This window comes from Rhinolophus ferrumequinum, chromosome 8, assembly GCF_004115265.2.
Source record: "Rhinolophus ferrumequinum isolate MPI-CBG mRhiFer1 chromosome 8, mRhiFer1_v1.p, whole genome shotgun sequence".
Classification (NCBI taxonomy): Eukaryota; Metazoa; Chordata; class Mammalia; order Chiroptera; family Rhinolophidae; genus Rhinolophus; species Rhinolophus ferrumequinum.
This window is the reverse complement of record NC_046291.1, coordinates 29267639-30111353: the sequence shown is the minus strand read 5'-3', so window position 1 is coordinate 30111353 and position 843715 is coordinate 29267639. Positions and strand designations below refer to the sequence as shown.

General features: G+C 39.4%; 14 protein-coding genes, 1 long non-coding RNA gene, 5 other non-coding genes and 1 pseudogene across 41 annotated transcripts; 12 read left to right on the top strand and 9 right to left on the bottom strand.

The window, feature by feature from the left end:
* Positions 1-596: 596 nt before the first annotated feature.
* LOC117025977 (uncharacterized) lies at positions 597-12598 on the bottom strand. The gene is made up of 3 exons (XR_004423670.1): positions 12514-12598; positions 3094-3166; positions 597-2380 (listed from the first exon to the last, which is right to left on the bottom strand). It is a non-coding gene; the product is annotated as an uncharacterized LOC117025977 (long non-coding RNA).
* Positions 12073-43088, top strand: CASP8 (caspase 8). Of its 5 annotated transcripts, XM_033112356.1 has the most exons (9): positions 19746-20117; positions 22350-22441; positions 29358-29690; positions 33134-33239; positions 34300-34438; positions 35803-35909; positions 37526-37667; positions 40132-40633; positions 41915-43088. In XM_033112356.1, exons 3-9 carry the CDS (start codon positions 29386-29388, stop codon positions 42048-42050), a joined length of 1437 nt encoding a protein of 478 aa, XP_032968247.1. In that variant the 5' UTR covers positions 19746-20117; positions 22350-22441; positions 29358-29385; the 3' UTR covers positions 42051-43088. The 5 variants fall into 5 exon arrangements, with proteins under 5 accessions (XP_032968250.1, XP_032968249.1, XP_032968247.1 ...); XM_033112359.1 differs by lacking the exons at positions 19746-20117; positions 22350-22441 and adding an exon at positions 12073-12167; XM_033112358.1 differs by lacking the exons at positions 19746-20117; positions 22350-22441 and adding an exon at positions 17939-18038.
* An 8699-nt stretch (positions 43089-51787) lies between these two features.
* On the bottom strand, positions 51788-81144 carry FLACC1 (flagellum associated containing coiled-coil domains 1). Of its 4 annotated transcripts, XM_033111494.1 has the most exons (16): positions 80630-81144; positions 77329-77346; positions 75722-75881; positions 75130-75204; positions 70483-70531; positions 68840-68967; positions 66928-67021; positions 65105-65220; positions 63958-64055; positions 62891-62943; positions 61112-61211; positions 59424-59527; positions 56484-56546; positions 53701-53790; positions 53474-53583; positions 51788-52780 (listed from the first exon to the last, which is right to left on the bottom strand). In XM_033111494.1, the coding sequence occupies exons 3-16, from the start codon at positions 75832-75834 to the stop codon at positions 52663-52665; spliced, it is 1311 nt and encodes a 436-aa protein (XP_032967385.1). In that variant the 5' UTR covers positions 75835-75881; positions 77329-77346; positions 80630-81144; the 3' UTR covers positions 51788-52662. The 4 variants fall into 4 exon arrangements, with proteins under 4 accessions (XP_032967385.1, XP_032967384.1, XP_032967387.1 ...); XM_033111493.1 differs by lacking the exon at positions 77329-77346; XM_033111495.1 differs by lacking the exon at positions 77329-77346 and having other exon boundaries at positions 52663-52780; positions 65159-65220.
* Positions 81145-86702: 5558 nt separating this feature from the next.
* TRAK2 (trafficking kinesin protein 2) lies at positions 86703-140088 on the bottom strand. Of its 2 annotated transcripts, none has more exons than XM_033111869.1 (16): positions 139887-140088; positions 121608-121895; positions 113644-113838; positions 106214-106290; positions 104555-104671; positions 103321-103530; positions 102805-102883; positions 101167-101297; positions 100636-100710; positions 99179-99316; positions 97189-97268; positions 96683-96886; positions 94957-95255; positions 92664-92930; positions 90658-90763; positions 86703-88104 (listed from the first exon to the last, which is right to left on the bottom strand). In XM_033111869.1, exons 2-16 carry the CDS (start codon positions 121696-121698, stop codon positions 87426-87428), a joined length of 2748 nt encoding a protein of 915 aa, XP_032967760.1. In that variant the 5' UTR covers positions 121699-121895; positions 139887-140088; the 3' UTR covers positions 86703-87425. The 2 variants fall into 2 exon arrangements, with proteins under 2 accessions (XP_032967760.1, XP_032967761.1); XM_033111870.1 differs by lacking the exon at positions 139887-140088 and adding an exon at positions 131730-131950.
* Positions 140089-140330: 242 nt separating this feature from the next.
* STRADB (STE20 related adaptor beta) lies at positions 140331-162241 on the top strand. 3 transcript variants are annotated; one of them, XM_033112880.1, is made up of 12 exons: positions 140331-140510; positions 144254-144350; positions 148604-148684; positions 153170-153269; positions 155834-155955; positions 156862-156970; positions 157838-157961; positions 159205-159376; positions 159681-159785; positions 159940-160184; positions 160875-160917; positions 161385-162241. In XM_033112880.1, exons 2-12 carry the CDS (start codon positions 144339-144341, stop codon positions 161403-161405), a joined length of 1134 nt encoding a protein of 377 aa, XP_032968771.1. In that variant the 5' UTR covers positions 140331-140510; positions 144254-144338; the 3' UTR covers positions 161406-162241. The 3 variants fall into 3 exon arrangements, with proteins under 3 accessions (XP_032968771.1, XP_032968772.1, XP_032968770.1); XM_033112879.1 differs by having other exon boundaries at positions 140333-140510; positions 161409-162241; XM_033112881.1 differs by lacking the exon at positions 160875-160917 and having other exon boundaries at positions 161409-161544.
* Positions 162242-166197: 3956 nt separating this feature from the next.
* Positions 166198-264276, bottom strand: C2CD6 (C2 calcium dependent domain containing 6). The gene is made up of 16 exons (XM_033111458.1): positions 264033-264276; positions 252044-252130; positions 249263-249314; positions 247446-247606; positions 239944-240066; positions 233915-233959; positions 232718-232786; positions 230426-230505; positions 223918-224064; positions 218362-218467; positions 216457-216523; positions 214622-214665; positions 212989-213282; positions 173698-173772; positions 169083-172580; positions 166198-166470 (listed from the first exon to the last, which is right to left on the bottom strand). The coding sequence occupies exons 1-16, from the start codon at positions 264252-264254 to the stop codon at positions 166198-166200; spliced, it is 5343 nt and encodes a 1780-aa protein (XP_032967349.1). The 5' UTR covers positions 264255-264276.
* A 4707-nt stretch (positions 264277-268983) lies between these two features.
* Positions 268984-286472, bottom strand: TMEM237 (transmembrane protein 237). Of its 2 annotated transcripts, XM_033111398.1 has the most exons (14): positions 286230-286472; positions 285474-285693; positions 284230-284261; positions 283623-283633; positions 282658-282714; positions 280333-280470; positions 278925-279042; positions 277985-278142; positions 276004-276127; positions 275518-275709; positions 273327-273400; positions 272609-272702; positions 271425-271546; positions 268984-269606 (listed from the first exon to the last, which is right to left on the bottom strand). In XM_033111398.1, the coding sequence occupies exons 2-14, from the start codon at positions 285489-285491 to the stop codon at positions 269539-269541; spliced, it is 1206 nt and encodes a 401-aa protein (XP_032967289.1). In that variant the 5' UTR covers positions 285492-285693; positions 286230-286472; the 3' UTR covers positions 268984-269538. The 2 variants fall into 2 exon arrangements, with proteins under 2 accessions (XP_032967289.1, XP_032967288.1); XM_033111397.1 differs by lacking the exon at positions 285474-285693 and having other exon boundaries at positions 268985-269606.
* A 908-nt stretch (positions 286473-287380) lies between these two features.
* On the bottom strand, positions 287381-321372 carry MPP4 (MAGUK p55 scaffold protein 4). Its single transcript, XM_033113069.1, has 21 exons — positions 321141-321372; positions 320103-320224; positions 318070-318147; positions 315833-315913; positions 314574-314705; positions 313841-313922; positions 312604-312689; positions 310999-311070; positions 310366-310562; positions 307602-307666; positions 305450-305467; positions 302882-302920; positions 300568-300588; positions 299194-299208; positions 298144-298185; positions 295846-296016; positions 294512-294592; positions 291115-291208; positions 290624-290732; positions 289540-289674; positions 287381-287726 (listed from the first exon to the last, which is right to left on the bottom strand). The coding sequence occupies exons 1-21, from the start codon at positions 321214-321216 to the stop codon at positions 287535-287537; spliced, it is 1908 nt and encodes a 635-aa protein (XP_032968960.1). The 5' UTR covers positions 321217-321372; the 3' UTR covers positions 287381-287534.
* On the top strand, positions 288639-288743 carry LOC117026405 (U6 spliceosomal RNA). The gene has a single exon (XR_004423756.1). It is a non-coding gene; the product is annotated as a U6 spliceosomal RNA (small nuclear RNA).
* A 6774-nt stretch (positions 321373-328146) lies between the features above and the next one.
* Positions 328147-401898, bottom strand: ALS2 (alsin Rho guanine nucleotide exchange factor ALS2). Of its 5 annotated transcripts, XM_033111513.1 has the most exons (35): positions 401536-401746; positions 401346-401386; positions 386338-386410; positions 384765-384919; positions 379975-380912; positions 376792-377149; positions 373947-374115; positions 372975-373071; positions 369453-369530; positions 366790-366972; positions 364925-365096; positions 363040-363220; positions 360785-360850; positions 355910-356072; positions 351709-351840; positions 351177-351305; positions 350748-350818; positions 350309-350375; positions 349778-349977; positions 349598-349663; positions 348466-348564; positions 347711-347875; positions 345703-345814; positions 345406-345483; positions 341698-341831; positions 340637-340804; positions 336977-337094; positions 336073-336230; positions 334257-334379; positions 333576-333752; positions 332693-332738; positions 332420-332481; positions 331733-331882; positions 331394-331490; positions 328147-329472 (listed from the first exon to the last, which is right to left on the bottom strand). In XM_033111513.1, the coding sequence occupies exons 3-35, from the start codon at positions 386355-386357 to the stop codon at positions 329434-329436; spliced, it is 4971 nt and encodes a 1656-aa protein (XP_032967404.1). In that variant the 5' UTR covers positions 386358-386410; positions 401346-401386; positions 401536-401746; the 3' UTR covers positions 328147-329433. The 5 variants fall into 5 exon arrangements, with proteins under 5 accessions (XP_032967404.1, XP_032967403.1, XP_032967406.1 ...); XM_033111512.1 differs by lacking the exons at positions 401346-401386; positions 401536-401746 and adding an exon at positions 401763-401898; XM_033111515.1 differs by having other exon boundaries at positions 340637-340801; positions 401346-401747.
* On the bottom strand, positions 392137-392269 carry LOC117026381 (uncharacterized; annotated as a pseudogene).
* A 119-nt stretch (positions 401899-402017) lies between the features above and the next one.
* Positions 402018-495171, top strand: CDK15 (cyclin dependent kinase 15). Of its 3 annotated transcripts, none has more exons than XM_033111518.1 (14): positions 402018-402112; positions 420727-420876; positions 421073-421167; positions 424125-424204; positions 432386-432480; positions 433224-433286; positions 440917-441040; positions 442710-442830; positions 453077-453170; positions 459738-459801; positions 473432-473480; positions 479983-480122; positions 489943-490085; positions 492531-495171. In XM_033111518.1, exons 1-13 carry the CDS (start codon positions 402110-402112, stop codon positions 490050-490052), a joined length of 1188 nt encoding a protein of 395 aa, XP_032967409.1. In that variant the 5' UTR covers positions 402018-402109; the 3' UTR covers positions 490053-490085; positions 492531-495171. The 3 variants fall into 3 exon arrangements, with proteins under 3 accessions (XP_032967409.1, XP_032967410.1, XP_032967408.1); XM_033111519.1 differs by having other exon boundaries at positions 402033-402305; XM_033111517.1 differs by lacking the exon at positions 402018-402112 and adding an exon at positions 419775-420000.
* Positions 495172-575705: 80534 nt separating this feature from the next.
* LOC117026078 (CASP8 and FADD-like apoptosis regulator) lies at positions 575706-578331 on the top strand. Its single transcript, XM_033112542.1, has 3 exons — positions 575706-575911; positions 576761-576896; positions 577789-578331. The coding sequence occupies exons 1-3, from the start codon at positions 575879-575881 to the stop codon at positions 577908-577910; spliced, it is 291 nt and encodes a 96-aa protein (XP_032968433.1). The 5' UTR covers positions 575706-575878; the 3' UTR covers positions 577911-578331.
* Positions 578332-619034: 40703 nt separating this feature from the next.
* FZD7 (frizzled class receptor 7) lies at positions 619035-623837 on the top strand. Its single transcript, XM_033112464.1, has one exon. The coding sequence runs from the start codon at positions 620015-620017 to the stop codon at positions 621737-621739; it is 1725 nt and encodes a 574-aa protein (XP_032968355.1). The 5' UTR covers positions 619035-620014; the 3' UTR covers positions 621740-623837.
* A 24427-nt stretch (positions 623838-648264) lies between these two features.
* Positions 648265-742078, top strand: KIAA2012 (KIAA2012 ortholog). 4 transcript variants are annotated; one of them, XM_033111368.1, is made up of 22 exons: positions 648265-648697; positions 649903-650187; positions 663342-663501; positions 665578-665733; positions 669447-669589; positions 670655-670838; positions 671463-671605; positions 674089-674257; positions 676748-676864; positions 679675-679836; positions 682347-682457; positions 698478-698554; positions 712049-712186; positions 720120-720192; positions 729510-729600; positions 731221-731386; positions 733008-733125; positions 734394-734731; positions 736735-736937; positions 737535-737707; positions 738465-738681; positions 741050-742078. In XM_033111368.1, exons 1-22 carry the CDS (start codon positions 648614-648616, stop codon positions 741186-741188), a joined length of 3447 nt encoding a protein of 1148 aa, XP_032967259.1. In that variant the 5' UTR covers positions 648265-648613; the 3' UTR covers positions 741189-742078. The 4 variants fall into 4 exon arrangements, with proteins under 4 accessions (XP_032967259.1, XP_032967260.1, XP_032967261.1 ...); XM_033111369.1 differs by lacking the exons at positions 663342-663501; positions 669447-669589; XM_033111371.1 differs by lacking the exons at positions 648265-648697; positions 669447-669589 and having other exon boundaries at positions 650039-650187.
* A 2322-nt stretch (positions 742079-744400) lies between these two features.
* SUMO1 (small ubiquitin like modifier 1) lies at positions 744401-768066 on the bottom strand. 2 transcript variants are annotated; one of them, XM_033112667.1, is made up of 6 exons: positions 767903-768066; positions 756095-756169; positions 752849-752926; positions 749484-749555; positions 747533-747601; positions 744401-745247 (listed from the first exon to the last, which is right to left on the bottom strand). In XM_033112667.1, exons 1-5 carry the CDS (start codon positions 767912-767914, stop codon positions 747548-747550), a joined length of 291 nt encoding a protein of 96 aa, XP_032968558.1. In that variant the 5' UTR covers positions 767915-768066; the 3' UTR covers positions 744401-745247; positions 747533-747547. The 2 variants fall into 2 exon arrangements, with proteins under 2 accessions (XP_032968558.1, XP_032968557.1); XM_033112666.1 differs by lacking the exon at positions 747533-747601 and having other exon boundaries at positions 767903-768059.
* Positions 768067-782854: 14788 nt separating this feature from the next.
* Positions 782855-805918, top strand: NOP58 (NOP58 ribonucleoprotein). Its single transcript, XM_033112706.1, has 15 exons — positions 782855-783124; positions 785866-785942; positions 787822-787874; positions 791192-791313; positions 792754-792890; positions 794882-794946; positions 795897-796031; positions 796819-796964; positions 797701-797827; positions 799367-799530; positions 800312-800446; positions 800696-800757; positions 802593-802726; positions 805106-805254; positions 805647-805918. The coding sequence occupies exons 1-15, from the start codon at positions 783080-783082 to the stop codon at positions 805695-805697; spliced, it is 1602 nt and encodes a 533-aa protein (XP_032968597.1). The 5' UTR covers positions 782855-783079; the 3' UTR covers positions 805698-805918.
* LOC117026419 (small nucleolar RNA SNORD70) lies at positions 787190-787278 on the top strand. The gene has a single exon (XR_004423770.1). It is a non-coding gene; the product is annotated as a small nucleolar RNA SNORD70 (small nucleolar RNA).
* LOC117026420 (small nucleolar RNA SNORD70) lies at positions 787961-788045 on the top strand. Its single transcript, XR_004423771.1, has one exon. It is a non-coding gene; the product is annotated as a small nucleolar RNA SNORD70 (small nucleolar RNA).
* Positions 797022-797107, top strand: LOC117026374 (small nucleolar RNA SNORD11B). The gene has a single exon (XR_004423733.1). It is a non-coding gene; the product is annotated as a small nucleolar RNA SNORD11B (small nucleolar RNA).
* On the top strand, positions 797958-798040 carry LOC117026426 (small nucleolar RNA SNORD11). Its single transcript, XR_004423775.1, has one exon. It is a non-coding gene; the product is annotated as a small nucleolar RNA SNORD11 (small nucleolar RNA).
* Positions 805919-843715: the final 37797 nt, after the last annotated feature.

Below are 843715 nucleotides of genomic sequence, written 5' to 3'. Positions count from 1 at the left end.
AACATTGAAAATCTAAAGAATATACTGTGTTTCCCAGAAAATAAGACCTAGCCAGACTGTCAGCTCTAATGTGTCTTTTGGAGCAAAAGTTAATATAAGACCCAGTATTATATTATATTATACCTGGTATTATATTATATTATATTATATTATATTATATTATATTAAAGATCCGGTCTTATACTATAGTAAAATAAGGCTGGGTCTTATATTAATTTTTGCTCCAAAAGATGCATTAGAGCTGATGGTCTGGCTAGGTCTTATTTTTGGGGAAACACTGTATATATATATATATATATATATATATATATATATATATATAATATATATGTATATTATATATAATATATTGTATATTATATATATATTATATATATAATATATATTCTACAATTTAATAAAAATAATCCAATTAGATGGGTAAAAAATATGAACCAATAATGAAAAGGAATATGAATAAACAATAAATATATGAAAACATAATCAATTTTCTTAGTAACCAGAGAACTGCAAAAATGAAGCCACAATGAGATACCCTTTATACCCATTATACTGACAACACTTAAAAACCTGTCAGGACCAATGTGGGTGAGGATATGGAGCAAAAGAAAGTCTATTATGCTGCTTGGAGAAATGTAAATTGACACATCACTTAAAAGAACAATTTGTCAGTATCTATAAATGTTGAAGATGTGCACACAGTATGATCCAGCAATTGCATTTCTGGGTCTATGGTTCAAAAGAAACTCCTGGACATGCACAAGGAAATACGGAGAATTTTCAGAGCAGCATTGTTTGTAAGAGAGAAAAAAAAAACAACAACCAAAAAACCCCAAACAGAAGAAATCTAAGTATCTGTCAGTAAGGGGTTAGATAAATTGTAGTCACATAAAGGAATACTACCAAACTGTGAAACAAAATGAACTATATGAAATTGCCATTCTTGTAGGACAGAAACAGTCAGATATCGGCAATTTCAATTGCAAATATTTGTATCAGAGCACAATGCTTTCTGAAGTAGATGGTGGTGGATGTGAACATTGTAAATGTGCTCAACACCGCTGAACTATCCACTTTAAAATGGTTAAAATGGTAAATAAAATAGTCTACTTAAAAAAGATACACAATGCTAAGCAAATAAAAGAATACATACAATGTGATAGAATGTATACAATGCTAAAAACATACATAATAGTCCTACATGTTGCTTATAAATTTATACATATGTTGTCCAAATATAAAGATCTAACAAGGAGTTTAGAATAGTGGTTACCTGTGGTGGGGCTGGGGTTAGGGAACACGGGAGGAGAATGCAATGGGGAAGAATTATGCAGGGGCTTCAGCTGCACAGGTCATGTTTTATTTCTTCAGCTGGGTGCTGGATCTATGGGTATTCTCTTTCTTCTAAGATCACATTGCTTGTCAAAGCTGATTCATATCCTTTGGCCATCAGACAGGGTGACTTCTCAGTTTGTTGCACTGTTGAATGCTTAGCCAGGTAAGGGCTTCAGGGAGGCTTTGTCCTCTTGGTTGGAGCAGGGTAAGTTTCTTCAATCCAGTACGTGTCTGTATTTTTGGTAGTGGTTATTTCTGTGGTAGTTATGTAATTAGCATTGCCAATGCTGGGATAAGGAGCACTGACTCACTTTTTGTTGCCCTGAGCCATCCTTGTTGCAAAGTAACTCACTTGGTATTTAGTCTGGAACAGGAAAAAAGCCTGAATATAGGAAACTCCCTTGTGATGCCTCTAAGTGCCCCAAACCTGTTCTGACAAATTAGCGTAAGTCAAGGGTTCGAGTGCAGACTCAGTCTTCTTCATCCCCGATCCTTGTTGCTGCTGACATTTCTCCATTCCCAGAATGAACAATCAGAGGCTCAGTACTACATCTGATCATCCTACACTGCTGCTTATTCTACCACTTGACAGAATCCTTCCCTCCACTCCCATTCATGCCTTCCTGAATCCCCGGCTCTGGCCACGCTTTGAGTAGATAGTGAGCCAATTTGGGCTAAGGACTTCTTGCTGCTGCCAAATGAGCAACTCCAGCTCTCGGGTCTAGCCACTGGCTGATGCTGAAAATGATGACTCCATGAGAGTGACAGAGAGGTGTTTCCATTTTATAGATCAGAAAACCAAGATTCAGAGAAGATACCTAATAAATAAATTCACACTGCTAGAAAGTGGGAAGAACCAGACTTGTGAAGTCTATTTGGTTGTCTTCCCAGTGCAGGGAAATGTGAAAATATTTCCTGAGGGACAGAGGGTGGGGCTTACGTAATTTGTACTCCATCCCCAGTCCTGAAGGTAGAAATCTGTCTTTTCCACTTGAGTTGTCACTCTAAAATGTCAAGGACAAGCCAGTTTTATCAGGTTTCAAGCCTGTGAGAAACAGGGTGGGCTAGGTTAAAGATTGTGACAAAAAAAGATTAAAGGAATCAGTTTTATTACTTATAAGAAAGATGATTCATTCTGCCAGTAATTGAAAGCACAGCTGTCAGTAGAAGAGTTAGGCTGATTTAACTTCCTCAGGCCCCTAACACCGATGCCTTAGGTCTGGGATCCCTACATGTGGAAAAACCCACTCATCCAGGCTTCCCTTGTTTTGCTCTTTGTATTCAGTAAAGGGTTCTAGTTTCTGAAAAGGAAAATGCTACTAATCCAGTGGCAGGAAGAGAACACATGTAGGGGCACTGAGCAGACCTTCAGATCTCAACCGCCTTCCTTCCCAAGTCCACCATGTACGTGGACAGGCAGGGCAGTATTTAACAGCCCCTTCCAGAAGCTTGCTTCTCTGTCCACCCACCAGCCGTGCTACCTGATATTTACAGGGCCCTTAAGCAAGACCTAAACCTGGCCCCTTTCCAGCCCCACCTTTCTACTTTGGAGCCATGGAGTTTAGAATTCTGAACTGAGCCCTCTTCTACCCTCTTATTCACAATTTTGCTTCATGTGTATATGTTTCTAGCTTACTCATTTCGTTATAAACATCTTTTACATTTTTCTATTTTTATTTATTTGCAAAATATAACACAAGCAAGTGGTAAAAAAATTAAAACAGTACAAAAGGATACACAGGAAAAAGTAAACCTCACACTTGTTCCCCAAACCTCCAGTTCCTTCCACGTGGGTGTTCCTCCGTGGGTGTCTCCAATGTTTTGAATATCCCTTCAGAGATTTCACAAAAGAATAAATAAAAATGAAATTATGAAAAGATATTCAATCTCCCTAGTAGTTTCACAAAACAAACTAAAACAATGAGATATTATCCTACAAACTAATACAAGTCAAAGAAGAAGAGATTGGTAAGGCTTTTAAATTCTATTGGTAATATAAACTGTGCAGCCTTTATCACAGCATCTCTCAAAAATGTGATGGTACAACCCTATGACAGAGCAATTCATTCCTCTTGTAGGAATTTGTGGGGACAGAGCCCCAAAAAGCAGTTTCCAGGCTCTCGGCCTCACATGAAAGGTGCTGGCTTAGGTAGTAAATGGCCATCAACTGTGATCAAATGGCCATCAGCTGTGGCTGGTTGGCTGTCAGCTGAAACCATTGAGCCATTGGCCACTAATATAACTGCCGTGGCTACGGAGGAGAGAGGAGGAGACTGAAGGAGAGTGGAGGAGAGTCCGGTCAGTTGGCAGCAAAGCGGACAGCAGGTTGCACGTCGTGTAAACCCAGCCTCCAGTGAGACCATAGTGGTATGACTCCCCTACTTATGGCTCCGTGGGTGTTCCTTTTTGGCCTAGCCACATCCTGCGTTCTTGTGTGGGGAGTGAGACCAGAGACCCCGCAGGCCGCCCCACGTGACAACTGGTTCAGTGAGCAGGGTCTCCCGCACAACAGAATTTTTTCCTCGGAAAGTCATGTTTACAAAACACGTGTTCCGTACTGTACAGTAGTTACTGCACAGTGTGTAATAGTCCAAAATTAGAAACTACCCACATTTCCTTTGTGGGGACAGAGCCAGGAGTGTAGTTTCCAGGCTCTCGGCCTCACATGGAAAGGTGCTGGCTCAGGTAGTAAATGGCCATCAACTGTGATTGGATGGCCGTCAGCTGTGGCTAGTTGGCCGTCAGTAGTAACCAGTGAGCCATTGGCCACTGATATAACTGCCGTGGCTACGCTAGCAGCAAATGGGGGCTGGCAAGGAGACGGTGGCTGAGCTAGCAAGCGCAGATTGCAGTTAACATGGTGGATAGCAGCCAGCAAGTGGGGTTGGTTGGCAGAGACAAGTGGACGGCAGGTTGCAGATAGTGTGGCTCCTGCTTCCTGCGTCTCCCACTCAGCCGCCAGCGAGAATATAGTGGTATGACTCCGCTATCTATGGCTCCATGGGTGTTCCTTTTTTGGCCTCACCATGTCCTGCGTTCTTATGTGGGGAGCGGGACCAGAGACCCCGCCTGACACCCTGCATGACATTATTAAGCATGAATTAAAAGAATGAATTAGGATTATATTTAAAGATGTGGAAAGATGCTTATAATATCTGGATTGTTTATGTGGTTTACATATATATATATATATGATACACATATACATATATATAAAAAATATATATACATATATATATATATAAAAATACATATATATATATGCTCCAGTTAGGGTCCAACTGGAGATGGAAAGTACACCTGTCACTTGAAAGGGAAAATTTAATAGGAAGAATTAGTAACTAGTAAAAGGTTAACTACTAAAAGTCAAATCCCTCTCGAATGAGGGAGAATAACCAAGGAAGGAAGAAATTAGGAAGACTCCTCCCCACCGCATCCAGGCTGGGAATCAGAGCTAGTTGAAGATGTGGATCTGCCCAGGGGAAGTTCACTAGAGAGTGAGTCACTAGCCAAAGCTGGTCTGCAGTCAGCAAGCCGGACCTGGTGAGCAGAAGGCTGCCCTTCGCGTGCCCACAAAATTCTCTGGAGGGTGAGCAACCCTCTAGGAGTTCTCTGGGTCTTCTGCAAGCCAGCTGTGCCTTAGGAGCCGGAAGAGAAGCACCCTGAACCAGGAAGGGAATCCCCTTCATCTGCTCTGACTTGTGCCGTATCTTCAGCGCCCTCTATTGACAAATCCTAAAATTGTGCAAACTGGCCAAGGAGACATTTTTATATCTTGTAACTAGGGCATGACCAAACAGGATGAAGAAGGGTGGATTTGAAGCTGAGAGGCAGTACATTGATTGATTCCAGCACAGCATATTAGTCCTGCTTTTGTAAACAAAACGGTTTATATGATTTATGTGCATAGATGCTATAATATTTGTTCCCAGTTATTAGGCATTTACTCTACATGCCAGGACCTGTTCTAAAGATCTTGCATATATTAACTCATTTGATTTTCATAATTATCCTCAAATGCAGGGATTAGTAATATCTCTACCTTGTGAATGAGGAAACTGAAGCACTGAGCTGTTAAGTAACTTGCTCAATGTCACACAGCTAGTAAGTGGCAGAGCAAGAAACATTATGGCTTTATAGGCAGAGAAAAAAGCCTGAGAGAATCCAAATGTTAACAGTGGTGACCTGTCATGGCAGCACTGAAGAGGCCATGGGAGATGCTCTCACTTTTTAATCAGTACTTCAAATAAATACAGTGATAAAACAACTGCTTTTTTGTTTTTGTATATGTGGGTCGGACTCTTGGGGGGATAGTTCTCAAAGAAGAAACTAAAATAATAAGTGACAATTCCTCATTCTAATAAGAAACAAATGTCCTATTTGTTTGGAAGGTAGGCATGCCGGGAGGAAGTGGCAGTGGCCTGAGTAGAGAAGCTTTACAAGAGGGTGAGTCACACACTCTGAGTGTTGGTTTCACATACATTGGTTTCGGACCACATTATGGTCTGAGCTGTGCTTGGTTATCCACACTGAGCTTCGGGCCTGCCCTCCCCATCCCAACAGCTTCAGGGAAAAGGTGGCTAATGGCTGCCTAAGGGATGCCCATGGGCAAGTGAATTAGCATTTATGGAGCACTTGCTCTCTGTCAGATAACATATGCAAGCACCATCTGTACAGTGCTTTACTCTGCTCCCCACTGCAGCCTTATCAAGTACTCATTATTATCCCTGTTTTCCATATGAAAAGACTAAGGCTCAGTGAAGCAAAGGAAGGTACCCAGATCCTCAGCAAGAGGCAGAGTCAGTACTTGACCCCAGATCTGTCCGATCCCAAAGTCCAAGCTCCCTCTACCACACCCAGCTTCTTTCCAGATAGTAAAGGGCTAGGCTCCTTTCCCCAACTACCTGCTTCTGGAAGGCTAACCCTGGTGTGTCCAACAACTTTAGATCCTTCCCCAGAGGCTGAGGGCTGAAGGTCAAGGTGTCAGTGGAGGGAGAGCCAAGCTGGAGGGGCTGATATTGGTTTTCAACTTATCATCATCTCTCCTTCCTTCTAGGAGCAGCTCCTGGGCTATATCCACTTTCAGTCTGTGTGGGGCTGGGCCTGCTCAGCCTGAGCTCAGTTTGCCACTCAAACCTTGGGAACACTGAGGTGAACATAGCATTTCCAAAGGAGGTTGGGGGCAAGAGAAATGGTGAGCACCACTGCTGTGCTCAGCTCAGAAACCAATGGGCTGACTGGAGCAGGGGCCAACTGGGATCTACCCACCCTCTCTTTGGTTATTAGTCTACTACTGTTACCTTCAGGCTTTGTATGTATGGAGGGGAGCAGTATTTAGCCAAGTTCTTGATACCTGTGCTGTGAACTAATGCAGTGTTCCTCTATAGTGTGGGACCCTACCACAGAGGAGGGGCCACGGGTGATACTGGGCGGTACATAGACATTATGCAATCAACCATGATGGATAACATAGTAAAAGTTATTCTCTTTATAATTCTCTTACATCAGGGGGAAAGAAATTCACTTTCAGTGCTAGCATATCTTTACTATGTCTCAAAACATGCTAACTTCCTTTTTTGACAAAGGAGAGAGTAGGCATTAGTAACATTACTAATTTAGAAACCATAACTACTTTGACATATTAGAATCACATGTAGAGATGTTCAGTAGTCTTTTTTTCATGTTAAGTAATGTTTATGTTTTATGTTAATATGTGTTCTTATGAAGTGAATTAATCTACTAGACAGGAGTAAAATGTTCTTATTTGATACCTGAATATTGGATACACTCAGTGACTTAAAAGCAAAACTTCTTTAAAAGATTTTTCTTGGCAATTCCAGGGTTATAACTTTAGGTAATGAATGGTAGTGGGACCAATAGCTTTAATGAGTGAATGGGGAGTGAGAAATATAGAAATCCAAGGTTGGCCAAAAGTTAGAAGGGGTGGCCAAAGGGTACATTTTTGGAACACTTGTTTTCTACTTCCTAAAAATGTAGCCTATTTTTAGGATTTGAATTATTAAGGTAATAAGTATCGTGTTGCCAAATGGTCATGAGTATCACTTTGGTTCTAAAATGATTTTTAAAGGTTTTTCCAGTTTACCTCATACTTATCACCAGTGTGTCTCAATTTATTCAAGAACTTATGAGGGTAAAATATCAGCAATAAACCTGACCCTGCTGCAGGGTCTGACAGGAACGTTGGAAACAAAACCATTGTTATCTTTTTTAGACACACTTAACTTCTGTCTTCCACGTGAACTTCAGGCCAAAAGTCTCCTATGTATTATTCACCCCCAAAGTGATGTGTTCCCTGCGTTTTACACTATCAACTGCATTATGTGTTTTTACTCATTAAAGTTAAAAATATTTAATTTTATGATTTGTTCTTCCTATGGCATTGTAAACAAATAGATTTGTTTTAAAATGTGTTCCTGTTATGTGGCTAACTCTTTGACTTTGTAATGAGAAAATAGAGAGCATCAGAGCTTCATATACCCATAAACTTCAAAAGAACAAATTGATTCATTTTATATCTCAATGTCTAAAGAGAAAGAAATGCAGCTTTGGTTTTTAGTTAAACTTTAAATGTTCGACCATTCTTGAATTTATTCTTTTAAAGTTTTTAAACTGGATATGCCAGCTTTGTTTTTACATTGGAACTCAAAGTTAATGTTTCTTATCACTTCATTTGAAAACCAGTAATTCATTTACTCTTGCCCCAAACTACACACTAATATTTCTGATATATTAACAAAATAGAATTAAATAGGAGAAGGTGGAGGAACTGAAATTCAGACCACTCCTACTCGTAGCACTAATCAAAACTTAATACGTCCTCATTTATTCAAAGTGAGCTTATTCTGATTTTTGATTGATTTTTAAAACCACAACTTAAGAAATAACAATCAGAGTACCCAAACACTGCCCTTTCCCTTACGGAGAACAGTCTCCAGTAAAAGCTGCATATAACAAGCAATAACTGAATTGAATGGTTGTATACTATTCATGAAACGTTTTTTAAGACTTGTATATGAATTGCTTTTTACAAACTCTGTATAGATTTTAAAAGGCTGGAACTACTCTTACATGGACTAGACTGTATTTTTGACCTATACATATTTTTGTAACTTGAAAAAAAAATTGCCTTGTTTTTTCAAAAAAAAAAAAGCCCTTATGCAGTTATGGAACAGAAAAATACGTTTTTTCCCAGCTAATTTGGTGAGGTGTACATAGCCTTGAATCCACAAGCACAATGCAGTCAGGGCCCTGAGTTCATTGGGTCAAACATTTAAATTTAAAAAATAAACAAATAAAACAAACAAATTGATTGAATTTCTTATCTCTGTGTGCGAAAGACCTATCCAAGCTTAAAAGGAGTTAGAGAAATTGACAAAGGAATATAGAAAAAAATGATATGAAGATGAAGTATTTTGGTATACCTCACTATTGACCAAATAGAGATCAATACTAGAAATAAAATAGATATGCTTGAATATCCAATAATTTAAAAACACACCCACTCTCTCTCTCTCTCTCACAAATAAAGCAAAAGAAAACAACAGAGTTGGAAAAATATATGTGCTAAAAGAAAAATAAAAGCTGAAGAACTCTATATCAAGAATTCTTCTACCCAAAAAATCTGAAAACATCTACACACAAAGACACGTGTGCTCCAATGTTCATTGCAGCTTTGTTTACGGTGGCCAAGACATGGAAACAACCAAAATGTCCTTTGATAGATGATTGGAAAGAAGTTGTGGTATATATACACAAAGGAATATTATTTGGCGGTAAGAAAAGATGATATAGAAACATTTGTGACAACATGGATGGATCTTGAGAATATAATGCTAAGCGAAATAAGTCAGAGAGAAAAAGCAGAGAACCATATGATTTCACTGATAAGTGGTATATAAACCAAAAACAACAAAAGAACAAGACAAACAAATGAGAAACAAGAACTCATAAACACAGACAATAATTTACTGGTTACCAGAGGGTAAGGGGGATGGGGGTGGGAGATGAGGGTAAGGGGGATCAAATATATGGTGATGGAAGGAGAACTGACTCCGGGTGGTAAACACACAATGAGATTTATAGATGATGTAATACAGAATTGTACACCTGAAATCTATGTAATTTTACTAACAATTGTCACCCCAATAAATTTTTTAAAAAAAAGAATTCTTATACATTAAAAGGCCAGTACCCCATATCCATTTTATAAGTGACAAAAATAGATAAACAGTCAATTTATACACAAGAAAATTTCTGTTACTGAAGCAGTTATGGAACATAGAAAAAGACATGTCACCAACTAATTTGGTGAGGTGCACATAGTCCTGAATCCACAAGCACAATGCAGGCAATTTATTTTTAAGAAACTTAGACTGTGTAAGAAATCCTATAATCATCTCAAAAGATTCTGGGGGAAAAATGTTTTTATAATTTAACACCCCTTCCTTATTTTAAAAAAATGCTAGGGAGCTAAGATGGAAGGAAAGTGCTAAAATGGAAAGAAGGTAGATAAAAACATCTACCAGAAACCTAAATTAAAATTCATACTCATTAGGGAGACTTTGTAAGCATTCTCATTAAACTCAAAAACATGATAAAGTTGTCTGTTAGTAATGCTATTGTTCCACACTGTTCTGGGGAACCGCCCCAATTTAATAAGTCAGACAACTTAACAAGTTACTTTCACATGTATATCTGATGTGGGGAGGGCAGCTTACCTGTGAGGTTGACCAGGTAAAGCTTTTGTAATTGCCGATGTGTGGGCCTGAAAGATCACACATAGGATTTTGGCCTGGAGCCAGACTCTCAACTTCATCCTTTCAATTTTCAGAGTCCAAGGGAAATACATAGGCTACCTGATCACGGACCATAATGGGACTCTGAGGGACTGTGTCAAGAACCAGGTAATTAGTCTGAGATCATAATTAATATCACTCCAAGTAGGATGATTAGACCTGCCTGGAGGGTTGAACATAACCATGAGCCCCAAAGATTGCCAGGTCAGGAAAAGAAGTCTGATAGTCCATCTGGGTCTACTTCAGAGATCCAGGAGGCTTTCTATCTAAGCCTGGTGATGGATTGTTTTGTTTTGCCAGCCTCATTGATCCAGGTACAACACAATGTGTCAGCAATTGCACAGACCCCACCTTGGCTGGCCGCTGGAAGTTGAGGGCTATTGCAGGTATTCAACACTACTTGGGCCAAGGAACTGAGGCTGATCTGTTGTGCCTTCAAAGCTAAAGTAGTGCCATGAATGACCTCAGCAAGAGTCAAAGACAGGTTGTCTTTCTAACTGAGGGAACCCAACAGTGGAAATAATTACCTGGAGTTGGTAATGCCCCTAGTAATTCTCCTGAATAACCGGGGTCCCCCTGGTCTTGGAGTTCCCATCTTACTCAGTGTAGTGCAATATGCTCAATGGGTGGGACTGTTTTGAATATTTGGAAGTCTCTTACTAATGCCCCCTATATATGGATTACATGAATGCCCCATATATATGCATTACATTGCTAGGAGGAAGGCAGGTGAAGGCCTGTGTTTACAAAAGAAATAACAATCCAAAGGGGCCCACATAATGCTTAGAGTGTAAGAGTCATTGCTACCATGGGACTCTATCAGCCAGAAGTCACTCCCAGTGGGCAGGGTCCTTGAGTGGAACTGAAAAGTCTGTGTAAAGTGGGGGCAAGTGTAGGGGAGGAGACGGCCTTCGCTACTGAGGTCAAAATCGCCCTGATGGTGGATCCCATTCCCCCTGTTGAGATGTTCCAACTGCCCTGGTCTGACAGGAACAAGTTGACACCTAGGAAGGCGTTTGCTCTTGCATTGTCAGAGTCCAACTGTGGCAGCACATTGGATCTAGAATAATAAGGTTGGGGTCGCTGAGGTACCAGAAAGGTCCATGTTTAGAGAAATGCCCATTTGTAGTATTTAGCAGCAGCACAATCAGCTGTTTATCTGTGGGGTCAGGTAGGGGGTGACACCTCCAGCAGTTTGTCAAATACAGGGCAGGGGCAACTTCCGGAACTGGGTGATGTCAAAGTCACACAGGCTTCTCTGTGGGAGAGAGGTTAGATCGCCACTTCTCCGTTTCCCATGACCAAGCTCACAGGTTCAAAGCTGCTCACATCCCGTCAGTTGGAGGGACTTCTCCCCATCAACTGTGGGCAGTCTCTTCTGTACCATGAGAAAGGATAGCACCTTTCATCCATTACTCAAGGTGGTGAACCCTTATCGTCTGCCTTGGATCCTCTTGTAACTCAATAAAGTCCCAACTAGAATGAATGAATGTCCTAACTAGAATCCTGGAAAAATAGATGTCCTAAATGAAAAAAAGAGCACACCATCATGCACTCCTTAAATACTGAACTGAAAGTGATCTTAGAAGTTTTCTAGATTTTCTAACTTCCTTCTTTTGGAATGTAGAAATTGGACGGAGAGCTAAATTGAACTGCCCAGATTCAAGTCTGGGTAACTTATGCTCTGACCTGTGCTCTCTCCATGCCGTAAAATGGCCTGTCATGCGAGCACGATACAGAAAACCTTGTATTTCATTTTCTGCTTAGAGCCCCACCCTCTCACACTGACTTGCTGAATCTGTTCCGCCTGTGGAAATTCCAGAAGTTGCACTCACAGGAGCGCTAGCAAAATGCCCTTCATTTGACTTTCATTATATTTTTGGAGGCGTTTCTTGGCAAGAACACATTCCAGAAAGAAGCATCTGTATTTACCTTTTGATAAATTTATTTAGAATTTTAAGAAGGAATCAGCTTGTTTCTGGAATTGTCTAGGCTGGTGGCCACTTGGATATCCAGGTAATACTTTTCTTTTAACTTAATATATATAAATTTCAGTTTCTCTTGCAATAAACCAAGAGCACATTTGGGACGTTGAAACTTTCAGGCTGGAGATCCTTCCTCTTGGCTCCATTCTTTCCCCTCAGCTCTGCCTTTTGCCAGGGATGGCTGGATTTCGCAGAATTTCCACTAGCACAATGTATTAATGAATAACAGCCTCGACTTTTGAGCTCCAAACACCCTACTTCCTTAGTCATGGTAACTGATTCTCTCTTTTCTACTCTAAATAATTAACAAGATAAAGAAAAATATCCAGAACAATATAATAGGAAATGCAGGGCAAGAAAATCATGGGGAACCTTACCTTATGGGTTGACCATGCTGGCTTGCATGAAGATCCTGCTTAATGGAGCTCTGGTGTGTAGCAGCTTGTGTGCTGAGTGAGTGTTTCATCAGATTGGGTGGGGACGTGGCTGATTGAGGCGGCTAAAGTGGCAACCTTATCAGTTTAGGTTTTCAGCCTGAGTCTTTCAGTTAATATTCACTTCAAAACAAGAGGCAAATTTTCCCTCAGAAAATCATTTGAAGGCTTTTCACTTTGGAGGTGTGGATTCATGATATTGAAGGAGCTGGAATGCAGAGGAGACGCCATTCTGTGATTGGCAATGTCGTTAACATTTCTTCTTCTGTTCTCTGGCCTGCCTTTTTACTCTCTTAATGGTATCATCTTCTGAACAGAAGCTCTTAATTCTAATACAGCCCAGCTGATCGTTCTTTCCCTTATGGTTAACTCTTTTTGTTTCCTATTTAAGAATCTTTGTTTACTTTAACATCATGAAAATGTTCTCTTAGGTTTTCTTATAAAAGTTTTGTTTCTTTCCTTTTTATATTTAGGTTTATGATCCATCTGGATTTGAATTTTCTGTACGTAGGAGATAAAGGTTTATTTTATTTATTTATTTATTTATTTATTTATTTATTTATTTAAACAGGACTTTATTGGGGAACAGTGTGTACTTACAGGCCTTTTTTCCAAGTCAAGTTGTTGTCCTTTCAATCTTAGTTGTGAAGGGTGCAGCTCAGCTCCAGGTCCAGTTGCCATTACTAGTTGCAGGGGGCGCAGCCCACCATCCCTTGCTGGAGTCGAACAGGCACCTTGTGGTTGAGAGGACGCGCTCCAACTAACTGAGCCAGCAGGGAGCTCAGCGGCAGCTCAGCTCAAGGTGCCATGTTCAATTTTAGTTGCAGGGGGCGCTGTCCACCATCCCTTGCGGGAGTGGAGGAATTGAACTGGAAACCTTGTGGTTGAGAGCCCGCGCTCCAACCAACTGAGCCATCTGGGAGGCAGCTCAGCTCAAGGTACCGTGTTCAATCTTAGTTGCAGGGGACGGAGCCCACTATCCCTTGCGCGACTCGAGGAATTGAACTGGCAACCTTGTGGTTGAGAGCCCACTGACCCATGTGGGAATCGAACTGGCAGCCTTTGGAGTTAGGAGCATGGAGCTCCAACCACCTGAGCCACCTGGCCGGCCCAAGGTTCATTTTATTTTTATTTCTTTTTTAAATTTAATTGGGGGATATTGGGGAACAGTGTTTCTCCAGGCCCCATCAGCTCCAAGTCGTTTTGTCCTTCAATCTAGTTGTGGAGGGAGCAGCTCAGCTCCAAGTCCAGTAGCTGTTTTCAATCTCTAGTTGCAGGAGGCGCAGCACACCATCCCATGCAGGAATTGAACCCGCCACCTTGTTGTTAAGAGCTTACACTCTAACCAGCTAAGCCATCTGGCTGCCCCTCCAGAAGCTCAGCTTTCTGCTCATTGTCTTCAATCTGGTTGTGGAGGGTGCAGGCCACTGGCCCATGTGGAAATTGAACCGGCAACCCTGTTGTTCAGAGTTCGTGCTTTAACCAACTGAGACAGCGGGCCACCCCCAGTTCATTTTATTTTTATATGTTACTATTTATCATAAAGATCATCTTTTTTTTTTCATTTCAATGCAGTGTCATCTTTATCCATTAATCAGGTGATATTATATGTGTGAGAGTTGGTTTTTTTAAGTAACAGACTTTATTTTTTAGACTAGTTTTAGATTCACAGAAAAGTTGAGCAGAAAGTAGAGTTCCCATATCCTCTCTCCTTGAACTTTCCTCTATTATTAACATCTTGCATTAGTCTGGTACATTTGTTGCAATTGATGAACCAATATTAACACATTATTATTATTAGTTAAAGTCAATAGTTTACATTAGAATTTACTGTTTGCATTGTACAGTTGTCCTGTGCTCATGTCATGTGTCCACCATTACAGTGTCATACAGAATACGGTTTCACTGCCCTAAAAATCTCTTGTGTTCCACCTACTTACCCTACCTCTCCAACCTCTGGCAACCACTAATCTTTTTACTGTCTCTGTAGTTTTGCCTTTTCTAGATGTCATATAGTTGGAGTCATATAACACGTAGCCTTTTCAGACTGGCTTCTTTCACTTAGTAATATGTGTTTCAGGCTCCTCCATATCTTTTCACAGCTTGATAGTTCATTTCTTTTTAGTGCTAAATAATATTCTATGGTATGGTTGTACCACAGTTTATTCATCCATTCACCTACTGAAAGACATCTTGGTTGCTTCCAAGTTTTGGCAATTATGAATAAAGCTGCTATAAACGTTCATGTGCAGGATTTTTGTGTGTAGACATAAAATTTCAACTCTTTTGGGTTAAGAGTCTTGGTTTACTGGGAGCATAATTTCTGGATTATATGGTAAAAGTATGTTTAATTTACCAAACTGTCAAAGTGGAGTACCATTTTGCACTCCCACCAGCAATGTGTGAGAGTTTCTGTCACTCCACATTCTCACCAGCATATGGTTTTGTCCGTGTTTTGAATTTTATTGCATCTAGAAGATGTATGGTGATGTTTCAGCATTGTTTTAATTTTCAGTTCCCTAATAACGTGTTGTTGAGCACTTTTTATATGCCTTTTTTGCCATCTGTATATTTTTTTCATGAGGTGTCTGTTCAGATGTTTTACCCACTTTATAAAAGGGGTGTTGTTTTCTAACTGTTGTGTTTTTAAAATTCTTTGTTTGTTTCGGATTTTATCAGATGTGTCTTTTGAAAATATTTTCTCCCAATCTTTGGGTTGTCTCTTCATTCTCTTTTGTGTTTTTTGAATAACAGAAGTTTTTAATTTTAATAAAGTCCAGCTTCTCAATTATTTCTTTCATGGATTGTGCTTTTGGTGTTGTATCTAAAAACTCATCACGAAACCCAAGGTCACCTGGGTTTTCTCCTATGTTATTTTCTAAAAGTTTTAGAAATTTGCATTTTACACATATATCTTAGATTCATTTTCAGTACATTTTTGTGAAAATTTTAAGGTCAGGGTCTAGATTCTTTTTGTTGTTGTTTTGTTTTGCATGTGGATGTTCAGTTGTGCCACTTTCCATTTCATGAAAAGAGTATCCTTTCTCTCAGCTCAGTCACTTCACATTTCTCAGCTTAGGTCTCCTGAACGTCTTCATAACACCTGCCCTGCCTGTGTTAGACTAAAAATTGTGGTTACCAATGAAGGTAAAATGAGATGAAGTAGGGAAAATGCTTTAAATCTGTATCCTGCTTAACAAATATATTCTTATGATATCATTAAAAGTGGATCTTGGATGGTGGCAGTGGTTGCACAACAGTGTGAATGTACTTAATGTCACTGAAATGTACACTTATAATGGTTAGAATGGTAAAACTTATGTATATTTTACCATAATAAAAATATTTTAAATGACTCTTGACACTTCTCCTCAGGGTTTGACGTGCCCCCTTGAGTAGGGGCATATAATAAAACAAGAACATGGAGGACCCTCACCTTGTCTATGTTCAGACCTTCAAGAAAATATTGAAAAGGCTAGGTTGATGACATGAATATTGGCATCACAGCCCAACAATTGCTTCATTTTCCTCCTTTCTAGGTCAGTGGTATGGGTTCTAGTTTACAGTAGTTTCTTTTAAAGAAAGTAGAGGCAGATACTGGCAACCAGCACGTTGCAGAACATACATGTTGAAGTCAGTGACTGTAACCTCTTCTATCTGTTCACAACTGTTTAATTGTTTCAATACCAAAAGAAAGAAAGAAAGAAAAAATAAAGAAAAGAAATCAATAATCAAAAGACTTAAAATCCCAGCGGTTAAGAACTTTTAGACAACTAGTTGAGTCTCTCCTTGCAAGGCTCAGGAGGGGATGAAACAGATTGATTGGAATGCAATCTCTTCTCTTCTCCGTCACCATTTCCTGGAGGGAATCTAGGGCAGGAGCCAAGGCCAGTGGCTAAAGTAAAAGAACGGGTGTGGTTGGGTTGATCGAATCCACAAAAAAGACCACCTGGCCTGTGAGTCAGGTATGTGCAACTTAACGAAGAAGCAACAAACAAAAGAACATGCACTTCAGAAGATTTTTCTCCCACTGTCAGTATTTATCCTTGACTACTGTTCTGTGGTTCAAATCCAGATCAATGGGAAGGGTGTGTTACAATGAGTTGAGAGGAGGTGTATTCTTTCTTGGCTTTTCTTAGGGAGACTTACAGATCCAAATCTGCTTTTAGCAGATCGGTAGATGGTGAGTCTCCTGAGTAGAACTTCAGGTGGGAGCAGAGATTAAGGAGGGTGTAAATCACCTGGTGATGAAGTCAAATCAGGCCATCCTCGCCCTGCATTAGGTGAGGAACAGTGGCCCCATGTCCTGCTGCTACTGCAACACCTCCTGGTGTGGGGACAGAGTCCCAGAGAGCAGTTTCCAGGCTCTCAGCCTCACGTGGAAAGGTGCTGGCTCGGTTATTAGATGGCCATCCACTGTGGCTGGGTGGCCATCAGCTGTTACCAGTTAGCCATTAGCCACTAATATAACTGCCGTGGCTACGTTGGGGGGTTGGTTGGTTGGCAGAGAAGAGTACAGCGGATTGCCCCCAGGAAATGGGGTTAGCAAGCGTGGATGGCGGATTGCGAATTGTGTGGATCCTAACTTCCTGTGTCTCTCCCAGCCACCACCTAGACTGGGGTGCAGGAAGACCCCCTGTTGGGGTACTGGGGGATGTTTGCTTTTGTGTCTCAACCAGCGGCCATGGAGAATATAGTGGTACGAGTACCCTATCTATGGCTCCGTTGGCATTCCTTTTTGGCCTCCACGTCTCTTGCGTTCACCTGCCAGGAACAGGAGCCGAGACCCTGCATTACACCTGGTCTTCCAGGTTCTCTGGAGCTAAAGACCATGTACATTATTCATTTTGATATAAATAACCACACAGACATATATCACAAGATGGAAGCAAGAAACTGTTTAGAGCAAATGAATTAACAATGATCCTTGCAGATCAAAATAGGAATTTAACTAACTTGAGGTTCACAGTTCACTTATTAATTATTCATCTTCCTTTTTAAAAAGAGCTAAGACTGGGAAAGCCTGGGATCAATACCTTACAAATGACATAAGTCGAAGTCCTAAGAATCTCCACTCATCCACAGCATGGCTCCCTGGATGCCTCTGTTTACCTTTAACAAATAAACAGCCAGATATTCCTCCTGCAGAATAGATTTATTCAAAAACAATAAAGAATTGCAATTCAGGACATGCCGTCTAATGGTCTACTGCATGCATGCAAGTCCAGAGAACAAGGGAGAGGAATGCTCTTTTATGGATTTGGGAGGGGCTGGTGTAAAAGGGTCCATGGAGGAAACTGAAAGTTCAAAGTATAGTGTCTTTACATTGGCTAAGTGTGTTTACATTGGCAGTCTCCCATTGGCTGCAGCTGTTACTGGGCAAGGAGGAATCTTTTCTTCTTCTTGCTGAGGTGGTAATGTAGTCACTTCCTGTTGGAGATGCAAGGTCCGTTTCTTCCTGTTTTGCGGTGAGTGGCAGGTCCCTGGGAGTTCTTTTAGCCTCCAGACTCTATTTTTAAATGAGCTCTGTTTAATAATTTTCACATCTTCAGTGACTCATCCATTTCTGCCAGTCTTGGTACAGATTGGGAGATGAGCATAACTTCTCAAGTGAGAAAATTCTGGGTTCATTTGCTGGTCCTGAAGTTCGTCAGCTGGTTGACACTGAACTTAGTTTCTTCATCTGTACACTATGTCTAATATTTCATAGACATCTTACACATGATGTGAGCTTAAGTAACAATGGTGGTGAATATTTATTGAGAAGTGTCGAAGGTCCAGGCCTTACTCTGGGTGCTCAATCTGTTTTATTTCCCATAATTCTGCACAGATAGGAATTCCAAAGCTGGGGCCTGAAGAGTGATCTTTTTTAAGTCTTCCCAGTTAATTCTGAGATCAGTCAAGTTGAGAACTACTGTTGTGTATTAATATTTAGGCAGGGGAAACCACTCAGTGTCTTAGAGACAAATTGACCTCATTCTGTCACTCACTAGCTCAGTTGGCCGTCTTTTAACCTCTACAGGCCTCGGTTTCCTCATCCACAAAATGGGAGCAAAAATAGCAAAAAAATTGTTCAGAGAATGAAGTGAGCCAATTTAGGTACTGTGTCTGGCATACATAAAACGTTTGATAAATGTTAGCTGGTGCCTTTAGGCCAACTCCTTTTTCTTAAGTGACTGAGAACCCAAAACCTTCTGACATTTGAGCATAGGTCACTCTGTCTTAGTTTAAATGTATTGCTCTTCCAGCCACATGGTTTATTTCAAACCCTAAGTGTTGGGGGAAGAGGAGGTAGTGTGTTATAGTGAGAAAATCCTGTGTTTGGTCCAATGGGACTGAGTTTGAACCTATGTATCTATTTGAGCCTCAGTTTCCTCATCCATAACATTGGAGAACAAGATTCTGCATTGCTGTGAGAATTACAGCTAATTCGTGTGAAAGAGATACAACATCTAGTCATTGTATTATTGTTGGTGTTTTGTTTATAAAATGTGCAAGATATGAAAACAAAAGGGCAGAAAAATCCTTTAAAAATTTAAACAGGAAACAGAGGCAGAGGGTGGGGAGGGGACAGAGGATGAAAAAAAGCTGGGGAGAGCCTGGGGCTCAGTGTCCTGGGAAACAGATCGCTGCCACCTCTGTCTCCCACCTCTCCAGGCATGCACTGGACGGGCACCGGTTACTACTAACCTAAGAGCATGGCCAGGACATGAGCAGTGCTGTTACCCCTACCCTAGGCGGGGTCAGACCCAAACCTGCTTCTTAATTAGGATCTCCACACATTTCTGCTAGAGGCCTGCTTTGACCCAAGAAGAGCCCCTCCCATACGACCCGTGAGGCTGGTCCATGGCTTCAGTGCTGAGATTTGGGCCACTGCACAGAAGGCATTTCCTCTCCCCAGTTCCCTTTCAAGGGGAAGTCTGAAGCCTGTCTTTAAAAATTACAGGGGTTATTGATACTAAATGTAGTCAGCATAAATGCTTTCCACTGAAACATGTCCAGCTTCCAGGTTTTAGTTTGCATGTTGACGAACACATGCCCAATTTCTGAGTGGTTGGAAATTGGGCATCTGTTCCTTTAAATAAGAAACCTTTCTTCCTAGAATGAGTCATCTCTGTTTCCTTTTTGAGGAATCAAGTTTATTCTCTAGTGCTTTCTGTTAAGGAATTTTCATTCTCTCTTGCTGAACACCAGGTTCTGCCCTTCTGCTGCAGGGCAATGTTTATTAATTCTTCTTTTGTCTCCTGTGATTTTTTTTTTTTTAAAGCCGTATGAATTTGCTAGTAAATTCTGAATGTAGAGAACTGAGAAACAGGAAGTGAGTCCCCTGGAGGTGGCTGAAGAGCCTGGTGGAATGATCGAAAGTGAAAGAAAACTTCCTGGAGGCGTTTCCATCCCTACCCTTTGCTCCCCTCTCTGTTTGAAGGGATTTTTCCCTGGTTGTGTGGATCAGCCTTAGGAATCTGAGCATGTGAAATTAGGCAGTGTAAGGGTCTTGGCATCGAGAGATTTGGTGACTGTGATGTTGCTGGAAGAGGGTGGAGCAGGTGAGTGCCTGGTGCGGAGGCGGCTGCTGGCTACCATGTTTCCGGGACTCACTTAGGGGGCGCCTCCAACCTGCCCAGGGGTGACACCTCTGGGTCCTTCCAGGATCTCTGACTGGTGTTTCTCTCTGAACTACAGCCACTGGCCTTGCTACTTCTTAACTCTGGAAATCTCCATTTCCTCTGCTACGTTTCTCAGAGTCTCCTCGAAATCTCCAGAAGCCTCCAATACAGACACAGTGTGTTTCTCCTTCTGGAGTTTGGAGATTCCATAAGACATTCTTTACCTTCTTGTGTTTGTTTTCTTTTCCATTTGCCCTGGGGCAGAGGGTAGAGTGAATCCTTCTGTCAGACCCTGATGGCTTGTGGTCCTTGGTCTCTAAGCCCCTTTTCCCTCTGCCCTGTTCTAGGTCCTTTCTTTGAACTCCCCACTCCCACCCCACTTCCTACTCCTCGTGATGGTTCCCAAAAGACAACTCTTCAAATCTTTTGATATGCATCCCTGAATTATTCTGTATTTTTGCAAAATTGTTTTGTGTGTATACAACTATTTTCAAACTATGTGAACTGGAGAAAGTAAGTACTGTCTTTGTGCCTCTTTCCTCATCATTAAATGGGCTTAGTACTATCTCGTGAGGTGAGGACTTAAGGAAATAATACGCGTTAGCCACTTGCAACAGTGACTGGCACTACTAAGTACCCAGTAAGTGTCAGCAATTATTATTACATATGTATTAGTATTATGTGTGTTGTATTTTGCTCGTTCTGTTTCTTTTTTTTTAAAAGTAAGCACTCTGTATTTTAAGTTCTATGTATTTTGCCTGCCTCCACTTTCTAACCATTATGTAGTATTCCATGATGGACAGTTTCCGCCGTCATATATAAGGACTATATAAGAACTTGCCCACCAGTTCTTGACCTGATCCAACTTGCAAACCTTTGCCAATCTGATAGGTATAAAGTGGGTATCTCGTTGCTTTATTTATCTCATTGCCAGGTTACTGATGAGTTTGAGCATCATGTCCTACACTTTCGTTACTTGAGTATCCCCATGTTTGTATCCATTGTCCTTCCACATGGTTTCATTTCCTTGTCGATTTTCAGGAAACCTTTGTATGTTCTAGATACTGCTACGTAGTCTCATAGCAGGTCCTAGGAGTACCTGATAGATGCAGTCTCTGCCCTTTGAAGCTCACAACCTAGGACAGGAACTAGTCACAAAACAGTGGGACAAATGATGGGGTAGATGCTCAAAAGGCATCAAGAAAGAGTCAGAGAATACGTCCTGGGCTAGGATTTAGCCACTAATTTGATTTCATTCTGTTGTGTGTTTTCACTTAGACTTTATGAGCAGAATCAAGTGGTAGAGAACGACATGGATGTTACCATAGCACATTTACCTAGCCCTCTACAGGGGAAGAGGCACTTTCAGATACCTTGTTTAATCCTCTGTTATAAGATGGGTCTCTGAAAACTTATATTCTGTTTTGGGAAAGAAAAAAGGCAGTTTCAAAACGAACAGAGGTGTTTGATTTTTTTTTTTAATTTCTACTTTTAACATCAGAAAATATTTCAACTGACTCACAGCAAAAAGGCAGGGCTAATGTGTGTTTTGCTCACTGTTACATCTCCCAGGCTCAGACCACGGTGAGGGCTCCAGGATTTGCCTCTTTGGTAAAGTCGGCTGGATTGAGGCTAGGATTTTCTAAGCCACTGAGGGTGGGAGCTAGGTGACTTGGGGCCCATGCAGGTGATCCGTGTAGTATTTGAGTGTTGGTTGGGAAACCATGAGAGTTGGCTGTGGGAATTCGCAGATCCTCTGTGAGCCATGGCGAGGGTCCCATAGTTTCCGGATCTCAAGATCTCTCAGAAGTGTTCAATTGATATTTATTGAAAGAAAACATTAAAGTCTTATTAATGAACTTAGAAAAAATTGTACATTCCTGAAATATGAAAAGAAAGCATTCTTAGTTATCATCCAGTCCAACTTTCTAATTTTGGAATGTGGTAATGGGACCCCCAAAGTAAAATGATCTGTCCAAAGTCACACAGCCAGAGCCAAACTCAGAGGGCCATGTTTCCCTTCCAGGAAACACTTTATTTCTTGCCCACCAAGTTTGTTCTTGAAGCTTTAGAAGGAGGAGCTTTGCAGAGCACCCTATGTGACTCAGAGTTGAGTAAAACAGGAAGTAGAGCGAGTTTTGCTTATAATTCTTCATTCGACTTGTACTCTAGCCTTAAGTGCACCAGGGGAAAAGAAGCAGCTGTGAGGGTCCCAAGCCTGTGAAGAAGCAGCTGTGAAGGTTCCAGGATTTGCCTTTGGTCAGGTCAGTTGGGTCTTTGGGGAGGAAGGCCTTTGATTCTAGAGTTTTCTAGGCTGCTGGGGATGGAATCTAGTGTCCTTGGCGCCCATGGAAGTGAGGCTTTTATTTAAGCATAGATGGGGAAACCGGTAGAAGTCTTTCTAGAGCCTCTAGGCCCACAGATTCCAGATCTCAAGGCCTTCCCAGCTTAGGTTGAGGAATTCCTGGGGGTTTTTCTGGAATGTTTCAAGTACAGCTGTCTGTAGAGAGGTCTTATCTTTACATTGGCAAAAGTTGTCAAAGAAAAGAAATCCAAATTTAAATCTCAACTGATTTTGCTGCTACAGCTACCCATCAGTGAACACACACTCACCGGCATCTATAACCACTAACATACACACACACAAACACACATGCACACAGTTTTAATAATTCAATTTTTAACTTCTTTATTTATTTTAGAAATAAAAAATGTACAAAGCGGTACAGAGAATAATGTAATAATGAGTATAGACTGACAAGATCCGAGACTGTACTTGTGGGGTTAAGCATTTATAGATGAAATTATCAATTTCATTTAATTTGAAAATTGCAGGGTTGGATATATGTTTTATTGAGGTTTAAACTCTTTTACTGGATTGTGTGAAAGCACTCACTTCAGGGCCCTGCAGTGGACAGTGTTTGTGTGCAGAGTGGCAATCTGGCAAGTTCTGAGGGAGTCCCCATTTTGGGTTGGCTGTCCTGGTCTGGATGGAATGTCCACACTATATCGCTTATGGGTTGGGCCTGAGAGCCACTTTCAAGTAGTGTTGAGCTTTGAATAAGACGTGGATTTTTGTCTCTGAAGATTAATGCAAGTTTTGGATTTATTTTCCTCAGCTTTGAGGTATGCCACTGAAGAAGCTAGGGTGCTGCTAGATTATTGCTAGAAGGACTGTTTGTGATTAGATTAAATTTATTTGTAATTAAATTGTGGCATATGAGGCAGCGGTGGAGCCATGACTCTGGAATGAGATGCTGAGGTCTAAATCCAGGCTCCAGCATGTACTGGCTTGGTTTGTAAGGCTCTGCCCTTCTCTCTGCTCTAGTGGATTTGTTAAGAATTCTCGTTTTTGTGGCTTTTGTTTTTTTGTCTTTAAACATTTTTAATAATTTTAATCTTTAAAAATATTACGATTATATGTTTTTCTTAGTTAAATTCCTTCATTGGCTTCCAACTGCAATTAGAATAAAACAAAAAATCTTCACAAGGCCTGCCATCGAAATCCTTGACTGAGATGCTCAAATCTGAGCCTGACGCCTCTCTTATTAGCTTATTTCTAAACTGATTGTTCGCAATAGTAAAATGTGGATGATTATAGCAATTTTTTCAGAGACTTGTAATAAAATGAGACAAGAAAAATATTTTTATGTTTATATGAATTATATGTGATAAACCCATATATCTCAATATAAACATTTATATTGAAATATTTTGAGGCATGACTATATTATAAAAATATTAAATATACTTATATATTATGTAATACAAATGTATTTATATGAATTTATTATTTAATAGATATTATATAGTAATCAAAAGTAAAAGAAAACTTCCTGGTGGTATTTCCATCTCATTTCTTCTCCTCTGCCTTATGTGCATTATATATCAAAATATGCAAATTTATATATTTTATATGTATAAAACACATTATATATGTGTGTTTTTATTATAATTGTATACATAAATAGGTGAATAAAAAATCACCAAATGTGACCAAAGAATTACTTTTTAAAAAAAATTTTATGAGTTTATTTGAGCCCAAACTGACAATTGTTGTGAAGATCTCAAATGCTCCCACCAAAGAATTACTTTTAAATAGTGAGCTTCTAAGTAATTTTTCTTTTTATATTTTTCTGCACTTGGTGTAAGGAAAAGTGTTATTTTTACTATTTATGATCATAAAAATACAACAATGAATGTTTTTTTTAAAAAACTATTACTTTAAGAAAGTTTCTAGCCTGTCCAGTAAAGTTTTTAGCTATTTTATGATCATAAAAATAAAACAATGAATGTTTTTTAAAAAACTATTACTTTAAGAAAGTTTCTAGCCGGTCCAGTAAAGTTTTTAGCTTGTTCATTAAACCTAGTTCCAGGGTCCCTGTAGTTAGAACCCCAGCGCCTGTGGTTAATGGTGTAACATCTTGTATAATGGTGTAAAATATATATACATAAAACATTTAGTAGGAAAGACTAAAATATTTTTAGGTGTGTTTGGATGGTGGAATTATGGAATTAGAGGTAATTTTAATTTTCTTTTTTATTTTTTCTGTATTTTCTAAAATGAATATAATAAATATTGGTGTCAGAAAATAATAATTGTGGAGGGAAAAAAAAAGATTCTGCTTACATTAGCTTTTGTAGTTGATTTTATTCTATAAAATGAGATTTTCACAGTGATTAGAACTGATTTAAAAATTTAAAGACACTGAACCTAATGGTACTAAAGAGGGTTGGACCTAGTTTAGATCTGTTCCAGTATATGAATAAAAACCCATCTTTAAATATATATCTTTAATTTAGGTATGTGTACATTTAGAATGCACGTAGTACAAATTTTAAATGGGGGGAAAAATGTTCCACTTTGTTGTTTACCCCGAGGCCTCCTACTGTACACACCCGGGCCCTCTAGTTTCTCTCCCCGAGGCAACCACTGAGCAGCCTCCTGTGTATTTTGTTCAAAGATCTGTGAATACTCAAATCTATGCACCACTTACTAAAACATTATATAGATCACACACATCCAATCATGTTGATCTTTCCATTCTTTTAAATAGTTGAATAGAGTACCATTGGATCTGATTAATAGCTTATTTAATTCTTCTGTTATTGATAAACAGTTATTCCTGCTCTTTTGTTATTTCAAGCAATGCTGCGATGAATAAACTTGTACATATGTCTTAGTACCCTGATGTTTAAGGTAATGTAGGAAAAACTCCTGGAAGTTAAATTGTGGGGTCAAAGGATATGTGCATTTCATATTTTGACAGATATGGCCAAAACACTCACCTACCTGTTTTTGTTTCCACCAGATTACAACACTGTGTATTGCAAGTTTTCTGTTTCACCAATTTGGTAATTGAAAATAGTCTTTTGTAATTTTAATTTCCTTTAAAAAAATTATTGTGAGATTGAACATATTTTCAAATGTTTAAAAGCCATTTGTTGTAAAAAATAAAGGCACTGGTACTGTATTTTCTCTCAACTGTCTGCTCATGATTTTACCTATATATGCATTGGATTGTTGATCTTTCACTCTTCTTAAAATTGACTTATAGGAACTTATAGGAACCTTAAAATTCCTTATAGGAATAAGGTTCCTATAAAATCAGTCCATTTTCTATTTTATATCGTCATATCATTGCCCCCTTTTTTTCCAGTGCAAGATTTATTGATTTTTGTAAAATTTTGTTTGGGCTGTTTTTCAGAATATTTTAGTTTTTATTTAAGGCCATTTACCAACCTTTCTTTAATGGCTTTCAGTTTTTCTGTTATACTTAAAAAGGTTCTTCACCACTGCAAGATTATTTTTAAAAATTCCCCTGTGTTTCTTTCCTTAGCATTTTAATTTTAAGGATTAAATCTTTGATCCATCTGCAGTTTATTTTGATGTAGGGAGTTCAGTTAGGGTTCATTTCAGTTTGTTCTAGAAGTCTTCCCAATTGTTCTAAAACCATGTGCTAACAAAAGACACCTAAATGTGGCTAGCCTTTTTTGTAGGGTGTTCGATTTGGCCATTTTTTACTAACTTCCAATTAATGCATTCATTTCTAATTTCATTAACTTCTAATAACCAGAGAACATGGACTGTATTATTTCTGCTTTTTGGAAATTTATTAAGATTTTTAAAATTTATTAAGATTTTTTCCTATGTGGATATTTTGTATGTGTATAAAAAGATGTGTATTTTCTATTGAGAGGAAATGCCTGTTAGAGTTGGTCAATTGTGCCATGCAGGTATTCCATAGTCTTCTTATATTTAGTCTACTAGATTTTTTTTAGTCTCTGAGAGATGAATGAAAGCTTCCTGCCATTTAGGGGAAAATAAATTCTTCGAGTTCTCTTAAGTTCTTTTTAAAGTTTAAAGTTCTTACATTTTGTTTTCTTTTAAGAACACAAATATGATTGTACCACTCCTCTGTAATCTGGTCTCCCTGCCTGCTGTTATCGGCCCTGAGTTTCCCAAGAAGCCTCATTTCTTACCTATCCTCTACTCACTTGATTACACTCTCTTAAACAGAAGAACACATCCAAGCTAATATTTTAACATTAATTTCATTTACGCAGATAGTATCTGCATACATTTTTCTTAACACATTATAGGAAAAGATAAATTCCCTTTCCTCACTCCTTCACCCCCAAGTTCTAGTTTTCTCCTTTGTTCCCCAGAAAGAACAACTTTATGAGTTTGGCATATCTCTTTCCAGGTCTCCTTACCTTTTTATTTTCTGCTTTAATATATATGTCTGTAATCACTGAAAATCTATTGTATTGCTTTAGATGTATGTTTTTTTGTGTTTTTTTTGTTATACTGCAAGTTGCTTTTTTCACTGTCATAATAATAACATGTCTTGGATACTCATTTTTATTTCAGAAGATGGAATGCATTTTCTTAACTGTTGCATACTATTGTATAGTATGACTATACCTTAGTTGATTTAGCCATTCCTTCATTGAAGGACATATGGGGTGTTTCTAGTTGTTCTGGGTTACACATCATTCTGTGATGACACTCCAAGAACATACCCTGTTGAGCACATGCGTGTTTCTGTAGTGTGATTTAAGGAATTGAGCTTGCTAGTTTGTCCCCATGTATAGCCAGCAGTTTATGTTTGGTGCACTTTGAACATATGCTGTTAGGTGCTAGCCACTTATTTAAGATAACTTTCCTAAATAAAAGTATTTTCCTGATAATTGATTGCTTTTGCAGGGAAGTATCTGTATCCTGCTATAGAATACAGTTATAATTCACTGTGTTTTCAATTTTCATAAAATACACTGCTTCTACATAATCAGTGTGGGGAGAGGAAGGTATTTTTAAAAGTTTCGAAGTGTTTTTTGGCCACTTTTTAAAAAACATTAAGGCTTACTTTAATGTGCAAATAAAAAATATTTCTGTTTTAACATCAGATGTAGAAAATACAGAGGTCCTGGATCACTCTTGATCACTACCTCTGAGTAATAGTCAGGATTTGCGTTTTCAGAACGTTTGTAAATGCAGGGAGCGTAAAGATCCAGGAAGCGATCTGCCTTGTTTAATGGAGGAAAGAGGTCCAAATGGGTTAAGGTTATTTGAGGTTAAGGAAAGTGCCCAAGAACACAGACTCTGTGGGATCAAGGAGATGATGGAGCTGGATGGGAAGTTAAGGTTTTTCTACTTCAAGGTTCTCAGAGGGTAGCTGCCCGGGACCACCACTTAAGGTAAGTAAGCATTTGAGTAAGACTTCAACGAAGAGTTCCTTAACTTTACAGAGTTTGAAAAACACCGCTTCTAACTGAATTTTCACATTTATCAAGCGAGGCAATGGGAAAACTAGGAGGGTAAGAGGCGTGCTCAAGTGACCAGTTTGTGTCAGGGCCCCACAGTCTGGGTCTTTTTCCTTCTCTTTGGTTAACACTTGTTTAGCATTCACTAGTTGGTGGCCATTGTTATCTAAATGCATTAGAGGTTATATAGTCACAACACTTGAGGAGATGGGTGTTCTTTTGATCCTTGTTTTACAAAGGAATCTAACCTCAGAGGACAGGAACTACCCAGGGCCTGAAGGCAGCGTCCCCCTGGATTCTGATCTAAGTTTTGTCTGAGCCCAAAGCCCCTTACTCGGTACCACTGCACTCCCTGCCTCCCCCGAGGGTCAGCTGCAAGGGAGCTTCCTGGCTTTGATGGGCAACACTGTATCCCGCTCTACAGAACCAGGTCCCAGTTTTGTTCCTATGAAGAAGCCATACAAACACTGCTCCCAGGGCTCTTTCACAGGCCTGTCAGAGCAGGGAGAGTGGCGAGAAATCAGTCAAGGTGACTCAAGGGCTTCAAGGGAGGAGAAACCCCAGATCCTGGACTGCTTTCATGAAGGTTGTTTGGGTTTCCCGAAACACTGCCCTCTCCTTTTTTTTTTTTTTTTAAACCTATTTCAATGTGTGTTTGAAAAAAACCGCATTGTCTAATTTAGAGACTGTTGAAAGGGTTGCCAGGGTTGACCTGGTTCTGCTTCCAGTCTCGGGTTCTTGACCAGCAGTGAGTGCTTTCCCTAAGGTCTGTGGAGGGCAGCGCTGCAGCACGTCTTCCCACCACCACTGTTTCAGTCAGACCCTATCTCTTCTCCACCTCCAACCCTTCCAATCTGTCCTCCACACTTTAAATGTTAATTCCAATCAGATGACATCATTCTCATGTTTATATCCTTTCTTAGTTCCCTATCACCTCCAGGACAAAGCCTGAACCCTTTGACCCATAATAGGCCCTGGCCCCAGCTTCATCCCTTTGACCCATCATTCCCCATCCCAAACCCTTCCAGCTTATTTATTGAGTTCCTTGTGTCTGTCTGAACTGACTTGAATATTCTTGACTCCATCTTTTGCATAAACTATTTCCTGCAAGAACTGTCCTTTCCCACCTCCTCCACAAAAGTGCCTTCCCTCCAGGAAGTGTTTCTCCCAGGCTTTATATTCCTCGGGCACCCTGGTCACAGCTTGCTGACCACTGGCTAGTTTGTATATCTACGTTCCTAAACAGTAAGCTACCTGAGAGCAGGAGCTTGTCCTGTTTGTTTTACCTTCCCTATATCCACAGTACAATGTCTTGTATATACTGTAATAGATGTAATAGCATTTGATGCAGGAACAAACCAGTAAATGCTACTTTTCTTCCTCATTTGAACATGATGTTGCATTTGGACCTAGGCTATAACTACACTAACACTGGACAAGCATGAATTTCAGCAATTGTCTCTACGATATCGGGGAACATCTGGACAGTGATGAGCTGGCCTCCCTCAAGTTCCTGAGCCAGGACTACATCCCACAAAGGAAACAGGAACCCATCAAGGATGCCTTAATGTTATTCCAGAGACTGCAGGAAAAGAGAATGTTGGAAGAAAGCAACTTGTCCTTTTTGAAGGAGCTGCTATTCCGAATTAATAGACTGGATCTGCTGGTCAAACACCTGGGCACCAGCAAGGAAGAGATGACTAAGGAGCTTCAGACACCAGGCAGGGCTCAGATCTCTGCTTACAGGTGGGGAGAACCTCCAGTGTGGCACTGGGAGGTCTGTGGGGAGTGGACACATCTTTGTGGGCAGGGTTGATTGCAGGTTGCCTATATAGCATGACTTTGGAGGCTCTGGGAAGATGTCCTACCAGGGCCCGATTAAGAAATTTAGAGACCTTATGTATAATTCAGAAAAAAAAAAATGCCAAAATCATAAAATAAAATTTTTTTTCAGAGTGAAACATTACCTATAAGTATGCTGACATTAAAATAGACTTTTTCTAAATGTTCTCTCTCACTTTCTGTTACTACGTGCCTATTACCTCGGTGTCTCTGCTTTTCTGGTGCCCACATTGTGTGCTTACTTTGTCTATTATGGGGTAAAACATCACTACTTCCCACCCTGAAATCCTCTTCCCACCTGCTGGTGGATGACTACGGAAATTCTCAGTGGAGAATTAGGCTTTTATCCACACTTGCATTACAAAATTCTCCAATGAGGTGTATGTTGCCAGTTGTTCTGTATTGGCCAGGCTGGACCCCACAGAGACTGCTTAGCCCCTGTGAGGTCAGCTGCTGCTAGAATGGCGGTGATGTGGGTGTCTGTCCTGCCAAAGACCTTGCAGATTGGCCTGTCCCCACCTGTGGGACAGCAGGTAACCTAGGCGTGATAAATCACATTCAGTTACATCTTTGTGATTCTTAAGACTTTAAAAATAGAAACACATCACCAACTTCTCTGTTTCAAAATCCTCTATTCTCAGGCACTTCTCAGACACTCCTTAAAGTTATTTTTAATTTTCCTTTCAGAAAGCTTCTACTCAAGCCTTGGGTGTGGCCCATTTCACTGTCTCTGCTTCCCTGTCAATAACTGTTGCATGTGCAACATTAAGTCCTCTCGGCCTGGGTTTGCTACCGTCTTCTAGAACAGCCTATCAATGCCCTGGTCTTACTGGTCTCAGAGACCTGAGATTCTGGCATGTTCCTTGTCATACTCTCTTCTTGCGGCTTCACCATTTTTATTTTAAATGACAAAAGAGATATTCTGAGTGTATTTCTGTTCTAGGGTTGCTGAAACAAAGTACCACAAACTGAATGGCTTAACACAGTAGAGAAATTTATTCCCTTAAAATTCTAGAGGCTAAAAGTCTGAAATCAAGGTGTCAACAGCGTTGGTCCCTTTTTGGAGGCTCTATGGAGAATCTGTGTCATGCTGATCTCCCAGATTTTGGTGGTTACAGGCAATCCTTGGTGTTCCTCGTCCTGTAGATGCATCGGTTCAATCTCTGCCTCTGTTCTCCTCTCTGTGTCTGTTTGTCTGAATTTCCCTCTTATAAGGATCCCAGTCATTGGATTAAGGCCCACTCTAGTCTAGTATGACCACATCTTAATGAGATTACAACAGCAGAGACCCTTTTTTTCCTAAATAAGGTCACATTGACACGCTCTGAGTGAACATGAACTGGGGACATGCAGACACTATTGAAACTATTCAATACTGTGTAACTTCGGTTTAATTGGATTGTTAAGTTCTTTTAAGGAATTTGTAAATTAAGGCATCAATTAGTCCTAAAAAACACAGCCCCAGATGTAGGAAGGCTGGACCGTCTCATCTTGTACCCACTCTCTTGGTCTTCTGGAGGTTACACTCCTTCTGCCATGTGAGTTAGACTCTGAGACAAACTGCCAGTACCAGACAATGACCTGTCCCTCTCTGTTGGAGTGTCAAGAGTTACTAACAAGGGCAGGATCTGTCTGTTAAAATCATCAACATATTAACTTGGGAATAAAAGGCTCAACACAAGTACAACCTACTGCTTATTCATCATTGCTGAACATTAGCCAAGAAAGAAAAAATACGCTAGTGTGACCACTTTACGTTTATAAGGAAACACTAGACATTTTAATTTTCAAATTATAATTGCTTCTTATAAAGTAAGTATCTTATAAACTATCAGGTTAATTAATGTCTAGACAATGATGGTACAATAAAGCCAATATGTTTCAGTAATGAGGAAAGTAAAAGCACAAAATACCTTGTTATAAAGTTAAAAGCTTTGACCAAATCTTGACCAAAGTAAGAAAGTGTTAGAGAAATACTTCTAGGGTAGAAGATTCCATGAGAAGAAGGATGAAGCAGATGATAATACTGAGTAATTTCTGTTTCTACACTATTTTTATTTTCAGAATTTAAATTTAATTTTGAAGTTAACATGTTTTTGTTACACCATAATAGTGAAAGGTTTGCTGACTTCTAAAACATTCCTTTGTTCATTTAACAAGCATATCCCAAGAGCCTATCATAGATTTGGAAATAGTAGTGCCTATCGCGTATCGAACACTTAGTCTGTTGCCAAAGATTAGTTTTAGCACTTCAGATAAACTTATTTCTGTAAGTTTCAACATGTCTGAATGGTGTAGCCATAGTAATGTCTACGGCCTACAATGAGGAAAAAAATGTGTAACAATCTGAAGTCACCCAGCTCATAGATGGTGGAACCAAGGTTCCAACACTAGTAGTCTGGGTCCCCTGAATTTAAACACTGTACCTCACAACCCTCTGGGCTTATGGAAACAAAAAGAGCATGGACCCTGCTCTCAGAGGACTCGGACAGCTTTATAAACACACAATTATATGTGTTACGCTTCAGGTAGTACAAAGGCATAGTGGGGTGAATGCAACCCCGAGGACACTCAGGCAGTGCGTGAGCTGTTAATGGATGAATGGTTGTCTGTAGACAGACAGGAATGGGAGTGAGGGGGGCACAGTATAAAGTGTCAGGGGGCCGCTGGGTGTTTGGAGAAGAGATGGCGGAGGGTGTTTAGGAGTGGCTAGAGGAGAGGAGGCAGGCTGGGCTCAGTTCACAAAGGTCTGTATTATAGAACCAAGTACTTGGCCTTCCAACTGAAGGCAACAGCTGGGAGAACACTGCCAAGTTTCAATAAGGAAATAGTGATCTGATTTGCATTTTGAAAAGCGTAATTTCCAAAATCAAAACTTTTTTATTGCAACAAGGTTGTGATTTTATAGTGAAGACAAGGGAAGCCACAATTCATTTAACTGAATTTTTTTAAAAAAGTAAATTTTATTGGGAAACAGCACCCATCAGCTCTAAGTCGTTGTCCTTCAATCTAGTTGTGGAAGGCGCAGCTCAGCTCAAGTCCAGTTGCCGTCCTCAATCCCTAGTTGCAGGGACCGGCAACCTTGTTGCCAAGAGCTTGCTCCCCAACCAACTGAGCCATTCATTTAACTGAATTTAGCTGAAGGACAAAGGTAGTAGAACTTTAAATTGAGTTACAGATGGGGTAGCTGGGCATGAGTGAACAGTCTTCCTCAACTCATAAAGCATGTCATTAGCTAGCTTTATTTTAAAGGGAGGCTGTTGGAATCACATCTGTTGTGACTCCATATATCAAATGGGAAATTATTTAAGAAAGCATTTCTCAAGTGTCTCCATTTCCCACCACAGGGTCATGCTTTTTCAGATTTCAGAAGATGTAACCAAAGTGGAATGGAAGGCCTTTAAGTTTCTTTTGAGCCAGGAGATTTCCAAATGTAAACTGGATGATGACATGGTAAGACCTGTTGTCGCACCAAGGTTTAGTTCTGAACCAGTGGGAATTTCTGCTTAGGAAGAGAGGGCTACTCTGGTAAAAGCAACCTGAATTCTCATGTTTTAACCAGGGGAGAAGAAGTAAGCTGTCAGCCATGAGTGTTCTATGTATGAGTCCTTTGTATATTGTACAGTGCCGCTCATTAATTATCAGGAGCAAGGTGGTGTCGGGAACAGAAGGCGGGTTGTGGGGGAATAGCTCAATGTGGGACCCTGCAGAGCCAGGAAAGACAGTGGTGGGCCTGACGTAGTTCCCCCACTTCTGCAGTCTCTGAAACAAGCCGGGACCTAGAACTGTGTGTGTGTGTGTGTGTGTGTGTGTATGCGCGTGCATGTGTTTATGGTGTCTCTGTGTGTGTATGGTGTGTGTGGTGTGTGCCTGTGTGTGTGTGTGGTGTGGTGTGTGTGTGTGGTGTGGTGGTGTCTGTGTGTGTGTATCGTGTGTGTGTGGTGTGGTATATGTGTGTGTGTGTGGTGTGGTGGTGTCTGTGTGTGTGTATCGTGTGTGTGTGTATGTATGGTATGGTAGTGTCTATGTGTGTATGTATGTGGTGTGGTGGTGTCTGTGTGTGCTTATGTATGTGGTATGGTGGTGGTCGTGTGTGTGTGTGTAGTGTGGTTTTGTGTGTCTGTGTGTGTGGTTGTGTGTGTTTCTGTGTAGTGGATACAGTACCAGAGGCAATGATGGGTGTGAAGCAGTCCCCAGGCTGCTGAATCTCAGCAATACAACTTGGGCTGTTTCACAGTCTTCCTATAAAGATATCCACAGACTTTGAGCACAGGGGCTAGGGCCTGGGGACTGGGTGATGTCTGATGTGGCTTCTCCTCTGCTCACTTCTGTCTTGCTGGGCCAGAAAACACAGAATTGTCTCGATAGTAATCTATTGGCTTTGTAAGACCACATGCCCTCTCAGGAGGGTCTGCTTGGAAAGTTAGGTTTGGAGAAAGTGAAAGTAAAAAATCTAATCTAAAAGCCAATATGGCCCAATTCTGGCTTCCAACTTTATTTCTCCTCCCTCTAGACGTTGCTCGATATTTTCATAGAGATGGAGAAGAGGGTCATGCTTGGGGAAAGAAACTTGGATACTCTGAAAAAAATATGTGCCCAAGTCAACAAGAGCCTGCTGAAGAAAATCAATGATTATGAAGAATTAAGCAGAGGTAGGTACAACCTGATAACTGTGAATCAGCAAAATATATTCTCTTTTTTTTTTTTTTTTTTTTAAGATTTTATTGGGGAAGGGGAACAGGACTTTATTGGGGAACAGTGTGTACTTCCAGGACTTTTTTCAAGTCAAGTTGTTGTCCTTTCAATCTTAGTTGTGGAGGGTGCTGTTCAGCTTCAAGTTGTTGTCCTTTCAGTCTTAGTTGTGGAGGGCGCAGCTCAGCTCCAGGTCCAGTTGCCCTTACTAGTTGCAGGGGGCGCAGCCCACCATCCCTTGCGGGAGTCGAGGAATTGAACTGGCAATCTTGTGGTTTAGAGCCCACTGGCCCACGTGGGAATCGAACCGGCAGCCTTCGGAGTTAGGAGCATGGAGCTCCAACCGCCTGAGCCACCGGGCCGGCCCAATATATTCTTAAATTGACAAATCCCTCTATGTCACAGTGTTTCCAATAAAAAACTGTGTGTTTCTGTTTTAATTCAGAGGGATGAATGAGCCTTTGTTAAAGGTTCATAAATAGCCAAAAGGAAACCAATGAATCATTGTAGTAATTAACAGAAATTTATTAAGCACACACCAAAAAAGGCCGTTTGCAAACTGAAAGTCTTCAAAACAAAATGTGGAATGAGGTTCAGAGATATGTTGTTATAAAGCAGCTTATATAGTGAGAAAGCAGTAACTATGTATTCTTCACAGTAATTGGTTAGAATGTTAGAATTTTCTTAAATAATAAGGGATTGGTCCATGGTTACTTCCTATCATCAATCTTGGACAAAAGTTCAAGTTTTGCTCATGATTTTCAGAGGCATAAGCAAGAAATGGCTAAGGTCAAAGTAGTCTTGCCAAATAAGCTAAATTAAGCTTTGCTGGTATGATTAAACTGGTTTTGTTTGCTCAGGAGTTTTCAAGGTGGGTCTCCATTTGTTTTTTATTATTTTACCAACTTGAAAAAAGTCCAGATGAATTTTCATTGGTAATACTTGGAGATATGTTTTCAAGGTTTATTTAGTTAATTTACTCTGATCCTCATTGCTTGCTCTCCACAACCTTCTACCACATCCACATCTTAATGGACCTGCAGCCTAATATCAGGATGAATGCTCGGTGGCTACCTGTTGTCACCATCTCTACACAGTGACAGCAGTAAAAAGAATTGTCAAAAGACACAGCCCGTGTGGCCTCAGGCTTGCAAGTTTGAAAAAATGCGGTTAGTCAGTAATAAGATTCTTAACTATTATGTGAACTACAAGGATATTATGTTCAAGGCAGTCTGTGAATTTTCGTTTTAAAAGGGACTTCGTGTTGTCCTCGGTGCCACATGTTTCTTTACCAAAATATCTTCCCTCTCATGTCTCATTCCAGAGGTGTCTCAATTGTATGATGGGGAGAAGTCTCTTGGGATGCTGTCAGTGTCGGACTCCCCGAGCCAACAATACTGTGAATCCCGAGAACAGGACAGTCAATCACAAGTACGAGGAAACCTTCCATTCCTTCTTCTCTTTGCATTGCAGAATCTAGTTATTATATGCCTTAGCTTTTGTTTTCTAGCATCCAGACAAACTAATAAGTGGCAGAAACATAGTGAAAATTTTGAGAACTGTAGGAAAAATTCACAGAAGGACAAGCTTAAAGTGTGACTTTTTAGTTTAAAAAAAATATGATACCTTGGGTTGCCTATGTTTAAAATTTTTATTTTAAAACCCAAGACAAAGACATTGGAACAGTTGGAGGTCAGAGGGGTGAGAAGATCCTACCTAACCCTTTCAGCAGCTGCATCCGCTTCACTGGCAGAGGGCTTTGGGGAAGGAGTCCAGCAGGACTGGAAGAGCAAAGCCTTTTCTTTTAACTTGACATTTCAGACTGTTTCTTCTTTGTGATTAGGTATAAGCAGCAAACGCTCATGATCTAGCCATCGCTGTGTTCTCATCTCAATGAGCCAGTGTAAGACTTGCCTTTCTAGACACAGTCACATCTGTTTATGTAACCTTCAACAATGGACCAGACACATTCTGACTCTTTAGCCCATTTACTCCTCTCCGTGGCAGCAAGCAGAGGAAATCCTGAATGCTACGAATCTAGCAGGAGACTTGAAATTAAGTTTGAGAGAAACAATTTGCTAGTGGTCTCCTGAACAAATTACCAGACCTCTCTCAGTCTGAAAAATCAAGGATTAACCAAAGTCCTGTGGTACTTTGTGAAGAGTGAAGCACTCTACAAGTGTCCCCAAGGAACAGCTAAGGATACTGACTGCAAGAGTGATTAACTTGCTCAAAGTTTTAAGGTTATTAAGTGGTAGAGCCAGCAATTTGGCCCCCAAGTCTGGAGCTCTTTTCTCTATCTAGAAGAGCTGCATGCATTTCCCGGTAAATGCTGACTATCTCAGCACTGACACAGCCCTGAGAAAATCAGGACAACACAGGGCCACCTCTGACTGATGCTGGCAGGTACTAGAGTCTGGATACTGTAACCTGCAGCACAGCCAAGACCCTGCCTGACCAGTGCATCTCTTGTCTCCAGTCACCGTGGTCCTGAGAGTCAGATTAAGCCATCAGCTTTAAAACTCCTGGGACCACACTATGCCTTGTATGAAGGGCAGGCCATCAGCTGTTAGCCCAGAAGCATGGAGGAGTTGAGTAGACAGCCAAGGGAATCACAAAATCAAGGAAGGGCAGCACTAAAACATCCATTCGTTCAGCAACTCCTGATCGAGCACTCCCAAATTAATAAATCCTAGTTCCCGACATATATCACCTGCCTTGAGCAGAAGTGAGAACAAATAACGATAATCTGTTATGAGGACAATATTAATATAAGTGCAAAGTGCTCAGGAGGCCCAAGTATTGGGACATGGACTCTATACACTAACACTAACTGTGCGGCAGAAGTCTGGGGAATCCTGTGTTGGGAGCCTAGGCAGAAACGAGTTCGCTAGGGAAACGTCAAGTTGGGTTGGAGCCAAGGAATGAGCACTTGCAGCCCTGCGTGGCTTAGGGGACAGCCTAGCCATTTACTGGGGAGTTGTATGTTCATATCTCACATGTTCGACCCACAGAGTCAGTTCTTGGGTTGGATTTTTGTTTTTCAGACATCCGACAAAGTTTACCGAATGGAAAGCAAGCCTCGGGGGTACTGTGTGATCTTTAACAATTATGACTTTAGCATAGCACGGAAGAACGTGCCCAAACTTCACAGCATGAAGAATAGAAATGGAACAGACTTGGATGCGGGTACAGTAAAACCCAAAAGAGAAGTGAAATATGTCTAATACTTATGTTTCTATCAGAAGGGGAGAACGTAAGCTATTTATCAACAGGGCCACATGTTGTTGTTGTTGTTGTTTTAAATGGATATAACCATATTTCCCTGTAGAGATGAAGAACACTCTTCTATATTTGCTGGTTTACTGCTTTTCTTTTTTTATTTAATTTTAAAAATCAAAGCAATGTGTATATTAAGATAAAATATCAAATCTTACTAAAAGACTTATACTGAAAAGCAGCAATAAGCTTTTGCTTTATTTTGTTTATTTATTTATTTAAGGAGGGCGCAGCTCACAGTGGCCCATGCAGGAATCAAACCGGCAACCTTGGTGCTACCAGCACCATGCTTTAACCAACTGAGCTAACTGGCCATCCCAAGGTTTGCTTTTAATTCAACAAAATGAACAGTGCTTCTGTAGAATGTGTTAGTAGTACAATGTGTGAAAACATTGCCTTGGTGCCAAGAGCTCTCATAGAAGTTGCATTTATAGGAGTGCAGCAAAAATCGTGAGTCCCCAAGAGAAGTAGCATTTTCATTGTTAAACTAGACAAATCCTTTTGCTCAGCCTACTTCAGCTAAGATTGAGAACTTACAAGTTAAATAAAAAAATAATTGGTAGCATGTGTACATAGAAATGGCCACAACTAAAAGTAATAATAGAAAGAATCCAACCCAACCTTTGTGATATTAAGAATTTTTATTTGATCAAAGAATTTTCTAAATGGTTTTTACAGGTTATAACATCAGGTAATGACTAATTTTTTCAAATTGAGTAAAGTTTAGGGAATTAAGGTAGGCTGATTTTAATCATCAGGACTCTGCAAATGGTCTCTGTTAACATTTGTTTATTCAAGCAAAACGATTCTATGATTTTAAAAAGCCACAGAGCTTAAGTTGATTGACTGCATCATTCATCATTATACATCTTGGCACTCAAGAAAAGCCTTTGATTTCCATTCATTTACTATTAAAACTTTTTTGAAAAAATAATATTTGATTGTATTTCTGGCGTTTTGGTCAAAGGGTACAAAGTTGCAGTTATGTAGGATGAATAAGTCTAGAGATCTAATGTACAGAATGGTGACTATATTGAATACTACCGTGTTTTCCCTAAAATAAGACCTAGCCGGCCTGTCAGCTCTAATGCGTCTTTTGGAGCAAAAATTAATATAAGACCAGGTCTTATATTATATTATATAAGACCAGGTCTTATATTATATTATATTATACCCGGTATTATATTATATTATATTACATTATATTATTTTGTGTTATATTATTGTATTATATTAAAGACCCAGTCTCATATTAAAGTAAGACTGGGTCTTATATTAATTTTTGCTCCAAAAGACGCATTACAGCTGATGGTCCGGCCAGGTCTTACTTTCAGGGAAACACGGTAGAAATATGCTAGGAGTGTATTTCAGGTGCTCTCATCTCTCCTTCACACGTATGGTAACTATGTGTGGAGATACTCGTATGTTATTAGTTTGACTGTAGCAATCATTTCACTATGTATATCATCATGTTGTACACCTTAAATATATACAATTTTAATTTTTTTAAAAGGAGTCAGACAGGCAGCCAGAAAATATTGAAAGACTTTAACTAGATCTATAAGAGCATTTGAGGGAAAATAATGTTAAGCATACAGCAAATAAAGCAATAAAAAAATAATGTGATTACAAATTCCAAGAAAGACAAAAAGTTTAATAAGAAAGGAAGCAAAATTAAAGAATATTATGTTTAGATATTACTAGTAATACAAACATTACTACTGATTCAACTAAAAGTTGTAAATAATTGTGTAAGAGCACCAAAAGCTCATCACCCATAATAAGAATTCAATACAAAGTTCTAAAATTCATCAACAAATAAATAGCAAAGCACCCAAATGTATTATAAAATGGAAGCTAATACCCAAAAAGAAAAGTAGTTGAAAGTTGAAAGTGGTTGCCTTCATGGAACATTACTGGGTAATAGGGAGGGATAGAGAAGTGATAGTCTTTTAGTTCTACTTGATTTTGTAAACATTCATATATTATATTTTGACAATTTTGAAAGGATTAGGGATAAAATAAGTATAGATCTTTTATTCAAAACTTTTTTGGCTTTTGTATTCTGATTATGTAAGTAATACAATTATTTTTTAGATTGGTTTGGTAGTAAGCCTAAACAATAGCTTACCCATTTTGTAGACTAGTTGAGGTAACACAACATGCCAACAATAGTATTCTCCTTTTCTTATTTGCCTTCAAGACTGGGAAATGTTTTCAGCTGGTGGCAGTAAATATTAGAAGCCTGTGGAATTCAGTCATTAATATAGAGGGTCTTGTTCTCAAGTTCTGCTTCAAATTCTTATATGATCAGTGTTCTCTTTAGCTGGGAATTATTGAAATGTAATATGACCTTTCTCATTTCACTTTTCAGTGGCTTTGAACAACACCTTTAGTGAGCTTCATTTTGAAGTAATGGTTTACAAAGACTCAACAGCAGGGAAAATCTGTGAAATTCTGAAATCCTACCAAAGCATGGACCACCGTAACAAGGATTGCTTCATGTGCTGCATCCTCTCCCATGGAGATAAGGGCATCATCTATGGCTGTGATGGGCAGGAAGCCCCCATCTATGAGCTGACCTCTTACTTCACTGGTTCGAATTGCCCTTCCCTTGTAGGCAAACCCAAAATCTTTTTTATTCAGGCTTGTCAAGGGGATAACTACCAGAAAGGTATAGCTGTTGATACTGACTCAGAACAGAAGGAAGCCGATTTAGAAACAGACTCATTACTTCAGAAGACGTATATCCCAAATGAGGCTGACTTTCTGCTGGGGATGGCTACTGTGAACAACTGTGTTTCCTACCGAAGCCCCATGGAGGGGACCTGGTATATTCAGTCACTTTGCCAGAGCCTGAGAGAAAGATGTCCTAGGTAATTTTTCCCTACCCACCCCTTCATTCATCAATAAATGTCTAGCCGTACATCACATAGCTGTACTTCCCGGGTCAGTTGCAAAGTGGGACAGAGGGGAACTGTTAACATCTTTAGTTCATAGATAGAAAGAACTGAGCTACTTACTGAGGAGTTTCCTTTTTTAGCACCTCAAAGGACAATCAAGGTATCATATTGCTAGGAAGGATGATAAAGTCATATAGTCTAGCTGGGCATTTAAGCAAAAACATGACTGTTTCAACTCAACTAGAAAACTTCCAAGAAGTCTTCCAAGAAGGCAGTAACCCATTTCAATGTTTAACATCCTCTAACTCTGTCAAAAGTTCTATAATAGCTAACCAACCTCTTGGTGCATTGTGGGAAATAAGTAACAAAGAGTAAAAACCCTCTGTAGTTTTACTAATTTGACCTGACTTGAAGCGACAAAATGTGGGAAAAGACCCTTCCCTCATTTAAATATCCTATGCTTCCTTTATTTAAATGATGGTTTTGTATGTCACAGTTTACCCAAATGCACACACAACTGATGGAAAGCAAGGAATCTTCTGTAGGTTCCTTCTAGTCCTGTATCTCATTATGTTTAAAGTGTTTGAAGAGTGAGAATTTTCCATGGCAGACATCAACACTATGTTTTCATTTTGGAATTTAGACCAAAAATCCTGCGAGTTCTGGGGACTATCTCTAGAGGTGGATGAATAGGTTGCCCAATTAAACTGATTAGATGACTGGTGAGAAAGGGGTGAGGTGGCTGCAGGAGACATCCAAGTTTTACTTGCTTCAAGTTTGATTGCATCATAGTTGAATCCACAGAAGCTATGTCAATTTGGGGCAGAGTGTTTAGGGGGCATTGAGGTGATCTGGGGGGCAAGTGACATAGCACATGGAGCAGAGTAATGTACAAATAGGTTGGGAGGAAAAGAAACAAAATCTGATGTTAACACTGAGGTTTCTGATGGTCTACAGAGATCCTGAGTAAACCAAAGATAAGTTATTAAGCTCTAAGACCACTCCATTACCTGGAAAGCTGTGGTACATCTTAGTTTAGCAACTTATTATTTCAAATGATGGTGAATAAGATGGATGAGGTCACACCGTAATGTTTTTATTTGACAGAAATTGCCGTGTACCAGAAGCGATGTGTGACATAGAGTGTTGTTTATTTCAAATGTTTTGAGGGAAATAACTATCATAAGCACATCATATGAAAGCGTTTACCAGTTATTTTTCCCTCACAGATGATCAAAATGTTATGTTTTTCAGAGGTGAAGATATTCTCACCATCCTCACTGAAGTGAACTATGAAGTGAGCAATAAGGATGACAAGAAAAATATGGGGAAGCAGATGCCACAACCTACTTTCACTCTAAGAAAAAAACTCTTCTTCCCTCTTAATTGATGCATAACACTATGCACTATAACAATTATGCACTAATTGTTAATAAGATGCTGCTATTCCCCACTTTCTGTTTTTTTTTTTTTTTTTTGGATGACAGGAAGGGGAGAGAATGGGAGCCAAAGGACATCTCTTTAGTTTTTAGGCAAATTCAAGCTTAAATCTCTGGGTTTGTAATAATAGCTAGACATTTATAGCCATTTTATTTGTAATAAAATGGGGTGATTTTCATTGTATTTTTAATGTGATAAAAAAGTTTTTAAAAACTATAGTAGGGGGCTGGCCTGGAGGCCCAGGTGGTTGGAGCGCCGTTCTCCTAATGCTGAGGTTGCTGGTTCGATTCCCACATGGGTCAGTGAGCTGCACCCTCTACAGCTAAGATTGTGAACAACAGCTCTCCCTGGAGCTGGACTACTGTGGGCTAACGTGTGTGGCCGTGAGCAGCCGGCAGCCGGCAAGAGCTGCCACGAGTTGCTGTGAGCAGCCCACCGAGGACTGACCCCCTCAGCCTGGGGAAGCGCAAGGCTCATAATACCAGCATGGGCCAGGGAGCTGTGTCCTACACAACTAGACTAAGAAACAATGGCTTGAACTGGAGTGGGGGGTGGGGGACAGAAGAAGGGGGAAAACAAAACAAAACTATAGTAGGTACAAAAAGTACAGTAAGTTTAAAAGAAATGTAACATTATGAAGGTTCAAAAACAGTGGCACAATGTTCTTCACACATCTCTCATCTGCTTTTAACCCATAATCACTTAATTTAATTCCCTTCCAATTGTTCAGCATTTACTTTCTTTTTTTTGTACGTCTACTCCCTCTCTTTCCAGGCCACCTTCCATGCTACTCTGCAATGAAAACTTTTTCTTTTTATTCTTCTAAATTCAAAGTGAGAGTGAGTATTTTGAGGGGAATTAATGGCAATGTGTCATTTACTGTAATAAATTATTTTGATTTAAACATTCCCTGTATTGTTGATCACACCTCATAGTAATTAAATTGACGTAAGATAAATTAACAGGAGAAAAACAAATTTAATTATTTTTTTTTCCTTTTTTTTTTTTTATTTTTATTTTTTTTTATTTTTTAATTTATTGGGGTGACAATTGTTAGTAGAATTACAAAGATTTCAGTTGTGCAATTCTGAATCACATCATCCATAAATCACACTGTGTGTTCACCACCCAGAGTCAGCTCCCCTTCCATCACCGTACATTTGATCCCCCTCACCCTCGTCCCCCACCCCCCAACCCCCTTACGCTCTGGTAACCACCAAATTACGTTCCCCAGATTAATTTTCAAACCCCGTGGCCATCCTGTGGTCACCGACTGCCCTCCAATCCCCTCACCCTCCCCCCCACCCCCCACTCCCCCCGCCCATCTAGCAACCCTCAGTTTTTCCTCATTGTCTCCCAAACAGTTTCTGATTAGTTCATTCACTTATTCTTTTCTTTAGAATCCGCAAATAAGTGAGATCATATGGAACTTATCTTTCTCTGTCTGACTTATTTCACTTAACATAATGTTCTCTAGATCCATCCATGTTGTTGCAAATGGTAAGATTTCTTTCTTCCTTATGGCTGCATAATACTCCATTGTATAAATGTACCACAGTTTCTTAATCCAGTCATCTACCGATGGGCATTTTGGTTGTTTCCATGTCTTAGCTATTGTGTATAGTGCTGCAATAAACATAGGAGTGCATAGAGATTTTTGAATTGAAGTTCTGGATTTCTCCGGATAGATATCTAGGAGTGGAATTACTGGATCATAAGGTAGTTCCATTTTCAGAATTTTGAGATACCTCCATACTGTTTTCCATAGCGGCTGCACCAGTCTGCAATCCCACCAACAGTGCACAAGCGTTCCCTTTTCTCCACATCCGCGCCAGCACTTGTTGTTTGTTGATTTATTGATGATAGCCATTCTGACTGGGGTGAGGTGGTATCTCATTGTGGTTTTTATTTGCATTTCTCTGATGGTTAGTGAGGTTGAGCATTTCTTCATATGTCTGTTTGCCATCTGTATGTCCTTTTCAGAAAAATGTCTCTTCAAGTCCTCTGCCCATTTTTTAATTGGATCGTTTGTTTTTTTGGAGTTGGGTTGAGTAAGTTTTCCATAGATTTGTGATATTAATCCCTTATCAGATATATCACTGGCAAATATCTTTTCCCATTCAGTAGGATCCCTTCTTGTTTTATTGATGGTTTCCTTTGCTGTGAAAAAACTTTTTAGTTTGATATAATCCCACATGTTTATTCTTTCTCTTAGTTCCCTCGCGCGAGGGTGTATATCAGTAAAAATCTTACTCCGGGTAATGTCTGAGAAGTTTCTTCCTATATTTTCTTCTAGGTATTTTATGGTTTCAGACCTTACATTTAAGTCTTTAAGCCATTTTGAATTTATTTTTGTATATGGTGTAAGGAGGTGGTCCAACTTCATTTTTTTGCATGTGTCTGTCCAGGTTTCCCAGCACCATTTATTGAATAGACTGTCATTACTCCATCGTACATTCTTGCTTCCATTGTCGTAGATTAAATGGCCATATAGGCGTGGATTTATTTCTGGACTCTCTATTCTGTTCCATTGATCTATGTGTCTGTTTTTATGCCAGTACCATGCTGTTTTGATTACTGTAGCCTTGTAGTATAATTTGAAGTCAGGTATTGTTATACCTCCCACTTTGTTCTTATTTCTCAAGATTGCCTTTGCTATTCGGGGTCTTTTATGGTCCCATATAAATTTTAGGATTATATGTTCTATTTCTGTGAAAAACGACGTTGGCAGTTTGATAGGAATTGCATTGAATATGTATATTGCCTTAGGCAGTATGGACATTTTAACTATATTAATTCTTCCTATCCATGAACATGATATGTGTTTCCATCTATTTATATCTTCCTTCATTCCTTTCATCAGTGTCTTATAATTTTCTGAGTATAGATCTTTTACTTCTTTGGTTAAATTTATTCCCAGGTATTTTATAGTCTTTGGAGCGATTGTAAATGGGATTGTTTTTTTAATTTCTCCTTCTGATGTTTTATTATTGGTATATACAAATGCAACTGATTTCTGAATATTAATTTTGTATCCTGCCACTTTACTAAATTCATCTATCAGCTCTAATAGCTTCTTGGTGGAGTCTTTAGGGTTCTCTATATATAGTATCATATCATCTGCATACAATGATAACTTTACTTCCTCCTTACCAATCTGGATGCCTTTTATTTCTTTTTCTTGTCTGATTGCTGTGGCAAGAACTTCCAGAACTATGTTGAATAGAAGCGGAGATAATGGGCATCCTTGCCTTGTTCCTGATCTTAGGGGGAATGGTTTTAGCTTTTCCCCATTGAGTATGATGTTAGCTGTGGGTTTGTCATATATGGCCTTTATTATGTTGAGATAAGATCCCTCTATTCCCACTTTCTTAAGGGTTTTTATCATAAATGGCTGTTGGATTTTATCAAATGCTTTTTCTGCATCTATTGATATGATCATGTGATTTTTATTTTTCATTTTGTTAATGTGGTGTATCACATTAATAGATTTGCGGATGTTGAACCACCCCTGCATACCAGGAATGAATCCCACTTGATCGTGGTGAATGATCTTTTTAATGTATTGCTGAATTCTGTTTGCTAATATTTTGTTGAGGATTTTTGCATCTATGTTCATTAAAGATATCGGCCTGTAGTTTTCTTTTTTTGTGGTGTCTTTGTCTAATTTTGGGATCAGGGTGATAGTGGCTTCGTAAAAAGTGTTTGGGAGTCTTCCCTCCTTCTGGATTTTTTGGAAGAGCTTGAGGAGAATTGGTGATAATTCTTTTTTGAACGCTTTGTAAAATTCACCTGTAAAGCCATCTGGTCCAGGGCTTTTGTTTGTTGGGAGACTGTTGATTACTGATTCAATTTCCGTGGTGGTAATCAGTCTATTCAGGTTTTCTGTTTCTTCTTGAGTTAGCCTTGGAAGGTTGTACGCCTCTAGAAAATTGTCCATTTCTTCCAAATTGTCAAATTTGTTGGCATATAGTTGCTCATAGTAACTTCTTAAAACTCTTTGTATTTCTGCAGTGTCCGTTGTCACTTCTCCTCTTTCGTTTCTGATTTTATTAATTTGGGTCCTCTCTCTCTTTTTTTTAATGAGTCTGGCTAATGGTTTGTCGATTTTGTTTATCTTCTCTAAGAACCAACTCTTGGATTCATTGATCTTTTGTATTGTTTTTCTGGTTTCTATTTCATTTAATTCTGCTCTGATCTTTATTATCTCCTTCCTTGTGTTCCCTTTGGGCTTATTTTGCTGTTCTTTTTCCAAATCCCTTAAATGTGAAGATAAACTGTTGATTAGTGATGTTTCTTGTTTCTTTAGGTAGGCCTGCAAAGCTATGAATTTCCCTCTTAGGACTGCTTTCGCGGCATCCCAAAGATTTTGGGTCGTCGTGTTTTCATTTTCATTTATCTCGAAATATCTTTTGATTTCTTCCTTGATCTCCTGCTTGACCCATTCATTATTTAGTAATAAGTTATTCAGCCTCCATGAATTGGTGTGTCTTCCCGTTTTTTTCCTGTAGTTCATTTCTAATTTCATAGCATTGTGATCAGAGAAGACAATTGGTATGATTTCAATTTTCTTAAATTTATCAAGACTTGTTTTGTGGCCTAACATATGATCTATCTTGGAAAATGTTCCATGTGCGCTTGAGAAGAAGGTGTATTTTGCAGCATTGGGGTGAAATGTTCTGAAAATATCGATTAAATCCAAGTGGTCCAATGTATCATTTAAGGCTGTTGTTTCCATATTGATTTTCTGTCTGGAAGACCTGTCCCTTGTGGTCAGAGGTGTGTTGAAGTCCCCGACTATAATAGTGTTACTGTTGATCTCTGCCTTTATGTCAGTCAGTACCTGTTTTATATATTTAGGTGCTCCTATGTTGGGTGCATAGATGTTTACTAGGGTTATGTCCTCTTGTCGGATCGATCCCTTTATTATTATATAGTGCCCATCTTTATCTTTTAGTATGTTCTTCATTTTAAAGTCTATTTTGTCAGAAATAAGTATTGCAACTCCAGCTTTTTTCTCGTTTCCATTTGCATGAAATATCTTACTCCAACCCTTCACTTTCAGCCTGTGTGTGTCTTTTGTTCTGAGGTGAGTCTCTTGTATACAGCATATACAAGGGTCTTGCTGTCTTATCCAGTCAGCCACCCTATGTCTTTTGATTGGAGCATTTAATCCATTTACATTTAAAGTGATTATTGATAGGTACATAGATATTGCCATTTTTAAATTTGTAGTTAGGTTGTTTTGATCTTTCTTCTATTTACAGAAGACCTTTTAGTATTTCTTGCAATGCTGGCTTGGTGGTAATAAATTCCTTTAGCTTATTTTTTTCTGGAAAGCTCTTTATCTCTCCATCAACTTTAAATGATAGCCTTGCTGGATAAAGCAATCTAGGTTGTAGGCCTTTGTTTTCCATCACTTTAAGTATCTCCTGCCACTCCCTCCTGGCCTTCAATGTTTCTGTAGAAAAATCATTTGATAGTCTTATGGGAGTTCCCTTGTATGTAACCCTCCGTCTTTCTCTTGCAGCTTTTAGGATTCTCTCTTTGTCTTTAAGCTTTGCCATTTTAACTATAATGTGTCTTGGTGTGGACCTGTTTGGGTTAATCCTGGTTGGAACTCTCTGCACTTCCTGGACTTGTATGTTGGTTTCCTTCATCAGGTTGGGGAAGTTTTCAGACATTATTACTTCAAATATGTTCTCAATCCCTTGCTTGCTCTCTTCACCTTCTGGTATTCCTATGATGCGCATGTTGTTGCGCTTGATGTTATCCCAGAGGTCTCTTAGGCCATCTTCATTGTTTTTTATTCTTTTTTCTTTTTGTTGTTCCGTTTGGGTGATCTCTCCTACCTTGTCTTCTAAGTCGCTGATTCGATCCTCTGCTTCATCTAGCCTGCTGGTAATTCCTTCAAGTGAGTTCTTAATTTCGGTAATTGTGTTCTTTAGTTCCAACTGGTTTTTCGTTATGATTTCTACCTCCTTCTTTATGTTTTCTCTAAGCTCGTTTGTTATGATTTCTACATCCTTCTTTATGTCTTCTCTAAGCTCCTTAAACATTCTTATCACCAGTGTTCTGAACTCTGTCTCTGAGAGGTTGGATACGTCTGCTTCATTTGGTTCCAGTTGTGGAAGCTTCTTCTGTTCTTTTATTTGGGACGTGTATCTTTGTTTCCCCATTCTGGCTGACTGTGTTTATTTTGATATATTAGGTAGATCCCCTAGAGTTCTTAGTTCTTGCTAGGTTATCTTGTGTAGTATGTGTCCTTTATATTTGACTCGCACCACGTCGTCCTCCTCTGCGTGTGCTCCAAAGGTGAGTCTTGTGTTGTGTACACTGTCCCGTTCAAGAAGATCTTTAATTGCTTCCCGCTAATGAGCAGGTGGGGTCAACTCCTGGGCTGACCTGCCGTGAGACTTGGCTCTGCCCCTCGCAGGGCACTCTGCTGCGTGAGGGTTGACCACCCCAATGTGATTTGGCCTCTATGGGCTCCAGAGCCTGCCGAGAACCCCCTCTAGGTATGTGACCTGCAGGTCAACCCCGGCTGCACTCCGATTTGGTCTGGAGTTGGCCCCCAGATATGCCGAGTCCCGTGCCACCCAAGCTGGGCCCCGGCAGGGAAGTACCAGAACAAGGCAAATCACCAAGCACAGCAGCAACGACAACAGCAAAGAGGAAAAAAGAAAAAAAAAAAAAAAAAAAATAACAGCCGATAACCCCCGCTCGATACAGGCAAAGATATCAAAGATACAAGATAAAGCAAAACAAAACCAAGCAAAGCAAAACAAAGCAAAACAAAAAGCAGCGACCGTCTCGGCCTGAGCCCATCAAGCAATGACCAGGTTGTCCTCTGCTGTACCAAAGAGCCCCCTGCTTATTGCGCAGGCAGAGCCGGTCACCTGGTGCTCAGAGAGACTTTGGGACTGCAGACTTAAAAGCGTGGGCCTGAGGGGTCTGGATGATAGTCTCCACAAAGTCAGTGCAGCTTCTGCCCTTGTCCGCACGTATGCACACCGAGAGGAGCACCACCAGTCCTTTTTCCAGAGCTCGTGAGTCCTAGGGCACTCCTTCAGTGTGTGTGTATGGGTGCGGGCGGGAGATTTCTGATCTGCTGACCGTGCCTCACAAGCTGGGCCCCGGCAGGGCAGTTTCAGAACAAAGCAAATCACCAAGCACAACAACAACAACAACAACAAAGAAAAATATCAAATACGTTCACATGCAAAAACCACCTGATAACCCCACTCGACAGAGGCAAAGATATCAAAGATATAAAGACAAAGCAAAACAAGACAAAACAAAGCAATACAAAAAGCAGCGACAGTCTCGGCCTAAGCCCACCAAGCAATGTCCAGGTTGTTCTCTGCTGTACCAAGGAGCCCCCTGCTTATTGCGCAGGCAGAGCCGGTCACCTGGTGCCCAGAGAGACTTTGGGACTGCAGACTTAAAAGCGTGGGCCTGAGGGGTCTGGATGATAGTTTTTACAATATCAGTGCAGTTTCTGCCCTTGCCTGCACAAATGCACACTGAGAGTGGCACCACCAGATATGTGACCAAAACTCTTGAGTCTTAAGGCACCTCTTCAGTGTGTGTGTGTGAGTGCGGGCAGGAGATTTCTGATCTGCTGAAAGCCCAGAGCTGCGCCTGCCTCACTGCTGATCTCCGGGTGTGTCTCGGCCGCTGCACCCACCCCACCCTAGGCAAGCCAGGAAGGGTGGGGGCTGGAGATGGAGGGGTCTTCACTCTCCCAGCCCAGCCGTGCGTCGCCCTCTTCCCGCAGGCCAGAAAAGGTGGTGGCTGGGGGTGGAGGCGTCTCTTCTCTCCTAGCGCAGCCAAAATCACGCACACTGCCCAGTCTGCCTGGGTCAGGGCTGCCCGTCAGGCTTCCCAAAGCGTGAGCGTTAGATACCACTTCTCGGTTCAGGGGCCGGTTTAAGTCTCTGGAAGGGCGGGGTAAGATTGGAAGAGCGGGGCGGGGGAGGGGCCTAGGTATGGAGACTGCGCCCCCCGACCGCCGCAGGGCGCGCCGCCTTCCCGGCGGGAGAAATCAGCCGTGGGAGCAGGGAAAGGGCCGCCCCCCGGTCTCTGCGCTCTCCGCTCTGCCTGGGCTCCTGTGTGCGCCCGGCACAGCGGGGCTGCACCGCGGTTTCCAGTCCCAGTCTCTGGAAGGGCGGGGTAGGATTGGGAGAGCAGGGCAGGGGGGGAGGGGCCCAGGTATGGAGACTGCGCCCCCGACCGCCGCAGGGCGCGCCGCCTTCCCGGCGGGAGAAATCAGCCGTGGGAGCAGGGAAAGGGCCTACCCCCGGTCTCTGCGCTCTCCGCTCCGCCTGGGATCCCGCGCCTGCCCGGCTCCGTGGTTTTCGGTCCTCGCCCCCGCCAGCTGAGGCTCCGCTGGGGGCTGGGCTCTCCCGCCGCTGCCGGCCGGGCGCTCCCACGCCGCTTCTCCTCCTCCTCTCCTTGCTCCGTCCAGTTAGCTTACCCCCAAGAATTTCTTAGCTTCAAGCAATCCACGAATCTCTCCACTATATTGTGTGGTGAGCGAAAATTTCCTCGATGGGTTATAGTTCCCGTTTGCAACAAGATCTGGAGGAGAACTCAGAAAGTGCGCCCTGCTGCCGCCATTCCTATGACGTCCCCTGTTTTTGTTTTTTAACAAATTTAATTTTCATAGCTATAGGAGCTCATAGAAATATGAGACTCAAAGAAATGACCAAATAAGGCAGAGTTATACTTTTTAGACAAAATAACAACACATTTGTGATGTATTGACAAGACAAAGGTGTTTGGAGTTGGGGTAGTAACAAGATTTATTTATACAGCCTTCTTGACCCTGAATTCCCTATCTCTGGTGATAAGGATACTTTCTAGCTCCCCCAGTACAGGGAGAGTACCATTCACGTGGGAGGTTTATTTCCTGCCTTCGGGGGAATAAAAGAGGGTCAGTGTCCTTCTTGCACTGGTTGTTTCTCAAGTAACTTTAATTCAAAATAATCAATATGCCCTGAACCCTAGTACAGGTTTCCTTAAAATACAAATTGGAAAATGTTATTTTTTACATTAAAATCTTTTTAAAAACTCAAAATGTTTTATAAATCCTTTATAATCTGTTTTCAAACTCCCTTTTCAGCCTTTTCTCTTATCGTTCTTGCAATATATACATACATACTTCTGTACATGTTTGATTTGCTTTCTTGCTAAAAATGATGAGGTCCCTTCATGCATGCAAATTTATAATTCGTTTATGTGTTCAGTTCATTTGAAATATTTAGGATTTATGTTATTTTTAAAAACTAGAAATTTTTTTAAAGAATAGTTTTCAAAAATATTCTTAACAGGATAAAATATAATTTTATTTTACTGTTCCTTGGAGATTGTTTTGTTTGATTTGGTTTTGTTTCTTGCCAATGGCATCTCACAAGTGGAAAAATTTTAAATTACAGATATATTTTACTCGAGCCTCCTAATGTTTGCTCAGACAGTGGTAGTTCTAAAAAATGTGTTGTTCATATTTAAAAATTGGCAGATGTCACATAAAAACCAGAATACTGGGGTGGCTGGATAGCTCAGTTGCTTAGAGCACAAGTTCTCAACAACAAGGTTGCCAGTTCAATTTCCGCATGGGATGGTGGGCTGCGCCCCCTGCAACTAAATCTTGAAAATGGTGACTGGACTTGGAGCTGAGCTGCACCCTTCGCAACTAGAGTGAAGGACAACTCCCCGGAGGAACACACTGTTCCCCAGTATTCCCCAATTAAAACAAAAACAAAAACAAACCAGAATACCTTTTTTTGAAAAATCAGAATATTTGACCACATTGACTCCATGCTCCCATTTGGCAACAATGGAATGGGTTCTCCCAACCCCCGCCCCTCACCCCCAATCCTGTACACCACCCTGCCCAATCCCCTCATTGAACCTACTGCTAATTACCATTTATCACTGTGCTTATGGGATTGTTTTTATTTATGTCCAGCCCACTTCACTTATTTATGTTGACTGTCCTGTGGACATTTGAATTCTGGCAATGGTTTAGAGAAGGTGGCAAGAATCATCAGAAACTCTTCCCAAATTATAGGTTGGGAATATGATTGAGAGGTGGGAGAGTGGGGACACATGTAAGAAAGAAAAGTTCGTGAAATCAAACCAATAAATTATCTATCTTGCTAGATAAATGCCTCAGTCGAACAAAAGGTATACCTCAAAATGTAGTCGACATTCAATAGGAAGAAGTTTTTTTCAGATCAGTGTCTTCAAAATGAAATACATTAAAGTAGAAGAGAAAAATAGTACAAAGCCCAGAGAAAGCTCAGCTCCAGGTATAGAGAACATCACTTTTCAACGAAGAGTCATGAAAATCTATGTAATTGAGATGAGAATTCAAATATTCCCAACCACTCAGAAGAAAGCAAATTGTGAAAAGACAAAAATAGAATGAAGACAACCCAAGAACTAAACTCATCATATGCATTTCCCAAGAAAACTTCACAGGAGTTCTCTAGACTTACAGAGACACAATTCCTACCATCTCTGATGATGAAGAACAACTTTTCTGTTCATAATTCTTATCTTTTGTTGCTACTATCTTCTAAAGTGTTGGAATCATCCTCATAAATAGTAACAGAGGTTGATTTTCCCAATCGTTCCTCATAAATTTCTTCATTCTTGGCAATTATCTTTTGCCTGTAAAGAAAGAGATGTATCACTATAGACTCAAAGGGTAGAAAGGGGTGTAGGATATTTAGGGAGAGAGAAATGTTTCATTCCTTCATTGGGGGCAGTCTCATTCATTACTTGTAGTGGTTTTGAATTTAGTGAGATACAATATTTGGGTGACCAAATGCCCATATGAGGAATTTTCTACTAAATCAATGCAATGAGTAAATTCCCTTTGTTAAAGTATTGACCAAAGTTTATTTCAATGATTTAAGATGCATCTTTAGGTAACAGTATAATTTTTGACCTGAAGTTGTTTTCCACAGGAAACAAATGCAGCTGTATCTAAGGGCAAACCATTAACACCTAAACCCCTAAACTCTCAGGGGAGATAAATTTAAAAATAATCCCTAGTCACAAAACTGAATAAACTCAGAGATTCTCAGGCAAATCTCATGTCATTCTGCATAAAAACTAAGACGTAGATAGGTAAGGAAGGGGAGTCTAGACACATTCCCAGTACCATTTCAAACGAACTGTCTGGCCTCAGCAGGTAAATTCTGTGGCCAGGCTCAGAGTGACGATCTCCCTCCCGTACGTGTCTGTACCTTGACTTCATTATGGAATACCTGGGTTCATTTTCACCTTTTCCTCACCCAAATTCCCTCTTACTTCCTAAAGGTAACTCAGCCATGTTTCTGTGAGCGTCATCATTCACACCTCAGATGAATGTTTTCTTCTGTCAGGAGCTGGATGGTGTATTTAAACTTCTCTTCAGATTCGGCAAACTTGGTCTGGAATGTTTTCTCCAGATTTCCGACCACGGCTTTCTGAAAGACATATACATTCTAATAGCTACTTTTCCCACACCAGAACTATAGGGCCAAGCTGCACAGAGACCTGGATTCCTCCTCCCAACGTCCATCCCCACTCCAGCCAGGACTCACCTTTTTCTGGAGTTCCATCTGGGTGTGGTAGAGGATTGTGTTGAGTGATTCTAGGACAATTGTTTGTGCATTCAGCTCTTCCTCTATGACCTGTGCAAGGAGAAATTGTTTCGGGGCGTCATGATCATATCTACCCATTTATTCTCTTCTCCAGGGCACCTGGACTACAATGTGAAGCATCAAACTTTAGCTACTCCTTCTCTTGCCCCATTCAGTCACTAGGCCCTGTTCAGTCTCCCTCCTCTATGTCTCGCCCATCTATACCTTCCTCGGCAGCCTCACTGTCACTGTGCCAGAGGCAGCCCTCACCAGAGCTCACGTGGGTTGTCACAACAGCGATCAATTATTCATTCATTAAACAATTATTTGTTAAATATCTACTATGGATTCCAACTGCACAACATTCTGGAAAAGGCAAAACTATAGAAACAGAAAAAGACCAGTGGTTGCCAGGAGTTGGGAGGGGAAGCAAAGGGTGCATAGGTAAACAGAGTAATTTTAGGGCAGAGAAAATATTCTGTATGATACTGCAAGGGTGACTATGAGGTATGATGCATCTGACAAAACCTGTAGAACGTACAACACAAAGAGTGAACCCCCATGTAAACTATGGACTTTAGTTAAAAATGGTGTATTAATACGGGTTATCAACTCTAACAAGTGTACCACACCATTGCAAGATGTTAATAATAGGGGAAATTGTGTGTGTGGATGGGAAATCTCTGTACTATACTTTCTGCTTAATTTTTCCATAAACCTAACACTGCTCTAAAATAATAGTCTGTTAATTAGGGGAGGGAAAAATCAGAACCCTACTACTGTATTAGGCACCAGGAATATTATGATGAACAAGACAAATATAATTCCTACTCTTTTGGGGAAACACTGTAGTGAGGGGCGATACAAACAAATTAAATAAAAGTAAATAAATAATTATAATAATAAATTGAAAACAAACCAAGGATGCAGGTAGAGGATGCAGTGTAAGTGCAGGAAAGGGCTAAATGTGGGATCTACTTTAGGTAGATCCTGGACAGACGATAAAAATGAACCAGATTGGTTTCTGCTTGCAGGTGTCAGCCTCATTTAACTTCCACATGTCCTAAGAGCTCTTCCCATGTAATAAGCATTCTTCACATGATGTATAACTGGAGAGGTACCATCACTTACTGCAACTGCATTGTGCGAAGCCCTATACCAAGTCATTTTTCATTTCTTTATTCATTCAAAAAAATCAATTGCTATTTACTGAATGTCTGTGATGTGCCAGACACTGTTCTAGAAATGGGATTAGCAGTAAATAAAATAGACAAAAATCCCTGCCAACATTGAGTTTATCAGGTTAGATAGTTATGAGTCTGTGAAGAAAAACAAAATAGGGAAAAGGAAGTGTCAGACCTTTTCTTGAGCCTTTAAATAGAGCGTCCCTGAGAAGGTGGCATTTGAGTGAAGACTGGAAGGAGGTAAGGAAGTTAGCAACATGGCTATCTGGCAAAGAGCTTTCCAGGAAAAGAAAAAAATCAAATGGACCCCAAAGTGTGAGCATCCTGGCCTGTTAAATAAACAACAAGAAGTCCACTGCCACTGGAGTGGAATGATGGAGGGGAAGAAATTGAAGGAGATGAAATTGGAGGAAAGAACCACCAGCATGGAGTAGGTGGAACAATCCCCAGGACCAACTCCAGACTGGGAATAGTTCATTTTCCCACCAGCCAGAGTAGAAAAACCCTTCCAACACATACAGTATTGGGTAGAATTATAGCATCTCAGTAGGGAAAAATTAGCCCTAGACTAAATTCTGCCTAGCAAAGCTTAAACACAAGGCTTGAAAAGATCAAACTATTTCCAAATAACTGAATCCCAGAACAAAACTCAACAATATTTAAAGGAATAAAAAAATAATCAGCACCCAACAAGGTAAACTTCACAATACCTGGCTCCAATTTAAAAAAAATTACCAGGGATTCAAACAAGCAAAAAAATGTGACCATAAATGAGGAGCAAAATCAATGAATAGAAATGGACCCAGAAATGACACAAATAATAGAATTAGTAAACAAGCTCATTAAAGCAGTTATAATAATACACTGGCTCTACCTTGCTCCAAAATCCTTTACTTCACTTTGTAGGACATTATAGTATGCCCAACAATGGTGAAGCCCTGCCTGGGTTCTAGAAGATATCATTCCATGCTTTCGTAATGGCTGATCACTTCCCAAACATGTCCATTCTGGATCCAAATTAAATTCTCAGTGTAAGAAGAACCATAAGACATTTTGTGGGTTTGAACCATTTCCCTTCAGGTGTCTCCCACATGGAGTTCCAGAAGAAAAGTGTTCATTGAGAAGGCTATGGGGGTGAGATACACTCAGAGTTTTAAGGAGAAGCTTGGAGTCACAGTTCCAAGGGGGCATTATTGTACTTTTCAGAGCTTAAAGGGAAGAATCTGGCATTTTACTATTCAACACTCTTTTGTGGTTTAAGCCTTACTAGAAATGGAAGGCATTTGACATTGAAGATCACACAGTATATTGCTCATATATTTGTTCAAATCTGGCTCTAGAAAGATAATCAGTGGCTTTGTTTTACAGGTAGTTCTAAAATCCTATTTGGCTTATTGATTTCAGCAAACTCAGCATTAGGTCTTTCTTTCTTTTTTTCTTTTTTTTTTTTTTTTTACTGGTTTTGGGAAAATTATCATAGATTCCATTTTATTGAGAGTATATAATTTTACCGATGTATTTGTAAGATGCTAATTCCACAGGAATAATGAAAAAGCTTACCTCTTTGGTCTTTTTTAGTTCCTCTAATTGCAAGGTGTCCTTTTCATGTTGTTTCAAGAGCTCCTAAAAATAATTTTATTTGGAAAAGGTCAGCACTTGGGTTCTGGCACGTCTTTCAAAAACTAAGAAAGCCAGAATAGGATTCAGAAATATAATATTTACCAAAGTTTACGTATTGATTTTATGATGTACACATTATAAACTAATGACATAACATGTTGAAATTAAATAATGAAAAATCTCATTCATGTTCAACCTCAGTACATTGACAAATATTAAAATAAATTATGTTTTCGTCAAAGGCTTTTCTTGTTAGTGTACAGATTTAATACTGTTAAATAGCCAATTCTCCACAGATTGAATTTATATTTAGTCAATTCCAGTCAAAATACCAGCAGGTTTTCTTGACAAGATAATTCTAAAATTTATATAGAAATGCAAAGGCTATGAAATAGCCAAAATAATCTTAAAAAACAAGAGTGAAGTTAGAAGATTTTTACTCTGTGATTTCACATAGGCAAATAGTTGAATAGAACAGAATAGAGAGTCCACCTATTCTCCTCTCCAAATACAACAAGACACCAAGGGAACTCTGTGGAGAAAGAAAAGCTTTTTAACAAATCATTCTGGAACAACTGGATATCCATGGGAATCCATGGATTTTACCCATATGGGAAAAAAAGAAGACCTATGTCCTCTATCTCCCTCCACACACAAATATTATTCAAAATGGATCATAGAATCATGAAAGCTAAAATTAAAAAGCTTTTTGAAAAGACTATCTTCATGTCCTTGGAATAGTCAATAATTTGATAGAGAAGACACAAAAACTGTAACTATAAAAGGAAAAGTTTGGTAGTTTGATTTTCACCCAAATTAAAAACTTCTGCACATCAAAAGACAACATGCAAAAAGGAAAAGGTAAACCACAGGCTGTGAGAGAGAATTCAGAACACATATATCTGACAAATTGTATCATTGTATAAAAAGTATTTATACATATCAATAATAAAAAGATAAACAACCCAAGTTTTTAAAAAATGGCAAAAGACTTGAACTGACACTTCACAAAAGAAGACATAGGTATATATGGTCCAATAAGCATATGAAAAATTAACCAACATAATTTGTCACCAGGGAAACTAAAACCATAATGAAATAACACTTTATACCCACTGGAATCGTCAAAATTAAAAGACTGGCAACACTAACTGTAGTTGATGATATGCAGCAACTGGAATTCTCGTATATTTAAGATGCAAGAGCAAAATGGTCCAACTACTGTGGAAAGTAGCTTGGTAATTTCTTATGAAGTTAAATCTATACTTACCCTAGATCCCAGTAATAGAACTCATAGGTATATACCCAAGAGAAATAAGAGCATATGTCTACAAAAATACTTGTATAGGGTGTTTATGGAAGCTTTATGTGTAAAAGGCCCCAAAATGGAAACAACTCAAATTTCCAAAACAGGAAAATTCTAAACATATTGTGCAATATTCCTAAAAAGAAATACTACTGAGCAATAAAAAGGAAGAAATTACTGTTATCAACAACAAATGGATAAATTTCACAGACATGACATTAGGGGGAAAGAAGCCATACACAAAAGAGCATATGCTATATAATTCAAATTTCTATGAAGTTTAAAAGTAAATAAAACTAATCTATGGTGGTAGGAATCAAAAGAGTGGTTGTTTTGGGGTAAGTCTTTAGGGAGATCGGGCATAACTGGAAAGGAACACAAGAGCGCTTTCTGGGTTGAAATGTCCTAGATTTTGATTTGGGTATTGCTTACATGGATGTATACATTTGTCAAAACTCATCATTGTATATTTAATATTTGTGCATTTTGCTAAGTGTCACTTATACCAGAGAGAGACAGAGAGAGAGGGCGCCCGATTTATAGTCAGATTTATAGTCAGTGTCACTAGAGGAAGAAGGCATGCATGCAGATGATCAAATTTCTTCCCACTAGAGGAACTGCTACTTCTTATTCAGACATCTGAGCAAGCCAGACCCCAGAAGCACCGGACATATTGCAGAGCCTGCCCCATCTCCTCATTATTGTTTTGCTCAGTAATATAGTAGATGCCATAAAGGGGCTTTTATTGATGAAATTAGTGGCTTTTCAATTGGCATGAGGGTTAGAAATGGGCTCTTAAAAATGGGCTCAAGATATCTAAAATATTTTAGAGTCACTCTCCACTTTGCATGAAATGGGCACAAGAATCTAACAAAGTCTATAGCTTGTATACTTGGAGATGGGGGTCTAAGACTTGATCCCCAAAAGGTCCTGCATAGGAGGACCTCTGGTCGCCTGATGCTGACACAGTGGTTACAGAATCCTACTTTTGTAATACCTTCACGTATACTTCTGGTCAATCTTTCATGAACCCAAAAGCTCAGCGAACTGGTGGTATAAGTGCTTAGACATGCTGACGAATGCATATTCATTTAGTAAATGTCCACATGTTTAGTCTGGGATCTGCTTTCATCATAACCTGGAATCGGTATCAAGCTTGTGGGGGAGTGACTAACCGGAGTAGCTAACCCTTACTAAGGTAGCTACTCTGCTTTATTAAGAATTGTACATGACCACATTTGCTTAGTTTAATTTGCAACAATACCCTTTCTCTTCAGCTGTAGTCAAGGATGAGAAGGACATTCAGAGTCTGAGATTTTGGCCAACTAGGGAATTTCAATTTCTGTACATGTTTCGCATTCTATTTTCTGTTAATTACACTTTTCATTCCAATAACCCCGTGTTAAGACTTTCTAGATAATGGACAGCAAGATTGTCAGTCTACTTGCATATATGGGGAAAGGGGAAATATGCCAGAAGGACAAAAGCTCCCCTAATGACAGAGGCACACTTGGGAACCAAATGTCCCATTTAGACCTGACATTCAACCACGGATGTGCGTTGGGCTGAGTTACCTCCTTCTCTCGATTGAAGTTCTCCAAGGCAGCACTGTAGGAGTCATTTATTCTCTTCTTTTCTTCTTCTGACTTTAACTCAAACCTTTTTGTTATCTGATTTTCTGTGGAAGTGAGAAGAGATCACATATATGTGTACATGTGGGAAAAACAGATGCAGAGAGAAAACCAGAATATCTGAAGATAACAGAAAGCTCAGACTGGGTGACACGAAAGGTCCTTTCAGTCTGGCGTTCGGCCTGGAGGTGCTTGCGAGTGAGGTCAGTCCATGGAGGCTCCGTCACAGCAGCCCTATGGGATTGACCTCTAAGGTCTTTGCTACTTTTTGTGTAGTTTATTTTGGATCTGTTGCTTATTATTTTGTTTATTCCCTCTGCTGAAGTAACCACTACGCTTTCTTGAATATCTTTGTCTTAAAATACAGCTCTTGGCTAAGGTGACTTTCCTAGCAATACAGTTCATTCTGTACTTAGCCTTGGGGTAGAGGTAGGCTTAAACAAATTTTTTTTGGGGGAGGGGGGAGGCGGAGGGCAGGGGAACCTGCCAGCAGAGACCCAGTACTAAACAGGAGGAAGGAGGGGTGAGGCACTAACACCAATTTCTTGGTGCTGAGGATGGAGAAGGAGGCAACTCCTGGGCTCACAGGGTAAGTCTAGACTGAGCTACATTCTGAGCAGCTAACTTCTGCTTTTCCAAAACTGGTTGTTCCATCTTAATTTAGACTCTGACAACATGGACGAGTGTAGTATGAGTAGCGAGGAGTCTGGGAGATGACCTGGCCTATGCTAAACCAGGATTCTCTGCAGAGCCCCACACAGGAGCAGCTCGTGTTCCACCCCCAGCCTTAGCGCCAGGGTCTTCATGCCGCTACCTTCTAGCAGTCCAGCGTCCCCACCGAGGTGGGAATGGCCTTACGGATTAACTTTTCCAGGGATATCTGCATTTAAATGAGTAATTTGTTAAAAATCAACTAAATCTGATATGAATTGGGTTGGGGTGGGATGTGGCATATGTTTGTAGAGGTCCCACTCCTGCCGCAGCCAGTCCTCTACGTCAGGGAGCAGAGTCTCCATAAACCCCTCTCTCCTTTTTCCGCTATTAAAAATGCTCAGTGGGGGTTGGAGGCTCACCTGCAGAGCACTTTGCGTGATCCAGCACTGTGCTGAGTGTTGGAAATATTAAAAATACATAATAGAATGTATCCAATTATGTTGTATACTTTAAACTTACTCAATAGTATATGTCAATTATACCTGAATTTAAAAATATATCAAACATGGCTTCCTCTGCGGGTGGTGGGAATATAGAGGCTCTCAGTACAACAGAGTTAGTTGCTCCGCCCTCAAGAACTGAATATTTGAAACTCTAATTCAAGGACTTTTTTTCCTGGAACTTTGGGGTCACCTGCATCCAGATGACAAGTCTACATTCCTCCACATGTCCCAAAGCTGGTTCCTGCCTATGATGGCCAAACTTGGAACCAGTGAGTTTTGGTAGATTCAGGCTTAGAATCTCAGGTGGTAGAACTTCATAAAAGACTCTCTGTCACTTTCTTAAAAATACCAGGCACCAGCCATGTGGCTCATCACCCTGAGTGAATGCAAGCTGCCTTCCTTGAGTTGAGACCAAGCTTAAGTGCAGTCTTTTGGTGCATCTGTCCTCAGGAAGTCAGAAGTTTCTGTACTCACTTTGGTGGAGCAGGATCTTTTCCCGCTCCAACTGCTCGTTCTTCTCCCATTCTGCCTTCTTCTTTGACCACTTATCTTCCATTTCATCACAAATGCTCTCCTGTGGAGGCACAACGGCATCATGAAGTAAAAGGGTCCTGAAAGAGGCTGCACACTGCCCAAGGCACAGCACTGGGCCCTTTGCAGCTCCCGTCACCTGAGATCCTGGCTGAGGGGCCCCATTTGGGTGACTGCTGGAAGTACATTCCAGCTTAACCACCCTGAAAGCCTGAAGAACCTAAAAGTCAGTCTCTGTACAGGGTTTGCCCACTGGAATGGAGCTTTCTTTGGAGACAGTAGGGTTCCCCATGTTGAAGATTCACGTCAGCTCCCTCTAAATCATGAATCACTTATAAATAGCACGTGAAGAAAGAAGGGAAATGTCTAGTAGCTAATTTGAACACTTAGAAAACAATAGGATGTTTTTCAGAGTGCCCATGCCCCACAGCAAATCTAACTTCCTTTGTGGTTGAGGTTAAATAAGCCTAAATAAGATGCCAGCCCTTATTGGTTGGCTCAGACTTCATGAGGGTGGGACCGCAGGAGGGAGCAGGCCCAGGACCCGGATGCTGCCACTAAGGTCTCAGAATCCTGACTCCTTTCCTTGTCAGGTTAGCTGCAGAATTCACACAGCGCCTGGGCATCAGAGCTCCTTTGTAATTGTTTGTGGCCATTTAAATTGTTCTCTCTTATTGTTTTCATGACTAGTGGGCAGCTGTGTTTCTATAGAGGTCAAACTCTCTGGAGAGGCCCAGATTGAAGCAAACACAAAGTATACCTAGGAAACTGGGGCAGCTAACCTGCTCATCAACCTGACACTTCTCTTAGACTCTGCTCTATGACGTTTTTTCCTGACTGTATCAAGGTACATTCTTGAAAAATGAGTTTTGGATACAAGCTCAAAACTAAAATTGTGAGTGGTATATCAAATTTCAGAGGTGGTGCTGGTGCTTCACTTGGTTTCCTCTTTCGATAGGGTGTTAGGGTGTTCAACTGGCCTTGTTTGCATGGGACTCAGTTGTTTCCTGGGACTCCAGACTTGCAGTGCTAAATCCCCAAAGTCCTGGGCCAACCTGGTCACCCTAGGATGAAGGCTTCCTCCCTCAGCCCTTCCCTGTCTACATCCATCCCCCCTTCTCTCATCTCTCAGGAAGAACTCCTACCCTAAATTTGTGTCCCTGGACCTCCATCCAATTAGCTGATTAAATGAATGGGTTATGTTCTGAGATGGCTAGAGCACTCCCACGTTCTGCTTGTGGGAGTAGTGAGTGCAGAGTGGTCTTTCTGGACGACAATTTGGTCAAATGTATCAAAGACCTTTACAATGGTTATTCCTTTTGACCTAGCACTCTACTAAAATCCAAGATGTCACAAAGTACAAATATTAACAGCAGTTGTCCTGGGGTGGTGATTCTTTCTTTTTGTTGTTGCCGTTGTTGGTTCTGTATTTCCAGTTTTTAAAAAACAATGAGCAGGTATTAATTTTGTAATCACAAACATTTTTCAATGGGCTTCTTTAGGGTCTGGGTGACTGACTTATCATTCATGAAAACTATCATAGTTCCCAGGTTCACTCTTCTTCCCGGGCGCAATCAGTGCCACTTAGGTCTAAGAATGCTGTTCAGAATCTCAGGAAATTATTTTCTGGACCAGAGCTCTAGATTCATCCCAACATTATCAGCCAGCAATGAGCTTTGCTTCTGTTACTCTCATAAACCACCAAGGAACTCTGAATCTCACCTGATACGTATGAAACACATTCTTCAAATACTTATATTCCTTTTCCATTTCCTCTGGACAAAAGGAAAACAGGATATCATTATTGCTCTGAAATGCACATTTTCAAATACAAATGTGAGGTCTCCTGCACACCTTCCCTACCTCAAACTCATCCTCTACGTGGTGAAACCATGGTGTGCCTCAGAAATCACTCTGGAAGCTTATTAGAAACTCAGATGCCTGGACCCTACAGAATCGAGCTCTCAGAGGAGAAGCCAGGTATTTGTTGATCATATGCTTCTCAGGCAATTCTCATGAGAATTAATCTGAACAAGTCTGAGAACGAATTCCCAGGGTAAACCTGCATCTTTGGAAGAAGAGGACCAAAACTTTGTAGCATGCACCTGCCTCACTCTTTTTAAAATAACATTTCGTAGTGTACATTGATTTTGAAAATAATACACATTCTCTTTAAAAAGCTAGGGAATCAGCAAGGTATAAATTGCACCTTTTAAAAGTGCAAGGCAAACGAAAGGGAAAACATTACAGAATTTCTCCTTTCTATGGAGATAAGTCTATAAACTCCGAACTCAGAAGACGCACTTCCGTCTTCTCCAAAGCAGCATAAACAATGGGAAAAATGGCCAACACAACCCTTCTGAATTATAAGGTCACACAAATTATCGAATATCAGATTTAATGAAGCACCATCATTTTGCAGGAGGAAACTTGCTGAATTAGAATAGTATTATATTTGTAGAACTTTTAAAAATAATTTTACATTCTTATCATTCTGATAAAGGCAGATGAGGAAATTGAGACTTAGGATTAAGGGACTTGCTCAGATCCCAAAACTTGTTTGCAGGAAGGTTTGGGTGTAGGAAGGACTTTAGTAGACATGGCTTCCCTCTTCTGGGTGTAGGAAGGACTTTGGTAGACATGGCTTCCCTCTTTCCAGTTTCATTCTCAATCACTCCCTCTCCCTGAGCTTTAGGAGGAAACCTTTAAAGCCTAGCTATTACCTATCCATGGACATGAGAGTTTCTCCCGCCCCTTCACCATGGTCATTCTTTCGGGTCCAAACGTACCTAGCTTTTCCTGGGCAGCCAACTTCTCTGCCTCTAAGGCTGCTTTGTATTTGTTCTTCAACTCAGTGAGCTCTGCTGCATGAGCCTCTTTGAGCTCCCTTTGGGGTCCCAAGAGAAAGCCACAATCATCAGTGAAAAGAAATCCAAAGCTGAACTGCTGCATTCACCTGATCCCACCTCTTCTCCCTCACACAGGAAGCCAGTGTGCAGGCTGTGGGGCCCTCACTTCCTCATGCATTCTCCTGGCATCTACCCAGAGAAGGGGGAAAGGAGTCTTATTTTCACCAATTACTATTTTGAATGGAGCCAGGGGGTGCCATAGACACCTCCTATCAGCACGGTCTTTGCTTACAGTTCTCTTGGGAAACTATGGACTGCATTAGCTCCCAATATAATTTTAGAGTCCAAGGTCTCTCCAGGCTCTATTGCAGTGTTCAAGATGAATGTTAAAATGAAAGGCTCTATGATCTGTCAAGCCAAAAAAAGAAGACATAGAGGAGCCTTAAATGCATATTAGTAAGTGAACAAAGTCAATCTGAAAAGCTGTGGCCCGTATGATTCCAGCTATATGGCATTCTGAAAAAGGAAATACTATGGAGACACTCAAAGAGCAGTGGTTGCCGGGGATTGTGGGGGAGAGAGGGATAAATAGGCAGACCGCAGAAGATTTTTAGGGCAGTGAAACTATTTTGTATGATATTATAATGGTAGATACGTGTCATTATACATTTGTCAAAACCCACAGAATGTTTTGACAACACCAAGAGTGAACCCTAATGTGGACTTTGGGTGACAATGATGTGTCAATGCAGGTTCATCGATTGTAACAAATGCACCATGGTGGTGCGGGATGTCAATAATAGCGTAGGTTGTGTGAGTGTGGGGCCAGGGGGTGTATGGGAATTCTCTGTACTTTACTCTCTATTTCACTGTGTACCTAAAACTAGTCTAAAAAACTCGTTTATTAGAAAATAAGTTAATTCATTCACGATTCTAAAATAAAGAAATTAATTAATTAATTAAAATTTTGTTTTTTAAAAAAGCAAGTTTATGACTCAGTTAGGAGGACTGAGTTAGGCCGCTCTGGTGCCCAGCAGGTGGTGCAAAGAGGATTTTGTGGGTTTCTTCACCCACACAGACAACACACCTCCTTTTACCTCTCCTTGGTTTGTCTCTGTGGCTCTGGCTCCTGAAAGCATACCTGTTCTTGTTTTCAAAGTTCTTCTGCATCTCAGCACAGCGGAGATTCATTTCATTGGAGAGCTGGAAATGGGGCCAGCATTAGCCACACAAGATTGAGGACCCCGCTCCCCCTCCAATCTGCAACTTCTGAGAAGTCTTCCCATTGACGGGGTACACCCACTCCCCATGCCTCTCCAGGATTACTGAGGGAACAGAACAATTCTTGCCTTGCTCTGTGTTGTTTGGTAGGTAATCAGTTCATAACGTTGGTGCACAGAAACCATCTCTGTCACAACATGGTTTTGTGAGCAGGTCTGGTCTCCTCTGCTGGGCTGTCACCTCTTTGTAAGAGCATGGCCTTTGGACTTTCACATATGTAATTCAACTGAACAATCGTTTCTTGAGAAAGGGCTTGGCCTAGAAGAGCCAATGAGGCCTAAGCCTCAGACTCTGCCTTCAATGGACGTAAAATCCACTGTTAATAAATCCTTGTTGGCAGAATGGTTTGTTCGGCAGGCAGGATTTGCTCACTTCCAGGTACCCTCCATTCGAACACATCAGATCCTCTGGTCAGTGTCTCAGGAAGAATGGACACTTCCAAACCAGTCAGCATCCACTGCCAGCTGAGACAAGGATTCAGGGCTTGTTCTTGTCCCTCTCTGACTAAATCCTGGCACCAGCACTCCTCCCTTCCACAGGGTCACACAACAATTTGCAATGTTCACAGGTGGGAGAATTTTAAGGATCACCATCTGAGGTCCCTCCCTAGAATAATCTCTAACTATATCTTCAGCAGGGTTGATGTTTCAGTGACTGAAAATGTACATTTTGCCCAATAATACAGCACTGATCAGATAAGTGATCTTAAGACAATTATTTAACTTCCTCCATTTCCTTTCTGAAGGAGGAAACATAAACCTGGCAGGACTTGCAGATAAATATAGTAATAAATCAGCAGTAGGGGAGGGCTTAGTCTGAGTCATAAGCCAGCTGGTGCAAAGAGGATATCCCTTGTAGGATTCAGAAGCATCCGGGGTATATCAGAGGGTAAGGGGTGGACGGCTTGGAAACCACCCTTCACAACTGAGTTTCAACAACAGGCAAGTGTGTGTGTGTGGTTGGGGGGAGGGAGCTTGGCGGGGGGGGAGATGTTTCTGCTTATCGCTCTGGCTTATCACTCCAGCCCAGGCCACCAGGCACACCTGTTCCAGGTGGGGAAGAGGAGACTATGATAAAACAGATGGTAAAATTTAAAGGAAGTGTCTCCTAAATCCCCAGGAAACACGGAGTGCAATTGACCTCAGCAGAAACTGAAGTGTAGGCTTTGGTAGTTTTGACAACAACAGGAAGTGGGCACTGGAGGCTCCCGGGTAGTTTTTGAGCAACAGTGGAAGCTCTGACCGTGCTGGTGCCCTAAGCAGGAGCCTCTGTAACCTCTGAAGCTTAACTGTCCACGAAGGCCTCTGCAGACCCCATGGGAAATTGCTGGTGCCCCCTGGTGTGGAGAGGATGTTGGCATTGAACATACCAGAGGCACCGTGAGAACTCACAGAATATAAGATAGGCGTTGAGGAGGGACTTGAGTTCTTGCAATTATGGATGAGGACGGAGACAGAAATATTACTGGGTGACTATGGTGCTATCTCCAGAGCTGTCACCAACACAACATGGCTCGCCTGAGTCAAGTGGTTGGCATCATGCCTGGCACATAGCAGTTGATCTGAAAATATTGGTCTTTATCCAGAGATGTTGGCTAACTCAAGGGTCACTAACTCAAGGGTCACTCACCAATTTTTCGACAGACTGGTGTTCTCTGTTCATTTGTTCTATTATCACCATCAGCTCTGAGATCTGCTCTTCTAGATCAATAATGATATCAGTCCTATGGGATAAGTAATTCTTTAATCACCCGCAGAGCTTCCATTTTGTGCCAGTGAGGTCCTTCCCTGAGCATGACTGACTTGGGCCTGGTCAGAGCCAGACCATGTCCTGCACCTGCTCCCCCATCACTGGGGTGGGAGGGTTGGGATAGAAGGGTGGTCTGGGAGAAGGAATTTGGAAGTAGGGTGGTTGGCCCTCAGACATGGTAAGCTAGCCAGAAGTGAGCTGGAGTGGTTTGGTGGCCTATGAATAGAAGGGAAAGAGGAATATGTCAGAAATCTACTAAGGTTTCACCTGGATTTGGTAATGATAGTTGAAATGGGGGAGGGAAAAGTTTAAAAAATTAGGGAATGAGAAGATGGGGCATAGGATTGATGCTGACAGTGAACAATAGGCAAGCAATGGTCCAGAACTGGATGAGGAGGGGATTTAAGAGAGTGGCTTTCAGAATTGATAAAGGTTTTCTGGTTTGGGGGCCTGGGGTCTCCACAATGTCTATAAGATTATTCGTCTCTATGTAGTTGAGCTGGAGTGGACAGGGTGGCAGGCAGCGCTGTGTGCAGTGCAGTAGAGAAGAGGTCCTCGACTCGGGAAGATGAGAAAACAAAAGGATGTAGGAGAAAGCATCAAGGTATGAAAAAGAAGAAAGGGTATGAGAAAGTTGAACAATAGGAGGAACTCCCCCGTCTTTTGAACATGGTCTTCAGTATAAACAATACTCACAGCTACTCACAGGGAATAAAACAAGCATGTGCTGTTGTGTTTCATTATGCTACAACTGGCGACAACTTTCTTAGGAGGCCAACAGGTAGCTGAGGACGCTGGTTTGGCTGTGGGCACACAGCTCATCTCCTCCTGCGGAGCGTCGTGAGTGAGCAGAGCCAACAAAACAGGGCCTGAGTGTTCCCACTGGACGGAAGACGGGGACTGGCGTCTGGTTTCTCAGGGCGACTCCATGCGTGGAGTGGACTCACTCAACCATGGGCTTCTGTGTCCTTCAGCCTCATTTCCAGTCTGAATCTCTTTCTAAATGAAACCACGGCTAACAGTTTGGTTGTATCCTTTCTGTACATTTACAACTAGGTAGGTGATGTGTGTGTTTTCTGTGGTTATTGTTGATCTTTTAGATTTCTGTCTTGGAAAAATAATTTTCACCGCAATTTAAAGCCCAAGCAAGAGACACTCATTGGGAAACCACTGCAATCGTGCAGGCAGGAAGTAACAGATGGGGAAGGAGAAGATATGAATGAGAGATTCAGGAGGTAGAATGAAAAGGAGGTGGGGACTGCCTTTACATGGCATTGGAGGACAGAGTGGGTGGGACTTGAATGACAGAGAGTATGACCGTGGGTTTAACTGGGATGGAGTCAGGCCAGAATCTTCCATGCTGTATCTCTCAGAGGAATGGACTAAGTGGTACCTTTGGACAAAATGGAAAAGAGATGCATACTTGGGCCTACCAGAAACCTGACTTTACTTTTAGTTCCCATCTTACAAATTTGGACTATTTTATGAATATTTCATCTGTTCATTACTTCCAGGAACACTTGCTCTCCTTTAGTATGAATTATGTTATACCTAATTATTTTCCTGATCAGCTGCTTGACTTGATCTTCTTCCTGACCAGAAGGGGATTGGAGCAAGACAGTGGGCGAGAGAGGAGCAGGCACAGGGCTGAGGTAGGAAGTAATCTTGCAACACCTCTAGAACAATGCCCAGTCGTGTAGACTGGGCATGAATGTTAGGGGTTGTCCTTGAAGCCAGGCCCAGCCAGGCAAGGATATTTCTGAGGAGCTGGATGTTGGTCCGAACACATTACCTGGAAAATTTGATTTTGTCCATGATCTCTGATTTCTTTTTCCTCTCAAACACCTCATCTCCCAAGGTGACAGAAATCTGCTCCCTATTCTGAATGAGGCGAAAGCCAGGCGACACGTTGATCACTTCCTGGACACCAAGGTGTAAGATAAGATACTATTGCAGACTTGGAGTGCTGAGATCCCTCCCAATCTTCTACTAGTGCCCTACTCACATCTACAAACAAAGACATGAGATGGGAGCCCAAGTCCTTCCTGTGCCCTTCCCCAGTTCCCAGTCACCCAGGGATGTCCGGCCCAGATCTCTCTCCTGAGAGTTAGTTGCAAGACTCAGTTGGGTCCTGGATGTCCCCGTAGGCTTTTCAAGCTGAACATTTGCAAAACCTAACCGTTGCCACCCACTCTATACTCTGTGTCCCAGCCCTGCTCCTCCTCTGCCTTCTCCTTCGTGGCCAGAAGCCAGGAGTCAGCCGAGCACTGTGGAAATCACTCAGGTTTTGGCATTAGACAGGCCTGAGTTTAAATCCTGGCTCTGCCACCCCCCATAGTTACTCAACATCTCTGCCTCAGTTTCCTCATCAGAAAATAAGGATAGTAACTCTTCCTCAAAGGGATTTTGTGAGGAAAAGACAAAATAACATACGGGAAAATGTTAGCATATTTGCACAGAAACAAAACAAAACAAAAAACAACCCCAAAACAGTTTAGTTAGTTCTTCCTCCGTCTCCCACTAGATGCCAAGTCAGAAATCTGGGCAGGGCTACCAGCCAGCATAGACCAGGATAAGATTGTTCCTTCTGGATTTATGCAGCACACCCCATCAGTGCCAAACGTCCTGTCATTGTTATCTCCTCAATTTATCTGAACCTCATCCTCTCTTCTCACACCCCTGCCCCTGACGTAGCCCGAGGCCGCCATCTGTCTCTTTGGCTCTGGAGATACCGTCCCAGCTGGCCTTTCTGCCTTCAGTCTGGCTCCCCTAAGTTCATCATCCTCTCCATCTGGAGGGCTATGACATATTTTTTTCCTGACCATTAAGAGACTGCATGATCTTCTTAAAACGGGGGTGGGGGAGAAAAGAAAATAGATAAAAGCAGAAAGTGATAAAAAACACCAATTGTATCCCACCAGAGGATGTTTTTCCTAAAATGTAAATCTTACTTGGTCCCTTGCCTATATCACACTCCCTAAAGTCTCCCAGACAATGAAAGAATTAGGCCGTTTCCTAGGCAGGTGTTAAGATCCTTCTGGGTTTGGTCCCCATCTCTTTCTCCAGCACACTGGGTGCCGTGACAGTCCCTCGCCCAGCATTTGTGGGTTCCCAAGTGTGGCAGAAGGTTTTCTGCATCTGGGCATGAGCTGTCCCCTGCCTAGACTGATTGTCACGTCTGGTTTCCCTGGGACACTCTCCTGGAACTACACAAGGCAGTAGAGAGGTAATTAATGCTCTCTGGGGTCTACCTGAGCTGAGTTCAAGTCCTGGACCTGCCACTTAGCAGCCACACTCTATATGCAGCAATTTAGCACCTCCTCAGAGGATCATCTCAAAGATTCAGTGAAGTAAGTACGTGTAAAGAGCCCATGCCTGCACTTAGTAGGTGGTCAATAATTGTTAGTCCCACTGACCCCTTCCCGACTTACTCACATAAGGCAATTTATTGCTCTCCTCTTGTTTTCCTGAATGGATTTTCACTCTGCAAGAGAAAGGCACGCTTAGAAGCCGCTGGAGAGCAAAGACAAGTTCCAAGCTTAGGAGCTGAGCCTTGACCCTGCCACCCATCTGTAAAAAGTGACATTCCTGGGATAATCTCTGAGGCCCCTTTCAGCTCTCAAAATATTCTACTTCAGGAAATGGGGAATATTGAACGGTCCAGGAATTACTGATACACAAGTTCTAATAAAGTGGCAGGTAGTGAAAAACTGGGAAATCGACTAGTCACTAGCCTAATAGTAGAACCACTTCTGACACAAAGGCAAAGGGGCTTGGAGTGAAGATCCAAAGGGCTCTCTGATGAGCCTGGTCCATAATCTCAAATCTCACGTTTCTTGGTGACATGAATGTTTTTTGCCCGACTGTCTTTCTTTTCATTTGCACCAGAAATTGGTGTTCTGGGACCCTGAAATTGTCAGGTAAGTGAATTCAGGATAAGCACAGTGTTACTCGTTTGCAATCTGGTGCTAACCCTGATTTTAATTAAATTTTCAGGTACCAGAAACACGAGCATAATATCAGTTACTCAAATCTCAAAAGAGTATTTAGACGGAAGTTTACACAGAAGGTTGCAAGATTAGAATAAGAGTAACTAGCTTTTGATGAGCTGACGAGAGTAGGTGGGCTTAGGGCCTCTCCCCTGGTCTTCAACGTACACTCACATGTGTACACATACCATCGGGCAACTGCTGTGAAGAGAGACAACCGAAACCTGCTTAGATGCTCCATTTCCCCACGATCAGAACAACCACAATATCAGGGTGGGACTGGTCCAGAGTCCATGGGTAACTCTGGATGTAGGGAAAGGGGTTGGGAGGACTTTACCTGCTGGAAGCAGTTCCATCTTGGTTAATAACCATCAGACCTAATTCCCAGCTGAGATCAGGTGTTTGAGGCCTGAGGCTCAAGTCAAAAGCCGACTGATGAACAGGTTCTCCGTGTCTTCATGTGGAGGTCATGCCAGCGTCTACTTGAGCCCCTTCCCGAGAGAGAGGCCAGGAGCAGCTGGCCCCCCTGTGCCTGGCTGCTCCATTGCCCAGCCCCACTCAGCGCTGCCTGGACCGGACTTGGAGGCCAGCTGACATGGAGGCCCAGGAGAGGCGACAGCGACCAAGTGTGTCTACTTTGAATTGGTTTTAGAGAATGGCATGTTTCAGGGAAGAATTTGCCTTGAAGAGTTTTACTGAGAAGTTATAAAGACAATTAGCAGATCTTTGGTAGAGAATTTAAAACATAGCCACACAGTGTCTCTCACTGTATTTCAAAGCCAGAGGAGGCTGGTGTTGGCAGGGGCTAACGCTGGCTGTCAGGCTGGAGCTGCGGGTGTTCCCTAGTGGGGTTGCTCCCAACAAGAGGTGCTGGGTGCCTGAGCCCTTGAGCGTGCCTGTTAGTTTGGAGGTTAGATAAGCCTCACACGTGTGACCATGCCAGCAGGGCGCCAGCGCACAGAAGGCAGGCAGGAAGGAAGCGTTTCACTCACACAGCCATTCAATGGACCCTTGTCCTGATCAGGCTTTGCCACCACCATCCATTGAAACAATTCCCTGCATTGTCACCAAGCTGCGGGGCTACTAAATCCAACAGTACTGCTCAGCAGCCCTCAGCAGACTTATTTGCAGCAGTTTTTCACACAGATAATCAGACCTTCCTTCTTGGAACCTTGTTGTCATTTTGCTTCCAGGGCTCCAGGTAGACAACGCCTCACCGGCCTCACTGGCCACTCTCTCCCAGTCTCCTTTTTGGATCCTCCTGTCTCTCCCACCTCTCAGCACTGGAGCACTCTGGGGCGCGGTTCTCTCACCTTTCCTGCCTCTATCTCCATTCCTCTTGAAGATCTCACCTGAGTGCAGGGCTCTAAGGACCAAGTACATGCTGATGACTCTCAAGTGTGTACCCGTAGCCCAGACCTCTCAGACCTGCTTAGCCAACTACTTACTTGACATTGCTACTTGGATATTAAGAGGCATCTCAAACGTCCTAAGCTCAATCCACGACACATATGCCCCTCCTTCAGTCTTTCCCAATCATAGAAAACGGTGACTCCATCTTTCCTGTCGTTCGGCCAAAGATCTTGAAGTCAGCTTGGACTCCTCCTCTTGTTTTTTATCTTATACTTTGTATACCTATCCCATTAGCAGATCCTATTGGGTTCTACCTTCAGAATATATCCAGAGTGTGACCGCTTCTCACCACCTCTACTGTTTCCACTGGGTTCAATCACCATCATCCCTTGCTTGGAGCTTGCGATTAGATCTTATCCGGTCTCCCTTGCCTTCTCCCAAGGTTTCTACCCTTGGCCACTGCCGTCATTTCTCAACACAGTCGCCAGATAGTCTTTTCAAAAACGCAAGTTGGATCAGGACACTCTTCTCAGAGTCCTCTGATGCCTGGCCAGCTGTTATAGGCTAAGTGGTGTCCCCCTCAAATTCATATATTGAAGCCCTGGCATCTCAGAATGTGACTGTATTTGGAGATAAGGCCTGTAAAGAGGTGATTAAGGTCAAATGAGGCCATTAGTGTGGGCCCTAATCCAGTGTTACTGGTGTTCTCATAAGAGAGATGAGGACACACGGAAAGCCTAGGGATACACACGCACAAAGGAAAGACCATGTGACGAGGCAGCATGTAGGTGGCAATCTGCAAGCTAAGGTGACAGACCTAAGAGGAGACCAACCTGCCAGCACCTCGATCTTGGACTACCAGACTCCAGAACTGGAAGAAAATAAGTGTCTGTTGCTTAAGCCACTCAGTCTTTTGTTGTTGTTGTTATGGCAGCCCTAGCTGCTAATGCACCATCCCTTTCACAGTAAAAGCCAAAGTCCTTACAGTGGCCAGCAAACGCCACTGTGTAAGTTTGCTTTTGCTGCTGTAACAAATTACGGCAAGATTAGTGGCTTAAAGCAACATCAATTTATTATCTTACAGTTTTAGAGGTCAAAGTCTGCAGAGGGTCTCACTGGGCTGAAATCAAGGTGTTGGCAGGGTCATACTCCTTCTAGAGGCTTTAGGGAAAATCTGTTTCCATGCCTTTTCCAGCTTCTGGAAGCTGCCCCATTGCTAGTGGCCTTTTCCTCAATCGTCAAAGCCAATAACTGCATCACTCCGACCTCTGCTTCTGTTGTCACATCTCCTCTGACACTCTGACTTCTTCTTTCACATATAAGGACGTTGGGCCCACTAGATAATCCAGGATGATCTGATCATCTCAAAGGCAGCTGATTAGCAATCATAATTCCATCTGCCATCTTAATACCCCCTTGGCAAGTAACAGAACATGGTCACAGTTTCCAGGGATTAGGACGTGGACATATTTGGGGGACCATTATTCTGCCGACCACATTCATCATCTCTGTTACTTCTCTGGGCTCATCTCCCACCTCTCTCTCCTCACTTCCTCCATTCCCACCACACTGGCCTCTTTGCTTTTCTGGAAAAGGCCAGATGTGCTAAGCAAGTTCCCGCTCACACCCTTTGTGGCTGCTGTTCCTTCTGCCAGGCACGCTTGCCCCAGGTGTCAGTGGGACGTCTTCTGTCCTCTTTTCACAGGACGTTCCCTGCTCTCCTTGTATCAAATAACAACTGTAAGCTCCAGGAGAGCAGAGGCTTCGCTGTGCTCCCTGTTGTTTCCCACAATTGAAAGAGTGCCTGGCAAAAAGATGTGCTCAATAGATATTTCCCAAATAACTAAATAAAGGGAATACAAAGACTCATGCAAAGACCAAACGAAGTTACACTTCTAAGCTTATAAAATATGGGTAAAATTCTAAATTTCTGAGTAAAAACTGAGTTGCAATTTACAAAAGTTCTTAGACACAGGAAAGTAATCAGTACAAGCGTGAGCCACCACCTGTGGGAGGCTCTTTGCCTGTGACAGGCATAGAGCACTGTGCCCTTTTAGGGCCCAAAACAGTTGTCAGGGGCACCTTAGCTGAGAGCTCATTTGAGAGCTTTTTTTTTTTCCTTTCTTTTTTTTTTTTTTTTCAGATTTTATTGGGGAAGGGGAACAGGGCTTTATTGGGGAACAGTGTGTACTTCCAGGACTTTTTTCCAAGTCAAGTTGTTGTCCTTCAATCTTAGTGGTGGAGGGTGCAGCTCAGCTCCAGGTCCAGTTGCCATTGCTAGTTGCAGGGGGCACAGCCCACCATCCCCTGCGGGAGTCGAACCAGCAACCTTATGGTTGAGAGGAAGGACCATGCTCCAACCAACTGAACCATCCAGGAGCTCAGCAGCAGCTCAGCTCAAGGTACCGTATTCAATCTTAGTTGCAGGGGGCGGAGCCCACCATCCCTTGCGGGAGTCGGGGAATCGAACCGGCAACCTTCGGAGTTAGGAGCACGGAGCTCCAACCACCTGAGCCACCAGGCCGGCCCCTCATTTGAGAGCTTTGAAAGCTGTGGCTGCAGAGGGCCACAGAACCTACATGTAGGATCTGAGGTTTGGGGGAAATCACGGTGGGTTCTGGCAACTCTCTGACATTCCTGGCAGCAGTTGGTTCACGTCAGCAAGGCTGTGAGGGCCAAGGAGGGAGACTGTTTTATTTACCTCAAACCATTTCCACCCCATGGACGTGAAAATACTTACTTTGGGGAGGCAACAGCTTTTGTTGTTGGTTGGACATAATTTTGGTTTTTTGAAGGTGGAGGAAGAGGAGCTAGCCTGAAATTAAAAAGTAAGTAACAAAAAAGAGAAATTTGGAAATTCAGAAATGTGTTTTAATACGCCCAGATTAGGTAAATCCCATAGGGACCCAAAATTGGAATATATGGGCTGACGACGGGAGTCTTTCAAATCAGGATTGTCTTTGGCAACCTCTGGCCGAATGCCTTGCTACTTGTTCACTGTCCCAGGGGATCCCTGGGTTGGTAGCACAGTGTGTTCCCCAGGTCCGAAAGCACTTGGTCCGACCTGGAGGGGCCACCCGTCATGGGGCCCTTTGGTTCGAAGCCCCCCTTTCCCTGTCGCACTAATTCTGAGACCTCCTCATTTAAAATGACACTGAGCCTAGTCAGGGCTGGCAGAAACAGGCTGGCAGGGCCATGCTGTGCAAAGGCAGCGTGTGTGGCCCTCTTGGGATTTTGCTATCAAATTGACTGTTTTGGAAATTTTGTGAGAGAAAGAAGGCTGCAAATGAAACTCAAACCCCGGGCTCTAGTCCATCCCAGGTAATCCTTACTGGGGCTTCCCTGTGGAGCGCTTTCTTGGTGGTTGAGGGGTCTTGATTAGCTTCCGTGGTCCCAAGTTCCAGGGGTCCCAGCAGGTACAGTAAGTGAGAGGGTTGGGGTACATGGCAGGAAGTCCTGGACAGCCTTGGCTGCTAGGTCAGGAGGTCCCTGCTGAATGGGAAAACAACAGCAGAGAGTTACAGCATTCATAGTCAAAGTGACAATACTTAGAGACAAATTGGGAATGACCCAGGGAAGGCCCAAAACACAGATGGTAGATTCTGAAAGATTTTGATCTGGTACAGGGTCTTGACTATAGAATAATACCTCACCCCTTGTGACTCAATAGGCTTGACTTGAAAGCAATTTAAAATTTGCTGTGACTGCGTGCTTACTGTGAGCCAGACACACAATAAGTGATCAATTACTGTCATTCCCATTTTACAGATAGATGAGGATACTGAGGCTCAGAGAAGCAAGTTGCAGAGTTGGGAACAAACATGAATCTGCCTGACTCCTAAGCCTGTGCTCTTCCATCAGGTCACACTAGTTCTTACTGAAGCAAAGAGAAATCCCTACAGCAGGTCCTGTATAGAACTTTCTGGAAAATTAGCTCTGTTACTCAAATTAAACTGGATCTCCCAGTTTCTCATTCCTGGTCACCTGCCTGAATTATAGTCAAAACTCTTCTTTTTTGGCTTAATAAAAACAAAAACAAAAAGAAAAACAAAAATCCCTATTATGAAAGTTTGCACAAAAGACAACTACCCGAAAAACATGGAGGCTTTATCACACTTGTTCATCTTTTTTTTCCCCCAGAACCACACTGAAATGAGAGTACAGGATTAAAAGAGATTTAATTCCACAAGAACAAAGAGAATGGGAGAGGAGACAATATTGCACAATATATATTCGTCACAACTTCCTACTTAGCACACTATAGGAAGCTACAGCCTCTGTGCTTGCAGAAGGGGAATGAATCAGGAGCCAATTCCCATATGAACTAGGAGCCAATTCCGGAATGAAAGGCTCCAAATGACTCAGAACTTGGAACTGATAGATTATCTGATGAAACTGACAGGGACTTCACTCTGTTGGAGCGTGTGGTGGGTCAAATAATGCTCCTCCCCACCCCCGACCAAAAAAAAAACAAAAAACCCCAAAACATGTTCTAATCCCTGGACCCTGTGAATATGTTATTTTATGTGACAAAAGGAGCTTTGCATCTATGATTAAATTATGGATTTTGTGATGAAGAGATTATCCGGATTATCCACGTGAGCCCAGGGTAATCACAAGTGTCTGTATAAAAGGAAGGTGGGAGGGTCAGAGCCAGAGAAGAAAATGGTCAGATAGGAGTGATCAAGGGAGGGAGATGAGCCAAGGACAGTGGGCAGCTTCTAGAAACCGGAAAAGGCAAGGAAGGGATTCTCCCCTGGACCCTATAGAAGGAACACAGTCCTGCCCAACACCTTGATTTTAGCCCAGTGAGGCTCATTTCAGATTTTTGACCACAGAACAATAAATTGGTTTGTTTTAAGCACTAGATTTGTGGTAATTTATTACAGAGCAATTGTAATAAAACAAAACAAAACTAGAAAATTTTGGGGAAACTTACCAACAGAAACATAGAAACCTAAGAAAATAAAAATTGCATAATTACTCCAGGTTAAAAATATTATATAAAGAAGTACACCTAATCATAGTAAGGTACACATTATATATATTTATGCAAACACTCAATATTGATTTAACTGAAAAGTGACTTGTGACCACTCTAAAAGATTGGGGGGCAGGCACTGGAGAAAGGATGTGTAAGTATTAAATCTTACATACCAGACCAGGAAGTCATTAGAAAATGTCTAAAATAGAAAAATTAACAAATGGAGTAGAGAAATTATTTAGCAGCATGAAGCTAAATTCCAAAAGAAATAGCTAAAAGAGTTGACAATAACTGTCTCTAGGGAACACACTGAGAATAGAACTGAGAAGTAAGGAAGGGTGGGGCAGAAATTGTAACTTTTCATCAATGAATTTTTAACATGGTTTGATTTTTAAATGATGTCGGTGAATTATTTGATAAAAAATAAAACCAACACCAAAAACATGAGAGCCAAGAGACCAACAGAAGCATTACAATGACAGCCGATTTAATTCAAATTTCTAAGTCAGTGACTGGTTTCCAATAGCACACTGGAATAAATTTACTTAAGAATCAGCTGAAAAATGAAACAAACCCTTTTTCTATACCATGACTAAAGCTTGAGAAACCCAGTTTAGGAGGTCTAAGGACAGGGCCTCCATATCTAGCTGTTTGTGTTCTCCCGTGTTTGGGGACCTGGTCAGGATATCTCAGGGAGATGAGTTCAGGGAAGCAGATCGGGTGGAACATCCTAGGTGAGAAGACAATGCCACAGGGGCTAGAATTCAGGTGAGAATCTGAAAGGAGACGGCAGCAATAGCAAGATAGTTTTGCTTCTGCTTAGGATCTTGTATCAGCTTCCAGTGAAGACAGGGTCCAATCCAGAACTCAGGGGAGTTAGCAGGAGGCCCTGAGGCAGGAAGTGATCAGCTAGGGCAGGCCAGCTCCCAGAAACTGCCTTCCCTCTTACATTTCTTGCCTGCCCATCCGGACTGTGCCATTCCTGAAGGCCTGGACTTCACCATGTCATTCTCTGTGCCCTCCACCCCCTGCCAGAACCTGGCAAGGCAACTTGTTTACAATGAGTATTTGATAAATATTTGTTGCCTGACTAATAAAGTGGGTGGCTGTAACCACAGGAACCAGTTCAACAAGGAGAAAAGAGATCCACAGATGAAATTGCAAAAATGTAACGGTCACTACAATATCATAGATAATATTAAAAGTTAGAATTAAAAAACCAAAATTCATAGGTAAATTATGGCACAACCACTCGATGGAGTTTTACATAGATTTTTAACTGCCCACTTTAAAACCTGTAGAAACATGAAGAAATGTTTATAAAAAAAGATATAAAATGGTATGTATGCAATGGATACAATTATGTAGAAATATGTACCTATACAGAAAAGGATTAGAAAAGAATATATTAAAAAATGAAAAGTGGGCCAGAATGTCAATATTATTTTTTTTTTCCTGTACAATATTCTTTACTAAAATTTCCCTTGGGCTTTTGGGTCAGATGGGCATGACTGCATAGAGGCTCCTCTGCTTACCAGCTGTGTGACCTCAACAAATTTACTGTTACTTTCCTGAGTCTCAGTTTCCTCATCTGGAAAATGGGAACATGAGAGTTTACCCCTCATTGGGCTAAACTCATTTCATGCACATGAAACGAGACCATGTCAGGAAAGCTCTTGGCATACTGTCTTGCACACATTAGGTTCTCAAAAACTGGTAACTGAGTTAGGAATATTATGAACCCCAATGGTATTTTGTTTACAGAAGCTTTTATTTCTAAGTTTTTGGGGAGAATAGGTTTATTCATGTGTGTGTGTTAAATTGAAATAGGATCATTGTAAAGAAAATTATAGCACAGAAAAACCTAAGGAAGTAAAAATTATCCAAAATACTAAACATCTAGAAATGACCACTGAAAATATTTTGGTTAATGTCTTCTAGAATTCTCTCTAAAGAAACAGTTTTATATAACTGTCCATAAACAGAAACAAACTCTACTTATATTGTAGATAATCTTTTTTCAATAATGTCCTGAGCTTCTTTTAATGTCAGTAACTATACATATAATCATCAGTTTTTAAACTTAAGTTTACTGTGGAGAAAATTTTTAAATGTACAAAAGCAGAGAAAAGAGTATAATGAGCTCACCCACCATCTAGCTTCAACAGGTAGCAATTTGTGGCTAATCTCATTCATCTATACCCAGCCCACTCCTCCAACATCAGATTATTTTAAAGTAAATTTAAAGCAAATGTGTAACTTAAGTTATACTTAAAGCAAATCTTTAAAGCAAGTCTGAGATTTGCTCCTATATCATCATAGCTATAAATTTCTATTCAATGAATGTACCTGTTTACAATTTTAATCAGTTTTGTATTGATGAACATTTTGTTTTTTCCTTTCTTTCTGTTATAAACAATGCTGTGGCATATATTCTTTTGCTCTTAAAAAGTGAAGGCCTCTTCTTCCAAACCCCCATGGAGGTGATACTCAAAATATTTAATAACCAGTAAGACAATCAGAATATATATGGGCTACAAGGCTGGATCAGGGGAACTGGAGGACCCCACTCCTACCCTCATGCCAGCATTAACCCCTGAGTTGCTGAATCATGAGGAAGTCTGGGGGTACCAGAGGAGGAGGTGAGGGGCTTGGACAATGTATACTTGTATACACACAACCAGTATGGTACTATTTCAATATTTCAATAATTGTGCATAATACTAACTAAACATCAGCCCTCAATTTCCAGTACTCTCCCAAGAGGAAACCACTGTTAAGTTGTTTGGGATATCCTTCCAGAAGTGTTCTCTCTATATATATACATGAAGATTTTATATACATCTTGTATGTATATACAAGATATATACATACATGAGAGCATACTTTACACACCATGCCATGCCTTGCTCTTTTTACATAACAGGATATTTAGTAGGTATTTCTACATCAGCATAGACACATCTACTGCATTCACAGTGGCTTGATGTTGCATTGCATGACTCTAAGCATACAGAAGTGTGTGTGTGTGTGTGTATGTACGTGCACGCGTGTGCACATGCGTGTGTGATTTAGGATTCTTTCTCCCCATTCTTTGCCGTTCCTGCATCGCTCCCTAATGACTTTGCCCGAGGCTCAGTGGACTGAATGTGCCACCTTGTGACACCAGGCAGCGGAGCCTTCAGAAAGGTCACTGGTTAGTATTAATAATCAAAAGAAAAAAAATTATATAGAACATCTTTTCCAAAGAGCTTACCTTGGACTGTCCAAAGATTTGTTTCTCCCATGTGGTTCTTTCCCAAGTCGAGAGTCTTAAAGACACCACAATGTTATAGAGAAACTGTTTCCCATCGAGACAGAATCAGAATTCATTGTAGGTTAAATCCAGAGGTTCCAGAACTCAAGAGTTTAGTGGTCATTCCAATGCCAAAGCAGAAAAATGCAGAGTATGTGTAGTGCAGAGAGACAGACTTCCAGTGAATCCAGGCACTGGCGTTTACAAAGGTTGAACTGGCACGAGCGCAAATGTCCCTTCTAAAGACGATTCAGTCTGAGTCTTCCGAAATTGCAATGAAAGTCAAACTAGGGGAGAAAGTCACCCCTCCATTCAGATTCCCTTGACTTGGGCCTTGAGTTGTCCTTGAGGTTTGGCCAGAGGAGGTGGCAGGCCGACGTTTGTTTCTTTTATTGCTATGGAAACAGAATGGCAGCACCTGACTTGCTCAGGCACTCTGCTCTTAAAGAAAAAAGGCTGGAGCAGCAGCCAGTTAAGAAATTCTCCAAGACATGAGACAAAATACACTGATGAATACTTTCAGAGGAAATTAAACAGCACTCTTAGGCTTAACTGGCCCATGGCAGCAGTTACCAGACAGGATCTGTGATGGATTTAAGCTCCTCTGACGTTTGCTCACAGACACCTAAAACTCTAAAGTAGCCACTTTCTTCCTTGAATTTCAAGCTTCGAAATCTGTAGAAGTACAAATCCCCCAGGGCAGGAGTCTTTTTCAGGTGCCAGGAAATCAGATTTTTTCCCCCCCAAGTAAAGCTACTTTTTCTCATTAAAGAAAAAAATGCCTGCTTATTATAGACCAGCGGCTTTCCTTTTATTTTATTGCAACTCACTATAAGAAGTATATTTTACACATTTTGAAATAAAAAGTTGTATGAAATAATACCCTTATTACTAATTCTCATCTGATTCTTTTTCTTCCACCTAAAATGAAAGCTGATTATAAATCCACTAGATTGATTTCATTATCCACTGATGGTTCACAACCCATAGTTTACAAACCATTGTTATAAATGTATGCATTCATTCTACTCCACATTTATTATCGACTGTGTGCCAGGCACTTTTGTGAGGCACCTCAATTCCTGTGGTCCATAGAGGGGAGACAATAAATTCAGTAAAAGCACAATGAAACTTAGCGGATGCCGTGTGAGTGTACAGCAGGGAGTCTCTTCTAGTCTGATGAGTCAGACAACAGCTTTAATCAGAGAAGGAACCTGACTAGCTCTGCATGCTAGAGAAATCATTTTGACTGCAATGTAGAGAAACACTGGAGGGGCCGAGACAAGAGGCAGGGAAACCAGTTAGGAGTCTACGGCAGGGGTCAAAGGAGACACAATTGTGGCCTCAACTGAGGGAACAGCAGTGGGATGGAGAGCAGAGGATGCAACAGGACTTGACTGATTGGATCCCAGGTTGAGGGAAAGGAGGCAATGATGAGTCCTGGGTTTCTAGCTCAAGCATTTGAGTAGATGGCGGTGCCATTTATTGAGATGGGAAAGTCTGCGGGATAAAAAGGCCCAGGGGAGCAGATTCTGACTTCAGGCTTGGATATGTTGAGTTTGAGATGCCAGGGAGACATTGAAATGTGATGTCTATTACAGAGTTTATTACATGTTTTGGGAATTCAAAGGAGTCTGGGCTGAAAACACTTTAGGAGTCTCCGAGTAGATAATATTTAAAGCTAAGGGATGAGCTCACACCGGGAAAGAGTGTTATGTAAGAAGAGGTGTCTACAACAGAGCCCGGAGAAGCCCAATATTTACGACAGTATTTCTCAATGTGTAAGTTAAAATATGTACAACTATCACTTGAATGAAAGTCCTTAAACCAAAGAGGTTCCTTAATTTCATGAAATATAAAACATGGAGGTGGTGCTACCAGTTAATGCAGTTTCAGCAATGTCATTGGAGAGCTGGGTTCTTTAAGTGATTCTGTCATGCCAGCCTGTGTGTCGCCTGAGGGGAGCCTAGTGGTTGCACTATGGCTGCCACAACCACAAGTACCATTAGCACGCTAGATGGAGACAGACTTCAAAAGCTAAAAGGGAGGGAAAAAAGGTTTAAAGAGAACAATGGATAGATTTGAGTAGTCATCCACTAGCGATTGGATATTTTCTCTGAATCTGTTTATTGTGTGAAATTTTATATTAAAATGCTTCCTTATGATTTAAAAAGAGCAGGATTTGGGTCTTGTGTGTAGAGTGGTTAAAACCAAAGATACAAAGGAAGGAGCCAGTTGACTTGGCCAAGGTTTAACACGAATTACCACTACTTTGGGATGTTTTTCTTCCTTTCCTCTGTCTAAACATTAGTACAACTTTGTCAGCTCCAAAATGGTGGAGGGGAAGGAAATGAAGGCTTCTGGGACTAAGAGTTAACTGCTCTTCTCTTTGGTTGAATTTAGGGGAACTTGGGCATTGCATGAAAGGCTCTTTCCAAAGACCCAGGAAAGGGACTGATGCTACCAATATTAGTGATTTTGCCGAGAAGGCAAGAAAAATACATTTAATGAAATAATCCTTTGATTTTTATATATTGGCTCTTCTGTATTTTTCCCTAACATCTCACATCACCTTCGGTGTGCTTTCCTCATACTTTCTCACACTGAAGAACAAAACACTTCATGCTATTGTTGGCAACACTGCCTGCCAGGCCAAGTTATATTTCAACATCTTTGTCAAACCTGCACGGCAACATTTGTTCATTTGAAAATTTTATGGCCCTTATTTGGCCTTTATTTCAAAAACAAAAACAAAAAAACACTAATGAAAATCAAAGCTTGATACTAGTATAACTCAAACTTAATAAAAACAGAGATGGAAATTAATAGGATGCTGAAAGCATCAAATCTTTCCTCTCGTCTGGTTTTTGGACTTAAACACATCTACTGTAATGGTTTGTGAAAGAAACAATTCAAAATGCTGGAAATACCATTAAATTTCATATCAAACAAGTACATACTCACACTTCACCTATTCCTCACAAAATATTTATAATTCTAAATGGATATTAGATGAATTTAAAAAACACAGCAACTAAACTGTGATGAAGATGAGAATATCAAATAACTTTCTCTACCAGAGTCCAACAATTTTTAAATTTAGTTTCTTGGAAACAGTTTCTAAATAGCTAACAATATCAACAGTATATTGTGGACTGTAAGAATGAAGAATTGCTTCACATTTCCTAAATACTTTCAAATTAAACATCTGCATATCAGTGACTTCAGATTTTACTTTTTGTTGCTGTTACTTTGCTAAGGAAGAAATACGGCATATATAGATACTCTGTCTATTCTGTGTTTTAAACAAATATCTAAGAAATACAATAAGATCTACTACGTACCACTACTGCTGGGTTTGTTTTGGGTTGGTTTGACAAATATAGGTTGTTTTCTGTACCCAAGACGACAAAATAAAATGGAAAGACTTAATGCAGGACTATTTATGAAAAGAACTGGGACAAATACACAGGAAGACAAATGAAAATTTAAGAAGATACTCATATTTATTATCTGATTTACATTTGACAAAGCAAAGGTAGGTGCAACAAAGAGCTGTTTGACAAAATCAACCGCAGATATCAAACAGGATTTCCTTGGCTGCCCCACAGGGTAGCTGTGCTCTGCAACGCAAGCGCTCAGTTGTAGACACAGTCTGTGGCACTTGGAGTACAAGCCTGCAGGCATCTGACATCAAAGGAGCAGACCATTAGACACTCAGAGCTCTAGTTCCAGATGTCAAAACTCAATGTTAGTAACCAACAAGTAGTACAAATTATGTACTAGAATGGTCAGAAAAAGTAACAGGTTTTGAATACTGTATAAAATACACCCTGGAAAATGCTCTTGGGAGCTGTCTCTAACTTATTTCCTTTCTTTGCCAAAGTCTGTTCATTCATGTCAAACAAAGGACATAGAGTACAAATCCTTTTTTAAAAACTACTTTAACAATCGTTATTAACTTCTCCCTAAGACACATGCCTAAGGTTATTTACATAAGATTTGGGATCATCATAATTCAGGAGTACCTTTAATTCTGAGCTTACAAAGGTATCCTTCCTATTATATAATAGGATACTCAGAAATACCTGAGGTATAATCACTGAAAACTTTGAAGGAGAAAAAGATTGGAGTTTCCTATACTCGCATAAAAATACGTATACAGTTGATATAGAAAAACTACAATGTGAATAGTGTTAAAGCATAACAGGTAAAAGGAGGAGGAACTTACTACAAGGCTCCAGTTCTTCTGACTATAGTTTGCACACAAGTTTGTTATAATAAAGATTCTCAGGCTGTATCAAAAATGATTTTAGGTGGAAACTTCAAAAACCAGCAAAACCCAATTCAAAACAGGATTCATTTCTAGAGAAAAGCGTGCACCAGTATCCAATTCTGCTTCCGGTGGAACAGCAACATAAATCTAATTTTCAAAAACCTAAGTCTGCTTCTCTTTAATCAGATGGGTTTATTTGGCTATGAATACGCCCTGGCCAGGCCTCTAAAGTGGTCATTTTAGCATCGTTACAGAAAAGTATGCTAATTAGACAGAGTACTAGCTTAATTTAAATAACAGATATAAATCTGACAATTTAACACTTTGTACTCCTCTCTAGCCCTGTATTTTCCTACTTCCTGATGTCTCTTAGAAACTGGCAACAGGAAGATTACTTTCTTAAGAGAATAAATAAAAAGCTTTAAGATATCGGCCAAAATAAGCACCCCAGAATTACTTTATGAAGTAGAAACTCAAACACTATTTAAAAAAGAAGCGAATTGGGATATTTTGGAAACAATATAACATCAGGAATTCTCCGGCCAATGCCTACCACATTCAGGGACATTTACATTCAGCGGGAATCCTTTTTGAACACGTATGTGTAAGGTCTGCTGTACTCGGCATGACGGAGAGAAGGGGAGCGAGGGGAAGGATACTTTCACTTTCTGTTTTTAAGAAACTGACTTTAAAAAGTTTTATTAAAAGACTCAAAAAGCATGGAAAACTCACACATTCTTCCCACAGCATGCATGTTGTTTTTCTGCCCTTTTGAGCACATAGTTCTTGAAAGGCACCTCAGGAGGAGAGAAGAATAAGTGCATCGGTGGGAACCATAGGAGCAAGACTCTTTAAGAATTCTTCAGAAAATTCCTTTCAGTTAAGTCAGTACAAAGGAGCAAAAGATGTGCAAATTAAGCACCAAAAAGTCAAGTAATATGCCTCTCATTTTCAAAGATAAAATAATTACCTCCCTCCCTCATCTTCTCTCCATCATGCCTTTCATATAATGGTATTTCTTTCTGAACTGCCCTGTCTAGATAAAGCTTGTCATTGGATGAGGAGCAGACCGATTGATCAGCAACACTCAGAAAACAGATCTTTCTTTCCAATTCACAGCCTTGCATCACAATGCTGAATGCGGAAACCTAATCCCCCTAGTTTCACCTTGTTATTTCACATAGGAAAAAAGAAAGGAAGAAAGGAAGAAAGGAAGGAAGAAAAGAAGGAAGGAAGGAAGAAAGGAAGGAAGGAAGGAAGGAAGGAAGAAGCCATCCGAAGTAAAAGCAAAAGCTTTAACTCTTCCATTAGAAAGTTCATCCTATAATTTTACAGATATCTAGAAAAAGGCAAATATGTTTTAATTTTATTTTACATTAAAAAAACCAGTCTCAAAGCAAGCACCTGGGTTTTACTTCAGCTTATAATAATTTAATGTGCCTGAGAATTTTTGTGCAAATACAGGTCAACTTTCATTTAAAATATGCATAGCACTTTGGAAAAAGTTTAGTTGCAAACAACTTTCCTTATAAAAAGAACTTACAGACATAAATATACAACATTCTCTAATTCCTACTGATTGTACGTTTGTTTTAACCCCGTCCAGCCTCCAAGAAAATTTGAAAGACATGTAGTTACTCACTCCTTGGCCACTGCACTTTTCCAGAAGAAATCTTCTGAAAACAAGTTTCCTTCGTTCCATTTTACCCATATTTCCTTCTTAAAGTAAATCCCTTTTACCTCCCACACATGGTTGTGTTTTTTGGATGTTGTATAAAAATACAAATTTGAAAAAATTAAACTTCTGTTAATGACAAATAGAAAAGAAGTCTGGGTGGTGTTTGGGCTCCCAGTGGCTCAAAGTCTTGAAAACAGAAAGGAAAAAAGGGAGTCTACTATTCTGCTCTAATGAAATTCCTTGTTTGCCAATGCTGTGAGCGTACCACTCGATGGATGTGTAATTTAACCAGACATCAACAGGAGAAAACATAAAGGACACCTTCCTGCTGTCTCAGTAACAGACCGAGCTTACCCCAACCTTCCAGAACAGTTTTCTTTAGGCAACAGTCAAAGTTGCTCTCTTTCTCTTCCCATCTCCTAACCTGGGTGCTCCCTGCTTATAATCCCAGAAAAGTCCTAGGCAAGTTTAGTGTTTCCAGTATGTTTCAATATTACTGAATTTATTTTCTAGTCACTTTTTATTTTCAAGACAAGAAAACACAACTGAAGGAATATAGTAAACCTTTCTTCCTCTTCTGCCTCCACACACTCAGGACCCATTCATGTATACTTTCAACTTATTAGATCTCATTCATTAGGCTGTCATCCCCATTCTGCTTCCATTCTTCCACTTCCCTCTTCCCACGTTCACAACCCATCTGCAACATTCCTGTTCTCTCAGTTAGACCAGACGACGTGTATCAGTGCAAATCTCTCCTTCATCGGCTAATGTGCGTTAAGAGGTCAGTGAAGTGCTGAACCTCAGTCTTCCTTCAGGACATCCATCTTGGGTGAGGGTGCGCACACTGAGGGGCCAAAGCTACCCATCATGATTGGAAGACTCTGATTCCTCCGCAATCCACTCAGTAAGTTGCTACCTGAATTTAAATAAACTGCAGACTCTGGTCTTTGAAGACCAATTTCTGCCTCGTGGCTGCTTCCATTTTCCCGGGCATCAGGGGCCTTGATCACTCTGGCTATCCCCAGTCTCTTCAGCCTGTCCACTAAGTTCATCTTCAACTGGCCAACATCAGGAGGGTTCCGGGAAGGTCTCAATCCATATCTCTCTTGGAGGAATGTTTCAGCTGGTCGGGAGGCCAAAAAATTTTCAGAGAGATGCACTCGAGGCTCAAAGGGCAGAGGAGAAGGGCAAGGTGAGTGAGACGGTGAATTTGGTGGTGTGGAAGGGGTGGTCAGGGCTTTGGGGAGAGGCTGGAGGAGGGGGTTCTCTGAAGCCGGGCCGTGGTACACTTGAGCGGAGATACCTTGCTCTTGTAGAAGTTTGGCCAAGCTCATGGTGCTACTGAAGGTTACAGTGGAATCTCGTCGGTTGGTGATGGATTCACCAGTGCTGTGTCTGTAGGACATAGCAGGAGGATTCACCGCTGTGTTTGATGAACTGCTACTGCTACTTCCACAAGATAATAAAGGAAACCCAGAACTAAAAAAAAAAAAAAAAAGCAGGAGAGACAGCTTAAGGATAAGAAGCAATCTCCAAGTCAGCATTTAAGTAATTACAGTAGCTATCCACAGTAAATATAGAGGGACAGCAAACACATTAGTAACTGAACTGTAAGGAATGAACATTTTGATATGTTACTTTAGTGACTGGCTAATTATTTGTAATTTGTCATTTAGTTATGAACTTATTGAAACATATGTCTTTCAATAACATGAAAGTTTACTCTTAGATACCTTTACTCTTAAATTTTAACTCATAAAATATGTATCTCTCAGAATACAAATAAATTTTATGATGGAAATAAAAGAAATTTAAATATTAAAGTAAACTCTAAATGAATATATACACTCCATAAAGTGAAATATACCAAGAGACAATAATCCACGAGTAAACAATTCTTCAACTTTTTAGAAAACACAATCTTTCAGAATTAAACCAAAGATGCTCTTCTAAGGAGAAATTTATTTCTTTTTAATCTTTCAATTTTATATTACTGAGAACTAATGAAGTTCTGTTAAATTTCCATTTTTAAGAATGTTAATTCCAAACAATAGTAGTATAGAGATACCAAGGGACAAATTTTTCTCAACCTTGACTTAAAACATACGTTTTTGGGCAATTAAAAATAATTAAAAACTTTAACAGCTTTTAGAATCTTTCTTCTTATTTAATATGTTGTTAAAAAGAAAAAAGAAACTAAACAAGAAATTGTGTACTCAAGGAAATGGTGATAGAATGGAGAGAGTACTTCTTTAGTCAATTTTCTCCCCCTGTGCTGTTACCATATTTAATAAACTTTCATTTCAACACAAAATAGTACATCAAGCTATCAAGATTTTTAAAGATTATGAACAAAATACAAGACAAGGATTAATAAATAAACTTACCAAGATACCAACGTGTATAAAAGCAAAACACAAACAATTTGGTTAAACTAAGGACCTCTGATTTGATGCAGTGTATGTATTATACTCCCCGTCTCCTACCTCCCTGTCTCTGCTTTACTGTAGAACTGCCTATCCTTTCCCAAGTTGTACACTTCATATGATGGTATCAACCTGAATTGAGAGAACCAATTTTATAAAGCTTATCTTGTTGACTGTAAGAACAATGTAGAAAGATTGCCGATATGTCTGTTCATCACAGACTGAGATTTTTATTGGACAACACCCAAATGCTTCTCTAAACAATTGATTTGCTTTTATCTTATAGACATTGTGAATCATACTCTTATTTCCCTCCACACCAGTAGCTAGAAAGTTAAGACTCAAATACATGGCTCACCTTAGCAAGTATGTAAGACTTTATGGTCCAATTGGTACATTAGATTTATTTCTCTATCTGTTTTATAACCTTACCCTTGATTCCTTTTTGTTTTATTTTTCTTCTCTCTTAGTTAACATTATCCCTGCAATGTTCCACAGATCTTTGAAAACTACCTTAGATTCTTTTGGGAATTGGCAGGATAGAAATAGTAGCAATATGGCTTAAAAAACTCTCTCAACTACATGTTGGAGTACCCATTAAGCACTCTGCCGCATACCAAGATACAATGGTTAGCTGGAAGAAAAGCACATGTGTAGTTGAGTTGAAATTTGTTCACGGGATGGGACACCGCTTTTACTTGCAAGAACAACTAACAGACTGTGTAGCAAAGAATTTGGCCTTGCTTAGAGGGGTCTGAGAGGTAATCTGTGACATTGCTCAAAAAGTGTCTTTGTTTGCGATGAAGATTTTGAGGTGGGCCTGGCCACACCCAATAGTTGCAGGGTCGGGGCTGGCCATGCCAGAAAGACCCATGATTTGATTCGGGTGGGGGCCTTGGGTCAGTGGACCTGAAGGTGAGTTCAATCATATGGGTAATCAATGAACCAATCGATCATGCCTATGCACTGAAGCCTCAATACAAAATCTGGACACTGAGGCTGGGGTGAGCTTCCCTGGTTGGCAGTACTGTGTGTGCACTACCACGCATCGATGCCAGGGAAGCAATGAATCCCAAGGACAAGGGATGCTTTGTGGGTGGGAACCCCCCCTAACTGACTCACTATCTCTTCCTTTGGCTAATTTTAACCTGTATTCTCTCCCTGTAATAAATAGTAACCACAAACATAATAGCTTTCAGTGAAATTCTGTGAGTCCTTTAGCAAATTATCAAATCAAAGAGTGGTTTTGGGAATCCTATGAACTTGTCCGGTGTGGGAGGGCTGGTCCCTCAAATCTTGCAGTTTGGCTAACTGTGGGTATAGTTCCAATTGGGCCATTTACTACCTGTCTACCCTTGGACAAGTCACATGAACCTCCTCTGCCTCAGTTTCTTCATTTACACAGCACATACCCACTTGCCCTGGCTACTTCAAAGACTTAGAATGGTCCATTGAGAAAATGCAATGTGAAAATATTCTAAAGACAAATTATCACAGAACACTAATTAAAAATCTGGAAATTAAAATGAAAGTAATTTTTAAAACAAATTCATAAAAACATAGTTGAAGAAAGAAAGAAGTGAGGCCTCAAATTGCCCAGACCTACCTGGGGGTAACCTGAGTGATATCAGACGGATGTAATATCCTACAGGTGGTGAAGGTGAATGTCAAGTTTGTGCACGAGAGACACTTCCCTGGGTTTGAGGTTGCAACTGAAGTAGAGACTTTTAGGGAATCAAACACAAAATTGAAAGACCGGGTTAAAAATGTAAAAAGTTCATTATTATTTATTAATAATACAGCATTTATCAAGTGTCATTTGTACAATAAATCCCAAATCTGGAAATGAAATACACATAAATACTGCATTAGTAGTTACTGGTTAGTATATAGCTGAATCCTTTAACACTGTCATTTAAAAGGATTAGAAGTAGCTTAGAAACAAGGGAAAAACACATACTGAGAAAAAAAATACATTAAAAAAACCCCCAAAAATCCAAGATCTAGTCATCCAATCTTTCTAGTCAAACTGTCTACTTCAGTGGTTCTCAAAGTGTGGTTTGCAGACCTTGTGGGAGCCTACAGATCAAAACTACTTTCATGGCAATGCTAATAAGACGCCATCTGCATTTTCGATTACGTTGGCATTTGCACTGCTGGTCCCAAGCTATGGTGGGTAAAACTGAGGGCTCCTTAGCAAAAATCAGGGCAATGGCACCAAGCTGTACACAGTTGTCCGCTTACAGTTTTTTAAAAAAACAAGCCAGATTCACATAAGAATGTCCTTGATGAAGGACATTATTTATTAAATGTTAACTCTTGAATCTTTTCAATATTCTGTGTGATGAAACAGGAAGTAAGCATTAGGCACTTTATAGCATACCGAGATGCAATGTCCATCTAGACGAAAAGTGCATGTGCAAATGAGTTGAAATTTTTTCATGGGACACCGTGTTTACTTGCAAGAACAACTAACAGACAAACTACAGTTATCCAGATTTGGCCATCTGGCAGAAATTTTTCTTGAAAATGAACGTAGCGAGACTATCTCTTCAAGAAAAACAGCTGACAGTGTTTGCTGCTACTGACAAAATTTGAGATTTTGAGTGAAAATGAGAGTTTTGGAAAACTTGTATCCACTGAGAGCTTGAAAGCTTCCTAATTCTAACAGATTTATCAGATGAGACAAGTGGCAATAGTAAGGTGGTTTTACTATATAATGAAATGTGTCAACATTTGGAAGATTGGCATAACTCAGTATTTGGCAGAACCAGTATTTTCCAAATGATCAATGCATGATGTTACAAAATCATACATGGGGAAAAGATGCATTCAAAGTGTAGGATAGACCAATAAATTTTAATGTAACAAAGTATGAAAAGTTCACTGACAGGGTTTCAGATTTCACATTGCTACAAACCTTAAACTACCACTTACCAAGTTTCGGTGTAATATAAAGAATATCCACAAATACTTGAGGGGTATTAAAATAATCTTTCCTTTTCCAACTACGTATCTGTGTCAGGCTGCATTTTCTTCACACTTTTCAACCAAAATAACAAATTCTAAGACTGAATGTGGAAGCTGCTATGAGAATCTATCTTTTACTAAGCCACAAATTAGAAATTTGCAAAACTGTAAAACAAAACCATTCTTCCCACTACTTAAAAAATAACTATTTTTCATAAAAAATATGATTTGTGTTAACATGTAATTATCATTTTTAAATGAGTTAATACTTTTATAATTTTTCAGTTTTGGTTTCTAACATGGTAATTATTAATAGATACAACCCATATAGACAAGCTCTCTGGTATTATTCTCAGTGATTTTTAAGAGTATAAAGAGGTCGTGAGCCCAGAAAGTTTGCAAACCACTGACTGAATTGATCTCTCTCTCTCTCTCTCTCTCTGCCCAATCGATTTATGTAGTCCGGCTAAGAAAAGTAGAATTAGAAGGGCCACTAAAGCCATAAATTTTTCACTATCTTACGTTCAAGACTAAGTATACTGCAGTGAGGCTTAAGTAGAGGTAGTAAGCTGACCATAGAGTAAGTCAGGATGCAAAGTACTACTAGTTACTAGACTATATTCAACAAAGCACTCTTCTCACCTGTGACTGGACCACCTGCGGAAGTAACGGGCGGTAGAAAGATTCCTGTTGCTGGCTTGGAATCTGTAGGTTTTTGTTCCACTTGAAGAGGTTGCTGAACCTGAAAAGTGATACCTTCTTCTTCATCCTCTTCTAAATCTGAGAGATGATAGATGGCATCCTTGGGCAACTGGGTACAGCCTTTAGTGATGACACCTGGTCGTGGGTCAAGAATGGTTCCTAAGTTTGGTTGAGCAAGCTGCTGCCAGTGGTGCAGAGTTTGTGACCCTGAGTACACAAGACAAAAACAAATAAATAACAAGGCATGTTTAAAATTTTCCACAAAAATTAAATCTTGAAGCAGAAGCTAAAATTACATGTGTAAAAAAGTAATAATAATGAAACTACTTATTAGTCTTAACATTTTGGTAAAATTTGCAAATTAAAGTTCTCTGTGGAAGACCGACAAGTTGCTGAAGATATAAATAATTATCTTTCTACTTTAAAAGAGACATCTAAAGCAGGGGTGAAAAAACACTTTTTTTTCTTTTTTTTAAGTTTTAGGTGTACAAAACAATGCAATAGTTAGACATTTACACTCCTCAAGCTGGACCACTTTCTTACGCCATATACAAGAATAAATTCAAAATGGATTAAAGACTTATATGTAAGATCTGCAACCATAAAACTCCTACAAGAAAATAAAAGAAGTAAATTTGCAGACAGTACAAGTAATACTTGTACTGATCTATCCCCTCAGGCAAGGGAAGTAAGACAAAAAATGAACATATGGGATTACATAAAAATAAAAAAGTTTTTCACAGCAAAGGAAACCATCAATAAAACAAAAAGGCATACTACTGAATGGGAGAAGGTATTTGTCAATGATACATCTGATAAGGGGTTAATATCCAAAATTTATAAAAAACTCATTCAACTCAACACCAAAAAGACAAACAACCCAATTAAAAAATGGGTAGAGGGCATGAAGAGACATTTTTCTAAAGAGGACATACAAATGGCCAACAGACATATGAAAAAATGCTCAACCTCACTAATCATTAGAGAAATGCAAGTAAAAACCACAATGAGATACCACCTCACTCTGGTCAGAATGGCTATCATCAATAAATCAATAAACAAGTGCTGGCAGGGATGTGGAGAAAAGGGAACCCTCGTGTACTGTTGGTGGGATTGCAGATTGGTGTAGCCACTACGGAAGTCAGTATGGAGGTATCTAATAAAACTGGAAAACAACACTCTTTACAGCAACCAGGATGCTGAGGCAGTGATGAGAAGGAAGGTATGTGCCTCACAGGTGGGGTTGTTATTTTCCCAGGTGACAAAAATCAATACTTCTTCAGCTTATGAAGTTTGATGTCAAAGCCAGGATCCTAGGATGGAAGACACCTTGAAATTTCAGTGATTTTTGCGTGTATGTCCCCATCTTGCTCATGACTCTCCTTTCACTAGGCTCGCAAGGAGAGTAGGAAAATGAAGGAAATGATAAAAGGTGGACATACCCCCCACGGTTCCTGTCTATGAACCTGGTGAATGATCACCCCAAGCATTTGCACCAGATGCAATGTCTAATTATGACACTATAGTCATTTCATCCTAAAAATGGCAACTCTGACAAATACCTGCACTGATCATTAATGAATACCACTAATACAGAGAACTTTTGAGATTGAGGGGTCCTCATGAGTTTCCTACTCAAAATTTTGTCTAATGCAGACTCTCTTATGATAATAGCAGAGAATCATCTGAAGATTGTCAATATTCTATAAAACAAAGAAATTTATTTTGAATTCATGTTTTCTCTTAGGAGAGAACAGAAACTGAACTGAAACGAACAGAACTGAAAAGAAAAATACAGGCACCCATACCTCTAAGTAAATGAAATTTGGGTAAAGAACTCTATTTTGAAAAGGAAGGTAGAGATGAAATATTATATCCAGATTATTTTTACTTATCATATCCCATTTATCTTACCATGAAAACGGCCATCAATGATATACCTTAGCAAAGAACAAGAAAAGGTTCCTCTTCCTCCCTCAGATTTATGTTAAAAAAAAAAAAAAAAACCAGTAAAAGAAAACTGATGGCTGACGACCTGGAGAATGCAGCTCTCTTCATTCATTTTCCACAAAGTACTGCAATGCACTGTCACCTAAACTGTGAGATTTGGGGATAATAAGATATATTCTGCACAGAGTGCTCTTACAGTTACGCTACAAATCACAGTTCTAGGGGAAGGAAAGGCCAACAAGCAATGTGGCTTGAAAATGGCCCTTACTGATTGATTTATTACCTTCAAGGGGCTTGACAATTTGTAATTTTTCAGGCATAAAACACCGAAGGCAACTGGTACTACTGAGGTCTGTGAACTCCGACTGGTCAGTGCATAGAGAGGCAAGGCTCTCTGTGGAGGTGCCACAGGCACTAATGCCTTCTCTCTGATCAGCCAAAACATGGATCTTCCGCTCCCATTCGTCAGCAAAGAACTGCTTCTCACTTAGGTAGTTCTGTCGCCGCAGACTAAGGCGATGCAGTGCTGTAGCCAAATCACTGTCTTCAGAGAGTCCTGGCCGACCCACGTTCTGAGCGCTCCTACGTGAAAATCACAGCCATTGATTAGATCTGTAAGGATCATCAGCACAACCTGACCTCTCCTTTCTACAACGGTGAGTGTGCAAGAGACCGATCTTAAAAACATAGTAGTTTCTCTTAGATATGTGGAATACAATAACAACAAACCAAAATCATTAATGCTATATATCATTTTTATAGATCATTTCAAATGACTTCAGATAGGCAAAAAATATTCTTTACTATTAGGTTGCGTTTACTAACTTTTCTACTTCATTTAATTTACGAAACTACTGATATGACCATCTATAAATTCAGTTTAGGTAGTCAAAAAAGTAAATATGATCCTATTTCATGAATCTATTATGCCATTGACTACACAAGGCACCATTATTTTATGTACTACTAAGAAAGAAAAAAAATGCTGCTCAGTAAACTATAACATGCCACTAGCTGTAAAATATAAACAATTTCAAAAATATTAAAACGTGGAAAATTTTGCTTTAGGCCACAGAATCCTCTATGAACATTGTAGAATATTTAAGAGAAAACAAGATTTATAAATACTGCATTTTCATAGTTCTGTGCTACACATTTTTTTCACTTTTCACCATTTAAAAAGTTAGAGTCAAAATTAAAATTGATATCAAAAGAGAGTAGCAAGCTGAGTTGCAGTTGCTCCTGGCTACTATGTATGAATTCACACAGATCTGCTGGTCAGATCTCTGAAGGTCAAGTACTGACACATGAAGCTACAGTGGGTGCAGAACATGCCCACTACCCACCAGGCAATACAATCGAAAACTCAGAGTAATGGATTTTTGCATTAGGAAAGATTTTTCTCAGGTGCTAAACATCTGTTTTCCAAAAGCTTTCAGCTGACTTTGCAGTAATGCTGCTTAATTTCTAGTTAAAGGTAATTCAATGAACTGAATTAAGGAAAAGTGGGGAAAAAAATAATCTAAGCTGAAACAAATACGAAATTAAGAGAAAGCTACTTTTCCACAATAGGCATTCAAGCTTATTGTTTATCCTGAAGGCCCTAAAGCAGTTGAATTATGAGCATGGGTTATGAGCCAGTGTCACCTGATGCTATGCATAACTGCCAATGACCAAACAAATTCCAACAAATTTGACTTTGAACACAAAAAAAGATTTAGACTCAAACTCTGCCACACCAAAGAAGAAAGTAGTGAAGAATTTCATAGTTCAGTGCAAGCTCCATTTTGAACACAATTAAATGTGGCCTTTTCACTCCAAAAACGTTCATGAAATCAAGGATCGATCTTATTAATACAAATGATACAGGGCATCATTGTGGAATGAAAACTGACAGCTCCAGCACTTCCTTGGGATAGCACAGAGCAATGCTGAACTTTTGAGTATGTGAATCTGGCATGTCAATGCCACAAAGAAATGCAGAACCACTGCCATGATCTATTTCTTACCCTGGAATCTCCTCCGAGTTGCTCGCCTGGCTCAGGAGTGTTTTGTCCTCTGCTTGTTGTAAACCAGACTCAAAAGGTTTTGCTGTCATGATGACACTTGAATGGTTGGAGCCTGGAATGGACAGCAGAGCTGGGAATGGGACAGAGCGGCCCCGTGTGTCATTGGCAATCCTGACGGTATCAAATACCCGTTTCTGTTGGGCTCTATTAAAAAGAAGTGTTCATTATTGCCACTGCCTCCTGCTGGAGTGCTTTAGAAAAGAGACACATATGTGCAGTTGATTAAAAATAAAGCAGCCCTGAATAGCCTCTAAAGTTTAGGAGAGATCATCAGAAAATAAACTGAGAATAAGAGAACTCTCTCACAAATGTGAGCACTAAGAGCAAAAAAATGAAAAGTAAGCAGACTTACTGCTGAATCTCATAATACCTATTACTTTGGATTCTGCTTTCTTTTAAATTTCCATCCCAGTGGCTGAGCAACAACACTTCTGATCTGTACTTACTTTTGTTTAAAGAGAGAAGACTCCTCATCCAAACTCAGCTTTTTACGCATGGTCCCCTCGATCTCAGCTGCCAAAGATTCCTAAGAAAAAGAGTTTGAGATTCCTACAGTGATCATGTAAGAAGGCTGTTAAGAAAAAATGAATTGTCCTTAAGTTAATGAACAGGGTCTCCAAAATCCGTCTTTCTGGTGTTATAATACAAGAAAATACAGAAGAAAAAATACATTCTGGAAATGTAACTTTTAAACAAGAACCAACTACTTTTTCATGGTATATTTTTACAGGAAAGCAGTTGCAAAAACCAATATGATAAATAGAAAATATTACATATGCAGATACACAAAAATAAAAGGTGTGAAAGGCTATAAAACAAGATATTAACAGTGATTCTGTGGAGGTCAGGATTTGATGATATTTAACAATTTCTTATTGCTTCTCTGTAATTTCTAACTTTTCTATAATAAACATGTACAACTTTTATAATACAGAAAAATCATTAAAAGAAAAATAAGCAAGCTTCCCTTTCCCCTGGTCAGGAATAAGGATTCAAACAGCACTGGTGGCACGCTCAGTGGGGCTCAGCTGCCAATGACTGGGGTTGGAGGTACTGGTGTGAACAGTGTGGATGAAAGATAGATATAGATGTGTTTGTATGTGTGCATGTACGTATGAACATACATATATTTCTTAGCGCTACCTGCTGAGAAGGCCTGGATGCAACAGACTCAGAGCACCCAGATATTGGATTCTAAATACCATTCCTCATTAAAAGCAAACAAAGCAACTTGGAGAAATGGCCAATCCCAGGACTGTGACAGGGAAAGAGCAAGGTGAGTTTGAAGGAGATCCCACTGGCTATATGTGGGACAATTTGGGTATCAAAATAAAAAACAGTAGTAATAAATTATAATTCATTGACTAAAACGGTAATCCGTGAGTCCATACTGAAATAATTGAACAAGTGAATAAATCAGACAGAAAGCTCTAACTCACAAAAGAATGGCAATTAACAAATGCTGAAAACATGATGAAATTAGAAAGTCACCATCTGGCAATTATCATGTATTACACTGATGTCAGTTTCCTGATGTTGATGGTTGCAGCAGTTATGTAGGAGAGTGTCCTTATTGTCAGTAAAAACACACTGAAGCATTAAGGGTAACACGGTGTATCTGCAACTTACTGTTAAATGGTCCAGAAGGAAATAAGAGAACGATATGACAGATGTAGTAAAATGTTAAAAACTGAGGAATTTAGGTGAAAGATACATGAGAGTTTTTTTGTACTGTTGTTGGAATTTTATTTTACATTTAAAATTATGTCAAAATTAAAAAGTTAAAAACCAAAAATTCTGCCCCATATTCTTCAGAAAATCTATTATAATTTATAGTTTCAGTCTTTTAAAAAATTTCACAGGATTGCATGTAAGTGTTGAAGAACTAGATTGTTAAAATAAGTCTTTGACCCAACATTACAAATTCTGACATAAACTCAGATGTTTTCATTAATTTCTATAATTCAAAAAATACTGTTTATTGATGAATTAAATAAACAACATTCTTGCCCTCATAGGGCTTACTTAACTCTAACTGGACTTAACTATATCAAGAAACTCAAGATGTATTGAAAAAGATTCCAGATGTTCAGAGCACTATTTGAGTAAGTGGCACGTGGTGGGCCTCGGGTAAGGATGACCCAAGTTTAAGTAGCTCTTTGGTACACAGACCTAAACCTAATTTCCTTGGGGCTCATCTCATATATTACAATAAATCTGGATGGTCATCTGTTAGAATGAAGGCTACAGTAAAAAAAAGTAATAAGGTGGATAATGCAAATTAAGGCCTAAATCAGTAAGTGAATTCCAGAAACAATGACAATCCTTGTTATCTCTTCTTAAGATGCTTTATACCATCAGAAACCATATCACTCTGAGGACAAACTCATCTTAAACAAGCTTCCTTCAATACTAATACCTTTCTCAGTTCCTTACCCCAGAAAAAGCCCCATGGGACTGGGAGAAGTAGAGATGAGCAGCAGGGCTAGATCTACTACGAAGTTCCTTTATTTCTTCTTGGGATTCATGTAACATTTCCAGACACTCCATATTCCTGTCTTGTAACTCATGCAGCTGAAAAGAAAGGATGGTAATTAGCATACTTTATTATATTCTCATATAACAAAACCCATTGGGATAAGTATTAATTTCATCCAGAGAGCTAGCTAAGTCTATGAATATAATTCATTTCCATACAAAGACTCTGAAATAAACTAAGCAAGGAGAGTACATATGTATTTCAAGCTGCCAGAACCAGGGGTGTCTTGGTCAGAATTATACACAGACATGATTTCCTAAAAATCTGAAATGTAGCTGAGATAACCATAACTGTTAATTCAATATTTAATGCTTCATACCCTTAAAAAAACTTACAGAAATACAACAGTTATGGTCAAGTCAGATTTAGCATACTGTTAGATATATATATTTTAAACATCATTCTGAAGTCTATAAATGACAAGATCAAGTTGCAAAGTATCGTATATGATGTCAGGGTGCTCAATTATCTAAACAAGTAGTTTCTTCTCCCTTGTTTCAGAACCTTCTTTATTGTTAGAGACACAAGGATGGTAAAAAGAGTACATACTTTTCAGAGTACATTTTAACTTCAAAGATTTCTTCAAGTATGGTAAGTGGACTGGATTATTACATCACCAGGGCTGGGGATGCTTATTAGAAATGCAGATTCTACGTGTTCATTTTAGACTTACTGAATGAAAAACTTTTGGGGATGGTGCCTAGGAATCTCCTTTTTTTTTTTTTTTTTTTTTTTTTTGCATTTTCTTTTTCCTTTCTTTTCTTTTCTTTTCTTTTTTTTTTTTTTTTAATTTATTGGGGTGACAATTGTCAGCAAAATTACATAGATTTCAGGTGTGCAATTCTGTATCACATCATCCATAAATCACATTGTGTGTTCACCACCCATAGTCAGCTCCCCTTCCATCTCCATACATTTGATCCCCCTCACCCTCATCCCCCACCCCCCAACCCCGGAATCTCCTTTTAAACCTCACCCTGCCAGGTGATTCTTAAGCATGCTCAAGAACCACTAAATTATATCGAATATAGAGAATTTTTATGTAGATACCAAGTAAGAGATTTCTGCTATTTCTCCTGACATTTTAAAAACTGTTGGATTAGTTAAGGTGGACTGGTAAAAGGGTCACATATTCCTAAATAATCTTATAAAAGTCAAGGTTTTCCCTATGAGTCAAGAAGGATGCTTTCATGTTATTAGTTTCAGAGGTAGAATTTTTTAAATGCTTTACTTCTTAGCTCTCATAATTTCATCTTGATCTTCTGTTGTTATTTTAAATCTTATTCATAAAGATGGAAGAAACTATTCATTCCTCCCCCTCCTGGATTCACAAGATAAAGGAAGATTTCATTACCTCCATTGTCAGTTGTCTTTGGGCATCTTTGGAAGCTTGTAGGTGAAGTCTCAGTTCTTCCTTCTCAATCACATGCTAATAACAACATATTAAAAGAGACCTGTGAAGCCTTCCCATATAAAATAGAGGCTGCTCTTTTTAAGACACCTTAAGAGTGCTTTTAAGGGGTACAGTCTATGTAGAGGCCTATAAAAATCTAAACTTTCAAAAGCCAAATATGAGCAATAAAATGGGCAGAATACAAAATCCATCAAGGCGTTCAGAGGACAATGAGCACGAGTCTGTAATTCCCATCACAACCTTCTCAGGAAGATCTAACCCTATTTTTATGGAGAGAAACAGTGACATGAAAGTAGTTATTCATCATACTTCACGACAGAGAAAAGACTAAAACAGCAACCAGACTCAAAGCACTTTAAAAGGGCAGAGACTGTGTTTATTTTGCTTAATGTATCTAGCACTTAGCAGAGTACATGGTTCTAGGTCAGTGCATAATAAACAACTGTTGGATGAATGAATTAATGAACTTACTTCTTTAAGTTTGTGCTGAAGATCTATAATCTGAGACAAGAGAGAGGAGATCTCTTCTTGGTATTGCATCAGTTCATCACTCTTCCCAGACAATTCTTCGGTCATTTTGGACATCTGAGCATTCGTTTCACCTTGGAAACAAAATAAAAAATTTAGAAGTTAATATAAATGTAGGGTAAGGGTTGGCAAACGATGGCCTGTGGGCCAAACCCTGTTTTGTAACAAGCACTGGTCTATCACAAATAGATTTTTCTTTCACATAAATTTAAAAAATAAACCCAGATAACCCAACAGAGAAAAATAAATGTTCTTCTGAAATAGGCTAATGCTGGGAATTGATTATGAGACAATGAAGGTAAACGAGATAACTTTAGCTTGGAAGCAAGCTAAAGACTTTGCTTTCATATTTTTCTGGATGAAAAAGACACATGCTCCAATTTTTTCTTTATGAAGGACAAGAAGGCTGAAAAGAGATAGATGAAATATATATCTTTGCAAGTGCCAAGACATAATCTCATTTATGTCTTTGAGAACTATTCAGGGATGTAAATAAAATCCCACAAGCAATGGAAATTAAACTTCACAAGTCTAACAAAAGAACGTTTCCAGGATGGAACAGTCACAATCAGTTAAAGCTTCCGATAAAGTTCCTGAGATGCTTCTGTATTAGAGAGACTTTTCTGGGATACCCGGCAAACTGAGTAGCACCTCTAAAGCAATTCTTACAGCCTAGCATTCTTGCATGCACATGAACCACACCCTTTAGAATTCCACTGGGGAAATAAATCTTTGTCTCATATAAAAACTTTGACATTTAAATACAAGTGGCAAAACCATTTCTGTGTCATATAAAACTATTTTTTTAATTCACAGAAGGCCTATAACATTTCATAAGGTGGCAATAAAGAGGAGGGAGACCTGGATGTGGGATCCTGGGTAAGTCATTTCTTTTCTGTTTTTTAAAGTTTAAGAGGTGGGTAATGATAGTGCTAAAGGAGAAGATTCAATTTACATTCCTTCTGGTTCTCTAATATTCTGTCTTGCTAAGGTATCACGTTCTGAGGCCCACAGCCCAAATGAACTGATGTGATGTTACATCTTCTTTTTCAATATAAAATGCTATGTAGTTATAGAGAAATTAAATACCTTTTTTAGTAAAGCTGATCTTTCCCCAACTAATTTAAAAATTATTTTAGTTAATATTATATCAAACCAAAATATATTCCTTTATAGACACATAGTGGCCACTTAATACATTCTCATTGAATGTCAGGGCTTTTATGTCATCATTTAAGCCCTGGCTCTACCACTTATCATTTTCTGACTCTGGTTAATCATATTGTCTACAGAACTATTTCCCCATCAACAAAATCAGAGCTTTGATTCCTTTCAGCTATAACTGATAGAAATATAGACCTTTATTTTATGATGGCAATTTGAAACAAAGATATTTCTTAAAAGTACACATGGCATTTTATTTAGAGTTGCGGGCTCAGTGTGATACTTCAAGACTTTAGTGATGGTTTAACACTGTTTCTTGAGATGCTTCTATTGACACCAGTAATCTAAATTTCTGAGTTGGAGATATCCTACCAAAGAATTGCCCAAAGGATACGAAACAGAATAGTTAATACTTACGAAGTTCTTTAACACAGTCATGGACAAGCTGTTGTTCCTTTTCTTCATAGGTAATAGTTTCTGTCTTTATGTGACAAGCCTTCAAGAAGAAAAAATAGTATGCGATATCTTTTAATGATTTTATGTGTATGCCTGGCTAATCTTTAGCCTAAAATATCACTTGCGTAAGTAGGACTTCTTTGATTCCTCCTCTTTATACAAGTTCACAGAACCTTGTAATTTTCCAACATAGTTCTTATCACAGCTGTAATTATTTAATTATTTATGTAAACTCCACAAGATATATATTCTGTGCTGTGGCTTTCTCTGTTTTATCTGTCAACTTGCTGTTATCCACTTTTCAGTGGGACCTAAGAAACAATGGAAGGCAAATACATGTGCCTCGGCTGCCACCCCCTAATTAGAATGTCAATAGCGAATCCTTAGTTATGCCATATTTCACCTCCACACTACCTGGGCCTAACTAAACCTTACAGCCTTTAAGGTAAAGGAAATTGGGGATTAGGTTGAATGTACCTTTGATCGAAGAACCATATTTTCTTCTTCCAGTTCCTTGAGCTTTTCTTGCAGCATGTCCAACTGCAGCAAACCTTGAGATAAGCTGAAGGACTCATTGAACCGAAGAGGTGTAGAACAGCTGGAATCAGTTTCACTCTCTTCAGAAGCAATGGAGACAATTCGAAGTAACTCATCTTTCTTGGATAGTTCATGCTGCAGTTGATTAACCTGCACAGCAAAAGGGCTCGATTTACAAGATGGTCTTCAGTTTGCATTATTTACATGTAATATAGCTTCCAATTCATGGAGCAATTGTTTCTCACCCTAAAGCTAAATAGATTTTCAGCTACTAGATTTTACTGACTAAAATAGCAAGTGCTAAAAACAGAGTAACAAACCTCAAGATACTTCTTAAGCTATAATTTTAGAGCATTAAGTCTAACAAATACAGCTTTTTCTATGCTAGGTAAGAAAAAAAGCCAATTTTCACATTCTGTATAACAGAAATATGGGAGGAAAATTTTACATAAGATAATGATACAGTCCCAGTTAAAAACAAAACAAAACTTAAGAACCTTCAAAGTATCAGAATAGATCCCTACTTCAAAGTCTTATCCTAAAGGCTTGTACTTTCAAGCTGGATAACTGCATGACTTCCTAACTTCAGTTCTAAGGAATGAATATTTTCAACATAAAGGCTCAAATATTATTAAATATAATACATTTATAAAATTTAAATAAAACTATGAAAATAACAAATTACAGAAAATTTGAAATTTAACCATTCAAGTTAATAAATTAATTCTTACTAAAAATATTTATTTCTTTGGAATAAATATATTTTCAAAAATTTCTTTTTCTTTTCCTTTTGTTTGGGTTTTTGAACAAAGGTACTTCATTTGGGTATCGATTTTGGGGGACATATTTAAAAAAAGTAAAGTTAAGATCAGATCACACACAAAATCTACACAGAGGGGTGAGGATGCAGTTAGAATCTAAGCGGGGCGCCACAAGTGCTGGAGGCACTGAACACAGGTTTTTATCCTGACTAAGGTCATCACAGAAGCAGTCCTCTGTACAATAACCTTTCATTTCTCTACTGGTTAGTTCAATGGTTAGTTCAACAAAGACAACATGTACTGGTGTCATTTACCTACTTATTTTCATCCATTCAGGGGCACCCAGAAAATCAATTTTTCCAATGCCCACGACCTAATTGTTTCATGCTCCAAATACTTGATGAAAGACTTACCTGATCAAAGGCTTGCCCCAGCTGCTCCTCCAGGGCTTCATTCTGCTCAGACAAGGCATGGTTCCGCTTTAAGAGAGCTTGCCCAATGCGAGCAGCTAGCTCCAGATCACGATCCCTCTGTTAAAATACCAAATACATACTTTCTTTGAGTACAAACAAAATTAAATGATAGTTTAGAAATTCTGCAGTCAATTTTGCTAAATGCAAAAGCAATGTCCTAGAAAGCATCACGATTCTTTTTAATGCCCAGATACCAAAATGAACACCAGGCCTGGCACACAGGTGGTGTTTAATATATGTTGGTCAAATGTATGGCCACCACAGTTGTAAATGCAAGGGGGCATTTCTTTTCTTGATATCAAGTGAGATTTATTCATCAATCACCCAATTAATTGGGATCCAGCAACCCAGCCTTTTAACTTGTAACTTTGGGGAATTAGAAAATCAATGTAGTCTTTAAAAATGAGGTCAAGGTCTGGCACACGGTAAAAACCCAATGAATATCTGTTGAATGCATCCATCTATCAAGCATGGTAATGCTATAGAATTAGGTATTTAAGATACGGGGATCAGGTATGCTAAAAAGTTTTGTTTAGGCCAAAGCTTATATGCACTGAGAACCAGAGGATTAGAGGGAAGCATAGTCAAGAGCTTATTGTCAATTGGTGTAAGAATGATGATGTGAAATAAAACGGGATGAAAGACTGGAAGTTCTGAGGCTACAAGGTTCTGCTTAGAGTATAGAAAAAAAGGGAATCTAAAGAAGTTGGTAGTAATGATGCAGGGAGGCCTACAGAAAAGCCACACAAAGCAAGAGCTGCTCTTTCTGCGTACATGGTGATACTTCACAAGGGCATAGGCATCCCACCTACATGGTGGTGCTGAGGACTGTATTCTGTAGGAAGGAAAACTGTCAGTATACACCTAACTGCCTCATAAAAGAGTATGGGCTCTGCTTAATCACTATGAATAAAATTAAGCTTCTGTCCTTTCGTTCAACAGCGTGTGAAAACAGGTAGATGGGTTATTCCCAAATTTTCAAGGCTCATTTATCTCATTTTCAATATAGGCTAAGTGGCATACACAAATGATTCTGGGGAGCTGGGGGGAGAGGGGAGAGAGGTACCTCAAAGAGAAAGGCCGTCTTCCCTAAGATCAACTGAAATTGAAGGATAAGGAGAGACCTCTATGACTGCCAACTGGAAGAGATACACTATACATATTAAAAACATCATGGACAAAGTGAGCTCAAATAATGGCCCAAACTGAAAGTAAAAGTCTTTGGGAAGATGCTCCAAACTGTAGCTACTGATTAGCAATGGAGCTGCTTCTTGAATAGGATGCTCTGCTCTAGGCTGAGTCACACATCTGCTTCTCTAGGACAGGGAGGCTAATGGTACCATTGCAACAACAACAAAAATAACACGCCCCCCCCACCCCCCGAAACCTTCTATAATTTCATTAACAATAAACTTCAGGAACCACTCTACTTTGGAATGCCAGTTGGTATGTCAATCGTTCCAATGGTAACAACCTTATACAAAATAACCTAAAGGAAAGACATCATTTTTCATTTGATGTAAAAATTTGATAGATTCCAAACGATCTTCAAGTTTTAGCTTTTTGTACTGGAGAATGAAAAGAGATATTCATTCCTACCTCTGCCAGGAGATGTGTAACCATGTCGATATCATTGTAAGTTTTGGTCATCTGCTCCACCCTGTCTGTGCCTAGAACTAAGATAGTTAAAAACAACTGTTTATAAGATTTAGAAATCACAGAAAATTTTAAATATTTTTAAGAACTGAAAAATAACAACAACGAACCCAGGCTTTAACAAAGAGCCATTCAGGAGAATAAAAACATATGTGAAAGAAGAAATGGAAAGAAATGTTTCAAATACTAGACACTCAGGAAACAGACAAATTAATTATTACAAAGAAACGTGCATCGTGCATCGTACAATGAATTAAGAAAGTACCAAATGATCACAAGGCAGTCACTTCCTGACTATCTCCTCCCCCCTCCGTAAGATTAGAACTTTGGCCCATGCACACTAGAGAATGTGGGCTGGGAGAATGCATTAAATCACCAATTGTTTTCTATCCTAATCTAAATTAAAGTTACCTAGGGGCAAGTTAGTGAGAGGTTATGCTGTTACAAAGGAATTTAATTAGAATTCTGTTGTGAATACCTTGAGTATGTATCATGACCATCACACGAGCTAATATCAATAAATAAGGAATAGGACTTGTAGGACTTTTTGTAGCTCTGTCATAAACAATGTCCTTTTTAGCTAAATTAAAAACACTATATGATAATGTTCGTATCTAAGGCCTTTGCTGTAACATAAATTGTATGCTATACTATGACTTGCATAATTTAAGCCCTGTATTTCTGCACTTCATAAACTCAGGAACTGTCAATGCACTTGGATAATTTAGCTCCAGAGAGACCCCAATGATTACAGTCACAATAAGCAATATCTTTTTAAGGTAATGATGATTCATAATAAATAAGGGATCTTTTAATTTTGGAGTGCACTACATGATACAGATTTGTGTGTGACTTATACTGATTTTATAATTAGTTGTCTTGAAAAAAAACCTGAGACTTTGGAGCAGAAAAGTTCAATTCACACATTTGAGTGGGCCTGAAAAAGCCACTTACCCCTTCTGAGATTCAGATTCCATATTTATAATATGGAGGTGGTAACACTCGTGTCACAAGGTCATTAGGAGGTTAAAATGATGATTTATTGAGCAAAACTGCTAAGTATCATACAATTGTTTAGTTATTACTCTTTAAACACAACTGGTATGTATGAAATTGCCTTGGTTCTAAATTCTCTGTAAATAATTCACTGAGTTGGCAGCAGATACTATGATTTAAGTCATTTGTAGTTCTTTAGCTCCATCTTAACACTTGAGGCTGCCCAAAAGACAACATTAGGCATGTTTTACTTTTGTCTGAGCTTTTAATTTTTCTTCCTAGCATCATTGCTTAAAATGAATCTGGGAATTACATAGAGTTAATTATTAATGATGCTCATATTCTTAGTTCAACAAAATGCTGGTTGATGGTAGTAGGAAATAGCTTTAAAAAGTTTTAAACTGAATATAAGAAAACTAAGGGAAAAAAATAGAAATATTTTAATTCCAAAAGAACTTATATTTACAAGTAGAGAAACTGGCTCCATAATTTAACCATGGGGATAAGGGAAACAAACTTTTGGGCCTAAGGAATCTTCACAATTTAATTCGGTAGCACAGCAGGAACAAAGGATTAAAAATAAGGCAGATACAGTGTGTGGTCGATCTCCTATACTTTTGGTCTTGGTAACAAGATAAGGGGAAAAAAATCAAGTCAGTATTATGTCTGCTCTAAACTAATTACAGAAAACCAGCCAATAGCTGCAAAACCAAATTTAACTTAGGGCAGTGGGTCTGAAATCCAGGTTCTAATTTAATTGATTTGGAGGCGGCAACCCAGAGCACAGGTAGTATGTAAAAGATGCCCAGGTGTTAGAACTGATGTGGAGCTAGGGATGAAAACCACTGATCCAGGATTAATACTGAAAGCAAGAACATTCCTTCCTTCTATTCATGTAATTATTTCCCTTCTCATGAAAACCTCTTCCCTTCACCACATAAAATGGAAACACTATTTGGGTTTCTGCCTGAATCAGTGCTTCCTGAACAGCTATTCTTTGTGATTTCAAATAAATGCTACTGCCTCTCACCTTGGCCTTTTATTTTCAGATTAATAAGACTCAGTTAAAACCAGTTTTTATACAACTAATTAAAAAAATTCATGACATGATTTATTATATTACATGATTGACCAGAGTTGAAGATGAAGTAGCAAATCAAATTTGAAGTAAAGCCAGTAAGTTAAGGATGTAAAAACCAGCTGTGAGCTACAAGTCACACATGATGAACGGGTAAGAGAAAATGAAGGACGCAGTAATACAGAAATGTTTAGTGAGGAGAAACTAAACTAAATAGGTATTTCCTATAAATGTTTACCATCTGTTATAGTCTGAGAATTTAAAGCTGAACCTTAAGAAGCCAATCTAGTTTAATGATCACATTTTCTTATATAAGGAATCCTGACTGAGGAATTACATGACATGTCCAATACCACAAAGCAAGGCATTAGTGGCAAAGCCGGGATAATAATAAAAAGGCAATAACAACAACGCCCATTCACAAGGTCGTAAGAAAACACTTGTTTCTGCTCATTCCCAGTAATGGGCTCTAACCACCCTGCTGTTTCTACCGCAGTCCCACCAAGACCAAAAGGCCTTTATCTGATGAAACACTAGAGTTATAAAACAGCATAGATTCCAATTTTGTTCTTTAAAGTGTGAGCATATCTACGTATGAGAGGCTGGAAAGATATACATTAAAATGTTAATAGTGGCTATCTCTGGGTACGGGTTATGGTTGTTCTGTTGTTTTTTCAGTTTTTTTCCCCCTAATGTTTCATGGAAAACAAATGTTAACTTGGCAATCAAAAAATAGTAGCTCTTGTTGAGAGGTTTCAAAAAGCAAAAATGAATTTAAAAATGCTTAAATATTTACTATGGCAAAGGAATTAAATAATGCAACCAGAACTCTCCGATTCTTATGTTTTATGTGAAATAGGCTATTTACTACCAAGCCCCAGAGGCTGGGCCGCTTCAACTGCACAGTTGCCAATTGATGTCAGTCAATCACAAAGCATATAGGAACAGCATGGATTCCTCTCTGCAGCCTAATGAGTTCTGTCTTCTCCTTATCACTGTACTCCTGATAAAGACTTACTGCTTGGGATGATTCCAGAAGTACTCAGGGCAAAGCTCTTTCCCACTCTCTTGGCATTTAGGCACTGTAATTAAATGCTTCCAAAGCCATAGACCAATTCTGCACTGTAATTCTGTCACCAAGAATGCAGCGACAGTCAAGCAGGCTATCAAATCCTATTTTCCCTTCAGTTATCAGCTGTTGAAATAGGAATATGTTAAATGGTACAGAAATTAGCAATGCTTCTTGCTTATTTCCAGACATGAACTGCCCTAACCTCATTCAAAACAAAAATTTTATACATTAGGGAGACGATAAACATTATTTTTTTAAAAAATTTCATTGAGGGATAATTGACATAAACATTTTTACAGAGCAATTTTATAACTTTCTTTCAGAGGTTGTTAATTCATGTTCTACATTTTTGGTGTAGTATTTAGAGAATCTAATGTTCCTGAAACAAATACAGGGGGTAATTACATAAGCACTTCACTCATCCTTACTTTATACTCTAACTCTGTATAATCTCACATCAACTACTCCAATCTCACATTTTTTTCAGGGTGGGAAATCCCAATGTTCTTCCATTTTGACACCTCTGACATTTATACGAGATGGTGCTTAATAGTTCTCTCAGATGTCCCTTGTCAAGATCTAGAGTTTTTTTGTTTTACAATTACTGAATTTTAAAAAGACTTTTTCTAATCTTTCATTATTCTCCAACCCTCCCACATTAAAATAAAAAGAAAAAAAATACTAAAACAAAACACAAAAACACCACCCATGTGGCATAGTATAAGTTGCAATAGCTCCTAACAACTACAGACAGGTCTTGAGGTCTTAACCCCAAAGACTGTAGCTCTTGCTATTATAATATAGAGAACATTTCTACAGTGCAAAAAACTGCCTTCGAAAGAACTGAGACAGAACAAAAAGGAGACTGATGATACATACCATCTAGGGCAGACTTTCTCAACAGGGTTCCAGGGAGAATTAAGCCCTACAGATGATTTTAGTGCCAATTTTCTCAATTCTCCCACAGATAATACTTAGCTAGTATATGATGCATAGACGATAAGGTAATCCATTATACAATACCGTGTTTCCCTGAAAATAAGACCCAACCAGAAAATAAGCCCTAGCATGATTTTTTAGGATGATATCCCCTGAACATTAGCCCTAATGCATCTTTTGGAGCAAAAATTAATATAAGACCCGATCTTATTTTCGGGGAAACACGGTAGATGTTTTAGAACATATGGCTTAATTCTTTTGTAGAACTGGTTGAGAGGGCTGATCTAAGGAATTATATATCTGCTTATCTCTGTGACCTGACTATGGTTAATGCTTCCTGAACATTATCAGTTATATTTCCTATCCTGGCAATACAGCTCAATAATTTCTGAGGGCAGAGCTTGAGGAAAAATGTAACTATCAACCAGAAGTAATAATTTCTATAACTGTATTTCTTTGCAAAATTATATTCCTAATTCTTTAGATTCTCCAACTAATGTCATTGAGAAATGGCCATTTAGCTTTGATTGACATAGCTGTACATCAGTGGTTCTCAAATCTGGGAGTGCGTCAGCATATCAGGAGGACTTGTTAAAACACAGACTGCTGTGCCCCACCTCCAGAGTTTCTGATTCTGCAGAACTGGCCTGGAGGCCCAAGAATTTGCCCAAGTTCCCAAGTGATGTTGATGCCTAAAATAAAACTTACATAACTAATAATTCTCCCCACCCTTTTTCTTACCCATTAGGAAATGGTACATATGTGATCCCTTATTCCCAAGTAAAAAAATAATCCTGAAAGGCAGATCAGGTTTCTATTTTTAACTTTACATGAACAAACGACACTTTCTGTCACGTGTGCTCTGGTTGCACTGCTCACCCCACAGCTCACTCTGGGTCTCACTCTTAATAAAATTAAGAAAACCTTGGAGTGACCTGTTTTGCATGCAGAACATTCTTTGAGTATCTTAAACATAGTGTGTGTGGTGGGGACTAAGATGGAATTTTCTTCTTTTTTTTTTTCCGACCTAGCCATTGTTTTGACGTCTTCTATTTTAAAAGTAAACAACCTTTTTCTTGTTTGTTTGATGGGGGCTTCAGAGAACAATCAGTATCCTTTCATTCATGTGAGGAAGACTACTAACCCCAAACCCTGCCCATGTTTCCTTCCAAATTTCTTTATTTTCATCTCATAACTTATTAAATTTCTTTATGTTCTACAAGAGAGAAAGTGCCACTTCTTTTTTTCAGTCGTTAAAATTCATTTTAATGAGCACCAGTATCTAATGGCATGTGAGGGAAGTAGAGATAAGAAGGGGGCTGAAGTAGCACCAGGGAGCTGAACCCCAGAATGGTTTGCCAGGGTGCGTAATAATTATTCAAAACCACAAATCTTGAAGTCTCTGGTGGATAGAAAACTGTGGGAAAGGGTAAGAGAATGTTTTGTATCTTGCTTTTTAAAACCTTGGTCAATTTACTAAATAAAGTAAATCAATTATCTTTCACATTCATAAGATGCAAATTCATAATGAAATTTCCTTATATTTGAGTGAACTGTTGTTAATACAAAGAATTGATACCTTTAAAATAAGAGTGAAATTAAAATACAGCACAAAGATAAAGTATTAGTGAATCAATTATAATCCCAGTTTATTTGCTTCATGATCTTAGGTATATCATCTATATAATTTATTTTGCAAATTGTTGAAGTGAAAATAGTATCATTCGACTAAAGGAATAGGATAGTTTTCCAGAACCTGGAAATATGGATCTGTATCATCCTATTAATCCAAAGTTTTAAATTGCTCCCTTGAACATTATGGTTTATTTTGTATAAAGTCCTGAAAACCAAGTATTTTAGAATTTGCTTATCTTTTATCTTCCAGTTTTTTCTTTTAAAATTCATCCTAAAAATAACTTTATTAAATCATGATCTAAGACAGCTTTCTAGCTACAGTTCAAACCTCCTTCCCCGTGACCTATAGGACAAAGAACAAGTAAACTAAGGGGCACTTTATGTGCCACTTTATCAAAATAATGACAAACTAAATTTATTGCGATGAAATTTCAGTTTGAAATTTTCTTCTCACAAATCTAAAAACTCATGGAACAAAGGGAAATGGAAATAAAAAATAGTGTTCCTTCTAAAAAGAATTCCCAGAAAATCTTAAGCAAGCAACTTCTCAAAGTAGAAATTTAGGAAAACCCTAAGAGCCTTAATTTAATATTCAACTATTTAAAAGAATTGAGGACAGAAATACAGTTTTATTTGAGTTTCTTGATATTCCCCTTCAAGTTTAAACAATGTTTACAATTCCTTTCCTTAGCAGTAAGTAACCTGGTTCCAGGAAACTACTATTAAAAGCAAGTTAATGATTACTATGAAAATGAGTATTTCACAACAATCATTCTCCACCTACAATCTTTAAAAACACTAAAGCACTCACTGGGAAAATGTCTAGGACCTGACGCCCTCTCTTATCTCATTCAAATGAAAAGAATTTCACAAACTTATCAACGTTGAACTTATAGACTTTTATTATATATTCTATGCACATGACATTTTTATAGTGAATGAATAAAAAAAAAGTAAGTTAAGCCTGAATGCAGATTTTTGAAATGAGGACAAAAGCCAAAAGGTCTCCATACTTTACAGTTTAAAAAGTGTCCTATTTAATTTTGTCATTTATGAGAGCTTGGTGTAAAACAGTTATTTTCAGGACAAATCTGGCTCATTAGTCTCTCACTGAAATATCCTCTATGAATCCTTAAGTAAATAATGAAAATTACTATATAGTGCACATTTATTTCTCCTTGGCATTATTAAAACTACTTATGTATCCAAGAACTATGCTTCTTAATGACAGACAGTTCCTGTGACTGTTTAATAGGGAAGAGTCAAAAGCTGATGGCTCAGGATATCAAACTATTGGGATAATAAACGTCAAGAGATAGAGAGGAATATTAAAACTTTAAATGATTTCACTATTTTTTTTAAAGTTCCTCTTTCTACTCAGTCTGAGGAAAGTATCAGTAAAAGATGGAAGAAGTGGGAACATGTGAATATGCTTGCAACCCTGGACACTCAAGAGTCATAAGAATGACCAACTTTCTGCATTCAGACATAACACAATTAGAACCAACTCTTCGTGTTGTTAGATCTGTTTGAGTTAAAGTCAGTACACACTGAACAATGGCTAGGGATATCAAATGCTTTAAAAGTCAACACCAAGATATTCATGATTTTTATTTCAATGGACAAACTCCACAAGAGTAAAAAAGTACTCACTCATATAACGGAAAGTCTCTTCAGCAAGGACTGGAGAGAGGGCATCAGATGCATGCTGCTGCTGGTTTGGGGACCGAGTCCAGTCTTGATTTTCATACAGAAAGAGAGAGTCCACTCTTAGCCTATACTGGGGTAGCTGTTCTTCCAGCAGACTTACCAGCTCAACTTCAGGGAGATCCTCATTGGAGCAGACATCTAAAGAGGAGAGTCCGTATGAATAATCCAATGTATTTCAATTATTAGGCTACAGAGAAAAATCAGCAGTGAAATTCGTTTTGGGAAAGTAGGGTAACCAAAGACACATGATTAGCCACATCATTTCTCCACTGATTTTTATTAATATATCTTGGTGCTATAGTTGGTCTTTCTCCAGGTTTCTTTAATATGAAAACTTCTATAGTAAAAATTATACCATGAATTTTAATTACACCCTATCTAAAAATATATTGCTTAGTGAATATAACTTTTTAAAGTTTAAAATAAGTTTAGACAAATCTCTTATTTCTTCCTTATTAATCTAGTGCTGCTTAAAAGAGATCTGATCTCAAATAAGTTGTATTCTTGGGGGAAAAAAGGCAGCACAAAACAACCAGCAGAAAATCGCCAGTTCAAAAGGAATAAAATCACATGTTCTTTAGCAACAGAATTTGAACTCTGTGGGAGGATTCTTCAAAATCTGGTAAAACTAAATTTTAGTATATTCTCACAGCAGCTAGATATAAAAAATTAACATTTATTGGTTAAATATTAAGCAATAAAGTTAACATTCCAACACTGTGTTCTGGCACTGATACTGGAATAAGTACTTTATCATTTTCACTTGAAAGATGGGGTCCATTTAAAGTCCTGAATACTTTTCAAATCACTACCTCTCACCTGCGCACCTCTAACTCTCCCACTGCACACATATCTCTGAACACACCTGGGGTCCTCTGCCTTTATGTGTTTACTCTGGCTTTCTGCTCCAAATACTGCCCATCATTTAACACCTCCCAAATTTAGCCATTTACAAAAAAAAAAAAAAAAAAAAGGAATGATATCGCTTGTAAAAATGCTTGAAATACTAGGGCTTAAAATAGAGATATTACAGGATGTTACATCAACCCCCTCACTTTGTAAAGAGATCTGGTATTTCCTTTGTGGGTAGTGTAGAGAAATATGTTCTAACTCTAGCAAAGAACAACCAAGTTCATAAATAAACAAAAACAAAAACAAAACAAACAAAACAATCATACCCTAAAAGGAGTGAATTTCTACTACTTGACCTTAACTTAAGAATGACAATTTAATAAATCAAACACAAGGCGGCTGGCAATATCAGACAATCCTATCTTCCCAAAAGGACATGCTGTAGCTTCATGTCCACAGAGATGAGGTACATTTAAAACCTTCAATATGGTTCTAAAGAAGCTCTCCACACTTAGATCTCTTAAATGAGAGCCCTAAAATACATCCAAATTCTATTCCTATGAATTCCATGTGATTATCCAAATTTTTCCTGCCACAAATAAATCACATACAGGTTGTCACTGTAATACTCGCAGGGAGAGAAGTTGATTATAAATACATGCAGAGCTAAAAACTCTTAGACATTCATGGAAATGAAGAACAAAAGTGACATTCATTAAAAGAGTTACTATTCCCTAGAAATTTTCTTTTAATAACCACTAATGACATTCTGTGAAAATTCCCTACTTCCAAAAGGTAATTTTAAAAATGAAGATATAATCAAAGTTTAGAAGATTAAACTAAATATCCTTCAGACTAGCTCCTCCTATTTGCTTCCATATTTCTCATAATAAACTATTTATTACTCTCCTGACTGTCCAGTCATAACAACCCCACTCCACCATTTTATTCTTCAACAAATGTCTCTTCCATATGCACACTTCTTGCTAGCCACCTTGCCTCCATTTGGCTTCAAGGGCTCCTCCTGTTTCTCTTGAAACAGGAGGCCTCAAAACTGGTCTGCCTTCATTACACTAAAATTTCCCTCCACATCTTCATATCTTCATTATGTCACTCTTCTATACAAGGCTAAGAGAGGCTGACTTTCCTCTAGCCAGAGTAGAAAAACCTCAGGAACAGCTGGGACAATCAGTAAAGATCTCAGAAGGGTCACGCCTACTGGTAGTAGGGCTAAATTAATGCTAGAATAAACCATCTAGGAGTATGGTCTAGAGTCCCATATAACAAAGATTAAAAAACAAGCCTCAAAAGGATCGACTTTATAGTAAGTAATTTAATGACCTGCCAAAATAAATTTTAACAGTCTTCCAAGGAAAACAACAAAATCCAAATGTCTAACAATGTAACATTCATAATGTTCAGCATTAGGTAAAAAATTATCAGATACACAGAGAATTAAGAAAATTTTATCCATTATCGGTTGGAAAAGGAGTGAACAGAAACAGGCCCAGTCATGACAAAGATGACAAAATTAGTAAGCAACAATTTTAAAACAGCTATTATTAATATGCTCAAAGATTTCAAAGGAAAACATAGAGATAAAAAGAGAAACAGAAAATATTGCTGTATGTATAAAACCATAATAGAACTAGAGTACATATCTAAAGTAAAAAGTTCACTGGATCACATGAACAGATAAGGCATTCTCCAGAAGGACAGAACAGTAGACTTGAAGACATGGCAATGCAAACGATCTAAAATGAGGTACAGAGAAAAGGAAAAAACGACTGAGAAAAAATGAACGGAGCATCAGTGACTTTGCGCCACAATATCAAGCAGTTTGATATACATGCAGTTGGAGTCACAGAAGAGAGAGAGGTGAGAACAGAAAGACTATGTGAAGAAATAATGGCCACATTTTTCCAAATGTAATTAAAACTATAAATGCATAGTTCAAAGAAGCCGAACAACCTGACGCAGGATAAACCCAAAGAAAACCCAAAGAGAAAATCCTAAAATCGGAGAGGAAAAAAAAGACATTACATTTGAGGGAATAAAGACAAGAATGATCTCGTCAGAAGCAATGCAAAGTAGGTGACAACAGAAGGTCATTAAAGTGCATATAGAGGTCAACTCAGAATTCAGTACCAGTGAAAACACTTTTCAAAAAAGGTAAAATAAAGACTTTTTCGGACAAGCAAAAACCGTAACTATTTATTGCCCCCTGAACTACAGTACAAAAAATGTTAGTTATTCAGGCAAAAAGGATACAAGATGGAAACTTCAATCTACAAAAAGAAATTCAAGTGCTAGAAATGGTAAATTTGTGTGTAAATATATAAGCCTTTTATTCTCATAATTTATTTAACTTATAATTGTCTAAAGCAAAAATAATAATGCACATAATATGTAAGTGTAAAAGGTATGGCAACAATAAAACATAGGATGGTAGGGAGGAATGGAACAATACTATTGTAGGACTGTCACTATATGAAATAGTATAATGTTATTTGAAGATAGGTTGTGATAAGTTTAAAATGCATAATGCAAACTATTAGTACATGCAGACCCAGAGAGAGGTCCCAGGACTGAAAACCTACCTCCACAAGTGGGAAGCAGGGAAAGACCACAGGGCAGGCCACTCTAGTTTGACAATTCATAGAGATTTTTAAGGGAACCTTACATACTTTGGGCAGCAGCAAGACGGAATGGATCCCTGTGCTGCTTGGCAGGAGCCAGAGAATTATATAAAACAAGATGGGAGAGTCACGGGTACAGGTAAACGCTTTACACACTTGACCAGGTAAGGACAAGGGCCTGTTCCAGGAAGCAGCACATTGCAGGAAGCAGGGAGGGGTGCTAATTTATGTCAGAATGAGTATCGATTACAATCAGACAGTCTCTAAGGGTGGATTGCAGTAAGCAATCTCCGTTCTAGCCCAGGACCAGCTTGTGGATCTGGCAGCTGTTAATTCATGGAACAGTCTTTCTTCCACACAAACTGAGCAAACAGTGAGAAAAGTGAGAGGTATAGCTACTAAGTCAATAGTGGAATTAAAATGGAATCCTAAAAACAACAACAAAACTTAATTCAAAAGAGGGAAGGAACGAGGAAAAAAGGAAGAACTTTTAAATGAAACAAACAGGAAACAAATACGAGTACAGTAGAGTCAATCAAGTTGATAATTACAGCAAATGTAAATGGTCTAAATACCCCAATTAGAAAGTAGAGCTGGTCAGACTGGATTTAAAAAAAAAATCTAACTATAAGCTATCTATAAGACATGTCCTTTAAATATTCAAATAAGTTAGGATGGAAAATGCTGTAATACAATTTTATACAAACTCTTTCCAAAAATAGAGAAGGGGATACTTTACAACTCATTTTATGAAGCCAGTATTACCCCAATACCAAAATCAAGCAGAGACAATGCAAAAAAAAAAAAAAAAAGAAAAGAAAAAAGTAGTAACCAATGGTTCTCATGAATGGTGTACACACACACACACACACACACACACACACACACACACTACATAGTAAATCATATCTGAAATATATAAAAAGAATAACACATTGTGATCAAATGGAGATTTCCCCAGAAATGCAAAGTTGGTTTAAAATTCAAAAATAAATCAACAGAATTGGAGAATAGGCATTTAGCAAAATTTAACACAACTCAACAAAATTCAAAAAAACATCTTATCCAACTAGGAAGAGAAGGATGCTTTCTCAATTTAAAAAAAGGCATTCTCGGGGCTGGCCCGGTGGCTCAGGCGGTTAGAGCTCCGTGCTCCTAACTCCAAAGGCTGCCGGTTTGAGTCCCACATGGGCCAGTGGGCTCTGAACCACAAGGTTGCGCCCCCTGCAACTAAGATTGAACACGGCATCTTGAGCTGAGCTGCCTCCCAGATGGCCCAGTTCGTTGGAGCACCAGCTCTCAACCACAAGGTTGCCAGCTGAATTCCTCGACTCCCGCAGGGGATGGTAGTCTGTGCCCCCTGCAGGCTACTGGACCTGGAGCTGGGCTGTGCCCTCCACAACTAAGATTGAAAGGACAACAACTTGACCTGGAAAAAAGTCCTGGAAGTACACACTGTTCCCCAATAAAGTCCTGTTCCCCTTCCCCAATAAAATCTTTAAAAAAATAAAAAAATAAAAAAGGGCATTCTCAAGTAACTTAATGGTGAAAGGCTGTATGTAACTTTTCTCCTAATAATGAAAATATGACAGGGATGCTTGTTCTCACCACTTTTATTAAAAAATATACTGAGATCCTATCTCATTCAGTAAGGCAAACAAACAAACAAACAAAACACAAATAAAACACATCCATATTGAAAGGGAATATGTAAAAATGTCTCCATTTGCAGACAACATTATAGTTTATGTAGAGAATTCTAAGAAAGCTACAAGAAAGTTAATAAAACTAAGTAAGTTAAGCAAAGTTGCAGAATACAAGGTCAATATAATGAGAAATCAATTTCATTTCTATATACTAACAAACAGCTGGAAAATGAAATTAAATAAACAATGCCATTTAGAGTGTCAAAAAAAATAAAAATTTAAGATTAAATTTAGTAAAATCTGTATAAGAAATATATAATAAAAATTACTGTTATGAGAAATTAAAGAAGACCTAAATAAATGGAGAGATATATCATGTTCACAGATTAGAAGACTTAATAGTCTTAAAATGTCAATTCTCTACTGAGTATGTGTAATTCCATTCAAAATTCCAGCATTCTTTTTTGGTATAAACTGACAACTTGATTCTCAAATTTATAAAGAAATATGAAACGTCTAGAATGGCCAAAATAATTTTTGAAAAAGGACAACAAAGTCAGAGAATTTACATTACCTGATTTCAAGATTTACCGTAGTGTTACATTAACCAAGACAATGTGGTATTCTTTATCCTTTTTTATTATTAAATTTATTGGGGTAACATTGGTTAATAACATTATATTAAGTTCAGATGTACAACTTTATCGTGCAACTTATTTATCCTCCATTGTGTTTTCACCACATGAAGTCTAGTCTCCTTTCATCACCTGGTATTGGCCTCCTTTAACCTCTGTCCTCTCCCACCCACCTTCCCCTTCCTCTCTGATAACCACCACTCTAAGGCAATGTAGTTCTTATGTAAAGACAGACTTAGGGATTAAAGGAACAGAATAGAGTCTAGAAATAAACCTATACTAATATAATCAAGTGATTTTTCAATGAAATTACCAAGGTAATTCAATAGGGTGAAAGAATGTTTTCAACAAATGGCAGGAGTAACTAAACGTTCAATTGAAAAAAAAGAAAATACCTGGACTCTAACCTAATTTCATACTCAAAATTAACTATAAAATGGACCACCGACATAAATGTAAAAGAAAAACTATAAACTTTTAAAAGAAAACAAAGGAAAATATCTTTGTGATCTTGAGGTATGCAAGGATTTCTTAGAAATGACACAAAAAACATCAACTATAAAAGCAAAAAGTTGAAAAACAAGACTCCACCAAAATTTAAAATTTTTGCTCCTCGGAAGATACCATTAAGAAGATGAAAAGGCAAGCAAGAATCTGGGAGAAAATATTTGCAACCCATTTATCTAAAAAAGGCTTTACATCTAGAATACATGAAGAACATTCGCAACTCAAAAGTAAGACAAATTTAAAAATGAGCAAATGATTTAATAGACAACTTAAAATAAGATTTAGAAATGCCCAGTAAGCACATGAAAAGATGCTCCATATCACTAATCCTCAAGGGAAAATAAATTGAAATCACAAAGAGGTATCAGTACATACCTACTAGAATGGCTAAAATAAAAAGCACTGACATTACCAAGTAATGATATCATACAGTAGTTGCCAGCAAACTAAGGCCGACAGGCCAATTCTAGCCACTGCCTCCACCTGGTTTTTAAAAATAAAGTTTTATTAGGACACAACAATCACATTTGCTTTTATGTATCATCTATGGCTGCTTTCCCACTACAACAGCAGAGTTGAGTATTTGCAGTTCAGCAACAAAAATGAATGAACTACTGACACATATCACAATGTGGATAAATCTCAAAAACATTTTGTTGCATAAAAAAGCTAGACACCAAAGACACAGATTAATCTATATGGAATCCCAGAACAAGCAGATTTTATCTATTACGACAGAAAGCAGATCAGTGATTACCTAGCGCCAGGGGGAAAGGTGGTGAATTCTGTGTACGAGGGATCTTCAGGGGGGATAATAAAAATGCTCTACGACTTGATTGTACTGGTGGTGACATGAGTGTATATATTTGTGAAAACCAAACGTACGCTTAAAATGAGTACATTTTATTGTATCTTTTAAAAATATCTCAATAAAGCTGAATTAAAAAATGGGAAAAAACACCGTAGGTTTAGATGGGTTTCAGAATTTTTTGGAGTTTTAGTTAAGTAGTACTGTGTATTGATTGTACGTTACATAACGCCCCCAACTGGTTCTGTCGCAGTGCCTCATCCTTCAGTAACACGAATACCTTTTCAGCAAACGTAAATATTTATAAACTAAGTGAGAGAAGTTTAGAAATAGCTACACAGGTCAAGTTGTGTGAACCAATGAGTTTTAGAACCAAGGTTTAGAAAAAACTTTGGGTGTTCAGAGTTTTTCTGATTTGTTGCAAATGAGGGCTTATAGGTCTTCACTTGTGTTTGTATACCCTGCATGTCCCGAGCGCTTCTCCTGTGCCAGGTACTGTTGTCTGCTGCTTGCAGAGTATACAAACACAAACAACTCTGTCCTTGCCCTGTGGAGACAGGAAGACATGTGTGACACGGTTTCTGTTGACCAGGGGCTCACACAGTACAGTGAGTCAGGCACAAGACAAGGAAAAGCACACAAGGCAGAGTTTGATAATGTGATCTAAAGGATGAAGAAATTAATTCAGTCGGTCTCTGAGGAGACCAGGCTGGAAAGAGAGGCCAGAGTTTCATCATGGCAGTCTTATACACTTTATTAAGGCGTTTGCATTTTATCCTGTAAGTAAATAGCACATCAATATTTATTAAACTGGACTCACCAGTGATGCTCTCCGAGTCTGTGTGATTGCTATTCATGAGGTTTTCTTCACCCGTTGGTGATGTAAAAATGGCATTCTGGGATTGATTCATGCAGGATCCTTTCTTGCTTTGGTTGAGGACAGCTTTGGTATGAATTAGAGTGAAGGAAATCCATCAAGCCATTCAATAAAAAAATGGATCTGGTCGTATGGGTAGTTGCTTTTAAACAGATTTTTTTCTGATGAGTCAAATGACATCTGCGGCAACGAGTGTTCTCAGGCGATTATCATACCTTGGACATTCATGACCTAAAACAAAGAACACATCAGGTGACTATGAAATTCACATGCTCTTTCATAACAGGAGTCCAATTACCTGCAATGTCTGTCATTAAGAATGTTTTCCTAATGATACATACAACATGGGTAAGTCTCAACATAATTATGCTGGATGAACGAAGTCAGACAAAAAAAAGTACATAGTTTATGATTCCATTTATACAAAGTTCTAGAAAATGTAAACTTATCTATAGTGACAGAAAGATCAGTGGCTGCCAAGGGTTGGGGGAGGGATTACCAAAGGGCAGGGGAAACGTTTTGGGGATGACAAATTATGTTCATCATTTTGATTGTGGTGATGGTTTCCCAAGTATAAATATGTCAAAACCTACCAAATTGTACACTTAATTATGTGCAACCTAATGTATGTTAGTCAATAAAGCTGTTTAAAAATTTTTTAAAGATAATCGACTATTGAAAGTAAAATAATAAAATATTATGAGGTCTATAACATATGTCGAAGTAGAATGTACTACAAAAATAGCACAAAGGCCAGGAGGTGAAAAATGGGAATATACTGTTGTAAAGCTTTTATGTTGCGTGACATAGTAAAATAATGCTTGAAGGCAAATTGTGATAACTTAAAGATATATGCTATAAACCCTAAAGCAACCCATAAAATAACTCAAGAATTACAGATAATAAACCAACAAAGGAGATGAAATGGAATGATATGAAACAGGCTTTCTCAACCCTGGCACTACTGACATTTTGGGTCAGATAACACTTTGTTGTGTGCTTTGTAGGATATTCACTATCTGACTCTTTATAGAAAAAGTTTGCCAGTCCCTGATCTAGCAATAAAATAATTTAGACATCAAATAACCACCTGTCTAATGCAATGATTTCCTAGATCAACTTCTTAAACAGGGTTCCCCCTACATTTAGACACGTGTAATTAGATCACCACCTCTAGAAGAATTTCAGTAAAATAAAGAAGAGACTTCTACTTTTTACACCTACAACTATATTTATTTAGAGTTATTTTCAATTTCTAAGAAAGCATTTTTTAAAAAAGTAATGTCACAAATTTGCTTGTGAAGAAGGAAAAGGAGAAGGGAGGGAAAAGAGAGGTGGAAGAGGATTAACAGGGACAGAGTAAAAGCCAAGTGCCTCTCATACTGGTCCAAATTGGTTCTTAAATAGAACTGTGGTTCTTAATCATATTTTAATCAAAGACCATTGTGAAAATTTAATGATAACATTGGGACCTTCTGCTTGACTGCTACACACCAGCTGACTTAATCTTATATTTACATTACCATTGTTTTTATTATTATTTAATACATATATCACACAGGAACACACAAAACTATATATCATTTTCAACTATGGACTCCAGATCTTTGCTCTAGAGAACTGCTTCTTAATCAGTTCTGGAGGTTATGTTAATGGTTTGGTCTTAAGTCTTGCACACAAGAAGAGAGAAAACCAAGTTGACACACAACCAAGACCATTTCCAGAGGTATGCAGGAAGAATCTAGACCTTCAGGGCAACCCGAGAACCTGCCTAACCTGCAGACTGTGCACCCTATCAGGGATGATCTGGAAATGGTATGTTCTTCCTGGTGACTCTTTGAGAACTAAATAAACCCTTTGGATATGCCCTGGTTTAGATCTGAGCTCCTCAGCAGGTTAGTTTGGGAAAGCAACTGTGGGTACAGAACAATGTCTGCAGCTTGGCATTAGGCAAGCCTGAATTTTCATGTTATTTACTGGTTTTTTGACTCTGAAGACATTATTCAACAGTTCTTCATTATCAAGATAGGAGTTATAATTAACTACTCGTTACAGGGAGGGTGGTGTACGAGTATTAAATAAAAAATAGAAATTGCTAGCCTGGTACCTGACATACAGTAGACACTGAAATGCTCGTTCCCTTCAGATTTCCCCCTTTGCTTGGGCCTGAAGAAAAGATGATGTCTTCTGCCTAATATTTCTTAAGTTTCTGGCTCAACAGCCAACTCTGAACAGAGAATGGCTACCCTGTTTGAGTATGGTACAGATGTTGCCTAAAGATTACTTCTGAATAATCTTCATATAGAAAGAGATAAGAACTGAGAAACTGTGCTTCTGGCAATAAAGAGACAAGTGCCATAAGCAGGACTACTGAGGGAGATTACTATTGGAGCTCATTTCTTCATGAATTCTGGGGAAGGGCTGTTTATAATAAAAACTCTTAACTATAACTAGTACTTTTATCCACAGCATAGTGGCTGTATTAGTTTCCTGCTATTGCTGCAGCAAACTACCACAAATTTAGTGGCTTAAAACACCACCAATTTATTATCTTACAGTTCTGGATGTCAAGGGAGGAAATGATCTCAATGGACCAAAACCGAGGTGTTTGCAGGGTTGTGCTTCCTCTGGAGGCTGGAAGGGAGAATCCATTTCCTGTCTTTTCTAGCTTCTGGAGCTACAGCCCGGGTTCAGGGCCCCTTCCTCCATCTCCAACGCCAGCAGCACAGCCTCTTCAAATCTCTCTTTCTGCTTCTATGTCACATCACCTTAGGCCAAATCTCCCTCTACCTCCCTCTTACAAGGAAACCTGTGATTACATTTAAGGCTCAAATGGGATAATCCAGAATATTCTCCATATCTCAAAATCCTTAATTTAGTCTCTTCTGCAAAATCCCTTTTGCCATGTAAGGTAATATTCACAGGTTCCAGCGATAAGGATCTGGGTACATTTGAGGGCCATTATTCAGCCTGCAACAGTGGAAAATAATATGGATTGTGGAGCTAGACTGATGATATTTCAACTCCAACTCCACCACTTAATTCATGTATGACCTTGGACAAATGGCTTAACCTTGTTTTTTCATCTGTAAAATGGGCCTAATGACAAGGTCTACTCTATGGGATTGCTATGGGGATTAAGTGAGTTATGAGAAGAAAACAGTAGCACCTACCTCAGAAGGTCCCTGGGGGAATTACATGAGTTAATACCCATAAAGCTCTTAAAACAAGGCCTTAGAATACAGTAAATGCTATGCAAATATGTTATTATTATATCATCACCAAATAGTACTATTACCATTATTATTATTGTTATTGTACCTTCCACTAAGTTGAGCAAAATGTAAACCCTGTTCTTGACTGCTTAATGGAATCTCCTCTCAACATAAGTCACATTTACTTTCTGCCCTCTGACAAGTGATAGTAGTTTAGCGCCATGAATCATTTTCTTTCTACCTCGCTGATGTAGGAAGAAAGCGCAAGCTTGCAGAATCAGAATCCTAAATGTAGTAGAAACTACTCTTTGGCAAGCACAAACAACACATTTTCAGTGCCTTTCCTAGTTTGTACCCACATATTCTTAGCACTTTCTTGAGTATCATCTATTTTCTATGCTGGATCTCTATTCCCTCTTTTTAGGAACAACTTTGCAGCTTTTCTTTATAAAACATCAACCAAGCATGTATTATTAACAAGAAGCCAGCCTTTGTAATTCATGCACATCCAGGAAAAAATAAAGCAAAACAGCCAAGTGACATTTTAATAAGGATGAGACTTAAAAAGAACAACCAAACATTCCATTGATATAAATACTGCTGGCAGAAAACAACATGACTTAGGTTTATGACTTACTTTAGCCTAGCCACGGAAATTAATGGTCAACAATAAGTGCCTAAATATAGGCCCTGGGCCTTAAAAAAATCTTGCTACTTCCTTAAAACAGGATACACTGGCCAAAACAGCCTCATAGAAAAGGCTAGAACAATTCAGGGGCACTTCATCTTGACAGGTGTGCAGAGGCATAATTACAGTAAATGTAATGATTTAATGAAACATTTAAGTTGGAAATGTATTTTAAAATTTTCTCGTACTTTGGGAATTCATTTAAAATACATGTTGGCTACAGATCTGCATGCTGAAGAAGGAACAGTGCCAGTCATGAACTCCACCAGCAACTCTTTAAAAAGGCAGTGGCAGCCCTAATCCAGATAAAACATAAATGGTGTAATTTAAAACATAAAAGTACCATGTCCCTACATGAAATAATAGAGCCTGACAGAGATTTACCAATTTTAAGGCATCTGGCTACACCAAAGAAAAGATTTACCAAAAAAACCCCACAATAAGTTTAAAATGAGATATTGAACCACAAAAGACTATTTGATGGCTTCAGTGTCAAGAGCTGAGAAAAACAAGGGGTGGTGGTGGTGGCATCACCACCAAAATCCAACCTGGACAGTGAGCAGGTGACCTGACAAAGGAAGAGACCCCACACCAACACCGAAAGCAGCACACTCCCGTGCCACAGTGTATTACACGGGCTGTATTCAGCACAGCTATTCTACCAGCAATTGTAAAGTTCACCCCGAGGAAATAGGATTTGTGCTCAGCAAATATTTGGGCCTCTTTTTCAGTGCCATTCAATGTAAAGATCAGTAAGGTTTTCAGAATATGAAATATATGGAGCCAATTCTACTTTCAAACAGGTTGGATTCCAAAAGGCAGTTAAATCCATTAGTTTAAAAGTCCAAAACTATGAGTGAGATTTAGGCTTATAGCACCCGCATTTCCTCTTAGCTGATATATTTTGGATATTTTTTAAAAACTGTCCTGTTTTATTTACTATGAACATTTACTGAGGTGGGCAACCCCTCCCTGACACAATCTCTATCAACAGAAGGGAGGGAACCTCTGGCAGCTAAGGAATCCACACCAGAGCTTACCTGCAGATTAGAAAGGCCCTGAACCCACAGTGCCATCTGCGGATTTTGATAAATTTTCACAGCTACACTTTCATTCACCATGTTTAGCTTTAAGTTCTTAAACTCCTAACTTGAAGCTGAATTAACCTTTGACTAAATAGGTATCCCACTCTAACAATGCTCTCTGCCATTCACATTTCTTCACCTTTGGCTCACTCATAATCATTCTTATTGTCCAATCACTGTTTTAATATGTGTAATTTTCTTACTTTCAATTTTTTACACTATCTCTACTTTTGTAGAAATCAATTTATCATAGCACTGCTTTTAGGGTCAAAATGAGGTTCCTAATATTTATAAAATACCTCAAAACTATACACAGATAAACCAAACATGCTATCAATAACAGTAATGGCTGAGTTAAAAGTGACCATCTGCCGATGATCAGCAGAACTGAATCCCTTAGTCTGCAGCATATTTTGTCCCTATCCAGAGAGTTCATAAATTACAAGTTTTAAGCAGATGAGTGTGTGTCTCAAAACGGGTAAGAAAGTAAATCTACCACGCAATGTGAAGTCTTTTTGTCCCATACACAGAGGGTGCCAAAAAATGTATACACATTTTAAGAAAGGAAAAAACTGTATTAAAATTGCAATACTCAATATATACTGATAACAACAGATGAATCCAAGTCACGCATACATTTTTTTGGCACCCCCGGTGTTTGGAGATATAATTGTAAATGTTTGCATCTGGTTTCAAGTCAAATATTAAAGAAGGTTTAAAGCAAATTTTAGCCTGATGTCTTGTTTGCAAAGATAAAGAATTCACATTCTTTGAAGTAATCTAGCCCAAACTACTGAAGTGTAAAGAGATACTGTTTCTCTCTACATTCCTCAACAAATAGTGAGTGGGTGGGTGCTAACAGTGCTACTATCTGTGATGGGGGGTCTTGAAATCACTAAAAACTAAAACCACTACAGAAACAGAAACACTGAAGAGGTTTTCTAGGCAAGGAACCACTTGTGAGTCAATGATTAATTTCACAGAAAAGCAGCTACATTATATAACTGTAGTTTCATATTCCATATTTTACCTTTTATAAGATTAAGCAAACAATCCAAAAGCAAAAGGATATTAGGACTTTTTCCAAAAAAGGAAGGTCTAGTCATTATCAGAAGCCATGCTGTGCCGTATTTCACCTCTATATCCTCATCAAAGTACAATGACAGTCATCGAAACATGACTCCAATCATGAGGAAAATATTAATTCACGCATTCATAACTACTCTTTAAGAAGTTAGGGAAGCAGGATTTAACATAAAATATTAAAAGAAAATACTTTACGGTGCTTAAATAATAAAATTTTACCTATCTGGAAAATTCACATATCCGTGCGCTGGAGTACCGTCCATGGCACGTACTAAAGGTTATCATTATCTTTAGATTTTATTTTAAAATTCTTAGAATTATAATGCTAAACATGTTAATAGATGTGTTTCCCTTTCATATTTGGCCTTACGAGTTACACATATTGGTATTTTCCATATTCCCTAGTTAGTGATATTAAAATTGAGAAATCTATACTTGGATAACGTAATCCCTCTGTGCCTCTGTTTCCTTATGTATAAAATGGGGGCAATAATCATACCTATCTTATAGGGTTGGTATGTGGATTAAATGAGTTAATATTTATAAAGCATATGTAACAGTACTTGGTACCCAGTATTATTTATGCATTAAACATAATTTAAAAGTTAAACAGCTAAGAAGGAAGAATTATAAATTATAAACAATACCACTTCATGGACCTGGGACATAGATAATACTTGATTAAGATCAGTTCCTACCCTTCCACATTGTTATCAGCTCTAGCTCTAAAAAAGCACATGCTCTTATAAAAAGCCTGGATGGCTATATGTCTCATCGGTAGCTGCCACTTAGCAATAATGCAGGAGTTCTAGGTAATCCTTTCTTGTCACTAACTACTGGTCTTAGAGAAACTCATAAAAATTTCCCCAAACAAAAAGCCCACGGTGGGAATGCAGACTAGTGCAGCCATTCAAAGAAACCATCAGAAACCATATGGTTAAATTAAGTACATATGTACCCTAAGACCCAGCAATTCTGCTCTTGGGTAGATGTATCCCAAAGAAATTCTCCATCAGTCCATAGAGCGACATGCCTACCATTATCTCTTGCATCGCTGTTTGTGATATGATAGTGAGGGCCTACTCCCTGGAAAGTGAGTAAACAGGCAAAACTTTGGGCATACATACCACAGAGCAACCTACGTAGCACTAGAAATACAGTACTGAGTGAATAAAGCAAGAAGCAAAATGAGAGAGCTACCACAATGCCATTTACATAAATTATTTTTTTCTGCATTATACTTATAAACACATTAAAACGCTTGCCTTGCGGGGAAGAAAGTGAGGAGAGTTTGGAGCAAGGTATGGAGATGAAAGGAAAATTTTAAAAACCTAGGGAAATCCTACTGTTCTTTTAGCAGACTACTTATCATATATTATTATTGCATTTCTTCAATCCTTAAAGTCTGAATACAGGCCTGAGCACGGAAACATTTGCGGGAACGGTCTATACACAAGCAATCTCTGCAATGCAAACTATGTGGACACAGTTTCTGACAATTTCTTAAAAGGCCATGTTGCTTTTATATTTATATTACTACCTAGCTGCTCTAAAGCAGTATAATTAGATTTCAACTAAGGAAATGGTACAAAACAAAAAAACAAGTGAGATGAAGCCTCGATGTTGACCTTTTCAGTTATTTGGCTATCTGTTAAAAACTTTGAAGGAAAAAATGTTTAAGTTCAAAGATGATAAGAGTTTAAAAGTGGTGCATAATAAACCATATTCCTTAAATAAACAAACCTATTCCTCATCTGATGACAATCAGCCAAAGCTATACTAGAAATTTCCACTTAGTTTCTCTCTCTTTAAAACATGCAAAAACAACACACACATAAGCACTTGTACATCTTTGTTTATCATTATAAAGTATTATGTTCATTCAAAAAAAATTCAGGTAGTAGATAAATGTGAAGAATCAAATGAAAGCTACTTTACCAGCTCTCACTGGGAGATAGAATGTAAACATGCTGTTTACGTAGAAGCCTATTCATTTCTTTCCAAGTCAGCTTATCATTATACGCCATCATTTTAACATAATTAATTTCTGAATTACACAATATTCAGAATATACAATTATACAATCACTGACAGCTTACATCAGTGACTTTCCAACAATGAACAAACAGGTTATTCATCCACTTTAAAATTCAAGAATTCATAACAAGTTTCAGCAAACTTTTTTGTAAAAAGCTGGAATATATTTTAGGCTTTACAGCCATGTGAAGCTTCTGTTGTCATTTATTTATTTATTAATCTTCTAAAAAATGAAAAAAACACTCTTAGCTTATAAAATTGGCTGGATTTGGCCCATGGGAGGTCAGTTTGCTGACCTCCGTTCTGTACCTTAAATCATAGTATTTCTGCACTACAGAATAAAAGACTACAATGACAACAAACTCATAGAAAATGCAACAAATAGCCAAATAAGAAATATCGACATCATCTTTTCACAACTCTGTTTCTAAACAGGAATTCCATCTTTTGCTTGATGTCCCAGAGTGACAATGAGTATCAAAGGAAATAGTAGATATTTAAACATCCTTAAAATAGCACTGACTACTATTTACACATCCCTAGTTTGTTATACCAGTTCCCATCACCAATTTTTTTTCAAACTCATTTCTATAAAAGATCATGATTGGCTTAGAAATATGAAAAACAAAGCATATTATTATTTGGCACTCAAAATAATTTAGTGATGTCATATGGTAGTTTAGTCAAAGGAAATAGGAAATAGCTCAAAAATACTAAATGTGGATCTCAAAAGGGTAGACTTCAGCGTCACAGTCACAGAATAGCCTTGATTTATTTCTCTAAGAGAAAGAGCAACTTGATACTTAAACTCCCTATCTAAAATTCTGTATCCTTTTAAGAGAACATGATCTTCTCTGTACCATCTGGCAAAAGCACTACACAATGCTATATAATACATTCAATACTAAAATTGCAAAAGCTTTGTCAAGATAGGGTTTTCTTGGAACTTCCAAAGAATGAAGACTGAGTTTAGTACGAACTATTTATATACATGAAAGTTTGATAAATGGAGAAAATAAGAGTTACTTGAAGGGTTATTATGATCAAGTTATATCTAATAAGGTACACATTTCATCATCTTCACATAGGCCAGCAGAGCTCATCTGAGGAAAGAAATGCTTTCTGTTTGGGAAAATACACGGAAAAGCCACTTCTGGTGGAAGGTGAGGCCTTACAACATTAAAAGGAAGGCTAAGATGCTCTGCATAAGACTGGGGGAAAAATTGTTCGTTTTTTTTCTTTCTCCGGAGAGGGAGAGAGAAGAAAAGGGACAGAACTCCCATCCAGATGGCAGTAGCTCAGAGGCCACAAGAACACCAAGAATTTACAGAAATCTTAGGGAAGGTTCTGGCTTCCCTATAACATGAAACTGAAGGTAAAGCCAACTATTTAGCTCGTAATGTCCGAGCACTCAGCTGACATTTGAGTTATAGACACATTAAAATATTTGTTCACAAGAGCAGCTGCTGTCAAGAATTTATATTCCAGGATATTAATAAAATCATCATAGCTATTATCTTTTAAAATCTTTTTTTGTTTGTTTTAAACACAGAAAATTATGTCCTTTTGAATGAAGCACTGGTTAAAAAAGGGAAAAAACAATTATATGTCATCAAAAATGAGTAATGCAGAGTAAATGGCACTGTGGATTTCCTGTTCTCTTAACCAAAATGGGAGAAATGTCTTGAGCAGAGTTATGCAACAGATTCTGTTGAGTACTAAAGTATGCACGTACTGTATTTGTAGAAACAAATCAATCTTTCCCCACCAAACCAGAAAGCATTTCTTTTTTTCAATGTCGACTGGCAAAATTTAGGTAGTGGATTAAATCAAGAGACACCATGACCTGAAAAGCTACAAACACTTCACGAAAGATTAAGAAATAAACTGAACAGATATAATCATGCTGGCAGACTTAAGAGTATTACTGTTTAATCTGCTCTTCAGGACTTACCTTCAAATCAACTAGCTAAGAAGACCTCTTGAAGCAGCATATTCACATAGTAGTAATTACAAATTTTAAAAACAGAAATAATTCAGGGACAGGTAGAAAATCTGTGTCATTTCTTTTTGTCCCTTGTAACAATCAAACGTAAATGCTTTTGGTGAGTTAAGATGATCTTAAATCTTTCAGTTTATATTAAACTTATAATACTTAAAGTCTTCAGTAGTAGAAGTTTCCAAAGGGTGCGAAAAGAGAAAGTGCAGGGAATATATAGGTTCTCAGATCAACAAAGTAATCAGTGGCACCAGGACCTGCAATCTCCTATTACCAGGAACAGGGTGTAACTTGAAATGCGGGGTGAGTGATGGTCAGAACAGAATATTTATTATGTAAACATACTTATAAACATAGTTAATTCCACAATGATTCTAGAATTGCACATGTCTAAGGTATATAACCATTTTAGTAATGTAATTCTACTAGCAAGAAATCCATATCTTGGATTACATGTAAGACTCATTTTCCAAACCAGTTGTGACAATCAAGTCCACAACTTCAAGACGAGGTTACCTTTTGAAGGAGCACTGACACATAATGAATTATTTTGATTTGCCAATGAAATTCAGGAACCAAATAAGAACAGATAAATGTTTAAAGGCATGGCTGTTGGCTACCTGCAACTCAGGAGATAATTAGATTCTCAAATGAGCTTGGCAGATACAGTTACCAAGGGGCTGAGAAAACTTAGGAACCCTTTTATTCCACCTGCCTTTAATAGCTAGAATCCCCAGTTCTTTAGGATTTTATCAGGGGCCCTCTCTTTTTTCTCCTCAGAAATCTCATCTACTTCAAAAACCTTAATTTCCAATTATATGATAATTATTTCCCAAGTCTCTATCTTGAGCCTAAATTGGCATTTCTTCACTTTAAACTGGAATTCTCAATATCAACTTACAATTAATACAATAAATTTGCCACATTCTAAACTGAACTCATTATCCTTTTCCCAAGAAAAAAATCTGTTTTTTCTTGCTTTACAAGTTAACATTATCAAGTCACCTGATCAGCAGAGCCACAAATCTAAGAGCCATCTTTCTCCTCCTCAATCTCTGCTTTCCGTGTAGTTACCAGTTCCTGTCAATTTATTCTCCAAGCCTATTGTGATGGGCTTTTCAAGCCCTTTTGTCTGTCTGCCCCTGGCTACTGCCACCCGGCCTTCCAGCTTCAGCCCTCTCTACTCAGAGCTTGTGTGGCTCTTGGAATGCATACTGCTACTCAGCTCAACCCTCCCCATTCCCTTAGCACACTGGTCCTTCTGCTTCAACTGTCCTCCACCTCTAAATGCAATGCATACTACACACGAAAAAAACTGGTAACTTGGTTTCTCATGTAGATTCTCCTATAAAGGAAACATATACTAACTATGGGCACCAAAGTTCCACCGTATATTAAGAGCAGACACTCTGGCCTATTTATCTTTCTTTAGTGAGTTTGCTTAGTGTATTTCCTCCTCCAGTCCTGGTCTACTCTGAGTACACTGAGACAACTTCAGTTTCTAGACTTGAACAATTAAAAAGACATCACCGCCCTGTGAGACTTTTCCTGAGCAGAAACGAACTCTTGTTTGACTAAAAGCAAAAACCAAAACCTCTTTGTTAAATTCATGACTTTACTGTAAATATACCAAATGAAACTAGCAGTACGGAAGTTTTTTAAGATCAGCTTATAATGGTAAACAATTGACAATAAAGACAGATGAACTCTGTTTCAAATGGAAAATACATGATAAAGAAATAATAGTCAATTCTGTTTGAAATTCGGTTTTCCTAATAATAACTAACACAGATGGAGCACTTCCTACGTGCTAGGCATTGGGTTAAATACTTTATGCATGTGATTCTCTTTAGTCCTCACAACAAATAATCCCATGATGTGGATATTATTGCCATGGCTTTATAGACAGGGAACATGGAGGCTTAGAGGTAAATTAACTTACCCAAGCTAGGAAAAGCCCAGAATCAAACCCAAGACAGTGTTCTTCCAAAGCTGAGGCCTCTAACCTCTGAGCTCTCCCGGCAAGAGCCTGGGAGTATGGGAGACTGGGAATGTGTGTAGTTTGAAAAAGCCTCAGAGATAATTCTAAAACAACCCTGCCTCTCTACTCCTTTATAAAAAACACATCTGATTACTGAAAAAGAAAAAAAAAATAGGCAAGTGACCCAGTATGTTCTTATGTGATTTATATTTACTTTTAGAAATGAGTCATTTGATCACAAACTTGGTTCTACTTACAATGAAGCAGAATGATCTGTGATTTATGCATATTATGTTTCTTTAATAAGTAAGACAACTCCAAATCTGAGTTTGATTTTGCCTTTAGATGGGTTACTCTTCAGTATCAAGAAAATAATACAGACGTATTACTGTAAACTGGGAATAATTCTGTTACTTGTTCTAAGTCGCTAAAAATAAGTGGATTATAGATCAAAATACATAAATCCTTATTCCAATAAATTAAGTCAACCTATATCGTGCAAATGACACGCATTTAATAAATATCTGTTAGATGAATGAATCAATCTATACTCAAGTTACACTTTTCAATCCGTAGCAGGGAGAAAAACGGAACTGCACAAGAAACATACAACTGTTAGAGCATTTGAATATTGAAGGCTTTCTCAGCCCAGCTTACAAAAATCTGCATAGGTCTCTTGTGGTTTTCAGTAAGAGATGTGAGTGTACCTGCAGGGCTGTATCATTTAAGCCCATCAGTGACACTGAAGTTGCAAACATTCCCTAGAGAGGTGTCTGAGAACACTGTGGCAAAACCCACAAACTCTTTAATACTTTTCTCCCTCCCACCCCCGTGTTTTCTTATTTTACAAATTTTGGTAGTAAGATGTTTCCCCCTAAAGTTAAGACATGGTAATGGGGAAAGTCCAACAAACTGCTATTGGAAGGCGGGGGGCGGGGTGGGGTGAAGGAGTCCTTAGATAGAATAGACTGAAAGAATTTGATGACTCAGGATCATTGCTATGACTCGGCAATTACTACATTATAATATAGTGACCACACTGATATCCTCCAGGATTATAGGCTTTAAAGAGCTTTCTCCCTACACTAAATGGTCTCAAATTGCTAACTTTTTTTTTGAGATTTTAAGTCCACTTCTAATTTTGTTTTCTGCCTCATGGTGAGGCTATCAACCATTGCGTTTTACTGTTGCCAGTGTGCCTCTCCCCTTTCTAAACTGCTGTTGGCTGAGGAACCAGATAACCCGGTTATCAGAGAACCCAGAAGGTGGCTGCTTGAGCCTGAATCTTAGGACTTGTTTTTCGGCCCTTGGCTGGTTCCTCAAGTACCTCTTTCTTTCATCCCCTTGAACACGAGGGATTTAGTAGGCTTGCTTTTCTTCCTTTGGCACTGTCGCCAAGTGCTTTTCTCACCTGGTGTTCATTTCCCTAGGCTGGTTATGAATACACTGTCCTTTTTTTATTGCCTCTCAAGAAAAGCATAGGTCTACCTCTCTTTTGCAAGAATTTGTTAATGGCTATAGAGAAATATGGAGTGGATTACAAACATGGAAAAAATGTTTAGAAAAACTTAAAATTTTTCATCGTGACTTTGCTCCTTAATCAGGGTTTAATGACTCCCCTCTTGAATGCTCCCGGAAGACTATGTGCTCACTTTCTTCCTCACTACACTGTGAGCTCCTTGAATGAAGGTATCTTATGTCGTATGCCCCAAACCTAAAAGCAATGGATATATAGTAGGCTTGCGATACATACCTAATTATAGGCTTAATGATTAAAAATGTCAACACACTGAATAATAGTGGCAATTTAATGAACAAAATTGATTATTAATACATGTCAGTCCAACATCAACTAAATGAATTGCCTTGGAAAACAAAATCAAGCTAAGATTGAACATTTGAAAGAAAACATATTTGCTTTATGAAAAACTCTGTAAGAGTTTGCTGTTAAAATGTTGATTTATCATTTTTATAGCAAATAACAGAGTACCCACTTTTCTTGTAAAAACTAAAAAGAACTGGTTATCAATTTCATAGGAAAGCTAAAACTGAATTTTTGGCTCATTGCTTAGTTTTACCATGTTTTCCACTAAGAGCACGTGCAGCTGTTTATGAAATGCATTTAAAATAAGCCCCACATCAAATGAGAAATGATCAAATATTTACTTTAAAATTATCACAATTGCTAATATAAGTCTCATTTGTAGTCTTCTGATTTTGTGACTAAAAATAAAACAAAGGAAAATTCAGTGGTTTATCGTAGCACTAGCTAAAAAGATGAGAATGTTTAGGGGAAAAAAATTTTTTTAAGTTGTTAAATTACGTGCTTTAGGAACAGCAGTACCATCTCAGAGACATTTTAGTTGGTTTCCAGTCTCCTCCTCCTCTTCCTTTCTTCCTTCAGACAGAGAGTGCTCTTTCTTAACCAACAAACTTCCCTTTGTTTTGATTTATACCACTGGTCTGAACAACCCCAAAGCACCAACATAACAAGCCCATGACTGAAAGCAGTAAGAGCAGAAAGCAGAACTTTGGTGCTTGGATCTCAAAAATGTATTTACCATACATATGTTGAATTTTTGAGAAGTCCATTTTCTAAGTCGACATGCATTTTACATATAAAGAAGTGGTTAAGTTCTCCTGAAAATCAGATCACAAAACCATGTGAATGGGGCTGCTGCAAATTCGGTCATTAACTTGGGTATTTCACCATAGGTATGCCCTCCATTATTCTAGTAAATGTTCTTTTTTGAGACAATTCCATACCGCACTTTACTCACTCACCTCTGAACTCCTGTTTTCTATTTCTCTTACTCTCATTCTTCCCACCAATAAATCCACATAATCTATAGCTAGCTTTCTCTCCAAACTCTGAGAAGTACAATCAATCTCAATCATGCATTTGCACACTTATCGATGGGAGTGTAACTTAGCAATCCTCTTAGAAGAGGAACTGAGTGTCTGGAAGGCAGAAAGAGGAGAGAACCTTATTTTTCATCATATACCTTTCAATTTTTCGACCATGTGTATATGTCCACACAGTTCAAAAACAATGAAATACATGTCACTGACAAGTCTCTATTCCTGCCTTCTCTAAACTTGCTCCACTCGTAATTCCTATCCCACACTAGCTTCACCCTCTTGCACGGCCTGTTATCATGTTCCAAACCTTCCATTGTATTAAAAACAAATAAAATGAAATTTTAAAAATTTCCTTTCCCCAAGAAGTGTCCCCTCTTTAGCTAATGTCCTTTGTCCTCAGCCAAGCTTCTTTAAAGAGTATTTACTGTCATTCTCTTTTCCCCATTTCTCACTCATACCTCAACCCCACTACAATCTGGATTTCTCTTAAAACCACTTTCCCTTCAGTCCCTGCTAACCAATCGCATCATCCCTTCTTAGTTGTTATGTTATCTCTGCTTCAGTATTGTTGACTACTCCCTACTTCAACTCTCCTCTTGTGGATCTCCTGGAGCCACCATCTTACAATGGATGTTTTCTCAAATCCCTTTATTGAATCACTGCGCTCCTTCCCCTTGATCCTTAAATGTTAGTGTTTCCCAGAATTCCAACTGGGACCAAATTCTTTATTACTGCTGCTTTTCATTTATGTTTCTGCAACCCAACCACTACCAGAGATTAAACCACTTCTTCAGTGTTAATAACTCTCAGTCTGGCTCTTCAGACCAGTCTTCTTGAGCTCTACTCAAATTTCTCAGAGGCTGGTTATGATCCCCTAAATTTATCCATTGAACAGTAAATGCCTCCTTTCTGTCACCTTGCCATATCCAATCCATTATCAAATCCTCTGTGTAGTCTGATATCAATATATATCTCAAATTTACCCACTTCTCTTCATCTCCTCTTCAACCATCCTAATTCAAGTGATCATCATCTCTTAGACTCTGAATCAACCTCCTAACAGGACTCCACGTCAATTTTTTATTCCTCTCTATTCTCCATAGGTAACAAGAATGTTTTTAAAACTAAACTTTTTTTTAAAAAAAGTCAAGGGTTCCCATAACACCTAGAATAAAATCCACACTTCAGTCTACATGGCCTGGCCCAGTCTGGTCCCTGACTACTTGTCCCTCATCTTGCACCACTCTCCTCCTTGCTCATACTGAGCCACAGAGACACAGACCTTTCGTCATTTCTTTTCACTTCCTCATCACACTCTCTCCTATCTCTGGGCCTTTGTAAGTGTTCACTGTACCTGGAATACTCTTCCTTCTTGATCTTTAGCAAATGTTTCCTATGATTACATGAACACTCCAGGTCTGAACAAATAAGACTAGAAATCATGAATAATTTAGTTCCTTCAATTACTAAGTCATTTTAAATGCATTACTTTAATGCTTCAGATTTCTTACCAACTATAAATAGGACGGTAACTAAAGAGGTTCAAAAATTGGTAAAGATAATATAAACAGAGCTCAAAATAAACATGTAATAATATATTATTATCGGTCTCATTCCTTATATTGGTATTTAACATATGTTGGGTATTGAAGTATAATTTTTAAGAAACAAGTTTTTCGACTCTTGTGATTATAGATGTTAACCATTTTCAGTGGAGAACAACACGCCTTGGCTCATATTTTCAACTGTAGATTGACCAAATCTTTGAACCAGAAAGGACTTTTGAGATGAAATCCAATCCTATCATGTCTTACATTTATAATTAGTAAACAGAGGTGGATTTGGAATGGGCTTCTAGGTTCTTAACAAGCTGCTCTCTGGAGGACAGGAATTGCAAGCTGAGAAGAACTTGTTCAAAAAGTACTAAAGCAGGGGTTCAGACTTATTCTAGATGCCCAAATTGTGTAGGAACCCGTATTAGGGAATAACACTGGAAAATACTGTTTAATCATCCAATCTTTAAGGTAATTTCTGAAATAGCTACAGGTTACCTGATCTGCAACTTTGAAGCAAAGCAAATCTAGGTTTGAATCTTCACTTAATGTCTTTGAACTTCAGAGTAGTGCAAAAGGGTTATTATAGAGATTGAGTGAATGTATGTAGAGCTCATAAATGAGATGCCTGGCTGATTGAAAGTACTCAAATATTTGTTCTTTTTGACTCCTTCCATCATATGAATAAAAATCTATAAAATAACAAAAGTTTTTCATAGTGTGCACTTGCTGAATGTCTGAGACTTGTTGAACATTACTTAATTTTAAAAATAGAAAGCTGGAAGAATGCTGAGATGATAAAGTGTCTTCATGTCTGCCCTTTCTCACCACCAAATGTCCTTCACAATTTGTTCTGAAATGTCACGTCAGTCACCACCAGTAACATGCTATTTGGAGATCACTGTAGCGCAGACATCCAATTCTACAGCAAAGATTTGAAGGTCGGGAAAAACTTACTGAAACAGATTTTTTTTTTTTAAATAGAGAAGTCCATTTCATTTTATTCCTATGGTCCACTCTAACTTGATGAATTTCCAGAGAAAAATTACTGGGTTTTGTTGTTTGTTTTATTTTTCCGGTGCAGAAACTGCAGGTTTAAATAAAAGGTTTGTGGGCAAGTAACTGAGTTCAGCACTATTATTATGACCCTGAAATCTTTTAAGTTTTCGAGAGATTATCTTTTTGCTGGCACTAAAAATAAAATGGACGTCTGCCAATATCCATTATTTACGCTTGAGATTAAAGTCAACCATTTCTTTTAAAAGACGTGTGGTGTCTGGCTCAAATTCAATTGCAAGAAGAGCCCAATTCAACTCAAGAGCTCTTTCCAATACCGTCTCCTCTCGCTCACATGACAGATGGCGACCGAGGCTTAACGTATAACAGCCAAACACTAAAGCTGCTCATCGCTCAAGGATGGGGCTCTCAGTGGATACTGTCCTGCAGAGGATGAGATGCTGCCAATCCTCAGAGGTAGTGTGAACCGGAGGCAAGAGCCCAGCGACCATCACTTCGCACTCACACTTGGGAAACAACCCACTTCCCACCGCGGGGCGGGGATCCGGCGAGGACCAAGACCTCCCGTACCCAGCCTTTGACTCCAGTGTCCGCGCGTGACCTCCGAGGACCGGGAGGAGTGCGGGGCAGGGAGGCTCCGCTGCCTTCAGGGGAAGTTGGCAAGGGCAAGTTAGGGTTGTACACAGGAAGGTTACTCACAAGAATGGCTCGGAGTCCTTCCTCCGCCCGCACTCCTCAGGGAGAAGCTTCTAAAGCGGCGGCAGCCTGAGAGCAGCAGCCGAACGGCCGCCGCCGCTTGTAACCTCCCGGGCGTGGCAGGGATGGGCGGGCGATTTCACATCATTACTCGGCGACTTCAGTTTTACAGCGACGCCGGATCGATGGCAGTCCCCAAGCAATTGGGGAAAAGCAAAGGAGACCCACTTTCCCAGCAGCCTCCACGGCTCCAGCGCACGACCTGCTGGGAATTGTAGTTTCCTGTCGGCCCCGCCCCCTCATCCTCCGTAGTTGTTTAGTCTCTGCCCAGTCCCCACGATCAAAGGACCCGCCCCCTAGCTGCCTGGCCCTGGGGCGGGAGGCGGGGCCGCGACCCAGGGGTCGGGGTGGGGCGAAACCCATCCTGGCAGATTGCCTGGGACTGGGGCTGAGTTCCAGGCGGAGTGTCCCGGTGCGGGTCGCGCCAGCTTCCTGCGCCCCGCGGCCGGCGCTGGGAGCGGGCCTTGCGCGGTCGCCTTGCCTCTCGGCTGACCGGGCTCCCACGCCCGCCCAGGCCCCGCACAGCTGGCCGCTTGAGGAGAGTCGCTGGCGGTGATCGCCACCAGGGTAATGAGGGGAGTCCACGTCCGGGAGGGAAAAATCTAGGGGCGGGTTGGGGACAGGAGGGAGCGCCGCTCGGTCCGCGCACGCCGCGGGAAGCCCGAGGCTAGAACTCGCCACTGTGTCTAGATCCCGGCCCGGCGTGGCTAGCGGCCCCTGCACCTCGCGCAGCTCCAGCTCTGCCCGGAGTCCCGGGCCGCGCGGTGCTGGAGGCACCTGCGTGCGGGGTAGGCGGTGCTCCCTGGGGTTGGCGGCGCCAGGTGCGCGGGGCCGGAGCTGCCCGCAGCGCTCTCTACCCCCAAACTCTCTCACCTTTGGCTGAGCTCACGAGTGGGCAGTTTCCAAACCGAAGACACCCTCTGGCCCTGGCTGTGTGCCGCCTTCTGCGAGTTCGCTACAAAGCCCCCCAGAACAGGCCTAGGAAGGAACCTTTTACTAAAATAAATGCTCAAGCGTCGTTTGTTTTGTCTTCGGTATTTAAGTTCAGCGTTGTGTTTTTCCCGCGTGGGTTTGTTGTATGCAGTACGTTTTCCCTCAAAACTTGATCAGAATTTGTGACACAGCGCCTGCTTAACACAGAGCACACAGTAGGCGTTCAGTAAAACCTTTTTGAAAACATGAGTCACGATACTAAGTTTGGAAAATTCTACCGAATTGTGTGTCGCTATAATTTTTAAGATATTATGGGTTCCCAAGATCACTTTGAAAATTACAGTAATTTTAAAGCTCAGCAAAGAGAGTTAAATCAGGTTTCTTGCATTCCTTATAACAGTGAACTCTGTTGGATGCTTAAATCAACTCAAAACCCGAGTTCTGTAAATACCTAGGCGCAGCCTCTGATTTTCACAAAAAGTGGCAACCTTTCAGGTTAAAGCCCTCGGACGAACCATTCTATTATAGAACAAATTTAAATTATTTATAAAGCTTTATCCTAATTAGCTTTTTAGATACAAGTGTCAGGGACCATACTAATGTGCTCGTGTATACATTTAGAAATATGTCTCTGAAACATGAATTTTAAAAAACTATATTAATACCTAGTGAAAGAGCATGCAGAGAAAATTATGACAGCAAATCATCACCCCCTACACACAACCCACCTCCTTGCCCCTTCCTTACTAGATGCAGCTGCTGCCTTGACATCAGAATGTCTGCAAAATTATCTCTTAATAGTCTGGCATATCTCAAGCAAAAGCCTCTGGGATTAAGCCACCCCATGGGGACAACCCCATTAGTACTAACAATTTCCATAGATTGTGCTTGTTTCTTCTGAGTTTTTTCCAAAAAATAGGTAATGTAATAAAGTTTAGTTTTTTGTTGTTGTTGAAGAAAGAGCTTACTAATACTAAGTGGGAAACGCAGGAAACAAAATCCTAATAACCAGAAAATTCAGTTAATCATGACCTCCCTAGTCTTTCTGCTTGTGGGAAGGTAAGCGACAAGTGGTCAGGACTTACCTGCAGTGATCACCAGTGAGTGTCCAATGCCCAGCGTAGTGCTGGATCCATAGTAGCCATTCATTAAACAATTGTGGAATGAATACTTGGCAAACAGTACAATGACTTTCTACATATATATGGTTTCTTCCTTTGCTTGCATATTTCCTTAGGATAGATTACTGGAAGTGAGAATTTTACTGGGTCAAAAGGTATGAACATTTTCATGGTTATTGGAACATTCCCAACTAGCTTTCCAAATGAGCTATATATACCATTTTGCACTGGGATAGTTGAGTGTACCTTTCAGAGCAGCCTCTCAAGCGCTGTATATTGGTATAGTGTTTGGTGGTTATGAGTATTTTTGATGAAGTATCTCATTTGCTCTCAATCGTCCTGGAAGGTGGGCAGGACAGGCATTACATTCCCTCTTTTGTAACAGCAAATTCCAGCACCTTAAATCAATGATAGTGAATGGCAGATGACAAAATAATCATACTCTTTCATGTTCTTTTTTCTCCCATTTTCTATCTTCGGTTTGTAGTGAACATCCTGAATAAAGTTACTTCTTTCCTTAGCAATAAAATTGGGTATAATGTCGATGGTTTACAAAATTTTCCTTTTCTTTCTCATTTGGCTTCGATATTTGCAGATGCCTTGATCAAACTTGAGGACTTAATTAAAATGAAATAATGAAGCACAATTTATATGAAAGAGAAGGTACTGATTAGGTATAAGGAAATACCCAGGCACTAGCAAGTTTAGAACTTTGCTACCCTTTCTATTAGGAAAGATATGGAAACTTTTGGTAGTGCTTTTGTAGCTCCTTAAATTTGAAGATGTTGCGATATTAAATCTCTGAATGTTACAGAGTCTTCATCAACTACTGAGATTAATATTTTATGAGTGAAAGTGGACAGGGATTATTTGAATAATAATCTGCATATCTTTCATATCTGTCAATAAATTCTAAGAATAAAATTGAGAACTAAAAATCATAAGGTAAAAATACTAAACCTATAGAAAATAATACTTTCATGTGAAAACTGAAAAAAAAATTCTCTTATTCTAAAATATACGGCAACAAGAAGATGTTGTTAATTCCATTCCTAGTCTGCTATTAATCCTGATTCTTTCCAAATTTGCTGATCAGGGACTCCAAATGATTTAATAGGTAATTAATTCTGCTTAGGAAGCTTTGGAAGCTTCAAAGATTACTTATAAGTGGAATTGTTGGAAATTCTTGGGGCATATTTGTAAGTGGCACCATTTATATCAATAGTGGTTCCAACATTACTTTTCTGTATTGCTTTCACATTTGCTTCAGGTCCTTTAAAAAAGTAGGATAAGAAAAAATGTAGCACAGATATGGAAGGGAGAGATGCAGGTATAGTGAGCCTTTGAAAATATTCAGAACCTCCTTTTTTCCCCAAAGTCAATCAATTTAATGTATTATAATATTGGGATAAAAAACAAAAGCCTTATAATCAACTTAATAGGCACAGTAAAAATTTTTGAAAATTTCACTAAAATATTTCTTGGAAAAGTAGGAATTAGTAAGAACTTCCTCATTCTTTTTTTTAATTATTTTTTTCAGTTACAGTTGACATCTAATATTACTTTATATTAGTTTCATATGTACAGCATAGTGGTTAGACATTTATATAATTTATGCAGTGATCCCTCCAATTAGTCTAGTACCTACCTGGCACTATACACAGTTGTTGCAACATATAGTTGTTGACTGTATTCCCTATGCTGGACTTTACATCCCCGTGACTATTTTGTGACTACAAATTGGTACTTTCTAATCCCATCACCTTCACACCCAGCTCCCCAACCCCCTCTCTTCTGGCAACCATCAGTTTGTTCTCTATGAGTCTGTTTCTATTTTGTTTGTTTATTTTGTCCTTTAGATTCTACATATAAGTGAGATCACATGGTATTTGTCTTTGTCTTTGACTTATTTCACTTAGCATAATACTCTTTAGGTCCATCCATGGTGTCACAAATGGTTTAAGATTTCATTCTTTTTTATGGCCGAATAATATTCCATTGTATATATGTACCACATCTTCTTTATCCAGTAGTGTATTGATGGGCACTTGGGTTGCTTTAACTTCACTGTGTCTTTCTGTCAGATCCCAAATAGTGTTCAGTAAACAGAAATACTCTTTAAAGATACTTTTATAGGAATGTCTCCACTCCTTGTGTCAAAGAATAGCTGCCTAAATATTGTGTGGGTTTATGTCAACTAGTTCTTCAAGGAATGTTTATGTAAATTATTTTGCCTTTTTTTTTTTTTTTTGGTAGGATAATTCTGCTTCTTGAAGCTAAAGCAAAAATCTTCTCTGGAATAGATGGATTTTTGTCACTTTCTGTGAACTAAAGCGATTCAATGTCTCTTTTGGTAAGTTTTTGTTAATGTGGATCTAATTTTGTGCCATCAGAGTAGTTAGATATTAATACTGTAACAAGAGGAATATTCTGATGGGATATTCTTAGGCTCTGAAATGTTAAGAAATTAGTTAAATTCTGAGTTTTTATATCTTCAAGAGTTTCTTCTATACTTTTGCAATATACTCATTATTCTGTTCCTTTGACCCATACCCATTTTTTCTCATACATACACTGTACTTGGATATGCCTCTTTCATCCAGTTAGCTATGCCTTATCCTTTAAATCTTTAAAATTCCTTTTGCAAATTTCCGTCTGATTAAAGGCAAGCAAAAAAGTAAGCCCCCCGGGGGACTTAACAGCACGACTAAATTGGATCGATGCATAATATGATGTATAGATACCAACTTGTTTTCTGTTTATATTAAATCCATGGTATCTGCTTTAGATTAAGTAGTTTTAGGACTTTCATTGTGCCTTATGTAGAATACAATACAATACTTGAATACTTGAATTATTATATTAAAGCAGTGATCTTTTAAAAAGTGGTGCATCTGTATGATGATTTGTAGTTTACAAATACTTTCATATATTAAATCTCTTTCAGTCTTTAAAATTGTGAGTGATTGGCAGAACAGGTGGTATAATCCTCATTTTGAGTTTGGCCCAAGATTGCAAAGAATTAGAGCCAGGGCTCAAACTCATATCTGCCAGTCATCTTCAGTTGCCAAGTCTGAGAAGCAAAACTATGAAGTTAGGAGACTGTATTGTTAGTTATATAGAAAATACAGAATGTATTTACTTTATGTTTACAGTATAGCTTTTCTACTTAAAGGGGGAGCTTTATGTATCTGGAAAACAGACTGAGGTGAAATACCTACCTCATTTTTGAAAGCAAGGATCAGCAAACTTTCTCTGTAAAGGGCTAGATAGTATTTGTGAGTTATGTGGGCTCTGTTAAATTACTCTTCTGTTGTTGCAGTGTGAAAGCAGCCATGAGCAATATGTAGATGAATGTGTCTATGTTCCAGTAAAATCTTATTCACTAAAAAAAAAAGATGGTGAGTCAGGACCATAGTTTGTTGATCCCTGCTCTAACGGATTGCTTAAGATTAACAGTTTTATATCAATTTGTGAGTTGGATGAGATGTGAAAGGGCATTTGATAGATGAAGATTCTGAGATTCAGAGGGCTGTGTGGTAGCCCAGGGCTTCCAAATTTTGGAAAAATATTATCTTTATCTGTTATTCCATAATTATGGACTTTGTGAAAAATAATGGAGTATGATAATGGGTGATTTACATTCATTCAATTTGTTAATAATTTTACTTTAAATGATATTCTTCCTGCAAGGATGAAATGTTTAGTATCCTTTGAACTAAGATATTCATGTTTTTCCCTAAATTAGATATTTGTGCAACTGAGATAAAGTTGATATTTTTACAACTGAGATAAAGTTGATATTTTTACTTATGAAGGATTTCTCCCCATTCAAGTTTTACCCTCTATTTGGAGCTAAGAAATGGTGATTTCAAAGGAGCAGCATAAGTAAAATATTTTCCTTTAGGTTCTCTACAGGGTGTTACTGTTTTCCTTTGGCTTTTATGATAATGGATAAAAAAAGTTACATTCAAAAATATTTTGGTGGGAGCTTTCTTCTGGATGGTTTTAAATCATTACATTGCCTAAAAGAAATTAATGTATAGATTTTTCGTGAGCTGTTATATTCACCAGCATCCAGTTGATTCAACGTGGATATAAAAAATGTTTTCAAGGATACAATATGACTATTTCGTGATGTTTTATAACCTGGGCAGCTAGTAAACATGCTCACATTTTTTTTTTTGAGGGATCAACAGAAATATTTTGCCTTACAATACTGCTGTCTTTAACTGTCTTTGTATTTAAACGATTACACTTTCTTGCACTGAAAATTTTATATAAAGATAATGAAATGGAAGTCTACCATCTTAGTTTATAAAATGTTTTCTGTATTTCTATAAACTGAAAACAGATCACACTCTTATTTTGAAAATAAATTGGTGTCAATTTAAGTTTTAAAAAATATGCCCAATATGTCTTAATTTCTCTTCCATGAAAAAAATGATGGGCATTTTTTAAAGAGTAAGATTCTTTTTCTATGCTTGAATGTATTTTGATAGCTGTGTCAGAGGTCCCGCCCAAGACTACTTCTAGGTTTGGTGATTTGCTAAATTTTATTTGCTAAAAATAAGGATTTGCAAAACTTAGCATATAGTCATATTTGTAACTAAGATTTATTACAACAAAAGGATACAAAGCCAAATTGTCAAATGGAAAAAGGACGTGGAGTCAATTTCAGAGGAAACCAGGTACAAACTTCCAAGAAGCCTCTCCCAGTGAAGTCACATAGGTTGTGCTTATTAATTTCCCCAGAGCTGTGACAACATGAGTGAAATATTTCTTACCAGGGAAGATCATTAGAGACTCATTCTCAGGATTTTTATTAGCGATTTTTATCACCTTAAGAAACAAAAGTCATGTAGGCACCTTCTGCTAGCAGGTAACAAATTCCAGACCCCCAGAAAAAAATCAGGTGTTCAGCATAAACCATAATTGTTTGCACAAACAGTTTAGGGAATAGTGGGAACTCTCCCAAAATTTAAATTCCTAGATACCAGCCAAAGATCAGACTTGCAAGCAGGTCTTTCCTAAGAATAGCAGTTTTAGGCCTGCTATGTTAACTCTTTTCTGCACAATGGTGTTAATGATTGTTGTGAAAAATTCAGGGTAAATGTTGCAACAAATGTATAAATACCAAATATATGATGGTTATTTTCAATCTGAGCAACAGTAATAAGTGTCTTCAAAAACTGTTAATGTAAAGTTTATTTATCGTAGACAAATCAATACAAACTTTGCAAAGGAAACGATTCTACAACTATCTTGATATTGTTAGCTTCTGTTCTTCAGGTGGAAGTTTTACATAAAACAGTGGGGATGTACAGTGGTACCTCGGCTTTCTAATGTAATCCACAAGTTCTGAAACGTTCGAAAACAGCTGACAGCTAGGCCTCAGGATCTTGCACTCAGCGGAAGCCATGTGACATGTTCGACTTCTGAGTCGTGTTCGAAAACCGAAGCATTTACTTCTGGGTTTACGGCATTCATAAACCAAAGTGTTCGTCAATGGAGACATTCGAAAACCGAGGTACCACTGTAATATCAAATCATTGTGATAAAATTAATAACGTATACAGACTATAGGAATTCAACTTAAAATAATCAGTAATTCAGGCTAACTGGGAAAATGATTAGTTTAATTAGTGAGACATTATGGCATATTTTAAAACAAAAGAAGTTTGATTCCTTTTAAGTAACTGACTCCAAAGTGTTAATGGATGAACTTATCCTAAAGACTCATTCGATATTAGTGCTTTAATGTTCATATAAAACTGAATGTTCATGCGATGCTTAAAAATTACTATAAAAATCTCTCATAAAATTTATACTTTTCTTTTGACATGCCCTTTCTTTCTAAATACCATAAGGCCAACTTCACCCTACTAATTAATGGTGAGATAAATCATATGTAGGGTTACATTTCTTTATTGGCAATATGTGATAATAGGACCATGGGTTAAAATGCAGGAAAATATAAATTGGGATAATGGAACTAAGTCTCTTAATTTGCTTTGAGTTGAAGTTAAAGATGTTTATCGCCCTAAGAAATAAAAGTGGTTCCAAATATACTCAGTGTGTGGTTTTATGCAGATAAACATGGTTGCTACACATAAGGAAAAAAAAAAATCTGAGGATCAAAATAAAAATGATTATAATAAGTACAGCAGAATAATCTTCAGCTAAATATTAGGTTGGTGCAAAAGTAATTGCGGTTTAAAAGGTTAAAAATCATTGCAAAAACCGCAGTTACTTTTGCACCAACCTAATATTTAGAAGAAAACTGCAATGATGACGAAAGGGTTGAATGTTAACACCAGCTGTAAAAATTAATTGATATCATGACCTCCAAAGGAGAGGACAAGGATTGGAGATCGTGCCAAGTAGAATTATAGCAGATAGGAAATTTGTCTTCTGCACAGCCGGCTGCTTCTCTCGCATAGTGAGCGCCTCCACAATATGGATCCTGGCTTTAATTCCAGGTTCCTGCATGCTACCCTTTCTCTGCTCCTCACCCTGGTCACCTGGACCTTTTTGGATCCACACACCACCTTGCTTAACTTGTGACTCATTTTTCACTTATTTAATGCATTTCTGAATTTCCAGGACTGTTTCTGCACTTCACGAACACAAGTTGAATCACTCAGACCTGAAAAACAGTCTGAAACCAGTATCCATCAATACTTGGTAAGGAAATGAATGAGTACAGTTAATACTCCTCCTTTACCTTCTGTAATGCCATTCACTCTTGTTTCCCTTATATCTCTTTTTCTTCACAGTGTCTTTTACTACTTCTTCTTCTTCACTCCTCTTCTCTTCTCCAGATGTCTATAATTCATCTCTCCTCTTCTGCCTGAATCAGCTTTTCCTGAGCAGTCTCACCTATTCCTATGTCTTCAGTTGCTCAGATTTCAGATTGTCCTTGAGCAGGTCTTTCCTTCAGGTCAGGTTTTCCTCAGGTTTTCCTTCAGGTCAGAACCCCGGCATCAAGCAGGACCGGTGACTCTCAATTTTCACCTGCAACCCTGAACTCTTCCTGGGCACTTGAGGTGTCTGTAGAATACCTTGGATTAGGGTTTTCAAAGGCATCTCTATACAGTTTGAGTAACACCTTAATCGTCTCTCAGACTTCACCAACCCATTGTATTTCCTGCTTTGGCTAATGAAAACACATGCACTAAATCACCCTAACCAGAAACTATGGAGTTTATCCTCACATGGCCTTTACCTCTGCCCCCTCATCTAGTTATACACCATGTCTTACGAATCTGTCTGAAATGCCCCTGAGTCCATCCCGTCCTTCACCTGATCACCACTGCTACTCAAGTTTCATCATCTCTCACCTTGGACTATTGCAGGTACACTCATTGCCTCTAGTTTCCTCGACACACACGGTAACCTCCTCTCACCACGCAGATCAGTCAACACTGTTACTATTGCAGGCCTGCTTGTGTCACTTTCTAGCTGTAAAACTTTCATTGTTTTCCGAAAGCCTATGGATAAAGCCTAAATGTGTGTGCATGCTCGTGCCTGCGTGTGTGTGTGTGTGTGTCTATACAGGAAGTTTATTGGGAAATTGTCTCTAGACCAACACCTGTGAAGGGTGAGGGAGGCAGAGTTGACTATAACCAGGAAATCTGAACAGAGGCCTCCGCCAGTCCAATGAGCATCTCTGGAGCTGGCATGTCTCTGCCTGATTTTCCTAGTTGTCCACGGGCTCCAGGCATTGTTACTCCTGTATCCACCAGTCTTGGACACAGGCTGCTCCTGGGGAAGTGGTGTAACCCTGGGCGGGCAGCTTTTTCTGAAGAGGGCAGTTCCCTCTATAAGACTCAGTGGTTCTGGTATTTGGGGAGATTAGTGCCTCCGTTCTGACAGGAAATCCGGCTGTGCACCACAGTATCCCCCAGAGGGAGAATCAGGACAGGAGATACTACTGAGTGTCTTAGGGTACTCAGAGAGGTTTTCCAGGCAGGTGAAGGGGAACACACTTCTTAGCGTGGTAGCAGGACTCTGAGCGGTGTGGAACGTGTCTGATAATTTTGGGTTTTATTTCTTGCTACTGAGTCTTAGCACGTAGTCATCTTCCTGCTTAAAATACCCTTCTTCCTTTTCTGCCTCTAAAATCTTTCCTTATTCATAGAGTTGGCTCAAATATCACATTTCTGAAGTCTTTTCTCTTTCACCTTTCCCCCTTATGTTCCTACATATCCTAGACATTTGCATAAAATGGCATTTACTGTATTATAATGAGTGATGTATGCGAGTGTGTCTCTCCAACTATAACATGATCCCAATAAAATAGGCTTTCTGCCTTTTGCATCTTTATCTCCTCTGGGCAATGCCTGATGTAAATAATATTTAAAGAAACATGCTTGGGAAAAAATATTTATCTGGGGTCTCCCCCCGCCACCTTAATCCTTATTTTATACTGTAATTCTTACTACAGAAATGGAACCTGCCTTGCAAATGGCTTATTTCCTACAAAATAAGGGAATCCCATTTAATAATGTTTATAAATTTATCCTGATCTTATCTTCAGCTGCCTTCATTTGTATCATTTTACTTCTTAGTCAATACTCTAAAAACTTCTAGTTACCTCCCCTTTTGTATAATAGGATGTAATGTCTAATCCTAGTTTTCATTCAAATTGAGGTAGTGTTCAGAGAGTAAAGTGTTATCTCCTTGCTATGCCAAGAAAGAGGCCTAGAACTCCAGAAACTTGCATAGGCACTGCTTTTTTTTGGTATCATGCTAAAATACACATAAAATCTACCATTTTAACCATTCTTAAGTGTACAGTTCAGTGGTATCAAATACATTCATAATATTGTGTAACTATCACTGCTATCTATCTTCATAACTCTTTTCATCTTGTAAAACTGTAATTTTGTACTGGTTATATAATGTCCTATTCCCTCTCCCTTACCATCCCCTGGCAACCACCATTCTACTTTCTATGATCTTGACTACTCTTAGTATCTAATATAAGTGGAATCATACTATATTTGTTTTTTTGTGACTGAGTTATTTCACTTAGCATAATGTTCTCAAGGTTCATTGTGTTGCAGCATGTTGCAGAATTTCCTTACTTTTTAAGGATGAATATTTCATTGTATGTATATACCACATTTTGCTTATTCATCCATTGATGAATGGTTGGTTGCTTCCATATTGTAGCTATTGTGAATAATACTTCTATGAACATGGATGTACAAATATTTCTTCAAGACCCTGGTTTTTTGCTAATTCTCTAACTAGTCATCAACTCAAAAAGAGAAGTTAGGTTAGTTGGAATGATTTACTCTTAGTAAACCTATGCTGTCTTCTTGTTTTGTTCTTACGTGTCCATAAGTCATCTATTGAGTAATTTGAAGTCAGACTTTACTGGGCAACTGCATCAAGTTGGCCCCCTTGTAGTTTTCTCCCTTTTTTGAAAATTGGGTCAGTGTTTGACTGTTTCTTTTTTTTAAATTTTAAACTTTTTTTTTAGTTTCAGGTGTACAAAGCAATGTAATAGTTAGACATTTAAACCCCTCATAAAGTGATAACCCACCCCCAAGCTACTACCCCTCTGACATCGTATATAACTGTTCCAATGCCATTGACTCTCTTCCCTATGCTATACTCCACATCCTGTGACTATATGTACCTGTGTATTTATAGTCGACATTCAATATTACTCTACTTCAGCTTCAGGTGTATTGCACATTGATCAGTCATCTACACAGTCTTTGACATGATCCCCTGGTAAGTCCAGTGCCCGTCTGGCACCTTACCTGATCTTTACAACATTGTTGATTATATTCCCCCTATTGTATTAACTATCGATTTGTATTCCTTAATGCCTTCACCTTTTTCACCCTGCCCCCAACCCCATTTCCATCTATCACCCTGATAGATCTAGTACCTATCTGGCACCACACCTAGTTATTACAATATTGTTCACTATATTCCTTATGCTATACCCTACATCCCCACGACTACTGTGTAACACCCAATTTGTTCTTCTTAGTCCCTTCCCCTTATGTGTGTTCTTTACATTTGAGTTTATTTGAAGACTACCTGTTCCAAAGAAATTAAATTGATTTATTTAGATTTCTCTTTTTTCTTCTTCATTGGGATTATTTCCAACTGTATAGTAGAATTTCTTTTTACAGTCTTTCATCTTGCTTGAAAAATATTCACCTCTATTCATCTTTAGCCATGAGCTTATAATTTTTTCTGCTCTCTTATAAGTTTAGGGAACATATAGAACCTAGGATGTAAAAAGTAGTTAGCACAATTTCTAATTCATAGTAATGTCATCCTAACGCTCATTTTTTTTCCTCTCTGCCCTGAAAGTAGTAATAAAATTCCTGCCGCCTGCTGGTGCCTGTGGGCTCCTAAGTGTCTTATGGATACTGGTGTCCTTTGGGAAATCCTCCTGGCTATCATATGACACCAAGTGGTGTCAGCATCTTCTTTCTCCTCTGTGCATCTTATTTCACTGCTACTGAGATTGGCGCAAACCTAGGACTCTGACTCCAAAGCACGTTGTGAGATGCCCATATCAGTACATGGCCATTCACTCAGGAGGTCTGTAATCTGTTCTCCCATCTTCTATGATGTTTATTTTTCTTTCTGACCTCCCTTCCGGTTTATTTCATCTTGTGAAAAACTTCTTCAGAAATTTTAATAGATTGCAGTATGGAAATTGTTCCTTAACTGTTAATATCTTCACTTGCTGCGCAGGTGCCTCCATGCGTAATGGATATAACTGGTGACCACTTAAAGCAAGAGCACAAGCATGGAATATCTTTCGCAGATCTCTGCATCTCTCCCCTTGACAGATTTATTGGATACCCTGAAGAATTAATTAACAGCTATTCTTAGCAACTGCTAAAAAACCTTACTGGAAATTATTCTTTGCTACCCGTAAACCTGTTTTTCCTGTCCTTTCTTCCTTTAGCTCCTTTATCAGGTTGATAGCTTTCTAACTAATATCAATTATTAGCAATTGTAAACTCTTTTTAGACCTTAAAAATATCTTAAGCTACCTTTCAGTGCCTTCTTGATAAGCACTTGTTTGTTTGAAAATATAATACCTGTATTTTACTGGGGTAGGAGACCAAATTGGGGGACCAAAGAAGTTTATACCTGTTACATTTTCATCTTTTTAAAACAATGCAGGTCGATGAGCCATCCCTTTCCTGGTTGCCTCCATCTACTAAAGCCAGGGAAGTGTTCTGTTCCACCAACGTTTCTCACTATGAACTCCAAGTGGAAATAGGTAATAATCCTTGATTTCACATAAATGACCCTTCATTGTTAGAAATGAAATTGATGACAACAAGAACTTTTCAATCATAGTCCTTCAACCAAATACTTTCTTTTACTTAACAATTTACCTAAAATCCTTTATCAGTTAAGTTTGGAATAGGGTGGGTTGTTGTTTATAGTCTTATACATGTGAAACATTTGCTCTGAATATTCAGAAATATCTGTTAAGCACTCACAGGTGCTGTGTTAGGTGTTGGGGATATAAAGCCACGTGAAACACTTGAGTTCACATTCTCTCTGGGAAGGTGAGCAAGTAAGACAGCTTTGTTTTATGCACTAGAGGGTATTATAATAGAGATGTGCTAAGTGTTATGAGAACAGAGAAGATGGAACATCCAGCTATCCATCTGGGAATCAGGAAAGATAGCCAAAAGGAGCTGGATCCTGAAGCACGAGGACAAGTTTGCTGAATGTTCTAGTCAGGGTGTTTGTTACAAACAAAAAAAAATCCTGATTAACTTAAGTAAAAGAGGAATTTTTTGAACAATATTGCTAACTCAGAATTATTGGCTAGAGAAATAAAAAGGCCTGAAAGAAGCCAAGAGAAGCTACGTTAGTAGAATCACAGCCAGGGCCATGGCATAGCAGCAGCCTAGTGTACTCCCTAGCTGGGTACTTACATCACCAGACATTGGACCCCAGGCAGCGCGTTCTGACTGCCCAGCTTCTTTATGTCACTCACTCTGTCCTCCACTTAACCAAGCGTAGGTCATTGACCCTCCCCCGCCAGGGTCAAGGAGTCAAAGAGAGAATAAGCATCTGACCTGTTCTAAAGTAGCACTGGTGGAAATGCCCTAAAATTGGAAAGGAGGTTCGGATGATGTCACTTCAAAAAAGGTAAAAATTTACTTCAGCAGATGAATGAGGAAGGATGGTTAAAAAGGGATTACCACATAGTTGCCTAGAAGTGGGAACAAGGGGAGAGTAGGCAGTGGTAGTAGGAGATACATCTGAAAAGGCAGGTGTGGAGCACATTGTGAAAGACTTCCCACTTGTCAGATAAGGATATGGAGGCTCTGAGAATTTGAGTGACATGATCTGAAAGTAAATCCTTCTGGCCACACGGTCTAAGCTCTCAACTGTTGCACTATAGTACCTTTCTGTTGCTAAACTGCTGAATTTAGAAGGACAATTGGCAGCAGTTCAAGGCTGGAGGATGTAGTAGATCAGTGATTTACAACTGGAAGTATCATCCTTGTCACCTGAGTCTTTTAAAAATTGCAATGCCTATATCCCATCACAGGCCTACTGACTCAAAATGTCTGGCGAAGGGGAGCGAGGCACTGGCTTCTGAGGCAGTTTCCTCAGTCATCTGGATGCAGAATGCAGGGCATAGTGAGGAAGTCACTGCATCTATCCCGAGAAGGAGGACAGGACTTGAGCTAAGGCAAGGCAACCTTGAGCTAAGACAACCTTCTTATAAGGTTAAGTATACATGACCCAGCAAATCCCACTTGCATAGTGAGGAAGTCACTGCATCTATCCCGAGAAGGACAGGACTTGAACTAAGGCAGTGATGCTGGCACTAAAGGGATGAATTCGAGATTAACGTCTTCAAAGATAAAAATGGCAGAATATGATGACTGTGGAAAGGGAGGGAACTTAATGTTTATCAGGTGCCTATTAATAGGGGCCACTCTAGGTGTTTTAAATTGTAAAAACTGACGACAAATGCTGGTGAATATATCAAGCAACTGCAGCTCTTATACATTGCTTGTGGGAACACAGAATGCTTTATCCGCTTTCAAAACAGTTTGGCAACTTCTTATAAGGTTAAGCATACATGACCCAGCAAATCCCACTCGCAGGTATTTGCCAAAGAGAAATGAAAACATGTCTGCTTAAAAAATGTTTTTGACAGCTTTATAGTCTCCAAAAATTGAAAACAACCCAAATTATCAATTTATGAATAAATTGTGTTATATCCATGGGATGAATTATTACTCAGCAATTAAAAAGAAACTAACTACTGAACCATACCACAACACAGATGAATCTCCACGGCATTATGCTAAGTGAAAGACACAAAAGACTACATTCTTTATGATACCATTTATATCATTGATTGCCAAGGACCGGGATTGGGTGGAGGAGATTGCTGAATAGCTTTCCATTGTTTGAATATGTCACATGTTGTTTATCAAGTCACAATTTTAGCCATTGTAATAGGTGTATAATGGTATATTGGTTTTAATTTGTATTTCTTTATCTTGAGCATCTTTTCATGTGCTTATTGGCCATTCCTATATCTTCTTTTATGGATTGCCTATTTAATCTTCTGCCTATTTTTTAATTGAGTTTTTTGTTGTCTTATTATAGAGTTGTAAGAGTTATTTTTATACTCTGGATGTAAATCTTGTCAGTTATAAATATTATTAACACTTTTAATCAATCGCTTGCCTTTTCATTTTCTTAACAGTATTTTCTTGAAGAAAATTTTTAATATTGATGAAGTACAAATTATCAATTTTTTTCCTCTTTGGTTGCTAACATAAGTTTTATGTCTGATTATAGGAAGAGGATTTGACAATTTGACTTCTGTCCATCTTGCACGGCATACTCCGACAGGAACACTGGTGACTATAAAAATTACAAATCTGGAAAACTGCACTGAAGAACGCCTGAAAGCTTTACAGGTAACAATATGAAAAAAAATACATTTAATGTACTGTCTATCTGAGGAGATTACATTTGTAAGAATTTATTTCCCCAAATTAATAGTCCCTTCTGTTAGAGAAAGGTAGATTTCTTCTAATAAACGTGCTATTACAGAATTGGAAAGAATACTTGGAAGCCAGATCCATGGATGAACAAATATATTCAAACTCTGTAACTACTGTAAATTCCTTCAAACGAATATATTTGAAATACCCCTAGTCAGTTCAATCACAAATAGTCATATAGGGACATAAAAAAAACAAAAGCAGTTTCCTTTTCATCCAGTTAAGTAAAATTAACTTCTGAATTGATAAATCTTAACAGAATTACATTTTAGGAATATTATAATACCATTTTCATTATCACTAATCATTTTTGATATAAAGAGGGAAAGAATTTTGTTTTGATATTGTCCCAATTTTTTAAATATTTATATGTGCACATGTATATTGCACAGAAAAAAAGAATGGAAGAAATTCTACCAAACTATTAATAGTGGTTCTCTCTGTGGTGTAGGGTTAGCGGGACTTTCATCTTCATATTTTGATGTCTTTTTAAATGTTTCAATACTAACAACATGGTATAGTGAAGAAGAGTTTGACCTCTGGCGTCAGACAGTTAAGTTCACATCCCACTTTCACTGCTTTTATTAATGGTGTGCTCTTGGACAAGTTTTCTAACTTATTTCTAAGTGTCCTCTTCTGTAAAATGGGAATTGTAATATCATATACTTCATATAGTGGTTGTGAGATTTAAAGAGATGATAGCACTAAGAACAGTGCTTTGTAATAATAAGTTCCACTGTTAGCTGCCACTGTTGCTATCTTCATCATAAGGAAAAAAAGTTGTTTTTAAATGTCTTGTCTCTTACATGTCTATCCTAGAAAGCAGTGATTCTATCCCACTTTTTCCGGCACCCCAATATTACAACGTATTGGACTGTTTTCACTGTTGGCAGCTGGCTTTGGGTTATTTCTCCATTTATGGCTTATGGTAAGAAAACTCGTTCAGGTAAAATAACTCATAGTTTAGCCTGGATGCTATAATTGTAAGGATGAGTAGGATCTTAGATTTATGATTCACTGCTTTTAATTTATAAATCTGACGGCCAATTCCAGATTTCATGATCTATTTCTATATCTGGTTCATGTTGAATTTTAGTCTTCAGCAAAAAATAGAATGGGTCTCATGACCAGTGATCCACCACTGCTTCTCCAAGAAGCCCATGTCTGTGAACAAGCTGTCTCTTCCCTTCAGTTTCCTTCCTCTCTCTCAATGGAGAGTTACCATTATTCTTCAAGCAGAAGTAGTTTTTTCCACTTGTGCACACCATCCCTGTCCTTATTTCTCCACATTGTAAACTTATTTCACTTCATTGTAAACATATGTGTGTACCTGTCTCCTTCACTGGATTTGAGCTTCTCAAGAAGCAGGCTCATGTATGTATTTTTCATTTTGGGGCACCCAGGTGGTCATACAGTACGTAGCAAAACGTAGTGCTCAGTAAGTGTATTGAATAAATAAATGAATGGATTCTAGAACTTTGATTTTTAGGACAGCTTTTGTGATTTTTCTCTGGATTTAAAACATACACATAAACACACAGTATGTATTTTTTTTTAAGCAATATTGAGAATTGTTAATTCTCTTTTAGAATCTCGAGTGTCATTAGAAAATTCTTGAAGGAAAATTACCTTTGCATAGGAAACTGGTTAGACTAAAATGTAACGTGTGTGTGTGTGTGTGTGTGTGTGTGTGTGTGTGTGTGTGTGTGTGTATGGTTGAAAAGAAAATTTAAAACATAGTTAGAAGGAAAATCACTTTCAATGTTCATTTAAAGATTTCAGGGGTTTCTTTCAGGTTCAGCAAGTCAACTCTTGAGGACTTACTTTCCTGAAGGAATGAGTGAAACTTTAATAAGGAACATTCTCTTTGGAGCAGTCAGAGGGTTGAACTATCTGCACCAAAATGGCTGTATTCACAGGTATTTACTTACTTGTATTTTGCAAAATGAAAGAATTTTAGTGGAATAAATCTTTTAGAGAGGTTTTAGGAGGGAGCACTTGACTGTTAGAAAGGAGGAATAGGAAACTTGTAAATAAAAATTGAGGGAGGAAGAGGCCAATAGATACTGCTTACATTTTGTGTTCATTCACCAAAATGTTCAAACCACCTTCTCTGTGCCAAGTGCTGTGCTCAGTACTGGGGTGGAGTGGGTGTCCTCACGGAGCTCAAGTCTCAATCTAATGAGGGATATAAGCTGTAGGGTGTGAGACTCTAATGAGCTCTTTTTATTTTTCTTAAATAAAGAACTGCTTTATTTGCTTTTCAGCTTTATGTCACAGTTATATCATGTACAAATTGTAACTAAATCTTTCTTTGATTTCTTAAATATTTTGTAGCACCTTTAGATTATTATACTAAATATCAATTCTCGTTACCAAATTATAGATTCAGAAGTAATTGGCTGAATGGTAAAAAATAGTGCTGTTCTAAGATATATTGAGACTTTGTTTTTCTTTTTAAGTTACTTATAAATAAGCTTGCTTTCTTATTGTTTGTTCCAACCTCCTTAATGCTTTTTTTACTATTTGTTGTTTTTTTAGCAGCGTTCTGATTAACTGAGAATTTCTAATACACTGTATTCTAATTATTCAAGGTTTTATTATACTTTGCCAGACTATTGGCCATCCTATTCTATTAGTCTATTAGGAATTCGGTTAGTTTCCAAATTCAGTGTTTTGGATGAAAAACAAGACTCCTTTATTTGAAAAAGGATATTTTTACGTAAGACCTATTTTTATAAATTAGGTTAATACCACGAGAAGCTGTCTTTTATTGGATAATATTACATTTAACTTTAAATTATAACTTATGCTTTAAATACTATTTAATTGATATTGATTTTTTAGATTTCTCCTTGAGTGTTTTGCAATAGCATCCTAAAATAGTGAAATTAATTTGATTCCATTCCAAATTTGAAAAAAATATTATCACTTCCAAATATGTAGCTGTCAGTTATATCTTCCCTTGTTCTAATGCTATATTAAATAGCTGAAAGGATTCCATATTCCTTGAACATTTCCTACATGTCGATAGCAGTGTGCTGCTATTTTGTAAAGAGTATTTAATTTCCAAGAGAATACATGGATTTGTTCTGACCAGATTTTTATTCTTTCTTCGTTGGCCAATTTCCTAGTATTTAGGATTGTTTCTTTCTGTTCTAGGAGTTTTAAAGCCAGCCATATCCTCATTTCTGGTGATGGCCTAGTGACCCTCTCTGGCCTGTCCCATCTGCATAGTTTGGTTAAGCACGGACAGAGGCATAGGGCTGTGTATGATTTCCCACAGTTCAGCACGTCAGTGCAGCCGTGGCTGAGTCCAGAACTACTGAGACAGGTCAGGTGTGGCCGTTGCATTGGGTTGTCTGTACGTCTCGAGTGTCTTCTGAGCTTGACTAAAGGACAGTTGTGACCTTATATTTGGATTGCTGAATAGCTTACTACCACAAGGCTTTTTTTTTCTCTTTCTTGTCAAAATTATTGTTAGGAATTTAAAAATGTATATGATATATTAAATTATAGTTTGATTTCTCATTCGTGAGATTTTTCCATTATTGTTCACCATCCTTTATCAAAAAAGCACATGTATATAACATTTTAAGTTATTTACACTAAAGGACTGCAAATTAATTATTCTACAGGATTTACATGGATATAATGTAAAGTCAGATATTTACAGTGTTGGGATTACAGCATGTGAATTGGCCAGTGGGCAGGTACCTTTCCAAGACATGCACAGGACTCAGGTAAATGCTATTAAAATCCCTGAACTACTTTCATATGATCCCATGTAGTCTAGTTAATGTGTTAACAGCTTTGCTGTAGACTCTTGGGATAGTTATTATTGTTGTTTTACTATTTTGCCTGCAAAGCGTTGAAGGAAATTTTTCTTTCTTTTAGATGCTGTTGCAGAAACTGAAAGGCCCTCCTTATAGCCCATTGGATATCAGTATTTTCCCTCAGTCAGAATCCAGAATGAAGAATTCCCGATCAGGTGTAGACTCTGGGATTGGAGAAAGCGTACTTGTCTCCAGTGGAACTCGCACAGTAAATAGTGACAGATTGCAAACACCGTCCTCAAAAACTTTCTCTCCTGCCTTCTTTAGCTTAGTACAGCTCTGTTTGCAACAAGATCCTGAAAAAAGGTACTATGGTTCACTTCTAAATAACATAAAACATGTGTTTTATGTCTTACAGAAGCTTTGTGATAGTTTCTTCCCACCAAATTCAAATCTTTTAATACAAAAATTATAGTCTAATCCAGACAATATCAATGCTAAGAACAAGCAGAGGCTGTGAACAAAGGGGAAGAATACTGGGTTCAAGGTCAGAAGACTTGGGCTCTAGTCTTTGCTATTTCATTTCCTAACCAAGTCACCTTGTAAAAATCAGTTAATCTTTTTGGGCATTAATAACTGCATTTATGTTAAGACAATTTAGCAACTTCCAAGCGGTACAAAAATGTTGGTTGCTGCTATTATAATAATATAAATTATCATGGATAATGTATATTAGCATTAGTATTTTGGAAATAAGGTATATGTCTTACCTATTTTTAGCCCCTTATAAGGAGCCTAGCGTAAGCTCCTTATAATTAGTAAGTGCCCGATAAATGTTGAGTTATGGACTAATTAAAGGATATCATTAGAATTCTTCCCATTAATCAAGGATAAAGCTAAGAATCAGGCTTCCTTGACATATGTTTTTTTTTCCTTTTAATTTTTTAGTATTGGGTTTTATAGCTCTAAACCTAATTTCTAATATATTTTTACACCTAAAAATCTACATTCTAATATGAGGTCCTTCTTTTATATAACTTTAAAACAATTTTTCAGGCCATCAGCAAGCAGTTTATTGTCCCATGTTTTCTTCAAACAGGTGAGCTGATCTATCTTCTGTTGTCTAGATGTTTTTAAATACTATTAAAAAGTCACTTCATTTTGTTGCCTTAATGGGACAGTTTGGTTGCCAAGGTTCTTAATAAGAATTTTCTTACAAAACAAAACTTTTTTGGTAGTTCAGTTATAGACTTCTAAAATATGTCCATTCTGCAAAACAAAATGAGTATAAACCAATGGAATATTATCATATGTTACTATATCCTCAGTTTATATTTTGATTTAGAGACATTTTAGTTTTCTGCATTGTCTAGAAGTGATTTAAAGGAAAAGTAATTCTGATAAAATTCAGTTTTTTTGGCTGTCACTTCTTCCTGTTTTTAGATGACCAGAATCAAAGGCATTTTTAGTGAAAATACCTAAAAATAATTTTAAACACCTTTAATGTGATTTTTTAATGTTATTTATTGCTAACAAAACTAATGTATTGAATTTATGTACCAACAGCCTTATTTTGAGTTTCTTTAACAGGTGAAAGAAGAAAGCCAGGATTCAATACTCTCACTGTTGCCTCCCGCTTATCACAAGCCATCAGTAGCACTGCCTCCAGCATCACCTTGGACTGAGCCAGAATGTGATTTTCCTGATGAAAAAGACTCAAACTGGGAATTCTAGGGCTGCCAAATCCTTTTATGTCCTATATACTTGACACTTTCTCCCTGCTGCTTTTTCTTCTGTATTGCTAGGTACAAATACTAGAATTATACTTGAAAATACAGTTGCACTGGAGAATCTATCATTTAAAACCACTCTGTTCAAAGGGGCCTGAGTTTACAGCCCCTTTGGTTAGCTCAGAGTGCTATTACAACTCCAGGAGAACTTTAGAGTTATTAATCTAGCTACATTTAGTGTACTCTATTCTCACATTTTCCCCCCAAAACTGTGATTAACTCCTCTTCTTGATCTCTCAATATAATTTTTGAGCCAATTAACTTTTTCAGCCTTTTGTTGCCCTCAGGGGAATGAGCCCTCAAAGGACAGTGCTTCCAAGTACACTTTTTACTTCCAGATTCTCTAGCCCTTTTGATCAGCTCTTGTTAAACCAACAGGCTAGTTTATCTTGGCATCAAACCCTTTTTTGGTAGCAGGGAAAATGTTTATGATTTGCCATTTTCTTCTGTTAATATTTACAGTAACATCAAACTGAGCCTCACTCACATTAAATGATTCACTTGAAATATGTAGAGAAGTTGTGATTTTTTTTTTTTTAAGGGCTAGTTAAAGTAACACTTTTCTACTTGTATAAATTAAAGATCCTAAATTCATGCACCCTGTGGGAGCTCAATAAAGATTTATTGAATTGAGTTTATGCTTTTATTTATTTGTGTGGTTTGACAAAGCTAAAATACAGATTCTAATTTACTTTTTGCCAAGGAAAGCTGTTTTGCAAAAAAGATTTTTTTACATAACCTATTGAATTGGGGGCATCCTGGTATTTGATTCAGTGGAATCAGAACCTGTTCTGGCCCTTTATATGATTATGAGGTGTGACAATTAAGTTCGAGAACTTGTTCCAAGATGTTGCTAACCTTTTTTGATATCAGAGGGATTATTCATTATGAATTTGTACCAACTGGACAAACAGTTAACTAAGTTTACTATTTGGAAGTGCTGAAAAGGCTGCATGAAAATGTTAGACGACCTGAAATTTTCACCAACAATTTATGGCTCTTGCATCACGACAATGCACCAGCTCACACTGAACTGTCTGTGAGGGAGTTTTTAGCTACTAAACAAAGAACTGTATTGGAACACCCTCCCTACTCACCTGATCTGGCCCCCGATGGCTTCTTTCTTTACCTGAAGACAAAGGAAATATTGAAAGGAAGACATTTTGATGACATTCAGGACATCAAGGATAATGCAATGATAGCTCTAATGGCCATTCCAGAAAAGAGTTCCAAAATTGCTTTGAAGGGTGGACTAGGCGCTGGCGTTGGTGCGTAGCTTCCCAAGGGGAATACTTCAAAGGTGACTGTAGTGATATTCAGCAGTGAGTTATGTAGCACTTTTTCTAGGATGAGTTCACGAACTTAATGGTCTGAACTTGTATTCTTTGTTCCTGTAGGTAATACAACATGGAAGGACATAGAGATCTTAATTCATGTTATCACCTTATTAGCAGAAGAGATGCTGTGTCTCAAAAAGTATGTAGTTTCAACTGGGACCTACCTCAGTTAATAGCTTTTTCTTAATCTGTACACTCTTATTAAGCCACCGAGATCTGCCAAGGTGGAGGAGGGAGAGGAGATGAATAGTATTTGAGGCCCCGAGATCACCTGTGGTGGCAGGGGCTATAGTATTCCACTAACCTCCTCCTAAATTTCCATTCAGCAAGAGAGGCTCACAGTAGTCATAGAGGAGGTTCTCCCAAATCTGTGTGGAGTGTTGGTAGTGCTAAAGTGGACTGTGGAGACCATGAAACAGTGCCTCTCAGATCTCCCGTGAGTATATATTATGGTTGTCCACAGAAACAGAACCAATAGGAGATTTATTACATGGCACTGGCCCACACACTTAAGGAGGCTGACAAGTCCCAAGGTTTGCAAGATGAGTGGGCAAGCTGGAAACCCAAGAGAACCAATGGTGTTCTGGTCCGTGGCTGGCAGGCTGAAGACTCAGGAAGAGCTGATATTTCAATCTGAGTCCAAAAGCAGGAGAAAGCTGATGTCCCAGTTTGCAGGCAGGCAGGCAGGAGGAATTCTCATACTCGGATGAGGGTCAGCCTTTTTAGGCCTTGAACTGGTGAGGCCCACCCATGTCAAGGAAGGCAATCCACTTTACTCAGTCTACAGATGTAGATGTTCATTTCACCCCACAACACCCTCATAGAAACACCCAGAATAATGTTTGGCCATATATCCGGGCATCCTGTGGCCCAGTCAAATTGACACATGAAATTAAGCATCACAGTAGATACTGTATTCGACTGATAGCCTCATCCTGAGAGTGTCTTAAATTTTGTACCATAGGTTCCTTGCTTGCTGTATTAGCTTTATATTATTGTTATACTAGATTACCACAAACATAGTAGCTTGAAATAACAAATTTATTATTTTACAGTTGTGGAGGTCAGAAATTTAAAATGAGTTGGCAAAGCTATGTTCCTTCTGGAGGCTTCTAGGGGCGGCCTGCCTCCCTTTGCTTCATGGGCCAGCATTATTCCTTCTGTTTCGGTGATCACATCTCCTTCTCTGACTCCAACCCTTGTGACTGCATTAATCCCACCCAGATAATCCAGGATAATCTCCCCATCTCAAAATCCTTAATCCCAGCCGCAGTCCCTTTTGCCAGGTAAGGTAACGTCTTCACAGGTTTCTGGGATTAGGGCATGGGTATGTTTGGGGATCATTATTCTGCCTACCACTCATGTCTAAACATCTCGGTGTCTGCTTTCTGAAGGACTCAAGCTAGCAGTCACCTTAGCTAAAATACCCTCCTATGAGCTTCTATAGTACTTTTCCCAAACAATTCTGTGTTTATGTCACCAATAGACTGTGGACTCCTTGAGAATATTGTCCTATTCACTAGTGTTTAGCAAAAGTGTTAGGCATATTATGGACATTTAATAAATAAAGAATTCAACCTTGAATAAAAGGTATGGGATTTAAAAAAATTAAAAAAAAAAAAGACTTGACAACTTGAGACATTTCTATGGTAGGAAATTTTGAACTCTTTGTCACAGTATTGCTATTAAAAGTTTGATGAGGCAAAAGGATTTGAGATTTCCTAATAGTAAATATTGCCTCCCTTACTGCAAGGCACACCAGTGGTTTTTTGCCTACATACTGCTGGTCAATTGCCTGTTGGCTCTTAAATTCATTTCTCCACGCTTCCCCTGCTCTGCTGTAGTTCACAGGGAATCACATTTTCCATGCACTCTCACTCGGGTTTCCAGGGAGGCAATGGTGGAAGAAAAGAAAGCAGGAGGAGAGAGAGAAGAAACGTGGTGCTTCTCACCCTTTGCCCCACTTCCCTGTTTCTGTGGTGTCCCTAGCAGTGACACTTTGTGACAGCACTTGGCTCCTGCTGTCTCTTCCATCTGAAGGGGTGGCAGCACCTCCTGCTCTTGCTAATCTCTCGATTGCCTCATCCCCCATTGATTTCTTGGCCTTGGTTCCGTCACCCATCGAAACCAATTCCCTGTGTTCCTTCCACCTGAAAGAGCCAGCATTACTAGGTTAGTGCAAAAGTAATCGCGGTTTAAAAGGTTAAAAGGAATTGCAAAAACTGCGATTACTTTTGCACCAATCTATTTGCGTTTTCCCAATTATATTCCAACTGATAAAACTACTGACAACTTTGAGGATTACTAGAAATTCTTGGTCTCCCCGAAAAAATTACTATCTTGATACCTAGATTATACCATTACATGAATGATCAGGAATTATATTTTCCTTCACCCAATCTATTTAAACCCCATAGTCTTTATGGTTTCTGGGAGACAAAATTGAAACTGACAAAAATTCTATAAATTGAAGTTTTTGCTTCCCAAGTTCAAGATCCAAATAATGTACTTGATAGGAATAGAACCAATTCTCAAAAGTCTGACTTAAATCCTAGGTTGATTTAGTTAGATAATTTTTTATGCAGTTTCTACAATTTTATACAGCTTCTTGGGTTTTGTGTTATTAAAGAGGCCCTTACATAGTTTTTCAAGTAAGTTAGATAGTCACTCCAATGTAGTTGATGCCTCAGGAATTAGTCTTAAATCTGTTATTATCTTTATAGTGTAAAAAAATTGTAATATACAATGATATTAAAATTAACAGAAGTTCTATAGACCCAGAGATTGCATTTTGTTGAATCTGGAAACAACTAGAGCTGAAGTGTAAAAGTATACTCATAACAAAAGGCTAAAATATTAACAACTGCAAGTAGAGAACTTGGATCGTTTAGAGCATCACACAGATTTGGGAAATCAGAGGACTACGAATTGGAGTGATACTGTTCCACAGTGAGATAAGCTGGGAAAAAACTTGACTAGTGCATATGAACTGAGTATGTATTTCTGGGTTTGTTCCTTCTGGTTCATAAACAAACATTTACATCAAAAAGTTTCTGTTACATTTTAATTAAACAAAATGGTTCTAACAAGACAACATTTGGTTGCTGACTTCTATCACACAAAAGGAAAGATCTCCAAACCATTTTGTTAACTGGAGAAATGATACCCTGACCGTTGGCCTCGCATAGCATTCTGAACTGTTTAACAATTGGATAACATCACAAATGAGTAAACATTTTTCAACATTTTCTTTCAATTGTTTTTTGGCCACAGTTTTTGGATTTCATAATCTGGGCTTGTATCATTTAAATGAACCAAACCTGCTGAAACCATTCGAGGACTTGTAAATTTTCCAGTGTAGCTTTCTCGTTTGTTAACCTCTGGAGCAGTATATGGTCTTGCAGAATGTTTTAACCGATTATGGCTATCATCTGGGCTCTTTCCTAAAAGAATTCCTCTTGATGTTGCTTTTTCAAGATGCTGAAATGAGGTTAAATGTAAATCCTCAAATCTATCCAAACAATCCTAAATATTAAAATAAAAAAATCAGGTTGGTGAGTTAGGTTTCTTAAAGGTATATACTTTAAATTTACAAGGACTAAAGTTTGTAATATCCTCAACAGTTTGAGACAAAGATTGAGAGCATCAAATGTTTTATAGGTCGTCCCCAAAATCAGACCCTACACCCAAAGCCTCCTATTAGAAAATACTATAGAAACTGCTTTAAAAAAAACTTACTGTTTCAAAGGATCTGTTATTTCAAAATATGTATTAAAAAAGATATATCAAAAGAAGATATAAAGTTGGAAATCAGGAAACTTTAGGGAGCTATCCTCAGGGGTCAGATTCCTAGGCAAACCAGCCTAGTCTATGATTATTCTCCAAAATACATCTTCCTCGATCCCAAGTATAAAATTATGAACTCTTACATTTTACTTTTTATATCATCCAAACTTTCATTCCTTAGAAGTTAATAAACACCTTTAGAGAGTGCCCAGCATCTAAGAATATGGTTATAACGTTTATATTAAAATAATACAAAATTTTATATCGATTCTGAGAGTAAACACATAAAACATTCAGGAAAATAGCTGGAAGCCTATACACCAAAATAATTTTTAAAATGGTGGTTGTGTTAGGGTGGTGGGATTATGGGCTGTTTTCCTTTTTATCTTTTTTTCAATTTTTTAATAATGACTAAATTTTATAATAAAAATATAATAATCTACAAGTACCCCCTAAAAGAGTACGGAACTGTTAGTCATTCTCTAATTAGTATAATATAAACTAGTTTCCTTTTACAGTTTGAGCAGCCTGTCCCTTAACACTTCATAGAGATGGCTACACCAAAGGCATGGCCAGCTTTCTTTTGCTGAGTAAGTGGGAGTGGTTTATTAGAATTTGAGGGTTGGGGGAGGTTGGGCAGAACTGAGAATTGGACAGCAACAAAGAGATTTATAAAAAAGGAGGTATGAAGAGTCTCAACACAAATTCGACCTACTTTACATTTTTGCCTGGGTTAGCAGAGGGCAAGGAAACATTCTCCCTCTTCCCTCTCACGCGCATGGAGCAATTAGGTAAGCCACACTATTAAGGAATTTCTGCTACACTGGTGAGTAATATATATGTTTTGCTTCACAGTTGCTATAACTGGTGGCCAGAGTGCCAGTGGGAGTACATGGAGACCCCCACCACTGATTATTTTTCTGGAAGCTCCTACAGTTTTGATTCCTTTGGGAGATTCTTGGATTTTAGAAAATCACATAAGCAATGTGATGATCTGAAAAATTCCCTCTTACCATGCAATTCTCTATTGTCAGTGTTACTAGAGAGAAAAGTTCAGGTACCCTTTAACAGAGGGAGATAAAGATGACTCCTAGGATAAGGGTTCTGAGATCCTATATGATCTCATACCATAATAACATAGACATTATTTCTTGTTTTATTTGAAAAAGTGATATGGACAATTCCATTTGTCTAAAGGAACTTCAGAAAGTCTTCCTTTCCAAAAACTATGAACTCATCTTCCTATTCCTAGTCTGTGCACTCACTCACTCACTCACTCAATATTAAATCACTGAATTTAGATAGAACAGAGAAATCCAAAGTTGAGAGTATAGGCTATGTTGATATTTACCCGGTTACTAATTTGTTTTATGTATTTACTAAAGCTAAATATTTGCTTTACTGTGGAAAACCAAAGCAACTATTCTGAAATTAGACCTATTTTCTCATTCAAAGGTAGAATTACATAATCAAATTATCAATAGCATTTTAGAATGTGTAAATTTTCCCAAATGTAGGTCATGCTTATTTATATATACTAATAGATAAGAGCAGTGGTCCAGAAAATTAAAACAAATCCCTTCCATTCCTAGATTTTAACTTTCTTTAGAATAGTTTGTATAAAGTGTAGTAGCAGATTTACCTTCCTGTTTTATAAAATATTAAAGATATATTTGAATTCCCAAGTTTGTCAGTGCATGATATAGAAGTGGGGTGGTGGTTCAAAGAAGAAGTTAAATAAAAAATTTGCAATTCATAATCCAATAGATTGTAAATTTGGCATACCCTAAAGTTTAGCAGAATAACTGGCACATGATAATATCTTTGTTTATGGAAAAAAAGGTAATTCAGCTACCTGAAAAAAGACTACGTATTTATACTTATATCTGCATAAAAAGAAAATCCCAGCTATGTTTCTGTAGTATACAGTCACTGCCAATGGTTGTACAGCTTGTTGCCTGTGTAACAGCCCCTGGCTGAGGGGTGAGTCGGGGCTGAAATCCAGGCCATTTTCCATAGACAAAGGCTGTGTGCCCTGGCTCCAGGTTGGGTCATCCTGCGGAAGCTTCCCAGAGAAAAGGGTGCCTTTTTCTAATTTATGCTTCAGAGGGGATGCCCTTAATCTATTTTATACAAAGGTACTAAGCATGTTAACAGTCCCCTAATTTTGTGACTGTATTTTGAATCAGGTAAGGTGATTTGAATGTGAGAAGTGTTTTAATTTGGATGTCTGTACATCTTGGGTCAATGAAGGTTACACACACACACATGCAGACATATATACTCTAACGTGGATTATTTACAGAACTTTGGAAGATACAGAGGTAGAAGACTGAGAAAAACATTATTACATGTATAGTTCTTCTTGCAGGCCAATGAAGCAACGTCCTCGGGACAGGTTTCCTTAGAATTCTTGTGGTGGGTGGTGTGGTTGGTAGTATCTTAACTGTCTTGTTAAATGACTTTTTTTGTTTGTTGACATGGTCTCTTTCTTTCCGGACGTTGGGCTTTAGATTTTCTCTCTTTAATACTTCTGGGAAGAAGGATGGTTTTGAGTTTTTTTCAGCTTCCACAACATTATATTTAAACGATTGTGATTCAAGGATTTTGGTACATTTTTCATTGCAAATTTCATTTGGTTTTATATGAATAGCTTGTATTTCCTTTTTGTAATGTGAAGATGTTACTAAATGTTGTTTTTTATTGTTATGTCCTTTCAATCTCTGATAATGTTGATCTTCTAATTTTGAGTTCTCCCCAGCCTCTGAACTAAAATCAGTTAAAATGTTATTCTGCCTGGAAGGAAAAGTGACTTTATTTACGTATTCTTCATCTTTATTTGGCATTTTGCAATAAGGAGTTCTTGGATATGGTGACAGCACTTCAGGCTTTTCCTGTGCTACCAACTGATAGATATCATTATACTCTTTTTCAAGGGACTTCATTTTTAGTGTCTTTTCAAAGCAAGTGTTTGATTGAGTTAGTTTTGATTTACCACTCCCACTATGCGGGTCTTGAATCTCTCTTTTAAAATAAAAGTTTTCTGCTTGAGGAAGCTGCGTGAAACCATGTTCTTTCCTTTCTTTATGAAGCACTATATCTGTCAGTCTTTCTGATGATTTCTTTAATGGAGTTGCCTGGGTATTTTTGTTGGAAGAAGTTTGTACTTTAATTAGAGTCAGTGTTTTAGCTCCTTCTTTAGGATGAAATCTTTTCTGTTCTCTGATTATTGATGGATTTTCTTTAATATTCTGTAAGGAAAAATACTCCTTTTCTTCCTTTCTAGTCAATTCTGTTTCTACAAGTCTATCCTCAGGAACCTTTTGTAAAGTGGTTTTATGAACAATTTCTGAATTTTTATTTTGCTTTTCTGAATGCTCCTCCATAAATTGATTTTCATCTCTAAAAGATAAATCTGGCTTTATGCATTTTAATAGTGTGGAACTAGAATTAATCAAATTTGTATGGTGGCTGATTCCCTCTAATTGCCTTTCACTGATTAGTCCTGATTTTGAAAGTTTTTCTATAAAAAGTCTCTGCAGGTGTTTGCTTAAATAAGCTTTTAGATTCAATATTTCGTTTTCTGATAATGATATTAGACAGTTTTGCAGAGATTCATTTAAAGGATATTTCATGTTTACTTCAGGCGTTCTACCAGAACTCCCCCTTGAAATATCTTGTCCTAACTTGTGAAAAGGTATTAAAAGACTTTTGGTTCTTAGAGAAGATATGTTTGAGTGTAGAGGTTCAGGTTCTGTATCTTTCAATAAACTGCTTTCTGAAATGTTTTTTAGGAAATAGTTTTGGAGAATATCATTTAAAAAAGACCTTAGCTTTATTTCCAAATGTTTATCTATGAAATGATGATTAAAATTATTTACAAAAGACGTGGTTTCTTTTACAGTTTCTGAATATTTCTCCAGAAAAACATTTTGCCCTTTTGGTTCTGCTTCCTCATTCATCAAATACAGATTTTGATAGATTTGTGTTAAGTCCTCTCTGGTGATATGTCCTGATTCTGAAAGTCTTTCTACAAGGTAATGCTGGATATATTTACTTAATTCAGATTTTAGATTTTTAATTTCTGATTCTGAGAGTTCTTCTAGAAATGCACGCAGCTTTGGACTCAAACTAGGTTTTCTGTCTAATACATCTGCTTTATCAAAATTCTCTTCGATTTCTTCAAGGTCTTCTATATTATTTGGAAAAGTATGTTGAATTAATCTTTCTAAATCTTTTTCTGGTTGTCTTCTTTCAGACTGATATGTGAAAAAAACATTAAATAAGTTTTTTAAGAAAGATTTTAACATTACATCTGACTCATTAAATTTACCCATTAACAAGTTACTTAAATTTTCTAAGGTAGAATTTAGATCATTTTCTTCTCTATCAAGACTCTGACCATTACTTGGCAAATCGGTTTTTTTATCTGAGGTGGACTGATATTTTGAATTTTGTGGGGATATATTTTGGCTGTTGTCTATAAATTCAGCTCTATTTAAAAAAGCAGTGGCTTCTTTGGGAATAATGGGTATATTCTGCTTTGAAAGAGAGTTTGTTTTGCTTTTAGTTTCTAAATAATCCTCTGCAGAATCCTTTGGCTTTTCTTTAACAAAGGCTGTCTCTGTATCCAGCAAAGAACTCTTCTGGTATTCTTTATCTATCACTTTGATTGTCCCAGATTCTACAAGAGTATCTATAGGAAATGCTTGTATTATCTGGCTTATAATAGATTTGGCTTCTGGCAATTCTGTTTCATCATCGTTTTCTTCATAGTGAACTAGAATATTTGAAGATAAACTCTCCAAAGCTGTGGGATATTGATTCTGCCAGTTCATCTGTGTCTCTCTCGATTCTTCCACTCCCATCTCCAACTCAGAGAAGATGGGTGCAGTGAATATTTGCTTTATAACATAATCATGTGCAGTGTCATTGAAACCTGGTTTGGAGCTGGATACTTCACTTTCTAAATGTTTCTTTTTGAAACTACTCTTTTTTTTAATCGGAAAGGCTACCTCACCAGCCTCTAAGTGTTTTTCAGAGACAAATTCCCTTCCTACCTCTGGAGAATTTCCTGGTCCACCTTTTGAAAGTGAATCTGTAGGAATATCTTTAATTATTGGACTTGTAAGAGACTTTGAATTTAAGGTGTCTCTTTTCGAAAGCCTTGGGCTTTTTAAATCTTGGGCTTTTTCAAATAGTTTGTCTTCCAAACTACTTGGTGGTTTATCATGAACTCTTAGAAATAGAGAACTATGACTGTTCTTTCTTACTTCAGTGTCCATAGGAACTTCTGGTTCAGAAAATAATTTATCTGAAAGATCTTGCAGATATTTACTTAAAATTAACTTGAGCACCACTGATTGTTTTAAATTTTCTATGTTGGAAGTGAGATTTAATGATTTTGAGAGGTGATATGTATTTACATTTCTATTCAGTGGTGATTCTCCTTCAAAGTTTGGTAAAGATACATTTGGTAGTCTTTCCTTTAAATTATTCTTAGTATTTGAAGTCTTTATGGTGGTGATAGCAGGATCACGGGCTAATTTATTCTCAGTGTCTAAAGTCTTTCCTTCAGTGCTACCAGGATCACCAATGGCTAACTTTTTCTTAGTGTCTACAGTCTCAGTTGTGGTGATATCAAGACCATGCAGCCAGAATTTATTAGTAAGTCTTGCAGTTTCTGAATGTGTTGGGTAAGGAGGATCTTGGTCTTCATACTCTATAATTTCTGCGCTTAAAATGTTTCTACATTTGGACATATCTTGGTCCTTCCTTTTTCTGACTGACATTTTGTTGTTTATATTCCTTAGAAAAGCATCAAAACTGTCCTTGTTGAACATCTGGAACTGCAATATTAAAAAAAAAAGGTAAGAAATTCTGTAACATTTATTTTGAATTTATAATACATTTTCTCACTAATTTTCTTTGCGTAATCTGTCAATTTATCTATTCTTCCTTCTAACTTCTATGGAGAGAAAACTAACTTTAATTATTTTAAAAATATTTGAGATTGAAATATTAATGAGAATTTTAATGCAAAATTTTCAAATTCCTAACTCTGATACTATTTGGTGTACAAGAGCTTTTTGCTACCTGGAATATTTGTAAATACTTACAAGGCACTCATAAATAGTGGTTTTTTTGTTTTTTTTGAGAATTCAATTTCCAGTGTTAGCTGCATTTGCTTAGACAACGGCTAACATCAAGATCAAGTCCTACCCATATAGTTATTTTAGTATCAATGTAGAAAATTTTTAAAAATGCAAAGCAAGTAGTAGCCCATTAAAAGTATCATTTATATTCTTTAAAGGCTGACTTAGGAGCTTATATCATCTGCCTTTAAGTCTGAGAGTTTCAACAGTGATGATGAGTTCCATCCAATCCTTAGCATGTCACAGTAGAATCTTGTTTTTTGATGAATACTATATATTCCTCTGAAATGGTTAAGAGACAGCAGTATAAAAAAATCTAGATTATAGTGACATTTCAGTGTAATATCCATAGGCAGTTTTGTAGCTCTGGGATCAGGCTACTCTATCACCGAAATAACCTTCAAAATGAAGTCTCTTATTTAAACCCTTTGTTCATACAACTTCTACATTATCCAATTGAAAAAAAGCAAAATGTGAAATAATCAGCCTGGAATTAGTTTTAGTTTATTTTAACTTAGTATTTCAAGCTTCATTTCAATGCATGCAATTTATTATAACTGGTTTTCCAAAGCTGACTGATTCCCAGGTGACAGCATAAGAATCCCCTTGGATTTTTTGAGGAGTAAAGATTCCTAGGCTCCATTTCCAGATTGAGATTCTTTAGGTCAGAGGTGGAACCTGGGAATAGCATTTTTTAAAAAGATACTCAGGTGTTTCTAATGGGTAATTTGGTTTTGGAACCATTAAGTTACATAATGTATTAGAGAAAGCTAGTATAATTGATATTGGGATAAGATAACTCAGCACACACCTGATATGTTGGTTTGAATTCTGTACATTCTGGTCTGAAAGATGGTACAGTGTATTCTTTTTGTGTAAAAGCCACCTTATAAGAAGAGAAGTTTTAAGTTTAGACTGCTTGGAATGCAAAGATATTTCCCAATATAATTTTATTTTTTCAATAGTCATTAAAGATATAAAACAAATTTAAAACCTAAATAAGTATTTTTCTCATAACTACTATACTTTATTTTGCCAATTATCAAATAAATCTGCACAGGTAATATATATACATATATAATCTTAACTTCCTTGATACATACTGTAATATTCATTCTATTGCATTTATAAAATGAAAACAATGCACAACAACTTCAAGCAGAAACAAAAGTAGAAAATAGAAGTCAAAACAAACGTAATCTAATTTTAAAAGGTTGTGAAATGCTTTAGATAATAAATAGCATCTGATATTATATTGAAATAGCATTTTCAATGATACTCAGCCTGTAATTGTTAAATGGATACTTAACACTGCCACACCGGATAAGGGCTTTGCTAATTTTCTCATGAAAAAAGGTAAGATATTAATGCCAAAATTATGTTTGATTTGTCCTTAGGGTGGAAATTCCATATAATGTTGACTTTGTACTGTAAATCCTGTCATTTAAAAAATTATTTACTTTACACATTTAGAAATATTACTCATTCTCTTATTTAATTTTATTTAAAAAGTATTCCTTATTTTTTCTATGAATTTACTTGTCATTAATTAATTAATTAACAAACATATTATAAACCAGGCACTCTTCTAAGTACTAGATCACTGTTGCTCCTTTCTCCCTTCATTCCTTGCCTCAATGATGGTAACATTTAAATATAATCAGCCCTAAAACAAAATCTATCTATTTAAAGACAACACATTTTACGATGTTTGCTTTAGAAATAAAATACTTCATAAAAAAAAAAAAGAAAGAAAAGTATTGGCTCATATATCTAGGAGATCTGGTTTCAGGGACTCAATGTGACCAGGTCACTCTCTCTCTACATCTCTTTCTTCCTCTCTTGGTGTTGGCTTTCATAGGCATTTTTCTCTTGGTAGAAAAATGACCACTGCTAGCTCTTGATATAAATGACTAAAGACTTCTTTTCTTAATATTCTTATATCACATTATATTGTCATCCTTGTAGCCACAGAGGCAGTGTCAGGTTTGCCAACTACATCAAGGATTGGAGGTGGGGCAGGGATGATACCCTCAAGAAGGGATACTGACAGACAAAAATATGCTAATTATATGGACAATTAATAAATAGTGTTGAGATAATTGTCTATCCATTTCAGTGAAAGTGTCAGTAGATTCTTACCTCATACAAAAAAATAAAGTATAGCTGGATTAAATAAACATAAAAAATATATACTGGAAAAACATCTAGGAGAATACTGACATAATCTTGGGGAGGGGAAGGACCTTCTAAACAAGATATAAACTAGTAGCCACAAAGGAAAAGGTGACAGATTTGACAACATAAACATTTAAAATTTCTATAAGGGCCCTAAAGAAGTTAAAAAACATAGATAACAAACATCATAGATAACAAAACATTGTTATTCAAACCATATAAAACATTCTCACATATAAACAAATAAACACAACCCAATTTGTAAATATGGGCAAAAATTGTAAACAGTCAAATAACAGAAATACAAATGGGTAATAAGCACATTAAAATTATTCATGCTCATTAATAATCAGGAAAATGTAAATGAAAATATCAATGAAATATCATTTTTATACATCAAATTAACAAAAACTAAAATAACCAGGGTGTGGGATAATGGGTATTTTCCTACATTTTGAGCGTAAATGCAAATTAGCAAATCTGAATTAAAGAATAATAACTTACCATTTAGCAAATGACTATTATGTTCCAAGCCCTTTATAATTCTTTGAAATAGATGATAGTATACTCATTTTGCAGATAAGACAACTGAAACTCAGATGTAAATTGCCCAAAATTATAGGACCGTGGAAGTGGAAGAATCTAGATTTGAATCTAGATATTTCTGCCTGTAAAATCCAAGCTCTTTTTACTGTTTCATACTAGTTCTCTTACCATCACCAAACACTGCCTTTGATTGGTGGATAAAGTTAAATTCCTCATCCCGTCCCATCTTTCTTGCATCCTGATCTTTGGGGAAATGTTTTAGCATCTAGCCATTGTTAGGGTTTAAATAGAAACTAATAAAGCCAAATCTGGAAAGTCTTAATTTATAAAGGGGCTCTAAAAATGTGAAGGAATTATTGAAAGACTGTCACCTAAATCAGCTATGAGTTGAAAGAGATGTTAGTCCTTTCCAATTCTGATTAGCACTCCAGAAGTTTTTCTCAAAATACCACATTTCTTTAACACACTGTCTACCTTGGTTCGTAAAAAACTCTTCAAACAACTTCAAAGTTTATTTTACTATAGAATTCTGAGGATTTTACGACTTGTTTGTGAAGCAATTAGCTTAGACTTTTAGGAATTTGTTCTAGAACTCTGATATGTCTTCAATTTACAAGCCTGTTGCTTAGGTGATAGATTCTTTTAACCTTCTAAGTCTGTTGACTCTATGTAACCTATGTTTTATGAGTTATCTTGTTCAGCATATCTTGTTCAATTTAATTTAGTTTTATCTGTCATATACTGGTCTGACTACCACCTTTAAGAAAAATATTTAAGGTAAGTTTTCTTTTTTCTTTTTTAATAATTAAACTCTTTATTTGAAATAATCGTAGATTCACACGCATTTGTAGGAAATAACACACAGCCCACATGCCCTTTACCGTTTCCCTCAAGAATAACATCTTATAAAACTAGTAAAATATCAAAACCAGGATATTGACATTATACAGTCAGGATGCAGAATATTTCCACAAGGATCCCTGATGCCCTTTTATAGTCCCACCCATTTCTTTCCTACCTCTACCCCTACTGGGGGTAGGGGGTAGAGGTAGTCTGGCAACCGCTAATCTGTTCTTTATTATAATTTTGTAATTTCAAGAGTGTTATGTAAATAGAGTCATACAGTGTATAACATTTTGGGATCGGATTTTTTTCACTCAGCCTAATTCTCTGGAGATTCATCCAGGCTGTTGTATGTATCAATACTTTGTTCTGTTTTACTGCTATTATTCCATGGTATGGATGTACCACAGTTTATTTAGCCATTCACCAATTGAAAGACATCTGGGTTGTTTCCACTTTTGGGCTATTAAGAAGAAGGCTGTTATGAATATTTGTGTTCAGTTGTTTTTTGTAAACATAAGATTTAACTTCCTTGGGATAAATGCCCAAGAGTACAAGTGTTGGGTTACATAGCAGTTTTTATTTTTTTGAGAAACTGCCGATCTGGTTTCAGGAGTGGTTGTAAAATTTTAAATTCCCATTAGCAATTTCTCCACATTTCATCAGTAGTTGGTTTTATCACTGTTTTTTTTTTTTTTTTTTTTTTTTTAATTTTAGGTATAAGACTTAGGTCAAAGTTTGGTTTTGTTTGCCCAAGGATGTCCATTTGCTCCAGCACCGCTTGTTGAAAAGCTAGCTTTCCTCCACTGAATTGCCTTTACATCATTGTCAAAAATCAGCTGGGCATATTTTTGTGGGTAAATTTCTTGTATGTCTATTCTGTTCCATTGATCTTGGTGTCTCTCTCTCTAATACCATACTGTTTCGATTTTTGATTACTGTAGCCATATAGTAGGCCTTAATATCAGATAAAGTGATTTCTCCTAATTTCCTCTTCTTTTAAAAGATGATTTTTGCTATTCTAGGGCCTGTCTGTGCCTTTCTATATAGATTTTTAGAATGAACTTGTCTATGTTTACAAAGACCTGGAATTTAAATAAAAAATGCATTAAATTTATAGGTCAATCTGGGTAGACAGAACATTTTTACTATGTCGAGTTTTCCAATCTATGAACATGGTATGTTTTTCCATTCATTTAGGTTGTTTATTTCTTCATTCAGCATTTTGTAATTTTTATCATGCAGATCCTGTACATGTTTTGTCAGATTTATAAGTATTTAATTTTCTTTGGAGTTATTGTAAATATTACTATGTTTTAAGTTGTTCTTTCCACATGTTGTTAGTATATAGAAATGCTATTGACTTTTGCATTTTGATTTTGTATCCTTCCACCTTGCTGAACTCATTAGTTCTAGTTTTTTGTGGGGTTTTTTTGGTAGACTCCTTGGTATTTTCTACATAGACAATCCTTTTATCTGAAAATAGAAACAGTTTTATTTCTTCCTTTCCAATCTGTGTGACTTTTATTTACTTTTATTTTTTTATTACAATGGCCAAATTTCTAGTACTATATTGAAAAATAATTGTAAGGCATATATCCTTCCTTTATTCCTGATCTTGGAAGAAAAGCATTCAGTCTTTCACCATGAAGTATGATGAAAGCTGGAGGTTTTTGCAGATGCTCTTTATCAAGCTGAGGAAGTAACCTTCTAATACTAGTTGGGTGAGTGTTTTTATATTATGATTAGGTGTTAAATTTTGTGAATTCCTTTTTTTGTGTCAACTGATAGGATGATCTGTTTTCCCTTTAGTCTGTTAATATGGTACATTGCATGGATTGATTTTCATATGTTGAACCAGCATTGCATATCCAGAATAAATACCATTTGTCATGGTATATAATTCTTTTTTACATATTACTGTATTGATGTGGTAGTATTTTGTTGAGGATTTATGCATTAAGTTTATGAGAAATATTGGTATGTAGTTTTCCTTTTTTATGCTGTCTTTATCTGGTTTTTGGTATTGGAGTAATACTAGCCTCATAAAATGAGTTGGGAAGTGTTTCTTCCTCTTCTATTTTTTGGAAGAGATTGTGTAAAATTAGTGATAATTCTTTTTTGAATGTTTGGTAAAATTTTCCAATGAAACCATCTGGGACACTTCTTTTCCAGGAGCGTTTAAATTACCAATTCAATTTTGTCAATGGCCATGGGACTATTGAGGTTGTTTAATTCATCTTGGTTGAGTTAGTTTGTGGTTTTCCAGGACTTGGCCCATTTCTTCTAAGTTGTCAAATTTATAAGCATAAAGTTTTTTGTAATTTTTTTTGTTGTCTTTTTGCCTGCAATATATGGAAAGATATATTCTGTTTCATTCCTGATGCTGGTGATTTGTACCTTCCCTCTTTTCACCTTTGTCAGTCCTGTTAGATGTTTATAAATTTTACTGATTATTTTGAAAAACAGCTTTCTTTGTCTCATTGATTTTCCCTATACTGTTCTAGTTTTCAATTTCATTGATTTCTACTCTTTATTATTTTTCTTCTTGGTTTGGGTTTATTTTGCTCTTCTTTTTCCAAGTTCTTGAGATAGAGGCTCAGATGATTGATTTGAAAGTTTTCCTTTTTCAGTGTATATATTTAGTGCTATACATTTCTCTCAGTGCAGTCTTAACTGTATTTTATCAATTTTGATATGCTCTATTTTCATTTTTATTCAGTTCTATGTATTTTTTTTTATTCCTTACGAGACTTCCTCTTTGACCCAGGATTATTTAGAAGTATGATGTTCAACTTCCAAGTATTTGGAGATTTTCCTGTTTTTTTGTTATTGATTTCTAGTTTGATTCCATATTATGTAAATGAGACAAAAACGGCCTCTGTATATTGCTGCCTCCACCCCCAGGTTGTTTACTTCTTCACAGCAGGCTAAGACTCAGTAGCTCGAAAACCTGCCAAAGCCAAACTAAATTTTGTATACATCCAGTTATTTTAAACATAACCCCAAATAAACAGATTTTTAGTTATTTAGAGCCTGCCTGCTTTGCAGACCCCCATGAAACTGTGCCCAGCATATGCTAGTCATAGATAGGATAAACCCTTAGGGTATAAAGACCCCAAGCCTCTGCTGCTTGTTGGAGTTCTCTGACCCAGAGACTCCCTGCCTGGTTGCTGAGTAAAATAACCAGGCATATAATCCCGTCTTTGACACCCTTCTGCCCCAGGAATTTCCTTGCCCTTTTTCCCTTCTTTGTGGTGGCCTCCCTGCTGTAGCCTCTGGATGGTCTCATGCTGTGAGCGACTACCCTCCTCATGCAAACCTGTCCAAGTGTCACTGAAATAAAGCTTGTGTGTGCTATCGCCACCTCATGGTCATATTTCTCTTTGACCAGCCCACAAATCCCTTGAGTCCTCTATATTCCTTTATGGTCAGAGAGCAGGATTTCATATGGTTTTAATTATTTTAAATGTGCTGAACTTAGTTTTACGGTCCAGGATGTGGTCCGTCTTGGTTAATATTCCACAGACACTTGAAAACAAACAATGTGTATTCTGCTGTTGTTAGGTAGAGTGTCAGATCCTGTTGGTTGCTTGTGTTGTTCTATATTCTTGCTGATTTTCTGTCTAGTTGTCTATAAATTACTGAGAGTTGGGTGTTGATTTCCCAAAGTATAATTGTGGATTTTGTTTCCTCTTTCAGCGCTCTCAGATTTTACCTCATGTATTTTGAGGCGTTGTTACTTTAGGATTGTTATGTGTTCCTGGTGGATTGATATTTTTATTATTATATAACACCCCTCGTGCTTTTTAGTAATTTTTCTTTGCATTGAAGTCTATTTAGTTTACCTGAGATTAATTCAGCTATTGCAGTGTTTTCTGGTTGAATTTTGAATGACATATATTTTCGCCTTCTTTTACTTTGAACTTAACTATGCCATGGTATTTGAAGTTAGTTTCTTGTAGACTGCATATTATTGGATCATGTTTTTTTATTCACACTGCCAACTCTCTCTTTTAAGTGGTGTATTTACACGATTTACATTTAAAGGTAATCATTGACATGTCGGTGTTTAAGTTTGCCATTTGTTATTTGTTTTCTGTGTTTCTTATATTTCTCATTCCTTTCTTCTTACCCTCTCGTAGATGATTTGGATATTGTTTTAGGACTCCACATTGATTTATTTATAGTTTTTGAGTATACTGCTTTTTACAGTTTTCTTAATGGTTGTATTATATATTACAATATAGTATTTATATAACTTACCACAATCTACTGGTATTGATATCTTACCTTTTCAAGTGAAGTATGAAAAACTTACTTCCATGTAGGCTCCTTTACCCTTCCTACTTTTAAAATATAATTGTCTTAAGTATTTCGTCTACTTACATTGTGCCTCACAGCAGACAGTGTTTAGATACAGCATGGGGGCCAGCCATGTGGATATGCACTTTTGGCTTCCCACTAAGCTCCCTGGACACCATCCCAGCAAAAGTGGGGCAGTGACTCATATTGCCTTGTTGCAGGCAGATGGGATGGACATTGAGCTCCATCCCAGGCCCTGCTGACACCTGGGGTCTAGGATGGAGCTCAATGAAAGTGAAAGAGGGGCAACCATTCACACCACCTCCTTCCTTCTGACTGTGGGTGTCAGACCATCTCTCCACTAGGGTCCCTCATACCAGGGAGTGGACAGGAAGAAGCAGAGTGCCATGCAGCCACCACCTAGTTTTGTCTCATTGATGCCAGGTGGGGGTGGAGGCTCAGTTCCCCACTGGATCCTGCTGATAGAAGGAGAAAGAAGTCTAGAGGTGACCAGGACCACATTGCACAGCCTCATTAAATCTTGTTGTTAAGTGCAGATAGGGGCTCAGCTGACTCCTGCACCCCACCGACACTACCGTGGTGCGAGAGTCAGAGCACTCACTGCCTGCCTTCAGCCGGCAGGGGATGAAAGATTGGCTAAGATTGGCTTCCAGCTTAGCCCCACCAACACTATCCTCGAAGGGGAATCAGAGCATTGCCTTGTTCTGCTCGGTGGAGACTGAAGACAGGCTGCCAGCTTGGTCCTACCACCACTGACTGGAAAAATCAAGAGTATATCACCTGCTTCCCAGGGATGGCAGTAGGGCTATGAGATGGATCAACTTCCTGCTTGTACCCACTGACACCATATGTGCAGAGAGGAGTGTGGTTTTTCCTTTGGTGTTTGGCTGGAGTAGGGTGGGTATTGCCAAAACAATTTTCTGTTGTTAGCTCAGGGTCCTTTGGGTAGCGGGAACAGGCTTTCCTTGGAGCTTTTTAGTCTGACTATCGGAAGCTTCTGGGTGGAGGTTTCTGTAGCATCTTGTTCAGAATATATGGGTGCCAATAACGAAACCGAGAACTCACCATCATGTCTTCCTTAAGTCCCGAGATCCCCAGGCAGCCTACCTTTTTCTTTCCATGTTTCAGAGACTTCCTAGGTTTGTTTGTTGTGTTTATGTATTTTTTTTTTCAGTTGTATGGGGCTATACCACTTTGGCAGAACTACAGTCTTTTCATAGTAATATAAAACTTCTCAAGGTTTGTAGGTTTTTTTAGCACTGTTATTTAATGCTCAATGATCTTATAGTAATGTGTTTTTGTGTGTGTGTGTGTTTTTTTTTTACTTTGAACAGTAGCAATACAGATTAACGATTTGCAAAGTTAAGTTGGGACGTCTTTATCTTAGACATCCCTTAGGAATTAGAGGAAGAGTTCATCTTTATTCCTACTCTATTGATACATATGACGGCTGTCCTTTCTCCTCTTTCACTAGCCACCGTGCCTCTCCCTAATGGCATGATAAATATCTTTTTCCTTTATCCCTCCTTTATCTTTTCTTGTGCATATATTTTATAGTGGTAAACTTTTGTATAGCAAGCATATAAATATTATGTGTATTTTTAACAAAGAAATATACTGATTAGGTGCAGGGTTTTAGTGGGGTTGAATACCACCCTTTACTGCCTTTAGGTCTTTACTGCCCCCAATCTAGATCCTTGGAGGGTCATGGAGGGCAGTTCCCCCAAAATCCACAGGCAGCCTTTGGCCTTGACTGCAGGGGCCCCTAGAGGGGGCAAGAAATGTAGTGTGTCTGGCAGTAGGAAAGCATATTTAGATTGTACTTGTGAGCATTTTCCTAACACTACTAACACCTTTAGGAAGAAGTCACAGGGCACTTGTTGACGGAAACTATTAGCGGCAACAGCAATAAGCCACACCCACATGGTAAATAGGCAAAATACAACATCTATCAGGTGACTACTTTGTGCCACTGTGCCAGGGCCAGAAGACAGAAAGACAAATGAGACAAATACCCTGGCCCAATCTGATAAAGGCTGTGGTCGCATAATCAGTTACAAAGAGTGCGCTATTGCTCTGCTGGTCGTGTGCCAAATCACCAGAGGTGCCTTAGTTAATGTGGAGTCAAGCCCAATGGCGAGCCAGCTGTCAGATCATCTTTACCCGTCAGCGCTACTCACCTACGCCTACTGTACTTTGTAAATTGATCTCCTTTAGAACAATTATGTTACTGTGATATAATGGTTTCCTTCATGTAGGTCTTTTCCTCTACCTGGCTATAAGGTCTTTGAAGTCAAGAGCTATATTCTTTTCATTTTTGTATCCACAGTGCCTGGCACATAGTAGCTACTCATTTGAAAAGTATCTGTCGGGCGCCTAGGTTCCAGACACTGTTCAGATGCTGGGAAAACAAGACACACAAACTCCCAGCTCTCAGGATGCTTACATTCTGGCAGAGATGATGAATAACTATGATTAAAGACCGTACTACACTGGCATTTAGGAAATGCTTTGTACTTTGCCTAGGAGTCTCTGAGTAAGTCCCTCGGAGACCCCTAGGGCTGCATATTTCTGATAAAATTTATCTCTAGTCTGTTGATCCTATCACAATAGGAATTGCTTGAATGGTCCTGGGAATGCCAGTGCTATGAGCGTTCAGTTCAATTCAACCAAAACAATACAAGTTGTATGTGCAAGGCACTGGAAAATATTTTTTATATGTTATCTCACTGAATCACTCCCTTTTTGTTAAAAAGGCCTTTCACTACCCATATCTACCCTCCCTTTCCTGCCTCAGGTTCCTACATTCTTCCCAGGACGCCCCCAAGGCATCCTGTGCATTCATCTAGTGTGGCTGTTATTATAATTCCCTGTTTACATCTCCATCCGCTACATCCACTAATGTATTTTTAATTATTCAAGGGCAGGGGGGCAGGAGAAGGTGGCTGATCAAATCCAATGCCCTGACTGTGTGATATCGTACCATTTATCTAACCTCACTGAGCCTCAGTTTCCTCATCTGCAAAATGTAAACAATAATAATGCCTACTTTGTGAGGATTAAATAAAATAACGCACATAAAAAGCTTAATATGTGCCCATCTATAGTATGTCATCATTAACTATTAAGTAGCATGGTGTGTGCTATATCATAGGTACTTAATAAATGTTTCATGAATTAATTTCCATTTAACCTCCAGCTAATAGAGAAGAGAATGGTGCTGGAATCCAAGTTTTCTGACTCAAAACTGGGTACTTCTGCTGTAACAACATGATGCCTTGTAAACACTATGCCATTTTTTTTCTTAACAAAGTTTAGGCCAATAATCTGATGGGAAATTGTGCTATTTTTAGGTGCGTGAATCAGTCGAGGAAGTAGTCTGAATACCAAACATTAAAATTTCCAGGACATTTTAATGGATTACTGGGACAACTAGATTGTGTATTGGAATCAGTAATGTCCTCAAAAATTGAGATTGTTATCTTTAAAGTGATTAAATCCTTTTGCATGGATCCAAGACATTCTTATATCAAAATCTATTCTCTGCAAAAGAGTATTAGCATGAGGTTCCAATGTCTTGGATTGAGGAGGCAGTTAGTCATTAAAAACTGCAAGGAGAAGCAGTGATACTTTTTTTAGGACTTAGAATCTTCTCCCCTGTGACAGCATCGTTCCTACCTGCTGAGTGCAAAAAGGAGAACAAATATTTCCTTCTCTTCTCACCTTTCACCTCAGTATTTCTTTGTTGCCTGATCCTCATCCCAAACCGCACAAGTTCTGTTCCATTTCTGAAATAAATACTGCTGGTAGCCTGGTACGGCATAGAGACAGTTGAATCTTGAATGATTAAAAGTTTTCAAGGTGCAAAGAAAGGAATCCAGTATAATTAATTTCAAGTATTAATGGGCAATTGGGATGAGGAGAAATGGCTTCTTTAAAACTGTTCATAACACAATAGATGGGCAGAGATAGTCTATGATTTCCTTGTGCTATTGTTGAGTTGGCTATTAACTAATAGCTATTTTGGGGGAGGCAGAAGTAAAGAATTAAATAGGGGAGCCTGCAGGAGTTAATGTTATATTGCTGTATGACAATCTATAAATTTATAATAAATTATAAAATAAATGTGTAATAAAATTGAATTATCACAAATTCATAATAATAAAGTATATGTTGTCTTGATGATAGAATACTGTCAGTGTTAATTAATTCAAAACAATGTAAAATATTAACAGCGATTTTTAAAGGATATATCATCTACTTACTGCTGTTCCTTTTTTATTTGTATTTAGCTGTCCATAGGCCTTATCTTGCATTAACCCATCTGAAAAAAATTTTTTTTAAAGATTATATAAATAAGTTGGCATTTGTGGCATTTGACAAGCATGTTCTGCACACATCTCTAACAAATGATTGCATAGCAAAGTGATTAAGAGCTCATGCTCTGGATCCAGACTGCTTGTTCTCAAATATTCTCAGCAGCTAACTAACCATCTAACTTAGCACGAGTTATCTTGGCTCTCTCTGTGTCCTCATTTGTCAAATGATAAAGATCACTCCTCTAAGGTTGTGGTGCGATTTAAAGGGCTAAAGCATCTAATACTGTGCGAAGAACGTAATAAATACAAAATGAATACAGAGTTTGTTGTTATTGTTACCATCATCACTACTCCCTTTGCTCTGGTCCCTGACACATTGCACCCTTGGGCCTGTCACCTAATAACTCCAATTAGTATTTTCAATAGTATTGCTAAAACGCATACAAGTGATTAAAATTAAATGTCATCATGCTCTGTACTTTCATGTACATAAAAGACTGTCTTTTAGTCAGATTACAGTCAATGTATTGAGCACTTCTACTTTTCTGGCTCTTAATGCCAGTTCAAAAAATAAAGAAAAAACTAAAAAAAAAAAAAAAAATCTCATCATTGCACTCTAGGTGGTTCTGAAAGTTTTTGTGGCTGTTAAAAATGATGTACATTATTCAAAGCAGTGCTTGACTGGACATTTAAAAGACTGCTTTTACCCATCCTTCTTGGAGCCTCATTTTAGCCTTTCCTCTTGCAGTCGCTTGGGTAATCTTCCATCATACATTTGCTATACATACCCAACTTTGTAAAGTTGTGTGGACAGACAATTGTCATGTCCTTAAGAATTCAATTCATGACCCTACAGAGAATTCTTACATAAGAAATTAAAACAATTTATAAAATATGGAGTGGAATGACCATGGTCTTCAATGAATTGTGCTTCTAGTCTAAAATATGCGTACATAAATGTCAGGAGTCAGAGAGTATCTATAAAAATAGCTCCAAAGTAATTGGGCTAGGTATATACCTCTAATCTGCTTACAGGAAATAATAATTCAAGGAATTCAACAAGAGTGCGATATGAGCCCTACTAAATTAACTCTTTGATGTACTGCATTTTATTTACATAATGTATCTATAGAAGTATTGGGTTAATTATATAAGACTGGTCTGCATGAGTAAACTGAAAAGTATAACCCAAAGTAAAACAAAATCATTTAAAATATATATTTAGGAATCTTAAATAATCTTTTTGAAAAAGGCTTTGTTCAGATATAAATTCAGCAATATAGACTTTTAGAGAAACAGGAGATCTAACAGTCTTAAAACCATCTCTCTCATTTTAAAAATGAGAAAAATCCAGTAAATGGCCTGCCCAAAACCAAGACAGGAGTGAACAGTAAGAAAATAAGCCTGGTTTTCCACCCTAAGCACTTACTTTTAAAAAAAAAGACACACCATAGGCGTTCTTCCCAATTCTGTATTTGATTGACACTGCTTATAAAGGCTCTTCACTCTTCAGAGGAGACTGAACCACTGGCTTGTATCACATCTTTTACAGAATTTTCAAATTACTCAGCCTTTCCATACTTCAGTTGCCTCATTTGTAAAGCTAAGATAATAGTGTCAACCTCACAGGGATGTATGAAGATTTTTAAAATTACTATTATGTAAAGTGTTCACAAAGTCACGATGATTAACTAAAGCAATATAAGGCAACCACAAGGAAGTATTGAAATATTTATTTTTAGTATCTAGTTCCACTCTTTCATTTTTAAAATGGCAAAATTGAGGATTTTGTAAACCAAATGATAGCCTAAGGTCTCAGAGCTAGTTAGTGGCAAGGCAAGGAGGGGTGAGATCCAGTTTATCCCCTGAGTAATATTTTCTATTACTTGATAGAATATTTCCCTTTTTCAAGGAAGAGTTTATTAAAAAAAATTGAATAAGAAGTTTGCTTGCTGTTTTATTTACCCCAAAAGTTGTTCTATGGTTTGAAGAATCCAGAGGTTATTAGAATAAGTTTTGTATGAATCATATTATGAGTACCCAAATACCCCAATCTCCCAAGATGTCTTAATTACTACTGAATGTTATTCCCAATGGTCACTTTGTTTTCTAGGATAATAATTTAGGCATACTTTAAATTTTTCCTGATATTTAAAGTAATAGTTCCTTAAACTGACATGTTCCAAAATAGCTTCCTGCACTCCAATATATGTGCCTGGAACTGTTATCATTGTATAGAATAGATGTATAAATATATATACATATGTACATATATATGTATATATGAAACAGAAATATATGGCTAAAGCATTAATTTATAATCACGTTCATTCCATCACATTCAACTATTCAAGATAAATGAAATTTCCTTTTGGGGGACTTTGTTTCGGGGACTTCTCAATTATACTCTCATTTGACACTTTTCCCCATAAGTCCTTAACCCAAAGTAAAACAAAATCATTTAAAATATATATTTAGGAATCTTAAATAATCTTTTTAAAAAAGGCTTTGTTCAGATATAAATTCAGCAACATAGACTTTTAAAGAAACAGGAGATCTAACAGTCTTAAAACCATCTCTCTCCAGTACTCCTTAACTGGAGTACACTCTCTACAGTCCAAGGATGCTTGCATGTTACAAAGAAATGTGTTTGATTGCTCATCTTCCCTGTCAAGTGTTCTAGTTATCTTCTTATTTTCTCTTCATTTTAATTATATTACTGCAATATCCTCTGGATGGATATTCAGTCACTACACAGTTATGACTGTTCCAATTGTTAAATATTAAAGCATTTCTGTACTAATTTGTAAAAAGTTGCTGCCTCAAGATGTTCAAGTGCCCACCTTACATTCATTTCTCTGGCTACCTCGATTCTCTTAGGAATCTCCCATTTCCTTCATCCCACAACAGGAAACCTCCAGAACTCTGATCCAACAGTATTGACTGACCTGGTTGTTTCATGCTCATGCTGTACTAGTTGTTAAATATTTTGATTATCATCTTTGGGTTTACTGATATGTTGTATTTGTCTTCATAATATCATTAAACAACTCCTTAAATTAGAAAAACGCCTTCACTTGATAAATCTACAGGGTAGCCAAGATGTGTTTAAATACAGATAAACATACTAAATGTTTTAGTAATATTATAATACATAAAAATAAATATTATCTAGGATTTTAAGGCCACCTGTATTTTGCTTTGCTTGATTTCCCACTAATATTATAATTCTACAGGTTGTTTCATGCCAGTAATCACAAAACATAATAGTGTGATTTACATTTTGAAGGAAAATCTTGATAATAATTGTTATGAATTCATGTTCTCCATTTCACTGAATATTTGAAAATTACAATATATATACAAATAATAACTTACCTGCATAATCAGGGACCTTTATGTTTTCATTCATTGTGTTCAAGAAACAATGTGAATTCTGAAATAAAAGAAAAAAAGATCAGAAAAAGTGAATAGAAAAAAATAATTAAATAACAATATTTTTAAATTTAGCATTATTGATGGCTATAAATAATAATAAAATTAGATTTAATGTTACCATTTGACTTTATCTTATATAAGAAAAATAACTGATTTACAATTTAACTAATATAAGCAGAGGTGGTGAGATAGTTTGCATGGCTGAAACACTGTATTAGTAGTTGTTGACATAAGAAATGGCAAGCATAAAACAACAACAACAACAACACATGATATTACTTTGTATATTATTGACCTGAGCCCCAGAGCTTCTTGTTCTAAGTCCCAGGAAATAGAAATAATAACTTTAAAGATAAATAAAAATAAGACTAATATCAAAGAAGGCATATATCAAAAGAGAAGGGAGAAGTGACATTATGGAAAATGATAGAGTGCTCAAAGAATTGGTACCTCCACTGAAACAAATATAAACTGTCCAAGACTGACAGATCAATTATTTTAAACTTCAGAATCTAGTACAAAACTTACAGAAACCAGGGCACTAGTTAATTTTTAAAAGGACAGATAAATTTTGGAGTTTTAAGAAATCTGTTAGGTCATTATCTGGCTACCGAGATAATGGAGCAGAGAGTTCAGTGACTAACCAAAAATGACAAAGAATACAGTCTTTGCAAAAATAGTTTGGGTAAGTCACAGAAGAAGTAAATTACTGCAGCCCTCAATAACTAATAACAGTAATCTCTGGAAAAGTAGGCTCTCATTTCTAGAGTTACATTATTATATGTAATGCCTAATTTCCATAAAAAATTATAAGGCATATGAATAAACAGGAGATACGGATCATTTATAGAAAAAAATTATAGAAACAACCCTTGAGGAAGCCCAGATATTGGACTTAATAGACAAAGATTGAAAACAACTTTCTTAAATATACTCAGAGCTAAAGGGAATTATGGACAATGAACTAAAGAAACGAAGAAAACAATGTATAAACAAATTGTAAATAAAGCAATAGAAATTATAGAAAGAAACCAAACAGAAATTCTGGATTAGAAAGTACCATAACTGAAATGAAAAAATTACTCAAACAGTTAAAGAGCACATAGAAGCAGAGAGAAGATAGGATCAGTGATTGAAGATAGGACATTGAAATCAACCAGTGTGAGGAGCAGAAAGAAAAAAAGAGTGAAGAAAAATGAAAAGAGCTTAAAGGCCCTGTGGGACAATCAACATACACATTATGGGAGTCACAGGAGAAGAGAAGAGAAAAGGTCAGAAAGAATATTTGAAGAAGTACTGCTATTGAGTTGCAGAAACTTCTTGTATATTTTGGATATTAACTATTTATCAGATACATGGTTTGTAAATATTTTCTCACATTCCATAGGTTGCTTTTTCATTTTGTTGTTAGCTATAGTAATCAAAACAGTATGGTACGGGCACAGAAACAGACATACAGACAAATGGAACAGAATAGAGAGTCCAGAAATAAACCCACACATATGTGGTCAACTGATCTTTGAAAAGGGTGCCAAGAATACACAATAAAGAAATGATAAAGAAGCCATTGATAGGAATGGCGGCAGCAGGGCGCACTTTCTGAGTTCTCCTCCGGATCTTGTTGCAAACGGGACCTATAACCCATCAAAGAAATTTTCGCTCACCACACAGAATAGCGGGGAGATTCGTGGATTACTTGAAGCTAAGAAATACTTGAAGGTACGCTAATTGGGCGAGCAAGGAAAGGAAAAAGAGGAGCGGCGTGAGAGCGCCCGGCCGGCAGCGGCGGGAGAGCCCAGCCCCCAACGGAGCCTCAGCTGGCGGGGGCGAAAACCGAAAACCACTAAGCCGGGCACGCACGGGATCCCAGACGGAGCGGAGAGCGCAGAGACCGGGGGTAGGCCCTTTCCCTGCTCCCACGGCTGATTTCTCCCGCCGGGAAGGCGGCGCGCCCTGTGGCGGACGGGGGGCGCAGTCTCCATACCTGGGCCCCCCCCCCCCGCCCTGCTCTTCCAATCCTACCCCGCCCTTCCAGAGACTGGGACTGGAAACCGCGGTGGAGCCCCGCTGTGCCGGGCGCGCACAGGGGCCCAGGCAGAGCGGAGAGCGCAGAGACCGGGGGTGGGCTCTTTCCCTGCGTCCCACGGCTGATTTCTCCAGCCGGGAAGGCGGCGCGCCCTGCGGCGGAAGCGGGGCGCAGTCTCCATACCTAGGCCCCTCCCCCGCCCCGCTCTTCCAATCTTACCCCGCCCTTCCAGAGACTTAAACCCGCTCCTGAACCGAGGACTGGTATCTGAGGCTCAGGCTTTGGGATGCCTGACGGGCAGCCCTGACCCAGGCAGACTGGGCAGTGTGCGTGATTTTGGCTGCGCTAGGAGAGAAGAGACGCCTCCACCCCCAGCCACCACCTTTTCTGGCCTGCGGGAAGAGGGCAACGCACGGCTGGGCTGGGAGAGTGAAGACCCCTCCATCTCCAGCCCCCACCCTTCCTGGCTTGCCTAGGGTGGGGTGGGTGCAGCTGCCGAGACACACCCGGAGATCAGCAGTGAGGCAGGCGCAGCTCTGGGCTTTCAGCAGATCAGAAATCTCCCGCCCGCACTCACACACACACACTGAAGAGGTGCCTTAAGACTCAAGAGTTTGGGTCACATATCTGGTGGTGCCACTCTCAGTGTGCATTTGTGCAGGCAAGGGCAGAAACTGCACTGACTTTGTAAAAACTATCATCCAGACCCCTCAGGCCCACACTTTTAAGTCTGCAGTCCCAAAGTCTCTCTGGGCACCAGGTGACCGGCTCTGCCTGCGCAATAAGCAGAGGGCTCCTTGGTACAGCAGAGAACAACCTGGACATTGCTTGGTGGGCTTAGGCCGAGACTGTCGCTGCTTTTTGTATTGCTTTGTTTTGTCTTGTTTTGCTTTGTCTTTATATCTTTGATATCTTTGCCTCTGTCGAGTGGGGTTATCAGGTGGTTTTGCATGTGAACGTATTTGATATTTTTCTTTGTTGTTGTTGTTGCTGTTGTGCTTGGTGATTTGCTTTGTTCTGAAACTGCCCTGCCGGGGCCCAGCTTGTGAGGCACGGTCAGCAGATCAGAAATCTCCCGCCCGCACCCATACACACACACTGAAGGAGTGCCCTAGGACTCTGGAGCTCTGGACAAAGGACTGGTGGTGCTCCTCTCGGTGTGCATACATGCGGACAAGGGCAGAAGCTGCACTGACTTTGTGGAGACTATCATCCAGACCCCTCAGGCCCACGCTTTTAAGTCTGCAGTCCCAAAGTCTCTCTGAGCACCAGGTGACCGGCTCTGCCTGCGCAATAAGCAGGGGGCTCTTTGGTACAGCAGAGGACAACCTGGTCATTGCTTGATGGGCTCAGGCCGAGACGGTCGCTGCTTTTTGTTTTGCTTTGTTTTGCTTTGCTTGGTTTTGTTTTGCTTTGTCTTGTATCTCTGATATCTTTGCCTGTGTCGAGCGGGGGTTATCGGCTGTTTTTTTTTTTTTTTCTTTCCTCTTTGCTGTTGTCGTTGCTGCTGTGCTTGGTGATTTGCCTTGTTCTGGGACTTCCCTGCCGGGGCCCAGCTTGGGTGGCACGGGACTCGGCATATCCGGGGGCCAACTCCAGACCAAATCGGAGTGCAGCCGGGTTTGACCTGCAGGTCACACACCTAGAGGGGGTTCTTGGCAGGCTCTGGAGCCCATAGAGGCCAAATCACATTGGGGTGGTCAACCCTCACGCAGCAGAGTGCCCTGTGGGGGGCAGAGCCAAGTCTCACGGCGGGTCAGCCCAGGAGTTGACCCCACCTGCTCACTAGCGGGAAGCAATTAAAGATCTTCTTGAACGGGACAGTGTACACAACACAAGACTCACCTTTGGAGCACACGCAGAGGAGGACGACGTGGTGCGAGTCAAATATAAAGGACACATACTACATAAGATAACCTAGCAAGAACTAAGAACTCTAGGGGATCTACCTAATATATCAAAATAAACACAGTCAGCCAGAATGGGGAAACAAAGATACACATCCCAAATAAAAGAACAGAAGAAGCCTCCACAACTGGAACCAAATGAAGCAGACGTAACCAACCTCTCAGAGACAGAGTTCAGAACACTGGTGATAAGAATGTTTAAGGAGCTTAGAGAAGACATAAAGAAGGATGTAGAAATCATAACAAACGAGCTTAGAGAAAACATAAAGAAGGATGTAGAAATCATAACGAAAAACCAGTTGGAACTAAAGAACACAATTACCGAAATTAAGAACTCACTTGAAGGAATTACCAGCAGGCTAGATGAAGCAGAGGATCGAATCAGCGACTTAGAAGACAAGGTAGCAGAGATCACCCAAACGGAACAACAGAAAGAAAAAAGAATAAAAAACAATGAGGATGGCCTAAGAGACCTCTGGGATAACATCAAGCGCAACAACATGCGCATCATAGGAATACCAGAAGGTGAAGAGAGCAAGCAAGGGATTGAGAACATATTTGAAGTAATAATGTCTGAAAACTTCCCCAACCTGATGAAGGAAAGCAACATACAAGTCCAGGAAGTGCAGAGAGTTCCAACCAGGATTAACCCAAACAGGTCCACACCAAGACACATTATAGTTAAAATGGCAAAGCTTAAAGACAAAGAGAGAATCCTAAAAGCAGCAAGAGAAAGACGGAGGGTTACATACAAGGGAACTCCAATAAGACTATCAAATGATTTTTCTACAGAAACATTGAAGGCCAGGAGGGAGTGGCAGGAGATACTTAAAGTGATAGAAAACAAAGGCCTACAACCTAGATTGCTTTATCCAGCAAGGCTATCATTTAAAGTTGATGGAGAGATAAAGAGCTTTCCAGAAAAAAATAAGCTAAAGGAATTTATCACCACCAAGCCAGCATTGCAAGAAATACTAAAAGGACTTCTGTAAATAGAAGAAAGATCAAAACAACCTAACTACAAATTTAAAAATGGCAATATCTATGTACCTATCAATAATCACTTTAAATGTAAATGGATTAAATGCTCCAATCAAGAGACATAGGGTGGCTGACTGGATAAGACAGCAAGACCCTTGTATATGCTGTATACAAGAGACTCACCTCAGAACAAAAGACACACACAGGCTGAAAGTGAAGGGTTGGAGTAAGATATTTCATGCAAATGGAAACGAGAGAAAGGCTGGAGTTGCAATACTTATATCTGACAAAATAGACTTTAAAATGAAGAACATACTAAAAGATAAAGATGGGCACTATATAATAATAAAGGGATCGATCCGACAAGAGGACATAACCCTAGTAAACATCTATGCACCCAACATAGGAGCACCTAAATATATAAAACAGGTACTGACTGACATAAAGGCAGAGATCAACAGTAACACTATTATAGTCGGGGACTTCAACACACCTCTGACCACAAGGGACAGGTCTTCCAGACAGAAAATCAATATGGAAACAACAGCCTTAAATGATACATTGGACCACTTGGATTTAATCGATATTTTCAGAACATTTCACCCCAATGCTGCAAAATACACCTTCTTCTCAAGCGCACATGGAACATTTTCCAAGATAGATCATATGTTAGGCCACAAAACAAGTCTTGATAAATTTAAGAAAATTGAAATCATACCAATTGTCTTCTCTGATCACAATGCTATGAAATTAGAAATGAACTACAGGAAAAAAACTGGAAGGCACACCAATTCATGGAGGCTGAGTAACTTATTACTAAATAATGAATGGGTCAAGCAGGAGATCAAGGAAGAAATCAAAAGATATCTCGAGATAAACGAAAATGAAAACACGACGACCCAAAATCTATGGGATGCCACGAAAGCAGTCCTAAGAGGGAAATTCATAGCTTTGCAGGCCTACCTAAAGAAACAAGAAACATCACTAATCAACAGTTTATCTTCACATTTAAGGGATTTGGAAAAAGAACAGCAAAATAAGCCCAAAGGGAACACAAGGAAGGAGATAATAAAGATCAGAGCAGAAATAAATGAAATAGAAACCAGAAAAACAATACAAAAGATCAATGAATCCAAGAGTTGGTTCTTAGAGAAGATAAACAAAATCGACAAACCTTTAGCCAGACTCATTAAAAAAAAGAGAGAGAGGACCCAAATTAATAAAATCAGAAACGAAAGAGGAGAAGTGACAACGGACACTGCAGAAATACAAAGAGTTTTAAGAAGTTACTATGAGCAACTATATGCCAACAAATTTGACAATTTGGAAGAAATGGACAATTTTCTAGAGGCGTACAACCTTCCAAGGCTAACTCAAGAAGAAACAGAAAACCTGAATAGACTGATTACCACCACGGAAATTGAATCAGTAATCAACAGTCTCCCAACAAACAAAAGCCCTGGACCAGATGGCTTTACAGGTGAATTTTACAAAGCGTTCAAAAAAGAATTATCACCAATTCTCCTCAAGCTCTTCCAAAAAATCCAGAAGGAGGGAAGACTCCCAAACACTTTTTACGAAGCCACTATCACCCTGATCCCAAAATCAGACAAAGACACCACAAAAAAGAAAACTACAGGCCGATATCTTTAATGAACATAGATGCAAAAATCCTCAACAAAATATTAGCAAACAGAATTCAGCAATACATTAAAAAGATCATTCACCACGATCAAGTGGGATTCATCCCTGGTATGCAGGGGTGGTTCAACATCTGCAAATCTATTAATGTGATACACCACATTAACAAAATGAAAAATAAAAATCACATGATCATATCAATAGATGCAGAAAAAGCATTTGATAAAATCCAACAGCCATTTATGATAAAAACCCTTAAGAAAGTGGGAATAGAGGGATCTTATCTCAACATAATAAAGGCCATATATGACAAACCCACAGCTAACATCATACTCAATGGGGAACAGCTAAAACCATTCCCCCTAAGATCAGGAACAAGGCAAGGATGCCCACTATCTCCGCTTCTATTCAACATAGTTCTGGAAGTTCTTGCCACAGCAATCAGACAAGAAAAAGAAATAAAAGGCATCCAGATTGGTAAGGAGGAAGTAAAGTTATCATTGTATGCAGATGATATGATACTATATATAGAGAACCCTAAAGATTCCACCAAGAAGCTATTAGAGCTGATAGATGAATTTAGTAAAGTAGCAGGATACAAAATTAATATTCAGAAATCAGTTGCATTTGTATATACCAATAATAAAACATCAGAAGGAGAAATTAAAAAAACAATCCCATTTACAATCGCTCCAAAGACTATAAAATACCTGGGAATAAATTTATCCAAAGAAGTAAAAGATTTATACTCAGAAAATTATAAGACACTGAAGAAAGGAATGAAGGAAGATATAAATAGATGGAAACACATATCATGTTCATGGATAGGAAGAATTAATATAGTTAAAATGTCCATACTGCCTAAGGCAATATACATATTCAATGCAATTCCTATCAAACTGCCAACGTCGTTTTTCACAGAAATAGAACATATAATCCTAAAATTTATATGGGACCATAAAAGACCCCGAATAGCAAAGGCAATCTTGAGAAATAAGAACAAAGTGGGAGGTATAACAATACCTGACTTCAAATTATACTACAAGGCTACAGTAATCAAAACAGCATGGTACTGGCATAAAAACAGACACATAGATCAATGGAACAGAATAGAGAGTCCAGAAATAAATCCACGCCTATATGGCCATTTAATCTACGACAATGGAAGCAAGAATGTACGATGGAGTAATGACAGTCTATTCAATAAATGGTGCTGGGAAACCTGGACAGACACATGCAAAAAAATGAAGTTGGACCACCTCCTTACACCATATACAAAAATAAATTCAAAATGGCTTAAAGACTTAAATGTAAGATCTGAAACCATAAAATACCTAGAAGAAAATATAGGAAGAAACTTCTCAGACATTACCCGGAGTAAGATTTTTACTGATATATACCCTCGCTCGAGGGAACTAAGAGAAAAAATAAACATGTGGGATTATATCAAACTAAAAAGTTTTTTCACAGCAAAGGAAACCATCAATAAAACAAGAAGGGATCCTACTGAATGGGAAAAGATATTTACCAATGATATATCTGATAAGGGATTAATATCACAAATCTATGGAAAACTCACTCAACTCAACTCCAAAAAAACAAACGATCCAATTAAAAAATGGGCAGAGGACTTGAAGAGACATTTTTCTAAAAAGGACATACAGATGGCAAACAGACATATGAAGAAATGCTCAACCTCACTAACCATCAGAGAAATGCAAAGAAAAACCACAATGAGATACCACCTCACCCCAGTCAAAATGGATATCATCAATAAATCAACAAACAACAAGTGCTGGCGCGGATGTGGAGAAAAGGGAACGCTTGTGCACTGTTGGTGGGATTGCAGACTGGTGCAGCCGCTATGGAAAACAGTATGGAGGTATCTCAAAAATCTGAAAATGGAACTACCTTATGATCCAGTAATTCCACTCCTAGGTATCTATCCGGAGAAATCCAAAACTTCAATTCAAAAATCTTTATGCACTCCTATGTTTATTGCAGCACTATACACAATAGCTAAGACATGGAAACAACCAAAATGCCCATCGGTAGATGACTGGATTAAGAAACTGTGGTACATTTATACAATGGAGTATTATGCAGCCATAAAGAAGAAAGAAATCTTACCATTTGCAACAACATGGATGGATCTAGAGAACATTATATTAAGTGAAATAAGTCAGACAGAGAAAGATAAGTACCATATGATCTCACTTATTGGCAGATTCTAAAGAAAAGAATAAGTGAATGAACTAATCAGAAACAGTTTGGGAGACAATGAGGAAAAACTGAGGGTTGCTAGATGGGCGGGAGGGGTGGGGGGTGGGGGGGAGGGTGAGGGGATTGGAGGGCAGTCGGTGACCACAGGATGGCCACGGGGTTTGAAAATTAATCTGGGGAACGTAATTTGGTGGTTACCAGAGCGTAAGGGGGTTGGGGGGTGGGGGATGAGGGTGAGGGGGATCAAATGTATGGTGATGGAAGGGGAGCTGACTCTGGGTGGTGAACACACAGTGTGATTTATGGATGATGTGATACAGAATTGCACACCTGAAATCTATGTAATTTTACTAACAATTGTCACCCCAATAAATTAAAAATAAATTAAAAAAAAAATGATAATCTCTTTAATAAATGGTGTTGGGAAGACCGAATAGCCACAAGCAAAAGAATGAAATTGTAACTGTATCTAACACCATGTATGAAAATGGACTAAAAGCTAAAATGTAAGTCTGAAACCATAAAATTCCTAAAAGAAAATATAGAAAAAGATAGGAAAAAAAGCTTCGTGACATTGGTCTTTGCAGTATTTTCTTGGATATGACACCAAAAGTGCAGACAACAAAAGCAAATATAGACAAGTGGTATTACATCAAAATAAAACTCCTACGGCCTTTAATTGCATATTCTCTAATTGTTGGAAGCAGTCTTCATTGTATGTCCACCATATCAAGTTGTTAATTAATGGAGATGGAGAGATGCCTGGCAACGCGGAGATGCGGTTATAGGATGAGTAAGTTCTTGGGGTAATGCAAGCATGGTGACTCTAATTAGTAATACTATATTTTATATTTCAAATTTGCTAAGAAAGTGGATCTTAAATATTCATACTACACACACACACACACACACACACACACACAACTCTGTGAGGTGATGGATATATTAATTAACCCAACTGTGATAATCATTTCACAAAGTATTCGTGTATCAAGTCATCACATTGTACACTTTAAATATATACAGTTTTGTCAATTATATCTCAATAAAGCTGGAGAAAACAGTATTATCATAGTTAATGGTGTAGTGATGGAAATGTTCTATATCTTGATGTGGATGATGGTTACACTGAAATACACATTTCAAAACTCAGTGAACTACCCACATAAAATTGGGTACAGGCACGCTCGTTTTATTGCACTTTATTGTGCTTCACAGATATTGTGTGGTTTTTTACAAATTGAAGGTTTGTGACAACGCTGTGTCAATCAAATCCATTAGTACCATTTTTCCAACAGGCTCAGATGATGGTTAGCCTTTTTTGGCATTAAAGTATGTTTTAATTAAGGTATGTATATTGTGTTTATGGACATAATGCTATTGCACACTGAACAGGCTATTGTAGAGTGTAAACATAACTTTTATATGCACTGAGAAACCAAAAAATTTGTGTAATTAATTTTATTGTGATATTTACTTCTTTGCAATGGTCTGGAACTGAACTCACAATGTCTCAGAAGTATGACTGTATATTTTGTGGTATGGAAATGTTATGGGTTAACTTGTGTCTTGCCAAAAAGAGACATGTTGTAGTCCAAATCCCAATACCTTACAATGTGCCCTTACTTGAAAATAAGGTTACTGCAGATGTAATAAGATGAGGTCATACAGGAGTAGGCTGGGACCTTAATCCAGTATTACTGATATCTTCATTAGAGGAGAGACACACCCAGGGAGAAGACCGCCACGTGACAACAGAGGGAGTGAATGGTGTGATGCAGCTATAAACCAAGGAATGGCACGGATTGCTGGCAAACATCATAAACTAGAAGCGTCAGGGAAGGATTCTCCCTCATAGGTTTCAGAGACAATAAATTTCTATTGTTTTAAGGTGCCAATCTGTGGTACTTTATGGCATCCCTACAGATTAATACCATAAATTATACCTCAATCAAGTTAATGGAAAACAAACAAAAAAAGACAAAAACTACCATAAGATTCCACATTGATAAAATTAAAAGCCTGACAGTATCAACATGTTATTCAGGAAACAAAGCTACAGCGACCCTTCCTTATACACTCTTGGTAAAATGTAAATTGGTACAACCATCTTGGTAAATGGTGTGGCTTTATCTCTAAATTTTAATTTGAACATATTATCTATTTAGGAACCAGCAATTCCACCTCTCTCTCCATATATATATATATATATATATATATATATATATATATATATATATATATATATCTCCCAGAGAGTCTCATGCCACAAAAACGTTCACAGCAGCATTATTTAAAATTGCCCCAAACTGGGAACAACCCAAATTCCATCAAAATTAATGGGATTAATAAATTACATTCACACAGCATTTAAACTATGTTCCATTCAACTAAATATTTTATGGCATTAGAAATGAGCTAACTACATCAGTATAAAATATGATTGAATCTCACATATATAATGCTGAAAACAATAAGCAATAATATGACAAGTACATGCATAACTATGTTGTTTGAGAATGCAAAAATAAGTAGTAAAATAGAAAGTAAGAAATGTTATCACAACAGTCAAAACAGTGGATATAGCTGGAGGGGGTGTGAGGGAACAGGACAGGGCACGGGGTTGATGGAGAGCCTCCGACGTACTTGCCATGTTTGATTTCTTGACCATGGGTAGTGATTACAATGGTGGTTACTTCATAATTACTCATTAAAATGCTCACATGTTTTATGCACTATTCTGTATGTATATTATATCTCACAATAAGACAAACATATTGGAAAGGGAGTGATGAAAAAGTGTAAAGGTTTCTTAGGACAGATGAATAACAAGTATTAGGACACTGACAGAACTAATTTTAGAAGCAGCAGCAAGCTAAGAAAGTGGTTTTTAATTTTTTTGTTGTTTTCCTATTCAGGAAGGAAATTGAATTCAACTGAATATAAGGAAATGTTTAGTAATCACTGAAAATAATTTTACTAACATTTCATTAAAACCCAGAAATTGTTTATTGATATTGGATATGTGTAATGGAGACGTCTAGGTAAAAATGGGGAAATAAAGCAGGATGGCAAAATCCTTATACTAATATATAATAAAAAATATATATATAATACGAAAAGGTGAAAAATTCACAAGCAGCAGTTTAATAGGGAATGGGGTGCAAGTTTTTGTCCTTAACTTCAAAACTTGGCAGCCGAGCAAACACAAGGGAAACTAGTGTGATTTGCAAAATCACATCGTTCCTAACCCTACCTCCAGCCCTAGAAGCAATTCTGAGGAAAGAAATCAACAAAAGCCTTAGAATTCTTACTAATATCTTCTAATTTAGAAAGATGTAAACTGACGAAGTAAGAAGAAAGACCTGACTCCTCTAACATTTCCCTACTGGACGTCAGCAGAGACGGAAAGGCTTCCAGATGGTACAACTTCACCTTTTCCCCAGTCATCTCCTAACGTCACCTAGACCTTCAACCTAGAAGAGTCAGATCCAAAAGGGCATCAGGGCATTTTAATAAAATTTACAGAGACTCATTTTGCTCTCCACATTGGTCCCTGTGGGCCACTGTAGAAGGGCTAGGCGAGCAGTGTATTCAGCCAAGTGGACATTACTCTTATGATATACCATAATATCAATCAAATAAGAGAATGTAAGTGACTGAACCAGATTCTTTGAATCCCCTACGCCCTTTATGGCTTGGCTGCCACATCGAGGGTATTCAAAGCGGGCCAACTTGGGGTTGTCATTAGTGGAAAAAAAAGAAGCATTGTGCCCATGAATGGTCAAGGTGGAACCTCAAATTTTCAAAACAAATATCTAACCCTCCATTCCCTTTGTCCTGATCATTACCCAGGGAGCAGCTGAAAGGAAATTTTCTGTTTCTGGGAAGAGCTTCAATCAGTGACCAAACTGCCTTAGTCTAAGGAATATGGACCTGGAGGAGGTGAGAACGGTGCAGTCAGAAGTCTTTTTAAGTCTTTTTTTTTCTTTTTTAGTAGAATGTTCCAGTGGTCACCACCACCAGATAGATGTATGAGGATGGTGGGGACCATGAAACGCCCATCAAATACCTTGACTACTAGCCCGTTTGTTAGGGGCTTTTGCACACCATTTGTAGACTGCAAATGACCCAGGAAGCCAAGGACATGATGAAGGATATTTTCAAGGACTACAACAGCATAGCTGGAGTCCTCTGCTTGGACTGAAAGTAATACCATAACCTGAAAAAAGTGTCAACCAATTACCTGCAAAAGGGGCCCAAAGTCCAGTGTTAGGAGCAGGTGGGATATCCGCACTGCAGACTCTCTCACAGCAAGTGAAATGGGTCAACTTTTGGCAGGAGTCAAGTCTGGCATGCAGCGGTAGCCTCTGCCTCAGAAACTTCCCCAAAATTGACTTCTTTATTTTGCGCCCAGCTATGATGGTGGATGTGCTGTTGTGTCCAGTATAATGATAAATCTAGGCAGCCAAGGTGACAAGCTAGGGAGTAGAGAGGCTCAACCAGCAGCCTGATTCCAGGCAGTCTCATTGAGAACACGCCCTTCCTGTGTGCATCTACATAAGGGACCCAGACGCTTACTTTGGTAGCAGCAATTTGGTTCTATAGTTTGCAGCCCCAAAGAGGAGTGTCTTCAATCTGCCAGTTTGTAGTTTTCCAAATGGCAAACTAAGTAGCTAGGCCATTGGTTATAGCCCAAAAGTAAGTAAAAATACAACAAGGTTCTTCAGGTGGAGTATTGGCTCACATTCTACCCAACTGAGTGGAATAACCATGTCCATTTTTGGTTCTGCATAGCTGGCCCTTAGGCTGAACAGCCGTAATAGCCTAGTTGTTGATAAACAGCTAAACCATCAGTGAACCTGACCCAGTTATTTAGGGGCATTTCTGTGAACGCAGGGCTCCACTGAGCCAGTGGTTTTGCTTCAGGTGGCAAAATGGAGGATAAGGTTTTGCCAAAACCAGTAGCTGCCATGTTTTTGTGCAAAACCAAAATAATACCAGGACCAGGTCAGATGCACCCCTGAACACACTAACAACATTTGGCCAGCAAAGCCCACTTAGAGCATGTTGATTTACAAATTAGCTGATATTCAGAAGTAAGTAGAATGCCCAAGTGAGTCTCCTACACCCAAAGATTTCAAAAATAGCCTGGGCCTCCTTGTATGTGGTGGGTGGCCCAAGAGACAGCATTTTCTCTTTGACGGCTAAGGGATTTGGGTGCTGTGAATCTGCCCATACAGTCCCAAGAAAATTCCTTTGGCGAGCAGGCCCTTGAATTTGTCAGGGTTTATCAACCACTCCTGTTGGTAGAGGTGTGATAACACCACAGCGAGGGCTGCTGAGACCGAGGCTTTTGATTCACCAACCAACAGGACGTCATTTATGCATTTAGACAGCAGAGGGTGGAGGCGCTCATGGAAATCCCGATCCAACCACCTGTGGCAAAGGGCAAGGACTTCTTGACACGTGGCAGTGCCCGAAATGGGAGAATTCCCTCTGACACTTGTAGTATTTACAGTCTAAGCACACAACACATCAGTTTTGTTACACATAGAGAGCTAGAACAACAGTACACTGAACCAGCAGAGAAGGTCCTACCCATAAGGTCACTTTAACGTTTTCTTCCCCACTGCAAGTTGTGCCCAAATCCCACCAGTGGATTTCAGCTATTTTTTCCCCTACTGTAACACAGACTAACCTACATGTTCGGAGCTATAACAGCTATAACAGCCATCAGGAGGTTATTTCCAGAATGGGAGCACAGGGCAAGCAAGGTGAGAGGGAGGCTAGCTGGTGAGGGACACCTGGAATAGTAGAAAGGTTTTGTTTCTATTGGGCCCCTCATCTCAGGGTGGGAACCCCTCTTCCCTTGTGCACCTCCCTGCTTCCAGAGTGCAACCCGCCTCAGGAGCGCCTCTCCTTCTGGCACATGCTACTATGGCTCCACCATAGCGTCTTTGGTGCCTATAGCCAACAGCTCGTTGCCTTCACCTCCCAGAAGTTCCCCCAGCATACTGGGTGTTTTCCTGAAAGCAGCTGAGGTCACTCCTTTCTTTCCCATCCCCTCCCCTACTCCCAGAGGGGAGTGAACCAACCAACAAACCACAGTTCGCATGGTTTGTTTTAATCCTGTCTCTCACCAGTCAGTCTTTAAATAGTTATTATCAGGTAGGACAAGTGGAAGACAATTACCACGCATCCCCTCCCCGCCATCACCACCATGTGGGTGAGAGCATTTGCTACTGAAAGCCAAAACAGTATCACCTTTCCCAACCCCGCCTGTAAGGGCCCTTTCTCCTGCCTTCCCCAGAAAGTCATGTCTCGTCAGCAACCCATTCCCACTGCCAAAACCATCAGGAACTGTACGGGTTCTAGGATGTTATCCTACTTACAAACTATGCAGTTATCCTGCCACAGTTACATGGATGGCAGCAGAAGACTCCTGGGTCAGAGACAGAAGACTTCATTATTTTCAGCAAAAGCTCCCTTTAGCCACTGATTTTCTTCAGGGGGCAGAAGGAGGGATAAGGTTTCCCCTAAAGGGTAATTGCCACCTTGTAAAGCTAGGATACTGCCGGGGTTAGGCAGTCTGTGTTCTTAAATACGCCATTTCCATTTGGAAAGCTCATTGGGCCCTTTCTCCCTTTTACTTGCCGAGCTCAATTTTCTATTCCCAAAATGGGAATAACGAGCCTAAGAGTCACCAGGCCTCAGGTAAGGAGTTCACTGAGCTCAGACTATGTACTCAAAGTAATAACTGCTCTCCCAAAGGGGATACCTGGTAGCTGTGTCAGAGGGGAACAAGTCCAAAACCCCACGAAGGGTCTTCAGGCAGAGGTTCCAATCAGCACAGAGATTTGTAGCTCAAAAGAGTTATTAGGATTGTAGGGCCTCAAAGGTAGTGTATCACAGCTTGTGGACAGATTCTAACTCAGCTTGTTGGCATGGGCTCCACTGAAGGGATGCCAATCTGTAGATTATAAAGGACTAAGGAGCCTGCCCAAATGAGGCACATACTGTTTCCCACACTCAGAGTCGGACAAGGTTCTGGGCCTCCTTTTATGGAGTTGGTAGAAGCGGGCAAAAATACAACAATTTTTCTTTGACTGCCAGAAGCCATGAACATTACGAATCTGCCCAGATAGTCCCAATGAAGTTTACCCGGTAAGCAGGCCCCTGAATTTTGTCAGGGTTTATTAGTCACTTCTGCTGGTGGAGGTGTGATAAGACCACATTCAAGGCTGTTGAGACTAAGGCTTTTGACTTGCTAACCAATAGGATGTCATCTATATAGTGAAAGCTACGGACATCAGAGGGTAGAAGCACTCCTGCTAAATAAATCCTGACCCACCCACTGGTGACAAATGGCAGGTGAGTAGGTACCTCTGGGGGAGTACTAAAATCATATGGAGACTGATCTTGATCCACAGGTGTCAGTAGTATAACAAAGGTGTGTTGGCAATGTCCAAGACAGCACACCAAGTGCCATCAGTCTGTATAACGGATTCAGTTGTCACAGTATCTGGAACAGCTGGGATATGGAAGCAACAACTGGATTCTGTTGGTGCTAATCCACGATAAATCTCCAACTCCATTAGCAAATTTCGCTGGGATGTTGTACTGCGATAACGCATCTCTTACTTCCCCTGCTGCCTTTAAGTCCTTAATGAAGGCTGTGATTGCCCTTTGTCCTCCCCGGGTTCTACAGTGTTTCTGTTAGACCACCTGGGAGGGCACAGGGAGACAAGCTGGGTAGTGATTTACATTCCCCACCAGTCTTTCTCTACATGTGGCTCTTCCAATCCTTCTGGTACTTGCGGGATGGAGATGGGCAAGTCCATAACACAGTAATTCCTACTACACATTCAGATGTAGAAACAACAGGACATTCAATTGAGCTAAACAGCCCCACCCAGGAGGTTACGTGAGTGCCCTTCTGCATTGTGAACCTTGCCTAAACCCCATACGCTGAATCGAAGTGACTTTTCCTTCCACCAGTCTGGGTAAGATGGAGACTTGGGCACCCGTATGCAGCAGAGCCATAGAAGATTGGGTCCCTTCCCTCCCTGAAATTCCCCAGCATATCTGAATGGCTGTATAGAGCCTTCTGGCCCCTTTAGGGACAAGGAGAACTTGGCTCCACCTCCAATCATGCTTCTGTAAGCAGCTGAGATTAGGATAGGGGAATGGAGGTGTCATAGGGTGAAGAAGGGGAAAGCAACTCCACGCCGCTTAACAGGACTTCACATTTACTTTCAATTTTGAGTGGTGTAGCAGCAATTCATGGCTCAATCCAAGGAACTTCCGTTATTGCTGGTCTTCTCAACACTCTCTATCAGGCACCAGGTCTTCATAGCTGACACGATCTATTCATCGCTGGGAATACCTGGACTCAGCAGCCACAGCTGCACTGCTTTCTGGATAGGGCCAGGAGGTTTGGGTGTCCACAGAGGATTTAAATTTGGTTCGCACAGCAGTAAGCTACTGTGTGGAGTCCACTTCAATCCAGGGCAGCTGCTGTCCCATTACCATGATGACATCTCATAAATTCTTGCCTGGTTTCAACATAAGGGCTAGAAGAGTTTTCCAGGGCAAGATGACTGTAAGAATTTATCTGTATTTCTTTGGATCAGTTTCTCATTTCCTAGGGGATCACCTTCATCAGTATTGTGTACCCAATTCAGGGCTGTAAGAGCTTGAATACTAGTCAATGCCTATATATGGTTTCCCATAAAAGTTCGTCTGTTCCAGGGAAATCTGCCCAAGAGGGCCCAAACTACCTTATAGCTGCCAGAACCCACTACAATAAAACTCAGATCTTTTACTGTTGTTTTGGAATGGATATAAGATTGTCACTATATACTGCTGGAGTAGTCGGCCACAAGATTGCCCAGCTGTTGCCACCTTTCCTTTATATGTCTTACACACTGTGTACCCTCACCTTCCAAGCAAACCAGCCAAAGTTCTAATGATTCCCTCGGTTTCTGTCCATAGCCGTCACGTGTTCCCATCCTGTCATCCTCAGTGTAGGCATGCAGCTCTTCGTATAACTGTTGTCAGAGAGCAGTCTTCTGCCCACTCAGGACAGATCTTAGCACTAATCATTACAATGGGACAGACTGAGATGGATCATCAGATTGGCAAGGACATCTCCCCACCTGGAGGAAAATTAGCAACAACCAGGGCACTATTCGCACAGCTGTTTTTGAAAGTACTTCCCTACACTTGGCTTGCAATTACCTCTCCAATGCCCCCCATTGACAAGCATTAAAGTGGAGAATTACTTATGGCCTGATTGAGCATATAATTTGGTTACTACTAATTCTCATGGGCTTCCCCTAAATCCAATTGGTCAGACCACACGTCCTTGTCCTTCGTCTTTCAGAAAGCCGTGTCTGTCAGCATCCCATCTTATCACCAAAGTTGTCAAGAGCGTACCCTACCTGGAAGCTAACAAGTTAGCTTGCCACCTTTTCATGGATGCTGATAGAAGACATGAGTCAGAGACAAAGGACAATTTATTACTAGGAGCAATCACAGTAGCCAGAGCATAATCATTTTTATATCAGTTCCTCAGGCCCTAATTCCCACAAAATGATGCAAAGAGGGCTAGAAAAGAATTGCACGTGCAATGGATTACATTACAGGAAAGGAATCCCGCACTTCTCACAAGATTTGCAGAGATGTGAGAGAACCGTAGACCATTGTCTCCAACAATATGGAAAGATTTATGTAACAATGTTCACTACATATTAACTATTAATACTGATCATTTCTGGGTGGTGGTATTATAGGCTCATTCGTGCATTTTTGGGGGAATTGCTTGAATTTTTGTAATAAGCATGCATCATTTTCAACTCTGTACTTTAAAAAATGCATTATGAACATTCAGGTCAAGATGATAATTTGAGTTTTTACAAAGTCTTTGTGAAATGAGCAGAGAGATATAAAAATAGAGGAAAATCTGTATGCATACTAGAAAACTTAGAAGATTATTAGTTAGAATTGGGGCAGGACTTAGAATTTCTCTAAAATGTTTCAATGAAAGAGGCTTTACGATAAATGAAGTGTGTTTATGGATAAAGAACCAATAAGGGATGTTGACGGCAACAGTGAGAAGATGTTACCACCCCAGCCAGAGCCACTGGACTCGTGCAGGTGGGGCCCCCACGAGTAGGTGTAGATGTGAGGGAAAATCCATTGCCAGAATTGGCACCAAAGCAGGAAAACAGTAGGATAGAAAACCCCAACCTTTCTCCTCTTTCTTTCCTCAGTGTCTTCCGGTGCCTGCCATTTGCTGGACCTAACTAGAAGTCAGCTAGAAAGAGAGTCTGGTGAGGCAGTCCAGAGAGGCAGCATCTTGTGGCAAAAAAACAGGACAAAGAAACGTGGAGAGCAGATAGGGGTGGGGACAGGATGGAAAATAATGAGCATAGGTACTATCCACGGTCCAAAAATATCTCTATAAGATATAGTCAAGAAGTAAACAGATTTAAGGGCTAACCAATCAACCTGTAAGTTATGATATTCAAATAAAAACCTGACTTGGAAGAAAGTGAACAGAATCCTTTGCAATTCAATGGAAACACACATTTCTCCAAGCTCATGGCACCAGCAAATCAGTCTCCAGTGCCCAGCTAAGTAAAGGAGTGCTGTGCCAATGAACATGGAAACACTCGGAAAATTCAGTGATATTCCGTGGTAGGTATTGCTTCAGGCTGTATATATATTTTTTTCCTTGTTTCTTACAGGCAAATGAAATCCTAATGCAGCAACATTAAAATTATTTGTCTGGTGCCAAAAGATTTAAATGAACAATCTCTGATAAACTCCATCTCAGATACCAACGGACAAATACACCTTCCAGAGAAAAGTATGAGCCAAGAGAAAAATGATCAGAATTTTTTAAAGTATCTATTTGAAAAGAAGATCTATGTTGATCAACTGGAAAAGTCCCCTTTACTCCAAAAATCACGGAAACTATTTACCTCAATTTTATAGTCTTAATTAGTTGAAAAGATTCATTACATCTATGAAAAGAAAACATGGATTAGAAAAACTTTCAGGTGAAAAAAAATAATTGAATTAAAGGCATAATGGATAAAATAATTGTAAGGTGCATTTCACTTGCGTGACTGGGTTGGGTTGATTCAAAGTGCAGAGTTAGCAACGATAGAGTTTGGGAGATTATGGCATATCTCCCGTCTGTCCATCAGTGATTATTCAAGGATTTAAATTTCATAAATGGAATTCATAGCTCAGTGAAGGCAATTCAATTCAAATGGGTGAACAGAAGATTAGTGATATCACATGTACCACTTCCTGCCTTCTTTAATCTTCGTATCCTGCAGGCACTAGAGGCTTTAAACTCAAAGACTCATACATAATCAGAGCCTTTATCTCTACTCTTTATGAAACGTGGGATTCATCTGCTGCCTTATCCCTTATATTTGCTATGCTGAAGCTAGATGGTTCATTGACCTTAAGAGTACTAAAATAATTTGCATTTCCTACGACCAGGTGATTTTCATTAATATATACAATGAGGTCCAAGAGTTACAATATATTCAGAGATTCTAAAAAAATCACAGTACCCTGCAGTATTTTTAACGAATTCAACAAATATTTATTGAGTGCCTGTCATGGACTTATCACTATTCTAAATGGTAAGATACTGTGGTGAGGAAGACTAAATCATTACCATCCAGAACTTAAAGCGGGAATGACAGACAATAAACAACTAAGCAACCAGGTAATAATACATGGAAAAAAGTAACGGATAGGGTAGGGTGGGTGAGCAGATAATTATTTTACATAGAGTGGTCAGTGCAGCCCCTTCTAAAGAGATAACAGCTGAGTAGAGACCTGAGTGATGTGAATGAATGAACTTTGGGAAGATCTGGGGGAAGAGCATCCCATCAGAGATTAATTATGGCACTACTGCTAATTGATTACACAATAACCAAGACCCATACTACTTTGTTACTGACAGAACCTGAATTTTGCTCATACGTAACAGCAATGTATGCAGTACAAAATGGTACAAAATGATAAATCATTATTGGCAATCCCATTCATTTTGCCAGATAGTTTTCCCATTCTCCTTTGAAGCTAGAGGTAGTCTTGTGACCTAAATCTGTTCAATGCGACACAAAAGCTACTGGGGGGGGGAAGGGTGGGTTATTGGGTAAATTTCTGTTTCTTTGTAAAAATAAAAGGGGGCAAGTGCAAAAGAAATACTTGCCTGTCCTCCTCCCACATTCTTTTGTCTGCCTTGATCTATACATGATGCCCAGGACGGAAGCAACATCTTGTGATCATGAAGACACAAGCATGAGCATGAAAAGAGGAAAAATAAGAAAGAGTCAGGTTCCTGGGTCCTTGATGGCACTGTTAAGTCACCGGACCAATGCCCCAAATCCTCATCTCATGACTTCACTGGTCAGTGCCCAATGGCATTGCCAGTAAAATGTGGTTTCAAAGTCAAGATCACAGGGTGTGGCTGTAAGAACTAAGACCGCCAAAGGATTTAAGTTGGTGTCTCACAGACCAAGTCAGTTGGAAAACAAAATATTCTAAGTAACTTAGGGTGGCCTCTTGGATCTTCTTTGCTCAACAGAATAGCTCCTAAGATTTTTAAGGATATGCTACAGAACCTTGACTATCAGCCAAGGGTAAATAGGGGCCTGACTTGAAGACATTTAAAGGTGTAACATTTGGCTGAGGTCATAATTTGATACCTAGGATGCACATAAAATCTTTAAGATAATCATAGCATCTTGGACTGAAAGGAACAGAGAAAATTTAAAATGAAAAGAGGGTCTGAACTCTCAACTTTCTAGAGACAAGACACGGACTACAAAGCTACTCGGCTACAAATATGAGCTCTTTCTTATGAAGAAAAGAATTATTCAGAGGGTAAAGACAAGCCCCAAGGGCAGAGCCAGGAGCTTCAGTTACTATGGCCCACTGACTGTTATACGCTTCACTTTCCCCTTCCTCCACCTTCGCAATATTCTAGTTTTCCTGTTCCTGACTCACAGGAGGAGACAGATAACTGGTATCTTAATTCACAGGGCTTAAAATTGAGAGAAATCATACTCAAGAAGCCTCATTCACCTGGATCTGATTTAGATGTTGAAATTCTGTACCTGAAGCCTAAGCCTGATGCAATAATAGCATGAGACTAAGGATCTTGGAAGTGGAGTAAGTATATTTTACATGTGAGAGGGACATGAATTACTCGGAGCTAGAGATAGTTTATCTGTGGTGATTGATCTCCAACTATGACCCCCGATGAATACCACCTTCCGAGATTTATGCCCTTATGCAGTCCCTCCCATATTAAACCAGGGCTGACCCTAAGATTTGCTTTAACTAACAGAATGTGGCAGAAGTGACTCTGTGCTAGTCTGAAGCCTAAGTCTTAAGAGTACCTGAAGCTTCTGCTTGTGTATATTGGAAGTCCCGAGCTGCCACATAAGAAGCTCAGCTGTCCTCCTAGAAAGACTGCATCGGGAGGCCACATAAAGAGGAGGAATAGAGAGGGAGAGGCATAATCCCTACGTCTAAGATTACAAGGAGGGAGGGAGGGAGGGAGGGAGGAAAAGTAGGAGGGAAAGAGGGACAGAGAGAAGGAAAGAGAGAGAGATATCAAATCAGACGTCCATACATCCCAACTGAGGCCAAACTTACAGCTGTTCCCATCAAGGTGTAAGACATATAAGTGAGCTATCATGAGTGTTCCAGCCAAACAGAGTTCCTACATGACTACAGGATGAGCCAACATCAAGTAGAGCAAAACAACTGCCCAGTTAAGCAGTCAGTCCACAGAATCTTGGGAGATAATAAAATGGTTATTTTAAGCCACTAAGTTTTGGAGTGGTTTGTTATTCAGCAATAAATAACTCAATTATCAAATGAAAACTAAATATTTTGGAAGAAATTAAAGAAATTAATAATAATAATAATAATAATAATAATAATAATAATAATTTAACTTAAAGAAATTAAAAGGCAAACTACAAGCTATGAAAAAATATGTGCCATGAATATACAAGTGGTTGATATCCTTACAATAAAAGAGCTCATTATAAAACCTAAACATCACAAAGTACTCAACAGAAAAAATGGACAAAGGACATGATCTGTCTACTTGTAGGGGAAATCAAAATGGCTAGTGACATGAAAAAGTTTCAGCCATTATTTAAAAGACCATTAATACTCAAATACCACTGGTAGGATGCAAAGTGATACAATCTTTCTGGACAGCAATCTATCAACATACAATTTCTATGAATATATGAGGAGATAACCACAGATCCAAATAAATAGTTAAGTAAAAAGATACGAATTTTAAACTTAATGTCCAACAATATGGAAACTGTTTAAAAGAATCATTGAATATCCATATTTGAACGTATTCTGCATCTTGTAAATTTTTGAGAAAATTCAGTTAACATGCTTATAATATAATGTTTTAAAAAGCACAATACAAAATTATATATATATATGTTTTATCTAAGTTTTTAAAAATAAATAAAAGGTATATATATATTTGCATAGCAAAGACTAAAAGGAAATGAAATTGTTAAATGAGACAGTAGAATTATAACTACTTTTATCTTTCCTTTTATACTTCTATTTTCTAAATGTTCTATAACAACTGTATTACTTTCACATTCAGTTAAAAACAAGAATGTTACTCTTTTTCAGTTACATTGGTTAGGTTATTGATCTATGTAATTAAGAATAATTCCCCAACTAGAGGTATTTAATAAAATTGTATCTTTTGAAATTTGGAAGGGAATTTAGAAATGACCTAGTATGATCCACCATTCAATAGATAAGGAAATAGGCCTAGAGATTTAGGTGCTCACACTTGTTGAAGTATTATATTTAAAGGCAGAGCCTGACTTAGCACTCAGACTGTTTACCCACTGACCAGTACATATTTTTACATTGCTTTATGAGCTACCTATAATAGTAATTCCAATAAGATGTAAAGACCTAAATAGAATAAGTCATTTTGAGAAAGGCTTTACCCTGGTGTACCTTTAAATTTACATTCAGATAATTCTTATTTTAAACTATAAAATTATTTACAACAGGGAGAGCATATGCTATTTCCTATTATATAATGATTTTATTAAAAATTTCCACTGAAATAACTTTCCAGGCTTTTAAATTTCCTTTGAATTTACATTTTGTTATTGTAGTTACACTTTCAGCTGACTTTTACACCAACCTATGAGACTAGTTTGTATTACCGATATCTCTGACCACTTTGCTTTTCGTTTAAGAGTTTTTCCCCCTTACTTAATGATTATAATTAGGGCAGGAATGTTTAATGCACTTAGATACGCTTCCACTTAGAAACATTTGAATGCATTTTCAATTTATTTGTATTTAATTTATTTTTTTTAAGTGAATTATTTTGTTTTCCTAGTCTTATACTTCTAGTATGAGGGTAGATACTTTAGTTCAAGGTCTTCCTTTGAATCTTGGCTTTGAAAGCTACCTTTTGATTTTGAATCCGGGGAAACTAAGCTTGTGCTCTTCCTTCTAGCTAAGCTTAGACTGTTAATTGGCCACCTAATTTCTGTTGGAGAGGAATCTAAGTTTCTCCTCTTTATCCCACCTGGATTTATAGGGATACTTTTCAACATTACCTCTGATGAAGGTCGGTCTGTCTTTAAAAGGTTTGGATAGCTAGCTTTTAACTTTGGTTCTGGTTGAAAAAGTATATTACTCATTTTTCTGTTTGTTACGACTTCTGACTGGCATTCCTCTAAAGGTGGTATTTCATTCTCTTCTGTTACCATCAGGCTAGGAATCTTGATTAATGGAGCATCTGTTTGTTCTGTTGATTCATCACTTTTAGGAGCAACAACATTTATATTATCTTGGTTCGACTGATTCAGAGTTGGTAGAGTCAGGCCTTTCTTATCATCATTATCCAGTAACTAGAAAATATATCAATAAAACAAACTACCAATTAATCATTACTGACTAGACAATATTTAAAACTGACAAAACTCGACTTGAAATCATTTATACCCTTATCCTTTATCATAAGTTACCATCGATATTTCTAAATTATTACATTACTTATTTAAAAGGTAAGGGGTGGCTGGATGGCTCAGTTGGTTAGAGTGCGAGCTCTCAACAACAAGGTTGCCGGTTCGATTCCCGCATGGGATGGTGAGCTGCGCCCCTTGCAACTAAGGGTTGAAAACAGCAACTGGACTTGAAGCTGAGCTGTGCCCTCTACAACTAGATTGAAGGACGACTTGGAGCTGATGCGCCCTGGAGAAACAGACTGTTCCCCAATATTCTCCAATTAAAAAAAAAAGAGTTAAGAAATTCTCTGCTTGCCTAAAACCATGGATTATAGAATATTATTTATAAAAATGATCATACTACTTTATAAATCCGTGGTTCTCATATATTTAGATTTTATAAATCAGCAACATCTCAAAATAGAAAATTGAGGGGTTATTGTTATATTATCACCATTACATCATAAAATAAAGGATATTTTAATAGCAAAATAGTACATGTCATAAAAAACACAACTATATCACAAAGGAAATTCTAATAGCAAAATAGTACAAAGAATAGTATCATATAACAAAGGACAGCCTGTTAAGCTAAATAAGTTTAGCTGTATGGAAAATTCTCTATAGTGTCTTTTTCTTCTCTCTCCTTGGACTGGGGAAAATAGTACATGCTGGTATTTGGGAGCCACTGACCCAAGGATGGAAATCATTAAATCCTATTTGTCAGGTAATATAGAAAAATATTTTATTCTTTATTGGTTTAAATAGGGATCTACCACTTTATGAAATGAATAACTTGTAAAATCAGATAAAAACAAATACTATAATGTGAACTCTACTTTTTATTTATTTCTATTACAAACTACAGATTATTATTCCATATAGAATAAGTGAAGAACATGGTTCGGTCTGTGGCATCCAATTCTAAGATCACTGTGCAAAACTCTATGCTTTTTTTTTTTTAACTTGTTTCCCTCTTCTCTTAGTTAACACTTTTGTCCTCTACCTTCACATGTATTTTTAAATGTTACTACTTTATGCTGAAAATTCCCCTTTAAGAGTATAATTTTACTTAAATAAATCATGCAATTGTACAGATATTGCCATACAAAAATAACAATGATAACCTGAATAACTGCTTGAGTACTTTTTTCTTTCCACCTATAAATATTTCTCCATTTACAAATATTTCATTCCTTTATAAAATGGTAACTATTAGAAGTTCTCTTCCAAGTTCCCTTACCTCACTTGGAATAGTTTCAGCTTCCTCCTTTGTAAGAAAGATATCTGTCAATAAATGAATAGAAGTATTTTATTATATATAAAACAATAAACACATTATTTATATGTATGTACACGAATAAAATATTATTATAGTTTTTCTCACCAAGAACAAAGAACAATTTAAGTCAAAGCAGCTAGTCAAACGTAAACACTATTTAGCAAAGACAGACTGATGAGTCTCTGGGAAGATGGGGAGTGGTAAATCCACAAGTGTGGAAATAAAATGAAAACATAAGTGGTAAGATTTCAGATCCATTGATATAAAACATAAAAACAAGTATACAGTATTTTTACTAAAATAAGAGGAAATAAAACAAATCCCAGATGGTCAGTGATAGGGTTGGGATTAGAAAAAGAGACTAAAGTTTATGTAACCAGTGAAAAAAGGACAATTCAAGAGAGATTGACTGAAGCACTTGTAAAATATCCCTAGAAGTATAAAGAATACATACTTAGCAAGTAGAAAAGAAAAACCTAAAAAGGAGACAGAGGGAGTAAAGAATTGAGATACAAAGAAATGCATAAGTGTAGTAAAAAAATTTATATGGTAACCATTAGCTGCATGACTGTGGTCAGCTCATTTTTCTGAGCCTTGATTTTATGTAAAATCAAGGATAATGATTTTGTAAATCATTATGTAAAATAGGATATGTAAAATAGGATAATGATAGCTTATCTTATAGATATGATACAAGTATATATAAGATGTGAACGGCAACATGGTTAAATGCTTGAGTTCTTGGGTCAAACAGGTTCAAATTCAACCTCTATCATTTAATGGCTGTGTGACTTCTGATTGGTTTGATCCTCAGTTTTTTCATCTGTAAAAATGTGGATTAATAATAATAATGCCCTCAATTGATTACTGTGAGGGCTGATTTATATAACCCCAGCAAAGTGCCTAGGACACTGTGATCAATAAATGTTAACTATAACTATAGGAAGCTTTAGAAATACCAAAATGAAAGAAGTTACTAGATGATCCAATGGAACTTGAACTCTCTGGATAAGTGAAAAAACGTAAATTAAAAAAAGGAAAAGATGGTCACCACCAGTGAAAGAGGTTAACCTCCTATCTTAAACAGTGATATTGAAGAGGGAAATGTGATTCCCCTATACCTAAAACTTGAATGTTTCAGGTGAAGAGTGGGCTAAAGATGCAATAGCTCTGCTAGGCTGGTTGATTCTCAGAGGTTAGGAAACAAATATATCAAAGCCTGTGGTAGCCAGGGAAGTAGAAAAGTAAACTGTGGTAAAAGTCTTATCACAATAAATCATTATTCCATACCTTTAGAATCCAAGATTTTAAAGATATAGTATTATACATCTATCTGAACTTACTTTCTAAATGAATCTTTCAACAGAGAAATTTTTTTAAAGATTGCATGAACAGCTGCTAATTTAATTTCCTGTCTCTCTCTCCTCCCCCTTCACACACACACACACACACACACACACACACACACACACACACACCCTCTACATAAAAGAAACCAAATAGCTCTACATAACAATGTTTAACAAAAACACCTTTTCATAGATCATGGTTAAGATTTAACTTTTTTCTTGTCCTTAAAGGAGTAAAGGAACATTTAAAAATAACTCTGAATTAGGTCTAAGTCTTTTCTTTGAAGTGTTATAAAATAAATACTATATTCCAAAACTGTAACAAAATGCATCCTTAACCAAAAATGAAATCCACTTAAAGCAAATGACTAATTTTCTGTTTGTTATATGACCACCCTGTTTTCAGTTATCTTAATAATGAATACAAAAATAAATTAGTTTATTAACCTGATGTTATAATATCTTCAGGCTTCTCTTCAAATTGGCTTTCAAGTACCTCGTTGGTATGACTTCCCTAGAAGTAAAAGAATAAAAAAATAAAGAAATATATTGGAGAAATGTTTAAAGAACTAAAACATTTTTCTCTGCCTTCATAACGTCTAATACATTTTTCTTTTAATTTATAGAAGACAAGAAGGATACGGGTTTATGAGAAAAGCAAACCAAATAGCTCTATTTTAAAGAAAGGTACACCTTGGCTAGGAGTTGAATTTCCAGGGAGAGGATATCCTAGAATTGATAGGGTATTTGAATGATGAATGTACAAGAGGAAAAGATTACCAGATAAATAACGTAATGTAACTTCAAGGAGTATAAAAGGATATCCCCAGGAAACAGATTACTTTTTTATTGGAATATGTTATGGCCTATGAGTTAAAAAATGATGTGGCTTTTTACAAAATTCCAAGAAGAATTATAATAAGGTAGAGTGATTACTGGCTCTTGTAAAATACTGATCTTTCAATAAGAACCCAAAGTCCACAGTCACTTTAATGAAGAACCCACAAAATTTACCCTAAACTACCAATTCTGTATTAGTAAATGTTAATCAGTTTATGCTATAGCAGCACAACTTGGCCCAATTATTGCAGAGGCATTGAAAATCATTAATATATCAATATAACTACCATTTCAAGGCTGTGATCTTAGTCAATGTTTTGCCTACCTACTGAAATCCATGTGAATCCTTTATTGCCAGGTCAATATGTATAGGTTAGATTGCATTTCTAAATATTTAAACCTTACTTGTATATCTGATTAGGGTCTAGTATCTAAAATATACAAAGAACTCTTATAACTCAACAATAAAAATACAAATAACCCAATTAAAGAATCATCAAAGGATTTGAATGAACATTTATCCAAAGAAGATATACAAATGGCCAGTAAGCACATGAAAAGATGCTCACATCATTAGTCATTAGAGAAATGCAACTCAAAACCACTTCAAACCCACTAGGATGGCTATTTAAAAAAAAAAAAAAAAAGAACAAGTGGTAGAGAAGATGTGGAACCCTTATACATTGCTGGTTGAACGTAAAATTGTGCAGCTGCTGTGGAAAACAATTTGGCAATTACTGAAAAAGTTAAACAGGGAATTATTATATGATCCAGCAATTCCACTCCTAGGTATCTACCTCTCAAAATTAAAAACATGCTCACATAAAAACCCGCACATGACTGTTCACAGCATTATTCATAACAAGTACAAAGTGAAAACAACCCAAATGTCTATCAGCTGATGAATGGATGAATAAAATGTGGTATTATCTATACAATGGAATATTATTTGGCAGTAAAACCAATGAAGCCTTGATACATGCTATATCAAGGATGACTCTTGGAAATATTATGTGAAGTGAAAGAAGCAAGTCACAAAGGACCATATATTGCATGATTTCATTTATATTAAATGTCTAGAAAAAGCAAATTTATAGAGACAAAAAGTAGATTCATTGTTGACTAGGGCCAGGGCGGAATGGGGATTTGGAGGGTATAGCCTAAAGGCTGTGGGGTTTCTTTTGGGGGTAATGAGAATGTTCTAAACTGATTGTAGCAATGGGCACACTACTCTGAATACACTCAGACCCACTGACTTGAACACTTTAAATGGGTAAATTGTATGGTACATAAATTATATCTCAACAAAGCTGTTAAAAACTAAATCTTACAAATTATTAACCAATATTTATTGAATGTCACATTATCAAAATAGTAAAATGTGTGAGCCACCAAAACGTTTTATATATCCAGAACATAAGTAATATCTGATCATCATTTTTAATTACTATAATCTTTTTTTAATAAAAAGCATTCAAAGGTATATATGGGAGAATGTATTATGCTAATTACCTTAGTTTGATTATATTCCAATTTGGGGTTAAGAATTCCTTCTAAATATGTAGCTTTTTCTCCCCATGTACTCAGATCTCTATATTCTTTTTTCATTTTTACCAGCCTGAACAAAGAAATCATAGAGTTATAGTTTAAAAAAGCAAGTGACATATGACTGTATATGGTAGATTCACAAAGGAATACATACAGTATGATTCATTTTTACAAGTTCTAAAAGAGAAAAACCAACATATACTGCTTAAGGATACAGTCAAAGGAAAAGGAATGATTACATCAAAAAGTTGAGGAGAGGGATGTAATCTTATAAGGACACACAAAACACATTTCTAATATTGGTGACACTGTATTTCCTAACCTGAATTATAAATATCTAGGCAATTGTCTTATCTTTATTTAAGCTGTACATACATGTTTTAGAAATTATTCAATATATATTAGTCTCATTATAAAAACTATATATACGTATTTTATAAATTATTCAATATACATATGATATCTTCTATAGTAAAACAAATGAAAAAATAGGAATTTAGCTTCTAATCCAAGAAAAAAAGCTTCTAATCCAAAAGGCTTTAATAATCTAAATAAGAAGAAGTAAATGGAAAAGAGGGAATGTTTCCCAATTCATTTCATGAGGACACTATGACCTTGGTATAAAACCCTAACAAGAACATTACAAAAAAAGGAAAACTAGTATAATCTCATTCAAAAACACAGATGCAAATGTTACAAATAACAGAATTTTAGTATAAAAAATCCAGTATTATACAGATAATATACCATGAACAAATTTATCCTAGGAATATAAGGATATTTTGACATTAACATTAGCAAACATAATTCAAATACAATTTAATTGATTTAAAGAGAAAAAGCATTTGGCAAAATCCAACATCCATTCATGATTAAAATAAAAAACTCTTAGAAAACTAGGAACAGAATGAAAGAATTTACTGAAGCTGGTATAGGATGGTATCTACCAAAAATCCTATGTAAATAATGTTCTTGATTGTTAATGTTCTTGACTGTTAAAAGCATTGTCTTGAAAGAGCATAAATAAAACAAAGATATCCACCCTTGCCATTTATATCACACATTGACCAGGGCTTCTAGCTATCATAATAAGACGAAAAACAAAAACAAAATTAAACAGTGAAAATTAGGAATAAAGAAACAAAATTGTTATTTATAGATGATATAATTGTTTAAATAAATTCCCCCAAAGGTAAGTTATTATAAACATGAAAGTTTAGCCAAAGAGGGAAATTCTAAGCAGATGATGGCAGCAGGGGTAGCATAGTTTTTGAATCTTCCCAAATATCTACATAAAAATATTCAGAGTATCTAGGTAGCAAACCCAAAAACGTACGGGCAACATTTACAACAAAATCATGTGACAAGGTATCCCTGTGAACCCCAAAACATACATAGGACCTTCATAATATCAATGTATATATGGGAGAAATCAACTGGTATAACAGGGGCACCTGTTAAATCTGAGAATTAGAGAACCCCAAGTAGCCCACAGGTAGTCACAGGATAGCACAGCTCGCCAATTTAAGAATAGCAGTTGAAACTGGGCGGGTTTTGCTCAGTCAAAAAGTGGGTGAATACAAAGGATTCATGGTAAGAACTAAAAGGACTGAAGCAGTGTAACCACTGTGTGTGCTCAAAGCTGACCAGCCAGGTCTCTATTCTCATAGAGAGCCCCAGAAAATCTTAGAAATCAAGTCATTATTTTTTAAACACCAAATGAAAACATCAGAAATGGGAGCTCTGTGAAGACAGGAAAGCTTTCTAAACCAAGGCTTCTATAAAAAACTCGGGAAAATAATTTCACATAAGGCTGAGCAACGGAGAACTACCAGGGCCAAATTCCAAAGCAGTTATAAGAATAAAGAGAATAAGGAGCAGAATAACATCCCTAGATTATGAAAGCATAGAAGAAAGATACATGTGAGCCAGTGAGCAGAGGAGGAAGACGATTCAGTGGAACTCATTCTGCTACGAAGAAGGGGGTCACGGTGCTGTTACGCAACAGAAAGCAGAGCAGCAACCACTGCTGTCAATATGAGCCAGACAAGTCAAAGTTCTGCAGGTGGAGCTTGGGGAGACACTCAGTTTGAATGTAGAACTAATTATAAGAATGCAGTTGTGTTTTATTAAGCCAAGAAATGAAAGAAATTTGTGGATTCTAGTCCAAGACAGTGAGAAGGCTCCTGAACTCACCTCCTCCCATGGACACACCAAATCTACAGCTTAAAAGGGACAATCCCCTGAAAGAAATCCAGAAACTAGCTAAGCAACGCCTATACATTGGGCAAATGAGAAAATACCAACATTAAAAAGGGTAGGAAAGATTGAGACACACTCTACCATAAACTTCACCCCTGACACAGCACCACACAATTGGGAAAGAACTCCCAACCCCCAGCATCTCCCTGAGGAGAAAAAGGTTTAGATCGCCTGAAATTTCATCAAGACTAGGAGAGGTGGTTATTTTATCTAAGGCTCAGAAACCAACATAGAGTCAAGAAAAATGATTAAAGAGAAGAATAAGTTCCAAACAAAACAACAAAATAAAAATAACAGAACTTAATTAAACAAAGATAAGTGATTTACCTGATAAAGAGTTCAAAATAATGGTCATAAAGATGCTCCTAGAGGTCAGGAGAAAAATGCATGAACAAAGAGAGAATTTCAAAAGAGATGAAAATATAAGAAAGTACCAAACAGAAATCACAGAACTAAAGAATACAATAACTGAACTGAAGAATTCAATAGAGTCGTTCAAGTGTAGACTAGGTGATGCAGAATAAAGGATCAGTGAATGCAAAGATGGGACAGTGGAATTCATCCAACTGGAGCAAAAAGAAAAAAAATGAAAAAGAGCAAAGATAGCTTTAGTGACTTATGGGTCACCAACAAGCTGACAAATATATGCATTATAGGAGAATACGAAAAGAAAAGGGCAGAAAACTTATTCAAAGAAACAATAGCTGAAAACTTCCATACCCTATGGAAACAGACACCCAAATCCAGGAAGCCCAGGAATAAGATTAATCCAAAAGACCCATACTGAACACATTATAATTAAATTGTCAAAAATGAAAGACAAGGAGAGAATCTTAAAAGCAGAAGGAAAAAAACAACTTGTTACATGTAAGAAAGACACCATAACACTATCAGCAGATTTTTCAGCAGAAACTTTGCAGGCCAGAAGAAAGTAGTATGAAATATTCAAGTGCTAAAAGAAAAATGACTGCCAACCAAGAATACTCTACCTGGAAGTTGTACTTCAGAGTTGAAGGAGAGAGAAAGAGACTTTCAGAGAAGCAAAAGCTGAAAGAGTTCATCACCACTAGATTGGCCTTTCAAGAAATGTTAAAGGGATTTCTTCAAGCTGAAAGGAAAGGATGCTAATAAGTAACATCAAAACATATGCAAGTATAAATCTCACTGGTAAAGATAAATATATATTTAAATTCATAATACTCTAATGTAATGGTGGTGGGTGAATCACTTACAACTCTAGTGGATTAATCACTTATAATTCTAGTATGAAGGTTAAAATACAAAAAATATTAAAAGTACTACAACTACAATAACTTGTTACTGGATACACAAGGTAAAAAAGATGCAAACTATCACATCAAAAATATAAAATGGTGGTGGGAAAGTAAAAATGTAGAGCTTTAGTATGCATTCAAAGTTAAGTTGTTATCAGCTTAAAACAGACTGTTATAAGATGTTTTAGGTAAGCCTCATGGTAACCAGAAAGAAAAACCTATAGTAGATACACAAAAGATAAAGAGAAAGGAATCTAAGCACATTACTACAGAAAAATCATTAAACCACAAAGGAAGGGAGCAAGAGAAGAAGAAAGGAACAAAAAAATTATACGACAGCTAGAAAGAAAATTAACAAAATGGCAATAGTATGTCCATACCTATAAATAATTACTCTAAATGTAAATAGACTAAATTCTCCAATCAAAACACATAGAGTGACTGAATAAATTTTAAAGGAAAAAAACAACTAAGACCCAAATACATGCTGCCTACAATAGACACACTTCAGCTTTAAGGATACACATAGACTGAAAGGGAAGCTATGGAAAAAGATACTCTATGCAAATGAAAACCAAGAGAAAGAGAAGAAGCTATACCTATATCAGACAATATAGACTTTAAGCCAAAAACTGTAATAAGAGATAAAGAAGGTCATTATATAATGCCAAAGAGGTCAATCCAACAAGAGCATATAACATTTATAAATACTTATGTATACAACATAGGAGCACCTAAGTATATAAAGCAAACATCAACAGATATGAAGGAAGAAATAAACAGCAAAACAATATAACAGTAGGGAACTTTAATACCCCACTTTGAACAATGGTTAGATTACCCAAACAAAATCAATAAGGAAACATTGGACCTCACCTACACATTAGATCCAATTAACATAACAGACATTTGCAGAACATTCCATCAAACAGTAACAGAATACACACTCTTCTCAAACGCACATGCAACATTTTCCAAGATAGATCATATGTTAGGCCACAATACAAGTCAACAAATTTAAGAAGACTGAAATGATATTAAGCATCTTTTCTGTCCACAGTGGTATAAAACTAGAAATTAATTCTAAGAGGAAAGTGGAATTTCACAAATATGTATAGATTAAACAGCATGCTACTGAATAACCAGTGAGTCAAAGAAGCACTCAAAAGAAAAATCAAAAAATATACTGAGACAAACAAATATGGAAATAAAACCTACTTTCTCCTGTGAAAGAATTTCAATCTAAAATGGAACTCAAGGATATAACATGGAAAATCTCATGCATGTGCCCGCAGAAAAACAAAATTTAAGGACTGAAAATTCATTTTCCATAAATTATCAGCAAACTAAAAATATTAGAATTCTCTTAAATCATAGAGAATTGGTCAGGGGTTGCCTCACATCAACCTTGGGAAATTTTCCTTATGGTTTCCAGATCATGAAGAAGAAATGACCCACGTCAAGTTGGTCTTGCAAAATAAACTGAATTGAGCTTTGTTTGTATGACTGGCTATTGGTTTTGTCAGCTCGGCGAATTTTCAAAGTTAGTATCCATTTATTTTTTATTTTAAGACTCCAACTGAACTTTCCCCTCTTTACATTCCCTGTCCATAAATACAGCCTACCGCAAGCCCTCAATGGACTCATCTGTAGCTTGCTACAATTTACATGTCCTTAATTATAATTCCTCTGCTATTCCTGAATAAACTCATCTTTTTGACAACTTTGAGATTGCCCCAGTTTACCTCTTTATTTAGGTTGACACTACTTTATAAATGAGTTCTCACCTCTTTTCTTGCCATAGCACTGACTTTTTAAAACAAACACCTACATATGATAAGCAAAACTCAGGAATAGCCTCTGCGCCCATGAAATATCACGCTGATGAAGGTTTCTGGACCACTACCAAGTCCATGTCTCAAAGGAAAACATTAATATATAAATAACACATATATAAGATTTAAAAATCTTGTTTGTTTTTCACCTTTCCCGAGGTGGCTGTTGAAGTTTCGTCAGTCTCACGAGAGGCGTCTGGCTGCACTGGGACACTGAATTTGGCATCCCAACAGGGACGTTCAGGTCCGGGGATAAGAATGCTGGGTATTCTATTTGCTGTGGTACAATCACATTTCTGCAAAATGGTAGTAACATTAAATATTGAAATTATACTTCTAAAACTGGGGGTCCCTATCACTTTAGAATCGTTCTTTTTTGTATTGTAAGTTCACCTCTCCACCTTGGACTACCAAAGGAGAGAACTAGGAAAGAAGACAGAAGTCAGAAATCCTGAGAGAACTACTCTTTCGAGTACTCTTACTACTAAGATCATGGGCAGCAGGGCTGGGAAAGGAGAGAAGAACCTGAAATCCTAACGTGCTTGGCCCAGATCTCTCTCCCAATCTCTACCTGAGGCCCAGTCAAGTTGACACATGAAATTATCAAAAGTCCAGTCTTTGTCAACTCGGCACCCATAAACATCTCCTTAAAACATATTTAATCTCCAAATGGAAATAATAAGGTCATAATTCCACCTAACATGACACAAGTATCCTACATGCAACGAAAAGCTCACTAGCCCCTTCCTCCAGAATAGGACTAAAGTCGTTGGGTGATGTTCACTCTCCTCCTAGATATTCCAAAACTTAAATACTATGATGTAAGGTTAACAATACTTGAATATTATGATATATAGTCAATATATCTTATGTTACAGAAGGAGGAAAGAGAGGGAAGAAAATATACTTGCGACATATACATGTATATATGTATGTATGTACATATGTATGTGTGTATATGTGTATATATATAATGTATGTATGTATATGTCTCTCTCTCTCCCTCCATATATATATATATATACACACATATATATATGTATATATGTATATACATATATATATAATTTTTTTCCCCCAAATCACTTGGTAAATGGGCCAGAGTAGCACATCCAAATGAGAATGTCACCTCCAAAATCCAGAGGCACACTAGGTACTGTGCCTCTTTTTTTGGTTTAGGAGGGGCCAGATCCAATTTACTCTTCACCTTAGCAGGAATATTTTGACAAGTTCATATCTCTAGGTCCCTAAAATTTCACTGAGGTAAAAGGCCCCTGAATGTTTTCAGCCTTATTTCCCACCCTCTGACATGCAAATTTCTTACCAGTAAGTCTGGAGTAGTTGCTACTTCTAGTTCACTTGGTCCAAACAGCATCATGTCATCACTATAAAGGACCACTGTGACATGTTGTACAAGGGAAAGACGAGAGGATTCCTATGAACTAAATTATGACACAGGGCTGGGGAGATACCCCTCAAGTAGAATAGTGAAGGTGTGTTGCTGGCCTTACCAGAAGACAACAAACTGCTTCTGACAGTATTTTTTAACAAGTATGGAGGAAAAAAGCACTTGTCAGGTCAATAGTTGTATACGAGGTTCCAGGACATGTGTTAATTTGCTCAAGCAATTAAACCACACCTGGCATGGCAGCTGCAAATGGAGTCAGCATCTGGTTAAACTTACAATAATCTACTGTCATTCTCCAAGATCCATCTGTTTTCTCCGCAAGCAAAGAAGCAAGTTGAATTGGGATGTGATGGGGATCACTACCCCTGCACCGTTCAAGTCCTTGATGACGACATTAATCTCTGTAAGCCCAGGAATGTGTCGCTTTTGGTTTACTATTTTCCTTGGTAGAGGTAGCTCTAGTGGTTTCCATTTGGCCTTTTCCACCATAATATCCCTGATTCCACAGGTCAGGAAAGCAGTGTAGGGGTTCACCAACTGCTGAGTAAGTCTATTCCAAGTATGCACTCTGGAATTGGGGAAATATCCACAGGTGGTTCAGAGACCCATTGGGTCCACTGTGGGATACATCAGAGTTAAAACTCCATTGATAACCTGACCTCCATAAGCCCCTACTCTGACTGGTCAACAACAGTGACGTTTTGGGTCTTCTGAAATTAGTGTCAGTTCAGAGCCAGTGTCTAGTAGTGTCTGAAAGCTTGGATTACTTCTTTTTCTCTAATGTACAATTATCCTGGTAAAGTGCTACAGTTCCCTTTGGGGGAAAGCCGGGAGAAAGATTAACATTATAAATTTCTGGCAGTGTGCCAGGGTTTCTCCTCAAGGGGACCAGGCCTCCCCTTCATTCAAGCTATAAACTGGCTCAAACTAGGAACTGACTGAGAAGCTGTGACTGTTTTTATGATTCAGGTTAGACTTTGGTTCACTTGACCTAGAACTTTGCTGCTTATACAGGTCGAGTAAGAATTTAGTATGCTTCCTACGTATTTTATTTCTAGGAACATCATGAGCAACTAGCCAGTATCATGGATCTGTGTGCCAGGCTATGCGAATTGCTGCTTTGACTCTGTTGTCCATCACAGTAACCACTCCCAGCTTGCCTTTGGTGGTTGAGTGCCATCACATGGCCCCTGACACTTCAGCATCCAATTACTCCCAATTCATTTAGGTTTCCCAGTTCAGTAGTTGCAGTTCCCACTGTAAGATATGTTTTACAGAGATGAGCGATCACAAAGCTCTTCAAGGATGGGGCTCCCCTCACAAATTTATTTCTCACAGTCATGGTGAAAGGTATATCTTCTGGAGCCTCCCAGAGTCAGTGAATAGGTCTCAAATGACAAATCCACTCTAACACCAATGATCTCCCTAAACCTTTGAATCCCTTCCTCTATGTTAAATCAAGGCAGGTCTAGCATTTCCCAGTCACTCACAGTGGGCCATCTTTTGGTCCACGTTTGAGCCAAAAACCAAACAAACAGAGTCATTTCCAACTCCCTAAGCTGTAACATTAAAGGCAGAATCTCTGCCTAATGAGCCCGTATCAATAAATTTTGTGTGATCCAAAATTTATGTTCCTTGCACCATTATTGCCACCCCATGCATGTTCCCAGGATTTCTGTCTATAAATTAGAAGACTCAAGTAGTTCTTTTTGGAGTGTAGCTTACCTCCTCCTGGGTCACACTTTGTACCTCACCTTTAGGGGCCTGCTGGGACCTGAGTCTGATGATAGGCCTAGAAGCAAAGAGGGATGGTGGGGGTGGATCCTGAGGAGGAGAATCAGCATGTCTCGCATGACAACTGCCTCAGAGGAGGCTATTCCTATTTCCTCAAGCAATGCAGGGTTAATCCTCGCAGAGAGAGGTGGAAAGGCCACTACCCCTGGAAATGGTGATGTCATTTTTGCTGGTTGTAGAGAGGTCTCTTCCAGTGTGGGCTGAGAGGTCACTTCCACTGGCAAAGAAGACACATCAGAATTTAGGGGCTCAATGTCCCCAGCTTCATCAGGGTCTTCCCCCATATTCCCATTCCAAATTTTGTTGGAATTCCCATTCCAATAGATGTCCTCACGTAAACAGTGGATACGCTGAGAGGTTGGGAGTTCAACTTGAGTTGTAATTTGGCCAGTCATAGCATGAAATTCTGGGCTTGATTTTCAGCAATCTTAGTCCCATGGCTATAGGAGATACGGGTTTCCTTAAGGGCACACATAGATTATTTCAGGTCAGTTATGTAATGATTGAGCTGGGAATTTGAATCCTTGAACTCATCCTTTTGTTTTTCAACTCTGTCCAGCAACATTAGGAGTATCCAGCCAATATTGTTATATTTGTTAGTTTGACAAAAATGTTTGAAAGTTGCATATACACAGTCACCCAGATCTTTGCTCCTTATAAATAGTTAATTAAGAGTACCCAATGGTAATATTTGGCATATCTCTATTGTCAGATTATGCTGTGGATTATCAGTGCTCTTTTTTACTACTAGAAATAGAGTCATTAGAGTTTTTAAATCCAATTGGATTAAAGAGCCAATTCCAGAAACAACAGAACCAATTAAAAAACCCTCTTCCTTAATATTCTGTTCCTCTAGGCCACTCTCACTATCAAAATCTGTGTTAGTCAGGGTTGTCCAGAGAAACAGAACCGATAAGATGAGAGATTGATTTATTATAGGGAATTGGCTAATTTGATTATAGAGGCTAACAACTCCCAAGATCTGCAGGATGAGTTGGCAAGCTGGAGACCCAGGAGGGCAAACTGTGTAGTTCTAGTCCTAAGGTCTACAGGTTCCATATCCAGGAACAGCTGATGTTTCCATTTGGGTCTGAAGGCAGGAAAAGCCAATGTTGCAGTTCAAAGACAGTCAGGAAGGAGGAATTATCTTTCTCAGGGGAAGGTCAGATTGTTTTGTTCTATTCTAGCCTTCAGCTTATTAGAATGAAGGCCACCTGCATTAGGGAGTACAATCTGCTTCCATCTACTGATTCAAATTTTAATCTCATCCAAAAACACCCTCACAGAAACACACAGAATAATGTCTGACCAATATCTGAGTACCCCATGGCCCAGGCAAATTCACACATAAAATTAATTGTCACACCCACTAATCCATTTCCTTAGTTCAGATTGTCATTATCTCTCACGTAGACTAAATACAACAGCTTCCTCCAATCCTAAACCCTTTCTGTCCATATTCAATCCTACTGATATAATCATTATAAAATGTAAGCTGATCATGGTATTTCCCCCACTTAGAATTCTTCAGTGGTTCTACCCATATATCTCCTGCAGCATCTCCAAACTTTTCCAATCAAGAACTCCTATGGGTAGAGGGCAGTGGAGGTCTCTGGAGGTGTACCTTAATGCAGTTAGACATAAACACATCATTTCTTGAAAGTACTCTGTCATCTTAAAAATGTATGTAATTTAAAAATTTTATTTCATAATATGTAGATGTTAATTTTAATATAACATTTTCCCTCTCAAAATTTTTGAGTAAAGTAATACTCCAGAAAGATTGACAATATTTTCCAGTGCCTTCGTTTTACCCTGACACACTCCTGAATATTCAAAACAGTAAAATTTACTCACATTTGAGAAGCAAAAACCTTTAATAATGATGACGGTGATGATAACATGTTTATTACTTTAGTAAGTAGCTAACAACCAACCAAGCATTTCACTTTTTGCTACTATGTTCTGAGTGCTTTATATGTAACTTATTTCATCATCACAGTAACTCAATTGGGTAATTATTTTTATCCCATTCAACAGATGAAGCACAAAGAGCCTAAGTAACTTGCACAAGGTCACACAGCTAGTACATGGCAGAGCCAAGATGTAAGTAACCCATACAGTCTGGATCTAAAGCATAAACTCTTAACCACCACATCTTGCCCCTGCTGACTGCTCCAGCTCATCTTCCATCTTCCATTGCTTCCCTCCTTGTTCCTATGCTCTTAGCCGCTCGCATCTAACTACTCACTGTTCTCCAATACAACGTAGCCTCTTATGGCTCCCACCTTTTACACACGTACCCTCTTTGGGGAATGTGTCTCCTAACCCTTACAGAATCAACCTGATGCACTACTACTAATTTTCCAAGTCTTACTTCAAACACTGTTTCTTTTGTGGAGCCTTTCTTGATAGTACTTTCTTTCTAACTCCCCTAAGTGGTGTGAAAAGTTCCTTGGCTATGTCCAATAGTTCTTTATGTTTACCTCTAGAGGGCGCGTATCCCATTTGTATTATACTATGTATATAGTATTTTTTACATGTTACCTTTGCATTAAACCATGAGCTACTTTAGGGCAGGGACCAGGCCTCATTTATCTTTGTATTTGCAATGTCTTGGGGGTATAGCATACATGCAATAAATGTTTATTGAATCAATAAATGAATAGATAAGGAAATAACAATCAATAAACGTAAGAAAAACATTCCACTTTACTATTTCAGCAAATCACCAATATCAAATGAACAAAATTTATTTTTAATGATAATACCCAGTGTCGGTAAGACTATATAGGGCAATAAATACTTCAGAATATAATTTCCCATCCTATACCTAATTCCCTCAATCCCATTTCAGAAATTTTCCATTTCTTATTCTTAAAATTATAGATTAAATCTCTCTCTCAGGTGCTCATTTTTCTTTGCTCTGTTTTTACTGTTGAAATTTCAACACTGGTTTACATATTATATTTTAAGTTACTGTGGATTTGCTAATGACATTTTTTGACCATAAATAAACTTTTTGCTGACGATTTAGAAGTAACAATTGAAGTGTGTAGAAGTGGGGGCAACATTACTATACTGCAGAACCGAAAACTAAAAACTATTAGACACTTTAATTTTAAAAGTCCCTCACTGCTTTCTACAAAAGGAATATCCCACTGGCTGACTTTCCTCATCAGACTACCCCTCCCTTCCCTCCTTCATCCATGAAGTTGGCACCCCCTCTTTTCTTTTGCTTATTTCTAGACCGCCTCACCTCCTCTCTCCAGGGCTCTACCCAGAAACTCAAAATTTCTCCCTTCTTTTTAAGGAAAACACTTCACTGCTCTCTTTACCTTGGATTCTGACCCATTCTGGCCATGTCTTAATACAACAAAAATGCTATGTCAAATAGCCTAAATGTTTTAAATGCCACATGATCTGACTGTGTTAATAAGGCTTCACACACTTACGTCACGGGGTCTGTTCTTTCTGGAGGTGGTGCAACGTTCATAAACATGGATGGCTCAATAATTTTCTGAAGAGATTTTAACTGAAGAAAATGGTTAAGTATATTTTAATACTGTTTAGTTACATATGCTCCAGGGCTATTAAATAAGCCTTATATGATTCATATTAAGGTGAAAAGAAATTAAGAGAGGAGGAAAGAATTAATATCTATCGAGCACTAAATGTCTTGATAAATTATTGAAGATACATTAATATCTTCAATACATTAAATAATTTTTTATCTTTAATATTATTTAATCCTCTCAATAATCCTATTAGGTAGATAACTGTGCCCATTTTACAGACAACACAGAAAATCATAATTGGTTCAAGGTTACCCAATAGACAAGAGAGCCAAGATTTGAATGCAGCTTTATCTGCCCCTAGTGAAGTACTCTTTTTACATTATCATGACAGGTAAGTAGGGGACTATATTACCAAAAAGTTCAGTGACATAAACTCAAGTTGAACTTTTTTTTATATTTCCCACTCTTTTCCATACAATCCTTTTGTTCCTTGTTTGTAGTAGAGTCCACATAAAACAATACTTGCCAAGCTTTATTTGAAAAGGATATATCTCCCTAAGAATGGGTTATCTCTCTAAAGTTGGTGCTCATAAATTATGATTGTCACAATAAAGACTAAACAATTAGGGGCCCCTGTAAGGCCTAATTCATGATAAGAAAATAAAGATAATAAGCAAAAAGAAAAGAAAAAATATCAAAGCAGAGAAAAAAAGAAAACCTGTGCCTAGTGGCTTTCATTTCTATAGTACTTACCTCTGATTCAAAATGTATTAAAAATATTTAATGATACACCATAGGCAAAATTTTAAAATACATTTTACAGAGATTTCTCAGTTAACAAAGTGGTAGACTTGTTAATAAGACTGTACCCACTCTCAATTCATAATGAAAAAACAACCAAGACTATAAAAAAGTAGCAAAAACTAAAAATGACAGACTATCGGGGTCATTTCCTCTGTATAACTGCAGCACTAATGGGACTAGATTTATAAACGCCCCAAAGCTGTGATAATGTCCAGGGATATCAAGAATTCTTTCAAACACTTAGTGAAAATATATGGTGGTATACCTTATCTAGAACAATTTCTTGAAAAGTTCATTGTTTTGGACAATAATTTCCATTCTAGGAATCTAACCTAAGGACGTCATGAAAGAAAAGGACATAGGTTAATGTACAAAATCTTTCACTGCAACATGGATATGTGTAGTGAATTTAAAGGGGCAGGCTAAAGCTAGGAAGACATCTTCTTTGGGCATATTACTTTCTTGATGAATAAAGGAGGATACAAACAACACCAGATGTTGAAACCACCACAGGGGAAAGAAGCATATGTGATCAGAGTACAAAATGTTATCTGAATAACATTTTTAATAAGTACTTTTATATATAAAAATCCCGACTCACTTCTTGAATACTTAAATAATTTTGTTTTCAATTAACAGAAGTGGGTATACACACACACACACACACACACACACACACACACACACACAAAAGACAAGAGCAAGTATTATAATAAAGATATTCTGAATAGAAGATAATTATTATACTATGGATAAGCAAATAATGATAAAGTTTCATTTTTCTTTCGGTTGGAGAAAAACAGCATTCTTTTAAAAATACTTATTTTAGGGGCCGACCCGGTGGCTCAGGTGGTTAGAGCTCCATGCTCCTAACTCCGAAGGCTGACAGTTCGATTCCCACATGGGCCAGTGGGCTCTCAACCACAAGGTTGCCAGTTCAATTCCTCGAGTCCCGCAAGGGATGGTGGGCAGCGCCCCCTGCAACTAAGATTGAACAGGGCACCTTGAGCTGAGCTGCCTCCCGGATGGCTCAGTTGATTGGAGCACATCCTCTCAACCACAGGTTGCTGGTTTCAACTCCCACAAGGGATGGTGGGCTGCGCCCCCTGCAACTAGCAACAGCAACTGGACCTGGAGCTGAGCTGCGCCCTCCACAAGTAAGACTGAAAGGACAACAACTTGAAGCTGAACGGCACTCTCCACAACTAAGATTGGAAGGACAACAACTTGATTTGGAAAAAAGTCCTGGAAGTACACACTGTTCCCCAATAAAGTCCTGTTCCCCTTCCCCAATAAAATCTTTTTTAAAAAATTTATAAAAATACTTATTTTAAAGAATTTATCAAACTGGAAATGATAGAGACTCAGAAGAGGACGATTTGACTGAAGAGCAGCAGTAGAATAAATTTTAAAAGGGGAACTAACCTGATGTGAAAATCCATAACCAAAGTTTCCGTAGGAGAACATAAATTCTACTTCCACCCTGCAGATAAACTAAACATGTAGCAAATTTATTTTACCATTTGATCAGAAAGCTATTTTAATGAAGAGGTGCTAACAAGTGATATTTTTACTTCACAATTCTTTAAGTTAGAAAAACAAAGCATGAATCTCCTGATTTAAAAAAAAAACACAACATTTATACGAGGAACTCTTATAGCAGAATCTAAGAAAGTTTCCAAAATGTTAAAAACTTTTATGTTAAAGTTAAGGAATATTATATGACTAAAATATAAGGAATATCAATTTACAATTGTTAATAGGATTATGCTGATATATATGTGTATATATATTAATATACATGTATATATTTTTAAAAGTATTTACTCACACGTCTCCCACCTCCACTTCCATTTTCAGATAATATTTTGATTTAGACAAGTGATTTCATCTCTCTGAAACCAGCTTGGCTCATGTGTGAAATGAAGGAGGATGTCAGAGGTTATGATCTCAAATGAGCATCATTCTGTTTTTTACGTTTCTTGACAATTGGCAGCGGAAGCCAATTTTTAAGTACTTAAAAAGAAATTCAAATAAGAACTGTAAATAACTCTTTAGAACAGTGGTGTCCAAACTGCGGCCCGCGGGCCAACTGCGGCCCGCAATCCATTTTTAATTGGCCCGCAGCAAATTCCAAAAATATATTTAGTTTTCTTAAATAAACCAGGTGAGGCAATACGTACTTCACCTGAGTGAGTGGCCCGGCCGTTTGTGTATTTTACCGCATATGGCCCTTGGTGAAAATCGTTGAAAAAAGTTTGGACACCCCTGCTTTAGAAGCTCCTCAAGGAGAAAAATAGTTAAGTCCCTTAATTCAGCAAGTGAGGATCCTAAGGCTATGCAGTCAAAAAAGGCATTTTACTCTCTTACCCAATATTTTCTAATTTTCTTGTTCACCATACAGTAAGATAGCAGCAAAAAAAAAAAAAAAAAGAAGTGGAGATGAAGATTTTTGTGAGCAAATATTGTACTTTCTATTTAATACATTTCCATTAATTCAAACAGTGACGAGTAGTGTAACAAAAGAATGAAAAACAGTATCAGAGGCTACAAACAATATTAAAGTTACATGAAATGTTAAGTGTGTGCACAAAACTTTGGAAGTTTCAGTCAAGTTCTTACTGTGTTTTTATTCAGCATTTGAAATTCTTCAGTAAAGCACCCTTTCTAGAAAAAGTAATAAATAATAAAGTTCTAAAATATAGACTCACTCATATAGTCACCTCTATATAATCTAAACCACTGTATAAATTTAAAAAAAATCAGGTAATGATTGTTAATACACATATTAATTTAATAGCTAAAATATAAACATAATGAATGGTTGGAAGAAATAAAAATTCCAGGTTTTACCAAAAATAAATGTTAATATTTACATTTATATTTTAGACAAAAATGTTCCTGCTAGTTATAGTTCCCCTTTTTGGAAGTCTTAGAGGGAACCCCCATGTCTACACTCCTTTTGAAGGGTTAAACATAAATCTACAAGATAAGCCGACTTATGACAGAACTGCTTCTCGCATCTCTCAGGAACTATTGGGATCTTTTTAACCAGGTAAATCTTTGATAGTATCCCTGGTCACCATATCTGGTCATCTCTGTTGTGCTATCAGTCCTACCTAATCCATCATCCCATGGTTCCCTTTCTTCCCAGCATTTTCCATTGTGGTTCATGGAATTCCCATTCCATGATTAACAAACAACCTTACATCTTTAACTGCTCCACTAAACATTCCCCTTTGCTTTACCTGAGACCTTGCTCACCACTAAGGATGCTACTTCCCTTATAGACCCCTCAAGTGAAGGCTCACATACTTCAGGATCAGGAGGTGGAGTAACATCCTCTACACTCCCTCCTATTATTTCCATGTACATATAAACAGTTTTCCTCTTTTAAGCCTCCTGCTGTCTGGCATGTCTTTTAGACATTCTATTCATTAATTCTCATTTAGTGAAATCTGGCACCTGGTTCACACATCCTTTGCACTCCCCACTCTACAAGAATCTATTTAACACCTGCCCTTTTAGTTCCTGATGAGACATTATAATGAGGGAAGTAACAGGTGGTTACAATGGCAGACATTGCACAGGATTAGCTTATCATAAACAGTAAGTCACTCAACGTAGTTGATAGGTTCTGGGACTTTAAGCGAAATGACGTATAGCGATACCACCAATACCTTAGGCTAATTGATATAAACAAGAGTTAATTAAGTTCCTATGGCGTTTCATCAACGTTTATAACAAAATGACATTATTCAAGGACCTGCTCTAAGTTCTTCATATAATATCATAAGATTTCTCAATTAATATCATAAATTCGTAAATATCTTAAACTGATTTCCTTAATGACCCTTCAACCTGCTCTTTATACAATAATAGCTTCTTGCTTTTGATAGCTTCCCTTTTCCAAAGTTGGGAGTGGGGAAACATCTCACCGTTCCAAGACTGCCTTTTTCTTCTTCTCTTTTATAACCTGTCTCTGCTTTTGATCAAAGATCTCAACCTATTGATTCATCTCCCTCATATAAAAGTAAACTTTTAGTCATACTTTTCACTATTGTAAATGTATTTGTGTTGTTTCTGGAGCTCCCATTCAGATCTGCCCAACTGAGTCTTCATTGGAGCCAATTAAAATATTCATCCTGAATGTGCATCTCATCCAAATCCACTGAGTTTTAGGCTTGGCTTCAGTCAGCTCCTCTGGTGAGTTTCAATGTGTGGCAACGAGCTTTTTGGCTTCCCGTCCTGAATTTGGGTCTGCTCTGCCCAAAGCAAGTTACATGGCTAAGCGTGGGAGGGGAGGGGGAAACTGTACACCCCTTAGAGGTATGGCTAGAGGCATGATTCTGTAGGGAGCATTACTCTAACAATCCTGTACACCGCTGAAGTCTCTGTTGCCTTTCTCAAATAGTTGCAGTGGCTACCAATCTGTTTAACCATTGAATTTATCACCTAGTCCTAGGCTCACCTAGTAAGGATCATATAACCAGAGCAATAAACACAAATAGTACGATTCATCCCAAAATTAATAATCACATTCCCTTTTATAATTAATACAGGAATATTATAAACTCCAATATACTTATATGCCTTAATTAACTACGGCTTATCAGCTAGCTGATGTGTCTGGTTTCTCTCAGAACCTCAAAGGGACCAAGATGTATGGGGGATAGGAAGGAACCAGGGATTAGGGATTCAAGCTACAAACTACTTGTTTCTTTATAAAGCTATGTAAAATCTATTATGTGATTTGTTTAATTCAACTCAAGGTCTTTGTCCTCCATAATCAAAGTGAATTACATTCAGAAAGCAACTGACACTAACTGGCAATTATAAAAATATATGTGTGTCCTCTCCATGTGTACTGGCAGGATAATTGTACAATCAGATGGCCCTCCCATGATCTGTGGTTTGGGTCTGGTCATAGGTCTTTCCACCTCATCCAAGCACTAGATTTTACCAGTCTGCATGAGGATTTCGACCCTAGCTAGCAGTTCTAGAATCGAAATAAATGGTCTATAGCCTACCCCACATGTTACCCAAATAGCAAATGATGGAGCTCAAGCTTTGGAGAACATACAGAACAGCACAAGCTTGTTGACTAGAACCATCGTAATAACAGAACTGTCCTTGACCTTTTATTGTACAGTTGAGGTAGAGTCTGTGCAACAGCCTATGCCTCTTGTACCTATTTAAACACTTCAGGAAAAGTGGAATAATCAAATTAAAAGGCTCCCATGAAAACATGTTCAACATTATTAGCTATTAGGGCATTGCAAATTAATACCACAACGAGATATACTACACACCTATGAGAATGGCTGAAGTAAAGAATAGTGACCATCCAAATGAGGATGTGCAGAAACTGGATCATTCATACATTTCTCGTGGGAATGTACGATGGCACAGCCACTCTGGAAAACAGTTTGGCTGTTTCTTTAAAAACTGCACAAGCAACCACCTTACACCCCAGAAATAACCCGAGAAATGAATATTTATGTTCTTGCAAAATCCTGGACGTGAATGTTTATAGTAGCTTTATTCATAACAACCCCAAACTAGAAACAACTCAGATGTCCTCCAGTGGGCAAATGATTAAACAAACTGTGGTACATTCACACCATGGACTACTACTACTCAACAACAAAAAAGGAATACGCTATCAATACATGCAACAACCTGAATGATTCTCCAGAGAATTATACTGGATAAAAAAAAAAAGAATCCTAAAAGGTTACATACTGTATGATTCCATTTATATAACATCCTTGAAATGAGAAAGGGGTGGGAGGGAAGTGGGTATAGCTATAAAAGGGCAACATGTAAAGATAGAAATGTTCTGCATCTTGGTTGATACTGTATTACAGTTTTCAAAGATATAATCGGGGGGAAATACAAAACTCTTGCGATTTTATACATCATTTAAGTTCCAGCACCCATCCCATCCTTTTGCTGTAGATGTCATATGCATCACATCTACAAACATTATAAACCCCACAAGACAAGATTATAGTTTTTGTTTTAGTGATACATATTTTAAAGAAATTAAGAGGAAAAAAGTCTTTCCTCTGACATTTCTATTCTGCAAAGTCTATGAAATAAAATTTTTATTTCAAATACTGTATTTTTCAGTTCTAGAATTTGTATTTGGTTCTCTTTGTATTTTCTATTTTTCTGCCTCTGTTTATAAAAAAGAATTGGAAGGAAATTCTGGTAAATGAAATGCTGTGTGAGAATTGTGGGATGGTAGGTGTTATTTTCATTTAAAAAATTTATCCTCATAAAACTAAATACTGAAAAGTTTGCACATACAAATGTAGTCTAAATACGAGTATTCTAGCTACTTCAACAAAATGTTACTAAAGTCACATTTTTCTGATGCCTAAATTGCCATGTAATGAATTTTCATCATTCCTCTCCCCAAATTCTTCTGAGAATCTTCCAGTGCTTACTGTTATTCATTAGTCAACATGTTCTCCTTCTTCACCTGATGCCTCTTGCTAATATATTGGAAAGTTATCTGATTTTCCCCAAGTTCTTATTATATGACCATTTTCAAACACACAGAACAGTTGAAAGACTATAACAAGTACCAATATACCTTCCACCTATTTAAACAAGTTCAAACATTTGTTTAACAAATGTTAAAACTGTTCTAACATTTTCCATGTTTACTTTATCTGTGTGTATGTGTTGCATGTGTGTGTGTATGCCTGTGTGTATATGTGTGTGTGTGTGTGTGTGTGTATATATTTACTGCACCATTTTTATAAATTGCAGCCATTATGTCACTTCACTCCAAAATGTTAAAACTTCACCTTACATACTGTAAAAATAAGGATATTCTTCTACCACAATATCAGCATCACACTTCAGAAAATTAACAATTTTAGAATTTTATCTACTATTCAGTATATATTCAAAATTTCCTAATTGTCCCAAGAATGTCTTTTGTAACTTCTTCAAACCTGTATTCAAAGTTGTTATACCTCTTAATCTAGAACAGTTCCTCTATCTTTATTTGTTCGTTTGTTTGTTTTAATTATCTTAACTTTTTAAGGAACTAAAGCTGGTATGTCTCACATTATATAGTTAACTTATCATCATCATAGTGTTTAATTTTTTTCCCTACCCCCTAAATTCCTGTTAAACTAAAAGCTAGGTCTAGACTCAGCTTGATTATACTTGAGTTAAACATTTTTGATGAGAATAATTCATAGGTAATGGTGTGTCCACATTGTATCGCCATAGGAAGTACATGATGTTAAGTTGTCCATAGTTACTTATGCAAGATTCAAACTCTTGGTTAAAGTGGTAACTACCACGTCTCTCTATTATACAGGCACATTTTCCCCTTTGCAGTAATTAATCTATGGGCCATTACTGTGGCACCATGTAAATATTTTATTCCCTAATAACCTTTTACCTAATGTTTTTAGTACTGTGTTTCCCCGAAAATAAGACCTAGCTGGACAATCAGCTCTAACGCGTCTTTTGGAGCAAAAATTAATATAAGACCCGGTCTTATACAACATAAGACCCGGTCTTATAAAATATAAGACCGGATCTTATAAAATATTTTTGCTCCAAAAGACGCGTTAGAGCTGATTGTCCGGCTAGGTCTTATTTTGGGGGAAACAGGGTACCATTGCTAAGTCTTAACTGTTAAGTTAATCATTATTTACTATACAGAGTTGCAAAAATGGTGACTTTGTAATTCCATCATTCCTTCTATACTTATTTTCATTCTTCTATATAAAAATAAAAAACTTCCCTTTTTCTCCCCATGCTCTTTTATTTCTCTTTTGAGAATCACCAAGGATTCATAGATTTTTCTTTATTCAGAATTTGTAATGATCTTTTTGATATTCAAATTACCCAGAAATTGGCCAGTAGGAGCCTCTGCAATTTGGTTTCTGTGTCTTTTGACATAACTCCATTAGTCTTTGAGGACTTCCTTGCTTTATGCCCTAACAAATATCACTGAATCACTGAAAATCTTTCAGATTGTTCATGCTTGTTCACTAACAAGTTAGTTTTCTTCCTTTGAGTTCAGGGCAACCATGGCTGCTGGAAAGGGGAGGGGAGTCTACTAGGAAGGAGAAAGAGAAAGAGAAGGAACCACAAAAATCTGTGTATAAATTCTGCCAAAAACTTTGGCTGACCCCTAAATGACACACACGGGGCAGATGGCAAACAGCCCAACTCAGGATACAAAGAACTGAAATTTACGCTCTCAACTAAGAGACAGAGTTTGTGGTTAGAGTCTTATTTTAAAACATTTCAGAAAACAAAATATATGGTGATGGAAGGGGAACTGACTCTGGGTGGTGAACACACAGTGTAATTTACATAATAAAAAATAAATAAATAAATAAATAAAAACATTTCAGAAAACATAATAAGATATGCTTAGTCTTTTAGGTTGTATCACTGCCCTTCCAGAAAATAAATTTTCAAAAACATTATGCTGTTATAAACCAAATCTTTTTTTTTTTTTTATAGCTAGTGGGAGATACTGTTTCCTAAGCACATGAGTTGGAAGGCAGATAATAAACAAAAGGAGTCCCTCAGGTATAGCTAAATCATAACAACGAACACCAACTGAACAATATGATACCAAGGTAAAAACTGATTTTGATACATACCTGAATTACTTCATAAAGGTGTACCTGAACACTCCCTAACAAGAGAGGATATTTTTCTTTATTGTCATTTTGCATTAGTTCCAAGTAAATATTATTCCTCTCATCATCATGACGTCTGGGAACCTTGATACAAAATACATATTTAAAAAAGCATTAAATTTTCAGTCTGAATTTCAGATATAATTTTTGAATAAATACATCCATAAACTATATTATATTATATGCAAATCCAATGATTAGTTTTTGTATGTTATTAGCCTTAAAACTTTTCAATCTCAGAGTCACATATACCCTAATGTCAACAAAAATCAGGATCTTGCTTATGTCTAATGTCAATTACAGTCTTTTTGAAACACCCATTGCCTACATTCTCTTTTTTAAATTTACACAAAGTTAAAAAAAAATTCAACTACATTAACCTTAGCACTCTACTGGAACTACATTATTAAAGGTAATCCAATATCCAATATCCAATCCAAATAATCTAGGTAACCCAAACATCCAATATCAAAAGACATTCAACATTCTTTTCAGTCTTTTTTCTTTAATTTTTTCATAAAATGTATACCATTGTCTCAATTTGGAACTCTCTCCTACCCTGAACTCTGTAACACAATACTATTATTACGTCACCTTTAAAATTCATACTCTAATCAGAAACAGTTTTGGAGACAATGAGGAAAAACTGAGGGTTGCTAGATGGGCAGGAGGGGTGGGGGGTGCGGGGGAGGGTGAGGGGATTGGAGGGCAGTCGGTGACCACAGGATGGCCACGGGTTTGAAAATTAATCTGGGGAACGTAATTTGGTGGTTACCAGAAGGTAAAGGGGTTGGGGGGTGGGGGATGAGGGTGAGGGGGATCAAATGTATGGTGATGGAAGGGGAGCTGACTCTGGGTGGTGAACACACAGTGTGATTTATGGATGATGTGATACAGAATTGCACACCTAAAATCTATGTAATTTTACTAACAATTGTCACCCCAATAAATTAAAAAAAATAAATTCATACTCTAAAAATCTCATGCCTCCCTAACTCAAGATGCTAAGTGCCTTTTTAAAAAAAAACAATTTTAATTGAGATATAATTGACATATAACATTGTATTACTTTTAGGTGTACAATAGAAATGATTTGATATTTGTATATATTGCAAAATGATTATCACAATAGGTTTGGTTAGCACCCATCATAACAGTTATATTTTTTTTCTGATGAGAACTTTTAAGATCTACTCCCTTAGCAACTTTTAAATATACAATACAGTATTATTAACTATAATCACATGCTGTACATTACATTCCCGGGACTTATTTGTCTTGTAACTGGAAGTTTGTACCTTTTGACTTCTTCTCCCATTTCACCCATCCCCAAAACCCGACATGTGGCAACCACCAATCTGTTCTCTGTACATATGAGTTCAGCTTGGATTTCTTTGTGTTTTTTTTAATTCCACATTTAAGTAGAATCATACAATTTTGTCTTGACTTATTTCACTTAGCATAATGCCTTCAAGGTCCATCCATGTTGTTGCAAATGGTAGGATTTCCTTCTTTTTACGACTGGATAATATTCGTGTGTGTGTGAGTGTGTGTGTATCACATTTTAAAAATCCAACAGTCAGGTAGATAGACAGTCAGGTTTTTTCCTATGTATTGGCTATTGTAAATAATGCTGCAATGAACATCGGGGTGCAGATATCTTTCTGAGGTAGTGATTTTGTTTTCTTTGGATAAATACCCAGAAATAGAATTATTGGATGATACGGTAGTTCTATTTTCCATTTTTTGAGGAACCCCCATACTGTTTAATATAGTGGCTGCACCAATTTACAATCCTATCAATAATGCACAAGGGTTCCATTTTCTCCACATCCTGGCCAATACTTGTTACTTTCTGTCTTTTATAATAGATGGTAGCCATTTTACAGGTATGAGGTACTAGCTCACTATGGTTTTGATTTGCATTTCCCAATGATTAGTGATGTTGAGCACCTTTTCATGTACCTGTTGGCCATTTGGATGTCTTCTTTGGAAAAATGTCAATTCAGATCCTCTGCTCATTTTTAAGTTGGATTTTTTTTCTATTGACTTGTATAAGTTCTTTATATATATTTGGATATTAACCTCCTATCAGATATATGATTTGCAAATATTTTCTCCCCTGTCTGTTGTGTTTTTATTTTGTGTTGGTTTCCTTTGCTGTGCAGAAGTTTTTTAGTTTGATGTAGTCCCACTTGTTTATTTTTGCTTTTGCTTTTGCTTTTGGTGTCAAATCCAAAAAAATCATTGCTAAGACCGATATCAAGAAATCATCCCTATTGCTTTCTTCTAGGAGTTTTATGGTTTCAGGTCTTATACATTTTCAAGTCTAGTACATTTTTTGTTTATTTTTGTATATGGTGTAAGATAGTGGTCCAGTTTCAGTCTTTTACATGTGACTGTCCAGTTTTCCCAACATCATTTAATGAAGAGACTGTCCTTTCTCCATTGAATATTCTTGGCTCCTTTGTCATAAATTGACCACATATGTGTGGGTTTATTTCTGAGCTTTCAATTCTGTTCCATTGATCTATATGTTCATTTTTATGCCAATACCATTCTGTATTGATCACTATAGCTTTGTAATATAGTTTCAAATTAGCACGTGTGATGCCTCCAGCTTATTCTTCTTTCTCAAGATTGCACTGACTATTCAGGGTCTTTTGTGGTTACATACAAAGTTTAGGATTGTTTTTCTATTTCTGTGAAAAATACCATTGGAATTTTGATAGAGGTTGCATTGAAATTTTAGATTGCTCTGACTAGTGTAGACATTTTAACAATATTACTTCTTCCAGTCCATAAGCACGGAATATTCTTCCACTTATTTGTGTCTTCAAATTCTTTCATCAATGTCTTGTAGTTTTCAATATACAGGTCTTTTACCTCCTTGATTAAATTTATTCCTAGTTATTTCATTTTTTATGCAATTGTACATGGGACTGTTTTACCATATCATGCACAACAGCGTAATTCCATTTATACCTCCTATCCTTTGTGCTATTCTTGTCACCTATTTCTCTTCTACATGATATAAATTCTACCATTCCTCATCATTATTTTAAACAGTCTATAGTCTTTTGAAGAACATTTTTAAAAACAGTATTTTTTTAAATAGTCTTTTATTTTACCCAAAAATTTACCATGACCAGTGCTCTTCATGCCTCCCTGTGCATCTGGGTTTCTAGCTGGGATTCCTCTCCAACTTGAAACTTCCTTTGCCATCTATTGTAATGAAGGTCTCCTAGACACAAAGTCTCTCAGCTTTTGTCTTTTACAATATTTTTGAAGAATATTTTCACTAGATTTAGAAATCTAGGGGTTTTTTAGCCCTTGAAAGATGGCATTCCCTTGTCACTTGACCGCCGCTGTTTCTGAGGGGAAGTCTGCTCTTACTCACCTGTGGATTTATCTCTATTGCCTGTCTTTATTTCTCCATGAGTAGCAATTTTTATTGTATCATGGGCATTGTAAAAAATATGTAGTAGAGACTCTTAGTTTTCAGATCTTCCTCTAAAAAGTATTAAGTTCTTCTCTGAAAGGCAATTAATTACTGGCAGACCATCCTGATCCTATGACGGCTTGGTTTAAGGATGGGTCTATTTCAGGTTTTTGTTCTTTGTCTTAGAGTTTAACCCTTATTCTTAGGAAATGGTACTTACTCCGAAGGCTTGGCCTTTCTGGAATCTCAAATGAATACTGACAATGTTCAACCAGGCCTCTCCATTTTAGCTATGTCAGACTCCAATGACTCTGAAATTGTGACTTCTGAAATCTCTGTTCAGCTCTCAGCTCTCCAGCATCTGTTCTCTGCACTTTCTCCTAGAAACACTCCTTGCTCATGAACAACTTAGGATCCAGCCAAGAATCTGAGTGGAATGTCTACACAGATTCCTGGGGCGCCCTATCTGCTGCTCCCTCCTCTCTAGCATGCTGCCTTACAAATTCCAGCCACCTTAGCAGTCCCATACTCTCATCTGTTTCCTCTGCTCAGCCTCTGCTTCCTTCCCCTCACAAGGCTGCTCTTTTGCTTGGGTTTCACTTCCCTGTACCAGGTTCACTGCCAGACAGAAACCTGCTGTAAATGTGGAGCTCACCTCTAGTGCTTCCCTTCTCTTAATAATTGCAGCCCTCCAATTTCCATTGTCAAATACCGGAACATAGTTTTACAGTTCTTTAGAGCAAAGAATAAATCCAATGTCAGCTACTCCAGTATGGCCAGATCAGAAATCCACTGCTATTCAATCTTCAATATGAGCTTTTAGTACATCACTTACCCAACAGCCTTCCAGCACAGTTAAATTAAGTTAAATCCACTTACTATTCCTTTTTATTTTTTGGTTTGTATGTTTTTGTAAGTTTCAGCAAATTAAAAGCCCTAAAATATATACAGTATTTTATTCTAGTTATATTGTACCCAGTTTAAAAGTCAAACAGTTCTACAATGGTTAAAACAAAGGAACTGTTTTTTTCCTCCCACCTGTATTAACCTTTTTTCCCTGTATTTTATGATGTTTTGACATCTTTAGAAGCTTGCAAGACCTGTTAATCTGTTTGTTTTGGGAAGGGGCCTGGGGAGCTGGGTGAAAGGAGAAGGGATTAAGAAGTACAAATTGGTAGTTACAAAATAGTCACAGGGGTGTAAAGCATAGCTTAGGGAATATAGTCAACAATATTGTAATAACTATGTATGGTGCCAGGTGGGTACTAGAGTTATGGGGGGATCACTCGTAAATTATATAAATGTCTAACCACTACGTTGTACACCTGAAACGAATATTAAATGTCCACTGTAATTGAAAAACTAAAATTAAAAAATAAAATAAAAGAAGCTTGCTGACCAGAAGAGACTTTCCCTTCCCAGGCTAGCCATCTCCTAGAGAGAGCAAAGGGCTTGGCTGTAAAGAAGCACGTCTTTCACATGCAAACTAACCAATTTGAAATTTAGAGCTCTAATCACCTCCTCCTCTAACTTCCCCAGCCCTAAATCATCCCTAGGGCCTAGTACCTAGCAACCAGAGACTTCTCGGACAGCCCAAAGCCTGATGGAATTATTCAAATTAGCTAGTCCTAAACCGCTGACTCTGCCCTGCATTGTCTTGCTCAAGGAAAGTTCAGTGAAGGCTTTGGCCTAGGCTCTCCCCTTGCTTCTGTCTTCTGCTTCCTGACCACCTGGATACTTCCCCTATGGCCCTGTGTGAATGGTGTGTCTCATTTTCTCAGGAAATATTAGTAATAAATTCTTCTTTCGATGGCCTTAGTCTCTCCATGTCATCATTGAGTCATATCTCTATAAGTAAATCCCAGATACACTTTTAGAACACTACCCTACCCATCCCCTAATTTCTACTCCTCAGAAGCCAACTTTCAACCTTATTACGGGGTTTCCCCGGATTTTTTGTCATGAAATCATGTTTCTAAGTATGATAACATGCTTATATTATTGTTAGTTGATTTTTTTACTTTTAGATACTATCTATTGACTGCTTATTGTGCAAGAAAAATATGAGCTCTCAACACCCTCCCCTGACAATTTTCACATTTCTCTTTTCCTCATTCCTCAATATATTATATATTTTACTTTTTTGTTCGACCAATACTTAGTTGTTTACATTATTACGCATATGTAACTATTTTTCAGACTTTAACATTATAGTTATAATGATTATATTTCCTTTGCTGTATCATTTTTTAAATTTCCCTGGTGTGAATATGTGTCTATTTTTTTTTGTTTGCTTGTGCAATTTTCTATGTAATCATGAATAAGTCATTCCCAAACTTCTGAGTTCCATTAAAATTCTCTTAATATTCTTAAACTAATAGTTTCTATTAAAATAAATATAGGAAAAAGACTTTGATTATGTTAATGAAGATAAGCACACTGTTAATTTATATTATTTTCCAGTATTAATTTCAAGTTTTATTTAAATGGACATATATCCATAAAATTCTCAAAAATTTGGCAATGAAGCTTAGGAAAACTCTTTGCAAAGTTAAATGAATAGCATGGATTACCTTTAGCATAACTATGTCTTTTTTTTAAACCTATGCTTAAAGAAGTTTCTTCAATATTCAACATTTAAGCAAAATGAAGTTTTTAAAAAATAAAAATATGGAGCATAGAGGAAATTTTTAGGATTTCAATTAAATTCAACCAGTGTAACAAAATTATTGGGAAACAACTGGACTAATCAATGAATCCTTCAGCTACATGAAATAGTGTTGCTCATTTTAAAGAAAACTCTTAGATACATTTAATATTCTAAGAAGCTTAACTATAAACAAAAGCAAATTCTCAGCATAGCAAGCTCTGGTGTGAGAGGCACCAGAAGTTCAGTCTGAAGTCAGACTGATTTATTCCCAGCTCCATCATTTACTAGTTTTCATGACATTATGAAAATTCTTTAAATCTTACAGTACCGGTTTCCTCATCTGCAAAATAAGGCTCCTAATAAGAGTATACATATATATACATATATATATATGTATATATATTCTTATTAGGAGGTAATTATATATGTGTGTATATATATGGCACATATATATGTATATATGTATGTATATACATATACGTATGTATATACATACGTATATGTATGTATACATATACATATGTATATACTTATATATGTATGCCATTTATATGTGTGTGTTTGTGTATGTGTGTGTGTATATATATATATATATATATATATGGCAGTTTATAAAGACTAAGTTAATCCATGCAAAAATACTTGGAGAGATTTTATATAAGAAAGGAGAGAGGAACAGGAGGAGGTAAGAAAAAAGAAAGTGTGTGCTATAGACTAAACATCTGTGTCCACTCAAAATTCATAAGTTGAAGCCTAAATCCCCAATGTGATAATATTTGTAGGTGGGGTGTTGGGGGGGGTAATTAGATCGTGAGGGTGGAGCCCTCATGAATTGGATTAGTGCCCTTATAAGAAGAGACAGTAAAAAGATGATCTCTCTTTGTTCTCTTCCATATCACTATATAACGAGAAGATGGCCATTGGCAAACCAAGAATTAGGATCTCACCAGACAAAAAATCTGCCAGCACCTTGATCTTGAACTTCCCACTTTCAAGAAAGGTAAGAATTAAGTGTTTTTTAAGCCACCCAGTCTATAGTAATTTGTTATAGCAGCCGGAATCAACTGCAATAGGGTAGGAGAGGGTAGATGGGAGAGGAAGTACAAGCCAGAGAAAAATGCATGTGTGATAAACAGAATCACAGACAGTAAGATTTTAGGGAAGAAGACCACTAAGATTATGCAATTTACAGTAAGCTGTTTATTAAAAAAAAAAAAATACAAATATAGCCCATAATATATAAAGACTACTATAAAATATCAAATAAAAAGGAACTGCTTGATTCTTTCTTATCCCCCCAAAAGATATAATGTAGAATATTTGAAACTATAAAGATGAATTCTTATATCTAGAAGAGAACTTTAACATTACCTGTACAGAAAAATATTTCACTTCATCAAACTTAATTACAGTATTCTTGTCATTATAGCTATATAGTTTGTTTTTGGATAGCAAACTACGCATCTTTGTATATTTCACAATGTTGTTTATAGAAATGCGAATGAATAAATTATTGTAATGGTACAAACTGACTGAAAATACATAGATATTTAGGAAGCAAATTTTGTTGTAATTGAAAAATAACACAATATAAAATTAATCCATTAAACAATATAGGCCAAACCTAAGAATCAATCAAATAGATAAAGAAGGTAATTGAACAGCATAGTAAATAATAAAAAAGTCCTTTAAAATAGTATTTTTGCCCATCAATGGTAGATACAATATAAGGAGGAAAAGGATGATTCTTCCTTAGATCACTTCTCGTATTTTTACCCTCACATTTCCACTGTAATTCCTTTGCAAATTTTTCTTTGTTTTTTTAAGGTGATTAAACATTTACAATATAGAGCTAAAATTTTTTTCTAAGCATAATTGTATAAAAATTCAAAAAATACATCGTTTGAGAGTAATTTATTTTTTATTTTAAGACAAAATTTAAAGCAGCATTCTACTCTAATTCCCTTCATTATATACTTCATTTATACTATACTGGTCTGTTTTTATCTTTCATAGCACTCCATGCACTAAAACAATTTTGTTTTTATGATTTAACTAATTACCTTAAAAAATCTCTTTATATACAATTCTCATTACTTCACTTACATAAAAAAGAAACACTAAGTCTTCATAATGACACTGAGTTTATGCCATGATCAATCTATCAATAGGAATTCAGCTTAAAGGCACCAAGGTAAATAAATCCCTTAAACAACGTTTAAGAGAAGCAATTACTTAGAAATAAAATAGTATTACTTAGAAATTAATTAGTAATATATCTTCCAAGAAGATATTTATTTTTCCTTTAAGTTATATGGTGACTAAGGTCAATTACCTCTGGCTGAAAACCTTTTGTCACTCTCTTATCAAAAAGTAGAATTTATTTTCCTCTGCTCTGGAATCTGGCCTGGCCCTGTGACTACTTTAATATGCAACAGACATGACCAGGGCTAGGATTAGGATAGGTTGAGAAGGGCACTAGCTAGGGTGCAACATTTAAAATAAAACCACAAACTTTAGTAATGAAGATAAACATTTTAATGTAATATTTTTTAAACCAAAATTAATGCAGAAAGAAATGAAGACAAGACCAGGCCCTGGGACTACATGGAAAGGGGAAGGTCCAACCATTTCAGCATCCCAGCTGAGTCCATTCTTCCACGCAGCCTCACTAAGCACTAGATGTATAAATGAGCCATTTCAGATATTCCAGCCCTTTTGAACTGCCAGCTGGCTGCAGCCTCAGCTGTGATGACATGAAGCAGAAGTACCACCTTCCGTGTTTCCCTGAAATAAGACTTAGCCGGACCATCAGCTTTAATCCGTCTTTTGGAGCAAAAACTAATGTAAGACTGGGTCTTATTTTAATATAAGACCCGGTCTTTATAATATAATATAATATAATATAATATAATATAACATAACACAATATAAGACCGGGTCTTATTTTAATATAATATAAGACCCGGTCTTATATTAATTTTTGCTCCAAAAGACGCAGTAGAGCTGATGGTCCGGCTAGGTCTTTTTTCGGGGAAACACAGTAGTGAATGCGCAGATAGTGATTGATAATAAAATAGTTAATGTTTTAAGCCATTAAGTCTTAGAGTGTCCTGTAATGCAGTAATATGTAAGTGAAACAATGATATATGATCATAGCATAGTTCTTAAATCAAAAGAAAGGATACTCTTAGGTGTAAAACGTCTGCATTTCTTTACATGAATAGCCAGGCAGCCAACCTATAACAATCAAAATAAAAACAAAGCAAATGAATTTTTGAAAGTTACCTTTTCTCCTATTTTACTCTACACTAAACTATATTTTTTAAAAAGCTCCACTTTGTTAGTCTTTCTCATTAGAAATATTGCTTCCATTAGAAATACCTGGTTATTAAAAACACCAGAAAACAGAAATGCAGAAGAAAAATAAGCATTTGTTTAAAATAAACCTAAAATGAACAAGAAAACAAAGCAATACCATGGTTCATTACCAACTTAAATCACTCTTTGAATCATTTTTATTTTATATTAGGTGAGAATTGGTAAAATGTAGCATCATGCATATAATAATAAGAAATATGCATTGCTTCAGATAAGCTTTTTTATCCAGTATCCTAAAACCACTTCATTCAACAATCACTCACTGACTATAATGTGCCAAGAGCTGTGAAATATTCGTTTTCTCTTATACAAAGTGTTTTTAAATGTTAAAGAAAATTGTATTTTGTGTTTAACCATAAAATTAAATACAAAATGAATCAGGAACACTTGAATACTAATATGCAGTATTAGCCAAATATATTTAGCCATTATTGGTTTTAAAAAAATGAGTAAAAACAACAGCAATATTATATTAAACATTGTGAAACAAAATAAATGGCCTAATAGTGTTTTTAAGTGTAATATAAGTGATTTTAAAGATTTGGTTTTAGAACAACACAGAAAAAGGTGTTGGCATTCAATATTAACTAAAACACTACTATATCTGAATGATGAAATCCTAAAGAAGAAAATATTGTGGTCTACTTCTTAAGGAAATATAGGCATGAAATGTTATGTTAAAGGAAAGGTTCTAAGTTTTCAAATTCAAAGGAAGGGTGATGCACATTACATAATCTAGGCAGGGTTTTAAATAGTATTGCCATAGGTGATTCCATGAATCATTGTTTATTTCTTAAAATTTGGTTGTACATTGGAGAGTAAAAGGAAGAATAGCTATAATTTTGTATTGTATAATTCTATACATTAACATTCTGTCATAAATCATTGCCTGCCTGCCAAGTATCTCAATATGAAGCCATGGGCAATACCCTAACTTTCCTTATGTTTCACTAGCTTTTTATATTTTTACATAATAGATCCATATAATATAGAAATGAAAATACATTTCTATTCAAGGATAGGAAAAGATTTAACAGTCAAAAATAATGACCACAGGTTGCAGAGAACAAATATTCCCACAGATTCTGAAACCCAATACCTTCGCCCCAAACACTCTCAAACATGTATTTAAAACAGGTAAGCAACCAGAAAGCTGTTCACAAAAGCCCAATTTTAAGACACAGCTTTTTCACTTTTTCTGAAAATGGAATGTGACCATTAGAAACAGAAGTAGTGGGTTGTGTTGTAGTTATCAGTGTCTACACATGCACAAACTTTGTCAAATATCTCAGAATAAATCACAGAACTTTCAAAGAGAAAGTGATGTGGCTAAATCACGCATTGGAAGGAGCTATCAGTCACAAGCTGTCAATCACAATCACAATATCTCTGTGGAAAACGTCCAGTTGACTTTTAACAGAAGCTTTTTCATGTCTAGCAACATGTAATTCAGATAAGGAAAACACAAACTATGAAATTAGGAAGTGTGAGTGAAATCAAAATTTTCGAAATTTTATTCTAAAGAAATGTAGAAGTCATATTCTAGAGTATGAATTATGGAAATTAGTATGTCAACATAATGACATGCATAATAGCTTAGAGCCAAAAGTGATTTCAAAGAATCTTTTCTAAGTTTAGATTTGGAGAGTGAGGACTTATACTCCAACTTTGACTATAATATAGGAAAGAAAGTTTTATATAATTATATAAATACTAAATGCACTAAATGCAATTATATAAACACTAAATTCATTTTCAATAAATAAGAAATGCATACCATGGTCATTTTGTTTAAATGCATACCATGGTCATTTTCTCCCAAAAAGGTGGTGTTAAATTCATTATATATTTTTTAATCAAGAAAATATATTAGTGTATGATAGAAGCTAGAGAAGAGAAACTCTTATTTCATACCTATTAACTATTCTAATAGTGTTCATAAAATAAAGATAACTATAAAAGAATACCAAAATATGAGTTGTAAATGTGCATACATACTCATGTCCTATACTCTATAGCACTCAAAGAAAAACCAGATTTTCCTCATTCTCAGCCTAGATATCAAATCCTACCTGTGTGTTTGTATGTATGTGTATAATTAATGAGTGTGTTTGCTTTTGTTCTAGGGTTTACTATTTTTTGGATATGAGGGAGAGGTGTGGGGTCAATTTTCAAACTGTAGCTCAAAGCTTCCTAAATCTGAGAATAAATATAATCATCGTAAGGGCTCAATAAAAATACTGATTTCTAGGCCTCATTCTCAGATTCTAAGTTAGCAGATCATAGATGGGGCCCAAGAATCAATGTTTTTAGAAAGTATTCTAGGTGATTCTGATGTAAGTTGAGTTTGGGAATCCCTAGCATAGAAAACACAGGGTGGTTTTTTTCCTGTGAATCAGGGTGTTTTCCATAATTTCATTGATCACTAGAATGCTTTTCTGACTCATAAATATGAAAATTCATGAATATGTTATCAGCGTACCATTTTCTGTACATACTTTTTGATTACCAAATAATAAACATTGACTAGTCTTCATATGAAATACAAAATAACTTGTATAGATTTACTGAGGATTAGTCATACATACCACACCCCCAAATGGCACCAATTTTGGTGTCTCATGTGTTACTTCTAGTTCTTTACTTTCAGATCCTTTAAGAGTTCTTCTCAGCATCTACAATGTAAATAAATTAAGACTTTAGAAGGCAAAGAAGAACATAACTAGATAAAAGATTAATTCAATTCAATTTTATGAGTATCTAGTAAGTATGCTAGGAAGTGGGATATTAGCATGACTAGAAAACATCCCTACCCTTGATATGTTTATCAATAAGTTAGCAGAGAAACAAAATGTACACAGTTAAACATGAAATCAAGAGAATCATGAGAAGAGAGACGTGCACAGTAACGTGAACAATGACCTCACCTTGCTAACTAAAAATAACCATTATTACCACATTCCAATCTTAATTTGATGTAGACTAGGTTCTGTATCCAACAAATGGTAGTAATCCTACTTGCAAATTATCCCAATATTTCTTCAGTTTTCAGCCACTGAAGAAATTGGAACGTAGTCCTTTGCAATAATAGGTACAATGGAATGAAGCAATGAATGGACAGTTTGGAGGTTTTAGATGTGTCATTCCTCCAGAGTAACTTCATTAACTGATAGTTTTGGGTTGGCATTTAACTTTGTTGTTAAGGGCTCTCTGGTCACTACACATGATAGTCAGCCTTTAACATTTGTAAGACATTTTAATATAGATTTTTTTATAACTTTTTTTTATTAGTTTCAGGTCCACAAAACAATGTAATAGACATTTATCATTTATATCCCTCACACAGTGACAACTCCCCTCCCCCCATCCACTACCCCTCTGACATCGCACACAGCCGTTACATTTCCACTGCCTCTATTCCTAATGCTGTACTCCGCTTCTCGTAACTATTTATATATATATATTTAAATATGTATATATATATATAAACTTGTAGTTGACATTCATTATTGTTCAGCTTCAGTTTCAGGTGCACAGTGCAGTGATCAGGCATCTACATCTTCCCTGAGGTGGTCTCCCTAATGAGATAAGTGTCCATCGGATACCCTACAAAATCTTTACAACATTATTGATTACATTCCCCAAATTGACTTTCGTAACCTCGTGACAATCTTGTGGTTACTGACTGTGCTTTCTAATCCCCTCACCTTCCCCCTTATCCCCACCCCCCTCCCATTTAGCAACCCTCAGTTTTTCCTCTATATCTCTGAGACTGTTTCAGGTTAGTTCATTCATTTATTCTTTTCTTTAGATTCCACATATAAGTGAGATCATATGGTATTTGTCTTTCTCTATCTGCCTTTTAATATAGATTTTAAAAGTAAAGTAAGGAGAGAAGGAGGGGAAGGGAAGGGAATGGAGGAGAGAGATGAGGGGAACAGGGAAAAACTGCCTATTAAAAATATCTAAGTTTAAAAAGAGAAATACTTGTATCCCTTACCTTTGTTAAACTTGAATTAATATGGCCTTATGTACAAGCATTAATTTCCCAGTAATCTTTGTTGTTATGTGCCTTTCAAGAATCACTTGTTCTATTTTTAAAGTATGTAATAAATAATATTTAGTTATGTTGAAGTTTTTGTTTTAAAGTATATAATACTTTGGTTGTATTAAAAAATTTGTTTTATACATCATGGATGATTTTGTTATTGTTACATCTGACTGGTTTATTATGCTTTATACATGCATGGCTTAATTTGTAGTTTAAGATAACTGAGTGACAATTATTGTATTGTCACAAAAATATCAAACTGTGGTACATTATATGTGTATTTAATGTGGAACCTCATGCTTTCTAATATTTTGATAATCTCATTATGGAAGTTTACTTTGAATGTGCATCTTATTATTTTTGAATGTGCATTTTAATAAATATAAAATAGTTGGGGGAAAAACTCCTTTAGAGTTTTTAGGCTCAATTTATCCTTAACAAACTGGCAAAAATATTACTTCCCCCCTCATTTTACTACCTTTTTACTTTTCCTTCCTTATCTGAACAAAGCTCTCTTCAGTGACAGCAACAGGAACAAAACAATTCTTTGCTAAAATTCTATTAGAACCTTGAACAAAAGTTCTAAAATTGAGTCCATAAGGCCTTCTGTCACCACCTAGAATTTTTCCTAAACCTGCAAAGAATTTTGATTTCAGTTAATTCCACTCTGCCTTTCATCTCTGTCACTTTTGGTCCCTAGGCACTTCTATTAAAAAGTCTGTACCTTCACTCACATCGTTCTGCACTTCTTCCCCAAAGACCTTTTTGACCCACTCTCCTCCATTCCACACTTTTCTTTGAAAACCCACTAGCCTACATACTTACCTTTTCCTAGGCTATCCCTACTTCCTAGCCCTAATGGAAACCTCACTATGCTAACATTTAATTAGCATTTACAGCCATATGCCTGGCATTGTGCTGTCTCCAGTTGTAAGTGTTTCTGTTCTCCAGAAGTTCAGTCTGGTGCTGAAGACAGAAAAGTGGAAAAACAATGCCAGTTTCACTAATAGAAAAACAATTACCAAGAGAATTTTGTCTGTACTCTTTCTTTGCCCAACTCAGATTTTCTACATGGGAAAAGGAGTAATTTATCTGATTGGTCAGATCTTACCATTCATTGAACAAGCTACACATACGTGGAATTATTTACTCTAGACAAGATTTGTTTGAATGCTCTTTTTCCCTGCCCAAATTCAGGAGCAATGACTTCGTTTTATCCTCAGTGGTTTTCTGTCCCCATGAAAGAATGATACTCACAGGGAATAGCCCCTGGAGCAGCAGAAGAAAAATATTAGAACTTCACAATTTCTTCAACAAATAAAACAAGCACATATAGCTGACTGTCAGCAATAGACGAACATTCTGAGGAAAAGGGTGAGTTTCATGCTCAGAGGGGTTCATATCAGTGCCCTCATGCTTTCAAGGTATTGAGTTTACTAGTTAAGTGGATTAGCCACTTACATGACCTTAAGTAGTAGTAGAACATTTAGTCTGCTTTACAAACAGATGAGGACTCATCATAAAAAATAGCATGGCGAAGCATTTTCAAAAGTTGGAAAACATAAAAATGTATCATACATTTGGCTTTTACAAAAGGCAAATGTTCCAAATTTGCTAACATTGTCTGTGATGGCAAATGGCTGTTAGTAGTATGTAAACTAGCAAATATTTTTAAAATATATATTTCTTAATCTGTCCTTTCAGAGTAAGGTGGCGACACTTTAATGAGTGTGACAACAACTGTCTCATTCAAATAAACTCATGTTAAGCTGCGAAAATTTTGAAAACTACTGGAAATACTTCCATCTAATGTTATTTTATGTGTGTGTACATGTGTTATCATCACCCTAGAAGCTCAGGAACTTAGAAACAATTTTATTTGTTTAAAAATCTCAGAAGGAAGAGTTTCGGCAGGTGAGGAGACCATTTTTCCTTTTAGATATATATATATATATAAATGCAATGCCTTCCAATTAGTTTGCTAGAACTAATTAATAAAGAAGATGCCATTTTACAGATAAAATCTGAACTAAAAAGTTTGCATAACAGAACAGAAATGAGTACTATGATTTTCTAGGCACAATCAAGATGCACCTCTTCCATTTTGGAATTTCAAACCTTTGAAGGTATCTTTTTCAAGTATTAAAAACAAATACTGAAATAAATGTGCCTTAGAACTAGACCTTTAAATCACTACAAAGTGATTTAAATCAGAACAAAGTATTAAATCAAGCTTTTCAAAAATAGTGATGCTTATGAGTTTTGTACCACTAATAAATAAAATGGAATTCAAAATCATTTTTAGAAACACTGCTTATTATTTTTAATTTTTTGTATATTGTAGAATTTATGTACAGAGGGTGCCAAAAAAATGTATACACATTTTAAGAAAGGAAAATACTGTATTAAAATTGTAATACTCAACATATACCAATAACAAAAGATGACTATAAATCATGTGTATACATTTTTGGGGCACCCCCAGTAATATATTGCAGTACATTTATGTAATGTATAAATAAATATACAAACATGGGTGATAGATGCTCGTGTATTTTTGCTGACAAGATTGTGCAATGAAAGAAATTTGGAGATTACTGTTATAGAGTCACATCTAAATGCCTATAATTATGTCTCGCTTTCTTAAATCTGCCTTTCTGAAGACTTCAATCTGCCAGTTCCCATGCATATGCCCACCTCGGCACAGTCTGCTTAAAATGGGGGAGGTACACCATCTCCATTTGATAGAGCCACTGCCTTCAATTTAAGATGGAGGTAGGGGTTGCCCAATAGTGTTCAGTTTAGACTCATTACCAAAAAGACTTGGGTAAAGCTGAGACTTAGTTCCTCATTTGATTGTCCACATTTTTGCAAATACTAATGGTCACAACGTTGGAGCAAAAGACGTGCAAGAGGTAAAATTCCAGTACTGAGCCCCATTCAGGATGCCTAAGAGCTATCTCAGAAACACAGGGAAAATAAGGGGGGTGGGGAGAGAGTGTTAGAGAAGGAGGTGATGATACTTCAAGTGGGTATGAAGAAGTGAAAAATTAAGAACTAGAGGGAGAGGAGCCTGGACAGAATAAGTGTAAAAGCCTGAAGAAGCAAGGCAGTTTATATTATATTATTGTATGTCATATTTATAGAATATATAGAAATACATTTAAGTATGTATACTAACATGTAAATAAGCATACCCATATATACTTACATATAAATATTATTACATCATGCTATATTTGTATAATATATACTGGGGGTGTCAAAAAATTGTATACAAGTGGACACTTTGGTCAGTGTTGCTCAAACAGTAGTTCGCTGTAATCAGAAATGTCTGGACGCTGATGGTAACCACTTTGAGCACCTCTTGTAATTGCAAAAGTCAAATGTGACTTATTCATTACAGCATTATTGATGGTACCAAAGACATGGAAACAACTGAAGTGTCCTTCAGTAGATGACTGGATAAAGAAGATATAGTACATACATACAATGGAATACTACTCAGCCATAAGTAAAGATAAAATACTGCCATTTGCGACAATATGAATGGATCTTGAGAGTATCATGCTAAGTGGAAATAAGTCTAATGGAAAAAGTCAAGAACCATTTGATTTCAGTCACATGTGGGATATAAAACTGAAAGCAACAAAGGAAAAAGACAAACAAACAAAAACTCATAGACAAAGACAACAGTATGGAGGAAAAGGGGATAGGGGAAAGTAAAAAAGGGTAAAGGAGGTCAAATATCTGGTGACAGAAGGAGATTTGACTTTGGGTAGTGAACAAACAATGCAGTATACAGAAGATGTATTACAGAATCATACACTTGAAACCTATATAATTTTATTAACCAATGTCACCCCAATAAATTTAATAGAATTTTTTAAAAAGGATGATAAGGGGATACTATTGTATTAGCTCCTGCAGCTGCTGTAACAAATTATCACAACCTTGGTGGCTTAAACAACAAAAATTTATTCTTTCACAGTTCCACAAGCCAGAACTCTGGAATTAGTACCACTGGGTCAAAAACTCAAGGAATTTAGCAGGGCAATACTCCTTCTATAGGCTGTAGAGAAAAATCCATTCTTGCGTCTTCCGGTTCCTGGTGACTACCAGCATTCCTTGGCTTGTGGTCACATCACTCTATTATCTGCCTTTGTGATCACATTGCCTTCTTTTGTGTGTCCAAATCTCCCTCTACCTCTCTTATATAAGGACATTTGTGATTACGCGTAGGGCCCACTCAGATAGTCCAAGATAATATCCCCATCTCAAAATCCTAAACTTCATTGTACCTGCAAAGTTTATTGCCACATAAGGTAACTACTACAACTATAAACAATTTCATGCTAACAAATTAGACAATTTATATGAAACAAAAAAATTCCTAGAAAGACCCAAATTACCAAAACTGACTCAAAAAGAAATAAAATATCTGAAAACACCTATAACAAGTAAAAAAAAAAAAATTTGAACTAGTAATTAAAACTCTTCCTAAAAAGAAAACCCCAAACCCAGATTGTTTCACTGGTGAATTCTACCAAAGATTTAAAGAATAATAGTAACAACCTTTCACAAACTGTTTCAGGAAAAAAAAGAAAAGGAAGGGAAAGGAATACCTCCCAAGTTATTCTATGAGGTCAATATTACAGTAATACCAAAGCTAGATAGATATCACAAGATGAGAAAACAACAGGCCAATATCTCTCATGAATGCAGAGGCAAAATCCTCAACAAAATATTAGTAAAATAAATCTAGTGATATATAAAAAGGACCTTATACCATACCAAAGGGGAAATTTCCCATCTGAAACTCAATTAATGTAATAAACCATATTCATAAATATGAGCAATAAAGGACAAAACTCACATGATCATTTCAAGAGATGCAGAAAGTGTATTTGACAAAATCCAAAATGCAATCTTAATAAAAACTATGAACAAACTAAAAATAGGAATGAATTTCCTTACTATCACACTCAAGAAAGACTGAATGTTTTCCCCCTAAGATTGGTAAAAGCAAGAGTATTCACTCTCGCCACTTTTAGTCAACACTGTACTGTAGGCTCTATCCAGTGCACTCAGACAAGAAAAAAATTAATAAAAAGTATCCACATCTGAAAGGAAGACGTAAAACTGTCTTTATTTGCAGATAACACAATCCTGTATATAGAAACCACAAAGAAACACACACACACACACACACACACACACACACACACACACACTACTAGAACTAGTAAACGAGTTCAGTGAGGTATCAGGATACAAGAACAAAATACAAAAACCAATTGTATTTCTGTATAATAGCAATGAACAATCTGGAAATAAAGAAAATAATTATATCTGAAATAGCATCAAAATAATAAAATACTTAGGAATAAATTTAACAGAAGAAATATTAAGACTTATACACTGAAAACTACAAAACATTCTTGAGTGAAAGTAAAGATCTAAATGAATGGAAAACACTGCATATTCATGGATGGAAAGATTCAATACTGTTACGCTATTATTTCCAAACTGATTTACATAGTCGACAAAATACACAAACCACTAGCTAACTTAATTAAGAAAACAGGATAAAACACAAATAAAAAATGACAAGATAAAAATAACCAATTGAAACAGACAAAATTTTAAAAAATCATACAAGACTAATTTGCAGACCTGTAAATATATTTAAAAACCTAAATGAAATGTACAATTTCCTAAGAAAATACAATTTAACAAAATTGGCCCGGTTGGTGGTAAACAGCTTAAACAGACCAATTTCCTTTTAAAGAGAGAGAGAGAGAGAGAGAGAGAGAGAGAGAGAGAGAGAGAGAGAGAGAGAGAGAGACAGCAAGGAACTACCGCCACAAAAAAGTACCAGGGCCAGGTGGTTTCACAGGGAATTCCACCAAACCTTCAACAACCAGATAACCCATGACTCCATAAAGTATTCCAGAGTACTGAATATTAAAGAAAACTTTCTTATTCTTTTTATGAAGCAAGTATAGCATTTATACTTAAACCCATAATTAAAATTATAAATGAGTATCACTTATAAATATTGATACAAAAATACTAGATAAAATAATGACAAAAAGAATTCAGCGTCAAATTAAAAAACTAATATGAAATAACCAGTGGAGTAATTCCAGAATGCAAGTTGGTTCAATATTAGAAACTTCATTAATATAATACACCACCACATCAGTAGATCTAAGGAGAAAAATTATATGATTATCTCCATACATGTTTAAATGGCCTCTGACAAAATTCAACAGCCTTTCCTGATTTAAACACTCAAGAAAATAGGAATTAAGCCAGTCTTGAAATCAGTATTCATTTGGTGGGGAAACACTTTTTACTAAGATCAGGAACAAGGCAAGGTTGCCTACTATCTCCACCACTACTCAATATGTTTCTGGTGGCATTAGTCAAAGCAATTAGATAAGAGAAATCAACTAAAACCAAGAAAATTGGAAAAAAAGAAGTAAAACTATCTCTATTTGAAGGTGATTTGATAGTATATGTAAAACCCCAGACAATTAATAACAACACTAACTCAAATGTTTAAAAAATTCTCTCAGGAAGCAGGATATGAAATTAACACGCAGAAATCAATTGCCTTAATATATATAAATAATAACTAGAGCTTATAGAATAGAAAAGTCCCCATGTTAGAAATAATCTTGACACGAAGTTGCAAAACTCCTAAGAGGAAAACTTGAAATCACTTCTGAAAGACACAAAAGTAGATTTGAATAAATGAAAAGACATCTCTTGTTCTTGGATAGGACAGATAAACATCATAAAGATGTCAGTTCTACCTAATTTGCCAATTTAATGCAATCCTTATTTAAAAAATCTTCTTTACTGAAATAAAATAATAAAGTGTTTAAAAAAGGAAGAATACTCACTGAAGACACGACAAGGTGGTGGTGGGGGACCAGCCCTATTAGACAATAAAACATACTATAAGTCTTTAAAGTAAAGTAGTATGGTGCCGATATATGAATTGATAAATAGACCAGTGAAAGAGAATAGAAAGTCCAGGAAAAAAAAAAAGACAAATACATACAGTAACTTAGTATAAAGATAGGGCAAATCATTAGGGCAAAGATGGATTTTTAAAAATAAATGGTGTTAGGACATCTATCTGGAAAAAGACAAAAATTAAATCCATACCTCATACCATACCATCCAAATAAATCAAGGGATGACATACAAGTACTAGAAGGTAACATAGGTAAATTCCTTTATGACCTAGGTGTACGTAAACAGTTTTTACAATGCAAATTCAGATGCAATAAATGGTTGATAAACTTGACCTCACAAAATTAAGAACTTTTTAGCACCAAAACAGTCAAAAGATAGCTCTTGAAGTGTGAGAAAATATTTGTGACATATATCCCAGATGTATATCTAATATCCTTGAACAAATAAAGAACTTTTGAAAACATTGAGGAGGAAAAAGAATAAAAATCTGATAGGAAAATGACTCGAATGGACAACACACACACACACATTTTAATAGGGACTTTAAACGTACAAAAAGATTTGTTATGGCCTCATTTTATGCTTTTCTCCCTTTCAGTCACTATGTTCTGTGAACATTCCAAACTATCCCTCAGCAGAAACTTCACACTTGTTTTTATTTATTCCCTCTTTGCTCTCCCTACCCCCCAACTGTTTAAATGGTTAGCCTCTTCTCATTTTCAGGTTTTCACTTAAAAGCCTCTTCTCCTGGGAGACCTTCTCTGATCCCTATCCAGAGTACTATGTATCCCGCCACCATAATTATCTATATTATAGCCCTTTTACGTCCTCAGAACGCAGCATCACCTGTGACTGTCTCTCCAATGGAATGTTAGCTCCCTAAGGGAAGGTGCTTTGCGGGTCTCATTCACCACTGCATCCTCAGTGTCTAGTACAAAGCTTGGCACATATTTCAAAAAATAAGTGTACTAAAAGTAAAGTAATGAGAGTTAGGAAGTAACATTCTAGAATTCAGGATTTTGGAGGGGGAACCCTCGGAGTGAAGACAAGGTCCAGGATGTAGAATAGCAGTGAACTGCTGAAAGGAATTAAGGAGATTTAAAGAACTGACATTAAGATGGGGGGTAGATTACCCACATTTTTACCAAAGTCAAAAACTACTCTATCCCTCGATCTGAGCATTATCTCTAGTTAATGCTTCCAATTCTCTTAGTAGCTTATATTTAATACACCTTTTCAAAAATCTCTTTAGACTTCCAGTTGTTTATCCCTCCTCCTGTTTCTTCACCCAGTTCATCAAACTCTTCTTGCTTCCTTCTCCACTTGCTCCATTTGCTTCCTTCTCCAGCTTGCTTCCTACATCAATGCCCGTTTTTCCCCTCTATCTACAGTACTTCTCAAACATGAATCTAAGAATCATCTGAGATAGTTTAAAATTTAAGCATAATCCTTGGGCCCCATCCTTCGGATTCAGCAGGTCTAAGGGGGAGGTGCAGGAATCTGGACTTTAACAAACACTCTCAGAAGATCTGGATACCAATGATCCAAAGAAGAAACAAACACTGGTCTGGAGGAAGAAATGCCCTTTTAACTATCCAAGTAGGATCCCTCCACCTGTGCTCCATGGTCCATTCTTTTCCATCCCCTCAGAGATCTTACTTTATTGTCCTCGCTCTTCTTAAGTCCTGACAGCCAAAACAAGTTTTTTTTAAACAAAGTACACCTGACTCATGTCATCCCCTTGCTTAAAATCCACCTACAGCTGTGGTTCTCAACTTCGAATATCCTTGAATTCAAATGTGTTCTATGCATTATCTGCAAACTACTGTTTTCCAAAATGTATTCTGAGAGATGTAAGACATATCTGAGAGATATATTTGCTTGCAAGTTTTAAAAAACTATGTATTTTGTACAGAAAACGCTAAAAATATTTATATAGCTGTTTTTATAACTATGATAATCTGCTGTTAAGAAATCATGTACCATACACACACAAAAAGCCAAGAAGTCAGAGAAAAGACTACCTGTTGCTCAAATATATAATGTTGCATCTGTACTAATATATATGCAGCATTTACTCAATTGAAAAAGGTCATCCATTCCATGTTGAATGGTCTACATCATGTATCTTACAGTCGCGGTTATAATAACTTTAATAACATACCGTTATCATATTACTCTAAGTTCATTGTGTAATAAATATCTATACTACATAAATGCATTCTTCTGGACTTGTGTCTGAAAAGAAATCCTTTATGAGGTCATTATAACTAAATCCAACTGCACATTTCAATTCCTAAACCCTTTTTGTTGCTCTGTCAAATCATTAAAATATTCTATGGTTAAATAATTTGGAGAACCAACTTGGGTAAACAATGTACCTTCCATATAGGTACATTACTCTTTTTTCAATGTAGATGCTGTTGTATCTATACAAATTTTACTAAAAACACTGCCACATGGTAACTTTGTCATTACAGATTTTCCCAGTCAGTCGATTGTAAAGCACCAGCTACTCTCATGTGGGGAGATTTCTTTTTTTTTTTTTTTTTTTACAATAAAAAGGATCCTCATACTCAAAAAATATTACAAATCATCATTCTACAGAATAAAGTCCAAATTGCTTAATAGGATACACAACAAATACCTTCTATGGCCTAGATTTACAAGCACATCTCTTTCGCAAATTTTGTAATTTCTCCTAGTATCCTATAGTTAAATCCTAATTTGCTCTTTATTTGTCATAATAATGAGTGAAGAATATTTTAAGTTCTTGGAATTAAGAGGTTACTTTAGATATTAAATAATTCCACTACTTAATTTTATAGAGAAGGACATCATCTTTTTGTATGCCATTTGTTTACTGATACTTTTATCTGTACTATTTTTTTAATAACTTAAGACCAACAGAGAATGTAAAATTTCCCAATAATCCTCTAACAACTTTGAAAAAGTGAGTTTCAATGTGATTCCCCTTGTCCATTTCCTCCATCTTCTGGCAGGAATGGTAAACTCAAGAGTTGCACACATTTCTAAATAAATTTACCTTTCTAATTAAGAATAGGAGGCCAATAACTCACTCTTCTACAGACATGATGCAGATTTGTTACTACAGGTTCACCTGGAAGAACCTCAGGAATTGAAAACAAGGGTTACTCAAGTTTCTGGAGTTCAGCCCTTTACCACATAAATGAAATCCCCATGATGACGATGACAGCAGCTAACAACAGTTATTGACTCTGTGTTCTGCCCTGTGTTAAGCACTTTATATCACTATCTCCTCTGGTTTTTCAGACCACCCTATAAGTAAGGTAGGTGCAATCATTGTCTTCATTTAATAGTTAATAAAACGAGGCTCTGACAAGTTAAGTAATTGTCGAGGTCCCACAAGTAAACTTTTTAAGGTATTACCACCTTCAAAGTTAGGGCAGGTCTCCCTCCCTCCCTTCTGCATGCAATGACCCTATTGGACATCCTGGGCCCTCTAGGTGGTCCGGTAGGGGAGAGGCTGTGCCGCTGGGGCCCCCACTCACGTTCAGCAGCCGGTTCCCAGGACTCTCCTTGTCCTTGTCTTTGGGCAGATGCCTGGTCTTGCTTTGCTCCTGCAAGTTACGGGCCGAAGAAACCCCCGACCCTCTGTTTTGGCTGATGTGGAGACTCTTCTGAAGTACAGGGGCTGTGAAGAGGGAATGGACACGCCCATTGCGGTTATCAGTTGCGTTGGAAGCCATGGCCATCTCTTGGGGCAGCTCCATCCCTCCATCATCTGCCGACGGATCTGTGCTTAACCGACGGCCTGCTACTGCGCAGGCGCAGCCCTTCCCCCACAACCCCCACCCCGCGCATGCGTACCGCACAGCGTGACCCGCACCTTTAGGCCTGGCTCATGCCCCCAGCTGGTTAGGGGGCCGTGGGAGCTTAGCGAGCATAGAAGGTCAGCTTCAAGCGCTTGCCCAGGCCATTTCGGGCTCTCATAGAAGGAAGTCAGAGCATGCTGGTGGACAGCAAGTCTCCTCAGCACAGTGACCGGACAAGAAAGTTCGCTTTCTTGTGTGCCCTCTTCTCCCTGTACCAGTTTTTGGGAGGTTTATAGTATGAGTTATCACTTCCTTACAATATCCCCTGTGCTCCAGATGTTTTGTTTCCAACATTCTACTTGGACATCTATACTTGACTGTCACATAGACTCATAACACAACACATTAATATACATCATCCCTTCCAGACCTCTAGTATGTTCCAAACTCATTTAATGTAGCAATGTCATATCTACAAAAGCTTAAAACTTCAGATACATTTTTGAATTCTAACCCCATTTGAACCCTACTCTTTCTCTTTATGGCACTTAGTTTCGGGACATCTCTCTCTCACACACACACACACACACACACACACACACACACACACACACACACACGACTGAAATGGTTTACTCATGAGTCTCCCCGCCTGCTGTCATCCACTGCTTTACCTTTAAACTTTTTTTTTTTTTAACAGGACTTTATTTGGGAACAGTGTGTATTTCCAGGACTTTTTTCCAAGTCAAGTTGTTGTCCTTTCAGTCTTAGTTGTAGAGGGCGCAGCTCAGCTCCAGGTCCAGTTGCCGTTGCTAGTTGCAGGGGGCAGAGCCCACCATTCCTTGTGGGACTCGAGGAATTGAACTGGCATCCTTGTGGTTGAGACCCCACTGGCCAATGTGGGAATAGAACCAGCAATCTTTGGAGTTAGGAGCATGGAGGGCTAACCACCTGAGCCACCAAGCTGGCCCCCTTTAAAATTTTTTTAAATGCAGTTTACTTTTAAAACAAACAAAACCCAAAACTTCAGAGCTTCTTTATTGGCTATAAATCTGAATTCTTTTATATGGGAACCAAGTGCCTCCAAAATGCACTCTGTGCTACCACAGGATCATTATTTATTGCTCTTCTATTTAGAAACTATTTTTCTTTTATTCAAGGGCCAGCTCAAAGTTCAGCTTTCAGTTAAATCTTATAACCACAAACACATATCCCAAATGCAGAATTAACTGCTATCTCCAAGCTACTAGTCTATCTCATTAGTAGGCTCACACCATTTCAATTGGTTGTCAATTTCAAGAGTTCTTTCGGGGCAGGAACCTGACACTCACCTTGCACTCTTCAGGGCATGTGGCACAATAGCCCAAGGCCCTTGATTCAAGATTGTTGTCAATTTTGAGTCTCTGCTGTGTTGTTTAATCACTGTGCCAATGAGACTTGCTGCCTGCCAGCACACTCTGACCTCCTTACGGAAGTGTGTGATGCAATATAAAATATCTAACCTAAATCTAATCAAACCTCTAGACCTATCCTCCAGTCTACAGGAAATTCAGCAGACAGGAACAAATTGAATGATGCTATTAGGGGAAAAAACAAAAAACAAATACAGAATGTAGGTGGGACATTCTAAAACAAAACTGGACTCTTCAAAAAAAACTGTCATGGGGAAATACAGAATGGTACGATCACTCTAGAAAATAGTTTGGCAGTTTCTTAAAAAACTAAATGTGACTACCATATTACCCAGAAATTGCATTCCTGAGCATTTATCCCAGAGAAATAAAAACTATACACAAATAAATGCTCGTAGCAGCTTTATTCATAATAGCCAAAAAGTGGAATCAGCTCAGATGTCCTTCCATAGGTACATGGTTAAACAAACTGCAGTACATATATTCCTTGGAATACGACTTAGCAATGAAGGGAATGAACTATCGATACACATGGCTTGGATAAATCTCCAGGGAATTATGCTGAGCAGAAAAGGCTACTCCCCAAAGATTTCATACTATATGATTCAATTTATAGTGCTTTCCTAGATTCTTCAACTCATACCTATCTATGTCTTCTGAGTAGATTATGAGTGTGGGAACAGAGCCAGGAGTAGTTTCCAGGCTCTGTCCCTCACATGGAAAGTTGCTCACTCAGGTAGTAAATGGCCATCAACTGTGATTGGATGGCCATCAGCTGTGGCTAGTCGGCCGTCAGCTGTAACCAGTGAGCCATTGGCCACTAATATAACTGTCGTGGCTACGCTAGCAGAAAATGGGGGCTAACAAGAAAATGGTGGCCAGCAAGTGTGGTTTGCAGTTAGCATGGCGGATTGCAGCTAGCAAGTGAGGTTGGTTGGCAGAGAAAAGTGGACAGCAGGTTGCGGATAGTATGGCTCCTACTTCCTGTGTCTTCAACCCAGCCGCCAGCGAGAATATGGTGGTATGACTCCCCTATCTATGGTTCCGTGGATGTTCCTTTTTGGCCTCACCATATCCTGCATTATGTGGGGAGCGGGACCAGAGACCCTGCATGAGTCCCTGCATGACAATGAGCCTCTTAAAGGCAAGTACTATGTTTGATTCGTTTTTTTTCATATTTGCCCTCATGGACCTAGCAACTTGATCAAGAGCATCTATCGCAATCCAAGCTTTATTTTTCATAATAGATTACAAATGTTTTATGAAGGCCAAAGGTCCCAAATGCTGGCTAGTCTACAGGCTATATCACAATAACCTGGGATATCTTTTTCTAAAAGGTAGTTTTCCAAGTACCACCTCACATTATTGAATCTGAATCTCTGGGGATGGGGCCTAGAAACGTTTTCTTTTCTGCTTGGGGGGAGTGGGGAGATGCAGGTATTAATTACTGAATACTGTATTTTGCATCCTCCAAAAAACCAATAACAAAAATCCCACTGGGGTTCTTCTTTGTTGACAACTCAGAAACTCTAAGTATATTGCCCACACTTGATGCAAGAAAAAAAGTGAGAAAAAAGATGATTTTTGAGTCAATCAGGGAAACGTGTATTAGCAATGAACTTCCTCCAAGTTTCCCCCATCATCATGGCCAAAGGTTTTTTGATAGACACCACTGGGTTTTCCCTGATGAAAGATTTGTACAAGTCCACCAGCAGCTCAAGGATTATATACTTGCTGAGGTGACCTGGAGATTTGAAGTCCAGGTCATACTTTCCAGGTCTGAAGAATGCAGAGGCAATGATGCCCATGCCAGTTACAAGTTATCAAGTAGCCAACTTCCAACTGCATTCCATAGCAGTTCCTGAGCACTTTTATTCTCTAAAATGTTGGGAGAACTCCTTTCAACCCTGTTAACTTTCTATTGTAGCCACAAATTACAAATTTAGCAGCTTAAACAACATACATTTGCTATTTGTATGTCAGTTCTGCATGTAGAAGTCTGACATGAGTCTTGCCAAACTAAAATCAAGGTGTCAGCAGGGCTGAATTCCTTTTTGGAGTTTCTAGGGGAGGATCTGTTTCCTTGCTTATCTGGGGTGTTGACAAATTCAGTTCCTTACAGATGTGGGACAGGGCCCATCTCCGTTTCCTTGCTGAGTGTCAGCCAAGGGCTGTTCTCTGCTTCTAGAGGTCACCCACATTCCTTGGCTTGTGGCCCCCTCCTCCTCCTTCAAAGCCAGCAGCATGACAACTCTGACCCTTCTTCCATGATCATATGACTATGGAACTTTCTCTGCTTTTAAGGACTCATGTGATGACACTGGGCCCACCCTGATAATACAGGATAATCTCCCCCATTTCAAGGTTCACTACCTAGATCACATCTGCAAAATCCCTTTTGTCATGCAAGGTTCAAGGACTGGAACAGGGACAGCTCTGGAAGACATTATTGAGCCCACCACAACCCTTCACGTTGGTTTTCTCATTTCTCCTTGAAGACATTGTTCAGGTGCAGTAAGTCTCAGCTCTAATGAGCCCATGGCTTCCCTGAAGTTTGCTAACAGGGAGGATCATGAACTCCTGCACTGCTAGCTTACTGCCAGCATAACCATTGCTGATCACAATGAAAGCTAGAACTGGCAGGATGCCAGCAGATTTACAATTCTATGACAGCAGGGGGATTCCCTTTTCAGCAACTCCAGTCTTAGAGATGGCAAGATATTCCTATGGCGCTCGTGCCAAATTTCAACCTACTCTCAGAGCCATCCATGTCCATCATAAATTTGTCCTCTTCTGCTTCACAACATTCAGGGCAGGCCCAATAGTTTCATTGATGTGCTTGAGAGCCTCTGAGACGCCTTTTCCAATTGTCTTGAGCTCCAATGTCTCACACCAGTTGAGGCACCATTTAATACAGCTCTAAAGATACCTTTTCCAGTGCAGGACTCACTTCAAGAGTAGGATTTCCTCAAAAGCCAATGGTCTCACTGACAAAGAGCTTGAAAATAGGCATGGTGAATTTCTTCTCATATTTCTTATGCAGAAAAAGAGGCAGAGGAAAGGGTTCTGCAGAGGTCAGTTGAGTGTTAGCTCAACAAGCTCACTGCCTTCTATTTCCCTGAGCCCTTGGCCTGCTCAGCTTCTCTTTTGCTACGCATTTTTTTAAAGCTCCCTAAATGATTCTGATGTGCAACTACACATGGGAACCACTGGTATAGGTTTTAAAGGGAAAGAAACGTTTTTCGGTTATAAAACTTTTCAAACAAAAAAGATGTATTTTCTTTTTATTAGCCATGAAGTAAAGCATTTTTTGAGCTAAATTACATTACATTATACTTATTACATAATATACAACCATTAAGCCACTTTCAAAAAAGACAAATTTTATATTTCAATTAATTCAGTAAGGAGATATCAAAAATAAATAATGAAGGTCCTTTTTTTCCCCCTTTCCCCATTCCCTAAATTTATGTTTAAACCTGATATATATTTTGTAACACTAAAGTTATGGTTTTTTCTGTATTAGTGTTTTTTAAGATAATGATTATAAATGCAACTAATTTGAGGAAAAAAAGGAAATAAATCCTTTCACCTACTGGTCTCTGGCTCATTATCTTCTTTGCCAATGAGATAATGCTACTGAGATTAACATGTGGGTTAATTTTGCAGATACAATTTTACCATTTTTTCCCATAATCTTGAGAAATTTTTCAGTATTAATCAAAAAATCAATTCTAAATACATCTGTACATATCTTATAAAAATACATTTTTAAAAAAATGGGAAAAATTCTAAATACTGGGTTATATTCCTCTGCAGGTGAGTTGGCATTATGAAGAGGCTTTGATTCCTTTATCTTTATCAGGATATTCTTCCACGTCAGAGGAGAACATCAACTCTGGGAGAGAAAATGAACAGATCACACTCAAAATGGTTTCCCAGTACCTCAAAAAGAGATTTTTAGTTTAGATATAAACAGTCCTTTAAAATGTTGATATAATGTACAATAATAGAAAGCCCTCAAGTACAAGTAAATCTTGATAGTGAAATCTAATTTTAAAGGTGAACTAACAAAAAATGTACAAGTTCAATGTACAAGTACATTGAAATTTGAAAATTTCAAGTTTTAAATGTTTTGGTAACCCCTGAAAAATAAAGCATATATGCATATAATGGAGATAATATAAAAGCTCTTACCAGAAATGTAAGTCACTTAGAGAACCCAGGATCCTTAAACAGCTGAAAGTTCTAATTCTATAGTGATCATGATAACTTAAAATGGTGGTGAGGACACAGTAGAAGGACCTGGAACTAACAGGAGGTGTATGCCAGAATATCTTAAATGTGTTACCCCATTTAGTCACCATAAGGACCCCTATAAGTGAGGTATTACCACCCCCATTTTATATATACTTTTAATATAAAATGTTATATAATTCACATTAGAAATAAAATGTTATATAATTCACATGGCCCTAAAAGAGAGCAGGATTCTGTAAATATTTAGTAACGCATACTTTGTGATTTGTGAATACTACACAAGCCAGCTAGTGTAGTTTCAATCCCAACCACAGTATAGAATGTTATTAGTTGACATTTCTACATTTAAACTATTACTTAGCATATACACATAATTTATTAAAATACCAAGAAATATGAAAAAAGAAAACCTTAGGAACTGAATAAAATAAAGTCTTCTGATGTAAATATTAGATGAAAAATTCTTTGAATGACTAAAAACTGTACTGAGCACAAGAAAACAGCAAAATACATACACCCCAAGATTTGTAAAAATACTTTACATATATCAAAAGAAATAAATCAACAGGATATTTAGTGAAGCACCCTGAGAATGATGATACAGAAATTCATAAATGAAAATACACAAGAAGATTACATTTTTTGTCTTGGCTTTTACAAATGGCAATGTTGGGAAGATCCTCAATTCAAGACTTCTGAGACAGGTTGTAATTAGTTGATCAAATTGCAGTTAAATGCTCGGGATGTTTAACAAATCAAGAACATAATAATAACCAAGGTCCAGAAAATATCGTAGAGATTCAAGGGTGAAATTGTGGAACATCTGTCAAGGAAATAGAACCTACACTACAAACACCAAGAGTTCCTAAAGAAGTGCTAAAGGACTAGCAGTTTGTTAATACAACTCCTCTTCTTCAGGGGAGCCAAAAGGGGTCTGAGGGCTACAGATCGGTAATCTCACGTCACATTAGGCACACTAAAGGTAGGATTACTAAACACTTCATTCGACAGTGCAGGTTAAGAATTTGTATCAGTTAGAGGGGGAAGGAAGAATAATTCACTTTAACATGCATCTGACAGAGGCTACATAGATGAAGCATGATTTATTCCAAATTAAGAGATACTTTGATCTGAAGAAAACTAGGAAAAATGAAGAGCAGAGACTTTCTCTAAAATACTTGAAGGGAGGTATCCAAGAGAGGAAATACCTCCCAAATATGCACAAAGGCCACCGAAGGCCCTCAGTAAGTACTTCAAGACGCCAGCTCTCTTAGACATTCCTCCCTGTTTCTCTTGGCATTCAGTTTCACCACTTGATTGTTACTTTTCCTGTGTTATTTTATTTTTAAATATGTTTTTGTTACCACAATATTATCAGTTATATCCATTCAAAGAAAATTTCTAAAATCATTATAGAACATTTCATAGTATTCTTACACTATTTGTTCCTTAATACCTTCACTAAGATCCATGTCTGGCCTATAAGACAAAAAAAGCCAAGATAATCCAACCAGAAGGGCTACCACCAGATTCACCACGATCCAGGGCTGAAGAACCTGTTCCTCAATTCCTGCTGCCCTAAAAATACACAAAAATTCATTAGAAATGTCTTCATCTTGGTTCATGTACCCAAATATATCTATTTTAGGAATTTTAAAAATAAATAGCAGTCCTTACTTACAGAAATAACTACTAAAGCATGAAATAAAACATAATGCCCTATAAAATACACCATATACCATGTTTCCTCGAAAATAAGATCTAGCCGAACACTCAGCTCTAATGCGTCTTTTGGAGCAAAAATTAACATAAGACCCGGTATTATATTATATATTATATTATATCCAGTCTTATATTATATAATACAATAAGACCAGGTCTTATATTAATTTTTGCTCCAAAAGACGCATTAGAGCTGATTGTCCGGCTAGGTCTTATTATCAGGGAAACACAGTATGTATACCATGAGAACACAGGTGCAAAGGTTATTGAATTCCAAACAGATCTGCTTTGTACACTGATAAAAATGGAAATTTAGTGTTGCCAAATTTTTTTCCTAAGTTTCCCTTCCATCTACTACGGTGCTACTCTTCATGCAGTATCTTTCCTTTCTCTTTTTACCTCGTGCCTCTAGCCACTCTCTCAAAAAAGACTGCCCCTCTGAATTTTGTGAACTGGAATCTCGGCCATCCTGTTAGTTTCACGGTTGGCCACTGCTCTGCGGGAGTTGGCTGTCTCTAGTCTGCTCCTTCTAGCATTGCTTGGTTTTCCAACTCTATCCAAGCTACCCATTCACTTCACTATTCTGGGGCATCAGGCTCCCGATTGGGACTGAGGGTGCAGGGCTCCCTCATTCCCAGTTCACTGTGTAATGACATATCTTGAAACTAAAACTTAAGAGATTTAAAACATTTGTAAAAAGAAGACATTTCATTGAAAACGCAAGTGTTTGTAACAATAGATATCCATTAACCAATGGAATAGGTATTTTCTTACCACAATTTTGGAAACAAAAACAGAACCCTCATTATTATTTATAGATGAAAACACATAAAAGAGCAGAAGGATAAGAATAGTAACATTACTCCCATTGTCGCTGTTATTACCATCAACAATTGCTAATGCTATTGTCAATCTTACCAGAGGCTACCATTAACAGAAGAAGGTGTGTAAAGGTGGATTCTGTCACTTGTCATTTGCTGACTCAGAGATAGTATAAGAGCAGTAAAGTACACTGAGAAAAAGACAAATGAAATTACCAATAATGTATCTTTAACAGCTTGGTTTATTTTTAATTTATAGATTAAGGTAAAAATAATCTCTACTTTGGGAAATGATAATATAAAAGAAATTCATTTGATAAATTTCATTAGGTTGGACAGCTTTATATTATTTTTCAAGAATACAGGTACAGAAGGGTCTTTTGAGATGCTCACTATTTAATCACTAACACTGACAAGAATCTAGAAGATCATTTAAGAAATTATCTGACTTATTCAAGGTCCCAAAACCAGTTTCATTAATATTTTCATAACTGATATAAAATAGTATTTGTTACTGAAATGTCATACTAGCTCTATCTATTTAACATCAAGTAGAAAATACAAAAGCTAAATATTAAGTAACCTAGAACAAAATTAAACTTTTAAAAGTTACTTAGATCAACTTAGATCAATTATTGAAAAATAATTCTATCAAAATTATGCCTACCATTATAAATTCCACTGAACATCTGTAAGTAATGTTCATAAGCAGCAATAATATAAAATCTTTTAAAGATAAAATTATAACTTTCCTTGTTCAAAATTACAATGTAACTCAAGTATGAAACAGTTATCTAATTAAACTATTTACTCACAGAAAGATGCTAAAGCTGTTGGATCCAGGGCAAGAAAATTTCGGATTGCTACTGATGTTTTAGCAAAGTCAATCCTAGAAAAATACAAAAGCCTCTTGTCACAGTGCAGCTCTAAACTTCTTACAAAACTGGACTCTTGGGCAATCCAGTCGGGACCCCTTCTCATTCCGAGAGCTGCGACTCTTTACTCTTTACTTTTAATAAACTATCCTCTTTTACAACTCCTTGCCTCTCCTTGGTCCATGCTTCCATTCTTCGGTTTCACGAGACATGATCCCGGCACAAAGAAAATTTTCTACATCATTTGGGGGCTCGTCCGGGATTGAAGGAGAGGTAAATATTATCTGTGCCTTTCTACTTGCCCACCTATGGGCCTTCCTCATTTTTTATCTCTTTCTCCTGTCACACAAGAAAACAAACAAACAAAAACAAAAAACTGTACTCTCTTGATTCTAGTTTTTTCCTTCTCTATTCTAATGCTACATGTATCGTCTAGCGCTACATGTATCGTCTAGCTACAGTTTACACTTAACATACATGAAAGAATATCTTATTTACACAGTTCCACATAAAACTTTTAACTACAAGCCTATTTCAGTCAATACTCCTTTGGAGTTAAGACATTCTGAAGAAACAAATTTGATCTGCGAAATTTCATTAGATTCTACCTTTCTCAATTATCCATATCATTAGGCTATAAGTTGTTGTTTTTCTTAATGGGTTGAACTGTATTCCCAAAAAGATATGTTGAACTTCTAATCCCTGGTACCTGTAAATGTGACCTTATTTAGAAATAGGGTCTTTGCAGGTGTGATCAAGTTAAGAAGAGGCCATTAGAATGGGTTATAATCCGATATGACTGGTGTCCTCATAAGAAGAGAAGAAACACAGGCAGAGACACACAGGGAAAACTGCCATGTGACAAAAAAGGCAGAGATTGGAGTGATGATTCTACAAACCAAGTAATGTCAAGGACTGCCAGTGACAAATGGAAGCTAGGAGAGAGGCAGGGAACAGACTCTCTCGGAGAACCTTGTGAACAACATGATTTCAGACTTCTAGACCAAGTAATGTCAAGGACTGCCAGTGACAAATGGAAGCTAGGAGAGAGGCAGGGAACAGACTCTCTCGGAGAACCTTGCGAACAACATGATTTCAGACTTCTAGTATACAAAACTGTGACAGAATAAATTCCTGTTGTTTTAAGCCACCACCAGTTTATAGTACTTTGTTAAAGCAGCCCTAGGAAACCAATACAATACCCAGACTCTCACCTATACTTGATTCAGATAATTTGGAAGATGATACAGTGGTATCTCGGTCTTCGAACATCTCCGTTGACGAACATTTTGGTTTAAGAATGCCGTAAATTTTATGGATCGATGGTATCTTTAGATAGCAAAATTCACGCTAAATTTGCAGTTTTAGGGGTTGATTTTAAAGGTCTGGAACAGATTAATCCATTTCTATGGGGAAACCATGCCTTGGTTTTCAAACGTTTCAGAACTCGAACAGTATTCCGGAACGGATTATGTTCGAAAACTGAGGTACCACTGTATTCAGGACTTTTTGAGTTGATTATATCTAGCATAAATTTTTGGACTTAAGAGTTCATGCTGGAATGGGTTAAGACTTCTAGGTATTTTTTACTTCACAGTATTCTCATTCCCCCCTCCAAAAAGAACAGAAACAGACTGGCTTAAAAAAAAAGTCGGGCCAGCCCGGTGGCTCAGGTGGTTGGAGCGCCGTGCTCCTAACACCGAGGTCACCGGTTTGATTCAAACATGGGCCAGTGAGCTGCGCTCTCTACAGCCAAGATTGTGAACAACCTGGAGCTGGGCTGCTGTGAGCAGCCAGAGGTTGGCATGAGCAGGCTGCTGTGTGCTGCCGTGGGCTACTGTGAGCAGCCGACTGATTGCCTCAGCTGGGGAGAACACAAGGCTCATAATACCAGTATGGGCTGGGCCAGGGAGCTTTGTCCTGCACAACTAGACTGAGAAACAACGGCTGGAACTGAAGTGTGTGTATGGGGAGGGGGCGGGGGAAGGTGGAAGCAACAGAAAAAAAAAAGTAAAAATAATATTAATATCCTATAATTCTATTTTGAAAACTGTCATAGTGACACATTTTGCTCAACGTTTCCTCCTGAATAGAAGTTAGAGGGATCTTCAGTCACAATAGTCTTTCTTACCTGTCAAAAGCTGAAATTGTACTTAGAGCCAAGAGTAAGTAGAGAAGACTCTGGAATGGATACGCCAAGGTCTTGTATTGTTGCAGAAGGTTTGACAAGTTAGAAAGCTGATCTCCTGCTAGAACATATATCACAACAATATTCCACACAGCACAGCCAGCCAAGAAGCCATGAGAAAAGAGACCAACCATCCTGAATGGAAAAGAGTTTAATTATTAGTACGTGAATTACTAAAGTAAAAAGCTAAAGTATTTTTAAAGTCTTTTCACATATAAGAATAAAATTCAACATTTCACAGAAAGTAAAAACTAGTTTTTTCTTTTTACTATACTGAAGGCAGATGATTTAACTCAAATTGAATGTTTAGAAAAAATACCTACTCACCATTGAAAGTAATCAATTTTGTTAACAGTGTTGAACAAGCAACATTTTTTTTTTAAAGTTATGGAAAATTTGTTTTAAGAAAAGTCGAACAAAAGTAGCCACCTGAAAGCCCGGTGCACTGAAAGCGCAACATCTCTGGTGGTCCAAGAAGGCGTCATGTCCATCGACACATCTATGTTTTCTGTGGTCTTTATCAACTCTGCCCGATCAGTGGCATGGAATCGCCCTAAGAACACATTATCCCATTATTAACAACTAACCAGAGAGAACCCTGACAGTCTGGTTTTTTATTCATCCACACCTAAGAACCCTCAGACAGAGACTTTGCTGTTTTTCCAAAAGTTCTCCCTGATTCAGTCCCTATTTCAAAAGGTTCTTTTCTTTTGGTTGTTTAAACATACTACTTTTCTTATCTTTAGGGAAAACAAACAATGTCCACGCACTTTCTTCTCAACCCAAAACAAATGTTAAAGTAATAGTTTTAGAAATCGTATGTTTAATGAAATACAACAATGAACTTCCAACTAAGAAAAAAAGTCACAGACCTTTAACATGACAAAGTGTAAAATATTCTAATTTAGAGACTTCAGAAGTATTAAAGTTTAAATGTCAATACTATAAAGGTAAGTCAATATTTGAAAACACTTTAAATTTCTTAGGAAAAGATGCCAATGTGCCAATGTGTGTAGCATGGCACTCTGTAATGAGAGAAAAGAAATGGACTGTTTCATAAACTTAAGAAGTTTCCTGTAAGTAACCATCAAGTGTCAGCTCTGCAATACTGTGTGAGCAGAGCTTTATCCTTTTACTGTTCACGAGGAGGCTCCTTCTCACAAATGGAACCTCGAGCAGCAGGAAAGGTTCCATTTCAATTATGCTTGCCATACTTGTACCTGGCTGTCAGGTATTTTGGAAGATGAAAGACAGAGATGCAACATCTAATTTTCCCTGAGAAAAGACAACTTCTGGGCTGACAACTGGTATTTTTTATGGTCAGTTATTCTAGTACGGAAGTTTCTGTGCTAAGGGAATGAAGAACAAAAATGCGGATTCAGTGACATTGCTTGAAAACAGACTGAAGTAAATGAAATGGCCACATGGTATATCAGTAAACACACTTAACTAGAAGTCATGAAATCTTAATGAGTCCCAGTTCTGCACTAACCAACTGTGAGACTCTGGATAAGTCAGTTAGCCACTCTGGATCACAGGTTTCTCACTGGCCAAGATCCCTTAGATGGCATATTACAGAACCAGAATTCTAAAACAACTTATGGAAAATCTAAATTGTAAATTTTAAGGACTAATCTTTATGTTTCAGAGGAGTTCTTCAGGCAGCATATTCATAGCATATCCATGGGAGGAGCATAAGATTATGATCATGGTTTCAGGAGGTTTTTCTTAAACAATACAAATGCAGCCTTGTAACCAGCACATGCTACACAACATCAGAACTATTTTCCAAAAGAATATATAGCTATAATGTTGAAAGTCATATTTAATATTGTAATACTATTATGTATGTTCTCCCATTTATTTTTAGTTAGAGGATTTATATCATTACCAGCCCCACCACCAACATTACTACCAACTGTAGAAAACTGGTAAAGTACACAAAGAATAAAGAAATGGGCGGAAGGTAGGGGTAGATTTTTTAAATTACCCATAATTCCATAACTCAGAAACAACCAGCATTAATATTTTGGCATATTTCCTTTCAGTCTTTTGTCCTATGCGTTCTATAGCTGACATCAAACTCTATGTGTGTGTGTTTATTTTTCATTAGACTCTTTCCATGAAATGTAAAATTCTCCCTAAACATTATTTTTAATGGTGCAGAAGATTTTATTGTATAGATATAGCATAACTGACTGAACTCATTCCCCTCCTCTTTTATATTCAGGTTATTTCCAGTTTTTCACTCTCATGAATAATAGTGTGATAATTAGCTTTGTGTATAAATTTTTGTCCATGTTTTTGTTTATTTCCTTAATTCAGATTTCCCGAAGTATAATTCCTAGATCAAAGGATATCCTTGTGTACTTCTTAAAGAGCTCATGTTCCAAAACAAGGAACTACTTACGGCTTTTTTCCACAAACACTTTGCCTACAGGCTGGCTAACGCCAGTGGGTACAGTGAATACAGATTGTTGTTCCGGATTACTTTGCTCATCAGTAATTATGTCTTCATCTTCTACTCCTAGCTCATTGGCATACTGCAATTCTGCTAGCTGGGTTTTCCTGCGATCAGAGAAAAGGTAAGAAAAATGGATGAGCATTGAATTTTTAAAGGTCCACATAAGGAGGTACCTGTAAGTATAATGAAAAGAGCCCTGGACTTTGAGTGGAGAAATTTGGATTTTACTCAAACAGATTGGTTATTAACTATTATGTGCAGCAAGTCACCTTATTTCTCTGGGCCTGTTTTCTCATCTGGACAATGAAGTGACTGAACTAGATTTGTAAGATCCTTCCCAGACTTAAACTTATATGATTCTATATAGATAATGATTATTATTTATAAGGTCATTTCCAAATATAAATAGTAGTAGTGTTATACAACTTCCAGTGTACTTCTTTACAGTATGTAATTCTATTTTACCTGACAATTCCCTATGCTAAAATACACATTTTTATTTATTGCTGAAATAATCATAATTTGAATCCTGTTAACTTAAGAAAATAAATTATAACAGCCTATTTTACTAATATTACCTTTAATTTTTAATTCTTTAATATGTAATTTTTTGCTACTTACATAAAATCTTCTATTTGTGTTCCTATTTTTTAGAGACAGCTCCTAAGAATTTTTATTTAAGTACAATATTTTACTTTTCTCAGAGGTTTACTCTTCAAATTCATCATCATATTTGTTTAACTGATATTTTTGTAATACTACTTATCCTAGGGATACACAACTACAAGTATTTAATAAGACTTAATCAGAAGCTATTATTTAGGAGCTCCAAATTAAGCATCAGAGTATCCCTAAAGAATACTTAAAAGAACAAATAAATTCTTACTTTGTTTTCCTTCGAGGTTTTTGAATAACTGGCTCCTCAGCTGGCTCCACATCAATACCATTTTCATTTCGTAATACAGATGGACTAGATGTCTTCTGGGTGAAGGCAGTCTCTAATTCTGAAAAAAAATAAATAAAAAAGTAGATTAAAGTTTCGAATTACTATAATGTAAAAAGAAAAGTAATATACAAGACTTTTGTAATACAAGAGAACCTTAAAATTTTTAATTGGGCAAAATTTTTTTTACCATCTTACCAATTGTTAATTAAAAAAAAATTACACCTCTAAACACGCAACAAAATAATTGAAATTGCAATACCAAACAACATAGGAAAAAATTAAGCAATCCAAGAGACACACAAGGAAACAATGTGAAGACAGAAGCACAAAATGAAGTAACGCAGTCACAAGCCAAAGAACGCCAAGGACCACCAACAACCACCAGAAGCCAGAAGAGGCCAGAATGGATTCTTTTCTAGCGGCTTCGGAGGGAGCATGGCCCTGTGCACACCTTGATTTTGAACTTCTATCCTCCAAAACTGTCAGAGACTAATTCCTGTTGTTTTAAGTCACTCAGTTTGTGGTAATCTGTTCTGGCAGCCCTGGGAAATCAATGCAACAAAATTTACAAAATGGGATCCTCTGATACCGCCTATTTTATAACCTTTGTTTCTGATTCAACAACATATTACTGATGATTTTCCATGTCACTATTTCCCTTTAATAATCCTGTTAATGGGTACTTGGTTCTGTTAAATGGATAAAATGATTTATTTAGCCAGCACCACATTGCTAAATATTTGGTATTACCAATTTCTACTCTTATAAATAATGTTGTGGTTAACATCCTTTAATTACTGTAGCTATTGTAGTTATTTCTATACTTGTAAGTTCAAACAGCCTATAACAATTTACACTCCTATCAGCAGAGTATGAGTGTACCCATTTCTCATCAGCACTGCAGATTCTGTAATTTTTAAAAAGTACTGCCAGTTTGATAGGCAAACTAAATGATATAGTATTGTTGTGAATTGTGCCTGGGACATGGCAAGACTCAATAAATGTTGGCTGTTGCTTTATTATATTATTGTTAATACAGAATCTATCCTTTCTCCACTAATCTCAAATGTCTATTTTATCATATACTAAATTCTTATACACACCAAGATCTAAACTTTTTAATTTTAGTCCTGAATTTGTACCCCCTCCCTCATAATCTACACACATATGATTAAGAGACCCTCTAAAGTATTCTTGACTTAATCCAATGGAGTTACTTTAGTAATAAAAAGTTTAAGAAAGAAATAAAAAAGGAGTATGGGTAGGCAAAATGGGAACAGACAGGTTTTTAATCATACCCCCAAAATCGCAACTACTATCACAACCTAACCCTGGTTTCTTTAGATACCAAGAGGCAGCTTTGTCTTCTTCTGTCTCCTTTGAACAGGGGCTTCTGGATGCTCTACGGGTTCTTTATTTGGTGGCTCACTACCCTCAGATGGCCTACGAGTAGCAGTCTGTACAAAGCCTTCCAAAGAAGCACTTCCTACAAAAAAAAGCAGAGTGGAAAAAAATGGGATAACTTGAGCAGAACTCACCAAGTCTTAAAAAGATGAGAAAAGAGGGAGTTAGAATGTCTCCTATATAATAATCCTTTCTCCTACAGGACTGATCATACCCCAAATCTTGATTTCCTCCTCATCCGCACCTGTAACTGGGTTTTAAGTTGAGAAAACGAATGAGGGAACAAGGAAGAATGAGGAAGAAAAAAGGGAAGGGGAGGGGGCTGGGAAGAAGAACAAAAAAAGGGGATGAGGAGAATTTGCTTCAGAATTTTCAAAAAGGTGAAAACATTATGGAAACTATCACCACAGAGAACTCTCTTGTCTTATGCTTTAAGAATTATCAGCCTCTATATAGTTTAGTACTTCATTAATAAATTAACACATGATAAAGTCATCATGGATGAACTGGAGTTAGTCGATAATTTACAAATCTCTTCATTTGGTCATTCTTTTCAATCTTTCCCCTTATTAAGTCTTTGAACAGATTTCAAAACATTTTGGCAGATCTGAATTTTACTTGGCTACCTTCCCTTGCCCGTCTTCCTTACAAAAGAAGAAATATAAATGTATTAATAAACAAATTAAAAACATGCTTAACCTCATTAGTATCCAGATAAATGGAAACTAAAGTAAGTTACTTTTTGCCATCTAGATTGACAAAATAATTTCAAAGACTGATATTGTCCATTATTGTCCAGGATTTAGTGAATGTGACAATCAAACTCTGTTGGTGGCGATAAAATAACTAAAGCTTCCTTGAAGGCAATTTAGCAGAATCTATCATATTAATAATGCAGAGGTCCTTTGTGTAGCAATTTCATTGCTAGCAATCCATCCTATGGAAACACCTCTTCTTCCCCACCACCATTTCAGCAGAACTGCAAAATTATAGGATTGAAAAATTGGAAGTAACCTAAGTGAATGAGTTTAATAAAAACCTAGCAACATATCCCCTTTTTTTTGTCTAGAACACTCAATTTTTGTTTTCTTTTTTTTCAAAGAAGGAAGCGCCAGTAGCTGGGATAGAGCTGTACGTCTCCTCCCCCAAATCTGCCTTTATTGTACCCTCTATCTGTGGCCTTCCTATGTACATGTCTATATTTAGCTGAGTGTAATTTTAGAGCCTAGCATTTCAGTATCTTTGTGAATCTAAGTTTCTGTGCATCTATTTTCTTTTTGTTTTGTCTGTGTGTATGTCTTTTTCTTTCCCTTTGCATCCATTTCCATCTTTTTCTTTCTCTCTGTCTATTCCTCCATTTGTTAGGCAATGATAAGCCAACATAAGTTTCTGACCAGGTTTAAGGTATGATCAGCTACAAGCTTTAAGGAGCTCATCCAGCAGTGGTGGGCAGGACTGACTAGAGTGGAGGAAAGCTAGAAGCACAGAGCAATGTTGGAATCTACCCTTGATAGTTCAGGTGAGAAGAGGAAAGGAGCTAAATTACCTATAGTTGTGACAATGGAAATGAAAGGGGAAAAGAGACTAAAAGATACCATACAAGAAGCAAGCTTATGAGAAGCAGCAAGTAGAGTGAAGGGATCAGTTAGAGGTGTTCAACCTGAGTGACTGTAAGAGTAGGGGTTCCATTAACAGAAGTAAGTGAGAAGTAAAAACTGACTTATTGTGGAAGGTGATGAATTCTGAATGTGTGAGTTTGAGTTACAGACAGAACATCCAGGATTATTAGTGGATAACTAAAACAAAAAAGAGTTCATAGAACTTGCACATTATTGGAGCTATTTTTAATACCTAGATGATATGGCCCTGCATTCACACTCATGCTCTCATGCAGATAGTTCTAATTGAAATGAGAGATACAAGAACCTTCTGTCTCTAAATCCAGTATCCTGCTCAAGGGTCTGGAACCAATCATAACTTAAGACAATTTATGTTGTCTAAACATGAAAGACCTCAAAGCGTCCAAGAATGTAGTGGAAGGAAGAATATTGGAGGCATAACCCTTAATTTCATGAATCCTTCTAGACACTCTTGAGGCATTCCACTGCCTTGTCCATCACTGCCACCAGAAATCTCACTGCTTCAAAGTGACCTTGATTCCATCCTCAACACAGCACTGACTTTGGACTACTCCCTGATCTGTTCTATTTATGATGCCTAAGGTCCTGGAAAAACCTGTGATCCCACACAACAAAGAACAACTTCTTACCTAGCGTGGTTTTTGTTCTGGGCTTCTTCTTCTTAGGATGACTAAGTGGAGTATCATCTATAAAACAGAAAGATTTTATAGATGATAAAAATTCTAAAGGATGCCTAAAATTCAATGCAGGTAACAGTCAAAAGGGAAGACCCTTAATAGGGAAGACCTTCCCCTCTCTTCCCTGGGTCCAGCCAACATCTACACATGAGGGGAAGAAGGCCAGAAATTCACAAAGTCAAAAGATCCCCCATCGTGTGGTACCAGTAGCTCACTGCGGGTCAGTAATGCTAGAAACGGTGACACAGAAGGTGGGCTCACCAAATAGTTACCTGATCCACTACATTTCCCAGCCTCCTTGCACTTAGGTTGTGGTCAATAGGCTATGAGCAGAAGTGATCTGTGTCATTTGGGGGCCAAAACATTGAAGGAGCCAATGAGAAACCCTCCAGCTTTCTCTTCCTCCCCTGTGGCAACTGAGGAGGCCTCATGTAAGATGGCAGAAGCACAGGATGGAAGTAGCCTGAATCATTAGTGAAGAGGTAGGGAAAGGTACTTGCCTGGATTGTTTCCACAATGGACTTTGCACTAACCAGAAATAATAATATGTAATATTAAATCACTGAGATTTTGGGGTTAGTATAGCATTACCCAGTCTATCCTGATTAAATGAGATAAATGAAGATGCAGTGCCTAACACAGAACTATAAACTAGCCAAGAGTTATGATCTGAGTGACTCCATTCAGGGATGGGATGACGGCTTTTATATTTGTCAAATATCTACCATATAACGAGTGTTAAAAGTCAACCACCATTTTAACATGGCAGTCATAGGAAAGCATTATGATGAAAAGATATTATACTATTATAATTTATTTCATTCAGATTTAATTTTAAGAGAAACATTAAGGAATCTAACTTTTGAACATCAAATACTATTATTTACAAAGTTTTACATAACAGTGAACTAACTTACCTTGAATAGCACTTTACATGACACCGACCAAATTTAATCAGAACAAAGACAAAAGAAAAAACTATTAATTAGCAGGTTATTGTATTGTCAGACTGAAAACTGACTTACATCATTACAAATTTAAAATAAAATTAGCCTTCACACAAAGTCGGCTAGCTTACAAACTAGTTTATTATTTATAAATATAAATAATACCAATATTCTCTGAACCTACTTATACACATTCCCCATTGTCTATTAATAAGGTGGATTAAACAGATTAAGAATTCTTATTTTGCCTCGGATTAACATTAGCCTAAACTCTGAGGAAACTATCCTAGCAAACAAAAGGGAATCGGAATTCTGATAAACAAGACACTAAAATATTCAGAATGGATCAATTATCCTACCATATTGACATTCAGGCTTTGAAACAGAACATTTAATTATAACTGTTATCCTAATGCTGCAAGGATTTTTTCACCTTTAAACTGTTAAGAAGCTTTTTCCTAAAATTTTCAAGAAATCTTTTCTGAATTATTACAGTTTCGCAATGGTAGTCAATTTTTCATTTTATTCATTTTGCATTTTTAAATTAAATAATGAAATTACTGTAAATTATTTTTACCTTGGCACAGGTGGAAGGGCTCGTGGAGGACGCTACAGGGAAAAAAAGAATATTACTTGTAAGCAAAAGCCCAGAGCATCTTAACGTCTTATATTCCAAATCTTTTGATTACCCTGTTTTAAAGGGTAAAGCCAGGAGGTACTGATGAGAATCAAATGTAATATTTAAATTTGTTCTACCTATTCTAAATTTCATATAAAATTCCCTCCTTCCTGTGTTCCTTTTTATCTATAGGCCAGGTCCTGTTCTAAGCACTAAGAACAGATTAATGAACAAAACAGAGATACTGCTTTCATGGAACTTTACATTCCAGTGGTTAAATTTAGCCGATAACGTTAATATATGTATTAACAGTAATAAATGAGGGGGTGAGGCCTCCTACTTTAGTTAGAGAAAGTCTCTCTCGGACAACGGAGCTGAGAACTGAATAAGCAAGGAGCCAACATTTTTGGAATGGGAAGCAAATACAAAGGCCTTTAGGGGAGATTAGGCTTGGAGTGCTCCAGGTAAAAGAAGGCCAGTACGGCTGCAACAGTTACCAAGGAAAGGTAGGCAGAGGCCAGATTAATTAGGGTCTTGAAGACTGAGGAAAAGAATCTAGAATTTGTTTTAATTCAATAAGAAGCCAATGAAGGTTTTAAGCCACATAGTAACATACCTTTTAAAAATATCATTCTGAATACAGGATGAAGAATGCATTTTTGGACAGAAAGAATGAGGGGAAAACCCCCTTATAAATGTTGCTTTCCATGAATAAGGAAAGTTGTATTTGCGGTTTAGAGAGATTATAGTTAAGTAATCTGGAAACTTTCAAAATAAAATACTAGCAGAAACAGCTAGAAATCACTTTAATGTTCCAAGTATCTCATGCTGTTTGCAGAGAACATTGATTCAGAGAGTTAAATTTTAGACACTCGTTGTTTGTTCTGCAACTGTCCCATTCATTCAAACAGTGTACTAATACAAATGCTACAAGATGAGGACAAAGCAGGCTGTCTTAATACTATCCAGTACTCAAAATTACAACTGGAAAAGTACGATAATCACACGAAACCACTTTTGTTCTAAAGATGCAATGAATCACATTCTATCCAAGGCTCAGTTCACACAACTCCACATTTCAAAAGTCCCGCAAAAACGGAGCATCACCCATCCAACCACCCAACCTTTAAGCCCCTCAAAAATAGGACGGTTCGACTGGACACATAATCCTAAGAACTCAAAAGTAACTAAGGCTCGCTTACCACCTGCTTCTTTCCCATTCTTTCTAAAGTCCCCGGCGGCCGCCGGCTCCCGGACGCGCTCACACGCCCCTCAGCTCATACCGGCCGCGGCCGGCCGCGCGCGCAGGCGCAATGCGTCATCGGGCTGCGTCGCACAGGCCGCTCAGACCCGCAGCCTCCTCGGGCCACGGAGGGAATGAGAGGGCGTGCGGGTAGCTGGCCTGGCCTTTCCGGTCCGCCCCTGCGGTTAAGTGGGCAGGGGAGTCGGGGCTGAAGTGTCTGGGAGGAGAGACTCCAGCGGGCGTGGGGAAGCACTCAGTTTTCCCCAGGGTTTCCCAAGTGGTTGCAGTGATTTGTTCGAGAGACGTAAGAGAAGATCATGATTCAAAGTCTCCGCTGGCAAACAGCGATCTCTTTCCCGGGCGGCTAAACGTCCTCTGGGAGGAGCCAGTAAGCAGGGCCTCGTTGGCAGCCGAGAACCCGCAGGGGCCAGAGCGGCTGAGAAGTGATGCGTCGTCATGACAACGCGCAATGAGATCCCCGGAAACTTCCCGCCTGGCTCCTCGAGTTCGCGTCCTGGCCTTGGTACGAAGTTCCAGGCCCGCCCTAATCCAACCCTGTAAGCGCCGAAGGGGTAGAAGCGCGCACCCACTAGCTGGGCTCTCTCCTGATCCCTAGCGCCTAGGCTCCGGCCCCGCCCCAGGGGCAGCTGCTGCGTTAGAAAAACACCCCCCTCCCGGGCCACTCGTCTGGATCTACCCGCCCCGCACCGCTCACCAGATGGTTCTCCAGCCTAAGTCCGGAGTCGGCCCTCATGGCTGCCTCCCTGCAGGGCTTCTTTGGCACTACCGCCGCGGGCCTGAGCCTAGTTCCCCGCGACGCTGCAGCCTCCGGGACCTGCGGGAGGCGGGGGTTTCGCGGCTCCTGACTAGGCCGCCGCCCCCGACGGCGGATCTCCGCCCGCCTCTGCTCTGCCAAGCCAGACGTCCCAAAGCGTCAGACTTAGGGACGCACACATTTAGTACCAGGCCTAACGTTTTGGTTCGGATGGGGGTGTCTGTGCGTGCCCACGTGTGTGTGCTGTTAAAGGCAATTCTCAAATTTTCTCCAGTTGTTTACCCTCCATCACACAGCTGTGCAAATAAAGTTTGGGAAACCTCCTTCAAAGAAGCACAATATAAAATCAAATCCAGGCTCACATAAGTATCAAAAATGACTTAATTTTCGTTTTGTTTGGTTGGGATTTTTTTCCCTAGAAAGATAATATTCATGTTAAATTTTTAAAAACTGCAAATATTTTGAAGCACTCACTCTGTTTTATAGCTAAGAAAGAGTGGAGCGATGTTATGGATATGGAGAAAGAATGATGCAGAGGATAGATGCAAGGGCAGGAAGAGTGACTGGAAGTCTCAGACCGAGCAAAGAAAAGAAAAACGACGTTTTGGAATAACATTCTCATCTTGTGGTTTTCTCAAATATTGGTCTCTAGGACTAAAGTCCATTGAGTTTTCCTAATTTATGTGTAAGTGTAGATACTGGCTTTTGGAAAATTAATGATTGTTACAGCTCTGACCAGAAGAATAATTTTTCCTTGTAGCCTGATGTGTAAAATGATGAGTGCAGTACAGTTTCTGTAGGTTTTGATGTTAGATGTGAAATGTGTATATTAACCCGTCTTTCTTGCTGAGTTAGTCAAGTAGGCACGTTTTGTAAAAGCCATTTTTATAAAACAAGTTTTATGAGATAAAATACAGTTTCTTACTACTTATTTTATTTAGAAAAGCTTTTATCTGAATTGTACAAAGACCATATGAAATCCATGAAAGATTCTTATGCTCAGTGATTTAACATTGTTCATATTCCTACCAATTGTTGCATATGAGGTAAAGAAAAACATTTTTTTCCAAAAACAAATAGGTAACTCTACATAACCATACAATGCAAATATATTTTTTTCAAATAAGATTTGCAGCACTTACTAAGTTGCATACATTTTAAGAGGGAAAATACTGCTGTTTTAGATTGCAGAACTTTGTAACTGGTGAACATTGCTAAAACTGCAATATTAAGCAGAGGGCTCCCTTAAGACTCAGTATCAGAGGAAAGCCATGTTGCTGGTACCCACTGAGGCTCCTCCTGAGCCTTCTGAACTGCAGACAACAACTGGGCACATGCTTCTTGCAAATTGTCATTAACAATCACATGATCAAAAAACTGGCCAAACTGAGTCTCCATTTTTTGGGCTAACTCCTCCATCTCTTGTAGATCTTCATCCTTCAGGAGAAATAGAAAAATGTGGACAGCGCAAACATAAGGAAATGAATAGAAATAACACAGTTTGTTATGCTGTTACATTCCATTGCGAAGCTATTTATAGAAAGAATTAGGTCAAATAAATGTCCTATATTCTAAACCATTACTTATGCTTCTATCTTTAGCCTTACTTAATGTCTCCCTGGTCAAGATTTTGCAAAATTGAGTAACAGTTCATAGACAAACCAATCCTCTCAACTTCTCATTTGTACTTAAACTATCTTATTCTCTTATCTAAACACTGAAGCTCTCAAACCATATACAACAAAACCAAAGAAATTTTATCAGTTACGTATAAATAAAACTTAAACATAAATTTCAAATGAACATTAATCTGATAAGAATGACACTATTTTGTAGATACACAATGGCCACTTTCAATGTGAGGATGGTATGACAGTTCTATGAATTGGGCATACCTGCATGACCTTTGCTTCATGATGACTTAATTCACTTATAATACTGTCTATTTCTACTATTGTGAAATATTCATTCAATAAAGGTCATTTGGCCTTCACTTGGCACTAATGCATTAAATTCATTGCTGTTATTTTCTTATTTGTCCACAATTAAAATAGTACAACTTGTTGCCAATGCAATTATGAACACAGATATAAATGCAGGCACTGAAATCTTGTGGCAGTACTCCTTTACAAGGTGTCCATACGCATGATCCAGAAACAATTTTATTAATTTGTTCAGATTGCCATAAAAATGAGAGAGAACACAATTTTAAACGCCCATAAGACTCAGACATGATATCCGTGGACTCCATTGTCTGAAATGCAAACTGGAGAATCAGACTTTCATAGAGTAGTCATTGAAAAATATGAAGATAAAAATGAGAGATAAAGGATAATATAAAGATAGCTCATGCTTATCATGAGCAGCACATATATTAAAATTGAAACGATACAGAGATTAGTATGGCCCCTATGCAAGATTGGCACGCAGATTTGTGATGCATTCCATACATTTCATTTCATTTTTACAAGATGAAAAGTTCCATAGATCTGTTTCACAGTGTGAATATACTTAACACTACTGCACTAAACACTTAAAAATGTTTGAAATGGTAAATTTTGTGCTTTATGTGTTTTTTTACCACACACACACACAAAAGAAGTGGATATAATATCTTGATCTAGGTGATGGTTATCTGGGTGTATACGTATGTGAAAATTCATTGAGCTGTACTTTTAAGATTTATACACCTTGCTGAATGTATGTCATGAGTTAAAATATTTAAAGTGGCTTTAATGATAAAAAAGCTATATATAACACTGAAAACAAATCACCTATTCTATGAAGAGCTTACTCCCACCTGGCTTGGCCCCTGATTATTAACATCATCATTAATAAAATTTTTATGTATATAAATGTATAAAGATACTTCGTATTTCAGATGAAATATATCCAATAAAGTATTTTTAAAGTAAACTCTCAGATGTTTTTGTAAAAGAATTCATTTTAAATACAACTATCAGGCTTGTGCACACCCAATTTCTGTGTGGTTTTGCAAACTGTAGTTTGATGGTCTTTTTTTTTTTTTTTTAAAGCTAGACCCCAAAAAAGAAGAAAAAAAGAAGAGTACCATTATGGCAGCTATTAAACTTTATTTTGATGTCTATAAATTATGTCCCGTAAAGATAAATCATAAGAGCATAATTCATTAGAAACAGAAATTACGTTCCTAACATAAGGATGTTAGAAACAATACAGTGATTTTTAACTAGAAAAGGACACACGTTTATTTATTTCTTCTGTGTCTTACCTTGAATTTCATGTCCACAAAGTAGTCTGTAATGATCTTGGCATTTTTCCTAGATTGTTTCATACAACTCATGTTAGATGGCTTTATAAATATGAAATAGGGCTTCAGTTCATGGGTTCGAGCTGTTTGAATATTCTACACAGAAAAATTAAATGCACACTTAAAAACAAAAGTTCTAATTTCCTAGAGTCAACGTGAATGTTCTCAAAATTTCAAAGACCAGAAATTAACAATTATTTTTAGCCAGAGAATATTCTCATGTGTCCCCAACTTCTCAAATGTAAAAAAAAAAAAAAAAAAAAAAAAAAAAAAGTTTTAAAAATTATGAGTGGGGGTTCTAGAATCAAATTAAGTTCAAATCATGACTCTTCCTCTTACTAACCATGACACCCATCTTGAAATCTCAGAATAGGATTCTGTACATGATCTCGTAAGACAAAGACTCTCAAGGCAGATCAGCTCTGTTTCACCCTCACTTCCCTTTCCTCTTGCCATTGATACGACTGACATCCCCACACTGACCACCAGCTTTGACCCAAGTACGAACAAGTCTATTGTCTCCTGATTCTCTTTAGCACATAAGGTATATTTTTAAATGACTACGGAAAATGCAAACAAAATACAAGGATCATAAAAATTGGGCCTACACAATGTATGTTCTTTATCTCACCGTAACTTGCCCACTCTTGCTCTATTCCATATATGGTCTCGGGAAGATAGGTATAGATATGACAACATAGGAATCTCTCCTCCTGTGTAAAGCCAACATCTTATTCCCTCCATAAGAAGTTACCTTGATGCCATTGTGATCAAGGTCAAAGCAGGATTCTAAGTTTTCTTTATGGCAGCCTGCTCAGTTCTGTTTTTGTGTCTGAGAAACTAGATTTATTCCCCAATCTAAAGGCAGAATATTGGCAGATTGGTCCTTCATGTAAGATCCTGGCCCTTAGATATGGGAAGTGGTGTTATCCTTAAAAGACTAACAGAATAAAATGTCTTGACTACAACCTACAGCATGTGCACAAAATGGATGGCATGCATTCATTACTTTGGGGAGATGGGAAACATTCCAGCACAGACCCACCTGAGGCTCTAAGTCCATGACACAGGTCTTCCCTTCATCAAGAACAGCTTGAACAGCATCCACACTGGTGCCATACAGGTGGCCTTTGTACTCACCATACTCGAGCATCCTGCAAGGGTGGGACAAAAAAAAAAAAAAAAACAAGAACTTTTTCTACAAGTAAAATATTAGTAGTAGTAACATGAATAGAATAACGTGTGTGGGCTTTGCTAGCACAAAAAGAATTAGTGGGTATTTGACAGGAGAGAAAAATATTAGGAGATCTAGGACTTAATGACTTCTCCAAATTCTCTATATTTGCAATTTGATTCTGCTCCCTCTCATAATCCAATGATTGGTGGGACTAGTATATTCATTTACATTCCCTTGCTTAATTCTTCAGAAACAAAAAGAAGTTCCTCAGAAGCTTTGGACAATGCATAAAAATAGGGAATCTATTTTGAATGTAGAACAACCAGAGGCAAGAATCAGATTCTGAATGTCTCGTTTACCTGTGACTATACATGAGGCTTTCAAATGTTTCCTTTGACACATAGTGATACTCACGTCCATCCAGTTCATAACTCTTTTTGGAACGAGTAGTATCTATGAAAACAGGAAGTTTTTGAAAAAGGTTTTAGAATCTTCAAAATGTTTTGATTTACTACTAATATGTATTTGGATAAAGACTATCCAGTCAAAATAAATAAATGTATATATAAACACATAAATAAAATGCCAGAACCAAAAAGAAGGAGCCTGAATTGATGATAAGAAAGTAGAAATTATCATATCAAAATCAGTTAATCTATAAAGTTTTATTAAGGACTCATGGTATGCACAAGAATGCATTAGGTGTTAAGCCAGGATAGGGCTACCCTCAGGGAACAACTGCTCTTACTTCACAACAGGCACTAGTGAATTGTACACGAGTCCTAAGATGCCCAAAGGCCCCCAGGTAGCAATACCAGCAATACCCTATGCTTAGGCAGGTGCATTTTCCAAGCTTTCATTTCATCCCTCACACTCCTTGTTTGGTGAAATATTATTATCCATACTTTACTGATAAGTAACTGAAGATTTTAGAGAGTAAGTCACTTGTTCACATACATAAAACAAGTGAAAAGCAAAGTTGAAAACAAGAACCTAAGCGTTCTGACTCCTCCTAGACTAATGTTTTCTACCACACCAGATTGTCTCAGATTTGAAATGGAGAAGGCCGATGACAGTCTGCAGCCTTGCGCAAATGCATTAATATCCAAGTGAGATGGTGATCAGTTTTCGGGATCTCCAGGAGAGAAAAATTGGTGAAGTCTGGATTGAGTCTACTTCTTTGATAAGACCACTTTACTTATGAATTCTTCAACTTAAATAGCACCTGGTATAGGACATAGGAGTTCACCAAATACCTAAAAGTGATTCACTGTCTGCTCATCCATTTATTCAACTAATGTGTACTAAATGCCTATGGTCCAGCTGTCATGTTAGGTTCTTAAAACATAAAGATGAGTAAGGCACAGTTAGTTCCAACTCTGTGTCCTATGTATGCTGCAAAGCCAGTCCCTTAATTTGCATGACAACAAATTCTCCTTATTCATAAAAAAATTGTGTATTTTCCTTTGACAAAGTTTAAGGATGAAATAGATCAACATCTGATGATATCAACACATGGAAATGACCAAGTAGGAGCTAAAAACAGGCCATAAATAATAAAAGGTATTGTGGACATTCAAGGGGCTCAAAACGCAAATGTCATCTCGGAGGGTCATGCTTGTTTTTTCTTTATTCAAGCCTCTCTTCAGATCCTTAGAGTTCCTACAATTATGCCACTTCTCCTATAGCTTTGTACTGAAAAAAATAAGTCTAGTAAAACTCTATAGCTCTCAGATGATAGTAAATTATGTTAATAGAAACCAAAGATGTCCCCTTCTCCTTGGTTTCTATTGGACTATATTTTATATGGTATGTTCAAGTCTGTGAATTGGTACATAACCTGAGGTATTCATTTTATGCTTATATCTGTTCACTTAAGTTAAGAAGCAAAATATGGACAAGACTTTCTCACTTTGAATGACGGCTCTCCATTCTTTTTACAATTCTTCTATGTTCATTGGGCATTTTATTTTCATGCAGATTGTTGAAATATAGTGATTTCTTTTGTAGTTTTTGTTTTTGAGGTTAATGCTCATTCTTATGTAGGTAAACAGTACTTGGAAAGCACAACCTATGGATGTGATTATAAAGCAATGTTGTTTTGTCTTTAACTGCCCTTCTGTGGAGAAAGACCTTCTCCTGTCCCTGGATGAAAACCTAGCCATTCCCATGACTCTTCTGATTACTCATAGGTTTAAAAAATGTCCACCATCATTCATGTTACAAAACTCAGTTTCAATTGAATAATTAAAATCCCATTCCCGTAATAATCGAAATTATGAACTTTGGGGATGGCCAGATGGCTCAGATGGTTAGAGGGTGAGCTCTGAACAACAGGGTTGCTGGTTCAATTTCCACATGGGCCAGTGATCTGCACCCTCCACAACTAGATTGAAGACAAGCTGCTGCTGAGCTTCCAGAGGGGCGGCCCGATGGCTCAGTTGGTTAGAGCGCAAGCTCTCAACAAAAAGGTTGCCCTTTCAATTCCCGAACCCTCATGGATGGTGGGCTGCGCCCCCTGCAACTAAAGACTGAAAATGGCAACTGGACTTGGAGCTGAGCTGCACCGTCCACAACTAGATTGAAGGACAACGACTTGGAGCTGATGGGCCCTGGAGAAACACACTGTTCCCCAATAAATAAATAAAAATTTTTAAAAATTTATGAATTTTATATATATTTTAGCCTTCTCCCCACATCCAGCTCAGACTCACTGTACCCAGGGAATCTGCAGTGAGGAAAAGAAGTAAGATTCACTTCTTCTTTTCTCTTTCATGGCATTTCTACTGTTCCTCCCCCAGTTTTATAACTCTCCAAGGCTGGAGTGCAGAGAGAGAGGACAGGAAACAATGCAGGACAATTCTTACTTAACTGATGCTGGCTGCTATTGGCTCCTTTTAAACTTGGCAGATGTTTAAATCTGGCTCTTTCTCTCTTAGAGGATGTTGGGTTATTTTGCAAACCTACCACCACCGCTGAGTATCTTAACTCCATCTCTATTCCAGCTAGTCATTTGTGATTTCTTCCACACCCTGAGGTATTTGGGGGTTCACTTTTGGCCTCTTTCAGCTGAGACGTCCTCTTGGTCAGGAACTAAGACAACCCCAGGCTGACTTTCTTCCACATTATCCACCCACATCTGGTCCTTGGGAAACATCACAACACTTTTGCTGTGACAGACTCTAACAGGGCAGCAACTTCCCAAACTACAGCCATTGGTCACTTCCTCCAAGCTGTCATCCTTTAGATTTTTGGGGGTATAATTTGACACCTAAACTGCTCTTTAAGTGGTTTCCCTAAGTTCCTCCATCTTGCCTGAGGAAGCACCCTCCCTCACAAGTTCTTCCCACCATATATGGTGTAATCCTACTTATAGATTTATATAATACTGTATGTGCATATATTAACATTTTTTAATTTAAAAAATAAGATAAGAGCCAAGCACGGTACCAGGAAAATAGTAAGTACTGTCAGCTATTATTGCTAAATGTTAATTTTCCTGAAAGGTCATCTATAAGATCATTAAGAAATGGAAAAAAGACTAAGTCACCTTTTAAAAGCCTAGCTACCTACACATCAGTAAATCAATTCCCTCTATTAAAATAAATATATAGATAGAAATATTAAGAACTATCCCTTGTGTCTTATATTTCCACAACAAAGATGGTATAACTTAGTTAAGTGAGATCAGTATATCTGCAGAGGCAAAGAAAGTTTTACCAACATTCAAACTGCTATGAAAGAAAAAAAACATACGCGGCACAGCACTTTGAAAATGGTTAGGATTAAGTTCAATAAGATGTCGTCTCAGTTCATTTACTCCAACACCAGAAGGTCCTAAACACACAAAAAAATCACATACAGAAATCATTAGATATGGATAAACATAATTATGTGGTGAAATCATCATTTCAGCCCTTCCATTAAAGAAATGTGAGACCAAGATTTTAGGAAAATTACTTAGCTTCTCTTCTCATGAATTGGAATGACCCCAGAAAACTCTCGGGAGTTTTCCTGGTAACCTGTAAAGTAACACACACTTCTTCAACATTCAGACATGAGGTGAGGACTTGCAAGAACCTGTCACCCCAGCAAACTTCATCTAATGTTGGACCCTGGGAGAATTCTCTGGCCTCATTTCAGATAATCTGAGACAACTTGCCTTTTCTCTTCAAATGAATTTTCATATCATGTCACAACCTAGAAATCAGGCTCCACAATGATCGGCCCTGTGACTTCTAGAAATCAGGGGCACATTTCCTGACACATGGTTGAGTCAACACCCCATGTGCAGCTGGAGGCAGGGCTGACTTCATGGACATAGAACCTGTGCAGTTACCAGGGCCCGCGATTAGGAGACTGCACGTGGTGTAGTGTTCTTCTTTTGCCATGCTGAAATTGTTAATAATTTTTGAGTATGGGGCCCTTACATTTTCATTGCACTGTGTCCTACTGTAAGCCACGTTGTTCTGCTCTCTGGGGGCCTGCCTGGATCACAGCCGGAGTACACAGAGAAGACCGAAGACCACAGCAAGAAAGATGGCAGTAAGACATAGGTTACTACTACTGCAGGGGCCAGCTTCGTAGAGATCTTGGTCCAAAAGCAGATCACCCCAACACTATATTTTCCTTAGCACCAAAGATACAGTCCCAAAGATTTTTGACACTTTCTAAAGGAGATGATTACAAGTTTCTTAGGAAAATGGATCTTAAGGGATTTTTTTTCCTACGTAATACAGACTAATGATCCAGTCGAGGAGAACACACTCATCGATGCTTATAGAACAAATTCTAAACAGGAAAAATATATATCTATATCTATCTATCATCTATCTCAGTTATAACCTCATCACAATACAACTTGTTATGACACAAATTCAAGTATACCATGGCATATCACACTCAACTGTAGACAATAAAAGCATGAATAATGAAAGTTTATTTATAAACACACACATATAAAACAGGCTTTATTTATATGACAGTCCATAAAAGAGTTCCACTTTACCACTGTTCCCAATGCAAGACTATTGGATCTGGAAGGACAACTTCACTATGGATGAGAAGAGACACTGCCTGCCTGGACATACCCACGAGTACTATGAGGCGGTGCTTGTCGGAAGGGCGTCGCTGGTACCTCACCACCTCCTCATAAGCAGCACCCACCGGATTGTAGCAGCCGCTGGCGCAGCCCACACTGGCGCGCAGCTGGCTGAGGTGAGACTTCCTGCGGCCAAGGCGCATGCTGCGGCGGAAACCAGCTGGGGAGCGTGGAAACACACACACACACAGAACATTAGATCCAGGGCACGAGAGATTCCATCTTGCATTAAACCCCATGGAACATGCAGTGACTGTGATCCAAAAGCGTTAATTAACATAGTCATGTCTGTCTGACGGTAGGAGGTCAGAAACAATATGAAGGAAAAATGACAAAATGCCCCATATGTTACCTCTAAGTGGTACCCAGCATCCACTATGTGTCAGGCAGTGTACCAGGTGCTGGTCATATAGTGATCAACGAAGCCAACCCCATTTCCTCATGAAATTTACATTTTATGGAAGAGGAGAGACAAAAGTCAACAACCACAAAAATAAGTGCCTAGGAGAAGAATCAGTGGATACAGTTGATAGCGAGCTTCTTCAGGTAGGTGTCTGAAAAATATATCTGCAAGAAGTGAGCAGTAGGGACAGTAGTAGGAGATGGGGTTGGAGAGGACGCTGGGAGGTCACACAGGGCATCCGCCAAGTGTTGGGTTGTTGTCCAACTGGGATGGGAAGTCACTGGATGGTCAAGTGATGGGTGTGACATGATTGGATCTAAGTTTCTGAAGAATTCCTGCGGTTGCTCTTTGGAGGATGTAAACTTAGGGAGAGTACGTGCAGGATCGGGGGAGAGCAGTTAGGAGGCTACTGCAGTCCCAGACGAGGAAGGAAAGTGGCTCGGGCCAGGTGGAAGCAATGGAGCAAGCTTATTACGCACATTTTCTAGATGGAAACATGAAGACACAGACAGGTTAAGACACACACACATACAACTATGTGATCAGAGTTGAACATTTTAGTTCTGATTTCCGAACTCCTAGACTCCTGCTTAATCTGCCTACCAAACCACAGGGCTTCCTGGTAGTTTCAGAGCTTCTCCCAGGTCTTCTCAGTAGAGCGAGGCACTATGTGGGTATAACACACACACACACGCACACACACACACACCCCTAAAGTTATATCTATATATGTTTAAAACCATGACTTCATAATACCTACAATGCCATTCAACCCTACAGAATTCATCCTAGCCTCGCCCCCTTCCATATGAGTAACTCCTTTCTCTAACAGTGAGGACACTGGCTCCTACTATCCTCAGGACATTTACTTACCGTATCAGTCAAGAGTACCTGTGCAGGGTGGGGGATGAACAGTGTCAGCAGCCTGGCAGAAAGCGTCAGAGCCCGAGCTGGGTGAGGGGGGCCTCTCTGTAGAGACTGTGAGGTGTCAGGGCCCAAGTGATGGCAACTGCCCTCCTCACTTGACTCTGGTTCCGACAGCCTCCACCAGGCTATCATTGTCCCTGCACGATGCCCTCCTCACCCTGCGTAGGCTCTGAGGCCCCACTGCAAGCTGCTTCTTCCCCACCTTCGTGCAGAGGCGTACCCTGTTCAGCCTACTTAGGGCTGAATTATTCTGGAATGGATGCAGAAAGGTGCCCCTATGTTTTCTTTAAAAACTCCTCCAATGATTCCAACATGAGTTCAGGCCCGGGAACCAACATTCTACTTTACAGACCCCGCAGCCCTGCTGTCCTCCCACTGTCTCAGGGCAGAGGAAGTCCAGCAAGGTTTTAAATGAGTGGTGCCTGATCCTTCAGAAAGCTCTGCCCAGTGGGCAGATTATGAAAATGTGGCCATAAAAACTAAGTGTAGTAGTCAGAGAACTGGTCTCTTTAGAGTAAGATAAATATGTTCTGGAATTGTCTGGAAGAAAACAAGACATTTGTGTTTGATGGATAACAGATATCCAGGGTTATCACTTTGTGAGGGGTGTAAATGTCTAACTGTTACATTGTTCTATACACCTGAAACTAATAAAAAAAAAGAAAGAAAGAGAGAGAGAGAAAGAGAGAGAGAGAGAGAGAGAGAGAGAGAGAGAGAGAGAGAGAGAGAGAGAGAGAGAGAGAGAGAGAGAAATCCAGTGGAAACCAGATGAATTACAATGAATGATCAATACGTCAGAATATTGATAAAACAAACAAACAAAGGATAGAGGGAGACCAGAACAAGAAATAAGTTTGGAAATGCCCATAAGCAAAAAATGCTTTCAGACGAGGGTCAGCTGGTATGAATATAACTTAGCAAGTGACAAAGACCCACCTCGTATTCATCATTACCTACCGATAAAGAACTTCTGACCATAGCCAACAAATTCCTCCTTGTCTGGAACACGGAGAATGGCAGGAGCAAATATGTGGAAGAGGAGTTTACTTAGAACAGATGTATGAAATTCTCTTCAAATCTTCAGTGATACTATTTCTGCAGAATTTTAGCAATACACTGAATATATTCTGTCTAGTATGGTTGGGAACAAAAAACCTATTTAGGCTTGTTTAAAGTTATAAGATATTGAGTCATTAAAAAAACATAAAAATTTGTGGGTTTTTTTTAATGCCTAAAGGAAACTGATTAAAAAAAAAACATATAAACTGCCTTTGGCTTTAACTTATAGATATGGATTTCTGCAGGTCCCATAATTAATCTCTTTGTTAGAGATGGGTTTTTATTTTTTCCCTTATAAAATGGTTCATTCTATATAAAATTAATATTTGCTCTATGTCTGCCAATGGATTCTGACTGTCCAAGAATCTGAGAGACTAAAGTGAGGAAAACTGTATCCAGTGGCTCCGAAACCTCTAGAGCTAATTTAAACTCCTGTTTCTGTTTTCACTGAGGTCTCAGAAAAATTATTATAAACTACAGGGGGAAAAAATGTTATAAAAATGTCATTTTCAAATTTCTTTTTATAACATATGGTCCTTTTCCCTTACATAACTCTGTTCTCATCATTTAAATAACATATAAAGAGCATTTGTTCATAGAATAGATATGACATATCTAGTCTCCTTTTTTAACTTTTTTTTTTAATATAAAGAAAGCACACCAGTATCAATTGCATCTTCTGGTAAGTAAGCACATTTTCCTAAGTGAATTATGTCAATAAGTTTAAAAGGAAATGTTTACTTAGGGATATAGTCATCAAGCTTAATTACTTTTATTATTTATTTTTAAATATTTTCTATGACACTGAATATTTCATCATTGATTTCACCCTTAAAAATATCGTGTCTTACCTTAAAATTTATCCTGTCAAGTTTTCACTTTGAGGCGCTGAAAGGTCTTAGACATAGCTCTATTTGGCTTACACAGGAAATGAAAACAAACAATTACCTTCTGAAAGTTCCTCTGGATATTTGGGTTAATGCGAAAAAAAAAAAAAAAGACATGAAAATGTTAAGCCTTTGAGAAGATCAAGTCTGCCATCAAATAAAGACAAATGACAAAAGTGAGAAACTCAGGTCACCCTTAGAGAAAGTTGTAACTTTGGTGAGGTGTGGCAAGGGAACTGAACAACATACTGGGCACCCAGAAACTCATTTGATCTGACTGCTGTTCAGGGGACAGCAACTTTTTCTGCAAGTTGTTTATCTAGACTCCCTCTGAAGGGAGGAAGCCCAGTCTTTATCCATGAAGACTCCTCTCAACTTGGCATGAAATGAGGCTTGAAAGAGAGAAATTATATAGGAAGACAACTGCTTTGAGTCTCCTCTCTCCTTCTCTCCCAGAGGCCACATTGCTACCGTCCTGTGAAGTGGAGGAAGTGGGGAAAGGGCACAGGGGCGGGTGCTGCAACAGCCTCTGGCCTGAGCATCCCTCCCTGGGTCCAGGCACACGTTTCCATTTCCAACTGACCCCTTGAAGACAGGTGGAGCAGAACACATTTATTTGTGTATGATAAGAGAAAAAGAGAAATTGCCTTAATTGAACTAGGGATAATACGCCAAAGCAATTACAGACTGATGAAATGGAGAAAATGAGGAAACACACACTTAGAGGTGGGTAAGTAATAGTAACATACCCCAAAAGGTTTCCACTTTTTCAAAAATATTCTGTGGGATCTATGTTGTTACTAACGATGTCAACACTATTTTGAGGGGACAGATACTTGATGATACCATGTCATCAATGATAACAAATAAAATATTAAAGGAAAAATCATTGATTCAGTATTCATACCTCACTTTCTAGCTTATCTACTATCAGTAAGGAGTAGACAGAATGTATGGAATAAATAATTCAGTAATTGCAAGGCGATGTATTTATTCTGTTCAAATGTCTCTCTCCACGATGATTATCTGCTAAACCACCAGGCTTTTCATGTTACATCTTGTGAAAACTTGTATCACTACTGTGTATTAAATAACTACTCACTTATGTATGTAATGAGCTTTGTTCAGCAGAAAATTCAAAACACTGTGCAGGATGGCATCATATACTGCAGGACATCTAGCATTCCTGATTCCTACTAATTAAAGGCCAGTAGTGCCTCTAATCAATGTGACAACCAAAAAAAAAAAACAATACCCTCAGAGTTCCAGAATGGCCCTAATGGGGAAGATGAAATTTACAATATCTCGCAAATATACTGTTGATGTATTTAAACAATTATTGTATTATATCCATAAATATGTGTTTAAATTATACCAAAATTCGAAATACTATACACATTTTTAAATAAGTACCAAATATTCATGTTTTACTTACCAGATTCAAATGTTTCTTCATCTACGGTTTTCCATGGAGGCAAAAAAACAAAAGTATCATCATATTACTATCCATTCTGAGTCTGGAATTTAATGGTCTACTTCCTTGACCCTATGCTTCTGCACACATACCAACTTTGAAATGTTTTTCCTAAATCAAGGCCAAGTTCGTGGTATCTCTGTGGCATACATAAACCTTAAACGAGACGCATGGCATTAAGCAATTGGGCCATGATGACAAGCAGGGGTGCTACAGGAACTTACAATAAATAAATAAAATAATGAAATAGAAGGGAAAAGAATAAATAAAATAAAAAAAGAAGCTTGGAGGGAAGGGAAAGGTGGAATGTCACAGAAGCGCCTATATATTGTCATACATTGCACAGCTTTGCTGGTAGAGGGCCTGCAGGTGTAGGAGGGAGGTACCCTCCCTCATGATTTGGGGGTCCATAAGCCAGGGGAGTGTGGCAAGGACAATGAGTGTATGAGTGATTTGATTGTGTAGGCTAATTTAGGCGACTGGGAAAGAGTGGATATAAACCAACTTTCTCATCAGTGAAAACAATTTTTGTTAGCGCTTTAAAGAGATACTAGAGATTAAGAAACTAGAATTTATATAGAGAGCAACTTGAAATATATAGCAACATTACCCATGTATGCACCCTTGGATAAGCCAATGTTGCATCTAAGGTAGACTCATATATGTGTGAAAAAATATATTTATAAAGCTATTCATTGTAATATTGTTTATAATTAAAAAGATTGGACATAACTCAAACATCTACTAATAAGTGTTTGTATAAATGCACAATAACTTATTTAACCAATAAGCTATTTAAGAAAATATGAGGAGGCTCTTTATGTACTAAGATGGAATCAATTCCAAGATATATAATGTTAAGTAAAAAAGCCAGGAACAGAACAGTTTGTACAGCATACCATGAAAGGGCATATGTATTTGTGTTTTAAAAAAAGAAAGGTGAGGATGAGGGTGGAGAGAGGAGAAAAAATATACGTCATTGCTTTTATATACACAAATTATGTCTGGAGGGATATGGAAGAACCTGAGAGCATTTATTGCCTCAAGCAAGAACATTGATTAAGGCAACAGGGAAAGAGAGGAACTTTTCACTGAATACAGTTTTGTAGTTTTTGAATTTGAAATATGTGAATGTATTGCCTCATAAAAAATTTAAATTAAAATTATAAAAAGGAAATGAATATTACTGCAAGTTTTTTAAAAAAACAGAATGTGTACTTGGAAAAATAAATATAATACCAGTATTATTCTATAGTTATTCTGGAAAGTATATATGAATCTTTGAAATACCCACTATTGAAAGGTTTCATATTATTCTTTAGTTTCTAAAAACTAAACTAGCTGTTTGTTAAAAACAAGACAACAGTCCCAAAATGAAGTCACTTATCACCACATTGATATATCCTTAATTACAGTTTTGATCTCTCCTGCCTAATAGATTCCTGCCATCCCCTAAAGGACCGTGACCTTGCCACAACCAATCTGATTTTTGCTAGTATAATTTCCTTGTTTCTGCTCCCTTCTGCCTATAAAAGTCTCATTTTATACGGCTCCTTGGAGCTCCTGTTCTGTGTCCTAGATGAGATGCTCCCTGATTTGTGAATCATTGAATAAAGCCAATGAAACTTACTCGGTTGAATTATGTTTTCTTACACCATAAAGTCAAGATAAATTCACCTATCAGGCCAAAGTCTCTCCAACTAATCTCCCAACAAACCCTAGTGATTCTTGAGCCGGACTTAGTCCTGCCACTGAATATGAAAAACCTTTTCCCAATTTACAAAAAAATTTAAGTATAGAAATGTAAAAAGTTTTTATATATTTCTCAAATATGGAACCTCCTACTATTTATCTACACTAGAATCTACCAGAAGGTGGTATCAGACAATAACAATACATATATTTTAATTTTTAAAAATTTGGTATCTCAATACTTTATAGTATTTCACAAAGAACATGAGGGATTCCAGATGTTCTACCTGAATGTTACTGAATGTAACACCTGAGTGTTACTAAGTGTTGCTGTGACCATTTCCAAGACATTGCTTTCTAGAAGGTTGGTTTGGAGCCTGGAGACATTCCCACAGCCGTGCTTCCCTTCTGAGTATCAGAATCACAGAAAAAGGAGGGTTGGGTGGGTGGGGGGTGGAAATCATTTTACACATTTCTTCCAGGGGTAAGGTCTGTGGCCCCGTTGGCCAATTCTGTTACAGACTCTGTAGCTGAAGTGGTTCATAGTTTTTCTGGTGATAAATCTATCAAGAGGAAATGTTACCTGCTTCCACACATTTCTCATCAATCTTCATGTCATCTTCTATATAAAACAGCATAGAAAGAGAAAAATAGAATGTATAATTTGTTAGCATCACAAACAAAATTCCCTATGCATAGGCTTATATCAATAAAACTCAGACCGTCTTATACTTATGTTACTCTTACAACTATTGCTCACTCGGGAGAGATAAAAAGGACTCTACGGTTTTAAATAAAAATATATGATATGAGAGGCTATATAACATAAAACAGATAACACTTAAAAAGCATAAGCTTTTGAATGCTAGACAAATTCATTTACCTGTGAGCCTCAGTTTTCTATCTATAAATGGGGATGGTAATAATACTTACCGTGTAAGGTAGAATAAGTGAGATAATGCATGAAAAGCTCAAGTACATGGTAAGCACTCAATCAATGTTAACTGTTTTTATCTCTAGGTTGGGCATATATAAGAGAATAAAAAAAGGATGTAACTTTTAAAACCATTCATCCTAATACTCAAGACCCTTTCCATCATGACCCACACCCAATTTTAAAGGCTATTGTGCACTTCTGTTTCACATAACATACTATCATTACAGCAAACAGCATGGGTTCCTTCTCTGTGCCTTTGCTTATGCTATTCCCTCTGCTTACAATGCTTCAAGGTCCATCTCAAACACTGATTAAAGTGAATATCCCTGCCATGAGTTGAATTAGCATTTTCTTCCTACTACCTTGAATTCTCTGCTATGGCACGTCTACTCTACCTTGTAATATGATCATTTGGGTATTTGCCTTATTCACCCTTCTAGACAGCTCCTGGAAATCAGAAACCATCTTAGTAATTTTTTACATAACTTACAGAGCTTGGTACAATGTCATACACATAGTAGGTACATGATAAGTTATTTATTAAATTAAATTGAAATTTCCTTTGAATATCAAAATAGTTGATTTGAATACATGTTCAGAAAACATCTCTTTCCTTTTGAGTGCTGTAAAAAAAAAAAAGTTCTGGTCACTTGTGCCTGTCACAGTAACCAGAAGGAGGTGATGAACAAATAGTGGCTGAACAGGAGTTATGCAAGTTCAAAAAGTGCAAATTATAGTCTATATAATAAACTATAGTGTCATAAAGTAGCACTTACCACCACCTCCTTAAAGAGCACATCACTAATTAATGTTTTTCAGGAAAATAGGAAAATTTTTATGAAGTAATACTGTTTTATAGAAGGAGGGGCCCAGATAAACAAGTGACATAGCTGAGATTTTCAACACAGTCACTCAATTCTTTATATTCAATTAGAGATTATTTTCCAGGTCAGTCATTAATAACAACAGTGAATTCATTAGTTCCTAGGATGTAACTAAAGTTTGTTGTTTTTTGTAAAAGGCAAATAAAAGCTCAATTGTCTTTCCTGTTTTACAAAGGCCAGGGATTCCAAGGAAGCCCTGATCTTTCAAACTTGTAACTGATCTAAAAGAGCTACTGATTTTGCTCTCTCAAAATCAGCAACTCCACAGTATTGGTTGGGGTGACTGATTTGTGTCACCCCCCACCCCCAGGTTCATATGTTGAAGTCCTAACCCCATTTGGAGCTGGGCCTTTAAAAGGGTAATTGAAGTTAAGCGAGGTCATGAGGTTGGGGCTTTAATCCAAAAAGGACTGGTGGCCTTAGAAAAAATCAGATCTCCGTCTTTCTCTCTTTTTCTCTGCGTGTTCACAGAGGAAAGGCCACGTGAGTACACAGAGCGAAAGTGGCCATCTGCAAGCCAGGAAGACGCCTCATCAGAAACCAATCCTGCCAGAACTTTGATCTTGAACTTCTAGTCTCCAGAACTGTGAGAAAATTAATATCTGTTGTTTCAGCCCCCCGTCTGTGGTCTCTGGTTATGGCAGCCCGAATGAACAAGACAGTGGGCTTGTTACCAAGACCTCAGAGACCCAGGCCTCTCCAAAGGGCTCCCCTCTCCAGTATCAGGGATGAAATGGGGGTGGTGGCCTAGGGGGCTACTTTCCTCTCTTCTTTCCCCTTTCCACAAGCAACAGCATCTTTCTGGCTTGCTTTTGTGAGTCTGAGTGAGTGATATCTAATGAGTCATCTGGGAGCATGGGCACAGAGCAGGGGAGAGGTAGTAATGGGAGGCCCCATTTGCCCTTGAGATAGGAGGTTCGACCCAGACTACACTGCTTGCAACTTCTGACACATTCTTACCTTATTTGAACCACAATATTTTCATCCATAAAATGGAAACAATCACAATTTCCTCAGGTTATTTTAAAGACAACGTATATAAAGCAGTTGACACAAAATTATGTGTGGATCAGTTTCACAACTTTGAGTTCTTACCATGTGCTGTGTTAGACTCTAGGACTGCATCCTGCAAATGGCAGTTCTCCTTTCTTTTATTCCGCTCAGTGTTAGGACAATTATACTGTATACATACGGGAACACATTTCCTTTGACTGACATACAGTAAGAGCTTAATATATAGCTAAATTGAAATGAAGTGCAATAAGAAGACTACAGGAAATTTCTAGGAGACTTTGGAAATGAGAGTTTTTTTCCAAATACTATTTCTTACCTTCTTCCATAGAAATCGCTGGGTACAAATGATTGAAGCAGAAAGAGGGAGAGAGAGAGAGAGAGAGACAATACACATATTAGTGTATGCTTAGTTTCTCAGGTTAACTTACCTACAATAAGAAAAGCAAAGTGCCAAAATTATAATAATCAATGTTCTGGGCTTATTCTCTAGAAATTAAGTAAAAATTTAGTAACAAAATGATAAGTGAATATCCTATAGAAACTAATATATTCATGAGCCTCGTTGGAAATGGGGATCTACTTGCTCTGGCAAATCCTACTTGTTTCCATCCCAATAAGCTATAAAAGGTTGCATTCTACTCACTTCTAAACTAATATGCTTAGTTCAGCATATTTTAGGAACTCACATCTTGACTGGAAGAAAGGAAGGAAGGAGAGAAAGGAGGTGGAAGGAAAGAAAGGAGGAGGAAGGAAGGGAGGAAAGAAGAGATAATAAGTATAAGTGCATCTTCAGTAAAGAACTTTTTAATAACCATCTGCAAGCTAACATAGACCTCGAATTTTTCAACAACTCTTGATTAATCAAAATGCCTAAACTCTTGACTCAGTTACCTGTTCCTGAGATTTCTTTTCCCCCTATGGTAACATTTAAGCAGAGCAGGGAGATATAAAATAATATTTATTACAGAATTATCTACAATAGTTAAAAAGAAAAGAAATGATCAAATAGTTTAGAAAATGATTGTGCTCCATCAGAAACATCCCTGTGAGAGGTGACTGGTTAAGTCAGTGGCTCCAAACCTGGGTTTCCTGGATTTAGAGATTGGAGACGATAATTACAGGGTCTGCAAGCTAATTTCAGGAAGGACTTTTCAAAGACTCTAATTATAAATTGCACTTAGGCTACATGAGCAAATTAAATGTCAAACTCGTGGTTATACTAGTTGTCAGAAACTAATTAGCGGCTTTATTAGCATGTGCTTTTGAAAAATGAAACGGAAAAATGAATGAAAGAAATACTTAGATTTGTTTTGGTAAACAAAATTTTTCAAAACCCAAAGCAAATAACTAAAATATCACTATAAAGATTATACCTTGCGAATCTTTCTGATAAAATGTTAAGTTAAAATAAAAATAAAAAGTGGTATTGCAGTTGTTAATGTAGCCATGAAAAACATGCTCCCATAACTGGAAGGTGGTATGAAAATATCGCCAGTGTGAGGAAATATGAGTGTTTTCTTATTTCAAAAATGTCTCTATAGTTGACATCTTATCTTTTCAAGAGAAAACTGAAAGAAAAAATAGTTTTCGGCTTAGAGAAGTGAGAAATAAAGTGGGTAAGGACTTGCTGTGGGCAAATCTGTGACATTCATACCGTTGCCTGCTTTAGTGCCCTTCCAGCCCCCTCTCTGTGCCCCTCTCCCTCTTCCTGAGGCCCCTCCCCTTCATCCATTCCTTTCCAGGTGGCTGTCGGAGGTCCATTTCTGAAGGCCCTTACTCAGCAGGTTTAAGCTGGGCTTTGCAAGCGCCAGCAGTTTATCTATTAAGGCAGTAGGTAGTTCACAGGATTTGCTACCGGGGTTCCCTTTACTAACCATCCTCCCACCCCATTTGAATAATAAATGACCTGGGCTTTGAAGGCTGAGGACACAAACAGGGATGAAAGCCTAATGAGATTAGTCCTCAAGATCTCAGGACAGAAAGTGGTGAGGAGGCTCCTTTACTAACCTTTCCCCCAAACGGCCATTTGAATAATACTGTCTAGCAAACAAATTACATTCATACCCTTGTTTCTTCATCAAAGGCACATACACTGTCAATCAGAGCTTCCGAACAGTGTAAAATTTAACTCCCCCAATGAGAACCCAAATGAAGTCTTGTGTGCAGCTCTGCAGCTTTGCTTGCCAGTATGTATATGGATTTGGTGGCCGAAGAGACCTCAGAGGACTTCACGTTGGGGAGTGATCACTGAAGCTGTCACCAACACAAAACCATTTGCATTTTCATAAACTGAAAACTCTTCTAAATCCAAAGGAGTGAATGTCTATGGAAGGATTTCAGATGGCTGCCAGGTAATGTGGGGCAGTGGGGACATTTAAAGATCCTTTCTTGGGCAAGAAGCCAGCCCAGGGACGGGGGAGCCAGTTTCCCATGATGCAGTGCTGGGTTTGAGCTATCAGCGTACTCACAGATGGTTGATTTGAGCTGGGTGTGAGGTGGGTACGCCTGAGACCACCAGAACTCTCGTTGCTTCCTGTGCAAAAAGAAATACACTGTGAGAAAGGAAAAAAAAAATCAACCCAGATTAGTTAACCCAGGCCAAAGATCCAGGACAGAATTTTGCTGCCTCCAACCAAATGAAAAAGGAGATTTCTTCTCCAAACACGTTGTCAGATACATTCTCTAAATACACAGCCTTTCTTATATTTTCCTGCCTCCTGGGGTATTTTCAGACACACACTGGCAGTGAAAATCCGTCCCATGCCTAGTTCACAGGCCACAGCCTTCAGTAAAGGACCGTTATACCCTTTGCCTCCTACATGCTGCCCTCTTCATCTGGTCTCAGAATTTTCATAGCATATTCTGTCTCCCCTCCCAGGCTGTGGATGCCCTCTACAGTTCCTTTAGAGCCACATGGATGTCGGTCCCTTTTATTGTCTTTATTTGTGCGTTAATCCAATAAACTGTGTGCTCCTTGCAAGACCCCCACCAGAGCCTCCTCGCCACTTTCTGCCCTGGGGACTGTGAGGACTAATCTCATTAGGCCTTTATCCCTGTTTGTGTCCTCAGGCTCCAAATTCAGGTCATCCCTTATCCTCTGCACTTTAATCCCTGTAAGACTCATCCACCAGCCAGCCCTCCCTGAAGCCCTTTCAGGCACACACCCTGGAACTCTCAGACCACAGCAGCCTCTGCTTTGGGTGAGCGCTTCACATTCTAGCTCTAACAAAAACCCAGGTCTCCCTGACGTCACTGCTTTCCCTGCCCCTTTGAAGAGGCGGCTCTGCTCTCCCACTCCCAGTGGTGTGCCGGTAAAGCAGCTCTAGGCGCAGGGGACCCCTGATGTGTAGTTTTGCTGATTTCTGTAGTGTCAGTCCTCTCCTTGTGGCTGGTTTCAAGCTGCCACCCTGACCTCACTGACCGTGGATGTGAGAAGTGCACAAGTGGGTTCTGTTAGCTCGGTTCAGCACACGTACCACTGCTCAGGGCCTTCCCTCCCCTGGCCGGCAGGTGGGGTCTGAGTCCTTGCTTCTCATGACCATCTCCAGACCATTCTCCCTCTCCCCGAGAAGCTCTCAACTTTGACTATCGTACCCCCCACTCTTCTGGTAACTATTCCCGGATACTTCATGCTCTCAACACTGTCCTAATTCTCAATGATTGTATTAGGCCCCTTCTAACATCCTGGCCTCTCAGTTCCTTCATCTCCTCGCTTCCAATGTCCTTCCCCTCATTCTACGATAGCCGCCGCCTCTCACTGTCATGCCCTAGACCTTTTCAGAACCAATAGCTGCGATTCCTAACTTCAATTCCCAGCATCACTTTGTTTTACAATCCTCCTGTCTTCCCAACCCCCAAATCTGTTGACCCCGTAGGATCTATAATCCATTGATCTTACTTCCTTTTCACTGATGCTTACTTCTTCACCTCCTTCCTTAGCAGCTTAGATGTCATGTTCCTTCATTAAAGTCACTTCCTTGGCTCTTCCTTGATTTACTGTTAAATCCAACTCTGTCTAATCTGGACCTGCCCCCAAAGAAGGCGACCAGGGTCACTTCAAAATTTTGACCTTTAACCTTAAGTGGGCCCTTCATACGGGTCATACTATATTTACCTAATCCATTTGCTCTCCAGTTCTCATAGAAACTTCTCATGCTTCCTCCTTTTTCCTTCCCAGTACGTCCTTACCCAACCTTACTCTCAGCTTATGACATTGCTTCTTATTTCACTGAGAAAATAAGAACAGTTGGAAGAGAACTTCCACAAGCTCCACCATATCCTTTACCCTCAACTGTGCCCCATACGCTGGACTCCCAACTGTTCCCATCACGTAGATGAATGGATTTTGATCCTATATATAAGGACAACCCCTCGACTTGTATACTAGGTCATATCTCCTGCCTGCTCAAGGCTCTTCTCTTCTCTTTCTCCTATGTCATAAAAAGTTTCCTTCTCACTGGATTATTCCCACTAGCATATTTACCCCATCTAAAAACAAATTCTCATACCACTCCACTTTCCCCTCTCGTTATTTCTCCATTTTTCTGCTCTACTTTATACCAGAATGTCTCAGAGTTTTCCAAACTCGTTGTCATTAATTTCTTCAGATCTCACTCTACAAGGATTTTGGCCCCACTGCTCCCCCAAGCACTTTTATCAGGATCACCAGTGACCACCATATTGCTAAATCGAATGGTCAATTTCAGTCCCCTCAGCAGCAATGGACATAATTGATCAGAAGACCATACTGTCTTGATTTTCATCCTGCCTCATTGCTCATTTCTTCACAATCTCCTTTGCTGGTTCCTTTTCTTCTTGATCTCTTAAGATTGTCTGAGCCTTGGACCTCTTTCTATCTTCTTTTTACCTTTGCTCACTTCCTTGGACCTCAAAAGCACAAAAGTGAGGGTGATAGATTGAGACTCGGTAACTGAGGTTTCGACTCAGCCTTCAAAAATGAATAGAGGGAGTTAGGACTATAATTTTCATTTAGTTTCCCATGTGTTTTCTCTCTTTTCTAGCTGATGTGATTATTCCAATCCCCTTGGTATTTAAAATGCTTAGGGCATATGGACAAACTGACATTTGGATTTATAAACCAGTGTGTGTGTTCGTCCATCTGCTTGTCTCATCTCTCTTTATCTCATCTTAACTGCAATAATGGGAGCATGAGAAAACGTTTTATTTCCTGATGGCTCAGTCCTGAGTCCAGGAGTGATAACTCTGTCTTACCTCTTCAGAAGGTGGTTAGAAGGGATTAGGCCAGCACAGGTATCAAGGTCTGAGATTTTCCAGGCCTGCCACCAGAGGGCATCATTCTGGTCCACGATCTGGAGGATGTCCCCCTTCTGGAAAGGCAACCCGGCATCTGCGCAGGGGATGGTGGGATCCTCCCGGGGCCAGTACTCGGTCATGGCACGAACATACACCTGGCAGGAGGTGCATAATGGCACCGTTAGAAGAACCCTCGCCCATGAGCCAGCAAGACTTAAAACCATTTCTCCACCCCTCCCTCTGCTGTGCCTATTTTTCCTCTTCATCCTCACCATAAAGAAGAACTTGGCTCTTGAACTGAGTCTAAGAGTTGCGAAAAAGTAACTTGGAAAAAGAAAAAGAATGTCTTAGCCCTGAGAAGTTTTTACTCAAATGTTCACCATTCTTGATGTTACTGCTTAACTTCTTGCTGCCCCATCTCCTTGTATTGTATTCCCTCACTCATTTGCCTCTTATGTCATCAGTATTGAAAAATACACAACATAGTATTGAACATGATAGAGAACAGCCTATGACACAACAGACTTACTTACAGTTACCGTTATTTGAGGATTCACTGTATGTGAGGAAGAAGGCTCAGTAAGTTCTTACCATCTTCTGGTTATTAACAGGAGGATCAGAAACTGGAACCACCTTGAACATGACAGTGCCACGAGACATGGCCTAAAAAAAGTCAAAGAGGGAAAAATGAGAAATCACGGAGCTCATTGGGTTACTGGGGTTCAGAGCACGGAGTTACAACTCAGCGTGTCCAGGTCTAATGGGGACCTCTCCACTGGGACTTTTACAAGGGTGCAACAGCTGAATATCACCACCCAGAAATGGAAATGGAGAAGAAATTTAGCTCCACTTCTGCCCTGCTGTGGAGCTCCAGAGTCTGGTCTGCTGAAACCCGGCTGAGGCCTGGCCTCTCCCAGAGACCCTCTGTCTCGCTGCCACCAAGTCCACCCGACTCAGCAAGGTCTTCTTCCCACAGGCATTTGGGAGGGGGATGAGCTGCTGGTCTGCCCTTCCTTCCGCATGCCGCAGTCAGGAATGACTTCCTGAATACCTGTTTCTGCACCAGACAGCCCAGTCTGATGGGGAAGATGAGGGGCTCCCACATCTTCTGGAGGGACTGACAAGCTTCCAAGCTAATGGTGGAAATGGGCGGGGGGGTCAATATATGGAGGAGACAGAGAAACTCTCAGCCTGACGGGAGAGGCAAGATTCTGCCTGTTGCACACACTGTGACAGGTATTAGAGATCCAGAGATGAAAAAACCTTATTCTCACTCTCAGGAATTTCACAATCCCGTTATTCTGGCAACTCCACAGCTGGCACCAGAAGGACTGAGGTGGAAGCATGTGTGTCTGTGATTAACAGTACTCTAAGCTCCCTCTGTAGTATCGTATATATCACTCAGAATCTTACAGCAGTGGTTTGCAAAATATTTAGGTGCTTGGTATCCCCCTTATAATACCACCCCTCATCTCAGTCCCTGAGGCATATGAAAATCTAGAGTCCCCTCCAAGAACCCAGTTTGAGAACCACTAGTCTACATGATATGGATACAGTAATGGACTGTATATCATATCAGGCCCCACACTTGGGGTATGCGTGGGGGAAGATAGGCATGTTGCTATGCCACTGACAGCCGCACTGTGTGATCCAGGTAATGTTTTGAAGGATGAGAATGGGGACCTAATAGAGATCAAAGGCTCATATAATCAGGTCAGAAAATCCCCAGTTCAAACCACCAAGGACAGCGGCAGTGCCAGACAGGATGTCTCCCTCCCCATATCCTGCCCTCTGGTGACTTCTTTCCTACCCCAAAACTACCTCAAGGAAGGTGTTCAGAAATGTTCGGGATCGAGGGGTGGTTTGCTCAGGTTCAGACTCGCCTTCACTGTCTCACTCTGCCCACCTAGGCTCAGTTTCCAATGGAGCAACCAGGTGGTGAGGGAAGCTGGCAGTCTTCCTGAGGCAGGAAGAACAGCTTGGGGAGGGAAGTCTCCCAGCAGGGGCCAGACTTCTGGGGGTGATGAGGACAGGGGGACGGCCACACAGAAACCGACAAGGTCAGGGGTCTGGAGAGAGGAAGCTGCAAGGGGACCAGGTCCCCTTCACAATACAGGGCACCCTCCGTGGCTGGACGGGCTCAGTTCAGCCTTGCATTACATTGAGTCATGAAGAAGGCAAAGAGGACACTGTTACCAGAATACGGATCACTTGCTCTGGGTCCAGTCCCTCAACTGAAACTCCATTCACTTCTACGAGTTTGTCTCCCGCATATAACAACCCTAGGCAAACAACAAAGAAGGGTACAAATAAATTGGCAAAAAATAGAGGTAGCTATCCCAAAGCTATTTAACCAACTCGCTAGCCCAGGCATGCTCTGATATTTGAATATTTATTGTGAAATAATAATGGCAACAACAACAATACTAAAGCAAACTGCTTATTCCGATTTAACCACCACCCAAGTGCATGAGAAATGCATTTTTCCACCTTTTCGCCAACACTAGGTATTAACTGATGGTGATATTTTTATTTTTGCTAATCGGATGTTGTAAAATGGAACAAGAACGTGAGTTAAGAAGATAACACTAAAAATAAAGATGTCAGCATCATGAAAAAATGATAAATGAAAAGGAAAAGGCGGGCATACTTCCAAAGAGAAACTGTGGAGAAACGTGGGGGTTAAGATTCAGCCTTGAGAAATATGAGGTAGAAGGGTGGAGCTGTCGAGGAGAAGAGAGAAGCAGCAGGATGATGTCATCGACCAGAAACCAAGGATGATAATTTCATGGTCAATAACATCAAATGTGCTGGCGAAGTAGAAATAAAAGTGGGGCTGAAGGAAGGGCCAACAGACTTAGCCACTAGGACATCCTGGGGGTAATTACTCTAAGAATGCTGGGGTAAAACCCTGGGCCAGGTTTCCAGGACCACGGTGAGGATGGGGGCAGCAGGTACACACCTGCTCCTTTCAGAAGCTCAGCAGTGAGAAGAAGGACACCCGGTTCACTGGTAGACAGGGCCAGGAAAAGGTGTTTCAGGATGGGGAAGGCCGAAGGACCGAGTGACGAAAGAAAGTTGGGAAGATAGAGGGAGGCCATCCTGGACTTGACCCTGACCCAAACTGTGGGACCGTGAGCGAGGTAGTTATTTAATCCCTTTACGCCTCAGTTTCCTCACCTATAAGATACGATGATAATACTTTCCCTTGTTAGGTTGCCATAAGAATCTAAACTTGAGAAAACATTAGTTTGATGTCTAGAATGGAGGGATTTCTCTGGAATATTTATTCCTTCCCTCTTAGTAACCAAGCCATGGAACTTATGAAAACCCTGACCTTAGTTAGGAAAGAGGGTTTGCCCTGGAAAGAAGACTCAACAATCAATGGTCTTTTTCTGGCCCCACTGGTAGGTACCCTGCTGCTCCAGCTTACCACTCCTCTCAGCCAGCCCACCGTGAATGACTCTGGCCACCAGGATGTCCCCTGTCATCTCATGGCGCTTGATGGTAGCTCCCTGGGGAGAGAGAGGAACCCCTCTTTTAGCTTATATGACCATTTTTCTGATGGCTTCCCTCAGTGTAGCTCTGGTCTTTCAGATGAGGGACTTCATACCAACCAGGGCCATACCATGCCATCAAAAAGAAAAGGCCGTTAAACCGTGGACTCCTGTGGTCTCTATCTAACCCTACAGACATGAAACAATATTTAGATCCTTTCCAAGATAAAGAAAGCTCCCACAACCACAACCTAGTCAAAGGGACTATTCTTAGAAAATCAAATGAATGCCTTCCTTAGCTTTCCATTAATGGAGGGAAAAAACTTAGGCAAATACACTGGAATTGAGTCAAATATATGTACATGCTAGAGAGCCAAATAATAAAACATACGTCGTAGCAGTCACAGCTCTTTCAAAAGAGAAAAACACTAAACGGAAATCATTCCTCGTGAAAACGTTACAACATGTGATGCATTTGAAGTCACAGGCAAAAATTGTTAAGACACAGTTTAGCCATCGTTATCATGGATTCCCCTCACATTTTCTGAATGCCTCAGACTATATGTATGACTACAGACAAGAATATCGCCCAAGTAACTACTAGAGATAACTTAGTTTACAATTAACCCTGGTATAATTCTAAATGAAAAGACAAAACAATTTCCTTACCAGGGGCTGTTGGTTTTTCACCAAGCAAATGATCTTCATTGCTTCCTCACTCTCGGGGATGTTGTCTGACAGTGGAGGGAGAAGGGGTTCAAAATCTTTCTGAGCTACAGTGTCATGGGCACTGAGCAAGGCCTGGGAACAAAGAAAAGGTGAACAAATGTCACACACGGGACACACCCATCTAGAAGACAGTGACTCAATACTACGTAAGACATACAACAACCACCAACATATACATGCCAGGCACAGTTCTAGGAATTTATAATGCTATGAGGAGGCACATTTATTGTCCCCATTTTACAGATAAAGAAACGAGACACTGAGGTTAAGCAATACATATATATTCTTGGATTTCTGCTAAAATGTATTATTCCGCCACTTTCTCATTTCCTGGAAACCCATGTAACCCATGGTGCTCCTATGATCTTGAACTAAAAAACAACTTTTAAAATATTTTTCCCTAAGTAAGGCAGAATAGGGAGGCAATAATCGAAACATCTTGCTGGTTTCATTTGCCAGTGACATCTAAGGGCCCATGTGGAACAGAATGAAAAACCGTAGTTCCCTGGTTTAAGATCTCATCAAAGAGTTCCTAATAATGACCCATGATGTTAAATTTTTCACTTCATGAGCTGGAGAAGCAGTCATTCTACAGCCCTGCCTGAGATTGGTGGGCAGATCTTCATTGGAACTCAGAGAAAATTCTCTAGGGATATCTTGTGAACTACAAATTTTGACTCATAAATTCTATTGCTCCAAATGCAGACATTCTCCTAAAGTTCTAATTTGTTGGTAGAATGAGCTCCAAATCTGTGAGTATTAAAAGGTAGGCTTCTGTTCTGCCATCAAATGTTCTTCATATACCACCCCCCACCGCAGAGCTAATCATCATTATACTGTATTTTCCAAATACCTTCACACACTTTATCCAAAACTTAAAATATTCCCAAGATGGAAAGAAGGATGCTACCCTGATTGCCCCAGAATTTTAGAGGGACGATGGCTTTGCAGGGGGTAAATAAGACACCATGGAAAGTTCTGGATGTCTCCTCATCAATATGTCAGGCTCAACTCCATGACTGACAACACTGAGCCAGTCATATCTGTCTCCTACATTTTTCAGTACAAACTGTTGGTCACCCATGTACAGTAACAGAATGTCTATTCAGAGAGCTCATTTTCTATCACATTTCTTTCTTCTTCCCCATTTTGTCTATGCACTAGATAGGTAGATCTTGTCTATTTTAGCAAGCACTTGCCTTAAAGTGTGGAGCCTGGAGGATTTGTTTCAGCTCTTGAATCTCAGGGGAACTAGAGGTTGCATGTAATATCTCCACTACCTGGGTGGTGAAAAGCATACATTGTGAAATTAAAAAAATTTTTCATCACCTAAACTAGAACTCACCCAAGCTAGACAACAGACATATTGACTATCACCATATTGATCTAAGAAAACTGTTATTGAAGCCTTCTTTTTCATCTTTCAATTCAAAGCCTAGGATCCTTTCTTATGCACTACACTTGACTACAGCATGTAGAATCCAAGATTTGGGGTCCATCTAAACCCCAGTGCCTCAGTCCTGGCACGTCACAGGCTTAGAGGAAGGCAATTTCCTCTAAATTGCAGTACCAAGGCAATTTCCCTCTAGTGGCTCTAACACAGCTGTTTGCTAATATGAGTACTTTATGGGCAGGTTAAGGTATCTGAGTTCTCCAGGTACAAGCTCAAATACCTGAAGACCTTGGGTAGCTTAATCCCACAGGATATTCCAGTCTTCAATTGGAAAAAGGGAATAGCAATGTATATTTTAGGGCTTATTATCTGATTAGTAATTTTAATATTTGTTGCAATGGGAAAGTGCTAAACAGAATAAATTCTGATCTCTTTGCTGTAGCTTAGGTGTAACCTGATTTTTGACAGGACTTGAGACTTTTCAAGACTTTAATCAGCCCTGTGAATCTTTAGCAGTCGAGTATCATTATACACAGGCAAATGAAAACAAGCAGTTTGCTAGGTTTTACTTCCATTCACTAGGATTACAATGGAATAAAATACCATGTGTGTGTTTTCTGTGGACAAATGAGAACAATTTTAGTTGTTGATTATTGGAATTGAGGGTAGAATTTTTCTTCTTTTTTTCCTTCTATTTCTTTTAATATGGTTTGAGCAATAAATAAGGATAAAACGGATTGCATTTATTCATCCATTCAACAAATATTTATTGAATATCTACTATGTGCTAGGCACTGTTTTGAGTGATGCAAATACAGCAGTGAATTAGGCAGACAATAATCCCCATTCTCACAGAGTTTACATTCTAGTGAGGAGACACAGATAATAAATAAAATATATAAGTATAAGAAATAGTTTTATTTGATGGTGAGAAGAGTTAAAAAGAAAAACAAAACAGGGAAGGTGGCTAGAGAGTGCTACAAGGGAACTGCAACCTTAGATGGGGTGACCAAGGAAAGCCTGTGTGAAGGTAACATTGGAATGGAGACTGGAAGGAGATGAGGAAGCAAGTCAGGAATATACGAGAAAGAGAATTACTGACAAAGGGAATAGCAAGTGCAAAGGGCCTGCGGCAGGAGCATGTCTGATTCAAACAATCGCAAGGGATGAATCTGGCTGGAGCAGAGTGAACAAGGGGGAGAGCAGTGAATGAGATGTCAAAGAGGTAACGGGAGTTACGTAAAAACTTTGATATTTACCCTGAGATAGGAAGTCATTGGAAGGGTTTGAGCAGAGAAGTGACATGATTTGATTCACCTTTAAAGAGAATCTCTTTGGCTGCTGTGTTGGGAATAGACCACAGGGTGGAGAGTAGACATAGGAGACCAGGTGGGAGGCTATATTGCAATTATCTACACAAGAGATGATGGTGGCTCATATTAGATGGCATAGTGGAAGTGGTGAAATTATTGTTATATTTTAAAACTAGAGCTGACAGGATCTGCCATCAGATTGGGTGTGAGGCCTGAGAGAAAGTCATAGATTACCCCAAACATTTTTGATGTGAGCGCTGCAAGAACAAAGAGATCATTACTGAGATAGAAAAGGCTGGGAGGGCAGTGGCTTTGGGGATGGGGATGAACATGTTAAGCTTGAGGGGTCCATTAAATATCTGAGTAGGACGGGGACGGGGCAGATGGAAATAAGAGTCTGCAGTTCAGGGAAAGAGCCCATGCAGAGTTACAAATTGTGCAATCGTTACTGTAACATTACCCAGATTACATAGGATAAATTGAATCCACGGTTTAGGGTTAAAAGAGAAATGGACACATGCTATTATGTTAATTTTTTGTTTGTTTTAATTTGGGGAGACAGCAGGCCAATTTTCTTCCTTTTATTAAAGCTCAATGAGAAACACTTATCAGATGCATAATCATCAATCAAACTTTTCTGTTAGAGCTTTTAATTCATTTGAACTAGCACGATGAGTAAAATGGCATTACATTCAAGCTCTACTATTCTGTGGATTAAAAATCACCTTACCTCAAAGGATAACGTCTGTGCGTGGGGTGTGGCAGGAACAAGTTTCCTTTCCTTAAATTCTTGGAGGCAGTCATAAACCTGCAGAAGGGCAACGTGTGAGAATGCCATGTGGATCACATGACTGTGAACTGCTGGGATTTAAAGCTCTCCAAGGGAAGACACAGCTCGGGCAATGGCACCAGCGGCTGAGCAGTGTGAGTATTGGCCTTTAATAGGTGTGTCTAGTTGTCAAAAGGAAATGAACTCAAGTTGGGTGCTTCTAATGCTTCAAAGACTTAATTATTTACTGGATTTCACTGGAAATTGATCTTCCCCACCTGATTTCATGGATAAACAAAATTCAAACTTCAACTCTTGTTAAACAAAGTAAGAGTGGGGTTTCCAGGGCTGAGACCCACAGGGATTTGGGGCCAGAGACCTGCAAGGACCTTGACTGGGCAGCTGTGTTGGTCATGAACTCGGGGATCAGGGTTCACCAGAGGATCTGAATAAAAGGCCGGGTACACTATATGCTTATTTGTATTCTGCTCTTACCTTTTGTTTGTTTCCTTTTCCTCTTAATTCTCCAGGAAAAGTTCCTGTACAAAAATGCCCACTTTGTCTCTGCTGACCTTTTGGAATTTTTTCCCACACGAGGATCTCGGGTTGGGCCGAGTACACCCAGGCCTGCCTAGCTCCTCAGTGCAGCCCTTCGCCTTATTTCGGGAGTATAGTTGCTCTTATGGATGTAGAAATGAGACCCAAGAGACCAGCTCAGCCCAGCCTTCCTTCATCCAGATCTGGGATGACGGCACTTCCCTGCTCTACCTCAGTGTCAGGCCCAAGTTTCGCTGGAAGTACCAGTAAGTCAGGCTGATGGATTGATGGCAGGAGTGCAAAGCAGACAGCCTCCAGTGGTGAGTGGGGCAAAGCACTGTTGTCACCATGCTGTATATTAGCTCTCCAGAACTTACTCATCTTATCACTGAAAGTTTTTACCCACCAACCACCATCTCTCCATTTCCCACACACCTCAGCCCTGGCAACTATCATTCTATTCTCTGTTTCTATGAATTCCAAGCTTTTTTAGCATACAAGTGAGAACATATGACATTTATGTTTCTCTGACTTATTTCACTTAGCATAACGCCTTCAAGGCCCATCCATGTAGTGGCAAAAGGGAGGATTTCCTTCCTTTTTATTGCTGAATAATATTCCTCTGTACATCCCACTTCTGGGTATATATCCAAAGGAAATGAAATCACTATCTCAAAGCGCTATCTACTCCCCTGTGTTCACTGCAGCATTATTCACAATAGTCAACATATGGAAACAATCCAAGTGTCCACCGATGGATAAATGAATAAAGAAATCAGGTGTTTTAAAACAAGTGCTGTGATGATTGCTTCTTTGCTCATGCTAAAGAAGTTGCCACTTTTTTCTTATTTTAAAGAAAATAATATTAACATGCATCATAAGGCTGATCACATTTCACACTGAAGTGAAGAAAACACCCACATCTCCCAAAAATAACTTTCAAAGGTTCTTTCTTAATGATAACATTTGTTCAGAGGAACAAAATTATAATCAGATAGTAGATGTATTGCATCTTGCATGAAATTTTGGCCAAATTTTTATTTAGAAAGAAGAAATCTTTAGGGTAAGAAAAACTTAAGATTCCCAAACAAAACTGGAAGACACCTCGTTTCCTGATTTTAAAAAACAAAGAGGAATCATTTTTTAGAAGCTCTTTGACTTGTCTTGAGTTGGCCTCCAGAACAAAGGGTTGTAAATGACTGCAAAGGGTGCTGCCCACGCCCATTTGTGATGGCTGCTCTTTGATCCCAGAGGCCTCTGGGAGAAGAGAAAGGAGCTGCCATATTCTCTGCCACCTACCTTAATTTGTTCCGAAGCTAAGAGGTTTGTATAAGTCTTCTCTGAGAATTGCCTTCTAAGAACTTTTTCCAAATTGAAATTTCCTGCCAGCTGACAAGCACGTTGGGTATTTTCTGCTCCCACAGTAAGCAAAGGCTTCCAAGCACCAGGGCGCTCACCTTTAGCAGGGCTTGCAGCCATGGGGAGTGGAGAAGGTCGTACAGGAGGCACACTCCATTCACATCCCGGCTGTAGAACAGATTCAGCTCTTGCAGCACAAGTCTTAGGATTTGGGAGGGACCTAGGAAAGAGAGCGGGCAGGGACACAGTGGCAGGTGGGGGTGGAAGGAAAGGTGAGTGTACATGTGAAAGACAAGTCAGCTGGGACATGCCACAGGGTCTCATGAGCAGTGGAGATGGATTTCAGGACAAAGGATCTGCCTTCGAGCCCCGTTCTATCACTTGCCTGTGAACTTCAGAAAGTCACTCAACTATCTGAAACCCAGTTTCTTGGTGGCAAATTGAGAATACACTAGCTTTCCCATAACATTAGATGAAATAATAGATCATAGCATACAGATGTAAGATATTAGATTGGTGCAAAAGTAATTGCGGTTTTCGGAATTATTTTTAACCTCAATTATTTTCGCACCAACCTAATATTATGAGACCATTGTTGCTTTCTCCTCCCCAATCTGATCAGCCTTCAGCTCATTCCAAAAGTATCCAATTGTTTTCTGGATCCTCCTCTAATTCAAACATTGAATCATTTGTCTTTACCTTTTCTGAAAATTCTTACTGAAAAATTCTAACTTTTTAACATAAATCTCAGGATTCCACTGATTAAAGGGACTGAACAGATTTTACTGAATGCTTGGGTTTTTTTACAAGTATTTTCATAGAAATTCTATTTGTTGCATTGATATTGTGAATGTGAACAAGTAATGAAGTTCTAAATTTAAGTAAAACATTGTGGGGTAGGTAAAAAAAAAAAAAAAAAAAGATTCTCAATCCATTGTGTCAATTCTTTTCCTTCCTGCCTTGAAAATTGCTTAGAGTTATCACTGACAGATATAGTAGGACCCTCAAAAGTGTTTGACAAGTTCCTCAGAGGAATCACGGTAAATCTATCAGAATTTTGCCCATTCATTTGACCACAATTCAGAGTGATATTATAAGAACTTTCTGGTCAGAGAAAGAATCCCGGGGCCACGTACCATTCTCTGGATAGGATGCCGGAGAACGCTTCATGTCCTTCTTGTCTGGCAGACCTGCTCCTTTGTCTGACTGCATTGTCCTCTCTGCCCAAGCTTCCAGAAAGAATCAGAACGAGAGAGCAATTCAACAGGCAGCACATAGCTCACTCAATCACACTGGCCATGCAGCTCTTAGCACTTTGAAATATATTTTCAACAACATTTATTGAGCAAGTCAGGCCCTGAGCTACACACTGAGATCCACGGCAAATAAATTCTTGCACCGTGGTGTTTACTCCCTAAATTAACCATCACCAGCTGTGCGAAAGGGAAAACGACTATTTTGTAAAACACTCCTTTTTTTTTCTTTTTTTTTTAGCAAGTGGTAACGTTATATTTATTTATTTCCCATCTCTTTGCCTAGTTGCTTTTACCCTCATTCAGAGTTCAGAAGGGCCTTCCCTGCCCCTTTCCCTCTCCTTGCACCCTACAGTTCTTCACAGCACTGATCACAGTTGCAAGAGTTATGGGTTACTGTTGAGGAATACTCTTAGAGTTTATTTTCCATATTGCTTTAGGTAGGCTTAATTTCAAAAAACAGAAACCCAAAATAATAGTGTCTTAACTGGGTAGACGTTGCTATCTTGCTCATGTACAAGTCCAGAGGCAGAGACAATCCTGGGGGGTAAGGCAGCCTTGCTCTATGAAGTTCTCAGAGAATGGGTTCTTTCCCTTACCGCTCCACCACCCTGGGGTGTGGCGTGCTTCTCATCTTCCTGATTGAAGACAGTGGCTGGAGCGCCAGCCATCCATTAGAAATGTCAGCCCGCAGGATAGGGAAGGGCTTAAGGAAATGAGAGCAAAGGAAATATCCCTACTGTTCTTTGAGGAAGTTTCCCAGAAGTTGCCCTACACACTGAAGAATCATGGCCTGTATAACCCTTGAATATCCCACTGGACTTTATATTGCTGGAAAACAAACCTCTATAATTATGTGAGCCTAGAACCCAACTTTTCTTCACATATAAATACAAAGTATTTTTGCAGTTTTAATATACATTGAATTTTCTGGAATGCTACCAGCACAACTGAGGAATGAATTTACTTTGTTTTGCTTGGACTTGTATCAAGTTGTTTACCCTTTCAGAAAATCATGTCACCAGTGACAACACTACTCACAGTATTTAGGGGGTAATTACAATACACCACTCTCAGGCTGTATTTGCGTCTACATTCAAAGCTGCTGTATCCCTGGTGGATTTTTTATTTCATTATATCTTTTGGTGTAGTGATATCCCATAGGTACATACTGAAATATGCAATATCTTATCAACTACATTTACTTAATTTCTCCTTCTATGGATATGGATTTTTAAAACTTTTGTGTAGGTTAAGTATCTTCATTTGGTTTCCTCCAGAATCAGACACAGGGCAAGGATTCTAGGGACACGATTTTTTGGAAAGTAATCCCAAGAAACACAAGTTGAGAAGTGGGGTATTAAGATAGGGCAGGGGGGAAAAAAGAACAGTAAAAGGTGTATCAAGAGAGTAACCACTGTGGGCAACTGGAGCTTAAGCCCATGGGCCCGAAGGACAAGGAAGTGAGGGTTTCTATACACCAGGGCTACCGGTCATGGGTGGAGGCTGTTCCCAGAGGGCATGACTTCTGGCACTTCCTGCCTGCTGCACGCATACTTCCAGATAGTCACGGCAGGTGCTGGCAGTTCCAAGTTGGCACAGAGTGCACCCAAATTGTAAGGACCAAGGGGATATGGGTACAGCACCGACAGCACTTATTACAATAGGATAATAAAGGATTAATCCAGATATTTGTTTTAAAGGAGCATTTCAAATCAGTTGTTAAAAACTGGGGTACTCAATCTTATGTCTTTGAGAACCACTGTCTAGAATCTAGGTAGATTATAGAGTTGAGTCAGGGAAGCAATCTAGAAAGACAGGTTATTGTCTCTAAATTCGAAGGCATGAGAAGAGCAACACAGAAAGCTGTCACGGAATTTTAGACAACTTTCCTGTACACATTCTTTTCCAGTCTCACTCAAGTATTTTAGTTTGCTAGATTCTACCAAAACTTGATGTCATGTTTTTGCCTTGCTCAGCACCACCCACCCTGCCCAGGCCCCCACTGAGTCAGGTTAAACACTGCCTTTTCCTGCGTTCTAATTTCTGAGCCTCTTCTGAGTCATTTAGCATAACAGTTGCATCTATGACTCATCTTCCTCCCTAGAGGGGAGCACTTCCACGGTAGAGAATTGAAAAGAGAGATGGAGTGTCTGCCAGACAGACCAAAGACAGAGCGCACAGATGGGTCTATGATTCCCAAGCCATCATATCCAGCAACCTCTTAAAATCGGTTACCCAAAAGGCATCTCATAAATCATACATCCTTGATGAGGCAGTACAGATTAAACAAGCCGGCTGTTTGTGCATCATAAAATGGGCCACATTTCTTCCACATCTAATACCCAGATGAGTGTGCCAACTAAGCTTATCTGCAGCCAAAGGGTCACCAGAGACTGGATTCCCAAGATGAACTTACTGTGAGGAAGCTTTACAAATAGACTGTGGTTTCTACAGTTCATTTTAATTATTAAAATAGCTTCTAATAAAGCTATCACCAACTCCAGGGCTACATGGCTAACTCATGCATATATTTTAAAAAGCCCATTTTGACTAGTTTCTCAGCTATAGAGGCATAAACAGTCATTTTCATCTCCACAACTTGGTTGAATTCTAAAAACGGCTTGCCTGGTTATCCTGAGGGTTCGGTGACAAATTTGCTATGGACTGAATTCATCCCAAATTCATATGTGGGAGCCTTATCCCCAGTGTGATGGTATTTGGATATCTGGACTTTGGGAGATAATTAGATTTAGATGAGGTCATGATACTAGGGCTCTCATGTTGGCATTAGCGCCTTTATAAAAATACACCAGAGAGTTCTCTCTCCCTCTCTCCCTCTGCCCCCCACCCCCATGTGAGGACAGGGAGACAGTCTTCAATCCAGGAAGACCCTCACTAGAACGTGACCATGCTGGTACCCTGATCTTGGACTTCCAGGTTCCAGAACTCTGAGAAAATACATTTCTGTTGTTTACGCCACCCAGTCCCTTATGCTTTGTCATAGCAGCTCCAGCTAAAACAAAAACTCGTAGAAAACCCCAGAAAATGATTTTCCTGCCCTCTAGGTGGCTGAAAAAACTACTGTGATTTATTGTCTTCAGAGCACTTCCTGTGCTTCACAATTCTCTTACACATTAACCTGTCCAGGGTCTGGCTCCTGTGTGTCACGTCTGTAGAGGGTCAGAGTGGAAGCCTGGCTTGTCCTATTCACTGCCGTAGCCTCAGCAGCTCTAACAGCACTTGGGTCATAGCAAGCACTTGGTGTTCCTAGGCTTGCTGGGAAGCAGAAAACGGGAGGCCAAGAAATGGAAGTAAAAGGCCGACACCTCCCACAGGAGTCTGAGAGCAGCTGAGACGTCAGTCCTGAGGTGGGAGGCAGCTGGACCCCAGAGGCCTGTCCGTGCCTCTCCTCCTCAGTCGGGTTATACTGACTTCAGCCTTCTTCCCTATCCAACTTGGAAATCGAGGGCTGAAGATCTTAGAGATAATCAAAGGCAAACTTCACTTTACAGATAAGGGATCTGACACTCCAAAGAGGAATTCAGCAGAGTTAACAAGTAGTAAAATCTCAAGTTTTCCTTTTTTGTTTTCAATGTTAGTCCTTACAGGTGCTAATTGTCTGGCACAAGACTGTGATGTTCCTCCCTTGTCTTCCTTTTCATGACTTCTGACCCATTTTGTCAATTGAGACTTACCTATTTCTGCTGTCTTGAGAACGAGAATTCTTGAGACTGTTACATTAAATAACCAGTCACACATGCAATTCTGGACTAGTTAAGTAACACAGGAAGGAGAGCCAGTTCTATCATTAACTGTCAGAAGCTGCATTGGTGTTACTGACCCGAGGAGTTTGTCCTAAACATTATTTTAAAAATCAGTATTCCCGTGAACCTTTTCAAATGCAATTACTATTAAATGCCACACCGTCTACCCCTATTATGCTGCTTTTTCAAAATAATGGTTTTAGACAAAACCTGAAAAGCACTTGAAAACATAACGAGAAATGGCCCGTACAAAGATGGCTGGCTTCCTCTGGGTCAAAATGCTGTTAATTAGGACTAAGACAAATGCTCGGTTTTATTCAGTCTTCATGACAACTCATTATTCCCTACTTTAAAAACGGCTTCTCAAAGCAAAACCTCTTTCAAAATCATAAAATTCTCCATATAACTTGGGTTACAATGAAACTAAACCATTTAAATCAGATTGCCCAGAATTACATCTTTCACTAGTCAAAACCGACAGAGGGGCAGACATGTACAGATCTCTCTGGTAACTAAGGATCATTTGGCAGGGTCTCTTACCTGTAAGACTGAGAACATGCAATGTTGCCCCAATCAGAGAAAAGCTTCAGGAGGAATACAAGTGGGCTATTAGCTGCCAGTCACCTCACTGTTCTTGATAAAATCTCTGCACATCCTCTTTTGATTTAATCCACAGAAGCCTAATGCAGCCTAACCACTAAATTACTCACAAGCATCCCCAATCACAAATCTTAAATATTCCTTGCACTGAAGACTCTAATAATTTCTATCATTTTCAATCTTCTCTTTAGTATTTTTTCTCAAATTGCTGGCACAGTTAATATTAATGTTTTTGTTGACTATTTCAAGATAACAGATGCCCCACAACGGAAGATAGCATTTTTACTTTAATGAAAGGATAAACTGGGATACCCAAGAGTAAGTCGACCTATTAACCTTATTTTCTCACTTTATGGTGAGAAAGCGATGGAAGTCTTCAGCCAATAATGAGGACTGTAACAAACAGTTCCTTCTGGAAGGTCCCCTACCAAGCCTCTGTTCTGAACTCGTTCACCCATCCTTTATCTCAGATTTGAGCTACTTCTTGATTTGAAAATTTTATATGGCAGGGAGGGGTCAGTGGGAAGAAACTTTGAAAGTAGGTTATCACAGAAAGAACAAGAAAAAGATACTGCTAACAGCAAGGCAAAGGGTAAAGACCAAATAGCAATTATAAGAGGTTATCAGCCCTTTCATCCTAAAGTAAACATATGGCTTTCCTTTGCTCTCCACTGTAGATGAAAAATCCAAGCTGGGGATGTGATACATTCGTGACTGGAGAACAGCATATTTTATCAAAAGCATTTAAGAATGAAATCTTGCCATTTGCAACAACGTGGATGGACAGACCTAGAGAGTATTAAGCTAAGTGAAATAAGTCGGGCAGAGAAAGACAAATACCATATGGTTTCACTTATATGTGGAATCTAAAAACAAAAAAAAATAAAAAGACTCATAGAAACAGAAACCAAAGGGATAGTTACCAGAAGGAATGGGGTGGAGGGATTGGATAAAAAGAAGAAGGGGAATATAGTTAATATTATTGTGATAAGTTTGCACAGTGACAGATGATAACTAGAATTAGCGGGGTGATCACATTATAAGGTATAAAAATGTCAAATCACTATATTGTACACCTAAAACTAATATAAGCAATACAAGATTATATACCAACTATACTTATATACTTAAATAAAAAATAGTAAATTAGGGGCCGGCCTGGTGGCTCAGGTGTTTGGAGCGCCATGCTTCTAACGCCGAGGTGAGCCGATGACTAGTGACCGACTGCCTCAGCCAGGGGGAGGCAAAGCTCATAATACCAGCTGTGTCCTACACAACTAGACTGAGAAACAACAGCTTGAACCAGAATAGGGGGATGGGAGGAGGAAGAAGGGGAAAAAAAATAAATTAGAAACAAAAATGAAATCACTTAACTTCATTAAAAGTTTTCATTTTCAACTCATTTTTTACTTTATGAACTTTTAATGCATAACCCAGCTATGAAATGACGTCTCGGGCAGCTGTAGTAGGAAAGAGCACTGGGATTAATGTAGGGATGTTCTAATTTGGAGTTCTAGCTCTGATAGTGGGCAAATCACAGCCACTCTGTCTGCAAAACAGGGATCAGTGGGGATAATCCCTGCCTCACCGGGCTGCTGTGAGCATTCATCAGGTGTGAGAAATCTTTGTAAATTGTGCATGGGTGCTAGATATTTATCTCCAGTGTTTGCACATGGCCTGGAGATTTAGGGGTTTTTCCCAAGAGAATTATCATAATTTTAATATGCAATCTGAAAAGTGTAAATACAGTGTGAAGAATTTAAAGTAACTGGACAGTTTCATTCATGACTCCAATAAAAGGATGAATTATAACATGTGTTTTTTTTTTTTTTTAGAATTAAGACAGCCTATCAGCATCTGACAATTTCTCAGTGGGTCTCAAGTTTTTCTCTGTCCATTTCCACAATTACGCTTATCTCTCTCTCTTAAGGGGTCACAAGCATAGTACATTTGTCTTTACAAGCCAAATGTGGAATTTGCGTCTATTCAAAAATCAAAACATTCCCCAGTGGAACTGCAAAGTGTTTAACATCAACTAGTCTTTAAGTGTTGGTTTCTTCCCAACAACAGGCTGGCACATTCTGGTGAAAGCAGCAGCGACATGGAAAGGTTTCTTGAGAAGACGTTACAACAGGGAAATGATTAACTAAGACCTAATATTTCTAACTACAATTTTAAATCCTCACCTTTCTCTTCCCTGAATTTGTTTAGGAGGAAAATAAACAAACAAACAAACAGTAACTATCAAAATAGACCTTTTAGTCAAAGAAGTAATAGATTTCTTTTAAGACCCTTGTCCTCGGGTTATTAGGATCAGAAAGTTAAATTTGTTCTTTGCCACCAAAGGAGCTGTAAGTTTATGTTTATTTTAAAGAGAGAGATCTCTAAAACCCTAGAGGGTCCCCTGAGGCCAATACAAAGAGTCATAGATTACAACATGGGCAAAAAAAATACTAAGGCTGGATTTCTTTAAAGTTTTTAGGCTGCCCTGTGTCATTTCTTTTGCAATCAAAACAACCTCATAAAGATGAATGTCTTTTATTATGAAAATTGCTGTTACATGACAGCCAACATTCCAAAACAATATTTTAATAAACACTCGTCTTGATTATAAAGTAGAGCAGAAACCATGATCCTTTTTCAAAATTGATTACCATCTGCTGATGTTAGCCTGAATCAGTCTGTACGCTCACCACGGTGTGTAGATGAGATGAGGAAGAGCACCTATGTTATTCCAAACAGCTACTAGTGTTACTTGTACAGTATAAACCAACCACTTACTACAGGACATTTTAAAAAAAGAAGCAAAACACCAAAATGCTGAAGTGTCACAATACTTGTGCAATGGGAAAAGCCAAAGCTTGTTTCCTTTTTCTTCCCCTCTGAGAGTTCAATGCGAGGTATAGGGAAGAACCACAACACTAGATCAAGGATGGGTGCAGCTCTTCGCTTTCTATCTCTTGGTCTTTTGTCCTGCTCCAAAACACGGCCTGCATGCAAAAGCTCTTCAGGCTCTCATTCACAGGCCTTGGGTACAGCGTTTGCACATGGACAAATGAGGTTCCATAGCAGCTTAGAGTCAGTGTTTGAAATCCAGTGTATTCACTCTGCAGTACTGTAAAGAAACCAAGAACAAAATTCCTGTGTTCTTTCAGTCAGAAGGCAGAATACTTCTATTTGGATGCATTCCATGTTTGGGGTTGCGATGTGGTAGTCACTACATTGAACCTCTCCCATCACGAATACCCTGGTGGAAAAGCTTAGAAAAAGTTAAAACTGCAGTTTAAAATTCTTTTCCCCTCCCTCATGAAAGAAGCATGATGCACACATGATTGCAAGGAGTTCAGGAAGGCATAGTGTGGCCACTGTAGTTTCAAGTACAATCTGCTCCTTGTGAAGGGGTCTGGGGTAACTTCAGGCAAACCAGAAACTCAAAAATATCCATCCACTTCTTTACTGTAAGAAGCCTGTATTAAGAATTTTTCTTACAATATCACTGAGCTGGCATACCTTTTACTGTAGGAAGGGATACCCTCTTTGTCCAAATAGTGGGTGTATGATATTTTGGGAACTTAACATAGACCAGGGACTGGTCTAATCTGATTTCTACCTCTTTTCCAATCCTCCCTTTAAACTGTATAGTGTTTTTTTCCTGGGCTCAGGGCTCTGATCGTTAGTAAGGCTCAGAAATAACCACCAAAATAACACAATGTCCTAATTTCAAGACCGTTCTTTTTTGCTACAGGAAGACGCCAGATGGTGCTATAACACTCTGTATAGATAATCCAGTTGCCGAGCTGTTAAGTAGCCTAATTAAGCTTCTCACGCTGGATCTGGTAGTAACATGCCTGAAAAAAAGTTAAAAACAATTTCAAATTTACTTTGAAAGAAATTACAGAAATTACATAAACATAGCAAAGAAAGTAAATCTCTTATTAATTCTGATAGCTTAACAAAATCATTTGCTTTCATTTTCCCATTTTCTTCCAGTCCCCCTATCTAATGTCTATTTTGCCTAGTTGTAATTAATAGATAAAATTTTGTACATTTCTCTCTAATTAAAAAGAAGTTTTTACAATCTGTATAATACTCTTCACTAACTACAAATACCACAATTTGCTAAGCCATTATTCATTGCATTGAGTATCGTTATAAGGTATACAAACAACTGTAATCAGAATCATCTAGCACGTTTAAAAAACATACAGATTAAGCATCATTCCAGACCTAGTGAGTCAGAATTTCTGGTAATGCATTTTTAAGAAGTAACCCAGGTAATTTTGAAAGTATCCAGGCTTAGGAGTTACACTACAAAGAACACCTCATCCAAGTAACGTATAATGTTTTCCATTCTTTCGTTATTAATAGGATCAATCTCCAGTAGTAGGACTACTCACACTCCATAAACATTTTTGATGTTGTTGACATCAATGTTAATAACAACTGTTTTCCAAAACGGTGACTGCCCTTTAATCCATTATCAGCAATATGGGAATAATACTGAATTTCACTATCACGCCACCAGCACTGGGTAAATTTAAAACATTTTTGCTAATTTAGCAAGCACAAAATGGCACCTTGTTTAAATCTGCAGCACTATAATTTTTAGTGAGGATGAGCATTTTCCTATACATGGGTGTATTAATTCAGTTTCTTCCTTGGTGATATGTTTAGCGGTGTTCTTCAATAACATAAATACTTAATAATGTAAATCATTGGTGGTCAGTATTTTCCCCAGTTCCCTCAACTCTTTTCAGTTTCTTTAATAGAAATGTTAATGGTATTTAGGTTGAAAGTTTAAAAAATTAACCAAAGCCAGAAACCTGACATTAAATTCTATTTTTTTTCCTCATTTTAATTTTCCTGTTTTTTCTTCTCTCTTCCTTTTTCTATACTTAAACCCTAAAGAATCTGTAATTTGCATTGTGGGTTATTCCACTCTGATTACACTCTCCTTCTAAAATTCCTAATAAGCTATCGCGATACTTTGACCATTTATTAAATAATTTCTCTTTTCCATTTTTGTGTCTGATGTTTCCATTTTCATATGTGAAACTTTCATTATAATAATTGTCTATATGGGGGTTATCCCTTCAGTTTAGGTACTTGTCTATTCCTGTGACAGTAACATCCTATTTTAATTACTGTAATTTTATAATATTTTACTAACTGGCAAAGTGGGTCTTTTCTCCCTCTCTTTTCTCAGAAGTGTTTTTGTCATTTTGTATTTGTTGTTCTTTGACTAAACTTCAGAATGATTCTACCAAAGTACAGAAAAAATTGAGGTGGTGAATAGAAATGACTTCCAACAATCAGAGAACCTCATTTGTAACCTATTGCTTATTGTAAATATATGGGGGGAAAAAGAAGATGCAATTCATATTCATTCTCTACAAACTGCCTTCTGTGTTTTGTCTTAGCTCCACTAAATAGCTCTACTGTTGGATACTTTTTTGGACACTAAGAATCCTTTGTTTCTTTCCTAGTTACATTTAATACAGATGGTCTACATTTATAAGCATTTGTAACTATTTGAATGATCAATCTATAGGGAAGATGGGGTAGTGAATAATTTGCTTTAGTATTTTGAAGAATAACTGACTATACTTTTCTTTAATATATTATATTTTAAAATATTAACATGTGCTCTAAAGGCACTTAATGTTTGCATTAAACTTACATAAAGAAAAAAGTGGTTAAGACATTTATAATATGGCAAATAAAGGACAGATATTAAGATAAAAAATATTAAATAATATCTATACTTACCTTCAAGGTGGTGAACATTATACCCTGTTCCCCATGCTGAAGATAGGGGTCCATCAGATCCTCAATGAGGTGGACCTCAGAGCCTAAATTCCTAATCCTGCCCCAACAAGAAAAAGGTATGAAGTTATTTCCACTTATATCTATATCTTCCTTCTGAATCGATTTGAGGGGAAAAGAAAGAATAGCTCAACCAAGAGATAATACCATAGTAGAATGGGGCAACAGAAATAGATTGTTTTTTGTAGTGGGGGAGCATATTCATGTCATCAGTTCAGAAAAAGCAAAAGGCACACGTTAAAATGAGGAATCAGTAATATTAAGTCAGAAAAGATGGATCACCTGGCCCGTAGCACCACATATAAGAAAACAGGAAACAAGTCATCCATGGACCACAAGAAGTCTTCCTGAAGTGATGCCAGGACACTCTGAGAGATCTCTTCAAAAGTCTGCTGGATGACTTTAAGTTTGTCTGATGGAGTAAATGTTGTGCTATTGAAAAAAAAAAAAAGAAAAAAAGATATCCTATAATTTTCTTAATCAAGCCATTCAATAATAATGTTTTGACATGTGCCTTTGGACTTATCAGGCATAGTGAGTCGCTGGAAGGGATGACCTCTGTAATCCTATGGTTCTGTGAGAAAAGAAGTCTCCAACTATCTATGGTTCACCTGGAAGAATTCACTAAGTAACATATTATCTCCTTTTACCCAAGTGGATCTTACTATTTCCCTAATACATGCTCTTCTCTGAGTAAAAAGTTTGGTTAGTTTCCATTCGGCTAAAGAGGTGATTGTGTAGGTAAGTTTCTGGGTAGGCTCTCGACCACTTTCAAAAATCTAAGGGCCTTATAGAGGAAAAGGTAACCCAAATGTCTCAAAAAAGACTTTGTGATCTCCAGCTTGAGTTTGACACCATCTAGGAGTGGAGGGGGCCCTTAAAACTTAAGTAAAAATAAGATCTCATTAATATCTTAACAGATCAACCACTACTTTGATTAATGTGATTGTTCAACAAATCAGAGATTACCTGATCTGCTGTAGACATTCTACAGCTGAGGCAAAACAAGCATCTTTTGTGGTTGGTAAAACCTGCAAAGAGAGAATTTATGAAGTTAAAAGAGAAACGCTATCTTTTGCAATACAATAAAAATAAAGGATACCGAAGGCAGGGTGCAGATCTTTGGTGAATAACTCATGCTTGGGTACTATTCTACCAAAGTAAGATGGAAATTTCTTGCTATCTTGAATCCCCCACACCAAAGAAAAGCGTATGTGCTGAGGAAACTAAAATCTACTATACCTTTTTACTGTCTCCAAGGATTGACAAGGACACTGGCCAAAATTTCCTACAATGGAATCCATACTTTGTTAATACAAGTTGTTACTTATGGTAGATTAATCCCCATAAAAATATTTGATGGCTATATTGGCTTCCCTGTCCCCATTTAAAATTACTGTTTCATAGATAGGTTAAGTTTTAATAAACATTCTAAAAGTAATTTAAGAGTTTCAATCATGTCCGTAAGGGATTTGTCATTCCATACTCCAATAACCCTATACATTATGGATATTACCAAACATTTGCCAAAATCTTTCCTTCACTCAGTTTTATCTCATTTTTACTATTATTCCATTGATAAAGTTTACTTTCCAATTAAGCTTATTTACATTTTTTGATATCACAAACATATAATTATTGGGTGTTGAGGTGATCAGCCTTATCACAGCACTAGAAAGAAACAAGAAACAATGCAACAAAAATAGCACTTCTAAAACTTTTAAATTAGAAATGATAGGGAAGAAGGGAAAAGAAGGGAAGGAAGAATGCCAAAGACTGAATACAAATAACTTTTTCTGAAAATGTGAATATATGTGTTTTGCTTTAAAGAATTGCAAAATATCAGGTGAGATAACTCAAATTACATATATATATATATACACATATATATCTATCTCACACACACAAATAAAAAACAGATTCGGAAGAACAATCGGGTTCATACTTATCTCCAAAAATTCTCAGAAATAATGATTAAATATCACTATTTTGCAAAATAAGATAGATTTGCAAATAAGTAAATAAAACTGCAAATCCTATACATAATTAGATGTCAGACTACCAAATTGATAATGCTGTTTGAATTTTAAATTAAAACCACTTGATTCCTCTCATAACTACTTGCCTCTGTACCCCAAGGAAGCCCAGAAGAGCAATATCAGGCTGCTTATTTAGTCGCAGAACACATTCCCAGTAAATGTCTTCCTCACGATCATTATCCAGGGCATAGAGCATAAACAGTGGTGGGTAGAGCCGAGGTAGCAGCACAGGCAGCACTAACCCAGAACTTGTTACCACATAACTACAAGATACGGGAATGAGAGGCAGAAGCATTAATATTAAAATTGAATACAGAATCAAAGTAGAAAATAAAGATGGGAAATTTTGAGTAAAGAAGCAGTTATATTACTCTACTTGACATTATGGAGTTCACATGAGGAGCTTACCGATGGCCCCAGAGTTTGGTCTCAGACCAAATATGAATTCTTTTCATCAACTCAAAATCTAACTGAAAACCTACTTGGTTTCCATTTTGAGACTGATTTCTCTGTGGTTATTCTAGGTCAGCAAGATGTTACTTTGCTCAGCTACCTTTGTGCCCAGTCATTTGTGGTTGCACTTTCATGGACTTGAGACCTAAAATGAACCTTGGAGATCACCTAGTTCAATGACATCATTTTAGAATAAGGAAACAAGGAAATAAGGAAACTGAGATCTAGAGAAAACAACTTTTCTGGGAGTCTTTGGATAGGATCATTTGGGCCCTACCCCCCTTTCCTCACTATCTCCTCCCAACTCCAATTACCCTGGCTCTGGCGATTCGGATCTGGAATCGGGCTTCCCAGTGCAAAAGGATTTCCTTTCAGTAGGCAGAGGAGCAGAGAGAGGAATTGTGCTGCCCTCTTCAGGAAGTTCAGGAAATAAAAACCTAAGGAGTAAAAAAAAAAAAGTAATTGGACAACTATACTTCCAGAGCAGCCAAAGAATAAAAACACATTCCTATTATTTAATCTATTTAAGGACCTATGAAATCAAACTTTACATCAATTAAATATTTTAATTCTCTGAGAGTCTTAATTGATGCTTCTCACAGAATAAAAGTGTATCTACTGAATAATACCACTAAAAAAATCTTCATGTGCGGTGGTTTTTTTCTGTCTAGTAATTAAAAAATGAAGATCTATATAATGTGTTTTTCATACTGGCATCTGAGGTCAATTTTTATCGAGTCTTCAAGTAGAGATTATTATTCTCAGAGTATAAACAAATATCAGTGGAAACTACTTAAATGTCCAACATTAAGAAAAAAATGAAAATTCAATTAAGGTAAAAATTTTAAACGTTTATAAAAAAAGTCAAGTTGCTGAAAAAATTTTCCAAATGATCACGCTGCCAGTTTTTGAGGATTTTTTTCTAGGCTTTGAATTTACCCTAGATTTTATCTCCAATCTCTTGGAATGCAAATGGTCGGCTCTACCATAAACAACTTTACTATCCTCCTTATAGTTACGGCCCTTGCAACCTTGTCCCTACCTCTGGCACTAATTTTATAGCAGGGAAAGCTAAGAACATCAGGAAACTTGTCTTCACTATACCATCAGAGCTGACACACTCCCAACCCAGTGGTCTTTTTTAGTAGATCATATTGCCCCCTCAAAGTCTGAACATTTTCAAATGCATTTATTAATTCTGAGGCTACTAATATAAGGAAGCTTTTTTGGGGACAAATCCATAAACTTTTGTATAATTATCTCAATATAGTATTTACTTGTTGGCTTAAACCCAGTAAAAGATCTTGAATTTCACCAGTTCCAGATTTGATTACTGCCTGAAACGCTTTCTAAGGTGCTTAGTCGCACGCTTTCTCACCTCCTTCAGAGTCTCTGCTTAGATACTACCTTACTAGTCAGGCCTCCTGTTTAAAACAGCAGCATCTTACCTCCAGCCCCACCCTCTTTCCCTCCGCCACATTTATTATCATCTGACATACTATTATTTTGTTTACTGTGTCCCCACTAGAATGTAAGCTCCACTGAAGTACAGATTTTTAAATTTTTATTTTTTTGGTTTCGTTCACTGATAAATTCTACCAGGACCTGGAATGGTAGCTAACACATAGATGCACTCAATAAATATCTGTTGAATAAAAGAACAAATATGATGCTGTTGTCAAGGGACAGGACATACTCAGGGACAAAAATTCGTATTGCTTTGTCTTCTCTGTGGTTAGGTTTTAGAGACTTGATTTTACCCAGAGATTAAATCCAAATCATACTATATTTCATACCAGAATTAGAATTAAAAAAATAAATACATTTATTTTAGCCTTCAACTATGTCTAATGAGTAAGAAAGATGTAAAGGAGATACGTAGCAATGGCTAAGGTTCATCTCTTTTTATATTTATAGCATAAACATAAGGTAAAAACATGTTTTCCTTATTCAGCCAATTTAAGGATCTCTGGCATAAAACCATTTTCTCGATGAATAATTTCTGTGATGAAGGGAAACATTAATGATTCTTCACAAAGATGTAATCTCTAGATTCGGGGTGAAGACACCCAAGCATTAGTATAAACTAGTATTCCACAACTTGCAGACTTCAGTGAAAAGATCCCTTACCTCACCAGCTGGAAAATTCGCTTAAGGTAGGACTTAATCTCCTTCACAGCCTCCTGCAATAGCCGGCGGTTGGCTCCCACACCCACATATGTCATTCTGTACACAGCAACCAGTGTCTCTACGAGCCTGCCCAGGGGGTGTAGAGGGGTGTCACAGGCCTGAGACAGGAGGAGAATCAATGAAGGCAATCAATGTGCACTAACAGCAGAAAGAATCAACAAGTAGTAAACAACTTTCAGAATGTCAGGAATCAACTTTTGGGTCAGGAAAATTCAAATACTCTAACTTTTCTGACAGCGTTGATCCTACCCAAATTATATGGAGTAGGAGTTCATAAACTTAATCAAAAAATCCTTCTAACATCTCTGTGAAGTTAATTAACTTTAAACTCCACAAAAATATATATATAAAATGTTATCTTGGAGAAAACTAAATGACTGCTGATTATGCTCTGAAACATTTGCTCTTCAGTTCCCTTGATTTCTCTTAGGACTCCTTGCTGCACCCCATATAATGTATGTCATCCCTGAAATTGTAGCTGATCTTACAGGGTTTGAGAAGGAAGCAAAGAGAGCATAACCAGGGGTGAGGGCAGCATGCTTTATTTGTACAATCTCTAGTTTGCTAATGTTACTAACAAAAAGCCGTTTTAAACTCTGACTCTAGTTCTTAAGAACACCCTTGAACACTTTACAAAAAGTTAACTTAAAAAGTTAACTACTGTCATATAGGCCAATCTTCATGCAGAAATGTGCTTTTAGTAGTCAAGAGAATTAACAAAAGAAATACTCAGAAAGCGAAAACAAGACTAGGGTAATGATGAGCTGTAAGTAGATTTGGACGACATACTGTGGTAGTTGCATCATTAACTCACAAGACCAGTGTAATTTTGTCTCTAGTTTACCTTTATTAAGTATTTCCTGATGTCATCATATTTCTCCACTGAGAAGGCACCAACATGCTGAGGAATAAACTCCAAACTCTCTAGTGTCTGAGTCTGTGAACGACTTAGTATCTCTGGACTACAAAAAGGGAAAAGAAAGCCGATTATGAATTTCACATCAAGAAAGCAAGATGATTATAATGTACACGTAAAACATCATCAACTAAGGATGAAATGGAGCATCCAGCACAGTGTTTGGTCCAAATAAGCTCATAAATGGCAAATGACCCACTATTAAGTTTATGTAAGTCATGCAAAAGACCATTTAATTGTACTTCATACCAACTACAATAAATTAATGAAGATTTTGCTCCAATGTGAACCATGATGTTGGGAAATACTGGTGATAGATTTGTTAGTGACAAGAGAAAAATGGAATAAAGAGGACAGGGAGAGCCAAGGAAAAAGGAAACCAAATAGAACGGCAAAAGAAGAAATGAAAATGAGCTCAAGAAGTAAGGAGATGATGAGGATGCCACACACGCACAACAGTTGGGGAGGTAAGCACATAATGGGTAAAGAGAAGCTTTGGATGAAGAAGTTACGACAAAACAATAATACTAGTAATCAGTAGAAATTTTTGGTAATGGCACTCTATCATTAGATTACAACGAATCAGAAATTAGAAACAGTGCACAATCATTATTATTTTACTATTTTAGATAAATAAGATAGGGACATGGTTTTATATAAAAGTTCATTCATTTTCACTTCTTAGAAACACCCAACAACAGTTAACCAAGATTAACTGGAGAGCTAAGGTCTCAATGTCTACACTGATGGGCTCTATCATTGAAGGCTGACCATCTGCGTCACACACAAGGGCAAGGCCACAGATTTAATCAGTTCTGAGAGTTTCCATACTTCTACTGATAAGAGTATAAAGTAAAAATCATGAACTTCATGCATGGAACACTATAACCAATTCCCATTTATCACAAATACGGGGGTAAAAAAGAAGAAGACCTAAACTTCTTTCTACATTGTAGGAATTAGCAAATGCTCAGCAATACTTGTAGAAGTTACTGGCAAGTTAAAGAATAAGGAAATATGAAGAAAGGCAGATGGAGAAAGGAAAAGCGGAGAAAAGAAAAGGAGAAAAAGGGAGAAAAATTTTAAAAAGTAGAAAGAGAAATGAAAAAGCACATCCGTAATTTTTTCTTTCAGCACTTCAAAACTGTTCTGCCACTTCCTTTAGGCCTCCAAAAGATATTGATGACAAATATGCAGGTATTTGAACTGCTGATTCCCTACACGTTAGGTGTCGTTTTTATCTAGTTACTTTCAAGACTTTTTTCTTTCAATTTGAATATGATGTGTTTGTACATGGATATCTTTGTTTTTTTCCAGGATGTGGTTTGCTGACTTCTTGAATCTGTAGGTTTATGTCTTTCACTAAACTTGGGAAGTTTTCAACCACTATTTCTTCAAATATTTTTTCAGCCTCACAATTTTTCTCCTCTCCTTCTGGGATTTCAAGGACACAAATATTAAGACTCTCAGGCCCTTAGAGCTCTGTTCATTTTTTTTACATAAAAGCTCATTCAAATGTTAATTTTCTTTCTGTTGTTCAGTTTGGATAACTTCTATTAATCTATTTTCAAGTTCACTGACTCTTCTGCTGTCATCTCTATTCTGCTATTGAGTTCGCACAGTGACTTTTTTTTTTTTTGGTTACTGTATTTTTTTATTCTAAAATTTTGATTTGCTTCTTTGTATCTTCTATCCTTTGCTGACACTTATCAATTTTAATGTCTGTTTCAAGGGTGTTTGTGATTGCTCATTTGAGCATTTTTATACTAGCTGCTTTAAAGTTCTTGTCAGATAATTCCAAAATCAATGTTAAGGTGTCACTGATGTCTATTGATTGTCTTTCTCCAAATAAGTTGAGATTTTCATGGCTCTTCGATTGCCAAGTAATTTTGGTTTATATCCTGGACATTTTGAGTATTACATTATGAGATGCTGGGTCTTATTTATACCTTAAGGAGAATGTTGACATGTATAATAAATATAGTAGGCTTGAAACTATTATCTTTAAAAGGACCTACTTATAAAGTTGACCTTTGGCTGATACCTGCGAACTAAGCTTCCTACATGTCTCCTATACTGACATGAAACATTCCCTAACTGATAAGGGTATTTTGCTGTCCACAGACTATATTGCCAGTGTGCTTTATGGTGAACATTTTCTTTCCTTCTGGGACTGTGGAATTCTGGTAGTTGCTAAGCACAGGGTGCCAATGTGACCAGCCCCCATTAAAAACTTTGGGTACTGAATCTCTAATGGGCTTCCCTGGGCAGAAACATTGTACATATGTGGCTGAACTTTACTCCTGGGGGGAAGAGTGTGCTCTGTAGGACCCCTCACAGAAGGAGGAGAGCATGGGAAGCTTACACATGGATTCCTCCCCACTCTGCCTGTGCCTTCTCCCTTATGATCTGGCTGTGGATCCTTACTACGTTGCTGTAATAACTCTTACCTGTGACTTACCTGTATGACTATATGTTGAGTCTCGTGAGTCCCTCTAATGAATCACTGAATATGCAATCATCTTGGGAATCTCTGCAATAGCTGACATTTTTGTTTCAGCCTTCTATGGACTGTGGTTCCAACGTCAGTTCACTTCGCAAAGCCTTTGCAGTCCTATTTGGGTATGTCTGTGCGTGTACCACTCAGTGATCAGTCTGGGACCTGGGTAGAAGTCTCCCTATTGGCTCAGTTCTCAAAGTGCTTGGTATGCTAATTAGGATCAAATCCACACATGTGCAAGTCTGGGGTGAACTCAGGAGTTCAGAAACAACTTTACAAGGTTGGTTTCCAGAGCTCCTCTTTCTGTATCACCTCACCAGCATGTTTTGGTTCCAAATTAGGTCCTCTGGCCAGAAACTGCCCACTTCCATGAATATGCCACATCCAAGGCCAAGCAGGAGAAGGACAGAGAGACCGAAAAAGCAACGGGAGTTGGCCATGACTCTTAGACCTGAGGATCCACCAAAGAGGGAAGAAGCTTCTATGCCCTCAAGAGTTTTAGCTCTTGCAAGCTTCCTGTTCATGGCTGCTCTAGCAGCAGCCATCACTGCCCCTGCCTCAGAAGTACCTGGAGGTTGGATCATGAGAAAATGGAAATAAAAGGAGAGAAAGAAAACCTAGTGTGTCTCCTCCACTCAACCTGAGCTTTAGGAGTCTCTTTACCACACCTGAATCAAAAGCAAAGGGTTTTTTTCTGGATCTCTATCTATCTACTATACCACAGTGCTTACTTCAAGGTTTCAGGTTATACTGAGTCAGGCTGAGAGATACTAAAGTTAAAACACTCAGTAAGCTCATGACTGGCTCAATGGCACTCTGAATTCAGGTATTCTTTCCCAATACTCCAGCTGATATTTACCTTTCAGAGTTTTCAAACAGCTGTCCATGTATTCTGTGTGGATTTTATAGTTGACTTCAGGAGAAGAAAAAGTGAGGCGTGTTTTATCCATCTTACCCAGAAACAGAAGTACATCATTGACTTTCAAATTATATTTTTAAGTTAAATGTGGCAAGCCTTGAATACATATTGGTTTTATGTTGCATTTTCCTACCATGCTCTGCCTGACGTTGGGCAGACATTCACTCACCTGTCTCTGTGTTGGCGCCGATTGGTGGTCAGGGCCACAGCAATATTGTCCCATGCTTTGCAAACCTCCCCTTGGCCTGTGTTCTCACAGCCCAGCTGATGCCAACATTCATCAAACACTGCTTTCCACTTCTCATCAGCTGGCACTGCCAGGTTTCCTAGCTTCCTGCTAATAAATTCATGTCAAGGTTTTATTAGCCACTTTTTTCTATGCAAAGATCATAAAGAAGAGAAATGAATATACAACTGGGAGTGCTTCTGTAACAAAACTGCCTAGATTCATAGTGATTCTACTTTTAAAAACATAACAAAAATTTTGAAAGGATTCTTTTTAGCTACTTAATGCTTATCAGATTCTACAGTGTATAAATTTTTAAGCACAAAGCACATCAGAATTGACTCCTTTGCTTTCTACATTTCCACAGAATTGATTTTGTAAAATTGATTCCTACTAAAACAAGGACTTTCTGTGTATTGCACAACTCATAATGAGAATTGTGAAAATGCATTACGTACTATATTCTAAAATACTCTAAGAATAGAGATGGTACGTAAAATATATTGAGCTCCCATCAGAACAATGAATCTGAGATGTTACCAAAATAGAAAAATAAAGCTAAAGCTGTAATCACTAAAGGAAAATACACATATAAAAAAACTTCTTAGAAGTATATAATACACTAAGAGACTTAGATTTTGACTTTTTTCCCACATGTATAGAATATTCTACTCTACTTGGTGTATATATAGGCTTGATCTTTACTTTTCAAAAATCAAGTTGTGCAGCAGTTCCATTTCAGAATGCTCTCTTTCAATCAACTTGGATACCTGCACCACTAACAGTAAGATTGTTCCCACACACAGAACTTTTATTTTAAACATCTAAGGCTATAGACTTAGCTATCTATAGTAGTGTCAGTTGACAATTCAAGGAGGTTCCATTCTGGTGGGGGAAAAAAAGACTTTAAAAAACTTGTTCTGTATTTAAAATATTAACCAGATTTGATAAAAGACAACTCAAAACATTCAATCATTAATCCAGAATTTATATTAATTACTTACAAGACTTTGGGTCTGTCTTTATCACTCTCATACAGACTAGGCTTGAAGTAGGTTCCAGTGATTTTTATCCCAGATCCCCATTCTCCACTAAAACAACCTTCAATGTAATCTCCATTTGGCATAGTCAGTGTTCCCTACGTAGTTAGAGAAAATGTGAAATTAGAGAAAGTATTTTAAATTTATGAAATCAAGAGGGGAAAAAAAAAAAAGCACCAAATGACTAACATTTGTTTTTAACTTACTTTTTACAAATCCCCAATACTTCAAAAAAATAAAAATAAAAAAAGTGTGTATGTGTATGTGCAAAAAGAATATATGAAAGTAATCCTGGGTAAAAGAAAAAAAAAATCACAGGAAAAATGGGTAAAATATTTTGAGCTAAATGAAATGAACACATAACTTATCCAAATGTATGGGATGTGGCTAAAGCAGAGCCTACAGGACAATTTTTAGCTGTAAATGCCTATATTAGAAAATAAGAAAGATCTCAAAGGATGCTGCTAAAGCAGTGCCTACAGGCAATTTTAGCTATGAATGCCTATATCAGAAAATAAGCAAGTTCTCAAATAGTAATCTAAAATTTCACCTTACAAAATTAAAAGGAGTAAACTAAACCCAAAAAAAGAAAAACGAAAGGGATAATAAATAAAATCAATGAGACAGCAAACAAAACAAAAAATAGAGAAAAATCAATGAAACCAAAAGTTGCTTCATTGAGAAGATACACAAATTTACAAACAATTAACTAGATTAATCAAGAAAAAAAGACAAAATTACAAAATCAAAACCAAAACTAGATATATTATACCAATCTTACAGAAATTAAAAAGGTTAGAAGGGAATACTAAGAGAACAACTTTATGCCAACAAATTAGATAACTTAAGGTAAAATAGGAAAATTCCTAGGAAGAAACAAATTATCAGAACTGATAGAAATGGAAAATCTGAATAGACCAATTAGAAGGAAATTGAATTAGAAATCTAAAATATTCTCACAAAGTAAATCTCAGGCCTGGATGACTTCATTGGTAAATTCTCCAAAACATTCAAAGAAGATATAATAATACCAAGGCTTCACAAACTCTTAGGAAATAGAGAAGGGAACCCTTCCCAACTCATGTTACGAAGCATTTCATTGATACCAAAGACAGACAGACATCATAAGAAAATAAAGCAGTAAACCATATTTTGTCAAAAAATTTTGACAAAATATTAGCATTATATCCAGTAACATATAAAAAGGATTATACACTATGACCAATTACAATTTACCCCAAGAAAGCAAGGTTGGTTTATAATCAGAAAAACAACCAATATAAACACTATATTAATAGAATAAAGGACAAAAACCACACAATCATCTCAATAGGCACAGAAAAAGCCCTGTGACACAATACAAAACCCATTTATGATTTTAAAAACTCACAACAAATTTGGAATAGAAGGGAACTATCTCAATCTGATTAATCTATCATAAGTATGTTAACATCATACTTAGTGATGAAAGATTTAATGCTTTTCCCCTAAAACAGGAACAAGGCAAAGATGTGCATTCTTGTTACTTCTATTCAACATTCTACTGGAGAATCTAGAGAGTGCAATCAGATAAAAAGAAATAAAAGCCTTCTAGATTGCAAAGGAAGAAGTAAAACTATATTTGCAGACAACACGATCCTATATGTATGAAATCCTAAGAAACACACACACACACACACACCCTACTAGAACTAATAAATGACTTTAGCAAGGTTTCAGGATACAAAAAACAAAATATAAATATCAGTGCATTTTTATATAATAGCAATCAACAATTAAAAAATAAAATTAAAAAATAATTCTCTGTATAACAGCTTTAAAAAAAGTTACGAATAAATTTAACCAAAGATACGCAAAAGATGCATATTGAAAACTATAAAACACTGCTGATAGAAATTAAAGACGATCTAAATAAATAGAGAAACATTCCATATTCATGGATTGGAAGATTCAATATTATTAAGACGGCAACTCTCCCCAAATTGATGCAATCAAAATTTCAGCAGGCTTTACTACAGATTTTGACATACCATTCCTAAATTTATATGAAAAGGCAAAAGATCCAGCACAGCCAAACAATTTTAAAAAATACCAAAGTTGGAAGACTTACACTTCCCTGATTTCACAACTTACTAGAAATCTACAGTAATCAAGACAGTGTGGCACTGGCATAAGGAGAGACATGTAGATCAAGAAAATATAATTTAGAGTCCAGAAATAAACATATTTTTGGTAAAATATGTTTACCATACTAAGTGATGTTAAGAAAATTCAACAAAGGTGTTAAGAAAATTCAATGGAAAAAGTTGCTGGGGCAATTGGATATCCATATGCAAAGAGATCAATTTAGACTTATAACTCACACAATATACTCAGAGTGAATCATAGACCTAAATATAAGAGCTAAAAGTATAAAACTTTTAGAACAAAACAAAAGGAAATCTTAAAAGCTTGAGCTAGGCAAAGACTTCTTAGATGTGACATCAAAAGCATGATTCATAAAAATTTTGATAAATGGGACTTCATTAAAATTAAAAATTGTTGTGTTTCAAAAGACTCTATTAAGAAAATAAAAACACAAGCCACAGACAGCAAGAAAATATTTGTGAATACTATGTCTAATAAAGAACTTGTATCCGGAAAATATAAAACACCCTTACAACTCAATAAAACTATAAACAAATTCTTAAAATGTCAAAATATTTGAATGGGTAAACTGTGGTTTCTCTTATTTAAATAAAATGAATAAAAATTAAAAAAAAAAAAAATATATATATATATATATGAAGCGACATTTCACCAAAGATACATCAGTTGCTAATAAGCATATGAAAATATGCTCTAATGACATATGACATCATTAGTCAATAGGGAAATGTAAATTAAAACCATGAGATATCAATTCACACCCACTAGAATGGCAAAAAGAAAAAAAAAAACACAGAATAAAAAATGTTGGGAAAGACGTGGAGAAATCAGAATTCTCATACATTAATGATGGGAATATAAAATGATACAGCCACTTTGGAATACAGTTTGGCAGTTTCCTGGTAGTATGTTAAGCATCAGTTTACCATACAACCCAGCAATTGCACTCCTAGGCACCTACCCAAGAGAAATAAAAACATGTTCATATAAGAAGTTGTATTCAAATGTTTATAGATTTTTATTTATAATAGTTTAAAATTGGAAATAATCGAATGCCCGTTAACTGGTGAAGGAAGAGATAAGCAAAATGTGGTTTTGGAACACTCTTCAGCAATAAAAAGGAATGAAGTACTGCACAGGCCATAAAATGGAAACACCTCAAAAACATTTTGCTAAGTGTAATATGCCACACAGTAGAGACCACAATGTTAAATGATTTATAGGAAAGGATCTAAAAAGACAAATCTGCAGAGTGATAAAGTCCATTAGAGGTTCTCTGGGACTGGAGTCTGGAAACAAGGCGTGATTTCAAATAGGCAGGCGATGGGTAATGGAAACCTTTCTGGGTAATGGAAATGTTCCAAAATTGAACTGTGGTGTGATTGTACGACTTTATTTACTGAAAAATAATTGAAATGTACACTTAAAATGGGTGAATGTCATGTATGGTAAATTAGCTTTTTTACAAAGTTAAGAAAAAATTTAAAATATTGCATTAGAGAGACAAAGAAGAAAGCTTCCAACCTTTCCACTAAGAGTCCAGTCATCTGAAAATTCTCCCTCATAGATGGTATCATCTTCAGAAAGTAACACTCCATTTCCCTATGTGAAGAAACAAAACAAAAATAACAACACATAAAATGCGGGGTAACTTAAGAGTACATGTAGCCATATCCCCCCAAAGCCTTATGTGATCTGAAAAGACAGAGCAGTACTACGAAGGTAGAACATTTAAAAAAAAAAAAAAAAGAAGATTTTAAAAGTTAAGGACATAGGAGTTAAAGGAAATCAATAGTAACTATATACAAATCTTCCACTCACCATCATTTTATTAAGGTGAAAGTTGCCTTCATAGTATAATCCAAACTGGGTAACTACCACACCATTCCCTTGACATACATCATCTTGCCACATTCCCATATACTTCTCCCCCCTTAATAGAAATAGAAAAGAAATGAAATGAAAAATCAATGATAAGGTAGGGAAAAAACAATTATCACATGGGAGATACCAAGCATCACCCCTAGGTGGCATCTGTTCCATTTTTCTAGTTCAAGTGGCTAACTCCATCTCAAAAATGAGACAATGTGATAGCAAAAGGCATTTTACTCAGAGAAATGTTCTCTTAGGAATTTGACATTATAATCCACCTGACGTAAACTTGCATACACTCTATGTATTTCCATGATAACTTTAAAATGTATAATCATGAAAAGAATGTTAACAATTCATCTCTAATTTCATTCAAAATGTATTAGGTTGGTGCAAAAGTAATTGCGGTTTAAAAGGTTAAAAATAATTGCAAAAACCGCAATTACTTTTGCACCAACCTAATAATAGGTAGATTCAAACCTATGCACAATTTTTTCTTACCCCAAAGTTTACTAACTTAAAAAAAAGAAAAAAAGAAATGGGGTTACCATACAAGAAGACTCATTCTTCATCTATTCAAACTTAAAGAAATCTTATTAATCTCCACTAAAAAGAGTAAGTACAAACTCCTTGTTAAAAATAATCATGGAGTTTAGTAATAACAGCATATATTTTAAAATTCCATTATGACAATAACATGAGGTGGAAAAAGAGTACATGTTAAGTCCAAAAGCAAATCAGGTCAAATCAAATATGGAGGCAAAAGAACTATATTCCTCCCTGAAGTTTGACTGAATTTAACTAAGCTTGATTCCTGGGTTGCTTGCATGGCGACTAAGAATTGTCTGACCTGATAGGAAAACCTAAGCAAAAAAGGTATTTAGCAAAAAGATACCATTTAGCAAAAGATACCATTCTATGATCCCAGAGGAAATTTCCATAGGTTCCCCCTGATCTTTCACTCCTATTATCTACTGACTGCATTAAAGGTTTTCCTTTGTATAATAAAGATTTGGTAGCCTCTTTGAAACATTAAAAGCTTTTTCTTTGTGAAGCTTTAAGGAAAATGGTACCAACGTTAATTCTGAATGATCCTGATATTGTAAAGAAGTAACCTATTGTTATGTTCACAAGCAAATGAATAACATGATCTGGCAACTGTCTTATTAAAACTTTTCTCGGGCCGGCCCGGTGGCTCAGGCGGTTGGAGCTCCATGCTCCTAACTCCGAAGGCTGCCGGTTCGATTCCCACATGGGCCAGTGGGCTCTCAACCACAAGGTTGCCAGTTCAATTCCTCGAGTCCCGCAAAGGATGGTGGGCTCCGCCCCCTGCAACTAAGATTGAACAAGGCACCTTGAGCTGAGCTGCCTCCCGGATGGCTCAGTTGGTTGGAGCACCGGGTCTCAACCACAAGGTTGCCAGTTCAATTCCTCGACTCCCTCAAGGGATGGTGGGCTCTGCCCCCTGCAACTAAGATTGAACAAGGCACCTTGAGCTGAGCTGCCGCTGAGCTCCCGGATGGCTCAGTTGGTTGGAGTGCGTCCTCTCAACCACAAGGTTGCCGGTTCGACTCCCGCAAGGGATGGTGGGCTGCGCCCCCTGCAACTAGAAAACGGCAACTGGACCTGGAGCTGAGCTGCGCCCTCCACAACTAAGACTGAAAGGACAACAACTTGAAGCTGAACGGCACCCTCCACAACTAAGATTGAAAGGACAACAACTTGACTTGGAAAAACAGGCCTGGAAGTACATACTGTTCCCCCAATAAAGTCCTGTTCCCCTTCCCCAATAAAACCTTTAAAAAAAAAAAAAAAAAAAAAAAAAAAAAAAAAAACTTTTCTCAACACAGTCAGATTCAGACACTCAACCTTCATAAAAATTATCACTGTTTTTGGAGAAGTACAGGAACCTTATCCTCTCAAACTAAACTTTGAGGTTCGAAGCAGAATACTGTACCTAGTGATATCATCAAAGACACCATATCCTGCTTTCTTATCCATTACCCACTGGCCAATGAACATACTGGGAGAAGAGGAAGTCAATTTTCCGCTTCGTAGGAGCCCATGACCATGACGCATGTTATCTTGAAAACAGCCTTCAAACACTTCACCAGAGGCATAACTGTGGTTAAAAAGAATGGATAAAGATCACAAGCACATTGACTTCTGATGCTTATTTTTACAAAGTTTAGCAAATTCAAAATTATACTCATGTCTCACTGATAGCTGTAATTATTTGTTTATATGATTATTTTTATCAATCAAAATTCTCATTTTTGAATGACTAAAGCTAACAAGTTAAATATGTCACAGGTGTCATTCTGTGTTAACATGGGGGGAAAAAGGGTGAAAATGAAATGAATGCTCTTATGGGAAAATGAAATAAGTGATCTCTGAAAGAACGATAGGTTTGTCCATATTAGAGTCATATACTAAATATAAGATAAATTTACAGGCAAGACATTTAGGAGATTCTATGTGAAAGGTAGGGTTTACCAGGTTTGTACAATTTTGTTAAGAACTAAACAATACCCTAAAATTTTCACATTGTGATAGATGAGAGGTTGATAGTTAAAAGAAGACTACACAGTTTCAGTCATAAGAAGAGTAAATAAAATTTACTCCTTGAAAATTTTGGCTACACAAACATTTAAGTTTACGTGACTGTTTGAAAAAGTAACCCCAGTGCAACAACCTTTCCAATGTTATTACCTATAGACTCCCTGACCACACATTTTTCCTTCTTTCCAATGGCCCACATAATGGTCTTCTTTGTTCAATGCTTTGTTTGGGATTCTGTATTCTCCATACCTGCCAAGGAAAATAAAAAACATCAGAAGATACATTTATGACATATTCACGCTTTGTGTGTATACATTTAACAAGGAGAACAGAGATTGCCTGTAGGAGGAAAGGAGTATATGGAGTATTGGCTTAAGCTGCATCTATTACCTAAGCTATTTAGCAAGTCTTAGAGGAGTGGGACATCAACCCCACTCTGCAGAGATTAGGTGTTTTATCCCAAGTCCAATGGAAAACAGAAAACGTATGTCCTAAGCCTATCTCTACCACTCATTAGTCACATCACCTTGGTAAGTCCCAGGACCCAGCTCCCTCATCTGTATAATAAAGGGGGTGAGTCAGATTATCTAAAGTCTCTTCTCATTCTAAAATTCTATTAAAAGGAGACTAAAATATATCATAAAAATTGACATTATCACATACACAAAAAATCACCTACTCAATTTATATAAATTTTTTCTATATAGCAAAATAAATTGCTTATCTAATGTGATACAAAATACTTCATTGCCATGAATTTATCATGTAAATATATCTAAGTGTTAGAAAACATGATGAACTTATACAAAAAAATGCCATTGATTACCACTAAGATAATACAGCACTTAGAAGATTTCCCCTTTAGCATACCACAAAAATTAAAGATGACTTAAAACTACTGAAAGGAAAATTTCTGTATGTCCTTTGTAGGACATACTATCTCAACGGTCTCACCATCAACATCACCCAAGGTTCTCAGCCTTCACAACTACGAAGTGGATAGAAAACACAGTCCCAATTTAACAGATGGAAGGCTGTGTAACTTGAAGTCACAGAGCTATCAAAGTAAACGATTCATTCTAGGTAAATCAAGGCTGCATCCTAAATTCCTAGCTCTCTTTGTGTTCACACATCTGCATTATAAACCTTAACATGTGGTATGCATTTCTAAAAACAGAACAAAAATCTCCTTATTGTTTTGAAAATAACTCTGAACACAAAATAACATAGTAATTTGTGACTGAAGTTGAATTCACCCTCATGTTTTACACAATTTACTTACCCATCTTCTAAGCCGTTCCTGAACATGCCAGAATACATCTTTCCATCTGGCCACTTCAAAACCCCTCTGGAATGCATAAGCAAAGAATAATACATGTCAATTAATGTTTCAGATAATCATTACATTCTCAGTAATTAGACTCTCATCCTCACCCCAGGTGTAAAACTGAAACATGTTCACCTGCCATGAGGCTTCCCTGAAAACCAGCGTCCATCATAGGTTGCATCCTTTAGGCGAGGATCCTTGTAGAAAGTATATTTGGCACTGCGTGAAATGGGTGGTTCCTGCCTCTGAATACTGCCACTTCCATAAGGTGGAAGATCAGACATCCCCCTCAAAGCCTGATCCACAGCTTGGCTTATAGCCCGTAGCCACTTAGTCTAGGAGCAAAAAGTATTGATAAGCTTAAGGCAACAACACATTACGCATTGCTTTGAATCCTACTAGCTTTTCTTGGTGTAATTTTTCTGTCTCCTGATGCTTTTCTTATTAATTAACATTGATTGGTTCTTGGAATTCACTGCTATAGGTTTAAAATTAAGACACATTAAAAATAAGTAAATAAAACTGTATAGTCTTGATTTAATGAAGATTTTTCAGACATAATTATGGATCATTAGCCAAGCAAACAACTTTTATCTCTTCTTTACTACCGTAACAGACAAAAACATCTAGGCCAAAGACTGAAAGAAAATACCATAATGGACTAACCTTTTCCTGGGGTGTTGATGAAATCAGAGTGAACTGCTCCTCAGGTGTAGTTATCTTTAAGCCATTCCTAAAACGTTTATAAGGATAAATACTTACAATATCCATTCTTAAATATGAAAAATAACTTGTTTATTTCAACAGGAGAAGTCAATTAAATGTAAATGTAGTTATGCCCTGGGTTTGGGTCCCACAGTGGGAGAAACAACACAGTTACCTTGCTCTGTGCTGAACCATGGGGATGTGAGCAACAAAGAAACCCTTCCACCACTTGGATCTGTCATGATCTTCACCACAGGCCATTTTACTATCTAGTACTGGGAGGATAAGCCTGATTATGCAGAATGGGGAGGCCTTTTGAGCCTTTTTACTTGAATAAGGAAACAATCAGGGTAACAAAGAGAGAGAATTAGGGTGGGGTGAGGGAGAGGGGTACACTTACACAGCACCAGCTTCTTCAGAAAGTGGCTCTGCCCATAGTGTGGCCAAAGGGAAAACATGGTGTGTGGAGAACTGAAACAATGAACATGGAGACACATCTGAGGAAGGGGTCTCTGCTGCAGAACCTCTTGCAGAGGGCTAAGTCCACATGAGTGCCACCATCTCAGTCAAATACTCCCCATAACATGGCTAACCCCAATGGGTCTCACCATCTCTGCTGCAAGGACCCTGTCACATGGCTGATACTCATTTTCAAGATGGAAACTAAAAACGCTCCCTAAAATCCAGCCCATACCACAAATGCAAGCTAAACAATTCCCTTTTATTCAATAGTTTCAGTGAAATCACAATAGATTTAACACAAACTGATGGTATAACTAATTAAATTTTAAATAGAGTATGCTTCTTCTAAGGTTGGAATCCGGCCTACCTGGGCATGGACTAGGGCATCATTAAAGAGAATGAACCAGTTCACCGAAAACCTCCCAGCATGCTGCAGAGACAGGGCTCGATTACTACTCTCACACAGCAGTCGACGCTCTGGCTTCCTTAAGGAATCCTGGAATTAAGAATACAAAATTGAACAGTCAAACTTAACCTGCAAAGAGGAAATGAAAGATACACACATCACATTTAGAGAATTTGCTGGTCATAGCTTAGCTTGGTGTTAAACCTAAATTTAGGTGGAATCCAAACATTTCATAAAATTAGCAGTCAAAGGAGATTAAAAACAAAAACAGGAACCAACAAAAGAAGGTGAGATACATGTTCAGAGAGGACTACCAGAAGTGAAGGAAGGTTTTAATGTTTAGACCATCCATTGCTGTGGTCCTTAGAGCATCCTTACAAAAGGGGTCATTAAAGCATTATTACCATAAACAAGTGAGGAATGGAAAAAATGATGACAGTTGTTTTGGATATGCCTGCTGATTGCTGGGTTAATGACAATTGGCATGGTTTACCGTCATTTTTCCAGGAAAGGTCTTCCAGAAGCCCAGTGTGTATTCTGCTTCCTTCCTTTTCCTGCCGAGATGGAGAGCAAGAGACTCATAACAAGAACTGGAATCCTGCAGTTTCTGGTATTCTGGAGATGTCTGGAGGCCAATAATTAAGGGGGGGAAAAAGAATATAAAACAATTGTCCAGAATTTGTAGCCTCAGTGTGGTTTAGATACCTAGTATTATATTTAGGGAGGAAATCCAGCCTAAGAACGGACAGGGAGCTGAGCAAAAAGATTGGTTCTAGAAATTTCAACTATATACAGGTACATATGAAATAGAAAACTAACTCAGGGGAAAAGAAACAAACACTGGCAGTTATCAGTGAGGAGACCAGCAGAGAACCCAGGATAGACCAGGAATTCTCAAATGTTCTGGTTTCAGGGATTTCTATTTTACTTATGTGGGTTATATCTATTGATTTTTACCATATTAGAAAATAAAGTGGAGAAATACAAATATCTTTATTTATTTCAAATAAAATAACATTTTACATGAAAAATAGTTTCCAAAACAAAAATGTTTAGGGAGAAAAGTGGCACTGTTCTACATTTTTTCGAATTTCTTCTTTCTTATCTGGCTTAAAAGATGACAGCTGGATTTTCGTTTCTGCCACTACATTAAATCTCTTACGATATGTTGTTTGGTTGAAATATATGAAGAAAATCTTGTTTTATAAAGATATAGAATTGGGAAAGGGGAGAGGGGTGAGTATTTTAATAGCCATTTCAAATAATTATGGATATTCCCCTTTGAAACTGTACCAAAACTTAAGTGGCAGTTTCTTTAAGAGTAGCTGAAATGTGGAGTCTGAAACTACATTAATCAAACTTTTTGTACTCCATTACATTAAAATCCTGGTCTATCTGGTCTATCTTACACTTTCAATAGAATTTTTACCTATGCATGACTTTATAACATTGGACATTTAGAAAATATTGGTTCAATAAGCTATGCAGAGCTTCCAAATGTTGACACATTTTATTATACAACAAAAATCACATTAATATCATCGATAATCTCATCAGAAAGTCTTTAAGTATTAGGAAACTGCCAAGCTCACAGTGATAGATACATGTTTCCCGCATTTTAATTTTTGTTTAAAAGTTCAGATTTTATCATTGGCAACAAATATTGTCAGTTGTTCTTGAAGTAAAAGGCTCATTTACTCATTTAGTTATTTTTTGAGAAAATATCTGCCACATACCCAAATCTGAATAACCATAGTTTATCTGTCAATTGTTCAAATTAAAAAAAAAAAGCAGCTCTCAATTCAATCACAATCTTGTACTTTTCTTTGAAAACCTCCATATTTTGGCATGCAACTACACATTTCATCATTTCATCACATAGAATATTAAAAAGATGTATAGTTCAATGTGTGGTGATGGACGTTAATTACACTTATTGTGGTGATCATTCTATAATATACATATCTCAAATTATGTTGTAATCTGAAACTAATATTATGTCAGTTACATATCAACAAGAAATGTACATGCAATGGTTGAGGGTGAATAAAATAATTTTTACTGCTTCATCAAGAATATTCTTAAGTGAATAGAATTAACATACGACCTAGCAATACCTCTTCTGAGTATCTACCCCAAAAAATCTGAAATTATTTATCCGTAAAGATATATGTAACCCTACGTTCACTGCAGCATTATTCACGGTGGCCAAGATGTGGAAACAACCAAAGTGTCCTTCGATACATGACTGGATAAAGAAGACATGGTACATATATACAATGGAATATTACTCAGCCATAAGAAAAAAATGAAATACTGCCATTTGCAACAACATGAATGGATCTTGAGATTATCACGCTCAGCGAAATAAATCAGACAGAAAAAGTCAACAACCATATGACTTCACTTATATGTGGGATATAAAACTAAAAGCAACAAATGAACAAGACTAACAAACAAAAACTCACAGACACAGACAACAGTTTAGTGGTTATCAGAGGGTAAGGGGCGGGCGGGGGAAGTGGTAGAAGAGGTTAAAGGGGGACAAATATATAGTGATGGAAGGAGAAATGACTCTGGGTGGAAAACACACAATGCAATAAATAGATAACGTATTATAGAAATGTACACTGAAACCTATATAATTTTACTAACCAATGTTACCTCAATAAATTTAATAAAAAAATAAAAGAATATTCTTAAGTGAAATTGGCTTTTTTTTTTTTTTTTGATTTTTACTGCAAGTAGATGGCAGCAAAGAACACTATGAGTACAGTTTGGTACCTCTACCTTCATTCATGCTAAGGAGCCAGCAGTTTTACTCATCTTTACTTTGCATGGTCAGTACAAATGACAACACTGGAAAAAGCAAATGTCTTAGCATTGTCCTGAAAATAGTCTGATCTTGTGACAACCCAGAAAGGGTCTTTGAAACCCACAAGAGTCTGCAGATCAATCTTTGAAAACCAACCATGGGATAGGGTATAATTGCTATGCCTTATGAAGAGTGAGCAGAAGGTAAGATGAAAGGATGATCCCTCTCATTCATGCGTAATTACATTCCACAATTCTTAGAGTCCTTCATACTCATTTTTTCCATTCATTTAAGAAACATTTAATGGTATATAACATACTTACATACTTAGAACAGTACCTGGTATATGGAATGCATTTAATAAATATTAGGTATTATTTTTATCTAGAGAAATATACATATATACATACATATATATATATATATATATATATATATATATATATCTTTTTCTTTTCCTAAGCTGTACCTTAAACTTAATAAATACCAATTTGCAGTGACAGAACATAGCTATGTGTTTTGAAAAAACTTCCACAGACGATTCTGATCCCTAACCCTGGTTAAGGACCACTGACATAACGTGAAAATAGAATGGAGAGCTAACGCACTAGCAAAGCACAGAGGAGGGAGTAACTAATTCTTAAGAGATGGGAAGGGAAGGAAGTGTGGCAGAGTAAGAGCGGGCTTCATTTTCATGGGAAAAGACATTTGATGCAGGTCTTGAAGGTTTCTCGTAATGAGGACGGAGGGAGGGGTGTTTAAGGAATCAAAAATAAACCATATGAAGCCCAGGGAATCTGAACTGACATGTAGGACACAGGGAAGAAGATAAGGCTAGAAACAAAAAAGGGAATCTGATTGTGGGATCTGTATTTTTTTACGCAGAATTAGGACCCTTCATTCTGGAAATAGTACAATATCAGACTCTGAACAATTTCAAGTTGATTTAGGAGTCAAGATTTTTAATTAACTGAGAACATATTGAGGTAAAATCTGTATCTCATTGGGTTATTTGTGTAGCTCAAACCTTCATAGCTAAAACTAAATCAGTTTGGGATAACCTAAAGAAAAGACCTACAAGGCTACAGTAGGATCAAATGTAGAAAGCCTATATCAGTGCTTGGATTACTCTGGAGACTGAAATCTGTCCATTTAAGGAGACAGAGCCCAAGATTAAAAAGATTCTAAACTATAAGGAACCCTGGAGTCATTATGGTTTCTCTAGAGCCCTTCAGAGTAGAAACAAAATGAACCCACACATTTCAGTACAATTTCAAAGGTGAATGTCTTAGAACTGGCTTGATCAAATACACCCATATCTTAAAGCAGGGCTAATTTTCTAAGATTCCACCTAACACATTTTATACAGAAAGTAGACTAGTTCTCGTATGAGGAAATCCTGTAACACTGCAATTTCTCATAGCTTATAACAAGGTGACCCAAATACCTGGCATGAATCTATCATGAGTCCAGGCCAGGTGGCAATGCCACTACCTTACAGGTGTGTGTCATACAGAAAGCCAGGGTTTTAAAGAGCTTTGTGTAACTTGTACTCAGTATGCACTCAATAAACTTTAACAACTATTGAATGAGTAGCACTCATACTTGTGTTTCAACTTTAGACAGTTTCATAAAATGAGCGCAATTCATCTTGATAACAACCTGAGAGGAAACTGAATCCACAGCAAAGAAAACTAGATTTATCTACAATCATACTTCGTTCTTTCACTTCCCTGAAGAAAAATAAACTTATTACTCATACACAAATATTAAATTAGTGGAGTTGAGATCATGGTGTGGCATAATACAAACAAACAAACAAATAAACTATGATCATTGGCTTCCCAAGTGTCCAAAGAGGGTATATACGGAAGCTTACCACTTCAAAACAAGTAGCAAGCTTTAGCAAAACTTTTGCATAATTATGAAGTCGTCTAGTTGGCAAGAAAAACAAAGTATTCAGTATTTCTACCAACTGGGTGTTTTCTTCAGTCACTTCTGATAAATCTTGCAACAGCTCCTGGTTTTTATTTAGGAAATCACTAGAGGTAGAAAAAAAAGAGATTCAGCTAATTATTTTAGCAATAACAATATGCATGATATTGAATAAAAATATTTCACTAGATCCTACCTTTTACAGAATGCACATTTTAGGTGCTATGAAAGTAGTAGAAGATAAATTCAATGAAATAAGCCATATACAATTGAAAGAATTTCCCTGCCTGTAAAATGGGATTTTTGAGTATAAAAAGTAGCAATAGTAACTGAATAATAGAGATGGTTAATCACAGACTGTGCCTCATGTTCTAGGAAATCAATCATGCATACCACAGTTTCAGGGAATAATTGGAGACCAGCTGACATCATTACCTGTTAATTTACAAGCCAAAAGTCACAGCAATAAATGGCAGGACTAACTGCTCTAATCACTGGGCTAAACAGAAATACTGGAGGAAAAACAAAGTTCTTTGCTCGTACAGAATTGGCATAGAATATAAAATATTTCAAATTTCTTCTTTGTTTCTTTAATTGTTGATCATCCAATATGAGTTTATTACAGGAGAGTAATAAAAAGCTTATAGGTACCAGTACTACAATTAACAGGACATAAGAAAGCAAATTATATGTGAAGATTTCAATGCTAAGATTCTCAAAAGCATTTCAAACTGAAGCCAACATTTAGTTTTAATATTCAGTTTTATATTAAGTTCATTATTAAAATTTTACTGCAAATTATAATGCTGATCAGTGTCCATTGAAACTACTCTCACCAGACCAAAATACTTTTGTAAAAAAGCAAAACTTGGTGGGACAGAATAATAACTATCTGCCACTAATATTAATCATTGAGCAATAATTAAGTGCCAGGCACTACCCTGAGTGCCTTACAAATATTATACTAAGTTCTTAGCTACAAGGCCTCAAATAAGACAATGTCACACAAGACTACACGGCAAGAATGAATCATTTTATAATCCCTTAGAGAACTATGAAATAGATGTTTAACTCAGAAATTATGAAATATTATTGTGGAAAGATGGAAAAAAACGTAATGACTTCCAGGAACCCAAACAGTTCAATGGCACAAACTGAATTATTTTATAATGCAATTAAGAGATCTGAGAGAGAGTGCCCTGGGGGACATGGCCCAGATTTTTATTTATACTTGGCTTGTGTGACTATTCCTACTTCCTTCTTCATGTTCTGAGGCTGAGGTCAGTGAGGACACCTGTTTAAGTCTTCAGAAGTGTTCTGCTTTGACCCGCTCCTGATTACATGGTGAACACATACTCTCTCTGACCACCTTTCTCCCGAATGCCCAGTATTAGACAGAAATGTTCCAACTCTCATGAACCCTATTACTTTTCAGGACTTTCTCAACTCCTTGTCTATATACTTTCCCAAAGGGGGCCATGGTATGCTCTAAGGAAGTCTGAACCAGGGACTCGCTTAGCTTCTCTTCTCTTGGGAGTATTTAATAGCGGCAATACTGATCTTTCCTTACATGGCTAGGTTTGTACTTGTTACTCAAAAAATAAACATATTAAAGGTAGAAACAACCCAAGTGTCCATCAATAGATGAATGGATAAACAAAATGTGGCGCATATATATATATATATATATACACACACACACACACACACACACACACACACACACACACAGTGGAATGTTATTCAGCCATACAATGGAACAAAATTTTGGTATATGCAACAACTGGATGAACCTTGAAAACGTTATGCTTAGGGAAATAAGCCATACACAGAAAGATAAATATTGTATGGTTCCACTTATATGAGGTACCTAGAACAGGCAAATTCATAGAGACAGGAAGTAGAATATAGGTTACTAGGGACTGTGAGGAGGGAGAAAAGGTAAGGTATTGTTTAATGGGTACAGAGTTTTTGTTGGGGATGATAAAAAAAGTTTTGTTTATTGATAATAGTGATGGTTTACAAAACATGTGAATGTACTTGATGCCACAGAATTGTACACTTAGGAATGGTTAAAATATTATGTTATGTATATTTTATTATAATAATTATGATAATAACAAACCCTATATAATGATCAAACCCCAGGCTAGCCTGAGGTAAAAAGCTAAGTGATAAGGCAGCTGAGTGACGGGAGCTTACGCATCGTCATTCAAGAGCCACTAACTGCCACGTGCGCTCACTAGTTATGTTCCACAGGTTCTCAAACTGTTCTCTTTTAAAATGAATACTTTAAAATAATTTTAAGTACTGAGTTTGTAAGTAGAGTTGAGAAAAAGACATTATTAGTGCCTTTAACTGTGTAAAGCCCTGGGGTCATGAACCACTGCTTGGGAAATGGTACCCAAATCCAGACTTAATATCTGCTGCCATGCCTCAGAGTCACCCAACGGCTTTCCATCTGTCCCGGCTCCAGCAAGAGCCTTTCATTTATGTCACCTTATTTAACTGCTCTAACTAGTAGTCAAGTCAATTCTTGAGTACCGTGAACTCAACTCTGAAATACTAGAGGAAGGTTAGCAATAAAGTATAATAAGGCACCAGGGTCAGCAACTGCCATAGTCCTTCGGGAAGTCCAGAAGCCTCCTCATTTTAACTGTCACAAGTCTCCACCCATTTTTGCATCCTCCTGTAATTAAACTTGATTTTTTTCAGGCATTACTATTTGTAAAATAACTATTCAATTTCTTTCTGCTTCATTTAATTATTGGTTTGGCTGCAATCATTTTCTCCTATTTCTTTGGCCAAGATTCAGCATTTCACCAACACTAAACATTAAATCAGCTCTTTTAGCCATTATAATATACAGACATATAATAAATATAAAATCAAAAATTACAACAAATGTAAACTTATCAGTTAAAGCCAGAAGCTCTCAGACTGAAAAAACAACAAAGCAATAAGCCTACCCATCCACCACTTACAAGAAATATACAAAAACATTATAATACAATGCAGAAAGGCTGAAAGTAAGAATGGAAAATGGTGTTGTTATGTTAATATTAAACAAAATAGGAAGATCAAGGATTTCAAAATTACCACCTGGTTAAAATATAACACCCTTTAACCTGTCATTAAAAAAAGAAGGCCAAACCATTATATTTTGGAAACGAATGAGCACATGACATGAATCAAAGAAGAAATCATGATAGAAATTTAAAAGAATTTAGAACTGAATGACTGTAAAGACAAAATTTATCAAAACTTTTCAGACAGAACTAAAGCATCACTTACAGGAGAATTTATAGCCTTACATAAATACATTAGAAATATTAACAACATTGAAAAATTAACAAACTAAGTGCTAAACTCATGAAATTATAAGAGATTAATGGGTGAATACAAAGAAAGGAGAAGAAAATAAAAAGCAGAAATTAATCAAACAGAAAACAAACTATTAATTAAAGCTTAATGTTTGAAAAGAATAATAAAAAGGGATAAACTACTGACAAGACTGCCCAAGATAAAAAGATAAAACATTCAAATTAATAGGAATGAAAAATAAGAGGTAGTTGTACCATGAAGGTGAAAACATCTTAAGACAATGGTTGGAATACTATGCCAATAAATTTGAAAGCAAACATGTAATGAACAATTTTCTAGAAAAATATAAGTAATTAAAGCCATAGAAAGAAATAAAGACCTGAACAGATCTGCTCATTCAAGAAATCAAGTCAGTAGTTTAAAAACTCCCTACAGGAAATGCCCCCATGAAGGCCATACATTTTGGCAGATGAATTCTATCAAATCTTCAAAGTACAGATAATCCCTATTATCTCATGCAAATGATTCCAGGAAACTGAAAAAGTGAAAAAGCTCCCCAACTCATTTTATAATTGCTAGTGCAATCCTCTTACCAAAACTGGGCAAGTTCAGAAAAAAAGGGAAATCTCATATTCATATAAAATGCAAAAATCTAAAATATTAGCAAATTGAATCCAGCAATATATTAAAAACTAAGACATAAAAACCACTGAGTTTACCTTGGAACTTAAGAATATTTAACATTAAAAAAAACATCAATCGTCTTCAACTTTTAGGAATAGAAGGGAATTTTTTAACCCTATCAGTGATATTTACCAAAAACCTAAGGCAATCATCTTTAATGGTGAAATATTAGAAGTATTCCCTTTAAGACCAGACATGAGATAAGGATGTTATTACTCTTTCTTTTAGGATATAAGATCAGAAGTAAACATGGCAAAACATTAATGTCCATTTAAATCTGGGTCATGAGTACATATTTGAAATGTTTTGTTAAAATATGACTGAATTTTTAACACCTGCCTTTGTTGAGAAACTACACAGTTCAGAATGATGAACCTCATGTAAGGGGCTTTCATATTTATTACTTATCCAGAAGGCAGATGAAAAAACTTTATGTATTTGTGAAATACTCTGCACTCTTTTGGGCAGCATCACACACAATATTTGTTCCTCACAACCAGAGAGAGAACATTCCCATTTTACATATAAAAAAAAATTAGGCTCAATTGGTGAAGAGAGTTGTCTCTTGAAGTCTCAGAAATAAGTGGTAGCACTAAAGAAGGACCAAGATCTTGTGGCTTTTTCAATATCATACTTCTTCCAATGATAAGCAGAGGCTAATAATACCTGTCCTTTTAAGAGCAAAAGTTTACATTTTGATTCATTTGGGAGAATGACCAAGTCAAAGCTTTTCATAGGCACTCAAAAACACAAAACACTACAAAACATGATCTTTGGTTGTTAGAATGGTAATTGGCAGGTATATACTTACATGGCAGGCTTAGCAAGAAGCTGGAATCCTCCCATAACCAGGAAATTTGTAACTGACGTGCAATACCTTGATCAAAAAAGAAAACACATGTACATTAGTGTTAAAAAGTAAATAAATTCTTCAGAGTTTATGAACAAGCATCTGGAACAGATACTTCTTGGTATCTCACCAATGAGTTTTAGCACTTTTGTGATAAACATTCATGAACTATCAAGGACTGAAAAGAAGAGCAGGCTATGCGATGATTGTAATTATCACATAATTGTGTGTGTGCAGAGGGTCATTTTAGTAAAGATGTTAACTATAATAGGAAATTTAAAAACCACCTAAAGCTATGCACAAGATGCTAAAATTTACTTGGTAGATTTTACTTTGTAACTTAACAAAAGATAAAATATGATTAAAATTGTTGGATTTTTAATGAAAAATTTCTCTAATCTTCAGTTTAGGTTTCCCAATTAAGTCTTCAGAAATAAACAATAGAAATGGTAAGAAAATATGTTTAAAGAGCTTGAGTGAAACAGTGTTAGACAATGTAAGTTAAGTACTGATCTACTGCTAGAGAGTAAATTTTGATGTACTGCTTTGAGCCATGTATATTCTTTCCATACTCCTGAGCTGGCAAATGGAATCCACTGATTTGGAGAGAGAAGGTAAAATCCTATCAAAAATAGTCCAAGGCACTGTACACTTAAAATTGGTTACAACGGTAAATTTTATGCTACATGTATTTTAGCACAATTAAAAATAATTTTAAAAATTCATAAATAAAAAATTGTACCTGTTCCATCTATATGAATAAATTATGTCAAAAGAATAGCCCAAGTTACCAAAATAACGTAAAAGCATTTCCAAGCATAAGTCCTTAAGTATCAAAGAAAAAGAACTGAAATAGAGATGAATACAAATTAAAAAAAATTATACTAGTAAAAACTGAAACCTTTACACAAACAATATCTAATTTAAAAAAGTTATTTTTTTGTCTGAAAGATGATGAGTTAAAATACTCCAACCAGGGTATTTCCTCTCAGACAACAGCTTCCAGTATATTTCATTTTACTTAAAATTAAAATCACATAGTATATCTATTTGCACATACTTGCTAAGTCAAAGGAAAAACACTATGATTATTATTCATTGTTATTTCTGGTGACAGAATTATGGAAGACTTTAAATATCTTTTTTGATTATCTTTATTTGTATAGTTTTCAATAATAAACATACATTATTTATATTGTAAATAACCTAAACGGAACACCAACAGAACATGAACCCGTCAAGACGGGCTTTTCGTTGGCTCTGTGCTGTGGCTGCTGGTCTTGGAGCTCCACACAGTACCTGGCACTTAGTGGGTATTTAACTAGTATTTGTTGGATGGATGAGGTATTAATAAATAAAGAATAAAACCTAGGGGTGGCCGGTTAGCTCAGTTGGTTAGAGCACAGTGCTCTTAACAACAAGGTTGCCGGTTCGATCCCCACATGGGCCACTGTGAGCTGCGCCCTCCACAACTAGATTGAAACAACTGCTTGACTTGGAGCTGATGGGTCCTGGAAAAACACACTTAAAATAAATATAAGTTTTTTTAAAAAAGAATGAAACCTACACTTCAGATCAACACTATAACCTATTATACATTAAAATAACACTTATATTATGCCTCACATCAAAATGTCAAAATACAAATTAAGAAAAAGTGAGAAACATTTAAATTTTCAAATATACTTGGGATATTTTACTTAAAAAATATGAAAAGAGCATTGGATAACTATCCTAGGTTTTATTAAGGAAATATTTATTTTAAAGATAGTTTGGTCTTTAAACTCTCCGTTTACACAATAGTAAAAAGCAGACACTGGAATAGCTCCACATTTACAGTCACCATTTAGTCTTAAAATAATTTAGTTACTTATTTCCTCAAATTTTACTATTATTTACCTAAGCAAACAAATTTGTTCTCTACAGAATTACAAGTATATTTATTATAGTACATTTTATGTATACTATCAACCATTCTGCTAGAATATAGAAGGAAATACAAAAATTTATTATATTTTTAAACCTTTTTCTCCCCTTAGAAAAAACTAAAATTTTAGCAATGCAGAACTATAATTGGTTAAAGATTAAAATACTGCTTTGCAATTTCTATTACCTTATATCACTATCCCTAATCTAGTCTCCTCTGATTAAGGAGCTGTTCTCCTTGGCAGAAAAACCCTACAGATATTGAACATGACAGGGGACTGGATACTTGCTCTGTAAAACTATCCAAGAAGAGACTTGCGTGCTTCAGAATGACCAAACTCCTCGTTTCCTTTATCCCATGAAGGAAGCTGCTCAGTGAGGCTCCATGCTGACCAATCAGGTAACATAGCTTGCTGAATCGACTTGCCACCTCCTGCAACAGCTGGACTGTACTGGCAGTGCCCAAATTTTCTGTAACAAAATGATGATGATGACGACGACGACATAACCTAAAGACTCATTATCTGAATACTTCCTTATGATCAAGATTATAAAAAGTTTTCTAAAAATACTTAACATGTTGAGATGTACTCTCACTACAGAACCCAAATAATGACAGTGTTAAAGAAGGCAACTTTAGAGATTACAGAATCCAGTCATTTGAGGAACTTGTTAAAAATACTTTTATAGGAACCGTACAGGTTCTGACTCAGTAGGCCAGGGTTAAGATCGCAGGATGGATATGTTGAAAAGAAAAGCTATCCAGGTAATTCTGAAGACCAGCCAAATTTGAGAACCACTGAGCTAATCCAACTCTCTTCTCATTTTGAAGATCAGTAATCTGAAACTAATAGCAGGGCAAAATCTAATTTCACACAACTGGTTAGTGACAGTCAGGAATTAAACTCACTTCTGTAGTTACACCTTGGTTAACATTTTCAACTGTTTGTACTTACTTCTGCTCAACTTGTCCCTTGGACAAGCCCAACACTTCAGAGCAGAGAGAGCAACGCCAAACCAGACTGCCTACTTTATAGAGACTATCAAGAGATGATTTGCTTTTTCCTAAAGTTCCTAATTTCTAGGACCAAGCAGTGAGGCTGATGAGCAGACGAGGTAAGACCAACATAGAAATCAGAAATCAGGAGAGAGAATAGGCAGCTTTTACTTTCCTTTCAGAGCAATCCAAGAACCTTCCAGGTTGGATTGCTTCCTTTCCCTTGCCCAAGTCCTGGGGTATTGGGCCCACCCACTGGAGGGGAATTTATAGAACAGGGGACTCTACAACATTTACAAAAGCACAACACATTTTTTTAAAATGCAAACAATCTCCAACTTACAAAGGAAACATTGTAAGTTAGTTGTTTGACAAGTAGATGTTTTCCCACTAAAATCAATGAGCTAACTAACAAGATAGAATTTAAGTACTAGAGTTATTGGCCTGAATTCTGGGTCCTTACAGGGGCCAAGGAGTGTAGAGAGAGAAAGAGAAAGAAAACTTCCTTTCCATTTTCTGAGTGCAGGGCCAAACCTAGAAAAAAATTTGAAATAAGGGAAGTTTTTTTTCAATAGTTGCCCCCTCCAATCTCCACTTTGTATTCTTTTCTAACCTCCTAGAAACCTGGCATAACTGGACACCACCTAGGGACTATCATAATCCATTTCTTCTGTAATATCTCTTCACCTTCAATCCTTCTTTGTGGATGATTACAGCTAAGAAAAGGGATCAGATGTAATCAATTCATACTAGTGTGGGATAAGACATGCTTGTAAATCCAAATGAATGTCTACTTGATATAATTCTAAGAACTAGAACAAAGAAAATAAAAAATCCAGGTAGTATAATTAATGAAAGATATTTTAGCACTGGTGAGGCTAGAAGTGCTGTTTAGAAGTCTAGCTCCTAGGATCATCTTGTCCAAAGTTGTTTCTGCTTCTCTGCCATGAATATTCTGAAAGCTCCATTTTCTACTTCCACAAGTAAAATGAGTTATGGGAGTGGGAGGATTGGGCGGGGGGTGGAGGGGTAGCTGGGCTACTGACAAAGTGGAAATAGTTTGTAAGTTGACTGCCTGTGTACAAAAAGAAGAGAATGGAAGGAAAGGAGTACAGCATCACTCAAAGGTTTTCTTTGTGATATAGGAAGAACAGATAAAACAAGAGTGTTCTACTTACCTAAACTGAGAAGAGGCCTGAGGATCTGAGATTTGATATCACTTAGCTTTGAATAGAACCGTCTTTCTGTAGTAGCCAACTCATGAAGACTGGCAATATATCCCATAATGTTCTTGTCCACCAAGACTAGACAGCTGTCTTTTCCTGCTGTCACTCTGCTTATATATCCGAGCTAAAACAGAGAAAAGATTCAAGATAAAATATAAATTACTAGTAGAAATTTGGGCACTGAAGCTGGCTTGTATCAGCTGGCGAGAGCCAACTGGTAAATACTCAAAAATCTTGCAAGTTGGTAATTAAACCATTGGTAAATGGAAATTGCAATAGTGAAATTACCAAAAAAAAAAAAGGCAAACACTACAGCACTACAGGTCAGGGCTTTTGGGTTTTGTTTTGATTTGATTTTTTTGAGGTGGCTTATTAGTACACCACTGTTACACACACTTGTACACATATCTGGATATATATATCACTATATTATTATATGTTCATTTATTGCCAAAATATCTATTATTTCACATTACATGTATTAGAACCACAGATACACACCCTAAATACACAAAGATCCAAATGATGTAGATACATGTCTCAGGACTCCTTTTTGCATAAAATAGGATAAATGAGAGTAGAGAGGAGCTCTGTGCTATAGATCAAAATATCAAAGATCTGGGAGTTATCTTGTCTTTTAAAAGTACCGTACAACATAAAGGGATTTTCTTTAAAAGGGACTTTTTTCATTTATCCATGACACCCATTGAATAAACACATTCAATGTGTTTATTCACATGTCCCTATTATTGGAAACTAGGCAACCAAGCTGGAGACCCAAAAGACTGTTAACATGCATGGTAACTAAAGACACATATTAGAGCCTCATCCCTTTCATCACACTAGTTCATCCTTTATCTGGATGGGGAATGCGGAGCCAGGGCCAACAACTACAAAGAGTCTATTAGTATGTCTGAGATAACAGGCTGTATATAGGTTAGGAGCTAAACCTTGGTCAGTGTTGCCTTCAGAAGGAAAGAGTGTGTCCCTGTACATTCACAGCTCACATATTTAGCCAGAAAAACAAACACAAAGAATAAAAAACAGTCCATAGGATAGATTATGCAATAAGAAATCCAGAATGTATTAGCTTTGAGGGTTCATTTCCTTGAGACATATCACTTTGAGGATGTAAGTTACTTTAGTGGGAAGAAAAAAAAACACCCAGAAACAGGCCAATCGTTTCAGTGTATGAAAGAGAGAAAGTAAGAAAGCAAAGAAATTCAGATCAACAAATGAAAAAGGGAATAAACAGTAATAAATACAATGAAAAGCTAAGAGAAAATGGGAGGCGATGGGAAGTAGAGCACTGGTGGCCTGTCAGGTCTGCGACAAGCCCATGTCAGGCCCCTGCAATTTTTACTACAGACACACCTGAAGTTAAAAATTCATCTACTCTATTCCTATTCTAATTCACCTCTGAAGCATCCATGAATGCAGCTAGGAAACTTCATCGTGAAATGTACTTTTTAATATTCCTACATGAGGATGTTCATTCAACGAACTCTTTATAAAGTATTTACTATGAGGATACAGCAGTAAATGAGAAATCCTAAAATCCCTATCTTATGAATCTTACAGTTAAGTTGGCTAGACAATAGACAAAATAAGTAAATTATATATTGTATTAGATGGTGATATGCACTGTGGAGAGAAATAAGTCAGGGAAAGATAAGGAGGGAAGAAGAGGATGGGAAAAAGCTTGCAGTTTTAAATACAGTAGTCAGAGATACTTAGTAACCGGCACACAAGTAACAAAAACGAAATACTTCTTGTGTGTTACACAATGTGGGCCTTAGGATCCAATCCCTGTTCACCTTAGTACAGGAGAGAAGTACTGGAGTCTTAGTACCACTGTGATTCTCTGGAAGGTTGTCACCTTCTGCAGGACACTGTCGACCACTGTAATACAACCCAGGCTGGAAATCTTCTGTATCCACTAAAAACAGGGAATAATCCTGGCCTGCAGCTACGCTCCAGACTCCATTTTCACTGTTTACCTGCAATGACAGCAAGATATTGATGGGTCCAAGATGAAGGAATCAGACAGAACTTCAGATCCACAGGAATTGAAATGTTAAATTACCGAAACAGCTGTGGTGCCAAGTCAGTCATATTTCAGAGGGCAAAAATTCAACCAGCAATGTACCCAGTCAAATGCAGAACAGACACAGGGGTAAGAAGGAAGCCTTTGGTCAGCTTTTACATGTAGAACTGGATTATTTCTATAAAAATCTGCATAATTGGAATTAAAAAAGGAAAAACCATAGATCTGATTTTTTAATTGGTATTTTTGGAAGTCTTCACAGGACTTAGCCAGTACTCCAATCAAGAGGCCCAGAAACTTCTAGAGCCCTATTCTGATAGCTAGCGCACACTTTTGTCCATTCACATTCAGCTATGTGCACAAAAACCAAGGTTAAAAAATAAAACAATCTAACAAGGCTAAATTCCATTCTGGCCAACTAAACCCTTGGGAAAACTCAGTTTTCCCACTTGGAACTCACTACTTCTCTGATGTGACTTCACTGTGCCACTCCCAGGATGCTGAAACAGGTAGGACCCATTAGAAGCCCAGCTACATGGATCCCCTAGACCAGTGGCTCTCAACGAGTAGTCTTTGCAGCAGCAGCAATCACCTAGGGACATGTTAGAAATACAGACTCTCAGGCCACAGAGCTACTGGAGGGTGGGACCTGGCAATCTGTTTAAAAAGCTCTCCAGGTGATTCTGATGCATGCAAAAGTTTGAGAACCAATGCCTTAAAAAAATGGTTTTCAAACCTTAGGATTCCACATTGTGATTCAGGAGCCACCAGGGAAAGACAGGTGCCAGGGCTCTGTCCCCACCCCGTCGCAGCGTCAACCATGGCTCCTATACTGATAAGCAAAAAAACCTTCTAATCTATTAAATTCTTTGTGTCTAGATAGGCTCCAAATCCTAGGTGTCAGGTGATTGTGTGAGTATGAGTGGATGCGATGCGTGTGTCTCCTCCACTTTATAGCTATCCTCTTCCAGCATGACATTATCTTCTCCAGTTCAGGCTATCCAAATAATTGACTTCCTGTTAATTTTGCAAAGAATGAATTAACGTTTTTTGCAGGAGGAAAGAGTCTCTACACCAAACTAATTCAGATCCCATTCTACCTTGACTTTAATTCATAGATTTAATTAAAATGACTTAAATCGAACTCCTGATGCTGTATTTTTGTATGTACAGTTAAAAAGTAATGAAACTAAAACCTAATAACAAACTCTATTCTCTCTTGTCTGACTAAAATATTAAATAAAAAATTATTTCCAGGATCTCTATGCTATATACATGTATTATAAAACTCCTTAGTATGAATAAATGCATGTTCTAGCTTATTTAAATAAAAGACAAGGAACAGTAATTTACCATGTCTTTATTTGTGATAAAATATTAGAAATTAAATAGCTTACCACTAAAATGTTTCATACTGAAACTAGTTAAGATTGGAGCCAGAAGTAATAACTATTCCCTGATGTTTTATTTGTCTTTCCTTCCAGGTAAAATTAAGAAGAAAAGGCAGCACGTGGAAGTCTTATATAGTGATGAATGCACAGTGCACACTGAATACGTGCATCACTGGGATACATATTTACATGAATCATGGATTGAAGTAACGATGCTTTTTTAGTCTCTGTTACTCTCAGTGGAGGGAGCACGTTTTGGGATGGGGCGACATCAGGATCAAACTACAAACACGAACTCCATCTTCCATTCTGTTAAGCTACCACCATTCATACTCCCCGCCCACCACCCCCCGAAATACAAACAAATCTTGCATAAGGAGTCAGTACTACTGATGAGGATGTAGTATTTCTTCAGGGTGTTGGGGCAGAAAGAAAGGTTGAGACCCACTCCTCTAGGAATTGCACCAAAGGGACTAGAAATCACCAGTCTCTGAGAAGCATTACATAAACGAAAACCAATTCACACAAACAGTGAAGAAATCATTCATCTACACTTTTAGCTTCACTACAGAAAATGAAAAGGTTTTACTATTATGACTATGTGTATAAAAGAAATCAAAACAAGACATAACACCATCAAATAATGTTATGTAAAAGTCAAAATTAAGTGAGAAGTCAGAGTAGGCATTTGTTAGTATAAAGTTCAGAAGTCAATATCATAGTTCTAGAAACATTTATTTTAAATGAAAGAACTTTTTCATTTTTACTTTTTATTAATAAAAAAGACAAAAGAACTATGAATGTTCAATGAACAGTGGAAGCTAAGAAGAAAAGAAATATAAACTAACATCAAAAAACCCACATTTGGCTTAAAAACAAGTGGCTTCGTATCTAGAAAGAAATTACGTACATCAAAACAAATTTAGATTATAAATATACTGTTTTCCTAATTTTTTTAAACATGAAATGGAGAAATGGAAAGTGTTATAACGTGGAATTCTGGAGTAAGTCTCTACAGAAGTTATCCAGATCACAAAAGTACCTTTGCAAGACGAGGAACTGTTGTTGGAACATCGGAATGCCCAAGTTGACCAAAGGAATTGCTACCCCATGAGTAAACCTATTAGAAAAACCACAGAAAAGTACATAAGACTTGTAAATCTGATTTTGCATGTCAATTCAGAACCTTTATAACAACATATATATGCGTATGTATGTATAATATGTACCAATAGTTACACATAAATTACTTACACTAGTCTTTCCACAAATTACTTATATGGGTCTTTCTACTCTTTAAAATAACATATTAAGAAAATTCATTTTTAAACAAGACCAGAGATACTGGGCAGACAGAGTACATAGGAAGACACAGAGTCCAAGGGTTAACAATAACAATAACTAATATTTTTCAGGTGTTTACTATCACCAGGCATTTCTCTTAACGTTTTCTGTGTATTAATTTGTTTCATTCTCACAACAATCCTTTTTTTACAGATATGGAAACTGGCCCACAGAGGACACAAATTTGTAAGTGGCAGAGCCAGGATTCAATCCCAGGAATTATCCTACACTGTCTTCTACAAAGAAAGTGATAAAAAAAATAAAGCTAAGTGCTATACAGAAAAAGTAATTATGACTCTTTACTCTGTAGCACACAGGAGTGCTACGGAATGATTAGAAAGCTGTTTTATATGTGATGAGTCACTGAAGGAGAAACACAAGTACCTAGGCTACACTATAGACAAAAGAAAACTAGATTACATTGACTATATACAATGAAAATGATTTTGTTTATTCTGATTATAAAAGTAATTCATGGTCACTGTACAAAACTGTGACAGTACAAAGAAATAAAAAGAAGGTGAAAACCACAGATGTAGGTCCCTTAGAGAAAATTCCTATTTTGTTTTGGGGAACACGCACATATCTGCTTCCAAAAATTTTACTGTCTATTAGATATAACATGTATACAAAATGGAAAGTATAAAATGGGACTATACTATCAATGCTGTTTTGTGATCTGATATTTTTTACTTAATGCTGTGTATGCACTGACATTTTTCTGTGTGAGTATAGAGCTACAACATCACTTACAATAACGACACAGAACTCCACCGTGGTCATAGTTTAATCAATTACCTAATCGAATAATCACATTTATTAATAATTTCTTTCCAATTTTTAATATAAAAATTCTTGAATATACATATTTGTGTATTTATTTCCTTGGGATAAATTCCTAGGCAAAGAATTCTGAGTTAATGAATATGCACATTCTGATTTTTGATATACACTGTCAAATTATCTTTCAGCAAGGTCCAATGTATTAGGTTGGTGTAAAAGTAATTGTGGTTTAAAAGGTTAAAAATAATTGCAAAAACCACAATTACTTTTGCACCAACCTAATACATTCTCGCCAGCATTTGTATGTACCTTTTTCCCATATCCTCGCCAACACTTAGTATTAAATGCAACCCTTGTTAATCTGATGGGTGTTAAAATTTACTGTTGTTTCAATTTAAATTTGTTTACTAAGTGGTTGACCACCTTTTCATTCATTGCTGGCCATTTCTATTTTTTCTTTTATGAATGGAACATAAATAGCCTATGACAATTTTTCTTTATGTAACAGGTAGTAACACTTTGTCATATATGTTACAAAAGTTTTTACCCAGTTTGTTATGTATTTTAATTTTGTTTGTGGTGTTTTTTGCTGTTCAGGATTGTTTACTATGTAAACAAACATACACTTTACTTACTAATTTCTGATTTTGATGTTATGTTCTTTTCTACACCTAAAGTTATTTGTAAAAAATCACCTAAATTTGTTCTTTTACATGTAAGGTTTTACTTTTTAACATCTACGTCTTTAATTCAGCCAGAGTAGAGTATGTAGTTATCTTAATTTTCTTCTGCAAATAAGAAGCCAATGGTTCCAACAGTATTTATTGAAAACTCAGTCTTGTTTCCCCAACTGATTTGAAATGCCCACTTTTATCATATACTATTATTCTCATATATACTTGGGTCTGTTTCTAGTCTACAGGTATATTTCTGCTCCACTGATCTGTTTGTAGTTTTATAATGTATTTTATACGGCTAATTTTTACTCTTCCTTTCTGTTCTTTTGCAGAATTTATGTGGCTCACCACTTTTGTTTACTCTCCTAGGATAATCTGGGGATCATTTTATAAAGTTGTAAATATTATATTGGAATATTTTGGGATTGTATTGAATATAAACTGTACTGATTTAACGATATAGGGAGAAATGGCATTTCTGCAACACTGACTCTTCTCATCTAAAAATGAAATCTCTCTCTCTTTACTCCCATTTTCTTTTATGACCTATTAGAAGAGTTCTCGAGTTTGTGTCATATGGGCTCTATTCCTGATAAGAATATTCTTGGGGCAGCCAGACGGCTCAGTTGGTTAGAACGTGAGCTCTCAACAACAAGGTTGCCGGTTCAATTCCCTCATGGGATGGTGGGCTGTGTCCCCTGCAACTAAAGATTGAAAATGGCGACTGGACTTGGAGCTGATGGGACCTGGAGAAACACACTGTTCCCCAATATTCCCCAATAAAATTTATTTTAAAAAAATAAAATAAAAAGAATATACTGGGATTACAAATAAGCATATGAAAGAATGCTCGACATAATTTTAAAAAAAAAGAATATTCTTAATAGGATATTCTTTCCTATTAAGAATATTCCTATTTTCTAAATACTTTTGTTGTAATTGTGAACAGCTTCTTTTTTCCTAAGCATGTTTTCTGTTTTACTTTATATATATATAAGAAAACTAGCAATTTTTGTGTGCTTATTTTATAACTGACCACCTTCCTAATATCTTACTTTTAAGCCTTTTAGATGATTCATCATATTAAAAACAGTAAGTTAGCCTTTTCTTTCCTAATATTTATATTTATTTATATAGGCTATGTTAGTTTTCTGGCTAGCCCGCTATGTGAAATTTAAAATAAAACATTTATTTAAAGGTTTAGAATCCTTCACTGACTTTTTCTAAAAAGATGAAAGGACGAAGAATCATTATATGTATACTCGTATATTTAAGAATAACTTAAAACAACTACTTTTATTAGGAGGGTTTATATATATATATATAGTCATGGTTTTAAGTGAGTCTGGAGGTCACTTTCAGGTCCTACAATTTTGAAAGAGAAAAATGCCTTTTGCTTTCTTCTTTTAGTATCTTACTTATGGATTTTCCTCATCAAGGAATGAATAGAAATTCACCAATACCCTGGAAACTTCTGAATTCTATTTTGTGACGAGAACACATTATAGATTCTTTGATGAGTATACCAGTATTTAATCCAAACTCTACTATCACATGTGTGACTTTAACAAAGCTACATAATTCCCCTAAGCCTCCCTTTCCTCATTTGTAAAATGGAAATAATGCAATGCAATGTAAAACACTGGAAAGATCAAATGAGATATGATATCACATAGCAGAAACTTAATAAATGATGGTCCAATCTTGTCATGTTGGCCTTCCATGAAATTAAGATCAGCTTTTAATAGTTTGCTTCCTACCTGGGATTTCGCAGTAAGTGCAAGAGAATGGCAACCACCTGCCTCGAGATGGATTACTTCTTTACCATCCAGACATTTTACACACAATGGTTGAAGCCTTAAAAAAAAAAACCACACATACTCACAAACTCAAAGTAATCAGTATTCTCAGCAAGAATCATGACCTTTCTCAAATTATAGAGTATTTTCAAGTAAAAAATGAGCATTTCAAAAGAAAACATTGAAATAAAAATGATGGGTATATGTTCAACCTACTCCTTATAAGTAATTCTGGATGGTTTTAATTTAATCTTTATCTACCAATCACTAATTAACCACCATAATTCAGAATCTGTTAAGAATCATCAAACTACAAAATGATTCAGGTGGCAGAGAGACTACTTAGGACACAATGAAATATAACCGTAGAGGGGACTTAAGTCTTCTTTTTTAATGTCACAGTTGCCTACACTCTGCTCACAGACATTAATGTTAACTGACTGTCTTACATAATCATTCCATTTACACACCTTCACAAATGTCTAATTTATTAATATCATAAGAGTTCCTCCTAAACAACAACTTTTCCTTGAGGTATATTGATAGACATGGTTTAATATTGCAGTTATAGTTATTCTGACAGCAGTAGAGAGACACCTTTTAGGTTAAAAAGGAAATCGTTGATTCTTTTTTCTAAGTTAAAAATCTGAGCCATTCAAGTGTTCTAATGAAATACAACCTTAACCCCGACACCCCTTTCTGTGTTGCAGGATGAATACACATCCATGATGGGATGGAAAGGTGTACCATGGATACTCAAGTCCTTTACTGTGAGGAACAAAGTCAAGTTTAAGATGAGAGTTGCCTTTTAAATCAGAGTTAATGGAGTATAATTTTGAAGATTTCCTCCATGAGGAAATAAAAAGGGAGAGACCGTCCCAGGAGAGAGGCTATTTAAGTCCATTCCTACCAGTTAGTACTGGCAGCACTCACCTAGGCAGAACATCGCCATGTCCTAGCTGTCCTTCCTTCCCTTTCCCCCATGTCCACACCTCTGTTCTCAGAGAAGGCAAGAGAGCATCTGCTTCTCCACTGTATGTAGGGGTCAGAACCACTGTCCGCGTTTTCACCCGTGCAGCTTTTCTTAACAGCCTAGGGGAAACTGAAAATAAACCAGAGATGGGGTGAGGGAGTAGATGGGGGTGGGTGGGTGGAAAATATTTTGATAAACTGTTGATTTTCAAAGAAATACAATAACATGGTTTTGTGAAACATATTGTATAGGTTCTCTGCAAAATGGAGATTTACTAGTCAAATGAGTTTGGCAAATGCTGCCTACTACATTCTATCCTCCAGCTACCTGCCCCATAGAGATTCACACAGACTTTAGCATGCTAAAGGAGCTGAAAGTCCTGCAATTAAAAATTGTTTAAATTTGGCTTACCCAGCTCCCAAACATTTGGCCACAGAATTCTTTTCTGTATAACACTTAAATTATACAGGATGTCTGTGTGACACTCTGTGGAACTTGTATTCTAAAGAATACGCTTAACAAAGTACTACACTAAGGCTGACAAATATTTTTCCCTTTTCAAAGCAGCATGAAAAGTGAAGCCTTTCCAAGACAAGGTCTAAGTTCAAATATACTATAAATATCGTAATAAATAACTTATTTAGATATAAAACTTAGAAGTATCTAAGGTGGGGAAAAGATCATGAATGGGAAGTACTAAAAAAGCTTTTGCATTTTGCCTGCTTCATATTATTGTATAGAGAACTTAATCTTTTAGAGAAGAATGTTTTCATCTTTTATGCATTCAAAATTGCAACAAAGGTATACAACACTATGCACACCAAATTGGTGAGAGGATATGTTTTGAAGAAAATCATTAAATGTCACCAAGTGTAGACTTAATCACTTGGTCATTAACTTGGGAGTCACAAAAAGGGACCATCACTGGTATGATGAACACCTTTTCTGGTAAGTACACTGTCCATTTGTATATAGAGAAACTCAAATAAATCTACTTGAAGTTTCCTCAAAGATGTACTCCAGGTAATTTTAAAAGAGAAAGGGAAAAAGAGTACATGCAAATTTTTTTCTGAAGATACTTTAGGTTACTAAGAGAAATTTAACCTAAGGAAATACGTCTGTTAGTAGGACTGCAGATTTCATAGGGTCTAATGATATGATAAAAGTCAATATTCCCACACTTGTGGTTCAAAGAGATCTCAGACATGCTTGTACTAAAAACGCTAGAAGACATTTAAGAAAACTTTCGCACAAGATTCTCCTTCAGACTTAATACAATGCATTGGGCTTTCTTTAAAAAAACACACAGTCAAATCAATCAGAACTTGGGGTTTCATTTGCACAGATGAAAATCTAGCGACAATGAAAATCAGGAGGCAAGATAACAGAAGTGCTCAGTAGCACAAGAAAGTACAATGAGTAAGTAGAACAAGTATAGGGAACAGGGCAGAGCAGAAAAGGTACATTTTATTACAGTCTAGGATTCCTAAGTTTAGAGCTTTGCACAAAATGGTTTATAGCCAGTGGGTCAAATACAGCCCACTGCTTGTTTTTGTAAATCAAGTTTTATTGGAATAGAGCCTTGCTCATTAATGTATTATCTCTGATGCTCTTAAGCAACAACAGCAGAGTCGAACAGCTGTAACAGAGACTATATGGCCTGCAAATCATAAAATATTTCTCGTTAGCTCTTTACAGAGAAAGTTTGCAAACTCCTGGTCTCCTGGTCTAATCCTCAAACTTGAAAGCGCACACTAATCACCTTGGGGATATTGTTATAATGCATATTCTGATCCATTAGGTTTGGAGTGAGCCTGACATCCTGCATTTCTAACAAATTCCCAGATGCTGCTGAAGTCAAAGGTCTGCAGAACACATTCAGAGAAGCAGAAGTCTAGATGACTGAGATTCCTCAACTGATGGAGAAATGTAGAAGAACCAACTGTGTAATATTCTTCATATTTTAAGATTTATTGCTGCTGATGGTTTCAGAAAATGAAGTTTTCTCTTATTGAAGCTTAAAATTATCTCTACTTCCAGGACAAGTACTGTAACTCCTCACTTACCCAATGGTCACACCTGCAACTTCTTGTATCTGGAGCATAGGCCCCAACTAGGAAATAAGGGAGGCTATTGCTATACTCCAGAACAATAAAATAAGATTCATAATAAGGTTCATAAGCAAAAGCGGTGTGGGGACAGAGCCCCAGAGAACAGTTTCCAAGCTCTCGGCCTCACATGGAGGAGTGCTGGCTCGGGTAGTAGATGACCGTCAGCTGTGGCTAGTTGGCCATCAGCTGTGACCATTGAGCCACTGGCCACTAATATAACTGCCGCGGCTAGTTATATTGGGGAGTCGAGTCGAGGAGAGTCGAGGGGAGTCAAGGAGAGAGTCGGTCAGTTGGCAGCAAAGCGGGCAGCAGGTCGCACGTCGTGTGAATCCAGCCTCCAGTGAGACTATAGTGGTATGACTCCCCTACCTATGGCTCCATGGGTGTTCTTTTTTGGCCTCACCCCATCCTGCATTCTTATGTGGGGAGCTGGAGCGGAGACCCCGCAGGCCACCCCGCGTGACAAGCAATCATCATGAAAGTTACTTTCTAAAGTTATTTCTAAAGCAGACAAAAACATAACTAACTTTTAAAACCACCTATGATGACCAAAATTAAATACATTTTTAACATTTGAATTATGTCAGCTTCAGCAATTAGGAAAGCTAATTCATTACCATATAGCACGTGATTGATGTCAGGAACATTTTGGAGTCAGCAAAAGTCAATTCACAAAACCTGGCTATTTCCTTACCTTGTGACAACAATCCAGGGAGGGAGAGTCTTCGGCTGCCTCCCTCTGATTCTTCTTCTCTGATATCCACAAGACTTGAACTTTTCTTTCCTTGCATTGACTCCTGTTTAACCTGTTCTTCTCTGCTATCTTTCAGACCTTCTGGGCCTATGGAAGTACTCCCTGCCTGAGCTCCAGTTTCACAAGGGGCTGTACTGTAAAAGTTCATAACTTTCTTAAGAGACAAGGCCCCAGCTTCATATGTAGCAGCCACTCTCACACCAACGGCAGATGCACAAGAAACCACAAGGCTGTTTAGCGCTGAGGTGCTTGTGGTTGGTGGGCTGTGAAGATTGGGAATTGCTTCTTCCATAAGAGGCTGAAATAAATACACATAGAAAAGCATATAAAAACACAATCCCGTATACAAAAAGCAATCAATAAAATATGGTTTAACATCTATCATTATTTACAAATAGAAGTATCTAAAACAAAGGTCTCTTTATCTCCAACTTAAAGATAAGTCTTCTTGAGCATGGATTTAACACATTGTATGGCAGTGAGTACACCAAACACAGCTCCTCATCAAAAGTACTTCTTTTTGTTTGAGCGTTGTATATTTCCATGGTGTTTAAAAATAAACCCCAGCTTCTTTTATTAAATTAAGCACAGTAAAAGGGGAGAGGAGAAAAAAGGTATGAAAAAACGCAGTCTTTAATACGAAATGCACTGTGACAGCTCTGGATAGAAGGTTGAAAAGATGAAAGTTTTATTATTGATCCCTTTTAGGAAAATTTACACAGAATGTTACCAAGAAAAATCAGAAAAAAATTATTTCTAAAAAAAGGCTTTTCCTAAAATGTTTTATAAATGGAAATTTACATACAGCATTTATAGGTAGAAAAATAAGTTATACCTCTGTCTGTCAGCCCCTAAATTATACTCATGTTCAAGTCCTCTACTGTCTCCTCAGTGAGTTATTTTCCATGACCCAAGGGCTAGGTAAACTGAAGGATTACCTTTGTTCTTGCTAACAGAGAGTAAATGTGGGAGGTTAATAATTAAACATTTGGAACCAATGTTCTTAGTGTTATTCATTGCTGTATTAGAGAGTCAAAATAAGTTTTCTAATATTTTAGTGAAAAATTAATTGACATTTATTTTGGGCTATTAAGCATCATTGTTTACTAAAAAGGAAAGTCATTAAATGTATCTACTAAAAGTCATTAAATGTATCTACTAAACACATACACAAAAAGCTTTTGGCTTATCAGCATAGGTCACAATAAACAATTTGCTTCATATACTACCCCAAGGTCCCAAAGGGTATACTGGTATATACATTCCTAAATTTACCCTAAACTAAAAACCAACCCTCCTGTTGACTAGTATAGTGCATGACATATAGTAGGTACTCAAAACATTTGTTGAATTAAATACAGAATTCAGAAAAGCCTTTTCTGTACAAGTATCTTTAATTAAAATATTCAACAAAATAAATACACCATGTAAAACAAAAGACAAATACAAAGTTTATAATTTACTTGGTGATACATTCCCCATGATAACTTGTTCAGAAGAACTAGCATCATTATTTCCACCCTTTGTTTACAAAGGCTGGTAATAGAAGCAGCGATGGTATTTAGGGGTGACTATTTTAGGGCTCTCTTACCATTAGGTTAAAAAAAAAAAATCACAAAACTCTACTTTATATAAACTTTAAACTATTGTTCTAACTGGCTCTTCTACTTAATTATATTTAGCAATACAGAAAATAAACAAAACAAAAATACATAGCTAGCAATTCTGATGAAAGATATAATTTTAGGAGTTCCAGTCCACCAATAATAAAATTCAATAGTGAGATATAGGCTACACTGCCAGATAGTTGGGTTTATCTCACAAAAGTAAGATACCTTTTCAGTTATATCTGGCCAGAAGAGAAAAAGCTTGTCCTAAGCCACATAAATTCCTAATGAATTAGCTGTATGATTGAGACACTATTTGCAAAATTGAATTAAATTTACATAAACACACATTGCCAAAACTAGCATAGGTAACAAAAACATTAAATGTTTAAGAAAACAAGTCCAAAGAAAAATGCAATTGCAATGGTGATAATCTAGTAATCAAATAAACTGTATACAATAAACTGTTAACTTCAATTTAATTAGAGGAATGACTTTTAAAAAGTCAAAGTCAAACTTTTTTTATAACATGTATAAGTCTAGAAATTGTCTACATCCATTCCTGTTAAATTATTATTGTTTTGTTTATACTTTTATAATACCTTCCTCCATATGGCTTATTCTTAATTTTTTTTAAAAAATCAAATATCCACAAGGTTCTGTGAATAGACTGTGAAATAAAAACTGTTTTTAAAAACACCTCTACGCTATGTTTTCATTCTGACATAGTAAACAAGAATAAAGAATCAAAAGGCTATGTCATTTCAATAACCTGAAAAAACACCCCTTTTTACGATTAGACATTTTTGTTTTCTTAGCTTAGAGTTTTGGTAAAGCAAAATTAAAAGGCTTACCCTAAGAGTGAAAAACCGATTATCCCTTTAGAACAATTTATTTTAAGCAGGGAAATAAGCTTTCATAATGAGAGTAGTTTAAATAAGATGAAGAAAACATTCACCACCACTACGCTTCCAAAAAAGCCCAGTAAGGACCACAGGTATAACTGAAAAAAATTTGAACAATATGTAATGCCAGTAAGGTTTTTTTTTTCAAAGTCCACCTATAATTGAAGGGTCCACCACATATAGCAACCTTTCTGATAAAAAAGGAACGGGCTTCTCTCTACAGAACCTGAAGAATGTACAAATACAGGTCAGAGGAATCTTTGTGAACATATAGTTATATTAGGTTAAACTACTGAAGGGCCCATCAAAATTCAGTACCTTAGTCATGGTGGGAAAATACTAGGGAAAAAAACAAATGGGATTTTGCTACTTAAAAAACAAGCCCAGCGTGGCATCTTTCAACATCATAAAGGGCCAGAATTTGAACTTAAAGAATAATTTTGAATTAATCCAGGTTTTTCCTTGTCTAGGTTTAGATGATGAGAGAGATTTATAGTCAAATTCAAAAAATAAAAAGTGCTATCAAGCCTTAGGCATTTTCAAGTTTCTAAAGAAAAACTGAGATAGTTCAACTCCAGAAATAGCTTTGTATTAAAAAATTTAGCAGGTACCTGAGATGGCTTTGGCTTTTCATCGTTCTCTGAGTTCTCTCTTATTGAGTGATCTGACAGTTTCTGCACATATTCATTTACTGCCTGAGTATCAGGATAGCATGGTATATTTCCGGCAGAAGACATTTCAGCTGCTTTCACGTTGTCTTGTTGGGAGGAAATGGCATCACTCCTTGTGGTCTGAACATTTGCAGCATTCAGTTTGGTAGCTACAGGCAGATCATTTTCTACAAGAGTGTTTTCAAATACTTCTCCCTGGCTGTCAAGGGTTTCAGTGGAGGGGCTGGTGGCAGTGTTGGCCTGGTTTTCTGTCTGGGATTCTGACAGGGTCACACCTAACGGGCAACAATGACTATCTGATATAATCACATGATCTTCTTTGTCAGTCATAGTAATTAAGAGCTGGCTGCACTGGTTGCACCTTTCAGGGACTGGCTTCAGATCCTGGGAAGGGAGACATTGTACAAGGGCTAAGCTGTGGAACGCACCACAGGCAACCTGTAGCACTACACGCCCAGCAAGATGTTCCACCTTCTGTGGCTTTGTCACTGGAAAAGTAGTGGTAATGAGACCCAGCTGACAACCAGTACCCCATGACCAAATCTCTCTGCTTATGGACAATGCCAGAGTATGCTCCTCGCCACAAGCCAACTGCAAAATCCTGACTGCTAACAAAGGACTGGTCTCAGAATCAGAAATGCTGACAGGACTAGGTTCTGGAACATACTGCTGATTAGCTACTGCACACTGGCCAGCAGAGTTCTCTCCCCACATGTATGCTACGCCACTTTCTGTCACTGCTCCACTGTGAAAACTCCCCGCTGCCACAGTAACAACATATTGCCCAACCAGGGCATTTTCTAGAATGGGAGTACTCGGACAAATCTCTGCTGGTTCACTTCTCCAGGGAAGAGTCCCAAAGCTGTAGACCGCACCATCTGAAAGTTTAAAAAAAAAAAAAAAGAGTTTGTGAAATTAACTAGAAATTTTATCAGAAAACTTTGAATCCCCTCTAGGTTTAACAAAATAGGGTTGTTGTTTTTTATTTTTTCGAAAGCACAGTGTAGAGATTTGGTTCAAGCATATAATATTCCAAACGTATTCATCTTTTAATAAATAACATCTTTTAACATTCTGAAATATAGTGAGAATTTCTACAGATTGCAGGAGGTATTGTTCCTTTCTTTCAGCCTCATCCTAAAATCTCTAGTAGCGATCCACTACTAATGGCTACCATTGTAGGCTATTACAGAAGCATATTCCAAGCATTCAAAGACAAAACGATCATGACAAGATAAAATAAGTAGAAGATAAAATGACACACTGCTAATATCTACAACATTCGCTACTACTGAATAAGTCAGAGAAGTAGAAAATTTATGCAATAGCACAAAAATATTAGAGATTCATTTTGGCCAAAATTAAAAAATTAGCTTTCAGGGGCAGCCGGATGGCTCAGTTGGTTAGAGCGCGAGCTCTTAACAAGAGGGTTGCCAATTCCCACATGGGCCAGTGAGCTGCGCCCTCCACAACTAGATTGAACACAACAAGCTGCTGCTGAGCTGCCATAGGGGCGGCCGGATGGCTCAGTTGGTCAGAGCACAAGCTCTTAACAACAGGTTGCCGTTTCATTCTCCCATGGGATACTGGGCTGCACCCCCTGCAACTAAGATTGAAAACAGTGACTGGACTTGGAGCTGAGCTGAGCCCTCCACAACTAGATTGAAGGACAACAACTTGGAGCTGATGGGCCCTGGAAATACAAAACAAATCAAAACAAAAAAACACACTGTTCCCCAATATTCCCCAATAAAAAATGTTTTTTTTTAAAAAAGAAGGAAATTAGCATTATACCTCCAGGTTGTACAGAAATTACCACTGTTAACAAGATGTGGCTATCTTCATGTTGTGTACCATATTATGTATAATTTTTAAATGTTATATATAAAATATAGTCATGAACTACTTATAACCAGAATACATTCTGAGGGCCAGCCTGGTGGCTCCAGGCGGGTGGAGCTCCGTGCTCCTAACTCCGGGGGCTGCCGGTTCAATTCCCACATGGGCCAGTGGGCTCTCAACCACAAGGTTGCCGGTTCGATTCCTCAAGTCCAGCAAGGGACGGTGGGCAGCGCCCCCTGCAACTAAGATTGAACACGGCTCCTTGAGCTGAGCTGCCTCCTGGATGGCTCAGTTGGTTGGAGCACGTCCTCTCTACCACAGGGTTGCCAGTTCGACTCCTGCAGGGGACAGTGGGCTGCGCCCCCTGCAACTAGCAACGGCAACTGGACCTGGGGCTGGGCTGCACCCTCCACAACTAAGGCTGAAAGGACAACAACTTGAAGCTGAATGGCACCCTTCACGGCTGAGATTGAAAGGACAACAACTTGACTTGGGGAAAAAAAAGGTCCTGGAGGTACACACTGTTCCCCAGTAAGGTCCTGTTCCCCTTCCCCAATAAAATCTTTAAAATAAAAAAAAAAAGAATACATTCTGAGAAATGCATTGTTAGGCGATTTCGTCATTGTGCGAACACCATACAGTACCCTTACACAAACCTAGGTGGTAGAGCCTACTACAAACCTAGGCTATATGGCATATAGTCTATTGTTCTGTAGGGGCGGAAAAATATTTTTCCCTCTCCCCTTCTGGGTTCTTTTGAGACATCCCTGTAACAAAAGACAGATTAATAGGAGAAAAACAAACAAAAGTTTAATAACATGTATACCTCCTGTACACATGGGAGAAACCCAGGAAAACTGAGTAATTCACCAAAATGACTGAATCCACCACTTTCAATATCACCTTCAGCTGAAGCCAAAAGATGCTGGGGTGGAGGGGAGTCAGTTATGGAAGTTACCAGGAAAAGCACAGTAAACAAGGATAAGATTGTTATGCAGATTTAAGTCATTGTCTTCTGCAGTAAGAGGTTCTACAGACAGAATGAAGAAATAAGCACTATTTTCCCCCCACAAAGCAGCAATTGAGTTGATGATGAAAAAGAAATACATACTTTATCTTTGATCTATTATACATAGCAGATATATTTATACATTTAAGTCCCTATATCATGTATATAAGGAAGAACACAATAGCGGCTAGAGGAAAGATATAAACTTTTATTAGGGAATTTCGTCTGGATAAAGACTATTGAGAAAATAAGCTCACTGGTTAAAATCGTTAAAAACTTTCTTCCCAAATGATATAGCAATATACATTTGCAACAGCTCACCAACTCTTTCAATTGACATTATTCCACTAGAGAGAGCAATACTGCAAAGAAATGGATATTTAGACCCCCCCCCTTGGTCTAACTTGGAGAACCTCAAAAATAGTGAATCAATGAAGTGTCCTCATTGAATTATGAGCTAATGGTCAAATTAAAGAGAGACAATGAAGCTTGAAAATTCTTAGCATTCAATCAGTACCATTTTCTCATCTAAAAAAGCACTGGGGAACTTTTTTCCATTTCAAACTACTACATACTTGTGTGAGATGAGTTTTTTGTGTGACTTTGACACTAAAACCAGAACAGTGATAAAAACCAGAATAGTGAAACTTAAAACATGAACATTGATAAGCTATATACTTTTTAAAAGTTTTCCCTCAGTTTCCCAGCCTTTCAGGTATGATTCTAGATGTTTAAAGATAGTTATGTTCATAAAGGTTCCTAAATATCCTACAGAAGGGCTAATAAAACAGTAACAGAATTCCACTTATACGTGCTTGAGAACTACATATTTTAAACCCAAAGGTATGCACTGAATATAGTTTACATTTTTAAAATAAAGCTTTTTCCAAATTCTGGCCTACTATAACAATGTATTATTACATATTATTATAATAAAAGTTATGTAATAATAAAGTGAAATCCAAGTTAACCCCGTAAAACCACCAATTTAAGCTTTATTTCCTAGAATTTGTCTTCCCATAGTTTCTATGAGAAAAACACCAAAGCATTAGTGAATACTTAATAAATGCTTACAAAGCAGAAATTTATAAATTAGTGAAGTTGATGGCAGTCCTGGCCCAAATCAAATTTGCCATGATTGAGCTGGTAAACTGCCACAAAAATTAGAGATAGCTCTCTACATAAATTATAGCCTATGTTTCTATTTTTTATAGATTTATAGATTTTATTACATGTTCTTATGAGCTGCTATTTATTCCTCAGAAAACTGTAGTGAGACGAGATATAACCAAGTAGCTTAAAAAGCAGGCTTTGAAATCACACTCTCTGGGTTCCCATCCTATCTCTGACATTCTAATACACATGTATGCTTAGAGAAATTATTTAACCTGACCTTCAGCTTCCTCATCTGTGAAGTGGGGATAATAATAGTAGCTACCTCATAAGGTGGCTGTGGAGACTCAAAGAAATAATACATATAAAGTGCTTAGTGCAGTGGATAACACCTATAATTGTTTAATGATAAACATTAGCTATTATTAGCATTTTTATTCTGATACATTTTAATGAATAAAGAAGGTACAGCAAAAGAGTCTCTGAATAGGTAATCTTTCAAAAAAGTTAGTTTTTCATGTACTTATTGCTATAAAATTTAAAAACTATAATTCTCCCTTTTATTCTAGTTTTGGTATATCTTAAATTTAAGAACTAATCTGATTTCTGATAAAGGGAGTAAGAACGTATTTTGTAAACCAAAAGAGTATAAGCTCCAGCAAAGTTCATTAAGAACACCTGGTATCCAGTAACTCTTTTACCTGCTCTTACACTCAGGCATTATGTCAGTTTCAGTTAGTATTTGTTAAGCCATTGTTTTCAATACCTTCAGTCAGAAGAATTCCATGTTTCACGCCAAGGGCCGCTTGAAGAACAGTCTTTCCTCCCCAGCCTGGCAATCTCTCTGGTGTTACAGAACAGGATCCTGCCTTCCAGATATGGACCAGGCCTCTTTCTTTGGATCCTTCTGCCTCTGTTGAGCTACAAATATCAAGAAAAATCACTTAAGTGTTCCTGCAATTCAGGGCTGTATCTTTTGTTCTTAATATTTTCATGAGATTTGTACCTTTTACCAGCAAACGGGATCAGCACACTGATAATTTAACTAGGCTTTGGTTATGACACAGGAGTTAGAGATAAAACAACAAGTTACATTAAAGGCTTGAGGATAATCTAAACCCAGAAATTACTTTATCTAAGAAGCAAACAAAAGCTGGGCTATATTTTGAAGTTTTATGATTTAGTAGCATAAAATTTCAAGATTCTAATTACTCAATACATTAACTCCTTGTTTAGATATTAAAATTAAAACATGTCCCAAGTTGAAGTCTTATTTTACAATTTTAATTTTTTTTAAAGTTTTTATTGGGGAATATTGGGGAACAGTGTGTTTTTCCAGGATCCATCAGCTCCAAGTCAAGTTGTTGTTTTCAGTCTAGTTGTGGAGGGCACAGCTCACTGGCCCATGTGGGAATCGAACCAGTGACCTTGGTATCATGAGCGCTGTGATCTAACCAACTGAGCCAACTGGCCGCACCGTACAATTTTAATTTTTAATGTGGCAAAAAGTATTTGATGAGAAAGAAGGAATAAGGATCCATATTTCACTTTACACTGAGTTTAAACTGTATAATTGCTATTTAAAATTTTACGAACCAAATTTATAACAGGTACCAGCAAAATCCTTCAAGCTTTACTCACATTCTAGCTAAAGAATTCTATCCATCTTATGACTGTGGTTCAAAGAACACAAAGCACACAGCTGCATAAAACGACCATATTCCAACTGCCTCCCCTTCTAAGAAAAGGGTCTATTAAGATATCCTGGGATTCCTTTATACTAAGTTTTCCTATGTGTCACCACTGATTGTACATTTTTTTCATACTCTTTTTTTTCCTAGAACACTGATGTCAATACTTTAATGACCAGAAGCTTTTTAAATCTTATTTCATAATATCTAGGAATTTCTCTACTTTTGTTAAATAATATTTCTCTAAATTGTAAATAGGCATGACCCCAGTTTCATGGAAGGGAAGCCACAATCTTAATCTTCCTTTTAAAATAACATCCATGACAAGTTTTCAAGGATAGAAGATGATTACAATTAATAAGGCTATTTCTGAAAACTGAAAATTACTTGTGAGAAAAATGGCTTCGAAACCTTTAAAACAAATGAAGACTTTTGTAACTTTTAGAAGCATAAGATAGGAACTAGCAGCAAAGCTTATCACTAATCAGCTTTATTTTAATATCTTTCTCTCTTTACCAATCAACACAAAAGTCACTATTTCTGCTAAACAATCATCAAGAAAATTAAAGTGAAGACAGGCTACACATACATGGAATTGTTTGTTGTGTTTTCCTAGAAGGATAGGGGAGAAAGAAGAAACGGTTTTACCTTCTCTTCTTTGAGTCCATCAGTCAGTGGGAGCGCTCCATCACCAAATCATTTCCTCTTTGCATTTAATGACCTAAATGGCAAAACACAGGTAAGCACAAAGAGCAGTAAAAGAATACTTTGCTATTTTATCCCACAGATGGAAGGAAAAAAAAAAAAAGGGCAGCCCTCTAACAAGTGCACATTCACTGGGCAATAAATATGCACTGGAACTATTTAAACTATTTCATATCCTGGCTTCCAGAATGGAATATCTAGACTGAGCCTTCCCACTGAGCTTATAAAAATGCCTGTTGACTGTCAAATGTAATGTCAAGGGAAGAAAAGACTAGCTACAATTATACTGTACTTGGTCAGGCGACAGATTTGTTTGGTTTATTTTTTATTATAAAGAAGGCAGTTTTCAATCTGAAAAACTCAATGTGTTAAGTTCATTTCATAAACATTAAGATTACTTTTTAAATGCTTCTGGAACACGTGAATATTTAAATACCAATTAAGTAAGAAAGAATTTCTAAAATCTCTTCAGTAAGGTATCAAATTCAAGTAGTTTGAATTTACATTTTTCAGTAATGCACACAAAATATTGTATCATTAAAACACAAAGTTTTCCACTTATTGGAACTAGCAGTATTTTCCCCAAATAAACCTTAATTCAAAACCATAATCCAAAGGGCTGAAAGAGAGGTTTGAATTTTAAAATATGCTTTAAAATCAACCATTAAAGAGAAAAGAGCTATATGAAAATTATGGTACAAACATCATGACCTATCAGTTCAGAAACTCAATGTTTAGTAAAGAGAAATAAACAGACAGAAATGCTCACTGCAATTCAACTACGAAAGTCACATTTTTAAGGGCATCAAAACTCATGGAAATAAAGACAATGAGGTTTTATTTGTATGAACCATAAAAATACTGGGGCCAAATTTATGATTTTTTTCTGCAGAAAGATACGGCATGGTCACTGCTCTGAAAACAGCCCGTCCCGGCAGGAGTGATGTAAGATCCATCTGTTTACTCCAGGTTGCCAGTGAATTCTTACGGTTTCCCATCTGTGTATCTGGAGGAAATTACTCTTTACCTAATGCTTATTTTAGAAAGATTTTGAATCATTCAAAGTTGGATGAAGGGTACTAACTATGTAAACAAAAGATATCTGAATAGATTGAATACATGCTATTAATGTAATAAATACAATTAAGTGGCGCTATGCTTTGTGGGTGATAGTTATTAACTTTTAGTAAAATGGACTAAAGAGAAATTGGTGTACAGAGAAATGTACTAAAGAGAATGGTATACAGAGAAATTCTGAAGCCAGATCTAACTTGTGTATCTATCAGAGATCAAGGAGTAACTGTTGCCTTGATTCAAGTTAAACAACACCCAGCAGAAACCAGAGAACTCCTCTGGGAGGCTGTGGAAGCGCATGACACACTTGACAACTGATTAACTGTATGTCAGTTGACTTTTGTCCTACTGCCTGACACTCAAAAATATTGAGAATTTTTTGGTAAAGTGAATAAAAAAGTCAAATCTTTCTTCTATTTTAGTGTACTATTTTTGAATACAGAGTTTTCTTAAAGGGGATTTCAACCTACACCATATAATTTCACACCACCGCTCATTTTTTTCAAATCCAAATGGAATTAAAATTCTACAAACTGTTTCACAACTTTCTTTTGTGAGTTACTACGTAGGTTAGGCAGAAAAATGGTCCCAAAGACGCCCTCGTCCTAATGCCCACAACCTGTGAATATGTTAGGTTACATGGCAAAGGGAAATTAAGGTTACTAGTCAGCTGCCCTCAAGATAGGGAGATTATCTAGCTTATCCTGATGAAATTAAGAGTCCTTAAAAGTGCAAGAGGGAGGCAGAAGGAGAGAGAAAAAGAGATGTGATGATGGAAGCAGGGTCAGAGAGATGCTACATTGCTCATTTTCAAGATTTGGGGGGAGGAGATAACCAAAGAATGTGGATGGCCTCTAAAAGCTGGAAAAGGTTAAGGACTGGATTCTCTCCTATAGCCTGCAGAAAAGGATGCAGCCCTGCTGACACCTTGATTTTAGCCCAATGAGACTTGTCTGACCTTTAACCTAAAGAACTGTAAAATAATAAATCTGAGTTATTTCAAGCCACTAAGTGTGTAGCAATTTGGTACAGTAGCGACAGAAAGCTAGCTAATATACTATTTCAGAGACAGCTTTCTGAATCAATATTTATAGACCTATCTCATTTTGTTTTAATGGTGGTTAACGTTTGACTTCTTCCAAGAAGACATGTCTGCCTGAAATTTCAACAGGGCAATGAGAAAAACAGAAAAGACTGCAAAGGAAACATAACTAAAAAGGAATATTGCAGCTAAATATGGGAAGCTTGTATCATTAAGTTTTACCTCATGTACTTAAATATAAGTGGCATTTACCAACTCCATTTACTCTAACATTCTTTCTCAATTATGTATCCATACAGAAAAAGTAAATGAAAAAATTGTTTTTCTAATATTTTATGATCCCCTCTCCAGAAAATCTGTAAGACTTGCCTCAACCATTCAAATAGCATTTAAACTTCCTTATGTTTTTAGTGCTTCACACTTTGAATAGTTATAAAATGGCCTAATCATGTGGCTTCTGCTGGGGATATTTCTCCCCAGGTATCCTTGAAGGTCCTCACTCTAGATTCCTTTGTGGGACAGGATCCCTGTACTCTGCTCTGACACAGAAGCTGTGGGATGTTGTACAGAGTCAGAAAATGTGGGGTCCTCTTTTTCCTTGCATTTCCAGAGATCAATGACATCTGTAAAATAAGCAAAATAGATTCTAGCATCCCCTCCAGGTATTACGTTCTATGAACAACAGAACAAAGCCAGCTTTATTTTAAAAGTATACCACGCTATACTTCAAATTATCTGCTTCACAGTGAAATGTGAAGTAATTAAACTCTCAGATGATGGCCCTTTAACACAAAGAGCAAACCTTGGTTCTGAATGAATTGACTCCAATTTTAGATCCCACTGGACACACACCCTCCTGTTACATTTAACAGAGAAAAATAAGCTATCTTACATGCAGACGATATGATTTTAACACCATGATCTAGGAGTGCCCTAAAAAAATTCTGGCCTAGATGTCCTAAGTATTGCCAGAAAGAAAGGCTACAAACTACCTACAGGTCCATAATACTTTACCCAGAAATCCAAAGTCCAAAACCTGAGAAACGGAAAGTTTTTTCATAACTCTTCTGGTGGCAAAATCTAATCTGATCTGAACTCATCTGACAGCAAAACCTGACCTGAACTAACGTGGGGTTATTTAGTTTTTACCCCTTTAGTGTAAATATTCGTATATTTTGCTGCAGAAATATTAATATGATTATGGGATGGTACCAAAGGTCCCACAGGAAGTGTTATATGTAGTTTATGCACCATATTATAAAGATTAAAAAAATCCTGAATTTCAAAACATATTTTGCCTCAAAGATTACAAAAAAGGGACTAGGAACTTGTATTCTAAAACAAAAACTATCATTTTTGGTAGGGGTCCCCAACTTTGAATTATTTTATACTTCAATTAGTTTCTTTTATGTACTTCAAACATCAACTTCATCTTGGAGAGTACACTAGAAAGTTGCATTGCTTACAAGACATTCTATAGGTGCTTTAATGATTTATTTTTAATGGTGATGATTTACGTTTCAAAAGTCTTAAATCAGTTTTATGGTAAACATTCTCATATATGGTGTCCAAATTAATTTTGCAAGGAATATCCTATACTCGCTTGGATCATCTTCTCAGTGGGAGGAGGTCTGAGCTCTTTAATTTCATACAGGGCTGTCAATTTGGTAGAAAGAAAGAGGTAAATGAATGACAGCAGTGCTTTGTCCTAGAACAACTAGGACTTGGTCATGTATTAGACATAGGCGGGGACAGAGGAAAAGGGGGTATCAAAAATGATCTGTAGGTTCTGCCTTGAACAACTATGTGTTGGTGGTCCCATTTACTGAAATGGGGAAGAGTGAAAGAGAGGATTCTGAAGTAGAAGATATGATTCCGGTGAGATAAAAAAATTTTTATTTTAAGTTCAAGATGCCTGTGAGAAATCAAAGAGCACATGTCAAGTAATTAGATGATATATGAGTATGGAGTTCAGAAGAAAGGTCTCAACTACAGATAACAGACTTGGGAAGGCATACGGATAATATCTGAAACCAAGACAATGGGTAATATCACTGGCGTGTGTATTAAGAGAAAGGAAAGCCAAAGGTCAAGATGTAAGGAGCTCCGGCACCTCGGTGGGACAGGATGAAGAACAAAGGAAAATGACTGAGGTGAGAAGTGGCCTGAGAGGCACGAGGAACACGAACACATAAGCGAAGCAGAGAGTGTTTCCAGCAGAAACAACTGGTCAATAGGTCAGTGCAGCTGGGATTTATAAGATGAGAACTGAAAAGTGTCCACTGGATGTGCCAACACAGATATCACTGCTGAGCACGGCCACAGTTTCAGTGCTGTGAGAGGGGACTGAAATCCAGACCGGAGTAGCTTGGCTATAAATGGGAGGTAAGGACATGAAAATAAAGTTCATGTAATTGATTCTTTTGAAAAATGCTGTTGAAATGTCAAACAGAGAAATGGAACAGTACCTGGAGAGAAATGTGAAGATCAAGGGTGTGTTTTTTTGTGTGTTGGGAGAGGGGAATGAGAGATCGTTGAATATGTTTGCAGGACAATGACATCGATCCTACATGCAAGGGAGATAAGGACAGAGGGCAGAACCAAAGTCCTGCACAAACTGAAAGAGGATAACATCCAGAACATGTGGTGGGATTGATCTTTCATAAAAGGCAGGGTCTACATTTTTAAAAGAAAGGAAACTACAGGTAAAGATATAGGCAGGATTATAGATTTTGTGGTGGGAGGATAAGAGTCCCATATGATGGCACCTGTAACTGACTAGAAGTTCACAGTACGAGATGTGATCAAAAAATACAGTGAATGTTTAAATTTTAAAAAAGTTATTACAGTAAAAGGCACATTGCCATTAATCCCTGTCAAAATACTTCCCCTTGCTTTGAACACACTTATCCCATAGTTCTTGCCACTGTCTGAAGCAGTTCTGGAAGTCCTCTTTCATGAGGGTCTTTTGTTGTGCTCTCATGGCTGCCTCGATGTCCTGAATCAATTCAAAATGTTTACCTTTCATAGTCATTTTGACTTTGGGGAAGAGCCAGAAGTCACACGGTGCCAGACCCGGTGAATAAGGTGGATGAGGACACACAATAATGTTTTTATTTGATAGATACTGCCATACCAGAAGCGATGTGTGACAAAGAGCCTTTCCATTGTGATCAAAAAATATGGTGAATGCTGCTGTCGAGTGCCATTCAATGGGAAGGCAGGATCTTCAACATGACGAGCAGCGCGTCGAACCTTAGTAACAGTGTGTGACAAGTTTCAATTTGTTTGGCAGTCAGTCAGTGTGAGCTATGGTTGAAAGAAGGTGTGTTTTAAAGTGTGCTAAATCATCCTCCATCACAACAATGCTCCATGCCACATATCTCTTCTGGTATACAACAATTTCTGTCAAATAAAAACATTACGGTGTGTCCTCATCCCCTTTATTCACCAGATCTAGCACCATGCAACTTCTGGCTCTTCCCCAAAGTCAAAATGATTCAGGACATTGAGGCAGCCATGACAGCACAACTAAAGACACTCATGAAAGAGGACTTCCAGAACTGCTTCAGAAAGTGGCAAGAATGATGGGATAAGTGTGTTCGAAGTGAGGGGGAGTATTTTGAGGGGGATTAATGGCAATGTGTCTGTTAATGTAATAAATTTTTTTTATTTAAACATTAATCATATTTTTGATTACACCTCATATGTATGCTATGTATTCTACACTTGATCTTAGCCAAAAGGCCGAGAAGCGATATCTATTCTATGTATTCTAATATCACTCCTGGCTCCATTCATTCTGTTTCTTTATTTTATCTTGCCATATTTATACATTTTTGTAAACTACATTAAATACTTTCAGGAACAAGGCAGAATATAAATAACAATTTTTAATGAGAACAGAAATGTGTTAGTGGACTAATATCCTAAATACAAAGAGAAAAAATAAATTATGTAGGAGTCTATGTATTCATCTCTAGTAAACTTTATTCTCTGGATAAAGTCCTTTTGCCTTAATAATTTAGTGAAAGGTAAATTTTCAGTCATAAATATACTTTCAAATGCTTAAATTTCAACAACTAAAACCACATGTGTTTTTTTGTACCTATTTATGTTCCAGGTATGCTAATCTAAAACTTACATGGAAGCCAAAAATATCTTATTCCCTATTATTTCCCAGCTGCTTAACATAGTCCTGATATATAACAGGTACTCAGTAAATATCTATAGAGAGATTAGGCATTTATTTAAAAAAAAAAACAAGTTCCTGCTCTTAAGGAGTTTAACCTACAAGTATGGTCTGTCTTTCTGTCTAAAAGAATGATTCTCTATAAAGTAGGCACTACTGTCAAGGTATAAGAAAACTAACTTACAGTAGCAAACCTGGGACCTTCTACTCTGATTCTCCTGTCTCACTTACTGGTTTAAAATAGATGTGTCGATTAAAATAGTAAAATATTAGCAATGACTAACTGTAGTTACAACAGTAATGATATTAGTGTTTAGAATGACAAGACATTAAAATAGGAAGACAATAAAAATAATAATACAGAAGCAAACTGTACTATAATGCTCTAAAAGGAATTTGGCTATAGATTGAATCTGATATAAAACTACTACAGATTTCATGCAGTCATTTATACTCTAATTTTAAAGTCTGAGTTGACTGCATTTTATTGCAATGTAGTAACCAGAGTTTATATTTTATACTGTGAAGGTGGTAAACAATAATTTAAGACACTATGATATTTTACACATGGTACAGGCTTAATAAATATTTGCTTTTAGAGGCTCAAGCAATATGTTTACACAGAGATTAAAGCAACTTCTGACTCAAACAGCTGACTTACAACTAATCTATACATCAACAACTGCTACTTCCTGCATATCCTGCCTCCTAGGCCTTTATCAACCACTGCTGAAGGTCGAGGAACACTCACCTTGCAGTGAAGCCTTGACAAACCAATCACCATCAAAGGTCAAGGCCACTTCAAATGCAGCCCTCTCAGCTTTAATTGCTTCATCAGAGGCATTGTCTGATACCACTATGGGAGCTGGCTAGCCTCTTAAATACTGACCCAGAGTTCAGGGATTTGGTAAATTAACGTACTGAATAAAGTCAGTAGATTGACCTAAAAGTGCTTGTTATTTACAAATGTTGTTATTAATGAGATAATGCACTAAGTCACTGATTCAAAATATAAACTCATAGAGGTCATAAACTATGACTTATTCATCGGTATACTCTTGTACCCATAGCAAACACAACCTAGTGGCTACATTTGAGTACTCAATGAGACAGCCCTTGATCTTAAGTTCCATCTATGGACTTCCAGATGATACAGAAGATTTCTAGTGCCTGTAATAAAAGTCAGTATCAGACACAAAAGGAAAGTGTCATCTCATAGTAGAACCTCTCATACTTAATTTGCTAATGGTATTTCCTACAATGAAGATACTTTTATTTCATGTCACTTCACAAATGTTAGATAACCCAGAAAAGAATAGTCCTTTCTATTTAATAGTTGGAGACAGTTTCTGGTGCAATCAGGGACACCAAGGCTTCGTAGTCTTTTTTATGCCTGCTAATTTCACCTTGAAAATTACTAAAACTGCACTTTCCTGATTGCCAGAATCATCTAAAATGGATATTACCACGGAGGGGAGGTGGTAAACATGGTAAAATAAATGCCCAGCAATTCCTATTTAGCTCCTTTTTGTACCCACTGCATATTTTTAAAGTGCACTTTTCCAGATTACTAAAATTCCCGTGACATAATTTGATGGATATTGTAATACTAGCAATTGAATTTCAAATTCCTAGGTACTGCAATATTTTGTGCCTGTTATTAATGTTGGAGTATAATTTCTGACACAAACTGTTTACTCCTTTAATATTTTGCTATTCTTTTATTAAAATGGCCACAATTCTTTAAAGGCAATAGTAGTTCAAAGTATGTTTGCTAATTTTACCAATCAATAACATCCATTGATTAAGGATATCAAGATTGAGGCCACTAACTGAACAGGGAGTATACATGCCCAAAAATACTACTTTGGAGATGTATTTCATTTATTTTGAGAATGCTAATAACAGGTATTCTGGATTAAAAATGAAAATACTGTTTAACTCACAAGTTTAAATACTGAGGTCATATTAGAGATCAGCTATCAAATTAAGTGTTCACTACTCAATCATTTAGCACATTGTCATCACATTTACTTATTAATACCTGTAAAGAGATTTCCAGTCAAGATGGCACAGTACATAAACTCTATGCTTGCATCCTTTTATAACCACACAAAAATTACCACTAAACTACAGAAAAATCGTCATTGAGAATCAACTGAAGTCTAGCTGAACAGAAGTCCTACAACTCAGGATATACAGAAGAAGCCATGTCGAGACTAGGAGCAGTGGAGACACAGAATGGGCTGGTCCCACACTAGCAAGTGGCAGTTAAAAATCGGGAGGGATATCTCAGCTGCAGAGGTACTTCCTGAGGAGCAAGGGGTCCCAGTCCCACACCAGGCTCCCCAGCCCAGGATTCCAGTGTGGGGAAGAGAAGTCCCCACAACTTCTGGCTGTGAAAACCAGCAGAGATTGTGGCTGAGTGAGACGAAAGACTGGCTGCTGGAGTCCCAGGCATTCCTCTGAAAGGGCCTGCACATGGACTTAGTCACTCTGAACTCCAGCACTGGGGCAGCAGCTTGAAAGGTGCAAAAGACATATAGGGAGGAACTGAATTGTCTGGCTTCAGCACAAGGGCTGGAGGGACAGCTTTCTCCCAAAGAGAAGCTCTGGCAGAAGCTACTGTTCCTTTGTTGAGCTCTCCCCCCTCCCAGCATGCAGACTCAGGCCAGGCAGCCACCCTATTTCAGTCTCCATCAACGTAGCTAACACCATTAATTCCATCCTGATGCTTCCCTGAGATCCTGCCCCACCCAACTTTCAGGCCCACTCAAACCACTTCCAGTGGTTTTTCCACACAAATAGCCTGTCTTGAGTCATGCTGCAGACTTTCCTAAAATCTCTCAAAGGTTCACAAATCCAAACAAGCAGCATGTGGCCTTGGTGTACCTCATACCTCTTGCTAAGCAGCCCCAGGCCTGGCATTCGGCAGCCAGCCTAGGGTCACAGCTTAGCCTCTCCCAGGCATCTCCAAGCCAAGCACAGGTGGTTACCATCTACAAATTGCTTGGTGGCCCCTCCCAGGAAGCCCTGGGGTGGGCATGCTGGTGTCCAGCTTTGGACCCAGCTAAAGCACCACCTGGCTGCCTCTGCAGACTGGGCAGGCACCAGAGCCCTGCTGAAGTGAATCTTGATCCATAAGGTCAGCCCCTGAATACCGTGTTTCCCCGAAAATAAGTCCTAACTGGACAATCAACTTTAATGCGTCTTTTGGAGAAAAAATTAATATAAGCCTTAGTCTTATTTTACTATAATATAAGACCGGGTTTTATATAATATAATACCCGGTCTTATATTAATTTTTGTTCCAAAAGATGCATTTAGAGCTGACTGTCCAGCTAGGTCTTATTTTCAAGGAAACAGGGTAAAACTCCTGTACTCACGACCAGTCCTCACAACAAATCAGCTCTAAGGTCAATCCCTCTCATTAATGTGCAAACAGCAACCAAGGCTCAACTACAACAGGAGGGCACACACAACCTACACAAGGGACACACCTGGAGCACCTGGCTCAGGTGACCAGAGAGGCTGCGTCACTGGGCTCCATAGGACACCTACTACATAAGGTCACTCTACTATGACTAGAACACATAGTAGCTCTATCTAATACATAGAAACAAACACAGGCAGGCATCCAACATGGGGGGGACAAAAAAATACATCCCAAATGAAAGATCAGAACCTAAGGCTTCAGAAAAGAATTAAACAAAATGGAGGCATGTAATCAACCAGACACAGAGTTCAAAAAACTGGTTATAATGATGCTCAATGATGATCTCAGTGAGAACTTCAACAAAGAGATGGAAAACACAAAAAAGAACCAGTCAGAAATGAAGAATACAATAACTGAAATAAAGAAAACATTAGAGGGAATCAACAGCAGATTAGATGAAGCAGAGGGTTGAATCAGCGATTTAGAAGATAAAGTAGCATAAAATACCCAATCAGAGCAACAAAAAGAAAAAGGAATCCAAAAAAGAGAGAATAGTTTAAGGGGCCTATTTAACAACATCAAGCATGCCAACATTCTCATCATAGGGGTACCAGAAAAAGAGAGACAGTAAGAAATTGAAAACCTAGCTAAAGAAATAACAACGGAAAACTTCCCTAACCTGGAGAAGGAAATAGACATGCAAGCCCAGGAAGCGCAGAGAGTCCCAACCAAGATGAACCCAAAGAGGCCCACACCAAGACACATCATAATTAAAATAGCAAAGATTAAAGATACAGACAGAATCTTAAAAGCAGCAAGACAGCAAGAATCTTAAGCTAGTTACCTACAAGGGAGCGCCCATAAGACTGTCAGCTGATTTCTCAACAGAACCTTTACAGGCCAGAAGGGATTGGCACAAAATATTCAAAGTGATGAAAAGCAAGGACCTACAATTAAGATTACTCTACACAATAAAGCTATCATTTAGAATCAAAGGACAAATAAAGAGCTTCCCAGACAAGAAAATCTAAAGGAATTCATCACCACCAAACCAGTATTACAAATAATGTTAAAGGGACTACTTTAAGAAGGAAAAAACATCAAAATTATGAATAAAGTGGCAATAACTACATATCAACAATTTCTTTAAATGCAAATGGATTAAAGGCTCCAACGAATGAATAAGAAAAGAAGACCCTAGAGGTACTAGCCTGAGGGAGAGGGTCAATTACTTTGTGAGGGTTGTAAATGTCTAAGGATTATGTTGCTTTGCACACCTGAAACTAATTAAAAAAAAAAAAAAGTACACCTTTACATATGCTGCCCACAAGAGACTCACTTCAGATGTAAAGGCATATAGACTGAAAGTAAAGGGATGGAAAAAGATATTTCATGAATATATAAACAAACAAACAAAAAATCTGGGATAGCAATACTTATACCAGACAAAATAGACTTTAAAACAAAGGCTATAACAAGAGACAAAGAAGGACCCAGTAATTCCACTTCTGGGTATTTATCAAAAGAAACCCAAAACACTACTTCAAAGGGACATGGGCATCCATATGTTCATTGCAATATTATTTACAATAGCCAAGATGTGGAGGCAATCTGGGTGTCCATCAATAGATGAATGGCTAAAGAAGAGGTGGTACATATATATACAATGGAATATTTATTACTCAGCCATAAAAGAGAATGAAATCTTGCCATCTGCAACAACATGGATGGTCCTAGAGGGTGCTGTGCTGAGTAGAGTAAGTCAGATAGAGAAAGAAAAATGTCATATGATTTCACTTATATGTAAGAATCTAAAGAACAAAACAAACAAAACAGAAATAAATTCATAGATCCAGATAACATTTTGATGGTTGCCAATTAGGAGGGGGATTGGAGATGGGTACAAAAGGGGAAAGGATTAAGAAATAAAAATTGGTAGTTACAAAATAGTAGTGGGGATGGAAAGTATAGCATAAGGAATATAGTCAATTATATTGTAATAACTGTATGGTGGTATCAAATGGGTACTAGATTTAGCAGGGTGATCACTTCATAAGTTATAGAAATGTCTAACCACTATGTTGTACACCTGAAATTAATATAATATTGTATGTAAACTGTAATTTATTGTATGTAAATACAATAAATAATACAATACATAATACAATAATACAAAATACAATACAATAATACAAAATAATACAATAAATACAATAAACTGTAATTTATTGTATGTAAATTTATTGTATGTATAATATTGTATGTAAACTGAAACATAAAACAATTATTTAAAAAATACCTGTAAAGAGAAAATTATTTTCTTTGAGTAATAATTAGGCCACCTACAGCTGCATTCACAGTATACTGTAGTCACAGTATAAACTCAGGTTTACCACATTGAGTTTACCACCCAAACTTTAAAAAGTGTAAATGACCAGGTGATATCTGTGGTAATTTTGTATCTGAGTCACTCTGTCAACCTGTTCCCCAATACTGTGAGTGTTCATGATCAATATACGCCTGCATTTGCCAAGAGTCTCTAGAACTGAAATTCCCCTGCAGCCTTTTCAGAAGGATCATTCCTCATGTCCGAAGAAAAGCATTTCCCAGGAGAAAAACTCAAACAGCAAAGTAAAAATGACTAAATAATTTGGTCTGTCTCTTCTCCTTAGAAAATCTTGATACTGTGGCGCTGCACAGGCACATTCTTTTCCTATTGCAGGGAGGAAAGAATTATTTTTCCAGAGTCAAAAACTTTGAGACTAGAAAGTAAAATAAAGAAAGCATATTGGGAGAGAGTCTTGATTATAAATAAAAATTTTAAAGTTAAATAAAAATTTTAAAGTGCTAGTTTTAAAAACTATCTTAATCATACATAAATCTGTAAAAAAAAAACTAATTTATGTACTCATCACTCAGTTTTAACAGATATTAACATATTTTCATATTTGCTTCAGTTCCTTTTAAAATAGAAGAAAAAGTTATAAAGTTCTGGAGGAACCCCCACCAAACCTTTCTTCTCCAGAGTTAGCCACTTCTCCTAATGTGTCTTATTTCCATGTACATTCTTATACTTATATGTACTTTCATTAGATACATGTGTAGCAATAAAAAAATGTAGGCTATATTCCTCTAAAACAGTATATGAATGTATCATACTGTATGTATCCTTTGAGAACTTGCTTTTTTCGGTCAACGTTATGTACTTGAGATAACCACATGTTGATAAGCATAGATCTAGTTCATTCGTTTTTACTAAGGGATAGTATTCCATTGCATGAATAAACCATAGTTTATCCATTTCACACCCCTTTCCCCCCTCCCCTACCCCGGCAACCCTCTTCTTAGTTGGCAACCATTAAAATGTTATTTGTATCTACGAATTTGTTTCTGCTTTGTTCATCTTGTTCTTTAGATTCCACACATAAGTGAAATCATACAGCATTTGTCTTTCTCTATCTGACTTGCTCCACTCAGCACAAAACCATCTAGGTCCATTCATGTTGTTCCAGAGGGCAAGATTTCATTCTTTTTTATGGCTGAGTAATATTCCATTGCACATATGTACCATTTCTTCTTTGTCCATTCATCCACTGATGGACACTCTATATCTTGGCTATTGTAAATAATGCTGCATACATTCCTTCCTATTTTTCAACCCATACCTTACCTCGTTTCATATTAATACAGAATAATGGAAGGTTTTTACAAGTCAGTCATAGTCTTTGGCAATACTTTTAGAATGGACCTAGCAATACTACATTAAACCTATGTTTTTCCTGAAAAGATAGACAATCAATAGTAGTCTTTCCATCTAACCACACAAAACCTAAAATCAGGTCTCAGTGAAGTTTTTAATATACCCTTTGCTTCTTTAACAGTCAAAATGCCCAAAGTGTCTCAAATCACAACCTAAATTGTGAAAGGCTGCAATTTGGAGAGAAGGGATTCCAGTTCACATTGCTTAAATCTATTTTTAAAAAATAAGAGGCTTATATAACACCACTCAAATTTCCCTCCCAAAATTACCTGTCTGATACTTCATCATCTTTTCAAATGTTAATATTGTGAAACAGCTTTGAACTTTTCTTGCTATAATTATGAACCTTGACTCTGTCAATAGTAGTCATAGTTTGCTAAGTATTAAATTTAAACTAGGCATAGATTCCATCAGCAACTTTTCCACATCAAAATGCCCTTATGGAATACCAAAGTTACTACAGACCAACCTGAAATCATTATTTTCTCTAAGTCTATGTATCATCAAATTATCTGGACACTATCCCTTTATTTTAAAAAGTGAACTATAGTGCTTTTCTAAAAATATTCACTTTTCTTTCCCACCATTTAGGAAAAAAATGTCAGTTTGGGTCATGATATACTGTAAGAAGAAATTAATAATCATAAAAATAGCTGTACCAGGCACTGCAATAAATATGATACATGAACCATTAAATGGAAATTAAGTAACTTTCCCAAAGTCAAAGATGTAACTGAATGTTGACTCCAGGTATGTCCAGATTCAAAGCCTAGGATCTTAACCACTATGCTTATATTAGTAAGATTAAAATATTGCAATGGACTGCAAAAGTAAATTTTTCACTGCTTTAAATCCTTTAAGTATTCACTAACTCAAAGTTCAAGTGGTGACTCCAAATCATTCATATTTATGGTAAACTGAAACAATATTGGACCAACAGGTTTGTTGAATGTTTGTACCTATTGAAAACAAACACGTCACACAACTGTAAAGCCTTTTAAAGAACATTCACAACTAATCGAAAAGGCTTCAACAGTTATTTCCTTTCCATCCGAAACCAGCACTAGAATACTGTACTTGGAATATGCCACTTCAGCCAGAGTGCCTTTTCCTCTTCCCTCGTCATCAAAGGCCTAAGCTGTGTACAATACTTCTGCCAAAATATAGTTTCTTGTCCCCAAAGTCACCCTATTACCCAAGATCACCCAAACCAGCATCAGAATCATTTCCTCAAGATAGCCCCTATGTTATTTTCCTGTCTTCACATCTCAAGAGAACTTACCACCCTCTGGTGGATCACTTGACACACCAAAGGACTTGGCTAAACTACTAATTCTTAATATCAAAGTCATTTTCTTTTTCCTCAACCACCTTTTTAAGCCACCACAACCCTCGGCCCACTCTCCGCGATCTGCATTCCTGGGGCAAACCCGCCTGGGATTCTCACCAATGCTCGCGGCCAGGGACCCGGGTTTATCCGCTCAGCGCCTGGAGTGACATTCAATAAATCCTCATCAATGAATGGGTGAAAGGCAGAGTGGGTGGAGCCGGGAAGGGGTCGCGTGAAAGAATTTCACACCGCTGAGACCACCGCAGTGGCGCCCCGTCTTGGGAGGGAGGAAAGGGGGAGAAAGAACCTGGGGCCGGAGCGAAGGAGCGGCGTCGGGTGCTCCTCCACTGGCAGGCGCCGTCGGTCGGACGCAGGCTTGGGAATGAGAGGGCGCCCTCTCCCTGGGTTCCCGCAGCGCGCTCCCGGGCCTGGCCCTGCGCCTCGCTCCCAGATCCCGCCTCCCGCACACAGGAGGCCCGGGCCAGTCAGCCCTCGGAAACCAAGTGGCGACTCAGGGGATGCGCGCTCGCTCACCTGACGCTCCGCCCGCAGCACGGCGGTCTGTATCCGGAGCGAGCTTGCAGCCCAGCGCATCCGCGAGATCAGCTGATTCACGGGGGGCGGGGCCTCCAGGCAGAGGCGGGGCTGCAGGACGGCGAGTGAGAGTGAAAGCGGACCGGGATTGCTCCCGAAGTAGGTGGAGTTTAGGTGCCGACGGCGTCTGGTACGGATCAAAATTATCCAAGAGGCGTTGGCCACTGCGGACAACATCTTTAGAAGTACCGCCCCTCCCTTAAAATAGGGCGGAACCACCAGTGCCGAAGCACACTTGGGCGATGACGTAACGTGGAGTCGCTGAGGCCTACCTACCCAGTGATGCCATGGTAACTGCTGGTTGCTAGGGTGGTTGGGAGTTGTAGTCATTTTGTTACCATCTCGAACTGCAAGAGTCAGAAGAGTAAGCTAGCTACTCTTTAAAGCGAAAAGGCTAAAATAGCTTCAAACTGCTTCTATGGACTGTACCCTAACGGTAGTCGCTTCCGCCGCCGCAAGTGACGCCATCGCCTCGCCGCACAGGTTGGTCTAGTGTTCATGCTGTTTTCATACTACTTAGTGGCAACCCTAAAGGATAGAGTAAGTAAGGAAAGAGGAAACGAATTGGCCTCTTCTATGATTCCCACAAGGCTCCCCAGTATACAATATGATTAAAACCAATTTGCTTGCCCAGCACACAATTTCACGACAATCTGCTTGTCGCAGCCACAGCCCACCCCATCTCAACTCGCACCCAAGTCCTCTCATGAAGATTTTCCCGAGCCGCAATTCTTGGCACACAGTTGGTGAGAGCCGTCTGCTTCTAGGCGGTGTGCCATCATAAACGTGTATTCAGACCATCAACAACGGAAGTGCAGTCAGGATCTGAAGCTCCTGGCATAAATGGTCTATCATGTTCACCAACACCCTCAGCTCAATTGCCTCCTTGATCCTTCGCCCATCTGCCAAACCGTTAGTCTGTAACAATTCAACCAATGTTGTCCACTGTTGCACCAGTGCTGGAAATCACAAAACCCTGAGAATTGGCACCAGTGCAAACCAAAGGTGTCCAACTTCATTCGGGACTTCCATGGGTTCAGGCAATCTTGTTAAGCCTAATAGTCCTTTACAAATTGCTACTCAGAATTTCTATTCCCAGCCCCCTGCTGTTCCCAACCGGCACTCTCTCTTACCTTCTTACAGATTTCTACCCATCCACCTCCTTTGGTAAAAAAAAGTAAAATATAAAAAACTTGCCTCCTACATTTCTGAAGAAAATGAGACCATGAGGGAGGAATTTCCTTAACTCCCACTAGCCATTAATACAAAACCTACCTGCAGCCCCACCCTTCCTTTCCTTTTCCTTAAAAGAGGTGTTCTGTCCTCTCAAGGTTAATCCCTTTACCTGAACCCAGGATTCCTTCCAATCCTCTTAGAGACTTTGCTCCATTATTATCCCTTCTCTTTTGTGTATTTTCAATCTCCACCTCTCTTGTTACTCTTATTCTTCAGTTTATACCGTGTTTTCCTGAAAATAAGACCTAGACAGACCATCAGCTCTAATGCATCTTTTGGAGCAAAAATTAATATAAGACCCAGGCTTATTTTACTATAATATAAGACCGGGTATAATATAATTAATATAAGACTGTGTCTTATATTAATTTTTGCTCCAAAAGATGCATTAGAGCTGATTGTCCAGCTAGGTCTTATTTTTGGGAAAATAGGGTATAAGCCTGTTCCTGTCTATTCTATCTTTTAATTTCTTTTTGCTCTGTTCTCCTTTCTTTTACAACCACTTTTCTACCTCTACTTTCTGACCTCTCTCTTCCTTATCACAATCTACAATCTCTACATTTTCAGGTCTACTGAAACCAGTAGTCACCTAATTTTGGAATCTAATGATACAGTCTAAGAATGGAACCATTTTATACAACCATTTAAAAGAAAGAGGATAATGTATATGTATTGATATGGAATGATCTGGAAGTTAGATTGTTAAGAAGAAAAAAGCTAGATTCTGAGTCACATGTATTGTATTCCACCAGTTGTGTATTAGGTGTGTGTTTTAGAGAGAGAGGTATGATACATATCCATGTCTTTGTATATGCATATATTAGCTCTGAAAGATTACATTTGAAAGTGACTGATGCTGAAGAGAATTGGAAACAAAGGAGGGAGGAAAACTCACTTTTCACTCTACGCAATATTGCATTGTTTGAACTTGTAATGTTACAAATATAGTTTAAATATGCTTTTTTACCTTTTCTTCCCCCTTTTTCCACCCCCCCACTCCGGTTCAAGCTGTTGTTTCCGTCTATTTGTGTTTGTGTAGGACACAGCTCCCTGGCCCATGCTGGTATAATGAGACTTGCACTCCCCATGGCTGAGGCAGTCAGTCACCAGTCGTCGGTTGGCCACTCACAACAGCTCACAGCAGCTCTCACCGGCTGCCAGATGCTCACGATGGCTGCCGGCCATTCACGCTGGCCATTCACTACAGCACATGGTAGCCCGCGCCGGCATTAAGAGCATGGCGCTCCAACCACCTGAGCCATCGGACCAGCCTTTTTTCACTTATTTTTAAGACTTTTAAGTATGAAAAAAGTGTATAGTCTTATCTTCCCTTTTCTCTCATCCTCGTAGACTTCTGGAATACACTCTTTCCAGGTTTTCCTCCTATTCCTTAAGACCCTTCCTTCACCTTTTCAGACTATTTCCTTCACTTGTCCATTAAGTTAATGGATTAAATAAATATTTATTCCACACTTGTTATGTGCCAGGCACTGTTCTAGGCACTAGGGAGACCTGATAATGAACCTGTTCTCCTGGAACTTGCACTCTGGTGGTGTGGAAGATAGTCTCCAGAGATCTCTTGATGTTAAGAGATGGAATCTGTTTCTTCTTCCACTGAATGTGACCTAGCCTCATGATTTTTATTTTAACTAATAAAATGTGGCAGAAATGAAGTTCTGAGACTTCTGAATTAAGTCCTTAAGAACTGGCAGCTTCCAGATCTCCCTCTGAGAAACCAGTTGCCACGCTCTAAAGAAGTTTCAACGGTACTACGGATTGATAAGAGAAAATGTGAAGAGATAGGCCACGTGGAAGAGCATTAAGGTGCCAGAATGTGAGTGAAGCCATCAAGTTCCTTCCAGGCCAGCCCAGTTACTGCTAAATGCAGCTGAGTGATGGATACCAGCTAATGCCAAGGAGAGCGGAACAGTCTAGTTAAGCCCTGCCTGAATTCCTAACCCAAATTCCCAACAAATAATAAATTTTTGCTTTAAGCCACTAAGTTTTGGAATGGTTGATTAATGAAGCAATAATGGAAACATGTAGGAATAATGAGAGCTGACTCCTGTGCTCTGTGGAGAATGATCAGAGTACAGGAGTTTAAAAATGGAACCAGGGAGATCAGTAAGAGGTGACTGCAATGGTTGAGGCAAACAGTCATGATGGCTTGCCCTGGAGTGGCAGTGGAGCAGGTAGGGAGGAGTTAGGTCACTGATATATTATGAAAGTAAAACCTATAGTATTTGCTCATGAATTAGATATGAGCTTTGAGAGAAAGAGAGGAATTAAGGCCTAAGTTATTGGTAAAAATGTGCTGTTATTTACTGAGATGGGAAATACTAGTGAAAAGAGTGTGTTTCAGGATATAGGAAAGAAGTACCAAGTATTCATGTTTGAATATGTTATAGTTTATGTGGCTATTGAGAATCTGAATGGAGATGTCAAACAGGTAGTTGTACGTAAAAGTCTTGTGTTGAGGAGAAAGATCAGGGCTAAAGATGTAACTTTGGAAGTTGTCGATGATAAATAGAAACAGCCTGAGGCCTGACCTCTGAGACACTCCTCTATTTAAAGAGTGAGAAGATAGGGAAGATCTAGCCCAGAATCCTGCTGGGTTCTCTGAGCGGGAAAGTAATGTGTGTTTTAGAAACAGAAAGAAGGCAAAAATATCTAGCAGCGAGTGTATGAGAGGGAAGAGTGGTAGAAAATTAGGTTGTAGCGATCATGTAGGAATTAGTGGGTCGGATGTGGATTTGTCTTTTATTCTAAATGCAAGGGGAATAATCAGAAAGTTTTAAGTGGAGGAGTGACCTGATTTCTATTTCTGAAAGTTCATTCTGTCTACTAATGCTTCGTGTACTTCCTACTTCATTACACAGAATATTAGAAAAAAGTTTACTCAAGGGTTGAGATTTCATAACATTAACATTTTCTGTTTAAGTTCATTCTAACTGAATACAGAAGAGTAAGAAGAGAAGCATGGAGACTAAGTAGAGTATTGCATTAGGCTAGATGAGAGAGAATGATTCCTTAGACTAGGGCAGGGTTGTCCAAACTGTGGCCCGTGGGCTAACTGCGGCCCGCAATCCATTTTTAATTGGCCCGCAGCAAATTCCAAAAATATATTTAGTTTACTTAAATAAACCAGGTGAGGCAACACATACTTCACCTCGAGTGAGTGGCCCGGCTGTTTGTGTATTTTACCGCATATGGCTCTTGGTAAAAAACATTGAAAAAAGTTTGGACACCCCTGGACGAGGGTGATAGCAGTGCAAATTAAGAATTGGATAGATTTGAGACATTCTCTGGAAGTAGAATGGCATGATTTAATGATGGATTACACATGATATTTGACTTGTATGCTGCTTGCATTTTTTTTCTGAGCAACTGATTCATGGGAATTCCATTTTCTGAACTTCAGAAGACTAAGGAGAAGCATCTTGGCATGGTTCAAGAGGTCTGTTTTTGACATATTGACTTTGGGATACCTTTCCAGCACCCAAGTTGAAGTGTCAAATTGGCAGTTAGTGTGCTAGGAAGAAGTCAGGGCTGGAGAGAGAGATTTGAAAATCATTTGCACATAGCTGCCATTGAAAGCTAAAGGGAAATAGATGAAATTATCTGGGAGGAAAGTATAGATAAGAAAGTGTAGATAAGGCCAGGACTGAGCACTGAGTTGCCCAGACTTGGAAGTTGAGCAGAGAAGGAGGAGCCAGGAAAGATGATTGTAGAGGAGTCCCCACAGAGGTAGAAGGACTACTAGGAAAGTGTCCACTTCAGAGAAATCAAAGAGGCTTTCAAGGAGGCTGGCGTGATAAATGGTGTTGAATGCCACTAAAGAGTAAGGTAAGGTAAGGTCTGAGAAGTAGCCTGTGTGTTTGATAAGATGGAATCTCTGGTGACTTGGCAGGAGCAGCAAACACAGAAGCTTTATTAGGAGTGAGTTAAAGAGAGAATAGGAGGTGAGGAAGGAGAGACATTTCCTTCAAGAAGTTTTGCTGTGAAGTGGAATAAAAAAAAACTGGGGCAGTAAAAACGAAAACAAAAAAAAAACAACTGGGGCAGTAAAAACAAGCAAGCAAACAAGCAAAAAACTGGGGCAGTAGCTGGAGGGGGTGTGGAGTCCAGGTGTAGAAAAGTACCCCAAACCCAAGCATTTTAAAAAAAAAAAAAGTAGTTGCTGGATTAAAGTAGTTGCTGGATTTCCTGTTTTCAAAGAATCTGACCTTGCAGGGAAAAAAAAGATGTCCAATATGTCTTCCTATATGTCGTCATAGACTCATTACTTTCAGTGCATAATTTGGGTTGAATCTACTTATAAATATAAGCTCTTTTAGCATGGCATGTATCACACTAATTTGCAAACCCATATGTCTCTGTCTCTCTTGTTAGATTTTGAGCTCTCTGACAGAGGTTTTCTCACTTTTTTATTCTCTAGAGACTAGCACAGTACTTTGTACTTTAGCCACCGTTCAATAAAATTGTTTATTGAAATCTGCAATTTAACAGTTTGTTGAAATGCAGTTCATTAATACAGGCTTAAGTACTTGCCTCTTCTGCCAGTGACTCTGACTGACATTGGTTCTAGTTTTGGTCTTCAGATTGATTACCCACTGGGGGGAATTGAGGAGTGATTCTCCCACTTTCCTATCCTTAAAAGTCATAGAAGATAAGGGTCCTCCTGAGCTCAATCTTCAAAAGGAGTGAAGGCAATGGTTGACCTGCCTTGGGACCATCCATGTGTGAGTGTGTGAATATGTATCTGTGTGTGAGGGGTCGGGGGGGAAGGGCGATGCAGCCTCCGGAAGGTAATTATATTTGGACTAATTTTGATACTATTGCAATACAATATACATATTTTATAATATATTGTTTGCAAAATGCTTCTTATGTATATTTTATCCTTAAAACAGCCCCATAATAGGTATAATTATTCCTAAAATACAGGTAAAGAAACTGAGGCCCATTGACTTGTCCAAGTTAATCCAACTACTCTAAATGGCAGAGGGACTCAAACCTGGGTCTCCAAATCTAGATCTCCAAACTCCAAATCCTCTGTCCTCCACCCCTCCCCGCAACACACACACACACACACACACACTTCAACTGGATCAAGGTGGCCAATAGAGAGTTCAGGGCTAAGATAAAAAGTAGGTTCAAAAAGAGTTTATAGGGGATGACAGAATAAGAAGTAACAGGGTCAGTGAAGGTGGGTATTGGAAACCGAGAATAAGACTCACGGAGGGCAGTGTACAGGGGGGACTCAAAGTGGGGTCAGAATGAAAAAGAATTAAACATTGGTTCTAGGCTCCCGTCCTCTATATGTATATGTGTATGTGTGGGGGTGGGGTACCTTCACATACATACATAAATAAGTGGTGTTATTTAATTTAACAGCCATTTATCAGGAATCTGAAAGGAGTATACGATATAGCTCATACCCTCAAAGAATGTAATTACCAACTTGTTAGGAAAACAATGAAAATAGTAATTAGAATGCACAGTTCAGAAAATCAGTGATCCAGGAGCTCAGCATTTGGAGAGATGGGGTTATGGGGTGGGGAGAATCAAAGAAGCAAGGAAAGGTTCAGAGCAAAGATGGAACTTCAGCCAGGCCTTAAAGGAGGGATAGATATAGCCCAGGGAAGAACATGTCAGATGAGAAACACCTGAAGGTTGAGTCAGATCAGCAGGGAATGTTTGCGGGGCTAGTGAGGCTGCTTTTGTGGCTACAGTGAACTGCAGGTGGATGACAGGGGCACGGTGGTGGTTGGGGCAGGATAGAGTCTGGTTGTCAGAAGCCAAGATGAGGGAATTTAGACTGATTCCATTGGAAGTAGGGAGTCTTTGAGGATGTTTAATCAGAAATGATCAAAGAGGAATTTAAAAAGCATACCACAGAAAGATCTGGGTTTTCAAAGCAGAGCTGTAGTCTTTGTATCTTATTCTACTTAACCGTGAAATTAGAGGGTGTGTGTGTGTGTTACACTCTTTATTCTTACTGAATTAGATTACATTTATCTCCCTAGTTAAAAACAACTTAGACCTTTGTTTTAAAAAATGGATGCTGAGATTCTGAGTGGTTGAGATTTTAGAAAAGGGCCACCCAACTCTTGTTGACATCTGGGAGCACTTTGCTATGTGGGTGAACTTCATGCAAGAAGGTAATGACCAAAATGAGGAGCAAAGACCTTCTGATGACATATTGTGATTTGGGGAATGATTTAAATAGAAATGCTTCTCATCTCATACCAAAAATAATTAGTGGATTAAAATAACTAATCACCAAATGCAGGTAAGCAAATGCTAACTTATTATTTTTAGAATGGAAGCACAAGGCTATATGAGAGTTGTTGAAACATATGTTCATAAATCCTGTATTATGACATATAAATAACCATTAGAGCAAGCATATTTTAACAAAATGTTTTAATAAAATGTTTTAATAAAATGTTTATTAAATATATTTAAATAAAATATTCTTCTATATCTGAGTTATTTTTATGTAATATATGCCTAATAATGTGACACTTCTCTTATTCTTTTTTTTGTCTTTGCTCATTTATTCAGTTCTTTAAATTCCACATATAAGTGAGATCATATGTTATTTGTCTTTCTCCCAACTGTCTTATTTCATTTGGCATAATTCTCTAGGTCCATCTATATTGTTGCAAATGGTAAGATTTCATTCTTCATTATAACCGATTAATACTCCATTGTATAAATGTACCACAGTTTCTTAATGCAGTCATCTACCAATGGACATTTGGGTTGTTTCCAAGTCTTGGCTATTGTGAATAGCGCTGCAATAAACCTCTTATTCTTTCCTTGTCTAAGTTTTGTTTTTTGTTGTGTTTTTTTTTTAAAGATTTTATTGGGGAAGGGGAACAGGACTTTATTTATTGGGGAACAGTGTGTACTTCCAGGACTTTTCTCCATGTCAAGTTGTTGTCCTTTCAATCTTAGTTGTGGAGGGCACAGCTCAGCTCCAGGTCCAGTTGCCATTGCTAATTCCAGGGGGCGCAGCCCACCATCCCTTGTGGGACTGGAGGAGTTGTACAGGCAATCTTATGGTTTAGAGCCCATTGGCCCATGTGGGAATCGAACCGGTAGCCTTCGGAGTTACCAGCAGGGAGCTCCAACCGCCTGAGCCACCCGAACCTAAGTTTTGTTGACAAAACCTGTTCTGACATATCTTAGCATTCTGATCTCAAGCTGGGCATTGTATAGTCACTTTGATTTTTTGCTAAAAATAAAGAACTGTAGTTTGAGCTAAAGGGCCTCTTTTGTGTGTGTGTGTATTACAATGTATAACATTTAAATTGTTATACACATTTAAATAAAGCATTTAGGCCCCAACCTACAAAAAATAGTACCCCAAGTATTTATTTGAAAGTGAGTTGTCTAAAACAGAACATATTTTCCCATAGAAACAGTGAGATAAATAATGGTTGAGTTCTTGGACTAATCTACAAATGTTACGTGATTTATGATGTTCAACGATGTGTGTTTGCAATGAAAAATACAAATTAATTAATTAAAAGCAATACTTTTGCAATACTCTGTAATTTAAGTAAGAGAAGGAAACTCCTTTGGTATTAAGTAAGTAATTTTTCACGAGTGTAGGTACTTAAAGAAAATTATGTTTTAAGGGACAAGGATGAAGAGTTCCCGGGAAGCTGTGCACCTCTATAGCGCAGAGGAGAAGGGGCGGGTGAGCGGGAAGCAGCGCGGGATCCAGCCATACTGGATGGAGCCTTGGGCAACAGGAAAAACATGCGCCCTTATGCGCACACAAATCAAAATATCCTCTCATATTTGGACCCAATCGGAAAAAGTTAATAAAAGCCCGACATTTTGGAAAAACATCTCTATATAAAACCCCGCGTTGCCAATCAGTTCGTACACTACTGTCTGTTCTCATAACCCGCCCTCGGAGGTGGGGGTGGGGATGGGGGGAGCCGAGGGACCCGCTGCCACGCGGCGCTAACCGCGGGCCGATTGGAAACGACTGTTTCCTTTGCGTGGAGACAGAGTCGTAAAACAAGCTTGTCTTTATTTGAAATGTTGCTATTGAATTTTGTGCATCATAGATTTTTGACAGTTTTTTATTTGCATTTAAAAATGTTTGATTTTTTAAAATATTGCCTTAAGATTATTTATTTTGATTTGTCTTAATTACCGAAGTGTTTTGTTTTGTGTTCTCTTATGCTTCATCCCAATCCGGGACACTGGTGGGAAGCAGTGAGGAAGGAAGCCCCCCCCATGGGCCCCCCACGTTGAACTTTTATCCTTCTTTTCTTTCTCTCTCCCTCCTTCCCTCCCCATCTCTCCCTCTCCCTCTTTTTCCTTCCCTCCCTTCCTATCTTCTTTATTTTTTAAAATTTACTTTTCTTACTTTGGGTCTCCCACTCCATCAGCTTTCCCTGGCTGTTACTGGAGGGTCTGCCATGGCCAGGAGCCAAGTGGATCCCGGGAGCTGGGGAGAGCAAAGCATTTCTGAGGGGAAGAGGCCTAAACCATTTGCGCAGATTTTAAAAACTCGATTTTTAAAAACGTGTTTAAACCCACTCAATTTCAGAACCTTGGGGCCAAGTTTGGTTTGCCCAGCCCTAACAATTGCTAGGCTTTTATGTATATAATAACTGCAGTTGAAGGACGAAGTAACTGGGTGGGATTAAGAAAGAAAGAGTTTTTAAAAAGGACATGTGTAAATTTGAGAAAGACGTGGAATCACCTTGGCTGTAAGTGGCAAAGTCCAAAGAAAATGGGGTGAATGTGTGGTGGGAGGATAGATTTGGGGTTTGGGAGGAGTATTCTCTTGAGTAAAAAGGAGTTTGGAGGGAGGAAAAGTTGATTTGGCCAGTTCTCCATCCTGGCCACCGAGTGGTGCTGTCGGTACAAGGCTGGCTGCTTTCCGGAATTGGGATTGAAGAGGTTCAGGCATCCTAGGATGGAGATAGGAAGAGGGAGTCTCCGAGTGTTTGCCACAAAGTTTGCAGGTATCAAAAATTTACAAGTTAGGTTTTTGTAAGTTATGTTTATTTGTATTTATGTACCCACAATATATGCGTATTTTAAAGCAATAGTAGCTTGCAGGAGCCATTTTCAAATAATACCAAAACTCTCCTACTTCTAGTACTGTGGAGTGCACTAAGCTTCAGCATGAAAAAGGACAGGTTTCCAATCTCTGACTCTGACAGAGCAAGAAACTTTAGGGCAATGTTATAGAAGGTTATGGGAGCACTTACTGCGTTTCACAGAAATTAACAATGACAAGTTGTACAAAAGTACCATTATTCTTTAGTCAGCAGCCTCAGCCTTCTGTACTGAACTAATTGTTCTGATTGTACATTGATTGTGAGATGCTGTTAGAAAGAGAGGCGTGGAGTTGGAAACTGCAGATGGAAGGCATGCACCACAGCTTCTACTTTCAGGGATGCATATTTCCTGTCTAGAGAAAATTCTTCTATGTGAGTTAGGAAACCATTCTGACTACCAAAGAACAAAATTCCCTGCCATGTATAAGGGAACAGTATGCTGAGTTGTTGGACCCATTGCGTGTCAGGGAAAACTAATATGTGACAAGTTGCCTTATCACGGAAACTGATTATGCTATATTTACAAATCTCTTCTTTATAAAAAGAACATTAAATCACTCTTTAAAAAATCATGCTGTTATGTTGAAAGTGGATTATTAAATATAAAATTGGTGTCCTCCATTTCAGTGGGCAACAAATCATCCGTTCAAATCATTTCTGGAATTTTCCCTGAATGCATTCACACTCAAGAAATTAAAACAAACAAGCAATCATACAAATGCAAATAACAACAGAGAAAACATCTGGTCTGTAGAAACATAATTTTATTTTTTGCTTATCTTGGAAATAGGGAGTCTTTCAGTTTTCCCATATATACAGATTCCCAAGGATTCCTGTACAGTTTTAGACAAATGGTACTTTTTAGGTATAGTGTTCAGTATAGTTGCGTTATTTCACAAGCTAAGCCATTCTGTCACAGGAACACCTTGCAATTAGATTTCTTTACCTGCCTGTGAAATGTCTTTTTTAACCTGTCATTGCTTTTCAGTAGTTTTAGAACATGGACCTGCACATATGGAATCACTCAACATTCTTGAGCGTTCCATCTGTAGTTCAGTTTTGATCTACAACAGGTTAAACTACTCTTTCATAAGTGAAGGCCAGGATGTGGGGAGAGCCTGAACGTGAGACAGAATCTAGTATTACAGCTAAAAGCGCAGAATTTAAGGCTAGAAAACTGGTAACAGGGGCATTTGGCATTTCTGAGCAGAAATTCCCAGGGCTCTAGAAATTATCTTCTTAAATCAGTAAGAACTTGTAGAATTTGGAAATATGGCCATCTTGGTCCACATATATTTTCATTAACTCATCATTTTTGAACCTTAGTCTTTCTTGAAGGCAGTGGAAATAGAAGATAACAGTGGCACTTACACCATCAACTTCATGGTGAAAACTAAGTACAAGTAAATAGCATACTAGCATGCAATAATAATATGATGGAATGGCCACAAATGCATATAAAGGTACAAAGGAGACTGTCACACAGGGTGTCATGAGGGGACTCATGCGGGGTCTCTAGTCCCGCTTCCCACATAAGAACGCAGGACATGGTGAGGCCAAAAAGGAACACCCACAGAGCCATAGATAGGGGAGTCATGCCCAAACCGCTCTTGCTAGCTCAGCCACCATCTTCTTGCTAGCTCCCATTTGCTGTTAGCGTAGCCACAGCAGTTATATTAGTGGCCAGTGGCTCACTGGTTTCAGCTGACGGCCATCCAATCACAGTTGATGGCCATTTACTACCTGAGCCAGCACCTTTCCACGTGAGGCCAAGAGCCTGGAAACTGCACTCCTGGCTCTGTCCCCACAGAGACCCAGATACCATGTGCTGGCACTTCTGCATATTGTCAACAGACAGCACTCTCAGCATGTTAAAGTTTCAAGAAAGAAAAAAAAAAGCTTAAAAGTACTCCAGGAAGAAGGAAGATGTATGATTTAAGAATCGTACTCTGTAGCTTTTATTTGGGCCAAAGATGATGTCACATGCCTCCTGATTAATAAACTAGAGTCACCTATTATTGGTTCACCCTAAATATAATAACTAATTTAAATCTAGGCCTAACAATCAATGAGGAATGAGACCAAACAGAGAGATTTTGTGCAAATCAGTGTCTCCTTATTAAATAAAATTTGGAAAATGTAGTGGTCTTTGGGGGGCTTTTTAAATATTTTCTACTATTTGCTAGTTTATTAACCTTGAGAAAGTTATTTAAATTCTCTAAGACTCTGTACCCTCATGATTAAGTGGGGATAATAATGGTGCCTACTCATTGTCATGGAGTTGGAAGATCAGCACAGAGCCTGACACAGAGCAAGTTATTATTATTATTATTATTATTATTATTACTACTACTACTATTGTACTTTTATCTAAAGCCTCACTTCCCCCAATGGAACTAGGCAGGAATATAAGGAAGTAAATAATCAAAATGTGTGGATTTTATGTGAATATGTTTTTAAGAATATTGTTCTTCTTCTAGTTTTTTATTTAGAAAATTCTTAAACACACAAAAATGAACCTCCATATAGCCATCCCCTAGTATAAACAATCATCAACATTTTTACCAATTTTGGATTTTTTTATTCCCAACATTATTTTTCTGGAATATTTTAAAGCAAGGAAATTATGTTATTCCACCTATAAATACTTTAGTATGCATCTTTAACTGTAGGATTGTTTTGAAAACATAACAACCATGCAAAATTAAAAATAAATTCTTAAGATCATCTAATACTATATTTAAATTTCCATACTTGTCTCAGAAATGTTATTTTGCAGTGGTTACCAGGGAGTGCGGAATGGGGGAAATGGGAAAATGTTGGTCAAAGGTATGTATATATAGATTCAGATGTAAATGATGAATAAATTCTGGAGAGCTAATGTACAGTAGGGTGCCTGTAGTTACCAATACTGTACTGTATACTTGAAATTTGCTAAAGGAATAGATCCTAATTGTTCTCACACACACAAAAAGTTAACTATGTGAAGAGACAGATATGTTAATTAGCTTGATTGTGGTAAATATTTCACAATGTATACATATATCAAACTGTCACCTTGTATACCTTAGATATATACATTCTTTATTTGCCCCTTATACCTCAATAAAGCGGGGAGGGGGGAATGATGTCATTTTATAGTTGATTTATTCAAATCAGGATTCCAACAAGGTCTACATATTGCATTTGTGTCTCTTAAGACTTTTGAATTCTCTTCTTTTTTATGCCATTGTTTTGTTAGAGAGATTAGGTAATTTGTCCTTTCTGATTTGGCTATTTGCTTCCTTGTGGTGTTATTTTAACTTCTCTATCCTCTGTACTACTTATAATTTGCTTTCAGATCTAGACATTTGATTAGATTTAGACCAAATTTTTCTTTACTCAAAAATACATCACAGGTGGTGCAGTGTTCTTGTTGTACCACATCAGGAGGCACATAATGTCTGGATGTCCCAAATTTAGTGGAGCTAAGATTGATCAGTGGATTCAGAATGGCATCCACCTGACCCTTCATTGCAAAGCTCATCAATGTTTCACCTAATGATTTTAGCATCCATTGATGATTATTGCCTTTATCTATTTGTATCAGGGATTGCAAACAGTGATTTTCTACTCCTATCATTTCTTCTGCCTTTATTAGCTGAAATTCTTCCCCTCTATTTGATAACCTAGGAAAAACAATTGGAATAGAACAGGCAAAATACATACTTGATTTTCCCCCCTTTATCAATATTCAGAGTAATGAGTTAGTGCACTGGAAACCTCCAAGTGACTATTTTTGTATATAATCACTATAAAATTATGAATTTTACATATGTTGTATGTTTTAATCCAGTACAGTCATTATTCTTTTTCATATTCAAATTGTCTCATCTTAAGCCAAACGGGAGTCCCTACAAGTTGGCTCCTATGTCCTTTTGACATGACTCCCGTTAATTTAAGATTAGCCTGGGATATCTTTCTTGATAATTTCTAAGGTTTCATGCTCCAGACATTCAACCACTATTTCTTCATAGATGCTTGTTTCTTCTTAATGGAAAATTGTTGCCACGCAGCAGCCTACCCGTCTGTCTCCTCCTACCTGCCCCTAAAGAAAGGAGAGTCTGTGAGATGGATCCTTTCAGGGACTTTGCTTCACCTTTGTGCTTATACCTTATGTCTCCCTGTTTGGCCCCAGAAAGATGGCTGGCTAGTCAAAGACGGGTATGACTCCCCACGGGGGGAGGGAGGACAACCCAAGCCAGACATAGCCATGTGGGGACCATCTGAGGAACTCTCAGGGTCGATAGAGGTGGGCACAGTCCCCCACTTTCCCCTGGCTAAGGAGATCCTCTGCCTCTGTGGCTGCATTCCTTCCACAACCTGCAGGGCAAGTGACTTAGTGATGTGCTCTCCATCTATTCATAGGCATGAAGGTTTTATCCCTTGGTGAAGTTCTGATCCTGGGACTTACGGTTCAGCTGCCTGCAGGCAAGGGTGATTGGCTTGAATCAGTTTCCTATTGTAATGTATAGGATTCACAGATCTTGAGATTGACAAGCTTTACTTCTTTTACTTCCACACCTAACTAATAAAAGCCATGTGTGGGCCAATTTGGGGCTCAGTCCTTGAGGCTGCAGTCCCTTGGCCCCGCTTGCACTCTACTCTCATCTACTGTCTTTTTTAAACTTGTGCTGCCCTCCTCGCTCCCCACAACTCTTGTCGTGCTGGACGCGATAGAAAATCTTATTTAGCGACCACAAGCTAAGCACTAGGATTGCTCATTATTGTTGAGTTGTCATTGTTTCTAGATCTTTTTGGTTCCTTTTTTTTAAAGGAAAAATATCCTAAGTTCATGCCAATATTTCCAAATCAAATTTAAGATCACATATTTTTACTTGATTTATTTGATTTGATATTTATGTCTATTTTGTCTTATGCTAAAAAGTTTGGTTTCTAATCACATTAGCATAATGACTTTTTAATCCTAAAATACACCAACAGCAGTTTCAAAATAATAATAGTAATACTGGCACTATTAGTAAAACTACTGACTATACTTTATTTTCCCTCATTTCTTTGCCACAAAAGGTAATACACAAAAGCATTTTGCTTTTTTCACTTAACAATATATTTTGATGATCACTGCAAATCATTATATGTCCTTTTTTTATATACTTTATTATGTGGGTATCTATGGATTATTTTTAAAGTTTTTAACACAAACTTCACATTATTTCTCTTGTTGCCATCTGTTGAATGCTTGCGATAATCTATATATTATAAAAAAGGTCATAATTAGACCATAATTCCTAATAATCTGGCTAAATTAAATAAAGACAGAATGCAAAAATTGGAAAAGTGCAGACCTTCAATTAAACATTGTAGTTTGAATATACACCAATTGAGGAAGGAAAAAGGACTCCAAAAATGTAGTGTGGGAGAAGCTAGCCTGAAATTATCAATAACCTATAATTTTACTGCTAATTAAAAAATGCCAACCATTTGTGTTAGCACAGATTCCCTGGAAACAGAGCCTCAAACAAAAGCTTATATGCTAACACTTAATTTTGAGGAGGTGGAGGTGTCATGTGCAATCTTAGGGAAGCAGAAATGAGGGGGAAGTGAGAGTAAAGTAGAGAAGGAGGGAGAGCAAATAAATAGAGCGTATTTCTGAGCTGGATCCAGCTCCACAACAACATTGCTGGTTTCATAATGGAAATACCTCCATGGGACTTCCTGCATTTCTCAATTGTTTCTCCTGGCCCTTGCAGGAAGTTCCTGGAGAAGCCAGAGCCTCTGTTGTTCCATTCAGGCTGGTAACCAGACAAAGGGATCTCTCCTTGTTGTCAGCTTCTTGTGTGGGGGCTCTTTGGTCTATGACAGTGGGAGATAGCAGTTAACAGTGGCCATGCTTCAAAACAGCATGGTGGGCTTCTCCCACTAGGAAGCCGACCAGGCCTCTGAGGTAGGTCCGGCCAACCTGGAGTGGTGTTCAAACTGGGTCTGATTCCCGGTTCAAAATGAAATCATCTAAGTATTCATCCTTATTCAGATATTTTTGGTAACAAAAATTGTTTCAGACCCCGAGCTAGAAAACATCTTAAGAAGTAATTTAATTTTAATATTTTTCACTGACTTTAAACAAGACCATAAATTATTTTATTTTTGAAAATTCTGAAGGATCTTTTACAATTGCCCTCAGTAGCCCATTCTGGCATCTAAATATAACATTTAAACCTTTAAGAAAAAATCAGGCTATTTTAGTTCAGCAACTTGTGACTTAGATGAATTACCCCCTAGGTTAATAAAAATGCTAACCTTTTAAAAATTATAAAATTTATGATAATTAGAGAGTGATAATAAAAACTGCCTCAAACGTGGTCTGGAATATAGTTTTTGTATGATGAAGTTAACAATCTCCTTTTAGGAAGAAATCAGCATTGCTGATATAATATAATCTAATTATGATAAATTCTAATGGAATTAAGAAACATTCTGAGATACTAGCCTCTCTCACTCTGTTGATTATCAGTCAAAAATTTAAAAGTCTTTAACCAAATATTCCTTTTTTGTATTAATGTACCTAGTCACTTTTTTTTAAACTAAATGTCTCTAATTTGAGTGAACCTTTGAATTGGACTGTTCTAGGTCTCTTCTCTTATGGCAATTTTGAAATAAAACTTCAATACATGCTCATAATTAAATTATCTGAAAGGTTTTAAAAATCTATTGTGAGATTCAGATATCAAATATACATAAATATTGTTGTGATAATAGACATGACTTATTTTTTCCCTTAATGATAATGATTGTGTGTGTGTGTGTGTGTGTGTGTGTGTGTGTGTGTGTGTATCCTACATTCAGTCTCACTCAGATTAGTACATTATTGTGGCAATAACCAACCTTAGGAGTTTATGACAGAAAAAAGTTCTGTTCAAAGACTACAAACTAGCTAAGCTAGATCCTTGACATGCCATTATATTATAGTAAACATTAAATTTAAGGAAGGAAGCTGAAGAGAGGGAAGGAAAGAGGGAGAGAAGAAGATATTTCATGCAAACCCCTCTCTCTCTGCCATTGGTTAACTGTTATCTGTATAGTAAAACAACACAGGTGCTCACAAGATAGTTTTTGAATCAATGAATGAATGACTACCCTCTGGGACTATTAAATACACTATTACTTGAAGGCAAAGAGATGGAGTAGATAGCTTCAGGTTTCTTCCTGTTCTATGATTCAGTGGTTTATTTTACTACTAAGAGTTGGCTAGGTTGCAAATATATTTTAAAGTCTGAAAAGCAAAATGTTCTCAGATGAAAGGCAGGGAGAAAATACCTCTCAACACGTCCACTTCAGTACCAGGGGAGCCTAATAAATATCATTATTATTTACATGGATAAGCAACGTAAATTCATTAAAACTATGTATACCATTAGAACTAACTTGTGGCTGGAATAAGAGCCTTTACTGTGCCAAGTTTTATTCTATCCAATGTTAGCCATCCTGTTTTCAGTTGTGCACATAGGAGTGCAGGCAGCCGCTTTTCCAATGTATGGTTTCTTGTACCGATAAAGGAAAACTGCTGAAGTCATGAGGCTGCTCCAAGCAGAACCCTCATGTGAGTCATATGAAAGCTCCAGCATTACTGACCTCTGGCAAAAAAACAGTGAACGAGGATAGGAGGGGCAGAGGGGGAGAGGTGCAAGTGTGGGTTTTCTTCTTGAGCCTAGAAGATTATGGGTCAAGAGCTGTGTGCAAAGACTCTCCAGCCTGGATGCAGCTGCCATCGCTGTTGGGAGGGAAGCGATGCACACAGCTGTCAGAGGAGTGCGCCTGTGATGATGGAGGCTGCGATCGAGGTATTTGTATCTGAGGAGGAGCATCTTCCTCTACTGATAAACCAAGGCGGTCAGAGGCTCCCTTTCTGTAGCAGGGTCGGATTTTTCTGCCGTGGGTCTAAACCAATAAAAAGAAAAGTCTATTAAAGTCACAGAAAATTTATGGCTGTTGTTATCAAATTTGGGGATGTTTCTTGTAAACCGAGAGGAAAAAAGAATCTTATGTTTTGAGCTGCACGAAACTCACTTGACTTGTAGTCAAGAAAGTAGTTGTTATTCTCTTAAAATCTCTGCAGTACTAAACTACAGAGCTGAATCTTTGAAAGGAAGCTGCAGTATTGACATGCTGTGGGCTCAAAATTCAATAATTAGCTCATGGTTATTAGCAATACCATACTAGGAAATTATTCCCCTAAAGAAATAAATGAAAGGGACATGAAAAAAAAAGTCTGAATTAAACAGGGAAAAATCAGAAATTATCCATCAGAGAAATTTAGGTTAACCTGAGTGTTAAAGACATATTTTCAGGTGAAGAAAGAATGTAATGTTTCAGCTATTGATATAATTTTGTTTTGGGTTCTTTATTTTAGGGATCTGACTTTGAGGAAAGGTGGCTTTTGGAGTGTAGGAAGCTTGGAAAACATTTGAAGAGTGAAAATCAGGCAAATAAAGAAAAAATGGTTTATGCTAGCCACTGATGCTTGACTTTGCATAAATGTTAATCCTGCACTTTCTTTTTTTCTCTAGCTAACAAACCTAAAAGAAGCATCATGTTCCATGACTTCAGTTCACCCCAGGGGACGTCAGGCTGCCCGTGACTGGAAGTTCAAGAGTAAAAGGTCACGGAGTAATAGTGATTCTTTTCAGGAAGAGGATCTGAGTCAAGGTTTTCAGTGGGTGAGTGAGCAGCTGATGTTGATCAAGAATGTAATGTGTGCTTGTCTAGGGAGGCTGGCCCTATTTCCAGGGTAATTACTGAGCAGACCTTCCCAAGTACACTCTGGCAAATTTTTCTGGGGGAAAAAAAAATCAACATAAAAAAAAAACAACGCTTTCTTTGCTACCTTTCACCTCTCCCTGTTCCCCTCAACAGAGGAAGAGCCTCCCTTTCGGGGCAGCCTCATCTTACTTGAACTTGGAGAAGCTGGGTGAAGGTTCTTATGCTACAGTTTACAAGGGGATTAGCAGGTGAGTGACTCCACCAGGGAGAGACTTCAGAGATGAGGATCCCTCTCCCCTGATGTGACATTGTAAAGCCAGGTGACACATGGCAAAAGTTTGGGACCTATGCAAGACATCATAGTCAATAGGAAGCGACAAGATGATTTAAATAGCCTTGAAAGAAAAACTTCCCATGCCCCAATTGAGATCAGCTTCAGGCAGAGGAAACAGCAAGGAAGAAATCCCAGAGGCAGAAGCAGGCCTAGTCCTTGAAGAGGAGAGTGGAAGGAGATAAGGACACGGAGGAGTTGTAGTCACCATAGGGCTGTTGTATAGGGTCTTGTAGATCATTCCAGGGATTTGGATTAAAAAATGTAATAGTGCAAAAACATCAATCATTCTCTAACCTATAGTCTTAACGTATGCTAAACATGTTCAAAAGCTACAATACCGTATTTTGACATGTATAATGCGTACTTCTTTGCCCAAACTTGTGAGGGAAAAATAACAATGTGCTTTATACATAGGTAGTACTAATTCCGTATCTATATAAATGTTTTTAATTCTTTTATTTACGCTTAGGAGTTAAAAGTGTACCTCTAGAAATCAATAACAATATCCATATGCAAAATAATACCCTGGAATACGCCAATCGGTTTTGTTGAACTTACAACGAACTTGCAACAACAAAGAGTTCTTGACCTTCTATGATGCATAAATACCGTAAATTTGTTACTGGTACATAAAATTTCTTGTACCTTGTACCTGTTCTTGTGTTTTGTAATTATTTGTTACATAAAATTTCTTGTACCACAATATGTTAAAAAATAAATGCTAAAATTCTTTTATAATACATAAAGCAAGTACCTAAATGTAAACAAGTAAAAATTTGAATTAAAAAGATTAAAACGAAAGATTTTGTCCCTGAAAGTTTGGGCGAAAAACGTGGGTGCGCATTATACATGGGAGTTCATTATACTTGGCAAAACACGGTAATTAAAATATTATAACATAAGTATAAGAAAAGACAGATAAAAAATATATGAGTTTAAAAAGACCAGAAAAGTCACAAATCCAAGTATTAATAAGATCTAATATATAATTATGGTGGCATGTCAACTCAGCAGGGAAAAGATGACAGTCCAACAAATGGAGCTGGGACAATTGTTAGCAATTTGGAAAAAAAATATACAATATGAATTCCCAGTGGATTAGAGTTAAATGAAAAAAAAAAATCTAGGAAATAGTAGAATAGATAAAAGAATTCTGTGTAACCTTTGGGCTGGAAGTGTCTGTCAATACATAACACTTAAGTCAGAACCCATAAGGGAAGATTGGAAATGTCCATGGTGTCCCATCTATCCAAGTATGTTCTAGAGAGCCCCAATTCTGAGATCTTCATAGAGCTTTCATTGAAACAGTTACCATTGTCAAATTGACACAGCATATCCTAGAACAAAATCAAATGTGATCCTTTATTGTGGTGCTCTCGACATCTTTAAAATGTTAACGGAGACCAGGACTCTCTAAGAAAGAATGAGAAAATTTAAAAAGTGTGAAGCATTTTCCAAACATATTTGACCAAAAAAACTTTTGGTTGTGAGGTGTATGGGAACTCTTTGTTCTATCTTCTCAATTTTTCTGTAAACTTAAAACTATTCTTAAAAAATAAAAACAAAACAAAAAACAGCTCTGCCAAGTTTTGGCAAGGGGTTGCTGGAATGGCCATTTTTATGACCAGCGAGTGGTGCGATTACTCTGTGGCACAGTTTGGAAACATACGTTCAAAACAATAAAAATGTGCACAGCATACTCTTTAATTTAGCAGTTGCACTTTTACCCTATAAAAATAATAGAGGCTGTGTGAAAAGATTGATCTACAAATATGATCATCACTGTATTTTTAAAATAGTCAAAAGTTAGAAAAAATTTAAAAGCATTTGGAATCGGCTGAACACATTGTAGTACATTTATGTGACGAAATATTATGTCATAATTAAATATCATAATACAAGAATGAAAAAGTTAAATGGAGGAAAAACAAGTTATTAATAAGAAGCTATTATATGATATGAATCCCACTGTACTAAAAGTAATATATTTATACTTGCATTAAAATCTCTGTTCTCCAGCACTTAGCTTATATATCAGCAAGCAAAACAATAAGTGGAGAGCAGGAGATGAAGAGAGAGAATGGTGGGATGGGGCAGATCAGTAGCACCTAGGAGGCCACAAGAATTTGGCTTGTATTCAGAGTCAAATGCGGAGATACTGGTGTGTTTTGAGTAGAGAAGTGATTTGTTTTGACTTTTACTCAAAAAGGATGCTCTGGCTACTCTGTTGAGAATAGACAGTAGGGTTACAAGTGTACAAGCAAGGAGATTGTTTAGGAGGTCACTACAATAATTCTGATGAAAAATAAGAATGGTTCAGATAAGTGTGCAAAGGGAAATAAAAGGAACAATATACATGAAAATATTATGAAGATGGACTTTGTTGCGGGGAGGGGGGGTCGTTCTCTGCTTTTCTCTATTCTCCAAATTTTTATTAATGAACAGTTACCACTTTGGTAAAGAGGGAAAAGGAAGTTATATATACATATATATCCAAAAATGTATACATATTTTAAGAAAGGAAAATTGTATTAAAATTGTAATACTCAATATATACCTATAACAAAAGATGAATACAAGTCACGTTTGACTTCTGCAATTACAAGAGGTGCTCAAAGTGGTTACCATCAGTGTCCAGACACTTCTGATTATGGCCAACTACTGCTTGAGCAATGTTGACCAAAGTGTCCACTTGTATACAGTTTTTTGGTACCCCTGGTATATGACTTTTAAACTTTTTATTTTAAAAAAATTGTAGATTCATATGCTGGAATATATTTTGAAGGAAAAACTGTTTTTATTTAACTATCCTTAGTATAAAATTGCTGGTCTGAATCATCTGAATGTGTGCCCTTCTCCCCATTCTTCTAGGATAAACAGACAACTAGTGGCTTTAAAAGTCATCAGCATGAATGAAGAAGAAGGAGTCCCATTTACGGCTATCCGGGAAGGTAAGAACAGTAAAATGGACCCAACAGATCTATTTTAAGTCCTTGCTTTGGGGAAAAAAATGCATTGAGTCTATACATTCTAAATATTTCTATACATCTAGATATTTCTAGAAGTAATATCATTGCAATTTTATTCTTCATACCAGTTTTCCAAATATATTTACACTATCATTTTATTTATTTTTGAGGAAATTAAGACTCAAAACTATTGTATTAGTTGACCAAGACTATGAACTCAATGAATATTTACTAAGTACCTTCTGTGTGTTTGGTCCCATGCTAAGTGCTAAGGCTGTATCTATACAATCCCAGAAAAATCCATGTAAAAGAGAAAATAAATAATATAATCACACAAATTCTGAGTAAACCATTTGCTTGAAAATAATAAGTTGTTTAGATAACACTTGCAAAACTGTTTGGGAAGGCATTTAATGTTGTCCCTGTATTTTCTCTGTACCCTGCATTATGGCAAGTGGGTGAGGAATCTGGTGTCAGACAGACCTGGGTTTGAATCTTAGATCTATTACTAGTGGTGTGACTGTGGGTAGACTACTTTACCTAGTTAAGACTCATTTTATTGCAAAAGATGGTAATAGTATCTATTTCTTTTGACATTTGAGTTGTTAGGAGGATTAAATGAGAATATGCTCTTAAAGCACTAATCACAGAATCTGTTTTCAGAATTTCACAAATATTGTCTATTATTCCATTCTTGTTCTTTTCCTTCAGCGATGTCTTGTTCATCATCAAGATAACTAGTAATTTATAACATAAAAATCAAGCCAATATAGTGAAAATAAATCATTAAAATTTCAATTTATTAACCTTTTTATATGAGCCATTTGAAATAAAATGATAACAGGATTGTTATCCATTTCAGCAAAGACCCAGAGAAATGGCTCTTCCCTGGCCTTACTTTCTCCTGTTTACTTCATTTTCCCTTCTTTATGAGCACATCTTGTATGCAAAGCATATTGCTGGGTGTTGTGATGGATGAGAAGAAAAGGCCTGATCTTGCTCTATATCATTTTCAGACATAACAGAGCAGATGGTTCCAGTTACAACTAGTGTTATAATGGAGGTTAAAACACATAAACTAAGATGAGAACCAGTTAGTGTCAGTGTGGCTAATGGAGTCAGTAGATTTTGAATGGAGCGTGGAAGGATGGGTTATGCAAACAGGCATAGATAAAAGCAATTCAGAAAATGAGTTTATAACTGAATTTGATGCCATTTTCAAAAGTCTTTTGGAGCCCTTGGGAAATGTGTCATTTTGAATTTAAGTAGAAGGGCCAAATGGCTATTGGGCTAGCCAGGAATGCCGCCTGGTAGGATCAGGTGCATTCTGGAGGAAAAGCATGGCTTTCAGTGTTTAATATAATGGAAGTTGCATTTACTAATGCACTTATTAGTGCTCCCCATAAAAGAATGATCAGATTTAGAAAGAAATGTGGATAGGTTAAAAGAGTATTTCTGAATGTAATAGGAGTCACCAGCATAGAGGTCTTGAGGCCCAGGTTCACCCCATTCTCATGGTGTTTTCTTTGTGCACTTGAGCTTGTCTATTGCTTTAGGCTTCCCTTGCTCACATTTTCCCCACAGCCAAGTTTATCATGTTGACATTTGACAAAACCTTTTGCCGGTTTGCTAACAGATGGTTCTCAGCATGGTTCAGAAAAGCTGATCTGTATTGTTCTATATGCTAAATGTTTCTTTCATTGCATCTTTACCAAGGAATTGCCTCTCCATCGCAGGTGTTTGCAGTTACATTTAGTATTCAATGGTGGACTTTCTTGATTTGCTTTATATAATATGAAATAAAGGACTTACCTTACTGAATGCTTTGCTTATATAATATTAAAAACCACAAAAGAATTTTTGACACATTGGAGGTTGTTAGGCATGTAATTTCTAACAATGAATGTTTCGTTTTCCACCAGTGTAAAAGCTGGGAGCCCTTGTTAGAAAGCCCTCTCCCCTCAAGAAGATACGAGACCTCATTTGAAAACTTTGGCACTGTCCAATTTTTCCTGTAAGAACTTTAAGGATGTGAGACCAAGAAGACAGGAAGTTAAATGACAAGGGCTGGAAGGCAAAATTACAACAGCTGGAATTCATTAGTTAAAATCTAGGGTCACTGGCTAAAAAGGCAACCAAAAGCCACGTGCAGAAAAACTGAACGAGTAATGCAGACTTCTTTTAAAAGCCTTGACGCTGGAATTACTTTTTCTGAACAGTCTGGTCCCACTGATGGTCTATAAGCCAAAGATTTATTGAACAGAGTTTAAGTACACATACTATCTCTCTCTACGCACATGTAAGAGGAATACATGTGGCAGTTTATTAATCTGGTCATTTGGAAACCTATTTAACCTTAACATGTAATATTATGACTTTGCAAAAGTATGAACAGCACTAAGGGAAACACTTTAATACCCTTGCCAGATAATTTTCATGTGTTACCCCTTTCATTCTTGTTATCAACCTTTGGAGATCAATCTTCTAATACATAGCTGTGATTCAAACATAATCTCTCTGGTTCAAAAATCCATCCACTCTCTATGCATTCATTCTACAAATATTTATTGAGCACCTACTCTGGCCAGGCGCTCTGCTGACTGCTAGATACACAGTAGTGTATACAATAGACATATTCTCTACCCTCACTTCTTGGCTAATTAAAAAGATTAGCTACTTCATAGCAACTTAGAAAATCTTTCATAACCGGCTCTAGAATGATGTGTTAAGTGTATATGTTTACAATGAGGAGAAAATACTTTCATTTGAATAGACTACTATCTTAATGTTTTAACTTTTTATATAAAAACATGTTCCTAGTTTTATTAAATGGTGTATCAATATCTTAATACTGTACGTTATTTTAAATATCTTTCTATAAAATTAGAATTTTTTTGGTTTAAACCCAGGACTTTCAGCCTGTTAGCATTTGTTTAGGAAGCAGTGATATGTATAACTAACCTTTTTTGAGGACTAGGCATATGACATACGCTCTCCCACACCCCTACACACATTATTATTTTTTAAAAACCCTTACATCAACTCTGGGAGGTGTGTTTTTGTTGTAGAGATGAAGGAATCTGAACCTCAGAGAGATTAGGTTACTGAGAGATCTCAGAACTAGTGAACAGAGTTGATAGGTGGTAGAATCCAATCTCTTCTATTCAAAATCCTTTCTACTTCATTATGATAAATTCAGAACTCCTTAATTCAAGTATTTCTCCTTTAGCAACAGTAAAAATAAAAACCTATTTTTATGATACATTATGTATAAATGTTAAGCAAAATGTAGAAGAAACATTTTAAAGAAAATAATATATAATATTGTATATTGGTCAATTCTGATTCCATCATGGACTCTACACCAGTAATTGCTTAAATTACCAGTGTTTAAATCAGAAATAGTTTTAACTGAGAATCTTTTAATATCATTCTCTAGTAGAAAACATTACAAAGTAATTATTACCAGTTCATATATGAGAAAACTGAGCCAAAAATAGACCAAGGAACCTCTCCAAGGTCATACAGTGAGGTAGAGGATACCAGTTAGAACCGCTGAGTCATTGACTACCACAAATAGATTGTGACAGGCCAGGTTGATGAGAAGTCCTCCACTGAATGCAATCAAATCACATCACATCATAGAATCACATCATGGATCACATCATGGACATTTACATGTGCATAGTTACATTTTTTTAAAAATAGAATTAACTTTTTTTTTTTTTAATTGGGGAATATTAGGGAACACTGTGTTTTTCCAGGGCCCATCAGCTCCAAGTTGTTGTCCTTCAATCTAGTTGTTGAGAGCTCAGCTCAGCTCCAAGTCCAGTTGCCGTTTTCAATCTTTAGTTGCAGGGGGCACAGCCCACCATTCCATGTGGGAATTGAACCAGCAACCTTGTTGAGAGCTCACTCTCTAGCCAACTGAGCCATCCAGCTGCCCCTCTGGAAGCTCCGCAGCAGCTCATTGTCTTCAATCTAGTTGTGGAGGGTGCAGCTCTCTGGCCCATGTGGGAATCGAACCAGCAACCTTGTTGTTCAGAGCTCACGCTCTAACCAACTGAGCCATCCGGGCGCCCCTATTTTTATAAAACAAAATGATGCCAGGATGATGGTATGTGATCCAATTAAAATTCCCTCCGAAATCAGATAACTACTTATTTAATATCTGTCTTAAGAGTTATCTTGATGATTTCTTTTCTTGGAATGCATAATAGGACGCTTTGACTTGAATTGTGAAACCCAGGCCAGAGAAAATGAAACATCAGTAACTATAAGCTCTTTTTAATTCAGTGCCCAGTTGGGTTGGGGATGGGAATTGTCTCCATTATTGACTCCCATATAAACTCTCCAATCTTCATTACAACTGTCTGGCACCACATGCCAGGCCTGTACTAGGTGCTGGAGATATAAAGGCAGGGACAGGAGCAGTACATGCCCTTAAAGAGTTCACAGCCTAGAAAGGCTTTGACTACCAGGCACTTACTATGTATAGCAGTGCCTTGTTCTTCCTGTTCATCATCATCTTTTACCTTTCCTTCTAAACTAAAATAGAACAGAGTAGAGTAACATCAAAACTTCATGATCCATTGCACTAGCAAAGCATCAACTTTTATAAAACTTTAGTGAATGACAAATCCCAACGAAATGAAGAAAAGCAAGAAATTAAAGATTCTCATATCATTGCAAGATTCAAATGATTATTTTTCACTAAATTATTAAATATCTTACATATATAAGAATCAGATTAAATTCCATGTAATGTTCAACCGGTTGGTCATACTAAACACATTTTTCGACATTTAAAATAAAGAAAGAGATACTTTGCATTTTTAAAACAAGTTTAATAACTTTCAGTCATGAGTCATTTTTCGTGGTCTTTGGCATTATATTGTTTTCTTCAGATTTTCTCTCTGGTTTTTCTGGGTGTTCTCATGATCATACCAGGTTAATATATGCAGAATTCTTGCAACAATGCGTGGCATCTGGTAAATGCTCAGTGAGTGTTAGCTGTCATCGTCGCCATCATCATTATCATTATAAAGTTATTTTGGAAACACTCAGAGAAATTCCATTGTGATTCCATTTGTTGGGAGCTTTAAAGACTCTTCAATTTATCTTTGTGTCTTTTCTTTGAATATATGAGTTATAAAAATAATAATTTTACAGGAATCAGAATGCTCTGATTTTAAGATCTTTTCCTCTCAGTTGACTTTTGCGTCCCTCAGCTGATTAGCCTGCAGAATACACCACATCCTGCTGTGAAGTTTATGAGGCAGCCTTGAAATTAGAAGAAAGATTTTTTCCTTCCTGGGTTTGAGACCAACACATCTGAGGCTGCAGGCATTTTAGATCCCTCTGGTGGATGGACCAAACAATATATGAACACCATGAGATAAATGCTTTAAACATCATCTGCTCTTTTATGTAAATTTCCTATTATTAGTAATCAAAAGTCATAGTTTCCATGTAAGTATTTTGGTATTTCTGGGGTGTTAAAAAAGCAGTAGTAGATATGGCCATAACACACACAACATTTATAATCTAATGAGGAAGACAACTAAAAGAAAAACAAAAAATAAAGCATCTTCAGGAGAAACACCCTATGCCAACCAATTATAGGTATAGAACTGATACTAGGAAATTAGTGGCCACTAATTCAATAGTAAACATTTATTGAATGTTCATAATATAGCAGACATTGTTTTAGACACTGAAGATATAGCAATAAGCAAAAAGACAAAAGTGCCTACTCTCAATGGAGTTTATATTCTTAAGGGTGGAGACAAACAATGAACACAAATGTAATATGTCAGGGATAATATCTGCTATAATATGTCAGGGGTGAGAAGTTCTATGAAGAAGAACAAAACAAGACAGAGGGACAGGGGATCACATGGTTGGGTTAGGGGAGGGGGGCAGCTATTTCATCGAGAGGGGCCAAGGAAGTCAAGACTTTAATGTGTATCATGTGTGTAGAGACCTGAGGGAAGCAAGGGAGGAAACATGCAGAGAGCTGAGCTAAGAGGGTTGCAGGCAGACAAAGGTAAGTGTAAGACCCAGGGAGGAAATGTATTTGTAAGGGTCCAAAGAACAGCTAGGAGGCCACGATTGATAGAACCAAGATGCAAGGATGGGAGTGTGAGTTGGTGAGGGCAGGAGGTGATAGGCTGGGCAGGCCATAGTAAGTCCTTTAGATTTTACTCTGAGTGCAATGAGAGACACTGGAGTGTTTGGAACTAGGAGGGACAAGCCCTAACTTCTGTTTGAGTGGTATCTCAGTGGCTGGCTGTTCTGTAGGAAGGAAGGGAGGAAGCAGGGAAACAGGTGAGTAGGTATTTGCGATAATTCAGCCAAGACATGATGATGGGTTGGCCCAGGACGGTAGCATAGGAGATGGCAAGAAGGGAGGGATTGCTGATGGATTGGATGAGGGTTTGAGAAAAAATTGTTGAGAGGAGTTGCCATTTACTAGAATCCTCATCAAATGGGTTGGTTAAGAAGATTTCTGCAAAAAAATTAAGATTGAAGATAAGACTAATAATGCAAACATAAGTGAACAACAGAGAAATGGCAAAACGGACACTTTCCCTTCTCTTATAAAACAGAAATTATCAAGAAAACTATGTGAAATAAAGATTTACACCCACTATTGTTAGCAGTGAGTCTCATCCTAAGTAAATATTGTTCCTTGAGCTTTTTAGCAAATGGTAGGATGAAGCCATTATAATTCACAAAACATGTCACTACGATTTTTAAAATAAGCATCAAGAGTTTTAATAATATCATATTTAAGTGAAACTAAATTTGATATTAAAAATAAATTTAAATATCTTTACAATATTCTTAGCAATTTCAGCTTTATCATATCCTTTTAAAATCTAGTTTTGGTGAACGTTTTGCTGTGTGTGTGTGTGTGTGTGTGTGTGTGTGTGTGTGTGTGTGTAGAAAGCGAGAGTGTGTGAGAAAGTGAACATAATTTACACATAAAATACAAGCATTTTCAACTGATGGTCAGAAGTATTGTAATTATTGAAGGTGTTAAAAATTCTAGCAGAAAACAACAAAGATTTTTCTGCTTAAGATGGCGCAGTAGGTAAATGCCGTGCTTGCCTCCTTTTATGACCACATCAAAATTACAACTAAACTACAGAAGAACCATCACTGAGCATTCTTACAGAATTCCAGTAGAGAGTTGGTGCAGGAGATTCATGATATACAGGCATACTGTGCAGAACATTGATTTGCATTTTTATACTTTTAATTTTTCCTTTAAGTTTTACGGACACTATTTCTTCATGCAAGAATGTCCTGAACTGAGACTCATCTCCTATTGTGCCTTTTCTGGTCTTCACCCTTCTGGTTCTCTTACCTCTGGAGCCCCCAAAGACAGCCTTTTAAACTCCCTCCCTACCACTCACTGGCCTTTTGTGGTGACCTCTCCCCTTTAAGTCTGCTTTTACTGACCTAATAACAACCTGTTGTTGAAGATGCAAGAGACAGTCCTCAGACCTCCCTACTCTCACTCCCCTGGGCTCCGCAAGTTTGGCCCTGTCCTTTTTTCAAGTTTGCATTTTCTCCTTTCCACAGTGGTTTGCAATTCTCCCTTTAAGAAAGCCCCTCTACTCACTATTATGTTTCAACAATCTTTTATCCCACGCTCTTTATCTCTGCCTTCTACCAATCACATCCATGGGCCCTGCTGACTCCCTGTGGGACTTTGAATTTTAGAGAATTGTCACATGTTGCAAAGTCCTGCTCTAGAAGGCAGAACATTGCATTTCCTGCTCCTCCAATGGCCTTAATCTCTCCAGGCCTCTTCTCCAGTAACTCTGCAGCAGAGATAATATTCCCAGAGGAAAGCATTTGCAAAGTGCTCTGAGTGCTTTGATGAAATTGATTAGGTAAATGGAAACATATTTTTTGCAACTGCTCTTGTCTATAAAAAAAATAAGTTATGCAAATACGATGACTTGCCATTTAACAAATAAAGGTCCTTTGTGATTTTAAATATTATTTCATAAGACATTTTATTCCAGCAGTAAAAAAAAAACAGAATGCTTGATTTGACACGTTTAAAAAAATAAATATTACTTGATATCTTTAAAGCAGTACTTTCATTATCAATGATTAAATTAATATTTTGTTTAATTTTTCTAGCTTCTCTTTTGAAGTGTTTGAAACATGCCAATATTGTGCTCCTGCATGACATAATCCACACCAAAGAGACACTGACGTTCGTTTTTGAATACATGGTGAGTTGCCCCAGCAGTTTACAAAGCAAGAGGGAAAAGCCTGGTGCTTGTATAATGAATCTGTTAATATTTTATGGCATGATAAAACTTTCATTACAATGTGGAAAGTGTCATGGAAATTTTCATTATTGTGATTAGCAGAGTCTATTGTTCTTACACTTATTCTTTAATCCTGCTTCTTTACCCACTCTATTTGCTGTCTTTTTTCCCCTCATCAGCAATAATTAAAAAAAGCACTTTGAGTCTGCCTCCTAAATAAAACTTTTGTACTTTTTAAAACCCATTTTTAATCACTATCTGAGCAGAACCCAACATTTTTTTCATTGACAATGTAGGCATAAATCACAAGGGTTTAAAAATTATATACAAATTTTCTAAAGAAAAACTCATTTTTGTATTTTTGAAAGGAAAACCTATTCATAGCAGACATAAATCATAAGGTATGTGTACTTGGCTTGCCTCCAGTGGGGTGAAAAATTCCTGTGTCATTGTATTCAGTGACAGTCATTTACAAGGAGCATCTCTGTGTAGAGAAACAAGCTTCCTTCTAAGAGTAGCCAGTTAGAAAGGCATATTGTGTTGGACCTTAACAGTGGGGTCTCAGAAATCCTGGTCATGTACCTTTTGCACCTTATTCTCAAAAATTCTGAACTTTGTAATACCTCTGACAGTCAAGGCTACGGGCTGCCTTAGGTCCCGGGTGTAAGCGCCACTAACATCAGTCTCTCCGCCATTTCGTGTAGCACACAGACCTGGCCCAGTACATGTCTCAGCACCCAGGAGGACTTCATCCCCACAATGTCAGGGTGAGTACTTTGAAGGTCAGGACTCTCCTCTGGCTTGCTCACAGAAGGAGAGTTTGAAACAGATGGCCATTACGAAGCAAAGTCCCAGATACTAAATAAAAAGATGGCCATTATTGATATTCTAGAAAAACGTTATTAAAAAAAAAAAGAGTTTTCCCTCAACATATGGAACAATGTTTAGCCGTTTTCTGGGTAGCCTAAACTTGTTGGTCATTGCCATCATGCAAATGTGTCTTTAAAGGCATAAACCAATTAAAAAGAATTACATTAAAAGGAAAGAAGTGAAGGTAGGCCATCATAAAATAAATACCTTCTTCATAGCACGCTAATGCGGTCTGTAATACAGTTTGTGTTGTATTTACAGTTCCAAACTAGAATTAGCTAACAAACTACCTTTGTTAGGTCTTAATCAGGTATCTTTTTGCCTGTTCTATCATATCCTATTATAGATGGGACCAACTTCAATTTTTCTAGTCATCAGCATAGAAATAATAATAAACTCTTAACTAGCTGTAATTCTACATGTATTATAAATTTTAGAAACCATTTGTATTTCATACTTTTCACTCCTTCAGGTTTTATCGGCACTAATTAATTTATTGGCACTTAACATAACCATATAAGATTTGTATATGATGTACTCATTCATTTAGCTAATATTTATGTATCCATTTAATGATTCACTCATTCAGGAAAAACATATTGAATACTTAGTACTATATTAAGTTCTGAGGTTTCACTAATGAGTAAGTTGTGTTTCTCATTTTCAATGTGCTTAAAGCCCAGTAAGATACATGGATTTAAATAGGCAGAGAGAAGCAAAGTCATTAGCGCTACGGCCGTGTTGACAGGAATATTATGAGAACTCATAAGAAGGGGCCTAATTCACTCTTGGACGCAGGGGGAGGGGTGGGGGGGGCGGGGACAAGGGGTTGAAGAGAGTGAAGAATTTTTAAAATAGCTATTGGAGAACGTGATAGAGAACTAACAAGGAAACCAAAAGGGTCTAGCTGTGTGTTAAAGACTCTAGTGAGAATGAAAATCATCAAATTATCAGCATGACCATGGGATATTTTTTTTTAATGGCAGTGCTTAGCAATTCAAATAGAGGAGCAGAGAAAGTAGACAGATTGATTCAGAGTTGGGGTTTTGCCAGATATGTGAGAGGAAAAGACCGTGGGGCAAGAGAATTGAAGAGATTGTCAAGAGAGAGGTTAAAATGATGGACAGTGGTTTCTAAACTGGGTCTAAGCTGAGGGAAGGAAGTGAAGATAGGCAGGTCGCTGATAGTTAGGGAGAGAACAGAAGAGCCAAGGAACTGGAGGTGTTGACCAAATAGAAGAACAGTTGGAGAAAGAATAACTGGAAAAAAAAAAAGTTTTCAGGCTTTTGTGACTCTCATATACCAGACATTGTACTCAACGCTTAGAAGGACAAAAAGACATAGAAGATGTGATTCCTACCCTCAGGACACTTACATCCAAATAAAGATGAAAGAGGTACATACCAATACTATTATAGGACATTTGTAAATAATGTCAAGTAAGAAATAAGACCTAGTATCGTAGACGTGCAAAGAAGTAAAATATAACTTTAAAGGGTTTTATTAAGCCAGAACTTTAAAAATGCATTGCATTTCAAGAGGCTGCAATAGGGGAAGGTGTTACAGAAAGAAGGAATGTTTTCAGCAAAGGGATGGAGCAGGGAAATAGAGCATGTGTTGAAGAAAGAGGATCCCAGAGTCATGGATTGTTAGGGTTAGAGGGCCCGCAGCAGTGTTCAGTCTTTGAGTTCTGACCCATTAGTGGATTATGAAATCCATTTGGTGATTAACGACCATTTAAAGAAATGAAATGGAATGGGTGAGAAGAGAATAGAAAATACTAGAGTGCATTACACCTTGTAAGAGTATTATTTTGTGCAACTTTGGTTCCAGTTGAAACTGTACTTAAAGCTATGTATGTATGTGAATACCGGGTACATATATATATTTCTCACTGTGGTTACAGTTTTAAAAGCTTTAAAAACATGGGGCTGGTCTAACTTTCTTATTTTGCAGAATTGGAATCCAAGGTTTGAGAGGACAAACATTTTGCCTGTGGGTATAGAACCAGCTTTTGCCATTGCTAACCGTGATTCTTGGTTAAGATTCTTTTCCACTAGTGCCATACTGCATCTCTCATCCTGTTGGCCTAAAATATAGAATATATTAGTGGAAAATAGACTGAGTAGGTGGCTGAGAGCCTTACTTTCTAAGATGTGGACTTTATTCCTTAGGTGGTAATTAAAGGGGTTTGAGTTGAGAGAGCATGACATGATCTGAAAGAAATGTATGTAACTGTGGTCTGCAGGATGGATTAAAGAGAGGAAACTGGAGTCAGGGATTCCAGTCAGGAGTTTGATGTGGTTTAGCCTGGTGCTTCTCAAACTTCAATGAGCCAGACGCATAACCTCGGGATCTGATTCAGTACAAGTCTAGGGTGAGACCTGAGCTTCTGCTTCTAACATGATCCCAGGTAACACAGATGCTGCTGGTTGAGGACCAAACTTTGAGTGGCAAGGATCCAGGTGAGAAGTAATAGAGGCCTACGTTATGGTAGTGAAGGTAAGAATGGAAAGGAATGTGAAAAATGGAAACAACGAAGAGTTCATCCGGGACATAATAACTGACTAGGCATGAGGAGGGAAAGGGTGGGGCCAAACAAAACTGCTTTTGAGTTTGATCAACCAGGAAAATTATAGTTCTCTTAATAGAAATAGGAGAAGTTGGTTTGGAGAGGACGAGGAAATGATGATTACCTAGTTGAGGTGGGACATCTAAAGGGAAATGAGCAGCAGGCAGCTGAGGAGGAGCTTGGTGCTCAGGAAGGAGATATGTCCTGGAGAAGCATATGTGAGGATAATTGGCACAGGGGATTATAGTTAAAGACAAGAGAGTGGACAACCAAAAGAGCAAATCTGCAAGGGGAAAGGAGTGATGATAGAACGTTTGCCTGTAGGGGCTGAGAAGAGGAACAGGACGGCAAGCGACAAAGGGAAGCAGCTTTTAGGAATGCAAAGGGTTAAGAAAAATAAATTTCTGTGGAAATCAAGGGGAGAGAAAATTGCTAGGAGGGCATGGTTGATAGTGTCACAGATATCAAGAATACAGTTGAAAAATCATACATGGCTGCAAGAACTTTGTAGATTTGTGAGGAATACACTAATAAGTAGAGGGATGCATTAGGAGGGGCATATGGAGGCAGAAAGGAAAAAGTTATCCAACCAAAGCAGGTGGGAGTAGGGTTGAGTTCCCCATAGTAAAGACAGCAGTGAAAATGCTGGGATGCCAGAGAGGGCATGGTATATTCCAAGAACTGAAGATAATTCAGTAAGGGTGGAGTTTAGAATTAACAGAGTTGGAGATGGTTAGAGATGAGGCTTGAGAGGTAGGTAGGCGCCAGAGCATGAAGGGCCCAGCTATGTTAAGCTATTTGATACGAGGAGCCACTAAATGGTTTTAAACAAGGAAGTGATAAATTCAGAGTTTCAATGTGTAAAGCTCACTCTGAAGACACTGTGGTGAATAGATTGGAAAAATGCTTTTTTTGGAAATGTTATAGTCCCCTGAATCACTCTCTCCTTTTTTTTTTCCTACTCCTACCCCATACTCCCATTTCTTCCAGTCATTCCCTAAATGCTCGTGTCTGTTAGGGTTCCAGCTTTGACAGTGAGGCTAATCAGTGAACAGTGATGCCGCTGTGAGGTGATGGTGGAGGAAAACGGACATACGTGACCAATGCCTTAGCCAGAATTGACAAGAGACAGAAGAGTGAGCAAGAATTTTTATAGCTGTGTGTATTTAGATGGGGGATTGTGCCATGCACTGAGACAGAGAAACAGGGGGAAAGTAGATTTTAGAGGGATATAGTGAGTTAAGCTTTGGACATTCTGAGTTTGAGGTGATTATGCGATGTCCAACTGAACTTCAGACTCTATGGGTCGAAAGCTCAGGAAAGAGATCTATCGGGGTTGGAGATAAAGATTTTGAAATCTTCAGAATACAGTTAATTGAGGCAATCTCTGGATAAGATGGCTAAGGGTGAGTGTGTATAGTGATTAAGAGGAGCCCTAAGGAATATCAATATATTAGAAAACGGCAAAGGAAGTGGAACTTATAAAAAATACAGTTAGGGAGGTAGGAGAAAAATTAAAAGATTTTTGGTACCAAGGGGAGAGAGCTTCAGGAAGGAAGACATGGTGAACAATGTCAGAAGCTACAAAGAAAAGGAATGAGAGGTATCCATTGAATTTTCATAGCAAAAAGGCATTGGTGACTACGGTAAAAAGCATTACGAATGACATGACCATTGCAGAAGCCATTTTATGGGGGGTGAATTTCACGTTTGAGAGGACAAACAGTTGCATATAATGACAAGACCACAGTGTTACCCTGGGAGTGAGGGGCTGAAGTTGATTGGAGAAGCAGATCACTGGAGTTTGTTCACATGGGCACTGATGTCAAGGAAGAAACAGCTATGATTTAGGTGCCCAAGTCATGAGTGAATGATGGGGAGTGGTAAGGAGTTGTGTGGATGAGAGTGAAAAGAAGAGTAGAAGAAGATGTAGCTGGATGGCAAGACCGTCCAAGCAACAGGGTTTATTTTCTTACTCAGTGGTAGAGAAGTAATGGTTTTGAAATGGTGTTGGGAAATTGGGAGGCAGCTGACCCCAATTCACAGTGATCAAAGGTATGAGTAAGTTGTAGAAAAACTAGCATCTACTAGACAATGCTAGGCAAGTGGTGAACTCAAAGACCCATTCAAGGAAAGGAGCCAGAAGGAAATTCATCAGATGTGGGGTTGGAGTTTTAAAACCAGGACTGATGAGTGAAGAGTGAACAGTGAAAAGGTTTCGGAGAGGAAGGAAGGATGGATACTGGGTTAAATGAGAGGAAGCACAGAGCAGTATGGAGATGCGCTTATGGGAGGAAAAAGGGTTAGTCAGAGAGGCTTACATTTTGAGTAGTGAGCACAGAATACAGGATGGGAATCATAGTGAACTTTTCCCGTGTCAGATTTCTAATAGAAAAGCCCCAAGGATCCCTGGTGAGTGAAAGGACTCGGGCTTCCTTGAAGGAGTTGGCTGGCTGATCTGATTGTGTTTTGAGGGACTCCTAGCCTAGATGGCACTAGCCAAAAGGATTTACATTGTGTTCCCAAGACCCTCATTGTGTTGGAAACAGGACTAATCCTTGTGGTATGGGAAGCCTCATTGGAAAGTTACCCACGATGAGGCTTGACTTTGAGAAAACACCATCAGATTGATTATTATTGGTGACGCTTCAGCAGTGTTGAAGGAAGAAACAGGTTTTAAGGGATTTAAGCGTGAATGGGTGGTGAGTTTAGTCCGCACACAGTGCAGTTTTGAGACGTGTGGCTGTGAAATACCAGACCTTAACACCACAGTGCTTTACCATTTACAAATGCTTGTAGACATGTGGAGCCAGGAAGGAAAGGGACTGAGACCAAGAAGGTGGGAGGTGGGTGTGACTAATTAATGAGAACAGGCTGTCCTTGGGACATGAAAGGCATTTCAGCCCAGCCTGCTGAGAAGCTCTGTCTCTGACTCATCCAGCTGACTCTTTCCCTATCATGTTTTAATTTTCTGGTTTTTTTCTCCAGCTTCTCAGGCTGGTGTAGTGGAGTCAGGCAGGTCTGAATTGAAGACCTGGCCCGGACACTTTCTAGACATATTTTTAAAGTTTCCTTGAGCGCTATTTTTCTAATTGGCAAATTGAAGACAAGCCTATCTTCCTCTCAGTATTATTTTGAGGATTACAAAAGGTGTTAGGCATTCAATAAATGTTATTTTCTCTTCCTTCCTTCTGGGTCACCGTCTTTCTGTCTTCTGTCCTTCACCTATTTCCATCTCCCTCTCTCCTTAGTATTTTCCCATTGAAAAACATACAGAGGGTACCCAAAAAATGTATACACATTTTAAGAAAAGAAAACTGTATTAAAATTGTAATACTCAATATATACTGATAACAAAAGATGAATACAAGTCACGTTTGACTTCTGCAATTACAAGAGATGTTCAAAGTGGTTACCATCAGCGTCCAGACACTTCTGATTACGGTGAACTACTGCTTGAGCAATGGTAACCAAAGTGTCCACTTGTATACATTTTTTTGGCACCCCCGGTACATGATGGCATGTTGTCTTTGACCTGGAATTTAAGTTGGTTCTTTATATTGTCTTTCCCGTGAACATTTATATTTATAACCAATTGGAAGGTTTAAATGTTGATATAAAAATTCTGTGCTTTGGTAACTTAGATAGTTGTTTGATGAATGGAAAAATGAATACTATGTGTGTTTAAAGCACCAAGAAGAGAAAGCATTGGGAATACTCATAGAATCAGTGAACAACTGAAAAAGGAGTCTCAAGAAATTTATAGCATTATAGTTTGTGAACCTGATGTGAGACCTGCATGGGACCTACACGGCCGCAGCTGTTCTATGGTAGGTAAATTTCCCAGGCCTCTGCTTCCGTCAGACCATGCTGCTAATTAACTTGGCTCCAATGTCTCCATGTCATTGTTAGGTCAGTACAGGTTCTAGCATTTTCTGAAGTTCCCAGTTTCTAAGATGTGATGGAAAAAGTAGATTTAACTGCACAGCTCTGTATCTACTATTTTGCTTGAGTCTACAGGAATACTGGGGCTGGCCCTTTCTTTTCTAAAGTGCCAGAACATGTTCTCAATTGGCATATGTCTTTGTAAACAGTAATGGTGGTGGTGTTTGAATTCTCACTTCCCAGTTGCACTGGACAATAGCAAAAGACACTTGGAAAACTAGCATTATTATTTTTCCTTAATATATTGGTGGGAATCTATCAATGTCTTTGGTTTCTATGCTCATAACCACATGCAACATTTTAAAATTGGGGGCCACAATGTATTTTTCCTGTTGTTTCCCACCCCCCCCTTCTTTTTTTCTCTACTATTTATTCTTTATTCTCTTTTTATTATTATTATTATTATTATTTTTGCTCTAATTTCTTTTGGTCTCTCTTCCCTTTTAATCTATACTGTATATTTCCCTTGCTTTCAACTTTGAACCCAAGATTTTAAAAATAGGTTAAAAAAGATAATGGTTCCTTTATTTCCTTATCTCATCTAAGGATATATTCCTCAGTTTGGTGTTTTTAAAAGGGTTTCATAACAGAAAGTTTGGAAAACTTACGCAGTTGTAAACCTTACAATATAATTTTTTGGGTCAACTTTGATCTTATACGCCAAGTTGATCGGTGGGGAAAAAAAATTAAATCTCTCACATCTAAATCAATAACTAGTGTTCCAAGGAAAATTCCAAAGTTTCACTTTAGACTTTTAAGGAAAGATAATTTCTTCAATATCAAAGAAACGAGATGTCAGGAAAAGCCTTAATCCCTTTGTTTAGGACATGGTCTACTTACTTGACTTTCCTTGTCTTTTTTCCCCCCTCTTAATATAAAATCTTTTTTTTATTTTTTGTCTCTCAAGAGATACTTTTACTATAGTCTTTCGGATGACTATTTTTGAGTTAGAGGAGAAATCAACACATAGTGGCTCAAATGTGTTTAGATAAGGTGTTCATTCCTTCCAGCTTTTCATGTTTCAACTTTTGCGGGGCCTGGCATACATCCACCACCAACACGTTCTTCACAGGGACCTGAAACCTCAGAACTTACTCATCAGTCACCTGGGAGAGCTCAAACTGGCTGATTTTGGTAAGCTGCCTCTCTAGTCTCTTTCTGAGCTGTGAACAATGATACTTTTGTGTGTACGTGTTTAAAGCATTGATGAGGCTTGGGCTTTGAAAAGTAGAGACCTGGGGAACATGATGCTTTGTGAGGTATCAAACTACCATATAGGAAGTGTGAGGCAAGAAACAGGGAGAGAGAGGTAGCTTTTTAGGATTCCATCAAGCCCCAATCTAATCAGGTCCTAAAATGTGGGCACCTCTACTAGCCCACTGCCATTTTTAATATAGAGACATTTGTAGAGTGAACTATACTTGGTAGGTTTCTCTAAATCTAGGTAGATATACAAATTCTATCAGAATACACCAAGGTTACCCAGGATGGCAGGATAAAGCAGTTAACCCCAGATTGTAGGATGGAATCCTGCTGGAATGGAAGCTCCAAGGACACTTGTTCCTGCTCACCTACGTATCTATATAGGTGTGACTGTATGGGTACCTGCGGCTTTTTATTCCCATCAAAGTAATGCAGATTTCCCCTGAGTATTACTGTATCTTTCCATTTTAGCACATATCACAGTGTATAACTACACACACACACACACACACACACACACACACACAAACACTTGTGTGATGCTTAGTCTCCTCCACTAGGCTCTAGACATTATGAAGGCAGCCTGGGTTCATTTTTGCTTATCATTGTATCCATAATGCCTGGTAAGTGCTCAATAAATATTTGTTGAAAAGTTGGTTCCGTATGAGCTAAGGAACAACTCTTCTCTGTTTGGCAGGTGTCAGACAGTTTTACTATAGCTGCAGTAATTTCTTTTGAGATAGTAGCTTTCATAAAGACATGTAAGCTTTTAACAGACATTCATTTATCAATTCCCCACAACAGCAACTCATCTATTGAAGTTTTTTTTTCCAGCTATAGATCATGTGATTCTGTAAGATAATTAGCTGACTGACAAAATTACTCTTTTTGCAGAGGATCACTTGAAAATGACTCATCAAAGTTCCCACCAAACTAACTAATTTGAATTAGCAATCCCCACCCTTTAATTAACTGGGGATTCCTGGACTGCAGAAATAGAGGCAGCCATAGTAGTGTGAATTGAGTTCCAGTGCTGTTACAGAGACCCAAAATTATAGAGGTGTAAACACACTGGAAGCTTAGCTTTCTCTCATGTAACCTTCTGACCTCAGCAGTTAGAACTTGTAAGGTGGCCTCCTGGTGTTTTGGCCCAGGCTCCTTCTGTCAGGTGGCCCCTCCATCCCTTGGGTATTTGCCCTAACTGCATATTTCAAGGTGGCTGCCACCTCCTTCTCATTATAGCCTGGAGGAAGGAGAAAAGGGAGGAATGCTAACCCCTCCATTAAGTGCATGACTTGGACGTTCACACATCACTTCTATTCATATCATATAGGTAAGAATTTAATCACCTCATTACACTTAGCTGCCAGGAAGGCCACATCCAGCTGCAAAGCAGGCCAAAATTTGAGAAATTCACTTGATGTAGAGGTACACAAAGATCAAGATAGTTCAGTAGCTCTATGAAAAGCACCCAGAGTTTGTGTATTATTTTTTAAATATTGTTTGCTCAGCCAGTTATACTCTCCTTGGTAGAATATATTACTGTGGCTCTCCAGGACAGCCCAGGACAATGAGTTCTGTGCTTCTCTCCTTCGGTCAGGTCTTGCTCGAGCCAAGTCCATTCCCAGCCAGACATACTCTTCAGAAGTTGTGACCCTTTGGTACCGCCCTCCTGATGCCTTGCTGGGAGCCACTGAATATTCCTCTGAACTGGACATATGGTAAGAACTAGTGCCAAAATAATGAAGAAAATGTGAGTCATCCTGCCCTTGAAGGTTACTTTATTATCTGTATTACATTTTTAATAATTATTATAATAACAATCATATTTGTCTAAAGGAACATAAAGTGCATTTAAATACATATCACATTTGATTTCTCCAATCATTCTATAAATTTTTACAATTAAAGAAACTGAGACTCAGAGAGGTCTTGCCCAAGGCATCTTCTGATTCCTGTATCCTTTCTACCACACTTCTCCTCCTAGCTCTTCTCTCCAATCCTTTGTCTTTTCTTTGTCCTCAGAGAAATATACATACACTTCCAAACCACACACACACACACACACACACACACACACACTCTCTCTCTCTCTCTCACACTCACACACTCATCTGTGCATACGTGCTCACACATGCCCAAACACAATTCAGAGCCTGGTGAAAAAAAGCATAAAAACCAAGATTCAGGAGACCTGATTTTTATGCCACTTTTATTTCTAATCAATTACTCTGGATTAGATTATCTTGAAAAATCATATATCCTCTCTATCTCTCTGTTTCTCCATTTTTAAAATGAGGTTAATGAACTCTCACCATGAAGGGTTAAATGGAACTGCAGTGCAAGTATAAGAACTAGATAGATGCTGTCAAGCAGAACCACATTGTTTGGGAGGCTCTTGGATTAATGGGATGTGGTGCTGAGTGTGGGATCTCAGGCACTCATCATTCCTAGAGCAGCTATGTTATATTATCTCCATCTTATTCCTGAAATATCCCAGTCATTTGGGAGCCACAGTTAGATGTGTGGTGAGCGTGTAGCTACTTCCTCGAAGGTAACAAAATATATGGACTTTCTTTAAAACCTTAAAAGGTCATATATAAACAGAAGGCCCTGTTTCAAAAAAAATCAGTAGTAGATTTTTAAAAAATTAAACTGTATCCTAAAAGGCTAAACTAAGCTTTTGAATTTCCCAAAGACTAGAGAATGGTTGCCGAAATTTTCCTCCAGTGTATCTGGAGTCATTGAGTTCCCAACACCTGATGCCATTTCTAGAAGTAATACCTGCTAGTCAAAACCCTCCCGACACTCCTCAGTTCTCCTTGCTCTGTACTGCCACTTCAAAAGCCTTCCATGGGCTCTGGCTTTCTCAGCTCTTAATGATCACTTCCTAGTTCTTCTTCACAGTAGAAATTTCCACTCATTACTTTTAAGCTTTGTTTTATTATGGAACATTTAAAACATTCAAGAATACATATACATAAGTGATTCTAAACCAGGGCCAATTTTGCTTCCCAGGGATGTTTGGCAATGTCTGAAGACATTTTCTATTTTCACAACTAGGTAGGTGGTGCTACTGGCAACTGGTGGGTAGAGGCCAGGAATGGTGCTAAACATCCTATCATGCACAGCACACCCCCCTCCCACAAAGATTTATCCAGTTCAAAATGTCAATAGTGTCAAGATTGAGAAACCTGATATAGATTAAGAAGCATAATAAAATAAGCTCTATGAACCCGCCACCCAATGTAACAATTAGAACATAAAAACCGATACTGTCATATCTACTTGTATCCCTTTCCCATCAAGCTTTAATACAATGGAAATTGACGTTTGTCTCGTATGCTAACCAAATGTCTCACCCCAATATCTTGCCATCTGCTGTGTCAAATCTCTCATATATCATCAAGTTTCCAGAAATGCTTTGCTCTATTTCTATGCTCTATATTCTTTTCAACTGGGGTAAATTGATCTGTCCTTGTACCAATATCTCACTGTATTACTTTCTATAGCTTTATAACAATACTTGATCTCTGGTAGGACAAGTCTCCCCACTTATTCTTCCTCAGGAATATGTTGGCTATTTCTCCCCTTTGATTTTTCATTTAAATTTTAGATTCGGTGTTTTAGCTTTCATCAGAAATCCTAGTGCGGTTTTCAGTGGAGTTTCCTTTAAATCATAGAACACTATGAGGATAATTAACACCTTTGTAATCTTGTCTTCCAGTTTTTAAAAATGGTATATCTCTCCATGTTTTGCCTTCTTCTTTAATGCTTTTTAGTAAAGTTTTATAATTTCTAAGGTCTTACATAATCAGAATAAATGTCTTTGTAAGTCTATTACTGTTGTTTATTGTTTCTTTTGGTTCTTGCATATGGTATCTTTTTTCCATGTGGGTTTAGTTGTTTTTGATAGTAATATACTAGTTTTTCTTGGAATTTCATTTGTGGGATTTTTTTGAGGCCTTGAATGAGGTGGGTTCTCTCAAAGAGGATTTGATTCTGCTAGTTCACTATTTAATAAAGAAATGTATTATTGTATCTTATATGCATGTTGGTCTGCCACCCAGACCTTGATTTCTTAATACTCTCCCCTACTAAAAAGAATTAGGGCTTTTTGAAGAAATGATCGATTCTAAGGCTAGGGCAGAGAAAGTACAAGATAGGTCAGGAATATCTTGTTGGGATGAAACATTTTCTTACAAAGTGACCAAAAACTGATGGGAATATGTCAAAAGGACACTGGAAACAGCTTGAAGAGACTCCCACTAGCCAGAGCTGGTACAATTTGAGCATCAGCGTAAATAGAGTAATAGATTATAACCCGTTGAACAAAATAAGAATACATATGTCTATGTTAAAGATAGCTATATGGTAGATAGATAAGAAAGAAAGCTTCTTGTTACAGTAAAATGCCAACTATTAACTGGAGAACAAATGATGGAGTTAGAAAATCACTACTTTGTAATATAATAGTAATTGGTTCAAACAAGAATCACCAATGCTAAACTAGAGGGGAAAGTTTGATGAGGAATAAGATATTTACATAATCTCAAAGTACCTCTCCACAAATTACTTACTAATTACAAAGGAAAAATAGTAACTTTGTAGTTACTATGTGGAAACTTGGCAGACACACCTTGACCAAATGACTAGCATTAATATTATCAATAAATGGAACTGACTGACATCGTGTGCCTCCTAATATGATACACTGAGAAGGATACAATATCACTTAGGTTTTCCTGCAAAAAAAGCATAGCCTGAATCAAATCATGAGGAAACATCAGACAAACTCAGTTTGAGAGACATTCTATAATGTAACTGGCCTGTATGCTTTAAAAAGTTTGCAAGGGAGGAAGAATTTTTTCTCTACCCCTTAGGTTCAGTGGATGGGCCTACAAAATAAACTGATGAAAAACACATCAACAGGAGAAAAGCATGAAAATTTGATTTGATATTATGACAATAAGGGAGGCAATTTCCTAGAAAGAAGAGAAAACCCCCAAAGAAGCAGCTAGGCTTGGAGGCTTTTATACCATTCTGACAAAAGATAATGCATTTGTAGAGAAGTGACAAGACAAAGGAAAGGGGCTTCTGGACTTTTCAGGGGCCATAAATTGCAGGAAAGTAAAGATATGGGGGACCCTAATATTAGATAAGGATTACTAAGCAAAGATTTTTTTATGTAGTTTCTTCTTGGTGCCATCTCTGTCTCTGGTGATAAGGTTGTTCTCCCCTTCTGTTATGGGAAGGGTGGGAGGATAAGGGGACATCACAGGGGGAATTTATGCCCTGCTTTCAGGCAGAAAGGGGAAGCATAGAGCTCATCCTATGTTTGCTTTTTCTCAGTTGCCTTCAGCTCAAAATAATCTTTATGTCAAAGTGGCATATTTTGGGCTGGCATTTTCTGTTCCCCTACAGGGTCAAGGTTTTAAAAGGCAAATAAAGACTGAGGAACTGTTCCAGATGAAAGGAAACTAAGGGACATGCCAACTAAACGTGATACAGGTCCTAGATTGGATTCTGGGGGAAATGGAGCTAAGGAACACTATTGGGACAATAGGTGAAATTTAAATATAGATTGTGGATTAGATTGTGGTACTGGATCAATGTTAAATTTTCTAATTTTGATAATTGCACTGTTGTTATGTAAGAGAGTGCTTTTTCTTAGAAAATACACGTGGAAATTTTTAGAGGTGAAGAGTCATGGTATCAATAACTTACTCATCACTGCTTCAGAAAAAATAGGTGATAGATGATAGATAGATAGATAGATATAAAATAAGAAGGGAAAATGGCAAAATGTTGTCAATTGGTGAATTTGTTTGAAAGGCATAAAGGAGTTATTTCTTCTGTTCTTACAACTTTGTGCTTGAAATTATTTCAAAGTTAAAAATTAGCAAAAAATTGAGGAAAAACCTTGTATTTCACCAAGGACGGTATGAGAAGCACTGGCCTTGTAAGAAGCACTGGTCTAATATATGATCAGTGTTTGCAGTTATTTCATGTGTGTTCAAGAAGAATATATATTCTCGAATTCTTGGGTACAGGCTTTTACAAATGTTCAAAAATTCATGGTTGTTAATTGTGTTATCCAAATCTTCTTTATATCAGTTTTCTCTGTTTAACTTTTCAGTGAAAGGTGTGTTGAAATTGTTTGCTATATTGTTGATTTGTCATAATTCTATCCCTTTTTGCTTTATCTACTTTGAAGCTATTTTCATTAAGGGCAAATAAATTTAAAACTGTTCATTATTCCTTCATGCACTTTAGATCTTACTTTTGGAATAACTTTTCTTTTCCTTTGAGGTGAATCTTTTAGAATTTTCTTTAGTTTAGGCCTGTTGTTGGCAAACTCTGTTTTTGTTTCTTAAGATAAACTCTCATTGTTGAAAGGTAGTCTTGCTGGGGATGTAATTCTAGATAGACAGTTATTTTCTCTCAGAACTTTGAAGATTTCATTCCCCTGCTTTGTCTTCCATTGTTACTGTTGTGAAATTTGCTTTTAGCCTAATTGTAGAGAAATTCTCTTTTAGCCTTTTTGTCTTTCTTTTGCAGGTGATCTCTCCTTTTCTCTGAATGTTTTTCTTTGCCTTTGTTCTTATACAGTTTTCACTATAAGGTGTCTAGTTGGATTTCTTTTTACTTACTCTGCTTGGTATATATTGGGCTTCTTCCAATTATGAGTTCATATGTTTCATTAGCCATTTTCTCTTGAATGTTGCGTCTATTCCCTTCTCTCATTCTTGAGCTCCAACGAAAGATTATTAGACCACATCTTTCTATTATCCATAGCTCTTATCTTCTCTCTCATATTTTCTGTCTCCTTAATTTTCTGTGCTACATTCTGGGTAATTTCCTCCCAAGAATAGGACTGCGTCACCCAGCCCAGTTTTTTAAGTCTCTCCTAAACGATGCATCCCTTACCTTTCTGCTGCATATACAAGTATATATATTAGTCCATTGATAAGTGCTTCATTAACCATGAATAATGATGACACTTACAAAATAAAATTCAATTTTAAATTAAAATTATTGTCACTACTTTTATTCATTCCATCATTGTTGTTGTTTGCCCAGTAAAACTCAAAAAGTAATGTAGAAATAAAGTAGTAGGCATCTTCCATTGAGTTAACTGTATTTGTTCACTCTCTACATAATTGTTAGATATTGGGTATTTACACTGGGATGCCCCTCCCCCTATTTTTTTCCCCTTTCAGAGTGATAAGAGAGGAAGTGAATAGGGATAAGATTTCCAATTGACAAAGGAAGAAAAGGAAAATAAAATCCTATTCTGCTAGGCCATGCAATTCCATAGGGTTCAAACTGAATGCCTTTTACGAGGCAGATGACAGTGGGTGAGCATTAGAGTCTTCGTCTTATTAAAACTAATTATAACAGGGTACTGCAAGAGCCTCTTATTCACAGCCCGCCCTGGTAGGAGCAGGGTCAGTGGGAGGTCTAGAATAAGTGGTTAAATATTAGAAAATCTACAAGTAGGACATATTAGTTATTCCCAGCGCTTAAAACCAACTTTCTCTAATCCCACAACATATTTTCTTCAGTCCCTGCTATCTTTTCAGACCTTTAAAGGTTCCGTTAGGAACTTCAGTGAGAAAAACTCAATATTTTTGGATGATGACACTGTTTTGTTTTTGTTTTTACTTTTTCATATTGCATTTAAATTTACATAACATAAAATCTACCATTTTAACATTTCAAATGTACAATTCAGTAGCATAGAGTACATTCACATTGTTGTGCAACCACCATCACTATCTGTTCCCAGAACCTATCATCATCCCAAACTAAAACTCTGTACCCATTAAACAATACTCCCTATTACTCCCTCTCCTCAACCCCTGGTAACCACCAATCTAATTTCTGTCTCTATAATTTGACTATTCTAAGTACCTCATATAAATGGAATCATACAATATTTGTCCTTCTGTATCTGGTTTATTTCATTTGCTATAATGTTTTCAAGTCTAACCCATGTTATGATAAACTGGGTTTTAAAGAAGGATTCTTTTGGTACACAAAGTCATCTATTCAAAATTGGCTTCAAGAAGCTGCTGGCTTTAGGACTACAGAAAGTTGTCCCTGCCTGAGAGATTGCAGATTTCTCACTGCAAACTTCCAGATATAAAGAGTGGCTCAGGTAAAAGCAAATGGAAATGTCATGTCACTGACACATACAGTATTATGTTGTTCTGAATTAATTTCAACAGTTAAAAATGAAATACTGATTCATTTCTCCCAACAACATTTTTATATGCTCGTTGTACCTCCAAAAACCCAAAACTCCTGAGATGGTTTATTTTCCCAGTGATTGCCTAAGGAATTTGAGGAATCTTTTTCTCTCTTATGGAAGAATTTGTTCCTGCTCAGAATAGAGAAGAGGTTAGGAAGAAAGCCAGAAAAAGCAGAAAACATGTAAGCTGTTTCTCTAACTTGACTGAAGAACCACAGTTGGAGCAATAAAATGGCCCAGTGCATCTTTCCTTTCTGGAAGGATTCACTGTTTGATGCCATCAGGTCTTTTTTTCCCTGCGTGTGAAGTTCCCCTTCATCTACATGGGCTGCCTCAAGGGTATCCCCACAGAGCAGAAATCCTCTGAGAAACCTAAAGATATGTAGGGTAAGAAGAGCCATAGGAATAAAGATTTCAGAACAAAACAGAAATAAAAGGAAATAGGAGCTGGTTCCCTATCTGGACCTGAATGTTCAGAATATTTAAAATGTTTGCTTAAGGCTAGTCTGGGGTGGGCAAAGTAAATGATAGCCACATGACTTGTTTAAGAAGCAAATAAAAAATATAAACGCCACATGACATTTTATGAAGTAAATAAAAAAATAAAACAGTTCTGCAGAACAAATAAACTAATAGAAAGATGAATTTTATAGTTTTTAAAGAACAATGCTTACACCTAGGAAACATCTTTTGTCTTTCAAACTTAAGGGGCGTAGACCAATGCATTGATATTTATGGTCTTATGGATATTCCAGGTACTAAAATATAATTGATTTAGGAATTTTGTTTGTCTTGTAAGTGTTCTAAGTGCATGTATGCAGGTGGGTATGCACACACTATATAACTTTAGACTCTGGGTTTGTTTGGTGAGAAAAGTTTTAACCCCTCCTTAAGTGGAGCTTAAAAAGGAAGACTCAAGAGAATGCCAATATGGTACCAATATAAATGCAAATGGAAAATTTTAACCAAATATTAGCATTTTATTCCGTAACACAAAGATCTTGTGTTACTTTGTAGTACTTGCACAATGGCTTTCTCCAGCATATTTCACATAATGTTGTACACTTGCCCAGTGGAGTAGAAGATGAAGGACACTAACAAATTGTGTAAGAAAAGGACTTCTTTCTTGGTTCCCTACAGCCACTCGTATGAAAAGACATGAAAAAGCTACAAGCTTTTTATAAACAATGAAAGCTTTTTGAGGAGAGGGGAAAAAAGTGGACTACAGATTTAAACCTAGCAACAATTATGGTTTGAACCTTATTTAAAATGCCCTCAGGCCTCCTAGTGGTTCCTGAGTGCCTGAGGTTTCTGGAAGGTGTTAGGGTACTGGATGGAGGGTTAGTTCAAGTTTTCAAAACCTAGTACATTTCCATTTCTATTTCATATCAATTAATAAACAATTACCTATATGTTAATGCACACACAGACATACATATATGTGTGTATATACATATATATATATATACACATACATATATATATATATATATATATATATATATATATATATATATTTTTTTTTTTTTTTTTTAACTTCAAAATGAAATACTTTGTGTCCTTTCAAGAGAAAGCATGAGGGGCAGTGAGTGGAGACTGTTTGATGGTATTCACCAACTCAGTTTCTGAGGTGGCTTATCATGTAGTTGACCATTGCTAGCAACCAGGATGATTTTTAACCATTTGACAGTTTTCCATTACTTTTATTCTCCTGCATATATTGTTTAATTTACACTTTTTATATCTGTTGCTTTAAAGACAAGAAGCAAAAAGAACATGCATTTTTAAAAGACAAGCTAATGAGAAGCTTTAAGATGACAACAATTCTAAAACTTTACCTCAAGATATTATACACTAGATCTTAAGTTACATCTATCTGATCAAAAGTCTTGTAACACATATCAAGATGTCTCTTGTACATGAAAAATCAATAAAAAGTAAATATGGTGGCCTTTATATCCAAATTAGCTTTTTTAAAATTGGGGATAAAAGCAACCTGTTGTTTGAGGGGAAAAATAATCTGCTTGCAAAACTCAGTATGATACCTTTTATTTATATGTATACAAAATTCTAAGAATAAGCCAGTTGATTATTTTAAATGCAAATCAAATATTATCTCATGAAAATAGTTTTTTGTCTCTTTTGACATGATACAGTACAATTAAATTTCAAGTTTTTAAAAAAATAGTCTGTCCCCAAACAAGACACAAGATAAAAATTATTCTTAATTTGTTTATCAAGAAATCTGCTTTCTACTACACAATCAATTTAAAGTAAATTAAATAACATGTATCTATAGTCAGATGGAAAAAGTAAAAATTTATCATATGTAGTAAATACATATGAATAATGTTAAAGACCATATTTAAGTGAATCTTCATTAATATGATGATCTATAGTTAAATGTTTTACTTAAATATTTTTCTTTATCATGCCACACAAAAAATGTCAAGATGATTAAAGGAGTTTGCAAAATTACATGTTATCATGAAAGAGATTTAGAGTCAAAGTATTGGACCATGGGGATAATCTCTGTAATATGTCACCTGAACCATCTTTATCACTCAAAAGACTTATAAGAATAAAAATGTGCATTATTAGCAAAATAAATCTTACTCCTTACTATCCCTCAGGAATTACCCTCCAGTTCGACTACATAGGAAAGAAAACTTATATTTCACCCGATTTAATCTATTTTAAGATGCACATTCTTGGTGCATCTTAAATCAGGATGCATCTTACAATCAGTAGCATCTCACAATAGCCATCAGCCAGGCTGCAGTTGTGACTGTAGTTACCATTGCACATGTGTGAACATCAAACGTGCCAGCATCAAAACTTGCAGAATAGCCGTCAGTGACTTGGAAGAAAGTCTTGCAGACAAGAGAGCTTTTCTTTTCTTCTTCTTCTTTTTTTTTTTTTTCTTAACCCCTAGGAACCGACCAAACGGTGGTGGAGAGAGAATGAATCAAACATGTTTAGCAACATTCTTTAAGCAGGAGTCAAAAGTAGGCTAACTCTATGTAATTGCAACGTCAGCTTAGGAGATCAGCACCAATGACTCTTAGTTCTTTAATGGATTATTTTAAGACATGCTGTGTCATCAGACTCCTGATATAGAGGACGATACCATGGATCAACACAGACATCAAAGAGTCTGAGTCAAATGCTGAATGTGAAAAAGTTTTAGGAGTACCTAAACCAATTTCTTTCACTTAATGGTCCATTTTTTGCATGTACAAGTATGACATATAATAAAATGATCTAATTAAATTTCTAACAGCCTTTTCAATAAGTATAAATGTTATGATCATGTCATAGTTTAACTTGCAGGTATTTTGTTTATTAATAGCACATACAATAATGGTGCCTCTTATGATAGCATCTTAGATTCAGTGAAAAAGAGTATTCAATTTGGAGATTCAGTACTTTTCCCCTCTTCTCATAAAATGGATAGTTAATGAACTTGAATGAGTTAAAATGTTTGCTATCTACATTGTGTTTCTAAATGCTGGTTGCATTCCATTTTAACAAAGAACTGAAGGCTCTTCTTATTTTTGGTTGAGAAGGGACTTCTAAAGACTTTTAATAGCGTGTGGCTCTATTTAACTGACCTCAAAATATTTCTTGGGAGAAGAAATGCTATTAATTCAGTTTTGCATGTATGGTTTCCTTGAAACTGTTGGATTAACTCTTGTTTCCTTTGCTAGGGGTGCAGGCTGCATCTTTATTGAAATGTTCCAGGGTCAACCTTTGTTTCCTGGGGTTTCCAACATCCTTGAACAGCTGGAGAAGATCTGGGAGGTAAGAGAAGAATTTCTGTTAGGAAGAAGAAATATCTGCATTTCAAACTTTGAACCAAATTTGCCTTAGAGACGGATGACGCAGGCCATCTGCTTTGAGATATTAAGACATATATTAAGGTTGTGGAAACTGTGGTATTTGCCACAGGTATAATAAGCACTTTGGAAATGAGTGGTCAGAAAACCTCCGGTCGTCCTGTAGCAGCCCATGAATCTACCTGCTCTCTATTATTACTGTCTCAATCTCCCTGGGCAATTTCTGCCATTACTACTTAAGCATTTTTCTGCCTTGTCACCCCCAGCTCTAATTCTACCATATATTTGGCCCTGGATCTTTGTCAACTGAAGACAAGACACTAAATTTTCATAGAACTCCAATAAAAACAAAGGCTTACCAAGTCAGTGTGAGAGAAGTGCAGTATTTATCATGCTCCTCCACAACCAAATTCCTCAGGTGTCAACGTGCTTTTGTGTGTGTGGTTCTATTTTTTTATTCGTTATGTATCCCTTCCTCGTTTGAACCATTATGTACTTCATTTTTATGTCCCTTGTAGCTTACATGGCATGTTAGTCATCCGTATATTTCTCTCTCATTTTTTGGTGATTTTTTAAATTGTGGTAAAATATATGTAAAATTTACCATTCTAACCATTTTAAGCATACAGTTCATAGGCATTGAATACATTCACATTCTTGTGCAACCATCACCACCATTCATTTCCAAAACTATTTCATCATCCCAAACAGAAGCTCTGTACCCATAAACACTAACTCCCATCTTCCCTCCTCCGAGCCCCTGGTAACCTCTCATCTACTTCCTGTCTCTATAAATTTGCTTATTGTAGGTATCTCATATTAGTAGAATCACACAGTATTTGTCTTCTATATGTGGTTTATTTCAGTTAGCGTAACATTTTCAAGGTTCATCCATGTTGCAGCATGTTTCAAAGTGCTTTAAACTCGGGTGTTTAAAATCACTCTTTATCCTGGATCCTGCTCCTTTTTAAGTCTGCTTGCTTTAAGCAGGCATCTGGAGCACTTGCTAACAGCTTCTGAGGTGGGAATCTTGGGAAATATTGCCAGAGTGGGGTTTTATGTGCAGGTGAGAAAACTTGTCTTCTCTCAAACTCCTTTACAATTTTGACTTAGTAGCCCCAAACTTTTGCCAGAAATGATATAAAATTTTCATTTTCAAATTACATTCCCACTTTGGAGTCCTTCATTTATTAAAAAATAAAGTTGAGTTTGTCTTTAATGCACACATAAAGGTGGTGAGGAAAACCTTAAACTTTTTAGGGAATATTGGGGAACATGGAAAGAATTAGTTGCCAGTGTATGGAGGGTCATTGGCTCACGACTATGAAGAAATTCTATGCAAATCAGTCTAATGCTATAGATTCATGACCAGAAGACATTGTCTTCTGGCTAAAATAAAATGTGCTTTGAGAAATTAAAACATTTTATAGAGATTAGTCACTGCCATTAAAATTTTCTTTTGGAAACATGGGGGTTTCTTTTGGAAATATGGAGACATGGGGGGATGGACATAGGAAAAATTGGGAAGCAGTCACAAACTAAGAAAACATTTTTCAAACCAAAAGATTTTTTTCTCCAAATTCTCCTGCAAAACAAATAAATGCTATCTTCAAACAGCATCATTGGGTGCCATAACATCCTCTAAGCTGGAAGCAGCTTAATGTAATAATCACTCTGGAGTTGTAAGACCTGGGTTTGAATTCTAGCCACTTTCTAAGTAAAAGAACGTGAGCAAGTTATATAGTCGCTGTGAGCTTCAGTTTCCGCATTCGTTAAACGGTGCTAGTGATAATGAATTTCTAACCTTGCTATGAGAATTCCATGAGATCAAATGTGTAACAAGCACCATGCACCAAAAGTGCTCAGTAAATATTTGCTGCCTTCCTCTCTCATATAAATTATTATTGTAGACATATTTCAATAATCTCAGGCTAAAAAACATTTTCTGACATATAACCTAATTGTTCTATCACTTAGTATTACTTCTTGTCCACAGATAGAGGAAGCACAATTCACACTACCTGAACCTGACCTTGCAATCACCTTAACACATTTGAAGAGTATTTCCTAGTCATTTAATCAATAAACAGCACTTTTGGGGCACTCCCCATATAAAATACTCTACAAGGTCTTGGAAGAAGTTACAAGGCATGGAAAAAAGTTACAAGGCATGGAAAAAAATGAATGATCTGTGCTTGCAAGTATTCCATCTAGGTGGGGTGAAGGGTGAAGTATAAATAAATACATGTGAAACACATACAAATTGTGTGTGTATGTGAAAGGATGTGTGTGTAGGGAATTGATGTAAATTGTAATATTGAAATAAAGTGTGTTATTAGGATATTTGACAAGTTATGAAAACTGATTTTTTATATTACATACTATCTTTAAATAATAATGCTCTTAAAAGTAATCACTTTACAGTTCTGTGCATTTAGCACAGTACTTAGAAATCGTAGAACAGAAAGAATGGGCTAGACGTTTCCCAGGACCTGATGGCTTTCTAGTTATTGGTTCAATTTTCCAAGACTGGCCCTGCTGACTGGCACTGGCCATCTTTAGATGTTTTAGTTAATTCAGTAAATGAAAGAATTTGGACTTGAATCTGGACATAGAGTATCAAAACATGAGTGATGCAGCAAAAACAAACATGTCTTAACAAATCAGCTTTACAGGTCCTGCCCAGGAAGCCATGTTCTTTCTACCATTATCCTTATCACACTGCAATCAATCAAAGGGACTTTATTTTGACATTTATGACATCTCATTACAAATTTAAAACAAGTAAACATATTAGAAATAACACTGGCCTGCAGTCACGAGACATGAGTCTTAACCCCAGCTCTAACTTCAAGTTATGTGGTAGAGCAAGTCAGATAACTGACCTCCCTGGGTTTCCAGTGTCTTAAATGTTACAGATGCTCCTCGGCTTATGAGAGAAGTTGAAAATATTGTAAGTTGAAGCATAGTAAATTGGAGACTACCTGTATTTGATTTTCTGATTCCAAGAAGTTGTGACTTCTTTCAACAAAGTGTAAAAGGAATAGTGTAGCTCCAATTATTTTAAATCATAACATTCTTCTCTGTTTATTAGGTTCCCCACCCTCCCCAGATAGTTATTTCTCAAGTATGTCAACTTACATAGCTCATTGCTGACTTTCGATCTATACTGATCAAGGAGATGGTTCCCTATTGCTTAGCCATCCTTTTGGGCACCAAGAGGTCAGATTCATTATACCTCATTTTTCCCTCCTGGTCCTGGCAAAGGAGATGGAGGCCATAGTTTTGTTATCACATCTGTAGTCCCACACTCTGAGGACAAAGTGAAAAGTCACCATATTCAGCAGTGTGTTGTCTTTAGTACCTACTGCATCTCAAGCAGGTTAGAAATGGAAAAAATTACAAATAGCTCCTGAATTTGTGTTTCACTAAACGTTGTCTACACAAATGAAAATAAGAAATTTATTTTCAGTTCTATGATGTTGGATGTAGGAATGGCTTCTTTGAAAGCAATGTGTCCATTCTAAAGCTTCCAACCTCTAACCACAACCTTCCTCTACATTTATCCAGAGAGCTCACTCTTAGGAATAAAGAAATAATGAGATGAGAAGTCCTGAATCTGTCTTACCATCTTTCTGAAATACTTGTGTGTGAGTACATGTCTGTGTGTGCGTGTGTGTGTGTGTGTGTGTTCACATCTGAATAGCTGTCACTGCTTTCTGATCAATTTTTTAGAAATCTAATTCTTTCAATAAGTGTTTCTAGCAAATAATCCCGAGGAGGTTCTAAAATCAGAATAAAATAAACTGTGCAGACTTTAAATACATCAATCAAAATGCCTTCAGTTTCCATTCCAACAAAGGCAGAAAACAGCCCCTGCACTCCACTGTGGTTTCAAATATAGCACTCACTAGCTGCCTTTTAAGAGCCTTCCGGGAGGGAGTAAATCAACATTTTGGTTTTCAGTTTCCCAGACAGTGAAGTGAAGATTTACCAATTTTCTCAAGTGAAAAAGAATTCAATGCATTTCAAATAGAAATGAGCATCAGATTGCCAAATAAGGGATAGTGAATTTTTGTTCAAACTTTGAAAATCTTAAGCTTAAAGCTTTTAGCATAATATTTAAAAATTATTGGTATCCATTTTGTTGGCTTTGATTAAACATAATACAAAGTAACCAACAAGTCTGGTAATATTCACCTTAGAAAATATATGGATGTGGTCATTATTTATTTCCTTTATTGCTTTCTCTTCATTATCTTGGCTTTCTTTTCTTTGTGGTTTGCCAATCAACAGAAGACGTATGGGTACATATGGATCACACTCACTTGTTTACATGCACATCTGTGCAAATATATAAGATGGAAGGTTAAAAAGGAGGAAGTAGCTACCCGTCCTCTGGACCTTTCCTACAAAAAAGAATTAGTCCAGTTGGTTTTCCAAAATGGATTTAAGGATTCTTAGTGTTCCCTTAGGCTCAGAGTGGTGGATAGGAAAAGCTTATAATCCTCTCAGTAGCTTTTCAGTTTGTTTAGGGAATTGATCAAAGAAAGAAGATTTTACTGGTGGCATGATTATTATTATTATTATTATTATTATTATTATTATTATTAAGGAGAATAGTGTCTTTTGTTTGAGAACAAGCTTAACAAGTACCACAAAGTTTACCTCTGAGCCAGAGTCCTAGTCAGCAAGCTGGTAGATATTAAGATTCTGGATTCCTCATTGATTATTATGAGTCAATTGTTGGGCAATTGACTTCCTACCATAACAATTGGCCTGGCATCTATATACAGCTTTTTACAAATGAATTCACTAAACTCTTTCTACAAGAGATGCTTCTAAAGAGAGTTTTGAGATATACTTCTAAGAGTTATATTGTAGTCATGTAATAAAAGTACTAATATTTCACAAAAACAATGTTATTTTAGCTGTTAGATTAACTGACATTGGGATTTTTTTTTTTAATTTTTATTGGGGAATATTGGGGAATAGTGTATTTTTCCAGGACTCATCAGTTCCAAGTCAAGTCATTTTTTTCAATCTAGTTGTGGAGGGCGCAGCTCACTGGTCCATGTGGGAATCGAACTGGCGACCTGGGTGTTATGAGCACTGCACTCTAACCAACTGAGCCAGCCAGCCACCCTGGACATTGGGCTTTTATGATTATCTTAAAAGAATCATTACATGATACCTATAAGGGAACTCACAGAAACAACATCACCCAAAATTTGAAATGTTTTGACTTTGGACTCCAAAAGACTTTCATTTTCATATTAATTCAAAACGAGAGCTTCAATTTGGTAATCCAAAATAATAAGTAAACCCTTAAAGTGATGTTGTTACAATTATGATCAAGTGATGTTTTTACTGCTGTGATCCACCGGTTAAAAATCAAATACCATATTCCAAGCTGCTGGGCCACAGAACAAACAAGCAGATGAGATGAATTTGGTAGAAAGGAAGAGAGTTAGGTTTGGGATCATTTTTAGCCAACATTCCACTGCCTAAAGGTCAGTAATCTGAACCCTTTTTAATTTGAGCGCATCACAGAACAGCTGAATGCCCATGTTGACGGCATAATTTAAGCTGTTAAGTACCTTCTGTTGTGTGTGCGTGTGTGTGTGTGTGTGTGTGTGTGTTCATTCATCTGATGTAAGGCAAATGGATAGTAACTCCTGCTTCTTTATATCCCCAAGTCCTACCATAGCATCCTAATGTATGGTGGTCATGCAATAGATATTCAATGATGAGAATATGACCTTAAGCAAGGCTATATAATCTGCCTCAGAAAAACAAGTGAGATAGTGAAGATACAGGCTCAGGACCTATATTAGGGTTCTCTAGAGAAACAAAACCAATAGGATATATAGATATATATAGAGAAGATGTATTATGGGTATTGGTTCATGCAATTATGGAGGCTGAGATATGCCATCTGCAAGCTGGAGAACCAGAAAAGCCAGTGGTATAATTCAGTCTGAGGCCAAAAAGCCCGAGAACTGAGAAGGCTGCTGGTGGTGAGTCCCAGAGTCTGAAGGCCTGAGAACCCCGATCTCTGATGTCTGAGGGCAGGAGAAGATGGACATCCCAGTGTAAGAAGAGAAAGAGAGAATTTGCCCTTTCTCCACCTTTTTGTTCTATTTGGGCCCTCAGTGGATTAGATGATGCCTGACCTCATTGGTGAGGATGGATCTCTTCACTCAGTCTATTGATTCGAATACTGATCTCTTCTGGAAATTCCCTCACAGACAGGCCCAGAAATAATGTTGTACCAGCTATCTGGGCATCCCTGAGCCCAGTCAAGTCAACACATAAAATTAACCATCACAGGACCATAGGAATATACTCTAGTTTTGCCCATGAAACTACAAATATGGAACCACTAAAGTTTCTTTCCCGTATACATCAGCTGGTATAATGTGACCTGTATCTAATTCTTCCCTGTTCCTCCCTGATCTGTCCTTCATCCCTGCTTCATCCACCTTGTCTCTCCCCTCATTTTTCTCTGTCTTTCTTTGGCTTTATATAGGTGTTGGGAGTCCCTACGGAGGATACCTGGCCTGGAGTTTCCAAATTACCTAACTACAATCCAGGTAATATTGATTTGAGCTTTTGAATGCTCTGAGAATTAGCTGTGTGAGAGATTTGGCTACACAGTGTGTCCTTCGGTTTTAATTGACTCAATAGTGAAGATAGGTCTAGACATATGTTTGGATTCATATATTCCCTGACTAATCCTTTTATAAGGAGGACAGTGAAGTAGTAGTTGAGGTTAGATCAGTAGCCCAACTCTGTAAAGCACAAGTAGCAAACTGAGTAAGAATTTGAAATGACTTACTGTGGATCCCACACCCATTTCCAAATACCCAATATCTCAAAGAAACAACTCAAAAGATAGGCTCACTTTTGAGCCTCATGGCTATTTTTGACTTATATGCTAATACAACAGAGGGGAAGTAGAGGCCCATTAGACCTAGGACAGGCCATGTAAGTTGTCTCTAGATTATATAAGAGTTCATCCATTTGTCTCTAGACCTGATACTTGGTCATTTTCTGTCACATATTTGGTCCTCCCAGATTGGTTCCTACGGTAGATTTGGTAGTGTTGGAAGTGTTGCCCATGGGGAATCTTTCAGTAATGGTACCAAGGCCATGGCTGAAGGGACAGATTACCCAGTTGTCACATCAAGGACGTTAAGATAGAAAGGAGGAGACAAGCAGTGAGCTATAGGATGAAGGGATGTATCAGAGGCTGGACTTCTGCTAGCAGGATTAAAGGGATTATCTGTCCTTATATACAGATAAGGACAAGAGAATAAATGTGGTCCAAGTCACATTTTCTAGTCTTTATAGTTTTACCTTGTCCCATTACCAAAAATAGATTTTTCCCAAATTGTTGTCATTACTAACTTTGGTAAGAGATTAGCCTGGAAGTGTTTCATGAGAGCAAGAAACTGTAGAGAGATTAAAAAGATGGTTAAAGAGGAAAACAAAAGTCATAGGAGGCTAGGGATTTTTTTTTCTTCTCTTCTCCAGCATCTAATATTTTTTTCTCAAATAGCTATACATAAGAATCAAGTATCTTGAACTAAACAGGATTATGGAAAACATACAGCAAGCTAAAGACTAACTGCAAAAATCATTTTAGCTGTTTTGTGAATGCTCCTATGCATTGCTAAAATGGCTTTAGGGTCATTTACAAATAGTTTACCATTTGTATTTTGCTAGTTTAGCACCTGCAGAAAATGTTGCTGTCTGGCCACTGGGCTTGGAACAGTGCCTTTTCCCTTTGGTCTGAGATAGAGAAGAAAAAGAAAAGGCTTCTTGTGGAGACCATGATCCCGTCTGCAGTAGGTCCTATACCCAGTTGCCATGGTTTCTGGAAGAACCTGTCTCTTATCTTTTTCTACCTTGCCTATACCTCTCCCTACCCATTCTCCAAGTGAAAATGGGACCCCTTAGCTTCCTAACATGGATGCGAGCAGAAGTTCAAAGTCACAGATGGGTTGTAGAGGACAATTTGGATAATGTTAATTCAAAGCTGCCACAGTGAGCTTATGCCGTTCCCTCAAATTTTAAACATTTGGGTTTCAGGTTGGTTCAGGCAATAAATAAACAGCTCCTTAATACAGAATGCCTTGATGAGAACAGTAATGATAGAAACTTGGCTAAAATGCTTCCCTGCCAGATTCTGTACTAAATAAGGTAACTGGGTTCCAATAAAACAGTGAGAAATACGTTGCATTTTTCATTTTGCTGTCATTTCAAAGTAATGTGCAATTTTTTATTTATGAAGAGAAATCTCCAGGTACAACATCAATAGGGTTCATACTTTGCATTGTTTTTGTAGTAAGGATTCAATTTAATTCAAATGAGTCAAAAATTTTTAAGCACCTACCATCCGCCAGGCACTGTGTTATGGGCTGGGTCTGCACAGATGGATATGGTCTATTCTTGGATTTTTAAGAGCTTGGGTTTGTATTTATTCATCCACACTCTATCACCAGCTCTCCTTACCCCATTTATAAGGCTCATTTGTGAGCCTTGCTTCCATGAGCTTGAGCAGTGGTTAGCTTATGGCCTAAGCTTATGGATGGCAACAACGTATTTGCAAATCTTTAAAGTCCAGTGTATCTTGGTCATGGGGTCATACCATTGATAACTCAATCATAAAGACTATGTTTTAAAAGGGTCATCCACGTCTGTGTTCCAGGAACATCCTCCTAGGTGAATCAAGAAGTCACTTTGAGCCATCCCACCCCCCCAGACCTGTCTGTGAGCTGCGGCTGATTCCTCACCCTTAAGGGAACAGAAGAGGGGATGGGAGCCAAAACAAATGTCACTGAACAGAACCATTAACACCACCATTCTGGATTAAATTTCCATTCCTTTCCTTTTCATGCTAAGTAGTAGCAAGAGCCCCCAAGCTTTGAATTCAGTTGGTACAACAAGTTTGAAGAAGCCAGAGAGCTTAGAACTTGGGAGAATCATCCAGTGTCCATCTGTGCCCACTCTGCCATTTCCAGGCTTTGTCTGGACTATATCTAGGAGGACAACGCAGTTTCTCTTTGTACAGGTTAAAATAAAACCTAACCCAGCTGAACAGATTTCTCTGAGGTTGGGGTCCTAGTGAGCAGGGTTGTAGGTTTTCTAGCCATCAATTCAGACTCTTGTGCCGATTAAATCTGGGCAATGTAAGAGAGATACATAATTTTAGAGACTAGCCCTTCGTTCGTTCGTTCCTTCCTTCCTTCATTCCTTCCTTCCTTCCTTCCTTCTCTCCTCGCTTCCTCCCCCACCCCCCACCCCCCATTTTAAGCAAGCTGGTTGAGAACTCTGTGTCCTCTACTTCAAAGGGCCAGTTGTCTTATTTTGATGTGGGCAGATTGAGAAGTAGGCTTTGAAAAGTAGGCTTTTTTTTTTGTTTTGTTTAATCTTTTCTCCTGGGATAGCTTTCAGAGCAATATATCCAAGTGTCAGAGAGGGGATTCTGACGGGCACGGATTCTCAGACTCTCAGCAGGATCATTCTCTAACAGAAATATAAAAGTGAAATATTAAAAACCCTGGAACGTGAACTCCATCTGCAGAGTAGCCAGTGTCTTGCCTGCTTGCACCATGGGAAAAAAAGATCTCCTTGAAAAAAGAGGGAGGAGAAAAAAAAGTGCTTTGAGTAAGAGGTTTACAGGTTTAGTAGAGCATAGTAACATCCCCTCAAAGAAGTGGGTGTTGCTCTGTGACCCCCCAAAATGCTCCTTCTTTGACTCAGCCGCCAGAACACTCACCCTCCCCCCCTCAACACACCCCCTTTTCACATGCTAACTGAGGCGCCTGTGATTGGCTGAACAATAAGCTGGTCACACTTGCTAAAGGCCTGCCATCCTTCACACAATTAGCCAAGACACATTAATCAAACTGGCGGGGAACTGGAGCTGGGCTGGCCTCCTGCAGTGGGGGAGGGGGGAGAAGTTTTGGTGATTGTAATAAGCTTCCACAGGAAGCCATAATAAAGGACAGCATGCTAGAGGGGATTCTCGGATCAGAAAGTCTAAAAAGGTGGAAGCCCCAGTTGAAGCAATATCTACGATGCACTGGGTTTGTGACACAGGCTCACAGATGCATAGAACAAACTGGATATTGGTCTTGGCTAAAATCTGCTAACAGGAGACAGTAGTTTGAATTTAAAGGGTGGACCCTTATACACAGTTTTACAAAGTTCCCCCACCCTCTTAGTTTCCCATCCTGCCCCCAAGAAAATGCACTCAGCAGTCTCCTTTTGGGCCTCAAACACTTTGTGTCCAACTGGAACCAACAGGAGTAAGTCATATATAAGAAATAGAGAACAATTTAGAATCAATCAAGAGAAGGTGTTATTAACTGACAAGATATTGGTTTTAAACTGAGTATTTGGAGGGTACTCAAAATAGTTAATTTTGAGAGAAAAAAATGAGTTAACATTTGTGCTTTTAATGGTAATATCTTCTGGCTTTTCTTTTCCAAATTCGTTTTAAATAGATTTTCCAATGGCAATCTAGAGCTAATAAGATCATACCTTAGAGACGAGTTTGCTACAGAATCATGTAAGGCTTTTAAGAAAATCAACTAAATATTTAGACATTTCTTTGCTAAAGTAAACAGAGGCCTTACTTCTCGGGAGGTTGTCCAGTCACCATCTCATTAGATGCAAAGATCCTGTGATAAAGAAAAACTTTTTTTTCTGCCCACATGATTGCAGCCCAGTTGTGGTTTTTAATGTGTCATTGATTGTTTCATCCAAGTCCTTTTGCTCCACTGAAAGGGTCTGTCGTGGCTCTGTTTGCTTCCTTAAACATGGTTTTTGAAAGCACTCATGCTGTGTGAGCTCAAATCCTAGCATTAATGTACTGCTGGGTTCATTTCACCACACTCAAAAGCGCTGAGTTTAAATCCCTCTCAATTCCATTTGAGGCACCAGAAGACTTTATCCTTCTCCACTAATGGTTCCAAGTTTACATCTAGATACTGGGGTCAAGGACAGGAGAGGATTTAGAAATAACAGTGCATGACATTAGTCAATGCATTTGCCAAATTGGCAATTAGTTCCTGATGTGCGTGCAAAGCATCTTATTCCTGTCTCTTTGATGCTTGTTCCCATTGAGAAGGGAATAGAGTCCACAGAGGCCTTCAAACTTTTAAAGAAATATCTGCTGAAAATCATGCCTGATTTGTGACATGAGCTCAGCTGCAGGGAAGCATCCGGGATTATCCTGGTTCTTTCAGCCCCAGGAAGGAACGTTGCACATGGAAAGATTTTCCACTGGAGGAACTTACTGGAAATCAAAAGGCAGGAAAGCAGTACTAAAAGCCCTGCAGGGACCCAGACTCAGATGTCCTAGAAAGGATAGGCAAATGGATCCTGCTGACACCTAGTTATTTTCAGTATGCCTGCTTTTTCAACTTTTGACCACCAGGTGGAAGCAAGAAATAACAGGGATGCTGACCTAAGACAGCATTATAAGAGAGCAATCCAGCCTTTCTCTTGGAATGTTTTATTTTGACCTGAAATCCAGTGTAAGAGCTTCACTTCCTCTGACACCACTATGGAACAGATGATCATTAAAATCTAAAATGATCCTTGTTCCTATTGGGATGACAAAGAGCTACCATGCTTTGGGCTCAAAGGATTCTGAGCATGTCTTTGTGTGTTTGTTGTGATTGGCGTCAGCATTCGCTCAGTCACATGAGATATTAGCCAAGGGAATTATTCAGTGGGCTGAACGGAGGGGAAAGATACTGACAGGAGAGGTTTTAACTGTGAGCACCAGCTCTTACATGGAAGGGCAAGTCCAAGCTTCACCTTGTACTACCTGGGGGCACTTAAGGAAGTTACTTATCTTCCCCTTCCCTAATCTGCAAAATGGGAGTATTGAAAAACAGATTCTCTATGTGCCAGGCACAGACACACATAATTGCTAATCCTTGCGATTGCCTGCCCGGATTCATGCTGGTGGGAGCAGCACAATTTTACGCGAAGAAGTGGAGGCTTCCTTTCAGGTCCACACAGAAGCATTGCCTACATGGGCGAAGGGTCAATCTGCAGCCAAACCTGTTCTCCTTCGTTAACCGTGTTGTGCCAGTCGGTCTCATTTTGCAGGGCAGGTGCCCAGCTTTTTTTTTTTTTTTTTTTTGAGATCTATTTGACATATTACATTGTATTAGTTTTAGGTGTACAAGATAATGATTTGATATATGTATATATTGCCAAATGATCACCACAATAAGTTCAGTTAACATCCATCATCACACATGGGTGCTTAACTTTTAGTAGGTACTCAGCAAAAGTTAGTGCCCATTCTGTTTTTTACAGTGTGGAAGTTCATTCAGCTGCTCAGTGACTTATGAAGGTTCAGACTCAGGGACAGGTGTGTGAGAACTAAAGCTAGGCCTGTTTCTTTATGTTTAGTTCCCTTGCGTTCTTGGCTTATTTCTAGATGTCAGGCACACCTCCTCGCTTCAGAACTGAGTTTTGTTTTCACTTGCTTGGACCTAAACATTGTTTGAATTCACACACCCTAAGAGCTGACCTGCTGTTTTCAAACTCCTCCCTAAATCAGTTTGAGGGCCTGTTACGGCTATCTCAGCTGGGGAAGGCTCCATTCTGCTTCCCCTCCTGACCTGCTATGAGATGCCTGCCTACTCTATGGCCACGGGCTTCCTCCCTGGGTGGACCCTTACTATCTGCATGCTACATAACAGATATCCAGTAAGGGCTACTACATCACAGATAGCATTCGATATTAATATTATCGTTGTTGACTTTACCCAAAATATGACATAGTGGAAAGAGTACTTAAGTTTTCTACATAGCAAACCTGACCACTTTTAGTGTTTCTAGTATTTTACATACGCCCCCCTAACTGACACATAATAGTCACTAAATACTTGTTAAATGAAATCAGTGACTAGGACTTAAATGAACTTAACGACTAAGAGTTAGAGAACCTGGGCTCTAGTTCCAATTGTACCCTCTGCTAATCCTGTTCCGCCTGCTTCGCCAAGCATGTCAGTTATTATTCACCTTATTACTGGGCGATAATAACTGGTTTATTGAGCACTATGAGTTTGGCGGGCACTTTTGCGTGCATTATTCTACTGTGATTCACAACAGCCCTGTCAGAGAGGGGCAGTGTCACCATCCCACCGTTATACATAAGAGAGCTGAGGCTTAGGGAGGTATGTGCCTTGCTTAGGCTCACCTAGCCAGGAAGGGGGTGACTCAGACTATCCAGACCTGCTAGACTCCAAGGTAGGGCTCTCACTGTATTCCAAATTACCTTCTAACTATCAAAGGGCAAATGTAACGATTTGGTAATAAAGCAATGACCTTGATTAGGGACCAGCTAATTACACTTTTCCAAGTTCGTTTCTAAATGATTATGTCCTTCCACCCACACTTGATTTTAGAATCTGTGAGCTTGGTGACATGTTTCTGGAATGTACTGTGAGTGGAATCCCTACCCTGAGATTCCAGCAGCCCTCCCTTGCTCCAGCTAATGAAGCCCCCAGCGTTCACCGTTCACCAAATCTCTGAATCTCTGAACCACGATTGAGCTCATTACTGCTGCACTTCTGGAGCGCTGCCGAAAGCTCCTGGGGAGTTGCTATTAACATCTTTATTAACCCGTCCCCCAAATCAGTCAGTGAAATTCATTTAGATACACAGCTCACTTTGATCTTCATTAATAGTTTCTTCTAGTTTCTACATTTATTTTTAGTTTTCTCATCTTTAATTTATTTGGTGGCAATTATTAGTTTTTATTGAGGGGGACTAGATAATCTTAAAGTGGTTAAGATTAGGAAAAATTGCAAATGAGTGAGAGCAGGTTAAAAAACATTTTTTTTTTCAAGTAAAACCTTGCTATGTTCCGTCCTAGTTCAAAAAAGGGGCCTTGAAATCCAAATATCATGGAACTGGCTTGAGCCAAAGACTCCTTCCCCACCTTCGTGGCATTGTGTCATCAATCTCTGTAAGATATAGACAACAGGATACACAAGTGGGCTTTCTTGAGTTACTTTTGCATTTTTTAAATTTTTTTCTTTTGCATTTTAAGAATAAGGTTTAGTATATTTATTTTATTTTTATTTTTCATCCAAGCATCAATTTTTCATTCATTCAACAAATATTTATTGAATGCTAAGTGCTGGGACAGGGAGATTCAAGAATAAATAAGACATTGATACCTGTCTTCAAGGAATACAGTCTGGAGGGGAAAACAATAAATAATATAATATAGCAGCACCCCCTGGTGACCTTTAGGAATAGTAGGGAGAAGGCCCACTTGGCTTTTCTGGGAAATTTAAGGACTCTTTGAGAAAAAGAGACATGAGCTGAGTCTCAAAGATGATTAAGTGGGCTTTATCCAGGTGAGCAAGAGGGGAAGGACATTCCAGCCAAAGAACTTGACACAGAGGAATAGGAAAACAAGTATATTTGGTAAGATACCAAGCAGGTAAATTGCTCAGGGAAGCTAGAATGTTGACTCTGTGATGGGACATTACTGGAGATTAACATGGAAGGGTAGAGAGGCACCAGATTGGAAAGTGTTTTGTAATCAATCTAAGGATTTGGACTTGACTAATAAACAAAGAGAAGGCATTGGATGATTGTTAGCAAGGAAGTGATATGGGAGGATTTAAATTATTGCTTGGAAGACTATACGTAGAATTAAATTAGTCAGAAATCAGGTGGCAATGCTCTACATGCTAGAAGACAAATAGAATCTAGAGAAGACTCAACTAGAGCCATGGCAATGGATAAGGAATGGAGGGGACAAATCTAAAAAAGCATCTAGGAGGTTGAGTGAAGGGGAAGCTGTGACTGATTGGAGTTGAGTTGTGAAGGAGAGACCTATCTCCAGTGGGTAGGAGAATTATAGCCCCACTCACTGACACAGGAAATACAAGGGGGAAGAAACAGATTAGTGGGGTAGGTAATGAGTATAAGGTTTGAACATTTTCAGATGAAGCTATATGTGAGGCCTCCAAGTCGAGATATCTAAAAAGCAATTAGAAATATAAGTCTGTGGTTACAAGAGTCCAATCTAGAAACATGAAAGTGGAAGCCATCTATTTAAAGTGGTATTTAAAGTCCCAGGTATGAATTCAGTTGCCCAAGGGAGAGTGTGTAGAGAAAGAAGACTATGATGGAAGCCTAGAGGACCAATGCTAAGGATCAGGCAGAGGGGCTGGAGTATTTGGAAGCCAAGAAAAAATAGACAGAAGGGCTGGAGAAGACCGGGAAATGATGAGGAGGAGGATGATGATGATGGACCACAGAAATCATATGGCTACAACCTTGTTGGGGAGAAGGCCAAGTACCACATCTGCATATTCCTAGTGCTGAGCACAATGCCTGCATGTGGTAGCCCTTAAGCATTTGTAGAGACTACGGGGAATGATAAATGTTGTCAAATGATGCATTGTTAAATGTCATAAACACCTAATGTCATAGTCAAACTATAGCTCGAACCTCACTGGTGGGGGTGGATAGACATCAGACATGGTACTGCACCTGGGAGAGAGGAGAGACTCCTCACTGTTGACCATTCCTCCCACTTCTTCGTTCACCCACAAGGAGCAAGGCCTGGCCTCCTTCCTCTACCGAGACCCTTACCTTAGTTAAGAACAGGCTTCAGAGGATGGGATGTTTTCTTAGAATCCACAGAAAGCTTTGATGCAGGTTTGGAAAAGTGATAAGTCACAAATATGAGTTGGAGTGCCAGGCTCAAATGCCACGGTGCACCCATGGTGACAGCACTGCTTTTGGCATCCCGATGATACCCAAACCGGAATCTAAGGCCTGGTAATACAAAGCACCGGAAGGATCAAGTTTAGACTCCTTGAGCCAAAGACTAAGGAAGCTTCCAAACCAGCTACTTGAAAAAAAAAAAAAGGAAGCAAGCAGCCACGAAGGTGGGAATGTGTGTATTTGGGGTGGGGGAAGGCGGAGATAGGAGAATAACTACAGATTTTTGTGGTGCAGTTTTAAAGTTACTGCTTGAGATAGTGAAATAAGGCTAACAACTTTATCAACTATTTAAATAGATGATATCTCCAGGATGCATTGTATTCGGGACATTCCAGAGGTGTAGTTCAGTGGACAGCACTATAAGATAACGTTAGGGTGATTGTGGTAAGGCTATAGTAACTAGAAAATGTTTTACCTTGAGCTAAGACTCAAAATGGTCCTGGGTATGTTTTATCAATCAACCAACAAATCTCTGTTGACTAAGGTTACCGTACTTGCATCTGACTAAGGTTACCGTACTTGCATCAGTTGTAAAATGAGCTTTCTTAAACATTTATGGAAAAATGCATTATTTGACTGTCATAGCCGCAGGTCTGCCGTCATTTTAATATTACTCCATTGAGTTGGTAAATTAAAATGTTCAGCTTTTTAAATTTCTTTTTGCAGCTTCTTTCCTTTTCCTACCTCGAATTCCAATTGAACTCCAATGAGAACTCTTTTAAAGAGAACTGCAGAAGATGGAGAAAAATCTGATTTACTACCATCTTTGGAAGGAGCAGGGAAATAAGCTACCTACAGATTTATTATTTTTAGACACTACTGAAGCCAGAGAAACAAACCACTCTTGAAATGGTGCTGTGTACCATGCCTATCTGTGGATCGTTCTCTCATTGATCGCTTGCAGCTTAACTACTGGGGAAAAAAATCAATGGGAGAGAGGCAAGGTCATTCAACATCAGGTTATCTGCATAAGAGCAGGAGGGCAGGTCACAAACAGTGGGCTCTGGCTGGGCTTCATCACATCAACCTGGCTGACCCTGGACACATCAATCCCTCTATCTCAACTAATGCAGCTACAAAATAGATGTGGGAAGAGAGTCAGGCACAGTCGGTTCAAGACATGGAACCTCAAGTTCAGTGTTGTTGCATAGCCTCCGGAGCAACTCTTCTTGCAGGTCATCCTTTACCGGTAGACTTTATGAGAACTGATTTTTTTCCTTATCATGCTTCCTCTTCCACATCCTTAAAAAACATATGCACCAGACACTATATTCTATATATATATATATATAAATTGAATTCTCACAGCAAACACTTGAGGAAATGAGCCTCAGAGAAGTGTGTGGGAGTCGCTGGTGAGTGGTCCACCCTGCCCTCCTTGCTAGACCAGTGTGCTCTGCCTCACTTAGCACCTGGAGACCATTAAAGACAATAATAACAAGGCAACAATGGACTGATGCTGGGCCCTCCCCAGGCTTGGTGACTCAGACTCTCTGGGGGGTAGAGCCAGGGCTTCTTTTCATTTCAAAACTGTCCCAGGCGTCAGATGCTAATATGTAGCTTGGCTTGAGAACCACTGTGCAGGACCATGCTACTTCTCCAAAATGAACGGTTAAAAACAAGAAGAAAAAATAAGGTATACGACTAACATTTATTAATGCCAAGTGCTTAATCTTATCTAATCCTCCCAAAGCAACTGGAAAATATTTTCCATTTTACAGATTTGGAAACTTCCAGAGAGGTTAAATAACTTACCCCAAATCACCGAGCTCATAAAGGGCAGGTAGGAGATTTGAGCCCTGGGTTGTGTTTGTGTTACTCTACACCACACAGCTAAGGAGCATGCTTCTGCCTTACAGTGAGGACTCAAGAGAAATCAAGCCAGGCTTATAAGAACTCAAGCTTGGAGCACGTTGGTATTTCAGTAGACTCCAACAGCAAGTTATAAAAGGTTTCCAAGGAGAATAAGGCAGAAATACCTGAGAGGAAAGAGAAACGATGGTTCCTCAGACAAGAGAAAGAGGCAGAAAGAAAAGAGGCAAAGCATGAAGAAATAATTAATTACCCTCACTATCTGAATTCTCACAACAGTCCTATGCATTGGGAACTATAATTATCCGTCTTCTGCAGATGGGAAAACTGAGGTCCAGTGAGGTTAAGCAACACCCTCAGGTTACACAGCATTAAGTGGCATGGTGTGGATTCAAAATCTGGGTTCAGGGTCCTAATCACACATGGTTTACATTTCAAAGGAAGAGAAAGAAGGAGAAACATAGGCTTTATTTTTTTAATGTTCCCAGTAAGGCACTTTACATTCATTAATTCAATGAATCAATGAATTCAGTGAATCACTTCATCCTTGTGAGGAGAATGCAACCTCCAACTTAAGTCAAGGATGTATGCTGGCCATGGTTAAAGTATCTTGCTTAAGGTCTCAGCGAAACTGAGCAGCAGTTTCAAATCCTAGGTTTGGTGTTCCAACCCTAATTCAGTTTCTTCCAGACCCATGTTCCACAAGAAATACTAAAGTTAGAAATAGTGTTAAAATATTAAAGTCCAAAAAAACACAGCGCATAGGGCTCTAAGTAGGGAAAAACAGAACATAGGAGGGGATTGAAATGGATTTCACTGTGTTGATGGAAATTGGGATATGACTGAAGGAAGAAGTATTTTAATTTTGTTTGGCCAGGGAAACACTCTAAATAGGCAGCAGAAGTGGTTTGGAAATACACATTCTAAACAAATACCAGATAGTCTTATCTTTACTGGTTATTTGAATTTGGGCACGATCATCTGAACAGAGAGTAAATAACCTGTACATACAAGAGTAAATAACCTGTACATACATTCCTTAGTGCCCACCTGGGACTATAAAACACGAAGCAACCATTTGGTTGCTTCTGACCTTGAAAACTCAGCTTAAATCACTTTCTTTGACCACTCCTTTCAACTTTGACCACTCCTTTCCACTTTGACCACTCTACAACTTTTAGCACTATAAATTCTATTTTTAATTGAACTTGCTTTCGAAGTTATAATATAATATGTCATTTTTATTAAAAAATAAATTTAAGAAAATAAACATAGAAATACAAAAGGCAAAGCCCCTATAGACACTATCACTAGCCTGTGAGTAGTCTTCCAGGTCATTTTATGTGCACATGTAAACATGAATTTGTCAGTATTATCCAAATTATTTTTTTGCCCAACTATGATAAAATTTAGGAGCTGGAAGAAGAGTTCTTTTAAAACCAAAACAATTACATTTCAGGCCCAAGAAAAGTATAAAGCAGAAACATCGTTTCAACTGAGAGCGGACATCCTCTTTTCTCATTGGAGTAGGAAGTAGAGGGATTTGATAAGGAGCATCCGTATATGTCCCCTGTAGCTCCTCTTATGGCCCTTAGATAGCGTAAACATTCAATTAGTATTTCCTGACTGAATGCTCAATTGTCCCCTTTCATGGTTTTATCTCAGGCTGAATAGTATCAACACCTAGAATAACTGAAATATATGTATGCACATGTAAATATTATAATGAGTGCTCCAAAGAAAATTACAAATTTTATTAGTATCCATCTTGGATCATTCAAGCCAGGATTCACTTCCATTTTTATTGCTCGTGACATAAAGTTAGCCCTGTTACTTTTTAACCACTTTTGAGACTTTGCCCCAGCATCCATCACATGACTTTGTTCTCTCAAATGAATTGTAAGCTCGAAGAGGGTGGAGAGATTTCTTTTGCGTGCTCCCCAGAACTTGGTACATGCTCTGCACACAGTAAATGCTAAATAAATGTTGATTGACTTTACTGAATTTTGTGACTGCATTAGTTTGCTAGGGCTACGGTAACAAAGTACCACAAACTGGATGAGTTAAAACACAGAAATGTATTATTATTTCACAGTTCTGGAGAGTAGGTCTGAAACTGAGGTACTGGCAGGATTGGTTCCGTCTGAGGGCTCTGAAGGAAGGATCTGCTCCAGGCCTCTCCCCTGGGCTTATGGATGGCTGACTCCTCCTCGTGTCTCTTCACATCCTCTTCCTTTGTACATGTCTGCCTCTGTGTCCAAATTTTCCCTTTTTATGAGGACACCAGCCATAATTGGATTAGAGCCCACCCTAGGGACCTCACTTTAACTAATGGTATCTGCACTGATTCTATTTCCATATAAGGTCGAATTCTGAGGTACTCGGGATTAGGACTTCGACTTACGAATTTTGGAAGGGACACAATTCAACTCATAATAGTGACCCTACACAGAATCATAAAAGTTCATAGTGAGAAGAGGCCTTAAATATCATTTAGTTTGTCTACCTGATAGCTGAATTCTCTCTTATGCCAAAAGCCAAGAAGAACGCTTAGAATTTTAATCATTTTGGAAGCAGGATTTTAGGGTTGTTTTGTTTTTTCACGTGTCTGTGTGTGCCTTTCAGAATGGTTCCCACTGCCTAAGCCTCAGAGCCTTCAGAATGTCTGGAACAGGTAAGCACTACTTTGGAAAGTTTATCTTTCAGCAGGGTTGAAGGGACGTTTCCCTGGACCTCAGTCCACTGAACACTGCAATCTGGGGACCTAAGCCCCAGGAAGACGCCTCTAGGAGAGCCAGCCACCTGTGAGTCTGTTAGTTTTTCTCTATGAATCATTTTACTTTCAGTGAGTTTGGTCATTAAAATTGTTTTGTGCCCCTCAACCATGCCCGAGGCCCTGAGAACGAGGGAGTGTTGACCTGCAAGAAAACCTAGTGGGTTTATTATTCTCCAACACAGAGAAACCAAATAACATCATTGAGTGGCTATTGGGGGGCGGGGGGGGGGCAACTTGATTCATGGAGGTCATGCTTTCCCAGGCCCTCTCTACGCAGTCTCAGCTCAGACCAGGGCAGACTTTTATTACCAGCTTTCAACAAATCCCTAGTTTCTTTTGCAAAGTAAAACAGATAATAGAGACATTCCCGGAATAGTTAGCTAACTAAGCCCTGCCAGGCAACCTCAGGGCTAAGAAGAACTCAGTGTTTTCGGACAATGACCAATTACAATAACCAGTATTATTTGATCTGAGAGTAATTAGCCGAGGCTCTGTTCTTTTTGCTTCAGTGAAGAGGCAAAAAGGGCAGTGAGGAAAACATCAGAGACAGGCAAACGAGCTCAAATGTCAAAGAAAAACGCACTCTGGCAGGTGGGGAGAAGGGAAGAGATCCTAACTGAACATCTGAATGTTGTTCTTCCCTGAAAATGTGGTCGAGTTTAACCCAACCAAATGTTGTTTGATTTCTCCAGACTTACTGTTCATGTGCTTCAAAAAGCCTCCTTGCAGAGTGACTATCAGAGCACAAAGAGTAAAATAGGTCCGCACATAGACCTATGTATGGATTACCAAAGTCTCTTACTGGGAGGGACGTACCTCCCCAGGATGTGCATACACTCCGCACTTATTTTCAGATGGACTGTAGCACCTAAAACTCCCTGTCATTTTGGAGACAGGCTCCAGGGAACTGCTGTTGAGCATTTCGTTCACAATGTGCAAACGTTCTCTTGCCAGCATCGTTAGGACCCCTAACCTCTAGACAGAGATATTTGGATTTTAGCGCTTCCCTGTGGCTTTCTTTCATGTCACTACTGGCTTCTAAAATAAGTGGTAACTCCAAACCTGCAAACCACCTTAATACCCTGTGCTGCTGCTGTTGGCACTGTCACATGGTTGAAGAAAGTGCCACCAACCTCCTGCTATCATCCCACCAGCCCCTCCTTCTAGGGCTGAGCAGGACTTGAATTAGCTACACATCTTTCTGGCTTTTCTGACCACACATAACACCCACCACCTCTGCCCATTGCCTGGCTCCCAGCAATACCTTTGTCTTAGCTTAGACTCCTGGCTTCTCTTTGCTCCGATCCTCAGAGCAAGGTATGATGTCTAACACAACAGCCACTAGCCACATGTGGCTATTTCAGTTTAAAGTAATTAAGATTAAATTTAAAATTCAGTTGCTCACTTGCACTAGCCCAATTTCAAGGGCTCAGTAGCCACAGGTGAACTGTGGGTACCCTATGGGACGGGGCAAACATAACACATTTCCATCATCTTAGAAAGTTCTATTGGACAGCAGTGTCCTAGATTATCACGTGAGAAATTTCTTGGCTCTGGAAAGGGCTTTGTTGTTGAAAGAGGACTAATGGTAGGTGGGATACCTGGTATGTGCCTAGCAAGGTGCTGCATATATTATTTCATTTATTCCTCCCAAATCTCATTCCCATTTCAAAAAGAAGGAAATAGGCTCAAAGAAGTTGAGTAACTTGGCCAAGTTCATCAAGCTAAGTAAGTGATAGAGTCAGGACTCAAGTAGTAGACAGGTCTCTGTGGCTTTGTTAGTTGAGTCAGGTTGCAGATGTGACGAGTACAGAGCAGCAGAGGTGTCACTGGCTTTTCTATAAAATTTCTGCAGAGGTGCATCGTATCTGTGCAGGGATTGTCAACGCCTCCCCAAGGACTTGCCTGGGGTTTAATGGTGACCTGATTAACTTGGGCCTAGCAAGTGCACACTCACTTGTTAGACAGATTGGAAAATTATAGCGTCTTTCCAGTTGTTTCTTCCTAGTCTTGGATACATTTCTTATTGGGGGTATGCTAAACGGACAGCATTAAAAAGTACCTACTCTCATGGAACAACAACAAAAAGGTCATTACTGAAAGAAACCAATGATATTTGCATAAAGTCCTAGTAAAAAGATTTAGTAAAGTCTTAGCAGCTTAGGAAAAAGGTATTGTGCCAATATTAAATGCTTAGTTTTGATAATTTCACTGCAGTTATGCAAAATGTTAACATTAGGGGAAGCTGGTGAAACTTAAGGTCACTGTCTGTATCACACCTGCCACTCTTCCATAAACCTAAAATTACTTCAAAATAAAAACAAATTGAAAAATTGAAAAAAAAATAGTAGGGCCCACTGTGTCCCTGCCCTTTTTCTCTTTCTGTGGATCTAGGGGAAAAACTGTAGCAAAGAACCCAATTGAACTCACAGCGACCAGCCTTATGCTGCAAACAGATAAAGCCCTTCCACCCTCAAGGCTGATGGCAGCAATGGCCATGGGAGATTTCTGTATTCAGTGCCAGGTTGTGCTGTTACCTCAGGTCCCCAAGGACCACCAGATTTTAGATGGGTTGAGGGATAGGCTAGTTAATGGGACTTTACACACCCACAAAGCCTGACTTTTATTTTTTCTTATTGTTTGTGTTTCTATTCTGGACTTCTAAAACTAAACGTGGATGTCCTCGCACCCAGCACATCTTTTAGGATCAATTTATAGTTTTCATCCTTTCTACAACTTTTCTAAGCAGTGGGACCTGTGTCAATTCATATCGGCTGGAATGAATTTGTTTTCCGTGCACACAGAGACAGGAACTCTCCCGGGCTGCTGGTGGACATGGAAATTGGTACAACTAGCTGATGTTCGTAATCAAAAACTTGAACATGTATATCCTTTGACCTGGGGATTTCAAGTCTCAGAATTTATACTGAGAAAATCATTGCTCAAATACTCAAAGATTTCTCTTTGAGGATATTTGTCACAGGATGACTTTAATAGTACCCCCTCCCGCCCTAACGAGAAAAGGACACAACTTCAGGAAGTGTCTGGCGATGTAGGTTATGGTATGTCTATATAATGGGATGCTATACAGCCATTACGATTATGTCCTGGAAGGCTGTTCCAAGTCCTGGGAAGACGACCAAGATAGTCAAGTGGAAAAAGTGAGTTATAACAGTATGTAGAGTATGAGCCCATTTTTCCAGTAAAACAAAAAAATATATCCATATAAAACTAAAGGACTAAAGAAGAAAAACATGAACACCAAAGCAATGGTGATTATCTTTGAGCGAAGGGGGTTATCTCAGAGTTATGGAATAGTTTTAATTTTCTTTCTCTGCATTTTCTAATTGATCTACAATAAGTATGTTGGCCCTGGAAGCTTCTCACTTCTTGAAATGTTACCGGAAGGACAGGTTCACCTGAGGAGTCTTTGTCTTTATTAAGGAGTCTTTGTCTTTTTAAGACTCTCATTAATTGGATGGGTGTGTTCTCCTAATTGTGCAAGATACTCTTGGCATATTTGGTAGTTAACATCACAAGTCTAACAAATAACACTTGTTAACATTTAGCCTATATGGGAAGGCGCTGGTAGGCCAATTAACATTTGTGATGTTCACTTGTCATGCCAACATTCATATTTAAAGTAGAGGTTGTAACCAGGGAAGAATTATTCCAGTAGGAGTTGGAGGAGGTGGCAAATTGTAGAAATGTGACAATAAAGGCAGTGGGTAGTTAGCAAGACTATAAATAGCGGAAAGAAGCAAAATGATATAAACAGGGAAGAAAATTAACACATGTGCCCAAAGAAACGGCATTTGTATTTCTGGGGCTCTCCCTCAGCTCCCATATAAGAATGCAAGGTGCCAATAGCAACTGAGTGTTAGGATACTTGTCCAGGCCAGGTGATCTCAGTATGAATTTGCTGCTAGTAAAGGCTTGTATTCAGGAGGCCACGGATATGACTCACACAGAGAAGACCAACATGAATGTGGCTCATGGGAGGAAAAGTCTTCACTAACATACTTTGCCCTGGTCACTGGCTCTGCCAGCTGAGAAACAAGAAGAGTGGCTGGTGGCAGTCATAGTTTGGAGGCCATGGGACTGGAACAAATCTCAACACCACTGATGCAACCTGGTGTGAAAGGTGGGAGGGAAGGTTGATTAGTTGAAGAGGAAATTCCTAAAAAAGAAGTCCTCCTATCACTGTTCATTACCCACTTTCATTTATCTGGTAAAAGTGGCCTGTTCTTCCTGTATGTGTCCTAATGCCCCCATAAGTTCCATCAGCCTCTCCTGGCTTTCCCAGCCACCGACAGAAACATTCAGTCTAAACAAAAACAGTATGCATGCCATGCTAACATGAGTTCACAATAGGTCCCCTAGCCTTCCTTATCCATTCAGATTGCAACTCCTAAACCCCTTCTACAGAGCAATTCTGTAACAATTCACTTGTATGGGTCAGTGTGTGGGAAGAACGAACTGCTGATTGGGGTAGGAATATGGAGGTGGACGCTGACAGATGCATTGCTCCCCCTCTCACCATAACCACCTTTCTACCCACCCACCCCTTGGAAATTCATAGAGTGGGTTCAGGCCCCAATTTAGGCACACATCCCACCCACCACCCCATAGCAACGGTGGACCAACTACATTTTTCTCACAAGATTTTCCCTGAATCTCCTTCCAGACTGATACCGGGCCCTAGTGATTGGTACCTGCTTCCCCTCTCCAACCCCCCCATTTCATTGACCCTGAAAACCTGTGCCTGGGAAGAACGCCCGGTTGGGGACATTTTCCGCACCAGCCCTTCTTCAGGCCACTAGCTACTGAGCAGACCTCACGCCAGACTCCGCGCTCTCCGACCTGGCCTGGAAATTTGCCAGGACTGGGGATTTGCAAATTTCTCTTTATCTTGAGTCTGTAAAGCAATTATATTACTCCAAAGTTTGAGGGTAAAGTTACCTGTTTGTAGAAACAGTTTTATGTCATGGGAATCAGATGCCTGAAAGTTTCTTATGTAAATCTTATGCAAAAATTAGTCAAATTAAGCAAAGTCCTCTGGGCCAGGATTTCCAGTATCACTGCCTCATGGTACCTGGGCAGGGAAAGGGTATCACTGCTTTGTCGTTTCAGGTTGGTATGTATATTTGACATTAAATAAGCCCATCTATTTTTGCTCAGTTGGGGATTTGCATGGCCGTGCAACTTAATTCTGAATAACAGACATCAGTCCTGCAGTTAATTGCCTCCTGGGAATGCAATTTTCCGTCTCGAGGCTTTCCATTTGTAAACCTGTCTGTGGGCTCTAGAGATGGGTGTACTTAAGTGATTGGCACTAGATTAGCAAAGACTTTCAAACATTATAAGTAAATAAGAACCATGAAGACCCACAAGGCCTGCAGGATCAGCCCTGGCACCCTCCCTAGCTTCATACCCTGCCCCGCTCCCCTTTTGTCCCAGGCCAGCCAAATGGCCTTTCTTCCCTTCTTTAAACTCATTCTTCTCCTCTCCACCCCCCCAGCCCCCCACCCCCACTCCCCAGCCTGTATGAACATCAGATCTCTGCCTACATCACCCTACATCACCTACCCTCCCCTGCCCTAGTTCCTCACATCTCAGCTCAAATGATCTGGGCCTTTTTTTCACAGTTGTACTTGTGCATTTGTAGGATAATTTGACTAGTGTCTGACTCCTCTACTAGACTAACCTGCCAGAGGACAGGGTCTTGCCTGTATCTCCCAGAGCCAACCACCTACTAGCACATGATAGTTGCTCAACTAATGGATTCACTCATCTCCAAATTTATAATTCAGCATAAAGTCAACTTGAGGATTTGTCCTTATTGTAATTTGGATACTTAAGTACCCCTCTTCCTATGCTCCATCTCAGGGGGCACCAAGAGAGCACCTTAGCTAATAGCCCTGGGAACTGAGCTTCAGAAACATTTTAAATAAGGGTATTTTCCACCCAAGCTTCACCCTCCAGAATCACCTTTCTTCCTCTTCCCCTTCTAGGATTCTATGCTTGCAACACTTGGAGCGTATTTCCATTCAGGCTTTTCTGCTTGGTGGGAACTGCTGTGTCCCTCAAAGGAGACTCCCTAATTATATATTTCTGCTTCTATAATTATAATTCTGCATCCTGTGTGTATACAAGGTGCCAGAGACATTGTGGAGGCTCTGGGGGAGCTGAATGATAGAATACTGAGATTTTCCCCCTTCATCTTAGTAACAGGACAGGTAAGAGTTTCAGTATGGAGGTTATTTTTCCACTTGCCATCAACGTTACTAATCCCAGGAAAATTATATTTGAAACACTCTTCTAGCCATCTTCTTTCCCCTTTTATTTTTCAGAAGGGAGGACTCTGGAAAAACTCTCTTTTTCTCTCCCACTTTTCTAGGTTGGGCAGGGTTCCTGACGCTGAAGACCTGGCCTCACAAATGCTGAAGGGTTTTCCTAGAGATCGTGTCTCCGCCCAGGAAGCACTGGTTCATGATTATTTCAGCACCCTGCCGTCTCAGCTACACGAGCTTCCTGCTGGTGAGTGAGGGAGTGTGTGCGTGTGTGTACACATGTCAGTCTTGGTGTCTAAGTGTTTCCTCTGAGTACTGGAGGATCACAGAATTTGCAATCAGAAGTGAGCTTAGAGATCAATTTGCCTGGGAGAAGCAAGATGGGACCCAATCTTACTTGAGTGTCGCATGAGATGCTCTAAAACTCAAGAGCACTGGTAGATTGAGGTGACACAGACCTCCTTGTAATAATGCAAACATTTCCCATATACACACTCACACTTAGAAATTGGATGAGATGAAAGTTGCCTCTGAGTTGTTTGCTTTCACTAGCATCTGCCAGGAGAAGCACAACCAAAGTTTCTAACAACCCCCTTCTCTCCTTCCATGAGAGAGTAAGATGATAGGTGACATGGATATGTCAGAGAGGAGAGCTGGGCCTGTCTCCATTGGTAACCTGATGCTGCCAAGGGAAGGACCAGGGCGGGACGCTGTGGGGAGGGGAGCGTCCTCCCTGGCCAGGCGCCCACGGGAAACACAAGTTACCCTCAAATCAGCTTTACTGCCTGGGCCTGAAGTCATCCCCCAAATCTGAAATCTGCGGAGGGATCCTGTGGCTGGAGTGCTCCTGTTTCCCAGAATGTGGCCAGGAAGGGCTATGCAGAGGATGTGGGCAGGGCAGGCGTGGCCTGGGCTCTCTGGGAGGGACAATGGGGGGGGGAGTTCTTTGAAAACACCACCATTCAACTGAAAACAGTTTTTAGAAGTCCTCAGTGGGAGAGACGAAAACTAAGAAGGAAGGTCTAGGGGCTCGTACCCGGAAGAAGGTATTGGGATGGGGAGAGGAGCTACTGTCCAAGAGCCTTCGACAGATAGTCTGGCCAAAGTCTCCGTGGTTTCCAAAGGCATCCCCGCTATATCTAGGACATTGTCCTGCAGCAATTCAAAGCTCTTAGTGTGGGACTTATTGAGGTATTTTATTATTAAAAGGAGTCATTTAGGATCTTCGAAACTAACCATAATCATACCACTGGGCTTAATGTGTCTTACTTAACCCTGCGAGAAGAGTCAGTCATCAGTATTTAGAAGTTGCCATTAAGTGTCAGGAACATATTAAGTGCTATAAAAATTGAGGGAAAAAAGTGGCTTGTCCTTGACCCCAAGGATCCTATGGCATGGGAGGAAAAGAGGGTGAGGAAGAGGAAACAGGGCACCCTCATACACATAGTAGCACAAATCATATCTAAACAGCTGAAGTCTGTGCATAATCAGTTGCAGATGTTCAGAGAATATGTGTGTGCTAAAGGCAATTCTTTGGAGGAACTAGAATAACTCAAGTGAGATGGATTAGACTGAAGGTGAATCTGGAGTGGAATTTGGTAGGAGTGGAGGGACATGGTTTGGCATACGGGTGGAATACAAAACATTCCAGGCGACCTATAGTTCTCACTCCCTTCCTGGTACCTCACCCCCCCACACACGCACTTCATCCTCAGCCTCTTCCCCACTCCCATCCCATCCCCTCTTCCCAGTCTAAGCCCCCAGATCTCTCCTTCTAAGCTTTCTTCTCCGGAGCTTGGGACTTCTAACTATTACTTCAGGCAAGCATACGTGCTCAGGTGTACACACACACACACACACACACACACACACACACACACTCTCTCTCTCTCTCTCTCTCATTCCCCGCTCTCCACTTAAACAAACTTCTCCCATCTGCCCTCCTCCAGGATCTATCATTCAACATACTGAGAATCGCTGGGGATCTTCAAAGTTTTCTGGGCACCAGGTTTTGCCTGATGAACGGTAATTAGGAGGAAACAATCCCTGTCCAAAGTGATGTGTTGGTAGAAACTTGGGTTTTGATTTTTCCTGGCCATCTGAAGCAAAGCCACCAAGAGAGGGGCTCCGCCACACGTCCTGTGTGTGTGTGTGTGTGTGTGTTTGCACGCACATGTGGGTGAAAGAGAGAGGCCGATCTGTATTCCTTCTCTGTTCACCCAGCCACAGAGCCCAAATCTACTTTGACACTTTTAGAAAAATGAAAAGATGGAATCTTGCAGGAGCCTGCCTGCACTGGGGGGAGACGAAGAGTGCTCGCAGCAGGAGGGAAGTTGACTTTTCTTTATACATATAGGGGTTTTTCCATGCAGAGTTTAAATTATGCCTGATAAAAGGAGTTTCGTGGATGTTTCAGTTCTTTCAAATTCTCCTGGCTTCCTCCCAATTAAATGAGGTTTGTCAAAGCCACAGGGCTCTGCTGCTGCTGCCTCGGCCGACAAGCACTTCCTGCAGCGACATCTCAAATCCCCGAGGGAGAAGATGAAAGGGCCAGCGCCAAGAGACAGGGGAAGGTGGGGGGGGCGGTATGTATGTATGTGTGCATGTGGGAGGGGGTGCAGAAATAGGTTTAGAGACAGACCGACAGATAGGACCTGGGACAAGTAGACAGGGAAAGCAAATCTACCAGGAAAATTGGGAAGAAAAATAGAGGAAGAGACAGAAGCAGCTTGGGTCAGTTTGTGCTCCTTGACAACAGTGGTCCTCACCGAGGGCACATGAGCTAAGGGATGCATGCCCTTGGCCTGGCCGTGCCAGCCTACTTTTCCACTGCCCGTGGCAATGAGCCTTTATTAAGAGCCTTCTTGCATACAGGGAGTACCAATCAGTTATCACAATTTCCAACCTGCAGGGACACAGAATCTATATCCTCATCCCTGGTGGGCTGCCCCAGGCGGAAGAATTGTGCAAAAATAAGAGATGCCCTTGTGGACAGTTTGTGAAGAGAGTTTCCCTGCCATAATTATGCAAGAAATTTTGCCCTCTGGTGACATTTCAGTATGGAATCGTTTAGAGGCTTATACTTATATCATTTTATTATTCTGCTTTTATTCTGGTTGCAGGATAACAAAGTTGTCACTTTAAAATATATTCTGTTTCCCCTTTGATCTGGGAGATGCCAGCTCTTATTGTCTGCCCTCTGAAGAAGACACGTTAAGCATGAAACCTGTGGCTGGGAAATATGTGAAGACTAGAAGGACAGCCTAAATCCCAGAGAAGAGTGACAGAGACATTCCCTGCAAAATGCAAGAATTGCTCCCATCCATCCATGTTTATTTTTGCAAAGCCTGAGATGTCCCAAACAGCACTTTCTCCAGGTTATGGCATGGAGCTTATGGCCAGGGGAAATTCGGGGCTTACTTGTCACGAAAATCAGGAATTCCAGGATTAGTTCCCTTGTAGAGAGCACTCTGAAGTGGAGAAGCATGAATATTAGAATGGCAAGCATGTGGGAACTTCTGCCAGGCACTGACATTTTCCCTTATTGACTCTTGAACACCTGAAGAAACATTTGTTGAAGGAAAAATTATTGGTAGTCTCTCTAAAAACACACCCAACAGCAAGCTAATTGCTTTCGCAGATGTCTAGGGAGACACTCTTCTCACTCAGTCACCGGATTATGGCCACGCCTGTGGTCCTCATGGCTGAGCCAGCAGTGCAGGACGTCAGCTGGGGCAGCTAGGACCTAAAATTAGGCCCTTGGCAACTCCCTAATCTTAGCTGCAATTTCAGCTTCTTTGTTTAATTCCCTTTGCCCTCAGTATGAACTTGGACTCTGGGAAAGGAACACTGTTTAATGATTTGGGGGTAAGGGGAGTAGAAAATCATTAAGCTGCCCCTTCTAAAAACTGGTTCCACTTCGTTCTTTCAGGGAGCCTTCCAAATGTTACCCTTGGAGAGTTAAGACTGATTTTGGAACCCAGCCATTTTGAACCACAGACACTGATCCACAAAAGTATTATTTTATCTGGGGCAATAAATGCCACGTGATTTAAGAGTCTGGTCCTTCAGCCCTGGTCCTTGATCATTAGGACATCAAAGGCTGTCGCTCTGTGGCTTGGTCCCATTCTGCTTTCCAAATCCCAGGCTTGAGTCTCTTCCATTCCTTCCTGGACTAAATCCCCCTTCTCCTTTAAAATAGGTTTCAGCATCTTGGGGGGAAAAATCCTAAAACTTAAAAAGCTTGTGATTGTTTCACAAGTAATTTTGTAAAAACAGTTTGCCAGAGTCCTTTTTGTCACCCTATACTTTCGTACTTGTAGGGATGGTAGAAGGCCTAGCATTCACCTCTACCCTTCAACACACCACCCTAGTATCTGTACTCTGGTAGTTCTTCAGCAGGCTTTATTCACATTGCTTTATTAAAATCTGAGTAATTTTTTGTTTTGCTCCAAAAAAAGAACCTCAGGCCTTCTTTTAATGTTATCTCTTTAATATGTTTGAAGATCACATGATAACACTTTCCAAAGCTCACTTCTCTAGGCTGAATTCCTTTGACCTTCCTCTCCAACCCCACATATAGATTCTGTTTTTCTCACTCTTTATTCATTTTGTTTCATGATCCTATTCTGAACCTGTTTCAATTATTTTGTTTATCTCTGCATCTATGGACCCAACATAGACTCAAGTTTCTAACATAGAAGAATTACATTCCAATTTATTCATCGGAGATTTACTGAAGGTCTAGTAGGTGTGATATTAAGGGATACAAAAAATGAATTAGTCATGGACCCTGTCCTCAAAGAGCTTACAATCCTTTAGGAAATGAGACAAGTATATAAACTAGATAAACAGCTGCAGATCAAGGGTGAAGTGCTCTGGATATTCACAGGAGGGGAGATTAATTCCAGCTGTGGGGATCCAGGATGGCTTTGTGAGTGGGTCATGAAAAATGATGGCGTCTGGATGGTTGGGGAGGAAGAATGTCCAGGGAGAGGAATGTCATCCTCCTCCTAATACCATCTAACATTATTCTGAAGGTGTCTTTTTTTTAATAATAGTGGTGCAGTTCTGACTCATATTTCTTCCTGGTTTTTGCTCCTATCACTATATGCCTTTTTGCAGCAATCTAAACATTTTAAACATGTAATAGTGAAATTCAGTTTAGCTCTTTTTAGGCTAATCCTTTCAAATCTAGTCTGTTTATTGCTTATATTGTCTAGTCTATTCAAAATTTAACCAGAATATTTTGTCATGCTGTGCAGGCCAGGTTTCAGGGGTTGGGGATTGTGGGGAAGACGGAAGGGATATTCTGAACTAAGTCTCTCAACTCTATTCTGCTTCTAGGAGTTGGTAACCTAACTCAGACCACTCTTTATACCTTTTAAATCCTCCATTAATCAGTACTTAAGAAGCAATACATTAACAAGCATGGAAGTTTCCTGCATAACACACCTCTTCACCTTCTATGCTCAAAGTTGTGCTCAACCCATTCCAATACATTAGACGAGATAGTGAGTTGAGACATGGCTCAGGGTGTTGCAGAGTTGTGTTGCTATGAGAAGTCTGTGTAAACCAAGTCCCTCAGACCCACCAAGCCCTTAAATTGGTTAAATTTGTTAGTCATGAAAGAGCCTCCAAGTAAAGATAAACTCTTCAGGAAAGAGTGAGACCTTCCAGTAGGAAAGGATCTTAGACTCGCTATTCCATATCTTTATTATGTAGACGAATCCCTGACACCCAGGGAGACCTAATAGTGGTTGTCATTTGTTGGGTGGCTATGTGCTTTACATAAATTCTTGTTCAATCTATACACCAACTGGTAGGGTAGAGTTATTACCCTCATATAACTTATTAGAAAATTGGATTTGAGAGAGGAATTGCTCAAAGTAATAAAGCCAGTAAGTGGGAGGGCCAAGATTTGACTTTAGGTCAGACTCCCAAGGCACTCTCTTCCCACTACTCATTGCTTCTCACTAAAGATCACATGGGAACTTAGTAGCAAAATGAGGATTGGAACCAAGATTTTTATTCCCAGTCCCATGACCTTTCCACTGTCTCATGCTCTATCTGTGTTTATTTTAAAGCCTTCCCAGGAAAGATTCCACATGTCCCCAGGTAACATGTTTAATATCTCACAATTAAGAGGGATTTTATGTTTAACGGAGACCGCTGACCTTTTGTCTTAGTTTCTGTTCTTTTTTTTTAATACACAGTCAACTTTGGGTTTTAAAATTTCTTAAACAATGGTGGGTTTTTTTTGTTTCACTATAACCCATTCGATTTCATAAGAAATATACCAGGAATCCAGTGAAAAATTGGGCAAAGGCATAACATACCAATTTCTGCAAAGGAAACAAAAAAGAGTGTATCAACACATGGAATAAATAGACAGCCTTACTAATGATTAAATAACTACAAATAATTGTTAAATTAGTTATTTTTTGCCCTTAGCCTCATGACTCCCAGTGTTTACGACATTGTGGGTAAAATGATTCCCTGATGATGGTGGTGTCAGTTGGCATACATATCAGGAGCCATAAAAACGGTCACAACCTTCAATCCTATACTTTGGTTCCTGGAAATTATACAAAGAAACGATTGAACAGAAGAAAAAAAAAATCCTAGATGCTAAAAATGTTCCTTGTAGTGTTGCCTATAATTTTTTAAATTTACAAAATAAAAATAAAAGAAGCAATCTAAGTATTCCACAGCAGGGAACCCCTGGACACATGTTGGCCTATTGACTCAGCATATGGTCAATATGATCATTCACAACAGTGTGTGGTAATATGGAAATGTTTATGCTATGACATGCACTGAAAGAAAGTAGGATACAAAATTATGTATTATTATGTACCTGTGAAAATGTATTATACATTTTAACAAAGCTGAAAAGTATTATAGAAAATGCTCTTCCAGTTTAGGGGGATTGTGAATAATTTTTTTCCTTTTTTAAAGTTTTCTTTAATGTTGATGTTCTATTTCCTTGAGGTCAGACAAATGGTACAGGGAGCCCAAGCTCTGGACTGAGAGTTAAAGGACCGACCTGAGTTTTCTTTTTTCCCCAATGTAACATGCATTATTGGCCTTCATAAACCTCAATTTCTCAACCTGCACAATGGGTTAATACTCATTTCCTTTACCCCAGATTGACAGAATGTTTATTTTATAAAGCTTTTAACTCACTGAATCCAAGGGTTCATATAAATTTGGTCCTGGGAGAATGAGGGGTGGGAGGGAGAGGAAAAGATAAATAGGCACTAATTAATTTTAAAAGGAAAGATCATCTGCTTTAATCGGAAATGCATATAGTATGCTGTGCCCCTAGTCAGAGTTTTAAGTGCACTTCTTGTTAGTTAGCAACTTCAATTTAAAGTACTGTGTGATCCTTTGGGCTTTGAAGATATGAAGCCTATATACATACACATGAGCTAAAATTACCACGGAGTCACGAGGCTGTGTGCACTCTGAATAATTAAATGCACTAAGCAACTCCAGCTGATGGATTGAGGATGTGTGAGAGCAGTGCAAAAACCACGTGACAAGTGAAATTACAAGACATTTTGAAATGATGGTCTAATTTCCAAGCTTTCTTTTTAACTTGTGCTTTCTCTTTCAGCCATTCCAGGCAAGTCAAAGAGATTTGATTATCTTGTTTCCTGTGCAAGGTTATTTAGCTCCTCAATCCCATTAAGTCACTTTCTGCACTCCAGTGCACTGAGCCCTCACCGGGTTCTCAGCCCAGGAAGAGTAAAGGGAGACACCAGGATCAGATTTCTAAAGGAAGGAAAGTTAAAGCAAAGTTTGAAAGGGGTGACAGCCAACAGCCAGGAGCTTAGGAACTCAATTAGCATGAAAGACAACTATCTCATTATCTTGTTCCGAAATGATCTAAATGCATAAGAATCTAAAAGTTTTAAATAAACTTGTCCTACTGACTGTCTAGATGACTGAATTTCCCTTCTCAAAAAAAATTTTTAAACACCCACTTTCGTATTTATTTATTCCAAGCGTGAAGCAGCTGCGATAATTATGCTGTCAGATTCAGTAAGCTAATGAGCAGTCAGCCAAGGAGGATCTTGCATTTGTGTGATTGTTGCAGGAGAGTCGCTCTGCTCCTTTTTCCCTTCTTTCTGTTTCTTTTTTTCCTTCTTTCTTTTCTTTTTCTTGCTTTCTTTCTTTCTTTCCTTTTTCCCTATAAATTGGGAAGGAGAGTCGGGCAGTTCATAGACAAATTGGATTCCCTTTGATTAACTAGTTGCTTTCCCAGCGCTGTTCTGCCAGATATCTCTCCCTCTCCTCCACTCCCTCTCTCCCTCTTTCTCTTTCTCACTCTCGCCTTATTTTTTCCATCTCTCCCTTTCTCTCCCTCTCTTCCTCTTTTTCCTTCTCTTTCTTTCTCTCTCTCTCCTCCACTCCCTCCCTCCTTGCTTTTTGAGGAGCTGCTGCTTTTGAGGGGCAAGGAAGCCTGAGGGAAATCTTCGTGCCACTGTCCCCAAGGCAAGAGGACCCTTCTCCCTGAGGGACGTTCCCAAGATGGTTTGTACTTGACTTGAGAGGAATCTGTGAAGTTTCTGCAACTGTTTATTTTAGCAGTTTGTTTATGCTTTGACATGTAGAATACAAAAGTAGAATACAGAATTGTGTATTATAATATACCTCAGAAAATGTATTATGCATAGCAACAAAACTTGATGTCTCCCATTTCCAGCCTAGCAAATATGTAATTCCAAACCAAAGGAGTCAGGGCCACAGGTTACACACAGCATAGGTCTATGCCGAGCGAGGCAGAGCTGGCATTCCAGGTTTATTTCTTCCCTTCGGATGTGAGCAGCTTCCAGCAAACAATATCATTAAGGCATTTTATGCCTTCAGCGCGCCAAAGCTTCTCTTTTTGTTAAACTGTGCAATATTTAGAGCAACCCAGGTTTATGCAGATTGAAATGTGGCCGTTGCCTCTTGCTATGTTTCTCAGTTGGTATGTCTGCTGATGCTTGTAACAACAGCTACCAGTTATTAAAAATATATTGTGTATCAGGAACAACCCAAGATGTTTTGCATACATTATCTTCTTTAAACTTAGAGCAATCTGCCAGGGAGTTTTATTATCCCCATTTTACAGATGAGCCCCTTAAAACGTTAACTTTTGGAGGAGTTGGCCCATAACTTTAGCATAGGGAACACCCAGGAATAACACACTTAACAAACACAGGCATTTATAAAAATGCAAACGGCCAGCATTCTGAACTAACCAAATACATGAATCAGAAGACAAACGTTGTGTGTGTGTGTGTGTGTGTGTGTGTGTGTGTGTGTGTGTGTAAAAGTTGCACCTGAGAGTCTATTTAAATAGATTGCCCATTGTATCTAAAGTAACAGGATTTGAAACTTTCCAAAAGACATCTAGCCCAGCATGAGGCTCATTGCCTATCATCACTAGGGATAATATTCAGACTCCCTGGCTTGATAGTACTTCCCTTCACTGCCCGGTTCTAACCCACTTTTCCAACTTTATCTTCCGGTTAGCCTTGCTCTAACCCTGCAAGATTACATGCAGTTCTCTCAAACACTTTCCTCCCTCCATGCCTTTGCTCATGCTGATCCCTCAGCCAGGAATGTCCTCCCTGGAAGTCCTTGTCTCTTGACATAGGCATCCTTTGAGGCTCAAAGGGCCCTAGTCCATGCTTTTCTTGTGCTTCTCAGACTTAGGAGAGGGGCTGCCATGGTTCTTTGTTTGCACCTCACTTTGGTCCTTGTCTGTCAGTGTGTATGTGGGTCTCCCAGTTCTATTCCTATTTTTACCATCTTCAACACCTAGCATAATGCCTTACCCAAGTGTTCTTTTGGTAAATATGCACTGAATTGGATTAAGTAGGAGGCACTTGACAACTATTAGTAGATTGAATAAAGTAGGTTATCCATGAGTCAGTATAAGTTATTGGTGGGTAAGTCTGGCTCATGTTTTGACATCTCTTCAGGTGAAAAGATTACAAAGCCTTTACAAATACACCATGAAAGATCCCAGGAAATAATATGTTTGTGCTTTTCTCTTTTTCTCCCTACAGAAGAGTCTTTGTTTACAGTTTCAGGAGTGAGGCTGAAACCAGAAATGTGTGACCTTTTGGCCTCCTACCAGAAAGGTCACCAGCCAGTCCAGTTTAGCAAATGCTGGTGAAAAGAAAGGGTGACATCACCGAAATCCTTCCAGGTAAGTGGTCCCAACAGTGAGGCTCCGTATGGACAGAACTGAAAAGCAATCGCTCCCAGGTGGAGAGGACATGGTTCACGGATACAGAGCACCGCTTTTCTCTGTCTGGTTCTTCATTCCCACTCTAGAGACAGGTGGCCTAACCTCTTCAGGCTGTGAAAGGAGGATAGTAATGTGCCTTACCTGTCTCTCCCACTCCCAAAGGAGTGGTAAGGCTTCTAAGACAGAACTTAGAGGTCATTGTGAGGCCTTCAGCTGACTCACATGGAATAAAGGATTACAGCTGGCATATTGTAGTCCCTTAACTACATAGTTATCTGTCAACTGATAGGACAAAATCAGAGATCAAGGTGACCAGCCATTCCCATTTGCTTGAGACTGAGTGGTGTCCTGGGATGCAGTATGTTCAGTGCTAAATTTGGCATAATCCCAGGTAAACCAGGATGCTTGGTCACCATAGTGGTACCAGTTACCAGCAGGCTTGCTCTCAGCTGCCAAAGAAGACCTGGTTCAGAGTCTGGTCCTGCCCAGGAGATGGTTTTAGAGGTGTATGAGAATCAAGTCATCACTGCTACAGGCTTCTTCAGCTATGCCTTCTGCATAGTTGGTTACAGGGAGTCCTCTCATTCAGGGTGAATTCTGGGAACCACGAGGGCTTTATGGACAGGCAGGAACCATCCATAAATGTCACAGACACAGCTGCTCTCCTCAACCAGCTCACGGAAGCCCAGCCTTCCAAGGTAATCTTTAGGAGGAAGGGGTGCTGTGGAGTATTTTCCCAAAGCTTCCCTACCCTAAAGGGAGTTCTGCTGGTCGGCACGGGTAGCCATGTGGGACACCTCCAAAAGCTACCATAATACAGATACCCCAAGATGTTACAAGAGCACTTCCCATAGGGGGCCTCCCATGATGGGTAGTGAAGACAGTAATCAAGAGAGAGGAATCAAGGTAGAACCCATGCATAGAGCCAGCCAGCCAGGTCTTTTAGGTGACCTGGCTATAATCAAGCCACAAACATTAGGCTATGATTTGGCCACCCATTTTTGCAACCACAGTGTGGCTGTGCTTCCTAACAGAACTTTTGGGGCCTAAATGGTAACCACTGGCATACTCGCTGTACCCTCCCCCCAGTGTCATTCACACAACAGGATCCACTCTGCCATTTTCTCTTGAATCTCTCTTTCGCTGTTGATCTTTAAAGGCATTTACATATCAAGAATGTCTACCTTTTGGATCTTCTAAGATCATTGTATTTAGAAATTTGGCAAGATTAGGGCTGTTTAGAATTATAGCTGTTCCTCAGCATTTTATGAAATAGGCGAGTTTGTATTTTGACAATATACCATTGGAATTATAATAGACAATACAATAATATGGTATTTCATCAGCAAAATACTTTTTCTATAGCAGTGATTTTACTGTGCAATTGTGCCATTTTAAACCCAATAGTTACACGAATAGGATGTACTTCAGCGACATTCTGTCCAGTAAAAGGTTTGTGCTTCGTAAAATTATCAAAGACATTGATGGAAATCGTCTCAGATAGTGGTGCTCCATAAGCATAATTATCCTGTCTCTTGTTGTTGTCACTCTAGTTTTATTAAGCAGCCAGAAGATAGATAACCCTGCTGCTCTGTCTGTTGTGACTTTTCACAAAGAATTGTTCCCTGTAGATGTAAACTGGTAACAATAGAAAATCAGTTAAATGCAGTGTGTCAAACTTGGTGCCTGTGCCACCAATCGAAAAAGGGAGGAGGCAGATTTAGCCTCTATTGGAGTAATCTCATGATGTCCCTAGGCCCTTGGAACTAATGGAAGGAGATAAAACCTGTAGGAGATGAACCCCAAAAGGGAAAAGCTAGAGCAATTAAACTGTTTAATAAATGGCTTGGGATCAGAAAATCTGGGAGTGCTGGAGTTAAAGAGACTAAAAGTGGTAATCAACGGACACTTGGGGCCTGTAAATCTTTTCCAGTAAATTGAATTTATGTTAAAATATTCACTTTTTAGGAGATTCAAAATGTAAATTGAGATGTCAGGACTTGTAACTGGCAGCAGTGCCTCTTAAAGGATCCTCAAAATGTCAGTCTCAGGTGTGGTAAAAATGTGTCCTGATGTTTACAGTAGAGAAATAGAGGGGCACTAAAATTTACCGGGTACATATCCTGCGCCAGCACTTTACACATATTATCTCAAAGCTTGGTATGTTTTGAACAGCGGGGTGTGGTGAGGTAAACTGTCATTTGTACCTCCAAGGATAGATTGTGATTACTTGTAAAACTTATTTAGTTCTTGTTACCACAGGTAAGATGTTGCTTCTGTTATAATTTACTATCACCTTTTCTATCAACATATATAATTCCATCAATAACTTTGCAGTAATATATAATAGGTTTTCCTTATTACAATTTCATTTATTATTTATTATTCTTCATTTATTTCCAGGACTACATTACTGCAATTTCAGTTTTAATTTGCTTCAACTACTAAGAAGCTTCCAATTTAACTCCACACTGGACCAGGGGTTTTATACCATCACCTGTGACCTGGAATATTTTAAATATGACGTCCAAGGCAACGGTACATAATACTTGAAAAGAAAGCAATCGAAGGTTATTGCTGTTGTCATTTGCTTAGAATTTCATAGTGATTGGCTCAAAAATTAGACATAGGTTGAAATAATCTGAGAAGAGGACTTCTGAATAATTGCATCCATTTCAATACTTGATAGATCCCTGGGTAGGAAGTACAGCAGGACAGATGGGAGACTGACAATTGAAAGAATTTGGAGACAGAACTGGTGCTTACAGAGGCCTGTCACCCCTGCGTTCGCTTACAATTTCTCCCAACAAAAGGATTTCTGTGGCAAGGAGAGGAATAGTCTAAAGTTTAGAAAAGTCTCCAGAGAAGATGGTTTCTTGGATAAAGTTGTCAAAAAAAGGACTTGCTTAAGATTTTTGGTTATGATTTCCTAGGGGGTGCTTCTTCCTTCACTAATCGTATTATCAAAACACATTACCACCCACCCCAGCCAGATCTGAGGAGTTTGGATTGAGCTACTGGTTAGAATTGAATTTCAGGCTATCTCCTTCTACTGAATTCTAATTGTCTGTGATAGCAAAAGTGATGAGGAATCTAAGCTCTGATTTGATGGTTGAGATACTGAATAGATAGATAGGAACAAAGAGTTCCAAAGATGTAATTCAAGCCCTGTCGCACCATCAGACACACATGCATGTGCGCACACACATAACCCTCAAATAAAATGAGAGATTTGTCTCGGCTAACACATGTATTGTTTTCTACAATGACTCCTTCTAGAAGAAGCAGGGAAACTCAAATTACTTCATCTAGGGATCATCTACTCAGGAAACATAGTAACCTAGAAACCAGAGACCTCTATATATTCTTTAGAAGAACAAGGAGGAACTAATTAAGAGAGAATTAAAAAAGTGGTACCTATCCACCCAAAATCTGAGATGGAAGAAGGAAAAAGGTGTACAAATACCTTAGTGAGTATTTGATTTTAGTAAAGCATTTGACAAAGCCTGTCCAGATATACCTGAAAGATGAAACTGTGGGGGCTGGATGATGGGGCAGATATCTGTACTCCAAGAACGGTGGTTATTCGACCTAGAGAAAAGCCAATAACGGTGTGATGAAAGGTTCAGTCTTGGGTCCCATTCTGGTCAAATATTTTTATTAATCACTTGAATAAAATCAGAGAAGGTACACAATTTATTCATACAACTCACTGAAGTAAGTACTGTTATTATTAATTTATGACTTCCATTTTACAAAGGAGGACTTCTCTGGCCCCGAGAAGTTAAATAACTCTCCAAACTAGTACACCAGAGTTAAGGTAGAAACCTCAGGTCTGGCTGCCTCAATGTCTATGATCTTTCCAGTAATCACATACCTATCAAATCTGTAGCATAGACAACTCTTAAAGAGGCAGCTGCTATTTAGCTTTGCATCATGATTCAAAAAACCGAGACCTTGCTGAAAGCTAATGTGTGCCATTATACACCTATCAGAATGACCAAATTCCGGAACACTGACAACACCAAATGCTGGTTGGGTGTATAGCAGAAGGAACTCTCTCATTGCGGGTGAGAATGCAAAGTCGAACAGCCACTTTGGAAGACAGTTTGGTGGTTTCTTACAAAACTAAACATATTCTTATCATATGATCCAGCAATCCCACTCCTTGGTATTTACCCAAAGGAGCTGAAGATTTATGTCCACAGAAAAATCTGCACACATATGTTTATAGCAGCTTTATTCAAAATAGCCCAAACTTGGAAATAATCCAAGACGTCCTTCAGTATGCGAATGGATATACTGTGGTACATCCAGACAATTGAACATTATTCAGCACTAAAATGAAATGAGCTATCAAGCCATGAAAAGACAGGGGGAAAACTTAAATGTATATCACTAAATGAAAGAAGCCAATCTGAAGAGGCTACATACTGTATGATTACACTATTTGACATTCCGGAAAAGACAAAACTATGGAGACAGCACAAATTTCAGTGGTTGCCAAGGGATGGGGAAGAAGGGATGAATAGGTAGAACACCGAAGATTTTCAGGGCAGTAAAAATGCTTTGTATGATACTATAATGCTGGATACATGTTATTATACATTTGTCTCCTAGAATGTACAAAACCAAGAGTGATCATTACGTAAACTATTGACTTTGATGATTATGATGTGTCAATGTAGGTTCATCAATTGTAACGCATGTTCCACTCCCGTAGGGGATGCTGATAATGGAGGCTGTGCATGTGTGGGGCAGGGGGCACATGGGAAATCTCTGTAACTTGCTCTCAATTTTACTGTGAACCTAAAACTGCTCTAAAACGTAAAGTCTATTAAAAACAAAATAAACCAAACAAAAAATTAATGAGCAACAAGCCAATATAACCTTCATTCCTATCAAATTTCATCTGATTAACTTCTTACACTTTAGGTTTAAAATGTCAACAAGTAAGGCTATGTGTGACATACTAGTAGAAATTGGTACTTTTAAGTGCAATATAAATTAATAGTACCGTGTTTCCCCGAAAATAAGACCTAGCAGAACCATCAGCTCTAATGAGTCTTTTGGAGCAAAAAGTAATATAAGACCCAGTCTTATTTTACCATAATATAAGGCTGGGTCTTATCTAACATAATATAAGACCGGGTTTTATTAATTTTTGCTCCAAAAGATACATTAGAGCTGATGATCCGGCTAGGTCTTATTTTCAGGGAAACACAGTGTGTCTGGATGCCCACAAAAGATAATGTTAATACTTTTAGGTGACATAAATGAAAGAATAAGATGGTGTCCCAGAGAGGGGAAGTAGTTTACTCTCTACTGATTAGATCCCATCAAAATTATTAAGTTTAACTCTATCCATCACACATTAAAAGAAACATCATAATGAAGTTAATGTTTATTGTGTATCTATTAGTTTACAGATCTAATTCTGTTTAATCCTCTTAACAAGACTAAGAGGTAGGTGGAGTTATTCCCCACTTTACAGAGAAGAACACAGAATCAAATTAAAGTACAGTAGTACCTTGGTTTTCAAACGTCTCCGTTGACGAATATTTCGGTTTACGAACGCCATAAATTTTATGGATCTATCGTATCATTAGATAGTAACATTCATGCTAAATTTGCAGTTTTAGGGGTTGATTTTAAAGGTCTGGAATTGCATTACTTTCTACGGGGAAACTGTGCTTGGTTTTCGAACGTTGCAGAACTGGAATGGTCTTCTGGAACGGATTATGTTAGAAAACCGAGGTACCACCGTCGCTAGAATGATGCTCAGACTCTGTCCCCACAGTCTGTGCTTTTTGTACCCCACCCCCAACTCTGTGCATGGTCCAAGAAGGGCTACTAGGAGAATAGAGGGCATCAGAAGCAAGGCACAAGGAGGAATAGCCCAAAAGAAATCCTAGGGGTCAGAAAAATTCCTTTCAGATGGTTAAGGGTTCTCATAGAGCAAAGGGGCTGGCCCTCTGCTGGGTGACTACGGAGCCAGGACAAATATATTGAAAGTTCAGAGACACTGCTTTTGACACAGCAAGAAGAGTTCTAGAACAATTTCACCTGTCCACTAATGGAATGAGTTCCCATAACAGTAATGGACTTCCTCTGCACCTGGAAGATATGGAAAGCTGTAGGAGGGATTCCCCATATTGGAGATTAGAACAACTGACCTCTAAGGTCCCATCTAATTCCAGGAATGTCTAACAATGACTGTTGAACGTAGACAGACTATACTTGGGATTATAGTAAGATCCTATTTTTAAAAGATTGGGTAGACTCGTTTTATTTTTCAAAAAGGATTATTTAAAATGTGGAAATTGATAAAATTATCATCTTTAATTATAATGGAAGATAAATTATGCTTATGCTTTCTCCTTTAATTAATAGATTTGCTTATTGAAAAGCTTAATAAAAATTATATGTAAAACACCAAAACATCATTCCAATCATTCTTCCTTGATTTTGTAAAAGGAGAATTCCTGCTGTTTGTGCATATGTTTTTTCCTCCCATGTTTTTGTTGATTCCTTTGTATAGACATACACCTGACTTTTGAAAACAGAAATTATTTTTGTTCAGTTTGGTATATTAATTATTTTAATGATGCTTACTTATTCAGTCACTAGTGCTACTCACCTAATATTTGTCTCCCAGGCTCCATAATTGGGTGGAATTTCTTGGCCCTCTGGTGGGTGGATAGAGTTGTATGGTTAGTGCTGGCCAATGAATTGTGAGTGGAAGTGATATGTGTTACTTCTGACCAAGCATTCATTTGACTGTTGGTGCAAGACCCTCCAGATTTCTTTTTTATTTTTTCCTGTGTTACAATGACCAGCAGCATTCAAGATGGTCCCAGAATGAGGAGATGTAGAACAGAGTCCCAGAAGACATATGATGGATGAGTAGTAAGAAAGAGAAATAAAGTTTTATTATTTTAAGCCACTAATATTTTGGGGTTGTTACTGCAATCTAACCTAGTCTATCTTGACTAGCACAGGGCACATAAAATATATACCTGCACTGTCCAACATGGTAACTACTAGCTACATGTGACTATTTAAATATACATTTAATTAAGTTAAACATTCAATTCCTCAGTCCCACTCGCCACATTTCAAGAGCTCAATAGCCACGCATGGCTAGAGGCTACCATAAAGGCACGAGGCATATAGAATCTATCTACAGAAAGTTCTGTTGAACAGTGCTGACACAGGATGCTAGCATTTTTATGAGTTGATAATAACACTATCTTCTAACATTTCTTAAATAATCTTCTAACATTTCTTAATGTTTTACGTGTGCATCTAACACCACCTTGGAGTTAGTCTAGAAATGTTTTTCCCTTTTTAAAATGAAATCTCTGGGAGCATCTGGTGGAGGCCCCCTCTGGAAGAATATAAATCACTCTGAGCAGTTACATTTCTTAGAACCCAAGGTCTTTTCCTAAGGTTCCATTGATGCGTAGGATTAACACCTTTCTGTTACTCTTGACACCTTTCGTAAATGAATTCCCATAGTTTTATTTTAGTCCATCCTCTGATCCTATTCACATTCTCTACTCCTAACTCTTCTCTCTCCCTAAGTACGTAGGTTAATGGGCACCTGGTATAAGATCTGAGGTGCTCAGTAATGAATTCATCCAAGTTTATTATCATCCTTGTAAAATTTTGTTTCTATTGTAAGAACTATCCTTGGATATTACAAGAAAATCTTGTGGGAGCAAAAAACTGAATCAAAGTATAAAATACATTTTCCCATCTATTCATTAATTAATTCAACAAACATCTAGGCTCTAGAAATACAAAAACAAAAAATAACTGTCCCTCCAGGGCTCTTATAGTCTAATGGAGATTTTGATGGAAATAAATACAAGATCTAATGACAACATATCAGTGTGCCCTATCACACAGGAGATGATAGTTAAGCCTTATCTTGAAGTGAGAGTTTGCTAGGCAGATAACCAAAGCGGTGAGAAGATAGCCCTGTGTGAGGAAAACAGAGAAGGGACAGGATGTTTCTGGCTGTAAGGAATTGAAAACCCCAACTCAAGAGCTTAATCCATGAGGATATTTTCCCATAAGTTCAGAAGTAGCTGGTTCCAGGACTGATTAATTTGATGGGTCAACATCAACAACCCAGGTTCTTTCCATCTTCACTGCATCTTTGGTATCCTTTTGCCTTAATTCTCAGGCTGGTTCCTATTATGGTCACAAGATGCTGCCACAGTTCCTGCATCACACGCAAGCACAACAGTGTCCAGTTGAAGAAGAGAGTATCTCTTCCTGTGTGCTTCTTTTTCAAAGCAAGTACCATTCTCTTCACATCTTACTGTTTAGACTGTCACATATCCACTCCTAAACCACTAGCAAGGGACGTTAGATAACTGCTTTAGAAAGGTCAGGATTTACTCCTGATCTGAAGCTAGGATCACCTTTCCTGTGGTTCACATTCCTGAATAATCATTTTTTTTATTGTTTTTTTGTCTTTTTTTAACTGCAGAAGAAATGGAGACGGACTGTTGGGCACACAACCAATAGAATCTGCCACAGCAACTAACCAGCTGTGGGTTCTAGTGGTGCAGGGAGCAGTTGGGGGTGAGGAATGGCTGCAAGGTTTCCAGTCTGGGGGATTGCATGACTTGTTAGATCATTCAGAGTCAGGCAATTAGTTTGGGAGAGATGATTATGAGGTCATTTCTAGACATGAATTTGCAGTATGCATCACACAATTGAGACCAGGAAATAAGGACTGGCTATATGTGGGCATCACCTACATAGTGATGTCCTTGAAGTCCCAAAGATATGATTGCCCAAGAGAACAAATACAAAGAGAAGAAGCACAGACTGGAAGAAAGAAGAATCAGCAAAGGAGACAAAGCATGAGTGGCTAGAAATTGGTTGGGGGGTGAGGGTAGGGCAGAAAACTAGAATCATTCTGTGACTGAAATTAAGAGCATTCCAAGATGGAGTGGCCTACAGAGAGAATTGTCAGGAATGTGTAAACTAAGGCAGGCCATGGATTTTGGTGGCTACTGGTCATTGGTGACTATAAGGGAGCAATTTCTGTGGAATGGTGCTCATAGCAAAATATAGTTGATTAAAGAGAAAGTTGTAAGAAAGCAGAGCAGGGAATATCTTTCAGAAACTCTGTCACTAAAGCATGGAAAAGATGGAGTGCTAGCTAGAATGTGGAAGGACTAAGACGGTTCTTGTTTTGATCACTGGAGAGATCTATGCATTTTTATGAGCTGAAGAAAAAAGAAATACAGTAAGTTGGAAGAATCAATGGATAGTCTAAATACATCAAGCATGCTCCTTTCTTGGGCTTTTGCCTGGCTCTTCCCTCTGCCTGTAACCCTTTCTCCCAAACACCCACACAGCCTACTTCAAGCCCTTGCTCCTCTGCTGCCTGTCAATGAAGCCTCCCCCAGCCACACTATTTAACATCCAAGCCTCCTGCACACCAGTTCCCCTTACCCGGTTCAATTTCCTAAAACATGTTATCACTGGATTTCATGCTCTATAATTTATGGTTTATTTATTTATAATGTTTATTATTTCCCTTGCCCCTTCTAAAATGTAAGCTCCATGAGGACAAGGAACTTTGTTTTATTCACTGAATTATCTCAAGCACCTTGAACAGTCTCTTGCACATGGTAGGTCCTCAATAAATGTCTTTTGACTAATGAACTCCTCGACCATGTTTTCAACCACAGCTCAGCACGCCTTTACTACCTTGAAATGTTCTGGGGTTTTTTTCATACATGACATTGTAGTTCTACATTTATTGTTTGTTTTCTATCACCCCCACTAGAAAGTAAGCCCTACAGCAGCAAGAATAGTGTTAGGTTCTATCCGCTGATGTATCCTAAGCATCTAGAATTGTGCATGACACACATCAGTGTTTAATAAATATTCGTGGAATAATTAATGAATAAATCAGTAAAGATTCAGAGATTGAAAGAAATGGGATTAAAGGCCTTGTTTACCTGGGAAAAGACAAGAGCTATGTATCCTCTGAGATAAGAAAAAAGAAAAGTGCATGGGTAAAGATTTAGAAAAGTTCTGAAGGTTGCTCAGCCACTGAAGAGTGTGCACAATCAAGAGCCTGACATCTTTCGTTTAAATCTAGCTCTGCACTAAACTACCTGTGTGAACTTGAGCAAGTTATTCAATTTTCTGTGCTTTCATTTCCTCCTTTGTAAAATGGGGATGATATCTATTTCATAGAATTACTTATGAGGATTAAATGAGTTCATATATGTAAAGTATTTCAAACACTGCCTGACACAGAGTAAGCGCCATAAAAATTAGCTAATGGTGGTGGTGGTGGTAGTGGTTGAGATGGTGGTGGTGATGACAGTGGTGATGGTGGTGATGGTGATGGTGGTGGTAATGGTGATGGTAGTAGTAGTGATGACGGTGGTGGTGGTGGTGGTGATAGTAGTGCCGGTCACAGTAAAGTGAAAAAAAAAGAACACAAGGGAAGTAAAGGTGCCAAAGCCATTGGGTTCTAGCTAGTAAGGTAACGCAGGAGTCCAAGGGGATGAGAAGAAACCAAGTGAAAGAGTAAAGGAGTTTGGGGTTTGGAATGAAGTTGTTGAGGGAAAGGTGAATACCTGGTTCTGGTTCTCTCTGTGACAATGAGTCACCGTGGTGAGCCTGGCTAGTTAAGGTTGCAGGCATTTTTGTAACTAAGTGTATTTGGGTTTTATTAACCTCCTGCTCTAGTTAACATTCAAAAATGAAGATTAGTGCTTTAAAATACAGATATTTTTCTTTCCAGATAAATTTTAATTTCTGTAAACTGTGTGAAATGTAATAACGGCATTGATTTTTTTGTCTTCTCAGAGACTTCTTTTCCTCTGTTTTACTTTTGTAGGTGTTTTGTAATGCATTATGTTTAAACAATGTTTGAGGAAAGATCTAGGGGATTTGAGGCAGGAAAAGCAAAAGACCAGGCTAATAGCACTAACAGAGCCCACTACAATGGCCACAACAGACCACACATCTCTGGAAAAGACAATTCCCCAAAAGTGTGCCCGGGAAGGCAGATAAAAGACCGAAGTTGGGTCATGTGACAGGTGTCACTTGAGTAACGGTACTGGGGCCAGAGATAAAAGCCCTCTCCTTCTGGTCATGTGATACAGCTTCATTACTCTCCCAGCGGGGGGTTAGAGAGTCTGGATGCCATTTTTACTTATTTATTTATTTGTGTTTTTTCCCCTTATGCTGTGATAATGAGAAAATGTTTAAACTCCCATCTCTGTGTTTAAACATTTCTCCCTGCTGACAGCAGCGGGGTACCCCTTGATCAGCTGTCAGATTGGAAAGTGCAATTTTTCTGGAAAGTAAACAGCATGTTAGCTGGTTGGAAATAATTTTCTGTTTATTGGTAGCTGTTAGCCTAGGAGTGATGGAGCCCTATGACAGCACTTGTCAAGTGAGAAATAAGAAACAAGCTTGGAAATACCTTTAAGACATAGCTCTGACAATAAGGCCTTACTATTTTTTGATAGAAATTGTGCTCTAGAAAAGTTAAATTAAAATGAGCAAAAAAACTTTCCCAGTGTTACCAGCTCCTGGAGATCCTTCTGGCAAAAATGACACAAAATCAAAGACAAACTCACGGAATTGCTGGAGTTGGAAGGGTCCTTGGCAGTCACTAAATCCATCCCCCACTATTCACCACTGGGGAAACTGAGGCTCAGCCCAATTCCTTGGACTCATCTCACAAATAAGAGGCAAACATAATAACTATCAACGTATACAAAGAAATAAAATTTGTATTTGCTTTTCAAGTTCATGTGTGAAGATAAGTGGGGGAAAAAAAGAAACTGGTGGAGGCAATATAACATTTTGACCTACATGTACTTAACAACCAGGTTTAACGGCTTATGTATAATGTGATCTTTTTTTTTTGTAGAGTGGCTAAAAAGATATCATTATAGACTTATTGATTAGACATGTTGTCATCAGGAAAAAAAGTGGCTCCAGTAGAAATAATATATATTTTCAAGCTATAGATAGTCATTAGTCCATATCTTGTATTAGGCTAAGTCTGAGATCCTGATTTATGCCAGAAATGGCCTTGCTTCTTCCTGATAGCTTGAAAAGTAATTCTAGCTGCTGATTAGGTGTCTTCACCTAGATATTTCCAACAAGTATGTCAAGTGGTTTATATCCAAACGTCTTCTCCCCCATATCATAAACAAAGCAAAAAGGGCTTCTTCATTTCTATTTTGGTCAATAACATCACCATCGACCCAGTCGCCTGGTCCCCCTTTCCCTACCTCTGAAATACCTTCTAGTCTGTTGTCTCCTCTCCATCTCCACTGCCAGGCCACAGACCTGTGGTTTGCAAAGCAAGATGCCTGCACCAGCACCATCAGCATCACCTAGGAAGTGGTTAGAAGTGCCTATTTTCCATCCCCAGACTTACCGAACCAGAAGCTGTGAACTGGGGCCCTTCTCCTTCACTAAACTCTGCATTTTATAAAGATTTGCAGGTGATTCTGATACACTGACATTTGAGAACCACTGCCCTGGCAGTGTTCTCCAGGTCTTATCAAGTAGTCCCCTTACCGATCTCCTAGACACCAATCTTTCTTCTCTGGCATATTCTCCATACCAGTGGTTCTCAACCTTGGCTGCACACTGGAATTACCTAGAGAGTTTTTTTGGTTGTTTTTTGTGTGTTTGTTTGTTTTGTTTTTCAATACCTATGTCTGGGTCCCACTCCTGGGAACTCTTGTTTAATTGATCTAGTGTGCAGCATTAGGCATCAGAATTTTTTAAAGCTCCCCATGTTATTCTGAAGTGCAGCCAGGACTGATAATTCCTGCTCCACACTGAAGCCAGGACTTTCCTGTTAAAGACAAATCAGATGATGTCACTTTTCCTTCCCTAGAAAAATCTCCGTCAGTCATAGGATAATTGTGAATGGAGTCTTCAACATGACCCCAGCCAACCTCTCCAGCTGTCTCCATCATACTCAAGTCTCACTCATTTCCTCTATATTCAGCCACACAGAATTTCTCATCATTCCCCAAATGCAGTATTATGTTCATATCCCTAGACTTTTGCACTTTCTGTTTCCTCTGCCTGGAATGTCCTTCTCTTTCTTTCTGCTTGGTAAATTCCTCATCCTTTGAGACTCAGCTCAAAGGTCATCTTCCCTGACTGCTCCATTCCAGAGTTAATTGTCCTCTTCTCTGGGATCCCAGAGCACTTTGGTGCTATGACATCATAGTATTGGTCCTATTTCATTGTAATTATTAGTGACACTTCTTTCACCTTCACTACGACTGACTGCATCAGCAGCAGGTCAGAAGAATGCTTAGCTTTTTAATTTTATCCCCAATGTCTAGTGTAGATTGGACACTGAGAAGATGCTCAGTAAATGTGGGTTAAGTGAATGAATTGAAAATATATAATCAATAACATTTGCTGCCTTTTGTTGAGAGCAAATCGTGGTGCCATTCAGCTTTTCTTTCTAGAAACAGTAAAGCTCATATAGCTCATATTATGTATATGACAAAGAGTCAAACAAAACTACGTTTTGTCCCTTGCAGCCCTTCAGTTTTTAATCTTTAAAATAGCATCAATAATATCTACTTTGTAGAGTATGAGGATTTATTGTATAACACCCAGCAGCATGTCTGACACAGAGCGGGCACTAAAGTTTTTATTATCGTTATAAGTAAAACTAACTGAAAACGACCAAACTTTAACTGAGCAGTGTATCTGTTTATATATCTGTCTCCCCCCTTCTGAGTGTGAGCTCTTGACAGGCAGAAACTGTCTTATTTATCTATGTGTTCCCTGGGGCCGGAACCCAGTGACATTCATTAATTAATTCAGTCCCTCAGTCAACAGCATTTATTAAGCTAATGAATGAAGTGAACACTATTGGGTCAAAATGATGGCTTGCTGTTTGGGGGCATAGAAAGACTCGCACATTTGTTCATCTTACAAAACAGAATCACAATCTTGGCAGCTAGAAGGTATCTTTTTTTTTTTCTTTTGAGTTTATAATGACATTTATTTATTTATTTACTTTTCAATTAAAATTGACATTCAATATTATTTTATGTTAGTTTCAGGTGTACAGCATATTGGTTAGACATTTATATAACTTACAAAGTGATACCCCTGTAAGTCTAGTACCCACCTGGCACCATACATAGTTATTACAATATTATTGACTATATTCCCTATACTGTACTTTACATTGCCATAACTATTTTGAAACTCCAATTTGTACTTCTTAATCCTCTCACCTTTTTCACCCAGCCCCCAACTCACCTCCTATCTGACAATCATTGATTTGCTATCTGTATCTATGAGTCTATTTCTGTTTTGTTTGTTGATTTAGTTTGTTCTTTAAATTCCACATAGAAGTGAAACTGTATATTAGAGATCATCTTTAAAGCTCTTTATTTACATGTGAGGAAATGGAGATAACCAACCAGGACAGCCATTTTAATTTCAATATTTAATATAGAATTTCTGGATTACGAATTGATGCTAACCGAGTAGGAATACCAGTCCATGTTTGTAAAAGTTGGCCCTAACAGTGGCTGTTGAGTGAGCAGTAAGTAGGACGGCACCTGATTTTTCATGTGCTGAGCAACTGGGAGGTTGAGAAGAATTTTAGGGTGAAAATCACTGGCAGTCCCTTTGAATATTACCAATTCCAGATTGCATAGTGCGTCTCTTGGAAAATAAAACACCTTTTACCCAATGTGCATTTCAATTTATGTTACTCTGTCTTTTCTGAAGGTAGTTAGAAGGCACAGTTTGGATCATTTGACGGGTGTTATTTAAGCAACACCAAAGAATGGATAAAAGCAGTTAGCAGATATAATTAGGTAAATAAGCCTCTTTTAAAAAGTAATCACCTCAATAGACCTATCCAGAGACCTGAGACACTCCCAAGAGGTCTGAAATCCACTTTGAGCTGGAGTGAGGAGACTTGGAGGTCAGGAAGGCTGCTCTTGTGGTACCAAGGTGACAGACAGGAGCGTTGGTCACAGATGTGCGGGAGGGAAATCTAGGTTTTCTGTGCCAAATGCCCAGCACCAATCGGCCTGGGTGCCTTGGTCTCCAGGGAGCATCTCCATGCGAGGCCCTCTCTGGGAGGCACCCACACCCTCCCCTAACCCCGTGTGCGTGCCAAAATTGAAATGTAGGCCTTGTATTAGTTTGCTGGGGTTGCCATAACAAAATACCACAGACCTGGTGGCTTAAACCCCAGAAATTTATTTTCTCACAATTCCGGAGGCTGAAAGTTCAAGATCGAGGTGTCACAGGGTTAGTTTCTTCTGAAGCTTCTTTTTAGCTTGCGGATGGCACCTTCTCACATGGTCATCCTTCAGTCTGTGTTATCTGCGTCCTAATGTCCTCCTCCTTCATTTGCAGGACATTGAGGGCTATGGACATTGTGAAAGTTTCCCTTTATGTTCTGATCGGAACCCAGAGCAATGCCTCATGGACCACTTTCTGGGTAGTGTAGAAAGGTTTCGGCTTTTAAATGGCTATTTTCTGTCTGTTTTCACACAGTCTTTCCTCTGGTCATGTCTGTTTTAATCTCCTCTTTTTATAAGGACACCAGTCTGATTGGATTAGAGCCCACCTATATGATCTCATTTTACCTTAATTACCTTTTTAAAGGTCCTGCCTCCAAATACAATCACATTCTGATATTGGAAGTTAGCACATCAACATATGGATTTTGGGAAAACACAATTCAGCCCATAATCAGTCTCTTAGCTGCAAAACTGCCTGCTTAGTTCTCTCTCACAGAAGATGAATGAATGAATGAATGAATGAATGAATGAATGAATGCATGCTCTAGAACAGCCAGACACTAAGCTGCAAAGAATGTTAGGTTTTCCTCTGGCCACTCAGGGTTTTTCTTAATGTCACTATATTAGAAGGCACTATTTGAAGGGAGTTGGGGAGGAGAGGGGAGTCCCAGGCAGGAGAAGGGGTCAGCAGGCATCCCCCAGCCCCAGATAACAAGCTGCTCTCCAGAAACACGTTAGGAAAAGTGCTTGATCAGAGTGTCAACTTGTGGGCTGAGTAGAAACACTAAGTGGTTTTGTCTGTCACCTCCTCCACCCCCACTGGAATTCAGCCATAATCTGATGGAAACACTTTATCCACTTTCAGGAGAATTTTCCACTATCAGTAGAGCTGTTTTTCATACTTAGGCTATCACAAAGTCTTTCAGAACAGCGGTACTGCTCTCCCCCTGGGAGGCATGTATATCTCAAGGATGCGGGATATGGGGCCAAAGACCACTCTATGCAGAATGTTCTGTTCATTGAGGTTTCCATTCGCATTTAATTACAACCCCAGTTTCCTGGAATATTGACTTCTGCTTCATCCTGCTCCTAGAGCATCTTTTCTTTAGCGCACACTACAATCGAGAAAACTTGGGAGGGGCCACAGGACAGATAAATGGGTGAGCTGGGTTTCAAACTCAAATCCAGCCCATGTGGTTCCAAAGTAAATGCTCAAACGCCTACTCATGCTGTCCTCATGTGAAAAGGACTGAGTCTCCATACGCAGCTGTATGAGAAAGGGTTAAAGGTGCTAATTTAGGAGTGAGAGTATTTGGGTTAGACTCCACAGCTTTGTAGCTGGATGGTTTGGGCAAGTTATTTAACTTCGTTAGGCCTCAATTTTCTCATCTATCAAAATGGGTCCAATAACAGTACTTACCTCTAAGGGAGTTGTAGTGAGGGTTGAAAAGTTCTGACCCACCAAGTAAATGATAGTTACTAGTATTATCATATCATCACAATTTCAATCAATATTATGGATTTGCTCCCACCTAGGGGTGAACAGAGGCGTGTGTGTGTGTGCGTGTGTACACAATGTGTTAATGAAGAAAAATAGCCATTATTTATTGAGTACCTACTATGTATCATGTAGTAGACTAGGTGCTTTATATACATGACTTTGTGTTTTATGTATATGACTCTATTTTTTTCCTCACAGTCATCCTTTGAGATAGTTAATATTATAATCCTCCTGTTCAGATGAAGAAAGTGAAGCTCAGAGATTAAGTGACTTGCTTGAGGTCCATAACTAAAAAATGTTGCTGAACTTTGGTTCCAGGACTGACTACAGAATCTAGCGTCTAACTACTAAGATATAATGTCTCTCTGAAGTAATAAATTTTAAAAAAAATCCAAAAGTTGCTACCTTCAATAGTATAATCTTTTAAAGATATTGCTTTGAAAGGTGCCAACTTATCCCATCAATGCTGCCATTGTTCTTACTCTTTGGCCCTCAGAACCATCCACATCCCTCACGAGAAAACTAGTCTCATTCAATTATATCAGCCTCATCTTTTAATCTAAAATGGTATTACTTAACTCGATTATTCACCTCATTCTCCAGACTTTGATCTAAATGAATTTTGGCTGTTGTTAAAAATCAAATCCACCTTTGAAGCATAAATATTTGCCCCCATCAGGATACTCCAAAGAATGCACTTAAGTGTCTAAAAAGAAATGATCCAGAGTGTTTTTAACAGTATCTTTGGAATAAGCGATTTGTCTTCCAAGGAGACTGCTTTGAAGGGGAGACTCATGTGGGATGCATAAGCTCTGGTATGTTTATTTAAAACATACCTTAAATTTCCTTATATATATTCAGAAGTAACTTGCCTGGAAGCCCCAGATACTCAACTCTGCTAAGGCAAGGGAAATTGATCAAGTCACCGAGTCCTTTTCAATTGTGTCTCATACGGACTTTTACATTTTTATTCAGTGGATTAAAAACATGAGCAAAAGGGTTCTTTGAGGAAAGGGACCCCCCGCCTAAACAGAGACTCCCACACATATATATACACCTTGAACCTGCTCTCTGTTCTACAATGCTGAGCCCTAAATCCGAAATGGTACTTAGTAGCTAGAAAGAGAGCCTTGGGCTTTGAAGAGACAAATGAGAGTATTGGCTGCAGGTTTTTTTTTTATAGGAACTCAGCAGTTCTCTCATTCATGGAACTACCCTAAACTTAAATGCTTCCCAATTGCTAGAAACCTAGTGTTACATCTGATCTCAGCTAGTGCCAGATAACTTTGGACAAAATTTCTCCGTGCAATTTTTCATATTTCATAATCAATTTAATGTCAGGCACATGGGACCATCTTCCTTCCATAGCCTTTCTCCATCTCCAACATTCGATGAGCCAGGGTGGCTAACCCAGCCCAAACACATTATAATTGGGTTAGTCATTACATCAGACCCTACTTAAATCCTTCCTTTTGAATTTTACTCAAAGCACAGCCCTTTGACTTTTTGCAATAGCATAATTTTGGTTTCATTAAGCTTTTGTCCCTTTTAATTTTGTCTACACTGCTGCCCACTTTCTTCCAAAGCTCCCCCCTCCACCATGCTGTGTTTTCCAGATGTTCACAACCCTGACATATCCCAGATGATAAAATGTATACACATTGTAATTGTCCAAGTCAGTCCATCTTCACTTACTTTGGTCTGGTTCTCATTTGTCTTACCAGTTAAATAGTAAAACTTTGATTAGAATGATAGGCAGGATAATGGTCCTTCAAAGATGTCCATATCCTAATCCAGGAAACTGTGAATATGTTATATTACATGACAAAGGTGAATTAAAGTTGCAGATGGAATCAAGGTTGCTAATCAGCTGACCTTAAAACAGGAAGCTATCCTGGATTATCCAGGTAGGCCTAATGCTATCACAAGGTGGTTAAAAGTGTAAGACAGGCCGAAGAGGAAGTCAGAGTGATGCAATACGAAAGTGGACCCACTCTTGCTGCCTTTGAAGATGGAGGAGGAAGGCCATGAACCAAAGAGTATGGGCAGCTTCTAAAAGCTGGAAAGGGAAAGGATACAGATTCTCCCCCAAGAGTCTCCAAAACGAACATAGTCCTGCTAAGACTTTGATTTTAGCCCACTGAGACCCATTTCAGACTTATGAACTACAGAATTTAAGGTAATAAATTCTGTTGTGTGTTGTCTTAAGCCACTAAATTTATGATTATGTGATTTGTTGCAAAGCAAGAGGAACCAAATACAGTTAGCTAGGACCTAAATAACCAGAAAATATAATTCACTGGCATATTTTCTGCTTATGACTTTTGAGAGAAATATCCAAATCTCAAGAAAGTTTAAATCAACAATTTACTTTTAAGCAAGATACTAGATTGCGTCTATAAGTCTCTTGAAACAGTCTCTGATGTGGAAAGTTGGGGACCACAGGTTTATTGCAGAGAGCTCTTGGGAGATGCACCTCTAAGGGGTGGGGACCCAGCAGAGGAAGATGCTGGCCTGTCATGCAGCTGCATCTGAGGTCTCAACCAATCCTAGAGGCAAATTTGGAGCTGGGTAGCCCTTCAGAGTTGTCCCAAATTGAGGCAATGGGGCTAGACTTTTGTATCCACATCATCCAGTCTGGGAGGGAGTGTAACCTTGGGCCAGACAGTTCCTAGTGGCAGAGGAACACACTGAATAGCTGAAGCTGAAATTCCCAGCTGCTGGGGGACAGGTGGGTCGGTCCAAGAAGGGGTCTGGGCAGCCACTATAGTATTCATTGCAAGCAATCAATATTTCTGGGATAGGTCCTGAAATTCATCTGTATTCCAACTCAGCTTGATATGACAGGTGAGAAATATTATTGTTTGGTATTTCATCTGTAGCAGAGACTATGCTTACAAACTTTCCACTCATCATCCCTAAAACTAGAAGAGTAATGATGACTAGTTCCATTTTACAGATGAAGACACTAAGGCTCAGAAGTTCAGACTGGTAGAGCAACTTGTCCCAGGCCACCCAGCTTGTTAAGTGGCAGAGCCAGGTTTTGACATCAAAGCCATCTAAGTCGGCCCACTTAATCCCCATCTACCACAGAGCACATGGAGCATGTCCTCAGGAAGCAAATTAACGTTTACAAACATCCATCTGACACCACACAATTCTTGGCCCTCAAAGAAAGATAAGATTATATTCGGTAAACTCTACTTCCTAAATAGGAAAAGGAGCCCGAGACCAACTGATAAGATATTAAACAAGGGTTGAAATGAAAAGGAACTTCTGGTGGCCCAGAGGATTGAGTAGATCAAGGTTTGTACTACACGTTGTAAATCAAAGTTAATTACATTTTTGCTCCACATTGTACATAGTGAATTGGGTCATAATTTTTACGTATGCCGCAGTGTTCGCTTTCAGAATGGAAGCTCCTGGGGGAAAAACATCAAGACGGTCTACCTTTCCTTGTATGGCCCCTAGCACCACGTCAACACAGGACGGCACATAATAAATACTGTTTGATGATTTTCTTCCCTTACAGTCATGGCTCAGACCCCGTCTAACGGCCTAAAATGCAATATCACTCACTGAAGCACTCTCCCTGCGGGCTGGAATTAGAAAATATGGTGCTCTGAAAAACACTGTAAGAGCTCTCCTCTTTAATAAGGATCCTGGTGTCCCGTGATGGATGCTATAAAATCGCGGACTGGCTGAGGTGTTCGTTAGCCATGTGGGCCCATTAACAGCGTCTGGTTCTGTGGAAACATACTTCATATCCTGCAAAGGAGAAGGTGGTCACGAGAGTGCAAAAGCGAAAGCATTTATTATAAACAACACAAGGTGACCCTGAAGTAAACACAGCTGTGCCCTCATGGTGTCTTGTCAGTGGCGCTCCCTCAGTAGATTAAAGAAACCCATGTTTTATGGGGCCATCCCTTATTCTGTATACACACCACACAAGGCTGCTTTTCCCTCAGACCTCACTTGCTAGATATAAGGTTTCAAACCCTGGAAGTGTATGAAGCAGAGATGCTTCACTAAAACACGTATTCTTGCATGTTCTAATATTTTCAAAGGGAGATGAGGGTCGGTTCCTATTTGTTTCTAACTGATTTACACAGCCTTTCTGGCTCTGCACAACTTGTAGCTGCCTTTCCCGTTTCTTGCAGACCCTTCCCACGTACTGCCCCCAGCACTCTCCCCTGCAGCTGGGGCTAGTGGAATGAGCATGAGACTGTCTAGGAAGGTTTGGGGCCTTGCTCTATCACCTACTAGCTGTGGGGCTTGGGGCTATTCTTTTAATTCCCCAAGCCAATGTTTTTCATCCTTAAGTGAGGAGAATGTGGAATTGTGTTAAGTTAGATCGGTCGTCCCCAAATTTGAAAGCAGACTGCGGAGTAGCAATACAGAGTAAGATTTTTTTTTTAAGCTTTTGGAAAAAAATTAGAATATATATGAACATTATCACATTTATATGATTTTATAATATTATTATATACATATTAATAAATATAAATATTTATCAAATATGTAACTTTAAATTCACACAAGGATTAGATCTATATTGTATATATGTATATATTTAGATATAAAAGCCTTGCGTGATTTTGCATGTATACAATGAGTGCAGTAGTACACACATAATTTATAACTACACGTGTATTAGGGTAAGCTGCCAGGGCCACTGCACTGTAGACACATAGCTACAGACTTACGCTGCAGTAGGTATTGGTCAGCCAATGGACATGTGATGGTTTTCTCACAAGGTTTCCATCATTTCTCCAACCACTTCCTCCTCACTGGTCAGAATTAGACCCAGAGAAACCATCGCTTTCATTCTTTTCTCTACCTTCTACAATCTGAAATGACCAAGAATTTTCCTCAAGGTTGGAGAGGGTTATCCTGAGTCAGAGGGAGAAGACATCCCTAATTAGGTGGGTAGTGTGTCTGTGTTCCATACCACAATTGGATTTTTGTAGGGAAAAAAACAACTATCATTGGAATGAAACCAAACTCTTGAAGGTTCTGTTTGTACATGAACAAAGTTGCCTCTCCTCCATTCCAAACGAAAAACAAACAAACATATAACCTACTAAATTGATGCAGTTTTACTGTCACAAGCTTAGGGCCACTGAGTGTTTACCCATTCGCTTATGTTCTGAGGGCTCACTCTGTGTCAGGCACGTCGCTAGGCCCTGGGAATTAATAAATCTCCATGACTTCATCCCTGCTCTTGACGTGCTCACAGTAGCATGGGGGAGATGGACAAGTCAACAAAGCGTGTGTCAAGCAATGAAATTTGTAGAGTTCTGAGCACAAATAAACTGCCTTGGGATCCAGAGAATGATTCCCAGAGGTTTTAGCTTCCTAAGGAATGAGCTGAATTTTGCCAGATAAGGAAGAGTAGAGTGGATGGAATAAAGCATTCAGGACAGAGGGAAGCTTATCTGTGGAGGGATGGAGGGATGGAATTGTAGAGGATGAGTGGATAACACGGGTGCACCATTCGGAATGACTAGAGAATAGAGGGTGTTAAGGAAAGTGTCCAGAGATGACCTAGTAAGTTAAGTAGGGGCAACTTGTTGAGTTGCCTGTGTTCTGACTTTATCTTATAAGTAAAGGAGAGGGATTGAAAGCTTATAAGTAGGAGACAGACATGGTAGTGCAGTGGGGTATCACACTGAAGATTAAACATATATTTTTCCCTTTTTTTCATCATCAGGTTAAAGATATTGGGGATGGCCTGGGACATGTTAATCAAACCTTAAAAAAATCAGGTCAGTGTGTAGTTGTGTTAATTACCAGAAGATTATAGGACATTTTGTAGGATATTATTCTATTGTCACTATTATAGAACACACACACACACACAAACACAACACCACTTTTAACTTGCCACAGTAAGATTTCCTCACAACTGAATTTAATAAAATTCATTTTATTAAATTTTTTTAAAAAAACAGCTTTGTTTTTTTAACAGTTGTATTGAAATATAATTCACATAACATACAATTCAGTCATTTAAAGTGTACAGTTCAATGGCTTTTTGTATAGTCACAGAGTTGTACCACCAACACTGTAATCAGTGTTAGAACATTTTCTTTTGTTTGTTTGTTTGTTTTTAAGATTTTATTGGGGAAGGAGAACAGGACTTTATTGGGGAAGAGTGTATACTTCCAGGACTTTTTTTCCAAGTCAAGTTGTTGTCCTTTCAATCTTAGTTGTGGAGAGTGCCGTTCAGCTTCAAGTTGTTGTCCTTTCAGTCTTAGTTGTGGAGGGTGCCGTTCAGCTTCAAGTTGTTGTCCTTTCAGTCTTAGTTGCGTCGGGCGCAGCTCAGCTCCAGGTCCAGTTGCCATTGCTAGTTGCAGGGGGCACCATCCCTTGTGGGACTCGAGGAGTTGAATTGGCAACCTTGTGGTTGAGAGCCCACTGGCCCATGTGGGAATCGAACCGGCAGCCTTTGGAGTTAGGAGCATGGAGGTCCAACTGCCTGAGCCACTGGGCCGGCCCAGTGTTAGAACATTTTCATCACACACAAAAAGAAACCTCACAGACCTTAGCCATCACCCCCCTACTGCGGATCCCCCTCAGCCCTAGGCAAACACTGATCTACTTCCTGTCTTTATAGATTTGCCCATTCTGAACATTTCATATAAATGAAATCATATAATTTGCAATCTTTTGTGACTGGCTTCTTTCACTTAGTATGTTTTCAAGGTTCATCCATGTTGTGTATCAGTACTTCATTCCTTTTTATAACTGAATAATATTCCATTGCATGGATTTGATTTATCCATTCATCAGTGAATGCACATTTTGTTTTTTTCCTACTTTTTGGCTATTATGAACAATGCTATATGAACACTCATGTACAAGTTTTTAGGTAGACACGTTTTTATTTCTCTTGGGTATATACCTAGAAGTAGAATTGCTGGGTCATATGGTATCTCTATGTTTAACATTTTGAAGAACTGCCACTGTTTTCCAAAGCAGGGGCACCACTTCACATTCCCACCAGCAGTGTATAAGAGAAACCTATTCGTTTTAATGCCAAATTCTCATTAACTCCTGTAGGAATTCCCCTGTGGATAAAGGCCTGGCTCCTGGCCCTGAATCCTGAGGGAAGAAGTAGGAAGTGTTTGCCATGGCTGCCTTTGGTTTCAGCCCTGCTTGGAACTGTTTTAGAGTGTGTAGGCCACCACTCCACCCCCCTTTGTTTCAGGCAGCTTCAACCTCTGGGATGTTTGGAATGGAATGCTTATTTCTCTGTTTCTTAGGAGCGTTTCGAGGAGTAAAATTCTTTGTGATCCTTGGAATGGAATAGCACAATTTTATGGAGTCTGTGGTGGTGGTTGCCACAACAAAACAAATAGCTGTAATATTTAAAATTATTGAATGTTAGTCTTGGAAGGGCCAGTAAAAAGACCATCTAGTCCAGGCATGGTAAATAAGCCACTGCTCAGAAGGCAGTCTGATCAACCGTGGATGCGTGGGATTATGGAGCTCTGTCCAGGCTCAGGAAAAGAGCTGGGATTGATTAACAATGTCTGCCCTGGTGACAGGCAGGAATCAGTGATGGCACATATGCTACCTATTGGCTTTCCCTGATTGAAGCCAGCCATAGTACAGTTGAGGCTGCAGTCAAGGTCACACAGCTGGCTAATGACAAAGTTGCAACAAGAATCAGTTCAATGTGATTTCCTCTCTCCCATACTGCCCCCAGTTCTGAAAAGCGCTTCATAAAAAGATCTGTTTAGAGACAGGACTAGGATTACCAAGTCAGCAGGTCAGTTTCTATCCTGGTATGTTCAGACAATCCTCATCAGTGCCTGTGGGAATTACTCCATCACGGTAACGGTAACGTAGTTAATGATTATAAAGGCTTAGTAAATGCTAACTAATAAAGGGGCCATTCCCACCTCCTGAACCCCCATATCTCCAGCACTCAGCTCATGTGGAACGCCCTTTGAAGTCTATAAACTTGATGCATTTGTACACAAGGAGGGTAGAGGGGGATGGGTTTGTACCAAAGAAAAGAAGTTAAGCCCCTTCTGATTTGAAAGGGAATGACTGTATGTGTACTTTCCACTCGAACAAAGAGAAAAGGAGCTCCATATTCAAACACCATTTTTCCGGAAACAGTTAAGGACCAAGGTCTTTCTGGGGGAGAAAAATTATTATTCTACAGGGGAGAAATGAACATTGACTGTAAAATATAACCATTTTTAAATGCTCAAATCTATTTACATTTCATTAGAATGTAAAATATGCCTGAGTTTCTCCTTCTCCACTTTATTAATAAATTAAATTACATATCAACATAGAACTCAGAGAATTTTTGTAACCAATTCCTTTTTCTTCTTTTTATAAAGAAGTGTATAAAAATTTTAAAATATTTTCAAAATTGATCTCCCTTTTCCTCTGTCCCTCTACCTTCTTTTTCTTTTTACTTTCCCATCATCACTTGAGCACCTGCTGCTATATGTCCCTCATTGTCCCAGAATTCAAATGAGTGAGGCACGGTCCCTACACCTGAAGAGTGCACAGTACAGTAGGGACTGTGCTCATTCCCCACCCAGGTGACAGCCACAAACTGTACCACAGCCAGAGGAGGAGCGATGGTACAGGGAAGGGAAGGTCAGGGAACTTCCAGGGAAAGGGAAGGTCAGGGAAAGCTCTGGAAGACAAGTAGGTAGTCAATGGGCAGAGAAGCAGGAGAAAGGCATTCCATGGTTAGGATGCACAGTCTTGGAGGACTTCCAGAAGTCCATCAGCAAAAAGTTGAAGATGCTGAAGTATAAGGTGAATGTGAGGGAGGAACAGCACGGGGTGAAGGTTGGACAAGGGACCTCTCTTCCCAGGCTCCTGGGGTGTACCTGGCTCCAGACGCGTTCTGTGGAGAAGACTCCTGATCACACTGTAGAACCTGTAGAACCTAAACCAGAATGCAGGCAGGCAGGTGTGTGTGTGTGTGTGTGTGTGTGTGTGTGTGTGAGAGAGAGAGAGAGAGAGAGAGAGAGAGAGACCACATTTTATTTATCCACTCATTCTTTGATGGACATTTGGGTTGTTTTCACTTTTGAGCTATTTTGAATAATGTTGCTACGAACATTTATGTACATTTATGAACATTTTCATGTGGCTTTATACCCTTTAGGGTATAGCCATAGGATTGGAATTACTGGATCATATGGTAACTGTTTGACATTTTGAGGAACTGCCAAGCTGTTTTCATATACCTTTTAAAATCTGAATTAAAAGCTAACTTTAAACCTTCAACAGATATGGCTTCCTTCTAACAATGGTACACAGCAATCTGTGCTCATCCAGGGTTGTGTTTCTTGTTTCTCATATGAAAAGGACATCTTTATCCCTGCAGCTCTGGGCCGGAACATCCTGGGACTTGGGTGGCCTAAGCCTAGAGGGATCTCCATCCTCCCAAGAGATCCCAGGCTAGTGCCTCAGGCTTGTGGAAGAACAGTTTCCTTCCTGCTTGACCTAAAATCTTTTCTTGGTTTTATATAGAGGTATTGGCTTTGATCAACACTCACATCCCTTAGATCCTCCCTCCCCCTATACATTGATTGACCAATGCCGATGGGGTCAATTAGGGTGAACGCAAAGGCCTAGGTAGTTCTGGGGCTTCTGAATTCCAATGGCAAGACAGGGAAGGAAACACCAAGTGAGACCCTCCTCATGACCAGAAGATATGTACAATTCTTCTTTGACTGGTTGGGTCCCTGTAGCCCAAACTGGGGAGGGAAATGGGATAAAGAAGGGTGTCACTGAGCCAGGCAGCAAACCTGGGGTAGGGAATGGCCTGGATTGCAGAGCAGATTGCCCACCTACTACACCAGGTGCTCTGGGTCTAGCTCCTTATTTATGGCCTTTTTTATAGAAGGGAAGCCAAGACCTGGGAGATGGGAAACCAAGAGCTCAGGTGCCCTGCAGCAGTAAAAGTCAAAACTGAACTCAAGACAGGGGTAGGTTGAGTCCCCAGATTGGTCTCAGAACCGAGACACCATCCCGGTGCCGTGGAGCCTCGAGACTGGAACAGAAGCAAGGACCTGGCTCCATTTGCCTGGGCGCCTATTCAGTGGGCCTTAAGCACCAGCATCTGCCCCTGCCCAGCAGAGCGGCTGTCACTGCTGTTTTGGAAGCAATCATATATTTTTAATGACCTGCAAAATCTCCCTGTGAGAAAGGAGGGAGAGTTGAAATTACAGCCAAGCAATTTGCATTGCGAATCAAGTTATCTTCCCTCCTGCTCTCCAAGAATATGCAGAAATAAATGCCTCCTAATGAACCCTGGGGGGCTAAGGCTTTGATATGAATTCTGCTGGAGGGGTAAAGAGTTCTAGCCAGACTGAGACCCAGCAGGAAGTTGGAGCAGGCGGGCCAGGGCAGTCCCCTTCAGAGGAAGGAGAAAGGAAATTGGATTATCTTGCTAGCAGTTGGTGTTTTTCTATCTCTTAGAACCACAGATGAGAGCTGTCCTCCTTAGGGCGGGTGGGGGGTTGCGGGAGTGGGGGTGGGGGTGGTTTGGTTTCGATTTAGCCCCATTTAACCAGCCAGTTCCTCACCCCAGTCCAGTCTCCCCCTCGCTCACTAACCCTCAAACTCCTTCCAGACTCCCTGGGCCTACATAGATCACGAGGGCCAAAGCTTTTGCCTTTTCCAGAACTAAAGAAGACCTATTGAAGACATAGATGATTGATTAGATACATAGATAGATAGATAGATAGATAGATAGATAGATAGATAGATAGATAGATAGATAGATAGAAGACAGACAGATGATAGCTAGCTAGCTAGCTAGATGGATAACCTTTCTATCTGAAGTTAGGTAGCCTTTAGTTTTGGCTGCTACCAGGAAAGTACCATTCCTCCTCCCCTCCCCACACCGCCTCCAGAGTCTGTGTTTATTCAGCACAGTGAGGTGTGTATGTCGGCAAGTTTGTGCAAGTAGGAATGAGCCATGTGGGGGCTGGTCTGCGAGCTGAGTGGTGTGGGTCTGAGGGCATGTGGATGTGGTATTTGTGTGGGCTTGAGAGAGTGTGGTAATGATGGTTTGTGCGGACTTGTGAAAGAGAGGAGGTGGGGAGGCCTGTTCACAGCCTCCCTCAGGGAACTCTTGGGGATGGGCACAAGCCCCGCTTGGACAAAGGGAATCCACAGAAGATCAGAAGTTCCGTGTCAGCTACGCCTCTCCACTGCCTCCATGCCCTAACCTTTACCCAGAACTGCAAACACATCCTACCGATCAAGATTTCTCATCTTTCCCTGTTGGCCCTGCCTGAGAGGAGCCTGCAAGCCCAGCAAAGCCTCTTGTGGGAAATGAGACCTTGCACCATGAGGCAGGGTCTCCGGGGGTTTAAGCAAGTGGGTGAGTCCATCAGACAACCTGAGTTCAAAGCCCAAACCCACTGATCAGAAAGAGTAGAGCATTTTCTCCTATCACTCTATTTCCTCATCTGGAAAGCAGGCATAGTAAAAGACCAATCCTAGTGGGTTGTGGTATAAACACTTATGTGCTAATAAATGGGTTATTACTGAGGTGAACGGGCTACTAACTGCTCAGCACTTTACAGTCCCAGTGGTATAGCAACAAGCGTTAGGATAAGATGATTTAACCTCCTTAAGGTGTTCTGAGGGACAGTAGGCAGAGCCTGTGGGTGAAGGCCATACCTAAGGGGACAAATAACCCATGGTATAAGGAGGGTCTCTGCTGACAAGGATGCTTTCAGGATTTCCTTATTGGCGATGGCACAGTGTACATATGTTTTGAAAACTTGTCTACATCAAGATGACCCTGGAAAAAAACAAAAAGAAAAGACAGAGAAAGAGAGAGAGAAGGGAAACTGTTATATATTAAAAAGAAACGTAAGTCATATTAATCAAATGCAACTGGGAATATTAATTAGATCCTGATTTAAATGAATCAAATTATGGGACAATCAAGAAAGTTTGAACAGAGTGGATATTAGATAATATTATGGAATCATTGTTAATATTTTAAAACGTGATCATGGTATTGTGGTTATGTTAAAATACCAGGTAGTCTTTATCACTTAGAAAATACACTGAAATATTCATGGGTGAAATGATAAAGTGTTTTGTAGTTCATTTAACATAATGTAGCTGGTGGGGGTGTTTAGGAAGTGGGGAAAAGCAGGTAAAACAAATTTGGCAAGGTGATGGTTCAAGGGGTTCCATTATATTTATTATTTTCTCAATTTTGTGTGTTTGAACATATCAAAGATAAAAATATTGAAAAAGAAGCTCTCTCGGGGCGGACAGATGGCTCAGTTGGTTAGAGTGCGAGCTCTGAACAACAGGGTTGCCGGTTCAATTCCCACATGGGATGGTGGGCTGCGCCCCCTGCAACTAAAGATTGAAAACAGCAACTGGACTTGGAGCTGAGCTGCACCCTCCACTGCTGGATTGAAGGACAACAACTTGGAGCTGATGGGCCCTGGAGAAGCATACTGTTCCCCAATATTCCCCAATAAAATTTATTAAAAAAAGAAAAAGCAGCTCTCTGGAGATGCCACTTGGAGGGTATGCCCTCCCACAATGTCACAGGGACAAGACTAGGCCAGTGGATCCATAGGAACGGGCACTGCTGAGCAGTGCTTTCTAAGCCGTACAGCTGAACCATTTAGTAGGAAGCTTGTTAAAAAGAAAAATCTGGTTTAAAGGGGTCATTTTATTGGGGAGAAGGATCAAAGGATAATGGAGAACAGGGCCACCCTGGCAATGACGAGATTTATAGCTAATACCAAGCTCTTTCTCACAGGCAAGGATTGGATTGTGTTAACTCCATCACCACCTCAAACTTTTTCCAGGAGGGGAACCCAAGGTGGTATCAGCAGGAGTGGGGGAGGGGCCAGGAGAAAGTGCAGGAGAGAAGGCCCATTGGGTTATCTACCTCACCGTAGATATGGGGGGACTTCAAGGGAGGCCCTGGGAGATTTCATATTCTAAGGAGGCCATATCTGGGCCTCCTCAGCGTAGACTCACATGCATGGCCCAGAAAAGTGAAGGGGAGAACAGCCAACTCCACAAGAAAGTCTCAAGCAGAGTAGTAACCTGAGCTAAAGAGAGAAGGAAGTCTTCCTGGAGAGATTGGACTTTTAAGGGGAATCTTAAGGAAAAGGACCCAAGAGGGACCCTGAGAAATAAATAATGTAGCCAAACCAAGGTGAGGATGACTGTGGTTAAATTTCACTGAAAAGTGATTTTTGAAGTGCCTTGGAGGGTCACCTGACTTAGCTTGCTCAGCCCAAGGGCTAAGAAGACACCAGTAGCTGAGTTCAGGGCTTAGATGATACAGGTTAAAGCAAAGGGCCCTGGAGGAACTGTGCACTCCGCTTTCTCTCCTTTCTTAATTTGCAAGTGACCCAGGGCTGCTGCAGGGGTCAGGGGAAGAGCACTGAATTTGGAGTCAAAAAAACTCAAGTCCCAGTTCCAGCTTTGCCATTTCCTAGTGGTAAAACTGGGCAAACAATCCTTTGGACTCTCTCAGCCTCAGCGTCCCTACTGGCTATCTGGACGAACAACACCTATTTCACAGGATTGCTGTAGAGGGGATTCGTGCAGTACAAAGTACGTAAGACTTGGAGACAAGGTACCACGGAGGCCCAAGCACAGGCCTCGCCAACTCTGAGCCATGTGCCTTCCAACCAGTCAGTGGGTGCCTCTGAGTCTCCTCACCTGAAAAATGGGACAGGAACACCAGCTTAACATGAAAGCATCAAGAGAAAATGTAAGTAATTGGTTTAGCACAGTGCTTAGCACATGGTCAACACTCATTAGTATTCATGATATAAAATATCGGAACATACATGGGGTTAAATGTGGGAAGCCACTAAGAGTGGCACAGAGAAAGTAACTTGGGGTGAGAGAAGGAAGCTCAGATCTTCCCAGACTTCTGGTCATCTCAGCATTTACCTTCTGCACTTTGTGTCTTTTCACTTGGAGCACAGGACTTTAAGGCAGGCTCCCTTCTGTTCTGACATACAATAAATAGGCTTGGTAGTATCTGTTAGGTCAAGAAAGACTGTTGATGGATTGAGAACTTTCTCCACAGGAGAAACATATACAGAAACTGTAACATGGGCATGATCCGAGGTTTCGGAGAAGAGAAAGGAAGATTAAAATTGGGGAAATAAAGACAGAATATTGTTGTTTTTAATCTTGATTGGAAATGGGCAGCTTCAGAAAAATCTTTAGCATGAACACAGTGATTTTTTTGGCCAAAAATCTTAGCACTGAAGCAAAAAGAAAAAGGGAGATAGAAAGAGAGAGAGAGAGAGAGAGAGAGAGAGAGAGAGGCAGAGAGGCACTCCAGTTTTTGCATTATTAATACCCATGGGTATATATGGATCTTTAAATAAGGGCATGCAGACAGTCTTCTTTCCCAGAGTGTGTACCTTGTGGTTACTGAAGAGACAGTTATGACACTTCCCTTGCTAAATTAAACCTCATCCACTTCACCCACATTTGTTCTGGCTCCTGCCACCCAGTAACACCCCTCCTTGCCCTGGCCCAGGCCTCCATCCTGGCTGGTTCCCAACCCGCCCACGGAGCAGGAGGTGACCCCAGCCAGATCACGGGATATTTTCCTTCCCGTCTGCCCCCGTTGGTCCCCTGGTGGTAGACACCTCGGGTATGAAACTGCACACCTCCAGAGTTGGCCTTCTGGTTCAGGAGGCCCCAAGAGAAAACCAACAGTCCCTCCATTTCCTGTGGATGAAGGATTATGTGATTGAAACAAATCGTGCCCTCATTTCTCTTCCCAAGTCATATATGCCTCACCCAGCAGCTGAGAGTGAACGAGCAAGTGACATCAAATCAAGACTGGGCTGAGACCCCAGAATTTAAAAATACATGTTGGGACTTCCAGATTTGTCTCCTTTCAGCTCGATCTCCACCCTCCCACCCTGCTCGAATAGTCTCAGCAGGGAAGAGAGTGGCTGGAACCCCTGTGTGCACAAAGGGTTAATTCCCCCCCCGGGGGGGTGGTGTGTGTTCTGCCACCCCCACTCTTGTGCTTGCTTCTGTGTTCCTATTGTGCTTCTTCTACTTCTCTCTCTCTCTCTCTCTCTCTCTCTCTCTCCTTTTTCTCTCTCTCTGATTAACAACTCTTTGAGTTTGAAGGGGTTTGTGTCACAACAGTTCTGCTGCTGCCAGCTGGGTCCCAGGCAGGGAACATGCACCCTGTTGACATGGGACAGCACGGGCCAGAAGGCGCAAGGGCCGGGAGAGCTTCTACACGGAGATGAGCGGCCACTTGGCTCCTTCTGTGACTAATCACCACTGTTGCTGAAATGCTACTACTCTGTTAAAACCACCGATGTCCCAAAGGAGGGACAGGCATTTTGGGGTAACATCAAACACGATGGTTACTACTTTGGGATTGCCCAGCCGGCCCAGTGAACATGTGGGGGAACCCCCAGTTTGATTGCAGGGCCAGGTTGCTGCCTCTGGAGCAGTGCTGGGATCTGCTTATCTTCTGTTTAAAACAAGGCTTCCCTGATGAAGGTTTTGGGGTGCAGAATCTCAAAACAGACTTATGGAGGAGTGAGTGCAAAGCGCATGAGCCTCAGAGTCACCCAGCCTGAGTCTGAGTTTTAGCTTTACCTCTCACAAGCTGAACTGGGACCATGACTTGCCTTCTCTGAGCTCATTTCCTCATCAAAAATCCAGAAACACTAATAATGTTGGGGTTGTTCTGAGGGCTCAGAGTAACTCACAGAGGTGGTTAGCACAGGCCTGACACCCACTAGGGGCTCCACGACGAAAGCCACTATGGTTATGCTGAGCTTAGGGTCTGATGCTCTGCACAGACACCCCGCCCCTCGTCCCAGCTCCACCCGTACACACCAGGCCAGACACACCCTACCTCGTTTGTAAAGCAGGAACACCCACACCTTATTAGATAATGGTCAGAACTGCCTTATGGGGTGTATGTGTATCCTTGCCTTTTTCTCAGAAGAGAAAGGTAAGGCTCAAAGGGATTAAGTGAGGTACCTCAGGTCACACAATTTACAAATGGCAGATCTGGGACTGAAGTTCAGATTCTTTCTCCCACTCCCAACTCCCTGTTGCCCAGCACCCTTCCCAGGCAGGGGGCAAACACCCTCATTCCCCCCAAGCAATATTTACCATCCATCTCCAGGTCGATCTGCTAGGGAATTAACTAATTTATCTGTTACAATATAGAAACAGCTCTCAATGGGGTAGCCCCCCCAGGCTAAATATGTGTATTCTGATGGGAGTCTTCAGTTGACTAGAACTTGATCCAAAGAATTACTGTACTGGACTCCTTCAGGTCTTATCTAGTCAATCACATAACCCTGAGGGTGGCTGCCTCTTCCTTCTATGTAGAAGACTTGTCACATACTTTGAGGCTGTGACCACATGAAATAAAAGGGAAACATCACACAATTGTGACGCTGTCAGCAATCTTTAACTCAGTAGGGCGTACCCCAATGATTGGGTCACTGTATCCTAGACGTAACCCCAGCTTCTCACTAAGATAGACTCAACCTCTGGGCTCTGGCCAAAGGGGGCCAGTTTAACTATCCTGGGCCGAGGAGAGGGAATGGTGAGCAGTGAGCTTTTTAGAGACATCCAGTTAAGATCTAATGAGTTAGATCTTAACAACACCCTGTGAGGTGGAGTGAGGTAGGTGCCATTTTCCTTTACATAGGTAAGGATGCTGAGAGGTACAGAAGGCTTACCGAAGGTGCGCAAGATCCCAGGCCAGCATGCGGGGGTATCCAGACCAGTCTCATCCTTGCACAATGGTGCCTCTTATACTCCTTCCTGCAGACCCTGCACTTTCTGGGTTTTTATGAAATGAAGAAACCACAAATTCATCCTCCCACAAGACTAGGTACTGGCCAACCCTTGACGGCAAATAGAACAGTGAATCACAGAGATTTGTAGAACACAGAGACCACCCTGTCCACTGCCACATTGCATTTGGGTGTGGACCCTGGAACTCCACTATGATGTGGGTTTGGAAAGGGCACAGAGACCACGGCCTTCCAAAATGGAAGCAATGAGAAGTAAGTCCGAGCTGTCTTTGTAGGTGGACTGGGAGGTCAGGGGATGACCTAGTCATACTCTTTAAGACTGTGAAGGGTTAACTGTGTCTGTCATTTCCCCTAGGACAAGGCAAAAAATTGTGGGTTTAAATCATAGCAGGAAGATTCAGGTTGGACATTAGAAAGAACTTTCTGACCTGAAGGCCACAAGAAGTGGCAGCAGATTCGTATGAGAAAGGAGATTAAGCTACTTCTTTGGAGAATGATAGGAACTAGGATAGCCACTGGATAGAGTCATGTATCCATCACGGAGCCGAGGAGATTGAAGTCTAGGATTACTAGGTTTCTCTTTGAGCCTCCTGGCTAAAAAACTGCTAAAAGACACCATATAAACAGAAAGTGTAACTACACTTATTTTTAATTGAATAATCATTGCTTCTAATTTGGGATAATTTCAACAATGCTTCTTCTTGTATTTCTATTTTGGCTCTCTAGGGGAAATTTTAAGTTTCCTGGTAATTTATAATTTTAACCACAGATTTCCTGAGGCAGTAAGTTTATATGGGAAAACAGTTCACTCTGAATCTTAAATTTTTTTCTATGGTATAATTTGCCATCACACTAAACACACATGTCATTATCTCATAAGCTCATAATTGCTGACTCCTCTAACCTTGACATCTCCAGAACAGGTAGTTCTCCAAAGAACATATCATTGCAATACCAGTGCAAAACTCAGGTGCCCCTACATGACAGGTAGAGAAGTTTTTAAAAAATGGAAATAACACCCAGGAAACAGACAAATAAAGGATGTTGTGTGGCCCCGACCTTGATGCTTTCTCCTCCTTGGAGTGGAAGGTCCCCTCCTTTGTATATGCTGATGGGAGTGCTGACATGTACCTAGAGGGCATGCGCTCGACAGCCTTTCCTGGGAGTTTACACAGATCCAGACGTACTCTTGTCCTCTCTCCCTGTGTTTATGAGATGGCTCCCGCGCATAGACACTAACTCACCTGCATGCAAGGCTAAACCTGTGGCCATATTTTATCCTGAGCTAGCCAGACAGCATGAACGATATAGAAACAGACTGAATCATCCATCGAGACTATGTTACAGAATAGAGCAGTGCTTCCCAACCTTTCCCACATCATCATACATGGAGACAATAATACAATATAATAACACAATAATAATAATCCTGGATAAACAGATGAGGTTGCTTGCAACCAACTAGGTGGCTCCAGCCACTCCAGGCCTTGCCTGGATGCCCAGTAGCTGAAGAGCCAATATTTTGTGTCACCTATTGGGAGGCTCCAGAGTGAAGCAAAATAGTTAGGGCAGAGTGGCACCAGGTGGGAGAGGCTCTGAAGTTACATAGCTTGGATTTGAGTCCAGGCTCAGTCACTTATGATGTCCTTGGGTGAGTTATTTCATCTCTCTTTGCCTCAGTTTTCTCACAGATGTAATGGGGTTCATAACAGTACGGCCACGGTTATTCCCAGGATGGAATGAGTTAATCCATGTAAAGTGCTTAGAAGAGTGTCTGGCACAGAGCAAGCACTGGATAAATGGCAACTGCTGCTGTTATTGCTGTATTAGCTCCAGAGTCCAGGGCCCACTTCCCCACAGAGAAGAGCAAGCATAAACAGTACCATGCTCCAAGTCCAGTTAGAAATTATAGTCAGATGAGTCATTGCTTTCTCAATCTGTGTTTCTTCTTCTCTTTCACTCCCTTTCTTTTTCCCCTTCTCTAATATGCCCGTGGATGCCTAACAGGTAGCAGTAAAAGAGAATTGACCTGGGAACAGGAAATTTACATTCCAATCCTGGTCCTTCCACCTACAAGTGGCTCCGGCTAAATAAGTCACCTCCCCTCTCTGGCCCTCAAGCTCCTCAAGGATTGAGAGATGGAAGTTGACCACATGACTGCAGAGAGTCATCTTTCTGTTCTAACACATCCTGGCTGTTCTGTGGTGCAGAACTGCGTAGTATGATGTGGAGCTGCATGATGGCTGGTACCTCAACCTACAGCATCGCTGTCCAGGACAAGCAACACAAAACGAGTTATTTTCTCTGAATCAAAATACTCCAACATGTCCCTATCTGCAGTAAAAACATACTTTCAATTTGCCACTGTTGACTTCCCAATAGTTGAATTCTAAATTGGAGCCTTTTTTACGTCAAGAATAAAGCTGTAAATACGTCTCCTAGGTAGCATCTCGTTAGCTTCATTACTCAAAACTCTTAAAAATAATAAAACTGCATTTCTTTTTTAAAATAGTCAGTAATTCAGACATCTCACTTAGGCCTCCTACCCAATTAGTCTGAATTAGCAAAGCATGTTTATTTCTGCTCAGATGAGGACATTCGATAAATACACACAGATTTACATTCATCCACGAGACATACATTAAAAATGCCATTTCCCATCATCTGGGGTTATCCTTTTCCAGCTCTGTTTTATTTAGAGGTGGTTACAAAATGAACATCCTTCTTGTTATAAAAATTAATATTTTAGCCCAAATAGTCACTCAGAAAAAACAGCCAGAGTAACATTTGGCAGAACAAAGCCCCACCAAGCCCGGCCTTGCAATTTCACTTTGTTTTCACTGACACAAATGTCCTTCCACTATGAAGTTGCCCAAGCCTGTATGAGAAAGACTTTCCCGGAGTTAGAACACCTACCACAAGCTCAAAACACTGCCAGTCCCATCCAATGAATAGAATGATGTTTTTGAAACCTTGGAGAGAGCTCTGACCTTCCTCTGGGGAACGGATGGGCTGGTAGCCTGGAACAGAGCCAGGTCCAACAACTGGGCTCAGAAGCTTCTTGGGGGGCTGTGGGGGCACCCTAGGACCAGCAGCGGTGGTATTCATAGACCTGCATCCCGGAGGGGGAGGGGAAACACACGATGAACGTAGCCAGGACTTTTACTGCCTGCTGCCTTTGACAAATGATGATGGTTAGCAGAATGAGTTCACCAGAAAAGAAAACACGACTCACAGGGCAGCCATGGAGCATTCCATCTCCCCTTGTGGCACAGCCATCACCAAGACAGAGAGAAGCGGCCCCTAAGTACGGCCTGGACCAACCAGGCTTCCCCAGGGCTTGGTTCCTGTGGTAGGCTGAATAGTGACCCCAAAGATATCCAGGCCCTAATCCCTGGAACCTGTGAATGTTACCTTATGTGGCAAAAGGGACTTGGCAAATGTGATTAAATTAAGGAACTTAAAATGGGGTGATTACCCCGGATATCTGGGTGGGCCCTGAATGTAATCACGTGTCCTTATAAGAGGGAGGTTGAGGGAGATGCGCCTACAGAAGAGAAAGCGATATGAAGACCGAAGCAGAGATTGGAGGGATGCTCTTTGAAAATGGAGGAAGGGGCCCCGGGCCAAGGAAAGAGGCAGCCAGCCCCTAGAAACTGAAAAAGGCAAAGAAACAGATCCTCCTCTGGAGCCTCCAGAACGAACCAGCCCCACTATCACCTGACTTTAGCCCAATGAAACTGATTTTTCAGACTTCTGGCCTCTAGGAAGTCCTGTGAAAGTATAAATTTGTGCTGTTTTAAGCCACTAAGTTTATAGTAATTTGTGTCAGCAGGAAACTTAAAAATAGTTGCCAAGTGTGGAGTCACCCCAGTTTCAAGGTTTCTCTTTAGAGAGACAGGGAGACTCTCTTTAGGCAGGGAGACTCCTGGAAGACAAAAAGGAGCATTAGTGCACTTCTGGGCAGATATTCCCACAGCCTGAACACTGTGCATATTTGGCCAACACTGGGAGTGCTCCGGGCAGGGATGGTGGAAGGGAATGGATATTTACTGAGCACCTATTATGTCTTATTAACTCTGATAACAACCTTGTAAGGTAGATGTTAGCACTCCATTCTCTCATGAGGACACTGAGCTCAGAGACTTCAGGTTATTTGCCTGAAGGTCACACAGTTGGTCAGCAGCAGTTCCCCAGGGACATGAACTTCTGGTTCCCCCTCTTCTTTTGCGCTGTGTACCCCTTCCTTTGGGATCCTCCAAAGTGAGAAGTTGGGTGAGATATTTGCTATAGTTATCATTCCAAGGAGTTCATTCATTCATTCACTCACCAAATACTTAGCCAGCACCTCCTGTGCTGTGGGAAAAGAAGGCATCTTCTGCCTCAGGTCACTTACAAGCCAGGAACAGACTTTTACAAGACAATTTATGTTGGCACTTTCCTCTAAAAATATCCACCGCCCACCTTAGGCAAAGACAACTGGCACAGAGGAGTATGCACAGTCTACAATGAGAATTATTTTATTTTATCATGGAGGAGCTAAGGCCTGGCCTCATTGGTGACTTCTCAGAACAGAGGGAAGAGGAGCTGAGATTCTTCATGCCGAGGGAGATGACACTGGTTTGCGGTCAGTTTTCCTGGAGATGTGCATTTGGGCCCCAATAATCCCTGCACACCAACAATAAGTCTTGGTTAGTACTTAGCCAGTGTAGGGGTACAGACTATGGCCTAGAACAGTTCTGCTGAACTGGATCCAGAGTTTAGCCTGGACTTATTTCTGTAGCGTCAGGCTCTATGCGAGGCAAGAACAGAGCCTGGAGCTGACACTTACATCAGCTGCTCTGTACCTGGGGGTTAACACACGTGACTGGGTGTGCCTCTCCCAGTAATGATGCTGCCTTTGTTCCCATTCGGTCTTCTGTTGTTCATTGTTTCAGATAGGATGCTGTCAGTCACCAACAGAAAATTCAATCCAAACTGGCTCAAATCATCAAGATATTTTATTAGCTCCGTTTAACTGGAAAGTTTAGAAGTGTGGCTGGCTTCTGGGGAGGCTTGTTCCAATGCCTCAAACAATACAGCTAGGCCTTTTTTATTCTCTCTCCATTTCTCAGCTTCATTTCCTCATTTCCTCATCAGACTCTACCTACATGAGGTTCTCTTCTCATGACCCCGAAGATGGCTGCCAGTACCCCAAACTGAGTCTTGTCGGCCTTGATGGGCAGAGTAGGATGATGTTCCCAACTGAGAGCCAAACAAGAGGCCAGGAGAAGTGTAACGCGCGGGTGGCTCAGAGCTAATCACATACTCCCTTCCTAGCACTGGGGGTGAAATCACCTAGGCTCACACAGCTGAGAAGGGGACGAAGGGTGGTTTCCCACAGGAAATTGGGGGTGTTTTCAAGAAGGAGAAAGGGAGAATGGCAGACCAAAATATATCTAGGAAAGGTCTACAAAACTGATAGGGTTTTGTTGTTGTTGTTTTGATCTTAAATAAACAAATTTTCTACCCTTCTTAATACTTCCTTGGAGTGAATAATCTTGCAAGGGCTTCCTTAATTGGGTACTTACAGTATCACATACTCCTTAACACTCCGATGAACAGATTTCTTCTTCATTAAGGCTCCAGCGCTTTTAGATGCCAGCTCTTCCCTCTGTTCCCTCTCTGTGCTCCCCCTAAAAGAAGCAGTGCTGAAATATTGCCCTTGATTAATCACAGGCCAATTATCTAGTTTGTGGATTATCGGGACGCCTCCTTTTTCTTCCCACATCCTGCCTGCCTTTTAGCCATCCCCCTGCTCATTAGCAAGCCTGCCTGAAAAGATAGGGTAAAAAAAAAAAAAAAAAAAAGGAAATAGAACTTCAAATCAGTCTGTTTAGCCCTTACCAACCCTGGTAAAATTTTGAGGGAGAAGTTGAAAAGCAATGATGGCATGAGATTATCTTGAATGTCCGTGATCTTTGATAACTTTGTTGACTCCTTCCCCATGCCCCTTGCACTCCTACGTCATCCTCCTTAGAGATACTTAAAACAATGCATACAAGTATACCTTAGACACCCAGGCATTTCCAATGACTCTGCTCTTGTTCTCTCATTTCCCAGGTATCTCAATAACCTTTTAAAATAAACTTTTTAAACAAGACAATTATTTTTGAGACCTGTTGAAAGGATAATAGCTCAACCCCACTGCCCAAGTTGAGAACTCACACCCCATATCTTAGTTTCCTAGTGACTAGGAGTCAAATAAGCACAATAGCCCTTGCTAAATAAGGTAAATAAAGTACAGGAGGTCAGGGGCAAGGTGGGGGTACTGGCAACCCCTCCCAGCAAGTCAAAGCGCTTCCATCACCTTCACTGAGTAGCTGATCACTATTTCCACCCACCATCCACATCTAACTGATTCCTCCCAAGTGGTAGGCTCGACAGGAATTGGTGATGACTTCCTAGGTTTTTAGTCTCCTTAGCAGAATTCAAACTAAAAGAAAAAGGATATCTTTTCTACTTTTTAAGGAAAATTTGTTTCCCCCAACATCTAAAAACAAGCCATTCCCAATGGGATTTCTCTTTCTCCTGACCACACTTGGTGGAACAGACTTCTAGTTTGGCTCCTAGATAAGAAGAGTAAGAGTTTTTATTAGAAAGATCCAGCTCCTTCATGCCATAATGTGAATATTACCCCAGAGGCTTTAAGTTCAATAATGAAACTGGGGGAAATGTTTTCAAATCCAAGCCACTGGTCCCACATTCAGCCTGTATGTCTTAGCAAAAGGTAGGGTGTCGGGGGCTTGTCTCAGTCCACGCAGGCTGCCATAACAATAGATGGGGTATCTTATAAACAACAGAAATTTATTTCTCATAGTTCTGGATGTAGGGAAGTCCAAGATCAAGGCTCCAGCAGATTCCGGTGTCTGGTGAGGCCCACTTCCTGGTTCATAGACAATTATCTGTTCATCTTTTCACTGTTTCCTCACTTGGTGGAAGGAAAGGGAGTTCTCTGGTATCTCTTTTACAAGGGCACAAATCCCATCAGGAGGGTTCCACTCCCATGACCTAATCACCTCCTCATCTCCAAATACCATCACATTGGGGATTAGGTTTCAACGTATGAATTTGTTGGGATACACATTCAGTCTATAGCAGGTCTGGCACTTCCTTTTCCTGGCAATGTAGCTTGGCTCAAGTGACCTGCACCTTTGTAGGCAGAGAGTTATGTCACGCTCTAACAACCTCTCCCAGCAATGTTTAGAAGGGTCATAAGCAACCCACACCCTGGGCAATGCTAGTGGTGACTGTTATGGCAGCATTGTGCACGGCTGGACACAGAAACAGAAAAAAAACTGGACTCCAGATTCACCTTTGCACCACGCTGTGGCCAAACAAGGCAAGTCACAACCTCTCTGAGCCTCAGTCTTCTCATCTATAAATGTGAATCTCAACAACCCTGACAGGGTTGTACTGAGGGTCCAAGGCACGAATGTGCATGGATGTGTGCAAACGGCACCCCAGCTTTGGATGATGATAATGGCAATCACGATACCTGGGTACATGCCTTCCTTCTAGTGGCCACAACAGTAAGCGAATAAGCTTGGGAAGAGGGCCCACCCTGGAGCACCCATGAAGGCCTTCCCTCATGAGGGAAATTGGCCCATAAAAAGCCAAGTTTCAATTCTGCTCAAACATGGTTGACTTTGCAGCCGCCTCTAGTCCTCACTGAGGAACACGCTATCTTCCTATTGCCCATCGTCCACAGTTCCCTGTGCCAGCTGAGGGCTGAAAACATCTGCCTTTGGCTGTATGATTTCATTTGCTTCTCCAATGTCATCACTTCCCTAATGATCATCAGCACACACTATGCTAAGCACGTTACATATACAACATTATGTAATCCTTATTTGTAGGTGACAGTATAATAATAGTTGTTGTTGTTATCCCAGTTTTACATGAGGAGAATCTGAGGCCCAGAAAAGATTAGTGACTGGAACTTTCCCAAGATCACATGGCTAATAAGAGACAGAGCCAGGTTTCAAAACCACCAGGGCCTGCCTGACTGTGTGCATTCTCTAACCATTGAACTGTACTGCCTCTCCACTCCCTTTGCCCACACTACAGGGAGGGGCCCCAGAAGGCCCAAGAGGGACGGTCAGGCCTGCCTTTTTGGGGCTCTAAAAAAAGGCTAGAGCTTCCTTCTTGGATCCTGCCACCACCTCTTTAGGATGGCTGGTCTCTGAACCCCACAAAGTTTTATCATGCAGGACCTCTGGGTGAGAACCTACTCCCCTGGCCCCACCCGACAGGCTCACATATAGATGGATGCCCAGGAAGGGAAGATATCCTCACATCAGCCGGGTCTCTGGGAAGCTGAGGATTAATTGCCTTGCCAGGAGCTTGTTAGAGGCTGTGTTGGCAGATGAGGGGGCAGCAATAGAATCAGCCAATTAAGCAGCCAATGGTGCTGAACTAAACGTGACCTCGGACTTAATTGTGGATGTTGCTTCTCAGTAGTTTCTCACCAGACTGGGTTTGGGGGAAAGAATGGAATGGTGGGCGGGGGGGGGGGGGGGGGGGGGGGGCTGAGTAGCGAGAGGAGGGTCCTGTTTGTAGGGACACGTCTGCTCACAACTCCCACTTCTTTCTTTCTTAAGGGGCCAGCAGCATCAAGGATTCAGTGATTTCTGGCACAGGAAAGTTGGGGAGGGGTAGCCAGTCTCTCAGCTGCAGCTCAGGAGAAGCAGGCAGGTGACAAAGGGACAAAGCCTTGTCAGTTGAATGAGACATTTCCAGATAGGCCAGAGACCCAGAGACCCAGGGCCACATCTCTAACAGGGGTTAGGGGACAATGCTAGAGGCAGAAGCCTGCAGGTAGGGCAGGAGCCTGGGCTATGCTTTGCAGAGGTCACACACAATTTGAAAACTTCTCTTTCCTCTCTCATGCCACCAGCTCGGTGATTCGGGATCCCCTGGTCCTTTCCATGCTTTCTCAGTAAAGTACCTGGAGCACCATGTTCAGGAAACATGCAAGCCTAGAGAACAGTGGTGTTGGTGGCTCAGATGGAGAGGGAGACAATGTCTCCACGCCAATCTGGCTGCTTCCCCAGCTCCTCTGTGGCAGCCATGGAGGCATGCCATTGGGATCTTCACTCAAGAAACAACTTGTCATTCAACTGCAAGGCTTGCAGTGAGCTGACAGCCTCCACCTGTTAGAGCCTTCAGGCCCCACCTCAGCTCTGAGGCCGTGCTGTTCCCTGGGAGCCCCTAGGCAGTGACTAAGCAGAGAGGATAACTGGGCTGGCTTTCTCTGCCAATGTGGGGCTCCTCTAACGGGCAGTCTGGGCTCCAGAGCTCCCTGTTGGGTTGGCGGAGACTCAGACTGACATTGAATTCCGAGGCTTTCCCTGCCCATTTCTGCTTCCTCTTCTTTTTATCTTTCACAGGCATTACCCACTGTATCAGTCTGTGATAACAAAACACCACAGCCTGGGTGGCTTAAACAATAGACATTTATGTTCTTACAAATCCACAGCTAGATGTCCAAGATCAAGCTGCCATCAGGGTTGGTTTCTGGGAAGGGCACTCTTCCCGGCTTGTAGACAGCTACCTTGTTACTTTGTGCTCCTGTGGTCTTTTTCTCTGTGCACCTGGAGAGTGTCTCTTACTATAAGGACACTAGTCCTGTCGGGGCTCATTTAACTTTAATTACCTTTTTAAAGTCCTTATCTTCAAATACAGGTACATTGGTGTCATGGGCTTCAACATATGAATTTTGGGGGAACACAATTCAGTCCAAAACACCGCTCAATAAAATGTTTACATTCCTGACTATCTTAGTATCTGCTTCCCAGAAGTCCCAACCAACACAGGCCTGTCTCACACCCAAAAGGCTGTTTCTTTTTAGCTCTATTTCTTCTTAGACCTATTCTGATTCTCCAACAGATGTCCCCTTCCTGCTTGCTCTTGTCACAGCCCCACAGAACAAGCAATGTGTGTCCTGGGGTTCTGCCAGCCAGGATCTACAATGTCTTCTCCCAGATCCCAGACTCTCAGAAAAGCAAATAGAATCGCCAAACTTGAGATGGTCTCATCAACAAGGGGGAAAATGTCACAGGCTGGAGAAAGCGTTTTACGTCTCACATGTGAGATTCTGAGTCTGCAGAGTCTTCTGAAGAGCACAGACATTGATTCAGTACCTTCACAATAAGGTGCCAAAGGTAAGAGGAGCGGAGTCTGACTTGGGAGCAGACAATCCATTAGGGTTGGGTTAGGTGACACAGACACATGGACACTATGAAACACCAGAGGTATAACAACAGACACGGGAACCCAGAGGGAGAGATTCCTTCAGCTTGGAAGGACCTCAGAGGTTCTTAATACAGACAACATTCGGGTTTGGCCTTGGATGACAGGAAGGTGCAGGTATGATAAGCAGAGGGAGGGGCCGAGATCCAGGGTCAGAAAAATTCAGGAGGATTCAGGGCATAGTGACCAGCCCACCAACATGGAGTGTATGTTGCTTTGAAGATACGGTTAGAATGATAAGGTGTATTTAAATAATGGGGGACTTTGAATGCTAGTGTATTTGGATTTTATTCCGTTTGTACTGGGGAGCCATAAAGAGATGCCATCATAGGAGTGATGTGATCAGATCAGTTTTAGAAATATGAGTTCTTAGCAGGACAAAAGTGTAGGGATTGGAAGTGTGTAGAACAGGTAATGGCTGTCCTAACAGTGAAAACAAGAATGATAAAGGCCTGACTAGGTCAGAGAAGTGTCCGTGGTAAAGAGGGATGAGATTGGAGATGGACTGCAGAGGAGAATGACCAACAAGATTGGACATGGGGCAAGGCACTGAGTCTGAATGTTCTACAAAATGACCTTAGAATTGGATTGAGCCCAAGAGGAAGAGTATTGGTAGAGACACGCTGAGGTTGACATGGAAGCTGTTGGACATGGAGTTCTGGAATCTGAGAGAACAATAAAATTAAAGACACAATTCTGAAAGTCATCCCCACTGTCATCATCATGCCTCTGGTTCAACAGCTGAAAAAGAGAGAAAGTGAAAAGAGGAGAGACCCCAAGCCCAAAGCTTGGGACAGCCTCCACTGGAGCATGCGCCCAGGGAACTATTGAAATACCAGCACAACATGCTGGACAGAAACTCTGGAAAGAGTTCCAAGTAGAAGAGGCTGGTCAACAATGTCAGTACAATAGAGAGGTCACATCACAAAGGATAATGGTATAGACCATTGGGAGACTGCCAAGCAGAGAACTGGAGAACACGGGTGTGTATGTGGGTGGGGGTGGCCTTAAAAAGAGTAATTACAGCAGACAGCTGCAGGCAGAGGAGAGTCTTGCAGGGTTGAGGCATGAGCTGAAGGCAGGGAAGTGAGGTAGAGAGTGCTAATCCCTCTTTTAGGATGTTTGTTGAAGAACAAGAGAAGGCAGTCTAAGTTTATGCAATAACAAGGCCTAAAGAATTGTTAATCCAAGAACGTAAAACATTTTTAAACTTTATATTTGAAAATAATTTCAAACATGCAGAAAAGTTACAAGAACAGAAATTGGACATAGAATATCTACTTTTTACTCAGGTTCACCTATTAACATTTTGCCCATTTATTTCATCATTTGCACTCTCATATATGTGTATACATATATAAATACATATGTCTACATAAATATACATATATATGTAAAACATTTTTCTGAATCTTTTGAGAGCAAATACCCACATCATGGCCCTTTACTCCTAAAAACATCAGTGTGTATTTACTAAGAATAAAAATATTCTCTTACATAACCACATTGGTTATAACTTCAGTAAATTTAACATTGGTACAATCCTTTTTTCAACTGACCCAATAATGTCCTTTATAGAATTCCCCCCACCACCCTACCACCTTCTCCACTCCACCCCTCACCCCTCCCCTCACCCCTCCCTTACCCCACCCCAAACCCCACCCAAACTGGGGTGGGGAAAGAAAGCTGACCTTTCTACAGGGATTCTCAGCAGCTGAAGCCCCTGGTGGGTGAGGTAGGGTGAATGTTGAGGGGGGTAGTCTCCTCCATCAGCAGCCACTTAAGCCATATTATCAGTTCCTAATGGCCCCAGTTCCTGAGAGCATGGGCAGGATATGGGTCTACCTAGGAGACAAGTAGAAATCAGAAAGCAGAATGTTGTGGAGGTAAGTTGGGCTGACCTCCTTGTCTGCTAAGCATCTGGCCTGTGTATTAGAAGAATTCCTTTTCGTTTCCCTTCTCTGTTTTACAAAAGAAAAAAACATGTGTCAGTCTTGTAAGGCTTGTTCAGCAAACAGTACTTTACATTGGCTCTGTGTTCTCTTTGGGCAAAGAATGCATTTCTGAGCCTGTGTTAATATATTCATGTCAATGAAAATGGATCCTTCGTGGAATAATCCAAAGCCATCTCAAGGACTTTATTATTTGCTTAAATTATCATCCTGCTGAAGCCTTTCTAGGGCCATAGTACGTTTCTCCTTATTTCCTCACATGAGGGATGTGAGGGATGTGTCTATGAGGGATGCATACGGTTTTCATCATTTCTGAAGATGTTTACTTCCAGAATTGGCTATTTCTAACTCTGAGACAGAATGTACCTGGTACTTTGTTTTTGACTTAAATACTTTTAGTAGGATTATTTGGCAACACAGAAATGTGTTCTCCTTAATACCTATCTTTGTGGATCTTGGCAATCCCAGTATTTCACCCTGGTATTCTTTTTACTGGATGAAAATTATGTATCCTATTTTGCACTGGCTGCAAGAAATTCCAGAGCTACATTTAGTACTCAATTACAATAAATACATTAGCATAGGTTTTTCTTATATCTCCATTTACCACGTATGTATATATTTGATTTTTCTTCTATATATATATATATATATATATATATATATATATATATATTACCATGTACTTTATCTCTATGGGTCTCTATGTGTAGCTATCTACATATGGTTTTACTGTATATATATCTTTAACATTAAACATCCTAAAATCATTTTTGGAAGCAAATGGGGTGTATCTTAAAATTACATAGCTCCTCACATGTCTCTTTCTAGCCATTTATTCTACACATTCCACATATGAAAGCAAGTCCAAGACATTTCTTTTTCACGCCTATTAGCTACCTCTCCTGGTCCTAACTATAAATGGCCTTGCCACAGAAAGCAATTTGGCTTGGGGCAGGAGCTCTTAGTTTAAAAAAAAAACTTCTCTCCTTGGATTACATCCTGAGTCCTTGTGTTTATTTAATTTCTTCTGGGGAATTCAAGTGTGATGCTGACAGAAGCTAAAGGGAATGCTGGTCCAGAGGGACACAACCTTCCCAGCCTGACTTTGTAAGAGAGGAGAGAAAGCTTGGCCCTCTTTGAGGAAGCCAGTTCTCCCGAAGCCACAGCAGAGAAAGAAGACAGGGTCAGAGGGCAGATTTCCTCGCAGGTGACCCTTCTTTGTAACAACATGGACTTCTAACTGGCTTGGGCCTAAAGTGTGGGACCAAGAATCAAGGACAGGCAGGTCTGTGAGGAACCTCCAAGGCATTTCCCGTGACACAGAAAACATCCTAAGGCAGGGAAAATGCTTTCTCTGGTGGCTGGTTCTAGAGCCAAGTCTACACTGGCTTTCTGCATATTTCTAAGAGGAACCAGAGAAGTTTTAAAACAGATATGTAGGTGGAGTCATTTTGCCCTGTCTCCACCATAGAAAATAATGATAGGTGACATTTGTACAGATTATCCAAGTGCCAGGTATTGATCCAAGCACTTACAAATGCATACACACACACACACACACCTTCTTCTTCTTCTTCTCCTTCTTCTTCATCCATGAGATTATACAGAGGAGACAACTGAGGCTCAGAGAGGGTAAGTAACTGGCCCAAGGTTACACAGATAACAGGGTGGCAGAGGTGGTTCTACCCCAGAACTTTTGCTTCTAAGTCTATATTCATTACCCCTCCAGTGTACTCTTCCACTGGCCAGCATATAACTTTCAGATGACCCCTATCCCATGTAAGCCATAGGAAACAGACCCCCCAAGTCTCAAGTAGGGCATAATATTGGTCTCCATCCCCTAAGAATTCCAGAGATTTGTTCACTAGAACTATGTCAGCCCATTTTTTTATCCACGGGCCAGACATGATACAAAGTGTGCCAATTTAGAGTCTAGTTATGTCTCTTTTGAAGAATTTCAGAAACATAACTCTTCAAACTTCTAGAAGAAGGTGAGAATTTAGATCACTAGTTAATTCAAAATACTGCATACCAAACACTTTGCTGGGTTATAGAAAGATGATAACTCAACTTCAGTGACCCCTACCCTCCGGACACTGCTAGTCCCTGGACATGATGTAATGGGGTAGAGGGAAGGATGCTTCACCAAGTGAGGGAAGGCCTGGGTTGGGAATCCCATTCTGCTATTAACCTGCAGTGTGACCTGACTTAATCCCTCTGGACCTCAGTTTCCATAGCTGTAAAGTGAGGGGGTGTTTCTGGACAATATCTGAGAAGTGCTCCAAACTAATATAGTTTGATTCTACTGGTGTTAATGCATTGCTGTTAATGTTTTTAATTAACATTTATAAACATCTTCTATACCAGCCATTGAGATAGGCTCTGTGACATACATCTCTAATTTTTCAAATATGCTTCAAGACAAAATGCAGTGAACAATTAAGAGGATTTTATTCAGGTTATTGTAATAAAGGGAACATTGATTAATAAAAAATGTATCAAAGAAAGGGAAGGGACCTGAGGTTTTATAGAGACAGGTAGACAAGGGAGTCACCCCCAAGTCTTATGGGAATCACATGAAAGAATTATCTAGGAATATTCGACAGCAGACAGAATGGTCCTTAGCAGTTACCCATTTCCAGAACACAAAGCGGGGGAAGGGATCGCTTAGCTGTTTTCCAGGAACATAAGGCTTAGGTAAAGTTCAGTATTGTCACAGGGGCCACATATTTCTGTGATGTACAAATATATAACCCAGGGGGACCTAAAACCATAAAAAAAAGGAAAAACCTTCCCAAAGTATCTATTTTTACTTAAAATTGTGGGGCACAATCATTATTTTATATAAAACAAACACCTAAAGAAAAGAATGTAAATACTTATAGAACCCTTAGACTACTAAAGTAGGATCCTCTCTCTCCATCAGCTGGGTACCCAAAGTTTGAGAAGCACTGGTCATTTATTCTCTTATTGAATTATCACAACTTTCTGATAATACACACATTTTTTATCAAAACTTTATGGAAATGATGTTATCTTTTATGTCCTGAGCTTCCATAGCTGGCTTTTTTTTTTTGTTTTCCTAACCTCAGAATGATTTTATTGACAAACTTTTCATTTTGGAATATTACAGAAACATTGCAAGGATAGTACACAGTTCCTGTATACCCATTACCTAGATACCCAGTTTCTGCTAATGTTAACATCTTACATAAGCATGGTACAGTGGTCAAAACTAATAAAATGAACATTGGCCATTACTATTAACTAAACTACAGACTTCATTTCAATTCTACCCGTCTTTCCACTAATATCCTTTTATTGTTCCAGTATCCTACCCATAATTCCACATTGCAGTTAACATAAATATCTTTTGATTGACTGAAAGAACCTTTCACAAAGCCTACTAAGTGCCAGGCATCTCCCTATATCTTGGGGAGTCAATGAACCAAATAGTCCTGGGTTTACAAGCATATAAAGGGCATGGTGGGAAAAGTGGCTTGTCGTCTGCTCTATGCTACACAGATGTAAGGAGTCTTTATTATACAGGCCTGTGTGTTTGGATCTGAAACCATTTGCAAACGGGTATGCCAGCTCTGGTACACACGTTCAGGTCATCAAGCCCATGGGCTTCAGCACTGACATGGTTGGGTTCCCAGCCCCTACTGCCCAACACTGGGCAGCATTTCTGAGCCCACGATGTGGCCTCCATCAGTCTGCCTTGGCCTGCCCCTCTGGAGCCCAGTGATGAAAGGTTAGCATCTTTGAAATCAGATAAAGGGCATCAAGCCACAGCTGTGTTTGTTTTATAAATTAAAGGACGGAATCATTAAAATGATTGTTTTCCTGAAAATAAAGAGATTAAACAGGTCTCAATTCTCCCCTGCTGCCTCCCTCCTCTTTTTCCAATTTGTCTCCAAAAGACTCCAACTTCATGTTAAAGAGCAAAGAATTATCTCTGTTTCAATCTTGGGGACAGGGCTGGCTCCATAACAATTATAATTCTTATCTGAACCCCTGGAGGCAAGGGGGCCACTGAAGCCAAATTCTTTCCAGTATTAACTGCCATTCAAATGGATACAGGAGAATAATTGAGCCTGTTCCTTTAATGTTGGGGGTGGGGGGCCCTCACGGTGATTCTCAAACTTCCCGGTTTAATACTTTTTCCCTAACCCTCTTCTGTGGAAGGTTTGGTACGTGTAAAGAAGTTAAGATTTTAGGGGGTGGCTGGTTTACTCAGTTGGTCAGAGTGCGGTGCTCTTAACAACAAGGTTGCAGTTCCATCCCCACCTGGGCCACTGTGAGCTGCACCCTCCACACCTAGATTGAAACAACTACTTGACTTGGAGCTGATGGGTCCTGGAAAAACATACTGAAAATAGATAAAAGTTTTTTTAAAAAATACTAAAATATAAAGCATTTTTTTAAAAAAAATAAAATCGATTTAAGATTCTAACCAAGAAACGGGGAAAAGAAGATAAAATAAGCATGTGAAATGTGCTTAGAAAATCACCTGGCACTCAGTTAAGTACATAATAATGGTTAGTTATTATTACTGTATTTAAGATGCCCGTGAGAGACATTTGTACTTCATTTGGAAGGCAATGGGGATTTTTCAGGGTTTTTTAGGAGGATGACCTGGTTGGACCAGAGTGGTTATCCTTAAGAAACTTAAAAACTAGTCACACACACACAACAGGACATAAAGTAGTGAATATAGTAAGTATTAATAATTACACAGTCTCTGTACCTGCATGATGTTATTTCATCTTCCTATCAAGCTTATGTGGTCGCCATTACTTTATCCCCTATTTACAGATGGAGTAACAGAGATTAAACCAGTAAAAAAATTGCTAGAAACTAGTAAAAGCAGAGCTCTGAGCCCACGCGGTATCAACACTTTCTTTTCTCCTGGAGAGGGTGTGGTGGGTCCTACCTCCCAATCCACTTCAGACACAGCTCCATATCAGTAGTTCCCACGCATAGTATAGATGTTGGCATCTTCCTGCTAGACTGGGAGCAATCTAAGGGCAGAATCCATATCTCCTCATAGGTGCACCTTGAGGACTAGCACAGCATCCGATTTGTGTGGATACTTAATAACAAGGGTGTGAAATAAATACACTGAAGGACATGAACCCCAGTCATCCCTGCCTAGGAACTCCTTGTGTCCTTGGCCTGTAGACTAATCTGTTTCCTCTTCTGGGAACAAAGGGTGGACCTGTAGCCTATTTTACCAAAACATCACGGACAATCAACAATGGAAATTCTAAAATACTCAGCGAATGCAAAAATGCAGCCAATGTAATTAATTGTGGTCCGTTTCCTTACCTCTATCACAAAAGAAGATCCTTAATTTTTTAAAATGGGAAAATAAAGAGCTTTCCCCTTCAAGCCAGCATGGAGATGGCTGTACTCCATGAGAAAATGCTGAGACGGCCCAGGAGATGAAGGCCAAAAATAGGCATGAAGCCTGGAGATTTCCAGCCAGGATCAATTTATAAAGACAGTGCACTGCGAGAGATTCCTGTGCCCGTGGGGGAAACAGAAGAAAAAGAAGTGACAATATAATAAAAATAATAATAAACCTTGTATCATACATAGGCAGTGAACAAAAGAAAATGAACCCTCCAAATCAACACTCACAAAACAGAGTATTCCAGTCGACATTAGAAATTCTTAATGTAAAGAGCCAACGTGGATCCCTTGCTTAATTTCTGGAGCTCCTGCCAGGCCTCTGAATTGTCCATCAAAAAATCCCTAAGGAGAAATAAGAGAATGAGGAAAATGACTAAGGCCACTTTGTATGGTTAAATAGCAACAAAGCCCTAATTTTAAAAGTACTAAATGGGCTTACAGGGAAAGACCAAGGAGTCGTCAGGAAAATCCTGAAAGCCAGACTGAGCCGGACCAGAATTCCCTGGGGGAGCAGGCAGCCCCAGCTACCAGCAGCTGCGTGAGGAGCTGGGTGGAAGCAGGGAGATGGTTCCCTTCATTTCCTTCTGCAACACTTGATCTCCTCCCTGGGGCCTATGCTATTTAATGAAGCAGAACTTCCCTTTTCCCTGAAATTGAGCTCAAGCTGGGCGGTTTCTGGTTCCCACAGGTGTGTGCAGGTCTGAACCACTCTGGCTGCTGTGAAGGCTTCAGGTGGGGATTCAGAACAAGAAAAAGGTGGGTATCTCTCTGCATGGGTAGCAGAGGCTGAGGGGTACTCTACTGTACCCCAAGAGGTAACCCCCTCTTGAGTTCACCCAAAGGCAGTAGCCAGCCGAACAAAATGAGGTTTTAGCTGAGCTTTTAACATTTGTTTGCTTCTCAGCTACTCTCAAATTAACGTTTTGAAAAAAATTTAACTTTGAGGTATAACTGAGGAATCAAATTGTGAGATATTTAAAGTGTCCATTGTGGTGATTTGACATATATTGTAAAAGGATTCCCCCCACTTGTTAGTGAACACATCCATTACCTCCCTTTGTCAGTTTGTTTTGGTGAGAACATTTAAGTTTTACTCTCTTAGCAAATTTCAATTCAATACAGTCAATACAGTAAAAGCAAATACAGTATTATGACCTATAGTCACCATATTTTACATTAGCTTCTCATGCTAACTTTTTTAAATCAAACATACAAAAATTGGAGAGAATAATACGATCAACCCCCATAAACACCTCACCCAGATTCCACAATTAGGATTCTGCCACATTTTGTCTATCCCTTTTTCCCTTTTTCGCCTTTGATAAACTGTTTTATTTAAAGCCATCAAAGATAGTATGTCACTTCAGCCCTACACACTTCAATATGCATATCCAAAAGAAAAATAAAGATGTTTCTTACAGAACCACAACACTATTATCATGCCCAACAAAATAAACAATAATTATTTGGTATCCTCTAATACGAAGACTCGCCCTCTGATTATAAGAAACGATACCTCAGGGTTAGAATCAGAGCTAAGGAGAAGCTCCTCCCCTTCCCAATGCTGTTTGAGGGGGAAGAAACACTAGCCACAGGCTCCTTCTCCAAGCCTCAATCCAGAATCTTTGGTTTTGCAAGGTGGACATTTCCCATACATATCTGCCTGTTGAGTTTTGAACAGACATGGGTATTCTTCCATCCCACAGTCCCTCTAAAACAAGAGCTTGGGCTTTTCAGCTATCAGAGTGTTCTCAAACGATAGCGTGTAGCAGAATCATCTGGAAGGTTTGTTGAAATACCGATTCTGGGTCCTAACCCCAGAGTCTCAAGTTCAGCAGGTCTGTGCCAGGCCTGAGAATATGCATTGCTAACAAGTTCCCACATGATAAGGATTCCGCTGGTCCAGGGACCACACTTAGAGAGCCAGTGAATTCCAGTAAACCACCCAAATGGATCTCTGTTAGACAAACCCAGAGCCTGCATTGCTGCCCTCCACTGAATGCCCACCTACGGTTTCAGCAGCACTTTGTGCTGGCACCATCTGTGTGCAGGGAGGGACTCAGGATCTCTTACTATTATCGCTGCTGACACACTTGGGCTTTGACACATCAATTCCCACGAATTGGGTTTCTGCTGCCTTGTTACCCAGTAACATGGGTTTCTGCCATAACTGGGCTCCTGGCATTCTCCACTCCCTGAGGGACCAGAATTCTTATCCTCCAACCTCAGTCTCCTCTGGTTGAGTGACCTCACACAAGTCAGATCCATGACTTGTCCCCGGGTTTGACTGACTTTCTCCTGTCCCTCCCCAGGCACCTCCAACAGTTGTGAGGAGACTTCCTTTCCCATTGTCAGCCCAGAGCAGCACCAATTTGCACAAAGGTGCTATGCCAGCCATAGTCTGCTTCTCTGTCAATGGCTTGCTCCACCTTGATTCCTAGATTCAGCCTGGACTGTTGAATAATGAGCCTTGTCTGGCTCCCACATCCACAGCTTGCTCATTCCACCCTATCCTTCCCCGCCTCAACCCTTACCTGAGCCTGCAGTGCACGTGCTTTCCGGCTGGTTCTTTCCCAGCCTAGTCCACACTGGGGCTGCCCACCACTGGTTCTGTCAAGGCCCAGGCTTCAGGCAGGCACACTTCCTGAAAAACCATAGTCCCATCCACTGCCTGGCTGTACAGAGGCCAGAAAGAGCTGAGCCACGCTGTCTCCATCTTAAACATAAGTACATTCAAGATCTGGACCTCAGAAGTTATTAAAATTAAAGTCAACACATGACAGTTCATGACCCAGTGGCCCCTCCCAGGCAGAGATGATGGCTCTCCTGAGAACAGAAACCTGCCCCAGGACACAGCCTCACCCTAGCAGCACTCAGTTTGTTTCTCAGAGCAGCTTCTGGCCTGCAGTAATTAACGCTGAGCCTGGTTTCCCCCATCTCTCAGAGGCGTCATTCCTGTTGGCCAGCCAGTTAGTGAGCCAAATTTACAAACCCATTAACCACTAGAAGAGGCCCTGTGGACAAAAATTAAGAAAGCAGGTATGAGGGTCCCACCCTGGCAGAGGTGAGGGGTAGATGCATCCATCTATCCAACCAATAAACATTCACTGAGCATCTATAAGGACCAGGGACTGTTTTAGACACTGGCAGTGCCTCCGAGAGCCAAATGGACATAAATCTTTATCATTGTGGATGTTACATTCCAATGGAGGAGACAGATAATAAATGAAAACTCTATATAGTAATAATCAGGCCCTAATATAATACTGTATTAGAGTCCAAACAACACAACTGTGTAAAATGTGAGTTATTGTGACATTAATGAAACATCAGGGGTGAACCTGCTACCAAGGACGGGAACCAGTCGCCAATTAAATGTTCTCTTTGCTCAAGTTAAAGCAAAGTGAGTGTGCTATTAAAGAGCCTCACTGTATAAGCAACGTAAGAAGAAAACACTAAGACATAATTAATAAAGCGAGATACAAAATGTCGGAAAAGAGAATGAAATGTTTAAATAGTTTGATTTATATAATAAATGGAATACCTCACTAAGGAAGTAACCTAGGGGTGGGGGTATAAGTCCCGCACTGACACATACAGAGAAACCCCAAAACACTGAGGATCTGGAAGGCACCAAAAATAAAAGAGAGAAGAGGGAGTGTCTCTGAAAAGACAGCAGCAAAGTGAGTCAAGGATTCAGTCTTGAAGGAACCAGAAACAGATCCTCTAGCAATTGATGATGTACTTTTTGGCATCCCTTCAGATAGAGAAGGAAGGGGACATTCCAGACAGGTGGAACAAGACAGATGACTCAGAGGTGAGAAACAGCAACGTGTTTTCAGAGGGTATGGTTTTTATTGGCTGGGTCTTAGAAGTGTAAGAGTTAAGTTGAGCCAGAGAAACAGGACTGGGGAATGAAAAGTGTGAAAATCCAAGATCAGGAAGGATGATTTTATTTTTGGCAAAAGGCCCTTGGACTGCATCACAGATTTGAGATGCAGTGTGGTATCCACAGATGCATAAGAAAGCCTGGCAGGGCTGCTTCTGCAGTTCTTGTGTGCTGTGGAGAAGTGCTGGCCCAGAGCTGGCTGTGGGGATGGAAAGGCTGGAGAGGGTGGCAGCCAGGAACTGTTGGCCCTTCTGGCCCCTTTGTCTCTCTAAAGATGTGTGGGAGGCAGGGAGTGCCAGAGGTTTACTTAACTCCAGAACAGCTCCCCTATTCCTGTTTATTCTTCTTCCTTTAATGATACGATGAGCTCATGGTCCCCAGAGGTGCCAGGAATGAATTAGCCATTCAGCTCACTTCAGCATTAGCAGAAACCAAGGAGTGTCCTGCAGCAGGTAGGTCTCAGCTGTGTGTCTAGGGAAGGGCCAGATGACAACACCACATGCATGTGGTCCCTGCCCTCCTGGAACCAACAACCTACCACACCACTGCTGATGGCCAAGCAAGGGGGTGGAGCAGGGGGGTCAGGCCACTGGGAGGGAGAGGCCTGGTGTCTGCTCAGACCACCAAGGAATGAAATGTTCCACTCCTCTTTGGAAGAAAATATTCCAGTAGATTCATTGCCTCTTTTTTTTTTTTTTTTTACTATTCTTGCTCACTATGGCAGAGCCACAGACTTTTCAAGGAGAGATACTTTTAAACTACCTCCTCTTTTTCTGTGTCTCAGCATCTCCACCAGTACTGACCGCATGCGTTTGAACCCACCACCACCACCACTTCACAAATCCTCATTCCTAACCAGCTTTGCTTAATTTCCCACTCACTCTTTCTTAGGGGATTCTCTTGACTCCCCACCTTTCCACAGTACCCTGTAGAAACCGCCTCCATTGTCTATTTATTCTGAATTTTTCCCTCACCTTAACCCAAACATGTTCACGCTACTCAACATCCAACTTCTCACTGCCTTGCCTCCTGCCAGGGTCTTCAGGACAAAGGGGAAGTAAAAGCATAAGTCTGTACCATTTGGTCATGCCAGTCATGTCCTTATCATCTGGTCACGCCACCTTCTCTAAGTCCCTACTGCTTCCTGGTTCACATTTTCTCTCTTTTTCCTGTTATCATCCTCAGTGACCTCAAAATTCATGCCAATGACCTGTCCAGGACCCTGACCACCCTCTTCTGTGCCCTCTTCTACCCTGATGACCTTTGTTCCACAGTATGGTGGCCACAGCTGGACCACATTTCACGGTTCTGCCTTCCCCAAAGACTTTGGGCGTGGTGCTGTTTCTTCAGCCGGGGCCTCCTCATCTGCCGACATCCCCTACTTCCTCACCTCTCATGAACCAGTTCTTTGTCCTCATTGGCTCTTCTCATTTCCTGACCCATTGTAACTCACACAGTCTAATAACTCTCTTTGGCCTACGTTTTCAACACACGTTCACATGCACACCTGTTTGGGATCTACCGTGCCTACTCTCCTGGTCTCCTTCCTCCCCACCAGTTAGCACTGATGAACCAGAGGAAGGAAACACTCTGTATGCAAAACTACCGTCTCTTTCAAAATGATAATATGTATTGTGCACTGAATATAGGCCAGTATTCTATTCTAAGCACTTTGTGTGGATTGTCTCATTTAATCCTCCCAATAACCCATGCAGTGAGTACAATTATTGCCCCCACTTTACATGTAAGTATTCCCAAAGCACAGAAAACGAAAGGAACTTGCCTATGGTCGTAGAGTTGGAGGCAGAATTCAAACCCAGATTCCACTATGGTTTGTTGTCGTCAATCAACTCTCACCCCTCAAGTTACATAGAACAGGTGCTGGTTTTACTAAGATTTGAGTGGCAGTATTCTTTTACCCAGAAAGTTCTTGTGACTCATTCTAATCTGTTTAGTACTTCATACAGTGAAGGAACTCAATAAAGATATGTTGAAAGTATTTAAGTTATAAAAAGCTGATTTGTGCGTAAAATTTTAGATATTCAAGTTCATGAAGTGAGCTTAAGTATGAGATAGCTGGAAAGAGGGAAGCTTAGATGAAAGGCATAAGCATGCATATTTTAAAAAGGGAGAATTTAGTTCTACTTGAATTATCAAACTAAAATGTTGATGACACTGTAATTACTCTATGCTCATTCAGACACAAAGTTCCAATGGTTGATGCATTCACATCCATTAAAACAAAACAAAAAAGTCAACACTTGGAATAAACAGCCTTGCAAATATTATCAGCAGTTTCTTAAACTCAGATTCTTAATGTGATCCCAGAAAATGTGATGTTTTCTGTATCTAAATGCTGATCCCTGGAACAAGAGAGCCAGTGATAAAGAAACCCACAGTTAACATAAGCATACAAATACAGGCTTTGGTGCTGAGGCAAAGGACATCTGAGAACTCTGTTGGGATCTTGAATGGCTTGTGGTTTACCAGGCAGTCGTCATTCTCACTCACCATGGGGAACAATGGCATCATGACATGTAGCAGCTGTATCATCAGGCTGAAAAAGACCCTCGACCACTGCTTGCAAGATAGGCTTTGAATTGGCAAAGTACATACATGTCTAAACCTCGACCTTCTCTCACAACCTCATTCCTCCAACAGCAAGACAATTGTTACTAAACAGCAGCGGCTCCCAGCCAGACAGGTGATCAACGTGCCAGATTTCTGACACATGTCTCCAAACTGGTGAAAGGCAAAAACCAAAATCAAAACAAAAAGAAAAGGAACAAAAACTTTCCAAGATACTGTAAAGGTAAACACAAGAAATATGGGGAATGTGTTAAGAAGTGGCTTGGGACCAGTGAATACACAGCGTAAAGATCAGGCAGGTTATACTGTATGCACCAGCAAATGAAGAGGAAGAACCATCTAAAGGAGCAGATCAAGAATCAAAACTCAAGTTCCAGAGATTGTGGCAGTTGCAGCTTTGGTGAAACCTGTCAACCCCAGACCAGCTTCATTTGTCATTTAAGAACAGACGTCTTTCAGAAGTCAAGTATCTGGAGGCAATTAACTAATACAGATGGTCCCTGACTTACGATAGTTTGACTTCCGATAGTTCAACTTAGGATTTTTTGACTTTTCGATGGTGCAAAAGCGAAGTGCTGAAGAACTCTACGCCCGCTCAAGTGTCACCAAGTGTTAAGGCCCCAGCACCGTCCAACAGCTCATCAGATTCCCAAGCCTCATCAGGAGAGAGAGAAATTGATGCCCCTGTTATTGTAGAGTCCCATCATCCCGCAAACAATTTTAGCTCAATGCTCCAAACATTCTTCAGGCCCAGTGTGCTTTCCGCTCTGTATGCTAATGGTGAGCACACACCGCCACTCTGTCTTCACTTTCAATACAGTGCTCGCTAAGTTACATGAGATAGTCAACACTTTATTATACAATAGGCTTTGTGTTAGATGATTTTCCCAACTCTAGGCTAATGTAAGCTAATGTTCCGAGCATGTTGAAGGTAGGCTAGGCTGAGCTAGAAAGTTTGGTAGGTTAGGTGTAGCAAATGTATTTTTGACTTACAGTATTTTCAACTGATGATGGGTTTATTGGGACATAACCCCATCGTAAGTTGAGGAACATCTGTGCTAACTCAGTGGGTCACTATAAACTTTGTCTGCTTGGCAGTCAGCAAATGCTTCCCAAAAGGGTGGCGGCAAAGTACAATGAAAAATAAGCTGGAAGCCGGAGAGGATGTGGGGAGACTGGTTTTCCCACCCATGGCTGGGGAGTGTGGATGCCACAACATTTTTGGCAATAATCAGGCAGGATATATTAAAACTTAACATGCACATGCCCTTGGTACCAGCAGTCCCACCCTGGGAAATCTAACCTACAGAAGTGAAAGCACTGAGGGTAATAATACGTGTGCAAGTCTATTTATTGCAGTGTGTGTGCGCATGACCAAAACTCTGGGAACAACCAGAAGGTCTCTCGGTACAGGACTGGTTGAATGTGTGATGGCCATCTGTGGCTGCCAATTCCTCACCATCTGTCCTCTTTCTTCCTTGTAACAGAAACTCAATGTCCTTTAGATAGCCCTTCCCTGGGAAGGGAGACTTGCAGCCCCAACTCCGGGGGAAACCTGTATTAGTCTGATGTCAGGTAGACGTGAAATCTTTGGTTCCACCCTGGTCCTACCACTTCCAAGCAACATGAGCTAGGTTTACTCCATCTGCTTCAGCTCCATTTTCTCACCTACAAAATGCTCATTCCCATACTTGCCCTGCCTATATAGGGAGGTTTTTAAATAAGATGATGTAAAAGCATTTTGCAAACTTCCAAGCATCTACCAATTTAAACGACAAGATTTTGAAAAAGTCAGCTTCTGTATGTGCATGTTAAACTGTGTCCTCATTCATCTCCAGGCCCACGGTCACACCTGGCCCTCTTCAACCCCACAGTGTTGCTACAGATAAACCAAGGAGCAGCCCGCCAGGTCCCCGAGCTATGCCAGCTTACCGCTGGTTTTTCCCACATGGGGCTCCAGCCAACACTTCGATTAACTTCTAATCAAAAAATGATGATGGCTGTAGGACCCAGCTGCTCTTGCCTTAGAAGGAATTTCTCTCAGGTTTTCTTGCTCATGACTCATTACAAAGATATTCCATCCATATCCATTATCTTTCCAAGGAGGAACGTTTAAGATTGGCTTTCCAGATTCCAGCCATCTCTGCACTTACAGTCACAGATGCTGATTTAATTTGAGGAGACGTAAACATTCGCTGGCTTTTCTGCATTGATTCCCATCCTTCCATCACTGTCCTTTCCCCCTCACACCTCTATGGTTTTCTTCTTTTCTTGACACAAACTCTCATGCCCACACTGCCCTGTTCTCCCTTGGTTTTCCTTGAGCACTCAGTTTTTCTGAAATGAAGTTTCCCATTTTCTGTGTGTAGGAAACTTTCTTGCTTCTTCTTCAGTAAAGTAGGAATTAGCAAAATTTGCTCCCAGACTGCAATTTCATTTTCTTGTTTCCAAACAGAGATGCCATTCTGCGATGTGCATGCACATGCATGCATGTTATTTTCAAAGACCCAGGGATTGGGTCACTGGGGGATGAGCTGGTAGAATGAGCTTGTGGAACCAAACTTAACCCATTTGCTCATAACAAAAAGTTGTTTTCTCCGAAGAATGGCTTTGAGACCTGAACACAGGCACAACATACGGGGGAGCAAGTAGAAGTGAGAATGGGATCCCAGGGGACCTGGAAGAAACATTGCAGCTTAAAGGAACACTGGGTTGTGTAGCAGAGAGCCCCAGAGTTGCCATTTGGCACCGGTAGGCGGGATTTCTAGGACTCCTTCCCTCAGGAGCCCCCACTCCCTGCCTGGCTTCACAATCCTTCCACAGTCCAAGGCAGAGGACCCACAGAGAAATGTCCCAGAGAGCACCCTGGGCACGGAGTCAGACAGACCTGGGTTTGAATTGTGACACTGCCCCTTGCTATGATCTTGGAAAAGTCACCTCTCTGGGCTCAAGTGGCCTCCTCTGTGAAAAGGGAATAATAATGAGTGGGAAAAAATGCAGACAGAGGCCCCTGCTAAAGGGGCAGGATTCAGCTGCGCTGGCCTGGGAAGAAAAGGTTTGTGGGAGCATACGAGAAGCTCATTCTGCCCTTAGGGAGAAAATTAGGCCCATTAAGGGAAAAAGCAAGCAAGCCCTGCACAGTTATTAGCTGCAGCCCTGCAGTAAGAACTCGTTGGGTGATAGGACTGCCCTTCAACAAGTTTGCTCTAATTTTGTCAGGCTCCCGTCTAACCCTCTGAAGCTGGGTCTGTCTCTCCTTAAATGGGCAGTTACTTCTTTTTTAAAAACTTGGTAGGCGTATAAGCAAGAGCAAACCACTTGTCTCTGTCCACATTACAGGGCTACTCAACAACTGCCCTGTGTCACCTGAGGATTTACATGGTGCCTCAGGAGGGAGACCAGGGCCCTAATCCACCTTCTGACACTGCATGTGTGACCACAGGACTGGTGGTCACTTACCCTCCTCTCAGGGCCTTGTTCATTCACATGGAATAAGATGTTGGAATCAAATGCTGTCTACAGTTTCTTCCATCTCAGACCGCTGATGATTCTGGTCCTAAGTGATAAGCCTTGACATTATCTCTCAATACCGAACTCCTCCCCCAGGCCTGGGTCTCCCCCAGAAGTCTGAGTTAACTGTGATGCAATCTGAAAAGTCAGAGTCCCAAGACCACAACCACCACAAGAGGAAGACACTAAAGGCTGGGCTAACTGTCCAGAAACTCTGACCAGTCCCTATGGTGGTGAGAGGGAGCATATCATGCCGCCCCCCACCCCCAAATCTTCTGGGTTCTTCCACTTCTCCACAAAAGGACTGAGTCTTGGTAGCTTCCAGGTGGAAGAGGCTCCTTTGTGCACACCCCAGTTTCTCATTATCTATAGTCACATCCCCACATAATGGCTTTTGTGAATGTGCCCCGTGGGCAAGGTGATCATGTATTCTAAAGAGAAAGAAATGCCATCCACCACTCCAGAACCATTGGGTTCCTGGTGGTTCCATTATAAACAGGTCCAGAGGGACAAAGAGGTCAAGTTCCATGGTAGTCCATATGTTCCACTAAAATCCACCACAGGCCTCACTGCAGCCCAGTCCCAGAAAGGAGCGGCCTGTACCCATTGTGGACACACAATACTAGCTGGGTTGGGAGCAGGAGCAAGTGTATGTGTGTGTGTGTGGGGGGGGTGTGGTAAACCTTGTTGTCACCCTCATTTTTAGACCCATAAAATTTCTAACAGCAGGGCAGATACTGGTTGCAGTGAGAAAATGAGAGAAGCACAGCATTGTCATGGATCACAAGGCAAGAGGGAGAAGATACCATTCCTCTATTGCGTACTGACAGCTAAACTACCCTATCCTGCCGCTCCTCAGCTGGTCCCACGCCCTGGACTCCTGTCCGTGGCCCCCTTTCCCTTCAATAGTCACCATTGTTCAGGGAATCTCTTCTTTTTGTTTTTCCATCCATTTGTACCTCGGCTCATTTGTTTTCCATTCTTGGGAGCAGTTCATCTGCTGTTGGGCCTCACAACGTCTTTCTCGCCTTGATTCCTAGACAAGATGCTTGGACAGGTCTATTGTCTTAATAGTGGCTAACTCACAGCATTTAGTAAAAGTTGTGTTTTAGAAAGAAAAACCAATAGGGATTCCAGTTCCTATCCATGGTAACTTCTGGGAAGTTTGGGAGTGGTGGTGCTGCTGGCTGCTGCTTGGCTTGGCGTTTGTTCTCTTCGTTTGGGCTTCGAGGTAAGCCAAGTTCCACAGGGAAATCTGGGGGAAATTCCTGTGATGCCAAGATAAGAGGCAGAGCTCTCCCCTGTTCCTCCCTGGCTTTATAAAGGCATTATAATATTATACTATATTGACAGAATGAAGGGCAAAGGGTATGGGGTCTTCCTTCCTCTGCCTTATGGACTTACTCGTACAGCCCTTCATGGCTGTTGGAAGAGAGGTAGATGAGAGGAAAAACAGAAAAAGTCAGTTCAGGGCAGTTTGGACCTCGGCAGGCCTGTATGTGGGAGGGGCAGAGGCTGGCAAGGAGAGATGTGGCAAAGACCTGGGCTGGAAGGCCCAAAAAGGGCCCTAATTGCACAGCATTTTGTCAATTCACTAGCAGACTCTGCCCTGGGTGCACCAGAGCAATTACTGTTGCTGGGAATATTATGGGTACAATTATCCCAGTTATTAATACGCCACCAACTGTAGGAGGGGAGGGTGTGTCCAGCCTCATCCACGGGCTTTGTTTCAGGTTTTCCTACAGTACAGGAGGCCTCTCGGTTATCCACAGAATTGTGAAGATAACTAATAGCATCTCTTGTCTCCTACAGAAAGTTGCACAGAATTATTGACAGAAGAAATGCTGCAGAAGAAGTGGTTGTAAGAGTCTTAAGCGTTGGTTCCTCGGGAATAAAATCAAATAAACCCAGCAAGAAGAGAAAAGACACAACTCAAAGTGGAATCGTTCTCTTCCCAAGGCTTGGGTTTCCCAGGCAGTGTGTAACTAGTAAGGAAAGTATTTCCAAACAGAGCTTTAAGGCAGCATAGAAAGTGTCAAACTCTCCCCCTTTCACATCAGCCTTGAGGCTCATGATGCGTATGTACGTGTGTGTGGATGTGTGCACACGAGCGTGCATGCACACACACACACACACACACACACACCTCTGCTCTAGCCCCAGCGTCTATGCAGCGGACAGGAAATGCCTCTGGCCTCACTGATCTGTGGGGAGACGGCCTCACTGAGCCAGACTGCACAAAGGTACCTCTTCAACATGGCGGAGACTCAGCACTCTTGGCAGAAACACTTGGCACTGGCAGGAAATCTCAGCAGGGCGGCTTGTTTCCGCTCATCAAACACCAGTAGCTTTCACCGAGAGCAGCAGAAAATGGGAGAAATGTGTCTGATCCCATCCGGGCTGTGTGTCAGCACTATTCCGAGGCAGAGTTAGCTGGATTCTAGCTTTGAAGAAAAGGTTGTTACACTCTTCTTCTGCTCCACAGTATCAACCAGTTCAAAAACAGTTGGTGGGAATTTACCTGAAACTCAGCTGCCTTTCCAATACTTCTGGAACAAATTAGAAGGGTCAGTTATTGAGAATCAGGAGCTAGTGACAGAGCTCACCTTCTCCTTGCTAATCACGGGGCTCCCAATTGGGAGCAATGACTGCCCAGGAACAAACTACTTGGTCCTCTCTTGTACCTTCTCTCCAACCATTCCCACTCCAATAGCTTCCTGTCTGTTTCACTCTAGTAGGTTCCACCAAAGGCTGGGCAAGGAGGAGTGGGGGAAAGCCAGATGTAGAGCCCATCCACCAGTGTGGCTTACACCTGCTCAGCAGCTCCAAAAGGGCAAAATTGGTGAGTGAAGCAATAGAATCTGTGAGTTAGCAATGAATTGGGTATTTGAGGAACACCCAAGCATCCCCAAGATGTACTGGTTCTTGTAACTAAGAATCCACAACTTCCCCCTTCACAAAAGATATCCATGAGTCCTTTCCTTGCACCACAAGCCCAAATGAAGAGGGAGTGGCTATGGGAAGACAGGATTCATGTGTTCCACACTTGGATTTACTTGAATGTATTAGGCCCACCTCATACATCCATCAGTATAAAAGGACTTCTTTGAAGAGTATGAAGCCCCATACCCTCCAGAGGGTTCTGGGCTTGGCAGGTCAGAACCCTTAAGAAGAGTGAATTTAAATAGATTGCCAGTGAGCGTAACCTCTGAAATACACTCCCTCTCAGGCATCCTGACGCCAAGAAGAGTAATCACACAGGGAGCCTCAAGTGATTCAAGATGGTGGGGGAATGGGCCATGCGTACCCTGTTTTATGGCTTATTGTTTGTCTTATGCTTTTTACTTTTTTACTGAGGTAGAACATATATATTAAAGTGCACAAATCTTAAGTAGACAGCTTCGTGATTTTTTACAGTTGCGTACACACATGTGCCCTCCCCCCAACCAACATCAAGCTATAGAACATTCCCAGAGGGCTGCTTCATGTCCCTTCCTAGTCAAGTCCCAGCTCCAGAGAGAACTATTCTTCTGACTTCTGTCACCACAGGTAGATTTGCCTGTTCTAGGACTCCATATCAATGGAATTCACACATATTCTTGTGCATCTTTCTCTTAATGGCTCCTGTGACATGGGCTCCTGTGGTTGAATGGAGAGATGGTCAAGTTTTCCATTGTTGAGCTGTACTGCATTCTGCGAAAATCCTGCCTCTGTGTTAGTCCCTTCTGGTATGAGTGAGAGGGAGCAAGAGAGCTGTGTGTCCTTGGAGCTTCTGCTGGGCAGCGTGGGGATGGAGGCCAGAATCCAGGCAGGAGGATAAGGAAATGAAAGGAGAAAACTGATTGCAGAATCCTGGGGAAGGAGGGCGGGGAGCCAGCACTGCTGCCTTGGATCATTTTCCCCAGGCACTCCTGCTGAGGAGAGAAGGAAAGTTTCAGCCTGCGTCTCTCCCAACCCCCAGCAACAGCCAACTGTTCCTAGGCCATCACTCCTCTCCCCAAAAGCCAGCTCTCTAAGGACTGAGGAGAATCTGGGGACCAAGAGCCTGCTCCACCAACCAGTAGGAGGAGAGGTCCTTTATTTTATTTATTTCCCCCTGGCTGACTAGCCAAACCAGTCGAGCATGACAACAGTCTGTCTGCCCATTAATGCTGAGTGCCAGCCCCAAGCATCTGTTTCTATTTCTCTCCTGTTTCCCGTGGGTGGTGGGTGGGAGCTCACTCCGGCTCCTTTCCACTTCTCCTCCCCATCAGGATCATTTGTTTTAATAGGACTGCAAGTGACTGTGGCTACAAAACCAGGCAGTACCTGCACAAAGCCAGCCAGTACCGGCCTTTCCCACATCCCCAGGTCACCCTAAAGTGAACATTGAAACAGCCCATTCTCCTCTTTCTTGCTTGTTTTGCAGGGCTTCTGGCTACTTTGAGAATGTCCCCGCTGCCTGAGGTAGCCTCTGCATATCTGAGCATTCCTCCTCTGGTTTCCAAAGACAAATGCTAAGGCCTAGTTTACACATGCCCAGTGCCTTCTGAAGACCAAAGAATCAGCCTTTGCAAAGTGGCCTGGCACAGCTGCTTAGGAAAGGGAAAAGCACTCTCTCCAGCTCCTGGTCTGAATGAAAACAGAAGGGAGCTCCAGAAAATGGGAAAGGGGTTAATTGCCGAGATGAGAGCCACCCACAGCCATCCTTGGTTACCCACTCTACCTGCCCTTTTCCAAGCCAAACCTGAGAGTCCTGGATGCCCACCCGCCACTCAAACTCCCAGCCAACACCAAGTTATCAGCCTGGCCACCTCCTCACTGACACATTCTGAATCTGATCTCAGGCCCAGTCTCCAAGCCTCTGTCCTTTGATTCTCTGCCCGCAATCCTCCCTACACACACACCTTGCCCATAAGGCCAAAGCTTTACCCTTGAGCTCAACCCTTCCATTCATTTAGAAGCAGAGTTGCTGCTGGTAACTCCCACATGTGAGCTCAAGAACAGTCAAGTGTGGAATGTTCTCTGCACTTGGACTCATAAAACCGGAGCCTGTCCTGACTCCGATGCTTAATCTACATGACCCTGGGCTCAAGCCCCATACTGAGCCTCTGTTTGTACATCTGCAAAATGGGGCTATCAATACCCTTCCAGCATACTCCACAGAATTTTTTCTTACCACCAAGTAATACAAGTTTGTTGTAAATGATTCCAACAACCTTGCCCGTGTGGAGTTGGCGGTGCATGTGGGGTTGAGTCTGTGCCAATCTCAACTGCTGCTTTTTTTCCTGGGTCCAGGAAACTTCTAGCTGCCTGGTTCCCTTCTTCACTGGGGGTTTGGGCTTAAAGGACACGACTCGACACACTTAGTTTGTGCCAGGCACTGTGCCAAGCAGTTACATCCTCATCTCGTTTAATCCTCATAAAAATTATTTGAGGTAGGTATTATTAATCCCATTGTATCGAGGAGGAAACAGGCCCAGACAGGCTAAGCCACTTGCCTAAGATCACATAAATAGAAAATGAAGGAGCCAAGGTTTAAATTTAGAGTGACTTCTTTCAATCACCAGGTTACACTGCTTTTTTGGGCTGAATTGTATCCCATCAAAACTCTTATGTTGAAGCCCTACCCCCCAGTGCCTCAGAAAATAACTGCATTTGAAAACAGGGATTTTAAAAAGTAATCAAGTTAAAATGGGGCCATTTGGGAGGGTCCTAACCCAATCTGATGAGTGTCTCTAAGAAATGGGAGAGACACCAGGGACATACACGCACAGAGAAAAGGCCATGTGAGGACACAAGGAGAAGATGGCTATCTGCAAGCCACAGAGAGAGGCCTCAGAAGAAACTAGACCTGCAGACACCTTGATCTTGGATTCCCAGTCTCTAAAACTGTGAGAAAATAAATTTCTGTTTCTTCAGCCATCCCATCTGTGGTATTTTGTTAGGACAGCCCTAGCAAACTAATGCAACTGCCTTTTTTAAGAATGGCCCAAAACTTTGTCACTGCTCCAGCTGGCCCCACAGACTGAACAGCACTCAGAGAAGGAATGGAGAAATCTGGGGAAGGACAGGAAGAATGGAGAAATGGAGTCAACACCGTCACCCAGCCCTCGCCCGCTCCGACCATCCTGAGCCATTTTCCATCCAAGTGTCCCTGGGGCTCCTTCCCCCTTCCATATCCCTGCTCAGGAGTGGAGTCTCCTCTGAGGCCCCTGACTTCACCTGAGGTAAGAAGACTTCCCAGCTCCTAGCCAACAGGACCACAGATGCACACCGTCACTTGGGAACAAGCAAGGTATGGGCATCTGTGCTGAGATAAACAATTCTCAACACAGAGCAGACGGTGTGCAATCCTGGAATGGAATATGAAGGAGAAAGGCTGTTTTGGCAGGGCTGCTCCACACACTGGGGCAGCCTCTGGAAGGACAGAGACAAGAGAAGCTACCGTGGGCCCCGTGTGGGTGGACAGGCTTCAGAACTGCCCAGGTGTGCCCCTTTTCTGCCTTATCAGCCAGCCTGGCTTTCTCCCTCACCCACCCCACTTCCAGGCATTAACCCAAGGCCCTGGATCTCAGTGACACTTAACCCAACCCAGCCAGGTCAAGAACCAGCACTGTAACCTCTCATTGGGTCCATAACAACATGGACAATAATTTCAAGACTTTTCCCTCCTTTTACCCCTGAGACATTGTCCCAGTCCCATTGTATAAGTTTCCTATCGCTACTGCAACAAACTACCACACATTTAGTGGCCTAAACCAACACAAATGTATCATCTTCCTGTTCTGTGGATAAGACGTATGACATGGGTCTCAGTGGCCTAAAACCACTAGGGAGAACAGGGCTATGTTCCTTTCTGGGAGCGGCAAGGGAAGATCTATTTCTTCAACTTTTCTAGCTGCGCACATTCCCTGGCTGTTGGCCCTGCCCTCCACTTTCAAGGCAGCAGTGACCGGTGGTCTTTCTCACATTATATCACTCTGACTCTGACCCTCCCGCCTCCCTCTTTTACTTACATGGAGCCTTGTGATTACATTGGGCTCCCTCAGATAATCCAGGATTATCTCTTTATCTTAAAGTCAGTCTGATTAGCAACCTTAATTTCCCTTTGCCATATAACATGTCGTATGCCTGGGTTCTAGGAATTAGGACCTGGACATCATTGAGAGGCCATTATTTTGCCTGTCGCAGCCCTGGATTTACTCACTCTCTAGGAAGGACAAGGTACTCTATGAAAATCTCTCTGCCCCCCTCTCCCATCTCACACCTCAGTTACCTTTCATAATAAACCCTTTAACTCATCCCACCCAAGTGTATAAACAGCATTTGCAGACTCTGAGGTATCTTTCTGGACCCATTGGGTACTGCCTCCAGGGTGCCTGTCCATGTGGCATGTGTCACCCAAACCAGGACTGGCCATTGGAAGAGAGGGGTGCTACCAATTGCTACGGAGATCAGGCTATTTCCCATGGGCCTCTAGGTTCTTACATTTCTTGGGGAAGACACCACACTGATTGGGATCTCATTTCTCAACCCTTGTGACCATGATGGCCCAATCATCCAAAAGCAATTGGTTCCTGAGAGTGCTGAACCCACCAAAATGCCAGGTTGCTAATCCCAGATGCAGAGCAGACTGGCCACGCACATCAGAACCCCTTTCCCCGTATGGAACCAGAAGACTGTTCCATGAGCACAGAGCAATAGGAGACACAATTCAGTTGTCTGGAGGGTATGTTTCCATCAAATCATGAAAGCTTGATGATTCACATTTTCCCAGCATCCAAACACTCTTGTTAAGTGGCCTGACAGATTCCTATTGAGCATTTTAAATAAGTGCTTCATATACACACCCTCTCCCACCTTCACAGCTCCAAGATAATCCTAAATTTGTGATTTCTTCCTTCATACCCTGTCAAAATACCTCAGAACAGGACCCGAAGCACCACGTTCTTTTATATAAGGCTCATGCTGAAGCATCATCCACCCACAGGTGTCTGGGGGAGCCATTTGGTGGAGGGGAAGGTGAAAGAATGGAGGAGAGGGGAGAGGTCCACCTTGTCCCTAGGTGAGAACTTTTCTTGCTTGGGGCCAGATAGAACCACAAAATGGGAAAGCTGGAAGAAAGAAGAGGGACCTCAAAATTCATCTAATCCAAACCCATCATTTCATAAATGAGGAAACTGTAAAAACAGTTTGGAAAGTGAAAGGCTGCATGTAATTATTGCTGTCATCATCTTCATCATCTTCATCACCACCATTATTGAGAAGCCTGGATTCCACTGCCCACTAATGAGTCACTTTGTTCAGGGTCTTTTCTAGGAGGTGGGGTTTTCTCACCTCCCCTTATGGAGAGTCCCTATAAACTCCTGCAGATGTTACAGAAGAAAGGGCGTCCCTGAAATGCTGAGAGCTTAGTCCTGGACAGGCCACTATGGGCATGCACTGGCCTCCAAGTACCCTGACTATGAAACACTGGGAAGGGAGGCTAAATCCTGCAGCAGTCACTCTGAGTAGGATTATGACTCTACAGACCAATGTAAGAAACGCTACAGGAGTGGGGACTGGAGGGAGGCTTGAACGAATCACTAACCCATCTGGACCCCTTGCTGCATTCTAGACCCTGTAGCCTTATAGGCACTGTTTCATTTGATCATCACACCTATCCTTCACAGTCACCCCCATTTTGTAGATGAAGAACCTGAGGTACACAGAGGATAAGTAACCTTGACCTTGCCCAGGTCAAGAAGTTGGCAAGTGGCGATCCAGACTGTGAATCCAGGAATTAATACCCTAATCCCCAGCTGCATTTCCAATTGGGTGCAAAACATTCTGGGACCCCATTTCTCACCCCTTCTCCTTTTTCTCCCTCACCTCTAATCTTCCCTTTCCCAAAAAGCTGCCAGGGGGGTGACTCATACCCATTTCTTTGCCCAGCCCCCCCACCTGGCATGCTATTTCTGGAGGGAAGAATCTGGGGAGGAGCCCAGGAGCGGCTGTTTTCAATTTTAAACTCTAAAGCAGCCAAAGCCAGCACAAGGCCCTGCCCATTTGGGGACTTCCTAAGTGATGATGAAGACGGCGTTGGTGGTGATGACAGTTGGAGGGGAGTAGGAGGCTGAAACGTTAGGGACAGGGCAGGACAAACTGAGCAAGACTATCATTTGCTAAAGCCTATACCAAAATCTTTGCCAGCCACAAAATTGCTATGCTTATGCCTGGACTTCCATTCCAACTCGTATGCTCTGAGCAGCCCTGCTAGCGTCTTCTAAGATCCTGGGTATGGAGCCGTAAGGGGACTCTGGCTCCCTCCCTTCCAAGGAGTTCCTGGAGCCTAGAGCATGGTGACGCCTGGAGCGTGGACACAGCCTCCTCTGGGAGGCTCCAGGCTGCCTGGAGTCGGAAGCAGAGAAGCTTTCTGCTGTCCCCACCCCTTGAACCGGTTTCCAGCCTGTCAAAGCCCCTCCGAATTGCCGGGGTAGGCACAATGTAAACGTTCATGTAGTTACAGGATAATAATTACACCTTGAATGTACATAACACCTTTCTTCCCTAGAGCAGCCGGGTTCTCACATTATTTCATTAATCTTCCTGTCCCTGGGAGGCAGGGAGGGCCCCATGTGATTACCCAAATTTCACTGAGGGAGAAAGGTGGAAAGAGAAAGAGGGAGAGAGGGAGAAGATGCTCGCCCGGGGTCACACACTTAGTCACATGGTTTAGGTGTAGTCTGTGCTGGGGCCTTGGCCAGAAGTCAGAAAAATAATAATGGTTGCCCTCAAGGGACTGCCTTAGTGAGACTACACCAGACAGTCATGACAATGGTCTTGTGAGGCTGGGATCGTTAGGGTTCCCATTTTACAGATTGGGAGACTAAACTCAGACAAGTACAGCTCCTTGCCAAAGGTGTCAGAGGAAGTATGGCTCCACACACTTGCCTTTCTTCTTCCAATAGACACCTAATAGCCTACTCCCTAATCAGGCCTCCTTCCCAGAGCAATAACAGGTAAACAAAGGTAGAGCACATTAAGTGGGGGAGATGGTGACGCCATCCCCTGGCCCCCAGGAAGGTCAGAGCTGTAGCAGGGCAGGCAGGAGGCAACAAAAGTAGCTCATTATGTAGCCCTATGGAATCAATAGAAAAGGCCTAATTCACTGAGGGCTGCACCCCACCCCCGCCCCTCCTCCATTCCCATTCCTGTTTCCTGGCTCATCCTTTTGACAGGGGGACAATTACAGCTATTCATACCCACCACGAGGCCACCTGCCACAGACCCATTCTCATGCACATGGAGCTAAAGATCAGGCACAAAGCAGGCCAATCTGGGGTTTTCCACCAGACCTGGGAGTGGACCCTCTGTGCATAGCCCCCACCCCCACCCCCTCACAGCATTCAGAGCAGCTGGGCCTCTGCCGATTCTGGGGATCCAGCCCTCCGTGGGAGACTCAGTGAAAAAGCCTGATGCTAGCGACTCCTCAGGCCTGCTTACACACACCACGGCTTCACATTTGTGATGGAGGTTGAGCCCTTAAGAAACTGGCGTTTTGAATTACAGCTGGGGTAGCGGTCCTGGGCAAACACACGATCTGAGAGTCCCAAGTCCCAACCCCCACACAGAGTACCCTGGAAGTGGTTCTGGAACCGGCTCATACTAGCTTAAGGGAGCCAACTGTTAAATTTTCAGGAATTTTGTGAAATGGTTGTCACATTGGTGGCTTGAAACCAGCCATGGTGGGAGAATTTAAGCCATGTTAATTGGCAAATGCTACAAACCAACTCCACCTTCACTCCAGCCAGTTGTTAAATATTTACCAGCACACCACTGCCTGGACTCAGAAGCAAAAACCTTCCAAAAGCATCTAGGGCAGTTTGAAAACCTAAGGGCAGAATCTCAGGGAGGACAAGTAGCCAGAGAGTGGCTTTCTTTTTTACAACATGGACTACCTTTATTCTTGCTGTATTTCTAGGCATATTTTGCTACCCTAGAGAAATGTTTTCCTTTAAGCTCTGTGTTGAAAAGAGATGTTATTTGGATCCAGCGAATGAATTCTCAATGCGGACAGATTGTCCATCCTTGGCTGTCAAATCTTTGCACTGTCACACTAGCCTAGACGCCAAACCATGCCTTCTGCACAATTACTGCAAATTTTTGATGAATTAGACTGAATTGAATCTTTTTTTTAAGTTTCAGTTTGCTCTAGTTGGATCAACCTTATAGGTATCAGAGGAAAAATTTTGTAAAGAGAGAAATGTTTATTTGCTGTCTTTATCAATTCCTGCCATTGAGTTTGGGATAATGAAACAGCCTTTCCCAGCTCAGCCTTGAGAGCTCTGCCTGTGCTGAGACTTCATATGGAACTTCTCAGGGTGCATCTCAGAGTGACATTAAATGGCCTAGCTGATTGTATCAAAACAATCACAGTGTCTTCATACAGGAAACAGGAGGGCAAAAGAGAATCCGCCATGGGTCATTTTGGAAGTAATTTTCATAGTCAGACTGAGGACAGCGACAACCTCCTGGGGTTGTTGCTTTAAGCTTGAGTATAAAGTAATTAAGAATGTGAATAAATGGCAAGCTAGTGCCCAAACCTCCAAACACCATCAGTGACTGTTCAGTTAAAGTGTTACAACTGCTCTTTTTTTCTGAGGTATTTATTTCATCCTGTTCATTCCTTACTCTGTGCCACCCTCACCCACATAGACACCTCACTTCCCCAACCCAAATCCCAAAGGTCCCTGCAGCTCCCAAACCCTGTAGCTGGAGGAGCAGAGCATGTCGCTTCCCCCAGGCTTCCCTCCAGGACTGCAGGCCTCCTGGAGCCCTGTCTCCAGGCTGCACATCTGAGCATCGTATCTCCTCAATTAGGAAGGAGGAGACTTCAATGCCATTCATCCATGCCCCAAATATATATTTGTTGCTCACCTACCGCGCCTCAGGCATGGTTATAGACATCGGGGATACAGTACAGAATGACATGGACCTGCCCTGCCCTGGGGAAGACAGGTGAACAAACAGAAAATCGGGGGCATGTCCGGGAGGGCTCCCTACCCCAGTCTTGGATCATTGACAAAGGCTTCTCATGAAGCAATGATTCCAGATGGGACTTAAAGGGTAAGTAGGAAATATCTAGATCAGGGGTTGGCAAACTTTTTCTGTAAAGGTTCCTACAGCCCCATGACAGTAAGACAGTGCGCGAGTAAATATTTTAGGCTTTGGAGAATTTACAGTGTCTGTCGTAACTCTCAACTCTGCCAGTAGTAGCACAAAAGCCGCCACAGGCAATACGGACATGAGTGAGTATGGCTGCATTCCATTAGAACTTTATTTATGGATGCTGACATTAGAATTTCATATAATGTTCAGGGTCATAAAATATTATCCTTGTTTTGATTTCCTTTTTTTTTTTTTTTTTTTGGTCTATCATTTAAAATTCTGAAAAATATTCTTAGTTTGTGGGCCACATTTGGTCCATGGGTAGTAGTGTGCTGACCCCCGATGTAGAAGATGGGTGTTGGTGCAAAGGTGGAGCGTGGGGGTGTTCAGGGTTTTCCAGACTGAGGGAAGGTTTGAAGGTGGCAGAGGAGAAGGTGAACCTAGCTGGGACCCCATAAGCCCTGAAAGGGAATTTGGACTTTCCCCTATAAGTCAGTGATTAGTTTTAAATGGGGGAGTCATTTGTTAAACAAATATTGAGTACCTGCTGAATGCCAGGCACTATTAGGGGCTTCTCTAGATTGAGTAGCCGGGAAAGGTTTTCTGAGTGGCATTTGAGCTGAGACCTAAACCACAAGACCCAGTTGATGGTATGATGTAACCCTAATTTTTACAATTAACTGCAAGGAGGGTTGTAAATGCTCGTTTTACAAGAGAGAAAATGGAGATTCAGCAAGGTTAAGTAAGTTGCCCAAGGTCACAGAGCTAATGGGTGGCAGAGAATCAGGATTTCAACTGCTCTGGATTCAAATTCTACCCCTGGCATTTACTAACAATGTAATCTCAGAGTCCCCATACACTAATTATGAGTTCCCTATTTTATCCATCACGAAGCATGTCTAATAAGGGTTGTGCATTCCAAAAATGTGTTTTGAGGCCCTACTATGTGCCAAGACTGTTCTAGGTGCTTGGGACAGTGAATAAAACTGAGATCCCTAGACTCTCAGAGGGCAGGGAGAGGGAGCTGAAATTTTTAGATAGGGTGGTCAGGGTAAACCTCAGTGAGGAAATGACATTTGAAGAGACTCAAAGGAGATGCGGGAGTTAGCTATGTGAGAATTTTTTTAAAATAAATTTTATCGGGGAATATTGGGGAACAGTGTGTTTCTCCGGGACCCATCAGTTCCAAGCTGTTGTCCTTCAATCTAGTTGTGTGAGAATTTTTGAAAAGAGTTCCAGGCAAAGGGTGAGTGTGAAGGCCCTGGGGCTGGAAACATGTTGGCATGTTCGAGGGACAGCTGGGTCGGTGTGGCTGGAACAGAATAAGGAATGTGGAAAGTGGGAGGAGATGATATCTGAGAGGTGATATGGGCATGGTTGTGACGGGGATCAAGAAAGCCCACTCTGGTTTTACTCTGAAGTGCTATCCCAAGCTGCAAGCTTCTAGATTCTGTCTAGGGTCCCTCAAAGCTCCAGGATTCTGTGAGAGAACACCATCTGTGCCCACTGTCACACATGTGACTGGCAGCAAGGCTTGCCTCTGCATTAAGTAGTCACCCAAAGAGAGAGAATGGCATTGAGAAAAGATTGGGGGAGACCCTTCGCCAGATCCCACACAAGAACATGAACTAATGGGATAGTTATCTGCAGCACGAGATGGCCTAGGTTACACAAAGCTCCCTAACTCTGAAAGCTTCCTAAGAAGAAAATGGGATACCTTACAAGGGACATGTTGGGTGCAGGAATCATGCAGGAAAGTTTCTAAGTTTTTGCTTCCCCCCCCAAAAAAAAAAAAAAAAATTCTTGGTATTCTGCAAGACTCCTGTGGTTCCAGCCCAATCTTATGGTGATAAGCATACACCGAGAGGCAGGCTAGGGCCCAGGCCGCTCTGGAAGGGCCCTACCGATACCCACCATCCAATTCTTGGCTGGGGAGGTTTGCAGTAGGGGTTAGCGGAGAGCAGGAGGCAAGCTTCCAGACCACTCGGGGATAAGCTTGACACTCATCCCCTAGTGCTATTACAAATTTAGTTTCCCTTGTGTCCAGGTCTTCTAGGCTTTCTTTTGGGATTTCTTTGTTTTTATGTTCTTTTACATCTATTTCTGAGTATGGTTCCTTCGCCTTCAATAGATCAGGAATGGCCTCAAACTGGGTATGGGGCTAGACTTAGACCGATGGGTTTCCTAGTGTCTTCCCTCAGGCTCTTCCTGTCTCCTGTGGCCCCAAGGAAGTCACAGAGGGCCCAGAACATGGGCCAGCATTACAGTGAGATGTCCCCCCTGCACATAGCCTTGAGACAAATATAGTGACAGCTCCTTTTGACTATCCCAAAGAAACAGACCCTTTTGTATGAGTCCCAGGGAATTTCTTCTGTCCTTAAGAAATCTAAAACGAGCCAGGTTCCAGATCTGCCAAGAAATCCACTTTCTAGTCAAGGAAAATTCTTGGAGCCAAAAGCATGCTCTGCCACCCAGTCCCAACATGCACCACGGGGCACCTGTAAATAAATCCATTGTCTTGTCTGAGCTCAGCATGAATTCCTCAGCAGTTAAAAATGTTGGTTTGTTTTGTTTCCTGCTCTTTACAGGCTGGAATAATTTCATGATACATTTCCTTTATTCCTCCCTTGCTACCCACCCCGACTCACACACACACAGAGAATACCTTTACCTTCTGATATCCTCCTTTTTTGCATCTCTGAGCACCTCACAGGACACTGTCCTAAGTTATTCCCCTACAGAGAATTGTCAAATAACCAAGTAGCCAGTCTATTTGTCCCTTAACACTCTAGGAAAGCACTCATTTCACGGAGGCTTTCTGAAAACATATCTAAGGGGGTGTGGAGATGCACAAAGAGACAAAGATAGCCTTCTATTCTTAAAAAATAAAACAAAAACTTTATTTTTAATGACATAAGTCTGCTCTTTCAACATTCTGGATGCAAAGAAATTGATTCCTGGGGAGAAAGATGACTATTCCCAAGCCAGCAGGAAAAGATGTCGCCTTTCGCTGTCTTTTTTATCTGGGGCTTAACTGGAACATCTTCCCTTAGTCTTTCAATAGAAAAGTCTCTTATTGCAAACACTGGAGACCAGCAAGTTGAGAAGTGAATTGTTCAACCCTGCAATGGAAACTCAGGTCTAAATAAAACCCAGCTGAAGTCTTAATTACCTTAGCCATGAAGCCTCACCAGCCTCAAGGATCTCAGGACCTGTAAGAGGTGGAGGTGCAGCTGCCTCCCCCTGGGACAGAAGTCACCATTCCTGGTAGAATGGGGCCAGGCAATCTAGTGTTAAGGGCCTGAATGCCCTTTCTAGCTGTGCTAGCTTGGGTAGGTTACTTAACATGCCTCAGGCTTCTCATTTATAAAGTGAGGATAATAAAAGTTGCTACCTCTTAGGATTGTTACAGGGATTAAATTAGATAATCTATGTAGAACAATTAAAACAGGGTCTGATACAGCATAAGCATTAGCCATTTTTTATTATCATTGCAGTAATATCCAATAACAGATTTAAAATACCTACCTCTCTGATGAGCTGTACAAAGCAAGGGTTGGGCAAATCCTTCATTGTTTCATATACAAAGGGTGCCAAAAAAAGTGTATACACATTTTAAGAAAGGAAAACAACTGTATTAATTGTAATTCTCAATATAAACCGATAACAAAAGACGAATACAAGTCACGTTTGACTGCTGCAATTACAAGAGGTACTCAGAGTGGTTACCATCAGCGTCCAGACACTTCTGATTACGACAAACTACTGCTTGAGCATAAAAAACATCTCTTAAAATGTGTGTACATTTTTTTTGGCACCCCCAGTATATATACTCTATACAGAGTGTGGCCGCAAGTACAGCGCCTTTGTAAGTCCATCGGCCCGTGCCGAGGTGCTAGTACTCTAAGCCCTCACTAAGAGCCTGTCCTCTTACTTCCTAGCACTGAGCTGGCAGCCAATCCCAACCCCATGTCAAGGTCAGAGAGGAAAGAGATGCAGGGCCAGCTGCTCCATTTCCTTCACTCTGGGGGTGTGTGGCGACAAGGAGCAGCAACAGTTGGGACTTTGGCAGGAGGAGTCAAGTCCCCAGCCAAGGAGTGACCAACCAAACATTAGTCAGTCTTGCTGCCCTCCTGTCACACACAACCCTTCAGCACACACAACAACACAACACTCCCGGCACTATACAACAGGCACAAAACACCCCCATGACTACACAATACATCAACATACACACAGTACACCAACACACATACAACACACCCCAATACTACATACCACCACCGCACCACCCACAGACATGCAACACCCCAACACTACACAATACCCCACCACACACAGACACTGACAGAGCGGTCCTCTTCTCAATACCCCCGTCTGCCTTTTTCTCTAGGACAGACCCTAACAGAGAAGCACTCTTAACTCCAGTCTGCGAGGTAGGACTGGAGTGAAAGGTGAAAGCGGGTGACAGGACAGTACACAGACATTGGAGTTAGAGGATCGTGTGAATCTGGGCCCATCTGTATACTGGCTGTGGAACTGAGCAAGGGAGTTCATCTCTCTGAACTTCTGTTTCCTTGTCTGTAAAATAATAAAAATGCCTACATTGAAGAAGAGTATTGTTGGCATTAACCTAGAGATAATAATAACTAGAACACATTCAACACAGGGGCCTGGTATGCAGCCTTTCCCTATAAACGGAACTGGTTGTGGTTGTCATTGTGCACGGTTCTTACTATTGCTGAGAAAAGGTCAGGCAAAGAGAAAGAAACAGGTGGTGAAGATGCTTCCTGTGAACCATCAAATGAAGGAAACCTCCCCACCCCAGAAAGAAATCAGTACCCTTTGTCCTCTCAGTAAGTTTCCACAGTATCCCCAGAAACTAACATCTGTCATGATCTCCATCTTGGGTCCTTAAAGAAAGCAGCCATTAGCAAATGTATTCATTAGCGTCACATTATCAACCCAAACCACTTATTTGACCAGAAGAATCCTTGCTTTATTGTCCCAGCTCCCTGTCAGCGGGAGACAATGTGGTTGTTTCACATGGTCGGAGAGCACCAACCCCCATCATGTTCTCACACATGACCATCCCCACAACCGTGCCCGGGGCAGAACCCTGATTCCCTCACGAATTACCATCCTGTCTTGGGACATTCACCCAGGTTCTCCCTGCAGGCGACGCTGTCTCCTCTTCCTCTCTGAAAGTGGCTCTTTCCCTTTTTAGGGTCCCAGAGCCCTTTGAGAATCAGGCGAGGGACAAACTCTTCCTTGAACTTTTGTTCTGACAGGTTTCTGAGACCCCTGAAGACCAGTGTTCCAGGAGATGTGGGACACAAGTGCCTTGCTTCCTGTCTTGGCTGTTCCCTGCAGCTGGAGTTTGGCTTTCCTGAGGATCCGAGTTAGTTCTTCCACCTGGGATGGCCTGTCTGGAGCCAGCTCATACACGTGAGCAGCCCAGGGTGCACCGCATGGCTCTGCTTAAAGCTTCAGATTCTGGCCATGAATCCAAAGAGGGCCAGGCCAAGAGGGATATGCATATCCCATCTTCTTCCAGCAGCAGGAAAGAGTGGCAGGAGCTTGTGTGCCTGTCGGCACAATTTTCAGATCTGCTAAACTAGCCCACATCTCTGAAAAATAACAAAGCATGAGCAATTCCCTATTATTCTTCAGCCAGACAGGGGTATGTGGTCCTGACAGGTGTGCGGAGCAGGGAAGCTCTCACCTATGCCAGAGCGAGTGTGAGAGCTCAGCAATAATAACTAACACCAACTGGGCACCCATTCTGGGCGGTGAGCCATGGTGATCATTGAGTTGAACCCCCTCAACAACCTATGTGGTAGGAACGACTAGTGTCCTCATTTTATAGATAAAGAGACCAGGAACACGGAGGTAAATCACTTGCCAAGGTCCCAGCATGGAAGAGCTAGGATTTGGCCCCTGGGAGTCTAGCTCCTGAGCCCAACCTGCTAACCTCTACACGATACCACCTCTGTGACGCTCGGCCTCATCATTGTTAGAGGTGGCAGGGGAAGCAGGAGCAAAAATAAACTTTCCCACAGCACTCACCTCTGCCATCCTCTCCAATGCTGTCACACTCCCAGCAGAGTTGAATCTGGAGAAACGAAGTAACCGTGGAGCGGGGTGGGTTCCCTGGTGCCCTCTGGTCTCTCTTGCCTGAGAATTTCAGATGCCCAGAAACAAAAGGCAGGAGGGAGGGACAGCCGTTGCGTTCAATACCAAAGGGCTCACTTCTCCACCAAACGAGGACCTCCCTGCCATGTTTCTCCACCCAGGCCTGCTCCTTAGGAAAGTAACTCGTCATGGCTGCAGGCCAATCCCTTAAATTACATCCATAATAGCAGTTTAATAGTAGCTGGATCAAGACTCTAAACACATATCCTGGTGGCCACCGAAGGGTCACCAGCACACTTTCATCTGAGTTATAAAAACTGAGATATAACTTTCCACCCAAAAACTAAAAAGTAAGATGCTCTGAGCCTCTGTATTACCATGTCCTAAGTCACCTGTTGCTCACAAAGGACCTCATTACAAATCCCTGCCCCAAATCCCTGCTATGAGCACACTCCCTAAAGTACAGGCTATGTACAGAAGCTCAATAGTGTGCGTCACGGTCCCATTTCAAGCAACAATATCATGGTGTGAAAAACAGGGCTGTATTTTTTACGTAATTCTCACTCTTATAGACATCTGACGACGTTAGCAGCACTTTCTACTTCCAAAATACCAGAGGGCCACTGTGCAGATATTCCAGATGGATTTTGTAATCATTCTGATTGACATTTGAGAACAGCATGGAAACAAAACCCGTCTTTGTCACCGTGCTGGGGACTTGACATAAAACTCCAGAAGCTACTGGGAGACACGACTTGATTTCTTCCCATAGTATTGCCATGCTCCTGACACCCCTTTTGTTGACTTTTTCTTGGGAAGGACCAAAGTCAGAGAACAGTTTAGAAGATCTGAAGAGAACCTAGAGAATAGCCTTCTTCTACAGATTTAGAAAATAAGTTACAGAGAAGTCAAATCACATCACTTAGTATACATATCTATTTGGAAGGTCCCTGTGTTTGGAGGCAGAAACTTGGGTTGGAGTGCTAGCTCTGCCTCTTCAACATCTCTTTGACCTTAATGAACTTTATAAACCTCAGTTTTCTCATCTAGGAAAGGGGAAGTTAGGCCCCTTCTCACAGAATAGATGCATGGATTACACAGGATACCGGAGTAGGTGGAAGTGCTTTATAAAATTGTGCAAAAGAGTGTATCATGAAAGGCACACCCCACCACACCACTCTTGTTCCTTTCTCTATTGAAAGGATCAGGGAAGCAACGGTGGGTGTTGGGAATGTTTCTGGCTTTATGCACGTTGGGTTCTCTTTTAATTAAGATCCTATCTTTTCTTTTCCTTGGGATGGGGGAGAGCCTGGCCTGGCCTTAACAGCCTCCAGACCTGCATATGTCACTGCTGTCAGGAGAGGACAAAACCCAAAAGGAGAAGGGAGGAAAATAAATCTTTTGTTTTTGAAGCTAAATAGCCCAAAATGCAGCTAGAAAAGTTCCATAAAGGTTTGGCTTTCACCAACACAGAGTGGAAACAAAGCTGACCCCTCCCCTGGCCATGCCCTCTGACCCCTCTGCCTGGAAGACTTCTGCTCTGTCAGCCTCCGATCTGATTTCAGGGTCTTCCTCAGGGGCTGCTTGTTTTGGGGGGTTGGGGATGGGATGTTTTAGCACCAGGCCCAATTTCCCAATGGTGGTGGTGGTGGTGGTGGTGGTGGGTGTTACTGATTAATATTCATGAGCAATGTTTTATGCTTGCTGCAGTTTCTCATGCAAGGTGGGTGTAGAGGGAGGAATATATTACAGAAATGAGCCTCCTGCCACCACCTTTGGAAATTCAGGGCTCAGGGCTCAAATTGAATATTTGACAAAGTAAACCCCCTTTCTTTCTTTTTTTTCCTTAGCACCCCTTACCCTCAGCCTGTATACATTAAACTCATTCTTCTCTTTTAACAAGGGCCATTGTGTTTCCTCTGGGCTCTGTTCAGTTTGGGTCTGTGTCCATAGATTTTCAGAAAACATCCATAAATCCCTTCAGCCACTATAACACAATTGATGGTGATTCTTTGTTGTTCAAGTTGCCACTGGCCACAGTCCTGGCGCTGGGAAATGGTTTTTAGCATGCCTTCAGAGACAGCCCTCTGCAATCAGACAGGAAGCCCCCGGCCCTCACTTCCAGGACCTCAGGATGAACTCAAGAGCAAACAGAAAGTGTAACAAGGCTGAGATGATTTCCATCCATTCGTGGGGGAGGTTATTCCCTCTTTCCCACAGCCAGTCCCAGCATAGCTGGACTATTCTCTGTGCAGGAATATTCTAATTGGCAGCAGGTGGAGGCAGAAAGAGCAGGGAAAGCCGGGAAGTGGAGGACTCAGTTTTCAGGCCCATCTTTGAAGTTTTATCGACAGTGATAGAAAGGAGATTGGCCCTGTCTACCTCACAGGAAAATAGGGAGGATGGAAAGCAATAGTGATTTTCAGGTACTTTTTGAACAGTCACGTGTAGAACATGGGCTGCAGAGTCTTAAGCAGTGGCAGTGGTTGTTGCCAGCAGCACGGCAATAACGCCACGATGATAAGGCCGATTCTGAGATGGACATGAGCCGAGGTCCCATAACAAGCCCTTCACTTGGATTATCTCATTTAACTCCCACACTGGCCTTATGAAATAGGTTCTTTTCTTATACTCCTTTGATAGTGAGGAAACAGGCCCAGCAAGTTTGAGTACCTGGCTCAAGGCCATATAACAAGGCAGGAGTACAGCCAGGCCTTGATCCTGGGTTTCCTTGGACAAGCTAATCCAGATCCCCCAGCCTCAGTTTCCTCACCTGCATAAATAAAGGAGCCGCCAGACAGACCCCTTCAGGCCTGAGAATACTGGACTGCCATTTCCGACAGTTCTACCTGAGACTATATCCACAGGCCAAGTCCACATTCCAGTGGGAGAAACCTTTAGGCAATATCTGCAGGGCAGACGAATTGGTGGCTCAGTCCGTCGAGCCCCATACACTCTCCTGTGTAGGACCCTCACTGGTTGCCTCTTCCAGTGCCAGCGTCTCCTGTTGGTCACAGCAGAGCCACCCCGTGGGGTCCACACCCAGGGACAGGGAAGCTGCTCGGTGGAGAGGCCACCAGCTGCAGAGCCGGCCAAATGGACGTGGCATTTCCCAAACAGAGGAAATACTCTCCCTGGCACCCAGCCTCCCCAGCTCTGTGAGCAAACCCAAAAGAAAAGCCACCCTGCAGCCTGCTGACAGGCATTGTGGTGGCAACCCGCCAGCGCATGCCCACAGCCCTCAATCAGCTCATTCTCCCCGCATCCTCCCTGGGGCGTTGCTTGGTTCCTCTCACAGGGTCCCACAGAAAGGAAGTGGGGCAAGTGCAGACTGAGGCAGCGCTGCTGTCAGTCCAGTCTCCACAAGGAGATTTCAAAGGCTCAACTCTGTGGGAGTTGCTGGGGACGCTCCAAAACCGGAATGGCTTCAGAGCCTCCAGAAAGATTTCCTGTCTCACCTTCACCCCCACTGCCTGCTCTTCCCAGAATATGAGATGCACGTATTCCGGAAAGCTCATGCTGACATGTGAGATTACCTTCCAAGCTGTCGTAAACATACCAGGAGGGAGAGTCATACTGTGGTTAGAGGAAGGGAACTTGACCACCAACAGAATCCCTTGGCACAACCTTCAATGGAGGCCTCCACAACTCTGCCTCAGTTTCCCCTAGGGTAAAAATGAGGCTCAGTCCAATTTGTGGCCAGCTTAACTATGGGAGTAGCCCAGAGGCATTCATTCAGGTTGTGCAGAACTGAATTTTTATAGGATGCAAATGTTTCTATTTATCAACTGTTGTCTGATGCTGCTCTCGTAACCAATGAGTGCCTGGCCTGAGTCCTTGAGCGTCAGAATAGAGGAAGCCTTCACTAACATTTTATCAGGTCTGACACAACCGATAGAAATTGATTTTTTTTTAACCTCAAGAGAATAACCTGTTCCATGCAACAGCTGGTAACTGAACTGCATGTGAAAAATGTTGATCCCCGTGGGCCCCTGGGAACCCAGGTATAAAGTGCCAGGGAAATGCCAAGTCTTCATTAACAACCCAAGTGACCGGTTAGCTAGTCAGCCACAGGTCGCCAGCGCTTCTCATCAATTCTTCTTCTTCCTACATGACGCAAAAATCTTCTCTCTAAAGACAAAGGGCTCTAGAGGCCCTAGAATGTTTTCTCAGGTTCCTCCCAAACACATTTTCTTGCTTCTAGGGAACCCCATTTCCTCCATCGTCCAACATCCATTGTCCAAGGATTTAAAGGCGCTGCTTCTCTGACAAAGCGTTTCTATGGGCAGGAGGACAGCCAGGGTGTGATAAGCAGGGATAAGCAAGAGAGTCGTGTAACTTGTCTGCCTCCTTTATCTCCACCTGTGAGAAGGGAGATGTGTTGCCTCAGTTCTTTGGGATGAGAGAAGCACATAAAATACCAAGGCAAGCATTTGTGCAACAAAAATAAAACCTCACTTGAGGATTTCAGGGATATTTTAAAGCTGTTTTCCTTTGATAACTGAGGGAGAAAAAAATTATGGTTTGTGCCCAGATCTGTCTGGGGCATTGGCTGCTATTTATATGGATTTCGTCAGGTAATCTTCCTTTACTTAGACACAATCTCTGGGACCTTGGGAGCCTCTCAGACCAAACTCTCCACACCCCATCTCCATGCCATCACACTCCCATCCCCACCCACCCCAATGACTATGTGGTTTTCGGATATAGCAGTTAGTTTTGAAACGTCTACAAGCTGGGTTTCCAGGCTCAGTGATGATTTTGTGCAAACCCATGCATCTCTTCTCAAGTGGTCTCCTTGGAGGCCACAGTCACATTGCGCCGCAGGAGGCAGGAGGCTGGTCAGAGCCACAGATCTGGAGTTGTAGCAAGAATAAAACTGCCAGACTCATACGGGGCAGGAACCTGTGACCTCAGGCACAGATGAACTATAATCAATGGCTGAGCAGCCATTCCCCAGGGTTAAGACTAACAGGTCCCCTGACATAATTAACCTCCACTTAAGCTATTAGATAAGGCCACGTTCCTTCCCCCAGACCTGGGACTACAGCTCTTTCAATTTTTTAAAACAGATTTTAGCATCTCTCACTAAATGTGTTTTCAGAGTTTTTTTCTTTTACAATCTAAAAAAATATTTGGTTTTGTCCATTAAAACCCCAAGACCTATGCCTAGAACATTAGTACATGGACAATAAATACTTATTTTAAAAATAAATTCATTTATCAATAGATATTTACTGAGTACCTATTGTGTGCCAGGCTGTGGGGACAGAGCCAGGAGTAGAAAGGTGCTGGCTCAGGTAGTAAATGGCCATCAACTGTGATTGGATGGCCATCAGCTGTGGCTAGTCAGCCGTCAGCTGTAACCAGTGAGCCATTGGCCACTAATATAACTGCCGTGGCTACGCTAGCAGACAATGGGGGCTAGCAAGGAGATGGTGGCTGAGCTATTAAGTGGCTGAGTGTGGATTGAGGATAGTGTGGCTCCTGCTTCCTGTGTCTCCAACCCAGTGAGAATATAGTGGTATGACTCCCCTACCTATGGCTCCATGGGTGTTCCTTTTTGGCCTAGCCACATCCTGCATTCTTATGTGGGGAGCGGGGCAAGAGACTCCGCATGCCGCCCTACATGACAGACCCGCTGGGGATGAAGGTGGGAACTGAGAAGAGTGTGGATTTTTAAAATAATGATATTGATGGGAAGAAAATTGATTTATGAATTGAGAGGAAATGCAGTGATATCTTCTGGTATGGCCCAGGGTGTTTCTTTCCTCCTTGTATTTTTTTCCTTTGTTTTTGTAAAATTCATAGACCTGGCTTACACATCAGTTTTTCTCCCTGGTTTGACAGATCATCTGGGAGGGTTAGGCAGTTCCATCTGCTCGTGCTGAGTAGAAACAGGTGGGAAGTGCTAGTCCACTCTTGTCTTGCTCTCCTTGTTCCTCTCTTTCTCCTTAGCTAGCTCGAGGTCAGTGTGGAATCGTTAGGCTGCATGTGGAGATGGGGTGTGGGGAGTTCCTTGTGATTGATATAGCTGGGGAATGGCAGAAGTTGAGATTAGGGGTTGAAAACTAGGTAGGGGTGAAGAAGTCAGGGATGTTGTGATTGCTGGAAAAGTATTTAAATTCCAGCTAACCCTATAGTACTGCTGACCTAAGGACAAGCCAGGAAGAGCTCAAGCCTCTAGTATATGGAAATATGTCCTTAAAAGACCTGCCTCTGAGGACTCGGGTAAATCATGGCTTGAGAATTTCCTCATTTCTCAATGATTGTAGTTTCTGAAATCTGGGAATACAGGGTGACTGTATTACTCCCACCATCAAATGCAAAATGGGAAGGGAAATGAAAAAATACAACTTTGTTTTGGTGTCCCCCAATCAGTCAATTTCCCTCTCAATCATGTATATAGATTTAATTATGATTATTATGTTTAAAAGTAAAGATAGCATTTCAGTAATCACATGTTAAACAGAAGGTCAATGAAATCAAAAGCAAAGCCTATATCTGAAATACAGTTCTTTCCCGATCTCTATGGTTCAGGGTAATTGACTAGCAAAATGCCCTAACCTTGTAATTTTGCCACCTCATAATCCCAAGTCAGAATGAGTCAGAATGCCCAGCAATGTTTTCGGAACTTCAAAACTGTATCATTGGGATTTTTCTAGTACAAACTTCTCCCCAGCTACCTTCTCTCCTCCTTTTTCAGGAAAGCCCTTAGTTTTCCAGTATAACACCAGCCTGACTTTTTGGAAGAGAATAAACTCAGGAGAATTTTACTGTATTTTTAGGGCCTGCTTTCTCCCCATACTCCTAATGACACAAAATGGCCCAACCTAGGTACAGGTTGGCCACCAAAAGACTTACCACTACCTCTTTGCTGAGTAAAATCCAGGCGTTTAATTTGCTGCTGGCCTTGGAGGGACTATAAAACAGAGAGGTCTGGGTTAGGATCACCAAAGGTCCGAAGGGGCTCCTCCTGTTGCTTTTTCTTGCTGTTATAAATCACACGGCCTGAGGTTTGCATTTGGGATTTAACAGTCAGCCCTACTGACATTTGTTTCTTGTTGGTGGTTCTCTTAGAGCTTCTTGGATCTTGTGATGGAATTGGAGAAACTAAATCTGGTTGCTCCAGATCAACTGGATTTATTAGAAAAATACCTAAAGAACATCCACAGAATAGACCTGAAGACAAAAATCCAGAAATACAAGCAGTCTGGTAAGCAGAATTTTGGCCTCTCAGTGGTCTAAGGAAAGTACCCTTGTACATAGTAAGTTTGGTTGGTAAAGATTCATTTGTTGGGTGTGTGGATGGAATGGAACCTGAATGTCCACAGCTCCCACTAGACCTCCCACTAGATCATATCTCTTTGTATCCTTTATCTCCCAGATCTGCTGACTTCATCACCCCACACACATGACCACAGAGTGTTGGCCCTCGGCAACATGCCGCTAAGCAGTTCTTAACACTCCCACCTTCACGAATAGTCTCCACCCCCATTTTCTGCACCAGGTGGAGGTGCTGTGGACATTCAGGGCTTTTGAGTACATGCTGAACCCTGCTGCCTCGTTCCAGTGTTGGTCTGACCACCATCTAACTCTGGGTGGTATCTTATCACTGAGCTTCTATAGCTGCCCTGCGTGTGTTCTGAGTTTCACAAAATCTTCACATGGAAAAGGGTATCTTTTCTGCGGATAACCCCTCCCTCCGAAAAGGGGACCAGATTCCAACTGGCCTTCCTACCCCATCATCTTTTAGATTTAGCCTCAGCTTGGGCTCTGTTAGCAGTCCACTGCCACCAGAGTCACAGTGTGAATGGCATGGCTGAGACCCAGTAATCTACAGACATCTCCGACACTACCGCCCCCCACTTCCCCACACAGACACCTAAATGACTCATGAAAGGTCAAGTACAAGAATAGAATTTTCAGTCCATTCTTAATGATGCTGGTGGAAGCGTCATCTGGTCTGGTATTTTTAATTAAGTAAGGTGGCGGGAAAGTTTTGGGTATTTTGAAAGATGATGATTGACTCTGGACTGAGCCATTGTTGAAGATTCATTTGATAATAATTGGGAAATCTTAACTCAGTTCCTCTCTTCTGCTTACAGCTCAAGGAGCAGGAACAAGTTATGTCAATGCTCTCCAGGCATCTCTCCCAAACTTGAGTCTTAAGGATCCTTCATATAACTTAAGAGTAAGTCTGGAGCAAATGTATGGAATCTCAGCATGAAATAACTTTGATTCAGAAATTTGATTAAAAATATACGTATTCTCACATTCACCTTTTATAATATCTGAAAAAAAATTGTAATAGAAATGTGCATTTCTCTTTAAAATATATATAACTTCTTATGATTACAAAGCTAATATGTGTTTATTGAGATAATTTGGAAAATACAGAGAAATACAAAAGAGGGAAAATAGATCACCTCTAGCCTACCTCTCAAAGATAACCATTGTTAATATCTTGTTATATTCCTTTCTAGTCTTTTTTCTTTTTGTGTGTGTATTATATGTACAGTTGAACATTTTTTTATTGTTCATTTGTTCCTTTGAAAATTTAGCATTTTAAATAAAAATTACGTAAGACATGCCCATGGAGAAAATAATTCAAAATGTACTGAAAGAGTTTTTAAAGTGTTTCCTCCTACCCTACGTCCTTCTCCCAGAGGCAGCTATAGTTAACTATTTTCTTCTCTATCCATCCAGAGATAGTCTATGCACATATCATATTTGCTTTTTGTTTATTTCTTTTGTACAAATGGTAGCACACTATGCATGCCCATTGTCCTGATCTGAGAATTCTTGGAAATTATTCTGTGTGAATCCAATGAAACTGCCTCCATTTAATCATTGTTTTTAATAGTTGAGCATGGTTCTGCTTTCTAGATGTATAACAATATGTTTATTGTTTGCTGCTACGGTAGCAGCAAAAATGGGGGCTAGCAAGGAGACGGTGGCTAAGCTAGCAAGTGTGGTTTGCAGTTAGCAGAGTGGATTGCAGTTAGCAAGTGAGGTTGGTTGGTTGGCAGAAAAGCGGACGGCAGGTTGCAGATCGTGTTGCTCCTGCTTCCTGTGTCTCCCACCCAGCCGCCAGCGAGACTATAGTGGTATGACTCCCCTACCCATGGCTCCGTGGGTGTACCTTTTTGGCCTCACCATATCCTCCTGCGTTCTTATGTGGGGAGCAGGGCCAGAGACACAGGCATTATTCTAAGATTTGGAGAACACCGTTGTGAATAACACAGACAAAAGTTCCTGACATAAGAGAGTAGTAAATAAATATATAATGTCAGATAGGAATATGTGCTATAGATAAATAGATAAATCAGAAAAGGTAAACTAGAGTGAAACGGCAGCTACTGTCTTATATGGAGTCATGAGGGAAACTGAAAAAATTTGAGGGAAGACCTGAAGGATGTGAGGGAGGAAGCTGCACATGTGTCTGAGAAAGAGCACTCCAGGCAGAAAGAAGGACAAAGGCAAAGGAAGGAATGCACTTGGCATAGCTGAGGAACAGCAAGGAAGCCAGAGGCTGGGGCAACCGGCGGGACTGAAGGGTAAGAGGAGATGACCTTGGAGAGGCTGCTGGGGGCCAGACAAGCTGGGCTTTGAAGGCGATGGTAAGACTATAGGGTTTTACAGTAGAGCACAGTAGGAAACCATGGGAAGGTTTTGAGCAGGGATGTAATATGTGGCTATGCCCTGGAGAATAAACTGCTGGGTATAAGAATGGAAGATGGGAGATTGTGGTGAGAAATAATGGTACCTTTAGGTGGAAGCACTGGAGGGTAAGATGTGGTTATATATTAGATGTACTCTTAAGGTAGAACCAACAGGATTTACCAAGAGATTGGAATGAATGAATTAAAACTACTTTAAAGAAAATTTCTCAACAAATAAAAGTCAATTAAGCCTCTTTGGACTAAGAGAAATTTCTATAGTGGCTTTTTATTTATGTATTTGCTTTCTTAATTTTCCTCATGTCTTTGGTCATGAGCTATTAGATTTACTATGGCAATAAGCAGAATTCAGTTATAGACTCAAATCAAACTCTCCTTGACCGTGTTTCTCACATGCCATACCCAGGAGGTAAGGACCATGTGAATTCATTCTTTAGAAATTCGATTACTGATTTTCTCATTCTGTATGCTACCTTGAGATGAGTGGGCCTAGAAATATTCAACTTGTCTAGAGAAACATTTTGCTAAACTTGAAGACAACAATGAAAAGCATTAATGGGAATCGTGGGGCAAAGGCTGTGTGATTTTCCTAGCAATAGAAACTAACACTTGTTTTAAAAAAGAAAACATTCTAAAAGTCTAAACACATGAAGGAAATAGCCCTGAGGTTTCAGAACCTAGGCAAAACAAGCAAAAATAAAACAAAACTCAGAAAGCCTCATAACTCGATTACTAATGTCACTGTGAATTATCCTCTTTGTCATTCTACCCACAGCCGAGTGACAGACAAATTACATGCCTGAGGTCACACTCCAGGCTGAGTCCTATGCCTCTTTTTTCCCTTTTTCCTCAATCAGACACTACTGAGGCAAAATGGATCTAAAGGAAATGATGAGGATTAAAAAAAAAAAAAAAGTATGGAGAGTACAAGTAGGCTATTTGTTGGTTTTAACATAACAAGCTTCGTCTTGCACTTTATACAAAATGTGCTTGGATGAGAATATCAGGGATTATTAAAAAGATCAGATTTTCCCTGCCTGGAATCAGAGTATGACAGATATATTATACAAGAATGTTGAGATTATCTGGTCCAAGATATTTGACAACTGGAATGTCGGACCAGAAGGCAGTTGGAACCGTCCACTGTGCACCCTGGTTCTATATCAGCCCTGATCTTGTCCAGATCCCCTATTTCCCAGACGAGGAGCTTAACACCCAGGGAGGTGTGATGACCTGACCATGATCACTTAACTAGCTAATGGATGAGCTTGTCCAAAAACCAGTGCTTTTCCCACAATATTCAGTCCCTTATTTAAAATTAAACATCAACTATAAGTACCAAGTAATGCATTACCATGGTCTCCAAATGACTTTGACTCATGTCCTAAAAATTCCAGGAGTTGGGTTGATTTCAGGTGCAGCTTGAGAAAAGGACCAATTTCTCTCACTCCTTCTTGTGGGTCGTCTTCTATGGGATTGGCTTCTTTCTCCGATGGCAGCAATAGCCTCATTATGTCTCATTGGCTCTGACTAGGTCATATGCCCATTGCACACCAATCATGGTGGCCTAGGGAATGGATGAACTGATGGCTGAGGATTAGCTCCCTCCCTAGCTCCCCAACCTCCAAACCTGGGCTGAAAGTGAAGGAGTGGTGGCTCCCCCAAACGCAACTTGGGGATTATAATTGGAAGTAGGGCAAATGGATGAAGGAATATTTGAGAGCCAAAGGCAACAACTGTTACCAATTTCTGTTGTACGTGTGGTGACATGTGGGAGGATCGACTGCAGGCAGATCCTCCAGGACAGAATTTGGCAGTGGAGCGGAAAGAACAGGAGGACCCTATTAGAGACTGCTTACTCTATAACGTGGGCCAGTGGCATTAGCAAACACTAAATGCAATGAAAAAACTGGCTCCAGTGTGTTACAAAGAATATAGGATTCCAGACAAAGGAGGGACAGTGATCAGGTTGGGGGTATGGGTAAGATTTGTGGAATTGCTGGGCTTTTAATAAAATTTTGAAGAAAAAGAACCAGATGAACAGATAGAGGAGAAAAATGTTTCAAGTGAGCGTGAAGACCTGATGCTGGCAACAGTGGTATATGTGAAAGATGGAAAGTCTTCATTCACTCACTCATTCCTTCCTTCATTCAGTCAATGCATATTGATCAAACACCTACTATGTGCCACCAACAGTATTAGGTGCTGATGCTGGAACGGTGAATAAGATATAGTCCCTCCCTGAAAAAGGCTGAAGCCTAGTGGTGTCCACAACAAAGAGGCTGGGAGAGTGCCCCAGCAGGGAAAGCTCAGACTGTTGTGGGAACACATGAGGGACACCTTACTGAGACCCAAGGGAAAGTAGAACGTGACTCTAAGCTGAAATCCAGAGATGAGCCATGGGGAGCTAAGCAAAGTGGGAGAGAGGCTAGTTCTGGCGTAGAGAAGAATAGGTGCAAAGACCAGGTAGAATGGAAGAGCAGGTCAGGTTGGTTGACGGTTTTGAAGCCAGATGGGAGACTTTAGATTTGATGAGGCAGGACATAGGAAACCACTGCAGGCCCTCAGCAGGGTCAGACATCCTGAAAATGGTATAGAACCAAAACTATTACCCCAAGTAAGAGAAGCATAGTCTTTGGGATACTGTCTTGCCAAGGAGGTGGGATTTCTGACCTCAGGACATGAAGTCCAAATGCAATGAACCTTGAGGTTAGAAAAACAGACAGACCAGCATTGCAGACAAGAAGTGCTTGTGGTTAGAAGGAAATGGAAGGTGGGTAGAGATGAGAGCTGAAGGGAACCGGGAAAGACAGGGCCAGGCATAGCAATGACAGAACATCATTCCAGCAGGAACGCTGATAACAGCAGCCAGAATGCTCTGGTAAAAAATCCAGAAAGCTGGATAGTGCCAAGTGTTGGCAAGAGTATGGGGACTTAGGGCTATTGCAGCAACTCTGGAGAGCAATCTGGCACATTTGGTCAAGTATAGGTTGACCTTAAAACACAGCAATTCCACTCCTAGCTATACATCCCAAATACATTTTCTAATCCACATGGCTGATTGCAGCACTATTCATGGCAATGTGAAGTTGGAAGCAACCTGAGTATCCACAGTGGGAGACTGAATAAGCTGGTACACACACATCATGGAACATTATGCAGCTCCTAAAAACTCGGTGCTAAACAGACAAACAAAAAGACAAAATGAGATATGTAGTAATACCATTTATACCAATAAAAAATAGATGCTCAGAAAATGTGACACGGCAACTTGCCGATCCCCTTCCAGTCAGCACTCCTGAGCCCCTTTTTTCTGGGCTACTTTTCCCATGGCACTTGTCACCTTCTAACATAATTGATCATTTTCTTATTTTTATGATTATCGATTATTGTCTTTCCTCCCCTGTTAGCATACACATTCCATGAGCACAGGGATCATCGATGGTTTGTTCGCTGATGCATTCCCCAAATGCCTGGCACATAGTAGGCACTCAACATATACTTGTTGAATGAACCAATGAACAAGACAACCATACACATTTGGCAAGAACACAAACAAAACAAAAGATCCACTATAAGCACATGAAATAGTGCTCAAATGAGAGCTTGACCGGGAGGGGTGTGAGGGATGAGATGGAGATCAGAGGAGCCACGCCGCACATAACATCCCTAAAAAGCATGTCAGTAGTTTCTTAGTTCCATTCTCTCCCACCTCCCAGTGGCTGGCCTGGACCTGCGATCAGCCATGCCTGACTCTTCCAAGACATCAGGTCCTTGTCACGGGGACCAGAAGTCTGAAGTGTTCCGGGTGAATGGCTCTCCCCAAACCCATTGTAGGAAAGGTGTTAGCTGAAGGAATCTGCCTTGGGGTCCCCTCAGGCACCTTAGAAGTTTGGCCAATTTTTGGATTTGGAATACTCAACTGGTTCACATGCAATTAGCAGGTTTAAAACAAAACAGACTGGAGTCATGCTAGAAGATACCTCACCAGTAGCATGCAAAATACCTGGGGAGCTTTGGAAAACACAAATTCTCAAGCCTAATCCCCATGGAGATTCGGATTCAAAAGCTCTTACAGGGCCTAGGAATTTGTTTTGTTTTGTTTTGTTTTGTTTTAATTCCCCAGGTGATTGTGACCTAGCTAGGACCAGGGCCCCCACACTGGGCAGTTGGAATCCCAGTAGACCCCAACAGTCAACCTGGCTCTCCCTCAGGGAGGAAGCAAATCTGTGCTTTCCTCCATCCCCCATCAGGAATGTTGGAGGGGGCTTCAGAAGCTGAAGCAGTCAGAACTCTGGGTAGAGGTGGGCAGGGAATGGACCAAAACACCCCCTCAGTCCTTTTCTAGTATCAGCATTCCAGGCCCACCCACCTGGGCCCTTGGTCACCGGGAGACCTCACGCGTACACACAGGCCCTAACCTGCCCTGAGCCCAGATCCAGCACTTCCCAAGCAGCTCTCTCAGTCTGCTTTGAACAAAGGCAATTGTTCTCCCAGGAATGTACTGCTGGGAGATGTCTGTCCATCTTTTCCCTCTCTCCCCATCCCTCCCATCTCTGCTCCCACCTTTAATCCCTAGGAGGGAAAGAATCCTAAATACCACTGCTCTTGGCTACTTTTTCCTCTCCAACTTGAAAGTCACACGCTCTTGTGTGTGGTTGTTTGTGCACGAATCCCTCCTCCCAAATGAACACCCTCCAGCAGTTAGAGGCACATTTTCCACGCTGGAGGCTGAGGTTCCGGTAGATGAGGGTTTTTTTTTTTTAAATACTCATTTGGAGTTGCCGACCTTCCTGTGGGAATCATCCTATTCTTTAAAGGATGGCTTGTGCCTGTCCCTGCCCCCACCTGATGAAGCAGTAAATTGTAACAAGAGAATCTGGCTCAACAAGTTTCCGATTCAAACGTTATCTTGTGGACAAAGAACTCTTTGAATATGGTTTTCTGTGTTTGGCTTCTTGTGATGGAGTGGAAAGTTGTTTTCACTGTTGCTGGAATTCTTCTCTCCCTTCAGCAGTGTTCCACGGTCACTCCTGGAGAAGGCTGCCGTGGGCCTGATAGGGGCAAGAGGAAGCCACGTGGCCGGGAGAGCTGTGGCCAAGCCATTTCCTGCTCTTTAATACGTGGATATTGATAATATTTCTCTCTAGGAAGCTGCGACTGAGAAGGCAGGTCTGTCCCCTTCAGTCACCATGTCATCACTAGGAACAGGGCCCCTTTTTTGAAGAGCCCATAATCCAAACATGCTTGGGTTAGGTGACTGATAGAAAGCTATTTTAAAAGGATTCCAAATCTAAACAGAACGTGTCTGGTTACTGACAAAATTAAATTACCCTCCACTGAAGGAACTTCCCCTTCCAGTAAAAACAAAATTATAGTTACAGATAAAGTAAAAACTTGGGCATAAATTCCTAGAGGTTTCAAACAGCAAGCGTGATTGTTAAATTTGTGGGCTTAATTTTATTTTATGTTTGTCCCACTTTGATATACTACATAAATGAGAAAGTATAACAAACTTTTCGTTGTTGTTGTTGTTTGTTGTTGTTGTATTTAAAGGGTCAAAAGTCCCATGATCTTTGAAAGTGCCTGGAGTCCCTGTATTACTAAATTCAGCTGCTCTGGGAAATCTCTTTCCCCCCCAGAGAAACATGATAACCAGGCTGCCCAGGAGGGAAGGAAAAGGTAGAAACTTCTCCTGTTCTGTGTCCTCTTTTTCTCAAGGAAAGATAACATGTAACAACACCCTGCCTTTGTGGACATTTCTCATCAGATATTTTTCCCCCCAATCAGATTTTCTCCTCACCTTGCTTCCCAGAAAGGAGACAATGTAGCAAAACAGGTAGCAGCTGGTGAGGATTTCAGTTTTCAAACTGGCCAACAAGAGAGCCCTTCTAGTCATCCGTTTTATTTGACAGGTCTTTGTTGAATTTCTGCTTCAGGCAGCCACAATTCTAGGCTCGGAGAGGCACATAGGAATCTTCAAAGGAACTAATATTTGTAAAGTATGAAGGAGACAAGAGTTTTGCTACCCTAAAACTGCCTTTTGGGATATTGATTCTAAACTGGTTATTAAGAAACAAAAGACTTAGAAAAAAGGGTTGACCCTCCTCTTTTCCTGCCTAAGAGAGTCAGATGGAAAGATCTGGTCCTGGAAGAAAATCTTAGCATATTTACTTTAGTTAACTAGGTCCCTCACACACACACTCCCACCTATCCTATCATCCCTCTGGGTTGCCTAGTAAGAATTTCCCTGCCACGTGTGTTCCACTCTTCCTCAATTACCTGTAAATTGCCTATTCCTTTGAAATCTCAGACCCCTGTCTCCCTTTCTCCTTTGTCCATAATGGCATATAAACCTCCACTGTCCAGTGTTTTGGGTCTCATTTTTATATGGTACCCCCGAATGTGATTCATATAATAAACTTTATGTATTTTCTCCTGTTAAACCTGTCTCTGTTCATTTGATTATCAGCCCAGCTAGAAAAACTTAGGAGGTGGGAAGAAAAGTATTTTTGTTTTGCTCCCACAAGTACATTCCTGTTTACAACTCACTTTCACCCACCATAACCCAGGCAGAGGCTGAGCAAGAGGAAAAATGGCATCTGGATTTGAAATGCTTAAAGACTGGTGAGGGAGGTCAGATTACAGAGGAGAAGCCACCAGAGAATGGGATAAGGCCTCCATTAATCCAGGCCTAACCCAGGAGAGACATATCAAAAGTGCTGCAGCCCCGAGAAGAGAGATCAGTGAGACTAGGGCCCCCAGGTGCTCTCTCAACCAAAGAGTCTAGAATTTCCAATTCTGTGGGTTTGGTTTGTTAAGTGTTTCAGCTGGAAAGACATCTTCCTCTGAGACCCAAACCTCAACAATAACGCCCCTCTCTTTCTTTTGAAGCCAGTTTCGAATCTCTTCCCTGACAGAGAAACTTTATCTCCTACATCCTCTGCACTCTTCTTGGTTACATCCGTGGACATGGAGCCGGCAAGTCCAGCTGGACCCGCCACAGCCCTGTTCTGAAGAGAGATGTGTCATCGACATGGGTTTATATTTGGGGGAAATTTGCTTTTATTTTGTTTTTGATTAATATGCTAAGATGTTACATTAGGGAAGGCGCCTCTCCCTCCCCTCTACTTATGCCCCCCCCAAGCTGGGTGGGTTCTCAGCAGAGCAGCTGAAGCAAATATGAGCATGAGCAGTCCCAGGGCTTGGCAGGGCTGCAAGGCTGCGAGGCAATGACTCTTCCATCACACTGTCATAGCATTGAGCAGGGCAGCTGCAGCACCACTGGCAGCAGAGAGCTGTGCATGAGGGGGAAGGTACCTGGCCAGCCCCTCCTGCCCTACACAGCCTCCCAGCGATGTCCGTGGTTAGGTGGTAGGTTCTTCACTGGCCCTGCGACCCCTGACCCATCACTGGGCTGGACTGGGTACTCAGTCGCCATGCTGAGCAATCTTGTGAGGACTTTGGTGTGCCCGAGTTACCATCACTAGCATTTATTGCCTGTGACCAAAGCCACCCATCCGTGGATATGCTCCAAGACAATCGACGTAGACCCCCCTCTCAACCAGATTTCCACTCCTTAAATTCCTCCTGTTAGAAATTGTGGAGCTCTGACTGTTGGTATGTCAGTGGTTTTAAAATTCAGTTCAGAACAAATTCAATGAGAATCTATTATCTCCATTTATGACACATTCATTGATCTCCTATGTGCCCGCCAATAGAAATACAACAGTGAATGAGGCTGGCCTTCAAAGTTTAGTAAAGGAACATCCAGGACGCCGCTCGTCATTTATTCTCCTGTCTTCCCCGATGCTCTCTCCCCATTTATGTTACTCCCCACTCACTAGTCATAACAGTTGGCTAGAGTGTTAAAAAGAGCGTGTGTAAAGTCAGAAGTGGGTTCAAATTAGAGTTTCACTACTTCTTTATTATGAGAGATTAAGCTACTTGACATCTCTGAGCTCAGTTTCCTCGTTTGTAAAAGGGGTAATAAACGCTCCTGTAAGAGTGCTATAAAGATTAACAAATTAACAAATGCAGATTGCTAATTTTGGTGCTAGAAACATTAGCAGACCCTGTCAAATGGTAGCTGCTATTGTGGTGGTGTTTATATATTATTATTACTATTGCTATGACAGCTATTATTAACAGATTTCTGCTTTGTGAGAGAGTAGCCTTTCAGTGACAAGTAATATGGGAAAACTTTGGGAAAACATCCGTTCTAGGAAGGAACATATCTGAGTTTCAAGTAGGGACATATCACAGTACCAACTTGGATTTTTCACTGGCGGTGGCAATTTTCAGTGACAAAAGCAAATGTTCTATCTTTCTAGAGGAAAAATCTAATTGAGTTGTTTGTTGTTGTTTTTTTTTTTTTAACTAACATGTAATCTTCAGTTGATTAGTCCACCCCTGGGGATCAGTCTGCTTCAAAAAAATCAAGGTGTCCTCTGCCTACTGCAAGAAGCTCAAATGAAAGATGCAGTGTTGGAGTCCCACTCCGAGTTACCACAGGGAGGGAGGGAGGCACCACAAACACTTGTTTCTCCCTTATTCTTCTTCTAAATATTGGCAGATCACGATTTAAAAAAAAAAAAACCATCATCATCATCTTAAAATGCTTTATAAGTGAATAAGTGTTGTTTGGCTTTTTGTTTTTCCTTTTTCTAGCTTGGGGAAGTCAAAGAGTGCTACAAGGGAGAGATGCAATTTGGTGTCTCCTTTCTTTATACCTTAGACAAGCCGAGAAAATAGATAAGTTTCTGTATTCTCCCAGGAATCAATCCATTCAGACCAGATCAATAGCTGAGCTTACTGTGGTCAGCAAGCAAAAATATAAAAAAACTAATGTCAATTTTGGTTTCATTGTACAGAAATGATTTTCAATTTTAAAAATAATCTCTCGTTTTGGTTTATAAGGCCCTAGAAGAAAAACTGGACAGATAATACCCCCCCATGCATTAAAAAAATTCCTTCAATCAACACAATAACCATCTTGACATCTATTCAGATTTGAGTGTTAAACCCAATTCACAATTTGAGTACAGTTTTCCTATTTTTCTGGCCAACACATTGAGTATATATGTTTCTCACTGTTTAAATCAGAAGGGAAAGTTTCACCTAAAATTATTCGTTTTTGCTCTTTAATTTTAATTCATGTGCCTCTGGAGAATATATTTTTTGTATGATTCTATTTCCAAAAGCTAAAGGAAAACAGAAGATGAGATGCTATTGGTTAGTTCCTTTAAAAGGTTGTTTGGAGGGGTCATTCCTGAACTTTTTATTTTTTGTAAGTCATATTTCAAGTCTTTGATCTTGACAGCCCTGAAATATTACCTTATAATTACATCATAACTATGAAATGACTTTTGTTGGCTAGTGAAACCGTTTTTCAAAAGTTTCCACTAAATACACAGATATTACAGTGAAAGGATGTCAGACTATTCCAAATGATTAGTGATGGTATTAAAATTGCCAGTAATGCTATATATTGTACCCCTAAGAAATTCAGAATATTTATGGCAAAGTCTTCATCTAAGTAGTCTGACCTTTTTTTTTTTTTTACTTTTTAAAGTGATTGGTGATTTTTTTCTTTCAGTATTTTTCATGTGCTTTGCTACTACTAAAAGCCATTTAAACCATTGTTTTTTTTTTCCAATGAGGAAAAATAGTTCATATTGACTCCAAGCTTTATTTGCCCTACCTCTTGTGGTACATGCTCAGTACAATGCAGTCAAGTAAGGTGCACCTGCTGTCTACAAGGCTCTGTGCTGAAATTACAGGAGAAGATTACACCCAACATTCCTGGATCACTTAGTAGGCGATTTAGAGGTATGAGAACAAGATTATTAGCACACACATGCATCTACATACACACATATAACTTGAGAATGAGTCACATTTTTGTAGAGTTGGCCAATCTTGACATGTCCTTTTCCTAACCTAATAGTTCGTTTAATCTTTACTTTCCTTATTAGAAACTGTAAGCATGTCAAATGATATAAATTTAAAAGGTGAGATAATAGGACAGATATTTGTTTTATATTGCTGTTTTTAGAACTAATGATTGATAGAGTTGGAGATTTTGATGGTGGTGGTGATGATGGTGGTGGTGGTGGTTTTTTGGAACAAGCTAGTGATTTAAAAACAGAAGTATAAACACAAAGAGTTGATTTGCTGATCACAGAGCTACATTAGCCTGTAGAAAGCTTTTATGGGTGACGTATATAGTATGTATTTATTGTGTATTCATGTGCCCTAACATCAAATATTAGCTGATATGTACATGCTGGATTCAATGAATTGCCTCCCTGTCCCCAAACAGTCTCCGTTACAAACATTTCCCCCCAATTGTTTTAATGAAGAATATTTTCAAGAACAGCTAATCCACCTGTTTCTAATTCGGTTACAGCTTATTAAATGTTACCTTGCCTGAGCTAGCTCTATCCAAAAACAAACAAAAAAATCTTCTATCTTTTTAAAGGTTTCTTTGCAAACACCTGGGGGCCTGCCCCCCATTCATGTTTAATTTAAGCTCAGAACGAGTTTTGTTTAATCAAGTAGACTCTCTAAGAGGTTGGAAAACATACCACCCCACCATCAGGAGGAGAGAGCCCTGAAACAAGCATTGAATTTTCCTCACAACTCAAACTTAATCCTCCTCTCGCTCCTTGTAGGATCAAATGGAAATTGCAAAGGTTACATGCAGTACCTCATTCAAGCTGACCTTTTGAGTTCAAGAGAAACAAAGGCAATAAGATAGAGAATATGACTTTAAACAGTGGGCCATCCTGTCTGGGGATAACCTCACTGTAGGGTTTACATCAACAGATCTCAGTAGCTTTATTTTAGAGCTAGAAAGGACGGCAAGAGAAGCAACGAATAGACTCGTGAAAGCTGATTTACTGGAGAGGCGAAAATCCTCCTTTCCTCTTTGGTATCACCTAAGTTACTAATGCCAATTGGTGAAGCTGCACATCATTATTTTCATTGTCTGCAGCCCCTGGGTGAGTTTTAACAATCTCAGTGGCTGGCTACAGAACAGGGATCCAGACATTACAGGTAAAGGTTTTCATAGGGATATTTGGTGGCCACCAACTCAGGTTGAACTCAAGGAACATAGTCATTAACAAGCTTTGGAACAAGATTTGGGATTTTTTTTCCCCCTTCTCTCATAACATTGTAGTGCAGGGGATCCTGCCGACTTTGCCATGTGTCGTGCGGGGCAGCCTGCGGTGTCTCAGCTCCCGCTCCCCACATAAGAACGCAGGACATGGTGAGGCCAAAAAGGTACACCCACGGAGCCATAGGTAGGGGGGTCATACCACTATACTCTCACTGGCGGCTGGGTTGGAGACACAGGAACCAGGAGCAACACAATTCTCAACCCTCACTGCGCCGCTTGCAGACTCAGCCACTATCTTCTTGCTAGCTCCCATTTTCTTTTTTTTACTAGCCTAGCCACGGCAGTTATATTCATGGCTAATGGCTCACTGGTTACAGCTGACGGCCAACTAGCCACAGCTGCTGGCCATTTGATCACAGTCGATGGCCATTTACTACCTGAGCCAGCACCTTTCTATGTGAGGCCGAGAGCCTGGAAACTGCTTTTTGGGGCTCTGTCCCCACAACATATAATAGAAGCTGACTGTCCTGATGTAACAAAGATAAACTGGAATCAGACTCTGGCAGAGATTTTATTTGATTAAAACACTGCACAAAGAAAGCATTTCCCTGTTTTCCACACGTTGCGCGGGGCAGCCTGTGGGGTCTCAGCCCCCACTCCCCACATAAGAACGCAGGATGTGGCTAGGCCAAAAACCACGGATCCATACGTAGGGGAGTCATACCACTACAGTCTCACTGGAGGCTGGATTTCCACGACATGCGACCTGCTGTCCGCTTTTCTGCCTGCCAACTGACTGACTTGCTAGCTGCAATCTGCCGTGCTAATTGCAATCCGCTCTTGCTAGCTCAGCCACCATCTTCTTCTGGCCCCCAATTTTCTGTTAACGTAGCCACAGCAGTCATATTAGTGGCCAATGGCTCACTGGTTACAGCTGACGGCCAACTAGCCACAGCTGATGGCCATCCGATCACAGTTGATGGCCATTTACTACCTGAGCCAGCACCTTTCTACATGAGGCCGAGAGCCTGGAAACTGCTCTCTGGGGCTCTATCCTCACAACACAGCTCTCTCTTCTTTCTATAGGTTCATCCCTGCCCCCCAAAATTTCCCTTTTTCTCCAGTCTTCCCCATAACTTTCCTAGAGGAAAAGCCCTAAACAAAAGCTCACATTGCATAGAATGTTAATTATCAGGTGACAGAGTGTCAGAAGGGTCAGCCTCAGAGAAAGAACTACTCAGCCAGAGAGAAAGAAAAGTCAGCCTGTGCTGAAATCAGCGGCACAAACACCCTTTCTATTGCTATTCATTTCTCCTTCATACATCTCACACTCTGGAAAACCCTCGGCTTATGTCTCCATCCCACACCACCATACCCCCGCCCAAGCACTCAGCCAGATTGTTGATGAACCCAGGTGTGGCTGTGGATTCCACTCACGGCCTGGGGTGCATCCTCCCTGAACTTCTGCTTTTTACTCAAAGCCACTTGATGAATGAAAACTTTAAACATTCTTTGGATGCCCCTGGTATTTGAATCACTGTCTAAATGGGTTTGACATTAAAAAGTTCAGAAACTTTTTTGAGAGAGAAAGAGAGAAAGAGGAATTATCTGTCAAAAAAGTAGGTGATCCTGCATTATCTCAGAGCAGACCCACACAGGAAGCCAAATCATGGTCTTTCTGAGGGTCAGTATGGCCTGAGTTGCGTTTGGACGGTGCTATGCAGGGTCTCTGGTCCTGCTCCCCACACCAGAATGCAGGATATGGTAAGGCCAAAAAGGAACACCTATGGAGCCATAGATAGGGGAGTCATACCCCTATATTCTCGCTGGCGGCTGGGTTGCAGACACAGGAAGCAGGAGCAGCAATCTGCCGTCCGCTTCTCTGCCCGCCTGCCTCCAGCCTGCCAGCCAACCCACCCCCTAGCGTAACTACGGCAGTTATATTAGTGGCTAATGGCTAACCGGAAACAGCTGATGGCCACCCAGCCTCAGGGGATGGCCATCTGATTACAGCTGATGGCCATCTAATAACTGAACCAGCACCTTTCTATGTGAAGCCAAGAGCCTGAAAACTGCTCTCTGGAACTCTGTCCCCATAGACGGTCCCATCAGAGACCTGATGACTGTTAACATTGCTGCCACCCATCTGTTTGGGCTTAAAACATCCTTCAACATTGCTCTAAATTTGTGTGATTCTAAATCTCTGTGGCTATGTGGAGAAAAATGAATTCCAGCTGAAGTAGAAGTAAAATTATTCTCTTGTATTTTTGCTTTTAAGTGGGTATTGAAAAACAAGGAAGTTGAGGTGAGCTAGAGAATCTCTCAGGTTATAAGGGAGGTGTAGCTAAGGGGGTGGCCCACCAGGAAGTCCTCTGAAATAAAGGGCAAGATCTTTAGTGCCCAGTGGAGTTGGCAGGGCATCTGGCAGGGAGGAAGTCAGCCCAAATTGGGCCTTACTAATAAATACCTCAGATTCATTGTCATATGCAAGGCAGGGGGACTGATGTGACATGGCAATGGATATGGAAAATGGGGTGAGGCCCAAAGGAAAAAAGTGAAATGACTAGAGCTCATTATGGATACAATGAGACCACGAAGGGATGTAAAGTGTAGAGAGCTGATTGATGTTGGAGATTTAAAATATATATATATATATATATATATATATATATATATATATATATATATATATATATATATATATATTTCATTAAACAAATCAACACCCCTATTCCTGCCATGATGATAAGAAAAGTGGTGATGAACCAGCCCAAAACAATCTACAAGGGCATCAGTCTTTTTGGAGATATGACAGTCTACCTATAAAGTCTCTGACTTCCCAACATTCTCACTTCTGCTCCTTTGCAGTGTAGAGTACCGTTCATGTATTAAATCTAAATGAATGGAGGTTAATTTAATTTAGGGGATTTCTCAACAGGCCTCAGCTCTAGGTTGCTGTAAAACTAAAGCTGGAAGTTCCTGCCTTCCCACAAACCTAGGCCTAGAGGAACAGATTGATCACCTCAGAAAGGAAAAAAAGAAAGAAAAAGTAGTAACAGAAGCCCCCTTTTCCAGGTAAGGGCAAATGACAGTAAAACGAGGAAACCATTTTATTTAATAAATGATGTTATTGCCTCTGAGAGCCACCCTTCCAGGATCCAGCTGTAGCTAGTACTGTGGTGCTCTGGTCCTGGAGAGGTGAGTTTGCCTGAGCCCAGGGCCACCACGGAATCAGAGACAGCTGGGGAAAGGCCTGGCTAACAGCCTTCAAAGGTGAGTAAAGCAAGTTGGTAAGTTTCCCTAAACAAAAGGCACACACATGCACAAGTACTTGATTGAGAACAAATTTCTATAAACATTTCCTTCTGAGCAAAGTTCACAGCACAGGCCAACCTTTTCCCATAAGAAAAAGAGATGAATGGAGACGATTACACTCACTGGTTTTCTTTGTGAGGTCATAATTTTTCATTATTTGCCAGCAGTAATAATGTACATTCACGTTGAGACAGATAAGTCATCTAACACAAATACCACTGAGCTCACAGCTCCTGTTAGCAGTCTCTGAAGTTCCTCTACTCTGAAACTCTGAAATACATCCTTCTTCCTTTACCCCCAGACCAGGCTTTTCTGAGAGCAGCTGGGGATGTTTTCAGTCCTCTTTCTTCAGCTCAAGTCTGCATCTAAAGCAGAGACAGACAGGCTTAGCTTCATCCATGGAAGCTGGAAAGCAGACTCCTTACTGAATACCTGCCTTCTGCATGTCCAATGTCATGTGAGGCCCCAGGGGAAACACAGAGGAACAGTACCCAGTTCCTGCCCTTGAGAAGTTCATGGTTTAGTGCAGGAGCCAAGCACCAAGGCTCCTCTCATAGTAGCTGCTCATGAATGGGGGCCATGGTTGCTAGGCAGCTGGTCCAGAACAGTTATTCGTCTCCAAGTCAAGTCCTGCTTGTAGCTCTGTCCCTTGACATGTGAGATAAGTCACTTGTCTCAGGATCCTCTGCCTACAGTGTAATACACATAATTAGGGAATTACTTAATATCTCTCCTATAATGAGCAGTAGTTACATATGCCCAGGTATATTTGAATGATTCAGATTAAAAGGGAATATAATTCTGTTCCCAGGTCATCCTGAGTAAAAACCCAAGCATCTTTTCACACCAGTCTTACAGGTCATTATTATATTTCTTTGGTGTCCATCAAAATGCCATTCACAAATTCAGTATTTGCTGACAGAATGAGCAAATGACTCAAGAACCATTTTGATTTCTTTGACTCATTTGTTGGCTCCTCATGCTACAATGTCTAGCATTGATACAACTATGTCCTTCACTATCATGGACATGTGCCCGGTATCCATTCCCCCTTTTTGTAGTAATAGCCCCTCATTTGGCTTTAGGAACAATCCCTCCCTATTCGATACAATCATGATGGTTCATTTACACAAACCTAAGCTAGGCTAGAATCATAACATCAGAATTTCGATACTGAATGTTCTTGAGAACGGTCAGAGTTCAACTGAGACTTCAGTATCCTGAAGAAATTATTTCTTAGGTGCCTGCACCTCAGGACCTACCCTGGTTCCTATCCTTTCTGAGTCTGTATTTTCTGCTTTCCCTTTAATTGTGACCTGACTTGATATCCTTACAATAAATATCTTTTGTGCTTAAATTAACTAGAGTTGGTTTCTGTTGCTTGCGATTTAAGTATCCTAACTGCTGCATACACCTTAGAAAAAGTCCTGGTAATTTAACGGAGATACAAAAATAGAAAAAGAAAACTTTCAGAGCCAAAAGAAGTCTTCCAAATCTAGTCCAACCCTCTTGTTTTATAGATAGTCTGACTTAGAGAAGTGAAGTGACGATCAAAATCCTAACATTGGTTGTGAGAGTCCAGCCTAGAAACTAGGAGACCTGGCTCTCTGTCTAGGAGCCTTTCTACTTTTTCACTGTTTCTTGTCCTCCGGTCTCTTCTTCTAAGGCTATTGCCTATGGATGCTTTCATCCTCAGCGGCAGAGTTGAGGAGGACATATAGTTTCCAAAGCCTAAAATATTTTTTACTATCTGGTTCTTTACAGAAAAAGTTTGCCTGTACCTGCCATACACAATTCATAAATGAATGAGTATGGCTGTGTTCCAATAAAACTTCATTTACAGACACTGAAATTTGAATTTTGTACAATTTCCAAATTACTCAAAACATCCTTTTAAGTTTTTTTCAAACATTTAAAAATGTTAAAACCATTCTTAGTTCATGGACTGTACAAAAACGGGCAGCAGGCTGCATTTGTCCTACAAGCTGTAGTCTACTGATCCCTGGTTTAAGTCAGGTTTCTGCTACTTGCAATGAAATACAACCTAACTGACACAAAAAAGTCATCATACATTTATTGATCACTTATTATGTTCTAAAAATACAATGAGGCATAACATATAGTCCCTTCCCCCAAGGGCCTCCCAATCTACTTACAGACTCAAGGCCTTCCACAATAACAGCTACCACTTATTGAACACTTATTACAGTGTGCTGATTGCCTTGCTCTTTAGATGAATTATCTCATTTAACCTTCATTAACAATACTACGGGATGGCTAATATTATTCCCATTTGACAGATGAGGAAAGTGAGGTGCAGAGAGATCATGTACACTGCCCAAGGTCACCTAGCTAGCAGGTAGTACAGTGAAGACATGAACTCAGGTTGTGTGAGTCTGAAGCCTGGAGACCTAACCCCTGTGCTAGGCAAACCCTCCACAGTGTGGTTCCAACCCACCTTGTGATTCCCACCGTCTACCATCTGCCTTGTCCTCACAGACTGGAGGACTCACACCTGTCCTGTGCATCTCCCCCTGATTGCTGCTCAGTCCTCTCTCCCAGTTCTTTGAACATCCTAAACACCAACTCTAAGTAACTACTCCTTCTTCTGAACACCCACTGTGCCTGATGTCTAAATGACTCATCTTAAGCTTATAGAGGATTTTGATTGTCATTTCACTTTTTCTGTGTTTGTTCTCTCTTCAAGTTATACTATTGGTGTGGGGGTGGGAAATGACTCTTGGGTAACCCTCAGGGACGAGTACACAGTGAGCACAAACTTGGAACAAAAAAACCTAGCAAAAGAATGAAATAGAAGGAGAGATTGTACAGCTAGAGAAAAAATTGAGAACCAAAACATCGGACGGCCGGATGGCTCAGCCGGTTAGAGCGCGAGCTCTTAACAACAAGGTTGCCGGTTCAATTCCCACATGGGATGGTGGGCTGCGCCCCCTGCAACTAAGATTGAAAACAGTGACTGGACTTGGAGCTGAGCTGCACCCTCCACAATTAGATTGAAGGACAACAACTGATGGGTCCTGGAAAAAACACACTGTTCCCCAATATTCCCAATAAAAATTAAAAAAACAAAACATCATCACCTTCTATAAATGAGAAAATATAAAGGTGCAAATAAAGACCACCCTCCCCAAAATCAAACACATCTGGGAAATACTTGAGGTAATAAAAGTTAAAACAGAGGGACAAGACAAGGATTAAAGCAACTACAAATAAAGGAATAGAAATAGAGGATAAAGTGGTATTTATACCTGAAAGAAGCCTCTTCCCCACCCCCCAAAAATAGAACCAAAAATATTTGAGAACATAATACAGAAACATTTCTCCAAACTCAAGAAACACTGCAGACTCAAGAAACACTGCAGATTAAGAAAGGTTCACTCAAAAGTAGGAAAATTTGATATAGACCCATCAACAAGACTTCAAGAAAAAAGAATTCTTCAAGCATCCAAGCAGAAAATCTAGGGCCCTTCAAGGGGAAAATGATGAGCTTGGCTTCATCCTTCTAAATAGCAACATTCAGTGCCAGAAAATAATGGAAGAATGTCTGTTAGTTCTGAGGGAAATAAAAAGATTACATTTATCAAGCAGTCATTCACATACAGAGGGTCACAGACATTCTCAAATATGAAGGAATTCGAGAAATATACCAATGAGTCCTTCTGCAGTAGGGGGAGCGGGGGTGGGGGAACTACTTGACAATAAAATATAAAGCCAGTGAAGAAAACGATCAAATTAGAGAATTAGTCATGTGAAAGTTTGATAAGTGACTAGCAGTAAACATTGAAGCCAGAGAACTAAACCTCTGGAGAAATCAGAATATAGGTGCTATAAACCCAAACAAATGAAAAATAAGAGAAGCATCAAAAATTGGAAGATGGAAAGAAACATAAGAGCACTAAAACATCTAATCACCTGGCAGGAAGTCAATCAAAATTACCAGCCCAACTTTCAATTGTCATCATCTATTTTTTTTTTCTCAACCTTGGAGTGATCTTTTAGGAACTAATCTATCTTGTCATTTAGGAACTAATATTTGAACTGAGTGCCTTTCTTCTGTTAAGTTCAGGTAGAACCAAACCCAATGTTTTAAATTATTTTTAAATCACACATAATATGACGCTGTTGCTATAAATTATTTCTGTTCTCTCTCTTTCTCTCCATATATATAAAGTCTGAAATACACTTAATAAGTGTTATTCATTGGCTATGTTTGGATGGTAAAAATAGCAATAAGCAATTCCTGTTATGGACTACACCATGTGTCAAGCACTGTTTTAAGTGCTTTACGTGCATCTATACATTTAATCCTCATAAGATTCCTAAGGGGTAGATACTGTCTTCACCCCCATTTTACAGGTGAGGAAAAAGGCACGGGGATACTTCCTATGGTGACACAGATAGTAACTTAAAGAGCTGAGAATCAAACCCAGGGCTTCAGTCTCCAGTGTCTGTGCTCTTAACTATCACCCTGTACTGCTTCTCCACAAGTAGGCAGATAAGTCATTTGTTGCTTTCCTTGTACTTTGAATTTTTAATTGATGATTATGTGTCATTAAGAAAAAAGTCAGTACCAAACTATCAAACAGCTTCTACTTGGAAAACAGGATGGATACTCCCAGGTATTACACAGGCCAACTGAGCAGAACCTAGCCCCCCTCCCCCCGCCCGGCACGCGCGAACACACACACACACACACACACACACACACACACACACACACACACACACACACACCCCCTCTCCTCCCGTTCCTGTTCCCCTCTCCTAACTACTAATCTAGGAGACTGTTTGGAGGGAGAGGAGAGTGTTCAGAGGATCAAGTCCTTAACAAACTAGCACAGGCTTTGGAACAATAAGTGGTCTGAAACTGTAATGATAATCATTGCAAAGGGGTGACTCGAAATTCAAAACAGCGTACCTGTGTTTATTGGCTTTGGGCAGATTAGCTGGAGGAAGTAGCATCCTTAAGGGATCACCTCTGTGAGAGAAGAAAATGTGTAATAAACAAAAGGTTGCAGCGGTCCCAGGTGTATGCAGTCACGCATCCAGGTTACTGTGTCTCTGAACAATTTGCTGGACTGACACGGCTTCATTTGCAATGACATAACTTAACCAGCATGGTGCGTTCTGCAGTCCCTCGTGCTATTTAATAAGAGTGGTAATGGGGAGCAGCTCCCAGGAGGGCAGAGGAACAGCTGTTGGTGTCACCTGGGAATGGCGCCCACATATAATTCTCATCTCCTTGACAAGGATTCTAAAGTCCCCCTGTCACTGTCACTCACCCACAAAATTAATGACTAAAGGAGAGAAGGAGAGGAAATGCCTAGCCCCTGAAACAGAAAGGCTGAGAGAGGGACAGAGCAAGTTAATAAATAAAACAAGAGCCTGAAGGGAAGAGCTGCTTTGTCAGAATATAAATATTTCCCTTCCCCTTTTATCTTTAATGTAGTGTGAGAAGCTTATTAAAGGGAAATGTATCTCTGTCCCTGGAGCCCTCGCACAAGCCTTGCGGGGAACTGCCTGCAAATCGGGCTTGCCTTAGCCCCATGCTTATAAACTCTCCCTGCTGGAAGTGAGGATAATGTGCAGAGCAATAAAGGGCTGAGGGAAGAAAGGGAAGCCATTGTGGCCACAAGGATCCTTATCTTGATGGGCCTGGTGTCATGTTATGTTAATCACTGGGCGATGCTGAGAGACTGAGGATGAGGAATGCCTGTCCGCTCAAAGGCTTGGCTTCGGAGTCCAAGGGAAGCTGGCATTGCTAGACTTGTACTGCGCTCCATTAGAGAGAATATCCACATTTAGACAAAGGGGAATTTGTCTCCAAGAGTAAGACAGACGGAAAAGCTGATGGGAGTGTGTGTGTGTGTATGTGTGTGTGTGGGGGGGGGGGGCCTCCTGTGACTATTCCTCCTTCAAGGAGCCCTCCCTTGGCTGTAGATCTCACATCTCTAAGAAGAAAGCCAGGTGGGCAGTCCCAACGTCCAGCCTTCCTGAGTCCAGAGCCATCATTATTCCAACAGCACAGAAGATTTTGACCCTCTACATCTCCTTCCTAAAAGCCCTTAAAAGAGGACAGGACATTCAGAGCCTGCAAACCAATTCAGGTTAGCATAGAGTCTTGCACATGGTGGGTGCCCAGTAATCTTGAATGGCATGATGAAAGGACTGCACTGGTCTTCTTTACCACGGTATGTGTAGGGCTAAGCATGACGCCTGGCACACGTGCTTTTAAAAGGATGAATGAACACATGCATTTTTGTTAGTCATCTTTGCTGCCTCTCCAAAAGATCTTGGGTCTGATCAGGATTTTGGGTTCTGCACAGCTCTGGGGCTATCACATGTTTGCTGCCATTTAGAGATATTTAGCCATGTGGTTACACCAGGGTAAGCCATCCATTCCTCAAGGGCCATAGTCTAGCCAAAGGCAGGGGTGGGAGAATTGCTAAAACTGTCTGCCAAAAGTGATCTTCCTTCATTCCTCTTGACTGGGCTTCCCCAAGAGAGCTGGCTGTAGTTGTTTTACTAATACCGTGTTTCCCTGAAAATAAGACGGGGTCCTATATTAAGGTTTGCTCCAAAAGATGCATTAGGGCTTATGTTCAGGGGATGTCATCCTGAAAAATCATGCTAGGGCTTATTTTCCGGTTAGGTCTTATTTTCGGGGAAACACGGTATACCCACCCAGAAACCTACTCATACATTTTATTTCTATAATGTAATGGATGCAGAGGACAGAAAAATTTTAAATCACCACTTCTGGCTCTCTTACCAGGGTATTCATTTATCTCCTTGCACTTAGCAAGGGTTTGCTGCCATTTCAAACCCATCAGGCACCATGTAATCACTTCTGCCATCGCAGAACCTACTTTGCATCCGCAGTCAGGCCCCTTCTCATCATGATGTCTTTTTCAGTCTCATCCTCACTAAGTATGTACATCTGGTTCCCTTTCCCACTGAACCCCATCTAGGTTGGAATGAAGACTCAGATACAAATCAGAGGGCTCGAGTCATTGCTATTCCACTGCGCTCGCCACTTTCAGGACCAATTACATCTCATGGCAATGTCTGTGTTAGAGGGAAGTGTATAATTCAGAATGGTGAGCCATCCTTAGCTGCTTCCTAGGGAACTCCTTGCCCACGGTCCTGCACATTGTCTCGGAGTTAGTTACAGTACCCCACTCAACATTCCGCCTCCTGCATAGGCCCTGTCCAACCCCAGCCTCTGGCTGCTTTGGGGGCCTGGAATCTTGAGAGGGCCTATTTCCAGTGTTCCCACAGTCTGGAGGAGGAGGAGACACGGAGGAAGGGTGGCACACACTTATCTGAGGGGCGTTTGTGTGGAAGAGGGATTAAATTTGTACTGTGAAAATCAATGGAAGCCTTGGAAAGGCAGATTTCAGTTCAATATAATGAAGGACTTTCTAACAATTAAATCTGTCTGGAAAATAGAATGGGGACCCTTTAAAGAGACCCCTCTCTCCCTGGTGTTCAGACAGAGGTGAGATCTCTCCAGCCAGAACTGCCCAATGGCAGGTGAAACACACACCTGAGATCTGTCAGTGTGATCAAGCAGTGTCTCCAGTTCTTGAGCCAGTCGGCTTGGGTTCAAACCCCAACCCTAAAACTTGCTACGTAGCTCTATGATCTCAGGCCTCTCTTAAGTCATTTAGTCTCTCTTAAAAATGCAGATAAAAACACATTAGATTTTCTTGGCAATTGTGAGAGTTGTTTTTTGTGTGTTTATTTGTTTATTTTTTTTCTGTTTGTCTTTAATGTTTATCAAAAGAATCTGTGGTTTTTAAACAGTAAGATAGTGTTCTAAGCCTTTGGGTGCTCTAAGCTCTCACTGATTTATAGAAGTCATAAAAGAGAGGCCACCATTTTTCACTAGCTACAACATAAAACAGCATTTTGTAATTGTTATTTTACATACATACATAAACACAAACGTTAGTGTGTAGGCTTTCGGAAACTGTGATGAGGAAAATTCTTTTAAACCAACAAATTGAACTGAATAGGGTAAAGAAAGGTAGAAAACAACAACTCATTTATTCAACAAATATTTATTAAGCATCTACCTAGTGCAAAGCCTCTTGGGAAATACAAATATGGCCTAGATGCAGACACTGCCTGCTGGGGGCTTGCCATGTAGCAAATAACTACTTCTGACCTTTCCACTTGCAAAAATGGGCAGTGTTCCACAGGCTCTATAAATGTATAATGCTCTGTAGGGCATTTTGAATTAGTTTCTATTCCAAATGAAATGGGCAGGGCAATAATATAAAGCATGGTGAAAAGTGTACCACTTAAATTTTCTCCCCGTTTTCCATTAGAAGTTCATCTTCTCTAAAGATTGTATCATGTTGATAAACAACATGCATGTTGCCTAGGAATGAAAAATAACACTTTTTTCTTTCATTTGTACTTAGCACAGTTCTTGGTTTTGAAACCCCTATGCCTAAAAAGGACATGGGTAGAAATAAACATGGGATACCCAAAATATCTTTTTTCTATGGGTTGTAGCATCCAGATTTGTAAAAGAAAGCTTTCTCCTTTATAGCTCCTGTGGTCTGTATCAACTTTCAAATATCCATCTCCTCAGCTTATTAATTTAATTGAAATATTCATATGAAAATGTCACTTTCCCCCAGCCTTGCCTGTTCTACAGTATTTTCATTCTCAACTGAGCATGGAGGATACTGGAAGCCTTCTGAGAAACCAGAAACTTTAGTCTCCATCTACCTAGACCAAATTGTCTCTCTAAACCATTAAAGAATAATAATAATTACCCTTTACTAAGCGTTTACAACACGCCAGGTACTAAGTTCATTGCATTATCTCATTTGATCTTCACAATCCTATGAGGCAGGTACTAGTATGATCACTGTTTTACAGATGAGGAAACTGAGGCCCAGAGAAGTTAAGCAGCTTATCCGAAGCCACACAACTAGCTGCTGAACAAAGATTCCAATCCACAACTCCTGTGTTCTCAACTATTACTCTCAAACTGCACTTCCAAAGATGGAAGAGAGTCCCCACTATACCAAAAATAAAAGCTTTCAAATTAGTTAATGGAAAAACTACTTTATTACTCCTCCTAGCAGAGTGAGAAATGGGAGATGGTTCCTAGGGGAGGCCCAGTACCCTATACACCTTAGAGTGATCCAGCATCCCATGAACGTCCTGGTCTTATGATGTCCTCTTGGACAGCTAGTTACAGAGGAAGTAGATAGAAACGTGTCTTCATAGAGGCTTCCATAGAAAACATGGGCTCTCCCTGTCTGCTCTCTGGGGGCTTTCTCCAGACATACTTAAGTGACTCACTCTCTTAGGAGCAAACTTAACTTCTTCCCTTTTCTTCTTTCCTTACCACAAGTTTTGTTTTTTGTTTTTTCTTCAAAGCTAGAACTAGGTTCAAAGTCTTGTTCTTTTACTCACTACTTGTGGGCTTTTGGACCTCTCTATAACTTGGTTTCCCTATCTATAAAATGGGTCCCATAGATAGTAACCGCCTCAAAGGGCTGTTGTGAGGATGAAGATTCAAAGAGCATGGGTTCAAAGATTCAAAGAGCAAGGTCTTAGTACAATGCCTGGCCATGGTAAGCACTTAAAAAATGTTAGCTATTAATAAAAACAGTAATGATATAACTAATACCAGACATTGGCATTAAGAGAAAGCTGTCCACTGGCTTTCTCTTAACTGTTCAACTGGAATTTAAGTCAGGATATCATCTACCCTGAGTGTTAAGACACAGCAAGACCAATATGGTCCTCAGAACAAAGGCCTTAAAATAATGGGTAATCTCTGGGAGCAGTGGACTAGCTTTATAAATTTTAGGCTAGGGGAAGAGGAGGGGTGAAGTTTCACAGGTAAACCAAAGCCCCTTTTGGTAGAGTGAGAAGTCTGTCACCTTTTTTTGTTTATCTCTTCTTTAAATGTTTCCTCTCCCCTGCCTTCTGGGCTATTTTCCAAACTCCTCCGTTTTGGTAGCAGCTCTTCACAAGTCTGCAGGAAGCCACAAGAATAGGCCAACAGCACTTTCTTCAGCTCAAACAGCCAGCAGGGAGATCCCCAAGTCCCACCCCCTGCCTCCAGGGTCCAGCTGGCCCCACAGGCCCCCTTCCAGCTCTTTCCTGATGAAGCACAGCTGTTGGGGGTCAGCTCAGGCTGTGGCCCAGGAGCACAGCAGCCACACTCCCCAGCATTCCCTGGACCTCCTGGGCATAAGCCAACCCGAAGCCACTCACTTAGCCAGTCACTCTGATCTTGCATTCTGGAGCTTACACAAGCCATTTCCAGCACGAGGCAAGGAAGAAACAGAGATAAGTAGATAGATGAATAAACTTGGGTCATTTATGTGCAAAGCTCTTGGATAAAGCACAAGTCCAGGAACCCAAAACTGTGGACTCTAGTTCCAGTTCTTTCTGTCAACCCTTGGACAATTCAAGCTACCATCTTGGGCTTCAGTTTTCTCATCTGTACAATGAAGGGGAAGAAATACTAACCTCTGATGTCCTTTCTGAAAAAGAAACCCCCAAATCATTGTTCAGCTCAGCCCCTCCTTTTTAAATCACAGGATGGGCTGACTCCTAGCTTAATGCCAAATTCCCATTGTAATTCTGAGACAAACTCAACATCATCACACATCATCAGCATTTGTTCATCAAGACTAAGTTCCATGATGGCAGGGATACATTATACTCTCAGCACCTCGTGCAGTGCGTGGCATTTGGTAATCTCTAAATACAATACATTTTAAAAACTAAATGAAGGCCATGTGGTTTGATTTCATTCTCTTCAACTTTAGATGTACCGTATTCATTCATTCATTCATGTATTCATTCAATCGTTTATCGAGTACCTGCTATGTGCAGAGCAGTCCATCGCACTGCAGTGTAACTACCCAGGGTTTGAATGAATTTCTGTGACTACTTGAAAACAAAGTAACCGGTGACTAAGGAGGGGAACTAAAAGCAATGAGAGATTCCTCAACATATTAATGAGAGAGTTATTTAAGAAATAAACAGCTTCTCTGCTCCTATCCCAGAGACTTCTGATGGCCAGCATTCCAATAAAAGTTGCTTTAACCAGCTTCACGCTTTCAAAGCTAAAATTAATGCCATACAATGGAAGGCCCCAAATAAATTCAGAAGGTAAGACCCAAGCCAGGGAGAAAATGACCAGGGAGAGACTCCGATTTACTAATGAAAAGGAAATCTTTAAGCCGTCTCTCCTCTCAAGTCGGCTCCCTCTGCCCTCTCTTAGTCACCTCTTCAATCCACCACCTCCCTTTAGGGATCCCACCAGGTTGCTCGGGGCCCAGCCACACCTCAGCTCCTCCCTCAGGTGAGGCCATTCTCAAATTAAATCACAAAGAGGGGTAGCCAGTCTGCAATGATCTGTGTTTATTTAGTAAATGGGTTGATTGCCCTCATTTGTGGAGATTAAGAGTTCATTTCCCAATGCAAAGAGAATAAGTTTCTCATAGGGCAGCTCCAGATAATTAAGAGAAAAAAACAAAATTCAAATGCCTCCCCACCCCCACCCCTTCCCATCCAGTCTTGGCCTTTCGGTGGCCTCCCCTGCAAGGTAGCCGCAGGCCCCAGCTTCAGTGAGGTTCTGATCCAGGGGAGGGAGAATTTGGTAAACAAAGGCTTAGGAATTCTTTAGGCCTCTTTAAACTGACATGTGGCAAATTCTCTGACAAATTTGAGAGCACAGAATAGTTTCTCTCCTGGCTTTGAAAGGCAAATGTTGAGCTTGGATTCTCTTCCATTCACAGAGTTTTTAATCAAGTGGAGTCAAACCACTTTGTCTACACCTTACTTGAAGAGCTTGACTCTAGAATTTAAAGCACTATTTTACAATAATAAAGAGGAGGCAGGAAGAGGCAGAAGGTACTAAGTGGAAATGTGAAAGAGAAGAAAAGTGATGGGCAAGTGGCCCTTAAGGACACACCCAGGGTACCATGTGCCCAGCCTTTTGGGCCCACTTCGGGCACAGTGAGCCACCGAGGCTCCACTGAGCTGGTCATCAGGAACTAGGAAGAGACTGGCTTGGCTTTGTGGGTAACTTCCATAGAACACATGAAAAAGCTTCAACTGTGGAAAGTCCTGGCCCAGGTGACGAACTCCCAAATAGTGTCATAGGCTCTCAGAGATGGGTCAGATCACAAAGCCCAGCTTCCTGGATTTACAGATGAAGGCCCAGAGAGGTTAACTGACGCCCAGGGCCAAGGGGTTAGTGGCTAGACTGAGACCCCAAGAATTTTTCTTATTTCCCTGGCTATAACTGAAGCCTTTCCTCTGTTTGATCCTCAGGAGAGAGAAATGCACTAACTCCATCCCAAAATAAACTTTCATGTACTTGGGAAGACAGTTAAATGACTTCATATATTTTTTTCCAAGTGAAACAATCAAATATTTTCACCTTGTCTTCTCACCAGCGATTCTGGATCCTAGCTGAATATTAGATGCATGTGGTGAGATTTTAAGCAAATTCTCCAGGGGTGAGGCCCAGAAGTAGTTTTTTAAAGTCGATTTAAAAAAAAAATTAAATCCCTCTACCACCACCACCACACACAACCCTTTGAGAATAACCTTTTTAACTTATTTGGGTTACTCTTCCTACTGGTTCCTTCATGCCACTTAATTTAGTTCATGCAACCCAAGTTTATATTCAAGTTAAAAACAATAGCAATGCATTGTTGACATGTTTAGCTTGTGGTCTATCATGATTAACAGGTCTTTTGTTCGTAGCTAATCTTTTGCCATCCTTTATTTCTGCAATTCACAGTTTCTTATTTTCACTGAACTTCATCTGACTGATAAATTACACAATTTGATTCAACAAATCAAAGGTCTACCTTGTGAAAGGCAAAGATGAAAAATAGGCACACTTCCAACTCTCAAGGACTTTTGAGATGAATAGGTGGGGGTAAGATAAGCACTAAAATATTATACAAGAGAGAATACAAGTAACATTGCAAGAGCTTTAGAACCTTCAAAGAAAGATGGTGGGAGAACAGAGATCCAAGATGGCAGAATAGATAAACACTGTGCCTGAATCTTCTGTGAACATATTAAAATTACAACTAAATTATGTAACAATCAACCTGGAGAACCATCTGAAGTCTAGCCAAACAGAAGTCCTGTAACTAAAAATATAAAGAAGAAGCCACATCGAGACTTGTAGGATGGGCAGAGACGCAGAAGGGGCCCCAAACCTCCCTGTGGTAGTTGAAAATCAGAAAGGCTTTCAGCCTCAGAGGTTCCCCCGGGAGGAGCGAAGGACCTCAGGCCCCCATACCAGACTCCCCAGCCTGGAGTACAAGTGCCAGGAAGAGGAGCCCCCACAATATCTGGCTGTGAAAAGCAGTGGGAATTCCAACCATTAGAGTGGGACAGAAGGCTATGGGAAACCCAGATGTGCTCTTAAAAGGCCTGTGCACAGTCTCACTTGCTTGCAGGCACTCACCTTGCACTCCTGTGAAGGGATGGTGACTCAGGGGGCCTTGGACACATATTTGGGGCAGACTGAGGTGTATGGCTTCAGGGGAGAACTGGAGGATGGTCAGCATTTTACCGATGTGGGGGTTCTCCTCTGGTGCAGCTGGCAGGTGGGCGCCATCTTTCCTATGTTGAGCCCACTCCCATAGGCCAAATCTGAATCTGATTGGCTTGGTGAGCTCTGCTGCTCCACTTTCTGACTCACTGAGACCCCACCCCACTCAACTTGCTTATAGCTGGAAGCACTTTCACCAAGAGCAGCCAGGCCCTCCCACATTGCATTCTTGGAAAACTATTGGAATCTACAGGCCCCAGGTGGGCGACAACTGGCCTCAGTGTGCTCTGAGATTTTTGCTGAGCCTCGCCAGGCTCAGCACTGGCACCAAATCAGAGTCTACAGAAACCTGGTGACCACAGCTCTTCCCACTCTAGTGACTCCCTGAGACCCTGCCTCACCCAACTCACATACTGCACGAGGCTTTATCAGTGGCTGAATGTTAAGAGAGCTGGCAGGTGTCAGCAGGCTTCCAGATGTCCTGGCTTTTTGCAGATGGTCTCTTCCACACGACTTCAGGTTTAGAACAGGTAGTGAACAACCACAGGTCACTTTGTAGCTCTTACCATGTAGCCCCCGGCAATCACAGGCAGTGGGTGACCTGAGCCTGCACTGGAGCCTCTCCCAAGAGGCCCCAGAACCAACATACTTGGAGGTTGGCTTCAGACCATAGCAGAGCACCACCCAATTAGCCCCACAAGTGGCACACACACAGGTGGTCTCAACAGGCACCAGAGCTCATTGAGGCAAATCCCACTCAGTGGGGTAAGCCTCCCACACAGCAACCGATAAGCTGTGGACCTGGCCAAATTCCACAGCCAGTCAACCTGAGAGTCAATCCCACACACTGACGTGCCAATAGCAATCAAATCTCAACTGTAACAGGAAAGGACACACATTCTACACAAGGGACACTCCTGGAGCACCCAGCTCAGGTGACCAGGGAGACTTTGCCATTGGGTCCTATGGGACACCTACTACATAAGGTCATCTGGCCAAGACTGGGAGACATAGAAGATCTACCTAATACATAGAAACAAACACAAAGAGGCAGCCAAAATGAGGAAACAAAGAAATGTGTCCCAAATGAAAGAACAGGATAAAAATTCAGAAAATAACTAAATGAAAAGGAGGCAAGCAACCTACGAGAGACAGAGTTCAAAACAATGGTTATAAGGATGCTCAAGGAACTTAGTGAGAACTTCAACAAAGAGATTGCAAGCATAAAAAGGACACAGAAACCATAAAAAAGAACCAGTCACAAGTGAAGAATACAATAACTGAAATGAAGAATGCACTAGAAGGAATCACCAGCAGACTAGATGAAGCATAGGACTGAATCAGCCGTTTGTAACACAAGGTAGCAGAAAATACTCAATTGGAACATCAAAAGGAAAAAAAGAATCCAAAAACAAACAAAAAAATGAGGATAATTTAAGAGACTTCTGGGACATCATCAAGCATAACAACATTCACATATAGGGGTACAAGAAGGAGAAGAAAGCAAGAGTTGAGAACCTATTTGAAGAAATAATGACAAAACTTTCCTAACCTGGCAAAGGAAATAGACATACAAGGCCAGGAAGCAGAGAGAGTCCCAAACAGGATGAACCTAAACAGGCCCACACCTAGGCATATTATAATTAAAATGGAAAAGGTTAAAGACAAAGAAAGAATCCTAAAAGTAGCAAGAGAAAGGCAGCTAGTAACTTATAAAGGAGCTCCCATAAGAATGTCAGCTGATTTCTCAACAGAAACTTTGCAGGCCAGAAGGGATTGGCAGGAAATATTCAAAGTGATGAAAAACCAAGTACCTACAACCAAGATTACTCTACCCAGCAAAGCTATCATTAAAATCAAAGAACAGATTAAGAGCTTCCCAGACAAGAAAAAACTAAAGGAGTTCATCACCACCAAACCAGTATTATAAGGAATGTTAGAGGGACTTCTTTAAGACTGGGAAAAAAAGATCAAAATTATGAATAATAAAATGGCAACAGCTACATATCTTTCTATGTAAATGTAAATGGATTAAATGCTCCACTCAAAAGACATAGAAAAGCTGAATGGATAAGAAAACAAAACCCTTACATATGCTACCTACAAGCACTCACTTTAGATTGAAAGACGCGCACAGACAGAAAGTAAAGGGATGGAAAAAGATATTTCATGAAAATGGAAATGAAAAAAAACAAAAACAAAAAAATCTGGAGTAGCAATACTTATACCATACAAAATAGATTTTAAAACAAAGGCTGTAAGAAGAGATAAGAAGAGACAATGAAGGACCCAGTAATCCCACTTCAGGGTATTTATCCAAAGAAACCCACAATGCTGCTTCAAGGGGACATATACATCCATATGTCCATTGCAGCATTATTTACAATGGTCAAAATGTTGAGGCAGCCTGGGTGTCCGTCAATGGAAGAATGGATAAAGAGGACATGGTACATACATACAATGGAATATTGCTTGGTCATGGAAGGGAATGGGCTCTTGCCATCTGTGGCAGCATGCATGAACCTGGAGGGCATTGTGCTGAGTGGAGTACATCAGACAGAGAAAGACAGATGCAATGTGATTTTGCTTATATTTGGAATCCAAGAACAAAATTAACAAACAAAACAGTAACTCATAGATACAGATGGAAGGGGGTTTGCCAGATGGGAGGGGGTTTGGAGGTGTGGGTGAAAAAAGGAGAAGGGATTAAGAAGTACAAATTGGTTGTTACAAAGTAGTTATGGAGATGTAGGCTACAGCATAAGTGATATAGTCAATAATATTGTCATAACTATGTATGGTGTCAGATGGGTACTAGATTTGTTGGGGTGATAGATGGGAGAGGGGTTGGGGGACAGGGTGAATAAGGTGAAAAGATTAAGAAGTACAGGTTGGTAGTTACAAAATAGTCATGAGGATGTAAAGTATAGGGAATGTAATCAATAATATGATAATAGCTTATTATCATATTAATAATAAGCTGTCAGGTGGGTATTAGTCAGGGGGATCACTTCATAAATTATATAAATGTCTAACCACTATGCTGTACACCTGAAATTAATATAAAATAATATTGAATGTCAACTGTAATTGAAAAAATTTTAAAGGGGGGGAAATAAAGGAGAATAAGAGGTTCAAAATTACAGGTATAAAACAAATAAGTCTTGCGAATGTAATATACAGCATAGGAAATATAGTAAATATTGTGGTAGCCTGGTATGGTATCAGATGTTTGCTGGACTTGTCATGGTGATCATTTCTTTAGCATAGGGAATATAATCAATGATGTGTAATAACTATGTACAGTGCCAGGTGGGTACTGCTGAATAACTGATGTACACTTGAAACTAATATAATATTGTATGTTAGCTATATTTTAATAAAAATCTTTTTAAAAATCAAAACAAAGATGGTGGAGGAAATTGAAGTTTTATGAATGCCTACTATGTTTGATGAGTGCCAGGCACCATGAGATAATTTAGGATTAGGCTTGGCTGAGAGGCATAAGAAAACTAAAATGTTGCTTTAAATAAGATGTAAGTTTATTTTGATCTCATATTTGAAAAATCTATAGGGAGTCCATCCCAGACTGGTATGGTACACCACAGTGTTAGGGACCCAGGCTCCTTCTTTCTCCTTTCCCAAGGTCACTTCATGGTCTACAATAGCCTCCAGAGTTCCATCCATCAGGAATGGGGAAGAATGGTACATCTACTCCCTTTAACACAACACTACTGCTGACAATCCACTAGCTAGAATTTAGTGGATGGACGTTGTCGTGCAGGGCGTCCGGTGGGGTCTCTGGTCCCACTCCCCACATAAGAACACAGGACATGGTGAGGCCAAAAAGGAACACCCACGGAGCCATAGGTAGGGGAGTCATACCACTATACTCTCACTGGCGGCTGGGTTGGAGAAACTGGAAACAGGAGCCACACAATTCTCAACCCTCACTGCGCCGCTTGCAGACTCAGCCACCATCTTCTTGCTAGCTCCCCCCTTTTTTTCTGCTAGCGTAACCACGGCAGTTATATTCGTGGCCAATGGCTCACTGGTTACAGCTGACGGCCAACAAGCCACAGCTGCTGGCCATTTGATCACAGTTGATGGCCATTTACTACCTGAGCCAGCACCTTTCTATGTGAAGCCAAGAGCCTGGAAACTGCTTTTTGGGGCTCTGTCCCCACAGACGTAAAGGCAGCTTTTATATGGAGTCTTTATTCCAAGTGGTCATATATCCTGCTAAAGACTGGGGACTGTATTACTAAGGAGGAAGGGAAGAACAGAGATTGGAAGGCAACTAGCAGCCTGCATGATATGCTAAGGACTTTATATGCTTTAGAGTATTTATTTCTCATATCAACTCAGGAGAAAGAGATCACCTGGGTCTTCACAGATAATTCCTATCTTGCAACACTTTGCAATCATTCAATTGAATCAACTCAATATCAATTGCAGTCCTAAGAGGTATCTTCTCAAATTCTGTATATAAAACATTGAGCAAGATGTAGGGGGCTGCAAGATTGAGCCTTGCTAGTCAGCTCTGAACAGCTGCCTCTCCTGGGCTGGCACTGATCCTCAGAGGGCAACCTTCCACACCTGTGAGCACATCCCTTCCTTCCTTCCTTCCTTCCTTCTTCCTGTAGCATTCTACTACAAGAAGACTCTGCTATCCTGTCTTTCTGTCTTCATCTCCTGTTACCATCATCTACTTACTTGCTCTACTTACCTCACTGCCTCATGGCTCTTGTTTCCTCCAAGCTTCTACTACTTCCTGGTTTTTGCTTGTTCCCTTCTCACCAAATGTCTCTCAGCTTCTGCTAGTATATTTTATACTCAGGCTCCCCAAATAAAATGACTGGGTGGCTACTCAATATCCAGTGGGCACACCTGTTGACAGAGGTCTCATGCCAGACAAATTCATGGCTAGGTCAGATGCTTTCCTATTCTTGGCTCAATCAACTGAGGTGAGGGGTCCTGTGGTACAAGGTACAAGGATGGCAATGTCAGTCTTAGGAAATCCTGTGAATGAACTGTGGGAGTAACAGGTGTTACATTTAGAATAGCCACTGTGAACTTGTTGAGACTCATAAATAAGGTCCCAGACGCAACATCACACCATGCAACCACACATTTATGCAACCATCGCTCTCTCTCTCTCTCTCTCCTTCTCTTACACACACACACACACAGACACACACACACACACACTACATTACCTCATTCTTCATTATGGTTCTCATTATTCTATCCTTCAGTTCAAAAGGTAATCAAGTAGAGTAAAGACCTTATGCAAGACTAAAGATATTCTACAAGACATCAGTGACACAACGCATTGCTTTGGAATACGAGTCTGGGTCAGTGGTCCTCAAACCTGATAATTCAAAAGAATCACCTAGAGAGCTTATAAAAATTAAATCCCCAAGTCCAACACCAGAGATTCTGACTCAAACTTCTGGGGGTAAAAAAATGTTTTTTAAACTCCTCAGGTGATTTTGATGACCATCCAGATTTGGGATCCACTGCTCCAGCTCCCATTTCATTCTTCTAGAAGTTTCCCTGGGAGCTTTCATTACTATGGTCTTGTTCCTGCAGCTTCTTCTGCTAGCTCTGTTGACTGTCATGGCCTGCCAAGATTCTCTGATGGGGAAGGCCTAATACACTGTCGAGTTTACCACCTGCACAGCGGGCTAGAGCAAAGCTCCCACATACCCTCATCTAGATTCCCACTGGTGCAGTTTCAGCAATGGGAATCATATTGTTCCTTGGAAAATTAGAAAAAATACAGGCTGGAAACCTGTATAGGTCTAATATTCATGGCATCATCACCAATCTGGACTTGATATTCCAAGCCTAGGAATTCTGGCGCTTCTTTCACTTTTGGAATGGCTTTTGATAAGACCCAGTAAAGGACAAAAATTAGTGATGTTCACCATGAAGACATCAAGCAGCAGTGCAGTATAAAGGCAAAAATGTTATATAGATCTGGGTTTTAGGCCAGGCTTTGCTACTATAAAAAGGAGCTTATAGCTGGAACCTCAAAGGATTGTTATAAAATTAGAGACAGCGTACCTAAAGCACCTGGTACCTAATAAATGGTAGTCATTCTATTAAAAATATTTTAAGATGCTCAAAATAATCTAAGCATCAATATTTTTGATGCCCAAAATAATCTGAAAAGAATAAATTCTGTGAACCCAGGCATGTGCTAGAGCCAGCTCTTAGGGGATTGTGAAAGCTGAGTATGTGCACCTTTTCCAAACTCCTAATTCAGTGACATTGTGTTGGCTTGAAATCAGCTATATTAGCAATATTTACACCATGGAAACTGGCAAATGTCGAGGGCTTTTTTGTCCTGGAGAACCGGTCATTAAATGTTTACCAGGATATCACTGTAAAAACTCACAACCTCAGCAAAAAGCCAAGGCCACAAAAAAATGCACCTACCGTGTTTCCCTGAAAATAAGACCTAACCAGAAAATAAGCCTTAGCATAATTTTCAGGATGCCATCCCCTGAACATAAGCACTAATGCATCTTTTGGAGCAAACATTAATATAAGACCCGGTCTTATTTTCGGGGAAACACAGTAACTTGGTCTTTCATTTTATCTCTATGATTTGCATCCATATAACCAAAGCAGGATTCTGCCCTCATGATTTTTTGCCTATAGATAACAAAGCATTTCGGTAAATATTATCTTATTCTCACAACACCCTGGGGGAACAAGGGAGGTTAAGTGACTTGCCTGAGTCCAGACAGAAAATCGATGGTGAAAAGCAGGACCAAACCTATCTGTACAAACCACCTCTGCCACCCTTCCTACACATCTGTACTGTACAGACTGGCATTAAAGGCATGGCTAGCAATTACCAACACGGCTTTCACCGCATAACCCAAACAGCCAGTCTCTTTCTACAGACTGTGGTCCCAGTGCTCTGTCTTTTGGGTATAGATTTGACTCCTCAAAATGGCCCACCCTCTGCACTTTGAGGTTTTTCCCTCAGGATTGCAGATGGTCTTTTATTAATCAACTTCCTCCGCGTTCTTTCTCCCTCTAGTCCAATGGCATGTGTTTGAAAAAAAGAGTTGGTCAGAGTTTGGGTTCTGTTCTGACTCTAAGAGAGGCAAGTGGCATCATAACCTATCAACATGTGTTTTTATTTGTGACCCTTTCTCTGGACTCCCCAAGGCCAGAGACCCAAGAGTTGTCTCTCTCTGTGGCCTCATCTCCATAATATTATGCTTTGAGAATGAATGAATTATCCTTTTGGTAAACCATCTCTAAAGTGGCTCCCAGAGATCCTTACCCTCCAATGGGGGGTTTTCATGCCCAGATGAAACCCCTGCTGCCCTTTGAGTGTGGGTAAACCTAATGACTTGTTTCTAATGAATAGAATATGGCAAACGTGATGGGATGTCACTTCCAAGATTAGGTTACAGAAAGACTATGACTTCCATCTTGACTGCCATGTTTTGTGCTTGCTCGCTCTCTCTCCCCTTCTCTTTCTCCCTCTGAGCACTTGCTGTGGAGGAGCAAGGTGCCATGTTTTACATGGCCTTAAGAGAAACCTACATGGCAAGGAACTGATGTCTGACCAACAACCAGTGAGAACCTGAGGCCTGCCAAAAGCCACGTGATGAGTTGGAAATGCATACTCTCAGGCCTGCCAATAGCCACATGAGTGAGTTTCCAATCGAACCTTGAGCTAACATAAGTCCCAAGACGCTGATTGTAGTCTCATGAGAGACCCCAAGCCAGAGGACCCACTAAGCAAACCGATTCCTGACACACAGAAACTGTGAATATTAAAATTTTGTTGTTTTAAGCTGTTAAATTTTGGGGTCATTTGTTATATGACAATAGATAATACAACCCTCAAACAACAAAGGAAATGGGAAAATGGGAAAACATTTTCACCTCTAGGTGTGCTAGACCCCACCCAGTAGAGGTGATTTACATCTCTACTGGGTGGGGCCAGCACACCTAACAGGACTTTAGCATGGTTCTCCCCTTATTCAATCCAGACATCTCTAACTTTCATAACACTTGAAAGTCTGCATTAGGGGTAAGAATGTTCCCATTTTAGGAGTGATCCAACACCCCAAACTAAATTGAGAAGAAGTCAACGGCAACCTGGCGGCTGGAAATTCCAAGTCCTTCATGTTATGAAGTCACAAATTGGTAAAAGAGAGGTCAGAAAGAGAAGTACATGCTAAAAGCAGCCCTTTCTGGTCTTGCATGAGTAATTCTTGCTGCTGAAGTTTCACTACAACCACAGGATTGTGGCACCATAAAGGTGGCCATTTTCAAATCTGGCCTGACATCAGAATGTAATTCAACTAAATGAACCTGGGACTTGGCCAAAATAAGTAGCATTTAAATAACTGGGGCCAATGAATAGCATCACTTTTCTGTGGGACCATATGACTATAATATGAAGAAATAAAAGCCTTTGTTGTTTTAAAGGGCAGGGATAATTGGAAGTTTTTGTAGTAGACAGTTACAAAAATTTCCACCCTTCATGCACCAAAGAAGATACCAGTTAGTGGCTTCAGGAGTTGGCTGTGGAAGGTGTTATTTGGAAAAGAAAATTAAATTGATCCTGGACACAATGTGAACCAATGTTACTATGTTTCTCATAAAGCCTAAAACAGAGTACTTAGCCCCTAAATTGTAAACTTACTTTTCTGATCTACTCCCTTTTATTACTTAGCTCCTTGAAATCATAGCATTCTTTATCAGGCAAGGCGTGGAAAGCTACCGTACCCCTCTCACAAACAGCAAATTCTGATTTTCCAGAATAATTCTGGAGTGGGTTTTTTAAAATAAAATAAAAAAATAAAACACTCTCCAATAAATTGGCCTTTGCATCTCTGTTTTTTTTGCACTTGTCTGCCTGGAGCAGACCAAGAAGGACTCCCATCTACGATATTTTCTGACCGGTATGGGTTTTGTTTTTAAAATATTTTATGTCTTTGGTAATTTTTTTTTAAATTTATTGGGGTGACAATTGTTAGTAAAATTACATAGATTTCAGGTGTACAATTCTGTATCACATCATCTATAAATTACATTGTGTGTTCACCACCCAGAGTCAGTTCTCCTTCCATCACCATATATTTGATCCCCCTTACCCTCATCTCCCACCCCCCAACCCCCTTACCCTCTGGTAACCACTAAATTACGTTCCCCAGATTAATTTTCAAAACCCCGTGGCCATCTTGTGGTTACTGATTGTTTTATAATCCCCTCACCTTCCCCCTTACCCCCACCCACCCCCACCCCGCCCATCTAGCAACCCTCAGTTTTTCCTCTTTGTCTCCAAAACTGTTTCTGATTAGTTCATTCACTTATTCTTTTCTTTAGATTCCGCATATATGTAAGATCATATGGTACTTATCTTTCTCTGTCTGACTTATTTCACTTAACATAATGTTCTCTAGGTCCATCTTTGGTAATTTTTTAAGGGCTCTCTTTTTTCTTCTAAATAATTATCCCTATTACCTAACATCAGGGAGTTGTCTGGTCTATAATATGAAGAGTAGAAGCTCATCAACTAAACTGGTTTTAGTTGTATTGGAGATACAGTATTTTATCCTGTCGGTTTTCATTTTAGTTGATGACAGTGCTTGCAATTTCTCCCTCAATAAGCAAAGGTTACTTAGATCGGGGACCTGATGAATAAGCATGAAAATTTGATTTAGAAAAGGAGGATATCCTGAAGCTCCCGGAGAGAAAAAAGGATTTTCAACCCCCCACCACTTTAAATGACAAAGCAAAGCAACAGCATTGTCTTTAAACAACATCTTTGAACACAACATCAATGTTCCCCAATGTTAGGTACGAAGAAGAATAATTTAGAAAGAAAAAGAGAAGCCCTTTAAAAAATGCAAGGAAAGAATGAAACATTTTTAAAGCAAGTATCACTCATCCTTCACATAGGAGACAGAAACCTCCAAAGAAAAAATATCGTCGCGGATGTGAGGGGGAAACGAATGCTTTGGAGGAAAATGATGAGGACTCCTGTTGAGGGACGGATGGAGAATGTGAGGGTCTGATGCCCAAATTGGCGCAAATGATTCAGACCTCCAGACCCATTAACAGGAGTGGGAAAGGACAAAGAACTGTGAATTGGAAGGAAAGATTTCCAGTAAATTTCAGTAATGAAAAATAAATAAAAGAAAAACAGAGGAAGCCGAAGTCTCTCATGGAAAGGAACTCAGTTAATTGTCTTAGATTTCAGGATCATTTTTTTCTTGCTGGAGAAGAGGCTCGCCGGGGGCAGCAGAGGAAGCAACTTCTGCAAACACGAAACCTGATCAGAAATCCCTCAGAGCTCCAGCGCTTGGAATTGAGACTGGCAGAAGGAAGGACTCAGCCAGGAGTAACGTTTTTTAAAGCATACGATTGCTCTGTGTGTGTGTGTGTGTGTGTGTGTGTGTGTGTGTGTGTGTGTGTGTGTGAAAGACGGAGAGAGAGAGAGAGTGAGAGATTTTTCCTTTCTCAACATGTCACTTTCCTGCATGGGAATTCCTGATATTCCTCGCTGTCGGTCGAGAAGGGAGAGGCGTCTCCACCCCTGAGCCGAGTAACTTCTGACCTCGTCGGGAGTAACCAGAGAACGCGCGGGAGCGCGGGGTTCCTTGAGCCCAGCGAAGATTTGACCGGGAACAAAAGAACGCTTGCCAATCAGAAAACGCTACCCAAGAACAAGGATAACCTTTCTTTGTTTTGAAAACTCTTTAATTAGCAAATGCCCTGGTTTCTAACACGCATTAAAACTTTTCTACCCATATTCCAAATAGAAGATCAAATTATTGCTTCTGCAACGAAGATGGGATCCCCAATGGCCACATGCCGAAGAACAAGGGAAATCAGGGCAATTGAAGACTCGCTTTAAACCGTACAGTGTTCTGGGCACTCGATCTCAGGTTACTTTTATAACCAACACCCACCCACCCACCCACCTCCGCCAACACTTAGTTTTCTTACAACCTCACTAAAGCTACACCAGATGCCTACTATACTCTGGGCCGTGCGCGCGGGCGGGGTAGCCTGGGGCCGGGGTGCCCGGCGCACGCAGCTCCCGGGCCCTCTCCCCTAGGAGGGGTTTGCTCTTCCTCCCGCCTTAAGTCTGCCCCCTCAGCACTGGACTCCGATTTCTCCTCGGACGCGGCCCCTCCTCCTTTTTACAACCAGGAGTGGAGGTGAGAGGGGACTATGGCCTCACGTGGTCTGTTTGGGTTTGGGAAAAGAAAAGCGATCCGCGAGGCACACCCCCTTTTTCGCCCATACCGAACCCCACATTTAGGATCTGAATACCAAAAAAACCGGGGCGAAAGCCAGCATTTTCAGCCCAAGCAGGGCTAACGTGACTCCGGGTCACGTCTCTCCGCTCTGGCGCTTCGCTATTCTCAGCTTCTCCCTGCAAAAGTCTATCCCGATGCGCCCTTCTGCTCAGGAATGTGTATTTTAGTATACCCGGAAGAGGAACAAATCTTTCAAGCAAACTCCCTTTCTGGTGCGTGTACCCCACACCCACCCCCTTCCACCCAACTCCGGAGCGAATAAAGGGTAAAAGTTTTTCTTAACTTTTCTCTCCCAGCCCCCTGCCCCTCCCCTCAGGAATCCGCCCAGAGCGTTGCAGACACCGCCTCTCAGGTTCCCTCGCCCGCCCCTTCCGACTTCTACCCAATCCGAAGGTGGTCACACAGAAAACAAAGGCTGCCATTGGGCCACCTAGAACTCGAGAGCCCGCCCCCAGAGTGGTTTGTGAATGGGGGGGAGCGGAGGGGGCGGGGCAGCCCGGAACACTGCAAGCTCGACGCTTCTTCTGGTGAGTTGCGAGGCTTCGAGGCGTTACTCTGCACTCCCTCCCGGCGGGCGGCGGCGGCGGTGGGCGCCTGGACTCACCGGCCAGGGCTGTGCGGAGCTGTAGAGGCCAGGCCCAGGCCGCTTGCACGGGGGCCTCACAGCTTCGGACACAGTGTAACTGGATTTCCAAAGAGAACTCGCTGAGCTCTTGGCTTCAAGGCGCCTATTGGACTCTGAGCGAGAATCAGCCGTTTGGCTGAAACTTGGGGCCGAGCTTTTGGAGCTGAAGAAGGAGCAGGGAGTGAAGGAGGCGGCGGCGAGCAGAGCCTCGAGGCGAGGAGGCGGAGCAGCACCACCGAGGCGGCGGCCTCGACTAGCAGGCGGCGGCGCCCGGCTCTCGCCTGCCGGGGGCTGGACTTGGTGTGGGGGACGCGCGCGTTACTGTGCGCTGTTAAGTCGAGAGACTTGGGCAAACTTCGAAGGGTAACCGGAGACGCTTGTTGCTCCCCGCTGCAAAAAAAGCCGCACCGTTACGTCGCGGCAGGAGAAGGCGGCGCCCCCGGCCCAAGCAGACGAATTTGGGCCCCCCGCTGCCTCGCGACTGCTGGGCGGAGGCGGCTGCGGCGCCCCCGCGGCGCGGGCACCCCAGTTTCTGAGCCCTCGGCTCCGCGCCGCCCACGGCCCGGCCCCGGCGCCGGGAGGACTCTAATGCGCCGGGCGCGGTGGCGCCTCCCGGGATCCAAGCCTCTCCGGGCTGCCTCGTCGCGCTCCTCCGGCTGAGAGCGCTGCTGCACCCGCGGCCGGCGATGCGGGGCCCTGGCGCGGCCGCGTCGCGCTCACCGGTGGGCCTATGCACCCTAGTGCTTTTGGTGCTGGGCGCGCTGCCCGCGGGCGCCCGGGCGCAACCGTACCACGGCGAGAAGGGCATCTCGGTGCCAGACCACGGCTTCTGCCAGCTCATCTCCATCCCGCTGTGCACGGACATCGCCTACAACCAGACCATCCTGCCCAACCTGCTGGGCCACACCAACCAAGAGGACGCGGGCCTCGAGGTGCACCAGTTCTACCCACTGGTGAAGGTGCAATGTTCTCCCGAGCTGCGCTTTTTCCTGTGCTCCATGTACGCACCCGTGTGCACTGTGCTGGATAAGGCCATCCCTCCGTGCCGCTCTCTCTGCGAGCGTGCCCGCCAGGGCTGCGAAGCGCTTATGAACAAATTCGGCTTCCAGTGGCCGGAGCGGCTGCGTTGCGAGAACTTCCCGGTGCACGGCGCCGGCGAGATCTGCGTGGGCCAGAACACGTCGGACGGATCCGGGGGCCCGGGCGGCGGCCCTACCGCCTACCCCACCGCAGCCTACATGCCCGACCTGCCTTTCACCGCGCCGCCCCCGGGGGCTGCTGATGGCAGGGGCCGTTCCGCGTTTCCCTTCTCGTGCCCCCGCCAGCTCAAGGTGCCCCCCTACCTGGGCTACCGCTTCCTGGGCGAGCGCGACTGCGGTGCCCCGTGCGAGCCGGGCCGCGCCAACGGCCTCATGTACTTTAAGGAGGAGGAGAGGCGTTTTGCTCGACTCTGGGTAGGTGTGTGGTCAGTGCTGTGCTGCGCCTCCACCCTCTTCACGGTTCTCACCTATCTAGTGGACATGCGGCGCTTCAGCTACCCCGAGCGGCCCATCATCTTCTTGTCGGGCTGCTACTTCATGGTGGCCGTGGCGCACGTGGCCGGTTTCCTGCTGGAGGACCGTGCAGTGTGCGTGGAGCGCTTCTCAGACGATGGCTACCGCACGGTGGCGCAGGGCACCAAAAAGGAGGGCTGCACCATCCTCTTCATGGTGCTCTACTTCTTCGGTATGGCCAGTTCCATCTGGTGGGTCATCCTGTCGCTCACTTGGTTCTTGGCGGCTGGCATGAAGTGGGGCCACGAGGCCATCGAGGCCAACTCTCAGTACTTCCACCTGGCCGCGTGGGCGGTGCCCGCCGTCAAGACCATCACCATTCTGGCCATGGGCCAGGTGGACGGGGACCTGCTCAGCGGGGTGTGCTACGTGGGCCTGTCCAGCGTGGACGCGCTGCGGGGCTTTGTGCTGGCGCCCCTATTTGTCTACCTCTTCATCGGCACGTCCTTCCTGCTGGCTGGCTTCGTGTCGCTCTTCCGCATCCGCACCATCATGAAGCACGACGGCACCAAGACCGAGAAGCTGGAGAAGCTCATGGTTCGCATCGGCGTCTTCAGCGTGCTCTACACCGTGCCGGCCACCATTGTCCTAGCCTGTTACTTCTACGAGCAGGCCTTCCGCGAACACTGGGAGCGCACCTGGCTCCTACAGACTTGCAAGAGCTACGCGGTACCCTGCCCGCCCGGCCACTTCCCGCCCATGAGTCCCGACTTCACCGTCTTCATGATCAAGTACCTGATGACCATGATCGTGGGCATCACCACTGGCTTCTGGATCTGGTCCGGCAAGACCCTGCAGTCGTGGCGCCGCTTCTACCACAGACTCAGCCACAGCAGTAAGGGGGAGACTGCGGTATGAGCCCTGGTCCTCTCTCACTCTCCCTCCCCCCCCCCACTCCTAGTAGGGAGAAAGGCAAGGTAGGGAAAGAACTTTTGAGTGAGGAGGTTTGTTTCTGTAACCTCCTCCCCCTCCAATGAGAAGTGACCTGGAAGTGAAAACATATATGTAGATGTGGGACGAGGGGTTGGTTTGGAAAGGAGGCCTGGGTGGAAAGACGGTTTGGATGAAAAGACTTGGCAAATCAAAGACTCGCAGAATAATAATGATGATGATAAAAATGACGTTAATCTTGTACGGTACCGATTGACCTGGGCTCATGGAGAAGACTGAGACCAGCAGAGATTTCTGTGAGTTCTTCCTGGCTCCGGCTGAACTGGGTGGGACTGGGAGCGATTCCCCTGCTGCAAGACAAGTGGACTGTCCTCACTCCTGTGAGGCTCGGGTGAAAGGTACAGCTCTGTCTGCGGCGGCCGCTTTGTTGGAAAAAGGGAGGACTCCCTGCGGTGTCCTTGTCAAGCGGTGGTCAAACCATAATCTCTTTTCACTGGGGCCAAACTGGAGCCCAGATGGGTTAATTTCCAGGGTCAGACATTACACTCTCTCCTCCCCAACCCCCTCCCGCCGGTTTTTCTTCCCCTACTCCTTTCAAGTCTTGTAAAATAAGCATTTGGAAGACTTGGGAGGCCTGCCTCCTAGAATCCTAAAAGTAAGGGTGCAAAAGAAATGAAGATAGCGTTTGGAGATGATGCAAAGGAGTTGAGCAGTAGGTATTTCGGCTACTTTTTGTATTTTCTGGACAAAGCATGAGAAAGAAAGAAGGGTGTTTTATTCGGTTTAATACCCTGAAAAGAAGTGATGACTTGTTGCTTTTCAAAACAGGAATGCATTTTTCCCCTTGTCTTTGTTGTAAGAGACAAAAGAGGAAACAAAAGTGTCTCTCTGTGGAAAGGCATAACTGTGAAGACAGCAACTTCTGTTGGCAAAGTAGCACAAATCTAAGGTTTCCCTTTGGATATTTGGTTGAGGTAAACATTCCTTTTTAAGGAAAAGTGAAAGGCAGTGGGCTTCCAAACCCTGGTTGGTCAGAGGTTCTGACTTGGCTAAAGGAAATGCAAGGGGTTTTGTTGTGCTGTTTTACATAAATTCAATTCAGAACACATGATCCAATGGGCTCTGTTAAGATGTTCAGGGAAATCTCTCCCTTCATTTTTTTTCCTTCCTGTAAACCTGCATTCAGGTTTTCTTTGTATTGTTTTCCTCCAATTTGAATCCTTCAAAATAAAAGGAAGAGCATAATGCCTTCAGCTTCCATAATACAGGAAAGTTAAAGAACCACTTTGTCCTGCTTTCTTAGTTCCATAAATCCATTTATAAAACATCATGTGTATGCTGACCCTGTCATTGTGTCAGTGGGTGGGGAGGTGACCTGTAGAAATGATTGTGAATGAAGAGGACAGTTAAAACCATAGCCGCCCCCCTCCTTGTAAGGAAAGTCATTAAAAGGAGGTGAACTTCAAAGTAATTTTGGAGTTCTTTGAAATGTGCTGGATGACTTAAATTTATTAATCTTAAATCATGTACTTTTTTTTTCTAAAATAGAACTCTGATTCTTTTGCATAATAGTCTAAAGCTGAGCAGAGAATCATGGGAGCTAACCTTTCCTCCACCTTTGACACCACCCTCCAAACTTGCACCACTGTCCTATTTCTCAAAACAGTTTTTAAATGCTGTTTGAAACAGTTTTTAAATTATAGAGGGTACTGTCAGGAGTACAAGTTACTTTATGTATGTAATGTTCAGTTGAGTGGAGCTGCTTTTTATATTAAGGTTAACACTGACCTTGTGTTTCTTAAACCTCCAAAACTGTCTCATTTGTCAAATTTTAAGAACTCCCACCACACAGTTTTTTTGGCATCTTTTGTGTTGTATCTCTTGCATGTGAAATTTGTAAAATAGAGACAAGTGCAGTATGTATATTTTGTAAATCTCCCATTTTTGTAAGAAAATATATATTGTATTTATACATTTTTACTTTGGATTTTTGTTTTGTTTTGCCTTTAAAAGTCTACAAGGAAGCCCCACTTTATCACATGTACAGATCACAAATAAATTTTTTTAATACAAAGTGAACGTTTATTTAGTTTTCAGTGCATATATATAATATATAGTAATATATATATACACATATATATTTAAGTATATATATGTGTAATATATAGTAATATATATACACACATATATATATTTATATATACATATATATATATACTTAAATATATGTATATTTAAGCCAAAGAACTGAACTTTGTGTTATGGAAAGAGGTATAGAGGGATACCATTGGATGGATCCCTCATAGACGAAGAGGTCATATATTATTGAGGTCTTTTTTCCTTGCGTTTTGAAACACAGTGTAATGAATGCCTTAACTGTCCCTTAATTTTTTTTCTGTTGTTGCTGCTTCCTGCCTCCCTCCACACCACCTACCACACACTCCCTTAAACCTTTTCACTTCCTGCTTTGGATAACTTACTGAAGGTACAGAATAAGCATCTCTTTTAGAGAGGTGCTATCTGATCTATGTTTTTACTACCTTTCAGAGATGAAGTCCATATTTGAAAGACGACTGGAAGATATTTTTGTTCTGCTTTTCTGTTTTCTGCTTTTTTTGTTGTTGTTTGTTTTTTTAACTGACTGGTGATTTTGTATTCTAATGAACCTAATCTAAATTGTCAATACCTAAGTCCTTGGGTTCAGGTCATTTATACCTAAGAAAGTCAATAGATGATTCCAGATAATAGCAGGGGCCTTGCCTATGGAGGCTTCTCAGCTATAAGATTCACTCTACCTTCTAGGTCAACTGAACCAGATGTCAAGCGGCAGTGAAGGTGGCAGTGACTCAGCAGCTGTGGCAGTAATAGACGCCATGACTGACCCCAGGGTGGCCTCAGAAGCCACTGAAGCTATTCTTTCCTCTTGTCGAAGAGGCTAACTTTGGAATCAGATTAGACTGAGAAGCCTTCACTATCCACTATCCAGGCACTTCGATATTCAACAGTCCCTCAGGGAAATGATAAATGCATTCTAAAGATGTCCAATTCCAAGACTCACTAGTTTTCTTTTTTCTTTTTTGCCACTTCCCTCTCGTCTTTAATTCAGGTGCCTGTTTCCTGGCTTTTCGTATTATAGTTGCCTCATTCTCCAGCAGCCTTGAGACCCAGCAGCAGAGTGGATGCTGCTTTCCTTTCCTTCCTTGGCTCTAAGTTTCTATATTTCTAAAGCTCAACAGAAAAACAGTTCTGTTTTTGTTTTAATTAACAGGCTCACACACATGGCTGGTGTGTTTTACAAACACACAAAATGAAAACCAGTGACAGACAGTCCTCACCAGGAGGAAGTCGCACCACTGTGCTCTGTGCAAAGCTGCTTTAAGATCCTCCTGGGTTTTGAACATCACAATGAGTGTGAGGTCATCTTAACCTGTGAAGATTTGGGCATCAAGAAAAGAAAAAATAGCGACTTCAAGTCTCTTAAGGATTACCCAGGTTTTGCTCATAAAGTGACACCTTTTAGGTTAAAGCACGCCTCTTTTAACACCACACTAATACCGCCTATTAAGAATGTTTGCTTTTAGAGTAGGTGGAAGGCTCCTAACAGGGTTTTTTGCTCACAATTTAACTGCTAAAGGCACTTAGACCCTTCTGTGGGGAAAGCTGCGTGACTGCTCCTATAAATGTCCCTTTCCTCTGTTCAGTGCTGCTTGGTCCTTCAGGGCTCTCAAAGATTGAAGAACGTTGGTCTTTAGTGAGGGAACAAAGAGTGTGTATGAATAAATTACTACCTGCTTTTTGTAAGCAAGATGAAAGTGCTCAGTTTAATTCCTTTCACATTGTGGTGTGTCCTTATGCAGTTGATTCCCACCTAAGAATTTTGGAAACTCAGGGATTTTTAAGGAGGCACATCTAAGCAGAAACTGTCAGGGAGAGTGTTTGTGAAAGGGCATGGGTAAAGGTTAAGAAAAACATTGGCAGGAGTTTGGCGTTAATCCCTAGATAAGGAGCAGAAACACTTTGTGAAAATTTTCTGCAGTTTATAAAACAAAATTAGTCTACTCAATAACTGTATGCAACACCTAATCTTTTAAAGTAGGTATGTGAGAAATCTTGGCAAGAAATAAATGTCCTGTTGATAACATCTTACCATTAGAGAAGAAGTAGAATTTTTTTTAATGTGCTTGATAGAAAACAGTGATACTAGAAATTCTCTAATATACGGAGAAATATATGAGTGTAACAGCTGTAGGTTTGAACCCTGTAATTATACTGGGAAATTCTCTTCCAACTCTCCCATCTTTAATTTCACTGAAAAGGCAGGTGGCTATTTATAGATGGTATATTTTTATATATGCATATGTGGATGGTGAATAACAGTCTACAGGGCTCCAGGAAATCCTAGAAGAGACCAAACGCACTCCAAAGTAGACTTAAACAATTCAGAGATCTGTTCTATTTTTCTCTTATTTCACCCTCAGCGGCGTTAAACTGATTTCATAAAACTGGGTTCTTCAACTCTTACTTTTCAGTTTGTGACATTTCTTACATCTAAATCTTTGTGCCTCACATTTCATACAAAAGTGAACTAGTTAAAAGGGTACCATTAAAATTTCAGGTTTTTGGTAAACACACATCGTGCCTCTTACTATCTTTGGTTGAAAAAAAAAATTCAGTCTCTTGGAATTTTCTCAATTAGTACCACAGTGGTAGCAAAAAAGAAAGTTGGACCAAGACAATAGCAGTTTATTATAAGTGATCCAGTTCAAGAATACTGATTTAAAAAAAAAAAAAGAAGTACTGATTAAGCAGTCACTACATAAAAGATGCTATGACAAAGACTGGAGGGATTACAAATAAAAGAAAGACACAGTCCACCTGAAAAACTTCCCATATAGTTCAGGGTGTGGAGTGCATCACCCAGGAAAAATAAGCAACTAATTATATTTCTAGACAGGATATGACAAGTGTCATAATAGAACCCAAATGCTATTTGGAATAATATTACTTTACATTTGGTGGCATTTACTGTTTTTAAAAGCTACTTTCACGTTCATTATTTGACTTTATCTTTACAATTATTATAATAACCCTGTAAAGTGGAATAATTCCTGTTTTAAAGATGAAGGTCATTGTCCCTAAAGCTTCTTTCGGAAGACTTCAAACTAACAAAATAAAATTGAAACTATTGTGAGGGATTCAAATGTGCTTTAGCTGGGGTACTACGTACTTCACTTTGCAAGGACCTTTGAGGAAGGTCAAGTCCACCTCTTTCGCTATTTAGCTTCCTTTAATGCTTCACACCTGCAAATCTATGTGGCTTGGCCCTGGCATCAGATTCACCTTAGAGTTTAAGAAGTAGTCTCTGAGAGATGGGCATATTTGGGAGCACAAAGGGGCATTTGGGAGGCAGAAATAGTGTGTGTGTGGTGGTGGGGGAGAGTGAGGCAATAAAGTTCCATCTAGTCCATAAAGGAGAACAAGCTGCTGAAATGATCTACGTAAGACAACAACCTAATACTACTCACCCTTAAAAAATTTGATCCCCAAACTTCAGCTTGGCCTTGAAGAGTCTAGAGGATCATTCAATCAAAGAGGAAAGTATCTTGGGCGGAACAGGGAATGAGAAATATAGCACCACAGTGAAAGCTACTGTGGCATAACCTAGCACCAGTTATATATAATATATATATAATTTCAAAAGGGAAACAAATGGCATGTAGCATTTAGTTCCAGTTTCCAGGTCTGGGGTAGCTGGAGAGAGATTGGTGGCAGCTTGTCCCTGAGTTGTAGCAGACATCGAGAACAAGTTATTGAACTAAAATCATGAATTATCTTCAGTGCCAACAAAGTGTTTCTTGAGGCCCTAGGATGTGCCAGGTGCTGTGCAAGGTTCCAAGTGTAGCACTCTGGCTTCTGGAACATGTTATCCTGAGTCTTAGCCAGAGCTAAGCACATACTGCTCACCTCACTTATTTCCCACATCGATCTCCCGGGTGGACCAAAAACACCTTCCTTTGTGTTTACAAATGACAGGCATACCACGTTTTACTGTGGAGCTTCGCAGATACTGCATTTTTACAAATTGAAGGTAACACCCTCCACCAGGAAAAAGATTATGACTGGCTGAAGGCTCAGATGATGGTTAGTATCTTTTAGCAATAAAGTATTTTTAAATTAAGATATGTACATTGTTGTTTTGAGACATAATGCTATTGTACACTAAATAGGCTACAATAGGGTATAAAAATAACTCGTACTGGGAAACCAAAACATTTGTGTGACTCACATAATTATGTTATTTGCCTTATTGCAGTGGTCTAGAACTGAACTCACATTATCTCTGAGGTATGCCGATATCTTTCTCCCCATGGTCCTAAAGTACTAACAACAAATGGGTAGCAATAGCTTGATCATATTCTGAAGATGGGAAACCAGTGAGGCTAAAAGCAGCTTGTTTGGTGTCATAAGTAATCACAGGCCAGGCCACAATGAAAGAGCCATGCAGTCTCCCAAAGACTCTGAGTCTGGCTATCTTTCCCCCAAAACAGTGTGCTTTGAAGATGTGGTATGGCTGGAAGGAGAGGGAACTAAGAAGGACGAGGTAGAGATGGGAGATTTGGACCAGCTTTGTGAAAGAGAGCATGATTATACAAACATGTTGTAAACGGCAGTAAAGAATGGCTTTTTGATAATGATCGTTATCTTCATAATTGCTAACATTTCGTGAGCATTGACTACGAGTATATGCTACGCCCTGGGTATAATATGGCATAGTAGTTAAGAGAATCCACAGAAAGCCCTAACCACAGTACTTGGCATCTAATAAGTGATTGATAAACGTCAGCATCATTATTATTATTAACATATAATTGTCTCATTTATTCTTCACAACAACCCTATGAAGTAGGTATCATTATTCCCCATTTTACACGTGAGGAAATGCAGGCTCTGAAAGGTGAGCTGAGAGCAACAACAGCCTATGCCCCTAATTACCATGCTACAAATATTTGCTGAGGTCTTAAAGCCTTCCATTCTCTATTATTATTATTTTTAAATTTAGTCCAGGATGAAAGTGAGAATAATCAAGGAAAAGAATTTACATCAGAATAGAATGGAATTGAGGAGGGCAGTCTCAGTGCTAGTCCCCAGAAGGTATTTTTATTCTTTCAGTAAGAAGCAGAAAGTCCATGAATGCTGTTTAAATTCTGAGGACTGGGTGCTCCCTGTTCTTGCATGAGTTTTTACACCGGGGCCTGACAGCAAGAATGAGCCCGTGGAAGTGCTTCCCAGACACCACCCGGAGCCCCTCAGAGGGCTGGCTTCAGAGTCCCTCCAGCATCTTCCTCCATTGCTATGGCTTCCTTCCCTGCCCATTCCAGCCTAAAGGTCGGGACAGGGGCCTAGTGGGAAAGCTCATGCTCCTTGCTAAGTAGGAGACAGTGAACAAGAGCATGAGAAAAACAAACCCTAGCACTGCGGAAACCCTCTTCCCAAAGACTTATTGGGGGAATCATAAGAACCTCCACAGTATTATTATCATATATCATATCAGCATCATAATGAAATGTAATATGATAGCTATCATTCAATAAGAGCTTAATTACTGTGAGCAAGTTCTGTGTTAAGCACTTACATTAACTCATTTAATCCATATAACAACATTTTGAGGTGGAAATTATTCTTATCTTACAGGCTTTCAATATGGAATTCCAGAATCATACTGAGCATTAGAGTTGGACATGAACTCAAGAGAAAGCTTATGCAAGCACCCTAGCCTAAATACCCTTGTTATCTGCAGTTTCCAGAAGAAGCAACTGAGGCACAGAGAATTTACCCGGGCCTTGAAAGACGTACCATGTTTCCCTGAAAATAAGACCTAACCGGAAAATAAGCCCTAGCATGATTTTTCAGGATGATATCCCCTGAACATAAGTCCTAATGTGTCTTTTGGAGCAAAAATTAATACAAGACCTGGTCTTATTTTCGGGGAAATACGGTAGAATGGGGGCTATTTTGTGTCTCCTTACCATTAGAGTGCTCTTTAACAAACAGGAAATGATTTGGGGGAAAGATTGAAAACAATTCCAGAGAACTAGTTAAATTACTGTTCTCTTCCATCCCTGCCTCCTGGAAATGTGAATTCTGACAGCAACGGGCTTTATGTTGTTGTTTGTTTAATTAAAAAAATCACACATGAGATAATTTCATGAGTTGCAACAACAGAAACAACAACAAATCCAATGCATTGGCTGAGAGACGTGGGACATTGCCTCTCTCCCGATGCTGAAAGTCAGGGTGAAACAGCAACTTGCACCGAGCCCACTGCACCTCCCCCTTCCACATTTCTGTAGTTACAACATTGCTGGCAAGATAACTGGATTTCCAACAGGGAGAAGGGTCCATTCACAAGGGATTTCATAACAGAAATTGCTAAATAAGAAACTCCAAAGGTGTACGCAGTACAATTCTCTGCTAATCTACTAATTAAAGCTGTTAGATATGATGGGCATCTAGAGTCTATGCTTTAGTTTATGGGCCTAGGTGAGCTGTAGGTTGCTTAGAAATTATAGATTGTCACAGAAAGTCAAGTCATGCATAAAAGAAATGAAAGATTGGTGGTGGTGGTGTCTGTGTGTGTGCTTGTGTTGTGTGTACCGACTTATTTTAAATAAAAGCTGTCTTGTGAGATAGTTCAACTTGGATTTGATTATCTAAAGGGAGGTGGACTTAAGGAGGGAAAATCTAAATGGTAAGGTAAGAGTATTTCAATTTAATCTGTTATTAAAAGACTATATCTTACCCATACTTCGCCTTTCTTGGTCTCTCCCTTTGTCTCTTGCTCTATTTTTCATGATCAACATTGAAATATTGTAGTTTTAGGTGCATTTCTCATTGTTAATTTCTGGGTGTCAGTACATTAGGGTTGACATAGTTGTCAAACGGATATCATTTGACACCCTTCCACAAAGACATGTACCAGCCTAAAAGGAGATTATTTAATTTTTAGCAGGACAGAATTCATTCTAACAATTTGTTCCATTTTCGTCACCATTTGTACTTACTAGCATTTAAATAGCACACTTTTTTTTTTTTTTTTTTTTAGGAAAAAGCCAACGCTATATTAATTTGCTACCAGGACTTCCAGCTTCCAGCATAGCATGCACCTACCAGTGCTTCTTGCAGTATTCTTTGAAAGCCAAATGGCTTGATAAAGTCAGAAGATGAGAACAAATATTTCAAACCAACCCATCCTCTCAAGTCAAAAAGAAGTTTTATTTTACTGTTAGCACAATTGGCTGACAAAAAGAAGGCTAAAAATTAAACTTTCAATTTCTCCATTTAGGGGAGCCCCTTCTACAAAAGTGGATTCATATTTCATTTAAGGTGGGAATCTATTTCACTGTAAGAGTCAAGTGAAACAGTAAGGAAATTCAGTTAGTTCATCTCTTATGAGAGGAAGGCAACGTACAATTCCTCCATTCACCAAGTGGTTTTCGGTCTACAAGTTGTACAAAATGTTTACTTCAGATAACTAAGTCCCCTTTCAGTGCATACCACCTCTCATATATTTAAAACTGCTCTGTGCTTGTCTCTCAGGATTGTTCAAACCTCTCTGAGCAGCTGAAGTGGCTACTGAAAAAAATCTAAATGCAATCTCTGCTGTCCAATCATAATGTTACCTAAATTACCTTTTCTTATTTTTAAATTATAAAACTCAAGTTTCTGCCAGTCAGAAAATTTGAACACTGCTTATGAACAGAAATACTCAAGAGGTCCCACCTCGAAGACAGTAACCGTGTGTGCAGGAGAAAACAGTATTGTGTCTCTGAATCCTGGATATTTGATTTTTTTAAAATGAAAGAATTTAACCCAGGATTAGCCTTTGCATAGCATCAACCTTCAAGAAAAGTTAGAACGGAGCTAGCCTCATTTTCCTCAGGGACACTTCTTTTAACCTAGAGATCATTCTTACCTGTCACTCTGCACCAACAAAAAGGAAACACGAAGATGGAATGTGTTTAAAAAGAAAAAAAAAAAAAAAGATCAAACAGAAAACCCAGGAAGGAGAGAGAGAGAGATTGAGAGAGCAAAATAGCAAGAGAAAATTCTGAACACAGCCCTGCTTCTGAGCCGCTGACACCTTGATTTAATCATTCCTTTGACAACTATTAGTTAACTTTCCATCATGACTCTCATTACCTGTATCCCAGAGTTATAATAAACAGTAACATTAATTAAAGGTTTCCATGTACCAGACATATACGGAGAGTGTACTAAGCACTCTACACATCTTATCTCATTTGATTCTCTCAACAGCTCTCTGAGATAGAAACTATTATCCCCATTTTAGAGATAGAGATAGAGAAAGCTGAGACACCAACAGGTTAAGTAACTTGCCCAAGACCCCTTGATTCCCATGCTGTCATGCATCCCTCTTCCTGCTTTGTTTTCCAACCCTAACTACTGAATTGTTGATATCTATATAGCAACGACTCTGTTTCTTTGGAATATCACTAAAATCGTGATTAACATTTTTGGGGATTGTGAAATATATTTATTCCAAGTCATGTGTTACTTGTTAGCAGGGAATTAGACCCTGCTTTTCCATGATCTATGTTTAATGACTTCACCTCACTCAACAGTGTATCACAGGAGGATCATGGCCACTAGTGGGGAAGCTGATAGACGTGTGGAGCCAAAATGAGTTTGAATTTAGCTCATCTCATTGTGTTTTTACATAAGAGGCGCTGCAGGGGAGCTCAGTAAGAGTCCCCCACCGGGCAAAGTGACTCCAGAAGGCCAACAGCCAAGTGCAGATGACTCACTGCACCAGCTCCCCAAATGTTCACTGTGTCCAGTCTCCAAAATCCTCCTGAAGGCGAGGGATTTGAGAGATAATGACAGAGTCACTAAGGAGTTTGGGAGTTGTTTGGAAAAGATGAGTTAATGACTCTCTCCAAGCATGAGAAAAGTCACCACTGTTATTCCAGTTTGGGGAAATCACTTCAGCTCAGGTGTTGAGTGCTTGGTGCTAAGAATGGTCAAGGGACACAAGACTGTCTCACAGCCAACTTCAGCTCTGTCATCCCCCAGCTTGAGGTATCATTTTCCCTCCCGGAAGCATCCTGGAGAAGTGCACATGGATATTTAAAAGCCCACCCATCAGCATTGTTGGAAGAAGAAGGTGAAGCAGGCACCTCTCTATCAGAGAGCCAGTTATTGCAGCTTTGTCTATCGGATTTGCCTCAGGTGACAAGGGCAGTTACAAGGGAAATCATGCTCCCGCTGCCATTGTCAAGGACTGGCTTGCTTTACTGCCTTCCCCTGCAGCCCTGTAGGCTCTTGGTGTTTAAGAAGCACCCTGGACTGCCGGGACAAGGGCAATGGTTTGAGATCCAACAGCTGGTACTATATATTTTACTCTGCCGTCAAGTGCCATTTATCCTTGGCTCTGTCCTCTCCCTTAACTCCTACAATTGTCTAATCAACTTGGATTCTAGTTCCTCCCCATGACCACCATCTCTTGCTTACATTACTCTAATGGCTCCCAAACTTGTCTCCCTACCTCCATTTTGGTCCCTCCTCCAATTCATCCCCACCCTGTGCCAGAAGGAATCATGGTAAACGCAACTATGACTATGTCTCTTCCTTGTTTAAAACCCTAAGCGTGACATACAAGGCCTTTCATAATCTCTGCCTAGCTCTTCAGCCTCATCTCCCACCATTCCTGCTCCAGGAAGGATATTGTGGAAGTTGATAGTTTACAGTTGCCCTACATACTCATGTATCACAGGCATTCATTTTTTGATAAAAGGGAGAATTTGTAGCTATTTCTACCACTGAAAGCTAATCGAGCCCCTTATTGGATGCACTCCAGCTCTCTTACTCCCTGCAAAAATGGGCTGCAATGTGGATCCAGAAGAAAATTAGAATGAAGGCATAGATATCTCCATCATCACCCTGGGACACTCCTACATCACCCTGGGACAATGAAAGGAATCCCAAGTAGGGATATTACTGGACTAACAACAACAACAACAACAACAACAACAAAATCAAGCAAGATCATTAAGTATCACTAGTGCCTAGGCAGTGATTTGCCTTATATTTAGTTTTTAGTGCTCAGCATGATATCCAGTACATAGTCATGCTCAGGGTTGATTAGTGTACCCTCCAAAATTCATGTGCTTCCCAGAGCATCAGAATCTTTTTAAATTGTTTTATTCTTTCTCTCTTCTATTCACCCCAAGCTCCAGTAAAATGTGGATGCTTTTAAGATCAGAGGACAGGTTAATGAGATAACACTAGTAAAGCACTTTGCCCCCGGGAAAAATTTCCTATGTAAACATGAGATATTATTAGACATTATCAAACTTCAGCCTGGCCAGCAGTGACCCAGCCAGTGGTGAGTCCTTTTCCTTATCTACTGTTTGGCCAAATTGGGTTCTTTCTCTAAGGCAAAGAGTGTGGGAGGTCTCCTGCTGGCTGGTGTTGGGGACTCTGATAAGTGACCCCTTTCACCTCCCCTTGAGCAGTGCAAACAGATCATTTGACTACATTTAATTAAGGCTATATTCTTTACTAGCATTTAGCCCCAAATCTTTTTGTGCATACACATTAAAGCAATAATCTTTAGGGAATTTTTCCTTTCCTATGTTTGTTAACTTCAAGGTGAATTACTCAAATTTATCAATGGGAAAATAAATTTTATTTCATGTTTGGTTGTGATTTTTTATTACTTCTTAGGAATGATTACATAGCGTTTGCCCCCTTTATTTCTGCTGTTTTTGACCAATTTGGAAAAAGGAGAAAAACATATTGGTTTCAGGGACATTGGTTTTAGAACTTATTAAAAATAACAAAAAGAGTGCAGCCGGATGGCTCAGTTGGTTAGAGCGCAAGCTCTTAACAACAAGGTTGCTGGTTTGATTCCCACATGGGCCAGTGAACTGCACCCTCCACAACTAGATTGAAAAACAATGACTTGACATCTGGAAAAACACACTGTTCCCCAATATTTCCCAAATTAAAAAAATAATAATAAAAAAAATAAAAATAACAAAAAGAAAAGAGTAATTTCAAAAGAAAAGAGCAATTTACAATTAGTAAATTGCAATCAAACTTAAATGTTTTAAACTAACATTTTCCGTCCTCCCAAAAAAGGAAGAAAAAGAAAACGTACAATTGTTTGAGTTCTAAGAGAATCAGTTTTTAAAAAAATTTTCAAGGGAGCTTATTTCATCATCAGAATTGACAAGGACGTGACAAACTAAAAGAAACCTAAAATGACGGCAGTCATTTTCATCAACATGAAGATGACAGAGAATCTTAACACAGACCCTTAAGAAATCCCACTACAAAGGAAAAAAGAGTTCACCCACAATTACCCACTTCTCATGCACACATACTAAAGGTACCTGACATATGACATTAGCCAGTGCACTTTGGTCAATCTACATTTCATCAGATTTCATCAGTCATACTTTTCAACTAGAAGGATGATCTTTCAACGAGATTATTAAATCCTAACCATGTAAAGTATGAGAATCTTCTCTCCTTCCTTCCTTTCCCACACACTCCATCCTTCCTTTCCTCCTTCCTATTATGTACCAGACACCGTGCTAAGTATAGGTGAATGACATACATTCTACTGCCTATAAAATCAGCATTTAAACCACTGGGTTTGTAGACCTCACAACCTTTGGATGGACAGAGATGCACCTTGGGAAGAGGAAATTGTCTTTAATGTATAAGAGACAAGGGAAAAGTGGAGGAGTAGGAAAAGGATAATTGATCAGAGTGATTGCTCTTGGATGGTCCTATTTCAGACAAGTTTGAAAGGCCCAGTTATGATCTACTGTTAATATTCTCACCATTTTATTTCCTCCTCTTTTCCCTCCAGTGAATCAAACATTCAACAGTTACTCAAAACCACCTAAAATGACCCCCCTCAACCTATGACATATGATCCATGTGTTTTTACCTGGGATATATGTATTTATATCACAGGCTAAAGTATGAAGATGTGGTATTCTCCTAACTCTTTTCCTCTCTGAATACTGTTTCCTAGGAACGTTTGTGCTTCATCAAAAAAGGAGGAAGAAAGAATGAAAGAGAACCCCAGTAGGTTTTAGAAAAGTATACATTAAAGTTGTTTAAATGCATATTTAACATTTACTAAAAATAGCTCTGATTGCAGGAGAAAATTAATTAAAGCATACGAAAAGCTTCTAATCAGATTTATGCTACCCGATCGTGTAATTAAACCTGGCTTTCAGGCCATCCTCACAAGTTTATTTGAAAAGGAAGAGAGATCATTGTTTATTGGAATTGCAATAATTTGGGTTTCTTTAATTGACTCCTGGTGTGAATACGTTGATGCCTGCTGTTCTCTAAGAGGCAGCATGGAAAGTGTCCAGGAAAAGTTCACAGTCCAGGGGTAGCTTTGGAATCTATTTTCCATTGCAACCCAAGTCTGCCACTGGAGCTTGAGTGCGGCACAACAAAATGCCAGCTTTCAAAGGCAGCTTCACCAGGCTGCAGACACCTCAGCTGTGTCAGGGGCTGGAGAAGGAGCCCAGATTTGAGCTGGGCCATCAAGATAACGGAGCGCATTTCCGAAATCTTACCTTCTCCAGGTCTTAAAGCACTGAAAAGCACTAAAGGGCACCGAACATTGTGACTTCAGGAGCCAACAGTGAGGATTTGGAGACAGCATTAACATTCTGACATGAAGTCAGCCTGAAAAGAGCTGCAATGAAGGGAAAAAGGGGAATACTAGATCTTTCTCTTCCCAGTGCTCCCAAATGCCCAAAAGCAGTGTTGCAAGTTGCCTGCTAAAAATGAGTACATTCCATAGGAATTTAGTAAGATGCAAAATAAAATAACCCCTAACCCACTTGAAAACAGAGACACGTTTTGAAGTTCCTCACTACTCTAAGCTCTAGATTAGAAATATCTAATTTTCTTTATAGGGAGTTTAGATAAGAAGGAAGGTAGAGATGGGTGGGGGGTGGAGGGTCGTGAAAGAGGAAGTGGGGATTTCAAAGCCTGCTTTGAAGGCATAACAGATAACCAACCCTTTATACAGAATCCTAGCAGCCACCCTCCTCCATTCTTCTGAGAATATCCAGCATGCACATCGTGACCATGAACCCCACCATGTTGGAAGAACATGGACTGATCACAGTCCTTTCCCCAACTCAGTCCCCCGGAACACAGTTGATCTTTGTAAGGGTAGGTATCTGATCAAGCCCGGCCAAGCTGAGCTTTCCCCGGGGAATTAGAACTGGAATTGGAAAGAAGTCAGTCTCTCTTTAGGTCCCTGGCCTGTAGGATGTAAGTCCAGGAGCCATGAGAGGCCATCCTATGGGCCTCCGAAATGAGAAGCAGCATTAGCACCCGAATGCCATTCAGGCCCCGGCTTCTGCTTGTTCCTGAGATGCACTTCAGTATCATCATTGCCATCATAGTTAGCCTTTTTGCTTAAAAGCAAACAAATGAACTCTGTTTACAGACATAATTGTAATAATAAAGAAAAATTAGGATGTCTTTCTAATCATCCTCTAGGTCTGCTTCCTTTTCTCCACTGGACTTTCCTATGTGCACTTCTAAGTGCCTGAAATTTCTCTTCCCTGGAGAATATTCCAAAACAATAGTGGTAAATGGGAAAGGAATGGGAAATACCAAAGCAAATGAAACAGTAGATTTGGAATGTACTGAGGGCACCTACTGGCACCTCCACAAGGACTGGGTGTCTGTTGGGGTCCTCCAAGAAGCAGACACCAAGACAGGGTTAGATGTGCAAGAGATTTATTAGGGGGAAAAAACTGTGAGGGAAAATGGGGGAGGAGCCAGAAGAACTGTCAGATGGGGTACAGGTCTGACCATGTAAAGAAGAGGGGGAAAGAAGAACATTTGGATGGAAGTATCTTAGACTGCCGTGCAGTTTTAAAACTGCTCGGCAGGGCTGCTAGGATGTCCTTGAGCCAAAGTCACCCACCAGAGGAGTCCCCTATCTGCAGTGTCTCCCAAGAACAAGCCTGCCCGCTGTGGGACTTCTATCATACTGTCATCAGCAAGGAGCAGCCAGTGGGTAGCTTGGCCTCAGCGCAAATGCGGTGATGGATTTCAGAATGCAAAACTGGAGCCCTCGGTCAGTTATGCACCTCACAGATGGAGCTCTGAGAGGTGCTTTTTCATGGCCTCTACAGTCTGCCTCTTCTCGCCACAGGACTCCATTCAGTAGCTACAGCTTCAACGTCCATTTGAATGCCACCTGTTCCTCTGCCTTGATTCATACAAGCAGAAGTACTCTATCCCTCTGAATTCTCACAGCATTTTCTCCATCCCTCTTACGTAACTTAATACTTTTTATCTTGCATTGTTTTCCTGTAATACTTTCTACTTCGTATTGTGTGTATTATATACAGCACACCCAGACAACTAACGCCAGTGAGACAGCATTGTGTCAGGGAACTGAAGTGGAGGAGGAGGCTGCTGGCCTTAGTTGCTTACTCTGGTCACTGGGCTCTTGACCTGGATACTGAGTTATCTCATTTAGCTACCTTCTTTATTCCCTTTCTTCTCAGACTCTTATTTGTTCACATCTTAACATTTATAAAACGGGGATGCCGCTTTAACTTAAGTCAAAAGTAATTTGCCACCTGCTGGCAGGAAAGTAAGTTGAGACAGAGTTGTTATTGTTTGCCCATGGGAGAACTTAGCGAGGCACATTTACAATAAATGAAGCAAATATTTATTGCTGAAGGCATGACTACACTTTCATGTTTTGTAGCAAAACAACAGCCAAGCACTTCAGAAGATACAGGAAGAGAATTGCCAGTCTACACAACAGGCACCGTAATTACCTACAATAAAAATTGACAGCTATCTCAGGAGAAATAGCAACAGTTTTAAAGTTAAGGGAGGTTGGTGAGATCAACTCATTCATTGCAGAGTCACCCTCAGGTGCCAAATATCTTTCAAGATGACTTTGGATGACTTTCAAGAGAAGCTGTTTACCTTCACGAAAGGAATAATTTAATTAAGCTAAGGACAAAACTATGAGTTTAACCAAAAGGAACCACAAATGAAACCTGGTATTCTACAATATGACTAACAATAGACTGCCTAAGCCTACGTTTGCTAAGAAGGTTGAAATCGCTAGGCCAGATGATAAAAAGCAAAGGATCCCCATAATGCTATGCACAACTGCCAACAGTCACAAATGATTCAGAAGAATCCAGAGGCTGAATTTGAAAGAGGTTTATTCTCAAACATTGAATTATGTACTGAAAAAGAATATATGAATAAATGTCATTTTTGGGTTCATATTAATGGTAGTGTTTTTTCCATTAAAACCTGTTATTAAATTATCAGTGTACCTTAAAATATATGGCATCTTAGATGTGAGGAACTAGGGTTACTACACTAATAAGTAGAATGGTTCTTTAACTTTTGACTTTGGCTTGATGCCAAACAGATTTGTTAAGAATGATTAAACCCACACCCTGTAATGAGAATTCTGTACAGTTTATAATGTTGAGTTGGCAAAACTCACTATCTATGTATCACAATTCACTCTCCCTCCCTTGCCTATGGAAAACATAACTAATCAGCCATGGAACTCCTTTTTTGGCTAGGCCAGGACTCTGCAGAATTATTTTCAATCAAGTGTTCTAAGCAGCCACTATCATTGGATTGGATTTAGTACATAATAGGAAACCAATCTGCCATCTCGATGCTACGTTCTTATATGGAATTAACTCCAAGGAATAGACAAGGGGTTCTAACACCTGTCTCCTCTTTCACCACCCTAAAGAATTAATGAAAACTCGTAATAGTATGGCCAAAAGAACCATTTGGGGATCAGTTTGGAATCTTCTTACAGGTTCTCTAGACCTGTGTCCAATATTGCGTTGGGCCACCCCACGTTGTTATCAATCACAAAACATTCTGTTCCTGTTTACATATTTATTTATATACATATTTATATACAGCCTTTAAGTATTTTTTAATTGATGTAGCCAAAAGAATTTTTCCTTAAATGCACTACAAATGCTTGCTGTCTGTTCTGCTAACTAATGAAAATGGCAGTATGGTACTGTATAAAGTTTAAGACCAAGAGTTCTGTATTTTTATTCTCTTGGTCTTTAGTCAGAGTGTACGATCCTTTATTGGGAAGGGTAAAAATCACTTCCTGCTTAGAATCCAAGCTGAAAATGTGTCCCCCATTTCAGAGGATCTTGTAACATCCTGAGTCACACCATCAAAGGCTCCCCCAGGGAAAAACACCTCACGGTATTACTATTTAACCATGCCAAGCCCAGCATTACATAGGCTCACTTATTTTCCCTTGCTAGGTGGTGAGCTTCCTGAGCCCTATACTATTTATCTATGTGTCGCTATTATCAAAACATTCATGTAAAAGGTGCTTGATAATATGTTTTCCTTTTTTTTTTTTTTGAATGAAAAAAACTATATGATTAAGACCTATCTGGAAAGGGCTCAAAGGGGAGAGAATGTTTCCACCACACTGAGCAACATCTCCATTCCAATCTATTGTAACTCATAGATCTGAGGAAGAAATAAGAGAATTTCATTTCTATAAATATTACCTCTTCCTCACCTCCATCCTGAAGAACTTCTGATATTCAAGGAATTCCTCAGCCTAAAAATAACCATTTAGTGCTTCCATTGGCTGCATCTGTGGTTCTCAATGCTGGCTGAACATTGCAACCATGTTTCCCCAAAAATAAGACCTAGCCAGACAATCATGCATCTTTTGGAGCAAAAATTAATCAGTCTTATGGGTCTTAGATTAATTTTTGCTCCAAAAGAGGCATTAGAGCTAATTGTCCGGCTAGGTCTTATTTTCAGGGAAACACGGAATCACTTGGGGAGCTTTTAAAAATTATCAGTGCCAGGGCCCTACTTCAGAATAAATTAATCAGAATCTGTGGGGGTGGGGCTTAGGTGCATCATTTCTCCTGGTCTTGCAACAGGACCGATGCTGTTATCCCCATTTTCCAGATGAGGAAACTGAGGCTCAGAGGTTAAGAATTTTCCCATTACATATCTAATAAGAAATAGAGTAAGTCTGGTCCCCAAATAGCTCTCAGATGTATGTTGTTTTTGTTAAGTGCCCTCTATAACATATTTTAACGACATGTGAGGTAGCACCACCAAGAACCCTTACTAAATTGCGGATAGGCTGGTAGAGCAGACACAGAGAGCCATTCATATACACACCGCACAGGAGAGGACCTTCGCTGGCCTCAGCAGAGCAGCCACAAACCTTAACTGTCTCTGAATTGTCGACTGTCCTGTTACATCTCAGCACTATGACCAGGATGACTGTTTTCTCTTGAGGAATCAGAAGGTGAGGGCGGCCCAAATATTAGGGTGGATAGCCAGGCCACACGTCAGCATATTTTATAAATATTACCGTGAATTCTGAACACTTTCAGTTCCTGAATGACACTATGTGTTTAGATTTCAGTGAGAATAAGTACATGAGATGCAATTTGACTTTAAAAAAAATAAAATGAGTTAAATAGATTGATACGGGTGAACCAAAAGTAAGAACAGCTTGCCTTCTTCCTCATCTCTACTTTGTTGCTTTCAGCTTATTTATTCCCTAGACAAAACAATAAAACTCAAAGCGATTCCCAGCAAGACTAAAGAATTCCCCTAAACAGGCCCATCTTTATTAGAGAATCTACTTCATCAACATTTTTTCCCCAAAAAGCTGTGTGAAGAGCTCCTTTTTCCTGCTATTCTTCACAAATCTGGAGCTGCTGAAATCTCTTAGGGGCAAGGTGGGGTAGCTGCCAGACTCCCCGGGCTCCAGGGAAGGCAGACTTCTTTCCCCAGCTTGTGGCTGACTGGGGACAAGCCTCCCACAATATGGATTTCCTTGTCTGAACTCCCCCAGCTCAGCAATGTCCCTTGTCAGAGCACAGAGCCTGCAGTTAGATCACAGATCAGCCCAGGAAGCAGCTAGGCATGAATCACAGAGGCTCATGGATTTCTGCCCAACAAAGAACTCCAGCTCTAGGAAACTTTCTGGCCCAGACTTTTCCTCTGTCCTAGAGGAAAAGCAGGTAATTTCCAACTGGTCCTGTAGAAAACCCATGCAAGGATCACGCAAGGCAGGTGTATTCACCCCAGTCTACTGCTTTATCTTCTCACATCCACACATGCTATTTTTCATACCAGCTGCATCCTAAACCCCTGAGTTAAGACGGTGATTAGTGGTGGTGGTGGGCGTCTCAGTAGGAGCTTTCTTAAGAAGAAAGGGCTTTGATTGAGCCAATGAAAGCTGTTGCCAGGGAACCAGATGCCATGAACAGGCCACTCCAGCAGCGTAAGAATACAAGCTGCGAGTGCTGGACTGAGCATTAAGTGTACTTGGCAGCCGAGTCCTAAAAGGCCTGTTAACCCTTTGTGCACCTATGTCTCGATAGTGATTCAAGAGGATTATCATAAAATCGGAAAAGCTACCTTTGCTATCAGTATCTCCCATTGGAATGTACCATTTCAAAGATGTTCTTCCTGCTTAACTAACAACTCCCCCAAACACCTGCTTCAGGTGGGTTGGCATCAGAAGTAAGCCCAAGCGAGAGCTGGCTGGGAGCATGAGGGTCTGCAGAGGGCACTGACCATATCTGATCGCCCTTGTTATAACGCTATTGATTCCTCTCAATTCGTGGTACAGTTTTATCTGGTCTTTTGGCCTCTGGAAAAGGGATGGTGCTGCCCCAGGTGGGTCTGCTCTGTGAGATAAGAAGAAACTGCTTCTCCTCTTCCTTAAATGTATACTTACAGAGCCTCCTGGACCAGCCAGAGGTTGGCAGCCTCTGACCCATTTTAAGATTGTTGCGTGGGCACAGGCTCGCTCTCTGAGAAAATGGGCGAAACGGGCAAAGCCTCTGTAAATGGGTCCCCCCGACCTACCTCTCACAGGATACCATCCTCTATCTTGCCCCACTTCTTCCTCTCCCTCATTTTTCCCCTATTAATCCCAAATCCAGGTATCCATTCTGGGTCCCATTCCTGCATGGCATAATTCAATCTCTACAGAAGGGACTGCATTTTAACTCAGTTCTCAGGAAGACCTGAAGCCTTTCCCAAAGGAAACTATAAAGATTGAATAAGGCAGGGAGGTTACCTGTGGGTTAGGGGATCCTGGGTTCACAAGGTGAATTCTAGCAATATATGGGCATTCAGAAAAGTTTCTGTCAGAACCCAGGCTCCCTGATGCCACTCCCTCTTCCTCAAACTGTCAGTTTCAGCTCTCTGGCTGCTCCCCTCCTGGGGTTCAGGGTGGGGGCATCTATATGATTTCAAAACCTCACTAATGTGAGCAAATAGTGGGAAGAGAATTTGTGTACACCTTGGGTTATGCAATACAATATGTCCCTGAAAAGATATGTTTTGTACATCAAAGTAACATTTCTATAAAATGATTAGCAAGCAGCTCACCGATTTTACTCTGTGGTAGTTAGAAAGTATAAAAACTCTTCTCATCATAGAGTTTAAAGAGTGAACTGGCAGCCAGGTCACAGAAAAGTGTTTGGTTGTGCAGCCCAGTGACTTACCATCTACTACACAAGAGATTCCCTACTGAGAGGAAATTAGCATGAGAAATTAGCCCTAGACTCCAAAAAGCCAGGTAACTTACCTCAGCAAGTCTGTGTTTTTTTCAAAAAGTTTAGAGGACTTTATCTTTGACATTGAATCTCCTGGTGCCTTTTCAGCCTATGAAAACCAATTTTTTTGTTGATCAGTCTTTAACCTGGTGGCTCTAAGCTTTGTACTATATGCAAACTACTAGCTACTTAAACAGATTTTCACATAATGTCTTTTTTCATATATCTTTCATTTTGGCTCAAAGATCATAACACATCTCTATGGGCATATTAAAAAGCAAGCAACAAGTATTTATTCAGCTATTGTGGTCCACACGGGGGGCTATGGGAAGTACTAAGAATGATAGATCTAGTCCCTACCTTCCAAAGACTTACAGTCCAGTTAGGAGTATAACACACAAACAAATGGAAAGAGCCTTAATAATTCAAAGCAATGCTTATTGTCATATACACTGACCATATTTTTAAAAATTCTCGGTGATGGAAGGAGAACTGACTCCGGGTGGTGAACACACAATGGGATTTATAGATGATGTAATACAGAATTGTACACCTGAAATCTATGTAATTTTACCAACAATTGTCACCGCAATAAATTAAAAAAAAAAAATTCTCTGTTTTGACTTTCTCATACAACTTGTCTTGGATGCTTACGGTAGATAACTGTGAATGACTCTATCCCATTAACCTTCATTCCACCTCCCCTCCAGGGCAGGAGATTAAAAAGCTGAAAATGTGATTTCCTAGATACCCTTAAAACTAAATTTGCAAGGTAAAGTGAGAGGAGCAGGAAAGTTAGGAATATAGGAGAGTTTCGAGGCCATCGCAGCAGCCAGACACAGATCTTGTGTCCAGTCAGCAGCTTCGGGGCTGAAGAAGGCGCTGTGGTCACCTCACTCACAGCAGCTTCCCGACTGCTGGATATTAGCCAGGACCCACCCTCTTAGCAATAGTTGCTACTACTCTGTTGCAGAAGTGGGATAAACAACAGGCCGAGATTAGGCCCCAATTTCGACCAGCTCCCATGTCACTTCAGATTTGCTCTGAGCTTTTGTGCGAATCACTTAATCTCTCTGTGCACTGACCTTTCCTCTTTGGGTAACAAGGACAACACTAGTGACGCTGTAGGCTGCCCCTGCAGGTGAATACATTCCTAGAAAACAGTATCACACTGCCCTTTAAGGGGGGATGAGGATCCTGACGCTATCCCACAGGCCACTTCCCCAGAGTGGCATCTATTTACCTCAAGCACTTTGGAGCAAGGGATAAATTCCTATATGCACTGGGGACACAGCCATTGAATAACATCTCTTTTCTTTGTTTCATGTGGTTTCTATTTATTTACAGAGCGTCATGGTTATTCATGATGCTTTGCAAACCATACAAACAAGGTCTCCACCCTATAGAATTTACAGTGTAATTTAAACAGACATGCTGCATGGGCTGACAGGTCAGGCATTCCAGGAGATGGTGGTGGTGTTATATAACATGGGTGTGGAGGGTTTCTTCTTGAGTTATAAATACTTTCCAGTCACAGGGGCCTTTCATCTGGGATCCCCAAGCACTTTAGAATAGCAATAACCTCAATTGCTTTCTAAATGCACTTTCTATAAACTGCTGTGGGGACTGAGTAAATGCTTTTAAATGTCTATTAATTGATCTGTACATCTGTTCGTTGTCCATATTAAACAGCATGGATGTAAACACAACAATTTAGGAGAGACCCACTTTGTGCTGTGGTCTAGCTGCTCCCAGATTACAACCGCAGAGGCCTGGTAGCCTTGACACAGAGCTGGGAGCCCAAGGTGGGCACCTGGGTATTTTCCCAGGTGAGATGCTCACTCAATGTAGACTCAGAAAGATCACTTCCTGGGGGCCTAGTTCACCATGTATGAGTAATTTCCAAGTTAGGTGAGCTCAGAGGAAGAATTTCTACCGGAGAAACATGGAGTAATTCTGTGGCTGACAATGGTGGTTCTCACTGTGTCCCAATTGCTCTGTCACTTTCTTCTTATGATGCCTTACTCAGTTTCATGAGCAATTGCATTTTCAAAACGGCAACATCTATACTTCACTGAGGATGGTACGGAGTTGCCCCTTCTATGTCTCATTCAAAGACCATTTAGCAGGTGATTACTCCTGACCTATTTGACAAATTCATTCAAATCCAAGGAAAGGTTGGCCTGGGTTGCATGGTCCTGAAAGTTCACCCGGAAGTTGATGAGATAGGCGTCCCTCGTTCTAGCCATCATTTACATTGTCCTCAGAGTTCTCTTTCTAAACCTGAGATAGAATGATGTCGCCCCCTTGTTTTAAAACAGGTATTCTTCTTATACCTGAAGAATAAAGTGCAAAGTGTCTTCGCAAGGTACATGTGGCCTTCAAGGTCTTGGCCAGCTGGCCTGTCTCTTCAGCTTCACCTCTGTCCACCTGACCTGAGGCTTTGGCTCCACCAAAGAAGTTACCCTTTCCCCAAAGATCTCAAACTTCCCTATCCACGCATCCTGCAATATCCTCATTCATCTTCCTTCCTTGCAGTGTGCACTACTGTCATTAAATGTCACCTCTAGTGCCTCTCATCTTTGTAGCCCTCTATGAGGCCCACCACCATTGATCTCCCGCTGCACACATGCGCACAACCGACTCTTTTCCTAGAGCACCTTTTTATCTCCACCTCCATTATCACAGAAGTCACATCATCTTTCAGCTACTGGTTCACGCACACCAGCTGGGAGCTTCTTGAGGGCAGGAATCGTGTCTCACATACAGTCATCTCTCAGTAAAGTTTTGTTGAAGGAGCAGAGAAGGTGAAGGGAAGGCGCCACTGTGGTTTAAGACCCCTGTAAACTATTTGGAACCCTCATTTGGTAGGATTTTGTCTCACCTGCTCTGAGGTCATTCCACAATAATGCTGACCAATCAGCTTTCAGATTATAAAGTGCTAAATTCACTTTTTTGTTTTCTTTGTTATCATTCTTTAGATCTTAATTGTGGTAAAGTATGTATAACATAACAGTTCTTATTTTAATCATTTGTAAATGTACTGTTCATTGACATTAAGTACATTCACAGAGTCATACAATTATCACCACCATCCATCTCCAGAACTTTTTCATCTTCCCAAACTGAAACTCTGTACCCATTAAACATTAACTTTCCACTCCCTCCTCCCACAACTCCTGATAAATATCATTCTTATTTTCTGTCTCTACGAACTTGACTACGCTAAGTATGCCATATAATTAGACTAAAACAATATTTGTCCCTTTTTGACTGGTTTATTTCACTTAGCATATTGTCTTCAAGGTTCATCCATATTGCAGCATGTGTCTGAATCTCTTTCAAGATCAAATAATATTCCATTGTGTATATAAGCCACATTTTGTTTCTGCATTCATCTGTCAATGGACACTTGAATTTTCCATTTTGGGGCTATTGTGAATAATGCTGCTCTAAACATGGATGTTCAAATATCTGTTTGAATCCTTGATTTCACTTCCTTTGGGTTATATACCCAGGAATGGGATTGCTGGATTATATGGCAATTCTATGTTTAATTTTTTGAGGAACTGTCAAATACTGTTTTCCACCATGGCTGCACCATTTTACATTTCTCCCAACAGTGCATAAAGGTCTCAATTTCTCCACATCCTTACCAACACTTGTTGTTTTCTTTTTTTTTTGTTTGGTTTGGTTTTTGTGTTTTAATAAATAGCCATCCTAATGAGTGTTGACAGGGTATTTATTGTGATCTTGACTAACTTCAGTTTTGAGCCTCTGCATTTACTATCTTGATTTCCCCTCAAGAAACCCAGCCTGATAATACAGCATGACCTCTATTTCTTCCTCTTGAGACTTGAGACTGCCTCCTGGGAAAGTCTCAGCTACAGAGAGAGATCTCAAAGGTAACTGGGCCTGTAGCCCGTTATACTTCTTTATACAGGTCAGCAGGGGATACTCCCACAAGACTGCCATGGAGATTCAGCTGATAGATGACAGGGCAGGTTGCTTTTCCAGGCTAAAGAAGGGCTGTAGATCACCAGCAAAAACATCTTTTTGTTCCCTGACACTCTTACCCTCACCCCACATGCCCCACCCACCCACCCACCCACTCCCTTTTCCTGTCCTCACAGTGTCAGCATCAAGGAGAACCAAGCAGCCCAGGTCACAGCAGTGTTTCTCAAAGGGGGTGTTACTAGCATTCAGTGTAGGACAATTCTTCATTATGCAGGACAGTTCCACACACCACAGAACATTCAGCATCCCAAGCCCTGCTTGGTAAAGGCCAGTCGTGGCCTTCAGTCATTGTGACAGCATCTCCCAGCACCCTCCCTCTGGAGATAGCAGGTGTCCAGATGAGAACCAGGTATCTAAAGGAATCTGGAGATCCACAGTACACTGCACCCACTCAGGCAAAACAGCAAGTACCATAACGGGACCCATGTCCTGTGGAGGAGAGGCTGGAGCTCAGCCAAGGAAAACATCACAGGTCATCACAGGTCGCCTCAGGTGACCTTGATGACTCCTCTGAGTCTGTGAATGGTGAGTTGACAGTGAAAGGCTCACATATCAGAAGAAGGAGAAAGACACTTTAAAAACAAGATGAGTACTACAACAGAATAAGTATCCCAACACAGCCCTCACCCCTCCACAAACAGGACTTGAAATCTGAGCCTGTTCCTTTCATTGTCCGTTTGACCCTCCCTCCCCCGGTGCCTGAACACTGCCCTCAGCAGTCTCCGCCTTGTCTAGGCTGGTTTAAGGGACTGCCTTTCCTTGTGCTGCCATAGCAACCGGGAAACAACCTCCGCTCACAATAAAAAGGATGGTACTGTGGCCCAGATCTATAGGTGCACAAGGCCGGTAAAGAGCAACAGGACTGCGGAACAACGAGGGCGCAGGCAGAGGGGAGAGAGGGGCTGCCCTGAGAAGAGACAATCCAGGGCTTGAGGAGTTGGGCTTGCGGTTTATTTTTTCTCCTGACAAAGACACTCACTGTCTAAACTGTGTGGCTGGTTGTTATTAAGAAGCTGCTGTACGAGGGAAAAATGTATTTAATAAAAGGCCCAGTGTTTGTGGTCTTCTTGGGCTCCCTGCTGAGCTCAGGAAATCTTGAGGTGTGACCAGTTTTCAGCCTTCAAAACCAAGATGAACTGGTCTTGAGAAGGGTGGTCAGAGGGAAAACATGTTCACGCTCTCTCTCCTGAGCCGGGGACATGGGAAGTTGGTCCAGAACAAACAGAAGTTAGAAGTCTATTTTGAACCAGAGGTGAGTTTTCCAGCTGAATAAAGTCATATTTGGGGCGGGGGGAGGACAGGGGATGCAGGGGAGGAATCCTCTATTTTTCCATTTGGGGCTGAGCCATGTGTGTTTGCATTTGTTTTGTTAGTGAGGTGGTGGGAATCACTAGCAGGTCTTCCCTCCTCGTTGGTGAAACTCAAGAAAATAAGGTAGTTTGCCTGACACACCGAGGTGGTCACTGAGACCATCTCCCTTCCTCTTGCACACCAACTTACAGCCTTATTGGCTTTAGACTGAAGGAGATTCCACATTATCTAGAATTCAGATGGTTTGGTTCAAGACTGAATTTCCACCTGAGTTCTAGACAAGCTGATGGCTGTTTGGGCTTTAGAAGCTGTGCTCTGTGGTTGCAATGCTGTGTGTGTTTTCTTGCCATTTCAATGGCTTCCTTGAACTTTCTGGAATTCAACCCACTGGACTCATATTTAATATAGGCCAAAAAAAAATCCCATTTTAGAAGATTTTTAAAGTGGTGGCAAAATTCCCTTGTTGTATTGAAATTTTACTTCATTGAATCCTGCCAGAAATAAGAAATCTATTGGGGGTACTTTGAAAATTTTTGGATCACACAGAGATTTCCATTGTCATGGTAATTTGTCGTGATATTTGACCTTTGCTATATTAAAAGACATATAGAATTTCAAAGGACCTCTGTGGCCAATGGCATTTACTTACTTACAAAATATGTAACTACTTTATAGGCCCATAAATAGCCAAATTAGATAAAGTTACATAGCATCTGGAATATATAGAAAATCTCCCTGTGTACAGCCGAAGTGATGGGTTGGAATGGCTTTCTCCTCTTTAAAGTGCCAGCTAGTCCAGGTCTAATTTCAAAGTTAGCTGCTGCACTTGATAATTCTGACTCCTTACCTGCATACCAGGAAACTTTAACTGGCTTGTAACCTACACTCTACCCTATCTAAGCCCCAAGCCTGAGTGGTTCTCCTGAAAGTTACGTGGGTAAAATAGAATCATGGCCTGGGTTCTACTAATTCTGAGATGTGGAGAACAAAACAGTTGCTAAGAAGAGTGATTGTGTTCCATGACACCATGTGAGCAATTCAGAGAAAACCAGTCACTAAAAAATGTCCAACACGTTGCACAAGCAGTATTTGCTATAAAAGTGTCATCCACAGTGGATCAATCAAAGTGGTTTCTTCCCACTGCAGGATTACTTGAACTGGAAGTCCCCAGAAGATTATGTCCTGGTCAGCAAACCGCAGGATGATGGGAACCCCAACCAGCACATGTGGAGCCTCTTTCTCCCTAAAACATTCAGCACGAGAAAGGGTGCCCTGATTCTCTACTCAGAAGGTTTAGCCATACCATCATGGGCACCTGAAGAGAGGAAAAAAGGCTCCTATCGCCCCAAAGGCCACAAGAAGAGCCTGAATCTGGAACTGCGCACGCTTCAGGACCTCAAAGAAGCCATCTTGGCATATGGAAGGAGACAGGTAAATACTAGCCCAGGTTCAGGAAAGCACCAGACTGCATGTCTAGAAAACTAGTTGTAGCTTTGGTATAAGTGCTTTTCAGACCCTAGGGAAAGTAGGAAACTTTCAGACCTCCATTTCTTCATCTCTAAAATGGGATTGTACTCTTGGCCGCACACAATTGTCACAAGGCTAAAATGAGATAAGGTTCTTTTCATGGGCTCTGAAAAGCATGAAGGGCTATATTATTGTCATTTTGTGTTTTCCTTTCCGTGCGAGTAACATAAAGTCATTTTCAGCCTTCAGACAGATCCTGGCCAGCAGATGTTTCATCAGAATCCTTGAAATCCTGTCTCGTAGCCACAAACAGCAGCATCACATCTCTGATGTTCTTGGCTTTGTGGAAATGAGAGGGAGAAGATTTTAAATATTTACCTTGAGCCCTTTGGTGTCTGCAGAATAAGTTAATGACTTTTTCCATTCTGAATTTAGTATTAAGGGAAAACCTCTGTGCTCATTTTTCTGATTCATACTTTCTAATGTCTTATGAGATGGACACATGGCCCCTGCTTTGTATAACTGCGTGCATCAGCCCTTCGGTTGAAGTCATAAGAGAGATTGGGCAGATGTGTCACTTTATGAAATTCTAAGTTGTAGCTGGTGGGTTACTACTTAGTTTGAAAGTTTCTGCTGGTTTTTTATTCCCCACAGGATATAAAGTTATTAGCTTCTTATGCCAGGCCCTTGACATGCTGACTGTATCTTCCATTTTCAGCCACAACTGCCACTTGTTCTTAACACCACCTGACTCTGGAGATGTCAAGGCCCCACCCATGTGAATAGCTTGCCATTCCCCAAACACTCCATGCCCTTTTGTGACTTCTATGGTTTTACGTGTGCTTCTACAGCTGGAAAATTCCTGCTCGTCCTTCAAAACACAACTCAAATGTCATCTCCTCACTGACGTCTTCTCTCACTTACGTAGGCAGAGATATCCCCTTGCTCCCTCCTCTGTAAACATTCCCATACCGTCATGCAGTGCGATTTATCTCTTTGTCCATCTGTTGCCATCTCCTTGAGTGCAAGGACAATGTCTAAATCATTTCCAGAAAATAGTGAGTACCCATAAATATTTGTGGAGTGAGTGAATCGATTATGCATGATACTTTCAATGTTTGTTAGCTCATCTCTCAGTATCATTACTGGGCAATGTATCACCTACCCTACCCTAAGCAAAACTTCTAAAAGGAAAGATGCCTCTGCCCCTTTTCCTTCTTTCAAAACCTTAATGACCTTGGCCAAATGCCCAATTGTCCTTTGTCTTAAAATCATAAATTCTTAGGTGACAGGAAACCAATTATTGTTGAATGCTTACTATTATCTTATAACTTATTTTATTTAATCTTCACAGTGACCCTGGAAAATATGGTTTTTCTTGCGCCCTTTCGTAGATGAGGAAGCTGAGGCTTGGAGGAGTTAAGTGACTTGGAGCTAGTAAATGACAGAGCCAGTATTTAAACCCGGGACTGCCTGCCTCTCCAGGCCCAGCATGCTTTGCACTTTGCCCTGTTGTCTGTGGACTTGGAAGAGCCTCCTGAGGTCCCTGAGCCAGGCCTTGGCCTGTTCTCCCTCACATCCACTCCTCACCCTTTACCTTACTCTGCTCTGCATCACAGTGGGGTTGACCACAGGCTACACGTAATTTCACAAACATCTGTGTCAACTGGCTTCTAACCGAATTTGCCAATGGAAGACATTGGAAGGAGACTGGAGAGGGAGTAGAGAAAAGCAAGGTATTTCTCCCCTCCCATTCTACCTGTGATCGTCAGAAGCACCTGCATTACTTCTGTGGTCTAGCTCCCAACAGGCAGTCCCATTGTGGCTCCAGGGTTCCTCCAGCTGACACCACCAGTTCCTCCCTCCAGTTTCTCTAGGGCCCATCAGTTCCAAGTAGTTGTCCTTCAATCTAGTTGTGGAGGGCACAGCTCACTGGCCTATGCGGGAATAGTCTAAGGGTGGTGCTCGCTTCCTGGTGTTACTAATCTCAGTGTTGCCTTACCATCTTTTTGGCTTCTGAGCTCTCTAATCACCTAGGTAACCAATTCTCTGGACTAATTTCCTTCTGTGTTTAAATACTTAGAGTGGTTTCTATTTTCCCAGCTGGACAGTGATATGTAGGCTAACTTGCTGCCCAGAGGAAGCATACCTTCCACAGCTTTCAGACACTTATCTATATAGTTTAAATATTTCACGCAACAGGGATCTTATTACTTTAAAAAGGAGATGAGTCTTTTAGGGGGATGGCTTCCTTTTTGGTTAGACTTGGGCACAACGAAAGAAAGCGTTCCTGTTGTCATGTGGTATTCGTCTACTAGATTTATAACACATACCTGAACAAAGCAGAACACTGTAGTCTAACTCCAAATGGATAGAAGGGAAATGGTATGAAGAAATCAGAAAGGTAAGAAAAGGTTGGGAATAGTAACAGGGAGGAGTTTATGATATGAGGACATAGTAGATTAAAATAAGAGGAGAAACAACCCAAAAGGGGCTTGGGACTTAAAAAAAAAAAAAAAAGAGCACCTGAAAAGAGGAGAGCTCTGGAAACTACAGAGCACCATCTGACTATGAAAACTACAGACTGGCAAGAAAATTTTTAAATCGTACTATCTGGTCCTGGGAAGGCTATGGGGAAATGAGCTGTCTCATACTTTAGGAACACAAATTCACATGACATTTCTAGGGAGCACTTCGGCAAAGCCTTAAGAAGGGCTGATACTCTTTTTAATTCAGCATTCTACTTTTACTAATTTGCCTCAGGAAAAAAATCAGAGATGTGCCCACAGATTTATGCACAAGAGTGTTTACTACAGGGTTATTCATTACTATACAAAATATTGAAAATAAATGCCCAACAATGGAACATTGATTAAATAAATTATGATACAGTCATATACTGGATTTTGGGTCAGGCAATAAAGTCATGTATTAGTCATAAACAACATGAGAAAATATTCAGTGTATTTTTTAAAGGCAGGTTACAGAATAATATTCATATAATAAAAATACCAATGTTTGTTAACCTTTTTTTTTCAATTTTATTGGGGAATACTAGGGGACAGTGTGTTTCTCTAGGGCCCATCAGTTCCAAGTAGTTGTCCTTCAATCTAGTTGTGGAGGGCATAGCTCACTGGCCTATGCGGGAATCGAACCGGCAATCCTGTTGTTCAGAGCTCACACTCTAACCAATTGAGCCATCAGGCCACCCTTGTTAACATTTTTTGAGTATTTACTATGTTCCTGCCTCTGTTCTCAGTGCTTTCCATGTATAACTCATGTATGCTTTCTATGAATCCTGGGGGTATGTACTATTCATATATCATTTTAGAGGTGAAGAAGTTGAAGTACAGAAAGTCTGAGTAATTCACTCAAGGTTCTACAACCAGGTAGATAATTGCACCAAAATTCGAGACTAGGCAGTATAGAAAACATCGCTTCTCTAATATAATCTCAATTTTTTAAAAGTTTTTCATTTATTTATTGATTGATTGATTGATTGATTGATTTCAGTGTGTTTTTCCAGGACTCATCAGCTCCAAGCCAAGTAGTTGTTTCAATCTAGTTGTGGAGGGTGCAGCTCACAGAGGCCCATGCGGGAATCAACCCGGCAACATTTTTTAAGAGCACCATGCTCTAACCCACTGAGCTAACCAGCTGCCCCATATAATCTCATTTTTGAAAATTAGTTTTGCAAGCAAAAGGATACACATCAAAATTTAACCATGATGGGTAGGATTATAAATCATGTTTTTATTCATGATATCTTTCTACCAAACATTATTTTTTAAGTCGTGGAATTTTTTTTTTTAATAAAAATCTGTGGCTTTGAAAGAGGTACCTAGACAGTGAAAGAGAGAGCAAGGTTGACCCTCGACAGCCAGGTGGGATCAGGCAGAGAAATGGAATAGAAGCAATGCTGGAAATTGAGCCCACTAGTAACCACCCATCTGTTCTGCAGGGTCAGGATTTCTTTGTCCAAATAGCATAGTTCAAGAGTTAAAAACACTATACTCAGATTAAAAAAGCCAAAATGGAGAGGGGAGAAAGAGCGGGTGGCGGTTACTGAATAAAGTAGTGCTGCTTACAGAAGTATCTATCCTGGCTGAACCATGAATCAGGAAACCGACAAAAGTAGGCTCCATTCAGACTTACAAGAATTGAGGCTGTCACAGGAAGGTGCAATTACATTTTTAAAGCATCTCACATCATCTCCATTTTTATATATGGATCTAGTGACATGCATGTGGCAATTTATCTGGGCTTTATAGCTCAACATAGACCTACTATTTAACTTTCTTGATGACCCAACTTCCTAATGAGCAGAGGTAATTGCAAAGTCAAGAGATGAGATGTCAGAGTTCTCACACTTCTATATGCTGCTTTTTTTTTTTTAACAGAAGGAAATATTGTTCAAACATTCCCAAAGTTAAAACCACTCTTCTTGAGGCCTTTAATTCTTCAGCTTCTAACAATGGAACATTGACTAAATGACGCATTAAAAATAATCTGTTTTGGAATTTTAATCCACAGAGCATTCCATGTCTCCATACCATTTGAAGGATAAACAGGATTTTGTACTACAGCTGATTTCACCAAGATTGTATTGCTTCTGCCATCTCTCTCACAAATGTGGTTAAATCTGAGAGTATTGTCACCCTTTTTGTTCCACTGAATATATCCCTACTCATTCTATATTGCCTCATTCTCCCCACGTCTCACTACTCAAGACACTCAACTCTAGTTGGTGTTTTCACCCAATGTCCAACTCATGAAGGTACCTTCAGGTTACATTTTAGCAAGTAATATTGTGAGAAATATGTATGTTGAATAAAGTTTATTTTTCCCTCCTAAACACAAAGGCTCATCATACAAAATAGAAAAATAGAGAAAAGTAGGAAGAATAATAAATTATCCTTTTAGCCAAAGATCAGGAGGATGACCCCTTGGCAAGTCCTGATCAATAACCTGCTACTTGTTTGACAGTGTCCCTAAGAAGTGATCAGGGCTCTGATGGCCATCAACAAAGTGTCAAGTAGGCACCAGAGCAACAAAGAGGAGAAAGAGTGAGTTGACTGCATTCCTTTTGCCTCATATCCTTCATCTGTGATGATCAACCTGTGATCATCTCCTGAGCAGTTGTGCTTGGAGCCTTTAATAAACCTAGAAGTAGGAAAGATCAGGAGAAAATCATGGGTCAACCTTGACGATGAGGTCAAAGGTATTGTCAATATACCTAAAACGTATGGAGCGCTTAGTGCATGCCAGGCATTATATCTCTGTAATCTCACTCAGTCCGCACAAGCCTTTGAGCTGAGTGCTAGCATTACCTCTAGTTTGTAGGAGGAAAAACTGGGCCTTGAAGTTAATTCATTTGCCCAGTTACACCTCTAAGTTGTGGAGCTGATTCCAAAGCCTAAGTTGTAAGATTGGAGCTGATCCCAAAGCCCCACTCTTAACTCCCAGAGGACCTGATTTTGAAGGTTCCACACGCTCCAAAGACAAGAAGCATCTCTCCTGCCTTAACAGCATTTTTTTTAAAAAAAGGGATATGGGTTTTCCAATATATCCCTTAAAATCCTTTTACAATTCTAGGAAAGCAAATCAGATTTTCACTAAAATCAATGTCGGTTATATGTAACATGTTCATATAGTAAGTGATACATATGATGCAGTAGACGCCTATTTTTTTAGGTTTTATGTACTCCATCCATTTTAGGCTTTATGTACTCCATTCCCTTGTATAAATAATAGATACAGAATATTTATAATAATGGCTAACACTGACGTAACCTGTTATACCCATCACCATTCTAAGCACTTTACACTCATCTCACTTTAAATTCCTCACAGCTTTATAAGGTGTGTACTTTTTTATTGTTGTAAAATATAACATAAAATTTACCGTTTTAATCCTTTTAAGTGTACAGTTCAGTGGCAGTAAGTATAGTCACATTATTGTACAACCATGACCACCATCCATCTCCAGAACTTTTTTCATCTTGCAAAACTAAAACTCTGTACTCATTAAACAATAATTCCCTACTTCCCCCTCCTCACCAGCCACTGGCAACCATTATTCTACTTTTTGTCTCTATGAATTTGACTACTCTAAGTACCTCATATGAGTGGAATCATACAGTAGTTATATTCCTTTTAGTATTTTGCGACTGGCTTATTTCACTTAGCATAATACCTTCAAGGTTCATTCAAGTTGTAGCATGTATCAGAATGGTTTTTGAAATTAAATTTATTGGGGTGCCACTGGTTCATAAGGTTACAGGTTTCAAGTGTACAGTTCTGTAATACATCATCAACATACAGCGCTGTGTGCTTATCACCCAAATTCTAGTCTCCTTCATCACAGTATATTTGACCCCCTCTCCCCTCTTTAATCTCCCCCACCCCCTTTCCCTTTTGAGAATGATCCTGTAAAACCTAATTCACTCATGTCCCTCCTATGCTTAAAACTCTCCAATGACTCTCCTTTTCTCTCAGAGTAAAAGCCAAAGTCACCACAAAGGCCTGAAAGAACCTGCTCAATCTGGCCAACTGTCATCTCTCCGGCCTGACTACCTACTCTTTCCCCCTTGCTCACACAGAGACCCCCTCCCACCCCCTTGCTGCTCTCCAGACCTCAGCAGGTTTTCTCCTGCCTCAGGACCTTTGCATTCCTATTCCCTGATCTGACCTATTCTCTTCACAGATACCTACGTAACGCATCCCCCTCTATTCTTTTTAGTTTGTCACTCCCTGACACACCTATTTATTTATTTTTATTATTTTTGTGTTTGTCTGAAAATATCTTTATTTCATTTTTAACACTACAGGATTTTTTTCCAATATAATTGGAATTCATAGTTGGATTTTTGTTTTTTATTAGTTTCATGTGTATAAAGCAACATAATGATTAGACATTTACACCCCTCACAAAGTGATAACCCCAATAAGTCTACTGCCTATCTGACACTGTATATAGCTATTCCAATACCATCAACTATACTCCCTATACTGTACTTTACATCCTGTACTTATATTCATATATGTTTAATTAGAGTTGACATTAAATATTATTTTATGTTAGTTTCAGATGTACAGCACAGCGGTTAGGCATTTATATGATTATGAAGTGATCCCCTGTATAAGTCAAGTGCTCATCTGATGCCATACATGGTTTTTACATTATTGACTATATTCTCCAGACTGTATTTTACATTCCCATGAGAATGCCCTTTCTTTTCAAAGCTGAATAATAGTCCTCTATACGTATATGCTGCATTTTGTTTATCAGTTGATGGACACTTAGATTTCTTCTGCATTTTGACTGTTGTCAATACTGCTGCTTTAAACATGGGTGTACAAATATCTGTTCATGTCCCTGTTTCAGTTCTTTTGAGCATATATCCAGAAGTGAAATTGTTGGATCATATGGTAATTATACTTTTGATTTTTTGAGGAACTGTCATACTATTTTCCATAGCAGTCTGCGTCATTTTCTATTCCCCTCAGCAATGCACAGGGTTCCAATTTCTCCACATCCTAACCAATCCTTGTTATTTTCAGTTTTTTGGGTTTTTTTTTAAATAATAGCCATCTTAATGGGTGTGAAGTAGTATCTTATTGTGGTTTTGAGTTGGATTTCATAAGGATAAGTAACATTAAGCATCTTTTTATGTGCTTATTGGCCATTTGTATATCTTTTTTTGGAGAATTCTGTATTATATCCTTTGCCCATTTAACAAATCAGGTTATTTGTTTTTGAGTTGTAGGAATTCTCTATATATTCCAGATAGTAATCTTTTAGATACATTATTTGCAAATAGTTTCTCTCACTCTATGGGTTGCCTTTTCACTCTGTTGATAGTGCCCTTTGATACCCCAAATTTTACATTTTCATGAAGTCCAACTTATCTATTTTTTCTCGTATTGCCTGTTCTTTTGGTGTCATGCTCAAGAAATCATTGCCAAATTCAATATCATGCAGCGTTTCCCCTTATGTTTTCTTCTAAGAGTTTTATAGTTGTAGCTTTGATCCATTTTGAGTTCATTTTTGTAGTATATGGCATGAGGTAAGGACCCAACTTCATCTTTTTTGCATGTATGGTATGTTCTTTTATCATCCTCATTTGACAGATAAACTGAGGTGCAGATGGGTCAAGTAATTTCCCCAAGGTCACACAGTAAATGATGGAGCCAGGATTCAAACCAAGGCAGACTGAACTCTTACAGGACCGGGAGCTTAATTTTTGCTGTTTTCAAATTCTAATTGTTGTACCATTGCTTTTGTGCAATATGGCTGGTCAAATCTTTGATGTAAAATGCTTTGATCCAAAATGCTTTGGTCAGGAATCAAGCCCTGTTACAACATTGCAACTATAGGAAAATTCAGACCACTTCATGATTCTCTTCTTAATGGTCTAATACCCAGGAACACATGGCCACCAAAGATATACGGGAGAGACAGTATCAGTTGCTCAGAATCTCAGAAGTTAAACCTGCAGAGAAAAGGGCCGGCAGAGAGTGGTGGTGTTTATGCAAAGCTATTTAAAGTCAGGCTAGGGTTGGAGAAAGTTTTCCAGGCACAGCTACAAGTGGCTGCACATGTCTCTCCTCCCACCCCCCCCACCCCCACCTCTACCCCAGTTGCACTCACCTAGTAGCCCCAAGGCTGGTGCCAGTCACACCTGCACAGGTACAACAACAATGGGCAGTCACCCTCTATTCTAAGGCTTGGCCTTTGCCAGAGCACACTGACTACAGCAAGCCCTACTGAGGGGCAGGAGACAACCAACTGCACTCCTTCTGAGAGAAAGACTTCTGACTGGAGTGGACAGCTTGAGGAACAAGTGGTCAGCAGGCAAGTCCATTTTGGGGGTTTCCATTCAACTGAGCTAACATCTTGAGTAATTATTAACTAGTCAGTGCCGAGACGTTCAACAAATGTTTGTTGGAAGAACATGTTAGTTGCTAGGGTGTGGTAGGAGGAGGCCATAACCTCTACCCAGCAGGGGTGTACAATCTGACCAAGGAAGCAGATTTGTGGCCCCATGATACTTGACACAAAGCAGTCTGTGAGAGGAGTTAGACTACAATGTATTAATATGCTATTGAAGTATAAAGAAGGTAAAGATTGTGATTGCTTCTTACTAGGAAAATCTAGAGTGGCATCTTGGAGGAGGTAAAATCTGAGCTAACTCTTGTGGTAAAAATAAGTGGAGAGAGACCGTCTGGGCATAGATGATGAAGTCCTAGTGGGGAGAGCAAGCAGAAGAAAGGGTAATTAGGCACGTGTAGCTCTTAGCTGGAAATGTATCTAGAGAACTGGGTGGGGTCAAGTTATGGAAGGCTCTGTCTGCTAGTCCCAGGATTTCTGGACTTCTCTCTTCACCCTTCTGTCGACTCCTGCACACAAAGGCTGGCCACCCTCTGGGGTAAGATGGCAGCTGGCTGTCTGGGCTTTTCTTGTCTTCCTGGGACTCTGGCACCCTGCCACCCCATATCTGCTGGGTGGGAGCACAGCCTGCACCAGGTCCTTCCATCCTCTGAAGACCCTCGCCTGCCAGCGCCAGGGTGGGGTGGACATGACAGCCAGAGTGAGGATGGGGACAGGTGCAGGGGGTCCCCTTCATCCCTCTGCATACAGAGACCTGGTAGGCACCAGGATGGCAGCTGGCAGGAGCAAGTCCCTCCTGAAAGGAAGAACTCTCCGTGGAGTGTGGATAAGAGGCCACTCCATGCGCATAATTATTCATTTCAGAAGAAACAAGAAGCTGGGGTTGACTGGCAAAGCCACGGCAGGCCTGAGCAGTCTGAAACCATCCGCAGCCAGCCTCCTGCTGTTGTTTATTTCCCTGTTCCAGAAACTCCTTTCCCGGCTCCCTTCTGTCTCCTTTTACATTTTAGAGTAATTTTTGGATGGGTGGTTAGTGGTCGAAGATAATTTTGGGGAAGGAATAGAGAAATTTGTATGAGGAGAGGGTGGGTGCAATAAAATAATTTAACATATTTTCCATTTATAAGTATGATCTAACCAATATTACTGAAATTTTGATTTTACAAAAATAAGAAGAGAAACTATCTGTAATTTTATGCCCAACACCCTGATACCCCTGTTATCAGAATTTTAATGTATTTTCTTCCAATTTTTCCACCATAATTAAACATACATAAAATAAACTTTCATGAGATTGTAATTACACTATACATTCTCTCTGGTAGCTTGGTTTTTTTTCCCACTTAACCTATTATTCTACACATTGGAAATGCATGAATAGATTAACCCTGACTGGTCTTTGCAGCCCTAAGCAGGCCTTGGGCCTCCCTCAGTGCTTTAGTTAGTCAATGAGATGTGAAATTTATCAACCAACTTCACAGGCATAATTTGAGAAACTACTAAGGGAAGCCAGAAAACTAGAAAAAAACTTAAGGAAGCTGTGGTAGGCAAAATAATGCCCTCCCAAAAATGCCTATGTCCTAATCCCTGGAACCTATGAATATATTAGGTTAAACCACAAAGGGAAATTAAGGTTGCAGATGGAATTAAGGTTGCTAATCAAATGGCCTTAAAACAGGGAGATTATCCTGGATTACCTGGGCAGGCTCAGTGTAATCACAAGGATTCTTATAACTAGAAGAAGGACTCAAAAGGAAAACCAGTGAGATGGCCGCATAAAGAAGGACTTAGCCCAAAGTTGCTGACTTTGAAGATGAAGGAAACGGTCACAAGCCAAGGAATTTAGGTGGCCTTTAGAAACTGGACCAAGCAAAGAACAGATCTTCCCTAGAGACTCCAGAATGAACACAGCCTTATCAACACCTTGATTTGAGCCCAGGGAGACCCATTTCAAACTCTGAACCTCCAGAACTGGAAGATAACAAATTTGTGTTGTTTAAAGCCACTAAATGTGTGGTAATTTATTACAGCAACAGTAGGAAACTAATACAGAGTTCGAGATCAGCTTTCAAACTCTAAGCAAAAATGTGTTTAGATAGCCCAAATTCCAGCACAAAGCATTCCCTAACTCGCCTCGGCAACTCCCTGCCCTATTGAGCAAGCTACCCAGTAAAGCTCCAGAATCAAGCTGGTGCTTCAGAAATACCCTTTAATGAGAAAAAACAAGGGGCTCTTGTCCAGATCAAACAGGGCACCGTGCCATCGGCACAGGGGCCACAGCATCTTAGAGGAGGCTTGGTCTTGCTGCATTCACAGAGAAGTCATTTGAAGCAAAGATTTACAGGGAGGAACTGCAGTTCCAATTGACCCAGAAAAGGCCTTGGATCTAATGGCACCATAATTCTAAAGCTTAACACAGTGCCTGGCACATAGAAGGTGCTCAACAAATATTTATTGCATGACCAGATGAAAAAATGGAGTAAGTGAAAGAACTTAAGTCATTTTGCTTCAACTGCTCTCCCTACAATTCTTTCTTTCTTGTCCTCTGGAAAAAGTCTCAAGATTTATGTGGGGCTGAATTTTTCAGGTTCTTTCTGCGCTTGAAGTACTTGCCACATAAACTGTCCAGACATCAAGGACCAGTTGATGCTCTGTGTTTGGATTCCAAGCATTTATTTAATTTACAAATTCCTAGAGTGTAGAGCCAATCGAATAAGCCATGCTTTCTTTCATCTGTTACTCCATTTATGAATCACCAATCTGTCTTATTCGTCCCTTTTTCTCCAGTGCCTGGCATAGTATTTGGTGCATTGTAGGTGTCTGATGAATGAATGAATGAATGAATGAATGTCCTGGAAATTCCAGGACATTCATTCATTCTGTTTCTCTCTCCTCAGCAGACATATTCCCTCATCTCATGGACTTTGGCTTCCCAGACCTCTCATTAGCCAAAAAAGAGTCTCTCTGGTGGTCCTGAATTCTCAGCTACAGCTGTGGGTTGCCTTTCTGTGGCATCTCCACGTCCTGAATACATAAGAATGGGACCAACCACAGCTTTGCTCAGCAGAGCAGAGACCCAAACCTCCTCTCCCCCATCAAGCAGGTTTTATAGTTCCATCGTTGTTTTCTTTTCATTTCTTTTTTTAACCATAAACCTTCCTAAATTCTGGCAAGGAAACTCAGGCTAATGACCTCACCTGAAAATAGTGATTATCTGGTGGGTGGGGAGACACTGACTAGAAAGTGGCATGAGAGAACTTTCTGGGCTGATGAAAATGTTCTATATTTTGTGTAGTAGTTACAAAGGTGTATGCAATTGTCAGACTTTATTCAACTGAACATTTAAGCTCTATACATGTTATATACAAATTATGCCTCAATTTTTTTTTTTAATTTGAAAAGAAAAGGCTTCTGAGATCACAAACAGTTCATCAGTCAAGAATGCCATAATTAATTGGTGATGTCTGCCATGGACATGGGGGAAAGGGAGAGATGTCCACACAAGTATCACATATTTGCTATTCGTGTGCGTAACTGATCATCCTGAGAGAGTTTCTGCATAATTTAAGTGGTTATAATATTAACTCATCCACCTTGAAGGATTGTAATGAGGTAAAAGTTCTTTGTATAATATAAATCCCCAGCCAAATGTAAGATGTTATTATTCACATTTATTCCCCATGATGTCTTGCATAGTGGGACTGACTTTAGCAGGTAGGTTCCCAGAAAATTCTCCCTGGCTGAAATGAAATTCAGCAGAGCCAGATATGTTTAAAATGCCAGGCTCCCTGTAAACATGGACATAGTTTGTCTGTCCCATTATTCATCTTACAAACATTGAGTGACAATGCTGATTTGTCAAGCTGGCTTTCCCATTGCTGCCCAGGGCCACTTTTTAAGGTACTAAAATGATTTCCACAGGCTGAACTAAGTAATGTGTTTTCTTTTGAGGCTCTTTATCCTTTTCTGATGTTCTGTCTCAAGATGGGGTCTGGTATTTCTCATTTTTTCTTCTCCTTCCAACTGCAAATCTGCAGGGGCCTTTTAGAGCTTTGCTCTGTGGGTTCTTGGTTTATGTCTGTTGGCTGAGGCATATGTTTCTGGTGCCTTCCGGCACCTTCCAGGAGTCTCCTGGATTACTGACGAGGATTGTGCTAACCAGCCTGTATCAGTGGGAAGCTCAGGGCTCAGCAGCCATGCTGTTTCCTGACTGATGTCCCCACAGAGGGAGCAGGACACAGTCTGGCAACCGTACCTCCACTTCCGAAGCCAACCAGAGAGCCAGGCCCAACGGCAGATCCAGCCTGGGTATTCGGCCAAGAGATACCTCCGAGGCCTCTTGCGGACATGGCCCCCCGATACCATATACAGGCTTCGATGTACAGGTCAGTGGGGAAATGGGAGGAGGTGCACCCAGAGCTGCCCTGCCTCACATTCTGGTGTGTTTTCCATCAAGGCTTAAAATACCAGAATTTTAGGCCCAATTTCATGTTAAAGCAAAGGTGCTCAAGCTCAGTAGCCTGCAAGCCTCTATCGTAACTTTCTCCCTTCATCCTTCCCCACATTTGCAGAGGAACATACAACCTGAAGTCTTGCCTTCACTCTTGCCTTCCCTCTAGCTCCCCTCAGCAGCATTACATTCCACACCCCAGCAGAACTTTGTTCCCAACCTTCTCTACTCAGAGACTTCAGATCCCCCAGTTCAGTTCCTATCTTTTACAAGGTAAGGAAAAAGAGGTCCGGGGGCAAGGTAATTTGTCCAAGGTTATTTGACCAAAAGCAGAGCTGGGATCAGAAGCCAGATCCTCCCCACACCCCCCGGCTCCACATTCTTCCCTACACTCCCTAGCCCCCCTTCTGAGGTGATCTCAGATCCTCCAGAAAGTGGAAATGTTGGGCCTCCTCCTCTTAAAGATGGCGGGTCTCCAGCACAATCCACTTAGGAGTGAGATGGACACCCTCTGCTGAACAGAGACCCTAAAGGCACTCTGTAAATAAAGGCTTAAAAATGAAAACAGGAAATGGTTGGGGATTAGAGTTGTCAGATTTAGTACACATGCACTCACACACACACACACACACACACACACAATATTTGGTACATATTTCTACTAAAAAAGTACTCACTGTTTATCTGAAATTCAATTTTGACTGGACATCTCAAATTTTATTTACTGGCAAACTTACTGGGATGAGAGGGATGAGCAGGATTTGCCAGTGACCACTTGGCGGTTTGCCGTTTCTTCAGCACCAACAGACAGGACCAGAGGAAAATTGACTTTCTTCTTGCTTTATAGGTTTACCTTAGGAAAGGAGAGAAAACTCTTTCCCCAATACAGTGATGATTTGAAGGAAAATGAGAGATATGGGCTTGAATAGTAATTGGTTTTACTTTCAAGGCAGGCCCACAGTTAGTCAATCCCATTTATTTAACACTAGTGAGAAAGAGCCTCTTAACCAAAGATATGTTTATCATTGGGTGGGGCAAAGGGTAGAGCAGGCCACTGCCCCATGGCCTAGGCCCCATATCTTCAAGGATAAGAGCCCCTCTTAATATCAAAAAATGTCTCAGATCCTCCCTATAGAAGTCATATGGCTACAATGTGTGGTTTTAGAAAACATCCATGTGTATGTGCATTCTTGGGTCCCTTGCCAGAATTCCTCACCAAGGCCCCTCTTAAGGGTGAGACTCTTAAGCTGGAGGGCAATGGCAATACTGTGGTATGAGATCACTGGCCCAGTGGCCTGTGCCATCCCTTCCCCTCACTTCTCAGAGCTCACCACCTTTGTGGTGCTAGAATGTTCTTTGGTCCCATCTTTCCATCCCTATGATAAATCCACCCCACCCTTCAGGCCCACATCTTCTACAAAGACTACTCTAATAACTCCAGCCAATATTGAGCTCCTTGTTTTCAGACCTTACATCACACTGACAGTTGGGACCCTACAGGAGGGCTCAGGAGAGCTTTGTCTTTCCAACAGACTATTGGTGCCTTTAAATATGGCCCATGGCTGGTTCTTCTGTATCTACTCCACTGCCTAGCAAAGGGGTGGGCCCATTGGTAAGCCTTCAGTAAATACTTGTAGAAAGACTGGATTGAGAATCATGGGGCCTCCAGAAGCAAGCAGGATACATCCAGGAGAAACCTTTGGATTTGCCTCCTGAGGCAGGAGGAGCCTTTTATCTAACCCCAAAGAAGCAGCCATGTTTCTTCCACCAGGGAGACCCAGTCCTGGGGAATGGTGGAGTGGAAAAAGCATACATGTGGCACAGGACCAGTAGCTCCTAGGACACTGAATAAAGATCTCTCTATGGGTTCTATCTGAATTTTCAATCCCTCGCATCTTCTAATTGTCTTCTTTAATGGGCAATGTCTAGAGGCAAGACTAGTGTAGTTATCTCTAAGACCTCTAGACTGATGACCGTTATTTCTATCAATATCTCCTGACCTACTCTTCAGGATACATCAAGGATTCTGTGCTGCTCCAGGAAAGTCACCTTAACATACCAAAGACTCTCAGGCCACAACAGGATCTTTCAGGGGTTCCCCCAAAATACCATCTCCTGCCTGTCTTCCCACCATTTTGGATTCAACAAGGAAAATCTTTTGAACAAGGTACATGTTGATTTTATGACCAGATCTCAAATATTTGGATTTTTGACAACTTAAAATGGAGTTTCCCAAAATAAGGTCTAGGGAATCGTGGGTTTCATTGTCCTCATATGTAAAATGAGGGCATTCACCTAGACTAGCATCGTTCAACAGTATGTTCTGCAATGATGAAATGTTCCACATATGCTGTCCAATATAGCAGCCATGGGCTGCATGTGGCTATTGAGCACTTGAAATGTAGGTAGTGCAACGGTGAAACTTGAGTTTTTAATTTTATTTACTTTTAACTAATTTACATCTAAATAGCCACATGTAGCTAGTGATTACTATATTGGACAGTACAGGTCTAGGCTCTAGATTTTTAGACGATTTCTTAGGTCTGTTCCATTCTAACATTCTTTAATCCTGTGGTTTTGTGGCAATATCATAAGAAGAAACTACAGGCTTTGGAGCCAGAAATCTCAACTGCAATGGCTTTTCTCTCTCTTACTAGATGTGCATCTTGAGCAAGTCACTTAAGTTCTTTGAGCTTCTGTTGGCTCATCTCTCTAATGGACATAATAAGACCCACCTCATTACTGCACAGAAAATTATTGTGAGCTGTCTGTAAGCTGCTCAGTACTACAGGGATTTTACTTGTCAATATTATTCTTGGGAACTTGAAGCATTAAAAGAGCCAGAGTTGCCCTTGCTAAAGGAGATGGGAAAAGATGACCGGGTAACACTAATGGACAAAGAACAGGGCCTTGGCTAGTACCAGAGGTTTTGAGAAAAGAACAGGAAAGACCAAGAACCTAACATAATAGAAAGTTAATTTTTCTGAAATTAAGAAGGAATTTTCCAGAAACAATGGCAGTGCCTAACCAAGCCCTGTCCTTGGAAAAGGATCTGATCAGGGTAAGTAGAGAATCTAATGAGTTGAGAAGAACATGGCAGGGTTTCAGAGCCTGGTGCCATTAAATATTCCTGCCACACACCTCCCTTAAGTCTTGACTCCAGTTCCAGGGATTTGGTCATAGCCGCATGGACGTGTAGTTCATCTACAGGGAATAATACGCTAGTCAGGCAACTGCGTTTCTCTTTGTAAATGAGCCTGTACATCAGTCTATGCACCTGGCTAATGTGGGTCAACATCCCCAAGACCAGCTGATTTGGAAGACTGAAAAGATCAAGTTTCTGGGCCATCCGTGTCCTGGGGGTGGTGAACTCACCCAGGTGTTGCTCCTGTGTTGGGATCTTCTGCCCTTCCCCAGAGGGCACCCCACCTTGCCAATGCCTTAAGCTTTCTTTCTTCAAAAATCCTACTGTCTCCAGTTTATATCCTTAGACTTGGATGCCCTACGATCTAAAATCACTGGAAGTGGACTGTGGACTGCAGTACTTCCACTTTTCAGGTGGATCACCACTGCATACCTAAGGGATCAAGTGACTTCCCTAATTGACGCCATGTAACAAGGAGCTATCATAATCAGCAGAAAACAAAGAGGCAATATAGAATAAGCAATTAAACATGTGGCTCTTAGTCCCAGATGCCAAGCCATGTGATCTCTCTAGACCTCAGTTTCCTCCTCTCTAAAATGGAGACGACCATCCCCACCTTTACCTCACAGGATGGATGGGGGAGTTCCGTGGGATAAAGCACTATTGGGCACATAGTGAGTGCTTGAGAAATGTTAGAGACCGCCCTCGCTTCTTGTTTTGTTTTGTTTTTGTTTTTGTTTTTAAGCATAATTACGAACTAAGTGCAATACCCAATTGCCCATGATCTCAGGGCCAAAAGTCAATTTGTAAAGAACTAAGAACAGTTAGTTCAGAGGCTGTAACTGGAACGCTGGCTGACGGTTTTATTGGTTTTAACTTTATCTCCCCTTGGCCTCCCTCTCTTTCCCAGACACTTTATTTGGAAAAGTAGCAAAAATCTTGGCTACAAATCCCAGATCCCCCAACAGTGTTATGTTGGCCAAGTTACTTATGCTCCCTGCATCCTTAGTTTGCTCATCCGCCCAATGGGAGTAATGTTATCTGCCTTCCACCCTCTCTGTGTTGTTGTGGAAAATCACAGGACAGGACAGAGGAAGAAAAAGAAAAAGCTTTCTAAGAGCTCTACATTGCTATCAAAACTCACATCATTTGGGTAATCTGAATCCATATTTGAAATATAGAGAGAACGAGTTTTGTGGTTTCTTTTCAACAACTGAATGTTCTAATACCTTGCTTGCAAGCCTGTTTCTACTAAGCATAAACAAATGAGCCAGAGCTGATGTTTACTGAAAAAAATCTTGGTTTCCTTCGCATAGATTGAGTCATGTAATCAATATCACCTGGGATACAGCCAAAGGGAAAATGCCTCTCTATATCTCCCTACCCACAACACCCCCTGCCCCGACTTAGACAGTCTGCCATAGAAGACTGTTCAGCAGGCGAGTAGCCATTTGGCTAGAGTTTCACTTCCCCTACCCTCAGAAATGCATTTGGTTCCAGGAGAATCTGACTGGGAAGAATGAACCTAAAGTCTGGCTTGACCCCAAAGGATCATTCTAGAACACACAAAAAGGTCTTTCATGCCACAACCTATATGGAGTTGAGGTCCTCTTGGTGACAGGCCTAATGTGGCCCTTGACCTCCTCAGATTGAAGGGTCCTCAGGGCTCATCAGGCTTCCCTGGGCCACTAAAACCTGAGCGGACCCCTCTGAACCTGAGCTTGAGCCCACATCTGTTCCACCAACACTCTCAGTATCCGCTTAGTCCCAAAGTCGGCTTAGGAGCCAATGGGCAGAGGAGGGACAGCTGGAGGGAGGGAGGAGCCCCACAAGTGGGCATTTGGCTCTGGACCCAAGGACACCAAGGATGAGAATGACGTAGAGAATGATGAAGGCTGAGGAGGATAGAGGGAAGGTGAGGCTGGTTGGGAGCTTCCAGAAGCCCAGCACTCCAGCACACACAGAGGCCCTGAAGGCTTCCAGAGCCCCTGCTTGAAAGACAACCCCACATTGTTCCACAGAGCTGCATGCTGAGAGTGGAGGTGTTGTGAAAGCAGCTCCATACAAAGAAGGTTGCCAGACTATTTCAGCAATAAATCTACCTTGAGTAAGTGATGAAAATAGCTGCAGGACCCTTTAAACCATCGATGAAAGATTTGTTAACTATGTTGGAGTCATCTGTTGATTCAAATCCTTTCTAAGAGTTGTGTAGACAGGATAAGTTCAGAAAGCTAAGCAGCCATCCCACCACAGTGCACTGGGCAGAGGTTTTCCCACAAGTAAACAAGCAGCAGACAGCCTAGGAAATCAAGCGCCTCAGACCAAGCCTTTTAGTGACAACAGAGCAGGGCTGTAGGTCACCCTGTCATGATGACACCACTGTTACCCACTAGTCCCTCACAGTTGACAAAGGGCTGTCACATTCATTATCTTATTTGAGCTTCAGACAACTGGGCAAACAAGTGAGGGCAAGAAATCAGTATCCCCATTTTACAGATGAGGAAACTGAGTCCAAGAAGGAAGACTCAAATCTGAGCCTCCTGGGAAGGGCAGTTCTGTTCCTCTAACCTGGCTGCCACTTCCCTGGAAGCACTAGCAGAAAAACAGAAGTAAGGAGGAAGGCGGAACGAGGGCCTTGATCAACACTTTTGCTCAGAAAAGCAAGACGGGAGGCAGCTAAGAGCACCATGCCCATCTCTGGTGTTACAAAGCTGACCCACTGCTCACCTTTGCAGGTCAGCAGGGCCTGGATGAAGGGGAAGCTGGGGCTGGTGGACACGTGGACCGGGGTTCCGTAGCCAAGAACCACAGCAGTCAGGGGACTCATTTGCCGCCACTCAGGAAGCAGCCTTGGCAGGAAGATGAAACCCAGGCAGAGGTACCATTTCTAATGGGCTCCCCTCTATCATTGTTTTTCTTGACTTCAGGGGGAATGGTCCTTCCCTTCACCATTTCTTGGGTCCTCCAAAGAAGAGTACTTTTGAGCCTATTGACCATTGTTTCCCAAAGCATTACCTGTGGAATCCTAGCATTGCCAGATGCTCTATGAGAAAACAAGAGTTTCATGGCCAAATACATTTGGAAAATGCTGCGTACCATGTTCTCTTCACAGAGTCACAGTGCACACTCGAAGATGGACCATTTTTGAGAAGTTCTATAGGTGAAATAGCCAGTTTAACTTTAACTTACGGTTTTTCAAATTTATTTAACCACGTATCTTCCCGAGACTCATCGAGGCAATTGTAGTCTCTAGAAGAAAAAGAGCTCTTGGCTTTAGAGTGGGAAAGGCCTTGGTTTGAGTCCTGTATCTTACTAGCTGTGGTCCAAGAAATTTAATTAACTCTGATCCTGAATTAGCTAGTCTGTAAAATGGAGCTGTTATCATATATATATATATATATTTCACAAGGTCACTCTGAGGATTAAATGGGTTACAACATAAAAATGCTTTCGAAACTCTAAGGCTTGTGTGTGGGGGTATGTGTGTGTACAAGATGACAGTGGCTCAGAGCAACACAGACAACACACGCTCCGATTTGGAATAAACTTGTATGACTTACAAGGTCAGATGCCAATGAGTATAGGACCAGGGAGAAGAGAAGTGCCACACGTGGAAGGGGAGAGGGAAGAGGCATTCTGTTATGATGGATAAGGACAATTACACTAGTGCTTCATTTTTTATTTAAAAATTTTTTTGCAAGAAAGCACTATATATCTATCAGGCATGGTTAAACGTCATTCTTTCTCTCATTAATAATGAAATGTTTTATTGTAATAAACAGCATTAGAGATCTTGCTATTATAATCATGTGTTTCTTCCCAGGCTGCAAGGGAGATTTCATCCTTGGAACCACAAGTCTAGCCGCAGGTCTGACTGTTAAAGGAACCTGCTCTGTTCCTTTACAAAGCCTGTTTACAGGAATGTGTATCTGTCGTTCCCTAGGACACGTCAATAGAGAATCACCATCTTATACATGCTTCAAAGGAAAGCCACAATGAAAAAACACAGCGAACCTCCAGGAGGGCCTCTGGGCATGCCAAACTTGGTCATTCTTGGCTCCCAAATGACAAATCCCACGTTACATCCTATGGCAGCACCTTTCCCAATAGGAAGGCAGATCTCAGTGGTAAGAAGCCAAGCATGTTGCTTGTTGATCTGGGTAAACGTAATCATACAGAGTTCATTTGAGAACACTGAGGCAGGCCTTGTGTCGCTTCCTCATGTCACTCACCTTAGAAAATAACAGCCAAAGTTCAGTTGGAGACTGACAGGCTCTTCTTCGCCTAATACTCAACCGCATGCATTCTGCAATCAGATTGCCTGGGTTGAAATTACCCCCACTTTATAGCTATGATCTTGGGCCCGTTATTCAATCTCGCTGAGGGTCAATTACCTCATCTGCAGAATGGAGATAATGATACTACCTCCATGCGGTTATTGTGGGGATTAAGTGAGTTAAGGCATATAAAATACTTTGCACAATTCCTGTCCCATATTTCACACTTAATACATATCAGCTGTGGTTATCGTTACCATTCTCTCCGTCACCTTACTCAGCCACCAAGAACCCAACCAGATGATGAGATTAGGGCTCCCCAAACCTGCCTCAGCCAAAGCCACGGCTGTCTCAGTGTCCCAGCACTCTCCCTGCCATCTTCCCATCAACCCCAAAGTGATATAAGTTGAAAATCAACTCTCCTTCCCCCATACCTGCAATTAACAAATTCTCATCCCCAACCTGTTTCTACAGACAAACAAGGGAATGTGAAACTCCACAAGGGCAGAAGCAGCCACTTGTTACAGGAGCCTCCTGCTGAAAGATGCCTTTTCCCTCCTGTAGCATCTGCCACTGGCTCAGAAAAAAGCACACCTGGGGAAGTGAAGATGAAAAAGGTTTTGTGTGTGTGTGTGTGTGTGTGTGTGTGTGTGTGCGCGCATGATCTGGCATTTGAAAGATTAATCTCAATCTAGAAACAAGCTGACTCAAAGGGGATGTCTCAGAAAACTGGCCTTACTTCTGAAAGCTGGAATAAAGCTGTAGTAAGTAAGTAAATGTTGAAAATGGTGAAGTCCAAGGAATTTCAGCTGCCCCTGATTCTACCTTAAAGAAGATGATGTTATTGCACTCTCTGATGGCAATAGAATCCTTTGTTCTATTAAGGGGCTGGGGGTCATCTATAAACAAGTAAGGACAGAATCTGGGTTTATAAGCAATAGATCCACTTCAAAGTGAAAATGTTGGAGATCTCAAATCCAGCAATGGTTTTGCTTAACTCAGGGTCTGTCACCTTTGAAAATGTAGGGTAAATTTTGCTGGTTTATCAACCTCTTCAGCAGTCAAGTACACCTTCTTCTTTAGGGGTGTCCTTAGCTCTCTCTGGTCTGATCCTGCCTTGCAATTCTATGTGGGACTTTAGTGGTTTGGAGGTACCTGTGCTGAGCAGGAACGAGCAGGGGCTCCAAAAGGCTCTACCCCAAAGCAGCTGTGTAAACTTAAGCAGGACACTCACCCCTCTGAGCTGCAGTGACCTCATCTGTGTGCACAGATAATAATGCCAACCTCATAGGGCTCATGGAAGGAAGAAAGGAGATGATGTGTTTTGGTGAAAGTATCTTGTGTCTGCCAGGGAACTGAAGCAATGTTAGTTAATTATGGGAATTCCTGTCATCTGAAATGGCCCTGAAGGAGCCATGGGCACTCCTGGTGATTCTGGTACCAATAAGGGAGGTTGTTTTTAGTCTGTTCAGGATTTTCTCATGTTTCCTGTGTCTAAGCCTATCTGAACCTTTTTAACCACCCCAGAAGGGCCTCTGTCTTCCCAGGTTCCTCTGCACCAGGAGTAAACAGCAGGTTTGACCTGCCAGAGTCACTGCAGGCCTAAGGAAAGGCCTCCATCTCACACCCCAGGTCAGCCCAGAACTGAGCCAGGCTCAGAGGACAGGAGTCCTTTTCCTCAACTCATGTATATTATATGGCTTAGCAGAGGAAAGCAATATTTTCCACTATATTAAAACTCTGTAAATTTTTAATTAGAATAAAGAAATTAAGGCTTGGCTTGTCAGCCATACCTCACACAAATCATTTGAGTTTCCATGTAGCTTTCTCAATGCAAACCTTGTCACACAAAATGCACAAGGTCAGTATTCAGAAAAGGGCAGTTGGTGGGCAGCTGGCACCTGGACAGTGAAGGTTTCCAGAAACAGAAAGATCCTATGTGCATGCATTTGGTTAGTCATTTCTTACTGTCTCAAAATTATCAATATTACTCTGCATGTATTCAGTTGAATTTCCTTCCTCATTCAACTCTAAACATGTAGGATGCCTATGTGTGTTTCTGATCACTTTTGTCTTTTTGAGCACTAAAAAAGTGGGAAACGTTTTTATTTTTCCTCCTGTGAAATTGAACTCCCTAAAATCCAGCATACATATACATTTCATAGAGCCAAGTTCATATGTTAAAAGCTGCAAACTAAAAGAAATTTTCAGCAACTTCTGAATAATTGGAAACAGGCTCTAAGTACTGCCCCTAGTATCTCTCTCTCTCTCTCTCTCACATACACATACACACACACACACACACACACACACACACCCCACATTGTGGAGTTTTTTGGACACAAAAACTGTGCTCAAATTGTGGCTGATTCTGACACACAGTGATTTGGTTTAGCTAAGTTCATATTACAGAAGTGTGGAGATGTGTAGATATTTTGCTAGTGGTGAGTTTGGGTATTAAACCCTAATGAGAAAAGAGTCTACTCTCAAAGAAATATGGTAGAAATAAACCTAGTTCAAACACTATTGTAACTACATATCATTAGTTCAATCATCACGGCAACCTTCTGAGGTAGGTGGTATGACTCCCATTTTATAAAGGAAGAAACTGAGATTTAGAGAGGTTACGTAGGTAAGCAAACACAAATGTGCATTCATTCCTCTTCTCTGCCCTTTCTTACCTAAAAGTTTGCAGTGTGTTCCACACCTTGTTTTTTACCCTTAACGACATATGCCAAGATTTCTCGTTCTTCACATATAGAAATCTTAGTTATGTCATTTCAATCCAGCTTAGTTTCCCTGGCTGCAAAAGAAAGACTATATTTACTCTCAAAGACTCTTGAATTTATCATGTTTATACTTCTCAGAAGAATGAGAAGCTGGATTAACTGGGGCAGAGCCAAGATCCCAAGCAAAGCAGAACCACTCTAGTAAGATGCCCGGCTGGTTAGATTTACTTCCCCGCAGTGGTACTGAAGCTACACCCAGCTGCTCTTGGTGCTAGAAATACAGTAAGATACAATGTCATTTGTCCCCTGGAGGCAGCAGGGTTTGAATATCTGCCACGTTGGTTTTTGTTTTGTATTTAAATTTTCTCCAGGCTTCAAAGGCTTTGAAATTGCCTCCTATCTCAGAAGAACAACCCAGAGTCCTGGACCCCCTGAGGAGTCCATTTAAGGCCAATGAGCCCCCAGCAGAGCTTCTCATCTTCCCAGTGGAGATTAATTTCCACACCCAACACCCCCCAAAAAAGAAAGCACACAGAAGAGGTAGGTCATCTGTGGATGGGTGCTCCTGAGGGAAGGATGGGGATGTGGGTCCTGCTAGTGCCACCCTCTCCTAAATCATGGCTGACCCTCCCCAGAGTCCTCCCTTTCAGAAAACTTTCTATTAAAAAGAGAAAAAGGGTAAAATCTAGTGGGTCTCTTCCGGTCATAGTCAACTCAATTTTTTACATATTGAGTCCTTCTTTAAACAGTGCACTTTGCTATACTGTGAAAGAGAAAGAAGGATGGGTATACACATAAATAAGTCCAATGCACCACAGGTGTTATAAAGGTACAAGAATTTTCAGGCAGCTTATAAAAAAATAAATACAATACCAACTAACATGGAAAGCAAAAAGAAAAAAAAAAAGAAACAGGTTAAAAGGAGGAGAAAAATAGATGTTATCAGATATCTGGGATGAATTCATTGCATTGCATAAGCACCAAAGTTAGTTGAGTTTCCTGGCAGCCAAGGTAAAAAGGATATTTGGATCTTGGATTTTCGTTTTATAAAAGAAAGATAAAAGTTTGTCTGAATAACCATTTTCCTGATTTTGAATTAGGTTATTAAATAACATTAGATGATCTCTAAAATCCTTGTCAGAGCACAGATGTTGTGCTTGTAAGCAAAGTGCTAAGAATGTATGGGTAAGGGAGAAAGCAGTTCCAAGTGGGGATTTAGGAAACCTTTTTGGAGGAGACTGCTGAGAGACCACTAACCCTGCACTCCAAGGAGAAATTCTTCCTGATCTTCACAAATCATTCCATAGCACCTTTGTCTAAGATACATTCTCACTCCTGGAACTTCTCTGGGCAGCCTGAAACTAAAGGTGACTAAACAGCTGACTCCAGTTTTGAGGGGGTCTTAGTTCTGAGCTTTCTCAGCACTTTCCCTGATTTCTCAGAAAGGTTTTGTTCTAAGGCTGTTTGAAATTCTCACTATGAAGAAGAATGCCTAATTGTTGAGCTTAAAAGACCAGTCAATGGAAGGGTATATGACAGAACTTCTGAGGTGAAAAAATATTCTAAATCTTGGCTAGTTGTGTGGCTATATACATTTTTCAAAACTCATTAAATTGTACACTTAAGATCTGTGCATTTCATTGTATGTAGATTTTATGCTTCAAGAAAAATGATTTAGCTTCTTAAAAAAATACACAGTATTTTAAATGTAGGTTTTATTATTTATTATTCAAGTATGGTGAGACCAACAGACCAGGAGACAATTGCCATTGAAAAGATAGTTTCCATTTCCTCCCAATTCCTGAAAGGAGGTGTTATGCCATGCCATGCAGGGCCACATGGGGAAGCACCAGATCGGTTAGGAGGCAGAAGGGCTGGGGGAACGGAAATGGGCAAGTCTTTATTGCAGTTTTTGCAAGAAGGAACTTTTATCTCCCTTTTTTTGCAGTGAGGCAAGAGAAACAGGCTAAGCAGGTTTCGGATTGGCAGGTTTGAATAGTTTTGGTGGTTTCTGGGCACAGGGGTCATCCCTCATGGTCTGGTACTGGACCCTGGGGTGCTCAGGGCAGATGGATAATGGTCTGGGAGTGTAAGAGCTCCATAGAGGAAGTAGTTTGGGGTTAGGGGTTCCGGATTGGTTGGTTTGCATATGAAAGGCATGCTCATAAGTGGTCCTTTATTATCTCTAGGAATTGGCTAGCGCTGGGAGGGACAGTTTCACTAGTAAGGTCCCAGATATCAGAACATCAGAATAAAAAGCTATGCATAACACGCACCAAAACAAGACTATTAATGGGATTAGGTTAAATCCTGACTCTAGCATGATAACCCTGGCAAGAAGGTCAGGAAGACCACCTGGTCATCATGAACCAGATTCTTAAAGCTATTAGATACCCTGAGCTTGCCAACACACTGCCAAATGAAAAACAGGAATAAAGTACAGAGAAAGTGAATCCACTGAGGTCTTTCTACTTTTGTATGTCAGTGAGAATCCTTTCAGTAACAAGTGTCAGAAGACTAACTCAAAATGTCTCAAGTGAAAAAGAAATGTATTAGCTCATGTAATTGGGTAGTGCAAGGAAGAGCTAACTCCACACTCAGTTGGAGCCAGGCCTCAGAAAATGTCATCTGGGCACCATTTGTCTCTCAGCTCTGTTAGCTTTCCTCTCAAGCAGGCTATCCCCATGTGGTGGTAAAGATGGTCTCCTGCAATGTCATGCTAACCTCCTACTTGTGAACTCCAGTAGAAAGGCTATGCCTCTGAAAGCTCTTGCAATAGTACTAGAATAGCTTCTGATTGGGTTATGTACCCTCCCCGGACCCAATCACTGTGGCTAAGGCAATGCGGTACTCGTTAGCCCGGCTTCAGCCACATGCCTATCCCTGGAGTCAAGGAGTGGACACAGCTCCACCCAAACCATATGGTGTAAGCAGGAAAGAGATGAGTCCTCTCCCCCACCCCCCAAAAAAGAGGCAGCTGGCAAAAACCACAGACATTTACTACAACTTTGCTTTCTCCTCAACTCCCAGGTGCTCCACCTCCTGAGTCAGGACCAGAAACAGAAGAAGCCAGTCCTCTATGGAGACCCCTCCTGAAGCTGCGGGAGTTAACAGTGGACTCAGACAGGGACATGCTCTCATCTCACGGTAGCTACTCCCCCTCTCCAGCATCCCACAGGAGTCTCACCCCAAAGGGGAGCAAGGCAAGACACGCAAGGGTCCTCAGCCATGGAAAAGGAGGCTGGAAGGGAGGTTAGCTCCTCCCTGGCCACTTGAAGATGGCTTTTATCCAGGCAGCAGCTGCCTGCGCCAAGGTGCTGCAGAAAAACCAGCTTAGTGTCTAGCTCATAAGATCTCGTTATCATCCCCCACTAATATTTTCCAGTTGCAGATGTAAAACAGCACCAAACTTATTAAAAATGTACTGCATGCCCCACAGTTTATTCTACATTTTTAACCAACAAAATTTCATTTCTAATCTGTTTAGGAATATGTATTTATTCATTAAAAAGTCCATAATATCGATTAAAAACCTTCACTCCAATCTTTCAAAACATCGTATGTGCATTTGAAATTATACATGTGGGTGTATATTTACATGTGTTGGATAGGTTGAAGATAAAGGACCATACTTAGAAAGCTCCCCATTTTCAGAAAAAAAAACACCTCTTTTCCAAAAGGACAAGTGCAAGATGACAGTATTTACAGACGTTACATGATCTCTGACCAGTGGTAATCAGAAGCAGAAGGATAAGCATTAGTATTTAAGGAGTTCCGCCTCTTTGCCAGGCACTGTCCTTAATTTTTAACACATAGTATCACATTTCCTCCTTACAACAATCCTACCCTGATTTCACAGATCAGAAAACTGAAGCCCTGAGAGATAAGTAATTTGTTTGAGGTCACACAGGTATAAGTGGCCCAGCTGGCACTGGAGCTCAGGCCCTCTGGTGCCAGAATCTGAAGCCAGGTTAGGACCTTCTGAGGACATTTCGGTTTTGAGAACTTCCCCTGATTATTAAGTCAGGGGCTCATTTATTCCATCTCTTAAGTGAGAGTTAATCATCCTAAATACTTTGAAAATTCCTTTAAAAATAAAATCGGACATGGGCAAGGGTGCTCTGTCTGCAAACAGGTAGGAACGCAGCTTTCTACCTGTGGGTCACGGCATCAGGAGCACAGCCTGAGCCACTGAGATCAATGGCAACTGCGGTGAATTTCGTCTTGGGTATTGCTCCGCTCACACTTGGGTATTGCCTCCACTTGTTTTGAGTGCTGTGTCCCCCAGAGACTGCGTATCTCGAGCTTGTCCATCCTCTGCCACCTGCCTGGGGGAAGCTAGTCTAAGAAGACCCTAATACCTTGGTGTGAGTTAGGTCAGTATGTGACCCACCTAGTAGGAGATGCATAAAGAAAGGAGTCCAAAGAAGCAAGATTTCCATACAGAGGTCCCTGGGACAAGGGTGCTTAGAGCTGGTAAGCAGCACTGTCCTATTGCCTCAGAGGCCGCACAGACCCGGATTATTTCACCTCTAACATCATAAAAATGAAGCCGGTTTCTATTTATGCCCACACACATTTTATTTTATTGCTGAACCATTTGAGAGTAAGTTGTGGACTATGTACATTTTATCCTTTATCCGCACGTATCTCCTAAGAGCAATGATATTCTCCCTCATAACTACAATGCAATGATCTTCAGCAAGAAAATTAACACGTAATGCTATTTTCTAATACATAGTCCATCTTCAAATTTCTGTAATTATGCCAATAATTTTCCTTATAGTTTCTTTCCGCAATCAATCCAAAATTCAACTAAGGATCATGCATTGCGTTTAGTTGTCACTTCTCTTTAGAATCTTTTACTCTAGAGCACTGCCCCAGTCTTGTTTTTCATAACGTTGACATTTTTGAAGAGGATAGGCTAGTTGCTTTACAAAATTACCTTCAATTTAGATGTGTTTGTTTCCTTGTGATTAGATTCTGACCAAATATTTTTGGCAAGAATAGCAGACAGGTGAGGTTGTGTCCTTCTCAGCACATCACATCAAGGGACACAAAATATCCTTTTATATGTATTTCATCTGTGATAACTTGTTCCATGATAGGTGATGTTAAATTTCATTGTTTGGCTAAAGGTGGTATCTGCTAAATATCTCCATTATAAACATACTTTTTTCCCCTCTGTAATAAATAAGTAGTCGGTGATATTTTGAGACTGTGTGAGAAACCAGCTTTTAAACACAAACAGCAACAGTGTATTGAACATGAAATAAAGACCACTCTCTCTGAATAAGATTAGGACAAGGTCTCAATCACTTAGATTACTGGGTTTCACCCTCCCTAGAACAGTCCCCGCTGGTTTTGAGAAGAGTTAGAGAAAGAGAGAACAGAGGTAGAGGGAAGGACCTACTTTGTGGAGCATTATCATCAATCCCATTACCTTGTGACTACTATCTGGAGCGTGCTACTTTGTACTTTATGACCTTGAGGAGGAGGTCATGTGACCTTGAGGAGCCATGTAATCATTGGTTTTGCTTAGAGATAGTGCTTTGTGGTTGGAACTCTGTAGCTAATAATCCCATGAGTTCTAAAACTTGGGTCCCCTAGTTAGAGCCCTTGGAAGGACTCTGCAGACTAGGACTCTCGCTAGTCTTTCTTGTATCTTAGGAGTCCATCAATAAAATGAGAACAACCATCACAGCTCAGTTCCTCCCAGTTCTTGGAGGCTCCCCAACTGAGCACTGTTCTAGCCAAGCAAACTGTCACCTTGGCCATGGGAGATACCTAACCTCTGCTCTTAGTAGAGCTGGAAAAGAGGGATGAACTTGAGAATGAGTGGAATAAGCCATCCTACACACTAAGAACCCTACACCAAGTTAGAAAAGAGGTTCCTTCTCCTTTTTACTGATTCAGAAGTTCTCTCACTCATGCTTTTTCTCCTTTTGCTTTTGAAGATAATGATGTCCCACCCCACAGTGTGACTCTACCACTGTCCCTGATCAAAGAAAGAAAAAGTCCAGAGGGCCAGAGGGGCTGCAGGAAGTCAGGCCGCAGCAGCGCTACAGACCCCCTGAATGAAACACAGTCCAGGGGAACACTCCCAGCAGAAGGACAAGGTAATCACCCTGAGGTGAACTCCCCTTGGCTTGTCTGTGGCTTTGGGCTCCTTTTAATCATCTTCTAGAGCCAAGAGGCAACCGTCCTATAAGCTGTCTGGAAGCCACCCCATTGAAAAGGGGATAGCGGCAGTGCTTCCAACGATGTCAGTGGGATTACTATTCACCACGCATATTCCTTAAGAGTCAGTACATGTTTTAAGGGTTTGCTGCACCAACACGCTCTGCCAAGCTGCTCTGTGCTTTCCTCACGCCTGGAAGCAGCATGTGATGACACAGCTCCCTGCATTCTGCAGGGAGACACGCTAATGGATTTACCAGGCAGACTCAACTCCAGGCAGACTCAACTCCAAGCCACAACCCTCCCTGGGGCAAGGGAGCCTGGTGACACTACCGATAGGAAACGCCCAGGAGAGAAGTCACTCTCCAGCCCAAGGTAGAGCCTGAGGCTGTTCACAGAGAGAGAAGGACTCCAGATTTTCTACTTCAGGGTAGAGCAAGGTCACACCCTCTATAATTTAGCCTCACTTAGCCCCTTCTTATCCTAAAAAGCTGACAGTCTAGGAGGAGTGTAAGATGCTTATACAAGAGCAATAATGCAAAGACAGTATAGTAACAGCTTCCATGGGGACTTTGATTTAAAAGCAGCTCATAAAGCTAAAATTACTTAGAGTCCAAATTGCCCCTGAAAATCCCATGGGGGTTGCTATGCTGGAGACAGACCAGAAACTGCAGCCCAGCCAGCTATTCTTCCCTCTTTGGAGTCTTGGGCTGCTTTCTCCAGTTGAGCACCAGATGAAGGAGATGGTGTGTGTTTGGGAGCCAGACAACGTGAAAAAAGTATCTGTTAACAGCAGAATCACACTCAGGGCTGCAAGAAACACTCTGAGAGGCTCGTGGGAACTGAGGGCCACTGAGAAGACAACAGGTATTACATCTTTCATTTTCATCTCATGCTCACTCACAGACGGATGCCTCACTATTTAAATCAGTCCCCCCCCACCTGCAGGCCCCTTCCAAACATGTATACTTGAAGACTTGCAAGCATAAGTTAAATACATAGATCCACAATTAAACACGTAACTCCATTGTGTTGGCAGCTTTTCTGTTTAAGGCTGAAATGGTCAAAATTAAACCTCTTCCCTCCTTCCCACTAATTCTCTCTCTCTCTCTCTCTCTCTCTCTCTCTCTCTCTCTCTCTCTCTCTCTCTCTCTCTCTCTCTCTCTCTCTCGTTGTTCCCTATAAATCACTCCAGAGACAGAACCTTTCTTTGACAAACCCTTCCCTTTTATCCTTGCATGGTAATAATGCTCTCTTCATTTTGATACAAATGAACCAAACTTTAGTTACTGCATGACAGCACCAAGGGCATTCCTAGGAGGTTGTATAGTCCAGGACAAATCACACCGCACGCGTGCACACACACACTCTCTCTCTTACTCAGCCATCCTTATAAAGGGAAAATCTGATTAGAATGAAGGCCAGGGCCATGACTATGACAAGAGTGCAGCCTGAAACCTCAAGTGTGTAGGTTGGGTGTGTGTAAGTGAAGGTGTGTGTATAAGGACACGTGTGTGTAAGGGTATGTGTGCGCTTGTATGCCGATGTGAATATATGTCTGTGCTGGCGTGCACACATGCACACTGTGTATGCATGTGTGTGACTGCAGGTATGCACGCCTATCTGCAAACAAGGCACATGTATTGATGTGTGTGTCCCTGTTCACGTCTGGTATGTGTGTGTACGTGCACGGACACCTGCCTGTGTGTGGCGGTGCACGTCTGTGCATGCTTGCCTTATGGGTGTGCATACATACATGTATGTGTGTGCACAACTCTGGGTAAATATGAGTTCGTGTGTCCATGTGTGCATGTCATGCATCTGTGTGTGTGTGTGTGTGTGTGTGTGTGTGTACTTATAAACATGTACTTCGCTGGTGACCAACTCTATCCCGAATCCTTTTGCCTTGGAGATGGGAAAGATAAAGTTAAACGAACACCTTCAATTGTTCTAAGCAACTGAGGGAAATATAGCTTCCTTTTCCTTCTTGGCCTGAGCCCCCTGGAGTCACTCAACAGTCCCAGCATTTGGTCCAGAGGGCATGGCTATACATGCATAGCACTGCACAAAGGAGAAGAAAAGCAGAGGCTAGAATCACCCAGGGCTACCCTCACCTAGAGGAAGGGGCTCCCTTTCCTTTATACAAGGTGCCCCTCTCTAGCCTAGCCTGGCCCCTGTGGGGCTGTTTAAACCCAGACGGGTCACCTCTTCCAGACTCTCACAAAATCATGGTATAAGCTAGTGGCAGCTCCACTCTGGTCATACCACCTTAACCTCCTAAACAATGGCTCTGCTCTGGCGAATCCCAGGGGTAGGACTGACCCTCTGGTCCAGCAAACCCCTGAGCACACCAGCAATTCCCCACCTGGAAGTCAGGGAGCTCAGTCCAGGTTCAGCCTCCCTCCCTGCACTGGTGCTAACATTGCCCACGCTTGTGCTTGTTTTCAAGAAGAGTCCAGAGACCCCACACTGGGACACTTCTTGCTGGGTCCAGATGGAGAAAACGTCTGCCTATACCTCCCAGCACCTACCCAAACCAAGAAGCTTCTGTCGGATGAAGGTAAGATGACATATCCCAGGTCGGCCTCATTTTCACAGGGGAAGATTTTACCTGTACCTGTGAAAACTTTCCAGCAGCAGAGGCGTCATTAAAAACACATGCCAGTCAGCCAGTTTCTCCCTTCTCGCTGACACAAAGGTGCTTCTGTAGCTCAGACATAATAACCCAATGTTTGCATAACAAGTTTACTCTTGCTGGAGCATCTGGAGAGAAGTTCCCGTGGAATGGCTTAGAGGAGGTCTAATGTGCCGTGTTGATGCCTCGATGAGAATGATAAAGCCCTTTTGGTATTTGCCCAAACTAAATACCGCCCTTTCTCTCCTTTCCAAGCAACTCCAGAGGTGGAGGTGGCTAATTGGTAATCCAATCAGGTACCCTTGTTATGTGCGTTGGTTCATGGCTGTGAATCATCTAGCTCCTGACAGATCTCAAGGCCGTTTCCAAAATCCCATCTGGCACATTAACTTTTTGGAAAAGAGATGCTGGCTCCGGGCAGCAGCCATTTTGCAAAAGGAAAAAAAAAAAAAAGGAATGAAATCAGAAGGTGATGAGTGTGAACCACCCAGGAACCATCAGGATGTATATGTCTGAGTCGTACAGCCAGCAGGCCTCTTGCTGAGGGAGATTAAAATCTATGCTCATTTGGTGGGTTACATCATGACTGGCTGAGCAGGGATTTGGAGCCAAGAGATTTGAGTAGCTCTAGCTTGTCCACTACGTTGTCAGTGACTTTGGGTCAGTCCCTCCGTGTCCAAGGTTTCTCATCCCATCTGAAATGAGGGGATCGGTTCCTCTCCCACCAGCAGCTGAGAAGTTCCTTAATTACTGCTGCATTTTTCATGTTGGTGTCTGTTGCTGTTGAACTAGTCACCCAGTATGTGGGCTTCCAGAAACTAGACTATATTTGGTTCCAAATTCAGTGTTAAAGAACTTCCATCACCACTTGGGTTGTACCATGATACCAGTATAAAAATAACTTGGTTCTGAATAGGCAGAAGCAGGAGTTAGACAGGTGGAAGCCACTGTCAGTGTGACACAGCTGGTACAGCAGCTGGAAAGCAAATACGATTCTGTTCACCTGCTGCACATTTGTCCACTCTGTTCCAGGAGAAGTAGCTCTCCTTTGGGCAAAATGAAAGCCAAAAGCATAACAGAAAATATTTAAGTTACATATTTAAGTTTGTTGCCACATTGTCGATTTGAGGTTTCGGTCATTTCACTATACCCAGGCCCTAGCAATAGTGCCTGACACACACAGAGCAGGATCACGATAAATGTTCACTGAAAATCTTTCAATCATTTCTACACAAAACAGAGAGAGAGAGAGAGAGATGAAACTTATGCTGAATAAATGGAGATTGTCTGCCATCTTGTCCCAGTTCCATGAACAATATATTTAATCCTACTTGTTTCTCAAACCTAAAGGTATTCACTGTGAGCTTGTTGAATGAATGAATGAATGAATGAATGAATGAATGAGTCAGTCCGTCACTGGCCTCTCTAGCCTTTCCAGCATGTACAGTGGGTAGACCTTCAGTCTTGATGGTTATTGGATGGTGCCCTGGAAGGTGAGACAGGCCCTGAAACCCACATCTCCCTACAAGGGTCCACAGAACAGATGCAGCTTTCTCAAAGTCTCTATTAATGGGAAATGTTTGTTGTTTTGTTTTGAGAAGCAGTATACCGAAACACATTTTTTGACTCTTGCAAAGGATTTGCTCCAACCACTTCAAACTCTTTGCAGCTCAGTTTGTTCAAATCCACCTTGGTCACCATCCCACCCTGCCCTTCCAGTCTGATCTCCCACTATTTTCAAACTCACCCTTTTCTCATCCTCTTTGATGGCCCTGTCTTCCTTCTCTTATCTCTCAGCCTTTGCCCAAGTTCCCCTAAATATTTACAATAAGTTTAAGTTCCAGGGGAAGGCTTATCGTTTCTGGGACATTTTCCTTAATAAATCCACCTCATTTCATAGAACTGCCTAGATGTAGTCTCAGCTCATTCCTCTCACTCCCACTTTTGTGATTATTGTATTTATCTGCATCTGTTTTCTGTTTAGCTCCCAAATATATTATATGAGTCCTAGAGAACCTTTTATTTTTATCATATGTTCAAGAAACGCTTGTTGATTGACTGAATACACCAGGTGCCAATAAGGAAAGTTCTTTTGGGATCATAGTTGGTTTTTTTGTTTGTTTGTTTGTTTTAACTTAAAAAACACTTAAGTATAGGAGGGAATACGATCTGTCTGATCTTTCTGAGACTTTCAGACTTTGTCAACATCTATTTGGAAATAAATTCTTAGGCAATTAGATCATTATATCTTGCTGTTCAGACAGCATAGAGAAATGAATATAAAACTTCAGAAAAAGAGAAAAAAGATGTGAAGACTAGAGCTGGAATTTGACACTCTTGGTCATGTTAGGATATTGCAACACTTAAAAATTCAAAGGCTTAAGAAAGGAAAAGTTAACTTGGAAGGATACAAGTCAAAACATTTGATATGCTTTCTACATTGCTTATCCTTGATTCAAATCCTTTATCTAGTCTAATTTGCAGTGGCAGCTACAGAAGTTTTCTTTCAGGAGTTCTTTTATTCAGAAGTTTTTTTACTATAAGAAGTTCAAGAATGTCTCTGCCAATGATTTAGGACTTTTTTGGGTCTCATGCAAATTTAAATTCTTGATCTCTTTCAGAGTTTCCAGTTAGCACTAGTTCTCGTGCTAAATGGATTTTCTCCCCCTAAATGTGTCTTATTTTGATAATGTAATTAACATCCGTCTGTCTTGCAACTCTTGTTGGTGTGGTGGTTTTAAAATATGTCTGCACAGTCTCTGACACGTGTTCCTTCAAAAGGGAAAGCCTAATTCTCCTCTTCAGTGTGAGCTGGACATAGTGGCTCCCTTCTAGTAAACACAGAACATAACAGATGTGATAGTGAGGGAATTCTGAGACCGGATCATGAAAGGCACTTCCTCCTTGCTTTCTCTCTTGGATGACTCACTCTGAGGAAAGCCAACCACCAGGCTGTCATGAGGCCCCTCAAGCAGTCTAATGGGGAGGTCCACATGGCAAGGAACGGACGCCCCTACCAACTGCCAGAATAAACTCTCTAGGCTTGTGAATGAGCTACCTGAACAGGAGATGCTCCAGCCCTAGTAAAACCTTCAGATGACTGCATCCCTGGCTGACTTAGTGAGTGCAGCCTCATGAGAGACTCTGTACCAGAATCACACACCTAATCCACTACCAGTTTCCCCCAGAAACGGTGTGAGGTATAATAAAGGTTTATTGTTTTAAGTCACTAGATTTGGGGGTAATTTGTTTTCAGTAATAGATAATGCACTTGGTGTCATTTCCTGATGGTCTGCAATTTGGTAAACAGAAAGATACAGGGTCCAAGAATATCCCAGCTGGTCTCAAAACACTGATTATTTGGGGGCAAACATATGTTAAGTGGTTGACTTTCTCTTTGTTCTCCCCGTTTGTCATTTGTGATAAGGTTGGTTGTGGGGACCATGGGTAACAGGTTCTTTCCGTGCTGGTGGGATATTTGACAAAGTATGATTTCCCTCGAGTAGTCTTTCAATTAGCAGCTCTTGCCTCAGTGAAGATACCTGGAGATTTAAAAGAGAAGTCCTTTAGATGAGGCAGCATGAGGAAGAAGAAAGAATTCTGGACTACATGTTCCAAGTCTTGGCTCTCCCACCACGATTTTTGTGCTCGTGGGCAAACAATTTCACTGCTCTGGAACTCAGCTTCCTCGTGTGGCAAAAGAGGAGTTGGGATTGAGTCAATCTTCCCAGCATATGTCCAGTAGAATTCCAATTCCTCGTAAAGTTAACAAGAATTACACTTAAAAAGAGAGGTGCTGAGGCCAAATAAGGTTGGAAAACCAGTGGGCTGAATGAAGTCTAGCAGATTCCTTACTGGAGGACTTCAGAGCCTCTAAGACGCTAATATGAATTATGGACCTTCAAGATGAGGATATGCAAAGCTTCCCAGACTTATTTGACCACTGAATACTTGATTGTTTTTAGCAAAAACAATCAAGTTTTGGGAACACACTTTGGAAAATGCTAAACTGATGATTTCTAAGGTTCCTTCCAGCTGTAATGCTCTATTACAAAATAGAAACCCATTTCCCAAGGAGCGTCTCTCAGAAGGGCACTTCTGTTGTCTAAATCCTGGAGCAGGATCATCTCAGACATTCAATAATTCATGACTGTGTTTATTTTCATTTTCCAAACATGAGTTCTGAATCAGAGGGAATGTAGGCATCTAGTGTTAATCTTTCCCCTTGGTCTTGGTTGTGGTGGTGAAATAGTTTCAACCAGTTGGAAGAGGGCATACTCTATGGGATGATGAAGCTACAAGATACAAAGAACCACGGTGCTCGGATAGTGCCAGGGAGCAGAGACTCCCTGGTCTGCCCACCTCCCTCTGGACTCCCTCTGTAGTAGGTGAAAGAGAAATAAATCTTGATCTTTTGGAGTCTCTTTGTTACAGCAGCTTACCACTTTCCTTAACTCATACAATGCAGCTATAATTGTATCTGCCAGCCTAGTTCACAGTGCTTTGTGAGAATCAAACCAGATCATACTTGCAGTATGTCTTGTAAAGTATTAAGTAAAATTCTGACATAAAATATCATGGACCTAAAAGAGGGAAGATGTATGTGTTTGACTCCTTTGATAAAAGGTACTGAACACCCACCATGTGCAAGGGAGGAGGAAGGGTGTTAAAACTGAGAGTTATTTCTCAAATATGTTATTTCTTTCCATCACCCCAATAATCCTATGAAGTGAGTATTTTCGCATATCATAGGTGAGGAAATTGAAACACACGGAGGTTAACTCCATTGCACCATTGGTAATACCTGGTAAGCATTCAGTCCCAGGATTCAGGCCCAGGCCGGGCTGTGCTCTCATTACCACACTCCCCAAGGCTCGACACGGGGCCCTGTGGGAAGAAATTCACAAGCAACTAACTCTACCACAAGGTGGTATGAAATGAGTGCTATAATAGAGGCCTAAACTATACACGGTAGGGGTATTCAAGGAAAGAGCAATTAATTCTAACCTAGGGGATGAGGAAGGGTTTTTGCAGAGAATTCCCCATTTGCACTGACCTCTGAGAAACAGTACAAGTGGGCAAACAGAGGACAGAGAAAGACATAACCAGCTGAGGGAGCAGCATGAACAAAGGCACAGAGGTAGGAAAGCAGGGTATACAGGGGATGATGAGGAGACTGGGGGAACGGACTGGGAGGGGCTTCGTGAGGGGAGGTGGGAAAGGCAGGGAGGGGGGAGATGGGGCTGAAAGGCAGGCCAGGGCCAGACCAGAGAAGGCCTCCTGTGCCAGGATGGCGCTGAAATGCTGCTTTTTAGGCAACAAGGAATCACAGATGTTTGAGGAGGGTTAGCATACAACCCAATGTGTGTGCCAGCATGAAAAAACAGGCAAGAGAAAAGGCTGAGTGCTCAGGCCACTGCAGAATCATCTAGACAATAGCTGATGAGGCAGTGGGTAAATACAGGAGATGTTGCAAAGGAAAGATCCCAGGGCAACCCACTAGATATGGGGATGTCAACCAGCGCTCTGAATCGGGACAGCCAGTGACAAGTTTGTAGAGCCTCTTTACAAAGTTGGCTACAGTATTTATCTCTAATTTTCTACTCAAATTACCTTCTCCTGTTTTTACTTTCAGTTAAGAGGATTACTTTGGGGAGAGGGAGTATGTGTGTATGTCCTGTATTTTAATTAAGATAAAACAACAATTAAGGCCCCGGAGCCTGAGTCACCCCCACAGGGCACAACCCTCTCCTGCCTGGCACTGCGCTCCAGCCATCTCCCTCGTTTAAATCAAACTCCCACCAGCACACATGAAAAATAAGTTCCAGTGTCATGCACCACTAAGTTTGTCAGTAATGCAATGTGGCTGTTTTCTGGCTTACATGCTCTCTGGGAAGTGGTGGAGCTTCCTAAGAGTTCTAAGGAAAACCCTGATAGCAAATTTCTTGGGAGCTCTGAGTGAGGCAGAGGGCAAAAGGCGGTAAGCAGTGATGGAAAGTGTTTGTATAACCCCCCTGCACCCTCTCACCCCGACACACATTGAGGTTTCTCTTTCATGATTGTTTTAGCTTCTTTTTCCCTTCCAACCACCGAGCACTCAATTCTTTGAGGGAAAATTAACATTCATTATGCAATTTATCTCTCTCCTTTTAATCCAGAGTGTCTGTCTCCAAGGTCCCTTACTCAATAATTAATGTTTGTTCTCATTTCCCATTCTCCAGAGCATCTATTTCTGAACTGGAGGGTCAACAATTAACACTAATTATGGCTTTTTCCTCTCTCCAGTGTTGGTTCTCAGAATCCCACGTTGCCCCGCAGCCTAAGTTATGTGCATGCGTGGGGCTGCATGTATGCCCACCGAGGTGGAAAAGCACCAAGGAGCAGGCTTCTCCAAGCCCCACCACACTTTGGCAAATCAATAAACCCACACGTTCATTTTTGGCAACCTCTCCAATATAGTTATTATCAGTAATGAGACAATGAAGCATAAATACATATATACATACATGTATTTGGAAATGTGTTTGAGTGGGTAGAGGATTTAGAAATCTTTTCTAGTCTGAGTTTTCTATGATTCCCTCTGACTTTTTCCTTCCTTCTGCTATCTCCTTGATATCTCATCTCATCTCATCTCCTCTCTCTCTCTCTCTCTCTCACACACACACACACCCCACATTTCCCATTAAAAAACATTTCTTCATTTCAGATCCACTCTGACCTCTTTACAATTTATTATATCTCCCTTAACTATCTTTCTCTGGTCTGTCATCCTATTTCTCTTCAGCCATTAAAAGAGCATTGTTTTAACTAGTGTTCATTTTGACTGACAAGGACAGCTAGGAGAATAATTCTCACCCACAGTGACTAAGAGATCACAAAAAATGTCATTTGTGGAAAAGCCTGTCTGTCTTTTTGCCTGGAATCAGATGAGCTAGAATCCCTCGTGTCTCCCCTGGTCCAACCTTTGTATTTGCACTACATCTGGAGGTTGGGGCTCCTCACGCGTGCCTGTCATCCCGTCATTGCATGCACTGTGCCCCACAGCACATCTGCTGTTCAAATCTGGGCATCTCTTCACAGCATATGTCAAACACTAACTGTTTCATGCTCTTGCTCTGTCAAAAGTTTCCCTCTCATAGTTTAGCATCATGGTCCCCGCAGGGCTCCGCCCTTAAACATCTTAAACAAAAGTACTATTTTCTTCAATACTTATTTTCATATTCTCATGTAAAAACCCTTATTGTTTTTCAACCTACAAATCTGTCAATTCAAATATCAGCCATGAAAAGAAGGGGTCTAGCGCTCAATGTTTCCTAAAAGTTTAGCTTTTCCTCCAAAAGTCACCTCTACTCTTCTATGTCCTCTGACTCATGTACATATTATTTCATACCTAGACTTCCAGAAACACAAGTTCTCCCCAAATACTCATATAGCAAGAAGTAGGAAAGAGGGTTCACTTCTTGGAGAGCCTGAGAAATGTAGTGTCCACACAGGGGGCAGCCCTGTGTGCTGTGGTCTCAGTGCAAATATTAGGAGAGAAAAGAAGTCGAGTTGAACCAAGTGCTTATGCTTAAGCTGGCCCCAGAAAGGAGAATGTGCAGGGACGTCCTGTGGGTTCCACACGTCATACATTGCACAATTCACGTTATAGTGAGGTAGACATTGACTCCTAGAGTTGTGTACAGCTCAGCCTGCACAGCCACAGGCTCTCGGAGAGGAAAAGATTCTCAGCCTTGTATTTTCAACGGAAGACTGAGGTCAGTTCTGCTGCTTCCAAGCCTCCTTTTATATTTCATTTCCCCCATGGAGAAATAAGCAAAAACTAGGAGTATAGAATGACTTTTTGTTCATCCTCCACCCATAGCTATTGCTGCTTCTGCTTCAGACCAGGGGGAAAAGATGATTATGTAGGGACTTTCTCTCTCTCCTAAAAATAGTATTTGATTAATAGGAAAATGTGTGTGGTCTTTCTTGCTGCTTATTTTGGGGCAGGCAGCAATGAATCCTGCGTGAGGGACCTGCTAAAGTAACAGGAAGCAAGGCCACAGATCGAGGGCTGGAGCCAGAGCTGGGGGGAGGGAATTGTTTTTGCCAGAGACTGCAAAACTAGAAGGGAAAAAAGGCACAATCATATGCTTACCAATCTCAAAATCTGTAAGCAGAGACATACTTGGAAGCCTGGCATTCTGCATTACATTTCCTGCCATTCTCCTGGGGTGGACATGTTGATCACGGTGGGAAGTTTCAGTGTCAGTTCTGCTCATTTGCACTCATTGGTTGGAACTGAGCCAAAGCAGCTCTTAAATAGGAGCCCTCCAATAAAGGATGATGATGACGATGATAGCTACCATTGTTATCTATCCTTGCTATGCCAAACATTGTGCTGAGTGCTTTAGATTCGTTATTTTACTTCATCCTCACAGCAATCATATAAGATGAATTCTATTATCTTCAGTTTTCATCTAGGACAATGTGGCTCAGAGGGGTTAAGTGACTTGCCCAAGGTCACACAGCTAAGCGTTGAAGCTGGGCTTTGAACCACAGGAACCTGCATTTTTACCACTATGCCTGGTTAGTGGTGATGCCAATCAGATAGGCACGTTTCTATCTGACAATATGTGAGAGTTTAGGAAGTTCCTGACTTAAAAATGACCCACACAAACAAATAGCTTCTGTTGTTCTTTTCTCCTTCCAGTTCCTCTTAACCAGCACCAGACACCCTTTTGTGGGTAACACTGAAAATTACTTGCAACTTTTAGAGATATGGGGGAAAGGGAGAAGCTGAAAAAAACGAAGAAATCGTTTGGGAGAACCAAACTCTTGAGATAGATTTCCAAGCAAGACGGGGCTATTTACAGGGATATCTCCCCAGACCAAAAATATTCTTCCGAATATGGCCAAAAATGGTATAATTTCACTTCTACTATTCTACTATTTAAATCTCAATAATAATAGATTCCCTTTGGATTCAGAAGTATTTTCTTAAAATACTGATATTCAGAAACTATTAGTCACTCACACTTTAGTAAAAATTTATTTAATCAGATGCCTGTCTTCTGGCAACCTAGATGAGAACAGCTGTTCTGAGGCATTACAAATTCTGATAAGGGTAAAAACAGAGGTGGGTAACTTTGGGGTAAGTAGAGTTTTAAGGGTTGAAACATGCCTGACTGGTGGGGTACCCGGAGGGCTTGGATGAACAGAGAATATTAGCTATATGGGGAAGGAGGCAGAAGAAGAAGAAAAGTATAGAAAGAGAAATGGTAGACAAACTGGTCCAGAGACAAACTTGGACTATTTCAGAATTGCCCCATAACAAGCTTTATACCCAGGAAAGGGAAAGAAAACTTTTATTCCTTCTCTTCTCTACTCTTAATAACTAAAAGACCTTAGGCTAATGCAAATCTCTTTCTTATTTCCACGCTTTTGAAAATACTGTTCCCTCTGCCTGGAGCACAAATTCCTGATCTCCTCCTAACCCACTGACATTTTTTTAAATTGTGGTAAAATACACATAACATGAAATTTGCCATCTTAACCATTTTTAAGGATCCAGCGCAGTAGTGTTAAATAAATTCATCTTGTTGTGCAACCAATCTCCAGAACTCTTTTTATCTTGCAAAACTGAAACTCTATACCAATGAAATAACACCTCTGCATCCTCCCCTCTACCCCAGCCCCTGCCAACCACCATTCTACTTTCTGTTATCCCCCAACTTTTACCCTTTTTTCTGGTTAACTCCTAACCCTTCAGTTCCCAATTTAGTTCTCCAGTCCACCTCCCTCCAGGCAGTCTTTCTGTGCCCCCTACCCAATCCTCTCCACCGACTTGGTGACAGGCCTCTTCCACATGCTCACACTGCCCCCGGGGCCTACCCATCACAGCACCCCTCTCACAGAATTCTCTTACTAGAATTTTCTCTCCACTAGACTGCAAGTTTTTTAAGGGCAGGGACCCATTAGTACCACCAGTACCTGGTAGAATGCGGCTGGCACACACCGGCTGTAGGTGTTTCACATGTATTTGATGAATGAAAGATTTCAGCTACAATGTAGGTTAAACAAGCTTTTTTAACGTTGACTTGGGAGTCTCACTACCATGCAGGGCATAGTCTTTGCAGGAAAATAAATGCATTCCAATGTGACTGCTCTTAGAAGCACAGAGGACCTCTTTCAGAGCTTAGAATATAGGCAACTTGTTTCCTTGATTTGCTCAGCGACCCTAATGAACAACTCTGACATCTTTGTGTTTAACACTCCCCATTTGTTTTTAAGAAAATGGATACAACATTACTCTGAAAATACTTTATACCCCCTGGAATTGAGTTCAAAGAACAATTTAAAAGACCTATTCATTGAAATCACTTACAGAACTTTCACGACTTTTTGTTTTCTTTTTAGTCATTTGGTTTTAATGAACATTTTCAGATAAAAATAATAGGATTCTAAAAAAACATACATATGGTGGACTTTGGGTATTTGTGGACTTTAAGATCAGTTTCAATTATTTGCAAATGACGTCAGGAGTTGGAGACACATACAATTTGTCATTTTACAAAGGCGTGAAGTCAAATAAGAGACATCATGAGACAGGGAGACAGAATACTACCACTAAGCCAGTCAGTGCACCTACCCTACCACCAAGCATCTGTCTCAGTGTTGTGGTCTATATTCATTGTAACATCTGCAGTAGCTCTTGTGAAGCTATTTTTTAAAAAGAAGAACATTGATTTACGCATACACATATAACGATATGTATATATGTATATAGTCATATACATATATCAGGGATGCCAAAAAAATATATACACATGACTTGTATTCATCTTTTGTTATTGGTATATATTGAGTATCACAATTTTAATACAATTTTTTCCTTTCTTAAAATGTGTATACATATTTTTGGCACTGTGTGTGTGTGTCTGTATTTTTTTTTAATGCCCCTTGAAAGAAGGCCAACTGCTGGGACTGGTGACGGAAGTAAGAGAAAGTGGTCTAACAATTCGATGATTCTCTGCCAAAAAATAGTTGTATAAAGTACTCTTATCCTTTATTTATAGACTCATTTATAGACTCATCAAGAGTCTAAAGAACTCCCCCTCTTTTTTCATTTCTACTTTCGTTTTATTGGGTATATGATACACACTAGGGGTATTCACAAATCTAAGGATTCTTGAAATTCTCAAGACGTCTTCCTCCCAAAGTAGCCAAGAGCTGCTGCTCACTTAATGTATGGTATGTGTGAGGGATCAGGGCCTTGCTCAAGCAGTGAAGCAGTACTTACAATGTATTTTAAGGCTGGTATGGTTTTCAAGATGTGTGTGTGTGTGTGTGTGTGTGTGTGTGTGTGTGTGAGCGAGAGAGAGAGAGAGAGAGAGAGAGAGAGAGAGAGAAAGAGAGAGTTATATTTCTCAACTTATAAAAAAAGTTTAGACCATTAACTTTTGTTCCATCAGAGTGATCAAAAAATTACAACTTTCATTAACTGGTAATCCATAAATACTGTTTTCTATTTCATCACCCTTTAGACATTTGTATTACCTTCTCATCAAAAAGACCATAAAAAAGCATGAGGTTTTCCTTAAGGATGTTTTTTCCTCCTACTTTCTCTCTTGCTTCTTTCACACATCTGCCTGTGGTCTAAAGATTTTCATTTCCTGTTGTCTTCATTCTCTAAAATTCCTCATTTGAAAATTAACGAAGACACCAGCATCAGAATATGTCCAGTAGAAAGAATTAGTGAATCTGTTTTACAGAACACATAAAGATCGCTTATTCATTCATTCATTCATTCATCCATTCAACAAATACTAATTGACCATCTACTAATGCCAAATACTGTGCTAGACACAAGAATACAGTTGCGAGACAAAGTCCATGACTTAAAGTCTTCCATAATAGTAGAGTGTGCTTAGAGCTATGAATGAGCATAGGCTGACTTATCTGGAGATTAAGAAGGTTTTTGAAAGAAGAGGACACTTAAGCTGAGTTTCTAAGGATATATGTAGGAACTAGCCAATTGGAAAAGAGGAAAGGATATTCCAGGGAAAGAGACCATGTGAAGATGAGAGAAAATGGCAGCATGGGAGAAATGTAAGCAGCTTATAATGTCTGAACCCCAGGGCCAATGCAGGGGAGGGAGTGTTTAAGAAATGCAGCTGGTAGGGTAAACAGGAGTTATACCATGAAGGGCTGTAGGTAACAACTAAGGAATTTATCCCAAAGGCTGTGAGATCCTGTTTATTCAGGAATTGACATAAACAGATTTTTATTTTACAGAAATGATTCTCGCAGCTATGTAGAGAATGGATTGAACTGGGTAAGACTAGAGGCTAGGAGACCAGATGTCTATACTTGTTTGAAAGCCAGAGACCAAGAACAATATTGTCTGCAGAATTAAGACCACCACATGAATGGGCTGGCCACTTTACATGCAGCCTCTTGTTTTGAATTCCTTTCTTTCATACAAGCCATCCACCACAGGTATCCTTATTAATCTTATGATGTATCCTCATGTAGCTGATTTTTTGTTGTTGTTGCTACACAAGTTAAATTTAAAATCCATCATCTAGCTTGCCTTCCATTTGGGGCTTGGTAAACTGCCATATACCATTGGACCGCTCCATAAAAAATAATTTATGAGCTTTTGAGAGCAGTTGGTGTTCCCAAAGCTAAAGCCACACCCTTGAGACTGAGCTAGCCTTGGTCTAAGAAGATATAAGTAAAAAAAACTGTTATCCCAAATTGGAAGAAAAATATTGCCCTGCATTTACTAGGCATTTCCATATTTAAATTTAGATTGACTCATATCTTCTAGATCCGTCTATTTGGCCCCTTTAATAGAGCTCCCTGGGGTATGTCTTTAGCCTGGAGACTTTCTCAGGTCTTGAGCAACTATTTGATATGCCCATCTCACCCTTCTCCTCATCCAGGAAGGTTTAAAGAGAAAACATGTAGCATTAACAAGGTCTTAAATCTTGCCCCGAGAATTTGATAATGACAATACCAAAAGGCCATCTTACGTCTTGGTCTCCTGCATTAAACAAGCCGACTCAAAACTTATTATAACACAACAAAGACTCCATAAATCATAGGCGTCTTGAGTCATATCATATAAAATAAAGTATTTTTAGATATCATTCTTAAGGAAAGGTCAGCAGGGATATATAAAGGGACCAGAATTTGTCCTTCCTTTTATGGTTTAGTTTATGCTGAGAAGAACTTTTTTTTATTAATCTGGAATTTGCCTTTGCATTTTCCATTTTTGACCAAAAACATAAAACCATGAAGGTACAAAGGCTGACTTGTAGGCCTCCTCCCATTGGTTTCTGCTACAAGTCCATGTGCAAAGCTATGAGAAGACAAAGGTGCCTTCTGAAATCTGTTTGACAAGGGATATGCCCCCTCCTCAGTGATGAGCCACTACAAGTTGTGGGGGAAGTTCCACGACAGCACACTAACGTTCAAAGGGGACTCATGCCTCAGAATTTACATGTGTGGGGAAGGCTCTAAACATAGAAAGGCTCCTACCAGCACCTCCAAAAGCTACTGCCCTTGTGACCACAGAATGTTTGGCCACTCTGGAGCCTGTGGGTCTGATGTTCTTTCCCAAGCCCTGACATGCATCTATGAAGGAGTCAGGTGGCCCACTCTGCCTGATAAGGTGACTTGCTGGAGTTCAGTCTCTACTCTGATACAAGATGGGGCCCACCAGAGCACCCTACATCAAGGGAAATAAGTGTTCTGAAGCAGTGGGAGAAACTATGACTGTTTCATTTTTATCTAAAACAATGAAAAACAACAGCTTGGGAATTAAGCATAGTTAATAGGTTAAAATAGAAGAAAAATTTAAGTCGCCTTATTCCAGGCAAGAATCAGATGTTCTTTCCTGCTTTTCAAGTTTTGAGTGTTTGGTGAAGGATCCTATGATTTGAAGAAGGCAGAAGAGGCTTGGGATGAGACCCCATCTAGTAAGGGTCATCTCTGAAACTGCCCGATTATCTGGTGGGAATGCTATCTCCTTGCTAAAAGCCTGTGGTTAGATTAATGCTGGCGTTTGAAAATCTGCTCAGGCCTGATGGTGGGCAGCCAGGGAAGGAATGTGTTTTCTGTTTATCTCCTTAGTGGCAGAAATGTTCATCACAGAAAGCCCCTGAGTTCCCAGTTTCAGGAGGGCCTGGAAGTTGTGCAGTTTGTAGTCATGATTGTACACACCAGCTCCAAAATGATGAAAAAGAATCAGGCCTGTATTCACAGCCAGTTGCCTGCATTGGTGGATGATTTAGTCAGTTTCTTCGGCTTGATAACAGGGGTAGATCTTCCCACATCGTTCATAGAGGAACTTTTACCACCCCCATTGCTTTATCTCCCAGGAATGCAGTTTGAGTTGTGTCTCCTACTTGACAGCTTGGACCTCAGTAAATTACCAGGGTCTTGACCCAAGAGATGGAGAAGTCTTAAGCGATTTTTCAGCCTCCTATCTAAAAATGTGTTTACATTTCTTGAACTCTGGCTGACTGATTCATTCTCTTGGTGTTACAAGAACTTTCCTTGTGCATTAGAATTCATAAGTTTCATTTCTAAGAGACCCATGGTTCCTTTCAAGCCACAGTGAAGTGAACCTCAGCACAACACAATTCTGCTGGGCTGGATTTGTCCAGAGGCCTAGCAGCTATGGGAGAAGCTCAAGTGAGGCTAACGGAGGCAGTGTGATGAAGGGGAGAAAGTACGAGATGCTAAGAGATCTGGTCTTGCGCTATGTCAAGGTATGGCCCTGAGCCAATCATACAATACCACTCTCTGGGCCTCAGTTTCCCCAGCTGTTTTCAATTTTTTAAAAAAATGTTTTAAATCTATGCAGAAGCTATTTTCAAACAAGATAGAAGAGGACAGCTGAGAAACAACAGAAAAGGAAAGGTCAGCCCACAAGGAATCAATAGAGGCTTCAGGTCAAAGAGACAAAGATGCAGAATCACATATGGCCAGAGACTCTAAAAAGAGCTACTTATGAGTAGCAAGTATGGAAAGAACTTTTTGTTGGACACTGGTCCCACACAAGAGACTAAAATCCTTGTCAGAGGAGCCATGTGCCTGGCTAAATCTGTTCCTCAAATAAACATTCTTTAATAAACATTAATTTTACTTTCTTAGGGGAGAAAAAGAAATAAAATAAATCCTATCCTTTTGCAGCTTGGCATTTGAGTCAGGCAGTCTTGAGCTCAAATCCTTACTCAAACCGTCACAACCTTGGGTAGGTTATTTTACCTTCTGAGCCTCAGTTTCCACACCTGTGCAGAGCAGTGATAAACAGCGTAACCGTGGAGGCGAGTTGTGTGGATTAAACACCAACAATATCTGTGCAGCACCTGCTTCATGGTGAGCTCCATGATTTCCATGAGTCCTCACCTGCTCCACCACCGGCTCCAACCCTGGCACTACCACCACCACCACCCCACCCTGCTAGCCCCACTTTGGTGTCATGTTTCCATCTCTCCTGTAGCCCCTACACATTATGAGGGAAAAGAGAAGTCTGATCTCTCTATCTGGAAGGTTGCAGAAGCATTTTCCTGCTTCAGTGAAGTATGATCATACAAAATTTATATTCAACAGCATCAGCAGATTTTTTTCCATCAATATTTCCTTTTTAATTTCAGTTTTATTTGAATTTTAGTAGCACAAAGAATTTTTTTTTCCTTTTAGGGAGCAACCAAAACAAGAAAATAGATATTTGAATATAAGGTCTTACTACTATATGTAACGTGGTGTTTAGACTGTGCGTGTAGAGGTTACGGGTATTATTTGTTGAGTAACTATGAATGCCATAGTTGTATGTGTGTTTATAATCTTACACAAAGGAACTAGGTATGTATGTATACAGTATATATAAAAATGCATGAGACCTAGATCTGACAACCTTGATCTCTTTCTCTCTAATTTCTACCATAGCAAACACTGAATCTGGAACCAATCTTCGAATGAATCTTAATGAAACCTCACCTTTGACCCAAAAGCCAGAGAAGCAGGTACTGACTTTGAATAAGCATTTGATGTGGAGTCAGAACTTTTGGGTTCTTGCCCTGGCTTGCTGTGTGACCCTGGGTGAGATTGTTCACCTCTCTGGGCCTCGTTTCCCTCAATAAAATGAGGCAAGTGGACTATAAAGTCACAGAGGTTTCTTAACTCATAGATTTGGAATGTTTTGTCTGGCTCTTCATGTTGGTGAATGAGCTGAATAGGCCTTTCCCTGACTTCTGCGAAGTCATAAAGGGAACAAGGAACACAGAAAGGTATCATCCATTGAGGCTGCAGGCACTAAGACTTTGTAGCAATGGGCCCATTTTTTCCACTCCAATTCTTATTTCTAATAGGGCGGGGGGAGGTGGTGGAAATATGTCCCGCTGCCCACACAAGAACGTAGGATATGGTCAGGCCAAAAAGGAACAACAACAGAACCATAGATTGGGGAGTCATACCACTATATTCTCACTGGTAGCTGGTCGAGACACAAAAGCAAACTCCCGCCAGTACCCTATCGAGGGGTCTTCCTACACCCCAGTTTCGCTTGCGGCCCAGCGAGACACAGGAAGTAGGATCTACATGATCGGCAATCCGCCATCTGCGCTTGCTAATCACACTTGTTAGCCACAATCCGCGGTCCGCTTTTCTGCCAACCAACCAACCCCCTTGCTAACTGCAACCTGTGCTTGCTAGCTTAGCCACGGCAGTTATATTAGTGGCTAATGGCTAACCAGTAACAGCTGATGGCCATCTGATTACAGCGGATGGCCATCTAATAACCGAACCAGCACCTTTCCACATGAGGCCGAGAGCCTGGAAACTGCTCTCTGGGACTCTGTCCCCACAAATGCCAATCAAGAAAGAAATGCAAGGATACCGTGAAGAAAGGAGAAAAAAGCTTTGGCTGGATGGGTTAGGAATATCTATTTGTGATTCAAGAACATATGTTCACAAATATTTTGTTTGTTTCTTCATTGGAAGCTTTGAGGCTGGAACTGTTCAAATTCTCTTTTAGAGAGATAACTCAAGGGAATTCCTAGAGCTGCACCAGGGTTCTCAAAGAAATGAAGCAGAAGCAGCACAGCTGCAGGGCATTCTCAGGTCTCTCTCCACTGTGTGACAACCTGGGAGAGTGAGGAGGCTTGATCTCTATTTCTCCCTTATCTCCAACTTCCTGCCACAGCTTGGCTTTCTCCTCTTTCCTCACACTCATTAAAAACAATAATAATAAAAGTAGTTTTGTTTTCATCTGTGTGCCTAGCTGGGTTCTGTGGAAGGACCTGAACTCTCACTGTTAGAACCCCAGGTCTGGGTCAGGCCTCCACTGAGGTAAAACACAGCTGAGACATCCCTTCCTGCTACTAAGGAACTACAGAACCACCGTTTGCTATATTTTTTTACATGCCCACTTTGAAGACAGTTTTTATAAGGGATCTAGAAGCTTGTCTTTTTTTAAGAGAGTCTATGACTAAGGAAAATATAATATGCTATATTTTGATAATTCCCCAACTCCAAAGGCCTTGCAAATACCTCATGTACCCTAAACACACTCCAAATTCACACAGCTCCATAGCTATATTTCAGGAGAACTAACATCCCCTGCAAAAAAAGAGTGGCTCAGTCACGTCAAATTAAGTCCTAGACTGAATTATTAACCTTGCAGTCAGAAAGAGAACACCAGACCAAGGGTCTTAAATTCTAATCCTGGGTTCCTCTGTGAAGCTGTGGCAAACAAGCTTACTCTGAGAACTTCACGTGCCTCCTTTATGAAAGGAGAGAGGCTGTTCCCACCAGAACCTGTAGGTTTGTTCAAGCTACAGTAGTTTTATTTTCTTTAGAAGTAGCCCCCAAAAGGAAAGCCATTTAAGGAAACATCTAGAGAGCCCCACCAGCCCCCACACAGAGAAAACAGGGGTGGGATGGGGGAGATGGAGGTATCTTCCTTGCCTCCCCCACCCCCTTACTTCGTGAGGCTAATGGCCTTTTATTAGATTAATCACTGACTTCAATTTTAACTACTTTTTCAACCTACACCATGTAAATGACTAATTTCATGTTTACTATAAAGCATCTGGAAAGGATTTAGAAACAAATCTCTGCGCAGCAGATTTGTTACCTACCTTGATGGGCCGCTGGCAAATCCAGTGGACTCCTTCCACTGCCACCTTCCCACTCTGAAACAGCCTAGGATATCACACAAAATTGATCTTTATCAGCATCAGCAGTTTCTGCTCTTCCTTTCTGTCAATTCCCCACTGACTCACCTCCTCTCTCCTTTCATTGGGGTCTGACCATATTAGGAGTTCAGTCACATAACATATTTTCACTTTTTTCTATCACTGTGCTAGCTGCGAGGGGTGGGGGGAACCCAAAGGTGTAATATTTTGGCATCACCATGCTTTAGGAAGTCACAGACCTAGATTTGGAAAACAATTTCTGACGGTTGGATAAGAAAGCAAGCCAGACGGTGCTTTGCAGACGAGACTGAGTTCATGGATTTACCCGGTTCCGGAAGCTGCCTCCGGATGCCCCCTACTGGTTGGATTGTAAAACCTCTGCTGTGCGTTTCCTAAGCGGTGTCTGCGCTGTGCAAGGGACCAGAAAGGATTAGGGCTCCTGCTTCCAATACACAGGTGGCAAATCGTGGGACTAGCTCCTGAGGCACCCCTTCCACTCCTGGTCAAGGAGCAGGCCTCGGAGGTAGATCCATAAATAGAAAGGAAGGTAGCAACTGACATCAACCACTTCCTAGGAGATGGAGGAGGGGGTTAAGTCGGGGGTAGAGGGGGAAGAAAACTACAAGGCGAAATGTGGAGATGAAAAGAGCAATGAAAAAAGAAAAAGGAGACAAGCGAACACGTTTCAACTCCAAGCTCCCGTTTCCTCTTTCAAATGAACTGCTTCCCCACTGTGAACTGAATCAAGTATTTATGAAGGTATTTTTTGCATATTAATAATAGCTTCTATGGAGCATTGCGAGTTCCGAAGTCCTAAAGGTATGGTGCCCTTTTATAATGCGGGTCCTTCAAACTCCTCATTGAATATGATATTCTCCTTCACAGTTATTTGCCTTTCTGCCTGTGGCTCCTCCTAAGGCCTTTCATTTGATTAAGGGAAATTCGATCCTAGAATACCGTCAAGCCCAAGTACTGCTCTTACCGCGGTTCTGACATCAATCACCAGAGAAGCTTATCCTCTTCCCCAGGGCCCTTCCTTGTAGAGGCTGCAGGTTAGGTGAGGTGACCAGCACCTAAAAAGAGTATTAAAATTGTAAATGAAAATTCTAGGACGAAACGTTCACATATCTGTGCTGTGGGGTTCAAAAGTAAAACTTTCGTTTAAAAGTTTAAAAATAATTGCACTGACTGCAACAGCATTACTATGTATACTCAGTAAAGATCACATTCAATTTTAAAAGAAAAACATTGAGAACCAGTTAGAAAAATAAGCGAAAGCATAAACAATTTTGATAAAAAATAATAGTAATAGAAAACCTGTATGGGAAAATATTCCTTCTGAATAGCAATTTAAATGCAAATTGAGACAAACTAGAGATACTATTTTATATTTGAGATGTGTGTCTCCTCTCACTTTTTTAAATGGTAACACCCAGTACTGCCGAGGTTAAGTACTCCCGAGCTTATACACTTCTGGTGGACTGTAATTTGTTTCAATCCATTTGTAAAGCAAAATGACAATATGACTTGTGAGATATGAAAAATATTCATACCCATTGATTCAGTATTTCTGACTTCTGGGAATTTATTCAAAGGAAATTCAGCAGAGAAAAAAAAAAAGTGAGTGAAGATGTCCATTGCAGCATTGTCTATATAACAGAGAAAAATTGGAAAGAACCTCAGAGTCCAACATCAGAGAAATGTTAATTATGACATACCCCCGTGATGGATGTTAATTATGACATACCCCGTGACGATGTCATTCAGACATTGAAAAATGATGCTTGTTCAGACTAGAAACTGTGATTTAATACTAATAGATTACACGGTGTTTCTCAAGCTCAACACCACTGACATTTGGCGCCAGATATTCTTTGTCGTGGGGGGCTTTCTTGTCCACTTTGAGCAGCATCTTTAGCCTCTACCCACTGAATGCCAGGAGCACACCCCACTCAACCCCAGTTGTAACAATCAAAATAGTCTCCAGATCTTACCATATATCTCCTGGAGGGCAAAATCACCCCCAAAATGAGAACCACCAAGTTAATTTTAAAAGTGGAAATCAAAGTGATGTCAACTGTGACTGCAATATGCAAACAAAATAATGTACCTGTAAGGAAAAGACTTGCAAATAATACATGCAAAAATGTACAGTTGTGCTAGTTTGAAATTAGGGATGAGTTGAATTTTTTTGTTTTAATTTTGCCTTCCTGGTTTTTCTTTTTTTTTTTTTCGAAATGTTCCCTGTAAGAAGGTAAAACAGATTATGAGGATACCTGATTTTATTCATGGTTTAAAATGATCTAGGGGTCACAGTAAACAACAAGTATTCAGCAAGCTAAACAAGGGTCAACACCACAGCGCCATTACTTTTTAACTACTGTTTGTTAAAATTAACATTATTTAGGTTTTTATTAGATTGTTGGATAGGGCTATCAGAATTCTCCTTTTTAGGATCTCAATCCCCTTCAGTATTTTATCCCTCTGATCCTAGACCGTGGGGAACAATGAATTTGCCTCTTTGTCTGAAACGTTTGGATCTCAAAGTATGAAACTCTCTTGTCCATCCAGATCCATCTAAGCTTGGGACAAGAGAGGCTCTGAGCCCATTGGCTTATAGAGCTATCAGGGCAGAGGGGTTGTCAGTAAAGAGTATCAAAGAACAAGCTCAAACCTTAATTAGATTTCCCAAGAATCGTTGCATCTCTTTGTTTAAAATAAGAAAGAAACCATCTTCCCAGTTCTCACATTGTCAGGCCCTCTCTTTGTTAGGGAGAGCAAACATCCTTTTTCACTTGCTTTATCTTGGGTTTTGTTTTGTTGCTTTGTAGGGATTAGAACTTTGGTTGTGTCCTAAAAATCCTGTTAAACTGGGTTTATGTCCCTTTTTCCCATTTCACAAAGCCACTTCTATTTTCACCCATGTCGTCTCTTGACTTCAGGTTTCATGAGTTTATGACATTATAAATTCATATTTGATCTTATGTGTCCTAAATTTACCTCTTTTGGATTTCAAAGAGGAGCCTGTAATTCTAGCACGCTGGGATTTGGGTTGAATAAACCTGTGTTTACCCCATCTGTTTCCTTGGTGGTTTCACAGATGGTGTTCATATCCCCTTTCAGCCTTCCTCTTTCAGGACAAAGGAAAAACACGCACACACCTGTAGACACACTAAGTTTTTGTACAAGGGTACAAAGATAACCTTTTGTTTCAGTGTTCTTCTGAGCTATAGCCTGCCTTCTGTTGAACTTTTGGGCTGTTATCTAAAAGAACAAGCTACTACTCTTTAAAGACAGGCTTGCTTTCTTTCTTTTTTATTTTTTAACTGTCTTATTCGCCTTTGTATCCCATGTGTATGGCACAGTTCCTGGCACATGGTAGCTACACAAGGTACGGGGGGCGGGAAGGTGGGGATGACAGATAAATATTTTGTTGCTATTAAGATCCTGGGTAGCAAAAGCCCCTAATCTTCTAACTCAGATTCAGAGACTCTGCTTGTTTCATTTCAGTGAGAATGATATGGAAGGTCTGCTGATATTTCCCTAACGATTCATACAATTTCTCGGTACTTCCTGCTGTTGGTTGCCATAGTTTGGTATTTAACTCTCTGGAAAAGCTTTGGGGTGTGTATAGATTGAAGATGTCATTAGGCATCCTTCTTGGGGACCTTTTTGAGGCTGATAAGTAAGATTGGGCCTAGACTAATCCATCTAGAGAACTATCCTTCACTTCCCCCGCTTTGTTTCTCATGTGTAAAGGTCTGGCACAGCATTTCCCCCAGCTCCAGGCTCCTTCCCTCTCCCTCCTCTCTCCCTGGTTTTGTAAATAGCTTTGGTTATAGAACTTTGCAAAGGCTTTTTGAAGATCTAAGCAAACTTCATCTTCTGGTTCCACCTTACCCACAGGGTTACTTTGTCAGCCCAAAAACTCCATTGACAATTTAAGGATAATTTACTAAGAAGGGTTTGTTTTTAATTTCAAAAATCAAGAGTTGTATTTGGTGAATTTTCACTATCATTTGTTCCAGTAAGTCTGTGTGTATTGGTCTGTTGGCTGCTAGTTTCAACCAGACCCATGATATGTGCCTAGTTACTTTTTTTCTTTTTCTTTTGTATTTTTATGATGGAAAATGTCAAACACCTGCAAAAGTAGAGAGAAGAGAATACATAATGAACCTGCATGTACCTATCATAAGTTTCAATAGTCATCTCCCCATTCTCTTGAGAGGGTCTTTTTCAACGGTAATAACAACCAATGTTTTTGAGGTTTACTGTATGAAGGGTTTAGGATTCTCTCCCTTAACCCTTACAACATCCCTGTGAAGTAGGTTCAGGTATTACCTCCATTTTGCAGATGAAGAGACTGAGGTCACAACAGACAAGGCCCCATTCAATAAGCAGCCTGCACTAGCAAGAGGCCCACTGGTTTGGGAATCCCGTAAAGCTGCACTGAGATCCCAGCTTCTTCCATACTGTCCATAGGCGGTTTATTGAATCATTCTGAGGCTCCATTTCCGCATCTGTAAAGGATAATAATATTTCCTTCATGGTGTCATGACAAGGATTAGATGAGACAACATATGGAAAGGGATTAGCACAGTGCTGTCACTAGGCAATCCCAATAAATTATAACAGTAATTATTATTCTGTTCCCCTGCCCTATGCCTTAGAAACCGTTATTGAACAAAACTTAGAGCTTGTATACAATCTAAGGGTTCAGACATGGAAAAAGAGAAGCTTGAAAGTCAGGACGATGAGCCAGTCCACCAACTGTTTCCCCCACCTGCTCTCCCCAACCCCCAAACCCAAACACCCGGCCCCCTCCAAATATTCCTCCATGCCGTCTGGAATTTAGTTTCACTGCTTGCAATTCTGCCTATTAAAGATTCCTTTGGGTTTCTCATATCTCATTGTGAACTTTTCTTAAAAATTGTTTTCCGCCTTGCACCTACAGGCCACAGCTAAAAGCCAGGGGGAGGTGAAGGGCAGGGAATTTTGGAGCTGGAAGCACTAGATCCAGCAGGGTCCCACCCCCCACAGCACTTGGCTGCTGAGGAAAACTTAGAGGTCAGAGAACAAGAGGGCCCAGTGGAGGGGAAGGGGTCAGGAAAGAAAGGAAATGGACATCTTTTTTTCTCTGCTTCCAACCCTCTACTGTCCCAGCATTACCGGGTCTAGTTCAACTTCTTAGTCCAGCTAAATTGTGGGTTAGATAAGCTTTGATGGACCAGTGTGGGAATCAAAATACCATGAGTAACATTTCTTTTTCTAGCGAAAATTGACTGATTTAAAATAACCTTTTCATATTTGAATCAATTTGCAAATTGAGATTCACTCTCTCTCGGTTGTCAGAAGGGAAAAGTCACATCAGAGCCAACATCACAAGGAAGTCCCACAGTTTGGGGTTAAAGTTTGGGGTTAGAAGGAACCAGGGACTTGTTCAGATTTCCCACTCTGCATACCACCACCTCCCATCTCCCAGTCTAAAATAGGATGCATCATCTCTCAAATACAGGCAAAGTTCCAGCCTGAATATAGCCAGATTCCCCCTCACAGGAAGAGCTAGTTTCTACCTCCCCAGGGGCAGAGACATCACTATTTTGGCTTAAAATTTTTCTCCTCTAGCTTCTGTGAAGCTAGATAAACAATGATTCTGTGGTGTCAACAAAGCACTTAATTAAACTGAGGACAATATCAATTAGAATTCACAGATAAGACTTATTTCCAGATAGTAGAAGCCCTGGACTTAAAGTGTCTTGGGTTTCCTTATTCAAAAGCTCCATGAGGAAAACAGTGAGGTAGGAAAACTGAGGCACAGAAAGCTGAATGACAGCAAAAGTCACCAAATGAGTCCCGCACAAAAGCTAAGACCGGAGATTGCAGCATTTCTCTTCCTAGTCTGTTTGCTAGTTGTTGGTCTAATTTGCTAACCACTCAGAGGGATGTAAAATCTCCTTCTATCAGGTCAAGGTGTAAAAAAGTGGATGGAGACCAAAATTCATGACAGGAGAGGAACAAGAAAGCTCTTCTCTGGCTTGCAACCAAACGGTGTCTCCACCATGTCTCCTTGTGGAGCCCTCCTAAAACTGTCCTCTCGGCCCATTTCACCAGCAGCAAATTGCCCTTAGAACATAAAGAGAGGGCCATGATGTCAGGTGGCCAAGGGAAGCATGATGAACCCAGGAGCATGTGAACCACTGGGCAGACGTGTGGTGGGTGGAACCACGTTGTGGTTTGGCGTCCCTTCTGCTCCTCAAAGAGGCCATGCAGGCAGGCGGATTGTTGAATTGGGATCCTGCTGTTCCATCTGGCCTCCTGAAGACTAGAGGTCTCCTATGCCTTCAGGCTGGGGAAAGCTAGACAGAGACAAGGTCTCAGGGTGGGACCTGGGGGTAGCCAGGGTGGCCGGCCTTGCACAAACGAGGGCCTCTCCGAATCGATAGAGTATAAGAAGCCCCTGGATCACTCAGATCCCTCCAGGCAGCCCAGTTGTAGGGAGCCCGGTAGAGTGCCATGCCCCACTCAGCCCCATCTGTGTCCCTATTCCTACGGCCCATTTTTAGTTCCACAGGCTGCCATGGGCAAGAAATAACAACCCAAGAAGGCCAAGCGCAGGGAAACTTCCCAGGCCCTTCAGCCCATAGCTCCTGGCAGGAGTGGCCCTTTCCAGGATTTGGTCCCCAACACCCAGCGGGGAATGTGGCTGGAGGGGTACTCAGAATCCCAGCCCTCCTTTCTTTCAACCTCCAGTAACTAAATCTCTCAGATCTGTCCATCCCCACTAAAATTCCGAGCTCCATCCCACCCTCCATCCCCCAGAGAGGTAGAAGGACAGATTCTCAGCCAAGTAGGGGGCCTAGTGATCCAAAGGAGAGACTGACTCTTTTCCCTTTGTTTGTTCACAGGAGGGGACAAATGCCCTGTGTGCACAGAGGTTTGATGTGACAACTTGATAGACCACATGAGGGTTTCAGCAAAGGCCTCCCAACCCTGCTCTCCATGCATTGAGATAATAGTGGGGTGTGTGCCCCAGCACATTTCAGATCTTGGCTACAAAGGCCCTCCTTCCGTCTGTGTTCTTCCTCCAGCTCAGCTTGCCCACAGGTTCCCAGAGACTCTTGGCAGCTTGCTCTCAGGCAGAATGAAGTTGCGAGCTGAGTGGGAGGCAGTTAGACAGCAAGGGTTGCAGCCTCCTTAATGAGGCACAACAGCTCTTCTTGGGGAACCCCAATTAGAAAGGAGTGAGAGAAGTGAAGAGGACAGACCCATATCTGTGGTTGTTCTGTGGGACCCATGAGTGGAGATCTAGCTGGTGGAGTTTAGAATCTCCTTTCTTCCTTAAAGTAAGACTTTCTGATAACTCTAGAGCCAGCCCATGGCAGTGAACCTTCAAAATACGCAAGCTGAAATGAGGAAGAATAAATATTGGGGAGAAGCGTTTCTCCTTCAGTTTGTAGCCCAAGATATTATAACCCAAGAGTAAGAAAGGAAGCAATATTTATTTAATGTAACGGACATCCTCTGTAAGTTTTGCTACTTTATATATGTGTGTGTATGGATATTTGTATACATCTGATAGCTCTCTTTTGGTTCTGGCTTTCAACCAAATCACGTTATGTTTACATCAAGATAATAATCCTGGGTTTTCCATGGCTCAGTCTGTCAGAGTATAAGATTAGCTCTTGAATTCATTAAGTCATCTTCTTTTAAATGTCAGATCACGTTTTAAATGCCAAGTACTTACGCAACACCTTCTGTGCAATTCAAATCAGCTTTACCAAATTAACTCATTAATCTTTATTGTTTCATTTACTAAAGAGAAAGGTTTCCAGGTGTTTTTAGCAGAGCATAATATTAAAGTATTTACAGGTGAAGGAATGGGTTTTGATTTTTCTGCTAAACATTTCACATTTCCATCAGTTTTGTGATCATTCCCACTCAAGTATGCACATAAAAGAAACAAAAAAGCATCAGGCATCTCTTCTTTCTCCTCTTCCCCCATCTTCCTTCCCTTCTGTCTAACCATGGATTTTCATGTCCCTTCTGCACCTTCAGAGACTTTGACTCTTGTTCACTATTTGTTCTGCTGTCTTTGCTCTGAAACTAATCCAAGAGCTGCAAGTGTCAATTATGATGGCTCTGTCACCCAGAAAACAGAAGAGTGCCTCACAGGGTCATGGATGGAGCCCAGAAGGCTGGGGCAGAACAGGCCTAGAAGTCAGGAATTCTATTTTCCTTTTCAAAAAATCCCTGCCTGGTTTTACCTCTAAATAATCAGATACACTGACTACTAAAGACAGATCTTTCCATAATTGGCTCCTTCACATCATACCCAGCCCTCTGCTCAAATGTCACCTCCTCAGAGAGGCCTTCCCAGATCTCCCAAAGGTATGTCCCACCCTCTCCACATCCTATCACCTATTTCATTGTCTTCATAGATTTATCACTATCTAAAATCATCCTACTTATTTGTGTTTGTTTGTCTGACACATACAATATCACTCAATAAATATCAGTTTAATGACTAAATGAAAAACCACCCCGACGCATGGCTTTCTTTCCTGGATTCAACTTTCTGACTTTTTCTCCTCTTCTCATTACCTCTCAGAATCCTCTTTACATATTTAATCTTGTCTTTCTTCTCATCTCCCAAACCCCTTTTCACTATCATTTACTTGTTAGAACGCTTGAGCATAATAAGCAAAAGTAGTACTTCTCATTCCAGTGACTATACAGCCTTCACAGAAAACATTTTATCAAGCTAAAATTGATGGCCCCTAAACATTAGGGAGAGGAGCCATATAGTCAAGAGAATTGTTTTATCAAAAGATTTATAGGTCACGTGATTTGGAGGGACTTTTCTCAAAGATGCTCAACTCGCCACTCTTCAATCTGAACCCCACATAAGGAGTTAAAGTAATTCCAGCCATTGGAACTGGTCTTGGCTATGCCTTTTGTCCTCTGGCCTAAAAAGAAAATGTCTGTTGAAGGTAATGGAGAAATTTCCCTCAAATCAATATTGTCTGATTTCTATTATTCCACCCAGTGATTCATGCATGACTTTGGAAGCTAGAAAGCTTGAAAAGCTTTGTCTGATTCTAGTTTGGACCAAATGTTTCATTTGATCTAGAAATAGGGAGGGAGTCTCTCACTCAGAGAAGCTAATCAGATATATGGCTGAGATGACAGGAGAAAAAAAATTGGATATGGATTTGTCCAGAAAAGACTTTATCTCTAGCCACGTTTCAAAACAAAGGAAAAGGGTGTGGGTGTTCATTGGAATGATGGCTGCTTGTGGGGACCCACCTACTGTTAATTCATCATTAATACTTGAAAGTAATATAAATGTTATGGGAGGGAGAGTTTATGACAGCCCAGAGAGTTAGTCTCCTAGAAAATATGGAAATGATCAAATCCACACCCAGGGTGATCTCATGGCACACTAATATATGTGACCCCAGCACATCAGCCCTGAAAAATAACAAATAACTTTTCTTCTTGGGTATGAGGAGCCAGTGCTACGCAGAGGGCAGGCCTCTGGAGGTCAACACGTACTTGCTATAAAGGTGTCTCGTAGGCCCTCCGCATTTTGCCTGAGTTGGGCCACGTGTAGCTTATGCCCCAGTGTGATTGTTACTCTTTTGTTCAGCATATATGTATCAGGTGTGTATTCACCCAGACCCTGTACCAGGCACTTCTGTTACAGAGGAACCGGACAGTCTGGTTCCTGCCCTCACAGAGCTTACAGTCTAGTGGGGAGGAGAGGTGGCTGCACAAGCACGAGCTTCATGCTGAGCAACGGTGGGAAGTGCTCAGTGCTCTGGGATGCTGTGGGGGTCACAGATGAGCCAGACCTGAGGATGAGGAGGAGGTAAATGGATAAACAGGAATTAGAAGAAAGGTGTGTGTTCCCAGGAGAAGGAAGGGCATGTGTGATGGCCTTGCTCCAGGAACTGAAATGTCAGTGTTGATGGGAGCTCTTTGTACTTGCTATTCCCACAGTGAGGTAGACATTTCCCTCAGAAGCCCCACAGAACCTTCCCTAGCCTTCTTCAGAGCTTTGCTTAAACGTTGCTTTGTTGTGGGGCCTTCCCTGGCTGCCCTGCTTCAAATTGCAGCCTCCACCGCCATTCCCCGATACCCCTCACTCCCCTCTGCTGTATTTTTCTCTGTATCACAAATAACCTTAGACATAACTTATGTTCTACTTGCTTATTATCTTCTCCCTCTCAGTGGAATGTATATGCAATTTTCATGAGGCTAGAGACTTCTGTCTGCCTTTTGCTCTGCCATATTCGCTTTGCCGGGCATAGAAAAGGCACTCTATAAATATTTGTTGAATGACTAAATGAGGCAGGAGAGATAGTCCAGGCCAGGCAAGAAGGGTCTTGTAAACCTTATCAGGGGGTGGCCTTCATCTTGAGGGTAAGGGCCTTTGAAGGTTGTGAGCAGAGTGATGTCCGGTTTGCATTTTGGGAAGATCACCCAAGTTGCAGTATGGGGCATGGGCTGGAAAGTAACTTCAGATGGAACTTTGTCGTCCTCTGAAACATGACACCATGTGCATATTGTGGTGACAAGAGAAGGCATGGCCCACAAGATTGGAGAGCCCCGGGGCCCCCCAGACTCCTCCATTAGCTCATTCTTCCTTCCCTCTCTGCTAGATTTGTTCAAATCACTCTTCCAACCACAGCAAATACTTTTTCTTTTTCAGTCAAGCAAGAAGTAGATTTATTACAAGGATAGTACACTCTCTAGATGGTGAGAGAGGGCAGGCCTGGAAAAGGGCCGCTGTCCCTCACAGCAAATACATTTTAAGTTTGGAAATAAACTGAAATCTTGCTATAACTTTATTTGTTGCAAAGCAGATTTGATATGTATTCCTGGAAGCTATAGAAGGATCAAAAGAATCTCACCAAAAAAGGAGTCACCAAAAAGAGTGACTTCAGCTATGCCATTTACCAGCGGTATGGCCGTGGGCAAGTTAATTAACCTCCTGGAGCTTCCTGTTCTTCACCTGTGAAATGGGAATAACAATACCTGCCTCACACACAGGGCTGTTGTAAGGATTAAATAAAGGGATTGCAACCCTGGAACACAGTAGGTCCCTTTTCTCACTTTCCCATTACACCGACTCCAGGTATGAATTAATTATTCTGTATACATATAGGTTCTCTGTGTCTTCCATGGTAAAAATAGGTGTTACTATTAGTGTTCCAACGATGAAAAATTACTTTCTATAAATATTTGGGGATTTGGACTAGCTCTTGTCGGACTGTGTATCATTACTATGAAAGTTGGGCTTTCTGTTTCTCTTTACAGGGAGCCCAGCAGTCCTTGGAGGCAGCAGCTCAGAAGACAGGAGAGCCTCAAAGTTGTGTAAATAAAGGGCTGATATGTTCAAACAGAAGAGAATTTTACACACGCAAGCTGTACATCGACATGATGCCGTTCCTGAAGGTGATCTCACACTGAGAAGAAGAGGGGTTTTATAGACATATACACAGGCATTCCAGTTAATACACTTCTGCATGGTACAAAAACAGCTTCAGAAGTCCCTCAGAGTCCCTGCTTTATCAGAAGGGACAGAAAATAGGCAGTTTGTAGCAGACGAAGAAAGAACAAATTAGGATAGTAATCACAGCCAGCCATCAGGGACAAATCAGCTGGATGTCTGGTTTGGATGGTGGGGGACAGGGAACAGAGATGAGAAAGAATAACCTTGAACCACCTCATAAAACAAGCAAATATAATTCATTTTATCTTGACAGTAGCTAAAATAATTGTTACTGTTGTATCCCTGTAACTTGGTAGAGCTGTTCCCCGTGTAGAGAAGACTGATTCTTGAGTTAACTATTTAGAAGTCAACTTCAAATCCTCTCCCAGATGTTTGACCTTGCTTTCTGTTCTCTAAGAGTTCATTATTCTCCCAAGCTCAGCTGCATCTCTAGTTAAGGGTACTGAGAGTTTCTGTTGTGGGGATGTGATTTTTCCATCTTTTCAATATTCCTTTCTGTGCCACCTAACACAGCGCCTGGCACATGGGAGGTGCTCACTAAATGTTCCATAAATTGACCCCCCCTTTTCATCCCATAGCCCTCTGGCGTAGGGACCTCTTCCTACCCATCTTTTCCCCCCTTAGAGCTGAATGAACTGGAAGCAAAGGACCATGGAGTAAAAGAAACTGCTCAGGAACAAAGCCAGCCTTGGCATGGAAAGATCTCAAATCCTTCATACTACCCTGGAGGACAAAATCCCAGACCTTTGATAAGAAGGGACTAGGAAAGACAGAACAGAAGAGAAGAAACCAAATAATTGTGAGGTAGATGGGCAGGGACTTCGGAGGTCATGAGGGGCACCCTCCTAACCTCAGCGAATCCAGAGTTCTCATGTTACACCTCTGGAACCCCAGTCTCAGCTCTGCAAGGTGGGGCTTTGATAAGGAGTCATGTATTTGCCCCAAATCTTTTCTCTCCATGGCTGAGCTCTGCTTTCCTCTGTTTACTCTTAGATAGGCTCTTTTCCCATGGTGGGCTTCTCTTTTCCAGATCATTCTGGAACTAAATCCCATTGAGCTGACGTGGGTCACATGCTCATACCCAAATAAATCACCATGGCCAGGAGAATGGAATACCCTGACTGGCCTAGCCTGGAGCCACAGGGACTAGGAGTGGGGAGCGGAGGGGTGTCTCAAAAGGAAATCAGGACACATCAAACCAGAATAAGGGAGCATGATTCTGGACCGCAAAACAAAAGATATTTCCTCCAGACATTCAAAATAATTACCTTGATTCTTTTTATATTAATTTGGTAGGGCCATGATAATAAATTACCATAGACGGAGTGGCTTAAACAACAGAAATTTATTGTCTCACAGTTCTGGAGATTAGAAGTCCAAGATCAAGATGTCGGTGTGGTTGACTTCTTCTGAGGCCTTTCTCCTGCGCTTGCAGATGGCCACCTTCTCCCTGTGTCTTCACGTGGCCTTCCCTTTGTGTGTCCGTGTCCTAATCTCTGCTTATAAGGACACCAGCCATATTGAATTAGGGACCACCCTGATGACCGCATTTTACCTTTTTAAAGACCCTGGGTCCAAATGCAGCCACATTCTGAGGTACTGAGGGTAGACTTCAACATATGAATTTTGGAGGAACACAGTTCAGCCCAAAACACTTAAGTTAACGAAACTAAACTTTGTTTCTTAGCAACAGTTTAGTTCTTCCCTTAGGGCTTGACGTGTTGTGGTTAGTACTTCCAGGGATGAGATTTTATCATCATTGTCACTGTTCATTCATTCAACCCGTAGTGAGCATCTACTGCCTACTTTGTGCCTGCACTTTCTGGTCATTTCGGATGTATCACCAGCAAACAAACAAACAAAAAGACTGAGATCTTTGTCCTGCTCCAGGCTATGTGTATAGTATATTAAAAGGTGATCATTGCAATGGAAATGAGATAAAGGTATATGGAGCATCTAGAAACTGCAGAATTCAGAGAGGGGAATTTTACAATAATTTTTTGTGTGTTTAGTGTCCACAATGCTTTTGTGTTACACTTTTCATCCATCAATTTTGGCATCAAATTATTATACACTATATTATATACCATATACCATACACATACACAGATACACCATACACATATAATATACCATATTATAGAGGGAAAGGCATTATTATCCCGAAGGCCCACTTTCCAGTCCACCCTTTTCAAGACTCACAGAAATTGTAATTCAGCCTACTTCTCAGGGGACTCAGAGAACACACAGAAGGCTTTCTGACGCCCAGACCAGTCCCTTGCCCAAAAGACCAGAACTTTTCTTGGGATTGTTCAGTGTTAACAGCTCTCCTTAGGTAGACCTTCTCTTTGTTGACATGGGAGCTCCTGGATTCTTAGGGATTGCTTTATGGAAAGACATAAATCTTAGGGTTGTATAGAGAAGGACAGTGAGTCCGAACAGAGAAAAACACACAGATTGTCCTCAGCTCTTGGAGCTATATAGAAACCAATTCATTCTACACATTTCATTCATGCATTTCTTGCCTATCCACGGATACTTCCATCACTTTTGCCTGGCGCGTGTAGGAAGCATTGCACATTTCAGGGAATAAGGGTAGGAGATAAAAATATCAAGGCAGAAAAGGGGCATGGAAAGAGATGCAAATAATCGCAACTGGCAATATTTCTGAGCACTTACTCTGTGCCAGGCTCCATTGTAAGTTTTATATGCAAGAACTCATTTAATTCACAAAATGAATCTAAGAAATAAGTAACATAATCCCATTTTACAGATGAGAAAACTACGGCATTGAGAGGTTAAGTAATTTCTCAAATGTCATAGTTGGTAAATGACAGGAACAAGACTCAAAGTAAGGCAGCGCAGCTCCAGAGCCCGTTTTCAACCATCCTCTATAAAGTTTCACTGCAGACCCCAACTGAGTCCTATCTAATCAAAAGCACTGACTACCAGGTTAGCTAAGCAGCCAACACAGCTCCTTCTAGAAAATTCCATCCCTGAGCACTCTTCCAGTCTGCTACAGGAAGATTTTCTGACCCTACAGTCCCACTGCGTTCTGTTGAGCCAAAGTAAAGCTTTCTCTCCCAATGACCATTCGGTTCCCTTCAGACAACATATTAATATATTGAGCATGCTCTGTGTGTCAGGGAATGCAGAGATGAGTCATCTCCATCATCCCTGGCCTCCCAAGGAGCCTATAAGCTAAAAGGAAGATAAACAGAGACTTTCAGCACAAAGTTGTGGCCGAGGCAGGCCCAGGTTGCTATGGGGGAGACTCGTCCATCTCTTGGTTATTACATGTGGAATCCTCCTCAGATTTAAGAGCCTCCTTATAACACTGAAGGTCTTATAACACTGAAGGCAACACTATTGGCCCATTTTATAAGATAACCTGTATCAGGCTTAGATTTAAACATGATTGATCCAGAGTACATCTGGGTTCACATAAAAATTGAACCCTGTTTTTTTTAAATCTAGTTTTGAAAAATGGCAATTGATGAATAAATTGGGATAGGGATTTTTTCCCCCCAAGGACTTTAATCAATTACCAAGGTTAGGTAGTGGGGCAGAAAATAGCAATAATACCAATTAATGCTAGATACAGCATGCTTTAAACATGCTTTCTTGGCCGCTGGCAGGAGAGCTATAGAGGTATCACAAGCTGGTTTCAAGATACGATTCCAGGACACTTGAATAGTTATGTTGCCAGGGAAAATATTCAGGGCATGGGGTCTGTAATATTTCCAAAAGAAAGAGGCCCAGAATTAATAGTGCACTATTATCGATATTAAATATCAGACCAGGAATTGGGAAGCCCTGGAGCTTCCCTGACTCTCAGTGACCTTGTAACACTTCTGGGACTCTACTTTCTCTTTAGGAAAATGGAGATAATAATACTGGGACCTCCATACCTACCTGTCAACAGTGGGGCAAGAATTATATGAAATAATAATTGTCAAAGAATGTGCACATCTGTACAGGATTCAATTCATAAAGGAGAAAGGAACAAATACTGATTGATCCCTGCTAAGGGCCAGGCCCCTCACATATTGAACCTTATTTCATTTTCCCCCCAACCCCCTACCCACCCACCCCACTTCTTGGTAAGTGTGCAGATTGCCACTGTGCAGAGGAGGAAACTGAGGATTGGTGAGATGAGATGACAATCTGTGACATGGCTGGCAGCAGAGGAAGCTGGGATTCAAAGCCACAAAACCCACAATACCTGATAATACCTGATACTGACGAGGTCTATCTATTTTGTGCCTATGAAGAATTTAATTGTACATTTTTGTTCTGGTTTCAGAACCTAGGAGAGGAATGGAGGTTTAATATATTTTAATCTTAATAACACAAAATATCTTCTATGATTATCATAAATTACTTTTCTTTATTAAAGAAAAAGTAGGAGCTCTTTTTAATACACATGAAAAGTTATACTACCTTGAAGGTGAGACTCTCAAATGAGATACTGATTTTCTTCCATCTTTAAGAAGGTACTGACATTAGTCATGCAAAGGCATGTGTTACGTGGTATGTTACATAGAATCTCTGAATGTATTTTCCTACTTCAGCCCTTAAGTACTCTGTACAATATTTATTAACACTCCCATTTCACAAATGGAGAGGCTGAAGTTCAACGATAGGTCATGGAGCTGGCTCGCAGCCGACTGGAGCCCCATGTCTTAGCCCTGCACCCCATGCTCCTCTCTCCTCCCCACAGATCCTTACGAAAGCCTTCCGTGGGCCTAGAAGTACCATGCTCAGAATGGGTGCTGTGCATGAAGGTAGGGGGCAGGACAGATGGAAGGGTCTCCCAGGACAGATGAGAACTTAAGGTCACCTAGCCCAGCCCCTGTCAGTTGAAGAAACTAAGGCTCAGAGGTTAAGTAACTGGCATGATCTGTAAGGCAGGAAGTGTAAGAGTCAGAGCTTCAGTGCAGGCAGTGGGATTCCAGGACCTGCACCCCAATTGTCTCTCTGGTTTCAGAGCTGCAGTTTGTGTTTACACAGTGTTTGTTTCTATCCCCGCCTACCTACACCCTTCCCCAATCCTACAACACCACACTGCTGCCAGTTCTCTTTCTAAATACAGCTTAGTCATATCCCTGGTTCGCTTGCGATTCCTTACCGTGTCCCCACTGGCCTTCCCTGATCCCTGCTAGTTAAATCCCAGCATCAAAGATGTATTTCTTTTATAAATAGAAAAATATAACAAATGCATTTTTTTGTTTTAAATTCCAAACTGCAACATGCAAGATCTGGCCCATGTCTAATTCACACTGTCCACACACTGCAGCCACCCCAAACTACCCCCTACCCAGCCCATGCTGCTTCCTCTGCCAGGAACTGCCCTACTTTCCCTTCTCTGCAACACTTAGCACCATGTCCACTGGTAAACAAGCCTTCCCTGGCCTAATTTAGCTTCACCTCCCAGGAGGTCCTGCAAAAACCTGTCATAACCTGTCACAACATTTATCACACTGCATTGCAACCATTGAGATTTGTCGGTTCCCCGCAAGTCAGGGAGCTTCTTACAAATTGATCTTTCAGCCCCCAGCACCTAGCACAGTGCCTGTCACACAACAGACACTCAATAAATGTTCATGAGCTGACCGAGCAGATGAAGAGCAAATGACTTGGCCAGAACAGAGCTGGGATTTGAATTTTCAGTCCTTCAGTTGTTTTTGCTCACTTGTCAAGTATTATTACCTATGTTTAAATCACTCCAGTTAGTCATTGCATTTGTAACTCATATTAAAAGTGACATAGCATTTTATTTAGTTATTTTTTTAATTCAAATTTTAAATCCAAAATATACTCAGAGATTTAAAATGTGTTTGTATAAAAGGGTATGTCTTCCGGCTGCTCAGTTCCCTGCCCTTGGACACAACTGTTGCTAGTTTCCTGTTTATCCTTCCTGTGTTGTAGTCTGCATATATAAAGCAATACAGATAGATAAATACACAGATAGGTAGATACTTTATACACATTTTAACATATTACACACATGTTCACAGTCCTACTTTTTTTACTTAATACATCTTGGAGTTTTTTCTACGTTAATTCATGAAGAGATACTTTTAACAGTTGCATAGTATTCCATTGGATGAATTACTGTAATTTATTTGATGAGTCCATAATCGATGGGACATTTAAGTTGTTTCTAATCTTTTGCAATGAATGACCTTAAGTCATTTCACATGTGTGTTCATGTATGTAAAAATGATTGCTTTTTTTGACACTTTTCAAAGAAATAGACAAAATTTTAAATTAAGACTGTTTTTCTAACAGCGACTCACCAGAAGATTCTTTCCAAATCACTGACTCTCTCTCTCCATCTCCCATATGTGAAATGAGAATATTTCTTGCCCTTGAAGGCTCATAGCTACATGTTGTTAAGCTTGAAGTTTTACCCATCTTGGCTTCAAAATTCTTCCAAAGGAGGAATCTTATTTCTCCCTTTTAATCCAATTTCTTGTTAGATTATAAGAATTTATAAACAGGAATTTTTTAAAATGTATCTCTTTTCTAGTCTTCTAACCTAGCAGTTTACTATGACTGAGACAGGTTTATCCTGCAATATTTTTTTTAAAACCTTACTGCATCAGGCCAAATCTGCTTTGTCTCCAAAATGAGAAATGCAAAAGAAAGAAAATTACTTAACTGCCCTAGCTTTTTTATGTCAGAATAGCTCATCAGCTACAAACACTAAGCTAACAAGTGAGAAACAGACAGGGTAAAAAGCCATTGAGTGAGAAGAGAATGTCAAACAAATTAGCAGATAATTAATTGTCTCTTCCCAAAGCAGCTTAAGTATTTGATAATAAAGTGGAAAACTGATTGTCACTAAAGAGACTTCCAGGAGAGACTTCCAGGGCTCTCCACATCAGATTCCTTCTCTCTAGCTGACATGAGGCTGTGAATTAAGCAGAAATCCAGGTGACAAAGGCCAAGAGCTGGCCACATCAGACACACAGGGCTGTACTTGGGTCACTCATCCTACCTGCCACGTCACTGGCTACTAAAGAGCTGCTCTTCCGATGCTTTAGAGAATATTCGTTGATTCTCAATCCTGGCTGCATAGTGGAATCACCTAAGAAGCCTTAAAAATGCCCGAGCTCCAGAAAGTCTGATTTTAATGTTTGGGGTTAGTTCCTGGGAATCATATTTTTTAAAGCTCCGTGAATAATTCTAATGTGCAGCCAGAGTTGAGAACCACTGTTATAGAGATTTCTGGACGGTGGGATTGCAAGCAGTTTATGTGACTTAGAGAAAGAAGGAAGAGGGAATTAAATGTGCTAAGAACCCCAATCCATAATAATCCTTGAAACCCCACAAAAGGCCACTTTGACCCTTTCGCTCCCCTACTTGAAACCCTCAGCTCTCCTACTTTAAACCTTCCATGTGTTCTCAAGGCAAAGACCCAAGACCTTACCTACCTTCAAAGCCTTGGCGGTCTGAGTCCTTCCTCCCTTCCACTTGTCTTGGTCTCTGCCCTCATCTTACTGGTTATGCCTCAAGTCCTGGAGGAGCGCTACTTCCTTCTGCCAGTTGGCCTTTGCCGGTGACATTCTTCTCCCCACCCCCCAGTGAACACCTATGTGTGCCAGGCACTGAGCCCTGCACAGACGAATGGGACAAGCTTCCCACTGAACCTAACAGTGCTCAGGGCTGTGGCTAAGCCAGCCTGGCTCTTCAGGGCTGTTCATGCTGGTAGCAGACTTCTTGGACACTTAAATTAAAATTAAGTTGACGAAGAAGAAGAAACAACTAAGAAAACTGGATTTCCTTTTACCAAAGGGCATGGACTACAGAAGTAGTGTTTGCATTTATTTTGTCTTATGTATCTTTTGTTGTGTGTTAACCTCATAGGAAAGTGGAGATGAACTGGACTATCAGGAAAAACCAGGAGGATCCCTCAGAGAAAATCATCGAGACACCCAAGGTAGACACAGCTGGGCTGGGGTTTGTAATGTTGTCATGATAATTGTCGGCTGAAGTTTGCCCTGTTCAAAGATGTTAATGGAGGATGACCTTTCCATTTCCTCTCAGGCATGGGTTGGAAGTTAGAATACAGACCAAAGTGCTGAGTTCAAGCTCTAATGTGTTCTTAGTGCATCACAAGCCAACTGCTAATAGCATGCTTTTATGTCCTTGGACTTATTGGAAGATTTCTCTCCTGCCAGTGGCTGCAGATTGATGGAAGAGAGTGGGCACTTTGGGGGCAGTACAAAAAGGGCCCACAGGCCCCTCCACCGCTCTGCTCCTCCTGCTTTCACATGGGCTTAGATATGCAGGTGAGGGAGCTCAGGTTTCCTGCCTAAAGGGATAATATTCCAACAGAGGGGGTACCAATGTCTTTAGAGACCCAACCCCTATCAGCCACAATTCTGGGTGACCAGAGCTGCTTGAGTGTGGCTTCCTCCAAAAATGATGCTCCATTTGATAATGATGATGATTCTAGGAAATATTGGACCCAGACCTGGGCTTTTTGGCATAGTTCATATTTCCAGACCCTGAACTAGACTCCAAGCCCTTCCCTGGTGGTACCTGGGTGTGCTGTGTGATGCAGCAGTTGGCTAGGCCCGGGAAGCAGAGCTGTTCTTGCTGCTCCTTGCTTCTTGCAGGAGTGGAAACAGATGTGTGAGAGACTTGTGTTCTCAAGGAATGGATGGAGTTCCAGACAGAACCGTTCTTGTAGTTGCTTACCAAGGCGTCCAGCAGAGGGGGCAAGTGGGAGCTGAAGTCCAACCAGTGCTCTCCTCCTTAAGCCATGTACCCAGCACCGGGTGCGTCCTCCCACCAGGGGCTCCTTTTCCCACTTGACCCTTCCACTGGGGCGTCTTTCTCTAATTCACGTAAAATGCTCTGTTTAGGCTAGCAGCAGCAATCTGAGCAGCTGCGCGGAGAGCATGGGCTCCGGAGTTGGACTACCTCCACCTTGACCTTTCTGCTTCAGGGTGGTCAACTGAGGCCCAGAACAGTATTCCCCTCATAAGGTCGCATGAGGAGTAAATGAAGTAATTCATGTACAGTCGTCCTTTAATGGATACTAATCTCGAGTTGGATATCACAATGACTACCAATCTGAAATGACACGACGACGCTCCCTGTGGCACCTGGACCCCCCAGGGGTGAGCTCACTGGAGCTCAATGGACAAAGTCATGGGTTTGGGATTTCACCCTCAACTTGATAGTTTTCTGTTTACATCTTTTACCGGTTCTTTCAGTTGACATTCTGAACAAAAAATAATTGATTTTTATACTCATTTTAAAAGGTTTCACTACTTCCAGACATCAGAAAATAAAATGTGATGGTAGCCCAATCCCTGGGTTTGGTCAAGCTTTGAAGCAGGGTTTCGGCGGACGTAAGTCTCCTGCCGCCTCCTTTTTCAATGAGTGACAATAGCCAGGGAAATGCGCTCCAGCCTTCAGATCTTCCATATCATAAATTACATATGCAGAACCTGAGCACTGATGAGGCTCCAAGACCTCGGCCAAGTGCAGTGGAGGTTTTAGGCAGTGCAGAACATGGCCAAAGCTAAGCAATAACCAAGTCAGTCAAAACAGATTTCCTGTCTCATGACAGAGGGACAGGCTCCAGCTGAGTTCCATAAAGGTTATGCACACAGCCTTTAATGCAGTGAAGTGTCACTGCAGAAAATTAAAGAAGGCATTTGCCTGTCCTGAATGATAAATGCTAATGTTTAAAAAGGATTTCAAATCTTTTAAAAATAATGGAGGTGGGGGAATCGGAGGGCACTCTTTAGGCAGCATCACAGTGATCCAGAGTGCTGATTATCAAGTCTGATTCTCTGGGTTCAAATCCTGGCTCCACCACTTGCTAACTGTGCGGCCTTGAGTAAGTTAGTGAACTTCTCTGGGCATCTTTTTTCATCATCTGTAAAACGGGGATACTTATAGCACTTATTTCATGAGGTGGTTGTGACATAAAGGAGTTATACATGGAACGTGCTTATAAGAGTGCCTGGCACAGAGTAAGTTCTCACTAAAGGTTAGTTATTGGTCTATTTCTTAAAAACTTTAATTTTAGTAGCCATAACTTGCACTTTGTCAAGAGGGACTAGTTCTAAGTTGATAAAGTGATGATTTCTTTACTTTCTAAATGAGTCTTAATGGGGGAGGGCTTGCTCTAGGGGGACTGAGTGAGTCCTCTGTGTAAGTCCTTCTCTTGCTTAAGTCCAAGTGTGGGCAGCAGACCCAATCTGAACAAAGCAGTGTTACCAATCTCTGTATTCTCTGAAAGTTTATGTATTAGTTTATCTCATTTTATCCTCACCACAACCTTATGAGGTAAAGTGCATTATCCCTGTTCCACAGATAAGGAAAATGAGGATCAGAGAGGTTAGGTAAACTGCCCAGAGTAACACAGCCAGTAAGTGGAGAAGCTGATATAAGAACCTAGGTTTCTATGACTCCAAGCCCTTGGCTCTTCAAGAGTTGTAAAGAGGCACAATTGTGTTTCTGATGTGTTTTTGATTAGGAAATAGGTACAAAGTCGAGGAAACATCACAAAATTAAGGCACCATTTTTTTAAAGCCAGCATGAGTCTGGGAGTTTATTTAGAATCTCTAGAAATTATATTATAGATAAAGGAACCCGAGGTCTAGAAGTCAAGACAATTACGAAAATTGCAGTCAATTATTAAAACCAAGCTAACCCAAGTCTCTACTCATTGTGTTTGTGGGTGTTTTGTTTAGTTTAGTTCAATTTGGTTTAGCTTTCAAGGCCTTTCCTCAGGGCCAGTTCCTGGCTCCAAGAGTAAACAGCTCCAGAAAAAAACAAGTATAAAGACTGCCCATCCTATGCAAAGAAGGGAGGAGTAGAAAGTGTTGCAAAAGTTTCTCTTAAAGGGAAAACAGGGAGACCAAAAGTGTGTGCCCAGTAGTGGAGGCAACGCCACTGCCCCAGAATCTACACCCTGGAAGGTGGTACCACTGCCAAGAGCCGCCTCATGGTGTCGGCTCCACTTGAATTGCTCCCTGTCATTGTGCACGGCCAGGCTCTGCTGTCTGGAGCCCCAGTACCGAGTTCAGAATAGTCTGCTAATTCTTAGCAGCCTGGGTAACCTACACACTCAATTACTGCTTCTTTTTCCTTCTGGAAAGTAATTCAAAGTTCTCCTCCATAGTGGGAAGTTGTGTGTCCTTACCTTAAGAATGTTTCTGGTTCACTCCACTCAGCCCAGGATGGAAGCCCCAGGGGAGCCCCCAGAACCCCAGAACACAGCTATTGCCCCTTGATCCTGAAATTTCTCTTCACCTTCCAGTAAGTAAAGCTCATTTCTAACTTTAGACCCAAATTCCGCAAAACCAAAAAGCAGTTGAAACCAGAGACAAGAACAACATAAGAAAGGAAATTTATAGACCAATCTCACTTATGATCAAAGAGGTAAAACTCCTAATAAAATATTAGCCAATCGAATCCTTAAGCTTATATTTAGGATATATATCACTTATATATGATGTATATATATACACGTACCATGACTAAATTCAGTTTATGCCAGGAATTCAAAGATGGTCTAACATTTGAAAATCTGTTTATGTAATTCACATCGAGAGATTAAAGGGGGAAAACCCTTAGGGTCATCTCAACAGATGCAAAAGGAAAAATAAATTTATACAATTCACCCATTCATGATTTAAAATGAGTGAACTAGGACTAGAAGAGGACTTCCTGATTTTGATACAAAGTGTCTACCAAAAACCTGCAGTAAACATCACACTTCAATGGTAGAACTGTAGAAGCATTCTCTGTAGAGACAGGACTAGGATACGGACGGACGGACGCCCTGTATCATTGCTTCTATGTCAACATTGTACCAGCACAGTAGAGAAAACAAAAGAAAGGAAAAGTAAAAGAATAGAAAAGAGGAAATAATACTGTCATTATTCCCAGACAGTAGTATTACTTGCATGGAATACCTTAGCGCCTCCACAGATACGCTATTAAAAGACAAACTATTAAAGACCCAAAAAATCAGCAAGATTACTAAACATAAATCAATGCATAAAAATCAACTGTGGGAAAAAATAGTGTTTCAAAACATAAAGCACAATTTATAATGCAATTTCAAAATAATTGTTATGGAAAAGCCCAAACATACACAAAGGTGGACAGAACAGCACAATGAATCCCATGTCCCCATCATCTAGTCAATGCTGTACATTTCCAACTCCTTCCTCCTTTCCATATTATTTTGAAACAAATTCCAGGCTCATATCATTTTGCCCAGATATACTAAAGTATGTGTCCCTAAAAGACAAGAAAAGACTCTTTTGACATAACCGTAGTGGTATCATTATTGCACCTAAGAATTAGAACTCTTCTTTAATATAACTGAATATTCAATCAGTTTTTCACTAAAGAAGGTTCACTGCAGGTGGCCAGTTAGCTCCGTTGGTTAGAGCAGGAAGCTAATAACACCAAGGTTGCTGGTTTGATCCCCACATGGGCCACTGTGAGCTGTGCCCTCCTTAAACAAACAAACAAAAAAGTTCATTGCAGCATTGTTTGTAGTCATAAAAAATTGGAAATAGGGCGGCCGGATGGCTCAGTTGGTTAGAGCGTGAGCTCTCAACAACAGGGTGACCGGCTCAAGTCCCGCATGGGATGATGGGCTGCAACTAGTCCCCTGCAACTAGGGATTGAAAACGGCGACTAGACTTGGAGCTGGGCTGCACCCTCCACAGCTGGATTGAAGGACAATGACTTGGAGCTGATGGGCCCTGGAGAAGCACACTGTTCCCCAATATTCCCCAATAAAATTTATATTAAAAAAAAGAAATAGAGACAGTGGAAATGTAATGGTTCTGTGCGATGTCAGAGGGATAGTGACATCCCTCTGATGGGGGGCGGGGGGGGTTCACACAGTGTGAGGGATATAAAAGATAAACGTCTAAGTATTACTTTGTCTTGTGCACCTGAAATTAAAAAAAAAAAAAAAAAAAAAAAAAAAAGACTCATAACCGTCTCAGTGCTTCCAGAGTTAGGTCCAGCGTTCCTGTGCAGAAAGGCTCTGGAATGAAGACCTGTGTTGGTACCCGGAGGCCTGTCAGGGTGGTTCTGGCATTGTTACATTTAAAAAAAAAAAATTGGAAATAGACAAAATGGCCATCAACAGCAAAAGGGACAAGTAAATTATGGTATACTTACATGTACAGCTGCTTAAAATAAATGAATGGAAATGACATGTATTCTCACAGTTGAATCTCAAAGTGTGAGGCAAAATAAAGCAAGTTGCAAAAGTTATATAAACAATACTTTTTTTTTAAAGATTTTATTGGGGAAGGGGAACAGGACTTTATTGGGGTACAGTGTGGACTTCCAGGACTTTTTTTTCCAAGTCAAGTTGTTGTCCTTTCAATCTTAGTTGTGGAGGACACAGCTCAGCTCCAGGTCCAGTTGCCATTGCTAGTTGTAGGGGGCGCAGCCCACCATCCCTTGTGGGAGTCGAACCAGCAACCTTTTGGTTGAGAGGATGCACTCCAACCAACTGAGCCATCTGGGAGGCAGCTCAGCTCAAGGTGCCGTGTTCAATCTTAGTTGCAGGGGGCCGAGCCCACCATCCCTTGCGGGATTTGGAGGAGTTGAACCGGCAACCTTGTGGTTGAGAGCCCACTCGCCCATGTAGGAATCGAACCGGCAGCCTTCGGAGTTAGGAGCATGGAGCTCCAACCACCTGAGCCACCGGGCCAGCCCTAAACAATACTATTGATACAAAGTTTTAGTATGTAAAATAAGATTATATGTTGTTTATAGGTACATTTTTATGTGGTAAAGATAAAAATACGCATGAGGATTGTGTAGGGGAGGAAAAACTTTTCCTCAACACTCTTAGGGCTCCTGGCTTCACTTGAAAATTAAACTGACCAAAGACAGATTGACAGGAGAAAAGAATACAAATTTATTTAATATAAGTTTTACATGACATAGGAGCGTTTATAAGAAAATAAAGACCTAAAGAAATGGTTAAGCCTGAGCAATTTTATACTAGGTTTGATAAAGAATGGAAAATCATGGGGAAATGTGATAGGACAAAAGGATATGAGCTAAGAGTAATAAACTGAGGGAGACTTAGCAAGGCCAGTTAGGATCCCTCTTGGAGGTCCTCTGTCTTCAGAGATAAGGATGCACGTTTCATCCAGGTATGGGGGCAGGGCACCTCTCACATGAGGGTCTAATGACCTGCTTCGGGGAAGAAAGGGAAGGTCAGAGGGTCCTTCCCGCACATGCAGTTTCTCAGATTCCTTCAGCTTAAAATATTCAATATTCCAAGACGCCATATTTTAGGATACCATGTTCTGAACCCTGTCAATTAGTAAATACCAACTTAAGAGAATGGTTACCTCTGGGAAAAGAGTGAGGGGAAATGGGATCATAGGTGATATAGTGAAGTCTATTTCTGATGTTTTTTCCTTTAGAAAAATATGAATCAAATATGGGAAAATGTTAAGATTTCACATAGGTAGGTGCTAAGTACATGCGTAATCATTATGAAATATTTTCTCTATATTCTGAATTCTTAAAATATTTTACAGATTTTTTTAAAGCAGTTAAAAGTTGTAAGTTAACATTTGAAGTACTGCTTCAGCTTATTTCAACACTTCCTAAATATCATGTTATTTTACTAGAGGAAAAAAAAATCACCCTTCTATGGTCCTTATCCTAGAACTGACTGAATTCTAATCAAAATGGTGAAACTACATCAATGTAGAAACTCAGCTTTTGGTCAATACAAATGCGCCCTCTGCTGGTCCTATCATGCCTTATCCCAAAGTTCAAAATAGCTGTAAAGAGCAGTGAAATGGCCAATGAGAGCTTTTTCTGAGCCAACCATATTAAAGAACGAAACCCTCACAGAATTCCCCTCATCATGAAAATACTTTAATCAACTCCCACTCTGTTAATATTAAATATTATCCAAGACAAAATACACTCCTAGATACCATCCCAATCAACCTTCCCAGTTTCCTCAACCACCTTGAGCATTAAGTTTTGTTCCCACTCCAAAGTCTGGAAATTGATGTGTAGCGACAGTGGATGCCACCCTTAATATTTGGGAATGGCAGAAGGGAGCCCAAGTTACAAAGAGGCTCTGAGGTGGGGATGGGGGTGGGTGGGGGAGGTGGTCATGGGGACAACTGAACCCTGAAACATAGATTAACTGTATTATTAAAGGAATAATCCTGGTAAGATGACAAATGAACTTTTTCTTTTCAAATCTTTCTTTGAAATTATAATACCTTCAAATAAAATTGAAGAGAATTAAATTGATCCAGTCAAGAATATACTGCTCAAAGAAAATGAGAAAAACAGGGATTGAATATTATTAGCATCTTCCTTTCAAGGTTTTTAAGTTTTCGTTTTGTTTTGTTTGGTGTTAACATCCCATTTCCTCACTAGAAGTTAGTAAGCTCCCTAAGACCAGGATGTGTGTCCACCCTCCTCACCACTGTATTCCCATTGCCTAACACAATGACTGAATTTAGTAAGTATTGAACAAACATGTGATACATGAAGGAATGAATGACCATTCCTTGGAATGTAAATTGGTATAAATTTTCTAGGGAACAATTTGGCAGTAGACATTGTGCCTTAAAAACTATACATCCTTTAATAATCATATATGTGGACAAAGAGTAAGCCTTTTAATAGTCGAAAACATTCCTTTCAAGGATATGCTATGCAAAGTTCTTTATAGTTATAAAAAATTTGAAACAATCTAAATTTTAAGTTACATGTTTGTTTTTAGTCAGTTATGGTACATCCATATGATGAAATGCTATGCTGCTATTAAAATTGTTTTTAAGAATATTGAATGATAGAGGAAATTCTAATAATATAAAAATAAATTAAAATTATACAGTATTTTATCAATTCTATTAAAATATAAGTGTGTAATTCTTATATATGCATGAAAGTAAATATTTGCAGTAGTTGTATGAGGGTAGATGATCATGGATGAGGGATTTTTTTGGTTCTTGTATGTTTCTACCAAGTGCCAGCACTGTTTTAGGCACTTTATGTATATTAATATATATTTTGTTACGTTTTTCGCAGCTTTATTAAGAAATGATTGACCTACATAAATGGAACCTAAATTGTACAATTAGGTACTTTCTTTAAGTGTTAAATATTACAATTTATTTTTTCAACTTCACTTTTTAATCAACTTCACTTTTTCTTAGATTTTAATTTTGCATAATTATTGGTAGGATTAAAATTATTCAGCCATCAATTTTCTTTCATTGAAACATTAAATATTGCTATGATTTGGGTTTTTTCCAGTTTTATTAAGATATAATTGACATATAACATTGTATTTGTTTATTGTGTACAACATAATGATTTGATATATATACGAACTGCAAAGTGATTACCACAGTAAGTTTAGTTAACGTACATCACTTCACATAGTTAACAATTTTTTGTCTTGTGAGGAGAACTTTTAAGATTTACTAGGTACGTTTTTCAAATTTTCTGCAATGAAATTATCTTCCATAATAAAAAAATTGTTTAACTACAATACAATGTAGCCTAGTTCCACAGGAAGTCTTAGTCTGGAGACTCTTCTCATTCTAAAAGAGCTACCCAGTATGGTCTTCAGAGTCCCCAATGAAGAGTGCCAACTGTACCACAACTTTGGCATAAGCCTTCACATAGGATAATGTTTGTTTTCTTAAATCAATTTTCTTTTCAATGTTATAACCATCCTGGTGTTTTAAGAAAAGACATAACCCCCCCCAATCTAACATATTGTTTCTTTTTTCTATTTTATCCTCCAGCCCTTATTCATATAGATACATATTTTATAGAGTTCTAACATGATTCCATAGTTTACATTTTTACTTATCATTATATCATATTTTCCATATTGCTTTATTTATCTTTAACCATAATTTTAAATGTCAAATGAATACATCATAAATTACTTCCCTAATCTCTCATTATTGGGCTGTTTTTAATTTTTCATTATTAGTAATAATGTTGTAATAAGTAAGTTGGCACAAGAAGCTATTTCTTGTTTGGAATTATCTCCTTACGATAAATACCCAGGAGTGGGATTCCTGATAAAAGACCAGACCACATTAGCAGTATTTGCTAATTTCCTAGGTATAACATACCTCACTCTTCTAATTTGTATGCTGTTGACTACTCACCAGGTGGACATTTCCCCACATCTGGGATCATTGACTGTTATCCTCTGCTGACTAAGGATGTTCTCTGTTTTCACAGACTCAGAGCCAAGCACTGTGGCCCTGGGCCCTCTCGGTGCTTCCCTGGCTGAGCACATCACGACACCTGAGGCAGACACTGTCCAAAACACGTATGTGTTCAAAGTTTTAATGACATGGACTTCTCTGCTTCTATTTAGTTTCTTTGTTTTTAGCTCATTTTCTTTCTGTTTTTGTCTGAAGAGTCTCAGCTGACAGCATACTGTGACAGCCAGCATTAAACTGCTATCTAAGAGACAAAGATTCTTAGGGAGGATTATCTGGTGATGTGTTTCCTACTTATTGTTTGGGAGAGTGAAGTTTAACTCCAACGGTGTGGAAGCAGCTTTCTCCATTTGTCCATTTGTCTGAGATCTACAGACATGCCTAGAAAGCTGAGGTCTCTCAATTCAACCTTGGTTTCTCCTCTCAGCATTTACTCAGCTCTGGGTAAAATAAATAACACTAATAATACTAATACTAATTGCTAACATGCATTAAGTGCTACTTCTGTCTCCACCTCTATCTGGAACTATAGCCTACTGTGACCTCCCATCAGCCTCAGTGACTTGAGAATCTGCCCTCACCTGTTTTGTGGCATAGGGATTCCCTCCTGGGTCAAAAAGGCTTTGTATTCCCTAGTAACAAAGGGAAAAGGGCACTTGGATGGTGAGGCAGCTATCTAAAGAATTCCATTTTTTATCTTTTATACCTTATCTTTTTCCACAATAGATTTAAAACACAACAATCCTGTCACAGAGAGAGAGAGAATCAAAACGAACTTTAAAAAAAAAAAAATCAGGAGAAAAAAAAGAACATCAACACTCCACAAAAGTCATTATAGACATTGTGATAAACGTTCAGCCTTTCAGACTTGATGCAGAGATTTTTGAATGTGAAAGCAACAATTAAAAGCAACGCGATCAGGTTTGCGGTTCTCATTTGCAGCATACCTGTTCCTCAGGGGAAATACATGTTTTCCTAGCACTAAATTCTAAAGGATACTTCTTCTGGGGTTTTTATAGAGTGACATTGAATGATTTAAAGACTCATATATTTACAGGAAATTCCATTTACCTCATTCAACAAATATTTCTCAAGTTTCTATAGTAAGCCCTATGCTAGCACCCCACAGTAAGTATAATACTGATGTAGCTAAAAAAATAAAGTGCCCAGGCCGGGCATACTAGCTGTAGCTGCCGCTGTTACTGAAATCTACATGGCTGTTTCTTGGTGACATTTTTACCCAGGGAAAATAAGGCAGTTATCCTCAAGGCACACAGCAATTCTACAAGGGATCAAACTAACATAGCACATGGGCTTTTGGTGGCTGAATTCGATCAAGAATAGAAATCACAGGGCATAAAGGAATGGAGGCATAGTTGCATCTTCTTAGACAATCTTTCGTAAAGGTCACTTTATTTTTCAGCTAAGCATTTAATAGAAGAAATTTCAGTTAGATAATCCTATGTCATTCAATTAAAGGCATAAAACTGTGATCCCAAACTTTTTCTTGCCCCCCAAGTTGTAGGATTCAGCCTGAGACAACCACAAAAGTGAAGACCAAACTTTCTAATCTCCCTTATTCAGAAAAAGGGGGTTGAGCCAATGTGTAAAATGCCCAGCACAGTGCCTGACAGAGAACAAGTGCTCAGTCAATAGTCACGTTCCCTCTTCCTTGTCCACCAGAGTTTTCTCTGTAGTTTGGTCCTGTTGGTTTGCTTTTTTCAAAGGGGCAAAGACTATGATGTATACCATCTGCACAGCGGACTCCCAGGACATGGGCCTGAGTCCCCAGAGAGGTTGGGCCCTGTAGACACATCTCTTCTTCCAAAAGAAAGAGAAGGGAAGACTGAGCCAAGACTGTCCACCCAGCAGACACCAGCCAACATCAGTCATGTGAGTGCAAAAACCTGGGAGCTTGGTCAAAAGGCCCCACCTGGACTGTGCTCCCATCAGGGCTACCACGTACAGGTGTGTGGATTGCCTTGCACCCCAGCATTGGGCTGCATCCTTCTGAAAGTCGGGGTCCCCGTTTCTAATTCCTACAAAGCTGTTTAAAAAGGAAACTTCACTTCTACACTTATACCATGTCTGGCACCAAATGTGTGGAGGTTTTTCCCACAACAACCAACTCTCTGGACACCAACTGGGTGTCCTATAATTCAGTTGTGACACTAGGTATTCAGAGTTAGCACACATCCCACAGGTTAGGGGCACAACTACACAGACTGACCCCACTTCAGATGCCAATTGCAAGTCTTGCGTTGTCACCTGCACTTCTGACCAACAGGCTTCAAATAGAGGATTCCCACCAACCACTCCTCAGGTTCGATAATTTGCTGGAATGGCTCACAAAACTCAAGGAAACACTTACTACTTATTACTGATTTATCACAAAGTTTATGATAAAGGATACACATGAAGAGCCAGATGAAGAAATGCATAGGGCAAAGTCCAGAAAGGTCCCAACCACAGGAGTTTCTGTCCCCGTGGAGTCTGGAGTGTGCCACCCTCCCAGCATGTGGACGTGTTCACCAACCCAGAAGCTATCTGAACTCCTTTGGTTTGGGGGTTATCTGGTTTGGTTTAAGGAAGGCGCAGCTCACAGTGGCCCATGCGGGGATTGAACTGGCAACCTTGGTGTTATCAGCACCACACTCTTAACCAACTGAGCTAACCGGCCACCCTGATTTGGGTTTTTATGGAGACTTCATTACATAAGCATGATTGATTAAATCATTGACAAATGACAGTTAACTCAACCTCCAGCCCCTCTCCCGTTGTCCTCTGAGATCAGAGGTATGGGACTGATGGGTCCAAACCTCTGATCACCTGATTGGTTCCCCTGACAACCAGCGTCCTCCTTAGGGGCTTTCCAAAAGTGACCTCATTAACATAACCCCAGGTGTGGTTGAAAGGAGCTTGTTATGACTAAGAAAAGATATTCCCTTCATCTTTATGCTCCAGAAAGTACAAGGGTTTTAGGAGTTTTGTGCCAGGGACTTAGTGGGTAGCTGTGGCCCTGCTCTGCCATCCTCTCTTAGAAGGAACCTCCTGGTTGTCCCAGCCCACAGCACTGATATGGCTGCGGTCATCTGCTTAAGGTTTCCTGAAAGTTAGCAAATGATGCAACAGTGAATAAAGCTGGCTTTCATTTAAATTACTTAACCATGAATTGTGGCAACAGCAATCTATCAAAGGCGAAAACTGCTTCACTTTGATCCAGCTCTGTAGACCATAATTTAGCATCAAAAAAGGGGCAGATCTCAAAATGTATTCTATTCCTCTTTTCTCCTATGAAATTATACCTAGCAATTTAAAATCAAAAGCAGAACCTTCTGCTCTTCCCACAAGCTCCACACTTTCTAAGATTTGCTCTTCTGCTTCATCTGGAACCCACACGAGTTCCATTCTAAGCCATTCTGTCTTAATCATAATAATCTTCCTTTGATGGGTTCTTTTTTTTTCTCATTTCCTATTTGTATCATGATCCCTTTCCTTAATTGTTCACCTTTAGGAGGAGATGGAGTTGACTGACAAAGCCAAGAGAAAGAAAAGAACCAAGACCGACAAACCTAAGGTGCCCGAAGGGGAGAGAGAAGGAAAGGTCCACGTGGAAGCAAAGGCTGCTGTTGGTAAGCGAGTGTGCCCAAAAGAAATGACCCAGAAGAAGACACCTAATGGGGGCTGGGAGGTGTCACCAAGAATCAGCATGGATCCTATGGGACAAACTCTGTTTTGAGTCTCCTCGACCACCGCAGCTAAGATGGTATCGCAGCCTTACTTCATGTCAGTATCTTAGGAGACAGGGATACAGGAAACTGGAGTGCCTAGAAACCTATGATCACCAAGAGAGAAAATGACAATAATAACATTAGCACCTATCTACTGAACAGCCACTGTATTAGAAGCTGTGCATATATTATATCATGAAATCCCCACAACATCTTCAGAAAGTAAGAGCTATTATTATACCATATAGTAGTTGAAGCTGAGAGAGGCTGGGTAACTTGCATACATAAGATCAAACAGTAAAGTGGTGGACCCAGGGTCTAACCCTGTCATTTGATTCCAAACACAGGCTATCACCCCTATGAGCTAGTCACTACATCATAACCTGAGAATTGGGAGGTCTGAACATATGGGAAGGGGAGGATGCGACCAGTTCTGAATGATTACCCCAGCTACCGTTTTTCTTCTTGGCTGCCTATGCTGCCCCTCACAAGGAATTCAGATCCCTATGCTCCTCAAGACTTTCTTTAGCCTAAAACCTATACCCATTCTTTCCTGGCCACATGATTCAGAAGACCCTCCCAACAAATCGAAAGCTATCAGAAAGGATGACGTTAAGTAGTCTCCCGAGCCAGATTGATTTTCAAGGTTTGTTTTGTCAAGTCTTGCTGAGTGTATGCCATTGTAGCCTATTACTTGGATAGCCCTGGCAGGCCTGGGAAAAGGAAATACTTGTGGCCCCCAGAGACGAATCGAGGAAGAGTCCTAAGATGATGGAAGGCTAAACTTTGCAAGGTTACAAAGTTGCAGCCTCACGCCAGACTCTGGAAGCAGGACTTTCCAGCTGTCTACAGGTCTTCCCTCCAGAGAGTCCCACGCCCACCACAGGTCAGGGTGGAACCAGACTTTTTCAGCTGTCAGATTGCTGAAGTACAGTTGATCCAAATAGAATAAGGCAGTTTTTCAAAGGGTGGTCTGGGGACCACTTTTCTTAAAACACAGAGTGATCATTAAAATGCCGCTTCCTACCAAATCAGACTCTAGGAGTGGGGCTCCGCAATCTGCATCTCACGTGATTCCATTGCACACTAAAGTTGCAAAGCTACTGAAAAGAATGCACAGAGGTCACAATGACTTAGCTATAACTCTGTCCCTGATTATTCTCCCCCAGGAAAGTCAAAGGAATCAAAGGCTGAAAAGAAATCAGACTTAATTGCCAAAGGAAGAAAACCAGGAGCCAAAACGAAAAGGGCACAAAAGGAAAGGCATCTGGAAAGAGCAGCAGTGCTGAGTGGGCCTGATGTCACTGACTCTAAGGAAATAGATGACACCTCAGATAGAGCTTTCTTTCCTCCAGATTCTGTTGCAGAGGACCCTTGGCTTTCTCCCAGGTATGATGCTCAGGAGAGCCAAGTTTCAATAGATGGACGATCATCATCCATCCAGATTGTAACGGACATGGGAAACACAGAATCTAAAGAAGAGAGAAACCATGAGGATGCTTCCAAGGTAAGGGCCAGTGTTTCTTGCCTTGGCCAGAGGAATTTTTGTCCTCACTGGTATAACTGCAGAGGTGGGAAAAACTGCCCCTAAATTATACTACAGTGAAAGGAACAGCTGTACTACAAAATGGTTTTCTTTGTTCTGATTTGGTAACTACTGACCCTTTGATGAGGCCAGATATGATCAAAGAGAGTGGCAAAGCCCCTCTGGAAAGGTGCATTCTGAGTCTCCCAAACTGCCAGGGCATCTATCTACCCCCTAAAGAGCAGGAAGTTGGTGCAAACCCCATCTGTGAAGGGTACAGGCCTCAGAGTTATAGGGGAAGGTGGATTTGGGCCATCTCAGCCAAACATGCATCTTTGATTTGGCCTGGAGCTCCTGCCTTGCTTGCCTCCCAAAGTCGATGGAAATTCCTCCTTTCCTAATCTGCTTTTCTGTGGCCAACAGCTGGCCAAGCGGCAGCTTACACACACACATCTGCCTTTGCAAGGTGCTTTTGCATATAGGAGTCACTTTGTTCCAGGGGCCTTGAGTCCAATGGCAACTATTTAAGAGAAAAATTGAGTGAGTATAAAGAAAATTACCCTTGAAAATTCCTGCAATTAACCAAAAATAATACCATACAGGTACATCTCTCAATAAGACCAGCACAGCCAACTTATTCCTCTGCAGTTGGAATAATCACTATTTCTTTCACTGAAATTAAGGTGCTAAACTGCATTGAGAGGTTGTCTTATACCTAAAACAAAAAGAAGAAGAAGAAGAAGAAGTATCTTTAGACACTACAAACACACCTACAGTTAAACCACTATGGTTAAACTTACATAAGCTACATACATACAGTACATCTCTGCTGAATCTCATTTAATCTTTACAGCCATACTTGTGAAACAAGCATGATTAGTCCATTTTACAGATATAGAAACTGAGGGTTGAAGGAGCTAAATGTCTGTTGCCAGAGTTACACAACCATCGAGTGGGAGAGCCAAGACTTACACCCTGGTCCTTTGAATCCAAAATCAGAACTCTTGTCAACATCTTAAATTATTACGTGCTTATTTATTTTATAGGCCATGGTCTTCCAAAAGGATTTCAGAAAGATTTTTCCTCTATAGTTCTCAATTCTCCCAGCTGCCTAGATTATGGAATTCTGCTCTATATAGCAGATGAATATTTCAACCGATGTACAGAGCTTTTCTGAGCCTACTAGATTATCAGAATTTCTTAGATTTACTGTCACTTCATAGTACCATGACTCTGCAAAGGCTAAAAAGCAAGGAATTTTCACCCCAAGTTGGGTACTCACGGAAGGGTTGCCTTTCAAGGTTTCCCTATGGGCATGTTTCTGACCGAAAAGGAGGCATGAGGGAGAAAAAGAAAGCTAGACAGACACCCTTTTGCATAAACCGAGAGAACCTTCTTCTACGGAAAAAGTGGGTTTGTATGGGATTAAATGTGAGTCTGACACATCTATACCTACAACTGGCCCTGGTAAAAGAGCCTTTACCCAGAACCTCTGGCACTCAGCCCTGGCGTCACCCACAAAGCTTTTTAAAACCACAGATGCCTCCTGCTTAGATATTTTCATTTAATTGTCTGGGTGGGGCCTTGTCCTCAAGTAATTTTTAAAAGCTCCTTGCACAATTCTAAAGTGCAGCTCGGTTCGAAGCTCCAGACATACAATGTACCAAACCCTTATTATGTTGGCCCTTTCGCTTTTTCAATTAATCCTGGTAACAGCCCCAAGAGGAAGACAATAACAGAGAAATTAAGTTATGATTCCCCAAATCCTGAAGCAAGTAAGAGACTTACATCCAGGTCCACCAGACCTGAGCCCAAGCTGGTTGGTGGCAGCATAGTTGAGGCAGTGGTGGTCAGAGTGTGGAAACCACTTCATGATTCCACCTGGGATTAGAGACATCGCCTGGGTGGAGGAGGGCTCACGGCTGAGACAAGCTCACCCCTGACACCACCCTGTCCGTGGCACTAAGAACTCTCTGGCTCCCTAGGACCTCCTTGCCAAGAGGGAGCAGGAGAGAGCTTTCCGGGACAGGCTGCGAGCAGAGAGGGCTGAGATGAGACGGTTGGAGGTGGAGAGGAAGAGAAGGGAGCAGGACGAGCAGAGGCGGCTCCAGCAGGAGCAGCTGGAGAGGGCAGAGAAGATGAAGGAGGAGCTGGAGCTGGAGCAGCAGCGCCGTGCAGAGGAGATCCGGTGGGTCGAGCGGGATGCCACAGACGCCACAGCCACATTAGGAAGCAGGAAAAAAAATGCAGGTGTCGACCTCCACGAGGGGCACGGTTTGGTTCTGATGGTTCTGAAGCTCATGTCCTGAAGGAAAACAGCATGTCTCATTTTTCTCCCTCCTCAGTCCTCCTAGGAACAGGCTGGACCACAGATAAGATGTAGTGTCTTGACCATGAGGGTTACTCCAGATTCAAGTTCATGGGGTCTTCCCGGCAGGACTTTGAGAGTCAGTGCAGGAAACACTTGTTGAGCCGCTAATCACATTGTCTACTTTGCACTGGGCCCTTTCATAGGCCCTGACTCATTTCATCTTCACAACCACCTTGTGAGACAAGAGTTTTAAAATCCATTTTATGAGAATAGAAAGTGAAGCTCTGGGAACTCCCCAGAGCACAGAGCTAGGCGTCTAGTTCCAGGCCCCTTATGTTCTTGCCTCTGCCCTTCAATTGGAAAACCAAGTGTGCAGCCTGCAAAGCCTCCACCAGGGGCACTGCCTGTTGGCTTGTCTCATGAGGATGCCCCAGGTTTTTCTGCCATTTCCCTGAGCATCTTGTGTTTTCTCAGCTTGAGGAAACAGAGACGAGAGGAAGAACGGCAGCAGCAGGAGGAGGAGGAAAGAAAGCAGTGGCTGCAGTTGCAAGCAGCCCAGGAGAGAGCCAGGCGGCAGCAGGAGAAGTTCCGGAGGAAGCTGCAAGAACTGCAGAGAAAAAAGCAGCAGGAGGAAGAGGAGAGAACCGGTGAGGGGGATTCAGGAGCGCTTTGCATCGCCTGCCTATCTGGGGCAGAAACATCTTTCTCCCACTGTGGTGTTCATTTGAATCTTCTCAGAGTTATTCCTATCCCAGGCCTTAGTGTGTGAAGCACTCGAAATGTATAAGCTAATGTTTTCAAAGTAATTAATATGTGTGACTATAGTCAGTTGATAGGTCACTTGTGGAGATGACTCTTGGATCCTGCCCCCAATTCAGTCATCCCCTGACCAGGGACCCAGCCCCTCCCATTGCCCTTCCCGAGCATTGCTGGGAGCTGCCTAAATTGCAGAGCCCTGCTCCTTGCTTCCTTCCCTAGGAGATGGACACAAACAAACATCTGGATAACTTCTGGGCAGCATTTCAGGTGCTGATGTATGGAATCTCTACAGCCTCACTTTTGAGGAAGAAACTTCAACACGTAACACTCTCAGATTGGTCAGTCCAGCTGAGTAAGCACCAAGTTTCTCCAGACCTTGGTCTGAACCCCCATCTGCATACCATTCTCCCCCAAATTTTGTGTTAATTGCACAGTGCACTGCACATAGCAGGCGCTTGATGAAGGACTTTTAGTCAATTAAACCCAAAGAAATCCCCACAGAGGATCTGGCAGCCTGCTGGCAGGTAGGCTGCAAAATTTCTCCCAGGGAGTCCCTGGGAATCGCAGACTTGAGAGTTGGATCAGAGAATTGTTTTCTCCAATAAACAGACCGCTGATGAGGCCAACCCCTTGTCTGTTATGCAGAGGCAGAGAAGCAAAGGCAGAAGGAATTGGAAATGCAGCTAGCAGAAGAACACAAACGCCTGATGGAAATGGCTGAAGAAGAACGGCTGGAGTACCAACGGCAGAAAGAGGAAGCAGAAGAGAAGTCTCAGCTGGAAGCACAAAGGAGACAAAAGGAAGAGGAAGCAGCAAGGCTGGCTCTGGAGGAAGCCATGAAACAAACCCAGGCAATAGCCAGGTACTGGGTATTTGGGCAACAGGTACCATAGGGGGATTGTTCAAGGGTTTCACTGCCTGGTGCTAGTACTAGCCGTGCATTGCCTTTGGACAAGTGAAGTTTTCCCACGTCCCTGAGCATAATTTGGAAGAACTAAAAAACAAATAGAGATTCTTTTGCTGCAAATGTCACAAAATTTCTTCACGACTTATAGAACTTTTATTGAAGCTGGTGGAGAGTTTAGAGATCCTCTATCCCAGCTCTCTGGTTTACACATAAGAAAACCAATGCCAAAGAGGGCAAGGATTTCATCAGGGCTGGACAGTGAGTTAGGGGCAGTGCCAGGGCCAGATCAAAGGACCCCTGATTCTGAACCACTGTCTTTCTCAAGAAGTATTTATTGGGTGCCTAGTATGTGCCAAACACTGTTCTGGACACTGGGAATTCAGGAGTAAGAGAGAGATATCTCTTCTATCATGCCATTTACGTTCTAGGGGTGGAGGGGATGGCAAGAGACTCTTCAACTGTGTGTGTGTGTGTGTGTGTGTGTGTGTGTGTGTGTGTATACATACATATATCTGTATCTCTCTCTCTCTCTCTCTCTCTCTCTATATATATATATATATATATATATATATATATAGAGAGAGAGAGAGAGAGAGAGAGAGAATTAAGTTTGTGAACTTATCCTAGAAAAAGTGCTACATACTTCATTGCTGAATATCACTAGTCACCTTCGAAGTACTCCCCTTGGGAAGCTATGCACCCACACCAGTGCCTAGTCCACCCTTCAAAGCAATTTTGGAACTCTTTTTCTGGAATGGCCATCAGACCTGTTATCGTATTACCCTTCATGTCCTGAATGTCATCAAAATGTCTACCTTTCAATATTTCCTTTATCTTTGGGTAAAGAAAGAAGTCATTGGGGGCCAGATCAGGTGAGTAGGGAGGGTGTTCCAATAGTTGTTTAATTACTGGCTAAAAACTCCCTCACAGACAGTGCCCTGTGAGCTGGTGCATTGTCATGACACAAGAACCATGAATTGTTGGCGAAAAGTTCAGGTCGTTTAACTTTTTCACGCAGCCTTTTCAGCACTACCAAATAGTAAACTTGGTTAACTGTCCAGTTGGTACAAATTCATAATGAATAATCCCTCTGATATCAAAGATGAGCAACATTGTTGCAACAAGTTCACGAACTTAATTGTCACATATGTACACATATTTTATTTAGCTGGCAATAAATGCTATACAGAAAGATTTTAAAGATGTGATAGGATTGCAGGAGGCTGTTTAGATTAGTTGGCCAGGGCCAGACCTCTCAAAAGAGGTAATATATAAGGTGAAGCCTGAATGACAAGGAGTTAGCCATAGACATCAGGGAGAAAAATATTCCAGCAGATAAACAGTAAGTGCAAAGATCCAAAGAAAGGAATGAGAGTGGCTTGTTGGAAGGATAAAAGGTCAGCATGGCTGGAATGAAGTGAACAAGTCACAAGGTAACATCAGAGAGGTAGGCTAAAACCCGATCTCATGAGGGCCTTGTTAGGAGAGGCACAGAATCAGTCATCAGGGGCCAATGGCATTTTCCCCTTTAGTTCTCATACAATAGTAACGATCTTTGCATCTTTCTGATAATAGAATCTCTTGAGTAATATGGTTTTAATTGACTCCTGAAGCTGAATCTAAGCTAATACTTTTTAGGGGACAGGAAAAAGAAGGCAGCCAGAACTCTATTTCAAGGTTTTCCACTTAACCTTGAGCTGTTCCTCTCCTGGATTTTCCTCATCTGTTACTCAAATGACAAAATGGATCATTAGTGACATCTTAGTTCAATTTCAAAATTAGGTCTTTCATGTATCATAACAGTCAAGCTGGATTTGTAAATATTGAGACCAAAAGCAAGCTTCCAATTTTTCACAAAAAGAATACTGACAAGTCATATGAGGGGAAGTTGAGCAATTTTGTAAGGCTCACACTGCAAGCAGCTGAAAGCAGAAAACCAAGTAATAAAGGGGTGTGTGAGGGATAGAGCCTCACCACAAGGGTTAGAACTTGATTCCAGCTGGCTCTATTTCATCTTCATTCTGTGACATGGGCCCATGTACTTTGTAACTTCTCTGGCCTGTTTCCTTCTTTACAATAAGGGAGTCCCTTCCAGCAATACGAGTTTAAAAACTGTGAGTTATGCTTTTCCTTTTACTTTTCCAGTAGGAGGCTCATGATACTCTAAATCTCCCATGTAAGTAACTAAATGAACACTGTATGATCTTCCACTAAAGTGCAGGATCAGTAGCCCCACGTCTATTGATGATTACTGCTAGCTGCTAAGGAAAATTTCTAGGACGCTTGATCAGTATTGAGATTGTGGGTTGGGTTGTCTCCTTAGGCAAAAAGCTGCTCTGAAGAAACATCTTCATTTTCATCAAGAACTCCGCAAGGAAGCCAGTGGCCTGCAGTGGACACACAACATTTCCAGACCATGGGTCTACTCTTACTTTCAGTTCCTACGAATACCCAGACCTTAAGGCTAGAAGAAAACAAAAAAGGAAGTTGGGAGGTGGTGAAAGAAAAAGAGAAACTTCCTTCCATAATGAAGTTCCATACTGAGCCCAATTAGTTTCATCTCGTCTTGTTCACCTCAACCCACACCTAACTTCACTCTGGGAAGTTCCCTCCTTTCCCACCGACCCTCTCCACCACATATACTTGACTCAGCCCGATTAAACTAAACGCCTCACTCACCTAAACCCTTTATGTTCTCTAGCACCACATAAATCCAGATTTGGTGCCTAAAACTGGCCCGTTTTTATATAATTATGAAATTTTATAATTTCAGTTTGAATTTTAGTTAGTAAGACACTCACAGTCTTAGGCTAGTCCAAGTATTTCATTTTAGTCAGTGTGTCTGAAAGAGTTGCAGGTAAATATAAAGTCTGTAATGCTTATAATTCTGAATTAGCTAAGAGGAACTAATTCATATATTAAGAATTTTATTATATTCTCTTTATAAAGCAAAACCACATCCATTTCATCCTAAGAATCTAAAATTTATTGTCTATTGAAAACAAGGTAATCACTTGATAAATGTTCATTCACTTGATAAATGTTCATTATTCTCACATCCTCAAAGTATAGATTCTAGAGCTGCACTGTCCAATAAGAAGCCGTATGTAGCTATTTAAATGAAAGTTAAAACAACTCTCCAGTCACACTAGCTGCATTTGAAGAGCTCAATAACCACACGTGACTACTGGCTACCATTTTGTGCAGCACAGATAGAGCCTTTTCATCGTTGCAGAAAGTTCTATTGTTCTAGAGCAGGGTTGTCCAAACTTTTCTCAACGTTTTTCACCAAGGGCCATATGCGGTAAAATACACAAACAGCCGGGCCACTCACTTGAGGTGAAGTACGCATTGCCTCACCTGGTTTATTTAAGTAAACTAAATATGTTTTTGGAATTTGCTGCGGGCCAATAAAAAATGGATCACGGGCTGCACCTGGCCCGCGGGCCGCAGTTTGACACCCCTGTTCTACAGCCATGAAGATTAACAAATCTTAAGGTTTTGCTTCTATGTCTTGAAAAATGAACTATTCACATAATTTCCCCATTTTTAAAATCACACTGACTCTATCAAGGCAGAGTCTTAATTAATTTGTCTTTAACATCTATTTAGTTATCAGTGTTTAGTATCTATCATAGAATGATTATTAAAGGGGATGAGAGAGCCTTAGAACATATCTATAAAAGGATAGTAAAGCAAGCAGTATCTGAACCTGAATTTTCCCGCAAATGTACTTAGCCCTATACTATACTTCACTGTCCACAGCTGAAAAACTTAGTATTTGCAGATGATTCCCTCAAATTTCCCACTAATGCTTGTAAGGTATTTGCCTTCTACCAGAAACTGCACTTCTACAATCCAGAAGTCAAGCTTAATTTTGATTCTGTATTGCCATGTTATTGAACTTAGATTTGGTGTTTATTTATAACCGTTTTATGTAAAATAGAAATAAAATGGCCAAAACATTATCAGTCATACTGAATTTAAATGTCACAAACTTTTTCTCAAACTTCTCAACCCTACTTGCATTCATTCATTCATTCACTCATTCATTTCATTCAACACGTTATCAGATGAGAAAGGAGCATCTCAAATAATTCAACCAAGAACACTCCAGGAAAATATCATTGTGAGACAAAGTACCATTACTGACTTTATTTCTCCCTTCTTTTACAAATTTAGGATGTTGCAGTCAAGCACCATGGTAGAGTGGCTACACTAAATGTTATTCAAGGTCCCTTCCAAATCTGATACTAAATTGTTGCTTGAAAGGCCTATTTATCAGTACTGATACACCTGATAAACCCATTTTTAAGTTAACCATAGCAGAGTGCAACACATTTAGAAGAATCCAGTTAACTGAAAACAAGAAAATTATTTCCCCAGTAGCTAAGCTCCACCATCTAAATGCTGAGAGCCTTCAGAGATGCAAACAAAAATAAGATGCCAAACTACATCCTCAAGCACTCTGTATTGCTCAATTAGCACGCTAGATAGATATCTCAAATTGCCTGTCAGGTTTGTTACTCAGGCTTGACAGAAATATGCAACTAGTCACTATTTAATGTAATGACAAATGCCAAGTGACAGTTTAAAGCTCTGATTTACCTAGACTATATATATACAACACCAATAATTTTCTGAAGTTAAATTCAGATATAGGAATTTATAAGGCAAGCCAATTATTTTCAACGGGTGACTTGAATAGGGTATTTAGGCTATAGAAGTTTATAAAATACATTGGAGATAGGTTTTATGTGCTCTTCTCAATTGCTCAAATGACATTCTATTTGGGATAACATGAAATTGGATTATGTGTATGCATCAATGTCCTGAATTGTGATTCATACAAAATTAAAAGGTTATGCCCTCTAATAGAAACTAATTTGGTATTTTAATCTTACACCAATTTAAATATTTAAGATATAAAGAAATAAAAGGAAAATATAAACAAAATATACATATGAAATCTTAACTAAGCAGGGAACATTTTATAAACTACTAAAGGAAAAACTGAAACTATCAATATAAATCAATTAAGAATTTTTGGTTTGCCCATTTATTCAGCACGATTGGGTAACTATCATATACTAAACACACCATCAAGAAATATCAAGGTTTTGAAAACACAGAACAGAGTATTTAAGAAGGTACTGTGGCCTTAATTAAACCCTGCATGCAGAAGGCACTTCAGTAACTTTCAGTGCTTCCGAGTCCTGCTCAGCATCACTGTGCGCTGAAGAAAGAAATTTATTTGTACCACGTACAAACAGTAATTTCCAGTATTATGCAAGAAAACCTTATGTTTTAGGCATTTTCTTTTTTCTTCCTGTACAATTAAAAATAAAATGAGGGTGGGGGTAAGGGGGAAGGTGAGGGGATTATAAAACAATCAGTAACCATAAGATGGCCATGGGGTTTTGAAAATTAATCTGGGGAACGTAATTTAGTGGTTACCAGAGGGTAAGGGGGTTGGGGGGTGGGAGATGAGGGTAAGGGGGATCAAATATATGGTGATGGAAGGAGAACTGACTCTGGGTGGTGAACACACAATGTAATTTATAGATGATGTGATACAGAATTGTACACCTGAAATCTATGTAATTTTACTAACAACTGTCACCCCAATAAATTAAAAAATAAAAAATAATAATAAAAATAAAATGAACATTAGTACGGTTTTTACAAATATTTTGTTTATTTTAATGAAGCTGGTACAGACAAGGTCCATTAAAACCCATATCCCAGGCCAAAAGTTACAAATAAAATCAAAAAGAACAGTGTTCCGTTGTACACACTTCTGCATGAATAACTTTATTAACTGCTAATGAAAATTAGAACTTTTCTGGGATCTTCTGACAAATTTTTTTCTATACTCTTAAAACGCTTTCTCTTCAGGGATGCCATCTTTGGAGTTAGTCTTCACTCTCACCACATCTGTCATCTTGACTCCAACCTGATATTCCTCTTCTTTTGGTCCAGACCCTCAGATTTTAAAAGTAGCTTCAAGTTAAGGAAAGGTCATTTGTCCACAGTTCAGTTCTCTGAAAAACTTCCATCTCCCACTGAAAGTCACAGTCCAGGAGTGAAGCAATCATAGGCTAGAACTTCAGGGCCAATTAGAAAGTCATTATGAACACTTGCATTGGTCGATCTTATTTATCACAAGCCTGAAAATGCACAGTCCTGAAAAAGGTGGCCTCTCTGTGCACACATGTAATATTTAAAAAGGAGAGGGCAGTATGAAGGGGGATGAGGTTTGATCACCAAAAATCAGCACAATGAAAACAAACAATAATGAACAATAATGGTCACTAGAATTCAAATTACCAGATGTTTTAAAGAGATGGGGTGCCAGTTTTCAACTCTGTTTTGAACACCACATTACAAAAGAACTATTTTTAAAAATAAAAAAGGATTGAGGGAAAAGAAAAAAAAAATAAAAAGAATATCTAAAACGTTGAATGACCCCCCGTTTGTTCCTGATAAACTTCAATCACATCTTCTTCCTCCATTCCCAGCTATAAGAGGAAAGAAAAATATTTTAGTAGAATATAAAAGCACTGTTTTTTAATTGCCACTGTTTTAAAGTGCAAAAAGACACATAAGTGGTCCATAGTTAACTGTTCTAAGATTAAGAATCCTGTTTCCTTTAATCTAAAGAACATAGAAATATTACTTTCCTTCTGATCTGTCTATAGTCATTCATTACTTTGGTGAGTCAATTTCACTTTCAGCGTATTCGCTGTATAAAACTGAAGTGTTTATTGAAAAGGACAGTGTTTATTGAAAAAGTTTTAAAACTAATAGAACATGTATTTAATAATTTAAATAATAGTTTGATAGACGTAAGTACTGGATAAAATCCCTTTTCTCTTTCAAAAAACCTGATCTCACTTTGAAATATATGTGGTTTTAGTAGCAAAAAGGCTGCCAAAGGATTTATTTCCAAGTGGTATGCTTTGTCATCTACAGTTCCTCCCAGCGTATAGCTAATTTTGTTATAGTGACCACTCTCAATGCAGAAAAATTATCTATACATCTATTTTTATTTGATACCTTCAGTTTTATAAGCTAGACTTCTCAGCCCACCCCTTTTCAATTCTTACAGAAAAAAAGGGGGGGAATCCTTTAAAATTCCTTTTATGGAACAGTAAGCAAAGTATAGGCAATTACTGTTTCTTTTAATGTGCTTTATATGCATTGAACCCTATATACACACACACACACACACACACACACACACACACACAAAATGTTTATATATACAATGTTTATATATATAATGTTTTTCCCCAAAATTTAGATATATAGTATGTTCTTTACTCTTTGGCATATCCAAATTGCCAGCATAACTACTATTGCACTTTCGGGCCATTATTAAGTAAAAATAGGGTTACCTGAACACAAGCACTGATACACCACAACAGGTGACTTAATAATTGAGTCAGCCACTAAGTAACTAACAGCCAGGTAGCGTATACTACATGGATAGATACACTGGACAAAGGGATGACACACATTCTGGGCAGGATGGCACAGGATGGTGCAAGATTTCATCACACTACTCAGAATGTGCACAATTTAAAACCTATGAACTGTTTATTTCCGGAATTTTCCATTTAATATTTTCAGACCATGGTAGATGGTGGGTAACTGAAACCGCAGAAAGTGAAACTGCAGATAAGGGGGACTACAATATTAACAATGGTTGCGTCTGAGAAATGAGAATGCAGACATATTCAGAGTATATTTTCCGTTTTATATACTTCGGGTGTTTGGTTTATTACTTTTATTTTTAACTATGAGTATTCTTTCTTTAAAAAAGACAAGAGTACATGAGAGGGCGATGGTGTCACATAGCAACCCCGGTGTTACCCTCAGTGAGGGTAAAGGACTGTGAATCTGTTCATTCTGGTGTGCAACCAGAGTTGAGAAGCACTGTAAAACGCAGACTGAAATAAAAAATTAGCAGTTTCCACTGAACTATAATGGATCACAAAAACAAATGAACACCAAAATTTTAAAGGAAAGTCTAAGATCAGTAACTTCCTCTAATAAGAAAAGTTTTGTATTTTATTGGTGACACTTTTGTACATTACAAAATATAGTAATTAAAATATGCTAAGAAAACTAAAAATAAAACACAGGCTTATATGGATTTAGGATTTTTTAAGTGATTAGATTGGCTCTAGTGTTATGCTTATTTTGATCATGGTACATACATGAATATTAAAATTATTAAAGATGCTATTAAACCTTAATTTTAATTCTACATATAACCCAGTAAATATTGCAAGAAATAAAACTCCAATCATTACAAGGAAGCTTTAAATCAGGAAGGCAACACATGTCCTCAAACTATGGAGAATATGAAACTAGAGCTTCAAGAAGTACCATCAGGAGAGATGAACGAACAACAGGACCTGAGGTCACTCCCTAAGTATCTACTCTCTCCCACTGCCCCATCTTCTGAAAAGATCATCTCTTAATGATGGCGAGAAGGTATCACTAACAGGTTTAAGTATCTATTCTATATCAAGAAATTATGCCAAGCTAGGACAGGGAAAATACAAGATGAATATGGAACATCTTATTGTGCCATAAAGCAAAGGAATACTCAAGAAAGTGGTTGGATACTAAACCTACGGGGTAAAGTCTGATGAGAAAGAAGATACTCAAAAGTACGTCCCCACAAATTATTTAAAATGGGAAAAATAACAACTGCAAAGAAAAATGAAAAGTTAAATTGAGTGATAAAAATTAACATCACCAATAAAGGGCTTTAGTGCTCCAGATATTATACCTTGAGAAAGACACATCACCATTTACGTAGTATTCCAGCCAAAAGTACATAACCCGAATGCAGGACTTTCTAGAAAATAATCGATTTGTATTCTTCAAAAATGTAAATGTCATGGAAGACAAAGAAAGGCTGAGGAAATGTTCTAAATTAAAGATGATTAAAAAGGCACTTCATTAAACTATGTTGATACTGAACTGGATCCTGTGGCAGAGGAAAAAATTTATTATAAAAGACATAATTGGGACAAATGACAAAATTAGGCTGTAGATTAAAGTATTCTAACAACGTTAAGTGCCCTGAATTTGATTAACAATATTGTGGTCACATAAAATATACTTGTTCTTACGAAATACACACTAAAATATTAAATAGTAAATGGCCATACTGTATACACACATATATGGGGAGAGAGGGCAGGAGGGAGGAAATAATAAGCAAAGGCAGCAAAATGTTAACAATAAGTGAAACTAGGTGGAAGAGAGTACAATTTTTTTGTACTATTCTTCCAACTTTTCTGTAAGTTGAAATTTTCAAAATAAAACTTAGAACACAGACGCCAACTTGAAGGGGCCCCCACTGGCCAATATCCAAAGAATATTCACACAGTCTCAAAGTATCTTCCCATAAATTATTTATTAATTACAAAGGAAAATAATTTTACAATGGCTAAATCTGGCAATTACCACCTTAACTAAGTAACGCAAGTTAATATTACCCATAACAATCTTAAAATGGGCTTCATGTACCTCCTGATGTGATTTATTTGCAAGTGCAGTTTCACTCTGTGCCACTGATACCAAAAGTGTAAAACTGAATCGAATCGTGAGGAAACATCAGACAAACACTAACTGAAGGACATTCTAAAACCTAACTGTCCTTTACTCTTTAAAAAAATGTCAGTGTGATGAAAAACAAAGATTGAGTAACTGCTCCAGATTAAAGGAAGCTAGAGGCATAATAACTAGTTAGAATGCATATCCTAGTTGGGACCCCAGGTCAGATTTAAAAAAAAGGCTATAAAGGATCTTATTGGAATAAATGGCTAAATCTGAATACTTTGACTGCATATTCAATAACAGTACTCTATCAATGGCAAATCTCCTAATTTGATAATTAAACTTTGGCTCTTAGGAGATAACACTGAAATATTTACAGGTAAAGGGTCATGATATCTGCAAATTAATCTCAAATGGTCCACCAACGATGATACGTATCTATAGACAGAGTGAAAAAAAATGCAGCACAATGTTAATAACTGGCAAATCTAGGGAACACATTATACAGGAGAATATTACACTAATCTCTAAATTTAAAATGTTTTCAAAATAAAAAAATAATAACCATACATTGTTCCCACTATCAGAAGCATTAGAAATGCTATTTTGTATTTGGAGGAAAGAATCCGTTCAAATAGAAATACATATACACATACTCTCTCACAAACTTTATCACTTTCAAATGCCTCTATGTGGAGGAAGGGGGAGGCATATGTAAACAAAGAAAAGTCTATATAATAAAACAAACGAAGACACAAAAACATTTAAAAACATAAGCCAAGATGACAGAACCAAATATATTAATATACACTAAGCTTCTGTATTAAGTTCTTAAAATGGGTCAAAAGTCAAGACTGAACCATAAAGGTCACCAGCACCATGAAAAGTGTACCAGAAATCTGCCAAATTAGAGGAATATCTGTCCATCTTCAAAAAGATATAGTGTGTGCCTCGTGACAATCTCGGTACTCATTTGCCACCTTGTACCTTTTCTTATTGGCACTTTTGAAGGCCAATATATAGGAAGCTCAACCCCAAAGACTATTTTTCTCTCTGACAAATAATATCACTTAAATCAGAGAATATTCATGAAAAGGGCAATTTAATACCAGTGAACCAAATCATTCAGCGCATAATTAAAAATTTTCTTGACTCAGAGAAGAAATTATACTCACTTCTTTTGGAGTGTGATTATCAGCAATTCTCTGACCTTCAAAGAGAAACCTGAGTGAATTCATTGGAACTCCCTAAAAAGGCAAAAAACATATTTATATACACACAAATCTTAGAAAATAGATAATAGGAGTTTTGATGCACAAAAAAACAAACATGAAAGCTTCAACAGAATATGCAGAACATGAAACCAGAGAGCTAATTCTATCATAATTACCATTTGTTGAGTACCAACTATTTGCTAGGCTCACCCTATTACAAGTGTTTTACATACATCATCATAAACATTAACATTCATCACAGCAACCCTGGAAGGTATGTATTATCACCTTCATTTTACAGCTAGAGAACCTAAGGTATGGAGAGGGCACACAAGCTAGCCATGAATTTAAGGCCAAATCTGTTCCTAAGCTTGTGCTCTTGATCACTATTTTAGTTTCCTCTCAAATCTGGAAGCTAACATAAAAAAATTTAAAAATTAGATGAGCACCTTCACTAGCTTCCAACTATACAAGCAAAATTGGTTTTAATAGATTAATTCACAGAAACTGGTAAAGCACCGTCGTTAGCCAGATAAGCTACAGTAAACTGTGATGGCATGGACAGCACAATAAATATCACAAAAGATATTAACATATATTTTCCTACTCACTTGTTCAACAAAAATAGCTAAAAGGGAAGAGATGACTCATATAAAGAGAAGTAACTTCACTAATAAGTTCAACTGAAGAAATTGGGCCGGCCCTGTGGCTCAGGCGGTTGGAGCGCCGTGCTCCTAAGGCTGAGGTCGCCGCCTGCTGTGTGCCGCCATGAGCGGCCAGCAGCTGGTGAGAGCTGCCATGAGGCTGACGGTTGACGGGCGACCGACGGCCTCCTCATGGGCCAGGGAGCTGTGTCCTACACAACTAAACTGAGAAACAACAGCTTGAACCAAAGTGTGTGTGGCGGGGAGGCGGAAAAAGGGGGGTGGAAGAATCATTTATTTAGTACAAAAGTATTATGAAAGTTTTACTCAATACCTTAATGTATTAAGATTTTCACTGTTTAAAAAAGAAAAAGATTTTCACTGTTTAAACACCATCCCAAAAACATCCAAAAAAATTAAAACTATTTTTCAATATGTACTACACATATGAGACCACGCAAATTTACCCTTCATTTGACTTTAATTTCTTTCCAGGGTTATAGTAAATTATAAAATAAACATAACTGACACAAGCAGAATACTCTCTGATTTTAATTTACTCGTAAACCAATAATTATCTTGTGTTGGGGTCAAAAACGTTTCTATAGAAACCAATCTACAAAATCAAAATGGAAAAATGATTCAATAAATATTTACTTTTTATACTTTTCAATTTCTCTCTACTGGGTAAGTGTTGAATAGATAGATAAATTAAGTTTCCTATTCCTTGCATATCATTAAAAATAAGGAAAATTTACTAAACCTCTGTAAACTAAGTATAAAAACCCTTTCTAAAGAGACCGTAAAGTATACTCTGAAGCATAAAAATAAAGTTGGATATAATTATAAATTAATGTTGTATTTTAATTATCTCCCCAAGCCTAGCACCTTTAATTTTGGATCCAAGTTTAGTTTTCTCCTTAGCTTTGTGATTTACTTCTTTACTTTGCACTGTTTTTCCTCAATAATTAACTCCCTGGTCTATCAAGGGGGTTAAAAGGCTATCTAATTTTCAGAGTTGTGAGGATTAAATGATAATATATCTAAGTACCCAGCATAGTATATGTTATTTATGTTCCTTTCCCCTAATGAATATCTTAGTTTTAGCCCTCATCAGTGTTACAAATGTGAACTAGTTGAGCCCCAATTAAAAAGATTTTACTGAGTTTAACAATTAACATCAAAAACAGAAGAGAGAGAAATGTTTATTGTTTTACTTATCCTAATACCTACATGATCTCTTTTTTCCTTTGGCAAAAGTGATTTTTATGTAAGTTACAAATTTAAATTGTAAAAAGGAATCTTCTAAAAAACCTACAATACCTGAGTTAATATCATGTAACACAATTCAATTATTAAAATGTATTTTGGTTGTCTCCTATATACAGATGGTCTCCACCTCAACAATTTTTTGACTTTATAATGGTCCAAAAGTGATATGCATTCAGTAGAAACTATACAGTTGAACCTTGAACAATACAGGTTTGAACTGTGTGGGTCCACTTACTCGTATATGCAGATTTTTTTCAATAAATACATACAGTATTGTAAATGTATTTTCTCTTCCTTATAATTTTCTTAGTATCATTTTGTTCTCTAGCTTACTTTATTGTAAGAATACAGTATATAATACATATAACATACAAAATATGTGTTAATCAACTATTTATATTGTTGGTAAGGCTTCCACTCAACAATAGCCTATTGGTAGTTAAATTTCTGGGGAATCAAGTTATACGTGGATTTTGCACTGTGCTGGGGGGGTCAGAGTCCCTAACCCCCATGTTGTGCAAGGGTCAACTATACTTCAAATTTGGAATTTCGATCTCCCAGGTAGCAATATGCAGTCCAGTACTCCCTCATGATGCTGGGCAGGAGAAAAGCTGGGGCTCCCAGTCAGCCACAGGGTCACAAGGAGAAACAACCAATTCTCTACAGTGTGCTGTGCTGCCAGCATTTTTTGGATATTGTGTTGTGAGCATGGTTAAGGTGGGCCGGGCTAAGCTATGATGTTCAGTCAGGTTAGGTATATTAAATGCATTTTTTCACTTACGATATTTTCAACTTATGAGTTTATTGGGTTGTAACCCCATCATAAGTGGAGGAGTATCTGTATCCTAATTCCAATTACAATTATAAAACAATGTATTTTAATGATAATGGGTAACATTTACTAAGCATTTTTAGGCATCAAGTTAAGAGCTTTATGTAGGTCATTTTATTTCATCATTATTGGGATAGGCACCATAATATTCCCATTTCACTAAGGGGGAAATAAGACACATAACTTGTTCATTGTCCCATAGTCAGACAATAGTGAAGCCCAGATTTGAATTCAGGCAGGTTAAAGTAATTAGTTATTGATCTAATAATCTAGCTCATGACAGCCAGAATCTGTTAAGGATTTGGTATTCAAAAATTAATTAGATTTCTTTATGATTTTTTTTTAAAGAGAAAAATTTCTTGATATTGAAAATATAAAATGCAATTAGCCATAAGAGTATATAGTACTATTTATGAAGATAATAAACTAATAATATTAGTACTTAATTTAACATATGGCTAAACACGCAAGGAAATTTCATAGTGATCACCAGAATTTACTTGTTAAATATGCTGGTAAGCCCTCAAGAAAAATTAATGACACATAAAGCATTGTATTTAATACAATAACATACAAACCTGTCTTTGACAGTATGATTCTTTGAGTTTCTTGAGATGTGTTGTCATTTTCACTTTGAAGTGAATCTCACTGCTATCCTAAGGAGATAAAAGAAAAAAATTATTCCTCTTTGTGTAAACTATTTGTTTGTTTGAAATAAATTATTTAATTATACAAACAGAAAAATGAACCTTGTCACCTGTATTTTCCCACTAAAATATTTTTTTAGCATTCCTAACAGGTTTTATTAAAACAGTCTAATCATCCTCAAAATTGCTTTATACCCATTTCAAAAGAATAAGAAATAAAACAAACAAAGACAATCTGTCTTGGGTTATTAAAATGAGCAGTATAAGAATGCATTCCGGGGTCAACCCGGTGGCTCAAGCGGTTGGAGCTCTGTGCTCCTAACTCCAAAGGCTGCCAGTTCGATTCCCACATGAGCCAGTGGGCTCTCAGCCACAAGGTTGCCAGTTCGACTCCTGCAAGGGATGGTGGGCTGTGCCCCCTGCAACTAGCAACAGCAACTGGACCTGGAGCTGAGCTGCGTCCTCCACAACTAAGACTGAAAGGACAATTTGACTTGGAAAAAAGTCCTGGAAGTACACACTGTACCCCAATAAAATCCTGTTCTCCTTCCCCAATAAAAATCTTTAAAAAAAAAGAATGCATTCCTTCATAATTGTATATCCATTCTATTTTTAAAATAAAAGAAGTTGAATTATCACAACACCCCACCAAAAGCAACTCAAAACAAAAAGTACCTCTCCCCCAACTGAAGTGTCACTGAAGGTGGTCAAACTACGAGAGAGACATATACCACAAAATAACAGACTGAGAAACTTATTCCTGCCATAAAAAGTCACCCCACAAAGGCTGGTTATTCACATATGAGTAAAATGTCACTTAAATTGATTTGTGGGACCACAGATTCTTTTCTTCTACCCAGACTGTCAAGCAAACTATCAGGCAACCATGAGAAATAAATACTGACACTTGCATACTATAAAACTTCAACATCAATCCTTATGATTATATATCACATTCACAAATGTATATTAGAAGTTGAATGTTTACAATATTTTTGTGACTATAATTATAAAGTAAAACAAATTCTCATGAACAGACAAAATTTCTATAGCATTCCTCATGCCATACACTAAATAACTTCCAGGTCAATAAAGGACTAACATTAAAAAAATTTTTTAAAAATATTTTCTCCTTAAGAAAAAAATTTTCCCTAATCTTGACATTGAAAAATCCTTATTCTAAAGCAAGATTTTAACTGAGAAGCCATTAATAAAAGGAGATTGATAAATTTGACTTACTAAAAATATAAACTATTTTCCACAAACAAGTTTTACTGCACCATAACAAAATTAAGAGACGCTGGAGAAAACATTCACAACATATGACAAGAAAAATCAAGAAAATATAAAGAACTCCAAATCAGGAATTTTTAGAAAAGTAATCCATGGAATAGGACAGATATGTAGATCAATGAAATAAAACTGAGAGCCCAGAAATAAAGCCATGGTCAATTGATTTTTGACAAGGATGTCAAGCAATTCAACGGGAAAAGGACAGACTTTTCAGTCAATGGTCTGGAACAAAGGACAGCCGCATGCAAAAGAAAGAAGTCAGAATCTACCTCAAACCCATACAAAAAGTACTCAAATGATCAAAGACTTGTTTTAAGAGCTAAAACCATAAAAATCTTAACAGAATCTATAGATATAAATCTTTGTGACCCTGGATTAGATCTGAATAGACATTTCCCCACAGATGTACAAATGATCAATAAGAACATGAAAAGGTGTTCAACATCATTAGTTATCAGGGAAATGCAAATCAAAACTACAATGAGATACTACTTCACACCCAGTAGGATGACTATAACTAAAAAGACAGATAACTGTAAGTATTGATCAGAATGTAGAGAAACTGAAACTTTCATACATTACCAGTGGGAAGCTAAAATAGTGCAGCCACTGCTGAAACAGTTTGATAATTCCTCAAAATGTTATAGTTACAACTACATCTGAGCAAATAATTCCACTCCAAGATAAATGAAAACATGGCTCCACATAAAAACTTGTACACGAATGTTCACAGCAACATATTTGTAACAGCCCAAATATGGAAAAAACCCAAATGTTCATAACTGATGACTGAAAAACTGTGGCATATGCATACAACCAAACATTATTCAGCCATAAAAAGGTATGCAATACTGACACATGCTACAACTTGGACGAACCTTGAAAATATTATGCTAATGAAAGAAGCCAGATGCAAAAAACCACATACCATCTGACTCCATTTATATGAAATGTCCAGAATAGGCAAAAACATAAAGACAGAAAGTAGACTGGTGGTTGCTAGAGGCTGGGGGGGCGAGGAGGATAGGAACTTACTGCTGAGCACAGCATGTCTTTTTGGGGTGATGAATATACTGCGGAATTAAATAGTGGTAAAGGATAAACAACAGCTTGTGAAAATACTAAAACCACTGAAGTATACACTTTAAAATGGTGAATTTTATAGTATGTGAATTATATCTTAATAAAATTTTCAGTAAAATAATCACAGAAAATGAGAAAAGAATATGAACACAATCAATAGAAGAATGTAAATGTTGCAGACAAAAATTACTCTTCACTGACAATCAGAGAAATGCAAAATAAACAAAAAATTTTTACCTATCATACTAGCACAAAACTGAAGGCCTAGTAATATCTCATGGTGGGAGAATGGGGGGAAATGGTACTCTCACACTTTGATGGTCAGAGTCCACCAATTCTGTCTTTTGTCCTTTTAAAAGAAAACAATTATGAAGGTTCATTCTTCTAACAATTTTTAGCTAACCTTAATTATCAGTTAACATCTCAAAAAGGGTCAATAAGACACAGGCCAGAGTCTGGAAAAATGAGGTGCCAGCAAACAGAAAATTTTCACGAAAAAAGCCGAGAGGCACTTTTGTTTAAGGTGGGCCCAAGTCTTATCACTCAATAGTATTCACTGTATTTGCCACTGAAGCATATTAACCAAGAAAAAGGTTTGATTTGGAGAAATTAGGGTGTCTAAATCTGCCTAGAAAAACAATTAAAAAACAGTTATCAGCCTCTTCATCCTCCAACAGACACATGTATAGTAAATGAAAACGTCATTTTTAAATAACTTGCCTTACTTAAATCATTTTCCCTGTGTGTCAGAAATTATTCACACATTCAAGGAGAGTCAAAGAGAAAAATAATGAAACTCACCTGTCCAATGACTTTGAGTTTAATGTATTCTCCTTCCTTCTTATCCCCCAAGTCCTCAGTTGAAGGTTTTGCCTCCTAAAAGAAAAGTACATTTAAAGATATAAGTTCCTATATGCAATTTTCATTACTCATTTATGATTACTTTAGCTCAGAGTACAAAATCTGCATGTGAGAATACAAAGAGCATTTATCTTCTCTGCCACTCAATTAAACAAAAAAGGTCCTAAAGCAATTACTGGCCCAAATACCAGTTCACCAGGAATCAAGAAAGAGATCTCTCTTTTATACTATCATCCTACAGTCCCAGTTCTAAAACTTCACCGGGCATCAGAATCACTTGAAGGACTTTGCAACTGCTGGACCCCCCACCCAGTTTATTCCGTAGGTCTGGGATCTGGGGTGGAGCTTTAATTTGCATTTCTAACAAGTTACCAAGTGATGCAGACCAACAACCTGGAAACCACTCTTTTCGAATTCTTAACCAAACATTGTGACAAGATTATCCTCTCACAGCTTATCTGGAGAATTTAACTACTCCAATTACAAAACTGTACTAAGAAATGTAAATTAATCACATTAGCATAAGCAAAGTCTATTTAGGAAGGAAAATCAAATAGCAAAGTATTGATTTAATGTATCCCCGAGTCGAAACAAATCAGTTTATACCATCTATTATTTTAGACCATCGGAAGCATTATATCCAATTTTAGATTAGGCTTGCTGAAAAAAATTAGGGGAACTGAACTGGAATAAGAAAAAAAGCACAAACAGGATAAGTACTGTGTTTCCCTGAAAATAAGACGTGGCCGGACCATCAGCTCTAATGCGTCTTTTGGAGCAAAAATTAATATAAGACCTTTATTTATATTAAAGTAAGACCGGGTCTATAATATAATATAATGTAATGAAATATAACATAACAGCAGATCTTATATTAATTTTTGCTCCACAGGACACATTAGAGCTGATGGTCCGACTAGGTCTTATTTTCGGGGAAACACTGTAGGAAAAGGAAAGGGGAAAAAATTGGAAGACAGAAAAAAAAGAGGACTAAAATTATTTCAAATGAAGAGATACTGAAAAGAAAATGAAGTTAAAATAAATTAGTTCAAACAACTTCACGGTGAAGTAAAACTATCACACTATTTTCACTCAATAGTGTGATAAAAGAAGATTTCCCGTGTGCTACACATTAGTTTGGCCACCAAATTATCCACTTACTTAAATATATATACTCTATTACTCATAACAATTTCAAACTGTCAATCCACACTTGGTAAGAATATAACCAACCACACTGTATTTTACAAGTAAAATAACAGGGCCCCCCTACCTGTGTATCTCATGGCAGTAACTTAGAACTAATAAACTCTTTAACATTCAAAATTTAACAGAACCTATTAGGTCGGTGCAAAAGTAATTGCAGTTTTCGCAATTATTAACCTTTCAAACCGCAATTACTTTTGCACCAACCTAGTATTAAACGAGAACTAGCTTTTAACATGAAGATGTAGGCGAGAGTCTAAGGAAATGCTTAGGTAACAGTAGTGACTTTGTTAATGCAAATCCTTGCCTGTTTTTCATTCTGCAGTCCTTTCAATATTTGCTGACTACAGCATATTATGGCAGCACACAAAATTAACCTTCTTTAGTGAGACAGTATTTCACCTGAAAACTAGAGCACTCTTCAAATAGTCTTACCACCGCATTTCTATGAATTTAAATTCATAGTAAACAGTTGCTTCTTCCTTTAAGTATCTAGATTGAGCAAGGACAGCTTATTCCATGCAGTGAAGGGCAAGAAAGAGCAACAAAGACCTGAGTTCTCTTTAACTGGTCAAAGGGGTGTTAGTAAAGAAGCTTATTTGAGTTAGCACAAAGGAGAACCACCCAGCCCAACCCCAGCAGCACAGCGGGGTGATTTGCTCCAATGTTTCCTAGATAGGGTGGCTACAGAGGCTACTCAGGACAAGAGTCCTTTTCCCCTCCTCCAATTCATCTTCCATACTGCTTCAGAACCCTCTAAAGCACAGCTTCTCTAATTGTAAAACTCACCCCAGAGCAAAAAGCATTAATAATTTCCAGTACTTTAAGGCCTAGAGCCAAACTCCACACCACCACATTGAGCTTCTCTATTACCAAGCTCAATTCTCATTTTTCTCTCACCACTTTCTTTACAAAGCCAAGATTTGGTTAAATTGGACTATGTATTGTTCACCGTAGATGTCTACCAGCATTTTTCTACCTCCTGCCCTTTGTGGTCTGTTTCTGTACCTGGAATATACATCCTCCTTCAGCTTCTCTTGAAATCATCTCACGGATATCCATCCCACACATCTGAAGCCCAGTATTTAAAACACTTTTCTAGGAACCACAGCAGCCCTAAACCTTCCAAATTGGATTAATGGTTTGCTTTAATGTTCTTATTTGCAATTTATTCATATCTATTATAGCATTTATCCTCAATTTTAAAATACTCCCCCTGGACCATCTTCTCTAGCTGTTGTCCTCATCGTTTTTGCCAAACTTCTCTTACATAAGAGGACTCAGCATTTGACATCTCCACTTTCACTCAACCCCCTGTAACCTGGTTTAGCCCTCACCATTCCACTTGACACTGCTCTCACCAAGACTACTAGTTCAACTGCTTCTTGCTAAATCCAATGAACAATTTCAAATCTCATCTTTAACTCTTTAACAGACATTTCTTCCTTGATGACTTTCCTTCCTTGAAAATTCTCCATCTTTGGCCTCCAAGATTCCATTCTCTCATCTTGTCGATTTCCTTAAATGCTGGTGGCTCCTCTGGGTTCCATGTCTTCAATCCTCTGCTTTTTCTTTGTCTCTCTGGGTGACCCATGATTCCAACTACCTCTAAGATACAGGCATACCGTTCCTTTATTGAGCTTTGCTTTACTGAGCTTCACAGAAGTTGCATTTTTCACAAGATCCTTCCCCAGCAAAAAGATTACAAGTCACTTTATTACAGTGGTCTGGAACCAAACTGGCAATAGCTCCAAGGTATGCCTGCACTACTAACTCACAATCATTCTCTCCAACCTGACCATTTTTCTGAGTTTCCACTCATTTATCCAAGTGCTTAAATATCTCCACTTTGGATGCCCATGGGTGTACCTCAATGTAAGTTAAAAACCAAATGCAGTCTAAAGCCTGTTAGTTTTGACTTCTCTTCCTGAAAACCAAAATTTAAAAATAAATAAATAAATAAAATCTACAATTCCTCCTGGATTCCCAATTACAATAAATGGCTACAAGACACTCAACTACTTACAACAGAAATATGCAGATCATCTTTGGTTACTCTTGCCCTCTTAAATCTCACACTCAATCATTCATCATTCCGACAATTCTCTGTCTTAGTGGCTCTAAAATCTACCCCATTCTCCCATTCCAGTGCCTTAGTGCAAGCACCATTGGTGCTCATTAACATTACTGCAACAGCCCTAATAGACATAACAGTCTTGCTCTCTTCAATTAATTCTCTACACCACCACCAAGGCCATGGCTCTAAAACGCAATCCGATTTGCCCAGAATCATCAGAGTGAAGTTCAAACTCCTGAGCTGAGGTGCACTGGTCCTTCATGTGCTGGTTAACACATCAGCCTTATTCTCCTCTCTCTCTTGCTAATAATATCCCTTGCTCCAGCCATTTGAACTATCTACAATTCCTCCAACACGGCACCCTCTACCATCTCTCTGCTATCTCTAGACACATTAATCCCTCTGCTTGGAATGCTCTTTCCCATCCTACTCCCCTTTCAAAATTATGTCCCTGATCACTCTCCTAAATGCTCCCATACTGCTTACTTTTCTTCTGTAACCACGTTTGCATATCTGTATCTCCCAGCAGATCGAGTTCCTATTGGTATGCTTTCCTTTTCTTTGTATTTCTGGTCAAGCACAGTGCCTGGAACTCTGAAGATATTCAATGTGCTTGTTTAATAAATTAATGTTTTCTGTAACAGTTTTCTATGTCTTGTCTTCCCTACAAGTTTACAAGCAGAGATCCAAGTTTTTTCATCTTTGTAATCTTTGTAGGGTCAGGCAAATACTAGGCAATTGTTTAATGCTTATTGAATCACATGGACAGCTCTATTTTCTGTATCATACCACAAAATCTTACCAATGCTTCATTCTTCTATTGTACACAACAGTTAGTCCAAACAAAAATCCTTTCAGCTTTTTTTATATTCACAGTTGGATAAGAGATAATTCACTTCAATTTCATAAGAACATGTGAACACTAGCATTTGAAATTTCCAAAACTAAGCTGTCGGTTTCCTAGTCACTCCATTTTGGCGATCTCTTCCCAACTCTGAAGCGCTACAGCAATGTCAGCTCTACCACTTGTTTAATAGCCCCACGCTTGCTTAATGCAGTCCTCCAACTTTTCATGTGCTATCTTTTTTTCTTTTGACAAACTAGTCTGGAAAATGAGATGATCTTGGACAAAAAAGACCAAAGTTTGTTTCCAGTGATCTCTGTGTCTTTTGTGTGCTGCCTTTCCTTCTTTCCCCGTAAAAAAGGAGCCAAAACAGAATGGTATGCCACGCTAGTTATAAAACAGTGAAAGCATTCAGCACTGAGTCTGGGACTCTAGGTCATCCGAGAAAAGAGAATCCCAGAGAGGGCTGGCTGGTTTGGCTGGAAAAGATAATAGCCCCAGAAACTGGTAATGGAAATTAAAGTAAACGTATATACAAGATCAAAGAGAGGAACTGGAAACCTCTACAATTTCAGGTATGTATCATCCACAGACTGAATCATGGTAATTGGAATGATAAAGAAATTTATCAGGTACCTGGCACTATCAATTCTTCTTTCCAAGACATAGATGGAACAGCTTGGAAATAAAGGTTGGCTAAGGAGCTGAAAGAGAACTAGACTGGAAAGGACAGAAGACACAACAATCCTTATTTACAAATGTTCAAAAATTCATGCAGAGGATTTTACTGTGCAATTTCAGAACAAGAACCCTTGTTAGAAGCTCTCTGGTATCCAATATGCTGACAATTCAATCACATGGAGAGAGCATCACATCTAACTACCCCCACTCTGTCACTGACTCTTCCAGTTGTACAAGGATTGTTCATTCTTCTGGACAAGGGGAGATTCTAGGGAAACCCAAAATAAGAATTCATTTACTCTTAGTTGATGACATTAACAAATCTGTTCATTTTTAAAGGTGTGATAACAGTATCCTGGTTACATTAAAAGAAAAAGTCCTCTCTCAGAGATACATACTAAAATATTTACAGATGAAATGATGTGATATCTGAGATTGGCTTCAAAATAATATGAGGGAGAGAAATGAGGGAGTGTAGACAAAATAAAATGGGCCAAGAGATGGATATATGGGTACGATTATACACACACTAAAATTTTCCATAAAACATTTCATAAAAAATGCAAACCAAAAAAGTGCAAAGCTTCCAGAAAATCTGTTAATTATAAATCTTATTATAATGCATCAGTTTATTTCATTTTATTTTCTAATGAAAAAAGCTCAATCAGGGTTAAATTGCATAATTCTAATATTTAGATCCATAATTAAAAGATACAAACCCCTAAATTATAATAAAGTCATCTCCCTCATACTTTGGTGGATTTACCATAATTCTAAAAACACAAATATACACATACACTTTCATCTTTATGTGGCCTATGTTCAAACTGAATAAGACAGTACTAGAGATTGGGAATGGAACTGGCCAGATTTAGTGCTGTAACTTCAAAGTTTAAGTCAAACCGTCAAGATACTGAGTCTTCTGTAAATTTACATTCAACCCTAGAGTTGTGGTTAAACACTAGATATGCACAGACAACTTCTGAGGAACTAAAAATTATAACTGAAAATCACCCGGGTTTTGTAAAACCTCCTCTCTGAGCCTAGACTATGGACCTATGCAAAACCTCAAACAAATTGGCTTGACTATATCCAAAAGTACTAGCAGACAGATTTAGAGGTATGGCAGACATTGTTAATTACCTATCCAATATCCATTTTCCCCTTCTTCCTTAAAAATGGGAATTTAAATTTGCCCAGCTAAAAAACATATTTCTCAGCTTCTCTTATGGCCACGTGACATAAGTGCTGGCCAATGAGATATAAGATGGCATACTTTTTGCTGGTACATACTTTTGGCATACTTTTTCCCTTTGCTCCTTCCTTCTCCTGCCTGGAACAAAGACACAAACCTTTTTGTGATTGCCAGGAGACAAGCATGAGAGTGAAGATATCTGTTAAGAACAGAGGAGAAAAGAGTATGAAGACACTGTGGAACTGCCTTACCAGCCCTTGAACTACTTATGTCTAGGCTTCTAGTTTCATGAGAAAAACTGCATATTGCTTAACCAATCAGATTTTCTGTTACGTACTCTAAAAGCAATTCAAACTGACACAGAGGTGCTATAAATAGGTATCATTTGGCTTATATTAAAAAAAAAGGTCCCAGGAAACTACCTCAAATGTGCATCAAAAGCAGAATGGGTAAGTAAACTGTGGTACAGTCACAGAATGGAATGCAACATAGCAATGAGATTTAACAACACACAAATCTTCAAACAATCCTGAGCAAAAGAAGCCAGACACAGAAGTACATACAGTATGGTTCCACTTATATAAAATGTTATAATGTACAAAAACAGGCAAAATGAATGCGTGTATTAGTATTTAGGAGAGTGGTTCTTAATCTGGGTACTGGCTGCATGGATGGGATCAATTTGTGAAAATTCAGCAAACTGTACATTTATGTGCACTTTTTTTTTTTTTACATCTATTACTCTCCAGTAAAATCTTTAAAAATAACTGGCCCTAGATATTGAGAACAGCAAGTCCAAAAAACAACTCCACCCTTCCTTCCTTCAGGTCTTTCTTTCAGATTCTCAATAGCTCAGTAAAGGCAAAGGAATGCAAAAAGAATAGTCAAATAAAAAAATATTTAAAAAATACAACGTATCTTTAAATAAACCTAAGTCATGTTGCAGGAAATCCAAAATGTAAACTGCAAAACTAAGGTGTTCAATAAGTTCACACCGAGGATCTGTGTGAACTTACCCATGGGACTTTTTTAAGGAAGTAGAGTATCAGAGAATTATCTACCAAAAATAAACAAATAAATCACAATTTCAGAAAATTCCAAATGGAATACTAAACAAGTCTTAAAGAAAATGGTCAGTAACAATCCCAATGTCCCGAAAGAAGCAAATGATGAGATCCTGGAGATAAAGTTATCAGGTAACTATTGCTAATAGAAGTAAAGAGCAAGAAGCTATGCAAACACATCAGAAAAGGTAAACCACTCCATAACAACCAACCTTTCCTCAAGGACAAAACATGGGAATTGAAAGAGGAGGAAGATTTGTACTCTCATGTTTTTTTTTCTTTTTTTTTAAGATTTTATTGGGGAAGGGGAACAGGACTTTATTGGGGAACAGTGTGTACTTCCAGGACTTTTTTTCCAAGTCAAGTTGTTATCCTTTCAATCTTAGTTGTGGAGGGTGCCATTCAGCTTCAAGTTGTTGTCCTTTCAGTCTTAGTTGTGGAGGATGCAGCTCAACTCCAGGTCCAGTTGCCGTTACTAGTTGCAGGGGGCACAGCCCACCATCCCTTACGGGAATCGAACCGGAAACCTTCTGGATGAGAGGACGCGCTCCAACCAACTGAGCCATTCGGGAGCTCAGCGGCAGCTCAGCTCAAGGTTACTGTGTTCAATTTTAGTTGCAGGGGGCGCTGCCCACCATCCCTTGCGGGACTCGAGGAATTGAACTGGCAACCTTGTGGTTGAGAGCCCACTGGCCCATGTGGGAATCAAACCGGCAGCCTTCGGAGTTAGGAGCATGGAGCTCCAACCACCTGAGACACCGGGCCGGCCCCCGTGCTCTCACGTTTTTGAGGCAACCTTCCAATTCTAGAGTCTAAATGATGCCTCAAACATACTGACAGTTCAACAAAGAATTGTTAAATGAATGAATCTGACTCACACTCAAGCCTTCAAAAACTTTTACTAAGTATCCAGTCACTGCGCTAGACACCTCAGAAATAAAAGATGAATAAAGGCTGATTCCTGACCCTCAAAAGTGAACAGTGAATGGAGAAAGGCATTTAAGTAAATAATTGTAACACTATATATGACAGCTATAATAGAAACATTCTAACCACTAGAGGGCTTAATGTGTGTCAAGACATTTTACCACTGCTTTATAGTTTTGAAATTTGAACTATTCAACTAAACTTCATGAGTACTCTAACTGTAACATATTGTTTTCAAATGGTATGAAATATTGTTTAGGTGACATTTCCTTTGAAATGTTTTATTATAATCTATGCGACATCCATTAGCAGCACCTCATTATATCTATCAAAGATAGAATGTATCATTCCTCTCTAAGGCATGACATGCGTAACATCACTACATGCTCTAGTCATAGTCATTTAACATACTTATTCTATGATATAAATAGTAGTATACATAAATATAAATTTTAATATACACCCACTTCATCATATTCTCTCCTATTTCAAGCTAACAGTAAGATCAATAAACATCAACAGGGAGATATAAAGAATACTGCAGGGAACGTTGCTAACCTGACAGAATACAATTAATGTGGTAGATTACAGACAACTGCAAATCCTTTGTTACTCCTCCAATTGAGGAAGGGAGTCTAAATGCCTTTCCCTTGGTGACAATACTGTATTGTATATGTATTTTTAAAGTTGCTAAGCTAGTAGATCTTAAAGCTATCATAAGAAAAAAAAATTGTAACTGTGGTAATGGCTGTTAACTAGACTTAATGTGATCATTTTGCAACATATACGCCTAATCAAATCATTATACTGTACAACTGAAACTAATATCTGTGATTTCATCTCAATAAAAAATAAATAAGTCAGTCAGTCAGTCAGTAAGTGCCTTTCCCTTGATTTGGGCTGGCCTTAGTGATTTGCCTAAGAAGGCAGAAGTGACTTTCAAGGCTAGGTCCTAGAAGGCTTGAGGTTTCCACCTGGGGTTCTCTGGGAACAACTCACGTCACTCTCTCTGTGGGCCCTGAGCTGCCATAAGTCTGAATATCCTGGGGTCTCCTTAACTTTTTGAGGGATCATGTATCCCTGATGAAAGTTATGGGCCCTTTCTCCCGTAAAAAAAGAAAGGAAAAAACATATGCACAAATACTCACAAAACACTCCATAACAATTTCAGTGAATTTTCAGCCCTTTAGGTCCACGAAACTTGGGTTTAAAATGTTTGAGATGATTATTTTTTAATGGTCCACAAATCCACTGGACAATGCTGGATTGTTAGAATTGCAAAAAAGTGTTTCACTCAAATTCCAAATATAATATTCTTTAATCAATGGAGAACCCAGCAATTTAAGTCTTCTATGAATTTAATGCCCCCCTATTTTAACCTGAAATTATTACTCAATTTCAGTATCTTAGCACCAGACAATAACCTCCTGAAAGGTGCCTCAGAAAAGACATTCTAACAAAACTTTGTTTAAATAAAGATTGTCTTTTGGGGGCACTGGTTCAGACTCATGCTGCTGATATTGCACAGTGGTAACTTGGGATTCTTACTCCCGTTCATAAGCCTCTTAAAGGTAAGAGTTCAACTTTATACCTCTTTAAATTCTTAGCACCCAACATGAAATTGTACTGGGTCCCAATTGTTAATGATGCTGGTCTATCAGACTAGAACAATTCTCAAACTTTTTGGTCTCAGGACTTCTTTATGCTCTTAGAAATTATTTAGACCCCCCTCCCCATAAAATTTTTGTCAGGTTGGTTATATCTATTGAGGTTTATAGTATTAGACATTGAAACTGAGAAATGTTTTAAAGATTAATTCATTTAAAAATAACAAACCCTTCATATATCAGCAAATAACAGTTTTATTAAAAAGTTTTCAGAACAAAACTAATGAGAAGAGTGGCACTGTTCCTCATTTTTGCAAATCTCTTTAATGTCTGGCTTAATAGAAAGCAGTTGGCTTTTCACATCTCCTTCTACATTTCAATCTGTTGTGATATCACAGGTCACGTTAGTCTTTAGAAAACTCCACTGAACACTCATGAAAGAACCAGAATGAAAAAGACCAACAATGTCCTAGTATTATCATGAAAATAATTTTGAGGCCCCCTAAAAAAGAATCTAAAGAACCTCTGGCCTAAAACCACCTGTTAGTGTCTTAGGTCCTTTATTTCTTCCTTCATGTCTTTCTAAATGACCAGAATTCAAACTGGAGCAATAAACTCTACAATTTACTTTATAATTCTTTCTGTACATTACTCTTTCATCACACTATAGTAAATTTCAACATGCTTCCTAGTCACTTCTGAGCATCAAAATAAAAGGCTGATGAAAACTAAGCATTTACACCTGTTCATTTACTCCCTGGTAACCAAGTAAACAACTATCTAGGTAGATACTTATAACGGCCATTCCCATACCAACTTGGGAATTAACCTAGACCGTTAGTAATAAGATCCCCAAAACTAATCTAGATTATGGTTAAACTTTAAAATTTTTTATGTACATTTTGCACACTAGTACAAATCCACAAAAGCCGAACTCGCTCTCACCAAGCTGTAGAAAGAAAACTGACCCGGGTTAAATGCCAAGAGAATATAAGTGTGTTAAATTTTTAAGTTCAAGTACATTAGGGAGTTGACTGAAAGTTTTCTAGATAACTATCACTAAACAAGCAAAGGTCTAAAAATACTTTGAAAAGTCAAAGTCGTCTGAGCAAACAAAAGACCAGACAAAAACCTTATTAATTAAAAACTAGCCGTAAAACGTGGTTAACTAGGAAAATATGAAAAACTTACCACGGAAAATCGAACGCTCCTGATTTAAGTACAAATCCCAAGTAAATCATTGATATTAACATTAAGACGGAGCACTTTGCCGTAACAGGCAGCTTTCTGCAAATGTCCTGCAACGGCTCTACGAGTATATACACGAGTATATACAGTATTCCTATCCTTTTCCTCAAAAGTATCAGTCATCTCCAGGTTAATGCCCAGGGGAAATGTTTTCTGTTGCTCGAGCGGTTTTGTTCTACTTTGTTTCTTGGTTATTCTGAGTGCTCCCTTACAAATGGAGAGTTGCTGAACCAATCCCGAGTAAGAAATGGAAAAGTACAAGAAAAGAGGCGACAGCTCTGCACCCCCACACGGAAAAAGACTCAGAAAAGAGCCGCGGCGGCCCGGCCCCCGCCGCAATCCGAACGGAAAGCAGTGCTTTCTAGGTTCCCAGCAACACCAGACAATGTCTCCCTCCCCTCCCCGCCCCAACGTCCCTACTCCAGGGCTACCCAAAACCCGAGAACCAAAAAGTGGAGTCCAGGCGCTTTTCAGGGCCACGAAGCCTCCCGGGCAGACTCTCTCCCGTTACATAACTGGGGCCTAGAGCCCTGCTTCGGCAACCAGTCCTCTGGGAGGGAGGCAGACAGGTTCCCCGGGGACCCACCCTCCCCGGGAGGTGGAAGCTGGGCTCTGCAAGGGGGACGACCTGCGGGAGGCCGCGACCAGAGACGCTGTGGCAGAGGGTGATGAGCGAGCCCGGAGAGGGGCAGGACGGCTCCCGGAGGCCCGCGGCAGGCCCCGCCGTCTCCGGCCCTAGTCCACTCCCCTCTCTCGCCCGCCGAGTCCCCACCGGCCGCCCCCTCCCCCATTCTGCGCTCCCCTCCCCCGCGCCTCCATCCCTGGCTCCAGCCCAGCGGCAGGCGGACCTGCCGAGGAAGGCCCCAGTCACCGCCATCGGACGGCCGCCGGCCCGGTACCTGGTCAGACATAGTGACGGTGGCTTCCCCCGGGGTCTCCGCACAGCAGCGGCCTCGGGCACGCAGAACCTCGCTCCGGGGTTTACAAATCCGTCTCTCTTCCCCACAGCACAACACCGCGGCTGGAGGGACTTCCGCTACTGCTTGCGTCACTTCCGCTACGCGCTGGGAGCAGGGATAGGGAAAAGAGGCGAGGCGGGAAAACGGGTGGGGGCTACACCGACACGGGGGGCTCGGTGCTAGATCAGCTGCTTGACTGGTGGTCGCGCGAGCGAATTAACAACCTTCTCGTCTGCTCCATCGAAGACCAGGCACCTCAATCCCGAGACCAGAGGAAAAGTTCCCCGTCCCCAGTATCAATGTTTGGGACAGTACTGACAGCCCAGACTCCTCCCTCTCCGACACCTTGCGCGTTTCTGAAGGCTGAACCAAGAAACTTCTATTGTCTCCTGGCCTTGCTCGTCAACCTCCCGAAAGAAATTGGATTGAATACCAGTGCTTCTTACCCTCGAGCTAACATTTTTGATTTAGCGCTCTCTCTCTCTCTCTCTCTCTCTCTCTCTCTCTCTCTCTCTCTCTCTCTCTCTCTCTCTCACACACACACACACACACACACACACACACACACACACACACACACCACGCGGTCACATGACCTTGATTGGGGGGCCGGAGGCAAAACAAAACAAAACAAGGATCCCATTGGACACGATCTTGATGGCTACTGATGGCTACTTGATGGCTGCTGAAAGTTCTAAACTGTTGGGGAGCAGTAGCTAATTCTGACTCTTGAATTCGTTGCTTTGAGTTAAGGAATGATCCCCCTATGATTTCTTCTTTAAAATACAATGGCCCTACTGACAAATGCATAGAGAATAAGGATGTAGACAAATGAAATAGAATAGTTTCAGAAGTAAATCAGTAAGCCCTCACACATCAATAATTTTCGACAAGAATACCAAGAATTAAATGGTGAAAGAAGTCTTTCAACATATGTTGTTGGGACAACTGAATATCCACGTGCAAAATAATGAATTTGGATCACTACCTTAGAACATATGAAAAATTAACTTAGAATGGATCAAGGCCTAAATGTAAGAGCTAAAACTCTTAGGAGAAAACAGGCATAAATCTTCTTGACCTTGGATTAGGGGGTGGCTTCTTGTATATGATACCAAAAGCACAACCAACCAAACGAAAATAAATTGGACTTCATTGAAGTAAAAAACTTTTGTCTTTTGTGTTCAAGAGACAACCTAAAAAAAGGGAGAAGATATTTGCAAATATATCTATAAGGGTTAATACTCAAACTATATAAAGAACTAAGAACTATTACAATTCAATAATAAAACGACAAATAATCCAACTTAAAAATAGACCCAAAAAATCTAAATAGACATTTCTTCAAAGGAGATACAAATGGGCAAATGGAGATGCTCAATATCATCAGCAATCAAGGAAATGCAAATTAAAGCCACAATGAAATAACGCTTCACACACACTAGGATATCTATAATTTAAAGGACAGATGATAATAAGAAGTGTTGACAAAGATATAGAAAAATTATAACCCTCATACACTACTTAGTGGGACTATAAAATGCTTTGAAAAACATTCTGGCAGTTCCTCAAACTGTTAAATATAAAGTTACCATGATCCAGCAATTCTATTCCTATATATATATATACACCCAACAGAATTGATGACACATGTCCACACAAAAACATGTACTCAAATATTCACAGAAACATTATTCATAATAGCAAAAAATGTAGAAATAACCCAAATAAATGTCCATCAACTGATTAATGGAAAACAAAAGTAATGTACCCATACAATGGAATACCATTAGGCCATAAAAAGGAATGAAGTACTCATACAATATGGATGAAACTAGAAGATATTATGCTAAGTGAAAGTAGCCAGTCATAAAGTATGATTCCATTAATATGACATGTCCAGAATAGGCAAAGCTATAGAGACAGAAAATAGATTAGTAGACTACTGCTCCAGACTTCAACTAGGGCTGGAAAATTAGGGGGAAATGGGAAGTGATACAGGTTTTCTTTTGGAAGTGATGAAAATGCTGTAAATGCTCAAATACATTGTGATGATGGTTGCACAGCTCTGGGAAACTGGTAAAAAACTGAAAATTGTACATTTTAAATAGGAAACTCTATGATATGTTAATTATATCTCAAGAAAATTGTTATATAAAAAAACAAAAATAAGATACAATGGCCCTAAGACAGCAGCTAATAATAAGTAAAGTATTATTAAGGGAACAGGTAGGACATTTACATCCAACCAGGATGACTGTGAAAATCTTCCAAAGAAATAAAATAAAACCTAAATTGAAATCCAAAGGGTAAGTTTACATCAGCTACAGCAGCAATTCCTAAACAGTTTGGTCCCAGAACTGCTTTAAACTTTTAAAAATTACGGAAGACCTCGAAGAACTTTTGTTCATGTCATTTCCACCAATATTTAACATATTAGAAATTAAAACCGAGAAAAAAATTTTAAATATGTATTAATTTGTTGAAAAACAATAAGCCCTTGATGGGCACAAATAACATATTTGTATGAAAAATGACCATGTTTTCTAAATTTAAAAAAAAAAACTAGTGAGAGAGTGGCAGTGTTTTTCATTTTTACAAATGTCTTTAATTATTTTAAGCCCTGGCTTGATAGAAGACAGCAAGATAGTTTATAGCTACTTCTTCATTCAATTGTTGCCATATTTGTTGCAATTTGTTTATGTAAAGGAAATTCAGTCTCATACAGATATGTAATTGGAGGAGGGGGAAGGATGGGTATAATAGCTTGTTCAGATAGTTGAATATTTTCTTTGATACCACACCTAAACTCGACAAGTGGTAGTTTCTTAATTGAAATGTGGAACTTGAAACCATGTCAATGACCTTTCTGAGTTCTTTTACATTAAAAAAATCAGTGGTCTACCTTACACTTTGGGTAGATATTATACTCATATGTAATTTTGTAACATAATGGATTTGTCATTTAGAAAACATTGCTTCGCTGAGTTATACAGATCTCCTAAATGTCGACACATTTCATTATACAATATCTAAAAATCATATTCATTATTTTCACAGACTCATCAGAAAAAGTCTTTAAATCTTGGGAAACTGCCAAACTCACAGTGATGAATACAAATTCTCCAAAATACTAATTTTTGCATAAAAGCTCAAATTTTGTCATTGACAACAAATACTGTCAGTTATTTTCTTTAAGTGTTAAGCTCATTTATTCATTTTTAAGAAATCGTCTGCAGTATTTCCAAATCTGAATAACAACTATTAACCTGTCATTTATTCTGTCACATAAAAATGATGTTAGATTTTTTAAGTGGCTAAATCAGCTTATAATTCTCACTTGTGTACTTTTCCTCCCCTTCCTCTCCCTCATCTTTCCCTTCTCTTCTCTCCTCCCTTTCTTCTCTACCTCTCCCTTCTCCCCCTCCTCAGCTTCTGTTGTCACATCTTCTCTGATTCTGACCCTGTCTCCCTCTTATAAGAAGTCTTGTAATTACATTGAACTTCCCAAATAATCCGGGATAACCACACCATCTCAAGATCCTTAATCACATACAAGTATGCAAAGTTCCTTTTGCCACGTAAGGTAACATATTCACAAGTTTTGGCGATTAGGAAGTAGACATCTTTGGGAGGCCATTATTCAGCCTACCATAATTAATTTTTCACTGTTTTATCCAGGACATTCATAGGTGACACTAGTTTTTTTCTCCAAGCGCATCACAGTGAGGAACAAAATGGATACTAGCACAGTATCACTGTCTTGACTCCTGCTAAGATGCCAGCAGTTTTACAAACCACTGATTTACACTATCGATGGTAATGTTCACACAGTGAAAAAAGTAAATGTCTTAATATTATTATGAAAATAGTTTTGATTTTGAAGAGCCCCTGAAAAGGTCTCAGGTCCTCCAGTAGTCCACAGACCATATTTTGAGCTAGAGGAAGGGAGGAAAGAGATTTCCTGGCCTAGAGAAGTGGTAAGAGAGAACGAAGCAAGCACGACAAGTTCTGTACAGTAGGAGCATGGTTTGTGAGGTAGGAGGTAGAAAAAAAAAATACCGGGAAGGAAAGTAACAACCCATTCACTGAAAATCTAGTAAACTATATTAAGAAATTTGGACTTAATCATGAAAGGCATAATGTTGGAAGTAGAGGGGTGTAGGAGGCACTAAGTGTTTTTAAGCAGGGGAAGTGATAATATCAGCTTGTGGTGTACAAAAGAGAGGGAAATAAGTTAGGAAGCTGTAGTAGTAGTCCAGAAAAAAAAGACAGTAATAGGGAATTAGATCAATGGAAGTAGAGATGGAAATAGAGATGATACAATTAGCAGGTTTTGGTGGTTGATTAGAATCTGATTTGAGTCACTTGACATGGTGATATTATTTTAAGATTTAATAGAAAAATTTGGAGATGAGGACCATAGATTTGCAAAGAAAACAAAAAGATTAGTTTTAGACATGAATGTGCAATGCCCAGAATCATCCAAGGAAAGATGTCCAAGAAGCAGTTGATATAATTTGGAGCACTAAGAGAAATCTGGGCTGAAGATACGAGATTTGGAAGTCTTTAGCCTATAATTGTTGTTGATGATGATAATTGTTAAGATTTATTGAGTGGCAGACCCTCTTCCAAGTGCTATACCTTTCTTATTTCACTTAATCCTATATAGTGAGTACTAATAACTATCTTCATCTTATAGATGAGAAAACAGAGACAAGAGAGATTGAACTTACTCAAATGAGTGATGGAATCAGGATTTGAATCCAGGAGATCTTGACTCCCCTTCCTTCATTGATTTGACACAGGTAGAGAGAGCAAGAGCAATGCTACTTGTAGTATATCCATCAAAATCACCTGTGGGGATTTCAAATTAAGCAAACTTCTAAGAGTCAGATGAATGCCTTCAGTAGTTTATTCCTTTCTTCCTCACCTCTCACCTTCAGGATCACAGCCATATTAAACCACAGTTATTACCAAAGCGTCTGACATTCCTCAGGTGTGTTATGGCAATAAAAGGGTGGCTTGAATTCAAGGTTTCAGAAGTGGAGAAATTCTTGGTAATAAGAAGAACTAGGGTGTGGCTTTAGAAGGGAGTGGCTAGTGTCCTGAGAAATGAAGAGATAGACGAATATAAGATTAAGGTATTGGATGGGTCATCACATAGACATTGAAGTCATACTTAGATGACAGCAGAGCTTGGGAGTGTATTGGGAGTGTAGGGAAATCAGTGTACCAGGGAATAAGTTTGGCAGATGGCAGTAAAGAGGAAAGACAAGTTTTTAAACTAAAATGAGAAATAATGGTCTGAAAGTAATATTGGAGAGACTGGGAAACATGAACAACTTGACCAATCTTCTAACATTTCATCAACAAGATTCTTGGAGAAATTAAAATTAACCATTAACTACACATCTGTTATGTGCCCATGTCCTTAGCAATTCTTTCATATCACCAGCTCTTCATCTTCCCTGTCCTTCCCTTCACCATTTCCATTTCTGTGGGGACAATAAAACTGCTACTAAAGTAGTACTATTACTATTACTATTATAAATACACTAATAGCAAATACTTGCCATTTGTAAGACATTGCCCATCGCAGAGCACATAAATTATTTCATTTAATCATCACAATGACCCTATGAGGTAAGTCTATAATAACACTATTTGCAGATGAGCAAAGTAGGGGACAAATGAGTTAAGTAACTTGCCCAAGATCTTGTAGACAAAAAGCTGGAATTTGAACCCAGGTAGTCTGGTTCTAGAGTCCATTATCTTAAGTCACCATGCCAAGCCACGTGATATATGGAAGCATATGCATATGAAGTTTACAATCATACACATCAAACACTTAACAATGATTATTTCTCAAGGAGGGATTACAGGGATTTTCAAATTGTAAGTTACTATTTTTTGTGGTAATACTTAGATTATTACACCATGAACATCCTACTTTTGTAAACAAATGATTGTTTAGTTCCTGCCATGAGCCAGACATTGTTCTAGATACTGGGGAGAGCAGTATTTTAGTAATAAAATAACTAGCTACTAACAAATAACTCAAAGATCTTAATGTTTTAACAAAAGTAAGCTTTATTTTTCATTCACATCTTATCCTGAATTGAGTGTTCTGTAGGCAGCCTTTCATATTTTGATTCACGGATTCTGTTTCCTATCAACCTATGGTGGCACCATCTTCTTCGGCAGGATATGCAAACGTTTTCTATAAAGGGACAGATAGTAAATATTTTAGGCTTTGTGGGATATACTATCACAACTACTCAATGCTACTATTGTGGCATGAATGCAGCCGTAGACAGTATGTAAATGAATGCGCATGGCTGTGTTCCAACAAACCTTTTTTTACAAAAACATGTGGTGGGCTAGAGGTAACCCATGAGCCATAGTTTACCAAACCTTGTTCCAGGGTATTCTCAGAGTCCTGGACTGGATCCTCTCTGCATTCAAGTTGTCAAAAGAAGGAATGAGGCAGGCCTAGAAATGGGACATGACTTCTACCCATAGCCCACTGGCCAGAGTTCAGACATATGGCCCCAACCAAATGAGTCTGAAATATGTAGTTTTCTTGTGACTCAATGAAAGGAAAAGAGATTGGTGATCATCTAGCCAGGCTGTGGCACAGTCAGTTCTTTCAGTCACCAAATATCCTTTTTATTATTTTTCCTTTGTGTAGATAATATTCTTCACATCCCCATATAAATGATAAATGTCTAACTATTACATTGTTTTGTACACCTGAAACTAATAGAAAAGAAAAGAAAAAAATATTCTCCCTATACCCAAAAGGGACAACCCAAAGTTCCAGCCAGTAAATAAATACATCCAGCTCCAAGTCCAAACTCTAGGTGATATCCAGTTTTCTTCATCAGTCTCAGATATGACTCTTTGAACTAAAAAGACAAGTAATATGCCCAGACACACCCATACCAATGGTAATGCACCAAAAACAGGAAAACTGTGAAATACATTCTCACTTAGAACAAGGAAGAATTAAAGACACACAGAACTCACAGGGCCACAGAAATTCTAAAATCTGACACCCCTGTCCAGGTGACACCATGTTTCTCAGCGCCACCTAATGACTTTGGGATGGAATAGTTCGGGAAAGGAGAGAAAGAAAAAAGAAGAGAAAGAAAGGGAGGAAAGGAAGAGAAAGAGGAAAAATCAAAACCTTTCTTAATTAATTTCTTACTATTGAGGTCTAGAAGTAATCAGAATTTTTTATCCACAAGGCCCGAGATTTTAGACTCTATTCCTTTCTATTGCTTCTTACAAACCCGTGAGGAAATTCTTTTCTGAGCTCATCTCTTTCTTATAATATCTTGCCACATGCTGCTAAAAATAACCTCTATTAAGTTTCCACTTTCTATTCCCTTCCCCCAAGACTCAGTAGATACATGTTCTGTTGCTCAACTAACGTCAGGCAACTGTTTTGACAAATTATTTGCCACTGTATCTCATGACTTACCATCTTTTCAGCCACTGATATTAGGTTCATTGCACCCCAACATCCACCTGCTATATAAATATCACATAGGTATTTTTTTACAGTACCCTTCCACTTCAAGAGTGAACAAAACAGATAAAGCCTCTATTCTCATTGAACTTACATTCTGTAGGATTCTTCTAACTCTTCATATGGTTTTATTTTAGGAAGTGCATGTTGGTTTTAAAATGTACTCAGGATCTGTTTTAATCAAGTTATGGTAAGACAGGCAGATATGAAAATGACTGTCATAAATAAGGAAGATTTTATACTCATAGACCCCTGGAAGCAGGAGGCCCATTTTGGACTTCTGTCATCTAGAACTATAAGATAATAAATCTGTGTTGTTTTAAGCCACTATTTTTGTAGTTATTTGTTATAGCAACAATAGGAAACTAATATACTGTCTTCTACATGAACATGAGTATGTTTCTAGCCAACCTAAAAAGTATACAATTATTGAAACATATATCAATAATTGATGTCGTTTTGATTATATATAATTAACTTGTAGAAGTTGAGCTTTTCTTTTTTATTGAACATTTCTTCTCAAATTTTCAGCTTGAGAAATAAGAGAACTTTCACAACAGTGTTGAAATAATTAGGTATCTGGAGAATGCCAAACATATGTAATTATACTTAGCATTATCTCCTTTGATCAGGTGAAAGAGAACTTCTTTGTAGTTGTCCACTGCTTTCTCTCACATCTTATATTTCTGTGGACTTTCCTATTTTCCTTTGAGAAAGGAGAGAGAAAAACTCATGCCTCCAGAAGGCTTTAGATTTCTCAGGAAATTACTACCATGTTTCCCCAAAAATAAGACCTAGCTGGACCATCAGCTCTAATGCGTCTTTTGGAGCAAAAATTAATATAAGACCCAGTCTTATATAATATAATATAATATAATATAATATAATATAATATAATATAATATAATACTGAGTCTTTATTATATAGTATAATATATAATACCGGGTCTTATATTCATTTTGCTCCAAAAGACGCATTAGAGCTGATGGTCCAGCTAGGTCTTATTTTCGGGGGAACACGGTAAGCTCTATTCAAGTCAAAAACAATAAATCCTATTCTATTTGGATTTTCATTCTATCACACATTCAGCCTCATTCAAACAGTTGTTATATAAACCAAGTCAATCCATATTAAAGTCCTCTATTCTTTGTTCTAAATGCATATGCCTGGAGTTAGCCAAACTGGAAAGTTTAGAGCCAACTATCATTCTGTAGCGGGCATACAGTCTGCCACAACACTGCCCTCACTTCTGACACTAACTGCAAATTTGGGATTTCCAAAACCACTCTCAGGTTCAACAATGTGCTACAAGGACTCACAGATTTCACTGAAAACTGTTATAGTTACAGTCTATTACAGGTAAAGGATACAGATCAAAATCAACCAGTAGAAGACGCACATAGGACAAAATCTGAGAGAGTTCCAAATATAAAGCTTCCGTTGTCCTCTTCCATCTGTGAGGATGTTGTTACCCTCCCAGCATTGAAGTTTAACAATATTCATGGAGTATCATCAACCAGGGAAGCTTACCAAAGCTTTCACATCCAGAGATATTATTGGGGCTTCATCACAGACATGATTGATAGATTGATTGATCGATCAATCATATAGGCAATTGATATTGCCTATATGGTTGAACTCATCTCCGGGTTGATCACATAATTGGTCTTTCTGGAATAGCCAATCCCCACCCTAAACAAAAACACTCCTATCAGGTATGATATAGATTACCTCCCAGAAGCCAAGGGCAAAGGCCAGATCACTCTTTGAGCAAGGCCAAATTATTTACCTTACACTGAAAAGAATTTCAATTTTTCAATTCAATTGTTCTCTTTTATTTTAAACATTTTCTCACCTTTGATGGTGGTCTTTCTGAGTACATACAAATGACAGATTTTTATAACCAATTAATCTTCTAGTAGTCTTCAGAGAGGGGATGGGTAGCCACAGATACAGAAATATATGAACCATTATAAAGGCTAGCTACCTTTCTTTGGCAGAGAGGGAAAAAGTTTTTTTCACTTACACTAAAAAAACCAGTAGCCATAGTTTTCCAACTTAAGGCAAGGGTTGATAGGAAACAGCACAAAACTCACCAGTTGGTTATAGCAATTCCAGATCTCATAGAGCTGTTTTCTGTTCACAGACACATAAAATATTTTTAGTTATTTAATTCATAATGACCCACAAACAAGACAAATAACACAGAGTGCCAGGACAAACAAACAGAAAGATAAACGAACAACAACAACAACAACAACAACAAATTATAAAAAGACAGACTCTGCCTTCTGGTACCCAGCCATAACCAGATTTCCTGTGTCTGTCTGCCATCTAACATACACCAAATGGTCATAGCATAAACAAACAAATAAATGTCAGATTTCATGTTGCTGCCATCAGCAGTTATACACAAATCAAAATCAGAGCAATATCCAGAATTGGCGAATAACTAGAAACAAAGAACCAGAAACAGAGAAAAGGACTTAGAGTAAAGTTCTATTAGCACATGAAAGGCAGCTCAAGAGCCAGGAAGAGGGCCAGCCCAGTGGCTCAGGTGGTTGGAGTGCCATGCTCCTACGCTGAAGTCTCCGGTTCGACTCCCACATGGGCCAGTGAGCTGCGCCCTCTACAGCTAAGATTGTGAACAACAGCTCTCCCTGGAGCTGGGCTGCCGCAGGCTGACCAAGGACTGGCGACCAAATGCCTCAGCCAGGGTGAGCGCAAGGCTCATAATACCAGCATGGGCCAGGGAGCTGTGTCCTACACAGCTAGACTGAGAAACAACAGCTTGAACTGGAGCGAGGGGAAGGAAGAGAGGTGGAAGAAGGGGGGGAAAGAGCCAGGAAGATTACTTCTAGGTGAAAAGAGTCCACCTCATACTCTTCTTGTTCAGTGCTGTCTACTCAGTGCAGCCTGCTCCGTCTTGATATGTAAATCCACCTGGACTTCTCAGTGGAATCTCAAAAATGCTAAAAGAACACTAAAAGTGAAAGGCATTTAGAAAGAAAATCTGTGCTCGCTTCGGCAGCACATATACTAAAATTAGAAAGAAAATCTACTTGCAAAGAAAGTTATTAAGGAAGCCAGTATTTAAAAGGCTTGCTCACCACAATAGCAATTTACTCACATGATTATTTTATCTGTAAAGCTTTCCTCCTGTCTTCAGAAATCAGCATTGCAAAAGTCAAGGTACAGTTGTTTTTTTGGGGGAGTCAATAATTTACAGGAAGGCTCAAGGTTTCATTTAATGAGGGATCTAGAATTAGATCCTGGTTTTGTTGTCTTATTTTGTTTTCTCAGGATGCAAAGTGGTGTGTATGTGTGTGTTTCCTATCTGTAGGAAGTGATATGTATGTTTACCCTTAGTAGAAGCAGGCAGTGTCAATTTTGTTCCACATCTCTTTAGTTTCCTTCTTGATATCTCCCTCCTCTTGTCTATTTGAATTATTGTCTCAATTTAATTACATGGTAAAGGTTGCCATTTACTGAGCACTTAATTTATGTCAAATAAAAATACAATCTTGTTTAATAGTCACAATAACTCTGTCAGGTAGATATTACTCTTATTTTACATACAAAGAAAGTGTCAGAGAGGTTAAATCATTTACCCAAGGATCCATAAATATTAAGAGGCAAAGCTGAGATTTGAACTTCTTTTTACCCCCTACTTCTGTTGTAATTGTGTTATATTCATCTACTTTCTCTGTCAACCATCAGCTCCTTGAGGGCAGGGATTATGGCTTGCATGTCTTTAAATGATCAGAACAAAGTAAAGGGGCCAGTACATAGTAGGCATATAAACGAATGAGCTATCCTTTTGTATTTTGCAATTATTTAACATGAACAGATCTTATTTTTTGAAAAAGATATAAAATAAGCTCCCTGAGGGAAAGGAATGTTGAAGTTAAAGCAGAGCTAGTGATGTCAAAGATTGAAGCTAGCTAATAATCTCTTCAGGGCCATACCTTGACATAGTTCAAGGCGTGGTCTTTAGCTTTAACATGTAAGAAATTCAATTTGACCATGCATCCACAGTTGATTAGTTTGGAGGGAATGGCTCATTTTGTGCAAGCACATAAGAAATTGATGAATGGGTGTAACTGTATTTTAGCTGGTCAGAGATGAGACTGTCTTGGGCTGCTCTGTAGGGTTAGGTGACACAACTCATCAGAATCACAATTACCTCTGTGCTCTCTGGATAGACTAGCCTCCAAATTTTTATGTCCCAATGTTCAGGAAACTTTTTAAATGAAACAGTCAGGAACTGAATCAAACACACGCTCTTGATATAAATAGGGCTCACAGAGTAAAGTGAGGGAAAGACATTGAGATTCACACAGGTACCAACTTGATGGCAGGAAGTCCTCAGAAGATGCTGAAGTGGAGAGAGAAACAACAGGGACGTGAGAGAAAATCATCCTACATATATTTGCATGAGCCAGACCAAGCAGGAAAGCGTGGCTGTTAGAACAGATGGCTTGAGGTTTGAACCTGTTCCTGTCCATTTTCCAACGTATGTCCAGATTGCCTCTGTTTCTAAAAAACCACCCATGGTCCCCGGAAGGAAATATCTTTGGCAAAAAGGAAAACATATGTCATAAGGAGCCAACACCTCTGAAAGAACAGGTAAGGAGGCACAAAAGCTGCTTCCCTGCTACCTGGAGAAGAATATGAACCCCTGAAGGTGGTGGTCTACAGAAGGTGGAAAATGGTGTGGGCATCAGCCAACAGAGCAGAAGGATGGCAATACTAGCAGACACCAGAGCAAGAGAATACAGAGTGGTAGGCAGCACTTCAGTAACTCTATTGTAGAAACAATCCCCATGTCCATCCTCTGTCAGCCCCAAAGGAAACAGTGAGGGAGGTTGTGTTATCTTGAGTTACTTCTCTGAGATGGAAAATGAAGGTAATAATAAGGGTACCTTCTGCCTAAGTTTGTTGTGAAGATTCCATCATATGATGAGTACTGAAAATAAACAAATATACTAATTGTTACATTGATAAAAATGTTCATTCATTCATTTTAAATGGAGATCATTTACAAGTCACTTAAATACTGGTCCTACTGTTCTGAGAACGTACCAGGCACACTCCTGCCTTGGTGTCTTTGAATATGCTTTGCTTGGAATGTTCTTCCTCTAGTTATCTTCATGTCTGGCTCCTTTATCTCTGTGAAGTCATTAACTCAAATGTCACTTCCTCAGTGAGGGCTTTCCTGATCATGATGGAACATCTTAGTCCCCTATCGTGCTTAATTTTTCTCTAGTATTATCTAATACACTAAGATATTTGCTTATTTTCTGCTTCCCTTCACTAGAATATAAGTTTCATGAAGTATAAAGATTTTTTTATGTTTTGTTCACTGCTGTGTCCTTAGTGCCTATAAGAAAACCGGGCACAGAATACACACTCAAGTTTTTGCCAAATACATGAAAGATGTTCACCATCCAGTTACAATGCTCATGGGAGGTCTCTGAGCAAAAAGATATTTTTTGCTAATATCACTCAGTAGGTCTCAAAAAGTACCTTGTAGCACCTTGAAATAATTTAATCCCATCATTCAGTCAGAATAATTTAATCCCATCATTCACTTACTCATTCATTATTTGTATTTATGGAATCCCTCCTATGTGCCAGATATTAGCCTAGTACTGGGAATCCAGCAATGAACTTTCATGGAGTTTATACTCTAGCCGGGACAGGGATGGGGTTGAGGGGTGGGGAGAGAACGGAAGAACTCTGTTTCTTATCCTTGTCATTTCACCATGCTAAGCCATTACTAAAGCTATAAGCCCTGCTGGGTTATCAATACTCTCCCATATTCTCCTCATACTTCTTTGTGCTATCTCTCCTTGATCTAGCACTTTATTTAATAAAGTTTTGAATCTCTTACTTTTTTCTTGCAACAGAGAATTATCAGACAATTACTGTATTTGGCCAAGATCCAAATCCAAAATCAGAGTCACCCCTGAACCCCCGAGCTGATTATATAAATGAGTATTGTGCAAAGACAATTTCTAGGAGATGCCATAGGAAAGAGGTTTCTCATTGAATAAATGATTTCACTACTCTTTGGGTAAAGGGTGCAAACTTAGTATTCTTTTGTGTTTTTTTGTTTTGTTTTGTTTTGTTTTTTTAAGGAGGGCACAGCTCACAGTGGCCCATGCAGGGATCAAACCAGCAACCTTGATGTTATTAACACCATGCTCCAACCAACTGAGCTAACCAGGCACCCCTAAAGGGTGCAAACTTTAGATGTAAGAAAAAGAATTTTACTTCTTGCAGATATTCATTCATTCATTAAATATTTACGAAATACTTAATAAGATCCTACTCCATGACTAGCACAACCTGATGCCCTATATGGATAGCAGTAAGTGTAAGATTCAGACTCCATGCTCTAGCAGACGGCACGTCCATTAAGGAACTAATGAAAAATTATGAAACTATGTAACACTATAAAAAGCCATACCGCTTCCACTTCATCCATCCCCCCCCACCCTCCTCCTCCCAATCAAGCGTTAGTTTGGTTTCTCTTACCTCCCTAACCACATTGGATCCTATGGCATAATCAACCATGCTCTTGTCTGTACCCTAGAGTACCCTATCCCTGGATCTTCCCCCACTTTCATCTTTTCTGTTACTCAGTTCAGCATTTTCATTCCTCTTGACCCCAGATTGCAGAGCTGCTGAAGAAAATCAAGTTACTTAGTGTTCCATATCTTCCACCAGGTGGCAACTTAAATGTTTACGGGCAATCTGCATATAGGGCCTGGGAAGTGAGGAAAAGAAATTTTACTTTCATTGGAAGCCAGACTTGTGGAAGAATTGAGGTATTTAAGTCAGTCATTGAAACTGAAAGTTATCAGAAAAGCAAACTACGCTAAGAAAAAACACCAAGTCTAAATTCATAAGCTAGAGTCATTGCAGAAAAAATGGGAGAGGTCCAGCTATATCTGAAAGATATCTGTGCAAAAAATCGGTTTGGCCAGAGAGAAGAGAACCGCCAGGAGTGGTCGCAGATAATAGTAACAATCATTGTGTCTTTTTGAGGGTTTCATTTCAAGGCAGGAGTAAAGTCTAGCCGCTAGCATTTCCCAAATTCCACATGCCTGAGGCAGACAGACACCGACATAGCTCCGCATTTTTCTCAAGGTAAAATATATCATACAAGTGAATTAAAAAAATAATAATAGCGAAGTTTCCCTCTTTTAGATCTTTGCTCAATCTAGAAGCGGAAAAACTCGTTTAGTGCCGTAAGAAATCTCGCGATATTTTGGTGGTCTCCTGTGGCGGGAAGTTTGCGGAAGTGACGCCCTGCTATGCGGCACGTCATCCGTCGGAAGTGAGGTCGCATCCCAGGAGCGTTGGAGAAGGAGCCGCGGGTTTACACGTTCTGCACACAGTGCAGGGTGGAACCTTTAGGCGGCGTGTCTGATTCTTTGCTGGAAGGCGTGCGCGTTTTGGCTTGGCCAGCCGCGGCCTTGCAGTCCTAGGGGAGGGCCACAAATTTGGTCTTTTTCCACTCGTATAGGAGCTGGCGGCGGGCCGCGCAGCACCTTGACCCGGCCTCACCATGTTAGTGCTGTTTGAAACGTCCGTCGGCTACGCCATCTTTAAGGTAGGTGGGAGATTAAGTCGTTGGAGGGGAAGGTGGGTGTTGGGCAGGCGAAGAGCAGGAAAGACCTCAGGAGAGAACGACACTGCTCAGAATAGCGTGGGTGCCTTTTATGTCCCACTGTTGTGAAGGGGAAGGCTTTGGGCCAGGGAGGCGCGTGTTTCGGTGAACACGTGGTCCCGCCGTTTGGGGTGCCGAGTTCTGGGTTAGAGGATTTGGCTCGGTTAGAAAGGTGGGCAGGAACCGTATTAGATTTTACAGGTTATGCTAAGCAGTTTTATTTTGAGTGTTCTGAAAATGACAAAGGTATTAGGAAGAGGAATGATCCACTTTGTCTTTTAATAAAGTTGCTGTGCTGTGTGGAGAATAGATTCCTATAGGGCAAGATAGGAATCAAGGATATTTTTGCATTAATCTAGACAAAATAAAATTACTTGGATTAAGGTTGGTTTGAAGAAATATCGGGAGAATTTTAAGGGTAGAACTGATGGGATTGGTCGATGGATTGTGTGTGGATTTTTGGTTTACGTAAGTGGGTGCGTGATGATAAGGAAGAGAAGAGTAACAGGTTGTTGGGTTTAAGAGGGAGGCTAAAAAGTTCCAGTCAGTGCCATGTGAGGCTTGCGATGTCTATTAGACTTGGAAATGCAATCGTCATTTCCAGTTTGAAGCCTAGAGGAGAAATCTGGGCTGGTAATAATCAAATTGAGTAGGTTGTTTTCTAGGGAAAGTTGAAGTTAAAGAGTTCATCAGCATAGAAATGTTTGAACAACGGGCCATTTGAATAGTGGGATGCTACGGAATTGAAATGTTAGGAAGAATGAGGTAAATTGAGTGCAATCCACGTGTCAGGCACTCTTCTGAGCTCTATAAATATATGAATACAGCAGTGAAAAACAAATGTTTCATATATAAAACAAACAAAAAAAGCTAGGTAAGATTGGTATAGTATGATTCTAGTTGTGAATCAAAAACTATGTCGCGTGAGTGTAGAAAGTCTGGAAAGGTACATACCAAAATGTTGATTTGATTTGGGAGAGCTTTTCACTTTTTATTCTCCAAGTTTCTCCTTTGACATTTGAAAATATATATACATTCTTGTTTTTATTTATTTTTCAATTACATTTGATACTCAGTATTATATTAGTTTCAGGTGTGCAGCATAGTAGTTAGACATTTATATAATTTATGAAGCAATCCCCCCTATTAATCTAGTCTCCACCTGGCACTATACATACTGTGTTTCCTCGAAAATAAGACCTAGCCAGACAATCAGCTCTAATGCGTCTTTTGGAGCAAAAATTAATATAAGACCTGATATTATATTATATTATAAGGGTCTTATAGTAAAATAAAACCGGGAACTTTAAAAATAGTAAAATAAGACCGGGTTCTATTTTTGATTTTTTGTTTTTTGTTTTTTGTTTTTGGGAACCTCCATACTGTTTTCCATAGTGGCTGCACCAATTTGGCAGTCCCACCATCAGTTTATGAGGGTTCCATGTTCTCCGCATCCTCACCAGAAAGTATACTTCTATTTGCACTTATTACATTAAGTACTTATTATTTTTAAGAAAACTAATAAAATAGTAATTAACCGAAAGCTGGCTTTGCTTATTTTTCCTCTCATTGGAGTTGTCTGTGATTGCACTATTATTCACTGCTGATTTGAGTGAAGCTAATAGAATCTTTTGAAAGCAACTTGGTAGCATCTGTCAATATAAGATTTGCATATCCTATATGACTAACTCCACTTCAGTAGTTCTATAGACATGCAACATATATGCATACAAAAATGTTTTCTGAAGGATGAGGAAAAATTATAAATAACAAATATTTAATAATAAAGGCACAAAGTGATGGTATATTCACACCCTGCAATTCTAGGTTGTTAAAACCTAGAATTACATCCATGATATGCTAAGTGTGTAGTATGATTACTAAAAGTGCATAAATAAAATCAGAGTCAGAAAGTTTTGAAGAATATATCCCTAAGTATTAATGACTCTTTCATCGATTAAAAGTGCACCTTTTTTCCCTTTGCATTTTTAATTTTCTTACTTGAGGATGTGTCTTACAATTGATAATATAGGATAGGATATCCATATTTTATGTTGACAGATGCTACCAAATTACCTTCAAGAGATCATTGGTTTCATTAAATTGAGAGTGAATAAAAGTTATTTCTCTATACCCTCAACGGTACGCTATGTGATAAGTCAAATGCTCAAATATTAGGGTAGGATCAATCCTAAAATCCATATTTCTCTATATTTAATATCCCTGAAATTAGGATATCTTAAAATTGTTGACGGGTCAGTTTAATTAATAGTGTAAAATAATGACATATTTTTGAAAGTGTTCTAAAGAAAGCTTTTTGATGTTGTATGAGTGTGATCTTTTTTGAAGGGGTTAATGTCTCCTTAAAAATAGAAAAGTTTTCAACAAAGACCCCCAACTAGATCTGAATTCGTCTAGCTATTAAATGTTCTATAATACTGTTTCATTATTTCAGATAGAAAAGTAACTTCCACCACCCTTATTCTAAATGTACAGTTGTACTTGAGCCATTGATTTGACCAAGAATTTGTGCTGGGTACAAACACTGGGGCAGTATTTCAGAGAGAATTACAGCTTCTACCATCCTCATTTTACACGTACAGTTATACTTGAAGAATGTAGCTATATATACATGCCTAAACTGGGTCGTTTAAACAAAATTAATATTTAAATATTTATTACAGGTTTTGAATGAGAAAAAACTTCAAGAGGTTGATAGTTTGTGGAAAGAATTTGAAACTCCAGAGAAAGCAAATAAAATGTAAGTCATCTTGAAACTAAGAATTTAGATGTTCTTTTTACATTTTTCCCGGATTCATATGTTATATTCATAACATTTTGTTTTGAAATCTATTTCAGGAATAATATTGATATGAGCCTAATTAATAGGTTACTTGTTTGGAGCGTAGGTTATCCCAACTAATTTCTATTCGTTGCAGACTAAATTGGACAGCACCACAATATTACTGTTTTGTAAGATATTTGAAAACAGAAGTTGATTGTGAATTACATATAAATTTCTGTTAAAGGTAATACTTGTCAAAAGCGTGGGCAACTGATCGATTTAACTTTTAGTTTCTCTAAGTTAGTGATATCTAATATTTTTTAACTTAATTTGCAGTTTATTTATGCTTTCTGACTTCTACCTCTTAGCTTCTTCTAGAGTAATAACTAGGTAGTAAATCACTAGAAAGGTATACGTGAATTCCCCAAGGACTCTGGATGCGTATAATGTTGATGCCCCACGCAAGGAATGAGTGGTGGGGGAGAGCGCTAGAGTTCACTTTCCCTCAAGGGAGATACACGATGGCTCTTTCACCCTCTGGGAATCGCCTATTGGAATAGCCCATTTGGTGAGTGTGATCCTAGGAAGGACCTCATTGAGCTCTTGATACATTATGGATAATTTGTGTTATGTCCTTGGGTCACTTGAGAATTCATCCGCTGGTGCTAATAAAAACTTGCAAGAATAGAAGGAAACTACTTATAAGCTTGCTAAAAAGTTTTGAACCCAAAGAAATGTCATACGAAACAATTAGAGAAACAAAATACAGAATCGCAGCATTTGTAGTGGCAAAAACCCAAAATTTGAAATAATTCAAATGTCCATGAATAATGGAATCGTTGAATAAATTATTCATCTGCAGATCTCTTGTTCTGGAGAGAGGTCCGTGATATACTGAGAAAACCATGCTCCAGAGTGTATATAGTGTGATCCCATTTTTGCTGTGTGTTCTTCTACATCTATATATGCATTTACGCAAGTACAGAGAGATAAGAACACATGCCACCTCAAAGGGTACAAATGGGGGTGGGGTAATGCGAAATAAGATGAAATTATTACTTTTTCTTTAGATCTTTGTTGTTAAATGTGTATTTAAGGGCCCATCGGGGTGTTCTCTGACCAGGTAAGAAAACTTTGCTTAAGGTAACAGTATTTTAGACAGAATTGAAGACTGGTTTTCCTTTTTAAAGGGCTGTATGCTTCAACTGGCTGAGTTAACTTGATTCATTGTTGTCAATGATGTATTCTTGTTGGAACTGAAGCTAAGTGATCGCACACAAATATTCGTCACTACCACTGAGACGGCAATGAATTAAATGTGTGTATTTGTTTCGATATAAAATGATGTTACCCTGCACATAATGTATGGGGAAGAAGGGAATAAAATAAGAGTGACAGGAATGAGATCTGACAATAAACTATTGTTAATGGCATTTGTATGGGATGGGCAAATCAAATGTCGTGAGATTCCTGACCTAAGATGGACTCTTAAACCGTTTCTTAGGCCACTTCTACCGTATGCTGTATAGTAAAAGGCATCTCTGTGCCTGGTTATGCATCTCAAGCTTCAGAGTGTTTCTTGTGATTTGGATGGGGTAGCAAGCCTCTCTGCTACTGTTCTATGCTTCCTTCAATACCTAGTCTTTTCTATAATAGTCCAAACATTATTAACCTAACATTTAGAGAAACTGGTTCTTTTATGAAGAATATATAATTTTTCGCCCTGATACCCAATGACAGGAAAGTTTCTTTTATTGGTGTATGCTTTAGAAGCAGTCTAACACCGTTTTTTAAATATGTGGCTTTTGCAGAAATCAGTATGCCCCCATAACATTTTTTTTTTCTTTAATTCTAGAGTAAAGCTAAAACATTTTGAGAAATTTCAGGATACAGCAGAAGCATTAGCAGGTAAAGTCAAAGACTACCTTTCTGTTTTTAATCTTGGCAGTTTGTTATTATTAAAAAGTTTGCTTCAGTTGCTTGAGTTAACCTTATTCAATGTTGTCAATGATGCATTCTTTTTGGAACTGAATTTTAGTGATCTAACATATTCGTCACTACCACTGAGACAACATTGAGTTAGCTTTTTTCACCATAGGGCTGGTTTTTCCCCCATGTGATGAGAGCTGAGAAGTGGTTAAGTTGATCTCCCTGTGGAAACCAGCAGCATAATGCTAAAGCACAATTCAGTAAAAGCTGTTCTACAAGGGACCAAGGTAATGTGGTCAAGCACACAGCTCTGATCATTTTCATCCAAGGGTAAAGTTGAGAATAGCCAGGATTCATAGTTGAAATATTAATAAAACAGCTCATCAGCGGTGCATTTTAGCTTATTACAAGTTTTAGGAATACTCATACAGGTTTGTGCGTGTGTGTTTTTTTAACATAAAAGCAACAGGCAGAGGAGTTACGTAAAGGGGGCATGATTTTTAATGATTTAGAAGAATGGATGACTCATATCCTCCAACTAGTCCTTATGGTGGGATAATAGTAATAAGGTTTGTTAACTAGGCTTGGCTTCAGTAGGCAGTTGGATTTTTTTTGATGTTGGGGAAAACAAGACCAGATATCAAACCTTAATCATAAATTTTCAGTTGCTTAAATTCTATATCAAATCAGCCAATTACTTGGTATAATTTGAAAATGAAGGGCCATATGGAAGAATGTGGCTTAAAATTAGGCAAGAATTTGACAGACCCAAATAATTTTATCAGCCATAGGAGAAGGGATAGTTTTCTTGTAAAAATTAGGAATTGTATTTTATTATTAATGGGCCACCTCAACGTTGGCAAAGAGATAAGAAGGAAGACCCAACAATGGGCCAATTTTTAAAAATAGCTCTAGGTTTGCTTCATCCGTCAGTAATTAAAGCCTCATCATAGAGCCATAAAGCACAACTATTGCATTTTTTTTTTTTTTTTTTTTTTTTGTAATTTTTGTCTGGAGACTTTTAAAGGATAATTCTGTTAATCACAGCTTTAAAATTAAATACGGGTAGAATTTTGGTAAAATCCCAAGGAAGATTGTGTTACCTATTCTCCAGCTCTGGGGCTCATTGTTCACATAGACTGATTTGAACAGCTCCTGGAGTTGTAAAGTGCTACAGCCCTGATCCCAGGTGGCTTCTTGAATTGCTTTTTGGTATATTTCTGACCAGTCCTTATTAAACTATTAAATGTACAAGTCCCACGTCTACCAAAACATGAAGAAGGTTTTTACTATAGCTAATACATCGATCACACAGTGATTGTCAGATTTTGTGCTCACCACTCCAAAATTATTGAATCCTTGAAACAATCCTGTAAGGTAGATAATAGTATCACTATTTTACAGGTGATAAAACTGAGGCTCGAGAGGTATCTCATTTTCCTACCAAGCTTTTGGTATATTCCTTAAAATAATGTAAGATAAATAAGTGAAATGCCATACAGGTGAGAACCCTCTGATCCTCTCCCTCTGCCTCTAAGTTCATGAGGGCAGAGACTGTGTTGTTTATTGTTAAATTCTTAGATTCTAGCACATATATACATATTTTGGAGTAAATGAATGAAAGTAGTGAACTCTGTCAATAATCTTATCATAGAAACTTCTGCGATGCCTTTTCCCATCTATTTTTTACCAAAAAATTGAACGTTACCTTATTAAGAGAACAGAGTCTTTCCTGGAAATTAACCTCCTACTGCGTTTATAGGGCAATTTTGACATGACGGAACCAAAGCTCAGTGGCTGTACATGCCAGAGTATGCATTTTAAACTGTATAGCCTAAGAAAGAGTCTGATGGGGTGTGATGTCAAGAATTTATATTGGTCCCAGAAGTTCAAATATGCCATTTGCATGGAGAGGTTTATTTTTACTCTTGGTCGAACTTTCAAGTTACAAGTTTTTCAAATAGCCACAGTAAAATTTGGGCTAGCCTACATTTGGATAAGTGGGAAACTACTGGGGGCTGGTCAGCAGTGTCCAGTAGAAAAAATAAGTCAAAAAAAGACTCAGCTTCCCTTTATCCCTGTCACCGTCTCTGTATACCGTCTTTTAAAAATACACGTGAACAGTAATTAACAGACTTTTGATAAAGGGGAGATAAATGTTTGTAAATGTTAGAATAGATCTAGGGTAGACAGTTTTACTTTTAAGAAATTTTAAATAAAGGAGAACACGAGGTTAAAGTACAAAAATAGATATGGAAGATTGAAAACTAGGAGCAGGAAGTTGAATACAGGTGTTTAATTATGAAAGATTAAGAAGTTTTAAGAAAAAATACAACTCTTAATAGAAAGGTGCATTACAAGGAGTCAATGTTGTACAAAGTGTACAAGGTTAAAACCCAGCAAAAATAGCTTGAATCTTAGCTCCTTAGAGTGTGGAGACCTCTCTGGGAGCTGTGTGGTAGCCAGGCGGTCTTTGCACCTTTCATCTTCACAGATAACAGATAAAATGGAGTTGTAATTCAGATGGATGGAGATGTAGTCAGGAGGAAAGACCAAACACCCAGCTGATCAAACGCTTGGCCTTAGAAGTCATGATAGACTTCATTCCCGCCACTCATACTTTAAATTCAGCTAAAACCCAAACAAATAGAATTGTTAATCCAGGTGGGTCCAGAAAATCTTAAGTGTAGGATGAAGCAAGGGTGAGGATTATAAGTAGCAGATTTAGAACTTGTGCAAATGAAAACAGTCCCAAAATTGAATAGGTTGTGTTTGGTAGGAAGTTCCCTCACTGGAGGTTTACACGCATAGGCCTGATGACTCCTCTGGGTCAAGGATTAGCGAGATAAAACCGCACTCGGTTGTGCTTGCACTGCAGCACTCCAGAATGAATACACTTCTTATTACCAGATTCTTGACAGGATTTTAGGTTATTTCACAATCCAGAGCATCAGGCCAGTCTGGGTGGGTGTTCCCCCCACCTCTCCCAATTCCCAAGTAGATTGTTTCTAGCATTTTATGATTCTAGCTCTCAGTTCATGTGGCGTAGGGATGCTGGATCTGCTTTAACTCCTGGTCTGGAGTGGAAATCAGGGTGGCAAGATTAGATGATATTATGAAATGTGTAATTTGTAAACCATTTTTACATTTATCATTTCATTGCAGAAGTAATGTTAAATTCAGCCCTTTTGAAAGGAAATGTTTATTTTGCTTTATTTTAAAAATTTAAATAAGATCTTAAGCTCTTACAGTTAAAAATTTGAGAATTAACTCTTGTTTTCCTTTTTCCTGAAAAGCATTCACCGCTCTGATGGAGGGCAAAATCAATAAGCAGCTGAAGAAAGTTCTGAAGAAAATAGTAAAAGAAGCCCATGAGCCCCTGGCTGTAGCTGATGCTAAACTAGGAGGAGTCATAAAGGTGAAGTTAAGATTTTCTTTCATGCCTGCTAATAAGAACTCAGCATAGTGACTGCATAGCCCAGCCTTTGTAATGAGTTGTTTATCATAAGTTCTCATACTTGATCTTTTTTCCCTAGGCTAGATAATTGATTTCCAATGTGATTATCAGGACTAAGCATACATATGTTTATTGTAGAAAATACAAATACACCAAAAAGTGATTTAAAAAAATAGCTTTGTCTCCTAGAGATGATCTGTTAACACTTTATGTATATCCTGCCATATTTTTGTTTTAACCTCATTTTTTTTTCCAACATAAATGGGGTCATGACATTTCTTTTTTAGTGTGTGTGTTTATTAGGAAATTTTAGTAGGGAGTAGATTGCTAGAAATTAAACATGAAGGGAAAGTGGAAGGAAAGTGGAAAAATACGCCTTTAAACATGAAATGTAGAACAATTTGAGAGCCAGTGGTGACAGTTTGATTTTTGATTCTTGAAGTAAGGATTATATTATGTTGTAGGTTTTTTAGGTAGGAAAGCCCTAAAGCGATTTGAGGGTTTTTCAAGTAGGATTTAAAATTTAAGAAGTTTGTTTAAATAGATTGTTTCTAATACTATCAGGTAATGTAGTTTCCTGTGATGGTGTCAATCTCTTACCTTCATCCTTTGAAGTGCCCACAAATGTTAGTTTATATTTTTCTGTTAAACATTAACTTTTAGTATAATAAACATACACACAGAAAACAAATTGCTGAATAGTGGGTTTGAGTATCTTTAAATTTTTCTTTAAAAATATCTTACACTATTAATCATATATATCCTAAATATCTGATTTTTAAACATGATGCAATATGTACATTGTTGTGTGCCTATCATTATATGCATTTGATGAACTGGATATTTGTATGAAAGTATTGCAAATACATTGCAGTGGGACAAAAAAGCAGGTGTGGGGAACAAAATTTATTGTGTGAAAACTTAAACTGTACTTATGAAGATTTATATATGTGTGTATTTATACACGTATGTATTTGGAAGTACTTAAGGGATTCAAACAATTATTTATCTGTAGCGAAAGGGCCTACTACCCAGAATTTTGCTTTTTATTCAGTTCCCCTTCTCTATAGTACTGCTGATTAAAATCTGTGTGTATTACCTTCCTAATTTTAACAAGAAGCTAAATGTAACAGTAAAAGATCTCTCAAACCAACAAGAAAGAACTAAACTACTAGGTTAAACTGTATCTTTTTACAGCTTTTGATTCATGTAGACACACTGTTTCCCAGAAAACTTAACACCAGCTTTGATTTCCACCATTGAGGCGTTGTCCCCACAAACACTAGAAACTGCTTTTTATGAAATTGAGAAATGTGTGTATTTAATTCAGTGCTATCTGAATATTTAATGATTACAGGAAACTTATTTCTTTATTTAACACAAATGTTCTTGTTTTTATAGGAAAAGCTGAATCTCAGTTGCATCCATAGTCCTCTTGTTAATGAACTTATGAGAGGAATTCGTTCACAGATGGATGGATTAATCCCTGGGGTAGAGCCACGCGAAATGGCAGCTATGTGTCTTGGATTGGCACACAGGTGAGATTTACTGAAAATAAAATCAGCTTTTTTTTTTTTTAACTTTATTTATTTGTGTTTTTCCAGGACCCATTAGCTCCAAGTCAAGTAGTTGTTTCAATCTAGTTGTGGAGGGTGCAGCTCACAGTGGCCCATGTGGGGATCAAACTGGCAACGTTGTTGTTAAGAGTACCACGCTCTAGCCAACTGAGCTAACCGGCTGCCCCAAGTCAGCTTAGTTTTTAATAAACAATTACATAGCACTGTTCTAAGCATGTTATACATACTAATTTAATTCTTGTAACAATCAGTAGTAGTAGTACCCTCATTGTACAGCTGAGGAAGCTAATGCCCAAAGTCAATATAGCCAGTAAGTAAGGAGGCCAGGATTTGAATCCAGGCATTCTGACTCCATTGCCTGGACTCTAAACCTCACCATAGGCATTTTCTACCCCTCTAATGTCGGATCCCACAATTCTTGGGCTTTCTTTTTTTCTCTATTCTCTGCTAAATCATTTGCTACTCCATCTACTTCGCATGTCCCCATATTTTCTCATCTGCCATGATCTCTTATAGTGAGAGAGACTTGCTTGTTTTGCTCTGATTTTTGTGGCATTTTTATAATTCAAAGAGAAGCACACTGACCTATCATGTTTAATCAGAGGTCTATTAGATTAGAACAGGCATTTCTTCTATACTGTAGTTGTGTTTCTGAAAAGCTTGACATTATGTGAAGTTGCACTAAATCAATAGCTTATGAAGAAAAAAATAAGATTAAGGGTAAACTACTCAAAACCTATGCAACTTTGTAACCAGAGCACTATCAAAAACAACCGTAGTGGGGTGGGCTGGTGGCTCAGATGATTAGAGGGTGAGCTCTGGGCAGCAGGCTGCCGGTTTGATTCCCACATGGGCCAGCAAGCTGCGCCCTCCGCAGCTAGAATGAAGTCAGTGAGCTGCCGCTCAGCTCCCAGGTGGCCAGATGGCTCAGTTGGTTGGGGCGCAGGCTCTCAACCACCAAGTTGCCGGTTCGACTCCTTGACTCCTGCAAGGGATGGTGGGCTGCGCCCCCTGCAACTAACAGCTGGCAACTGGACCTGGAGCTGAGCTGCGCTCAGTAGCTCCACAACTAAAGATTGAAAGGACAACAACTTGACTTGGAAAAGTCCCGGAAATACACACCGTTCCCCAGTAAAGTCCTGTTCCCCTTCCCCAATTAAAAAAAAAAAAACCTAAAAAATGTTAATACAGTAAAAACAATGTGTTAAATTTATATTAAAAGATACTACGTTAAACAGGTCTGTGTGTTTGAACAAAAAATATTGAGCATAGATTGATGGAGAATTAAAGCTCTGCTAACTTAGACAAGCAAAATGCATAAATGTCTGGAAGAACTTGGTAATAAGCTTTTCTAAGGGAACAAATAGCTAAACTGGGTCAAGATTCAAACTTGTGATGAATTGGCATTGTGGACAACAGTGGTAGGCAATCAGGTATCTCTTAAGAGGACATTTGGTTATGTGTAGACATTTTTGGTTGTAACGGGGATATCATACAATGCACAGAGTAGTCCCCCACAACAAAGACTGTCAGGTCCATGATGTTAATAGTGCCAAGATTAAGAAACCCTTGTATACAGTATTATTCCTTCACGGCTTTCTGTTTTCAAGTGTTGCAGTGCTGTATTTTTTCATACCTGCTGGTATAAAGCATTAATATGTTGCAAAAATCATCTGTGAACCAACATGACCTGCACTACGCGGCATTATCCTAATTGTCATTCGTAAATTAATGTTACAGAACTGGAGGTTATAGCAGAACAGATGTATTATTTCTTGTTAAATGTGTATTTTCTGATCTTACATATTCTTCAACTGATTTTCCTATGTAGAAAAAATTTTTTAAATGTAGCTCTAAAGGAGGAATTTGGGTAGAGTTTCAGATGTTATATAAATGCAATGCTTTTTATAGATGCTGCCTTAGTAATTTGTGATTTTCTGCCTTCTCCTCAGCTTATCCCGATACAGATTGAAATTTAGCGCTGATAAAGTGGATACCATGATTGTTCAGGCAATTTGTAAGTATAGTACTGTGAAGTCTATTCTGTCTATTCCACGTGGTTTTTTCCTACTATTAAAACTGTAGTTTTTATAATTCTGTCTGTTGATGAAGAGAATGGAGATTAGCTAGAACTTTTAATAAGTAAGTAAAGCGAAAAATGCAGAATAGAAAAAGGGAAAACTACCCATAATTTGACTAGTTAGAGTAATGTGAATTGTACTATATAAATCAATTCATTTGTCTTTCCATGAAAAAAAAAATGCTAAAACCATGAGTGGGATCTGTATTGTGTTGTGTTTTGCTTTTTTCACTTACTTGGTTTTATAATATGTCATTGTCCCATATCATTAAGTGATGTGTTTTGTGGAGCTATTTTGTTTTGGTTTTGGTTTTTTTTTGAAACATCAGTCTTAAACAATTTCCAATTTTAAAAATCCCCTTAAATGGGATTTCTGGGTATATACCCAAAAGAATTGAAAGCAGTTATTCAAACAGATACTTATATACACCCTTGTTTATAATAGCATTAGTCACAATGGCCAAAAGGCAGAAACACCCATTAACAGATGAATGGATAAACAAAATGTGGTATATACATACAATGAAATATCCATTCTTAAAACAGAATGACAGTCTAATGCATGCTACAACATGAATGAATTTTTAACACATGCTAAGTGCAATAAGCCACACTCAAAAGGACAAATATTGTGTGATTCCTAGAATAGGTAAATTTAGAGACAGAAAGTAGAAGAGATTACTAGAGATTAGGGGGAGGTAGGAATGGGGAGGAGTTTGATGGATATAGAGCTTCAATTTATGATGGAAGAGTTTTAGAAATGGATAGTGGTAATGGTTGTACAACATTGTGAATGTACTTGAAGCCACTGAAATGTATACATTTAAAAATGGTTAAAGTTATAAATAAGTTCCTGTTTTTTGTTTTTTCATTGTAATCTGCTGCAGCCTTGTTGGATGACTTAGATAAAGAACTAAACAACTACATTATGCGGTGTAGAGAGTGGTATGGCTGGCATTTCCCCGAATTAGGAAAAATTATTTCAGATAATTTGACATACTGCAAGTGTTTACAGAAAGTTGGTGAGTAACTTTAAGGCATTGAAAATAATTTATTTGCATCCTAAAACAGGAGTTAAAATTTTTTCTTAACAAACTTCCCAGATTTTTTTACAATTTGCGTTGTTTTAGGAGTATACCTATAGCTATATCAATGTCTGTTACATTACAAAAACAAAATTAACTTAAACTTTGATTTTGATGGCCCATGCAATAGAACATGGCTCTAACTTGCTTTTTCTTAAACTGGCTTCTCACATTCACGTGAATGTGCCTCAGGGAATCCCCCATTAATAGGGACACCTATAGACTGGGGGATATCCTGAAATATACTAATAAGAATATCAAAAGTAATATTGCTATCTGTACTGTTAGTGTTATATTCTATACTAGTAATACAGTAATATTATTAGTAGAGGAACCTGACTATTATTACTGAATATGAGTTAGTTGGCTCACATTATATTATCACATTACCACCCCAACAATTCTTGGCCCAAGTTTCAGTATAATCTTAACTACAAATTATCTATCACAGTATTTCATGGGGTGGGTGGGTGGGTGTGTGTGTGTGTGTGTGTGTGTGTGTGTGTGTGTGTCTGGTTTTTTGGAGGGAGGTAGTGGGGAGAGATTTTAATCTCTATAATTAAGCCATTACATAAGGAAAATTACTAGGTGAAACTTGTTCACTTTTTGTTTTGTTTAGGCACCCTTTTTATTGGCTTATCTTTACTTTTAGTTTTGACTGTTTGGTGGATTTTATATAATTTGTTGGAGTGATTTTTTTTCATCCTCTGCAAACATTCTATAGGTGATAGGAAGAATTATGCCTCGGCTCAGCTTTCTGAATTACTGCCGGAAGAAGTTGAAGCCGAAGTCAAAGCAGCTGCAGAGATATCGATGGGAACAGAGGTTTCAGAAGAAGATATTTGCAACATTCTGCATCTCTGCACTCAGGTAAACTATATACATAGGGAAACTAGTTGTGGTACCAACTCTGTAACAATCATTTTCTGGTGGCAATGATGATTTTTAAACTTATTGTTCACCTGATAAATAAATATGAGGGTGTTCAGTCACTACCTCATCTGATGCCATCTTGATTTATTAATATATACTGAAAGGGGGAAATATATGCTAAAATGAAGTTATGAGTACTAGTTTATTTGTATTGTTGCATTGTCTGAATTATGAGTTACAAATCCATTAAGAAGGCAGAGAAGTATAGCTTGAGTTATGCATTTCTAACACGTTTGTAGCCTGTGGTGATATTTTTACTTCTCGTTCGGAGATAACTATACAAGAATCAGAGAGGATGACAAATGTCTACTCTTTGTAGGTTTTTTTGGTTTTCTTTTAAAGGAAGGCACAGCTCATAGTGGCCCATGCGAGGGTCAAACCGGCAACCTTGGTGCTACCAGCACCACACTCTAACCAACTGAGCTAACCAGCCAACCCTGAGGTTTTTAAAAAGAACAGCAATATTGGCTAACATTTTAGGCAGTGTATTGTGTTGTTTACATACATTATCTAATAAAATCTTCTCAACAACCCTTTTATAAGAACAGGTAAGGAATGATCAGTTTTCCCAGGGTTGCACAACTGCTCTACAATAATTTAGTTTTAGACTTGAATTTTATGCTATTTTTACTCTTAATCATTTATGAGTTACTTATTTTGTTTCTTATATTAGGTGATTGAAATCTCAGAATATAGAACCCAGCTCTATGAATATCTGCAAAATCGAATGATGGCCATTGCACCCAATGTTACAGTCATGGTTGGGGAATTAGTTGGAGCACGGCTTATTGCTCATGCAGGTGATAATTTTAATGTAATTTGTAAACATGGATAGAGTTGAGTTGTTTTCTAACTAGGATTTTTTAAAATCGTTAGCTGTAGTTATTAAAGAAACAAGTAGATGGTATATGAGTGAGGACGGAGGACCAAGTGTTCAATGATGATTTTTATTTGTATGCCTGATTCCTTTTGGATAATGAAGGCATCTTTAGTCACTACCTCTTCTGAGACACTTGTCCATTGTCAGAAGTTTGTTGTACTTAATTACAATAATCAGGTGAAAGTAGGAGGATGAAATCAGTTAATAATTTTATAATAAAAACTCATTAAAATTTGAATAGTTTTAAAAATCACAACAGTTGAGACAGTCATGTGCTGCTTAATGATGGGGGAGTGTTTTGAGAAATGCATTAGGCAATTTCATCATTGTGCAAACATCATAGAGATAGTATTGTCTATTATTCACCTAGCTATATGGTATACTGCTGTCGTATATGTGGTCTATTGACCAAAATGTCATGTGATGCATGATTCTATATACACTTGATTGAGAATCTGTTTTGCTATTGGATATACTATTTTATATTTTAATATAGTTGACATACAAAAATATTTTGAAAAGATTTATAATAAAACTTAATGCATGTGTATGGTGATATAATGATAACTGCTAAAAAATACTGTAAATTGCCTACTTGCAGATACAATGAGGTACTAGTTCATTAGATTACTGGAGACGTTGTAATAATTCATCACAGGTCTTAATATATCTACAGCAAAGTGTTTAGAATAGCTCCTTCATTGGTCAAATATGCCATTCAGATACCCTCGGTTGCAGGATTGGAATTATCTAGGCTGGTTTTGTTGTCTACATCCAAAATTTCATAGGTTAGCTAAACTTATAGAAGTGAGAGATGCAGGAATAAGCAGAAATGTATGTTTGTTGAATTTTAAACATGTATATCTAATGGTTTAGTGACCGCATTAATATTGGGGGTGTTTTCTGACGGAAAATCAATGTGACAAATCTAACAAAGCAATAATTTTGTATACCTAATTAGTGTACTTAATAAGCATATTTCCTCATTCATATGTTAACAGAGGTAAGTAAAGTGTGGAGTTTATCACTTAGTTCTCCTGTCAAGTTGTCTTAATAAGTTTCCATTACTTTGTATGGGTTTTTTTCATATCTAAAGCAACAGAATATTTGATATCCAAAGGACATCTCAAAAATAGGGGCTACATTGAGAGATGTCTGTAAATACATGTTTATATCCTGTGGTATGCTAATAGAATGTAAAATAGTAATACTTTTACTAAAATAAGTAAAATTGAATAAGCTTAATCTTCAGTTTGTCATACATATCACAAACCTTTGCTTTTGGTACTAATGGAATAATTACAAATGCTGAGGCATCAGGATTTTTAGGGAATTCCAAACTATAAAATCCTGTATTACATCAAATTTTTATTTACTCTGGTAGGTTTTGTGTTTAATGCTTGGAACTTTTCAAATACTTGAAAATGCATGCGTTGTAACTACTTCTTTTCTTTTGAAGGTTCTCTTTTGAATTTGGCCAAACATGCAGCTTCTACAGTTCAGATTCTTGGAGCAGAAAAGGCACTCTTCAGAGCTCTCAAGTCTAGACGAGATACCCCTAAGTATGGTCTCATTTATCATGCTTCACTTGTAGGCCAGACAAGTCCCAAACACAAAGGAAAGGTGAGTTACAGTTTTCATGAAGTAGGCTTTTTTTCCTCCAAACAATACATTTTCCACATGCTTTCTAGTATGCAATAAATCTTTTCTATTTTTTTCTCTTGAAATAGAGAATGATGACTTCTTTGAAAAGCATTTTGTATACTGAAAGAAATGGTTTGAAGAAAGTGTTATTGGTCCAGTTAAAGTATTTTCTTTCAGTGTGTTAGTATTTTCTTAGAATTTACCCTTTGGTGGGGTTGGGTGGGTGGCACATCAAAAGTATTCTTTGTGGCAGGAAACCAACTTAACATCAACATATATGAATTATAAAAAAATAATAGCTCTGCAATGTTGTCTCTATTTTACAGATGAGGAAACAGGCTTAAACAAGTTTAGGTACTTTCAAGTTTTTTTATAGGACACAATTGAACAGAAGACTAAAATTTCATAAAATTCAGAACAGAGTGATGGGAGAAATAAAGGGTTCAATAAAATAAAATGTTAATTAGCTTGAAAAGGGAACTATACTTTCTCTGGATGACCTCGTGGTGTAGAACTAACATCACTGAGTAGAAACTAAAGAAGGGCATTGGAAAAATAGTTTGAGCAAGTTTTAGACATGAACTACTAAAAGATCATTTCATCTATCAAAATGATGGCAGTATAACTTTAGCCATTATATTGTGGCAGAGATTCAAATGTAATATAGCTGGCTTGAGTTATATGATTCAAAATACTTTTGTAATTCCTGATTTTAAAAAAATCCTAGAGTGAATGTTTCTAACTTTCAGTTCTCTATTAGATTTCTCGAATGTTGGCAGCCAAAACTGTTTTGGCTATCCGGTATGATGCTTTTGGTGAAGACTCCAGTTCTGCAATGGGAGTTGAAAACAGAGCCAAATTAGAGGCCAGGTTGAGGACCTTGGAAGATAGAGGGGTAAGAAACACATTCTGCCTGTTGCAGAAATGTTACCTTTTAAAAATTAACTGATTATGAGTAGTTAATGTACTTACTCATTTCACCTGTTAAAACAACTTTATTTTATGATGCATTATAGTATGACTAATACATTCTTTTTGTTCCTGCTGTTAACAATTTCCCTTATATTTACAAAGAATTGATATATTAGAGTATATACTATAAAGAAATTGTCTAGAAAATTACTAATAATTTTTCTTTTCTCAGATAAGGAAAATAAGTGGAACAGGAAAGGCATTAGCAAAAGCGGAGAAATATGAACATAAAAGGTGAGTGTGTTTGGTGGGGGGTGCAGATGGGTAATCTCTGCTTATTTAAATGTTAATTGTTGGCAGCAGTTTTTTTTAGTATAAACCGAAGCGCTGCAATATTCCCCTATCTTTTTCTTTGCCATTTAGTTTTCTATATTCAGTTCTAGTTTTTAATCATATACACATAGCATATTTTTACATTATTATAATAAGTACATATATTTGTTTTGACTCAGTTCTTAATATTTAACTTATTTCCAAATATTGATAGTAAATATTTGTCATTCATGGTTCCTATATAGTATTCCATTTATCAAAAAGAAAGTTCATTCAGTGTTAATCTAACCTATGTTTTTTGAAAGAAAAAAGTCTGAAAATGGCTAGGAGGCATGATAGTATTCAGACCTACCATAAAATTACAATGCACATTTCTAGTTGTTATCAATAAATTCTACTTTTAGGAATCTTGTAATCCGTTAAGAGTTTTTTGGTTCACCTCCCCCACCCCCGTTGAAGCCATTGTTTCTCAGTCTAGTTGTGTAGGACATAGCTCCCTGGCCCACGCTGGTATTAAGAGTCTTGCACTCACCCTGGCTGAGGCAGTCAGTCACCAGTCGTCGGTCGGCCACTCACAGCAGCTCACACTGGCTGCCAGCCGCTCATGGTGGCACATGGTAGCCAGAGTGCTGCCGGTAGCCGGAGTGCTGCCGGCAGCAGCACTCAGCACCCTGTGGCAGCTTACCCCAACCTGCGCTGCTCACTGCAGCACAGCTCCAGGTAGAGCTGTTGTTCACAATCTTAGCTGTAGAGGGCACTGCTCACTGGACCATGTGGGAATCGAACCGGTAACCTTGGTGTTAGGAGTGCAGCACTCCAACCACCTGAGCTACCAAGCCGGCCCCCATTAAGAGTTTTAATAATAAATTTTATGCTATAAGTGGGCGGGGAGAGTAATATGTAGTGACGTAAATTATAAATATATTTACATATATTTAAATATACACATTCAGAAAAATGGTTTTCCTTTATTCTGGAAACAAACCATATGTATTCAGTGTGGGCATTAATGTTTTATATTTTGTGAGTTTTCTAAGTCTGATTTGTTCTGAGTTGACAAATGGTGGATCTTTGTTTCTTAAATTATAAATGTTTTTAACCTATAAAAGTTAAAACAGTCATGAACCTACAAGTCAGCTTAAAAAATAAGAAACAGAATATTCCTCAGCTGTTTTATACAATTTTTTAATGTTCCCGTGCATTATGCTATGACTTCAAACACATGTACTTAAAACACCAATTACGAGATTTAGTTTGCGTTTTAGGCACTAGGTACTTCAATTTTATTCTTTCTGCTATGTTAAAACAAACAATCATTGGATTTTAGGAATTCTATCCATACGTATCCCCGTTCCGCTGCCTTTTGGGATCTTATGATGAAGTCTCCTATATTAAACCTAATTGGGGTGATTTAGTTTTCATTGAATTACTTTATATTCTAAAACTTGAATTGGTTCAGTTTTTACTTTCTAGTATATTCCTTTGGTATAACGAGATTTTCTCCATTTTTCCTCTATGCTGAGTATTTTTCTGTGCCATAGTCACTACATTGGTTACTAAATGAGAATTCCTTTAGCTCACCACTTCTCTTGAAGTGTGATTGAGCTACCTGGAAGATATTAATACCTCTTTACCTTTGGAAACTATTAGTTTTCATAAACTGCCCCAAAGTCACTAAAATGAAATAGCATTTTATGTTTATGTATTATCTGATGTTAATTTCCTTTAAACCTTTTTAGAATTATTTTAATTGCAGATATTTGTAGGGATTTTCTAAAACTCTTTGGCTCTTTCAGTGAAGTGAAGACTTACGATCCTTCTGGTGACTCTACACTGCCAACGTGTTCTAAAAAACGTAAGATAGAACAGGTAGATAAAGAGGATGAAATAATTGAAAAGAAGGCCAAAAAAACCAAGGTTAACATTAAAGGTTAGTTTGAATTTTTTAAATGTCATTTATACGCTTATTCTTTAAGTACAGACTTCGTAAGTTTTGGGAAAGAACTTTGTTGTGCAACCACTCCATATTGAAAGCTAGTGCTGTTTTAATAAGCCATTGTGTTCTCTGGGGATAGTTAGGATATAATTTATCTGACTTCACAGAGGAATGTGAGAAGCATTTCTTTGACTATGTGGGAATACAATACATATTATACTAAATTTACCAAAACTTTAGTTTCCAGGCATGAACTGTTTTGAGAATCAGCTTAAAATAAAAGGAAAAAAGTTATGTCGTATCTAAATGAGTCACTGAGATATTTTTGTTACATAGTTAAGTGTAGAATTGATGCAGCAGTGGTGTTCTTTGTTTCTGTTATGTGGAATGCACTAGAGTGATCACATACTGGATAGTCTGCTATCATAGTAATATTTAAAAGGCGCTCTCCATTGAACTAGGCTGTCTTGCAAAGTTGGTAAGCAAGTATTCCCATTTAGTAGCTTGACCGGTGTTGAGTGCCTACCATAGTCTAGCAAGACAGGCATTTAAGCAATGACTGATTTAACATTTGGTTTCTAAGTAGCTCAGTGGTCAAAAGTGCACTATCAGCAAATGTGGACTCCTGCCCTAGATGAAGAAAACATTTCTTTAACTCCTATGCTGCTATTTATTGAGCTCCCTAAACCCATTAGTAGCATTTGAAAACATCAGATTTGTGTCTTCACTTGTATATCCAGTAAGCTTTTCAAACTTAACATTCATGTATCTTTGCCGCTCCCAGTCTGTTGCTCCACAATTTTCTCCATCCTATAAATGGCAATTCTAGTTACTTTGGCCTTTAACCTGAATCTTCTCTTTAACCCAAATCTACGCTGGCAGCAGATCCTTTTAACTATACTTTGAAAGTATATCCAGAATCTAACCACATGTCAAATCCACCACTTCTTCTTTTTTTTTTTTTTTTTTTTTTTTAAATTATTGGGGAAGGAGAACAGGACTTTATTGTGGAACAGTGTGTACTTCCAGGACTTTTTTTTTTTTTTTCCAAGTCAAGTTGTTGTCCTTTAATCTTAGTTGTGGAGGGTGCCGTTCAGCTTCAAGTTGTTGTCCTTTCAGTCTTAGTTGTGGAGGGCACAGTTCAGCTCCAGGTCCAGTTGCCGTTGCTAGTTGCAGGGGGCGCAGCCCACCATCCCTTGCGGGAGTCGATCCGGCTATGGTTAAGAGCCCAAGCTCCAACCAACTGAGCCGGCCGGGTCGCAGCTCAGTTCAGGGAGCCATGTTCAATCTTAGTTGCAGGGGGCGGAGCCCACCATCCCTTGCGGGACTCGAGGAATTGAACTGGCAACCTTGTGGTTGACAGCCCACTGGCCCATGTGGGAATCGAACCGACAGCCTTCAGAGTCAGGAGCATGGAGCTCTAACCGCCTGAGCCACCGGGCCGGCCCAAATCCACCACTTCTTAATGTAGTGGCTACAGTGGTCTTGTTATTCCTTAACTTGCCAACTCCTCCTTTCTCCCAAAATAACCATAGCATTTGTTTTTTTCTCTACCTGGAGTATTTTCCCTCAAGATACATACATCATTCACTTTCTTACCTCTTTGAGGTATTTGCCTGATTATCCTGTCTAAATGTCACATGCATCGCCCTCCTCAGTGTTTCTCTTCCTGCATTACTTTTATAGTTAACACTACTATGTAAAAATATTGTGCAGTGAGTGTATCATGTACTTTTTGTCTCTTGTGTCTTGCTGTATCTTCAACTGTTTAGATTAGGGCATGGCATATAGTAGGTACTAAATAAGTATTTGGTCAATGAATTTTTAATGATACCTACCTATTATTGAATCCTTGTTCAAATATGCCAAGCAGTGTGCTATGTATTCTGCATGTGTTATCTCATTAAATCCTAGTAATAGTCCAATAAGATAGACATTACTAAATTTTACAGATGAGGAAATTGAGTTTACATAGGTTAAATGACTTAACTCAGGGTCACAGAACAGATTGAATAAACCCAGGACTGTTAACTCCAGAGCATAAACTCTTAACCATTTCTGATATAAATGGACTACTCCCCAAAAAGCACTGAATTTGGAGATGAGGTGAGATGATCTGCTTTAATTCTAATTTCTTTGCATAGCCACATGATCATGAGAAATTTGCTTCTCTCTGAGCTTATAAATCACTTGTGAAGTTAATAGTATTGGCCTAGGTAAGTGTTAGAAGAACCTTTTTATTTATAAAATTATATAATAAACTTTGGATGGTTGATCAGAATGATAGGAAACAGCTAAGATTCCAAGGTTCTGGGCGGGGAGTGAGGTCTGGTACAATGTTAATTGTTGTATCTTTACACTAATCTTATTCAGTTGAAGAAGAAAAGGAAGAAGAAGAAGAAGTACTTGTGGTGGAAGAACAGGAGATATCTGTGAAGAAGAAGAAGAAAAAGGACAAGAAGAAACACATTAAGGAGGAACCGCTTTCTGAGGAAGAACCATGCACCAGCACAGCGGTTCCTGTATGTTTGTTTTTAATTACCAGTATTTTATTGCCATGGTCAGGGTCTCCATATTTTATTCTACTCTATCAGAAATGAGCGAGCAGTTTTTAAAAACTGGTTTTCTTGATGGGAAATTGAAAATAAAACGACAGTGTTGTATTTATATTATAAAATGCTATTTCCCAACCCTGTAGATCCTTACTACAAAATGTATTTGCTTTGAGTAGGAGAGAGAATATGATTTGCTACAGATCACTTTCATAAAGGTGATTTTTATATTTTAAATTTTTAATCTTTTCTCTCGAATCTGTTTTCAAGAGAAATATGTCTACTTTGCTTTTTATAAGGAAAAGTTATTACTCACCTGTACATTTACAGCTCTTTCAAAAGCACTCTTGGTTATTTTTCAGAGCCCAGAGAAAAAGAAGAAAAAGAAAAAAAAGAAAAATAATGAAGACTAATGGAAAGGAATCATAATTGAATCAACTGGATACATCATGCTAAAGATTCAGGAATATGCCTGAGATGCTCTCTAAAATAATTGAGGAAAGGTTGGATGAAAGTGACTATTCACCTATAGCTTTTCAAACCTACTTGTGTCTTGACATTGACTGTTAACTTTATTATATCATCATTTCTTAATCTTTGTTATACAAATAAAAATATTTTCTTTATATTTTAAGGCAGTTCTGTGATCTCTATATTTTAGGTAGAGAATCTGACCCTTTCTGTATTAAATAGCATTTGACAAATATTGTTTTGATAATTATATCAGAAAAGTGAGAGTTGTAAATCATTAATTTGAAAATTGGAATCTTGTTGGAATGTGTGGTGGTGAGCAATGCCTTTTGTAAGGCATTGATTAGGTGGACCAATTAAGAATCTCACTCTAATATGACTCTTGTCTTTTTGGGTTTTAATTTGTTCCTTTTCTCCTATCTTTCTGCCTCTGTTTATTTAAATCTGTGTTTTATGTTCAAAATTTTTAAATTAGGTGAGCAAAACATTTTGGCATTTCTTCAGAAAGAAAAAAATTGTGTCCTAACTTTATTTACTTGCTTGCAATTCTGAAAGGTGCAACAAACTAATTACGAAATCTAGACCCTGATTTGTTTCTAAAGTAATCTAAAAGGGACCTTTTGAAAAAGGTAATACAAACTCATAATAAAGAATGGGGGATAAAGGGAAAACAAGATGAGTAAAACTAGGTGTGAAGTGTAAACTAGGACATAGAACACCAAAGAGATCTTTATTTGTAACATGCCTGGTTGACAGTCATATAATCATGATAGTCACAACTTTCGTAGGACTTTCATGTGGCATCTCTGTGGGTGGTGGGCATCGTGCTAAATAAAGCCCAATTCAGTGAAACATTCAAAGGGTGGAGTAGTTAGAATGATAGCTTTGAGTTCCACCTCTGCTTTTCCTGTTACCTGGGCAAGTCAGCAATCCTTAACTTGTTTCTCATTTGTAAGTCAGAAATAATGGTCAAGTGTACCTCTCATAACAGTGGTTTGTAGAAAATGGTACAAATTTTCATAGATGTAAATACATTCCATTATTTTGATTAAATGCTGCATGAAGTACATGCAGCTACCCTTAGACAAAATTACATAATAGGGCTGTTTATTTTTCTCCCAGGAGAATGTTGTCATTTTACTCCACACAGTAGTACCCCCAGACTCTTAATTGATTTGGGACTTAACAGATTTTTATTTTTAGCAATTTTTGATGAAAGTGACCTGTAGGCTGCCAAGTGCTGTGTAGTCAAAACTTTATATAAAACAAGATAGACTGAGAATACTAATTCGTAAACTACTACTACTAGTCAATTTGAGTGGTCTCCTATAGGCTGGTGGGGAAACCAAGTTGAATGCCAGCACTATCAGCTTTAGTGCTAAAGTCCTAACTGTTTAAAACACTAACCAAGAGGTGAGTTCTGGTTCTTTGTATTACAATGAAGCACTTGTTTTATTGAAGAGCCTTGGGAACTTAGACTAAATTGGGAAGCTTGGGTGAATTTTGTATATAATTTTGATAAGCAAATTTGAGGAATTTTCTTGTGACAGCCACATAAACTTCTGCTTAAAAGTTGATTTTTCATTGCACTCCACCCCCTTCTCTTAGAAAATGTAAATTTATATTTTCTGGTTTAAACTAACTTCTATATCTCTCCACTGTCTTCGGGTTCTTCTCAGTATGCTTATCAAGACCTTGGCTGAGCTGCCCTCTTGAGAGCTCCAATCTTAGAACACTTTCTGCAGTTCTCTGTCCAATAAGAGTTTTCAATCCATTTGTTGCTTCTCGAAGGCCATCTTTTAAAACTTGGCTCTGGTTCATCCTCTGTCCTCAGCTGTACCTCTGATACTGAAAACTGCTACTCTAAGTTGGAACATTTTTTAATACCTGAAAATTGGAATCTTGTTGGAATGTGTGGTGGTGAGCATATGGATGTTCATTGTATTTTCTCTTTTTCTTTTCTGTATGCTTGAAAATGATTGTAATTAAAAGTCTTATTTTTTAAAGCAATAACATGCTATTTATTTGCTTTAATTCTGAGTTCTTTATCTCAGAAAACTTCTATGCTTGATCTGTACAACATTCTTGGTCAGCAAGCACTTGGAACAACCACTAGGGGCCAGACACTTGTTAGCCAGGAGAACTCAACAAAGCAGAAGATGCATCAGCTGCTGCCCTCGGGGCGTTCACAAAGGGAACCTCAAACCCTCTGGATAAAGAAGGTCATGTACTCATTTAAGTTCTTGTTGGAAGAGGGGGGAATGCAGAGAAGCAAAAAGTAAAGATCTCAATAAAGATGAAAAATACGGAAATTTTGAAAAGAAAAGCTACAAAGTGGAGTTTGAGTTTATGGAAAAGAAATCATCCCCTTCATCTATTGGTGAGAAGAAGCAAAGTAGAAAACAGCAGGAGAAACCTACCCCTCGGCAGGTAATAGAGTTGCAAGTATAGCTGCTTCCCATTGATCCCCATGTCCCCGCCCTGAAACTCATCCCTTGAGCTTCGGCAATTTGGTACTCATCTGGAGAGCTGAGCTGTGCCATAGCAATGTAGGGAAGCCGTTCTGTGACCTCAAAACTCCTGCCTTCTAACCTGAGCCAAGAAGCAGAGAAGGCCTTGGTTTCTAGCAAGGGTAAATGTGCCCGACTCCAGGAAGAGTTGGTCAGACAACAAATGCATCTATTTATATCCTATAATCTGCTGGGCCAGCAACATGCTAATAACCAGCTGGGCATGATGGAGAGGCCACAAGCTGTCAGAATAGGGAGATCCCTGTCCTAGTGGTCAGAGAAAATATGCACATGAAAGTGCTGCATTAGCCAAAAAGCGCTGTATAAATTAGTATCCTCACTGCTGTTATGAGCTGATTTCACCACTCACTGTACTAATTCATGTCCTTGGACAAGTAAACGTGCCCTCTCTGTGCCTCAGTTTCTTCATCTATAAAATGGAAATCTTTCATCCCAATAAACTTGAATTAAAAAATAATTTAAAAGTGGAACTGTTCATCAGGTGCTTGGAAACTTGGATGACTTACATGCAAAATTCCTTGTAAATTGAACAAATGTATTACTCAGAATCTTTCTTAAAAATGAAGACCCCCCCCTAAATGGGCAAAAAAAATGAAGATCCCTGAGTTATGTATGCCAAGGGAGACAGAAGTTGGTGGGAGGGATTAGAGAACCTGTGGCAGCCACCAACTAGCCATTTACCAAACCCATTTCTCTAGTCACGGCATACAGCTAGACTATTCCTCAGCCTTCCTTGCTGTTAGGTGTGGCTATGTGACTGAGTTCCAGCGGATGGTACTGGTGGTGATGTACATCACCTGGAGGACTGGTCCATAAAAATCTCCCGCTGCAGTGTTTAATGCCCTATTCCATGCCCCTTGCCCCATCCCCCAACGCCCAGCTTGGTACAGACAGTAACCTTGAGAACCAGGTGTGAAGATTGAGAAGCTATAAGGTAAAAAACCTGTAACTCTGAATAACCACCAGTGGTTTGCAGTACAGCTACCCACTGATCAGGAACATTCATTTGGAACTTTATAGACAGAAGAAATGAACTTGTTATGTTTGGGTCATTATATTAGCTTGAAACATGAAATTGCTGATACTTAACTTTTTGCCCTATAAAGATGATGATTCAACCTACTATTTTTGATTTGTTTCAGCAGTTGGCTGTAACTTTAAACCACCTTAAAGAGGATGTCTTTCTCAACAGCACGTTTTCAAAGATGAAAAGGGAAATGAGGATAGTTGAGTATGTGGATCAGAGATTGTAACTGCCTGCCTTTGGTCCATATTTGGGTGCAAAACAAATTTGCTCCACAAAATGTTGGCCAACATAGTTTTAGAAAGATGAATTCATTGCTGAATCAAAAATTCTTGTCATGCATTTCAAATTTTTTTTTCTGCCATTTGTTTTTTGACCTTCAGAATCAACGTGGCAAGGAAAAAACTAAAACCAAACTACACAAGGCCAAAAGAACAAAGTCTCTTTAATAAACAAAGTATTAAGCTGTTTAGGTCTTAAAAGGTAGACAGTAAAATTTATAGTTATGGGGTGAGGATTTCTTTCTAAAATAAATGAAGGGGGCCAGCCTGGTGGCTCAGGCGGTTGGAGCTCTGTGCTCCTAACTCTGAAGGCTGCCGGTTCAATACCCACATGGGCCAGTGGGCTCTCAACCACAAAGTTGCCAGTTCAACTCCCACCAAGGGATGGTGGGCTCTGCCTCCTGCAACTAACAGCTCTGCCCCCTGCAACTAACAACAGCAACTAACAACAGCAACTAACAACAGGCAACTGGACCTGGAGCTGAGCTGTGCCCTCCACAACTAAGACTGAAGGAAGAACAACTTGACTTGGAAAAAACAGTCCTGGAAGTACACACTGTTCCCCAATAAAGTTCTGTTAAAAAAAAAACTAAAATAAATGAAATTCAGAAAACAAAAGATTGGTAAAGTTAACCACATAAAAATTTGTATGGCAAAAATAGTCAAAATGTGATAAGGAGATGGTTTCTTTAATATGTAAAGAGGTGAAATTAACGAAAAAGATTTTCAAAATGCAAATAACAGGTAATCCCAGAAAGAGTGTACAAATAATTACAAGAAAAGGTATATCCTATCAAATTACCAAAGTTAAATTGCAACAGAATACCCAGTGTTGGCCAGAGTGTAGGAAAACATTATACATGGGAGTATAAACTGGTAGCTTTTTGGAAGGCGTTTTACTAATAGCTATTAATAGTAAAAATGCTAATCAAGCAATGATACTGCTAGTTTAATGTACAAATATAGTCACGTCACTAAGATGTAGGTACAAGAATGTTCATTATAGCATTGTTCATAATAGTAACACACCAGAAACAACCACAATATCCCATAAATAGGGGTTAGTAAATAATCATGTCCAAAAACTGCAGCCATTAAAATATAGAAAGGTCTCCTAGATACACTATTTTGTGGAAAAAAAAATGAAGTGCAGAACAGTGTGAAACCATTTGTGTAAAATTTTAGAAAGAATATACATGTAATTTTTTTTCCCTACTGAACCCATATACAAGGAACTATCAACAGTTGCCACCTTTGGAGAGAAATTGCAGATTTGGGAATCAGAGGATAGGGAGGAAGACTTGCTTTTTCTTTGCTGTATTTCTTTTTTTTTTAAAGCCATGTGTATTATTTTTCTTTTTTTTTTAATGTAAAACTATAGTCAAAATGAAGCTATAGTCAAAAACTACCACAATATATGTTTTATCTTAAGCTATGATACTATGTTTTATTGTTTGTTTCCTTGCAGAGATCATGAGTGGTATATATTTTTTGTTAGCTTTGTGGTTCACCAGTGTAATCAAGCCTTTTCCAGTAAAGAACAAAGTGGGAAGTATAAAATATAAGTGAACAAATTATTTGCAATTTATCAGTTCGCCATACATGCCCTGCCTTAGTCCCCAGTTACTCCTCACTATGTTTAGGCTGAGAAATCACCCAGAGTTTTGAAGGTATTGTAGGGGTTGGGAGTGGGACTCCCCAGAATGTGCCACCCTGGCATGCTGATTATTTTAAGCTGAAAACAAAGCCCAACAAACTCAAGAAGTCTGTTTCCTCCCGTATAATCTGTCTGAAGAGATTCAGTTAAAAAAACCTGCTTCATCAAAGGAACTGTAGCATATTCACCTTAGCATATATGAATTAGGCAAAAATCTGTTTGCTAGGTTCACCTTTGTGTTCCATTGTTTCTGATGTGTCCTGCAAGAATTTGTCAGAAGTTTGCTTTTTCTCATCTACCTGTGAATTGCCTACCTTCCTCTCCTTCGTCCAAAATGACATATATACTTCATTTTGCCTCACTGGCTTTGGAATTGTCATGCTTATGGGAATATCCTCTGTGCATGTATTAAGATTTTATTTTCTCCTGTTAATCTGCTGTATTTCATTTAAATTATTCGACCAGCCAGAGCTAAAGGGGTGAAGGGAAATTGTCCCCAGCCTAACAGTATTAAGGTCTCATTCCCATTTCATAACGGAAGAGCTAGAATCACAGAAGATTTACGGTGACAAAATTTTAACTCCAGCTTCCACCTGTTTCATGTATCAGAGAAACATAGTATTTGTGAAATGCTAGATTAGAGACCCAAGGGTTGTCATAAATCTTAATGTAAATGGCCTGATTTGATCTTAAATAATCAGTAATAACTTGAAAGAAAGCACAAATTGATACTGATATTTTGCTATCCTCTACTTGTTCTAGATGTGCTTTTCTCTTCCTCATAGCCTTCCTTAGAGCTTTCCTCCATCGTTCATTAAGACTGGATTTTCTTTCCTCTTCCCAAATCACAGATGTTTTCCCACCCTGTGAAATCTAGTGACTGGCTGGCCAGAGCATTACCGCAATTGTATTCTTCTGAAGGAAATCCTTTTCTTAACTGCCAGGAATTTCAGGCTCCAAACTGGGGGGAGGGGTGGGGATTTTTGGCATACTGCCAGGTAATTGCCTTCTTTTCCCTTTAGCCATCTGCAGGCGACTGGCTGGAGCCCAAGGGTGAAACCACAGCCTCCCAGGGCTGGAAGGAACAGACTCGGGGATCCTGCAAGGTTTGAGACCAGTCATTTCTCCTCTATAGAAACAGGACCTCTTGCAAACCACATCCTAGCCTAACTTTAATGCTTTCCGAAAAGAAAAATCATATATACTCAGTTGATCACATATCCCAGTGTTAAAAAGAGTATCATAAAGCTTTTTCTTTCACCTAAACCAGAGTTTGGCAAACTTTCTGCAAAGGACCAGTAAATACTTTAGACTTTGCAGACTATAAGTTAGGTCCCTAGTGCAACTACTTAACTATCTACAGTGCAAAAGCAGCCACAGACAATGCCTAAACAAATGAGCATGGCTGAGTTCCAATAAAATTGTACTTATGGACACTGAAATTTGAATGCTGTTACAATTTTCACATGTCATGTAAAATAATTCTTTTCTTCCCCCCAGCCATTTAAAACTGGAAAAAGTCATTCTTAGCTCATGGCCGTACAGAAACGGAGCTGGCCATAGTTTGTTGACCCCTGATCTAAACCAATGATTTTCAAACTACTTTGGCAAATCCTTGGAGGGGAGAAAGAGCTGACGAGGTAGGCAATCCCCACTCAGGCTTCAACTGGCACCATTCCTTTTTTTTTTTTCCTGTTTAATATATTAGGCTCCCATACATATGAATGTAATTAAATCCTGTTTCTCTTGCTAATTTTTCTCTTACCTATTTTATTATTAGACCAGCTGAAAGAACCTTGAGGGTAGAGGAAAGTTTCTTCCTCCCCCACACCCCACAATGAGTTGGTTACGGAGGTGTCAAAATAGAATAATGTTGAGTAAACCTGGTAATTCAAAATCTATCAACTATTTGGAAGTGAGCAATTAGTCTCAACTAACATTTGCATCATCTCTTTATAGTTTGAGAAACTCTGGAGGGAGGATTCATCCCTAGATGATAGATGTACTCTCACGCTCTGATGTACTAACAACGGGTAACATTTCTTGAGCAAATCACTGTGCACCAGGCATAATGCTAAGAGCTTTGTTTTCATGATGTCTTACTCTTCACACCACCTCTCTGGATGAGGCATGTATATCAGAAACGGAAAGGGAGGCTTAGAGACTAGGCTAAGTAACAGTTTAATGCCACAAGAGCTGGAAAAGCACAAGAGCTGGGAATGGAGCCCATGCTATGTGATTTCAGGGTCAGAAAACTTATGACCTTGAAGCCCTGCTGTCCATACCTAAGATTCCACGGTGAGGACCAGGTCAGAGAGACAGGAGGTTATCCAGGAGGGCAACCTCCACTCTCGTGGAACCTAGGGTCCAGGCATAAACCTGGACAAAGAAACTAAAATCCCTCACGCCAAAGCTGAGGTTTGTTATCCCAAAGCTTCTGTGTTTGAACTATGGCCTGAAATAGACAGAGACATCCACAATAGAAGAGCCAGTCTGGGCTATTGAGGAGACTGGGTGGGGAGTTAGCAACCCTGGAATCTGGGTAACTGGCCAGAAGTCTGCCAGTTATCCAACTGCCTGTCTCCACTGCCTTCAGTGGAAGTTCTTTACCTGCGGCTCATCAAATTTAACAATCCATATGCAGAGTTAGCAGACCTTAGGGATTCCGTAAAACACTGTCATCACACCTAGCACTCACTTCAACAATATATTGCCTTTGCAAGAAGCTACCAAATGACTAAAAATCAGTTGTAGGTTCATTCAGCAACTATTTATTGAGCACTTTGTTTTGGATGCTGGAGATACAGTTATGACCAAGAACTCTAGAGTCTTAGTTTTCGTGGAGTACGGGGGAGAAAGCAAGTGTTAATAACGTGGGTAATTTACAAGAAGGGGTGAGGAATGATGTGATGGGAAAGTACAGAAACACAAAGCAAAGGGACTCTCCAACTTAGAGGTCAAGGAACATCTCCTTGAGAAAGGAAGTTTTAAGCTGAGACCTGAAGAAATAGGTGTTAGCCAAGTGAAAGGGCAGGTAATGGAAGGTGAGCAATCTCGGTTGAGGGAAGGTAGCCTACTGGAAAGGGTGTGCGGAAACTGCCAGAGGAGGTGAGGTCAGCAGTTAGAAGGGAAAGTGAGGTTCAGGGAGAAGTTTTTGTTGTTGTTGACATTTTTGTTTTACACGATGAGAGAGAAAACACATGAGTGTAAAATACAAACATTGGGTGAATTTGAGTAAAAAATATATGGAAAAAGTTACCTTCTCCAAAGAAAAGTGACTGATCATATTAGTCCCCTGTTTGTAACTCTAGTGGCTTCCCATGATGACAAGAAACAGAAGACTCCTTATTAGGATGTACAAGGTCCCTGAGATTGGGACTCTGCTTACTCTCTGGCCTATCTTGCATTCTTTGATCACAGCCTTCCAGCTCAGAGTACTTGAGCTTATTCCTGCCTCAGGGCCGTAGGACTTCTGGCTCCTCTGCTGAAATCCTCGACCTTCAACTCAGGACAGATTTGAATTCCTCCTTCACGATGTAGTGCATAAATTACCTCCTCAAAGGGGCCTTCTTCCCCCATCTTTCTCATCTTTCTCTCATCCCTCTACCCAAAACTTCTCAGTGTCTCATTTATTTACTTGTCCAGGTATATCTTCCTCCTCCAATAGAACTGTAAATCCCCAGGGAACAGGATCTATTTCTTCGTGCGCTTCACCCTACATCTTGCACCTAACTCAACATAAGGGGACCTGCTCAATAAGTAGGTTTTGGATGAATAAATGAACAAATGAGGAAGGAGATGTTGAGCAGAGAGCACCTTCCTGAAGGAAGTGGAGCAGTGATGACAGGGAGGTCTGGGTGTAACAGTGGGTGCGGGCCCCCTCAGGGGAGCAGCTTGTTGAACCATGAATGAAGGAAGGAGATGTCTATGAAGTACGAAACAATATGGGACATAGGAGGAAAAGACCGTTTCTATTGTTTCCTTATTTCCCTCCTTTTCTTGGAAACTAGAAAAGGAGCTGCCAGGGATTAAGGCATTTTCTTCTACTCATTCTTGTGCATTTGAATCTTTGCTGCACTCCTAGAGTACAGAAGCTGGAAAATAGCCTAGGGGAGCCCAAATCCTGACTTTGATTCATAAACATGTTTTTAAAAAAATACAAAAGGATGGGAAGGGAAGGGAAGGGAAAGGAAAGGAAGGGAAGGGAAGGGAAGGGAAGGGAAGGGAAGGGAAAGGAAGGGAAGGGAAGGGAAGGGAAGGGAAGGGAAAGGAAGAGAAGGGAAGGAAGGGAGAAATTCTGGTTATGACCTAACCATAGTCAAGAAATCTCTTTGACTTCCATTGGTTTGGTATTAATGGAAGCCTTTTATCTTCAGAACTTTGTACTTGTGCTGCCAAGCAGAGGAAGGGAAAATGCAGAAAGCTCTGTCTGCATAATCACCGCCCTGCTTGCTCTCCCCAAATTCAGAGCTCAGCTTGAAGGCTCACCCCGCTGGTTCTTAGAGGCCCCAGGCTAGCACAAAAAATCAGTGGGAAAACGTTCCTTTAGATACCAAATTCGCAGCTTCTACCAGAAAACAGGGACAGATGAATAAAGCCTCAGGCAAGGACAAGCAGGCCCTTATGTTGCTTCTGTGAACATTCTAATAATTTCCTCATAAATGCTTAGCCTGGAGTTCTTAGACCAAATGCTAATGTGTTCTGCCCTAAAACACAGTTAATAAAATTAAGGGATCTTTTCCAAGGCACCTCACCCTCTCCCTCATGGCCTCTTTATCTCTTGGTAGGACCATTTTCAAGGGAGAATAATTAATTTAGAAGTGTATTTTACAAACTGTGACTTCCTCCAAAGAATGACCTTTTCTCCCATTTTTCTGTAAGAATTTTTTTAAACAGAAGTTTTAATTTTGGAATAATTTTAGATTTATAGAAAAGTTGCAAAGATTGTACAGAGTGCCCACAGAACCCACCCACCCTCTTACCCACTCACCCACCCAATTTCCCCTACTGTTAACCTTTTACATAACTATGGTACATTTGTCACAACTAAGCAACAAACACTGGTCCATTAGTATTAACTAACGTCCACATTTTATTGGGATTTTCACTAGTTTTTCCCTAATGTCCTTTCTCCACTCCGGATTCCAGCTAGGATACCACATGACATTTAGTCATCATGTCTCCTTAGGCTCCTCTGGGCTGTGACAGTTTCTCAGATTTTCCTTGTTTTTTGATAACCTTGGCAGTTTTGAGGCGTACTAGTCAGATATTTTGTACGATGTCCCTCAAACTAGTATTGTCTGATGTTTTTCTCACAATTAGATTGGAGTTATGGGTTTGGGGAAAAGTAGATGACATGACACCCGTGGTGAAGTCAACCCTCATCACATGCCTAAAGTAGTGTTTGTCAGGTGTCTTCACTATAAAGTTACTGTTTCTCCCTTTCTAAAATCTATTCTTTGGAAGCTAATCAGGAAAATTTGTTTCTTCTACCCCATTTATTTATTAATTAATTCATCTATATCTGTGTGGACTCATGGACATTACATTTTAATTTGAGTTATAATCCAACACTGTGTTATTTTGTTACTCAAATTGTTTCAGCTCTATCTGGTGTTCTTTCAGTTTGGTCCTTGTGTCCCTTTGACACGCTTCTGTCTATATACAAATTTTAAAACATACAAATGAAAGATAATCTCTTATCTTCTGAGACACTTTATTCTTAACAACGCATAGGTGGACTCGGCAATCCCCCAATGAGTCCCGAAGATTTAATTTCAGATGAGATCGGGCGCGTTCAGGGTGGTATGTCCTTAGACTGAAGATTTCATTTCAAAAGGCAATGTTTTCCTAATCTGATTGTGCTGCTATTAAAATGACTCATGGTTATCTTTAACTACTTCCTTTTTTTTCATTTGTTAAAAAAGGTACACTAGTGATCTGAGTTCATTCTAGAAAAATTAGAAAATTCAGATATGAAACAGAAGAAATTACCCATTATCTCATTATCTAGTGATAATTACTATTAATATCTTGCTGTGCCTTTTTCTTTTCTAGGATGTGTATGTATGTGTATCACTTACCAGTATTTTCTTATGTCATTACATATATTTAATGGATATTTAACTTGCTTTCTATTTTTTTGCTATTGTAAATATCCTTGTATATATTTTCATTTATATATTTATTTTCAAAATCAGAAAACATTTATTTTTATTGGAGTGTGAGAAAAATTTCATTTACTTTTTCTTTTCTGGCTTTGCTAAGGTACCAAGGGAAAAAATGGTCACTTGAACTTTTTCTCAGCATAATATTTTTCTAAGCACTGAATTTGTCCTCCCAGAACTACTTATATAAAATTAGCCTTTTTCTAATGGTGATTTCTAATATAGTTGATGTACTCATATTTGATTAATGGGTACAGAGTTTCCCAAAGAGGCTGTAGCAATGATACCCCATGACGGTTTCTAGAGTTTGTTTGTTTGCTCATTGTTTAAATAGAAATATTTTTCAGATTATTCACCATGTCAGTTTTCAGAACCCAAGCTAGCTTTTGAGAGAGGATTCTATTTGAATGGACATGAAAATTTATTTGAAATTGAAAGAAAAAGAAATCATTTAAAATTCTACTTTAAAAATGTATTTGTGTGTGTGTGTGTGTGTGTGTCTATATATCTCATTAATTTGTACCATAGCAACTAAATCAAACTTAATTGTTACCAGACTAAGAATTTGCAAATTCCAGGTTCCTAGGTCTTTACTGAAATCATTCAGCATGATATTTTATATTATTTACAGTGCCTCTTGTATAGACTGAACTATGGTAAATATCAAAGCAGTTGAAGAGTGACCCATGCTTATGATGTAAAAATGGAGGCAGAAGACATAAATCTAAGGCAATATGTAATTAAATATTGTGACAAAGTATGATATAGGGGGTAAGTAAATGTTGAAAAAATTCCAAAGAAAGAAAAATAATATCTGACTTAGCTAATGTTGGTGCCACGATTGTTTACATGTGGCAGAGATTATTGGTGCTCACCAATAATTATGTTCTCTTCTTCCTGGCCCATAGACAGAAGCCATTTCCCAGCCTCCGGTACAGTTAGGTGTGGCCGTGTGACTGGGTTCTGGCCAATGGAATGTGAACAGGAGTGGCAGGGCACTACTTCTAGGTCCATCAATACCTCTCAGACACAACCCTCACTCTTGTTATCCATTTTCCTGCTGCATGGAGAGGACTTTAAAGACAAAGAAAAGGGTGGAGCCACAAGATGGTAAAAACTCAGGTCTTTGAATGATTACACAGAACAGAGACCCTTCTCCTCTTTGTCCTCCCTCCTTCTCCCACTCTTTCCTTTCTCTCTTTCTTCTTTCCCATTTCTTCCTTTCTCTTTTTCTCTCTCTTCCCAACCCCTCCACCAACTCACACTGAACTGTAAACAGGAGAAATAAACCTTTATTCTGTTAAACTACTGGACTTGCAAGGTTTACTAGAGTTATTTGCAACTGGAGTTATTTGCCTATCTAGTATACAGTGGATTATACCTTTTGGGGTAGTTCCCTAACTGAGATGTCCTACTCTTTTGAGAACACTTCTTCTGCACAAATGGTAGTGGACCCTTGTAATGAAGAATTAACCTTTCTTAAACAGGTCTGATCTTCGCCCTGAGCAAAGATGATCTCTAGGCTTCTGGAATGTCCTGCCTGTGAGAGTAGGCCACTGGACAGTCTGTCAGTGTGATTTATGATGAGGGTTTGGGCCACACTGTATAAGTTCTAACTCCTGGAGGGACTAGAGACTAAAGGTATTAGCCTGACTTCTGGGAGGGGTAGAGACTAAAGGTCAGCCACACAGGCAGTATGTTATCAAGCGCCAATAAAAACCAGAGGGAGGTTACCCTGTCCATGACTACACGGGAGCACTGCGTTTGAACCTCTCTTGACGCTGCCCTATGTGTCTCCTCCCTTGGCTGATTTTAATTGTATCCTTTCTCTGTAAACCATAACTGTGAGTGTAATAGTTTTCAGTGAGTTCTGTGAGTCCTTCTAGAGAATTATCAAACTTGGGGTGGTTATGGGATCTCTAAACTTGTGGTTGGTTTTAGAAGCAAGGACCCTCTTGTGGGAACTGTTCTCTCACAATTTGGCTAAACTTGGACAGGGTGCTATCGTTAAATTTATACTATCTGACCCTTCTGCCTTGGCCATGGCTATTTAGATCAGAGGTGGATGAACACCTGACGTGACATGCATCAATCATATTCTTTCTTCTGAAAATTTGGACTAAGATCTAATTAGTTTCTATTAGGTGCTTGAACCAGCATGTTAAGTAAATTAATATGTGTCTGGCAACCCTTTTCCATTAAGAGCCCAGAGAGGCAGAGGAAGCTACAGAAATAAAGGGAAATTAAATGGATTAGAGACCATATGGCTCCAGAAAGATAGAGAGAGAGCATGATGGACTAAGTAGATTTCTTGTTTCTTGATACCTTTCCAGTTCTTGGTTCCAGTTCCTCCTGAGACCTGACTATATCCTGTCCTTATATCTTTATAATAAACAACGCTTGGCTAAGACAGAACTTTGGCTAAGATGCTATATAGTTTTGAATTACAGTGGTACCTCGGTTTTCTAATGTAATCCATTCCGGAAGACTGTTCGAGTTCTGAAATGTTCAAAAACCAAGGCACGGTTTCCCCATAGAAAGTAATGCAAAATGGATTAATCCACTCCAGACCTTTAAAATCAACCCCTAAAACTGCAAATTTAGCGTGAATTTTATAATCTAATGATACCATAGATCCATAAAATTTACAGCATTCATAAACTGAAATGTTCATCAACGGAGATGTTCGAAAACCGAGGTAACACTGTACTTTGCTTATAAGACAATGAAGTCTGTAGGAGAAAAGTGCCAAACTGCCAGATCTGTGTTCTAGACCTCCTCAGCCACTTCCATATCCTTAAGACTTTGACATGTCCTAAGCTCTGTGGGCCCAGTTTTATTATCAGTAAAATGTAGGGCGGGACTAGATGGTGTTTCAGGTACTTACAGCTTTAATATTCTTTGATTCTATTTCATGTGATTCCCATGCTAACTATGTGAAGCAAGACTGGTAAAAGAGGGAAATGTTTAGATATTTATCTGAAGTTCTTGGTTCTGAATATCCTAATTTTTCCCCATAGAAGACCCAGAGGATTCCAGGCAGGGGTGGCATTATGCAGGGACAGTCCTCAGCACTGTGATTTGAGAAGTACCTGACATGCTTTCTTATCTACAAGTATCTCTTTTATCTGCCTCACTTTTTTGGAGTCAACTTTACTATACACTCTTTTCCTTGTACAAGTTCTGCCTGCACTCAGTTCCCTCAGAATCTCACCTCCTAAATCCCTTTCTTTCTTCACCCCCAGGGTTACTGGTGCAACTGTTTCACATATAACATTTTCTCATCATAACATATGCTAACCCTTAAAGTGACAAATATAGCAAAGGTATGTGCAAAGGGTGATGGGATTCACAGGAGGGAATGGCAACTCTTAGAAAATCTAGAAAGGTTTCACTGAGAAGATTGCAGGATAACTGGGATTTGAAGGATGGATAGAATTTTGCCAGGTAAACACAAAGAGAAGATTTTTTTTCCAGAGAATAGTTTGCACTTTAATTATAAGATACTTCATTTGAAATAAGAATATATCACTAGGGATAACACTAGGGATACGTTAGTCTATTGGTTCATTTTACTGATTGACTGAAGGTTCCAGGGTAACATTAGAATTCTAGGTTCCTGCAAAGATGGGAAAGAAGGTTAGAGGTGGGAGTGCCAAAGATAACTGCTTATCTCAGGTAAGAGCTTAAAGCTCAGAAAATGTCTGTTACTTATTCAATATGTGATGATAGAACTGACATTGATAGTAATCTTAATTGCAAATGAAGGATGAAAAGCAATCAAGACTGATTTAATAATGATGATTTCAAAGTAAAAGAATAACGATAGTATTTTACCTTTACAGTAGCATCTGAAAATGTTTAAAGCATTTTTGCGTCCATTAATTTTTCAACCATGACCAAGTTAGTAAGGAATAAGGAAACTAAGGCTCAGAAAGTGTTTTGATCACTAGCCCAGGGATCACTCTCCTGACTAACAGAGCTAGACTAGAATCCAGGCATCTTGACTCGGTCTAGCATTCTTTTCATTGCACTTCTGGAACAAACCTGACCCTCAGGGTGACATGTTGAGAGACTTTCAAAAGAATCCACAGGAACAGATATATCCAATAACAGAAAGTTCAAGGCAACAATTATGAAAAATTATAGTGTTCTGGAAAACAAAGGCCCAAACCATGTACTGTTGGATGATTGTTTTTGAATTCCCTTGATTCCCCATCAAGTTGGGTCCTGCACAGACATTCAGGTTCACTTTGTTTATTACTTGGCTTGAGTCACTAAAGTCAGTTGATCATACTGCAGCCCAAACACCTGAGGGCTGGTTTCTTCCCACCTCTGCATTGTGATGAAAATTTCTCAAGGGAGTAGGTGTTATTTGCCAAGAAGGAACTTCACTTAAAAATGCTTAACAGGGAGCAAAGAGTCCTAGTTTCTTTTTCTTAAGAAACTTTTGAGTAAATAAGTAGGAAAATTTAGTTGAAGTTTTAAAAAATTATAACTATTTTGGGTTAAACTCTGCATTATTTGATCATTGTTTACTTCCTTTTATTTTGTTGTAGCATTTCCTTTCCAGGTGTTCTCTAAGTTAAATCATTTGGAGGTCAGCTAGAGTACTTCTCTGGCTAATATTGTTCTACAAAGTGTACATGGATGGTATATTTTCTGGGTCCTTGATAGAATGAAGAATGTGTGGGAATACTTTCTGTTGCATGTATATGAAGAACAGCTTAGCTGGGTATAGGATTCTTGGATCACAATAATTTTCCCTCAAATTTTGTGTGTATTACTTCACTGTGTTCTGTAGTTGGTGTTAAAGAGGAGAAGTGTGATGATTCGTTTTCTTTGAGGTAGGCTTTTTAATAAAATTTCTCAATATTTGTCAGATTTCTTTTTTCTATCCTTAAATTAAAAAGCAATCTGATTATAAAAGTAAGGTTGGAGATTAAAGGAAATTTAAAGAAAATTAAAAATAACCAATGAACCTACATAACTAGTATTAAAAATACACCAAAAATAAAGTAAAATAATACTATACTTATAATTACATACAATAGAGAAACTTTAAAAGTTACGTGAATTTGTATACAATTCTAAGTGTTTTAAAATCTGAACAATTTAATTGAAAGACAATGCTTCTTAAGATTTGCAGCTGTGGAACCTCATTGAGAATATGATAAAGTAACTCTCCAGAAAATGTAGTATAAACATAGCTACAAAATTCTGCACACAATTTAAAAGATTTCATGAAGTTCCTCCATATATTCCAAGTTAAGGACTGTTGATAATAATGACTAACATCCACTAACTAATTTCTATGTAGTCACTCTTCTGAAAGTTTTATACATATTAACTAATTTAAGCTTTATCATACCCCATGAGGAAGGTAATATTATTATTATTATTATTCCCATTCTTCATATAAAGAACTTAAGGCATTGACAGGTTAGTTAATTTACTCAAGGTCACACAAATAGAAAATGACAGAGCTGAGATTTTAATCCAAGTGACTTATCTTCAGAGCCCACACTCTTAACCATTAATCTATGTCATTAATTTATGTTGCCTCAACTGAGTTTTTGTGAAAGTACAGTTGAAACAACTTTTAAACTCAGTTGAGAAAGTTCAACACCATGTTGCCACATCTAGGTAGGCCGACCAGGAAATCTAGGAATCCAGATTTAATAGTGGGCACCACAATTTGGAAACACTATACCATTAACAGAGGGCTAAAAGGGGGTTTTGAGGATGCTACATATGTGGTTTTAAAACTGCACGTAAATTTTTTTGAAACTCCTCCCATTGGATAGTGGAGTACATGTATTTTTCTCCTTGAAATTGGACAAATTCATCTAAAGGACAGAACATAAAAATGGAAAGCAATTAACTCTTAAGCACTGTTTCCTCCTACTACTTGGTTGGTAAGTCTTTCCCCTGTAGTGTGACAGCCTACTACCTGACCCTGCAGGTTACTGATGGATTTGTTTCTGATGTTTGGAGATACTCATTCATGTTGATTTTCTGGCTGGTGAAAAAGTTTATGGCTTGGAAGACAAAATACATGACATATAAGATTGGATTAACTTTTATATTTAAACAATTGGTTAGAAAGGTACATCATTAATGGTAACATGGGAAGACATACACTAATGGAGCAAATAAACATATATACTAGAGTAGTTTGCAAAGAAAGGAAAGTGCTTTTCATAAAAAGGTATTGTCAGCTAACTCCAGCTAACCCCATCAAATGAGTATTCAAATGCTAATTTTACCAAGGACTCTAAGGTACTATTTACATAATGTTTCACACTGTGTAATGCAAGTATCCTAAATTGAATCCTAGATGCATGGTCTGCATTTGATATTGGATGATATAATAGAAAGTAATTCTCAGAATTATAATTTTTTCCCAGAGCAGTTATAATTAAGTCAAGTCAATCATAAATTCATTTTTGTATTACATTAAGGTATGTTTTACAAAATAAGATAAAGAATTTGCTTATTAACCAAAATGTCTTGCTTTCTGACTTTGCACCATATTACCAGGCATAAATGAGCAGGAACGAGCAGGGTACAGATAGACTTGGGTTAAAGTTTCAGTCGTTTGGCACATGGACATAAGATGGGAGGAAGGTTTTCAAGATGGTGATGGTGAATCAAGTGCTACAACATCTGATTCACAATCTGGTTTCTGGATGTGGGCACAGCACCAAGCTACATTTATATTTGAAACTAATGATTCCCTGTAGGTAGTAATCAAATATTATGGTGTTTGGCATCTTTTATACCTAATTGGACAGAGAAGGCAAATGTTCAGAGAGCCTGAAAATTCCGTATCTTTTTGCAGCCTGTTTCTTTTTCTTTTCTTTCTTTTTTTTTCAAATTAATGTTTATTGGGGGTGACAATGTTAGTAAAGTTACATAGATTTCAGGTCTACAATTATGTAATACATTTTCTATATCTCACATTGTGTGTTCACCACCAGAGTCAGTTCTCTTTCCATCACCATATATTAGACCCTGTTTATCCTCTTCTAGAGCCCGCCTACCCCCCTACCCTCTGGTAACCACTAAACTATTGTCTATATCTATGAGTTTTTGTTCCTTCCTTTGTTTGTCTTGTTCTTTTGCTGTTTTCAGTTTTGTTTTTTTAAAAGCTTATTTTATTTTAAGTGTGTTTTTCCAGGACCTATCAGCTCCAAGTCAAGTAGTTGTTTCAATCTAGTGGTGGAGGGCGCAGCTTACACTGGCTCATGTGGGGATCAAACCAGCAACCCTGGTGTTACAAGCACTGCGCTCTAACCAACTAAACTAACTGGCTCCCCATTTTCAGTTTTATACACCACATATCAGTGAAATCATATGGTTCTCTACTTTTTCTGTCTGACTTATTTCGCTAAGTGTTATAATCTCAAGATCCAGCCATGTTGTCACAAATGGTACTATTTCATCTTTTCTTACTGCCAAATAGTAGTATTCCATTATGTATACATACCACAACTTCTTTATCATTCATCTGTCGAAGGACATTTTGGTTGTTTCCATGTCTTGGCCACTGTAAACAAAGCTGCAATGAACATTGGAGCACACGTGTCTTTATGTATAAATGTTTTCAGATTTTTTGGGTAGATACCCAGGGGAGGAATTGCTGGGTCATATGGTAATTCTATTCGTAATTTTTTGAGGAACCTCCACGCTGCCTTCCATAATGGCTGCACCAGTCTGCATTCCCACAAACAGTGTATGAGGGTTCCTTTTTCTCCACAGCCTCTCCAACACTTGTTACTATTTGTCTTGTTGATGATAGCCATTCTAACTGGGGTGAGGTGATATCTCATTGTGGTTTTTATTTGCATTTCTCTGATGATTAGTGATGTTGAGCATTTTTTCATGTCTATTTGCCATTTGTATGTCCTTTTTGGAGAAATTTCTCTTCAGGTCCTCTGCCCATTTTTCAACTGGGTTGTTTTTTCGTTGTTGAGTTGTATGAGTTCCTTGTATATTTTGGATATTAGCCCCTTATCGGAGGCACTGTTTGCAAAAATCTTCTCCCATTCAGTTGGTTGCCTCTTTATTTTGTTGATGGTTTCTTTTGCTGTGTAGAAGCTTTTAAGTTTGATATAGTCCCATTCATTTATTTTAGCTTTTACTTCCCTTGCCTTTGGAGTCAAATTCATAAAATGCTCTTTGAACTCAAGGTCCGTAAGTTTAGTACCTGTGTTTTCTTCTATGCAGTTTATTGTTTCAGGTCTTATGCTTAGGTCTTTGATCCATTTTGCATTAATTTGGGTACATGGTGACAGATAGCAGTCCAGTTTCATTCTTTTGCAGCCTGTTTCTAGATCACAAGAGTGAAGTCTTAAAGTGGATTTGAGAAGGATTTGTTGATAATACCAGCATAGAAAAAGTTCTAAAAGAAAACATGACTAAATATATTAATAAAAATTGAATGAGAGCAATCCTAGTTGCTTCTCTTATGCAGAAATAGACAAGCTTATCCTTAATTTCATATGAAAATGAAAGAGACCCAGTAAAGCCAAAACAATCTTGAGAAAAGAAGAAAGTGGTTGGATTCACATTTCTTGACTCCAAAACTTGCTGCAAAGTAACAGTGAATCAAGACTGTGTGGTACTGGCACAAGCATAGACATGAAGATTAATGAAATAGAATTGAGAGTTCAGAAATAAACCCATACATGTAATGTCAATTGATTTTGACAATGATGCCAAAACAAATCAATGGGAAAAGAGTCATTTCAACTAATGGTGTTGGGGCAAATGGATATCCACATACAAAAGAATGAAATTGGACCACTAGCTCACACTATATACAAAAATTAACTCAAAATGGATGAAAGACTTAAGAGTAAGACTACACAATTCTTAGTAAGACTACACAATTCTTAGGAGAAAACATAGGAAGAAATATTCATGTATTTGGATTAGGCAATAGTTTTTAGATATAGCACCAAAAGCACGAGCAAGACAACAGATAAATTAGATTTTGTCAACATTTAAAAGTTTCGTACTTCAAAGAGCACTATCAAGAAAGAGAAAAGTCAACCCACATGATGGGAAAAATATTTGCAAGTCATATATCTGATTAGGCTCTAGTATCCAGAATGTAATATATATAAAGTACTCAACCCAACAACAATATAACAACAACTGTGGGAATGCAAAAAAGTAATTTTCCTTCCACCTTCTAAGTTCTTCTAGTTGGGCTATTAATCAAACGGACAGAGACAGATTAAATGGAGAAAATGTCCAAAATTTATTATGGATGTACATTTGAGGGTGACATAAGAAATGAGATTTGAAGATGCATTGGGCAGTTGAGGTTTTTGCCATTTTGCACAAAGGAGAAGGGGGACGGGGGTTCCAGATTTCAAAGGGAAAGTCAGCAATACACAGGTAGATGAAAAAGAGCAAACATATACTAAACAAATTCTTGCTGGGCCATCCAGAAAAAGGGGACACAGAGGAGACTCTAATCAAGCTTTCCTAGATTTCTCCCCATCTGCCACACTTAGTTTATATGATGATGCTAAGATGGAGTTTCCCCTCCCTTAAGCAGGTTTTTCTACCCAAATTCCTTTAGGCAGGTAAGGAGGGAGGGTCAAAGTTTTTTCTGAGTCTTTTGTTTCTTAATAACCAGCTTAGAATCAATATCCCAAAAGGCATATTTGGGGTAATGAAACTTTGTTGCCAATTAACTAATGAGCAAAGCATCTGAATAGACTTTTCTCCAAAGAAAATACATAAACGGCCAATAAGCATGTGAAAAGATACTTGACATTATTAGCCATTAGAAAATGTAAATCAAAACTACAGTGAGATACCAATTCACACCTACTAGAATGGCTAAAATAAAAATGACAGACAATAACAAGTGTTGGCAAGGATGTGAGGAAATTGGAACCTTCATATATTACTGGTGGGATTGTAAATAGATACAGCTGCTTAGGAAAACAAGAAGTTCCTCAAAATACCAAACATAGAATTACCAGATGACCCAGCAATTCCACCTCTAGGTATATACCCAAAATAATTGAAAATAGGTGTTCAAAGAAAAATACATACACAAATGTTTATAACAGCATTATTCATAATAACCAAAAAGTGGAAACAACCCAAATGTCCATCAGTTGATATATGTGTAAATAATATTATTCAGCCACATAAAGGAATTAAATGCTAACACATGCCACAACATGAATGAAACTTGAAAATATTTTGTTAAGTGAAAGTCAAGCACAAAAGGCCACATGTTGTCATTCCATTTATTTGAAATGTCCAGGATAGGTTGGTGGTTGTCAAGAGGCTGGACGGATGGGGCAATGAGGAGTGACTGCTAATTGGTATGGGTTTCTTTTTGCAGTAGTGAGACGTCCTAAAATTAGATAGTGGTGGTGGTTACAACTCTGGATTATACTAAAAAAACCCCACTGAACTGTATACTTTAAATGGGTGAATTTTATGATACATAAATTATATCTCAATAAAGCTGTTGCAAAAATTGTTTTCAATGAGAGACAGACATGTAATGTAATGCAGAAGCCATAAAAGAAAATATTGACATATTAGACTGCCTAAAAATAATAGAACTGAAAAAAACAAAACAAAACGAAAAATGATAATTGAGCAATATCAAAAGAAAAAAATGACTCAAGAAAATCTGAGGAAGTCTATGGCCATACCACCTTGAACATGCCCGATCTCGCCTGATCTCGGAAGCTAAGCAGGGTCTGGCCTGGTTAGTGCCTGGATGGGAAAATCCGAGGGAAAGTATTTTTAAAATATATTTCCAAAAAGATTTAAATCCCTAACGTAGAAAGATCTCATAAAATGTCATGAAAAAAACAATGTTGTGGGGAAATTGACAAAGAGGAAGAAGAGACAATTCTCTAAAGAAGTAATACAAATAGTTAAGCAAAAGGAAGAAATGCCCAACATCATTTAAAGAAATACAAGTTAAAACTAAAACAAGCTTATTATTTTTACTTATCCAACTGCCAAAGTTTTTAAAAATTCATAATACCCAGTGTTAGTCAGAGTGTGAGGAAACAGGTACTTTTGATGGCATGTAAATTAGTGCAATTATTTTCAAGGGCAAAATGTCTTTAGTTATAAAAAAAAAAGTTAAGTGCATACTAGACTTTGACCTAGTTGTTCTCTTTCAGAAATTCAACACAGAAATTTTAACACAAGTAGGCACATATATAACAAGATGTATATAACAAGGATGCTCACTGGAAATTAGACACAAATGTCCTTCAAAAGGTGATTGGAGGGACTGGCTCAGTGGCTCAGTTGGTTGGAGCGCATCCTCTCAACCAGAAGGTTGCCGGTTGGACTCCCGCAAGGGATGGTGAGCTATGCCCCCTGCAACCAGTAACAGCAACTGGACCTGGAGATGAGCTGCGTCCTCCGCAACTAAGACTGAAAGGACAAAACTTGAAGCTGAACAGCACCCTCCACAACTAAGATTGAAAGGACAACAACTTGGCTTGGAAAAAAGTCCTGGAAGTACACACTGTTCCCCAATAAAGTCCTGTTCCCCTTCCCCAATAAAATGTTAAAAAAAAAAAAAGGTGATTGGATAAATAAGTTATGATCTATTAATAAATGAAAGATTATAGAGCCACTCCTTGAAAAGAGATAGTTCTGTATGGAAAGATATTCAAGATAAGCAAGTTGCAGGAGGGAGTGGGATTAGTGAGGCAAGGCCTGGGCCTAGGGAACAATACTTAAGGAAGTACTTAAGGAAGCACTCACTGTTAGGGTGCTAGGAGTGCAGGGTTGGCCCCTGAGAGTGAGTACCTCCTTAAATTTTTCGTTCTAGTCATTCTCCTCTCTCGCAGCCCTGTAATATAGTATGTATAATATAATCCTATATTGTAAATAATAATTACATATATAAATATATATAATTATGTAGATTGGTACAAACTTTTTGGAGGGCATAAACTCCAAAAAGTGCATGTGTGTGTATATACATGTTAATATATACACATGTAATATATATTAGTTATATTACATATATTAGTGTGTGTGTGTGTGTGTGTGTGTGTGTGTGTGTGTGTTAAAGGGAAAAAAAGTGAAGACTATATACCAAATTATTACCAGTGATTTTTCTGGGGCATGGGACTACCAGGAATTTTCCCTTTCCAGTCATATACTTCTCAAATTTTCTGTTAAAAAACAATTAACAACTGCATATTTTTGGTTACAGAAAAAGCAAGAAAAATTTTTAAAAATCATAACATAACCACACAAAAGAGTTCCTTCTGCTATATATGTTTGAGTGCTGAATTGAGCCCTTTGTGTACTGTGGTTAGTGTCATATAGCTACTGTGTGAAGAAAGAGATAATGAAAAAAAATGAATGAATATTATATGGTTTTGAGACATGCACTTTAAAAATTGTACGACAGCATTTCCTCTGCTAAATTACATTTTTGCCAAGTAGAAATTCAAGTCATACAAGCAAGAGCCAATTTTAGCTTCTGCATGAATAGTGCTTTCCCATATATGTCTTACCCATCTCTCCTAGATAAAGATCAGATTAGGTGTCTTTCATATGGGAATTTCAAAGCAGTTTAGAGATATTAATTAGTTCTCACAACAACTCTGAAGTGGGTGTATTTTTATCATGTCTGTTTTCTATATGAGAAGACTGATAGGCTGAATGATTTACCAGTTTTCTATATCTCATTATTGTTAGTGAAACTAAGAATACCAGTACTTCACTGGCCTATTTTTTTTCTTGAAAAGAGAAAAAGCGATTTTGGGGTGGATAAGCCAAACTAAAATAGTTACTATTCATGCATCAAATAAAAACAAACAGAAGCATTTTTATTTTTTATACTTTGTAAACAATCTGGAGTATTTTTAATTAACTCTATTCCCCAGTAATTGGTTGGGACAATATTTACCAAATTAAAATTTTTGTTTTAAAATGTATAGGTAGTCAGAGGTAAATCTTCATTGTAGCTTCATCAGAGATCTCTCTGGGTGTTCTGTCATGTACAAGAAATGAACTTACAGATGAAATATTGTGGTTTAGTGACTAGGATACCTATTTTTAAAGATCCTGGCCTGGCGCACTGAAAAGATACAATAAATTCTTAGAAAAGGCAAGGTTAAAACACCCTTCACTTGTGCAACTACTATGCTGCACTTTAGAAACATTATCTCATTTAAACCACAACATGAGGTAGTTCCTATCATTATATTTCCTGTTTTATAGATAAAGAGAGAACCTGATAATGAGACTTATTTTTTAACATTATATAGTCATGTTACAATGGTAAGAAGTCAGGAAGGATTCTAAAAATCAAGTCAATAATGCCAATTTGATCCTGCAGTTTTCTCCTTCATGTTTTTTATGCCCCCCACTTGAAGCAGGTGCATAATTTTAACCTGCCATTTTGAACACTATATTTATGAACATATCCATTTAAACAATAATTTGAACTAATTTAATTATTGATCAAATATCAGTCATAGTGAAACTATTTCCAATTTTTTTCTATTCTTGTTTTTATTTTACTGAAGTGATCAACTTTTTCCATGTACATATTACAATGAGATGCATTTCAGTCATCAGGTTTTTATCCTCATAAATTCTGTCAGTTTTAACTAGTGCTCTGGTGCGCTTTCTTTTTATTTTTCCCTGTGACCCAGTCAAAACATTCATTTGGCTAAAGTGGTGGCATCAAAACATTGCTTTTTGCCTGTGATACAAGAACTCAATATAGGTCATTTCTTATGATAGTGATGATGCGACAAGTAATATCCTTACAGGAGAGAGGCTCAAGTACACATATAGATGTGAAAGTGCTTTGTAATCTGTAAAAGTTAAGTCACTTAACTGATGGTGACAGCGAATCATGTAAATTCGTGCTCCTGGAACTGTTCTAGAAGGCAAGAACCTTCTTATTCCTGCTGTGCTGTTACTTGCAAAAATGCTTGTAAGCTTCAGCTGATTTTCTAAGTATATGCTAATGACTTCACTCACTGTTCTCTTGTCATTTGTTTTCCATTCTGACCTCATTAATTTTTCCTTCTCTAATCCTACTACTGAAATACTCTGTGATGTAGAGACCAGCTATGGCACTGTAATGGATTCATACTATTGGTTATCAGTTTCATCACCTTGGTTGCTGTCATTGTTGCATGAGATTGACCGATAGTATTACTGGCTTGCAGTTCTTTGGGAAAATTTAAAAGAAGCCTGTTACCAAAGAGATGATATCTCAGCAGAGGTGCAGGTGCAGTGTTATTATAAGAAATTCTCTTCTTATCACAGCTCTGTCTCTTGCTTAATACACTACTTGCTTTACAAGAGTTTTGAAGGGAGTAGAAAGGCCACTGGTAATCTAAGCAAAGCTTACAAATTCAAGTATTCACTTCATGGACTGAAGTTTACAGGTTAAGGGTATTTTTCCTTTCATATATCCTAAAACAGCTTAAAATTTCAGGCATTGTTTTCAACAAACTAAATTGTTTACAAATATGCTGATACTATCAGGTAAAAATCCATGGGAAAGGAGGGATCCAATTTCATAATCTTGATTTTGTCCTGCTCCTAAGGTTAATATAAGGACTCAGAATTTTTTTCTTTAAGAATATGCTGCATTTCTCAAGTATGGTTTGATTCATATAAAGCATCCTGCAACCGAAGTTTGAGGCTTAGCAATTTAATTTTTACTGGCAAAATGTTTTTCAGTTCCTTTTTTTTATTCACAACTGTTCCTTTTTTTTTATTCACAACTTTATTAAGACATAATTCACATAGAATACAATTCACTCATTTAAAGTGGACAAGTCAGTAGTTTTGAGTGTATTCATAGTATTGTACAACCATCACCACAATCAATTTTAGAACGTTTTCAACATCCCTAAAAGAAACTCCTTCTCCAGTACCAGTCACTCCCTATTTACCCAGAACCCCTCCCTCCCTTCAACCTAGGCAACCACTAATCTTTCTCTCTAGAGTTGCCTATTCTGTACATTTCATATAAATGGAATCATACAACTTACAGTCTTTTGTGACTGGCATATTTCACACAGTTTTCAAGTTTCATTCATGTTGTAGCATGTATCAGTACTTCACTCCTTTTTATGGCTAAATAATATTCCATGGCATAGGTATACCACTTTTGTTTACCCATTTATCTGTTGATGGCCATTTGAGTTGTTTCTTCTTTACGGTTATTATAAGTAGTGTTGCAATGAACATAACCCTTACATATGCTGCCTACAAGAGACTCGCTTCAGACTGAAAGACATACACAGACTGAAAGTAAAGGGATGGAAAAAATTATTTCATGAAAATGGAAACAACAAAAAAAGCAGGAGTAGCAATACTTAAAACAAAGGCTATAACAAGAAACAAAGAAGGGCCTAGTAATTCCACTTCTGGGTATTTATTCAAAGAAACCCAAAACACTAACTCAAAAAAACATATGCATCCATATGTTCATTGAAGTATTATTTATGATAGCCAAGATATGGAAGCAACCTAAGTGTCCATCAATAGATGAATGGATAAAGAAGAAATGGTTACATACACATATACATATTTACATATATATATATTTACATATTAACATATATACATATACATATATACAACAGCGCACCTAAAGACACTCACGAAAGAGAGGACTTCCAGAAGTGCTTCAGAAAGTGGCAAGAATGATGGGATAACTGTATTTGAAGCAAGGGGGAGTATTTTGAAGGGGATTAATGGCAATGTGTCTTTTACTGCAATAAATTTTTTTAATTTAAACATTCACCGTATTGTTTGATCACACCTTGTATATATACATATACATACACATATGTGTGTATGTATATGTATACTGAGCCATAAGTACGAATGAAATCTTGACGTCTGCAACAACATGGATGGACCTAGAAGTATTATGCTAAATGAAATAAGTAAGACAGAGAAAGACAAATACTATATACTTTCTAAATAAACAGACAAAACAGAAACAAACTCATAGATACAGAGAACATTTGATGGTTACCAGATGGGAGGAGAGTTGGGGGTTGGGTGAAAAAGGGGAAGGGATTAAGAAGTAATTGGTAGTTAGAAAATAGTCATGGGTATGTAAAATATAGCGGAGGGAATATAGTCAACAATATGGTAATAACTATCTATGGTGTCAGCTGGTTACTAGATTTATCGAGATGATCACTTCATAAGTTATATAAATGTCTAATCACTATGTTACACATCTGAAACTAATATACTATTGTATGTTAACTGTTAAGTGAAGAATTACAAATTATTAAAAAAAATAGAATATATGTTGTGGGGACAGAGCCCCAAAAAGCAGTTTCCAGGCTCTCGGCCTCACATAGAAAGGTGCTGGCTCAGGTAGTAAATGGCCATCAACTGTGATCAAATGGCCAGCAGCTGTGGCTAGTTGGCCGTCAGCTGTAACCAGTGAGCCATTGGCCACGAATATAACTGCTGTGGTTACGCTAGCAGAAAAAAAGAAAAAAGATGGGGGCTAGCAAGAAGATGGTGGCTGAGTCTGCAAGCGGCACAGTGAGGGTTGAGAATTGTGTTGCTCCTGGTTCCTGTATCTCCAACCCAGCCGCCAATGAGAGTATAGTGGTATGACTCCCCTACCTATGGCTCCGTGGGTGTTCCTTTTTGGCCTCACCATGTCCTGCGTTCTTATGTGGGGAGCGGGACCAGAAACCCTGCCTGACACCCCGCACGACACGTGGCGAAGTCGGCAGGATCCCCTGCACTACATATGTACAGATGACAGATAGCTTGATGGAAGAATAGATAGATAGATTTTCTAGCTCTGTCCGCGAGAAAGCCAGGGTGCCATTTGTTTTTTTAACTTTTTATTTATTTAAGTGTGTTTTTCCAGGACCCATCAGCTCCAAGTCAAGTAGTTGTTTCAATCTAGTTGTGGAGGGGATAGCTCACAGTGGCCCAAATGGGGATCGAGCGGGCAATCCTGGTGTTATGAGCATCGTGCTATAACCAACTGAGCTAACCGGCCGCCCCCAGAATGCCAAGTTTTAAACTGGGTTTTACTTTTAGTTTAGGAAATTAATTTTATATCTTAAATTCATTTTAAAATTTATTCTGATCCATAAAAGGTATTCTTTGTGTTTGTTCATTTTCTTATTTAAATAAGCACTGCATTTATTGAAGACCTAATGTGTCAGACTTAGGATAAATCCTGAGGCTAAATTTTCAGTCTTAAGTAATTCATTATCTCCTGGTTTCCTAAGGAGATAATTTGCAATATAATGCTGTAGATGCTACTGCTGACCTCACAGTGGGAGATTTAAATGGCTCAACAGCAAAACCATTGCAGGGATATAGATATGAAGGTTTTAACTAATGTTACAAAGGAACCACAAGAGAGTCCATGTGTTTGCACAAGTTTGGAAAAAGTCAAAGTATATAAATTATATTTCTTATCAGTCAACATAGTACAGACAACGCTGATCACCTCAGGCATGGAGACAGCTGAGTAAAAGATGCTGGGATAGAGCAGAGTTAGCGGGCAGAGCATTGGCCAAGCCTCCTACACAATACAATTGATAGAGTCTCTTGAAGTGATGATTCAGAAATTACAGGTGTAGAAAGCATCACTGCTTTTACAAATAATAATAAAGGGACTGATCTCAGAAGCCACCTTGCCTCCTAGCCAAATCTGCATTGTGCAAGAACAGAGCAGATAATAGAAAATCAGCACTGCATTACACAACAAGATAAAACAAAATTTAAGAAAACACAACTTAGCCCTTTGTAACTAAGGGTTTTCACCAGTTCTATAGTGAAGAAGAGATGACAATAAATATCAGAACCTTCTGCATATCATTTATGATTTGTTGCATATAGACATGCTTGTGTTGATGACATATGGTAGCTTGTTTTTACTATGGGTTTTAGCCACTTGGTTAGTTGTTTTGCTGTCTTCATGATGTCTTGCCCTAAGGAAGCATTCCCCTTCTAGCTATAGATGTGGATCTGGTGGAACCTGCCAGGGACAGTTAATATTCTAGTGCCCAAACTGCTTATTTACAGCATTCTACACCACCAAGGGCTTGAGGAGGCTTATATGAATAATACAATAAAATAGAAAAAAATAAAAAAAGACAGTCACAAATCTAACTGGTAATAAACCAGCGTAGTAAATAGAATATTAACAAATCCATAACATTTTTTTTTTTTTTTTTAAAGATTTTATTGGGTAAGGGGAACAGGACTTTATTGGGAAACAGTGTGTACTTCCAGGACTTTTATTTTCCACGTCAAGTTGTTGTCCTTTCAGTCTTAGTTGTGGAGGGCGCAGCTCAGCTCCAGGTCCAGTTGCCGTTGCTAGTTGCAGGGGGCGCAGCCCACCATCCCTTGTGGGAGTTGAACCGGCAACCTTGTGGTTGAGAGCCTACTGGCCCATGTGGGAATCGAACCGGCAGCCTTCGGAGTTAGGAGCATGGAGCTCTAATCACCTGAGCCACCGGGCTGGCCCTCCATAACATTTTAATACATATTAGGATATAGTGTCGATGATAAAGTGTCACCTGTGAAGTAATTTGTTTTTTGATAATAGGCAGAGTTTGCTTAATTTTTTTGCATTTCTTTACCTTGAATATTATTTTTGTTCTGGATACCAAAGACTAATTTTTTTATTTTCTTTGTCCTGAACTACTATTTGAAAAAAAAATTATATTTTTCTAATTCAAGAAATAGTATATTGTAGGAAGTCAAAATATACAGAAAAGTATGAAGAAGAAAATAAAATAAAAAATTACCCATAATCCCTTCCTTCCCCAAATCAAAACCAGGACCAATAAAAATGGAAGAGGAATGTTACACTACTCTAGAATGTGAACAAAGCTTTTTGGGAACACAGAGGGCAAGGCAGGTAATGTTGACCTGGTAATTGAAGAATGCAAGGAGGTGATAATTATGCTGGATTTTGAAAAAGGAATAGGAGGTTGCCTGGAGACGGTGCAGGGAAAGGCATTGAAGAGGAAGGGAATAATCTGTAAGAAATTATAGTGCTCCCCCTCCCCTTTTTTTTTAGTTAGAAAGAAGGTGAAATTTGGGAAAAGGTCTGGTATGTTCAGCAAATTGCAAGAGGCTCAGTGTGTCTGGACTCTAAGGGGTGAAAAAAGGGGGAGAAAGCCTGGAAAGACTGTGAAGACCTTTGTTCATAAAACTAAGGAGTTACTCTTCATCCTGTAGGATTTTTCTTAGAGATAAGTGAGGTAATGGACAATTGAAAAAGTGATATTGATCATTAGCCTTTTAATTAGAAATTGTTACTTAACCTAATCACCCCACCAGATTTTCCTCTCCACCCCTATTTTTCTGTTAGTGAAGTTTTGTGGCCAAGAGAAAAAAAAAATCCTTAGAGGGAGATGTAGGAGAGACAATGGTAAATAAGATTTCTTACAGATGTCTTACATAAAAACTTGGCAAACAGAATGTGTATGAGTAATCCTTAGCTGTGAAACCATCCTAGGAATAGTTTGTTTGGTGCCTTTTTCTAAAAGCATTTATTTTTGGTATATGGAAAGATTATTCTGTAATATTTGAAAGAGAAAAAACTCCCCACAAATCTGGTAGTTCTATGTTTTTTATTCTGTGCTTTAAGAAGAGTAAATGTATAGAGCTGATTTCTGGGTAATAGCAGATATACACTGAAAAAATTGAATAATATGAAAACTATATACTGGAAGACGATTCCCCCTGGAGAATGAGTTAGCCAATGGAAGGCAATGATGGTTCTGAAGCAAAAGAATATTAAAGATGCCAGAGATACTGTAACCTTCATGCTGGATGAAATAGGGATGTGCTCTGAGACGAGCCAGATATGATCGGCCTTCTTTTAAATTGTTATTTTTATAACTGGAACTTAGATTTCTCTCCATAAAAAAGAGTGGGTTGTCATCTTGCTTTTTGAACATTTTTGAGACCAAATTTAGACAAAGATTTTATCCTAAATTTGTTGTATGATTTGATTTCCTACTGCAAACGGGGTTTTAAAATTGGTTTTAGTTGAAAGGAAAAAGAATACATTCAAGGAGGAGAAGTTGGAATTTTTTAAGCATGCTTAGTTTTGTGTTTAGAAAATAAAAACATTACATTTTAGCTCTAAATTTCTGATCAGTTTTAACCAGAGAAATTCTAGCTTAAGAAAGAAGAAAGTAAGTTTTGATGTAGACATTTCTGTATTTCAAAAGCCTCTAAAAAGAATGAATATGTACTTCTCTTACACAGAGTAAAGGTTGTGAGGATGGGTATTACAGTAGTGTCAGCTGCTCTTGAAATTATTTGTGTAATTTCCGCAAGCAGATAGTCTAGTGCAGTTATTTGGAGGTCATTATGAGAGGCCAGATAAATATTTATCAAAAGCCAGAAAAACTAGAATGCAAGGCCATAAAACAGTCCTGTTTTCTAACTTCTGTGCATTTCATGTTTATGCAACAACCTCAGCATCTAAATGAGAAAAATGTTGACATGCTTAATAACTAGAAAAAATATTGAAAGGGTTTCAAACACTTGTAGAATATGCAATAAGAAAAAATATTCATTATAATTTTTTTCTGTCAAGATACAAACAAGCCTTTGCAGGATCAAATATTTTTGCCTTGTTTTGTGTCCTCAATTACCTGGCTTTTCACTTCAGTGGCTATTTATTGAACATTTATTGAGCATATGATTCAGTCACTGCTCTCTGATATTATAAATCTTTCTGCGGAAATAAGATTTTCAGACATTACATAATTGCACATGAAGTAATTAGAGAAAAATGCTTATGCTTTTATCACTTCCACATTAGGTAACTACATTACACTCATCATACTGAAACACAGAGTTTTTAAAAATTAATATTGATATAGCATTTACACAAAGTTGTACACCCAGAGGGGACTTGATAAATACTTCTTGATTGATTAATAACTTTTATAAGTCATAACATTTCTGAATAAGTTGTAAGGTATGATTCAGATCTTTTTGGGTAAATTGACTTGGTTAAATCATAAAGGATAAATTGTATATTTTGATCACATATTAGAATGTAAGTGGAAAAATATCTTGCTTCCACATTCTGGCTATGAACAGAGGGAATCATGACATTAAGAAAAAATATGTAGAAACCAATGATTTCTTTTCTATAAAATTGTATACCTCAGGACTCAAAATTATAGAAAATGCTTCAACTATTTCACAAAATAATTTTAAACAAAGAGTTACTACATTCTATAGAAAGACTTTTCCTCAAATATTTATTTTCAACTTGTGTTCTTTAGGGGAAATTTTGAAACCTGTCATATGTAATTTTCTTAATATAGGAAAGTCAGTGATGTAAATAAATGAGTTTTAAAGCTAAAAGGACACAGGGAAAATAAGTCCAAACTTATTTTACAGATGAAGAATTGAGGCCCAGAGAAGTGAAATGATTCACTCAAAATCACATGATCAGTAGCAGAGCTGTTCCTAAAAATTTGGTTTCCTACTTTAGTATTTTTTTTCTCTGCTACACCTAATTGTTTCTTTTAATCACAAATGGTAGAGATTTAGATGATTTAATGTCATAAGGAAGTACTCTGTGGATGCTGAATTTTGCCATTCTGCTTTGGTTAAAAAAAAGGTACTTCTTGAATTGATCTATTAACTTGTGGTTCCTACTATGTAAAACCAAATCTTAAAACTGGGAAACAACTCAAAAATTCCATACCCAAATTCTTCCATTTCCCACTTTGACTCTTTTAAGCACTATATATAGTTGCAGATGATTTTCTTCCAATGGTCAGTTTTTGTCATTTGCTTTGTGTCTGGTGTACCCTTGGTACCAGGACTAAGCTCAGGTGCTCCAGACCCTGATGTTGATCCTCAGGAAATCTTTACATTATTCAATGGGATGTCCAGTCGTTTGATTTGTTTCCATAATTGAAAAAGAATACTTAGCTATTATTCTCCTTCATGATTCTCATTTGTGAATTATGGCCCAGTTTTATAAAAATATGGTGATATAATAATAGCCTTACACTGATGTTGACTGTTTTGGGGTACTTCATCAGTTGAAAGTAACACGTTTATTAGTCTACGTAGCCTAGATTATACTCAATAATGACCCTTCAATCTTTGTAGCTTAATATAAAAGTTTATATATAAAGTTTATATATTATGTATATTTAAGCATATACATATATATATATTAATGTTTATTTTTTCACTCAAGCTACATGTCCAGTGAAGGGTTTTGCTCAGAGGGTCCTGAGCTAATGGAGGCTGCACCATCTGTAGCTGTACTACCTGGAGTACTTGGCCTTCTTATTGCTTGACAGGGAAGGAGACAGCTGGAGTGTAATACTGGCTCTTCTGTGCTTTGGTTGGAAATGACACAAATTATTTCTACTACAGCTCCACAAAGGAGCTGGAAATATTGAGGAGCAGATCATAAGTTTGTGGAGCACCCATATCTCTGCCACATGTCAAAATACTCAAACTTTCTGCAGGGCCGTGCCCTGTTGTCCAGACTCTGCATCCTTTTTCTTGTCACAATTTCCCTGGGTCCCAGTTACAAGCCTAGTCCTGCCTTTTCCTATGATCATAGATAGAAAAGGATTATGCAATGATAGTTCTAGGGCTTAGCATTTTAACCTTTGAGTTAAAACTCACTCCAGTTTTAGGTTTCTGTCTCTTTCTGAAAGTACAGCAGCTCACCTTGTGCCCGTTTCATCCATATTTTATTCCTTGTGCCTGAGTTCCTATTGTAATTGGTAATTTTGAGATTTGTTACCTTTGAGACTGATGCAAAGAACTAGTCTAAATTAGAACTGAAATATCTCTGAAAATGTTGCTGGTTATTAACAGTTATCTATAGCTATGAGTTATTGGTTCTTTTATTAACTTCTGGATACAAATTTTTCTTGGTATAAGGGAATTATTATTTTGACATAAAGACGTTCTCGCCTGCTGGGCTAGGTGGTGAAGGGGACCAAAGTTTTGCTACACTAAAACTGCCTTTTGAGATATTAATTTTAAGCTGGTTATTAAGAAACAAAAGACTTAGAAGGTTTGACCCTCTCCCTTTCTTGCCCAAAAGATTCAGATGGAATGACCTGCTCCAGGATGGAAATCTTAGCTTGTTCACCTTAGCCTAATTTGAATTAAGTATGGTAGATAGGAAGGCACCAAGCAGGGGACTGTTAACTAAAACATCCTTTGTGTCCCATTGTTTCTGGGTTGCCTAGCAAAAATTTGCCTGCTATGTATGTTCCACTCCTCCTCAACTACCTGTAAATTGCCTATTTTCTTTGAAATCTCGGACCTTTGCCCCCTCCTTTCTCTTTTGTCCAAAATGATATATATGCCCAATTTTACCTCAGTTTTCGGAATTTTCATGCAAATGTGAATTCCCTGTTTGCATGTATTAAGATTTGCAAACAATCCACACTTTTCTTACGGCCTACTAGCATTGTATGATGTGGCACATCCTACCTCTTTAATTTAATCTGCTATGCTCCAATAAACTGGCCTCCTTTACATTCCTTAGACATACCAAGACACTGCAGCACTAGTCATTAAATTTCATGATCCCTACAGTGGTAATCTTGAAAGCATGTATCTCTTTGAAGGCTCCATCAGTCTGGGGACTTTGGTGACTACAGTGACCAGAATCCATTTGGTGAATGTTGTGCTGAGCTCCCCAGATCCACCCTTTAGGACTGAAGCACAACCTCTCCCACATTCTGGAAATGTTGGTGGCTCTTAGCTGGGCCCTCTGTGGTTGTTGCTCTTGGCTAAAGACAGCCCTCTAGTCCAAGGTCACCACCTCCCTTCCCTAGGTGCGGGCCATATGCAATGACTGATTGATGTAAGGGTATAGAGACCTGGCCCTCTGCCTCAATTTCGGTCAATGCTGAAGGGCCATCCCCTAGAGCTCCCTGGAGAATTGGTTACAGCCTCAATTGCAACTGTGTTGCACTTCAACTTCTTCCTTTGCCTGATCTTGTGACCTGTCTCCATAGTGTTCTTGAGAGAACTACCCAATAACCTCCTGCATGCAAATCCCAGAGCTTCAGGGTCTGTTCCCCAGTGAACCCCACTGTGATAGGCCCTACACTGGTATCAAACATGTAACATGTGCACTAAATAAACCTTTGTTGTAATAAGCTACTGAAATGTTTGTTAAAACCTAGCATATCCTGACTAGTACAGGTACCAAACCTTGCCTGCCCTGCCAATTCTTTGTTCTCACCTGAGATTGTCTTTTATTGTCTGACTTGTACTAGTGGACTGGTTCCAAATTCTAGTTCTCTGATCTTTCTCATAATAAGTTAACAGCCATGTCCTATGGAAGCAACAGAAGGGGGAAGAGGTTGCCTATCTAGTTGTCTACAAATTATTCCTACCAGGTCAGTGGCAAAATTTTTTTCATGTGAATTTCCTAGGACCCTTTCTTCTTTTCTATACAATTTATTGCTTATTTATAATATGTATAAGGGTACTTATTGTTTCTTAAGAAAATTTTTATGCAAATAAAAACAATCAAGTACTTGATCCCAATTTGAGAATGAAAACCAGTATGCTACCAATTAATAAATTCTGTGTACCTTAACGTACTTAAAATCCTATTTTTCTGAGCACTAGATCTTATTTCTTGAAAGTCAAATGATAAAACAATATCAGTTTCTTATTTTAGGCCTCTTAGGCAAAGCAAATTATAGTAAAAATGCTAATGAATCAAAGCATATGCTCCTTTTAATTTTTTTTAAAAAGGGGTTTTACTACATAGAATAATTTCTCTCTGCCTGAAGGGTATACAGTATAAAAATATTTCCATTAAACAGTGAGAATCCTGGGCTGGTATTACTACAACTGGTAATTATAGAAGATATTCAGTATGATAACAACAACTAGTTTAAGGAATGTGGAGATTTATTTACATCAATTTCAGATAAAAAGATAAAAGGGGACTTGAATAAACTAGCAAAGAGCATGACTTCAGGAGTGTATCTATGAATGTATCTTTGGAACTGCCCTTAGCCAAAATGAAAGACCAGCAAAACCAGCCTTCAGAATAACCCTTCTGCTTAGTAGGAGAAAGGAAAGCTAGACTTCACCTCTAAGATCTCCCTCCCACGCAAATTTTTCACTTCACAGCTAAGAATTAAACCCAGACTTCCCGATCATGGCGCCACGCACTTCACCTTCTCCCATCTCCCAAAGCAAAATCCCACTCAAGTCGTCCTGATCCCACAAGGGTCTGTAAGGGTTGCAGGGCAGGGTAAGGTGAGAATGGAATCCCTTCCTCTATCCTGATTGCTTGGGTTTTTGCAAGTCTGAAAAACCCCACTAAACCGATCTTTTCCAGATTCAAGAAAGCTTCCAACAGGACCTTCTGATTTCCTTGTTTGCAAAGACTCATCCCACTCTTTACCCAGAGCAGCAACTCCTCACTGTAGTTTTCCTTTCACGAGTGCTATAAAAAGCCCCTAAGGTCCCCAACATTTGTGAATAAAGGCCCACCCTCGAAGTGGAAACCGCGATGCATAGACAGATATGCACATAAACAGCAGGACAGCGTATAGAATTTTAAGTTTTCTTTCTGGCTTTTCATCTCAAATGTTCACTATTCCTGTCAGCTAAGAAGGGTTACAGGAATGGGTGCTTGAGGAAAGCAGACGCCGAAAAGAGCAAAAACATCAATTTAGGGGTGGTCTTTCCAATTCCGGCTTTTATTTCAGTCGGTGATGGGAGGCCGAGGAGGTCAAGGTCTCCGGTTCTGGGAAAGGCGTGTCCGTCTGGATTCTTAGGCTGCGGAGAGGCTGGCTTTGGCTCCAAGAAACAATAGAGGCAGTTCGGCCCCTTACGGCTTTACTCCCGGTCGCGGAGGAGACCGCGACGCCTCGTCAGGAGCTAAATTACGCAGCTCGGAAGAGTATGCCAAATGCAGGAAAATGTGTGGCCGCTCGCTCAAACACACAAATCCCAACCGTGCGCGTATGAAACATATGTGTGTATAGAGAAAAAAGGCCATTTCTGCCCATCCTAAGCTGCCGGCCCCACCCTGCCCTCGCCGGATCGGGTGAGACACTCCGCGGGCCTTGCGCGGAGTCCGCCCCAGCAAGCCCGGGAGAGAGGGGCAGGGCCGGGCGGGGTCGCGAGTGCGCAGGCGCAGTGTGGGCTTCGTCGCGCCGCCAGCGCCGCCGCCGCCGTCGCCGCGGCCAGAGCCGCCCGCGCTGCACCACAGGCCCGAGACAGACAGGGCCGGGAAGAGCCGGAGACTGAGT

Excerpts from the sequence above, each read along its gene's own strand:
- FLACC1 (XM_033111494.1), bottom strand. The coding sequence starts at position 75,834 with ATGTACCCCAACCCTCTCACTTACTGTACCTGCTGGGACCCCTGGAAC. Across the intron at positions 75,205-75,721 it reads CGCTCCACAGGGAAGCCCCA|GCTAGCTCCTCTTCCTCCAC; the intron begins GTAAGGATTACC and ends TTTTAATTTCAG. Across the intron at positions 62,944-63,957 it reads GGCTGCCCAGGAAAAGCTAG|AGGAAATGGAAAAGGAATAT; the intron begins GTACGTTTGGAC and ends CCTTTTGTCCAG.
- FZD7 (XM_033112464.1), top strand. The coding sequence starts at position 620,015 with ATGCGGGGCCCTGGCGCGGCCGCGTCGCGCTCACCGGTGGGCCTATGC.
- TMEM237 (XM_033111397.1), bottom strand. The coding sequence starts at position 286,268 with ATGAGGGCCGACTCCGGACTTAGGCTGGAGAACCATCTG. Across the intron at positions 275,710-276,003 it reads TCAGTGCACCGGGCTTTCAG|GATGGTTGGTCTCTTTTCTC; the intron begins GTGGCTACTTTT and ends TTTTCCATTCAG. Across the intron at positions 273,401-275,517 it reads ACAATTTCAGCTTTTGACAG|GATTGACTTTGCTAAAACAT; the intron begins GTAAGAAAGACT and ends GTATTTTTCTAG.
- ALS2 (XM_033111512.1), bottom strand. The coding sequence starts at position 386,357 with ATGGACTCAAAGAAGAGAAG. Across the intron at positions 350,819-351,176 it reads ATGCCCTAGTCCATGCCCAG|TTCTCCACACACCATGTTTT; the intron begins GTAGGCCGGATT and ends TCATTGTTTCAG. Across the intron at positions 350,376-350,747 it reads TCTGAAGAAGCTGGTGCTGT|GAATGGCTTAAAGATAACTA; the intron begins GTAAGTGTACCC and ends TAAACGTTTTAG.
- C2CD6 (XM_033111458.1), bottom strand. The coding sequence starts at position 264,254 with ATGGAGCTGCCCCAAGAGATGGCCATGGCTTCCAACGCAACTGATAAC. Across the intron at positions 224,065-230,425 it reads GAAAGAACAGACCCCGTGAC|AAATGTGATTGTACCACAGC; the intron begins GTAAGTGTGTGA and ends ACCATTTTGCAG. Across the intron at positions 214,666-216,456 it reads TGAAGATATTATAACATCAG|ATATCTTTCTTACAAAGGAG; the intron begins GTTAATAAACTA and ends ATTTATTGACAG.
- CASP8 (XM_033112359.1), top strand. The coding sequence starts at position 29,386 with ATGAATTTCAGCAATTGTCTCTACGATATCGGGGAACATCTGGACAGT. Across the intron at positions 33,240-34,299 it reads GTAAACTGGATGATGACATG|ACGTTGCTCGATATTTTCAT; the intron begins GTAAGACCTGTT and ends TCCTCCCTCTAG. Across the intron at positions 35,910-37,525 it reads AACAGGACAGTCAATCACAA|ACATCCGACAAAGTTTACCG; the intron begins GTACGAGGAAAC and ends TTTGTTTTTCAG.
- STRADB (XM_033112879.1), top strand. Across the intron at positions 159,377-159,680 it reads GTCCAGAACTACTGAGACAG|GATTTACATGGATATAATGT; the intron begins GTCAGGTGTGGC and ends ATTATTCTACAG. Across the intron at positions 160,185-160,874 it reads CAACAAGATCCTGAAAAAAG|GCCATCAGCAAGCAGTTTAT; the intron begins GTACTATGGTTC and ends ACAATTTTTCAG.
- CDK15 (XM_033111517.1), top strand. The coding sequence starts at position 419,878 with ATGGGTCAAGAGCTGTGTGCAAAGACTCTCCAGCCTGGATGCAGCTGC. Across the intron at positions 442,831-453,076 it reads TCCTCTGAACTGGACATATG|GGGTGCAGGCTGCATCTTTA; the intron begins GTAAGAACTAGT and ends TTCCTTTGCTAG. Across the intron at positions 453,171-459,737 it reads AGCTGGAGAAGATCTGGGAG|GTGTTGGGAGTCCCTACGGA; the intron begins GTAAGAGAAGAA and ends GGCTTTATATAG.
- MPP4 (XM_033113069.1), bottom strand. The coding sequence starts at position 321,216 with ATGCAGTCAGACAAAGGAGCAGGTCTGCCAGACAAGAAGGACATGAAG. Across the intron at positions 307,667-310,365 it reads TCTAACCACCTTCTGAAGAG|GAAGCAACGAGAGTTCTGGT; the intron begins GTAAGACAGAGT and ends CTTTTTGCACAG. Across the intron at positions 296,017-298,143 it reads TGGTCAGAAGTTCTTTATCG|CTGGTTTCCGCCGCAGCATG; the intron begins GTAGGTAATGAT and ends CACGCTCCCCAG.
- TRAK2 (XM_033111869.1), bottom strand. The coding sequence starts at position 121,698 with ATGAATCAATCCCAGAATGCCATTTTTACATCACCAACGGGTGAAGAA. Across the intron at positions 113,839-121,607 it reads AGACTCGGAGAGCATCACTG|ATGTCTGCTCCAATGAGGAT; the intron begins GTGAGTCCAGTT and ends TCTCCTCTTTAG. Across the intron at positions 99,317-100,635 it reads AAAGACAACTGACAATGGAG|CTGCATGAGTTACAAGACAG; the intron begins GTAATGAAATCT and ends CTTTCTTTTCAG.
- SUMO1 (XM_033112666.1), bottom strand. Across the intron at positions 752,927-756,094 it reads AACTCAAAGTCATTGGACAG|GATAGCAGTGAGATTCACTT; the intron begins GTGAGTTTCATT and ends TTATCTCCTTAG. Across the intron at positions 745,248-749,483 it reads ATAATCACACTCCAAAAGAA|CTGGGAATGGAGGAAGAAGA; the intron begins GTGAGTATAATT and ends TTCCTCTTATAG.
- LOC117026078 (XM_033112542.1), top strand. The coding sequence starts at position 575,879 with ATGTCCTTAAAAGACCTGCCTCTGAGGACTCGG. Across the intron at positions 575,912-576,760 it reads ACCTGCCTCTGAGGACTCGG|AGCTTCTTGGATCTTGTGAT; the intron begins GTAAATCATGGC and ends TGGTTCTCTTAG. Across the intron at positions 576,897-577,788 it reads CCAGAAATACAAGCAGTCTG|CTCAAGGAGCAGGAACAAGT; the intron begins GTAAGCAGAATT and ends TTCTGCTTACAG.
- KIAA2012 (XM_033111368.1), top strand. The coding sequence starts at position 648,614 with ATGTTCACGCTCTCTCTCCTGAGCCGGGGACATGGGAAGTTGGTCCAG. Across the intron at positions 698,555-712,048 it reads CCCAAAAGCCAGAGAAGCAG|GGAGCCCAGCAGTCCTTGGA; the intron begins GTACTGACTTTG and ends TTCTCTTTACAG. Across the intron at positions 729,601-731,220 it reads GCAGACACTGTCCAAAACAC|GGGCAAAGACTATGATGTAT; the intron begins GTATGTGTTCAA and ends CTTTTTTCAAAG.
- NOP58 (XM_033112706.1), top strand. The coding sequence starts at position 783,080 with ATGTTAGTGCTGTTTGAAACGTCCGTCGGCTACGCCATCTTTAAG. Across the intron at positions 791,314-792,753 it reads AACTAGGAGGAGTCATAAAG|GAAAAGCTGAATCTCAGTTG; the intron begins GTGAAGTTAAGA and ends TTGTTTTTATAG. Across the intron at positions 797,828-799,366 it reads ACGGCTTATTGCTCATGCAG|GTTCTCTTTTGAATTTGGCC; the intron begins GTGATAATTTTA and ends TTTCTTTTGAAG.